The sequence below is a fragment of the Microtus oregoni genome, unplaced genomic scaffold (genome assembly GCF_018167655.1).
Source record: "Microtus oregoni isolate MIOR12 unplaced genomic scaffold, Mior012 000013F_ref0000133, whole genome shotgun sequence".
In the NCBI taxonomy this organism is placed as follows: Eukaryota; Metazoa; Chordata; class Mammalia; order Rodentia; family Cricetidae; genus Microtus; species Microtus oregoni.
The window spans coordinates 3,730,766-4,884,198 of NW_024543072.1; the positions used below are offsets into that span (position 1 = coordinate 3,730,766).

Here is a 1,153,433-nt window from a genome sequence, read left to right on the forward strand (position 1 = left end):
GCTATCCTCAGATCTCAGGGGCAATCCTCAGATCTCAGGGGTGATCCTCAGATCTCAGGGCTATCCTCAGATCTCAGGGTTATCCTCAGATCTCAGGGGTAATCCTCAGATCTCAGGGGTGATCCTCAGATCTCAGGGGTGATCCTCAGATCTCAGGGGCTATCCTCAGATCTCAGGGGTGATCCTCAGATCTCAGAGGTGATCCTCAGACTGCACTGAGCTTCTGTCTCCTCCCACCTTATATTCCTCTCTCCACTCAATCATATCACTCCTTTCTCCACCTCGCTAATGCTGGGAATAAAAACATGGAATCCCAAGTACTGGAATCACCTTTGTGTGAGCTCTGTTTCTCTTTTAAACAAATTCAAACTTGTGTTAGCCCAGGGTGGCCTTGAACTAACAGAGATCCTTCTGCCTCTTTCTCATGAGTCCTGGGATTATTGGTGTAATGGATTAATAAAAAAATGCTGTGGATCCTGAGTGGCTGCAGCAGGCAGGGAGCCATGAGACCATGCCACAGGTCCCCGAGTGGGGGCAGGCAGCAGGCCCCAGAGCAGCCAGTCCCAGGCAAGGATGGCGCACAAGGCCACACTGCAGATCTCCGAAGGTGGCTGGTCCCAGGCAGGGAGACATGCGGTGGGCAAGAGACAGAGACATGGATAGGCATGCCATGCAGAGTGAGGTTGGATATTTATTATTTAGGGTTATGCCAAGGAGGGTTTGAGAAGATCAGCGAAGGGGATAATCCAGGAGAAATCCAGAGAGGTGTGATGTTTGCCGTTGATGCTGTAATTGCTGACAGGGCCATTGGCCAGCACCTCCTCAAACTCCAAACTTACATCTGCCTTTCCAGGCCGACTTCTGCTTCATCTACAACACCATCTACTGACTCCAAATCCCCTGGAGTGCCTCAGGCTGAGCAGTCTGTCAGCACCCCAGCCTCCAGGACTCCCTCCTCCATCCCAAAGCCCAGCATGCTGTTTGGGATGCTGAGCCAACCTGCCAACTCCTCCTCCCTTGCCACCCCTGGCCCAGGTTGTGCTTCTCTAGTGTTTAAGTCCATTTTTATGGCCACACCCAAAAGTGAGAATAACAGCCCTTGCCATCAGTCTCCACTACAACATCATTCCGCATACATACGCTATGTCCCCTTTTGCAATCTTGAATATGTTTATGTGATAACAGATAGGTGTTCCTCCTTTGTTTATGCCCTCATCATTTCTGGGGAAAGCCATCAGTACTATCAAGTCCCTTAAGTCAGCTGTGGTAGCTGTGGGGCACCTTGGGCACTTAGGACTGATTATGGCACTGCTCATGCTTCTCAACAATCCAATAACTTTTCAGGGTCCTGGAAGATTTCCCATACCACTGGCATCCCCTTAAATCCACAGGGACAAGCCATTGTGGAAAGGCCCAAGAGCTCTTAAAAACTTGTTGGCCAGGACTATCTTTCCAGAGGCTAGGAGAGATCCTCATCCAGCCTTAAGAGAGGTCCTTTTCCATATGAACTTTCTTAGTTTGGATGAAAAGAGGCTCATCCCAGTTTACAAACACTGGGCATCTCTGCCAAGGAACACACCCCTGCCCCTGGTGAGCTGGAGAGATCCTATCCCTCTCCAAAGGCAGCTACCAGATCCCCTGATAACCTGTGGGAGAGAGTTTGCTTGTGCTTTTCCTCAGACCACCATGGCACCAATATGGGTCCTGGTAAGAGATGTGCTTCTGGCCATGGATCAGCCTGCTTCTACCAAGGAGGGAATAACCAAGGATGGGTAATGCATATACTCCCCTTTCTTGCTCTCACTGCCCTCTCAAATAAATTGACTTATTAAGGGCAGAAGTTATGACCTTTGACAATTCATGTTTTGAAAATGTTTGGCATGATATAAAAAGGCTATTTGAACCCCACCCCGGATGTTCACATATACATTCATTGTCAGGGTGGCATTGTTAATCTTTATTCCCTTTAAATGTCTCATGAAACTTATCTGGCAAGAGCGGACAGCAACTAAGGTGACTCTTCAGGTGTTAATGGCCCTAGGCATCCTTCTCACAGTCCTCTGCATGAAATTGTGCATGGCTGATTATCTGTAATTCAGAAGGCTACTGTCTGGTCCTCCCATCCTGGCAGTTCTCTGGGAATCTTCTCTAGGCTCTTCCAGGGTCAGTAGTCAGTGATGGGGTAAGAGCTTGTTTGGCAGACTAACCTAAGACAGGCACAGCAGTACAGTTATTGAGGATGGGTCAACAAGGCCTGAACAAAGAACTCTGGCTCCTGCTGAATAACCATGAAATAAATAAATGGATAAATAAATAAATAAATAAATAAATAAAGAGTGGATATGGAGGAAGTTAAAACCTACCAGGCCAAGAGATGAGCCAACCTGGAGTCTGCCAGGTGCTATCAGAGGTCCTGATCATGCCTAGCCAATGAGGGGTAACCATGAAATGTCAATGGACAGGAATGCCTGGGTGCTGGGACGGTATATAATTTTTCCCCATTGCTAGATAAATGAGTGTGCTGGGTGCCTTCTACCTGACTCCCAATGTCTGAGCCATTTATGCTATGTCTTCTCACCCCTTCTCCCGAGGGAGATGTTAGGGCCCAGCAACAATCCATACTTCAAAATAAAAAATAGAATTACTGCTATTACTTTTTATTCATCTTAGATTTCTGCATCAATCTATCAGCACATGTGGTCCAACCCCCATCTACCTGTCTCTTCCAAAATATGGTCCTCAGGATGCCAGGCTCATGACTAAGCAAGTGAAGGAAATGGGCCACCCTTGTGCTTCTTTTTGGAGATTGTCAGGTACAATCTCCATATTTAAAAGATTTGACAAAGTGATGGGGCCTAGGATTGTAGTTTGGTGGTAGGATACTTGCCTAGAATGCATGGCTTAATTCCTAGAGGTATAAAAACAAGCAAGGTAAGAAGGAAAGGAAGAAAAACAAACAAACAAACAAACAAACAAGAAATCAAAGATTTGAGAAACTTGATAGCCAAAAAGCTTAATTTACTGTTATTAATCTTGACTTTTTCAATGTTCTTAAACATAGGGTTCTTGGGGTATGGGGAACTGGCTCAGTGCATAAAATTCTTGCTGAGCAAGCAAGCTGACCAAATTCAGATACCCAAAACTCACACAGACGCTGTGTGTACATGGTAACCTATAGCAAAATAATAAAAACCCCGAGACAGATATTGGGATTCAACCCAAAAACTAGAAAGACAAAGCAGCTAAACCACTAGAGAAGTCTTACCTCTACCAAGGCTGGGTGGCTGCATCCTAAGCAGCCTAAGCAGACTAAGCCTCTCTCTCCTCCCATTTTATATTCCCTCTAGCGCTAGGATTAAAGGCCTGTGACTATCTAGTACTCTGATTAAAGGTGTGAGCCAGCACCTGGATTTGTTTCTGTGTTGATCTTGTGTAGCCCCGGGTGGCTTTGAACTCACAGAGATCCATCTGCCTCTGTCTCCCGAATCCTGGGATTGAAAGTGTGTGCCACCACTGCCTGACCTCTAGAGGTTTAGCTTTGCACTTCTGATATTCAGACAAACTTTATTTATTAAAACATAAATAAAACATCACTATAGCAACCCACCAGTAATTGCAGTCTTAGAAGGCAGAAACAGGGCAATTCCAGGAACCAGTTTATTACTGAGACCAGCCATATCATCAAACTCTGGACTTGATGAAGAATGAGCCTCAGAATAAGGTGGAAGAATGATGGGAGATACCAGACATCAGCCTTGGACGTTCCCATGCATGAGCCCATACACTACACATGCAAACACATGAAAAGAAGAAAAACATGGAGTTTTCATTTTTTATAACTCAAAGAATTAATATTTCATGAAAGCTGATAAAGCTGAAAAATGCTTGATTTTGAGTCCTAGGTCACATTTGCTATACATGGTTGTAGTAGGATATTTTAATAGTTTCTGTCTGGTTCATGTTTCTCTATAGCAACAACATTCTCCTAAGACATAATTTAAAATTTATTTTAATTAATTAATTTTGAGACAAGGTTTCTCTGTGTAGTCCTGGCTGTTCTGGAATGTTCTCTGTAGATCAAGCTGGCCTCAAACTGAGAGATTTGCCTGCTTCTGCCTCCTGAATGCTGGATTAAAGCTGTGTACCACTGGCCCTGGCTTTTATAAAATAAAAAGATTCGTTTATTTTCTTTATGTGTTCAGAGTGTTTTGTCTGTGCACCACATGTATGTAGTGCCCACAGAGGCCAGAAAGGGATATCAGCTTCTCTGGAAGCGAAGCTACAGATGGTGGTGAGCCACCATATAGGTGCTAGCAATCAAACTCAGGTCCTCTAGAAGAGTAGCTGGTGCTCTGAACTGTTGACCCATCTCATTAACCCCTAGAACATAGTTTTAAATGGTTGCATACAGTTCTTTTATTTGGTTATCCTGTGGCTTGTGGAAGACATACCCTACTATGGGGAGTTTGCGGTTTTTCTGCTTTGTACTCTCACAGTGTGTGTGTGTGTGTGTGTGTGTGTGTGTGTGTGTGTGTGTATGTGTGTGTGTGTGTGTGTTTCATGTGAATGCATGTGTCATTGTGGTCACTTTGTCGCTTACTAAGACATTTGCCCTAGAACATCACTACACACAACATGATTTCTGTAGGCAGCAGTGTTTGAGCGGATTCTCCATGACTTTTTTTGAGCCTTTTAAAAGTGCTAAGAAAAGAGGAAGGGCACAGTAAGCACAGAAGGCAGGAAGGATTGGGATTTTGCCACTGATTGGGTTAATATTTTAATCCTGTATGTATGTCTATGGTCAGAACTCATGCCCAGTTCCTAGCTGTTTCATTTTCATAGTGTTTATATTGCAAACTAGCTAGTTATCTTTTGGTTCTGGCAAGAAGCCCTAATAGGGGTAAGATTTTTTAAAAATAAACAGAAGCGGCCTGGGGGAGCTAAGTAATAAAACACTTTCTTTGCAAGCATGGGGGCCTGAGTTCAATCCTTAGGCATGAAAAGCCAGTATGGTGGCTAATGCAGAAGTCCAGCACTAGGGAAGTGGAGGATATTTGGGTTCCCTGGCTAGCCAGCCTAGCCTGCTTGCTGAGTTCCAGGCCAGTAAGTGACTCTCTCTCAAACAACAACAGCAGCAACAACAACAACAACAAACCCCGAAGAGGTAGACAGTACCTGAGGGATAACACCTGATGTTGTCCCCAACTCTCTCTCTCTCTCTCTCTCTCTCTCTCTCTCTGTCTACACACACACATACACAAACCCACATACCTGCACAGACACATAAGCACAAAAGACATATAGACAAATAAGACATGTACACAGAAAAATAAATATAAGAATGTACAAAAATTAGAGATTAATAACAAAACAAGACCAACCAACCAAGCAATCTTCATCGTTGGGATCTTGCTCTGGATTCCTGTTCTCTCTCCAGCCTTTGTGATACCCATTGAAAGAATTCAGAGAAGGTGCACAGAGCAAATACCAGAAGACAGAGCTTATTGGCATGTAAAGGAGAGTATTCTCAAGGGCTAAGAGTAAGCAATGGCCGAAGGGAAAACACGCAGCCTGTGTTGTAGACAGGCTTGGCACCATCTCTAAAGGCTTCCATCTCTGCAGCTCTTCCTGAGGGGCTTCCCAGGTGACTGACAGGCCCACACAGGACTGGGCAATGGTATGTCATATTCTTGACCAAAAGGCCTCCAGCCATGTAGTTTACCTTAAGACTTCCTGCAACCAGGTTTAGTGACTTATCTATTAAAGACTTTCTAGGCAATTCAGGACAACACATCTCAACCCAGGTCCCGTTCCTCTGATCAGTAAGCATAGTTCTGAAGTTTTAGTCTTATTTTATAGGCTGTTGATTATGAGGGAGATCTCCAGGCCCAAAGTCCTTCAAACCAGCAGGCATCTAACCAGCCACTTAACATCAGATATGATGCTGTTTAGGTGACTGAGAGGTGAGGAAGACACAGTAACCCAGGCTTTGCTGGTCACCATCCAGCGTGAGCTCTTCAAGCTGCATCTTTCATTGTAGGAGCCTCCTTAATGGTTCTGTTTTGGGTCCTTAGCCTGCTTTTCTGCCTTAATTTTTGCCATCAATTTGCAGTTCCTTGGTGCAGCCAAGGAGGACTTGGCTCAGAGTTGAGCTGGGTCTGGAACAGGGAAAGGCTCTTGGTACACAGTAGCATGGGGATAGGGCCTGTTTAGGAAGCTGACCTTATTGTAGGTCACAGCCAGCCTTTCCTTTATCATGAAAGGAGACACTGTTAATGGGAAAAATAACTCTTGGAACTAATAAATATAAATGGATTCATTGGGAAGCAGTTTGGCCAGTGACACTATCTGGGAATATTTCTCCTTTCCTCTCTGGTGGCCATGAAAAGCAAATCACTGTAACAGAGACCAAGAGACAGAGGCACAGCAATAAACGTGAAATCCATGCATAGGACAGAATGGTGGGGTGGGGGTGAGCAAAGAAATAGACACTGAAACCTGTGAAACACAGGTGACTTTTCAGGTGAGACACTACAGGGAAAGTAGGCTGCTTTTATATCTATCATCCATCCGTCTCTCTGTCTATCTATCTATGATCTATCTATCTATCTATCTATCTATCTATCTATCTATCTATCTATCTATTATGACAGGATGAATAGAATGTAATCAAGTTTTGAATGCAATCATGGTAAGACGAGAAACAGTATGCAGATCATTGTATGCAGAACAGGATGTTTTTTTAAGGGATTATCACAGCATCTCTCTCTGTCTCTCTGTCTCTGTCTCTGTCTCTCTCTCTCTCTCTCTCTCTCTCTCTCTCTCTCTCTCTCTCTGAGCCTCCTGTGGGAGGGACTCTGCAGTGAAGGGAAGGGCATATGGCTGCAGGTCCATGTTCCTGGAGTGTTGATGCTCTGTTAGGTGTTAATTCTTCTCTGTGTACTCTCCTAGGCACTAGAGTTGCTAAGACTGGAAATGTGTGAGGTCCTTTTGTGAGGAGGATGGTGAGAAGCTTCACAGATCACTGCTTGGATGTGCAGAATCAATCGCAGAGGCACAGCTGGAAGTTGATGAGGTCTGGGGACCTAAGAAAGGGCGGAGAAGCTAATTCTTTTTTTTTTTTTTTTGATTTTTCGAGACAGGGTTTCTCCGTAGCTTTTGGTTCCTGTCCTGGAACTAGCTCTTGTAGACCAGGCTGGCCTCGAACTCACAGAGATCCGCCTGCCTCTGCCTCCCGAGTGCTGGGATTAAAGGTGTGCACCACCACCGCCCGGCGAGAAGCTAATTCTTAATCTCTACCTACACCTTGCCTTTACTTACACCTTGCCTTAGCCATAGCATACATAAATAACTCAGCCCCAACCTGACTATAGACAGTGACCATACAGTTTTAAGTTCCCCACAAACTCACAAGCCATTTGTACATGTTCTCTAGGACTTAGTGACTTTTTAAAAGATACTTTTGTCTTTTGTTGTTTATGTATGTGTATGTATCTGTGTGAGTGCGCCCACTTGTATGCAGAAGGGAGCAATGGATACGGAACTGGAGTTGGAGTCACAGGCAGCTGTGAGCCACCAGACATGTGTGCTGGGAACTGAACTTGCATCCTCTGCAAGAACAGTGTATGAGCTTCTTTTTCCTTTTTCTGTTGTTGAAAAGGGAGTTCTTTCTCACACAATATGTCCTGATTGTGGTTTCCCCTATACTCCTCCCAGTTCCTCCCCAACTTCTGTCCCGTTGGATCCACCCCCTTTTTTTTAAGGAATAATAATAAAACAAAATAACATAAAACAAAAGCTAACACATCGAAGTTGGACAAAACAAACAGAAGAATGAGAGTCCAAGGGAAGACCCGAGAAATGGAGACCCATTCCTTTACACACTCAGGAATTCCATTAAACAATAAACTGGAAGCCATAATATGCACAGAGGACCTGGTACAGACCTGTGCATGCCCTGTTTATGCTGCCTTATCTCTGTGAGTGCATATGAGATTTGCTCATTTGATTTAGACGGTCTTGTTTTCTTGGTGTCTTCCATCCCCTCTGGCTCTTATGGTCTTCTGCCTTTTTCTTTCACAGAGTTCTCTGAGCCCTGAGGGAAGATATTTGATGGAGACATCCAACCCATTTAGAGCTGAAAGCCCCAAGGTCTCTCAGTCTCTGTGTAATGTCTGACTGTAAGGCTCTGTGTTTGTTTCCATCTGCTGCAGAGGAAGCTTCTTTGATGATGGCTGAGCAAGACACTGATCTACGAGTATAACAGAATATCCTTAGGAGTCATTCTATTGCTACGTTATTTTAGTAGAACAGTATTATTTAGCTCCACCCTAGGTTCTAAGGCCATATAGACTCAAGTTATTGGTCACCATAGCAGTGTTGAATGTGGGTTCCATCTTGTCGAATGGACCCGAAGTCAAATCAGATATCAGCTGCTTACTCCCATGAGCTTTGTGCACCATTGCCCTAGCTTATCTTGCAGGTAGGACACTGTTGTAGATCAAAGGGTTCGTGGCTAGTGTGGTATTTATATTTCTCTTTTGAAAGCATGTAATGTACCTTCCTGTACCAAAGACACTAGAATATAGGGGTGAAGGCCTTATGTAGGCATCAGCTCAACTCTCCATGTTCAATGAGTTGTGTTGGCGTTGTCTTCAACAATGGGACTTAGAGCAGCACATGACCTTAAGGACTGAGTCATTTCTCCAGCCCCCAAATGTCTCTTTTAAGCTCCCCACTACAGGAATTATGGAACTGTCACTGGATTTTTTACTGATTGGGCAAAGAATACAAGAAAAAGTTCAAACCTACTTGTGGTCTCTGGCTGTGCAAAGTCCCCTGAATTATGTAGAACTGGACTCACAATGGATTGTCTGGTTCCAGGTTCAGTGGACGTGTGGGGAGGGGGTTAAGATGATCCCTTCTCTCAAGGAAGCTGCTTAAGAGTCCAAGAGGAAGAAAGTGCATGCATATAGTCAAGGACTTACCCTAACTGAACTAAGTTGTGGTGTGAAGCTGGGGCTCTGGGAATCACAGGAGACTCCATCTTCCAGGAATGGGGGCATGGGTCAGAGAACAAAGCAAAGACAGGTTGTAGTTGGAAATTTCTTTGGGCCATCAACTAGCTCCCAAATAAAGACACAGAGACTCATTAGTAATTATGATTGCTTGGCTTTAACTTAGGCTTGCCCCACCAGCTCTTTTTAACTTAATTTAACCTGTTTCTTTCATTTACATTTTGCCTTGGGGCTTTTTACCTTTCTTTCTTTCTTTCTTTCTTTCTTTCTTTCTTTCTTTCTTTCTTTCTTTCTGTATGTCCTACTTTTCTGCTTCCTGCATGTTTCTGTCTGGCCTCTGGGATTTCCCTATTGTCTCCCTGTTGTTTCCTTTCCTTTCTCCCTAGCCTAATTCCTCCTCCTACTTACTTCTCCTGCCCAGAGGTCCCACCCATGCCTCCTCCTTCACTATTGGCCATTAAGCTTTTTATTAGAACAATCAGGTGCCTTAGGCAGGCAAGGTAAAACAGCAACACATCTTTATACAACCAAACAACTACAACACATCTTTATGTAGTTAAAAAATGCAACACATCTTTGCATAGTTAGACAAATATTCTGCAACAATGAGTGATCATGATATTTACTTTGATTTTGACCTAACGCCATCTTCAGGCCAAACAGCTGCCCTGAGGGATAGTATATTTCTTCAGGCTCTTAGAAACTGCTTAAGAAATAGCTATGAATATTTGGATGACTGAGGGAGCAGATGTATCAGTGAAGAAACTGGGACTCAGAGAAGAAATAGCTCACCTAAGGTCACATTGTGCATAGACAAACAGAAAGGTAGGAATTTAGGCCCAAGGACCTCATTCTCTCGTTCTATTCCTGTCGCACGCAGCATCTGCTGGATGGTGGAATGGAAAGCCACAAGGAAAATGGTGAGATTTTTCTGAACAGAGAAGCTGTCTTTATTGGCAAACTTCTGCTTCCACTGTTAAGGTCAAGTTCATGTTTGTGAGTGAAAACCCTGCTACTTTGTAATAATGATTGTTTCTAAAACAATCCCAGGAGTGGTGTCCTAGCTCGTCAAGTCAGGGTGCTTGCAGCTCAACTTGCCAGACTGAGTGTGACAGACACTGTGTCCAGGTCGGAGGAAGGAGAGAGGTGGCTCCCAAGAGCTGGCCTTTAACTTGCACACACACATGACGACCCATACACACTAAACACATAGAATAAATAAAAGCGCAAACACCTCTTGTGCCCTCTCTTCTTTCCTGACATCTCAGTGGTAGCTCTGATGGCACATGGTGATGAGCCCTTGAAAATACCTTTTCAGTTCACCAGGTTTGGATTCAGATTTAGAAACAACTGATAAAGTCCATTTGCCATATGGGTGAATGAACTTTTTTAAGTAGGTGCTTTGCATCCCCGTAGCTCCAGGAGCTGTTGTCATAGTAACATTCTCCTCCTTGAGTTACAAAATGCACCATCCATGGAACCAATGGCAATGTAGGTCACAAGTGAAAGGGAGTTTGGTGGCCCCTTTTCAAAGCCCAGTTTGGCTAGAACATTCTGTACTTGGAATGAGTCTGAGGGTGGGGAGAGAGGCAGAAGGTGCGGTATCTGTGAAGGGAGGTGGGTAAGGGCTGTATCTTGCACAGGGTTTCAGAATATCCAGAGCCCACACTGGCTGGTCCAGGGAGGTGGCTTTGTGGAGGAGAGTGTGGGAGGCTGGAAGCATCACAGGCTCGCTACTGCATAGAAAGAGCGCCCCTGCATTCCAAGTCCATTCTGGGTTGGTTTGTGAAGGCCCCTATCAAATATGAGTGTAAACGTTTGGAGACCTCAGCTTCAAATTCGGACTGGAAATGTGCCCAAAGAGCATTATTTATCCAGTCATACAGAATACATTTCTGGAGTCCCTTTTTGGAACTTGGTTTTGAAAGCCCGACCTCTAGGGCGACTTTGGGAGATGGAGTTTTCTGACAGCTATAGGACAGAGCCTTCTGGAATGATTAGTGACCTTCTAAAAGTCTTAAGATGGCAGTGAGAGAACTTGCCTCCTTTGTTTTTTCTTATAGGCTGATATAATTGGATGAGCATCTGCAAACCAGGATGTGAGCAATCACCAGAACCCAGGCCATGCTGGCTCCTTGATCTTGGGACCCCCATCCCCACCCAGCCTCTGTAGCTGGAAGAAATAATTTTGGTGGTTTAGTCCACCCAGTCTATGGTGGTTTTGTTATATGAGCCTACATGAACTACGAAAGCTGGCAAATACCCAACAGCCTAACACCCCAAAGCAAGGCCGTTCTCTATCATGACTACAGCATAATTATCAAGCAGGCAACCAACATTTACGTGGGACTCTCCAATCTACAGATCTTATTTCAATATACTTTATTATGCTCACAATGGCCTTTGTAGCGAAGAGAAGCCTGCTATCACATTGTCCCATCTATTTCATCTTCCTTAGTTTGGATCAATTCCCAGTGTTTCTTTGTTTTCCGTGATATTGATATTCTTCAAGCACTCCGACTGGTTCATTTCTTTTAAATCATGCATATTAAGGTCTAACAAATCAATCCGTTGATCAATCGATTCATTTGTTTTAGATGTACATTCTTTTTGGCTCTCTGGTTAATGGTTTTATAAAAGAACCCCATCTCGAGCTCATCTGATATTTCCATGTGACAAGGGTCACATTGTGATGCTTTTATAGACATGCCAAGAAGGCATGCTGGATTATCCTTCGTGCACCGTAGCAGGAAATGTGTGTGGCTGAACTGTCCCATCACTGTGGAAGCCACCTTTGAGCTCCTCAGGTTTTCCCTGGGGAGACACCTTCAGACTCTAGGAATATTCCCTTATTTCCCAGGTTCTCACCCACCAGTGTGTTCCCTGGTGTTCTTTCCATGACAGCTGACAACTTGGCCATTTTCCAATTCCACCATTCCTTTCCTGCTTCCCACGCGTCTTGCCGATGTAAGGCAGACAACTCTGAGGATGGTTAGTGCTAATCGTCCACCTTACGGAACCTAGAATTGCCTGGGAGACCAGCCCCTATCTCAGATTCATCCGTGGTGGGGAGAAGACCTGCCCAGTGTGGGTGGTATGCTTCCCACAGTTCCCTGGCTGGCATCCTGTACTGTATACATAAGAGGAAGGAACTGAGCAGCAGTGTGACTCAGCACTCTTTGCTTCCTGGGTGTGAACACAGCCTGACCAGCCGCCCGGAGCTCCTGCTGCCTTCATATCCCTGCCATTATGCCATATTCTCACAAGCTGGAGTAAACCCATTTTCCTGAGGGTTTCATTTGTCTGTGTTTTTTTACAACAGGACATGAAACTAAGACAGCTTCTCTCCGCGGTGATTACTTAATTAAGTATAGCATATTCAGACTGATTTCTGTCTTAGGCTGTATCCTTGTTTGTTTTGATGTTCAAATTAGTTTAGACTTGGGCCTGGAAACCTGGACATATTTTGACATGTCCTTATCATTCTTAAAGTGTTTCTTTACTTCACCCAAGCAGCAGGGCTTTCTAAGCTCACTTTGTACTCTTTGTGGTCCAGTCCTCAAGTAAACCATTCTCCAAACAAGGATGTGGTTTTCTAAATGTGGGTGGGGTCATCTCAGCCTCAAGATGTCTCCAAAGTCATGCCATCAAACCCCAAAAATTGTATGTAGGAGGGTTATCTGGGTTCTTTTTCCCTTTCAACGAATAGGAAGCAATGTACAGAAGAATCATACAATGAAATTGATGAAACAAGACTTCCAAAGGAAATAAAACTGATGTGGGATGTGTGGGAAGGTTTCTTGACTCAGCTTCAACAGCAAAAACTATGTGGTTTCTCAGAGAGAGAGCTTTCTGGTCCATGCTAGCAACACGGACAACTCTGGCTCTTTTGGGAGTTCCTACACTTAAATGGAGTTTGTGAGCAGCATGCTACTAGTTGCTTAATGGAGATATAGACCTGCTATGTCCCTGGAGCTGGGGCAGTAATCATGACTCACAGAGGTAGTTAACATACCTCTACCATGTTGGATGGGGCAGAGTCAACAGGCAGAGCCATGGAATTGATCCTAGACACACCTACCTAGCATTTAGAAAAAAAGTGCTCCTGGTCAAAAATAATTATAGATATGCAATAAAGACAGATCCAGACAAAAATAAACCTCTGAATCAGTCACAGTGTGTTTAAAAATACATGTAAGCTTGGGAGAGAGAGAAAAAGAGTATAGACAGTTATAAGAAGAAGTAAATAATTTTTAAAAATAAAACAAAGTCTTTAAAGAGACAATAAAAGTAATATAAAAGAATACAGATACTCATAGATTAAAGAAGTAAAAAAATAAGCTGTGTAAAGATATAATATACACAGAGTCTGGATTATGTATATTATTGTGTTTTCTTTAATATTTTGACTGTGAATGAACTAAGTACAGAGAGGCATTTTATTGTATGGATTGCTAAACTAAAGAAACACATAGATTTTAAGGGTATCTTGACTTCAAAATTTGAGTCTAAGAATATGTCACTTTGGAAAAGAGGTTCTGCTTTTTTTTTCCACAGAAGATGAGAACCTGTGGATTTCTTTCAGGCTAATGTGGTTCAATGGAACAAGAGCCCCTGAAAGGTCTCCATGAACCTTAAAATTACTTTGCCCAACAAACATCAGGAAGCTGTTTGGAGAAACAATGCCCAAATTCCCAAAATGATTATTTATAAATGTTTGTTTTTATTTAAGGGGACACTGATTATAAATAAGTAAAGGTCACAGTCATTTTCTAAGAAAAAAATAAGAGGCATATGATATAGAAATGAATACTTTACATTGGTATGGACTTTGGTTTATTGATTCAAATTTAAGGTTAATTTTGTTATATGTATATTTCTACTCTTATTTATGTAGCTCATTTAAAAATGTAATATATAGTTAAAAATTACAGATTAATTTTTTATATTATATTACATTATATTAATTTTATAATAGTCAAACTTACAGTCTTGTTAGTTAGGTTCTCTATATATACAGAGATATCTTTCAGTTAGATAGATAATCTTCAACACTTCAAAGATCTACAGAATATGTCATTTAAAATGTTTTAAGAACTTTGACTTTTCTTGACAGTGAGACACATCTGCTTTTGGCAACACCAATTGCTTCAAAGAGGTTGATGGGCATTGGAGAAATTCATTATGGAATTTGCCTTCAATGTGACAAGTCTAGTCATTTGGGAAAGAAACTGCTCTTGCCTGGACTGCTTGACAGTATGCTGTATGACCTGAACATGCAGGACCTATGGAAAGATGACTGCTGAACTTGCCTAAAGGTGAGACAGTCCTTCGGGGTTCCTGCTTCATGAAAGAGTCTGCCAGACATTCTTCAGGACAGAGAAGAAAGTGACTGACAAACTGCCAACACAGGAGAAACAGCCTTTCAAATTTCCTGCTTCATGAAAAAGTCTGCCAGATACTATGGGTCTGTAGGCTGAAGATGGATGCCCCAATGTTACAAAAGAACTTTGGGTGACTGTCCAGGCAGTGAGATGTCTCTGTCAATTCTAAAGTTTTGGAAGTTGCTTACAATGCACTTCCTGTTTACTTAGAAAATATTATATCCTTCTGGGGTCTTTGAAGAGTTGAAGACAGAGAGTTATAGTTTTCCTCAGTTTTACTAAAGGATAAATTGATTCTTTCTTGATAACTGTTTTGTATATGTAATTTTACTACATTAAAGTTAAAACCTTCCTTTCGATTAGAAAGAAAAGGGGAGATAATGTAGGATGTTCTTCTGTATATGTGTTGCTTTTTTTTTTTGGCTAATGAATAATGTTGCTTTGGCCTATGGCAAGGCAGAATATATTCAGGCTGGAGGAGATATACAGAGAGAATAGGCAGAGTCAAGGAGATGGTCACCAGAACCTTACCTGGTAAGCCACAGCCTTGTGACGATACACAGAATAATAGAAATGGGCTATTTTAAGATACAAGAGCTAGCCAATAAGAAACCTAAGCTAATAAGCCAAACAGTGTTGTAATTAATATAGTTTCTGTGTGATTGTTTGGGTCTGGGCAGCTGGGAACGAAGGAGCAGTCTCTGTTTACGTAAAGGAATGAGTGAGAAGGTGGAAACAGCCATGCCAATCACAGAAGTTTCTGGTTGTATCTAGGAAAGTCTGACATCTGCATCTGGCTGAATTAAGAATGGAATTACCACAGAGGACGATGCTTGCCACAGAGACTTCAGGAGCTCTGATCTGCTGGCAAAAGCAGCCACCAGAGCAAAGAGCTCAGTCACATTGTAAGTAGACAGTCTCTAAGCTGGCCAGTGGTGGTGAACGCCTTTAATCCCAGCAGAGGCAGAGGCAGGTGGATCTCTGTGAGTTCAAGGCCATCCTAGTCTACAAGAGCTAGTTCCAGGACAGGCTTCAAAACTACAGAGAAATCCTGTCCAGGAAAAACAAACAAACAAACAAACAAACAAACAAACAAAAAGAGTAGACAACCCCTGAATAAGGCATCCCGATCCAGCCCAATCTGGACAGAGGAAGCCATAGGGCCACTGTTGTCTTCTCTTTGATGTACTCTTGGGGTGTATTTTAGTTTTTAGGTCCACAGTTAGAAGGCCATTGCTGTTTAAGCCCCCTAAAATCAGTCCCCCACTCCCATTCTCACTCAATGGTGCCTCTATTTAATATGTCACAGGAGAGATGTTGCTCTCAGCTACAGGGGAGGAAAAGGTGATCCTGCCCCTCCAGCTCCAGAGGTCAAGAAGGTTGGGTCTGAGTGATTGCATGCCCGCCAAGTTAAACACTATGTATGTGTGTTCGGAAGGTGCGATGGGAATTGGGAGCAATTGAGCTGTAGGGTTTCCACCATGAGAGAGCAGCTGTTTCATTAAAACATGGACAGCAGTTAGTGTTAATTCTCTCCCTCCTAGCACCTATAATCGTTTAGGGGCGAGCCTCTGGGAACACCTGCGAGGAACATCTACACATGTGTGCTTATGCACCTCTGCGTGAGCCTGGTGGGTGTGGCCGTCAGAGGCGAACTTGTGTGAGTCAGTTCTCTCCTTGCACTATGTGGGTCCTAGGGATGAACCCCAGGTCCTCGGTCTTCGTTGAAGACACCCACACCCACCAAATCGTCTTACTAGCTCTTGGTTCCATTCCTTACACGCTCCCGGGGAAATACCCCTATACAGCACTTACTGCAGTGAACCAGTTGAGAGCAGCCAGAAATGCTTAGCATGATGGGAGTGTGTAAAGACTCTGCAGCACGCTCTTCCCATGACACTTAGGTAGTCATGGAACAGCAACAGCATGTGTGCCCGTGTTCCGACCTCTGCGTGCTGACAGGACTGGGCAAGAATATGAGAGATGATCAGCTCAAGTAATAATACTAGCGTAAATGAAAAAGAGAAAAAACCTCTTGTTTTTAAAAGGATTAACATCCCCCGACCTCTTACGAGGACACAGATAGTACTTAAATGCCCAGAAAACATCCTTGAGGCCTCAGAGTAATTGGAAACCAAGGTTCCCTGCAGAGAGGGAAGAACCCTGGGAATAAGGTGAGTTCGGTGGGGTTCCTCTTCATCTGTGCTGTCCTGATTTGATTATGGGAACTCTCTCAGAAACACAAAAATAGGACACTATAATAAACTGCCATCACACATTCCTGCTTCCTGGCTATTTTTAAGCCCAGCTGACATTGTATTTCATTCATAAATATTTCAGCAATTACCTCTAAGAGACAAAAATCTTTAAAGAAAAACAAAACCACAGAACCACGGCCACATCTAAAATCATCAATGGCAGTCCCTCAGGATCATCAGACACCTAGCCCAGGCTCTGACTGATGTCTGTCTTGTGTCCGTGACTGATTTCTCCCAAACTGGAGCAATCAGATCCACGTGTGCCGTTGGTCAATATGGCCTGCGTCATTCATGAGCATCTTGGTAGGAGTCCCTCTGCTGAACCAAAGGCAAGGACTACAGTCGGGTTTATGTTCCAGGCTTGCAGTGGATGGAAATGCCCACTTCCCACAACCTCACCCTCAGTCTGCATTGCCAAAGTTGAGGATGTGCCACTCTGACAGATACGATGGGGAAGCATATTGTAATTTTCATTTCCTTAAGTTCCGAATGAAAATTGGCTGTAGGGAGAATTCTGAGTCTGCACTGGAATGATAGCATTGCCAGCTAGCGTTCAGCACCTTTCGAGCTTTTCTTTAAGGCTATCGCAATCCCGTGAGGAAGGTGGTGTCGTCTGTCTGGTTTGGGGGAAGAAGCCAAGGATGAGAAGGGATGAGCAAACTCTCCTAGGGTCTCACAGCAGGCAGGTCCAGGTGCTGCCTCTGCTGGGCTCTGCCAGGCTGAGCTGACTGGCCTGTAAGACAACACCTATGTGGGCACGGAGATGCATCTCGCAGGTACATCCTTTCACTCTGCCTACACTCTGCTTAGTGGCATCAACTTCCAGACTGCTGGAGATGTCTGTCAGCCATTGGTGCCAGGGATATTCCTGCGGTTTAAAGGTGATTGCCAGGACACTGTCCACAACACTTTTCTGGTTATGGAGAATGCCTAGGTTAGCCATAGACTGTTACCCAAACAAGCATGGCAACTCCTACTCTGGCCTTTTCTCTGGAAGGGAAACTTGGTTACAGACTATCTCAGGAACTCTTGGGGCCTGCACTCTCTGATGTGATGGGTCAGATTCCTTTGGGGGCATCATTCGGGATCCTCCAGGGTCGTCCATGTAGTGCATTCAGTCACTGTTTGTATATTAGAGAAATAAGACTTGCTTCCCCTAGATCCTTGAGGGAAGAAACTCCAGTTTTTCCATCTTCTCTTCTTTTCTCTTCACTCCTCACCCCTGGGGACACAAAGGGGACCTGTGTCCAGGCACACAGGCTGGCCCTTAATGTGTTGAGGGGAGGGGAGAAGATAACTGTGAAGGGAAGTCTTAGAGCAAGCTCTCCACCTCCGCGTGCAGATGAGAACACACCCAAGGGCAAACACCGACTTCTGTCAAGGTGACGCAATACCTCCGGAAACCAACTTAAAGGGTGAAGGTGCATTTTGGCTTGTGGTTTCAAAGGTCTCTGTCTAGGTCACCTGGCTTCTAGTCCTGTGGTGAGAGAACATCAGGGTACATGTGGTAGAGCTAAGAACCACAGCGATTGGGAAAGGAAGGTTAGGAAAGGAAGCCTGTGTCGGGTCCATTATGCCTTTCAAAGGCAGCCTATAGGGGCCTACTTCCTTTAAATAGGCCCTACTTCTGCAAGATAGCAACACTTCCCCCAGTGCCTCAGGCCATAGACCAAGCCTTTAGGGCATGATGGTGTGGGAGAATTGTCTGTATTCTGTCAATCATATTTTAAATAAACGCTGATTGGCAGATAGTAAGTATAGGTGGGTCAACCAGATAGGAAGTAGAGGCAGGGCAATGAGAACAGGAGAGTTCTAGGAAGGAGGAAGCCCATTCCTCCCAGTTCTGCCCAGATCACCGAAGAAGCAAGATGTGAGCTGCCTTGCTGAGAAAGGTACTGAACCATGTGGCTAACATAGATAAGAATAATGGGTTGATATAAGTTATAAGAGCTAGCAAGAAGCCTGAGCTAATGGGCCAATCAATTTATATCCAATGTAGACTCTCTGTGTGATTCTTTGGGGCTTGCCGGCTGTGGGAACTGGACAGGACAGAAACCCCAATAAGCCCGGTTCTCATGTTACAGAATAGAGCCGTTTGCCATGAAGCTGCCAGGTCAGACATGCTGAATCTTTCCCAGTAAGCCATGAGCTCGTGGTGTCATACAGATTATTAGAAATGGGTTGAATCATGATGTGAGAGTTAGCCAAGAAGAGGCTAGAACTAATGGGCCAGACAGTGTTTAAATGAATACAATTTCTGTGTAATTATTTCGGGGGCTAAGCTAGCCATGCGGCAGGATAGGGCCCGCTGCCATTCCTTACAACAGGAAGGCTGCTAGGGAACATTTCAGATCCTCTCCCAGGTCCTGTCACTTCATTGCTGCGTGGTTTGGGGCAAATGACTTTCATACCTCAATAGTACGAAATGGTCCTTCTGAGAAATGGTCCTTCTGCCGTGGGATGCTATGAGGTTAGCGATGAAGCCCGAGAGTCTCCTGACATGGTCAGGACAGTACCTAATGCATAGCTGGTGCTCAGGAAAGATAGACTCTGACCGGGTAAGTTCCTTAGGCGGTGATTCTAAACATTCCTAAAGCTGGGACCCTTAATACAATTCCTCAACGTAATACAGACCCCACAAACATAAATTTTCTTCATTGCTACTTCATAACAATAATTTTGCTACTGTTGTGAATTGTAATGCAAATATCTGTATTTTCTGATGGCCTTAGGTGCCCCCTGTGAAAGCGTCCTTTGACCCACGCCAGCCTGAAGACCACTGTCTTATAGCACGCTAGACAAGATCTAGCAGTCCACTGGTCATCGGGGAAGATGCTGCACTACTGTGGTCTGGGGGAGGGGGTCTGTCTAAGGACCCTGTTGGACCCCTAGATTAAGCTCTCATTGTCATTAGTTCCTGGCCCTGTATACATATGCGTGTGCTCAGACCCATGTGTGAGTGTACACATTGTGCGCATGTGTGCACACCAGACACACACAGGCTTTTTTTTTTTTTTTTTAAATCATGGATAGGTCCTGGGGTCAGCACTCCGAAGAACTAAGTTCAGGATTTTACCAAACTCCCTGTTTTCTGTCCTTATCTTGTGCTTCGTTGGAAGAAACACAGTCTGAGGTCAGTGAGGAGCTTGAGAGTGCGGTGAGGCCCGTGCCCCCCTTGGTGGTGCTGGGAACTAGGGCCACTATTTAGTCCAGAGGGCCTTCTTTGTTCTCCCCATCTAGACCCTCAGGAGTGTCTGCAGCTGATACCTCCCTCTACAAACACATGCCTCCTGTGTGCTACGGCCTCATTCTATCCTGTTTTTTTTGGAACCATGTGTCTCTACCCTCCGTTCCCTTTCTGGCTCCTTGGCATCTAGCTGGAGGTTAATATGCTCCTAGGATGTCAGAAGATCATGTGACTAAAGGAGGCCTGAAGCTCCCAGTACCTCCACCCATTCATCCGTTCTCTTGACACAAACAGGCTTTTGTATAATATCTGGATTCTCGGTTTGTTCTCGTTTCTGCCAACCCTCAACTCTTTCAGGAAATAAGGCAAAGACTTGAGATATATCTTTACCTTTGAATTATGTTTTGAATCTTGCTTTTATAAAACACTAGATGGATCTTCTGGGTAAACTGGGGGTGGGTGTTGGGAAGAGGGGAGGATGTGGGATGAGAACATGAGGGAATGGGATGGTTGAGTTGGTGGAGGGACAGAGAGGGAGAGCAATGAAAGAGACATCTTGAAAGAGGGAGCCATTATTGGATTAGGGTTAAAACTGGTGCTAGGGAAATTCCCAGGGATCTGCAAGAATGATCCCAGCTAAAAATTCTAGCAATAGTGGAGAGGGTGCCTGAACTGGCCTTCCCCTGTAATAAGTGCCCCAATTGTCATCATAGAGCCTTCATTTAGTAAGTGATGGAAGCTGATACAGAGATCCACAACTAAGCACTGAGCTGAGCTCCTGTGGTCCAGTTGAAGAGAGGGAGGGGGGATTACATGAGCAAGGAGGGTGAAGATCATGACGGGGAAACCCACAGAGACAACCGGCTTGAGCTAATGGGCTCTGCACTAACAGCTGGGGAGCCTGCATGGGACAGAACTAGGCCCTCTCTGACTGTGGGTGACAGTTGTGTGACTTGGTGTGTTTGTGGGATCCTGGCAGTGGAACCAGGATTTATCCCTGGTACATGAACTAACTTTTTGAAACCTATTTCCTGTGGTGGGATACCAAGTTCAGCCTTGATTCAGTGGGGAGGAACTTGGCCCTACCTTAATTCCATATGCCAGGGTTAATTGGCTCCCCATGGAAAGGCTTACCCTCTCTGAGGAGTGGACCAGCTGGGGTGGGGCTGGGGTGGAGGTGGGGGTGGGGACTGGAGTGGGAGAAGGGGAGGGAGGGGAGACTGTGGTTGGTATGTAAACAGAATAAAAAATTTAAAATAAAATTAAAAAAAGAAAAAAGAAAACACTAGATGGGTTTTGGCATTTTGTCTATCCTCCATTTCTCATTTGTTGTAAATGTCCACAAAGATTCAGCCAAAGGTCTTAAGGAAGAAGCCAGCTTAACAGGGAATCCTCACTATCTCCACCCACCTCTTCCTTAGCAACAAATCCAACACCAGCCATCCCCATCTAGCCCCTGCTCCCTGTCTACACAATGTCAAATCCTCACCCAGTCTCTACCCAAGGTCGTTAGGATAAAGAACTAGAGGTTTACTTTGAGCTTTGGCAGGACTTCAGGACATTTTTTCCCAAGTAGAAGCTCAATAATTCTTGAGATCCAAATTTAGAAGCTTGTATGGAGAGCCCTGAGAAATCAGAAGTGAGACAGCCAGGTTTTCTAACCTCTAACCTCCTCCCCACCCCTCACCCACCTACACCTCAAGCAACATGCTAAACCTATTGTAGCCTTTTCCCAAGGTCAGTTTTCAGCTCTTAATAGTTTTAATGGGCTGTTTAAAAAAGAATCCACTTATGTTTAATCAAGGTTGCATGTGTTTGGGTGTGCCAGGGAAAGGTGAAGGAGGGGAGATGGGGGTCAGAGCAAAGTTGAAATCCTCTGCAGAACTTCTTAGGAACGCTATGAGAGTGTGAATCCATTCCTGAGATCATATCTGAGCTACTTGCTTCCCAAACCTTGGACCTCTGTGGAAGAGTGAAAGAAGGAGCATGCTGGAGTCATGAAGACTGAAGACAGTAGCAGAGATGAGAGGGAGGAGCGGGGAGTAGTTAGTGAGTGAACGGCCCTGTCTAGAGGGCTGAGGACAAGATAGGAGAGGAAGGAGAGGCAGTTCATGGAAGTGATGCTCCAGTCAGTCAGGGCCCATTCTAACAAACCTCATAATAATTATGGTGATGCTGGTATTCTCTGATGTCTGACTGTGTGGATGGGGTAGAATAGTCATGAGGTCATGGGGTTCTGCCTTCATGAATGAATTAATACCATGCCTTGTGAGTGGATCAGGTCTGGTGGCTGTAGATCAGTTCCCACAAGAGTGAGCCACTATAAAAAGAATCACCTCTTTCCCCTTGATTCTGGCTTTGCTGCTGAGTTCTGTTTCCTTCTGATAAGTACCACTTCTATGTTGACATATGCCATACTGTGATCTTGTAGCCAGAAGACTTGCACCTGATGCCAAAGAGATGGGGCTTCTATAGCCTGAACTTTCAGTGTCCCAAATATAATCCATCAAATAAGCCTCTTTTCTTTATAAAGGTCACAGTCACAGATAATCTGTTATAGCAATTCTAAATGGGTCCAGATAATTCACGGTACCATTCAGCACACAATTACTGTGCTCCAGGCTTTCTGCAGCATGGTTCACTTCTTTCCTTCAGTTCTCCACAACTGCCCAGGGGAATCATGTTCTATTGTCATTCCCATGATGCACTGAGGGGAAAAAGATGGTGGGTGAGGAGAAACCATTGGTCTAATCACTAAGACCCAGTTAGTGCTATGATTTGCATCTAAAGAGTCTAACCTTAGAATCTGGGATTGACCAACTTGAAGGATACATGAACACCTGAGCAAGAATTGTCTATGTAAAGAAGAAAATAATAGGCCAGGTGGTGGTGGCGCATGCTTTTAATCCCAGCACTCGGGAGGCAGAGGCAGGCAGATCTCTGTGAGTTTGAGGCCAGCCTGGTCTACAAGAGCTAGTTCCAAGACAGGAACCAAAACTACGGAGAAACCCTGTCTCGAAAAATCCACAAAAAAAAAAAGAAGAAGAAAATAATACCCATAAGCCTGCCTTACAGTTATGACTATAAGGGCTGTTGGTGTATGTGAAAGAGACCTTGGATGACCACTGATAAGCTTTCTCTTTCTGTAAAGGTGGAGTTACAGTTATACATGACTGCCCAGCGAGACCGCATTTCCCACCTTCCTGGCAGTTCAATACGAACAGGTGACATGATATTACGGTTTCCTTTCATTACAATTCCGTCAAATGACTGAGTTGGTTTTCTTCTAGTTTTCTGCCCTGTGATGATTTGAGTATTCATTTCTCACATAGTTCCCTTAAGAATTTGTGTTTTCCCCTGTATCCTATGATCCACCGTCAGGACTGGTAAATCCAGTCTCACCATCTAATTCTAGAGCAACATTAATTTGACATGACAATACAGTGCTGACCACCATCCCATCATCTATGATGATACAGTGCTGACCACCATCCCATCACCTATGATGATACTGTACTGACCACCATCTCATCACCTATGATGATACTGTACTGACCACCATCTCATCACCTATGATGATACTGTACTGACCACAATCTCATCATCTATGATACTGTACTGACCACCATTCCATCACCTATGATACTGTACTGACCACCATCCCATTACCTATGATACTGTATTGACCACCATCCCATCACCTATGATGATACTGTACTGACCACCATCCCATCACCTATGATGATACTGTACTGACCACCATCCCATCACCTATGATGATACTGTACTGACCACCATCCCATCACCTATGATGATACTGTACTGACCACCATCTCATCACCTATGATGATACTGTACTGACCACCATCCCATCACCTATGATGATACTGTACTGACCACCATCCCATCATCTATGATGATACAGTACTGACCACCATCCTATCACCTATGATGATACTGTACTGACCACCATCCCATCACTTATGATGACACAGCACTGACCATCCCTTCACCTATGATGATACTGTACTGACCACAATCCCATCATCTATGATACTGTACTGACCACCATCTCATCACCTATGATGATACTGTACTGACCACCATCTCATCACCTATGATGATACTGTACTGACCACCATCTCATCACCTATAATGATACTGTACTGACCACCATCTCATCACCTATGATGATACTGTTCTGACCACCATCTCATCACCTATGATGATACAGTGCTGACCACTATCCCATCACCTATGATACTGTACTGACCACCATCTCATCACCTATGATGATACTGTACTGACCACCATCTCATCACCTATGATGATACTGTACTGACCACAATCTCATCATCTATGATACTGTACTGACCACCATCTCATCACCTATGATGATACTGTACTGACCACCATCTCATCACCTATGATGATACTGTACTGACCACCATCTCATCTCCTATGATGATACAGTGCTGACCACTATCCCATCACCTATGATACTGTACTGACCACCATCTCATCACCTATGATGATACTGTACTGACCACCATCTCATCACCTATGATGATACTGTACTGACCACCATCTCATCACCTATGATGACACACCACTGACCACCATCCCTTCACCCTTATTATATTGGAGAGTAACCTTGCTCTTAAGCACTCAACAAGCAAATCTAGTTCCCATCAGGTAGTCAAGTGTGTCTCATGGACCAATAACGATCTCTTTTTGCTATGTGTGTGTTTGCCTTGTGGGTACCTTGTGTTTGTGTTCCATGTGTTGATGTATAAGCTCACGTCACCCCAGTTTCCTCATTTTGGATAATCCATCAAAACTGACAATCCAGTATTCTGAGATCTGTACCTGGTTGAGACTCTACACCTGATCAGTGACAGACCACAAGGCACAGTGAGGGTCAGTGCTCGCACTAAACTCTTTTACTGGGTATATGTGTGCGTGTTTGTGTGCGTGTGTGCATGCGTGTGTTTTATGCAAGGGTTATGTGGATGTACACACATGTATGGAAGATAGAGTCGGCATCAGGTTTCAGATGTCCTCAGTTACACTTCTTATTTTTTGAGACAGGATATTTTACAGACTCTGCGGCTGGATTTGGCAAGATGAATTACTAGTGACCATCGACTGATCCTTCTCCACCCCTACAGATGACAGATGACACTGTAGGCAAACCTTGCTGATCCCAGACTTTTATCTGGGTACTAGGAACCCACACTTAGGTCCTATGCTTGTGTGACAAACACTTTACAAACTGAGTCATCTCCCCATTCTTAAAATCCCTTTCTTTTAACATGACTATTTCCTTTCCCTCCTGTTTTCCAAAAACAGTATGTGTGCTTTTTTAAAAAATAATTAAACAGCCAGAATAGGCTCTTTTAAAGACATCATTAAAAAAAGACAATCTAATTTTTATATGGGCAAGTATTTGAATAGATTTTTCTTTAATACGTACAACTGACTAATAAGCACATGAAAAGGTACTTGACGTCATTAGTCATTAGAGAAATGCAAATCAAAACTAGAGCTAGCTAAGATTCTATGCCTACTAGTACAGCTAAAAAAAAGAAGACACAGTCGGGCGGTAGTGGTGCACGCCTTTAATCCCAGCACTTGGGAGGCAGAGGCAGGCGGATCTCTGTGAGTTCGAGACCAGCCTGGTCTACAAGAGCTAGTTCCAGGACAGGCTCCAAAACCACAGAGAAACCCTGTCTCGAAAAAACCAAGCCTGGGTGAGATGTGGAGGACCAGAGCCCTCTTAAGCTGCTGTTGACAATTCCAGGTGGTGTAACTACCCCCCAAATTTTGATAATTTCTCAGTGATTGAAAAAAAAATACATGCACACAAAAGTTCAAAGTAGTGTTCACCATAGCCCAAATAGAAGACAACTCAAATATCTAAGAGGTAATGAATTAAGTAAGGTGTAGAATATCTTTCAATTAGGTATAGTGATTAGGAATGGGTCCTAGCACAGACTACAGCAGGGATGAACCCTGAAAACAGGATGGAGGAGGTAGTCACAAAAGACAGTCTATCACATGGTTCCCATGAGCTGAAATGCCCAGGAACGCATTTAGAAAGCCAGAAAGCACACTAGTGTTTGCCAGGACTGGAAGTGAGGAAGGAAGTGGGGCTGGAATACTGGGCACACAAGATTTGTGGAAAACAACAAAAGTATTCTAAAATTAGGTTGCCCAAATTTGTTCATTAAAATAATTGCATTTTAAATGGGCGAAGTATATGGCAAATGAATTAGACTCAACAAAGCTGTTAAAAAGGCAGAAGTTGGCCTGGGGAGACAGTTCAGACGGTAAGGAGCATGCCCCGCAAACATGATGACATGACTTTAACCCCTATACTGAAAGCCAGCCATGATGGTGGCCACTTGGAATCCCAATGGCACGGATGCAGAGGCACGGAGCTTGCTGGTGGGAGCCTACTTGGTGAGTTCCAGCCCAATGAGAGACTATCTCATCAAGAAACTCTACCTAAGGTACATATGTACATATACCTGTACACGCATACACATGAAAATGAGAAGTTAAATCCTTTGCTTGCCATCCTACAGAGGCTCCTTGGTTTCTCTGTGTCGGACCTAGATCCTCGCCATGTGCATGTCCTATAAAGTGGTCTGACCTTGAGTTTCTGCCCCAACTGCATCTTCTCTGTCTATTGGTCTCCACGTTGTACCTATTCATGACACATCAGACCCCAGGCCCTCTCCTGGCTGTTCCCTCTGCCAGAGAAACTCCTTCCTCAAACACCCTATGAGGGAACTCCTCTATCTGGCAGATGTCCTAGTGCTGGGCTCCACCTGGCTTTCTGTGCCGAGTTACCCTTATTGTGTACACACTAACGTATCACGCAATTTGTTTATTGTAATGTTTTTGGTTGTTTTTTTTTTTGTGAAACACAGTTCCTACACAAGATCCAGGGCCTTCTCAGTGTTGGTCACTGTGTACCCCATTTCCCAGAAACATGCCGATTACCCAGGAAGGGTCTCAAAAAATCCTTGTAGAATTGGGACCATAGCCGAACAGGGCAGCCTTGTAATTTAATCCCAGTTCCCTTCTTATTTACACACCTGCTCCTGTGGAGGCTTTAAAACTCAGGACCTCACCTCCCAGCTGACCCTTGCGGGCACAGAACCCAAGCAGAAGGAGGCTGCAAGACTTCATTCTCTGATCAAGGAAAGAGGCCTAGCCAGGGTCCATCTACAATCCGTTTCTCTTTCCCATCCTTGAACATCTTTCCAGAAGTTTTCTTTTTATGTATACATCTTATAAAATTAAAAATTGGATTATTCTATTTGTTGTGTATTGTCTGAAAACCTGCTTCCTATCCCCCAGATAATGACATTGTAACCTGTTTGTTATCTTCAGTCTCCCTGAGTGATGGCCTACACCTCTCATATCAATCATGTGTTAACATAACAGGCAGGCAGGGCAGATAAAAGCCACACTGTGTACCAGGTCCTGAGGGAATGGAAAAATTAGGAAGGACTAGGCTTAGCTTTCTGAAGAAAAGATAAGGGGTGATCTCAGGGGCCTGCCTCGGAAGGAGGGTGGCTCAGTGGTCTCTGGGCTCCAGGACAGGTAAAAAGCCTTTCTGCCCAAATCCTATGACTTTGATTGCAGGCACTGGGTTTGCATTTGTCCCCACTAGGAGTTGTCTTGCTGGCAACAATATATTTACCTCTGGATGCTGGAGGGAAACCATGGGTGGCTTCTGTGCTTTCTGCATAATGTGCATGCAATTAATCTTGTCTCCAATGGCTTATAATTTAGGCTTTTTTCATTTTAGCTGTCTAATTAAATTCATTTAAAGTTTATAAGTAGTTATTTTAGAATTTCTTCTTGTACCCCCACTGGCATTGTGCTGAAAACTTGTAATAAATACATCTCAAGATGGCTACTGCTGTTCTCCAAATGCATCTCAAAGTCTGGTCAAGTGTGATGGAGCATTGCTTTCCTCCAGCTTCGGCTGGTCCCAGGAATGCTTGGATAAGTGTGGCTTGTTTCTCTTTATTTTGGATGTGTTTTTAAGGGTGTATGCATGTGTTAGCATGGATGTCTGCATAGGGGCAGCGTGTACAGTCTACAAGTAAGTTATCAGGGGATTTTCTGGATTCTCTGTATGCTTGTGGAGACACATCTCTTCATCTCTTTGGCTGGACTGACTTGCCAATGATTTCCAAGGGTCCTGTCTTTGCATTCCACTGCTGGGACTAGAGACACCCCCACACTGCCCAGCTTTGTTTTCCTTTTATTTGTGTACTGAGGATTCAGATTGAGCCCTCGTGCTTAGTAGAAAGCACTTCCTTGACTGAGCCACATCTCCTTGCCTCTTGCTTTCTTCTCCTTAAGCCTTTTCAGAATTTGAAGACTTAGGCAGAAGCCAGGATAAAAAAGTGAGGAGTCAAGCCACTTCGAGTAGTCGTGCAGGTCAGTATCTTCTCCTTGACATGAGTGTTCCAGTGTCCTCACTTTCTGATTTGAAAAGACAGCCACACACCTGCGTCTGTGTCTCTGTCGTCTCCTGAAGAGTTGTGCAGAGCTCATGTTGATGGCACAATAACAAAGGTAGGCACATGTGGTACCAAATACAACCTTAAAGCAAACAGTGGAAGATTCTTGCCTAACCTTGCCCAGGGCCGTGTGTGCATACTCCACCCACCAAGTAACAAAGTCCCTGTTGAAAGCCAGAGAAAATTTGTCCCTGACGCAAATTTCAGAAACTCTGTAACAATCTAAGAAATGCAAATTAAAGTTGCAGTAAGGTATGATTTTATCCTTTGAAACTGTCAAAGATTTATTTCAATGATTAATTCTCGGTGCTTTTGCACCAGCCAAAGTTTACACTGGAACAATCTTTCTGGAAAATAACGGAACAATTAGAATCTGTTGCCTGTATGGTGTTTTCTTTTTTTATTTTTGTTTTTTGGGGGTAACCTTTGTCTAACTTTTGATTGACACATCTACTAGAAGACTGTATTTTGTTTTGTTTTGTTTTTCAAGACAGGGTTTCCCTGTATAACTTTGACTGTCCTGGAACTTGTTCTGTAGAACAGGCTGGCCTTTCATTGATACCCAACTGCCTCTGTCTCCCGAGAGTTGAGATTAATGGTGTGTGCCACCATGTCTGGCCAAGACTGTTTTAAAAAAATATGAGTCTTAAGTAAATATGTGATATGATGGTTTGTTGTTCACATGGTTATCACTTGTTCTAAGCATTTTATGTAACAAACTCCCCCCACCCTTTGGTTTCTCGAGACAGGGTTTTTCTGTAGCTTTGGAGCCTGTCCTGGAACTAGCTCTTGTAGACCAGGCTGGCCTTGAACTCACAGAGATCAGCCTGCCTCTGTCTCCGAATGCTGGGATTAAAGTTATAACAAACTTTAAAATCCATTTTTGGCACATTCTTGTTGTGAGTATTGCTTCACTCTGAGTCCCTCTAAAAGGCACATTGCCAAGTGTCAGATGAGCTCGCCTGGGAGCCACGTGACTACCTGTAGACTCTCTCCTGGAGCAGACAGTCTGGAACCCAGACCAACGCTTGGACTCCTGGGTGTTTTGTGACCCAGACAAGATTAGGCAGTTCTTCCATGTGTTTTCTTCCTTACTTCTATCCATTCCTGAAGAAGCCCTCCCCTTGCTTTCTTGCTCACTGCTGGGCTCCCCAATTTAGAAACAAGACCCTCAAAGGTGTGTACACAGGCAGAGATGCTCATCACTGTGTTCATGGAACTCCAGAGATTGATGCTCTGGCTTGCTGAGCCTCAGTTTCTCCAAAACACAACAACATCTACTTAACCTCAAGTTACATGTGTGACATGTGTAAAATGATCAAAACTGTGTGCTGAATTCTCCATGAACTGTTGATAAGGGTGAGACTCTGCATGCCCTGAGATGAGCCTGTGAGGAGGGAAAGATGGGGTCTCTCCACTCCGTATTCTGTAGACTTAGGCTCTGCATCCTCACTGTAAGCAATGGGCAGAGGCAACATACTTACCTACCCTTGATTTTATTATTTAAACTTGCAATTTTCTAGTTGAACCCAAGACTAATAAAACATTTTTTCTTCTTCTTGGTTTTAGGTGCGTTAACACCAAAATCCAGAGTGTTGCATGCAGTATTGAGGTCAATTTTTATCAACCATTATTCCACTTTCTTCTGTGTGGAAAATACTATCTGTTCTATACTATTTGTCTTTCACTTAGTTACAACTTTTCTGCTTTTTCCACTCAACCATTCCAAACATTGGTACATCTGATATTTCCACTTTTCATTAATAAAGAATTGTGAACCTTATGTGTATAAAGACAAAGAAATACTCGGGTAGACATAGTAATCTGTAAGTCTCATTCTATGAGAGGAAAGAGACAGCAAAGGAGTAGGTAAACTTCAAAATATCAACTCCTATGGGGATGCCGGTATCTGTCGGCATTTTAGGAGCAGGCCTACTTTAAGAACAGGCTTAAGGTCACACACCATTTGTGGCGATGTACATTTTTCTATGTATACCTTCAGGTGGCTTTGTGTTTCCTGTGTGAAACCATCATCCCTGGAGGAACTAAGAGGCATGAGCAATCAGAGAAGGCTCAGCCACAGCTTCTAGATCTCTGGATCTGGAGAACAATAAACTTACTTGCACTCATTGATTCAAGATGCAAAGAAGTAAAGTGACTTACCCAGGGTTGCCAGTCAATCATCAGAGCTGGAGCTATGACCCAGGCCTCCTGTCCTCTTCAGGCCGAGACACTTCTTAGGAAATGGTCAATGGAATGATGGTATGGTTGGTGTTGGTGGCTATGAGTATTGGCACAATCACAGCTTTGATGGTGTTTATCTGGCAGCAGTGGTGGCAGTTGTTCCTAGTGGTGGTAGCCATACAGCAGTAGCGACAATGGTAATGTTGGTGTTGGTGAGATTGGCAATGGTAAAAGTGTCATGTGAAGAAATCGCGGTGGATGTTGGACATGGAATTGAATGTGGCAGCTTTCTAGTTTGCTTCCTATCGCAGGGATAGACACTATGACCCTAAGCAGTTTGTGGACAGTTTATTTTGGCTTACAGGTTACCCGCTATCATTGAGAGAAACCAAGATAGGACATCAAGACTGGAACCTGGAGACAGGAAGAGACCGTGGAGGAATGCTGCTTTACTGGATTGCTCCCTCTGGCTTGCTCAACTACCTTTATTACACAGCCCAGGTCCATCTGCCCAGGGATGGCACTGCCCACAGTGTGCTGGGCCCTCCTACCTCAATTAGAAATCAAGAAAATAACTCATAGCTTCAGCCACAGGTCAATCTCATCTGGACAATTCTTCAGTTGAGATCCCCTCTTCTCAGATGACTCTGTGTGTGTCAAGCTGATAACTGAAGATAACTATGATAAATCATTTAGATTTTTTTTTTTTGGTTTTTCGAGACAGTGTTTCTCTGTGGCTTTGGAGTCTATCTTGGAACTAGCTCTTGTAGACCAGGCTGGCCTCGAACTCACAGAGATCTGTCTGCTTCTGCTTCCCAAGTGCTGGGATTAGAGGCATATGCCACCACCGCCTGGCATATTTCAAATTTTTAAGAATCAAACATTAGGCAGTTCAAAAGCATTTTATTCTGATTATTATCTCAGCATTTGTTTCTTTCCCCCTTTCTCCATTTCTCTTATTTTCTGCATACTTGTTTGTCACAGATACCATTCAAGCTTTTTCCTCCCTTTGGATCTCTTGTTATGTCTACAATAAAAAATATATGCTGTTGTGTGCCCTCCTTTATAAATTCTGAGAGTGTTCTATTGCTATCAAACAAATGCCTGCATTCCATCAAAATGCAGTTTTCTTCAGAACAAAGCTGTAAAATCCCCAGGAGTCCTTTCAATTTGTATTTTGTTGCACGCAACAAGTTACCACAAACTCAGGGTCTTAAAGCACACATCTGTCCTTTTCACGGTTTTCTGGGTCAGTCTGGTGTAGTGTGGTCAGGTCTTCTGCCCCATCACGCCTCAGTCTGTCAGAAAGGCAAGAGTGGGGCCGAGAACTCATTTGATAACTCACAGAAGGAAGATTCACTTCCAGTCTCTTCTGGGTGTTGGCAGGATCTGGTTTTTCTCGGGTTGTTGGTCAGGGGCACCTCTTACCAAGTCCCTTGTTTGTGGACTATTTCCCAGGACAACACTGTCCTCCAGCACCCTCCCCTCCCCTTTGTTCAAAGGGTCAGAGCAGGTCCTGAGGTCAGCCTATTTACTCTCAAAGGAGAGGATTACACAAGACAGACCGAGGGATGCTCACACTTGTCTGTAGGGTTTGCTCACCTGCTCACAATACTACCCCTTTTTGAGACAGGGTTCCTCTGTGTAGCGTTGGCTGTCCTGGAACTCACTCTGTAGACCAGGCTGGCGTAAGACTCAGAGATCTCCCTGCTTCTGCCTCCTGAGTGCTGGGATTAAAAGTGTGTGTCACCATACTTTCCTCTTTTTTTTTCTCTTATGTTTTTGAAAGCTTTGTTAGTAGCTAGGTTGAACTAATTGGCTAAGGCCATAATGGCACAGTGAACAGGAGATAGATAATCAGGTCTACATCTCGGGGCTCTGGTAGATTGACCTCTGATGAGGAGGGCTTCTGAGAGTAAAGCCCTGGTCAGCATCCCAGCCCTTAACTGCTTCTTACCTGCAGACAGGAATCAGGGAAATGCCTGCAGAATGCCCCTCCCACCTGCTGTACTTGCAAGCACAGCCTGAGACCTGGAAGCGTCAGGAACTTCCTCCCACTTCCCTACCCTTGGAGACACATGTCTCTGAGGTGGCTGTCCTCCTGATGAGTTTAAATCAGAGATGAGCAATGGGATGTGTTGACAGCAGTTCTCTGAGCACTCCTGTGCAGGTGGGGGAGGGAGGAAGGTTCCTGTTCCCTGGGGTCCTACATCATCCCGGAGTCTGCATCTCACCCTTGTCACTAGACCATCTATTTAGAATCTTCCTATGTCAGAACACAGGAACCCAAATTGTGAGTGAGTGTGTGTGAGCATGTGTGAGTGTGTGTGTGTGTGTGTGTGTGTGTGTGTTGTGAGTGTGTGTGTTTGTGTGTGAGCATATGTGAGAGTGTGTGTATGGGTATGTGTGTATTGTGAGTGTGTGTGTGCGCACGCATATCTGTGCAGGCCAGAAATGAACATCAGATGTCTTCCTCAGTTGCTCTTTGACTTAATTTTCTTTATTTCTTTTGCTTGCATTGGGAAGGATATTGTCATAGTGCACACGTGATCTACAAATGACATCTTGCAGGAATCAGTTATCTCCCAGGCTGTGCGTTCTAGGATCGGATGCAGGTCAATAAGCTCGGTGGCAGAGGCTTTTGCCTGCTGAGTCAATTTGCCAGCCCTATGACTTGTTTTTGAGACAGGGTCTCTCGTTGAACTTGGAGTTCATTAATTGTCTCTGCCTCCCTGAGCTGGAATTATAGGTTGCACTGCTATGCCTGGCTTTTTACATGGCTTCTGGAGATCTCAAGTCAGGTCCTCATGTGTGGCCAGCACTATACTGACTGAGCCACCCTCCCAGCCTCTAAGACAGCCTTCTTCTTGGTAACCGTTTAGCACTCCACTGTGCAAGTCACCTGGTGGAACTTCATCTCTGTGTGAGCCTGCCTCTCAAGCGGCCACCTCAGTTTGAAGCCAGTTCTGGAGTCCCCTCAGAGCCGACTCAGTGGCTCTGTGTCACAGACACCACGCGCTTTCTGAAAGCAGTGTATTTGGTGCTCATGGATCTCCCATCGAATCTCTTCTACATGAGCACTCTAGACTGTCCATGAACAAAGGTGTTCCAGGAGTGTCTCTGTGGCCTGGAACCCCTGAAGACAGCAGCACAGCTCTGTCTGGAGCTGCAGAGTGATCGATCCACCTTTGGGAGTGCCGGTGTGTGGAGTCCTAGGAGAACGCACTCTACACTGCACTTGCTCACCTTCTATCGAGAGGAAGAAGGTACCATCTGTCTCCTAAGCAATCTCCCCTGCCGCCCCATGCCTTCCTCCCTCTGCATCCCTTCCTGGGCAGTGGTGGTTAGAGATGGCTCTGCTGTGTGTGCCCCTGAGGTCATGGGGTTTAGACAGCCTTTTGTGCTATGGCTGCTTTATTCAGAGCTTTAACATACATCCCTACTGTTATGGTTTTAAAGAGAAATCCCCCACATATCCTTGTGAATTTGAACCCTTGGTTCCCAGTTGGTACCACTGTTTTGGGGAGGTTATAGAAATTTTAAACTGTGGAGCCAGGGTTCGGGGGTGGGGTATATAGCCTCCCTCTACTTCCTGCTTGCTGTGTGTGTGGTTGAGATGTGACCCCCGAGCTTCCGGCTGCTGCTGAGCTTTGCTCGCCATTATGGTGCTCTAGTCCTCTGGAATCAGAAACTCTTCCATAAGATGTCTTTGGTCATGGTAACTGGTACATTTACCGTTTTTCTCTACAAAAATCCGAAATCACAATGTGACTTCCGCTCTGTCACCATCTTCCTGTTTCTGAAGCTCCTGAATGTAGCCTTCCTAACTAGCAAACAGTTGTGGCAGAGACTGTAATGGAGTGACTGACACTAGGATAGCGCCTCCTCTGCCTCCTCTGAGGCACTAAAGTGACAGTGACTGCATCGGAACCTCTGTCTGCTCAGAGAGATCAAACCTCAGGTTGGCTGTCCTGCCTCCTCCGTACAGACGTCCTGGGTCCTAATCAGAACAGGGTCATCTAGCCTCTTAGGCAGAAAAGGAGAAACCGGATAGTCTTTGAGGGACAGCTGGGTAACAGTGATAGGGAATCCCAGGGAATAAGAGCAGTTCAGTCCAGAGAAATATTCTAGGGTCAAATTAGTGGCATTCTAATGAGTCTTCTTGGACATTTTACATATCTTTATATCCTTTTTAAACAAGTAATTCTTTATTACACAACCTCAAAGGAATGATTTAACCATTCTTTAATTAGTTCAATAAACACACTGTATGCATTTGCCATGGCCAAGATACAAAGTGCACAGGACATGGAAGGACCTGGGGAGTCTGGCAGAAGGCACATTTGGTATAGATGGGGATTGAGGGTGGAGACGCAAATGAAGGGTATGGGACCAGGAACTGCAGTCAGGGACAGGCGAAGACTCCTACACTAGGCTTTGCATAACTATGATTAAATACCTATGAAAACAGCTTAAAGGAGGACTGGGCTTATGGCTCCAAAGCACGCAGTCCATCATGGTGAAAAGAATATGGAACAGCAGAGTAATTCACGTCATGGTGAACAGAAAAAGGGAAAGGACCAGGGTGAAATACAGTCCCCAGGAACATTCCCTAGTAATCTCCTTCTTCTAGTCAGTACCACCCCCCCCGCCTTTCACCACTTCCTGATAGTGGTGGCACCATTGTTATGAATTCATTAAGAGATTAGTCCATCCATCCATCCATTCATCCATCCATCAACCATTCACTAATTCATTCAGTGCCCTGGTGTTCTACTTGATTTTGGAAACACTGTCACAGACAGACTTGGAAGAGTGCTCCACTAAGCTTCTAGATGATTCCTAAACTCATCAAGTTAATGCACTTCACCTTCACACCACTGAGAGAGCAGGATGGGCAAACTGGTGACCACAGGCAGGCTTTCCTGGGGAGGGAAAAGTCATCTGAAACCCTGGTGACACAGAAAGGCGTGTGTTAGGTGTGGCTTGGTGGCAGTCAGGTGGGAAAGCAGCTGGAAGCCTCATCATGGCAGGGTCCCGGAAGCTGCTAGAAAGAGCAACTCGCAGCAGGGAATGGGCTCAGGAGGTCAGAGTGGCAGCTTTTGGGTGAGATGGGCCAGGTGAGGGTGTGCTGTGGTAGAGAAAAATCCTTTGGGACTGTCTGGTATTCTTAGTGTTGATAGGGAATCAGAGAGATACATGGAGGGGAGGAGTGGAGGGAAAAGAATTCAAGAATAATGCTCATGTTCTTTGAAAGAAAAGCCATCCATTGATTTTTGTTGTCATTTTATTAGGAAAAGGAAGTTTTGGGGGTACCTTGACACAGGGATCTTAACTTTATGTAGCATTCTGGGTCCCTGCATGTATTTTAGGGAAAGGATTCAACCCTTAATCCATTTCCTAGAGCAGAAAACCTCCCCCTCGCCACCTCTCAGCAGTGGAAAGGCTGAGTCGGATGGAAGCCAAGCTCTCCTCACCCCAGCTCATCTTGAAAATATTGGAACAGGGACACCAGCAGCCCCTGGCAGAAGGTCATACTGTGTCTGGTTCTCGGCAGTGCCCTAGCTTTCCTGGCACCCCCTGTCTTCTGGATGAGCTGACTTGTGGTTCAGCAGGCAAAGGGTTGAACAGGTGTTGAGTACACTCCTCATAAACCGGGTCAGGGCTTCTCCCTCATTAGCCACCGTTTGTCTGAAGTGGTGACCTGAGATCATGGCGCTGTCTTCGGTGCCCTCTCTGGCCGGTCCGATGGAAATTTAAGTAGGTCTGTTCTTCAGAAAGGTTCCCCAAATTTGAATTTATGAGATGCAAGGGCAGCCCAGGTGTGCCTGGGACTGCCATGAGGCATCGTGAGGTGTGTGTTGCTCTATTTTGGGGTGTAAGTCGCTGAGGTTTCGTGCCTGTGGGAGGGTGGTAAGCTGCTTTAGGAAGCATGCCCTTAAATATTTTCTCAGGAAGCACTGAACTCTAGCCAATCAAATGGGCCCCTCAGCAGAAGTCTCTGCCACCGCCACCGTCACACCTCAATATGGTGTTGGAAAGCAGGAGCGGGAGTACAAGGGAAGCCGAGGTGCAGTGAGCATGTGTCCCTTCAGTCTGGCTTTCCATGCTCCGGGCACGCTTTTGTGGATCAGACTGTGAAGGTCAGCCAAAGGAAACCCGAGAAAGAAAAGTGCCTTAAAAAGCTGGTGTGAGTCAGGATGACAAAATCCTGGTGTCCCTAAAATTCTGAGAAAAGCAGAGATGGCCTTTCAAAAATGTTCACACGAAATGAAAAAAACACGTACGCCTGGTGAGCAAATGCACGCAAGGAATGCCCCGCCCAGATGGTTGAGATGGGCGAGGGGTCAGAATTAGGCAGGTTTCAGGAGCCCCATTCCTGGAGGCGTTGCTCCCTTCCTCGCAGATCTGAAGCCAGCCGCTGGGCTTCGGCAAACCTCCAGGCACAGCTGAACTCAGCGTGGGCTTTCTCAGACAGATTTGTCTTCTCAAGCTGCCTTTCTCCACCACGATTTGCACGTATCCGCGTCTATACTGAGGCGGGTCATTTCTCTCAAAGAGGCCTCTGTGGAAAGGAACATGTGTTATTGGGGAAATGTTATCACAGGCAATCAGGAAGCACATTATCAAGTCGGTTGGCTAGCTGCGTGCTTGGCAAAGCTTGGAGAGAACGAGCCATTGCAACAGATATGTTTGGATGAGTTAAGGAAGGGAAGAGCCACCCTGAGTTGGAGGCTTTGCTTGGAGAGGGAAGCTCCCAAAACAAGTAGCACCAAGGTGACTGCTTGGGACGTGGGAGCCAAGCTGGTATCCTGCCTGGTTCCACCGAAGTGGTGACTCTCTAAGCAGATCAATGTCTTTCGAAAGGGTACAGACCCTTGGGGTCAGACAATTTGCTCAGAGGACAGACACAGCGTTCACAGTCCTGAGGACTACAGATGAAGGCCTTTTGAAAATGTAAGTTGAGGTAAGGAACTAGAATTCTCCCCCAAATGAAGCCACTTCCTCCTAGGAAGATATAACTGTCACTATGAGTCTTGAAGAGAAGCGACTTCATTTCCCCGTCTTCCCCATAGTTCCCTGTCATGCTCAACCCCTACTCTCAAGTTATTGAACTAAGAAATCCCAGAAGAAAAATGAAAAGCATCTTGGGATGTGTCTGTGACTTAAACTCTTCGGCCTTCAAGCTAATGAATCGGTTAATCTTTTGGTGGGGTTGTACTATGTTGACATAGGGTGACAAAGATAGGAAATGGGGCCTTGTTGGAAGAAATAGGTCAGTGGGGAGGAGTCACGTGTCAACATATCCCCATGGACTGCATCTTGCCCTGGCTGCTTCCGTATCCTATTTTCTGCTCTCTGGTTGGTTGTCATGCCTTCTCTTCCCTGCCATGCTTGATAAGATCTCTGAAACCAGGAGCGAAAGCATATCTTCCTCCTGGTGTTTTTCAAATCAGAATAGTAACTGATATACTCACTAAGCTTTTTAAAGATACAATGTTTTTTTAATCAGTTCTGACAATTCAACACATGCAGACAATGGATTTGGATGGTATTTATTCACCCTCCCACTTCTCTTCCCATCCCCTCGCAACCTTGTGTCTTTTATTTTTTTGTTAAATATATCAATGGCACAAATTTATGCTGCCATATACTTACGAGCATGGAGCTAGCCGCTGAATTGTTGTAAACCTACCAAAGATCACATCCATAAAGTCATCAGCTGTCAATACCTGCTTAGCTAGGAGTGGAAGCTTGTGTGTCCTCCTCCCATGCTGGCCCAGGGATTGGCATGACCTGATGGAGGAAGGTCTTGTACATGCATAGCTACTGTGGTTTTATGAGTGTAGTGCCCCTATCTGATGGAGGAAGGTCATTGGTTAAGTAATAAAGAAATTGCTTGGCCTCATAGGTTGAAACATAGGTGGGAGGAGTAAACAGAACAGAATGCTGGGAGGAAGAGGAAGTGAGCTCAGACTTGACAGCTCTGCTTTCTGGAGCAGAGACGCCATGCTCCCCTTTCCCTGGCGGACGTGAGACCTCTGCTCTCTGAGGCAGAGGTGATTCAGCTCCGACCCAGGATGGACGTAGGCTAGAATCTTCCCGGTAAGCGCACCTTGGGGTGCTACACACATGATTGGAAATGGGCTAGTCCAGGTGCTAGAATTAGCCTAGAAGAGGCTAGATAGAAATGGGCCAAGCAGTGTTTAAAAGAATACAGTGTCCATGTAATTATTTCGGGGTATAAGCTAGCCAGGCGGCTGGGGTGCTGGGGACGCAGCCCCGCCGCTCCTATTACAACACCTATCATGGCCAGAAGACATCATTTGTTCTTGTTATCCTTGACATCTGGCTTTTACAATCTTTCTGCTCCATCTTCTGCAATGGTTCCTGAGCCTTGACAGGGGAGTGGTGTCTCTGTGTATTTTCCTGTATGTGTGTGCTCACGTATGGTGTATGTGTATATGTTGGGGTGTGTGTGTCTGTTTGTGTTGGGATATTGGTGTGCATATGTGTGTGTACACACTGGTGTTTGCATTTTTGTGTGTGTGCGTGCGTGCATGTCTTAAGGGTGCCCCATTTGTGGCAGAACACACCACAGACACTAATTCTCCTTGTGTGGACCAGTTGATGCTCAACAAGAATCAGCAGGAATTGTGATGACTGAATCTGCAAAGTGCTTCTGGGAATAAAATATTTGCTACATCCATGAAAAGTAATTCACCTCTACACAGAGACATCACCTCTCACCCTGAGAGCTTATATGGATTTCTGAAGGTTTATTTTTAGTTATAGTGCCCTAAGCACAAACAATTAGGAAAATATTCTCTTGGGGCCTTCAGAAGGTCAGCTAGCAGTCACTTCAGGAAAAATGGATGTTGCTGGTGTTGTAATGGGAAAAAACGGAAACGAAGAAGAATCTGGTGCTTGTTGAAACTTTGGAATGGACAAATAAGCCAATGGGAGCTCAGAGAGCTGCACTAGTTGCCCGGGCTAGTGAAAGATGGGGCTCACAATCTGTAGATAGCCCCCACCGTATTTCTGACAGTCCTTGCCTGGTATGGACTTGGTTTGACAAATTCGTGTGTTTCTGCTATCTGGGGGAAGGAGGATGCTTCTTTACTCCGCTTTGAATTACTTTATACAATCCCAGTGTCCTGTATCAGGAGTGAGGCTCTTCCTTTCCCACTTCTCTGTCCAAGTAGGGGGTAGAACCTCTTCGGAACCAGCTGCTTCCAACTTAATGTTTGTTTGAACCAACTAAAGACTTTGAGCAGTTCTGGCTGTGTGAGATATGGGATTTTCTTTTTGTTATCAGAGACTGGCCAGGTGGCCACAAATCTGTTTCCTTTTCCTAGGCACACATCTCAATTACACTTCCCATCCCCCTTGCATCTGTGGAGGACCACGTGCCTGCTCTCACTAACGAGTGCAGAGACTGACTGATGTATCATTTCCAAGCCAGGGCAGCTGTGAGCAGTTACACTGTGTCCGACTCCCTTTCCCCTCCCTGGCAACCTTGGAGACTGTGATACACAGAGCGGTCTTCCCGGAGTGGAAGAGGCTTGGATTTCCCAGTCAGTGCAACTGGAGTGCTGCCAAAGGAGGGACCGAACCAGAACCTCTCCACATCAGCCTTCGCAGAAAGAAAAAGTACGGCTTACCACCCAGCCACGGATACTTGGTTCTGATTATTATAGCAGCTACTATTAATTGCCTCAATGGATCCAAACATCAAGTGTCCATTCCCCCTCTTTAGCACTCTTGGCTTCATGCCACAGAGGATATGGAAGTAACGTGAGCCTTGCTGACAGGAGTGTTACACACATCCCTGCCTTGGGAACTGGCTTAGTATGACTGGCTTTGGGGAAGACTTTGGATTTTATTTTAGTGTATATGTGTGTTTGCGTGTGTGTGCATGCACACATGCACTTGCCATATAATACCGTAGTGCCAAAGTCTGAGGACATCTATTCCCATAAATCTCTTCCACCATATGGGTGCCAGGGATCGAACCCAGACTGTGAAGCTTGGCAGCAGATGTCCCTACTGCAAATCCCAGCACTCTGGTGGCAAAAGCAGGCAGATGTCTGAGTTCTGAGTTTCAGGGTAGCCTGGTCTACAGAGGAAGTTCTAGGACATCCAGGGCCACACAAAGAACTCCTGTCTTGAAAAGCAAGCAAACGAAGAAAAAACAAACAAACAAAAGAATGTGAGTTTTGAGGACCACCACACCAGGAAACTATCTCAGAGGACAGCTGAGTGGAGAGACAGGAACGAAGGTATTTGTGGCTCTATGTAAGTCCCCAGGCTTACTCTTTCAGGAAGCGAGACCTGCCCCAAGATGTTTCCATCACCGAAGACAACAGCTCTCTTCTTTTGATTAAGTCAATATGGGTCAGATTTGTCACTTGTCAACAAGAGTATTGACTCACATCCACAATAAAGACAAGGAAGAATTGAATGAAGACCAAGTCAACACAGCCGCCAGTTCAGTGGTCCATTCAACACTTCAGGCTCTTTCGGCGGGCGATTTCCTACTTTTTCTGAGTCATCAATCTTGATTCACCCGATTTCTGAACTAGTAAATAGAAGGGTGGCCACAGAGGCCAGCATCCCAGAGGGGGGGGGGATGACTCAGCCAAGCTCCGTTTGATAACCAGGGGTAGTTAAGCCTTCATCCTTCCTGAATGAGGCTCAATTATCATCCAGGAATGACTGTATCACACTCGTTAGGTTTAGGTTAAAGCTTTTATAACTGTGAGAGGAGGTTTAAAAATATTTTGATAATGACGGAAAATAATTTGTTACATTATGGAGCTTTCAGTTTTGAAGTTTCTTCAACTATACACACTGGAATTCTTCACTCAAACAAATTCAGAATGGACGAAAGAGCAAAGCTGCTTGATACAGGACTGGAAACTCAGGTTGGTTGGAAATTAAAAGAGTAAGAGTCCCGTAAAACTGAGAAGCCCAGAAGACCTACCTTCAACTTGTGCTGAAAAAGTAAGATGACGTCCTCAGGACCACTTCTTCCTCTTCTTCGTGGAACCTAATTCCCATCTCTATTCTTTCCACTGTGGTCCTGACTACCCAGCTTCTCTTCTACTGCAAAATGGGCAGAAAGTTCTAGGCTTTCTATGCCTTCATGTCGTAGAGATGTGTTCTCTGGGCTGCAAGGGTCGCTTGCCCTAACTCCTAAAGAGAACTGTGTTTACAGAAATGACATAGACCAGCATTGAAAGTCACCACTTCCAGGGGGCATTGACTTAATTTGATACATACATTGAAGTGGTCTCTCAGGGACACTGAAAACTTGTAATAAAAATCAGAAGAAAGAAAGGTTGAGACAGGAACAGTGCTGCTAAGAGCAGAGCTGGTTGCGGAACCGAGTCTGTGTACTTCAGGCGCAGGATAGAAGTTGTGGTAGCACCGTCTGGCTGACGATCTCTTCGCTCTAACTCAGGGACTCGAGCTTCTTCCATGTTGAGTCTCTGTCAGGGGACAGAGAAAGAATGGAACGTAGCCTGTAGGAAGGCTTGTGGGATAGGCCCAGAAGTGATATACATCACTTCTGCTTACATTCTATTGGTCAGAACTCAGTCCAAGGCTACATGCTAAATTCTATGGTCCCGTGGGACCAGGGCTATGCAGAGAGTCCAGGGAAAAGGCAAAAACTAAATCAAAACAGATAGCTAGGAGGATGTCAGTGAACAAAACTCCCTTTAGTTAGTGAATTTTTCAGCAAAGAAAATTATTACCTAAATTTAAATGGTGGCATGAGGTGGCTCGGAGGAGAAAAACACTTCCTGCCGAGACTGATGACCTAAGTTCCATATTTAGGCCCCACATTGTGGGAAAGAGAACTGACTCATACAGACTGACCTCTGACCTATGCACATATCTGCTGCCAACCGAGTGAAAAAACTGCAATAAATAAAAACGTGTAGGCAGATAGCTCATTATAGAGTCCTTACTCAGCGTATCAGTGATTTTGCCAGGCAACTTAAGAAGTGTTCTCTTGGCACACACTTTGGGGCTACAGCCCATTATGGGTAGGTGTGGTGGCAAGAGTTCAAGGGGAGCCTTACATTCTATCTCCCGCTGGGAAGCAGGGCAAGATGGATGCCAGGGCTTCCCTCACTTTTAACCTTGCATTTAGTCTGGTAGTGGTGCTGCCCACAATCAGGTGGGTCTTTCTTCCTCAGTCAGAGCTGTCTGGAAGCAGCTTTACAGACACGTTCAGAAGTGACATGATTTCACATTCACTGGGAAGCAAACCCTGGTCCTCTGTAAGAGCACTGAGCCATCTCTCCAGCCCCCACCTTGAGTTCTTCAAAAAACATTTAAAATATTTTATTGGTGAAACATTTTAAGAATGTGTGTGTATGTGTGTGTGTGTGTGTCCACTCACGCAGGTACTCTCATGACTCACTAGGAGACTGGAGGGACCACTTTTGGGCCTTGGTGCTAGCCTTTTACCATGAGTTACGGCGATTGACTGGATATCTTTAAATTTGCATACTATATACACCTTTACCTGCAGAGTTGTCTTGCCAGATGCTTCAAAGGAAAAAAGGATATTTATTTATTTATTTATTTATTTTTACTGTCATAGTTAGCTTCATGGGTCAACTTGATACTATCCAGAGTCAAGCTGGGGAACCGTTATCTAGATCAGACTGGCTGTGACCACGTCAATTGGGCATTTGCTTAGTTTGTAAGTTAATGTAGGAAGGCTCATTCTACTGTGGGCATGCACCATTTTCAGATGGCTGGGCCTAGGTTGTATACAAAAGGTAGCCAGGCATGTCTGAGGGATCTAGTCGGTAAGCAGTATTTCTCTCTCAGTTCCTGCCTTGAGAGAGAGCTCTGTCTTCTCTCAATCATGTACTGGACCTTGCTAAGCTGAAATAATGCTCACCCTTCCCATACAACATCATTTTGGTCAGTTGTTTTCTTTTAGCAACAGAGAAGCAAAGTAGAACAAATACATTTTATATCTTTGAGTGTGGGGTCAGGATGTGTAGTGCCGGATTTTACTTGGTCCTTAAGCTTGGTGACAGTCGCTTTAAGCTTGGTCAGGCACTATAAGAGGGGGATCAGAAGGTCAGGTGCTATAAGAGGGGGATCAGAAGGTCAGGTGCTATAAGAGGGGGTCAGAAGGTCAGGTGCTATAAGGGGGGAGTCAGGAGGTCAGGCACTATAAATGGGGGTCAGAAGGTCAGGAACTATAAGGGGGGGTCAGGAGGCCACACACAAGCCTCCAATAAAATTACTTCCTCATATCAGTTGTCCCCATCCTGAATTTACAAGTCACCCAGGTGACTAAATTCTTCCAAAATCTTGACATAACATTTTTTTTTAAAAAAATTCAAGTCTGGTTTATTTCCAAAGGTGAAGAGTCTAAATGGTAAAGTAACGTCTCAGTGAAAGTAAACACGCGTGAATTAGGTGAAATACCGTGGGTGTTTAATAAGAACTCCTTCATGGAATGAAGAGTTCCCAGGGGCATTTTTGTCTGGCTTAAATTAATAACTTATGCTAAGATAAAAACCCCATGTGTATATCTGCGTGGTGGTGGTGCACGTCTTTAATCCCAGTACTCAGGAGGCGGAGGCAGGCAGATCTGTGAGTTTGAGGCCAGCTAAGTCTACAAGAACTAGCTCCAGGGCAGGCATCAACGTTACACAGAGAAACCCTGTCTCAGAAACCAAAATAAATAAATAAATACCCATGTATATGAAGAAAACATGAAAGTGATAATATCTGGGGAGAATCGCACAGATACAGCTCCATGTAGCATGGAATACTGAGGTGTGCCTGGAGATTCTGTAGCATGGGTTGTCTTGGGAGTTTGAGAACAATGAGAAAGGGATTTTTTCAAGGTCGGATTCTTGGGTCAGTGCACTTAGTGAGGACAGACGTGACTTCAGTCTTCGTGAGACAAACACTCTAAGAGAAATGGCAGGTTCTGGTAAGTCCTGCATGTGCTGTGGTATCAAACAGATCTGAGCTTGGCTTCTGCCATTTCCAACCTGTTGACTCTGGGCGTTCTGAGCCTCAGGTATCTGTTCTGGTAGAGACATGCTGTGTAATAAAAAAACAAAAAAGCGTGCATAAAGCCCAGTGCCATGACTAGCACACAGTGCGTGTGTGCGTTGGCTGGGATGATTATTTATCCCCCTTAGAGAAATAGCCACTCTTGGGGCCTCACAGACTTCATGGCATTTTTAAGATTGAGAGGCTCCAAGAGAAGCCACACTCAACTTGATTTCTATGTCTATTTTTTTTTAAACTTCACCATCCTATTATTTTTGTGAGATACTTTGAGTTCCCTGCGGAAACAAGAGCCATAGTAACAAGCTTTTGGCTTCATTTGCTTCTGAGATGATCGTTATTGGAGTTATTTTGATGCTTTTTTTTCCCCTTGAAGACAGCCTGAAGCTGTAACTACATGTCTTTTCAAAAACTCCCTGATTTATTTTTCTGTTCAACTGAACTTTTGTGTCTTTGTTTTCTTGTGTTTTTGATGAATGAATGTTGTTGTCTTTAGATGTTCTCAACCATCCTGGGCATATTAAAATCTACCCAATGGCTCTCATCAACTGAAAAAACAAGACACGGAGATCCGAGGAAAAAGATTGCAGATGTCGCTTCCTGAGACATATGTGCACCTGCTGAGGGACGGGTATCAGGGAAAACTGCTGTCGGCCTCTGGTGATGACGGTTTGTCCATAAAGGAGAAAAGGAGGAGGGGATCACATTTACTTCAAAGAACTCCTGCCTGATTGAGTGTGTGTGTGTGGGGGGGGAGGTAGCCTCTTTGCTTTGATCCTTTCACTGAGAAAAACAACATGAAAAGAAGAGAGAAAACAAGGCTTAAAATGGGGCTTTATTGAGAGCATCATTAAGCGTGTTTACCCGCGGCAGCAAACAAGTCTCTGCTCCAAGCATGCAGGAAGGTTTGCTCAATGGGAGCTGGTACCGTTCACTTCCGCCCAGAAGACCAGGAAGTCAGCTCTGGGACATGGCCTGTTTCCAGGGTAGAGAGGAGAGACTGTGGACTCTTCAGACCTCCTTGACCCTTGGTGAGTTCAGGTTTTAGATCTACTGCTGGATTTTTTAAATGGCTTTGTTTACCCTTGGTAAACATCGCTTGCCGCCATCATCCCGTGAAGCGAAGGGGCAGCTCCCAGAAGCTGCTGGGGAGCCTCTTGTACATTGGCTTCTTCTAAGCAACACGGTGATGAGTGAAGGGCAGGCAGACCAGGCTCTGATGAATTCTATTTCCCCTTAGAAATACAGACTCAGATGGGTCTGTGTGGAGGCGGAGTGTTCTTCAAATCCAGAGTGTCGGGACTAGTAATGATAGCCAGAGTGTGTGCAGAATTAACCTTACTGTACTTCTGGTCAGTATGTGGACTGTGGTCTCAGGCCTTCACATAAGGCCCAGTTCCCAACACAGAGACATTGCGCAGATAAACATGCGACTGTAAGCTATGAAGAGGCGAGCGCTGCTGGGGAGGCTGCTCTTGGTTGTGGTAAGACAGGGCACGTTAAAAAACCCACCAAAATGGCTGCTCCGTGGTTAAGGGGAAGGTTTTTGTTGAAGGAGAGAGAGAGAGAGAGAGAGAGAGAGAGAGAGAGAGAGAGAACATCCAGAGTCCAGGACATCTGAAAGAGTCCAGAGCTGAGAGAAGAGAAAGTAGACTAGGCATGGACATATCAGGGGCTCTCTCTCTCTCTCAGGAGAGAAAGGCAGGAAGAAGTGGGGAGAATAGCAAGAGAGACCAGTATAGTGGGAGAGCAAGCAGGAAAAGCCTCACTGCTGTAGAGAGAACAAAAGGCTTTCTGGGAGGAGGGAAGCCTCTGAGCTGCAACATCCTGGGAGGGGAGAGTTGGGGAACCAGGCCAGGAGGCTAGTCTGGACTTTGAAATGCTCACGTGCAAATAGGGCCTGGAGGGGCCTGGAGGCTAGCACTGGCTTTGATAAGCACCACAGCTACTGCTGACTCAGAGGCCTCTTTTCTACTGGAAGGGGAGATAGGGAAGTAACCCTTTCTGGCGGGCAGAAACCCATTTCACATGTTTTGGAGAAATAATGGCTATATGCTTTTAGCAATCCTTCTATAGTCCAGCTGGAGCTGACCCAAGACATACGCACTGCCTTTTGGAGTTCTGGGAATCGGCCTTGCTGAGGCCATTTCAAATTGAGCTAGAATTTGATGGTCTTGATGGAGAATTCCAAGTAAAATGCCCAACTCTATTCAGGGTCAAGGCAGCACAGCTAACTTAGCTTCTGTTAAAATGGTTGCTTGTGCAAACCTCCCTCTAGAGCTAAAGAGTCACATACCAGGATGTGGTTTTTGCCTTTAAAACCCCCCTACTCTAAATCTTGGGGTTACACTTTGGCCAGGCTCAGAGTGATGGAGCCAGCTGACTGTGGTTGAGCCCTCTGAGACAACGAGCTGACATAATGACTCTTCCCTGTGTAACTCACACAGCCAGCAAAGAAAAAGACTAAGAACTTTGTCTTAAACCAGAACAATCTCTGGCTTTTGTACCTGCTGTGTGATATTTTGATTGTGTTCTGACAAATAAAGTTTGCTTGGAGTCAGAGGGTGGGTTCAGCCACACCCTGACCAAAATTAACCATAGACATCTGGAGGACTGTAGAGAGAGGAGACAGGAATTAGTAAGGTGGGGTAGAGAGAGCATCTCGGCCCTTTTTGGATGGAGGAACCAGAAAGATAGGAAGCAACTGTGGCTGCTCACCTGTTTGTCTAATATTTCAAGTTTTTACCCCATATCTGACTCCCGATTTTTACTGATAAGATTAATTAGATAAATGCTTCGTGTACCATCTATTATTTATTTAAAAAATTGTTTATTTTTATTTTATGTGCATCAGTGGTTTGCCTGCATGTGTCTGTGTGAGGGTGTTGGATCCCCTAGAACTAGAGTTACAGACAGTTGTGAGCCTCCATGTGGGTGCTGGGAATTGAACCCGGGTTCTCTGGAAGAGCAGCCAGTGATCTTAACTACTGAGCCATCTCTCCAGCTCTCTTTTTATCTATTTTTACGACAAGTGCAATCGCTTTGACTCTCCTCCTGGTACGCGATGCAACCTCTAAATGATTCAGATGTTGTGACAGAATCCGGATCTTTGTCACCATCACCACCATCACCTCCGTTGCAGGTGCCCGCCCTCCCCAGCCTTCATCACCACCACCCCCAGCATCCTAGTCTTTTCTTTCACTAACTTCATTTTCCACCAGCGGCAAGGGCTGACCCTTGAGTGTGTGCATGGGAGCGGCTCTTATTGGCAGTGGATACTCATGCTTTCTTGCTGATTCAATGTGGGCTTGCAGTGAGGTCAGCATTGGGCCTTTGTGGGCACTGCCACTGCCTCTCTGATTCTCCAGGAACATCATTAGGCATACACAGAACTAAGTGCTGCGAGCACTAAGCTAGTGTTTTTACATGAACAGAGAAATTAATCAAAGCACTTAGCAAAGCCCAACAAAACAAACCAAAGAAAAGGGAACTGAAAGAAGTTGAAATGTCTTTAGCATTATAAAATACTCGGATTTGACCCTCTTCTGGCTGATGTTTTCAGTTCAGAGCGCTGCAACTCAAAATAGTACTTCTGTCTCTTACTCCTCTTCCCAAGGCAACAAAGAACGGAGATGGTGAGTGCTGCCTGCCCCTCCCTCTGGGGCCACCACAAAGAAAGGCACATTCTGCTTTATGTGCTCCTGGCCAGAGATGCATTTGTTTCATTTTTGATTATTTTTGGCTTTCACAGTGTCCTTTCTTTCTTTCTTTGGCTTCCTCTGTTAGAAGCATGAGGTGGAAGTGCGTGGAGGCGGTGAGATGGCTTTGGATAACCTGTGGGTGAGAACTTGCCAGTGCAGCCATTTAACGAGACAGCACTTCTTTGGAACTATGCACTAGTCTGAAGCAATGCACCATTCAAGAGGTAAGACAGCGCTGGGACCACAATGTCACCATCACCACCTGTACAGTTTGTGTTAGAATATTCAATTTGAATTGTGCAAAGGTGGATCGAAATAGCTCATGTTTGTAGTCCTTACATAACGATAAAGCAAAGGAAAAAAAAACGCACCCTAATTTACAGGTTCGGTTTACACCATATGGTGAACCCAATAAATCCGAGGGGAACAAATAAATGTGGAAGCTCATATAGAATTTCCAGAACTAAACCGAGACACAGTGCTGATCGCCTCAGCTTTTTGTGAGCTGCCGAGGGACAAATGCACGGTGTGCTTAGTGTCCTGGTTCTTTACGGAGTGTCCTTTGACGTCAGTGTTGGCCCAAGTGCGGATGTGAGCTTGCCACTACCTTATCTAAGCTGACCATCTAGATAGGACAGACTCTGCTTACATAATGGATGTTTAGTCAATATGAAGACCGTCCCCCAGTTATAACCCCTTCCTGACAGCTTGTAGGCACTCCTGTTTGCATATGAGTGTCAGTGAGTGTGGCTTCAGAAGTGAAATACTGACTGTACACCTAGAAGGAAATATTTTACTGTAACACAGTGATCTTCGTTTTGGGTGATTTTCAATTCTTTTCCAAAGTGTACATTGAATTTTTAGTTACCCAAATGGAGAAGAGGAGATAAATATTATTTGAAGGAATCTAGGCTCTCCTTTCTTCTACTCAACAGCATAGGCAGTGACTTTGCCTGAAAGGGGCATTTTTTCAGGAGTGACTGGAAGGAGTTTTCAGCTAATTATGGCCTCCCAAGGGCTCAGGCTGATGAAGACTTGGACTTGAGGTATACTTTTAACATCTCTCTCCCATGAAAGAAAGTGTGAAGACTCTAAGCTTTTCTTCAGTTTCTACTTAGTCATGCACTTCCTTTTGACCTTGAAAAGTGGTATTTTTATCTTTAATTATTTATTTGCTCTCTAAGATTTATAAATTTATAAAAATAACACAAGCAAACACCCTAAGAGAGACAGGAGAGGTGGTACGTCACTAGTCATTTCTATAGTCACAGTGAGCAATGCTGAGGAAAGGAGCAGGGCATTAGGGCTGGTCATAAACGTCCAGATTCTCCCCTAAGTGAGCACAGGGTAGGATTACCCTGTTCTGTCTCCTTTAAAGTTGGGTTGGCATATAACTGTCTTATGGTTTTGGTTGTGAGCCTAGCCTTTAATGGCTGAGCCATCTCTCCAGGCCCGCACAGAACTCTCTGTGAATCGTGATATGAAGGGTGAAGCTGTGCAGTGATGGCATCACTACATGGTGGTGACATCACTGTGCAATGGTGACATCATAGCTGTGCTGTGACAACATCATCCCTGTGCAGTGGTGACATCATCCCTGTGCTGTGACAACATCATCCCTGTGCAGTGGTGACATCATCCCTGTGCAGTGGTGACATCATCCCTGTGCAGTGGTGACATCATCCCTGTGCAGTGGTGACATCATCCCTGTGCAGTGGTGACATCCCTGTGCAATGGTGATATCACTGCAGTGGCGCTTGTGGCACTTTCTGTTGATTGTAGTCACTGAGGGGAAAATCTCCATGGGTATCAGTGTATTGTCATGTGTTTTCTTTTTAAGTGGCAATGGTATCAAGCATAATTATGCATGTAGCTTGTATTTAAATAAGGCATGTGACAAGAAATACCACTTAATTTGCCTCTCAGAAATCAACTCTCAATAGCAATGTTGAAATGTGCCATTAGGAGAGCCTCATGCTATGATAATTAAATATTATGTTTTCCAAAGATGCTAAATGATATCTCCTGAGGGTTTCAAGACTTGCCAGTGTGTCTATTTTATATAATGGAAATTTAAAATGAGAAAGAGTAACTGTTTTATAAATTGAGGGTTTAAAATACAAATTGGACAAATTCATGCTCTCAAGGTATTTTATTCTATTCTATGATCAATGATAAGCCTTCGGTCGTCTGGACACAGTACACAAAGACCTGAAATGTTTCTCCTCTGCTGACAGACTGCATTGGATGGGCTTCTGCCTAGCTTTCTTTTAGTCCTTCTGTATTTTTAAAGTGAATGTGCCTTCTTTTGTGATGGGCAAGAATTAATTTACACAGAAAAGAGTTGTTGTCTTTGATGTCTAATTATAGAAGCAAAGAATATTCTCTACAGGAAATCCAGGTGGCAAAGACCACAAACAAGGCAGAAGTGAGAAGCCCAGTGACAGTCATATTCTCTCAGAGAGATAAGGCAGCAGAGCCTTTGTGTGCACGTCTGTGCAATGTGCACACGTGTGTGTATGTGTGATGTATACAGTCCATTTGAAATTTATATAAAAACTTATTTTTCTGTATTTTTTACTTAGTTTTATACTGTTTGGGTGGGATGAAGACTATCCGGGTCTTTGTCAATAATTCACACAGCTGTCTGTCAGAACACGGCCACAGTGATGTGCAGTGAACAATGCCTTGGGGAGCTGTGAGAGAGGCTCCAGGGAAAAAGGCAGAGGACCTTTTATCTCAGTTGCATTTGTTCCCTGGTTTGTTTCTGGATGTGATTTCCTCCTGTGATGAACATTTACATTCAATTTATAAGACATGTTTATTTTTGTTAGGTGTTAGAGCATAGCTATAGAACCCAGTCTGGTCAGTGTGTCTTGAATCTGGATATGGCCTTCTGTTTTGCTCCATGCTTTCCCAGATAAAATCTGTAGCGCCTGTCAGATACCTGTGTTTAAATTGTCTGTCCAGGGAGAGTTCTGGGAAAGGACCGCTCTGTTACTATTCAGTATGTGCTCACTGATGTTTATTTGCCTGTGTTTCTGAACTCAAACATCTTGGGAGCATTGCTCTCGTTGTTACCCTGAAACTGAAGGAAGGCTGTGTATAGCCCCAGGCTGTGGTCATTGGATCCCAGGGCTAGCAGACAAGATCTGCACAGGTCAGCTGGAAGATTGACAGTTATCCTGCCTTCTCTCATAATCCTGAATCTTGTTCAGCTTGAGATGAGGCAGGAAGAGCCCTTGACCACAAAATGTATCCAGCGTGATACTGTTGGAAGCAGGTATCAGAAAACGCTATACAAACAGAGAAATTTGCTTCCCCCCAATGTAAGAGGTACAGAGGTAACTCTGGCTTCAGGGTTGCTTAATCTACTGACAATGTAGTGTCTGTCACAAAGGTCCAAGCTTCTTCCATTTCTCCTCTTTGCTGTTCACCCAGTGGACTTAGTTCCCATGGCCAACAGTAGAAATCCAGTTAACGGGCTTCCCATTATATCCCTAGAGGGAATGAGAAGGCTTTTCTCTTATGCAGTTGGAGATCACTCGTCATTTTAAGGTCTACATTAGACCTCGTTCCTTTCTTGGCTTATTAGTAGTTGTCTTTATTAAATTTTTATTTTATTGAGCTATACATTTTTCTCTGCCCCCCCCTTCTCCCCTCCCCTTCAGCCCTCTCCCATGGTCCCCATGCTCCCAACGTACTCAGGAGATCTTGTCTTTTTCTTCTTCTCATGTACATTAGATCCATGTATATCTCATTCAGGGTCCTCATTGTTCTCTAGGTTCTCTGGGATTGTGATTTGTAGGCTGGCTTTCTTTGCTTTATGTTTAAAAACCACTTATGAGTACATGTGATAATTGTCTTTCTGGGTCTGGGTTACCTCACTCAATATGATGTTTTCTAGATGCATCCATTTGCCTACAAATTTCAAGATGTTATTTTTTCTGCTGTGTAGTACTCCATTGTGTAAATGTACCACATTTTCCTTATCCATTCTTCGGTCAAGGGGCATTTAGGTTGTTTCCAGGTTCTGGCTATGACAAATAAAGCTGCTATGAACATAGTTGAGCACATGTCCTTGTGGCACGATTGAGCATCCTTTGGATATAAACCCAAAAGTGGTATTACTGGGTCTTGAGGAAGGTTGTTTGCTAATTTTCTGAGAAATCGTCACACTGACATCCAAAAGGGTTGTACCAGCTTGCACTCCCACCAGCAATGCAGAAGTGTTCCCTTTTCCCCACAACCTCTCTAGCATAAGTTGTCATCAGTGTTTTTGATCTTGGCCATTCTTACAGGTGTAAGATGGAATCTCAGAGTTGTTTTGATTTGCATTTCTCTGATGACTAAGAGTGTTGAACATTTCCTTAAGTGTCTTTCCGCCATTTAGATTACTCTGTTGAGAGTTCTATATTTAGGTTTATATTCCATTTTTATTGGATTATTTGTTGTTTTGATGATCGGTTTCTTGAGATTTTTGCATATTTTGGAGATCAGACCTCTGATGTGCAGTTAGTGAAGATCTTTTCCCATTTTGTAGGATGTCATTTTGTATTGTTGGCCATGTTCTTTGCTTTACAGAAGCTTCTCAGTTTCAGGAGGTCCCATTTACTAATGGTTTCTCTCAGTGTCTGTGCTACTGGGGTTATATTTATGAAATGGTCTCCTGTGCCAATGCATTCAAATATACTTCCCACTTTATCTTCCATGAGGTTCAGTGCGTTTGATTTTATGTTGAGGTCTTTGATGCATTTGAACTTGAGTTTTTGCATGGCAATTGATATGGATTTATTTTCATTCTTCTACATGTATTCAGTTATGCCAGCACCATTTGTTGAATATGCCTTCTTTTTTCCATTTTATATTATTTGCTTCTTTGTCAAAAATCAGGTATTCTTAGGTGTGCGGATTTATATCTGGGTCTTCAATTCGGTTCCAGGTCCTCCTGTCTGTTTTCATGCCAATACCAGGCTGTTTTTAGTACTGTAGCTCAGTAGCAGAGTTTGAAGTCAGTGATTGTGATGCCTCCAGAAGTTCCTTTGAGTACAGGATTGTTTTGGCTACTCTGAGTTTTTTGTTTTTTTTTCATATGAAGTTGAGTATTGTTCTTTGGAGGTCTGTGAAGAATTTTGATGGGCATTGCATTGATTCTGTAGATTGTTTTTGTAAGATTGCCATTTTTTCTATTAATTCTACCTACCCAGGAGCATGAGAGATCTTTGCATTTTCTATTGTTTTCTTCAATTTCTTTCTTCAAAGATTTAATGTTCTTGTCATACAGGTCTTCCACTTGTTTGGTTAGAGTTACTCCAAGTTATTTTATGTTATTTGCGGCTATTGTGAAGGGTGATGTTTCTCTGATTTCTTTTTCAGCCCATTTATCATCTGTGAAAAAGAGGGCAACTTATTTTTTCTTCTTAATCTTGTATCCTGCTACATTTCTGAAGGTATTTATGAGTTGAAGAAGTTCCTTGGTAGAATTTTTGGAGTCACTTATATAAACTATCATATTGTCAGCTTAATGAGAGTATGACTTCTTTTCCAATTTGTATCCCCTTGATATTCTTTTGCTGTCTTATTGCTCTACCTAGAACCACAAGAACTATATTGAATAGATATGGAGAGAGTGGATAACCTTGTCTTGTTACTTTTTTATTGGGATCACTTTGAGTTCCTCTCCATTTAGCTTGATGTTGGCTGATGGCTTACTGTACATTGCCTATATTGTGTTTAGGCATGTTCATTGTATTCCTGATCTCTTCAAGACCTTTATCATGAAGGGATGTTGTCAAAAGCTTTTTCAGCATCTAGTGAGATGATCATATGGTTTTATTTTTCAGTTTATTTATATGGTAGATTACTTTGACAGATTTTTGTATGTTGAACCATACCTGCATCTCTGCGATGAAGCCTACTCGATCATGGTGAATGATTTTTTAAATGTCTTCTTGGATTTGGTTTGCCAATATTTTATTGAGTATTTTTACGTCTATGTTCATGAGTGAGATTGGTCTGTAATTATTTTTCTTAGTAATGTCTTTATGTAGTATAAGGGTAATTTTAGCCTCATCAAAAGAGTATAGCAATATTCCTATGTTTCTATCATATGGAACAATTTGAGGAGTATTGGTATTAGTTCTTCACTGAAAATATTGTAGAATTCTGAAACCATCTGGCCCTGTTTTTTTTTTTTTTTGGAATGAAAAACTTTTGATGACTGTTTCTATTTCTTTTGCAGTTATATGTTTATTTAATTTGATTTGTTTATCAGGTCTTGCTTTAATTTTGGTAAGTGATATTTATCCAGAAAATTGCCCATTTCCTTTAAGTTTTCCAATTTTGTTGTATACAGGTTTTTGAAATATGACCTAATGATTCTCTGAATTTCTTCCATGTCCGTTATTATGTTCCCCTTTTCATTTCTGGTTTTGCTAATTTGGATATTCTCTCTCTGCTTTTTAGTTAGTTTGGATGAAGGTTTGTCTATTTTGTTGATTTTCTCGAAGAACCAACTCTTCATCTCATTAATTCTTTGATTGTTTTCTTTGTTTCCATTTTGTTGATTTTAGCTCTCAATTTCATTATTTCCTCTTGTATTCTGCTGTTTATGCTTGCATTTGTGGTTCCTGTTTGTTTTCTAGCAATTTCTGTTTCTGTAATTCTCTAGGTTTGTGGTTTTTTTTATTGTCTCTATTTTGGTTTTCAAGTCTTTAATCGTTTCCTTTATCTGTTTGATTGCTTTTTCTTGATTTTCTTTAAGGAATTTTTTGATTCTTCCAATTTTGTGTTTGCCTTTTACTCAATTTCTTTGAGGGAATTTTTCATTTCCTCTTCAAGGATCTCAAGCATTCTTCTAAAATTATTTTTTTTTAGTTCATTTTCTTCTGCTTTATTTGCATTTTGTAGATCAAATCTTGCTGTTGTAGGGCCACTAGTTTTTCTTGGTGTCATGTTGTTCTTTGTGGTGGTGAGTGCGTTCTTACCTTGTCTACCAATATTTTCTTTTGGTTGATGTAGTTGGAGCTGTGTCTCTTGTGATCAGTCTTCATGTGCCAGTGGATTCAAGGCTCAGATGGTCGTTCCTTGTTGTGCAGTCAGGGCCATGGTTCCAGTCACCCTGGAGGTTTCTCAGTGTTCCTAGAGGTCATTCAGCTCCCAGGGGTTGCTATGTAACCCAGGGGGTTGTTTGGGCCTGCTCCCATGGATGTTGCTTGGTTGGGGCAGATCCTGCTGAGGTAGCTGAATCAGGCCTGTTCTGGCAGAGGTCAGTGGCTCAGGTCTGCTCCCTTGGAGGTTGCTGATTTGCACCCAGTCCTGCAAATGTCCCTGGCTTGGGCCTTGTCCCGTAGAAGTTTCTGACTTGGGCCTTCTCCCTTAGAGTTCTCTGACTCATTCCTGATCCTGCAGAGTTCTCTGGCTAGGGCCTGCTCCCTCAGTGGTCACTCCCTTGTACCTGCTCCTGTGGAGGTCACTGCCTCAGGCCTGCTTTGGAAAAGGTCACTGACTCATCATTCCCACAGATGTCCTTGACTTGCACCTGGTCCCACAGAGGTCTCTGGCTTGGGTCTCCTCTCTCAGTGGTTGTTCCCTTGTACCTGCTTCTATGGAGATTGCTGCCTCAGACTTTCAAGCAGTATGACTTTTAACAGCAGGCATTAAGTCTTTTAATTGCTGTGTGGATGGGTTTCCTCAATGCTGACAGAGAATGATTGAGCCAAATTTGACATTGGGTCCTGTGAGAGAACCTTTGAGACATTTCTTGATGTCAAAGAGAGACCATGTCTGTCCCTTATTGATCTGCATTCATTAATTTAATGCTGTTCTTTGCATATTCCAGAAACCTAAGGCCTCTGATTGGGTTATCTCTAGAAAAATCATTGTTTATGGGGAAATCTTGCCTAGAATTCTTTTTCAGATGACCAGGTTTACCACAATTAAAACATCTCATTTTTAAAGTCTTCTCAAAAATTTTAGAAATTACTTCTTTTCAAGTATCATCATATGTGTAAGAGCCATTATCAACTGTATTTCTGATCAATTAATTTATTGCTGCTGATCTTGCCCTTAAAGTCCTGATCACCCTTTTGCAATCTGAATTAGCCTTTTCCAAAGCCAAAGATTCAGTTAATATTTGTTTGACTTCTGATCTGACATCATTCTATTTATAGCTAAAGTCAATCTTTGTAAAGAATCAGTGAAGGTTTCTTTTGGGCCTTGTATAATTTTAGTAAATGATTCAGTCCTTTTTCCTGATTCTTCAACACTGTCCCAACAATTCAAAGCTGCTATATGGCATAGGGCCAAGGTGCGATCATCAAATATAGACTTCAGTGAGGATTTAATCTTAGGAAATTTAATACCTCTAGCCCTAGTTCATTGTTATATCCCCTTAGCTTCCTCTCTCCACCATGTTTTCCAGTTTTAACTGTGGATCAGCTTCCAATATTGCTTAAAGTAAAATCTTTCCAGTCTTGGGGGATGATTTTGTTTTGTGTTGCCCATGAATTTATCATCTGCTTCACAAAGGTTGAATGCATATCATATGAAATCACTGTTTCCTTAAATATCTTCAAATCTAACCATCTGACATTTCTAAAGAATCCTGGTTAACTTCTTTATAGCCTTGGGGGTGCCTATCATCTGGTGGTCATTCTTGAATGGTAGGTAAAAAAAATAAGATTGGTTTTCTAATAACTGTGGGATGCTCCTCTTCAATTTCATAATACAATGGTGTGGTAAGTTCTGCTCTAAACTCCTCTGTCTGTGTGTGAATATGCTTTTTTTTTAGTTCAATTAGTAGGTCTTTTTAAGGTGTGAATCTTATCTGTCAATATTTTGTATTTGGCACTGATATCAAACCACTTTTTAGAGAACAAAACATGAATTACCAAATTGGTAATGATTATATAAATATCAATCCTAACTAAGCTAATTTTTCTTTCATTTAACTTTTTCATTTTCAAGCCATCTATTGTGGATCCATATAGAGACCTAACTCCCTGCATTATATAATATTGTTCCCTATTCTTAACATGGGGAAACATTTTTTTAAACTAATTTCCCTCTTAAGAATTCCCAGGTATCTCACCAGATCTGCTGCTGATGAGTCTGACTGTCACTACAGCATACAGTTGGGCAGAGACCATGAGTGGTACATGATCTGGCTGGGGGAAACTAGAGCTGCTCTTGTGTAGTTGGGAGCTGAGAGTGCATGGCAGTGGCAGCAGCAATAAAAACACAAGTGGGTGTCGAGGTGGTCAATCTGGCATGGCAGCAGCCCAAGAAGGGAGTCCATGGGGAACCTGCAGTCCATGGGGAGAGGGAGCAAACTGCTTGAAAGCAGAAGAAGCTTGTGTTGGAGGCTGCCTGATTCCAACAATGTTTGGGGCCATGCCACCTGTGGTGTTTGGGACCAGGGACAGGAGGCACCCAGAGGCTGCCATAGAAAGGCTGCAACTGGAAAATTCGTGACTCACACAGAGGACCTGGAAGAGGTAGGGAAAGCCAATTGTGGCAGGAATTTTGGCAGCTGCAAAGCTGGCGGCAAGAAGTTGCCTCATGATCCTGTCTGTGTCCTGTGTTGGACTATGAAGTGTTTACCTATTTATTCTTTTATCAATAAAAACTCAGGAGTTTATCAGGGTAAAATCCTGGTTGATAAGAAAAGTAGCAAAGAAGCAATGAGTTACCTATTCTCTCCTTTTTTCCTCAATCCAAAAGGGCCCAGCATCTTTCTAAGCCTCTCCTTACTAATTCCTATGTCCCTTGATATGTCCTGGGTCCCCCAAGCCTCTATAGCTAATTTTGGTCAGCTAGTATCTAGCTTTGCCTTCTGATTCAGGCTAAACTCTTTTGAGAGTATCAGTGTGATCAAAACATCCCACAACATGTCTCTCCCTTTTCCCTCATTGAGTGCCCAATGTGGTAAGATTTCTTGTCAGACCTTCTTTGGGCAGCCAGCTCACAAATAATGACCCAGAGACTTATTAATTATGAAAGCTTGGCCTTAGCTTAGGCTTTTTTTCCAGTTAGTTCTTAGAACATAATTAACCCATTTTTTAACCTGTGTTCTGCCACAAGACTTGGTTGCCTCTTCTTAGTATGGCACCTCCGACTTGCTCCAAGTCTTCTGGTAAAATCATTGTGCCTAGATTTCTCTTCTTTCCCTTTATTTGCCTAGAAGTCCTACCTACTCTCTTCTGCTTAGCTATTGGCCAATTAACTCTGTATTAAACCAATCAGAAGGCATCTTAGGCAAAGACACATTTCTACAGTGAAAACAAATATTCTGTAACAGTGTATCCTCTTGGTTAATATTTTTGTTTCATTCTATAAAAGAAGCAGCCCTCCAGGTGGTAGTAGAGCATGCCTTTAATCCCAGCATTGGGAGGCAGAGGCAGGTGGATCTCTGTGAGTTCAAGGCCAGCCTGATCTACAAAAAGAGTTCCAGGATAGCCAAGGTGATTCCATAGAGAAACCTTGTCTTGAAAAAAACCCATTTTTTTTAAAAAGGAAATCATGGGTTTATAAATTTAGTTCTCTACTGAGGGTTTACAAAACAGCATTGTATGATCTGAAAAGTATTGTATACTAAAATGCTAACAACTCAGTCATTTTCAATATTTTTTTTAATATCAAACTTTTACTAATAAAAAATTCTAATGCAGAGGCTGTGGGAGATAGTTCAGCCAGGAAGTACTCGAAGGACCTGAGTTCCACCATATTTTCATAGAACAACCATTTATTTTTTCCAAAAAATCAAGGTGTGGTAGTGTACACTTGTAATTGTGCTGTGGAAGCCAAGACAGGTAGATCCTTGGGTGTCACTGGTCAGACAGCCTCGTTTCTCAGATCATTGAGAAACCCTGCCTGAGACTGTATTCTGGCCTCCAGACACAAGCACACACACGTGCTATGAAAACCAGAACACCACACACACACACACACATATGCACGCACGCACGCACGCGCGCGCGCACACACACACACGCACAGTACTAATATGAGGCAGAAATGCTGCACTTCTGTAACTGCAGCACTCCAGACATTGAGGCAGAAGAATCCTAAGCTTGAGGTGAGGCCAGGATATTCTATTTGTTCCAGGACAGCTTAGGCTACATATTAATATCTGTCTTTAAAATCATCAAACAAATGGGGCTGGAGAGATGGCTCAGTAGTTGATAACACTTGCTGTTCTTCCAGGGGACCTGAGTTCAATTCCCGGCACGCACATGGCAGCTCACAGCTGTCTGTGGAACTCCAGTTCCAGGGGACCCAACACCCTCAAGCAGGCAAAACACCAATGCACACAAAATCAAAACAATCAAATCATTAAATAAACAACAAAATTGAACACAAATTGTCACGATCCACACAATAATCATGTTAGGGAGGAAATCTATATGAACTGAAAAGTTTTACTTGTGTCTCTAAGGAATTTCTACGCTCTGTTTCATTGACGGGGCATAGTAAACCCACTTGGGATTGTCAGGATGCCTGTTTTCTCCCCCCTCTTGCTCTGAAGGGTAATGCATATTCAGTGTTCACTCAACATCCTTAGAATCCCAGATTCCCATAGGTAGAACGACTGGAGCCTCTACTTTGAATACCCAGCCTTCTGTGGACTCAATATTCTGCACACGTCTTGACTTACAGCAGTAAGTCCAATTTTCTGAAATTAGAAAAGGCAAGGCAGAAAAGATGAGGTGTCCAACTCAAGGTGTGGCATTGAGTCTACCACCTCAAGTGAAAAGGGGTCCTCCGCAGATGTGTTTGGGACGGAAGCACTATGATTGCTCAGCTGTGCAGATTGCCAGGGAGATGGCTGCTGTGGTACAGACAGGAGGTCAACCCTGAGGGGAACCTAGGTGAGACCCGTGTCAGGACTTCACCTTTCACTATCAAGCGTGATAAGTGATCAATCAAAAAAAAAAAAAAAACAACCCAAGGGAGGAAGTATAAATAAAACTCGTCTCTTTCACAGAGGGCAAAGCTGCAATTTGCCGAGTGCAGCGTAATTGCTTCTGGTTAATTATCTCAGTGGTGAGATGGGAGCACCAGTGACACACATTCACATCCACATTGTGGCTAAAAATGATGCTCTGCCTTGGATGCTCCTAATGATGTTGCTGAGACATGGACAGTGCCTGTCTGGTTCCCTGGGATGGTCCTGATGATGTTGCTGAGACATGGACAGTGCCTGTCTGGTCCCCTGGGATGCTAAGAGATGCATGGTGACATCAGATATCCCCACGCCACGGCTGTCAATTTTTAATCATCACTATAATTACTTGCAATTATAGTAATATAATTATTAATAATAATTACAATAATATTACTGAATGTAGTCATTAGACTAAGTACTACCCATTAGTTCAATGGCGGTTCACGGGAATCCTAAGTTTCGGATCAGGGAACCAAAGCTCTAGTGACTTACTCAAGGTTACATCTCTGAGAGTGAAGCCCAGTTGTTTTGCTGGGATCCAGAGAGTTTCCTCTTGGCCACTATAGAAGACGTGGCCAGTGTCTGACCTAGATCTCCTGGGACCCATTTTCCCATTCCGCGTACCCAGACCCTGGCTCCCACAACTTCCAGTACACTGCTGTGAACAGACCAGACTTAAGACCTGTTGAGAAATGTTGTCCTTCAGAGGGGCAGGCAAGTTTTACCTGATGGTACTTAAAAGTAACTGCCAGCTATGTAGAGCACAAAACTCCCACATTGCGGGAAACTTCAAGAATATCCTCCCTGTGTGAAGCAACTCTTCTCTGTGTTCCATAGTACATGCTAGAATGAACCACTGCCGAATCAGGCTTGGTTACATATTGGTGTAGAAGGTCCTTCTGTTTATCTGTTCCTTTCATTGGTTAATTAATAAAGAAACTACTTGGCTTGATAGGGCAGAACTTCTGCTCCCTACAACAAGATATTGCTTAAATTACATCCTTAATTTCTACTTCCCTATCCGATGTCTCTCTTTCCCATATAGATGTGCACTGAGATCATTTTGGATAACAAGAGCTGGCACAGATCCCCTTGGACTCTGGATCTAGGGAGCCAAGGATAGCCACTGTTGAGCTGGCAGGAGGTGTCTTCCTGCTCTTCCGAAGAGGGTCTTAACATCACTTGCTCTGTCTGTCTGACCTTGGGTAACATCTTGGCACCTTATGTTTCTTCTCTACAGGAAGAGAGGGCTAGATTACAAGGTCCTCAAAATCTCTTCTAGTCCTGAAAGCTCCTGAAATTGCCACTTTCTACAATCCATTTGCTTAGGGTTACAGCTGTGTCTGAAGAAAGTCTTTGGTGTAGCTTTTTACTGGAGGAAGGTTCCTAGACAGTGTGGACATGACAGTCCCATCTTACATGACCTTCATCGCTCCCAAGCAAGATGGAGTCACCTGGGGCCCCCCAACATGTGATCCTGTGAACTGGGGATTCTTTTTAATTCATGTTTTTTTTTTTAAAGAAGGAAGTGGTATTCCTAAGGTTGGCAACAAGGGCAGCAGATTCCAAGAAGGTTACAGTTTGAGGCAGACATGAGGGTTGGGCCTTCCATCTCTAGAGTGCGGGAGTAAGCATAGTGCGTAGGTGGACTCACAGACTCATCAAGAGAAGGGTCATCGGTGACCTCAGCAATTCACTCTGACTGTGGTAATTACACAGACAACAATGAAAGACAGGGAAGTAGAAATTGTTCCCATAAATAAAAGAAGGGACACACTATCCATCATAACACGAGAAGAGCCACACATCAGCTTCAGCTTCGTATTCTTGGAATGGAGATGACTAGGTCCTTCTGTCTTAAACACAATGCAAAGCTGATGGGAGAGAGGGAGAGATGCGAGAAAGCAGGAATTCTGAAAGCTGCCTGAAGTTATGGAGAATGAGTTCCCTGGCCATGCTCAGAATCAGAGATGAGGAAACTCCTGATGGCATGGTGTTTCTCCTATGACCTATTTCAACCACCCAGGTGCAGAACCGGGGGGTGGACTTCTTCAATTTGGATTGGATTTTGCTAAAACAATAGAGAGGGACAAAGATGGAGCCAATGGTGATGATATTGTTGGGCTGTGCTATGTTAGCATATGAGGAAAATAGACAGGATGTGATGGATACTGGAATAGCAGCAATGAGTCTATGCATCGGAGCTTCTAGTAACTAGAAGAATGTGAATGGCTTGGTGCAACTGAGCTCTGAGCATCCTGCAGAGGCGCCGACCTTGTCCTTACTCTGGTCACCTGCAGGGAATTCTGGGACCTTTGCTGCCAGGATGAGATCTGGCAGGAAAGTTAGGGGGCAGAGATAAAGCATGGGAGAGCAGACTTGGACAGTCAAAGGCATTTCCATTGTATATTCTAACAAACCAATTTTCGCTGCCCAGGTTAACAAGCTACTCCACAAGCAAGCTGACTTCAGGCTCAGATCCATGTAGAGGCTCAAGCAACATCACCATCTCTCAGGTCTGTACCAGCTTCCTTGGTACAGTTGACAGACTGCTGATGGCTCTGGGCATGTTCTGTGGCAGGTTCAAGTTCAGCAGGGAAGGAGGCGTCTATTCAGAAGTCGCTGCAGAGTTCCACCACGTCTCTTTGCCTCTAATGGTAAGGGTCACAGCATGGGAGGTGTAAGGTCCCAGATGGAACCTGAGGTACCTGCTAGTAGGAGAAGGGAACACAGCGGCATACATGACACAGTCTAGCTGGGAGCCAGGTCTTAAAGGGAGCTTGTCCTACATCAGGTCCCAGCATTTCCTGGCTCTTTATCTATGACTTTGGGTAGTTTTAGGTATTACTTGTTGTGGTAGTTTGAATGTTACTGGCTCCCATAATCCCATAACCTCACAGGGAGTGGCACTATTAGGACGTGTGGCTTTGCTGGAGTGGGTGTGGCCTTGTTGAAGGAAGTGTGTCACTGTGGGGTGGGCTTTGAGGTTTCTGATGCTCAGGATACCACCCAGTGTCTCAGTCGACTTCTTACCTGCAAGATATAGGACTCTCAGCTACTCTTCCAGCACCATTTCTTCCTGCATGCCTCCATGCTCCCCACCATGATAATAATGGATTCAACCTGTAGCAAATAACCCCAATTAAATGTTTTCCTTTATAAGAGTTGCTGTGGTCATTTTCACAGCATTAGAAACCCTCACTAAAACACTTTTTTTTTCTATGATGAAAACTACATAGGGAAGGAAGGGTTTGTTTTGGTGCTCAGGTCCAAGGTTCAGACCTGGGGGGTGGGGCATCTCCGTGGCAGGATCCCGAGACTGCTGGTCACATTCCATCTGCCCTCAGGAAGTTGAAGACAAGGAAAGGGTCTCAGATCACGATCTCCTTTAGACTCAGTCCAGGAACCCAGGCCATGAAATGCTGCTGCCTGCACTGAGGTATCTTCTCTTACTTCAGTTAACCCGATTTAGGTAACGCTCCACAGGCATCGCCAAGATTTGTTTGCAAGGTGATCCCAGATCCGGTCAAGGTAACACTCAACACAGATTATCACCTCAGCTCTTCCCCCTTGGTCCCAGACGCAAACACCACCTTTGTTTCCCTGCATAGGGAGCTGGGAACAGCAGTTTCTGGCTTTGTGTCTTCACTCTTCTCTCTTCCTAGGTGTCCGTGAGGTGTGTCCTGTTTCCTCAAGGCTGCAATGACTGTGACGGGTTCCCGCCTCCTGGACTAGCTGAGCACTGGGACTAGCTAGGTCCAGGAGCGGAGGGATCAGATCTCACATCTCCCATTACCTGCTCAGTCATTACTTCCTCAGGGTACCTGCTGTGTCTCCTCTGCCCCACTGAAAGCTGTCACTCTTTAGTGGGTGTCACTATTTACACAGTCAGATCCACGTCAAGCATTCCACAGTGTCTCGCGCAGACAAAGCTTTATTCCATGTGTGTTTTCTTCTCCAGTTTCCCCATTAGGGATCTTGATTGTAGGGCCATTGGGAAAAACAGTTTCTCTGAGAAAGAGTCTGAGAAGAGGAAATGTGAGGAGATTTTATTGGTGGGGGAGAAATAGTTGTGAGAAAAGTGGGCAGAGAGATGGGGGCAGCCTGGAAGGGTGTCAGGCCATGGTGGGAGTCCCATCCTACGAGAAGAGATGGAAAGTTGGGTGGAAACTAAAGATTCTCATGCCTAGAAGAGTTATCATGCCAAGTCAGGTTTTTGGAGACCTGGGTCCATGGGTCCATGGGTCCATGCTGCTGCATTGTCGCTGGCCGGGAGTGACCTGCGCACAAAGGCTGGTTTCCTCAGTCCTTTGCTTGTCTTTGTACTCGAGGGCCTCATCTCTGTGGTCTCCCAGCCCTGTAGACTTTGAGCTTCTTGAAGGCTTGCCTCACTCTGGCTATAATTCCAGTCCCAGTCTTAGGCCCAGCCCCAACAATATCAGTGTTTGTGAGATGCGTAAGCAGAATGGAAGCCTGCAGTCCCAATGTGGCCGCTAACGGTGGATTGTAAGATATGTCCAAATTGGGGGGGGGGAGTGAATACTCCCATATTTCCTTCTAGAAAGCAACCAAGTGACTCCACGTGCGCTCAGCTGGCTGGGTTGAGCTTCCTCGTTGAGAGGGAGCTCTTTCATGTGCGCACTGCCCCATGTGCCTTCCTGCCTGAGTCCCCTCTACCATCAGAACAGCACCCCCGCAATTGTTCCCTTGCTGATTCCGCTGTCAAAGCTACAACTGAAACTCAAAGAGCATTTTAAATGAAAGAGACCCTTTATGTCCCTTTTTCCCTTGCAAATCCACTGTAATAAATTTGAGACTGTTCGTGACATTTAAGTCTGTCTAGACACTCCTGAGCTGGAAGGAGGCTGCTCTTGTAACAGTTTCAAGGAGTATAAAATCTCTTTACATGTTACCCTGTGACCTCTCCCTTCATAGAATGTCAACAACATGGAAAACAAATGTCTGATGTTTCTGAAGCAGGTTTTGGCGCTTGGGTGACCAATAATCTTGCCGCTCGTCACATTCATTATTCAGAAAGTGTCTTTGGAGCGCACTGTTTAGAAGGTTAATTTGCATATGCATGTCTCTTTTGTGCTTCCTGCTATCTGAGCATGGCACACAGTAACTCTTCTGAAAAAGTATTGTTTTACGTTGTGATACTATTAAGAGGGATTTCATAAATTAGGCATCCTACCACGCTGTTCTTCCTCTCTGAAGCATGGAATGAGTTGCTGGCATTTGAAAAACAAGTTGGTAGAGAGCAAAGCACATTTTGCTCCAGCTCTCAGATGAGTAATAGATGCCCCGAGGCCATCTTATTAGGAAGCTGCACGCAAGGATTTCAAAGGGCCTGCTGTACCTTGTTCCATCCTTGCAGCATGTCTGCTAACCTGAGGTTCTCATTCCCATTTCACAGATGAGGAGGGTGAGCCACGGAGGGACCACTCACTCGTTTGGGGTCAGCAATGCAAGTTAAAGCTACCTTCCTTTTGCGGTTCTATAACTCATGTGGTGTGAATGGGTCGCACGGGGGTCCTGCCCACACCCATCTCAGTCTGAGCAGGAGAAGCACATCCTAGCATCTTCCTGGCATCTGCCTGGCATGCTGCACCCCCAGATCATCCACTGTAAGCAGCTGGAGTGGGTGGGATAAAGGCAGACTCAAATTTGTGGCGCACACATGACTAACTTTGTGACAGGGATGTTGTCCTGTGTGGACTTTTGTGCAGTTCTGCTCTCCAAGCTGGGGGAGAAGCCAAAGACCTTTATGCTTAAAGAAAATGCTTGGCATTCTGGGCCAGGGTGCTTGGGTGAGATGGGATACGCTTTCTAGTTTTCTATCTCCCCTCTCCCCAGCCCAGCCTTTCTTCTTCTGGAAAGAGCACACTGATTATTGTTTGGTTGGAAGTGCCACCTCAGCCCCTGACATTCGTATATCCAAAGATTCTGGAATGTTTTGGTGGAAGTTCCATCCCAAGGCCCCTCCACTGGGAGTTGCCTCAGTCCAGACTCCACTTCTGAGAAAGCCCGCCAAAGGATGACCCCCTCCCCACAGATGCTCAAGACCACTCCCACAAGGTATTTAAATCGAGTCCAAGAGAACAAACACGTGGTTTTCCGGTCCATCCCCTCCCTTGGAGGCTAGACGGCCACCCAGGAGCGTTGGTATCATTAAACCTGGGCTTTTCCTAATTCAGTATGATTTGGTCTGATTTGGATTATTGCATCAGCGGAGGGGCTCATTGGGCGGCAAATCTTTTCAGTTATGTTTGGGGATGCAGCCTCCCCTCATCCCTAATGTAAACAAAGTCACATGACCCAGACTGGACAGTCAGAACGCTCATCCCCCAACTCTGATTGTGTCAGATTGGCGCCATGAGGCAGCCAAGCACTGAGACTAAATAGCCGCTCTAGATATTCTTGCTTGGACTTCAGAAGAGGGCTCCTCCTCCACCTCTTTTCCTTCCTTTCCTTCTACTCCAGCTTAGATTTGGGATCTGTGGAAGCTTGATACTGTTGGTGCCATCTTGGTTTCCTGAGAAAAGAATCTGAAATTGAGGCCAAGAAGGATAAGTGGAGGCCGAGAGAAAGAAACAAATGTCTGTGTTGTTTGTGTCCTTGGGTCCAGCAGAGGCTGTACTTACAAGTACCCTAGTTATGGGGACAACCCATTCTCCTTCCTTCTCTAAGATGATTTGGGTTGTCTTTCTGTCACTATTGCCCGAGAAAAGTTTCAATCCATGATATCAGGCGTCACAGTCACATAAGTTTAAATAAAGGAAATAGGCTTTCCCGAGAATAATTATACTCTGTTGGTCATTCCATAGATATGTATTGAGTTTCTGCTCTATGCCATCCATTCTGCTATGGCTGTGGGATATTCCGAGCAGTTCCCAAGTGACAGATGGCCTGATGGGAAGAGGATGTGACGTGAAGACAAGTGGGAAAGACAGGTGTCCCAGGAGATGCAGATTGAAAGTGAAGGATGTCTGCGGGAATGTTTCCAGGAGGGATGGATAAGTTTCTCTTCTTGTCCTCTCGGTCCCAGGCACTCAGCTCAGTATTGTGCAAAGGACAAATGTCCAGAACATATAAAGAATGCATAGTGTCACATGGCTTCCCTGGGGAGGGCAAAGAAATGCTTTGTGACCCCAGATAGAGGGCACCGGCTGAGTAAAGGATTCTCTCCTCGTCTGTCTTGGTGAACCCGTAAGTCCTTGGGTGACCCTAAGGCTGCAACCATTTGGAAGTCTCCTATACCACTTATGAAAAAAGTTATTCTACTGAAAGTAGCAGTGCCAGAGTCCTGTCCCTATTGACTGTAACCACTAAGAGGGGGCTTTGGCGGGAATCTCATGAAGGTTCATGCTCCCCAAGAGTGTTTCCTTCCCTCTACAGGAAAAGGTGATGGGCCGCATATCACAAAAGTCTTCTGTGCATGATCAAGAGGGCAATGGCTCTGCCCAGCTAAGAGACAACAGCTACATATCACATAGCTTTGTGGAGGCTTGATCCTGAAAACACGGGGCATCTTAGCCCATGAGTTGGTGCTCGGAGGTAGAGAAGCCACAGACCCATGCCTGGTGGAAACGGGTGTGTCTTACTGTCTGTCAGGTGGGGGCAAGCTCCCAGCTGGGTGTTCAGTCATCTGATTGAACAGTCTTGGGAGACACCCTCAGGCCCAGAGGTGGGCAGGCAGGCATCCCTCGATGAGCTACGGTGTGGCGAAGAAGGGAGGAAAGGAGAGAGGGGCAGTTGATGTGTATGGAGAGGGCAGATCTGAAGAAGGGAAAGCAGTAGGAAGAGGCTGACGTGGGAGGCCTGCACTGCCACCCAGGGCCATGGTGATGTCTGGGCCTGAGCTGATGCCAACAGCTGTGTCTGGGTCCGCAGCCCAACTACAGCTTGGTTCTATGTGGATGTCTGTGGCTCCTGTTACCACCGAAGGCCATGGGGATGTCCCGGTTCTGTGCTGCTACCTGGGGGGATGTTGGTATCCTAGAGCCATGATGCTGTTGTTTCATGCTCATCTAAATGTTCTGCACTGCCACTCAGGGCCATGGTGACATCTGGGTCCAGGCTGCTGCCCAGGACCATGTCTGGGTTCCTGGTCCTACGGCAGCCAGGGTCTGTGTTGATGTCTGTGGTCGGTCCTGTTACCACCAAAGGCCATGCAGATGCTCAGGATCTGGGCTGCCACCTGAGGCTGTGTTGGTGTCTGAAAGCATCACACTCTAGGACTGTGGTAACATCCAGGCCTGATCTGACCGGTTTTGTTTTTTTAATTGATTTTCTTGAACTCTACATTTTTCTCTGATTTCCTCCCCACCTTTCCTCTCCCTTTCGACCCTCTTCCATGATCCCCATGCTCCCAATTTACTCAGGAGATCTTGTCTTTTTTTACTTCCCATATAGATTAGATCCATGTATTTTGCTTAGTGTCCTCATTGTTGTCTAGGTTCTCTGAAATTGTGATTTGTAGGCTGGTTTTCTTTGCTTTATGTTTAAAAACCACGTATGAGTGAGTACAAGTGATAATTTTGTTTTTCTGGATCTGGGTTACCTCACTCGATATGATGTTTTCTAGATCCATCCATTTGCCTGCAAATTTCAAGATGTTATTTTTTCTGCTGTGTAGTACTCCATTGTATAAATGTACCACATTTTCTTTATCCATTCGTCAGTCAAGGGGCATTTAGGTGGTTTCCAAGTTCTGACTATGACAAACAAAGCTGCTACGAACATAGTTGAGCACATGTCCTTGTGGCACAATTGAGCATCCTTTGGGTATATAACCAAAAGTGGTATTACTGGGTATTGAGGAAGGTTGTCTCCTAATTTTCTGAGAGATTGCTACACTGGTATCCAAAGGGGCTGTACCAGTTTGCACTCCCACCAGCAATGCAGAAGTGTTCCCTTTACCCCACAACCTCTCCAGCATAAGTTATCATCAGTGTTTTTGATCTTGGCCATTCTTACAGGTGTTAAGATGGAATCTCAGAGTTGTTTTGATTTGCATTTCTCTGATGACTAAGGATGTTGAGCATTCCCTTAAGTGTCTTTCAGCCATTTTAGATTCCTCTGTTGAAAGTTCTCTGTTTAGGTCTGTACTCCATTTTTTTGATTATTTGTTCTTTTGATGACCAATTTCTTGAGTTCTTTGTATATTTTGGAGATCAGACCTCTGTCTGATGTGGGGTTGGTGAAGATCTTTTCCCATTCTGGGGGCTATTGTTTTATCTTGTTGACCATGTCCTTTACTTTACAGAAGCTTTTCAGTTTCAGGAGGTCCCATTTATTAATTGTTTCTTTCAGTGTCTGTACCATGGGGTTGTATTTAGGAAATGGTTCCCTGTGCCATGCATTTGAGTGTGCTTCCCACTTTCTCTTCTACATCAATTGCTTTGCAAAGATTTTTTTTTTTTACACATAAAGCCTTGTCCTGGTGTCTTGTGGAACTTAAAGGGTGACTGATGGCTCTGTTCTGCTTTAGAAGGGACTGGAGTTTGGGTAGGAACCTGGAACAAGAGAGAGCAGAGACTTGTATCTTTGACCACCTGAGGAGACCTGTGGGCCAGAGAATTATGAGTCATTTTAGCTGGGTATTAAAACAAAAAAAGTGACTGTCCCAGCAGGCTGAGAAGTTCAGATATGAAAATTCAGACAAACTCAGGACAGGTAACTTATTGGGCATGTTGCCAGAAAGATCTCCCAGAATCAAAGCTTCTTGAAAACACAACAAACAAAACAGCATATGCTTCCAAGAACCCAGAGACTTATACACGGGTGCCAATTTTCTTAGACTATTGGCAGTCTCTGCCATAGTAAAGATATGAGCCCTGGTGACTAAAATGTGTTTCCAGTCCCAGAGGGGTCAGCTTGGCACTGGGGTGCATGCATGTTACTGTCTTAGTGCCCCTTTAAGCTTTGGCATCACAGTCAAGGGAGGGGGGCTTCCTAATGAGTTAGGACACTTAGGGAACAGGCTGAAGAGTTCCCCTTGTTTCTAGAGTTTCTCATAAACACACTACCAGTCCTTGCCAGGTTAGGGCCTCCAAAACATGAGTAGATTGGAGGCTTAGGCAGAGCCTGTGTTGGGCCCTCATCCTGCCCCACTGTGGTCTGACTTCATGATTTTCCTCTTCTGCTTGACACAGCAAGGAATTGTTAGGTACTCTGCAGCAAAACAGGGAACGAAAAGTAAGGAAGAACCATATTGGGACAAGGGAAACCATGAGAAACAAAAGCAGCAGAGAGATTTAGATGAAAGGAGGTGGAGAGAGGGGATCGCTGTGCGTGCAGGTCTGTGAGAACAGCATAGAGAGAGGCTGTTTAGTGAGTTCCTCCCATGTGCTAGCATGTGTTCCCATGTGCTAGCCCCCCTGTCCTAGCATGTGCTTCCATGTGTTAGCATGTGCTCTTGTGTTCTAGTCTCCCATGTGCTAGCATGTGCTTCCATATGCCAGTCTCCACCATGCATTGATGTGCTCCATGTGCTAGCTTCCACTGTGCTGAGATGTATGCCCACGTGCTATCCTCCACTGCGTTAGCATGTGCTCCTGTGTGCTAACCTCTCGTGTGCTAGCATGTGCTTCCATGTGTCAGCATGTACTCTTGTGTTCTAGTCTCCCATGTGCTAGCATGTGCTCTCATGTGCTAGCCTCCTATGTATTAGCATGGGGATCAAAAGTCCGGATCTGACACACAATGGTGGATCTGGTTATGTTGTCAGGCAGCTTACCCTTGGCCTCCACTGCAGGGAGGCTTCCCACTGCACAAGCAGAGCTCATGAAGGCCAGGACCTCTCACATCACCTGGTAGTGCTCTAGCCTTTCTTCTCACAGGCGTTCTGGAATCTTCTCAGCTTTCAGGGCCCACTCCTGCCCACCTATTCCCTCACACCCGCTAGCCTTTTCACCCTCTCTACCTCTTTTCTAACTCAGCTGAGACTCGAGTTTTCTTGGGGAAACTTCCTTCATTCCCGACTAGGTTCAATCCTCTAGTAAGTATTAGCAGCTTCTTGACTTAGCAAATGATCTGTAGTGGTTTTGGTCCCATCTTCTGCGCTTTTCTGTGACCCTTGAAGGCTAGGACTGTGTCTCTTGTTTACCAGTGCCTAACTCTGAACCTGGTCGATGACAGATAGACATTCTTCACTGGAGAGGTAAAGACTTTATTTTGCAGTTTGCCAGTTTATTAATACATTTCATTGTTACATACACCACCAAAGCCAAGCAAGGAGAATTACAGCTAAAGAAACAGGCATTTTTTTGAACATAATAAGTATGTCTTGGGAGGATGGAAATCCTGTTTCTTGGGAAGACTAAAAAACTTGTTTTATTGGAAACAGGGCCCTGAGGGGCTGCTTGGAGCCATTAGGAAGTTCAAATACTGTCTTGGGTACAAGGCAGCTAGTTCTTCCAACTTAACTGCAGTTGGGAACCTTGGGGACGGGGTGGAGGAGAAGAAAACATTGAGAGAGACACTGAAAGAGGAAGCTGGGCAAGCTCTGAGCAAGGCTGAGCTCTTTAAAGACAAAACAAACACATAGCCCAGTTCCGTGGTTGCTTCTCAGGGGACCTGGGTCGCTCAGTTCTCAGAGTAGGAGAATCACTTCTGCAGCCCAAAGTCTCAGTGACCTGGATGGGCTGTCCCATGATGGACTGGGTGGTCCTATCTAACCTCCTAATGGCACAACCTCACTATTAATAGATCTGCTGTTTTCTCCATTTGCTAGTTAGTGGCTTTCCTTCCTCTCCTGATGGAGGAAGGTCATTGGTTAATTAATAAAGAAACTGCTTGGCCTCATAGGTTAAAACATAGGTGGGTGGAGTAAGCAAAACAGAATGCTGGGAGGAAGAGGAAGTGAGCTCAGACTCCATAGCTCTGCTCTCTGGGGCAGACACGATGAAGCTCCAACCCAGGATGGACGTAGGCTAGAATTTTCCCAGTAAACGTACCTTGGGGTTTATTAGAAATGGGCTATCCAGGTGCAAGAGTTAGCCGAGAAGAGGCTAGATATAATGGGAAAAGCAGTGTTTAAATGAATACAATTTGTGTGTTGTTATTTTGGGGCATAAGCTAGCCAGGTGGCTGGGAGCTGGGCTGCAGGAACACAGCCTGCAGCTCCTACTACACTCTCCCTCTGGGACTCTGGAAGGAGTGCCTCACCTCTTCCCAGAGGACACTGTCTGATTCTTTCTGGGTATTTTGTCCTCAAAAATGCCCAACATCATGGCCCAGAGGAACTCCAAGAGCTAAAAGACAAGAGGTGATCAAGTCAAGGCTGCTCCTGGCCAGACCTCTTCAGAGGTCTGGGTGCTTGGTGCCCAGATTTCCCAGGAAGGCCAGAGGTAGCCTGAATCTAGTGTTGAAGTATAAACTATTTGTACCCCTTAGGGTGGACATGTTTCTCTTGAGTACCTATCCTGCCTCAGTTTGGGGAGTGCTGAGTCCTGGTCATTTTAGTGTCATCCTGGGCCAGCCACTAAGCAAAATCGCTAGAGATGAGGGCCTCACCCCCTGGATTCAGAAGAGACTGAGTCACAATGACGGGTATGAGCATGTGGGGGTGTGTGTAGGTGTGGGTGCTATGTCATATCACAAGTAAAAGTCTCGGTGCTTGTGGCTTCCTGAAGGGACCCTCCCTGGGAATTTCCCTTGGATACTCTGCTTCTGGCTTGCTTTTCATACTCAAATGCAGAATGGTGGGAGTAGGAGAGGCCTCATTCCAAAGCTGAGGGAGTGTTGGTTTTGAGGGACAAAAACTCCTAAGTCTCTCACCCATGATGGAGGCAGGGAAGCCTCAGTGGCCCCACGGGTGGAAGAAGAGACATTTCCTTGATATAGTTGGTGAGAGGAGGCAGACTGCAGTCTGGAGGAGATGGCAGCAAAGTTGGGCTGGCCATAACAGCTCACGATTTTATTCAGTGTTGCACGCTTGTTTTTGAATGGAAAAGTGTATTCCCTTATCATACATGGCAAAGGAGTGTTGCCATGAACAAATAACGAAAGCAAAACCATATCACCAAATTCTAGATAGATACGTGGCTTGCTGCGGAAGTTGATCAGAGCCTTGTCCTTTTTCAAAGTTAGGGTGGAGGAAGTTATTGGAGAGTTAGCGATTATTGCCCCCTCCCATCCCATTGGAACTTTCTCCTTGAGAGGCATGAAGGATCAAAAGATTTCATTTTAGTAATTATTTTTATCATGTCCCATTTTCCTCCCAGATACCCTTCGGATGTGTATCAGCTGTGAGGCAATGGTACCAGGGACAACACTTATTGTGGGAGGTTCTAGATCACATTTTGAAGGGTCTCTGAGAGGGAAGGATTTGTTGGCTCTGGTGTTCTGGAGTGGTCACTCCAGGGCTATAGTGTAAGTGGCTTTGACACTGGACTCCACTGCCATCCTTGAGTTCCTTTAGTTTATTTAGTTGCTAGTGAGATGCCAATCTAGTTAGGAACTCAGAATTGTCTGTCAACAAGACAGTCCAAAATCTCTGAGCACATAGGCCTGCATTCTCCTGCGGCTGTAGATGATGGCATCCGCAGAACAAAAATGACTATTATGGCAGTTTTGATCAACTTTTGACCAACTAGGCAGAGCAATGGTAGTAAACAATATTAAGGAGAGAAAGCCAAGGAGGCCCAGAAAGGTTAGTGGCTTGCCCAAGGCCACAGGTTATCACAGAACCCAGGCTAGAGTTTCTGACCGCTAATATTTCATCTGGTGCCCATTTATTAAGTTCCTCCTGTGGGAAAATGAAGGACTCATTAAACTACCAAGATCTGAGCACAGGGCACTGCGCCTGTGTTCAGGGGCATCCAATAGGCATGTGAGTGTGTATTTATAGAGGTGTTCTGTTTCTGCCATTGTCCTTGATCCTGGTTCAGAAAATAGACTCCGTACCTGGAGAAGCCATGGGGGAAACAGGCGTTAGACGTGAATGTTCCAGTCAGTGAAAACGTACACATTTGCCCATATCTCTGACGACCTGAGGAAAGAGATCTTAGTGTTCTAACCCAAGCTTGAATATTCTCCCCTCGTTGTGTGTTGAGTAACTTAGATGTTAGGCACAAAGATGGTTTCGCTATTCTCTGTTTGTTTGTTTTCTAGAACGGTAATGCTGCTTCTCTGCCATAGATTCTGTCTCTGTATGTTGTGGACAACAGACTAGCAGTCAATGGAAACACGGAGTTTGCATAAATCTGTCTCTTATTTAGGGTACCTGTCTGTATTTTTAGTGCTCAGAGATGAGCATGTAATTGTATTAGCAATGAGTGTGTGTTTGCATTAAGATCAATTACGCCCACGTTTTAGATGGGTGAACCACTAACCCCATCAGACCTGTGGAGCGCATATGGAGAACTAGGTGAGGGGATGTCTAAACGTCCTTCCCAGCAGGGATTTGTACTGTCTTACCATGAAGAATTCAGCTCTGTCTGCATGGTCTGGGCAGGTAGTGGTGGAAGGGATAGAGTGTCCGGTAGGGAGGTGTGTGATTGAGAGCAGGTGACTGATGTGGGAGTGTCATATATCAATCTGTTGATTTCATTGGTTAAGCAATAAAGAAACTGCTTGGCCCTCAGAGGTTAAAACATAGGTGGGAGGAGTAAACAGAACAGAAGGCTGGGAGAAAGAAGCTGAGTCAGTGAGTCGCCATGATTCTCCCACTCCAGGCAGACGCAGGTTAAGATCATTCCTGGTAAACCAGCTCTTGGGCTACATAGATTATTAGAAATGGGCTAGTCCAGGTGCGAGAGTTAGCTGAGAAAAGGCTAGATAGAATGGGCCAAGCAGTGTTTAAATGAATACAGTTTGTGTGTTGTTATTTCGGGGCATAAGCTAGAGCTAGCCATGTGGGCGGCCGGGTGCTGGGGACGCAGCCCCGCTGCTCTTACTTCAACAGGTCACCTTTCTTTTAAGGCCTAAATTCAAGAATATGACCTTGTAGCTAGGTGGTGGTGCTGCACGCCTTTAATCCCAGCACCCAGGAAGCAGGGGCAGACTGATCTCTGTGAGATCGAGGCCAGCCTGGTCTGCAGAGTAAGTTCCAGGACAACCAGGGCGGCAAAGGGAAATCCTGTCTCAAAAAACAAAAAAGCAAACAAACAAAGAATATGACCCTGTAGGACAGTTTATTCTGGAGTGGAATCAGCCAAGGACTGCATGGAAGAAGGCACCACAGAGGATGCTGACTGCCTGCTGTGCACTTTCTCATGAGCTCTGTTGTCTCCTTCCTTACAGCTGTTGGTTGTGGTTACTCACCCAGCTCCCAAATAAATCACACCACACCGAGTCTTATTCTTTTTTATGAACGCCCGGCCTTAGCTTGGCTTATTTCTATGCAGTTTTTCTTAAATTATCCCATCTATCTTTTGCCTCTGGGCTTTTATCTTTCTCTATTCTGTGCCTTCTCCACTTCTTACTCTGTGACTTGTGTTGCGGGCTGACTGGGTGGCTGGTCCCTGGAGTCTTCCTTTCCTCCTTTCCCCACTCAACTATCTTTTCTTCCTAGATTTCTCCTTCTATTTATTCTCTCTGCCTGCCAGCCCCAACTATCTTTTCTCCTGCCACATTATTGACCATTCAGCTCTTTATTAGACCAATCGGGTGTTTTAGGTAGACAAAGTAACACAGCTTCCCAGAGTTAAACAAATGCAATATGAAAGAATGCAACCCATCTTTGTATTGTTTAGCAAATGCTCCATGGTATAAACAAATGTAACACATCTAGAAGAGATATTCCACAACACTGCCCATATAGTATTGTCCCAGCAAACATACTGTCTCAAAGGTTGAGTTGGGTCATGAAGAAGAAGGAGAAGGAGAGGGAGAGGAAGAGGGAGAGGGAGAGGAGAGGGAGGAGGGGGAGGAAAAATAAGACAACATGGGATTTGACAGTTAAGTGTAGGAACTCGCTGCTACTATTGGGACTCAAAACACACACAAACAAACAAACATTTATTTTTTTTTTTCTGAGAGAAAATAGACTGCTGAACAAGCTACTTTTGAAGTTCAATGCTTGACTTCTTTAGAGTGTCTAATGGGTACAGAGAGGCACGGCCCACTCAAAAGCACTGCCCAGGACTGCACATTGAAGTGACCCATGGCTGCTTAGTCACACCCTCCCTCGGGCTTTCCTTCCAGTTTGGCCCTCCAGTTGTGGTGATGGCTCATGGAGATCTGTGGGAGAGACGGAGCAACACCAACCTGCTTTGCTCTGTTAAGGACTGTGTGGGTTTGCACAATTCTGCCAAGCCAGCAGGTGGGCCAGCAGGCGGGCCAGCTCACATTCTGCAGGTCTTTCAGCTTTAGGTCTTTGTCAGCTGCCAGACCTGGCTCCTTAGGCAACATGATGCTGATTTTGGCCACCCCTCCCCTTTGGTCCAACTCAAGAGGCATACCTCACTTCCACCTGCCCTGTCTAGTGTATTTATGTTTTCTGTCAGGCTGGTAGCATAATGGACTGGGTCTGAAACCCAGAGTGGGATCCTTTGGCCCTGGACTCGTTGATAGTATATATCTTACTATGGGTTAGCTTGCCTACAGCATCATCCCCCCACCCCCGTCTGTGTGTGTGTGCGTGTGTGCATATTCATGTGGTTGGGGGAGCAGAGGATAACATTACATATCTTCCCTATTTGCTTTCTACATTATATTTTGGGACTAGAGCGCTCAGAACATGTAATTCTGATTGGCAGCACTGGCTGGCCAGTGAGTCCCGGGATCCTGTGTCTGCCTGCCCAGCACGGGGATCACAGCTACGCATACTATGCTTTCTACATGGGCGCTAAGGATTGACGCTCAATCCTCATGCTTGCCTGTGGCTGCTTTACCACAGTTCAACGCCATTCCCCTTAAAATCCATCCCTCAACAACATCTAGAGGGCCTGTTGGGCTGCTGACGTGGCGAGTGCGGTCGTAAGGCAGAGGAGACACAAGGGTGATCCTCGCGTTCTCTGGCCACCATGCCCCACAGAGGCCACGGTACCTGTCCTCTCCTGGATGCATCTCCATGGGGCCATCTGTCTAGGCTCTGTCTCCATCAGCATGTGTGTCACCTCTGCGCATGCCCTGGGCATTACAACATGAGTGTGTCCCCATGGGCGCGGGCTCTGCCAGGCGTCAGTTTCTTGGTTAGCGTATTAAGTACTGCTGTGCGGTGAATTAGCACCGCCCCTCGAATGAAAAGGGACAACATTTTGCATTTCCGAGTGCTGGAAGTAAGGAACTCAGGCACAGCTTAACTGGATCCTTTGCTCCAGAGTTCGGTCTCACTCATCTTGAGGTGGGACTGGGAAGAATCCAACTACCAAATTCATATGCGCAGTAAGGAAAATGCTGGCGTTTCTTGTAGGATGTTGGACAGGCCTTAGTTCCTCACTGACTATTGGCCAGAGGACACTGTTGGTTCCTTGCTATGTAGGCCTCCAGGTAGGACAGCTAGAAACATGATGCCTGACTTTATCAGGACAAGTGGAGAGGACTGAGGAGATGACCCACAGGTGTTTGGTAGGTTAGTCTCTGGAGACACGCTTTTACCACACTTAGTGCTTTAGCCACTAGGTTCAGGCCACACTCAAGGGGAGGGGCCCACACTGCTGTATGAGAACCATGAGGCAGGGAACCCCATGCAGGTCGCTCCGTTCGTTCATTCATTCATTCATTCATTCATTCGTTCATTCATTCTAGAGCTTTCTAGGCAATGAGATAAGGCAGGGAGTGAGTGAAGCTGGGAGTGAACATGTGTGTATTGTTGACAGGGGAACAGCCATGTTGGGAAACTCAATGCTTCAACACCATGTAGCAAAGCCTTCTTCTTCAGGTGAGGGTCACAGAGACCGGCAAACCTTCCTCAGGTGTGAGTGTGGATGTTAACAGTGTTTGAGGGAAACAGCCACCTTAGTTTTTTCTGCCTAGATGTTGGTGGTTTGGTTTGAAGATTGCTCCCCGGCAGAGATCATGCCTAACAAGATCAGCTAAACCTGCCTCCCTGTTCAGACATATATAATACAAACTCTTAGCTTCCAGGGTGCTGAGGCTTCTCCATCAGAGAGCCCAGCCCACTTGGTCCCAGCTTTTCTGAGTCTATGTGTTCATGTCTTCTTCATTTCCTCTCTACCTCAGTCAAGTCGATCCCCGGAGTCATGCTGGATAAACAATTTTTAAAAAACCTATAACACTGGTTTATCTGAGAAATTCAGAACTGAATTTCACATTTCTCAGGGGAACTGTAAAAGATTAGAAATTCACATCAGCATTTATGATGGTTAATCTTCATTTTTAACTTGACTGGTTTTAGAACACCTAGGAAATCTGTGAGGCGCATCTCTGGGTATGACTGTGGACGCTTTCCTGAGGGGGAATCAATGAGGCACATCTCTGGGTATAACTGTGGTGCTTTCCTGAGGGGAATCTGTGAGGCGTATCTATGGGTAAGACTGTGGATCTTTTCCTGAGGGGAATCTGTGAGGCGCATCTCTGGGTATGACTGTGGGCCCTTTCCGAGGGGAATCTGTGAGGAGCTTCTCTGGGTAAGACTGTGGACACTTTCCTGAGGGGAATCTGTGAAGAGCATCTCTGGCTATGACTGTGGTGCTTTCCGGAGGGGAATCTGTGAGGCCCATCTCTGGGCACGACTGTGGTGCTTTCCTGAGGGGAATCTGTGAGGAGCATCTTTGGGTATGACTGTGGGCCCTTTCCTGAGGGGAATCTATGAGTCACATCTCTGGGTATGACTGTGAGTGCTTTCCTAATGGGATAACCTGGGGATGGACGACCCACCCTGAATACAGGCAGTGCTATCTGGGGACCTGGGGTCTGGATGGAAGGAAAGAGGGAAAGGAGAAAGCCTTGAAGCACCACATCGTCCTCTCTTTGCTTCTTGTTCTCCATGAAGAGGCTTCTCTACTAGAAGCTTCCCTGCCATGATGTTTGTGCCCAGAAACATGGAGGCAAGTAACCTGACTCTTGTGGATCCATGAACTAAGATGAATATTTCCTCCTTAAATGGTTTCTGTCATGTAACTTGATCACAGGAATGCAACGCTGAGTGGCATGGTCATCCCCGCTATTTTCGTGACACTACAGTTCCACTCTTTTAAGGGAAATCACGTAATTTAAATTTTTCTCTATACAGACCTTCTTCCTGTCCTAAGAACGTGGCTCCGAATCATGGGTCAGCTGCTTTCTGGAGGCACAGATTACACGTCTTCACACGTGAGCCCTAAGTAGATAAGAAGTGGAATCTGTCCAGGTGAATAAGAGGATGCTGGTTGATCCTCTAACCACATTACTGCGATTTCATTAGCTCTCCAATCGAAACGCCACACCGTCATCCTATTTGTTGAGGTAAATTTGTTTAGCACAAAGCCCCGATAGCCTTTGAAATAATTATGCTTCTAAATGAAAGTTTTGTGTCAATCATTTGCTCTGTGGACATAGAAACAAAGGAAGGGATAACGCGGCACTTTGTAGGCTGTGCATGGCTCCCTGGGAGCTGGAGAGACGTGAGCTTTCCTGGTGCTGCTGACCACGGAGGAACCTCAAGTATGGCGATAGGACGGCTTCTCTTGGCTTGGCTTGGCAACAGAGCCAGAGGGTATCAGAGGCAGAAGAGGTGAAACAGCTCCACACTCTGGTTATGTATGGCCCTTTATGGGGACCATGGCCTTCTCTCTACTAAAGCAGGGCTTCTGAAAGATTCCAGCAGATCTGGGATTCTGCGCTTAAAGTGCCATCATGGAAAATGGTCAATCCCCAGCCAGACAGAATGAAAACAGGTCTTGTTTGCAAACACGGCAGGGGGATGGTGTTGTGTATTTGCCGACGATGAAATCTACGCAATAGGAGAAATGGGTTAGTTTCAGCTTTAGGTTAACTGCCATGATTTTTTTTTTTTACTTCCTGACCCACAGGGAGAGAGCCGTGGTCTTCAGCATTACACTTCACAGCTATGGAAGTGTTACTTTTTTTTAATGTTCATCTTCTGGATAAAGCAGGGTAATACACGAGTGTTATAGTCTCCACAGTGTGCTGACACCTATCTGTGTCTTCTGATGCTGATGGAGAGACTGTCTGCCTAGCCATTTTTTCATTCATAAACATTTAGATGAAAACACAGTTCATAAATATCAGTTGCTCCGAGGTATATTTTTATTGTACAGTTTCCTCGCTGAAGTGTCCTTAAAATGAGGTCAAAATATAGGAATATTTTCATCCATTTTTGGCAGAGTACTTGTATTCTTAATAGATTACATTCATTAACAGGATTTTGGGGCATATCAGTGTTTTCCATCAGCACTGGAATTCTGATTAAATTATTTTCTACTTAAACGCCTGCAAAAGCGGGCACGGTTTGCAATTATTCTGTCTCTTGGTTGGTAGGTAGGAAAAGTTATTTTCTAATCCCTGTTCTTACTGTTTTGGGAAAGAATATGTTGACATTTCTTCTGTTTTTGTTTGCTCATCTGTGTTTATTCGCTGCTGTTCATTGCTGATTTGTTTACGTGACTCTGGGCTCTAACCCAGGATCTCCCACGTATCGGCCAGGGGCTCTACCACTGCCCAGTCCACCTCCTGAGAATCTTAGCTCGCCCTTTCTTAGTGTGTTCCAAGGAATATCATTTAGACATCTTAGCATGATTTAATTTCTTGTGTGGACCTTACTTGCTTTGTAGCTGTTCTAAACTGGGATGTTAGAAGCAGCAGGGTTCACTGGGATGGGAGGGTGGCAATGGTGCTCTTATTCCCCAAGTTGTCCTTGTAGTGCCCTGTCATTTCCACGAGACTTTGCTAATGCTCTTCATTTAGCCTGGGAAATTCCTTCCTTCTGTTCTTATTTTGAAGACTGCAGTCTGCGGAATTCTAAAAACGGCTTCCAAATAATACATGTTCCTAATCCCCGGACCCGAATGATATAACAGGCTGCCACCTCCGTGATTGTGCGCTGTCATTTGGCATAGCTGATGTTCAGACAGGTTTATGAGTGGGCCTGTCCCAACCACACAAGCCTTTTAATAGAAAAGAAGAGTTTTCTGGTAGCAGAGAAACTATAGATTTGAAGCACAGGGCAAGATTTTACGTGCAGTTACCAGCTTGATGCTGGAGAGGCCATGTGCCAAGGGGCTGCCTCTTTTAGGATCTGAGAGCAGATCCAGGTTGACATCCAGTGGAGAATCATGGCCTCAAGCTGACCACTTCTGGTGACTCACTTCTACCAACACAGGAAAGTACAGCAGTAAATCACTTCCTGGTCCTTGTGGATAAAAGCCCTCATGGTTAGCACTTTGATTTTGTCCTTGAGCGATTCTAAGCAGGAAGACCAGGACTTCTGATCAACAGAATTGTGTGGCTGTGGTTTTTAAACTATTGGTGGTAATTTGTTTCTACAGCAATAGAAGACTAACAGGCACAAAGGGAGTTTTGTCATATGAAATAGAAGTTAAATCACCGCTGCAGTTAATCTCCATTGTCAACTTGATGGGACTTAGAGTCACCGTGGAAAACGTCTTTGAGAGGTTATCTAGATCAGGTTAGCGGAGACACAAAGACTCATGGTAAATGTGGGTAATACCAGTGTGTGTGCAGGGCTCTCAGGCTGGGTACAAAGGAGAGAAGGGGCTGAGCATAGCATCCATTTCTCTCGGCTTCCTGACTGTGGATGCAATGTCATCAACCAATCACCTCAGCTCCTGACTCCCGCTTTCCCTGTTGTGATGGAGTCCCCTAGCACTGTAAACCAAAAGAGAGCCTTCCTTTCTTATGTCTACCCATCCCACCACCAGTAAGGCTAAGTCTCTTCGAAGAACATGCTATAGACCTCCGGCATGAGGAACCTGGGAGCGCCAGGCCTCTGAGCTCAAGAGCAGTGCAAACAAAGCCCTTCTCATTTTTATTATTAAAAGCAGATCATGAGGCAACATTTATAGTTAGCTTAAATAAATACAAGCAGCATAGGGAAATACACCTGGTGTTGTCTTAACATTTTTGGTCATTGTTAAGTTGGGAGCATAGGCCCCAGCCCTTTGCATCTATCCCAGCCCCCCAGGCCTGAGAGTTATATTGGTCTGGACTCCAAATCCCAGCAGGCCAGGCCTGACCCTGGACGGGGGTGGGGGGTCAGGACCACTCCCACAGAGTATTTAAATGAACTCCCCAAAGAGGAACACATGGTCCCCCCCCCCCCCCCCCGCACCCCTGGTCGCCTTTGTGCAGCTTCTAGGTTCCCCCTCGGGAACTGAGAGTGCAGAACTCCCATTAAACCTGGATATTTTTTAATTTGGCTTGTTTTGATTTGGCATGATTGGGAATTTTGTGTCGGCAGAGAGCTCGCGTTAAGAAATATTCCTAACAGCCATGTGAAAAGAGGCACAGACATTCCCCCCCCCCCCCCCAAGGCCTTTGCCTTTCCCACGGAGACCACACAGACATGCCAGGGCGTTCCCTTCATGGCCTGGTTTTCAAGTGCATTCACTAGTCATGGTTTATCAGTTCTTACTGGAAGCCCCCCCCCCCCCCCACGGGAAGAACATTCTACACTCTGCACCCATCCATAGTTCACAGCTTTTGTACACACCCAGTATTTTTGTCACAGCAGCAAGACAAGGAGCTCACAGAGCGCAGCTACCTGGCAGGCCTTGCAGATGTCCTGTGTGACAATGGCTGACAGAAGTTTTAGCGCTCCTGAGTGTGTGCCTGAGGACTCCCAGCTGGCAAGCGTCAGTGTTATGTGCACCAATGTTTATTCGCAACTGTTCCTAGAGGTCAAGGTGTCGTCAAAGACTAAGCGCCCATTGGTAGCTATGCAGATACATTATCCAGCCTTAAAGAACAAGACCGATTGGTTCGCAGGGAATGGGGACAAGAGCTCATCACGCCAAGCAAAATGTCTCAGCTGTGAAATCTTGATTTGTTTTAATATGTGATAATGCTGGCCGCTGAGTTTGGTCAGCAGGTAAAGGCATTTCTTCTAGCTCGCTGAGTCTCAGGCTGCTAGCCCTCACTGTGGAAGAGCAAACTGGCCTCAGCAGTTACCCTGATGCTCCCTTCACACAAATGTGATTGTGGAAAACAAAAAGGAGGACGTGAAAATGAATTCTGTGGGAGGAGAAAGTGGGCCAACCAAAAGCGGGAGAGGTGGGGTGTAAAGGTTTTCCAGCCCACAAACCTCTCCGCCTATGCAATAATCCAAATCAGACCAAATCAACCCAGATTAGAAAGAGCCCAGGTTTAATGAATGCCTGCACTCCAGGTGGTCTTCCTGGGAAACATGGGGGGGGGGAGAACCGGAAAGACCACATGTTTGGTCTCTGGAAGGGGGGGCAGTTTAAATAGCCTGTGGGAGTGGTCTTGACCCTCTCTGGGGAGGGGTCACTGTTTGGTGGGCTTTCTCTGAGGTGGAGTCCAGACTGTGGCAACTCCCAGGGGAGGGGGTTTGGGGTGGAAAGTTCCACCCATAACATTTTAGAATGGATGTCAGGGTCTGGGTGACATATCCAATCAAACATCTCAGGCTCCTTGGATAAAGAAGGAGTGACAGGGGCTGGGGTGACACTCCAAACTGAACAAAGGGGTAAATATGTTCCAAGTGTGTTCTATACAGTGTGAAGTGTCCACATGAAACCTGTTACTTCATACTAACAATGTGTGCTAGTGACAGTGGCTGACTGTATTGTTCCTTCACACTAACAATGTATCCTAATGACAGTGGCTGACTGTATTGTTCCTTCACACTAACAATGTGTGCTAGTGACAGTGGCTGACTGTATTGTTCCTTCACACTAACAATGTATGCTAGTGACAGTGGCTGACTGTATTGTTCCTTCACACTAACAATGTATGCTAGTGACAGTGGCTGACTGTATTGTTCCTTCACACTAACAATGTATGCTAGTGACAGTGGCTGACTGTATTGTTACTTCATACTAACAATGTGTGCTAGTGACAGTCGCTAACTGTATTTGATATGGCGCTCTAAAGGAACAGACACTGTGGAGATTTTCTGAAGCCTCCTCGGAACCACCAGCCTGCGAATAATGACTCGGAGATTTATGATTAGTTATAAAAGCTCGGCCTTAGCTTATACTTGTTCCTAACTAGCTTTTATAACTTAAATTAATTTTGAAATCTACGTTCTTCCATGTGGTTTGTTACCTCATCTCCGTACTGCCCATCCTGCTTCCTCCGCATCTGGCTGGCAACTTCACCTTTCTCCTTCCCAGAGTCCTCTCTGCCCAGAGGTTCCCACCTATACTCTTCTGCTTGCTTATTGACCATTCATCTTTTTATTACACCAATCACAGCAATGCATCTCCACGCTGTGTACAAACTTCCCACAACAGAGGGTTTTTTAGACAGGTTTGCAGGACAGGGCTAGGTTTCCCAACAATGGCCATCGGCACTTTGAAGGGGCAGAAAACCTATTAGCTGCACAGTCCACAGAACTGAAGCTCATTTGTCCCAAACAGTACTGGGAGATCCCGACAGCCACTGGTGTTCAGTGCAGGCTGAGGCAGAAGCTGGAGTCAGTATTGACAGTGGAGGAGTGCCATGGCAGCTAAAGACACATGCATTCAGGGTCCACTGTAAGGGCAGGTGTTCCCCCCAATCCTCTCTGAGATGCCATTACAATCTCAGAGGCATATCACACGGGTTGATTCTAGATACTGTCAAGTTGACAAGAGCAGGCATCAATCTGTCTGAAGTTTGTGGCAGACTGAATGTGCTGGCTGCTGATGACGTGTGCACTGTCTGCTCTGCCTGCTTGAGTTATGCACTTCCAAATACACTGATAGCTAACTGAGCTGGCTATAATTATGCACTCTCACACACATACATACACAGTACATACATATGTACTATGCCAACAGGGGGCACAGATGAGTGTGAACTTGAAGAGACCTAACGATGGAGCTGAACTTTTAAACAACCGGACAATTGCCCCTCGGGTACAGTCCATCAGAGCCAGCTCACATGTGGCGGTCAGAGGACAGTTTTGGATGAGTCCTTTCTCTCCTTTCCCTGGGGGTTCTGGGAGTCAAACTCAGCTCATCAGCTTTGGCAGCAAGTGCCTTCCCTTGTGAGCCGTCTTGGTGGCCAATTATTGTTTTTTGACTGTCCAGTGCTTCTATACATTCTAGTCCCTTGAGCATGTTCCTGTTATATGCATCCAGTTGTGCAGATTTACACACAACATACAATCACACATATGTACAAAGTATTAGATTAAGCAGGTTGCAATCATGAGGTATTTGTATTTTGGAAAAAGATTCATATGCCTAGAGAAATGAGAATACCAATGGTAGTTATATTTGTGTGGTTACTTGCATATTTTATACAACGGCATTACTACTGAAATTAGGTAACAAAGGAAAATAATAATAATAATAATAGAGTAATATAGTTATAATTTAAGAACAAGTCCTCCCACTTCACTTTCCCCTCTTCAAGTTTGCCTATAATCCTACAAAGTTTTAAAATCTTTTTGGATGTGTCTATGAGAACGTATAGATGATGTGAGGGTGTGGCGTGTCTGTGCACGGTGTGCAGGTAGAGGCTGGAGGACACCCCAAGTTTTCTGCTTCTGCTGTGGTTTCTGGGGCTCTAACTTGGGCTGTCAGGCTTGCATAGTGAGTGCCTTTACCTGCTAGGCCATCTTGCTGGTCCTCCCATGACATTTTATAACCCCCCAATCTGGGGCTGCTCTTCCAGAGGTCCTGAGTTCAACACAACCATCTAGAAAAGGATCTGATGCCTGCATGCAGGTACACATGCCGAGCACTCATACACATAAATTACAAATATATTTTTTTTAATTTTAAAAATAATCACCAATTTCTTTATGTTCTTGAAGTCCCATGCTTATGTAGGGATAAGTCCCGCCCCTTAGGGGGCGTGTTCGCCTCAGGCTAATGTTTGCCTATAAATTTGGAGAGCATGCTCCCAGCCGTTTCTTCCGCTTTCCTGGTCTCCGCAGGAACGGTGGTTCTGTAAGTCTATTTCGCCATTAAAGGTATATATATATTTTAAAAAAAGAGGGAATGATGGGATAATAGATTTATAATTGTGAGTTACTGCTTTTAGACAAATATATTGGTATCGATTCTTGTATATTGATACAAAGTTAAATTATATTGACTATTGTATGCATGCATGTTTCTTTCTCTGTTTAAAACATTTTTTATGTATTGACATATATTGTATTGATAAATATATATTGTATATATTTACCATATTGCAGTGTACATTTCTACCTCTGATTAAGATACTTATATAATGTTTGTGTATTGATATATATTTACCATATTGCAATGTATATTTGTACAGTGTTTATATTTGGAGGTCATTATCCTCATTTGTTACACAGTTGTTTATTGTCTTAGTCTTTAAGTTAGATAGATATTGAGAATTATATAGATAAATAGTCATCTAAGTTTGTCATTTATAATTAGACTAATCAGGTTCTCTAGATATATAGAGATTATACTCAGTATAGATAGATAATCTTCAACCTCTTCAAAGAGCTATAGAAAATGGCCTTTAATCTAACTCAGAGTTTCGTGATAGTGAGACACAATTGCTCCTGGCAACACCGCTCTATTCCCGAGAGAATGTTGAGCACCAAAGACACTCCACCTGGAGCCTTCCTATTTGGCAGAACTGGCCTTTGGGCAAAGAAATGCCCATACCTCAACCACTGACAGAGATACAGAGTGTGCATCAATGGATAAAACAGGACTGTCATATCCTGCCAAGACAGGGTAAGATAGTTTTGAAATGTTCCTTGCCTTTAATAATGGTATGTCAGTTATGTTAGGCCTTAGCCAAAATTGGTTGACTCAACGTTGCAAACGAGACTTTGGGTGATTGCCCAGGTAGTCAGTTGTCTCTGTCAATTGTTGCACATTTTGGATATATCTCGTTTGTTAAGTAATATGTATTCCCTTCTCAGATCTTTGACGGAGTTGAAGATTATATAATTATAGTTAATCTCTACATTATTTAGACTCCTTGAGATAGAATGTTTAGCAAAGCTTTTGTTCTCAATATTGTTTGTTATATTTATTATTTGTTATTATTGTATATAGTTGTATTTGGTTTAGTTCTGTCTTATTTAGACAAAAAGGGGAGATGTAGGGATAAGTCCCGCCCCTTAGGGGGCGTGTTTGCCTCGGGCTAATGTTTGCCTATAAATTTGGCGAGTGTGCTCCCAGCTGTTTCTTCTGCTTTCCTGGTCTCTGCGGGAGCGGTGGTTCTGTAAGTCTATTTCGCCATTAAAGCTATATATATATATATATATATATATATATATATATATTTACAATCTGTCTGCATTCGTTTATGCCATTACATGCTTATACTTCTGGCTTCATACTACTTCTGATATTTAGCGTAGCTAACTGTGTTTTGCATGAGAGCCAGGACCATTGTCTATAAACACCCACATTTCATAGCTCCAAGTGTCTTTCTCACCTTCCAGAAGGTAATCAAAGGAGAGAATGAATGAATGAATGAATGAATGAATAGCATTCTGGCATGAGGACTTAAAAAATGGTGTTAAGAAAGTTCTCTCTTTGTGTCATTGGTAAGCTTTTTTAAAATCATAGTTTAGCCCATGTAATCCACATTGTGTTTATTTTAGCATTTTCTATAATCTGAAACTGAAACCCGTACACCCAGCCCTGGAGCACAGCCTTTCTGTGCAAATGAGGATGGCTTTCCGAAAACAAAGGCAACCCCTGTGATGGGGTCTGCAAGCCTTGCACAGCTGTGGGCCAGGCCCTGGGAGGTCTGAGGGTGAGGTGTGTCTAGACTACATGGCCCCTGCCTGCAGTTGGGAGCTTCCTAGGAGCTTTTCCAGCTTGCATCTCCTGCAAGCACACTGGGCCGCTCCAATTTTGTTAGTGTGATTGCTGAAAATGGAGTGGTCTATTAAAAAGTAATGGTCACCGGCTGATGGCTTCGCTTCTTGCGGCGTTAGTGTCACGGTGATGGATTAGCAGGCACTCCAAAGAGGAAAGGCATGCTCCCACAAATATTTTGTGTGAACATAAATTTGCTTGCAAACGTTACTCATTTTCATTTTATTCTTTTATTTATTATCTTTCAACCATTGCTATGCAATTATCAGGACACATGTGGCCTTCCCTGGAAGGCTGGCTCCAAGTGATTCGGGCCCTCCATGTTGGCTTCTACCCTGCTTACAGAATTTGACTTCTGCCTCTGAGCAGGTTGCCAGAGGGGAAGACAAGGCAGGAACCACAAACAGGGTGGAGCACCCTCACTGGGCTAAGGATCCCTTCTTTTGATACAGGGATGGGGGAGGGGGGTGTGATGAGGATGGGATATGTACCCATTTTATGCACCCTGGGGAAGAATTCTTCCACAGAACCACATTCCAGCAGACATCTCTTCTTACCTGAAAGTCAAGACGGCTAAGTGATTTGAAAACTACTTCTCTCCATTTCTTCTTTCATTAAAAAAAATTCAATAACTGCTTCTTATGTTGCCACCTGGTGTCTAAAAGCACCAAACCAAGCCATAATTTTCTCCGTTTTGGCTAGACTCAACCAACATAGCTGTTAAACTGTGACATGAGTCTAGAGGGTGGAACCAGAAAATCTTTTTACTAGTGTCATTCCATGAACTACTATAACAATGCATCTAGTGTAGGTGTGCTTTTCTGGGTGGGAGGGAGGCTACCCAATAGGCCTGCAGATTTGAAAGATGCAGTTTTGAGAGGGTGGGATGCTCCAGGAAGAAGAGTTCAGAGGAGCTATCCAGAAACTCTTGGGAGTCCAGACATCGATGTAAGGAAGAGATTCACATTCGTGACCCTCCATGTGCAGACCCCTGATTCCACTAAGGTCCTGTTCGAGGGGTACTCAGCTGTTGGTTTTGTTGTACCTGGTATTCTGTTGACAGCTGCCCTCTGATTTTCCTTGGGGAATGGTCTGTTCCTTGTTCTTAGATCTAGTCCTGGATGATATTGACTTGGCGTCCAATCTCAGGAATGAGGGACACAGGCCTAGCAAGAAAAGTGCCACCCTTTTCCCAAACCTAGAGACCAGTTTAGAAAAGTGTCAACAGATGGCCCTGCCACAAGATGCTCAATTGTGTGGCGTTATGAATTTCTTCTTCTTTAAACAGCATATTTTCTTGCTTGTACCTTGTAGAAGTCTCCCCCATTCATTATACTTAATATTTGTCTCTTTTTGTGGTTGGTCTTCAGTGTTAGAGATTTTTTTTTTTTGAGTTAACATACACAGTATCAGAAGCCTGGGGGAAGGCATAAAGATGTTAATATAGCTGGGTAAAGAATTCATGGTCTTAATGTAATTCTTAGGGAAACATAAAGGCAAGTCTGCTATGTTCAGTGCTCGGTCCCCAGCTGGCAGTGTTACTTCAGGAGGTTCTGGAAACTTCAAGAGGTAGGGTCTAGTTAGAATAAATAAGTTGCTGGGGCATGCCTTTGAAGGTTATAGCTGGTCCTTAGTTACTTCTCCTCCACTGTCTCCTTCTCTTCCTCCTCCCTCTCATCCTCCTGTTCCTCTCCTCACCCACTCCACTGTTTCCCATCTACCATGAAGTAAACGACCTCCTCCACCCCACTCTCCCACAACCCCCTGCTGTGATAATGATATAATCCTCCAAATCTATGAACCAAAGTGGATCTTTCTTCTCTTCAGTGCTGTCTTACTGGGGTTGCTACCCTGACCATAAACAACCTGGGGAGGAAGGGGTTTATGTCAGCCGAGGACTCTCAGCTCACTCTCTATTAGAGGAGCCTGGAGGCAGGAGCTGATGCAGAGGCCTTGTAGGGGTGCTGTTTACAGCACTGCTCCCCCTGACTTGCTTAGAATACTTTATTATAGCACCCAGGACCACAATCCCAGGGATGGCACTGCCCACCCACCGTGGGCTGGACTATCCAATGTCAATCATCAGTCAAGAAAATGCCCCACAGGCTTGCCCACAGGCTACTCTAGTGGGGTTATTTTCTCAACTGCGGGCCTCTTCTAAAGGACTTTCCAGCTTGTTCCGGGTGAACATAAACCTAGCTGTTTCCTCAGGCATTTGATCACATCAAGGAGTAACTAATATAGCTGGGTACTTCTGGTGGTTGAGTATTCTGATAGAAATTAATATAAGATCTAAATTAATAGAAGAAATATATAATATATGTATTTATATAAGAAATATAAATTAATATAAGAAATGAGACTTGGAAACTAGAGTCCAATGAATTGTTTCCCCCAGATCTGGTTAGCCCAAAGTGCCAGTAGCTAGACATGTTTTCTGTTACCTCTTGTCTGTGACCGTGGGCCTCCTGCCGAGGGACCACTGTCTTTCACATTGTAACTTCTTCTGGTGTGATAAAGCTCCCTGAAGTTAGGCTTCTCAGGAGCTCCATTAAGCTTGTATTCCTTCAGGCCAGAGAGGCAATGGTGATGTCAGCTCCAGGTTGAGAGCATCAAAAGACAAGGCAATTTTCTTGAATCAGGACTTTGAAAGCAAAAGAAAGGAGATCCAGATGAGTCCACCACAGGTTACTCACCTGTGTATGTGAGACTCCCCGTCAGTGGGCACCCATCCTTGCTGTGCCTCTGATATCTGTGTGTGACAATTTGATGTTAAAATATGAGTCTGTTGCTGTGTTTAGAGGAGCTGGCTTATTGCAGCGAGCTTTTGTATTGTTTGTGAATAGTTCTTTTAATTTTTAGGAAACACTATGAAAAGGCTAACAGTTTAAGTCTGAATCTTAAGGCAAGTGGATAATGATTGGGAGAGGAGGGCAGGGCCATTAGTGTTATGGAGTGTAAGAAAAAGAATTTGTCAAAGTGAAAGGTCACTTAAACCTGACAGAGATTCTTCTTTGAACAAAGAACGACAAAAATTCATTTTGGAAGTAGGTGGGAGGAGTTTGAATGTGATTTAGGCATTAGTTAAAATTGAGAAATTATTCTTACTTTCTTCCCCCCAGGTGTAAAATACAGATTTATGGGTCTATAATATGTCATTATCTTTTATTATTTATGTTGACGTACTTATAATGAAATGTCACAATGTTGAATTTGCTATTTGTATATTTAATGTTTGCTTGTTGTTTTCTTGCTGTCTTGGTTTTTGAGACAGTGTCACTCTATAACCTAGGTGAGTCTCAAACTTGTGATCCACTTGCCTCAGAATCCTGAATGCTGGGATTATAGGCAGGAGCTAATTTTATTTCTGTTTTGAAGACATGAAATATAGAGGGCTGAAGAGATGATGGCCCAGTGGTTACAGACACTGTCTGCTTTTCCTGAGCACCAGGATTTAGGTCTCAGCATCCACATGCCAGTTCATAGCTGTCAGTAATACCAGTCCTAGGGAATCTGACCTCTGCTGGCATTAGGGATTTTTGTTTGTTTGTTTGACAGAAAGTTAGAGTTATTTGAGAGGAGGGAACCATAACTGAGAAAAATGCCGGCATTTGATTGGCCTGTAGGTAAGCCAGTGGAACATTTTCTGTCTTCCTTTCTTTCTCTCCCCCTCTTTGTTCCTTCCTTCCTTCTTTGCTTCCTTCCTTCTTTCCTGCTTTCTTTCTTTCTTTCTTTATTTCTTTCTGTTAATGGAATTATAAAAAAGTTACAAAAATATTTTAAGTTACACGTACTCATTCAAAACTAAATGATACTGGCATTGCACAGTTATTAATCCCTCCCCTGCCCTGTAATTCACCGCGTAATCCCATTGATCTGAAGCAACAAGTAGTTTTTATATATTCATTTTTATTTAAAACTTTATTCTGGTACAGCTTATTTTTACGGAAAATATATTCTTACTTAGTGATTGATGTGGGAGGGTCTAGCCCATCGTGGGAGGGTCTAGCCCATCGTGGGAGGTGTCACCCCTGGGCAGTAGGTTCTGGGTTGTATAAGAAAGCAAACTAAGAGAGCTTTGAGGAGAAGGCAAGCAAGCAGCACCCTCCATTCTCTCTGCTTCTGTTCCTGCCTCCAGGTTCCTGCCTGACTGCTCAGATGGCCAACTGTGACTTGGAACTTTGAGATGAAATAAACCCGTTCCTTCCCAGCTTGTTTTCGGTCATGGTGTTTTATCACAGTCATAGAAAACAAAGAGGGGATGTAAGTGGTACACGGACATAGATGCAGGCAAAACACCACAAATGTGCAGTCTGGCAACACCTTTAAGTCTGGGTGGTGGTTATGCACAATTCAGCGAACAAGTCTTTCTCTTTGTGTTTGAAGCGTTTTACAATACAGAGAAATTTTCTAAGGACAAATAAATTGGCAGTAAATACCTTCTCTCCATCCTCTATTTTTAGGAGCCATCACAGGCCCCATCTTTAATGAATATTATAGAAGAAAACTCCAAATATAACTTAGGTAGATTTAAATGAGCTTTAAAAATATTCCCTGCTATTGAAATATGAAATTATGCAACATTTATAAGTAAAAAAGCTCACAAGGCTCCCTTAATTCATCCCTGTTCTGTGGGTGGGACAAATGAATAATAAAACTGTTGCCTGGTGAAGGAATAAAATTTTGACTCATAACTTGAGTTCCATGAAAATTATTTAAAGTACTTTGTAAGTGTAATAGGCTCTCCAGAAACAGTTCTCATTTGCATTAAAGAACTTCCTATGCATGAGAAGCAAGTGATATATGTTCGTCCTGGAAAACAGACGTCTATTAAAGTGGCTCTCACTGCGCCACTAGCATTATTGATATGTTGGTATTTTTAGCTCACAATTTCTTTGAGCAAAAGAATATATCTGGTTCCCATCTCCTTCACTTTTTTAGGCCTCCCATACATATGAATATGAAGCCAGAAATAGGTAAAGTGAGTGGGATCCACTTATGCCAAAATCAGTTTACTCCAATAGTAAAGCTTTATGTATTTGCTAATTTATTGTATTTTTTTTAATAATTTTTTTATTAAGAAAAGAAGAAAAAAAACATAAACAAAAAACAAGTTTCCACCTCCTCCCAGCCTCCCATTTCCCTCCCCCTCCTCCCACCCTTCTCCCCCTCCTCCCACCCTTCTACCCCTCCCCCCACTCCTCTCCCCCTCCCTCTCCAGTCCACAGAGCAGTCCAGGTTCCCTGCCCTGTGGTAAGTCCTAGGTCCTCCCCCCTCCGTCCATATCTAGGAAGGTGAACATCCAAACTGGCTAGGCTTCCACAAAGCCAGCACATTAAGTAGGATCAAAACCCCGTGCCATTGTCCTTGGCGTCTCATCAGCCCTCATTGTTCGCCATGTTCAGAGAGTCCGGTTTTATCCCATGCTTTTTCGGTCACAGTCCAGCTGGCCTTGGTGAGCTCCCAGTAGATCAGCTCCACTGTCTCAGTGGGTGGGTGCACGCCTCGTGGTCCCGACTTCTTTGCTCATGTTCTCCCTCCTTCTGCTCCTCATTGGGACCTTGGGAGCTCAGTCCAGTGCTCCAGTGTGGGTCTCTGTCTCTGTCTCCATCCATCACCAGATGAAGGTTCTATGATGATATGCAAGATATTCGTCAGTATTGCTCTCGGATAGGGTCATTTCAGGTTCCCAATCCTCAGCTACCCAAGGAACTAACTGGGAACCTCATGTTGGGCACTTGGGAGCCCCTCTAGGGTCAAATCTCTTGCTCACCCTAAAGTGGTTCCCTTAACTAAGAATTGTGGTTCCGTGCTCCCCTATCCACCTTTCCTTTATCCCAATTCTCCTGATTCCCCAAGTCCCCCCTCCTTCCCTTCTACCTTTTCTCTCCCCATCTCCCCTTACCCCCATCCCACCCCACCCCCAAGATCCTAATTTTCTCCCCGGCAATTGGGTCTACTTCCCTTAGCCAAGAGGATAACTATATGTTTTTCCTTGGGTTCACCTTCTTACTTAGCTTCTTTAGGTTCACCTATTGTAGACTCCGTGGCCCTAATTTATGGCTAGAAACCAATTATGAGCGAGTACATCCCATGTTCATCTTTTTGGGTCTGGGACACCTCACTCAGGATAGTGTTTTCTATTTCCATCCATTTGCCTGCAAAATTCGAGAAGTCATTGTTTTTTACCGCAGCGTAGTACTCTAGCGTGTATATATTCCATACTTTCTTCATCCATTCTTCCATTGAAGGGCATCTAGGTTGTTTCCAGGTTCTGGCTATTACAAATAATACTGCTATGAACATAGTTGAACAAATGCTTTTGTCATATGATAGAGCATCTCTTGGGTATATTCCCAGGAGTGGTATTGCTGGGTCCAGGGGTAAGTTGATCCCGAATTTCCTGAGAAACCGAAACACTGACTTCCACAGTGGTTGCACAAGATGGCATTCCCACCAGCAATGGATGAGGGTACCCCTTCCTCCACAGCCTCTCCAGCAAAGGCTATCCTTGGTGTTTTTGACTTTAGCCATTCTGACAGGTATAAGATGATATCTCAAAGTTGTTTTGATTTGCATTTCCCTGATTGCTAAGGAAGTTGAGCACGACCTTAAGTGTCTTTTGGCCATTTGAACTTCTTCTGTTGAGAATTCTCTGTTCAGCTCAGTGCCCCATTTTATAATTGGGTTTATTAGCATTTTACGGTCTAGTTTCTTGAGTTCTTTATATATTTTGGAGATCAGACCTTTGTCTGTTGCAGGGTTGGTGAAGATCTTCTCCCAGTCAGTGGGTTGCCTTTCTGTCTTAGTGACAGTGTCCTTTGCTTTACAGAAGCCTTGGTGTGGCTGGGAACTGAACCCCATCCTCTACAAGAACAGTAAGTACCCCTCACTGTGGAGTCATCTGCCTAAGCTCCTGCTTTTATAGAGATTGGGTTTTACTATATAGTTTAGGCTGGCCTGAATTTTCTATGTAGAATAGGTTGGCCTGGACCTCATAGAGATCCATCCACTTCTGCCCCCAGAGCGCTGGGATTAAAGTGTGCACCACCATGCCCAGAAAGCATTCTAACGTGGAGAGGTCGTTAGCCCTTTGTCTGAGAGATGAATTGACCAGTTGTCATTTTAGGGGGCTTTGCAACTTTACTTCTGTAATTGTCTGTGTCTATGAATACTTTATATAGCTGCACATTGTTATGTTGTACAATGGTAATTTTCATAAAGCATGACAGTCCATTCACTAATATTTCTTAAAGATAATATTAATATTACTGGGCAGAGTTATTGTAGGAAGAAATCAAAAAGTTCTAAATGTTTGGAAACTGAGGCATGTGTTAGTTAGGGTTCTCTAGAAGAACAGAACCAATGGGATCTGTGTGTATGTGGTGCATGCATGTAGTGCACACACGTGTGTGTGTGTGTGTGTGTACATGGTAAGAGTTCTTTTTTTAATTCAGCTTACATTAAATACTAGCTACGGCTGATTCACATCTGAGAGGCTGAGAATCAGTCCACAAGGCTTGTTGACTCTGCAGTGCCAATCCGGTGTCCAAAACCTGGAATGTTTTTGTGGAGTACTTGGTCCTCAATTCAAGATGGAAGCCTAGAAACACAGGTTCTGATAGCAGAGAAGCTAGAGCAACATGGCAAATCAGTTCAAAGTCAAGAAGGAAGACCAGGAGGGCAAAAGGCAAACCTTTGTCCTTGGGCCTGTAGTCAGAGGTTTCTGTCCTGTCTAGTCCTGCAGACGTTCAGTCCCAAAGAAATACACAGAGGCATATATTAATTATAAACTGTTTGACCTGTTGGCTCAGGCTTATTATTAACTAGCCCTATGAACTTAAATTAGCCCATAATTCTTACCTATGTTTAGCCATGTGGCTTGGTATCTTTGCTCAGTGAGGCATTCTCATCTTGCTTCCTCTGTGTCTTCCTATGGACTGCATCTCTGTCTTTCCTCTTCCCAGAATTTCCCTAATCTGGCTGCTCCACCTATACTTCCTGCCTGGATACTGGTCAATCCACATTTTATTCAACCAATATGAGTGACAAATCTTTACAGTGTACAAGAAAATTCTCCCCGAGCATCTGCCATGGCCCTTTTGTCTGGATTGCTGGCAGATGCAGTTTTCCCGTAGCAGTTAAGGTCATTATGACAATTCTAAAAAAGCTCCCTACTCAGGTGATCTTAATTTGTGGCAGGTCACCATTAAACCCAACATATTAAGGCACCATTTGCAGATAATATAATGCTTAAATGGTTATGTTTTTTTTTCTGAGGTTTAACCATGTGTTTAAACATCACCTAAAACAAACTCAAGAGTGCTTCTATGAGCCCAGACAATGTCCTCGTTACAGTCAGACACCCACCAACCCTGACTGGGAGGGCATTGTCTGCGGCCACAGACTAGGTTTTGAACTTGGCATATCTGGGGATTCATAGGATATGCTTTTCTGCTCTACCTTGGTACTTTCATGCTGTTTAACTCTTTAGTGGGAAGTTAGGTTTTGTTACATAACTACAATACCGTTTCTTTATTCAAAGGCTTGCTAATGGATGCTGGGGTGGCTCTCTATTAGAGAGAAGGAATGTTTGTGGGTTTGGGTATATAGTTCATGCTGTCCTAGAGCTTCTGAGTGCTGGAATGTTAGGCATGCACCAAGTGGTGCTCTCACCCTCCTCCTTCTCCCCATAAGTTTATATGTACATTATCTACAAAGCAATGTATACATACAGTTTTGTATATTCTATATGCTTCTCTGTATACGCAACCATGTCATTTACAAATAATGAACATTGTGCTTCTTCCTTCCAAGTCTAACCACGTTGAATGAAATTGCTAGTATAGTTTTAAATCGAAGAAGTGGGAATCAGCCTCCATGTTATTCCCAGCAACAGGGAAAACGTTAGCTATTTTTTCTTTACTACACTGATCCCTTCAAGGATTGGGGTAGGTGATCCCCACCATACTGAAGAGGTTTTCTTCTATTTTTAGTTTTTAAATTATTTTTCAAAACTATTGAATTTGTCAATTTATTTGGCAGGTGTTGAAAGGATCATATTTTCCTTCTCTTCTTTCTCCTTGGCAATGTGATAAATCATATTTAAAAATTTGTCTTATTTTTTAAAATGATATAAATTGTGTTATTATTTTCAAATGATAAAATCACTCTTTCTCATTGTAATTTCCATTTGCACAAATGGATGATTCAACTTTCTGGCATTTTGTTAGGAATTTTTGAATTCAGGTTTACAAGGGATAGTGATATGTAGTTTCTCTTCTTGTAATAGTTCTATCAAATGAGTTAATAATGCTCTCCTCTGTTTTCTCAAAGTATATTTAGAATTGTTTTTTTCTTGTCTTTGAAAAAATGTCATGTAAAACTATGTAACTTTGTGCTGTGGAATAATCCTTCTGTATACTGTGAAGATGGGTTGTTCTCATTGTTAATAAAATGCTTAATGACTGATGGCGAGGCAGGATTTGGGGGCAGAGAGAATTCTGGGGAGAGGGGTTGAGTCAGAGGAGACACCATGAGATGCAGAGCAAGCAGGATGGAAAGAATATGCATGAGGTAAACGAGCAACAGGGCAGCACACATAGATTAATAGAAATAGTAATTAAGTTATAAGAGCTAACTAAAAATGAGCCTAAGCTATTGGCTAAGCATTTATAATCAATGTTAATTCTCTGTGTGGTGATTTAAGAAGAAGCTTTTGGAACAGAACTGATCAGCCCTATTGATTAAAAAAGTCCACCTACCACTATATAAATATGTAAGTCTAGCAGCTTATTTTTATTAAAAATTCAATTTATTTATCGATATAGGGATTTTATATTTTCTCTTTCTTCTTGTGTCAGTTTTATATGAGGCTGATCCTCAGGGAATTTGTTCATTTAATTTAGATGGTTGACTTTACTAGCATGAAAAGCCACTTTCTCTTCACTGTCAAAAATGCTGTAAGCTCCATAGATTTTATCTCATTTCCCTCATCCCTCCATTGACCTCACTTTAGAACTAGGAGTAGTTCTCATGGAGCCATCAGATGGTCAGTTACTTTTCCTTTGTCCACAACTATGATGCAGGTTTCTTCCCTGCCTGCACCTCTGTCAAGTTTTAGAGATAATTCAACTCATCTTTGTGTGTGAGGTGATGTCAGTCATGTATAGCTTTCTATGAATGAACAGAAGTGGAGGGCAATTGTCACTAGACCCGTCCTTCTTTGTTAGCCACACTCTGTATAATTTAAGCTTCTCTGTGAAGTGTAATTTTTAAGCGGCATTGAGACAGATTTTTCCCATTCCAACTTTTAGTTTTTTCTATTCAAAACAATTTATTTAAAATTGTACTTATCAATATGTATGGGGTACAGTGTGATATGATGATTCAATTCATGCATACCATATGTAATGATTAAATTAGGGTAATTAGCAAGTCTATCCTTTCCAACATGTATTACTTTTTTTGTGCTAAGGAGATTTCCTTTCCTAGTTCTTTATAAACAAAAATTTATAGAGATAGGAAGTGGGCCCAGTGGATAATGTCCTTACCATGCAATTGTAAGGATCGAATCCATGAAAGTTGGGTGTGCTAGCACGTATCTATAACCCCATCCATTCTATGTTGAGATGGGTGGCAGAGAGTGGAGAAGCTTGCAGACTATCCTGGTGCATGCAGTAATAACAACAGGAACTCTTTGTCTCAAACAAGGTGAAAGGAGAGATTTGACAGGCAAGGTTGTCCTCTAACTTACAGGTACATGCTATGGGAACTCCTTTAGCCAATAGCCTTTAAGATAGCAGCCCACTTTGGGTGTGGTCTCATGTGCTATAAATGCAGATGAAAAGCATGTTATGGCCTCTTGGCTGCTGGATTCAGTTCCAGTTCCCACTGTATGCAGAGGATTACAGATGCTACTCTTTCTGTGAGTTTATCCCCAGATGAATAAAGCTTGGTTATACTTCATTCCAGGCTATTGTGGAACTCTTTTGTACATCAACACACACACACACACCACCACCACCACCACCACCACCACCACCACCACCACCACCAAACATACATGTGTATACTTACATGCAAGAGCACATACTCATGCATACACATCTAAGGCATTTAATCTTCTTTCTTTTGTTTCTGGGGTTATTTCCAGTCATATATATATTTAATTATTAGTGTGTGTTGGTGCCCATAGATACCAGCAGAGGGAGCCAGATTCCCTGGAGCTAAAGCTATAGCAGGGTGTGATCTGGAAAAGTGTCACCCCCTGCCTATCCCACCCCTGCCATCTTAGCCCAGCCTTTCTCTAATTAATGACCTTTGCAGCTATTTAAGCTGCTCCTTTTCTAATTTGGAGCCATATGCCTGTTCACTGACTAAGATTCAGCCATTTTTACTGATTCTGAACATTTAATGTCATAATTTCCCTCTTTACCCCTTAGCCTTAGCCACACTCCAGACTTCTATTCTAGCTTCAGAATATTTTAATTTCCCTCAAACCTGTAATTTATGCTTGGGTTTCTTCTTCTTTTATAAGTTTATTTATTGTTTTTAATTGAGCTATATATTTTCCCCATTCCCCTTCCTTCCTCTCTTCTCCCCTTCCACCCTCCTTTTGCCTACCCATGCTCCCAATTTGCTCAGGAGATCTTGTCTTTTTCTCCTTCCTAGGTAGATCCATGTACTTCTCTCTTAGGGTCCTCTTTGTTGTGCATGTTCTCTGGGGTTGTGGACTGCAGGCTGATTGTTCTTTGATTTATGTCTAAAAGCCACTTGTGAATGAGTACTTCTGATACTTGTCTTTCTGAGTCTGAGTTACCTCACTCAGTATGGTTTTGTCTAGTTTCATCTATTTGCCTGCAAATTTCAAGATGCCATTAATTTTGACTGCTGAGTAGTACTTCATTGTATAAATGTACCACATTTTTCTTATCCATTCTTCAGTTGAGGGGCATCTAGGTTGTTTCCAGGTTCTGGCTATGACAAACAATGCTGCTATGAACATAGTTGAGCAAAAGTCCCTGTGGAATGATTGAGCATCCTTTGGGAATATGCCTAAGAGTGGTATTTCTGGGTCTTGAGGTAGATTCATTTCCAATTTTCTAAGAAATTGCCATACTGATTTCCAAAGTGGCTGTACAAGTTTGCACTCCTACCAGCAATGGAGGAGTGTTCCCCTTACTCCACATCCTCTCCAGCATAAGCTATCATCAGTGTTTTTGATTTTTGGCTATTCTGAACTGTGTAAGATGATTTCTCAGAGTTTTTTTTATTTCATTGAGATATTCATTTTTCTCTGCTCCCCTCTATTCATATCCCCTCCCCTTTAGCTCTCTCCCATGGTCTCCATGGTCCCAATTTACTCAGGAGATCTTGTTTTTTTCCTACTTCCCATGTATATTAGATCTCTGTGTGTCTCTCTTAGGGTTCTCATCGTTGTCTAGGTTCTCTGGAATTGTGATTTGTAGGTTGGGTTTCTTTGCTTTATGTTTAAAAACCACTTATGAGTGAGTACATATAATAATTGTGTTTGTGGGTCTGGGTTACTTCACTCAATATGATATTTCCTAGTTCCATCCATTTGTCTGCAAATTTCAAAATGTCATTATTTTTTTCTGCTGTGTAGTACTCCATTGTGTAAAGGTACATTTTCCTTATCCATTCTTCAGTCAAGGGGAATTAGGTTGTTTCTGGGGGAGGTAAGTAGCAAATCTGAAAGTCCTTCTTCATGGTGACAAGTCCAAGGAGACCAGCTACCAGAGCATGAGAGAACAAAGCTACTGAGCCCACTGCATCCAGGATAGCTCTCTGGGCACCCTACACATGTCACACAGAGGGCATTATACAATGATCTAGGTCCTTTGGCCTGTAGCTCCATGGAAGGAGGCTTGCCCATCATACCTGAAGCTCTGAGTTCAATCCCCACCACAGCAATACAAATACAGCAAACTGAAGCAAAATGCCCAAGTTGGTGATTAAATAATAAAATGTTGAAGTATAAAAGTCATAATGTAGTCTCTCTCTCACATACACACATACACACACCAAAAAATCCAATAACAACAACAACAAAAAAAAAACACCAGAAAGCAAAAAATTGTTAATAGTCTCTCTGTTTGAATGTTGGGGAAATTTCAGATCCTCTTTTACTTCTCCATAGTGGTCGATCCCTAAAAGTTATGCGCACATGCGGCTTCTACAATATAAAAGAAATGGTTGCACAAAACAGAGAGGAACCGATGTAACTCCTTTAACAGTAAAGATGTTTGAGAGATTTTCTTGTTTCTATGCCTACACTGGGGAATGTAATTTGGAAGCATTGCCTTGCTAGTGTATAACTATATGATATATTTAAGTGTTTTGTCACTGTGAGCTTTGGTAGTTAAGGTAGGATCCTAGTTGGCCCTGTGGCTGTGGTAAAACACTGGTCAGAAGCAGCTGACGAAGGAAACAGTTTATTTCATCTTACAGCTCATAGTCCATTGTTGAGGGAAGTCAAAACAGGAACTTGGGGCAAGAGTTTGAAGCAGAAGCTGAAGGGGAGGTCATGGAGGGATCAACACTGCTTATCTTGACTTGCTGTCCTTGGCTTTCTTATACAGCCCAGGACCACCCGCCCAGGGGTGGAACTGTTGACAGTGGGATGAACCCTCCTACATCAATCATTAAGCAAGAAAATTCTCTCACAGGCCAGTGTCATGGAGAAAAAGTCCTCAATTGAGGTTTCCTCTTTCCAGGTGACTCTAGGTTGTACCAAGTTGACAAACACTAACCTGGACATGTGGCTTTAGCATTAGCTAAGATGGTCTTTCCTTTTTCTTTCCGGTGCTGGGGAGGGAACCCAGATCCTTGTGCACGGCAGGCAAGTGCTCCATCAGTGAGTCACATCCCTAGCTTTAATATCAAATTTAATGGCAGCATCATTTTTCACGAATCGACCGTAATTAGTCTAACCAACAACCCATTTTCAGACAGTTCCATGGTTTCTTATTCTAGCACAGACAGTATTGTGATGAATGTTTGTACAGCAGAATGCTGTTGTCTTCAAAATTACTTCACCACGTTCTTAAAAGGATTTACAAAATTTCTATTAGATGAGCTTGCTGCTTTAATTCATGTAATAAAACACACATCTGTCCAATGTTTCCTAATTAGCTCAGGTGAGTCTGGAAAAGAAACCTTACTCTTTAACTCCAAGTCATCCCCCTCAGCTACATAACTACTCAAGACCTCTGTAGACCAAATGGCTATGCTTATTTGCTCGCTAAGAAGATTTGAATAACTAGGCTATGAAAGGGGTCCACTCCAAACTAGCTCATATAACAGGAAGTGCGCTGATACCGAATCGTCAGAATTTTACGGCCACACAATGAGGGCCTTATGCTTCTCGATGACCTCCTCTCTGCACCCCAGAGGTTCTGTTCAGTTTTCTTTGCCAGTTCTTCTCTATGCCAGATTACTGATAGCAAGAACTTAGACAATAGCTAGCTTGGGCCAATGAGATGGCTCAGTGGGTTAAGGTGCTTGCTGCGAAGCATGACCCCCTGAGTTTGATTCCTGGGGTCCACACGGCACAAGCATCTGCAAGTTGTCCTCTGACCTTCATATTTAGGCTGCGGCACACACATGGCTTCTCATCACCCCCCTCCTCTGAACAAATCAATAAATTGCGAAATAAGTAAATGTCATGAAAAGGGTCTATTTTGGAATCTGTGTATTTTTTAATAGAGTATTTATCAAAGTCAGAGTATCTTCCAAAGGGTCTCCCATTGAATGTGTGAAGGCTTTTTAAGGTATTTCAAACACACACACACACACACACACACACACACACACATATATATATATATATGTATGTGTATGGTGTTTGAACTTATTGATTTTCTTATGGATCCAGTTATTTCACGCACAATTTTAAATGCTTTGCTTATCTTTATTGTGCAAGTAATGTGGCAGAGACATTCACTTTTTCAATTATTGATATTCTTGGATTTTTAAGTACTTGATCTTTCCTTTCAAAAACTATCTTTGCAAAATGTTTTCATGAGTCACCAGTTGAAAAGCAGCATCGCCATGAAATTTGGTGTTAAAAATGGTTGTTATCAGTGAAAACACCATCAATGCATGTGTTCTAGGGGCTCCAGGGGGGCTCCCTGGCAGCACTGCCCAACCTGTGGGAGCTCAGCAACTGAACCCCCTCCCCCGGGGGGGGGGCATTTCCTCTGACCCCAGTCCTGTTCCAACACCAGGGGAGTGAGATCCTTTCTCCTGCTTGGTCAGGAGCCCCTTCTATCAAGGATGATTTTAGAAGTAGATCGTCAGACACAAACCATCCTTTGGAAACACCTGTGTCATTTTGCTGTTTCACAGGTGTCTAACCCTACACATGGCACCCGCTCTATGTGCTCCTTGTTATGATTCAAACAATTCCTATGGAGTAGAAGCAAAAAGTTAAAAAAATTTCCTTTGTTTCGTCAACTGTTTTTGTCAGGAGAAATCTCTGTTACTGTTGTATGTGACTTCCCAGTTAGTTCCAGGCCTGCCCAGTGTCCCCAGTTCCTTTCCTGGTGGCTGTGACCAAGTAGTGACAGAAGGGATGGAAGGTTTATTCAGGGGATACAGTCTGTCTTGGCGGAGGATCCACAGTGATTGGTTCAGTCCCTGGTGGCAGGAACATGTGACCAGTGCTTGTTCTGTGGCCAGGAAGCAGGCTTTAAGCCAAGAGTAGACATAGCCCTTTAAAGATGTCCCCCCTTCCTACCCTCTCAGAGTTCCACAACACTCCAAGACTGCACCACCAGCTGAGGACCAAGCATGCAAACTCATGACCTACAAATTACAGCAAATTCAAAAGATATGAAGAAAAATGTCTACCCTCGTCTCCACGGCTTTAATACGACACAGACAGGTATACGGTGCACGCACTGTGTTGTGACCTGCTTTTCTCCCGGCATGTTCATTATTGACAGCTTGCCACACAGGTGTGTCAGTACATAGGCTTTGCTTTTCTTTTTCTTTAAAAATTATGAGTTAATTGTTCATATCAGTGAGGTGTGGAGACTGAATCCAGAGCCTCGTGTACTCTAGCAAGTGCTTTATCAATAAAGTGTACCGCTTTATTTTATTTTGAGGCCGAGTCACATTAAATTGCTCCAGTCTGGTCTTGACCCTCCTGCCTCCATCTCTGGGGAAACAGATCCATGTGTATGCCCTATATATGACCGAGCTTCCCTTTTCTAAGTGACTATATGAAATTCCATTACGTGATAAACTGTGATTTTTATTTTTTACCAATTCCTATTTGATTGATAGACATTTGGAAACCTTGCAGTTTCTCAAAAATATTTTAAAGGAAACAGGTCTTACCCCAGAAAGATACTCCTGCTCCCAATGTATGTGTACCATACATACACATACAAAGCCACACACATGCAAACAGCATCATATTAGATGCTATTACACACAATCATGTACACACACAGGCACAGGCACAGGCACAGACTCCCACACAGAATCATTTCATTAATAAAGATTAAAGGCTCACTCGGTGATTGTTCTCTTGCTGGGAGAGGGACTCGTGTGGGTAGGGAAAGGACCAGAGGACTACATAGCCCTTAAGCTTAGTCCCTAGCCAGCTGGCTCCAGTCTCAGTGCTGGCATCCATTGGCTTGGGAGAGCTGCTCCATGCCAGATGATTCCTCCAGCTTCCTTCATCAGGGGTGGCCCTTTGCCCTTTCCCATGATAATCTTCTCAGTGTTGGGACAGCTGCTAACTAGAAGGGCCACATCTGGCATAGAGCAAGCTCCCTGGGCCCTCGCTGCCATTTCCTGTGTTGGGGACTCAAGGGTCTGCTTCTTCCAGGTCAGTGGAAGGCTTAACATTGGAAATGATCATTTCATCCAGTTGAATTCAACTCAAGGTTGCCTAAATATCTGCTTCATGCAGGAGCTCCGGCATGGTGGACTGAGGCTGTTTCTGGGGCTGTATTTCAGACACAGGCCAACTGCTCCCCAAAGCAGAGTACCTTCTGGCACCATTGAGGTCTCCTCAGGACGTCTGCACTTGGGGCTAGAAACAGCACATGGAGGAGGAAGGTTCCAAAGGTGGCCAACAGCTTTCTTCCCATAGCTTAAAAGTCAGTGTTTGATGCGTTTTTTGTTGTTTTTTGTTTTTTAACTTTTGAGACATCCTTGGCTCCTCCTTATACATCTTCCTCCAGAATTGGGACTGAGGACCAGTTCAGGAAAACAGTTTCCCTGGTTCTGTCCATCTGGGCAAGTCTAGTGCTGTTTGTCAGGTACCGGGTCTTGGTGATGAAGATGCTGCAGTCTAGGGAGCATAGGTAGGCCTTTAGGAGTAAGGGATTCCAGCCACATAGCAAATGTGTGTTGTATCTCATAACACTGAACATCCTACATAGCCACTTGCTGTCATAAACGGGAGAAGGTAACACACAGGGGGTGTCAATCAATCAACCGATCACTGAGTAATGATAACTGTTAGGAGGAGAAATGAAGGAAGCTAAAGTCTCCGGGAGGTGCATGCTTCTGTTTTATCGGAGACTTTCGAAGCTGCTCTCCACAATGGCTCTTTAACAGAGACTCAGGTTAGTGAGAAGCAACCTCGGGCCAATCTGGAGGAAGAGGAATCTGGCAGAGGACTCATATATGCAAAGGCCTCAGAAGAAAATAAACTTGGCTTTTCATTGGAACTCCAGATGGATGGGTTGGATTACATCAAGCGAGGGACAAATGGCTGGAGAGGAAGTAGGGTGAGGAGCCAAGGACCATGGGGACATTTTGATTTCACGTGAAAGTCATATCAGGAATTTGAACTTGTGATCTGATTTTTCTTTTCCACAGCTAGTGTTTGTAGGTGCAAAAGGACAAGAGATTAAGAATTGTTTGCAGGAGTTTAAAGATCAACGGTTCTTGATCTGATAATATTGAAAAAGTTAATTAAAACAATGTTGTTATTGTAAAAACAAGAGTCATTTTAGTGTGGAAAGCTTGGGCAAGATCAGACACATGATATAATGGCCATTCCATGTTTGTGCCTGTGTGCACTAACCAGAAATGGCAAATGCAAACCAGCACCGGTGGGCTATAACAGTGCTTTAGAATGAGGACACTTGGCTGCTGTTGAGGAAGTGGGGTTATTTTGTTGTTGCTGGTTTTTATGAAAACAAACAGCAATCTACTCACCAAACAAAAATCTCTTGGTATGGGTTGGAAGCACTTTCTTTCATTTACACAGTGGTGGCATTCAGTTCTTAAAAACCCTGCACGGCTCCTCTAGACAAAATAGATTTAGGTTCTGCATTCTGGTAGTTCTAAGTATAATTCTTTCCTCCTTGAGTGTCCAGTGGAACCTTGGAAAACCCTTATGGGACAAGAAAACTTTTGTGGGACTGTTCTGTTCTGCTTACTAAATGCCCCCATAACCTCATATGACAAACAAAGGAGCCTTATTTGCTCAAAGCTCTGGGGTGGGATGGGCTGGTGCAAGGGGTCCTCTTAGAACATCTGCTTCTGCAGGATCTTCCTGGATCCTGCCTTACACTAGCAATACGTGAGCATTTTAAAGCATCCCCTTCTGGCTCAGTGCTTCCGGCCCTGCCCATCTCACCAGTAGCTCTTTGTTTCAGGACAAAGCCCAGTCTCCATAGCCAGCAGGACTGCTGTTCTGGTTAGCAAGTGACAGTCTCATTGGCAGGACTGGGACTCCACTACAGCTGAGAGCTGGGTGTTGAAGAGTCTGCTTCCAACTGTGAATAGCAGGATCCAAACCTGCAATCTCACATTTGACACAGCAGAAGGTGCTGTGGCTGTTCAGAGCGCCCTGGTCTGAAACCAGGTGACTCTCCTTTAATTGGCTGTGGTCTTTGGGCCAGTCACTAAGCCCTTCTTGGCCTCTTCATGCCCCTCTGTTAAATAAGAGCACACACCTAGGTCTTTCTTCACTGAATGCTATGATGAAAAGGAACAAGATACTTGAGTGGCAGGTTCATAGATTCTTACACCACTTTGAGCTCTGGGCATAGTAATGTAAGCTACTTTAAATCATTTTTGAGCTACTAGGAAATAGTATATCCATCTACAAGGTAAGTGAACCCGTTCTGCCTAAGATTGTTTTGCTTAATAGTTACTAATTCTCAGCATCCTTTCCCTGGGTTAAGACGCTCTCATTGCTGTAAAACAACCGTGGAGTCTACCAGTCCCAGGTGGAGGTGCACCATGACTTAATCACCAAACATGGTCACGACTTTGGTGCCCTCAGGTAACTACAGTTAATGGCACAAGATAATCAGGGCATACCATGTACGTTTCTGTCGTATATACTATTGTGGATCTTCTACCCAAGTGTCTAGTTACATATTTCTTAGTATTGCTTTTCGAGAAAGGTCTGGTCCTTCTGGGTGTATACATCCCAGGAGGGCAGATTGCCTGGATGGCTCACCGCCCCCAACCCCAGCATGTCCTACTGTGCCCATCTAGTCCAAGATGTTAGACCTCTACTGACTGGATAAATGACAGTAGGAAAGGCTTTTAGCATACAGCCACAATAGAGGGGGCAATGACACCTTATGAATCAGGGCTAGTACGTGCCCACGCATCCAGTCATTCAAGCATCCATTTAGAAAACTATCGCGTTCTGGCAAGAAAATTAATTTTATCTCAGCCCCCAGTCCGAGTGTCAAAGCCCATACAGACCACTTGCCCTGGGGTCAGGCTGCGCTTGGTTCTGTTTGGGAAAGGCTGACACGTTTTTCATAGGCGGGAGGTGTGCACAGAAGCGGAGAACTCATTATAACCAGTTAGTCATCCATAGAGACACTGCCCGTGGGCGGGGTGCACTTGGCGCTCTCCTGGTGGGCCTGTTCCTGATGTTGTTTCCCTGGGTAGGTGTATAACTGGCCTTTCGCCCACCGGAGCTGGGGTCTGCCAATACCCGGAAAAAGGCCAGGTAAAAGCCCCTCACAGCCAACTCAGTAATAAAAACATCCGCTTCCAAGATAACTTTTCCGGAGACTGCTGTGCAGGATATTTGCCCGATACCACCCAGTGGAAGCCAGAGTCCACCTTCTCTCGGTTCCCTGCTTCCCAAGGGTGCGGGAAGACAGGGAAAAATGTATAAAGTCCTGGAGGCAGAAAAACATGCACATAAGGAGAACCCAGGCAGCTGGAGCACTAGGAGACAAGGGGAGATCAGGAGCTTACAGCCGGCCACGGTTACCAGAGTTGCGCTCGCCAGGCTAGGATGACTCAGCCTCACTCTGGTCTTTACCGCCTGCCCGCGCGAGGGCTCCACAAAGTTCCCAGCCACACCCTAGAGCTTGTAGGAGGACGGGGAACGAGGCTTTTCCAAGGGTGGGAGCCGCGACGAAAGGGGAGACCTGGGGTTTCCCCTGTGGCCATCCAGAATGCGCTTTGCCTGAGCTCAGCTGCCTCCTCCCTGGCTGGGGCTGGTGTGGGGAGACTCCGGGTTCGGAGCAGTCTTTCCCACCGCCACCACCCCCAGAATGAAGGGTGTTTGCCGGTTAGGATGGTTATGTTTCCTCCCTCTCCCGCCCCGACATCCCTGTTCCCGGGTGCACAGCGTAGCGCTGCGCACCCCGGGCCTGCCTCAGTACGCTCTAAGCACCCAGGCTTGTGGTCCCGAGCGCTAGAGGTGGCTGTGCGGCCACCCGATGCCCAAGCCCAGCACTCACGCGCCCGCCCCGAGACTGCAGCGCCACCCTCCGCTCTTTCCACTAGTCACCGCGGCCCTGGAGTACTGACTGGCGGCCACGCCGCGGTGCACTCCCCAGACCCCGACCCCGGTGTCCCATCCCCATCCCGCTCTCCACTGCAGTCCTAGCGGGTCCGCCGCCGACGCCGCCTGCGGTCCCCTTCCTGACTACTGCCCCTTTCCCGGGAAGCGCGAAGGGCGTGGGGAGGGGGCCGCGCCACTTCTAGGCTCCGCAGTCCTCCACCCCGCCGCCCCGACCCTCCCGGGGGACTCCCGACCAGAGCAACCACTGGCAAAGTGTGGAGCAGCAAGGCCCTCGGGCTCGCTCCCGAGCCCCCACCCTCACTCCGCTCCAGTCGCCGAGGCCTGGGGACCGTCCGGGGCCACCCCAGAGTCGCGCCGGTGGTGGCTGACTGCGGAGTTGTAAAGAACTCAGCGGCCGCAGTGGGTCGGACCGGGCAAGGCACGAGCCGCGGCGGCCAAGGACACTGGAGTTTGCCAGTCACCGCCCGCGAGGTGCCTCCCGCCCTCCCGCCGCGGCTCGCCGGACTCCCCGGGGCCGCTGAGGCGGGGCCGGGCAGCCGCCGCGGCAAGAGGCGCGTCTCGCTCCCTCCTCCCGCGCCCGCCTCCTCCCCAGCGCTCTCTCCCGCCTTCTCCCCGCCTTCTTCTCCCCCTCACCCCCCGCTCCTTTTTTCCCTGCTCCCCAAGTGAGCCCGGCGCGCGAGAAGCAGGCGGGGCGGCGCGCGGCGAGGCAGGCAGCCCAGCGCGCTCGCCCACCGCCCGCCCGGCGCAGCTCTTCGCTGCCGCTCTTGTCGCCGCCGCCGCTGCCGCCGGCGTGTCGGAAGGAGCCCAGGATGGCCCGGCTGGGCTCGCAGCGCTGCGCGTCCCGGGGGGCCTCGGCGCTCCTAGCCGCGGCGCTTTTCTACGCGGTGCTGGGGGATGTGGTGCGCTCTGAGCAGCAGATCCCGCTCTCCGTGTAAGTGCCTGGTGCTGGGACTCCCCGGGAGGGGCTGCCGGCGCCCGAGAGACCCGGGGCGCCCAAGTTTGGGTGTCTGCAGGTGCCGCTAGGCAGAACCCGCGGTGGGTACGGGCCTCCCCTCTTGCACCTGCCTCTTAGCAAAGGCACCAAACCGCGAGACCACCGGGGTGGGACCTTCTCGCCCCTTCCCTGGGGTTGTAGAGTAAGACCTGGAGAGGTTCACCTAAAGTGACAGCGCTAAGTTTAGAGCCTGTTTACCCACTGCAACTTCGACGGGCCGTTTAATGGTCCCCCTTTCTGTTACCTTGCCATTCCACTTTTCCGGGAAGCGGGGGATGGGTGGATTTCTTCAGAGTAGTATTTGCCAGGTGATGCTCATTTTAGGTGTTTGAGCAACCGGACAATTGTTCCATGAAAGCCCGTGGTCTTTTTGGAGAGCCAGGGAGACTTTACACGTTCTGAACTCCAAGGACCCCCGACCTCCTCCCGCACTAAGCTCTGCAGTTTGGTGCTGGTAGTTTGTAAGAAAGTGCTTTTTCTATCTTTATTTCCATTTTTTTTTAATGTTCTATCTTCCTGCTCCTTCAGCCACAGTCCGGTGTGTGCGTGTGTGACGGTGACACGGTGTTACATTTCTTCCCCTGCCCTTTCTCCCTGTAGGGTGAAGCTGTGGGCCTCCGCTTTTGGTGGGGAGATAAAATCCATCGCTGCCAAGTACTCCGGTTCCCAGCTTCTGCAAAAGGTAAGGTTTCTGTGGCGACAGACAGCGATGATTTTTCTAGCACAGAAAATGGAGGCATATTTAGTTTTTTTCCAAACAAACGTGAGCCCTGGGCTGCATCAGTCATTAAGTAGTGTCTGATCTCCAGGTCTTGGCATTGTACTGTGCAGTGACTTCTCCCTACCAACCGGTTATTTTTAGATGACACTTGATTCTAAACACAAAGAAAAGCAGGATATTCACTCGCACTGTCCTGGCTGCGGCTGGGAAACTGTTTTCATGGCTCTCCTCTCAGTTGTCGGTATTGCTGTCTCAGTGCAAGAGCAGATGCTTCCCTGGCCAAAAGATGCTAACTTCATCCAAGGGGCAGAACCGGGTGCCTGTTTTCTGAGCCTCCTCTTTGCACAGGAGTCGTGGGGTTCCGTGTATCAGAGAGCTACCAGCAGCATTGTTTGTCATCCCTGCGGTTGTACAATCCCATTATTCCCCAATCATCTAGACCCGGGGCTGGGGTGCATTACATCATTACAGATAAGGAGGATGAATGTGGTTATCTTTCCACTCAGCCGCACTGCCGGGTAATAGGCTAGGAGCGCGGTCCACAAACTTAAGACATCGGTTTGCATCTATACCATTCTGTGGCGTAATGAGAATGGAGAATTGATTATTAGGCTTTATCAGAAGCTGCATCAATTTTAATTCAAATAGGCAGCCTGATGCCTAAAATTACACCACGAGATATATGGCCCTCTTTTCTCCTCTCTAAGATAAAGAATGAATGGGTGGGTGGGTGGGGAGTGGGGTGGAGATCAGAGTGGGTGAAGAGAATTTCAAGTTAGCAAATTAAGCAAATAAATCCAGATATTCCCTTGACAATAGAAAACAAGATTGGCCTTTAGGGGACTATTCTCTGCGAATGGGTATAAAACAGCTTACATTGTTAAGTTAACTTTTAAAGCATTTTAAAATGTGGTTTTTGGGCCAATGTACCATATGTGTTGAGCATGCTGCCTGGTAACCAAGTCCATATTTTATTTATGGCATTCCATTTCAGAGAGTAGCATTTCGGGGCATTAAATGAAACTGTTTGTCACATGAAATTCAAATATTGTAATAAAGTACCACCCAGCAATAGATGGCAAGGTATACCAGCTAGAAAAAAAAATGCCAGGCACTAGCTTCCTTGAAACCGCAGGGAAGATTGTTCACCTTTAGACTGGGAAGAAGTTTGCTGAATTTTAATCAGTTGATAAAACTTGCTGCATTCATATGCCTTTATAGAAGACAGTGACCCTCCGTGTTTAGGAATGGCCTTTCCCCCTGGTCTTCTTTTAACTTGGTTCAGCTTTGCCCGTACTCTGGTTTTTTGCCTGCTTGTCAGATGTTTTATGTGACAAGCTCCGGACTGTGACATAGCCTGTGTATTTTGTCTTTGCTTTGAAAGGAGTGAGCATATTGTGTAACTTTAAGGAACTATTTCCCATCTGCATGTCGTGGTCGATGTAGCAACTCCAAAAGACTCCCCTTTTGGAGTCTTGGTTGTATTTATATAGCTTCTAGCTCACATTTCAGGGAGCACATGAAATACATTTTTTTCCTTCTCTTGAAAGTTAGAAAGCACACCCACTGCACAGAAGTCTATCAGCCCTATTACTGGCCATTGTATAATAGCAAGTCGGAAATGACTGAGACTCTTCGCTCACCTTCTCATCAGCGTAGTTTCTGATCCTGAATTCACTAGCCTTGGCCCGCTTTCCTCAAGTCCACAGCTTGACAATTGTGTGCTGACTTCCAGCTGTTCAAGGCTTTGTTGCCCTTCCTTGGTGCAGCCTGGCCTTTGGTAACCACTTCCAGGGGAAGGTGAAGTCAGGGTTTCAGTTAGGGTCCAGGGTGGGGTATCTGCTCTAGAACTGGGGTTTGTAATCTTTCATAACAGGGTGGTGAAATACCCCAGCTTTGGGGTTGCTGGGCAAGGACTTTCATGAGTGTTTAGAAGGATGTGATAGATGATTTGGGGAGCATTTGGCAGAAATATTTGAGCCATATTGATCTCCCAAATATGACTGTTTTCTTTAAAATGGTGAAGAACATTGGTCTAGAGAGTTCAGCATGAATGGGAAGAGAATCTGAGAGGCTCTGAGTGTGGGAGATGGAACACCCCTGGAAAAGCAAGGATACTGTCATCCTCCTGTTTATTTTCAAGTTTCTTGCCATTTTCATTAGGAATTATTTCTCTAAATCAAAACAGCATGCATCTGTCCATCACTTTACTGTATTTTAACAATTGAGGTACTTTGAAAATGAGTCAGAAAACTCAATTGGAAAATGCATTAACGCCGTCTTAAGGGAAATCACAGGTGACAAAACCGGATTGCATAATAGACCATAATTTTACTTGTGAGGTTTGGACATTTATAGTTTATTCTCAATTTAGAAAAATCACTGTATGCCATAATATGACTTTTTTTTTTGTATTCGTGTAGTTTTCTAACTGGCATCTCGTGTTCTGAATCAAGGCAGCATGTTCATCTTCCTTTTATTTTTTGGTCTAGAGGTTAAACTTTCCAAAGTAATTATGGTGAATATAAATTAAATAAGAATTGGCCATCCACTTTGAGGTGTTTGGAGACTGGGAGATCTGCCATTTTGGCAACATGCTTTGTTAGGTAATGTGGCTTGCAGTGGACTCTCAACACTGCCATGCAACGCTGCCCTTCAGCTCCACCTCACATGGTTCCTGGGGTTGGTGCCCTGGCTTTCCCTGCCATAGGCTAAGATACTACAGCGGGTGACTTATGCAGACTTGCCCCCTTGGCTTCTTGTTTTTGTCTTTGTTAGACATGGGAATGGCACGTTGTTCATTTCACTTGCAGCGAACGATCATTTTTGATCTTATAATGCATGGTGAACCAGGTGTTTCTTTAAGGTTGTGTGTTTTCACTGTGGAGGGGAAGCTGGTGAGGGGGCAGTGGCTCCCCAGCAGTTCAGTGGTTGTTAGAGAGCTGCTGAAGGCAGGCGCTGGTGTGCTCCTGTCTTCCTGTCAGCGGCCTCCTCCACTGGCAGATACTGCAGGCGTTTCCATTCTCTTCAGCTTTTAATTAACTTCCTATTTGACATATCCACGCCAGCGTTCAACTGCCCCATCTCGCTTCATTTTCCCCAATGTGTGTGCTTTGTTTGGGTTCTATGGGGGAGGTATTGTTTCATCACCTCTCTATTCTGGGATTCAGTGAGAAGTGTTCAGATGGGGGTCTGAGGACCTGCCTGTTAAACACAAAGACACAACACCTTTAACATTTGCAATAAAAGTCATTAAACCCGCTTGATTTTCATCCGCATCTCCTCAGGGAGATCTCCACTGAGGCCGAGTTTCTCATTCTGTTTAGACCTGCATTCCGGGGATGGATGTCCCTGGGAATAATGGGTTTCTGGTGATGTTTTCCAGACTTGTGATGATAAGCACAGGTAATATGTGCTTCTGCCATTAGCATCAACAAAGAGGCCACAGTTACCTAGGACACCTCCTGCAGCACTTGCCACGCCATTCAATTCTTGAAACGCGCAAGCAGGCTTTTGTGTTATCAACTATTTATTGCGATGGGCTTTAATACATAAACTTGACGTCTCTCTCCACAGGACAGAGTCAGCAAAGTTAAAAGGCCGATTCCTTTAGCCATTTTTACAATTAGGACTTTTCATCAATGTGGAAATCAATGGACTTTTAAATAATTAACAAAGAACATTGTGGATTACAAACTGGGGAGAGGGGTGGTTCGTACGAACTGGGGTGTCTGTGCTGTCCTGTCCCCCGAGGAATCACAGCCCTACAGATCATGAAGGGGCTCTGGCTTTAGAATAAAGAGGGGATGCACATTTAGCCTGTGTTGCTGCTGGCTCATTCCCAGCATGACTGCGGACGCGTCGACTTTCTTCTCTTAGATTACCTGTTAAAGTCTCGGCATTTCTGAAATGACAGTTCCTGTCTCTCTGGTTAATGGCTGGTCTCATTAGCCCTGCCACCAAGATACGCATTCACTAGGCGTTTGTGCTCAATGCCCACATGGTCACTTGCTAAGTTTTTGTACGGACCTCTTCGGTTTAATGTTTTTCTTTATTTCTGCTCCTTAAGATTTCTTCTCTGTCAGAAATACCCTGCTTTCTTTCTTTGACTAGGAACTGGCTGCGGCCTGCGTTACTAAGATTTGCATATGGTTATTAAAATTAAGGGAGGGGCTGAAAACATGAAGGAAATTCTCATTGGAGGCGAACGAACTTCAGGTTTCCATTCTGTTGAAGTTATGAGTTTTGATCCATGAGCATGATGATTTCTTTCTGGTATTAAAAAAAATAACTACATTTATTTTAATGCCAGTTTGATTTTAGGCAGACGCGTGAATGTCAAACTGTCTACCACCAGTTATGAAATGACTCGGGCATGGGACAGCACAGTTAGTGTTTCCAGTTTTTGATGAAGGCCTCACCGTGCTGTAGGATCAACAGAAGCATAAGACCCGTGGAGTCGTTGTCCCTGTGCACTTAAGGCCACTGCTATTATGCTCATTTGAAGCTCATATCCATGGGGGAACAGATTTGGGGTCTCAGACTTTGGTTTTGATTGATCTCCATTGGTGTATGGGGCCCCCACATAAGGCAGCCAATAAATGAGTGAGTGTGCTGAGCTTGCTAAAATGAATGCACATCTCATGTGAACAGTCCTTTGTCTCAGGGCTGTCATTAATCCAGATTTGCCATCATCGAAGCCAGCAAGCGGGCCTGTTTTTATCCACACACACATGGTCTGTCAGGGTCGCCCACCTTCACTAACAGCAGCACCAGAGGAAACGGCTCTGGAGCCGAGACTTTAGGGTCCCCGAGGCGTGGAATGTTAATGGTGTAAGATGCTTAAGATGCTGTGATCTGACGGACAGGTTTCCTTGTGTCTGAGACCATGGAAATTAAGTGTTTGCTATAAAGCGTCAGTCTACGAATTACTCTGTGAGACTTTACCTTTGTTTAATGCCATTTTTATAGATGAAGACTTAATGGCCCATATTTCACCTCAAATGACGGCAGTGAACTCTTGAGTACTGTCCACAGAGAGAGATGTTCCTGAACCCTGGTAGACATGATGACCCTAGTAGGACCTTCTCTGTCCTCCCCAGTCCGTTAAACAGACTGTACCCTTTCCTTCAAAGGAAGAAGAGAGGCAGTGAGGAAGAGGAGCAGCTGCATGGCTGGGCAGGAAGAGGAGCAGCTGTATGGCTGGGCCTCCCCTGCATGGCTAGCCATCAGCAGACTGTCTGAGATAGAATCACACCATCCTTTCTGCCCTCAGTGCTGTGGGTGCTTGTGGAGCTGATGTGTGGTGGGGTAGTCTGCACACCGAGCCAGCAGGAAATTATTGTACAAATCAACTCTGAAGAACATAGAGTGTTTCTGAACCATGACAGGTTTTTGTTTGCTTTGAGAGGCACTTATGGGGTAGTTGCTGGGCCATTGAAACACAGTGTTGCGTTTGTAATTTGTATTAAATGTGTAGCTTACATAGCGTCTCAGTTTCCTCAGATCAGGAGTATGAAAACAACTCAGAAACTAAATTGTGTGTTTCAAGGCCACATTGGAAAGGAAAACATTACCCCTTGACAAGGAATGGATGGCCGTGGCTTTCCTTTGTCTACCTCAAAGCATTTATCTTGACACCTGTTATTGGAAGATGGTACCCTCTCAAGGTTAGAAGAGCTGTTATGTATGTAAATGACCTGGACTGGGAAGTTTAGCGGAGCTATAGATGCTCTGGGTTCATGGTTATGCATTTGAGGGTGAGCAGCTGCTAGTCGGTTTAGGAGGTTGCAACCGTCATTACCACAGCACTTACTAAGCTTGTGCCCGCATCTGCATCTATGCCAGTGAAGTAGACGCTGCTCACTACAGAGTGTACCTGATACCGCCTGCAGGTGGAGAGGACCTCAGCATCTTGGGTTGCTAGAAAGGCTCACCGAACAGAAAACCAGGATGCTGGTATAGTAAATGCGGTTCTTCGGCCATGGAATTGGCTAACATGGAGGATGGCGTATGCATCTGGGATGTGAAGAACTGCAACGAACAGGAACAGCTGCATAATTTTCAGGGCCATAGCAAAATACAGAAAGCAGAATGTTAAACCAAGTCTGGGGTCCGCTGATCCTTGGCTAAGCCCTGTGTGGGACAAGATGTCTTCATTTCAGCTGGCTGGTTTTCTTCCCATCCTTTGTTATGGAGACCCTGGAGTATTTGCAGAGATACAGGGCCCTAGAGATATGCTGTTAAAAGAAAGGCCGCCAGTCTAGGGGTTTTGTCTGCTTATCTTCTCTGTCTTTTCTTGAGTAGCCTTGGGCATCTCACTTAATCTACTAGGAGAAGCAGGGAGCAGGGGACATTCACTCAGCAGTCTCTCTGTTCCAGGTGTTGCAATAATCACTTTAGGGCCATTCCATTAAACCCTTCCAACAAGTACAGTACTGGGGAGACAGAGGCAGGAGGATTGTGAGTTTGAGGCCAGTCTGGTTTTAACAAAGCCCTGTCTTACCATCAAGGACAGCCCTCTCATTAAGCTAATAGGACATGGGTTACTGTTCAGCCCATTCCCAGATCACCAGCTGAAACTTGCCAAAGGTTAAGCAGCCAAGTGGCTGAGGTAGGCATCTGGGGTCTGCACGTCTGGCCACATACTTGATGTGATCTTTTAAAACCCAAGTTGCTCTTTGTTGGAAAAAAAGTTAATAATACCTGAATTGCTCAAGCAGGGGGTGCTTGGGAGATGAAATGAGGTAACATCTGGGAAATTACTTCAAAAATAATTAAAGCCAGGATAACAGCTTGGAGGACAGTCTTGGAGTCATAAGAACTTAGATTTGAGTTCCTTATCTCCTTTTCCTATCTGGGTCACCTTGTGTTATAACACTTTCAAACCTATACCTTAAACGGGATAAATGGGAAAGGAGGCCAATACAGCCCATGGAATCAAATATGCAAAGTGTTTAGTCCAATGCCTGGCACATCAAAAGCTCCTGGCAATGACTCCTTGTGGCATTATGGGTTACATCATGCATATGCAAGCTCTGCAGGTCATCTTTGCTGAACCCCCACGGGGCCCCTTCTTTTAAATACCTGTGGGTTCTTTAGTGAATAGGTGCATGGGTTAGTAACCCAGGCCCTTGTAAGAAGGCTGTCCACCTGGTAGCTGATCGGGAACCAAGTGCTATAGAGCAGATGTAGCTGCTACAGTACAGTTCCTGTCAGGATGAATGTCACGTGTATATACCCAGGCTAGCTCTCTTCTTCCATGGTCCGTCTGCTGCCTTCCTTACCTTCCTTCCTGGGCAGTGGGTCAGGCTGAGAAAGTGGCTGCTTGTACCCCACAGCCTCCCCACAGGAGAGGCTCATAAGCCGCAGGAGGACCCCATTGCATGAGCCATTTACCTTGCTATGGTATGTGTGTAGCAGCCAAAGTGGACAGCGCTTAACTCTAGTGTCCTCTTGGACAGCCTGCCAGGCACTTCCTGCTGGGACGATGCTTCCTGCTGGTCTTTGGAAAGTTCAGACTTCTCCCAGGGGCTTCCTACAGATTGTACTGGACACCAACAGTAGGCAAGGAGGGGTGTAGAGAGGCGAAACAGTGTGTGTAGGGATAGCCATCTGTCACCCGCACAGGAGGCAAGGGCACCTGGTGTTCCTTGGCTCTTCCCGCTGGCCCTGTCCTCTCCAGAACTTGCTTGGCAGCCCGGCTGTTGTGTTTTGGCCTTGAGCATCTGCAGTTCTGTGCTGTGTCCTTAAAGAGGTTGAACGAGTACAACTCGCCACCCCACTGGTTACAGCGCCTCGAAGTCTTGGAGGTGGGACTCGCTCTAGTAACTGAGCATCTTTTAAAACAGCTTATGCATAAAGCTGTTGGAAGCAGTGGTGGAGTTAGCAAAGAGTCAGCAATGGAAGAAAATCTTCATTTGGGCCAATTGGCAGAAAGTGCTCCAGAGCCATTTGTGTCTGTGAATGTCACAGAGTTGTAGAGCCTGACTGGTCCCTGGACTTCCGGAAATCCACCAAGGTCCTAATCAGCCCAGGTATACAAGACTATGCTCACTGGGGTAGGGAAGAAGAAAACGGGCTCTTTTGTTGTCTTTGAGTGATTGGTGCGAGCTGAGAACTTCCTGCTGGAGTAGCTGGTGTCCTTTTGTGTCCCCCCACCACACTGAGGTGACCATGTTATCTGCCTCCTTCAGGTCTCTGCCTCCCATGTTGCTCATCCCTCCTGAGCACAGCTGGAGTCACATCTGTGGGGTCCCGAGGACAGGGAGAGCTTGTGGACTGGAACTGTTCTTGCTGTTTAGGCCATTCATCTCTGCTCAACCCTCTACGGTTGTCTAGTGTGTGTGATTTATTTTCCTAAAATTTGGGGTCCTGGGTTCAAAAGGAATGAAGGGAACAATTGACTTGTGGAACCACCAAATCTGGATCCAAATCTGGATCCACCCACGCTCACCACATGACTTTGAATTTCCTTTATAATGTTCCCCTTCCTGCCTCCCTTCCTTTTTCCCTCCCTTTCTCCCCCTTCTCCCTCTCTCCTTTACCACTCTTCCCTTTCAATTTTGTTTTTTTTTTGTTTTTTTTTGTTTTTTGTTTTTGTTTTTTTTTTTTTTTTTTTTTTGAGACATGGTCTCACAGCAGCTCAGGCTGTACTGGATTTTCTCTTTCCCCGGTATTCTGAGTGCTGAATGTGAACTCCAGGTGTGCCACCACACTGGGGTAATTTTCTGACAGCTACTAATTCTTGACTCTTAGGAGGGGACGGGTAACTGTATCTGGATTTAGTGAGTTCGGGACAACCAAGAAGCCTTTTGTTTTGTCTTTTTGCTTTTGTACTTGTTTTAGGGGTGAATTATGTTTTGCTAGCATGAACTTGCCCATCCTAGGTCTTGATTTGCATACCATAAAACAGTGCAGCTAGGGATGGAGGATTTTGCTCAGAGACTAAAAATGCTTGCAGAGGGTTGGAGTTGCTTCCCCAACACCCATGTCTGGTATCTTACAGCAGTTTCAGGTTGGGGCTCTGTGTCGGAGTCTTGCCTCCTGGGGCACCCACACACATGTGCTCATACTCACCCCCCCACACTACATTTAAAAAGTGGCAAAATTAATGCAAGTGTCTGTGACATCGGCCTCTGAGGTTGATGGGATTGTGTGACCCCTAGCAAGTGTGAAGATGAACATGTGACCCTGGAAAGCCTTTGTGTTCTTGCTACTCTATCGTGTTTACGGTCTTGCTTCATTGTTAGTGAAGAACAGAAGACAGGCTTGAGATTATTGATAACCCTAAGGCAGCATGTATCATGCGCATTAATGGGCAAAGGCATGGTTACAAAGAGAAGCGTTTATTACATATGCTCAGGCAGTGATATTTTTGTTTTCTTGTCTAAACTCTCCCAGTCTTGTCCTTTGCGTGGTAAAGGTGGGCAGCTGTGGAGTTAAAAGTTGGTTCTTGCTGTGACATTGTGCAGTAATTCTCACCGCCAGGGACAAGTTAAACCTAGAATGTAAGCATATTGCTCTTTGTGCCTGTACTGTCTACAGTCCCTTTCCTGTTGTATTTTGTTGAGGCAGAGGTGGAAAAACATAAAGAACAAGAGATGTGGGAAGTTGTGAATCTACTGGATGCAGGTAGCGTTCGACCACGAGTCATAACAAATGGCTTTGCACTCTGTCTCCCATGGCTTCCTATTATTGGTGGGCTGTCTTTTAGAACAGCATGAATGTGCCATATGCAAACAGTCCAAGGGGCGTAGACTTTTTGTCTCTCCAGAAATAAGTGCAACTCTTTTGGCTTCTAGGACGGTGATGCCGAAGTTTGAATCTTCTTTCTTAGCTTTAGTCCAGGCCCTGGGTGGGGATGCTGCTGACTTTTGGTTTCACAAAGTTGCACACTGATTCAGATGGCATAGTTCAAGCCAGTCAGTAAAAGTCAGCAGATACAGACTTCTGTGTTTGTGTGTAGTTGTCTTTGATAGTTGTGTACTCTTCCCTCCCTCCCTCCCTCCCTTCTCTCTCTTTCTTTATTCTTTCTTTCTCTTTCTTTCTTCTCCCTCCCACTCTCTCTCTTTTCCTTCCTTCCTTCCTTCCTTCCTTCCTTCCTTCCTTCCTTCCCCTCTGTAATACTGGTAATTTAAAAACCTAAAGTTTTGTTCCCAGGTTTAAGTTCTGCCCGATATCAAGAGTCCCGTCACTCTGAAAGAAGATGTAATCCTCTCCACAGATTGTCCCCAGCTCACAGATCTGATGACAACTACAGAGAGTATACATTACCCAGAACAGGAATTTCAGATTTATGGAGCCATAGCTGGATTTTCTGCCTGAGTAGCAAAGCTTTGCATCTTTTCTCTTTCTAGAAATAAATGCCTTAAGACTGATAGGAAATATAGAGTGACTTAGAAAGAAATCAGAGGATTGACTTCCAAATCTGCTCTTAGGCGAAGGGCTTGGTCTTGGGAACAGACATCTGTGCAGAGCTGAGAGTCTCAGTCACCCAATCAGGTTGAGTCCTAGATGGTAGGTGCTTTATAGATTCAGGACCCTTTAGTCAGCTGCGGAACACCACTGACTATCTAGCAAATAGTCTTAGAGGTACCAGCTTCTAGGATAGAGTCTAGGTAGAGGTCCAAGTGCAAAGGTGCACACAGGATGCTCAGAAATAAGTATTTCTCAAGAAGTGTTCACAAACAGTTTGCCGTTGTAGTGCTGTTTCCACCATTATTACAATTCCTGGGGTACACTATTCCACACACTGGGAAACGCGGGCTGTGCAGAGGCCAGTTGGTGTCCAGGTGTCGGGGCATTGTTTGCAGACCTTCTGTTAGCTGCTTGTCTTTGATACCTACCAGGGAGTCTTGGGAGGCAGTGATAATGATAAGATTGCCACCTCATTTGTAGTTTGGGCCTTGTATTTTGTCTATTAAAAGAGAATTACTATTGAGGTCTAATATCTCTGCTAAAGATGCGGAAACAGAGACAGACCATGTAGCTGAACTTAACAGCTAGGCTTTGGCCCTTGGTGACAGAGTCTCAACTCCAGCTGCTAGAGTAGGGTGGGGTGACAGGAGGCTCTGGTTGTTTCCTAGGGCCAGCCATTGGTCCCTTGCTTCGGTTTTTGTATATACTTGGCTCAGAAAGGAGCTTCTTCCCATGCGCCATCCATAGGCCTCTTCTTTTCTGTGGTTCCTCCTTTTGCTGTGGCAGAAAGATGTCATTTGTCTTTTGGTTTCCTCTGAGGGGTCAGCCCTCCCCTCATTAGGTGTGATGTCTGAGAGTCTCATTGGATTTGATGAACTTCCCCTTTGTGTATTATCCAAGGGGACGTTGGATGGTAGCATAGAATAGCCAGTGTGGGCTCGGAGCTCTGGAGCCAGACAGATCTGGCTTTGAAATCCAGCCTGACCTTTCTTAGTTTTGCACTGAGGACATAGGCTCCTTTTCTATGAAATGAAGTCATGGTAGGCTTAAATACAGAGTCACACAATAGTGGTCACATAGAGCTGGGTGCCTGGGAAGTATCTCGTCAGTTTTTGATCCTTGGTTAATAGGTTAATATTATTCTGGTATCATTATTTGTCTCTATTTCCTGGATGTTTGTTGTGTTGCTGCCTGTTTTGGTTTCTTTTTTTTCTTTTCTCTCGGTGAAATCTTTGTTTATTTTATTTTTCCTACAACTGACAGCTACCTTGAAGTCCATGGCCCTTTGACCCTCAGGGTCAGTCTCATTTTGTGTGGGATGAGTCTAGCAAATTCTTCTATGCCTCTGGCAGGCCTGGGGATGAGTGATATCAGGAGTCCCTTGTCTTCTGTGTGGCAGCAGTAGGTATGGTGCAGTGAGCAGGAATTTGATTCCTCCAGGACAACCTTGTTCTTTCTGGCCTGGAAAGGGTCTGCCTTTGGCACCTGGCATAGAACGGCCTTTGGAGCGGGACTCAGCATTTTTCCTATGGCATTCACCACTGTTCAGATAAACAGAAGAAGTAATAGCTTGCCCAGCCCCTTTCTTGTCCTTGCAGACTAATGATGCATTGAATGCTGCTGGCCACAGGCAAAGGATGAAGGACTCTGCCCCTTTCTCTGCTTATTGTCCAATGCCCAGTTTCTGAGCTCCATTGTCAGGCTGTTGGATGTCACAAAATTTGGGGACCGATCTGGGGACAGTATTTGGCTCTGAAGCTTTGTGGGTAGGTCCTTCACCCCTAGCCCTCTGAGTGCCAGCAGGCACTGATGGCTAGAGAACAAAGTTCACCATCTCCACTTGTTCCAGCCACATGAACCCCTCCTTGCCTCTGGGGAGCATCCCTGCCCATCTGCATCAGTATCCGCAGCTCAAGGAGTCTCTTTTGGAAGCATCCAGCCGTGCTGAGGGGTCCCAGCGCCTCTGCAGTGCAGGGTCTGGCAGCTGCAGCAGGAGCACCGCAGTGCCGGGCGGGTGCACGAGGAGCACCAAGCGAGACTGATGGGGCCGCAGCAGCCGCCACCATCAACCTGGGGGAGGCGACTCCGGCAAAGGCAATTAGGAAGCCGCTGCAGCTAATTCCATAAAGTGCTCGATGCCACATTCCCAGTGACATTAGGGAGAAATGTGAATTTTAATTTCTCTCCCCTTCACCTTCACAGGGCAGCAAACTTGGCCTTTTTATTTATTTATTTTTCTGAAGGTCCTTCTTTCTTCAACTTGTGTGTGGAACACGACCTGGACTTCTTAGGGAGGGGTTCCCTTTAATCTCTGTGTTGTCTGTTGTTTACATTATGCCCCTAGATTCCTTAGTTGTGTGTTGCAGGGTGTCTGGAGGTATACTCTGCAGCTTCCGACACATGCAGACTAAACAGAGCCCAGCTTCCAGGTTCACAGAGGATTGCACGCAGTTAGCAAGGGCTGGTCCTAGCGCCTTTATGCAAGGAGAGAACCTTGGGAGGAAGAGCCCTGGAGCCACCTTGAGCTATTTTTATTGACACGTGTTTCCTGCAGATTCAATTATTGTCTGTGATTCCAACACATTTGAGAACCCTCACTAAGGGCAGACCTTCTGAAGCACTGCAAGCATTAGCCCCGAAAGACACAGGCATTTGGATTTGGTGGGAGGCAGATTTTCTAAAAACAAATTTCTATCCAGCCTCTACTTCCCAGGTATCAGACCTGACCGGGTGTTGTGTGCAGAGACTTTGGGGAGGGCTCTTCTATCCGGATTCTCTCAGACACGGGACTTCTCTGTGGAGACCTTGGTCTCTGAGCACTCACGGGTCAGTGGCCAGGAGGATCAGATGCTCATATTTTACCTTCCAGCTGAGCCTTGCCTGTTCACTGAGAAGGAAGGGAGGAGACTTTGGAGTGGTGACATGTGTCAGGAGCTAGCCCTTCTAGCCGTGAGTGCACAGGAGTTGAAAAAGACCCTGAGCCTCAGCGGAAAAACAGGAATGGTCCTCACATAGAAGCTGGGTCCTGACTGCCAAACCTGTGCCCTTGCCCAGATGTCAGGACACCTAGGCTATGATGGGAAGAAGGGAAGGACTCTTTGGCTCGTCCATAGACTTTGTGGGTGACATGGAGAGGTAGTCGTCCTGAGCCCTGACAGGCCCTTCCAAGCACCCTGGATGGCCTTTACTGGAAACCAACTTCATTTGCTTTTGCAAAATAAGATACTTGCAACCTATTCTCATGGAAGTTACATTTTTTTTTTCCTTTTTGAGACAGGGCTTCTCTGTGTAACTCTGGCTGTCCTGGAACTCACTCTGTAGACCAGGCTGGCCTTGAACTCACAGGGATTCACCTGCCTCTGCCTATGGAGTGCTGGGATTAAAGGTGTGCTGCACCACCACCCAGCTTAGTTAAGTCACATTTATTATTCATACCAGCGTTTTACCTGGAAAGATTGTTCCCTAGTGAATCTCTAGCAGCCAGTTTTGCCTCATTGGTCACCAGGAGAATTTTCAGTAATAAGTGAGGTTGGGAGGAGAGAGCATTTTCCCCAAATGTTGACTCAGCATTCAAAGCTCATCCTGAAAGCCAAGGCTTCCACCTTCTCCTTGCTTTCAAGCCAAGTCAGATGGGCTAAACCACCATGATTTGGGCAGATCTGTAGCTGTCTTCATAGGCTCACATACATACATTTGCTTTTGATGAAGAGCTGGAAATGATTCCTTCCTTCCTGCATCCACAAACATCCACTGAGCACCCAATGAGACTTGCAGAGCTGGGGTGGGCTGCTGGGATCCCTCTACTGCTGGGGCCACCTTTCAGGTTCTCAGCCTGAATGCTTTGGTGACAGTACACTGCTCGTATTCCCCAAATGCATCTGGTCGTGTCACACCTCCGTGGCTCTGACTATGCCATGCCCCCACTTCACTGCTGACCTTACTGCCCCTGTCTGGCTGCTCAGCCCCGTCTTGCAGGATCTGGTTGTTGTTGGATGTAGTGTGTCACGTGGGATCTTGTTAAAATGCATTGTTTCAAGGTCTTACACTAAGATATTCTGATACAGTAAACACAGTCAGGACCCGGGGATCTGCACACAGCACTGCCTCAGGGATTTGGTAGACCTTGGACCATGATTTGAGAAACGCGATGTACATTTGATGCCGGGAAGACTCTGGCTTCCCCTAAGAGAACCCTTTCCCTTCTCTCTGGCCTGTGCCATGTTCGATTGCTGACTTATCTCTGTGTGTGGAGTCTGCGCTGGGCTAGAGGCTATGGCCACTCTATTCCAGAATGGGAGGAACTCCAGGCTGGCACAGGGATTTGTCCTTTCTCAGAATGGATGGCACAAATAGAGGCATTCCTCTGCAGTAGAAATGCAGACTTTGAAACAAGCCATTTCATCTCCTGAGTCTGAAGGCAGCCAGGTGAACCGCTGATTGTTGAAGCGGTTTATTTCGAAATCACCGAGTGCGGTTGAAGTAGCCACTCTCCAATTTGTGGGATGGAGAGAAATTTGTTGACCTATCGCTGATGGCATTTCTGCTTCCCAAATAGGTTACAGGGACCTGTGGTTTCCAGCCCTTTAACAGAAAATTGTTTGGTGAGCATCGGCAGGAAAGGTGCCATCTGCTTTCAATAAAAGGTTTCTCCTCATCCTTGTGCAAGGATCGCTCCCTCGGGGGCCTTATGGGTACAGAACTGCAGTTCCCCAAGGCAGTGCCTTTTAAGCTCTTAAAATCAGCCATGTGCCCAGGAAGTAAGGCACAGCAACTTGCTCCTCAGGACAGCCTCAGAAGTGAAACTCACTTGCCAACTGTCGTCTACTCTTAGTCTCTGGAATATAGTTTGCTATTGTCACTGTTATTGTTGTTATTATTATTGAGATAGGACCTCCCTCTATAGGCCGAAACTTGCCCTGAACTCTCAGTCCCCAACCTTCTGGGTGCTGTGATTGTCAATACTCACAACCGTGACGGAGGAGTCTAGCATCGTGTTTTGTGTTCTGTTCTGTTTTATTCTACTCAACTTGCTTCTGTTCTGATGTGTTCCAGTGCTCTACCCCTATTCTGCCCAGACCACCTCGAAAGGTCAATGGTGCCCAATAAGTTGATTTTGTGACTCAGTGTATACGAACCATTTATAGATAGCACTTAGAGCACATGTAAAGGATAGGCGAGTTTGGTGCAATTCTAGGACCAAAGCTGAGCATTGTTCAACAACGGCAGCAACAGTGATGGCGAAGCAGACAGTCACAGTGTTTGCACCTGTTTATCTTCCTGATGGTTCTGTGAGTTCGTCCTCTCATAACTGTCTAGAGGGACGTGAGTTCCGGGTGATCCTGTGATGTTGACAGAGTGGTCAAGCTGGCCAGCGATGACACTTATTGCTGCAGGACCATGTGAATGCTGAGGCCTCCTCCTAACTTTTCAGTCTTAATGATGGTGTTTCCTATTCAGCAGAAGCGGCACTGAAGTTTTAGTTCTCTTCTTATGTGCGGGATGGCACTCCCGATGCTCTCAGACAGACTTGTCTACACTACACTCTACACTGGGACAGCTTCTTAAGCCCTGGGCTGCAACCTCACATGAGGGGGTGTAACTGAATTTGGGGTCTGGGAAAATTTGGCAACAGCAAAAGGTTTGTGACCAAGAACACATTCAAAGTCAACACTTAGTCAATGCGAGTTGATTCTGATGGTCCTCTCTTGGGCTGCATGTGTGGTTTCATTTCATCCTTGGTTCCCGACACACAGTGTACATTTTGGTGTGTACATCCACACTGATGGTCCCAGTGAATGCTGTGTGAAACACCTTGGCTCAGTCTGGGGTCGTTCCGTGTCACCACTGCCGTGTTTTTAGTGCACACACCAAGTTTCTGTTCCTACAGAAACCTAACAGTTTAATTAGGGAAAACCAGACCTTTACTATTTTCTGATCATGACCCCCTGATCATAACCTTACTATGCATAGTATTTCTGCTTCCTTAAACTTCGATTTTTTTTTTTTTTTGTTTTTCGAGACAGAGTTTCTCTGTAGCTTTGGTGTCTGTTCTGGAACTAGCTCTTATAGACCAGGCTGGTCTCGAACTCCCAGAGATTCGCCTGCCTCTGCCTCCCTAGTGCTGGGATTAAAGGCGTGCGCCACCACCGCCCGGCAACTTGAAATTATTTTGTGTTAGAGTGTTTGACTTCAAAAATAAGCTGTTTGAGTTGTGGATGAGTTTCATAAAAGAAATAAATAATTCTATGACTTTTTGGTTTAGGATTAGTGAAAAATTTCTAAAATGGTTGTAAACACACATCTATAATTTTAAGTTGTACAGTTGTGTGATGTAGAATTCTCAGTATTTGTAATTATAAAATGAAACTATCGATCAGAGCTGGGAAATGAGCAAGATGCTGTGTGTCCTGTGTTTGCAGATATTCAACCAAGATTTAATTTTTATGTAAAAATAAACAAGCATGTCTATCTTAAGTAAATGGTAAAATTGTATGTATAGCAAATAATTGTTTTAAAAGTAAATTTCCTTATGATTTGTTCCCAGTGACTGATTTGTATAGCTGTTTTATGTCGCTGGGATGCCTTGGTCTGGAGTGGACTGTGTCAATGAGTTGTTAACATAGTGTTAGGTATACTAAATACTTTCAACTTACAGCATGTCTCTTGGGTACCACTCTATCAGAAGTGGAGAAGAACCTATATTTTTAGCCATTTGCTTTCCCTCATTGCTGTTAGTCACCTTAGTGGGTTCCAAGCTCTGTAATGTGGTAGGCCCAGTCAGGGGCAATATGGAGACTAGAATGTTTCCAAATCATTTCCAATGACTGGAAACAATGGGGAAGAGTTATTAGAAGATGGGAGGAAGAAAGAAAGAGTAGAGTTTGGGAAGCTCAGACTGGGCAGTGGTCTTAGGAACATGTAGAATGTTGCTTTGAGCTTATGTGATCTACACAGTGATTTGGCCCCGGTATCGTCCTGCCTGTCGCCTCCTCAGAGCATCCGCCACACTCGGGCTTCTTATTTTCCTTATGGGGTAGTTACTGGTTTCCTCATCTTCAGTATCAGCTGTCTTTCTGAAGTCAGGAGCCATGCCTTGCTTTCCTCGGTGTGCCTGGACATGGTAGTGCCTCCTGGCAGGTGATTAGGTGTGGACAGGATTCTTTCAGTTAGCCTTACAAGAAGCCCCTGAATTGTGTATGTTCCATCCTCGTTCTGCGTGTCAGAAGGCAAGATCTTGAAATTAGGAGGGAAGGGACCTCTTGGAGAGCTGCTGCCCGGATGCAAATGTGATAGTTATGTTCACATTTAATTTGCTTGTCTAAAGATTAACTTCATCGTCTACCCTTTCCTGGGAATCTCTTCTTGTCCCTCAGATACTGTTTTCTCCTCCTTTTAGTTGTTTGGCCTGGTGCTGCTAGATGAAATCTCTGTACAGGGGAATGCACATCCCTGGTCTACAGCTCTGAGCCTGAGCACCTGGGCACCTTGATGCTTTTCCTTGGGTCTGCACATGATAGAGCTTGCTGAGAGCTCCGGGCTCCAGAGGGCAGGAGGTCAGACCTTTCTGTCTGGAGGTCATCGAGAGGCCAGTGGGCCATCTTTTATTCCATTCCTCCAAGCATCCACCCTTCCCACTAACATCTTTTGCCTCTCCCCCCTCCACACCTGGCATCAGCAGGAGGAGAAGGTGTGGAGTTGCCTCTGGCTCTGCCTAGCTTTGTTGTCTGGTAGCAGACTCACCAGGGAGGACTTAGCTGAATGGCCAAGCGAGTGTTCGAGCAGTCCCAGCAGGAAGGGAGGCAGAAGTGTTATTCAATTTTAGTAAAGAGTTCTCCATTTCTGTTAACATCCTCCCCCAGGAATCCTTGTACCACAGCCTCGTTCTGTGTGTAAGAATGGAATCATCTTTGAGTGTAAAAGGCAGGAATAAGGGGACTGGAATATTTGACATATGATGAAGTTCTGTGATATTTTAGACAGTGAGTAAATTGGTATTTATATAACCTGGTATATTCATTTCTCCCGATCCACCCTTCCTTGAATGTTGACTTAATAACATGCTTGACTAAATGACGTTAATTGCTTTAAGCTGCCAAATTAAAAAAAAAAACTAGTCTAGATTCAACAAGTATGCTGTATTCACAGCCCAGCTAGAGCTGGGGACAGAGAGCTGTGCTCTGTGTGGCTCGGGAGAGGGGAGATGTGCATCTCAGAAGCCGTGTCTTAGTGGGCCCTTTGCCAGCAATGGAGCAGAAGCAACAGCTTCCTGAGACTAGAAGCTAGTCATAGGTTCAAATCCTGGCTGTACCGTGGGCAGGACGTGGTCCAGAATCATTGCTTAGCTCTCTTTTTAACTCATCTTGAAATGACCTCTAACTCATTGCACTGTTGTGAATGTAAATTAGATCACGAGGACAAGATTTCACTCAGTGTCTGGAAGTCCCAGGAATTCAGCAAATAGCAGCGACCGTTATTCCAGCTTTTATTCTCTCTGAGTCAGTCACATACCTACTGTCCATGGTCACTTGCATTGTTTCGTCCCCAGACTATCTCAAGAATGTCTGGTTGCCAGACAGGACCTTTGTCTAGCTTGGTTATTGCTCTAAAGGTTTTGGCTTTGAACTATCTCAAGAATGTCTGGTTGCCAGACAGGACCTTTGTCTAGCTTGGTTATTGCTCTAAAGGTTTTGGCTTTGATAGCATTCACTGTCCATAAATATTTGTGGGGAACTAATGAACTTGATAGGCTGAGATCAATAAGATCATAAGGGAAAGATAGGTTCTCACCGGGTCCACCCTGTCCTCAACTGTGACTGCTGGCTAGTGTGGGCTCATTAGCTGAACATCTAAGAGAACTGTCCTCCGTTCATAATGTTGCATAGGTGAATTCGTGTGTGTGTGTGTGTGTGTGTGTGTGTGTGCATGTGTTGTGTGTGTGTGTAGGGTATGTGTATGGGGTGTGTGTGTTTGTAGGGTATGTGTATGGGGTGTGTGGGTGTGTAGGGTATGTGTATGGGGTGTGTGGGTGTGTGTGTGGTGTGTGTGTGTGTGTGTGTGTGCATGTGTTGTGTGTGTGTGTAGGGTATGTGTATGGAGTGTGTGTGTGTGTGCGCGCGCGCGCACACGCGTGTGTGCACCAAAAGAAGATGTGTCATATTAGTTACAACTTCACGGTTGTTTAGAAACTAATTTGATCGCGTCTTTTCCTTGGGTGAAATGTTACGCTGGTAACCACTCCTTTTTTTGTTTTTTCTTTCGAGACAGGGTTTCTCTGTAGCTTTGGAGCTTGTCCTGGAACTAGCTCTTTTAGACCAGGCTGGCCTTGAACTCACAGTGATCCGCCTGCCTCTGCCTCCTGAGTGCTAGGAGTAAAAGCATGCACCACCACCGCCTAGCCGGTAACCACTCTTTCTTTGGGGAAAGGCTCCCATATTTGTGATATGACTCTGTGAAGCTGAAGTAATCCATACCTACCAAAGCTCCATATGAGTTTTTTTTTTTTCTGTGATGGGTGATGGGGAAACCATTTCCACGCGTGTGCTCTCTGTGTACAGTTGTGGATAGCCTTAGCTATCCCTGTGAGACCACTGCATCCTCGTTGCTGTGGCTCGTGGCCCTGCACTGTATGTCCTCGTTCTCAGACCCCACTGGCTGGCCGAAGGGAAAGGGGCAGGGTTGGAGCATGAAGAGAAGCATGTCCTCTTTCTCAGACTCCATTGGCTGGCTGAAGGAGGTCAAGGGGCGGGGTTGGAGTATGAAGAGAAGCATGCCCTGTGCACTGTAGAACATCCTTGGGCCCAACCCTCAAACAGTGCAGTATCAATCTGAGAGCTGATGGCTGTTAGTACGTTCCTTTTTATGGAACAGCTTTAAGTCCAGGATGTCAAAACACACCAATAACACATTCTTTCTCCATTTCTCCATTTCATTTATAGGTAGAAGGTGGAGGGCACCTCCGGGGTGGGGGGACTTTGTTGCCTTGGATTATGGTTGGACCTTGGACAGAGCATGGGAAAACAGTCTGCACTTGATGGTCCATCCATCATTCCACAAGCAGTTTTCTTCTTTTTCTTTTTTTACATCCTGGTGCGCTGTCTCCGGAATCATGCCTTGTAAGGACAAACAGTGGAAGACTGAGCTCGCTCACCCTCGTGGCTGTTACAGCCTAGTGCCGGAATCAGGAGTTTCTCAGATGGTTAGACGAGTGTGTGTACTGCCTCTGGGATGCAGAAGAGAATGCAGACAGCATGTCACCTGAAGCCCTGCTCTGCTCTGGAGTCAAAGGAGGCTTTCCTAACAAAACGGCATTTCCTGGAGACTGGAGGGGAAAGTAGGAAGTAACATGGGAGAGAGGTGGGCCAGGAGGCCATGTACCATTTGTGATGTTTCCTCGCCCGTGATGGTCCAGCCTTGCCTTCGGTGATGTACTTGGCCCATGTGTCAGCTGCCTTTGAGCCCCAGGGACTCACCCTGAACCGTTTCTCCTTCGACTTCTCTTCTCCCTACAGTCCCAGGCTCTTGCCCTGGTCCCTGTCAGCCTGCTGACTTCTGCATCCTCAGCACATTTCTTGAGTTTGGTATCTGGGTTCCCACTCTGCAAGGGCACTGTGCTGGATTCGCAGTTGCTTCCACCGTTCTCCGCCTGTCTCATCCTCTGTGCCTTTCACCCTGACACAGGTCATTATAGTTGACCTGGCATTTAGTTCACTGGTGGGTGGTACAGTGGTGACAGGTAGTGGGTGATTCTCTGATCTCCACAGACACTTTGAGGCCTTTGCGTGTTCTCCTCTTCCTTGTGGCTCCCTAGCACGAGACTTGATGGTGACAATGAAGATGGCGGCGATGGCTCTCCTGACAACAATGTACTGCTGTTCATTGGACGTTCACCAAGGGCTGGACAGACAGCATTTAAAATACCCAGTGTGCAGTCACTCTGCCTTCAGAACAGCGCTGTGATTGAAAGCGAAGATAGCCAACATGGCGCTTAGAGACAGGTCCTAGAATCACCTAGGTCCAAGCCCTCGCTTGTTTGCTCACAGACTGTGTGGACTTAAGCAGGCTGCTCAACATTGCTGTAGTTTACTTTGATAAGGGAAAAATAAAATCCACTCATTGGCGCTGTTATTAGTATTAAATGAAGTCATTGATATCATGTTTAGGGTAGAATTAAACAGCGAAGGTCCAGTAATGGCAAGTGCTATTGAAATATTTTCACTATTTATTCCCAGCCTTTAGTCAGTAGGGTGATAGGGATTTGGATGATTTTGAGACGCTACTATTCATCCAAATTATGCTTTAAAAATGGGTTGTATCAGTTTCAGCTACCTTTTTATCTGTTTCAGAAAAAAGATCTTAGCACATCCTTCTTATCCGCTTGTAAGATCCTCATAGTAAGAGATTTTTATACCGGGCTTGTACTGTTTTTTGAGATTGGCTTTAAAAAGATAAACGATGATGTAATAGTTTGCTAGGAGCGAGCAAGCTGCCTGCTTCAGCTCCCCAGTGCCCTCACTGCAGCAGTCAAATAAATTAAGGGTAACAGTAATAACAGGAATTAACAGCAGCTAATTAAAACAAGGTAATTATGCCATGATGCCTAGACTCCGGAGGAAATGCAGATCTTTACCGATGTAAGCTCGAGCTGCACACACTGGGGCTGGGCTGCTGCCTTAGCTCTTGGAAGCACTCTGACGGCCTGCTCTTGGACTTTTGGGACCTAGTAGCTCTCAGACTGCAAGCTGCTTGATGGTGACTTGAAAACAGGAGGGGTGGATACTGTGAAGGATTGCGTGTTTCCTTTAAGGGACTGTCCTCTGGCCATGTAATACTATGGAAACATTTAAGAAAGAAGTGGAGCGACTCCCACCTCTCTGCCAGTGCTGAGTTAGTCGCGAGCAGCAAAGCCTGTCTTTGCCTTGTATGTCCCCATTTCCCTGAGGGATCAAGGCATGGGGCTTGGGCTCCAAGATGATGCTTCTCTAAATAGGATCTTACTTTGCCCATCTATATTCTTCATGACCAGGGCAAGGCACAACATTGAGTGAGTGTCGAGGTGATCATGGTGAAATGTAGGCAGGCTGCGGTGCATGGGAAGACCCCTGCTTTGTACTGTGGAAGAGTTTCTCAGCTTTCCCTGTAGGTGGAGGTTAGGGCTTTTCATTTCTCTTCAGCTTGGTCTATTCCCACTAGCTTGTTCCCACTTTTAAAAATCTCTATTTTTTATATTTCTGGAGTTTCTATTATTACTATTTAAATTGACACATTTTCTTGATCTTTGGTAGGGAAGGGACAGTCTTCCCAGCCAGCCCCAGCCCTGCAGTCTGGATGCCTGCTCTTGCTTGACCGGGAGCCAGCCTTAGAACACACCCAGTGCTACTTCTACCCCTGTGACTTCTTTGACAGTACTGGTCCCGAATATAAATAAGTTATGAATTTGTTGGTTTGCTTTTTATTGGCTTGTGTCCTCCACTGTACTGAGGTGACCTTGGCCTCTAGTTCTTGAGCTTGAGACCTGGGGCAAAGCTCAGCCTGGCGCCTCCAGAGATGATGGATGAAGCTAAGCCTCCCTGGACTGATTCCTCCACCATTCCCACCGCCGTGAGAACTGTAGGTGAGTAGTTAGCTCGCCATCCACATAGGACCAGAGGCAAGACTGCAGCTTCTTTGACCACATTCCTCCCTCCATCCTTCCTCCCTCTCCTCTCTCTTTGAGAAGTCAAGGCCACTGGAGAATGTGGTCTTTTGTATTCATTTCCATCCTGTGTTCTGACTCAGGAGCTTAAGGGACCAGAGTCCCTTTCATGAGTGACAGCAACATCTCAGTATCCTTCATGCATCCAGGGACTCCATGGCAATGACCACGGAATGTGGGAGTCTGTCTTTAGGCAAGCAACAGAAACTGAGTCGTGAGATGCTGTTTGCCTCTGCCTGGAACAGAGATCAAAGAGATATTGAAATGTAAGGAGGGCTCTTTGTAAGCTGTGTTTGGGGACTAAGACCTCCAGACTCTATAGGTCCCCTGTCTTCTAAAGTCTCATGTGACCATTGCTATGGTGGCAGCCCGCAGAAACCTCAGATATACCCAGTATCCTTGCCTTCCCTGCAAGCTGAGTGGAGCAGGTCCCATCATTCTTAGCACTTGGATGGCTTTCATATCTGGCCCTGGCTCAAGCAGCTGGGATCCAGAGAGCAGACGGTCAAGTGTGTGAGAGCCTAACAGGACCCACTCTTGAGTCTCACCTCTTGGTTACCCCTAGGTGACTCATGCCTCAGACTGGCAGGCTCAGTTTGACCTCATTTCTCCCTCCAGGCCTGCTACTATTCTGTTATGTAGATCTCTTCTAATTGAGGGAAACATTCAGTGGAAGCAGTTTTTAGCCTGGCAAGGAGACTTCCCCTTTCTCCTGCTGAGGAGGAATTAAGGATCCCACTGTCTATTTTCAGGGAGTCCCTTTGGAGTCACCCTGGAGACTGAGCCCCAGTGTTTCTGCAGAGAACTTACAGGTCCCCAGGAAGCCTGGCCTCACCTCTTCTTTGACCATCTTGGGGTCACCGTGACTTGTGTCCTCCACTCTGAGCTGAGTCTAGAGCTTAGATTGTATCATTCAAGCCTTACTAGACCCTTCGAAGTGTGATTTCATTATGCCTGCCCTACACCTGTGGTGCAGTCTGGGTCCCATAGTCTTGTCAGTGAGCCCTGGAGAGGAGGTGGCAGCGGAAGAAGGCATTTAATTAGCCTGAACCTGAAGAGAGAGACATCGTACTCATGACAACAGCATAGGACAGCTGAGCCCAGAATTACTCAGCACAGCGTGGACTCACATGCGTCTTATGTAATTCTTCCAAGGAGAGGACCATAGGGTGGTGATTGGAGGTACTGGGCTTTTCCTTCTGGCTCCAAAAGGAATGAAGGCAGATTCATCTCTCCTCCAGAGTCTGTTTGGGAAAGAGCATAGTACTAGAGTCAAGTGATCTGCAGGAGGGCATCCTCTGTGGTGTGCTTCTGCTGGGGAGATAAGCACATTGCTCAGCCCCTCAGAGAACGGACCAGAAGGAATGTGGTTGGTTCTGGAAGCAGTGGGGCAGCTGGTATCACCAAGGGCTCTGTTGGTTTCTAAATAATCATCCAAGTGCCCATTTGGGAGCTTTGGGACACGCCATTAACAGGGAATACAAACCTAAGTGCCTTCTCAAAGAAGGTCAGTTGTTCTTGGGCCCCTTAAGGCACCCCATTTCTGCTGCCATCCTCTTGCTTTTCTTGGTACCGATACTCAGTGACTGACATGTGCTTCTCTGGGGACCAGGAACATGTCCAACCCACAGGGTCTTGCTGAAGTACCCACGCTTAAAGACAGGAGGGGATGCTGAGGGATTCATTTGGGGGAGTCCCAGTGTCGGGGGCCCCCCTCTCCCAGCCTGTGCTTTAACCCAGTGTTTTCCTGCTTGCCATTGCCACAGTTCGTCACAGGGTGGCAGCAAGAGTCAGATACGGAACCCACAGTTTACTGTACCACAGCTGTGGGCAGAGCCAGGCTGGATGTCCTGGCCCCTCCTGGAGCTGGCATGGACATCCCAAGCAATGCCACCATCAAAGCTTAGGGTCACATGTAGCCCTTTTTTGTCTGCACTGTAGGTTCAGAGAAGAGGGAGATTTCCCATTCATGAATAATGCTAATTACAGGCCTTGACTTCTAATTAGCCTTTTCTGCTAAACCCATGCTACTGCAAAAGTACCCAAAGAGATAGAAAGCAAATAGCCGAGGAAGGGCTGGGAAGGCTTCAGTCCCAAGTTCCCAGTGCATACTCTACTGACTTTGGCACTCAGGCATGTGGCTCTGTTCTTCAGGGCGTTGGTGTCCCCATCTGTAAAATGGGAAGATCACTACCATCCTTGGCATGGGCTGTTGTCAGAGGTGTGTGACACATGCATTTGAAGCCACCAAGTTATCATAAAGAGGAGCCTTTAGCTTTGCTCCACCACAGCTTTGGACAGAGCCGGCCTGAACGCTGCAGCCCCCCCGGAGCTGGAGTGCATATTCCCAGCCAGGCGACCGACAAAGCTCGGGGTTATATGGAGCCTTTTCTCCTCTGCATTGCAGGGTTTCGAAGAGGGAGCTTTCTCATTAGCGCTCCTGATTCTCTTCAAGTTAGTGTTCAGTGTGCCTGAAATTAGCAGAAGAAAGAAATCAGAAGAGCCCTTGTTTGGAGCATTTCCCATATAGCTCTTGGAAAGGAGTGATAGAGCCAATTCCCTTCCTCATTCTTCTCTCCTATTGGCTACACTCTCTGTGTCTGACTCTGTGTCTGACTCTGCCATACCTGTGATGGGATTTCTCTGGGTCTCTTCTCCTCCTTTGTAAAATGGGGACTATTATGTGAGTTTTTTTTTATTAGTATGGACTGGGTCTGCCTTATCCAAAATTCTTGGGAACAAAAGTGTTTCAGATTTTGGGAAATTTTCATAGTTTTTGCATATGAAATACGAAAGACATCCAAATCTGAACTTTCTGATCATCATCCCTGTGTTTACAAAGGTTCAGAATTTGGAGCATTTCCGATTGGGGAGTTTTGTCTTGGAAACGCCCAACCTGTCAAGGTTAAGCCCAGGATCAGGGTGAATGCTCTCTCTGTGTTTGCTTGTCCTGTCTTGCTTGATCTTGAGAGTCCATGGGGTCTTTTCCCGTGTGTTCAGAACTCATCACGATCAAATTACCTCTGACTTTGCTGGCTTCCATCATGGCCCGGAGGCGTTCACTGGGCAACATCATCTCCGATGTTGCTTTCATTCTTGATGTCCCCATGTGTGTTTCACATGGTGTTGGTGCAAAGTGGTAGTTCTTCTATGGAAGACTCAAGGTACAGAGGAACGGGTGGACTTCAGGAGGGAAGAGAAAAGGCACTTGGTTAATTCTTCCTGGGAGATCTTGGAGTGCATGAGCCCCCCGCTCCCCCGCCCACACCACTGCCACACCACCAAAGCGAAGAACCCTGAATACGGCAGGAGCTCGAAATGGCTTGTTAGAAGCAGGATGCTGCCAGGCCTGGGGTACTCTGTGCATTTTACAGGGGCACGGTGGGAAGGTGGAGAGGCTGAGGTGGTTAGGAGATGGCAGATCACAGGGAGATCTGATGCCATGCTAAAGGAGAAACTTTCACCCTAGGGTGTGTGGAGATGAGGACAGGATCTGACCAGTTTGTGTTTTAAGAAGACAACTGGAGCAACAGCCAATGTAGGTCATGGAAAGAACGGGGAGAGCCCATTGGGGCGGGAGTCCTGGGGAAAGGTTTCACAATGGGACAATGGAAATGGGCACCCATATGATTCTGGGAATCTGAAGGAACAAAGACAGATTCCTTATTTCTTTTTTTTTATTTTTTTATTTATTAAATTTATTTATTTATTAACCATTTCTGCCTCCTCCCCGCCACCGCCTCCCATTTCCCTCCCCCTCCCCCGATCAAGACTCCCTCCTTCATCTGCTCGAAGAGCAATCAGAGTTCCCTGACCCGTGGGAAGCCCAAGGACTGCCCACCTCTATCCAGGTCTAGTAAGGTGAGCATCCAAACTGCCTAGGCTCCCCCAAAGCCAGTACGTGCAGTAGGATCAAAAACCCACTGCGATTGTTCTTGAGTTCTCAGTATTCCTAATTGTCCGCTATGTTCAGCTAGTCCGGATTTATCCCATGCTTTTTCAGACCCAGGCCAGCTGGCCTTGGTGAGTTCCCGATAGAACAACCCCATTGTCTCAGTGTGTGGGTGCACCCCTCGCGGTCCTGAGTTCCTTGCTCATGCTCCCTCTCCTTCTGCTCCTGATTTGGACCTTGAGATTTCTGTCCGGTGCTCCAGTGTGGGTCTCTGTCTTTGTCTCCTTTCATCGCCTGATGAAGGTTAATATTCAGGAAGATGCCTATGTGTTTGTCTTTGGATTCACCTTCTTATTTAGCTTCTCTAGGAACGTGAATTATAAGCTCAATGTCCTTTATTTATGGCTAGAAACCAAATATGAGTGAGTACATCCCATGTTCCTCTTTTTGGGTCTGGCTTACCTCACTCAGGATAGTGTTTTCTATTTCCATCCATTTGTATGCAAAATTCAAGAAGTCCCTGTTTTTTACTGCTGAGTAATACTCTAATATGTATATATTCCATACTTTCTTCATCCATTCTTCCGTTGAAGGGCATCTAGGTTGTTTCCAGGTTCTGGCTATTACAAACAATGCTGCTATGAACATAGTTGAGCATATACTTTTGTTGTATGATAGGGCCCCTCTTGGGTATATTCCCAAGAGTGGTATTGCTGGATCCAGGGATAGGTTGATCCCGATTTTCCTGAGAAACCGCCACACTGCTTTCCAGAGTGGTTGCACAAGTTTGTATTCCCACCAGCAATGGATGAGGGTACCCCTTTCTCCACAACCTCTCCAGCAAAGGCTATCATTGGTGTTTTTGATTTTAGCCATTCTGACAGGTGTAAGATGGTATCTTAAAGTTGTCTTGATTTGCATTTCCCTGATCGCTAAGGAAGTTGAGCATGACCTTAAGTGTCTTTTGGCCATTTGAAGTTCTTCTGTTGAGAATTCTCTGTTCAGCTCAGTGCCCCATTTTATAATTGGGTTGATTAGCCTTTTACGGTCTAGTTTCTTGAGTTCTTTATATATTTTGGAGATCAGACCTTTGTCAGTTTCGGGGTTGGTGAAGATCTTCTCCCAGTAATTGGGTTGCCTTTTTGTCTTAGTGACAGTGTCCTTTGCTTTACAGAAGCTTCTCAGTCTCAGGAGGTCCCATTTATTCAATGATGCCCTTAGTGTCTGTGCTGCTGGGTTTATACGTAGGAAGTGGTCTCCTGTGCCCATGTGCTGTAGAGTACTTCCCACTTTCTCTTCTATCAGGTTCAGTGTGTTCGGACTGATATTGAGGTCTTTAATCCATTTGGACTTGAGTTTTGTGCATGGTGATAGATATGGATCTATTTTCATTCTTCTACAGATTGACATCCAGTTTTGCCAGTACAATTTGTTGAAGATGCTCTCTTTTTTCCATTGTATACTTTTAGCTCCTTTATCGAAAATCAGGTGTTCATAGGTTTGTGGGTTAAAGTCAGGGTCTTCTATTCGATTCCATTGGTCGACTTCTCTGTTTTTATGCCAATACCAAGCTGTTTTCAATACTGTAGCTCTGTAATAGAGTTTGAAGTCAGGGATGGTAATGCCTCCAGACGATCCTTTATTGTATAAGATTGTTTTGGCTATCCTGGGTTTTTTTTTCTTGTTTTTCCATATAAAGTTGATTATTGTCTTCTCCAGATCTGTGAAGAATTTTGATGGGATTTTGATGGGGATTGCATTGAATCTATAGATTGCTTTTGGTAGAATTGCCATTTTTCCTTATTTCTGTAATAACAACTTGGTTCTTTTTGTTTTGTCCTCCTGGCTGGCATGGCAAGGGAACCCTTGTTCACACACATTTATATGTAGGGAACTCATGCACACACACATGTAACCAGGGAACTTGTATACACATGTGTATGTAGGGAACTTGTGCACACACATGTGTATCTTCACTTACATTTCTGTGTTGTGTCCATCATGAGCCTCTTTCGGTTGTCTTGACCACAAGGCTATTCACAATGACGGTGTCCTACTTTCTGGAAGGCCGCTAGGAAGGGTTATCCAGGTTCTGGAAGAAGACTTAGTGTGTTTGGGCAGGGAGTTTGAGGATCAGAGGTACCAGTGTAAGGTGTGTGAGGGGAGGAGATACATCTCTTGGGCTTACATGACCTAATCCCCTTAGGGAAGCCATGGCTAGAAGACAGCTGGAGGAGACCTCCCAGCACTTGGGACCCAAGCAGGATCCCAACAAGGACCCCAGGAAGGGGGACAGCTGGTCAACTTGCTTCATTCGCACATCCCGCAGACCCATTGGTGCTGTGGGGTTGGCCAGAACTGCAGTTTTAGGGATAGGCTCTGTCTGGACCTGGAGTCAGTTCTGAATTTTATCTTAGAGTAGCCAAGAAGGTGCTCCCAAAGGAATCTGCCCGTGTGTCTCTCTCAGATGGAGACACACGTAAATACCGAGGGATGGAAGCAGATTGAACCTTCTCTGGGGAAGTGTGAGTATCTGCTTCCTTCTTCAGAGATGAGCAAAGGAAGCCGTGCTTCTAGTCATGTCTGAGAAGAAAACCCAAAAACAGCAGTCAGGAGAACCCCGTAGAGCGCTGGTGAGTTAAGAAGGAGCTGACCCCCCTGCGGGTCAGATTTGTCATTTTTCCATCTTCGCTCTTTCAGCTTCTGTTTTATGTGTTAGCGGGATAAGCTTCAGGGAAATCCTTTGACGATTCTGAAGGAGAAATATAATGATTGTGAAAGGCAGACAAGCATCATTTCATTCCGGGGACAGGAGGAAATTAGGAGTGCATAAAAACACAAACGTCCTTCCTTAGCCCTCTCCTGTTTCCGAGAATGCAGGCTGGTGCTGGACAGGTTGGGGCACCCTTGTACCTTGCTGCTGTAGCACAGGGTGCCCATGACGTCTAAGCTGAGAGCCTTCTGAGGGCTCGCCCAGTAACCAGGGGCACAATAAGTTCTCAATAAAAGGTGACATAATGATCATTTCAATCACTGTCTTTAGTTCAGTTTAATTCCGTTATGTGGTAGACAAGCTATTTGTAAGCGTAAGTCATATATTCAAACAAAAACACTGCAGAAGGATAAGCAAAATGATCATTATAATTCAGTTAGGTCAATTGGGAAGTATTATACAAGGAGAGGACCCTTAAAGTGGATATGGAGCTGATGCTTAATACACAGTAGGTGCATGGATGGACACATGGGTGGATAAGTACGTAGGTGGATAGATTACCGAATGGACAAACAGAAGGGCGATAGATAGATAGTTGAGCGAATGAATGGATGGACGAATGTGTGGCTAGCTGAGAAGGCGTGTGCTGGATAAGCGAATGATTAGGGTGGAAGAGTGGCTGGGTCGTTGGCTAATAGATGGGTAGATGGGTGGGTACATAAATGAGGAGGACTTTCGGTGGTGAAAGGAGGGAGAGAAAGGAGAAGAGGAAGTAATCGTATTTTTTGAACACTAATATATGCTTTAAAAACTTGATGTTGTGGCCTCAGGTACCTTGGGACTCTTGGCTATTTCTTTGCTCTCTTGGCCACATTATAGCATTTAGTAGGTGTCCATTGTGTGTAGAGACTATGCCCATGCTGCTGCTGCTTCCAAATGGTAAACAAAGCAGCATTGCCTCAGTGGATTCAGTTGGGACAGGGTCCTAGAAGGCCAGGTGTCAAGGAAACAATAGTCAATGAAAAGAAGCGGTGGTGCTTTGAAAGAAACTGTCCCCGAAGGGGACTGGCACTTTTAGGAGGTGTTGACGTGCTGAAGTAGGTGTAGTCTTGTGGAGGAAACTCACGGTGGAGTGGGCTGTAAGGGCTCTTAGATGCTCAAGCCATGCTCAGTAAAACAGTTCATTTCCTGCTGCCTTCGGATCAAGGCGTAGGATTCTCAGCTCCAGCACCATATCTGCCTGCATGCCGCTGTAATCATAGCTGTCATGCTGCCCGCCATGCTGATAATGGACTAAACCTCTGAAACTGTAAGCTGCCACCTTAGTTAAATGTTTTCCTTTATACAAGCTACAATAGTCAAGGTGTCTTTTCAAAGCAATGGAAACCCTAACGGAGACAGAAAACTTAAAGGGATGGGCATGGAGCCCACGTCTGGAACTTTTTAAAAGTGACCCACAGAAAGAAATCGATTTGTTCAGCAAACCCAGAGGTGTGCATAGCTATTGTTTGCCCCAATATATATACTGAACTGAGAAATTTTAATTCTTTTTATTTTGTTGTAAAGAAGTTCCAGCCCACTGAATTAATTTTATTGTCTGATGTTGGTTTGCCACTGCTGCCTGAAAAACTTCTGCTGAACCACACTTAACCTTTTTTCTGGGACTTGACTGGTGCACATCTCCCAATAAAGTGCAAAGCAATATAAAAAATCTTTTAAAACCTCCCTTTGGGCTGCATGGGCTGCCAGTGTTGAATTAGGGGCTAAGGAATCAAATCCTGAATTCTAGACCCAGTCCTGGCTTTAAAAGTAAAAAATATGGGTATTTGTACTAGTGCACACATAGGCACACATATGAACACATAGCTACACATGTATGTTCTTTTTTAATACTGTGCTGTAAATGAATAGAATTCACTCAATCTGACCAGCTGCTTTTGAATGCTATGTTTCAGTCTAATTATTATTTTCTTATATTCAAATGCAGTGTTTACAAAGCAACTGAGACGTCTATCATATGAAGGGCATTAATTTAAACATTTAGACATAGCAATTCATTTTATGTCTGCAGTAGCCTTATTAGGGATGTCCTATTACCTTCACCTTACAGACAAGAACCAAGGCTGTGGAGGTTGGATAATAAGCCCAAGATTAAATGGCAGGCTCATATTTGAACCCAAGGCTCCAAGATATAGGGATCATGTTTTAAAATGGTGTGATTTCCTAGTCCTGGTGGCTCCGGGAGAGAAGAGAGTAAGGATTCATACTGGCCCCATTGCCTTGCAGTACTTTCTGTGCCCACAAGCCAGAACTACTTACATGGTGTGGGCTAAAACCAGGGAAGTTGGGAAATAAAGGGGAACCCCGTGGGTATTTGTTTGGTCAAAGATATCTCCAAATACAACATAGGAGGTCTTTGTTTTCTCTCCCAAGAATTGAAACAAGTTGTAAGGAGGTAACCCTGGCCTGAAGGTCTGAGTCTATGACTGGGTGTTGGGTTTGTTAGCATCATCTCTCATTCCCAGCATGGGAAACTCTGCTTCAGTGGGTTTCAGCACCCTAGCGGTGACTATGAGGCCACTAAAGATTTATTTATTCTAGAGCAGAGAGATTTCCTGGAGCAAATCTCCAGTCTTAGCACATTTAATTGTGGGACAGAACTTCCAAACTTGCCCTTACCTTACTTTTAGAACACAGACTCTCACTTTCATGGTTAAACCAAGAATCCTCATTTTTTTTTTTTTAAATGTGGTCTTGACTTGCCAGCTGGGGGATTGCCAAACACGGAATTCTGTGAAAGCACATGCTGATATTAGCCTATATCCTTTTAGAGAGATGCAGAGTGCTTGATCTGTGCGTTTTTGTTGCTGTGGCATGAATACGGGAAACACAGTCCCTGAATCGCCTTCATTGGGTTCCCAGGGGCAGATTCTGAGTTGTGACCCGAGGACAAAGACGATCTTTGGAACTGTGGGAAGTGGAGATGTAAATCAAAGACGGGAAGACAAAGGCGCAGCACCAACTCCTTGGCTACTGTGGTCAACTAGAGTATAATCTTCTGGGGAGCTCTGGGAGCCAGTATAGTACACACAGCATGGGATTCTCCTGCCCAAGGGGCAGAAGATTGGGGAAGTTATGCCTCTTAGTCTCTAACTGAGGGCTATCCCTCAGAAGGCCTGGATGACTGTAAGAGATCCACTGTACCAAATGACCGGGCTCTTTGACTCCATTGGTGTAGACTATCCAACTCCATTGCTTCCTCTCATACTGGTGTCTGTCACTCTGCATCAGAGCTGACTTTCCTGGCAGAAGAGATTATGTTTGACTTCTGAGACTTGATTTCCATCTAGTGTCATGGCTCTTTTGCTGTGGGGAATTCACTCTTCACGTGAGGAGCACATGTGGAGGAGAGCTGAAGGTCTGAACAACAGCTAGCACTGACTCGCTAGCCACACGAGGGAGCCTCTTTGGAAGCTGATCTTCCCACCTTGGTTAGTCCCCAGCAGAGATCTGAGAACAGTTATATAGGAGACCCCGGATGAGAACAACCTGGCCGAACCTTTCCCCAGCTCGTCCTCCACAGAATCCACATGAGATAATCATTACTGCTTAAGCTACTTAGCAACACATGACTCAGACACTCACTGTTAATAACTGCCACCTCAAATATCATAGGTAGGATGGCTGCAGTATTAGAATATTTTATTCTTCAAGTGGTGGAAGCTAGAAGCCCAGGTTCAGGCAGTTCCTGTGATGTTTCTGATTCTCTGTGGTTTGTAGGAAGCCATCCTTGTCCTGTGTCCTCACCTGCCCCCACTCTGTGCCCGTGTGTGTGTGTGTGTGTGTGTGTGTGTGTGTGTGTGGTGATCTGTGTGTGTACAAATGGGGGGAAAGGATAGAGATAGGCTGTCATAGTTGCCTCTTACTCTTCTATAAAGCCGCCAGTACTATTGGAGGTGGGCCTATCCTTATGACCCTATTAAACCTAATGCTCTTGCTAACCTTGGTCATACTATTGTATCTGGGGATGGAACATCAACCTGTGAGCTCAGAGAGAAGAGAAGACAGTTTCCTCCATAGCGTTCACAACAATCTATCACAACAATTTATGACTTTGAGAGCCAACATCTGTCCCTAGCTCCTGTCTTCAAGTGAGGCTGACATCCCAAACAAAGGTGTGACTTTGGTAGGCACACAAAGGAAGGTGGGGGGAGAGACTGGCAGTGCAGGGCTTCTTTTCAGAGAGCAGCTCTCTTGTAATCATCACGTTCAGGAGTTCTTAGGGAGGGGAAGAAGCAACATACAATTTTAAAAGGAGCCTCACTATTTCAGAAGGAAATTGCCACCCGGGGTGGGAGGCACAGCAGCTTCCTGGTGCTAGAAACATTGAAGATTGCTCTCCTCCGTGTTGCCAGTAATATCTGGCCTCTGCTCCTCTGTGATTCTCTGGCAGGTGCCGTGGTGGTTTTAGGAATCCCCTGGTTCTATGTTTTGGGGGGCTCTGTAGGGGTGCATTTTACAGCAGCAGCAATGAAGTCACCCTGGGTGCAGCCAGATCCCCGTACCTGTTAATTTTCTGCCTTTTGTGAGCTATTTCATTTCAGATGCCTTCTGTAGAAATGTCCCAGACTGACTCGGAAATGTTTCCATTATTGATTCTCTCTGAACAATATACAAGAGTCCCACACTTGTCAGAAATGGGTGGATGGAGGAGCCCACCAGGAGAGTCGGAGCGGCCTGCAGGGTGTGTGTGTAGGTGTGAGGGGGTGCTGTCTGCTTCCACCCTGGCCCCCAGCCACAGTAGTACACACTCTTCTCCATGGAATAAACAGATTTCCCTTTTTATTAAAAACTCATCTCTCCTTACCATGACTATTCTAAATGCTGATGGGGCTCTTAGAAGTAGATGTGTCTGTCCCACCACCCTACAGACTCTGGGTCTCCGGAGTTGACTTTTCTTTATCCGTGACTAGCTTCCCAAGTGACCTCAGCCCATACCTGTTCCTGTGTTGTCCATGTTAGTAGAGTCAGGCAACATTTCCTTAAGGAGATGGTTTTCATGGGTTTTGCCCAGCAACTGCTTCTCGTTCCAATGTGGCTTGGCACTCCTGTCAGACACTTCCTTTCGTGCTTATGGGTGCACCAATAGTGCTGTTTGTAGATGCCCCATTTGTCTTATCTCTGGGTCCACGGACACATCAGCCTTCTGTTGAAGCGGCCACATGGCTTCCTCTGTCTAGTAGAATATGGGTGAAGGGGACATGTGTGGCCACTGGGAAGCAGTTTGCTGTGTGTCGTGGATCAGACACACTGTGTCGTATTTGCCATATTTTTAGGCGCCATATAACCTGACCCTCTTCAGAATCCCCATGTTTTCCCATGTCATTTGTCTCCTGTTGGGATCCTGATTGATTCAGGCGTCATAAAAGTGGTTCATGATCATTTAAGATAATTTGTAAAATGGGAAATGTAGGAAGAAAACAGAAACCACACAAACAAAATGTCATTGTGGGCCCCTTTTAAATTCAATTGCAATCAGTTGTTATGCACAGTGCTAAATTTTGTCCCCCGAATGCTCTGTCATTCAAGGTTGGGTGATGTAGTCTTTATGAGCGGCCTTTTCAGGGACTTGTAGTATGGATGGATTTAAACTTTAAATCTTGATTTTTTTTTAAAAAAAATTTAACTGTTTTTGTGAATGTCACAATACTTCCATTCTGTAGTACTGGAGTGTATCTCATCGTTGGAGGAAGGGGTAAGGAAAAGGAAATGCACAGGGGGTTCCATTTGGTGCCTGCAGTCCTGGGCTTGCTCTAGGGTTGGCATAGAAACAAATTCAGCAGGGCTGTTCGAGTTCCATGACCTCAGTGCAGATCAGCATCCGGTCCTTGTCAATCCTCTTGAATCCAGGTTGGTGTTGGCGCCACAAATCAGCTCCTCCCACAACTTATTTGACTGATAGAATCCACCTGTTTGACAGAACAGTTTTCACATGACCCGGGGAGATGGCTGAATATCCATACTATCATGTGAAAGCACAAGGACCTGGGTTTAAACACTCGGAACCTATACAGGACAGGGCGCAGTAGAGCTTGCTTGTAATCCCAGCACTTCTGTGGTGAACTTGCAGGTGGAGGCCTGAGACCCTCCAGAAGCTTGCAGCCCAGGTAGCCTGGTGTATGCAACAGCAAGTAAAAAAGAGACCTGGTCTCCATCAAGAGCGAAAGTGAAGACTGACGTTGGAAGTGTCCTATGACCTCATGACCTCTATAATCCTCCCTGGCGCATATGTCTACACACACACACACACACACACGCACACACACACTGTTCTGTGGAGAAGACATTAACTTCTACAGTGTAGGGGAGAAAATACTTCGTGGCAAAGAACACAGAATTAGCAATAGAAAAGAAATCACAGTGCATTATTTAATCTGAAAGTTCAAAGGACCAGTTACATAACAAACATGCCAAAAGAATATAAAATTCAGGCAATAAACATGAAATGATTATTGTTTTAATTAGCTGCCTAGCACGCTCTGTAATCTCATTCCTTTCTCTGATTTTGGTGGAGTGCTTGTTGACCAACTCTCCTAGGATGACGATTCTGTAGTATCATTTTCTGCAGAAAGAATTAAGAGATGAGTCATTTCTTCCTGGCAGTGATTCCCACGGGGCTTCCACAGGGGTGCACACTGGGAGCCTTGAGAATTCTGATGCTTGGTGTGTCCCCCACCACTGCACACTGTCAGTCAGGGTGGCTGGAACCCTGGCAGCAGTACTTTGTGAAGGCGTTGGTGAGAGCTACAGCATCAGAACGGATGCTGGAGCTAGGTTGACATAGCGTCAGAACGGATGCTGGGGGCAAGATTGACATAGCGTCAGAACGGATGCTGGGGGCAAGATTGACATAGCGTCAGAACGGATGCTGGAGCTAGATTGACATAGTGTCAGAACGGATGCTGGGGGCAAGATTGACATAGCGTCAGAACGGATGCTGGGGGCTAGACTGACATAGTGTCAGAACGGATGCTGGAGCTAGACTGACATAGCGTCAGAACGGATGCTGGAGCTAGACTGACATAGCGTCAGAACGGATGCTGGATCTAGACTGACATAGCGTCAGAACGGATGCTGGAGCTAGGTTGACATAGCGTCAGAACGGATGCTGGAGTTAGATTGACATAGCGTCAGAACGGATGCTGGAGCTAGACTGACATAGCGTCAGAACGGATGCTGGAGTTAGATTGACATAGCGTCAGAACGGATGCTGGAGCTAGATTGACATAGCTTCAGAACGGATGCTGGGGCTAGACTGACATAGCTTCAGAACGGATGCTGGATCTAGATTGACATAGTGTCAGAACGGATGCTGGAGCTAGACTGACATAGCGTCAGAACGGATGCTGGAGCTAGATTGACATAGCTTCAGAACGGATGCTGGAGCTAGGTTGACATAGCGTCAGAACGGATGCTGGATCTAGATTGACATAGCGTCAGAACGGATGCTGGATCTAGATTGACATAGTGTCAGAACGGATGCTGGAGCTAGATTGACATAGCTTCAGAACGGATGCTGGAGCTAGGTTGACATAGCGTCAGAACGGATGCTGGATCTAGATTGACATAGCGTCAGAACGGATGCTGGAGCTAGACTGACATAGCGTCAGAACGGATGCTGGGAGCTAGACTGACATTGTTTTTCTCATTCACTGCTTGTTACCAGGATCATCTTTCAGGTTCATTGTTAAATCTGGGGAAATTAAATTCATCAAATTTCTGTCATGCATGAACCATAAGACTTGAGGGCACTGGGTGTTTCCTGTCCAGTTACTAATCTTAAATTTTCATTGAAGACAGTTACTGGCCCATTAATAACTGGTATCCCCCTTTATTTGGGTATTTTGTGAGTTTTATGCTGTTTTTCACTGAGATCAGTGTTATGTGTCAAAGAAATCAGAAATTAAATGGTCTGAGGTAATGAGATGGAGAGAGGCCATGCTGCCAGAGGAGGATGAGCAAAGGTCGATTCAACGGGTAAGTCCTGTCTGTGCTTGGGGGCTTGCTGTGTGAGGTGTCACTAGAAAAGGAGCCTGGCATAGGGGACAAATGCTGGAGGGTGGGCGCTCTGCCCTTAAGATGAAAGATGGCACCGTGCAGCATTAAGGCTGTTCCCTTCAGCTCTGCACATAGTTATAACCAGCAATGGCCGTAAATGACTTCCTGCCCATTTGTAGCTCTCTACACTCGTGCTGTCCAAGGTAACTACCCCTCCGTCAGATCCTCGCAGTGCTCCCAAATGCCCACAGGAGTGCCACCTGCTGGGAGGAAGAGGGTAAAAGGAGACAAATGGGGTAAGAACGCTGCCCTCATCATGACATTAACACATGCTCTCTTTGCGAATCATTCAAAATCAGATGCATGTGAACACACACCATGTTCTCCTGGGTGTAGCTCTAGGAGTATGGGGCCAGGAATCTTGAGTCTCTTTAGTCTCAGAGTTAACCTACCTTTACTTCTGTGTATGAATTGAGTATGTTTACCAGAAACATGGAAGTTTTAGAGGAAATAAATGAGATAAAGCTTCAGCCTGTCTTATTGCTGTCATGAGACACCATAACCATGGCAACTCTTATAAAGAGATAAAACATTTGATTGGGGATGGCTTACACTTTAAGAGGTTTAGTTCTTTATCATCATGGTGCGACATGGTGCAGGCTGACACGGTGCTAGAAAAGGAGGTGAGAGGCCGGCACCTTGACTTGTAGACAACAAGAAGTGGTCTGAGACATGGTACCTCGAGCATATATGAGACTTCAAAGCCCGCCTCCACAGTGACGTATTTCCTCCAGTAAGACCACACCTCCTAATAGTACCACTCCCTTTGGGGACCATTTTCTTTCAAACCACCGCATAGCCCAAGAACCTTAGAAAACTCTTCCAGATTTTGTGCCTTTGCTTCCGTTTCACCCCAATGGAATGACTGTTGCTTTTTGACACAGGAGCTTAGCAGACTGCCCTGAATCATGATGTACAAAAATGGCCTTTTAGCTTCTACTGCATACTTGACAAGTGGCTTCTTTAGGGATTGCTGCGGAGGTTGAGCTGAAGCCAGCTTGGTGGAGGCTGTCAGTGTCTCCGCATTTTCTAATCGTAAGTTAGTGGCAAGCATTCCTCGGAGAGTAACCACTGATCTTTATACCTCTTCAGCCAGAAATAGAGAGTCTTCAGCTCACAGTCTGGTTCACATTCATTTAATGGTTACTCAGAGTTATTTGGAGCCCCCAGAAATCTGGTAGGGTTTTTTCAAGTCATGGGCAGTGCTCATGTTAAGAATTTTTGGAGTCAAGGTAACGTGTGGAATGCAGCCTGGGCCTGGAGGTGAGGGCTATGGGTGAGAGCCAGTGTCTCCCTCAATGATATTCACTGACGTTCTGCTAAGTGGCAGGTTTGGGTCATATGGTGGAGATAGAGATGTATAGTTTCTATGTCCTAGTAGCAACCCCTCCCCCCAAACTCCCTGGCAACTCAGGGATCCTGGAATAAGGGATTTGGACATGGACAAGTGGCCTCTGTACATCAGGAAAGACGGAGGCTGGTGATAACTGATGCCTGGGGTTGGAATTTTTGGGAGGCAGATTGACTTCCATGAATATGGGGATCTTAGTTGGACCATTGGGTGAAACCCCACAGGTGACCAACCGATCATGTAGTCTTTCTGTTTGGGCTTGTTTGTAATGGGGCAGTTGAGTTTCAAGAACACAGACTCATGGAGACAAAGGCAGAGTCCATGGCACTTGAGGACCTGATTTCATTTGTCATCACTTACACCATATTGGTTGGTCTGTCCGTAGGGAAGGAGAGAGTGGTGAGATCTTCAAAAGGATTTATAGCTGGGAAGCTCCACTGCAGCCGGATTGAGAAGTTTCTCAAAGGGCTCCATGCTGTGCCTTCATAGACTTTGTAGTCTAGTAGGAAATACAACCATGCCTTTAATTAATCAGCAAATATCTATTGAACATGTGATAGACGATATGCCAAGTTCTGTCTTAAAGATTTAGAGATAACAAAAGGTAGGAATTTTCCCTAACTCTGAGGCTTGTCCATTGGTGGCAAAAATGATGAGAAAGTACAATAAATAATGATGTGGAATGCAGTGTTAGGGAAGTGATGTGATGAAAAATACGTGGGGCAAAGAAGTAGAGAATGCTATTTAGGAGGCATATTGGAGAAGACCTCACTGGATACAGTCTAGGCAAAGGCGAGAACAAATGGAAGGCCCAGAGACAAATGTTCCTTGCATGATTGGGAAGTGATCAGAAAACCGGGATAAGTAGAGGGCTATGAAGAAGAGTGCGGAAATGAAGCTGGAGGAGCAGCAAGGAGCAGAATGATTGATACAGGGCTGCGTAGGCCCTGGTGATGATGGTGTATTTGATGTGATGCGTGACGGAGGCTGGTAACAGTTGGCTCGGTGTGATCCTTACCCTGCACAGGCAACCTGATGGGATCTTAAATCCCCTCGGAGACAAACCTCTGGGTCTATATGAAGGGATTTCTAGAGAAATTTAGCTGGGGTAGGAAGTGCTAGCCTGGATGTAGATCATAGCATCTGTGACCTGGGGTTCTGGACTTCATATAAGAAACAGGAGAGCTGAGCAGGGGTGTTCACTTGTTCTGGTTCTTGACTGGGCATGTAGTATGTCTAGCTACCTCGTGTTTCTAGGACCCTGCCTTACCTGCCACAAGGGACTGTGAAACTGGCCCCCAACAAACCCTTCTTTCCTTAAGTTACTTTTCAGGTATTTTAACACAGCAAAAAGAAAGGAATCACCACCAATAAAGAGCCAGTCTCTGTGCCCCACAACACTGGTCACGGGGAGTACTGGGATGAAAGCCTTGTAGGAACCTTAGGGAGCGGCTATAGCCTACTCCAAAGGTAATCATAGAAACCCACGAGATAATGGCCTCTGTGAGTCGGTGGTCACTCCACTCCATATACCCTCAGGATTTGAGTCAAAGACTTCCTTCTTCCTTGAGAAATTGCTGTCTTGGTGAGAAGAGAGAGAAACAAGAGTGGAATCTGTGGTCACTCATGGAGAGCACATGTGAGCATGTGCATGAGCTTAAAGGATCTAGCCAAAGCTCTTGTCGCTGGGCTGGAAGAGATAATTCGGGTGAACCCCTATAACTGTATATGTGTGTGCTAGAGAAAGACAGAGACAGAGATTCCGTATTACCCATTTCTCTTCTTGCTCTTTCTGTCCATGTTGAACAGAAAAGGACAGTCAGAAAATCTAGGCCTCATTCCCAACTTTGTTTCCTTAGCTGAGTAACCTTGGGCAAGATGCTAAACTTCTCTGAATTCTTTTTTCTTTTCTGTCAAGATGAATGAATGAGATCAGTCTCTCTCTTTCTCTCTCTCTCTCCGCATGTGTGTGTGTGTGTTTGTATGTTTTTATGTATGAGAGGTATGTTTCATGAAGCATATGTGTGTGCATGTTTGTATGTGTGTGTGTGTGTGTGTGTGGTCACGTGTCTGCATCTATGGCTCTTCATCTTTCTTTTGGAGACGGGGTTTCCCATCAAACCCTGAGCTCACTCAGAGCTAGGCTGGGCAGCAAGATTGAAGAACCACCTGTTTCACCCCTTCTTCCCAATGCTAGGGTTAGAGATAGGCACCACTGCACTGGGTGTTGGGGTTCTGAACTCAGGTTAACATAGCAAACATATTGACTCAGCCGTTTACCTAGTCCAAGATTTGTCTCTTAAAACAGAGACTTTCATGGGCTCTGGGGAGGGAAAATTCCCAATGTGAATCTGTCCACACTAAATACCACCCTAGCCCAGGTGTCAGAACTCAAAAAAAAAATACTCCCATCCTTTTTTAAGTGTCCCTGAGAGTTGGTAATGGCAAGATCTGGCAGGGTACCTCCGAGCAGCTCAGCTTGTCCTCTGCTCATGGTGTGGAGACCTGTGTCAGCCCAGAGTGGGAAGAGCTCGGCAGAACTGAGCAAGGAGCGGGACTCGGAGACCGTGCACGTGCGCTTCTCCTCCCTAGGGCATTTCTTGGCTCTGCCTATGGAGGGGGAAGGGGCTCAAACATACAAAGAAAAAAAGGTGATTCTGGGCCCAGATTCTTTTGATCGTGTTCTTGGCATGGATAGATAAACTCCCTTGGGGTGCCAAAAAAAAAAAAATGTGACCGTGTGGTCACTAAAAATACATCTGACCTCCAGTAGTGTGACTTGAGGTGTGTGACCCAGAAAAAGAAGGCATGGAGGAGGGCCCTTGAGCACTCTGTAAATAAGAGGGGCTCAGACCTGGGCTGATGGCCGGCAAGCTACTGAAATCCATATTGCCTTGTATGCTGAGAAGGCAAGAGATGGGCGGGGACCTAGTTCTCCTCTGACATGTGCTCTGCTTCCATGGGGAGCTGGCTACCTTTCCTTCAGCCTGGCACAGCATTTAGAGAGGAGACCCTAGGCTGCCAGGCTGGGAATTGGAATGTTGGCCGCCCTTGCTTCTCCATGCGATGTTGCGGTCCTGAGGACCCACGCAGCTTTAATCCATCATGTCCCTGCTCGCTTAGTCTCCCAAGGTCAGCAGCTCTAAATTATAACGCTGCTTGCTCCACACCGCTAGTCCTAAGCAAGCCTCATATCGCAGGTTATTAGCTGTTCACCTTGGCGCCCCATGAGCAGGCACAAAGATCACTCCATAGTCCAGGCCCTGTATTAACTGAGTGTGTGGGAGGATAATAGAGAGGAGCATTCGCCTCAAGATATGGGAGTTTATTGTCCCTTTAATGTTATCTCTGAATATTCCAATTAAATTATTTAAATTTAGTAGTTGGGGGGAAGGTCCTTTTCCCCTTCATTCTTTTATTGCCAGCATCTTAGTTAAAAATCTGTTAGTGGTGTCACAATCTTGGTGATGCCCAATTTATAGAAATGACCTTTTTGGTGCGTGTAGGTGGTACGTGTGCATGTTTGTTTGTATATTGATAAGTGCGCATGTGTGTGTTTGTGTGTGGTGTGTCATGCACATAGATGTATGCCTGGAGTTGACACCCTGTGCCTTCCTTGGTGACTTTCCACTTGATTTATTGAGGTCTTTTTTTTTTTCTGGTTATAGAACTCAGATTATAGTGGATCTATATAGTTGGTTTGCCCTGGTGATCGCCCCTTTCTGCCTCCCAAGTGCTGGGACTAAAAGTGGTTGCCATGCCTGCATAGCTTTTTGTGTGCGCACTAGAGGCCCGAACTCCACACTTCATGCTTACACACTAAGCACTCTGCTTATTCATTCCCATTCAGCACGCCCCTCCAGCGGTCTGATTTTACACCTAAGCATCCCATTCGCGGAGGCCTTCCTGGAAACCCCGGCTCACTACAGCTGTTCATTTCTGACATGTTGATCTCATGCATGCAGACAATGGATTCTGGTCATATTCACCACCATGCCTCCTGCTAATCCTTCTCGGATTGACCCACCTCAGCTTTGTTCCCCACTTTGATAACTGCCTGAGTTCACTTTGTGCTGCTCGTGTGTGTATGGCTGTAGGCCTGCTCTCCCCTTTCCCCGGTCAACTGTCACTTGCTCCTCATGAGCCCCTCCTTACTCTATGCTGGATGGTGACTGACCCAATCTTCTGAAGGTCTTGTGTGAACAACAATTGCTATAGCAAGCATGTTACCCCTGAACCAACTTCCTGTCCCTAGAAGATCAATTTTGATGTATATGCTGCACAATTTTCTGAACCTCTGGGTCATTTCCAGAGTTTTTATATGACTTTCTGCTATGGTGTTCTGTCTCTTTTTTTTTTTTTTTTTTTTTTTTTGGTTTTTCGAGACAGGGTTTCTCCGTTCTGTCTCTTCTGTATCTCGAGTGCAGATATGGAAATGGCTGACTTAATGGTCTGAATAATGACGACATCTTTATTTACATTTGACTGACGATTGACTTTTGGATAATTTCTCCTAACAAAAATACCCCGATTAAACTCAGTATTTTAAGGGAATTTTTTTTATGAGCTTTGATATTACCTGAATTAAAATTTAATTGAGTTTTTTTTTTTTAAAAAAAGAAAAACCCAGTAGCATTATTTTGGGGAAAGGGATTCTGATGCAGTTTTCCGATGTTGGAGACAGTTTCATTCCTTAAGCAGAGTGAGGATTTCTGCTGCTTCCGTGGGCTGGCTCCCACTTAATCGCCCCGGCCTCGCATTCGCATTCTTTGGTTCTCTTTTAACTTGCTTACGGAGCGAGCGGCAGGTGTCCTTAGAGCATTTTCACTCATTCTTGGTTTGGTTGGTCCTTCTCCCACACCTTCCTTTATCACCGTTTACTCTCGTCCTCACTTAGATCTTTCCATCCTCAGTATTTCCCCCTCTCCTTTTCTATCACATGTGTTCTGTTACCCTCCCATGTAGCACAAATTCTAATTGGTCTTAATAAATAAAACCTGGGGTCTGATATTAGGGGGTGAAAGCTGAGAGATCAGAGAAGCAGTGTGGCCAGCCATTAGAGAGCCCTTTTACCTCTACCAATATCAGATTGAAGGGGTAATCTCCTTAGACTGCAGGAGAGATGATCAGACCGCACTTGCCTTCACCAAACCTCCACTACACTTCTCTCTCCTCCTGCCTTTTATTCCTCTCTCTGCCCAGCCATATCACTCCTGTCTCCACCTCCACCCCGCTGGGGTTAAAGGTGTGGGATCCCAAGTGCTGGGATCACCTTTGTGTGAGCTGTTTCTCTTTTAGACAAAGTCAATCTTGTGTAGCCCAGGGGGCCTTGAACTAACAGAGATCCATCTGGCTCTGTCTCTTGAGTCCTGGGATTAAAGGTGTGTACCACCATTGTCTGGGCCCTGGTGGTTTAACTCTGCACTTTGATCTTCAGGCAAGCTTTATTTGTTAAAACACGAACACAATTTCACTCCACTCCCATTCCTCCCCATTAAGTCCTTGTTTTTCTCTCTCCCGTGTCCCTGGTTTCTATATGCACTCACTCCACAGAAATACACACGTCCAGAAACGAGAAGCTAGGATCTGCATGGGAGAGAGAACACGGCATGCTTGGCTTTATTTTAGCTGAGTTATTCCAGCATGCGGTCATGTCTTACACTAGGTCGTAAGCCCTTCCCAGATGTTTAGACATCCCCAGACCCAGCACAGCAGACTGCACGGAAGGCTCATTAAGTAGAGCAATGCATGCTTTCCCTGGTCCGTCGTGGGCCAGATGACCACCAAACTGATTAATATAGCCCAAGCCATCTACCTTCTTCTTTCAAGACCCCCATCTCTCTGTGGGCTCTTTAGAATCTGTGATCTTTGTCACTACCGCAGTGCCTGTGGAAGTGTGTGACAATGGAGCTCAGACCTGGGGGCAGTGTGTTCAAGTTGGCTGGCTCCAGGGCATGTTGGTGAGGTCAGGAATGACCTCATTTGGACCAAAGGGCTCTTGATGTAGCATGGAGTCAACTCTTTGATGGCCTAAAGGTCACGCTGTTCAGCTTCTCTGTTCAGTCAGGGTTAGAGGAATGGACAAGAAGAGCTTCCTTGTGTGGGTGAGTTCCTTACCCCTAGAGAGAAGCTCACTTGCTGTGATTGTTGCAGGAGGCCTCATCTCAATGCAGTCTTTGGCACAGAGGCTCCTAAAGGGCCCCTTAGCTAGTGAATGCCTCATGCAAGTTTTGCCTGACTGTGGTATGGGCTGGGCTTGGGCTCACAGTGTATTCATTGGTTAAACTTTTCTTTCCCCATAAATGGTAGGCCTTTCTTTTCCTAGGTTTCTGTTCTTTATACATGTTTTCTTATTTTTGATATAAGATCTTTCTTGTTCTGTTTCTCATTTTCTTTTCTTTCTTATGTTTTGCTTGTTAGTGAGTCATTCAGTTAAACAAATTTTCAACTGTTACAATTCACTCATATGTTGGTCCTTGCCTTCCATCTTATTTGAGGCAGGATCTCTTTGTGTGTTTGTTTTTCTGCTGTGCACCCAGGTTAGCTGGTCCACAAGCTCCCAGGGATTCTCCTGCTCTATTGCCCATCTCTCCATAGGGATTACAGATTTGTGCATTTATGTGGGTTGGGAGGATTTGAACTTAGGTCCTCATGCTTGCTCAGCGAGCACTGTGTGTACCAAACCACCTTCCCAGTCCCTATGTGTGACTCATGGGAGAGAAGGACAATTAAGTTCATGAGAAGGAAATGAGCAATGAGGTCAGCGGAGGCTTCTGCACAGAATCTGGGCCTCTGACGCTTCTCCATCAACACTGCGGAAGGAGCAAGCCTGTAGTTTCCATTTGCTCGTGCTAACATTATTTCATATCTGTGTCATGTGATAGTAGGCGGTGTCTTGTTAATTCATGCAAACATATCCTTTAGATTTTCTCCTAGACTGGGTGCAGCCATTCTAGCAATGATGTTGAGTAGGTTGATGTGCTTTGGGGTGAGGGCTGTTGCAGTTTTAAGTGGAGTGCCCCATTTTGTGGTACAAGGATGCTTACCTCCCACAATGCTGAAGTGTTGAAGAGCCCTATTAGAAAACTTGACTTAATTCTGTTTTCTGTTTAAAAGAGGCTCCAGGAACACTTGCCAGGTTCCACAGCCTGCTCATCACTGCAGCCTGTACAACTCTGGCTGGCCGAGGAGCCTGTGATAAGGAAGGTTCTACTTTTAGAGAAGGTTTGCTGATATTCTGGAGTTTGTTTATGCAAATGAATTCACAGATTGTTCCAAGTGAAAAATGGCTGGAAGAATTTTTTTTTCAGGTGGCCTGGGGTAGCCCTGTGCTCCCTGAATTCAAATCTCAATGGGAGCAGAATTGCAAGGCCTTATTGCTTTTAATGTTCAGTGCCAGAACAGTGGATGCCATAGTGCACCCAAGGGTGATTCCCCGTTTTGGCCTGAGATCCCCTAAACTTCCCTGTTTCACCCCTTTTAGTTTAGTATCTATGGCTTGAGGCCAAAACGTGACTCACTCTGTAGTTCAGTCTGTGTTACGTGGCTTCCAATCCTGTGACACCGCAGTGTTTCTGGTTGATTCGAGTAGGAAACATCAAAACTGGGTGCAGCGGTGCTGCTTTTCACAGGTGATGCTGGTTGCAGGCTATCAGCCCCCAGAGGCATTCGTCTTACACAAAACCAGAGACTCAAAAATCAAAGGAAAGCAGCTCTCTGAGCCTCCGCGGATGCATGGAGGCTGAGAGAGAGTCAGCATCTGCCCAAGAGCCTGCAAATAAAAGCCTGAGACTTGGGACAGTTTTTAGGACTCCAAGCCGCAAGCACAAAAGGGTTTGATTATTTCAGGTATAGAATTTGCTGTCGGGCTTTAAAACAACATGTTGTCTCAAGGTTCACGGAGACATATTTGGAACGACTCAGATCTTGTACACTGGGCCATGGACTCTCATGTCTGGTCCTGTTTTATGTATTTCCCAATTATTTATTGCTCTTGTACTCTGGATCCAGACCCTTGCCCAAATGGATCTTATAGTTTAATGGGAAAAATAGAAAATAAACCTCTTAAAAAAACTAGTGACAGAGCCAGTACAGTTTGTGAAGTGTCTGCTGTGCAGCATGGGGACCTGAATGTGAACATCCGTCACTCACGTAAAAGCCAGTGTGGCAGCTTGGCCTGGGGTTTGCTCTACAGCCAGCCAGTCGATGAGCTGAGCTCAGGGCGTGGTGAGATATCCTGCCTCTCAAAGTAAGATGGCGTGCAGTAGGGGGAGACTCGTGATGTTGACACACACTTCTGTGCACACATGTGCAGGTATACCTTCCCATGGTGGCAAGGCAGAAAGGCAAAGGGATGGAGAATCGTGTGGGGCAGGGGTGACAAGTGGAGGGAATTTATTATGTCACTGAGAAAGGGAGATCTCTGTCTGACCAGAAGTCATTTCCATCAAGGTCTGAAGGATGAGGAGGTCTTTTCTTTTCCAGTAAAGGATGAAGGGGAGTGGATGCTGTGGTGAGAGGCCAGTTCAAAGGCCTGGTTAGGGGAACCGGGAACATTTCCCCAGATCCATCAGCTTTGAGGTAAGAGATTTCTATTGCTGACCAAGAGGGGTAGGAAGCTGCCTATTTCTAGTGAAAAGTCAGCCTTTGTATCAAATTCAAACAGTTAAAGGTAAAAGTATTTGGACAAATCTTCATGGGTATGTTTTGAACCCCCTGAGACATAGTTTTGGAGGCACAGGTTTCTCTGCTTCGAACCTCTTCTGTTATCATGATTTGACATGAGAAGGCGTAGAGACCTCCCTCCTCCCTACTTCCTCCTCCCCCTTTTCCTTTCTCTTCCTTCCCTTTCTCCCCCTCCCATTTCATCAGTATCAGTCAAGATTGAACCAGTGAGTTAATCTTCTGCCTATTGGGATCAGTTCCATTCAGTAGAGGCCTTCTGTATGAAGTCTAGCAAATCTGTACCCTTTAAAGCTTCTACTCTGAGCTGGGCAGTGGTGGCACATGCCTTTAATCCCAGCACTCGGGAGGCAGAGGCAGGAAGATCTCTATGAGTTCGAGGCCAGCCTGGTCTACAAGAGCTAGTTCCAGGACAGGCTCCAAAGCCACAGAGAAACCCTGTCTCAAAAAACCAAAAAAAAAAAAAAAAAAAAAAGAAAAAAGAAAGAAAAAAGAAAAAAAAAGCTTCTAGTCTTGGAGAAACCAAATTTTCATAACACTTGATCTCAACTGTGAAGATGAGTAGATTTTCTCATTTCTTGTATCAATATATTCTAGGCTTTCTTTAGTCCTTGTTAGAGGTTTCAAACTGTGTCATACAGAGCATATATATATATATATATATATATATATATATATATATATATAGTCATTTTATGAACACATTAGGTTGAGTATCTGGAGCTATTCTTTATTGTTGGCATTGTGACCAGGGAAAGGGCGTCCCTGTGAATCTCATAAACCTGTAATCCCGAGGAGTTCCCACTTCAGGACATTTATGGAGTAGTTTTTTCCAAGTCTTTGTTTTCATTAAGTTTAATCAATGTTTAATAATATAAATAAATAAGTTTTTTTGGTGTGGAATATGTATGTGTGTGTGCCAGTGAGCACACATATGCATACAAGTGCATGGGAAATCCAGAGGTCAATATTGGATGTCTTTTCTGATTGATCTCCACCTTATTTTTTGAGGCAGGGTCTCTCTTGAGCCTAGACCTCTTTGGTTCAGCTAGGTTGGCGGATAAGCACACTTCAGGGATCTGCTGTCTCTATCCTACCCTAGTGCTGGGGTTCTAGATGGGCACCACCATTCCTGGATTTTACATGGGCACTGCAATCCAAACTCATGAAATTATGCTTGCATGACAGACACTTTACCTACTGAGCCATCTCTCCAGCCTTTTTTTTTTTTGTTTCAATTTGAAGATGACAACCATCCCTTAGGGACAGCTGGCAGGTCAGCCGAGTTATTTAGTGAGGATGTGGCTAGAATCTCTGGTTTTTGCCACAGGCATTCATTACCTGGCTTAACCAGTGCTATCCTGTTAAGCGCTCCAGAGGAGCCACAGAGGGACATTAGCCAATCTGTTTGGAAGCTCTGTGTTCTGGGTATGCCTTGCATATTGTGGCTGGTTTCTTGGGTGGCAGGACTGACCCCAGAAGTGGCAAGATTCAATTAGGGATGGATTCAGAGATGTCGGAGCCATGATCAGAAAGCTCTTCACAGTGATGGAGGAAGGGGAGTTATTCAGAAAGTTCTGCATTCCAGTTAGAAAATATCTTCTGTTAGCCATGGAAAAAATGAAATTAAGAAATATAATTTAATCGAAGAAATACAGATATTCTGGAGACTTAGAAGCACAAATGGCAAGATCAGGTGGCATTTGAGAATTCCTTCTAGACTGAGAGCCCCAAGCCATCAGGCATAACTGAGGAGCAGAGTCCCCATTCACTCCCAAATGCTGTCCTATGACAGGCAGTATGCTTCTTCCGTGGCCTGGCTTCCTACAGAACTTCCGAATTGTTTGAGTGTAAGATCCTTCAACCCCCCCCCCCCCCCCGCCCGTGTTCTCTTTATCCTCTCTATCCATCTTACTACCTCTTTAGTTTCTTTGTCTTCTTTCCTCCCTTACCAGGGCTTGAGGGAACTGTACGCAGTACACATTTACATGCTGTCTGCCCTCTAACCTCCGGCCGTCTCCTATGAGTGGCCAGTCAATAAGAAAGTCCTTATATGTTTGGTGAAGGGTGGCTTATCCGGCATTCTCTTTGCCAAGCTCACTTACACAGTCCACACAGTCGGTCTTCCAAGTGCCTCTCTTCAGGCATCTACAGCCGCCGTTCTCACCTTCTGAGAGCAGTGAGGCTCTTGACTCCAAGTTGCCAGTGTAAACGCTGAGAGAAAATGTTTATTTGATTTGGCAGGAAATGTATTATTCCTTCTAGACCCATGTGCTTGTTTTCTGTTGAGCCTCAGACGTAGAAGCTTTGGCAAATTCTGGTCACTATGCATAGCATTGCTGCAAGCTACATGTGACATAAGTGGGGGCCTCCCTACCCCTGTACCCTTCTAGCCTTTCTAGCCTTTGTACCCTTAAGGGTAGTTCCCCTTCTGAATGGCTCATTCCGTGTGTGGGGTGTTGATGAAAACTAAATCGGACAAAGTTTTGACTTGTAAGAGAGCATTGTATCGGATACTGATTTGCTGCTGAGAAAAATGAGGTTTCTGTTGGGTTCTCATTAATAAAATCATTTCTAAATGGACTCAGAAAGAAGCTTGAGGACAGTTGTTTTAAAATTTGAGAGAAAAACAACAGGACAGGCAAGCAGGGAATCCATGTGCTTCCAGGAAGAAGGTGGGGAAAAGTCAGGTCTTTAACTTTGCCGTGGGGGTTAGAGAAACAGGAAGAAAGTCCAATGTGAGGGAAGGAATGTGGGGCTGTAGAGCCAAGTTAAGAGGGTACCCACCCCACTCTGGGTTCTTAGGTCCCAAGGAAAGGATTGCACTAGGGAGGGTACAAGTTTAGGGTTAGGAATAGAGCTTGCTAAGAAAGGAAAGAAGCTCCCAAGAATGAGAGTGCACTGGGGCAGAGCCCCAGAGAGCTGGCCCATGGGGCCCCTGAGTCTTCTTTGACATTTACATCAGGCCTGCCTCCCCCAGGATTAGACTCTCATCCACATCTGCACACCAGAATAAATCCAAGTCTTTCTTCCTTTCTCTTCATGTTAATCTTGATGTTTCAATTCAGTTCCCGCTCTTCTGCCACGGGAATATGGCAGCTGACCATCCAATCCATGTATTTTGTAGTTCTGGAATAAAAATATGTGGATTAAGGTAGAAACTTGAAATGGTTACTCTGATCATTTCAGTGTAGATGAAGGTCATTTTCATATACTTGGACCTAGTAATAATGAGCAAATCAGAGAAGTGGACTTTGTCTGAAATGCTCCTCCTCCTTCATCAGCCACATGACTTCATTCCCTAAAGATGCATTTGCTGAGCATCCTGTGCTGGTGTTTTGGTAGATAGGGTAACAAGAGAAATCAAGAGCGGTTCCTGTCCCCTGGCCAAGAAGAACAGCCTTCTACCAACTCCAGTGTCAGTGTCAGGGTCTCTGAGGAAGCCGCTCGTGGTGCTGAGGGCAGGGTGGGGAGAGCAACTGTTCCTGATTGTCTAGGCCTGCTCTCGTCCCAACACGGAAAGTCCTGGGTCAAATGGGACTGGTTCAACCTTGGACACTTGGGCAAGAAAGGCGATGCCGTGGGTCAGGGCTATGGAAGAAGCCCTCTCCTCCTGCTGCCTTGGAAGAGGTGGGAAACCATTATCCAGAGGAAAGCATGGCCGTCTCAGAACCCAGAAAGCTGTTCAATTTGTTTAACCAGAATTTCTTTAACTTTTTTGACTTTGGAAGTCTTTCTATGAGTACATCTTTGAATCCTCTCCTCTTTGCCCCTTGGCCAAAAAAAAAAAAAAAAAAAAAAAATGCATCCTTCCCTATCCCAAAGTGCACATTATTATCTTATGTTATTAGTCAGATCCATAATTCAGGCAACAATTAGTATTAAAATAGCCCAATTGCAAGTAAGTTTAATAATAATGCAATCGGGGGATCAAAAGGTTTCTAGAAGGGTTGCTAATGTTCTGTGGGGGGGGGGTCGTGAGTTAGTCTGAGCCCATCTTTCTTAGACAGACGCGCAAGCAGGCTGGGTGCTCACCTCTTTCTGAAAGCGCAGATTCTTACTGAAGTCTGAACCAAGTTGTTATGGAAACAGACATGGTCTGCCCCATCCTAGAACAGCAACTCTCTTATAATTACAGAGCATGGCTGAATGAACTTGAGTGGAAATGGAGCATCTGTGCAAAGCTCCTGTATGCTAGAAGACTAAAGAGGGGGTGTTTGACCTTTGCCCTTTCCTACCCAGAAAGGATTCATTTGTAAAGAACCTGGGAAGCTCAGGTTGTGTATCTTCCTTTGTTATTATTGCTTAAAAAGTCCATCTTTAAATATTATGGCAATTAGCTAGCTCAAACTTTTCTTTTGATATGGGATCATCAGAACTATAACATGATGATGAACTTAAATCTTTTTTGGAGACCCCAAGTTTTTCTTGGGCGTGGAGGTGGTGATTGGTTGGTGACTGCCAAGTTGCTGTTCTGTTTCTCTTCAGTCCCACTCACTGGCTGAGTTCCTGCACTACGTCTCAGACCTCACCAGAAAGAGAGGCCTCACCTGTGGGTCGTGACCCATCTGTAAGTCAAATAACCCTTCACAGGGTCATCTAAGACCTTCAGAAAACACAGATATTCACATTACAATTCATAATAGCAGCAAAATTACAGTCATGAAGCAGCAACGAAAATAATTTTATGGTTGGGTCACCACAGCATGAGGAACTGTGTGAAAGGGTAACAGCATTCGGAAGGGCAGGAACCACTGCCCTAGAGGTCAGGCAGATGCGCCTCATCCTTGCTTCTGCATCTGTGCCTAACCAACTTCACAGATTCAAAACTCTCCCAGGTGCAAAGTTCAGCAACTTGGTTTCCCTCGCCTTCCTCAAGAGCCAGCATAGCATACTCTTACTTTCTCATAGCTAAGTTTTCAATGCTTTGAAGATGCTTTGGATATGGAAGGGTCGGGTGGTGTAGAGCTCATGGTAAGCATCAGAGAGTGGGCTGTTACGTACCTTCCATCACACCGAGTGTGGTCCCTTTGTCCTGACTCTACACCTCGAGCCCACGGTCAGCTTTTCTCCTACCCTCGTTCTGAGTGGTCTGCATAGTTTCAGAGTTTTCTTCTTATGTGTTTAAGGGAGACAGTTCCCCGGCCCACAGCCAGGCCTGTCCTGATGAATGCTGCCGTCAGCACGTGTCTCTGCTCACGTCCTTGAAGCTTTTCTCTCTGTCACAGCAATTCCTTGCTATTACCTTATTTTCTGATTTATTTTGTAGAGTAATGATGGTGCCTGATTTGTGCATTGTATAATGTTTTAATTCAGCCATGTTCCTGCTGCAGCATGTGTTGGGAGCACAGCAGCGCGCTCCTGCTTGCTTTCTCTGGGTCCGCCCTCTCATCCTGCTTCCCCAGTGGGCTGGGCCTGTCTGTGGTGGTCATCATCTTGTGCAGCCTGGGAAGTCGCAGTCACAGCACTGCTAGCAAACATGAGAACATTTCCTTGTGACGTGTCTGTGTTCACTTCCCAGACTTCTTCTGTTCTTTCATTACAGAGCAATTTAAGGCTTCCCCTTGTTAAGGGGCCTTTAGTGTTATTTTTGTTAGAACAACCTGAATTTTCTGTTTCTTAAACATGAAGATTTGTGCTTTGTTTCTCACATGTATTATTTTGTCTTTTAAAAAGATGCATTTTGTAATTTCTGTGTTTATGTGTGTGCTTGAGTGTATAGATGCACACATGCTTGTGGGTACCTGTGGGCATGGGAACCAGAAGAGGGTGTCAAATTTCCCAGCCCTGAAGCTACAGGTGATTTTGAGGACCGGGCATGGTGCTGGGGGCTGAATTCAGATCCTCTGCAAGAGTAGTAGCAAGTGATCCATCAACCATTAAGCGAGAACTTGCTTTTTAAATATAATCTTAATCTTCAGCCAAAATGCATTTGCTCATGTTTTCGGCAGACGGCATGAATCATCCTATAGTGACTTCTCCTCAACGTTCTCTTGAAAGGCTTTGCTGTTTCCTTGGGTGGGGCAGAATACTCTGGAGGTGTTTGTGATGCTGTTTCAGCCAGCCAAGTAGAGCCATGTAGAGGATGCAGATGGATGACTTGGAGCCACTAGTGTCTTCTCTGTCACTCGGGATGTGGGCTGGGTTGCACGAGATGCGTGTGAAGTGTTGAGTACAGGCCTCCCAAAGAGTGAGTCTCCCACGCGGGCAGCTATTACTACCACATTTTGAGAAACAGATGGATGATCCCTTTCTATGTGTTCCACAGTGGGATCCTCTTCCTGTCACTTACATAAACAGGAATTTCATCTATCTGAATACAGCAGCTCTCTTGAGTCCAGTCTCTTTTTGACCCGAAGTGTAATGATTTCATATCATTTCAGCCTGCAAATCCAGGGTCTTTACCTGTGGTTCTCTATTTTGGGTCTCAGACCAATACTATGCCACCTGTGGGTTGCTAAGTCACACCGTGCTCCTGGAAGAAAGCAGGCAAGACCAGGTTGCTGGCCTTAAGTTTAGGTGTCAATCCTGCTGAATGTTCAGGCTGCCTAGTATTTTGGTGTGGAGTAGATGGCTTTATAAAACTTCCAGCTTTAGAGAATTATTCTAGCCCTACACTTGACTCTCCTATTGTGAAGTTTTATGTATATTTTAGCAAGCATTTTTGCTTTTTAAAAATGTGTGTGTGTGTGTGTGTGTGTGTGTGTATGTGCATGTGTAGGGGGGCTTTTGAGTGTGCAAATGTATGAATGAATATGTGTATCTGGCAGCCAGAAAGACAGCCATGGGTGTCAGTCCTCACAAACCTCCTACCTCTTACTAGAGACAGTGTCTCTTAATGATGTGACTGGTCTAGCTGGCCAGCAAAACCCAATGTTTCTTTATCTCTGACCCTTTAGTATGAGGATTACAGACCCACACTGCCACACTTGATTTTTTAATGTGCATTTTATGTATACAAACTCAGATTTTTATGTTGGTGAGGCGAGCAGTTGGCCAGCCGAGCTGTCCCCCTAGCCCTATTTTTGTTTTCTTTGGTGAAAGCGATGCGATGTGGTGGGAATTCTGTTTTAAAAGTCAAAGGGCTAAAGAGCATGCTTGTGGTGGTTATGGAATATTCTATTTGTGGTCCTTAAGATGCTGCTGAGACCATATTTTCTTAATTTTGCTGGTTTACTCCATGGTCTCATTCTTACTTCTCTCTCTTCAATTCACCTTTAGCTCAAAAGAATGTTGTTGCATGTATACTTTAGGACCAGTGTATACCCTCAAATTCAAATTCCCCCAAAACGGTAGAAAATTAGGTGATGGAGTTTTTTTCGTTCTTATTCTTCTTCTTCCTTTTTTTTAAAAGGATTACCTCACTTAAAATTATTACCTTATTTCCACTGATCTGTCATCTGTTTCCATGGAAATAGAATTAGAAGATGGTTTCTGATGATCATTTTCAAGGCTGGCTCCTGAATCCCACTCCAGTTACCATAGAGATGGAAGCAAAATTGAGGAAGGTAAGGTAAAACGGAGGCCATGGAGTAGTAAGCAGGGAATCTGCCCTCCCCGGGCTACATCTGCTCCCTTCTCTGGGGTTGCTCTGTGGCCAGGCTAGTCACAGACTCTTGGTGGCACTGAAGTTGAGAGGCTCGGCGCTTCCCACGTGGCCTCATCTTCTAGAATCAGCCTCAGTGCTTCTGGATCCCTACCCTGACCTCTTTTGTGAATTCTCTCCAAAACCATGGAGACAATCAGGTATTGATTACTTGGCAATTGTGGTATCTCTGCTTCAGGGGTGGGCAGGAGAGAAGGCATCATTAGTCTGCCAGGAGCTCAGCCTTCCTGTAGTTCCTGTAGCTTCACACTGGCAAGAGCTTTCGTATTTCCTGTGTCTGTAGTGAGAAAACACACACACACACACACACACACACACACACACACACACACACACGAGGCCAGGTTGAGTGGCACTATCAACAGCTGAACTGCACTTTGCCATTGCTGAGGGCTGTCTTGGTTGATTGCCTGGAAAGCACACATTTAGCCTCATGCTTCTTCTAAAACCCAGTCAGTCTGCATCTTCAATGGAACAGTTGGTCAAAAGTCAGCTAATTGATGCCATTAACAGAAATAATCTGTCAAAAATGTGTTTTGAGGAAAGTGCTTGGAAATATATAAGAATAAAATGGGGTGTTTGAGTGGAGTTTTCTTCTTCTGGACCCAGATCTTTTGGGGCTACACTTGGGACAAGCAGAGCTCTGGGCCCTCCCTAATGAGGACCCAGTCAACTGGTTGTTTCCAGATTCTCTACATGGCCTCTGTGTGGAAGATGTTTGACAGGAAGGGTCTGAAGCTTCATTTGCAAAACTCATGTTCTTGAGACTTCATCCAATTACTGGTTGGTTGATGGGACCAAGCACCTCCAGTGACCACTCTGTTGACCTTTTGGGGAGAGAAGGGTGTCTGTACTTAAAACTCCACCTTGGAAGACCAATCGGAGTTGACCCTAGGGAGATCCTCTGACCCTCTTCAGAGGATTGGCATTTTTTACATTTTGCAAAAATCAAAAACTAGGGTTGAGACCCAGTCATACAGCTATGAGGGTTTACCTGTTTCAGCCAAAGTAGAAATGTAGCTGCTTTGCCTGTGAGTTCCTGACATGCATAAAGATCTAGAACCCTGAGGCTTCGCAAAGTCTTGCTTTCATTTTATGCTTTGGAAAAGTTCTTTCTGTATAATCCTGCACGACTCTTAGACATCTGTCCTTTGTGCTTCTCCTCTGACCCAGGCAGACTCTTGAGTCTTCAAGGCACCTCGCTGTGACATTCTGCAATAGTTGTTGATTCCTTCCTAACCCTCTTGCCTGGGGATGAGGAAACCCATGTCAGAGGAATTTTACTGGTATCCTCTGTCATGTATTGAATTCTAGTGTCCCCTGCTAACACCCATATTTTAAAGACTGGTACCCAGGGGTGATGATATTTTGAGGTGGGCTCTTTGGAAGATGATGAGGTCAGGAGGACAGAAGCATTCAGATTAGCATCTTTCTCAGGAGAGGGATCTCAAAAACATGGCAAGAATGGCTGCATTCCAGGGAGAAAGCACGTAAAGAACGGAATCCCTTGGCACTGTGACGATGAACTTCCAGTCTCCGGGTCTGACAGAAGCAAATGCTGCTGTTAGCACATCGGTCTAAGGTGTTTTGCTTTAGTGGCAGGAGCTCACACTTTGTTGGTGTTTGTTCTTCAGCAGTCTCTGAACCTCTTCAGAACTGGGCCCCCTGTATCTGTGTCTTGGAATCTCTTAGATCATGTTCCCACCAGCCCATGGCTCTTAGTTTGGTATTTTTTTTTATTTTTATACCTTTTGTCTTTTTTCCTTAGAGAGGGAAAGAGAGGGAAGGGGAGAGAGATAGACAGGCACAGAGAATGAGTTTGTGTGTTTGTGGGTTTGCACGCATGCACACAAATGCATATCTACACACATGCATGCGTATGTTGGGGCCGGAGGTGAATATCAGAAATCTTTCCTCAATTACTATCCACCTTATTTTTTGAGACATGCTCTCTCATTTAAACCGGAGCTCAGGGATAAGGCACACCCTTACTAGCACTGGGTTTACAGGCGTGTCTTAGGGAGTTCAAGTCTTCATGTTTATGTAGCAAGCACTTTATCAATGAGACATGTGTGGCAGGAATTGCCTGACCAAGGCAATGAACATGTCTACTTTCCTGTTGCTTTTTACAGAAGGGAAACCAAGAGATGAATGAGCATACTACTGAAGTCTGGGTCCCACCAACTTTCCCACAGTTCACTGAGGCCGTACCTGCAGGGCTGGGATCGGAGCACGAGTCTTCCTGCTGCCAGCTGCCTTGGTCATTGCCCATAGCTCCTTGTGCTCTTATGGTGTAGTTGTTTTTGCAAGCCAGGTGCCTCCTCCTTAATTGAAGTCTTTCAGGAACGTGTGCCTGCTGTTCGGGCTGCTCCCTGGCTATTCTAGACTCCGCTCGGTCAGTGGTTCTGGAGAAGGATCATTTCATGCTCCCATACCCAGCTAGGAAGACCAGGAAAGCCAAGACTGAACTTCCCACTTCATGCCCAGAAGGAGCCCTGTAAATGCCGATAGAAGGAGAGCATCTCATGGATGTTAGCCTTTGTTAGGTACCAGCCATATAAGGCATGGCCCAGACCGCTAGCACATGCAGCCGGAGCCTTCCAGGCCAGGCCTGTCCTGTGCTCCGTCCCAGTGCAAACAGCTGACGTGTACAGCTTCCACCCTTCACTTACTGCAGAAACAGGTTTTGCTTGTAGGACTTTAAATCAAGCTGTCAGGTAGAGCAAGGCGGTCTTATTTATTACATAAGGAGGTACTTTATAATGAAATTGAACTGTGCTGATAAATAGATATCGGACACCAATTATGTTGCTGCTATTAATCAAGATATTCATATTTAGCAGTCATTGCAACCACAAAGGGTTGTGAAAGCAAATAAACTTCCTTCAAGACAAATTCTCGTATTCAGTGACTGCCTTCCCATTAGGAACACTGGCTGTTTTCAAAGGAGACTTTCAAAGTTAGCAATAAGCTTACATTTAGGTAATGGTTCTGGTTAGGCATAACCAGAAAGGTTATGAAAGGAGGCATTTCTATTACTTCTAGTTAGTTACAAATCACTTCCTGTTTTTTAAAAAATTTATTTATTATGTATATAGTGTTCTGGGCACCAGATCCCATTATAGTTGGGTGTGAGCCATCATGTGGTTGCTGGGAATTGAACTCAGGACCTCCGGAACAGCAGTCAGTTCTCTTAACCTCTGAGCCATCTCTCCAGTCCCCTACTTCCTGGTTTTAAGATGTATGCACCTCTTAAAGTCTACCATGGCCTAAGCCTCCACTAAATAATTTAAAGAAGTCTCTCTGTCACAAGTTCAGAGAGCGGCAAAACTTCCATGATTCCAGCTGCAGAGGCCACGTTAGGATTGGAACCTATCACTGACACCTCCTAAAGGAGATTGGGCATCCACTTGCTTTTAAACAGTTCTATGAACTAGCCTGAGCCACAGGTCCATTTTACTGGGACCTGTTAACACAGAGTTCAGAACTGATTTCCTGTTTTGTCCAGTGTTCAAGTGCTAGGAGCCCCCATGGCCTGATTCTGAGCGAGAAATGAAAGCATGGACAACCTGGGAACTGAGTCTGGCTTTAGGTTTGGGCTGCCAGAACTCACTTTTCTTTAAAACACACACTTTTCAGATCATATTATATGGAATTATATTCTCTAAAAATAAATATAATGAAATATTTAAAATTGTATTGCAATGATTTAAAGCAAATACTTAAACTTGGAGGCTGATTTTAATGCTTTTTATAATCTGGTGTGCTTGAAATGTCAATAATCACACTCCCCTGGGAAGGTAGTTACAGGGAACGGTATTTATCAACGTTAGGCTTCAGATTGCCTCAAACTGGAGTTGTAAAGTGATGGTAATGCAAATACTTGTATTTTCCAAGCTAAGACTGATGGAAAATGAGGGCGTTTTGGGTAAGCACCCAGCGGTACAACCTTGTTCAGAGCCCCTGGGAGCTCATCAGCATTCAGCGCCCCTATCAGAAGGGAAACATCTATTTGCTTTAAATGAGATTTTGCTTGATTGCTATTTTTATTTTGGAAATCCAATTTTAGCTTTTTGTCTCACATAATAATGAGTTTTTTGATAAATATTGTCACCCTTTATTATAAGTGTAAAGGAGAGGTAACAAATGGTATTGTGTGATGAGACGGTGTAATAAATAAAAAGCAGATGTTAGGAGCCTACTCGTCATTGGTGTGAATAAATGCTTTCCTCTAGCTGCACGGCGGAGAGGGAAAGGGGGATTGCACGTTTGCTGACATTTCATGATCCCTTTGAAAATCTAGAGAGTGACTTTATATTCCTCTCTGGTAATTCACTTGTGAAGACAAAACTGAGGTCTCAAACAATGTTCCTATACTATTTGATTTAGAGGAACTGTGTAGTTAACTTTTAAAATTGTGTATGTGTTTTTTGTATGTGTGTGTGTGTGTCCTCATAGGTACATGCACACCTGTGGACTCATGCATGTGCAAGTGAGAAATTGACACCAAGTGCCTTCTTCCATTGCATTAATTTATCCACTAGCCCCCCTCCCCCCCAACTAGAGCTCTCCAGACTTGACTGGTCTAGCTAGTTAGCTGTAGAAGGAGCAGTGGGCCGCTTCCCGCCTCCCAGCTCCCGGCCACCGGCTATCTTTACCCAAAACTGTATTCTTTTAAACACTGCCTGGCTCATTATATCTAGCCTCTTTTGGCTAACTCTCACATCTTGACTAACCCATTTCTAATAATCTGTGTAGCACCATGAGGTGGTGTCTTACCGGGAAAGATTCAGCATGTCTGACCTGGTGGCTTGATCCATAGCATCTGCCCTCACTTCCCTTCTTCCCAGCATTCTATTCTGTCTACTCCACCCACCTATGTTCTGACCTATCAGGTCAAGCAGTTTTTTTTTTATTAATTAACCAATGAAAGCAACAGATAGACATATGACCTTCCCATATCAGTCAGCTTGCCTTGAGGAGGCTCTGTCTCTGCCTCCTGTGTGCTGGGATCATAGGAAAGCTATCATGCTTACTTGCCCCTCCTTTTTTAATGTGGGTGTTAGGGATCCAAATGCTGGTCTTCATTCCTCCACATAAATGCTTTGTTCACAGGGCATCTTCCCAGCCCCACAGAAATAACTTTACTAATTAATTCTGGTTGTGCTGTCCTAGGTACTGAGGGTTTTCCCATGCTGCAGTGGGCACTGTGGAAGTGGGCCCTTGACAGTTAGTTCCTTGCCATGGATTTCCACTGAGATGGGAGAACAGCCTTTCCTGGCATGGAACGGAAAGTAAGTCCTAGAGGGGCCGTATAACTCAAGTAACAATTTGAAAACAATCAGAGCAGGGAATGGAAGCTGAGACTGAGGCTCAGCTAATGAGTCTGGGAAAGACTCTGTGGAACATTGGGTGGGGATCTTCTGTGTGAGTTCATTTCATGGCACTTTAGGACATATCTCCCCAAATTACAACTTCATCTCCGTTTAAAACATGTAACCCACACATTATCAAGGGAAATTACCAGACAAAGCTTTACTCCATGTTTTGCCTCTGAGATTGACCTTGTCCCCACAAAATACTTCTTTTAATACCAGAGATGCAATTTATGTAATCCCAACAAGATTGGAATCAAAAACTATCACAGGTACTAGTATGTAAGAAAGTAGGGTTGCGTTTGGAGAACCGGGGCTTTAAAACATTATTTGGTTATTCAGAAAACATATTGAAAAAGAACAATGGAGAACATGTGACGGCTTAGTGTTAGCACTGAGGACAGCAGGCAGCTTAGGTGCCACAGTGGCTCTTCTCTTATTATTTGGGAGGCGAATATAAGAAGTGAGTCACCTGTTTTGTCCCTTGACTGGATATGCACATAGACCCCCATCCTTGGGGTTGTTGGTCAAGGTGTCTTTTTCCTCTTCAAAATTCTTCTTTTGGGAAGCCCATCGATTTATTTTTTTACTTTGAAATTTCAGAATATCATTCTCTCTGGGTTGTTATGTTCACAGTTGCCTGTGCTTCTAAGGAGCTGAAAAATGAACGACTCTTCACTTGCATTTGGTGACCGATGAAGCCATTTTCTTGCCTTAAACATCCTTCCCTTTAGTTTAGGTATGGTGGAATGATAGAATCACCTCTATGGTGTAGTCCACTGCTTTTTCCATGGCATCTGTCACCATATACCTGTGGTAACCCATGTAGCTGAGATGCAGTTGTCAGAAGTCCCCATGTACCTGAAATAGTCATTGTAGGTTGGTTATACGCAGCTGCAAGAAGTCAAGTTCAAAGATACAGAAATGGAGTGTGAATACATGTCCTCATCAGTGTAAGTGTGGGGAACACGTATTCTCATAGAGCTGGGGAAACAAAATGTTTTCAGGCAATCAGTGAGTCCAGTTGGCTGGGAGAAACTTGCAGCCTACGGTTCCAGCAGGGCATTTACTGCACTAGGAGAGACTTTGAGCTCGGATGCTGCTTCTCCCAAGGCTGCATACTCAGCCTATGATAGGTATTATATTATTATTATTATTATTATTTTAAATATAGCTACCTCTAACGAATATTCTGTATTATCACTCCCTTTGTGTGATCTCATTCCCTAAATTATGGTGGCACGATGAGGTCTAAAGAGCTGGGGTAACTTTTGCAGCTCATGAGCCTGGACTCCCCAAGTCTGGACTTGAATTTTGATTGTGCCTAGCACTGACTTTAGGGGAACGGAATGTGTATAACCTCCACTGAGAAGCATGGGTAGTTGTTAGTGCCACGTTGGTCCACTTTCCTTTCCCGTGTGGCTGGTGCTCTGTTCAATGAGCCACCTCACGAACAAGCACTCTGTGCGACACACAGGCTCCTATGAGGTTTGATGGCGTTGAGTCCATCTTGGCAAACTGACTTCTGGAGTTCACACATTTTTATGGTTCACATTTATTCCCATTTCAGAGTAGCAACTGAGCAAAGGAGGAGGGCTTTCTCTGGGACTGGGATTCTAGGGCTTCATGGAGCGCGTAGCTGAACACCACAGAGTTGTCTCTGTCAGCAACATTCTGAGGCGAGACACACAACCACCTCTAGTCCTGCGGAGGGTTGCTGAGTTACTGACGTCAGCTTAGGCAGAGAACTGAGAATGGAGAGGCCTCATCCCCCAAGGTGCCAGGGCTGAATCCCAGGGTGCGAAGCAGAGAGTGCGTGCATGCTTCTGGTAGATGCTGTTGTTTAACAGGGCACATTTCCATTGGCTAGAAGTGCTGAGTCTGCCAATCTGGAAGGTGCAATGGTGGGACAACCTACTTTAGAACCACAAGGTCACACCTGTTGCATTTTCCAGATTAATGTTCTTTGTGGCACAGATTCCAGACATTTCCATGCTGGGTTTTATCCTGAAGTATAAGCTCTATGAAGCACAGAAGCACATACATTAGAGTCAAATGATCTTTTCACAGAAGGATTTCCCACCCCCTCACATGTACACAAAGGGATTTTTGAAGGAGTCACACGAGGAAATTCCTACCTTTTAGATAACTCCCTGCCATGAGAGTTGTGGTTTCACATACTAACAGCTCTGAGAAGTCTGAAAAAGCAATCTATCAAATTTTACCCTGGCATTTCCCAAACTTATGCAACACCCCAAAATTTAATTTGCCCATAGCATACTTCTAGAAATGGAGCTTTGGAACTGTAAAGGTCAATGACATGTCCTAAAATGACAAGCCTGTCTTTACTCATGAGTATGCTTTTCTCTACATCTGTCTAAACCAGGGATTAGCAAACATTCTCTATGAAGGGCCAGGAAATAAATATTTTGGGTTTTATGAGTCAAAGGGTCTTGGCTCCAATTACTCAATTCTGTAGTGAGATAACAACTATGGGAAATACAGACACATGGACATGGCTGTGTTCTGATAAAACTTCATTTACAAACACAAATGATATCAGAGCAGGTTTGTTTTTGCAGGTCAGAGTTTGAGAATCCCTTGTTGGATTCCTAATCTTCTGGTTACTTTGTTGCATTTTCTATGATGTCTCCTGATAATCTGTCTGTGGCTCAAGTATCCTTCTCTCCAGGCTGTATTACCTCTCAGCTCTCTGTGGCATCTTCTGTCATAATGCAAACCAACTGGATTTCTATCACTCATTTCCTTCCCTTGCTCGGCCTGTCTTTGAGCTGTGTCTCCAGTCTGACATGAGGGCACTGTACCAGGCATGAGGCAGCGCTCATTGGGAGCTGGTTGAATGAATGTGCCTTCTTGGTGCCTTGCTACTGCGGCGTCTCATTTTGTTTGGGTAAACTCTCAGCGTTAACAGTAAGTACAGCAGGAGGATGTGCTCTTTGCACATTGTGATTTCAAGCGTCCCCAAGGACACAGGTAATTTGGATGAATCTGGTTGTGAATTCCTCACCCTCCCGAGACATATGCTTCTCTGGTGAAGAAAGGAAGGAAGCAGGCTGTTGTGCACTGTTTTAAATTAGTCTGTGGAGCAGAAAGGCTGAGTGGGGATCGTGATTTAGGGGGCAATGGGGAGGTATTTGAAAGATCTGAAGGCATATTTTTTCTTTTTTCTATATGTGTTAAAGAATGAGTAATATGGTCTTTTTTCCTTTTTATCCAGGCCTTAAAATATTTTTCTAGTAATTTCTCTTCATATTACATGACTGCTGTACTTACATCTCCAGTTTTAAGATAATAGAACTGCATTTTTAATGTGTTCTCTCCCGTGTCTGGATTTATGATCTCTCTCCTTCCCTCTGCCTTCTGAGGGAAGAAAGTTAACTAAGTCAATATTAAAATAAAGTAGTGAAATTAAAAGGGAATGAGCCTTTAAAATTGAAGATCCAACCCAAATGCTCACTTACAGCTGCCCTCATCTTTCAGGCCCAGTGGGGTCTGTGCCTATCTGCCTCCTTGGAGAGGGGTCCTGGCCACCAAATATGATGAGAATCCTACCTTGAGCCTAGTGAGGAGGGAAAAGAAAACAAAGGCTGGCTCAGTGCTCTGTAACACCTGACCTGCATTTCTCTAGCAAGGGCACTGTGGTAACCCTTTCTACACCCTGCTAGGAGTAACTTGTCAGCAAGCGGATGCTGTTCTCCTGTAGTCCCAGGAGAACTTCAGGGTGCAATGGCTCTCGGAGGTCTGGTTTAGAGAGTATTTCTATCTCCACAGCATTGCTTACGGGTGAGGTGACCTTGGGCAAGTGACTTGACATCTTAGACTCCCATCTATTTCTGGAGATGATCAGAGCCAGCCCAGTTGACTCCCTGGGCTGTCTTAGAGGATGGGAAAGCAAACATCATTCTGTCTGTTGAATATCAAATGCCACCCTGCCTACCTCTTGCATTGCCTTTGTAAGAGCTGGGTAGAAAGGACTGACAGAGATTTTAAAGCTTTGACAATGGAAATTATTGAGCACTACATTTGTGTTCTTAATTTTGTTTTCCACAGAATTAAGCTCCTTTCATGAAGGAGGTCCTATCTGGATCAAGAAAGCAGACACACACAAGCCCTCCACTTAAAGGCTGGAGTGTGTGGGGGCAGTGGGAGAAGGCATAGCTAGTTGTCTGTCTAGAATGAAGATGAGACAGCCAGGAACGACTTCCTGGTGAGGCCATGTTTAAAGATACACTGGTATTCACCATATAGGGATCCAGACACCCAAACAGACATACGTGAACTCCCCAAAAGACACAGCATTAGACATGTGCTCCCCCAACTAGTCATTCAGAAGAAAACTCAAAGGGGCATCTATATAGGTGCAACGTGAGTCTCTTGTATACAGAAGTCCTTGTTGTAGATTGTTAAGCACCGGTCACGGCGGTGCTGGTTTTATCTCCCCTATCACTGCATGCATATACTTGATCAAACTGCAAAAGACGAAATGAGCTGAACAGCAGGAGATGATGTGCAAGAATGACCTCGGAGGAATGCCAGGGTGGAGAACAGCTGTTGTTCAGCACCAAGGACAGCAGCAAGGCCATGTCCAGGTCTGCTGAGTCCTTTGATGGTTAGAGAAATTCAAACTGCGCAGAAAGGCATCTTAGGGCCACTGACTGGGCGACAGTAGCCTATAATGTTAGTGTCAACATTCCTTGGAGATGAGATCTGACTACAGGAGTTTTACTGCCGTTTGAGGCAATGGGAGGCCATGCTTGCTGGGCTTCCTGTTAGACAGTTGGTTCAGCGTTATGATTTTTCTCCCTGTTCTGTTTTGAGGATGATCTATGACTTCTCTGGGTCACTGATAATGGCACAAGGCCCTTTCTGTAAATACCCACAGACCCCAGACTTTCAAAATAGCTGGTTAATTATTTCTCAATAAACTCTCATTAGTGGTGGTATTAGCAGCCAAATCTTGTAGAATGTCACTTATTTTGTACTTGGCAGGCCACTCTGACACAATTTATAGTGTTTGTATCCCTGCTTCCAGCAACTCAGTTGGATTCAGTCTTTGACCAACTCTAATAAGTGAGCAGAATGTTGTTCACCCTTCTCACAATGCTTAGGCCCAAGTCAGAAGTGAAGTACTGGTGTTTGAACCTTGGGTGAGGTTCTTTGTGAGTGTGTGTGTGTGTGTGTGTATCTGCATATACATATTTATATGTATATATAATTTTTATAAACTTAACTTCTGTTATGAATGAAATAAGGGATTACATTTATGGAAGGAATTTTTAGAATTATGGATCATAAATCCTGATCTTTCTGTCTCTACTTAGTCAGAGGCTGACTCACCTCTGTGTTGGACTCAGTTTCCCTAGGGGACTTAATGGTAAGTTCTGTTTGTTTTGTCTAGTCACAGTCAGGAGATTAAGGAAGTTCTTTTCATGAAGCCAGACCTCTGGTGAGGTATGTCTTGAGTTTTGAAATGTTTTGGGCATTAAAATATGGATATTCTAAAAAAAAATTAACAAGGCTAGAAGACCCTGCTCTGAGACCTTCATGAGCTGTGATGCTGACACCACCAAGGCAAGCTTCCTGGGAGCATGGTCTGCGTAGTCACACAGGATCTATCTTCAGAAGGGCCTGCATTTGCATCCATTGGAAATTATCAATCCTTTTAGAATTGGCTTAGTATGGTCACGTTGCCCTTACTTCTACAAATTATGTAGCCATCCTTGGGGAATGGCCTAATGTGTGAAGACAATAGCAAGCAGAGTGTAAGCCTTTGTAGAGATTTAAGGGATTCTGAGTCCACTGAGGGACTGAGGAAGTGCACATTTTCTGCTCACTAATCAAGGTTGCATAATTTCCCCCCTTATGTTTATTTGAGCATAAGCCAGTTAGGGATAGTGGCGATCTCCTGGATCCTTCAGCAATCTTATTCTTTGTGTTCCCCTGATGTTCACCCCATCCTTTATCTGGACCTTTGGTTGACAAAGAGGGTCTCAGCTCTTAACTAGGTGAGTGTCCTATGTGAGGTAGCTTGTACACCACAGACTGTATTTCTCATAGGCTTGGAGGCCTAAAGTCCAAGGCAGATTTTTGTCTGAGGATAGCTCCTTCTAGGTCCATAGATGGAGTTTTCTGGCTGTGGTATCATGTTGTAGAAGGGTCAAGTCAATGCTCTGTGGCCTCTTTTATAAGGACAATATCCAATTCCTGAGGGCTCTGCCATCATGGCAGACTAATCTTTCAATGGCTCCACCTATTATTATGCATCACCTTGAGGATAAGGATTTCACTATATCAATTATGGGGAGATAATGGGGCATATCAATTCAGACCATAGCCTCGGGTTTCCTTACAGGTAAAGCTATCTTCAAGGTGGCATGAAGGTAAAGTGTTCAGAAAGAATAATATTTCTTCAACTTTGTGTCCTACCCAGAAGGGAAAGAGGTAGAGGGAGGATAGAAGCTTTGGATTTACTGATGGTAGTTAATGAGGAATGCTTAGGTTATTGGCATGTCCTTCTGTCATTTACACAAATATAACTTTCTTCTTTCCCCAAATCTATGGACTTAAGTCCTCACATCACTGTGACTTTTGATTTTTAGCAGGGACAGTTTCAGGACACATTACAACCTTTGATATCTTCCTGTGATGAGAGATGTCATCAAATTAATGATTTTAAAATGAGTATTGTTTGTCATCTAGATACACTTAATGATCTCATGTTCTTTTCCAATCTCATCAGCCCCATTGCCATCATCATAATACTCAGTGTTTCCACTTATAACCATGATGAGCCATCCGAACTGTTCAGTGGACCTTGTAAGTCTGCTCTCCCTGGAATGCTTTGGAAGTTGAGAACTGTTCCTTGTATTCTCACATTGAACTGACCCAGCATGTGGAGCTAGGCAACACTTTTTCTAGTGTCAGGCAAGGCAAGTAGCAGATGCAGCTTGCACGAGCATTCTGGCCTGAGATCATTCAATTTGGGAGTGGGCAGAGCTGGGCTTAAGTGTCCCAGCCATTTGAGTTGGGGCCAGTTACATAACTGCTCCAAACCTTTGCCTCCTAGTGATACTCGTTGTTGTAAAGATTAGAAGGGGAGCCGGGCGGTGGTGGCACACGCCTTTAATCCCAGCACTCGGGAGGCAGAGGCAGGCGGATCTCTGTGAGTTCGAGACCAGCCTGGTCTACAAGAGCTAGTTCCAGGACAGGCTCCAAAACCACAGAGAAACCCTGTCTCGAAAAACCAAAAAAAAAAAAAAAAAAAAAGATTAGAAGGGGGCATCACCGGAGCCCAGCCCTATCTTGGAGAGAGTAGTTCTCTGAGAATTAGTTCTGTGATGACACCACAGTGGACTTGGAAGTGAAACATTCAAGGACACATCAGCTTGGGGTGGAGTTGTAGAGATCTGGATCCTTCTGGGATCTACCTGGTGCCTTCCAGCACATCCGTATCCTCTCACAAGGTTTTCTTTAGTATGCCTGTGACATGGTGATGATAAACCTGGGGCACAGTGATTTTCCTTTTCTTCCCCCAAATCCTGTCAGTTAGAAGCATCAAGTAATTCAAGAGTGGGTGGCCCTTCTTCCTCCCACTTCCAGAAAGTTCCTTTAAAGACTATCTGTGGGTGCAGGGGGAAGACTTTCTTTTTAACACAACTGATATGTTTTGACAATCATGCATCTCCCTGGTGGTGAATATGCCAGGGGGAAACACTCAGTTACTGGTGGTGTTCATTGCTTCTTCTGCCGGTGTCGACACGAGGAATCCTGCATGTCGCATGCGGCCAATGACTTGAGATTGAGGAAGAGAAGAGTATGGACTAGACTTTGTTCTTTGGTGGTTTGTAGAAACCACAGTGATGTCTGGACAGATTCCACAGTGTTTAATAGCTAGAACCACAAATGCAGCACCCATAGGGAGCAATGATTTGAGTACTGGAGCTTCCGGTCTCAGTGGTGATCAGGATCTTAGGTAAATGATTTCTCTAGACTGTCACTCATCCCACTGTGATGTTTAAGGTTGATTGTCAACTTGACAGAATATAACATCCTCTAAGAAACATACCTCTGGGTATGTCTGTGAGGGATTATTTGGACTAGTCTGGCTGCGGCAAGACCCATCCTAACTGCAGTGGGAACCAGAAGGAGAAGTGGAGCTGGACCCTAGGATTCAGAGCTCTCTGTTCGTGACCAGCTGCCCAGGACCCTAGCATTAGTTGCTCTCTACTTATGATTCAGTGTGGCCAACTGCCTCAAGATCCTCTCTCTATGACTTCCCTAACTGACAGATTGTCCCCTAGACCTGCGAGCTGAAGACCCTTCCTTTCTTCCATCTCTCTTGTTCGGCATTTTGTTACAGCAGCAAAGACAAGTAATGAATACCCTCTGTGAGTGAGGAATGAGCAGCCTCAGTTCGCTTGTGTTTTCTCTGTGTGTGTGCGTGCATGTGTGTGCGTGTGCGTGTGTGTGTGCACCTGCATGCCTAGTGTTCTGTCACATGCCTTGGTACTGTCGTAGCTGGCACAAAGAATGAAGTCTTTAACTGAGCAGCTGCTGTGGAGTTGGCACTACCACTCAGCTCTCAGAGAGTCAGGTTGTCACAGGTGACCCACCATAGGGAGTAGGAGTGTATGAATGTCAGGCAACGACACGGAGATTTGTCAGAGCCTTTTAACTGCACAACTATTCCTCAGGTGCCTAACCCATTTTTGGGAATGAATTAGTGTTTCTTCAGCATGTAGCACTGGGCAGACCCTCTGTTACATGCATCAATCAGAGTTCCCATGCCAATCCTCTGGAGAGGGCCTTGAACGTTTATGATTATTGATCTCCATTTTGCCAGTAATGGTACAAATCTCCAATCAGTGAAATGATGCTCCCCAGTCATGTGGTGAGGCAGAGCTTGCTTTTACTGTGGGTCAGGGATCCTGCTTGTCTCGTCCTCAGTCTCCATGGTCACAGCCCTGGCTATAAGGTGAAGGGGTCCCTGCTGCTGGTTTTGTGTGATCAGAAGCTGTGCAGCTCCCCAGTGAGAAACAAGCTGCACAGGCTTTGCTTACCTTCCTGGGAATCGCCTGTTGTAGCCAATACCTTTTCCATGGTCTGCTTTCTCTGGAATTAACAAGACCTTCTCCAATGTCCTCATTAGGAGTATGAGACAATCTAGCCATACAATACTTGCCAGGCACTCACCTGAAATATTTTCTAAGATTATTTAATTTCAGCTACACAACGGCTCTAAGTAGGTATAGCTCCAGATGAGGAGATGGAATCCCTAGCCTGATGTTTTACCCCTACTAGACCACTGGGTAGTTATTTAACTTGAACTACTTTCCTCTGAGCTCCCCTGAGGACCACTAGACAATGTAGCTCTCAGGAAGGTCTCTGACATGAGCAGACATGTTGCAGAATCTGTTCTGTTCAAGGCTGAATCAGAGTTTAGTGTTGTGCCCTGGCACTTAGCACCCCAGCTGGGCTCTAATTTGATGCCCCACTTACAGACTAGATGTCAATGAGATTTAGAGGATGGCTTCTCTATATCTTGGTTCCCCATATTATTAGGATGCCGGATACTTCCAAGGTGGCTCCCAGTCTGTAGATTTGCATTTGAAAAGACCTGAGGGTGGGACCTAATTCTAATAACTCAAGCCAAACCCACACCATTTCCATCCCAGCTCCTCTCTCATCTTCTTCGCCTCTGTCCTTTTCTCTCCTTATAGCCACTCCATGGGCGGGCCTGTTCCTGTCCATTTGTGCTGCTACAACAAAATACGAGATTGATGTGGGATTCCCCTCTGAATGCTGTGAATACCGTTGGTTAATAAAGAAACTGCCTTGACCTGATAGGTTAGAACTTAGGTAGGCGGGGAAAACTAAACTGAATGCTGGGAAAAAGAAGGACAGAGTCAGAGAGAAGCCATGGACCCGCCAGAGTCAGACATGCCAAAACTTTGCCTGTGAGCCACTGCCATGTGGTGATACACAGATTAATAGAAATGGGTTAAATTGATATATAAGAGATTAGCCAATAAGAAGCTAGAGCTAATGAGCCAAGCAGTTATTTAATTAATACAGTTTCTGTGTGATTAATTTGGGCTAGCCTGTTGGCCGTGAACAAACAAGCGGCCCTCCTCCAACACAAGGTGCTGAGTAACTTGTAGAGAATTGTATTGCTTACCATTCTGGAAACCAAGAAGCCAGTGCCTTAATCCTATCATCAGGGCTTCTTCATCATGACTTACCACTTAAAGACCCCACTCCTCAGAGTCATCCATCACCTTGGCCACTATGTTTTAGCACCTAGACTTCCAGGGATACGTTCAGACCATAGGCACCCCCTCCTCACTTGGGCATTTGATGAGCAAGGCTACTGAAGCAATTTCCTATATGACCTGCATTTTTCTGGCTGTACCATCTCTGATCCATTTCTTACATGGCTATCAGGTTGATGAACTAACAAAGTACACCTGGCCAGGTTACCCCTTGTTCCAATGAGGATGCCCTGCCACTGACTGGAGGCCACTCTTCAACCTTAGTTGGCATTAGAGTCAGTTAGGAAAAGTTTCCTAGTATACACATGCTAGTGTCCCGACAGAACACCGTACAGTTCTATAGCATGCCTCCTGAGTCTTACTAATTTCTGCCTCGGGCGTTCTGAGACCACTGACTGTTCTGATCTCTTCTTCCCACTCTATATGCTCCTTTCTTTTTGGCTTCTTTATACTAAGTTTTAGCTCTGACAGACAGGCACAGGGATGTTATTGTAGACACAAGCTTTGTATAGTCCAGGCTTTAGTGCTTGTGGTTAGAACTTTTAGAAACGTGATGGTGTTTACTGCTCACAGCTCTGTGAAGTTGCTCTGCCCATTGTCCCCACATTTGTGGACAGTGAGGGTAAGAAGTTCAGAGCCACTTTTCCAAGGGAGTGGAGTTAGCCAGCAGAGAGCTCTTCTGGGGTGACCTCTATCAGGTCCTGGTGTCAGGAGGAAATGGGGTGGCAGTGATGCCCTCCCTCACATCTGTGTGGACCTGACTTGTGTTGTCATGGTTGGGGACACTGATGGCATTGGGGATACAGGTGTTCTTCAGTATTCCCATTGGTCCTGCTTCTGGGGAGTCCTACCCGTGCTGTGAACATCAGATGCCATGCTGGAACTCTAGGCAGATGAAAAATCTGCAGATCGTCACCTAAACCTAGATTCTAATTTAAACATGCATTTGTGTTTCATGATTTTAATAAGCACTGGGTTTCCCAGGAGCAGATCTGCCATAAATCATCAAGTTACTCGGTGTTGTGTATGAGTGACGACATCACTGAAGGCAGCATTCATAGCCGTGAGGACACACTATGTACTTTTGTACATACTTCTTTTTGTGGAAATAAAAGTTGTATTTTGCTGTGCCTTTTCAACTTTTCAAAACTTTATTATGGCACATGCATGCTGATGTGTATGTGTGCGTGTGTTTGGTTACAGACCAGAAGTTGCTCTCAGATGTCTTCTTCCTTTGCTTTCTTCCAAATTTTCATATTTCTTCAAAATATACATTCTGAGACATGGTCTCTTGCTAAGCAGGTTTGGCTAGGCTAACTGGTTAGAGAGCTCTGGGAATTCACCTGTCTCTGTCTGTTGCAACGCTAGGATTATATGGGAAAACCTTAGCTGCAGAGATCTTAGCTGCATACTGGGGATCCAACCTCAGGTCCTTATGTGTTTATAGCAGGTGCCCTGACCTAGTGAGCCCCTGGCCAGCCCTCACTATGCTTTTGGTTCAGTAATGCTTACACATCGGCCTGTTGAAATACATATGGCTTCATTATAAACCGTTTGCCTTCAGCTCCCTTTCACGTTATAGGCTGGGTCTACTATATTTTTTTTTCCATGTGGATTTATCTGAGTTTCATTTCAGAATAGCAAGGAAGACATTATCAAATGGCAATTTAAAAGGTGGCCTCAAGTCTGACTCAGATTAAGAACAAGGCTGTAGAAAATTCTTCAGGGCGGGGAGGGTACTGAGCTCTTGAGAGGGACATCTGAGGGGTGAGTGAGTGTTCCCAGGAAACTTGTGAAATGAAACATGAGTGTGAACTGCCTCTGCTAGACCCCAGCTTGCCTCCTGCCCACACGCCCCAGCCTTCCCAGTTCCCTTTGAGATGTTAATTTGTTGCTATGAAAATTATCTTGTCACTGACGATTGGAATCTGGAGGAATCAGCTCCTCTTATGAAGTGGTTCCTATGGTATCTGCAGGGCTTTGTCAGTTTGCAAGTTATGAATATTTATGTCTGGGAAAAAATTCTCATCTAAATTGCATTTTCTATAATTTCCCACTTAATTTCACCTAGAAAATAATGACATTTCCTCCTTTGCCTAGGATGTCTTTGGAGATGGCAATTTTTGCGCATAGGTTCAAGGGGCAGTGGAATTTACCGAATCCCAACACAGATGCTCTCATGCTGCCCTGAAATTGCATCTATATAAAATGATGCATGTGCCCGATACATTATCGACTAGAGATAAATGTCATATGTGATTATGGTAAATTAGACCTTTTGCATTATTTATGAGGCTCCCGTGTAAAATATGTTTCCCCTTTCCCAGTGAATGTTTGTATAAAAGCCATAATAGGACCTGTTAGTAAACAGTTTTAGCATCTATTACATGATGGGTTTACTTCTCAAATGCATTCTAGTCTATGCTTACTTTTATTCATCTGCGAGTTTTATAGATAGAAAAGTTGATCTGCCAAAGACATTATCGAAGTGAGTGAGGGCCTGTGCAGAGCCTGGGGAGGTTGAGGCTGGTTGGGTCTGGAGTCTGCCGATTCTTGACATATTTACATAGCATCTGTAGGAAAAGACACTAGCTACAGGACACCCTCATCTTCTTTGTCCCTGGAAGCTATGGAAGACCTGGCTACAGTGTCCCTCACCTTCCACACTTTCTCCATATTGAGGATTTCCGGGAACTTTTACTTATATTTCCCTGGTGCTCTGTTCCAACTCTGCTTGTATTGACCTCTCAGAGGGAATCAGGTATTTGATGAATTTGTTCCCTGAGCCATATCCTTGATTTTTCATAAAGACAGCCTCTTGCATCTTCTTTAGAATTGCTCCCTTGTGCAAGGCTCTGATCTCCAAGGTGCCTGCCATAAGCCACTGTCCCAGGGGCTGTTATAGGCCACTGGGGACCCAATGGGACATGGGATATGTCCACACCCTTTCTGCCATTCTTGTTGTCCTGAGCATTCTTTGATCGACCATCTCTCAAATTCCTCCTTTCTCCTTTCCTCTCTCCAACCTCAAGCTGAAAGTTTATAGCCTTTGGGGTTCAAGGGTAGCCTTGGTCCCAGTTTTCCCCTTGTGGTAGCAGCTTTAAGCTTGGCTGTGCTTAGGGAAGCAGTAGTATGTGGCTTTGAATACAGGCTTGATGGAAGCCAGAATAGCATGTGTGCAGTTCCAGGGCAAGAGTCATAGGGCAAGTGGCTCTGCTTTCTTGATACATTTTTTTAAACCTAAAATATCTAAAAGCCTGCTTCTCTTCGTTCCCTGTGTATGACAAGATAGAACAAGTGACCCACTGTGTCTGTGTTCCCTGTCTTTGTTAGACCTAAAAGTCCCTGTCTCTACAGACTCCTTGTGACTCTGCTAACACAAAGACAAGAAAGAAGCCAGATGCAGCCAACCGCTGACCCAGAAGGCCTGGCCCAGCTTCGTCTTCCTGGGGCACTTTAGAGTCTTGAACCTTTTTCATAATAGTCTACTAGGGACAATGACTTGAGTCTCTGCCTTTCTGTGGTCCTTGATATTTCAGCAAACTGGCTGGAAGCTGTTGGCCATGCTATCTCAATGGCAGATGGGTGGCCAGCCTCACAGTGGGGTTCACTTGGTTAATTTATGTCATTTGCTACTTCTTTTCTGCCTCAGTTCCAGTATGTTTAGACAATGAAATTAAACTGACCCATTTCTAGCCCATCGAACGGCTTTGTTCTTTGGCTTTGGCTCTGAGCCTCCTGCAGAAATGTTTAAAGGGAAGATGTGCAGCCCGGGAGCACAGTGGAATTCAAGGTTGCCTGTCTGTCAGCTCCGGGCAGCTCTGCTGCCTGTCAGGCTGCGGGTGGTGTCAGCTCTCGGGGTGTACCTTGTGGCTTTGTACACAGCCTCAGGCTTTGGCCCGGGTCTTCCTGCAGCTCGACCCTGGGTGCAAAAGTCTGGCTGGCAGGGCTGTGCACTAAAGCCTTTGTTCCTTGGCTGACTTTCCTGGGATGAGTGGAGGCAGCTGCCAAGACTCGTGAAGTGTCTTGTGGGATGGAAGGCTGTTGGATTTGCTTTCCCTACTCTTCTGGCCTTGTTTCCCATCTTTCCCCTTGACTCTTCTCATCCTAAAGTGGTTGGCGCTACACTTTGATGTGAGCATCTTTTGTTAGCTTTAAACTCATGCTAGCATGTCTACATTCTGTAGTGGTCAGCCCCCAGACACCTCTGCTTCCATCAGTGACCCCATTACTACCCCATATGAGCACCATTTTGCTTGCTAGGTTTTCTGAAAGTAATTTCCAGGTACTATTTGGTGTTATCTCTCAATATTTCGGGGTATATCATTAGAAGAGGACAGGTATTTCTTGTGTTCTCTTCCCTTTTGGAAAAGACTCTTAGGGGAGAACATCCTAGAATCTTGGTTCTTTAGAGACTCTTGTGGATCAATAAAAATGACATTTCTCAAAAGTGCTATTATATGGGGGTGATTGAGGCGGTACGTAATATTTAAAAGTATTATTTTATATTTGCTTTTCTGAATGAATTTTATTTTATGACAAATAATATGGATTTCTATTAAAATATCAACATCAGCTAAGAAAGTGAACCAATTTAAAAACATTATGTAAAAATAAAATAGAGAGGGGTCAGGAAACCATGATCTGAGGTTCAGATATAGCCCACTGTCTCTTTTATTGTCAATAAAGTTTTGTTAGAACAAAGCCTTTCATTTGTTTATATGTTGTCCATGGCTGATTTGAGAACAAAGAGTGTCTGCTGTCCGTAGCTGGAGTGGTTTACTTTCTGGACTTTGGAAGGAAAATGTTTGCCCACTCAGGGTGAAAGGATGTGGAGCAAGTTTTGTGACCTTGGTACATTAATGGCTGCTGTTTGGAAAATCCCAGTCAGACCCACTTCCTGCTTTGTAGCTGATATAGCCGAGAGATGGGGAAAGGGGACGAGATGGAAGAGGAGCATTTCCAGAGCCCCCAACCCTGGATTTTCCCCACCCTAATTCCCCACCCCATGCCTTGTGTTGACACCTTTGCCTAATTCAGATGGAGTTTGCACCTCATATGTGACCATTTTTCCCCCAGAGCAGAAGTAATTTGTAATTTTCACACAAAAGTGTTTCGTCTGAAGTTTCTGATGGCCAGCCCCACGAATGATTATGTTGACTAATAGAAACACTGTTCAGGAGAAATAAGAAAGGTACTTGTAAAAGCTGAATCGTTTACCACCAGATGAGAACGACTGAGCGTCTCGTAGCAGAATGCTGAGCTGACTTTACTCTGTGATATCATCGGTGGGTATCCAGCTGGGAGGAAGGCACTGGAGAAAAATAAAATGCAAACCACTTCTCCCATAGACTGGTGATCTTCTCATTTCAGTATCTACCCCTGATGTAATCGTTAGAGTGCGAGCCGCGGCTCACAGAGGACCCTTACCGAATGTTCTGGTCTCTCACACCGTCATCTGATTACTCAGGATTGGAGAGCTTAGAGAGTCTATTGACCCATAGACTTTTCCAGCTTCCCCCATTTCCCTTGCATCCGAGGCAGGCATTTGTAGAAATAGGATGTTTTTGGGTGAGGTTGAGAATTTAAGATGAAAATTTCTTGGGGCCGCGTAATTTCAGGCTGGTGGAGGCTGCTCCTGGGGCTCCTTGGTCCTGCACCAGCGTGTCCAATAGCCGCTGGGTCACATGCGGCAATGGAACATTTGACATATGGTTCAAACATGAGGGGGAGGGGAGGGTTTGAATTCATGACACAATGAAAAGAGTCTGGAGTATTTTTTAATGTAAAAAATGTTGATTGCATGTTGAAATGAGGTATTTTCAGGTATGTTGGATTAAATGAAATACACCATTGGAATTACTTACATCTATTTACTTTTTACTCTTCTTGGTGATTAAGATTTCAATGTGTCATTAGTGTTGTTGTATTTGACAAGTGTTGAATGTTAAGGAGAGAATAGGAAATTTTTTATTGTTGGGGCAGTGGTGGGGAATCTCGACTCATTGCATACTGAAGAATGACGGGGTCATGTTTAAAGCTACAATGACCAAAGGCGTTTGACACCAACAGTGACAGAAGAGTGGAAGGGACGGTGAGGTGACTCCCGCGGCATTTGTGTCGATATGGAAATGACGGAAGTCACTCTGCGTGAAATGGCAGGTTGTTCAGTCAATAGCCTACACCTTACTAACTGCCGAGAGGATCAGATGTGAGGCTCATTTTAAACCAGGTTCCAGATAGGCTAAGAAATACGGGGAATGAAGCCGCTGAAAGAAACGATGGCCTCACCTAGGTGAGGACGCGATCGAGCTGCAAAACAAAACAGCAGGAAGAAACGAAAGGGGGAGAGAAAAATCAAACCATTCCTTAAAAGGAATTTGATGGAACTAAATGTTGAACAAGTCAGGCATAAGAAATAGAGATCCCACCTCAGCAATTTCTGACACCTAGACGGAATAAGATAAATGACATTTAATGCACTTCAGATGTCTGTAAAGGCACATAGCCTTGTGCCTGCCCATCTCCTGTTCATTAATAGCTTTGTCAGATTTAACAAATTGAACTATGGGTACCCAGTTAAAATCTGAGCTTCATTTAAACAACAAATCGTATTTAGTATAAATGTATGCCATGTAATACTTTTACTCAAGAGTAATTTATTTGAGATTAATGAGACGCTTTGTTATCCTTGGCTACCCTACGCCTGGAAACCCCAGTCCCCTTAATACAGGAGAAAGGGGCTGAGTGGTTATGTTCACAGCACGCTTGAGAAGCACGGGTCCGGTTGCCCTGAAAACAGGATGTTAATACTTGTCCCCACTGGCATGTGCATTTCATGTGGCTTCTGGATCATGGGCTCTCTGTGCACCACACCCTAGGATTCTACAACATCTGCTGGGTCTCAAATGTTGCAGTTACCCAGCAGACCAGAAGGTAGCACCAATTCCAGTTAGCGGCCCTTCCTGCTGCCTTCTGGCATGCATGACCCATTCTTGGTGGCTTCTCTTCCCTGTTCCTGATAGATGATTCAATGATGGGGGAGAGCTAGAGGCCATGTTGTTATAGTTACCGTATTTTCCATGGATTGCTCTCCAATGAGTCTCCATTTGGGTGAGAAATTCCCTGGTCCAGTAGGTCTCAAGGCACGGGGCTCCTTGCACAGTGTGCTTAGGTAGAAGTTGGGGGAGTCTCCTTAGGGGGAAACCCAGCAGACTCCAGGCAGACTCACAAGGGTCACTGATTTGAGTTCTGAGGCCTGTCAGTACAGCTCAGCAGAACACGGAGCAGGGGAGAGCCACAGTGAGAACGTCTTTAGTAATCGTCAAAGCATGGCCTAGGTATGGTTGTATACGGTAATATCAGAATAACCTTGAACTCAGCTGAAGATTTTCCCCTAGTTAAACCCTCCTGAGATGACCACCCAACACACAGAGAAAATGGCTACACCATACACCTCTGCACCCTCAGTACCTGAGGCAGCAGGGCCTAGAGCCTCGACTGTTTCTTTTTTCTCTTCTGTCCTTTTCTTTGTGTGTGTGTATATGTGTTCATATGTATGTGTGTGTGTTCATATGTGTGTGTATGTGTTCATATGTGTGTGTGTGTGTGTGTGTGTGTGTGTGTGCGTGTGTGTGTTTTAATTTGTGCCAGGGTCAAACCACGCAGCTTGGCCTGGTCTCAAATCTGCAGTCTCTCTGCCTCACTGATGTTCTGCCACACCCAGCCCAACTCTTCTCTACAAATGAATATGGATTTGTGAGTATTCAGACGAGTAGAACGGTGCTAAAGCAGAACTTGTAAGAGGCAAAACTTAAATCTCATCCCCCAGAGGCACTCTCAACTAAATTAGTCGCATCTTCTTCGAACCTTTCACTGCATAATTAATTATGGGTTTTGTTTGTTTCTTATGAAAGCAATACAACAAGACATATTAAGCAACAAAGCTTGGAATTTGGTTATCCTTCAATTTCAGACCAACAACAAAAATAAATTATTAATTTATTTCGTGTGGGGGACAGAAGTCCACGTAGCTATGACAAGGATGTGAATGCCGGAGGACAGCTTGTGGGAGTTGGTTCTTTTCCTCCACCCTGTAGACTCTGTTGTCTGACAAGCCTATCATGGCTCTGCTCTATAGAAGCCCTCTGTGTTGGGCCCTGTTGTGTTTGTGGGTTGGGCTGCTTCTCATAGACACACATCTGTGAAATAGCCAAGTCTGTCAGGGAGAAATCCTTGTGGCTGAAATAAATAGACCCCAAATTTTGAGGATTTGCCATAACACAGGTTTCTTTCTTAGCTAAGATTACCTGATGAGATTTTTTTTTTTTTTTGCAAGGGGTGGCTGACTTGAGGAACTAGGTGCTTATCCCGGCAGCCCTATGGTTTCCTCAGAAATCCTTCAGCCTCTGGCAGTTCTTATCCTCTGGCCATGAAAATACTGTCCAGAGAAGCGCATTAGAGGAGCCAGGCCTGCATATTCTACTACTTCTGCTTCTCTCCATTGGCAAGGACCTGGTCACATGTACCTAATTTCACTTTCAGGAATGCTGGGAAATGGAATCTCCTTGGGATTCCAGGAAGAAGAATGAATAACAAGCCTCTAGGCAGTAACTTTCACAAGCATTAATGTCTGTTTAGTGCTCACTGTATGGATATCAACAAGCTAACTGTTGACACACAGTCCCGGCAATCCCAGGAAACCCATCGCCTTCTTATGGCAGTTTGCAAACCTCTCTGTCCGTGCAGTGTTTCCTGTTCACACAGTGTTTCCTGCTCACGCAGTGGTTCCTGTTCACACAGTGTTTCCTGCTCACGCAGTGGTTCCTGTTCACACAGTGTTTCCTGCTCACGCAGTGGTTCCTGTTCACACAGTGTTTTCCTGTACTACGTCTGAGGTTTGGAGCAGTGCATTCCCGTCCTCTTCTGCTCACCTGCCTGGACGCATGGAGATGTTTGTGAGATGGGGCACCGTCACCAGAATGGCATGGGGGCTGAAGTTGTGGAGGGGAATAGAGGACCTCCCCTTGCTGTAACTTCGTCCCAGGAGCTGGAAGTGGCAGCCCTTTAACAGAGAGCATTTAGACGGAATGACTTTGGATTAGCTGCCCTGGCATGTCTGTTCTAAGTGATCTTCAGCCTAGCTGGCTGGGTGACTGTGAATCTCACCTCTTTCATCGCTGTCACCTGAGCCCAGAGATTCACAGTCTGTGTGGATGCTGGAACCACTCAGTACTGATGATCTGACTCATCATACCACTATTCTGAAGGTTTTTTCTGAACAGTTTGGGTAGTGAGTGGGTCCTGGTCCTTCTTTGGTCATTTACCAACTGTCCTTGAAGCTGTGGGTCTTCTTCAAAGTCTCGTTAGGAAAGCTGCTTCCCTAAAAAGCCCTGGATGAGTGGCTCTTCCCTGGAGAGCTTGCAATTTTGACCAGGGACTCAGCCCCTCCCCACCTTACCACCTTCTCTCTATGGGTAGTGAGTGTCTAGAGCTAGTCCCATCATGGTCTTGCTGGTGATGGTCCCCTGTCACTTACAGGTATCTCTGTTCCTGGCTTTCTCTTCCTTCCTCCGTTTTGGATAGGTGCAACAGTGCTGATCTCTATATGTGTTATCTTAGAGCACCCCTGGCTTAATGCCATTGTTGTACCTAATTATCCCAGTTTATTTGGCATGGGAAGTGTGATAAGGAGAGGGGTTTCCATGTCTGTTTGTTCTTTCATGGAGGGCTCACATAGTTTTTTAAAGAATTTCACATGCATCAAAAATAATTGGAGATGAAGACATGGCTCAGTGGCTAAGAAAACTGTCTGCTCTTCCAGAGGACCCAGGTTTGATTCCCAGCACCTACATGGCTGCTCACAATTCTCTAACTCCAGTGCCAGGGTATCTGATGCCTTCTCCTGGCCTCTGCAGGAAACAGGCATGCACACGCTACACAGAAACACACATGGCAAAATACCCATGCACATACACTAACTAATTAGAGAAAAGGAAATAATTGAAGTGTCTAGAGACTGAAGAAGGCCGAGGGCGGGAGATACACGGATACTGAGAGGTCACAGAGAAGACTTTTGTATTTTCTGAGACAGGATCTTCTTATTTAGCTGAGATGGTGTGCAGCCCAGGAACTTAGGCTGACCTTGAACTCATGTTCCCCCTGCCTCATTTCTCCAAGTGCTAGGATTATAGGCGTGCACCACCAGGTCTTGCTTAAAAGGGTCTCAGAGCAAGGTCATGTGTCCACGCCCTGTCCCCCTTCAGCTTCTTGGACTTGCCCTTAGTGACCTTGGGGGGGGGTGAAGTTTTAACTAGGGCTGAGTCTCTGGGGTCTGAGACAATTTTCCACAGAACTTTCAAATGGAAACAAAGTTTCCATTCAAATGTAATTATTCCTAAGCTTTTCTGCACCAAGTAAGGCTGAAAGGAGTTCACCCATTAAATTACATTTTCAGAGCGCCATTCCAACATATGCTCCTGTACAACTTTATTTAAAGACAGCAGGATGTGAAGGGCTTTTAACTGGTGCAGGAAAGACAGGGCCCTCAGTGGTGATGTAGACTCTCTCATCTTGCTGTCTGCGCCAAGAACAAAGGTTTTTCCTTTTCTTTAAAAACCCTGATTCGGGCTGTTCCCTTGGAGTATTAATGGAACATAACCTTAATTGACTCTTCCAGATACTTCTCCAAAGCTCTTACTAAATATCTTCCATCTTAAGCTTGTGCAAAAAAAAAAAGAGTTTCTTTTTTTTCTGTCTAACTTTTCTGTGCTTGTTTTTCCTGTCACATAATCAAATATTTAAGCATTATTTTTTTAAATCAAAATGCCTCTTCGGGTGAACGTCACATACGGGTGTCTTTTGCTTTATGAAGATTTCTGAAGACGGGATTGAGATGGGTTTAGGAGGTTTTGCTGAGCATCTACTATATGTGATATGCTTTAGGTCCCGGAGAGGCCCCAGTGAGAAAGAGATCCATGTGCAAGTGAAGTGTGTGTGCTTGTGAGAAAGAGGCAGCCAGATGTGCATTATAAGTGAGAAAATGTAAAAATGGTTTTCCGAGGGGAGAGAGATAGAGACAAGTTGTATATGTAGGTACTTGGGGTTCGGATGGATTGGCCCAGAGGCGGCACCTGCTGCCAGGCTTGTCAGCCATCTGCTTGAAGAAAAGCTCTTTTAATTTTTTAATTAAAAGTGTGTGTGTGTGTGTGTGTGTATGTGTGTGCATACATACATGTATGTGTGTGCATGCATACGTGTGTGTGTGTGTGTGTGCATATGCACACAACTATGACTTCTTGTGTTTACTTAAGGGTAGAGTCCTACATGAGAATGAAGACTGTACGTGTGGATCATTTTGATTCAATCCACTAAACTGACCCTTAGGGGCTGCACCAAGTTTCACTCCCAGGCGTGACCGATGCCAACCATCTCCACTTTTGTCCGCATGGGATGAGAGCAAATGTACCCATCATGCCCTCAGGGCTGCCAGCCTCTTTGTGTCCTTCCAGAAGAGCAGGTTCAGATTTCTCAGGACTTTACCCTTCCTGATACTCCTCTCTGCCCTACCTACCTGTATTCTCTCACTTCTTGTCTGTAGAACTCAGCTGTTTTTTTTAAGAGTCCAGACTGTTCTCAGGCTTGCTGCATGGCCTTGTCTGGCCTAGAACTTGGGATTCTCCTGCAGCATCTTCCTGAGAGTTGCAGGAATGCAGCCTATGCAGCCAGCTGAGGCCCATTTATTTTAAATAGACCGAATACTTCCCTCCTCCTGTCTACTTGCTTTTTAATTGTTGTCTCAGTTAAGACTGACTCGGTAGTTTCAGTTTTCTTTGTTGTTAGCTTCTTTATCAAAGTAGAGAGTCATCTATGAATTAATGTCTACTTAGTAAAAGTGAGACTTATCTAAGGATATGTAGGAATTACCTTATTTAAAACATACTTATAGCCGGGCAGTGGTGGTGCACGCCTTTAATCCCAGCACTTGGGAGGCAGAGGCAGGCGGATCTCTGTGAGTTCTAGGCCAGCCTGGTCTACAAGAGCTAGTTCCAGGACAGGCTCCAAAGCCACAGAGAAACCCTGTCTCGAAAAACCAAAAAAAAAAAAAAACCTAAAAATAATAAAATAAAAAAATAAAATAAAAATAAAAACATACTCATAAAACACAGTTCCTTTTATTCTCCCTTTGGATTCCGATGTTTTAGATGTGTGGGTATTAGATGTTTTAGAGCACGGAGGGCAAGTTGTACAATGGAGCAAAGATACACTCAAAATCAGGCCCATTCCATTTGGCAGGTAAGACCGTGGAGAAGGCTCGCAAAGCTCTGACTTTTTTTCTGCTCTCTCTCACCAAGAAGCCTCCAGAGCCCTTGAGGAATCTCTCCTTACAGGTTCAGGAAATGGGGTAAAATCTCTTCCAGTAGAGAAGAGATAGAGAAATCCAGCTGAGTCTGTCTTGTACTAGATGGTTACAGAAGGTAAGGAGGACTCACGCTGGGCTCCAGACTTTCCCCAGGATGGACATGCTGACATCTCTCCGCCTTTTAGGATGCTCCAGAGGGATGCTATAAAGAGGGCCTGCCAGACTCAATAGGCCTCCGGATTAGCCTTTGTTGTCTTTGTTAGATGTTAGCACTCCTGTATCCATGGCTTTTTACAAATAGCCTCTAATCTGTGCACACGATGTGGGCTCCTGAGTTGACGATCCAAGGTCAGAATATACACCGTCAATTGTTTATTCTGCTTCAGTGCTTGGGAACAGTGCCCAGAGCTAACAAATGCTTCCACACATGGTGCTTCGTCTCTGAAACTGGGTCAGACTTGCTTCCTTTAGGAAATGTCCAGGTCTAGCTTCCTGGAAACCTGATTTTTCACCTCTTTGAAAGGTTGTTAATGGGATAATTTAAGTAGAAATCATAAAATCGCTGCTCTTCAGGCTCTCCGTGCTTTTATTAATTAGGGCATTTTTATAATGTTAATGCAGCTATTTCCAAGCACAGGTTTGGGCCATTAAAGACCTCCTTTCCTCTGCCAGTCCTCCAGATGGGCAGGAACAGAGCTCTCTTCCCTGATCCCCTGGCACAGGGCATTGTCCCCGTTAATGGGCATCTTCCTCAGAGTCTGTCTGAAGCAGCACTAGCATCCCCTCTTTCTTCCCTTGCTCGCATTCCTTTCCTTGTACCACTTGAAGATGTTGGCTGAGAGGCTGACTTATTCATGGCCTTCTGACTTCAGTTTGCTCACGACAGAGATGGGACGTGGAGCCCTTAGTCTTCAGGTCTATCACATGCGATAGACTAAAAGAGCATACAGTTGCCACATTTCCTGCTGATAATGGGAAAAACTAGGTTTGAGGGCTGATGGTATTGGCATATTGACATCAGGATAGACAAAAAAACTGACAGTTAATAGAAATACTTGTTTATCATAGCATCAGCTTTCCTTTCTAGGGTGGTGGAGGAAAGCACATATATGCACACACATGTGCAGATACCCAACCACACACTGTACACACACATGTATGAACATATGCATACTCAGAACACACACACACACACACATACACACTCCATGAACACACACACACGAGATCACCAGCAGCAATCAGGGTCGTATATGATAATTCTCATGAGAAAATGACCTTGTTCTAGAAGACTTTAGCTGACACAATTAGTGTGTTACACGCATCACTTCTCATGTCTCAAACATCCAGCATTTCCATTCTGTCAACTGCAAGTATTTCTGTATATCACATCATTAATATTTTTCAGAATTTTCTCTTAATTTGTAAACATGCAGAGGGGCCTCCAAAAATGACCTTTGCCCCAAGTCATCGCAGGGGACAGGCGTGGGCCCCTCTTCCTGGTCTCATGAGCTGGTGAGGGCTCAGTGGGTTGTCACCAGAAGTCCTCAGGAGAATGTGGTGGGTCTCACCTCCTGTGGCCTCAGCATGAATGAGCCAGTTCCCCTCATGGCTCCTGCATTAGAAATGACATGACTGGGGGTGTGGCCGTGTTCCTGCTGATTCCTGCAGCTCCCGACACGGTGCTGATATTGCATGCCATTGTGCAAACAGCTGCCCCAGTGCTCTATGTCACTGTCTGGAGGTGACACCACCACCTCCTAAAACAGTGGCAATGCTCGTGTCCTTTCTCTCTTCCTTTCTATTTCTTTCTTGAAATACTCTTTTAAAAGATACAATATATTCTGATTATGGGTCCCCTCTCCCAACTCTTCCCAGACCCTCTCCACCTCCCCTCCCACTTAAATTCAAGTTCTTTTCTCAATCTCATTAGAAAATAGGCATCTAAAAATAGTAATAAATAAAAATAAGATAACAACAAACAGTCCAGAATAGGACAAAACAGAAAAGGAAAGAGCTGAAGAAAAAGCTCAAGAAACACATGACTGACACACACACACATGTTTGTGTATACAGAATCTCACAAAACACAAAATCAGAAATTATAATATACACAAAAGACCTGTAAGGGAAAAAAGGACCTTCAAAAATGCCATTGAGTTTGATTTATGTTGGGTATCTACTGCTGGGTAAGGTTTGTATACCCAGTGAGACTCCAATGAAGAAAACCAATGTTTCTTTTGTGAGTGGTTATCAATTGGAGGTAGCTTGTGGCTGGGGGTTTGTGGTCACTTCCCTCTCAGTGCTGGGACCCCATCCGGCCTAGACCTGTGCGTGCTGCCACAGTCTCTGTGAGTTCATTTGTGCACTGGTCCTGCTGCATTTAGAAGGCCTTGTTTCCTTGGTGTCCTCCATCCTTTCTGGCTCTTCTACTCTCTCCACCTTCTCCTCTGCAAGGTTCCCTGGAGTCATTTGGAGACGTTCCATGGGATTGGGTGTTCCAGATCGCTCACTCTGCACATTGTTCAGTTGTGGGTGTCTGTTTGTTCTGTGCACTGCAGGATGGAAGTTTCTGTGATGACAGCTGAGAAGACACCAATCTATGGATACAGCAGAATGTCACTAGGAGTCACTTTATGGCTAGGTTCCCTTAGCAGAACAGTAGCATTCGGTTTATGTCTCATGATCCTGAAACAATGGTGTGTTAGCGACTGACCGAGAAATTGTCACCATGTTTCTCATCGTTTAGTCCTTAGAGATTAATGCCAACAAGGGCAAGAGTTCCACTCCCAACTGTCCATCATCTTTAGGCTGGAGTCTTCCACCATGTGCTAGAAGAAGTATTGCATAAGACAGACTCACACATGACCCACCTTGAGCATCCCAAAACTGAGAATCCAAAGCTTAATGCATCAAAATTTGAAAATATTAGAGTACCATATCATGAAATGGTTTCATATGTGAAATGAGTAAAGACATCATGTATGGTTAGCTGCCGTCATGTGGCTGTGGTGCCTATGAAACAAAATTAAGTTGAGTCCTATTCCCAGTGTGTCTCTATATTTTCAGACATTACCACATTTGAAACTATCCTAAACTGAAACCACTTCTGATCTCAGGCATTCAAGAGTAAGGACCTCGTAACTTGTCCTCTAGAGGAGGAGAGAGGGAGATGTGACCTCTGGTCTGTCACCTGCCTTGTTGCTGTTACCCAACTGCCATTACCCTGACTACCCACACTGCATTTTCCATCCACCCTCTCTGACTGTCTATGCTGTATCCTCCACCCCCACCAATGGCCCACACTGCACCCCCTCCACCCGTCCATCCTGTATGCTCCACCCCCAGCTGCCTACACTGTATCCTCTAACCTACCCAGTGACCCACTGACTACCTACTCTGCCTCTCCCACCCTCCCCCGGACTCCATGTCCTCTCCCCTCCCCCACTGCCCACACAGACTCATCCATCTCTCTACCCTCTCTGCTAATGTCTGTTCTTTAGAAGAACAGCCACACCAGCCCCAAACCACCTACTCCTTACTTCAGTGTTCGTTCCCCAGCCTTAGTGAGGGATAATTGGGAGAAACGGCATGTATTTATGGTATACTATGTGGTACTTTGATTGCTGTATGCATACGTTGTGAAATTGTTAAATCAGGCTAATTAGCATACCCAGCACCTCATACACTTAACATTCTTCGTGGTGAGAACATTTGGCTCTCCTTACAGCAGCTGTCAAGTGTACAATATGGCGTTATTAACTATAGTCACTATGCCATTCCTGGTTTTTAACATAGGGTCTCACTGTGTAGCCTTGGAACTTGCTATAAAGATCACCAACTCATGGCTAGCTGCCCGCCTCTGACACCACACCTAGCCCATACCAGAATGTATTGATCCCAATTGAAACCTATGCCCTTGAGCAACAACTCCATGAAAATGTCTTTGGCTGGGCATGGTGGCAATGCCTTTAATCCGGCACCCACAGGATACATCGTGAGACTCTGCCTTAACCAAACAATGCATATGCAACCTTGATCTTAGGATTCTTGAAGCCGGAACTTATCTCCTGTTATCTGGGTTTGCTAGGCATTGCCTAGAGGAGAGGCTAGAAGCAAAATGCATCCTTTGCTTTTTCTTGTGTTACTCATTCTCAATGCTTAGACCAGAGCTCCCACATGTAATTTCTGAACCCACTGACTCATAAACTCACTCGAGGATCTGAGCCTGAAAATTCTATTTCCTCAGGTCTCAGCTGACCGAAGAGAAATAAGGAAAAGCAGGGAGGCGCTCATACATGCAAGTCTATCCCATTCAGCAGAGAGTCTTTTATCATGAGCTTGCTCTTCTTTTCTTACTTAAAGGATCCTTTACTTTAAGAAATGGTCATGGAGCTGGCTCAGTGGGCAAAGTACTTCCTGAGCAAACGCAACAATCTGAGTTCAGATCTCCAGCATCCACAGAAAAGTAGGGTGTGCCTGTAAAATCAACCCTTCAAGACAGAGGCAGGCAGTTGTCGGGGGTTTGTTTCCAACCAGTCTGACTGAAATGGTGAGCTCTGGACTCATGGAGATTGTCTCAGAAAAGGCAGAGAGCAGTAGAGGAAGACACTGGCAACCGATGTTGATCTCTGCATGTGCACAGCTGGGCACCCAAACCGGCACAGACACACAAATCAACCATTGCACTAAACAGTATATGTGTGCACTTACAAAAATATATTCCCTTTTTACTATCCTTGATTAAATGAAAACCCAGCAGGTTGCATATGCATTGTTTGGTTATGGCAAAGTCTCACGATGTATCCTGTGGGTGCCGGATTAAAGGCATTGCCACCATGCCCAGCCAAAGACGTTTTCATGGAGTTGTTGCTCAAGGGCATAGGTTTCAATTGGGATCAATACATTCTGGTATGGGCTAGGTGTGGTGTCAGAGCCCTCTCCCTCCTGCCCTCAGTTTTCATAAGTTGTTAGTGCCTTTGAGAAATGTGCCCTCTGTTCCCACGTGGCCACCTGTGCCCACACATCTGTGCTGTCAGGTGCATGGGCAGGTGGATAAGACAATGAGTCATTCGTTGTGAAGGCTATTTTGTGTATGGAGGAAGCGGGTGCTTTGACAAATGATGTTCATCTATATATTGGGAATGGGCATTTTTAACGTCAGTCTTGTTACAGTAATATACTTGTTGTCATAATACCACATTTCAATGATTATTTAAAAAAACCCATGCCTGGATGGACATTCTAAGTATATGTATGCTTAATAAAACAGCAGACAAAATGAATAATCGTATGATTGCTTCCGGAGTCTGCTTTGCTTTAAAGTTTGTGCGGCTGGAGTGCCAAACAGTCGTTCCTCCAAGGGCACGTGGGGTGTGCGAACACTGAGGCGCTAAGCCAGCAATAGAACTTCTGGATTAATATCAACATTTTAAACGAATTAGACGAAGCAAAAGCATTTCAAAGGAAGCGTAATGGCTTCTCGCACTCCAGCTGGAAGGTGGCACAGCATAATTGTCTGGTTAGGAAAGCTTTTTAACAGTTGCGATTTTAACTGAACACATTTGAAGGAAACCCAGGAATAATGCATTAACTATGTTGTTTTTGTCAGTAAAGTAAGACCAGGTGGAAGGCAGTGGTACCCAGCCAGGCCTTAAAATCATCGTAGTGAGGCATCAAGACTCCATCCAATTAGTTAGCATCCTTCTGCGCACCTGCTGTGTTCTTTTTGTGTGTCACAGAGGATAAGTCCGAGGAGGGTCTCTGGTTTTCCAGAATTCTCTATGGTGGAGGGAGAGACACGTATGAAGTACATCGCAGCAGGTAGTTCCAGAGATACGGAAAGGAGGGAGAAGGCAGGAAGTGTTCCTGCATGTGGTTTTACAGGCTTGGGGGGAACATTCTGAAGGGGTAAAGAAAGAGGAGCCAGTCTCTTCTGGAGGAGTGAGGCCTGGCCAGGAGCCACTGGAGGGCTTCCCAGGGGGTCTCAGAGCAGAGGGCCTCCATGTCTCTCTTGGCAGACATCAGTCTCTCCAGAACTGCTTGCTCCTCGCTCTGGATTGAGGAATGAAATGGACACTGGAATAGGTTAGCTTAGTGGTTCCCAACCTATCAAATTCTGAGACCCTTTAACACAGTTCCTCATGTGGTGACTCCAACCATAAAATTATTTCATTGCTGTTTCATAACTATAATCTTTCTACTTCTCCAAATCACAATGTAAATATCTGATATTTCTCCTAGTCCTAGGCTACCCCGGTAAAAGTGTTATTTGACCCTCGAAGAAGTCATGACCCCCAGGTTGAGAACCATTGGGCTAGCTCCTTCTTGCCTTTGTTCTGTTTCTGTTGCAGTGATAAAATGTCCTGGCAGAAGCTCCTTAGGGGACAGATGTTCATTTGGTTCATGAATCCAGGCTGTCATCTGTCACTGCAGGGATCAAGGTAGCCGTAGTGTAAAATAGCCAGACCCAGAGTCAAAAGCAGAGAGAGGGTGGGTGCTCAGCTCACTTTCCCCTTGGTTATGTGGACAGGACCCAAACCCAGGAGCTCTTGCCTCCACTTTCAGGGTGGGACTCCCCACATCACTTCACCAACGAATGCACTCGAGACAATCCCCTGCAGTCACAACCACGAGTTAATCTGGTCTAGAAAAAAATCACCCAGTGAGCCTTTCTTCCCATGTAAGTCTAGATTGGGTCTAGTTGGCAATTAAAGCTGACTGTCCCAGGGCCTTCAGGGATCAGTAGTCAAGGTTTCAGAGACAACACGATGGCCCTGGATGACTGACACAGGACACTCAGTGTTAGGAGCAAAGCGATACAGAGATGGAGAAGAGGATACAATCAGAGGGCGGGCCAGGGTGACACGACTCTCAACCCAAGGCTGGGCAAGAGATGGGGGTATCCTTTGTGGGGAGCTTCTGGCTGGAGAGTGGCCCTTGACAGGTTAGACTTGTGTCATCTACTATGGATCAACATTTATGGTTTATGATTCTGAGCTCCTTGTTTGTGTCATTTGTGAGAGCAGCCACAGGAAACTAATACAGGTCTTGCCTAGAGAAGAGAGGATAGAGTGATGTGCTTCTGTTCCTCCCAAGCCTGGGTGTGGTGATGGAAGGTCAAGAGTCATGGGAAATACGTATCTTATTTCCTGGGACAGTCTGTGCACGGCCTCCATTTTAATGGTTGAGCCAAGCCCAGCTGGCATCAGAGCCGTCCCTCTTACTGCTCCATGGTCATCCCTTGTAGAAAGATGGCCGTGGACAGCTAGAACTGGTTGATATGAACCCCAGCTCTCATCTCAAAGGGTGTAACAGTTTATACTGGAGCCACTATTACTGACCATAGCCAAGAACCCAAATTCATGTGACCCCCAAATGCTATACTCCAACATGGAAAATGGTCTCATGAAGTTTGTAGCTACAGAACAAAAGAAAGTAACCAAGCAAGGCATTTTTTAAAATACGTAGACAGAAAGCTCAGGTGCGGGGGGTTGTTGCAGCAGAGGGCCTCTGCTGTGGGGTTCAAATGCTGTCTGACGATATTCTTGGCTTTTGGGTCCTGGAAGCTAGGAATCTGTTCCCACATCCCAGGAAGGTCCTCACGACTGTCAGGAGGATGGTAGGTCAGATGTAGAGCGGGCCAATGAATGGCTATTAGAGTCTGAAGATGGTCCAAGATAATTTGCCTTGGGACCTGCAATATTCCAACTTTATACAATCAACAAGTTTCAGGCAGCCGTGTAATGTCTTTAGCATGGGTCTCTTTCCTGAGAACTTCAGTTTATGTTACCATTTTGGATTGGCACATATTTTGGGTGGTTGTGTTTTTTCTTAGCTTATATTTCCCATCCATCAAGGGGTGGGGGGTAACCGATAGAGTCAAATTATCTGATTTTTTTTTCAGATAAATCTGAAAAGTGATTATTACTATTTTTTTTAAAGAGTCTTGCTATGTAGCCCAGCTTTCCTTGGACTTAAGATTCTTCTGTCTTAGCCACTGAGATTACAGATGAGCACCACACCAGGTTGATGGTCCGTCCCCCTCCCAACATGAAACTTTCTGATATTGAAAGGAGGTTCAAGTTCTTTAATCTCCAGGTTTTATTTGACCTAGGGTAAAGTAAAGGGCTCTGCTTTATAATTTTGTATTTCTTGTATTTTCTTCAGGGTCTAGTTATCTTGGTGTTAGCATAGTAATTTCCACATCCATTTTAATGTAGTCAGCGTATTCATTTTCTATTGTCAATTAAACAAATACCACAACCCCGTGGCTTAAAGCATCACATATTTAATTATTTTGTATTTCAAGAAGTAAGCTAAAAGCAATTTTAAGAAATTGTCTTTTTGTGTATACGCTGGGTATATGTGCACGTGTGCACAGGCATTCAGAAGCCAGAAGTTGATGTGGGGTGTCCTTCCTTGTAATGCCTGCACTATGGGATGGTACACGAGCCGGGAACCAGGCTGGAGACTTAAAAACATATGCACACAGACAGACAGAGACACGGGGACACAGGTCATCCTTGATACAAGAATGCCAAGAATACCCACTTTATTGTGTTCACAGGCAGCTTATAAAGTGTTCTGGCCACATCCCAGCTCTCGGGATCTTTCAGCTACAGCCACCAAAAGTCATTCCCCTGCCATCAGGGTTGCTTGCCCAGAGCAGCTGCAAACACAGGAAAACAAGTTGTTTTGCTTAGAGCAGCTGCAAGTAAGTTGTTTACAGGAAATTCAGGGTCTGGAGGTCCACAACCCCTAACACTTCCTCTCTGCTTCTTCACCACTGGCTTTACTGGCTGGCCAGTGAGACACAGGGAACCCTCCTGTTTGTATCACCAGCACTAGGGTTACAGATATGTGTCAGCGTGCATGCCGTACCCGGGTGCTGGGGACCTTAACTCAGGTCCTTGTACATGTGTGGCTGGCACGATCCCTAATCAGCCGTTTTCCCGTGCCGTCACCAAAATTGGGGATAAAGACTAAAATCTAGGTCTCCACAGAGCTGCACAGCTTCTGAGGGCATCAGAGAGATCTTCCCTACCCCACTCAATCCTCTGGAGGCTGACCTTTGCTCATGGCCCTTCTCCCACAGCACCTCCTTTTTTGTTTGTTATTTATTTTTGTTGTTTGTCTTATAATTCACATCTCTTTCTTTCATTTTTCTTCCCCATCTTCCTTATGAGATCTTTGTGCTTCTAGAAATCTGACCCAGATAATCAAAGACAGCCTCCTACCTCAGGGTCCTTATGCTGAGTTAATGAAGCCTCTTCATTTTGTTTGGGTGGAAGCTCCACCCCAAGCCCCCTCCCTGGAGTTGCCTAGGTTGCCTCAGTCCAGACTCTGCCTTTGAAAAAGCCCACCATAGGTGGCTCCACCCCTGAAGGGTATTATAAAGCTCCCACCTCCTGGGTTCCCCTCCTGATCTTCTCAACTTTCCTGGGGCCACTCAGGAACGCTTTGCTCAGAATAAACCTGGATTTATTCATTTGGTTTGATTGGCTTATTACATCAGTGATGGCAGATTCCTAATAACCAGGGACTCAAGTTAACATGTTTTTGTTTTCGTTTGCATGCTGATAAGTTTTCAGTCCCCAGTTATTTGATATCCACTGTGCTGATGTAATAAGCCAATCAAACCAAATTAATAAATCAGGTTTAATGAGCAGAGCAAAGCCCTCCAGAGCGACTCTCATGAGAGCGGGAGAGGAATCACATGGCAAATATGGCTGCCTGGTCTTAAGTAGCTGTTGCAATACGGAGCGGCGGGCTCTGTCCCGCCACCCGGCTAGCTTTACCCGAAATAATTACACGGAAACTGTATTCTTTTAAACACTGCCTGACCCATTAGTTTCAGTTTCTTATTGGCTAGCTTTTACATATTGATCTAACCCATTTCTATTAATCTGTGTAGCCCAAGAGATGGCTTACCAGGAATGATCTTAACCTGCGTCTGTCTGGAGTGGGAGAATCATGGCGACTCCCTGACTCAGCTTCTTTCTCCCAGCATTCCGTTCTGTTTACTCCGCCTACCTAAGGGTTGGCCTATCAAATGGGTCTAGGCAGTTTCTTTATTAATAAGAAATCACTCCCACATCAAGTAGCCTATAGGCATCGTCTTGAGCAGCCTAAAGCAGGGGCTGACTTTTGGCAGGCTTTCTCAGGGGAGGAGTTTGAAGAGGGCAGCTACAGGGAAGTGCCACTGCTTGGTGCACTGACAGCAGGGTTTGGAATGGGAGGAGTGAGACCCAAGTGTGTAATGGGACCCCAAGCCGGAGATCCCAAACATTCCAAACTTTTTGGATAGGTATGGACCTAAACACATGTGAGGTGATGTATTTGTGGTTCCGGGGAGTAGGACAGAGGCATTTTGGGGGATGGAAGGGAGGAGTCATGCCTACTGTAGTCACGGGGCATTATCCACCTCTTGGTTTCCTTGTCCTTCTTTGTCTTCTTCCTACACATTCTGGTCTGTGCTGGAGGTGACTCTAGCCATCCTGAGAACTCTCCATGGATATGTTTTCCCCCTGCCATGTTTGGTAGCTACCCCTCAGGAGTTTGCCATTGGCCAGAATGAGTGTTTTTACAGTGAATGTAAGCAAGTACCCACTTCAGGGCGCCTTCAACAATGTCTTTCCTAGAGGGAGGATGTCAACTCCCAGCATGCCTTTGACTTCCATCTGGACATCCTCTCCATTAGCCCAGGGACTGTCATGTCACCTTTAGGGACTTGGATAGAGATGCTTCGGAAGCATTGTGAGGGTCTTGGTATGGAGATGACAACTAACAGCCACCTAAACTCCGTTGACTTGCGTCATGAGCCACATGCTCTTGTCTCTCCTGTCCTTCTGAGGAAGCCAGATTTTTGTCGGATCTTTCCAGACATACATCACATTATTCCCTTTTAGGAGTAAAGGAAACGACAAATCAGCTTTGAAATGACAACCTCTGACCTCTGTAAGTATCTGCGTTTATTTCTTATGCATCATACTGTTACGTGACCCTCAATATTTCCCTTGGTATTCTCACACTGATGAGCATGCATTGTAGATTTGTCTGACAGCTGTGGTCTTATTGAAAACTTGGCAATGGCAGTCATTAATAATCCCCAGAGCCTGGGAGCATATTTTGAGGTACACTAACAAGGTGTAAGTAATTAATAATTCTTCTTAATAAAGGGCTATCTTTTCCTTGCTATCTGAAAGTTTCTGATGGAATAAACCCTCTGTTCAAACTTTCAAGACCCATTTTGTGCTCGAACCTGCATTGTATTGGCAGCGCCTCCCGAATCTCTGTGCACCTTCCTTCTCTTCCCAGAGTTGCAAGGACTCTTGATTAGGAACTTCTCCATATAGCAGGTGTCTACAGTATGGGGAAGAGTGTGATTTTCGTTACCCTCTACGTCAGCATCTGGTTAATTGTCTCTGGGGACTTCTGTGACTTGTCTTCTGGCTCTGTTCCATCAGTCTGCTCTGATAGAACCAGTATTTGCAGTACACAGATACGGAGGGCTTTAGAGACATAATTACGCTTATCAGGCAAATGTTCAATCAAGCTCTCTTAATTAGGTGTGTGATTATTATCTAATATCCCCTGCATAGGGAAAGTCTATAAAATTAACTTTAGAAAAAAAGACAAAGATTAACCAAAATATGACTAAATTTACAAAGGCCTGGATATTTGTATAAGACTTCAAGAATGCAGCGTGGAGCATGAAGCCATGTTTGGATGTGGCATCAGGGATTGGAAGGGTTGTCATGTAAGAGGACAGGACTCAGGGTGGTAGCATGTGCATGCCAGTTTCAGAGCCCTTCTGCTTTCCTGCAGCCGCTTCCAGGCTGAGCTGCTGGAGGCTCCGCAATCCCACATGCACCTGCTCCGTGCAAGGCACCTGCTCCGTGCAAGGCACCTGCTCCAGCCTCAGGTCGCAGCCTCCCAAGGGTCCTGTCCCAGGGAGTTTTGCTACTCACGCAGCTCAGCTGGCTTCTGTGTCTCTGGGTCTAACTGTAGCCTCAGTTGCCACCTCTCCTGTGTTCTCCCCCAAGGTCAGGGGCTGAGCTTGTTCTCTTCGGTAATAATGTTGGGTCCAGCACAGTGCTCCACCAATAGCAGTGCCTTGCGGAGAGCTTATCGAGTGAACGGCAGGGTGTGCCTGTGTGCTAGTGATCGGAGTGAGTGGGCTGGGCACCGAGGGAGCAGAGAATGGAGGTGAGCAAGGGTTTGTGTAAGGTCAGCTAACGGGTCTCACATCTGCTCCCTGTCAAGTGCCAGGTGAATGCAGCACATTCCAGTGCATCCCCTCGTTGCATTTTCACACCCACCCTGATAAAGTCTGAAAAGATACTTAAATTCTCTTCAGCTTGGGTGATGTCGATATCAGCACTGGCCATGTCTTAGGGCTAGAGAGGTGGGCATCAAGACCACAGTGCAGAACCAAAAATATGCAGATGACGGAGGCGACAGGCGGGACGGAGACTGACCAGCCACAGCTGAAAATTTCTTCTGTTTCAGGCGCTCAGCATGGTTTAGGGTTGTAGCTTATTCCCTAGATCTTTAAGTTGGTCAACTCCCTCTTTCTCAAAATTGAAATTTTTTTCCCATAATGTTTTCTCTGAACTGGGGGAATTTGCCTAAAGTGAGAACTTCTTGGGTTTATTTGAAAATCAAAAAATTACATGTTAAATGAAAGCTAATTTAAATTGAAATATATATAATTATGTCCATTGTTGGGTTAACATTGTAAATGGGGGCTCTTGTATTTGTGGGTTTGACTGGAGAGTTGGTTTGAAGGCTGTGCTGTTGACATATCCAGCAATGGATGGTTCTGGAGGACACATTGTGTCCTACGAATTGATTCACTTACTCACATCCTGAGTTTCACTTAATCGTTCACAGCTTACTCAGAATAAATACTATGCCATGCCTTGTAAAATGGAGAAAACTGGCCATCACACAAATCACATTCCTTCTTTTTTTTTTGAAATTTTAATTACATCATTTTTCTTCTTCACTTTCTGCCTTCTAACGTCTCCTATGTACCTACCTTCCTTGCTCGCCTTCAAATTCATGGCCTCTTTTTCTTGTTGATTTGCTGGCATGCACACATATACATACACAGACACAGACAGACAATGACATACACACAGAGACACAGATACATACATATCACACAGACACATATATACAGACACACAAGCTCACATATTGCACATACAGACACAGACACATGCCACACACAGACACAAATAAATACCACACAAAGGCACACACACCACACATAGACACACAGACATATAACACACACCACACACATGGACATAGGCAGACACACAGACACAAACATACTACACTGACATACACAGACCCACAGACACAGACATGACACACAGACTCAGACACACAGACATACACAGACACATACAGACAGAGTCAGACACACAAACAGGCACAGACATACTACACTGACATACACAGACACACAGACACAGACACATACAGACAGACTCAGACACACACACAGACACATGCACACCACAGACACATGCTCTCACCTTTGTGTTACAGTCGTTTGAGAGTTGCATTGAGAACCCCAACAGACAACCTCGTCATTCTGACTTTCTCCAGTCACACACTGCAGAGTACTTAGGCTTCGTGTCAAGCCTTGGTGGTGCACGCTTTTAATCCCAGTACTTGGAAGGCAGAGGCAAGTGGATCTCTGTGAGTTCGAGGCCAGCCTGGTCTACAGAGCAAGTTCCAGGACAGCTAGGGCGACACAGAGAAACTGTCTCAAAAAAAGCAAAACCAAAACCAGGCTCTTTGCTCCATTTCTAATCATGTAATTTCCCTGGCCTTCCTCTCTGCTTGGAGGTCTCAGTGTCCCATGTTTACCCTTGCTTTTGGTACAGAACATGTTCTCTAGAGGTTCTTGGAAAGACAGTAGCAGATTCCTAGTTTTCTTTCAGCTGTGGACGCCTTGCCTGCCAGTTGAGGAATGCAGAGGTACCGGTTCTCTTGGCATTTTCAACAATCCTGTGGTCTTTTGCTCTTCATTGTTTAAATCTGTGCTCCTTCAAATTATCATATTCCTAGATAAATCTTAGAGATTTTTGTTTTTATATATTGAGGTTTTAGCCAATCAGTTGTGGCTTGTCCAGGTCTGGTTTTCTTTGGATTTAACCAGTTTCTGAACTCCTAAGTTCTTGAATCTGTAGACTATGTCCCTCATCACATTGCACAACCATTGTTTCTTGTGTTAGCTTTTAGTCACTGATCAGTTCAGCACGAGAAATGGAGTCTTTGGGCTCACAGTTTTAAAGGTTGCAGTCCATGACTGCTAAGCTTCATTGCATTGGGCAGGCGTTCAGGGTGGAACAAAAACACCTGCCTTACAGTGTGGGGCATATGCCATGCTTTGTGCAACCTCATGGGAAGCCTGCCCCTTCTTAATGGAGATGGGGGAGGGGTGGGTGGGGAGGAGGGTAGATGCCAGTTGGGGACAGAACCAGAGGAGAGGAGGGAGGGGAAGTTGTGGTCAGAATGTAAAATAAATGAAAAATGCTAATAAAATGAAATAAAATAAAAATATTTGCCTCATGGCCAGGAGCCAAGGAGAAAGAAAAGCGATAGGGAGGTTTGCGATCCCCTCAAGGCATGCCTTAATGACCAGAAGATCTCACTAGGGCCCACTTCTTAAGGTTTCCACCATCAAGTCTAATACACAGGGCTTTGGGTGACTTTCCAGATCCAAACTATAGCACCCCATTCCAGGTCCCCAAAGTTCATATCCATCTGACAGAGCAAAATGCATCCAATCCATTTCCCAATTTTCTCAATGTCTTAACTGTTTCTGCTGGGCTTATGTGTAGAGTATCCACCAGAACTCACGACAAAGTCTTAGCTGCAAGCCTCTAGAATATTCAAAAGGATAGATTACATGTTTCCAGGGTACATGTTTCTGTTACTAGAGGGAAGAATAGAAGGGGAGGAGGGGAGAGTAGAGGAAAACCAGACTAACACACTGAAAGGGAAACATCACAGCTCTGTGCCCAGCATCTGGGGCACATTGTGTGGGTATGAGCTCCCCATGAGCTGGGTAGACTCGTCATACAGATTTACTGTTGAGTCCCATACTGGAGTTCTCTTTGGCTGGATTCTTATACTGTTTTCAGTTTGCATCTGTAGATCCTTGCCTTGTTGACCTCTATATATTCCTAGTGCAGTGGTTCTCATCTTGACTTTGGGGGTCACATATCAAATATACTACATATCAGATAGTTACATCATGATTCATAACAACAGCAAAATTACAGTTATGCAGTGGAAACCAAAAAGTTTTATAGTTGGGGGCCATCACAACATAAGGAGGTGTACTAAAGGGTCAGGTCACAGCATTAGGAAGGTTGAGAACCACTGCTCTACGGTTTAAACCTTTGCTTTGCTCGCATAGCTCTTCACATTGCCCCACCAGGGATTACTTTCAGGAACTCTGAACCCATAACATATTGACTGATTTTTCAGGCTTTCCTTTGGAAGCTTGGCCGAAGCCTCCTGTAACATTTGCATCCAACATGCATTCATAACGGCATTGTGTTGCTGCAGCAAAGGGAAGCTGTGAGCGCACACTGTACCTGGACCAGGTGAACCACAGCTACAGTAGCCTCTGGATGTCCTGCGGGTTGAATGGGGGTAAGCAAATACCTAGACATTTTCAGGCACACAGGACACCCTAAGTACCTGGATGTGTCCTTGTGGGAGGATCTAACGTCTCAGATTGGATTTCATTGTTTTGTGAAGGGAATCACACCTGCCCGACACCGAGAAATGCACTTAAGGCGAATGAATAAGCAAGTTATGTATTGACTCTGGCCTGGCCCCATGGAGGGAAAAGGGAGGTGGCCACAGAGCCAGTCTTTTAGAGACTCCTTTAGTAAGTTTACAGGGGTTCTAGTCACCTTTATTTTGTGCAGGAAATTCAGACATTGGCAGAAGAATCATGAAAGCAAAGGCCTGCGACCTTTGCCTGCAGCTTCCTCTGCTTCCCATCACTGCACTTTGCAGGGGCTGCTCTCAGCCAGGGCGCCTGCGGTGGGAAATGGGTGAAGTCCTCCCAAGTAGGCCCAGTAGCTGGCAGCATCGCCTTTCCCTTGGGAGCACACAGACGAGGCTGTCCTGTGTGCAGATTGGGATTTCCCAGGTGACTTTGGACTTGTGCTCTGTGTTGATGTGAAGCCCAGCTCTCTGACTCTGTCAGTCCACTGAGGGCTTACATTTGTCTTCGTGGAAGACTTGGGTGCTTCCAGAGGTCATTTGGACCAGCAGCTGTGCATGCCTTGGAAACCTGCTGGGCCTGGGTGTCTCCTCTGTGTCTGAGCATCTTTCTGTGGTGTTGGATGAAGTGCTGAGGATGAAGGCAAGCCTTCCCAACACCAGTGGTGGCACTGGCTCCAGTCTGGGGAGACTTGACTCTTTCCTGTTTGGGGCATTTATTCTATAACAGAAGTCATCTTTCCAAGCCTGAAGGACTTATAGTTTCCTTGCAGATTTTGAAAGATTTTGATCAGTTAAGGATATCTGAAACCTCATAGAGTTTTCTGTGTAACTTCGTAGTCTTCTGTTTGTCTGTGTATATATATACACATGTATGCAGGTAACAGATTCATGTGCATGAGGGACAGAGTCTGATGTTACCTTTTGTTTTAAGAGATTGTCTCTTAGCAATTCACTTTCACCGACTAACTAGCAAACGTTAGAGTTCAACCACCTCCAGCTCTCTGGCTTTGAGATTATAGTTTTGTACTTGGTACCATAGCTGATTTTGTGTTGTGGGTGCTGGGGATTAGAACTCAGGACCTTGTGCTTGCACAGCAAGTACTTTAACTACTGAGGCACCCCCATTACTATTTTTATACTGCTTTGCTCGTACAGTAATTATTCAGTTTTGGAGATACCAGCTCCCCGCTGTGTATTAGCGGCTCTGAGCAGCTTTTAATGTAACAATCCACATTTACTGTGCTGGGACACACACACACACACACACACACACACACACACACACACTATCTTGTTAGAGCAGAAAGTGAAGTTTTAGTGATTTGGATGTAGAATACAGCAGCTTCCCTTTCTTATCATCCTGACTCTAACTTACGAGGCTGCTAAATGATGCAGACGGATGGCTTAGTCCCAGTGAGAAAGAGGATGGGATGGTCATAAAGGTATGTTTACTTTTAAGTAAAAAGGAAATATAAAAGGTATTCAACTCCTTCAGAGTGTTGATTATAATTCTGCTTTTTTTTCCTTTTCTTTTTATCCTATACTGTGGTTTAAGTCTCTTAAAATGGTTAGTGTTCTTAGTCTCTGGTGCTAAAAACAGGCATGAACTGAGAAGGCCACACAGCTTTATCATAGGGGGATATTGCTAGATTTTATTTTCTTTCCTTCAGTCTTATTGGTGGGGTATTTATTTCCTGGCGTCTCGGGGCTTCTCAAAAGATTAAGATCTGAGAGTGTGAAATTCTCTTTCCTGGTTTGCCTATACTACACTTATCCAAGAAAACGCTTCCCAAATCTCATCTGAATTATTTAAAGCAATATATATTTAAATCTGTAAAATTTGAGGGTTATTAATTTCTGAAAGGACATAATCATTTTTGCAGATCATTTTGAAGAGTGTCAACTATGACTTTCGCACGAGAGGCTCATGTTAGCATAGAAATTCCAAGGCAGAGCCGCGCACAGGGGCTTCTGAGGGCAAACTGGACTCTGGGAGACAGCTTGCCAGTGTTGAGCTTCATTGAGCATGTTATAATCATAGCTCGAGAGACGCAACCCGGATGTATGAGAAACTGTGTAGGCCACATGTCCCTCCACAGGCTTGCAACATTCCTCCCTTCTTGCCAAAGAAACCTAGATCTGACGTTTTTCTTCCAACAGGTATTTTATATAGGAATGCACAGATAAATCTCTTTGCCAAAGTAAAGGGCTGTCAATGCCAATGCGTTTTGCTGAGCTGCATTCATTGTCTCCTGCTTAACAAGACCAAATGCATGGAGATTCATGAAAATAAATCCCACATTTTCAAGCTTATTTTTAGTCACAGAAGGTGAAATCTGTTGCCAGAAGAGACCCAGATCTGGTAAACGGGATAGATGGATGGGCACGTGTGGTGACTTGGATGAACTTCATTACCCAGTTCTGCTTGGATGTGCCAGCTACAGGCTATAGTTTACACACACACACACACACACACACACACACACACAAATATATATTTATATTTATATATTTGTATATATGTGTGTGTATGAATGAATCCACCAGGCCAAGGCTCAGTGGTCAGCAGTTTGACATGATGCCTTAGTGTTCTTCATAGTGACAGGACGGAGGCAATACCTGATGGCTGGACTGAGGGTCTCTAGGAAATGAGCAGCTCAATGTCTTAGCTGTCAAGTATGGGGTATGTGTAAGCATGTCTGTTTGATGAACTCTGATGCTTTCCTAAGAAGAATTTACATAGGAGTTAGACAACCTGTCCATGGTCCTCACTCTGCCAGTTAACAAGAGGGAAACATGGGTCCTCCATGTTGCTATCCAACTTATAGGGTAAATATGGAGAGAGGGCCTTTTCGATTTACAAGTGTTTAGCCTCTTGGTAGTATCATAGTGATACATATTCAATAGAAACTGTACTTAAACTTTTGAATCCTTAACTGATTTTGGACTGGCAGTATGTGGCATAAAACTCTTTTTGTTCTTAGCAGCAGTGGACACAACTCTTAGTCTGCTCCATGGTCATCAGGGAAACAGTGGGCTAAGCCAGGATGTTTGGAAAGCACTTTCTCAGTTGATGGGTTTATCTTGATGTGGCCCCTTTAAGTCAAAGAGCATCTGTATAGGTAACTGGTGATGAATTATTCTGTAAGATGACTTCTAGATACCACTAGGCTGCTGTGTTGGTTTTACTGTTTTACACTCGATATTTTCACCCATTCATGCGTGTACTTCTAGTGTTCACTTATAAAGCTTGTTGAATGAATAAATGACTTTTAATAGACACTACACTGAGGGACATTTGATCTTCTCAAGGCCTTGGTTATACGTTTCATGTGTGTGTAGTTGTATTGGTCATGTTCTGTTCCACCAAGGCAGACAAATTTTCATCATCTAGCAGATGTGGTAAGAAGATGAGGTGATCCCAGGCCAGGAGGGAAGATCACAGGAACTCAGGCAATAGTGCCAAGGCTCTTGCATCAGATGGGACTCCTTATTCTTGCCCCATCTGAAGCTTCTTTCTTGTGGTTTGGCTCAGCCTCCAATTCTTGGGTCCACTGGTTCACTATCAAGTATAGGCATATTTCACCTGGATGACCTTGGTGGCCCTGGGGGGTGGCTTCAGCTATAAGCACAGGTGATCCTTTATTTATTACTTACATATAATACGTATGTCAGTATTGTGTGTCCCAGGAAGGAAGAGCTCATCTACAGTAGTTAGTATGTGAAGTGGGTGGGTTCTAGTCTCATGTCAGCCTTGTGCGGACTTGATGCTTCTAGGACAGTCACTGGGTCTCTGAGAACTTGAGGATTTCAGACTCTGGCAGGGTGTTAACCCATGTGACCTGGTTTACAGGACTATTAGGAGCATTGAACGTGCTAGCGTGGAGCCAGGTGTGGTGGTGCACACCTTTAATCCTAGTGCTCTGTAGGCAGAGGCAGGTGGATCTCTGTGAGTTCAAGGCCAGCCTGGTCTACAGAGTAAGTTCCAGGGCAGCCAGGACTACACAGAAAATCCCTGTCTTGAAAAACCAACCAACCAATAAAACAAACAAATAAATAAAAGAGTTAAAGTGGATTGGATGGTAGTAGCTGTGATAATGTGACTGCTAGTTTATCACAAATTAACCCACCCACTTACTAAGGGTCATTAGGAGCCAGGTCCTAAGAATTTGTACATAATCTTACTTATAAATAATACATCGTGAGTTTTTTTGTTGTGTATGTGCATATATGTGTTTGAATGCACATGTCTGTGTATGGGCAGAGGAAGAGGACATCAGGTATGATCTACTACTCTGCCTTTTTCTCCTATGACAGGGGAACTCACTGAACCTTGTAGCTGGAGGTTTCTTGCCTGTCTGTTAGTTCCCAAATAACCACTCTGAGGCTTAATATTAGTTACAAACTGTTTTGCCTATTAGCTCAGGCTTATTATTAACTAACTCTTACAACTTAAATTAACCCATTTCTATTATTTTATATTTTACCACAAGGTTCATGGCTTGTTACATCACATCTTGCTTCTCTGGCAGCTGCTTGCATCTCCCTGACTCTGCCTTCCTATCCCTCTATCTCTGTTTGGATTTCCCACTTGGCAATATTATGCCCTGCCAATAGGCCAAAGCAGATTCTTTATTAACCATTGATAATAAGACATATTCGCAGCATACGGAGGGTCATCCCACATCAGGACCTAGAGTTAGAATGGTAGCCAGCAAACCCCAGTGACCTCCTCTCTCTGTTTCCCCATAGCTTTGGGGTTAGAGGCACACATGCAAGAACACTTGCTCTTTTTAAGAATGTGGGTGCTGGGATTCAAACTCAGGTCTTCACAAGTGCTCTTTCCAACAGATCCATCTCTCATAAAGTATCATAAAGTAAAAATTTAAACCTCCAAGGAAACACATTGGAAGTGTGGTACTGCAGGAAGAATTTGATTATTTGCTTTGCTAGAGTTCCTTACTGCCATGCTCACTTAGAACACATTCTTCAATCCCAGCATACTTCTGGGGTCCGTTCTTTTCCATCACTCATATGTTTTTACACATTCTTCAATCCCAGCATACTTCTGGGGTCCGTTCTTTTCCATCACTCATATGTTTTTTGTAAGCTCTTTTGCGGCACTGGAGAACTTGGGCTGCGAACCTGCTGATGTAGAATATAGGAGTTCTGGTTTATGGTAACAGAGAGGCAATAACAAAGGGACAGGCTTCAAATGATATGATTCAGATACAAAGTCATTGTGGTTTGAAGGAGAATGTTGTCCTCCCAGGACCCCATAGGCCCAGATGTTTTAATACTTGGTTTCCAGTTTGTGGTTCTTTTAGGGTAGGTTGAAGATTGTGTGGCCTTGCTGGAGGAAGTTTGTCATAGGGTGTGCTTTGAAGTTTAAAAGCCATGCACCATTTCCCATCTTCTCTCCTGCTTTTGGTTTAAGATATCAGATCTCAGTTTACTTCTCTGACCACAATGGCTGCCTTCTGCTGTATTTCCCAGCCCTGATGATAATAGGTTCTTATCCCTCTGGAATAAGTCTAAATAAATTCTTTCTTCTGTAGGTTGTTTTGGTCATGATGTTTTATCAAAGCATAGGAATGTAACTAATATAGCCATGTTGTAAACGGTGCACCTGTTTTTTGTAGACACTCATGTCTTTACCTGACTTGGAATCTGATCCTTATAATAAAACGTTATGCTGTTAAGATAAGTCTACCCCACTCCTGCTCCTGAGGAATTCTGTCTACTAAGGAGACAGATTAAATAGTTATATTCAACATTGTGCCTGTTGGCACAGTGCTGGAAAGTGAATTCAGTCTGAGGAAATGGAAGGTGGTGGAGAGAATGGAGGCATATGCAAGGTTGGCCCTTCTGATAGGGGGCATCTGACTGATACCCCCTCTTCTTCACCTCTATTCTCTCCTCAGTACTTACTACCACCTGATATTCTTCTGCCTTTTTATTATCAACTATGAGAGCAGGAATTTACCCTGGTAGCGTTTAGGCTTGCATCCCTAGGAAGTGGTCCAGCCTAGTACAGAACGAACTGAATGAGCGCTAGGTGGCGCTATTATGTGAGAGCCAAATGCATGTGAAGTGATTGGCCAGACAATGGTGAGCATCACAGATTTTGGTGTCTATAGCTTTGTCTACTTTTGGAAACCGATCCAGTGATATCACACTGGCAAAGCAACATCGTGACTCTTGGATCCATTTTCTGGAGCAATTTAGGAATAGTTATTCTTCGGTAGAGAAAAATTTGGAGGTGGGTGTTGGGCATTTCTGTGCTGTCCAGGCTATCATTGAACTGGTTTTAGGTTTCCAAGTGACTATGCCTTGTGTTGGTACACATTTATATAGCATTAAGAAAATGAACTGTGGAGTTCGAGGCCAGCCTGGTCTACAAGAGCTAGTTCCAGGACAGGCCCCAAAGCTACAGAGAAACGCTGTCTCGAAAAACCAAAAAAAAAAAAAAAAAAAAAAAAGAAAGAAAGAAAGAAAGAAAATGAACTGTGGACATGGCTGGCTACTTGAAAATCTAATCTAAGATTGATTAGATTGGGAGCATGAGATCCTGAATTTCTTTCAAAAAGAAGTTAGACATCACTAAATATAAAGGATTGAGGGTCTGTTGACTCATCATATAGCTTTGGTTTTGGTTTAGCCCATTTGTAGAATTGCGCCAGACAGGAATTGAATCTATCTAAAAGGCAAAGGATGGTCTGGCTATTGGCAAATAAAACCAAGCAGGGTTTCAGGAGCATATAAAAAATACTAACTCTCCCTGGTTCTGGTTTCTAATACCATTTCTCAATAAAAAATAAAGGACCAGGGTTATATGGAGAAACTGTTGATGCTAGGCCTGGGGTAGGGAATTTATTAGTTGAGCTTGGAGCATTTGTAGCATAAAGTCAGGAAGTGCTCGGCAAACAAACAATAAAAACATAACCCTGAGTATATGCCAGAGAGATACAGGAATCAGCCCCAGAAGCTCCCAGTGGCCAAAGCTCGAACAATCCAAGCAGCCTATTTCTTTAATGTAGCATTAGATCCTAACCCAAAGCATAAAACAAACCCTGATGGCATGTGTTAGTCAGGGAGAGGTGACAGATCTCCCCCATAGAAGTATTCTGAAGAATTTATGCAGCTCTCTGTCCTTCCATGAGGGAACATAGCTCTACTCAGCTATGGGCTGCACATGTGACTTCCCCGCAAAGTCCACATATGGAGTGGCAGGGAAAACCAACAACCATATGGCGAGGGAGCTTCAGATCACTATCTCACATGACCTGGCCAGTGTCCACAGTGATGTCATGTTAGTACTGTGCACCCTTGGTAAGGTGTGGTGAAACTGGCTCTCTGTCTATGTGGTCTTTCGCTGCAGTATAATCACAAGAAGAGCCCCAAACCAAACCCCAGCTGAGAACAGCCTATAGAATACTTCTCCAGGACCTCTAAACTGTACTCATCAAAATGAGACACATGTCACAGGACTCATTGCTGTAGGAATTCTTACTGCCGGTAGCCTTTAAGTTACCTGCCACTTGGGTGGTCTCTTATACTATATGCCAACGTAAAGCATGGGTCCGGCCTCTTTTCCACCTGCGGGATTCAGTTGCTGTTCCCCGTTCCAACAGAGGACTGTGATCTGTGAGTCCACCCCTAAAGAAATAATCCTCTGTTATTCTCAATTCTGAGCTAGTATAGGAGTTCTTTTAAGAGTCCTTTTTCACTCATGATAGCCAAGAGCAGCCTAAGGCCATATTATGGCCGCACCCAGTGTCATATCCTAGATGGAGCCTTGGTGCAGGGAAACGACACAGAAAAGACTGAGGTCATCTGAATGATTGATTCTGAGTGCTGACGAAGAGCGTTGCCATCTTAGTTCACTTTCTATGACAAATGACCAAGCTAACATAAGAGCATGGCAAGAGGGGAAACGGCGCACAGTCAGTTGGGAATTCTGTCCTCAGCAATAGTTCTAAAGCCTGTCTGAGAGAGGAGTCGCTCTAAATACCTACCGGGTTGTTGCCCCTCTGGAGGGCACAACAGGATGCCAAGACAATGTGCTAATATGTGTCCCCCCATTTAAGTGCTAACCAGACCGGACCCTGGTTAGCTTTTGCTAAATGCATTTGGTATGCTACGATGACAGGCATTGGCGATATATGTTGTTGTGGATGGAGGTTGAAAGGTGGTTTAAAGAAGGTAGTTCAATCAAAACCCTTTGCATATGTGACATTGAGAATTTTCCTGCCAAGAACACTGATAACTTTTTAAATAATGCAAAATCTCATTCAAAATACCAAAAATACCACATATAAAAATACATGGACCAAACCAAACACAGTGGTTACAACATTGTCTTGGTTTAAGTCCAGTCCTGGGACTTCCAAGCCATGGAGATTTTATACATGTGGCTATACCTGGCCTCTTAGCTTCCCATCTATAAAGTGAACTTCATGGTATGCTGTGCTACTGACATCCTGCAGGATAAACAGGACGTGAATCTAGGTGGCACGGCACTGAGCATAGTACTTGGTACTCGGTAGCTCTTTCCTAGATGGTGGCATTGTTCGCTGATGAGAACTTTCCCATTTTAACATGTGAAGCCCTTCTGTGGACACAGGCCTCAGGTTCTGCTTTCAGTGATAGGCAGTGCTGTAGATGTCTGGTTTCAAGGCCGAGAGGACATTTTCCTAGGTCATACATGTTCTTGACATTGCCAGGGTGACATGGAAAGATGAAATGTGTTAAAGTGTGCTTCATATGACCATCTCTCTCAAGCTGCTCACTTTCCCAGGAGAAGAAGTGTGGTGTGGAGGAGTTTTTAGGGTTTGTTCTAGAGCAGGGCAGGGGCTTAGAGAGCAGAAAGGAGTTCAAAGAGAATGAAGACAAGCTGTTCACATCCCTAAGCCCCCGGGATCTACCCCAGGATGGACTCCCATGTGGCTTACGTAAGAAGAGTTCATCTTTTGACTCCTGCTTATCTAAGTTGCCATGCATTTTGGATTTACTTGGACAAATGAAATATGAGTCAAAAGCATTGTTTTTACAGATTTACATGATAAAGATTAATCCTTACCCAAGCAGCTAGATCTTTGGAACTTGACTTTTATGAGGCAGGATACCAGAAGACCTGCAGAGACCTCCTTATAGTGCTCAACATTTTAATTGCCTTTTTCCTGCCTCCAGTAATTGCTGCTTGCTATTATTTATCTTACTAAAAAAATCCAAGCATTTCTACTTTCAGCCTGTTTCAGCTAAGTCAACACCTGGGCTTATTCCGTTCCTATCTACATTCCCCAGTCTTTACTCTTTTCAATCGCAGGATCTCCCCACCAGCTACTTGAGTCCAATTTTTTATTTTTAATTTTAAGCTATTCATTTATTGTTTGTGCTGTGTGTGTGTGTGTGCAAATGCAAGTCAGTGACATGCAGAGGAGCCTGTCACTCAGGTGAATGGCATTATGTGCCCATTTCTCTCATCTCTTGCCTGTGTTCACTCTGGCTGCTCAGCACGGAGAGACTGTGGACTCTTTGTCCCCTGCTGGGTCCCCAGGGCCCAGAAGTATCTCAGCACCAATGTGTACAGTCAACACAGGGATGGCCCTCACTGATGTCCAACATGACCTTTCCTTTGTATTCTTGGCTATGCTTCAGAGCTTTCTTCCTGTCTTCTGAGATCCACAGAGACATACCCCGAGAGGGGAGGGTGACAAGGAGAGTCAGGGCAGACCTGGGAAACCTGTCTCTCAACCCTCAGGACACAGATACCCCTACAGCCCAGCAGCTTCAGACCATGGAGCTGATTGTATGAACAAAGACGTGGATCCCAGGAGTGAAAGCCTGGCCTTCCTGCCCGTGCCAGCCCCACCCTGTTCCTGAATGTTCTCTAGAGAAGTGTAGGTGGAGGCAGTGCTGTGACTCAGTTCAGCAAAGCCAGGGCCACCTCCACAGCCACTGTCCCTGGAGCCCAGGGCCTGGAATCCTTCTTGAGGAGGAGCCTGACCCTGTGAGGGAGCAGAGCAGGGCCACCCTTTCTCTAGAGTCGTTAGGTCATGCACCCAATGTTACATGGCATGTCAGGTGTCCATTCTATAAGTCCCCATAGTATTCCCTTGAGACAGGGTCTCTCACTGAGCCTGGAGCTGGGCTGGCAACCAGTAAACCCAGTGATTCCCCCGCCTCTGCCCCACTCCAGTGCCTGGGTTAGAAGCATACCTGGCTTTTTATAAGGGCTCTGGGGATATGAATTTAGTTTCTCATGCTTATATAGCAAGTGTCCTTACCTCGAGAGTCATCTCCTCAGTTTTGAGTATAAGTGATAAGAATAAGTAGGAATCAGACAGTGTGTAAGTAGATTTAAAAGCACACCGAGGCAAGAAGGGCTCGTCACTGCAGGGCTTTCCCGAGCCCTGGCTTTGCTGCCCTGCATCAGATCTTTGACAGTGGCAGTGGTGTGGCTCATCTCCAAGCTCCCGTGACCCTCTCTGGAGCCTGGTGCATAGGGATTAGTGTCCCAGGCATCATGTCGGTTACTTTTTTACTCGCTGTGACAGAATACCTGGCAGACAGAACCCAAGGGAGGAAGGGATTCTGGTTGTGGCTTCTGTAGGATTTTGGGTCATCTTAACAGGAAGACACACGGAGAACCTCCATGTTGATGGGAGCACCAGGCTTCAGCTTGTTCACCTTGTGGCAGATCAGGATGCAAAATACACAGGCTGGATTCAGGGGTGGCTAGTCTTCAAAGGCCAGCTCCTAATGTCTGACTCCTGCCTGCCAAGCTCCACTTCCTAAAGGCTCCATAAGCTACACGAGCTGTGGACCAAGCTGTCTGGGAACACCCAGGGAGACAAGCCATAAAAGAAACATCTTGAAAAACCCTGTTCTCTTTGGCTTTCCAGTCTCTTTACATGTACCGTAGTACTTTTCCTGTGTCTGCAAGCAAAATCTACACTTTATTAAAATGTCCTTCCATATGGCTCCTCATGCCTGTAAATATATATATATATATATATATATATATATATATATATAACAGAAAGGCTAAAACTCGGTAGAACTCCGCATTTTATTTCAGCCTGTAATCTCCTGTATTGGCAGCAAGTTATTAGTGAGTTGTCAATCACCTTTGCAAATTAAAAAGGCAGAAGTAAATTGCAACTGAACCCGGAGGTGGAGTAAATCACATCAAATGATTATGCAGAAAAACAAAATCCAATTTGAACGCCGTAATTGCTTTCTTTCCGCAGGCCCACTGTGTGGGTCTGTTTTCGTAGGAAGATTCCGAAGGTGAATGCACTTGCTAGGATGTTTCCCTCCCAGCATGACGGTGCTTCTTAGCTTCGAGGTCTTGTTCCCATGTCATCATTTGTCATACCAGCCAGTAATGTGAAAAGTGGGTACAGTTAAGCAAAGGCATCCTGGTTTTCCTGAGAAGACACAACAACATAAAAGGTCATTTGTAATTCTCGTCTAAATAGTGCAGGGACTACACAAATGCTGCTGAAGAGATGACTGACTTGAGGCAGGTACCGTGTGAGGCAGGCACCCCCTTGAGGCAGGCACCCTGTGAAGCAGGCACCCCCGTGAGGCAGACACCCCTGTGAAGCAGGCACCCCCATGATGCAGGCACCCCTGTGAAGCAGGCACCCCCATGAGGCAGACACCCCCGTGAAGCAGGCACCCCCGTGAGTCAGACACCCCTGAGGCAGGCAACCCTGGTGAGGCAGGTACCCCCGTGAAGCAGGTACCCCTGTGAGGCAGGCATCCCCGTGAGGCAGGTACCCCCGTGAGGCAGGCACCCCGGTGAAGTAGGTACCCCCGTGAGGCAGGCACCCCCGTGAAGCTGGTACCCCCGTGAGGTAGGCACCCCCGTGAAGCAGGTATCCCCGTGAGGCAGGCACTCCCGTGAGGCAGGCACCCCCCGTGAGGCAGGTACCCCCGTGAGGCAGGCACTCCGTGAAGCAGGTATTCCCATGAAGCAGGCACCCCCATGAGGCAGGCACCCTGTGAAGCAGGTACCCCCATGAAGCAGACACCCCCGTGAGGCAGGCACCCCCGTGAGGCAGTTACCCCCGTTAGGCAGGCACCCCGTGAAGCAGGTACCCCCTGAGGCAGGCATCCCCGTGAGGCAGGCACCCCCGTGAGACAGGCACCCCCGTGAGGCAGGCACCCCCGTGAGGCAGGTACCCCCATGAAGCAGGCACCCCCATGAGGCAGGTACCCCCGTGAAGCAGGTACCCCCTGAGGCAGACACTCCTGTGGCACATTTGCCTCTTTGACTTAGTTAGGCCGTCTCTGCTGTGCAGTTAAGTCACCCCCTATGGTGCAGTTAGCCCTATGGCCCAGTTACCTGGGTGGTGAAGTTGCCCTGGTGGCCTAGTTTCCTCTGTGGCCCAGTTTCTTCTGTGGAACCTTTTAGCTCTGGAGACGATGTCTCTGTGGTGGAGTTGTCCCCCGTGGTGCTGTTTGAACCGCCCAAAGCACGGTCACTCACATCAACTCTCCACCCTGTCATTTGAGGACATCAGTTTGCACTGATGTGGTATTCACCTAAAACAGAAACCATAGCACTAATAAACTCATTTGAAGCATTCAGATCACTTCCCATTATATTAATACCTTCAAATAAACCGGCAGATGTGTTTATTGTCGTAAAGTGTAAACAGTCTGTGCACGTGATACCCATAAACCATCAGTTAGCTGTCATTTTTTCCACTGATTGTCAGAATATTGGTACCTTGTACATAAGAAGGTGTGAATGTTTAGCTCTGTGACTAGGCTGTAAAACACCAACCAGCATTGTTTAACAATGACAGAGGCAGCGAAACCAAGACTCTGAGGTAACACTTGACTTGGAGTCTAGTTAAGACCTCCCAAGGGTCCTTGAATAGCAAGAGAAATTTGGAGGTATGACTTTTGAGATTCTTTGCATTGGCTATCACAGATAACGAAAGAGAAAAATCAGTTTTTATGTTGTAACCAACATGTCAAAGGAACGGTGGTGAGCAGTGAGCCTACCTCTGCCTGCTGCTGGATGTATGATTCCTGTACAAGATGCGAGATAGGCTGTGGACAACTTCAGTGCCAAGGCACTTCCTCTGTCTAGTGAAGTTCACACCAGAGTTGCTCCTCAGAAGAACGAAGGGCCAACTTGGGTTTGGGGCAAATTTAATGGTTTCTCGTGTTAGCCATCATTGAGGTGGATAGGCTACAATAGAGGAAGACTACAGTAGCTACCGTGAGATCTCTGACAGTAAACTCTGACGTGGCTTTTGAAATAAGGTGCTGGTCTGGAAACCTAGTACAGTGTCAGTAAATACTAGCTCCTGCGGTCATCCCCACGAACAATATCCGTGAGATTGAAGTTTGCAGAGTAGAGAATGGGTTCTTAGAAATAATTTAGCTAGGGCCAGCAAGATGACACAGTGGGTAAGGGTGCTTGTTGCCAAGACTGGATGACCTGAGTTCAATTCCCGGAACCTACCTGATGGACTGTGAGAACTGGCTTCAGGGGCTATTGCTGTCCGATACGGCTGTACTCTGGGGCCAGTGCAAAACTGCCTCTCCTACAGCACACAAACAAATGGAATAAAAATTAAATAAAGAAGAACTTAACTGGACTGTGACTGAAAAAGCAGGGGATAAAACTGGACTCTCTGAATATGGCGGACAATGAGGGCTGCTGAGAAGCCAAGGACAATGGCACTGGGTTTTGATCCTACTTCATGTTCTGGCTGTGTGGGAGCCTAGCCAGTTTGGATGTTCACCTTCCTAGACCAGGATCGGGGGGGGGGGGAGGACTTTGGACTTTCCACAGGGCAAGGAACCCTGACTGCTCTTCAGACTTGAGAGGGAGGGGGAGAGGAGTGGGGGGAGAGGGAGAGGAGTGGGGGGGGAGGAGTGGGAGGCTGGGAGGAGGCGGAAATTGTTTTTTTCTCAATAAAACAAAAAGAAAGTTAAATATATATATATATATATATATATATATATATATATATATATATACATACCACCCTTCACTTTAACATTTATGCCAACATTCCCTGGGTGGTCTAAGATGTTAAAAGGGGCTTTTTAGAGAGCTGAATTTGCAATATTTAATCCTTATGTTTAAAAAAGGATAGGAGAAAAATAGTTGGCTGCTGGGTTTCCTTCTTTCTAAGTGAAAATAAAACTCAGGCAGGAGCCACAGAATGGCTTGGCAGGTCCTGTTGGTTGGTTGTTGGGGGGCGGGGCAGGAGAGGGAGCAGTGACCCAGAAATTTGGGGTGAAAGATCAATGATGTTGAGTCAGCTTGTTTTGTTTCAACCTGCCCAAGAGAACAGTAATTACCAGGTATATTAATGCTTGTCAGGGAAGGCTACTAGAACCCTCTGTGACTCCCGCGCAATCAGAATGTCAGGAGTCATGGTGGAGGGTTTGCCTCGGGAGAGGCACTGCTCTGAATGCTTGGCTGGTGTAGAGGGGGACAGGCTCAGCACCTGGCCAGCCTTCCTGCCAGGCAATGGTGAGTGGGTGGGGAGTTGGAGGACTCACCTGTCTCACGGGTCATGGTGGGACCCTCTGAATTGATTTTGGGCTCTCGGTCCCCCACTGCTGTTGTACAAAGAGGTGAATCCTGAGAAAGGTGGGAGGTGAAAACCCAGAGGACAAGAGAGTAGATACCATAGGAGCCCGGGCCAGTGAATTCACATAAGATGAAATAATATAAGTCCCTGGGTGGGCACGCGAGCTTTTATTCCTTCCAAAAAGTTGTATATTTATGTGTGTATGTATGCGGGTGTCCACATGCCATGACTTGTGGTGGCGGTCAGTGAGCAACTTGTGGGAGTCAGTTTTCTCCGTCTGACTTGTTGGTCATGAGGCTAGAACTCAGGCTGACAGTTTTGGCAGCATGCACCTTTCCTGGCTGAGCCATCTTTCCAAATGGACTCTATAGTAAAGCCATCTTTGGGCTACTCTCTGTCTTTGCTTTTGTTCACCACCACACACGGTGTCTGAGAGAAAGGTAGACATTCCCATGTGATGTCTCGGTGACTTGCTCGGGGCTGTTGGTGAGGTCATTGTGCCTGATGGCTTCTGCTTGCTAGGCATCACTGAGAACACCTCCCTTATGTCAGTGAAGAGTACAGCTGGCATGCTGGGGCTGGACACTCTCTTTGGGTGGGCCCTCCATTTGCTTCTAGAGTCTGCCATCCACCACTCCCAGAACAAAGGCCTTTGGAGACCCGTGACAGGAAGAAGTGTCTGCTATGCATGTCTCAGCTTTCAGAAGACCAAGGTGGACATTTTCACTGTAGATTGAGTGGGTGACATAGGCCTGGGACATACATGCTAGCTCCCATGGCTAGTGGCACACATGGAATGCAGTGGAAGATGGACTGGTTATAGCAGGGAGTGCCAATCACAGTGAGTTACCAGAGTGGGATGCTAAGAGCTTGCGTTTGGGGTCATAAAGCCCTGAGCTTCAAATGCCAAGTAGATGGTGGTGACATCAGATAAACACTTTCAGTGTCTGTTTCCTGTGTGAATGTGGGCACGGTATTTCAATTTCCTCCACCCTGTTCTGTCATGTGGAATTTGATAAGAGTATCACACAATGGATCGCCGTGAGGCTTAAGTAAGGGAATTCAGGATGTTAAAACTCCAGTCTGCTCCACATTTCGTAAGTGTAGCTGCATTATAGGCCTCCCTATCAATGGACTGTGCCCCGAACAATGATATATGATGTGAGAACATGGTAAGCATGCCACATACTTCCAAATTATTTTCAGTTTTTTTTTTCCTTTTCTTAATGATTGATACCCTGATCTTAAAGTTGTCAACATGGAGTCTGGGGGAAAACTGTAGTGGAAATTCTAATTGGTCTTAGTAATAAAAACCTGGAGTCAGATATCATGGTAAATGTTGAAAGATCAGAGAATTAAAGGAGCCAACCACTAGAGAGACCTTTTACCTCTACTGAATCCTCAGACCAAAGTGGGCAAGATCCTGTCTCCACAAATCCTCAGACTGGATGCTCAGACTCAGTGCTCTGAGCTCCTGCCTCCTCCCATCTTATATCCCTCTCCCTGGTCAGGTATCCCTCCTGTCTCCGCCTCTCTAATGCTGGGATTAAAGGTGAGAGCTCTGTTTCCCTTTTAGACTGATTCAGTCTCACGTAGCCCAAGGTGGCCTTGAACTCACAGAGTTCCTTCTGCCTCTGTCTCCTGAGTACTGGGATTCAAAGTGTGCGCCACCACAGCCTGGCCTCTATGACGAATTAGTGTGGCTAGCTCTGCACTCCAATCTTCAGGCAAGCTTTATTTGTTAGAGCACAAAGAAAATATCACCACAGGAAACACTGCAGGCTTGCATTTTATTCACATTGCTTTTTATTGTAGCTCAAATGGAGACATTTTCTTTGGTGTACTTGTTATTATTATTTTGTTTGTTTGTTTTTCAGCATGGGGTGTACGCATATGCCCATAAGTGTGGTCACACATGCGTGTTTGCATGACTGTGTGCTCATGCATGTGGAGTTCTGAAATGAAATTTTGGAGTCTTTCTTGATCATTCTTACTTCATGCTTTGAGGTTGGGTCTCTCAAAGACCTTGTGAGTATGACTAGCTAAGCTAGATGTAGACCTAGAATGGATGCTTTGCCTTCTGTCACATGTATGTTTATGGTGCGCATGTGTGTTGGTGCAGAAGTGTGTGGTATGTGTGTGAGAGAGAGGGAGGAGTGGGAGGGCCCAAGGTTGGACATAAGGAGTTTGCCTTGATTACACTCTACCTTATCCATTTAGGCCACATCTCTCGGTTGAACTCAGAGCTCACAGATACGGCTAGCTAACCAACTCAATCTGGGATCCTTGCCTCTGTCCTTTCAGCATGGGAATTAATCAAGGGGAGTCACAACACCCATATGGCATATACACGGGTTCTGGGGATCTGAACTCGTGGCTTCAAGCTTACATGGCAGATGTTTTAAGCCCTGGACCATTTTTCCAGCTCCAAGAACAGACATTTTAACCTAAGGTTACTGCGTGACAACTCATGACAGGAAATCTTTATCAATGAGCCTGATTGCTTTGGAATGTAAATTTTATTTTTGGTTTAAATTTATTTGTATCTGACTCCCTGCTTACTTGACCATCAGTGTAATGCAAGGATATCTTCTCTTGCCTGTTTAATTGATTGCCTGCTGAATATGAAGCGCCCCTCCAAAGGCATCGCATGCTGAGGTCTTGGTCTCTGCTCAGAGTGCTGTCAGTGACTGGACCGTGAGGACCCTACCCTTCATCTCTGGACTCATAGCTGCCTGCGCAATTAGGAGTCCGGCCCTAGTTGCAACAGTCAGGTCCCAGAAGTTATGACTCTGAAAGGTATTTCTTTGACAGACATGCCACCCCTCCCTAGTCTTTCCTTGTTTTCTGGCTGCTGTGGGATGGGCAGCTTTGCCCCTACCATGCCTTCATCACGATGCTCTGTTTCCGCACACTGAGCTGTTTGTTCCTGCAAGTGTTTGTCCCTCTGTACTTTGTCACAGTGCTAGATGGCTGATGCAGGTGCCTTGTACGTTTCCTTGCATTGTATGCTCCATGTGCTTCCCCAGATGCTGTAGTTCATGTTGTTTCTTTCCTTTTCCTGTGATAAGTTGTCTTTAATCCATAGATTCCTTTCTATCCTTATGTTCCCTCTCCCAACTTCTAATCTTTCTGCTAGAAAGCAGGCTATCTCCCATATAGTATTCCCTGTAGCTTGTGTCTTGTTCACTCATGTCAGGGCCCACCTGATCTCTGATCTGAGAATGTTTCAGTGTATCTGCAGTGATGACCCAGAGGCTTGGCTAAATTCAGGTTGATTCCCTGGTAGCTCTCTGGCACTGGCATCGTGTTCTTCCACCTGAGGGGTCTGGGACCCATGGTTCTTCCTCTCTGTTCCCTTGGTGCTCTGATGTTCAATGTGTAGGTGTGTTAATTTGCTGCAGTGGCCAAGTGCTGATTTCCTGACCATATTATTGAGCTTGTGGCGGACTTTTCAAAAGATGTGTTGTCTTCATTTCTTCTTGGGTTTTTAATTCAGTTTGGTTCATAAATTATGGACAAGATAAGTCTTTGATTTAAAAGACAATTTTATGATGTAATTTATTTACTTGTGTGTGGTATGGAGTTTGTGTGGTATTTAGTGTGTGTGTGTGTGTGTAGAATATGTGCATGTCATGCCACATACATGGGGTCAGAGGACTACGCAGGCATTGGTTCTCTCCTTCACAGTGTGCTCCTTGGTTATCAGGCTTGGTGGCAAGTGCTTTCACCCAGAGCCACCACACTGCCCCATCACTATTTGTTGTTGTTGTTATTGTTGTTTTGCCTTTTTTCAATGGATTCAAGGTAGTGAATCTTTCTCTTACATTGTTTGAAAGACATGATGGAGATCATTTATTTCCTGTACTCTGATAAACAAATAGATTTGCCCATCGTTTACAGGTCACATTTAATTGGCATTATTTTCTTTGTTGATGGTTACATCTTGAGTCTTCAAGTTGGTGTCTTGTGACCTGGTGTCTCTGATAGCTTGCCTGCTACATGATGTTGATGGAGCAGCGGGCTATGTTTCTGGCACCCGGCTGCCCGCACGGCTAGCTTTACCCGAAATAATTACAGGGAAACTGTATTCTTTTAAACACTGCCTGGCCCATTAGTTCCAGCCTCTTATTGGTTAGCTCTTACATATTGATCTAACCCATTTCTAATAATCTGTGTAGCCCACGAGATGGCTTACCAGGGAAGATCTTAACCTGTGACTGTGTGGAGTGGGAGAATCATGGCAACTCCTGACTCTGCTTCTTTCTCCCAGCATTCTGTTCTGTTTACTCCGCTTATCTAAATTCTACCCTATCAGAGGGCCAAGCAGTTTCTTTATTAATTAACCAATGAAAGCAACAGATAGACAGATGATCCACCTCCATCAACATGATGTGGTAATATTACTCAGGTTTATTTTGCATACTTACTGTCTTAGACCTAGAAACAGCCACTTCACTACAACACTGTGGTTTTTTTTAGTGGGCTGTCTATCTGTGAGATGCACCCCCTCAGACCACAGTCTGGGAGCTAAGGGTGTCCCATGTTCCTGCTTAGCCATTGTTTCTAGTATTCCTCAGGAAAAACAGGTTAGACTGCCCACATATGTTCATTCTCTCACTCTGCATTTGAATAATGCTTCATGGGTTTCCACTTATCATTTAACACACACACACACACACACACACACACACACACACACACAATCATACCTTCTTTCACACCAACCTCTCATAGGGGGAAAAACCTTGGCTCTAAGTGTACATGGATGATAGAAATCACATACTAATTCATTTATCTGATGAGATTTTGTATAGAATACATCTCAGGATGATGCAGTCACCATGAAGATGATTATATAGAACCCTTTCGTGTTTGTCTTTCCTGTTCACACCATGTCTGCATTTTTGAGAACATTTAACTTCTTTCCCACTCATAATTTTCCTCCATCTTAATTTTGAAATATCTATGTTTGTGTTACTCACCACCAGTCTGAGCTTGTGCTCTTTTGGTGTTCTGACAGCCTGAGGCTTCTGCCCTAGTATATTTCTCAGAAATGACTCAAGGGTATGAATAGTATTCTCTGATGGCTTACGTGTTGTTGTGTTCTTTATGCTTGAAAGTATTTTAAACCCTCATCCCATCAGATCTTTTTACTTTATTTTCATTCCTCTTTCTCTTCTCCTTTCCTTCTATCATAGATTATTGTATTTTTCATGTCTTCTTCTTTAATGGTGGTTATAATGCTTTCTGTGTTCTCACTTTGTCTCTTATAGTCAGAATCTCAGAGAATGTGTTCTTTCTCTTTAAGAGCTAGAACTAGACACTTGTGTAGAAGGAGTGCTGCAACCTCTGCAGAGGCAGGGGCCATGTTTCTTTGATGCTACATGGATTCTACAGGAAAGGGAGCCTCTAATTTAGAAATAGTGCTGTGACCCACAGAGCCTGCTAAAAGTTCTGGAAAATTAATTTTATGTGAAAATGAGCCACAGAAAGAAGATGGAAATAAAATCCCAGGGAAAGACAAAATGTACTACTGAGAATAAACCCAAGCAACATATCTACAGAGAGCACACCAGAAACATGCACCCAATACGTGACAGGTACAGCTGCCTAATGAACATGGACCAAGAATCCACTAAGAAACAAACCCAGGATTGGAGTGAGTGTATGGCATAAACCTAAGGAAAAATCTTGGCAATCAGGAACTGAGAGCTTAAAAAAATAAAAAAGAAATTTAGCGATAATGATTGAGCTATAAAGAACATGCATAACAAACACAAAAGATAACTTCTTAAATGAGGCAGTAGATGAAAATTAAGAACATTTTAGATAGAAAAAAATGCAAGAACATATTATAGACAGAAAAAAGAGATTTAACACATGACTAATAGCAGCTCCTGATAAAGAACACCAAACCGAGGACCAAAGCTTTATGTTTCTCTCTAATTCAAGAAAAAGTTCTTGGCATGAAAATGACTTGAATCTCTATGTTGGGATCCCACAATGAGAAAGTGGCCATGACAACCAACATCTGAGACAAACAGATGACATGTTAGTTGTCCACTGTCCATGTCTGGCCTTTTTAGTGCATAGTAAGTACTCAGCTGTTGTCTGCATGTATTAAAGCTTGAGGAGCAAATAAAAGATCCCCAAGAAAGTTTAGAAATTGTAATAATTTTATTTTCCTTATTTATAACTTTTTATACATTACCCATAAATGTTATAAAGTTGCTGCCTAATGAATTATGTCCTTCCACACAATCCAGAGACTGAAGCCTACAGTGGTTTGTGAACCATCTCCCCTCATGCTCATGCAGGGAACATTTGGTGTTCAGCTAGGAGGGGCACTCTCAGGAGCTAGTAGAGACTGCAGGTGGTTAAGACCTAGTTGGAAGATGTAGGCTACTGGGAAACAGTCTTTGAGGTTGTCATTGTTCCCTTCCTGCCTCTGGTCTGTTTCCTGTCTTCTATGAGCCTAACAGGTCTTCCCATGGACTCAATGTGCCATGGTATTCTACCCAAGCTTTGGAGGCTGAGCAACTGTGGCCTGAAGTCTATGAAATCCTGGGTCCAAATCAGTCTTTCCTCTCTTAAGCTATTTTTGTCATAATGAAAAAAATTACTCCTGTAAAAGTGTAGTCACCAGTGTATTTGTATTCAGAGATCTGACCTTTAAGAAGAAAAACCCATAGTAGTGGGGTCCTAATTCACTAGGACTGGTGTTCTATAGAAGTTGAACAGACATCAAGGACACGTCATAGGTACACACAGGAAAGTGGATAGAAGGACACTGTGAGAAGGTGGCCCTCTATCAGCATGTAAGAGAGGCCTTAGTAGGTATCAGCTCTGAGAGCACTTGACAATGAACTTCCAGGAAGTGTGACGGTCAGAGTAGACAGTCTCTAGGAAGACATGGTGATGGTGGCGGTGGCATAAGGGCCTGAAAGCAGCAGTAGTTGGCAGGTTTCACATACAGATCTTTTGAGCCATGGGCTGGGCGGGGAGAGACCTAGAGTACTCTGGTAAAGGATACAGGTCAGGGTAGGCAGGAAGGAAGAAACTCAGCCTCAGAATAAGTCCATTGGCTTTCGGTGCCTACATGACACTAACCATGCCCAGTATTTTGGGAGGGGGGATCTGGTGGATTTGGGGTGCAGGAGGACATAAGAAGGCAGCAAAGAGTCTTGTGCAGGAGTTAAGGAAGGGACCTAGGCTCAGGCTGCACTGCCTGAGACAGGAGAAGCAGAGTCAGTGTGGTTTTAGGTGCAGGGCTTCTCTAACTCTCTGTCATCAGTCAGCATGCTTGTATTTAAGCTAAATGATCGCACAGTCAGCTGCACAATTGTGTTTCCACAAAGCCACAGGCTGCTTAGAATGGAATAAAGTGATAAATCCAGGGTTCTCTGGGATAAAACAATAATCCATGTTCTTTGCAGAAACATGCTTCCTGTCATCGGCACTGTTTTCCCCCCCGCAGAATCTGCATTGTAGATATCAAGAATGAGTAGAACTGTTCTGAACCCAGGTATAGCACAAATAATAAAAATCCAGAGATAGAAAAGCAAAGCAGCCAAGCCACTAGGGAGCTCTTACCTCTATGAAATCTTCAGACTGAAAGAGAGTGAGTTCCTGTCTCATCCCATTTTATCTTCCTCTCTAATGCTGGGATTAAAGGCATGCACCACCACCCTCTGGTCTCTATGGCTAACTAGTGGCTGCTGGGATTAAAGGCGTGTACCACCACTGCCTGGTATGTGTGACTGACTCTTGTGGCTGTTTTGTTTCTGGCCTTCAGGAAAACTTTATTTATTAAAATACAAATGAAATACCACTACATCCCCCCTTTTTGTCTAAAATAACAAAGCTTATAACTAATATAAGAAAAACTGTATACAATAAGTACAGTAAGGCATTAAATACATCAACAATGTCTAGTCCATTTTCATTTGACAAATTCAGAGAAAATATTCCATATCTATCCTATCTTGCTGAGTCCAAAGTCTTGTACCTAACTTACTTTCTATTATAACTTGCTTTCTGTCAGGAAAACAAGGAAAATGATAACTATTACTGTCTAGTCTTCAACTCCCTCAGAGACCCAAGAAGGAAATGATATTAACTGAATAAACAGGAAGTGTGAGCAAGTGACTTCCAAACAATGTGAGTAATGACAGAAAAGCTGGCTTCCTGGGCAGTCACCCAAAGTTTCTCTGCAACATTGGAACATCCATCTTTGACCTACAGTCCTAGCATATCTGACAGACTTTTATGTGAAGCAGGATATTCTGAAAGACTGTCCCTCCTTGTTTTGACAATGTTTGGTAGTCACTTTCTTTTGTGTCCTGCTTGTCCAATTAAGACAGCATACTGTCAGCAGTCAAGGAAAGGGCATTTTCTTGACCAGTGACTTACTTTTGCCACAGAGAAAGTAAACTCCGTGTGGAGTTTCTTTAATGCCCATTATCTTCTCTGAAGTAGATTGGTGCTGCCAGGAGCATACAAATCCCATTGTCATAAAAAGGAAGGACCTAGGATATTAAACCATGTTAAATGCCATATTTTCATTTCTTCATAGATCCTCTGAAGTGTTTGAAGATGACCTGTCTAAAATATATCTTTGTTTGACCTTGAAAATGTACCTAATGTGACTACAGGTTTGATTATAATAGGTGATTAACTACTAACCTGCATTTCTTTATTATCCTAAACAGTTGGTAATAATAATGTTCAAGGACTGGAGATTTGCATTACACTGTTAAATGAGCTGTATAGGTACAATACCTTGAACAAGAATAGAAATGTAAGTACAGTATGTTCTAATAAAATTAATCTCAAATTTGTATCAATATATAAAATTTACATACAATAAAAAAATCCAATCCAATATAAAACATTTAAAACAAGTAGTTGCTTTTTAAAAGTAGATTCAATAACTTTTATCTTATCATATCTATATCCTCCCTTTTTTCTTTTCAGAGTAGATTCAATAATCTACTTTTTATCCTAGCCTATCTCAGAGAGGGGGGCTTTGTATTTCTCTCTATAAAGAGGTCCCGTCTTGCCTGACTCTTAGGGTCATTTCAGAAATGGAGTTGTGCCTTCCTTTCTCTACAAAGTTTGCTCAACGTGCCATCCAGTCTGTGAAACATGAAATCCAACCTGTGTCTTTTCTCTCAAAAGCAAATAAATGCTATGATTAGGGAAACTGAGTATAAACCTGAAAGGGGACAGAAGCAGCATCAGGTGACTTGCTTCCAAGGTACTAGTTAGTGAAATGTCACAATGATATTTTCATAATATGATGGCATTACAAGACAGAGCCATGGTGAGACACTCAAAGACCTGCTGAGTTATAGTGGGCCTGGTGTTTTACTGTCCCAGCCTTCCTGCTGAAACCGCTCCATTCTCCTATTTATGCATTTATGTAATTTTTATTCATATGGTAATCTCTTTAGAAATCCTCCTTTATTGGGCGTCTAAGATACTATTGTATAAAGTACCAGGATCCTAGAGTCCTCCTCTTTCATCCACTACCCATTCTATTTATATATATTTTTTATACCCTTAAAGGAAAATCTTTGTTTTCTCCTAGGATGGTCTGATAATAGTTTTGCCAGAGGTTAGCTTTAGATTTTTATTTGTTTGTTTGGGTGATGGTATATGCACACACAACATGTTTGTGTATGTATAGATACATATGTACATGTGTGTGCATTTATGTGGGAGTTGTAGTGGGTGTCATTCCTTTTTCGATTTTGAGGCAGGGTTCCTTTCTGGGCCTTGGAGCTTGCTGATAAAACCAGGCTGGCTTTCTAGTGAGCTCTGGGAACCTGTCTATCTCTGCTACCCCTTGAACTGGGGTTACAAGCATGTACTGCCGTGCCTGTGGAGTTTAGGGATCTGACTCATCTCTTTATTTTCATAAGGCAAGCGCTTTACCGATAGCTATCTCCACACCCCAGACTTAAGCAAAGTTTCTCCAGCCTCAGTTCACACCAACTTATTTAGAATACAAGAACAACTTACATTCCCACGGGCATGCAACAGACAGTTCGCTGATGCTCTCACCTGTGCTCATTACAGACATGGGATACAAGTCAGGAGGTAGCCTGTGTCTCATGTCTTTGGTCAGGGACAGCTAGCTCGTGTCTCAGATCTCTCATTTCTCTCCCCACTCCGCTGTCATCTCCCTTCATTTCAGAACTACTGTTTGGGCTTCTGTAAAGACTTGAACTGACAAGTCACTGTGCCATTAGGATTTTGTCGTAATTCCTTGAAGCTGGACTTGGCATGCTTCCCGTTGTCTGTCCTGTGGTTGGCTTCTCCCTGCAGTGTGGTCTCTGCTGTGTTATCACTGGGAACCTGCAGTCAACTGTCACTCCCCTTTTCTTCCTGAAATCTCGCCCCAACTCATCCATGTACCAGTGCCTAGTGATAGCATGCTTTCTTTGTGCCCTCCACCCTTGACTTGCTCTTGATGAAGGGTGTCATGAGACAGGCGTTGAAGTGGGGAAGTGTGGTGATACCAGGACTGGAAGAGGAAAAGAGGACTTGGTTGCTAGGAAGCCTAGACACCTCCCTCTTGGTCATTTTCCTCATCCTCACACGCAGAGACTTTTTAGATTTTTAAGATCAGGATTTGATCTACAGTCTCACCTAAGTTTTCTGTGCCTATATTATCAACACAAGACTCTGAAATATGACTTCTAGTATTTAAAGTTCAAACTCATCCCAGGTTTGGCTAGCTCATCCACGCATCTTCATGTTGAAGGATGGTAATAACACTGGGTTTCTAATGTGTTTGTTTGATCATTCAGTGAGTCTTTGGATGTTAAATTCTTTGGAGAGCAAGAGGTTGTGACTGGGTTTCTTCCTGTTATGTATGTTTTAATTTGGAGGAAGTGTTTGTGGGGTTGTATGTGCTGGGTATATTTGGATGATGCACTGGGCAGCAAAATTAGATTAGATGGGGGCCGAATAAAGACAGAAGGCTAAATTTTCTAATCCAGAGAGTCACCATAAAAATTACATAAAAATCTCACTTAAAGCCTTATTCCAGGTAGTAACTTTTCACTGAGCTACTGGCTTATGTCTAAGATGGACCCAGAAGTGTGAATTTTCCCATTTCCTAAGACTAGACGGGAGACACTCCTCTAAGAAAGAATCCTGTCCACAGTGTGTGGATTGCTCGCTCCCTGTGCCTGCTCCCTGGAGGTCGTTTTCTATTTCTTGAGAGTTTATTGTCTCACAGTTCACAATCTCTTGCCTCTTCTCCACTCCTCCCATTTCTCCTTCTTGGGGGAAATGACCCAGAGAACAGTGTGGACCCAGGTTCCAACGAACTATTATCATCATATTTTGTAACAATGAAAATGTATTCTATAGGACCGCAGTGATGTATCTATGAAATTATAGTGTCCAGGAGCCTCTCTGTGTTTGTATGCGTGATCAAAACGCATTGATCTGCAAAGTTAGGGCCTCGTTCCGATTGATCGTTCTGAGCTTCGGTTTGCCTATATCAAACTGAAGTTGATAACGTTATGTTTATGATGTTGTAAAGATTGAGTGCTAAATACTGAAAACAACATCCGAATGTGTTACGTGAGAACAAGCATTGCTATATCGTATTGCTGTTACTATTGTTGTAGACATATTTGAATTAAGGTAAGTTCTTTGCAGCTTCCTCATCAGAAATACTCCTTGTCAGGAATTCATAGAAATCAATGAGGAGAACCAGAAACATGGTGTTCAAAAACAGTTTGTGTGTGTGTGTGTGTGTGTGTGTGTGTATAAAGGGATTGATATGAGTTCTGCGGTAAAGATCCCTATCTACTGTGGAGAAGTTGTCTTTGGAATTTCTCTTGAAGAGTATTAGCAGGATATCTCCCTGCCCTCCAGCCCCAGCTCAAAGGCACTGCCAGATGCAGATAGAAGCACCAAAACCCTCTCAGTCGAGTGTGGTCGGCCTCCCTGATTTCACCATCAGTGGAGAGAATATTTGGTTTCAGAGGGAGGAGCGGCAGCTCTGGCTTTCCCATGCTTAATGACCCTTTACAGTCTATCACATGTGTTTTCTCTTGTGTTAAAACTCTCTCAGCCCAGATTCTTCCCTTTAAAAATAGAGCCATGTTTGATTTAATGGTAAAGTTTATAGAGCTGAGGAGAGTTAAGAGTCATTCTGGCATTAAAACCCACTAAGCCTTTACATAAATATATTGTTGTCATCTTGAAATTTTCCAAACCAAACACAGCCTTCACTTGGGCATCTGGCAGAGCTTTGACATATAAAAGGAGGGAAACTATGGGTCCTTTAAGTTCCTCCTAATGCTGTGACCCCTCTGAATTCACAAGAAGCTGAAAAAACTGCAGCATCAGGACACACATTGCCAGAAGGCCACGTGAGCATTAATTACATTGCTGATTGAAATAACATACCAATAATGAGCGAGTCACATTGAAAACTGGCATTTTAGTGCCTCCTCTCCTCAAGGCTTACAGGACCCTCCTGGGTGGACCATCTTTTGCAACAATTCCTAGACCACCTTTCCCGAGGCAGCGTTCCTGGCAGATGCCTCTTTGGAAGCCTCTCACCACTTTTTCATTACCTGTAGTGAAGTATAGTCCTTGGGGTTCCATATTCTAGTCCCTTCCCGGCTGCTCTGGCAAGCTCTTCCCTAGCCTTTTCATACTGGGTGCTCGCATAGGCTGTGTCCCCTGCTCTGAGACTCTTTGCCATTAAAAGAGCCAAGTATTTTGGCTTTCTCTTAAGTCATCCTTCATGTATCCCATGAAAGCCCTTTCTAAACACATTGCCCTAAGAATTAATTGTTTTGCCCTCATATGTTCAAGTAGAAATGGATACATAGAGTTTACAAGATCTGTTAAATGTTGCAGTATAAATGATTCATAAATTAACAAAAAAAATTGAAGTGGGATGTAGAATGTCATTGTCAAATTTAGGAACAAAAACTAGGCTTTGTGAAGACTCACCATTGGACCACATCCTGAAAGAAGGTTCAATGGATGGAGTCTTAGAAATGGAAGACCCTCAGATTTGAGATTGCCAGCGTCTCCTCTGATGGGCCCACAATTGTGCCATTAGTGAAGTCTGGTTGAAATTGTTAAGTCAATCCTTGTTACAAGCCAGGATACCAAAGCTACTCATTCTTGAGCCTGCTGAGGGAAGGGGCACCTGCTGAGCAATGGGGCAGCTTTTGGGGTCCTCCTGTGCCCTATGGCAGCTTCCTTGGATGCAGCAAAGTTTGAGTATAAATCAGTAGACACTGGAGACAAGGAGAGACTTACTTCTCAGAGCACCCAGAATGCCCTGAATGTGCTAGAATGTGGGGAATAACAACAGGAACACGCAAGTGTGCGTGCATGTGCACACACATGCACACACACACTCACACAAATTTCTCTTTGATGATGTTGTGTTCTCTCTTGATGCTGTCAACATTGAAAATGTTTTTTTTTCCTGTCAGGAACCTTTGTTAAGAGCAATCTACACAAAATCTGCTATCTTTGTCCCAGTTCCTGTTTCTCTGTGTAGGAAAATGCTACTGAGAATCTCATAATAATATAAAACCATGGAAGGCAATTTGTAGCTTTCCATATCATCCTGTCCATTCTGGGGGGTCTCATTCTGTCATTTTGTCCATTTGTGTCTGCCCCTTTCTTTCTCCCATTGGACTGACTTTCAGACTAGAGCAAGCAGGGTCTAGTTATGACTACTGAAGCAGAAATGCAGATCCAATGAGTAATTATTAAGAACTTTCTGGAATATTAGCTGTTTCACTTGCTGTAGTGACGAGTGATGGAATAGTCCATTAGACATTTCTGTTCCCAGCAACTCCTGAGAATTGATTCCAATCTGAAGCAGCCAACCACTTTGATCAATACCATAATTACTCTTATTGATGGATTGTTTTACAATGGTAGCCATCAAGGCAGTCCGTCAGCTCAGGAGGCACCAGAACTGTCCCCTGCAAGCTGTAATGTACCGCAAATATCTGATTCAAATCAACTTACTATTGAGGCCAGGATGACAAGCGTGAAATTAATTGTTCCACTCCATGTAAGACCTGCATTCTTCTTTTGAGAGAGTAATTGGTTGCTGTATGTAGCAGAGGAGCTGGGGGAGCGTTGCCTCTCTGTGATGTTTGTGAACTTATTTTCCCCCTCCTCTTTGAGGTGTCAGCAATGTTGTTTGGCTGCAGTTTCTGCTGTTGTTTTTGACTCTGTCTTGTCGTGGCAGAAAGAATACTTGGCTTATAGAAAGGTTGACTGCAGTTGCTGCAAACTTCTTTTTTTGAAGCTTATTCATAAAAGAAGGGAGGTGTAATTTCATAAAGCAAACGCCTCTAGATGTAATGACACAGATTAATCATAACATATTAAGAGTGTGTGACTTCAGTATCCCATTCTCACAATAGACAAGCCATCAGCAAAACACCCATAAAGATAGGCATTTGAGTTAAGTGACATCAAAGATACAATGCATTTAATGGACATGTACAAAATATTCCATCCAAACCGTCCAGAATACACAATAAAAGTCATAAAATCATTGGGGCATACCTGGAAAACTTACATTCTACAAAATTGGAAAATATGGAATTAGTAGATGAATTTCTAGACACACATGGCCTAACAAAGCTGAATTAAATTTAGATAAATTGGTTAAAAAGGTCTATAACAAGTTTGAAGTTAAAGGAATAATAAAAAATTTCCAAGCTAAAAAATATCCAGGCACAGATAGATTCATTGATTAATCCCATGTAACCTTTAAAGAAAAAGCACCAAATCCTTTTCAAAGTTTACATAAAACAAAGAAGGGCATACTCGAAAGCTCTCCCTTGAAACCCTTTTACTCAGATACCAAAACTAGATAGAGGCCCACAAACAAAATTTACAAATTATAAATTAATCTCCCTAATAAACAGATAGATGTTTATTTGTGTGTTAAAAAAGTCAACAAAATACTTGCAAAGAGAGTTCAGGAACGCATCACAAAGGTCATCCACCACGGTCAAGTTGGCTTCCTTTCAGCAGTTAGTGAGCTATTCCACAAATGCAAATCAATAAATGCAATACATCACACAGATGAACTACTGGGCAGAAATCACATTATCTCAACAGATGCAAAAGAGGCTTCCAGCAACTTTCGACATGATTTCATAATAAAAATCCCTGGATAAAATTGAAATATAACGGACTTTTCTCAACATAAGGCTATATATATATATATATATATATATATATATATATATATATAGTCAATATTATACTAAATGAGGACAGACTCAAAATATTTTTGCTAGGAACTAGAGAGGTGGCTCATCAGGTAAGAGTGCATAGTGCTTTCCAGAGGAATTGAGTTTGGTTCTCAACCCCCACATCAGGAGGCTTACATCTATCTATACCTCGAGCTCTAAGGGCAGCCAGAGTTTCTGGCTTCCTCAGACACCTGCATTGTTAAGGACATACCCACATTCAGAAACATACATATGAACACAATTGAAAAGTAATGAGAAAAGTTTTTAAAAAGTATTCTTATTAAAATTAGGAACAAGATAAGGGTGTTATTACTTTTTCTGTTGTTGTGATGAGACACTATGGCTTAGGCAACTTGTAGAAGAAAGAGTTTATTTGGGGACATGGTTTCAGAGTATTATATTCCATGACCATCATGGCAGCAGGCGAGTAGGGATGGTGCTGTAGCAGTAGCTTACAGCTCAGATCTTGATCCACAAGTAGAAGGCAGAGAGCTACGTTGGGAAGACACATTTTTTGAAATCTAAAAATCTAAAATCTAAAATCTAGTGATACACCTCCACAAACTCACATCTCAGAATTCTTCCAAAATGGTTCCACTGATTGGGGAAAAAGTATTCAAACATATGAGTCTTAGGGAACCATCCATATTCAGACCACCATAGGTGTCCACTCTTTCTCCTCTCATTCATGGTAATGTTTGAAGTTTTAGATAGAGGAATCAAGTGAAGGAAATAAAAGGGATATAAGTAGGAAAGAAAATTCAAAGTATTCTTAGTTGCAGATAACATGATTCTATACATAAGAGACCTGAATGACTCTGTTGGAAACTCTTAGATCTTATAAGTACTTCCAGCAAAGTGGCAGGGTACAAAATTAACAAGCAAAAATCAGAAGCGTATATATATATATATATACACAATAAACACGCTGAGGAAAGAAAATCAGTAAAACATTCCCCATTGCAGCTGCAAAAAAGAAAGAAAGAAAAGCTTACCAAGAAAATGAAAAACCTCTGTAATGAAAACTCCAAATAAAGAAATTAAAGATATAAAAGATGGAAGGACAATCCATGTTCATGGATTGGAAGAATTAATATTATAAAAATGACTGTACTACCAAAAGCAATCAAAAGATTTAATAAAATTTCCATTACAATTTTCAATGACATTCTTCCAAAAAATAGAAAAACAATCTTAATTTCACATTTAAGCCACAAAGACCCTGGGTGGTCAAATCAATCCTTAGTTAAAAAGAATAATCTGGAAGGTATGATCATATTTGATTACAGAGCCACGGCAACAAAGCTGGCATGGAATGTTGACACTAAATCAGACATATAGATTAATGGAAAAGAATAGGAAACCAAGAGAAAACCCCCGTAACTGTAGCCACCTGTTTTTTTTTTCCAAAGATGCCAAATATACACAATGGCAAGAAGATAACCTCTTCAACAAATGGTCCTCAGAACCTGAATATCCACATGCAGAAAAATGAAAATAGATAATTATCTCTCACTCTGTACAAGAATCAACTCCAAATGTATTGAAGACCTTAATGTAAGACCTGGACCTCTGAAATTATTAAAAGAAAGAGTAGGAAAAACATTTCAAGATGTCTATATATATCTATATATAGGCAAAGACTTCTTGACTCTGCTTGCTTAGGAAGTACTGTCAGCAATTGGCAAGGGGTATCTTGTGAAATTAAAAGAAAATAACCAGAGAAGAAAATTATTGGATGAAGAGACAGCCCACAGAATGATAGAAAGTCTTTGCCACCTAAATATCTTATAGAGAAATAATTTATAAAATATATCAAGAGCTAAAAAAAATCTAAACAACTGGACCTCAAGTAGCCTAGTCAATAATAACACAATGAATATGATTCTGAAAGATATGTAAATGGCCAATAAACGTTTGGCCAGATATTTCATTCCACTACCTGTGAGAGAAAGAATAATTAAAACTGTGCTGCAATTCTGTCTCATCTCAGTCAAAAGTAAAGTCACTCAGACAACAAAAAATGATGAATTCTGGTGAGGATGTGTGCAAAGTGAACCATTATACCCTGATGGTAGGAATGTAAGCTTGTCTATCCCTTCTGGAAATCAGCATGACCTTTCTCAAAGAATAGACATACTGCATGATCCAACTATAATACTCACGGATGGTAAAGGACTCCAGGAGGTCAACACATCATTTGCATATTAGCATTTACTTCTGCAGTGGTCTTAATAATTATGATATGATATAAGTCTATGTGTTTACCAACAGAGGACTGGATAAACTAAATGTGTACATACACACACACACACACACACACACACACACACACACACACGGTCTTAGTTTGCCTTCTATTTCCATGGTAAAATACCATGACCAAAAACTGTCTCAGTGAATATAGAAGGAAAACCAGAGTGGCAGTGGGTTGTGTGTCACTAGCTGCTGTTAGTTAACAGAACCCGAGATCTCCTAAGGGGTCCTCTAAACCCAGTGGCACTCAGAAGCCTGTCAAGGAGAAACTCCTCCTGTAGCCAAAGGGAAAATCAAGGACTCCTGAGATAATGGGGGGGGGGTAGTCCCAGCTGTTGATTGCGGGCCAGCCCGTCCTCAGGAACCTGTGCACGGTGCTGCAGGACATCAAGAAGTTGGCAATAGGTGGGAGAGGTGCTGTAGAGCCTTGCTGTTGGGAAATTAGTCACACAAGTGTACAGCTGGGGCCAGAAGTTCAGAGGCTGGAGAGAGAGAGGGTCATCAAAATATTGTAACTGCCGTACCCTGAAGGCCTATTGGATGGAGATTCTACTATGGGTGGGAATAAGTTGGAAGTTAGCAAGGGGCTCTTGAGGCATGATGCTATATTTAATTAAATCCTATCCCACTTATTTTGTGTCATTGTGACTGAATATTTGACATACAACGCTTCCCAGGAGGAATTATTTTGGCTCATGGTTTCAGAGCACTCAGTCGTGATTTCTTGGTCCGGTTTGCTTTGGCAGAACAGCATGGTCTCAGGAGTATGAGGTAGAGGAACTTTTTGGAATAGAGGAGGCAGGAAGTGTAAGGGAATACAGGAAGAGTCTTTGTCAAGTTATATCCCTCACAGACCCTGCCTTAGTGACCTACATCCTCCAACTTGGCTCCACTCTCTGATGTGGGAGTCTTCTGTTTTGTGTTGATTTCATTGATTAAATAAAGAAACTGCTTGGTCTTTAATAGGACAGAAAATTAGGTAGGCAGAGTAAACAGAACAAAATTCTGGGAGAAAGAAAGCCGAGTCAGGCAGTCGCCATGATTCTCCCCCTCCAGACAGGCACAGGTTAAGATCTTTCCTAGTAGGCCACCTTGTGGTGTTACACACATTAATAGAAATGGGTTAAAGCAAGATGTGAGAATTATCCAGTAAGAGGCTTAAACTAATGGGCCAAGCAGTGTTTAAAAGAATACAGTTTCCGTGTAATTATTTCTGGTAAAGCTAGCCGGTGGCTGGGAGCTGAGTGGTGGGAAGTGGCCCACAGCTCCTACAACGGGTGTAAAGCTAGCTGGGTGGTGGGACACAGCCCCACCGCTCCTTACTACAACTCTCTCTCTTCACCATTCATTCCCCAGTAATGCCATCATATTAATGATCCCATCAAATACATAATCTACTCATTAGGTCAGAGCTCTTGTGATATAATAGTCTCTAGAAATTCCACCATAGATAACACCCCCCCACACACACACATACACACACACACACAAAGGAATCTAATTTTCTAATCTTCTATGTGTTTCTTAGTCCAAAAGGAAAATGAGCTGTCACGGATGCTATGAGAACTGATTATGGAAAGGGGGATTCTGTAGACTGAACACTTGCTGTGTGTTAGCACACTTTAGGTCCTACTGTAACCCAAGTACATGAGATGCCAGATCTTGAAGGTTCCATTCTTGTGCAAAGCTTGGGAAGACAGACAGCAACTGTATCCCCAAATATATGGGATAATGTCAGATAGGATAGAAATGAGGCAGAGAACAACAATCTTGGCTGACACTAGGAAATAAAAGGCAAGAGAAAGTTAAGATAGGTGTCCTGGTTAGCTTTAATTGTCACCTTGACACAATCTAGAATCATCTGAGGGAAGAAGCCTCAACTGAGGAACTGCTTCAATCAGGTTGGTCTGTGGTTATAGGTGTTGTTTTGGTTATTAGTTGATGCAAGAGGTCAGGCCCACTGTGGAAGGCACTGTTCCTTAGGTAGGTTGTCCCGGGCTGTAAAAGAAAGCTATATAAGCATGCTAAGCAATGTTACTCCATGATTTCTGCCTCTGAGTCTCTACCTTGATGGCCCTCAATAACAAACTATGACCTGGAGGATTGAATAGAACTTTCCTTTCCATAAGTTTCTTTTGGTCAGAGTATTTTATCAGAGCAAGAGAGAGGACTTTAGACTAATAGGTTTGACTCCAGCGTAGCTCACAGAGCTGAAGCTGCCTGAAACCTTGAACATAGTTTGTCTTTGAGATGTTTAGGCAGCAGAATTTTTCTTTTGCACTATGGATGAGGGGGTGGTTTCCCTGCGATCAGCATTCACAGCAGGGTAGGAGCTAGACATAAGGGTTCCTATTTTCACTCAGTCGTGTAAATGTTTGAAAGTATTGACCAAACACTTTCATAACTCCTGGAGAGATCAGAAGTGATAAATAATAAATAACATACAATTCAAGACCAGGGGAGCTGGGGAAGCCCTGGATGATGCTGACTGGCATGGCAGACTCCACATTGCTCAATCAGACATGATTAGATACAGCGAGGAGCTCCATTCTCACACAGATGAAACAGCAGCCTGATGGCCGGCCATGCTTTCCTGCTTCTTCCCCTCAGCTTTGATGCTGGGACTATTTGAGCTCCTCTTTTCATAGACCACTCAAGGTCTCACCTCCCTGTGGACACATAGTTGCCCCTCCCCCCTCCTGAAATGGGCTGTAGCTCATTGTAGGCCAACTAGAAACTTCCCTTCAGGGGCTGGGGAGAAAGATACACTTTCTCTCAGGATGCCTTTGCAACATACATGTATCTGGTCCCTGCAATGGCTTGCTTGTGGCTTTTAAAGGGCAGAACAGAGCTGGGATGAGGTGAGAGAGGCTGTCAGAGCAAGTACAGATCCGTCCACAGCTGGAAGGTCCTGGTTCTCTTGAGTGCCTGTCTAAACAAGAAAACATTGAGATTCAGAAAAGTACCCTCCTGAAAGAAAAAACCTGAAGCATCTTTCTCTTCATGAAGCCACATTAGTGAGACTTCATGTCTGTTGTCTGGTAACACCTAGAAATGGGAAATTTGGCCATCAGCTAGAGTGAAAGAGATTTTTCCTAAGGTGACATGATGAGGTGAGGCCCAGCCACCTAGCCTCTGAACTGGTATGGCCCTGCTGCGCAGCCACGTGACCAAAAGAGTCCCCTTAAGCAACTTTTATGATGACAGCATCATCAATATACATCACAAAGGCTTTAAGTGAAGGAAACACACACAATTAAAAGTCCATCCGGAAAAAACAGAAGCGTGCTGGTGCATTTGTGTAAATGCAGAATTGGGACTTCTCAGACATCCACAGCTGCCGCCGCCAAACCAGGCTTTCCAGCCACTCCGCTTTTGCAGTGCTCAGGGATTTTCACTTGGTTGCGAGACCAGCTGCTCCGTTCCTCTCGGTAATGTCTGGGTAGAGGCGTCTTGATTAAGCATGCCTCCTCGTCCTCCTCCTTGGAAATGTGGACTCTTCAGCTTCACAGCTTCTAAGAACCGAACCAAGTCCTGTTTGGGGTGTGTTAACGTTGAGTCAGCTTTTCCCTCTGTCATTCGCGGAAGGACGTGACAAACCTGTCTTCTTGGTGAGCAGACTCCGATTTCCTGTTCAGTGCAGCAGTGCGGCTCCTTGCAAGCCTTATCTCTGAGCTTTTTTTTTTTCTCTTTCTGGGAACAGACCCCTGGATTGAGCGCCTCAAATCCTTGACTTGTCTCACGTGGTGCTTGGGATGTGTCTTGGGGTTCACAAAACCTCTCTTTCTCTTTGGCCATGTGGGCTCACCTTTTCTCTCTTGAACATGCTGCCTCTCACCTCAGGACCCAGACTGCCATCCATGCTGCTTCTGCATCCCGAGCTCATCCTTAACTTCGTCATACACCTGGCTCCGCACTAAAGCCTGAGCGAGAGTCATCGTGAGAGCTAGCCCCAGCTAGGCTGTCCCAGTCAGTCCTCTGCTCACTGACATCATGTCATGCACTCTTGCTTTGTTTCTATACAATTACAAGGTCCCCAAATTGGAACTGATTGACTGCTGTCTCCTGCTTTGTCCTATAGATTATAGCATCAGGAAAGTGACAGTGTTGCCTGTCATGTTCCCTGTTGTTATTTTTGATGCTTCTATCCTGGCACATAGTAGATCTCAGTAGTAGTTCCAAAGAACAAATGGAGTAGATCTCAGTAGTAGTTCCAAAGAACAAATGGCTCCATGGCCTACCCATTGCTTCACGTAGGGCTTCATCTGAGAGCTCAGCATCTCCCCTCAGCTTCTGTTAGCCAGGAAGGAAAGGTAGAATAGGATACTCAAATTGAAGTAGGCCTTCTGATTCTCTAATTTGCACATTATGTGTGCATGTGTGTGCATGCATGTTCTCATGTGTGTGTTGTGTACCTTTAGCTGCTAGTAATACTCAAGCCCATATTCCTTTGGGTCTGGAGTGGGATTTCACTCAGGGACATCTCGATTCCTTCCTGTTACATGTACCATGAGACATAGCTGGGTTGTAGGGGTGTCTGCGTATCTTATCTTCTGCTGATGCTGGGCTTGACTCTTGATTCCACAACTGCTTCATTTATGCACATTTTCCCAGCCTATGAATGCTTCATGAGTGGTGGGTGCCCGAGTCCTGAGTGTTCACCATGAGAACCACGAAGTAGGAGTTGCTGGCTAAAGTTCCTTATTCTGTATGACCTGGACACAGAGCTTGGCAACTTCAGCATCTCCTTGAATGGATTAAGTTGTTTTGTTGCGGATGGAAGGACATTACGATGCCTGTTTTGGGTGCTGTTCTACAGAGGATGAAGAAATGTAAAGGCTGGTTTCCCTTCACACAGGCAGCCTAGGGGGAGAAAGACGTCAGTTTCTAGTGTCAGCGACACCCTGTCTCACATTCTACCCTACTCTAGTGAGATGTGGGAAGGGGGAGTTTAGTGCTTTAACCTGAAATGTGAAATCCTGGATCACGGAGGATGCACTGTCCTTAGGTTTCCTCCATAGGCACTGCAGGAAATCCCTCCATGGTACTTGTTAAGGTGGCTATGCAGCAGCCCTGTGAAGGGCGTGTGGCTATCCTGGGGAAGGGGGTGTGTGGAAGCAAGTGGCTCTGGGGATCTCTTGGGGGAAGCATGAGTTTCAATTATTTGCTACTGCTCTCTAAGGAACTCTTCATATTTCACTCTAGCGTGTTCCCAGAACCCATGACAGGCTGCATAATTGCTGGACCGACATAAATCTATAGCAAGGATGGGTGGATTTTGCTGACGTGTTTGCTTCGGCTGCAAGACTTGGTAGAACACGTTGGCATATCATCTCACAGGCTCAGGCTGTGGTGGGGAAGAGGGGAGCAAAGCTGCTGTGACTTTCAAGGTTACGATGTAAGATGGGGTGTTGTAGTAAATGAAGCACTATTTCCAGACTGTTACCTAAAATGGTGAAAGTTGGGAAGATGTGAGAAATGGCCCCATTATAGACCCAGCAAGTGCCCTCTGCTTGGGATTACATCTGTGACATGATGTAATCTGTGACAGATTATATCTGTTACATGTAATGTAACACCCTGGCCAAAACCCTGACTAGCAAGGGGTTGAGAGGTAACTGTGTTCAGGCGCTTAGGAGAGATAATGAAAGAATAAGAGGAGAATCTTTATTGAACTGCTTCAAAGGTTTTAGTCTTAGACCATCCACCCATTCAGTTGACAGGCAGCTGTGTGCATGGTAATTAACATGGTGATGGGATAGGGACACCAGGGGAGGGAAAGGCAGGCAGTTTTCTTGCCAGCAGGACCTGTACTCCATTGGAAAAGTTACTGTGCAATTGCACAATTGCAGATGCTTCTCAACTTGTGCTGGGATGTGTCCTGATGCCACACCATTGTATACTGAAAATGCGGGTTGGATTTTTTGGCTATACCTAGCCTCTGGGACATCCCATCTTTGCAACACAACATTCTGCACCTCATGGTTTGCCTGACTGATGCAACCTCAGCTCGCTGCTGTTGTCCAACACTGGGTGGAAGTATCATATCTCTTATGACTGACCTAGAAAAAGACCAGAGTTCACAGTTAGAAGCATGCTTTCCAATGAATGCAAGTGGCTTTACATAGTTTAAAGTAGAAACTTTGAAAGATGAGGGCCATATCCAATGATAGTTCCCTGCCTCCGCAGCTCCCAGCTAAGTCACCCATTCTGCTGGCACCAAAGGCAATGACCGTTTTTCCTGTGTGCCTGGGATATGCACATGTGCATGGTGGGAGGAATGAATTCCATGTGTGTGCATGAAGGCCAGAGGAGGACATCGGATGTCCTTCTTGATCACCTGCCACCTTATTCCTTTGAGGCAGGGTCTCTCATTTAACCTGGAGCTGGGCTGTTAGCCAGAAAATCCCAGTGGTCTCCCTATCTTTTTGCGTCACACTGCTGGGATTGTAGATGCGCAAAAGGCCAGTAGTGGCTTTTTGCTTGGTTGCTAGAGATTTGAATTCAGATCCTCGTGCTTCTGTATGGCGATTATTTGCTGAGCCATCTCTTCATCCAAGATTTTTTTTTCTCATTTCTTATTTGATTTCCAGCAGACATTGTAAAGATTTTCTAAATATTAGTTGTAATTAAACAGTTCAGTAATCTACTTGCTTCATAATTAAAATATTACAGATAAAACCTAAGTTTTCCCAGCCCTCAATCCAGGTTATAGATAGATTTATGCTTTTCTAGGGAAATTTTGCTATACTTCCATGTGTGGGTGAGGGTGTATAGTAGAGTGTCGTGGTGGTGGTATTGTGTGTGTGTGTGTGTGTGTGTGTGTGTGTGTGTGTGTGTGGTGTGTGTGTGCTGTGGAAAGTGCCTACTGTAGTTCTAACACATGCGGTACATGCTGGGCAAATGCCTTTTGTGGCTTTCTTATTTTACTCAGAAGTCGACTTGTATTAATTCATTTTCTCACCTGTGAAGGTGGCTGGCAGTATTAACCACCAATAAAAGTTATGCTTATCTGTAGCATTGTCTGCACTCTTAGAAGGTAGCGTCTTTCTTACTGACTACGTAAGCATAGTTGATGAACTAGCTCACATTTGCTGGGTGCCTGCTGTTTGCCAGGCTTTGGTTCTGAGTCTTTCATGTGGATTTTCCCATTTGATCCAAAGAATGTCTCAGGTGGGTGGGTTCATATTTAATCATAATTTTACAGATGAGGCCAATTGAGGCACGGAGAGGTAAAGGGATCTACTCCAGGTCACACAGGAAGGAGTCATACAAGCTCTGAAGCCCAGCAGTGCCATATACAGCCCAGGATTTGCTGGCTTTCCTGAGTGCCTGTGATTCTGGAATATCAGATGTCAAATTCATCCTATAGGTCTGAGGGCGACCGGATAGTGCCTGGATCTGAGCATTTATTATTAGTTCCTTGATATCCATTGAGCAGCCTGGGTGTGCTGTGGTCTTCCTAGTCCCCAGCAGTGAGCAGTGAGGTAGATACAGACCACAGAGGGCAATTCTGAGTGATCCCCTACGGAAGGCATGCATGTCCATACCTGGCAGAGTGGGACTCTTGTGTTTTATTGCTTGTCAGGTAACACTTGTTAAATTGCATGAATAATGTGTCCCTTGGCGGAGTTATAGGAGACTCTGTGTTCTGTAGTGACCCTGTTGTCTGCGGTCTGTGTTGTGTCTGCACAGAAGGAAACCACCCCATGGCATGTCCTGAATGCTGGAGTATTATGCCCACTTGCTGCCCAGTCACAATATGGCAGATTTGCTATTCATCCGGTTCAATCAGCATTAGCACAATAGGCTGTGGTGCCCACCCAGATGTAGTGGGCGGTGTCCCTGGTTGATTGCAAAGATTGCAGCCTAGTGTTTGAGGAAGCCGCTCTCTCACTTCCTGTCCTGGGATCACGTCTATGGATTGATTTTTTTTTTCTGTTAGTGTGTTTAAAATAAAATGAAGTAATAGAAAGGTTCTCTTATATTTAATGTATCTTGTGTGATGATGAAAGATAATCACAGTGCCTGTGATTTTGTTCTTTGAAAATCAGGAGAACAGTTAAGGACAGAGGAAGTGAAAGTCAGACAGCTTTAAACTAGAGGATCCCTTAGTTGTCCCGAACGCTCAGATGAAGGCGTGGGTTCAGCTTTTCTCCTCATCTTTTGTCTTAGAACTGGAAAAGGCTTAATATCCTATCTTTTCCTTTTCTGTGCCTGCCGTATGTATGGTGCTTGTATGCGGTTATATGGGTACATGTCATGTGTGTATTTGGGTATGTATGCTCATGTATGTGCACATGTGGAAGCCAGAGGTCCATGTCAAGTGTCTATCTTGATTGGTCTCCTCCTAACTTTCTGAGGCAGTCTCTCGCTGAACCTGGAGCTCATGGATCGGCTAGAATGGCTGGCCAGCAAGTTGAAGGGTCTGCTTGCCTCTAATTCTGGGGGATCTGAAGAGGTTCCCATGCATGAGCCACTGAGCCATCTCCCCAGCCCCTTTCATCTTTTTTGTTATTTTTTTAAAAAATGGATACCAGCTACCAAATGGAAGGGAAATAAATCCATGAAGGTAATTTGATTAAAGTTCTTGTTCCAATTTTCTATTTCCAGGGGACTCATAGCTAAGCTCAGACTTCAATTCATGGACACAGCTCTGCTTTTCAGGCATAGGGTAGATTCTTCCTTAGTCTCTGGGAGGAAACCTTGCAGTTTCAGATTCATGGCTAGATACAATCTTTTATTTTCATTGTTACTATTTTAAAAATATTTTCTTTTTAATTGTTTATGAGGGTGCAGTATGTGTACACGAGCACAGTGCCTGTTGAGACCCTAGAGGCTCTCAGATTCCTTGGAGCTGAAGGACAGGTGGTCGTGATTCTCCCTTCGTCAGCCCGGAACCAAACTCAAGCTGTCTGCAAAAGCAGTGTATGTTCTTAACCGCCAAGCCACCTCTCCAGCTTTTATTGCTTGGGAATTTCATACATGCCTATAATGTGTCTGTCAAATCCACCTCCCACTGGCTCTTCCCAGCCTGCCCTGTCCTCTCCACCATCACTTCCCCTCCCATCTTCATGTGTTCTTTTTTTGAAGCTTACTGAATCCCACCGGTGCTGCCTTTATCTGCATGCATGTGAGACATTGACCACAGTATGGGTAGCCTCTCAAGGGCCACATCTCTGAAGAAAACTAACTTTCCTCCTCTACCAGCAACCAGTTAGCAATAGCTCCTCAGGAGTGGAGCATCTTGAACCCCTTCCATCCATGCTGGGAGTTCCCCTGCCTTGCTCTTGTGCATAAAATCAGAGCCACCGTGAGTTTATCTAACAGCCTTGTCATGTCCAGCAAATACCGCTCCATTGTAGATGCCCACCAGCTTTGGCTCTTACAGTTTTCTGTTCCCTTTTCTGTGATGATCTCTCAGCCCTAGTGGGAGGAGATGTGCTATAGATCTCCCATTTAGAGCTGAGTTGTCCATAGTCACTTGTTCTCTTGGATCTCTGTATGAATTACCATCAACCTGAGAAAGAAGTTTCTCTAATGAGGGTTGAGATATGCATCCATCAATGAGTATAAAGATGAGAATGTCCAGGGCAGTTGATTGCTGCATCCATTTAGATTCTCTTCTAGGAGCCATGACCTAGCCAGACAGGGGTAGTTGAACCAGTCAGTGGTACCAGGCCTAATTTCTATGTTTTGAAGCAGGCTTTAAATCCAACCAAACTCATGCCACTATTGTGATTAGTCAACATACCTTACTAACTCAGTTGTTACCGTAGCTCATACCTGAGTTGTGATTACTTTTCTCCCTCCGTAGCGTACATAGAACATTCCAGAACCATGGAAGTCAGTAAGGATAAAGCATCCAGGTCAGTACCTGATTGATTTTTCCATGTCCTCTAACTCAAGTGTGTGGTGATTTCAGCAATAGGGTCTTTGCATCAAGTTCTGGAGTCTGACCAAAAGTGATGGCGATGTTCTGTCAAGTTTAGAGGAGGGCATAAGTCCTATGGGACCCCACTAATCAGCAACTTGAAAAGCATGCCTAGAACTGAGCCTCTTATTGATAGCCTATAGTATCTTACAGAGACATTGTCTTCCTATTATAGGGCAACTTCATTCAAGCTCCATATATATAAAATATAGGAGCTTTTCAATAGTACTTTTCTGTATGGTGTTTTCAAAGGTTTTTGTGGTTTGTTATCTCTCCCCAGACTCCTTCCTCTATTCTGTCCCCGTATAACCCTTTCTATTCCATTATTCCCCATCATACCTCCTGAGTACTCTCTCCCTTCCCTTGAATTCTCTCATTCTGATCCAGGTCCCTTTCTAGTCTCTTGAGTTCTATGGCTACTCCAGCATCATCCTTAGGTGTCAGAGAAACTTAAAGGAATACACTTTGAGGGTCATCTTACTCCAGTCAGAATAGCTAAAACTTAAAGAAATATTGACAACAAATGCTGGCAGGGGTGTGGGGATGCAAACCAGTGCAGCCGCTTTGGGAATCAGTGTGGCTGTTGCTTGCAAGCTAGAAGTAGCTTTATCATACAATCCAGTTGTGTTCCCAAAGGACTCGATGTCCTCCACAGACACACGGCCTCATCCGTGTTCACTGCTGCTCTGTTCATTAGACCAGGAAATGGAAAGAGCCCAGAGGCCCATCAGCTGGCCCATGAGTACTGAAGATGTGGTACGTACACATGGCGACACATTATTCAGCCTTAAAGAAAAATTAAAATGCGAAACTCATTGGTAGATGAATGGAGGTGGGAACACTCCTTCTGAGTGAGGAAACCCAGACCCAGAAAGACGAGTTTACTTTCTCTCATGCATAGGAGCCAGCTTTGTTGTTCTTAAAATAGAATCAGTGACGTCCCTTTTGAATCAGAAAGAATTTAGCCACTCTTTTAACCACTGTTTCTTGGGTGCCCCAAATTGGATATGAACCCAAGACCATTACTGAAGGCCAGGACTAGGGTGGAAGGGTAGCCGTTCCCTGGCTGTTTCAAGCTTGTCTTGTGCCATGTTTTTGAGAGTGAAACATGGAAAATGAAGTACCTATAATGTCCTGGTGTCAGTGGGACAGTATATTCTAAATGGTTTTTTTCCTAGAGCTCAATGCTCTGAGTTATGTTTTTCATCCTAAACACATAATTTTCAGAGGTTTTCAACCCATCTATATAACGATTTTGGGGCTTAAGCTAATGGCACAAAAAGATTGCAGCCTGGGAGCAAGTAATGTTTGGGGGATGTTTTTATAATGGTTAAAATATAAATCCCCACTGCTGCTCCGGGTTAGAAATGATAAAATAAAAGGAAGGGAAAGGCAAGAAGTTAATGGTCTGAAACCTAGGGCTGGTATGTGCTCATGTTCAGAATCAGATCTGTGTGTTGACTTTGGCAGCAGGGAAATAATATTCTTAGCCGTGGCACAGAACCTTGAGAAAGAGACTTAAGGAAAATGCTCGTATGCTCAATTTTTAATGGAAAAGAACCCCCTGCCCCTGTGTAAGGACCCCTTGTCTGTCTCGGCTGTGTGATCTACACATAGTAGCTGTTCAGGGCCATTGTAGCTGTGCTGTTGAAGTGGCTGGCGACTGACTGCTGGGCATTGCACTGAGCAAGTGTCACTGACCCTGTGAATCAAGGGTATCTATGTGTGCATTCATTTCCCATCTTTGTCATGGCATTCCTGAGGAAAGCAATGCAAAGAGAAAGGATTGCTTGGGTTTCTGAGGTTGCGATCTGAGGCTGACTCCAGTGCTTTGGGCTCATGGAGAGGCAGAATATTATGTTGAAAGGGCTAGGTGGGGCGGAGCTACTCACCTCAAAGCTGGGGTTGTGGGGACATAGATAGATGGTGGTGGGGGTAGGTATAAGTTAAGGAAGGGGTTCCGCGAAAGATACAGCCTGCAAGAACACCCTTGCTGTAAAAGTCAGGGACAGTAAGCGACTGAGAGACACTTGAGCTAGGCATGAGGGCAGCATCTCCTTTGCATTTGTAGAAGTAATTACTTCCAAGTGACAGCTGGTGGCTACAGAATGACCATGAGCTGGAGGAGAGCAATGGGGGTTCAAGTCTGGCCTCTAGGAGCCCTGTCTTGGGATCTTTAGGCGTGTTTTTCAGTAGTTTGATTTCATCACCTGTAAAATGAACCTTCTGTATTCTTTGGGTCATATTGCCCCTCTTTTTTGTTTTCTCCCTGCTTGCATGTTCTTGTTTTGACTTCTCCCGGCAAGCTTTGCTAATCAGCCATCCACTCTTCCCCACTGTGCCTGGATGACATCCTAGAATCCTTTTGACATGGCCCTCCAGGAAGTCACCACCAGTCAAGTGGAGCTGGCACTGGAGGTGAAGCTCAGGTGTCATCCCAGCACTTGGAGGTTTCATTCCATCCCCAGATGCCACAATTCTCTCAAATGAGAAATTATCACTTCCCTTGGCCGCATTGCTGACTCAGAGAAGAGCCAGTTGGTCTTTGCTTGGCTTGTCATGCAGACATCTGGGGAGCAGACTCAGTTTTCAAGCCACAAATTGAGGTGTGTGGACAAAGTCTCGCTCTTTTCCTCTGATTGAGCTTAATTCCCAGTTTGAGCCCTTGGCCCATATAAGTTGAAACAGAATGTGGCAGAGTGTGATGCTCCCAATGCCTCTCCTTGGGTTAATCTATACTCCAGAGCCCCAAGCCAAGTGGAGGCTTGCTATTAAGGGGCCCCTGATGCTCGCTGTGACCTGTCTATGAAGCCACCTTTGGCGAGAGCCGCGTTTGCAGTTGTCTCTGGTTTCATTAAAGAAAAGATAGGCTGTGCCCATTACACAGTTGCCTGCCCTAAAGCTCACCAGCACACGGTTACTCAGGGCCTATGTGTCTTTCTAGCCACACAGTCGGGAAGAAAAGAAATGGATGGCTGTGGAAAATCCTGAGTGTGTGTTTGGGATAAGACACGTGCCTTCCCATACGACCAGTCACAGCTGGACATTGGGCTCCACTTGCCCCTGGGAAGCTGAATCTGTGTGCCTAGCGAGTGACGCCTCAGTGCTCTCTCTGCAAGCGCTGCCGTTTGCTGCTATGGTTGTTGATTTGTTTTTAGCTGTGTTGCATTTGCTCATCCTTCTGGGCAAGACAGGGGCATGTTACTAGTCCTCTGTGCCCTGCTCATGCTGCCCCAAACAGTGAAAAAAAAAATCTTACCTTACAGTTTAGGTTCTGGCAAGTCATAAGGTTGTCTGTGGATCTTGGATGTATCCACACCCACGCAGTGATTTTATCCTTTTCTCTTTACCTTTCATGTAACTATTAAAAATACCATAACACTGCTAACTTATAAAGAACAGAAATTAAATGATTGTGTTCGTGGAAGCTGGGAAATTCCACATCCAGGTTTCAGCCCTGTTGTCTGGTACCTCACAGTAGGAGGCAGAGAGGTAAGGAAGCCTTCCCTTTAAAATCTAGACCTTTTATAAGGATGCTGTTGCCATTTATAAAACAGTCCTCACCACCTGAGCCCTTCTCAGAGTCCCCCATCTTAACAATGTCGCTACACTGGGAATTGTGTTTCTATATGAGGTTTGAGAGGGTCGTATTTGAAGTACAGCTCCCTCTAGCAATCTGGTATGGAAGATTGTCTATTCTGGCTTCCTACTAACTTTGGGAATAAATGGGATGTCCACCTGCTTTCTAGTCTTGTTTGTTCTCCAAAGCTTTTTCTTTTTCCATCTCTGGATTTGGCCAGGGAAGAGTGACAAAGGGTCAGAGTGCTTCTTTCCAATGCCACTTTTTAGGGACTGTGTGGATCTGTGAATTAACAGACATCAACTCTGTGAAATCATCACCGTGACCAATCACCTGACATCCCGACACAAATGACTTAATGATGAAAAGTTGTATTTGGGCTTAACATCTCAGAGGGTTCAGTTCATATCATTTTGTACAATGTGTTTGGACAGATCACTGTGGTGACCCTAGCATGAGGCAGAAGAGAGCGACCTTGTGGCATGTAGGACACAGAGAGACAGAAATAGGTCAGGGACAACATACCCCCAGCCAAAGACCCATTCCCAGCAATGTAATTCTAGCTAGGTTCCAGAACCTTCCAAAACAGTGCCACTAACTGGTTACCAAGCTTCCAACCCACCTTAATAATCTGGTTTTTCCTTTTCCCCTGAGTTCTCTTCAGCCTTTCTGTTTCGAATAGGCTGAGTCTCATCACAGGGGTGTGTAGGGTGCATGGGAAGCCATTCTTATTATCTGGTCTCACTTGTTCTAGGATAGATTTATCCCCTGAACACTATGCTAGAGGGACTTAAAAGCCAAGCTGTGGACTTTATTATTTTGCATCCTACCACCAGCTATGAGAACTGCCAGCTGCTTCTCCTGGGGAGCAGATTAGAAAGTCACTTGGCTTCATCTCCGTGTTGAGTGCTTATCCTGACACATCACGGCAAACATGGCGGAAAGGGAGCAGACTGTGTGGTCCTGCAGGTCGGATCCAAGCATGCCCTTTGGTAAGAAGCCCTGTGGGGTGTGTGCCAGAATCCGACGCATCTTTCCTCTGACCCAGCTGTCCTTGATGACTGGAAGGAAGGATTTGGTTTCATCTCCTCACTCTTGGCCGCTCAGGCCGTCTTCTTTTGGTTGTTCAGAGTGGAGAGGAGATAATCCCAGCACTCGGGAGGCAGAGGCAGGCGGATCTCTGTGAGTTCAAGGCCAGCCTGCTGGTCTACAAGAGCTAGTTCCAGGACAGGCTCCAAAACTACAGAGAAACCCTGTCTCAAAAAAAAAACAAAAAAAAAAACAACAAAAAAAAACAGAGTGGAGAGGAGACATTGTCTTCTCTTCTGCTTTCTCTGTCTCATTAATCATCCAGATAAACTGCAACATTTTCTGTTTCTTTGGTGCCCTGTTGTATTTGTGGTTCTCAGAGAGTCCCGGCTGCCTCGTCTCCCGGATCACCTTCCCCTTGGAGTCCGATTCACGCTCTCTCACATGAGTATCTAGCCTGAATCAGTTGCCAGGCATTTCTTCCACAAAAGGCTTTGAAGCTGTTGTGATCAGGGTTATCTTTGTTGTAAAGCCCAGGAGCACTGCATCTGCGCTGAGCTGGATTTGCCTGTAGATTATCCCGAGCATTTAGGTTTTACGGTCTAAAGTACCTGTAGTTCCCGTCCCAAGGCTAGGAATGCTCAGGCTAGTGTGTGTTATGGCGGAGAGTGTTAGTTACGAGTCTATTACTGCAGCCAAATACCTGCTGTGATCAACTACAAAGAGTAAAGATTTAATTTGGTGCACAGATTCAGAGATGATTAGGCATCGTGGGCTAACCATGACACCCTGGGACCAGTGGAAAGAGGACAGACAATATGGTGGGAGCCCCGATCAGAAGAGAATTAATTCACTTTCTGCCTCGGAAGGAAGAAGAGGGGAAAGGAAACCTCCAGGGTTCCACAGTCCCCTTCAAGGGCTTCTCAGTGACCTGAAGACCTCCCCCAAGGCCATACCTCCAACATTTTCACCAACTCCCATTGCACCACATTGAAGAGCAGACCTTTACACTTGGGCTATTGGAGTATACTGAAGATCCAAATGAAAACATTCTGTGCCAGACAGACCCCCACAGTTCTAGCTCGTCTCTGATAAGACTTGAGGCAGACTCAATTGTGAGCCTCAGCAAAACTTCATATGACAAGTTATACTCTTCCAGGATATAATGGTATACACTCAAGGTGACACTTCCTGCTGCAGAAGGAAGTAATGGAGTGATATTACAATTAGCAAGGGAAGGTTATGACCCGAAAGATCAGTGGGTAAAGGCATTTACCACCAAGCTTGATCCCAAAGACCCCACATTATAGAAAGCCCCGACTCCCATGGGTTTTCCTCTGTACACACACATCATATATACACGAACGGTGGCATCCGTGCGCCATAATATACATTATAAAGATGTGCAGCACCCCACACACAAAAACTAGGAAATCTCAGTGGTATCACTACAAATCCAAACCCTTGAGGTTTTGAGGTTTATTCACCTGCAGAACCAGAGCATGTGGACACCGCTGAAATCTGTTACCAATGCCAGCGAAACTCAGGCTCCTTTGAAAGGCTGCATCGTCCACTCGGTACCTTGTCCACAGTGATTTCCCCAGGGAGTCCCGAGTAAGCAGAGACCACGGGGTTCTTTTCAAAAGACTATTCCATAGGAAGACGTTGAAATAAATGTGTGCTCATACCTGTGAGCTTGTGATGGAGAGGAAAGGTAGCCCTTGGCACATCCTTCCTTTGTTTCAAAGCCCTTGGCTTCATCTTAAGGGTGCCAATTACAGTGTCCTCCTTGGTTGGAGTCTTTTGGGAAGACCTTTACGCATGCTCCTTTTCTAGTTAAATTACACACCCCTAAATCTTTCCACTCTGCTACTGTTTATCTCCAGTTCTCACTGTAAATATGGCTGAAGTAGCAAGTAATAGCCATGCTGCAGATGAGGGCATTGTTACTGTGAAGCTGTCTCCACCACGTAAAGTCGTCCATCACTGTAAAGCTCAGCTTCCCACAGTCTCAGAATGTGGAGAGCAACCATCCAGATTCTTTGTTATGGTGGCCCCCATTCAGTTCCAGTAGTGTCCCCTTCACTGTCCTTTTCCTATCAGCATTCTGATGTCTTCTGCAACTCAGCTATTACTCAGCACTATGCTCTGTTTTCAGAATTCTTTCTAGGTGTGCCATACACAGTTTCCCTAAATTCATCCTATATACCCAGTCTAGTGGCCTCTCCACCTCCCCTCGGGCATAACAATTGCTCTGCTTCTCAGCACTCATTTTCTGTTAAATGGCTTCTGTTGCTGTAGCAAGCATCCCAGATATCCAAACTATAAAAAGGAAAGGTTTATTTTGGCTCACCATTTTGGAAGTTTGTCACTTGGCTATATAGCTTTGGAGCCTTTGTCAAGCTAATACACAATAGTAGGAATGTGTGATGGACCCAAAACACTCAGCTCATAGCTAGGACACAAGGGAGGAGGAGCTGGGATTCTGAAACACCCTTCAAAGACATACTCAATGCCCAGAAGACCTCTCTAGAGGTCTCAGGTTTTAAAGTTACCAGTATCTCTAAATAGTGTTAGTTGGGGAAACTGAGCTTTTATTACATGGACCCTTGGGGGATACCTGAGAAGTAAAGTGCAGCCCTGATCCGGAGTTCCAGCACTGCGAGCCATAGAAAGTGTCTCCTGGGGCAAGCATGGAGATGCAGCTCTCTTCCTGGGCACAGCTCTTCAACTCCTGAAACTTCACTGGATAAATATACTGCGCCTTAAGGTCCCGGCAATTGACCCTACCCAGGCAGGCAGTTCTTAACCTTCCTTATGCTATCATCCACTTAGCAGACTATAACTTATAGGGAAAGACACATTCAAATATTTGAAATGAGTTAGAAGTATTTGGAAACTAGCTATAATTAAATGCAGTTATCAATGTGTTAAAACCTTTAATTTTATGTATATATATATATTTCAATTTTACATAAAATTATATATATATATCATAAATAGCTAGAGCAGCAGAATTTCATTTCAAAATTGCCATGAAAATAACTGTTATTTAGAGTGAAGGCAGCAACCAAATACAGTAGTAAGAGACCTGATTTCTATTTGTGTCAGCCTTGCAGGGTCTTTTCATACTACTTGAATTAGTTTACTTGTAGCATGAAGGGGAGCTGGACATTGCGGTGATTGCCATGTAATCCCAGCACTTGAAAGACTGAAGCAAGGCAGGAAGATTGCCAAAAGTTCAAGGCCAGCTTGATCCATGTAGTGGGTTCCAAGCTGGTCAGGATTACATAGAGAGACCCTGTCTTAAAATACCAAATAAACAAACAAACGAAAGACAGAAAGACACCCAAAGAAAATAAAATAAAATTCAATGAAATAATGAAATTCATATATAGTTTAGTGGAAATCAAGACCTAGTTGTTTTCAGTTGTCCTGAAGCCCTGTTTAAGACTGCCTACCTGAATAGGTAGACCAGATGTCCTTCGTTTCTCCTTGGTCTCCCATGTATGCCGCAGCTGAATGGCTCCTTAGCTGATGTCTGGCCAAGGGGTGCAATGGCCACAAGGCCCATCCTGGGAAGCTAGGCATGATGCTAAGGAAGAGGAAGAGTTGGTGGTGAAAAAACACAGAGGGTGAGCCACAGACAGCCCTGGTGATTATTGTATATTGCTGTTTTGAGGAAAAAGGAGGTATTAGGACAATTAAAACAAAACCATATGACTTATGGGTGAAAAAAATGGGGAGACAGGATGTTGAAATTTTTTTCTTTATGTATTTGTGACAGTGATTGTCATAAAGTTATAATTTGCTAATTTTCTTTTGAGCACACTTGTCTTTAAGCCTGTCTCTAGACTAGGGCCAGACCAACATGGCTACTTGACAGGCTTGCTCTCTGATGCTTAAATTGTGATATTTTTAATATAGAACCAGGACTGACTAACTGTGTCCCATAGATCCGCTCCCCAGTTTCAAGTTGGGGAAGGGATCTAATTCTGTGCTATAAATGGACTTGTTTCCTCCTTCCACAAAGTTCTAGCCCTCCTCCAGGAGCCTTTGGTGATGAGGAGATTGGTTGTGTCACTTTGACGACTCACTTAATCTCCAGTCTCACAAGTGGAATGCACAGGTCCGAGGTGCCGTGAGGTCCTCAGTAGCTGAAACACCCAGTCATTTCACTGACACCTCTTGGCTGTCGGTGGCAGGCAGGGGAGTGTGGTGGCCTTCCCTGTGTGTGCAGGGGTGTGGAAAACACTGCAGGTGGTTGCCATGGCCTACCCTGTGTGTGCAGGGGTGTGATGGCCTTCCCTGTGTGTGCCTGAGTGTGGACCATACTGGAAGATCTTCCTGCTATGCATATCTAATACTGCTGGATGATTTCCCCAGGGACCTGGGATTTATTAAGCATTGGAATTGGGACAAGCTCTAACTGTTCTGTGCCCTGTCCAGCCATGACCTTGGCTGTGCTGAGACTGCAGTTTGTGAGTGGAGCTCTCGCATAGCAATTGGGTTTTCCATAGCTTTCTCCTCTGCCCCCAGACTTCACCATAGGAGAGCACTGGGTAGCATTGAAGGCCTCTCTCACCACAGAAGAAACTTGACTCAGTTCTAACAACTTGAACTCTTTTATCTAGTGACCAGTGGGCTGTGTGGTGATATAGATGAATACACCATAAAGAACCCCGATCCTGCCCCGGTTTGGCTGAAACGAGAAGACATCATTGTATTATAGGTAGATTGACACACATTTTTCCCACTTACATCCAAGCAGCTAGACCCCATGAGACTTCCTGCCTGCCTGGATTGGAGCAGGTGAGCGATGTGTATGAGAAGCATGGTACTCTTGCCTTCCGTCTCCCAATGCTACCATGGTCCATGAACGTGGGGAGAGCAGGCTCTCAGGAGAGGAGGCTGATCCCAGAGCCTGCTCAGATGTGGCAGAGCTGTAATGAGGCAATCCTTCATTCTTCAAACTGCTGAGCAAGAGCAGCCCACATAGACGTGTGCCTGTGGTGGTCACATGGGAGCCTTGCACACCTCAGAGGACTCGTGGCAGGTCCAGTCCATGCACCGACATTTTATTGATGGCTGCACCGCTGCACAGATTGTCAGCGAGGAGAAATGAGGGGTATGGCGTCGTGTAGATGGTGAAGGGGGACGCCACGCCCGAATCCACCGCGATTCCTAGAGAGTGGCTGGTCAGTCCCGGGATTCTTACGAGACCCTTTGATGGGAGCTGTATGCCACTGCCCTAAAGTGAGCTACATATAGCCAACAGCAGAGCGGCAGGCTCCTTTCTCTGTGTTCGTGCACTATTCATTGCTGACTGTCTTTTAGTTTTACAATATTCAAAAGAAGAGGATTACCAGAGTGGCCTCAGAGCATCAAAGCATGACTAATAAAAGCATGGGTGACAGAAAGCTACTTAATGACACACGAAGCCTTTTATTGCATACGAAAAAGCGTGACATAAAATGGCCTACACAGAATAATTCTGATTTTTTAAAAATGTGATGTTCAATTTAGTACAAAAAAAATGCCAACTCCACACCCAGATCTTAGACTCATGCTCTTTGTTGCTAGTAGGAGTGGTGATGTGCTGGAATTACTAGTGCATTTTCCATTTCCAATATCTGCAATACTTTTGTGATGGCTATTAGCTTTTTGCACTAAATTGATAGGAGAGTTAGGCTTTGGAGTTGTGTAAATACAAGCTTTTGCTTTTACTATATTTTTAAAGATTGAGTTGGTGTAACCCTCTGGACAGTAGACATTGGGAAAGGGGCAAAGCATGAAGTGGGCACAGCAGTGGTACCCGCATAGACCTGGAGAATAGTGTGGGGATCATTCCAGGCCTCTGAGGCCCTCACAGCAAGAGGTCACCGGCAGCTGTGGAGTCAAAGATTGGAAGTCTAGAGACTTCATATTGATGTCATGTACATTCCTAGAAATCTGGAGTGATCCAGGTGGTGGAGCTGGCGAGCCTTGCTTTTCTGTGGTTTTACAGTAACCAGTCCTTGTGCTCTGCCTTTGTTTGTGCTGTCACGGGCTCTGTGAGTTAACATGTGTATCAGTTCTGTTGTGTCGGGGACTCCTGGAGGTTGATGGTCCACACTGATGCCTGCTATAGGAGAACCTCTTTTAAACTGTTAGCATCTCTGTGATAACCCACACCACTGTTAGGGTTTTGTTTTTGTTTTCATGTTTGTTGGTGGATATATACAATATACGTGAGCTTCTCTTCGGGAAAAGTTGGGTGAGGGGTGTGGGGGAAACCCTACTTGTTTTGTAACTTTTATATAAACAGACAATTATTTCTCAGTGGATCAATTGAAGTGATAGTTTTCTTAAGATTCCTTCGTTTTAAAGTTGGTATATGGCATATTCTGAGCAGTAGACATCAATATCTTGATAGGCAAGAGTGAAATGTAATAATGACATGTAAAAATAAGACGTGAAATGAATTTGGTCGGACAAGACTACTTTCAGTCTTAGTGCTTCTCACAGAATCAGCAATCGCATTGCCGCTAGTGTTGATTTTTCTGAAATAAGAACAAGAGGAGGATTTTCTCTGTAGCCCTGTTTGTAAGAGAGGGTGATGTTCTAACGAGGAGACTGGTTATGTAAATGACGGTAGCCAACACTGTCCTGGAACTGACTGCCTGCCCTCCCAATTCAGTCTCTTGAGTGATGGATTATAGCAGTTACTACTAGTATTCTTGATATGTGGGGGAAAACAGATCATAAAGGAGTATATGAGGAAAATGTGATAAGATCTAGTGAGACCTATCTCAAAAAAATAAAATGAAATAAAGCAATGTAATAGCCTATATGTTTAAAGAAAAATTCTGATTGGTTTGAGATCTGAAAATGATCTTTGCTTATATTTTATTTCTGCCAATCTCCTGCTCTACTAGAAACTAGTATTGCTTGTTCAAAGAGTGAAAAATAACTATTGTCCTCACCATTACCACACAAATTTAAAAGCAGCTACAGGTGTGTTTAATGTCCTGTTTCTCAGGTGGGGAAGGAAAATGATGGGTCCACATGGAAGCCTTGTCTCAATGCTGCTCCTAAAATTCACTGTTGTGGTTCTTCTCTCTGGAAACACACTATCCGTTTGTCTGCTCCTTTTGTTTCTGTTCTTCTAAAGCTCAAGTTACAGTCCAGAACTTCGGGTCACTTTCTTTTTGCCATTTATGCTTTATGGCTTGGCATTATTGAATGTGTAATTTCAAAGGCATGGCAAGCAGTAATTCCTGTGCCTGTGTAAGTGTGTCATTGCCCACTGCACAGACAGATCTATGCTGTAGTATCTGATTTGCTCATCACTGTGTATATTGCCTACTTGATATGGCTTAGTGCTCTGTTTCTAAAATTTCCAAAATCACAAGCTGTGCACTGTTCCTAAAGCATAGGTGGACTGGTGGAAATAGTCACTCAAGGGAAGGAGACTGCAGGACGTGCTTACAAAATAGTGTTCTAGGAAGGAACTGTGCCATCTCTCTTCCATGCCTTTGTCCATCCATCCATCCATCCATCCATCCATCCATCCTTACTCTGAAGCTCCTGTTAGGAACAGAATATTGTGCTAGAAGAAGAGCAACACGAGACATCGAACAAAGACTGAACACTCAGGCAATTAGTGAAGCAAAGTAACTGTATGTCTTAAAATGAAAGCTTTAAAAAAAACTGACTTAAAGGGGAAATTATGAATAGACCTTATATACACAGCCAGTTTAGTAGGGGAAGGAATGGTCTTTTGACAGTTACTGGTAAAGCTGGAGAACCACACAGAGGAGAATCCAAGCCTCACACAGTGTGCAAAAATGAACTCTCAACCCTAACTGTTACTTCTAAGGCTACATGCACCAGTTAACAGCAGAAAGCTCATAGAAGAAAGCATAGATTTGAATCTTTCTGGCCTTAACCATGAGAACAAAAGCATGAAAAAGAAATCAGGGAAGAGTTAATCAATTTGTTGTCACCAAAATTAAACCCTTTCATTGCTGCAAAAACTGCTGTCAAAAGAAAAGGGAAAGAGGTCTAGAGAGATGCTCAACAGTTAAGGGCACTAGCTTTGCTGCTCTTGCAAAGAACATGGGTTCAGTCCCAGCACCCACATGGTGGTTCACCGTTGTCTGGGGCTCCAGTTCTAGAGAATCTGGTGCCCTCTTCTGGACTCCATAGGTACCAGGCTTTCATAGAATGCACAGACACACAGGCTAAACACCATTACTCATCAAGAAAACACATGACAGTAACACAGGGGTTATCACTATAAATCTATGAAAATGTCAGATATTCCGAACCCCAGATAATGGATGTTGAGGGAGTCTGCAGAGGAAATAGGACAATCAAGTGTTGCTGTGAAATTATGTCACCACTTTGAGAAATAGTTTGACAATGTCTTAGAGGTTGAATGCATATCCAAGCATTTCTAGCCATTCCCCTTCTAATCATGTGTTCAAAACAAAGGCAAGTTCCATGCACTGAACTGTCTGAGTCATTGCATTAGTTGGTTTTAACAGCCTAAAACTAATGGCAGCTCAACTTCCTTTCAATAGGTCAAACAACGGTACACCCCTGTATTGAACTGCTACTTAGCAATATAAAGGAACATGTTGTTAGCATGTGCAGAAACATGGCTGACTCACATGCACCACACCAAGGAAAATGAGCGGGACTGAAAATTTCATACATTATGTTTTGTGTATATGGCCTCGTGGAGTGGGTAATCACTAGAGTCTGTGGACAGATCGCCTCTTTGTGCCCTGTGATGTATGCCCTGGGTTAGGAAGGAGGAGGTGCATTTCAAGAGTACTTATGAAACCATGCAAGGGTGACGAGGGCTTTGGTGGGAACCATGGTAACCTTAGGAAAGCATGATGGTCAGGGTTACTCTGCTCCAGGCTAAGGAGGTCATCAGGAAGCAGAGCAGATCTCAATTGCAGGGGACAGCTCGGTGAGGGGACAGCTTGGGGTGGGAAGCTTGCACCTGCAGAGGCTGCAAGTATTCCTCCTAGAACTCAAGAAATGACTGGGCTTTGATCTTGATGGTTGGGGCTCAGCAGAGGGAGGGCAGGAAAGCAGGATGGGTATTGACGGGCACAGAGGAGGGAATGTGGGCCAGGGTGGTGGAGGAGGTCTCCTAGGCTGGCCTCAGAAAGGCGAGCACTCTAGGGTAGCTTTGCCAGTGAGGACCCAGGCAGGCAGCGATGAGAAGATGCTTAGCGCTTGGGTTGAGGGTGTGAACTGGACTCGTGGGTCAGAATGGACAGAAGTCAACAGATCGCGGTGAATTCCGGAGAAGCTACTCTGGCCTGTTCTGGTTTTCTTGGCTTTCTGCCTCTCACAGCTCTTTGTTATTCACTGTCACCGATGCCCCTGTGCAGTGTTTCCGTGGGGAGATACAGTTAGGCGGGCTGCTTTTCTCGTTTCTTGCTGTTGGTCCCTCATACAAACCCCCATTCTCTTGGGGAGGGCATTTTACTGCCATAAGATGAATGGCTTTGGCCATGGGCAGTTCTGCATCTCCCAGGATAACATTTGTCTTTATTTTAAAGCACGAGCACAGCCTTTAAGTGAGGACAGGGATCTGTGCACACTCTTCTCCATCGTGTTTTCCAATTGCTCGCATTATCCTCTAATGATGGGACGTGTGCACAAGATGATGCGGAGGCCGCTGGACTGCACAGGAGTCATTAGCTTCCCCTCAGAAAGGAAAAGAGAGGCTGCCATTTGAATAATGATCCCTGGCTGTTTGCTTTGTTCACGGGCCATTTCCTTAATTAGGTTTCAAGCTTCATCTCTCTTGTTTTTAACTAAAAAGCCAACACACACACACACACACACACACACACACACACACACAGAGAGAGAGAGAGAGAGAGAGAGACAGAGACAGAGACAGAGACAGAGACAGAACTGTATTGTGGAGGAAAAGTGAAGAGAAATGTATTCCTTGTAAAGTAAGGGGCACACAAGTAAAATGGGAACGTAGTGAATACCCCAGAGGTGTCTTGGATAGATCTGAAATCTTTGGAGGGACCTTTCTACAGACTGAGGGGGGGGGGAGGAGATCCCTCCTCCACTTCCCAAATAGAATTTTTTTATTTGTATGTGTGTGTGGGTATGCTGTGTATGCACATTCTTACTTGTGTGTAGGTGCTTGTACATGCGTGTGAAGATTAGTGCACGTAGCTGTGCAGGCCTGAGACTGGCATTGGGAGGCTTTCATGCTCACTCTCTGCACTGTTTATTATGGCAGGGTCTCCCAGTCGAACCCAGAGCTTACCTCTTTGGCTAACCTGGCCAGCTTGCTTTGACAGTTCTCTGTTCCCACATATCCATAGTTGGGATTACAGACAAGCCACTACGGGTTGGCTTTTATGTGGGTGCTGGGAACCCACACTCTGCTTCTCATGCTTGCGTGGGAAGTGCTTTGCCCACTGTACCGAGCTGTCTCTCCAGCTCCACTTTCCCCCATTACAGGTTTGATGTTTTAAATTATTATTGAGGTGCCAGAATCTGTCTCTAGGCCCAATCTTTCCTCCAACCCACCTTGAAATGGCCGCGGTCGCTTGTCTTTCACACACGCATGATTATGATTTGGACAGCCTGTGTTTGAATTTTGCTCCGTTACGGCCCACTCTGGATTTGGGATTCTATGTGACCACGCTGGCCTATGATAAACTGAAGGTGATAATAGTGCCTCCTTCCCTGGATTGTGGGGTTAAACCACTTTGTTTTACGAGGAGCCCTTGGATCAGTGCTCAGGCAGGGCGGATGCTCAGTGAGCTCAAGGCTCTGCCGAGCTGCCATTACCGCTAGTGTTATTAGTCCCTGCGGGGAAGGCTGAGGCTGTGCAGCACTGTGATTTCATAACCCAGGCTGAGGTGAAGGGAAGCCAGTAGGCCTATTGGAGCCATAAATTCCCGAGAATGCTGACAACCTCATTTATTTTCCCCAGAATATCATGTTTTCTCACCTGTTGTTTTTAACGTGGGAGCAATCTGAGATGCCGAGGATGGTGTCAGAGTGGGAGTCAGCCAAGGGTGGCGAGAATCAACTCCGAGGATAGACTAAGGCCTTGGTTCATGGACAGCCACTTTTTCAAATGGGGTGTTCTGTATTATACTCGATGTTGGATTTATTTTTTATTTTTTGAGACAGGGTCTTATAATACAGTCTTGCCTGACTTGGAATTTGCTAGATAGACCAAGGGGACTTCAAACTTGAAGTAATTCTCCTGCCTCCCAAATGTTGGTATCACTGGTATGAATCATTATGTTTGTCTTCTGAAGCCAGATGTTAATAATTTTTTAAAAAGTAGACAAGTCACAGCACTGCTCACCACCTAGGCACCAACCAGTCTTTATTTCTTCAATAAACTGTACTTTCCCCTACATGCTCAAATGCCCCTGTAGTTCAGATACAGAAGTGAGACCCACAGACCTCTCTCTTTAAATCAAGTTGTGGTTTGTGGATCAATAGTATTGAGGTACCAGGTCTTCAGCCTCAGCCAGAACTGACCAGAACCTACTTAAGAACAGTGCTCCTCATTCCTCTGCAGACTATGACAGGCTCTGTGATGATTCACTGCCGTGGTGTACCAGTATCACTAAGAGTAAGGACCAGTGAGGTTGGTCCAAGACTTATCCCTTGGAATGAGAGGATTTCCTGTAGTCAGTGGTCCTTGACATGGATATTAACAAAGGAGAGCTGTCTAGGGAGAGGGAGGCAGACACAAACTTCTAAGAGAAAAGGTTGGGTGAAAAAAAAAAAAAGATCAAATCCCAAACAAAACAAATCAAACAAAAACAAAGTAGCAAAATAATTTGACCAGCCCTGACTTCTGCCCACTGGGTATAGAGGTGTCCTAATTTCAACATTCATGCCTGTGCGGGAATTCTGGTACACATCAACCCCCTTTTCAATGGGTTTACTCAACTTTAGGTTTGTTTCTTGGGCATAATAAAAATGGGTTTGGCATCTGAGCCTAGCTAGATGCTATGCCACTTCTAAGAGCCCCTACGGTCTGTAGCGTCCTCGGTGGGTCCTCCTGTTAATCTGTGACAGAAAGCTCTGCTACTTCTCTAGCTGGTTGGGAAAGTCTGGTTTGTTTGTAGAATCATGGGATTCATACTTGCTCTCCTTCTTAGGTTTACAAGGACCGGTGTTTGCCTATTATGTAGTTAAGGATAACTGAGAACTTCTGATCCTCCCGCCCCCACCTTGAAAGTGCTGGGATTCTGTATGTGTGCCGCCACACCAGCTTTATTTGATGCTTGGGTCTAACCCAGGGTCTCCTGTGTGCTAGGTGAGCCCTCTGCCAACAGCGCTATGTCCTGAAGTTACTTTCCACTTTCTGCTTCTGTACTGTCAGCTTTCTTTTTTTCTATTGCTCCCCCCACCCTTATTTTTCTAGGTAATCCTTCGTAGTCCACCACTGTGCTTAAGGAAAGAGAGACAGATGACAGGAAGCAACATGGTAGGAAAGGAAATGGGGAGGCTAGGGAAGCACCCGAACCAGAACCCGCAGAGCATAAAGCAAATGCGGTCAAAAGCAGGTGAATGCAGGGCTACTTTATTAAGGGCAATTCACCTTGAATTCAGAAAAAGGAACTTTTTCAAAAAACGGATTAGTGACAAGATTTGCAACGAGTCCCCCAGGGACAGAGGATTAACAAAAGGAGACATTATAGAATGAGATTGAAGTGAATTAACTAATCGATTTTCTGTGAGGGTTAGAAGACATGAGATTTATTTGGAAGATAAATATTTGGTAATTGAAACCTGCAAGTGTTTTGCTGCTTCCTTCCTGGTGCTGTTTTTCCATCACGGGGAGGATCTTAGGGCTGATGACCGTGGCGTGGAGTAGACCCCACACAAAGGCTCCTATCCCCTCCCTTTTCCCTTTCAACATTCAATGCAGTTCTTTATACTTTAGTAATTTGAAGGATCCCCCCTCTAATCAAAGACGTTAGTTTAAAACTTAAGAAAAAATAATTTGCAGGCAGTGCTCAGATCATTTCTTTTCAACAGGGAAGTTCTTTCCTTCAATAGGAGCCTTGGCTAGCTCTTTGTTTCACCCTTACTCCCCTGCACTTCCTTTGGATCCCTGAGACGTGTTTGGGGACATTGTCCGCTGACAGTGGAACATGGCAGATTACCTGATGGATGTGCTATAGGATGTGATGCCCTGTCCGTGCGGAGTCCTCAAAATGGGATGCGCTACAGGCAGCCCCTGTCATGTGATACCTTCTCTAAAATGGCCTTGTCTGCATTTCCAGTATCTGACCCTTCTCGAGGATGTTGGGTTGGGTTGTTGGACTCATTGACTTACAGAGGCTTAATGCTTTTCCTGACGATCTCTGTGATTTCTTTGCCTTTGGGATATAAGTGTGCTGCTTAAAGGGTGTGACTCTCTCTCTTATTCTAGCCTCCTCCCCCTACTTTCCCCTCTTTCCTTCCATTCATATCGAAATGAATGTCTAATTATATTTGATTTTTAATTGTTCTGCTTTCAGGAATAAATAAGGCCTAAAATATCATTGTTACCAGTTCCTCCTTCTCCTCCTTTTACTCCTCCTCCTCTTCCTTTTTCTCCTCCTCCTCCTCCTCCTCCTCCTCCTCCTCCTCCTCCTCCTCCTCCTCCTCCTTCTTCTCTCTCTCTCTCTCTCCCTGCCCCCCTCTCCATGCACATGGATATGTGTGTGTGTGTAGGCACAGACATAACCACATATGGTGGTCAGAAGACAACCTCAGATACTAATCCTCGGCCTTCTTCTTCCTTTTATTTCAGATAGAATCTTTCATTGGCTTAGAATTTTGCCACATAGGCCAAGCTAACATTCTCACCAGCTTCCAGAGATCTGTCTAGCGTCTCTCCCATCTCACAGGTGTTTATTGGTCCAACTGTGAATCCCAGACTAACTTAAGTCCTCACAATTGTAAGGGAAGTTTTATCTGTTGAGTCAAAACCCTAGACTCCAGCTCCTATTTTTCAATCCATTGGTTGAATGGGTTCTTTTAAAATGAGTAAACTGGGCTTTTAGGTGCTAGCTTGCTTACTTAGACTATGAACTGAGTTCAAGGTCAGCTTGGGTTACTTAGCAAGATTTTATCTCACTATAAAAACTTGCTAGGGGATATAGTAACAGTTTAAGCGGTACAGTACCTGCTTTGGGTGTGTAAGACCATAGGAATTTTTTCTTTTTACGTGCAATCATTTAATAAAATGTTAGAAAATGAAAAAAAAATTAATATAAGAAGTTAGTATAATTAAAATTGCAAAGGTTGCGTGTATTTATTATCAGTTATTATTATTAATAGTCACATTATTATCATCATTATTATTTCCAAATCAAATTTGGTCTATTTATGCATTGAAATAGTCCTTCTAGTTTTCTTTATTGCCAGGATTCAGTTCATCTTGCTCTGTGATACAAAACATGCACACATGGAAACACACACGCATGCATGCGCGCGCACACACACACACACACACACACACACACATTCATGCTACGTTTCTTTGTGGGCTACAGGGGAAATAGAGTTGATGTCACTTGGTGATGTATTGCTTTTATATCAGCACGTATCTGGACAAGATGAATCATGACTTGCATAGGCATATGTCTCCCACCTGGACCATTGTTCAAGCATCATCACGTCTATTTGAGGTATGGTGCAGAATATGCAATGTAGCAAAAGAAAGCTCTTCTCTGAATAGAACTGCAAAAGCCATTAAAGAAAGACAGAGACAGCACCAAACGATCCTTAGTTCTCACTGTGGCTTCCTGATTTAGCCCCGACTAGTTTGCATGATTTTTTAAATACTAAGCCCAGATTTACTGAAATCCTTACTCTTGTATTTAACTTCATAAGAAAGCTGAGCATTTGAGCAATACATTCTTCCTCTTACTGGTAACTCCTTACAGGCGAGGCTTCTAAAGCCTTGTGATCTTTCTGCTGGGAATAATTCTCTCAACTCTCAGGTGCAATAAAATTGAGACATGGCCTAGGGGGCTGCTACTTCTCTGGGAGGGCACAGGAGAGGGAGGTTTGGAAATGGTTGGGATGGTCTAGAAACCTGCTTTAAAACCATCTTTTGTTTGTGGTGTGGACTTTCCACCTTGCTTTTTTGAGTATTTGCAGGTAGCGTTTTAGCTGAATGAATTTCTTAGTACATGACTTGGTATCTACAGAATCATTCAGGAAGGCCTCAGAAGAAAACAGAGCCACATACAGTAGATCATGCATGGGTATCTGTGTATGATTGTGCCTGCCGTGGTACACATATGGAGGTCAGAGAATGTTTTGACAGTTGGTTTTCTCATTCTGCGATCTGGGTCTTAGGGATCATATGCAGGTGGTCGGCCTTGGCAGCAAGCACTTTACTCCTGACCCATCTTGCAACCCCCCTTCCTCTAATTATTGACTTGCTTATATTTTCTGGAATGTTCCCTGAGGGTCTCCCTACAGCTGAGTACGTATTCTCGGCATGCCCACATGTACCTCCTCACAGCCCTTGACCAACTGGAAATGCTCAAAACAGGGCTACTTCTCACAAATTCCAACTGAATATGGGGAGCTGTGAACAAACCTCCATTCCCACCAGCTAGGGGATGAGTGACAGACCAAAGAAACAATTATATCCAAGTGGCTTGGTGAGCCAGAATTAACTGGATCAGTTTCTTTCCCCCATGGGAGCTTGGGTGACCCAGTGGCAGCTGCCTCACGGAAAAGCGGGGAACACCTTGGGCGATAACTCCTGGAAGTTGGTATCCCAGAGATCCCTGTGCAGCATGCAGGTGCCCGTGCTGGAGAGTCTCTCCTCCCTAGCCATTCTCTGCCATTGGCATAACTTTAGGGATGGACCTGGTGGGTCTTGTCACTTTCTGAACTGCTTGAGGACTGTGGTTTTGGCTTCCTCAATCTTATGAGTCATGCCCCTCCATAAAGTCGGCAGTAGATCCATGCCAGGGGGAGACTATGCCCAGGCCCAGTAATTGATGGATTATGACATCAGTCTCTCCCAATGGCCCGTCCCTTTTGGCTTCATCTTCTCCCCTTTCCTCCTCCATCCAGCCATGCAGTCAGTTCCCTGGGCTGTGGCATCACTTTTGTGATCCTCCTGGTGCGTAGCACAGGCACATGGACTGCCTGCTCCTTGCGGGATTTCCCTGCCCTTTCCTCCTCTGCCTCTTGACCCGCCCTGGAGTCTTTGTAGTGACAGCGGTGCCTCAGAGAAAGCCCCGGTTTCCCTTGTCGATGTCACAGCTAGAGCAATTTGACATTGGATACATTGACACGTGTGTTCTGAACTTTTATTTGGTTAATGACTCCCTTTTAGATGGATGTGTGGCATCTGGCCCTTACAAGGTATTTAGTAAATGTTTGTTGAGTAGGAAGATAGGAGACGTCTGCCCGGTGGCTCTACTGACCTTGCAAATGTGTGGTTTAAAGAGACCATTTTCTTTGACTTCAGTGTTGCTTGGCTTTGTTCATTGGGAAGGAACTAAGTCAGAAGAGTTCCTTGTTCTACCAGATGAGTGCACGCTGGAAACTGGGACCATTTCAAAAGTGCAGTTTCCACAGCAGAACATGTTCGCATCTAAGCGTGGACCGTGCAGCTAGCCTTCTGCAGTGTGCTAACCCTTAGGGAATTTCAAAGCATGCCTCTGAAACCCAGGGTGTTCGCCCAGAGAGGCCTGGTCTTCTCACTTGTCATGAGTGCTCTGTCAGTCTCTAGAGCTGTCTGGAGAAGGCAGTGATATGAGTCCTGGCTCACAGGCTATGCATGGCTACTGTTGGCTGCTATCATGGGACATTGTGGGATTGCTTGGGTGCCCATGCTGTGACTTCCCGGTCTCTGACCTAGGAATCCTCCTCCTCTCCCACTGTTAATCATCCCTTATTGTAATAACCCATCTGAAGGGCAGTTTGCGCTACAAATCCCAGACCTATCCACCCTGCTTGTTTCTGGGCTTGTCCCCTGTGTCCTTTCCTCAGCAGTTTTCACCTGCTCTGTGCGGGCCGCCTTCTGACTGTAAAGAGAAAGATGGCAGCTGCCTCTGTGGTGGGGTCTGCTGCTTCCCTGAAGCCAAGTGTCACTGCGGAGGGCAATGGCAGGAGTAGGTTGTGGAGGGCTGAGGGGATGGTGGCTGCCCCAGTTCTTGTAGTAATCAGTGCACATTGATTAGATCATTGGCAGTCTGAGGCTCCAGGTTTGAAGATGACCAGTAACAAGGCAAGGTGGGAAGGGGTCTAGAATACATGCCATGTGAATATCTATGGGGTGAAAAAAAATGGACATATTTTTAGCACGTAACTGCCCTGCATCATGGAGAATGTTTAGTGGTACCTCTGACCACTGCCTCTAGATGGGCAAGTGTTTCCTCAGCTCCCCAGTTCTGAAAACCCAACATGCCCCTTGCAGAATGATGTGGTCTCTGGCTGAGAACAGCTGCTTTTAATGTCCCTTCCCTCTTTCTTAGGAAGCCCACAGTATGTTGCCTTGACCATTATTGTTTCTAGAGTCTCAGTTGTTTGGGGTGAGGAATCTTGGGCTGTCAGGACTCAGACATTCTCCATCTTCTTTTTGGTGGGTAAGAGGGTGAAAATTTTTGTTCCTTAACTTCCGTAGGACACACACACACATACACACACCTCATTTGCATATATGTAAACTTATATTTAAAAAAATAACATTTTATAGTGCTACAAACTAAAGGATAGGGTTTGGGAAACAGGAATAAAGCTTTTTCTTTTCTTTTGTCCTCTGGCTTTGTTCCCCCTATGTCTTTATTCTCTCTATAATGAGAATGGTTTGTCTATGTAATACAAGGGGAAATGCCCCATTTTACCTTCAAAGATTTTAGGAAGATTCTTAGGGGAGGTCAAGATGGGTCCCCTGAGCCAGTTTGTCTGCATGCAACACCTTCCCACACCTTCTGTTTCTCTCTCTCTCTCTCTCTCTCTCTCTCTCTCTCTCTCTTCTCCCTTAGACTTCACTTTTCCCAGTTTGAAAATGATGCTCACACAATTCTGCTGTATCCCCAGCCTCACCGCAAACAGAACCTCACTGTGTCCTCAAGTTTTATCTTTCTATATGGCTTTAATTTTCAACACAATCTGCTTGTGAAATACGAATCTTAGTGCAATTCTATATAACCACTTCTGTGATAGCACAGGCTGTATAGACATTGGTTGAGGCATTTTCTTTTCTTTTTTGATACAGTAAGTGGTAATCTGGGACAAAGGCCAGGGTTGTTTGATGAGCTGTTAAATTAACGTCTCCTACATACACCTGAGTCTGTCATAATCCTCTTAGTACATTTATTACATTTTATATTAGTTATTAGTACATTTCTTTGAATTTGACACTTTATGTATTTTTAATCACACAAGTAATGAATGAATGTGTGCTTTTCATGAAGAATTTGAATAACCCAGTGTTATGTAGAGAAAAATTATAGTTCTATTAATTCTACCCTATGACTCTGGACTGAGATAAAATATTTCCAGCTTAGTGTTTGCTGTTCTCTGATTAGAGCAATCATTGTTTATTGTCAGAACAGCCAGGAAAAATCATATGTTCCAATAGGCACTTACACTGATGGCTAAAGCACCTGGAAACAGAATTACATATTTTAGGAAATGGCTTGAGACTAGTACGTATGTTTACTGCACAGAAACTTAGATCATGCTGTGAATACATGCTAGTGTTCAGCTGTGGGCTGTGGACATAGCTCAGTCAACAGGGGCTTGCCTAGCATGCACAAGTCCTGGGCTCAGTCCCCAGAAGCACACAGACTCAGTGGGGTGGTGTAGCTCCAGAATCTTAGCACTTGGAAGATGGACACAGCACTAAAGCGGAAAATCTGGGCACTGTTTGACCATCTATTAAATCAAATCTATGCACCATGATTATAAGACAGAAGGAGAAAGCCTGGTCACATCTCCAACTGCTCCACCATCCTACCAGGGAACCAGCTCTTTACTGCTGTGAGGTTACCTCTTTTCCCAAGGGACCAAAGGGAACTCTAAGCCATAGCTCCGCCTGTCCCACACAGTCCCAGAGAAAGCATGCTGCCCTCCATCCTCAGTTCTCATTCAGGTATCTAGAGACGATGATGCCCATAGAGTTTAGTCACCCCAATACCATTGGCTAATCAGAACGAATTCCCACAATATGGGAAGAGTTCAATATTATTGGCAGCTATTTAGTGAGTGTGAGGATAGCTATCACAAAAAAAGACATTGCATATGACCTAGTGACAAGGACTGACAGCTTGTAAACCTGGCACTAGGGAGATGGAGGCACGAGGCTCAAGGTTAAGGAATTCCAGGCTAGCCTGAGCTACAATACCAAGTTCTATCAAAAACAAAAAAGAAAGAATAATGTAAAAGAATAATGTGTGGGCACCTCTTAATTTATTCACCTCTTTGTCTTTTAGGCCTCGATTCCATTAACTAACAGCCTCAAGTATGAGGAGTCAAGGCCTTGTGTCATACCTGAGGGTCTGGATTTCCTTACATTGTGATGAATAATTTTTTTTTCCTCTGTAGAGACATATAAAAATTTTAACCCCAGGAAAGTGTAACAACAGACTAAAAAAGGATTTTACCCATGTCCAGCTTGGTAAACTCTTGAGTTTATTGGGATTACTTACAAGAGCACAGATGACTGGAGATAGCTGTGACACCAGAGAGTCCCTTGGGTGACATCTAGTTAACTACACCATGGGTAAGGAGAGTCCAAATGAAGATCCATGAAGACTTTCTGATTCTCATAACCCCCTCCTTTCTTCCATGAAGAAAATTGAGTAGGCTAGATAGCATGAACGTCTCATGCAGGCCATCAAAGCTGCAGCGTTTCAAGATGGCCTTGGTCATGTCCAACCTGGAAGACACAGCTAAACTACAGAATCCTCAAGTATTTAAAGAGCTAAATTGTGTGTTTTTACATAAATACTCAAGTCTAGAAGATTGGATAACTGTGGCATGTCTCTCTCTTACCCTCAAACACAAAAGTCTCAAGAGGCAGAGAACTTTCCAGTATCAAGATGGGGTGGAATCATTTGTTTGTTACCAACCCCAGACTCCTTAGTTTCGCATTTGTCAATGTATGGTTAGCCTGGTCTCCCTGAAAGGGATTACTCTGAAGATTTTAAAGCTCTCAGGGAAAACTTCTGTGGGCTGGATTTAGTTAGCTAAATCTACTAGAAAATCTATTGGTTCTGAACTTGATGTTATTTTTAGAGGGCTCATATGATTTTGCATCTCAGCAGAGGGGAGGCTTTGATATAGTGACTTCATTTGGAGGCTATTTCTATGGGTAAAATCAGAGGGTCTTGGAAGACCTGTAGACTCTGAGAGAGAGAAAGAGAGAGAGAGAGAGAGAGAGAGAGAGAGAGAGAGAGAGACTGTGAGTTGTGAGTATGTGTGTAAGTTGTGTATGTGTGGTTGTCAGATTTTCTGCAAGAGCAACAAGCTCTAACTGCTGAGTCATCCAGCTGAAGAAGGCTGGACCATTTTTCCTGGCCTCTGGTATCAGCCATAGGGAATTGCATCTCAGAATGTCCCCATCGTTTGTACAGAGGATGCTTTCCCCATGAGACAGGAAGCTCGGGCATCAATGTTTCCCTTCAGCAGGAGGGAAGTGAGGACGTTAGTTTGTTAAGCATGATGGTTCTCCATAGTCACAGTAGAACCTGAAGGTCCAGCTGTGTTCTATGCTGCTTATTTCTTAGACTGGGTTTGGAAGCGACAGAGTTAAAGGCTCGTTCAGATGCAAGGTCTTGACGTCCATTCTGGGCTTGGGCTCCGTAACTAGAGAAATCACTTGAGCAGCTGCAAGCAGTGTTAGCTCTCTGCTTGTTACAGATCTTGCAGGCTCATTCATTGATTGCCTTCGATTGTCAGCACATCTTGGATATAGAATTAAAAAGACTTTAGTTAAGCCAATTAACTTTTGTGGCTCCTGAGCAGCTAATATGGTGTGTTAGAGAAGGTCAGTGATGTTACTCAAATAGCAGTTTTATTTGTGCTGGGATTAAGGAAACCAGACAAAAGGTCCAAGGATATTTTATAATGTGTTTCTTCTGGGTTGTAGTCACTTGGCCTTTCCATCCGAGTATGACCTTAATTACACATACAAGTGATTGGGTCACATTTTCCTTTCTGGAGATTGAGACTTGATTGCATCCCCTCTCAAGTGTCTAGTGGGCAAATTGTCCCCACAAAGTTTTAGCATGTGATTTCATCTCGCTGTCAGTTACCAAGTTTTAAACTTGAAGTGTGATGTTAAAGGCCTGGGCTTTGGTGCCTTGCTGCCGGCCTTCAAATCCAGGATTGTCCTGTGCTTTCAATGCCCATTGTTCTCCCCAGACCCTGCAACCGCTCCAAGCTGAGGCTTCCATGACTAAGACCTGATGTGTCTGTCTTTCTATTGACCATGGAGGGTAAGCGGAATTGAAGTATTGCTTCCAGGCAGTTCAAGAAGTAGGTGTATCTTCCTTGGCCCCCTTCCTCATACCTACTGGCTGAATTCAGAAGAGTGCAAACCAGAGAGAGCTTTGAGGGGGCTGGGGGTCGACCAGGGACCCCTGAATCACCACATGGAAAGCAGTCTGCTCATCAAGAGATGGCTCTGTAAGTAAGAAATAGCCCACTATTGTGTTAGGTCTTTGAGATTTGGGGCATATTGATGTAGCTTATGAGCCCTTAATAAAATGGTTGATAAGAGCCTTGCAGTCTTGGGCAGGGTCTTGAACATCGTATGCCTCAGGTCCCTAACCTGTGAAACGAGGGAAATTCCCTTGGCCTGATAATACAAACACTCAGTAAGCACAGGCTGTTCTTACCAATAAGGAATTGTCTCTGTTGCTCACTCTGGACTTCAGAGAGTGAGAAGGATGCATGGCTTTCTACTGAGACATCAGAAAATATGTAACTGAGGAACGTAGGCTGCAGACAGAATTCACATCAAGCAGTGCAGGCTGAGTCCAGAGGCGTTTGGTCTTCTTGCCTTGGCTGTAGTTAATTGTGGATGGACATAGAGAAGTTTGTTCGCTGACACATGCAGGCCTGCTGGCAGTGTTTGGTTTGCGGGGTTGTGGGGAGTCTGTGTCTCGAAGACTATCTCCTCTCAGGCAATCTTTGGGCACCCAGGCAGTAGTTTAGAAAATCCTCAGGAATCGCAGATTAAAAATCAAGCAGCAAGTTGGAGAGACGGTTCAGGGGTTAAAAGTGCTTGCTGAGCTTGTGCAGGACTCAAGGTCAGTTCCTAGGTTCTAGGTCAGGTGGCTCATAACTGCCTGTAACTCCAGTTCCAGGAGATATGGTGCCTTCTTCTGGATTTCACGGGCACTCACATATATGTGTACGTGTTCACATACATACATACATACGTATAAACAAAAGTAAAATCTTAAAAATTCACTGAGGGCATATTTATGGCCTTGTAGGTGGGTACTCCCCACCATAGTGAACACTGTATTATTTTTTTAATTTATTTATTTATTAAAGATTTCTGTCTCTTCCCCGCCACCGCCTCCCATTTCCCTCCCCCTCCCCCAATTAAGTCCCCCTCCCTCGTCAGCCCAAAGAGCAATCAGGGTTCCCTGACCTGTGGGAAGTCCAAGGACCACCCACCTCCATCCAGGTCTAGTAAGGTGAGCATCTAAACTGCCTAGGCTCCCACAAAGCCAGTACGTGCAGTAGGATCAAAAACCCACTGCCATTGTTCTTGAGTTCTCGGTAGTCCTCATTGTCCGCTATGTTCAGAGAGTCCGATTTTATCCCAGGCTTTTTCAGATCCAGGCCAGCTGGCCTTGGTGAGTTCCCGATAGAATATCCCCATTGTCTCAGTGTGTGGGTGCACCCCTTGCGGTCCTGAGTTCCTTGCTCGTGCTCTCTCTCCTTCTGCTCCTGATTTGGACCTTGAGATTTCTGTCCGGTGCTCCAATGTGGGTCTCTGTCTCTGTCTCCTTTCATCGCCTGATGAAGGTTAATATTCAGGAGGATGCCTATGTTTTTCTTTGGGTTCTCCTTATTTAGCTTCTCTAGGATCACTAATTATAGGCTCAATGTCCTTTGTTTATGGCTAGAAACCAAATATGAGTGAGTACATCCCATGTTCCTCTTTTTGGGTCTGGCTTACCTCCCTCAGGATAGTGTTGAGCACCGTATTATATTAGTACACCATGCAAGAATGGTTCACTCGAGCCATTTGCCTCTGAGTTAGTGTCCTTGTATGAAATAATGGCACATACTCACGCAATTTTATCATCACAGAGCTCAAATTTATCACTGGCAATTGTCCAGTTGACTATGTTGAACAGTAAAACCTTATGTGACTTTCAGCATGGAAATATATAGGGACAGTAGGCAGGCTGAGGAGAGATAGCCATCTTTTAATTCAGGAGCTGTCAATCCGAATGCACCAGGTATCTGTCAGTGACCACCCAGTGGCTCCTTGATTTAGTAGTCTCCACAAGCAGCTAGCTGGGACTATGTACTCCAGAGACTCTGGGCTAGGACCTGCACGATTCTTGAGGTTGTTCCTCCCTGCTCTAAGGCACAGTGATTTTTGGAATAGTTGTTTTGACTGAGGAAATTGCACTCTTCAAGGATTTACCTCAAACTTCACAAATTTAGAAAAGGACAACACAAATAGTATTTTGACCTTGGTGACAATATTTTTGGTCAGACTTGTATAAAGTATGATGATTTATGCAACATGACACTCTCCACGTTCTGTGACCGAGAACTCCATGAAGCCTGTTAGTTCTCTTGTGCTCAGAGTTAAGAAGTGTTCCTAACGTCAGCTTAAAAGATTTGCAAGTGTATTTACTTGGATACATAATAGCTCTGAAGTGTCATGTGTTGAAGTGACACTCTGTATGCAATAATTGAGTTGAGAGGAATGCTAAGTGCATTTATGTCATAATAAGAAAATAAAACTTCCTATAAGCAGAGACCTAAAAATTGTAGATGATTAGTTTTTATTGCAACACCGCTAGTGACAAATCTGGAGCTGTCACCCACCCTCCAAACATATAGGCTTCTAGCCACCCGTTTCCATCAGAAGTGCTGGATCCGCAAAGACAGGCCAGGAGCACTCAAGGGTTTGGGAATGTACTTGAAAAATGCCACTGTCAGGAGGCACATTAGGGGTTATTTGGTCTGATGGGTTGAAGGTTACTTCTTGTTAAGATGAGAGGAGAGAATGCCCTTTTATTTAGAAGTTAGAACAATTGTTGGGAGGTTGGCAGAGAGCAGGAAGCTTGTCACATAGATAGAAGATTGTGCTGTCTAGACCTGAACTGTATACACCTGTCTGGAAAGTCCCTGGTCTCAGCCCCTGACAGACTACGCAGCTGGTGCACAATGGTGGTCGTCCTCATTTGATCCCTAACCACCCGCAGCGGGCTTGCACCCTTTCAGTAAGCGGGAACTTTTTTCACGCAGTTGACAGAGACTCTTGTCTTCCTGACCTGTCATGGTCGGCTGTCTTCACTAGGAGTCACAGAGTGGACAGAGCAGGAAGTAACTGCATCACTTTGTCCTAATGGAGGGACACAAATCTGTTTAACCTGCCAGCTAAGATACCACCTCTTTCATTCCCTTCCTCTTGTTCCATTGTCCATTAAACCTTTGCCAAAGATGTCCTTCTATTTCTCAATTATTGTCTTATTACATTAATAGGGTCCTTCATAGACTGCTTCTCACTAGAGATAGGGATCGACATGCTATGCCATCAGCCCCTTTTCTAGGAACTCTGTCTTATCTGTCATTTTCCAATCTTCTCAGAGGCCCTCTTTTCTACCTGATAACTGTGACGACCAGTCATTCCTGGTTAGGGCTAGAACACTTCTCCACAGCTGGAAGAGGACATCTCTGTACTATGAGCAGGAGTGTCCTCAGGAGGGGCCCACATAGAGAATGACTGTGTCAGATGTGGGGTGAAGGTTAGATGGAAATGATTCACACAACTGTATTTTAATTTATGCTTATCACTGAATCCCAAACAATCCTTGTATCCCAGTAACTACATGTATTTGTCCTTCTATATCTTCTGTAGGCCTCGATTTGTGGATAGATATTATTTAAATTTGACTTTATCATGGTATATTTTGTTTTCTCCATGTGTGATGGTTGACAGTTTTTGCTGGGTATAATAGTCGGGGCTGGCATCTGTGGTCTCTTAGAGTCTGCAGGACATCTGTGTAGGCCTTCCTGGCTTTTAGAGTCTACATTTAGAAGTGGGATGTAATTCTAATAGGTCTGCCTTTATATGTTGGCCTTTTTCCTTTGTGGCTTTTAATATTCTTTCTTTGTTTCATATGTTTAGGATGTTTAGTGCTTTGATTATTATGTGGTGAGGGGACTTTGTTTTCTGTTCGAGTCTGTTTGGTACTCTGTAAGCTTCTTGTACCTTAATAGGCATTGGCCTTCTTTGGGTTAAGGAAATTTTCTTCTATGGTTTTGTTAAAAAAATATTTTCCATGCCTTTGAGCTGGGATTCTTCTCCTTTTTCTATTCCTATTATTCTCAAGTTTGTTTTTTTTTTTCATAGTGTCTTAGGTTTGCTGTATGTTTTATGTCAGGAAATTTTTAGATTTAATATTTTCTTTGCCTGATAGATCAGTGTCTTCTGTCGTGTCTTCAGCACCTGAGGTTCTCTCTTCTATCGCTTGTATTCTTTAGGTGATGCTTGTGTCTGTAGCTCCTGTATACTTACCTAAATTTTACATCTCCAGTATTTCATCAGTTTATGTCTTCTTTATTGCTTCTATTTCTGTCTTCAGTTCTTGAACAGTTTTATTCATTTCCTTCTCTTGTTTGTTTTTTTCTTGGTTTTCTTTATGGGATTTATTTATTTCTTCCATTTTTTTGTCTTTTCCTCAATTTATTTACAGGATTTATTTATTTCCTCCAACAGCTTGTTTGTGTTTTCCTTAATTTCTTTAAGGAATTTATTTGTTTTCCCTTTAAGGACCTGTATCATCTTCATAAACTTGGTTTTAAGGTTCTTTTCTTGTGTTCTTTCTTTCAGCTATGTTGGACAATTCAGGACTTTCTGTAGTAGAAGAACTGGGCTATGGTGGGGACAATTTGCCATGGCTTTTGTTGACTGTGTTCTTTTTTATTGTTTTTTATTGTCATTGCTGTCTGGTCTATAAGGCTGGCCAGTGTGACTGTTTTACTCTCTGATCTTCAGGAAAGCTTTATTTATTAAAATACAAATAAAATGCCACTACATTTCCCTTGGTTTCTGTTTCTTTTCTGGGTCATCTGTCCTGAGTGGCCTGTGTTATAGGAGGCTGCTTGTTTGTTCCTGGCTGCTCAGATTCCCCAAATAATCACACAGAAACCATATTATTTGCAATACTGATTAGCCAATAGCTTAAACACATTTCTAGCTAACATATCTTAAATTAAGTCATCTACATTAATCTGTGTATCACCATGAGGCTGTGGCTTACTGGGTAAAGTTCCAGCATCTGTCTCTGGCAGAGATACATGGCTTCTCCTTGACTCCATCTTTTTTTCTCCCAACATTCGGTTTAGTTTTCCCTGCCTAGCTCTGTTCTACTAAACCACTGGCCAAAGCAGCTTCTTTATTAACCAATGATATTTACAGCATACATCAGGCCTGTAGTTCTGGCGGCCATGAGCCCTCTGGTCCAGCAGGGTGCCTTTGCTGGGGTTCTGGCAGCCTGTATGACCTCTGGGGTTCTGGGTACCAGTGTGGCCTCTTGTAAAGCAGGAGTTTCTTCTGGAATGTTGGGCAAAGATATGATGATTAGAAGGGGGTTTGTTTCAGGAAAGCTTGGAGGGCTCTGAAGAAGTGCTGGCAGTCTACAGGCAGGAGAATGGGAATTACCTGGGATTTTGGATACCAGTATGGCTTCTGGCAAAACAGGGGCCAACTAAATGCATTTGTCAATAAGCCTTCTCTGTCCCAAACCTGCATCCTGGTCTATGGTAGGAATTTGTGAATATTATTGTGATGAACAAAAATAGCAATAACTTCAGTTTAAGTGCCTTGTGCCTGGTGATTGTTAGTATAGTGATGACATAAAAGATGGGTTTAATGAAGTTCTGTTTTGCATTCTATTTGTTTTTGTTGATCAATAGAATGAAAATAACATAAAAAATTGAACTCAAATGTAGGGTTGCGATACTCTTTCAACGTGAATAATTTGAAAGGCTCAGGGCTTAGACTCTTTCTATATCATTGTAGTATGTATTTTTCTAGTCACCATGACAAAATGACCTAAGAGCACTCAAGGGAAGTAACAGTTACTTTTGGCTCATGATTTTAATGGATATACACCATTTTGGTGGGAAGGCGTGGTGGGAGCTTACAGTGTGCTTGTTTACACATGGGGAACCAGAAAACAGAAAGGACAGGGTAGGAGGTACTAGGATGATTCCACCTCAGTGGCCTTCATTCTCCAGCTCAGCCTCTTGATCCTAAAGGCCCCACAAGCTCTCAAAACAGTGCCATGAGCTGGAGACCAAGAGTTCAAACACATGACCATGTGGCCAGGGTTGGGGGTGGGAGCCTCTTGCACATTCAGTCCATAGCAGTTACTTTCCCAGAGACCGGAATTATCAGGATGTCTGGGTTTGGATTGTCCAAGAAGCAGGAGAATTGCTCTGGCGTTCCATGTTTGGTGACAAGCTCCCCATGTCTCTCTTTGGGGTGGGCAATGTCTTATGGTTCCATCTCCTCCCCTGGACCTTCTGTCAGTCCTTGTGTGGTGTATTTTCATGAAGCCCACTACATATAGACAACTTCAGCTTTGAGGAGAAAATTTAGCCAGGAGTCTGTGTTCTAATGCAGCTCTGCTTTAGCCATTGCCACTCTCGGCATCTCCCACCTCTTCATTGGTTCCTGATTTTAAACACACTTAGAGCCCTCCTTTATGATCAGCATTTCTCCTAATCACTTGTGATTGGTCAGAAGTCTCCTGACTTGAGTCCCACTCCCTCTGGGGCAGCTCCAGGTCTCGGGGAGGCAGTTCCAGGTGATTCACTTCTAGATATGCAGTTATCATGTAGGGGACAAAATGACCCAAATGTATGAGCAGCAGTAAGTGTCCTGACAGTGAAATAGTGCTTTTCTTTTGCTGGTGTTTGTGTGAAATGAGCTGGCAAAATGGATGCTGCAGAAATAATGCATTTCTATGTCTCCCTTCTCAAGTGATAAATGTTCTCAGCTCACCAAGGGATTTCTTGCCAAGTGCTGATTCTGCTAACAGAAGGAGTGAGAAAACTCATACGTTCTCTTGTGACAGAGGAAGGCAAAGTTTCTTGGGCTTGCCTTTCTTCTGTGACACAAATGCTCAGAGACGATCTTTGTAGGTCTGTGTTCTACTTAGACTCTTGGCTAAAGGCACATGTAGGCTGCAGTGCTGAGCATCTCAGCTCCCTTGGAGAGGCAGGAAAAGCAGAATAGGGAATGTAAGCATCATCAAATACCCTGTTGGAATATGGCTGTTACAACAGGGACTTTGTTTTGGAACCAAGCTTGAAACTAAGTACTAGAGTATGCTGGAAAAGCTATACTAAGAAGGAACCACTGGGAGTTGAGGTGATTCTTTGTGAGTGGACATCAGACTGGGGACATTTGCAGCTGTTCCCCCAGTGAATCTACAGGATAGCTGCTACCCCAGTGAGTCTACAGGGCATATGCTTTCCCAGTGAGTCTACAGGGCATATGCTCTCCCAGTGAGTCTACAGGACATATGCTCTCCCAGTGAGTCTACAAAGCAGTGTTATAGGTTGGGCATCATTATCCCTGGTGTTCTGAATAAAGAAACTGAACTGGGGCTTGGGTGGTTACTAGCTTGAAACAACATAGCCTCCATCCCTAACTTCTTCTGTCAGCCTCCTTGATGTACCTGGGGAAACCATCTCTGGATTCTGCCCTTTATTCAGGATTTTATTCTCCCCTCTATTTTATTCACTGAGGTTTTGTTTTCCCCCACTTCTGATCACTAGTCTGTCCTTTCCCCCAAGACCTGTGGTGGCCCCGGATGTCCTGCCTACAGTGTCCCAGCTCTCATCACTTCATTTCGCTGGCCTTGTTTTCATTATGCACTCTTCGTTAGGATGTTCCTCAGCTGTGATGTGAAACAAGGACAGTTTGTTGAGCCACATGCAACCTCATATTCTAGACCTCCCTAGGCTGTGCTTTCATACACTTGACTGTCTCACCACTCTCTTAGTCTAATCACCATTCAAGGGTCTTACAAGATGGGGGTCACTACTTTCGGTTCTTTTCATCCCATTGCTCCTTTACCCATTAACCCCACAGCATGTGCTGACCCCGAACAGAGGATTCCTCAGTGTTTGCTCCACTCACCATTATGGCTGTGGTGTCCAGGATCCAGCCTGACTTCCCAGAGACACAAAGCATAGTCCGTGGATCAAATAAATGGAGCATTAGAGACAGGAGCAAACTCATGGTGGCTCCAGTCATGTATGGGAGAGCAGCTGTGCCTTTCACGCGTGTCATCCTTTCGTGTCTTCCTGTTGTATGACCACGGGGACGCTCTCATACCTTCCTACTGATTCCCTCCTACAGCGGGAGGATGACTGATATACCTGAAGCGGATGTCATCGTGTGCTCTTCTTGAAGCCATGCTTGCACAGCTGTGTGGGAGGTTGCCGGGGAGGGGTCAAAGCTTTTACTAAATTTGTTCTTGCAGAACAGGAGGGGGGCTACAGCCACAGGTGACAATGGACAAAGTCTCTCATGGAGGCTCCAGGGCACTTTGCAAGTTGGTTTCTCCTCTCCCTCCAGGTGTTTGGACTAGCAAGAGCTGTGTGTGCTACTGTGTTCCCCTCTATAGGCCCTGAGGAGGGTGGATGACACTGCTGCCACCTCCTTTGTGCCTGTCACATGGTGTTTGCTTTCTCTGAGCTGCTTTTGGGTGGCTATGACTCTTGCCAACCAGCTGTCCCCAGTTCTTGCTATTTGACTCTTCTTAGAGTCCAAGCTGCTGTTGGCACGAAAATCAACGAGACAGAAGATGATGGGGTTGCAATGGACCTTTCAAAAAAAAAAAAGTCAGAAGATATTTGGCCTGCCAATCTGTTGTCTCCCTATCCTGGAAAAGTTCAAAAGTCTGAGCAATTAGATGTCAGGCCTTTTTAGGTTTAAAGCCTCTCTCCAAACCTGTGACTTTCACCAGCTAAGTAAGGCCCTCCTTGCCCCAGCTCCCTAGTGCAGCACACTGAACCTCAGAAGAGCAATGAAAATAACCCAGGGAGATACAGGAACTGTGTGCAATGCAGGCTTGAACTGACTGAGTAGATTCTGTTGTTATGGGTTACCTTTAGGGATTCTGATTGGGACTCAGATCCCCCCTTTATAAAATTTGCTCATGAAAATCTTTTAGGCTGTTTGGATCATGGAAAGTTTTTTTCCCCCTTCAACTTCAGCAAATAGTTTTGCTGGGTATAGTAGTCTAGATTGGCAACCATGGTCTTTTTGTACTTGCAATGTATTGGTGCAGGCTCTTCTAGCTTTCAGAGTTTCCATTTAAAGATCAGGTGTAATTCTGATAGGATTTCATTAATATGTGACTTTCCTTTTGCAGCTTTCAATACTTTTTCTTTTTGTACATTTGGTGTTTTGACTATGATATCAACTTGAGAGTGGAGGGACATGAGAGGGTTTCTAGGGAGGTCAGCTGGGAGGATCTGTAGTGGAGGAAAGGGAGGGGAAAGTGGTGTTTTGTTTCAATTAGGAACATTTAAAATAAATAAAAAAGTTCTAAATAGAACTATATATTTCATGTTCAATTTATAAAATTGTAAACTCACCATAAAATTTAGAAAAATACAGCTTAAAAAGAGAAGAGAGAAAAAGCATTGTTTGTGGTTGCACAGGAGATTTTTTTTTTTTAGCACATTGCTGGTCAGTGGTTACGTGCGTTATATTGCAACACACTATATGCATTTTCCCTTTATCCCTTGATACAGTTTGGTGTGGATATGTGGGATTCATGGAGTTGCTAAGGTCAGACTGATCTCCTCTGTAGGCTCCTTCCTAAGGCTTTTGTTGTATGCTACTGCTATAGGCCACTGTGGGATTGTTGCTGATTCTAGACAATCACTGGATTTCTTTCCCTTTCCTTTCAAATCTTCTGATTCCAGTAACATGAAACATTTCCTGGCAAGACCAAAGCCTTCACCTGCCCTGATTCCAGCAGGCACTAGCATCCTACGATGTCAGGGTGGCAAGAGAGTAGTGTCCACTTGGTCCATTAGCAAAGAGCATCTGATGACAAGTGGCTGCAGAGAGGGCAGGTAGGGATGGAGGAAGGAAACAGTGGACTGATGGATGTGTCTGAGATCTGGATCTTGGCTTGCACATGTTGTGTTGAGGTTAGGGACTGTAACAGGGGTCCAAGTTGTGCTAGGAGGTCAGCAGTTCAGCAACTCCTATTCACAGGGAAGGTTCAGGGGAGAGATGCTGGGCGACCTTACTGGAAAGTTAAGAGTTAAGTCATTTCTCTTCCTGATCATGCTAAGACCAGAATACTAGGGCCTGATCAGATGAGGATTCGCTAAAGGCAGAAGTACATTTCACCCTTTCTATGAACACAAGGGTGATGTCGGTCTTGTTAAACTATTGTATTTTCAGTACTTAATTAGCCTCAGGCATAAAACCTGGCCCCTGCTGTGAATTTCAGAGCACATCTGGCAATCAGAGGAAAACCCCTGGATGGCTTTGAACTTGGTAGAAGTTTCCAGTGATTGTCACTGGAGTTTTATTGAGATAGCAGAAGATACTGGTAGCCAGGGTTGGGTTCACCTGGGCTCCCTATTCCAGGACAGCGCATCTCACTTCCCACAGGTGAGAACTGTCACCTAGAGAGCCAAAAGACAGCATGCCTACCTTTCTGCCTGCATCTCATTTTCCACCACCTTGCAGTATAACATCACCATTGTCGTCATCATCTTCATCATCATCGCCATCACCATGACTACCATTATCATCTCCTGTCTATTCGGCATCAGCCTTTATTCCGAGAGTCTCTATGTGTATGAGTTGTGGGTGGATCAGTAACATGAGGGCCTGGCCCTGCCTCCTGGGCCACCTCGGCTACAGTACTGGGAGAGATAAGTCTAGCCACTTCTGACTGGGTTTTGAGTGCTGGGATGTCAGTACAGCATTGTGGGGGACCATAATAGCCTTGATATGAAGGAGGAACAGGACACTAGGAGGAGGAGGAATAATGGTTTCCTGATTCAAGAGAGAGGACCCCAAGAGTAACCAATGAAACCTTTAAGTATGCTCTTAGGTTGCAGGGAGAAGGATGAACCTCTAACTCTTGGGACATCACAGACTCTTGCATACACAGCAGCTCAGAGTGTCCAGTGAATATCACAGCAGACCTTTATCTTTCTTCACGCTCCGGTGACTAGGAAAAGTGTTTATATCTCATGATTATCATTATTCCCGCTGGTCCTGGTGTTCAGGTCAGAGGTCCCAATGTCCTCTGATAACTGATAACTGTTATCAGTGTCTCCTTTTGCCCTCGTCTTCTGCTGGTGTCTGGTAGTGGGTGTTGTTGTTGGACTAAAAGTGGAATTTGCTGCTTCTAGAACCCGAGGTCCGATGTTGCTGCCTCACTGCTACGTGTTAGGGGTTTCCATTAAGTCTTGGGAATCTGGGAAAAATCCTTCCCTACACTCACTTCTTTCCTTGGGCTCTCTGCCTTTGTCCTCAAGCTGGAAGTGTTTTTCTCTTTGGATTGTTTTGCCAGGGGTCCAACCTGCACATCTGAGGCCAGAGCTCTACCACTGGAGTGGCACTCCCATCCTCCCAAGTTCTCCTTTGAGAGCCCCATTTTATTGCCTCAAAGAGCCTACAAATCAGGACTGGAAATGGATGTGTTTGGAGTGACACATGGCCACATAGTATATCTCTGGCTGAACCTTGGGTGGAAGGCTGGCCTCTGCTGGCCAGGACGAACGGGGCCTCTTCTCAGCTCCCACATTTGAAGGCAGAGGTGGGGGAATGCGAGGAAATGGATATTTATACCTTGGGAATTATCCTGCTGTGTCCTCACACTTATTACCTAAAATAACTCCGGTGACACCCCAGAGCCAAGCTGTGGCAGGAACCCCTGTTTTCCTCAGTCAAAGCTTGAGGTGCGCTTTAAGGAAAGCAAGATAAAGTCCCTACACCTTCCGTGCCTCAGCCTTTTTATAAGGACACATCATGACGTTGTTTTCACAGTGATGTAAAACTATTGTGAACTCATGTTGGCAGGCTCAATAAGAAACATTTCCATTCAGTCGGAAAAAAAAACTAAGTCTTTATTCAAACCAGCTTTATTTTAAAATCCCTTTCTGTTCATACAAACCACTAACGGTCCATCAGAGCTTCTGTTCATGTGGATTGTATCAACTGATATTTTTCATAGTAGATTTGATAACTAAGAAATTTAAAGAGAAACTAAAAGATACAGATGTGTTATGTAAGTAATTTGTTTCATGAACAATAGCTGGTATGCACCTTTTCCTTTATTTGGCAAATTTCTTTAATGTTCGACTTAAGCAGAGGCAGGTGGATGCTTACACAGCTGTCTGCATCAGTCTGTTGATAGTTGTTGATATCCACGACTTAAGCCATCTTAGTTTAGATAAGCTGTTGGAAAAGGGACTCCGTGGACCCCTGCGAGTGTCTGAGGAGTCTTCAGGAGTCTCTGCACCACTTTTAGAATTGCTGCCTTAAACAAATTAGTTATTGCAGTATGGAATTATCTCCTAAATTAGTGAGTGGTCAGTACATAAAATTATAGATTTCATCGTGATATTTTCTGGTATGTGTGTGCTCATATGTGTGCAGGTGTTTTTCTTTTTAATATACTTTATTGTTTTAAGTTGAACTATACATTTTTACCACTTCCCTTCCTTCCACCCTTCTCCCCTTCCACCCTGCCCCTGACCCTCATGCTCCCAATTTACTCAGGAGATCTTGTCTTTTTCTCCTTCCTAGTTGGTTCCATGTATTCCTCTCTTAGGGTCTTCTTTGTTGTCTAGGTTCTCTGGGTTGTGGACTGTAGACTGGTTATTCTTTATGTTTAAAAGCCACTTATATGTGAGTACATTTGTCTTTCTGGGTCTGAGTTACCTCACTCAGTATGTTTTTTTTTTCTAGTTCTATCCACTAGCATGCAAATTTCAAAATGTCATTAATTTTTTTTTTACCAATGTGTAGTGCTCCATTGTATTAATGTACTATATTTTCTCTAACCATTCTTCAGATGAGGAACATCTAGGTTGTTTCCAGGTTCCGGCTATTACAAATAATGCTGCTATGAACATGGTTGAACAAATGTCCTTGTCGTATGATTGAACATCCTTTGGGTATATGCCCAAAAGTGGTATTGCTGAGTCTTGAGGTAGATTATTTCTTGAGAAACAATTTCTGAGAAATTGCTATACTGATTTCCAAAGCCAGCTGTTCCCCTTGCTCCACATCTTCTCCAACATAAGTTGTCATTAGTGTTTTTGATCTTGGCCATTCTGACTGGTGTAAGATGGTAGCTCAGAGTAGTTTTGATTAGCATTTCTCTGATGGCTAAGGATATTGTGCATGTCCTTAAGTATCTTCCAGACATTTGAGATTCTTCTGTTGAGAATTCTCTATTTAGTACTTTACCCCATTTTTTTTATTGGATTATTTGTTCTTTTGATGTCTAACTTCTTGAGTTCTTTGTATATTTTGGAGATCAGTCCACTATTCTTTTCCGTTTGGTAGGCTGCTGTTTGTCTTGTTGACTGTGTCATTTGCTTACAGAAGTGTCTGTGCTACTGGGGTTATATTTAGGAAGTGGTTCCCTGTGCCAATGTGTTCAAGTGTACTTCCCACTTTCTCTTCTATGAGGTTCAGTGTACTTGGTTTTATGTTGAGGTCTTTGATCCACTTGGACTTGAGTTTTATGCATGGCAATAGATATGGATCTATTTGCATTCTTCTACATGTTGATACCTAGTTATGCCAACACCATTTGATGAAGATGCTTCCTTTTGTTACCATTTTATAATTTTAGCTTCTTTGTCAAAAACCAGGTGTTCTGAGGTATGTGGGTTGATACCCGGGCCTTGTTTTAGATTCCATTGATCCTCCTGTCTGTTTTTATGCCAATACCAAACTGTTTTCATTACTGTAGCTCTGTAGCAGAGTTTGAAATCTCTGAAGTTCCTTTATTTTGCAGGGATGTTTTGACTATCCTGGGTTTTTTGTTTTTCCATTTTTCTTTTGAGGTCTATGAAGAATTTTGCTAGGCACTGCATTGAATCTGTAGATTGCTTTAGTAAGATTGCCATTTTTACTATGTTAATCCTACCTATCTGAGAGCATGGGAGATCTTTCCATTTTCTGATGTCTTCTTTGATTTCTTTCTTCAAAGATTGAGGCTCTTGTTATAAAGATCTTTCACTTGTTTGGTTAGAGTTACCCCAAGATATTTTATGTAATTTGTGACTATTGTAAAGGATGTTGTTTCTCTGATTGCTTTTTCAGCCCATTTATTGTCTGTATATAGGAGGGCTACTGATTTTTTTTAATTAGTACTGTATCCTGCTACATTACTAAAGGTGTTTATCAGTTGTAGGAGTTCCCTGGTAGTATTTTTGGGGTCACTTATATATCCTATCATATCATTAACAAATAGTGAAAGTTTAACTTCTTCTTTTCCAATTTCTATCCCTTTGATCTCCTTTTGCTGTCTTGTTGCTCTAGCTAGAAGTTTAAAAATTATATTAAATAGAAATGGAATGAGCAGCCTTGTCTTGTTCCTGATTTCAGTGGAATAGCTGGGAGTTTCTCTCCATTTAGTTTGATGTTGGCTGTTGGTTTTCTGTATATTGCCTTTTTAATTTTTAGGTATATTCTTATGTTCTTGCTCTTACCAAGACCTTTATAATGAAGGGGTGTTGAATTTTGTTGAAAGCTTTTTCAACATCCAATGAGATGATCACGTGGGTTTTTTTTCTTTCAATTGTTTAAATGGTGGATTATATTGATAGATTTTCATATGTTGACCCATCCTTGCATCTCTGAGATGAAGCCTACTTGATCATGGTGGAAGATTTTTCTCATGTGTTCATGGATTCAGTTTGCCAATATTTTATTGAGTATTTTTGCATCAATGTTCATGAATGAGGTTGGTCTGTATTTCTTTTTCTTAGTGGTGTCTTTGTGTGGTTTGGGTGTCTGGGTAACATAGCCTTGTAAGAAGAGTTTGACAATTTCCTTCTGTTTCTATTTGGAAAAATTTGAGGACTATTGGTATAAGTTCTTCTTTGAAAATCATCTGGTCCTGGGCTTTTTGTTTGTTTGTTTAGGAGACTTTTGATGAGTGTTTCTATTCCCTTAGCAGTTATAGGTCTATTTAATTTTCTTATCTGGTCTTTATTTAATTTTGGTAAATGATGCTTATCCAGAAAATTGGTCATTTCCTTTAAGTTTTCCAATTTTGTCGAGTATAGGTTTTTGAAATATGATCTGATGATTCTCTGGATTTCCTCCATGTCTATTGTTATATCCCCCTTTTCATTTCTGATTTTGTTGATTTGAGTTTTCTCTCTCTGCCTTTTAGTTAGTTTGGATAAAGTTTTGTCTATTTTATTGATTTTCTTAAAGAACCTACTCCTTGTCTCATTGATTATTTGTATTGTTTTTGCTGTTTCTATGTTCTTGATTGTTTACCTGATTTTTGCATTTTCAGATTTCCTTTGGTTTAAAAATTGCCTTTATTTTAGATTTTAAGTTTTGAACCATTTCTTTCATCTATTTGATGACTTTTTTGGGTTTTCTTTAAGGGATTTGTTGATTTCTTTCAGTTTTTTGGTTGCCTTTTCCTCCATTTCTTTAAGAGAACTTTTCACTTCCTCTTTAAGGGCCTCAGTCATCTTCATAAAGTTATTTTTAAGGTCTTTTTCTTCTGATTCATCTGCCTTGGGATGTTCGTGTCTTGCTGTTGTAGAACCACTAGTTTTTGGTGATGCTGTCTTGTTCTTTATGTTGTTGAGTGTATTTTTACCCTGTTGCCTACCCATTTCTTCCTCCAATTGGAATAAGTAGAGTCTGTGTTTCGGCGGGGGGGGGGGTTCCTTTTTCCTCCAGTTGGTGGAGTCAAGTTTCCTCCAGTTGGGAGCTGTGGCTCCATTGATTGTTCCTTCAGGTATAGGCAGAGTATAACCATCAGTGATCATCCCTCCCGGTACCTATGGTCCCAAGGGTCAGATGGTAGTTCCTCTTGGTGTTGGCTGCACTGAGACTGAGGCTCCAGTGGTCAGATAATTTCTGGAGGCCACTGCCGTCATCCTGGCCCTCTTCATTGCTGCTCATTCTCCTCCCCCCAGCATCCTGGCCCTGCCTGCCTCCCTACTGTTCACTCTCCTCCTCCTAGCAGTCTGGATGTGTGCCGGTGTAATGGCTTATCTTGGTTGTCAACCTGGCACACTTGAGAAGAGGAGGACTCAATTGAGGAATTGCCCCCATCAGTGTGGCATTTTCTCGACTGCTAGTTGCTGGAGCAGAGCCGGTGATTCCCCTGGGATGGTGGTCATGGGTTATGTTCGGGAGCGAGCTGAGCAGAAGAGAGAACAATCAAGCAAACAGCACCCTCCATGGTTTGTCATTAGCTCCTGCTTCCCGATTCCTGCTCGAGTTCCTGTCCCGATTCCCTCAATGATGGATTGCCATGGGGAAATGGAGTTGAAAGAAATCTCTTGTTCTTTTGATCTGCGGCTTATCACAACAACAAGAAGCCACAAGTGAGCATGTACCTGTGTGCACAGTCAGAGGAAACCGTAGCCACCTTCTACCTTGGTTTCTTTTTCTATTTTTCCTTTTCTTTTTCTTTAAGGCAAGGTCTCTCACTGACCTGGGGCTTGCATGGTCTGTCTTCCTCTCCCAAATGGTGGGATTACAAGCATGTGCCACCCTGCCTGGCGGTAGTGGTGAGATTACAAGTGTGTGCCCCTCTGCCTGGTGGTAGTGGTGGCAATGGGGGTAGCTGTTGCTGCTGCTCTTCTTCTTCTTCCTCTTCCTTTCCTTCTTTCCCCCCTCCTCTCCTCTCTTCTTTATCATTATTATTCATCTGAGTTCTGGAGAGGAAACTCAAATTCTTGTGCTTGCATAGCAAGTACTTTTCTGAGTGAGCTATTTCCTTAGCTGCATTGTGATATTATAGTTTGATCGCATTCATCCTGTCGCTCCCTATTGTTCCCCTCTCCCTCCTGTTAATCTCTCTACTCTTCCACATGTCTCTTACTGCTCTCATGTTCCAAAAGAAAGAAACAAAACAAAACAAAACAAAACAAACTACAGGCTCCACGTCGAGGGAAAATATGTATTAGTGCATGAGCCCAGGGCCATGCAAATGCTAAGCAAGCATCCAGTCACTGAGCTCCACCCTCAGGCCAGCAGGCTGGCACCAGGATTTCTGAGCTCCACATTAGGCCAGCAGGCCAGCACTAGGCTGAGCACATCTTATTTTGCTTAACACGATGATCTGGTCTCCCGTGTATAATGGATTCTTATAGAAAAGACCATCTTCAATTGAGAAGATGATGAAATCAAGTCCAATCAAGCACCCTAGGGCATTCCTTAGATGTGACCAAATTTGATTAGCCAAATTTGATTAGTTTCTTACCTGAGTGATGCTGTGATGCTTCAGCTTCCAGTCAGAGCCAATGTAGTGCGATTTCTAATTGGTCTTAATAATAAAAACCCATAGTCAGATATTAGAGAAGCAGAGCAGACAGCCACTAGTTCTTACTTCTATGAAATCCTCTGACTAAATGGGGTATCCTGTCTCTACAAGTCCTCAGACTGAATGCCTTGGGTTCCTGTCTCCTCCCACCTCATATTCCTCTCTGCCCAGCCAATACCTTTCCTGTCTTCACCTCCCTAGAGCTAGGATTAAAGACATGTGACTCCCAAGTACTGTGATTAAAGGTGTGAGCCACCACTGCCTGGCTGTTTCTCTTTGAGACTGGATCAATCTAGTGTAGCCCAAGGTAGCCTTGAACTCATAGAAATCTATCTGCCTCTGCCTCCCTAATGCTGGGGATTAAAGGTGTGTGCCACCACTGAATGGCCTCTATGTCTAAGTAGTGGCTAGCTCTGCCCTCTGATCTACAGGCAAATTTTGTTATAGCACAAACAAAATATCACCACAACCAGACTCAATTTTCATGTTTCTCTCTGCTTGATTTTGTAGTTGTGAAATGTATTCTACCATCTCCAACCCCAACAGATATGGTGTTGATAAAGTTTTATTTCTGTATCCATCAGGGGAAATCATGCATGAGGTCCCTTAGAGTCAATTCTTTCTAATAATGCCCCTCTCGTTACAGAAATACAAGGAGTATGAGAAAGATGTTGCCATTGAAGAAATTGATGGTCTCCAACTGGTGAAGAAGCTGGCTAAGAACATGGAGGAAATGTTTCACAAGAAGTCTGAGGCAGTGAGGGTAAGTCTTCCAAGGTCTGCATTATGTTGTCCAAAGACACACAGACAGCCAACTTTTGGGGATTTTCACTGATTAACCGAAACTTGCCAAGTTTGCCCATTGCATGGATGCTCTTACCTTTCTTTATTCTGGTGACCATGAAAAGTAGTTCTGCATTGCACTCTTCACATATGGGACTCCGAGGCCTGTCTTTATCTTTGGATGTGAGACCTTCAGCACAGGGGCTGCAAAGGAAGGGTTCCCAACTCTGATGTGCTCACTAACTTCTCAGGGTTACTCAGGGTGACGCTGTGGTTCACTGGACAAGAGAAAGATAAAGCATTGTTAGAAAAATGATTGCCACAGTGTGAAGCTGAATGAATACCTTGGTGGGCCAGAAGAAGTCTGGAAGAAGTTGGATGTTCTCCTGGCTTTATTGGACCCTTACTGAGATTACAATGTTCGTATTGATCCAAGCAGCTCACTGAAATTTAATATCAGCCATATGAAGTGAATTGCAGCATATATGGTTTTTGTTGTTTTTATTGCTAAGTTGACTTCCTACTTTATTTTTCACTGTTGACCAATCAGGGCATCTTAGGTTCATTTTTGTGGTGTGTGAGTAATGTGGTATCCTATATTAAAGCCATATTGATATACGGTTGCAAGGAAAACTGCTACCCAATGGGTCTTTCATTCCTGTGTCTACTTGGCTTGATTTTTCAATTTTAATGATCTTCTCCAGTAGCATTTTGTTAGAAACGATCACTCCTTACTTTAGCTTTTCTCATGCTGCATTACCAAACCAATTTTCTCAAAGTATTTCTGCCCAAAGTAGATAATCTCACATTTCTGTCTATCAACAATTTCATTTATTTTGGGTCTTTGTATGAACATGAGTGAGCTTGACCTGGGTATAAAACCTTTCTTGTCACTTAGTAGGCTCTGCTCTTTGGCCAAGAAGTCATTGTGAGCCTTAATTTCTCATCTGCAGAACAGGCCACCCTCAACACCTGAGGAGGAACATGACAAAACTTGTTCTTGGTGCAGGCCCTGCAGGGAGAGGTGCTCTGAAGTAATAAGGGCGGCGGGGCCGCTTCCCCAGCACCCCAGCCGCCCGCTCGGCTAGCTTATGCCCCGAAATAACAACATAGACACTGTATTCTTTTAAGCACTGCTTGGCCCTTTAGCTCTAGCACTTACAGGCTAATTCTCACATCCCGATCAACCCATCTCTAATAATCTGTGAGAACCGGTCTTACCGGGGAGATTCTAGCCTAGTCCATCCTGGGTCGGAGCTTCATGCCGGGAGCGGGGCATGGCGTCTCTGCTGAGGCGTCTGCTCCCGAGAGAACAGAGCTGTGGAGTCTCTGAGCTCACTTCCTCTTCCTCCCAGCGTCCTATTCTGTTTTCTCCTCCCACCTATCTTCTAACCAATAAAATGGGCCAGGGCAGTGCCTTTATTAGCCAATGACCTTCCTCCATCATTTCCCCTTTTTCGGTTTAAACAAAAAAAAAAAAGGATTTAACATAGCAAAATTACATATAACAAAACAGTTATCAAGTAAAAGTTACAATAATCTTTATCATAACTAAGGAAAACTATAACTATAACTAACTATTCTTAACTCCATCAAAGACTCCAGAAAGATATAATATTACCTAAGTAAACAAGAACTAAGAAACTTTTAAAACTCTAGAAATGACAGAGACATCTCGCTGCCTGGACAGTCACCCAAAGTTCCTCTGTACCGTTGGGGCATCCATCTTCAGCCTTCAGGCCCATGGTATCCAGCAGACATTTCCATAAAGCAGGAAAATTCAAAGTCAGTTCAGTCACTATCTGTTGTGTCCTGCAGAATGTCTCGCAGACTCTTTCATGAATCAGGAACCCCGAAAGATCATCTCACCTTAGGCAAGTTCAGTAGTCCTCTCTCTGCGGGTTCTCTGTTTCCAGTTTATGCAATAGTCCAGGCAAGAGCAGTTTCTTGCCCAAATGGCTATCAAACCCCATAAGGTGCCTCTTCGATGCCCATCTTCCTCTTGAAGTAGATTGGTGCTGCCAGGAGCAGAGTGTCTCATTGTCATGAAAAGTCCTCAGTTATTAAAACATTAAATGTCCTATTCTGTAATCTTTGAAAGACACGAAGAATGTCTATCTAAAATATATCTCTATATATCTAGAAAATCTAACTAACATGACTACAAGCTTTACTATTATTGATGATTATCCATTAACAACCTATATTTCTCAATTATACAGTACATATTTAAATGAACTACACAATCACAATACCTTAATCAAAATCAGAAACACTTATACATATAACAAAATTGACCTTAAATTTCTATCAATAAAGCAAAATCTATACTAATGTAAATTATTCATATCTATATCATATCCCCCTTAAAATGTAAAAGAATGTTTATAAACCATATTTGGGAACATGGGCGCAGTTTTTTCTCTCCAAACTACTTCCTGCTGAATGGGGGCGTCGTTAATTAGGTCTTTCATGGTATAACCTGTGTGCTAGTTTCATCTCAGTTGGCAGTTGAGCGAAGCAATTTTCTGAAGATGCTCACAGCAACCCTTCAGGAGGGCGTGGTCCATCATACCAAATCGGGATAAATGCAATCCACAAGGTCTGACCCTCTGTGAAAGCAAAAGAAGAATCTCTTTTCCAAAGTATCATATCCTTAGATCCAAATTCATAATATCTATGTTGGATTAGTTTAGCAGCATTTATAAATAAATATCTTTTAGCATCTGTTGCTCCTTCCTCAGCATTTAAATAATTTAAAGAGAGCATAATAACATACAGTATCAAAATTCTCTGTGTATTTTCCATCTTTGTTTGTTTTATTTTAACCTCTATTTTATTTTTACTTTTAACTCTTTGCTTTTTGAGACAGGTTCTCTGTATCTTTGACCTGAAGTAACTCTGTAGACCAGGCTGTCTTTGAACTCTCAGAGATCCGCCTGTCTCTGCCTCCCAGGCATTTGGGATTAAAGGTGTACACTACTACACCTTGAACTCACAGAGATCTGCCTGCCTCTGCCTTCTAGGCACTGGGATTAAAGGCGTGTGCTACCACACACAACAACTCTCTTCCTTTTTTTTTGTTTTTTACTTTAAGAACTTCAACTTTTAGTCTGCATATATTTTTAACACACTTCAAACCATTTAGAAATTTTCTTTGTCTTTGAATCTCTCTTTACTGTATATCTCTCTTTTTCTGACCACACGAGCCTTTAAATTACTGAGCAATATGGGTAGGATTAAAGGCGTGGCTTTGCCAGCTAGATCCAGTCCATTCCTTAGCTTTCCAGCCTCATGGCTGAGGTACTGGCTGTAGCCAGCAAGCGAGCTTCAGCAGCCTGTGTTTGCAAACCGCAGGGACTGCCTGCGTAAAAGAGTCAGAGTTTGTCCTGGCAGGACAGCCCAAAAAGCTGGCATTTTTAAACGGCGCAGCTTTTTTCCTGCTACGGCTGAAAACCGAAAAGCATGCGTACAGCTTTTCGTCAACACCTTTTAAGTGTTTCGTGGCAGGACCTCTTAATGAGCTGCAGGCTTTGCAGCTAAAGCTGAGTCAGGAAGCCTCTCTTAGATGAGGTGCTTGCTTGCCTCTAGCAGGCAGAGTAGAACCGAGAAATTGCTGCTACCAAGAAACCAGGCACAATGCTTTAATTTTGTTCTAGAATTATTTCCCAAGCTGTCTCAGGCTTTATGTGGAAGCAGTTGTCCACGTGGGCGCCATATGAAGTAATAAGGGCGGCGGGGCCGCTTCCCCAGCACCCCAGCCGCCCGCTCGGCTAGCTTATGCCCCGAAATAACAACATAGACACTGTATTCTTTTAAGCACTGCTTGGCCCTTTAGCTCTAGCACTTACAGGCTAATTCTCACATCCCGATCAACCCATCTCTAATAATCTGTGAGAACCGGTCTTACCGGGGAGATTCTAGCCTAGTCCATCCTGGGTCGGAGCTTCATGCCGGGAGCGGGGCATGGCGTCTCTGCTGAGGCGTCTGCTCCCGAGAGAACAGAGCTGTGGAGTCTCTGAGCTCACTTCCTCTTCCTCCCAGCGTCCTATTCTGTTTTCTCCTCCCACCTATCTTCTAACCAATAAAATGGGCCAGGGCAGTGCCTTTATTAGCCAATGACCTTCCTCCATCAGTGCTCAGTAAATGGAAACCAGTACTGTGAGCCAGCTCACTGATAAAGGCTTCTTGATGGATACCCTGAAGAGCCTCGAAGGGAGATTCTTTTAGATGCCACAAACATGATGTACCAGTAGTATTGTGGAAGCTGCGTGGTGGTCTTCGACCTGTCTTATGTCCTTGCCTTGAAGCATCTGAGAGGCATCTTACAATAAAGAGTGGGCTCAGGGCATGCATGCTAAACAAGCCACACACCACTGAGTTACATCCCCAGGCCAGCTTTCGTCTGTCTGAGTATGGCTCATTTTTTCCCTAATGGGCATGGCAGCTTGGTAGCCATTCAGACATCAGAAGCAGAACCCTGAAGTAAGGATACTAATTAAGGGCCGGAGAGATGGCTTGGGAGTTAAGAGTATTTGCTACTCTTGTGGAGGACCTGGGTGTGGTTCTGAACATCCAGAAGATAGCTCAAAACAGCCTTGACCTTCATTTCCAGAGGATCCCACACTTTCTTCTGAACTATGCAGGCGTTATATGGCCATGATGCACACACATACATGTAGGTAAGACACAAAAACACATAAACATAATAAATATTTTAAAAGAATAATAATTTTACACCATTATGATGAGTTCTTGTTTGCAAAATGGATGTTTCTTGGGTAGAACTTTTAGAATATATTGGAAAAAAAACAAAGCAAAGTCTATCAGATGCTTTTGTCATCGCTCTGACCAAGTAGCAAATGAATCTTGAAGGAAGGGATTGCTTTGGCTCCCAGTTTGGAAGGCCCAGTCCAGTATAGTGGAGAAGTCTGGTAGCAGTCATGTGGGGTAGCTAGTCAATGGGTACCTGCAGTCAGGAAGGAGAGAACGAGTCAGGGAGGGGATTGCTGGTGCTCAATTTGCTGCTTTGTTTTTATTCAGTCTAGGACTGTAGCCCAGAGAATGGAGTCACCTAGACGTGGAGGGGACCCAGAGAATGGTGTCACCTAGACGTGGAGGGGGCCCAGAGAATGGTGTCACCTAGACGTGGAGGGGACCAGAGAATGGTGTCACCTAGATGTGGAGGGGACCCAGAGAATGGTGTCACCTAGACCTAGATGTAGAAGGGACCCAGAGAATGGTGTCACCTAGATGTGGAGGGGACCCAGAGAATGGTGTCACCTAGACATGGAGGGGACCCAGAGAATGGTGTCACCTAGACCTAGACGTGGAGGGGACCATCCCACTTCAGTAATTCAGTCCTGAAATCTCGTCCCCCACAAGCCCAGATGTCTGTCATTTAGATGATCCTAGATTCTGCCAAGCTGAGAATCAAGATTGACTGTCACACATAGAGAAAGTATCATTTGGAATTGTGACCATGTGCTTTATAGTCTTTTTCCTTTGTCTGTTCTGTTTATGTGTTTGTATTTTTTTTCAATTTGAAAATTAAGGCACCTGTTCTCTTTATAATCCAGCTTTTTATCCTTTCTTTCAACCGCCCCTTGGTAATTTCTCACGTAATTGTGTTTTGTGGTTTCCTTAGGTAGCTGACATGTTTATTAATTGATTCCACTGCTTCTGCTTCTACCTAGTTGTACATTTAAGTTGTTTGCAAGTTTTGAAATCAATATTACTGCTGTGAATTTTTATGCATATCAATAATAAATCAAACAATCTAGTGGTGGGCATCCCTTTAAGGATTTTGCCAATATTCACGTATCTTGTCTTTACCATAGCTCATGATGGAGGTTTTCATGCCATCTGCAGTTCACAAAGGGGAGATGAAGAGGTACATGCTATGTATTCTCTACAGTTACATTGAGTTTGTGGCTCCAGGTCACCAGAGCCCACATTCCTCATCACCTCCATATACCTGGTGTCCTAGACAACACACTATATTCTTAATAGGAAGCTCCAAATCTGAAGGCATCTAAAATGTTCTGAACCTACTTTAAAGTTATTTGTGTTTAAAAATTTTTTCTGTTTTTTTTTAAGATTATGTTAGTTTACAACTCCTCCAAGCAGTGTATGAGTACTGTTTTCTTGAGTCATCCTTGTATATATTAATATGAATATTCATAATATTTTCCTTATATATGTTATTGTTTTTACTTTATCATTTTACTTTTTAATATCCCAGTTTTGTAGTCTATGTATGTGTGTGTATGTATGTTTGTGGGGGAACACATGTGGCACCGTGTTCATGTGGAGGTTAGAGGTCAACTTGCAGCAATCAATTCTTTCTTGGGTCCCAGGGATCAAATTCTGATGGCCAGGCCTGACAACATGTGCCTTTATCTGCTGAGCTATCTTTCCCAAGGGTTGTTTCTGTTTTTGTTATTTGGTTATGATTATATTTTTGAGGCTAGGTCTCTCTGTGCAGTCCAGACTCCCCACAGGCCTTGAACTCAATTGATGCCCTGCCCCGGGCTCCCAAGTTCTGGGATCACAGGTGTGTTGGGGGCTATTGTTTTCCGGATGTGTGACTTTTGTTTATGCTGCATTTGTTTAACTCTGTGAAGCTCTGTTCCTGTACTTGTCTAAAACACCTGATTTCCTAATAAAGAGCTGACCAGCCAATAGCAAGGCAGGAACAAGGATAGGCGGGGCTGGCAGACAAAGAGTATAATTCATAGACGTGTCTGGGAGGAAAGAGAACAAGGTGCAAGAGAACAAGGAGAGGAGGCATCGGGGCCAGTGGCCCAGCCCCCCAACCACTTCTTACTCCCAGTCACGGAGTAAGAAGAAAGGTATACAGAAATAGAAAGATAAAAGCCCAGAGGCAAAAGTTAGTCAGAATAATTTAAGAAAAGCTGGCAAGAAACAAGCCAAGCTAAGGCCGGGTATTTACTACTAATAATAAGCCTCCGTGTGTGTTTTGCTGGGGAGCTTGGTGGTAGGGACCCCCCCCCCACACACACACACAAAAAGCCCAAACAGTAAAACAATGCAACACAGGTGTGTAACCACACCTGGCTCTGTTTTCAACACAAGTGGCAGCATTATCAGTCTGAGTGAGGAAAAAAACTGTTTTCATTTGCATCTCTTGGTACATCACAGAGTTTTAGGGAAGAATAGACTGTAAATAGCCATTCATTCTGTCTGTGCCCTTGATAGACACGAAAGGCCTGGTGTCCGTTGGGGCCCTTGAGGGCTTGCACACGTAGGGTACTCCCTGGCGGAAGCACCGTATCCAGGACTCTGACCCTTTGCAGTGTGTGCAGCCTGGGCTGTAGACATACTAACCGGGATCTCTATCCTGCTCCAAGATGGAGAGCTGGAAAGGACAGCTGACCAGTCCCCATGGATCGCTTGTCCTCTCATACCTCTCTGGAGCCCTACGAGAGTATATGCTTCCGGGTTAACTGAGCGCAGGATGCACCTGGCCGGGTACCAGGCCATGATGCCCTTTAGGTTTGTGTTAACGCCAGGAGTTATCATTGTCCTAGAAATGAGCAAGAGACAGAACTGTGTAAGGTCACTTGCTTAGGTCACACTCCAGGGAGCAGTGAGTTTAGGTTTTGCATCTTCAAGGAAAGAGTACAGCTGTGTTGCACGTCCCTGCCTAGTCTAACACCTGACAAATAGCACTGTGCGTATCCACACACCTCTGGGTAAGGCTCCTCCATCCTGTGAGCATGCGACAGAAGTTCTGGTGCTGCCGGAAGCACCTGGGTGGGGACAGGAGGAAGCAGGAACTGGCTTCAGCCTCTCAGTATTGCCTATTTTGAAACAATTTTGTCTTAAATTAGTGGCATAAAAAAAAAGATTTGATATGGCTGATGTTGTTTCTTTGAGGAGAAAAACGAAAGTACCCTGTTTGAATAGAAGTGTTCTCAGGATAAGGTCAGCCCGCACACTTTGAAATGTGCATTTCTGTATTGTAAAATACACACAGAGACCCAGTGTGAACAGACTGGATGTTGCTGCATCTTGGAAATCGCACCCATCTTTCTGTGTTTCTTCTCACCCCTAGAACTTTTATTTTTATTGTGCTACTGATCCAGGACTACTTGCCTCCCAAGCAGTGTTTTCTCACTAACTTAGCTTCCTGTGGTTTTATCTGGATATTGGTCCAGACCCCCTGGTGATCCATGTACCCCTGTTGGCAGCAGTTACAAGTCAAGGAAGTCATGACTGGGATTCTTCATAATATAATGACACCTTGCATCCCCAGCTGGAATCTACCTCTTGCGGTCTAAGCATTGGAGGAGCCAAAGACCTCAAGTTTGTATTGGAGTCACCATTTCCAGTACGTCACTGATATGATCGAATCTGAAAGGAGTATGTTCCTTTGCCAGAAATCTCACCAGGTGGCACAAATCTAATTGGTCTTATAAAAAAACATACCCAGAGTAGCCAGCCATTAGAGTTCTTACCTCTATCAACTCTTCAGAGTGAAGGGGGCAAGATCCTGATTCCACAAACCCTAAGACTGAACACTCTCAGTTCCTGTTTCCTCCTGCCTTGTATTCCTCTCTTCTTCCAGCCATATCAGCCCTGTCTCCACCTCCCTAGTGATGAGATGAAAGGCTTGGATCCCAAGTGTTGGGATCACCTTTGTGTGAGCTCTGTTTCTATTTTAGACTGAGTCAATCTCATGCAGTCTTGGTAGCCTTGAACTCACAGAGATCCATCTGTCACTGCCTCCTGTGTGCAGGGATTCAAAGTGTGTGCCGTCAACGCCTGTCCTCTATGGCTACCTAGTGTGACTAGCTCCCCACTGTGTTCTTCAGGCAAGCTTTGTTACAACACAAACAAAATGTAAACAGAGACAATGGGCCAGGAACAGAACAGGTGTTGGATTGTCATTTACCCCAATGCCCCTGCCACACCTCTAGTAATTTGCATCAAATCGGAGTCCTGGGGTCCTCCATTCATGCTTCACATTGCCCTGTGCTTATTCGTCCGATGTCATTCATCATTTAAGAGCACATACAAGGAAAACCTTGGTTGCAAACAATGCGGAATATTAAAACTACCACTGACATGTGGAGTACCTTAAACTGTCTGTAGCCGTAGGCTGCCTTTGGCCTTTGTAGGTAGATTTCACGAGCCCTGGGGAGACTGGACTCCAGTAACCCAGCCCTTTAACACACACACACACACCCCGCCTGTCATCTCCGGGCTGTTGAACAATGTTGTTCTTTTTCTATGTTTCCCTGGCTTGATTTCATCAATCTCCTCCATCACTTTGGCCAGTGATTAGCTGAATCAGAGTGATTTTATCATGCTCAGGCCCGATTTGAATTCTTCTCCACTGTGCAATTATCCTATCATAGAAAGTCCTATTTTTCTGCCAGTCAGATGTCTGAGGTAAATGTGAAACCCAAAGTGGCCTGCCCATTAAATAACCTCTGTCATACGGCTGGTAATGGACTACACACAATTTTGTTTTTTGGACTGGCAAATTATAAATAACCTTAGCCTCCATAATTGCCATTAACATAATGGTGCCATCATCCTGACAGCTTTTCTTAACTCTATTTTCTAGCTCATTTTAATGCCATGGGTAGTTTGAATAATTTTTGTAAATCCACTCAAAGGTTAGCTCCGGGTTGTTTGAAGGAACAAGGCTGGCTCTTGCTTTTGTGCACAGAAGTTACGTGCACGTCGTTATTTCTCCATCTTTCTATTCAGATATGAATATATACACTCCCCAGCCCTCAGTGGATGCCGCTGAGTGGCTTCTATCAAGTTTCTGCTTCCTTTAAATGGTCAAGAAGTGCAATCAATTTGCTTTTAGTTCATCAGCATCTCAAGGAGTCTTTCCAAATGCTGGATTTAGCAGAAATAAGTGCATCTGTCTCCCGCAAGTGACACACTCCCGCTGGGCCATTCTAAGTGACACCTGTTCTGCTTGTCTATGACAGAAGTCAGGACTTGTTTGAGATATTTACAGAAGGCAGATTTGGCATGGCTCCCCTAGCTGCCGAGCAGCTCATGGGGAAAAAAGTACCCTGTTTTGAGGGGAGGAAGAAAGCAATGGATAAGCTTTTACCTGGTCTTGGTTATGTGGGCAGGAAAACCCCAGTCTTCGTCTTTCGGATCCTGCCCTTCACTGAGAGCCACCAAAACTGTCAATCACCTAGAGGCATCTGCTTTCGCTCCAGGGAACTCTGAGAAGGCAGAGCCACTGTGGAGCATTTGTGATTCTTAGGTTCACCCTCGTTTCTGAAATGAGGCATCTGCAGAGTGGCTTTTCCCCTGGGTCATACGGAGACACTCTGCCTTCGCCTTCTAGATCTGGGCTGACTTGCAGCATGCTCCCCCATTTTCTCAGAGGTCCTGGTTTCTACAAAGGGTGGGGTTGACTTAATGCTTCTTCCTATAGAGTTTAGACACCCAGAAACTTAATTGCATCCCTGGGAGAGGGTGTGGATGTGGAAAAATGTAGTGCCCGTTTGGTAGACCGTAGAAGCAGAACATTTATTATTGAGATAATCTGAAATACCTGACAGTGAATGCCAATGAAGACTGGCAAGAGACATAGAAAGCAAGTTTCAACTATCCTCATGGCATGAAGAGTTTGTTGTTTTCAAAACTTTGGAGGAGATATTTAATAAATGCCCCAAACCACTCAGTAGATCATTGCTGCAAATAAACCTAATCCTTTTGCCTTCTGATTTCCACTGGTAAAATGAGAAATTGGGCACTTGAAAGGTGTTTTGCTTAAAAACATACACGCTCTTCTCGGAAGAACTAAAGGAGACTAGACTCTGTGTTCAGGTCTCCTTCCTCCAGCTCCCCGCTGTTCATTGTGGAACTGACTCCTATTATAGCGGTGCAGTGGAAAGTAATTGCTCTTGTACAGTAATTCAATTTCAATGCATTCACGCGTCAGTTCCCTGATAGGAGCTTATCCGGAGAAGCCTCGGACCTGAAAGCTTTTTATCTAGAAATTCCACATGCCATGAGTCGCCTTTCCTAGGTAACAGATATCAGTATTTGCATTTAATAAACATTTACCTTCTCAGAAAAATAGATTTCTTTCCCTTCCAGAAGAGATTTGCACCAGTCTTTCAAGAAGCCCGAGGGTACTATTAAAGGAACTTTCTTTAGCCATTTTCTGACCGTCGCGTGACTACATAGGTATGATTATAAAACGCATCTACACTGCTATGTAAATATACACTCCACAGCACACAGGATGCTAGAGATAGCTAAGGCAGGCTCTAGCAGCAGCAGGAGCTAGGAGTGGTTCATTTCTGTGGGCTAGAATGAATACTTCTGACTTCAGAACTCATCCTTGTAGATGCTGAGAACTGTGGATGGGACACGGGTTCCAAAAGCTGTCCGTTAAGTTGGGAATGAAATGTACAACTTGGTTGATAATTTCTACATTGTTTCAGTAGAAGGCCACACATTTTAGAATATCTGAGCAGTACAGACTGGACACAGTTGGTAAAATTGAGGGAGGAAAAGAAGGAAGGAAAGGAAGGAGGGAAGGAGGGAAGGAAACATAAAGTTGGGTGCCCAGGGAAGCAAGTTGTGTCTACGATCAGTTGGGGGAGAGAATAAATGTAATCAAAACACATACAAAATTCTCAAAAATTAAATTTAGAAATTAGTAAACTGGCTTTGTGGGAGCCTAGACAGTTTGGATGCTTAACTTACTAGACCTGGATGGAGGTGGGGGTTCCTTGGACTTCCCACAGGACAGGGAACCCTGATTGCTTTTCGGGCTGAGGGGGGGGGACTTAATTGGGGGAGGGGGAGGGAAATGGGAGGTGGTGGCTGGGAAGAGACAGAAATCTTTAATAAATAAATAAATTAAAAAATTAAAAAAATAAAAAATAAATAAATAAAAAAGGAAAAAATAAATAAATTCAAACAAAAAAAAAAAAAAGAAAGGCACAGGAAGGGAAATCTTGATAAGCATTCCTGCTTCCCCTTTGTAGATGCCGAGTCCCCAGAATCTGGACTCTTCAGACACCAGTGCAACACTGTCAGGCCCCGCCAATGAATGGAGCTGAACTTAAGCTAATTTTATGTGAGCACTGTTTATTTATTTATTTGAGTCCATGTTTCTCTGTAGTTTTGGAGCCTATCCTGGAACTAGTTCTCGCAGACCAGGCTGGCCTCAAACTCACAAATATCCACCTTCCTTTGCCTCCCGAGTGCTGGGATTCAAGGTGTGTGCCACCACTGCCCGGCCACACTTGTTTTATTTTATTTTTTATTGATATTTATTGAGCTCTATATTTTTCTCTGCTCCCCTACCTGCCTCTCCCCTTCAACCCTCCCCCAAGGTCCCCATGCTCCCAATTTACTCAGGAGATCTTGTCTTTTTATACTTCCCATGTAGATCTATGTAAGTCTCTCTTAGTGTCCTCATTGTTGTCTAAGTTCTCTGGGATTGTGGTTTGTAGGCTGGCTTTCTTTGCTTTATGTTTAAAAACCACTTATGAGTGAGTACATGTGATAATTGTCTTTCTGTGTCTGGGTCACCTCACTCAAAATAATGTTTTCTAGCTCCATCCATTTTACTGCAAAATTTAAGATATTTTTTTTTCTGCTGTGTAGTACTCCATTGTGTAAATGTACCACATTTTTCTTATCCATTCTTTGGTCAAGGGGCATTTAGGTTGTTTCCAGGTTCTGGCTATGACAAACAAAGCTGCTATGAACATAGTTGAGCACATGTCCTTGTGGCACAATTGAGCATCCTTTGGATATATACCCAAAAGTGGTATTACTGGGTCTTGACGAAGGTTGTTTTCTACTTTTCTGAGAAATTCCCACACTGACATCCAAATGGGTTGTACCAGCTTGCATTTCCACCAGCAATGCAGAAGTGTTCCCTTTTCCCCACAACCTCTCCAGCATAAGTTGTCATCGGTGTTTTTGATCTTGGCCATTCTTACAGGTGTAAGATGGAGTCTCAGAGTTGTTTTGATTTGCATTTCTCTGACGACTAAGGATGTTAAACATTTCCTTAAGTGTCTTTCAGCCATTTTAGGTTCCTCTGTTGAGAGTTCTCTGTTTAGGTCTTTACTTTTTTTTTTTTGTTGGATTATGTGTTGTTTTGGTGTCAAATTTCTTGAGTTCTTCATATATTTTGGAGATCAAACCTCTGTCTGATGTAGGGTTAGTGAAGATCTTTTCCCATTTTGTAGGCTGTCGTTTTGTCTTGTTGACCATGTCCTTTGCTTTATAGAAGCTTTTCAGTTTTAGGAGGTCCCATTTACTAATTGTTTCTCTCAGTGTCTATGCTGCTGAGGTTACCTTTAAGAAGTGGTTCCCTGTGCCAATGCGTTCAAGTGTACTTCCTAATTTCTCTTCTATAAGGTTCAGTGTGGCTGGCTTAATGTTGAGGTCTTTGATCCATTTGGACTTGAGTTTTGTGCATGGTGATAGATAGATAGATAGATAGATAGATAGATAGATAGATAGATAGTCTATTTTTTATTTTTCTACATGTTGATATCCAGTTATGCCAGCACCACTTGTTAAATATGCTTTTTTTTTCATTTAATATTTTTTGCTTCCTTGTCAAAAATCAGATGTTCAAAGATGTGTGGATTGATATCTGGTTCCGTTGGTCCTCCTGTCTTTTCTTATGCCAATAACAGGCTGTTTTCAGTACTGTAACTCTGTAGTAGAGTTTGAAGTCAGGGATTGTGATGCCTCCAGAAGTTCTTTTATTGTACAGAATTGTTTTGGCAATCCTGGGTTTTTTGCTTTTCCATATGAAGTTGAGTACCCTTCTTTTGAGGTCTTTGAAGAATTTTGCTGAGATTTTGATGGGCATTGTGTTGAATCTGTCAATTGCTTTTGGTAAGATTGCCATTTTTAATGTTAATTCTGCCTACCCAAGATCATGAAAGTTCTTTCTACTTTCTGGTGCCCTCTTCAATTTCTTTCTTCAAAGAAAAAAGTTCTTAAAGTTCTTGTTATACAAGTCTTCCACTTGTTTGGTTAGAGTTACTCCGAGATATTTTATGCTATTTGTGGTTATTGTGAAGGGTGTTTATTCTCTGATTTCTTCCCCAGCCCTTTTATCATCTGTGTACAGGAGGGCTACTGATTTATCTGAGTTAATCATGTATTTTGCTACATTGCTGAAAGTGTTTATGAGTTGTAGAAGTTCCTTGGTAGAATTTTTGGGATCACTTATGTAAACTATATCATCAGCAAACAGAGAGAGTTTGACTTCTTCTTTTCCAATTTGTATCCCCTTGATCTCCCTTTTGTGTCTTATTGCTCTAGCTAGGACCTCAAGAACTATATTGAATAGATATGGAGAGAGTGGACAACCTTGTCTTGTTCCTGATTTCAGTAGAATTGCTGGGAGTTTCTCTCCATTTAGTTTGATGTTGGCTTTCTGTATATTGCCTTAATTATGTTTAGGTATATTCCTTGTATCCCTGCTCTCTCTAAGACCTTTATCATAAAGGGGTGTTGTTTTTATTCAAAAGCTTTTTAAACATCTAATGAGATGATCATGTTGTTTTTATTTTTCAGCTTGTTTATATGGCAGATTACGTGGACAGATTTTCATATGTTGAACCATCCCTGCATTTCTGGGATGAAGCTGACTTGATCATGGTGGATGATGGCTCTGATGTGTTCTTGGATTCGATTTGCCAGTATTTTATTTAGTATTTTTGCATCAATGTTCATGAGTGAGATTGGTCTGTAATTATCTTTCTTAGTAATGTCTTTCTGTGGTTTGGATATTAGGGTAATTGCAGCCTCATAAAAAGAGTTTGGCAATGTTCCTTCTGTTTCTATTGTGTGGAATAATTTAAGGAGTATTGGTATTAGTTCCTCTTTGAAAGTCTTATATAATTCTGAGCTGAAACCATCTGGTCTTGGGCTTTTCTTGGTTGGAAGATTTTTGATGACTGTTTCTATTTCTTCAGTAGTTATAGGTCTGTTTAATTTGCTTATCTGGTCTTGATTTAATTTTGGTAAGTGATATTTATCCAGAATGTTGTCCATTTCCTTTGAATTTTCCAATTTTGTGGAGTACATGTTTACAAATGACCTGATGATTCTCTGTATTTCCTTCATGTCTACTGTTATGTCTCCCTTTTCATTTCTGATTTTGTTAATTTGAATATTCTCTCTCTGCCTTTTGGTTAGTTTGGATAAAGGTTTGTCTATTTTGTTGATTTTCTCAAAGAATCAACTCTTTGTTTCATTGATTCTTTGTATTGTTTTCTTTGTTTCTATTTTGTTGATTTCAGCTCTCACTTTGATTATTTCCTGCTGAATAGTTCTCTTAGGTGAGTTTACTTTTTTTTTGTTCTAAAGTTTTCAAATGTTCTGTTAATTCAATAATGTGGGATTTTCCCAGATTCTTTATGTAGGTGTTTAGTGCTATGAACTTTCCTCTTAACACTGCTTTCATTGTGTCCCATAAATTTGGATATATTGTGTGGTCATTTTCATTGTATTTTAGGAAGTATTTAATTTCTCCCTTTATTTCTTCCTTGATCCATTGATGATTCAGGTGAGGATTGTTTAATTTCCATGTGTTTGTGGGTTTTATGGAATTAGTATTGCCGTTAACTTCTAGTTTTATACCATGGTGATCTGATAAGGTACATTGGGTTATTCCAATTTTTTTTTGTATTTGTTGAGGTTTGTTTTGTTACCGAGTATGTGGTCAATTTTTGAGAAGATTCCATGAGGTGCTGAGAAGAAGGTATATTATTTTCTGTTTGGATGAAATATTTTCAGATGTCTATTAAGTCCATTTGAGTCATAACATCTGTTATTTCTCTTATTTCTCTGTTCATTTTTTGTCTGATTGACCTGTCCAGTGGTGAGAGGGGAGTGTTGAAGTCTCCCACTATTAGTGTGTGTGGTTTGATGTAAGATTTAATTAAGCTTTAGATGTGTTTCTTTGATAAATGAGGGTGCCCTTGTATTTGGGGCATAGATGTTCAATATTGAAATTTCCTCTTGATGGATTTTTCCTGTGCCTAATATGAAATGACCTTCTTTGTCTCTTTTGACTGATTTTAGCTTGAAGTCTATTTTGTTAGATATTATCATAGCTATACCTTCTTGTTTCTTAGATCCATTTGATTGGTATAATTTCTCCAACCTTTTGCTCTGAAACAATGTATGTTTTTGAGGTTGAGATGTGTTTCTTGTATGCAGAAGAAGCATGGATTATATTTTCATATCCAATCTGTTAACCTATGCCTTTTTATAGGTGAGTTGAGTCCATTTACATTAAGAGATATTAATGACTAGTGATTGCTATCTCCTGTTAATTAAGTTTTCATCATTGGTGATGTTAATTTGTGCTTTTTTTCTTTGGGATTTGCTGCTATGAGATCATCAATTGTCTATTTTTATTGGTGTAGACATCTTCCTTGGGATGGAGTTTTCCTTCTAGTATTTTGTGTAGGGCAGGGTTTGTGGCTGGGTATTGGTGAAATCTAGATTGGTTGTGGAATATCTTGTTTTGTCCTTCTATGGTGATTGACAGTTTTGCTGGGTATAGTAGTCTGGACTGGCATCCATAGTCTCTTAATGTCTGCATAATGCTTGACCATGACCTTCTGGTTTTCATAGTCTCCAAAGAGAAGTCAGGTGTAATTCTGATAGATCTACCTTTATATGTTACTTGGCCTTTTTTCTCTTAATATTTTTTCAGCTCTTAATATCCTTTCTTTACTTTGTATATTTAGTGTTTTGATTTTTATGTGGCAAGAGGACATTTTTGGATTTAGTCTATTTGGTGTTCTGTAAGCTTCTTGTATCTTCATAGGCATATCTTTCTTTAGATAGGGAAAGTTTTCTTCTATGATTTTGTTAAATAAATTTTCTGTGCCTTTGAGTTGAACTTCTTATCCTTCTTCTATACCTATTATTCTAAGATTTGCCTTTGAATGGTGTCCCATATTTCCTGGATATTTTGGGTTAAGCTTTTGTTACATTTAATGTTTTCTTTAACTGATGAGTCTATTTCCTCTATTGTATCTTCAGCGCTTGAGATCCTGTCTTCCATCTCTTTTATTCTGCTGTTCATGCTTGCATTTGTGGTTCCTGATCTTTTTCTCACAATTTATGTTTCTATAATTCCTTCAGCTTATGGTTTTTTCTTGTTACTATTTCAGTTTTCAAGTCCTGAATAGTTTCTTTTATATGCTTGATTTCTTTTTCTAGTTTTTTGTCAAAGTGATTTGCTAATATCTTCCATTTTTTGTTTGTCTTTTTTTCCATTTCTTTAAGGGAATTTCTCATTTCATCTTAAAAAATTTCAAACATTCTCTTGAAGTTATTTTTTAGGTCATTTTCTTCTGGTTCATCCATATTTGGTTGTTCAGGTCTTGCTGTTGTAGAGTCTTTAGGTTTTACTGGTGTTGTATTGCTCTTTGTGGTGTAACATGTGATCTTACCTTTTCTACTCATCTTTTCCTCTAAAAGGTGTGGTTGGGGCTGTCTGAGATTCTGTTGAATAATCTTCTAGGTGCCAGTGAATCCAAAGCTCAGATGGTTGTTCCTCATGGTACAGTCAGTGTCACAGTTCTAGTTACCCTGTTGGTCACTCGGTGTTCCTGGAGATAGCTCAGTGCTCCTTTGCCTTGCTCTGCTCACTTGCAGTTTGCTGTCTCTGGCCTATTTTGGCCTAGGTTGCCAGCTTTGCCCTGTTCTTGTAAATTCTTTTCTGGATCCCCTCCTGCAGAAGTCCCTGGCTTGGAATTGAACCTGTTTTGGTGGAGATCGCTGACTCTGGATCTGGTAGCTGGCTCAATCCTGATCAGCCAGTGTCCTGGGACTGGGTTTGCTCCTGGCTTCTGCTCCTGGTGGAGCTTGTTTCCTCAGGCACTCTCTGTCCTAGGTAGCTTCACTTGTTTATTTTATAAGCCAACTATAAGCCAATTTGAATTGAACCCTTCCAGGGGAAACTTTATAATGTGGAAATACCACATAATATATACACAAGTGTAATGTACAGAAACATAGACACCAATAAGCCATTTTGCTATGAATTTCATGTTAAAGCTTAGTCATAAACACAGCAAAAATTTAAATGAGTGTAAATTTAAATTAGTAATGGAGTAAAGTAGAATAAGACAACTAGTCTGTCTGGTTAAACTCTAAAATCTTTTGTTGTTGCTGTTGTCATTTTTGCTTAGATTTTTAAAATGTGTCTTGTGGCTGGGCATGGTGGCACATATCTTTACTCTCAGCAATTGGGAGGCAGATTTCTGTGAAGAGCAGAGAAAGCCCCAAGTGAATGTGTAAGCAGTTATAACAGGTCTTTTTTAGACTGACAGCTCCTGAATAATGACATGGAAACTTTTTATTAATTATTAAAGCTTGTCCTCAACTTAGGCGTGCACCCAACTAGCTCTTAAAACTTAAATTAACCCATTTATAGTAATCTACATTCTGCCATGTGACTCATTACCCCTCCTTAGTACTGTATGTCCAACTTCCTCTGAGTTTGGGCTCAATATTCCTATCTCTCCCTGGAAGTCCCACCTATCCTCTTCTGCCTAGCTATTGGCTACTCAGCTCTTTATTAAGCCAATCAGAATGTGCCTAAGGTAGGTAAAGAAGGACAGAAACACATCTTCACACAATGTACAAAAATATTATCCCAACAAGCAGTGGTGACATCCTGAGTGAAGACCTATTATTGATAATGACCAGTGCTTCAGATCCGTGGGAACTAGAAAAGCCTTCTTACAGCTCATGTGCTGATGTTGACAAAGTGTACAGGAAATATCTACCACAGCTTCTTCTCTTGGATGTTAAAGGCCCGAGTCTACTCTCCAACAGACATCTATTTAAAAAACTAATTGCCTCTCCCAGCTGTGCTGCATGTAATGAATTCTAGGATGTGTGTAGTGGATGCCCATCTGCCAAACCAAGAACAGCATTCCCCATACTAGCTTTGCTGTATGTTCCTCTGCAATTCCCTCATCTTCTCGTCATTTCAGTCCGATTTCCAGGACCAAGCGCTTCCTAGATGCAGTAGGTCTCTGTGAGTTCTAGGCCAGTTTGGTATACACAGTGTTTTTCAGGCCAGGCAGGGCTGTATAATGAAACTCTGTATCAAAATAAATAGGTAAATAAATAAGTAAGTAAATAAAATTCTCTTGTTTTCTTTTTGTTATTTCAAAACAAGCTTGATAATTAGCTTGTAAGATTGTCTTTTAGATCAAATGGGCTTGAGATAACAACTTTACTGATTTTCTTACATGAAGCAGAGGAAAGCAAAAACCTCCAAATCTGAACTCAGGCAACTAGTTGAAAGAAAGAAACCTGAATATTGTAGTCACAAACAAGAATGTTAGATCAGACACAGATGAACAGACCAGCATATTTGTAGTATGTAATATTTATAAGAAGGCAGACTGCTCTCAGCAAAAACAAGGCAAACAATTCACATCTCTATGTCTTTGAGATGTAAAGAGTGACCCAATGAAAGACAAAAAGATCCAAAGATAAAACAACTTATTCAGATTAGATTAATTTCTTCCCTAATTTTAAGAGCAAGGCTGCAATGAGAGAGGGAAACCTTTAGGAATTAAAATTTCTTTTTTTTTTTTTTTTTTTTTTTTTTTTTTTTTGGTTTTTCGAGACAGGGTTTCTCTGTGGCTTTGGAGCCTGTCCTGGAATTAGCTCTGTAGACCAGGCTGGCCTCGAACTCACAGAGATCCGCCTACCTCTGCCTCCCGAGTGCTGGGATTAAAGGCGTGCGCCACCACCGCCCGGCCAGGAATTAAAATTTCTAATAAAAGCCAGAAAATCTTGTCAGTAGAGACTTCTGACATTCCTCAGCAAATCCCAGGGAGGGAACCTCAAACACAGCTTTCTGCTCAGTTTTTGCCCAGTGAGTTTAGATAGTACCAGGATTATGTCTCCCACTAGGGCCTGTCTTAAAAGAGGCAATAGCCATTGTTGCTTAGGAAACAGTTTGCTTCACTTGGGGTTTCTAGAAAAGAGAGTAGATGGACAGAATGATAGACGAGGAGGAAGCCAGGTCAGAGGATAGGAGAGAATAAGAGGTGAGGACATTTGTTTAAGTTTAGTAAAAATTCCCATGCTTGGGAGGCAGAGAAGGAAGGATCACTAGAGCTCACCGACCAGCTGGTCTAACCTAATTGCTGAGGTCTAGGTCAACAAGAGGCTCTACCCCAAAGAAAGTGAATGCTGTTCTTGAGGGCCACTCCTTAGATTGTCTCTGGCCTACTCTCTCTCTCTCTCTCTCTCTCTCCCATTCATAAAACGAAACAAAAAAATTGAGAATGTCAAATAGACCTTATTTTAAAAGAACTAGAATGTTCTGTTAATATAACTATCAAATATAAAAACAGCTGAAATACTAAATGGTACTTTCCCCCTTATTATTTTGAATTTCTCTCTCCCATTTTCACATCTTTTTTTTTTTCATTCTCTGAGAATGCCAACCTTCTGTGCTAACTGACGGGAATCCTGTTTTGTGTCAGGTTTATATACTGCTTGTGGGTACAGGTTCCTTGACCCCACCACAAGGTTAGTTCCTCCCATTGTATCTTGGGATTTGAGACATAGAGTGACTATTTTATGTCTGTCTTGGTGACTGAGCCAGTAGTTTCCATGTAACCCAAGAAAGGTCCTTTGTTGTTTGAAGCTCTCTGTGAGACAGCTGAACACTCTAGGGGCTTCTCCTTGATTCCTCGCCCATCTTGAGCTGGAGGGACAAAGGTGCCTTTTTGTTGGTGTTTGGATGATCATGTACTTGTTCAATTTTTAAACTAAAAATGAGCAAGATGTAACAGGGAAGACACAGAAAACATGATTATCTATTTGAGGAAAGGCAAGAGAAATGGCTGAGTGTTCTAAGACACATACTCTGGCTGGATATTCCAAAACCACTGCCATTCTCTGGGGGAAAGAATCAGAAAATAACCAACAGCCATCCCAGAATAAACCAGCTGACCATGGTACAATGCAAGTGGGTTATCCGGGCCCCAGAAAGAGCTCATCAAAATCCACACAAGGAAGCAGGGGTGCTTCGGCACAGAAGCCTGTGTTGGTACTTGACCCTACTCTTGCTTTTCTTTATTGTATTGTCCAAGGCTTATCCTTGGATCTCCATGTTGAATGCCAAAGTCTTGACACAAAACACAGTTATTAACTCAGAGGGATTAAAAGCTCATTTATTATGAACCAGAATGATGGTGGTCCAGGAACATGGATTTAGGTTGCTCCAAATAATTTACTGTAGCATAGAAGCAGTTACGTGACCACTTATTGTCACAGAAGGAAGAAAGTCACTAAATGATGAATTTACCTGGTGCATTTATGGTAGGTGGGCCCTATCGGGTCGATGGAGCTCTACCGTAAGGCTCAGATGCTCTCGTCTGAAGGCATTCCTAGCTTTAGGCTTGACGGAAGGTAGTGATCACTTAAGTTGCACCTTCCTGCAGTTAAGGTTTACCTGCTAGTTGAAAGGCTGTAGGTGAAGTAGCTTTTAAGGGGATTAAAGATAGTCTAAGGGGATTGTGGCTCTGGATCACAGTCACAAAGTCATCTCCACTGTCCCAAATCTTGAAGCTGACAGTCAGTCTTGTAGGAACTTTAACGTCTGTGTGGGCTTTTTTGCCCACCTGGGAATTTCTATTTCCAATGTGTTTAATGCCAAGTGGTCAGAAGCCAGCATTTAAGAACAATATATACTGTAAACATTTTTACATGATGATAAATGTAGGTTTCTCTTAGCTTTCATAACTGTAGAGTAATGTGCTTCCTGGTGTTATAGCCAAGCAGTTCTCTAGATGAATACTGAGGTCAAGTGTAGTCATTTTCCTCTTATTAGCAATAACATAGTATCCACTCCTGTAAAGAAATTTGGCCATGTGCTTGATGCAAAATCAAAGCTTTGGGCCTGTGTTGTGGGGTTGCTGCTGTAGGGTTGGTGAGATAGTTTTTGCTCTGTCCTCCTTCAATGGCAATTAGTCATTTGTCATCCTATGGGCAAGAGGTGATGATTCATGCCCACTGTGTCCTTTCCTCAGTGTTGGTAGGTCTCTTCTGGATTCCTATTGGGGTGTGAAGCAAACTAGATCAAATCAAAGAGTACTGGCTTGAGTGTGCCCCGGGCCCAGGAATAGCCTCACCCTCTAACAGGGATGCTCCCCTTCTTTTTGTCTTTCTAGGGTGTACTAGGTGTCAGCTGTTTGGATGAGTTCTGGGAACCCCAGCTTCTGAATACTGTCATAATCCCAGTGTTTCAGACCCATCTCCTGGAGGAGAAAGCTCCTGTCCCAGCAGCCCCTTCCTGTGAAAAGCTCCACTTTCTGTTCTGTGTCTTTTGGACATGTAGACTGAGCCCCCTGCTCACCTTGGCCCACTCTTCCTGAAGGTGTGGTAGATGGGTGTTAACCAACTTTATGCCTGCTTATTGGATGATTTTTTTTCTTCACCATTTTTGCTCATTGCCTGTTACTCACGTTAATGCTGCTGTGTGTCCTTGATGCCAGCTTACCTCCATTCTGGTGCTGAGTGGTTCATCAGGACCTACAGAGTGCTCACCAAAGCTTCACTAATTGACTCCCAGATCCACTCTGGGGCCAAGATTAACCAAAACCTAAGTGATAACTCTCTCTTTTGGCCAGAAAAATCTGGAATACAGAGAAATACTTTAGCTGAACTGCAGAACAGCCTTGGGGCCTTCATGACCCTTCACTTCGTGAACAAGTCACCTGCACACCACCCACACTAAACTGTGACCTGCTTAAACTAGCTATGAACATGGTCCAGGATCCCCCAATAGGGCCTCTCCTGAAGTAGGTGAGTGGAAGGGGCAGAGGTCAGGCCAGGTCTACTGCTCTGATGTTAAAGATTTCCATAGAGAGAGCTGGGGAAAGATAGCTTCTCTCTCTCTCTTCCTCTCCCTCCCTCCTTCCTTCCTTCTTCCTTTTACCCTCTTTCCTTCTTTCTTTCCCCCTTTTTCCCCACACACCCCACACACATACATGAAGAGAGAGAGAGAGAGAGAGAGAGAGAGAGAGAGAGAGAGAGAGCAAGAGCTATAGGAGGAAGTCTTGGGAGGACTTCACTCCACAGAGGAGCTCATGTGTGCCTCCAGATGCTGCCCCAGACGTTCCTCCCTGTGCCTGTCCAGGCCATGGGCTGGGTGGTGGAATCTGGCTGGATACCCATGAGTTTGTGGTCACTTCTTCACATGCAGCAGGTGCTGGACATGGATGGCTCAGTATCTGTGAAGTACAACAAGCTGGCTTCTAAGTCTGTGCAAGAGCTTTTTTTTTTTTTTTTAAACTTGGAGGCTGCTCCCTGAGAGGTCAGAGAGAGGAGTTTTAGAGCATTCCCACCAGTTCCTGTCAAACCTTCCTGTCTGGTCCCGGCAGTGGAGTAGCAGAATCAGAGCAACATCTAAAGTCCCTGCTCTAAGTCATTACCATGCTATCGTCACCATCATTGTCATCGTCAGGATGTGTGGAGAGTTCCAAGTGTTCTACTCCAGTGCTTATTGTTCAGTTCCCTACAGGGACCAAGAGGTTGTCAGGGAAGCAACCACGACACCATGTTCTTGTGGTACTCATGACCTTGAGACAGGAGTTTCGTGAGTGTCCAAATAGGCCATGCTGATGGGGTGAGCACCCCATGCTGGAGAAAGCTTTGCTCCAGGAGTGAGTGAGTGAGGGTGAAGAGCCACAGCATTTCCCGTGCGTCCTTAGCCATTTTCTCTGTCCTGGAGGATCTAATGCTCCTGGGTACCACCTGTGGACTTTACATTTGGTTTCTGTTCTGGAAAAAAGGAAGGGGGAAAAGAAAAAAATTAAAATCTGCGTTCGTAGCAAAATGCCATTTAAAGTCCCACTTCCCACATTTTTGTTTTGTGTGTTTATTCTCCATTTACAATATCTGTTTTGAAAACTTCCCAGTGACTTTGCTTAAGACCAAGTGGTCTAAGGAAAGAAAAATCCCAGAAAAGAAGATTGTGGCCATGGATCGCCAACCCCATATGAAATTACAACAGTGTTTTCTGCCATTAGCCAAAGAGCACTTCCATCCCTCCAGGAAGTTTCAAGAGAGACTGTGTAATAACCCTGCGCATGCTCCTGGGCCGGCTGGTTCCTCGTGTTTAGGACCTCGGGGTTGCTCTGTGGGTGGAGTGCGTGCTTAGTGTTTCAACTCAACCTGCACAAGTGGGCTGGACTGGCAGGGGAAGGCAGGGCCACACAAAGAGGCCCGCTCCCATTTGCTGTTCTCAAAGGATAATGTTGTTCCAACACACTGGGCTAGGTAGGAAATAATGTCACTTAATTTACACTCAGCCACAGTGAAAGAAATCTTAAAAGGTTTGTGGGTGGTAGGAAATTACAGTGAATTACTGACATGTCACCATCAAAAGATTCAAATGACAAAATAAAACCATAATAATTGTGGTAATAATAATAACAATAATAAAATACCACTGGTTCTGCCTGTATAAATTACTAACAACAGATCATAGTTTCCAGCCACATTTTGAATGTGCATCCACTTTGTGCAGCCAGGGATTGTTGGTGGCATCAGTAGCAGCTTTTTGGTCATTACTCAGTTTCCCCTATGGAGAACAGGAACAGCTGGGCCGGCAAACGTGAAATTATTTACGCTTTCTAAATTAGGTTAGGAGGGGAAAATGAAAAGGTAGTTAGGGATTCATTGGTGTTTCATTTACGCGGCATTCAGCAGACAGATGACAGCCCTCGCTAGCAATCAGAGTCTTTGTTCACAATCAGCTAGGAGGTCGTTCGCTGCACATCCCTGGTTCGCTGACTGCTTGAATGGAAGACGTGTACTGCTTTGTACCATCAGGAACAAGTGTGGGGAGATTTCTTTATATGCTTTTTTAATTGATTTTTTTCTTTCTGCATCAGTTGGTGAGGACCATCAACTCCTGGGGTGTCCTCTGCACACAGTGACTCTCGATCATTTTATCAGGTTCAAAAGGGACAGCTCCAAGAACCTTCTGGAAGCCTAGTGCGTAGGTGAGATGAGGATCTAGGTCATCATGGGAATGGCTCGTGGCCTCCCACACCGGCCAGTGAGATGTCTTCTCACCCAAAAGCAGGGGCTGAAGTGTGTCACTCGTGGCTGTACAGATAGTGATCTCAGCGGATCTGCCTGGAAGTGAGTGGACACAGGGCTCCTGCAGAAAGCGGGGAAGCTTAAAGAAAAGCAGGACATGCAAGGATCCTTGTGACCACCTTTCGACTGCTGTTGCACCCTAGTCTCCATCGTCACGGTCTGGGGAGGGGACACACAGCTTGTGCTTCAGGGAGGGATATCAGCATTGGCCTCTTGGTTGGTTGTGATCTGGATGATTCCGTTCTATGGGAGACCCAGCCATTCACTTGGCAAAGGTGAATGTGCGGTGGAGAGTAGATTCGGTGGCCATTGCCTTGGATCTACCCCTGTGTGTGTGAGCGTCTATATGTACAAACGCATGTGATGGTGTCCAGTTCATACTCATGGGAATGCTAGTGGAGACAGGGACAGAGAAAGGTGAAACCCTGTCAGAATTCTATGCCTGTGATCTGGCTTGTACAGGCTTTAGGGGAAGAAGGAATTATATATAAAACTGGAAAACAGATGTTACTTTTATATAGCCATTAAAGTAGTGATATAGATCTGTTTTTATTGTTACAGGAAGGTAGTTCATATGATAAAAAAGATCTTGTCAAAAAAGCAACCTGCATAGTGGCCTAAAAAATCTGTATTTATATAAAGAAATATGGAAGAATCATTTCCTAAAGTGTACAGTTGCTCAAAAGAAAAACATGAAGTAATATAAAAAAAATACCCGATTTAAAGCTTGAGCGATGGAGAGGTGTGGTCATCCGGGGCTCTGTTAACATAGATAGGGCTGTAGTCAGAATGGACTACCTAGTCCATCCATGTGCGCTCAGCTCCCAGGCCCAGCTATTCCTACTCTGGCCTTCAAGCCACTGAGTTTATAACTTATTCCTTCATCAGTCAGAAATGGCTACAACCTCATCCAGGGAGCGCAAACTTTAAAGCAGATAAAGTTTGAAAACTTCTCGGCAAGACACGTGATAGCTCCTGCAATTAGCACATCTGCTGTGTGGAAGCTAGCTGAAGACTTTGGAGACGTCCTTCCGGTTGTCACCATAGATATCAGCATTGCTATCACTTCTAGTGCTAGTGCTTCTATTGCTGCGTCCCTATGAAATGTCCCCATCGGCTCTTGGGTCCAAACACTTGACCCCCAACTGTTCAGGACAGTTGTGGAACCATTAGGAAGTAGAGCCATGCTGGAGGAAATAGGTCACACTGCACTGGTTCTGAGGTTTTTACTTCCTGTCCCCACTTCCTGTGTACTTTTTACATCTTGACTGTAGACACAATATGGCCAGGCAGCCACTGGCTCTGCTACCATGCCTTCCCTTCTGTGACAGACTGTGTCTCCTGGAACCATACGCCAGAAGAAAGGCCCTCTTGCCTTGAAGTGCAGACTTTGTCACAGCGGTCAGAGACAAATGACTAGCACCCCTTCTCATTTGCTAAGTGTGTGTGCTGTGCCGCACACCGTGCCACTTAAGTGATATACCTCTGTGACATGAGATTAAGTGGAACCTGGGGAGGATGATGCCAGGATCTCAGGCCATACTGTAGTTAAAGGTGATACGGGGTTTCTCTCTCTCCATCACCCCAGCTCAGACTTGTCTAGAGATTTTCTTCACCATGAATAAATAGTTCAGGAATCCAGCCCTTGTTGAGGCTCTCAGCTGGCGAAAGTCTGTCTTGTCAAGTTGTGTGGTTTTTTTTCCCACCTCTCCAAGAAGTCCTGATCTAATGAAAATAATTCCCAGTCTGATCTCATTGGTAGAATCAGAAACAAAATAAAGCATGCAATAACCAAAGTGCAAGAGCGACACTGTCCTGCCCTGCTAGCGCAGGAGAATGATCAAGGAGGCCGTCTCTCGAGGTGGAGGAGGAGAGGAACAATGCTCAGGGGGCTGCATTTGAATATGCAGCACTTATCTTGCTGTGCAGGCAACTTATAGAACAAAATAATTAATCAAACTTCATTCTCGGAAAAGAGCATTAAGGCTTCATCAACAACAACACAGAAACCTTGCCGTGACAGGAACGCAACAATAAAGGAGTTATTTTAGCAGAATTAACAGGAAGAAATTAGCCCCGCATATCCTTCCTTTTTATCCCAGTGTGGTGCATTTACATATTTTGAAATTTCACATTTGCATAGTCAATGACTTTAAATTAGACTCTCACATCTCCTCCCTGATGTTTGTCATGTGTATAACTTTTCTTAATAACTGAGTAGTTAGAATTTAAAATAACAGCTATTTAATCATTGCCCCCCACCCTCCCCCCTCAACACAGTACCTTGTTATTCTTGCGTTCTTTTAAGCAGCTTCGCCGAGACGCGCTTCACATATGATTGAGACCCATGTGTATCTACTTAGGCTGCTCTGAAACAGATTGGATGCATGTGTGAGGCGAGTTCAGGCACTCTGATTTATCTGCCAGCTGCAGCTGTGAATGGAACGGTTGCGGAACCCTTTGAGCTAATGCCCATCGCGAGTCGGATGAAGTGTGCATTTCTTTGAGAATGCTTGTCATCTCAAGAAGAAGGACTACAAACTCAAGAGTGGAGAGGCAGCTCATCATTCGTCCCCTCTTTCTGTTCTACGCTGCCTTTCATCTGTCCATCACCTGCATGGAGGTGTGCAGTGCTCACCCACCTGGGACCACCTTTCCTGGTCCACATCACCCACAGGGCAGGCTGTGTGTTATGCTATCCTGGGAGCTCAGGTTACCCATTGTTAGGTCCTTTGGGGGAGTTAGAGGAGGAGAGACTTATCTTTCTAGCTGGTGCCTAAGTAGAGTGAGTTGGAGAGCAACAATAATGCCTGGGCTGGCATTATGGCTCAGGGCAGAAGATGCGGCAGGAGAGGGATGGAGAGTGGAGTATAGTAAGACGTTGAGAAACGAAGTAGGTGGTGGTGAGGTTGGCATCTAGCAAAACTGGGGCTTCTTGTTGTGAAGTCTGCAAGGTAGAGCTCATGGGGGACAGAAGTGGCTCATTGCTATATTTATTTGAATGCTCCCTCAAACACCTGTCCCATGCCCAGTACACCACAACCCTAACTTGGTGGACAGCATATGTTCTTGGACAAGTCTTGGCTCCCTTGTGGTTGGCCATCTCTCCTTCCTGCCTCATTGATGTACTCTTGGGGCAGAGAACAGGGCTGTGTACCATCCATCAGGTGTGGAGCTCTCCCCGTGCTTGGAGGCAATGCTTGTGACTTGCAGCTCAGTTAGCATATGGACCTGTGCAAGACTGTCCTGTTTTGGGAGCTCTGCCACCCAACAGGGGCAATTAGTGGGTGGAAGGAACATAGTAGGGGTCACCCCAAGAGGGACAGTCACCTGTTAATCCTACAGCCCCATATCGCACTGGGCCTCAATGCTGAAAGCAATTATGAAGAGAAAGCCTGTAATTTGCTGACTTTCAGTAATAGCTTCTTAAAGCAGGTACTCTTAGTGCATCTCAGCAATTCTAGCAATTTAAAGTCTGGCCTTCAGAAGGACGTTCTGTTATGGAAGCAGGACCACAGAGCATTTGCCTACAGTGTATCTTCTGCATCTGGGACTTTTAACTGGACAGATATCCAGGAAGCCCCGGGTACACTGACTCATTGCTTCTTTGGGGGAACAGTGTGTGTGACAGCTTGGTATCTTGGGGAGCTGAGGATAGCTGCCATTCTTGTGAAACCTGTAAAATGGACATCCTGGCATATGACCAGGTCCCGTTAAAGATGGCGGTAGGTCAGTGTTTGAGTCCCGGCTACGTGCTATCTGTTTGAGATGGAAACAGCCATGCAGGTGACCTCAGGACCAATGTGGGAACAAATAAGGAAGCATGGTGCAGCCTGAGCCTGACATCTTGACTGTGAGAAGACGTGCTGAGTGGTGAGTGTGAGAGTCATCAGCAATGTGAACATGGAGCATCACAGGCCGGAGGGGCCTGGCTCTGGTCCCATCTCAGTCGTTTAGTAGAGAAACCGTCTAGTCTGACCCACTTGAACTTCCTACCCTCCGGTATGGTCAACTGTGATGCAGGTTACAACGCTTAGCCAGTATGAGAACCTTTCTATAGGAAGCTCTTTAGTTCAGTGTCTGTATTGTGTAGTGCTAGCCTCCAAGCAAAACAGCTGCCCTTTCACCAAGTCAGCTCTGCTTGCTTGCAAAGGACATCATTCTGGGCTCCCTAGGTATGGACATTCCCGTAGAGAAGGCTGGGAGGGGAGGGCCAGTGAACTCTCACCTAAGTATCCAGCCCCACCTCGCAGCCATTTGTACGCAATCTATCCTAACTGCATATGGCCTCAGTAGTTGCTGGGAGACATGGCAGTGGTTCTCAGTCTGTGGGCTAACCCCTTTGATAAACCTCTATCTCCAAAAATTCCTCTCTACCTTACAATTCCTAATGGTAGCCACATTACACTTACAAAGTAGCCACAAAAATAATGTTAAGGTTGGGGTCACTACAACATAAGGAACTGTATTAAAGTGTCTCAGCATTGGGAAGGTTGAGAACCACTGGTCTAGAGTAAGAGGCCTAGGAAAGGTTTGTGGAAATGAGTTTTGTCTATGGGGCTTTGGGAAGGCCATCGTGCATTCTAGGTAAAGTCTTTGCAGGGTGTCCACTTTCAGGTCACCAGTGCCCTGTAGGTAAGCCTAATCCCCACATTTGTTCCAAGAGTGAGCTCTGGGGGACTCCAGCCTTGGTTTGTTATTGGGATCTTATGCGAGAGGAATTGTTTGTGTGTCTTCCAGGGAAGGAAATCCTATTTTATTTTATTTTTTTATGTGTGTGGTTCACTACAGTCTATAACAACATGGAACATGGAGACCTAAAAGAGAGAAATTTGAAGACTGAAAATTAAGGTAGGAGAGGGAAATGGTGACTATCCATTCATGATCTGTGAGCAGGGGTGCACAGATGTTTCTTCTTGTTGGACATGACCACTGCTGGCTTGAAGCCGAGAAGCTCTGCCACCCATAGGAGAACCTAATGAGAATGGACACATTAGCATTCATCTCCCTGGTCAAGTTGGACTAAGCATAAGGTTTCCATGAGCTCTTCAGTGCAGGCTCCTTCCTTCTCTGACATCCAGTTACCGCTGCATAGGAGGGAAACAGCAGACTAGGGTAGGACCATTCATCATTTAGATGCCAGTAAGTTGTTCTATGGTCATACCAATAGCATAGCTGTCCGTGATTCACCCATGCTCTTGTAAGTAGCCTCCTCAACACTCATTGCTTTACCAGGTTTCATTTGAATGAAATCCTTTCTTGGATCTATCAGTGCCCTGCCTGTATGGCGTGAACCTATTTACATCTCCCAAGAAGACCTTCTTCTTCTTACAGTCACACCGTGTGTGTGTTAAATTATTATTGTACCCCATTCATACATTCAGTTCCATGGCATATATTATTTTTGGGAGGTCCCTTAGAGGAAACTTTCATCTCCTCAAAATCCCAGGTGGAGAGCCCCTACTCACCATCTTCTACTTACAAGGAAGCCTCCTGCTTGGCACAAGCTGGCATCCCCAGGAACCTGTCAGCAAGCCTTGTTCCCAGGAAAAATGGTGGGCAAGTAGTCCAAGTGGAACATATCTTTGTTTTCTGATGCCTGGCATTGCCCAGTCTCTCATTGTCATTGTCATTGCTTGTCTGAGGAATGTCAGAACAGGAAATCCAATGGAGGGTTTAGATGAGGAAACTCACCTGAGCTCAGTAGCCTGGCCTTTCAACTCAGCAAAAGATTGACAGGGTGGACAGGCAGCAGGCCAGGCTTTAGTGTACTCGAGCTAGTGTGAACCCCAGGCTGGCTTCCTGCCCGGTGACTTTAACAGTTACAGATCCATTGTAAACTGCACTCAGTCCTAAGTAATTATCCATGTTCTTTAGAGCAACTTCCCAAAAGTTATGTGAGGCATTTTAAAGAACTGCAGCAAATGAGCAGGAGTGAGGAGGCCGCTTGCACTAACACGATTCAGGATGGTGATCAGAGATTCTTTAGAACCTGCCCCAGGGGAATATGATGGATTTGGCCTTGGGAAGTAGTGAATGACCCATGTCAATCTTGAATAAAATGATACAATGAAATGAAAAGCATTTAAAAACACCCATGCATTTTGTCTATGCCTAGTTATGGACATCCGTCAAGTCCATCTGTTAGGTTGCATGTTAAGAAGGGAGGAGAAAGGGGTTTGTGAGGGGCAGGTCTGCAGGGGGAAATGCCAGGCAACAGAGGGGTCCAGGATGACTATATGTTTTGAATCTGAGTTAACTCAACTTTCTTTGTAGGCAGACAGGGGGAGAGACAGATGACAGACAGATGGCTACTCCAGGCGGGCTTCTGTGGTGAAAGATGCTGATGATACGGCAATGTTTGAAGCCTTGTCCTTGGTACAGAGGAAGACTATCACTTATAATTAGCATTCTTACTAACTTTCTTTGTGCTTGACCTTTTCTTGAGCTCTATTCTCACTGAGCACACGCTTTCCTTTTGTCAACCCTTAGGAGGTTAGTAGTTGTTCTTGCTTACTTTGTGTTGTTAGAACTTAATTCATGAGGCTGGATAGTTTATACAAGACAGACATTTGTTCCTTCATAGGTCTGAAGGTCAGGAGTTCCAAAACTGAGGTCCTGGCAGATGGCAAGAGTCTTTTTTTTTTTTTTTACTGTACCTTCCTTGCAGAACCTGAAAGTCCCCTCATCAAGTAGTGCCTTCCTAAGAATACCAATTCCATGTGCCAGGGAGGAGCCCACAGCACCTAGATGCCTGTTAACAGCCCACACCTCAATGTGATTATGTTGACAACACTCTATTGCAGAGGGGGCACATTCAGTCTGTTGCAGCTGTTGTATTACTACTCTTCATGGCAGAAGAAGGACGTTCAGGATCATGGAGGGAGAGCATGGTAGAACAGATGCACACAGTCTGATTCAAAAGCCCACATCTGCCATGTACTTGCCCCTTTATCTTAAGGATGCTTTTAAAATGGGTGCACTTGTAACAGCACCCAGGCTAAAGTTGGAATTGCTTGAGTCCTATCCTTCCTATAGGAGCTGAAAATGGAGTTGTTCTGCAATGGTTGAAGGTCCTTCTGGGACACCAGGTCGGGTCTTTCTTAGCAAAGGATGGTTTCTTAATGCAGCCATTGCCAGTCCTGTACTTGAGTTGATGCCCTCTTTATTATTCTTTGATCCTTGGGTCCTTGGTCGTATTATCTCAGTCATATTATCTCCTTTCTCCTTTCTTCTGTCCCTTAATACACTGTCTGTTCAAATGGCCTCTTCTACATAGCGTCTGGATGATGAGCCGCTCTCATACTCGGGAGCTATGTGACCCGAAGCCTACAGGAAGACCCCAGGCTAGGCAGGATGGCCAAATCACTGGGGCACTCTATGTTGACTTAATTGTCTACACTAAATCAAGATATGGACTCCTTCCTTCTTTAAGTTTTGGGGTTGGAGGGCATGGCTCAGTGGGCAGAGTGCTTGCTGTGCAAAGATGAGGACCTGAGTTCAAAACCCCAGGCTCCGGGAAAAGCTAAGCATGATACCATGGGTCTGTAACCTGAGCTCTGACAAGCCGATCCTGGGGAATCCTGGCTAGATGCACATCTAGTCAAAACAATGAGGTCCAGGTTCAATGGGCAGCACTGACTCAAAAGCTAAGATAGAGAGGCAATGAAGGATGATGACATGCAGTGTCCAAACATAGCGACACAAGTGTGTGTGTGTACACACACGCACACGACGTATCTGTCCCCTTTCCTTCAAAATGTCTGGGTAACTTTCATGTCTTTTCCGGCTGAGTGGCTGCTTCCAGAGCTGTGCCCGTGCTCCCAGTAAGCAGCAGCGACAATAGGAAGTGATGGGAGAAGTGACCAGCTCAGAAACCGTGCTATAACTGGGCATCCAGTCATGAGTCTGCTTTATTCTAGAGGTTAAATTACTGCAATCACGGGTGCATAATGGCTCCGTGGCAAGAAGACACTCAGGAACAATGTTTTTCTGCAGCTCAGGTGATAGGTCCCAGGAATAAAACTGACTTGTTTATTTTGGACCAGAAAGGAACACAAGACCTCTATCCTGCTCTTGGTGTGTGTGCCTTTTCTTTTATGAACTAAGCATGTTGTGAGCATGTGTCTATTGACACAGAAAAGACAGCAAACTTGAAAATGTCCAGCCATGTTTTTTCTTTATCTTCTCGCCTTTTCATATCATCAGCCCAATATATGTGGGTGTATATATGTATGTTTGTACACGTATGTACATATGTGTATGTTTGTATGTGCATGTATATGTGTGTGTACTTGTGCTATGGTGAACTATGAGAATAAGGATATCTAGCCTATTCTTTACGCGTTTATAGACAATGTCTTTTTCTTTTTCTTTTTTTTACAGTTGTTTCCTGTCAAGGTGCGCCTTGCGTGCATGTACATACTTTAGCACATTAGTGGAAGCCAGAAGACAACTGACAGGAGTTGATTTTCTCTTTCCAGGTGGATTTGGCACATTGAACTTGGCTCTTTAGGCTTGCTGCTGGTACCTGTACATGCTGAGCCATCATGCTGCTGCTAGCCTGAGTCTCTGACGTTCCCCAACATGCCAGCCGGCGTCTCTGACGTTCCCCAACATGCCAGCCGGTGTGCCATACAAAGAGTCTGTGCATTGCAGTCACCTGACTTAAGTGAGGAAGATAGATCTAGGCCTCCCCTGGATCCAGATTCAAGTTCTGACTCAGTGACTAAAGGAAGGTGACTTTCTCTCTATGCCCCAGGAAGGCCAACCATAAAAACCAACGCTTTGCCTGACTTTTTCTTGGGGACATGTGGGATGTATGACCTCTAACATGTGTCCTAGTTCTGGATACACACAAGATATTAATTGTTGTTTCTAGTGATCACTCGGTACTGCAGCCGTTGTGATCTTCATCTCCACAGACATACCAGTTTCTCCACAGCCCTGTTCCTCTCACTGACTTTGGCATCTTTCAGCCTTTGGAGTTTCTTTGTATCAGTAAATGGTATGGACTCAGGAAGCTAATTTTTAATTACAGGCGCCTCATCGCTCCCATCATTTCTCATTTTCTTTAATGACATCAAAAGCCATTGGTAGACCCCCTGTGTGATTCTGGCCCTTCCTGACTATCCAGCTCTGCCCCTGGGAGTCCCCACAGGGACCTCTGCTGGACTGCCATCCAGTTCCTTAGACATTTTTACTCCATGTCTATACTTACAGAGCTCTCTCTGGATAGAATCCTGCTGGCCAGATTCTGATGATTCTACTGATGCACAGTTTACCCAGACGCTCCTTTGGGCAGTCTTGTCTGTCTTGTCTAAGAGGGAAAGCCCCCTACCTTACCTCAAGATGCTACCTCTACCTCCCTTTATCGCCCACACCCTTGAGCTATTATCTCTCGTGTTGTCCTGTTTCTGTTTTCTTCATTAAATTCATCTGTGTATGTCTTCGTATTCTTTTGCTGTGGAGAGACACCATGACCAAGGCAACTCTTACAATGGAAAGCATTTAGTTGGGAGCTTGGTTGTAGTATCAGAGGCTTAGTCTATCATTAGTGGAGAGCATGGTAGCATAGGGGTAGGCACGGGGCTGGAGAAGGACCCTCAGGCAAACAGGCAGAGAGGTAGGTGGACACTGGGCCTGCCATGGGCTTTTGAAACCTCAAAGCCCACCCACAGTGACACACCTCCTCCAACAAGGCCACGCCTCCTAATCCTTCCCTAGTAGTTCAGCAGTTGGGGACTGAGCATGTAAATAAATGAGCCTATGAGAACCACTCTTATGCAAACCAGTGTGTGTGATATCACCTTTTTTCCCTGATAGTCACCTTTTTCTGCTACAGCAAATTAAGCAGGGTAGATGAACTTATAAACATAAAAGGGATGCTTTGGCTCATAGTTTTGGCATTTTCAGTTCAGGACTGGCTGACGCTTATGTGCTTGGGAGGCTTGTAGCAAAGGAAGGCCATTCACCTCATGACTGGGATGTAAGAGAAGAAGAAAAATGACATTCAACAGAGCCTACAATGGCACACTCTGAAAGATCTAAAGATTGAGTCTTTGACACTGTGTTCTTGGGGGATGTATTAGTCAGGGCTCACTAGGGGAACAGAACTTAGAGAATGAATATATTATAATTTATATATTCATAAATTACATAGAAATAAATAATTATATTATATGGGATATATATGGATTTATTAGAATGGCTCACAGACTGTGGTCCTGCTAGTCAGACAGTAGCTGTTTACTAGTGACAATCCAAGAATCCAGTAGTTGTTCGGTCCATGAAGCTGGGTGTCTCAGTAGGTCTTTGAAGAGATGCCAGAGTCATGAAGTAGTCGTCTCTACTGTTAGCAAAGGAATTGACACGATAGAGCAAGAGCAAGGGGCAGAGAGCAAGCTTTCTTCCATGTCAGGTGTGACCCAGATGAAACATGGATCTTCCCACCTCCAAAGATCCAAGTTAAAAGTGAGTCTTCCCACTTCAGATGATTTAATTGCAGAAAAAAAAAATCCCTCATAGGTGTGCCACCTGCTTGGTTTTTAGTCACTCCTAGAAGCAGTCGCGTTGGCAGCCCAGAATAACCATTGTGAGTGGCCTCCCAGTGCTTGGTTACAGCACCTTCCGTGCATCCTGCCTTCATTTTCTCTCTCATTATGAACTGAGTCCCAGGAAGACAAAGACTGTCCTGTGCGTCTTGATCACCAAGGACAGCACCTCATACAGGTTAAGTGCTCAGTAAGATAAGACAGACTTCCAGTGAGCCAGAGGGTTGATCAGAAGAGTTTGCTTACAGAAAGATTTGAAACCTACGTAATTTAAAATTATTCTCACCAGTTCTAAGAATTTTAAAATCCAAGTCCATGGCATAGTTCTTTGCAAGTGGGCTGTGGAATATACTCTACTAGTTAGAGTTAAAATCCTCCCAATGTAAGAGTAGTGTGTTTTCAGTTTCAGGGTGGCAAGTGACAAGTCAGAAAATTCCTTCAAATCATAATTGTCTTGTGGCTTTAAGGGGTATCATTTGTGTGATAATGTGAGACTATTTAGGGGGTAATCTTGACTTTTATACTCATTTATTTAGTGATGGCAGACAGTTGTTTGAGGAAAAAAAGATTTCTCCAAAGATTAGGAGCTGGAGCGGTCATCTCATTTGTGATGTTGACAAGGGAGAAAGGAAAGTGTCTATGCGGGGGAGAAATCTTCCAGAAACCCGCTGTAGGCATGTTAGCACCATGTTTTTAAAAGATATTTACAGCATTGCTTCTAATGTTATTCAGGTATGTATAATATTATAACTTTTCTCTACCAATATTTTATTATAGAAATGTTCAAATGTATATACAGCAAAATTAAGACAAACACGCCTCTTTATGTGCTTTTCCATCTGTCTTTTGCTCTAGTCATCCATGAATAAATCTTACTTTTGGTTTATTTATGAGTAGATTTCCGACTTGTCAGTAGCATTTTGAGGGGAGACAGGATCTTGCTATGTTACCTAGGCTGGCCCCGAAGTACTGGCTTTAAACAATCCCATTTCACCACTCTCCCAAGTATCTTGGATTACAGGTATTCCCTACCATACCTGTCTGTTGAGAATACTTGTGAAAAGTTATTGGGCTTTGAAAAAGAAACAAATTCTTTTTAAAATATAAGGGCATATTTGAAAATAATCAGTCTGAAATAGGGTTTGCGCCCTTACTTAGAAGACGATAGCAAAAAACTTGGAAGAAGAAAGCCCCCTGAGATGCTTTAGGGCTGCATAGAATTCTGTTGCCTTGACATGCTGTCATTTGCCCATCAGTTGAAGAACCTTCCGTCATAAAGGGTTCCACTGGGGAAACATGATGTTCTTTAAGCAGAGACTTGTTTGAATCTCCTTCCCCCCATCTACACAGCAACTGTTTCTTCACTTCCTGATTCTTTCCCTAAAGATCTGTCCCTTTATGGCTTCTTATCTCCAAAATGTGGGCAGTCTGCAAAATAGGTCACCATGCTCTTTGCCATGGGGAAGGAGGCCCAAGTGTCTCTGGCTCTATCATCTCCCTGACCTTGCCTCCTGGCCTCTCCTGCCCTACTAATTCTTCTCTGCCATCCCTCTGATTGTTTGTGCCTTCTGTCCTCTTCCCTGCATGGCTTGTTTCCTAGATAGGCATGCAATGTGCCCTGGACTTGGTTTTCATTTCTGCTTAAATGTCAGTTCTCAGAGACTTTCCTCGGTCACCTAAGTGTCACCTGTGGTCATTTGGACCATGTGACTTATCCCATTCCTCTTATTGCATAGGCATCTGCGTCATGCCTCTGTTTGTCACTACTAAAGAAATGCAGAAGAAGGTGTGGCGGTCCTTGAAGCTGCCAGCCTCAGAGCTCATTCACTCCATCACCCACACTTTCTAAGCGGTCAGATTCCACCCATGGCTGACTAGCTTCATAACAAGAGTCCCTCAGGGAAGATTTCCTGACCTGGTGGTTCCCATGTTCTGCACTGTAGTGCTCACCCATTCTTGGCTTGATGGAGATGTCACTGGAGGCCATGCATGGATACCATGCGGTCTGGGGGTGGGGGTCGTGTAGGCATGTAGAAGGGACCCGGAAGGTTGCCTCTCCTTGACACCAGGTACCCAGAGATAGAGGAATTTGTATATGGAAACGAATGCCTAGGGAGGAGAGCTTGGCATTTGTTTGTCTGAGTGCTCAAAGTCCCGAGAGGCTGGTAAGAATTGGTAGTATCTCCAGCCATTAATCCTGCTCAGAATTAGAACCTGCTCTATCCAGCCACTGTTGGCGAACATCCTTTACCACGTTTTAGCAGCTGGGGGATGCTTGCACAGCTCAGGTAATTCATAACATTTTCAAATTTGGCTCTCTTGCCAGAGTGATACTTTTTACTTTATTTTCTTTTATGTTCTAAGTACCACAGGGGTCAATAAGGAGAGTCAATCATTGTCATGATAACAGAATAATAGATAACAGTTTAAGAATTTCCAATGGCCAGGCACGATTCTAATCCCATTATATGTATGAGTTTATTTAATCTTCACAGTGATATTAAGGGACAGATAATGCTATTTCCCTACTTTGCTGAAGAGAAAACTAACCCCCAGAACTAAGTTACTTGCCAAAGACCACACAGCTGGCAAGTAGGTTAGCCTGGAATGCGGCCCATCAACATAGAAATAATGTTTATTTTAATAATATGTAAAAATAATACAGATATGGTATAATGGGATAGAGTCATCTTTATACATATGAGAATGCTTATTCTGGAGTGTCCTAACTGTAATTTCCCAAGCTGCTAATCTCTGAGCCATCGCTGAATGATGCTCTGTATGTGGCAGGCATCTAAAGACGGGTAAGACAGCTGCAGAATCAGAGGTTATTGTCTTGAACGAGTGATGAAATCCATACCCACGGCTGCCTTAGGAGGGGACAGGACCAAGTATTGTTATAAAGATATGAAATTCTGTTCAAGTTGGGGAATGGTGGTCTCTGGGCAGGGAGGTTCAGACGGCAGCTGATTTGCACTTGGGCTAGCTGGAGGTGTGGGCTGGGTACCACCCCAGGCACGGTATTAACAGGGCTCCATTCTGAGCACGGTTGAGGCTTCAGACCTTGGAGCCTCATGTTTCCTCCAGTAGGTTAGATTACAAATCGGTGATAAGAGTGGTGCTGGACACAGGACTGACTAGATGGATGTCTGCAAACACTCCCTGGACACTCACAGTCAAGGACACAATGCAGAAGGGGAGCCAGGGCTGGTCTGATGTCAAAGTGAAGATTGACCTGGGAGGACAGTGGCCCTGTTAAGAGTCTCAGCAAGTGCCTTTCTCTAGCAGGAGCCACCCTCAACAGAGGCTCTGTGTGTGGCCCCACAGAGTAGCCACAGCTGTGCGGGGCCCCGCCTTTCCATCTCAACCTTCACAGAAATGCCACACAGTGTAGCACACTCCGTGCTCAGAGGGTCCCCCTTGGGTGCTGTACAGCTGAAGCCCTAGTTTAGTATGTGAAAAAATTTTACCCCCAGCCCCCCCCCCCCCCCCCCCGGAAAATGTGTCTAGCCTAGAAAGGAGTTCCCCTGGAGGAGGTCCGAAGAGCTGTATACGAAGTCTGGAATCTACTGCTTGGTGAAACATGGTAGACGACCACAGGAAAGTTCTGTGCAGTGTAGGGGAAGCACCTTGAGGCGCATGGCAAATGTAAGGGCAGGAAGCTTGGGAGATTTGGATGTCTCACCCTGCCAGTGCTCATCGAAAATGTTAGTACACAACAGCTACTCGTGTTTGCTTTTAGTCATTTCTAGATTACTTGTAACCCATAAGAAAATCTAAACAAATCTCAAACTGTGGGTTGGAACCCCTTTGGGGGGGTTCAGATAGCTTTTTTACTGGGGTGACACATCAGATATCCTGCATATGTGATATTTACATTGCAATTTATAATAGTAGCAACATTACAGTTATGAAGTAGCAATGAACTAATGGTTGGGAATCATCACAAAATGAAACCGTGTTAAAGGGCCGCAGCATTAGAAAGGTTGTTAGGGTTTATTCTTGTTATATTTATAAGGTGGAAAATGAGAACCAACCCCCAAAGTTGTCCTTGTTTTCTTGTCTCTGTGTGCTTTTCATTCATCACATCGTCCAGAGAGAGAGAGAGAGAGAGAGAGAGAGAGAGAGGGGGAGGGAGAGATCTGACTAAGTGCTATGATATATACCTATAATCCCCAGAATTTGGAAAGGAAAGGAAGACCATTGACTTAGTTAGGGTTTATGTTGTTCAATGAAACACCATGACCAAAAACCAAGTTGGATAGGAAAAGGTTTATTTGGCTCACACTTCCACATTGTAGTATGTCATGGAAGGAAGTCAGCACAGGATCTCACACAGGGCAGGAACACAGAGGCAAGAACTGATGCAGAGTCCATGGAAGGCGCTGCTTACTGGTTTTCTTCACATGACTTGCTCAGTCTTTCTTTTCCACTTGTTTATTTATTTATTTATTTATTTAAGATTTCTGTCTCTTCCCTGCCACCGCCTCCCACTTCCCTCCCCCTCCCCCAATCAAGTCCCCCTCCCTCGTCAGCCCAAAGAGCAATCAGGGTTCCCTGCCCTGTGGGAAGTCCAAGGATCACCCACCTCCATCCAGGTCTAGTAAGGTGAGCATCCAAACTACCTAGGCTCCCACAAAGCCAGTACGTGCAGTAGGATCAAAAACCCATTGCCATTGTTCTTGAGTTCTCGGTAGTCCTCATTGTCCGCTATGTCCTTTTTTTTTTTTCTTTTGAGACAGGGTTTCTCTGTAGCTTTGGAGCCTGTCCTGGAACTAGCTCTTGTACACCAGACTAGTGTCAAACTCACAGAGAGCCTCCTGCCTCTGCCTCCCGAGTGCTGGGATTAAAGGCGTGTGCTACCACCCATTTTAGCCCGCTTTCCTATAAAACCCAGGACCACCAGCCTAGGGTGACACCCCCACAATGGGCTAGGTGCTCCCCCATTGATCACTAATTAAGAAAATGCCTCACAGGCCTGCGTATAACCTGATCTAGTGGAGGAATTTTCTTAGTTGAGGTTCCCTCCTCTCAGATGAGTTTAGCCTGTGTCAAGTGGGCATAACTACCCAGCACACATGTGTACACACATCCACACATAGACATAGACACACATATAACTAGACACAATTCGGGATGCGCGCATCTTTCCCAAATATTTTTTTGGTCTACAATTGGTTGAATTCATGGGTCTGTAATCCACGAATACCAGGCTATGGGGTAGTATCTGTATTAATGCCATTTAATGGAATTCTTTTGTCTGAAAGAGCCATGACCCGGGGTTCACGCTAACATTTTAACTGTGAGATAAAATATTTTTAATTGACAGAATCTCCCTACTGAATTAAAAATGGGTAATTTTCTAGTAATTTTCTTGCTGATACTCTGATATCTACATATTATGTTTCAGTTAGAGAATACTTGATACTGTGAACTCTTAGAGACATCTCTTTCTTTTTAAATGGAAATTCAAGGCACATCATCAGGCAGTCTCTTGTTTGCAGAGGAAGTGCCTCTATTTCTTTGCCCGTAATTCAAGAGTTTTTCATTGTGAGGATTATTGTGAATTGCACTAAACTTATATGCTCATCTTTTTTTTTTTTTTTTTTTTTTTTTTTTGCTGAGGATAGATTCTTGGGCAGGAAACACCTGCCTACAAAGGCTGCTTTTTCTATCAGCATCCTGTAGTAGAACTGAGAAACTCTTGATCTTCCCAGGGACAGGGAGGAAGTGGGTGCCCATGGCAGGCAAGCTGGCAGAGAATCCCCCAAGAGAAGCATTCCTAGGACAGGCATGCTGAGTTTCTGAACTGCTCTTGTCTTCACAACACTGGGCTCTTTGGTCACTCTGCAGGGTTCCCGAGGAGGAACTGGAGAGGAGGGCGCATAACAAACCAAGAGGCTCCCTCAATCCTCAGCACAGCCCAACCTGCTGGGATTGGGGCCCTAATCTACTGCCTGGACTGCATCCATTCGTTCTGAATGTTGAGCTTTCTCATTAGGAAGCTCTCATTAGGAGACCTTCCTAAGAGGCAGCTCCTTTTAGGAATTCAGAAGCAAAGAAACACTGAGCCCATTTGCAGCGCCAGCCCCATCTGTTGCTCCTTTTTGCTTCGGCCCTCAATGTCTCCCCAGACTCAGCACCAAGCTGTTTATACCTTATCTTCCCAGCTTTGCTCCATATATCACTTCAGTCCTTGATTTCCTTGCTATTCTCCTCATTATCCATACAATCACCAATGAGATGCCTCTTTCCGTTTTAATTAGGTTTAAGTTCCTAAGCCCACAAACCTTCCAGCAAAACCACAGGACCCAGGCATCCTGAAAATCTGCTGTTCCTATTGGGTTTTGGTATCTTGGGGGATGTCCCGTCCTTCCCTCACCCTGTCCAGCTGTGACTTCTTCAGATTCTCACCTTAGAGTCCAAGCTCAGTGATCTTACCATTGTCAACATCAAAGGCTTCTGTGTTTACTTCTGTCTAGAGCAGTTGCCTGCCTTTTGCCAGGTGGACATAGACTATTTAATACATTCATTCTTTGGACAAAGAACCGTTTGGTTTAGACATTGACTGTACAGCCACTGTTTCATGTGTTGGTGGTTGGATCCATCCAGTATTTATGTCCCCATTCTTTTCCAATCCCATGCTGATGCTCTCTTGAGCTTCTGTTGTGAGGACATAAAAAGAAACACCTTTGACAGGGAATTGAGGTTCTCTGCATTTTAAATCAAAGGTTGATAAGTTCATTGAAATCTCTTTCTGGAAGCTCTAACCATGTCTAGCTTCACAATGAGACTCTGATTCTTGATGGCATTTGTTTAAACAGATGCTTACATAAGTCAGTGTTCTCTTATTTGAGGATCATCATTTATTCATCTACTTTTTATTACTCAACCCTTTATTAAGCACCCACTGTAGTTAGGTTCTGTAGGAGGCCCCTCATGAGATAGAGGTACATGGAGAAAACATAGCATTTCTCTCAGTGAGCTGAATGTGTGGGTACCAGGAGCACTGGAAGGTCACAGGTACCTCAAAACAGCCCTCACAGGTTCTGCTGTAGAGGGAGACACTGCTTTGGATTCTTCTCAGCTAACCACAACCTCATCCATGGCCTTGTGCTTTATGCATGCTCTATAGAAATGCTTAGACATTCTAGAATGATTGGCCCACCAATTCTGTTACCATCACTAGTGTATGACATCTTCTTGGTCACATTCCAGGCAAAGGTTCCACAGGAGTGAGATTTCCAGATAGTCAAAAGCATCAGCCTGTTAAAATGTTTGATTTTATAGGACACATGTCTTCCATGTATTTTCTACCTATCTTCCTACATGGTTAGTATTCTAGTTTAGTCCTTTCTTTGAGGCCTGTCTTATGGCATTTAATAACCATTTGTGATGTTATGTAAATAGTGCAATGCAGACGTTGTTTGCTTCTGGGTCAAACATTTCCAGACAGTTGTGGATTTTGAACCCCTGGTCTTTTAGAATTTTCTGTCTCAATTTTTCTTGTCACGTTTGCTTTGTCATCATTTAAAGTTCCCTACTTTGGAATACCTCAGGATGTGGGCAACATACACATAGGATTGTCAGAATCGTTCTTCAGTCTTAGCTTCAGCTCCATGTTAGAAGTTTCTAGATAACTACTGATGGTTATGGTATAATCATTTTAGAAGGTGATCTGTCTTCACAGTTTGAAGGGCTCCTTGTTACATGCCATGGAGAGAGACTTATCAAACTTGCTGAGACAACCTCTTTAGACTTTCTGCCCTCAGCAAGCACGTGGCAGTTCTTTGCCAAGACAGTTTGTAGAACTTCCACATAGCTCTTTGGCAACTATTCTGTTCAAGGTCCTCCCTGCTGTCTGATAACTTCACTAAAGCATACACCAAGTTTAGGCCCGTCATCCCTCACTCTGCTATCTGAGGGCAATCTCTACTCAGAGATCTCCAGAGCGGGCCCAGGCTCCTCATGTGGTTGACCCATCTTCAATCCTTTCTTTGCTGTTTCTTTCCTCTCTGAATTTCAGCTAAGTCTCCTTCCTGGACATCCAGCCTGTGGTACTTTGTGTTGCTGATCACCATGCTTGTCTCCATTTCTCCAGTTGATGACAGTCCTTCGTGACCCAGACATTCCTGTTTGTCCTTGTAACCCAGCAATGGTGCATCATAGTCTTAGCTCTACCTATGCCTATGCCTTCATCACACGTGAGACTTGATTCCCGTGAACCTTCTCATGTAGTTCATTGTGAGAAGTAGCACCTGCTTCATGGGATTCTTCTGAGGATGGAATCTCGATCTGGCCAGAATTGAAGACAGGGGTTTTGTGTTTGCAGTTGCGTTACCATTCCTATGTGTGCCCTGAGACTTACTATTCTAAGACATCCAATACTCATGAAAGTCAACCGAACCTGAGCAAGTTGGTCTGGGCCAACCACACAAAGCTGAGTAAGCTGACGCAAACTTAGAGAGCTTCCTGTAAATAAGTCTGTATGTAGAAATGTCACAAACAGAAAAGCAATGGCTACTATGGCTTTAACTCTCTTTCCAGCAAACATGACAATTTCAGGTCTTTAAGGTAACAGTGGCACCTGTACTGGATGTCGCGTGGCTCTAACAGCTTGGTAAGGCTGTTTAGAAAACCCCGTATGCCCCTAGTATAACATCTAGTAGGAAGACAATTGCTTATTTTCATGCAAATGCCAGAAGAAGTCTTAGAAATTTTGACTATTGACTGTGGTGGTAATTCTGACTGGGTTCTGGTCAGTATATTTGGTGGTTTTCTAGGAACCTAAGATAAGCTGGGTAGTGAACATTCATGCAGAGTATTTCTTCCAAGTCAGAAATAATTGGGATGTAGGGAGAAGAGTTTTTCTATACCACAGAAGATTGAAAGAAACACAATGACGAAATGAGAAATTTCTGGAAGGGTTGGTGACTCCTCTTGCTCTGGGACCAGTGACTGAGTGAAAATTCTTTGTACCAGAGTGACAGATATTGGATTTCAGTCTGTCCTCTGACTTCCAGCTTTGACTATGAGAATATCTTCTCATTTCCTAGATGGGATGTTTCTCAGCTATGCATGGGAACCTTGGCTCTGGAGTGAGGTTATGGGATGATGTGCACGGCATGTTGGTATGGCATGTGCATAGCATGTTGGTGAGAATCTGGCCCTCTTCTCCCTTCCCTTCCCAGTCTAACTCTAGATCCTGAGATGACCTTGTGCAAACATCGTCCGTCTTTGCCAGTAGACTGCAGGGAGGGCAGAAGATCGTGGGGATGAGATTCCAGAGCTCTTGGCCAAGCGGCCTCCCCACCGGCTTCGGCTTCTTGCCATCCTGTGCTGGTATGGAAGTTGGGCCAAGTGCTCTTGCTGCAGGGGAGCCCCAGGAAAGTCCCCTAGGGTAGTAATGAGTCCTGGACCAAAGCAAGCTATTCTTCCATCCAGAGTCCTCCTGCCAGGACGGCTTTTTATCCTGTTTGCCCAAGATTCTCATTACCTTCTAATTGCCTTCCTTGTGTAGCTTTGGCTGCTATTTTCTTTCCCCTTTGGTGTTTACCCTGTCAAATATTTAAGGGCAGTTATCATGTCTCCTTAGCCAAGCTACACACATTTAAGGTCTTTTCATCTTTCCTCATAAATCTCGGCCTCACAGCCCTCAACACCTACCCATACATGCTGTGCTCTGTTTGCTTTGGATCCGGTCTTGGAAGCACAAGAAATTTTCTCTTTAGAATTATTGGCACCAGTGTGCACTTTGTAAGTCTGCTGCAGACATACTCGCAGGGGGAGTTAGGGAGACATGATTCAGCTCACTATGGTTTTAAGTACAGCCCAGGGCCTTTTAGCCCCCCCGATGATATCTCTTTAAAATTGAATTTGAGGCATGGGCAAAAGTCAACAATGACTAGTGTTTCCATTACTTTAAAGCTTATAAAGTATGAAGGGTGTTTTTGAAGCCTTAAAAAAATAGCAAGTATAATAATAAAAGGAAAAAGACAAACGGTACTGTGGAGAACTGCAAGTCACAGGGAGTTCGAGTGGTTTCCATCCCCCGGCCCCTCATGAGTGTCCTTGAGTCTCATTATTGTGAACCTGGGGATTTTCCAGAAATGCTTTGATTCTTTAGCTGAATCCATTTCACTATTGAGAATTCAACCAGAAGAAAATAAATAGATAAAAGTATTTAAATATTACCTTGAATCCTACTTGTTGTTATTCTACTTGGTGGCTAAGTGCACAAGCTAAGGATTGACTTTGTTGGAATGTGTGGACTACCATGGTCTCGGGTGTCTCTCCTGGAGTTTGAACAGGGTTCTAGCACTCACTGAAGTCTATCTTTTGTGCAATACCACTTCTGAAACTGGGCCAATGACTGAGTTTTTTTTTCTCAACAGGAAGTAAAATTAAAAGTCACTTGTAACACCAGAGGGGGAAATGAGTGTCAGATTTACTGAGTGATGTTATATTAGCTTTTATGCCTTCAACAATATACTCATTGAGAGCCTTCTGTGCCGTATATCCATCCATCCATCCTTCTGGGCACTGGAGGTAGCTTAGTGAACATGGTTCATAGGTGTGTGTGTAAGTGAGTGCGAATGTTCATGTATGTGTGTGCAAGGGCATGTGTGAGTGACTGTGTGGGAGAGTATGTGTGTACATGTTTGTGTGTATGCAGGCATGTGAGTGCAGATGTGTGTGTGTGTGTGTGTGCATGAGTATGTATGTGTGAGTGCATGCTTGTGTGAGTGCAGGAGTGTGTGTATGCATGTGGATGAGTGCAGATATGCATTGTGTGTGAGGGTGCATGTGTGTATGTGTGTGTGAGGATGTGTGTGAGTGACTACGTGTGTTTGTGTTATGAAGGACAGTGAGTACACTTCAAAAAATAAGATATATGAGAGAATGATTGGGTGTTAGCTTCTTGCATGGGGAAGCCATGACTGTCTCTTTAAAGATGTGATCATTTGACACTGTTTATGCCAGGTGGGCCTGAGGAGGTGGATAGAGCTCAGTATATATAGTTTTGAGGATGATATTGAGGATTCAGGTAAGCAGAGGCCTTTGAGTGTTCTAAGAAATAAAAGATGTGAACCAATTATGCTAGGGTCACAATGGCTGCCCTGTGGAGACTGGACTGGTCTAGGTAGGGCTCTTGTATCCATCCTTGAGGACATCCTGGAATGGACTTTTATCGATGGAGTTGGAGATGGGTAGAGGGGTAGAGTCAGGGTTCATTTGAAGTTAGATTTCTCAGGAATTGCATCTGAATTGGCTATGAAAGAGTGTGTATGGAAAGTTGAGGGAAAGACCGAAGTGAATACTAATCTCTAGGTCTCACCCGTAGCCTCTAGTTCTTCTCAGGTCATATTATATTTAAGATGCCTATAAGTGCAAGTGAATACAAGATTCCCTTGGCTCTGCGGGGCTAAGCACAGAGCAGACATGAGATAGGAGATTGAGGTTTGGGCGGGTCACCATGCTATTAGGAACAGTCTAGAGACATTAGGGAGGGCTCAGGTGAACAAAATATCCTGTTTGTCTCGTGTCCTCCCATTGGCCTGGAGTGCACACATAGCTAGACTGCACCGCCCCATCCTCCTTGTCTGCTCTGAAGACTGGGGGCAGGAGCCATGAGGTTGCTAAGTGTTTGAAAGTTGGAACATTTAGGGGTCTTCAAAGGCTGCCTAGATGAAACACAAGCTAGTTTGAGTTCCTTCCCAGTCTCAGAGGCCCCTGCTATCATGCTCAGGGATCGGGATCGCTGGTGCCCAGATCTGGAAGCCAGCTTCAACAGCACAGGGCAGTTTTTACACCCAGAGAGAGCCCGTGGAAGGTACCTGAACAGAGCTGAGGACTGCTATTCTTCAAGCTCGCCTGCTTTTCCTCTTGCTCACCCCTGCTTGTGTGGGCTGCCCCTCTCCATCTCTGCACTGCTGCTGGTAAATCAGAAACTGTTTCAGCCTCCCTGTTGAGAAATTCACAAGCTCCATGCCAACACAAGGGTTCGGGTCACTGCAAAGACACTGCTGAGTCAGGTGTTTGTACCTAATGAATCTTTATTGGCACCGAGGCCTAACCTTGACAGTAGTGTTCTGAGTTAAACTTTGGCAGTGGCTCTCAGGTGCTGCTCTTCTGTCCCCATGAAGCCCTTTGTAGCTAATGGGAGCTGGCTTGGAGGGAAGCAACGAGCAGGAAACCTATGAGTAGGAAGAAACGGTGGGTGGGAGGGCAGCTTTAAATCTGAGTGTTTAGTGTTAAATATTAGTAAATGTGAACACATTTGTTAGTGCAATCTATTGAAAATGGGTCATTGTAGCTCTGTGTAGTCTATACTGAAGTATTCATTTCAAAAGCCTGAATTCCCACATCATTTGTGCTTGTCAAAAATCCCTCTCGGGGTGAGCAACATTCTCATTCCGAAACCTCAACCAGAGCTCCCATGCTTTAGTTCCCATGTCACCTCCCTCCTTGGGCTTCTGGCAGGGCAATTTCTTCCTCGCAGCTTTGCAAGGCCACATTTGAAGAATGCTGTTGGTCTTTGTTTTATTATCCTAGCTCTATATACAGGGCATTTTCTCTGTAAGCTGCTATGAGTATCTTTGGTTCTTCTTGATGCGATGAGACCTGAATGTCAGCATCCAGAGTCAGGTTGCTCTGTCGGCCCCACAGTGCTGGGACCATGTGTTTTATTCCCCACTCTGCCATCAGTACCAAGTTGCTGCCTCGTGTAGAGATGCCTCTTAATGGGCATTCATTAGGTGAGCGAGTTAGGGAGCACCCTGAGCCCTGCAGAAACTTAGAGGAAAGTAACTGTCATCATACGTATGCAGGCATGTTAAAGTCGGATGTTGCCACAATAGCTGTCATACACTGAAGTGATAATCAACTGTCAGCTCTTTTACTAACCATGTTGGTGATGTCACAAAATGGTACAGGCATTACAGGAGACAAATGGCCATTTCTAACCAAGTGACACCCATCCTTACCCTGTAGCCCAGCAATTGAGCTCCTTGATGTGTACATAATAAAATTAGAAACTTATATTCTAAACATGGATACAGCTGTTTATAGTGGTCATCTTCCCAAAAGACAAAACTATCTTGGAGCAACCAATATGAAGAGATGCATGAACTTTGCATCATTCATGAACGGAATATTACCCAGTTACAGATAGTAGCAAGCTGTCAAACCTGGAAGACACAAAGGAAACTTAAGTGCCTACCACAACTAAAAGAAGCAAATTTGAAATGGCCATGTGCTGTAAGGGTTCAGTCATATGCCCTTCTGGAAAAGACAGTCATGGAGACAGTAAGAAAGATTGCTTCCCCTAAGAGTTTGAGGAAGGGTGAATGGCAATGCTTAAGGGTCCTTGAAGATTCTGTTTAATACTGTAATATATGCCATCATACATCTCCAAATCCAGAGGGCACATACCACCAGAGTAACCCTATTGGGACTGATAACATATATCCCACTAACTAGCACACGTATTACGCTAACACAGCATGTTAGTAAGAGGGGACCGTGGGAAGAGGTAGAGGTGAGGCAATATAACAGTTTTCTTGTTCTCTGTTTTCTATTCTTCTTGAGATTTTCTGTTAAAACTGCTTCAAGAGATAAGAGACAATAAAGACTAAGTAATTCCTGAAATAACATAAGGACATGGTTACAAGGAAGAGGTTGTATGTGCCTTTGTGCTATTAGATTTACTTTAAAAAGTAGCATTTTTCATCCCACTGCAGGATTCACTGGGTTTCTTTGTGAAGCCAAATGTGTGGTCTCATTTAAGTAAAGGAAACATCCCCCCCCCCTGACTGCATGGAAGACTAGTTGCGATATTCATTTGGCATTAGCATTCAGAGTTAGAGTGAGTCTCTTGGGCAGGCCACTCCATGTCCTAGGTTCATCATCTGCAAAATTAGGATGATAATGCCTGAGGATGCTTACAATCAGAAGCCTGTAGAAGGATGAGAGGGGCATCTCATGGCCCTTGAACAATCTGCCTGAAATGAGAGCCATCTGCAGACGAGCCGCTGGCTCTCATGCCCTATCTGAAAACCATCATGCCGTTTCTTCCAGCTCCCTCCTTCTGCAGGTCTTACTCTGGCACTTGGCATGTGGAATTGCCTATGGATCAACAGCATGACAAATTACCTATCAACAAAAAATAAGCTAGAAAAACAAGATTGGGCTATTGAAAGTCAAAAGAACAGGAATAGTCTGGGGAATAAGGCTGTTCATTTGGGTAGTAGTCATACTTAGTTTTTACTGAATGTGTGCTGGCATGGTTTTCTTCTTTATGATTCTTTCTTTCCATTTGTATCCTCCCACACACACTTTCCTGCATGTGTTCTCTGGGATTCTGTTGTCAGAGGCTGCTTGCTCGTTTCCCGGCCGCCCAAAATAATCACACAGAAACTATATTATTTGTAAATACAGTTTGGCCAATAGCTTAAGCATATTTCTAGCTAGCTCTTACATCTTAAATTAACCCATTTCTATTATTTTGTATTCTACCATGAGGCTTGTGGCCTACCAGCAAGGCGGCTAGATGTTGTCTCACTGACTCTACCTTCTTTCTCCCAGCATTCAGTTTCGTTTTCCCACCTAGTTCTATTCTGCTAAGCCACTGGCTGAAACAGCTTTATTCATTAACTAATAAAAGCAACACAGATACAGAAGGACTTCCCACAATAGGATCCCTAGTAAATAATCTGCTGGAGAGATGAAGCAGTAGCTAACTTGAGCATTATAGGAGAAATCACCTCTTATGACTATACTTGTCTGCCTTTGTAAAAAGTGGGGTCAGGGTCTGTTATTCTGTCCAAGATTAAGATTTCAAATGGGAAGGATTTTATTGGTAACTATTAGGTTAGGATTAAATCAAACTTGCATGGGATGCTTTGTTACAGGGAGCCCACCAGGGATGACCACTCACAGTTTATAGCCAATGAGAAGTCTTTATTCCAGCCGGCTGGGCTGCACTCAGGGCTTTAGTACTGAGGTATTGCTGTGAGTGCTCAGAGCCTGTGGTTTTCTTCCCTGGCAGCTGCAGGAGACCTTTACAGAGTGGGCAGTTTCAACAAAAGTGAAGATGTGTTAGCTGGAACATCTTGATCTCAGGCTCCTCGACCAGAGCTTGGTAATTTCCTATGGGATTCTCCATCAAGGAGATCAGATTGGTTAAACCTGGGATGATCTCAGCAGGAATGCAGGGTGGAGGAACCGCTGGACTGCCTTGCTCTGTCACATACCTACTTGCTTTACCATTTCTAAACACACAGGCCTGAAAGCTCAGCCCTCAGGAGAAGCTGCTCCATTAAATGGTGATCCACCCCAGCAGTGCGACGTTGAGAGCAGCATGGGCTCTGTTGAAGAGACGATATCCCTGATATGCTGGTGACAGTGTGTCCTTTGAGGAAGTGAGATGGTCTGGGTACTAGGGGGAAGAAGGAAGTGGGAGCCATGGAGACCTTGACTCTAACTCCAGAGGGTAGTTTGTGTATGTTAAGGAGGGGATCCTGTGGAAGAATTCTTCAAGGTGTTTCTCCTGAAACATAGCTTCTGAGTTATTCTCTGTGGACATATGTGTTCTACAGTCAGGCATGTGTGACAGGGATTCTTGCATCTCCTTCATGGTTGCCATATTTCTTTGACAATCCATGCAATATGGTATGCAGCTGCTCTTTGCCAACTTTGGATTGGGCATTTCCCAAAAACACGTTCTCTGTAGACAATGAAGTCTTTTTTATGAAAATTGTTATCTGAGCTGGAGCATCTCCCTGAAGTGGATTTGGAGGGGCCCCTTCCAGACCAGCGGGGTTATCTCCACTTAGACAGGAAAGTCATGTGCACATCGTACTCTCATGGAGATGCAGTGCACAGGGAGGAGGATGCACACAGTGAAGGGATGTGAAGCCATCATAAGTACCAAAGGTTGTGTCCACACATGATTGGGCCTCTGCCATCATGTTTTCAGAGACAGAGAACAACATACACTTGAATTTAAGTACCACCAACTACAGCCTGAGCAAGAAAACATATCAGAACACACCTCTGTCCATTTATTTACATGCTTTTGTTGAAATAACACTACAGGGGTGTGTAGTGTCAATAACCAGGAATGTATGGCTCACATGGCCAAAAATATTTCCCAATTGCCCCAGCCCTTAGGGGAAAATTGCCTGGTTCTTAGTCTAGTTGGTTGGTTTGTAGTGATAGGGGCGGTGGGGCTGAGTCCCCAGCACCCCGGCTGCCCGCACAGCTAGCTTTACCCGAAATAATTACACGGACACTGTATTCTTTTAAATACTGCTTGGCCCATTTCTATCTAGACTCTTCTCGGCTAACTCTCGCACCTGGACTAGCCCATTTCTAATCATCTATGTAGCACTGGTCTTACCGGGAAGATTCTAGCCTACGTCCATCCTGGGTCGGAGCTTCATCGCATGCATCTTCCCGGGAGCGGGGAGCATGGTCTCTCTCTGAGGCGTCTGCCCCCGAGAGGAGAGCTGTCGAGTCTGAGCTCACTTCCTCTTCCTCCCAGCATTCTGTTCTGTTTACTCCACCTACCTATGTTCTAACCAATAAAATGGGCCAAGGCAGTTCCTTTATTAGCCAATGACCTTCCTCCATCAGTTGGTTAGATTGGCTTCAATCAGGATAAGATATGCTCTGTGTTTTTCTGTTACGGCTTTATTTATTTATTTATTTATTTATTGCAAGCTAATAGATGAAAAGATACATATAGAAAAATCTCATATACCAATTATCAGAAGTAGCACTGACTTGAATATTTTAATAAATATGACTGAGACTGAGATTGGCATCTGCTCTTTCAGGTCTCAACCCCTAGAAAAGAAAAACAAAAAACCTGCCTTCATTCCTGGGGATGGGGGGAAAGCTTACCCCATGGTGAGACCCAGCCTGTAAGGGAGTCGGGATATCACTTGCATATTGAAAGCAGAGCTGCACAGGCTCTCAATCATTGCCTTTGGCATGTCCGTGGGCTATGTCACAACCCCACAGAGGCCAGGCTGCTGTTCTTGGTTTGAATTCGATTTCCTCTGCACACTGTTGATATTGGCAGGCATTTTCGCTTCTCTGCCCTGGAAAGTAACTTTGTACACATATTTCTCAGGGTGCATGTATTTATACACCGTCTACAATGCAGGATCTTGTGAGAGAGTGTGTGATTGCCTCACAGCGTAGACTGGAGCCCGTTCAGCTCCATCACTCCCAGAAGATGGATTTGTACATTCCACTGAAGACTCATGCTGTCTTGCTCCAGCAGGTGCTTTATTTGGTTTTTCTCTCTCTCACCCACATGGGCCCTAAACATTAAAAAATGTGTTTGTTGGGTGAAGGGGGTCAATATATTTTAAAATCTAAGAAACTTAGTAAAAAGGGTTTAAAGAAGATATAAACAGATGACCAGTATTTGATTTATTTGTCATAACAAGAACTTTTTAAATCCATATTTTCAAATTATCGCATGTAAAACATGAGCATGTCATGTTTGTTAGCTGTGAAACATACATAGGACAAATTCGATCAGACTTTTGAATATTTGTCTTTAATGTGGATGTAAGTACTACCTGAGAATGTCACTCATCAAATAGCCCTGATAAAGTGTGCACACTCCTGTAGAATCTGCCTCATGCGTCGGAAGCACCTTGTGATGAGAAGTCCTGACGATCCCTTCCTGCTCAATCAGAGTATATTCAGCCAGTGAACTGTGTGTTTTCACATCCCCAGACCCATCAGCAATATCTAAGGATGACACGGTGTGGGTCCAGTTCAGCTTCCAAGGTTCTGTTGTTGGTAAGATTCGCCTCAGTGTTCTTTCTGAGAATCAAAGGAAACTATTGGTTTCAAGCTGAGCAGAGAACAGAATTGCAGTTGCTTTCAATTGTGTCCATGGCATTTGTCAAATATTTGTATGAGGCAACTAAAGAAAGCTTCACATTTTAAAATAGAAAAAAAGAGAAAGTGCGTATATATTTGCGTGTGTGTGCGTGTGCGCACGTGTATGTGTTTTGGTCTTGTTTTGTTGTGAACCAATTTGGAATCCAAGTCATTGTTTTTCTCTGGTGTGATACCGAGGGTATTTGGCTTACTGACCTCCGGTTATGCCAGCTATCAGAAGAGAGAAAGCTATCTAAGAGATAAAAGCTATCTGAAAAGCCTGCAAAGGCTGAAGAAGTTACGTGTTAGCAAGTATGTCTATACTTGCATATACTTTACTTACTGTATAAACAGGTCTATGTGGCTCTGGAAACTGACCGTCAAGCATGACCAGAAAAGCTGCTGTGAGCGAAGCTGTTCTGATATTTATTCTTGGTTCTTCCCCTTGACGATTTCATGTCCTTAAAGCAGCCCAGTGATTAGTGATTAGCATTCAGTACTAGTCTTCTGTTGCTTTATAATGAATTATCACATAAAATAATACTTGCTCGTTTTTGTCACGTGTAGTTCACGGGTCCAAACACAGTGTTGAGATTTGAATGTGAAATCGTCCTCCAAAGGCTCATGGTGTCATTTGGGAAGCTGTGCAGTCACTGGGGCAGGAGCATAGCTAGCAGAGGTGGTTCACTGAGACCCTTCCTCTTCTAGACCAAGGTCTTTTGACTCCCTATTTGCCTTATTTGGTGTTCTCACTGCCAGGCATTCCCTGACATTATGCGCTCATATCCTCTGATGTCTTCCCCTCCTTTTCTAGTTTGCTTATGTTGTAGCAAATACCTTTACAAAAAGCAACTCAGGGGAAGGAGGGACTGGGGCTGGCTTACAGTTCCAAGTTATGGCATCCAGGTGCAGAGAAGTCACAGAGGCAGAATCTTGAGACAGCTGGTCACACCACATCCATGGTCGAGAGCAGAAGTAAACACACACGTCCCCATGCTGCCCGTTTGTTTTGGGCTAGCTTTCTTCACTCTTACCCAGCCAGCCCTCCTCTGCCTTGGCTAGGGATGGTGCCACCCTCTGCGACTGTGTCTTCCTATGTCAGTTAACAATCGTATTAGTCACCTTTCTGTTGCTGTGATGAAACACTGTAACCAAAAGTGACTTATGGACTAAAGGGCTTATTTGTCTTATGCTTCCAGACGGGTAAGAGTCCATCTTGGCAGAAAAACAGGGCAGCAAGCTGCACGCTTGGCAGTAACAGCAGGAAGCTCGGAGATCACATCCTAACACAAACATGAATCAGAGTGAGTGAACGGGAAGCGATGTGAGGCTTTAATGGCACAAAGCCTGCCCTCAGTGACAGGCTTCCATACACTGCATCTCTGCATAGTTGTGCCAATCAGCGCTACTGGCTGGGAAGCACATATTCAAATGTCTAAGCCTGTGGGGAACACTTCTTGTTCAAACCACCATGGTAACCAAAGCAACCCAAGAAGCAGACCAACCTGATCTAGGCAGTTGCTGGGCTGTGACTTGAGGTCCTCTGATGTTTAACTAGCACAGCCTTTTAAGTTGTTTCTCTTGGGTATTTATTTGGTCAGGAACAATGAAAGAAAGTAACACATACAAGATGTCTGAGTTTTCTTCTCAGTATCTCACAAGATGGAGACCAAGATTGCTTGTATAGGCAGCAGTCTTGTCAAGACTCAGGGACTTCTCCCTGCTCCTTACAGTCATGGGCAGAACTGGATTTCTTAAGGTTATAGCATTAGGGTCTCTGTTGTCTGGAATGTTGTTCCTGTGGACATGTCTCAGCTCTTAGAAGCCACTTTCAGGTCCCAGAAGCTCACTTAAGTGCCAGCAGGGAATCGATTGCTTAGATTGTATAATCTAACGTAGGGAACAGCAGTCCCATCATAGTCACAGATCCGACTACACTCCATGGAAGGGGATTATGTATTTTATCAGGGCCCCAAGCTCTTGGTGAACAGGTTTAAAATGATGCCTTCTGAACCTCTCATTCTGCAGATGGGAGGGATTTTTCAGTTTTCTGTCTTAAAATAGTGTTGGACTCTTGCAGCCTGGGAAGCACACATACTTAATAGAACGAAAGGAAAACCCTACAAGCCTGCCCTCCACCTCTCACACTGTGGGGCATGCTGGGTAGAGTACATTGTTGATGTCCTTAAATGGGACCAGGTCCTTACATTGCAGAGTAGGGTAGAGAAACTTCTAGACGCTCTCCATGTTGGCCTACTGGGTTAAAGCAACAGCTGAGGTTTGCGACAACCTCATAATTTGGTGAATTGACCTTGCATACATTTTCTTGCTGGGCCAAGCCTGAAACTCGTTACAACCAAGTGTCCCAAGGGCTGTGGCTACCGGACAAATCAAGACCTTCACGAGCCCCAGTAGATGTCACCATGTCCATTTTAGAGCTTACGGAGAAGCTGTCTTCCAGGCCTGGCAGGTTGGCATGTTTCTTGTGGAGGTATGTCACCAACCCCACCGGAACCAGCAATGGTAGCGCAGCTCCCATTCCTAAGGAAGGGGCCTGTGGCTTCTCACCTTCTGCTTCTTTAACTCTGGGATTCCTCTCAGCACTCTGGTGTCTCTGTGCCATTGTGGATTTGACTGCTGTCCCTCACCCGGAATCACAAGTCCTTACTTAAAATAACCCACAAGACTGACCAATGTGTGCCAGCTCCGATTCTCAATCCTCGGATGAGAGCATGTGCCTCAGGATCCAGGTCTACCAGACATCTCTTCTCAAGGATGCTACTATTAGGACAGTACGGAACCTGGGAGCTTCCCATGGCTCTCAGAGACGAGGCCATGTGGGCTGGACTGATGGTGTTGGATGTATTTTAAACCATCCTGTATGTAGATCTCAAGAGGAAACATTAACATTCTCTACATGGATGGTGTGTTGATTAGCTTCCTAAAAAAATAATTAGCGAAGACCCTTTTGACACTCTGCAGTTCAATCACTGCCTGGAACATGGGCTTGTTTTCATTAAGAAAAATACATCAAAACAACAGGACATACAATTTTATCTTCCTGAAAGAATCTCTTCCTTCAAAATAGGAAGACCTCAAGCAGTATCTAATTATTTCTGTGCCTTTTAATTTGATAGCTTGAGAAATGTTTTGTGGTCTTTAAGAATGTCTATGGAAATTTCCTGTCCCTGCCACAGATCAAATTGTTTAAATGATGGACGGTGATTTTATATTGAGCCGGGATAATAGCATCTCATTTACTGCTCCTTAAGTGGTTTTTACCCTCCTTTTAACACATGTAGGTCAAGTTACTCCTTCAGACAAAAAAAAAAGCGTGACTAGGAAGGGATAGCAAGTGGAAGGAAGCCAAGTATGCAGCAGCTTTAGACTTTGAAAAGGAGACGGTTGCAGCTCTCAGTATTGACTGGTTTCCCTGGATGATGATGACTCTTCGGCTGTTTATCACAATCTAGATCACAACATATGGACCAATTTGTTCTAAACCAAGTGTGAGGCAGCGGAATGAGAGAGGAGGTGAATGAAAAGTAGCATCTTTGACATCAATGAATCACTAGCCAGCAAGCAAATAGTCCCAGTTAGTCGTTTGAAGCATTGTATTTGGCGAATATTGAGCCTCTGAAAGACAGACTCAGATTTCCTTCTGTCTGCTATGCTATGCATAGCCCTCCTTTTTTTGTAATTGGTTGAAGATAAATTTTATGCTGTTTCTGTCAAGTAGGAGAAAATGGAGGAAAAAAAGAAAAATCTGAGCTGGCAGCAGTTGCTGAATTTTGTGACCTCAGATTGAGAAGTCCATGTTTCACCAGGCTGTTTAGCCACCACTCATGCTGATCCTCTGAGTCCACAGGTGGTCCCTTCTCCCTTGAGGGAAATGAGTGCCACCTCCATGGCCTCGAGACCATGTGCCATTTTTGCTGAGTATTCAGTCAACAGAAGTCTGTACTCAAAGGCGGACGAGCAAGTCGCACACCTTATAAGGCTTCTGTGACAAATAGGCTTCATTGTCAACATGGCACAGCCTAGAATCGCCTGGCAGGGTAGCAGCTATGCCGGGCTGCTTAGAAGAGGTTGACCTGTGGTGGGTCTGTGGTGGGGGCGGTGCTCTTGATTATACTAGTAGATGTGGAAAGGCCCAGCCTGAGAGCAGGTGGTCCCATGGCCTGAGGTGGTGTCCTGGACTTTAAAAGGGGAGAAAGGTGTTAAGCTGAGCCCTGGCAGATGCGAATACTGCTGTCTCTGCTCTTGCCTGTGGGTGCCACTCAGTCCCTGCTGTGTGGGCTTCCCAGCTCCGATGGGCTGGAACCTGGACTCCTAAGTGGAATAAACCCTTTCTTCCTTGAAGTGGCTCTTGTCAGAGACTCTTGCTTCACAGCAGCAAGAAACGGAACTCTGGCAGTGTCCATGCCAGTAGACGTGCCTGTGCCTCTCTAAACCACCAGGCAGAAGGTGTGGAGACGAGCGAGGGATGAGCGGATGAAGAAAGGACCCGCTGATCAGTTCAACGAGTGCGTGGAGTGCATGGGGGGGGGAGGCAGGAATCAGTGTTCCTTTGTAAAACAATCTCCATTTTTTTCCTTTCCCCTTCCTTTCTCTCACCACCCCCACCACCCCAGAACAAAGGTAATCTAGGGAAAGCTGGGAAGGGGTGTCTACTGTTAAACATGTAGCAATAAGCATGGAGTTCTCACTTAAGCCTAAGGCCTTCTGGGATAGAATCAAGGAAGGTTCTGATGTTGTTTATATCTAACATAGATGAAGCAAGTCAATGTACATTGATGCAGAATTGTCAAATTTTCAATGACTGACCTCTGGGGCCTCCAAATAGGGGCCTTGAGGGTGATCATAGAGAACTGCACAAGATAGTAACTGTTTTTGGTATTGAAAGAAGAGAAGGAGCTTTCTATTTCGGGTAGACTGAGTCTAGACCTTCTCAACCTGTGGGTCATGACCCCTTTGGGGGTTGAATGACCCTTTCACAGGGGTCTCATATCAGATATTTATGTCATAATTCATAACAGTTGCAAAAGTACAGTTATGAAGTCACAATGAATATGTTGTGGTTGGGGGTCCCCACAACACGAGGATCTGTATTAAAGGGTCACAATGTTAGCATGTTTGAGTAACATTGTTCTAGACCGAATCCCCATTTGCGGAAGAAATGTTTGCTTGCTGGTTTGACAATGGTCATTCAATGATGATGGCCTGGGACTGGCTTTTCTCATTTGTACTTTATCTAGAAAACCTCTTGGAGTGAAGGGCAAGTTCGGGTTTCCTATTGAGAAAGAACAGTCCTGGGGCCAGAAAATAATTTACTCTGAAAATTTGAAAGCAAATGTAAAATGCATTGCCCATTCCAGTTGCAGCATGCTTAAAACTATCCGGATGCAAAGACTAGGGGTTTAGATTGGGCTCACGGGGGGTGGGGGCAGCCCCACACATGTGCTAGATTATCAGTTTGACAGCGTCAGTGCTTTGTGCCTAGACTTTACACCACTAAAAAACTGGGGGACGGGGAGCAAGAGAGAAAGGGCGGGGGGGGGGGATGGAAGGGAGCAGAACACTTTGAGAAAGGCCTGTGAGTTTCACATGAGAATCCATCATCAGCTTTTGTGTTCTGCCAGTAAGATTCCTGGATCTTGGCAGCAGTTTTTCTTTCTTTTTTAAACTTTTTTTTCTCTTTTCCCTTTTGAGGCAAATGTGTGCACAGTCTGGGTGTACTCATGTCGTCTCTCAGGATCTTGTTGGGTTGGGGATTTTCCTAAGAGGCTGGGGCTACAGTTAGAGACCCGCACCCTCACACGAGAAGAGAAGCAGGAGGCAGGCAAGCACACTTTGCAAGCAAATGCTGTGGCCTGCATCCAGGCACCTGCCAGGTGGAAGTTGTTAGGAATGATAAAATGGCTATGAACTTAAGACTCCATCCATCCCCAACTGCTCGCATTTGGTAATCCGCCATGTCTAATTATCTTAGTATCACCTTACCCTTTCCGGCAATTTTCTGTGCCAACAGCTGTCTGGTCACATTGCCTAAAGGTTTTTATTTTTTATTTTTGAATTTTAATGTTAGGGTTAACCAGCATTTCTACACTAGCATCTACAATTTCTTCAGTGTATATCTTTGCTTATTCCCCCACCAAGGGAGACATTTCTTTCAAACTGATCAAGTCCCCAAAAGAGAGACCACTCCTAAGAATGCCCCTTTTAGATACTCAGAGACTGCTCTGTGCTTCTATACTCAAATTCTCTCATCTCACTGTCTCTGGGGATGCTGTTGGATTCCCTTTGTGGCCTCCCTGGGGACCGACATACAGAGAGAAGTGAGCAAAAGAGTATTGTTTTGATCCTCCAATATTTAATCAGAATCAGCAGACACCAGATGTCTCCATGTGGGGATAAGTGTGGGAAGACAGGAACTGTGTGTGGGAAAAACCCTTCAGGGATTAAGGTGTGAGGAGCATAAGCCTTGGGACCTGGCAGAACTCTGGCCTCCAGCTAAACCACTAACCTCACCTGGTGCCCATCAGAGATCACCCCACGTTTTGGTATTCATTTTCTAAGCCTTGTTGACTGGTCTTAGCACATTATTGTATCTTTACTGGGTTAAGAAACTAGCCTCAACTTCTTCTGTTTCCAGAGTTCCTGCACTGGGTTCCCATCAGCCACATTGAACTTTCTGATACTTCTTTGCTCTATCCTGGGCTCTGACTTCCTAAAAAGCTTACATATCCTTTCCTGACTTAAGAGTTGTGGATCCATCCACCCATATTGCTCAGTATCTACCTAGTGAGCTATATTGCAGGTGGTGTTCACTAAATTCACACAGAGACCTGGTTAAGCGCACAGACAAAGTAGGTTGTCTTTGTGAGACTTTTGAAATAAGGATTATTATAAAAGAATCAAGATTTTTCCCTTGGCTTAGTTTATTAATAGTTATTGCTTTAATGTTCACAGTTACTACATCTGAGTGAGGTAGCGCGTACATTACATCCAGTAGTGGTACAGTCTTCAAAAGGAGGAATTCCAACTCCTTAGTTAATGCTCAATTATTCTATTGAGAGAAAGAATTGAATAAGTCAGAAAACAGAGACCAAGAGGGAGAAAAGCCCCAGTTATGTCACTGTTCTCTGGTCCATACACATGTTAATTTTCAACATAGAATCAGCATAGATTTTATAATTGGTAAATTATATGTGTCCTACAGAGGCTAGTACTTGGGTTCCTAACCACTTCCTTCTTGCTGTGTTAACTGTGTAACTTATAATTCCTCCAAAGACTGACAGAATAGTTAAGATATATGCAAGTACATACAGTAAGTCACTCTCTCAGTTTCTGAGCTTTGCATTGCTCTGCTATAAAACGTATAACCTAATTTGATAACACAAAACTTTCCATTTTGTTAGTCCTAAAGAATCGGGCTGATCTCATTCTCTTAGGTGGATGTGATCAGAGCTGAAGGAGATACTCAGAAAATACATGATATTTAGTAGTCTATACACCGCTGTAGGTGACACGGTTAAACAGCAGTTAAGCACAGACACACATGAACACACACAGACACACAGACACACAGATACACAGACTAACACACTGACACACACACACACACGCACACACTCACACTCACAGGCTAATGCCTTTCTCCACCCTGGATCAGTTTCCCTCTAGGAGCTTTTATAATTTACGTTATAGTTCAACTTGTCGCTGATAGTCTAGCCTCCTGCCCCAAGCTGTCCCCAGTCCTCTTCTCTGGTCTTTGTTCATCTTCCCACCATGGTGAACCTCATTCCCAAAGTACAGCAAGGCCTCTCCATGCTTGGATATTGCCCATTCTTTGCACCTGCCTAAGTTCTAGGCAACTTTGGAAAGTCAGTTATGACACCATCTCCTGTGTCAACTTCTTGCTGGCCCCAGGAGGTGAAATCTGTTGAAATAGGAGCGGCGGGGCTGTGTCCTGCCACCCAGTCGCCCGCATGGCTAGCTTTATCCGAAATAATTACACGGAAAATGTATTCTTTTAAACACTGCTTGGCCCATTTCTATCTAGCCTCTTCTAGGCTAATTCTCACATATTAATTTAGCCCATTTCTAATCATCTGTGTTGCACCCCAAGGTGTGCTTACTGGGAAGATTCTAGCCTACGTCCATCCTGGGTCGGAGCTGAATTGCATCTGCCCGGGGACCATGGCGTCTCTGTCTGAGGCGTCTTACCTCACTTCCTCGTCCTCCCAGCATTCTGTTCTATTTACTCCACCCACCTATGTTTTAACCTATGAGGGCCAAGCAGTTTCTTTATTGCTTAACCAATGAAATCAACAGATTGATATATGACACTCCCCCATCAGAAATCCCCCCTCATTCCACTCTTGAACCCCTGTAACAGAGCCTCTTCTCTGAAATCTGCCTAGGAGAATCAGGCACGGTTGTTTATCATGGTTATGTATGACCGTCAGTTTCTTGAGGGAGGCAATTATTATCTTTATCCTGGCTCCTTTTGGAGCCTGACCACTATTTTTTTTTCCTAGTAGATGCTTAGTAGATATGTGATGGACAGTTAGTTTCATTCCTTTTATGACCAGCTGTTCTTAATTGTAGACCTTTTTCTTGATATAGCACATATGCAATGGAAAACCTTAGGGAATAAAAGTAGGACATAATAAATAATAACGGTTTTTGGAAGCTTTCTAAAATGCTATTGTAAATCTCTTATACCTCCCTCCATTTGCTGTGTCCTTACCCGAGAAGTGGAGACATTTTCAGTTAGTGCAGCCTGTGTCACAGCTTAGGTTTGGCCTAGAATTCTGCCAGATACTCTAATTCTTGGAGTCTAGGAATTACATAGTCACAACCTAACACATTGTTCTCTTTTCACATATGTGCGTATGCTTGCATGTGTGTGGGCACATGTATAGGAATGTGCATGCACATGGGTACATGTGCATGTAGAGGCCCAATATTGAGATCAGAACTCCTTCTTGATCACTTTTCATCCTTATTTTGTGAGGCAGGGTCTCTCAGTCAAACCCAGAGCTCATTGCCAATGTGACTAGCTTTGTTAGTCAGATTGTTCTAGGGAATCCAACTTCTTAGACTGTATCAATTGGCAGTCTACCCACCACACCCACCTACTGTGTAATCACAGTGAGGTCAATAAAACTGATATGTTAAGGGTTTGCAATGGAAAGGGATGAACTTACAAATACAGAGAAAGGGCAGAAGCGGTAGCTGATCCCGTGCTGTCTCTCCGCCGCCGTCCTGGGTCTCCCCTCATGCTAAGTGAGAGCCGAAGCAAAGGAATGAGCACCCTTTCCCTTGCAGCGTATCAGTGGGCGTTAGACCACACCCAAAGGGTTGGTCCTCCAAAAGCTAATTGGCTGAATGGATTCCTACAACCGAATCCCCCTTTTGTCTAAATAAGAGGGTTCTTTAAAAAAAAAATACCATATTCTTTTTAATTGAGCTATACATTTTCCCACTCCCTTTCCTTCTGAATCTTTTACAAAGGTTTAGAATACCCAATATATACAATAACAACACATATCAATGGACACACAGCACCTCAGATCACACCCCCAGAGCTGGTCCCCCAAAAGCTAATTGGTTGAATGGACTCCCACAACACCACCCAATGTTTATGTGGGTTATGCACCACCCAATGTTTATGTGGGTTATGAAGTTTTGAACTCTGACCTTTATGCTTGTGTGGCAGGCACTAAACCACACAGCCCTCTCTCCAGCCATAATAACATTCCTAAGGTCCATTTAAAAATATCTAGCTTACTTGTTTCCCAATAATATTGGTTACTGCTTCTTGTCAGTTACTGAAAAGGACAGCATTTTGGCTACTTCATCTAAAATGGACTATGGAGATAAAGATGCATAAAAATACTAATTAGAAACCAGGTTGATAAGTGTGTCTTTTAAAGGAGATTTGAATCACCCCACAGGCTTGCCCAGCCTCACAGTGGATGGAGCCCACTCCCTCATGGATGGTGATCAGCATCATAGTGGGTGCACTATGAAGGTCAAAGGTACTTGCTTGATTGTCAGCCACCATGGGGTCATTGAGGAATAGCAAACACAAAAACATACCAAATGGCTTCCATGTTAATACAACCAGACTTCCATATCTGTGGCTTCTATTAACTACAGGTTAGAATAATCTCAAAACTTTGGTCTCTCGTTCAGTGTGTATAGGCTTTCTTGCCATTGTTTCACAAGCAATATAGTGCAGCAACTAAGTGCACAGCATTTACAACGTATTAGGTTTCACATGCAATCTAGAGATGATTTGTGCGTACAGGAATGGGTGTATGCTGGATGCAAAACTTGTAGCAATTTATATAAGACATGAACAGCTGTAGTGTAGATTTTGCTCGAAGGTGGGTTTCTTGAGCCAGTCATCTTCGGATACTTTTAAAAAATGATTGTGTGTATGCAGGTGTGTCTCCCTGTGTGTCCATGTGTCTGTGTACGTGAGAGCAGGTACCATCAGAGGCCTGAAGAGGGTATCAGATCCCCTGTGTGCTGGAGTTTTGGGTAATTGGGAGTCAGCTGATGTGGGTGCTGGGGACTAACTCGGGTCTTTAGTGAAGAGCCGTATGCACTGTTGACCACTGGGCCACCTCTCCATCCTTTTCCTGCCCAGAAGCTTTGCATTAGCAATTTTGTTGAACTAGAATTCAGTATTGTACACTTCTTTAGATTATGTAATTCAGAGTTTTCTAGTATAGTCACAGTTTGGCAAACCTTACCTCAGTCAGTGGTTGAATACTTCTCATCAGCCCCCGAAGGAACCCAGTACCTCTAAACAACTTCAACTGAACCATTGCCTTTAGCAATGGGTGTCTCCAAACCCACTGCTATCCTGTGGGTTTTCCTTTTGTGGATCTTTGTGTTGCATGGTTTTTGACAAGGCTCTTTTGCTTGGCATACTATTCCCAAGGTTGAGAAATGTTGCCTTACCCCTTTACTGCCGTGCCTTGCTTTTTGAAATTGCTGAATAACTTTCCGTTGTATGGATATACCACATAGTATATCATGTATACATATAGTATAACCCCTCATCAGTCCACCGACATTTAGGTTACTCCCCCCCCCCATTTTGCTATAATGACTAATCATGCTGCAACATCAATACTGTCTTCCGGGTGTGACACAAGAGTTACTCGCTTGAACTCTTAGCCATGTCAGTTCCCTCGAGAGATTCAGACAAGATTGGATCTAATCATGTTCTGTCATGCAGGGGCAGGTGGATCTCACAGGAGAACATATGAGGCACAAGAGTGCACCCCCCCCCCAAGGACATAGAAGGAGGAGCAGTTGCTGGGAGTGCAGGGAGTATTTTCTTTGGTGGTGTAGGTGTACTTAAGTTGCTAAACACAGCAGCTCATGAGGTAAGACTTGGGTAGAACTATTTTTTGGGGCTGTTGTTGGTGCCTGGGATGAAAAAAAATATTTGTTCTTGAGTCCTCAGCAGAGAGCTTCCACAATAGCCCCTGTGAATGCTTTTGTGCGCATTTTGGCATAAATAAGGATTTTCGTTGTTCTTGAGTATATACTTAGGCGTGGAATTGCCGGGTCATGAGCTGTGTTTAACTTCGGGGGTCTTCCCAAAGCCATTGCAGCATTTTAAATTGCTAGAAACATATCCCCTGTGAGAAGACTGTGTTGCAGTTTACATAAATGATCCCTATTCAAAAACTACTGCATTCATTCATATTTTCAGTGTTTTCCCATTGATCCTGTAGTGACTGAACTATGATGTCATCTACGTACGATTCTCCCCTTGTGAGCATGGAACCCAGGCATTTAGCAGCTTGTGCCTGCGCCGCTGTTGCGTGGCAATGGGTGCATGTGTATTTGCACCTTTCTAGGAACCCTAGTCTGCACGCCATCACCGTTCATTCGCTCTGTCATTGCTCCCTTAATTGTGATGGATTATTCCAAACTGAAGCTGAGCCAACGTGCTAGGAGAACTTTGTGCCCAGCAAATGCAGAGTTGAGAAACATTTTAGTTGATTTATTTATTTGAAGTGTGGGAAACTTCACAGCCCTGTTGTCCTCAGCATTGAAATCTAAAACACTCTAAAAACTGAGGTTTTTTTTTTTTCCTGAACTGGATTTGGTGGAAAAACCTGGCCTGAGCTGATATATGGATACATTTACCATTGTATCTTGTTAGTGTAAATAATCATGCGTCTGCTGTTGAGATATTACTATGGAGACTGGTAAGATGACTTAGCAGGTAAAGGCACTTGGCTGCCAAGTCTGATGGCCTGAGTTCTGTCCTCAAGACTCTCCTGGTAGAAGGAAGAATGGATTTGGGCAAGTTGTTCTCTGAGCATTCCATGTACACTATGGTATATGCATGTGTGCTCATGTCCTAACAGATGAACGGAAGTCACATATGCATACATAAGTAAACAGAAAAGAAATATTAATACCTAGGGAAAATGGCGTAGTCAGGTTTCACAGCAGTTCCATCACGTGAAAGCCTCCCTGGGAGGAGCAGTGATGACCATGTCCTGTAACAAGTCCCTTCAGCTTTCTGAACGTCAACAGTCCTAAGCTGGGGTTGAACGCCTAGCTCTAAGAGAGGTGACCCAAAGTTTAGTTGGAGTAGGCAGTACCTCAGAACCTCTGTGCCAGCTGTTCTCCTTCTAGAAAACTCTGTGTGGGTGTCTGCTGAGCTCCTCCATGTTATTCTGGTGTTGGCTTTTCAGGGAACCCCTCCCAGCCACTCAGGATATCTGGTCCCCTGCCACTCTTTTTTGTGTCACCCAGCTCGATATCCTCCTTGGTGCTCACCTCACCTGCTGTCACGTGAGGAATCTGCTCTGTCTTTGCCTCTATGACTCTTCCAGCTGGAGAGCCTGGAGTGCTGCTCCACTCCCCAGAAACATAGCGGCTGGGGGGGGGGGGAGCGCGTGAAGCCTGCCCCTGGCTTCTTGATGTGTGCAGCTGACCCTGCTTGGCTCCCTCTCGACGTCCTGAATGCTGAGGAGCCATCTCTATCAGGTTTCTTCCAGCACATCAGAAATGAGGCGCATGGTCTTGCTTCTAGTGTCAGCCTCCTATCCCAGGAGACAGAAAGCTCTTCCAGTTGTCAGTAGGCCCAGAGAGGGTGGGACATTTGGCCCCGTGAGATATCAACAGTCAGGGCTGTTGACTTCCTTCTTTCTGTGCAAAGATTAATTTTCATCTGTGTTCTTCAGTGAGGAAGAAAGCTGACAGAACACCAGGCCCATGCGCCTACTTGTCGCAGATAGGAGAGTGTTGTTTTCATACAATCTGGCTCTTTGTCCCTCTGCTCACAGTAGCTTCGGATGACTAATATTTACTATAGCAGGACTCCAATCAAGCTCTCCTGGCTCCAGATGAGTTGGTTTATAAGTGGATACGGCTTTGTGTATGGGCCAGCTGACGCAACAGCCAGTAGCGCTGCCTTCATAGTCTTCCATCCAAGCAGAGGACAACCATATGGGTACAGGCAAGCTTCCCAGCAGTTTAAGAAAGGGAGAACTCCCCAGTTCCATTCTTGGTCCCACAGCTCCCTTGCAGCGTAGGGTGGAATCTGTTTTTCATCTGTGCATGGGGATGTGGTAGCTAACCAGGGGTTCATGGGAAGGTTGAATTTCTCCAAGGCATCAGGCATAGACAAGGCCTGGCTTTTGCTCCTCCCAGCTTCTAGGTCTCCTCCAGTAACTTCATACTCATCTATAATGTTGTAAGGAGACCACTTGTTTCCCAGATGCCTGACAGCTCAGACCCAAAATAATCACACAGAAACTATATTATTTAAATCACTGCTTGGCTTATTAGCTCTAGCTTCTTATTGGCTAACTCTTATATCTTAATTTAACCCATTTCTAGTAACCTGTGTATCACCACGAGGCTGTGGTTTACTGGATAAAGTTCCAGCATCTCTGTCCAGTGGGACTACATGGCTTCCCCCTGACTCTGCCTCTTTTCTCCCAGCATTCAGTTTAGTTCCCCCCCACCACCACCTACCTAAGTTCTGCCCTATCAACAAGCCAAGGCAGTTTCTTTATTCACCCATGGTATTCACAGCACATCACTATAATGTTTAGGAACCATGGAAGTCCGAATATATTGCATATATTTAACTCAAACTAGGTGAATTACTAATTACTAATTCTAATTAATAATACTAATTTATAATTAATAATATTCACCTATTTTGGGCTCACTAAGTGAGGGTTTTGGGCTTAGCATTTCTATTTCCTACAGAAATTACACCATGATATGCTGTGCCAAAATTCAGATTCCCTTTTCCATGGTCACAGGAAGTTGCAGAGTGTGATCAAGACACAAGAAATGTCAGGAGCAGGCATGGTATGCAAATGAGGCCTCCGTAGGCAATGGGGAATTGAAGTTTGTAGTTTTGGTTTACATTGGTATAAACTGGACTTTATTTTTCTTCATTAGTTCTGTCTTTTCTTCATTAAAAAAATCTTCAAATCTTTTATTATTACTATATATTCAAATATCTGCTTATTTCTTTGTCATTATGGAATAAAGTTTAATTAATAGTTGACACAGGAGAAAGAAGTTAAGCTGAGAAAGTGAAGTCTAAGAATAACTTTCTGTAAAAGTTCCAGCCCGGCATGTAATTCCAGTTCATTACCTGTGCGTTAACACAGGGAGAGACAGCTCATCCCGTAAGCTGCCTTTTTATCCTTGGAAATTTAAAAATGCAAAATTTGCTTCCCGAGGGTAAAGATGTCATTTCTTGACTACAAAAGGAGTGTGGGAGAATTAAAAGGGGGAAAAATAACAAAAGGTGAATTTAGGAACATGCACTTCATTGAGCCAGGCCCTTGCTTGGCACAACTCCCCATGGGCAGGTGCACCAATTACATGTGATTGCTGTGCCACTCACACTGGTTTCCTGGCTACCAATAGTGTTGAGCTATACAGTGTTGGGTGGGGTTGAGACTCTTGGCCTCAGGATTTCATCACTGCTGTGGGGTAAAAAGACTTTCCACTGAGGTTCCCAAACTTACCAGTATGCTATTAAATGAAACAAGCAATTTATGGAAATTATTCAGGCACCATGGTCCTGAGGATAATATCTTTTTCTTTATTCCTTCTTGATTTCACTTGAAGTGAGTTCACCTTTAAGTGTATGTGGTTAGCTCTATCTTAGGGGGATAAAAGCCAACTTGGTACAGTGCCCTACAGAAGAGAAGGGGCTCCAGTCATCTCTCAAGGCCCTTGACTTTCATAAGATGAAGAAATGATCAAGCTAGGTGGAAAATTATGCTTTTAAAAATACATTCTTAACTAGCAAGTTTGTGATTAAAAAAATAATGCCTACACAATAATAATGTTGAACTCTTCTCAAGAAAATAAAGGCTGCCGTGAAAAGAAATTGTGTGCGTGCGTGTGTAACAATAAGAAGAAAAGAAAAAGAGGCCATGATTTGAGAGGGAGAGGGGAAGTGAAGAAGCAGTATGGGAGGGGTTGGAGGAAGGAGGAAAGGATGCAATTATATTTCAATTTTTTAAAATTTCCAAAAATATCACATACATACTCACACACTGACATGCACGCACACACTCACATTTATGTACACACATTCACAGACATGCACACACACACACACACACACACACACACACACACACATTTCTGGTATCCTGTGTCTGGGCAGCCCAGGAATGGGAGGGCACATTAAGTCATTCCCTTGCTGTGCTGTGGCATTGCCATGATAGCCATCATCTTTTGGGAGTGATGTGGAAGGGTAACCTTAAGGCTCTGTGAGTAGAAGCCTGAGCCAATAGCTTTGTGATCCCAGGGAAAAATCTGGAGTTACCTGGGCTGGGTCTTCATGGAGCATTCCAGGGTATCTTTGCCCCACCTAGAACCCTCCCTGCCATCCCTTCCTCCCATGGTCCCTGGTTTGTTCCTCTCCTCCTTTCTCATATGTATTTCATTTCCCCTTCTTTCCTTTATTTTTTCCTCTACTTCTTCCTTTCTCTTTTTCTCTACTTCCTTCTCTCTTCTCTCTGTCCTCTCTACCCTCCCTTGGTCTACAATGTTGTATTAGTGACTTTCCTCATCACTGGACAAAATGCTGTTTGAAAACAAGGAAGGAAGGTGGGTCTTTTCAGCTCACAGTTTCAGGGTGTAGTCCCCCACAGTGCAGTCATGGCGGCAGCAGCTGGAGGCATCTGGCCACTTTCATTTGCAGTCAAGATGAAGATGGTGACAGTGCTGCTCCCAGCTAGCCTTCTCTTTTCCATGCGGTCTAGGACCTGAACCCATAGTGTTATGTTGGGGTCTTCCTACCCTAGTTGACATAATATAGTGACTCTTTTATAGAGCTGTGCAGAAGTTTGTTTCCATGGTGATTATAAATCCAAGCAAGTTGGCTAGTATGATTAATCACAAGTGTGGATTTCGTCACCCAACTGCCACCCCTTTGTCCTTAGTGGCTTCATACTTCCCCACTGCCCCCACCCGTCTTCTGAATTCATTGAACTCTTGCTCTATTCCCTGTCAGTGAGAGATTGGAAAAGAAACCTTTCCTCTATTTCAGCCGCCAGGGATTTCACACTAGAATAAAAGTCTCCTATATAGTTGGTGGAGCTGAGGGAGCAAAGACCAAGGACATCGATGCCTCATTTCAAGGACTCAGGAAGTGCTGGTACTGGAATCACAGTGAGCTGTCACCCGTGGTCTCAGCTGTCTGCAGAAGGACACCTGGATGGGTGACATTGACAAAAGATGTCCTCCTTCTGCTATTGTAGGATATTTAAAAGGCCCTCACCAAGAGAAACTTACTTTTCTTTTTTTCAGTATCCAAGTCTGTCAGGAACCTAAACTGGAGCCCTGCTGGCCAGGGAGGGGTGTGGCTTGTGTTTAGGCTGTGCTGAAAGCCAAGGGCCATGACCAGGTCACAGAATGGACCAAATGTAATGGACTTTATGTCAAAACAACCCCTTTGTTCTTTGTTTCACTACTGACCCCTTTGAGTTTCTATCCCAGCATTGCTACCATGTGAGTTTTAAAGAGTAATTCAAGTTTGGATCTTATCATTTGGGTTTAAGCCCAGTGTACCTCCTACTGTACAGAGCTGTGGCGGTCTACGTGGCTGAATTCAGGGTCCCCTGGAAGACTTACCTTCCAGGTCTGTGAGGACATTTCTAAGGATGCTTAATGGGGGAGGAGACCTAGGGTGAATGTGGTTGGCACCAGGTCATGTGCCAAACTCCATGAACAAATAAGAATGGGAAAAAGGAGGAAGCCAGCTGAGCATGCGGGTTCATCTTTCCCTGTTTTCCTGTCTTCGGGGGACTCACGTTTCTCCTGCCATGCCTCCGAAGCCACAATGAATTGTCCCCCCAACTCAGAGCCAAGACAAACCCGTCCTTCTTTAAAGTCTTTTGTCATGGTCACTACCCAGCCACCTTCAGCATCTTCAGCCCCATTCTCTGTCCTTGCTCCTTGCTCCTCTCTTGCTGTCTTGGTGCCTTGCTCCTTTTCCTGTCTGCTCCCCTTCCAGAATCCCTCCCCACCGCCCAGCAGGTTAGGGGTCCTCGGCCACTGCCCGTCACTTGTCCTGGTCCTTTCATTCTGGCTCACCATCTCATCTTTGAAGACACATCCTGTACCATGAGCCATGCCCTGCAGAGTTGCCTGCTCCCTGCTGTGGGCCTCTTAGGAAGGCAACCTCTTGGCACTTGGTTTTCCCTGTGTGTGAACTTGAGACGATCAAGGGTTTCCCTTCAGGGGACAGTGGCGAGACTTACCTGGAGTCCTTGGCCAGGGTTCTGAGGGCAGTTTGGTGCATAGGTCAGGAAATGTGGAGCTCCGTGTTGGTCAGCTGTTGGCATGCCGTGTGGCCCTCCCATTCACACCACACTGGCTGTGCTTGTTCTCCTGGTGTCACTGTGAATGTGCCATCATCATCAGTCACCACCACCATCACCATCATCATCAGTCACCACCGCCATCACCATCATCATCAGTCACCACCGCCATCACCATCATCATGTTCACTGTCACAACAGCAGACAAAGCTAGCATAAGTGGGCATTTACTATCTGCCAGTAACCTTGACCCAGAATACTGTCACAGCCTAGATTCAAATTCCTGTTTTGTGACCCCAGAGCTCAATAGAACATGCTGCCCTCCACAAACTGAAATTGCTCTTGTAAACATTTGGAAGGAGAAAGCAAAGGGGGAGTTTTGAACAGCTTTCGCCCATCCCAGATTTAATTCAATCTGCCTTGAGAAGGCGAAGTCTGAGTCATTGTGGATTGCTGTTGTGGCGAAAGGGCCAGTTGACTTCCTAACCTTAGGTGGTTCTGGTGGCACAGGGCTGCCTGCCACACATGATAGGCATCCATCAAAGGAGCTTGCTTTGTCCAACAGCTTAATCCCCGTGTTCCTGTCACGGGGAGGATATCAGTCAGACCTTTCAATCTATTCCGTTTTCAGCCTCACTGATCACAGATTTTCCCAGTGGAGCTGAAAAAGGGAGTGGAGGGCTCTTAAACGCAGCACAGAAGGAGCAGGTGCACAGCCTTGTGTTTCTGAGCACGAGCTTTGGAGTCCTTTCCCTGGCAGTAGAATTAGCTTTCATGCAACCTCCATGTAACTGTGAACTTGAAGCCCTCCTCCAAGTTCTGTCTGAGAGCCAGCCGTAGGAGGCGCCGACACTGTAGCTTCCTCCCTCCAGTCAAGCTGTTTTCTGCTGGGAAATCTTGTTTCTTCTAAACCCTGTCTTCATAGCCTCTCGTGCCCGTGTGGAATCCTTGAAGAGTATTCTGTTCATATTTCCCTCATGTACACACACCCACACCACTGTGCAGCGCGAAGATGGTCTTGCTCCAGCTTATCAGAGAAACGCAAAGCCATGCGGATTCATCCAGTGCCAAACAGTGCATGAGCAGGAAGCCTGGATTCAGACCCTTGTCCTTGGAATTTGAGGCCTGTTTTTAAAAATGGTCCAGAAACGGCCAAGATCTGTTTCTTGAGGTCCCATGCAGTGATTGATGAGGTTCTGATTATCTAATGGGTTCTTAAGAATACTTGTTTATGAACTATACTTACCCCTTGTTATTTTGGCTATGATTCACCTGATCGTGGGACAGATGCTCCCTTTTCCCTTGTTGGTTGGGCACTAGCTTCAGTGCTCTGCTGTTGGGGTTCTAGCCATCACCCCAAGGAAGCCTAGGGAGGGTTGTAATGAAGAGTGGGATGGGATTTTATCCACCAATGTCAGGTCACAGGAAAATACCCTTTCTTCTCGTTGTGGAAACAAATGGCCGTTCTTCAGACCGTGCTCTCACTTATCCTTGCCTACCCTCGTGGGAAGGTCCAGATAGTTCTAGCGTACTGGATGCGGCACATGTACATCTGAACCCCAGATCTTTGGCAGTGGGAGACAGGAGGATCACTGGAGTTTACAGGCCACTAGCCTGGCTCCACGTTCAGTGTAAGATTCAATTGCAACAGAATGAGATGGAAAAGGAATCCAAAAGTATGACCCCCCTAGGACCCTGGGCAATAGAGGAGAGGGGGTCCAATCTTGACTTGTTCTGTAATCAGGCTGATTATTATCTTAAATATCACCGTAGATAGAGCCTTCATCCAGCAGCTGATAGAGGCAGAGGCAGAGACCCTCACCGGAACACTGGACTGAGCTCCCAAAGTCCAGTTGAAGAATGGGAGGAGTGAGAATATGAGCAAAGAGGTCATGATGGGTTCATCTACTAAAACAGTTGCCTGAGCTAATGGGAGCTCACCAACTCCAGCCAGACTGGGAAGGAACAAACATTGGACCAAACTACTTCCTCTGAATGTGGTTGACAGTTGCTTGGCTGGGACAGACTGAGGGGCCACTACAGTGGCACCAGGAATTATCTCTACTGCATGTACTGGCTTTTTAGGATCCTATTCTTTTTGGATGTATACCTTGCTCAGCCTAGATATAGTAGGGAGGACCTTGGACCTTCCACAAGGCAATGTGCCTTACCCTCTCTGAGGATTAGATGGGGGTGGGGTGGGAAGTTATGTGGAGGGAATGGGAAGAGGGGAGGGAGTGGGAACGTGGATTGGTATTTTTTTAAAAAAAAATCTAATAATTAAAAAAAAAGAATGATCTGGAGAGTGATAGGGCAGAGCATCCAGCATTCTCCTCTGACCTCTGAACAGACATGTGCAGACTCATATGCCTTCATATACATGTACACATATACCACATGTACCATGCTCACATACATACACACAGAGTTTGTTATCCACAAAGGAAATACCCCAGTCATCTCAGCCAAAGGGCCCAGAGTGGACCTGTCTAGTTTTCCGTCTAAATAGCCTGGATGTTAATGGGCAATCCTAAGACACATCCAGGGGCCCAGTAGGAAGTCATTCTTTAAATACTGAATCCTTTGGGAAAAGGGTCTTGGGCTAGTGGTTATACTGTCTTTCCTTCCCACCTTCCCCAGGCTCCTGGGTTCTTTGAGCACAGTTGGGCTGCCCCCATCCTTCACAACTTAGCAAATGTCACACTTGAGCAAATGCAGCCTGACATGTTGAATGAAATGGTCTTAGTTTAGAAATTGACCATGTTGATAACAGGTTATTAATTTAATCAGCCTCAAGTTGATAACAGGTACCTCCTGTGGAAACAAAGATAATTTGCTATTGATTGTGATCGTGTCTCCTGATGGAAACCCTGGGCTTATTGTGTCCTGTAAAAAGCGCCTACACAGCCTTCCACAGTGTGAAGCAGGCAGGAAATGGGAGGTATGATGGCAGGGAGGATCACTGCACGAGGCACACTGGAGAGGTGTGTCTGGCCCATTGTTCTGGTACCCGCTTCCTCTGGAAACCTTATAGATGAGCTTTTTAAATCCACTTTGAAATGTTTGCCATGTGTGGAGCAGAAACGAGTTCTGTGGCTTTCAGGCAGAAGGTCATTTTATACAAAATGTTCATTCGTGTGCAACAAAGCTTGTTCCTGCTACAGGAACAAAAGAGATAATGAAGCCTTCTTCCAAGCTGTTTTTCTCCGAAGAGCAATCTTCCTGGTAGTTAGTGATTTCTCCTTGCCTCTTCTACTGGAATTGAAAAGTAAAAACATTTGTATCAATAAAGATTACAGAATATGATTAGGCCCCCAGATATGATTTTAACTGTGGCCACAGCATAGTGGTGGGAAGCAGTGAAGCCCTGACTGGCTTCTGCTTCTTGCCTTTGTCAATCTTTCTAGATTCATCCCTTTGTTGTTTAGCCAAATATGCGAGCTTTGTTTGGGTTTTGACTAATATATGTTTCCAAAATACTGTCTTACCCGCAAAGTCCTGTCATCTTAGACATTGCCTTGGTATCTGTCTTTCTTCTGAATGCTTCCAGTTCTTAAGAGCTTGAATCTTGCTGTTTCTGGCACAGGTCCTTGCCTTCCTGGTAGCATTCTTCACCCTTTATCTGTAAAGAAACATTTCCCCTTGTGCCCCTTCTGTGAACCTAGAGAGCTAGGAAGTGCCTTTCAAGACCTGTGGGGAAGGATTTCAGCACCAGCAGGAAGGAAAATGTAAATTCGAATATTTTGCTTAGCATTTTTCAATGTAATGGTCTCTCTCTCTCTGTGTGTGTGTGTGTGTGGTATGTTGTGTCTCATAGGTATTGTTGTGTTTGGTACACGCACATGAGTGTTCAGGTGTTGACACCAGTTCGTGCTTATTCAGAAGCCAGAGCAGGGCCATCGTGTGCCTTTCTGTATCAGGCTCTGCCAGATTTCCTTGAGTAAGGTCTCTCACTGAACTGTTTAGGCTCCACTGGTCAGACAATGAGCTCCCATGATCTGCCTGTCTCTGCTGTCTAATGCTGGGATTATATGTCTGCACAGATATGCCTGGACTTTTATGTGTGTGCTGGGAATTTCAACTCAGGGCCTCAGGCTTGCTGAGCAAGTGATCTTACCATCTGAGCTGTCTCCTCAACTTCTGTAATGATTCTTAAATGGATTATGACTTTTGATGTAAGATAGAAGTGTTTCATACATCTCAGGATAAATCGATCTCCGAAAATGACTTCTAATGTACTAACAACCCTTAAGGAAGATAGAGAAATGTGATTTTATTTCTGGGATCTATTGGTTTTGAAGTACATGACTGTGAGAAACCTGGATCTCCGCAGTCCTCAAACTAGGAGCCATCCCCATGTCACGTTCAAAGCCTTCCCATTTCCCTCATTGCTGGCAGTCTTGGTTCTGAGTACACCGTGATGAACAAAGGCTGTAATACTCCAAACCCTAGCACCTAAAACAAGATTCTTGGGATCTAGGGGAAGAAGAAAATGAACCGTGCCATTGTAGATACAGTGGTGCCTTGATGACTATGTTTTCCCCCTGTAAATCGAGCTTGTGTTGCTCGACAGAATAGACACCTGGTCTCAGTGTTGATGACAGCTCACCGGCTATGTCTGCATCAGTCATCACTGTAGCCCAAATCCAGGCTAACGATTATAGATTTTTCTTCTGAGTCACTGTAGTTGAATTCCAACCTTATTTGAGGAAGAATTCATTTTTTACATGGAACTCGAGCCTTCATGTAAGTATGAAATGTATCATTGCGAAATGTTAAACAAAACCCACTAAATATATGAACTGTTTTGAAATCTTTGTTAAAATCAAGCATCACATTATAGCAGCTTTTACAGCACAGGGCTTTTAGCTTTAACAGGGGGAATAAAAATAGTTCTTTGCTGTTCCATATGGTTTTTATATGACTGTTTTGCTTTAAGGGTTTTCATCTGTAATTGTCTCTCCCCAACTCTGGGGATTTTCAGGAACGTTTATTTTTTTTCATTTGTACACAATTTGTTCCTGCTGGTCCCGTCAGCAGGAGTCCGTAGTAAAGTCTTTTGGAGTTAGCGTCAAGGTTCCATCACCTTTCCTGTCTCTCCTGGGACATCCTGTACTTTCTTTTCATCCCCTCTTAAGCCAAAATAACCAGGAACAAAAGAAAAAAAAATAGAACAACAACAGCAAAAACCCCATTTTCTTCTTATCCGATTTTCCCTGTGACTCGTCTGCCCTGCCTTCTAGACCATCGTAGAAAGGTTGGCCTCTGTGAGGTCGTTAACCTCTGGCCTTGATATAAGTGTTTGGGGAGGAAATGGGAGCTGGTGCTTTCTGTGGTGTTGCAGAGATGCACATATATGGTCCTTGTCACAAGAAGTGAGATGTGATGTCCAGTGAAATGCTTTAATGTCCCCATTGTCCCCTTGGCAGCTTTGCCTTCATTGCAGCTATAAATACTGTCCACGGCCCATGGCCTCTAGTGTTTCTTATTTATAGAGATGGTTCTTGTTTGTATTTGTTTCACTAAAATAGAAGAGTTATGTAGAAATATAAAAAGAGTGCAAGGTGGCTTGCCTCAGGAATTACCGCTGTTTAGCCGGCAGGTGCTTTGTCTGAGGACAAGCATGCACACCCTGCTATATTATTGCCGTTTTTTAAAGAGCAGAGAGATGCTTTGTCTTCAAGGAGGGAAAGGGAAAGTTGTGGCCGCCGCTTCTGTTTTCTTTACCTCAAAGCTCAGGCTGGAGTCTTCAAAGCCTTTTTAAAACTTCCAGCATTCAATTTTAATTAAAAACCACATTCAATTCTATAATCCTATCTGCCAATTCAAAAGGGAAATTCACATAAGAGAAAATTAACTTATTATTATTAAAAATACACTGCCTTTCTAATAGATATAATAGAGAAGCTGCTCTCCCCAGGCTCTGTGGCCATTCCTTACATAAGAATATTAGCAAATTTAATAGATTTTTTTTCTTCCCTGTAAGTGATAATCAAACTTACCTTTTAAACTCATCTCATTTGACTTGGGTGATAAGGATATTTGCTCAGGAGAGAGATGCTACAGGCTCTCCATGGCTACATACCAGAAAGTCAAATGGTCTCGACTGTGTTAGGTAAAGATGAATTTCTTTTTTTTATTTTATTAACAATAAGAATTTCTTTACCTTGGGCTCAATTTCCATAAACTATTGGCACACAATGCCCTCTGTGAGTATCATTTTATATAGGAAGGGTCACAAGTCCTCTGTTCTTCCTCCAAGGCCTGTAGGTTTCAAGATGCTGGTTCTCATGGCTCTTGGGAGCAGCATTGGAGTCTGTTCTTGCAGTCTGATTCCTCTACATTCCCCCAGAAAATGTAAGTCTGCTTTTGTTAGTCGCAGCAGGCAGGCAGGCAGGGTAGTCCTGCATCTGGCTGTGGGGCAGGAGCATCCTTCGATTCCGAGCCTTGTCCTAAGTCACTTGCCATGAAAAGTGGCGGGCAGCTACTGTTTGACCCTCTTCTCTTGAGTAGTATTCCCTAAACATCTTCTGAGACAATGATGGGAAAATAGCTCTGAGGATTAAGTTTTTTAGAGGCACGTGACAATTTAACTTGAAAATGAACGGAAAAGCTTTGATCAGAAGAATCAGATTCTCAACACCTCTCTGCTTGTCAGCGTGTTCTTGCTCTTTTCAGCAGTAATATAGCAGGGTCCACTTGTTTCTCCAGGGTGTTGCCTCCTGTGCCAGAGCCTTGAATGGCAGTGTTTCTCGCTGAAATACATTTCATGTTATGCTCTACACGAACACTAAAAGCTATGGATACATATGCATCATATACATGCCATGCATGTATACATGAACAGACTATGTTAGACATGAAATACATACAGTCCATGTTATGTAACGTAGGAATTAATGTTACATGGGATGCATGTGCATGATACACTTATGCATATTGGTACATTCATTCTTATGTAGAATAAATGCTCTATGTGAAATATTCTTCATGTATTCTTTCAGTTTATACATTTCCATCTTGTTTTCTTATTTGTCCATCATAAACTACTTTATTGTTTTATTCTATTCCAATTCATTGCTTGTTTCAGTATTACTTTACAGTTATTGTGAAGTTTTATTTTGTCAGGTTTTTTTTTTTTTTTGATCATTTAGATGTTCCAGTGATTTCCCCCCCTGGGCTCTCCGTGTGCTTAGATGCCATTAAACATCTCTTAAAGGTGTTTAAGTAAACAAGTGCTCAAAATGCATGAGTGGTTTTGTTAATGTAAGTGTAAAGTCCTGCATGATATCTACATTTGAATCTCCTCGTGGAACTGATTCCATGCTACATGCTTAGCAATTCCAAGTCTGTTACAAAGATGAAAAGAATAAGCTTTCATAAGCATAGGCTTCTTCTATTATTCCTGTCACTCATCTGTCACAGTGCATGAAGATACATTTACAGATTGCACACTGTGATCCCAGGAGCTGGCAAGCTACTCCGACTGGGACAGTTCTGGGAAGATGAGCATCTAGCCAAACCTCAGGGCAGTGTGCCCAGGCACTTCTTATTCTTTCTTCATTTTCTATTTCTCACTACTTCCATCCTATGTCTCTCTTCTCTAAAGATTTTCATGTCTTACAATGAAAATACATATGTACCCAGAGAGATGAATGAGACCTGAGAAATCTTGGAGATTTCTCGAGGCCCCCAGGGTGAGGCAGAATGTGAAATGGGTGCTGTTTTCAGCAACAGCAGTGGCACCTGGAGAGAGCTCCTGTTCAGCACATGACTGGCCCACTCACAGCATCTGTTTGGGTGGGTCCTGGGTAGGATCTTGAATTTTTCAATTCTAGCAAGTTCCCAGGTGAGACCAGTGCTGCCAGAGCGGGCACTATACATGACTGTGGTTTTCTGGGGTTTGAGTATTAATTTAATCTCAATGATTGCCTTATTGAGATGCTTATTATCAAAATAGCATTGGCATATAATAAAATGAAAATAACTATCTCCTGGTAATGATGTATCAGAACTGAAGCAGAAAGAATTGGAATTCAATGATTAAGGTAATTAAAATAAGAATTCTTTCCCAAACCAGTGGGGATGATTCTAAATCAATGAGAATTGGGTCCATAAAAACTCAATAAATCTTGATGAAGGACCTTTGCTACCTAAGTTATACCATTTCTAGGTAAATTTTGGATCCTCATTGCATGCATATTTATTTTAGGAGACATAATTAGATAATGGAGGCAGAAACTAAAATTTGACTGTGACGAAATGTCCTTCTATTTCATGGAAGCAGTAATGTCTACCAATGAGGTGAACCATCCTTTTCAGCTGGGAAATCGCCCTAGTTTTTCCATAGTGTGTGTGGAGTCTTGGCCATACTCCTGATTCTGATTATTGCTTTATGTTTTCCAGCGGCTTGTGGAGGCTGCAGAAGAGGCACACCTGAAACATGAATTTGATGCTGACTTGCAGGTAACTGACTTTACTTTGAGTTAAATTGTTGGTGTGTTTCAGTGACTGGAAAGAAATGCTTTGGGAGGATGGTACCAAGTTGGCATAGATTGCCTCCTTCTTGTTGGGGAAGGGTAGCAATCATCGAACTTGTTCTCCCAGTGGCAATTATAGCAGATCATGTCACACACACACACACATGTATACCAGATTTCGGTAAAATTTTCCTGATATGGGAGATGAGTTATATCAGTAAACTAACGGTAATTGTTAGGGTTCGCAATGGTAGAGTGATAGAATGTTGGAGATCCAAAGCTGTATTTCCCCAGCTGGAGTCTGGGTTATGAGTGACTGGAAACCATGCCGTGATGGATTTGTCCTTGAACCGGTTGTTAAAGACAAGAACCTTACACTATGACATTAAGTCATTCATATTTGTTGTAGTAGAACTCACACTCATGGCAGACTGATTGAAAAGAATTTAGGTCTTCATATAAAATAAATGTATTACCAAAGACAACAAGTGAGCAGAAAGAAAAACCCACCTTTTGGGTCCCTTGAAGGTACTTAGCTGAACTCTTTTTGTACCTTTACTTCACTGCAAAAAAAAAAAAAACCCCAAAACAAAACAAAAAACAAACAAACAAACAGAAGGAGAAGTCTTACTTTTTAGGTCTGCTCTCTGCTAAAGAAACAAATCTCTCTGAGTGGTGTGTGTTCCCAATCAGGAATTTAGTGCTTATTTTGCAGTATTTTCATTTATAAGGAAAATATAAAGAGAAACACAAATCTTAAAGTCCTAAAAATGGTGTCTCTAAAGCAGCTTTGGTTTGTGTCTTTCTCCTGGCTGCGCTAAAATGGGGAAACAGATGCATGGGTAAACAAAGGGATTATTTGCAAATGACCGGCAAGGGTTAAGATACACTCGCTGTGAACTTCAGGCCTGCTGAAGCTGCAGGAAGAAGAGAGTTCCAGACCCCAGAGGGAATGGCTACAGGGAGATGGCATCCGCTAGAACAGTACAGTTAGTCACAGCGAGCAGACTAAGGTGAACTCCAGAGGCAAACAGACCCCTACGGGTTTACCGGGCTTTCTTCTTGTCCTGTGTTGAAGACTGTAGGTTGGTGTTCAGATTCCTGAGTCTTTAGGCTAAGGGGGTAGGAGAAGGTTGAAGATGGGTCAGGAGGGACTAGCAGAAAATATCTAGGGCGTGAGCCGGGCGTCGCTGCTATCTATAGCACAGAACCTAAAACAGCAGGCAGAAATGTAGACAAGTGTAGGGAACCCCAGGGGGTGGGTGGAGAAGCAGCAGGAACAGTTGCCAACACTGGGGAAAGAATGGGAAGTTGGCACCTTTTTCTGACAAAATTGCAAGAGAAAGGGCCGAGTCTAGTAAAGGGACTTTGCGTATAGCAACAAGCACCTTACATGGTGGCTTTATGGAGATCTAGAGACCACCTACCAGTTACTGCTGTCTGCAGCAAGCCCTGACTTCAGAGGAATAGAGGTCCTAGAGTAGGCTGGAGGGATTAATGCGCACCAGGAGGCACATTCCTGAGTGCAAAGTAGGCAAGAGCCTGTGGAATGCACGGCCAGTGGGGTGCTGCTGCCTTCCTGTTGGAATCCAGGTGCCTTTCAGAGAGTTTCAGTTGGAAATAACAGACCCTCAGATCAACGTAAATCTGTGGATAGTGATTGAAGGAAGCATCTGGGGCCACTGTGATGGCCCAGCGGGTAAAGGTGATGCCACCAAATCCGATAGCTTGATCTCCAGACCCCAGGTGACAGAAAGAGAGATCAGTTCCTTCAGGCTGTCCTCTGACCTCCACATACACACTATGGCATCTATGTGACTCCGACCCTACCTTCAAAATAAAGAACGAGTTCTAATACATTTCTTTCCAAAACAAAGTAAAATAACCCAGTGGTGTGCTCCAATAAATGCACAGGTGTGTAATTAGATTCATCTTTAAGCACGGAGTAAAGTCTCTCACAGTAAAAGTTAACTAATACATATGGATGTGGCACAAACTCTAATTGGTCTTAAAAACAAAAACCCAGATTCAGATATTAGGGGGTGAAAGCAGAAAGATCAGAGAAACAGAGCAGCCAGCTCTTAGCTCTGTAAGTCCTATGACTGAACGGGTATCCTCTCTCTTTACAAGTCCTCACACTGGATATTCCTTTCTCCTCCTGCCTATTGTTCTCCCTCTGCCCAGCCATATCCCTTCCTGACTCCACCTCTCTAGTGCTGGGATTAAAGGCATGTGACTCCCAAATACTGGAATTAAAGGTGTGAGTCACCATTGCCTGGCCTCTATGGCTAACTAGTGGCTAGCTCCATACTCTGATCTTCAGGTAAGCTTTATTGTTAGAGCACAAACAAAATATTACCACGTAGAGAGGAAATAATGGAGATAAAGAATGATTGCATAAGACAGGGATCTTCAGTGGATGCTAAACTGGTGGGCAAGCCTTGAGACAGCAAGGCATTGACAATGGCAGGATTTTAATGATGCTAAGGAAGCAGCACCTGCACTATATAGAAGCCTGCTCCAGATGTGATGACCCGGAAAGAGTCCATTATCGAGCATGTGATGAGTGACTCTCTAGTGATTGGGGTCACATGTTATCCAGATGTTATCCAGAACAAAAGCCTTAGCCCCAGGTAACTATAGACTGTGGGGCATGGTGCAGAACTACTCTCTAGGCTTCTCTTTAAAAATGACAAGCTCAAGAAAAAAAACTTTGAGGATGTTTTTTTTTGTTTTTTTTTTTTTTTTTTTTTCTCCAAGTTAGTAGAAATTGAGGATCCGGGACAACAGAATGAATGTGTGATTCAGAACTGGGTGTTGCGCTAGAGAGATTTGAATGCAGGCTGTGTATCAGATAGTGATAATGTGTTACTGTCGACTGGTCTGGGTTTTGTGTGACCCCTTTGCCATGGTTCTGCTTTTTCCTGGAGTGAGATTTGGACTCACGAGTAGGGGTGCGTTTGCAGTTGGAAATCAGAGCTGTTTGGAGAACCTGGCATGCTCGTGTCTGATGTTTACATTCGGTCTTATTCTGAAGTCTGTTCTCAATGAAGCTGAGGTGGGCTGGTGCTGTGGAGAGGTCGGCGGGATTGCTTGCAGGGTTTGTAGATTCTTCAGCAGCAGCGCTTAGGGTGTTCAGGGAGATGCTGAGGGAGGGGTGCTCTTTTGTAGTGTTTGAAGCTATTGTTACCTTCCCAGACTGTTCTGGGTTCCTATGGAAGCTGTAAAATGACATTCTGCAGAGGGACAGCTGAGTCGTCTGGTCAAATGTGGTACCCTGAACACAAATGAAGCATGGAGATTTCTCAACAAACAACCAAAAGACACCACAAAATCCAGCCCCTCCCTTCTGTTGGTCCTGCATGGTCTCTTCCTTCACCTTTTCTTTGTGTGAGCAGAGAAACTAGGAGAGGGCACCACTGTCACCTGAACATGAGAAGATGTTGCAATAATCTTCTGGTATTATGGAATGCCATTTGCTATCCAGACCTCAGACCTTGTTGAAATCTCAGGGGCAGAGAAACCAGGTGCTCTTTGATTGAAGCCTGTAAAACAGAGGCCTTTGATAGCTGGGCTGCTCCGGAGCATCTGTCTGCTCAGAAGAAAGCTTCAAAGCTGCTGAAAATCTGATGCTATTGAGTGAGAGTCTGTTAACAGCTGGGTGTCAGCCGGTGGCTATTACTAGGTAGCAGGCTTGAGCACCGGCTTAGAGTTTATTGCTCTGATGGTCCATTAGAGCTGATCAATTGTTAATCTGGGCACTGCTGACCTTTCTGTGACCCTGTCAGAGGATTGTTTTTATAAAAAACAAAAAACAAACACACACACACACACAAACAAAAACAAAAAACAAAACAAAAATAAAACACCCAAACCTCTGCTACCATCTGCTCACTGTGTTGTAACACCAGGAAGGACCTTGTACCTCTAGTGCCAGAGAGAAGTCTATTTTCATTTAGGAAAAAATAATAACTGGTTTAGTGACATTTCCTAAACTGCAGAGTTTCAAATTTCAGAGTTCTTAGCTTCCTTGTTTCCCTGTAGGAAAAGAGGTGATATTTATGCCCCGGACTCATTTTGGATAGCAGCTTTGTGACTGTGCTCATTCCGAACTGTGAAAATGAAAAGACTATTATTCGCTGGTAGACTCATTAAGAGCTAGCCCTACCCAAATATCTTTATTATGAGGGTTCCGTGGGCCCTCTGTAAGGGGTCCTAGCTGAGCCGCTATATTGTTAGCATTTAAAAACTATGTTGAGGTTTGAAACAAAAACACAGAATCTGTTGAGTGTGTGAACAGCCTAAAGAACACAGCTCTCTTGGGGATGTAGATCTGCCTGGCCTTTGTGGAATGGGTAACCTTTTTATGGCCTCAAATTTTGTCCTTTGGCTTGTTCCTGTGTACGGCTGCCTGTGGGTTCTAGATTTCTCTCCTCTTTGTCTAGTTTTTATTCCCTAAGTCTCCATGAGTAACAATTGGTAATAATTGATGTGCAGAGGCTCTTCAAACATGACATCTTCCCTTTACAATTTTCATTTCATTTTTGTTTTCTTTTAACTTTCTTTTTATTTATTCTAGGTGTCTTTCACATCATGCGTCTCGATGCCATTCATTTCCTATCCCTGCATATCTGCCCTCTGTCTTTGCAGACACTGCACCCCCAAGATAAAATTTAAGAGAAAGAAGAAAATAGAAAGGAAAAGAGGGGTGTGTCTGTGAAACCTCTTCATGGAAGCTGTAGTTTGGCATAGTGAGTCATGCAGTAAAACCCTTTTGTCCATATATCTTTACTTGCAAGTGTTCATTGCAAAGAGTCATTGGTCTGTTCAAGGCCACTGGTTTCTACTCTACTATGGATGCTGGAACTCCTCTTGGTTATCTGCTATTGCTGTGTGTTGTCAAGATCCTGCAGCTTTGGGTCTGCAGGAACCATCCCTTGACGCGGTCCAGCAGACCTACAGATAGGGTAGATGTTGGGGGTGGGCCAACCTACAGCCTGATTTGGGGCATGGGTAGTTGCAGGGTTGGTAGGCCTGCCAGCTCTCCTTTGTCCTCATCTCTAGCATTGCCTTGGTGAGTTCAACCTTTGCAGCAAATAGCAAGAGGAGGGGGCCAGCTCTCCTGCTTTCATGACCTCTGGGTTGGAGCTCCCACATCAGTACCTTCAGGACCACCTCTCCAGTGTTGCCCAGGCATGGCATAGGGGCCACTCTGCCGAGTGCTACAGCAGATGTGGGGCAGGGCCAGCTTTCCTGCTCTTAGGACCACAGGGCCAGCTCTACACCTGTCTCAGATGTTGACGGGCAGGGGAGGGGGGCATCTCTTTCCTACCCATGTTGCCACATGACAGGTGAGTGATGGGGACAGCTCTCCCATGCTCATGACTTTGGGGCTGTCTCACCTATACCTCAGCCAACAGGATTAGCTCTATTGTGCTGCCCAGGTGAGAGGCAAGGCCTGTTCTCCCAAGTATTGCAGCTGGTAACAGGCAGGGGCAGCTCTCCTGCATTGTTAGGTGGTGGTGCTGGGTTTACAAAATTTTGTGTTGTGATTGATATCAGGTTTTTGTCAAAAGATTGGTAATTATGGTGAAAACAGAGATCTCCACAAACCAAGTGGCATGCTAATTATCATACATGTGATCATTCTCATAATTTTGATGTCAAAACTTCCTTATGTATAGAGGAAGGGTACAAGGCCCAGGCCTTAACCACTCAGCCTACTGATACACTGATAATTTCTCAGAAAAATTGATCCACATACCTAATAAACTCAGATAGAATGTTTCCTCCCTTCCTCCCTTTCTTATTACTCTCTCTCTGTCTCTCTGCCCCCTGCCCAATTCTTTTGGAAGTTTTTCCCTTGGCAGTGAAGGAGAAGGGGGAAAAGAGCTTTTTGACAGTTTACTAAAAACCTGCTTATCTTTGAACCGCAAACATATTTTTCTCTGAAAGCTGTCTCAAATAAGTGCCAATTGCACAGAAACGGTGCATGGAGGAGAAAAATGTGATTTTGAATCAGCTTTTTCTATTACAAAGTTTTCTATAATAAGTTTTCTTTGTTGTTTTGTAAATAATAAGGAGAAAATGCCCTGTGACATTCAGAGGGCTTACAGGTGTGAGGATGGAAAGAGACAAAGTGACAAAGCCGGGATGCTGTAGCATGTCCGCAATGTGCCCTTCTCCTCCTCACTCTACTGCAAGTACCTGTCTTGTGAACACGCTGACCTGATTTCAAAATGGCGGCCAATAGTCCGTGATGTGTAGGAGTCACTGAGGTCGGATGGCTGTTGGTAGTACTTGGATCTGCTTCCTCAACCTGCTCACTACTGCTGTTCCCATGGGAACTTTGTGTAAGAGTGGGGAGAGGGCAGCATGGGAGCCCAGCAGTTCCTTGAGACATGCTACCACCACCCACTGAGCAAAGACTGAGCAGCAAGACTTTCCCACATCCCCTCCAAGACAGCGAATTCCTGCTGGGCCATGAGGCTCCTGCCCTGGAGAAAACTGGGGGTCGTGAAGGAGAGCCAAAGAAGGGGTTGGCAGCAGTACTACCCGAATGGAGGAAATAGCTACCCTCTTGCCAACATTCTTCCCCTTTGAACATGACTGTGTACTATTCCTTGCTGCAGTGCTCTTGGCAGTGGGATGAGGTACAGATGGAAGAGCAAGGACAATCCAAGGCCAGAAAGGAAGGGCCTTTGTCATAGAGGTAACTAGTTGCTTTCTATGCAGAAAACAAGAAAAATAGAGGTAAAAACTGTAGAACGTAGAGAAGAACTTTCACACTCTACATAAAAATAAATCCATTCTTTCCTTATCAAACCTATTGTTGGGCTTTTGTTTTTTATTTCGATCGGCTTGGCAGAGGATCAGCCTTCTGGGACTGTACATTTGGCATTCCATGGCTAGGACTTACCGGTGTCATTCATCATAGGAGTGTTATGTACGTAATTTCCAAGAAATCTCTAAATATGAGCATTTTATTCAATATAGTCATTTCTCGGTTGTTTCCTGTGCCCCTTATGCAGTGACACACTCTTGATTTTGTGCCTTCTAACCTGGGACGAGGCCAGTGCCGTGACTTTGAACTTGGTGTTAATCAGTTCTTTACAGTCGTGGTATTGGCTCCTGCCACCAACTGCTGGCCATCTGTGGGTGAAAGGAGCAGCAGCGGTCGGCACTTGCTTGTTCACATGGAGATAGCCTGGGCTAGCGGCCTGGAGGTTCTGTAGTCCTAATTCCAGTCGGACTGGGATGCATGAGAGGGCTTGCTCCTTTGTAAAGGATGTAGTTGTATTGTCCCATTGCTATATCTAAGTGCTCATCCCTCTCACAGGTGCCAGCCTCCATCATGTGGCCAGGGGCTGCATCGTGCTGTGGGGCGTGGCCATAAGCTAGACTGATGGTTGCTGTCTTTGTTCCTATGGAATGCACCACTTGCGAGAAAGACAAATGCCAAGACATGGCAGCATAAACAGTTATTAGATTATAATCATGGTACGTGACAGGAAGGAACTATAAGGTGTTGTAATGGTGTCTGACAAGGCAACCTCCCGTGATGTGAGAAGACCTCGGGACAAATCACCTGAGGTGGTGCATTTGTAGGAAGTAGAGGTTCTGGGTTTGCCACCACAACTAGAAGCATCTGTCTAAAGACAGTGAATGAAACCTGCGACTCTCTAAATGCAAAACCAAATTTACTTTATCTCCATTGTAGAAAGTAATCTTTTCCACCTCTGATTTCTTTTTAGCAACACTTACAGGAAACCAGTGTTTTGGACTAAGCCCCTACCACAGGCTCAAAATTGAGCAGGCCAAACCAAGATTGACTTACTCAAGCTAAAAGCCTCACAGTTAAAGTGAGGCTTTAAGGACATATATACTCTAAGCAGACCAGTTTGTCCCTGAAAATGGGAGATTCTGGTCTATTCAGGGAGTGCAATATATCCCGACTGCTTTAATCTTTACAGGAAAGACCCTGGTTTAGGTTAAGGGAGTTTTACAAACTAAGGGGTGACGTTCACCCTCCAGAAAAGTCTTTATTAGTCAAGACTTTCAAGAGCTATTTTGACTAGTGGCCAGTGTAATGTGGGCAGGAGCTGTTCGGCTTACACCCAATGTGAGCTTACCAAAGAGGTTTGGTTGTTCTTTGGATTTATTCGTTCATTTATCCTCACTCACCAAGGTTCACTGAGCACCTCTTATAGTCCAGACTTTGTGCTAAATTCAGATCGAAGGATCCTAGCATAGCAGGTGACAGAGTCAGTATTTCAGCCTTGACCGACAGCAGATTACATAAACTATCAGACTACAACTGGACAAATACTATTTAAAAAATCTCTAAGTGTATGTTTGTAACTCCTTCGTTACTCTCTCGGTACAGTTCACCCGAGCCACTGTACAGTAAGCGAGCCAGGCAAGGCCCTGGATATTGAAAGAAAACACAAGAGACCTGGGTCATTTGAAAGGAGATCAGTGAGTGCCATTTATTCAAACTTGGGAGAAACCTTAAATACCTAGCTGCTGCACAATGGAATACCCACCAGGCAGGTGGGAAATGAAGGTGGAGTCAACAATACCCTATAGCTAACCACCAGGCGGGGCAGAGGGAGCACAGGAACAAACAGGATGTGTTAGCTGGCTGACCAGAAACTGTCCTCAAGATGAAACTCGGGAGCAGGGGTGGACCCATGGCCCCTGCATATGTTGTATGTGCTCGTGTGTATCTGTGTTTTAATATGTGTGAAGGCAGGTGTGTGAGCCACAGTGTACGCGAGGTCAGGAGATATCCTTGGGTGTTGGTTCATACCTTCTACCTTGTTTGAGAGAGGGTCTGTCTGTTGCTTTTCTCTGCTTGGTACTGCAGGCTAGATGAGACTGGTGAGGTTGTGGGATTCTCTTTGTCTGCACTTTCCATCTGGAAGTGAGTGTATTGGGGTTACAGACAAGCATTCTGTGCCCAGCTTTCCATGGGCTTCTTGTAGTCAGGCTCATATGCTCCCCAAAATGGGACAAGTGCTGAATCCTCAGAACCAGAATGCTGCTTTGGGTCATATGAAATCTAGATGCTGAGCAAAAAAAAGGTCCTAAAACCTGGTAAGGTAGACTTTAATAGCAGTTTCCTCTGCCTTCTTTCCCTTCATTTCCCTTCTCCCTCCATGGGAAACCACTGTTCCAATTTAAGACATCATAGATTAATTTTGGGTATCCTTAAAGCTTTATAAAAGGTGAAAAATAAACCTGGCAGTAGTGGCACACGCCCTTAATCCCAGCACTCAGGAGGCAGAGGCAGGCGGATCTCTGTGAGTTCAAAGCCAGCCTGATCTACAAGAGCTAGTTCTAGGGCAGGCTCCAAAGATACAGAAAAACACACTATCTTGAAACAAAACAACAACAACAAAAAACGGTGAAAAATGATACACTTTGAGTTCTAGTTTCCTTCCTTAAACACCAAGTCTATGATTTATCCAGTGTGACTTCAGTCTCTTCTTTCCTAATAGAAATAGTGCCTAATAATATTTATAATGATGATGAGGAGGAGGAGGAGAGAAATAAAATTCCTCTTGAACTGCATTCCCTGTTTCCATTTTCATGTATTTATTTTCATTAGTTTTCAGTTTGACCTGTTTTCTAATGCTAGCATCCTTTGACTTGTGCTGTTGCGTGCTCAGGTGTGACATGTTCAGGCATGACCATGGATTGGCATGTTTCTCCTTCGGTGCTGGTGGACTCCTGTTCATGAATCTGGACTCTCTCTTACTACACATTTAAGAACTGTCATGTCATCTTGGGTGTTGAGTCTTTTGCTATTAGGAAATATCCTTACTTCTTTCAGTGTCCTGGGTCATAGTACACTGCTCCTTAGTGTTCCAATCCTTCCTGCACTATAACCCATGTGTTACATTTCACAGGGATCCCTGTATCATGGGGTGGAGTCTTGCTCTCTTTTCCATCTGAGATACTTTGGATTATAGTCAGGTAACTTAGTTCAATGGTATCTGATAAAAATATTTTGATGTAATTTTACTTGCTTCTGCTGTTTTTCTTTTCTCCCCTGCTTTTTCTTGGCTTAATTGAATATATTTTAGGGGACCATTTAATTTATGTTTTGGTTTTTAATCGTTCTTAATAAAGCTTTCAGTTGTTGCCTTGGGGATTACAGTACACTGTGGAGCGTGTGTCTATAGTTGATTTGGAGTGCAAAGCCCCACTGCCCCTGAGATAGAAACCTCTCTAACAACTTGCTCTTCCCCACCACTCCTCGCCGTAGAACCACCAGTCTGCTTTATTTCCATGTCTTGTGAATCCATAAGAAATGTGTTTTGTGTTTGTTTTATTTTGCTTTATAGATTGGTCAAGTCGGGAGTGGACCGTCTATCTTAGATTGACTCTCAACTCATGACCCTTCCTGACTTCCACCTCCTGAGTGCTGGGGTTTTAGGTGTTTGCCACCACACACAACAATATGGGGTTTTGTTTGTTGATTTTTCAAACTGCTGTCTTCTTAAGAACTTAATATAAGTTAAGTTAGGGTTAGGGTAACATAAGAAGTGAAGGTAACCATCCATTTTGGTTTGTTTATGTTTTTGCTTTTACATCCTAACCAAAGTTTCCCCTCCCTCCCCTCCCCTCGCACTCCCACCCCCATTCACTCCTTCTCTTCTGATAACCCATGCATATCAGCTAGCCATGGTATATCAAGCTGTAGTGAGAATATGCACCTCCTCTTCTATTAAAGCTGGATGAGGCAAAGTGGTAGAAGGAATGGGTTCCAAAAGCAGGTAACAGAGTCAGAGACAGCCCCTGCTCCCACTGATATGAGTCTCACAAGGAGACCAAGATACACAACTGTAACATATGCAGAGGGCCTATGCCAGTCCCATGCAGGCTCCCTGGTTGGTGGTTCAGTCTCTGTGAGCTCCTTTGAGCCCAGGATAGTTGATTGGTTCTGTGGGTTTTCTTGTGGTGTCCTTGACCCCACTGGGTTCTACAATCCTTCCTCCTCCTCTTCCTCAGCATTCTCTGAGCTCCGTCTACGTTTGGTTGTGGGTCTGCATCTGTTCCATCAGCTGCTGGGTGAAGCATCTCTGGTGACACCTGGGCTAGGCAATGGTCTATGAGTATAGCAGAATATTGTTGGAAATCATTTCATTAATTTTTTTGTAGTCCATTTTAACACAATTAATTGCTGTCCCTGCCATTTTTTATTTCTTCTTCAACATTTTGTTTCCACCTCTTTTTACTTGAAAACTTCTTTATGATTTTTTTCAATGTAGGTCTGCCAATGACGACTTAACTTTTGTTAATCTAACGGTATCGTCTTTCACTTGCACTTTGAAGGGTGATCTTAGTGGGTGTGAGCTACATTGACAGCTCCAGCATTCCTGGAGCTCTTTAAAAGAGTATTTTGTTCTCTGATGGGTGACACTGATGCCGACGAGACACTGGTTAGCATCTGTATCTTGTTCCTTTGTATGCACTATGTCATTTTTTATTACTGCTTTTGATTTCCAGTGTCTGACACAGTGTGATTGACAGGTCAAGGGTGATTTCCAGTGTATGACACAGTGTGATTGACAGGTCAAGGGTGATTTCCAGTGTATGACACAGTGTGATTGACAGGTCAAGGGTGATTTCCAGTGTATGACACAGTGTGATTGACAGGTCAAGGGTGATTTCCAGTGTATGACACAGTGTGATTGACAGGTCAAGGGTGATTTCCAGGGTATGACACAGTGTGATTGACAGGTCAAGGGTGATTTCCAGGGTATGACACAGTGTGATCGACAGGTCAAGGATGCTCTTAGTTATGCATTTTCTTCACCTGTTTATTTTAGGTGTTTGCTAAGATTCTTTATATTATGACAGATTTTAGCATATGATTCCTTAGAATTTTCCTGGTCCATGCTCTCTTTGTTTTCTTCTAGAACTTAAAAGAAATTGCTTGATATTATTCTCATGACTTTTTGGCTTTTTGAGCTTGATTCCCACCTGTATTTATCCATGCTTGTTAACTCTCTGTCCTTTCTATTCTTCCATTAAAATTATCAAAGGAGTATTTTGTTCCAAGTATTTTTCATTCAAAGAATTTTGTAAAAATCTTTTTTTTGGTTTCATTTTCACTTCTTTACTGAATTCCTCCATCTATGTCTTTGTATCATTATTTTCTTTTAAATCTTTGGATATATCACCTGTAGACACTTTAAATCCCACCTTCGCTAATCCCACCATCTGGATCATTGACTCGGAGTGATTTTCCCCCTTATCCACATTTCCCCTATTTACACTTTTAGTGTTTTTGCTGCTTACTAGACATTGTGGTAGCGTGACTGTTTGACTTTTATGTTTCCTATTGTGACTTAGGATAATTTCGTCCATGGAGTATGTGTCCCCCGAAAGTCCCAAATGTATTGAACCAATTACATTTGTGGTAGGAGAGTCACTAAAGAGATAAAGCAAGAATGGTAAGCCCTGCACATCAGGGCGGCCTTCCCGTGACCAGTCTTCTGCATCCCATGTGGCCATATAACCGGTTTGAGAAAACTGACTTCTTTGTTCCAGAAGAATTACAAAGACTGTCTTCCATCCAAAGGGAAGACAAAATGTCTTTTTGCTGCAGGTTCAAGTTGCAAACATTGTGTATGAAAAGCTTATAATTTCTGCAATTCTATGGTGCCAGCACTAGCCTCTATTCCCAATTGTGATGGAAGTGTTAATATGAATAAATTTAAGAACACATGTGCAGCTTTTTTGGAATGACCTCTGACCTAGTTCTGTTTAAAGTGCCCTTTGATTTTGCAGTCTAGAGAAAAGGAAAAGGAATTGTTTGTCTTTCCAAGATTACTTTTTATTTAAATCTGTGTGCTATTCCTTATTAGTGACCCTCTTAGGTTTTCCTTTGCTGCTGTTGCTTCACAACCATTGGCTGTTCTGTTGCTAAAGCATCGAGAATGAGCAACCCAGCAGATGCACTGCTCACTTCTGTCCTGTTACAACACTCTCTTAGCACCGTGGCCCCATGTCCTTTGGTTCATGGATAACAGGGTTGAGTCTGGGTCATTTCTGTAGAAAGTGCTGCCTCTCTTATCAACGTCATCACTTCTTTTGAAATCCTTTATCCCATGTTTTTTTCTCAGTTAGCCTCCTCAATCCCGTGATATTTATTTTAGAGAAATGTTGGTTTAAGACACACTTGTCTTAAGTATGTTTTAAACAAACGAACATCACCAATGTAAAGTTTATTAAATGTCCAAATAAGCAAATGCTCTGTTCCAACTGTGGTTTTTTTTTTTATGGTGTGTTTATCATGCTTTAGATATCAGCCAGTTCAGGAAGGGAATAATTGGGTCTTTGTCTAATCATGTGAGAAAAATAGGCTGTGATTCTGCTAATAACAAGTCCGTGTCTCATAGCAGGTTTCCAGAAGCATCACTGTCTTATTAGGAGGATTGAGAGCAGAAGGCCCTGGCAGCCCCCAGACACCGTTTCCGTGTTGTTCACCAGAGTAGCCTTTGGAGGCTGTGTGAGTGCCACCCAGTCGCTCCTTAGGGGTCTAGAGATTTGCCAATAATTTGCCAATGTCTATGGATTTTGCAAAGTAAGAGTAAAAATTATTTGTTTGTTTTGATTATGATTTTTTTTTTTTTTGGATTTTCGAGACAGGGTTTCTCCGTAGCTTTTGGTTCCTGTCCTGGAATTAGCTCTTCTAAACCAGGCTGGCCTCAAACTCACAGAGATCCTCCTGCCTCTGCCTCCCGAGTGCTAGGAATAAAGGCGTGCGCTATCACTGCCTGGCTTGATTATGATTGTAGGGTTGGGAGTGTGAGGGTAGGCTGTGCTGCAGCATGTATGTATACATCAGATGGCAGATTGTATGAGTCAATTTTCCTTTTCCACGATGAATTCTGAGGGTCCAACTCAGGTGGTCAGGTTTGCACAGAAAATACATTGCCCTCCAAGCCATCCCACCTGCTCTAAAGAAAATCTTAGCTCTGGTACTAATCCAGAAAGTAGACAATTCAGGAAATGTCCAGCCCCTCTAGAGCCTGTTGGTAAGGCAAGCGCCTCAACATAGTTGGACAAGTTCACACCTCATCCCCACTTGGTTCATAAGGCAGGCTACTATCTTCTACGTGATTCAGAGCATGGTAGATAACCCTGCTTTTCTCAAATTAAAAATTCTTTTAAGACTATCAGTTTTAGAACGTGTTCTTTTGTTGGCTAATACTAACATAGTACAGCAGCTGTGCTGGGTATAACGGGCAATGGCAGCAGAAACCTCAAGTACAGGCGGTGTCCTTCCTGCTTCACAGACTTCCTTTCTCTGTAGTTCTATGAGGTGGGTGCTGTTAGGAGCCCTACTTCACACAGGGAAAAACTGCAGATTGACAGGACCAAGGTTATGCAAGATCAGTGGGAGGAGCCAGAATTATTAGTCTAAAGACTAATAAACTATGTTGCTTCATAGAACCAGTGTTATAACATGGATCTTAATTTTCACAAGACATATCTTACAAGGAAATAAATTTAAGATGACACTTTCCATGGATTGTGTGAAAGAGCTTTCCAATGATCCAAAACGACTTTTCTAGAATGGTCCTGTCTCACTTCATCTCACAGAGCTGCCGATAGTATTTTTGTTGTTCCTTTCCAGTCTCCTCCAACAAAAGCATCAGCTCTAACAGAGTGGGCCCTGCAGGCTAATCACATATCCACATACACTGACATCAGTCACCACCCCAGTGGAGCACAATTACAAGCCATGTCTGTCTCAGAGCTGTGAACTGTTAGGTAGTTGATGAAGCTGTTGTCCATCCTTTCCCATTAGAGAAGGTTGATTCTTCCTTGAAATGAATACTATTTATTAGAGACTGTGAGGCCCAAACACATTCCTGTACTCTTGGGTTTTAGCGGCAACTTTTTAATGACGCATTGGCCTTTATTGTTACTTGTGAAAAATACATAAATTTATTCATTTTACTCACGCAAATGCTATTTATTTATCATTTAATATAGTTACAAGTAAGTGACTATAATTATGAGCAAGGTAAATGCATTGAATGGGTATTATAGTTGATGTGTGTTTCTCAGGTTACTGTGGTAACTGACTTGCATTGAAGGGATATTACAGCTAATGTGTGTTTTTAGGTTACTGTGGTAAAGAGTTATGTGCTTAGAGAGAGAACACCTTAAAACTGGAAAGGAAAATAATTGCAGGAGAAATGTGCTGCCGCGACTCAGGCTTCTGATGCCACATAGGATCCCACTGCCATGCTCAGCACTACACCTGCGGTCTGTGGTCTCTTCCACACAGGTACCCAGAGGGAGACAGCCGGTATCATTGGATGGGTTTTTCTCTGCTAAACATACGTAGTTTGAGGTCCTGTTTGCATCTCTGTGTGTTCTAAAAAGTGTACTTCTAGTCCAAGTATCCCCTGACAGTTCTTTTCAAAGCTCCAGTCTGCCCATTACAGAAAGTCCTCTGACAAGTTTCTTGTCCCTGACAAAATAAAACAACAGACACTGAAGGTGTAGCCTATAGTAGCCTTTTTTATTCTGTAGCCATTAATGAAAGAGAAAAGCAATTGTGTGACTTGGGGTCACTAGCAGCCAAAGGCTGGGATGTTTTGTTTATCAACCATGTGACTTTACACAAGCCCTTTGTCCCTTTACACTTCATGTTGTGTAGAGAAGGGGTGGTACTAGTTTAATTTTCTTTTCTGATCTAGAATTAAGTATTTAAGGCTGTAACTTTGTGTGTGTGTGTGTGTACGTGCGTGCGTGCACGCACACACACATAGAAAAAATAAAAATATAACAATTATTTTTCTTTAAGGTCTGTGTTCATTCCATTAGGGCTTCTAGTAACTTCTTTAGACACATTATGCTCGAGGGAAACAACATTTGAGAATATACTGTTTTCAACACTGTTTTTCCTTCCCACAAAAAGACACAAGCTTCCCACTTTACAGTCCCAAATGGGAAAATTCCAGGAAAAAATACTTGATTAGATCATACACAGATCCTTATAAATACATTTATTTTAGGATTAATGATTCTTTTGTGAAACATAAAAAATATTTGGGGGGTAATTTCAAGAACTTCACAGTGTAACTAAATGGTGTGTTTGACTGAAACCTTAATTTTCTGTATGGCTAAAGACATTCAAAGTCAAATTAACCTTTGTTTCGACTTGTTTGAAAGTGATTATGTCATGAATACCAATGTATTCATAATACGTCCCTGCTCTGCAAAGGTTTCAGGTGGCTGGGATTATCCAATCACCGTGAAATTTTAATTTTACTCTATTGTTGTAGAATTTAAAGCCCTTTGTCATCTCGCTCCAGTAGAGAGCAGGAATAGTTAGGAGGCCATGACAGCTTCAGAGCAGCATTTTCTGAAACAGACACCAAAAGGAACAAGGGCTTGGGAACAGCTTGTTAAAATGCTTCTTAGTTATGAGGAATTAAAAAGGAAGCATCCAGACTGCTGCATGCCCTCAGCATGCTGGGTGAGGTAGACAGCTGCAGTCGAGAAGTGAATAGAAAATCCTGGCTTATATCTCTTAAAAATAAGGGCCGGGTCTTGGGTCTTGGGCTCTTGAACTCCTAGTGTCTCAAACTCTGGGCGTAGGGTCACAGCACTCTCTGTAACTTGTGAGGTTCTGTGAGGTAACTGGTCCTTAAGAAAGCACCTAGTGCATCCTCTGCTACAGCACATAGTCCTAGACTAATGACCATGGAGCATCCTCTGCTACAGCACATAGTCCTAGAGTGATGACCATGGAGCATCCTCTGCTACAGCACATAGTCCTAGAGTGATGACCATGGAGCATCCTCTGCTACAGCACATAGTCCTAGAGTGATGACTGTGGCTATTGTGATGATGCTTTTGACCAGTACCCTTTAAATGCAAAGATGTGGATTAAAGTTTAATTTCATATTTGTCTTTAGATAGCCATGTCTGTTAGGAGAGGACCACATCCGTTTTGGTATCATCATCAGAATTTAGGCCTTCAGCTGGTATTCAATAACTGTTTGAAGAAGAACCAAATGATTGAAGAACTATCGTATGGTTCTGAGTTACATACTTGCTGGGAAAAGAGTTAAAGGCACCGATCACCAATGAGAAAGAATGGTAATAGTGGGGTAGAATTGGCTGTGACTTTCCCAGCAGGAGGACAATTCAAGCTTAGAACATGAGTCCTATTTAAGCCCTTTGAGTCCCTGGTGGGCCACACGAGTGGGTCCTTATATCCACAGAAGGCCTGTGGATTCTCCTGGGTATTCAAGAGGTTCCTATCTTAGAGGACACAGAGAGGAAAAGGCATGGAACTATTTACCCCCACAGTAATTATCTGGTTTGGGAGCAGAAGGCTAGCAAGCTGTTTGAGTTTGTTTGCTTGTTTTAAACAACAACAACAAAAATCTTCCTTCCCTGCCTCCTCCCTCCCTCCCTCCCTTCCTCCCTCCCTCCCTCCCTCAGCTTCTGATCCCTTAGCTCCATGTCACAAATGCTAGGGATACAGGTGCATATCACCAAGCATATACAGTTCTGAGGACTGAACCTAGGGTTCTATGCATGTCAAGTGAGAACTCTGCCAGCTGAGCTGTACTCCAAGCTACTATGTAGACTTTACTACTAAAGTTTTTTTTTCTAATGTTTATTGGTGTTTTGCCTGCATCTACATCTTTGTACCACATGCATGCCATAGCTGTGGAGGCCAGGAGAGGGTTTTGGATCTCCTGGCACTGCAATTACTGGCAGTGGTTAACTGTGATGCAGGTGCTGGGAATAGAACCCGGGTCCTCTAGGAGAGCAGTTAACAACTGAGTTATCCTTCCAGCTCCAAGGATCCATAGTACATATCAGGGGAAAAAATACACCAAGAGATCTAACCTAAGACACATTTTATAATACTTTTCTAGTTTCATTAATGCCTTTAAAAGAAAAATCTCTTGAAGCCTCCTAGAGTATTTTGTCTTCATTATTAAATACCAGTCATTGATTATATTCTACACTTCCAAAATTTTCAGGGACCTTTTGAATTCTGAGTGACATTTAGCTGTAGGGCAGGCAGTCTGCGAACATGCTGTCCAGCTGAAATTTTCAAGAGTGTCTTTATGCCCTTACAATCATCATAGCAGGCATAGATGTCTGGGGTCTAGGGCTGTTTTTATCCTGTCTTTAAAGGCAGTATCAACTGTCTGCTTAGCATCAGACACAGTCTCCTTGGTATGGATCCTCCTACAGGACTTGCCAGTCTTAGCAGCCCTAGCCCTGACCATGTTGTGACACTGAACCTCAGCCACAACCCCAGCAGATTTACATCCAGTTCCCAGAGATGACTCAGGTTCTCATTGGGGTATCTGTAGTTCATTTTGTCAGATGAATGGCGTTTGTGGGGTTGGGTGAATTTAATCCTCATGGGAATGGGGGAGTAGGTACTTTCATGGCCACTACATCGCGAATGGGGAAACTATCACCTAGAGAATCTAAGTTCCCTAAATCCCTCAGGATGAAGTAGCAGAGAACAATCAGAAATGCCCTGATCCTTTTCATCCCAGGAAAGGTATTTGACCAGGGCCCTCTAGTAAGCAGCCTTGGCTTATGCGTATTGCTTGCCAGGTCAGCCTTTTGTCTGATGGTATTGGGTGACTGGACAGTGCAATAAATTCAGAAGACAGAGGTATCCAAGGCAGAGGTCATAGGAGCTGGAGGAATGGTAGCGGTTTTGTCTTCTTGTTCTATTTGACTTTGGCAGTGCCCCCCCTGTTGCGCTTGACGCTTTGTTCCATGGTCCCTGAATTCCGTCTTCGCAGTCCACAGCACACTCCTTTCGGAAGGCGCTGTCAGTTCAGACAAGCGGCACCTAGTGCAGACAAGGGTGCAAATACTTGGTCATAGGTTAAGGACAACATAAATTTGCTTGATTGTGTATTTGTTTCAAAGGCATTAAGTTTGTCTTACTCTGGAGGGCCATTGTTTTGCAAGTGAATATCTTTATTTATTCAGGGGTTTTGTGTGTGTGTGTGTGTGTGTGTGTGTGTGACTTTAGCTTCAGGGGAAAAATAAACCTCTAAAATATTTCCTGAGACTCGTGACAGCAGACAGGAACAAACAAAAAAACACCCTGTTCTTTTTGCTTCCTTCCATCTGCCCCTTGACTAAGGACTGGAGAGGCAAGGCAGGGCAGGTGACATTAGCTGACCTAGAGGGCCTTGCGGGGGGGGGGGGGGGGCAGCTAAGAGTGTTTGCTAATGGGATTTGTGCTGTTGATGCATCTATTTTCTAGGTGACAGAAACGAGCTTGGACATTGGAAAGGATCATTTGTATTACATGATGAGGGGTCAAGGGATGGGGAGGCATTTGGTGTAGACTGAGGTAATTTTCTTTCCTGGGAAAAGGAACCTATCCTTGCTGCAGTGTTATCTTGTGGAGGGTTGGGAACCAGAGCACGCCGGTGATAAGGATTTCATGGATACCTACAAGAGGAGAACCAAGCTACTAAACAGCGTAGTGCCTTCAGCCACTTTCAAGTCCAGAATGGCGAGATATTTACGAAGAATAAATACTAGACCTTGTGGAGAGAAATATGTGCAAAAACCAGTGAGAGAAGAGTACTGTCCTCACCTGGATTTCTCACAGTGGGCTGGTGGCCCGTTTGTGCCACCGGGGCCCTTGAGGGTGACCTCTTAGTTTGTCCATTCTCTTGGTTTTATAATTCACTTATAGCTTTAAAAGATTAGAATGCCTTGTGCTCGTCATTTCATTCGGCAGAAGAGACACGCTTTTAATTTATTCTTTGCTTCTAATTGTATGTGTGCATGTCAGGGTTCACTGACTGTAGAGAGAGACAGCCCTGCTTTTGTAAGGCAGTTAATGAACCTGGTAACGGTTATTGTCAGCAATCCCTCAGGGCTGTGCTGGTCTTCATACATCATCCTCTTGGTTGTTTCAGCACCTATTGTATTGGGACAATGTTGGATTTCCAAAGGGAAGAGACAGGAGCACGGGAGCTTATTCTCTGCAGCATCAAGATGAGCGATGTTAGTAACTGTTTCTGAGTTTGTCTAGGTCCTTGGCACAAGAGACTTCTGGACAGAGTGTTTACAGTTTGGAGATATTGAATTCATTTGGCAATATAGGCACCGAAGTCCTAGACTTGATGGTGCACAAGGACTTTGCGCTCCGTATTGTCACAGTAGCGTTGGAGGTCTCCTAGAGGAAAGCTGTTTCTATCTGATAAAAAGAATGACATTCACCTCTGGATGGAGACTTGCCACTGTCTCCTTCCTTCAGATTTGATCCATTTGGGCTGGTCAATCAACAGATGAAGGGGACATCCCCTACAAAAGGCCAATTTGCCATAAACCATGCTAAAAGGATGAGTGGAATAATTGTTCCTTAAATGAAATAATGTACTTTTCCTTCCCCAAAGCCCTGCTTTCTGAGCCGTCCCTATGGATGGAGCCAACTCAGAGAGACAGAACTCTCTCTTTCCATCTCTTCTGTCTTACCGATGTTGGCCAGCACCTAAAGGAGCTTTCTCGGGTTCTTTGGGCTTCTTAAACCCCTTCTCTGACGCTTTCTTTCCACGTGGCTGCCTGTCTGCCAGATGGCTGCTTACACGTGACTTGAGTGTCTCTTGCTCTCCCTTTAATTTCCCTCCTTCTGGCAGCTTGGGGAGTGGGGGAACATAGCTTGACTGCCCGGTGTCGTAAATTCTAGTGAAATTATCCTGGAGTTTTCTTCCGAGTTCTTCCTTAAATTCTTTTTATTAAGAAGACTATTAACTCCATGAGGGTCTCTGATTTCTTTAGGAACAACATCATTAAAAACAGCCAACTGTGGATTTTAAAGAATTAGTCAATGCAACAGAGCAACAGCAAATGGCTAATGGAAGCAATCAGTTGACAAAACTGGGATTGTGTGGACAAAGATCCGCCCTGAGCCACATTGAGGAAAATCGGTGGTCTCTCTAGTAATCAGGAAACGGTCCATGAAGGCAGAAAAGTGCCATTTGGTAATCAGTTGAGAAAATGGTGATGAAGGTGATAGTGGTGATTGCAGTGATGCCAGCAAGGGCCCAGGGAGGCAGCAGACATGTTGGAGTCAGGCAGTCCACTCGCATGAACACTGTCGTGGGTACACCAGGATGCAGTATTGCTAGATTTAGCAAAAGTCGAACACTACTGGTCTGCATGGGGCTGTCTAAAGAGAAGTAGCTTAATATACTACAAGTTAAGAAGGTGAATGATTCTCTATGCTTCCTGTGAATATTTTATAGCTGCCCATTATTATTATTGAAGGACAAAGAATGTTGGTAACATCTGCAGATGGCCTGGGGTTAGCAGGGGGTCCAAGGGGAAGGAGTTTCATCTGGGGTACCTAGATGTTCTAGAGGAAAATTACTTTGGGTAATCAAATTGAATCATAAAAAATCTTTTAAGGGCAGAAAGAAGACATGCATTGGGGTAATTGTTCAGTCGTATCTGCAGATTGCAGTAGCCTTAGACTGAAGCTGGAGATCAGGGAGATGACAGCTGGGCCTGCAACTCCTCCTTTCTTCAGCCTCAGGGTTCTGGGGAAGATCAGAGGAGACCCTGTGGATCCTCAGCCAAGTGCCACGCCTGAAATCAAGCTGACATCGGCCATGTGCTGCCTTGGCATCGTGTGTGGGGACTGTGGGTGTGCCTTGTGCCTGTAGGCTACAGACATCCAGGATAAAACTTTCTCAGCTCCCTTCTGCTCCGAGGCGCCTTCTGTTGTGTATGGAGGCACACCTAGGTGCTGGCTTTAAAATGGCCCTGCTAGACTTCCTATACTGGGACTCCCTTAGCCAGCATAGAGCAAGGCTTCCGGGACATCTTTGCTACAGCTTTTCTCTGTGCACAGAAACACTAGGCCCATCTCTCGAGTTAGTGACCGTGTGGTTGCACACACTTCATACTTAGAAGGGCCCATGTTTGGTTTGATGTTTTGTCTTTGCCATCTTGAAACTCTTTATGATATCTGAAAAAGGGACCCTAAAGCTGATGTAATTAACACAGGGATAGAAAGACCCTTGGGGCTGCCCTTGGCCTAGCAGCAAGCTGAGTCTAGAATGATCCCTCATTCTGACAGGAAGAAAATATTTGGCTCAGGGTTTTAGAAACAACAGAGCCCTTTGATGCTGAAATGACAAGAATATTCCCAGCCTAGTGGCTTGATGCTGAAATGACAAGAATATTCCCAACCTAGTGGCTTCCTAGTGGCTCAGAAGGACCAAAATGCCCACACTTTGTCCTGAGGGCAGCGACTGCTGCCTCTGGTTTTGAGCTGAGCTTCCCATAGCTCTTACCCTGCCGGGCTCACCTGTCTGGAGGAGGCTTTATGATGGGGCTGCTGGTTGGCTTCTCCCTGGACCCTGGAGGCCACGCTTTGGCACCCTGGAGATGGAGCTAGTGCTGGGAAGGTAGTTTCTATTCCACTGTGGTCCACATTTCCCCACATGCCTGTTCTTGCTGTTCCTTCTCCACATCTCTGTATCCCAACACCCCAGTGTCCCACATCCCTCATTCCATAGCGCCCTTGCATCCGTAGACATGAACTTCACTCTTCTTATCTACAGGTTAAGGGAACTTCAAACACTCCCTTCAGCATGGTTTACACACCTTCACAACCCGGCTCTGGAGTTTTCCACCGGCTTCCTATTATCTCCCCACTAAGTTTGACCTGACCTGATCTAAATAGATCGGAAGGTACCAGAAAGGGGCTGTTTTGTCTTGACTCTTGGGGGAGTCTCAGCACACCCCTGTTGTAGTTCCAAACATCTCTGAGGCATCGGGTCCAGAGAGAAACCTGTCCCTGTCCACTAGCCACTCTGGCAATGTTATTAACCAGAATCATGAAGCTTTGGGGAGACCTGCTCCAGAGCATCACTTTGACTCTGGTTCCTTGCCATAGACTCACATGGCTTGAGAACTGATGGGTCCCTTGGTACCCAGATTTCATCAGGACAGTTCCCAGCTCTGGAACACCTACCTTATAGGCACACTAGAAGTTGGTAGGTTTAGATGCTGTGTTATATCTCTGGGTCTGTGCGTGTATCTTCCCTAACTTGGCAGGAAAGTGTTGATCCATGACTTGTTTGAAAGAGAAGAGGTGAGAAGGCCTTTTGCTGGGTCAGCTCACTACTTGGGGGAAGCTAGTGGGTCGTGATTTATTCACACATACAGTCACAGGATGTCTGCAACATTTGCTCCAGGTGACAACTTCATATTTAACACACGTCTGTTTCTTTTAGAATGGCCTACAGTAGCAAGTGTTTTTCGTAGCTTCAAGCCATTTTGGAGTGCCCACCTTCTCATAGTCAGTACAAACTGCTTTTCAGATCTGCTACGATATTAGCTTTTTCATGCCTTTCAGTGGGTTGGAATATTTGGGGACCAATGACACAGAGCTTTTATTTCTCACAGTAAATGCAACATTTTCTCCCTTAAATATTTTGAATATTGAAACTAATTTCTTTAGTGACATTAATTATGAGCACTTCCCCACTGAGCCATCCTTGCCTGGTGATAGTAATGATAGCGTTTTGGTGTTGCTGACTGACTCTGTCATTAACCCATCATAAACCCAGCCCCGCTTAGCATGCAGGAGCTACATGGATTGAGGAGGAAGTCTGTGTGTTCCACCAATAGAGGAGAGAGGCTGTGCCTTTCCCGGAGGGATGAGTGAATTTGTCAGCTGTCAAATCTGACTCTTAATAGATCTTTGTGTAAAATGCCTCCTTTGATTGTTTTTTTCTTTCCATTTTAGAAAATAATCTGTAACCACAGTTGGTGGCGATGTCTGTTTGCAAATTTTATTCTTTGATTTCTCCCCATTCTGTTAAGTCAGGAAACCCTTTCAAGACTGCAGGATAGACCACTCTGCAGCTTCTGGTCTGTGTACTTGTCCTGTTCTCATCTACTTTGGTGTTGTCTCCCTTGGCTTGTGCTTTCCTTTTGCCTGTCCTTTCTCCCCCTGTCCTTTCTCCCCCTGTCCTTTCTCCCCCTGTCCTTTCTCCCCCTGTCCTTTCTCCCCCTGTCCTTTCTCCCCCTGTCCTTTCTCCCCCTGGCCCTTCTTCTCACTTTATCTTGCTTTCCTGTTCATTCTGCGTCCTCTTTTCCACATGTTTTTGGAATGTGGAGAGAATGCCGACCTCGGTGCCCACTGCACTGGGCAAAGATGGTGTGAGAGTGGTTGCTGCTGGGTGAGCTGGCGTGGGGAGTGCCAGAAAGCCCCGTGTGCCATTGCCAGCACATGCCTGCTCCCTAACAAGCTTGTTCAGAAATGAGAGGACAGCTTTTAAACTGGAAAACATTTTGGATATGTCTTCCTGAGTCCCCCATGCAGAAAACAGCTATGTACTTGGTGAAGACGAATAAAGGGGTTCCGAGTTTATTTTAGGATACTATTAAAAGTAAAAGAGAGGACTTGAAGAGCTTCTGGGTTTAATTCCAAGCACTCACATGGTGGCTCAGGATCATTTGCAACCCCAGGCACACATGGGGTTCACATACATACATGAGGGCAAAACAGTCATACAGATAAAGGCAAATAAATAAAACAAAAAATAAGATGACATGGAATTCTTTTTCAAACAATAAAGGAGGTGGCCTTTGGTCACAGCCAGTTTTCTCAGCAAAGAGGGCCACCAGATAAAACAGAGAACAAACCGTCGCATTTGAAATGTAAATCTTAAATAATTTTTAATAGTCATTTATTATATATATTGTATGTATTTATATGGGGATATATGCATGCCAGTAGCATGTATGTGTTAGTGACAGGATACATTTTAAGAGTTGGTTCAGTCGTTTCACCATGTGCATCTCGGGATTCAACTCAAGTTATCAGGCTTGGTGGTGAGCGCTCTTATCCACTGAGCCATTTTATAATCCTGAAATTTAAATTCAACGTGCATGCTGAATCTGGCAACCCCATTTGTGTGTATAGTTAGGTATATGGGATGCATTGCCTTGCCATCAGGAAGCTCAGCCACCAGAAAAGACTCGAGGTTACTGACTTCAGAAGCTAGTCTGGTTATTAAATAGGTCTCAGCCACCCAAGGGGTGTGTTTGGGAGACGTGGCTTCAGCACTCAACAGTGGAAGACATTCAACAGTTTAGCCATACCACCATGGTCAGACAGCTAAGATTTGTGGGGGAACTCAAGCCGTCCGGTCTGCAAAGTCCTTGTTCATCCTTCCATGCTCTCTGGCCTCCTGCGTGGCACTGTGGCCCCTATGGCTTTTCCTGAAGGTCTGCAGAGCCTAAGAGTCCTCGGCCGCACTTCCCGCCTGCTGGATGGTGCAGACGGCAGGAGGCAACCAGCTGTTTTTACTGTATCCAGCCCAAAACATGTCACGCAGAAAAAATGTCAAGTCGTTTTGAAAAATGTCTGAGGTATAATGTGCTTGACAGGAGTGAAATAGCATTGGCCATAGTCACGTAATTTACTACCTCAGTGTTTGTTTACCGTGCAGCCCTTTCTTCTTGCGCTGGAATTAAATCAACCCAAGCAACAATGTGGCTTTATATAACCCAGGTCTCAGCGCCGACAACACTTTTGCTTTCCCAGGTCCCTCCTGAGGGTGATCTTTGCCAGGTTGACTAAGCAACTTAACGGTTTCTTTCATATCTGTATCTTCAGACTAAACTCGAGCAGACTTATTAAATTAAACTAAATGGAGGTCACCTAGTTTTCTTCTGCAAGCAATAAATGTTAAGATAGGGTGAGACACTGAGGTCGGGGATCTAATTTGAGTTTCAGCAGCAACGTGACACCATACCCCTGAGTTCCACTAGATGGCGCTGATGATTCACACCAGTGCAGTTGAGGGTTTTTTTTTTTTTTTTTTTTACTACTTAAAAAGGTTAGGCTATTTCCACATACTCCTTCCTTTTACCATCTAATTTTTAATATCTTTTTGTGTTATTCAAATGGACATTATTTCTTTTCCCCAAGACCTTTCTGCCTCTGTAAATTTGTAAACACAAATAAAGAAAACAAGGAGGATAATGAAGTCTGTCTTATTTAAACCGCGGGTCCCTTTGTTGTTTTGTTCCTTGACTTTTTTAGGGTGAAACTCCTCGGGCTTTGTTTCCTTGACGCAGTTGGTTAGTCTGTCTTCACGAAACTTCTGTAATTACTAAAGGTACTTTAGATTTCCTTCATCTAGTACAGCTGATTTTCCTCTCCCAAATTTATGCCCCGTTTTCTTTGGGAAAGGAAAAAAAAATCTATCCTTAACATTTGAGGTTTGAAGGTTTTCCCCCCAACAGTGGGGATCCGATGCCTGTTAGGATCCTAGCCATCCTGACTTAGACTCCCACTAGCAGGATGCTCTTGGGTCTGAGGGGTGGTTCCATGTGGGTTTGTGGGATATGTCTTCTTTCGTATACAGAGTAAATTCTGGGCCAGGCAACTGCAACAAAAGCGCAAAGACTGGCAGCTGTTACACATTTCCACCCCTAATGAGCTACATTTTTCCCCTAGAGCATGGCTAATATGGGATGGGACCCTCCGATGTTAAAAGGAATGTTAAAAGGGAGGAAGGTTAGCTTTAATCAAGTTTTAAAAAAAATCCTGAAACTAATTTCCAGCCAAGCTTGAGACCCATGGAAAGTTCTCTTGTAAATATTACAATGGCAACAGTTTCCTTTCTTTCTTTCTTTCTTTCTTTCTTTCTTTCTTTTTTTTTATGACGTTTGGTTCTCAAAGAGCATACTACCTGATTGTCTGGGAGTGCGAGCCTGTGGAGGCAGAACCTGTGTGCTAGACCTGGACTTTTCTCTAGATTGTGTCTGTGTGGGAGAGCCCTGCATAGGAGTGCATCTGTGAAAGAGGTGTTCGAAGCTGCCCCGCTGCAATGAGATTTAACTGAGAAGAGACGCGGTTTCCCGGGGGGCGGGGAGGGGGGCTTCTAACAACATTGGTGCTGTGTCACCAACTGGATACCAAATGGCAGTTTGCCAATTCCCCCATTACATTGGCACCCTGAAATATGAACCCCCTAAGATGGGAAATAGTCTTATGCAACGCACCTGGATATTTCTATAAGAACTCCTTTGAGATAATGGCTAAGTAGTCATTGGTGGATTTCACTGCATTGCAAAAACAGTCAACAGCCATGAAATAAAGCTGGTGTAATCACGAGAAGATTAGATTCTGCCATTGTTAAAAAGATAAGGCCCAAGATCCCTGATTACATCCTGTCATTCTGTCTAGAGTATCACAGTCTGAATGATCCCCAGGGGTCTGCTTGACAGTTCTGAGGGTGGAGACATTAGAATAGGAAAATACAAAAACTCTTCCTGATTGTCTCCACCGTATGAATTAATCATATTTAATACGAAATATAGTGCAGCTGTACAACGACTTCCTGTGTCAGTCGCGGGGAAATGTGAAAAGATTTCCAAGTCTCAAGCAAATTTTTACAAGGAATTTATATATTCAAGTTTGTGACAATTTACTGGTTATCTCTGGTGATCTAGAGTATTCTCTGTAGAATTACCCAGATACACTGTATGTACATATGTACGTGTGCATGTGTGTGTGTGTGTTTGTGTGTATGTAGGTGTAGGTTTAGGTGTGTGTGGTAATGTTCAGGAAAATTGCCGGTGTTTTATATTCCTTTCAATAGGAGGGTTAGAAGTATTGGTGTTTGTCAGGAATGCAACTTTTATGGTATCTTCGGGATTGTTCCAAGTTCTCTTCAGAGATCGGGCTGTGGAGAGGGTTCAGCAGATAGAAGCACTTGCTGCCTAGTCTGACTAGGCCTCTGGGACCCACACGGTAGAAGCAGGGACCTGATTCCGGCGAGCTGTCTCTTGGCCTGAACATATGTACCCCAGCACTAGTTTCACGAGACACATGCATGCACACACGACAGTCAATGAATAAGTGTAATGGAATTAAACTAAGAAAGGGAGAGCCTCAGTGGGTTATTTGGCTTTTGTGACTTGGGATTCTTTGTCGTCAGAGCTGACATTTGAAATGTAAAAGAAACTGCCTTTGATTAGCGTTCACGGAAGAACACAGCCAGAAGTTGGTTTAGTTCTAGATCGGATTTGGTTTTTGGGGGAATTGAATATTCTGGGTCCCTCAGCTATATGCAAGCCTGCTCTGTAGTTAGTCTCCAAACCAGTTTACCTTGTGTTAGCTGCAGCCCTGTGCTGATGTTGGCTAGGCCTGCACTGGCAGTGTTATGTTTATGGAGATCTGTCAGTGCATGTTCCTGGTCTTTACTTGATTATCAGTATGCAAATTGGCTTGATGACTACTTCGTTAATCTGATAAGTAATATATTTCTTTAAAACTTAGAGAGCTCTGAAAATACAGCTTAATGTGTATAGCTATATCAAAATACAAATTTATAGCATTGTCAGAATAGGAACTTGGAAAACATATTGATAAAGTTGCTTGTTTAAACCTATAAGGGGCTTCTTAGATAAAACTGCATCAATAAAACATCTAAAAAAATCTGTCTGTGTTTGTTAATGTGGGAAGTGGACCCATGGCATGTTCTCGCAGGAAAACAAAATGATGATGGGAGAATGTCCCCTTTTCATACATCTGTGTGTTCATGTATGTATTTCTAAATATTAAATCATCAGCCCTGCAGGGCCAGGACTGTTGAGAACCTTGTTCTTCCCTGTACCATCTAATTTTTATGGAGAAATTAGATTGTGCCTGTTGCCAGGGACAACGAGGAAACGCGTTGCCGTCTCAGCAAGGAAAGGCGGTGTTACTTCTTCTTTCCTTCCGCTCATGTTTTCAGAGTTCTCATCAGACTACAACCAGCCCGGGAATGGATTTCTCAGAGGAGATACCATTTTACAAAATATTATAATTAGTTTTCAAGAAGAGAACTATGAGCGGGGGTCTGGTTTAGAGATTAAGAGCGCTTGCTGCATATGCACAAGGACCTGAGTTCAAATGTCTGCACGGACCTGCGATTTTATCACACAGTGACCAGGACTGCTGGGGCTCACTGACTGGCAATATATATTCTTCAGGTTTAGTGGGAGACCTTGTCTTGAAGAAATAAGGCAGAGGGGTAGAGCAAGATACACTAGAATCTCCTCTGATATTCAGGTATGCGCACGACACACACACACACTCCCAGAGACGCACGCACGCATGTGCACGTGCACACACACACGTGTGCATGCATGCACACAAACCATGCTCTTTTCTCTGAACATGCATTTTCTCTGTAAACAAAAGCGTCCCGCTTTAGGTGATGTCCTTCTCACCAGGGGACCTGAAGGGTGTGTCGCTTCCCATCCAGCTTGCTTCAGAGTCTAAGGCTTTCCTGAACAGTCCAGCTGTATGAGGGAGTAGAGATTTCAGAAACCGCCTTCTGCTGCTGCTGTTTATAAATGCTTTTGCTCTTCGAAATCACTTCAGGCATTATTTTAAGAAAAGTTGCCTGGATTCAATTTATTTTAATTAAAATATGAAGTAAGAAGAAAGGGAAGGGTAACACTTCGGGGAGGCAACCCCACCACATCCATATCGTGCTTCCTGACTCTGTTCCTTACTTAGGTGAAAACTGAGATCACCAGAGCTTACTTGACGACATGATCTTTTGGATCATTCCTTTTGCCTGGGTTAAAATGATTAAGTCATGGAATCCCATTTTTTATGTAATGTCTTAAATTTGGGTAAACTTACATATTTTAATCAGAATAATATGATGCTGATTTTTTTTTGGCTCAAAACAGAAAAACAAAAGACAAACCTACCTGTGAAATGGATGAGAGTGGCCCTCCACTGGGCTTCACTTGAGGCTGGAGGTCGAGGAGAAACCATGCAGCTCACTGGGACCGTATTAATGTTTATTGCTGATAATGTTGAGGGTCAATGTCCGCGCTTGGAGTCAGTTCTCTCTCTCGGAATCCAGAGGTCATCTGTTGCCTTCTCTGTTGCTTTAACTCTGGGGTCTAGGTTGTACTTGCAACTAAATGGACACTCATTGAATACTTGATAAATGGGAATGTTCTGAAAATGGTAAAATCGTCCTTATCAGATAGTTCTATTGGGAGTCAAGTTTAATTGGTGGTTTTTTTTTTTTTTTTTGCCAAATTTCCTTTAATGTTTATAAGATTAAAGTTTTGGTTGGACGACATAATGTCCCCTCTCTGAGATACACCAGGATACCCCTGGTGTTTCTAGTTCTCAACAGAAATGGACTTAGTCCATTTCAGCAGGTCCTCCCTTTTCTCATGACAGCACCTTAGGCACATACACAAATGAATCAGGACAAGTTTGAATGACGGAAAGAAGACACATGACCCAGAGACCACTGGACGGGAAAAACAGCATGGCTGCGGGGCCCTGGGTTTCCTCATTACTTCTCATTCATCACAAAAATAGCAGTTCGGAAGTCTCCCTGCCGGTGCTCCAGCAGACACAGATTGCTAGAAAAGTCTGTTGCCCCTGCAGAAAGGACTAGGAAGAGATTACCTAATGAGAGGAAACCTTTTGGCCTTGTGTGCACTCCAGCATTAATGAGAAACTAATCTCCCAGCCTGTCGTGGATTCAGGGAGCTAAGCACAGACTAGGTCTGTGAGGGAATATTATTTTAAGGTGTGAGACTTTTGTTTATGCTGCATTTGTTTAACTCTGTGAAGCTGTGGTTCTCTGCCTGTCTAAAACACCTGAGGGTCTAATAAAGAACTGAACGGCCAATAGTGAGACAGGAACAAGGATAGGCGGGGCTGAGAGGCAGAGAGGATAAATGGAAGGAAAAATCTTGATGAGGAGAAGGAGCAAGCAACGAGAGAACAAGGGGAGGAGGATGGCAGGGGCCAGCTATGGAGTCAGAGTGAAAATAAGAGATAAATAAGTAATAAAAGGAAAAAAACTCAGATGCAAAAGGTAGTCAGAAAAGTTTAAGAAAAGCTGGCAAGAATCAAGCCAAGCTAAGGCCGGGCATTAATAAGTAAGAATAAGTCTCGGTGTGTGATTTATTTGGGAGTTGGGTGGTGGACCTCCCAAAAGCCAAAAAGAGTAAAATCCAACAACCAACCACACAGATCTGCCCTACAATGCTGAGTGGTGGCTCTTTGATTTCTCCAATCAGTGGCATCACAGCAGAACTGTGCCAAGAGCTAATCTTGTGTTGCCTGCCTTCCTGAACCAGACACATTCTCATCCTCCCATCAGGCTGTATTAGTATGGCCCCAAAGGGATTCCACCTTCCACATCCTGCTTGGTGGGATCAGGCAGCACTCCTTTCTTTGTGCTTTGTCACTTTACAGTACTGTCAGTGGGACTCTGCAGTGAAGTGAGCCTCCACCCTGCCATTATCATCGTCATCATCGCCATCATCATCATCAGGGGCAGCGAGACAGAACAAGACTGTACCATTTGAGATAGTGTTTTCTCCTACCATAGTGCCAGGCTGAGCTCCCGTATTTAACTACCATCCACAAGACTGAGCAGAGGCATGCAGGGGTGAGGAACTGGCAACCTCACTTGACCTCCAAGCTATCCAGTGATAATGAGGCTAAGGATAAACCACATGAAGCAGAAACATGATGTTTGCCCCTCGCCTCATGCCCCTACCCTGGTGTCAGTGCCATGTCAGCTGGTTTCAATGACACTGGTTAGTGCTGTCATGTTTGGGGATCTAAGATATTTCTAGTGGAGCACATTGCCCCGGGGCATTTTTCCTCTTTGTCCTGATTTATACAAAATTGAATCCTGCTGGTCATACATCCCCCACCCCCAAATTTGTTCTCCATCTTAAATTAGTTCACAGAAGTTGGGACCTACCACAACATGTGAACGTGTATGCCTGCACAGACAGGTACACAAGACACCACACTCGTATAGCGTTATAGACTACATACATGTGAACATAGACTACATACATGTGAACATAGACTACATACATGTGAACATGTATGCCTGCATAAACATGCACAGGCAGGTACACAAGACACCACACTTGTATAGAGTTATATACTACTTGATTGACTGACTAGACTTTTCCTGAGACGTCCTTAAGTAATGAAGGGATAGAAAAGGTATGTCTTGGTCTCAGGAAATTTATTCCAACAGAGTTCTCATAAATCAACAGCAGGAATAGGTCGATGCCATTGGCCAGTTACCACCTTCATACAATTGGCTACCCCAGTTGAAGGCCTTCAAGTGGAGACTCTTGTCAAGCAGGGGTGGGAGTTCTAGGGATGAGGGGATAAGGGTGGAAGGAGGGGAGTGGGGAGCAGGATGGGGAGGTGGGTGGTTGGGGTGAATTTTTCTCTCCTAGAATGGATGCCATCCGGGTTGGTATCAGGCATTTCTTTCAGAGAGGGGATGTCTTAAATTCCATGAATGCTGTACATGTTGCCTCCTCACCGCCTCTCTAAAGCAATTAAGAGATTTTAGGTCCCATCATGCTACTGACTCAGTGACCCCAGACCCACAAGGAAACCCCCAAGTCAGGTTGTATAATACTGCTGAGTGACTTATAGTGTTGGTCATGTGATACATTTGAGTGGGTCTCCTGCCTGTCATGGTTAATTTTCATTATCAATGTGATTGATCTGTCATCACCTAGGAGACATGGTACAGTGATTCCTTCAGGGCTGAATGAAGGGAAAACAAAGACGTTTTCAGATCTACCTTTGGAAAAAAAAAAGTGAACAGAACAGAAAGTTCATCTCTGAGCAGAAAGGAAAATAACAGCAAAAGAAGGCTTGGGCAGCCATAAGAGTAAGAACATTCAGAATGGCTATGAATAAGAGTTCTCCTCCTGCAGCAATGGGAGCAGGTACAGAACAATACCGTCAGACATTATCCAGAGTGAGAGTCTAAATAGAAGGTCTCCATTGGGTTCCCCTTCCCACAAGATCAGGGAACCCTGCAGAAGAGAGGGCAGAAAGATCTTAGGAGTTAGAGGGGATGGAGGGCACCAGGAGAATGTGACCCACCAAATAAACAAAACAGAGCTTGTTTGGGCTCACAGAGACTGAAGCAGAAGCACCGGGCCTTCACAGGGCTACACCAGGTCCTCTGCTTATATGTTATGGCTGTTAGCTTGGTATTTCTGTGGGACTCCTAACAGTGGGAATGGGTGTATCTCTGACTCCCTTACCTTCTCTTGGGACTCTTTCCCTCCTATTGGGTTGCCTTATCCAGTCTCAACACAAGGACCATTCCCTTATTTTATCTTCTTTTGTCCTGTTTGTCAGAGGCTTGCTCTTTCTTGGAGAGGAAATGGAAGGAGAGTAGATCTGAGGGAGAGGGGAGGTGGGGAAACTGAGAGGAGTTGGGGGAGGGGAAACTGGTGGGGATGTATTGTATAAGAGAATAATCTATTTTCAGTAAAAAAAGAAAATGGAAAGTTAAAAAAAAGTGTTCATACAATTGACTATTCTTATTGTCTTGAATCATGGTCAGGCCACACACAAATGCTTAAAAAAACACTAGCATGGGACTCAGTGTGTGTAGGAGAAACCATATAATTGTACATAAAGAGGGAGAGAGGATAAAGAGATTGAAATGAGAATAAGGCTGCTGTGTGTCACTGGGTGTGGTGAGGCAACTCTGACAGCAGACCATTAAGTTATAAGTGCATGTCTTAATGTCTACCACCACCAATATTGTCACCGGGTGACCCTCTACTCTGACATTTTTCGAAGCAGGTGGTGTACCTACATTACACACACACACACACACACACACACACACACACACACACACACACAAATGCCATTCTATACATAACATTCTGCATGTTGTAGCTTTGATTTGCTTGTTTGGAGACAGTCTCAGGACTACAGGTGACCTGTTTTTTTCTTTGTTGCCATAGCTGGTAGTTCACAATCCTCCTGCCTCTGCCTCCTTGATACTTCAATTACAGACACGCGTCATCACGCACAGCCTCTCTTTCATTTGATGTGTTTTTCCAGTGATTTCTCATAACTGCCATGCTAGATACTAATGCCCCATTTTCTGTTCTCTCGCTGATAGTCATTTTTCTAGACTTTAGCAATTATAAAATATGCATAATGAATATACTTGCTGGAGGCGCCTTAAGTATTTGTGTATTTGTTTCTTAATTTTTCTAATTAAAACAAGCCCCCTTGGGAATTTTACCCTATATTGTTTTCTTGGCTTGTTCTGGCCCATCTGTTAAGTCAAATTCTTGCAAACTTCAATCGTGGAGATAGGTTTTCTGAACAGCAGACCTGGATGATTCAGGGTTTTTTTTTCTCTCCCTCACAATAGGCTGCTGTCTGAGGGGTTCAGACCCCGCCAGTCATTCCTTCCAGCCCACACGATGTTCCCGACATCATGCCCTGATTTCTAAGTGTCCCTGGTTACCTAAGAATCCCTTTCCTTAAGGATGTATAGGGTGGTAATTCATCACTCCTGGCTGGGGGAGGACAGACAGTAGAGGTGCCGCCAGCTCTCAGTGGGGTGGGAGATGGCACGGACATAGAAGTGGACGTACACAGTGTTCATGTGACCCCATGTAAAGTTCTTTCACAGAAAAATATTAAATAAATGGAATCTGTCTGTTTCAAATAGTAGTGGTTGAATAACTACAAAATTCCAGAAAGGAAGAGGATAATGTTGTTGGTTACCTAGGAAGGACTTCAGAGAGGTGACGTCACCCGTCTTTCACAGCCAGAGTCTGTGCCTGACCAGCCATTGCTGCATTCTGAGTACCTCCTCCCATGTTTTTTTTTTTTAAATTCAACTTCCTTGTGGGTTACTTTCTAAACACATAGAGCATCACTTATAAGTAATATGTAAAATAATTTGGAAGGGGTTGTAAATTCTAGTCTGTGTGGCAGTTTGTCTTATGATGGATGACTTACCTTTCCTACACACACCAGGGTGACTTCTATATAGAGCCATCTGTTTGAAAGCCCCCACCCCAGAAGACACTGCTCTGGGATGACCCCTTGCAGCCTTTCCAGAGCAACTCTCCCAAGAGATGGAAAAGCTCTTTGAGAAATCAAAGTATAATTAATGCACATTTCTTTGCTTAAAAGAAAGACAGAATTGGATTATTATTAAATGCATGGAAGGTGACCCGTCCTTTGTAGCAAGGGCATTTAGATGGCTAAATTATGATAAAGGGACCATTGTGTTTGTCAGCTATTATCATTCCACATTTGCATAGAAGTAATCATAACAGTGAGAGACATTAAGTGCATTAATTATCCATTAAAGGGGTAATTTAACAATCATTAAGTGAGCACTAATAGATTGGTGATCATCTTTGCAGTGATGTATTTGATCTAAGCTTTATATAACAACAGAAAGATTAATCTGCCATCTTTACTTTAGCGCATTTTACGTTTTGCTTCCGAAATGGCAGCTTCTGCTGAGAACTGAATAGTGGAGTGAATAGCCTACATGGCATGCCTGTCCTGCGACTGGACACTGTCCCGTGTGCCCCGCCCCAATTTTACATAGCATGCCTGTTCTGCGACTGGACACTGTCCCGTGTGCCCCGCCCCGATTCTACATAGCATGCCTGTCCTGCGACTGGACATTGTCCCTTGTGCCCCTCCCCGATTCTACATAGCAAGCCTGTCCTGTGACTGGACTCTGTCCCGTGTGCCCCTCCCCGATTCTACATAGCAAGCCTGTCCTGTGACTGGACTCTGTCCCGTGTGCCCCTCCCCGATTCTACAGCACTGGGTAGAACAATCTAGTCATGGTATCAGGTCTCCTCTTGTTTGGGTTTGAAATGTCTTTGTTTCTTTTGCGATTATCCAGAGCTGCTTTTGTGAAAGGACCCAAGCGAGCTTGTAGGAGGGCTGTTGACTTTTCCCATTAGGCTAGAGCTTGACCTTGTTGGAAGCCAAGGTCAGTACAAGGAAGCCCCAGGTGGGGAGCAAGGAGTTGTTAGCAGTCTCTCTCCATCCCTTTAGCATCTTCCGCTTTCTTTCCAGCTTCTGTGCTGCAGAACAGCTTTCTCTGCTTTCCCAGGAATGCCACCCCTCCTGGAAGGCCTCAAATGCCAATGCCACATTCCCCAGAAGGGGAAAGCTGGCTGTGATTTCACTGTGCACCACTCTCACTGACCAGGCCAAGGTTGGCATGCCCTGCAGTGAGGCAGTGACATAGAAGGTCAAGGGCTGGTAATTACCTAAGGTTCAATCCTGCGCTGTGCATATCTATTGTATGTCAGGCTGGACATGCAAACTCAGGTCCTCGTGCTTGGACGGCAAGTGCTTTACCTACGTGACTATCCTGCTGAATTCCCTCTACCCACCCTCTGCTTGCCTCTGTTAGTAGAGAACTGCGAAGATCCTTTGCTTGAATAAACTGAGGTTGTTGATATGGACTTAAGTAATGAGGCGAGGATGGTTGGCTCTGGAGCAAACCTCAGGTGTCCATGCTAGCTTCCCCACCCTTGTTCCCTTCTCTTGACTTCTCTTTTTTCCTTGCCTCTCCAAATACCCTGTGGTTGTTCTGATCAATGCAGCACTAGCAGAAGCTCCTGGAGAAGGCTTTTCTGCACTGAACATAGATGCTACTGTTGGGGATACAAGAGCCATTATGTTACCATGACGATAAAAGCGAAAGATCAAGCATAGAAAACTAGAAAGTTGGGAGAAGACCGTACAGTACCTCTATGAGATATGAGGTACCTCACTTTTACACTTAGCCCTTGAGTGGTCTTCGAATGATGTCCACATCTGGATATAGTCTGTGTGTGTGTGTCAGAGTGATGTGATATGATGTGTGTGTGGTGTATGTGCACATTTGTGGATGTAGGTATGCACCTGTGACTCTGCTTGCATGTCCTGCTCTATCATTTCCTGTGTTACTCCCTTGACAGGTGGTTTCTTATTGAACCCAGAACTAGGCTGGCAGCCAGCAAGTCCTAGTGATTCTCTTGTCTCTGCCCTCCCTTCAGAACTGCGGCTACGGCCGCACATATGGCCATGCTCAGTTTTCTCTGTGAGTGCTGAGCTTTGAACTCGGGTCCTCACGCTTGCTTCCGAATACTCTGACCCTCGGAACAAGTTCTGTGGCCACCTTTCTATCATTATTTCTGAAGAAGAATGAAACTCTTGGCTGTTTAGAGAATATCAGAAATGCCCTTTCTGCCCCTTGCAGTTGCGTACGCTATTAGTGGGCTGTCGCCCACACAGCAACACCACCCTTTGTCTGCGGAGTGGCCCTTCACACTGCTTGCTTCACGGCACTGAGTGGATGAAACCCGTTTTCTCACCCACTGATCCATCTTTTATGAATCCATTCAACCAGCTATGTATCCATTCAGTGTTATGAAGGGAAGCATTGATCTAGGTTTTCTGAGAAATAGGTTCCAACTTCTCTGTGTCCAGCCAATTCATAAGCTTCTCCCCGATGAGTAGTTGTTTGGGGGCTGTGAAGCCTGTCCCACTGTTTGGTAGCTTCTTGAGAATTTGGGTGGAGTCCATGTCTCCTTATCCAGCCTTGTCTAGAGAAACGGATATTAATCCCTACCACCAGGAAGAGACTTTGCGAGCTAGATGCTAATGGTACACCATGTGTGAAGAGCCTGGTGCACAGGAGATGCTCAACTAAGGTGGAGAAGGTGGCAGAGGAGATGTATTAGTTACCTTTTGTTTCTGTGATGGACAAAAGGCCACTTTTAGGAGAAATGCTTTAATTTGGCTCGTGGTTCCGGAGGAGATTCACTCCATTGTGGCATGCAAGATACAGAAACAGGAATGTGAGGCTGGCAGGTGCCTTTCCTTTACACCAAGGAAGAAATAAGGGAGAGAGAGAGAGAGAGAGAGAGAGAGAGAGAGAGAGATAGAGAGAGAGAGAGGATAGGAAGTGGTTCAGGTGTTAAACCTCAAAACCTACATCCCATGAGACTGCACCAGTGAAACTCACTGGAAATTAATCTTCCCAAGCAGCGCTACTAACTGGAGATATTCATATTCAGAAGCCTATGGGGGGCACTTTTCACTCAGACCACAGCAGGAGACTAAGACTGCAGGATGTGCCTTCCATAAAGCTCTCTACACTGGGAGAGACACTAAATACAGACTGAATGTCGTAAGACTGTACGGTCCACCAGAAACATCTGGGGAAATCAGACAAGGCTAGTTCCTCAAGATGGCCAGTTTCCTGCCTTCTGCGCCTGTTCCATGTTGTCACTCAGGACACTTTTATCTGTGTGTGATGGGACAATGACAGGTCAGGAGCAACAGAGAGTCACTGTCCACTTTGGGAATCATCTTGTATTGCAGTGAATTTGTTTTGAAGCTCATGATTGACAGCCTAGACTCCGTATATGAGGTTTCCATGTAAAGTAAGCCCATGCCATCACTACCTGTTAAATCTGCTTTTAAATGTGTGTGCATGTGCGTTTGCATGTCTATGGAGGCCAAAGGACAACCTTGAGTATTGTTTCTTAGGTGCCACCCCCCTTTGTTCTTTGTGAGCAGGATCTCCCACGGGTCTGGAATTCACCACATAAACTAGTCTGACTTTGAGCCCCTAGGGACCTGCCTGTCGCTGTCTCCTCGGTGCACTACTATCTGGCTTGGTGTGGGGATCAAATGTAGGTCCTCATGTTTTCATGCAAGCATTTTAACCCCTAACTTCCCAGCCCATAGCTGTTAATTATCTAGCGCTTCTCTGATGAGGAGAGTAAGAAAATGAGGGATGGGAAGGGTTGCCTGACCCCGCCCCCCCCCCCCCCCCCCCCGCCACCTGACACGCCTGCCCAGCATCTCTCTGGAGGAGCGGAGCTGGCTTCTTGACCTGGTGTTCTGCTTCCCATTTGCAGACATGCTGGCAGGGCTTTGGTGTCCTTCCTGTATAGGTCAGCTACATTGTGTTGAGCCTTCATGAGCATCTCTTACCATGTCTTGTCTTTAGTACAGGCACATAGAAAATGTTGGGAAGGGGAAAGGCTTTCACTGTTTCCTCCTTTCATCTTGTTCGTGGGTCACAGATCAAAGTGACCACGAAGTCATCTTTGTTTCCTGGAGCCCTTTTGAAAACAAACTACCTGAGGAGCAGAATAAAGATTTGGTTTGATTCACTGAAATTCTCTTTACTTCCGGATCTTCCTGTCTTGACATCCATCATTCCCAGTGCACCAGGTGATTCCTAGTGGATCCCAGCAAGCCAAGTACAGAGTGGCCATCTGGGCCACATTCATCACAAGGTAATAACAGGACAATTCTCTTCCCTTACCCACTCCCTTCTTATTTTGAACACTAGCAAATGAGCTTCCTGGGCTGAAAATACCACCCAAGGTTCCCAACTTTCTCTTAGCTCCAGGGATGCTGATCCAAATCTGGCCCATAAGACTTTTCCAGGACTTTTGCTGGGGCAGAATGCCAGACAGTGCTTCTCTGGTGCATTTCTCAACTGCCATTGAACAACTCCTGCCCCTTAGGAAGCCATAGGGACATAGCTCCTTCTCTGCAGTTTGGACCCCTAGCCTTGTTGCTGATACAGAGTTCGTTGGCATTTGCTTTTTAAATCCCCTTTTGGTTTAAGTTGCTACAGTCATTGTCTTTGCTTTCTACCAAAGCAAACCCAGTGAGCCATTTTATAGACAGGCCAATTCCTTTGTGTACATTTTTGTCTCATTTTGTACATGGAAAGCTTCTTTCTGATCTGGTGAGCAAGTCAAGGAGCCAAGTGATGTCAAGCAGGTGTCTACGGCACCAAACCCTTTCTCTCCAGGGGGTGTCAGCTGCCTGCAGTGCCAGCTCTGGTGGGCTTTCAACTCATGACAGTGCCGTCTGACTTTTGAAACTTTCAGAACTGTTTCTGAGTAAAGTATCTTACGTATAATCCCACTCGTTACTCAGTACAACTGAGACTGGGATTTTCGTATGATCGACTATCATGTTCCTTTTCCAAGTGCTTTAGAAATGAATGGCTTCCTTCATGAAGGGTCCACCCCTCTGTATGTCAATTACATCCAGGTCATCCTCTTCCCAGCCTGTAAAACAGAGCCCAAGGCTCAACTAAAGGTACCAGAGTTTGTAGATGCTAGTGTCAAACTGTGCCCGGCAGCTAGCAGAAACAACTCAACTGGTCCTAGAGATTAGTGGTAGTGATTCTGAGATACAAGTCATGGTATAATGAGAGGGAATAGGACTGAGACCAACATGCTACATGTCCCCTCCAATGTGGCTCATGGCTGTCCTGTTCTTTCACTGCTGGGTGGGCAAAGGTAGGTCCACTATTGTTAGAGCCAATGGCCTTGATTTTGATGTGAACTATCCTATTAAAAAAATGTTGGCAGCTGATTAAAATTCAAAGCACTATGAAGGCAGATCTTACTACACTCTACCTAATACACCAAATAAAACTTACTGGCAGCTTGAACTCAGCCTGGTCACGAGAAGTCTTGAGTGTCGTGTGCCCCGGAGACCATGTCTGAGTTCTATAATTTATTATGATGATGATGGTCTTTTCAAGGCAAAAATCTCACTCTTCAACCTATGCTAGCCTAAAGTTCATTGAGTAGTACCATACTGATTTCAAATTCTTGGTAATCTTCCTGCCTCCACATCTTCTTGGGTTAGTCACAAGCCACCATACTGGCTTAAGTTGAGCACACTCATGGCAGGAAAGCAACTGGCAGCGACAGCACTGGGACTAAACGTTATCTGTGTGTTTATTTAGCTAATTCATGCACACGAGCATTTATAAACACCCATCTGCTCTGCATGGGAAGTAACAATCCGCATTGTCACTGCCCCAACTGCAGTTTAAAAAAGGAAGACGTAAACAATTTCTAGGTGGTTCCAACTTGTGCGTCTCCTTTCTGTAGTACATTGAGATTTTAGGCAGAACCATTTCTCACTTAGGAACTAGGAAATAACAGATGGGAGACCCCTGAGATGGGATAAGGGAAGGGGACAGTGGTGGTGTCTATTTGTGTGAGTCCCACCATCTGCCCCTTGCTCCACGGTGGTGTTTTCCGGGCCCCTCCTCTGTGCCCTCAGAGCTCCCATTGTCAGACTCCTTCATATTCTGTGTTATTGGGTCCCCCTCCCCCTAAAAAGCCAAGGACAATATTACAAACAAGATCACTACTCTAAACTTAATGATGTCACTTTTACCTCCAAGTATGTATGTTTATGTTTAATATCCATGTGTCTGTGCATGTGGGAGGAGCACATGTGTGTGTCCATACCTGAATGTACAGGGGCTAGATGCTGACATTGGAGAGCTGTCTTTGGTTACTTTTCTAAATTAGTTTTTGATGCAGGGTCTCTCATGGATATTGAAGTTTACCAGTTTGTTAGATGGGCAGGCCTACTAACTCCAGGGTTCCCCCTGTTTCTGCCTCCCTAGCTCTGGGCTTAAAAGCAAATGCTGAGTGCCTGGCTTTGTGTGGGTGCTGGGGTTTGAACTCAGGTCCTCAGGCTTGTAGGACATCACTTTACTGTCTAATCCATCTTCCCAGCACCTTACTTTGCTTCTTAGTGCACACCTCTGCAGTGTCTCCTTAAGAAAATCTGCCCCTCTTCCAGATTGTATTACAGTCCCTATGATAAGACTCTGTACTGTTGATACTGAAAGATGTGTCAAGCCCCCTCAGGAGTCACCTTGTGACTTGCTTGTCCTCCCTGTAGTACTGATTGCAGAGTCTGACATGCTTGGACTGAGGTCCCCTCACGGCCCCTCCAAAGGGACAAGGCTGCTGAGTCTAGACTCTCTGACCCTCCACGAGAGGGTTTCCACAGTCAGAATCCCTCAAGGTCAGCTCTGGGAAGAAGACAGGAGGAATGCTTGTGAAGCCGGTCCTTGACATCTCAGCTATTTCCCCACGAGCCAGCAAGACCATCCTTATTTTGAAATGCCTTCAGAGCTCCGTCAGTCTCCTTTGATCTGTGTTACACAACTGTTCTGCGCGCTAATCTGTTCCAATTCAGAGTAGATGAAAACCACCACATGAATGGCATCTGCTGGGCTTTGCTTTCCTAAAACAATATATTTTAAGGAAAGTCAATCCAAGAAATTGTATGGTGATGGGTGAATGTATTAAATGATGATTATTTTACTCAGGTGATTAAAATTGGAAAAGTATGAAAAAAGCCAAAAAAAAAAAAAAAAAAGGAAAGAAAGAAAGTGAGAGAGAAATCTTGGAGCAGCAAGTTATCTGAAGAGAATGTCAATAATTTTAAGGCTATTTTGGGTCTTGTTCAAATCAAAGAACCTCAAATGGCTGCTAGAAGAAGTTTCCAGAAAATGAACTATTTCTAGTGTTTTGTTTTTTTTTTTTTTTTTTTTTTTTTGTCAGTCAAATGTCATATACACAAGGATTGGAGGCCAGACCGCAGGATTTGGTCTCATGTGGTATAAAGGGGCCTCTGTGGCCTGGGAGCCATACAGACTTTTTGCTTATTTAGCTTCTTGTTGGCCCTGAGTGAAGGCAGGAGGACACCCATCTGTTGTTGCTGCAGATGTGTAGCAAAGACAAATGAAGCCACAGTTCCAAGTTACATGTCAGGGCAAATGTAAGCCAGAAAGGCTGACCTGCTTGATCTGTAGAAAGTGATGCTTTGGTGGTAATGGGAGAATGCTCTATGCACTCATTGTCCTATAATGACCCACATTGCAATATGGGCACGTCTTTCCCATGATGCCCTACCTTCCTGAGAACCAATCCTTCAGATGGCACTTTTGATCAATTCCAGAATGGTTACTTACCATCTTGGTCTTGGTAATAGAGCCAAGGCCTATTCTCCTGGGAGAAGATTCAAGATTCAAGAAATTTTCCTCACTGAATTTGAGAGTGTTGGCTCTACGTGACAGAAAATTCAATACAAAGTGACTTAGCTCCACGGAAGCATGGGGAAAGGTGCTCAAGAAGAAGCCTGGCTTCAGCAGAGGACGAACATGGGGCTCAGATGAAGCCATGAGAACACCAGGACCTCACGTTGTTTCTCAGTGTGGACCAAAGATAATGGCTCTCCAGGGAACTTCCTGGCTACCAGCCTCATATTGGGATAGCTGAGGCTTTCAGCCTCGTGGACTAAGGAGCTACTGTCCTCAGCCTGTCTGATCTAAAGACACTATTGTTGGACCATCAAGACTGTATTGTGCATGCCAATCTAGTATGTCTCATTATTTGTTTATTAATATTTTCATCTTACTGATTCTAACCTTCTAGAGAACCTAATACTGATGGAAGGCTTGGGTCAGAAGCCTTCTCTGGAGCTGCAGAAGCAACAGCTCCCACAGGGTTGTATTCTTGATCATTTGAACAAGGTTATCATGGTAGGGGTACCCGTACTTCCTCTCACTTGTCTTCTACCTTGTCCACCCACTACATCTCCGAATAAAAGTAGGAGGTTGCTGAAAGGGCCATGCCTACACTTGTTACTTTTAGAGATGGACCCATGCCTGCCATGTGGGATGAAGAGTCCACAGTCCGCATGTGTTTTTCGTGGAACTCCTCAACCATCCACAACCAACAGCTCAGCCCGACACCTCTGGCCTGTTTGGGAATTTGGCAAAGTCAGTTGTTCGTACTGTCAGGTGCCTGGGGCTTTAAGGGGAATGTCACTTCTGCATGTTTCCTCATTCCTGTGGGCTCTCGCTGTGCTCTGGTTGCGGCAGGATAGTTTCCCCTGCGGTCAGTCCACCTCGGTGGTTCTGTGCGTCCTTACATCTCAGTCTGCCTTGAGATGATGCAGATGGTGAGCACAGCAGCCATATGAGATTTATCTTTCGTTTCTTCAGAGTTCTCAATCCCGTTCAGCCAGCATCCCAGGGAAAAGTAATAACAAACTGCATTTCAATGTAAAATCTCAAATTTTTAAAAAAATTTTGGTTATGCATGCCATGTTAGAATTACAAGGATGGATGGAGCAGGTATGGCAGTCAGTGTGTTTCTGTTACTGATTACACTTAGTTAGTATCCCTTAAAAGCTAGAAGTGAGAAGACAGGAGAGAGAGAGGGGTGGGGGAGGGAGAGATCTCATTTCTTTCAACAGGATCAGCATAATGGAAAAATAATTCATTGTCAGATAAGAAAGAATTGGCTAAACACATGACTCAGCTCCATTTTTAGTTGGATATTAAGAGCAAGGAACTGTCCCCCTGTAAAGAACATGAATGTTTGCTTCATATTTCCAATGAAAATGATTTGCTAATAGGCTGTTTCAATTATTTCTTTCAAATTCACTTATCTATATATTAAGGAAAGTTATAACCCTTGGTTCCCATTTCCTGTCATTTTGTACCTTAATAATTTCTATACGCTCAAGTCCTGTGTTGCAGGAGGAACACTTGCTATAATTCTCACTTGTGTGCTCTATTGTCCTCCTTCGTGAACTAGATCAGTCGACAAATTAGTGTCATAGTTTGCAGATTGCCACCGATTGACTCTGCAGAGCAGTGCGACTTTCCACCTGTATTAGCCTCCTAGGGGTTTCATAGCAAAGTGCCACAAATCCAGGGGCTTTAAAAAAAATTGATTTGCTAATTTGTATTTGTGGGGCGCAATTCAGTTCACAGTAACCTGCCTTTTACCTTCTCACTAATGTTCTCATATGCAGAATACATCTGCTTGCCTCTTAGCATTGCCCACATATCTTAACCCATTCCATATCCCTCTCAGTCAAAACTCTTGCTTTCCTTTAAATCAACTTAGAAACTCCCAAATCTCAAACCTGCATCATTAATCAAGTCTGGGTAACACTGATGGGAAGATATATTGTGACTGAATGCATTAGGATCTGAAGAACCGCGAAACAAGTTATCTCTTTCTCATAGTACATTAGAAGGATGGGGAAAGCTGGACTTTCTGGAGCTCAGGTAGCAATGCTTATCCTCCTGAATTAGCCCTGCTGGTCTCTGACGCTGTAGCTCTGCCCTCATTATACATTTGTATTGTCCTGCCTCTGTCCTCTTTGTTTTTGCCCGCCCTGCTTCTTTCAAGCCTCCTAGGATTTCCCTGTGCCTAGTCTCCAAAACTTTCCCTTTCTGCCCATCATCCGCTTCAAGGCACTGATACATTGTAAAACATTTGCTCCAACAGTGTTTCCCTTCCTGCTGCAAAATCACTCGGTGTGCATTTACCAGGGCCCTTGATACAAAGAACCATGCACCAATGGCTTAAAACAACAGAAATTTGTTATTTCATGGTTCTGGAGAGCATCCCAGGCTGCAATTGAGATGTCAGCAAGGTGGTATTCCCTGTGACCGCTACAGAAGGGCAGTCTTCCTGCTTCTGCTTTCTGCTGGTTGTTGGCAGTTCCTGGTGTGTCCTGGTTTATAGCTGTGTAACATTTACTTTCTGCCTCTGCACATGGTCCTCTTCCTTCTGTTTCTGTGTCTCCACATCTTTTTTACTTGTAAGAACAACATTCTTGTTGGATTTAGGGTTTGTGATACTCCAGTGTGGCTGTATAGTAATTATAGCTGTAAAAAAACCAATATCTAAAATTTTAAAATAAAGGATGATGGTGGCACATATCTCTAATCCCAGCACTTGGGAAGCAGAGACAAGCTGATCTCTGTAAGTTCGAGGCCAGCCTGGCTTACAAAGTGAGTTCCAGGACAGCCAGAGCCGTAACACAGAGAAACCCTGTCTTGAAAAACCAATAAATAAGTAAATAATCTAAAATGTCTAAAAATGGTTAAAAAAATCACAGAAGTCAACATATTATGTATTTTAGTACATAACTAAAATACACATCCCTTTCAAAGGTTTTAGTTTCCATATTGAAAGGAAGCATAGTTCAAATGAACTCAAGATTAATGAGTACATTTATGATCTGGTCAAGGGTGGTAGAGATTGTAGGTTTAGCCTAAAAGTGCCTGGCTCTTGTTTCCTGTCTCCTTTTTGCCCTATTTCTTTCATACTCTGTATTATTTAGTTAATTATGTAGGTAGTTCACATACACCTAGCAGTCTGAACCAGTTCCTCACCTACACATCTTATATAGAAAGCATATCTGTTGCCATAGTGTTGGGCTCAAGTCCTGGGCCTTACTGTGCCTATTTCAGCAGTCCAAGAGTACCTGTTCCAGACAGTTCCAGCAGTTCCAGACACTACCTGTCTCCTCTGTTGGGGAGATGGCTTTATGCGTGGTTCCCATGTGAGTGGTATGCTCACGGCTAAGTCTACATGTGCAAGGGTTGCCCAGCCATAGGTTTAGTCATTATAGAAATTAGATTCCATCAGGAAGGCCAGGGGGAAGCTCTACTGTACAGACCAGCACGCACAGAGGGTCATGGAGTATGAACTTGGAGGGAAGGGGATTTGCTAGTGAATCTGGATAAGCAGTTCTGTGAGACACCCTTAATGTCTTCTTCAGTAAATTGTTGTTTTATAAGGTATGCTTCTGAAACATGTTTTGGAAGTCTTGGTGGGCTGTGTTTCATACAAGTAATATCCACCAATTTTAAGTGCGATTTGATGGGTTTTGACAGAGGTATTTGGTTCCACAACCACCAACAGGATTATTGTCCAAAACATTTCCTTTGCCTCCCAAAGTACTTTTGCGTCCCTTTGTGGCCAGTTTCCTCATGCCAAGCCCTTGCTCCTGGCAGCCACTGACTTGCTTTTTCTTCTGTAGCTTTATACAAACTATTGTTTGTGATACTCTATTCACATTTGCGATTAAAGTTTTGGGGCTAGTGTCAAAGACCCACAACATGTTCTAAGTAAATAGTAGGCTTTCTTATGAATATGATGGCCTTGGTAAGCTTGTGCCTTGGCAGCTGTCTCAGTCTCTTATATGTGGCCCCTTCCCCCTTCAAAGTCATCAGTGGCATTGAGTTGCTTGACTTATCCTTTTCCACTATCCTGGGAAAATACTCTGTTTTCAGAGGTTCTTTCATTAAGTCAGACCCTCACCTCTGTCTGTTTTGTTTTGTTTTGTTTGTTTGTTTGTTTGGTTGGTTGATTGGTTTTTCGAGATAGGGTTTCTCTGTAGCTTTGGAACCTGTTCTGGAACTAGCTCTTACAGACCAGACTGGCCTCAGATTCACATAGAAGATCTGCCTTTGCCTCCCAAGTGCTAGGATTAAAGGCATGTGCCACCACCTCCCAGCTTTGAGATAGGGTTTCTCTGCAGCTTTTTGGAGCCTGTCCTAGAACTCAATCTGTAGATCAGGGTGGCCTCAAACTCACAGAGATCCGCCTGCTTCTGCCTCTGCCTCCCGAGTGCTGGCATTAAAAGGCATGCACTACCACCACCCGGCCACACCTCTGTCTTTTTATTCAATCAAGTTGAGACTTTACCTCTATCTACAAAATATTTGCATTAGGGTTTGATGTCAGAATCATAGGTCAGTAAGCTTAGATAGAGTCATACTTAGAATTCTATAAACATTTTTTATAAAAATTGATTCAAGGAGAAAATTGAAGATACAATATATTGAAAAGAAATCCCAAACTGATTGATTTTTTAAATAGCATTAGTATCAGGATTCTTTCTGAATGACATCATTGTTATGCTGGTTACACCATTTGCTGTTATGAAGAAGATTACAGACTAACAGAAGAAAGAAAAATAAAACAGTAATTATGATGATGTTGTTGCTTCAAAAAAATTTTTTGGAAGAAAAGAAAATTTACCAATCCAAGCCAACTTTTTTCTCGTGATGGTTGGCACTGCTCAGTAACATTACAAATGTTATTCACATATAGTGTTTATTTCTTTGGTGGACCTAGGCAACAAATCTATTTTTTAAAGAAAAAATGATGTGGACATGTGGAAAAGTTTAAAAGAAGAAGGTTAGTGTGACTGATATAGAATCCCTGTGAAGCAGTGGTCTGTCTTATTATAATGTGATTTCTGGGCTATGTTGAGTTTCATTAGTTGCCCAACATAATCGTAAGTACAGCTAGAAAAGTGGGTGTTCTTTAAACATTGGAGACAGCTGGTGGGGATTTTGTGGGCCATCCAGAGCTGAAAGGCTCGCTCCATCACCATCGTGCGGTGTTACCTTTGGTTGAGAAGCAAGGGTCATTTCAAAGGGCAAGTTCCTGAGTTCTGCTGTACTCCGCCCAACTGTGGCTTGTAGCCCATTTGCTGAAAATACCACGGAGCCCTTGGTACTGAAGAGCAATTGTAATTAACTTCTAAATTTAAAAGCAAATATTTTTCATGCATGGTCTTTGAGTGCCAGAATGAGGGCAGGATTTTCTGCACGCCAGATGAGCAGCCGTAGGCCCTTCCCAAGCCAAAGGCTACCATTGCTGATCTGCCTCCAGAAAATGAAGTTCAAAGCAGAGCAGTGAATGGTGTCTGAATAAGGCTCTAACCCATCAGGGCTGGCAGGAGGCTCCAACACCGTGGGGCTTTTGACCACCCCCGAGGGCTCCTTTTGTGCAAAGTGTGAGTTGCTGGCTGTGGAAAGACTTGCTCAACTATCAGCGCTGCCTGAGCACATGCAGCCGGTGGAAAGGGACCAGGAGAGGCTCAGTGGCCTAGGAGGTGCTGTCTGGAGTCAGCTTTCCTGGATCTCCATTGAGTCTTTGCTAGAATGAGATGCAGGCAGGTGTGGTGAGACTGAGCAATTTCCCTGACTCCCTGGCCCACTGTTTTCATCTGCAGAACTGGGGATCAGAGTGATAGTACCCCTGAGGTCTTTGGGTATAGGTGGGAAGTAATGCATACAAGCACTTCAGTGGAGAAACCTGTCATGGAAGGACTTAGCCACATGCTAACTAAAGTTACAACTGACAGAGGAAGAAGGAAAGGCTAAGACATATGAAGGAGAGAGGAGGAACAGGACCTAGGCAAAGACCGATAATCTCAGCTAACTGGAAGATCAAGTCAGGATTATCCAAAGTTCAGGTGTGTTTGGGCTGCTGAATGGGTTCAGAGTCAGCCTGGTCAACTAAGCCAGACTGAGCATCGACATATAAACTACAAAAGTTTAGGGGTATGGCTCAGTGATAGAGCACTTGCTTAGTGTGAGTAAGACCCTGGATTCAGTTCCAATTTGTACACATACCACCACCACCACCACCACCACCACCACCACCACCACCACCACCAAAGGGGGATATCTGTGTAGAAGCTGGATAGTCTGGGTCCCTAGAATTCTATTCAGTAGAAGATCAATTTAAGTCTAAATTGAATTTCTTCATTGAGTGAGATAATGAGAGAGAGAGAGAGAGAGAGAGAGAGAGAGAGAGAGAGAGAATAGTTATGTGTGTACAGGTGTGTGAGTGTGCTGATGTGCTGAGTCACCCATGTAGAGGTCAGAGAGACAGCCAGGTGTTCTCACTGTATACTTGGGTTCAGGAAGGGTTTCTGCCATTTGCTCCTGTGCTCTGTCTGCCAAGCTGGCTGGCTCCTGGCTTCCCAGGAATCTCTGTCTCTGATCCCTCTCTTACGGTAGGATTACAGATGTATGCTTGTTCCATACTTGACGTTAAAAGAGTTTCAGGATTTGAACGAAGCCCTCCTAGCCCTCATTCTTTCTTTTTTTTTTCCATATGGGATTGGGCTTCTGAATGGATACTCTACTTCATCTATTCCTTTGAGATGCTGCGGTTCCCTATCTTGTGGTTAAAGGCACGGGGAAGGAGCAAGGGAAGCTTCCAGACTGCCCTGCAATACCATGGCAGTCCTAGCGGGTCCCAAGAAGTCCTCTCTAGCCATCTGTCTTTTTATTGGCAGATTTAATCCAAACTGATGAAGTTGGCGTTGGGAACTGTTAGGAAAATGTGTGTGGTGGAGCAAGTTGAGGGTAGCTGTGGTCCTCCCAGGTGGAGATTGTCGTGAAGGATCCTGAGATGAAGACTAGGAAGGTGCATTCCTCCCCGCGTGAGCTCTGCTGCTGAATCTTGTACCGTTGCCGTCATCCCCTCTCTCCAGAGAAACAAACTTCTCAACTTCTCACTGTTTGGCAAGGAGTCCTCATTTATTCTAGGACAGAAAACCTCCAGGGTTTGCTAGTGATCTGCTTTTTGGGCAGGAAAATGATCGACTTACCTTCCCAAGCACCACTGCAATGGCGTGGAACATCTCTCTTGCAATGAGGGGAGAATGAGAATAAAGGGCCATTTTAATAGCTTTCAGTTTGCGGTACTGAAGCTCATTCACTTAGAACAAATAAAGAAATTCTTTAAGAACAGATGATGCCGATACGCTTGTGTTTCCTCTGGACTCTTTGCAGGGTTGCGGGAGAGCTGTTAGTCCCCAACATCAACTCCTATTCTCTATCTGTCACTTGTCATCTGGCCAGCCTTGCTGAGAATCAAACCAATGAGAAAAGACTTCTTTGTTTATATAAATAAACTCTTTTCTTAGATTTGTTTTTGCCACCAGATTTACTGAGGCATGATTGACACATGAAAATTGTAGATATTTAAAGTGTACAGTGTAATATTTTGACATACATAAGCAATGTGAGATGATTATCACAGTTACACCACTCAATGTGTCTATCAGTTCACGGTTTCTGTTCGTATGTGTGTTGCAAAGACACTTGTTTTCTTTTCTCTCTGCTGGCTTCAAGTGAATAATATCTGTTATTTTGACCGAACCCCTGCTACACAAATAGGTCTCTGCCAGTTACTCATTTTGTAACTGGAAGTCAATTGCTTTTGATCAACCTCTGCCCTTTTCTCTTAGCCCAGCTTCTGGAAACCACAATTCTATCTCTGTTCCTCTTTGTGAGACCCTGTGTTCAATCCCACATACAAATGAGATCATGTAGCATCTGGCTTATTTCAATCAGCACAATGCCCTCCAGGTCCGCTCCCCTTAAGTGATTGGATTTCCCTCTTCTTAAAGTTGAGTTATTTCACTGAAAAACATATATTTCATTATCTATTCACCTGGTCCAAAAAAAAAAGGCCACACTATTTCTACACACTGGCTATTTTGAGCAATGCTACAGTGATCATTCTGGCATGGATATGTGATTTATATGTCTGCCCAGAGGAGTGAGATTCCTGGGTGACATGGCGGTTCTCATTTTAATTGTTGAGCCATCGCCACATAGCTTTCAATTGTGTGTGTCCTGATTCAGCTTCCTACCAATCGTGTGCAGGGCTTCTCGCTGTGTAACTTCACTTCTACTGATGCTCCTTGTGAGGTCATATGTCAGTTTGGTTTTAAGTTGCAATGCCCTTGCCATTACTGATGTTGAACACACTTTCATATACCTGCTGTGTGTTTGTACATCTTTTTTTTTAAGAAAAAACATTTATTTAGTTCCTTTTCCCATTTTTACATCAGGTTGTTGTCTTTCTATTGGGTTATGTATTCTTTGTGTATTTTGGTGTATTTTGGACATTAACCACTTACTGAACAAGGAGCTTAGGGGTGAAGAGGGTCACAAATATTTAGAATTTTAAGGAATGTTTTTATTCTCTTAAAACTGTAAGTACGTGTTTTGTGGGAACATGGATACCTCATTCAGCATTGCTTATGAAGAGGCCATATACAGCATGGTGGCCCAGCATCCAGACATCCTCTTTAGTAGCAGAGAGGGAAGGTAGGGTCTATGGTGATGGTCTACACCTACCAGCCTAGGGCTCTGCTCTTATTAGTTATTATAGGGACATTTGTTGACCAGAAACTATTTTGAAGGTAAATTTGACTTTCCTAAATGACACCAATAGCTAACACTCATGAGATGTTAGCTGTCATGTAGTAGGTACCCAGCAGACTACTTATATCTTACAGGAAAAGAGCTAGCCTAAAATTTTAAGATGAGAAACGTTAGATGAGGTGTAGCGGAACAAGGCTGTCGAGATACCTAGCCTGCAGCAGAGCAGGAATTTCAAGCCAGACTCTAGGACCCACGTGACTTTGTACTACACCAGACTACCTCCCTTATAATGTATTTAAGATGTACTAAGACTGGGGTGAGCTGGCTCAGGTGTTAAGCCTGAAGACCTGAGTATGGAATCTGGTACTGTCATGGTAGCGTGAGAGGAGCAGCTCCCACAGGTTGTCTTCTGACACACAGATACACACACTGAATTAATTAAATGTAATAATATAAAAACAACAGAAGGCAAGTCTCCTTTTCACTTCTTTCTTTCCCATGTTTCTCCTTACTGAAAGCACTCTCTGTTACCCAAAACAGAAGGCTGTGGCTCCTCCCTGGCCCGACCCATCCCGTGCTTCCTGCACCAGTGGGTACAGGGCTGGAGTAGTTTGTCTCACACTTGCCCTTCTCATGTGCCATCTCTTCAGGAGTGGCACATTCCAGGCGGCACATTCCACGGAATATTAAACAATCTGGGATGGAGCTATTCTCCCTTCAAGCAACCATTTGCCAACCTCAGGGAGGAAGTCTATAGTCAGTATTGAAACGTCTCCACTGGATGTGGACTTCGTGCTCAACTCCTTTTTAAACTCAGGGCAAGCGGCTGTGATTAGCTATAAGTTAATACTATGGTTCACTTCTATCATATTTTAATGATTTCTTTCTATTTTATAGCTTGGGATATAGGTCTGCCCGTTTCCCATTTCTGATACAAAGTTCTCTTTTAAAAAAATGCATTTAAATCTTAAAATAACATCATAATGAAAAAGTTAATGAGCAGAGCAGGTACTCTAATGAAACAGAACTTGTCCATAGTACAAGAAAGACTCACATTTGGGAAACCCTAACTGTAGGTCTTTCTGGGACTTTTAATTGTGTTTTAATTTGCTTTTTAAAAACCAATAAATTCCTGAACTTTGCCATGGCTCTCAGTTTCCCTCTCCTCGAGATATCAGAACCCCAAAGGCAAAAGAACGAGTATTAATCTGTGTGCCTGCAGTGCCAATGGGGCTGTCACTGACAGACTCTGTTTAAGAAAGAGTTCCAGTGAAAGCAGAGACTGCGGGACCACTGTTACTAAGTAACACACCATTGAATGTGTTTAAAGGTCTTATAGTCATCCTGCTCAACAGGCTGCTCTCAGCCAAGCCTGCATCATCCTTTAGTCCACAAAAACATGACCCTCTTCAGACTCTGAGAAGTCCAGTTCTGCTGACGTGTGGTCTCAGCCTTTAGGGGTTAATCCTGTAAGAGTCCAGGAGAATTGCCTCTGCAGGTAAGTATGCTTACTCGTATGCAATGTACCTATACAGACTCATGTGAGCCGAGTCCTTAGGGTTTAAAGCCTCTCCTCGATGCTGAAGCTCTAACACACTGCCATCAGGCTCCTGACCCTCCAAATGCCTTTTGTTTCTCACCATGCCTCTAGTAGGGGCTCTGAAGAGAACATGCTGAGGGGACTGTACTTTCAGAGCAGCGCCCGAACTGGTGCCCAGAGTACAGAGTCTCCACTCCTCAAGCCACCTCGTTTCCCATCACGCTTCACTGCAGTGGACCCATCAGCACCACCATCTCCATCCACTTCTTGGCTGATAGTAAATACATGGTTTGATTCCTGAGTGGGTCTTGGAATAGCAAAAAAAGCATAAAAGCAGGCGCCATGGACAGATAAATGAAAGGATATAAAATGTGCATGAAAGCTTTCATATGAAACATGAACCTTTTAGTTTTTTAATGATTATGACTGGACAAGTTGAGGTGTCTCCTCGTTTCTAGGAATGTTTCATTTTCTTCTTCTTCTTCTTCTTCTTCTTCTTCTTCTTCCTCTTCCTCTTCCTCTTCCTCTTCCTCTTCCTCTTCTTCTTCCTCCTCCTCCTCCTCCTCCTCCTCCTCCTCCTCCTCTTCTTCTTCTTCTTCTTCTTCTTCTTCTTCTTCTTCTTCTTCTCTCTCTCTCTCTCTCTCTCTCTCTCTCTCTCTCTCTGTGTGTGTGTGTGTGTGTGTGTGTGTGTGTGTGTGTGTGTGGATATTCTCGATATGAAATCAAGAAAATATGAACTCGTACTTATGTATACCACAATGATACAGATGGTATTCAATGTCTGAAAAGCCTGGGGACACACTCCTGAGTCTGAAATCTATAGACTGGCGAGGAAGCCTATAAGGTCTGGTGGAGACAGTTTGCTGCAAGCTTGAGAAACCCGGGTGTAGAATGTTGAAGACTCACGCAGGTAACAGAAAATAATCATTAGAAGAAATCAGGCATTCTGACTCATGACGCTAAGACAATGTGTCTCTATGATGACCCCAGATGTTTTTGAGCCAGGACTCGACAGGTTCTGGGCAAGATGATGTCTCTGTTGGGAGGTCGAGCAAGATGGATAGATGCTTACTTCTGGGTGGTCTCCAAGATTCGATTGCCTGTAGGTGGACAGTACAACTTCCATGTTTCCTGGAAGGGAACCTAGAGGCCAAACCTGAAAGAGTGATCTTCAGCTCAGCCGCCTTTGGATAACGAAAACTTATCCAAAATGAGACGTCACACCCGAATTTTATTTCCAAAGCATTTGGGGGACCTACCAGCTTCATCCCAAATCTTCCCTCCTTTCTGATGTTTCCTTTACACAACCAAAGTAGAATTGTGTTTCCAGCTCGCTCCTGGGATGCGTGCAGAATTTGTTGGAAACCTCAAGCAGATGGAGAAGCTGTGTGATCTCCATTACCACCCTCTGGAAAGCCTGCGGCTAATATTCCGCCATGGCCCTGGAATCTCGGGTGGCTTCTTGGTGACCTGCCTTCTGTGGCTTCCTGGGGAGAGATCAAAGACTTGGAAACAGCCCAAGCTTGTCAGAAGCTTGGTCCTGTACTTGGCGCCTCGGCAGTGATGTGTTCTTGCAAGCCCAGCCTTTATATCTTTTTCCAGAAATTGTACACGGCACATCCGTGCTCCAACGTGGTTGAAAAGCTGAGTTATTCTCGGTTTATTCTGCCCCTGACTACAGGCAACTCTATCTCTAGATGAGCTTTTGGAATTCCATTTGCTTAGGCCTTATGAAGTGAATAAATTTGAATTAATGTGTGGCTTTTTGGAGGAGGCAGTTATCCTTTGAGGGGTTAAGCAATGTCTCTGTTAGTTTATAATGCATTCAAACATCTTCAACACCATGTTGCTGTCTTGGCTTTTTTAGTTTATAAAAAAAATTTTATTAAGTGATGCAAATATATATATATATGTGTATATATATATATATATGGATTTCTAAAGTGAGTTTCTTCTCTTGAACAGCTCTGTGTGTGTGTGTGTGTGTGTGTGTGTGCGCGCACGCGCGCGCACACACACACATGCACGCACATGTATTCCTTTGGGTTGAGCTTGGCAGATAAACAGTTTCCCTTTGTGAGGTAACACTTGGAAGAAATACATATCAATAACAGTGTAGAGAAAAGCTCGAAACCCACGAACTGCATTTGCGGTATCGACAACTCTCTAGTGGTGTTTCTTCCTCACAATTAGAGCAGAATCAAGATGTCATGAGTGAGACCGATACTGTAGATGCAATTCTCACTTGGGAAGAGGGAGTGAGAACTGTGAAATTCTCGGTACATTAAAATTTTTATTATTGGATTTTTATCTCTAAATACTGTTGAATGGAGCTGTGTCTAAACTCATGAATGTTAATATGGTAGAGCTTCCACTTCCGTGACACTTAGCTATTCTGCTCTTTATTACCCCTTATAGGCACTGATGCTTTGACAATTGGAGCTTTTAAACTAATGGAGGGCTTTTCACCAACTAGAAAGCCGTCATTACTAGCAAGCAGGGAGTGCTGAATGGGAACTGGGAGGGTTTGAACCAATCTCAGAACACATTCTTTTACAAAGACTAATACCCATAATTTGTGTTTATTTTCAATTTTCTCAGATTTGAATAAATTAGGGCAGATATTTATACCATTCGTCCTCTTTTCATGTATTTAGCCGGCTCCCAGAGCATTGCTCAGGCTAACTCTGTACCCTCCAAAGATGAACACACACACACACACACACACACACACACACACCCCACAACGTCCCCCCACACCACACACATATCACACACCCACAACACCCCCCTCACACCACACACACTCCCCACAACACCCCCCACACCACACACACTCCCCACAACACCCCCCACACCACACACACTCCCCACAACACCCCCCCCCACACCACACACACTCCCCACAACACCCCTGCACCCCCCCACACACACAGACTCATGTGTGTGTGCACACAAATTGACTTCCTATAATGTACTGTGGTCCTGTAATACTGTAATACTTCATAAAAGTTCCCTGCCTATGCATGACTGAGAGACTCAGGTGCCTTTCATATTATAAATATTGCATCAGGGATGGAGAAAAGCCCATATGGGGATTCACACCTCTCAAGAAGGAAGTGAGACACACACAGTATTTGTACTCACAACTCATTGGTCAAGCCAGTCACGTGTCCCTTATCAACTGCAAGGAACGCTGGGAAATGTAGTTGAATTCACAGAAACCCAAGCAAGCTCTTTCCTTCCCACCATCTTGACATAACACAGGTAGCACACACTGACAGAGATAGAGTGGATGACTGGGGGGTCCTTCTAAACAACCTTGGATTCAGAGAATACCATAGCTATTTGAAATGTATAAAGGAGAGGTTGAAAATAGCATAGGGAATATTAATGCTAAGGGGCTTTTTTGTGTATCGGCACCATTATCCAAGCTATAAGAGCCTGCTGTGCATCTGCATCTGTATGACACACACACACACACACACACACACACACACACACACACGATGTGGGATTCCCCTCTGTATGCTGTGAATACCACTGGGTGGCTGGGAAACGAATGGACGAATGGTCTCCGACTACACACACACACACACACACACACACACACACACACACACACGATGGGGGATTCCCCTCTGTATGCTGTGAATACCATTGGGCGGCTGGGAAATGAACGGATGACTACACACACACACACACACACACACACACACACACACACACACGAGTCCTGGTGTGCTTAGCCTGGTATATTCTGTCTTGTGAGTCTTAAGACATGTAAAGCAAACAGCACTGCTGCAGATTGGGTGGATACACTTCTGAGCCTCCCAGAGGACTCTGCAAGAACAGATCACATTAAGGCTACAGTGAGGGTTAACCTCCAGTGAGGGACAAAAGTGCGGATGTTTTCTCTTCCAGGCAGAGCAGTTGCCTGGTTCATACAGTTCCCTTCTTTCTGAGATTCCTCTCAAAGCAGTGTCCTGGCACTTCGGGAGGCTGTTAACTTCCTTAAATTGGCTCTTGTTATAATGGTTACTTTTTAAAAAGTATGTAGGCTATCATATGAAGTTAAAACAACAACCAGAAAAATAAATAGTGCAGGCTAAGAGAAGACATCAGCTTGAGTGATCTACTACCTTATTTTTGAGTAGTGTTGCCAAATTCTCTCAATGAATCTGAATCTTATCAATTAACCCAGACTATCTGGTCAGTGAGCTCCAGGGATATGCTTGGGTCTGTCCCTGTATTAGATTCCAGACCTGCACCGCTGTGTTCGGGTTTTAGGTGAGTAGGTCAAGGATCTGAGTTCAGATCCTCATACTTGTAGCAGATACTCTGCTCTTTGAGCCATTTGCCTCAGCCCCTTTAGCATAACTTTAAATACTCTTAACATTGTTGGGATGACACAGAACTTATTATGTGTGGAAAATGAAGTAATGCCCTTCTAGGTTTGGGGAAATTCTGGATATTCTTTGTATGCCAGTTAGTTTTCTGCTACCGTAATGAAATACCCAGGCACATGAATTAAAAAGAGGAAAGGTTGATTTTGGCTCCCAGTTTGAAGGTTCCACTCCATGGTTGATGAGTCTCACTGCTTTTGAGCTCATGGTAAGGAAGACCATGATGGTAGGAACATGTGCAGACGCTTCTGATGTCATGGTAACAGGAAAGAAAGAGAAAGAACCGCCCGCTATCCCTCTCAAGTGCATGTGCCCAGCCAACCAGATTCCTCCTGCGATAGTGCCAGTTTGGAGACCTAGCCTTTCACATTCCAGTCTTTGGGGTGCAATTCCCTAAACCATAGCATCTGGTATGTCTAGAAACCTTGTTTTATTACCCCCTATGTCCATCACCCCTTTCATAACCAGTGATGCCCACTGAGTGTGGTTCCTCCCTGTAAGTATTAGTGGGCATCGCATCTGCTGAGCTTCTGCTTGTTTTTTTAAATCCAAGAGGAAGTTCTATGTTTAATACAGTAATTATTGATTTAAAAAAAAAAGACATTGGTATAATTTGTTACCTTAGCAACTGCAGACAACACCATATCCTTCTGTGGTGTGTGTCCTGTGGCCTTGATTGTCTCTTTCTCTAATTAACATCTTGTGAGAAACATAAAGTAAATCACCAGAGCAACTGGACCGCAAGGATATTAAGCACTAGAATATTCTAAATTGCGGTAATCATCACGATAATGAGGCCACATATTCCGTGTCTATCTTTTAATTGCTTCTTAACTCTTCTGAGGGAGAATGACGAAGTTAGTGTGATACGGGAACAAGGGCTGATTTATTTCTTAAATTACACTTTGTGAAGACACATTTTTTAATATATTGGAAATTGTGTGAATCACTTTGAAGAACAACTTAGCCAGATAACTTTAAGTACAGGTTGATATTATTAACATGCAACACTAAAGTCACAGATTTGCTTTATAGTTAGGGCTCTCAACTATGCATAGCACCTTATTGCCAAAGCCCAAGAACCCTTACTCTTCCACAGCCTGCTACTTATTATAGATTCTAATCTATAGAGAGATTGACCAAGGAACTCTATTTTCGGGACACCACAGCGGCCCAATGTAGGATAATCAGCTGTGTGTACTGGTTTACTGACTTGTGCACCCAGATGTTCATGTTCTGGGACACAGGTCATGCAGCAGTGAGTTTTTTCCTTTTGATGATTTTATGTTAGAAGACCCTTAGTATGGGCCAGTGAGGGGGCTCACAGACTGACAACTTGAGCTCAGTCCCAGAGACCCAAATGGAAATAGCTGACTCCCACAATTTGTTCCCTAACCTCCACATGGTAGTGAGTATACTCTTGAGCTCACACACTTGTGAGCTCTCTCTTGCACACACACACACACACACACACACACACAATCACACACACAAACATATGTAATAAAAATTTTCTTTATAATACAGTTAGTAGACATCTTTTGGGCCTGTAGTCAGCTGAACTATGATATAACAATTCCACAGGAGCCCCTTCTATCAGATTGTGGGCTCCAAGGTCATCTTAGTATAACTTGACTCCGTCATCCTCCCCTCTCCATCTAACCCCTACCCTCTTAGGTTTACAGAATTGACTAAAAATGTGGTAATAAGAAGACAGTCTCATAATGGAGGGGTATAAACTTAGGAACACCCTGGGCCTTTTTTCCCCTTTGCTCTGTGATGATTCTGAAAAGAGGGAAGTTTTCTTGTAAATAAAATTTTAAGGCCCCAAATAGCAGTGGGGTGTCTTGGCCTTTGGGTAATGAATGTGAGGAATACAGTCTCCTATTATTCAGAGCGTTCCCTGGAAAAGGATTTCATAGGTCAGTCTGAGCCATATGCTCTTCCTTCAAGTATGGCTGACAGGTACCCTTGATTAAAACCTCGGGGGGATTAGGTGCCTCTTACTGAAACCAGGGCAGAGAAACATGTACAGACCAAAGCAATAGTCTCATGTTGGCCTGAGCAGGATTTTCTTGGTTGATGTCAATTATTTTCTTTCCCCTAAATCTTGATATAGATAATCAGGTATGGATTTGCTTTTAAGATAACCTTGCCTCCATTCTGATCAGAAGTAAAACGGTTCACTTGCAAACACAGGTGCAACATACCTCATAGCTGCATGCACGTGGAGCCCTCCATGGATAGATACTTCTGATTAGATAAGTGCTATGAAGATGGTTGGGTCAAAACAGTGTGTGTGTGTGTGTGTGTGTGTGTGTGTGTGTGTGTGTGCGCGCATATGCACGTTGACTGTCTGCCCACTGTCCTTCATGTTCATGTGCTCACTCACAGGTGAGCACGTGAAAGACAAAGGTCGCTGTTTTGTGACCTCAGAGCAGAAGAAGCCCCCGGGGGATTGTATACAGATCTAACCACTTACTCAGTCTTCTTTGATGTCAGTTTGCTAACATGAGAATGGGAGACCCAGGTGGGTGCTGAGGGTTCAGATGAGAGAGATGGTACTGACCTAGGACTTGTCTTGCAGGATAGTGAATCTATATGGTCACTTTGACTGGGTGTAGGATTATGTAAGCGATACCTGAGGCACATCTCGGGAAGCATTAATGACAGGGCATGGGAATTTGTTTCCAATATGGTTATGACTTGCTTCAAATGTGGTTAGCACCATTCCATGAGCGAGGCAACCAAGACATAAAAGTGGGGACAAGAGAAAGCCAGTGTGACTCTGGCATCCCCTCTCCCTGCTTCCTGCTTGCCACGAAGAAGCACTTCTGCCAAGTCCCTGCCATAGCAATGTCTTACCCAAGTGCCTAGGGCCGAACCACCAAGGACTTAACTATCTAAAACCATGAAACAGAATAAGTCTTCCTTAATTGTTGGGCCTTTTTTTCCACTGCAATGCAAAGGCCCTGGTGTATACCTTGCCTTTTCAAACCTCCCTTTTCCCTCTGCCATCCCTCAGTTCTACTGCCAGAATGATTACACCACCTGTGTAAGCCAGAGTAGTTAGAAGCATAGGAAACTTGCAGTATGAGACCACGTTTAAGTCACAATAAAGGCATGTATATTTTACATATCTATATATTTGAACCCTATGCCATGATCTAAGTATAGGATATATATCCTTTATCCCTCCTTTATTGACTCTTCAACTCCACTGTAACGGGGATGGTAGTGAACTCATTTGAGAGATGGGGTAGAAGAGGTTTCGGCACAGCAACAGAGCTGGGATTTGAATTTGGTGCATTGGAGTCAAACCCTCCAACCTGAGGTTCTCAAGACTGAGTGCTGAGTGGCTGACAGAGAGCATCCGCACAAGGTCTGTCTAAGCAGCTCGGTCATTAACAGACGCGAGTAGCTCTCAGACTGCAGATCCCAGATGGCAGAAGAGGGATATTCATTATCTTCTTCCTAAAGGAACTGTGACACTAGGGGAAATGTAAGTGAGTTAATGTAATGTTAATCCTCAGAAATATCCTGGAACAGATCATTTACAAATCAATTTTCACCCATGAAGAGAAAATGAGATTATTGAGCAGTAACCAAATGGCTCTAGACGTCTGAGAGGGGCTGGTGTGAGGAGTGGGTTCTGTCACTTATGCACAGGGGATGCATATCTGGAGAGCTGGATGTTTGCTCGCCTCATTTGGGACTAATCTTCCTATTAATTTTTATTTTCTAATCTAAGTTGTAAAAGGCTGGCTATCATCCCAGAGCAAGAGAGGGCTGGAAAACAAGCTTGAGAGGAGAGAACCCAAGCTTATTGTTGGCATGGTGCCCACTGCTCCTGTACATTTTATCCCTTCCTAGTCTGTCATTAGAAAGATCTGAAGGCATGTCACCCCCTCGACTCAACAGAAAATGAAACTGAGTCAGAGTATCTCAGGATGACTTAGGAAGCCAGCATGGTACTGCCCTGTATACTCAGCTCCCAAGCTCTGGTTCTTATGGCCAGATAGGCTGGGTCTAGCATCTTGAATGGTTTACAGTGTGAAATCCACATTCAAGGAAGTGCTACATGGGAATCAGACAGCTCAAGAGTTTCTCCCTATTCTTCTGGAAGTACCAAAATGTCCTTCTGGACTGTTTGTTGGTCATGTCTGCTAAGGCCTCTGGATAATGGGTTTTGTAGTAGGGATATCGAAGGAGGCTTTGGGGAAGGACAGGTGCCTCAGATATCCAGGGATCTATGATGTCAACAGGTCCTAACGGGATCAGCTTTCATAATACATCCTTCAGGGATGTCCAGTATTGGCAATACCATAAAAGAAAGAAAATATCCAGATAGTCCCTTAAAAGGAGAAGGGCTTCAAGAAGAATAGGAGAGTCTGTACCTTGCAGGTGGGGTGGAACTTGTTACCATGGATATCGTTTTGTTGTTACCTGTCCTAGTTCTGCTGGGTGTTTGGATAGCAGCTTGGCACACAGAAATGAAGGCATTCACAGTTCTCCATCTTATGGAGATGGGAAAACTGAAGCAAACACAGGCAAGGCATAAAATAAATGATCCTGAACATTAATACCCTATTATTGCATGTGTCTATCTGTCTCTGCACTTTCCCTGAAGATAGCTGGCTCACAGTCCCTTACTGAAAGGGTTCTTGACTGCGTCCAGGGTCTCCCCTGCAGGCTAAGTTTCTTGAGTTGTGCAAGTCAAGTTCAGGGGTGAGTCAGTGTGGAGTGATGTACAGGCCTGTTCTCTGGGAGGTTACAGGGGATTGTGTCTGTGGCATGCACACATTGGAAGCAACCAAAGGCAGAAGAGAATCACCAGGGAAAACTGTACAGAACACAATTGCCACCTACAAAGCAGGTCCTTGAGTGGTGTCTTGAGGCTTCTTTGTTTTGTGACTTATCCAGCAGGAAGAAGCAGAACCACCCTCCAAAGCACCATGGCTCAGTCTGTGCTGCATACTGGGTAGCTTGCGAGGACGGAACGAATCCCAGCGCTTGGGCCCTGTCCAGGGATGCAATTTAATTGCACTTGGGTTCTACCAGTGTGGAGATGTACTGCCTTGGGCTATCTTGCTGGGGGAGTGAAGGCATAAGTCACAAACAATGCCACACCAGTTTGGAATTATGATTAATAGGGTGGTATTTATTTAAAGGGGAAAAAACTTACAGATCACCACCCCAGACAACAGCCCTCTGAGCAACCAGAAAGGGAGTCTAGTGGCCGGTAGAGCAGGAAGTGAAGAGAGAAAGGAGAGGGAAGTGGCCGCTTTTTTAAAGGGAGTGAGACCACGCCCCAATGGGCTGGTATCTCGGCGGCTATAGGCTGGAGGAGCGGAAGGACCTCCCACAACAGGGGAGAGTAGGTTCTTGTCACACAGAAAGAACAAAGGAAGAATCTAGAAAGCCCGTAAGAAAATGAAAACTTTCAGGTTGTCTTCTGTCAGCTGCTTACTTCTGTGAATAAAGTTTTATTGGAACCCACTCACATCCCATTGTTTATACCTTGCACTTGGCTGCCTTCACTAAAATAGCCAAATTGTATGTTGCAACATAGACTGTCTGGTCTGCAAAACCTAAAATATTTACACTCTAGATTGCCAGTCCCTAAACTGGGGAGTAAGGAGCTTCAAGGCTGTGGGTGGCAGGAAAGGACTGGGCCGTCTTTCAGAGGAGGGACTGAGTTTTTGTGGTGGAGATGCTGCCTCAAAGGCTTCGGTTGGCCACAGCCTTCCCATCAGGCAGGGCACACAAACAGAGCCTTTCCACGCTCCACTAAAGAGTTGTGCAGCACCTCCAGCTGGGCCTGGACAACCCAATGAGAACTGAAAGTAGCTATGGTCTGTGTCAACAACAGTATAGAAGAGAACCTCTATAGGTCAGTGGGATGGATAACAGAACCTCAGTGTTCTTTACCTGATGGTGACAGTGCAGAGCATTGGTCCTGGTCACTTCTGCAGTCATCTCATCCCTCTTCTCTGATAACCACTCCAGTGTCCACAGTAGTGGCAGATGCCATGAAGTGATATAAATTGGCCACCATGTTTCCCCTTATCTTCAGTCCAAACGGCTCCATTGGAAGCTTCCCTGACTTCATGGGGATGCACAAACTGACCACAGTCTGTAGACTCCAGGAGGGGCCTGCTATCCACGTGGATGATGAAACTGTTATCTGGTCCATCAGCCACCAACTTATCAGTGATGTCACCATGCTAGGGCTGGGAATGCCATTGTATATGACAGAGGCACAACTCTTGTGGTGTGGAACTGTTCCCCTGAGGATTTGTGTACCAATTAAAAGATAACATCTACACACACACACACACACACACACACACACACACTGTCAGATAAATTTGGAGAATGTTCCACATGACATCCCACCTAGTCCCAAATCACTTTAATGTATGCATTGTTCATTCTCAAAGTGAGTTGAAGAGAGAAATCTTGCAACGAATGGCCCTGGCTAACAGTGAGGGGCCAGAGAAATGGCTCCATGAGGAAATGTGTCTGCCACCAGTGGTGATGACCTGACTTGGATCTCTGATACCTACAAACAGTGGTTTTCAACCTTCAACTGCTGTGACACATTTTTCATAATTGTGGTGACTCCACCCATACAATTATTTTTGTTGCTACTTCATAACTGTAATTTTGCTACTGTTATGAATCATAATGTAAGTAGTTTTGGAGACAGAGGTTTGCCAAAGGTGTTGCAACCCACAGGTTGAGAACCACCGTGCTAGCAGGAGAGAACAGATTCTTGCAAGCTGACCTCTGACCTCCACACATACAGTGTGGCACATGTGCATTCATGTACATACACAAATAAATATAATAAAATTAAATTTAGTAGTGGGCTACAAAGCAAAACCAAAAAGACTTGTAAGTGGACTAGAAATTAGAAAGACAGAGGGGCTTTTAAAATGGTGGGAGGGCTTTGTGAAGAGAATGCACTGTATGTGTATATGACATGGTCAAAGAATAATCTTGATAAATATAAAATTAAAAATTAAGAAGAATCTACCATTTTAATTTTATTTCTCACTGTATATATGATAGCTACATGAAAGGTGGACATACCACAGCATGCATGCAGAGGTCAGAGGGCAACTCCATCAAATTGCGTCTCTCCTTCTTTATTTACATGTTTTACAGGGATTGAACTCAGGTCTGCAGCTTGCGTGGCAAGTACCTTTCCTCTCCTAAGCCGTCTCACCAGCTCTCTTTGTGATGTTACTTAACCTTGGCTTTCCATGTGTTTTCCAGACTTTGATCATTAGACTAAAGGTCCCTTGTCTGTATTCTGCAGCGTGGTTCGCAGCTTTCAGCTCCGCCTTAGAAAATACCAGGATGCAGCATTTAAGTCTGGTCCCTGAGATGAGCAAGATGAGCCCCCAGGACATCCTTTGAGGCCTCTTATTTCTAGTCACTTTGAGTATCATTTTCTGTTTGTTTGTTGGTTGGTTGGTTGATTGGTTAGGTATACAAGCGATTGAACACAGGACTTCACAGACGTTCCATGCTCTGTCACTAAGCTACAGCCCCTTTCTTTGTTTCTCATTTTGAGACAAAGTTATCTGACTTTGAATTTGCTCTGTAACCCAACGAGGCCTTGATTTTGTAATCCCCCTGCATCAGTCTTCATCCACCACAAGGCCCGGCTTGTATATAACTTTTCAAGGTGTTTTATGATATGTGCATGTTAGTGTAATATTTAGATAGTAGTACAAATTGACTTCCAAAAAAATATCTGTGTTGGAAATGCTGCTCAAAACCCTCCAAAAGGAAAGGATGCTTTCATATCAAAAATAAAATCTAGAAAATGAGGGATGGAGAGATGACTCAGCCAATAAAAATTAGGACAACCAAAAATGTCCAGGTTCTTCATCTAACATCTGGGATGCTCTGCCCTGGCCCCTTCATCCTTCTTCTCTGAGCTCTCACCTCTCTACCCACACATCAGCTAGCCTGGGAGACTGTGTGTCTGCATCCTCCCCATACGGGTTTTTAGCCTAATTATTTCTGTCTCTCCTCCACATAGCCCAGGCCTCCAGTTTCTTAGACCCCATTCCCAGACACCTTTGGAGATCTCCATTACCCAAGGTTTCTGTGCTATTTTGTTTCTGTCTCTCCCAAGCCCCAAAGTACTCCAGTGTGGGACTGGGCAACTACACACTGAAGGTCACATCTTCTGCTCAACATGTAAACTAGAGCTGAATCAAGTTTTAATGGATCAATTTGTTGTGTATGAAGTACTGAAGCAAAAATTCCAAAGCCCGAGATGTTTGCTGCCTGACTGTTGCCAGAAAAGCCTGGCTGCCCTGCCCTAGAGAAGAACTTAAGACACTCCCTTAGAGAACCACCACATCCCTCATCCTCTGACCAGGGCAAGCTCTCAGAGCAATTCTCTTGTCACTTTAGGTCTTGTATTTTGCATGCTACATTTGGTCTCCTGTATCCATATCCTTTGTGCTCCTGCCACATCTAGTAGATCATCCAGCATACTCACCAAAGACACTGGGTGTGTGGGCAAGAGTTAACAATGTTAAGGAAATGTGGACTAGGCATGCAATTTCCTCAATTACATGATCAGAGTTGAGCCTGGTGATAGCAGCAATGTCTTCTGAGGCCTGAGGAATTATTATTTTATTATTGCTATTGTTTTATGTGTATTTATGTTCATGAGAATAGAGGTCAGAAGACAGCTTGCAGAAGCCGGTTCTCTCCTTCTACCACATAGGTCCTAAGGATCGAAATCTGTCCACTAGGCTTGGCTGCACGTGGTGTCCCACCTCCCTGAGGAATATTGCTCCTTGCTTATGATAAGGTAGACTTTTCCAGATCAGGACAGGTGGACACATGGACTCAGGCAGGACAAGCCGAACACAGTTGTCCTTGATAAAAGATAGGTCCACACTAAGGAGAGTGTTGTTCTGTTTCCATCCTTATTTCATGTGTATCCTGAGTCTTGAGTATTAACCAGTTACGTGGACGTTTAGAAGCTGCCTGCATGATATGCGAGCCACAGCTGCACTGTGATTTGGGGAGCAGGTCATGGCTTTGTTTTGTGAGTGGAGCTATCAGTCCCATGGGAGCAGGGAGATGAAAGTTTGAGCTTGAGAAAGTCTGGCAGTCTGTGCTGCCCTTGGGAGATACTTAGAAAGCAGAATCCTCCCTCATTAAGCATCCCTCGTGATCCTGGTGATCAAGGTTTTGGTTTCAGGGGAAAGATTCGGCTACTTTTGTTTATGGTACTTATCAAGAAAATGATGCTTTTAAAAAACAAGAGTGTGTGTGTGTAGGGGGGGGGGTTGTTCATTTAAATTCTGAATCTATAACATTCATGAACTGGGGTCTAGGAAGGTGGCTCATTGGATAAAATGCTCGCCATGTAAGCATAAAGACCAGGATTCAAGTCCTCAGCATACATGGAAAACTCAGGCAGATGGGATGCATGCCTGTAATCCCAGCACTCTCTAGGCTGAGAAGGGGAGGGAGGGTTCTCTGCAGCCCAGCTTGCTAGACTAAAAGGCACGAGCTTTGGGTTAATCGACAGCTCTAGCTTTAGTACATAAGGTATACAAAGATCAAGGAATCCACTAGTTGTCAACTCTGGCCTCCACCTAAGTGTACAACCATGTGCACAGACACCATGTATGCCCACACATGTGATTATGCATACATACACCATACAGATACATGTAAAAATAGGTAAAAATAAAATTCATGAATTGCCAATATTAAAAACAACTAAAAGATTTAATGACTATATTTTTGAGACATCAATTCCTATTTAGTAAAACAGTTGTTTTATTTTATTTTAAATATTCAAGTCAATGAATACTGAGAAATGTATACAACTGTGTGGCCCACACTACACTACACGGGAAGTTTCTGCACACCCCCACCCTGCCTCAAAATTGTAGATTCACCTTGCCCTCTCCAGAACTCACAATCAATGGGATCTCACATGTGTGCCCACAATGCACCCAACCTTCTTTTCATGTATCCAGTGGATCAGTAATTTGCTCTCAAATGGTAGCCCACTGCATGAAGATATCAAAGACTCATTTATCCCTGCATCTCTTGGGATATTTGGCTTATTTCTATTTTGGGGCTGCTATGAAAGGGACTTTGTGAACGTTCACATAAGTATTTTCTTGTGGGCGTATGTATGTTCTCATTTCCCTAAAGGCAGGGACCGCTGGGTCGTAGGGTGGGATATGTTTTACTTTGTGAGAAAGCAAAAAATATTTTTCTAAAATATTCATGGCATTTTATATTTTCCCAAGCAACTGTATGAGATTTCTGGTTACTGAGTATCAGAGCAACCTTTAATGTCAGAGTTTTATTTTAGCTTTCCCTTGGGTGTGAAACGGTGTGTGATCGAGGTTTTATTTCTCACTTCCCCAATGGCTAATGATGTCGAACATATTTTAGTCTGCACAGTGGCTGTTTATATACCTTCTTTTGGAACATGTACCCGTATTGTGAGTGGAATTTAAGTGAATCACTTGAGTTCAGATTGTTGGGGAAAGCCATTGGCGGCTTTCTGCATGTGATTGCTTTTCCTTAGCAATGACTTCCCTGTTTATTTCATCATGAGGAACTTAATTTTGAGAAATTTTTGAATTTTTATAAAGTCCCCCAAACTGTTTTTTGATTAATGCTTCTATATCCAAGAAACTAATGCCTAAAAAAGGCATAGATTTACATTTAAATCTATTAATTTATTTTCTTTCTTTTTTGTATTTTTTTAAAAGAGAGCAAACTATCTTTTTTTTTCATTTTGCATACAAATCCAGTTCCCACTCCCTCTTCTCCTCCCATTCCCTCCACCTTTCTTCCAACTCCATTCCCCATCCACTCCTCAAAGATGGTAAGGCACATTGTTTTGGGGAAGGACCAAGGCCCTCCCTTCTGTATACAGGCTAAGCAAGGTATCTCTCCAAAGAGATACTCCAAAGAGGGCTCCAAAAGTTCAGTGTAAGCAGTAGGGTTAAATGCTGCTGCCACTGCCAGTGGCCCTGCAGTCTCCCCCAGCCATACAACTGTCACCCACATTCAGAGGGTCTAGCTTTGTCCTATGCTGGTTCCTTTCCTGTCCAGCTAGAGTTGGTGAGCTCCCATTAGCTCAGGTAAAGTGTTTCAGTGGGTGTCCCCATCTTGGTCTTGACCTCGTTGCTCATATTCTCACTCCTCCCACTCTTCAACTGGACTTTGAGAGGTTGGCTCAGTGCCCTGCTGCTGGTATCTACCTCTCTTTCCATCAGTTGCTGGATAAAGTTTCTGTGGTGATATTTAAGATATTCATCAATCTGACCAGAGGGCAAAGCCAGTTCTGGCACTCTCTCCACTATTGCTTAGGGTCTTAGCTAGGGTCATCTTTGTAAAGTCCTGGCAATTTCTCTAGTGCCAAGTTTCTTGCTAGCCCCATAATGGTCTCTCAATCAATTAATATCTTTCCTTGCTTTCCATCTCTGTTCTTCCTCCGTCTCAAATATCCTATTCCCTCAAGTTCTCCTCCCTCCTCCCCTCTCCCGTGCTCCTTCTCTTCTACCTTCCCTTCTCCCTCCACCCCCATGCTCACAATTTTGTCAGGAGATCTTATCTATTTCCCCTTTCCAGGAGGATCTATATATGTTTTTCTTAGGGTTCTCCTTGTTCCTTAGCTTCTCTAGGGCCATATTATACTTTGCTTTACAGCTAGAATCCACTCATGAGTGAGTACATACCATGTTCATCCTTCTGGGTCTGAGTTACCTCTCTCAGGATGTTTTTCCTAGTGCGATCCATTAGCCATCAGGGAAATGCAAATCAAAACGACTCCGAGATACCATCTTACACCAGTAAGAATGGCTAAGATCAAAAATACCAATAATAGTTTATTCTGGAGAGGATATGGAACACTCATTCATTGTTGGTGAGAATGCAAACTTGTACAGCCACTCTGGAAATCAGTATGATAATTTCTCAGAAAATTGGGAATATACATGTTCCTATTCCTTGTTTTTTGTTAACCACATTCAACTTAAATTTGTAAGCTACTTTAGGACATGTTTTATCTTCAACTTACAAAGACTAAAATGTTTTACAGCAATTTTCTCTGTGCTCACATAAAGGTTTTCTTCAAGTCTATTGAATAACTTTGGCAAATATTTCTTTAATGCTGTGGCACCCATGCAAATACAGCAAAGATTTTGAGACTCTTTCCATGAGCAGAGGGGTGTCACAAAAGCAGGAGGCGGCACACTATGAGTGCCCAGGTCTGCCTGGAGGTTCTAACCCTTATATCCGAGTCACCGACCTCTAATACCGTCCGACTTTCTCTTCCAGTATGAATACTTCAATGCCGTGCTGATCAACGAAAGGGACAAAGATGGGAACTTCTTGGAACTAGGAAAAGAATTCATCTTAGCCCCCAACGACCACTTTAATAATTTGCCTGTGAACATCAGTCTGAGTGACGTCCAGGTGCCAACGAACATGTACAACAAAGGTAAGACCCCTTGCTATTACTCCTATTAGAGGGCAAAGAGGAACACACACTAAGTATATCAACTATTGCAAGCATCCTCTGGTCAGGTCAAACATGAACCTGTCTGCCTGTATGCTCTCTTCTTCATGTGAATGTGCAGTTCAGCTGTCAGCAGGCCTTTTCTGTAAGTATCTTTGGCTCCGCCTGCCTTGCAGTTCCTGTTACAACTGATTAACTACTGTGTTAGTTGGAAGCATGCCTTGTTTCGTTTAACACCTTTATCTGCTAGATTACCCCACCTTAGTACACATGCTTACGATCCTTTCATTTTTCTTCTGTCCTTCCTTGATGGTGTTTAAGGATTGGGGAGCTTCTGTGGGTGGCTGAGGGGCAAGCCGTGTGCTGTCCTCTTCCCTTCCAGCATAGAGAAGTGTGGACATAACAAGGTTCCTTGTGTCCAGGCTTGACTCCCCCAAATCCATTCTTCATGTGGACACTGAGGTTATTTTCCCAATATTCCTGTCTGCCCATTTGAGCTGGAAATTCAGTGGCCGAGGATTGGGCACTGGCTTCCAATGTCGCTGACTAATCTCCTCCTTACACCGGCTTCCAGTGATGACTCCTCCCCTTAAGATTATGGTTCCTCCCCTCTCTGATGGAAATAATGATTGAGTGCAAGTTGGCTATGGTGACACACACATACAACTCCAGCACTTTGGAGGGAAAAGAAGCAGGAATATTTATTTCCTCTTCTAAGTCAACCTGGGCTACATAGTCAGAGGGTATAGGATGATATCGGTGTAGCTCTATGCACTAAACTGTCAAATTTGGGGAAATTACAAGCATATTAGCTTCCGGATTGCTCTGAATCACCAGTTGAGGGGCCTGGTCAACCATAAGCTTCCAACTCAAGCTCAAGAACATTTTTCTTGTGCCTGTGTCTTGTGACTGGACACTTACTAGCTCCCTTTCATAGTTTGCCTATTACTTGCCCTTCAGAGTTCAGGGAAGCAATTTCCATGTCATTAATTATTCTGACAGTTATTATGGAGCCCATAGTGAAGCAAACATAACCACCTTCTTCAGAGAAGTTGTAGTCTGCTAGTGAGATAACTGGAGACTGGGCATCACATTATAACTGCATCTCTGCAGAGTCATAGGACAGCAAAGTCCGGGGAATAGCCTTTCTTCCTCAATCCCCCTTTGAAAGGCGATAGCAATCTATACTGCCTTTAAAGAACTTGGGGTTGGGCCATGTCTGGGATCCTTAGGGCCCAAATGGAGAGTTTAACATTCCACATTGCCCGATAGAAGTTAGACCAGGATAGTAGTAATAGCCGACGAAGACTTACATGAAACTGCCTTTTTGTGTAGTGTAGTTAGCAGGAAAAGCCATTTCTAGCATTAAGTATGTTCTGAACAGAAGATGAAAAATGAACATGATTTTATAGAGTAATTTCAGACATGAAACAATCCAAAATAGTCTTTTAAAACATGACAGTGACTTCAAGGTTGCTTGAGCCGTCAGCACCATGATAGAGATTTAATTGCACCCTAGGATTTAAAGACCTAATTGGACCCTCTGATGGGAGTGGTGCAGAAGGGCTCGCACTGCCATTGCTCACACAGGCTTTCCAATAGCCTCGTGAAGACTGTAGGCAGAGTCCTGACAGTCTGAGAGTCTGAGGTATAGGAGTTAAATAGATTTAAGTCATCCTTGGCAGTCCTCTTGGGACCTGCCTGTCATCTCCTACCCAGGTTCAGCTGTCACCCTGCCAGGCTGTGGAAAGTGAACCAGGGTCGGCCATGGGCTATATCTTGTCTCAGCCAGGCAGGGAGTTACTGCCCATAGGAGAAAGAGGGGGACTTAAAGAAAATTCTTGACTCTACTCTAACTCAAACCAGCCTCCCAAAGTCTCTTTTCAAGCTGCAGAAATATATTTCATGTTTAGAAGGCCCCCCGCTTAGATCTGGTTATTGATGGCATGTACTCAGAACACAGGCTCTGGGCTTGGTTACTGGCTCTCACGTCCCTGGGGTGGAATCTTGCCTTTGACAAAAGGAACCAGCACATAGTTCTTCTCCCCCAGCAGGCTGAACCTGTGAGCACACGGCAGTGTTTGTTTGATGCTCCCTAGTCGCTGCTGTGTGCTTGCTTCTGTGCTGGGCAGAATTTCCCGCTCTAGGTAAAAGTGGCAGATAACACCAAAATGTCTCTCCTCTGCTTCCTGCTTCCTTAGCAACCAGGCCAGTGATTCTCCCTGTGGTTGCTGCTCTGTGGTTGCCATTCTCTTAGGTATAGAAGATACTGCACCTTCACCCGTGGTGATGGGTGTGTGGTCCCACGGGGGCTCCAAAGAGCTGGATTTTCTGGGCTCTTTAGACAAGCCTTTGAGTATTCTTAGGCTTTAGATATGGTCGATTCATTACTAACTATTCTTATCAGATCACTAGGGGCTGTGAGTCTGACTCTTGGAGACAGGAACATCTAGACCCTTAGAGCTTTAAGTGTCTTCCAGAAGTGAAGCACAGGGTAGAAGTGTCTATGCAGCTGCCAGCGATCTGGCAGGGGATTGGAAAACCCTGCACTCTTTGTTGAGTACCTTGTAGGCAGCTCCAACCTTTGACATTGCAGCACCATGCAATTTACAAAACTCACACCCAAGAAATCCACAGGGGAGTTATAAAAACAAACACAAATTAATTTCATAGGGTTTCACTAAGGTTTTGATTTTGCATTGGGCTACATTCATAGGTATCTTGGAGTGTATGAGGACCAAGGGATCACCAGTAGGGCACACTTTAAGAAGGTGAAAGCATGCAAGATTTATAAGCACATGCCACATATAGATGGAGACATACCTGTACATATTAGGTAATATGTGTGGGGCACTGTATACATATGTGCTTGCTCCAGTATGTGTGTGGAAAAAGATGCCCTGTTTTCCAAATCAACTCCATGGTTTCCATTTATCTCCTCTGTTTGCCCAGTGATAGCTCCTCCATCCCTTCCACATGCCTTTCTCTTCCTTTCAGCACTCACCATTAATTCCTACAACTCTTTCCTTCCCTCTCTCTGCTTCTCCGGTGCCCCATCCTTTAAAATCAGCTCCAGCATAGACTTCTTTGTTCCTCCAGACCTTGGTAGTGTGCGTGCCTCTGTGAGCATGCCTCTGTGAGCATGCCTCTGTGAGCATGTCTTTGTCCTGGGCCTGTGTTGCTTCTATGCCTTCATTCTTCCCTTGGACTCCTCTGAGGGCAGGGAAGAGTCAGCCTAGTGCCTCTTTGTCTTGACCCCCCCATTCAGGTTATTTGCTGATGTCCTAGTCAGCCAGAATTATGACATTCCATGGTTTTTCTAAGCAAGAGAGACATACTCTGGCTGACTCAAAAAGAAAAGATATTGGGTGGTTTACAAACTTTCTGCAAAAGAAAGAATGTTTAGAATAAGGTTGTGTGGAGTGGGAGCTGTGAGGGACAGGAGCTAGCTTCAGAACTGCCTGCTGAGACTCTCATGTCTCCATGACTAACCCCCCCACCACATCCATGACTATATACAAGTGTGCATCCAATTTTCTTCAGCCATGAGTTTGAGTGAATAATAATGTCATGCCTGAGGAGGCTTTGTTAAAAAGCATAGGTAAGGCTGTCTGGCACATGGTGGCCATGTAGTGCAAACGCTGTAATTTAAATGTACGTGTCCTTTAAAGTTCATGGTTAACACTTCGTCACAGGGTGAGTAGCATTAGGAAGTGGGTCTTTTGGAAGATACTGAGAAGCTAAACTCTGACAATGGGGTATAGTCCAAAGCTTTTCTATTGTCCCGCCCAATCCTGCAGCCACTTATAAAATAATCACTCAAAGACTTAATATTAATTAAAATTGTTTGGCTGATGGCTCAGGCTTATTACTGGCTAGCTCTTACATTTAAATTAACCAATTTCTATTCATCTTTGTATCTCCATGTGGCCCGTGGTTCACCATAGACTCTATGACATCTTTCTCCTCTGGCAGCTGCTAGTATCTCCCTTAACCCCACCTTCTTTTCCCTGTATCTCTGCTTTTATTTCCCAGCTAGCCATATTCTGCCCTGCCATAGGCCAAAGCAGTTTTATTACTCAACCAACAAAAGCAGCACATATTTTCAGCATGCGTAAGGACACCCCGCATCACTGGAAGAGTTTTGGTTAGTGGGGCTGGGGTGCTGAGCATGGGGGGTTGGGCTCTTGCAGATTCTGGTATAGTTCAAGACATGATCTGTTGAGTCTCAGAAGTCTAGTCAGGCATGGGAGGATGGGAGAGCCATCAGAAGCTCATGGAAGCCAGAAGGCTAGTTGACAACTTGGCCAGGAATAATTATGTCATGTACCCTGGGATGTATTCACCCTGAAGAAGACTGAAAAGGAAGAAGAGTCTGGGCCTTGCTTGGAGAACATCAAGGGAGAGGGATATGCATGACCCAGGACTAGAGGGAAATGATGGGACACCTAGGGGCCCGGAATCCCAGAGTTGCAAGTGCTATCTAGAACTAGTAAAATAAGGAGGCCAATACATTGCCCTGGATACGGTACACAGACGACAGATTCCTCCTGCAAGGAACAAATGAGTGAAGGGTACAACCAAAGACACAGTTGCACTTAATCCATGCACGGAAGAAGAGAAGGATCAGGAAGTGCCCAGTTTTGCTTCTTCCTCTCATTGCTCAGTCATGGAGGGGGATGACACTACCCAAGCCGAGCTGATGGGAAGGTGTGAATTGCAGGGTGTAGCCTAGGATAGTCCTTTATGTGCTGGACTTCCCAGAAACATACCAGTCAGACCAAGTATGGGCCATCAGACTATGCTGTGCTGCAAAATGACAAAAGAAGCTTCTGGAAGACCCAGCCCCGCTGTTGCAGAGTCAGAGGAATGGTTTGTCTGCTACAGTGCAGCAGGTTCTTCTAGACAGCGCAGAGGCAGAGCCAAGACCTAATGAGGCAGACTCCGTTCTTCTGCTCAGAAGACGAGTATGAGCTGTAGGACAGGCTGCGTCTCTGGTTTTACATCTGTCAGATGTCTCAACCTATTTTTCAAATGTTGAGTTTGATAAAATGCAAAATGCATTTTGCCAAGCACTTTCCCCCTTAATTACATGTGTATATCTTGAAGAAAATTTAATCCATATGTTTCTGATTTGTTTACACAGAAATCATTAAAATGTTGTTTACGAAGAACCATTTGATGTGCAAGAAGCCTCCACAAACCCTTTAAAAAGCTGTTTAAAGTTCCTTGCTTTTTTTTGCATGGGTGGGGGCAACATAGGAGGAAAGGGGGTTGCGGAACACCAGGGCTGACCTGGTAACATTAGAAATGAATTCCAACCCTAATGGTTTGTTTTCTCCTTGGGATTCTGAACCAAAGCCAGTGGAGGCTTGGCTCCTGCGTTCCTGCCTGTCTACTGGTTCCTCTAGAGTATATAAGTGAGGTCTATTGAATAGAATCCAGGGTCCAGATCAGAGAACAGAGCAAAGCAAAGCGTCAGTTCCAGAGAGAAACAGCCAGGATGCTCATCTCCCCAGCCTGGTAGCTGCTTGATTATTGCAGTCTCACCAAGGCCCCAGAACTAACTCTGACAAACCCTGTGGCTTGCATGGAGGGGTCAAGGTCAATCAACAACTCCTTCACACTTCCTGATGCAAATGCATCAACACAGACATTGGCCAGCATGTGTACACACATGCACATACACGTTTGTATTTTCTTGGAAGTGGTATTTTTGGAAGAAGGGTTTCACAGGGCCTTTTTTGCCTCTCAAAACTACAGGCTTGTATTTGGCATAGAGATTGCATGAGTCGATAAAAGGATGGATGGACGGACGGATGGATGGATGGATGGATGTCATGTAACCTCCCTCAGAGGTACATGGTCCCTGCTGCTTCTTGCTATCCATGTGTGTGGTCAGTCTATAAACATGACTCCTCCCAGTGTCTCAGTGACAGCAATTCCTTAGGTTATAAGCTGCAGTGGGGACTGCCATCCTCCAGGGAAATCTCTCCATCTCCTCTCTCTAGCACTGAGTCCAAGGACACTGCATGAGGCAAAAATTGGTGGGTTTACTCTAGCTACCAGTTACTACAGGTAGAGAATAGTTTATGTCCTTATCCAAGTCTTCTGTGACAAGGTTCCTATGTCCCTGGGCTACTTCTGCTCCAGCCACTGCCCTCTGGTGCTGTAGGAGGCTTGGGATAATGGTGGAACTGAACAAGTACTATTCATAGGCAGTTAGTAGCTTGGAGGACTGAGGAAAAGCTCTCAGCCTCTGAGGCTCTGTTTCCTCCTCTAGAAGGCTGAAAGTTCCTTGTAGTACTGAAGTAGGTGGGATTATAGCATCCAGCATAGTGCCTGGCACAGACGCACCTGCTGCTTCGTTTGTCTCTTTTAGATTTATTCTTTTTACCTTCGATGAATAGTAACTTCATTTCATTTTTAATTAGCATTTATGCAATATGTTTGAGCATGTTTCCCCTTCCCAGATCATATGCACCTTCCCACTGACCCAACTTTATGTTCTCTTTCTTCTCTTTTGAAACAGAACAAAAACCAAGAAACAAAAAATAAAAAAGCAAAAAGACAAAACCCAGTAAGATAAAAAAAAAATAGAAAGAAAAAAAGCCAAAATAGCGAAATGAATCAAAAGTTTCACAAAAATTCTGTTGAGTACATTTTGTGCTGGCCAACTCCTTCTGGACATGGGGCATGCCTACAGTGTGGTTCATACAGCCAGTGACACTCTATCAGAGAAAACTGATTTTCCCTTTGTGAGTGGAAATCAATTACAGATGACATCTAGGTTAGAGGTGGGGCCAGGTATCCTCTCCCTCCTCTCGGTACTGAAATCCTATCTGGCTTGAACCTGTGCTTGTGTGTGCTTTCATGGACTCTGTGAGTTTATATGTGTACCAGTCCTATTGTATGTAGGATATATGTTGCATGTAGAATATATGTTGTATGACCTTGGAGCCATCCATCACCGTTGGCTCTTACAAGCTTTCCACCTCTCCTTCCCTGCAGATCCCCGAGCACTGGTGGTGCTGATGGAGGACAGGGTATTGAAGACAACCCATTTAGGAATGAATGTTCAAAATATCCCAATCTCTGTGTATTGTCCAATTGTGGGTCTCTGTGTTTGTTCCCATCCACTGCAAGACGTTTTCTAATGTGAGTTGATTTGGCAATGATCTATGGTTATAGCGGTCTGTTGTTAGGAGTCATTTATTGCGATATTCCTTTAGCAGAATAGTAGTATTAGGTTTTCCCCCAGTCCCAAGGCTTATCCAGTTCCAGTTTCTTGACCTCTTTAGCAGTGTCAGGGATTGGGTTCAATCTCATCGGTTGAACCTTAAATTCAATAATAAAAAAAAATGGTTGGTTGTTCCATAACATTTGTGCAACTATGGTACCAGTTTATCTTGCAGGCAGGTCGCTGCTGTAGGTCAAAGGGTTTGTAACGGGTTGATATATCCATGATTGTGATCCAGCACCATGAATGCTAGTCAGTGGATAGGATTCTCTTTGACTCTACATTCCAACCTAGGCTGCAGACAGCTACCAACGGCAATGCTCCCATATTACCCTGTGCAAACCTGAAGAGAATGCTCACCTCCAGCACAGATGTCCCTTCCTAGTGTCACTGCTGGAAGGCTAAAGCTCAGTAGTAATTGTGAATCCAGAACACTGACCTTTTTAACAGGGTACCTTGCCCATCTTTGTCTTGGTCATGCTAGACTCTAGGACTCCAGTTTTCCTGAGCAGCCTTCAGGTCTGAATTGTCTGGGTTGCTTTCCCCCTCCCTATCTTCTGGAGAACTATTCTTTTCTAAGAGCCCAACTTCAGAGATGCTTCTTTGGCTATGACCCGTGCCTCCTCCCCAGAACTATTCTTTGGACCCCCTTGTATGTCTCTCAAGAGTTCTGAGCCCCCTCTCACCTTTTCTGTTCACTATATAATTTTCAGATTTTTTTTTTTTAACTTGAGTATCATTTCTTGAACTTGAACTTGGAGCTGTCCCTCCATCTCTTTGGGGATGTGTCAGAGGACCCAGATGACTAGTATTTGCCACAGAAATCACTGAATCCTCCTGGGAGCAGTCCTCTGGCCCCTTTGCCTGCTTGTTGGTCCTTTGTGATGTCTGTGTGTGAGTTTTACTTTCCTTTGTTTTGGAAGCTAGTGGTCTGAAAGTGTGGTCCTCGTGTGGTACTGTTCTCTGGGTTGTTTAATTCATCTTTTTAATCTCCCATGTTGAGAGATATGGAAATCAAATGGAGTCTTGCTGCTGGATAGAATCCAGGCCTAGGCTGGAGAAACTCTAAGAGGAAGGTTAGGGCAGGAAAGAATCTATGGCCACACAGCGATTGACAATGTTTTCTTCCATTTCCCCTGTCCTGATTCTGACATTCATGAAACATGACAATAACTGTAGAGAGTCCAAGTGCGTAATTGATTTATTTCACTTCTTAAAACATGACTTAAAATTTGAGTCATTCCTAGACGGCTTCAGCCAGGCACTTGCCGTTTGGACTATTTTGAATGACAGAGAAGAAATGGAGGCCCCTTTAACATCCTAGAAATAGCCACAGTGGGCGCTGCAGCTGGGGTGACAGGCGGGAAAGCAGATTCAGAATGCTCTCCCTGGTCCAGTTAAACTTGTTACCCACGTTATTCGTGTGCCTATGAAAGAGGAACTGTCTTGCTAAGGAAACACAAGTTGGCCTCTGGGATTTAACAAGCAATATGGAGACTCCAGGCTTTCTGGGTATCAGTGTCCAGAGTGTTTAACCCTGGGGCTTGCTCACAACCTGTGAAGTGTGTGTTATATCCCTTCCCTGGGATTCAGTGGGCCATTCTCACAGATGTGAACACCTGACTCTTGCTTGTGTATGTAATAGGCATTGCAATAGCACCTAGCTCTGGGAGTGGCCATGAGGGTTAAATGGAGCAGTGTCTCTGTTGTATTTCATGGCACTCAGTGAACAGAAAGGAGTGTGAGGCCAGCTTTGCAGGTGTTAGAGGCTGAGCTGCCTCTTCCTTAGGTGGCCTTGTCCCCATCTGCACATGCGCCCTGCATTCACTCGTTTTCCTTGGACTTACAGAAGCTCTTTGTGTAGAAGTTGACATGGCTTTCATTGATGTTATTGTCAATTGCACCGTGCATGGCTTGACATAGTAATGATCATTATTTTCTTGATTGGAACTCAGGGCTCTCTCACAGGGGTCTGGGGATTCGAACTGTTGTGTGGCACTGGCCTTGGCAGAGACATGAAGGAAATCTTTTCTAAATATTCTCCACAATCAATATGCAGTGTTTACCAACAAGAATGTCCTTGTAGACATGGTCGCTGTTCATTTTCTTCCTTTAGGTAGCACGTGGTGTTTATTGTGTGCCAGGCAAATGATTTAATGCACTGTCAACTTACACATAACTCAGTGATGCAGGAAATATAGTCTTGGTTTCCAGGTGAGAAAATAGAGGTTAAGAGGCTGGCTTTGAGTCACTCAGTAAGGTGGGCAAGTCATATGAACCCAGCATGGTGACTCAAGACTCCTCTAGGCACCCAGCTTCTCTGTCCTGTGCCCTGTCTGCCACCATTTCTATTACTCTAAGGCTCTGCCTGTGTTCAGCAAGCTGTGTCCTGTGTGTTTTCATGCACACTTCATATGTGCAGAAAATTTAAGTCTCTGTTTTGTCAAATTGTGCTATTTTCTTCCCAGCATGTGAAAATCCATCCGAAATGAAAAGTTCCCTTATTTTACATAAACACTTCCAATCTCCTCCCTTCATCAAATCCTGTTACAGCAGAAAATGTTCTAAAAAAGTAAAACAAATTCTGCATCACAGTACCAATAAGTACCAATTATTCATACATGCTGGAGACGAGACACTTCCACATTTAATCCTGCAAATCTCCACATCCAAATATCCACACAGGAGATGAGTGAGGAAGGAAGAAATGGTTTACAGTGCAGAAAAGGCACTTTGCATAGCCAGAGCATACACTGCCATGTGCTTAGGAGGTGTTGCAGTTTAAATGTGAAATGCCCTGCATAGGAGTATGTGTTTGAACATTTGGTGCCTAGCTATTGGAGCTGTTTGGAGAGACTGTGGAGTCACTGGGTATGGATGTTAGTGGTCAGTCACAGAGCAGAAGTGATGGAGGAAGGTCATTGGTTAATTAATAAAGAAATTGCTTGGCCCTGATAGGTTAGAACATAGGTGGGTGGAATAAACAGAACAGCATGCTGGGAGGAAGAGGAAGTGAGCTCATACGCTTTAGCTCTGCTCTCTGGGGCAGACACAATGAAGCTCTGACCCAGGATGGACATAGGCTAGAATCTTCCCAGTAAGTGCACCTCATGGTGCTACACACATGAATAGAAATGGGCCAAGCAGTGTTTATATGAATACAGTTTGTGTGTTGTTATTTTGGGGCATAAGCTAGCCAGGCGGGTGGCAGGAATGAGGCCCACAGCTCCTTCAACACAGAAGGGCTAGGGCTAGAAGGTTAGATAGATTGGCTGTACTTATGGCCCAGAATCTCCGTCTCCTGCTACATCAAGAGGTAAAGATTCCTAGTTAACACCCCTTGTCTCTGTGTCTGCCATGACTTTTCCTCCAGGATGAACTGTGCTCTCCTTCACATTGCCTGGTTCTCTCCCTTCGATTGCTTTATCCAGATATCTTACCACAGCAACAACAACATATCTGCTACAGAAAACTTATCCTGAGAAGTGGAGTCATTATTGTGATGAACCTGATCATGTGATTCAGAGGCTTTAGAACTGGCTGGCAGGAGGAATATGGAAGAGTTTGGTAGTACAAGCTAGAAAAGCCCTAGAATATTGTAGGCGGAACATAATGGGCCATTCTGGTGAAATTCTGTGAAAACAGAATACTAATAGAAATATAGATAATAAGGTTTTAGAAGGAAAGGAAGGGTGTGTCATTATAAAGGCAAAAGTCATTTATGCTACATTCTGGCAAAGTGTATGGCTATGTTTTATCTGTGTTCTGAAAATTAGGAGTATAAATTTTTTAAAAAGTGACTGATTTGTTTAGCAAAGGAAGTTTCAAGGCAGAATAACATTTAGTCTGCCGCATGGTTACTGTTTACTGGCTTCAAGCTGATTTATACCGAGTATAAATGGAACATTAAAATGTGCAAAGTAGGCAATTTGTCAGGAAAGGAAAACGAGTGAGGTTACTTTTGCAGACAAAGTATCCGAAGACAACATGTCTGGGGACAAAGTTGAACAGTCAGGCAATAAACAGCCAAAGGGACTCTATGGACTTTGCCCGCCACAGCAGCAACAGTAGGGAAGGTACTGAGAAATCACTCACTGTGAGCTTCCAGGAATGACAGTGAAGACTCATTTGAAAATAAAAAGTCTTTTCAAAGGATACTGCTTAAAAAATTAGTACCAGTCTGGGCAGTGGCTGCACACACCTTTAATCCCAGTACTCAGGGGGCAGAGGCAGGCAGATCTCTGTGAGTTCAAGGCCAGCCTGGTCTACAGAGTGAGTTCCAGGAAGTCTAGGATTCTGCTGAGAAATCCTATCTCAAAAAATCTAAATAAACAAACAAACAAATAAATGAGTGCCTGTTGAGGAACTGCCACAGCAGGTGTAGTTTGCCTCAGTAGTTTTGCCTAAGGGATTAGCTTTATGAGGTTTAATCTCTTATTTGCTAGTTTGTTTCTGTTATGGATTGAGGTATAGCTAGCTATCCCAGAGGTTCATGTGTTGAATCTCAGAGTCTCGGCATATAACCATAGGCACAAGCAAGCTCTTTAAAAGGGTGATTAAGTTAAAATGAGGCCCTTTAATACGGGACTGTAATCCAATATGGCTGACTTTTATGAAACAGGGGCAAGGTACTGAAAGGAAGAGCACTTAAAGACAGACTCAGGTCTACAGAGCAACCAGAAACCAGCCCTGCCAGAACTTGGGCTTTCTATCTCTATAACAAGGAGAAAACCCACTTCTGTAGTTATCCAGAACCTTCACGTGTTAACATGGCTGCTCTCAGTGGCCAGCAGGTGCTACAGCCAGGGCTGGCCTCTGTTAGGAAGAGTCAGTGGGGCTGGGATGATGATTCACGCATGGAAACAAAGTGTAGGCTTGCCGAACTGCAATAGCATCAAGAGACCTCTGTATCAATCCTGGCCCATTCCACAGCCAGGGGTTAGCATTCCATGATAAGGCCTTTAAGAATTGTCATTGGTCAGCACCACCATGCCCACTGTAAACCTTGACTCTTGCTTAGGTGTTATACCACTCTAAGCTTCCTTCAGCTGCCCTTGAATGTAGCTAACAGCATCTGCAGTAGTGGCTAAGTACGTGTCTCCTTCCATAAGAGATTCTGGCCCTCCTGGAGTTTGACAGTAGGTTCAGGCCTCGGCTTTATCCTTCTTTGTCATATCAAAGAAGCATGACCTCATGTTGCTGCAGATTCAGGTGCAGCTCAGTCCATGTACATCCAGATCTGATAGGGGAGCCGTCTAGTCCTGCCCTTCCCTTAGACAGCCCACTCTTTCCAATTCCAGTTACTCCTTTTCCTGATAAATAATTTGGTTGTAGGAGGCCAACAGCACACCTTTGGTTTGTGCCAAGGAGAGTCTTATCTTCTCTTCCCAGGCCGGTGGCAGACGTTTCTGTATCATGGCTGGCTAACTTTGTAAGAATTGTTTCTGAGATGCTGTCTCTGGAGGGATATGGCTGACATCAGTACGAACGTTAGAAATCCCAGTCAAATGTCCTGGTGGCCGTGAATGGAGACTGAGGTTGGATTTCAGACAGGTAGTGACTGTTACCTTGGCTGAAGAGAAGTCCAGTTCTTCGCCAGCACTGAATGGCTTAAGCCAAAGCTACCTAGGCCAGAACAGTATCAGCCAAGAAGTGTGACAGAGAGCACCCAAGAGCATTTAGCATGGCTTGTGGGTCTGAATTAAAAATGCAAGCGCAGAGGCAGATTGCAACCCTCTGAAAACAGAAATAACTTGCTGCGAGGAGGACACTTTGTTAGAGATGTTTCTCATATCCTTATACACAGACCTTTAGGGGACTGAAGTTCATTACTTGGGCAACAGCTGACATCCCCTGCCGTGTGTGTGTGTGTGTGTGTGTGTGTGTGCCATAGCACTTCTGTAGATGTCGGAGAACAACCTTGTGTGTTGGTCTGAGGCCAGGTTCCTTCTTTGTTGCTTGCTGCTGCTTATGTCAGGCAAACTGGCTTGGGAGCTTCTGGGGTTTCTCCCGTCTCTGCCTCACATTCACACAGGCACACAGAGAGTGCAGTTGGGAGCTACCATGCCTCGACTTTGATGGGTTCCAGGGACTTAAACCCGGGTCCTCACACTTGTTCAGCAAGTACCTTACCCAGGGAGCCATCACTCCAGCCCAAGATCTGACTCTTGCATGTGCCCTAGTAGAGGCTTCACCACCACCTCTTTTATATCACACCATATAAGGAGAGGCAGAGGAGTCACGCTGGTCCATCTCATCCTGAGATCTGCTCTGCGGGGTCCAGTGTCGGATCTAGCAGTAGAAGGCTTCCTTAGAGTTCAGTCTTAGAAACTGAGTCAGATCCTTGGCAGGGAGAGCCCAGCACCCTGTGCTTCCATCTTGCACATATCCCTGATAGATTGTAGCATCTGAAAAACCATACTTTAAAGCCTTGCCTTCTAAAAGGTGACTTCCAAGGCGCATGTAGATGAATAATCAGGTGGTGTCTCCCATGGTCTCTCGCCCATTTGGTGTTGTTATCTTGCTTCTGGTGTCCTGAAAATTCCATTCTGTAGAAACAGGGGGTTTTCATTATAACAATATTCATGTTTAACCTTTGGACCTTGTGGAAATTTATGGCTAAAATATGACTTTTCTATTTCTTCTCTCTGCCCTGCCGCCTCCTTTATTTTCTGTGGGATTCTAAGCTATTATATCCTTCCTTAGTTTTCATTTCCAATAATGTCTATTAGTGGGCAAAAAGAATATTGATAAATTATAAAAAATATATGGTATTATTCGGACCACTGACTGTCTACTAGAAAATGTATATAGCATGACAGGCTGTGTCCTGAGCTGCTGATGTGGCCTGAGCCAGGTTTCCCATCAGCCCACTGATATGCTAAAGGCAGAAGCCACATGGTAGACAGGTCAGCTGTCAGGATGCTGAGTAATGTCCCGTGTGCCCAGGGTCTCTGCTGGTCAATTTGTCAGTGTCAGCCCTGATCCGTTCTCATCTGGAGAACAGATGAAGTGGCCACCGGGTCTCAAAATAAAAGGGGCTAAAAGGTTACTGGATGGAAAATGAGAACCTTTGGGTCCCAGGGGACCTTCTGCTGCTTTCTTGGTTCCTCTGCTGACAGCTAGTCACACCTGAGTGTTTGTGGACGTCGTGCATGCCATCGAGAACTGTAGGCTTCCTTACAAGTCATTCTGGTGCAGACAGCATACTCTGTAGAACACCCATAACGGGGCTGGGGGCCTGGGAGTTAAGAGCGTGTACTAGTCTCGCGAGAATGCGAGTTTGGGTCTTAGCCTTGCTGGGAAGCGCAAAGGCTCCCGTATTGCCAGCTCACCTCTGCTTCCGCTGGCAGTTGTGCTAGCACGTCCCCCACCGCATGCCATGCACTCACATACATGCTAATTTCAAACCATTTTAAAACTCTTTAAAAAAATGAAGCATTTGCCTCTGCCACTGACCCCATGTGACTAATGAGTGTGACTGTGACCTGGGTGTGGACATGCTGCACACACCAAGGGGGGTCACTGTTGTGGCGAGGGGGCTGGCATCCTGGCAAGACATCTGCTCTTTTCACACCTGGCTCTTTCTGTGCTCTGTGTTCTCTACTGTGAATCTTTTTCTTTCATAAATATAATCTTATGGGTGTATTTGGTATATCCATGATATATTGAGGTACTGTCTGTATGTTTATACGCAGAGAGGTACCCACAGGCATAGTCTTGCGACAATTGGGAGCCACCTCAGATTGTTATCCATGTTCTTCTGATAGAAACACCGTCAGAAAACATCTATGCCAGACCTAGAGAGAAGGAAGGTGCCATCGATCCCAAGGTCACTCTGGCGCTTGCTTTGTTGCCGCTGGGTGAGCTAGCTTTTGGTGGATGACTGGTGCGCAGGTTGCACCTAAGCCAAGGCTAGCAAGGCCCCTAAAACACTGAATGTGAATGGGCCGGCAAAGAACCCTTGGGAGCAAGGTGAGATGCAGACACTGGGCATTGTGTTTCCTCTGTCTCTTTTAGTCTCTTCTCGCCGACAGACTGGCTGAAGGCTTTTCCGTTATTTATGTCATTGTCGCTGTTGCTAGAACTACGGCTTTATGTAAGTCTTCACAGGTACCCAGAACTCCTGAGAATCCACCTCTCTCCTCTTTCCTGTGAAGGCCGCTCACTGCAGTGGGTGGAGCAGCAATGCAGGTGCCCAGAAGACAGAGCTGTAGAAACAAATGCTCAACAGGCGCCCAGGACTCCCTCAGTGCCAGTCCCCAAAGATGACGGCTATGAAGAGGCTGCAGGGAGAGATGAAGAGAAAGAGGGTGGAAGGGAGCCAAGCAGAGACAGATACAGAGATACGGAAAGCAGAACCCTGTGGCATGTTGTGTTAGCTTATGGCAAAGCAGCTGGAGAGAGATAGAAGGCAGAAAGAAAGAGAGGCTTAGTCTGACCTTAGATGGGACTGTGTTTATTCATAGTGAGGGGCATTTGCTACTCACATGTGTGAATAACCAAAATGCCTACAGAAGAAGCTAGGATACAGGCCCCTCAGGGGGCAGTGATGACATTTGTACTTTACTCGCTGTCTTTTCCCACCTACGTTGTTATGTGACAGTCCTTTGCCTACCTGGGAGTTGAACCCTGGGCACAATCTAGCCTCTGGTCTCAGACCTGCTGTATGACCTGCCTTGGCCTTTCCCATTCTTAAAGAACCTGTCAGGGTTGAGACAGTCCACCTGGTGATCTGTTCCCTGGCACCTTGGGTTGTCTTGTGACAGTTCACCTGGTGAGCCATTCCCTGGCACCTTAGGTTGCTTGTTTGAAGGCAATAGTTTTCATCTTAAATGGCATAGACCCTAATCCTAGCTAGCTAATACATTTTAAACAACTCTAGGCACACATATGTTCCAGGACCCTGACTGAGCAGGCCGTTGTGTTCCATGAGTTTGCTTTGCTCAACTGGACTCTTGTTCCTCCAGGATGTCCTTCTGGCCTCCCTTTATTTTGAAAGTCATTAGCACGTGCTCTGAGGCTAAGGAAGAGAGGCCTTGGCCCTGTCCCTGCCTCTTCCACAGTGCTTCCTGATGGCCCAGGGGAGGAAGGAGAGGGCATGCAGAGTTCCCTGCTGATCATCCTCTGCAATGAGAAAGCCTCCTTTGTCCTCCTTGAGCTTCGCCATTTCTCCGAGGAATCCATCCTCTTCTTAAATAAAAAGTGCCTATTGCCTTCGGTTAATATTCAAAGAAGCATAGAATTATTGGTGTGTTCCAACTGGTTCCTTCCAAAGCACATTGTGTGTGTGTGTGTGTGTGTGTGTGTGTGTATGAATTATGACAGGGCATCTCTGGTCAAGTAAGGAAATTTGTAATGTGTTTGGCTACTAGTTTAGAGAGCACTTCTTAGTCTAGCAGAGAAGAGCAGGCCATCTGAGGACCAGCATTGCACACTTCTGGTGACTGGCTCTGCAGCCATGCTGAATGACGGGATTACCACACATTTTACCTGGAAGGAAAAAGAGGGCTGAACCTGGTTTGCCTGGGTGGCAGCAAATGACTGGCAGCCTTACCTGTAGCTGGTGTTTCTCCCCCAGTCAGTGTTTGGTATGAGCAGGCACTTCTATGAGACCTGCATCTCCTCTTCTACTCAGGTGACAGCAGGCAGAGGAGGGTGGGGCTATCCAGGTCATCCTTTGCCCTTGTCCTGTGAGGCAGAGCTAGAGTCTTGGCGGTACCCTATTCTCGAAACATCATATTCAGAAGCAGCCCTCACGCTCTGGTCAGTTGACTGATTACTGCTAAGTTTTCAAATGGAACCAAAAGAAAGCACAAGCAGCCGTGGAGCTGCTGCTGAGTGGCTGTGTTTTCATTACGCAAGCCCCTAATGGGAAACTAACTTTACTTCGCTGCCGTCTTCCCAGACACGCTGTGGGAGTTTTGAGTCTGAGGCTATTTTCACATTTACAGTGGCCATTCCTCATCTGTTCGCGCTATGCTGCATTAAGGGAATGTGAAGAATTGTCTAACGTAGTCATTTTGAAAGGATGGAACTGGAGGGCATTTGTAGTGGGCTGAGTAATGTTCCCTACGAGGTTCCTCTGTGTTCAGGATCTCGGGCTGTGATTGCTTTTGCTTGCTCAGGCTGACAACAAAGGATACCAGAGACAAGGTACCTTAAATATCAGAAGTCTGTTCTCAGAGTTCTAGAATCTGGAAGTTCAGGGTCAGTATGATAGCAGGGCAGGTTCTGGGGAGGGTTATCTCTGTGACAGGTGTCTGTTTTGTTTTATTTATTTATTTTTTGCCATGGTTACAGGTAATAGGGAACACAAAGGAACCAGATCCTCGGGTATTTTCTCATGAGGCCACTAATCCCATAATAATCTGATCACATCTCAGCTCCAAATACATTGGGATTTAGGATGTCAGCATATGGATCTGGGATGTACAAACATACATCCCATAAGTGACCTAACTCTACAATAGGGTTTTACAGATGGAGCCATTTAAAAAGTTTGAAAGGACAACTTAATTGGATTGTGGCTAGCCCTTAAGTCAAATGACAAGTGTTGTTTTCAGATAAAGGAAAGATCCGTAGGGACAGAAGATAACCATATGATGGTGGAGGTCTCTAAAAACTCAAGAACACCAAGAGTTCAAGCAACCATGAGAGACAAGAAGAAAGGCTTGCCAAGCCTTCCGGTTCAGAGACTTCAGGACAATCAGTGGTCTGATTTTATGGATTTAAGTGTCAACTGGAGACACCCTAGAATAAGCTGGGAAGAAAGTCTTAATGAGGAATTGCCTAGATCAGGATGGCTTGAAGGCATGTCTGTGGAGGACTTTCCAGTTTATTAAGTGGTGCTGGGAGACCCTACCTCTTTTAGAAAGTACCATTCCCTAGACAGGGGATCCTACATAATACAAGAGGAGAAGGCAATCAAGGAAGGAAAATGTTGACTTGCATGCATTTATGTTTCTCTGCTCTTGACTAGCTGCTGGAGTTCCTGCCTTGATTTCCCCTAGTGATGAGTGGTAACCTGGAATTATAAATCAAACAAACCCGTTCCCCCCTAAGTTGCTTTTTATTATTGTTTGAGAATGTTTTACATTCACATAATGCATTTTGATCAAATTGACTCCCAACTTCTTCCCTTCAATTCATCCCCTATCTGCCCTCCCAAGGCAAGAACACTACTAATTTCCTCATCCTTTCCCCTCCCTGCTCTCTTCCCTCTGACTCTACTTACTGCAGTACTGTCTTCTGGAGTAGGGCTAGCTCCAGATTCCTGAGGAAAACGAAATGTTCTTTACCCGCATTGGGCATCAGCTGCCAATAGCCCTTCAGCGAGGGGTGGAACTTCATGAGGCTCCTCGCCATCCATCCTTTTTTTTTTCTGTCTGACTTGATGAGACTGGTTTTGTGTAAACAATCACAGCCACCACAAGGTTGATGTGGGATTCCCCTCTGTATGCTGTGAATACCATTGGTTAATAAAGAAACTGTCTTGGCCTGGGCAAAAGAATAGAGCTAGGTGGGGAAAAACTAAACTGAATGCTGGGAGGAGGAAGGTGGAGTTTAGAGAAGCCATGTAACTCTGCTAGAGACAGATGTTGGAACCTTGCCAGTAGGCCACAAACCTCGTGGTAAAATATAAAATAATGTAGATGGGTTAATTCTAGATGTAAGAGCTAGCTAGCAATACGCTTAAGTAATGGGTCTAGCAGTGATTTTAATTAATACAGGTTCTGTGTGGTTATTTTGGGGCTGAGCTGCCGGATGGCCGGGAAACAAACAAGCTGCCTCCTACAGTACAAGGTCCCATGGACAGCAGCAGTGCTGTGTCCAGGATAGTTTACTACAGTAACAGGGGGAAACTGGAACACCGCCTGTCCTGCATCCTAGAGACCAGTGACAGAGAAGAGCAGGGAAACGCTTATTTAATGAGGCCACCTTGGAAACAAGAATGGACACAGGGGTCTCAAATCTACCTTCAAGGTCCTGACATGAGGTTTCTGTTTAGAAAGCAAGAGGTGTGCATAGCCAAACTGTTCTGGTGGAGCCGTGGTGTCAGTCTCTCCCGCAAGGTGATGTGATAAGTTTCCAGACTGTGTCCAATAAGTACCTGGGAGATGAGCTCCCCTCTACTGGCTCAGGGCTCCTGCCTTTCCTATCTCCTCATATGATACCCTAGGAGAAATCTCAGTTTCTTGGGGTCCATTGTCTCAATAGTCTGTTAGCGAGCAGAGGACAGGGAGGGGCACCAGCATCCCTTCAGAATGCCTTCCCGCTTGCCAGGACAGTTCTAACACTTGTCAGTTAGATTAGCTTGATTTAAATTTTTTTCCAATATTTTTGTTTCTCTAAGATATGGAGATTATTTTTGTTAATTAAAAGAAGTCGTTGTGAGGGAAAGATTGAAACTTCTTTTAGAGGTCACTCGTGCCCCCTGTTCTCCGGCAGCTGAGCTTAGCTCTGGCTGAGCTGAAGGCCACTGACTGCAGAGGACTCCTCCTCAGAAGGCTCATGGTTTGGCCTCTGTCGGTGCTCTTGAAGGTGACTGGTGGAACAGCGTAGCCCGTATCCGGTAGTTTGGTGGTCTCGTCAGCCTGAAGTCACAAACTCAGGAATAGTGCTTGGCTCAAGACTTCAAAAAGACTTCTTTTTGAAACGCGGTCTACATTTTGTTTATCAAAAGATCTTTGGCACAATTAAGTGGATCGGATCATTTGCTTTTGTGGGCCTTAACATATTCATCCCGAGATGCCTCTGGGCAGCTGCCGTCTATTTCTGTATCTTTTTTTTTCTAATAGTTTTGGAGATATTTTCAACATTTGGACCTTTTTATTGCTTTAATGACAATATCTGGAGAAAGCTCAGGGTCTACGAAGCCACTCACTTCTATGTCACTCACCTCTAATCGCCAGCTGTTTTCAAGGCACACAGGGTCCTTTCCCCTCCTTCTGTTGCCCTTCCTTCTTTAATAATCTTGAGTTACTCAAGATTAGATGGTGCCTCTGGTATGATTTTTACTGATCATATTTAATGTTAATTAACTGTGTCCTATACATAATTCGGTTAAAAGAAATAAGATCTCTCCATACATATGGTAAATGAATAATAGTACATTTCAGAGAAGAAGTATCTATTGTGAACATGTTTAGTCTTAAGTAGTTTTCCCTTTGTGAAGGGCTGCTTTCAAAGGGGCGTTTTTCTCCTGTTTTCATCCTCTATCCTGTCCTATCTCTTCCTCCCGCTTATTGACTTTATAGGGCCAAGCTGCTCTCTTTTCTTTTGTCTTTTATTCCTTAACCTGATGTCACCATGGATGGTTCTTACTTTAGGATATCCTTTGAGTAATATAGCTTCATTTCTTATATAAAGTCAGTATGTTCTTTTGAAAAAGCAAAACACCAAAAAAAAAAATCAACCCAAGATGTATTTACTGTTTCTATTTTATATGTGTGGGTGTGGTGTTTGTGTGTATCTGCATGTATGACATGTGCTATGTGTGTTCCTGGTGTCCTCAGAAGACAGAAGAAGGAGTCAGATCCCCTGGCCCTGGAGTTGCCCCAGTTGTGAACAACCATTTGGGTACTGGAAATCAGACCTGGGAATCCTGGGGTGAGCAGCCGGCATCCTTCATCACCGAGGCATCTGTCTAGCCCCCTTGGTTAATTTTTAAGAATGCTAAGCACTTTTAGTCTACAAATAAGCTTCAACCTCAGCAAGTCTATTATTTTCTAATATGGGAAAATACACTGAAATAGCAGCAAGTATAAATCTGCCCCTTAAGTGGCATGAAAAAAAATAAAGTGATACTATTCAAAAATAACCGTATCAAAGAGCAAAATCCCAGAGGGTTAAATTAAAAGGCTGCAATGGTTTCTAGACACATCCATGGTGTCTCTTATTTCTAGTTAGTGTCTATGATAAAATTACCCATCACATCTGTCAGGGCTCAAAAATACTGGCCTGGGGTTTCATTTACATTGTATTTCTGGAAGTTTGAATAATGTTTCAAACTAATCACATTGATTAAATAGACCGACATTGTGATTTAAATGTTTTCACATCTGTATTGCTCAAAAATCTTTCCGAATCAGTACATTTCTACAGATTCAAAAATAAAAAACTCACCCCAAATTTTAGGAATGCATTGGGAAGCCTTGAATAGAGAGCATACTCTTATGAAAACAGTGCCAGCAAGAATGCCCAAATAGCTCTATCCTTGAAGAACTGGGGAACTTGACTGCCATTTTGGAAGGTCCTGCGTTTTTTTTTTGTTTGTTTGTTTGTTTGTTTTGTGTGTGTGTTTTTTGAAGCTTCCTTCTTCCTCTCTTGGAGCAGTCCTGTTAAATATGGATGGCCTGATGACTTTTATTTTTACAGAAATATCTTCTTCTTTTCCTTGTTACTTGGAACATATAATCTGCTAGACTTGCAGCGTTATAGCCCACCAGGTGCTTCTTCCTTTCCTCTTTGATTTGTTTTGCTCTGCATTACAAGAGAGATCCATATTTTGCATTAAATTTTTCTGATGACTGTTATGAAAGTCTTTCTGTCTGCCATATATTTTGAGAATGTTTCATCTTTCTTTCCTCCCTTCATTCCTCCCTCCCTCCTTCTCTCCCTTCTCTCCCTTCCTCCCTCCCTTCCATTCCTCTTTTTTTTCTTTCCATTTTTCAATGGTTCTAGGGATGGAACCCAAGGCCTTGGACATTGCAGCTAAATTCTTTACCTCTGAATGGTAGAGCCAACCCTTTCCACCACTGCTTGCATAGTAATAAGGTGTGAGATCCTCCCTTCAGTGATGCTGATATTTGCCCCTTCTTAAACTAAATTAGTGGCAAGGTGAGGTCTTGGGTAACCTGGATTTTCTAACATCTGAGATTACTCTTTGGTGGGTGTTAGTGACCATATCAGAATCTTGGAGGTGCTTATAGTTGGTTGCATTTAGCTCCTTCTTCCTGTAAGGAACATTCTGAATTGCTATAGGAAACGATCCTTCATATCTTCTGGGCTTGTGTTAGGCTTGAGTTCAAATTTAAGCTGATTAGCACACCTCATCACGTCCTTTGCTAACTGGTTTGGGGCTGGGTAGATGATGACAAAAGTCAAAGGCAGGGAGGAGACATCTGCAGATCCCATATTTTGCCTCTGTGTAGAACAGGGCAAAGGATGCAGGTTTGTGAGTCCTGCAGTGATGTTGTGGCCCTGTAGGAGTAAAGACTGGAGATGAGAGGCAAGGGCTATGGGGTGTGAAGGAGGGCCCGAGTGTAGAGCCATCTTATAGGATAAAGAATAGAAAGCTAGAAAGCGGTATGGGCCTGTGTGTGCATGTGTGTGTGTGAAGCAATAGGTGGTTTGTTAAGTTCTTTGAACCAATAATTTTTGAACATGTCTTAAGAAGTTTATTAAATTGGAAAAAAAATCCCAATTTGAAGAAATGGTGAATACATTATGAATTAACATAATCACAAGAGACACAAACTTGAGCATTACCTGCTTTAGCAACTTGGTAAATTAATAATGTTGCCTTTTTTTTTCTTATTAGCCATGTGACCTGACTGATATCTGGGACATGCCTAAGACCCAGAGCTGGTAAAATCGCTCGGACAGTTTCCACAGGCCACGGTCTTAGTTGTGAAGATTAGTCAAGTGTTAAAAAGATCTTACACACACACACACCTTTTACTTTAATCCTTCCTGAGTAAGTAGCTGAGCGCACATCGTAATCACCATGGAGGGGCTGCACACACACACCCGTCCACATGTGCACATTTCCATTGTCCATAGAACAGAGAAGGTCATAAAAGAGTACCTGTTGTCTGCATTTGCCCAGGGAAGGTGGGTTACATTTACACTAGCTTTTGTGTTATTAATAATTAGCATCCTTATTATGGTTTGAATGTGAAGCACCCTCTGAGAAGACTCACATGTTGGAGACTCGACTCACGATGGAAGCGATGTTCAGCGATGAAGTGTCTGTAAGGTGGGTGAGCCGTGAGGGTTCTCCTGTCCTCGGTGGCTGAATTCTGATGATGTCACTTTTGAACAACACTGGTAATTGCTAGGACTATTGGAGGTGAGGGCTGAAGGGGGTGGGTCATCAGAGAAGCACTTTGAAGTGCATATTTCTGGGTTCTTCTTTGGGCTTCCTGGCTAGCCTGCTGCGAGCAGCCTTTCTCTGCTCTGTATTCATGCTGCTGTGATGTTCTGCTTCATATCAAGCCCAAAGCAATGGATATAGTCAGAATCCAAGAGTGAAAATACATAATTCCTTTCTATTCAGGTTTTTTCCTCCTTTGTTATGTTTCTATTACCTCCAAAAATTTGAGTAGCATACCCTGTTTTCTTCCCAGTGACCTGTTTTGAATGAAAAGTTATACAGCCATCCTGGTTGTAAATCCCTTAATGGAATTAAACCTGTGGGTGAACATCTATATGCCAAGAGAAACTGACTGTCAGGTCCCTGTCCCTGTCACTCAGGAGTTAGGTGTTAGTAGTATATGCCCTAGGGAGAGTCTATAAATGCAATCATTCGGTTTCATTTTATTTTGCTTAATGCCATTGTTCCGCAAGCCAAAACTATCGCGGATAAGAGCACGTGTAGGGTTGCTGAGGTCCAGGGAAAGACAGCTGGAGTCTCCTTGTTAATGGTCCTTGGCCGCAGTACTGGAAGTTGGCATCACTCCTGGCATGCATCATGGCCCTTGGCAGTGTTCACACTCCCAGTGGTCCAGTTCAAAAGGTTTATGGCCTGTAGATCCTCACGTGAAATGGAGTATCCGAAACAAGCCCTTACAATGCTCTACCCATGTGCACCCAGACCCCTGCTGCCAGGTCCATAAAAACACCTCGGCACCAAGTTGGCTGCCTTCCCAGGGCTTCAAGGAGCATGTATTTCCTGGGATGCACTCACAGAAGACCCCATCTACTCAGAACTCTGAGTATTTCCAAGCCTACCTCTTTCCCAGCTTACCCATGCCTACAGGGACGGAGCTGGAAATGCCCTCTGTGGGGAATGGCATGCTCATCATCTTATTCTGCAATGGCTTGTCACTTTCAGACCAGGAAGACAGAGAGGCTGGACTTACAGTTTGTAAAAGAAAAGAATACATTTTCCTTGTTCCAAGAATGTGTTTGTGTGTCTTCTGCTGTCCCGCATATTGGTCTGGATGCTGGCGGGATCAAGGAGGGATGCCGGGAGAAGTCACAAATATGGAAATTACATTTTCCCAGCTCCATCTATTTTTGAAGCACTGGTGACTTCATGCCCCATGGCCTGGCCTTGTATGGTCACCTGAGGGCTGTCTGACTGTTTAGGCTAATGCTATTAAGACAGTTGTGAAGATAGCACTATCGAATCCGATTTTCTCTGTGCAGGCGTTAAACAACCAGCGTGCACCCCTTTTTTCCTGTCCCCTTGTCTTAGGGTTGCTGTTGCTGTGATGAAACACCATGACCAACAGCAAATCAGGAAGGGGAGGGTTTATTAGACGTACATACCCCGAATCATAGTCCATTGAGGGAAAACAAGACAAGAACCTAGGGCCCAATGCAGAGACTATAGAGGAATTCTGCTTACTGGCCTGCTCTTCATGGCTTTCTCAGCCTTATTTCTCAGAGAACATAGGACCACCAGGCCAGTGAGGGCCCCATCTACAATGAGCTGGACCCTCCAGCGTCAATCACTGATTAAGAAAATTCACTGCAGACTTGTCTGCCTACAGCCTGATGGTACAGAGGCACTAGCTCAGCTGGGGTTCCCTCCCCTCAGATGACTCCAGCTTGTGTCAAGTTGACAGTGCTAGCCAATATAACCTCGTTCTCTATCCCTACAAAAGTCAGAATCAGAGCGTGTGTTTTCCCCACAGTATACAGTCTCATGTCAGGGAAGGCAGAGTCAGCTTTAGGTCTCCGGGTGTTGAAATCAAACACCAGACTTAAATCTGGTCCAATTTCCTTTTGAAATGTCCACAGTGCACCCACGCCCTGCCAGCAGCCGCCAGGATGCTGTGTAGTTCAGTTGCTCGGTTCCCGCTTGCTGTTGTCTGCTCCCTGATTCTGCAGCTCGGTACCACCCGCTTTTGTCCAGCCTGCAGCGCTATGTCTTTGCACCAGCAATATCCCTGACAGCTCCTTAATTGCTACATGCATTTGTGCAGCTCTCTGGCAATTATGTTTCAGACCCTGTCAGGGTACCTGCTAGCCTCAGGGCTGTGTTTATATTAAATATCAATAAAGAGCTGATAACATCAGTTTGGATGGCAGGCTCACAGAAACACATTTTCCTTGGGAGCCAGGACTGTCTGGAAGATGGAAGGAAGGTTTAGGTTTCATTCTCTCTTCTAAAGGTTAAATGAAACAAGAGCAGACTTTCTGGGCAGATATCATGAACTGGTTCTTACTAAATGGCAGCAGCCATGTAGACGGGACGTTGTCCTGAACTGCACCTGATCTGTCAGAACAGCTGTTCTTCCCGCGGTAGCTTCTTTTATGTGTCCCCTCCCCCATAGGGAGCATAGGGTGGATGAGCTTTCAGATGCCCTGTTTTTATGTGTTTGTTGATGGAATTCTCACAAAAGGGGAGGGCAGAGGTCAAGGACTAGATGTTCTTGAGGCCTCCCTCTGTGCTGTATGTCACACACCCTGCATGGTCCTCTCCAAATCAGAACCCATGTCCCACAGGATGAATTGAGCCTACTAGGAACGGTGATGTGATGGAGATCACGCATGTAGGGCAGTTGGAACCATGTAAGCACTGTGCAGTATTCACGCAGAGAGTCTCCATGAATGTGCTCAGACCCAGACTTTGCATTCTGGCACTTCCTTGACTAATCATTCCTGTTGCTAGGTACCAGAATAATGTAATTCTGCCCTCTTGAAGTACCCGGAAGAGTGGCCTAGGTGCATTCCTAGGATGGTGACAAGGGAAGAGTCATGCTCACTGTTAACATCAATGGACTGAGTAAATTGGGAGCATGGGGACCATGGGAGAGGGCTGAAGGGGAGGGGAGAGGAAAGAAAGGGAGCAGAAAAAAATGTACAGCTCAATAAAATCAATAAAAAAAAAAGCTTCAGGAACCTGATACTCCCCTCAACGCCTTCTACTACCCATTTGACCGTTGCCTGATGGCAGCCTTGAGTGTCTGTCCAATACTGTAGGAGTCTCTAGTGCTATTAAGATAAGACCTGACTGCAGATCCCAATGTGCAAGACCCTGCTTCAGTCTCTGCTTCCCCATTTCCCATCCTGGCTTCCTTTTGATTCCCAAATTCCAAACCCATTAATGCGCTTTGGCTCTGAGAGTCCACACCATACCCTTTTCTCCACTCCAGGCCCTTCACCATGCAGACACTAATCTCCGTGCTTGACTATGTTATTCATTAAATTCAAGACCACATCTGGTTTTCCCTCATCACTTTGTCCCCAAGACCTGGTACGTGGTGGCACACAATGGATCTTCAGAAAATATTTTCTGAGTTAATAAATAAATGTGTATTCTATTTAGTACAGTCATTAAAGGTTTGTCAGAATATAGCAAACTGATTTCTGCCCTCTGGTAAGGTTACCAAAGTAATGTGTTAGCTTCTTGTAACTATGTCAAAAGCCTTAGACCAACAATTTACAAACAGCACAGATTTGTTTTGATTGGGTTTATGAGGTTTAGTTCATGCCCAGCTAAGCTCCATAGCTTTCAGACTCATGGCAAGGCAGAGCATCAAGGGAGAAGAGCAGCATGGCAAAGGAAAGAGCCTCTTGCCTCATGCAGCCAAGAAGCAGAGAGAAACAAAAAGGGGCTGGTGGCAAGAAATGCGCTCCCACACAAACACGACACTGATGGCCCACTTCATCCATCAAGGTCCCTTATCTAAAAGTTCCAAGCATTTCCTGAAAGTGTACCAAGTCTCAAGTCCTTCTGAGACTCAAGAAAGGCTATTAACTGTAAGTCCCTGGGTGAAAAAGTTATCTGAGACTCAAGGAAGACTGTTAATTGTAAGCCACTTAAAAACAAACAAACAAACAAAATCCAGGTTGTCAACTTAAATATATATAGTAGCCATTGCAAACATTTTCATTCTAAGTGGGATGGACAAGGACTCAGACAGAAGAAGCGGGACCTCAGTAACACTAAGACCCAGCAGAACCAGTAGCCAAGAGCAAACATTTTCATTCTAAGTGGGATGGACGAGGACAGAGATAGAAGAGGCGGGACCTCAATAACGCTAAGACCCAGCAGAGCCATCGTTTAATCCTGTCATCCTGTTGCTCCATGGCTGGCGTCCTGGACATGTGATCGCGTGCTGAGAGCTGCCAAGGGAATGCACAGTTCTCCCGATGGCTTGCCTGGCTGCAGATCAGATGGCCTCTCCCCTGGGATACCTCTGCTAACTCATTGTGGCTTTGCTTGGCAGGCATTTTACATTCCTGGCATCTTCAACTTCCTGGATTTGTCATTGCCTCTTTGACTTCATCTCCACAGCTCCTTCTCTTGGGTATTGCTTGGAAGGTCCATGACCCTGTAGCACATTGCCTAGCTTCCCGAGCTTTCCTTTGAAAACCAGATAGAAACATCCATGACCCCGTAAATCTTGCCTTCTGCTTGTCTGTGTACAAAACCAGCATCACACAGGTGGTGTCAAGGTGTGCTGCCGGCTCAGAAAGTGGCCACCTCCCTCAGGCCACAGTTACACTCCTCTGTGTACCTAAATGACTGACTGCAGGGAGCACATCTGTATATGTCCCTGAAGTGGTGCAAAAAAGAGAACTCTTTCCATAATGCTCTTTTTCCAGGAAAAATAATTTTAATGCAAGTTTACATGTTGCAATGGAGCCTCTAATGGATGATTTCTGAGGTGACGTCAAGGCATCTCAGTACAAAGAATTTTGCTTCTTTTCAGTGGTACTATCTCTTTAATAACCACACCTTCATAATTTTAAATGCCTTTTTTTTCCGCCAAATTTCTTGAGTTTTTCTCAAGCTCTATCATTTGCTCTTTGTGCTAAACACACACTGGAAATATGTCTAAAAGCATCCAGAAATAACCAATCCGTAGACTGCTTTTTAATTGTTTCTGTGAGATTAATTTTACCTCAGTCTTTAAATTCATCTTCTTGAAAAGTCTCAAGACATTGACAATTTATATAGAGATTCTTTGTACAAGATAAGGCATAAGGCCCTGGTCCTTCCAGGTCCCTGTAGAATCCTAATTACCATCTGAAAGACAGCTTTTTCATGATAGGGTCTCGCGCAGCCCATGCTGGGCTCTAACTGGATATATAGCTGAGGATGGCTTCAAATACTCAATCCCCTGCTCTCATTTGCCAAGTATTTGAATTCCAGGCAACTTCACTGTGTCTGGGCATGAGTACATTCTTTATTGTCCCATTTCTATAAACATTCCAGCCTCCTGAGCACCACAATACTTATCCATGAAGTCATCCAAGATTTCCCTGCCTTCCTTCTCCAAACCTTTCCCAATTCCCACAGTTCAGAACTTTTGTTCCACATGTTATCTAGTTACAGTGAAGGTTCAGCTTCTCCAGTGCCAGTTTTCTGTGTTGTTTAGATGTCATATTGCTGCAGCGAAATAGTTGATATAAGCACCTTCTTGGAACAATTACTCTGTAGAGGTCTGATCCCATGGCCAACTGGACACATTGTTCTGGGCCCCAGGTGGGGCTGGACACCATGATGAGAAGCATGGTGGGGAAAAATATTTACATCATGGCATATAGGAACAAACAGAGAGGTAAGAAAAATCAACCAATAAAATAGGCTCCATACTTGTGGCAGTCTACTATATGTAGCTAGTCCCTGAGCAAACACTGACAGAAGAAATTAGCATCTTTTCTGTCTGCTGGAGGTTCAAAGTAACTTGGTTATTAGGAACATGTCCCACACAACATGCTGAATTTTTACTTAGTGAATACCAACCTGACTACAATGTATCAAATACCACTTTAAAATTCAAAAACACTTAAAATGTGCTTATCTGGTGAACATGTCCAACCTTTGGATATGGGGATATGAAATTGTCATCCACAAAGTTCCCACTTCAGTGTGTGTGTGCGCGCGCATGTATGCGTGCGTATCTTAGTTAGGGTTTCTATTGCTGTGAAGAGACACCATGACCACAGCAACTCTTATAAAGGAAAACACTTAATTGGGACTGACTGACAGTTTCAGAGGTTTAGTCCACTATTATCTTGGTGTGACATGGCAGCAAACAGGCAGACATGGTGCTGGAGAAGAAGCTGAGAGTTCTGTATCTTGATCCACAGGCATCAGAAGGAGACTTTGCCACAATGGACATAGCTTGAGTATATGAAACCTAAAAGCATGCTCCCATAGTGACACAGTTTCTCCAACAAGGCTATGCCTCCTAATAGTGTCATTCTATCTGGGCCAAGCATTCAAACACCAGAGTCTATAGGAGGTATTCCTATTCAAACCACTACAGTCTCTCTCTCTCTCTCTCTCTCTCTCTCTCTCTCTCTCTCTCTCTCTCTCCTTCTCCCATATATATATATTGTAATTCTGTTGTCCGAGGTTTCAGTCCTGCCCAGTTCCCACAGTTAAGTCCCAAAGAAATCACGCAGAGGTCTACATTATAAACTGATTGGCTTAGTAGCTCAGACTTCTTATTAACTCTTATAACTTGCGTTATCCCATTATTCTTGTCTATGTTAGCCACGTGGCAATACAGTCACATTTTGCTTCTTCTATGGCTAGGTCACAACTGAGGACTAAGCTTCTCTCTTCCCAGAATTTCTTGTTGCCTGCCTATACTTCCTGCCTGGTCACCCTGCCTATACTTCCTGCCTGGCTACTGGCCAATCAGTTTATAACTAATGTAGACCTCTGTGTGATTTCTTTGGGACTTAATGACTGCAGGAACTTGTCAGTACAGAGACCTCAGACAACATATATTGTATATGTTGTAATATATATCTTAATGTTTTAAGTATGTTTACAATTTTGTGCTGGGCTGCATTGATAGCTAACCTTGGCTATATGTAAACCACTGGCAATGGTTGGACATAGCTGTATTTCTAGGGCACTTTAGCTGAGGTTTTATTGCAATGTTCTGTAGGCAGACTCCAACTCTGAATACTGAGGTGATGAACTGGCCTTACATACCATACTGTACAAGAAACTGAGGTGGACACATTGGGGGACTCTTGAAGAGAAGCTTGGTATTGGTCCCAAGCCCAGTCTACTTTGGCTGGCCAATAACCTTCAACTAATCTATGTTTTTCCCCAATAATAAGTACAAAGGTTCCATGACAGAGTCCTAGGGAAGACTGACTGGTTTTCTTCATAGGGATCACCTGCTTCAATTATCTGTTGACAGCCGAGGCTGAGAAACTGTTCCAAGTGCCATGTCACCTGGATTGTGGGATCCACACATTAAGTCATAGGTCATATAAATGGAGGCCATGATTGCTAATGGTATCTTCCATTATCTAGCCATTTGTACAAGGAGCTAACATTGCTATCCTCTGCCTTTAGTGATGAAATACTTTAAGACAGTGCCCTTTACAGCCATGGGAGCCATTTTCTTACAAAATAGGGATGAGAGAGGAGTCTGTCAGTGTGTAAAGGGCTGTACAGTTGTGGCATGTTGTACTTGTGCCATAAATATTATTATCATGATCATTTCATCATTTTGATTGCTATCATTATTTTCTCCCACAAAGACTTATGAATATCTTATTCCCAGAACACATGAAGAGGAAAATGTATGTAATGTTTTACACACATCTTAAAATAAGTTACAGCAATGTTGTACATGACTATCCTCCAAGACAAATACTTACCAACAAGCTTGGCGAGATCAACTATGTCAGGTTGCAAGATATCAACCACGCTTGGCATGTTGACTGTTTACTTCCCCTCAAAGAACAGACAGGGGCAGAAGACTCTCACCTGAGTATCTGGCTACCCGGCACCACCTGTTGTTTATGACTTGACCCTAATTGCATTGTTTTCAGGGAGGAGATACAGTACAGAGGTCAGGGGATACTCAGGATCCATCTATGTGGCTGTGGGAAAGCCGTCATCTCTGCTGGGTAGAGACTTTCTAGTGTAGCCTTTGGAGGGTTACACCTACACCCCACAAATAACCTCTCACCTAGGTTCTGCGAAGAAGTCCAGTAAACCCATTGGTTTCCCAGAATGAACTTTGGTGGAGTCATGCCTCTTCCTTCCATCCACCCCAGGGAAGGAATCTAAGCAGCAGGAGAAAGGCATGAGGCTAATGGATAAAATGAAAATGCACTGGGGAATTCATCCCCCAAACTTACGCTGAGACCACATACAAAGAGCGTCCTTGGGAATTTGCCAAGTTATTGCTTCACAACATCATTCAACATGAGATCATGGATCCTTCTTATTCTTCTGGCCCCAGGACCACCAGAAGTTGACTCCATCTTTGTGAAAAGTAACCTGTTTTTAATATCTAGCCTCTCATGAAATTTAGTGGGATGGCAAATAAGCCTGCTTTGTAATTCAGGCCACATGCAATAGTATGCTCTGTGGCCTAGGCACGATGGATAACTAGCATCAGACTCTCTCTTATTTATTCCAGGATCTAGTGAGAGTGATTAGGGGAGATGCCATTTATTTGCTCAAACAGAGGCATGAAAATCTCCATCCATTCTAAAGGTGGTCCAGCACCAACTGTAGTGAGGCGACGAGCAGGCCTTCTTTTCGTCCCGCCCAGCTCCTGCATGGCTAGCTTTGCCCCCGAAATAACAACACACAAAGTGTATTCATTTAAACACTGCCTGGCCCATTAGTTCTAGCCTCTTTTTGGCTAACTCTCATATCTTGATTAACCCATTTCTATTAATGTAGGTAGCACCACAAGGTGGTGGCTTACCAGGGAAGATTTAGAATGTCTGACCTGGCAGCTGGATCCATGGCGTCTGACCCAGAGAGGAGAGGCATGGCAATTGCCTCACTTCCCTTCTTCCCAGCATTCTGTTCTGTCTACTTCACTCACCTATGTTCTGACCTATCAGGCCAAGCAGTTTCTTTATTAATTAACCAATGAAAGCAATGGATAGACAGATGACCTTCCCACATCAACCCACCCTGGAGAACAGCTACATAGGCTCAGTTCCCTGCCTCCTCATTCTGGTGTAATTGCATATCTAGGAGGTACAGAGCTTCTAAGAGTTTTACTTAGGCAAGTATGAGATCCTGTCTGTCACCAAGTCCAAGGTACGCTACACCTCCCCGAAAAGCAGCCCTGCACCAATCTTGCGGCTTCTAAATCCAGACTCTTCTTCCAACATTGGTTTTGGAAAAGAACAATTTCTTTGTAATTCTGTATCCATCTCTGTTCACACAGATTCCCTAGGAATGGGCCCAGATTTTGTGGTAGGAAATGACAAGTTAAAATAATTCAGTTCTGCTAATTTATAGTAGAATGAAGGGGTATTGAGAGGGGAAAATCAAGTGTGTACCGGACGACGGCAGCCTGGAGAGGAAATTCAGGCACCGAGACAGCCATGAAGATTCTGATTGCTCATCCTGGAAGAGGAAGCAGCTATGCTCGCTATGGATTTCAGAAATAAATTTGATTTGGGACCATGAGTCTAGGCAGGATGAGTCTTGGCCCTGTGCAGGCAGGGGCATTATCTGTTAGAGAATGTGTACTTGGCTGGGAACTTCACAGTTCCCTAAAATCTTTTGCTGAGCCTGCCCATCCCCCCAGCCTCGGCTAATCCTCCCCTCATGGGCCCCAGCAGCACCCCTTTCCCTGCTATACCTGATTTCTTTTCAGATCACTGTTTTAGAACTCTGTCTGTCTACCACGCTCTTGCTGAAGGGATTCTTAGTAGCCTCCTTGGCATGCAGGTGTCCCCTCCCTGAGGTCCCCCTCCTTCCTTCACATCCAAAGTAACTTTCTAACCTGTTCCATTCCCTTTGCAAGGCACATTTCTCTTTGAAGTTCCTTTTGTTGCCTCCTCGTGAGACAGAACTGTCTGGATTCCTGTCACCACTAGCCAAATCCTTGATGGAACCTCCAGGGAAGGAATGTTTGCTTTGGCTTCTGTTTGAGAGGTTGCAGTCTGTGCTTGATGGCTCTGTTGTCTTGGAGCTCTGGCTAAGCAGAGTGTCATGGCAAGGGAGGCAAAAAGGGATGAAGCTGCCCACTTCATAGCAGTCAGAAAGCAAAGGAGTCAAACAGGAGCTTGGGCAAGGCACAGCCCTCGACAATATGCCCCCACTACCTACTTCCTCCAACTGGACCCCATGTTCCCAAGTCTTCGAAACCACTTAGAGAGTGCCATCAGATGGGAACTTGGTGTTCAGCAAATGGACCTGTGTGGGATACTTCAGATCCAAACCATATAAAATCCCTATAGTGTAAGTGATTGAGAAACACTTGTTGTATAAATAAAAGAGAATAATCCAAGTGCTTTGACTTGAGAATTTAAGGAAGAGACTGATTCAGACTTACCCTACCATGTAGTATGTGGATAGCTGAACTAAAGTGTAGGCTTAGAGAGTCACCTCATCCCTGGGATAGTTAATGCAGCAACAAAGGATGCACGGTTCGCTCTGCTCCTGAGATCAGTCAGTGCATTCAGGAATAGCTGCTCCCATCTCTCTTCCCGGAATGAAGGTACCTGCCACTTAGGGAAGTGAAGTCACAAGGCCCAGGCTATTAGCTAGCACATGTCAAGTGTGAGCTCAGTGCTGGAACTCCACTCCAGAGCCGAGCCTCGGATTGTTGGGCTGCTTTGCAATGGGGTTGCCCAGCAACTTAGACAAAGAGAAAGGAAGAACACTCATCCCGGGGCTGTGTTCATGCGTTTCCTAATGGACAAGATGAGAGGCAGCCTCTGTTTATGATGTGTTCGTGGCCCATCTGCTGCACTAAGAACCTGGATAGACTTGGAACTGAAAGGCGTTTTGTTGTTGGGATGTCTGCTGTATTATAAATACAAGCCAAGGGTATAAAAAATTCTCTTTAAATGCTAAGCCTAGATGTACCACAACGGTGGAGCATTCTCTCCGGACATCCCCTAGTGTCTGTTCTGGTAAAAGCTGAACATTCTTGACATTTTGGGGGTGACTGTATCTCAGCAGGGAGGCAGGATTGGTGCTATTTCTTCACTGTATAAAGAGGGACATGCACAAAAACGCTGTGTAGAGTGGACAGCAACAGTGGCAAGAATGACCCCGTCATGTGGAAACATTACATTACATGGAAAATACTGTTTTTGTTATGTATTCTTGACATTTAAGAAAATGACTTTGGGGCTAAGGAGATGGCTTAGCTGGTTACTCACTTACCATGAATGCATGAGGACTAGAGTTCAAATCCCCGGCGCCCAGGCAAATGCTGAGTGGGCATAGGGGCCTGCTTGTAATTCCAGCACTCAGCCAGAATTCTCAGAACAAGTGCTTTCAACTGAAATAGGCCTCTGTGAATACGAGAGCGAGTGATCAAGAAAAACACCTAACATCAACCTCTTGCTCCCACATGCATGTGTACATACGTGCACAGCAGCACATAAATGTGTACCCACAAGCATATATATGCACATGCATACCACACACAGACCCAGGTCAAAAGTATATGTTTAAAGATACACATTAATTACCTAAGGAAAAAAAAATAAAGATACACGTTAGTGCAATGTGGGCGGGATTCATCAACTACGTTCATATAAACAACTTGACCTGAAAATTAGAATTGTCACTGCAAAAGCACAGAGTGAGGCCTTTAAAGGGTCTCTATCACAAAAAGTCCTGTGCGTCCTCAACTCAGACCTTAAAAATAATATACACAGGAGCTGGAGAGATGGTTCAGTGGTGAAGACCACTGGCTGCTCTTCCACAGGACCTGGGTTCAATTCCCAGAACCCAAATGGTAGCTCACAATCATCGGCAATTCCAGTTTCAGGGGATCCAACAGCCTTTTCTGACTGTGTCAAATACATATTCGATGCACAGACATACCTGGAAACAAATATACATATAAAAATATATGCAAACCATGAAATAGGAGTATATTTTAGAGAATAATTCAGAGTATGGATACCATGTGAATAGTGGCCTCCAAACCACCTGAGCCTTAACCTCTCATTTTTGTAGATGTGACTATATAAGGTCTGGACTTGATGTCTACACCTGTCCTTATGATGGAAAGAATTGGGTATTTATTTGGTACAGAGACTCAGAAGGGTGGCCCATATCATGCGGAGTCTCTAAGCCAAGGAATGTCAAGTTAGCACAGAGTACAAGGAGGTTAGGAGAATGACAAGGACAGTCTTCCTCACAGGCTCCCAAGGATGTCAGCCCCATCACACCTTGGCTTTGGACTTTTGGCTTCCAGAATCATAAAATAATAAATTCTGTTGTTAGGGCCACCAGGTCTAGAGTTAGTGATTAGAGCAGGTGGTGGGTATGGTCTCTAAGACCCCTAAGATGATGAGAGGGGAAGGTCCTAAATGAGGCAAAGGGACTGTAGAAACATCTGGAAACCAAACCCAAACAAGGAAATGCTTAGCTTGTTGCGTGAGAGAATGCTGAGAATTTTACAAATGACCACAAGACAGTCAAGACCTCAGCTCCCAGAGAAGGACCATGTGGCTAGAGTACCAGTACAAACCCAGACTGACAGCGGCTTCTTCCTCAGTGGCTAGCAGAAGGGCCCCCCTGAGGAAGGGTGGATGGGCAATCTTGACTAATTCTTGAGTTACTGACTTCTGGTGTAGACCACTGATGATGAGAAACCATCTTTAACCCAGGTGTGTGTGTGTGTGTGTGTGTGTGTGTGTGTGTGAGTGTGTGTGTGTGTGTGTCTTAGATGCTTAAATACCTTATTCAAATGCCTTGTATCCATGTCTGTCTCTTTGCTGACTGTAATGACAGACAGTTTTTCAAGGCTTCCCATCTATTAAGATTGTTCATGACAGAAGCCTCTGAATTTTGTACACTCACTATCATGGTTTCATATCCCAAGGAATGACACGGATGCGTATTAATCCAGCCTCTGTTTTGAACAGGTCATATTTACTAGTTCCACTTTACTATGCCCTTGAAAGTCAAATCTCCCTTTTCGTAAAGAACCACTCAGAGCAAGATTTAGTGTCCAAATTTAGTGTCCAGGAGATTACCTGGTATCGCTGACTGTGCTCATTGGTGGAAATCCTGGAATTCCAGGACCACCTGGAAGGATGGGAGTCCCGTCTCTATCCACAAAGGAATCATAATTATACAATCGGACCAGTCCCAAAGCAAACATGGTCCCACTGAAAACCACTGAATTCTGCAACATGTTGAGACGATGAGCTAGTAAAATAGATTGTCTTTTCTTTTTTTCTTTTTTTTTTTTTTTTTTTTTGCTTCTGACTATGGAAAGGTTTTGTATGATTCTGATATAATTAAGTCCATCAATGGACGTAAAAGCCATGGGTTTTTTGAGTTGTTACTGTATTTGCATGTTTGTGGGCTCATGTAAGTGGCTTTTGCAGCCAAGAGTGAGTCACAGTAATTACTATCAAGCTTGGGCAGGAATAATAAATGGGTTTGTTCTCCAGAACTGCAAGGATAAAACCTTTCTCAAAAGTATTCTATGGTATAAGATTGAATCAGTCGTGTTCACATTCCCAGGCTATGGTGTGGTTGATACAGTGGCAGGGGTTACAACATGCCCTTTTGAGATAAAAGTCCGAGTCCCAATGGTCTCCATGATCTGAAAGAAATGGCAAGGTGGAGGTGAGGCTGTCAGGCTAGACCTAGGCCCACCAGCTCATCAGCTGCCGACTGTAGACTCTGTCTGTCTAGGAAAAACATGAAGGGTGGCCAACTGAGGAAGGACAGCCAGCTGTGGGCAGGCATGGAAGAGAGCTTGGGTACTGTTCTAGTTTGATAAATTACCCTGATAAAAATTTATGGGAAAGAAGGTTTCTTTCAGCTCAAAATTTCAGGTAACATTCCTTCTTAGCAGGGAGCTCAAGGTGGTAGAACTTGAAGCAATCAGCCATGCCATAGTAACACACAGAGAGAAAAAATGAATTCATGCAAGCCTATAACTCAGCATACTGTATCTGCTCTTAAACAGCATAGGACTCAAACCCAAGGCTTGGTTCCATCCAATGTTGACTGGGTTTTCCCATATCAATGAATTTAACCAGCTAATCCCCCACAGACATGCCCACAGGCCAATCTGAACTATCCAGTCCCTCACTGAGACTCTTTTCAGGATATCCTAGTGTGTCAACTTGGCAATTAAAAGTAAACATCTTATGTCCCATCGGCCAATAATCATCTTCCTTTCCAGTGTAGTTCATTGGTAGGTAGGTCTATTTTTAGAATGATTTAGCTTTCACTGGCATACTAAGCAACTTAAGCCCGGGATGACAAAATCTGTCTTTATCGTCCCCACTTGTAGAGTGCCAGTAGGCATTGCAATAAGCATACTACTGTGTGGTTGCCGTGACTCAGCAGTCCAGAAGAGACTCTGGAGAGGGACCTGGACTTTGGGCCAGTGGACTAGCTCTGTGGGTGCTTTCTACTGCTGTATTCCACATCTGGGCTACAGCATCAGCGGTCCCACCCGGCTTACTTATCTGTGCTTGGAGGGAAGCATGCGGATGAAGGAGGGGCAGGGGAGAGTCTGGAGGGCACCACGATGGATGCTGAATCTGCCCAGCCTTTGATTCTCATAAGCTTTATATAGCTCAAACCAAAGGAGAGGGAAGACAAAAGACTTCTCTACCGTGATGCAAGGAAAGCATCATGTAACCACACCTAGATCCTGTTAGTTGTAGCCCCTGGGTCAACCGTCCAGTCAATAACCTGTAAGAAGCAGGAGTAGGCCTGAACTGACTCCACATCTGTGGGCTCCCACATTCTACCATTAGCTGTTTCCTGAAGATCTGTTGAGCTTTTCAAGCGGGCCACCAGCATGGGCCTTATTATTACTGTTCGCCTATAATGCAAGCACAGGCTAGCGCTCTGCCTCTCAGCAGCCCATGCAGTTTTAGAAAAGGCCCCGCTTCCTGTCCCAGTTCCAGTCTCTGTGTGGCTCAGTGTCATTTGCCTTCCTACCTGGAGGGCTGTTGCAGGGGACAGAAGAAAGTGACCCCATGCTATCCCATGGGAAGGGAGCAGAAAGTGGGCTCTCCTCTACTTCTCCCGGTCTATATGGTCATCGCATTGCTACTTTACCTCCTCATATCCGGGCTAAATAGTAGTTCCTTTTAGAACTGATTGTGGTTGAGTGTTGTCTCATCCCGAAACATTGTCTTCAGGAGAAAAGAGAAACGGGGAGAAAGTAGACAGTCACAAAGCACCTCCCTGATCCACCTTCTTTAGCCTGTAGGTAAAAATTCCTTTATTTCTCTTTTTTCCCCTCTGCTCTCATCTTTTAAATATATAAAGAAAACACAAAGAATTAATTTGGACTTTCAACAGGAGGAAAAAGGTTTGTTAATGGAACGCGAGGCCAGAAAAGTAATTGTCTTTTTTAGAGAGTCTCACTATGGAGCTCAGGCTGTTTGGATCATCCAGGATGGCCTTGAACCTTGACCTTCTTGCTCCTGCTTCCTAAATTTCCTGGGTGCCACAGTGTCCAGATTGTGTGGTTTCTGTAGAACAACCTTTGTTTTATCTCTCATTTGTCCACCCATCCACCCAGCAACCCATCTCTCTACCCATTGGTCAGTGCAGATTTTCATCTAGTCGCTGAGTATCCACAGGGCAGAGGATGAATGACAAGATCTTCCCGTACTGGGTTCACACTCCGCTTAGTGGAAGGGGAGAGCTTATGATGTAACCCCAGCTGGAGCAGGGCCCTGTTGGCTGAGGTGATTAGTAAGAGACAGCACATCTTCCTTTCGAATGCTGGATTCCAGAAATCAGGAAGCAGATGCTAAGAGAGCTGTGTTCTCTGTCAAATCAAGTATTACCAATACAAGGCCACGCCGTTTGAGTAAGATACACCAATGGAGGCTCCTGGGCGGCACAGAGAGCAGACAGGAGCACCATCCTGAGTGTCTGGAATCTCTGCCTCTCAGCATCTCAGACTCACTGATGTGAGTGAGCCTGGATGTGTGCTACCTGTGATCGGGCTCCCTCTGCTTCCTAATGGTGCTCTGTTCTGTTTGTTTTCAGATCCTGCAATTGTCAATGGTGTTTATTGGTCTGAATCCCTAAACAAAGTGTTTGTAGATAACTTTGACCGGGACCCATCTCTCATCTGGCAGTATTTTGGAAGTGCAAAGGGATTTTTTAGGCAATATCCAGGTAAGTGTGCCTAAGTTGACTACTCTGGTTTCAGTGAATGATTTGATGATTCCCTTTAGTTTCCCAATTAATAGTTTTCTCCCTTCCCTTGGAAGAAAGTGAAGAATTAGATCCTGTTGTTAGCATACAGAATAGGAGCAAAAAGGAGATACCTGTGTGTATATGCACGCGAGTATATGAGCGTGCGCGTGTGCTCACACACCACACACACACGGCATTGATAACAGAAACTGTGTGGCTTTAGCATCTTTCTCCATAAATTAATTTGTAGAGTAAACAGAGCACTGGGGCATGAGCCGTACCACATTTGGTCTTCTCATAGAAGAGCTTGGTTTCTCATTATTCCACTGGTGTTGATTGTTGTGTGATCATTGTTGTCAGAGGAAATAGATCAAGTTGTGGGGGCAAAAGTAAATTTTGACTAAAAGGTGTAAGAAATATAGAACGTGAACTTAGGTTCTCTGACTCCAGAGGTGGCTTACCTCTGGAGTCAGAGGTTGAAAGAGTCAAAGCATGGCAGATGGTGACACCCCTCTAGAGAGCACCCCCCCAACAACTCCCCCAGGTCAGCATGTTTCTGCCATTTGTTCGTCATTCCCATGGAACAGGTGTTCCATCTGGAGCCTTCCTGGGCCTCTGCCTCGCAGTAGGGTTTTAATTCTAGCTTGGCTTAAATTTTAATTAAAACGGGAAGTTTTAATTTTGCTTACAAGTTGTGAAAACAGGACTTGAGGCTGCAATTGTTCCAGCATCGCAGCTGTAGAAATTAACTAGCTCAACCTAAAAGGAGGGGGAACATGCACACTCACGCGCACACACAAACACACTGCACATTCTTGGAGCAATTAAGCCAAGGCTTTCATTAAGTAAGGCTAGGCATCCGATGACTTTCAACATTACTGCACCAACACCATCAGCTTCCACCTTTAGGAGTGTTTGCTCTGCACACAGCATCTGTGGCCTGAGACTTCCCTGACGGGGCATCTGCCTTAGCAGATTATTCAATGGTTCCCAAGAGTCCTGTTCCGCAGGGTGCACATGCTTCCTCGTGGAGCTCACAGCCATTTAAGCAATAAGTATCCTATTACAGATAATGTTATAATAAACAGTGGACCATTAAAGTTTTTAATGTCACCAAATTGCAGTCCATGTTGATGTGCACAGCAGAGCAACTTCGATGCACATTGTAAAGGCTGGAACATGTCGGGCAAGCCAGCCCGCCTAGCAGTCACCTGGAAAGCTGGCCATCTGACCTTGTGGCATTGGGATGTGAGTGGAAGAGATAAGTAGGAGCCACAATCATGGGGTGTCTTCACCAACAAGAAATCCTTAAAGTAGAGTTGCAAAGATATTGGAAAGCAAGGGGAGTCACCATAAAGGGCTCATGTGATTGGGAGATTTATTAATAGATGAAGCCAGTTTAGTCAAAATGCTAGCACTTCTCCTGTGGTGGTTTTGGCACAATTTTAACTCCATAGGATATCTGTATCTTTTCTGCCTTGGTTAATACGTGGATACAGTCTTCTGAAGATATTTGGTTGCCCTGAATGATGTCGTGTAGCCACTTGACTCTGGAATTGGTTCCAGACAGAGCTCATCTCTTGCCTCCTGCTCACACAGTAAGGAGAAACTTGAAGTAGGCATTTTACCATGTATTTTTCATATTAGGATACTTCTGTCCACTTTCACTGTATTGTAAAAGCGCCAGTTGGTACCAATATACCTGACCTTAGGTAGATAAACTCTTCTTCATCCCTACAAGTGTATCCAAAGCCCTAGGTTTATCATAAGCCGTGAGTGAGGACTTGCAAAGCAGAAGGTAGATTAGGTAGCAGAGGTCAAATTCCCCAGTTTGACCTTGAGAAGCTCTCTCTTGTGCAAAACACCTTGGTCAGAAGTTTGGGTAACAAATGGCATAGACCCAATGAAGCCAAGCTCCAGCAAGGAACTCATGTTTAAGCCCCTAAAACCTGAAGTCCGTGTGCTGTTCTAGAAAACTGGTAGGTTCCATCCAACACTCGGTCAGATCCTTGTTTCTCTGGCACATGATCGACTTAAACCGAGGATCAGTGTCTTCCATCTTGCAGGATTTTTTCAGTGAGGATCGTGGGGGTGTAGTGGGCATGCACTCCAGTAGTTTGGATAAAAGCACCTCGAACTGTGCATGTCTGGAACGCAGGACTGCTAAGCCTCTCTCAGGTAGTACTTGGTTACAGCGGCCCTGGTGAAGTCATGAAGCATCTCAAGCTTAGTGCCTCTTCTGCCTCTTTTACCTATTAGCCACCACCGGGCATCTGCCTGTCCTGGCACTTGTGATTTCTCTCTGAGTGTCTGTGCCTCCAGAGAGACTCCTTGGGGGATTCTAGTTTGGGTCAAGTTGACCTGCACAGGGTCATCCTATTCTGTGTCTACTTCGGTGCTGGTATTGTATTCTTTGCTAGTTTCCTAGCAGGCTGATCTGATAGGGGCTTTTAGGAAAACGGGGCTGCCAAGGGTGCCTGTGGGGATGTGGAAGCTGCAGCCCACCTGCAGTGATCCTTTCCTAGCCACCCCTGTCCCTTCTAGGAAGTTTTGGGAGAGCACACCACAGTAAGGATGCCAGCAGAAGAAGCCATGGAGTTCTGGTGGATGAGACATGGTGTCTATAAATATGCATGGGCAGTTACGACACACATGATGAATGCAGTGCGTCAGCACACATACACACACACACACACACACACACACATATGGAATTGTGCCATTCTAACTATGCCTGACTTTCCACAAAACAACATGCCAGATACATTTGGAATGAACCTCATTATGGCCCCTTATTGTGCCCTTTAGAGTAGGCCCCAGTGCTGGTACCAGGAGGGCAGATCATAGTATCACTGTGGGACACACAGTGCCATAACTCCAGGCTGTGTGGTGGTTTGTGCACATTCTCTTATCCCAGTTTGTTCTTGCCATGGCAGGATCAAGAATGCTGGCTGTCGTGAGCTGAGAAAGAAAAAGAAAGCAGTCAGTGCTGAGCTCCAAATCAGCCGTGAAAATAGCTTTTCTGTCTTTTTTCTTCTTCTTCTTCTTCTTCTTCTTCTTCTTCTTCTTCTTCTTCTTCTTCTTCTTCTTCTTCTTCTTCTTCTTCTTCAAAATCTGTTTGAAGTCCTCTAGCCGGGAGCAGGACTGCTGGCCAAGAATGGCGAGGCCCTAACTTGTTTTAAAGCAGCCATTCCTTTATTTTTAAATGAATGAGAAGTAATACATTTATTTGTTTATTACATGTGTGTATGTGAATGTGGGCTGTGTATGCATGAACACATGAATGTACATGTCACCGTGTGTATAAGTCTATAGGGCAGCTTGAACCAGGTGCTTCTTTCCTGCTATCATGTGGGCTTGGGGATTAAACACACATTGTCAAGCTTTGCAGGAAATACTTTTGCCTGCTGAGCCGTCTTATTGGCCCTGAAACAAAATACCATTCTTAAACTAATCAGATGTACAAGGAGAATGCCACCCTTGGTTCTCAAACTATGAGAATGGGAATGACTATGGGAAAAACTGCTTTGGCTTCCAGGCCTAGATTCAAACTTTATTTTTCAGAATAATTAGGGTCATTTCATTTGAGCAGGGAAAAGCATGCCAAATGTCTGAGTTTTAAGACAGGAACTGGAGGAAACACTGTGAGGTGGGACCATCAGATCCCATGGTTTCTCCTTAGCCCAGGCGATAGACATGACCTCACTGGGGTCTGGGGATGGGGCCAGACACTGCCTAGAGACCTTTGAATGATGCCAGCAGCTTCAGCACCTTGCTGGGCTGTGAGAAATGGTCTTGGCTGTCTTTATCTAAAGCTGTGAAAGGAACTAGAGTCACATCCCATCTCCATGGACAGCATGTTGCTGAGGCTGTCTCCATTCACTGTCTGAAGCAGGAAGGGCTAAGGCCCTGTTTGCTGTAGGACTGGTGCCTGAGGGCACTTTGTAGAGCTGGATGAATGGCCAATGAGGAGCTCCTGGGCTCTGATTTTCCACCCCATCTATTGGGTTAGCAAAGCAGAGCAGCCTTAAAGTACTGCAGATAACCATTTGAAATCTCAGGGTTTCTCAACACCCCCATTTTTCTTCTAGGGATTAAATGGGAACCAGATGAGAATGGCGTCATTGCCTTTGACTGCAGGAACAGGAAATGGTAGGCAGAGCTTAAACCTCTTAGTCAATTTTGAGAGAAAATATCGAGAGGCCACAATTCATGTTTACTTAATTTTCTGTCCACTCAGGTATATCCAGGCAGCAACTTCTCCAAAAGATGTTGTCATTTTAGTGGATGTCAGTGGCAGCATGAAGGGACTCCGCCTGACCATCGCCAAGCAAACAGTCTCCTCGATTCTGGACACTCTGGGCGATGATGACTTCTTCAACATCATCACAGTGAGTGTGCCTGTTCTGTGCTTTCTTTGCGCTTTGGGTCATTTGCACTGTTGCTGTTGGATGTGCAGGGTCTGGGGACCAGAGGATGAAGGTTGATTATGGCCACATGCAATTCACTGAATCAGGGACAGTAGAAGGTCTTTCTAGGGAGACGGAGAATGCTATGGAATTCATTGCTTCTTTGAAGTTAGCAAACAGCATCTCCAGCCTTTTTGGGGATCTTGGGGAAGAGATGTAGAAAAGATGTCCCATGAGCTGCCAGAATTTTTCATGTGATATTGAACTTGAAGCCAGGTCAGTTCCATGTTCATGATGGTAACTGATGAGATACTGAAAGACAGGGAGTGGTGTACCCTTCATAGATAGAAAATCTTTCCTCCCCAACACTCCAGGAGGTTGGCCAGCTTGGGTATATTCTCCAAGGGAAGAGCCAAGAAAAAGCATCAGTGAAATGTCTGGGGTTCCAAGACATGGCAGGCCAGAGAACCAGTCATGGCTGGGCAGTGACACAGACATGAAGAGAGATGTATTCCATTGTAGTTTGTAGTTATTTTTGTTCTTCACTGTTCTTTGATAGGATTGCCATCATGCACCTTATGTCCCTACCCTTTCAAAGACCTCCCTCTCTTTTCAAAGATTTCAGTCACAAGGAACTTCGCTCCTCTGTCATGATCAGCTAGGCATGTGGATGTGGTGCACAGGTGTGCTTTGCCATATTCATCCGTTTGGGACATCCTATGTTCTGTGTCGCAGGTGACAGTGGAGGTAGTGTGGCAAGAAACGTGGAGTTTGGGCATTGGCGTTTGGATGTGGTTCTGTGGTGTGTGCCTTACCATACCTTTGGATAGAGGGTGATGTCATTGAGTCCTGTGTTAGGGCAGCTGTCAGAAGACACAGATCACCAACTTCTGTTCTCTAGGTCAAGGTGCAAGTGCTTAAGTAGCAAGGGTGTTGCTTGGGTCCTCTTCCAACATTTTTGTGATGAGACCTCCAGATGCAAAGGCTCAACTGCAAAGCAAAGGAACTGACAGTAAAGCTGAGGCTTTAAGAAGCTATTGAGCTGTGCCAGCAAGGTGGTTCAGGAAGAAAAGGTGCTAGCTTCCCAGCCACGAGTCAATGGCCAGGACTCAAACAAACAACACAATACAACATGTTCTTTTCCATGTCACAAGCATATGTGTGTGCATACTCACATGTGTGTGTGTGCATACCCATGTACACACACACATGCATCTGCCTAATAATTGTAGTAAAATTTTAAAGCTCGGAAGAGCAACTGGAAAAGAAGGAAACTATTACCTTACTGGGTGCAGAAGTTGATTACCGTGTATGCCTTGGACAATACCTGACAAACAGCAGGAGTTTAAGGGCTGAATAATACAGTCTACATCAGTGCTTCTCAGCCTGTGGGTCTCGACTCCTTTGGGAATCCAATGATCCTGTCACAGGGGTCGCCAAACCACAGGAAAACCCAGGTATCTGCACTAGGATTCATACCAGTCGCAAAATTACAGTTATGAAGTAGCAGCGAAAATAATTCTATGGTTTGGGATCACCACAGCATGAGGAACTGTATCAAAGGGTCGCAGCATTAGGAAGGATGAGAACCACTAGTCTCTAGAGTACCCACTGTGTGAAGCCCACACCCAGAGAACCTCAGTAACTCACTGCATTGACCTTTCACCTCAGCCCTGTGCACATGGTGTGAAGGCAGAGGCACAGAGAAGCGTACATCACTGTCTCAAACAGGCAGTTGGAAGGAGGCGCACAGCGAAGCCTTGCTGACTTGCCTGCTCTAGCTCTCTTGTGCAGAAGTGGAGAGAATACGACTCGTCCCTTCGGCCATCTCACCATGCAGACCTTGAATTCAAGGCCTCATGCTTTGCAATGAGGTTTCAGATCAAGAGTCCATTGGCTTTCTAATCAGGATTTCCCCTAGTTGCCAGCCTCCACGTGACTATGCAAATGTGGTCGGAGGCTCACATATCCTGGAGCATTTACAGATAAGTCGCAGCAAATTCGAGACTATCTCTCCTATTAATCTTTAATTATGTCTCGCAGAAATATCAGAAATCCACAGAAGAAGAGGAGCTAACTAATTACATCCTACGTCCTTTATCTGTCAGAATTTATTGTTCAGTTAACACGGCCAATCACGTGGAATAATCTGTGTAAGTTCATTAAGATATCCAGCGTCAACGCAATAATGAGGAGAGGGTGATTAAGTTAATTAAAAGGAGACAGCCAGCTATTATGCAATAGTTGAGGGAAAATATTTTTTCTTTACCCTGAATCATCTCCTGATAGAATAAATCCCATTGGCAGTTAATATTAGCCATTGCCTTGAATCTGTCCCTAGTTTCCAGCATGAATTAAGACTATGTGCAGTTATTGTGATGAAGATCTCTGGATATCTTTACTTGACCCCTTAGGATCGTGATCTCCTTGTGTGTGTAAGTGAATGGATGGGATATAGTAGTGAATTCACATAGGAAGGCAATGAATTAATCCTAACTTTCTATGGTGATTGCCTTTGAATGAACAAAACCTGTAAATTTCTTTGAACAATTCAGATTGTTCATTCTTACATCTGATACAATTATTTCAATTTTGTCTATCTATCTGTCCACATACTTCAAAATTATATTACATTTTAGTATGTGTGTATCTTTGGATGTCAGAGGGATGCCTTCAGGAATCTGTTCTTTCCTCTTAGCCTCTGGGTCCTGGGGACTGAACTCAGTCTATAAGTTTAGTAGCAAGTGCCTTTACCCACTGAGCTGTCCAACTGACCTAAACCTATATAATTTTTTTCACAAATAGAATCATATTCTGCAGAATACCTACTAATTAGTCTCTATGTCTGATTTTAATTAAGTGTATTTGTCACATATAGTTGACATTAGAAGTTTGCCCAAGCCTCTTCCTGGCTATAGATGTATGTGACTATTGTACTGTGAGGCCCTCTCATCTATCTGAGCGTGCTCTAGCAGATGAGCTAGCTCTCCATGACCTGGACCACACTGAAGATACTGTGTGCATGCTGGCAAGGTGGGGCATGCATTTGATTGATAATATATACATGAAATTGCTACACCAGCGAGTATCACATCAGTCCCACCACAGTATCCACCAAGTAGTGTTCAAGTTCGCATCTTCTGGATGGCTGGAGGCCAGAGCTGCAGATTCAGAGGGGGTCAGCTGTCACTTGCATTCCCTTGAGTTGTATCTTCTGGTACTCAGTGCATCAAACACTAGTTTTGCTTTAGGGACTCTTATTTCCCTGCAGCATTTCCTCCCGCTCCCACATTTCATAGTGTCTCCAGAGTACAGTGTGGCTTTTCCCCAAGTCTTTTTAGAATAGCTACTGGCTTGAACTAGTGGTGACAGGTGCATACATGAAGGTGGTTACTTGGTTCTTGCAGAATTCTGCTGCCTGAAAGGACATTCCTGTGGCAACCTTTGCTGTGTGGCCAGCCTTCTTCTCCTCACCATGTAGATGCTTGAGGAAGCATCTTAGAGAGAGAAAGTCAAGAGCACATTCCTTACTTCCAGTCCTGGAGGTCTTCGTGCACTGTAGGGTTTTGTTTAGGCAAATCTAATCTATCCTTGTCTTTGATTTCAGTGTCATAATGCAGGAAGGCAGGGGACATTCAAATAGTAGGAAAGATATTTCATGGCCATTTGAATGATTACATTTCATTAAATTCATTGTCAAGTATATCTTATGTATTATATTGAAAAACTCATGATCTGGGTTTTTCCAGAGAATAAATATGAATGGATGAACACTTTTATCTTTGATGGGCAGGATATTGAAAAATCTACCTAGAGCTAATGAATTAGCTGCTGGAATTTAGAAAGAACAAGGGAAATAGAGGGGTTTGTGCAGTTGAAGTTAGAATTTGATGTTAAATTATGACACAAAAAAGAGCATATATTTCTTCATTGACTTGGAAGTCTTCCTCCAAGCCATGCATTAAATGAACAGCATTATCATAAAAATGAGGGTGTTAATTCCATCTGCTACTGGAAGTTGAGAAATGGATTTTACAGAAGCCTAGGTCAGGCATTAAGTGAACATCACATTAACTGGGCCGGCATTGTGAAATCAATTTAAAGGTTTCCTGCAGTTCAGGACTGTGCAAATGGTATGGAGGAGACTCATTTGCGAGTTCATCCTAGACAGTTCTGGTGCTCTGTAATTCACTGTTGTTGTTTTTCTGAGAACTAATTCTCCCACACTCTTGTGCTGTGCTCCCTTTTACAAAGCAAACCTCACTATCATGAGGCATGGGTTGGTGTTCACTTTCTTTGCTGGTTAGTGCTGGACTGCTAATTTCAGCCAGTTGTTTTTCTAGTTTCAGAAGATATTTTGGTAAGCTGGAAGAGACCTTGCCTTGGTGAAAATATTGTGGTTTCCTCTGCTACCTTCCATACTTCCTCCATTGTCATCCTAAAGGCCATTTAATTAGAGATACAGCCGTGAGACTATTAACTTATTTAGTTGACTCTTCTTTGTATCAGCTTCCTAAAATGGAGCAATGGGGCTTCCTCCATTGCTTCTGTGAGCAAGCCAGCTTATGGACTTTTAATATTATGGGCTCTTGGTAGAACTCCAGAGTCTCTAGGACATACCTACTTATTCCTTTATGGCTAGCTTATCAATCTGTTGTTTGGAAATGGATAGAGATTCTACTTTTTAGGTTTAAACTTCAGTTTTTCCTTGTGTCATTGGTGAGTTTCTCTGCACTCTTGCTTTTTTGCCCTTTTATTATTGTGGTCAGTAGGTCTAATAAACATGGCTGTGTGCTCAGTGTTCGGTGCTAGGCTGCTGTAGAAGACAGCCATCTGCCTCATGACCCCCGAGATTCTGTGTGTGACTGTCTGATGGGGAAGCCCAGGAATAGCCACTCGTGGTACAATGAGGCCAGCACCTTGTGGGAGAGAGCCTGCCAAGGACAGGGTTAAAACATGCAAACCATGGGAGATTTGGAGACAGCGTCTTAGAAGGTGATGACTAGGCCAACAATGAAGGAGATAGACAGTAGACCTAAGTCACGGGGTAGTCAGAGATGGTAGGGGGAAGGAGATTTACTGAGAAGGCAAGCACCATTTCAGGTTGTGAGTCTCTCTCTCTCTCTCTCTTACACACACACACACACACACACACACACACTTCAGGACAGAATTGATTGTGTCTGGAACTAATTGGCATGAAGGAGGACATGGAAAAAACTGGGTAAAGAATTGGACTGCATTGAGAGAGTCAGGCCATATCAGACAAGTCCAGTCAGCTGTGTACATGAGTCTCAGTTTCCAGGGTGATATGGGGTGACTGCTTGGAAGTCTCTCTCCCTTACTGGGTCTTCTCTCATAACAGTGTCTAATCAACTGGTAGTCTGCCCCATCAAATCTGATATATGTATTATTCTCTTCCATCAAGTTGGGTTTCTGATATGAAGCCCAGGTACATTAGCGTCATCTAGAACCTTATCATCATCAGGTACCTGAGCATAATCTAGAACCTCATCATCATCAGGTACCTTAGCATCATCTAGAATCTCATCATCATCAGGTACCTGAGCATCATCTAGAACCTCATCATCATCAGGTACCTTAGCATCATCTAGAATCTCATCATCATCAGATATCTGAGCATCATCTAGAACCTCATCATCATCAGGCATCTTAGCATCATCTAGAACCTTATAATCATCAGGTACCTGAGCATCATCTAGAACCTTATAATCATCAGGTACCTGAGCATCATCTAGTACCTTATAATCATCAGGTACCTGAGCATCATCTAGAACCTTATAATTATCAGGTACCTGAGCATCATCTAGAACCTTATAATCATCAGGTACCTGAGCATCATCTAGAACCCAAAGACAAGCTGGGCACTGTCTACACGTTGCATTCCCATACCTCCCTCCTTTTTCTCTTCTACACTGAGTATGCATATTTGGTGGCCTGCCTCTTCTTCCTTCATGCCTAGACCTTGAGCATGCTCATTCGTCATCACAGTGCATCTCTGGCAGGGACAGTGACTCCAGATTTCTCCAAACCCTGTGGCTCATGGAGCTGCAAAGCCTTGGCCAAGTGACCCAGCTTGTATGTAGCAAAACCAGGGTCTATTTATGTGAACCCCAAAAGGAAGATGACCACATCTTCAATATAAACTTATGTGACCATATAGTGCTATTGATTCAAAAAGCAGAAATCCAGGGAATACTGGAGTTGGGAAAACAGCTCAGTCAGTAGAGTGCTTGTTGTTAAAGTATAAAGATCTGATTTTAGGTCTCCAAGATGTGAAACCTAGGCACATAGCTTCCAAGTGTCTGTAATGTTGGTGCTACTAGAGGGAGGGAGAGAGACAGGCAGATCCCTTGAGTTCATTGGCCAGCCAGTCTAGCCAATCAATGATCTCCAAGTTCAGTAAGGGACTCTGTCTCAATAAATAAGGTGAATAGTGATAGAAAAAGATACCTAATTTTGACTTCTGGCCTCTGCATGCATGCACACACATGTGCCCACCTACACACATGTACACCTCCATAAAAACAAATCCATGTACATTCCTTACACATACACACATACAGAATAAAAACAGCAAAGACATCCAGGGAGCATCTCTAAACATGCACCAGCTGAAAGGTATCCAAATGGGGAGCCACTGGAGCTTAAGAAATGCATCCATGTGCAGGGCACCCTTTGTAGTCGGTCCCTTGGGACTTTGAGGAGCTTGTGTGGCCAGTGGGCTTTCTTGATTCCGCCGCTAGACTTGTAAGGAGTCTCTCTACACATGGCCACCTCCGCTCCCCACAGTGATACAGACCAGATTGCTGGGTCAGCTCAGTCCTGATATTGTCAGGGGAAATTAAGAAACTGCAAGCTTGGATGCTGCCACTAACAAGCTGGCTGGAGTTCAGCAGAGCAGATTCCTCTACTCTGGGTGTGCAGGGAGAGTGAGCCTGGTTCTCATTACTGCGCATGTACCTCCATGATGAGGACAAAGTTTCCTGTCTTCTTTGCTTTTAAGCCCCTCCTGAGCCCCTCCCCCAGCCTGTGCTAAGTGCTGTTTTAGCAAAGAGCATTCACTGAGATATGTCACCTCCCTACATGTCCACAGGTCTACTTTCGTGGTTACCATACACTGGGTGGGTATGAGGATGAGGGGTCAGTGAGGCTTAGCCCCGTGGTGTACATAGCAGCACAGGACTTGGTGACAGCTGTCCTAGTGATAATTTTGGACTCTACAACTTTGAGAGTGTGTGTTAGGAAGAGTGTTGGTGAAACTTTTTTAAATTACCTGGAAAATGCAGGCATAAGAGCAAGAACAAGGGTGGGGAGATGTCTCAATGGGTAACATGCTTGTCCTGCAAGCCCCAGGACCTGAGTACAGATTCCCTGAATCCATGTAAATCCAGCCATGGCAGCACACATCTGTTTTTCCAGTACTCCTGTGGAATGATGGATGGTACCAGAGAATCTCCACAAATTCCTGGGCCAGCTAACATGGCGTGTGCAGTGGTGAGTGACAGGATCTTGGTCTACATAAAATAGTAAAGACCAACATGTAAGGTTGTTGTCTGATATCTACATATGACTATGACACGCATGTGCACCTGTACCAACACACACACACACACACACACACACACACACCACACATGTTATATATACATTATTTTAAAAAGCAAGAACCAAACTAGGACCTGAAGAGTGTCTGAGTTACAGAATAGCTGAATAGAGGTTCAAAGGTTGCCTTGTTGTGTATGCCTCTAATAACATGATGGAAGGACCCAGCGGGAGAGCAGATGAAGTCTTGGTCCTGTGGTTCAGAGGGCATCAGTGGTAGACCCATGCTGGCCCCATATTCTTGTTTTCTCTTCCTTTGCCTGTGCTTTTTATGTCACCTCATGGTTGTGAAGTTGCCCCTGGACAATGGCACCCCAAGGAGGAAGGAAGGGATAGGTAAACATGGGCGAATTTTCTTTCAAGAACAGGAAAAAGGTTGAGGAAAATACACTAGAAACTTCATTTTTGTCCCATTGGCAGCTCATGATTCACTAACCCTTGTAGCAAAGAAGCTCTGGAAGCAAGCATCTAGTAGAGCATCATCTAGTAAAGCATCTAGTAAAGCATCATCTAGTAGAGAATCACTGACTACCTGTGATTAGCTAAGACCACTTACACAGCAAGGATATTGTTGTGTAAGGGAGTTAAGGGAGAAGGGAATGGCTGCCTCTCCAGCAACCACTTTCCTCTAAAGTGCAGAAGAATTGTGGAGACGCCCTTATGTTGACCTGTGTAGATCCTTCCTGAATCCAGAGGTGACTTCCCATCTGGGAATGAAATGTCACACCCTGTTCCTCAGCAATTAGCTTCAGCATAGCAAACATCTATTTTTTAAAAAAATTCTGAGGAGGGAGGGGGACTTGATTGGGGGAGGGGGAGGGAAATGGGAGGTGGTGGCGGGGAAGAGACAGAAATCTTTAATAAATAAATAATTTAAAAAATAAAAAACATAATATAACTATGCACAATCTACATACAGCTCTAAGAATCATTTCAAAATGAACACATTTGGTCAGTATAGCTGACCATTTCCAGAAATAGAACATTACCACAAACCCCCAGAAATCTAGTAGAACCAGTCTCTCTCACTACCCTCATTAACAAAACATCCACTATCCCAAGAAGAGCTGTCCGGCAAAGAAAAATAGGTCCTCAGTTACATCCCCACACTTGGTGGTAGGGAGTGAAGATAAGGCAGACCCACATTTTCTCAGTACTTCAGAGGACAAATGAAAATTTCCAGATGCATTTGCAAGACTAGAAGCAAAGGCCTAAGGGGGCAAAGGTGAGCCTGGTGGGAAGTGAAGGGGCCTTGGGGTGCAGAGGATTTTGAAATTCTCAAACAAAGTGGCTGTGAGGTCAGACGTCTGGACGTGAGCCTGGACACTGCTCGCTACTTAGTCACTGAGGTCACTGATGTCTTTGGCAGCTTGGTTTCCCCAGGCTCCCTGTCTAGGAGGAGGAGCACGGAAGTCCTTGAGGCTGAGTCAAACTACAAATGAAGCTTACCTTGGATTCGAATGAAGGGAGGACTCTCGAACAGTTAACTGCCTGGTGCAGCACCACCCTGCCCCACCCTTAGGCAGCTTCTCTGTGTGCTGTGTCGCTGTGTCCACCCTGTTATAGCAGCTGCAGGTACAGTCCTGCAAGGATCCAGAGGGAGTGTCCCACGCTAGCCGGTTTTTCACTCTGTGATTTGCTTGGTCTTCTCATGATCACAGTCTTAAAAGTCACATCCTCAGCCAGATTTTGTTCTAGAGTGCCTGTGAGAGATGCTTCTAGTCTCTTCTTCCCTTGGCAGCTCTGGTTTTATTTGGCTGTTAAATTGGAAATTCCACAGGGCTTTTACTGATGAAATGGATTGGGGCACCTACTGTGGGTTTGGTTCAAGGCAACAATATGTGTGCCGCACAGTTGGTCTTGGCCAATCACAGTATCAGGTGATCGGGGGCACAGCTAAGGATGGGGTTTCCCAGTGAGCTGGGGGCTCCTGCTGAAGGAAACTAGACATTATATAGAGTCTACAGGAAAGAGTGTTGACTGAGTTCTTCTCCTGCACCTGAGGCTCCTTCCCAGTGGGTATGGGACTGAACCAACCCAGAGGATGAGCCTGGGTCAGCCAGGGAAAGCAGCAGCCAGGCAGAGGAGCTCTTGGTACCGTTCTCAGTGGTGGAGGTCAAAGGAAAGGAAGAGACCTGGGAGGGATGAGCAGAGAAGAATGGCTGACAGAGCATGCCTTCATTGTGGGCTGATGAAGACACTTGAGTGGTCAGCCAATCCAAATGTCCAGAACCCATCAAAGCCCTTGGAGGGGCATGTGCAGAGGACAAAAATTAAGGGTCACATTCTGGATTGCTGGTGACCCAAAGTGTTGGGGAAGACACGTATTGGAAAAAGTCATATAGATGGTATCACTATATAACAGGAATATCACCAACACCCCCTACACACACACACACACACACACACACACACACACCCCTTTCCAGTGTTACTGAGAATATCAAAACCACTCCTGTCCTCTGTTATGTCCCCTCTGAGTGTGACCAACACAGGTATCTCTTAGTTCTGTGAGGCTGAGGCTGGAGCTGAACCTGTACCACGCGATCTATCTGCTCCATCATGCCTGTACAACTGCTGTCTGCCCAGTCACTGTTGAAGGATGAGCGGTTAGCAGTAGGAGCCATGCTGGGCTCTAGCGTGTACTCTTTAGATTCCTCTCAAACAAGTTTGTCTTTAGCACTTGGTTCTCTGAGTGACGGGAGCCTGTGGTGATGCTGACGACTTCCTGTGTGACCATGTACCCTTTGACTGTTAACTAGGACCCTTTGGGCTCTTCATTCATTGTTTTTTTTTCTTGGTTGTTTCTACCCTTTGCAGTATAATGAGGAGCTTCACTACGTGGAACCTTGTCTGAATGGAACCCTGGTGCAAGCGGACAGGACCAACAAGGAGGTAGGAGCTACCACTGGGCAGGAACAGCGGGATCTGGGCATACCCTGTCTCTGTTATTGGGATTGTTCATAGTAGTTCTATCTAATTTATTATTAAAATCTCATTGGATATAATATGTATTCACTATGGCCATTGCAGTGTACTCCAGGTTGTGGAATGTTTACTAAGAAGCACATATAAAGTCATGACAGTAAAATAATTAGACTTTAATCAGCTGCCTGCTACTCTTGAATCTATTAGATTGGCTTTGTTTTCCTCTCGCCAGAAGCAGATCTTGTATGTGCTCGATGTCTCTGTGGGTACCACAGGGAGAATATGGTTTTTAATGAGATCTCAAGAAAAATTGAACCCACTTCTTATTTCTCTTTTCTCACTTGGTATGATGTATCGATGCATCATTGTGGTATCCTGTGGGATAATATGTACGCTTCACAGGAGAGGGCTAGTCTGTGGACTGCTACATCCTAAATGTTCCAAGAGTGGCTCTTGGATGAGGATGTGTTGAGGAAAAACCTTGAGAAACGTGATGGAGGCTCTATTCAATTTTGAGTTCTCTAAGATTTCCTATAGCAGATTTTTATGATGCTCTCTCATTGCCCCTTGGGAAAAATAAAAATAGTAGCAGCAACCAAACTTCCTAGAAACTCCAGTTACCTTCTCAGGTGACAAGACCACAAAGAGCTTTGTCACAGCACACCTTCCCTACTCCAGCCAAGCTGAAAGATATTCCTTTTCTTAAATTAAAAAAAAAAAAGATTAACAGGATCTAGAGACACATAAAAAATACATAATGTCCAGAATACAAAAAAAAAACCCAATCAACAACAGACAAACAAAAGTCCAAGCAAATTCCCACATCATCTCAAGAACCAAAAAGCCACAACATGGATGAGAGAAGATGATCAGTAGAAGCATGTGGTAGCACAATTCAAATGTTGGAATTGCAAAGACGCTTTTACTAACAATTGGGAATTCTCCTGGAAGAAGTTAGAATATCTACGCAAAGAAGAAGAGCTGTGGCATAGAACCCCCTGGATCTGGAGAGAGAAATGTGCAATCACAGGCCAAAGATAAGAAGATATGCTAGCCTAGCATTTGACTGGAAAAAAGCATTTGACAAAACCCAAGACCCATTCAAGTTTTTTTTAAAAAAATAATGCCTTAGTAAAGTGAGATGAACTATAACTTTTTTATGTTTAAAAGGCTATTCATAAAAACCTCAGCTAACAATGACCTTGGTGAAAGTTTGACAGTTTGACTTTGTTTAAAGCTGTGTTTGATATGTAGAGTTGTTTTGTCTTCATGTATTTCTGCACACCACATGAGTGTCTTGAGGCCCACAGAGGCCAGAAGAGGATATCAAATCCCCTGGAGAAAGAGTTATAAATGGTTTTGAGCACCTTGTAGGTGCTGGGAACTGAATCCAGGTCTTTTAAAAAAGCAGCCAGTGCATACAACTTCCAGAACTGAAGATAAAGTTGAAAAGCCATTGTGTACTTTATAGTTTCAGTACTGGGGTACCAGAAACAGGCAGAACCCTGGGACTCATTGACCACACAACCTAACTTACTTGGTAAGTTTCAGACCAAGAAATCACTTAGTCTCCCCCACCTCTCTCTCTCTCTCTCTCCCTCTCTCTCTCTCTCTCGAAAGAAAAAAGAAAGAGAGGGAGAGAGGGAGGGAGGAAGGAAGAAAAGAAGGAAAAAGTAAGAAGGAGAGAAAGAAAAAAGTGAACAGTACTTGAGGAATGATGACTAAGGCATATTCCTTAATAAAATGGACCCAGCTCACCTATAAAAAGACATAGGTACACTAAAACAGAATTCATCTTTCTGGTGCATACAAGAAACACACCTCAACCTCAAAGACAGACATCGCCTCAGAGTAAAGGATGGAGAAAAATTTTTCCGATCAAATGATCCTAAGAAACAAACTGTCATAGCTATCCTAATATCTAACAAAATAGACTTCAAAATAAAGATCAGTCAAAAAATATAAAGAAGGACATTTTATATTTGTCACAGGAAAAATCTATCAAGAAGAAATCTCAATACTGAACATCTATGCCCCAAATACTAGGACACCCTCATATGTAAAGAAACACTACTAAGGTTTAAATCACACATTAAACACCACACACTAATTGTGGGAGACTTCAACACTCCACTCTCACCACTGGACAGGTCTGCCTGACAGAAACTTAACAGAGAAATAAGGAAACTAACAGATGTTATGGCTCAAATGGACTTAACAGACATCTATAGAATATTCCATCCAAACATAAAAGAATATACCTTCCTCTCAGAACTCATGAAACCATCTCAAAAATTGACCACATACTAGGTAATAAGGCAAACCTCAACAGATACAAAAAGTTGGAATAACTCTCTTATTGAATCACCATGGCTTAAAATTAAAATTCAACAGTAACACTAATTTCAGAAAGCCCACAAACACATCGAAATTAAACAATGCTTACCTGAATTATCAATGAATCAAGGAAGAAATTAATGACTTCATAATATTCAATGAAAATGACCACACAACATGCACAATTTATGGGACACAATGAAGGCAGTGCTAAGTGTGTTAAGTATTATTTTTGACCAACAAACCTCTCTGCCGATGCAATAATTCCAGTCAGATTAAAGGTTTAATGGATGCCAACACTCCTGGGTGGCTCCCTGGAAAAACACAGAGAGGGGGAAAGGAGAATAGAAATGACCATGGAAAACTGGGAGACCATGTGTTCATTCTCTGTGGGGGGCAGTTTAAATAGCCTGTGGGAGTGATCTTTACCCTCCTTGGGGAGGGGTCATCATTTGGCAGGCTTTCTTGGAGGTGGGATCTGGACTGAGGCAACTCCCAGGGAAAGGAGCATATGCCAGGAACTGGGGTGAAACCCCCAGCCAAACATTCCAGGCTTTTTTGTGTAAGGGTATTAGGGGCTGAGGTGACACTTTTAACTAAACATTTTTTAGACTCCTTGTATATAAGGATGCCAGGGGGCTGGGGTGAAGTCCCCAACTAAACAAAAAGGAAAGTTCATAGCACTAAATGCCTACATAAAGAAGCTAGAAAAATCCCACACTAGTGAGTTAACACAACACCTGAAAACTCTAGAACAAAAAGAAGCAAACTCACAGAGGACTACACCACAGTCCTAACCAAATTGAGAATTGAAATCAACAAAATAGAAATAAAGAAAACAATACAAAGAATCAATGAGATAAAGAGTTGGTTCTTCAAGAAAATCAACAAAATAGACAAGCCTTTATTCAAACTAACCAAAAGGCAGAGAGAGAACATCCAAATTAACAGAATTAGAAATGAAAAGGGGGACATAACAACAGACACGGAGGAAATCCAGAGAATCATCAGGTCATACTTTGAAAACCTGTACTCCACAAAATTGGAAAACTTAAAGAAAATGGAAAACTTCCTGGATAAATATTATTTACCAAAATTAAATTAAGATCAGATAAGCAAATTAAATAGACATATAACTGCCAAAGAAATAGAAAGAGTAATCAAAAGTCTCCCAGCCAAAAATATTCTGGGACCAGATGGTTTCAGCACAGAATTCTACAAGATTCTCAAAGAACTGATACAGATACTCCTCAAATTGTTCCACACAATAGAAACAGATGGAACATTGCCAAACTCTTTTTATGAGGCTACAATTACCCCAATACCCAAACCACACAAAGATATTACTAAGAAAGAGAATTAAAGACCAATGCCTCTCATGAACATTGATACAAAAATGCTCAGTAAAATACTGGCAAACCCAATCCAAGAACATGTCAGAAAAATTATCTACCATTACCAAGTATGCTTCATCCCAGAGATACAGGGATAGTTCAACATATGAAAATCTGACAATGTAATCCACTAAGTAAACAAATTGAATAAAAAAAACCACATAATAATCTCATTAGATGTCAAAAACCTTCTACAAAATAAAACATTCCTTCATGATAAAGATCATGGAGAGAGCATGGATTCAAGGAACATACCTAAACATAATAAAGGCAATATATAGCAAGCCAACAGCCACCATAAAACTAAATGGAGAGAAACTCAAAGCAATCCCACTGAAATTAGGAACAAGAGAAGACTGTTCACTCTCTCCATATCTATATATAGTAGTTGGGGTTCTAGCTAGAGCAATAAGACAGCAAAAAGAAGATCAAGGGGTACAAATTGGAAAAGAAAAAAGTCAAATTCTCACTATTTGATAGTTTACATAAGTGACTGCAAAATTTCTACCAAGGAACTTCTACAACTCATAAAAACCCTCAGTAATGTAGCAAGATACAAGATTAACTCAAAAGAATCAGTAGCTCTCCTTTATACACATGAGAAAGAAATTGGAGAAACATCACCCTTTACAATAGTCACAAATAACAAATTATCCAACCAAACAAGTAGAAGACCTGTATGACAAGAACTTTAAAACTTTGAAGAAAGAAATTGAAGAAGACAGTAGAAAATGGAAAGATCTCCCATGCTCTTGGGTAGGTAGAATTAACATATTAAAATGCAATCTTGACAAAAAGCAGTCTACAGATTTAATGCAATACCCATCAAAATTCCAGCAAAATTCTTCACAGACCTCCAAAGAACAATACTCAACTTCATATAGAAAAAAAAAAAAACAAAACAAAATAGGATAGCCAAAACAATCCTACAATAAAGGAACATCTAGAGGCATAACAATCCCTGACTTGAAACTCTACTACTGAGCTGTGGTACTGAAAACAGCCTGGTATTGGCATAAAAACAGACAGCAGGACCAATGAAACTGAATCGATGACCCAGCTATCAATCCACACACCTACTAATATCTGATTTTTGATAATGAGCAAAAAATATAAAATAGAAAAAGAACGCAGATTTGACTAATGGTGCTGGCATAACTGGATATCAACATGTAGAAGAATTAAAATAGATGCATATCTATAACCATGCACAAAACTCAAATCCAAATGAATCAAAGACCTCAACATAAAGCCAGACACACTGAACCTTATAGAAGAGAAAGTGGGAAGTACACTTGAACACATTGGCACAGGAGACCACTTCCTAAATAGAACCCCAGCAGCACAGACATTGAGAGAAACAATTAATAAATGGGACCACCTGAAACTGAGACACTTCTATAAAGCAAAGGATACGGTCAACAAGGCAAAACTACAGCTACAGAATGTGAAAAGATCTTCACTAACCCATCAGACAGAGGGCTGATCGCCATAATATACAAAGAACTGAAACTGAAGAAATTGGTCATCAAAAGAACAAATAATTCAATAAAAAAATGGAATATAGACCTAAACAGAGAACTCTCAACAGATGATTCTAAAATGGTTGAAAGACACTTAGGGAAATTCTCAACATCTTTAGTCATTAGAAAAATGTGAATCAAAACAACTCTGAGATTCCATCTTACACCTGTGAGAATGGCCAAGATCAAAAACATTGAAGACAGATCATGCTGGAGAGGTTGTAGGGTAAAGGGAACACTCCTCCATTGCTAGGGGGAGTGCAAACTGGTACAGCTGCTTTGGAAATCAGTATGGTGATTTCTTAGAAAATTAGGAAACACCTTACCTCATGACCCAGTAATATCACTTTTGGGTATATACCCAACGGATGCTCAATCACCAGAAAAACATGTGCTCAACTGTGTTCACAGCAGCATTGTTTGTCATAGCCAGAACCTTGAAACAGCCTCAATGCCCCTTGACTGAAGAATGGATAAAGAAGATGTGGTACATTTATACAATGGAGTACTACACAGCAGAAAAAATAATAACGTCTTGAAATTTTCCAGCCAATGGATTAATCTAGAAAACATAATACTTAGTGAGATAATCCAGACCCAGAAAGACAAATAGCATATATACTCACACATAAGTGGCTTTTAGACATAAAGCAAAGAAAACCAGCCTACAATTCACAATCCCAGAGAACCTAGACAACAATGAGAACTCTAAGGGAGATAGATATACATGGTTCTAATCTACATGGGAAGTAGAAAAAGGCAAGATCTCCTGAGTGAATTGGGAGCATGGGGATCATGGGAGAGGGTAGAAGGGGAGGGGGGAGAAAGGGAGGGAAGTGGAGAAAATATACAGCTCAATAGAAATAATAAAAAAATTAAAATATAAAATAAAAGAAATCCAGGGACCACAACAGAGAAGACACACATACCTGACTCTCACACAAAGGTGCCCAGTTTTGCTATGAAGAAGGTACAAAGCAGTGCAGGGGAGGGAGGGTAGCCCCAAAAACTAGTCACAGGGGGGCTATCCAACATCCATAAGCAAAGCAAATGAGAGATTAACCCTGACCGAAGGTTTACAGTTCATGAAAACATATAATTCAAGTGGTTCAAGGAGTCAGCTGCAAACTGACTTCAACTATGGCAGTCTTAGAGGAGCAAGGTGAAAAATGCAGGATCTTGGGCTAGGGAAGAGTTTGGGGCTTGTTGTGACAGAAGTTCTTCAGTCATGTTAGAAAAGAACTGCTGTGGTTTACCGCATAATGGCTAAAAGCTTCCTTGTAGTTCGAGAACAGTCTCAGAAGACCAAGTCTATTGGTACCTTGAGATACTTCAGACAGAGGTGAGCTCTGCCAGTCAATGGGAACAGGTTTTTGTTTTTGCCATCAGTTCAATGCTGGTTATGGACCTTCCACTCTCATTTTTCTCTTTGCAACCCAGATCATTCATGAAAAGCAACGTGTTCCTTTACATATACTCACTTAACAGTAGGTTAACAGTAGGGATCTAGGGATGGAATACTATACCCTCACTCTCAGACCTGATGACTGGAGTCGGATTCTCTTCCTGGCTGTGTCCTGGTGCGGTGCTCCTTACGTGTGGTTTGGATAGGTCAGGGACCCCATTGTGAGGGATGGAAACAGAGTGGCCATAGAGCCGATAATCCAGCTGCTGGATTTCCATTTCCATAGGGAAAACACTATGCCCTAAGTTTAGGACTAAGGGGTACATGGTTCCTAGAAGTGGGAATGTGCCACCAAATGCATGAGGCTTGTTAAAGGAGTCTGTCTAGGTTTTTTGTTTGTTGTTTGTTCTTGTTATTTCAATAGACGATCTGAAAAACTTCGACAATAAAAGCTTGGGATTCTTTATGATCTTACCTGTTTATTATCATATATTATACAAAATGGTGAAAATATAGAACATCAAAACATAATCAAGGTGAGCAAAATATGATGGGGTGATACTGGCTGGTTTCAGATCGGCATTTCTCTATCGTTATTTTTGCTCCCAATGCTTTGATGGTAGCTTTGATCTTTTCCGCATTCTTTTCATAACGGGAATGGAGCATTGTGACCTGCCATGTCCCTGTGTGAAACTGGCAATGTGAGCATCAGGGGCAGTTAATTGACGTGGACCAGCATGGTCGGATGCCTTTGGGAACACTTGCTCTAGGGACGGAGTGACATCTGAGACTCTACGCCCCCACTGAAGGTTCAGCGATCCAGTGGGCGTGAAGAGCTTCCCGGAGGTCACATTTGGGATTCTGATGCCTTGTATCCTCAATCCAGGGGCCTGGAACGCAGAGCACGATCATTTAAATCAAAACAGCATTTGATAAAATTACTTTTAAAAAATGAGAAAAGAAAATGTGGTGATCTTAGTGTGTCTTCAAACAAGCAAGATGAGAACGGAAATGTTGGTTGGCTTTGATCAAAACTGGCTTCCCGTGATTTTTGCATAAAATAAATAGACGACAGCTCGACGCCCCTGGACAGGTGTCTGGAGGTTCTCTTAAGTGGTCGGGTTTGTCTTCTGAAGGTGTGGTTTTCTGTCTGGAGAACATTTGGCTTTGCTGTTTTATATTCTAAATAACTGACTGGTGTTTCCTTTAATGAAAAAGAAACCATGACAAATTGGGTGAGTCTGGCGTTCAAATATAGAATTCAAACAAGGAAACTCACATTGTAATCTGCTTCAGACCTTCTGAACCATTCATCAGACCTTGAAATGAACCTCCCGTGGTCTCTGCGGGGAGCAGAGGGGGGACAGGAGGGAGGACGGAGGGTGATATGGTTTTTCTCTGGTTTTATAATGAAGATGTCCTGAAGTCCACAAAATTTCATGGTTCTGTTTAAGATTCATTTGTGAATTGGCTGTTGCCGAATCAGCTGATCTTAGAGGCCCACGTGACTCCTATCTTCTTTGGCAGCTCGTCTCTTTCCCCTGACACCAGGAGACACCAGATCTCCTTGAACTAATAAAAGGACCCAACAGAGTTCCACTGGGCTGTTTCTTCCAGTCCAAGCTTGGTTGGAGGGGACAGCCAGCATGGTAAAATCCCCAGCCCCCCTTGGTCTTAAGAATAAGCAGTATACAGTCTATCAGTGTTGTGAGGGTGAGGGGCTTATGCATAAGTAGCTTTTCTGCATATACATAATAATTATATATATTTACATATAATATAAATATAATATTCTGCACAAATACAAAAGGAGGCAAAGTTTGTTGAGGGAACAAATGATAATTCACTTTTATTAAATTAAAAACTAGTAAAAAGAATAGGAATTACATTACTTTTAAACATTATGAGTACCTAGAGATAACTAATAGAAAAAAATTAGGAACAATTTTATACAATTGTCTATAAATTCTACATCTGATCACTTAGTATTCAATGTATATAATTTAATAAAAATAGCTACAACCAAGAATGAAGTACACATGCATACAATACACATACACGCAGAGAGGGGGGTTGGGGGAGGGAGAACAAAAGAGAGGATAACAGTGCTAACTACTGTTGTGACATGGAGTTCCTGTTTTACTTGCTTTAAACTGCAGGGAAGGGAGGGGCAGAAGGAAGGGAGGGAAGAAGAGGAAAGCTAGAGAAGCTTACCTGATATATTTCTGCATTATTAGAGCATCTTTCCACTGAGGACAGAATGATTTTGCAATTGGAAGTAAAGTATTTTATTTTATTTTGGTTTTTCGAGAAAGGGTTTCTCTGTGGCTTTGGAGCCTGTCCTGGAACTAGCTCTGTAGACCAGATTGGTCTCTAACTCACAGAGATCCGCCTGCCTCTGCCTCTCGAGTGCTGGGATTAAAGACGTGTGCCACCACCGCCCGGCTGGAAGTAAAGTATTTTAAAAGTACTTTCACAGCACTGAAAGTCATAAAAGATTTAAAATACACTGTTTTTGGAGTGGCAAATATTAGCCCATTCACTGCCTTGCAGTTCAAAGGGCAATTCCTAATTTCTAGATGGACTTTTTCTAATGGGGCAGGTTTTGTTTGCCAAGGTCAATGGTGTAGCCACATAGTGTTAAGTCCGCATTATCCTGTTACCTGAAGTCACGTAAGAACAGTGGGACAAATGATGCACAGTCCATAACTCCTAGTTCCAACGAGACCCCCTTTCAGAGACGCTACAGAAGCTGCAATCTGGGGGCTGTTTCTGTGCGCGATTATCCTGGAAGGTCTTCAAATATTACCTTTTAATTTTAATATATAATTATCTGTTTATATGCATTTGATCAATTCACTCATTTAGAATTACTTGATTGCTTTCAGGAAACAACCTATGTTAGGCTGTGTGTGTCAGCTTATAGTATATGACAGTTTCTGTCTTTGTGTCATTTCTACTTCAGTGGACTAGAATGAATGCCAGAAAATTTGCCAAAGGCTGCATGGTAAATATTTTGGTTGGGGGCGGGGCATAGAGGCTCTACCACAATGACTGGAATTTATGATCAGAGCACAACAGTAGATGCAGATAGTATATAATGGTCCTGGCTGTGTTTCAATAAAACTTTATTTATAAGGATGGTCCATAGACAAGCATGGCCCATGGATGATAGTTTGCCCATCATTGGAGTGAATTGTAAATGAGACTAGAAAAGATGTTTATTACTAAATGTAGATTTTGCATAACTCACAGTCAACCCTTTCTGCATGGAGCTCATGGAAGCCAGTAGCTTCCTTTGAATTCAAGCCCTAACAATGAGGGCTTTGGGAGGATATCCACCTTAGATGGACTTTCTACCTTAAATAAACACACCAGTTAATTGATTTCTTAATTTTGCCGTTCATCTGTATTTAGCTGGAAGGAAAAAAATGTAAGGATATGCATTGTATATAGAAATAGGTATATGAAATAATAGTATTTGGAACAATATAGATACGGTGCCTTAGGGGTTAGAAGACAAGTGTGATTCTCGTGATTGCCATCACTGTTATTCCCAACATATTTGGGCAACTCACCAGAGAGGTGATGGAAACATGAAGATGCTGGATGCCATGTGCAGCTACACACAGTGTAAATACAGAACCACACCAGTCGCATCCATCGTAAGAAGCCTGACATTATCTACCCATTGCCTTGCTGAGCAGGTACAGTTAACTTTCTTACACAATTCAATATTATTTCATTCTACTAAAGTCTTGCCTTACAGAGAAGCAAAGCCCAGTTCTGAATTATGGGTAAACAACATGACATGTTTAGACATGGTTGATGAGTGGTGTTAAGTAAGATATTTTTATAACTCCACGGCATCCACCTTTGTAAACAGAGACTGCACATTGGTTTCACAGACGCCCAGACCCAAATAATCACACAGAAACTATATTAATTATAACACCGTTTGGCTAACAGCTTAGGCATATTTCTAACTAGTTCTTACATCTTAAATTAATCCATTTCTATTCATGTGTGTATCACCACAAGACTGTGACCTACTGGCAAGGTTCCAGTGTCCTTCTCTTTCGGCCGCTACATGGCATCCCCTTGACTCTGCCTACTCTGTCTATATCTCTGTTCATATTTCCCACCTGGCTTTGCTCTGCTAAGCCATTGGCCAAAACAGCTTTATTTATTAGTCAGCAAAAGCCACATATATCCAGAAGGACACCCCACATCTCACCTTAGTAAGAAAGGGCACAACTGTGTGTAGCATGAAGAAGGATGTGACATTTGCTCATTACTTCCACCCGCGTGGGAATCTATTGAGTTCTTTATTTGGATTTGTCTGTGTATGTGTTGACAGGTTTTCTGAAAGTCTCTCTCTCTCTCTCTCTCTCTCTCTCTCTCTTTCTGTCTCTCTCTCTCTCTCTCTCTCTCTCTCTCTCTCTCTCCCTTTCTCCTGTGTGTATGGTCTGTCTGTCTATCTGTATGTCTTAATGCTCCATGGCTGTGAACTGCTGGAATTTCTAGTCAAGAAGGAACTATGGCACTGTGGGTACTACTCTTCATAAACAGTTTTGTCTGGTCCCCATGCTTCCAGGGACGATGGTCTGATTTGAACTGTGGCGGCTGCTTTCCTGGTTTCTACCTTGACACCCTATCAAACAAGTCACTGTTTCAAATTCTCCATAGCTTTGGGGGAGAATTCATGAAAATGATTAGACCTGAGGCCCTAGTGAGCAATTCTGATCAGCATGCACTGCAAAGGAAGAGTCCCAAAGTTCTCTGCCATTCTCCACTCTGTTCCCTGGAGACAGGGTCTAGCTGAACCTGGAGCTCCCAATGCTTTCTGGCTAGGCTGGGGTCCAGCAAGCACCAGCAATCCTTTGCGTCCACTTCTTATGCCAGCACTGGAGTTGCTGACTCACATGGCCATGCCCAGCTTTTATGTGTGAGCTAAAGATCTGCACTCAGGACCTCACACTTCACAGTGACACTCTTAGTCACAAAGCCGTCCATACAACGGTTCTTGGACAGTCTGTGTGTGTCTGTGTGTGTGAGTTGTGGATGCCCACAGCAGTCAATAGAATGCCTGGGATCTCCGAGAGCTAGAATGACAGGCAGTTGCTAGCAACCTAATGTGGGTGCTGGGAACTGAACTCTGTTCTTAGGGAAGAACAGCATGTTTTTGTAAACTATCTGCCCTCCATGGGTATTTTTAATGGGATCATCCGTCTACTCGGCTGGAAGGAGCTGTAATTTCACAAGTATTTACCTAATGCTATTAGGGATTTGGCTTTAGAATGAAGCCCAGTCTCACATGGATGTCCTTGGCCTACAGTAAACAAAGCATTCTCTAGGTAAACACACATACATTGTATGCTGCATGTAGCCCAGGCTGAGGGTCATGTTGGAGACTTGTTAACTAAATGTGGTTACTGTGGAGGGAAGCTCTGGGACTCATAGTCAGTATCTAATATCTTAAGAAACATGTCTCTCGTCAAAACTCAGGTTAGTTTAATGGCAGGTATTACTGATGGGAAGGCATGAAAGCACAGAAACCAGGGCATCTGACCGTGTATCTTAAAATCCATGCTGTGGGTTAAATCAACACCCCAAATTAGTACAGCTCTACCTGCCCCGGCTGGAAACTGACTAGGAGAACTGGAGTATGCTGGAATAAAGCAATACAGGCCTCCCACCTGCTCACCCTGGGGGTGCAACTTCATCCTTTGCAAAAGCCTTCCTGTTTCTCCCCAACCCATTTGCTCATCACATCCTATAAGGCTGGAGGCCAAGTTCCAGGCCTCATTCTGTATTAGACAAACTGAATCCAGGGTGCCATGCTCAGGATAAAAAACAAAAACCAACAACAAAAATTACCGTTAGAAGGACACACATGAACTTAACACCTCTGCAGATGACAGAGTGGTCAGACATTTCATGCAGGTGCAGCCTGAGTGCTGTGCACATTAACAGTCTGCGGTCGACTGTGCTGTGTCTTCTGTTAAGAGAGCTGCAGGTGTTCCCGGCCTCTGCTTTCCTTCCTGTATGCGTCACGTGACCAAGTTAATGAGTTAATAATGAGAAGCTTAACGATTTGGCAGGCAGACCAGCGTGCCTTCTTCCATGCTCGGATTCCCCCATCAACACTGCAAAGCAGCCCTGTGGCCTGTCTTCTTCTAGCTTTAATTATTCTACAGGATTAAGCCTGTTGGCGAATCTGGTTGAAATGAGCTATGAAAATCACTGAAGGTCTTAGGCAGACGTAATTTTGCTCTGTGCTCTTCTGCAGGCCCGGTCTGGGCGCCAACTCATTGGAACCTTAGTCGCCTCCCCCATCACATGGCAGACTGGGAGAGCTGCGGTGTCTTTGCCTCGGCTGGGATCACTGAGCCTGGGGAGGACCCAGATGATGCCAGACCCAGATCCTATGCTCTGCGGGCCAACATCCCTGGCAGCCTCAGTCAGCTGGCCTTGGCACAGCCCCCAGATGGTCAGTGATTTAGTCTCTTCAAACTTGTTAGGATTGGCAGTTTATGCCGAAGGCATCTCCTAGAGTGAGGCCTGACACCTTGGCACAGAGAGGCCAATGTGTTGTGTAGGCTATCATGTCTGGGGAGTGGGACAGTGAGACAAATTTCTCACTTGGGTAGAAGTCTGGAAATAATAGAAACAGCTCTAAAGGCATCTGTGCATGGTACAGAGGATCTTTCCTATCTTCACAGAGGGAAGATGTTCTTTTGTTGTGAATCTGTAAACTATTGGCCTGGAGTTGAGAAGCTTTCTTGGTTATTTGCTTCCAAATCTCACTGGGCTGAGCTGGATTAACCTCATTTAACAGCCAGCTGGGTCTTGAAGGGAACATCCAGCCTGAATCAGCATGTAATATTTGGAGCTGAGTTCTCATTAGCATTCCACTAAGGGGGCAGAAGCCCGTCGCCTGGCTTTTCCTCAAGGACCAGTGTGGGATCTCTACACTGCCAAGTGAAGAAGATAACGTGGCATGCTGTGATGTGCCCTGGGAGACTCTGGCTGCTCTTGCTTTTGCATTTTCTTTCTCAGCAGTGTCCCAAGCCTCTTGCTCTCTGCTTCCTTATGTGTGTCTGTAAGGAGCTGCAGGTCGGAGCAGCGGCTCTTACATGGAGCATTTTGCCCCTGGAAGCTCCAAGTGGCACCTAGAGCATCTCAGACATTGCTCCTTCTGAGCCTGTACTTGGTCACCCTGTCCAGAGAATTCGTCCCAATGAAATCATGTGTTCTGTTGGACTGTGTTTTATTTGATGTCCATATCATGTGATGGGATTGTTACAAGGTCTCCTTGGCAGCTGAGACCTCAAGCATCACTTTTTCCTTGCCAGGCATATCGTGAGGGGTGCAGCATGGTCTCATTTGACTGTTTGTGTTTATGGTTTTTGGCATAAATTTTGCTTTCTGCATTCCCATTCTCATCGTCATAGTCTAGGATGGTGATGGCAAGACTGTAGTAGCAGCCGGACAGACCTAGCAGTAGCTCAGAGGGCTTCAAAGGGAGGCAGCAAAACAAAGGAGGCCTGTGCATTATTTCCAGGCTCCTACCTAAGTGAGCTGTTTTGTTTCACTGTCCCACTCCCGGGACGTGTTAGGTGCATCTCACTCTGAGGTCTCAGTGCCAGACAATGGTCCCTGCTTAGGAAACACCTTCACCATCATCTACCAACCAAGCCCAAGTGGTCCAGGGCCTGAGATTTCCCACTGTAAAATGAACAACATTTTATAGGGAACCTTTAAGCTTGGAGCCACTGGGTGCTTTTAGCAAGCTTCCCAGGGATTCAGTGGGAGTCTGCTCCCAGCTTCCTGTTCGACATCACCACTCCACAGTCCCAGCATCCTTCAGTTCTGGCAGTGCCACTTGCACAATATGAGCATGCTGCCCTGACCTCTGAGCACCGCTCTCCATCCAAGTCCCAAGAACTAGAATCAAGTGACTTTCTCCTTTGAGGGTTCAAAGTAATGCTTTCATGGTTAGGAGTTGTGTTCTAAATGTGTTCCCTTACCCTGATCTCTCACACAAACTGATGTTAAAATTACTACGTCAAGTGAACTGTGGATGATTCTTTTGCCAGTTGCTGGTTGAAAAGAAATTCTGCTCTCTGATGTCATGACCCTGGAAACCAAAGCCAGGCATCCATAAACACCGGTAAACATTTGAGTAGAGACAGAGACCAAAACTCTGACTGAAGACAGCCCTTTCCTTACCACGCCTATTCTTAGGTCACCTAACTTAAGCCTCTGCAGCCATCAGGGTGGTTTTCAGTACTGCCACAGTCTGGTTATAGTTAGCCTCTACCAAAGCTCATGATGAGGCCAGAGTCCCACTATGGAGGCTGGGATGGAAGAGGACTTAAGGTCTTTCCAGCAGTCTCGGGTGGACATACAAGAACAGTTTATTTTTGTGAGCCAATGTGACACACTGAGCTGCCCACCTTTTGCCTGTCTGCTTGCTTTTGTTTCTTGCTGCTTCATATAGACAAACCTGGATCCTCTGACACCAGGAGCTGAGCAGACAGCATCCATACTTCAAGAACCGTGAGACAAAATAAGCCTCTTTCCTTTACAAATTACACATGAATGAATGTTTTACTCGCACAACAGAACATGGGCTAGGTATTAAACAGAGCAGCGGGGCTTCTGGTTTATCGAGTTTAAAGATGTTGAAGATGTTAGCAGAGCAGTAAGTAAGAGTAGGACCCTTCGGAGCACGGGACAAAGGTAACCACACAGGTTTCATGACCAAGAAAGCTGACTCCATATTCACAGTCAGTTTTATTAGCTCTGATAATAAATATTCTCCTTTCTGCCTATCTAGTGGGAGCCTTCTAAAGTATTGAACTGATCCCACTAAAGGCAAGAGCCCTCACTACAACAGGACATTTTCCAGTGACATGGGCTGAGCTTTTGGTTTTAGGATGCCTCCTCTGATTCTTTTTAAAGGCAATTCTTGGTTTGTTCCCACGTTGCGGAAGTTTTTCTTGCTGCAAGAAGAGGCTGCTCCTTCTTAGCTCAGACCCTGGCAGGGGCCTGGATTGGAAACTCAGACACACTTGCCTCACAGGCTGGGAGTTCAAACTGTCCTCGAAGAAGCATAGTGTCTGCTGCTGTCTGGGTGTTTCCTCTGAAGGTGGAGGCTTTGGTGGCTTTGGTGTCATGATTGCTGAGTGTGTGGAAGGAAGTGGTAGGGGTGGGGCCTTTAGCTTCCACCTGCTTTATCGTAATTGGTCAGTCAGTTTCATTTGTCATGCATGCAAACACAATTAGGGAGATGGGCTGGAAGGTGGCCCTTCTGCCTGCCTAGCTCTTAGGCTCCTTTTGGGTGGCTTTAAGGGAGAAAAGGTATTGCACTTGCCTCCTTCTAGATGGGACTGGTGAACTCTCCCAAGTATTTCCTCTCTCATAAACTGTTCTTTGTTCTATTCGCCATCATTGCCAGGCTGTTTCCACCCCACCTATCTGATCCTTTACTTTGTTTTTTAATGGCTAGCTCCTCTCAGTTTCCCTTTGAGGTCTTTTTAGTTCCCATAAAATATTCAGACTCTTCATTCCCCATGCTGATCCTCAGCATCAGCCTCAGCTTATATAGACGAGAGTATCTCTTCTTCCCTTTATGCTGGCCGTCAGCATCAGCATCAGCACCAGCTTCTAGAAGACAAGTGCACCTCTTCTTACCTCTATGCTGAACATCAGCATCCACATCAGCTTATGACTACAAGTGCATCTCTTCTTTCTTCTATGCTGTTGTCATAATGAGCATCAGCATCAGCTTCTGGAAGACAAGTGCATCTCTTTCTCCCTCTCTGCTGGTCCTCAGCATCAGCCTCAGCTTATGAAGACAAACAAATCTCTTATTCCCTCTCTGCTGGTCCTCAGCATCAGCCTCAGTTTATGAAGACAAAAAAATGTGCCTCTTCTCCCACCGTCTTACTGCCCAAAACATAGGGAACAGGCATCTAATGATGACTTTGGGACTAAGGTTCCAAAATATGAAACCCTGCCAGAAATAAGGACATCTTAGTAGCAAGGCTTCACCACAGCAGTGATGATTTTTTCCGCCGAGACAGGGATTACTCTGTGCAACAGCCCTAGCTGTCCTGGAACTAATTTTAGTAGACCAGGCTGGCCTCAAACTCACAGAGATCCGCCTGCCTCTGCCTCCCGAGTGCTGGGATTAAAGGTGTGCACCACCACTGTGATGATTTTTTCATGATACTTTTACATTAAGAAAAGTCTCATTCATAATGTGAATAAACAAAAGGAAGAGAATCACAAGTTGTGTGTATTGCTGCTATCAAAAATAGGCAAAAGCATGTTTTTGTATTATTCCAGAAGGATATCCAATGTTTTTTCTTAAAGTACATTTTATTTAAGTATCTTTTAAAACCAAGAGTAAGTTGAAATGACCTTTATAGGCATATGTTACTTCATCTGCTATATTTAATATGACTACATAACATTCCATCCTTCTTATTGTTCAATATATAGCCTGCTTTTTTATTTTTCTTATCATTATAAATAGTGTTATGATAGACATGGTTCATATAAACATTTGGATAGTTGTTTGACTGGCTCTTTGAGGGTAAAACCATGCAATTAAAATTGGGCCAAATAATATTTAACTTTTGCACACATTTAAGCCTTTATATTCTTGTTAATTTTAAAAACCTGGTTTAAAAGATATTTATCTGCCCCAGGCTGAGCACTGTTGAGGTTTTGCGAGTATGAATGTCAGCAAGGCTGACAAAGGCCTTTTTGCATGTGTGTGATGGCATCATGCTGGGTGACAAAGGCCAGTCTCAAAAGGTAGCACTTGCATGGTTCCAGTCATATGATATGCTCAGAATTAGATGTCAGTGATGAAGGTTGGACAGATGGCTTAGGGGCTAAGAGCACTTGCAGGACTAAATTGAATTCCTAGCATCCACGCTGGGTAGCTCACAACCACCTGTAACTACAGCTCAGGGGATATCATGCCCTCTTCTGGCCTCTGTGTGTGCTGCACACATCTGTGCATACACTGCCACACACACACAGAAGTAAATCTTTTTTTTTTATTGAGAAAAGGAGAAAAAAAACATAAACAAAAAAAAACAAGTTTCCACCTCCTCCCAGCCTCCCATTTCCCTCCCCCGCCTCCCACCCTTCTCCCCCTCCTCCCACTCTTCTCCCCCTCCCCCCACTCCTCTCCCACTCCCTCTCCAGTCCACAGAGCAGTCTGGGTTCCCTGCCTTGTGGTAATTCCTAGGTCCTCCCCCCTCCGTCCATATCTAGGAAGGTGAACATCCAAACTGGCTAGGCTCCCACAAAGCCAGCGCATTAAGTAGGATCAAAACCCCATGCCATTGTCCTTGGCTTCTCATCAGCCCTCATTGTTCGCCATGTTCAGAGAGTCCGGTTTTGTCCCATGGTTTTTCGGTCACAGTCCAGCTGGCCTTGGTGAGCTCCCAGTAGATCAGCTCCACTGTCTCAGTGGGTGGGTGCACCCCTCGTGGTCCCGACTTCTTTGCTCATGTTCTCCCTCCTTCTGCTCCTCATTGGGACCTTGGGAGCTCAGTCTAGTGCTCCAGTGTGGGTCTCTGTCTTTATCTCCATCCATCACCAGATGAAGGTTCTATGATGATATGCAAGATATTCGTCAGTATTGCTCTAGGATAGGGTCATTTCAGGTTCCCTATCCTCAGCTGCCCAAGGAACTAACTGGGAACCTCATCTTGGGTACTTGGGAGACCCTCTAGGGTCAAGTCTCTTGCCCACCCTAAAGTGGCTCCCTTAACTAAGAATTGTGGTTCCGTGCTCCCCTATCCACCCTTCCTTTATCCCAATCCTCCTGTTTCCCCAAGTCCCCCCCTCCTTCCCTTCTACCTTTTCTCTCCCCATCTCCCCTTACCCCCATCCCACCCCACCCCCAAGATCCCAATTTTCTCCCCGGCAATTTGGTCTACTTCCCTTAGCCAAGAGGATAACTATATGTTTTTCCTTGGGTTCACCTTCTTACTTAGCTTCTTTAGGTTCACCTATTGTAGACTCCGTGACCCTTATTTATGGCTAGAAACCAATTATGAGCGAGTACATCCCATATTCATCTTTTTGGGTCTGGGACACCTCACTCAGGATAGAGTTTTCTATTTCCATCCATTTGCATGCAAAATTCGAGAAGTCATTGTTTTTTACCGCAGCGTAGTACTCTAGTGTGTATATATTCCATACTTTCTTCATCCATTCTTCCATTGAAGGGCATCTAGGTTGTTTCCAGGTTCTGGCTATTACAAATAATACTCCTATGAACATAGTTGAACAAATGCTTTTGTCATATGATAGAGCATCTCTTGGGTATATTCCCAGGAGTGGTATTGCTGGGTCCAGGGGTAGGTTGATCCCGAATTTCCTGAGGAACCGAAACACTGACTTCCACAGTGGTTGCAGAGTATTTCATCGACAGAGAACGATCAGTGGTCTCCAGAGTTTAACTGTGGAGCCCGGCTGTGATATAGACAGTCAACAAGAGGGCTTTGGCCCTTCAGTTAGAAAACGGTTTCCTAACAGTGATTTCATGGGCCTATTCATATAATAAGATTTTATAAAATCGTATGCATGCACAAGATGATTATGAAAGCTGATAGAATCCAGTGAGGGCTGCATTCTACTTCACAGTGCCATGCCCTTGTCAGTTTCCTGGCTTAAATCGTTGTTCTTTGGTAAAGATATTATCACTGGGGGAAGTTGGGGTGAGAGCATGGGAGCCAGGATTATTTTGAAACTTTTGTGAAATACTACAATTATTTCACATGAAATGTTTTTTAAAATTCCCTTAGGAACATCCAGAAATGCCCAAGAGTTTATGTGTTACGTTCTTTACTCGGTATCATCCATGTGTTTTCTGATTCACCTTCCAAACAGCCTTGACTCTCCCTTCCGTTGTCCTTATTTTGGTAGTGAAGGGAAGAGGCTCTACCAGAATCATTCCCATAATAAAGATGGAAAACCATGGGGTAGGCTTTAAAAAACAGAATTTGTCCTTTTAGAGCTATAAGGCTTTGTCTCTTCACCAAATGTTGTGAGGAAAAAAGTCCCTCTCATGTGCTCATGGTGCACAGTTGCGGATCTCCATGTTGGTGCTGAACAAGATAGCTTCTGCTTCCTCTGGCTGCTTGCTGTAGAGCATGGGTCTTACCGACTGGAAAGTATCATGGTATAGATTTACTTTTGTGACAAAGTAATAGAAATATATTTTTAAAAAGAAGAAGAAAGAAAAAGAAAGGACCCAGATATCTCCGTTGACAGAGCGTCAGTCTTGGACCAGTGAGAAGACTTAGTGGGTGAAGGCAATTTCTTCCTAACCTGATTACTAAAGTTTGATCCAGGAACTTCGTGGTATAAGAAAAGTAGCTCACCAGATTTGTGCTCCTCTGACTTCCACACACACACACACACACACACACACACACACACACACACTTATGGGAGAAAGAGAGAAATAAAAAGTTTGTCATAAATGTGCTATTAGCCAGGTTTTGCTATGGACAATGCTTACTCTGAGTGGGGTTAAAGAGAATAGAACCAGGACACTGAGGTCACTTGAATGTCCTGTGGACTCTGATTCTTGTTAGTGATCTGCAATCATGCACTTCACTTGTTTGGTCTGTTTTCTTACCTGGAAAACAAGGATTAAACACGGGAAGGTGTGTTATAGACTGAATTTTGTCCCTGTGATTCTTAAGCTCATTCCTGTAACTCAACTGTATTTGCATATGGGTTCTGAAATACTTCTTACTGGTGAATGCAGCTACCAGGATGGTCCCTGATCCAATATGACTGTTGTCTCTCAGGGGTAGTTGTACATGTAACAAGCAATCAACCATTTGTGAGGTAAAGAGAAGACCTTCGGAGAATCCACATCAGTCAACACCCGCCTCCCAACCTCCAGGCCTGTGAGAAGGGGACCATCACTCCTTTTAGTAGTCAAAGAGCCTGAGGTCCTGCTTTCTAAGACTCACAGTGCAGATCATTTCCTATACAAGGTGTCACCAGCTAGTCTTTTGTGTCTGGCCTCAAGATCCACAGGGTACCAGTTAGGCTTACTTGTCAGTGATGTTGTCTTTCATCTGCATTGCTGACTAGAATGGCGGCTTTATTGGTGGAGTGTACTTTCCAGTGCCTTCTCTGACTTGACACCAACAAGGTGCTAGAGGTCAGAACAAGAGTGTTGGGGAAGATCATTTAAAATATTGTACCATCCTTTTAGTAATTGCTGTGGTCTTTTATCCTGTCCCTTGTATTATTTTTAATAAAATGCTGATTGGCCAGTACCCAGGCAGGAAGTAGAGGCAGGCAAGGAGAACAAGAGAATTCTGGGAAGAGGAAAGCTTCAGTCTGCAGTCGTCACCCAAATGCAAAGTAGCCAGACACAAAGCAAGTGAAATGTGACTACCTTACTGGAAAAGGTACCAAGCCATGTGGCTAACATAGACAAGAATTATTGGCTGAGTTAGAAGAGTTAATAAGAATCCTGAGCTATAGGCCAATCAGTTTATAATTAATGTAGACCTCTTCATGTTTCTTTGGGACTGAATGATTGCAGGACCGGGTGGAACAGAAACCTCGGTCAACAAGTAATAACGGAGACAGAGAGGGAGAGGGATAGAAAAATAATTGCTAGTTATCAGATCATTTGGTAATGAAGTCATGTGGTGCTTTTGCTTTTACATGGATTATGTTTATCTTTTTAAAAACTCTGTATCATCTTGCCATCTTCCCCTAAGTGGAGCCTTACTTTATAAGAAAGATATTAAAGAAAGTACCATAAACTCATTGCCCATGCCAGCCAGGCTGGGAATCACAGTAGGTTTTGATTGCTCTGCCTGGGAGTCTCCTTTTCCCGCCTCTGTTTTCTTCTTAGGGACTGAAGTAGGAGGATTACCCCTTGAAAACCTGCAGACCCATAAATTGGGTTCCAGACAGCTCCCGCGGGAGGAGGATTACTTTTCTGTAGATGAGCCAGTGTTTCCTGGTCTAATGCCTCTGTGCTAGTCACGTGCTGGGCCTTTTCCTGCAAGGATGAGTGGCCACAGCTTCCAGGGGACTGTCATTCCTCTGGCCCTCACTTTACTCGTTGAGAGAAGCACATCATCCTAGTCCAGCTAGAACCAGCAGCCCCAGGACCCTGAAGCACAGGGGAACTGAGGAGCCAGGGGAGAGGTGCGGGGAATGAGTGACTTCCACATTAAAGGGCCTACCTTAGCATTCTCATTTATTATCTCTGTGAAAGGTACCACGCATGTCAGGGAGTGAGCACGTGTCATGAGACCTCTTCGAAAAATGGAAATAATGATTTTCTTTCTAATGTTCTTTTGGCTTCAGTTAAGAAGCCAAAAATAGGGAGGAGTTAGGCTCTCCCTGACCTCTGGGGAAGAGGCAGCAGTGTGACTTGCCAGCTGATTGGATCCCTCCTCCACACCTATGTGGTGCTGGGATAGTCAGTCTGGATTCAGAGGAAGGACTCCACTATCTAGGGGAGCTGGTATCACAGGGATAGGTATTGGTGAATTGCTGTGAATGGACTATCTTCTGTCTAGACACAAGGAAGATCTACATGGGCAACGCCCAAGAGGGATAAAGAAAAGGGCGCAAGTTTGCCTCTAGCATGGAAACCAAAAATACAGACTCAGTATGGTGAAGACTGAATGACCATGATGAGGACCCAAGAGAACACAGCATGTCTATAGATATACATTCCCACTGGCCAGGTGGACTGAAGAATTGCAAGGAGACATTTTACTTCAGAAAAAAAACTGGAATATTTAGAAGACTGTATCTTTAACTATCGATTGGGGAGCCTGAACTAGAAAATGTTATTGATGAGTCTTATTGTAGTTCTGTCTTAGAGCGTTTTTTTTTTTTTTTTCAGTTTCATTGTCTTGCTAGTGAGTGAATCTTAATTTTCTCAGTGGGAGCATGCAAGTTGTCTTCAGAGTTCCCGATGCCTGTGCCTTCATATCCTGGGGTTGAAAATCTATCCTTCTAGTCCCCTTGGATCAAAGCTGATTTGTTTTTGATGGAGTCTGTCTTGGGTCTCTGCTGCCCTCTTCCTTGAGGTTTTGTATTTCTGTTTCTTCCCATGGCTCACCTGCTGAGACCTCTGTGACGTCAAGGCCACCAGCCCCTAAACCTGCCATTCCTTCTCGGCTCCGAGTTTTGAGATCTTTTCATCTTCACACAGCCATTCTTACAAGCCATCTGTTGAATGACAGCTCCAAGTGCCTGAACATTCCTGCTCAAAGGGCTGCCTTTCTCCCACACCCATGGCACACAGTGTCCTCCCTTTCTGGAGTCTGCAATCAAATCCACTTATATATGCCATTCTCTCCTATCCTGGGGTTTTGACATGTCTATTTCTCTACCTACAATAGTCATGGTCTAACTAGTAGCATTCTTGCTCCCAGAAACACATTTGCATCAAATCAAGGCCCATATAAGGTTGATGATGGATGAACTTGAACCTTAGGCGATGTCAGGAAGACATGAAGGGCAAGATCTGCTTCTTCACACACCCACTGCCATCCTGTATTGGCACACAAAGCAGGTGCCCTGTCAGGAAGCATCTGGGCTGTGGCTTTCTCTAGTGTTCTTTTGTTTGTAATATTAACAATAAGGCTTGCCTGAAAATTAGAGTGTGGAGCTAGCCACTAGTTAGCCATAGAGGTTAGGCAGTGATGGTATACACCTCTAATCCTAGCATTTGGGAGACAGATGCAAATGGATCTCTGTGAGTTCAAGACTACCCTGGGCTACACGAGATTGACTCTGTCTAAAAGAGAAACAGAGCTCACACAAAGCTGATCCCAGCACTTGAGATTCCATGCCTTTAATCCCAGCACTAAGGAGACAGACAAGAGTGGTGGCTGGGAGGAGAGAGGAATGTAAGGCAGGAGGAGAAAGAAGCTCAGGGGAAGTCTGAGAATGCAGTCTGAGCATTCATAGAGACAGGATTGGTCCTTCATTCTGAGCACTGGTAGAGGTAATAACTCTCTGGTGTCTGACTGCTCTGCTTCTCTGATCTTTCAGTTTTCACCCCCTAATACCTGTCTCCAAGTTTTTATTATTAAGACCAATTAGAATTCATGCCTACCGCTTTCCTCAGAGCATCTGGACCCTGCCGTGGCCTTACATGAAACATGGCAGCAGGTCTTCTCAGACTCTGTGGTGGGCTGTGTGAGGTGACTAATGTGTCTCCTCTGGGACAGCAGGGACTGAAGCCACGGTGGGAGTGCTGGTCCACCTGGGAGCTTCCCAGCTGAGGAGCTCCTGTGCTGAGCTGACGGCCACCCATCTTCTTACAGGAATAATTAGTGTTTCTGCCATAGAAACGAAGCTGTAGCTGATGTGAGGAGCCGGGTATGAAATGGCGCATGTTGTTCATGTCCAAGAGATCCATCTCGTGTCTAATTTGGCACTGGCTTGAAACAGCTGCTGCCTTTAGACACTTCAATTTGTTATCCACAATAGGAAAGAGACCCGGGGAGTGTCCAGGGCAGATCCATCAGAATTCGTGCTGCCCCTAACTTACAAACAGCTGAGCTACCTCCCTCCTGCCAGCTCTCTTGGACCATTCCATTTTAATTTTTAGAAACACCTTGTCTCCACTTTCCCCAGAGGAATCAATGGTAGCCTGAGTTACTAAAGTCTGGGTTTGGAGGTGGCCATGCCACAGATGCATGCCTTTCTACTATAAACTCTACTGACTATTCCTGGCCCCGTATCCCTGAGCCGTGTGGCCAGATATCTACAGAATTCAGCCAAGGAATTTCTCAAGATAAATGGGTGCCTAAGAGAATCAACCTGGGGTTGGTGTTGGGGCAGCAGGCGTCTTGTCAGGTGTGCATATGACAGGACAGAGAGCCCCCGTTTACAGTAAATAGCCTAGTTGTAACTACATCCAACTAGAAGATAGGTGTGGGAATCTTATGGATGGGCTTCAGTGGTTTGGGCTTGGACCATGGAGCCTTGTGAGAGCATACATGGAGATTTCAGTGAGACAGCCATGATGGCTGGTGTAGACCAATCATCTATTGGCTGATAGGACTGTCAAAAGCCACCTTCCTGAAAGAAGGAAAATTGTACCACACCTGTTACTGGGACTAAAGCTTGGAAGGCCTCTACAGAACTCTTGTAATGCCTATTGTTGATTGATGACTTCATGACATCTGAAATTAAAATCTGGGCAACTGGGAACACCCATGAGGTATTACTTTTCTTAATTAAATAATTTGAAATGGGAAGATCCACTTTGAATGCAGAACTTCCGAGGTGGGAAGATCTGCCTTCAATCCAGGCCATACCTTCTGCTGGCAGCCAATGTGAAGGACATGGATGAAGTAAGCGTTTGCTCTTTGCTTGCTCTCGCTCTTGCTCTAAGTCCCTTCCCTAACTGGAAGTGGAGTCTACTTCTTTGGGATTCCAGCACACACTGAAGAACAGCTGAGACATCCAGCCTAGTGGACCGCACAGCTACTGGATTCTTGAACCTTCTGATGGTAGAGAGCCATTGTGAGGCTTGACTATAAGCTATTCTAATGAATCTCCTTTGTATGTATACACACACACACACACATATACATACATACACACACACATACACACACACACACAGTACGTGCTGTTTCTCTAGAGACTTAAGCTCACACAGCACTCTCTGAACATCTGGATTCTAGTCTGTCAAAACATATGTCACTTGTGTCAGCAGTAGGGGACAGAGACGCATCTCCACACTGCTTCATTCAATTGCCTTACAAGTTCCCCTGCTCTTTTAGAGACTTCAGCTTGGGCTAGACTGCAATTTCTAGCATTAAAGCAGAAAAGAATTTCAAGACTAGCCAGTTGATGTTTCATTAAAGATATTTCAAGACTAGCAGAGTTGATGTTTCATTAAAGATATTCTAATATAAACTTTAAGTATGAGGCTGCTCAGATAAACATACCCAAGTGCAGGTAGAGGCTTTCCAGGGGAGACTAGCAGTTTTCTTATGAACCATGTCTACCTCCTTGGTGTGGCCAAAGCACATCTTAAAGGTGACTAAGATACCTTTCACCTGATTTCTTCTCTCTCTGTTTAAGTGCGATGATAGGGCAGCTTCAAAGGTACCACGGATGGGATTATAATCTGCTAAGAAATAAATAGAAACAAGAGCTTCTAGAATCACACAGAAGTTTAACACGTCTTTTCCCTGTTAATGGGGTTTCCTGCTAAAACTCCTAGAAGATTGTGTGTCTGTAGCCTGGATGGGAGCAAGGCTGTACACAGTTATAATTATTCTCTCTGTTGCTACAGAGAAGCTGAAGACCTCTATGTCCTTATAATTACCCTGTTTTATTCTCTACTTCACCTTGAGCCACCCAGATGTCACAGTGTGTGGTCACTAAGAGCCAAACACACTGAGGGACAGTTGTATCTTATGTAAACTTGACACACAAGCTAGAGTCATCTGAAAGGAGGGAGCCTTCATTGAGAAAATGCCTCCATCAGAACCAACTCTATGGCATTTTCCTTATTGATGGGGAGGGCCTAGCTCATTGTGGGTGTGGCCACTTCTGGGCTGGTGGTTGTGGGTTCTGTAAGAAAGCAGACTGAGCAAGTCGTAGGGAGCAAGCCTATAAGCTGCACTTCTCCATGGCCTTTGTGTCAAGTTCTGTCTCCAGGATCCTTCCGTGTTTGAGTTCCTGTCCTGGTTTCCTTCAATGATGAACAATATTGTGAAAGTGTGAGCCAAATAAACCCTTTCTTCCCCAGCTTGCATTTTGGTCACGGTGTTTCATCACAACAATAGCAACCTTAACGAAAACAAGTTGGTACCGGCATAGTGGGGTATGGCTGTGACAGACCTGACCATGTTTTGGGGAGGATTGTGGAAAGACATTGGAACTTTGAGTAGAAGAGCCATTGACTGTTGAGAGCTCAGCTGAATGTTCTGTCAGAGCTTGGATGATAAGAATGTTGAGCACAATGGGGAAGATGAAGGCCTGGCCTTTGAAGTTTCAGAGAGAAGTTTAAATATCAGGGCCATTTGCTATTTTCAATTAAGAGTCTGTCATTCTTGTCACCTGGGGCTGAGGAGTAAGTCACAACTAACAAAAGAACACAAAGGACCACGTCAGCACCACTGAAGTGAAAACTTTCATTTCTAGGGCAATGAATCTTGGTCAGCTGGAGCTAAGAAATCAGCAGCGATTAAGACAAGACCAGTGTCACTGAGGTAGAATTTCTTAGAAAGTGTTTTCTCAGGGTCAGCACACACAAGCTATGTTCCAGCAGTAGTCAAGGTTGTACCTTGTGCTGGCATCTGAACTCACCCAGGTGGAGCTGGTTTTGAAGACATGAAGGGGTCGTGCAGAGAAGCTGAGGCTTGACACTGTGAGAGGCCAGGGGAGGCCATTGATGAAAGGGCAGCCTCAGTGGTAGATGAAGATCCAGGACTGAGGGTTCATGCAGAGAAGCTGAGGCTTGGCACCATGAAGAGAGCCTATGAGAGGTTAGGGGTGCAAGTTTAGCCTACATGTAGCAAGGGACCCCAGCAGTTTTGGAGATGCCAGTGCCATGGACGACCAACAAGACCAGCAGCAGCAGTGGAGTGGAGCCAACCTAGAAGACCAGCTGTGTGTGCTTCAGAGGGGAAGCTGACAGACGACCAAGGCCTTTTGGAAGAAGTGAGAGGATTGTGAATGAATCCCAGATATGTGGACACTGAGTTATTTATACTGTTGGAATTTGATTTTGCTTGGTTGAGATTGTGATTGTGCCCTGGTTCTTCCCTCTGGCCAAAGGTATTTAATTTAACTTTGATTTACAGGAGCCCATAACTGAAATACTTAGAACTTAAAAAGAAATTGTAGGTTTTAGAGAGATTGGATATTTTAAAGAGACTGAAATTTTAATGTGTTTGAATTTGTAAAGACTGAGGGACTTTTAAAGTTATTTATGTTTTTAATGTTAAGATCTTGGAGATGAATCAGAAAGAAAAAGTGTGGCGCCATAGTGCTGTGTTTGTCAAGTTCACCAGGGATCAGTTTGCTGGCTAGTCCTATGTCAGCTTGACACGCAAATGAGTCATTTGAAAGGAGGGAACCTTAACTGAGAAAGCGCCTCCATGAGAACCATCTGTAAGGCATTTTATTAATTACCTATTGATGGGGAGGGCCCAGTCCATTATGGGTGTGGCCACTTCTGGGTTGTATAAGAAAGCAGGCCGAGCAAGCCAGTAACCATGGCCTCTGCATCAGCATCTACCTCCAGGTTCCTGCCCTGTTTGAGTTCCCTGTCCTGACTTACTTCAGGGATGAACAAGCAGTGTGGAAACCCAAGCCAAACAAACCCTTTCTCTCAGCAGCTTGCTTTTTGGTCATGGTGTTTCACTGCAGCAATAGAAACCCTAACTAAAGAAGACACCTCCCAAATTACTTCTGGTCATGGATCTAGCAATAGAAGCCCTAACTAAGACACATGGACAGGGAAGCGTAGGTATTCTATTTCCACAGAGAGATTTATCAGTATGATTCTACCAAATGAAACACAGGTACAGGGAGAGCCCACTGCACCAGAGACCTCCATGGGCCTGGCTGTGATGGCTGTGTGAAGGAGATAAGCAGACTCCCTGGTTCCTGCTGGCACTGAGCAGGAGGAGCGGTGGCAGGTTTATCTCCCCTGGCAGTAAGCTGCACTAATTGCTTTGGAAGCAAGGCCTTTTCCCGGGCAGCAGCATATGCCACATGAATTGCCTGAAGCAAAGATAAAAAGCCACCTTATTCTTCCTTTATTGAAGTTTAATAATACGGTAGGGCTGTCACGACTTCCCACAAACTGTTTAATTTAGAAAAGGCGTGGGGACTGGCTACCTTCTGGCCACATCTGTTGCGCAGTTCCCAGCCCAGCAATTTGGAACCTTCTATTCTGCTGTAGTTAGGCTCCTGAGGACCCTTGGGGATTATGGGTCAGTGAAATTAGCTATGTTTGTATTCATCTAAAGCAGCCTGGCCCTTGAAGGGCAAGATGTTATTTTCCATGGTGTATCGGATGACAGAGCTGCAAAGGAGGCAGTTGGTATGGAAAGCATCTGAAGTATAAAGTTTCCGGGGGATGGGTGAAGATGTGCACATGTGTGCAGATGTGTGTGTGTGTGAGTGTGAGTGTGTGAATGCATGCATATGTGTGTGTTCCTTTGTTTGCCACCTTATTTTTAAGGCAGGGTCTCTCGCTAAACCAGTAGCTCACCAAGTGACTAGACTGGCTGGCCAAAGTGCTTCCAAGAGCCTCCTGTTTCCACTTACCTGTATTCCAGCTGAACTCAAGTCCTCTTGCTTATGATGTAGATAGTTTAACAACTAAGCCACCTCCATAGCCACCAGCCTTCTGATTTTCTTTTTAAATTTAAATATTGATAATAATCCTCCCTACTCCACCTGTTTTCCCTCCATTTGTACAAGATTTGAAAGCTTTTAAAGAAGCCCACAATCCATTCCCACAGAACAGCATGTGTGTGGAAGAACGCCTATGGCTGTGATGTGGTGGTGAGAACAGCTGGAGAACATGGGAATGGGCGGGCAGTGTCCTTAGGAGGAAAGTGGTCCCTGGGCCTTGGCAGAACTCCCCTCACCCAGACCCGAGCTCCCTCGCCACTTCTTCCTTTGAACATCTCAGCACTGGCACTGAATGGATTCCTAGAATTGTCATTCTAGGGCTCATGGATGAGCACCCTCTCTTAGTGACTACAGACCTGTTGCCCTGTGATGTGACTGTCATTTCCTGTCACAAGCTATAAAACAAACAGGCAAGGACTCCGAAATGAAGAGGGTTTCATGTTGTTTTCTTGGCCCACAACACTCTTCAAGTGCTTCTCTCAACAGCCCATACCTCTGAGTGCAAAGAGGAAAAAGAAGGCTCAGAGAAGAAAAGCATCTTAAAGGAGAGGCAAAATGGGGACAGGAGGGGACAAAAATGTCTTCCTATAGTCCCGAACCCTGATGGACTCTGCTCTGTCCACCATCCAGGCAGTTACCGTGACCATTCCACAGATGGCAAGATGGGGCTTCATGGTCCCTGGTACAGCAAGAACAAGTGCATTTAGTTCATTGTTTTTCTGTTTGTTGCTATCCAGGGGCTAAACCTCATTTATGTTAGCACGTAAGATGGCTAAGATGGTGTTTAATATAACCGTGATACCAAAACAGTGTTAAGTAACTGTTAAACACTAAAGATCCCCTGGGCATAAAGTGCCTTGATATGTTCTGTCTGGTAAGTAGCAAGGTTCAGGGACAGTGATTAAGAAGAAGGGTGGGCCTGGGCAGTGCTGGCATTAACTCTGTGAGTTTGAGGCCAGCCTGGTCTACAAAGTGAGTACTAGGACAGCCAGGGATATTATGCAGAGAAACTCTGTCTTGAAAAACCAAAATAAAATAAAATAAAAAATAAAAAATAAACAAAAAAAGAAGAAGAAAGAAAAAAGAGAAAATGGAGGAAGAGGAGGAGGAGAAGAAAACAGGGTTGGGGAGTGGGGACTTGGGCTAGGGGATAACTCTATAGTGTGCTTTCTTGCAAGCATGAGAACCTAAGTTCAGTTACCCAAAAATCCTGTCAAAAAGGCTGGTGCACAGGTACAAACTTGGAGTCCTAGTGCTGAGGAGGTAGGGATCAGTGAAACCCTGCACAGGTCAGCTAGCCTTGCCTTCTTAGTAGGTTCCAGGCTAGTTCCATGATGTCTCAGAAGCCAAGGTGAACAGCACCTGAGGAGCAAGAGCTGAAATTGTCCTCTGACTCCATGTGGATGTGCACACACGCACACTGATGCTCGTGTGTGTGCATGCACACACTCAACCAAAGGAAGGGGAAGCGCGAGAGGTACATTTTATCATGAGGTCACTTTGCCGAGGCGTCATCCTGGCTTCAGGATCTTTGTGACAGCTGTGGTACAGAGATCCTCTCACTTCAGACACCCAAACTCAACTCAAACTGGATGAGCAAAGAAGCAAGTACACTGGCTTACTCATCGGGAAAGACAGTGCGTGTCTGTGTTGCGTGGTCTAGCCCTGCTGTCACGACCCAGTCTCATCCCCTTTGTCTTAGTTAGGGTTTCTATTGTTAAGATTTTATCACAGCAACAGAAATGAAACTAGGTCTTCTTCAAATCATGTGTATTTTGTTAGTATAAGAGAGTCAGAAGAAAGAAAAAGGGTCCTAGGTCCCTGTGGTGGTTTGAAAGAAAATGCCGCCCCGCGCCACCCCCCTAGGCTCAGGAAATGGCACATTTGGAGGTGTGGCCTTGTTTGAGTGGGTGTGGCCTTTGGAGGAAGTGTGCCACTGTGGAGGTGGGCTTTGGGGTCTCACGTGCTCAAGTCATGCCCAGTGTGCAGTCTCCTTAATGTCGCCTGAGGATCAAGATGTAGAACTCTCAGTTCCTTCTCCAGCACCAGGTCTGCCTGTGTGCTGCCTTGATGATAATGGACTAAACCTCTGAAACTGTAAACCACTCCAGTAAAAGGTTTTCCTTTATAAGAGTTGCCATGGTCATGGTGTCTCCTCACAGCAATAGAAACCCTAAGACAGTCTCTATCTGTATCTTCTGGAGCTCTCTTGATTTACTAGATTGACTTACAGGATAGAGTTTGAGCAATTTAACAATAGCTGTTTTCATACTGCAGAGGCTGAGAACCAGGGAGATACTCATCCCGTGAGTCTAGGTAGCTGGACAGTCCCAGTCTATCACTGAAGGCTTAGAGGAACCTTAGAGAACCATTGGTCTTCAGTACATTAGAAGCCCGGGAGCTTGGTGTACTGGGAAGGGCCCTGAGAAGGCAAGCAGGCTTTCCCTTCAGATCTCCTTTTATTACCTGGGCTGCCCCCAGAAGTTGCCACCCACCACTTAGGATGGCTCCTCCCATTTCAAATAACTGGATCAAGAGAGTGGCTCACAAGTATGCCCAGTGGCCTTTCTCTTAGTTGATTCTACATCCACTCAACTTGACAATCAAGATTATCCATCACACCACATTAGGCCTCAGGTTCCCCATTTGTCATTGGTGTGATGAGCCAGAATGGTCGCTCTGACTCTTGTGTGACACCCTCTGTAGTGATGGCAGCATTTTTATGTGCACCCTGACAATGAGGTAGTAGTCCTAATGGATTTTATGCTTTGTCCTTACAGCACTTCAGGGAGCATTTGGACAAACTTTTCGCCAAAGGAATCGGAATGCTGGATATCGCTCTGAATGAAGCCTTCAACATACTCAGTGATGTAAGGACCTCTTTGACCTACCTTGCTCAGACTCAGGACAATAGATGGGGTTTGTAGAACATCTCGGTCAGGGTTATTTTCAGTCCTGAGGTGCTCTGAGAGCAACAGGAGCAAACCGGAATGGCACCTACGTCTGGATCGATCAGGGTGTCAGCCCTGCAGAGTAGGCTATTGTCATTCTGCACATGAGCAAATGAAGGGTCATGCACAGCATGTGGGTGGTAGATAATTAGCCTGGATCCTAGGCCTGGGCTTTGCTTGATTTTACTTTGCCACTCAGTGAAATCCCAGTGTAGATTTGGGGTTTTTATACCCCCAAAGGTACACTGGCTCTTGGGTCAAAGGTTGGAATAACACCTAGAGATTCCTTCATCAATGACATTTGGCACAAAGAAAGCCACTGTGGTCTCAATCCTGAGCCAGTGTCTTTTCCTCCTGCCATAGAAAAAAAAAACACAGAACGAAGTGTCTAGCCATTTTCTTCAGTATAAGCCCAAAGCCAGCCTCTCTTGCCTCATTTCCAGAATCTGTAAGCTACAGGTGATTTAACATATATGCAAGAATTCATGCATTCAGTAAAGTGTTGGACTAGCATACACAAAGTCCTGGGTTCACATACCGGTAATATGTAAATTGTGTATGGTGGCATACACCCATAATCTTAGCAGTTGGGAGATGGAGGGAGACGGATTAGAAGTTCAAGATCATCTTCAACTACACAGTGAGATCCTGGAGTCAGCCTCCTCCCTCCCAACCTCCCTCTCCTTCTGTCTCTCTCCTTCTCTCCCCCGCCCCTTGCCCTTTTCTCTCTTACACAGACACACACACACATACAGAGTTCATGGGTTAGAGAGTACCCCTCAGTTAATAGCATATTAATAGCTTAGAAAGCCCCGACCTGGGCAGAGGTCCAGCTGCTCCTTCATATTGGTTTGGACCCAGGCGGGTGACTTTTTGGACCTCAGAGCTGTCAGTCTCAGCAGTCCTGAGTTATCAGTCTCTTTCTGAGAGGTGATGCTGAAGAGACTTGACCTGATTTGGAAGCTCCGTCTTTTTATCTCAAGAACTACTCTGAGCTCAGCCTCTTGTCAGAAGTCTTCCCCACAGCTCATCCTGCTGCCCTGCTCTTGGTGGTAGAGGAGCCTGAGTTAGGGGACTGTTAGCTTTGTGGTCCTCTGGAGTCAGGCTGGCTGAGCAGGGAGAACCTCCAGTGTGAGATACTGAATAGGGGATTCTCAGCTTCACTCTTCTTATCTATGAAGGCAAACATGTGACTTTTCCTGGAGGCACATAAGGAAATGGCTGTTAACCCTAAATAGACCATGCACAGACCAGAGAAAGGATTCTATCCAGGTCCAACATGGTGAACACTTTCCTATTGGAGTTGCTTCCAGCTGCACATGCAATTCCAAGGGCAGTTTCCTACCAAGGAGTCCCATCCCCACCTGGGTGACAGCTCACGAAAACTATGCTTCCAGTGAGCGTTACCTTTACCAGACTTGGCCATCCCTGCATTGTCTTGCTTCCTTCATGGCTAGGACTCCAGGTCAAGATAATTTATGGGTTACTGCAGCGCCTTCCCCATGGCAGATGGGAGAGTCACACTGGGAAGAGAGGCACTCTAGGAAAGAGGGAGACACATACTTCTAAGAATCCAAATGAGATCACTTTTTAACTCCAGAGATGTACCTGAGATGATTGCAGTCGATAAAACAAAAGCAAAAGAGAAGTTAGGGTGTGCATGCTGTAAACAAACATTTATAATATTGTTTGTGAAATTTCCAGAAAGTATCCAGGATAGGAATAAGGCCATACTTCACTTTCCTATAAGCCTGGGCCTGAAGCACGGTTCATTGCTGTTTTATTTTCCTTATTAGAAAATATTTTCATATAAAATCCATAGTGCCTCCCACCAGCACCTTTATAATGCGTCTTCCCAACCATGCTGGAATTTCTGATCCTCTGCGGCTGAAAGCTTTGACCCAACTTCAGTCTCAGGGACCCCTTCTTCCATACCCCTATCAGGGTCCGGTGCTAACCCAGACCCTCAATTATTTCTCTAAACCAGACCCCAACATAAGCTATCTCTCTCTGGACTGGATAGGAGGAGACGGGAATAAAGACATGACTCACATAGTCTCATTGGGAGGGAGATTCTCAGAGATCCCTCATGATATTCTGAGTTCACATCCTGAAGAATTCCCTCCGTTTATTCTCCAAACAGTCTTTATACCAAGACTTAACTGAGGGTGAAATATGTTAGCATTCTGTCTCCTAGGTAACCAGTAAATGGCCTTTTGTCATGTCCCCAACTACCTGTCTGCTCTGTATGCTATTACAAAGAAAGGAGCAAGACATACTGACCTTTTATTAGGTTAGCGACAGCTTGCCTGGCAGGATATGTGACCCATCTCAGGTGTGGCCTATGGCTTGGTGGCTTGGCTGCTATGCCATATAGAAATATGGGCCTATACACCCTGAACTCCAAGTCTCTCTATCCTGCCTCAAAACAGCTCTAGCTTCTTCTTGGAGACAGCCTTGCCCCTCACATGGCCTCTCATTCATCCCCTCTCCCTTTTCTTTCCCTGGAACATTTGTTTTAATTGTTTTCCCTACTTATCCCCTTCGTTCATCAGTTTTGGCTTCAAATATTCCTGAGCCAGTGATACAGCCAGATAAATGCTGAGCCACCAAAATCTTCAACAGAGGGTGGTGTACAAGCTGGGGTGCTACCCTTATGCTGGATATTTGCAATGTACTCACACATATATGTTCTTCACTTCAAAATTTAAATACATTTTTGCAAGAAGGGCCACTGTACTTATATATATTAAAGGCTAGGAGAAATCTGTAAGGTAGAGAAATGTACTGTTTCTTTTGGTACTTAGATGTCTTGGCTCACATAATACTTTATATCATATCATAAACTTAATATTAACATCTTGTAGTCTGGGTCCACTAAGCATATGTTTGGGCATAACACCCTTTATATCCTTTAAAATATTGTGTACACAGTGCCAGGGACCACTAACATCCAGAGAAAATACCAATATGGGTGCCTTTAGCCCTGCTCAAATCCTTGTTAGTAATTTTTTTTTTATCACAAGTGTGTGTGTATGAATGTATGTGTGTGTGATTGCGGAGGCCAGCGTAAGCTTGTCTGTTCCCCTCTTCTACCATGTGAATCGGGAGATTGAACTAAGGTCATCAGACTTGGTGACAAGTACCTTTTACCCTCTGAGGCATCTTATTGGCTCCCCTTATCTTAAACAGTGAAACCTTCTACGGATCCATATGCCTATAGAAACCCTATAGAGTCTGACCAATCAGACCCAAATGGATTGCTCATCAATCCTAGAGAGTGGGAAACAGCTCCAGTGAAGGCTGCCAAATGCCCATGCTAGACATTGGCTAGCAGCTGGCACCGTATTTGTCTGAGTGCACATTTATCTAATAGAGAAACATTTTTCCCCATCTCTCTCCACTGGGCTTTTCAACAGCTCAATTCTTATACAAACACAGAAATGGTTAATCTCCCATGAAAATGAGGCTTTATCTATTTTCCACTTCATCCATGCGGCCTTTAAGTGATAGAATTCTCTTCCTATGTGTTATGTCTGACTTTGCAAACGTATCTAAAATTAAAAGCTTTCACACACACACGCACGCACACACACACACACACACACACACACACACACACACACACACAGAGAGAGAGAGAGAGAGAGAGAGAGAGAGAGAGAGCTATACACATACACATTAAGACTGACTGGGTGGAGCTTAGAACGGCTCGGAGGTTGCAATAATTAAATGGAATTTATTCTGTCGTGCAATTACCAACATTTCAGTTTTGGTATTTTCTCAGATAACTTAAAGGCTTGTGATCATTGATACTCATGGCTTTGAAAAGAGCATTGAAATAAACTTCTAAGCCCTCTCCAGTTTTTGATCTCTGCTCCATTCATTAGACTCCATAAAGAACACAGAACCAGTTTGCTACAGTAGTTAGCATCTACCTTGTCATGTGACAACTGCAATTATCTTTTTTGGCGATGAATGTGATCTTTGCAGTGATTACCTTTTAAAAATTTTTCTTAGCCAATTAAATAAAATTCAGTGACATTTCAAAGACTGTTAATCACAACCAAATGCTCGAAATGTCAGGATGCATTGAAAGTTTTGCTGCTAACTGATGAATCAGGGAGCTAATTGTGGTTCATCACCAGGCCCTTGTCATTGCTATTATTATGGAAAACACTTTCCTCACGCTCCCTAGTCAATGAAAAAAAAATTCTAGACAAATATGAAGAGAAGAGATATTACTCATCAAAGCATTTGAATTCAAATGCAGTCCTCAAAATCCTCCAACTCTGCAATGCTTCAGATGGTATGCAAGGGTACCCTGCCTGTGAGGAAAGGGCTGGCTCCTGGGGGGTCCTGACTTCCAAGCCACAGGACTTGGAAAACTTCCTTTCTCTCCCTTTCTTTCTTTTTGTTGGGAGTGTTTCTTCCAGAATGCGTTTGAATGAGTTTCATGGTTAGTCCCAGTCCCTGGTCCCTGAAGTCTCTATGACCTGAAGCAGGAATGGCTTTCATTTGGAGGCTTGCTATGGGCTTTTTAAAGACTGGGAGGACTGTGTAGAATGTGGGCTGCTTACCCATTGCCCCAGCAATGGCTTTGTTTTCTTACTGAAGTAAGGAAGAAAGACAATACCCTGAGAGAATCTTAGTGATGTCTCAGTAGGGAGGACAAGGTAGTTATTACTCACGGACTGGGAGGTTGTAAGAAGCACCATTGGTTGACCAATGGTGAGAGCCTGGTGGCAAATAATGGCATCGTAGCAGGAGCGTATGCAAGAATGAGAGGTCCTTGTCTTGGATCAGGAAGTCAGAGACACTGAAGGCCATGCTCACTCTTATTACTTGCTTTCTCAAGAACTGTCTTGGTCCCTTTGGAGGGCAGCCATCTCAGCGATAAAGAGACCTTCCACTTGGCAATGCCTCTCACATATCTGTACCACTTGTTCACATAGCTACATAAGAGGTCACACCCCCAAAACAAGGATAATTGGAGGACATTCTCAGATCATGACAGTCACTAGCTGCTCAGGAACCTCCCTATCCTTACTGAAAAGCTAGAGTATAGACTGTAAACGGAGACTCCTTGTTCATTTCTCAGCTGCCCAGACCCAAATAATGACACAGAAACTGTATTAATTACATCACTGTTCTGGTGATGATTCTAGCATATTTCCAGCTAGCCCTCACATCTTTTTTTTTTTTTTGCATTTTATTTATTTATTTATTTATTAAAGATTTCTGCCTCCTCCCTGCCACACCGCCTCCCATTTCCCTCCCCCTCCCCCAATCAAGTCCCCCTCCCTCACCAGCCCGAAGAGCAATCAGGGTTCCCTGCCCTGTGGGAAGCCCAAGGACCACCCACCTCCATCTAGGTCTAGTAAGATGAGCATCCAAACTGCCTAGGCTCCCACAAAGCCAGTACGTGCAGTAGGATCAAAACCCATTGCCATTGTTCTTGAGTTCTCAGTAGTCCTCACTGTCCGCTATGTTCAGCAAGTCCGGTTTTATCCCAGGCTTTTTCAGACCCAGGCCAGCTGGCCTTGGTGAGTTCCCAATAGAACATCCCCATTGTCTCAGTGTGTGGGTGCACCCCTCGTGGTCCTGAGTTCCTTGCTCGGGCTCCCTCTCCTTCTGCTCCTGATTTGGACCTTGAGATTTCTGTCCAGTGCTCCAATGTGGGTCTCTGTCTCTGTTTCCATTCATTGCCTGATGAAGGTTAATATTCAGGAGGATGCCTATATGTTTTTCTTTGGGTTCACCTTCTTATTTAGCTTCTCTAGGATCACAAATTGTAGGCTCAATGTCCTTTATTTATGGCTAGCAACCAAATATGAATGAATACATCCCATGTTCCTCTTTTTGGGTCTGACTTACCTCACTCAGGATAGCTCTATTCTTTCCTGTTATAGGCCCAAGCAGCTTCTTTATTCATTACCCAATAAAAGCAACACTTATACAGAAGGACTTCCCACATAACAGATTGTGCCAGTGCAGATGGTAGCTGGGGCTGGCCTGCCTGTGTTCACGTATCAGCTTTGGACAGTAGCCATTTCTCCTTTGGCTGATGTCTCTGAGCCTCAACCTTCCTGCCTATGAAAGGAAGAAAGAAAGATAAGCATAGTTTCAACCTCCAAGACTAATAAATATTCGGTACGTTTAAGCTCCTATCCTAGCACACAATAAACATTTAACCTCTGTTATAACAACCATGTCAGGATGTTATTCCCATGATACAAATGAAGAAATGGATGACCTGGAAAAGGAACATCTCAGTCATGCATCTGGAACTAGATTAGAATTGAGGACTTTACAGTGTATCATGACTTTCCATGTGTGGTGGTTGGCTTGCTCTGTCCTAAAAAGGCCTCAGAGTAATTCCATCTATCCATCCATCTATCCATTGTCCGTCCGTCCGTCCATCCATCTATTCAATTATCTATGGTGAACATATCAGATTTTTAATTACATAAAGACTAGACATTAATATCTTCAATTTGAATGTCTTATTTGTTCCCTTGGCCACCATTGACCAACCAGCAAGGCTAAGAGTATCCTTCAATCTCTCCCAGTGCTGTGGCCAATACATTTAATACATTCTTTTCTGGGGTGCCCTTCTTCCTCTAGGGAAAGGCTAGCAAAGTTATTTTCCACTGAGCCTCAATTCAGTCTCCATCCCTTCACACCCCCACTCACCCACAAGATGGATTTTGTCATTGCTGTTGAGACAGGATCTTAAAGAAGAAAGAAAAAGAAAGGGAAAAAAATCACATTCTTTGTGAAGTCTTCCTTGAGAGCAGTTTATAAAACTCCTCACTTCCTGACTCCCTTCTCTGCTTCCTCCTTTGTAGAATCATCATCATCATCAGACATATAGAATAGTTTTTCTATGCCTTTTCAAAGAGAATACAAAATTAAGGGAAGGAAGTGAGCTGGGCATATTTCATCCCCAGCAACACTCACTCATGTTAGCAAGTGGATAAACAGTGGTCATAGTAGACGGAGAATTTTCTTCTGAAGGTTAAAGACTGTTCTGTATGTCAGTGCCTCAGCAGTGTTATGGAATTGTGGGATTTTTAAAGACTTGGTGCTATTTTGACTTGCATCATTAATAATGTTCATTACAGATTTTTTTTTCTTTACCTCCTCTTCATAGGAAGGGTGCACAATCTGGTAATTATGTCTGCTCACCTGCAGCTACTACCCAGAAATGCATGGAGCTGTGTGTGTGTGTGTGTGTGTGTGTGTGTGTGTGTGTGTGTGTGTGCCTGTGTGTGTGTGGTGTGTGGCCTGGCACATTTACAACAAGAAATGCTCTACCACCAAGCCGTGTCTCAGGCACCCACCCCCTAGCCCCCCTTTATTTGATTTTTGTTTTGTTTTATTTGTTTGTTTTGGGAATGGAGACTTAACCCAGGCTTGCCTGGAAACATAGACCAGGATGACCTTGAACTTGTAGCAATCCTGCTGCCCTTCAATTTCCCTAGTGCTGGAATTTCAAGCATATGCCCCATCCCTAGCTAAGAGTAGAAGCTGCAGTTGGGATCTGCACACTGGTAAGTGCAATCTGGGGTTTTCAGCACGCCACACATGCTAGCAAGCGATTACAAATCCTTTACACTAAAACATACATTTTAAGTTCAGTGTTCAAAATGAGTACTTAACCTTGGGGTGTGACTTATCATTTTCCTAGCTTCCGTCTTATCTGAAACTTGTTTTGATTTTTAACATATAAATGTTCTGTACCTACTCGACTCCCTCAGATCAGCCTCATTAAGATTTTGACAGCTATGTTGCCTCTCTCAGAACCCATTGCCCTTACAGTGTACTCTGTGAGCGCCTTTGCCAGCTCTCCAGTGCCTTGTGTTCAGGGATGAAGGTAGAACTTGCAGGCCAGAAAACTTAGGTAGCTTGCAGGCATGTGTTTTAGAACCCCTTCCAAACACACACACACACACACACACACACACACACACACACACACAGAGCCTTGGTCTACAGTAGTTCCAATTTCTGCAGTTAGTTGCTGTTAGTTTGAACCCACGTGGGTTGTATTGGTGGCACGCATTGAGCTCTTGGATTTCGAGGACCACATGCCATGGAGGTCTTGTGCATACACAGACTCTCTGACATGTGTCTCATTTTCATATTTCTTTCCACAGTTCAACCACACAGGACAAGGAAGCATTTGCAGCCAGGCCATCATGCTCATAACTGATGGGGCCGTGGACACCTATGATACCATCTTTGCAAAATACAACTGGCCAGACCGAAAGGTGAGTTGGTGCTTATGCCGTCTGTGTAGTGGTGGCCATGATCAGTCTTCATTGAAACCTTCAGATTGTCCTTGTAGACTTTAATGATCTATGGCTTCCCAGTCTATGTTTGTGGCTTAGCCAGAATCAAATACCATGACTTTGGTAGTCGTGAAATGGAAGTGTTTTTGAGAGAAGGAAGGCACCTGTGAAGATATATTTACTGTGTTGTGTAAAAAAGAAAAAAAATTCCTTGTTATGCTGCTCTTCTCTTTAATTTGTTTTCCTTGAAGCCAGAGCTACCTGGTAGGCCCCAGATTTGTAAAATGTTAAGCTTCAGAGACTGAAGACATCTCTTCAATCATGCTTGCTTCTGTGAACTTTCTTGGGCCAGTTCTAGGTAGAATCTTCTCTCTATTCTTGGACACTGTGTGCTCATCAGCTTGTCTGTCCTCTGTTCTAAGTATTTCTTAGTCCCAAGTGAAAGCAATACAATGCTTTTTAACCTTTGACCCCATATCCTAGAGCATCAATGACTGACTTTAATATTTTTGAGGAACCTAATCCTGAGGTTCCTGAAAGCTGGTAGCTAGTCTGCGTTCTCAGAAGAAAAAACTAAAATTATGACTATTTGGGCCCTATCCTGCCCTCAGATCTCTGGAAATGTGTCTTCATAACCCGCATTTTTAAACAAGGTCCACTTATGGGCTCGTGTCAACGAATTGGCAGTTGGGGATCACTGTGTCACTTTACAAGATAGGATTTTAGCTGAGGACAAAGTCGGGTAGAGCAGGCGTCACTGGGTATCTTCTTGTTCCCTGTATGATCTTGACTGTATAGAAGCAAGAGACCATCCAGACCATGTCAATCTTTCTTTCTCTGTTTTGTCTGTTTGGTTTATGAGACATGAACAAACTAAACACATTCTCAAAAAGAAGCAGAAGGTAGCCATTGCTAACTGCCCTATCCAGGGAACATGTACATTACAGGACTATGACAGGGAAAGCCTTTCCATGTTACGTTTGTCATTCATGGTCTGTATAGGTCCCTGATACACATAGGATCTTACCTTACCAATAAATCTGGTGATTAAAGCCGCATGTGTTCTGTACAGTATAGTTCCCGAAGGGATCACCTGGTGTCTAACCTTGGGAATAACCACCACCTCTGAAGGTAGAGAGACACTGACTGTGTTTGGTTTGCTGAGAATATCTAGGACTCTGCACCATGAGTCTGAGTGTGACCAGTGAGAGACACTGGGTTTAGAACTTAACCCTCAAATGAGAGGGAAGGTTCCCTCTTGGACTTAACAGAAGATTTTAGATGCTAGAATCTAAGATTTAATGGGGTGATGGTTTCCAGGCAGAGGCCATGCTTATTCCTAGTGAGTGTATAGGATGTGGAGAAGAAGGGTGAGGACATTCTGTGCTTGTAGTACACAGTGCAGTATGCGTCTGAATTAACGGGTTTGTAAGGACAGGGCTTAGTGATGGAGAGTGCCAGGTGAGAGACCTGTTATGGGATAATCTTTCTATACACTGGGATGGTGTGTTGCTGTTTTATCTTGCCTGCCTAGGACCATTCTGATTGGTTTACTAAAGAGATGAATGGCCAATAGCTAGGCAGAAGAGGATAGTTGGGGCTTCCAAAATGGATAGGAACTCTGGAAAGAAGAGAGGTGGAATTCAGCAGGCAGGGTCCGAGAAAGTGGGATGTACTATGCTGAAGAGAGGTAACGAGTCACATGGCAGACGTAGATGGATATAAACTGGTTGATTTAAGTTATAAGAGCTAGCTGGGAACAATCCTAAGCTAAGGTAGAGCTTTCATAATAATAAGTTCCCATGTCTTGGTTTGGGAGCTGGCAGTCCAGCACTAGAAAGGGAGACTAGGGCCCTGGATATTTTACAAGAAGAACAAAGTTCACAAGTGGCCTGACATTACACAGAATACTGAAGGAAAAGAAGAAGAAAGTGATGGGCCCCTGAGAAGCATTTATGGATCCTATCCATTGTGTGTGGCATGTGCTGTGCTCTATAAATCTCTTCCATTTGGAGATTGTGGAGTGAAAGCAGCTACCTGGAGTTATTGGTACTGAGACATTCTGACCTTGCTTATAGGGAGAGACAGTGGCAAAGCCAGTCTTTGGATGAAGTACAGATTTTAGCGTGCCTTCCTTTCCCCCATGAGCAGTACTGACTGTTGGGCTGGCATGTTCCCGATGCTCTGGAGCAAGGGTCCTATAAATGAATGTTAAGCAGAAGCAGAAAGGACTTCTGTAGTCAGAGGGTCTTTTATTACTAGAAATTACTAGTGCACCCCTCCCTGCCCTTCAAGCCAGTTGTGGAGAATTCCACGACATTCACATCTTCATGCATTCTCTGTTTTTATGAACTTTCTTGTGAGGGTAGAGGTGATAAATTTGCCTAGCTCCCCGGTACGATTTAGCACCTCAGTAAAGTGAGATGGCATGGAAGGTCTAAGCAGTCATCTTTCTCCATTATTCTGAACACTAGCGATTTAGTGAAGGGTTGTGTCTGACAAGCAGTAATTGGCAATCTTCAAGACTGTAAAAACAGGAAGCACCATCCAGAGAGAGAAAAAACGGTTCACAGAATGGAACACGATTCTCATAAAACAGTGGTTCTCAGGAGTAAGCAAGCCTCTGCCCTACAGGGAGGGCTGGTTCCCACACAGGGCCTGCGTGGGGCTTCTGAACTCACTATGGGGGTGGGGTCTGAGAGTAAATATTCCTAGTATTTCTCTGCCTGAAGTCAATGCTCTTGATGGGAGCCCCACACAGAAGAAATAGTTGATGGAGTGGGGTCTTCACCACTCCTGTTCTCCTTGGTCCAGTCCAATATACAGAGTGTTTCTTGCCCTAGACCCTGGAAAACCGTCCATCACTGACCAACACATACAAGGCTGAGCTCTAAACTCCATACTCCCTAGGACGTCGAAGTCCAGTCTTAATGTTGCTTCTGTTGGTGTCTTTAACCATTATTTTTTGGTGAGTATATAAAGACAGGTTCTCTATTTTGAACAATCCTGTCAGCTTGCATCGTATTGTAGCCTGGCAAAAGGTCTGACAAAGAGAACTTAGTGGCTCCCACCCCTTTAGGGCTTATGTGCTGTGTGATCACTTCACCTTCAGTGTGGGTAGTGTCGGTGACCTGTTTCTAACCAACAGAATTTCCTAGTGGTGAGGGGTATTTTTATCCCCTTCCAATTAATGTGAGCTAATCAAATGAGACTTTATCCTGGATGGGGCTTGTTTAATTGAAAACCCTTGAAGAAGGTCAGAGACCAGAGATCCTCGTTGCTGGTGTGATGAAGTAGATGGCTACTTGAGAATCCTAAGCAGATGGAACAATTGATATCTTTTAGACCCAAGGGGCCTCCAGCTAACCCCCCAAAGAAAGCTGGCCTCTCGGTTTTTCAGACACAGGAAAAGGAAACTCCTTCAATATTGTGAATAACTTCGGCAGTGAATTCTTAGCAGGCCAGGCCTTGGGATCAAAAGTCAGTCCATTCTCTACCTCACCTACAGCCTTAGAAATCAGTGCCAGCAAGCGCTCTGATTTTAGTAATTTGTTATACAGCAATAGAAAAACCAATATATAGGAAGCAAGAAGGAAGGGGAAAGGAAGGAAAAACACTTACCAGAGCTATGCTGTAAAACAACCCATATTTATTGTCATAAAATAGCAATTCATTATTTCATGGGTTTGCTAACTTACAGTGCTTGTGCTACACGTGGTGTCAGGGAGGTCAATAGCAAAGCTGCACTTGACCGGAGCTTGGCAGGTGGCCTCCAAGGCCTCCCTATATAGTATCTATTCTTTGAGGGTAGCTCTGGGTTCACCCTGAGTACATCAGTAGGACTTCTGTATAGCCTGGCATCTGGGTTTCAAGAAAGAGAAGGCAGAAGAAATGGGGGGAAAAGACTCGGGTTGCACTTATGATGGTCACATTTAAAAGCTGTTTAGTATCTACCTAGGCCCTCTTTGCTTAAGATAGCTGCATAATGAAACATCTTCGAGCATATTGCTAGAGAAAATGCATTCTTGGAGATTGACCAAGAAGCTCCGAAGGCAGCCTTGTTATTGCCTATGCAATGTGTCCCTTGCCAGCACTTATTTCCAAGAGTGGAAGTGAGGATCTGTTTAGTCATTTATGAGACACCATTTACTTTTGCTTAATACTCTCTGGTTAGTGGCTTAACACCAGCTCCAACGGATTTGGAATAAAACATGAACTCTGCAACATCAGAGGTGCTTGTTCCAGGGTCTGCTCTAAATCAATGCTGTGTACATTAAATTAGGAAAATGACTGGCTTGTCCACCATTGCATGGCTGCTCTTCTAACTTAAAGTTAGGGAATTATTTATTGTCACTTGTTAGTCCCTTGAAGTATAAAACATGGAGGGGTCCTGGTTGGACCAGTAGGAAGTGATTAATGAAATGACATGCAGAAGGGGTTGGCAGCCTCTCCCCCACAAGCTTCATTTGGCTTGATACCTGCTTTGGCAGACTGTAGTCTATGGATAACCTGCGTAATTTTAAATTAAAATAAACAAACAGAAAGGACAAGCAGAAACAATGGGTTGAGGAGATGGCTCAGCAGGGAAGAGTTTTTGCTCTATGAGCATGAGGTCCTGAGTTCAAATCTCTAGCACCTGCTTTTAAAGCAAAACAAAACAAAAACCAGGCTGGCTGCATCAGCTTGTCATGCCGGCAAAGACAGGGGGATCTCTGAGGAATAAAGCAATAGACCGGGATGCCTGATGTCCTCTTTTGGTTTCCATATGCAAATGCTCAGGAACTGCACAATACAGAACTCACAAACACACATTCACACACATACATATACACAGAAATGAATACAACTTAAAGAAAAGTAAAAATACTTCATGATGAAAAGCATAGGAAGGCCAAATTTTGCAGTCAGTAGGCAGGGATATTTTAGTGTGTGCACGCCCATTTGCTTTCACAGTGCTATGGCTGATGCCTGGGTTTGCTTGGGACCGAGACTGACTGGCCCACAGAACCTGAAATAGCTATTCCATGGTGCCTTAGGACCATGTGCCAGTGCCTGCTTTAAACAGTCTTTGGGGAAATTAGAGAAGTGTTGTGTAGTTGTGTACCATTGAAATGCCTTCTGCATGGTGTGTTACCCTTGATACTGCTGAGAAGGGCAGTGGAGGTCTGCCCGCTCCCAGGCTCCTTTCTTCTTGAATGGTCTGTACAGCCACTGTATGCTTTTCTGTGCTGGAGATCCTGCGCTAGAATGCTCAGGGCCTTCCTGCTTTTTAGCGGTGAGGTGAGTCCCCATTCTCATGACTCTTTTGGTGCTGCTTCACACCCCGGCTACCATGCTTAGGATAGCAATGCTGGAAAGGGGGGCGCAGGCCTTGAGCTAGAACCAGGATCTCAAAGGTTGAGTCTTATAACCATTACAGATGATGGCCTTGGAGTTTGACGGGTGGATACATGGCAGGAGACCATGGCTCTCAGGTCAGTGGAGTGATGGAAAGAATAGACTATAGTGATCAGATTCCCTCTTTGGCAAGATTAAGGAGACAAGGTATTCCCTTGTTGATTTGGATTGCATTAAAAGGCCATGGTCTGAGTGTTTTAGTGACAGTGACTTATATCTCACAATCTAGGAACCTGGAAGTTCACGACCAGGGGGCCAGCATGTGTGGGAAGAACTGGGTTCCAGTCTGGAAGGCTGCCATCTTGAATCCTCACATGGCAGAGGGCAGCATGAGGAGAATAATGAGCTCTCTCATGGCTGTGCCTGGGCTACACTCAGGGCTGTGCCTGTGCGTTCCGCCCTACACTCAGGGCTGTGCCTGTGCGTTCCACCCTACACTCAGGGCTGTGCCTGGGCGTTCCACCCTACACTCAGGGCTGTGCCTGTGCGTTCCACCCTACACTCAGGGCTGTGCCTGGGCTACACTCGTGTCTGTGCCTGGGTGGTTCCGCCATATACTCACAGCTGTGCCTAGGCGTTCCACACTACCCTCATGGCTGTGCCTGGGCGTTCTGCCCTACACTTAATGGCTGTGCCCTGAAGTGTCCCCTTCTGCAGCTACATGGTGTCTCCTCGACTCTGCCTACTCTTGCTCTCTATCTCTGTTTGGCTTTCCCGCCTGGCTTAACTCTGCTAAGCCATTGGCCGAAACAGCTTTATTCATCAACCAATAAAAGCAGCACATATACAGAAGGACATTCCACATCATCACACCATGAGACCATTAGTCTGGATTTCAGTACAGGGAGTGAAGAAATTAAAAAAGCTTTTAGCTTTTGTAGGGTTAAGACAGCCCCTTGAAGGGGCGGGGTTTGCCTCGGGCAAAAGCCTACAGATAAATGGGCGCGCGGGAGGCGGCTCCGGCCCTTTTCCTTCCTACCTCCTGTGCCACACGGGAACTTCGGTTCTGTAAGTTTATCATTAAAGTGTAAATATTCTTTAGTATCTGCATTGCATTTATTTACGCCGATACAAGCTTTCCCTGGACTTAAATAGAACAACATTGCTCTAAGTCCAGAAGTCTTCAACCTGAGGGCTGTGACTCCCTTGGGGATTGCTTGCCAGATATCCTGCATGTAAGATATTTACATCACAATTTATAACAATGGCAAAACTACAGCTATGAAGTAGCAACAAAATTATTTTATATTTGGGGGTCACCAAAACATGGGGAACTGTATTAAAGGGTCACAGCATTAGGAAGGTTGAGAACCATGTTACCAGGGAAGGACCAATCTATCCAGGAACTGACAAACTTCATGTTACCCTTTAGGGGTTAATATTGTACTTGGAACAGTTAAATAACATATTACCTATTAATTTACTCTTGGTGTGGGCAGAAGAACAACACAGTGCTTGTGGTAATGGGATAATGAAGCTAACTCTAATGTGTGAACTGACTTTGTGGAACCCATTCTCTATGGAGAGACACCTTGCTCCTAGGCGTGGGAGGCTTGGTCCTGCCTTAGCGAGGTGATAGGACAGATTCAGTCAACTTCCCAGGGGAGGCCTTACCCTCTCTGAGAAGGAGATGAGAGGTGGGGTGGGGGAAAGGTGGGGAAAAGGAGAAAGGGGAGGGGGAACATCTAACACCCAGGCACTGTGTTCTTCTACCCGCACCAAGAATAAGTTAATAGGTAATCTATTATTTAACTTTAGGAGTAAAATATTAACCCCTAAAGGGCAACATTGCCAGCGTGTGTGTGTGTATGTGTGTGTGTGTATGTGTGTGTGTGTATGTGTGTATGTGTGTGTGTATGTGTGTGTGTGTATGTGTGTGTGTGTGTGTGCGTGTGTGTGTGTGTATGTGTGTAATGTAGATAATGACCCATCTTTTTCTCTTGGATGTCACTAAGCAGTCCATCTTCACAGGGCTCTATGTGGAGCAACAGAAGTTGTTCTTGAATTCTCTATTTACTTCCTCTCCATCCATACCCCTGAATTCGAGTTTCCTTCAATAAATAACAAGCTTTAAATTGGTCTCTTGTGTTCTTAAATCTCATAAGATGACACTGATATACAAGGCAAATTTTTATTGAGTGCCAAGTGTCAGTTATTATTCTAAGCATTTCGCATGCCGTGGTGTGAGATGGGGACTCTACTCTTATGCCCCCCTTTTTTGCAGTGGAAACGGAGGCACTAATAGCAGTTGATGGAGTTAGTCAGTGGCACCTGTCAGGCCCTAAGCTTGGTCCTTAAGGAACATGCAGATATCTTGAGGAAGAATAAAGTGAAATCAGCACAGGTCACAGGCTCCACACTGTGTCCTGTGTCTTTGGAGAAGTGAGTCTGTCGTCTGGTTTCACTGACCCCAGATGCAGGACAGTCTGCAGGAAGGCAGGATTCGGGGTGCTGGAAAATCCAGGGCTGTAGGCAAGAGCAAAAGAGACAATTGCGAGGTCTCGGGACAAGGCTGTCTGTGTGCATAAGTGACTTCTTTCTTTGGAAAGGATGAAGGCAAGTCAGAGGCAAATGATAGTCCCCTTGTGTGTGGCTTTTGCTCTTCAGTTATCTCAAGAACAGGTTGGGAGATGGTAGGGAGCTTCCAGGTCCTTCAGGATCCTCTAAATAGGCTACAAGGATGTAGGTCAGAGTGAACACTTGTCTAGCTTGCACAAGGCCCTGCGACTAGTCCTTACACCAGAAAAGAAAAAAGACAAGAGTATCCTGGGGTTCAGGGCTCTTGAATGGTCCTCAGTGACCTGGTGGAGACCACAGGGGGTGAACCAAAGCCAGTTTTAGATGGGGTGAAGGGAAGGCTGTGATCCTAGGAGCACCCAGGGCATGCCTTCCAAGCACTGTAGACGTGCCCTTGAAGGCACCAGGATTAAAACTGATTCTCCTAGCTCTCTAAAGGATGGCACAGGGCCTTGTCCAGCAGGCCTCCTTCCTTTGCTGTAGTCCGCCTTGTCCCTGTGGTATTCAGGATGGCCAGAGGCTTAGGTCTGCCTCAGTGCCCCTGAGGAGTTTTGCAAAAGCTCAGCGTCCCTGCACCCCATCTTTCAATGAAGCCTGCATCGCTGAGGGGAGGGGGGCTTAGCTTTTGAGCAAAGACAGAGTTAGTTTTTATTGTTATATATTTTTTATTATTTCTTTTCTTTTTTGAGGTTATAATATAGTTACATCATTTCCTTCTTTCATTTCCTCTGTTTAAACCCTCCCATATGCCCTCTTTGTTCTTTTGCAGAAAATCATGGACTCTTTTGTCATTAGTTATTGACGTGTATCCCTACACACACAAGCGCACCCTGCCCCGTCTGTGTGATGTTACTATACACATAAACACAACCTGCCCCGTCTGTGTGATGTTACTACACACATAAGCACAACCTGCCCCGTCTGTGTGATGTTACTACACACATAAGCACAACCTGCCCCGTCTGTGTGATGTTACTACACACATAAGTGCAATCTGCCCCGTCTGTGTGATGTTATTGTCTGATGTGCAGGGCTGACCATTTGTAGTGGATAACCAATTGCTATGCTCCCCTCTGGGACAGACTTTGTCTTCTGCTCTCAGCATTCCTTAGTTGCCTGTAGTTTTTGTGTAGGATTGACACATTCCTACTCATTAGTGTGTTTATTGTTATTCTTTTTAAAAAATGAAAAGATGTATTTATTTATTATGTATACAGTGTTCCTCCCACATGTGTGCCTGAAGGCCAGAAGATGGCGCCAGAACTCAGTACAGATGGTTGTGAACCACCATGTGGTTGCTGGGAATTGAGCTCAGGACCTCCAGGAAAGCCATCCCTCCAGTCCCATCTGTTGCTGTTCTTGTTCAGATTATTTTTTATGAAGTCTTGTTGATGACACTTTATGGGAGTAACCTCTGACATTCCTCAGAGACACAAATCGCACAAGAAACTCTGTGTTCCTTTGGCCCTTACAATCTTGTGGTGTGTGTGTGTGTGTGTGTGTGTGTGTGTGATGTCTGTTTTGAGACACAGGTTTCTCTGTGTAGCTCTGCCTGTCCTGGAACTAGCTCTGTAAACCAGGCTGGCCTTGAACTCACAGAGATCCTCCTGCCTCTTCCTCCCAAGTCTGAAATTAAAGACATGCACCACCATTAGGTGGCCTTAGACTCTTTTGCCTCCTCTTCCTCAATGAACCCTGAGCACTGGGTGTGGGAAATGTTGCAGTTGTATCTATTGGGACAGGGTTCCACAACTCCACATGGCTTGTGGTTTTCTGTAATGGTCTCCATCTGTTGCGAAGTTTCCTTGATGCGGGTGAAGACTACACTTATCTGTGGGTATAAGGACAAGTATTTAGAATGTACTTAGAGGTGATACAGGTTTAGTAAAGTGGCAGTTGTAGGTTCTTCTCCAAGATCCAATTCACTAGCCGAGAAGTTGGTTAGGTTTCTGTTACCTGGCATGATCCCCTCTGTGGAGTGGGCCTTAAGTCCAATTGGAGAGCCGTTGGTTACCTCCAAAGGGCTAATTCTTTTAGGAACTCAGTTTTCCAATAACTCTAAGCCACTTGGAAAGACTTTTTTTTTTTATTCTCTCTTTTTCTTCCTAAATTCCAATATTCCGGTACTCCCCTGTATGGCTTTTCACCTTCCTTTGAGCAGGTGGAAAGGTGATAGGATTTTCCCACGATTATGAGCAACCCAAAGATAAGTACGTGCATGTGTGTATGTGTGCATGTGTGCATGTGTGTATGTGTGCATGTGTGTGTGTGTGAAAATAGTCCTCATGACCACCCTTACACTGTCTGTATCTGTTTCCATAGAACCTGATTGCTATGTGACCGTTACAGAAGCAATATTTGAAAGAAGGTATTCATCATGGGGTAACTGTTTACTGGGGTCCCTTGTGCCTCAGGGTATTCTAAGAGAGCTCAGGAATGTGGGTTGCTATAAACCTACAAAGGAATCACAGAAAACTGAAGCAGATCATAAATAACACTTGAAATATGATACCTTTTCTTTTCTTTTCTTTTCTTTCTTTCTTTTTTTTTTTTTTTTTGGATTTTCGAAACAGGGTTTCTCCGTAGCTTTTTTGGTTCCTGTCCTGGAACTAGCTCTTGTAGACCAGGCTGGCCTTGAACTCACAGAGATTCTCCTGCCTCTGCCTCCCGAGTGCTGGGATTAAAGACGTGCGCCACCACCGCCCGGCTTTATGATACGTTTTCTGAATGAGACAAACAGCGCTCCAAGATGAAGAATGGCATGGTGGCCATTCTTGTAGATGGGCCAGGAAGGGAAGCCTCTAGGGGGACAGAGGTAACTTAAAGACACCATGGGGTTGAGTATGCGAGAGACTGCACCGAGGGATGCATGGCTGGAGCTGGGAGGCACGGGGACTGTGTCATGTGACAGGCTGGCAGGACTGCAGAGCCTGGCACCTCTGCATTTGATGGGCACAAGAAGCTGGGATCCTTCCTTGATACAGAGGGACAGGGGCTCAGGAGGATTTTGTGCAGGGAATGCGCATGAGATTATTGTTTTGAGTTCTCTGCAACTAAGACAAAGACGAGGCTGACATGCAGTGTAGGAATTGACCTTAATTGCCAGGGTTTATCAACTTTAGTGGATGGCAGGAGTCTAGGGTGGACCCTGTTTCCCACAAATGCTTCAGAAGACTGCTATTTCTCATTGGTGTGTTGTCTCATAGTTTTTTTTGAGAGGATCCTTTCTTTATCCCTTCCCTCACCCTCTTCCACTCATTTTTTCTCCTGGACTTCTGCAGTCACCCTGTAGCCTAGGAGTTTAGGGTGAGTAAGTGTCTCTTCTGTATTCTTTCAAAGGTGATAAATCATTCAAAAAAAAAAAAAAGAAAAACTAGTAAGGACATTCATAACTCGCGGTCAGTCAGCTGAGTAACAGGAAAGGCGTTTGTCGTCACCACGGTGAGAGCGCACGTTGTCCTTCCTCACAGCTGAAGGCAGGCTTCATTGTCTCCCGGGTTCATTTTGATTCCTTCTGCTGGTATCAGACATCTGTGACTCCAGCAAGAAAAACACGACAAGACATGTTAGGAAGGGCACACACTGATGAGTGCTTGTGTCCAACCGTTGAAAGAATCCCTGAAACTCCCAGGCTCCAGGCAACTGTGTGCCCCTTTTCGGCAGCATCAGCTGCTGTGTCCCTTCCAGGGCTTGTTGGCCTTGGCTTTCAGCCAGGTGCGCTGTCTTCAGAAAGCATATGAGGGACAGTGTATATTCCCACCAGGTGACTCCGTCATCTTGCAGCAAGGGACTATCTGAGAGCCTTCACCCACTGTGCTAGGAAAGTCTTCACTCTTCTGCTTACTGTAGCTTATAGTACAATGTTCTGCCCTGCCCTGTAGGAAGCTCTCTTTTTGCAAGTCCTTATTATTATTTTTTATTTTTTTTTTAAAATAAAGTCTCACTATGTAGTCCTATCCAGCCTGGAACGCAGATTGAAAGTGTTGTTTAATAAGTTAAAAAATTTGCCCCAGATCCCAGAGTATGGACTGATTGTTATAGGACTTTAACCTCTCATATTAGACAGTAACCCATGGCCTTTGCCCTACCACTGGGGCTCCTCCAAGTCACCAAGGCATTGATAAATGGGGAGCTTGTGAGAATGGTTGCTGGGCTCTCCTGCCTGCAGGCAGAGCCCTACGATCTGGTTGCTATTTATCTGAGTGTTAGCCATAAATTGAGAGTGAAGAGGATATCAGTGATGCTGCCATGACTCAAGGAAGAGCCTCTGTCCAGTCTGGAAACATGAGAAATATCACCTGGACCAGTTGTATCTGCTGCAGAAAGAACCTAGGGGACAGGGTCTCCGAGCTCTGGCGAGGGCTCAGAGGAAGGACGTGCGAGGCTAGGTTGCGGTGTTTTGGGAAGGAGTCAGAGAAGTGCTTGGGGTTGATGGTGCCAGTGTTGGGAAATCCACTAACTATTGCTGGGGTAATAATTGTCCCCAGCCAGGGGATGCACCGTTACTGGAGAGGAAGGCATTGGGAACAAGAGCCAGTGTTGTTTCCTTTCTCTTGCTGTGATAAACACAGGAACCAAAACAGCTTAGGAGAGGGAAAGATTTATTTGTCTTAGACAGCCAGGTCATAGTCCATAACTGAGAGAAATTCTCTTACCTAGGGTTTCTATTGATGTGAAGAAACACCATGACCACAGCAACTCTTATAAGGAAAACATCTAAGCGGGGTGGCTCACTTATACTTTAGAGGTTCAGTCCATTATCATCATGGCAGGGAGCATGGCAGCACACAGGCAGACCTGGTGCTATAGCTGTAGCTGAGAGTCCTACATCTGGCAGGCAACAGGAAGTGGACTGAGACACTGAGTGATATCCTGAACATAGGAAACCTCAAAGCCTGCCCCTGCAGTGACACACTTCCTCCAACAAGGCCACACCCACTCCAACAAAGTCACACCTCCGAATATTGTCACTTCCTATGAGAAATTATGGGAACCAATTGAACTCAAGCTACCACAAATATCAGGGAAGGCCTCTTGCTGTTCGGTACAACAGTACTTCAGATTCACCTCAATGCCAAGAAATACAACATGAGCCATGGAGGAGGATGCTTGCTATCTGACTTGCAGACTGGCTTATGTTCAGCTAGTTTTTATATAGAGTCCATGACCACCTGCCTGAGGATGGTGCCATCTATGTAGGCTGGACCTTCCTGTGTTAGTTGGCATCCAAGACAATACCCACAGACCTGCCAACAGGCCAATGTCATGAGGATAATCTCTCAGTTTAGGTTTTCTTCTCAAGTGACTCCAAACTGTGCCCAATTAGCAGTAAAGCTGCCTGGGACAGCCAGAAAGAAGTGTATGGAAGGATAACTTCCTGACCTTCCTGCATTGGTCTAGCCTGCCTCTGCTGCCTGGCCGGGAACAGCAGACAAAGTAAACATCTGGTCTGTAGAGAGCTAACCCCGGCCTTTAAAGTCCTGCCTCTTTGATACTGAGACACATTCCTTTATTAGCCTGCATACCCAAGGATAGTCAAAATATGCCAAGTAAGTTCTACATTCTTTGCATACCAATGGCATCTTCTTATTTCCAAGGTATTTTTTCCTCTTTATTTTGGTTGAACTATAGACTGAGGGACTGACTTCAGTGGAATGGGGATAAGGAAATACTACCTAATGGAATAAGGTGGTGTCTGGGTGCTCACATTTTCTACATCTGGAAATCGACTCATTACCTGTACCGTGCAGTTTTTCTGGACTGACAGTTAGGGAGCCTGCATGATGCTGACCTAGACCCTCTGCTTGTGTGTGACAGTTGTGTAGCTTGAGCTTGTGAGGTTCCTAGAGGGTGATCAGGACATGTACCTGGCACCTAGCTGACTTTTGGGAACTTGTTCTCCATGCTGGATTACCTTGTCCTGCCTTTCTGTTGTGGGGGAAGAGCTTGGACCAACCTCAACTTGATACGCTATGGGAGCTGGCCCCTCGACCAATGAGATGGAGGAGGAGTGGATAGGGAGGGGAGTAGATGGGAGTGCGAGTAAAGAAGGGAGGAGAGGAGGGAGAGAAAACTGTGGTCAGTATGTAAAATAAATGAAAAGAGTTAATAAAATAAAATAAAATTTAAAAAAGAATTAAACAGGATAGTGTTCAAAAGCCTAGAAAGGGGGGCTTCCACTAACCTATACCTCCTTCATCTAGGTAGCTGGAAACTGCTAAGGCTCCCTACCTTGTGTGTTCATTGTCTCAGTCATGAGCAATTATCAACTTCTTCATAGAACCAGCCAAGGAGGAACAGGACTGAAGGGAGGGCAAGGTCCTCATCCTCCATCCTGCTGTTGGTGACATACCTGGTGTGAGGAAGGTGTAAGTTAGTCAGATCCCCCTCTGCTTGCCGTTCATACCTGCACTAAGTTACAACCAAACCCCCATCCCCTCTGGGTTTCCAGTCCATGTGCTTTGCTAGGGGAAGCATTCCTTAAGACCTGTTCTCTATCTATTAGCCAGAGAGATATTTCTTTTTAAAAATGTCCAGTTTTAGGTAAAATTGGTGTACTAACAGCATGTGACTAGTATGTACAATTGGCATATTTGGAGATTTGTATCTACTCATCTTGGCCACAGTCTTAGGCAAAACCCAAATATATGTGTCACCCCGGAACTTTGTGGCACATCCCATCTCTCCAGATATGTACAATACCATTGTCCAGCAGCTCTCTGGAACTCAGCCAGTGTGTGTGTGTGTGTGTGTGTGTGTGTGTGTGTATGTGTGTGTAGGGAGGACTCTTACCCACTACAGTATGTGTGTGGAGGTAAAATGGCAACTATTGGGAGTTGGTTCTCTCTTTCCAATTTGTGGGTTCTGAGGATTGAACTTGGGTCATCAGCCTTGGTAGCAAGCCCTCTTACCGGCTAAGCCACCTTGCCAGCCTGGGGTTCTTCCTCATAGGATTCTTCGAACAGCTCCTCCATCCCCCTCAACTCACGTCTTTCCAGCAGTATGTCTTGTTCTGCAGCCTCTGATACCCCTGATACCTTGACTCTTGTAGTTGGATCATATGAGTGAAAACTTGTAGTGTTTGTACTTCTGTGATTGGTTTAATTAGCCTGGTTTCTCCAGGGTCCATCTGCATTGTAGAAAATGAGGTAGACTCCTCTTTACGTGCATGCTACATTCTCTTTCCCCATTCCTTTCCACGTGTGTGTATGGTTGTTCTCATATTCTGGTCACTGCGAGTGGAGCTATGATATACATGGGAGGACGTCAATCATTTAGAAATCCTGATCTCAGTTCTGTTGGTTCTCTTCCCAGAAATGGGATTGCTGTCCATGGGTGGTTTTGTTTTAATTTTTAAATAACCTCCATACTATTTTCCTTAAGGAATAGCCCAGTTTACAGCCCATCACTGTACAGAGGTTCCCTTTCTTGCCAGATTTTATTATGTTTCCCCATAACAAGGATGATGGGGATTTCCTTAATTCCCATTTCCCCTGAAGCCTGCAGCCTTGAGCATGGTTTCAGACACCTGCTGGCTGTTCGTATGTCTCCTCTGGGAAAATGGCTATACAAGTCCTTTGTTCCTTTTCTTAATCAGGTTGTTTTTGTGCTTTTATTTTACTATTGAGTTTATAGGGTTCCTTGTTATTTGGGGAATTAACCCTTTGTCAGATGTGGAGTCTGGATGTGAGTTTTATATGATTTGAATTTGTCTTAGACACGATGACAAAGTATGACCAGCAAAACAACAACAACAAAACTAGATAAGTGGGACTCTACCAAACTAAACAGTGTCTGCACAGGAAATGATTAGCAGAATGAAAAGTCAGCCCACAGGATGGGGCGATCTTATGGAAACTAGAAACAGATGATCTTGATCTTCCCTCGGACTTCCATTGCTGCCTCACTCTGTTCCATGATGACCTGATTCCAGTCCTCTTGGATGTTGCCCCTCATGCCTGGTGCTCTCTGCTCCACTTGCTGCTGGCTACATTGGGACATTTGTACCCCATTGCCCCTGCTGGGCCTTTGCCTCTAGCTTCTGCACTGACCGGCGCTTCAAGTGTTCATGGTTTGTCTCCGATGTCTTCTATGATGTTCATATTGACTGCCAGCCTGAGGTCACGGTAGCCTTCATTGCGGCTTTCCTTTTATGGGTCCTGCTTTTCATTTTGTAACCAGTAGATAAGACCTTAGGAGGTGAATTGTGTTTGTTGTTCCACCTGTGAGAAGCAGAATGCTATGAAAGTAGAGCATGTCTGTTTTGTGAACAGCATGTTGCTTGACATGCTCCGTCGTCTGTCCAGGAGCATCCCTGGATGCTAGTTCAACCACTTTCAGTGCCCCGTGCAAGCATTACTTTGCTGCTTCTGGAAGGATTTTTAAGATAGACACTGATAATGTACTGCTTTGTAGCTAAAGCAACAAAGTTATACAAGAACCAACAACCAGGCAAGTTTCAGAACTGGCCTGCAAAGCCCACATCCGTAGCCTAATCTGCAGCACCTCCTGCTGTTCTGAGACTCCTGGGTGGACCAAGAGCATAGCTTGCCTAGAACTTGTCTTTGAACTCTCTTGTGAGGTAGAGGTGGGGGACTTAGGAAGTACCCAGGGACTCAATAAGAGTCTCCAACTGTCTTCAGTTCTAGAAGGTGGTGAACTAACTTTTGAGGAAGACTGCTATGGTCACAGAGCATGACCTTCCATAGAAACATCATTTTCCAACACCTTCAACTTCTCCCTAGGACTAACTGCAGTGGTGACTACTGACCAGCACCGTCATCTCCGATGTACTTACTTTCTCCAGGAGACACAACAGTTTCTGTTTGGGTTTTTTTTTTTTTTTAATTTGTTTGCTTTTTTGTTTTTTTTTTTTCTTCTAAGCTTAGAACCTGGTACAATGCCCAATACACAGTAGGTGCTTGATAAACATTTGTGAATGGAAGGAAGAATAGATGGATTTAGGTCAAGGCTTTCCACCTCTCCCTATGTACTGCTTATTAATGCTGTGTACACCAGAGGGATGATTTAGTTTTAAAACTTGATCCTAGCAGCCCAACAGGAAGGATTCTGAGTCCCTAAACCTGGCATAAGCCTTTCACAGTACAGGGTTTTAATCCCAGACGAGGCATTATTTGCTTACTTAGCTCCTCTCTCTCTCTCTCTCTCTCTCTCTCTCTCTCTCTCTGCCTCTCTCTCTCTCTCTGCCTCTCTCTCTCTCTCTGTCTCTCTCTCTCTCTCTCTCTCTCTTTCTCTTTCTCTGTCTCTCTCTTTTGTTTTTTTGGGGGGGTGAGTGGGGAGTAGACAGATCACCTTTCTTTTCTCAAAAATGAAGCTCCTTTTTTGCAGTAGATTTTTGAGAAGTCTGATAGCCTCCATAAGCCAAACCATGCATTCTGTCTTCCTACATCCAAGCATTAACCATAAGCCTCCTGATTCCAGATGATTTTGGCCACCAACTTCTTGTCCACCCAAATACCCTCATGTTGTCTATGAACAGTGGGAAGAAAATAAACTTCTGTGAGGGTGTGGGGTACTACAGCCCAGCACTTCAAGCCTGGTCCCTCTTAGACCCTCCTTGAAGCCCAGAGCCTCTCACAAGAGCCTTCCCAACCCCTTCCCAGGATCTTCAGTTTGAGTTTGGTGCATTGTTCTCTCTTCTACAAAATGAAAAAAGGTTTTGTTCTAGTCTCTTTGTTCCTCAGGGATTCCTCTGGAGGAGAAGAAACAACTGAGGGTGGTGGCTAATGGGGCCTCTTCGGGGGACTTGCATGAGCTGTATGCTAACTATCAGGCATGAATTCTGTGGCCTGACATGTCTTGTTGGAAAGCAGAGAGGCCCATGTGGAAATCGGTACTGGAATGCGAACTGAAAGTGAGATGTGGAAAGGGGATTAGTTCCATGGCCAGGAAGCCTCCTGGGGCTCCCCGCAGAGCTCTGGAGCAGATTTCCCAAGTGCCCTCTGCTTTGGGGAAGGAGGACCAGGCTGGGGGCAGGCATGTGGAGCCAGTGGCTTCAGAAGCCTGGATTTGGGGGACTTTCAACTTTTGCTTCTATGAATTTGACCCCCACAACCCATGGAAGTTCTGCAGCTTTTAAGATTTGGATTACTTCAGTTTTGCTTTCATGTGACTTATTCTGTACCTCAGTGGGATAGGATAAGATATGATGGTTTTCGAATTTCAAAGGAGGCCGGTCCAGCTCAGGACTCCAAAGGGGAGGATGTGAGCAGGAGCCAAGCAGCACTTACTGAAATGCGTTTCCTCTGCACAGTCATTATCTTCGCCTTCCAAAGCGCCACTCCTTCCTCTCCTCTCAGTATAGGAAGCAGCCCTTTAGGAACGCTTCTTATTAGATGAAAGTTCAGGCTCTCTTGAAAAAGAATTTTATAAAAATACATGAAACATTTAACAGCTCACTTCCGGACTTGAGGAAAGCACTGGTCTGTGTTGCTTCCCTCTTATAGACAGCACCCCTGAAGATGCTGTCACTGCCTCAGATGGGCCAGTGGAGGCCAAGAGCCAACAATTCAAGTACTGGTGTCATCAAGACACTGCTGCTGGTGTCAAGACAGTCCCAGGACAAAGGCCATTCAGCTTCATCCATGTTTTGTAGGTCAAAGTTGTGAACTGTGTGCTTTCATAGGCATGATTATCTCCATCTCTGTCTTCAGTAAAGCACACCCTGAACACACCTTCTCCTTTTAGCATACGTTTTCATCATACCTACCTTCTTCCCTGGGGACAATAAGGAGCTGGTGTCCTTGCTGGAGTGTATAAATGCACTCCAAAGACCCGGGAAACGGTACTGATTTCTCAGTCTTGCTGTAAAATAGGAAACTCCATAGAGGAACCAAGAGTGAGAAAGACTTATATTTGAAAAGCAGAAAAGCCGAGCTTGTTGATAAACTTCACCTTAAACTGTGTCATCTCAAACCAGTTGCTCAAGCTTTCTGACTTTGTAATCTTCAAAACAGCTTCGCTAATGCCATATCCCTCTTTGGTGCAAGGATTGACACCAGTGTATGCGGGACACAACTTTCATTCCGGCACACAGGAGGCAGAGGAAGGCAGACCCCTGTAAGTTTGAAGCCAGTCTGATCTTCAGAGAGAGAGTTCTAGGATAGACAACAAAGAAACAAAAGCAACGAAAACAAAACTATGCAGACGTTAGCACTTGGAACCAGGAGGGAAAATAGGACAAGAATCGTGAGGAAAGAGACAAATGAGGCAGGACCCCCTGAAGACCGCCACAGAATCTGAGGGTGGAGAAAGTAGAAGTGTTCAAGAGAAGCGCTTGAGAACTTTCTGGAAGGATCCTTTTCTTCCCTTGCTGTGGTTTAATCTAAATTTAAAAATTTGCAGCCAAGCAGTCTCTGTTCTTCCATGGCATTTGGGACCTCCCCCTGTGAGCAGGAATCTCTGCAGGCCTTGGCAGCTGTAAACCACAGGGTGTGTATGGAAGGGGAGGGTTCTGTCTTAGAGACAGTATGGAGCTTGTTAGCATCTCCAGTCGCCTTTGGGATGTGAGGGAACTGTGTGAGCCAAGGTGTCTACCTCTTGCATCCCTGGACCTCTCCGAGCTATCTACTATGGCACCGGGGCTTGGCCTTCAAGACACCAAGACTTTGATCAACCTGTGACGGAAGGTTCGTATGAAATCCTTCCCTGGTTTTCCTTTTTAAACCCAAATGGGATCTGGAATTGATCCCAGATAAGACATCTGCCTCTTAATTTCACTTCAGAGGGGCAGGATGACAGGAAAGGCGATGAAGACAACTAAATGCATTTATGATTTATGCCCCCTGTGATAAATCAATGGGTGATTTCTCCCCAAAATGTGGTCACTGTTGGATAACTCATACCAGCTAACACATGTGTGAGATGCATGAAGTGCAGAGACTGAGCCCCTTCCTCCCCATGTGCACACCAGCCCTAGCACCAACACCCCAAGGATGGAGTCTGGTGTGTGAGCCAGGGTGGGGAGGGCATTTGTCTACAACTGGGAAGATGGCCGCATCACCGCCACCTTGCTCTCATTGCATTTGTTTTGTGGTTGATGATATCAGCTGAAGAAGCTTGCCTTTGCCTGTCCCCAGCTTGCGTTGCCCTTTTTGTCTGTGCAGATGCTAATCTTTCCATTTGTTGGAAATGACTAGAGATGGTTCAGTTATCATCACAATCCTTCTGAACAAGCAGGGAGAAGAAAGTTCTCTTCACTTTTTCATAAATACTGGCTGGCTCTCCAGGATGGAGTCCTACATAGAAAAGAGATTTCACCCCAGGGGCCAACCAAAGGACTGAGAAGTGAAGTTCGGGAGTACTTCCTGGTAAAGGTCCTGAAGAGGGGCCAGGGAGGAGAGTCTGCCCCTCTCCCCATCGAGAAGCCCTGGGGCCACAAGTAGGCCCATCCTTTCCCCCAAGACTTCTTCACATCCCAAGAGCTTCAATCAAGGTGTGGTTGAAGAACTTTCACAACACGGAAGGCCAGATCTCCGTGTCCAACATTGTCTCCCTGACATTTGAAATCTCAGAACACGGAAGGCCAAATCTACATGTCCTACATTGTTTTCCTGACATTTGAAGTCTCCAAAAATCTGGTGGCTTGTGCTGTTTGTTCCCCTTCAAGTATAGAATCCCAAATCAAAAGGAGTTTGATAGATTCCACTTAAATGGCAAGCATGTAAGATCACATAATTTGCTGGTGTCTTAAGAGAGTCTAATTGCGCCTATGAAATATTTGGGGTGGTTGGCGTGCCTACGTCATGTCATCTGGATGCCTTGCTTCCTTGCCACAGGAGTAAATTTTCGCTTGCAAATTTCCAGCACTCACAGCTGCCTACTTGTGCCTTGCATTCTCCTCTGGTTGATAGATACCTTTGCTCTGCTATGATAGTCTGTCTTGACACAGTGAGAAGTCCTTTTTTTTGTTAAATATATTTATTTATTAAGGATTTCTGCCTCGTCCCCGCAGCTGCTTCCCATTTCCCTCCCCCTCCCCCGATCAAGTCCCCCTCCCTCATCTGCTCGAAGAGCAATCAGGGTTCCCTGACCTGTGGGAAGCCCAAGGACTGCCCACCTCTATCCAGGTTTCATAAGGTGAGCTTCCAAACTGCCTAGGCTCCCACAAAGCCAGTACGTGCAGTAGGATCAAAAACCCACTGCGATTGTTCTTGGATTCTCAGTATTCCTCATTGTCCGCTATGTTCAGCTAGTACGGATTTATCCCATGCTTTTTCAGACCTAGGCCAGCTGGCCTTGGTGAGTTCCCAATAGAACATCCCCATTGTCTTAGTGTGTGGGTGCACCCCTCGTGGTCCTGAGTTCCTTGCTCGTGCTCCTTCTCCTTCTGCTCCTGATTTGGACCTTGAGATTTCTTCCGGTGCTCCCATGTGGGTCTCTGTCTCTGTCTCCTTTAAGATACCACCTTACACCTGTCAGAATGGCTAAAATAAAAAACACCAATGATAGCCTTTGCTGGAGAGGTTGTGGAGAAAGGGGTACACTCACCCATTGCTGGTGGGAATGCAAACTTGTGCAACCACTCTGGAAAGCAGTGTAGCGGTTTCTCAGGAAATTCAGGATCAACTACCCCTGGACCCAGCAATACCACTCTTGGGAATATACCCAAGAGAGGCCCTATCATACAACAAAAGTATATGCTCAACTATGTTCATGGCAGCATTGTTTGTAATAGCCAGAACCTGGAAACAACCTAGATGCCCTTCAACGGAAGAATGGATGAAGAAAGTATGGAATATATACATATTAGAGTACTACTCAGCAGTAAAAAACAAGGACTTCTTGAATTTTGCATACAAATGGATGGAAATAGAAAACACTATCCTGAGTGAGGTAAGCCAGACCCAAAAAGAGGAACATGGGATGTACTCACTCATATTTGGTTTCTAGCCATAAATAAAGGACATTGAGCTTATAATTCATGTTCCTAGAGAAGCTAAATAAGAAGGTGAATCCAAAGACAAACACATAGAAGTCCTTTTTTTTAATATTTATTTATTATGTATACAATGTTCTGTCTGCGTGTACGCCTGAAGTCCAGAAGAGGGCACCAGACCTCATTACAGATGGTTGTGAGCCACCATGTGGTTGCTGGGAGTTGAATTCAGGACCTTTGAAAGAGCAGGCAATGCTCTTAACCACTAAACCGTCTCTCCAGCCCCAGTGAGAAGTTCTTTTAAAGTGATAAGGCTAGTTCCTGGGTCCAGAGTGGGAGGGGAGGCTTGTTGGTGACAGAAAAGTCAGAAAGCAATGCTTTCTCCAGGAGGCCAGGGAGGTGGAGGAAACTTCTAGACCAGCTGATAGAAGGCAGAAGGAGCCTTGAACAATTGGTAAGCACGGGTAGGAGTGGTCGTGTGGCTTAGGACTCCAGGAGCTTCTACTGTGAGCTCTGTTGCTGGGCCAGGTAGCCCTGTTCCATCCAGGCAACCTAGAGGGAGAATAACCACCTGGTTAGGGATGTCTCTTCTGGTCCCCCACACTACCAATATTTCTGTGAGAAATAATGTACCCAAGGCTACAATACTCTAGGACAACAGGGACATCTAATAATATGCCAGGGTGATCTAAGAGGCCTTTTCTCTAGAGATGCCTCAAGGGGAAGATGTATCCTCCACCTTTAGATGAGCTGCTGGTGCTAACTGGAAAGCATCACCGTGGAAACGACCTACCCTGTTTGTTCCCCTGCAAGTATGGAATCGTAGATTAAAAGGGAGTTTGACAGATGCTGCTTAATGCCAAAATGAAATGCTCACATCCTTCGCTGTATATTACACAATTAGGTGACTTCTCAGAGGGATTCTAATTATGCCTGCGGAGTAAGTTCAAGGTAATGAAATTCATTCATCTCTCTGGTGCTCCGTCTGTCCTTTGGCACTGAGCTCCAAGGCAGTCCTTTGGGACTTGCCTCCTCACTCAACAAGAAAAGTTTTCCTTTCCGTCACAGACCTTGGGAATGAAACACCGAGTTATTTTTATGAGGCACTTCCTTTTAATTCCAAGAAATTCCGTTTTCCTTAGCTTCAGACACTTTTTAAGTGGCCAAGCATAAAGTAGCTCTACTAATCCCAGCCTGAAATGATTTACCCCAAAGGACTTAGTAAGATATATACTACCACAAGGACAGCCAGGCATGGAAGTAGATGACAGAAGCCAGGGGGCACCAGTGCACTGACCTTGGACTGCTAAGCTGCAGCAGTAGTCCTGGGTGGGGTTGGATAGGTGGCTGAGTGAATGGGTTTCTGGGAAAGTCAGGGCACAGTTGCAGGGAGAAGACCATGGGCATCTGAATGGAAGGATGAATAGTGAGGGAGAACAGCATGCAGATGGAAGAGGAAATCTAGCCCATGGAAATCTGCCCCTGGTACATGACTGTATTTCACTACTAGGTAAGAAGGTAGGATAGTTTCCTTATTTTATGTTTTGTCTTGAGGCAAACTCAAGATCTTTTCCATTCTCAACAGACAGCGTCAGTAGATTGCATTAATAATGCAGGAGAAGCTGACATTGAGGAAATCAGAGATAATGTACATCAAAACTAGGTAAGCGAGCAGAAAAATACAAAGCATTCTTTATAAGTAAGTCCTTGGTAACCAGGCAAAGTTAGAACAAAATTGTGCTTAAACGTTTCTTTGAAGTAGATTTTTCCATAATGCATTAGTGAGTGGAAACTGGGCCAAGAAGATGCCATTTGGAGAAAGATTCAAGGGGTGTTTCTGCCTTGGTTTCTACATGTACCCTTGCAGAGGCTCGGTGTGGAACAGCTCCATCACATGGTACACCGCAGGGAAGAATGCTCAGGTGTCTTCTCACCGTCCTTCCTTCACGCGAGGGTCCCTGTGTCTGTTCTGACGGCTGCAGATAGTAAGGGCAGTTTTGTTCTAAAGCCCCTTCTGTCCAAACGTGTGCCGCCAGACAAATACAGGAAGGACTTGAAGGATGGGAAACTACATTTTCCTAGACTAGAAGGTCAGTCTTATTTTGAGCCATGTGATTCAGGGATCACCTAGCAGTGTGAGGGAAACCCAGGACTGTGTCATCCCCAACAGTGTCTGAACACCTAGTGTCATTAAGCACCTCTATCTGGCTCCGAGTCAGCAGAATCTGCCCATGTGGTTTGAGTTGAAGGCTGCAGCCAGGAGCAGATGTAGAACCAGATTTTATTCCCATCAGAAAAGCTATTCCTGGGACTAGGGAGGTAGCTCACCTGCTAAAGTATTTGCTGTTGGAGAACGAGGGCCTCGGTTGGGCCACATCCTTGTAAAAAGTCGAGTGTTGTGGCATGCACATGCAACCTCAGCATGAGGCGTGGCTGTGGGTGGAGACAGGTGGATTTCTGGAAACCACTGGCCAGTCAATCTAGGCAAATCAGTGAGCTTCAAGTTCCATGAAAGACCCTGCCTCAAGCAATAAGGTTGAGGACTACCCGATGTTGAATCCCAGACTCCATACATGGTATACACACCTGCATACACATGTGAATACATACACATATACCACATGGTTCACATGCACAGAGAACTGCTTATGAATTCTGTTACTCCAAAGGCTAGTACACTCCCAGCTTTAGCAGAGGCAGTTCTAGTTAAATCCTCAGGTCTGGGTCCTTAGAGCTTAGCTCTTCCTCTACTTTCTGACTACTGTAGCATATATGATGCATGGACACAGCTTCAGATGCCCTTATAACATTCATTTGTAAGTTATTCATATAAAAGACCATTCTTTAAATGAATTCTTTTCAAACATGAAGGTGGAACCCTTGAATCTTAGGATTTGATGTTACCATAAAAAAAGCAAAAGATAGGAATTGGATTTTTAAGACTGGATTATGACATCTGCCAGTTAGTTTCCATCTTAGCTAGTTGGAAACATCAATGATGCTCATCCTTAGTAGAAGGTAGGAGGGATCAGTAAGAGGGGTCAGTGCCAGTGGCACCTGCAGGGACTTTCTACTTGACATGTTAGCTGGGCCTGTTTAATTTTATTGTGATTCCTTCTTCTACCTTCATACTAACAGGACATTGGACCACCTCGTGGATCACTTTCCTTGATTTAAACATAGATGCAACAGTCCCATTTGTTAGAAAAAAATATATGTGTTTGAACCATACATTTAAAGAGCAAAATAAAGCAGACTTCCTATAAAGAAATCATTTCCTTACTCAAAATCTCAGAGGATTCTTTAATTTGGTTATGTTTAAGGAACACTTTGATTTTAAGATCAAATATCAATAGGCCTCATGAAATATTGATGAATTAAAAAGTCAGGTCCTCTAAACACAGGAGAGAATAACTGAAATATTAATAACAAATTAGATCTGATAGAAGAGGCAAAGGGAACAGTACATCAAAGTCCCTTTCTGCTTTCCATACTGACCTGTGTACACGTGACCAAGGTCAAAACCCTGGCCTTCACTCTTCTGCTGTTTCTCAAGTGCATGCTCCCTGGCAGATTCTAGGCTCTGCCATCAGGAGCCCTGGCCAGGATGTTGGCTCTGAGAACCCAAGACCAGCATAGTTAATGTGAGCAAAGGCTCCACCGTCGGGCGTGGAGACATCCTTGGCCTTTCTCTGTGTTTAATTACAGTGACAGTGTTCCAGGCAGTATTGACACAGGCTTATTGCTCAGGTGTGGTATGCACCCTGAGCTCAGTCTTGACATTTGCTTTGCAGCGAATGGGGTTCTCAGCTTCTTAAACTAAAAACAAAGTCTTTCTTCCGGTGTTTGTAATGTAAGTCTCTTGGCTAGCCTGCTAGGAGGGCTGTAGTGGTGAAAATGGGTTTATCATTAATCATTTCAGCCACTTAGCACTAGGAGGGAGAACCTTAGAAGAAGACTCAGGCAACTATCTGGGGAGACAAGAGGACTTTAGGCATAGAAACAGTACATGTGAGCCAGGTATATTGGGAATAGAAGCCAAGCTCACGGGCTCAGGAGCAGAAGGTTGCTACCACTGTCAGCTGACTGATGGTCAGACTAGGCTCTGATCAGAAGGAAACACATGCTTTCATTTTGCCAAGGTGGCCTAAAAGGTGGTCATGGTATTGTCTAAAACATTCAGATGCCCAAACCACAGCAGCTGCCCAAAGAGCACAAGCACAGCTGACCGGGTTCACTGGGCAATGTGCATGTCTGCATAAAAGTTGAATGGAATTTAGCCTGAAGATTAAGGTAGCAAAGAGGAAAACGGTTACCCTGCCTTTTCACCCTGTTCCAGTGCCCATTAAACATCTACAGGCCCAAGCGAGCCAGGAGGGTTTATTTATGTTTCTCTTGGCAACACAGCGATGGGAAAGCCCTCATTCCTGAGCTCTCCGCAGTGGCATCTTCCACAGTAGTTCCAGAGAGCCGGCAAGGCACTGTAAGGTGCATGCAGCCTCTGGCAGAGAAGACACTTCCGCTACTTTGTTAAACCGATTATTTTCCAATCACGGGCTCTCTCCTTGAAGCATTTACTTAAGCCTCTCTGGCTCTTGCAAGGAGACACTCACAAGAACAGTGTCCAGCATCGACACAGGTGTTCCCTGCCCTCAGCGGAGCCTGACTCGCATGTCTTGGTCAGGCTTTGCACGGAAGTGCTGCTTTCGTCCTGAGCACTGAGTCTGAATGGTTGGCCTTGGTTAAGCCACACGCGCCTCAAGGATTGGAACAGAATGGGTTCTGGAGGGTGTAACTGGGCACAGACACCCGGGGCTCCATACTCAGAAAATCCCCGAGTCTGGCCGAACGTCCTGCCGTTTTCATTGTGAAATCATTCCTTTCACCATTCTGCTGCCCCAGACTCTGCACACCTCTCTGTCAGTCCTTGGCTGTGCTGCACCTGCTCCTACTAGATCTCTGACACACGCTACGCTTGGGAGCGAGTGTGGAAATGAATGCGAGGGTGTCAGAAGCTGATCTCATGGGTGCTAATTAATGCCTAATCTCACGTCAGGATGCTGTGTATTCTCCTGGTCACTCACTGCTTCAACCCATTCCTTTCATGACGTTTGACAAATGAAGCCAAAACCGAATTAAAGTGCTACACACACTTTAAGGACAGGAAAAGAAATGGCTGCCAACGACGGGAAATATAAAAGAACAATGACCAGTCTGCTCTTAATATTTTAATCTACATTTAGCATCAAAAGGGCAATGTTTAGAGAGCACAAATATGGTAATTGTTTTGAAGCCCCTAGATTGGGGAAAACACTCTTCAAATGACAGAGGAGTTGAAGCCAGTACCAGGGGCTCTGCATGAAATCTAAGCGTGCTCTTCCCCATGTTCCCAAGACACCATGTGTCCCAAGAGACACAGGTACAGCAAAAGGTTCAGATCTGTCTCCCTCACAGCTGGGGACTCCTTGCCCCCACCTGCACCTGCACCCTAGAAAGCATGGTCGCGAGACTATTATGTACTTCACAAGCCTTGGAGGTTGTGTGCAGTGTGCCAAATAAGTTTTCTGTCGCTTGTCTGAGTTGGACATCTCTTCCTGCGGTTCTTCCATGCCCACCCCAAAGGTGACTGCCATGGGTTCTGAAGTTGGCAGGATTTTCCAGGCTATGCCGGCATAAACTGTTAATAAATGAGGTGCACAGAAGTGTGATGGTGAGACATTTCCTCCTGGAGTTCATAGGCCTTCCAGAACATTCATGTCTCATTACAGCTTGTACAGCAGTTTATGCCCTAATAAATCAGAGAAGCTTTGCAGAGATGGGATGGATTACCATGAATCTTTCTGTTGGCATTTTTCCTTTACAGGCACAAATGATGGCGCAAACCCGCCCCATCTGGCTGCTCTGTAAGAGAACTCACAGCGGGATGCTGTTTTCTCAGCCATCACAGAGGTCACTGGAGGTAGCGGGAGTGAGGGCACAGCCAGGGCTGTGAGTGACAGTGTGGAATGAAGCCATTTACAGACCTTTATCGCTGTGATTATAGACATTAGCTGGGTTGTCAGGGTCCTGTTCTCCCTTCCTGGGATGGGTCAGTCTTCCCTGATCGCTCACATTTAATTTGCAGACCTGCTGGCTGTCTCACAAACTGTGCAGGCAGACACACCTTGATCCTCCATCCCCTTGCTGTTCTGCGGGCTGGTGAGGCTTGCTCCAAGCTGAGCTCAGTGGCCAGGAGAATAGGGGGGATTTCACATATGCAGTCCTGGGGGAGCAAGTGGGCGAGCATCCTCTCTCATGCTGTTCCTCACCTGTGCAAAGGGAACTGTGATAAAGAAAAGCCAGTAACTATGGAAATTATTCATGAGACGATGTTGGCCAGAAATGGATTACTTTGGCCAGGAAATCAACCCTTTCCTAGTGGAAGCTTAGTGGTCATTAAAAAAATAAAATAAAACAAAAAGCTTGAAGAAACACACGAATCACATAAAATATAGCACCTAGTTAGGAATCTGTGTCTTGATGGTTATGTTGTTTCACAGGAGGGCCCATCACCCATTCTAGAAGCAAACATCTTGTTTTTGTTGTTGTTATTGTTTTGTTTCTTTGTAATGGAGTAGCTGAGGTCTTCATTGGAGAAAACTTTGTATCCAGTCAAGTCTAAGGTGTTGTCTTTGTCTTTCCCCCTTTTCCCTACTGGTCCATGCTCTTGGCCTTGTGAGTGCTGTAGGGAGTTCTGGGAGCTTCTGGGATGCTATGTCACAGTCACAGGCACAGAGAGACACTGGGGGCTCTTGGGAAGTGGAGCGCATCTGTCTGAGACCATTTCTTTTCTGTAAGGTTTTGTCTGGCACTTCCTCAATAATCACTTTGCCACAGCGAAGGCGAGGCTAGAGCAATTGAGGGAGGGTGTGATTTATCAAAAGTGACAAGGAAAGCCTGCCCCGGCCCTCAGCTCCCTTCCTATTTCCATAATGCCTTTCCTTTCCCCTTGTCCCCAGCAGATGACCAGCTGAGGTTCAGGATGCTTTAGGAGTATAGCTGCCCCTGCAGGCAAGCATAGGAGACCCTTAGGCTTTCTCCCAGCAGCAGGAGCTAAAATCTGCAGGGGGAGGGGAAGCACCTCATGATGTAAGCAGTCATGGAAATGGAGACTGAAAGCCAAGTGCTGCTTGCAGATTGGGAGTTGCCAAGATCCAGTACCACAAGACTCAGAGAGACAATAAAATCCAGAAGGAGTTAGTCATGGGGCACCGTTGGATCTGCCCCACTTGCCCCTGCTGTAATGGGAAAGTCAGTGAGACTTGATGGGGTCACCAAGGGACAGGAACATGTTCACCAGGTGATTGTGCTCTGCCAAGGGAAATTTGAGCCTGGCACTCTTGCCTTGTCCTAAATGATGGGAATCCCCTGCGGGGTCCTTTGGTTGTAGGGCAGAGTGTTTGGGTATCAGGAGACCTCATTTGGTACAGGATGTTGAGCACATGGCTGCTTTTCTAAGGTTTCCATGGAAGCTGGCTGAGCCAATGAAGGTAATTAGTACCTGAGAGGAGCCATGGGAGCCAGTCAATGCTGCCTTTATTGGTTGGAGTGTCTTAATCAAGCTGGCTGCTCTGCAGTTCTTGGGAAGGAAGCAGAGATGCTGTGTCCCTGGGGCAAGGGCCACATGAGAAAGCAACCCATGGCTCAGGGCCCTGTGTGTGTGTTCTCACCCTACAATGCAAGTTCTAGCTCCACTTAGGTCTTTTCTTCCAGCAATCCCAGGTAGACCTCAGACCTCCCTGATATCCAGGTAGGCCTCAGACATCCACAATACCTGGATAGAACTCACATCTCCTTGATGCCCAGGTAGACTTCAGACCTCCCTAATAGTCAAGTAGACCTCATATCTCTGGGATATCCAAGTAGACCTCAGACCTCTCTGATACCTGGGTAGACCTCAGACCTTCCTTGTGTCCATATTGCTCTTTCCCTAAACAGCACTGCTGGACTCTCTGGCTTTATCTTAAGAGTTGTTTTCAGAATAAATCTACAGACCAAATGAGTTGATTGGGACTAGTCTGTGTTATCTAATCTTGAGCATGGTAATTGTTCAACTCAGGATAAAATTTATGGTCTTGTCAGTACTGAGGCTGTGTCTTTGTGGCAACTTGCTGGGCAATATCATCCTATCTGCTAAGGCATTTTCATGCTGGGAGACCTGGAGCACAATGAAGTAGGCTTTACGGTGTGTGGAATAGTTGGTTGTCCAAGCTTTTTCTCCTCAGGCAGTTTCAGGAATGAGAGCAGAATGTATAGATACTTGGGCACATGGTGGATGACAGCTGATGACAGATGCTAATGATGATGATGGCAACCAGCTCTGTATTTTGGAAATCCATAGTTCAAAGGCTTATAAGCTAGTTTAGGGATGATACTCAAAGGTAACTTTGCATCCCAGGTTCTTTGGATTAGGACATATATTAGTTGCATTTCTGTGGCAAAATACCTGGCAGAAAGCATCCTAAGGAAGGAAGGGTCTGTTATGGCTAACAGTGCCAGAGTATAGTTCATCACGACTGGGGCATTATGGTTATAGCAGCAGGAGCTTGAGATGGCTGGTCGTAGTGCATCCATAGTCAAGAAGCACTTGGAGTTGAATGCTACTGCTCAGCTCACCCTTTCCCTTTCAATTGGTCTGGTGGTAAGGGTAGGTCATCCTTCCTCTTGCAAACATGCCCAGAGTCAGCATGAATCATCACTGACTGACTGTGTTGAGCAACATTGTGAGGTTATACTTGAATACAGTTGAGCACTCTACTCAGTAAGGAGATTCCTTACCTTTGGAATAGCATACACTCTAGAGGCCTGTCCTTAATAGCTACAATATTAATGATAACTATGCATGTTTTAGAATCTATATCATAAATGCTAACAATTGGCCAGATCTGTGTTTGTGAAAAAGTTGAATGCTTCAACATCTTACAGGTGGGTGTAGAAGGGTTAGGGTAGGTCTGGGAGTGCTGTGTGCAGCCTAATGAGTTAAGACATGGTCATCTATTGTAAGTCTCTGAGCACCTCTAACATGCTTGCAAAAGCACATAGGGTATGCCAGTCTTCCTGAACTTAATCTGATCATTTTTCAGAGAGCAACTTGTGAGCCTAGTCAAAGCATAGAATGGGCTCTGAGAGATTAGATCATGCTCGCAGTACATTTTACTTTTTCTCTTCAAATTCTCAATATGTCTAAGTCTCAAAAATTCCAATATTATTAAATCATGAGTGTCATGTCCCACCATGAACTTTTTACCATGAAACTTTTTAAGGATCTATTTAAGTGATGATTCTTCTTTGGAACAACATTCAAAACTATTACAATGTTTTCTTAAATGCCAAGCCTTACCATTGATGATAATTATTCAGAATTTCAGCTTCTGTGGTAAATCACGATTTTGGTCCATTGTCTTCTTAAAGAGATCCTTCCTCTTGTTTGTCTCCTTGGACTGATCTGCACAGAAAACCTCTAGGGAAAAGGGACTCTGTTCTTTTCCACCCATCTTGGCCTCCAGTCCCTTGGCTGCCTCAGAGGCAAAGAAAACAACTCCAGAAGTTCACACATGGCTCTGTGACTGTAAACAAGAGATGGGAGAGTAGCAGGAAAGGCACGAGAAATCCAAAACTTTTGTTGGCTTTTCTATTGTGATTAATAAATAACTCTACATGCATTGACGTTTGTCAGGTGTCACCCTGAAGACTGTTAAAACTAGTCGTCCCCCTCGTAATTATGTACTATGTTAAAAACAAAACAAAACAGCAACAAAAGCCACAAAATAACAACAACACATAACTGGTCTCTCCCAAACAGCAGTAACTCAGAGCAGGGATTGGGTCCTCAGTGTCTTCTGCTTGGCTGAATGGTAAGGGAATGTTCTTCCTGAGAAGGCAAACAGAGTGATGGCCTCATGCATTCTTTCTTTTAAATCACTGAGTTAAAAGAGAGAGAGAAGGGAATTTTGAAGGTTAATGGGAAGAAGAGAAGATGGAGGTCCCAAGAAAAGAATGGGTACAGTTTTTTTTTTTCAGGAGGGTCATGCAGTTGATTGACTAGAGGAAAGTTAAAGGGTACTGAGCAGTAGAGGACACCTGAGATATTTTATTATACATCTAAAGGGAAACTGGCAAATACAACTGTATTTTCCTCCAGCCATACTTAGCTCTTTGGAAGTGGGAAGTTGAGCGCACTTAGAATTGAGTCTTCGATTAGATGGAAGAAGAACTAACAAATGGAGCTGGGTGTAGATTCAAAGGGAAGGAGTGTCAGAATCTGCAGGTGGTAAGGAAGTTCTGGAAGGATAAGGGGGGTTGTATTAGTCAGGGATCTCTAGAGGAGCAGAACTGACACAGTGAATATATACTGCACAGAGGTTATTAGATTGGTGCATATGATTCAGGCTGAGTAGTTCAACGGTCACCATCTACACACCAAATGGGCTGAGAACCTGCTAGCTGCCCCGTCAGTGAGACTGGATGCCTCAGGAGTCCTGAGCTGTTGTAATATGAGCAGCGGAGCTGCGTTCCTGGCACCCGGCCACCTGCATGGCTAGCTTATGTCCTGAAATAATTACACGGAAACTGTATTCTTTTAAACATTGCCGGGCCCATTAGTTATAACCTCTTATTGGCTAGCTCTTACATATTAATCTAACCCATTTTTTGGGTTTTTTTTTACCTTTTTTAAATTTTTTTTTATTTTTTTAAATTTATTTATTTATTAAAGCTTTCTGTCTCTTCCCCGCCGCCGCCTCCCATTTCCCTCTCCCTTCCCCAATCAAGTACCCCTCTCTCGTCAGCCCAAAGAGCAATCAGGGTTCCCTGACCTGTGGGAAGTCCAAGGACCACCCACCTCCATCCAGGTCTAGTAAGGTGAGCATCCAAACTGCCTAGGCTCCCACAAAGCCAGTACGTGCAGTAGGATCAAAAACCCATTGCCATTGTTCTTGAGTTTTCAGTAAGTCCTCATTGTCTGCTATGTTCAGCGAGTCCAGTTTTATCCCATGATTTTTCAGACCCAGGCCAGATGGCCTTGGTGAGTTCCCAATAGAACATCCCCATTGTCTGAGTGTGTGGGTGCACCCCTCGCGGTCCTGAGTTCCTTGCTCGTACTCTCTCTCCTTCTGCTCCTGATTTGGACCTTGAGATTTCTTTCCGGTGCTCCAATGTGGGTCTCTGTCTCTGTCTCCTTTCATCGCCTGATGAAGGTTAATATTCAGGAGGATGCCTATATGTTTTTCTTTGGGTTCACCTTCTTATTTAGCTTCTCTAGGATCACAAATTATAGGCTCAATGCCCTTTATTTATTGCTAGAAACCAAATATGAGTGAGTACATCCCATGTTCCTCTTTTTGGGTCTGGCTTACCTCACTCAGGATAGTGTTTTCTATTTTCACTCACTTGCATGCAAAATTCAAGAAGTCCTTGTTTTTTACTGCTGAGTAGTACTCTAATATGTATATATTCCATACTTTCTTCATCCATTCTTCCATTGAAGGGCATCTAGGTTTTTTCCAGGTTCTGGCTATTACAAACAATGCTGCTATGAACATCGTAGAGCATATACTTTTGTTGTATGCTAAGGCCTCTCTTGGGTATATTCCCAAGAGTGGTATTGCTGGGTCCAGGGGTAGGTTGATCCCGAATTTCCTGAGAAACCGCCACACTGCTTTCCAAAGTGGTTGCACAAGTTTGCATTCCCAACAGTAATGGGAATTACCACAACCTCTCCAGCAAAGGCTATCATTGATGTTTTTTATTTTAGCCATTCTGACAGGTGTAAGATGGTATCTTAAAGTTGTCTTGATTTGCATTTCCCTGATCACTAAGGAAGTTGAGCATGACCTTAAGTGTCTTTTGGCCATTTGAACTTCTTCTGTTGAGAGATCTCTGTTCAGCTCAGTGCCCCATTTAATAATTGGGTTGATTAGCCTTTTACGGTCTAGTTTCTTGAGTTCTTTATATATTTTGGAGATCAGACCTTTGTCAGTTGCGGGGTTGGTGAAGATCTTCTCCCAGTCAGTAGGTTGCCTTTCTGTCTTAGTGACAGTGTCCTTTGCTTTACAGAAGCTTCTCAGTCTCAGGAGGTCCCATTTATTCAATGAGGCCCTTAATGTCTGTGCTGCTGTGGTTATACGTAGGAAGTGGTCTCCTGTGCCCACGTGTTGTAGAGTACTTCCCACTTTCTCTTCTATCAGGTTCAGTGTGTTCAGACTGATATTGAGGTCTTTAATCCACTTGGACTTGAATTTTATGCCTGGTGATAGATATGGATCTATTTTCATTCTTCCACAGATTGACATCCAGTTTTGCCAGCACAATTTGTTGAAGATGCTCTCTTTTTTCCATTGTATACTTTTAGCTCCTTTATCGAAAATCAGGTGTTCATAGGTTTGTGGGTTAAAGTCAGGGTCTTCTATTTGATTCCATTGGTCGACTTCTCTGTTTTTATGCCAATACCAAGCTGTTTTCAATACTGTAGCTCTGTAATAGAGTTTGAAGTCAGGGATGGTAATGCCTCCAGACGATCTTTATTGTATAAGATTGTTTTGGCTATCCTGGGTTTTTTGGTTTTCCATATAAAGTTGATTATTGTCTTCTCCAGATCGATCTAACCCATTTTTAATATTCTGTGTAGCACCACGAGCTGGCTTACCAGAAAAGATCTTAACCTGCACCTGTCTGGAGTGGGAGAATCATGGCGACTGACTGACTCGGCTTCTTTCTCCCAGCATTCTGTTCTGTCTACTCAGCCTACCTAATTTTCTGTCCTATCAGGTCAAGCAGTTTTCTTTATTAGTTAACCAATGAAAGCAACAGCTAAAATACAAGACCCACCTCCATCACTGAGCTGGTGCGGAAGCCCTGGAGAGCTGCTGGTCTTCAGTCTAAAGTAGAAGGTAAAAGAAACTGGATTCCAGTTCCGTAAGGGATGACAGCATCAGTGGTAGAAGCAAGGAGGAAGGTGAGCAGGCAAACATGAACCTTCTCTCCTTCAGATCTCTTTCTATCTGGGCTATCATGCAAGGGGCCACCCGCTTCGGAGGAGGGTCTTCCACCTTCTGTTAACCCTTCCAGGAAACACCCTCATCGACCCACCCAGATGTATGTTGATCCCAGATTTGATCAAGTTGTTAACAAAGATTAGCCATCACAGAGGTGACAGGTCCGAGGAGAACACCACTTAAGGACTTGATTGGGGGGGAAGCAACCTAAGGTCTGATAGCTGAGTTCAGAAAAATCAAAATCCTGTAGGGACTCTGGTACCAACACTGCCAAAGTCTCAGTTAAAGCCCTGGGAGTAGGCGGGTCAGGTAGGTAGGACTGCCAGGGGAAGTGATGATGTAGAACCAGGATCAGCACTGGCTCCAAACCCATCACTAGGAAGATGATACAGAAAGGCAGTGAACTCAGTGTTGAAGACACATGGGTGGGCGATAGCAGATTAGGAGATAGCAGTAATAAAAGGGAACAGAGTAGTATAGCCTGGTGGGAGCTACAGACCATTGACTTTTTATAAGAAGCCATATTTTGATTTCTCCAGGAATATGTTCTACTGAATGACGCGGATCCGTGATAGTGGGAAACACAGAGCCATCACTAGAGAGAAGTGGAAGAGGCAGAGATCTCCAGGGACAGATAGAACATAAAAGTGAATGTCACCTTGAGACATTGAGGATGACATAGATTTGGTGAGACTGGACCCGGAATTGAAAAAGGGACAGACAAGCAACTTTCAAGCAACTGGGAAGGGTGGACTTGCCTAGGATGAGAGATTGTCAAAAGACAGCATGTGAGATTAAGGGGCTGGATGTTAAGGAATAACTTGGGGAGGACTTGGCTTTTCCTGGCAATGGAGAACAATGCTTGAAGGCTCTATTGGCCTCAAGGGAGGGTTGGCCCTGAGTACCAGTATCTCTTTAATGGCATTGGCAGAGGGTAGGGGTGAATCTGTGCAAAGGAGGAACCAAAGTAGAGGGATTCCAAGGGATCAAGGTTATTGAATTGCACATTCTTGGGGACGCTACTCTGTAGGTTTCACAATTCTGCATGTACCCTGCTGGAGAGCAGCTGCCAATGAACTGTCTCAGCAGTCACAGACATTTGGGAGGAGTCCTGTATAGGCTGGACACATGATGAGGATAAGATAAAGCCTTGAGTTCTGTGTTAGCATAGCAATGCAGATTTGTTTTCTTTTATGTTTCCAAACCTTAACAGCTTCCTGACCCACCTCAGCCACATGTCCCCATGGTCATAGCCTAGACAGGTACATCTTTTATGGAACCCTCTGATAATCTTCAAAGGAGCATGTTCCCAGAAGTGCTATGTTTCAGTTCCGGTGTAACTACCAGCTGCCCTTCTTTTCCATTTCTGACATGACATTCCTCGCTTTTAGTAGTATCAGCCTTGAAGATACTCCTTACTGTCTTGTAGATTGTGGGCATTGGGTGCTAACATGAGGAATACCTGAAAGGGGTCCTGGCTCTTCAGGGGCCCTTGAGAAACATTAGCATCCTTCTCCTTCCATAGCTAGGTCTTTGGAAGTGTAGACATTGGAACTAAAATGGCGTACTCTAACTGTCGGGGGTTTACAATTTTGGTAATGATACTTGGAACGTGGAGGCATTGGAGTTATTGCCACCTTATACTTATACAGGATTTTACACTCTCCAACACTCAAGACCATTCCTAAGTCTTGAGGGCTCCCAGACAGGCCCTGAAGCTTGTAGTTACAATGGTATTGTGTGGGGGAGAGCAGGTCTGGGCGAGAAGGATGTGCTGGGCTCTTTGCAGGATGGGGGAGCGGGGGGCAAAATCTCCCTTCTGCTGTATCTGGTGATTTAGACTGTCTAATCCAACCTTCCTATAGGATGGGCAAAGATATCCCAGAAAGCAGAGGGCAAACCCACTTCTTCAAAGAAAAAAGCCCTCAGATGTCATGAGCCAAGGATAATCAGTAGACTGTGTTTTATTTTAAATTTAAAAATAAGCATCAGGAGGAATGGCTCTTATAGGCAGGAAGACAGATTGGTCAGGGCTGGTAGTTTGGGGACCGTCTTCCTTGGATTTAATTCTGATGCCCCAAATGATTGAGGTCAAACAGTTATTTTGACAGCAAGTAAGGCAAGATGTGGGGTTATTTAATTATAGTTCAGCCTTTCTTGGAAATTCATAACTAGTAGGGACATTTCTCCTTTCTTTTCAAATTCAAAGGGTATATGGCACTCTAGAAACAGAAGTGACTCAGTACAGCCATGCCTATGAGTACAGTACCCCAAATAAACATGTTGTTGTCTGGGGAACAAAACTTAGCCAATTTACAGTTCCCTCCATCCTGCTCTCCCCACCTTCCTGCTGTCTGTCCCTTTCTCTTTGCCTCCTCCTCTCTATGGCACCTTCTTGAGATCTGGCTCTCATTTAAGGACAGTTGAGGCGCTCATCGGAGAAGTTTGGATCTTAGTAGACCTTCAAGGTTGGTGAAGTAGCCATGGTACGGAGTGACTAGATGAGAATTCAATTGCTTAAAATCGCCACAATATTGGAAGAGTTGGTTTGTTGAGGTCAAAGTTGGTACTTTTACTCTTTTGTTCCTTCACTAAATATTATTGCGCTAACCTCTGTCCATTCATTGTTCCAGTGGGTGTGTTAGTCAGGGTTCTCTAGAGTCACAGAGCTTATGAAATACATACATACATACATATATACATACATACATACATACACACACAGACATAAATATTTGGAATGACTTATGAGCTACAGTCCAGCTAATCCAACAGTAACTAACTGTGAAGAGAAAGTCCAAGAATCTAGTAGATACTCAATCCACAAGGCCGTGTGACTCAGCTGGTCTTGCTGGAAACTCAAGGAAGTAGGCTCCAATGTCGGCAAAGGAAAGAATGTGCTAGCAAGGTTAGAGCAAGCCGGCAAAGATGAAAAGTTTCCTTCTTCTACATCCTTACATAGACTTCCAGCAAAGTTATGGCACGTATTAAAGGTGTGTCTTCTGCATCAAGATTTGGATTGAAGGCATGTGTCTTCCCACCTCATGATCTGAATTAAAGGACTGTGTCTTCCAGCCTTAAGACCCTGTGTCTTTATACCTGAAAGGTCTGGACTAGAAGTGGCTTCACCCACTTCAAACCAAGCAGAAAAATCTCTCACAAGTGCGCCCTCCATTTCTGGATCGTAGTTCCTTCCAGACATAGTCAAGTTGACAACCAAGAATTGGCATCACAGTGGGAGAAAACAACCAGTTTTTGAACCAAAGAGAATATTGGAAAAATGTAGTGACCCCAGGAACATGTCTTGATTTATGAAGCCATGAGAGGAGGAAGAAGAAGCAGAGGGAGAGCGAGGCATTTTAATATTAGTGGGTGTGATGGCTATCTACAATCCAGAAATAGAGGACATGCCTGTGATTCAGATCTTGAGGCAGCAGAATACCTACACTTGAGCTATGTCCAGTGACACAGTCCACTTGCTGCAGCTTTCTTCAGGGTGTGGCACACTCGGCTCCTTCTCAAGCACCATGTCTGCCTGCATGCCACTCTGTCCTGCCATGATGACAATGGGCTAAACCTCTAAAACTGTAATCCCTCCTAATTAAATGTTTTTCTCTGTAAGGATTGCCATGGTCACAATATCTCTTCATAGCAATAGAAAAAAACCCTATCTAAGACAACAGGGTAAGTTGGGTTACTTTTAGAGTCTTTGCTTTATTATGAGAAAGGAAGTTAGAAATGAAAACTCCAGGGAACAGATGATACTTTTTTCACATGCATACAGAGTGGTTGGGGTAGCTGTGAGTAGATGTTATCTTTGAAGGCTTCTGTTGAAGCTCTGCATCTGAGAACTCCAAAGAGAGTTCTAAGGATATAGATGCTGGACAGTGACACCTTGGCATTCTCAGACAATCTGCTTTACGCAGACCTTTCCAATGTACCTAGTGTTTCTAGGTTTGTCTGGAAGGATTCTATCTACAGGAGCAGTATGATTGTAGCCAGTTCTGTGATCAGGTGATAGTGATATCCTGCATCTACCGTCCATATGGAGAAAACAAGAAGGAGATGGAGTTTGAATTCAAGAAAAGAAAGTTCATTCACACACATTTGCACATATGTGCACATACACCTATACACCTGCATGCATATGCACTTATGTACACACACACACACACACACACACACACACACACACACGGAGTCATAAAGAGGAAGAAAATTTAATTGTCAAAAAGGAACATTTGGGCTCAGTCTTGGAATTCTGATAAACCCTAGGATCTAATGGCAAAGGTTTTCTTGAAAAGAGCATAATAAAAGTAGACAACTGGCCAAGTTTATTATGTAACAAGCACTTCATTGATTACTGTATCTTGCTATTATATTAGGTTTCAGATGTTTGCGGTCCTCTAAAGAGAAGAGACTAGTTAGGGAGACTCTGCCCTGTGTTGGAATCTCAAGATAGTTTGTTATTTAAAGCATAAATGTTGAGAGGGTGGGAGATATTTCAATGAGTAATGAACCTGCTGTGCAAACCTGAGGACCTGGGTTCAGTCTCTAGATTCTGAATTTATAAAGCTGAGCATGGTAGTGCTTGCTTGTAATCTCAGCTGTGGGGAGGTGGAGCAATCAGATGCCCAGCCAGCCAAGCTACTTGTCAATGAGACATCCTCTCTCGAGAACCAAGGTGGATGTGACCTGAGGAACGGTTCACCTCTGGCGTCTATATAGGTACACATACGTATATATCCACGCTCACATATACCCAAGCATGCACGCGCGCGCGCGCGCACAAACACACACACACACACACACACACAAACACACACACACACACAAATAGTCAACATTGGAGGGAAAGTCTATTTTTAGTGGACAGTGATGGAGTAGTAACTAAAGATTCTGTATTTAGCCAATGAAGAAGTGAGCCCAGAGACAGAGAATGCCACACCTCTTGCCTAGGATGATACTTTATTCTTCTACCCCATACTGATGAGTACATGCCTTTGCCTCTGTCAGTTGATACCCTGGGAAGTGGACTCAGTGGGCCAGCATACCACTTTCGGAAGATGTGCTTCCAAGTGTGTTCAAGGTCAAAAAGATATGAAAACCTATCACCATTGTGTTGGTGAATTGAGTTCAATGGAAAGAACATTTCTCACTTTAAATAAAGTGTCAGACCCACTGTAAATAGTTCCTAAAGCAAAAATAAAAAATTGAACAAAAACTCCACCTTTGTGTCAGTGCCACATTTTCAAGTTAATTAAAAATATTGAAGCTTTTATAATCCAGATTCAATCTTTTACTGTGGTCTCTCTGAAACTGAACCTTTATACTGGAACTGAGTGAATATATTTATTGCCATAAAAGCCAATGACAGTCTATGGACACTCTTCAGCTCACATTTATGAACAAAGGCTTATCTCTTCGTGCAGAGAATGTTTGCAAGAATGGCTTGGAGAAGGTAGCTGCCAGAAGTTGGAATTTCAAAGTAACTCTGAATTCATGTAGAAGCTAAAAATTGTTCGCTGGGAGAAAAGTCAACTATGACCCCGGACTAAATGTATAGATATTTCCAAAGATCTGCACCCCATAATTGCGGGAAAGGACAAGTAGATAACTGCCTAGCTCAATGTTTCCTCCTCATTGTAAGATGTTGTGCTGTTGACTACACAGATGTTTCTCATTTTTCAGGGTGTGTTTATATGTTTGCAAATTTTTGAGGCTGTGTGGATCAATGGAGTTTTTATTGAGTTTCTATGTAGCTTTCAGAGAGTAAAAATGTATGTAAACTCTTTAGCTTGCCCTCACCCCAAGCTTGGGTCCTGTCTAAAGGAAACTTATTCTTCCATGTTAGTAGCCTCAGGTTTCTCTGACCTGTACCTCTGCATTCTACTGAAATTAAGACATTTCAAGACAAAATTGGCATCTATGGACTTAGTTCTAGGACCATAAAGAGCTGATTTGGAGTTGATGATTGGTGGCTTCCATGGCAAGAACTGGCCTAAGACTGACAACTTGGCCCCACAACTAAAGGTGCTTGCTGCCAAGCCTGATGACCTGAGCATCCCTAGGATCCCCTCAGGGGAGGGAATGTACTAACTCTTCTGACCTACATACATGTTGTGGTAGGTATACATGTGTGCACACATACACACATGAGAGAGAGAAAGAGAAAAAGGAGAGGGAATAAACATGTAATTTTATACAATATGAAATTTTAAAGAACTATTCCAATAGAGGTGGTCTGTATGTTCCATCATCTGGGAAGAGGAATGTGTATTGTACTTGGGGCATCTGGATGCTTAGGGGAATGTTCAGCATTCCACTGACTTCAATACATTTAGAAATGGGGCAGGAGGCCTTGTTCAATGCTCCACGTGCATTTATTCCCTGAATGACATCTCTAGTTTGTTTGTTACCTAGTGGCCTCTATATCTGAAATCATATAGCTATATAGAGTTCCTATTTTAAAATGTCTTTTTCCTATTTTAATACAAAAGACTCTCTAGGGTGAGGGGCAAAGACATGAACTTATACTGTGCCATAACATTCTGTGAGAAAACAAGGTTAAAATGCTACTAAGAGGTAATCTTGGTGATATGCAGAAGAGCATAACAGTGTTTTGTTTTAATTAAACACTTTGACAAAATGTCTGACAGAAACAATTTTAAAAGAGACAAGATTTATTGTAATGTTTTGGGTTAAAGTTTCAGAGGTTTTGGTCCACGGGCACTTTCAGTTTCCTGGGTCCATGGCAAGATAAAAAAATCATGGCAATAGCAGGATAGCCTGATATTGTAAACAGAAGTTTCTGTCTTGCCAAATCCTGCAGCCATTCAGTCCCAAAGAAACACACAGAGGCTTATATTAATTATAAACTGTTTGGCCTATTAGCTCAGGCTTATTATTAACTAGCTCTTACAAATTAAACTAACCCATAATTCTTGTCTATGTTTAGCCATGTGGCTTGGTACCTTTTCTCAGTAAGACATTCTCATTTTGCTTCCTCTGTGTCTGGCTGGTGACTACATCTCTGCCTTTCCTCTTTAGGTCACCCAGCCGAGACTTCCTGCCTGGCTACTGGCCAATCAGCATTTTATTGAACCAATATGAGTGACAGATCTTTACAGTGTACAAGAGCATTATCCCTCAGTATGATGTAGTGATGGAAATGGATGGCAGAGGAGAGCTCTTCCCTTCGTGGCACTGGAAAGCAGAGATAGGGAGGGATGCCTAGAGAAGGTACCAGAGTTGCACTGTTCCTAGCCTGACTCTATTTTCATAGGCCCTGCTTCCTAAAGTTCCCACCAACTGGAGATGAAAACTTCAACACAGGAATCCTTGAGGATGTGTCAGGGCCAGACTCTAACAGATAGGGAGAGTGAAATGGCTCTGATTGAGTTTGGATTTGTAAACTTAGGTTCAGATAAAGAGAGTGACTCACCAGAGAACCCCAACAGTCAGAGATTTGGAATTTGCATCTACACTGACTTGCTGTCCAAATGTGTTCCTGTTGCTCCATGCTTCCTTCTGCTGGATTTGTTTTATAGAAAAATAAAATGCCACATGCACCACAATACCCTGATAATGCTATGACCACAAAGAAAAGCAACTTGAGTATAAATAAGAGAAGGACATGGAAAATAGCTGTTGGTGAGCAAGACATTTATCATTAGAACATTAGTGATGAAATCAATATTGGAAAAAAATTAAATATCCTAGATACTCTCAGAGTGGCCTTTCAATATAACCTTCATTCATTAATAAACCTGACACATATGAAAATGCACTTAATTATCTTTCCACAAGGTCATCTTTGGGATTACAAGGGTTGGGGCCTATGTTCTGTTTAGGGAGAAAGAAACTTGTGTCAGATTATGAACACAGAGTCCTAAGACTAATGAGTCTTTTCCAGGCTGCTTGACATGTCTAGCTCCAAGTTGTTGGGAGGGAGTTTGTATGAGTTGCCCCTATGTAGCTATGTATAATACCAACCTTTTAGTTCCCTTGGCCAAGGGCTCCAGGAACCAGCCTCTCTCTATGGATCAGCTGGCAAGGCAATGAAATAAAGACACAGAACAGATAGAAGGGAGATGTCTCAGCATGGCTTAAGCAGGCTGAAGCAGTAGTCGCAAACATAGGTTAAGAGTCAGTGTATTATAATAGTAAGACAATCAGAATTCCAACGTGAATGGAGAAGGAGTCTGAGGTCCAAATCTCAGTGGAGGTGTTATTTGAACATGATTACTGAATGAGGGAGAATTATTCTCCATTGTAAACATGGCTACAGGCAGGTTCGTCATTCTTTGATGACCCAACCCCATGTGCATATGGACAGCACTTGCCTCATAAGTGTGTGTCACCCATAAGTGTGGCTTTAGCTTGATGTGATCAGGTGAAAATAAGAACATGCTTGATGGGGGACTTAAGCCAGTGGTCAGTGTCTTATAACTCATGACAAAAAAAAAAAACAGAGGGCATGGTGTTGGGATAGAAACAGGTGGGGGTGGTGTTAGGAGGGGCCTGAGGATGGGAATGATAAATATAACCAAAATACACTATGTAAATATATGGAATTTTCAAAGAGTATAAATAAAAGAATATTTATTTTTGTAAATGAGTCATTTCACCAACCCTGGATTGCTGCTGTTGCTCCTGATAGGCCCTTGAACTGCAGACAGGTTTTCTTGACAAGACCAGTTCCATAACTGATTGACCAAAAGTTCGATCAACAAATGTGAGCACCAGAATGTTGTACATACCACTGTATGTTCTAGGGCATGGAAAGATGTCCCTCCATTCTGCTTGTTTTTTTTTTTTTTTTTTTTTAATCTTCACCTTAGCTTGGGACCACATCTGATGCTATTCGTTTCCCAGGGTAGCCAGTCCGGAAATCTAGAACAACAGCCATGCACCCTTTCTCTGCTGTGTGAGTTAGAAGTCTGAAAGTAAAGTCAGCAGAGCTCTAGATGTGTTCTGAAGGCCCAGTGCATGCAGTCTCTGTGAGTGCAGGCCACCTATGTCTCTTGCAACACAGTACCAGCCTCTGCCTCTTTCTGATGCCTGCAAATGCATCTAGACATGGAGGCCACATAGCTATAGGGACATTGGTCATTGTCTGAAAGCTCCTCTGATCCAGTATGTCCTCATCTCAACTCATAAGAAAAAGCATCTTCATTTATTATTTTTTAAACACACACACACACACACAAATTGATCTCATTCTCCCCCAGTATCCTCTCATCTCCTGCCCCCTCCACAGAACCCTTTTTTTCTTCCCAGCAAGTCCTCTCCACTTTGTGTCTTTTGTGTATGTATGCAGCTGTCTGCATTTAATAAAGGTTGCATCCCTGTGGGAGTTTGAATGTAATCGGCCCCCATAATCTCAGAGGGAGTGGCACTTTTTAGGAGGTATTGCTTTGTTGAAGTGGGTATGGCCTTGTTGGAGGAAGTGTGTCACTGTGGAGGTGGGCTTTGAGCTTTCCTATGCTCAGGATACTACCCAGTGAGTGAGTTGACTTCCTGTTGCCTACAAGGACTTTCAGCTATTCCTCCAGTACTATGTCTGTCTGCTTGCCAACATGATCCCCACCATGATTATAATGGATTAAACCTCTGAAACTGTAAGTCACCTTCTCAATTAAATGTTTTCCTTTATAAGAGTTGATATGGTCATGTTATCCCTTCACAGCAGTAGAAGCTCTAAGAAAGAAGGTGGTATCAGGGACTTGGGTATTGCTAGGATAGGCCTGATCATGTTTTTGTTTGGAGGAATTGGACTTTTTACTTTGGGTTAGGAAAGCAGTGGAATGCATTAAGCACTGTTTAATGGGCCATACTAGTAGGAGCATGGAAGATAGTGGTGCTAAGAGTTATTTGAACCGTAGGGTGCTCACTCAAGAGGTTTCAGAGGAGAAGAATTTTAGTACGTTGCTTAGAGCTTGTTTTATGATATTTTGGTGAAGAAAGTGGATGTCTTTTGCTTTTGTCTAAAGAGTCTGTCTGAGGCTGAAATCAAGAGTTTTGTATTAATTCCACTAACAGAGAAAATCTCAAACCAGCCTAGTATAGACTCTGTTATGTAGTTACTAGTGTTCATGCTTATAAAGATTTATAACGAAAAGAATTAAGCTGAGCAAGAAAAAAAATTGAGGAGAAAAAGAACACCAGAAAGTGGAATGGAGCTATGTTCTGTGTTTAAGGAGATAAACAGATTAAGAAATGGAATAAAGGGAGCAATGACCTCAGGGCAAGATCCCATCCAGCTAAGTTTCCGACTTGTGAAAACAAACTAAAGAAAATCTTAGCACTGTTTATAGTGGTGCACACCTTTAATCCAGCACTGGAAAGGCAAAGGCTTGTGGATCTCTGAGATGGAGGCCAGCCTGGTCTAAAGATACAGTTTTAGGACAGTCAAGCTTAGGCAGTACAGTACAGAAAGTTGGTGAAGTTGTAATTGAACAAGGGGACTGTGTTCCAGTCCCAGTAAGCAGCAGAACTAGGCAGCTTCAGCCATATGGTTCTGCAGTTAAGGATATAAGAAGTGGATTATGGAATTTGCCTCTGTGCCCAAAGAAAGTCACTGAGGACAGGTGTGTGTCAGACATGTTCCTGAATGGAGGCCTACTAAAAAGGGCATTTTGTGAAGCTGTGATGTTAAAGCCTGAATTGCCTTGGTGAACTCAAGATGTTAGAGATGCCAGGGTCATGGAATACTTGCTATTAATAGCAAGCAGAACCAGTCCAAGGAAAAGAAATATCATAGTAAACAGAGCTTAAAGGAGTTGGAGATCTGAAGAAAGCTTTGGCATCAGAGATGGAGATGTAGGCTTTGAGTTTGCCTGTTTGGATTTTGATCTTCATTTAGTTCAGAATTTCTTTTCTATGCTTCCTTCTCTGCATTTTGGAATTATAATGTATATCCTGTGCCATTATATGTTAGAAATATGTCATCTGCTTTTTGATTTTGATTGTATAGGTGACTGCATTTAAGATATTGTATAAATATCAGAAGAGACTTTGAACTTTAGACTTTAAGATATCACAGAGACTGTTATAGACTATGGGGATGTTTGAAGTTGGACTACGTGCATTTTTCATTATGATATTGTTACAAGCTTAGGGGGCCCATGGATTAAATTGAGGTAGTTTGAAAGTAATTGGGCCTCATAACCTCAAAGGGAGTGACACTATTAGGAAGTGTGGCTCTGCTTTATTGGAGGATGTGTGTCACTGTGGGAGTGGCTTTGGGGTTTTCTATGCTCAGGATACTGCCAAGTATGTCATTTAACTTCCTATTACCTGCAAGATGTAGGACTCTCAGCTACTCCTCCAGCACCATGCCTGTCTTCATGCTGCCATACTCCCTGCCATGTTGATAATGGACTAAACCTCTGAAGCTGTAAGCTGCCACCTCAATTAAATGTTTTCCTTTATAGGAGTTGATGTGGTCATGATGTCTATTCACAGCAATAGAAACCCTAACTAAGACATTACCTTAATATGCATGGGGGTCTATTTGTTAAAACAAGGGAAACTTACTAGTGACTATGCCCAGGAATATTTCTTCACCCCAGCAACCATTAATAGCCTATAGCTCTTCAGGGAGGAGTGTAGCTCATAAGATTTCCACAGTTCATGGAGGAAAGCTGATGATTCCACCCTTTTCCAGCTCTTATGCAGGTTAAGTACAATTATCAACTACCGTGGGTTCATGGGTACAGCAGCTATTCCCTGTCCAGAAGAAATCACATCATAATCTTAAACCAAATATGTCTTTGTCTTATTCTAGACTAGATACATTCTGAAGTGGCCTGTTTCAATAGCTGCTGTATCTCCCATCCATTCCTGCCTAGACCTGTAAACAAGATTAACCTTTAGTTAGTGAACACTTAGCGATGACTTCACTGGTCTTCTGCTGCCCTGTTTTCCCATGGTACATTCTGTGGTTTAAGTAGATAGTGTTATATGTCTCTGGTCAAAAGACAGGAGCTCTTGCCTTCATCATTTTCTGTGACGCCAAGAAGAAGCGTGAAAAATAGAAGACCATTATTAAATGTTTGCCATGCTCCTGAAAGGTCTACACAAATGTGGAGAAAGAAGCTCATGGCTCATGGAATCCATAAGGGCATCTTGGGGGGCCAATGTAATTGACGTGGGAAGGGCGGTAGTGGGATGGGATAGATCTCAGCCATGGAATAAAGAAGGCTGCAATCCAACCCATAATTCCATCCCTACTGCCTGCTTGAAGCATGCATGCCACCACATGGAAGGCAAGGATCTTCAGATGTCTGTTTACCATCACATTCAGTAAGACTTGAAGACTCCGACTTTCATTAAATGTCAGCTTACAAACTATCAATGCCTAGGCATACATCTTCGCTTAGGAGGGATGCAGACAGCTATACCCCAGAGAACACATGCTTGTACAGGTGTCACAGGGGACCAATGAGCAGCTACAAGTGCAGAAGGATGACCCTTGTAAGGCCAAGAGGTCATTGTCAAGTTTTGAAAAATGAGAAAGAACCAACATAACCGCAAATGTCAAGTTTTAAAGGAAAAAGAAGAAAAACCCATGAAGTGAATAAGTGAATGAAGATTCAAGGTCTTCTTCAGACCACCAGTTAGCGTTTTAGACTTTACAGGCCAATTTCAGCCTCCATCTCAACTACTCTAGCAACACAGCAGCTGTAAGCAATGTGTAAATAGACATGCAGGGCATGGCACTGTTCCAGTAAAATTATATTTGCAAAAAAGTAGCGAGGGCCAACTTCAACCTCTGGGCCACGGTGCAATAAGCCAGGGATTGCATGGATTCATCAAACTGATTTTTTTCAGGTGGCCTTTCTCTTGATGTTGAATCTAGAGACAGGACGGCAGGCTGCAAATGCTGCTGCCGCCACTGACCAGCATGGCAGACTTATCTTCTAGTTTCTTAGCTCAGCAAATTAAGCAATTTGAGCACAACACAATAATTGGTGGTGGTTTGCTGTTATTGTAGACAATTGCAGAAAGGCTTCTGACTCCTTAGCGTCATTTCTGGTCAGTGTTTTGAGGTTTTTTTGTTTGCTTCGTTCTTTTTCCATTTCTGTCACCATATTGTTTCCTTCCTCGTCTGGCTAAAGCTATTTCTCTCTGTGCTGTGCTTTCAGGCTGTTGTGTAAGAATTCTACATGTTCCTCCTTGCATCGTCACTCACCAGCCTTCCAGTTAGGACAGGAGCCACCCTGCATCTCTCTACCCTTCTCCACACTTGCCCCATAGCCACCAGCAAGTGTTGACAGATTACATAGTGCATTTGTTGCTGTTTTTGTTGCCATGAAAAAATACCTAAGAAGAATTTGCTTAAGGAGGAAGTTTGTCTTTTGGCTCAGTTTCTGAAAGTCTATGGCTGTGGGAAAGGGATGAAGGCAGGGGTATGAGGTGGCTGATCATGTGGTGTCTGCAGTCAAGAATCAAAACACTCAGGCGGCTTCCTCCTCTCCCCTTTATACCTTAGTCCATGGATGATACCCTCTACAATCAGGGTAGGACTTCTCTTCTCACTCCAACCTCTCCAAGAAAGCCCTCATAGGCATGCTCAGAGTCATGCCCTTATGATTACACACCCAGTGGAGATTAACTCTCATGCCTGCCTATCACAAAAATGCTTTTTACTTCAGGAGGCAGTGCCAACATGGCCGCTGGGGGCAGCACAGCCCACAAACATACTCATATACTCACTATGAGCTATGTTGGTTTCCATGGCCTTTGCTGCTGCCAAGGGCCATGATGGTGTCCATGGTCCATGCTGCTGCTGGAGGCCATGTGGGTGTCTGTGGTCCATGCTGTCCTTAGAAACCACGTGGAAGTCCATGGTCCATGCTACCACTGACTGTAAAGGGAAAGGAACCTATCGATGGCTGCAGACTCACAGTTGAGAATAAAAGACATAGAAGGCTTCTATGGCAACTCCCCCCAATGCCAGAGAGAGAGGGAGAGAGAGAGAGAGAGAGAGAGAGAGAGAGAGAGAGAGAGAGAAAGAGAGAGAGAGAGGACTTCTGGTCTGGTGGGGATGGGTATGGAGAAGGGTCATAAGGGGCTGGCCACTGTGCATTTGACCATGCTCCAGTGTGTGTATGGACAAGAAAAACTTGGTATATTTTTTCTTTCTTTTTCTTATTTTTTTTTTTTTTGGAGGTTGGGTACACTGGTTGGGAATATACCAGGGAGGACTGGGAACTGAGTGTGACTAGAGTGGATTATGTGAAATTCCCTAATAATCAATAAGAATTGCTAGGCTTCCTTAGCCTCCTTTTTCCCCAGGGAAAGGTGAGTGCGCTATCTGCCACAATGCAGGACAATCAGACATGATATGGAGTCAAGTCAAAGCAGGAACTCAGTTTATTACTGTGAGCAGCAGATTATATAGGTTAAGTGATATTGTGTGATGTGGGGGTACCTCCAGCCAATGAGAGATAGTCACGCCCATCCTCTGGGTTGAGGGGTGTCTACCTACATTTTGCTGTCCAATCCTCACTTGGTTCCCTCAAACTTGAGCCAGGCTTTTCTCTCTCCTACAGTCCTTGAGGTACAGGCCATGAGATAAATTTGGCCCAACAAAAAGTATTATATTGGATCAATGCTTTTTACTGTGATGTTTTGAACTGTCCCGCATCTAAATTAACCTGTGTTTATCCCAATAATGCAGGTGGGCAATCTGCTTGCTTAGCTGTACCAGGGTTTAGCAGAATGCCTCCTCATGCCAAATCAGGCCTAATGTCCAATCTTTTTTTTTAAATTTATTTATATATTAAAGATTTCTGCCTCCTCCCTGCCACCACCTCCCATTTCCCTCCCCCTCCCCCGGTCAAGTCGCCCTTCCCCGATCAAGTCCCCCTCCGTCATCAGCCCAAAGAACAATCAGGGTTCCCTGACCTGTGGGAAGTCCAAGGACCACCCACCTCCATCCAGGTCTAGTAAGGTGAGCATCCAAACTGCCTAGGCTCCCACAAAGCCAGTACGTGCAGTAGGATCAAAAACCCATTGCCATTGTTCTTGAGTTCTCAGTAGTCCTCATTGTCCACTATGTTCAGCAAGTCCGGTTTTATCCCATGCTTTTTCAGACCCAGGCCAGCTGGCCTTGGTGAGATCCCCAAGAACATCCCCATTGTCTGAGTGTGTGGGTGCACCCCTCGCGGTCCTGAGTTCCTTGCTCGTGCTCTCTGAGAAGCTTCTGTAAAGCAAAGGACACTGTCACTAAGACAAAAAGGCAACCCACTGACTGGGAGAAGATCTTCACCAACCCCGCAACTGACAAAGGTCTGATCTCCAAAATATATAAAGAACTCAAGAAACTAGACTGTAAAAGGCTAATCAACCCAATTATAAATTGTCCGATCTTATAAGTAATGTTTTAATGGAATACAGCGACTCTCATTTGCCCGCCTGTTGTCTATGGCTGGTTGTTCACCTAGTGGTTGAGTTAAGGTGCTCTGACAGAGATCACATGGCCCACAGAGACTGAAGCATTTATAGAGGTTTGTTGATCTCTGTGCTAAATTCTGCAATGATATTCTGACGAACACTTGCCATTAAACCGGAGATGGCTGACATTGCACAGGAAAGATTCATAGCTGTCAACCTACATCAAGATGTATGGTCAATTGTTAGCGTAATATCAAGATTAAACCAACAAGCCAGGAAGGAATAGAGGAAATCTTCAATCACTTAGTTGAATTTTAAATGTTTTCCCAATTTACATTGCATCAGATTTCAGACACTGTGATGTCAGACTAGTTCATGACTTTGCTTTCCAAACCGTATGTGGAGGCATCCTGGGATACAGCTGCATTCGGAGTGCTGTTGCAAGGGTGCAGGCAGAGTCACAGATTGCACCCTGTTTGACATTGCATGAGTTGGTAGATAGGAAGAAAGCTCTTTCAGCATGTGGTCTCTGTGTCCAGAGGGACTTCTGGCGGTTATGTGATTTTTACAAATGAATATATTGTACAAAGCAGTGTGGAACAGGAAATGGGGGTTGCTATGAAGTCTGATCTCCAGGCTTTGAAGACTTTGTTCCTAATCTACTGGCTGTATATATGGTTATTTGAGAATAATATAATAAAAACCGGGATGGGGAAATGGCTCAGGGAGTAAAAGTGCTCGCTATGAAAGCCCAGTAACTGGGTTCTTTCCCTGGAACTTTAACTTTTTAAAAAATTACATGTGGTAGAATCCATCATCCATCTATTTCCAGCATGGTTAAGGCCAGAAACTGACCAGCTACCCACCTGCAATACAGACATAGCAACATGTACAGCATGGTAGAAACAACAGGAGAGACTGCCTGGGCGAGGGAAGGGTTATGGTCTCCGGAAAGCTGTCCTCTGACTTCCACATGCATGACCTGGCACATACACATGAACACACACACATGCGTGCACACACACACACACGGTCTCTCTGTGTGTGCATCTGAACATTTTCTCTTTTACAAATACACACAATAAATAAAATTTTAAAACAGAATGTTACAAAATACTATTTTCAAATATTTCCTACATTGTTGAAACACAACAACTTAATAAAAGACACTCTATTAAATATTTCTTTTGGCCTTGAGTCATTGGGGGTTGTGAAGAATCTGAAATCCCTGGTAAGTGATCTTGATATATCTGAATGACAAAAAATAATCCCTCAATGCATTCTGATGTTCATAGGAAACTTTTCTTTTGCTTAGGAAAAACTTCCAAGTGTTATTAAAGAAACAAAAATCATGAAGGACGGGAAGTTGATTATCTTAGTCCTAAGTGGTTGATTTGTTGAGAGCGTTTGGGATGCAATATCCAAACTAACATGAGTCACTTGGCTTTGGCTGTTGCAGTAAATACTAGCTGCATGTTTGTTGCATGTTAGAGATACAACACTGGCCAAAGAGGAGGCATGGATTTAAAAAAACTCCAGATAGCAGTTTAGCTAAGAAAGTTGTTCATAATCCCATGTAATTGCCCATATCTGGATGAATTTGACTCTAATGTTATATATGCATTTGTGTGCAATGTATGAATGTGTGTTCCTCAATCACTTCCCACTTAAAAAAATACATTTCTTTATGGTGTGTGTGTGTGTTTTCTTCTTCCATCATATGGTCCTGGCGCTCAAACTCAGGTCATAAGTCTTGGCGGCAAATGCCTTTACCCTCTGAGCTGTCTGAGCTGTCTCATCGACAGGCTTTTCAATGAACCAGAAACTCACTGATTTGGCAAGACTGGAAGGCCAGTCAGTCCGGGTGTCCTCCTGCTCTGTCTCTCCAGTTTTGGGATCACAAGCAAGTGCAGCTGAACCCAGTTCTTTACATGGATGCTGGAGTTCCAAACCTAGGTCTTCATGCTTGTCCCACAAATACTTTTCAACCGAGCTGTCTCCCGAGTGGCAACTATTTTGAAATTTTACCTAGTACTCTGTGTAGTAATAGCAGCAGCGGGGCTGCGTCCCCAGCACCCCGGCTGCCTGCTAGCTTATGCCCGAAATAACAACACACAAACTGTGTTCCTTTAAACACTGCTTGGCCCTTTAGCTCTAGCCCTTACTGGCTAATTCTGATATCCCGATCAACCCATCTCTAATAATCTGTAAGCACCGGTCTTACCGGGAAGATTCTAGCCTATGTCCATCCTGGGTCGGAGCTTCATTACGCGTGGGAGATGGGAGCATGCGTCTCTGTCTGAGGCGCCTTACCTCACTTCCTCTTCCTCCCAGCATTCTGTTCTGTTTACTCCACCCACCTATGTTCTAAGCTATGAGCCCAAGCAGTTTGTTTATTACTTAACCAATGAAATCAACAGATTGATATATGACACTCCCACATCAACTCTGGAAGTGGCTTTTCCTGTGAATGGATATGGAGAGAGTGGAAAACCTTGTCTTGTTCCTGATTTCAGTGGGACTAATTCGAGTTTCTCTCCATTTAGTTTGATATTGGCTGTTGGCTTGCTGTATATTTCCTTTATTATGTTTAGGTATGTTTCTTGTACCCCTACTCTCTCCAAGACCTTTATCATGAAGGGATGTTATATTTTGTCAATTTTTTTCAGCATCTAATGAAATGATTATGTGGTTTCTTTTTTTTTTCCAGTTTGTTTAAATGGTAGAGTATATTGACAGATTTCCATATGTTGAACCATCCCTGTATCTATGATATGAAGCCGACTTGATCATGGTGGATGACTTTTCTGAAGGACACGTGCTCAACTGTGTTCACAGCAGCATTATTTGTCTGCAAGTGTCAGGAATGGCCAGAAGGAAGTAGGGATAGGAGGAGAGCAGGACAGCAATTGTGTGCTATCAAGGGCATGTGCGCATCTGCTTCCTCACAGCTGGCCGAGCACCCTGTGCTTCTCCAAAGCTCCACTCCACAGTGATAGTAAAACAGTCTCCAGGGCCAGCTGTAAGAACTGAATGAGGTCAGATGCATCAACAACAATCCAGATGGAGTTCCAGACACAGAGAAGAGCGCCACCCCGCTCCCCAGCCCAGCACAGCGTTCATTACTGGTCCTGTCATTGGCGGCGATTCTGCCCTGCCTTTCTTTAGTACCTCTTCCCCCAGCTTCTTCTGGATGTGCATCTCTCCCTTCTGTTTCCCAGAATTCTCTTTCCAGTTTCTTTTTTTTTTCTTTGACCTCAGAGGCTACACTGCTGGGTGCTGCTGGTCCTCCACTTGTCATCCTCCCTGGGATGGATACCTGGTTTAGTCTGTGTCTCTAGGTTTCATCCCTTCCTCCTACAGTTCATACTGAACTTTTCTGAGCAGGTGTCTAACTGTGCCTCAGAATTCCATGCCCCACCCTGCTCCTCACTTACCTTCCCAGCACACTCCGCCATCCTTATTGTAGCTGATGATCCTTGTAGTCACGGACACCTAAACCCGAGGCCTTGCTTTCATATTGCTCTGCATCTCATAATCAAGACTCTGGGCAACAGAGAAACCCTGTCTCGAAAAATCAAAAAAAAAAAAAGATTCTTGTTAATTCTGAAGGCTCTAACTTCAGGTATACCATCTGTGGCACATGCTCAAACACACACACACATTCACACACATACATACTCACTCTCCCACATACACAGTCATGCACAAGTCACATACACACTTACAACGTCATATACACACGCTCACACCCATACACATACTCTCTCACATATTCTCTCTCTCTCTCTCTCTCTCTCTCTCTCTCTCTCTTTCTCTCTCTCTCTCTCTCTCTCTCATACACACGTACATGCATACACACACATGTGCATATGCATGCATGCAAACACGCATGGACATACACCACCTCTAGTGCTCCTATCCTCTGTGACATCCCTTCCCTTATGATCAACATAATAGCTAGAGTAATTTTGTTTGCTTGTTTACTGAGTAGCAATTTATAACTCTCCTCCCACATGATCTTCTGGTGGCCTCAAATCCAATTTCTATAAAAAAAAACCTCTTTTCTCTTCTTGTCCTGCCCTACCCATCTACCATCTTTACAATCCACCTTTCCATTCATGTGTCTGCAGACCCTCCAATCCTTAGGCATAGAGCACCTTCCTGGGCCATTGGACTGCTTTCTTTCAGATACTCATGCAACCAATTTTCTCACCATCAGTCAGTTTTTGCCTAAATATCACTTTTTCCATAGGACCACTGTGGTGGCTTGAATAGATACGATCCCCATAGATTCATGTATTTGAATTTGCTTGGCCCAGAGGAAGTGCCACTATTAGGAGGTGTGGCCTTGTTGGAGGACATGCGCCACAGTGGGGGCAGCCTTTGAGGTCTCATATGCTCAAGCTACCTCCTTGTGGTAGGCAGTTTCTACTGCTGCCTGTGGTTCAAGATGTAGAGCACTCAGTTCCTTCTGCAGCATCATGTCTGCATGCTGCCATGCTTCTCACCATGACAATAACAGACTAAACTGCTAAAAATGTAAGCTACCCCAATTAAATATTTTCCTTTTTAAGGGTTGCCATGGTCATGGTGTCTCTTTACAGCAATAGAAACACCAACTAAGACAGCCACTGTGACCTTCTGATTGACACTAGTGCCCCCCAGTTTGTTCTAATCCTTCTGGGATGTGAATCTTATTTGGCAGCTTGCCTTGAGACATATTCTATAGTATTTATTATCATCTCCCATACCAGATGCTTTATTTATTCACGGTGTTCATTGTCTGGTCTTCTCTCCTAGAATTTTAGCATCACAAGGATGACGATTGTTTTCTGCCGTTTACTTGCAGATGGATGCTAATCATTTAGCAAGGCCCAATGAATATTCAGTAAACACCCAATAAACAAACCAACAGCTGTAAAGGTTCTATCATCTCAGTTATGTGACCAAGTTATGGAGGCTACATTCCGCAAAACACGCGATGTTGGCAGTGATTGTTTCATGCAACTTGGGAAAGAGTAATATTCTTGGCAAACTATGGTGAATAGGTTTTGTCTTTCATTTTTCTTTTTAATTCTAGACTAAGAAGACTAATGATATTTTTATTCTTTCAGAATTTATTTTCATGCATTTTGATCAAATTCAGCTCATGATGGGGGAAAAAAACTTAACTTAGTCAACATGAGTCGAGACAGTGACTTTTCAGGGATAGTGCAGTGGAACCCATTCAAGTCCATTGTTTGTCTCTCATCCTGTGATTTCTTGCTATATTTTGTGGTGGTTTGTGACCTACAAATGTCAAGAAAGTATAAACTGTATCTGTTGTATTCTTCTCTCTCTTCTTTCTGTGACTTCCTACCTTCTGCCACTGTCAGGAAATCCCCTGATGTTGTTAGTTTATCAAGAGAAAGGGTGAGTTCAGCTTATAGCTTTGGAGGTCACTCTCCAACCTTGGGAAAACCCAGTGCTATGGGCAACTGCTGAGATGACAAAGGCAAGGAGGATGCGGCAAAGCAGCCTGCTCACTTCATGGCCAAGTGTGGAAAAGAGAAAGGAAGATGCTGGTCACACAGTCCCCAAAGGGCATCTGCCAGTCACCTGAGGACCTCCCACCAGGCCCTCCCTGCTAGCCATTCTTCTACTTCTAAATGTTGGCACTTGAGGACCAAGCCATCACTGATAGTCATTGGGGGAACATTTGGCACCCAGACTTTGGCCCACCTGCCTTCCAGAAAATATTGAATCCTCTAGATTCCTAAGGCTGTGGAACAGCTCTAGGGTTTCAGTGCTGGGGAATAGATTGCTTTTTCCTGGGGATAGAATTTTAAATGTTCACATTTGTGGACAGTTTTTTTTTTTGTTTTTTTTGTTGTTTGTTTATTTGTTTTTTTCTGCCATCAGATCTGACCTGGGGTGAAAACCCAATGGGCATTCTCCATTTATCTTCCTTTGGTTTTAATTTGATTTTGTAAGTGGCCCACACCTTACAAAGATGTAACTGAGTTAGCTAAAGCAACCAGTAATGTCCACTTCTACCCATCCTGTGGTCAGCTGTTTTTTTTTTCCTTTTCCTCTTTGGAGAATTTTTTCTAAATAGTGAAAGAGGGATTGGGGCAGATGCCACAGATGAATCTTGTCCTGCCACATGGTTAGGCACTTGGGTCTGAGGGGGAGCATGGAAGCCCAAGGCACTGGCTCCGAACACAGGGCCTTCCTGTCTAACCTCAGTGCGCACAACCCTTGCCACCTTCTTCCCTTATTCTAGTTAGATGCCCTCTCTAGAGAGCTAGAACTGAATTCTCTTTTGAGCTCTGGGTCCTGTCAAAATTCTTTAGAAGCTCCAGACTTCAGCCCTGCGAGGCAACTCATTGGCAAACTGGTGCATTCCTGCCTATTGTGCGTTTCAATTCAACAGCACTGGTGCAGGCTTCAGTTCGGGAGCTGCTTCCCTTCCCACTCTGCAGAGGTTTACACAAAACTCGGCAGCTTTGAGGGGAAGAATACTCTCACCCTGCAGATGCCTCAGCCTTGGCAAACCTGCTGAACTGGAGCCAGTTATCTATAATTTCATCTTGGTCTGAGAATTTACCCAGCAGGGGCCTGAAGGAGAAAGTCATTTCCTTTTTTGCTGTGTCTCATGAAATGGCTAACTCTCTTTCTTTCATTTAGGCTGAAGTGGTAGAGATTCAGCTATCAGATATCTGGATTTCATAGACCAAAAAACTATCAGAAGAGGGGGTAGGGCATGTGCTATGGTATGGGGTTGGCATATTTTTGTTTAGCTCATTCAGTGTTAGAGAGAAAGGAACAGAACAAGCGTGCTCTGCCACATAATCATCTCAGAGGAGAATGAAAGTCTCAACACCGAGATGAAGATTGAGTCCTAATAGAAGATGCTCCGAGGACCCAAGTACATGTAACTTCATGCAAAACTGTCAGTGTCTTATTTCCCCTTGGCATAGTGAAGGAAGGCTGGCTTTCCTGTGGGCTGCTCTTCCTGAGGGCATTTTTCCATTTTGGTTAAGGGGATTCACACTGCCTAGACTGCTGCTTAGATCTGGTCAGTGGACAGCCCAGATACCCCAATTCAAATATAATAATACCCCTCACTTTAGAACAGATATTCTAAGATGCCCAGTGGATGCCAGGAACCACCAAGTCCACTCCACCCCCTACACCTCATACATACACTGTGATCAAGTTTAACTTATAAATTAGTCTCAGTAAGAGATTAGCAATAATAATGCTTAATGAAATAATATAATCACAAAACAATATGTCATAATGAAACTTAGGTGAATATAATGATATTTCATTTGCATTTTAATGGATAAAATTCGCCTGAAGTTCAGACAGTAAAACAGCCACACTGGCCAGCCTTACAGACCAGGCAGTGGTGACACCCGCTTTTAATCCCAGGTGGCCATACTAGTTTGCTATAAAAACTGGCAATCTTTAATCCCAGACCTAGAGAGGAGTCTAAGATGGGAGGAGACGTCTCTCAGACAGAATCTCATTCATGGAGACAGGATTGCCATTTCAGACTATGGTAGAGACAAAGCTGGCTGTTTTGTTTTTCTGATCTTCAGGATGAACCCCAATTTCTGTGTCTAGGTCTTTATTAGTTTTGCTACAGGTGACTGTTCCCACTACCCAAAATATCTTTTTGTGTTGTATTTACCCCTCTTTGGTGTCAAAAGTAATTAACTCCTCAAACACAGAGCTGGGGATGAGGCCCGGTTGCTGTGTTCAACGGACTCCTTTGAGCAAAGGCTGCAGGCTCTGCTGTCTGGGTTTGGCTCTCTTCGACTGGGTCTGTGCTACCTTCCTACTTTTCTGATTTCCTTTCTTCCTCTTTCCATCTGCCCTTCCCCTTCCCTTCCCCTCCCTTCCCCTTCCCCTTCCCTTCCCTTCCCTTCCCTTCCCTTCCCTTCCCTTCCTTTCCCTTCCCTTCCTCTTCTATTCCTTTTCCCTTTCCTCACCTTCCATCTCTTCCTCGTGTCACCTCCCCTCTCCCTTCTTCTTCCTCCTCTCCCCTCTCCTTCTTTTTTCTTATTTTGAATTCTGAAACCTTTGGTCTATTTCTTTGAGAAATAATCAGTAAATATATTTTTAAAGGCTGTATTATAAATATATGTCTTGGGAAGTTTCATCTTGGTATTTAGGTTCTTAACCTTTTGTTTTAAGTACATGCTTTCAAATGTTGGAAGTATGCTTTAAAATACTTAAAGGTTTACACTTTATTTTTATTTATGTATTTGTGTCTATGTATGTTTATACCATGATGTGTGTCTCTATCTATACAATCTGCCTATAGGTACCTGGGGAGGCAAGAAGAGGGTATTAGAAACCCTGGAGCTGGAGTTATAGGTAGTTACGAGCCACCCAGTGTGGGTGCTGGGGAACTGAACTAAGGTCCTCTGGAAAACCTGTCAGAGAGTCAGTAACTCTTAATCACTGAGCCATCATTCCAGGCCCCTAAAAATACATTTAACCACTAAGTCATAGTTAAGTTCTGGGGCTTTCTGTTTTTAGTTCACCTTTTAAAGAACGTTACGAGTTGTTTCATACACACACACACCACACACGCACATAAGCACACACACATGCATGCACACATGCACGCTCAACTGGAGCCAGCCAGAGCCAAGAGCATGCCTTAACTGGGAATACCTGTCTCCAAACGGCTCTCAAGCAACTTTCACCCATGAGACCCATCTTTCTGTTTCTAGCTTTTGCTGTATCAAATCTCAGTCATTCTGGTTGCTGATGGCGCAAACCTGCCTTCTCTCCATCCACAGTTCTCTCACTGGTTCTCTGTTCTTCTTTCTAAATGACTCTTAAGCTCTTCATTTCCTCTTGTTTTAGATCAAGAAATCCATATAACTTTTGTCATTGTTCACAGATGTTTTTCTCAACTTTCTGTCTGCCTTCTGATTTTTATGGTGGCTTTGGCCACATCAAAATTTAAAAATTTTGTGAAGTCGGATGATCTGTTATTTCCTCTCTGGCTTTTGTGTTGAATACTGTTCCTCAGAAGGCTGTTTCATGTTCTCATTTCTGAATCTCGTTGCCTTTGTTCTCTTTTACTTCTCTCTTTTCTGTGGTCCTTGTGACTAAGGAGAGAAGTGAGTGGCATAGCCAAGGTCAAATAAGAAGATGTGTTCCTCTTTTTTTTTTTTTTTTTTTTTTTTTTAAGTTTTTCGAGACAGGGTTTCTCTGTAGCTTTGGAGCCTGTCCTGGCACTAGCTCTTGTAGACCAGGCTGGCCTCGAACTCACAGAGATCCACCTGCCTCTGCCTCCCGAGTGTTGGGATTAAAGGCGTGCGCCACCACCGCCCGGCTGTGTCTGACTTCTTGTAGCTCCAGCCTTATAACTAGAAAAAAAAAAAACCCTTTGCTTCAGTTGCAGCTGCTGACAGCTGTAACCTCACAAACAATTCTTAGTGTATCTGTGTTTTGGGCCAGTGCTCCCCTGGTCACCAGTTTGGGAGGGCTCCCACAGCCTTCACGTTTCATCTAGAACGGCCTGGCAAGCCAATGCCCTTCTAGCAGGGAGACATTCCACAGTCCAGGGAGAAGGCTGCTTCATGTTGTACTGGCATCAGGAAAGTTTTCAGATGCCCCAGGGAGCTGATGCAGTATGGGGTGTGTAGAACCAGTGCTGACATCCTCCATCTCCCGAGTCTCTGGTCAGTGCTGTTTGTTTCTCTGGACCTGGGCACATGTCTCAGTGAGGCTGTTACTTCCTGGGTAGACCACAAATAGTGGTCAATTGTGCAGAATCTCATCATTAGAAAGGCACTGATCATTGGGTTGGGAGTATCCCCAGGAAAACTGGGCTCAGTTTCATTGCCCTGTGTATCCTTCTTCTTGCCAGTGGATGCATCTGTGTCCCTTATCCCTCTACATTTCTTAGCAAGTTTGGTTTCGTCTCAGGGTTTTAGTTTCTGCTTCAGGTCATTAAAGACCCTGTCAACATCCCAATCTAAATTTTCTAGACTATATTTTAAAAAATAATTATTTTATTTCATGTGTATGAATGTCTGCCTGCATGTGTGTATATCCACCATGTGCATGCAGCCCCTGTGGAGGCCAGAATAAGGCATATGTTCTAGGCCTCTGTGGCTCCTGAAATGCTGAGAGTCCACTGAATTTGCTGTTGTGTCTGTGCCTCTGGGGTCACTTTCGGGCATCTACATAATCGGCCTAGACATGCACAGGTTCCCAAGGTGGTTCTCACCTAGAGCAGAACTTGAGACCCACTGCAGTGGAGAACCATTAGAGTAGGCTAGCTCGCAAGGATGGTGTCATCTGTCACCCACAGTTGAGGGGTGCGAGGGTGAAAACAGAGTCTTTCTTTCAGACCCCAGGGTTTCTCCCATACCCCTCAGACTCAGGACTGTCTCCTCTAAAGTGTGTGACTCTTCTGCCTCCTGCTTAGAAAGAAAGGATGGGAGTCAAGTATTGTCCTGGCTGCTGAGTGTCGGTAGGCAGAGCTTGCCAGGATCCTTCTGAGGTTGGCAGTCCCCCCTTCTTTGTCTCAGCAGCATTTATGGCACCCAGTGTGAGGGGGCAGCCTGACGAACAGTGTTATTTCTTTCCCATCTACTCAACCTGGCCTGGGCTTTGCCTCAGAAAGCTAGACTTGGGAGTAAAAATGGTTTTAGCCAATAAGGTACCTCATGTGGGGGTTTGATGCCTTGATATTATCTGTGTCTTCCACCGTGACTCCAGGAGCGATAAGAAACCCACTTTCAGGGGTTGAGAGAAACCTCTTGCTGTGTAAGGACCAGAGTTCAGGTCCCCAGAATCTGCCTGCCTGTAATCCCAGGATATAGAGGCCAAGATGTGAAATTGCCAGTGCAAACTGGCTAGCCATACTATTTCTTCCTTCCTTCCTTCCTTCCTTCCTTCCTTCCTTCCTTCCTTCCTTTTTTCCTTCCTTCCTTCCTTCCTTTTTTCCTTCCTTGCTTCTTTCCTTTTAAAACAATCTTTTCTCCTTTTACATAACTATCTCAGTTCCCACTCCCTCCCCTCCTCCCACTCCCTCCCCCTTCTTCCCACTCTACCTCCCACCTACTCCTCAGAGAGGGTAAGGAATCCCATGGGAAGTCAACAAAGTCAGAGGCATCACTTTGAGGCAAGACCAAGCCCCTCCCCCACACCCCATATCTCAATTGAGCAAGGTATCCCTCCAAAAAGAATGGGCTCCAAAAAGCCAGTTCAAGCACTAAAAATAAATCCTGGTCCCATTGCCAGTTGCCCCACAGAATACCCAAGCCACACAATTGTCATCCACATTAAGAGGGCTTAGTTTGGTCCTATGCAGGTTCCCCCACTGTCAGTGAGCTCCCACCAGCTCAGGTCAGCTGTTTCTGTGGGTATCCCCATCCTGATCTTGACCCCTTTGCTCATATTATCACTCCTGTCTCTCTCTAGAAGCTTGATCCAGTGCTTAGCTGTGGATCTCTGCATCTGCTTCCATCAGTTGCTGGAGGAAGGTTCTATGATGACAATTAAGGTAGTCATCAACCTGACTACAGGGCAAGGCCAGTTCAGGCACCCTCTCCACATAGCTTTGAGTCTTAGCTGGGGTCATCCTTGTGAATTCCTGGGAATTTCCCTGGTGCCAGGTTTCTTTCTAGCCCCATAATGGCTCCCTCAATCAAGATATCTCTTTCCTTGTTCTCCCTCTCTATCCTTCTCCATTTCGACCCTCTTGTTCCCTCATGTTCTCCTCTTTTCCCTTCTCCCCTCCCTTGCCCCTGCCCTGCTCCCAATTTTCCCAGAGATCTTATCTATTTCACCTTCCCAGGGAAAATCCATGTATGTCTCTCTTAAGGTTCTTCTTGATACCTAGCTTCTCTAGGATCATGGACTATAGGCTGGTTATCCTTTGCATTACATCTAATATCCATTTATGAGTACATACTGTGTTCTTTCTGGGTCTGGGTTACTTCACTTGGGATGTTTTTTCTAGTTCCATCTATTTGCATACAAATTTCAAGATGTCATTGTTTTTTTACAGCTGAATAGTACCCCATTGTGTAAATTTACCACATTTTCTTTATCCATTCTTTGATTGGGAGCATCTAGGTTGTTTCCAGGAACTGACTATTATGAATAATGTTGTTATGAACATGGTTGAGCAAATTTACTTGTGGTATGGGTGTGCATTTTCTAGGTATGTGCCCAAGGGTGCTATTGCTAGGTCTTGAGGTAAGATGATTTCCAATTTTGAGTAGCTGCCATATGGTTTTCCAAAGTGGTTGTACAAGTTTGCACTCCCGCCAGCAATGGAGGAGTGTTCCCCTTATTCCAATCCTTTCCAGCATAAGCTATCATTGATGTTTTTGATCTCAGTCATTCTGACTGGTGTAAGATGGTATCTCAGAGTTGTATTGATTTGCATTTCCTTGATGACTAAGGATGATGAGCAATTTCTTAAGTGTCTTTCGGCAATTTGAGGTTCTTCTGTTGAGAATTCTCTGTTTAGATCTGTATCTGCTTTTTAAAATTGGATTATTTTGTATTTTGATGTCGAGTTTCTTGAGTTCTTTATATATTTTGGAGATCAGACCTCTGATGTGGGGTTGGTGAAGATCTTTTCCCATTCTGTAGGCTGCTGTTTTTGTCTTGTTGACCATGTCCTTTGCCTTTCAGAACTTCTCAGTTCCAGGAGGTCCCATTTATTAATTGTTTCTCTCAGTGTCTGTGTTATTTGGGTTATATTTAGGAAGTGGTCTCCTATGCCCATGTGTTCTGGCTACTTCCCACTTTCTCTTCTGTGAAGTTCAGTGTGGTTGGATTTATGTTGAGGTCTTTGATCCATTTGGATTTGATTTTTGTGCATGAGGATAGATATGGATATATTTGAATCCTTCTACATGTTGGCATCCAGTCATGCCAGCACCATTTGTTGAAGATGCTTTCTTTTTTCCATTGTATGATTTTAACTTCATTGTCAAAAATCAGGTGTTCTTAGGGATGTGGATTAATATCTGGGTTTTTTATTTGATTCTATTGGTCCACCTGTCTGTTTTTATGCCAATTGTAAGCTGTTTTCATTGCTATAATTCTATAATAAAGCTTAAAGTCAGGGATGGTGATGCCTCCAGAAGTTCCTTTCTTATATAGGATTTTTTTTTGTGTCCATGGTACTTCAAATAGAAAGTTCTAAGATTATGAAAAGGCACTGCTTCAATACCCTTCAAAGACACCCCACAAAAGGTAGAGAGCAATAGAGGAAACACAGGCTTTTATACATACACACATGTAACCATACACACATGTGCATGCACATACATACACATATGCATGCCCATCATGCATACACACACGCACACACCCCACATTTGCCAAACCAGAGTATCTGCTTTCCACGTGGTAAGACCAGCAAGAAGATTCTTCTGTGCTCAAGGTCTTAGGGAGTGGTGGCTTTTGTCCCTCCCAAACTACAGATTCTAGCATGCGGGCAGGAGCACCGATCTGGCCCTTCTGGGAGACTGAGAAGTCCAGCACTGTGACCCTTGCTCCTGGCCCCTTGGAAGACCTCCTCTGTCCTGTCCCTCACAGCTGTGGTCTGGAAGGGAGTATGCACACTTAACTTATTCTTCATGCATTCCACGGAGAAGGAGTCAGAATAGAAAACACTGTAGGCAAGAGACTGCCAGTCTTCCTTGCTCCCTTCCCAGCATTCAAATTAGCCATTAATAAACACCAAAGCCATTTCTGGGAACTTGTGTGTATGTGTTGTGGCAGGGGATGGGGTGGTACACATCTTTTCTAAATATCTTTAAGATGGAGCAGTTAATTCCAGTTTTCTGTTGGGCAGATAGTTTTCCCCCCTTTCTTTATAGTCTCTTTTGGCCAGTGGGCATGGTGCTCAGCCCTATTTGGCATGTCATTCGTTAGTGTTAAAATGGTACTCAATGTGTTATCATAGCAACACTTTACACAAACAAAAAATCGAGTTTATTGTTCCTTTATGGAGCCCTCTGTCACCATCTTTTCTGCTCTCTCTCCTTACTTGCATTTAAAGCAATCAACTGCACACAATCCAGATAACAATATTTTCAAGACATTGTCAGATCCTAGCAACAATCGATTACTCATGGTTGCTTCACAGGAAACTGCCTGTGGATACTGAGTGAAATAGCATCCACAGCAGATTTGTAGCTGGGGAGGAGCCTCAGGAATGTGGATAGCAAAATGCAGGGAGTTAGGTGGGCCATCGGGAGCTGGGAGGCAGCGGGGAGACTTACTGACATGTAGGGACAGTCTTGTTTGCTTAGAAGACGAGCCACAATTTTTCTCTGCTTTGAACTCTTACAAAAGAACTGGCTCCCAGACAAAGGGAAATGCAATACAGCTAGAGTTGTCTGTTTTCATAAACTTTCAACTTGCTTTTGTTGCCAGTCCTGTTTTGAAAACCCGCCTTAGAAAAACAGAAAGCATGCTTAATATTCTGCTCTGAACAATCTGATATTCATTGTGATATGTCTTGGGTCCCTATTGATTTTGAAAATGCTGAACACAAATGCTTGACATTCGGGAGGGCAAGTAAAGGATTAAAACGGAATGCCTCCTGCCTGCAGTCGTCTTTGAAGAGAAGAGAATGTTCAAGTAAGCAGAATTTGTAGAGTCAGAATAAAACATGATGAGAACATTTGCGGACAGAGATGAGATGTGACTGGGGGAAACGTGAACAACATAGAAATAACAGCATTTGCCTGGCACTTTTCATCTTTTGTGAACATTTTATGAATTGATGCATGGGCAGTGGGCTTCATATCTTGTTTTCTCCCACCCTGTGTGCGTGTTTTCTCTTAAATATGGTCATGTATAGAGTTATAGGGTGTCCATAAATGTGGGTAAAAAACTTGTACAAATTACCAGTGACCGTGCAAATATAGGCAGCTCCGTGAGGGTCTTAACTGGACCGGAAGGGTGTTGAAAACTTAGTGGCATTTAGAGGAGGGTCTAATTCCTGTGTTCTTCATTGATCACTGAGTGTTGACAGTACGCCCCACTGGAAACACTGAAGACTTGAACCTGCCTAGAACACTTAAGATTAAAGAAGACAAAAGCATCCAGGCAGGGCAAACCTCAAGGATGTAAATACAACAGCAATGTAAGGATGCTGTAGGTGGTAGCCTCTGCTGCCAGTTTAAATACTTTTTCTTCTTTGACCCCATGCCGTCCCATCTGAGAATGGATGCTTGGGAGTAGCAGCCGGTGGGCTGGGATCAGAGAGAAGGAGAGACTAGACAGGAGCCTGGAGGAATGAGGGGAAAGGCCTTGAGGACTCGGGGCACCACTTCTCCCTAGCCTTAACAAAAGTCAGGATGGGCAAGCTCCTTCTCTAATGGAGTAGATGGGTACCCACTGCTGTTATCTTTATTGTATTATTTTTTAAAGATTTATTTCCATTATATTAAATCTATATTTGCATGTATATCTTTTTCAAGTGAATGCAGGAGCCTGTGACGTCCAGAAGGTGTCAGATCCCCCAGAGCTGTAGTTGTAGGTGATTATGAGTCACTGTGAACTGAACTTGGTCCTCTGTAAGAGTAACACATACTTTTAGCCACTGAACCACCTCTCTGGCCCCTTAATTTTATTATTTTGAGATCAGCTCTTATTATGTTATCCAGACTGGCCTCAGTCTCCTGGAGTCATGTGATCCTCCTTCCTCAGTTTCCACCTACTGCTATCCAAGACTATAGACTGACATCACAAGCTTGTTTTCAACGTTACCATCCAAATCTTTCTCATCTATGGAAAATAACATGTATGTCCCTATGGGTCCCTCATGGTCCATTTTTCCTTTTACTGTGACCACATTTACCCTGTGTCTTGTTGCCCAATGTTTGAGTCTTACCGTCCTGGTTCAATTCATGGCATTTTTATTAATTAATTAATTCATTCATTCATTCATTGGTTTTTCAAGACAGGGTTTCTCTGCAGCTTTGGAGCCTGTCCTAGAACTAGCTCTTGTAGACCAGGCTGGCCTTGAACTCACAGAGATCCACCTGCTTCTGCCTCCCGAGTGCTGGGATTAAAGATGTGTGCCCCCACTGCCCAATTCATGGCATTTCTTTTTTTAAAGTTTAAATCTCTATTGACTGTTACAGTGCTTAGCCATGGCCTTCTGTTTTGTGACTTCATCAGACTAAATGCCAGTCTCCTGTTCCGATGCTTTCTTTGGGTGAGATGTTTAGCGATGTTAAAAATTCATAAACATAAACATAGACTGCAGAAAATGATAGCAATATCGACTGTGTCCTGAGCTTCCGAGTAAGTGGATGATAGAATACTGAGTATGCTCTAAATTATGTGAACTTAGCTTTCCCTCTGACTCCCGTACGTTCTACCACATAGCAAGAAGCTCGCGCTTAACAGTTCATATGCTTGCCAAATACATAAACAAGATATACAAAGTTAGTCTCCAGATGGACCACCAATTTAAATCATGTGTTTGTGTGTGTGCACACAGAGTTAACACCAATGGCTTCCTTGGGGTGCTGATCCACCCCTAGCTCCTACTAAGGACCAGTATCACCTGTTCAGAGCCCAGGGCATTTTTACTGCTGCTAGGATGCAGCAGCTTCCCCCAAGCCTACAGTTTGTAAGAGGGCATCTTTGAACTCAGAGAAGCCTGACCCCTACTCAGCCCCATGTACACAGTCACAAATGCCATCCATCATAAGTGTTTACTGGGTGGTGGCTGAGTGGTTGGTTTTCTTGTAGCTTTCCCCACTGGTATTCATGCTTTCATTTACTTTTCGGCAAATGTGTTATGTTAGCTCATTTTCCTATCATTCCCAGGGTGACTGATTCCAGATATGGTGACCACAAGCCATGTGTGGCCATCTGAATTCATGCTGAACTTACTTCAAGTTAAGACATATTTTAAAAGTTCAGTTCCTTGCTTGCACTGGGCACATTTCCAGTATTCCATTATTTGTCCAGGTAGACAATCCTACTGAGAATGCTGTTCTAGAGTGTTCAAGAGAGTGTCCATCAGGATCCTGTGTCTTCAATGGAATAACATTGAATAAGGAGCCATTTGGTAAGAAATGATGAAAAATTCTAGGAAAGGTTTAAATGTTTATCTAGCTGACTTCATCCTCTATGTTAGGCTCCATGCCCAATGCTTTCTAGGCATTGTCTTGTTAATTTTAGGGTGTGTGTATGTGTAAATACATGAGTGTACATGTATGTACATGAGTACAGTCACCTGTGGAGGCTAAAGGTCAACTCTGGGTATCTTCCATTCTTCTACCTTATTTCTTGAGACAAGGTCTCAAGTTTAGATCCCAGGGATTTTGCTAGATCTGATGGCCTGCAGGACAAGCTCCTGGAATCCACCTGTCTGCCTCCTTATGCTAGGGTTACAGGCTTCTGTCACCGTATCTGGCTTTTATGTGGATTCTAGGGATCTGAACTCGGGGCTTCTTGCTTATGTAGAAAGCACATTGCTTCCTGAGAAATCTCACCAGTCCATCTAAATGAATTAATTTAGTGATCCAGGGAGCCTACAGTGTCACTAAATTAATTGATTTATTGGGTTACAAAGCCCCTGGTCTTAGTCTCAAAACTGTTCACTGGTCAACCAAAGGCTTAACCTTGGTATTTTAGGCTCCATATTGTAGCCCTTAGCCATTTACCTGTCTCTCAAAATCAGAGCATGTGTTCGCAAAGGATGAGCTATTGGTGATTAGTCCAGAAGCATAGACAGCAGGATGCAACTGGGCCGCACTGATGAAGCAAATTGGGTTCAGTTCATGGCTTCTATTGGGTGCTTGTGGTTCCTAAGAGAAACCAATTTGTCTATTCATTGAAATAACAAAAACTAAAATAACATAAAATTGTTATTATAAATTCCTGGACTTTGAGAACTGTCACTGGTCCTACATATTATCTTAATCTCTGCCAACTGAACTGCATGTAACCCACTGAAAGAGGACATTTGATATCTGAAAATGGATCAGAAACAAATTATATGAGAGACTGTTTTGTGTCATTGTGGCTTTGAAATCAGTGACCTGTATGTGTGCAGGAGTCATGAGTGACACCTTTTAGGAGTTCTACCAAGAATTCCTCCTATTCTCTCTCTACCAGGCACTGCTACCTGCTGTTCACAAAGATGTATTGACACTATATAAATATGTTATGAATAGGCACCTCTTATGAAAGGTTTTGTAAAACTTTTTGGTTTTACTGACCATGGTTGCATGGACCTGGAATTCCAGGAATCTGGAGGGAAAGACAGGAAGGTGTGTGTTTGAAAACAGTCTGCACTACTAGTAAGACTCCATCTCAAAAAATAAAGCCCACTATACCTTACATTGGTCAAATTACCAAGACATGTACATTATTTTCCTACATGATATTTACTGTACTTTTGGGGAGTTGAACATACTGTAAAGACTTTTACAGTCTCAGTTAACTGCAGTGGGGTGCAGGGCTGTTGTCCCAGCTACTCTACAGGCTTATTTGAGTTCACAAGTTCAGGGCTATCCTAAACAACATTAATGGAACCTATCTCAAAACAAAACCCATCTCAAAAACAAAGTAAATGATTTTATAGATTTGGTCTTATCCCAACAAAAAAACTAATCTCTAGAACTTGAGTTGTTTTTTTTTTTAATTTATTTATTTATTAAGGATTTCTGCCTCCTCCCTGCCACCTCCTCCCATTTCCCTCCCCCTCCCCTGATCAAGTCCCTCTCCCTCATCAGCTCGAAGAGCAAACAGGGTTCCCTGACCTGTGGGAAGCCCAAGGACCACCCACCTCCATCCAGGTTTAGTAAGGTGAGCATCCAAACTGCCTAGGCTCCCCCAAAGCCAGCACTCAGGACCACGAGGGGTGCATCCACACACTGAGACAATGGGGATGTTCTATCGGGAATTTACCAAGGCCAGCTGGCCTGGGTCTGAAAAAGCATGGGATAAAACCGGACTTGCTGAACATAGCGGACAATGAGGACTACTGAGAACTCAAGAACAATGGCAATGGGTTTTTGATCCTACTGCATGTACTGGCTTTGGGAGAACTTGAGTTGCTTTAAATTGTCTTCAGAATAGCCGCTATATCTACAAGTGGAATGGCATCTACATTTTTTTATATAAAGGTTCTGTTTAGTATTCCTCAAGGCATATTACTTAGTTTGAGCCACAAAAAGAAGCTTAATAAATATCCATCCCCCAACCAGTTTTTCAGATCCATTCATAGTCCTTCTGCTCCTGCCATGTCTTTCTTTCTCATTAGATTTTTTTGGGAGAAGTTGTGTTGCAGGATATTTGTACACTGTGTGAAGATGCGTTGCTGTGATTGGTGTAACATAAAGATGAATGTCCAATAGCTAGGCAGGAGAGTATAGGCGGGACTTTCAGGCAGAGAGAGCACTCCAGGAAGAAGAAAGCTGAAAGATAGGAAATGCCAATGCCATGCAAAACAAGTTGGACACAGAGTACAGAGGAGAGTTAGCTGAGCCAAGAGGCAGAATGTAGATTAATAGAAGCAGGTTCATTTGAGTTCCAAGATCTAGTTGGGAAAGTCTAAGTTAATATCAACTCTAATAATTAATAATACATCCCCATGTCATTCTTTGGGAGCTGGTGGCCAACAAGAAAGACTAACTACAAAGTTGCTTCATAAAGACTGATAAGAGTTTCTATACATTTTTCTCTGCATGGACATTCTCTTTGTGAACATCACCAACATACCATGTTGGAAAACAGAGCCAGCTCACTCACAGTGGAGAAGCAAGGACAGTAACTAATGATTAGATAAAGAAACAGTAGACACGGGTTATAGACAGACCCTTCACAGAGAGCCATGTTTGTTTGCAGTGATTTTAACCAGTCCTGGAGTCCTGAAGTGACTTAATTCTTAGTTCCAGCCCCTACCTCAAGCCCCAGGTAATCACAGTGGGGATCAAAACCCTACAAGCTCTCTTTCTTTTCCTAAACCCATTTTAATCTCATCTTTGAAAAGCAAGTGGTTTTCCTTGTGCAAACAGCCTCATCAAAATGTCAAATCTGGCACCCACAGTCTGTGCTGAAGGGGGAGAGTTGGTACAAAAGGCTCAGTGCTTGGGGCCTGGGCTTTGAAACTTCTCCAGCTGTATTGCCAATGCAAATGTATGAGGGGGAAAAATTACTGGAACAAATTGAAAGGTTATTCAGACTGGAATTTAGAATCTCAATAAAAAAGGCTTTTATAAGCCAAAGCCCTCGGAGTAACCGGATCATTTAAAAATACATCTTTTCTGTATTAAATGCAGTGTGACAGCCACATTAGAAATGCTGTAGTCCAAGTATGTTCCTTAAACATTTTAAAGTGACTTTTCTAAGGATTGCTAAGATCTCATACTGGGGAGATACCACATCCCAACTCAGGCATAGTTTGCATTTGGGTTGCATTCTTTGTTCTGTTTTTTGATACCTGCTAAGAAGGTCTTTGCCTTCGGGTCACTGCAGGTTGAGGGACCTCCGTGAGCAATGGAGTCTCTATAGCATCTGTTGCACTACTGATGTTCTTTTTTTGACATGTTGGAGAATGGTCTTCTTCACCACTCACTTGGTAGAGATCAAAAATTGCATACGGTCACTCTAGGAAGGAATGCCTTTCAGCAAGCTGTGCTTTAGCCAAGAGACACAAACCAAACCCACCTAACTGGAGGCCATGGCCCGAACATGTGACTCCCTCGCTGTCTTGTAAAGGCTCTTCTTTCAGTCCTTTGCTGGGGATGGAACTCAGAGCTTCATTACCATCTGAGAGAGCTGGTGAAAACTCAGCTGTGGATATGCCTGGCGGATTCCTTTCTCTGCTCCCCAACCCCACAGAATTTGCTCCTGCACCCATATGGGAACCCTTCCCAAGTGAATTGAGCTGAAAACAAGCATGAAGGTTTCTTGCCGAGCCCCAGGAATCTAGAAGTGCAGGCACATACCTGCAGTGTCCTCTGCCCAGGGCTTCCGTCCTCATTGTTCCCTAAGTAGCTCAGGCTTCAAAGAGTCCATGCTTCGCTGCCAAGGCTTGAAAATTTCTACATGTGCTGGGTACACACTACCCAGCGTGCAGGAAATTCTCATTAGCCATATTTATTTCAGCTCTTTGACCCTGTTTTAGGTCCTCACTTCTTTTCCCTTCTCTGGGGTTTCGTGTGGCTTCCTTTCCCAGGTGGACTGGCTGTTGGAATGACACTGATGCTGGGTATCTTAGGAGTGATGTCACTGAACTAAACCATAAGGCTACTTATATATTGCTCCCATAAGATGCCTCACTCTGTAAGAACTCCAGCTTGGCTTCTCCCACAACATTTGTCCCTAGCCCCTTGACAGGTAGGGTTTCTATTGCGGTGAGGAGACACCATGGCCATCGCAATTCTCTATTTAATGGAGGTGGCAACTTACAGTTTCAGAGGTTCAGTCTATTGTTGTCATGGCAAGAAGCATGGCAGCTAGGAGCATGGCAGTGCACAGGTAGGCATGGTACTGAAGAAGTAGCCGAGAGTCCAACATCTTACAGCTAACAGGAAGTGGTCTCCATGTCACACTGAGTGAAACTTGAGCAAAGGAGACATTAAAGCCTGCTGCTCCCATAGTGACACATTTCCTCCAACAAGGCCACACCTATTCCAACAAAGCCATACCTTCTAATAGTGCCACTCCCTTTGGGGGTCATTTTTTTCCCAACCACCACACCCTCTGTGACAAGTTTGTTGTTAGGATTTGTTTTGAGTGAGTATATGACATCATATTCGAAAATTCAGAGGTCAAGAGTTTTCAATGATAACTAGACAATCTCTTTTCTCATCGATGTCTAATGCTTTTAAATTATTTTATTACGTTATTGCTTTAATCATGGATGTATTTATTTGTTTATTTATTGTGTACATGTATACATGCACAAATGCTTGCCATGGTGCAAATGTAGAAGAGAGATTACAGCTTTTTGGAGAGGCTTGGGTCTCTCCTTCAAACACGTGGGTCCCTGTTAGCAAATTCAGGTCATCGGGTTTGACAGCAGGTGCCTTTACCTATCAAGTCATCTTGCTGGCCCTCGTGTCTAATATATATTATCTAATGTGTAATTATTATTTTATTAATTTATTTGCTGTTATGGGGAGTGGGCATTCACACCCTACCTCGTGCATGTGGAAGTCAAAAGACAACATGGGAGGTTTGGTTTTCCCCGGCTAACATGTGGGGCTCCACAACCACACGCAGGCCATAACACTTGGCAGTGTGCACCTTTACCTCCTGAGTTGTCTCACTGTCCCTGATAGCCAATATTTTTAAGCTGTGTTTCAATTAGATTGTAGTCATTTAATTCAAAGGCTTGAGTCTCCCAAGAAATCTTTCATAAAAACTTCAAGTTTGCTGTTTGTATTAATGGATGCAATTATAGAGCAACAGAACATTGTCTTGGTTATCAGAAAATAAGTTGCTTCAAATACTGTGTATTTGAGTGTAACAAAGGAGTTTTGACCTGGGGTGAGGCTGTGTCTGAAGCCTCTTGTCTTGTTCGTACCTGCAAGTGGACTTTGTGCCCAGTCAGTACCTGAGTGATACTGAGTGGTTTGGGTAAGAAGTGTCTTCACTGGCTTACTTATTTGCACATGTGGTGCCCAGCTGGTGGTACTGTTTGTCAAGGTTGTGATACCTTGAGGAGATCTAACTTAGGAGGGGGAAGAATGCCACTGGGAGCAAGCTTTGAAGATTTATAGCCTCACCCAACTTCCTGTTCATCCTCTTTGCATCCTGTGTATGGATAACATGTGATTGGCTAGCTTCCTGTGGCTTGTTACCATGCTTTTTCCACTACAATGGGTCCATAAACCAAAATAAACACTTTCTTCATTGTTACTTTCTGTCATAGTATTTTTATCACAGCAGCATGAAAGTGACTAATGCCCAATGCATAGCTGCTCTTCTGTACATCAGTACAGGGGATGATGCTCAGTTGAGCTTCCATACATCACTATGGTGGGATGCTCACCTTCTCTTCTTTACACCAGTACAGGGATGCTCAGCTTCTCTTCCGTACATCAGTACAAGGATGCTCAGCTTCTCTTCTGTACATCAGTACTGGGATGCTCAGCTTCTCTTCCGTACATCAGTACTGGGATGCTCAGCTTCTCTTCCATACCTCAGTACTGAGGTGCTCTCTTTTGTACATCAGTACAGGGATGCTCAGCTTCTCTTCTGTACATCAGTACAGGGATGCTCAGCTTCTCTTCCATACATCAGTACTGAGATGCTCTCTTTTGTACATCAGTACTGGGGATGACAGTCTCAGCCCATCTTCTTATCACATAAACTCACAAGTCCCAGTTTTGCTGTCTTATTTGAGGCAGCATCCTAAGCGCACAATGGGAAACAGAATCCAATGGACCTCATCCCCATATCCGAATCTTGTTCCTCCAGTAGTCCAGCATTCTTTTGGCTTGAATAATGTCCAAGGAGACACACCAATGATGATTTCTTGTATCCAAACAGAGTTTCCTTTTTAGCATAAGGAGAACGCCTCTCTGAATTTTTAAGTGTACCCTACCCATTAAGTCCATCCCAGCATTGAAATTTCAACCTGAGTTTAATACAGGTATAGGGTACCTTGCTGTCAACAGGAGCCCATTCCCCTCAGAGTGATAGCTCTAAGCTAGCACCCACCATGATGAATCAATATGTACAGGCATTGAGCCAGCGCTGGCCAAGAGTTGAGCGTCGGTCATCCATGCTCTTTCTTTTGTGAAAATCTCTTGAGATGTGTATGGGTGAGTAATGTTATTGGTAGTATAGTTAAAACTCTTTTACTATTTTAAAATGGTTTCAATTTTCAGGATTTTGTGCTTGGATCCTTAGTAACATGTTGCCAGTCAGACTAGCTGCCCTAGAGTGTCAATACCGCTGTAGCCTGTATATTTTACTTATCTTTTACTGTGTGTTCAGTTCCCTTTCAAAATGGTCTTCTAACTGATTGTTGGGTCCACTGTGGGAACTGACACTCCCCTGCTTCAGGTCCTCGCTCTCAGTGTGAGGAGCAGTGGGAGGCTGTTTGATAACTTCTAAAGCTCACTGAGGGAAACATTTTTTTCCACCAACTCCGCCAGAATCCCATGCTCTGTGGGTAACATAATGGATTTCATTTGGAGCCCTGTATAGGCCAACTGTCATGATATGGTTGGGAAACTTTCCATCAGCTACTGTGAACTCTACCGCTCTACTCCCTACCTCTGTTTTTGGCTTCTATGTCCCTGGATGAATTTTACAACACAGCCAACCATCCAGATTGGGATTTCACGCCCTGCTGCACTGTTGCCCAAGTTATTTCTCTTACAAAGGTCTCCTTCACAAAGTCCTTAATCTAAGTAATGCATAGAAGGTGTATTGGAGGTTGCAAAACGAAAGATGGCAAGAACCAGCAACTTCCTGAGAATTATTGTCATTATAGCACTTCCATGAAGGCCGAACAATTCATTAGCGTGAATGCAAGCTAAACCCTACCCCCAAAACATATGTAATGAATTCAGAACTCATTGGCCATGGTCCAGTCCAGTTTGGAGGGGAGCATTCTTGGCATTTTCAAGGTCAGAGGAGAGGGTTGATTTGGAGTTTGTCATGTGTGTTTCCTGTGTGTTATATTGGAGTTTGTTCATCACATTCATAGGATGTGTACATTGCCTTTTAATTTCTAGACAAAGGACAGATACACTGATGAGCTGGCTTATCACGCCATCGACCCACTGCCTCAGTGAAAAGGATCTCTATATCCTTGTGCTGATATATGTCGCGGGATCAAAGAACAACCAAGGATATGAACAAAAATAGATGCTGGCCTCGGTTTTGTCGCAGGGCAGAGGCCTCTGATCCCGTCCTTCCCCTGTGAGATTTTATTTTCAGCTTTTTTATTAGTGTGTGGCTGATGTTTCCAAGGTTCACCCCAAAGCCACCATAAGAAGTCTTTGAGAGTTCAAAGCCATTCCCAGATAGCATAGTGTGTTGACAACATGACACCCTAGCTCAGCAACATGTCTGTGTGCGCGCACACACACATACACACACACACACACACACACACACACACACACACACACCAAAATTATTGTAAGCCCTTATGTAGTTTGATATTGAGCTTAGTTGGTAAAGTGTTTGCTCTCCAAGAACAGGCCTGATCTCCAGTTCCTGTGTAAAGAGCTGGCTATGATGGCTCCTACTTAGAAGTAACAGCTGCAGAGGCAGAGACAGGTGCTTTTCTTGGACTTCCTAACCAGCTAGCCTAGCTCACTCTGCACACTGCAGGCCTGTTAAACCCTGTCTAAAGCAATAATATGGAGCTCCTTGGGAGTGCTACCTGAAGTTGACCTCTGGCCTCCAAACACACATGTGCTTGCAAGTGCAGTATTGCAAACTCAGATGCCCTCAAACTCACAAATAAAGTAATAAATGAACAAAAGAAAACCCTTCATCAAGGGGGCTTGCCCTCCCAGAATCTTACCACGTGGGAAGCTGGAAGGAAGTGGGGTTCTGGGACATCTTGCTAAATGTATGCTTTGGTGATATCATCAGGGAAGAGGAAACCATGAGAGGCACATTGTCTGTCAGAGGACCTGTTCTCTCAAGGTAGAGCTCCTTCTGGATGGTTTCGGCTGCATTTGCCTTTAGAAGTCAGATCACTCTGTTCATTAGGACTGAGGCATGTGACACCAGGTCTATCCGTATCCACAGAGACTCTGGACGTGCCTTGTTTAAACATTTGTGGTGCTGTTCACAATGAACAACAGACAAAAATAGAGCCTACCAGGGTAATTTTTCCCATAAACCCCAAACTCAGAGCTATGAAAAATATATATAATTTAAGAAGCCTGGGGCCCTTATACTCCTGGCCTTAAGTCAACTAAAGAACACACAAAACTAACCAGTGAAACTTCTGGATTTATGACTTACTGAATATTCCATTCCAGGTCGCAGGTTCTCTAATCTCAAGGAGAAGAGTCTGGTATGAGGCTGTGAGGGAAAGAGAAACCTAGACTAATGCCAGGCTGTCGCTTTTCCGTATGTGTGATCTAATTGAACAGTTTCAGTCTTTGAAATGGTTAAGGCTTTAGACTGTTTATTAGACTATTTATTGTTTGGTCTGGTCTATAGAAATACCAAACACAGCAATAGAAAAGACAAGCCACATACACACCTCTTCCATTTATTCGTGTGTTAAACAAGTATTTATGGAACATAGATCATTAACCAGCCGATGAACTGGTACCAGCAGGTAGCACTGGTAAATACATGGTGGTTACTGAAGACTCAGGAAATTGACAAGCCAAATGCAAGGAGATTTTATTTTATTTTATTTTGCTTTTTTTTATTTTTATTTTTTTATTGAGAAAAGGGAAAAAAAAAACAAGTTTCCACCTCCTCCCAGCCTCCCATGTCCCTCCCCCTCCTCCCACCATTCCCCCCTCTCCCCACTCCTTTCCCCCTCCCTCTCCAGTCCAAAGGGCAGTCAGGGTTCCCTGCCCTGTGGTAAGTACAAGGTCCTCCCCCTCCGTCCATATCTAGGAAGGTGAACATCCAAACTGGCTAGGCTCCCACAAAGCCAGCACATTAAGTAGGATCAAAACCCCGTGCCATTGTCCTTGGCATCTCATCAGCCCTCATTGTTCGCCATGTTCAGAGAGTCCAGTTTTATCCCATGCTTTTTCAGTCACAGTCCAGCTGGCCTTGGTGAGCTCCCAGTAGATCAGCTCCACTGTCTCAGTGGGTGGATGCACCCCTCGTGGTCCCGACTTCTTTGCTCATGTTCTCCCTCCTTCTGCTCCTCATTGGGACCTTGGGAGCTCAGTCCAGTGCTCCAGTGTGGGTCTCTGTCTCTATCTCCATCCATCACCAGACGAAGGTTCTATGATGATATGCAAGATATTCGTCAGTATTGCTCTAGGATAGGGTCATTTCAGGTTCCCTATCCTCAGCTGCCCAAGGAACTAACTGGGGACCTCAGCTTGGGCACCCAGGAGCCCCTCTAGGGTCAAGTCTCTTGCCCACCCTAAAGTGGCTCCCTTAACTAAGAATTGTGGTTCCGTGCTCCCCTATCCAACCTTCCTTTATCCCAATCCTCCTGTTTCCCCAAGTCCCCCCTCCTTCCCTTCTACCTTTTCTCTCCCCATCTCCCCTTACCCCCATCCCACCCCACCCCCAAGATCCCAATTTTCTCCCCGGCAATTTTGTCTACTTCCCTTAGCCAAGAGGATAACTATATGTTTTTCCTTGGGTTCACCTTCTTACTTAGCTTCTTTAGGTTCACCTATTGTAGACTCCGTGACCCTTATTTATGGCTAGAAACCAAGTATGAGTGAGTACATCCCATGTTCATCTTTTTGGGTCTGGGATACCTCACTCAGGATAGTGTTTTCTATTTCCATCCATTTGCATGCAAAATTCAAGAAGTCATTGTTTTTTACCGCAGTGTAGTACTCTAGTGTGTATATATTCCATACTTTCTTCATCCATTCTTCCATTGAAGGGCATCTAGGTTGTTTCCAGGTTCTGGCTATTACAAATAATACTGCTATGAACATAGTTGAACAAATGCTTTTGTCATATGATAGAGCATCTCTTGGGTATATTCCCAAGAGTGGTATTGCTGGGTCCAGGGGTAGGTTGATCCCGAATTTCCTGAGAAACCGAAACACTGACTTCCACAGTGGTTGCACAAGATTGCATTCCCAACAGCAATGGATGAGGGTACCCCTTCCTCCACAGCCTCTCCAGCAAAGGCTATCCTTGGTGTTTTTGACTTTAGCCATTCTGACAGGTATAAGATGATATCTCAAAGTTGTTTTGATTTGCATTTCCCTGATTGCTAAGGAAGTTGAGCACGACCTTAAGTGTCTTTTGGCCATTTGAACTTCTTCTGTTGAGAATTCTCTGTTCAGTTCAGTGCCCCATTTTTTTTTAATAGCGAATTGTCTAGGTGCTATGAAGAAAAGGCTGAGCTGTAGTTGAGTAATAATAGCTGCAGGAAACGCCATTTGAATGGCCTTTGAAAGGTTTATTCATCAACATCTGCAGCATGATGCAGGCTGAGTAGCTCTCTTAGGAATTGTGGGTCCACCAGATTGTACCATTCTTGCCACCAGCCTCAATATGTGGACTTCATAACTGTGGCAGGAGACAGTCTGATGCTTGTCACACAAATGTTTTCTTGGTCAGCCAGTAAGCGAATGTATCACTTCTGTTTTTTCCATGGGCCACATCCTAGCTACATACGTGCACGCTAACTGCGAGGGAGAAGGGAAACCATCCTCCTCCTGAGTGTTCACCAGGCAGCAGCTTGATGTTAATAGAAGACCTCATTTGGATCCAAGGCTCCAGTGGGTTCTCTGTACTGAAGTAATTTTTAACCAGTTATTAGAATATTAATTGCTAGCTACATTAAGAGTGTAATGAACATTGTAAGTATGTTCAGGGAACTTAGAGTCATTACTTCACATTTGCTGCCATTGGGGGAGGCAGTTACTGAGAATATTTAGTTAAATCTCCTTACCTGCAGTTGAACATGTTTAAAAGTCAGAGGCACATCTGAAGAGCTTAATTTAATTGCAATCTGGGCAATCTGGATAACTGCTTAACTGTTTACCATCCTTATGCAGCTATGTAGAATGGAAAAAGGTTGCCATAGAGTAATGAATACAGGCAGGTCTGGTGGGAAAAGCCCAAGCTGTCAACTCACAACGGGGAGAATACTAATAATATGTCTGTCATAGAGTAACAGGATTTTTCTCAAGCTATCTTACCCCTTGGGGGCAGAATGCTCTTGAGTGAAAAAATAAAAGCAGCTTGCTTGTTGCTGACCACCAGAACCATGAGTAAAAGGATGCCCGAGCGCTTCCTGTTGTCTTACTAGGTACAAGAAATGAAGAGTGTAATGGGTTGAATGTAATTGCTCCCGTAAACTCATAGGAAATGGCACTATTAGAAGTACTTCCTTGTGGGAGGACATGTGTCACTATGGAGGTGAGTTTTTAGGTCTCATATATGCTCAAGCCACAGCCAATGTTCACTTCCTGTTGCCTGCACAAGACAGAATTTTCAGCTGCCTCTCCGGTACCACATCTTCCTGCCTGCCACTGTGTCCCACCATGATGATAATGGCCTGAACCTCTCTGAACTGCTGGCCGTCCAATGAAATATTTCCTTTATGAGAGTTGCTATTGTCACAATCATAGAAACCCTAACTATGACAAAGGGTATCCACAGAAGAAAACCTATGACTTCAGTTAGGATGAGTCAACTTTTTCAGGTTTGTCATCTGTAAACAGAACAATTCTGGAGTGCTCCTCAGCTCCAGATATTTTTACAGTAGAGTCTCCAGCCTTCTCGCCATATAGATGGTGATAGCATCGTGTTCCAAGATGGCGTCCGCAGTCTGAGGACCTACCAGTAGGCACTTCTATATATTTCTAGCTTGTTGAGGACAATATCCCTTTCTCCCTACAAGCAAACAACACTATGCCCCACACTAACCAGGAATGGGTCACATGTTCTTGGCAGAACCAACTGCTAATAGAGGAAATAGATTTGCTTAAGTTGACTTAGACCAATCATGATCAATCATGATTCCTGACTGAGGCTGGGGGGAGTTCAAGGTGGAAGGAGAGTTGGCTTCTAGTTCGAAGCTCAGCAGACAAAAAAGGACAGAGGGAGGAAAAGTGGGTCCTTGGCTATTTGTCCCCAATAACCTTCACCTGTGCTCCACAAGGTAGATGCCCATGACAGTTCTGCCACATGGAAGGACTCTTCATGGGTTCGGGCAGGACACTAAAGCACTGGACACAGAGGTCAGCCATTTTTCTCCTCCAACATCCATTTCTATGCTACACAGTCAGTGTTAAACTTAGGAAGCCAAGCCTTTGTGTTTTCTTGTTTGTTTGTTTTTATCTGCTATCATCATGGGTGTGATTGATGTGTGTGGTGACACTCATATCACACTTCGTGCACAAAGGTTCAGAGGGTGACTTTGTGAAGCTGGTTTCGAGGATAGATCTCAAACCCCCAGGCTTGTGAGGGGAAGTGCTTTACCACATGAGCCATCTTGTCAACCTCCAAACCTTTGTTTTAATGAAAGGAATGATGAGCACAGCTTTTAGAAGAAAAGGAAGAAGGCATAATCTTCTAGGAACGGTGTCTTTGGATATCCTGGCTCAAACTGTGAATCTCTCACTTGTTAGCTGACCTCAGGCAAGATTCCAGAACACTGATGCCTCCATTTCTTCGTTTGTAGAATGGACATTGTTATGAGTTTCTCATTTCTGTTGTGACAGACTGACTTCTGTGTGGTGCTTTAAAACAAATTTGGTTTATTGGTTTCTAGATCTGCATCAGAGGCCCAAGGGGCCAGTCTGGCTTCGGGTCATGAGCAGAAGCCTGCTGGAGCCTCTTAGGGGAGAATTGCTTTGCTTGCCTTTTCTAGCTCTATTGCTTTTCCTCTTGACTAATGGCTTCTCCCTCTTGCAGCGGCAGTGGGGATGTGGATCTCTCTTGCATGCCACAACTCTGTCCCTCACATTCTCTTCTTTTTTTGCCACAGCTCTAGAGCTAGGTTGTCCTGGCAGGATTGTTGGACCTGTTTGAAAGTCTCTGATTAGCACTCTCAGTTCTGTCCGCACCATCAGTCCCTCTTTGTCATGTACCATATATAATCAGCCATTTCTCGACATTGCAGGCACCTATAGGGTTGGGGATGCTGCTGGTAACATGATCAGATGCTCACTAACTAACTGTTCATTTTGACCCCATAATGTCTTGTAACTTGACAAATTTTTTTCATGTGGTTGGGTTTGGCTGTTGGCGATTCTGTCCTGAGGGATGCTATGTTGCCCAGTGCTGGGAGGAATGATAAAAGGATTCAGAAAAATCAGGGATAATTCCATCTTGCTTTTAGAAGCTGAAGTTCAAGGTGTGAGATGTCTTTGAAAGTATGCGATTCTCCACAGAAAACGTGCTGATAGCACAAAGCCAGTTTCATAAGTGACAAGAAGGAAGCAGAATCGTCACAGAAACGTGACCGATAGAAGAGCTTGCAAGCTCCTTTGATCACCTTTGATTGACCCGTATGAGGAAAGAAGTAAAGCGTGTGATCAAGGCAACACACTGAATTAGAATTTCTTCTGCTCTTCTTAGATGGGTGACTTCATAGTTTTGATTCTCTATTTGTCAGATGTGGATAAAAGTCACACGTATCTCATGGTTAGTCAGGAGCTGGGTGAATAGTTGCCGTAGAAACAGAGCTTGGCACTTAGTGAGAGCTGAGCTATCCATGTGGGTCAGGCGCAGCTGTGACATGCTTTGTCCACACAGAAGACCTTGTTGGGAGTACTCCCAGATGAGAGGATAATTCATCTGCTGGTCAGATGCTCAAAGTGTGGGCTCTGACGGTTATTTTGAAGATCCTACTGTCATGCAGGTCAGTCTGAAGGTGGATGTTTATTCCATTAAACGTTCCTCCAGATTACATCATGTATAACCATGAGATGAACATGTCTGGAGGATGTAGCTAGTGTTCAAGTCTCACATAGAGTGACAATGGTTTCTGAATCTTTGTGGTGAGGAGGCTGGATTTAACAGTTGAAGTGGATTTCACAAGTGGGCCAAGGGACAGATAGAAGAAAGCCGTGGTTTCTTGATTGAAATGAAGTATGTTGTGGGCCCTAGAGACAGCAGGAAAAATATCTTGTTATGCATGTTTTTTAATCCCACAGTGGGAAGAACTGCAGATAAAGACAATGATGATGAAAAACAAGATGATGCTGAAATATCACCAGGTCTGGAAACAAGAGCGCTATTGTCTAAAGGCAGTCCTAGTTCGTCTGTGTGAGACTGTGACAGCATGGATTTATTCGAGGCTAGTTTGGAGGGAGAGGCAGGAAAGCCCAAACACTTTCTACTCTCAATAGAGGAAGTAGAGCGGTGCTCTGGAGTTCCATATTCTTCAGAGCTAGCGGATTTAATAGTGCAGTTTGCACAGAGAACATTACACCTTGTGTAGCCTCACATAAACCCTCAGAATTCCTTCATGGACTCAGTAAAAAAATAAAAAGAGAAGTCTTTAGCTCTCACTGGTGACAGCAAGGGTCGTGCTTAGAACACACAAATTGGAATTGGTGAGGTCAATAGTTTTCATCCAGAGAATTCCATCTGTAATAAAAGTTGATGAACCTTTTTGGTGTGGATGCTATTGACTTTGTTCAGTGACCAGAGACACCAGTGGCATTTCATCAAGGCCACTCTTTGAAGCCTTGAGCACATTTATCATGATGGATTTTCTACACCCATGTATCATCATACTTAGTCATGGGTTAGGAGATCACCAGGTTAGCAAGGGTGAAATCAGTAGCTTGACATTATATCAGGATTCTAAGGTACTTTGCAGCCAGTAGTCAAGGCCTGGAAACCATCTAGGTGAATATCACTGAATAAATGATGAATAAAAGAAGGTGTGTGTGTGTGTGTGTGTGTGAGAGAGAGAGAGAGAGAGAGAGAGAGAGAGAGAGAGAGAGAGAGAGTTACAAGCACTAGTCCATTGTTATCATGGAAGCACAAACTAAAATTTCACAATTTCATACATACACACACCCCACTGCCTTTGTTCCCCCAAAATATGGTGGTATAGTCTTACTAATTTATGGTGGTTCTTTATCTGATTTATAAATCAGCCATTTATTGGATATATAGATTTGAAAATATTTTCTTCCGTTATGCAGCTGGCTTTTGTCTTTCCTTTAATAGTATCTTGATGAACACAAGAGTTTTAATTGTGCTAAAGTTCATGGTATTCATGTTTTCTTTATTAATAGTGCTCTTTTATGTGAATTTCAAAAGATACATTCTTACACCTCAAGGGTAGATGACATTTCCCAATATTATATTTTTATTATATTTTTCTTTTTTTATTTTGAGGAGTTTTTCATGCAGTATATTCTATAACAGTCTCCCTCCCCCCAACTCCTCCAAGATTCCCCCACCTAACTCCATCTCTCTCTCTCTCTCTCTCTCTCTCTCTCTCTCTCTCTCAAACAAGCAGGCAGGCAAACAAAAATACAATCCACCATAATTATTTTAAAGAAAAAAAACATAAGAATTACACACACATACAGAGAGAGAGAGAGAGAGAGAGAGAGAGAGAGAGAAAAGAAACATAACCCATATGCATACAAAATGGAAACCATAATATACAAACAAAAGATCAGTAAACAAAAAAATGTCCAAGCAAAGCAATATGAGACAAATAATCTACAAAACTACCACTGAGTTTATTTTGTGTGAGCCACTGACTGCTGGCCATGGGGCCTATGAGACTCCATTGGAGAAAACTAATTTTCCTTTGCAAGTGGATGTCAATAGTGGATGTCCTCTTGGTATGGGATGGGAGCCCATGTCTATTTCCTCACCTCAGCCTTGGAACCCTGCCTGGCTTGAACCTGTGAAGGCTCTGTGCATGTTGCCACAATCTCTATCAGTTCCTGTGTGGATGTGTCCTGTTGTGTCTGGAAGATGCTGTTTCCTTAGAGTCATGCATCACCGTTGATTGGTACAGCTTTTCTGCCTCCTCCTCCGCAGAGCTCCCTGAGCCCCAGGGGGGCGTTGAATGAAGACATCCCACTTTTTGGACACTGAGTATTCCAAAGGCTCTCACTTTCTATTTATTTATGTTCAAGAATAAGCGTGTTGGTTTCTAAAATGTCATCTTTGGGGACCTTAACTTGGATTGAAAGCAAAAATCGACTGGAAGAAAACTAAAATATATTTACAATGTTGAGTCTTCCAGCCCACAAACTATGTCTCGTGCTTTCTTTCTTTTTTTTATAGTTTATATTAGAGGTCTTACATATCCCATATTTGAGGGGGCTTGTGGAAATTATGATAATTCTTAAATGTTTCTTGCTAGTGTATGAAAACAATAGACTTTTTATGTTTGTCCTTATAATAAACTTGTAAAGTTCACTTAATGACTTTATTGTGTAGACAGCGTTTGTCTTAAGTCTACAGACATAGTGTCTCCAGTCTCTCTTCCAATCTATACACCTTTTGTTTCTTTTGCTTGCCTGTAACTTCCAGCAACAGGACCACTCAGACGAGAGTGTCTTTACCTCCTGTTTGACCTAAGGAGACAGATATCTTTGTGTCCCTTCCTTTGTCTTTGCTTTGTTTTGAAGCAGGAGTCATTTTAAAGTTCAGGAGGTGCAATTTTGTTTCCAGGTTAGAAAATGTTTTGTTGTTTGTGTGTGGGATTTTGTCAAGGGTTTCTGAATCCACTAGAATCATTCTGTGTTTTCGGTGTATATATATGCAGATTTGTGTGTTAGCACCCTTATGTGTAGACAGGTCTATGTGTGTGCTTGTGGAGGCCAGAGGACAACCTCAGGTTCTGTTGGCCAGGCAGCATCTACCCTGGTTTTTTGTTTGTTTGTTTGTTTGTTTTGTTTTTTATATTGAGACAGTATCGATCATTGGCCTGAGACTGTCCAAATAGGTCAGTTGGTTGGCCAATGAGCCTCAGAGACCTGCTTGTCTCTGCCTCCACAGCTCTGGGAATTCTGACTCTTATGCTTGTAAAACAAGCATTTGGCTGTTGAATTCTCCTCCTCCATCTTTTACTACAAGTGATTACATTGTTTGGGTTCATGGCATGAATCCCATTTTTTTTTCATAACATGTTAAGCTTTGATGTCTCACTGCATTTAATTTGCTACAGTTTCAGATCTGTGTGTTTATGTCAGAGTGAAATCATGTGAAACATACTGGTTTATGATGTTTTGTTGATTTTGTGTTTGCCTTAGAGGCAGAGCTTCGCTGGCTGGGCCAGACTGGAATAGATCGCACCCTCTGCTGTCTCAGTCTCAGATTTTTGGAGTTGTCTGTGTGGAATGATACACCCAGCATCTTTTCCATTTTGGGTTAGGATGTGCTGACCTTAAAACTTTTTCTTTTTTATAGTCTCTGGAAAGACTTATGTAAAATTGTTATTTATTTCCTTAATCATGCACGGAAAACCCGATGGTAAGGTCACAAGGGACTGCAATTACTTTCACAGATTATTTTTCACTATGGATTCAATGAATTTAATAGAAGTAAGACTATTCTGGTTTTAAACTTGGATCTCAATCTAGTTTGAGAATATTGTACTCATTGAGGAGTGTGTCCTTTCCAATGAAGTCTCATATTCACTGGTTTAGGGTTGCTCTTAGATTGTCAAGTCATTTTTCTCTCTAGAACTGTTTATGACTGTCCACTCCTTCATCTCTAACCTTTCTAAATCCATATTGCTGTAAATTGATTTTGTGATTCTTCCAGAAGAAAACATTTGGCATTTTATAATTTCTTTGTCATATGTTTATTTTTTTTATTTTCTTCCTTCTATTTCCTTTATGTTAAGTTTGATATTTTCCAGCTTATATAAAACAAAAAACAAAGAACCTCAAACAAACAAGCAAATACCATGAAACCCCAGAAAGTGGATTTTTTAATTACTTTATAAATAATACCAATCAAAATTTCCACTTCTTCCCGTCCTCCCACTTCCCTCCTGCTCCCAGACTCTCTCTTTCCTTCCAGTCCTAAGAGAGGGCAGGGTACCCTGCCCTGTGGGAAGTTTCAGGCTCTCCCTCCTCCATCCAGGCTTAGAAAGGTATGCATCCAAATAGAATAGGATCCCAAAAAGCCAGTACATGCAGTAGAGACAAATCCCAGTGCCATTATCATTGGCTTCTCAGTCTGTCCCCATTGTCAGCCACATTCAGAGGGTCCAATTTGATCCCAAGCTCATTCAGTCCCAGTCCAGCTGGATTTGGTGAGCTCCCATTAGCTCAGGCACACTGTCTCAGTGGGTGGACCAACCCCTCGTGGTCCTGACTTCCTTGCTCATATTCTCCCTTGTTGTGCTCTTCAACTGAACCTTGGAAGCTCAGTCCAGTGCTCCGATATGGGTCTCTGTCTCTATCTCCATCCATCTCTGGATGAAGGTTCTGTGGTGATATTCAAGATAGTCATCAGTCTGACTATAGGACAAGGTCAATTCAGGCACCCTCTCCTCCACTGCCCAGGGTCCTCCAGTGGTGCAATCGGTTAGCACACGTTACTTATATCACTCTTCTTTTTGTCCTGTAAACTTGGGACACCATTTTCCCTTGAGTTGCTTTAGTGTGCTTCAGTTTTAGAGATCCTAGTCTCATTACCATTGCATTTAAACTGTTGTCTAATTTTCAGTGTGAACATTTTGTCCCAGGAATCATTTAAAATCTATCTTTTTATTTGCAGGCAGTTCCAACTCCAGATTTCCCAGTTCTCTTCTATGATGTGTAACTTATTCTACTGAGATAGTGAATTCCCTTTTATACGGTAATCATCCCTGAAAATACATTTAGGCTTGTTTTATGACAAGCATATGGTGGGTTCTGGTTGGTGACCCTTGAGCACTAGTGAGCAAAAGGCATTTCGCAGCTGGTGACTACGGTGTTCTGCTTATGCCAGCGAGGTGGAATTGAGTGTGATAGTCAGATCTGTGTCCTTACTGATGGCTTTGCTTGCTCAGTTCATCCATGGACATTAAATGTTTATGTTTACATGCATACATCATTATATTTCGCTCATATTTGCCCCCTCTGTTACCTTCTCTTATCTATCAACTCTTGTTGGACCATTTATCGTCCCCAGAAGTTCCCTTTGCTTTCATGTCTTATGAATAAATAAATATATACATATCTATAAATATCAGGAACATATATAAATCTGCAGTAAGACATGTGAAGAACATTTGATAGTTGCTTCATTTCCCCATACTGTTTCTTGTTCTCTCTACTCCTTTTGGATGCTTTATTACTCCCTCCCCTCACTTAGCTCCTCGTCTACTTTCCTATCCTGTATACATATATATTCCAAATCTAGAGTCTGCACATGATAGAAAAAACTGCAGCGCTTGTCCAAGACTGGCTTACTTCTCTTGACATGACAATCTCTAGTCTGGTAGATCTTCCTGAGAATGGTGACAGTTCATTTTTTTTCCTTATAGCTAAATGAAAATCCATTGTGTATAGATCTCATATTTTCTTTATCCATTCATCTGATGGTTCTGTATCTTGGCTAGTATGAATGATGCTGAGTTAAACCTGGATCTGCAAGAATCAATGGAATAGGATTACTTAGAGTTCTGTTGGTCTAAATATCTCAGTGGTACGGCTAAATCACAGTCATTTTGTTTTTAGATTGTTTTAGCGACTTCCAAACTGATTTCTGTAGTAGCTGCCCAGTTTATATCCCTCACAACAATGTAGAAGGATTTACTCCCTCATATTTTCCAGCATTTGCAGTGTTCTTGATAATAAGCATCCTGACTGGATGGATAGAATTTCTGTAAATATCGATTTTCATTTCCCTGATAGCTAAGTATGTTGATTATTTTCTTCCTATATTTACTGGTCATTTATATTTTGTTTTTGAGAATTGACAGTTCAATTTACTTGCCCATTCATCAGCTGGATGGCCTTTCTGTGTTAAATTTTTAGAGTTATTTACATATTCTGAGTGTTTGTTCCCTGTTGTGTGGGCTTGATTGTTTGCCTTGGGCTCAGTGTTGTCAGATAGCACAGTGTGGTTCTCAGGTGATAGACTCCGCTCCTAGCCAAAGGTGGGGCCATAGTTTACTGTATCCTTCAGTCCCCCAAGCCAAGGTCCTTTCCTGAGCTTTATAGTGTGCTGGTGCCTCAACTTTCAATGTCCGTCTCACATCTTGAGATTATGCCAGGCGGTCCTCAGGCTATCTGACTTGATATTGTCTTATTTGGGAACCTTCATTGTTCCTTAGACTTTAAAAACAGATTCCATCTCAAGGTGATGTTTAATCACAACCCTTAACTGTTTGGGGAATGAAAAAAAAAAAAAAGCTTTTCTACTTCCGTTCCGTCATACTAGAAGAGTTGCTGTTTCTCCAAAACCCTGAGTGGACTCAAGGCTCATGGGAACTGTGAGCTTGTCCTATGGGTGCAAGGACCAGGCTTTTAATTATTCATTTTGCAATATTTTTTCCACTCTACAGTTCAATCTGGATATTGTCTGACTTCTCCAGAAAATTTTGTGTTCTCTTCTGTATTGTTTAATCTTCTATTAAATCTGTTAAACTGTTAAAATTTCATAGATTCAGCTTCCAGGCTCTATGTAGAAGACAAAGTCTCTGCAGACAGTTTGGTCCTCTAGCTCTTAAACATCTTTCCGTCCTCTCTTCTGTGACTCCCACTGAGCCTGAGGCGTAGAGGTTGCACTGCAGATATATCAGCTCAGGAGGGATGTGCCACAGTCAAGTGTTTACTGCATTTTGAGCAGTTGTAACTTTCTATGATGGTCTCTGCCTGCAGCAAAAAGAAGTATCTTTGATGAGGAGTAAGAGCTGAGCTTGCCTTTGGGTTTCAGGGTAAGATCTGGGATGCAGCTAAGTATTAAACCAGTAGATCTGGGAGAGTTAGAGTAGTCGGTTCTATCCTGGAGGCCTGGGCTCCATGATCACTCCACTCACGGGTAGCTGGCTAGCTCCGTAGAACCAGACGTGAATTCCCTCCTATGGCATGGATCCGTCAAACAGCTTTTGTTACTCCAAGATCTAAGTGCCAGTGTTACACATTTGGGGATAGCTTACTGTGTTGGTCATTGTTGTGTTTGATGGGCAACACAGTGGTTAGGGCTATGGATTTTTTTTCTACCCTGCCAGTTTGCATAACACCTTCCAAAAGCCATTTGGTTGTTTAAAACAATTCATAGGCCATTCTTCTTTAATATTTCTCTAGTAGCTAGAGTTCATGCCTAATAACTACAGTATCTGGATTACCTCAACATTTTTACTCTTGTTTTTCAGTTATTTGATTCCTCCTGGTATGTTTGGTAATTCTTGGTTCCTGCTTTGATAATGTGTATAATAAAGTGTTGAGACTTTGGAAGTTCTATCTCCCTCTTGAATTAAATAAATTCCACCTTAGGCAGATAGAGTTCAGGTAGTGTCTTGAACTAATATATAAACTTTTGTTTATAATTAAACAAAACTGTAAAGGCAACTGCTAGGACATAGCCTTGTCATAGGTTTCTACTCTCCTTGGGGAGACTCTAATGTCAGATTTGATTTCCGAGTATTTAGTGTCTGCCAGATTCTTGGTTATATACAATCTTTCTTAGCATATACTTCCTGCTTGGCCATGGAGTGCTTCAGAATTTGTATGCTACTTGGACATACCAGCAGCTTAAGGAGAGAGCGGCTCATGGCTTTATTTGCTGTGCTTTCTTCCCTTCCCTTGAGAAACCGGAGTCCCGAGCTCAGTTCTTCCTCTCCTGCTAACTCTGGATTGCAGACCAGCTTCTTCTTGCTTCCTCCAATGGTAAATGCTGTGATTGAGTAAATGGCAGTGGGAGCTGGGTTTTCTCCCTGTCATCCTCTTCTTTTTGAAATTCGATGTCTGAAGTCATAGTTATTCATCTGTCTGCCTGTCTGTCTGTGTTAAAGAGATGTTCCCAGTGGTTAGGATTTATATGACAATGGCTGATTTCTGATTAAAATAATAAATGTTCATAGATGTATTCTATTTATTTACTTACTGCATATGACTAAGAAGCTTAGAAGTCTTGGTGTCGCCCTGGAAAACAATGTGTACAGCTCATTTCCAGTATGTCAGAGGCAGAGCAGTACGTCCGTCACTTCTGTGTTCAACTTTGCTCTTCTCAGTCCTGAGGACATAGTGATTAGCAAGTTAGGAAGCATCTCTTGAAGCCACCACAGGTTCCCATGGAATCCACGGCAGTAGCAGCCATGACCATGTTCAGAAAATGTATTTGTGAAATACCAAGTCAGCCCTGCCCTGCGGGGCCTCCCTGTGCTTTTCTTGGCTCCAGAAGGTCAGTCGGAGCATGTAGATGTGAGAGCATGCCTAATTGGAGTGGTCACCCTGGCGAGTTCTCCCCTTTGGGGAATAAATTAGATTAAAAGAGAATATTTAATGTAGTACAGTGAGGGGTGTCTCTTGACTATGCAGTGTCAAACCTTTTGACAAGTGTTGCTGCATTACTGAATCAAAATTAATTGAAATCTTCTTTAAACATATCCTTTGGTTTGGTTTTCTAAATTTAAATTGTCAAGAGATCAAGAAACAGCATCATTAAAATGCCTTAAAGATTGTCTGACCATCTGATCCTAGCCTACAGAATAGTTTGGTAATTATTCTGAAAAAAAAAGAAGCAAAGAACAAACTTAGGTTTCAGTTGCATGATTTTGTGTGGCTACATATTTGACTGCCTATGCTTGCATGCATGTATATGTATATACATATATATGCAGTATAAACACACAGAGGCTAATACAGCTTCTAAATAATTAGAAAGACATGCCTCCATGTAAATTCAGATTGCCTTCTGAAATGGACAGAGTCCTTGGTGTCCACTCATCTACCATATGACCGTTCCTGATAATCAGTGTTTGAATCTATATCATTCTTCTTAAACAAGTCGTCCTGACCTCATATCTCTGAGCTAATTCTGAAGACTCTATGTCCCCCCCACACACACACACCAGGCTGTTGAGGTCGCTGGTGCTTCTTTCTCTTTTGATTTGTCCCTGGCAAGATAAACCGTCAGCATGTTTATCCAGGTCAGTCACTCCTACCCTCTACTCTCCCTTTAGGGTCACACTGGGCTCGCTTTATATTTAACCCAGAACTTCTCAAAGGCTCCCTGTAACCTTAAGAGCATCAGAAAGACCCATAACAAAAGAGGCAGAGAAGCATTTAGAAGACGCTGGGAGCTTTATATTCACCCTGTGAAAATACCCAGGGGTGCCACCCCTTCAATTTTGGGTGTTTGTAGCTGGACAAACCCAGGATTGGAGGACCATGTGTTAAAACTTTCTCTCTCTCTCTCTCTCTCTCTCTCTCTCTCTCTCTCTCTTCAGACTCTAATTGAGGCAGCTGTTCAAAGGCAAGTATTGTCTCCTCTGGAAAGGAAATACTCAGGCATTTAGACAAACACTTGCATATAAGCAGGAATGTGCTAGCAATGGCAGGGATCAACCACCTGAGCGTGTAATTGAAACTGACTGTGTGTTGGGTTTCTCCAGTGTTAAGGCCCCCTTTCTCTCCGTTCTCAAAGCAACGTTTCCCATTTTTCCCTCTTATCTTTATTTGTGTCTGTGCCTCCCTAATCATCTTCAAATGTTTGTGGGTGATGTTCCCATGTCCCCGTTCTGTTTTTAAATTCTCATTTGTTGCCATCTCTTATAGAGAGGGGAAGTATTCTGTTTAGGCTACATGTTTGAGGGTGAAAAGTGTTTATAGAATTGTCATCTGTTTCTCCTGATCCGAATCTATTTGATGACGTCATTCTGTAATTTCACACGATTTGGACAATTGGAAGCACCCAAGGCAGAATGTTTAGGGGGGCGGGGGGCAAACAAAACAGATTTTTGCAATTAGCTGGAGAGCTGGACTAAAACTAGTAGGTTTTTTGTTTGTTTTAAACCACCTATAAACCTAACAAGAGAATCTAGTCTTCACTGGTATGTTCTTTGGTGACCGAAGTTCAGCTTTAAGAGATGCTTGGTTCTCCTAAAGCAGTACATTGTCAAGCTATGGGTCTGAATGAGAGCTCAACTTTGGGAATTTTGAGTTAAATTTGCTCCAGACCAGAGATTTCAGAGGGATTTGAATAGCATCACTTAGTATCTGGAATTTGGGAGTGGACAATCAGCGATGCGAAGGTATTATTCCTGGGTTTGAGCAAGAAGTGTGTGCCTGAGCCACTTCCCCGTCCATTGTCCCATTGTCCCCACTCCTATTGTACTGTTCCATTTCTCCTCCTCACTGCTTCACTCGGAGGCCTCCCTAAGCTCCACGGAATGGCTGAGTGCCTCTCTCTCAGATACCATTCACTGACTGCTGACCTTTGGGGCATCCCCTCACATCTTAGGTCAGAGTTTTATGTGGCCCCTTGAAAAGGTCAGACACCAGAATAGAAAATCCTGCTGAAGGTGCACAGGATGTCACACTCTGGTCTCACTCTCCGTCTAATCTCCCTAAGAATGAGCGTTTTGACTGACATGTCCTAATACAGCAGTGGGAGCAACAGCCCTCAGTGCTTCCCACAGTGGCAACTCCCCAGGGACCTTCGCTTTCCCATCGTGACGCTTATGTATCCATCCCAGGGAGGAAAGCCATTTGGTTAAAAAGCCTCGTGTTTCTGGCTTACTGTGTGGGACACTCACACCTTAAGGGCCTTGGAATAATAAAAGAGTTAACCCAAGTGTTGAGCGCTGCTTAACTACCTTGGGACATTTGTTCTGTGTTCATGGATTTAGTAATTTTAATGCAAATAGGCACCTCGGCAGCTGTGTCCCCTTAAGCAGGTTTTATTTAGCAGCCGAGTTTCCCACATCACTTGGCAGTTGTAGATTTTCAATTTTTCCCCATGCCAACAGGGCAGCTGGAATAATTTGCGCACTCATTAATTTGTGAGAAATAAGAGCTGTGTTGGGCAGACAACGTGTGTCTTCGGTATGGTGCCGTACCAGGATAAGCGGCTCAGGGTAGAAGCAATTTACCCTGTCCCAAAGGGGCCCTCGGATTTTAATAAGCTGGTTATGAAAATTCTATTTCTTTGCAATTTGAAGCATCTAATTAGAGCCTGTAATTTCTCTCTTATAACGAGAGTGGATGAAGGTTAACGTTGGGCCTCCTGGGTCCTTTCAAATTCATTTACAGAGAAAAATCAGGTAACAGTTGTAGCTAATTAGAAGAGGGCATTAAATATTTAGTCCATCTTGATTTAACTTGGAGAAGGCAGGCATGTATACATGTTGTTGGAATTTGGAGGGTGATAAAGGGAAGTTAAATTTAATTTTTAATCAAAGATAAACTTGAAGACTCTGTGATACATTTCAAACTATGGTAACCCAACAGGCACAGCAGCCAAGGCCATCAGTCCTCTGAACTGTCAAGATAAAGGAGGAAGATGTCGATTTAATTTCATCTGTGAACGTGTTGCCCAAGTTCAAACAGCTGGAACTTATGGTGTAGTCATAAAGTACAAAGAACCCAATGATTTTATCCTAAGAGTTGCATGAAAACCTGCCCTCTTGTTTCAGAATTTGGAGTATGACTTTGGATGATACAAGAATATTTTTGGAAACTATCTTAAGAAAATATCTCATTTGTCATTTTATTTTCTTTCTATTCATCTGTGTTTTATTTGTATGAGTATTTTACCTAGTATGTTTTAAGTGTATCACATGCTTGCTGTGCCCATAGAGGCCAGGAGAGGGCATTAAATCCTCCAGGACTGAAAGATACAGGCAGTTGTAACAAGCCTCTGTGCGGTATCGGGAACTGAACCAAGACCCTCTGCAAGAGCATCAAGTGCTCCTAACTACTGAGCTACCTCTCCAACCCTAGCAATTCTTCTGGTTTTTTCTGCGTTGTTTTGCTTTGCTTTGCTTAAGGAGAAGATTTCTGTCTAACTAACAAATTTTGCCAAAAAATAACCTTCCCCTTACAAGGCTGGGCCAGCTTGGTAAGGGGTAGAATAGAGTTTGACATTGTCATAACTAACACCCCGATGGCTGTACACCAAGGACAGTCCATTGATGTCCTCTTTCCAAGCTCAAATCTGCTTATCTTCCTAAAGCAGGGTTTAGATTATCAGGACATGCACGTTAGAGTCCTCAGTCAGTCTCATGACAGCCCTTCTCCCTGAGGTATCCCACAAGAGGACAAGTGAAGAGCATCCTTCAGTGATACCTGGATGCAGTATTGCCCCCAGGACCACTGTAACATCACCAAATTTGGTGCTCAGGAGGCAGAATAACTTGAAAGGGCAAAGATGGGTAAAATGATTATATGGGCTCAGAAAGGCTATTATTGGGGGTCGGGGGTGACTCGACAAGGGCATCCCCCACACAACTATCCTGGCTCCCAAAGCCCACGTCATCACTGGGCTCCTGATCCCATTGCTGCTCTGGTGGCTTCATTTCAGTGTCCTGAAGCATCTTTTCAGATGTGTATGACAGAAAGGGCACCTCTCAGGTGACCACCTTCATCTGCTAAACTGGTTTCTCATCGTCAGTTATTACAGAGTGGTTTTTAACTCAAGTAATCCTCTGAAAATGCGTGTTACGGGAGACAATGGCTGGCTGTCAGAGCATCCATGGACTGCACTTGAGGGCTCTTACACGTCAAGGGAGGGAACATGTAGTGAGTGTACCAAGTGTTTTAAACTATATTGTCTATCTTAGAAGTTCTGTGGTTGGGGATTAGCATACAGAAAGACTACAGACTGCCAAACTCACTATTCGTGTATGCAGGAAGGCGGGCATGCTCACCTCAGTTGGATCCTCTTAGCCTGTCCGTCATCCCCTATCTACCTTAGCATGGCGAGCAGCAGTGCTCTTTCTCCGTCATTCGACACCTAAAGAAGAGAACAGCAATGCTGCAGGGATTCAAGCCAGCCTCAGAGATGACACATTGTGGGGCTGATCCCTTTCTGGATTTCTCAGTGACAGATTTGCCTCTTAGCAGGCTTCTACAGCCAGAGAATCTGGAAAATCCTCCTAATGTATGCTGTGAGCCTGCATTTCATGTTTTGGTTTCATTAAGACAGGAAGGCTGGATGACGGGTCTTTGGGAAGCTCTCACGCAGGGCCCGAACTCTCAGACTCACTCAGCGATGCATGCTGGGCTCAAGACATCCATTGAGTCTGGACATTTTCTAAAGGACAAAGTTGTAAATGGAAGAAAGATTTGAAATGATGTAGAAATTTTCAATTGTAAAAGCATGTATGGGTAATGACATGGTTGTTCTCCATAGCCCTGAGTCCTCCTTCACTGAGCTGTTGGCTCGTCCACTGCTGATGAGCACTGTTCAATGGCACTACTTCGCTTAATTCTAGAACATCTTTGTGAGACTTGTTTACGGGTGGTTGTCACCTTAAGCTGACCTTCTGTGCCTATGTACCTGGAATATAAACCCTCCATGCTGTTTCCAACACGAGCATCGGCTGGAGAAACCATTATATCCCTTGTAACTTCTAAGGGAAACTGTGACTTACATAAGAAATGCTCTTCGACTCTTCGTTGAATGGAACTGAATGGAAATTTCTGCCTTTTCCTTTAAAATGTTTCTTATACAAAGCTTTATATGTTCAATGTATAAAATATGCTTATGATAAAAATAAGCAGATCCTGAGGAGTGTCAACTCTTATCCAGAGATTACAGCATTAGATGCTCCCATTAACCTGCATGCATATATATGATATATATATATATATATGCACATACATGAAAAATGTATATTCAGAATGCATGAGAATTTAGAGCCCCTTTGTTTATTTGGTAATGTCTTCAGAAGTGAGTTACTTACTTAACATTGCCATTATTTGCAATGGTTTCAGGAAAGCTTGTACGTGAGAATCCTAATGGCTTCTCCTTCAGTGATGCCTTCTGATATTTTTTAGACATTTTTCTCCAATATGAACAGTGCCGCCACTTCTGTCCTTTATGTCAAACCTGGTTTCAAAGTACGTTTCCCTGGGTGGATTTCATGAAACAGAATTCTGCGTCAGTGTTATAAACACTGTGATTAGTTGTCAGGTCTGGACAGGCTCTGCTCAGGAAGTTCTTGCTGTGTCTTATTCCTGGAACAGAAAGGCATTTCCTAATACCCTCATCGTTAACTCATGATTTCCAATTTGATAATGACAATAGTAACAACAGAAAAATAATAACCCAAACCCTGGCTTATGTTTGCAGTTCAGACTGTTGGATATTTCATTCTGTCTCCTATTTGTTTCCATGTGTTTCTTTTGTAATCTCCTGGTGCCTGTTCTCTGCCCAGTATGACATTCTTTTGTCCACAACAATGGTGAATATGTTTTTAAAATATCCTGTATGTAGATATGTAATTTGCCTGTGTGTGTACATGTGTGATAGTATTCATGGAGTAGCAGAAAATGTTGGATCCCTCTGAGCTAGAGTTACAGGTTTTGAGAGCCAGTTTATGTGGGCAAAAGAAACTGAATTCCCGTCCTTGGCAAGAATGACAAGTACTTAGAACATCTGAACATCTTCAGCTTGAGAATCCCATCAATTTTAACAGAGGCCAGTAGCCCTCACCCACTCTGTGATCTGGGATAGGGTCCCACTCCCACCCTCTCTAAACCTCAGTCACTGCTCACTGCGAACCAGTCATACATTCGACGTTCACGGGCTTGTGGGCAGATCCCAGAAACCTTGCTTTTAACATTCGGTGCTCATTTAATCCCTCTCTCTTTCTCTTTGTTCCTCCCCTCTCAGATTAAAGGCTTTTATTTTTCACATACTTAATAGTTTTTAATTTTTGAGGATTTCATACCCAAGTACTGTATTTCCATGATCTCCACCCCTCCCTTACCCCTCCAGCTATTTTCATGTTCCTTCTACTTCCTCTCAAATTCATGACCTCCACTTTAGTTATTACCACACTCACACCACACACATACACACATACAAAACCACACACACACACACACACACACACAAACACAAACAAAAAATTCAGCCTGAGCCGGGCGGTTGTGGCGCACACCTTTAATCCTAGCACTCAGGAGGCAGAGACAGGCAGATCTCTGGGAGTTCAAGGCCAACCTGGTCTACAAGAGCTAGTTCCGGAACAGGCACCAAAGCTACAGAGAAACTCTGTCTTGAAAAACAAAACAAAACAACAAAAAAAAAATCAGCCTGCTGCTTTAATTTATGGAGGCCTTCATTTGGTATTAGAGAATCTGCCAGGGAGTTTGTTCCTGGAGAAGACAGTTTTTTCTCTCTCCCTCTCTCCTTCGGCAGCCACTAATTGCCTCTGGCTCTTCATCTAGAGGGCAGAGCCTTGTGAGCGTTCTTCCATGTTCACTGTCATGTCAACTGATGCTCTCATTGTGGAGGTCTTGTTTAGGTGACCCTATTCTTGAGAGTTCATGGGAGCAGCTTCCCTGTTTTATATAGAAGACACTGTTTCACAGAAGATATCCTGTTCCTTTGTCTCTTGAAGTTTTTCTTCCCCCTCTTCTGCCATGTCCCCAAGCTTTAGGTGTGAGGGTTGCATTGTAAACTTATGAGTTGGGTTTGGGCACACTGTTGTCGGTTTTGATCAATTGTGGCTTTCTGCAATGGTCTCTCTATACTACGAAAGGAAACTTCTTTAATGAGGGGGAGCTACAGTTATCTGTGGGTATGGGACAGGTTTTTAAAATCCTCTATCTCCTTCAGCCTGTTGGCACTGCACATCTCATTGCCTGTATTTTGCATATAATCACATGAATTCATTTACCTAGCAAATACTTGGGAGTATCTGCTAGGGGCTAGATACTTGATTAGGAACCAGAGAAACACTGAATAAAATTGATACTAAATCAACAACATGAAGTTTCATTCTGTGAAATATTTGTACATGAGCATGCGGGGAACAAAATCACCGTATGTCAACACAGTGAGGAAAACTGATAGGAGCTAAGATGGTGAACATCCGGGGAATGCAAGGCTGGAAGATCAGTTGTTCTGGCAGAGGACCTAACTCTCAGTGAGGGGGCTCACAATGACCTGTAACTCAAGCTGAGGATCCCACACCCCTCCTGACCTTCCTGGGCACCTGCACTCGTGTGCACATATACCCATGTATATACACAAGTCATACACATACTTAATAAAAAAATAAAACCCAGTCTTCCAAAGGATGTGGAAGGTGTTCTGCTGAGATCCAGTGGGCAGGAAGGAGAGAGCCAGGCTAACACGTTTAGGGTAAACAATATGTGCAAAGACCCCATAGAAGGAAAGAGCTTCAGGATGAACAGCAATTAGAAAAAAAGTCCAGCTAAAGAAGCAAGCGGCTGAGAATTTGATATTTTGGGTTGGGGGAGCAATATGAGGCGGGAATGCAAATACACCAAGTGTCAGGGTGTAGCAGAGGCTCATCTTTATTATAAATAAAAGGAAGGAAGCACCAGAGAGCCTTGGGTGGATGTTATGACCAGACATCAAGGATTGAGCAGTTTTGGAAGAGACCAGGTGGTACTCACAGTTAGTCATCCAGAGAAGGGCATCATGGCTTGGACTAGGGTATGGGTGGAATGCATGCAGATCATCAGTGTTGGACTTAATAAAAAGCTTCCATATGTATTATATATTTGTATTGTAAAATTATAATTATATATGTATATATAATTTTAACACAATTCTTTCTTGATTCTTGGGAATTTCACATTATGTACCCTAATACCACTAACCTCCCTGTTCCTCTATATCTGTCCTTCACCCCTGCAGCATGTCCCCAAAAGAATCCCCCCAGAAAATTAATTAAAAACAAAATAAATCCACCTCGCTCCTCCATCTTTCCAACACCTCTTCATTCATCTCAGTGGCACTGGGAGATGTGGGGTGTCACATAATACCCCTTTGTCTGATCAGTGCCACCCTCAAAATGCTCCTTGCAGTGAGTCACTGGTCTGGCTCAAGGGCTCTGGCACACCATCATAACTGGACCTTCACTGAAACTCCTCTCTGATACTCTGTGGTTTCCCAGAGTCATGGATCCTGTGGTTATTGCTCCACCAAATATATATATTTTTTTATTTCATCCCATTTTGCCTCTGAGTGTCATTGGAAGTCACCAGTGTTTCAGGGGAGTGGGTTTCTAGGTTGTGATAGATTCTCTGGACCACCCCTCTGTTTATGTGGGATACTGGAGACATACTCTCCCTTAGTCTCCCAGAAAATAAGTAAGTATGCTGTGTATTAGGGTTCCCTAGAGGAACAGAACTTTATGTATATATATATATATATATATATATATATATATATATATATATATCATATATATCTTATATATATATATATCATATATATCATATATATGGAATGGGGATTTATTATAATGTCTTATAAACCGTCGTCCCACTACTCCAACAATGGCTGTCTACCAAAGGACAAGAATCTGGTAGTTTTTCAGTCTACAGACTTGATGTTGCAGTTAGTCTTCAGTATATGCTGGAATCCAAAGAAGTAGGCTCTAATGCCAATGAAGGAATGTACTTCCTATTTAGAGCAAATAGCAAACAGGCAAAGAGAGATAGCAAGCTTCCTTCTTCAGTGTTCTTTATATAGGTTGCCAGCAGAGGGTGTGGCCTAGATTAAAGGTGGATCTTCCCATCTCAAAGAACCAAATTAGAAGTGGCTCTTCCCACTTCAAGTAGTTCAATTATCCACCCCCACCAGGTGTGTGCAGCCATTTGGGTTTTAGTTAATTTCATTTGTAATCAAGTTGGCAACTAAGAATAGCCATCACAGGTAGGGAACTGCAAACTTGCCGGAGCCACCAAGTCTTCTCCTTTGACCATTCTCTGGGCTCCCAGAAGAGGGAAACATTTCGGGAAGTCAACTCAGTTACAGAACAGAGTATGTCATCCCGTCTCTTGACTCCAGACTCCAGAAAAATTACAAACACGCGTGCTAAACCATGATGGTGCAGAGACAGGCTGGTGGAGACTGGCTTTCCTTTGTCTTCTCCAGCTACAAGGCGGCTCTTCTCCGTGTTCTCTGAGGTCTTCGCTGCCTCCTCTGCACAGCTCCCCACCAGCCCTGTGCTTGTCAAATCAGTTCTTGTTCCACACTTTCTCCGTTGGTTGAAGGAGGCTTCCAGAGGTGAAGATGAACCACTGTCCCTTGTGACCTAATCTTCCTTGTCCTCAACTGTCACAGTGTCTCTGCTGCCACTTATTTGTGACCAACACTTATCAACCTTTATACTTGACGATAGTGGCTGAGGGGTTATGAGCAGGGACAAGGAATGAAGGAAGGAATCAGGAACAGTTTGTTCATCTCCAATGTCTGCCTCACCCGTGAAGGATGGCTTGGCAATTTCATGGGCTTCCTCAAAAGCTGCCATGCAGCCCTGAAGCCTCAGGCTGTTTGAGTTGTGTTCTGGAAACCAAGTCCTTTGAAGTGAGGATGTGTGCAGGAGAGTCACCGGTTTGTCTTCTAGCATGTGGCATTCAGCTAGGAAGAGAAACTGTCCCATGACTCCATTGTAGATTACAAGTTGAGACTGAAATATAACTAAAAATTGAGGATGGTCTTCAAATACTGACTTTTGAGATATCAGAAACATCTACTAACAGGTGGACAGTACCTTTACACTCTCTCTCTCTCTCTCTCTCTCTCTCTCTCTCTCTCTCTCACACACACACACACACACACACACACACACACACTTTGTTTTCTGTATTACTTGGCTTTCTTAATTCTCTGAAAAGTATTTCAACAATTTACAAATTCCATAGTGGTGGTGACCATGTGGGCCTTTTAATTTCAGTGTGTCTCTGGTGCCCCCAAAGCCACCAATTACAGAACTGGGATTTAGTGAATACTTAATGAAAATGGGAGAGTGGTAAGGCAGAAAATCAAATGGAATTGATCATTTGTACTGAGGTCCCGGGAAGGAAAATGGGAGACCATAGCAAGACCACCACATCCCCCAAGTGTCTAAGCCAGTGTCTGCCAATAACAAGGAACCCTGGGTAACTAAAAAATTCACACTTGCAAGATTAAAGTCTAACTGGTAGCTTAGGACAAAATACAACATGTACTGACTGAAGATGAGGTGCAAAATTCCTGCTGGGATTTCCCCAAATCCTCAGAAACTCCAGACTCTTTCCTGCCTTGCCTACCTGGGGTCCCTAATCCTGTCGTCAGAGTAGTGTCTCTCTCTACTAAAGCATAGCAGGACCATTATTCTGGGGAGCTGGGAATTGGGGGGGGGGGGGCATGTCTTTGGAGACCGCTAGGGCCCATTGCTATATAGATACTTAGCATATTGCCTAGTGATCTGACAGAGAGCTCTGTCTTCCCGCAGTCCTGCCTGCTTTGCTGGGCGTCACAGGTAAAATGGGGCAATGCAGTCTTTAGCAATATCTTCCAAGTTGTTTGACAAGCCTTTCGCTCTCCTCATGACAGTAAGCCCCAGAAGGCAGCAGGTGAGGTGACAGCAGAAACTGCTGTTTTGGACTAATTCTTAGTGACAGAGAGGGATGGTAGGGAAAATAGAAATGACAAGAACCTTGGGAGGAAGCCACTATGCTAGCTTGGAATTCCCAACCACTGTTTCTCTTAATGAGGCCAAGAATGATTCAGGGAGAATCTCAGGTTCCTAAATCCTCAGCCAATAACCCATGGCTATGCTGATAATCAGCCTGGCACATGGAGGGGCCACCATCCCAAATGTATGCTGCTACTGTGGGCTTTGTCCCAGGTCACAAAGGAAAATCATGGAAATTTTACTTGGCATTACACTGTGATCTAGGAGGGGAAAGGGAACCCATTGTTTGGAAGAAAGCCATTAAAGAAAGAGGTTCTTCTACCTGAGGTCCAGTGAGCTACCCAAGCCTTCTCTTCAAGTTCCACACTCACAGGATTTCCCTGCTGCACATCTCTCTCGTCAGTGCCGTGGCTTTGGGGCTCCGCCTTCTGTGGGCTCAGTCCATCGCCCTCTGATATTTCCCTCTGCTCTCCCCACTCAACAGCGCTTGCAGGTGAATTCTGGGGCACTAACCACAAGTTAGGACAATGAGGGTGAGCATTCAACTCCTTGCCCAAGGCCTAGGTCCTAAACATATGTGTATGTCATGCTCAATCAAGAGCATAACCCTGTATTCTGTTAGCCCATGCGCCCAGTTGTTATAATATGCTGCTTGTTTCATTCCTGGCTGCTCAGCCCCAAAATAATCACATAGAAACTATATTATTTACATCACTGCTTGGTCCTTTAGCTCTAACTTCTTATTGGCTAACCCTTATATATTAATTAAAACCATTTCTAGTAATCTGTGTATCGCCACAAGGCTGTGGCTCACCGGGTAAAATTCCTGCGCCTGTGTCAGGCTGCTACATAGCTTCTCCCTGACTCTGTCTTCTTTCTCCCAGCATTCAGTTTAGTTTTCCTCGCCTACCTAAGTTCTGCCCTACCTAAAGGCCAAGGCAGTTTCTTTAATCACCAATGGTATTCACAGCATACAGAGGGGAATCCCACATCACCCATTCACCTGTTCTCCTTATTATCTTGAAATAATTTGGTATGCCCACTGTTCCCAAGTGAATAATACCTTTCACTGACATTCCCTCTCAGACCAAGTGCTTTAACACCTAAGATCAGTTCTTGTCTCTAATGATAATCTCTGAACCAGACACTTCTGCAAGACACCTTTTGGCTTCAAGTCTTTGCAGGATTTCTGCCTAGACTCAGGGACCAACTCTCAGAAGAACCAAATATCCAGCCTTGGGAAAAGGTACTGTTTTTACGACGCTTGGATGAGAGATGGTAATAACTATGAGAGCAGAGCAGAGGGTTTGTTTTTTTTTTTTTTTAGGATTTCTATTTCTTTATATTTTATCACTGATCGTCAATGTTAAAAATAAAATCCTAAGGGAACTGAGCATAGGAAAGATAAAACTAGCTGTTTAATAACAGATCTGACTTGGAAAACAGTTTTGAAAATGTCAGTGGTGAAAAAAAGAGTTCTGCTGCTAATAAATTCAGATGTGTCCCCTACTGAGTTATTTGCCCAACCTAAATTTATGGGAAGCAGAAAAAACAGGAGCATCTGATGTTTATCTAGTGGACTGTCTTCTGGGCGCTGAGGTATGCAGAGTTGTCTCTTCCTGCCTTCAGACACAACTCAGACAATTGGGCAAGTCATTGAGAGTACAAAGTAAGTGCCCCGCGTATTCCGAAAGACACAAAGGAGGGGGTGAAGGAGAGTTAGATAAGGTAAAATGAAGATGGAAATATAGACCTGCAGATGTGGAATATTATGAGTGATGGGAGGGGTAAATGGCGAAGGCGTGAAGTCTAGAAGTTCATGTGTTCCCCAGGTCATCATAACAGTGCCTAGGGGTTCTGACACAGAGCATCGCATGCAATGGGAAGGCATTGGCACATCCTTACAAGGACATCACAACCTATGACTTCTAATTAGTAAAACTGTCTCTATCTGAATTTGTGGAGCAAGTCTCTTTTCTGGAAGAAGGGTTCTTTTTTTTTCTGATCTGTTTGGATTAACTCGATGGCTTTGTCCATGTATGTTTGTCTACGTGTTTATGTGTTGACTCTGCCATTGTTTGAGGAAGAGAGCCCTGACTTTGGTATCAGCATGATTGAGATTCCCAACAAAGGTCATTTAAAGGATGCAAGGTTCATTTTGGCTCACAGTCTCGTAGGGATTTCAGTCCATCATGGGGGAGGGTGGGCACAGCAGTGAGAGTGGCTCAGTCCTGATGACTCTTCCCTTCGTCGTAGGCCAGAAGCTGAAGTGGGTATAATGTTTGGCTGTGTTGGCTAGTTTTTCTATCAGTTTGGCATAGGTTAGAGCCATTTTGGAAGAGGGAACCTCAGTTGAGCGAATGTCTGTACCAGATTGGACTTTAGGCAACTTAGGGTACATTTTCTAGATTGACAATTGATGTGGAAAGGCCCCATCTCACTGTGGGTGGTCCCATCCCCAAGCAGGTGGCCCTGGGTGCTATAAGAAAGCAGGCTGAGCAAGTCCTAAGGAGAAAGAAGGTGAGCATCCTCTTTGTTCTGTCTCCAGCTTCCTGCCGTGCTAGAGTTCCTGTCATGACTTCCTCAATGATGGGAAGTCTAAGGTGAGATGAACCCTGTCCTCCGCAAGTTGCTTTTGATCATGGATTTTAGCAATATAAACCCTAACTAAGACACTAACCCTAGTAACCTTCTTCCTCTGCCTCATACTTCCTACCTACTAAAGGCTGCAGCTTTCAAAATTGTGTCATAAGCTAGGGACTAAACCTTTGGACCACAAGCCTCTGGGAGGATGTTTCAGATTTAAACTATGACAGGTACATACCTGGTAGCCAAAATCTATCACCACTTGATATTTGGAAGTTTGGGAGGTAAGGGGAGCAGAGAAGGGCGGGCCCACCCTACAAATACTATGTTGTGGCTATGGGTAGAAGTTTGGGATCCAGTATGTGATTCAAAAGCCTTAGTGGCAACAGATGGCCTGCTGGCTGATCAACACACATTTGAGTCGTATGTCTAAGAGATACATTGTGCTAGACTATCTGGATTCAAAACTGAATGTGATAGAAATCCATTCTATTGCCGGGCGGTGGTGGCGCACACCTTTAATCCCAGCACAAGGGAGACAGAGGCAGGCAGATCTCTTTGAGTTTGAGGCCAGCCTGGTCTACAAGAGCTAGTTCCAGGACAGGAACCAAAAAGCTACTGATAAACCCTGTCTCAAAAATCAAAAAAAAAAAAAAAAAAGAAATCCATTTTATCCCATCTTTTTAAAAAGTCTTCTTACAAAGTTTCCAGCATTGGAGGTGCATCAAAAACCCCAGCATTTACTGCAGTGCTATTTTGTCTCAGCTCCTAGAATCTCATTTTGTTCCTTCCACGTGAAGGTCTCATTTGCAGTAATTTTTCTAGATCTGACGATGGGCAGACATCTGGTACTCTTCCTTCAAGGAATGGGCAGGTGAGCCAATGCACTTCTCTCTCACCTTGGGGAGCATCTCAGAATGAGCTTCCATATTAATTAGACAAAGAATTCACTTTGTTTGGGAGGAATTTGTAGCGCAGAATATAAGATGTATAAGCAAGTGTCCTCAGCCTGAGATCTAGAGAAAAGTCCTTAAAGAAAGTGACTTTGAGATTTGGGGGACTGGACACCCGAACCTCATAGATCCTAGCTGGAATTGTGGAAGTGCTTTAGAGGAGGTCTGTAGCTTGTGCCTTGGTCTCTGTGGGTTGGTAGATGTTGTGGTTGCTACCTTGCTAGCGGTGGGGAATGTTCTGCTGTCTTCAGGAATGGCACACTCTAGTGCTGGCAACTTGAAAAGCTCCTCCTTGGGAATCCTCTTCTTCAGCCTGAGTCAGTTTCCTCTTGACTTGACCTCTGGAGCCAGGTGGAAGGGTGACTTTGTTCAGCTTTGCCGAGTCTGACACACCAGTAGGCTGCGACAGTGGGAAGGTGGACATGAGGGGCGTTAGTAGAGGGCACGGCCCTCACCTCTCCCGTCTCTTATTCTGTTCTCTCGCTTGTTCTTCAGCAAAGGTGGGAGTGGGGTGTGAGTCACTTCTTACATTTCTTACAAAATCACACACAGAGGGCTTCAATACCTTGCTCAAGATCTCAAAGCCTGTAAGCGCTCCATGTACCTACATGGAACCAGAGTCACCAAAAGTTCATTTAGTCAGGGGACAGTAAGACACATAGATATCATAAAGATTGTTATAAAGAAAAAGGTCTATTACATTCATGCTTCTAAGGTGTTCTGAGGCATGCCTTGTGATGAAGAGCCACACAGAGATGTTCAGAGGCATGTTGGGTGAGCTGAAGAGAGTAATGCAGAGAATGGGAGCCTCTCCTGCAATTCTTACTGACGAAAGAGGCAAGTGGAAGTAAGTTTAGAATTAGATGATGCAGAAATTTCCCTGGGCCCTGGGGCACAGGGCTGTCCCAAGTAGGGTCATAGTTGGCTCCTGGGAGGTTAGGGCAGTTAGGCAAAGGAGCAGAGAATGTTATAAACCTGATGAAAGAGGGCTGGAGAGATGACTCCGTGGTTAAGAGCACTAGCTGCTCTTCCAGAGGTCCTGAGTTCAATTCCTAGCAACCACATGGTGGCTCACAACCATTTGTAGTGAGGTCTAGCACCCCCTTCTGACCTGCAGGCAAACATGCAGTCAGAACACTGTATATATAATAAAAATAAATAAATAAATCTTTGGCCCTGTGGTGGAGGCTCAGGCTTTAATCCCAGCACTAGGAAGGCAGAGTCAGGTGGATCTCTGAGTTCAAGGCCAGTCTAGTCTACAAGACCTGGTTCCAGGGCAGCCAGGGCAGAAACCCTGTCTCGAAAAATAAAACAAAACACCCTGCTGAAAGGACAGGTGTTACCCTTCGTCAGGATGGGCTGGGTTTTGCTTAGAAATAATACTGCCTCTGCAGGTGTCTTCTCCTGTCTCCAAAATGGACGCGACGTGGCAGTTGATGGGCAAAGCTTTCTGGAAATGACTATAACAGGTTTTTAAGTCCCAGCCTTAACCCTTCACTCAGGGTCTACCAGTAATCCCATGACTCTAGATGCGGAGATGGAATCTCCAGGACAAGCTGTCTCACTAGACTAGCCAATGAGGTTCATCAAGAGACTCTGCCTCAGTAACTAAACAGGAAAGACATCATAGCAGATAGCAGTAGTCAACTTCCAGCCTCTGTATGTATGCCCACACACATGCGTGCACACATGTGTGCCCACACATACATCTGAACATATATACGCATGCACACCTGCTTATAAATGAAGGGGTTAAACTCCCCACATCTTACAACTGAATTTATGTTTCAGTTCTCTGAGAAGGACACACAGGTGTCTCTCCCAACAAAGAGCCAATTATCTACTGTATCCTTCCATTCAGGGTTAAGGGAGAGGGAAAAAAGGGCCTAAGGCAGCCTCACAGTATCCCGTGGGCAAACCCAGCAGCCCCTTCTGAGTCTCATCCAAGTGTGTGCAGATGTGACCAAAGATGATAAGACTTAAACCTCAGCCAATTAGAAACATACTAATGTAACTGCTGCTTGCTTAGCCAATTATGTTCTAGATGACCCAATTGTTCCTAAAACTCCCTTAGGTATGCCTAAAAGGAGCCCATACGTCCCTCTTGAGGTCTTCTCCACCTTGCCTTTCTGTGGGACAGCAGGCCCCAGCACACTGGAATAAAAACACTCTTGCTGATTGCATACGTGGATCGTGATCTTTTGTAGTACTTCTTCAGGACCCTAAAAATATAAAAAATAATATTTTAAACAAAGAGAATAGAATATTGGAGTTAACACACTTGCTCTGGCCCCTTAATGAGGTCCCTGCAACTACCGTCTAATAAATTATATTGCCCTCCTTTGAAGATGCCATAGCTAGACTCCTTCCTCTCCCACTGTACCAGGCTCACTAGTGGGCCTGAGTATACCCTTCACCTTGACAATCTAGGTGGCTAAGGAGCTCAGCTTATGCTATCTGCCCCCTGAACTAGGAGAAGACTATAAATGACACTTCTTTCTGAATGGAAATATATTCATTACCACACATGAGGCATCAGACATTTGTGTTTGGGAGAAAAGAAATTAGAAAAATATTGTGCAGACCCTTGGAGCATCCCTAAAGTGACAGTCCATTTTTCATAATGATCTATGATATTCATTTGTTGAGAGTTTATTACTTTTGTAATCTAATTCAGTTTATCCCATTTTATTGCCATTCGGGACAACATTACCTTAGTTGTCTCTCTCGTCCTCTAGATGATCATGTTGGCTTCAAGATTGAAAGGCATTCTGTTCAATATAACTGTTTCCTGTAGAGTCACTCTTCTCTGGGCCTCTCTGTCCTCTCATAGCATTTTTGTGACGATAACATCGGCAGTGATTTATGAATCCTTTGTGTGTATGAGTGTGTGTGTGTGTGTGTGTGTGTGTGCTATTGAGTTCCATCCCTCATCATCTGCTTAGAGATGAAATGTTTTATTCATAAATGCTTTGAGGTATCCTAAATGATAGAAATGGACAAATAGCAATAGAAGTTATCAAGGAATTTTTTTTTTCCAATGGTACCAATTAAGAACATGCCCAATAACACCAAATTGACTTTAAGATAGAAAGATATCACTGGGTGGTGGCAAACACCTTTAATCCCAGCAATCAAAAGGCAGAGGCAGTTGGATCTCTGTGAGTTCAAGGCCACCCTGGTCTACAGAACATGTTACAGAACAGCCAGAGCTATAAGGAGAAGCCCTGTCTCAAAAAATCAATTACAGTTTAGGACCTACCAATGTGGACATGCACAGTCCCTGGCCTGGGCTTGTAGCAAATGTTGTTAACACTCTCCTGCCTTTTTCCCAGAGTGTTATAGTCTGTGTGTGTGGGACAGCACTGTCCCCATCTCCACTGCATCTCTGGGCAAGAGAGGATTGGTATGCTCTCACGTCCTGTATCCCTTTGCTCTGGCCATGTGTTTTTTGGTAGATTTCTTCCACCTTAGAACTACAGGAAGTTCGGGAAAAGCGGGGGCACACTTAACCTGGGCTTCAGATGGCCAGCCATCAGCTCAGCTTTCAATACATGTTTCTGGTGGTTCCTGTACTCAGTGATGTCCAACAACTCTGGCCAAAGTCATGGCCCATTTTACCTGGGACCTCTCAGTGGCCCGCTTTTAGTGCCTATTAAGATCTGTATCTCACTAGGACTGTGCTTCTCAATTGTGAGAGCACACTACAGCAGTGCAGCCAGAGAGAGCCAAACCGGCCCCCGTGTCAAGGGTCTACCTGTGTTGCTCTTGTGTGAAATGTGAATAGACTTGTAACCACTTGTAAACACTTAAATAAGTAGCCAGGTTGAGCACACGTGGCCATGAACTATGCCCCATTCTACATACCAAAGGAACCTCTCACACTGTGCTAGCCTGTACAAGGCCTCTACTGAGTACCTTGTTGAAACAAACAAATAAAAAGCATTCTCTAATAGTGACTTGTGGGATTAATAGAACCTAGTACCACTGCCTCTCCAAGTTCAGGCCTTAGCAGTTCCTCCTGATGACAACTCCGGTCACACTGGCACGTTCAGTATCACTTCAAGCATCTTTGTCTTTTCCATCTCGCTGTAGCATCCTTTCTCATAGCCCTGTGTCATATTCCCTGCTCCCTCCCCTCTGTCCAGATCCTTGCCTAGGTGTCGCCTTACAGGGACAGCTTTCCCCACCTCCCTTCCTAAACCAGCAACTCCCCTTATCCTCCATCATCTTTCCTGCTCTGTTTTCTCCATGACCTGTAAGCCAGCAAACACATGGGCATTATTGTGAATTTGATTTTTACTCTCAAGACAATGTAGGCTCCACGAAGTTTTTTTCTGTGTTCACAGAGTGGTCCCTGACTCATAGCGGGGACTCAGAAGACTGATAAGCTGTCCCTTTTATTTGTGCTGTGCAGGGTGACAGCTTCCTCTCTGGATGTGCTGTAGACATATGGGAATCCTATTGCAACCACTTCCCTTCCCCTCTTTCAAAAATAAGAATTTTGGATTCGTTGATGTAGAGGGAATAGGAACATCGATGTTTCCCCTCTTCTTTTGTCCCTTCCTCCTTCCCTTTCTTTTCTTCTCAGTGCTGTCTTTGAACTTGCCGTCCTACCATTCCAGCCCCTGGGAATTTAAGATCACGGTCATGACCATTGTGCTCAGCACCCCTCGGAGCTTCTCGTGTACTTCATCTGTGTCAGTCAAACATAAGCATAACTTGTAGTTTTGAAAAAGAATGGATGGATGTTTGTTTCCCTTTGGATGAAATGGGGTGACTTTGAAAGGTTACATTCAAACACTTTATTAAGCTAAATTGGGTTTGTAGAAAACAACTTAAACAAGAGATCAAAATTAACGAGGGGTGGCTCAGCCACTTGTGTGCCCTGTATTTGAGCTGTGACAATGAGAGGAGCCTTGTGTGCCTGTGGCTGAGGCCTGGCTCCTAAGAGAGGCACAGTGGATCCTGATGGGCTAACCTGGCCTGTGCCAAGGCTCCTGTTTGTGGCCATCGATGCTGTCCACTTGGCTCTCAGCATTACGCCGTACCCGACTCTGCTAGAATTTCTTCCTACATCGAGAAAACAGTGGAGCTCACAGCATATCAGTGAAAGTTGGTTTGGGGGCACTTCGTAAGAAAGGTAGAAATCAAACACATCAGACTACAGAATCTGTCAGGAAGGAAATGAAGAGTGTTTGACCGTGTCCCTGAGAGGTTTGACACTCAGTTAAAAAACAGTAGAGGGAAACCGCCTGCGTTTTGACACATTAACATTTTCTGTTTGGCTTTCATTCCAATTTTATTCTTATTACCCTCACCCAGCACTTTCAGACCATTACCGTTTCAGTACTTTTTTCTCCTTGAAAATGCACTTTAATTATTAAAGCAATAGTTACTTATTTTTAACTCATTCACTCATTCTAATGATATACAATTTATGAAGTAAAAATTTGAGTCTCTCTTTAGAAAAACAAAATCTCAATGTGTGATTGTTAGCCAATCCGTTCTCGGGAAACACTTAAGAGTTTAGTTTTTGACCATCATGTTAGCAAAGGTGAGCATGCCCCTTCTCTCTACTATGTGTTTGCTAAGCACGTGCCCACCAGTGTTCTCCCACTTCCTGTTAACTGTATTGACTCTTCGTCTCCATGGGCATTTTGCCTACAATCTTGACTGCAAGATAAATGCTTAGAGGTATAATTACTTGGCCAAAAGAATTACATATACAAAATGTTCTTGATGTTGTTAAATTGCTCTCCAAAATCCTTTACACTTTGAAGTAAAATGTCTTTTCCTTTTGTGTTCAGTTGAAAGGCAGTATTGTGAGCAAATGCAGGGCAGAGACCCAATATCATCTGATTATGTTTATTTTCTAAGCAGAGACATAGCAAGTCTTGTCCATGCTGCTTCTACTCAGATAAGGAGTCGGCCCACGGGGAGCCCAAACATTGTACATAAATGGAAATACTGAACGTGATTCTGATTTTATTTCATAAGCAATACAATAAAACAGAGAACAACAAAACAAACAGAAAGCCTGTAATCTCTCAGCAGAGCACCTGATCCATGATGGCACTGACTGCGGAGGTGGGAGTCACGGTGCTGGCTCTCAGTACTGAGTACTTGTTAGCACAGTTCTTGAGCAATCGTGACTGAGGCGAAGATTGGCACAATCCTACTGGCTTCCCAAATAGGTTGCCACATTTGAGATCAGGAACTATATAAGTCTGGCAAAAACTTCAAGTCTTTCCCAGGGTTTGAAGCATACCTCTGAGAGCAAAGAGTTTTTGCTTAGCTTCTTCATCCGGACAGCACAAAGGCGGCCGGCACCGCTGGCTACCTTTACAGCTTTCCCCGGAAGTCCTTGATTGCAAAGATGAAATGCATGACTTCACAACTTAAGAGCCATTTCTTATTCTTCATTGCCAGCCTAAGAAATTTTAAGATGTGAGATTTTGCCAGTCTAGTCTTTACCCTCTAAAGAATTTCAACTTGAAATCAAAGGAAAGGATTTAGAAAGATCATGAGCCCTGTCCCAGGGAGCTGGACTCCGGCCTTGGTCCTGCGGGTGATTTTTCTCATGACCTCTCAGCTGCTTGGGAATTCTGTCCTAAGAGACCAAGCAACTCAGGGCAGTGAGGGGAAACACCCACAATGAGACCAGACCTTGTCAAAACTAAGGTAGTCATTGTACTTAATTGGGCCTTAATTTCCCCTAAATCAGAGAGGTTCTGCTAAATATACACAGTGACCAATAAGGAAAAGTGAACAGTGGGGGCAGCTTGTTGGCAGGGGGCGGCGCTTACCATTATTTTATGTTATAAAGTTAGGATTTTGCTTTTAATTTTTTCCCTAGGAGATTAAAATCCTCTAGTGTTTCCCCGTTCCTCCTTCCCTCCCTCCCTCCTTCCTTCCTTCCTTCCTTCCTTCCTTCCTTCCTCTTTCTTTCATTTTGTCTGTCTACCTCTTTTCCTTCTTTCCTCCCTTCCTTCCCTCCTTCCTTCCTTCTTTTCTTTCTTTCTACCTGTCCCCATCTGTCCATCTTTCTTTTGGAGAGCTATCTCTGCTTCCAGATTTTCTGAGCAGGGTGATGTGGAAATGAGCCTAAGGGGGAAGTGGTGTCAACAAGGTCTGGCTGTAGGAGGAGTGCCTGAGGGGACTCCCACATCATCTGGCAGTAGCTCATCCCCCTCCCTCCAAGACCTTGTGCATGAGCTGTGGAGAGTGTAAAGGGTCTTTCCGACACACGGGAACAAACCGGGGATTTGTTGACATAATATGCATTTAAGGTCCTCTTTCAGTTGAATCAGAACATGAGCAAAAGCTAGCCTCTGTGTTATATGCCCTGATTGGAAGAGGTTCAGAATGACCTGGAACCCCCATCTTCCTAGCTGTGAGCCTTTGTAAGTTTCCATTCATTCAGGCACTGGATAATAATGTTCCAAGTTCTGTTTTCCATGGTGGCACAGTTCGGTGGCACAGTCCCTACTCTCTCCCCATGAAAGTGGACTCTAATGGAAGAGGCATGTCTTCTAGACCAGACTACAGAAGTTACTAGTTAACCACAACTCTAGGCAAGGCCTGGGAGGAGCAGCAGTCCTGTAACCCACCAGGCTGCCTGGGCTGAGGGGACCCTGGTTTGTAAAGCCTTTGATGCCGTGTGTCAGATTTCCTTCATATAATGCCACACCGTGATCTTCAGAGGATACACTTGGCCTACCAAGAGAGGTTGTCCTGGATTGTGGAGTGTTGTCCTCCTCCCCCGTCATTTCAAACTGTGTCAAGGGTGCTTCAGCCTCTTCTTCTTCATCTTCCCTGTCTGATCATCTAGAACTACTTGGTGGGTGGGGGGAACCCTGCTTTGTTTCAAGGAGCTGTGACTGAGACAGGGCTGGGGAGGTGAGGGGGGAAAAGGGAAAGGGAGTGGGAGAAAGCAATGCAAACTGTGATAACTTTTTTAAAATGTAAGTTCTCTGCTCTTTGGGAGCAAACATCTTAGGATAACTAGAGAGGGACTCCATAGGTCGCCTGGCCACAGGCAGTGCCTCTCGTCTTAGTTACTGTCCTAAGCCCTACCAGCTCCCATGGGGAGTTACATAGCTCTCCCAGCCTGTGCTTTCTGCTGGGGAGAAATATTGAGGCTCTCACGGTGGTGTTTTTATTCTCTGGAACAGCACCGTCTGGGTTTTCTGCGGGAATGAGGAAAACAGTTGTGGATTTGGTCTAGACCTGGGTGATCCTCTTCCACTCATGGAACCAAGCCAGCTCTCCCATTTCTGGCTTTTCTTCCCCGCCCCTACATTGCCTGCCGAAAAACAACTACCATTTATGCCATATGGCTACAAAGATCAAAGGCCCCCTGAATATATTTCTAGTTGACTGTACTTCAAATGTCTAAAATATGTTTCTACAGATGGGGCGCATGGAGCAGGAAGGAGGTAGAGCACATGTGTGTTAGGCATGCATGTGGTCTGCACAGGATGGCACAAGCTCAGTACAGCTCACCATATGTCCATCTTCTCTTTAGGTTCGAATCTTCACATACCTCATTGGACGGGAAGCTGCTTTTGCCGACAATCTCAAGTGGATGGCCTGTGCCAACAAAGGTGAGTCTCCCAACCATGCTGCACTCTGATTGCTGCTCTCCGGGATGCAGAATGCATGGCACACATATGGGGAAAAGAGGGAGCCCTAAGGGAAAGTGACTTTAATGCCATATTCTGTGGGTCTTTGAAGACCATCAATCTAAATAAATTTTCTTAACCTTGAAAATGTATTTAATATGACTTCTTGTTTGATTATTATAGATGACTAACTACTAACCTGCATTTCTTAATTATACATTACATTTTTAAATGAGCTTCATAAGCATAATGCCCCAAACAAGAGTAGAAACATACATAGAGTATAACAAAATAACTTTAAATTTATATCAATATATCAAAATCTATACCAATGTAAAATATTTGAGGTTAATAGTTGTTATTTATCCTATATTCCTATAGCCCCACTAAATGATGACAAACACACAGTACCCACTGAAAAACCAAAAACCCCACCTGTTGAGAATGTAGGCATTGTGTTCTCTAGATTGTGTTCTGTTGTCTGGGGATAAAGGCATCTTTAGGGAGCTTGAGAAAATTGAGATAATGGTCAAGTCTTGGAAAAATTAGTTATACCATTTGTTATCCAGTCTCTGTGCAAAGGGAAAGCACAACAGGTGTGAGACTGGGCCAACTCAGGTATCAGCCTCGAAGCTATTCTGGATGCAGAACTCGGAGGAAGCTGCAACAGAAGCACACTAAGAGGCAGATCAGCTGGGCCACCTCTTTTGACTGTTGTCTGTTCCCCTTGCTCTGAAAACACACAAACTTTCAAAGGTAACATACATATCTATATTAGCACAGTTACGAACTGTGTGTTGTACACAGTCAGCCAGATATATTTTTTTTGTTTTATGATTGAGCATGTAAAATATGCATTACCTGTCCTGTAATTTTACTTAATTTGTTTTTTTTATATCTGTAGCCAGGATTTTTCAGGGGTCCTCCCCCCAGTTAAACTGATTACTGTTATCCTTGAATGAATCCTGTGGAAACCAAAGCCTAACCTCTTCCCCAAAGCAATACATTTTCTGACTTTCATTTTAAAATTGAGGCATCCCTAAAGTATCTAGATGGCTTTAATTCAGTCATCCTATGTACAATCCAAGTCTCTAAGCAGCTGTTGTTCACTTTATCAGCGTTCAAAAAATTTAAAATTAACATGGGCATTATGGAACATATTTTAAATGATGCCCATCACCTCAGACACTTTCCTTCTGTTGGACAAATTCAAAATCCCCTTGTCTAATTATTTTTAAATACACAAAAATTTAGTGTAGTCACCCTGCTGTGCTATAAGAATACTAGACAACCTATTTGATAATATATAAATAAATATATCCTATTTAACTCTCTACTTCTTTAGCTTCTGCATATGACTTAGAGCAGACAAGGAGGCTATAATTGTAAGATAAAATCTATTTCTAAATTATCTTTCAGGGATGTAAAACAGCTCTTCCCAAAAATACTATGTTTCTATAATGTGAGGTCCCAGTCAAGTGACTATGCCCTTTTCTCATTTTTAGTAGCTGGGGAATCATGGAGGAAGAACTGTGCAGAGACACTTACTGTGCTCCAAATATCCACGCATCCACGGCCATTCCCAGTTTTTCAGCATGCCCTCACAACAGGTTCTTGTAGTATGAAGGAATTCAACTTGGGTTACATCTGAGGCAAAGCATCCAGGAGCTTGTTTGGGCATCCACACTCTTCCTTTAGCTTCCATGAACCCTGAAGCTTCATGGTCCAGATAGATCAGAGATGGCATTCAGCAGGCGTGCCACACTCAGGTCCCTGAGTGAGTGGACGGATGGCCCTGTCCCACACTAGATGTGTGCCAAGACTCTATGTGAAGCCATTGGGATTTCTAGGTTGGTATTTTCAATGACAAAGCTTTGGCTACAGGACTAGTGAAATTAACCTTAGTTTGCATGAGTAGTTTAATATTCAGCATGGAGTAGTAATTGTTCTTCCTTTGAATGAATTTTTAATTGACAAATACAAACAATAAATAGCATAGAGCTTGATGTTATGATGATATAAATACACTGTGAAATGGCCAAATCAAGACAATTAATTTGAATTCCATTACCTGCCTACCACGTCCTTTTACTGAGAGCATTCAACATAGATTTTGGATTATGTTCAGAAATACAGGCATTGTCATTAACTGTAGTCGATACACTGTGCAGAGGAGCTCGTGTGTTTATTCTTCTCATAGAATCATAATTTTGTATCCCATTCCTCTGTCGGTTCTTATTAAACAGAAGGATTAGTGAAATGGTGCATGCTAAGTTCAGTAGTTCAATACTAGTTCATAGGTACTTAATCATTTATGGATTTTTATACTTATGAAATCAATTTATTACCAATCCCAGCAGTGTATCAGAAACAATGCTTGGGGCAGAGATCAGGAATGGAAGTGACAGTGCCTTCTAGATTAGTGAGGACTTCTTCCATTTTTCTATATGGTCAAGAAAGATTGACTTTAAATCCAGCCTATTGGATTTTAAATCCAACCTTCCTCATGTACCTTCTTACTAGGTACTGGGCTTCATTACCTGCCAAATGCGGGTGGTATAATACCTGCCCAATACAAACGCTGTAGGCAGGAAGTTAGATCTTGTGAGATGTTCTTCCTGGACTACACCTAGCTCTTGTCCAACATGTCCTTTGCTGGAGACACAGTAGATTTGATAGTTTCTCCCCTGGACACAGGCCAGCAAACCTGAACTCCTAACTTCCAACCCCTCTTCCCAGAAAAGATTCTGTCACCAGCCGTGGTCACTTCGTCAGACATGTGTAGAGGTAAGCCCCGAGGCCAACGGGGACAGAGGAGCTTCATAGAGCCAGGCAAGCAGGCCGCTCATGTGGTGCTTTGGCTTGGATGTGTCTTTTATTTCCTGTTTCTGTTTGGAATGGTCTTTAAGCACATCTCAATTTCCTCACCTCGGAGAATGACGGACATCACTGGAGAACATTCGTGTTTCCTTGACTCTCTGAAGTAACACATAGTATAGTTCTTTTGTTTGTTGCTTGGCTTGCTTCATGAAAGTGTCCGTCTTCCTACTCATCCCAGGTCACATGCTTGGTTTCCTTTCCAGAGCAGGTGCAGCAGGAATGGAGGAGGCATGGGATGAGGGAATTGAGGACTCCTGTTGACAACAGAGGTCTCTCTGTACAGCTTAGAACTTTCTTGACATTTAAATAGAGTGAGTTATGCTTCCCAGTTCTTTTCTTTCTGTGGTCATGGCAAACAAATGTTCCTTTCTTTATTTATTTTGAAAAGCATTTTTATTTTTGTCCCTGCCACACCAGATTGCAATTTTCCCCCATCAGCTAGTAGGCTCTTAGTCGTGGGTGATTGCTTTTACTGTCTGTGTCCAGCTGATGAAAATCCTTCAAATTGGAACTTTGTCTTAATCAACTAATACCCTATCTTTGCTTCATTTTTGTTGTCATTTACAAGAATCTTTGAAATATTCTTGAAAGATAATTTAATCAAGCCAGGACCTAGCTCTGGAATTTAGCCCATAAAGTTTATAGTTCAGAAAATCTACAGAAGGCAGGCTAGCTGTTATCTGGAGAGGCCTTGGGAGCCCCTGAAGAATGCCCTTGTTTCTGCCAGAATACTGTCGCATGACAACCAATGGCTCCCAACAATTTTCCTATTGTGATTTGGAGTCTCCCTCACCATGACAGCGTTAGGTTCCGCTCATCTGAGCCCGTGTAAACACTGGCTTCGTGTTGCGTCAGTCATGAGGTTTTTAGCCACGTAAGTTCAGTGAGGAAGTATTCATCTATGGTCATTAATTAAATCTTTGTTTATAGTCTAGGATTGTTACATGATGGAGCCAGCATAGCATTTTCTTCTCATGTGACATGGGGTCTGAATCCCCACCCACCCATGTTGCGTGTTTTTGCACTGACTCAACCAAGATCTTCAGTGAAATGAACTGTCAGCATCCAGGAGTTGAACAGACCAGGGAAAGGCCAAAGTGAAGCCTGCTGACAGGTTGAGCTGCCTGACCACAGAGTGACCCCAAAGGAGGGGAGGGGAGTGGTGGCCATTATGCCATCCCTGGATCTCTGGTGTTCAAAGACCTACTGTCTAGGCAGAAAATCTTTCTTAGAAGTCTGATAGCCATGGAAACCATTCATAGCCAGGAGGCCTCAGGTACTTTCATTGGAAACGCATGCCCTGGCAGGGACCTTCATGGGCCTTAGTTCTCTGCCTTCTTCACCAGGCTGGCAAAATCCAGGGAGGCTTGGAGCATATTGGTTTATTTCATTTTGTGCCTAAGCAGGACCTGCCCTAAGGGGACTAGTTCTAATGAAGCAAAGAAGCATGCCATTTTAAAGATGTTAAAAACAATCCCTGCCACTGAAGACAGGCTGGGCGCTTGAAATGCTGAATTCACACCATTGCATAAACAAGCAACTTGGGACAACAGCAAAGATGGTCGGCAGGTTCAGATAGCTTATAAAGAGGCGATAACCTTCTCCAGTGTGCAGAGTGCCAGCATCTGTAATGAGCACGCTTATCCCCCTTCGAAAGCCAGAGTTAATGGAGTGTTTCCCAGCTGTGCAAACAAAGGCTTTGCTCAGTCCTGAGTTCTCAGCCTTTCAGTCATCATGCGCTCCAAACGAAACGCCTTGTGCTTCTCCCCCAGTTGTGTGTTTAGCTTATCCCCTTTGGAGAGGTTAGAGGTTGTTCTCTTCTTGTTTGAAATAGAACTGGTAGCCTAAGCCCTCCTTGGAGGTCCAGCCCCCAAACTTTTCCAAGAAGTAATTCTTAATCTCATTATCCCTTCCCAACTGTTTCACAACCCCAAAGACGCTTCATACTTCTGAGGCCATCGGAATGGCTGTGGGTAGGAGAAAAGGCGTAGTTAAACCATTTTAGTTTCTCAGCACAGGCAACTGAAAAGGGAATCTAGGCCGATAGCTGCACACAGTCGTTCCTGTAAGCGCCCAAGGATGTGAGGACTTGCATGCGATTCAGACAGAGATCACCGTGTTGCTGTTGTTCATAGCAGTTGAGAACAACTGACTGCTTCCTGCACAACACTTAGATGGCATGCCTCTGTAAAACCTCACAGAACCACTATGTGCCATATGTTATGATCATCTGTATTTATCAAGAGAGAACCCCTAGACATAGGCTGTCTCTTCTTCAGCCTATCGTACTTAAGAAGTTGGAGAATCTTTGGAAATATGTGCAGGAGCTAGACCCATGTTGTATGACTTCCAGGGGAGACACAAAGAGAAGTCTGTTCACCTGAAATAGAGAGATAGTAATGACCAAAGCAATTAGTCTACCCATGTCCATTTAATGACCCAAAAAGCTTATTGGGGTTACTTAAAGGAACATTCTGACTCAGAAAATTGCATCATTGAAAACTACTTCCCACTTGAGCTCTCAACACAAACACATACACGCAGACACACACACTGTGGATTTTGTGACATTTGAACCACTGGAATCCTAACACACAGTCAACTTTACACCCCCTGTATATTCTAGCACTCCCCAAGACCACAGACATGTTGGGGACAAGAGGGAGCCATGATTAGCATACAGATGAGGGTTTAAGGCCCTCCCTACTCCTTCAAGGAGGGAATGACAACAGACTTACCACCATTAGCGTTGCTCTGGCTATGACTATATTGTTCTTCTATCTCATGGCTGTGACTGAGAGTCCAGATGTTGTGTTGATCACCATAGGAACTTTGCTTCACGGTGGTAATGTTTTTTTGTGACACACAGGGAATTGTCCCCGTCACAACAACAGACCACAGCAATGGTAGGACCAGAACCTGGCAATGTGAGGTAGGCAGTAGGGTCTGCTCCTACAGGCGACTCTAGGGGCTCTGGCGTCAGATGCCATTGAAAAGTGCAATATGGAATTGTTTTTCTGTGGCAAGGCAGCTCTAAGCAAGAGATTTTGAAAGCATGTAGAAGTTAGGTAAAATCGTAGGAATACAAAGTATTGGGCTGCCTATGGCTTATCACCCAGAGCAGCTGTAGCCCAGGGTTCACAGAAGGAATGCTACAAGGGAACAAGGCAAATAAATTGATGTTACAGAGAAAAATGAACGGACCATTTGTAATAGGTGGCTAATTTCAGCATTAATTAGTCTGTAATTGCTGGATGATTGCTGATTCTGTTCTCTTACATGATATATGAAGTTCAAAAAGGCACATTAAAGGCAAGAATAAACATTCAAGAGCTAGAATTTCCTAGGAAGAAAAAGAGGCAGTAAGGAAGGTCGCCAGCTCCAGCTCGGAGAATACAGAAGGGAACTAGGGGAAGCTTGCGTCTATGGTTTCAGCCAAAGAACTCAGCCCTTAGCTACTTCCTACTATCCATCATTTGTTGGCCATACCATACATTTGCTAGCTGAAACTTAGAAGCAAGAAAAGACTCTTTCAGAAAGGTTTCAGGTTCTAGTGGACTGGGACCAAATTTGTGTAAGCTTTACAGCATGCATACATACATACATATATGTGTGTACATATATACGTGTGTGCATATATATAGATGTGTATACACACACATATATATGTAAAATTTCAGCTTTTCTTGCCTTTTATAGACTTGTATCTCTGCTTATCATATTGAAATATAAGTTGGAACTGTGACCTGGGGTTGTATGATGGTACTAATTATTGCCAGGAGCCTTGAAGGGCAGCCATGTGTTTGCCCATTTCTATCCTCAGACTCTCCCAGCTATAATACACAAATGGCCTACTAGAGGTACCGTGGGGGCAGAGTTATGAGGAGCCCATGGTCCTTTTCTATTTTGGTAAGAAGAGAATGCCTTCTAGGCTGAGAATAAAGGCTTTGGAGTCCAATTAACCTGGATTCAAGTTGGTCTAGGCCAAGCCCTTGCACCTCGCTTTGCCCCTCTGTAATGAGAACCTGAGGTGGGCTGTTATGGGTCCCAAGGCAGAGAACAACGTGAGTCCCACAAAGACCCCAGTGAAGGTTTCTGTGTTGGTCCCAATCTGGGAAGGTGTCTCCGAACCAGAAACACACCGGCTTTCAATATGGGTCGCTTCATTGCCATCCCAGTGACAGCAGACACAGTAAACAGGCAAGTCAGAGTCTGGTACTGAGTATTCTCAAGACTCTGGAGTGAGGTGCAGAGAGAGAAAGTGAGGGCAGATGGCACAGTTGGGGAGAGACTCCCCCAACCAATTCATTGATGACAAAATGGACCCATGTTGGAAAACTAGGGAAGAGTGTTTAGGGAGAATGAGCAGAGCATGGGATGGCTCTAGGCAGGCTAGGGTGGAAGGATCGGGACCAGATCAGCATAGGAGAACAGGAGAAAGGCTCAGTAAAGTTCAGCAACAGTGTGTGGGGCTTTCCATGTAGGTGGAGGCCAGTGGAGGAAGGCTTTTGGAGATCAGAATAAGACATTCAGATTTTGTTCTGACTTTATGCGGAAACTATTACAGTAATTTCGTCAGATCGATGGATGTACACTTTATACTTCCAGATGGTCCTTACACCTAAACGAGGGGGTGTAGTCATGGCGGGCTGGAGTTGGATTTGCTTATGCTCCATGGAATCTTGGAACGGGGTTAAAGTGCTGAAGGAAAGAACAGTCATGTTAAATGTGTTTTAGAGATTGGACCAGAAAACCTGCTGGCGAGTTAGATAGGGGACCAGGAGAGGAGCAGAGATCGTGATGAGGGGGTCGTCTAGGGTGTTCCTTCTGCTTTGGGTCTAACCAGACTGGGTGCTATTGCCAAGATGGGGAAGGCTAACAGCGGTTGGAGGCAAAAAGAGTTGTAAAGGAAATCTGAGAGTAGGCTTTCTGGATTTTATGCTGGGTACCCGATTTCATCCACAAGAGCTATCAGGTAAATGCCTGGCTGCAGGCATGGAGCACCTAGAAATGAGCTGGTTGTGACATTCGGGTTTTGACTGTGATAAATAAGGCTGAGCGAGGGTCATTTCTCAGTTCAATACTTTACAAACATATTATTGACACCTTTCCACTCTCACTCTCTAAGCTCACATCTGATGAGATGTGTCCTTCATCCTCCCTCACACATCCATCTCCTTTCTTCTCTTGACTGTTTTGGAAAACCTAAATCAGAGAGCTTCACATACTGGCTTTGAAGATTGGACATGAAAAGAGAGACAATCCAGGACCTGAGACAGACTATCTTCCCGGGAATAGGTCCACAGTGAAAGTGCTCATCCAAGTTACTGTCATCCAGATCCAGAACTACCAGACTGACCAACAGCGGTACCCTCCTTAGCTGGTACTATGTGCCAAGGTTCATTACTTAGAACCCCAGGTTTAGCTACTCGCAGAGATATTATATATTTTCTTTCTTATTACAAAGTAGATGATAGTTTCCCTGCACGGAGAAATGACTCCTCTTGGGAAAGGCATGTCCCTTGTCTTCTAGTAGTCCCTTATAAAGTATTTCTTGCCAGTCATGCCTCTCAGCTGGACCACCTAGGAGACATATACCAATAGATCTCCCCAAGCAGGGGCCAGACCTCCAAGAGAACTCACAGGTCCTGTTCTGGGATCTCATGCTATAACAGGGCATCCCCATTCCTCCTTTGGGGCCCTGCCTCCCCGATGTAGTCTGGACCACAAGGGTGGGGCAGGTAGAAGTGATAATGTATGCTAATTAGCCCTGGGCAGGGCTGTCATCAGGAACCCAGAAGCCACATGGTCCCAACCTGTTGGGAACTGGCACACTAAATTCAAACCAGCTGGCCTTTGTTTGGAAATGTTCTTGGAGGGTCCAGTCCATCCCAGACAGTGGAAGGGCTGGTGTTTCCCTACCATGTGCTTGGTTCAGACACAAGGAATGTCTGTAACTGCTGTGCAAGTGTTACAGCAGATCTGATTGTAGAGTTTCCTTTAAGCCATCTCTGACTTATTTGAAGAGTAGGAATGGATCCTTACTTAGAGACGAGAGGAAGCTACATGAATCTGTCCTTTTACTGTGTCCAGCTTTAAGTCCTTCTGTAACCTCCTGCTTTAAGACAAGAGCTCACTCTTTCCCATGCTTTGCTGGGCCTATCCCTTTGGGTCATTTTTGCTCTCTGTTAAACTCTTAAATTGGGGACATTCTGAGCTACTTTTCCTTCCAGAAGGGGTCCAATTCTCTGCAATAGATGCTTCCCTTGCGTTCTTTGCTTTGCCAGATCTACTCCTCAATTGCCTGCCCCCACCCCACTAGTTTCCTCCTTTATCCCTCCTTTATCTCTATTCCTCCAAAGACCCTGGTTTGGTATAGCCAGACTTGATTGGCTACCCCTATTATATCTTAATGGTGGCTGTACTATTTTGTGGATCTTTTCTCCTATCCTTATGACCAAAGCCAGTGCCTTCCTTGCCCATCCTGTTCATTCTGCTAAGAAAGATTTCCACCCGCACTTGAACAAATGGCTTCCTCTAGGTGAGCCAGACCTGTGCCCAGTGTTCTCTTCCCTTCCAAACCTCCTATCCCGCAGCAAAGCCCACAAGACCCCAAGTTGAAGTGCCATGAACTCAAGATCAAGCAGACAACATCATCTGTAAAACTATTGCATGCTTAAAACATTGTCTGTTGCATAAAAGCCAGGCATGTCAGTCTGACAGTCACGCTAAAGTAGGATCTGGAATCCTAGCCTCAAGCATACACAGGTTAAAACCTGGTAGAAGTAATGGGCATAAACCAGAGGCATGGAAAGAACCAGTAAAACCAAGAAACCCTTAATCTGTGCTTTTGTCCTGTAATTTATGCTCAATGTTGGTGGAACCTGGGTAAAACACAAGTCCTTAGCCCACTGCAGTCATGTTATTATTACACAATAATAATCCTCCCATATGTATTATCAAGAATAAATGAAAGCCACCCAGCTCAACATCCAGGAAGGTGAAGCAGAAAACTTGCTGCAAGTTCAAAGCCAGTCAGAATGACATGGCCATTCCAAACTTGCCTCAAAAACAAAACAAAACAAAGAAAAAATAATTCTATCTGTCAAAGAAATAGCAATCTTTGTTTTATTACATTAGTCATTACTATTATTAAAATATTAATAATAATGGGATCTTTTTAATCTTGGAATTTATAGTTTTCTCCTTGGAAATATGGTCACTAATGTGGGAAGAATAGGATTGCCTAGAGTGAGTGCTCTGATTTCTTTGTCCGTAGCAAAGCCTGGGGGGAGAGCTCTCAACACTCAATAACTCTTTCCGTGTGGGTTAAGTTCATTCTTTTCAGTGACTATCCTCTGTCAGAGAAGATACAGCTCACTTCAGATGGAGGGCCGAGATCCAACACTTAATAATGATGAAGAAGGGAATTTGGGCTCTGGCCAGTGTGTCTTTCTTGAGGAATGCTCTGCTGTGTGTTCCTAAGCCCTGTCCTTCTTTTGCAGGGTTTTTCACCCAGATCTCCACGTTGGCTGATGTGCAGGAGAATGTCATGGAATACCTCCATGTGCTCAGCCGACCCAAAGTCATCGACCAGGAACATGACGTGGTGTGGACCGAAGCATACATCGATAGCACTGTAAGCCTACAGGGCCCTGGGGAGAGGTTGGGTTTGCCCTCTTCTTCAGTGCAAGGGCTTTCTTGTGTTCATTCCAGGGATAAGACACCATATCATTCTCCATTAGTTATGACCTTTAGTACCATTGTCCCAGACTGTAGGTACAATAGACATTGTTGGCCCCAGCAAACAAAGTCATGCTGGAAAATGGCCACGAAAATGACCTGCACCTCTGAGAGTATCAAACATGCTCTCTTTTTGTTTGTGACTTCCCCATATCCCACGTGTGTTCACATTCCTGCATGAAAAAGTGGTGAGAAGCACAATGATGAACTCAGCTTTGCCACGTGTGAGGCCCGGTCTCAGTCGAAGATGTGACTGATGCTCACTGTGATAACAAATGGGGGCCACCACCGAGGATGCAATTACATCCTCCTCCCATAGACAGGCAAAAATGCGATTACGTGGGATTCTGTGAGCGAGGTTATGTGATCTCTGATCATGGGCTCCTGAAAAGTTGGATTCCAGTGTGTGCTTACAAGGAGAGGCTTTGCCAGTCATCCAGTAATCATCCCATGGCATGTTTTTGTGTAATTTCAGGACGATTTTTCATAGTGATACTAAGTCTGATGGGAGTGGCGCGTTTCATTTATTGATTGTAAATGTTCTCACGGGAGTGTTCCGCTGTCAGTTTTGTTGGGATTCACATAACATTAATCACGGCAGCACAGGCACAGCTGCGTTCTGGAGCAGTCTCCATGGCTGCCTTAGGCAGACTTTCCTCTCTCTGGGCGCTCCTCTTCTTCTTCTTGCTGGATTTCTGGCAGCTGCAGGCACACATGGGACAATAACAACACATGAAAACCAAACTGGCGACACCCTGACACATCCAGGCCACCACAGCTCACCCCACCCCACCCACAGTGGGACCTTCAAGACACAGATAGGACTGTAACTCTTGGTTCCGGAGAATGTTCATCAAGTCGCCTGACGATGAGAGGTGGGGGCTGGGAAACACTTTCTGGTTGCTGGTGACAATGATCTTTTGTCAGTTTGAGAGTCAGATTCCAGTTCAGTTCTCACTATAAAAACAAAATAGCTAGACTGCTTTTTAATCTGACACCATGCTTAAATCAATGACAATGACCACAACAGTCATGGTGCCATCTCTTTTTACCTGTAGTTAAGTGAGGCAGAAGAGCCAGGAACGAAGAAGAATGGGTCTAGCTGGTGCTGAAGTTCAAACCACTCTGTAGTTGGCCATGCAAACTCTAGACGTCTAGGTTGATCGGTTGTTTTAACTTCTCAGTATAAAAATGTAGTAACAGAATCTAAAGTTAAAGCATATGATGCTTGAGCTTGAACAGATTAATAGAGCAGAGAGGCCAATAAAAGCCCGATGACATATGGGAACTTAGTGTATGATCTCATCTCAGCAGAGCTAGGCTATAATTTTAAAAGGCAAAGAGCATTTTAAAAGTTGAGTAACTGACAAGAGAGCTTGGCAGGTAGAGGCTCTTGCCACCAATCCTGATGACCTGAGTTTGATCTTCAGGACCTATAAGATAAAAAAAGAACTAACTATCATGGGTTATCCTCCTCTGCCCTCCACGCTTGAAACCATGTGACCCCACCTTCACTCACAAACATAAACAAATAATGTAATAAAACATTATAAAAAATTGAGGAGACCCTTCCAAAAATTTCTATAGAAAACGAAAGTAACAGAAGACATAGGCAAGTCACACAAATAACACAATGGCTTTTGATATGGAAAAAATATATACTTTTACCCATCGTAAGAAAAATGCTAACTAAACCATGATGAGATATCATTTCACAACAGCTGAGTGATAAAAGTGAGAAACTTAGCCAGGTCCTCTGCTGGTGAGAATGCAGCAGGAGAGATCCTCTATAGATCACTATGGAAACGCGCAGTGGGACGGTCGTTATGAGGAAGGGAGTGGCGTTCATTCGCCCTTTGTCCCAGCAGTCATACTTGGAACCATGAAGGTAATTCCCCATCAAGACAAACAAAATATGTAAGATCTTTGTTCACTTGAAGTGCGTGTAATTAATTTCCAAATGCTGGAAATTGTCTGACTCCCCAAGCGTTAAAGATTGTTCGTGTGAGCCATAGACTATTGGCAATAAGAACGAGGGTGGTCTCTGCTTCTCAGCATCGAGGGTTTATAGCAGAGCACGGCATGCTGCTAGGGAAAGTGGGAAAATGCAAGAGCGAGTCTTCTAGGTGGCACGTTGTGCACGCAGAAATGCAAAGTTAGGGAAACAAAAAGTCCATGGAATTGCTCATCTCTAAGACATGAGAGGATAGAGGCCAGGGGGCAATGGGACATCCATTTTTACATAGTTTTGATTTCTGTTGGACCTTTGCATGTGTGTATGCTGTGTGTGTGTGTGTGTGTGTGTGTGTGTGTGTGTGTGTGGAGTGCAGGTGCATGTATACAGTAACATATATGTGGAGGTGAGGGAACAATCTTCAATCTCAAGTGCAGTCCTGCCCTTTCACCTTTATTGAGTCAGGGTCATTCGTTCTTGCCACTGCATACTCAGGGTTGCAAGCCTGTAAGATCCCAGGGACTTTCCTGCTTCTGCCCATCTTATAGTGGATGTGCTTGGGTTGCAAATATGCCTGACTGAGTCTAGCTCTCTGTGGTTTCTAGGAAACTGAACTCGGGTCTCTGGGCTTACATAACAAGCTCTGTACTCATTGAGCTGTATCCCTGGCCACGTGTGTATGTGTGTGTTCATGTGTGGGTTAGGGATATGTGTACCATAACATGTGTGTGGAGGTCAGAGGACAACTTGCGGGAATTGATTCTTCCCTTTTTTCCTGATACCACAAAGCTCTTGGGGATCCATCTTGGGTCATCAAACTTGGCAACTAGTACCTTTCCCCACTGAGCCTCTGGACAGCTCAAATTAAAGCAAACAAAAAACCTAACCTCACCAAACCAATATAACAACAGTAACAAAAACCCAAACTTACTTACTTTCTTTCTTTCTTTCTTTCTTTCTTTCTTTCTTTCTTGTCTTTCTGTCTTTCTTTCCTTCTTCCTCTCTTTCTGTGTGTGTGTATACAGTTTTGAGTTTTGAAAGCATGTATGCTGCATATTCAAACATTAAATTTATAACAATAAGCATGGAAGAAAAATCAAGTGCCAACAAGTAAAGAACAAAAATAATTCTATTTTAGTTAAATAACAAATTAACCGAGAAACCAGAGAAAAGAAAAAAAATAACTAACCTTTTGAATTAATCTTTGATATAGTGCTAATATACATTATTAAATTTTGAATAAATTGCTTTATACTACCTTTAAATCTAAGGAGAATGCTACAAAGAAATTTAAATTGTCTTAGCATCATTTGTAGTGATAAGCAGTTCTATGTTGGGAGGACCATGGAAGTGAACAAAGGAAAATACTTCAAGACAAGACAGGTGCCTGTGGGGTTAGAGTGAACCAACAGAATGCAGTTCCAACTATGTTCACTAAAGGAGGCTAGGCTCAGAGTACCTACACAGCAGTGAATTTATTCAGGAAGGAGCCAGATCCCAGAAAAAGGAATCAGGATTCCTTGGAGAAGTCGCTCATTCCAGGACTGGGATTCTGAATAAAGAAAACATGAAATTATCTAATATCAAAAAATAAGGAAACACTAAATACAATAGCATGATCATATCAAAAATCTGCAGTTTACATTACAGGTCTCTTGTTGATCAATCCTGGGACAGGTTGAACTCAGAACAACACATAACAGTGATCAATGATGGCTTGCTGAGTAAAACAGCAATCCATGTTTTCTCAATGATAATAAACAGACATCAAACAGATTAACTCCATGGGGAAGCAAGAATAACCCATAGTGCCGGGCCATGTGATAAGTGGCAGGGTAATGGGCTGGAGAGTCACCATTTTGCAGTCATGGTAGCTTATGACCACCAAGCTCACATCAGTGGATTGGAAATCTGGGGGGAAAGTTGGATGATGAGAAGGACATTTTTATTGTCTCAAAGTGCTTCTCCAGAGATTATTTTTAATTAACCATGGGGGGAAAATACTACCTGAACAGTAGGGTGCTATATCTGTTCTCTAGTACACTGGATAGTGGGACAAGTCCAATAACATCTTGAGTAGGTTCAATAACATTAGCATCACCAATGAGAAGCAGATGGAGTCTATATAGCTAAGAAGGAGGATGTGGCGCTTATGTCGGTTGTTATGGCTAGAAACATAGCCTGAAGCCATGGAGACTACTTGAGGCCTTCCCACATAAATAATCCTTGACAGCAGAAGAGGAGTTGGCCTAAGGCTAAAATAGGAAAGCAGTTGTATCAGGATTTCCTCTTAAGTTTTATGCTACATATGGAATTAACACTCTGTGCCTCAACCACCATGGCTCATTACAGAGTAAACTCCATATGGCAAGATAACAGAGCTGACACGTCCTGTCACCCCACAAACCCTCTGTTGCACACAGAAGTTGGGACCCAGTGTTTGGTCAGGCTGAAATAACAGCTCAGCAAGGTGTCATGGCTTCCCTCATGCCTGCTGTCAAATAGTTGCAAATTCACTAGATAACTAAGCTCTTGAGTAGGAAGTATTGAGGAACCTTCTCACCTTGGAGATGTTGAGAGACCTCTTGGGCCATTGCTTATGTGGCCGTGTGTTTACCAGCTCTGCAGGCCAGGGGGTGGCTGCAGAGTCACTCGGTCAAGTGCCTTTGACTGAGAAACCGCAGTCTTTTCAAACAAGTCATCGAGATCTAGACCCTGCAGCTCAAGCAGAAACACAAACCAACACCCAAACCAAAAAATCCCATCATTTATACATTGGGGTCAGTAAAAGATTTACATTCTGGATTCATCTCTGGAATCTGAGTGCTAAGATGATCCCACTGATTTTTGGAATCCCCTAAAAGTACACTTAAGAGTTTAGCGTGCGATGAACTCCTAAAAGCCAGAAATGATTGCCCCTTACTGACTTGAGAAGCATGGAAGATCAGTGAAGCCCACCTCTGGCTGTGCCTGGGAGGGTACACCCATAGCTGATTAGTATTATTAAGTATACTGATGGCTTCAAAATGCCTGGCATTCTATCTTCTATCCTAACCCATTCATCTAGGGCAGTCCAGGGTCAGCACTGCTCATCTCAAGCAGCTTGAGATGATGAGCAGTTGCTTCTGTGACAGGTAACCAGCACGTTCTTCATGTGTATTAACTCTAGTGGGGTTTGGGCATAAAACTCTTTAATGTATTTATATATTGTAAAATCTATCTTAGGTCTTGAGCTAAGAACTCTGAATGTGGAAAAACAGTAACCTGGGTCTCTCTCTCCCTTTCCCTCTCTCCCTCTCCCTCTTCTCCTCTCCCCATCTCCCTCCCCCACACACACAGCCTACATTAGCTCTGCCTCCTAGCCAGTTGCCCTGATAAGATGGAAATGAAACCTGCCTTCCAGGATTGGCTCTAAGGACTGTCTTTGCAGGGTTTGAGAGTTACCTATTCTTCCCCTGTTCCGACTTCCCTCACTTCCTGCCTTCTCTTTATCCATCCTTCCTTCTTCTACAGCTCAGCATCACCCAAAGAACTGTGTTAGTTCCCCACGACCAGGTAACAAACAGCCATGCATTTAACTGCTTAAAACGGCACAGAGCATGGTCTTGAGGCTCCTATGGGTGTCCATCCACTCTGGAGCACACAAGGTCATAGGTAACCGGGAGTTGTGGAAGAGGCTTCATCTACAGCTCAGAGCTCTTTCCCAGGAAGAGTCGGATGGTCAGGATTCTTGGCAGAGTTCCATTGCTTGCAGCAGTTGTAGGACTGAGGGCCCATTTTCTTGCCACCTGGAAACCACACTCAGAGGCCACCTGCAATCCGCACCACATTGGAGTTATTGTCACACAAGCTTCCCTGCTTCCAGACCAGGAGAGTTTATCTCTCTGTGCTCAAACTCCCCTTAATGGCTTCCCCCATTATGTTAGGTTCACTAGACTAGCTTCCCTTTCATTAATTTGAAATCAATTTTTTTTTTGTAATTTGATTATGGGAGTGACATCCTTTCCTGCCCATTCTCAAGGGCAAGGGGTTTGACGGGGATGTACTTGCTGGGAGCTTGAGTCCTAGGATCCAGTTTGGAATATTGCCTGTCAGAGCAGCTCCTCTGCCTCTGTGCTCTGGTTTGAAAACGGCTGATATACCGGGAGCAAATCCAGCCATGTCTTATCCTACAAACTCTCAGACCAGGGAGGCTGCGTCCATTCTTCTACAGCATTTCAGATCTCCATGCCCCCTGTTTTTATTATGCTGCCATGTGGAGAGGGTTTTGTCCTCCTCTGGAAGCTGAAAACCCATGACCCTATTGACTTATATCATTTCCACCAAGTCCACAGGAAGGTGGCATTTTTAATTGTCTAGTAAATCTGAATATTGCTTAAGTTTGCTTATGATGACCTTAGATCTTTCTCCTTAATTACCTGAGTTAGCTGTCAAGGTGAAGGGGATTCCTGCCTGCTTGACTCACTAGGTGTTGTAAGCGAGCAGCCAGCATCAACAGATATAGTTGTAGAATCAACAATAGTTGACAGAATGGTTCAGAGCAACCTGGGAGTCTACCGCTTTGCTTTTTTATTCATTACACATTGGCTTGTGATATTCTATGTGGGGACAAGTTCAGGGACGTGCCGAACCATGAACAAAGCCTGGGTTTGGATTCTTGCTCTTGGGGTCACAGGTTGCATTTACCAAGCCTGACTCTAGTATCAGAGACAGAGCTCTCTTCATGACTCAATCTCCTGGCTTCTTGCTACCAGTCTGATTAAATATTCTATGTCTGCCATAGCTGCTCTATTCAGTTTGCTTTCCTGGTGAAGACCAAATAAATGAATGAATGTTAACAACATTAATTATGTTTAATTTAATAAGATCTCATGTATTAATTGGCAAAACAGCAAACACCAGAATTCTGGAATTTATAGGCTTCTCATCTGAACACGAGTCGTGCACAGCCATTATCTTGGAGGTGCAGAGCGAAAAATCATTATGAGTGAAATTTGTTCCATTTTGTAAGCAAATCACTTGCACTTTGCAGTTGGGTCTTAATCAGCTGGGTAAAGCTACCCAATCGCCATGTAGGGCAGAGGTAGCATCAAACCTTGGAGACATTCACACTCTGATAAACCCCTCCAGGGGAGTTCGCACAGATCTTGGTGATACACAGAAGGGAAGCAAGGAAATCTTTCAAAAACAGTGGGAATGTGACCATTTAAAATAATGAGAATTCATTACCCAGCCCTCCCGTCCCTTCCATTTGCTGGCAATGCAATTCAGCAGGCAATCTGCAGGAACTTCAAACCTATTTACTTGCATTGGCAAATTGGACCTTCATCCTTCCTCCTCGCCCCCCACTAAGTCCGACTTGGAGGAAAGGCTTTGGGTTTGATAAATTGCACATTTGTTTCGGCTTCCCATCTAGGAATGGCACCTCAGCCATTGAGGAGTCATCTGGGTGATTGCTTTAAGCTACAACTTCTTACTGCCCAGAAGCAATTATTCAGGGGTGTCAAAGCCATCGTAAGGAAGTTGGACAGGGCTGGAAATGGAATTTACAGTATTTTTCCCAAGACACCACTGCTTATCAAAGACATTGCAATCCTCAGGACAGAGAGATGCAGAAGGAGAAACAGAAACCTTCCTGCTGGGTTGTGGAACAGAGTCTGCCATCTGCATTACTTGGCATGGAGGAAGCTGATTACGTTGGGACCTCTATTTCATAGCAGATGGGTTCATTAAATTTAATAGCCTCCAGAGCCTTCAGAGACCGTGTTAAAAACATGTGGAGCATGCTGTGACACTTCACTTCTAGCCCCGCAGTCATTAGAACTCTGGCACAGACGATAAATATTGCAGTACTTTATTTCCATCAAAACAGATTACTATTATAATTATTATTATTTTTTTGTAGTAGATGCTGATATGTGTTCCTGATTTAGGGAACCATTTATAGCCACCCAGATATTTTCTTCTTCTACTTGGTACTAGATTTATCTTTTAAACCCTTTTTATTTTTATTGTTGTTGTGATTTTATTTCTTTTTCAGAGTCTAATTTGTTTTTCCTTTGGAGTTGATGTTTTAAGGCCATCAGTCAACAGTATAAATTTAACTTCCGAAAAATTATAAGCTCTTATATAGATAACAGTCAATACCAGAGAAGCTTAGGGCTGAAAATGAAGGACCTTTTGGACATTGGGCGTTTATTGTTGTTTATGAGGTTGTGGTTCCACGATATGCACCTGTTGATAGTGACAAGCCAGCCTCTGTCCTCCACCATACAGAAACTGATGAGACCATTAAGCCCTGGTTGCTCTGTGTCTTAGTTAGGGTTTCTATTGCTATGAAAAGGCACAGTGATCATGGCAACTCTAATAAAGGAAAACATTCCATTGGGGTGGCTGGCTTACCGTTTAGAGGTTCCGTCCATTATCAACATGGTGGGACACAGCAGCATGCAGGCAGACGTGGTGCTGGAGGAGCAGATGAGAGTTCTACGTCTTGCAGGCAACAGGAAGCCTGAGCAAAAGAGATCTCAAAGCCCTGCCTCACAGGTTCACACTTCCTCCAACAAGGCCACACCTATTCCAACAAGGTCACACTTCCTAATAGTGCCATTCCCTATGAGTTTATAGGGGCCAATTACGTTCAGGCTGGCATTCGCTGGAACATGGAGTGTTTGACAATTTGACGGCACAGGTAATTTCTAACTTGAAGTAGCATTGAAAACATGGGTTCTTGAAACCGTGTTGTCTTTGCAGGTCTCTCCTGAAGTATGACCAGATTCAGGGGTCAGTCTTGTTATTATTTTGATTTATTTTTTACTCCTTTTGCCTTAATTTCTTTACTAACTTCTAACTGACAGTGATGGCTTCTGCTAGCCCCGACTTTCATTGTCACCATAGCCCTTTCTCTTCCAGCATCTGCATCAATCCCTATTTGATTCACAGCTCTGCCTAAGGCTGTTGTTGGTTTTTTTTTCTTACTCTTTTCCTCTTTAGGGGCCCCACCACCCAGCTCCCAAATAAGGGAGGCTTATTCTTTCTTATGAATGTCAGACCTTAGCTTGGCTTATTCCTAGCCAACTTTTCTTAACTTAAATTATCCTACCTTTGGCCTTTGGGTTTTTATCTTTCTTTATTTTATATACCTTTCTTTACTTCTTACTCTATGTCTTGCTGTGTAGCTGGGTGACTGACCCCTGATGTCCTCCTCTCTACCTTTTCTCATTCTTTGATTTTTCTCTCTTCCGCAGATTTTTCCTCTTATTTATTCTCTCTGCCTGCCAGCCCCACCTATCCTTTCTCCTGCCTTGCTGTTGGCTGTTCAGCTCTTTATTGGACCAATCAAGTGTTTTAGACAGGCAAAGTAACACAGCTTCACAGAGTTAAACAAATGCAACATAAAAGAATGCAACACATCTTTGCATCATTAAACAAATGCTCTACAGCATAAACAAATATAACACATTTTAAAACAATATTCCACAGCATAAAGGTGAGATGGCAATATTAACAGATGACCTGAATCTCTCAGAGTAGGAAGAAATCAGTCTCCAAAGAAATTTGGTATAGGAAGAACTGCTGAGAAGCCTGAAAGTCAGGCAAAAGAAGCTCTAGAAGCCCAAAACAATCATTATTATACCAGTGTGTTCCTCATCATGGTACCACATTATAAAGCTGTGAAAGTCATAATCTAATCACATGTTTCTGTGAACTCTTTATTTATAGAACATATGAGTGTGAAGAAATACTGTGGTTGATTTTGGGGTATTGGGAACAGGGAGACCCCACTTCTAAGCTATCTTCAGAATGACAAGAGAGACTAGGCATGGGAAAACTGTCTTGGTGCTGTAGAACCCAAGCAGTGTTGATTATGTGTTCACCTTTGTACTTACAATAAGGTTTTAGATGGATTCCATTAGGAAATAGGACTATGGAAATGATATCTGTCTCTACCAGAAAGCCAGATAAGTAAAGTTATTAAATATTTTTCTCAATTACTAGAGACAACCAGAAGTCAGCTCTCTGTTTGTGTCGTCCCTCAGAAGCATTGACTATGGGTTCCAGGATCCACCGGATGTGAGATTTATTAGGAGCATTGCCTTAGGATCAGACACATCAAGGGTCTATCAAGAGCTCCAGCCTCTCTGCTGGCTGTGTCTGGAGCTGTTCTGCCCTGCCCCTGTATTTCCTTCCTCAAATCTTTGCTGTAGTTCTCTTTCCAGAACAATTCTCCTACTCTCCTGGTCAATCTGGTAAATCCTGGTCTCCAAGCCCTGACTTTCTATGTTATCCTGGTTCAAAAACTGTAGACATGAATTTAGTGTTTATGTAGGTGGGTTTACATCTCCGAGCAAATCTCTATAGCCCATGTATATATGTGGAGTTCATTCTGTCAGGCTTATGAAAGACCCTGTTGTAGAAACAGATCAGCCAGGGCTGTGGGTAAAGAGCCTTTCACAGAGGGATGTGAATGGGAGCAAATGCCCGGGATCCGAATGCCTTGGCATATCCAAACCCCAGTTCTTCCATCTGAACTCCAGCAAGTGACAAACCAACTAGGCTCTGATTCCAACCCACACGAGCATGTCTGCTTTCCATCGAGGGCACTGGTGTCAGGCGTGAGAGTGGACAGCAGACTTTAGGGAGGCAGGGTTGGTCCAGGCCAGGGGCAGAAAGTGGGACAGGGGCAGGAATGGTAGGTCATGGCCAAATCCACACAGGCCCATCGGAGGACAGGCTGGCAGTTGAGAAGTCGTTGTCAACAGGAAGGCCAGTCTATGCTGGGGAGTCCCGTGTTCTTAAGGTACAGGTCGGATATCAGATGTGAGATAGAGCCATCCCAGTGTCAGGTGTCCATCATTTTACAAAGGAGTTACACCCAGTTAGTTACTGAACTAGTGTGTTCAGTAAGTCACTGTGTCTAGTTTTCCTGACATGAGGTTAAGACTTCCCTATGTCCCCGTGTTTATAGTGTGACCCCCTTTCTATTCCTGGGGATAATTTGCCTATCAGTCTATATTATCACTACCTCACGGATAGTGTAGTTTCTTGGTCCACTCCAGGGCTGGACTTCTCCTTCTCCCCAGAATGCCTACTAAATTGCTGGTAAAACAGTGTCCTAGGGCAACAACGCACAGCCGGAAAGACAGCTCTTTCACACAACATAAAACAACTTAGAGAAGCGATAGTTTGATCTACTATCACTTTGCCCAGAAGGTGTCCCCCCAGTCCTCTTTCTGCTTCCAGATGTCCTGGCCATTCCCTTCCCCTACATACTATCCCTGTTGTATGGGCGGTAGGAGACCCCCCACTCTTGCACCTTCTGAGGACTTAGGGAAATAGTTTTGGAAACCATAGCCAAAACTGTATTTCTAGTCCCCCATCATGGCTCAGAAATGTGGGTGAATTATCTTCTCAGAACAGACTCTCATGCTTTGACATGGTTTAGACTAAAATGAGCACATTCCTCCTGTTACCAGCATGAAGAACAATTAAAATGATCCAGAGAATCAGCCTGCGGTTTGATATCAGCTGCCAGCTTCATGTCTCTTGTGGTCTCTAGGATTTTCTCCATGTGAATAATTTAATTCTCTTATTCTTAGTCTGTAAGAATTGATGTAGCCATGATAAATATAATGCCCGTGAGACTGTGGCTCAGAGATGCCACAGATAAGAATTTGTCACCTCCCTTGGGCTCATAACCTATTTACAATCAGTGGGAAACCCTGCTTTGTGTTTTCTTGCCTTCATGGTCTTTCAGATCCAACATACGAACACCATGGCGATCAGAGGCGCCGTCTAGCCCTACTCTATTCTGCTGGCGATATGTTCTCCTGTCAGTGTCCTAGCCAAACCCGATGCTCAATGCCAGCTCCTTGGGGAAAATTCTTTAGAGCAAAGAAAAGATGAGCAGCGGCAGTAGTTAATTCAGATAAACAGGAACATGTTTTCAAATCAATTTCTATTATTTGTAATCAAAGCTGCTGGAACAACAGCATCTTTTCGGGGCATTGGGCACAGCTACTTGCCATTCATTTCTGCTCTGAAGTTATCAAACCCAAGATGGTCCAAGCAGGGTGAAGCCAGCAAGGAGAACCCACCACACAGTTCGACTCTCTCTCGGGTGGCCAGTTGGGAAGCAGCACTTGCCTTGTATCTTCCTTTTAGAAAAGGCAGGTTCATAGGTACCTCCAGGTGGTGGATTTCCCATAGTATTCCTAGTGAGATACTTGTGGATAGCACTACCCTTGCACCTTATAGGGTGGAGCCATCAAGGAACCCAATTAGAAAAATTTTGTTTGGAAAGACCTCACCAAGCTGCACCTGATCCGTTTTTGATTCCAAGTAATAAATTAGAGAATTTAAAATATAGTAGGAAAATTATGGCTCAGGTTTTAGGAGAGCCTAAAGCCTATGTTTTCGGTGTATGGAGTAGCGCACGCTCACCTGATTTTTAGCACAACCCTTCTCCATTGGGCCCTGATTTCCATCCCTGTCCTGCTGACAGTCACAGGGATCTCAGGAGCCAACCCCAGCGCTCTCTAACCCAGACCATTGTACCTGCTGTTCTTTCCTCAGGAAACAGTCTTCCTCTCACCTTCCCTGGAACCTGTGTACGTGTCCCGTGTTTTCAGTTTCATGATTCTCTGCTCCCATGATCTCCTCTCCCAGACCCTAGTCTACAGTGCAATGATCCGCATTTCCTTCCATGAACCTGGAAACTTAGAAGAACTCCTACTGCCCTGGAACGTCTGCATGTGTTTAGGCTTCCTAAGGAGAAAGATAGTGTCTGACTCTTTGCAGTATGCTCAGTGAAGTGCTGGGAGCCGTAGGTGTGTGCATTCTTGGGGGGCGGTAGGAATTTCATAGGCTGGAGCTTTTCAAGCTGAGACACATCTGGAAACATCCTGTTAGTTAGAATAGCATCATTCTCAGCACCACCTTGAGGATGTCACTCATTGCTCAAGGCCATCTTTGTAATAGATGTGAACAATAGGTTCACCTTCCCATCCCATTGGACATGACTGTGTGTCCAATACACCAATTCAACAAGAAGTCTGACATCACATCCTCTCCTGAGTGACCAAGCTAGGTTTCTCTCAGGCATGGCCTTGTTGCGGGAAAATTGATCATACTTCTGTCCTCTGTTGAAATGAAAGGAAGTTTTTAATAGTTTTAGAATCATTTCTGGATGCTAGGCATGTAACAGGCATCTAGGGAATCCTTGGTTATAATTCCTAACATTGATTTTATATTTCCTGGCCTCTCATCTGCTGTTTTATCTATTGTCTTGAGGTACCTTACTATGGTGAGCAGAGGTGCACTATCGATGCTACTCAAAGAATATCAGCTTTCCTGATCCCTCATCTGTTGCTCAACACTCCCATGCCTGGGCTTTTGGACATGCTTCTTTCTCATCTGGAAAGCCACCTTGCATAGCTCCCCTCCCAGGGAGAAGCATTTATGAAGGTGCCATGTTTCTACTGAAATGTCACCCCATCAATCTTTGAGTTTCCATCTTAGGGCTTTGATGATCGATTATAATTGAGTACTTGGATCTTCCCATTCTTTAAAAAAATCTTTCTTGTTTTTGTTACCCAACAACATGAGGACTGTGGACAAAGTCTCTATTTTATCTGAAGAGCTCAAGCCTGATACATGGCCGATATCCTGGGTTAACTCTTTAGACCCAGGACGGCACGTTGTCACCTGTCTCTGCTCAGTACTCATTGCACTGTCTCATGGGCTGCACACACCACTTGCCCTCACTGTGTGCCATTTTACAGTGAGCCCACAGACGCCAGGGCAGCAGCACTAGAGTGATGGCGGCACCGAGAGCACTGGTCAATATGGTCGGGCTTGACTTCCTTGTTGGAAAACCTTGCCTTCTGATAAATTCTCCCTGCAGAAACTGGTTAGTATGCATGGCATCTTCAGCTGCCAAGGAGCAGTCCCTGATTTTAAGTGAACAGACTGGGGAAATCAGGGGTGACACAGATGTGTTGAGAAGATCTGATTGCTTAAGTCATATTGTTTATGCTAAAGTGCTTGAGTCTGATGGAAAAGTTCCTAACAGTGGTTTTCTTGCTATAGATATGGGTTACGGATGAAGTGGGTAATGTGCCTTTTTTTTTTTTATCTTGGTAGAGCATCATCCTAATTTAGGTGGATTCCCAAGAAACTTGATATTAGGGGAGGCCGGGAAAAATATTTAGGTCCATAAAACCTCTTTAGCATTAGCACTCATTTCTCCATCAAAATGTAAATGCTATCTGCTTTTAATTACTGGCCTCATCCAGGCCAAGTTAATTACTGTGGGCTAGGCTGAACAGAAAAGTTCCCAGAAAGCCTGCTATCATGATGGAAGGGTAGAGCATTTCCTGCAGGAGAGGCTAAGGAAATCCTTAATGAATTAGCGTCTTGACTTTTGCAACAGAATACTCAGGGCCTGGATGGGTGAAATCATAGGCTTTTGGCAGCTGTCTGCCTTCACAACACTTGGCAATCTGCTTCTTATTATTTTGCTGTTATGCAAAAGCATTGAATTCTCAAGCTAAGAAATATCGATCACTGCGTGACAATGGACACAAAACAAAAAATGTATCATCTTCAAAAACTCCTTTAAAAATGAAAGGCTTGCTTATTTTGTTTTGAAAATGTGTGGGTCATTTTTCTACTTAGAAAGTGCTGTGGTTTTGTTAAACATACGTTATTTAGAGGTTAAAATAATCTTAATCTTAACTATTAATATTTTTGAGAACAGATTTTTTATTCAACCACAGACAACCGAATGCAAACAAGAAGGAACTTGGAAAAGAACACTGATGGCTGAACATGTGGGAGAGAGAGGAGGGAGGGCAGCTGCCTGGCCACAAGACCTGCATTCACGGCAGCCTGTGCTGTCCTGGCAGAACTGCGCATTTTTATAAGGTCTAGTGATTTCCCCAGACTTCATGGAATCTAGATCAAACGTGTCCGGTTCCCATTCCTCTTGTTATGATAATCAACACAGAGCTGAGGGAGGAGGCGCAGGATGTGTATACTTTGTGGTCTTTCTGTGAGCCCAAATGCCCCTTCTCCGGCTGCAGCTGGTCAGCAAATGGGAGGGGCCACTCTTAGCTCACTGTTAGCACAGCACCATAGAGTCTCTTGTGTGACCAGATATAGGGTGACCTCATTCATTTCTAGACGCCTATTGGGCCAAGAGTCAGTCTCCATATTGGACACAAAGATTTCATAGGTTTCATTTTTAAATTAAGTTCTTACAGTGAACAAGAAGAACCAATTCTCTGGCTGATAACTGTCAATCATTTTGGTATTCCTTGGTACCCATCAGTATGGAGCAAGGAGGCTGTAGGTCCTTGTTCACAATATAACCAGGTTATCTTCAAAGCACGCCTCTGGAGAATTCTGACATCTGTACAAACACACATTTGCTCATACGTGCTAAAGTCACCTGTTATGGAAGCTCAAGAAGTCCAGGTTCTCGGTCCTTTTAAGAGTTCTGATGGTGTATTTCACAGGAACAAAGGAATTTCCTGCAGAAATCAGGTCATTCTCTGTTCCTATTCAGGTGACTGGCATCCCAACTTGCAACTGAACTCAAGACTCTTTAAAGCACTTGTCTGGAGCACTAGTCTAACAGACAGATCTCCCAGAATCCTTTTGTGGGTTGCTATGGAGAAAACCAATGCCTCTGAACTCTATTGAACCAATCCAGAGTAGACACCTTCCATCATACTTATAACAATCATTTCTAATGTCTGCAGTACTCATTGACACGCCCTCTGGGCTTGGTCAGAGATAATAGTTTAAACACTATGCGGAACGTCTATTCTTATTTTTCCTTAGATTAATATATTCTTATTTTATGTGCATGTTTTCCATGCATGCATAGACATATACCATGCATGCAGTTCTCATGGATGCCAGAAGGAGGCATCAGATCTCCCGAAACTAGAGCTACAGACAGTCGTGAACTGCCATCTAGGTGCTGAGAACTGAGCCCAGTCCTGTGCAAAAGCAGCAAGTGCTCTTAACCACCGAGCCATCTCTTCAGCCATCAGGCCATCTGCTAATGATGAAAGCAGTTGAGAACCCCTATAGATCCCAGTTGTCATTCACACCGCCATCAAACTGTCAACTTCCATCCTGTAGAATACTGCTGTGTTATGTTCTTTTCTATGAAATGGGGATAGTGATGCTGGTCTTCTGTACTTGGTAAGCTTAGAAAAGAAGAACACTGCTCAGCACTCTGCCAAACACATGGCTAGTACTTGATAAACCGGTAACTAGCAGTTCCAAATACTTACTATCTAGGCTCCATATGTAGTACTATGGAATACTTTTTTCTTTTACTTGAGATTATCCAATTCTGACCATCTCCAAAATAACCAACAAACAAATAAATAAATCCAGAAGTTAGATGAGATGGGGCACGAATGCCCTTTCCTTCCAGAATTGCCTTAGCTCAAAGAACCCGCTCTGAATGGTGGAAGCTCTGTGCCATGCTTGGGTTGAAAGAGATCAAGTGACATTCTACCACAGACATCGTGCTTTGTTGTCTTGGAAGTCATTATGGCTGTAGCTTTTGAAATAGCTAGAACAAGAAGGAAGTGTGATGCTGGGAGAGGCCATGCTTTTCGGCTGTCTGATGGCTGCCTAGTGTGTAACAGAGCCAGCAGGGAATGGCTAGTCTGCTGTGATGGGTGATGCTCAAACACATCCTGCCTTCCAGTGCAGGCCTTACCTGAGCTACACAATGAGGGCAACCAGAATGCCTAGAGCCTCAATAACGGGACGTAACTCTGAGCCTTTATAACTGTCTCAGCTTTCATTAGGTACATTTTATATAACTGTTCTCCACATGGTAGAGACCGCACTAAGAGAAATTCCACCATTTTTCTGAGAATATGGGGTAACTAAACAGACAAGTGAAACTCAGCTCCCGTAATCTGTGTGGATGGCAGACTCTTAGATAGGATGCCACACAGTCTGAGATCTCCTCATCCCTGTATGCGCTCTGCTAGGGGACCCAGCCCCACTGGTTGCTTCATAAAGGTGCTGGAGTCTTGAGAATGCCTGCTGGGAAGTTAGAGATGTCATTTCTGTCCCGCAGGCCTGAGTTAGTCTATGTACAAAAGGTTGAAAGCTCCACCGTGTCTGTTTTGGGAGATACAAACACTGAAGCCCAGCTTGACCTGGGTTGTGCTTCCTGAACCTTGACAACACAACCTTTGAATTTTGCAACGTGTAGCACTCCTGTGGGCCCTTCTCTGTGCTACGGTAGAGGACAGGATGGAAGCTGCCAACTCGTCACACTTGAGGAAGAAGCACAGCGTTCTTGGGGTTAAGTCGCTATTCACATCAACAGTGCTTGGTAGGTTTTACATGTCCTGGAATGTCCAGATTAGATGTGCCAGACATTAGGAAAGAAATGAGGTGGAGGTTACCATCGTAGCACCCATCACATCTTGTATCTTCTGTAACTCTAGCTGTTGTCACTGTGTCAGAAATCTCACATTATTCCTAACGCACACAGTTTTCCTGGGGAAACAGGGTCTGAACTAAGCTCCTCCTGGCATTTTAAATGACTCTGCATGGCAAGTGTGCCTACCTCAGTGAATAGTCCAGCAAGTCTCTAAGTGTGCTAGTAAATGCATCAAGGACTCAGCCAGACAAACCAGTGTGACCTTAGGCAGCCAGGACAGAGAGGATGAATTGTGAGTCTCTCTCCCTCTTCCCTGAAGATCCCAGGAATCAGGCTAAATGCCAAGCTCTTTACCCACTAAGCAAAGTTGCCTGCCCTTATTTCAACTATTTTTTTCCAAGTATCTCCTTAGCTTACTCTTAAGTTGTACATGACAATGGCCCTGAGTTTTTATTTATTTTCTGTGGCTGCGTATTCACCCAATATGATGCCACACACATAAAAGAATGCATGACTCAATGGTGAAGTGGTGTCCACTCGGAACATTTTATTCCCTTTATAGTTGGATCTGTCCTCCTAGTTCTTGCATAGTTGGTCAATGATGGGTGTAAGCCCTGCCTCCCTCGTGGACCCTCCCCACTGGTTCCATTGTCCTCACAGTACAGCCGTCTTTCCATCTGTATCTCTCCAGTCTTCAGGACAGTCACACCCAAATCTCTAACCTCTACCATTGTCACCTGCCCCAGAGGCTGATCCTGTATAGATATTTAGTAGGTAAATAGATAAGGAATTATTCTGTGGGAGTTTTGATAGGCCTAAACTAATAAAGTTCTGAACACTGTGAGATCATCACCCAGTTGCTAGACAGTACGTAATTCTGTATCTATCTGATCTATCCATGATTTAAAAGAAATCACACTGTGAACTTTACATATGAAATATTGAAGCTGGGAACACATGCAGTAACACCTCATGGGGCCTGCGTCTTATTTATTCTTGCATGTGGCCTGCATACCCAAGACGCATTCTTTATGTGAGTAGGCAGGCTCACTCATGAATGTATGATTTCAATTTGCTGTCTCTCATTATGTTAGGTTTTCATATTTTCCACCATGGAGATATGGAAGACATTGTTTTTTGAAAGAGCTCTGTGGTTTGTACTCATTAATTTCTGTTAGCAAAAAAAGAAAGATGAAAACAACCCAATGTGCCATCCTCAAAACTTGTCTCTTTCCATGGGTGTTTCTCTGTGCACACATTTTTGAGCATGCCTATCTCACTACACACGTAATGACAGTTGCTTTGAGTTTCAAGGCAAATTGAACTCTGAAACAGTTGCTTTAAGTTAGTTTTGGGTAACAAGCCAACAAGGTAATAATACAGTCTGACTCTGGTGAGCCAATCCACCTTATCAGATCAAGTCATCCATTTACAAATTCATTTTTTCAGGCATTAATCTAAGTCATTATGAAGGTTTTTCTTAAAGTTTTATTTAATTATTATTTTGTGTGTATGAGTGGTTTTTTTTTCCTATATGAATATCAGTACCCCATTTATATGCCTGGCCCTGGTGAAGACAAAAAGAGGTTATTGTCATCTCCTGGAAGTGGAGTCAGATGCCATGGGCTGCCATGTGGGTGCTGGGAATCAAACCTGGGCTATCTGGAAGAGGACCTCTCTTCAGCCCTAAGCTTTTAGCGTTTGAAATCAGCCTATAATGTTAGATAGTATTAAGACATATTGAACAAAGTGTATTTTTTGTGGTCTTCCTTGACACTGTCCTTAAGAACAATCTATCTGACTCCAAGATTTTATTTTTTCTCTTAAAAATATAGGACATAAACATAGCTTATTTCTATGTACGAAACTGGTTTTATAGCAGAGAAAGGTTAGATAAGAACCTTTCCATATGTTCCATAATTTCTTTATACTCACTAACTAAGGCATATGAGTTAGATGTATAAGAGTAATAGAGAATTCTTTTATTTTATAGGTATATAAATGCTTCATGGGTAATAACTGGAGCATTCTCCCCTACCCCCAGTCTTTTGGCTTGGAAACCAATATACTGTTTTAACAAGGGACAATTCAACATGGAGAAATAACAATATTTAAAAAAAAAAACAGGTGATCTGGGCTTTCGGGGTGGTTCACATTTAGAGTTGAGCACGGAGGACACTAGTGTCAGGGTTTCTGTGTGGATCCAAATTTGTACTCTCTCAGTTGTAAGGACTGTCCTGCTGTGACGGTGGCAGGAAGAAGCCTGCACAGCATGAAGTTTATGCTCTGATTTTAGGCAGGAGTGGGAGGACACGGAATTCCTTCTTCACCTACTACTTCTCAGCTGTCTTCAGTTCAAAATAGTTCTCATGCCAAAGAGGCATATTTGAGGATCGTGGTTACTGGATTTACATAAATTTCCTTACTAATGAGCAGGGATGTCTTCCAAATCATTTTTAAGTTCCCCAAAGTGGGAATCTTGATGATGCAGAGACCTGACCTTCCTCCACAGTGCTTCTTGGGAGGACAGAGTAGCCGCACAGCTGGATGGACACTGGGGAACAGAGTTTTCCCTTTACTTTATTCAGCTCGGGTCCTAAGTAAATCAGCTCCTCTTTCTGGGCCCTACTTTTTGCATATAACTTGATCTGGTCCTCTATGAATAAGCATATGCAGGAAAAGTGAAATTGGGGATACTATTAATAGCCAGAAATCCATGTCATCGTAGTAACGACCCAGGGCAGAAGGATTAAATGTTCTCACAGACAACAGTCACAGCCAGTTAGCTCTAAGGGCTTCTCAAATTCTCAACATCTAGTACTTAGTAAGAGCTAAATTATTAAATAAGAAAAAAGCCTGTACATGCAGTAGAAACAAGTCCCAGTGGCTTTATCAATGGCTTCTCAATCAGTCCCCATTTTCAGCCACATTCAGAGAGTCCAGTTTGATCGCATGCTCATTCAGTCCCGGTCCATCTGGATTTGGTGAGCTCCCATTAGAACAGGTACACTGTCTCAGTGGATGGACCATCCCCTCGTGGTCCAGACTTTTTGCTCATCTTCTTCCTCCTTCTGCTCTTCAACTGGACCTTGGGGGCTCAGTTCGTTGCTCTGATGAGGGTCTCTGTCTCTCTGTCTCTATCTCCTTCCGCTGCCAGACGAAGATGCTATGGTGATATTCGAGATAATGTACTGGCTTTTGGGGACCCTAGTCTATTTGGATGCAAAACTCCCTAGGCCTGGATGTAGGTGGGAGGGCCTTGGACTTCCCACAGGGCAGGGTTCCCTGCCCTCTCTTAAGGAGGGAGGGGGAGGGAAGAGGGTGAGTGGTGGAGCAGGTGGGGAATGGGAGGAGGGGAGGAAGTGTCAATTTTTTAATGGAAAAATAAATAAATTTAAAAATAAAATAATTAAAAATAAATAAAAAGAAAAAAAGAAAAAAGCCTATTCCTGAATTTATGTATTGCTGTTTGAGCAACAAAAATGAGAGTAAACATTACAGCTGCACATATCAGATACTTACTATTGTCCAGATATGGGTCCAAGAGATATATCAAAAATATGCTTATAAATAAATATAAAAACTAAATTCTATTTAGTTACCAGGCATGGCAATGCACCCTATAATCCCACCACTGTCGACACTGAGACAAGAGGGGCAAAAATTCAAGGTCTATGTAAACATTCAAGGCTACCCTGTGATATATATAATGAGATCCTCTGTCAAAAACAAGAACACACAAAAATTATATTTATATATAAAATTAAATCTATCATTTGTTCTGGGACAATGGTCTTGTATCCTATAAAGATTTGTCACTTGTACTGGTTTAATAAAATGCTAATTGGCCAGTAGTCAGGCAGGAAGCATAGGCAGGGCAAACAGAATAGGAGAATTCTGGAAAGAGGAAAGGCTCAGTCTGCAGTCATTACCAAACACAGAGGAAGCAAGATGCCTCACTGATAAAAGGTAGTAAGCCACATGGCTAACACAAACAAGAATAATGGGTTAATAATGTAAGAGTTAATAAGAAGCTAAGCTAATAGGCCGATCAGTTTATAAGTAATGTATGTCTCTGTGTATTTCTTTAGGACTGAACGGCTACAGGACTGGGTGGGACAGAAACCTCTGTCAACAATCATTAGGTGTAAATAAATAGCATTTATGAGATAGGTGCTATTGTTGGTGGTGTTTGCTGACAATAAAACCGAACTATTGAAAAGAGTTGAATATTTGCCCAACTGTCCGTTCAAATAATTTGCTTAAAACAAATACAAATGATCTTTCACATCTTAGAACATAAACATTGTTTAAAAATAGAACCAAAGAGTTATTTCATATTCTACAAGGAAGCTAGGAAAATCTGGGCAGTTTTGGCCCAGATCACACAATTGCTGAGCTTTCTCCCTGCCGTCATCATGGAGCCCATAGCTGTTTGGAATTGAATCTGTGCCTCTGATTTATTTTCATGTTACTCCTTCAACTGCCTGAACTGCCAAAGCCTCCTCCAAAGCCCCTCTAAAGCTGACATGGATTATGGTCATGTCAGGGAGGCAGCATGACTCATCCAAGCAGGGCTTACACTTAAGCGCCCAGGTTGGCAGTCCAGGCTGACTAAGGAGCCCAGGCCATTCTTCACTGTCCTGAGACCAGACTCTGTCCTCAGAGGAGTTACAAAATGGAGGTGTTGCAGATCCAAGTAGATGTCCCACACAATAAGAGGTGTGGTTTTTCTTTTTGGCCTGCTCTGGTATCTGTATCACTTAGGAAGATGGCAAGGATGGTCTGTGCTAGTTAAGAACACAGGAGAGAGAGTGTCGGGTTTAAATGTTCACTGTATGATTTGGGATAGCTTCCTTAATGCATATGTGCTTCCGTTTAGTCATATATAAAAGAAGGATCTTGGGAGACCATGTCTGTCCAGACTGGATTCAAGGTAACAGATGCAGTCAGTGTCTTCTCTCGGGGACCCACCTTCTTCCCTGTAACCTGTTGGTTCTATGGCAGTCATAGGTGCCTGTTGTTGCTGTAGGTGACAGTTCAGCACCGGTTGGTTGTTCATCATCCATGTCAAATGGAAAGCTGGCAGGAGCCAGGTTGGTTCCGTCAGTGCTCGGGAAGGTTGATGTAAGGTAAGGGTGGAGGAAGACCGCAGCTCTGTTCACAGCATGCTGCACCATCTGAGGTGCTCACTGTAAGGCTAGATTTACTTATTTGTAATTAGCATACAAAGTATTAAGTTCCCTTATGATATTTTCAAACAAAATTTATTTCTGTTGGTTCCCATCCGCACCTTATCCCCCATCTCCTTGCCCTGACACCAGTCCCCACTCGGTAGCCTTTCCACTTTCACATGACTGGGTGTGTCCTATTGCCCTCCCCAACCTTCAGACCCGTGCCCCACTTCTCATGGTCTCCTTTCTAGTTCCCATTCATAAACAGGCTAGTGAAGTGCACAGACAGTTCTCAAAAGAAGAGATGCAGTTGGACAATAAACACTTTTAAACGTGTTCAACACCGCAAGCCACCAGGGAAAAGCAAATTTAAACAACTTTAAGATTGGATCTATTCCTAGTGAGAATGGGTTTCACCATGAAGAAAATAAAAAGAAATGTTGGTGAGGATGCAGGCAAAAAGAGCCTTGAAAGTACTCAGCTTTAGGGTACGTTGAGTAACCTTATGGGGCCTCCAGGCAGTGTCTGTTTAAGCTGGGGACATTTTGGGATTTTGACATTTTTCCTCTTCCCTCTTCACCTGCTACCCTCCCTAATCAAATTCTGACCTCCCCTAAATTTTGGTCAGCCTGAGCACCTCTCCTCTGAGGCTCAAGAACCCCAGCATTTAAAGAGAAGCAGACAATTCTCAGTTGCTCTTCCTCAAATCCACTGGTGTTCACACCATGAGCCCCACCTCTGGGGGCCACAGTGAACAGAGCTGGCGCTTGCCTCTGCCTTCTGAAGACTTCCAACCCCCGCCCATTGTCTAAAGGGGCTTTTCCTCCATGCTATGTTAAGTGTGTGTCTCTTGTTGGGTGTTAGGTGTGTGAGCATGGGTGAAAGATTGTAGAATGGAAGGCTGAGTCAACCCCCAAACAGCCACCATCCCTCAATCAAAAGTACTTGGTTTTGTGGTGTCTCCCAGCACTGTTAATCAGTCCCCTAGCCTAGGGGCTACCCAAAGAGTGTCTGGCCTTTTCTTGTATTTCCACTGAACTTTCTGCTGTGGATGGGATATGGGTAGTCCTTACTCTGGGAATGTGCCATGATCAGTCAATTCTGCAGATCCCTCATCACCAAGAGTCTCTTAGCTGCATACCCATGTCGCTGTCTGAAAATGCATAGTGAACAGTCATCACCTAGGCCACATGCTTTCTCCCCACTCAGAGGTCAGAGGTTGTATCTTCAGTTGTCAGGTCTACCTCCAGAGCTCAGAGCATTCTCAGTGGGTAGCTGTGCCTTTCACTCAGATCCCAGCAGAGACAGAACTGTGGAGATGGAAGAGCAAGGGCGAGAAATGTAAGCTTAGTTGGCGTGTGATGATGAGCTGCTTTCCACTTTGGACTTCATAGTTTAAATTTGCATAATTCTTTTAAAAATGAAAAATTAATTATTTATGACTGTAGCTTTTAACCAAACTGTGCATTTAAAGTAATCACTCTGGATAATTCAAATAAAATCTTTTCTGCAAACACGTTTGGCTCATCAGAATGAGAAAGCGATTGGTTTATTTAATTAAAAGGACATTATCTGCCATTTGAATTTTCTTTTTTTCTGCTTTACAATAGAGGGAAATCACATTGAGACAGACTAGAGTTAATTAACTTGTCTCAAAAGTAGCCATAGTTGGCCTTCACTTTTTAATTTTAAAGAGATATATTTTAAAAAGGAATCCATCATTTCTGAAGAGTGGAAGGTAACCCCTGATGCTCATGCTCACAGTGTTGACGGTTGCACTTCTGTATATGGTGTGGCCATCTTGCTACAGAGGCTTTTTTCCAGAAGCCCATGCCCACAAAGTGGACATATTTGTGACATGCTCTGAGTAATGGGACACCCTGGTGTTTTCCCAGATCGTGACAGGCACACAGTTTTGCCCTGAGGGGCCATGTGCTGGTTAATTTTAAATGTTAGCTGGATATAATAGATTACAGTTCTGTCTAGGACTTGCCTAGATCAGGTTGGCCTTTGTGCATGTCTGGGAGGGTCTGTCTTGCTTTCTAATCGAGCTAGCCCATGGATGTCAGGCACCGTTACCTGGGCATAGAGTTTAGGCTTGCATAAGAGTGGAGGGAGTTTGCTGAATGCAAGCAAGCAGGTATCATGGTTGCATTTGTTTATCTCTGCTCTGGACTCCAGATGTGGTATTGCCTTTCCCAGGAATAGTGGTCCTGAGATTATAAACCAGATAAACTTGTTTTCTTCTTCCCTATTTTTTTAACAGAGTAGTTGTCAAAGAAACAGCAATGAAATCAGACCAAGGCAGCAGATAGTTGATTTGAGGTCTCCATTTTAGTCTCTCATATGCAGTGATGTATGGGACCAGATCCAAGGACACATATAGTTTCTTGGATTGACCCAGGACACATAAAATTCTTTGGCTCTACAGAGCAGTCAGGAGCTGCCGGGATAGATAGTGCAGCATTGCTTGCCTTAGTATCTTAGCTGCCCTCGGCCATGAGAGGAGTTCAGCTTTAGCAGATGTGCGTGGTTAAGAATCTGCTGATTCATCCCGCTGGGACATCAGAATATCAGTTTATCTTCAGGTGTGGCAGGATCAAAGCACCCAAAGGATGTCAGAATTCTGCCTTTCATCTTCTCTTCCCTGTTTCCCTCTGTGTGACTCTAATCTCAGCTAAGTAATGCTCCTCCTTCGGTGTCACAACTGTCACCAACAGCCACAAATGTCTGCTCGTCTTTTCTCATGCCTTATGGTTCTAGCTAACAACTGGATGCTGGCACTCAGACCTCCTTTCCCTTCTCATGTCCTCCTGAGCCAGTTTTGTCATCAACAGGATGGAGAATGTAGGTTTGGGGAGACACATACTTATCTTTTGATTAAAGGGAAGTGGATTCATCCTACGTCCAACTAAAAGGTCTGAGAGAAAGTCATGGCATTAGTCTTGGTGAGCAATCATGTGTCCATTGCTGAAAGAAGTCTATTCAAGTAAAATACAGCTATTCTATTCTAGTCTCTCCAGATAGAACAACCTTGAATCCAGGCAAGCCCTCTTGCTTTCCTCTTGTGGTTATTCCATTTTAATCTGGTGCTCAAAAGCTGCTGTGAGCATTTAGACAGCGTGAGCAGAGCTTGCCTGTAGGCTGTACTTGTGGCCTTTGTTGGAATGACTCAAAGGCTTGGATGACTTGGTGTTTGGGCACTGGTCTCATCTAGAAACATCTTTACTTCCACGTCCGGTGTTTCGTTCTGACTGTTGTCTAGGACCTCATGTGACATGGGAAGGAAACCCCTGCCCTGGCCACAACTTCAATGTCCTTCCATGTAGTCACTGCATGGGCTCTGTTAGCTTCCTCACAAGAGAGCTCCTGGTGTTATGAATGAAGCAGAGTGTGTGACATTTTACTCCTTTGTCCTGGGAATCCATAAGGCGCCACTTCAGTCACGCTGTCTAGATCGAGGCGTTCACCAAAGTCTTCCCCGTTTTAATCAAGACCCCCTATGCTTTGTGTAGAACAGTCCTCATTGAACCACTAAAGGGGCACTGCCATCTGCACAGCCAGCATGCGTGGCAAATTATAACAACTGATGCCAACTACAAGACTACAATAACCCCACATTCCTGCGATTAACAGAGTTGAGCATCACATTCTTTTTTCTTCTGCTACACCACTGGATTCGGTTTGGTTACACTTTCACTAAGGATTTTTGCTTGTATTCTTAAAAAGGATGTAAGTCTGTGTCTTCTTATATATAGTCAGATTTTGGTATATCAGTCTAAGAAAATAAGTATTTTTTAGAAACAAGTTTTTGTGAGATTGCTGTACTTTGGGAATATTTGTTAGAATTTACCAATGAAACGATTTGAGCCTGGGGCTTTCTTTGTGGGAAATTTATTTATTTTAGAGGTATAGGCTATTTAGATTTTATCTTTCATGTGTCAACATTGCTGATTTGCATCTTAAAGAACCTTCCCATTTCTTCTAAGTTGCTGAATGTATTGGCATGAAGATGTTCATAATAGCCTTTCGTTAGTCTCTTGAATTTTTTAAATTTATAGTGATGGCTTCTCTCATTTCTGATATGGGCAATTTGTGGAATCAATTCTATGTTTCAATTTTATTGATATTTTCAAAGAACTAGTGTTGGGTGCTTCTAGGTTTTACTCCATTGTTTGGCCATTTCCAAAGGCATTCATTTTTCTTCTTGTCCTTAATCATTCTCTGCTCATTTTGTATTCATCTTGGTGTCTTTTCTAGCCCTTACTGAGATACACAGACTGTTGTGATGGAGACTTCTGTGCTGTTGTGGACTGCATCCCCCCCCCCCGTGCCACTCCCCTGCCCTGCTGCCACACCCCAACCCCAGCTCTGCTTCCTTTCTGAAGGTTGCTCTCGCTAGCATGTTTACTCCTCCCTGCCGCACCCCTGCCCCACTGCCACACCCCAACCCCAGCTCTGCTTCCTTTCTGAACACTGCTCCAGCTAGCGTGTCTTATAACTATTAAGTCATTTAGGAGTTTGTCCCTTCTCAGGTGTATTTGGATATTACTGGGTTGTGATCATCACTGATTTTATCTTGACCCATGTTCGGAGAATACATGGTGTGTGACTTCAGTCATTATTAATTCATTTATTATGATGTATTGTGCCACATATGGAATTACCTGGGGACAATTTCCTATGTACTTAGAATGTACATCTTGTAATTAGTCTGTATTTTATTTTATAGATCCCAATTAAATAAATATTGGTTCATAGTGTTTAGGTTGTTTATAACTCCACTGGTTCTCTGAATGGCTATTTTTCCTAGTTATTGAGAGGAGATCGATGGCATCATTAAAGGTCCAGATGTTTATATTCTGACAATTTTTATGTTTTACATAATATATGTACATATAGATGTCATGTTAGGAGCATACATAAGGTTTACCAATTATTATGTCCTCTTGAAGAATAAACCCGTTGTCAATACGAAATATTTCTGCTTATCTCTGGCAATATTCTTTGTCATGAAGTTTCCACTGTGATTTATTCTAGTATGTAATCGTCCCAATTTTGTTATTGATTATTCTACTGTGGCAAGCATTTTCTATAAGTTTTTACCTTTAGCCTCTACATCTTTTTATTAACTAATATACTTGAATCTCCCTTTTCTTTTTATTCAGTCTAATATCTCTACTACAATATCATTTTATAATCATTCTATATTTAATGCTATGATATTATTTAGGGTTAAATTATGATATGGTATGAGTTTTTAAATATTATATATGTTCTTTTGTTTTTCTTATGTTCATTATGGTGTTAAAGATATATGTTCAAATATGAATAAATATTACAAAAGTTTGTTGCTACTTATACATGACATATAAATATATGATTCATATATAACTTTAAAAATTATATAATAGAACAGCTATATACATAAATGATCATATATACACATATGCTTATTATATAATATGCATTATATTTAACTTTATTGTGTTATAACTATACATGCATTATTTATAACTAGAAATAATTTATATATAAAAAGAAGGCATATATAAGCACAAAGAGCAGCATATAAGCATCTATTTATACACTTAGGTATTCTGCTCTTTTCTTTCTGCCTTTGTTACTGTTCCTTTTTATTGATGTGTTCCAATTGGGGTCGCGGGTGGTCAGCTGACCTTAAACTTCAGATTCTTGGAGTGCTAGGTTTACAGGCACAGCTCACCACGCCAGCTTCTCTCCTCTCTGGGAATGAGTTTTATTCAGCTTAGCTCCTTCCGTGCCGCATTCTCTGAGTGGTTTCTCTGTTGTTAGTTATTTGTGTATCTAAGCCCTCACGGTGTACGTTCTTGCAGTCAATGCAGGTGCCAGTCGGTCACCAGCCACCCACTCCAGGGCACCTGCCACGCGGTTTGCTTCCGCATATATCATAAACCCCGCAGCACATGGTTTTAACTTTTCTTAAAACGGTTAACTTAAAGCTGAGACAAAACCCTATTTACACACATCTTTTCCCTTCTGGTGCCATTCACTCTTTGTAGAGATTTAGCATTCCTTTTGGAACTGTTTTTTTTTCTCCAGCGAGATATTTTACTTTACCCTACAGAACAGTTTGACTGGCAGTGACTTTTCTCACAATTTGTTTTTGTCTGAAAACATTTTAAATTTGCCTTTCTGTGGAGGTATATTTTCACTGTAGACTTCTAGGGTTCTGTATTTTTTTTTTAAGTATTTAAAGAAACTATTCTATTTGTATCTGGCCTCCATTACTCTGGATGAAAAGTCAGCCATCATTCTTAACCTTGATCCTGTAAGTTGGCTTTTTGTGTTGTTGTTCTTACTGTTCACTACCTGTAAGATTCTGTACTTAAGATTTGCTTTCAGCAATGTTATTATACCTTGGTCTTATTTTGCATCTTTTGCTTGAGGTTAATTGAGGTTTTGGTATTGGTGCATTAACCATCTAGAAATCTACTAAGGCATTTCATCCATACCACCCTTGCTCCAAGCTATTTGGACAATTCACCTGCCCATCTGGCTCACATTATTCTTCTGGTTATCACAGGTCATGCTCAGTGTACCTTCTTTTCTCTTGGCTTCAGTGAGTACTGCTTCTATTCCGGCGTCTGCAAGTTAATCACAGATTTATTATTATGTGTTATGCTGTCTGTGATCTTTCACATCCATACACTGACTTTCAAAAGGGTAAGGGCTGGGGAGGTAGCTCAGTAAAATGCTTCTTGTACAAGCATGAAGATCAGAGTTCAAATCCCCAAGCATCACATAAGAGCTGCGCACAGTAGCACACATCTGTAATTCCAGTGCTCTATGGTAGATGGAAAGTGGAGACAGGGGAACACCTGGAATCTCACCATCCAGCCAAACTTGTGCAAAAACAAGCTACCCTGCCTTCGACGAGGTAAATGACAAAGACCGAGGTAGTCTTCCAGACTCCAGAGGTGTGTGAATGCCTGCACTCACATACATGAACAACCCTCCCGCAGGCACATACTGCATGCATTCACACATTAATCATATACACATATACAAAATCAAACTAAATAAGTAAAATTTTTAAGGCATGTGTCTTTTAATTTTGGAGGTCTCATTTCCCTTAGAATTTTATTGTGTCTTGATTTTTATTTCCTTATTCATTGTATTCATGTTTTCCTTTAAATCTTTGATGTTTGGCATTGCTGTTTTCAAGCCTATGTTTGATAGTTCCATCATTTTTTACTTTACTCCTAAATATTAATCAGATTGTTTATTTCCTGAAGAGTTGTAGTTTCCTGTCTCCAGACCCAGCAATATTTAGCAGCTACAGATAAAATGAAAGTATATTATGCTTTTGAAAACATTAATTTTGACTTTCCTTAAGAAGTGTTAAGGTGGTTTTTTTTTTTTATCTGACAGTCACTTAATGTAGCAAAGTATCATTAGCTTTCGACTTTGATTGGGCAAATAGGGGGGCTTACTCACTCTAGAACTAGTTTAGCTACAGAACAAGCCCCACATTTCCCTAGGTTCTAGTGTTAATCTCAGTCAAATAAGCAAGTGTTATGCTCTTGTAGGCTGAAACTCAAGAATCCAGAGCTTTACTGAAAGTCCAGTGATGCTGATTTTCTTTCCAGCCTGTGCCTCCACCCATGACCCCCAGCCCCATGCTTTGTCCAGCCCTGTGGAGCCCGTGTTAGACCTGCTCATCTTGTTTTGTTAAGTCAATGATGAAGCCCTCTTTGTAGATTTCTGCATAGCTCTCTTCTTCGCTGCCCTCCATTGCAAACCTACCTAGCCTTACAGCTCCAGTGACCTCTGAGCCAGGGATGCTCAGCCAGCCAAGCTCTGCTTTTATGTCTTCATCCTTTAACTCTTGTCAATAGTTCCTGTAAAAACAAAACAAAGCAGCAGACTAGAGATTGTCTCACCTTGTCTTAGAAGCGTAGCCTGTGTTCTTGATAAACATCTGTGTCTTGTGCTCCGATCAACTTTGTAGTTGTATCAGGTTTGGTTTATCTATACGCTTACGTGCTCTTCTGTGATTCTACTCAGAAACCTAGAGACAAAAGATTAGTAAAGGAGCCGGTTCATCCAGATTCAGGATAGGAAACTTCACTGAGTTTAGGTAGCTCGGTCAAGCGATGATGCCTGCCTTGTACCTAATGCACACGTATGTATGTTTTTAATGAGAGCAGTTGCTGTTCAGGTTTTTGCCTTTGGATCCCTGTGGTTCTCAGGTGGAAACTCAGAAGCATTATCTGCCTCTTTGAGGTTTGTGCCCAAGTGCCACTATCAGGCATTACCTTCTCAAGTAAGACGACCTTCTGCAGAATGGTAAGAGGGCATTAGGAGACCCAGACATTTGATAAAAGTTATTCTGATTCACGATTTAATTGTAAATTAATCAAGACCGTAAGAAGAAAATTCCACTGAAAAGACGCACAGATTTCAAATTATAGGAACATGTGTTTGGCAACGCGTGCTTTAAGGACTGCCAAACCCCAGGCTTACAGGGTGGGGGAAATGCAGCGTGAGGGCCCCAGCAGTCCCAACACGTTAGCAGGCTTCCCTGCCCAGACGTGACCCAAATCAACCTGCGGTCATGGAGGAGTCTCCTGTCGGCAGGCTGGTGCGGAGCACACAGGTCTCTTCCAGTCCCTGGGAAAGCGGATGATTTCAGAGTCATCTGCACACCAAGTTCCCTTCCTTGTCTGTTAATAGGTGACTAGAGTTATTTTGAGGGAAAACTGGTTCGATATTTTTTTTTAACTTGTTTGTGCTACCAGGCCAAAATAATGTGTTGGGGTCACTCGGTCTTACCACTTGTAGACTGCAGATGGCCACACTGTCACCCTCCAGCCATCTGGGGAATTTCGGGACTGATTCAGAGCTGGCAGCGAGCGACTGGCCTGCCTTAGGGTACAGAGACTGTGTTTGAAAGTTTTGCTCCTTAGTCAACACAAGCCAGTCTTTTTACCAGAGACTTCCTACAGGCCCAAGGAAAACTGGTGCTGGGAAAACATGACTTTAGTATAAAATATATTCACTGATAGGCCAAGGCAAAGACAATATAAAATATTCTCTATAATATACAGAAAAGAACTCGTGTGAGCGTGTGTATGTGTGCGTGTGTGCGCTACACATGTGTGTGGGATTCAGATGGTAACTCTTGAATGAGTTCTCACTTGCCACCTGTGGGATCTGGACTCTAATCTGAAGCCATCAGGCCCAGCATGGGCAAGTGCCTCTTCCCACTGAGTCATCTCACTAGCCCAATAATATAAAGCTTAAATCGGGAGTTTAACATGTATTTTAAATTACGTTAACATATTATTAAGGTCATTATGGGTCTTGATTAATGTTGGAAATTTGCTTAGGGGTTATCCATTAAGAACCTATTTTTCCTGTAAGTCCTGCATTTTTGTGTGTGGATTTTATGGAAAGTGAGATGGCTTTCTGTTACTTTTATGTTTTATGTGTTTGGCTGTTTTGTTTGCATATGTGTCTGTGCACCACATACGTGAAGGGCTCTTCATATGTGTGAAGTGCCCTGGGAGGCCAGAAGAGCCTTGGGACTGGAGTTTACAGATGGTTGTGAGCCAGCATGTGGGTGCTGGAAATGAGCCTGGGTCCTCTGGGAGGACATCCACTGTTCTTAACTGTAGATCCATCTCCCTCCATCTAAAGGTGAGACTCCTAAGAGGGGTCACATCATAGCAGAAATGCCAGCAATTGGACTCGATTCTATTAGCTTGTTTTTGTATACGAGATCTATAGTACTGCTTTTGCTTAAATATATAGCCCTGATTTTTGACCCATTCTTTGTTGTATATAGCTTAATTTTATTTCTTCTTGGCTTTTCCCTTTCATTTTTGTTTTCCATGGCAAGTCATGCCTGTTCTCATTGCACATGGGGAAGGTGACTTGAGACCCTGGTCATCTTTCTTCAGGGTTCACTGTTTCTAGTTGAGTTACGCTATGGATTTCTCTGAGGTCCAACAGTTTGTCAGGTCTCTGCAGAATCCCATTTGAAGACATCTATCAGACAGAGTAATCATGTCATAACAGAATCTTGAGTTTTCATTAATTTTCTTCTGAGGGGTTTTTTATGCCTCATTTTCTAGGGAGGTCGGGTACTCACTCATCTACTCTGGAGGGTTTTAAGTTCATTGTTACCTCACTTCCTTGTGAGATTTTCCTTGTAGGGTCATTCTGGCCATCGCTGACCCTGCTGGCTCTTCAGAGCCATGACCTGCCAAATAAGCTCTCGGCTCTCAGGCAGCAAAGCCCATGTCCCCCCAAGTGGCTCCAGATACCGGTGGCAGGAGGCTGAAAGAAAGCGTCAGTGCCTTTCTCTGCCACACCGCTCTTGGTGCTTCTCTTCCAATACTCCATCCCTCCCCTAACCGCCTTGCAACTGTCTCCTTATATGGCTCCGATTTGGCTCCAAGTTCATCTTCTCAGAGGAATTACATGACATGCATAAATTATGAAACATTTTTGCAAATTAAGTTTTAATTAAAACCAGCAGAACCTCAGACTGGATGCCGTCACAATGTTGAAAAGCGACACCGGGAGGGTGGGAGTTCAGGAGGAGGTCCGGGTGGGTTCACAGCCTCGGCAGATCTTTCTAGAAGAAAAGCTGCAGAAGAGCACTCCCCTGCCTTAATCAGTCCTGCTACCTTGTGTCTGCATGCCTCCAAGTCATGGATGGCCACGTGGATTAGAGAAAACATCAACCCATCTCCGCAGAAGTTTTATGTGGAGTTTGCCACATTTCTAGTTGGTTTTGCCAACCTGTGTCCCCGTGAGAACCAGCAGACCTGCTGCCCCCCCACGTTGTCAGAACTGCAATTCACATGGCTTTCAGCAGGATGACCACCCAAAGAAGGCTGAAGAATGGCGGTTTTAATTGGAACCTTACTTTTCCAATACAATGCAGAGTTCAAGCTTGCCGAGAAGTGACTTCTTATTGTGAGAAATATTAGAATGTTATAACGAGCAAACTGTCTAGGGCTTTCCCCTGCTGATAGTCTAAGCTATATGTAATGTGAGAATTGTTCTGCTCTGCCCATTAATAATCCACATTTTCCAGCATCCCCAAAAATGTCTTCCATCAAGTGGATAATTTATGCAGGCTTGTCTTTCGTCTAGGCAGGGTTTCATGACCAGAGCAAAACCCAAGATCATTTCATCTGAGACTTGTTTGACAAATCTGACCTTTTGTCATCAGTCTCCTCCCTCCCACCGACTCCCCTGCTGCTGCTCTGGGATGAGGAGAGCAGGGCTGTATTCTTCGTAGGCCTGCCGCAGAGCTAGCCAGCCTCTCAACAACGCCGAAGGTTCCATTCCCTGCCTTTAACTCATTTAGAACACAAGGAAGGCCCGTTCAGCTAATTTCGATGTGACTGGAAGATGTCTTTTTTAAAAAGACGATACATTGCCGGCACGGGCGCAGTGACACAAACATCAAAGAGAGAGGGTTTTAGTGGTACGATTTTCCGGAGAGCATTTGGACAAAAACACACAGTGCCATTTAGCCAATAATTCAAGTTCTTGAGAGATGGAACCTGTGTATAACAACTTTAGGGAAGGATTATTACAGTGTCCTTCATGTTAGTGACAGGACAGAACCAGCCTAGATAACCAACATTAGGAGTTCAGCAAGTAAATTTTTATGTGTTGAAATAACTTAAAACATCATGTTATTATTTCACATGTTAATTAAGATCAACCACGGATATTAGCAACATAGACGGGTTTAAATATGGTTTCCCTCTTCTCCTTCAGTCTGTTTTATGTGTGTGTGTTGTTGATGGTGGTGGTGGTGGTGTGTGTGTGTTTGATTGTTACTGTTGTTGCTGGCAGTGGTGGTGGTGTGTGTGTGTGTGTGTGTGTATGTGTTTGATTGTTGCTGTTGTTGCTGGCAGTGGTGGTGTGTGTGTGTGTGTGTTTAATTGTTGCTGTTGTTGTTGGTGTGTGTGTGTGGTTGGTGATAGTGGTGTGTGTATGTGATGTGTCTATGTGTGTGGTAGTGGTAGTGTGTGTATGTGTTTGTGTATGTATAGTGGTGATGGTGGAGATAGTGTGTGTGTTTGTGTGTGTGTGTGTGTGTGTGTGAGTGTTTTCTTCAATTGCTCTCTACCTTGTTTTTTGAGAAGGGTCTCTCACTGAGGCTGGAGTTTAGGGACTCGGCTAGACTAACCAGCCAGCAAACTCTAGGGCTGCTTCTGTCCTTTGTTCCCTAGTGCTGCAAGCACAAGAATGCACCACTGTGCTCTGCTCTGCATGTAGGATGCCATGATCTGAAACACTGCACAGCAAGCACTTCACCAGTGGAGCTACCCCCCTGGCGTCATATCTGCTCTTCTGCAATGAACATGCAGTACTTGCCTGATTCTTAAAGCCACTCTTTCTGTGTGTTTGTGCATATGTATATATACAAACATGTATATTATATTACAGAGGTCTTTCTGGCCATTTTGTATTTAAACATACTGTTAGAAAAACTAATTGCCATCTTGTACCATAAACTTGATGTTGAGAAATTATTAAATTATATTTGGTTTGGTAATGTAATACCTGAGCTAAAAAAAGGAAAAAAAATATTTGGAATAGAGACCATTTTCCCCTTTAGTCTTCCCAGCAGAGGTTGAATCAGGATGGAAATTGAGTAATGTTAAAATAAAATAGTTAGCCATAGCTGTGCGCTTGTTTAATCCTGTTTCTGTTTTCCCCCTCTGTGGTGCTATCTGTTCCACGGCTTGCATTTTCTTCTTCCTCCTTCATCGCTACTGCAGGACAAGGGCTGATGTGAAACTATGAGACTGAAAAATGCCTGTTCAAGTAGGGACTCTAGAATGAGCAACAGGGCACCAACCGCATGAATCTGGAGAGAAGATCTCAGATGGAACGAGCAGACCACTACCAGAGAAGCTCCTTCTACCTCTGACTTAGCCAGCATCACATTAAATCAGGAATACCTTCCAGGCATTAGGGTGATGAAATACCCTGTGTATTTGAAAGGAAATTACATGCATAGTATGGGAATCTTTTAAGGAAATCACTCTTATGTATATTTGAGGCTGAACACTTAGTGAAAATATTTGGATTTGTAAGTGATTTGCACTTTAATTTTCCAGCCACCCAAATCCAAATAATCACATAAAAATTATATTAATTATAACACTATTTGTCTAATGGCTTAGGCGTAATTCCTAGCTAGCTCTTATATCTTAAATTAACCCATTTCTATTAATCTATGTATCACCACAAGGCTGTGGCCTACCAGTAAGTTTCTGGTGTCTTTCTCCTTTGTCAGCTACATGGCATCTTCCTGACTCTGCCTTCTTTTTCCCTGCATTCATTTAGTTTTCCCACTTACCTATATTCTGCCCTGACACAGGCCAAAGCAACTTCTTTATTAACCAATGGTAGTAAAACATATTCACAGTGTACAGAGGGGAACCCCACATCCTGAATGATCCACTCTATGTGTTCAAGGAAAATCTAATCATAGTTTGCTATGGTCTGAACCTAGAGATGGCCAACTACAAGGTTCCAGTGATGAAAACCCAGCTTTCTCAGCACTGCCAAGTGGAGAGTGCAGGGCTCACTGACCCTGCAGTTCTAGATTTTTCTTGTCGTATGCCTGCCTGCCCAGTATGGGTTTTTCTTTCAGTCCTATTTGATTCTCTCTCTCTCTCCCTAGCTGTTCATATTTTCAGACTCTAGTTTGAAGAAGAAAGGGATCCCGAGAGGACAGAATGAGCTATTTTCCTATAGAATGCTGGATGAGATAAGGTTAGATCACATTTTTATCTGAACCAAGAGCCTGAGGGACATGCCAGGATAACCAGGGGAAGTCTGGTCCCTGTCCACTGGATGCTGGCTCAGGAATGGAGACAATGTGATTGAAAGGAGCTGGATGCTGAGCACAAAGAAGGATGTCCCCTGTCGGAGTCACTCTCTAACTGATGTCCATTCAAGTGCTATTGCTTCGTTAACTGCTCACATCAGATAATGAAGTGATGGTCTCTGGTGCCGTGGATACCAAACCTGTAAATTTATCTGACACAATGCCTCAATGGTTGTGACCTCTCATACTGTAGGTCAGCATCTTGAGATATTTGGATGCTACAATATCAAGGTAGCAACTATTGTGGGCTATTAGCCTTTGTAGAGACTGAATAGGTATTATCCCATGGAGTCCCACGTGAGGCCCACAAATAGTGTCATTACTATACCCTTACATATGAGAGATCTGAATGCAGAAGTGACTTTATTGCCCAGGTCCTCATGGCCAGGAAGTGGTAGAGGTAGTTGTTTGGTAACTTGGTATATCAAATTCTAAGGCAGTCTCCCCTCTTTGCTCTATTCCTCTCTTCCTCCTTCTCTTCTTCCCCCCTCCCTCCCTCTCTCCTACCATCCTCTTTTTCTTTCTCTTCTCTTCCCCTTCTCCCTCTTCTCCTTTCCCCCCTCCTCTTCCATTTATCCTCCCTTCTTCTTTTCTTCCTTTCTCCCTCCCTCCCTTCCTTCTTTCCTGAGATCTCTTGTCTGTCTTCCTTATTCCTTACCATCCTCCTTCATCTATTCTTTTTTTTGGGGGGTGGGGGTTCTGTTTTCTATTTTCTCTTTCCTTTCCAGTCTCTGCCCTTTAATGACTATAACAACTTCTTAGCCAGGCACAGGGCTACCCCTTTAGAGCCACACTCAGGAATAGGATAGTCCTGGACTGAATTCTTATGTGGAGAACTAATAAATTCTCCAAGTTGATGAAGGAACGAGAGACTTGAAGAATACACTGCGTGCTTGACATTTTGATTCAAGCTGGTGGCATAGAAAGAAACTTGGGTAGGGATGGAGACACTCTTCAGAATGGGAGCTGTCACAGATTAGCTATGAATGGTGACGGTGAGTATGGTTCGATGAGGGATTCGGAGAATTGCCCTGGGTTGGGGGAGCAGCAGCCAGTCAGGGAAAAGGGCCCCATGGCGATTCAGTGTAAAACCATGAAAGCCTGGACAAAGCAGACAGGCATCAAGCTTATACTTCTAGATCATTCTGGGTGCAAAGTAAAGAATTAAGAGGACAAGTGTTTGGGGAGGTCAGATAAGCAGCAATGGTGAGCTGGCAGCTAGTGGCAGAATTGGATGCAGGTGGGCAGTGTTTGGGGTTGTCAGATAAGCAGCAATGGTGAGCTGGCAGCTAGTGGCAGAATTGGATGCAGGTGGGCAGTGTTTGGGGAGGTCAGATAAGCAGCAATGGTGAGCTGGCAGCTAGTGGCAGAATTGGATGCAGGTGGGCAGTGTTTGGGGAGGTCAGATAAGCAGCAATGGTGAGCTGGCAGCTAGTGGCAGAATTGGATGCAGGTGAGCAGTGTTTGGGGAGGTCAGATAAGCAGCAATGGTGAGCTGGCAGCTAGTGGCAGAATTGGATGCAGGTGGGCAGTGTTTGGGGAGGTCAGATAAGCAGCAATGGTGAGCTGGCAGCTAGTGGCAGAATTGGATGCAGGTGGGCAGTGTTTGGGGAGGTCAGATAAGCAGCAATGGTGAGCTGGCAGCTAGTGGCAGAATTGGATGCAGGTGAGCAGTGTTTGGGGAGGTCAGATAAGCAGCAATGGTGAGCTGGCAGCTAGTGGCAGAATTGGATGCAGGTGGGCAGTGTTTGGGGAGGTCAGATAAACAGCAATGGTGAGTTGGCAGCTAGTGGCAGAATTGGATGCAGGTGGGCAGAATGAACAGTACCAGATCTCAGCTCCATTCAGAGCTCCCCGTCCTTGGTGCTGGTTAGAAGGCCAAAGCAATCCACAGACCTTCCTTGGATGTGCTTGATGCAGAGGGCGGGATGACTGTAAATGCAAGCATCCACACGGGAGAAACGAACACACTGAACCTTTGCAGCAGGCAGGGAGTTACCGCTCATTCATTAGACCTTAGGCAGTGGGCCAGTTTCACAAATGAAATCAGCATATGTAGACCAGGCTTTTTAAAAGACAGTTGGCGAGACAACGCTTTCCTTCCCGCTCCATCTTTACATATTGCCTAGTGACATGTGTTGTTTTGATCAATAGATCTTTACTGAGGCTTTGCTTTTGAAAAAGGAGACTACTCAGCTCTGCAACTTCATTGAGCTAGAGCGATGGATGTCGCTGAAGTCACCCCCAAGGGTGTGAAACTCGGAGGTAGAGATGCAATAAAGGAGAAGCGCTGGGAGAGAAGCATGGCTACCTCCTAAGGACAGAAAGTCTCATGCACAAGCAGCTGATTTATCATAGCATCAGGACTCGGCCTTTATGGGCATCTATCTGTCTCACCTCTTACTCCTCCGTTCAGATTCTGCTTCAGTGCCCAGACCTCCGGCAGGTGGACAGTCTCCAAAGTCCAGAACTCCTCTGCCAAGACTTGTCTCTCAGGAGCTAAAGCCATCCCTGAACTGGAGCATCTTCTATTCAGCTTCCTACTCTCCTGCACCTCCTACAAGCCCAAGGGATCCTAAATTCATGTCAATGTCAGATAAAACCAAGCTCCAGGACCTGGTGGTGGCACACACCTTAAGTCCAGCACTCAGGAGGCAGAGGCAGGTGGATCTCTGTGCGTTTGAGGTCAGCCTGATCTAAATAGTGAGTTCCAGGACAGCTAGCACTATATAGGGAAACCTTGTCTCAAAAGAAAATTAAAAAACCCTAAACTTGAGGTATTTTCTCTCAAATATGGTTTTCTTAACCCACAGTCACTAACTTTCCAGGAAACAATAATGCATTTTTAAAAGAAATTGTTGTGGGATAACCTTTCTATACATTGTAAATATAAGTTGCTCTCACTGGTTGATAAAGAAGCTGCTTTTGCCCATAGCAAAGCAGAACACAGAAGGCCAAACTAAATACAGGGAGAAGAAGGGCAGAGTTGAAGGGACATGAGCCAGCTGCCCAAGAAACAACATGCCAGCAGACCAGTAAAAGCCATGGCCACGTGGCAGTACATAGATTAATAGAAATGGGTTAATTTGAATGTAAGAGCTAGTTAGTAATAAGCCTGAACTATAGGCCAAGCAGCTTGTAATTAATATTAAGCGTCTGAGTGATTACTTAGAATCAGCTATGGAATGGGATGAGACACAGAAACCTCCACTTACAAGTATCTATTCCAAAAGCTTCAGGAGCATTCCTAACATCCTTCCTTTCATATTAATGTCCATGCCATCTTCTTTTTAAACTTTCCTTTTATTTATTCTTTGTGTCTTTTACATTATGTTCCTCAGTACCATTCATTTCCCTGTCCCTACGTATCTGCCCTCTCAACCTCCCGCAAAATAAAATAAAATTTAAGGGAAAAAAATAGAAAAGGGAAAGTCTCGTCATGGAAGCTGTAGTGTGAGTCATACAGTAAACCCCTTTGTCTATATATCTTTCCTTGCAAGCATCCATTGCAAAGCAGAGTCATTGGTCTGGTTCGAGGCCTCTGCTTTCTGCTACACTGTGGATGCTGGGCCCTCACTGGGATATCCTGTTGTTGCCCCGTATTTTGGGGATCCTGCAGTTTTGGGTCTTCAGGACCTGTCCCTTCATAGGTGGGGTGGATGTTGGGTGGGGCCAACTCATTATCATCATTCTGGACCCGGGGAAAAGCAGGGTTGGTCAGCCCTCCAGCTCTCCCTTGTCCTCACCACCAGGTGAGCTCTTCTGCTTTGCCCTTGCTAGCTCACTGCTAGGAGCAATGAGCAAGGGGCTGGCAGGTTTTTCTGCTTTCATGTCCTCAGGGTTGGTTCTTCCACAGGGACACCATTAGGGCCAGATCTACTGTGTTGCCCAGGCCCAGGCGAGGGGCAGGGGTCGCTCTCCTGCTCTTAGGACCTCAGGGCCAGCTTCCTCACCATCCCAGGCACTGATGGGGGAGCATCTCTCCCCCATCCACACCTCCATATGGCAGATGAGGGACAGGGCCAGATCTCCGATGCTCACATTTAGTTTACTGGTAGCCCTGTCAATAGGATCAGCTCTGCTGTGCTTCCCAGGCAAGGTACATGGCCCACACTTTCCCGAATGCTGCAGCTGATTAAGGGGGAAAAATCAAGTGGCCACACTGCAGACTAGGGGTGTGTGGCTATCTATCCCACTCTCATACCCTTAGGGCCTGCCTGGTGGCACCTCTGCCAACAGGGTCAAATACACTGTGCTGCTCAGGTATGGAGCAAGGCCCACTTTTATGTGTGGTAACGTAAGGGGGGACGCTTGGCTCCCTCGTCTGCCCCAGGTGGCAAGGGGTAAGGGGAGACCTCTTTGCCCTGCCCATGCTACCACACGACAGATGAGTCACGGGGACAGTTCCCCCATGCTCCCAACATCAGGGCTGGCTTACCCACACTTCTGCCAACAAAGTCGGCCCAGGCAAGGTGTGGGGTCTGCTCTCCTAAGGTCTGCAGCTAGTGAGGGGCAGGAGCAGCTCTCCTCCTCTATGATCTCAGAGTCAGCTCTCCTACTTGCCTCAGGCATAGAGGTGTGAGGGGCATCTCTTCTAGGCCCATGCCGCCTTATGGTAGATGAGGGGCGGGGTTGGATCGCTCACGCTCATGTTCTCAGGGAGGCTCATCCACGTCCTCCTATAAACAGGGTCACCGTAGCCTCTTGTTTCCTAGCTCACAGACCACTGCCTTCCTCTCCCACCAGGGCGTCCTGGTTCAGCTTCTCCCAGTTCCCATCTCCATCTGTCAGAATCTGCCTGTCTTAGGGTTTTGTTATTGTGTTAAGCACTATGGTCAAAAGCAACATGGGAGAAAGGGTTTATTTGAGCTTGTGTTTTAAGGTAACCGTCTATCATTTAGGGAGGCAAGGGCATCAGCTCAAAGCAGGAAGCTGGAAGGAGGAAGTGAAGCTGAGGCCATGAAAGAGTGCCACTCACTGGGTTGCTCATCACGGCATAGTCAGCCTACTTCCTTACACGACTCAGGACCCCCTGTCATAAGGTGTGCTGCCTCTGTGGGCCGACTCTATCAACAGCAACCGATGATCAAGGACATTCCCTATAGCCTTGCCAACTAGCAATCTGGATGGAGGCATAGTCTAAACTGAGGTTCCTCTTCCCGGATGACTCTAGCTTGTGTCAAGGTGACAAAACACTGACCAGCAGACTGCCTTTGCTGCCCTTTGTCTATGTGATCTTGTTTCGTCCTTTGAAGGGAATTATAATACAGATTGTCTAATAAGATAATGTGAGATCTTAGTGAACAGAAGCAAGGTGCTCGGCTAGCATGCCACAGCTATAATAACCGGATCACGATTGCTCTTCACTGGATCCTATCAGAAGTGCCCATCCTCGAGAAAGCCTCTGGCTATCACATCTGCCTTTGTGAGAACAGGAGGGGACGAGCCCTTTTAAAGGCGCCAGCTTTAAGGGCACAATTAAGTCTTTTAGAAGGCACGTTAAGGAGACCTCATTAGCCACAGCTGAATTCATGTAACCACAGCGGTCTATATTAGGGTCACAAAGTCTGGCTGAAAATTGGGATGCTGTTGTTAAAATTGAAAGACAGAATGGTGGTTATTAACAACTGGCAGTGCGGCTAACGTTAGAGTGTTAAATGGTGGAAGGGTGGCGTGCGAGAGGTTAAAAAGGGATCCATGATTGGCAGTTTGTCACTTCCAAGAGAAATGAGAACAAGCTTATGTCCCAGATAGGGAACCAACGGCAGACCTAAGTAACCATTGCTCTAGAGTCCAACCTGGAGAACTTATGAGTTTGTGGAGTTACTTACAAGATCGCGGGTAACACAGAGGCAGCCCTGGCCAGAGTGGAGACTCTTAAGAGCTGTGCCCATGAGTCCTCTGTTTGACCTCCATGCAGCTTGACAGTTCAGAGAAATGCCTGCTCCCCTCAGCAGCTCTGTACAACTTCCATAACTTTGGAGAGGAGACTTGAGGATCTTGTCAATTTTATGAAGTTCCTAAGACTTTTGAGTTGTTTATTTCCCAAGCCTCATGATCCTATCTCCTTCCTCCTGGAGGAAATCTTCAGTCTGAAGGAAAATGTCACATAACACCTGGAGACTTGTGTATTCACCAGGCTCAGGAGGTAGGGGCTAAGGAAGGGTTCTAGGATGAGGGAAGAGGGACATGCGTGTCTGTGGCAGTGGAAGGGACGTGCGTGTCTGTGGCAGTGGAAGGGACGTGCGTGTCTGTGGCAGTGGAAGGCATGGACTCGCCACTGCCAGTGCACCAAATACACAAGGATGTGTGAAAGAGTCTGGTGGACTCCACCTAGACTCTTCCATAGGGGATGGGGCCATGTCTTCACAGGGCAGATGTTCACGTGGCATGGTGCATGGGACCCCAAAGTCTTCAAGCAATTGAGTTTGTGATCGTTCTGTTTAATCTTCATGCGAAACTGCTGGGAGCCCGGCAGTTGTATCAAAGGCTGGGAGACAGAGAGACTGGGCTCTGAAGTTAGCCCTATCTTGGCTGGGTAACAGTCCTACTTAACCTCAGTTATCAACGTGGTACAGCCTCCCGTCATCTGAGAAGGGAGTCTTGTTTGAGGGCTTTCTCATATCAGATTGGCCTGTGGTAATGTCTGGAGGGGTTTAGGAGAGTTAAGTCCACTGTGGATGGTGCCATTCCCCGGGCAGGCAGTCCGTGGCTGACTGAGAGAACTAACTAAGCTGAACCCTGAGTGAATCGGCCGGGAACGTTTGCCTTAGCTTCTGCTTCGAGTTTCTGCTTGGGTTCTTTTCCTGGCTCTGTCAGCGATGGGCTCTAACCTGTAAGGTGAAATAAGCACCCCCTCCTTTAAGTTGCTTTTGGTTAGGACATTTTATCAGAGCAACAGAGTAGACACCAGACCAGTGATTTGGGGGAGGTGCTTGGTTATTCTAAAAACTGTATCATTCCCGATCTGTGAATGGAAACAGATAGTAATATCTGACCCACGTGAAGAGGAAAAGAGATTCAACTGGCAAAGCCAAGCCCCTGGACCCGGAGAACGTCACATCCTCTTCATCATCTTCATCTCCTTCATTCTCTCCTGATAGGCACAATCTGAGTCTCTATGTGTTCCAGTGTCCTTTCTGCACTGAAAGTCCCCTGGTAATATGCAGGCCCTCAGGAAGCTATGCTCAGTAAGGTGGCTTTGTGGAAAGAAGTCCTCCCAAGTGTGGAAAGAGATTCAAGTCTCCCCAGGGCCCTGTGAGAAAAAGATACTTCCAGATTTGTCTTATGCATCTCTGCAGGCAGGAAGACGGCACATGCGCAGACAGCTGCTAACTAGGCCATCAAAGTTGTTCTTCAGTTAAACCTACTTGCCAGCCAAGATTGAGCCCATCCTCCAACCATCTTCTGCCCACTCCCGTTTTCTTTCATCTATGAACCCAGTAACCAAATATCATTGACCTTGGATGTCCACTAAGAAACTAAGGTAGTGCCAGGTGGCGGTGGCACACACCTTTAATCCCAGCACTCGGGAGGCAGAGGCAGATGGATCTCTGTGAGTTCGAGGCCAGCCTGGTCTACAGAGTGAGTTCCAGGACAGGCTCCAAAGCTACAGAGAAACCCTGTCCTGAAAAACAAGCAAACAAACAAGCAAAAATTAAGGAAGACCCCGTGTTCCCCTGCTAGGGCTCCCAGTTCTGGGCTCGGCACATTCCTCGTGAACACAGGGTGACTGATGGGTGAGAGCGCCCACTCCCACTCAGAGCATCTGTGGCTACAGATGAGTTGATCTAAATCTGTACTGTTCTATTCTAAAGCTCCTTCGTGAGGGCCGACCTGCTTAGGGTATGAGAAGCTGTAATTTCTGCTAGCCGATGCATCACTGCAATGGGAAAGCTGCTCTTTGCTCTCATGAGGTATTTCTTGAGGAAATTCCGCATTTCGGGCAGAGTTTGAGGCAAGTGTTAAACTGAGGATATCGCCACAAAGGCCTAGTCTCTCATTTTCCTTCCCAACATTTCTTTTCATATACTTAAGTGGGTGACTCTTTTGGGGTTTTGGTTCCTATCTAACCCAAATGAAACTCCCTGAAGGAAGGAAGAGCAGCTCCTGTCAGTGACCATACAACGCTGAAGTCTCTGAGACACTGCATGAGGATCTTTGTTATTTTCCCTCAGGCCTTTACATTTCATGGCAAAACACAAATGTCAAGGATTTTTCACCTCGCCCTGTTTGTATCCCAGATTTCTTCCCCATTGCATAAGATATGTTTGATCGTATTTTATTTTGTGTGGGCATAAGGGATGGGTAAGCGGGCCATGGCGCATGTCTATAAGTAAGAAGGCAACGACTGGAAGTAGTTTTTAGCCTTCTGCCAAGTGGGTCCTGGGGATTAACTTGTCACCAGTTTTGGTAGCTGGCTCTTTATCTGCTGAGCCATCTGGCTAGGCCCTCTGGATATACCTTTTTCCTTGGGCTCTTGTGAGCTTCCAGCATAATCACATGGGTTTACTCTTCTCTTCTTAAACAAGGACACTAATTTGGGGCAAGAGTTGAAAACAGAGCAGCGAGGGTTTCTTCAGGTGTTTTCCGTCGAAGCTCTCATTTGCACTGGGCAGATATGTCTCAAATCCAAACATTTGGTTTTATCCTTTCTATCTTTGTCTGGCCTCCACCTAAAGATGGAGCAGCTAGGGCCTGGGAGTCAGGAGACTTTGATGGGAATCCTGATCTCAAGGCACACAGAGGACAGCTTCCTTCCGAGGGTGTAAGGAAGCAGAAAGGTAGAACGCTAAGTAGGGACGTTAGCTGGTGGGCCTCACTGCATCTTCTGCAACATCTGGATTTAGTCTAGAGAGATGGTACGATTCAAAAGTCGTAAGGGTCTTTATTCACTGTGGGTTGAAAGAGTGCAGCCTGCAGCTCCAGTTCATGAACCACGGGGTCCTTCCAGTCAGCACTCTATTTTCGCCTGGAAATTGGAGGTACTTGGCCTTAGCTCACTGAGATTTAATGACATGACGTAGATAAAGGACTTAACTGTAGTGCCTGGTGGCAATTTCACACTCAGAAACTGTTAGTCTACGCCACGAAAGCTCGAGTCTTCCTTTTGATGTAATTCCTAGGTGGAGGATTGGTTACAGGGATAATGGTCGTCCTATCCCAGGTGTGGAGCATCCTTTCCAAAGCCCCGCACATGAAACGGCAGTCACAGTGTAGTGACACGAAGCCAGAGCTTTGCCATGGGACAGTAGACAGATACATCTCAGACATTTGCTCATCTTTTTCTGCATACCTATTAACTTCAGTTCTTCACTTGAACCACTGGCAAAGCTGTCGTGTCTTATTTTATGGGTTGGCTGGCGATTTTTTCATTGTTTTGCACACATAAATTTTATTTTACATGTAAAAATTTGTTTTATGCTTTTGTAACCACCAATAAAGGTTATAGTCAATATACTGCAAAGCAAGGAAAATGGCCTTGAGAAAGAAAATTCATTTGACAATCTAACCCTTTGGATAGCAGGGGTTCTCTGTTTGGTTCTATTGAGCTATGGGCTGGGTACATCCCTGTAGTAGCTTCTCATGTGTTATCCTCTGCACCAGGGTTATCCTGCAGTTTAGAGTTTCCCAGCATGCCTAACCTCTACCCACTTGTTTTCTACTCCTTGGAGCTGTTACATTACCTCCCCAAAGCCCTTCCCCCCGTGAAAACTCCCAGCCTGTGGGGCCTGTAGCCTGTGTGGAGAAGCAGTTGGGCATGGCGCTGTGTCCTTGACTATCTTGGACAGAAGCTCTTGGAGCCCAGCTTCTCGGGAGGCCATCACGCCGCTTTGGTTGTGGACATGCGCAGAACATGCATGCTGCAAAGCTCCCCCACGGTCTGTCAGTGCCACAGCGGGCAGTGCACCCATCGCTCAGTGCGAGGCCACGCACCTGGAATGTAACCTGAGATTGATTTTATTTCCTTCGTTTTCCTCCTTGCTTTGGTTTTTGCAGTTGCCAATGGCAACACAATGATGTTGTACAGTTACCTTCATATATAACACTTTGTTTTCTTTCTGTTTGTCTTTTCTCCCGGTGTTTTCAGCTCCCTCAGGCTCAAAAGGTAATCTCTTTTCTGTCCCATCGAGTCGTTCCCACAACTCGCCGCCGTGCATGTCCGTGGTGCTGCGCATTTCTGTTCATGGCCAGTGAAAGGGTCCCCTCCTATGACTTCACAAGTCACAGCTGGGCAGGATCAGAGTGCCTCAGCCAGTGTTCCTCCCCCAACCCCCCACATTAGTCCTGCTGAAGAACCCTCTCATGGCCAGGGCTTAAAGAGGGAATGCATACATAAGAATTTTCTTTAAAAAAAAATTAGCAAATAATGTAGGTCAAGAGTAAGTTGGGTTCAAAGACAGCATCCTGGGCTTCACTAATAGTCTCGCTAGGAGAGAGATGATGCCAGTTCATTTGTGAGCCTAGTGACCAAGTTTAAATTCTGGACCACTGACTGTACTCTGAAATATCAGTGGGTTTCATTAAATTACAGAATTAGTTCCTGGGCTGGAGAAATCTCTCAGAGGTTAAAAGTACGAGTTGCTCTTCCAGAGGACCCAGTTTTGATTCCCAGAACCTACATGGAGACAAATAGCCGTCGGTAACTCCAGTTCTAGGAGATATGATGCCCTCTTCTGGCTTCCTCTGGCACCGCATGCGTTTGCCACACAAGACATTGATGTAGGCAAAACACCCAAATACATAACATAAAAATAATAAATAAAAACTCAAAAGTAGTTCCTTTTCTTGTCTCTGGCCATAATATCCAGAGATCATGAGATCAGAGTCCAAGCCAATGGCTAGACCCTTTCACTGGCCTTCATTGTGAATACAAGATAATTTCCATCCACCATCTAGACTGTCCTCTGTCCAGAAAGACTCCATGTGGTTTCAGTGATGGCTTTGTCTTGTTCCCTTGGCATGCTGTTGTATCCTAAGGACAGTTATGGTATTTGAAAAAAAAAATGTCACGTCATGCCTGCTCCATTATTCTCATGTATTTCACAAATGTAATCTAGCCTTCCAGAAGACACAGCAGTTTCTGGAGACCAGATGTGGGTTAGTTTTGTGTCAAGAGTTAAGGTGTGGTGCCCGTATGAAACTGAGGCGACATCTCGAGACTTCCGCATCAGAGCCCGGTACTTTGGGTCTTCCTCATGGAGCTAGTATGCGCTGTCATAGAAAAGACTGTCTGTTCAGACCATATGGACGGCTGGAGGTCTAGAAATCACAGACAATTGCGCAGATATAGTTGAGATATTTAAACAAGGCGAGGCATGCTAGTGTGTGACTTGGCTTGTGGCAATGTTTGATTACACTTCAGTGCCATCACACAAGGACTGCACACTTCATTAAATGTTTAAGTCATCCAGGATAGCAGCAGTTCCCAGAGTAAATATATGGTCAAAATCCAGACTGTTTAGAGAGCTTGTTGTCATTGACAGGACATACTTTCTTAATTGCCCACATTTTGAAAAAACAAAAATCTCATTTCGAAAGAGACTTAACAAATCGAAAATGGTTCTATTTTACCTCTGGCATTTAGTCATTTCTACTGGTCCATATACAAAAGCGTTCTTGTAGGCGATTCCTCAAGAGCTGGACTTGTAAAAGGCCAAACAAACCAAGGCAGACAGAGGGAAGGGAGCAGCATTGCCAGGTTCTGGGATCTGTGATTCTCCATGGCGCATACTTGCCTCCATTACTCCTGGTGTCATTATTGACTCTGATCATGAGCTCTCCTAGAGCGACCTGCTTCTGTGCTCATAGAACCCGAGTCAAGGAAGCTTCCTGAGTTGCTTGTTCAATTCTTCCCCTGTCTCCAGTAGATGGCAGGCAGTCCAAAGGCCTATTTTTGTAGCCCTTCTAGCTTGCAGGGAAGAGTTCTGCCTCCTGGTCCAAGTGTGTTGTCTTTTTTTCCCTGCCAAAAAAGGAGAAGGCACTTAGAGGTTTGTTATGGTGAGGTTCAAGGGGGAATACTGAGATGCGACTTTGTCACGTGAGGAGTTGATTAGAAAAGTTAATGAACACTAACAAACAAAGAGGTAGCAGCTTGATGGGGGCTCTGAAGGGAGCTTAGGCCCCAGCACCAGAGACAGAACAGCATGGAAGGGTCTCTGGAGAGAAGGATCAAAGTCCATGTGGCAGAAGGAAGTTTCTTCTTATACCTTTCTGGCATGGGAGAGGTATCACAGCAGGAGCCTACAGCCAGGCTCTCTGATTCCTGGGCAGAAGGTAGGGAAGGGGTTTGAGAGCTTGAAATCTGGCCATCAGTATCTCTTTGGTGTAAACTCACTCCGCCAGGAAAGAGCCCTTGGCCTAGGGAAGTTTGCTGGTATTCACCAGCAGAGGAGAGTCTTAGTAGGGTGCCTGAGTGTCTGTAACATGGGAGGTTGCTGTAAGGGCCCATGGCCTGTGCAGCAGTTGGATCCTAGCATGGATGGCATTCTTGCAATAAATACCTTAGCAAACACATGAAGAGTTAAAGTCTATTTCAAATGGTTTCATAATCCTGGAGACAGTTTCTGTGGAGGGGGGGAGGAAAGAAGAAAGAAAAAGAAAGAAAAGAAAAAGAAAAAACCTCAGCTCCAGAGAAACCCTTTGTGTATAAACCTCAGTGATCTGGGCTGCAGCGTTTAGAGGGGAGTATCCCATTAACTGGGGCATTCTCTCTGTCTAAGCTTGTGTTACCCCTCCTCTTCCCATTCATTTCGCCCCCTTTCCCTAGAGTTACATCAGTGACACCTTTGCTAGAAGACAGAGGTTCTTGTAAGCCTCTGCTTCCTTCAGATGTCCTGACTTGCGGATGGATGGGTGAAGGATGCACTGGTTTTCTTCAGAGGCTCCATCCATCTATGACCGTGGGCAAGTTACCAAAGCTCTCTAGGCTCCTAGGGCTCATCACTACCTAATGAGAATATCAGACTGCTTCTCCAGTTTGGCTACACGCGTGATTTCTCTATCTCTCTCTGGCGTGGGGATAGCCTATGCAAGACACTTAAGGCACGTCAGAGTTCCAGCAAGTATTCCGTGTCATCGCTGACAAACCAGAGCTGATCAAGAGAGCATTTATGTGCAAAGTGATGATCTGGGACCCTGCATGTTGTTGTGGTCCCAACACAAACCTAATGGACAGGCAGAACAGACAGAAGAGCCCAGCAGGCCTGCAGCACTCCCAGCCCCTCCTTAGCCATTCTGCGTGCCTGGGCTCCACCAGTAACAAATAAGGTGTCTGCAGGGGTCATTTTTTTCTTTTTTTGAAAGATGTCTTTCAAGTACTGTCAACATTACCCATTGGTCTTGCCACTGCAGACATGGTTAAAAAGAGATTTTCGCAAACACAGCAGTATGTTATGCTGTGGGTGAAGGGCAGCAGGCCAGCCACTGTGTCTTTGCCCTCTTGTCTGATGAGGTCATGAGCACAGGCGTTGGTTGGACCTTAAGGCATCGACGTTTTACTGTTTCGGTTAGAAGATGCCTTGGTACCTTCTACAACTGTTTTCTCTATACATAGTGACTTCTCTGTTAACATGCCTCTTTTAATCTCTTGACTTGTCTACAACTAAATATGTCCCACACGAGTGTCCTTCTTGTGTTTGATGTAGCAGGCATTAATGATGGTAGCTCCTAAGTTATGGTTTCAAAACTGAGGGTGCAGCCGGGCGATGGTGGCGCACGCCTTTAATCCCAGCACTCGGGAGGCAGAGGCAGGCGGATCTCTGTGAGTTCGAGACCAGCCTGGTCTACAAGAACTAGTTCCAGGACAGGCTCCAAAGCCACAGAGAAACCCTGTCTCGAAAAACCAAAAAAAAAAAAAAAAAAAAAAAAAAAACTGAGGGTGTTCCAATATGCCTCTTCTAGACTATCATGGCAGTTTTTCTAAACAGGAATTGGAAATTAATTTTTTTTTTTGCCTGTAACTGTTAAGCATCCCCGAGCTAATTTTTGGCTTTATAAATTTCAATTCTTGATATAGCTTTGGAGTGACAACAGCTGTTGGTAAGCCCAAAGAATGTTGACCATTTCTACCAAATATGTAACTTCTGGATTTTTGGAGCTATGTGCATCTCATACTGTCTGTCCCGTGGGTCTTTTCTCACTGGTCAAAGGTGAACCTGTTTTCCCAGTGGAACTATGGGGAAGGAGCTCCACACACGCAAGGTTTGCCTTTGAGAACTTTCGTTTCCTTTTACACAGTTGCTTCTTCTGGAAAAGATAGATGAGAGCTTGCATTTTATAACAATCACTTAAAAAAAAAGCCAAAGCTGTTTCTAAGTGCCCGTTCAGGCTGTTGAACTGATTGCCCTTTGATTCCACCGGGTTCTGGCTGCAGGCTCTGCACAGACATGCTCACTCACAGTTAAATGAATGTGTGTGACCTTGAGCATCTAGTCAGATGGACCTAAACTTGGACATTTGTGTGGGTTACCTTGTCCAGACACTAATACCTGTGACCCTTCATTTATACAGCCTTGGAATTTGCCCCAAACTATTTCTTGGCGGTTTCCTGGGTACTCTGTCTTGCCTGGCAATGTTTTAGTTAATATCAGCCTGAGAAGTCGGGGAAGGCATACACATTTTTCTCCCAACCATAGTGAAAGCACATCACATCTCTAATCCTGTTTGGAACAGCAATTGATGCATTCAGGACTTCACAGTATGGCAAAATGATCCCACTTTAATGGCCTGGCCATGGGTTTTGTTCCCTGTTAGGAATAGCTTAACTTGCCTTCTTGAACAAACACAGCAGGGTTCAGGATCTGTTGTTCTGTGCCTGCTGTGATATTCTGTGCTGCTTAACTTGTATGAGGGACCACATAAATTAACTTCTAAAACGGAGGTCCAGTTTGGGTCTTTCTCTCTGAATAAACTGTTTCATTAATCTCCCCACACCCTGAGGTAAACGGAACCCTGAATCCGTTTGCACTTCCTTCTGTGTACATATATTTGGGGGTGGGGGATAAATGGAAGTACTCATTTATCTGAAGGTTTTCTTACAATGTTTCAGGGGGATACATGGCAGTGTTCAATTATCTAAAGTAAGCCTGTTTATCTTCCTCCTTCCCTCTCTCCCTCCTTTCTTTCTTCACTTTCCTTCCCTTCCCTTCTTTTCCCTTCCCTTCCCTATTCTCTTCCTCCCTCTTCTTTATTCCTCTATTCATCTTGTTCTTTAGGTACAAACTTGGGGGGAGGTAAGAATATGGCCAGCCTCCTACCTCGGTGTAATTGGCTTTCGGTGATTGAAGGACATTGCTTCTCTTCTGCACCACTTTTACAGTCTGTACATTGAACTGCTGAATTAATTGCTATAGAATATAGAAAATAGAAAGTTCACAAAGTTGCTCTTTGGTAGAACTGCGTGCAGGTCTGGTGAATTCCATGCCCATTGCAGCTGCTTGCAAGCCTTGCAAATGTAGTAATGGGCACAGTGGTGATACAGTAACTACTTACCTTTGTTTCTGCCTTCTTCCTCTGCTTTCCTTTTATGTGAAAGATTATTGATTTTGATGACCCTGTTCCTTTCCAAATCATTTACTATTTTAAAGGGACATAGCTTAGGCTAACATAGCCCAATGGCCTAGTCTAAGTCATGGAACCTGGCTTGTAAGTAAGACCAGCAAAGTAGAAATAGAGCAGACACAGTCAGCTTGTCCTGTGGCCACTGTGATGGACACCACAGAAATATGAATGACAGTGTGCTATTCAACCATGATAGTCACTGATATTTTGTTCCCTGTCATCATTCTCTGTGTGTGTGTCCAAATAGCGCATGCAGGCAGCACGGCCACCAAAGAGGAAGAGAGCTTCCCAAACCTCACAGTGCAGTGCGTCTGGATGACATCTTCCCTGTGGCCATGTCCTGGTCTGTGTTACAGCAGATTACTAGCGCACAACACTCAGAGTCGAAGGACGTTGTTTCCTACCAGGGGCAGCCGTTTATTGCTACAGTCGGAACACCCAGGAGCTGAGACAGAAGGGTGGCTGCAAGTTCTAGGCTTCCCAACCTGGAGAGCTCGTCCAAAACCCCAACAAACAAGATCAAAACCAGAAACAAAATTAAATCCCACAAAAACCCGGAGCAGCCATATCTTCTCCCCAACCCCCACCCAAGGTCCTAGAGAAGTTGGGCAAGCCTCTTACCACGGAGCTCAACTACAGTCTCAGGCCTCTTTTAAACATCTTTTCTTTTGAGACAGGGTCTTATCTCTAGTTCAGGTTGGCCTTGATCATGGCCTAGCCAGAATTATGTTCCTATGCTTCCACACCGAGCTGCTACTTGTATTTCTTATTGAAAGTAAATTATTTGTCCATGTTAGACACCTTATATCATGTGTCTACTTGTGACTTTATCCCATTTTCATATTTATTTGAGCCTCTGGGGTGTTTATGCACTACTTTAGAATCAAAATAGAAAACGCAGGGTTTTAATAAAGATAAGCATTAAACGGCATTTTAGCATTGTACATTCAAATATTGTCTGTCAATGTGGGTCAAAATATTTTATACTTGCTTGTGGTGATCTAATAATCTATTTTTTCAGATTCCAACTTAAACTTGCCCATGACTTGTAATTTTATTTATAATAAGGAAAAGAAGAGCCAAAACATTTTTAAAAAATAGGAAAATAGCTACAAAGTCATTAAACTTCCCAAAGATGGTATAGTAAGAACATTGAAAATTAGGTTAAAAGGTCAATAGTGGCTATTTCCTGGTGGCAGAAAAATAAGGATTTATTTGTTTTACCAGTAATATATTTGTATGCTTTTAATCTTATACAATAAACACTATTTTCATGGCGTACTAATTATATTCATACTAATACACTAGCTGTCTTACTTTTTGGTGTGGGTATGTGATGTGTGTGTGTATGTGTGGGAGGTAGATAGACAGACAGATAGATAGATAGACTGATTGATAGATGATAGATAAATAGATGATAAATAGAAGATAGATAGATAGATAGATAGATGGTAGATAGTTGATAGAGAGATAGATAGGTAGATGACAGTTAAATAGAAAGATAGACGGACAGACAGACAGGTAGGTAGGTAGATGATAGATAGTTGATAGATAGATGATAGATAGATCAATGATAGATAGATAGTTAGATAGATTATATATATATATATTTATACACATATATAATGAGACAGAAAAACAGAGACAGGGAGAGAAATAGAGAGACAGAGACAGAGAGAGGATATGTAGAACATGCAGAAGCCAGAGGCAGATGCTGGTGGTCTTTTTGCCCTAACTGCCTACTCTCTTGAGACAGAGTCGCTAATCAACCTGGACTGATTGACTCCCAAATTCTCCTGTCTCTGCCCACCAAACACAGGGATTACGGGTACATGCATGTGCTGGAGATTTGAACTCACATCTTCATGCCTGCAGAACAAGTTCTTTTACCCAGCAAGGTAGCTCGCCATCCCCTGCATTGCTCATAATATGTTATAATAAGACTGACAAAGTTTAGCATAATATTTGTTGAGTTTAGCTTTCTTAAAAAAGGGGGGGGGGGAGGACAATGGGAATCCCAAGCTGAAGATACACTGTTTCATGGTAGAGATAGCTAAACTCTGAAGGGGTATGAACAGTGGTTGTCTGGTTGTCTCCTATGGGACTATTCTAGCTGTAGCTGTGTTTGTTAGTAATCTTTACCTCTGGCTGGAAAGAGTCTTTATGAAGACAGTCAGTCTAAGGCCTGGTCCCCAGGGGATGCTTAGAGGAAGACTAAGCTGGGCCTAGGATGCTTCACAATGACAGGGGTGTGATTACACTCCGCAGGTCGCTTCCCCTTCCCCCTTCTGTTTCCCACACACCTGGTTTATACTTCTTTTGTTTGGAGAAGAGCTACTTGGCTGAGAGGTGTGGAAATAAAGTTGAGCTTGCTTGGAAAACAAACTGATATTGTAATTCTTCCTTCTGCTCTCCCCATGAGACAAGTGCCCTCTTGCTGCAGAGTGGACACCCTGCCTTGTGCTTCAAGAGTCAAGTTCCCAGTCTGAGGGAGGTGCAGTTAAGGCCTGAGACATCTTTCCTTGGGTCCAGGCTGCACTATCTTTCTCATTGTAAGACTAGGATAGGATGAGGTAATAACCCTCTATAGGGCTTTCTGCAGTGTATGCATAGCCCTTGCCCAGGGCCCAGCTCTCCAAGGGCTCCATTAGATGTTAAGCCGATAGTTGACCTCTGCAGGACTTGTAGCACTGCCGATAACCTACCTTGTTCACTGTAACTTGGTGATGTTTTTGAAGATAAGCACTAGAACTTGGTAAGTATGCACCCGAAAAACCAAGAATTAATCTCAAAATCTGTAATATCTCAAGACGTTTTGATCCCCAGCTTGGTTTTGGAAAGTTTTGGAAGTATCTAAAGAAGTCAAAGTCTAGTTTCAAGAATTCCCATTTATTTAAGAAGTGTGAATGTTTAATGTTTTACTTGCATCAAGCTCATGATGAACTATGACCCCCTAGAGGTGAAGAGAAAAGCACCCTGAGCCGCTTCTATTCAGCAAGACAAACTGCCTTTTTCTCTGAAAGTCAAAGAGCATCTGAGTAGGCACAATGCCATTCTGCAAAGCTGTTTCACTTGACTTGTGCTTACATCCGTGCAGAAATGCGACCACCCCTTTCTTCTGTAGAGAAAGGAAAGCAGAGTGGGGAGAAAAACTTTGTGACTTGGGACATGGTGGCAATGTCGTGCTATCACCAACCAATAGGGCAAGCTTGATGGGACATCTCCAGATGACTAGGATTCTGGTTTCCATGCTCCCAGATGCAATTCTGAGAGTTGTTTCTGTTGTCTCAAGTGAAATTTGAACTCAGATAACTGGATTACATTTTGAAGCCCCTTCTATGTACTGGTAGACTCAGAATCACATAATATCCCAGTTGCATTGGCTGGAAAAGTGGTTTAGGAATCTCAGCTTTTTGGTTGGATCAGGTCATGGAAGATGTTCCAGTTAGAGGATCGCTACATGGAGTGCCTTAATGAAACAACTAAACCTTGAAAACACATGGACTTGAGTAAGGAGTATGTTTCTTTGCTGCATCAGAGAGAGAATATACAAAACCATTCTCATATGGAGGTAAATCAAGATGAATACCATTCAATGGTTGATTTGATATAAACTTTCAAATATGATCTATTATTAACCTACCTTCACTAGTCCTTACAGGAGGATAGGTGTTGTTGTTGTTGTTGTTGTTCTTCTTCTTCTTCTTCTTGTTTTGTTTTTTGAAACAATGTTTCTTTTTTTTTTCTTTTTTTTTTTTTTTTTGGTTTTTCGAGACAGGGTTTCTCTGTGCTTCTCTGTATAGCATTGGAGCCTGGCCTGACACTAGCTCTGTAGACCAGGCTGGCCCGAAACTCACAGAGATCTGCCTGCCTCTGCCTCCCAAGTGTTGGGATTACAGGTGTGTGCTACCACCACCTGGCTAGGAGGATATTTCTTACATGACATATAAACCTATTAACACCACAGTCACTGTGGAGAAAGCACCAACTACTTACCATTGGCATAGCCTACCCACTTCTTTTGGCATAATTTTTACATAAAATAAATCCAGTTTTCATTGACATGATTCATCATGTTTTATTACAAACTGAAAGTCCACCTGTCAATCAAGTCTGCTCAGAGTTCAGCTGCCCAATCATTTTCCTGGTCATTTTATTCATTTCTCAGGCCCCTAGGGAGGGGATCTATGTAGCCTTGTCCCCCATGAGAAACAAAAGTGGCTATGGGTGATCTGCAGACACCGAGCCAAGGGATTCGACTGAAATGACCCCGAGGGGGAGTGGGGGGAGAACTGGGGCACTTGTGCAACTCTTTAAAGCCCTGCTGTGACGTTCAAAAACAAAGGCTAGATGTTTATCCCATCCCAATTAACTTGGAGGATTTGGAGACAGCTCAACCAAGTTTCATGAGGTAGAATAATGTCAGGCGAAGATTAACGCCATGCTATGGATTTTCTGTTTCCAGAAATGACTCAAAGACTTGAACCACTTGCTGACTCGTGGGCTTTTTGCTTGGATTGCACCCACCCCTATCTGCCCAGGCCTGGAATGCATTTGGTGATTTGGAGGCTGGGTATCACTGAAACAGTTCTCTTTTCTTCCCAGCTCCCTGCCTCCATAGCAATCGTCTCCGTATTGCCTATCACCCCAACCTCCTTTAATAGGCATAAGTTCTCCTTAACCACACCAGTTATTTCCTGAGCCATGGTTAGTTCTGAGACCCCTCATGCTCTGTTATGAGACAAAGGAAAACAATTCTTTTTTTTTTTTTCTTATGTGACTCAAATGGAGAGACCAAGTTCAAACTCACTGGAGCAATAAGTGAGTTTGGAAGGGACCCGCAAGCATCTCTCCATAACCTGGGATGATCCTCATGGGATTAGCTGCATATGGCAGGGGTACTACGCCCTACGCTAGGTGCCTTGTTGGTAATTCTGCTTTATACTTCAAGAACTCTTAAGGGCTCTTTCCGTTTTAAGAATGATTTATGAGTTGTCTCTTTTGTTGTGTTTTAAGCTCCTGAAGGCAAAACATGACATTTTACACACCCCTAACAAAAGGATTCTGGGGGCGGAATGATTTGTACTTGATCTCCAGAAACTAAGTCTGTGTCTTTACCCTCCGCTCTGCTGCCTTCTGGTTATTTTAGATTTGATTTTTCATATGCTGAATGGGTGCAGACAGTGTTCAAGGTCCATGTGAGGGGTAGATCTAGGACCCCATGGATATAAAGCATGGCTGTGGGCATGCCTAGATATGGGGTGGATTGATGGGAATGGGGAGGGGGAAGCAGGGGTTGAGGGATGGAGGAATAACAAACACGCTGATTCAAAAGACTGAAACCCAGTTTGGATGTTGATTTGGGTCTGTTTGTTTGAAGTCACAGTTTTCAACTCAGTTGGTTTTAGAAGTGAAGTCATTTTCCTTATTACCGTGGCATGGGCTGGGTGGGCAGCATGCAGTGTTGGCTTCCAGAAGCAGTGACTTCGTAGGTCCCAGCTCCTCAGAGAGTCCTGTACTGTCAGGCTAACCACACTGACGGAGACACAATACACACAGGCATGTAGCAAAGGAGGCCAGCATCTTGTCCGAGTTCTGCTACTACCTCTGCATGGCTGCTTTCCTCTCTGAGCCTCCTGTACAAAGTAAACAAAAAAGGATGATGTTGGGACAGATTCCCTCAAGGACCATTTGCTGAGCACTTTTGTGTCTCTGCTGAAAGCTTAGAGGAAAAGTAGGCTCTTTTCCTTCTGCTCTGAGTTCACCGGCGCTACACAATTTCTGTGTCTCTTCCAGCCATCATGTTCAGAGACTTAGCTGTATTAACAGTTTGCACAGATTTGGGCCTAGATGGTATCTTTGGTTGTAGAGTAAATATGATTATCTTTGTAGTGGAGTTAAGGACATCTGGTTCCCATTTCCACTTAGTTAGGGAGGGTTTTATGGAGGAAGCCACGTTTCAGGGGGTCTTTAAACAAGGGGAAGGTTTTGTCCCAGGGCCCCACAGCTCCAACTGTTGGCTGTGTTTTCAGGCATCTCTTTGGGAGGTGTCTTAACCACGTTTGTGAAATTATGAATGTTTGGCCACAACAGGGGGTCGGTTGTGTGTCAGGCTCACCATGAGCATTGGCCCAAATCCAAGGCTCCGTGGTCATTCCTATTGTCATTCCTGGGCACTCTGGAAATAAGCAGGTCACTCCTAATTAACAAACAAAGCAGCCTCCAAGACAGCTTTCAGATATGTTAATCAGATGCTAATCAGTAGTGTTCTCTTGACCATGGATTTATTTATAGATGTGTTCCTGGTCAAAGACAGCATGCTGATGCTATTGAAATGTTTGCTTATAAACTATATTCTTTGCTTAATGGCTTTTATCTTAGAATCACTGGAAAAGAGAAACAGCATCGACATTTTCCTAAATAATAGCTATTTTCTTACCAGAGTGATTCTAGATTTTTCTTAAAGCTGTTCCAACTCTCATTCAGCATTATCATTCACAAAGTTGTCTTTAGGTTGTTAAAAAGAGAAAGAAAACAAACAACTTCAGCCATCCAGTTTATACATGATGCAGCTCAAGTTCAAAGAGAGTCCTGAGCTTCCTTTTGTATTCAGACAATGTTGTCTAAAGCAAAGGCTCATCGCGATTCAGCATCTCCTGTGCAAGCAACAGTGACTCATTTCAAAGAAATAAACCAGCAACTGTCTTAGACAAAAGGAAATTAACATTTAAGTATCACTCTTATGGGTTGAAAGACTATAATTTACCAAGACAATCGAGGGCAGAGTAAGAGGAAACTTTGCTTAAAGTTTATTTATTTCGTATTTACTTCGTATTCTTCCACTTTCATTTTGCAAGAGCCTTGTGTTATTTAGGATTCAGGCATCTTGCAACAACGTTGGAAAATGCCCTGTACAGCCAGAATCTAAACAGTGTTGGGTGTTCATAATCTGCCTAGATTTTTAAAAAGAAAGTGCTCTTCCGGAGGGCGTCATAAATGGATGCTTTGTGTTGCCTGCACGGAATCAGCTCTTTCTCAAGAAAGGAAAGATTTGCCTCTCTTCGCTTCTCGCTGTAAATACTCATGAAGACCACAGTGTGTTTAACCTAGCCTATGAAAACTGTGTTCTGGTGGCATTTTCAGTATCAGTGTGTTTCCAAGGTTGCTATAACAGATTATTTTTATCTTTGTATAGAAAGGGATTTAAACGCAGGACTTAGGACTTAAAATTGTTTTAAATAATGCATTTTTAGTTTGGCAGCGTTAATCTTCACCGCAGGTATATGTTGCTAAGTGGTTTACTTATGCAGTGTTCTCTCTTCAGGAGGCTTTAGGGAAAGCCTCTTTGCTGTTCAAACTTTCAGTCACACAGAAAGGAAATAAATAAATATGCATACTCACCATTCAGATTAGAGATTAGAAATTGTTACAATATCCACTTAGGAGTTTTATTTGTTTTATTTGAAGAGCCGTTTTTGATGGTATGAAATGGCATCAAAATTGAAGGGTGGGCCACGGTTGACCGTTCTCCTGTGGAACACTATGGCTCTCATTGGCAGCTCTGCGGTGAATATCTTCTTGTGGGGCATCCTGGCTCTTCGTCGTAGCCCTCAGAGCACAGCCCTTGAGCCTCAGTTTTCACAGCTGCCCCATGAACCTCTCTTTCTGGTGCAGGAGTGCCCCCCTTATTCCCAGCACCTGCTCCCTGAACCTGTGCTGATCCTCCGGGGAACCATGTATTACATCTGCACCTTTGCAAAAACCTCCTTCGTTAGATAGATTTCTGCAGATACTACTTGGATTGTAATCTCTGATTTCTGCTGACATTTGTGTTCTCCTTATCTATGCAAATGTTCTTTTATGAGTGTCTGTATCTGCACAACATACAGGCATCACTGCTGTGCGTGTTTCATAATTTAGATACATAGTTTCCTACTACATGTATGTTTTTGCTGGTTGATTTTCTGAATGTCTGGATTTTTCTAGATTCTCTGTGAGATGGTCATTTAGGCTTTGAAAGAGCTTTGAAAGGACTTGGGTTCTAGAATTAGAACAAAAATGCCCAGAAAAAAATATTTTTAGTTACCTATAAATATATATTTAGAGTTTACTGCCATACCACTCTAAATGCCTCAATGTAATCAGAATATGTGTGTATCTATTCATTACCCTCCTCCACCATGGGGAAGAGAGTCTTTGTGATCTACTAGTTAGACCAGCCATTCCTTCCCTTTTCCATTTCCAAGGGGCTTTTTAGATCCTAATTAGAATGTTAATTAATCAATATTTAGGTACTCACATTCACAGAAAGCGTATCAAAGCTGACCACTATTAAACAATCAGAAAGAGGAAATGAAAGGTTATGAGACTAAAGCCTACAGCCTGAGCCAGTGTTGGCATCAGACAAACAAGTTATCTGACCCTGTCTCCTTTGTCTCCCTGAAAGGACTTTGAAAGCCTTGGCCAAATGAAGGCTGTCCCCGTCCTCACCAGGGTCATTTCTGCACTAAACACATCCTACGAAACTAGTGTGTCTCTGCTCGATTCCTCTCCCAGATCCCAGATTGATAGAAAAGAAAGTTGTGCCAACATGTTGTGCTAACAGAAGGTAGTAGAGCATATTTGGTGGCAGCGGCAGGCGACAGACATACAGAGCGCTTGTTTAAGGATAGAGATGGAGAGGTCCAGATGTTTCACCATGAAGTGTCAGCTGCCCCACCTGCTTCTGTCCACCTTTGCTGAGCCTGTTTCTCTGTTCTTCCAGTGCTGTGACTTGTCCAGGAACCGTTTTAGCGACTCTCGGGAACTTTCCTTGTAGGGTAAAATGGAGACTTTGGGTGACACGTGTTTGGGCCCCGTTCACAAGTCCCATCATTATGCACCACCCAGAACGTGGCCTCCAGGAACTCCCATGCACTCAAAGACTTCCTGGGCCTACAGAAAGAATGGGAAAAAGATGGCTCCCCCGCCCCGTTAAAGCTGCACTTGAGAAAGTGAGTCTAAGGGACTTGACTTTTTCTGAGATCCCTGGTTGCATTCCCCACCTCCACACCAATAAATAGGCAGTTATTTCCCATTCAAAATGCCTCACTTGGTATTCAGAGATGCACACAGCTGTGTTTTTCTACCTCTAAGTACTATTCCCTTCCTGTCAAGGCAGAAGTCTTTGACAGAACTAATAGTTAACGCAGCTTGTGCTTCATCTAGGTAGGTATTAAATAACAGCGGCTGCCTTTGAAATGTGTTTTTACTGGAAAAGCTCCTACTTTGCAAATGGCTTTTTAATCTCCCTGGTCAGTGTGCCTGCAATTCACATAGACTACCGCTAGATGGCAACAGTGTCCTTTTACAGAGTGCTGAGTGGTATTAATTGTGGATGCTGAAACAGCAGAAAAGTGGCTTTGTTCTTAAGCATTATCCTTGTGTGTAAAATATCTACGTATGGTAGTATTATGAATTTATACCATACACTCCTTTAATATAGTCAGTGTGCTGATCAACTTCAGAAAGCGAAGCAGAGGAACGGAGGAGTGAAATATGGAAGAAATACTATATTGGTAGAGAGTAAGTGAATTAGCCTCTCCCTTGGCAGAGAGCCAGTCTTCCCTGCAGAGTTCGCCATTGTGCACAACCTCCCCGTTCAGTCTCAGCCTCCAGGGCTGAGCAGATCTGCCAGGAGACTCTGCTGCACCCACCTGGCCGTCCTCGAATGTGCTGCCAAGCATCCTGCCCTTAACTCACTTGAGTGCCCAGCTCACCTCCTCCCTGGGGCTTGGCACCATCCTCAGGGCATCCAGCTGCAGGAGAAACAGTATCCTGCCACTGGCCTCATCAGTTCCTTCTGAATGGAGATGGGCAAAGGGCAAGGCAGACAGATGTCCTTCCAAAGCAGCCACTGCTCAGTAGCCACCACTGTTCTAAGTCCCCTTGGGCCACCACACTCACCGACACCCACTCCAGGCCTGCCTCTTCCCCTGCAGATTCTTGCCTCCCTGTGCTTCTTGGCCAGAGGAGACTCCAGAGATTGCTTCTTCTTACTGGAGATCTCAAAACAGCCAAGCTCTTGTTCATCGTGAAGCTGTTTTCATAAAATCCTAATGACAACATCCCATTGTAGAGCAGTCGCCAGGGACAAAGCCATCTAGAGCAGTGTCCTTCCTTGTCCCTTCTCACTTAATCCCTTGAGCATTCCCTCCCTGCCTCCCACTCCCCCTCCTCTTCTCTCCTCTCCTCTCTCTCTCCCTCCTGTCCTTCCTCTCTTCCATGTTCCTTTCCTTCTCTCTGGGTGGTTTTTTTTTTTTTTTGGTCTAATTTTCTATCTAGGAAGAGGGGACATGAGTGCCAAAGTTGGGTTCTTATAACCACCCACCAGAAAGATCATCTTTGCCCCAGATTGAGATATCCCAGAGAATCCAGATCAAATCTTGTGCCTAATTATAAGCTAACCTCATGGCTTACAGGGCATATGCGTACACACAAGAAACTGTCTGATTGCCTACCTAGCCATAGGAGCAGGGTGGGAGGCATCAGCTGCCAGGAAACCTTGGGGCTGGAGGGCAAAAGGATTTATCTAAGGAAGGAGAAGCAGTGAGGTCTGTGGGAAAGAAGGAAAGTGTCCAGAAGGTTCCAAACTTCTTCCCTGGTACTGTTTCACTTATCAATAATTTACTACGGAAGAATTGGAGTGAGGCAGGGGACTGACTCCTTTCTGCTTGTTAAGCCGGCTTTCAGGAGGCGTTCTGAATATTCCAATAAATAGAAGCTGCCCACTCAAACCCAGGCTAGAGCAGAAGAAGATGACTGGCCTCTTTTTCTCACTGTGGGAGACCCAGCATGCCAGCCCCTCCTAGACCTCCTCCCTCTGCCTCATTAGTTTTTCTGTCGGCCTAAGTGCACCGGGGTTGCTGGAGGGGAGACACTCCAGTCTTGTCCCTAGTTCTCTTCCTAGCACACGACAGAGAACTTGGCATACAGCCGAGGCCTAAAGAAGTTCTGAAGGAAAACAGTGACTGGTGGTGAGAAGGCCAGCAGTCAGCTGGGGATCTGGTTGTCTTATGCTATTGGGGCCACACCCTAGGGACGGACCACATTCCTGCCCCGTGCTCCCCACGGAAGCTCACAAAGCACCAGGACTAGAGGCCTGGCACAGCGGCACAGACCTCACACATGAATCTGAGCGCGTTACTCCTAGAGATACACGCATGGCTAAGTCGGGAGCTGACAGGAAGCAGTCAATCTGTTGAGCAAGTTTGTGTTTTATAAACCAGATGTTTGGCATTACTCGCCATCATTTCCTTTGATACCAGAACGGTCCCCATTATGTAGCATAGGAAATGAAGGATATGGAATAATATACACTTATTACACAAGAGAACACCATAAGCAAGCAGTTGAGGGGCCTTCAAAGCCTGGACAAGTGTAACCGAACGGCAGTTCACTTCAGGATTCCTGCTTGGACTTAATGGGATTTTGCCCAGATGGACCATAATGACCCCCATCTTCTACTTCTATGCCTTGGAAAATGAATGTTGATTCTGTGTCTGCGTTTTTCTTGGAAGCCTTGAGTATGAATCCTAGGCCCTGGTGTTGCCTCAGCAGCAGCTACAGGTTGGAGGCCGCAGAAAAGCCAGCAACCCCTAGTGAGTCGGAGGCAGACGCTTCTGACCATGATTGGCTGCATAATTTCTGCTTGGAGGTCTGGATGAAAACCTCTTGCCCCCGGCTGCTGTTTCCTGTGACAGGCGCAGAGATTGGCTTTTGGTTATAAAGTACGTGCGGTGCAAACAAACCTTCCGATTGATTTTCTCCTCCATGCTATGCTGCGGAGGCACAGAGGCCGAACTGGGGAGATAGGGCTGACGGAGGGCAGGTGAGGGTCGTAATATTGTACACATGGCCATAAGAGGATCTGGGTTCCACAGGAAGCCTGCATGTTGGAACTCTGGCCACAACCCTTAGCAGAAGAGTACACAAGAGTATAGTCCCACACGCGAATCCTGGCCTGCCTGGACTTACTGGATTTCTTTTGTTTACCTGAGGCTGGTTACAAATGACTGGTTTTAGTACAAATGCAATAGCATAAGGATTTTTTTTTTTCCCTGGGTGAAGCTGACACTACATTCTGGCTTATTGGAAGGCCATTTCCCCTGGTCTTGCATTTGTGCCAGGACAATCACCAGCGATTTATAACTGGCTCTTACTGGTTGCAGAGGGAAAGCTTCATTTCTCATTACTGCCAGTGGTGTGTTTTTGTTTCGTCGTGATCCATGTTGGCATGGCCTGAAATTTGGATTTGAGTTGCAAAGTGGAAATTACCCAGGGTTATGGATCAGCTCAAATTGGTTTTTCTGTATAGCAGCAAGGATGAATCAAGGCGCTGGGAAATGGGATTTCTGATGCTAAGAGAGCTCCTTACTGTGAACTGGGTCTGCCTTTGAGTCACCATGGTATACTTCAAGTATTTTTAGTAGAAGTTGAAACTATGTTTCCATAAACAATTACGATACTGCATACACTGGCTGACTTGATTCTTGGCACAACAAGAGCTGTCAACATTGTCTCGAGCTAGTACAATTTGCTTATAAATTTAAAGGATTTTTTTTACTTATTTTAATGCCCAGCAAGTTAATTGAGTAACAGTAACATGACGATTAGTCAGAAGTCTTGGAAGAGACAGGACAGTAAGAAAGCCTATATAGAGAAAGCATGTGTATGTGTATATGTATATAAGCATATAAAGATAGCCTACGTGTGTGTGCATGTGAGCATATAAATATATATGTATACGTAGACTTTTATTTGAAGAGTATTTTATATTAAAGAATATATATTCTAATAAATCCGAAGCTGTGAAGCAGATTGGTGAACTAGAAATTCCAGGAAGGGTTGATGTTTCAATGTTGAGTTCAAAGTCAAATTGAAAAGAGAATTCCTTCTTCCTTGCACAGTGTGTCTATTTTCTTAAAACCTGCTTGTATGAAGGCCACCAAATTGTATCTGCTGTATTCATAGTCTGCCTGTTGAATCAGAGTTACAGATTTTCTCAGCCGTCATCCAGAATAGCACTTGAGCAAACAAGTAGACAGACACTCAGCTAGCCAGGAAGATACCACAGGTTTTTTGATCCTTAAAGACCGTGGCACTTTGGTCTCCTTTTTCACAGAAGATCACAGCTTATTTCTAAGTAGATGCAAGATTAGCATGTTCCCTGCATTTCTGCTGGGTATTTTCTGCTGCTCTTGAGATTGTTAATGGGGTGAGGTGGGAAAGATGCCCCTGTAACAATATTCCTTGGCTTCATGTACACTGATTATCAATATAAGGATTCCTATCTAGAAACCCTAGAATGGTGCCTGAAGTTTTGCATTTATGACAAGCTCTGGAGCGCTGTTGTCTTGGGCATCACAGTGGAAGCAGTGAGGTCATAGGAACCTCAACAGTAGACATGATACGTATGTAACTTGCTGAGTACTGACTAAGTGTGGAAGTGCAGTGTTGTGGTAAAAACCAGTAATGCCAGTACTTGGTAAGTAAAGGCAAAAGGATCAGGAGTTTAAGTACAGCCTGTGCTATAGAAGGCCCTTTCTCAAAACAAAACAAACAAAAACAACAGAAGAAAAAATGAACTAAGGTTGAATTCAATGACTTTTGCCTAAAAGACTAAAACACTGTGTGGCTATCAATCACTTCGATTCTAGAATTGTCTCCTTGGGTGGCCTCTTTCTAAGAGAGAAGCAGGATGGAAGAGCACCTAATTACTCCATGGCTGTAGCCATGGACAAGTGAGAAAAACACCAACCACTGCTATGAACTAAGGATGGTGGAGGCCAGGCCTTGGAGTGCTCCACAGTGGGTGCTCAAGGAAGATGTGAAACAGAAAGGATCTCTCCCATCTGACTTGCACAAGCAACTGTGATGCATGTCTTTGCTCTCTTTTAATTTTGTGCAATCCTGCCACGTACTTCTTGTATGACCCTAGGACAGAGAAAGGAATCCAGCTTCCATGGAGTGCCTCTGTTCCCAGAGGACCACGCTGGGTCCTGTTCTGTCTTATCCTCACAGTGATGATAATGAGCGTGATTTCACAGGACACCAGCACGGCCTGACTGTGCAGCTAGGAGACTCAAAGCTGAGAATCAGAGCTAGGTTTGTCTCGAACCAGAGCCTGCTACTGGGCTCTGAGACTGTTTCCTCCCTTGTTACTGGGATAGGAGAGCTGTTCCTGCCTGTGTGCCTCCCAACACGGTATGAGAAGCAGATGTACCCAGAGGTCTCAAAGTGTCTGATGCAGCTGAAAACCTGGCAGGCTTGCATCCTGTTTCAGGAGTGGTTCCTTCAGAAGCAGCAATTAGCTTCCTCGTGGCGATTTCCAGAGTCGTACGCTAAAGCTATCTTTCCATTCCTGTGCTTTCCATTCGGGACTAGCATTCAGGGATCTGAAGAGGCGAAGGGGCTTGACGGGCCTGCCTGCCTTGGGGAGAGTAGGAGCTTCTGGGTTCCGTTTCCCCACCCCCTAAGAACACTTTAGGAGACCACTGAAGTCTGACGTTTCTGATCCCGCGTTATTGGAAGTGTCATTAGAACACACACTGGGCACAAATGCCTGGGGAGTCGAACAGTGAAGTTGCTATGTTGGAATAAAACAAACCCCTGAAATCCAAATGAGGCTCATCTGATGCAAAATAGCGGAACAGGAACATATCAGCTGCAGTGACTGACGGGTGGGTTCCAGCTGGGGCTTGGGACTGTCAGCCTGCAGAGCAGGTAGAGAGATTCTGCGCTCCCTCCCCGCCAAAGGGTCTCAAGGGCTCTTTCCCAGTAGCCTTTGGCTAGAAGGGACGAAGGTCAACAGGAGGCCTCTACACTGAAGCGTCCATGGCACACCCAGTAACCGCCTTCCCTCTCTCCCCCAGCTGGCTGACGACCAAGGCCTCGTGCTGATGACCACAGTGGCCATGCCTGTGTTTAGTAAGCAGAATGAAACCGTGAGTATCTGCCATGCCTCCGACCTGGTTCTGGGAGGGCTGTTCCTCGGATATCTACATCTATGCTTTGTAAGCTCTCTGGTGACTTCTTGCTCTGCTCAAGGATACTGTGTGTGAGTTTCTCCCTCTTATCTCACCTTACTGTGAGGGCTAGTGAGCGGATGTAAGAGAGGGATGGGCAGAGTTCTTAGCATCTGTAGTCCCTCTCTCAAATACTCAGTGATCAGGGGAGGAAAATTCGCAGACACCTCTTGATTATGGTGGCCACACCTCTCCTCGGTGATCTTCGTTTAATTTCTTGGAGCAAGGCACGAGAGCAGTGCAAAGTGGGATGCTTTCCCAAACAGTTCGACTCTTGAGAGTCTGAAATCAAGATGTGGACAGAGCCGGCGTGCCTCCAAAGAGACAAGGGAAGAATACGTCCTTGTTATTTCTGACTGTGGAGCCCAACATCCCTTGACCCATGGCAGCATCAGTCCACCGTTTTTACTTGTTCCCTCAGTTGTCCCCTCTGCACTGCTGTCTTCTCTCTTTCTAAAGAGACCAGTCACTGTGCTGAAGTGTCACTCTGAATCGAAGAGGACTCTTCAAGAAGTCTTGAGCTACAGTATCTGCCAAGACCCAATGTACCGAATGCACTGGATTCTGAAGTTACAAGTGAATGGGGATTTGCTGTAACCCCATTCACACCAGCAAACAAGACCACAAAGCAACAGACAGTAGCAATTCATATGCTCTTCCCGATGGCCTTTCTGTTACTGAAAGTTCCAGCAAATCCCAGTAGCCACCTGCCCTGGAAATGGGGACCCTGATTCCAAAATACTGCTAAAAGAAAATGTGTCTCTCTTTGACCATTAGGCATCTCCTTGGTGGGTGCCAGACGGTGGTGCATGTGGCAGAAAAGAGTCGCCACTGTATCTCTTCTATAGAAAGGTTTGCTCGAACCTGGTTCATAAGTAAAGTCCTTGGCCATGAAACGCCCAGGCTTCCATCTCAGTTTTCAGAAGGAAGGGACACACAAGAAGAGCACGGTGTGTTGCTATTAGAACAGAGATGCTCCTTTGTTGACTAGCTATAATCTGAATGGAAGGTGAAACAAACAAGCCTGTGGCGATCTGAGCTTGTGGTCTCAGAGAAAGCATCAGATAATAATCTATTGTGTTCTTCTCAATGTCTCCTTTCTACAGAGGTCAAAGGGCATTCTTCTGGGTGTGGTTGGCACAGATGTCCCAGTGAAAGAACTTCTGAAGACCATCCCCAAATACAAGGTAAGGCACTAGTTCACTGTGGCCAGTGCCACAGGGGGACACAGAGCTTTGATTCCACAGTGGTCTGGCTTGAGACTCTGCCTGCTCTGTAGGCAGAGTTCTCCTGACCACCACCATGGTCTATTGTCTGTACTGCTCTTTGATGGGTGTTTCTTACTTTAAACAGATCGTTCCCTTCTGCCTCCTCTAACCTCAGTATAAAGACCTCCTGTGAAACCATGGCTTTTGAATAGGTCATTGTATTTTCCTTCCAGTGTTGACATGATCATCTGGCCTTTAAAAAGAGGGTGCAGAGGCCCATTGAATTCTCATGAAGAAAACACCCTCATTTGCTGGTGGAGAGGGGAACAAAACAATACATGGGGAGGGGCATAGCTCTCTCAAGGCTCAGTCTATTTAGGCATGTAGAATTGTCCCAGGGGCCCCTGAGTGAGGAAAACCTGGGGTACACTGAAGGTTTTGGTGGCCCATTGGGCATAGGGCCCATTGCCCAGAGCTTCATTCCTTCTCTTCTCCCCAGTCCCGGGTGGACTAGCTGGCTCACTCAACTAGCTTTGAGCTCGCTCTGGTTGGCAAAGGCTCCCTCTGATTTTATTAAGAACGAGGCCAGGCCTGGAATCTATTGGTACTGACTGTAGGGCTCTGTGCATATCTTCCTTATCTGATTGGCTGATGCTGGCTCAGGCCTTGACTGGCCTTGCTGACCTTCTGGTGAAACAAGAAAGCAGGAAGAACTCCATGGATGTCGGAGGAGACAGTCACCTTTTCCCACCAAGATTCCCAGAATGTGGGCTATGTTTCCAGAGCCAGAACAATGATCTAGCCCCCATATAATCAAGTAATATAAATGATAGAACCTCAGAAAATGAAAGCCAAGAATGGGAAGAGAAAGGCTTCCTAGCCTGAAGAGGGTTGGCTTTTGTTGAAATCCCCTGACATTTATAACCAGGGCCCACTGTTTAAGGAAGGCATCTACTTGTAGTGTTTCAAATCAATTTCAAGTTTTGGTTTCAGTGAGGAGGTGTAGAGATCCAATCACTGGTTACTGCTTGATATACACCAAATGAATCAAGGAAGAAAGGGTTGGCTATAGAATGTCAACCGTTACCTTGGATGTCAGTTTCTCAGAATTTCTTCTACTGGGAATTAGGCTAAGATGTGTTAATAGGTAGGCACCTTTCTCCCCAACCTTATAACAAAAGAAATTGGTCCACAGAAAGCGTCAATGGTTTGCCATGTTTTGTAGCTGGCAAGTAGAAAAGCCATGGTGTTAGTCTCTAGGACCCCAATGTCAGTAAGAATGGTGAGAGCAAGTATCATGATAGTTAAGACAGAGTTAAAATCATAAAATCATAGAAATAATGAAAAATAGTATATTTATTGTTCTTGCTGTGTATTTAGTGTCATCCAAAATACTCTACATGCCTTGTTACCTTTTCAACCTCAATAGAACCCAGTGAGACAAGAGAGTAGAGGAAGGACAGTAGTAGGGAGCAAACCAGCATCTCTGGAGGATGAGTTCCGTGCTCTCCCTGAGCCTGGTGGAAGAACTGGAGACAGAGGTCTGGTACATGGTGACCTAAGACATCTGCCTCACCTCCATTCTCACAAAGAGCTTTGTGGAAAGTATGCTTGTTAGCCAGGTGGAGTTAGGGGCAACAGGAAAGGAGAGACTTTAGGGAGCAGGATCCAGGGCCCAGTGGCCCACCTGGGTAACACTGTGTGAGGAGGATCCAGGGTCCAGTGGCACTCGTGGTAACACTGTGTAAAGGTGTGTCAGCTCTTAGCTCTGGGACTGTTCCCAGGGATCCAGGGTCCAGTTGACCATCCTAGGCAACACTGTGTGAGGAGGACCCAGGGCCCAGTGGCCCTCCTGAGTAACACTCTGTAAGGATGCATCAGCTCTTAGCTCTGGAGATTTTCCCAAGGATTGCTCCTTCTCCCTAAGCTTCATACATTTTCCCCCAAGCCGTCAGACTTCCTATAATTTTTATTAAGAATCCCAGACACCCCAGCAATAATTTCCAGACACCATGGCCTCTGTTACCATAACGAGCCATTTATAATTGGGTTCACTTCATTAGCCTGAAGGCTCTCGGCTTGGAAAAGACTCACTCCTCTCCCAGGGACAGGGGTCTGCACAGCTCCTGGCCTCCAGAAGAGCAGGGGAGTGAGCTATGGAGCCAGGGTCTGTTTGGCAGCTCCTTGTGCTGGAAGGTTCTGGGTCCAATCTGTTCCCTGTTCCTCCACGGAATTGAGCATGCAAATGGACAGGGATACTGGCTGTGTTTCAGATGAAATGAGAGTTAGGGATTTCGTCAGCATATTGATTTTCGGCCAAAAGCAAACATTGTCCATTGTCATTTTATGAAGTTTTGATTCTCAGAGAGATCCATCTACAGGCTGCATTTGCACAACCTCTCTCCTTGTAGCTGTATCTGATGGTCCCTGAGAGTCACCAACCAGCACACAGGAAATTCAAATCTAGTTTTCTCGGGGTGTTCTCCTGGGAAGGAGTTTTAACCCAGTAGTTTCTGACTGTCAGGAAAAGTTAGGCACAGGGTTGAGAAGGGCTGGCTGTGTATGCTGAAGCCCATTAGCTTCTTTTTGGCTCATTTTTTACTGTTTACTTTGGTTCTGTTTTTCAAGATCATCAAGATAGTGTTTGAATAAAGCGGTGGGTGCCTAAAGTGCAGACAGCTTTAAGTGAGGGCCCGACGCATGCCTGACATGATGCTGAGGGCTGCAGAAGGCCAGGATTTGTGCGGGAGCCCTTTCCAACAAAGAGGTTCCGCTCCCAGAAGAGGTTCAGGCCTGGGTGCTTTCTAAAGCAAGATAAAGGAAGGAAGGAGACCGAGGGAGGGTTGGAGAAGCCAGAAAGTACAGGTGGCCTTTTTATTTGTTTGAAGGTAGGAATGAAAATATTTTTGTGGTTAGTAAAAATGGAATGGAAAAGAGGAAAGCAAGAACGGAGTCAGAATTTGCACAGAAGATGGTTGGGAGGCCAGAGCGTAACAGGTAAAGAGTTTGCGTGAAGAGGCTGTGTGAGGCTGGCAGCTGTGGAAAGGCCCGGGTAGGAAAGAGCACTGCCGGGGAGTGCTGTGCCAGTCTATCGAAGGGCAGCAAGTGAAGGAGGCAGTGTGGATACTTAGGTCGGGCCAGCCCCAGGGAGTCCTGACAGACTCAGGAATCCCCTCTCACACACAAAAGGGATTCTCCGAGTCCTCCAGGGGACGTGACCGGAATTGCCTTTCACACTGCTCTGTCTTTGAGGCCTAGAGGTTGGCTAGGACCATTTTTGGAAACTGAAGCAATATAACAATGACAGTACGAAGAGGCAGGCTTGCGTCTGAGGAATGTCATAGAGAAAACATGTCATGATCATTTGGTTTGGAGGATTGTGGGTAAAGGGACCGCGCTAAGGAGATGCTTCTGTATCTAACTGTGGGAGAGGGGAGTCTGGGAGGTCCTAGTGCCACCTACCCAGAGAAGCAAGAAGAGAAAAAACTTAAAGAGCCACCATTGGGTATGTGGACTGTCTCCAGTGTAAGAGCTCAGGGAAGCAGAGCCCTTAGGGTGACAAAAGACAGGGTTGCTGATGTTCATAAATGGAGAGTAGAGTGAAGGTGGGCAGGACCCCCTGGTGACAGGGTCTGAAGGAGAGCCAGGGCTTGCCTAAAAAATAACAAAGGAGTAAGGAAAGGAAGGGTGGGGCCTGGCAGCTGAGGAGACCCAAAAGTGACACTCACATAGACTCAGGCTCTCGGGAGACTGGTATCATCTAATGATTGGCGAGAGGGGAGCATTAGCGTCTAGAGGGATGAGGCAGAAGTGGGCCATAGGCAACAGAGACAGCAGGTGGCCAGTGAGAGGATGCTGGTCTGGAAAGGCCAAGCCCCTTGCTTTCCCAGGGAGGAAACACAAAGCTTGTGCCGATTTCTCTTTCTCTTCCTCCTCCTGCTCTTCTCCTCATATTCCTTCTTTCTTCATGTTCCCTGCCTGCTCCCCATCCCATCCACCCCTCGGGCCATTTTAACCATATGCTCTGGCTTTTGCCCTCATGGCTCTTGTACCTGATGGAGAGAGGCAGACTTTTAATAATCGATGCCGTGGCTCTCAATCATACCCTCATAGATGACGACTCTCGATTATAAAGATCTATGCCAGGGTAGAGCAGAACAGGGAGACCGACCTTCTCTCAAGACCCACAGCAGAGGGAGAGGCAAAGTCAGCTGGGTTGGAAGACACTGGCTGCATTAGCTGACTATAAAATACCATTTGTTTGGTCTGATGCTGAGTTTGAATTTCCAGGCAAACCCCATTCTTGCCTTTAATGGAAGAAGTCAATCTCCCAGAGTCCTTCCTGACCCTTCCAGCCCATATTAAACCAGAACTTAATAACGATAATTAATGCAGTGTTGACTGTCTGACATTCTTCCAGGAGGCAAGATGAAAGAGACGATAGACATCTCAAAGGATAGGAAATCTTGGGTTTATCTTTCCCGGCATAATGAAATATACTTTTATCATTAGAGTCAAGTAGAATGTTATTAAGGCTTGCTGTGCAAGGTAAGACTGGGAGAAACGTCTGTTGCCCTTGACGACCACAGGCGTATTTGCTTTATGTAATGCAACGGAAACTTTTAATTGCTGGTGGTAATTCTCTGAAGTTCATTTCACATCACCTTGACGTTAATCTAACAAGCAGACAGGGTCAGTCCTGGTTTGTAAACCCCGTTGTCTATATCATTTAATAGTATCATATTCAAGACTGTGAGTGGCAGGGAATTTGAAGGAGGAATAAATAAGGGTTCAGAACTGTGAAGGGATCCCTCAGACAGAACATAGAGAATTGTTTTTCCTCTCTCTCTCAGAATTGTTTTTCCTCTCTCTCTCTCTCTCTCTCTCTCTCTCTCTCTTCACTGTTCTGGCAAAGTCAATTACAATATCTTTCTTTAGAGAGAGAGAGAGAGAGAGAGAGAGAGAGAGAGAGAGAGAATGAGGGAGGGAGGAAGGAAGGGAGAGAGATCAGTATGCATTTTACGCCAGAGGCCATTTTAATACATGAATGATTTGTAGGTAAATTTATTGTAGCCAATGGGTGCAGTCAAGTGTGTAATAGAAATATTGTCAAAAAGCTGGGATTATTATTTAAATAAGTGCAGTGTTAAATTTGATTACATACTTTTTAAAGCTAATAAAACATTTCATTGCACTCAAACTATTTCCCATAGTCCCATGTAGTCAGAAAACACAACGTAACTGAGGCTCTGCATAGCGGATGGTCCAGGCTTTGTGTGGATGGAAGGATGTGTGGAAAACTTGGCAGCCACCATCAAAATGATAGGCTACAGAGGGACTGGCTGCCCCACATAGGACTGCTAGGGACACTTCCACTTCAAGGACTATGGAGGGGACGGGGCAGGACAGCGGGGTTAGAAATGGCTCCTGTGAGTGAGACACAATAGGAAACCAGGGAGCGAGGTGGGATGAGGGTCATTTTCCTTATCTTGATAAGGGAGAAAATGCCCCAGCCGCAAATGTTTTGCTCCCCTGTCTAGAAATATCCATGACTCCGTTAGTTTTTCTAAAAAGTAATTGTTCTGTTTTAAATAAATAAAAATAATGCCATAGGATGCCAGTATGGGGCTATGACATTTCAGATTGTGCTGTTTGCTGAGCTTCCGTGTGACAGGTCCGCCTTTCAAGCAAATGTCAAGGATCAGCGCCTTGCATTCATTTTAATGAAATATTGTGCTGATAAGGGTTATGAATGCCAAGTTTAAGCTGTGAATTACTCAGGTTGGGCTGCTTTGTGCTCTGTGACTCCGCCGGGGAGTGAGCTAATGAAGGTTTCTTTTGGTTCCCTCTTACAGCTAGGAATTCATGGTTATGCCTTCGCCATCACAAATAACGGATACATCTTGACGCACCCTGAGCTCAGGCCACTGGTAAGAGGGACATCCTTTCCTGCATTTCTTCAGCTCTATAGTGATGACGCTTTGCAGCAGTTTTCATTAGAAAACCACTCAGTTCATGGTGTTAAGGAGGCTGTTTGCATAGCCGCAAGCCAGTATCTTGATGCACAGTGTATCAGTGTTAAAGAAGAAATCAGTTTCTGCTATGTTCTTATATGTAAATTCATATATATATACACACACACACGCACACACACATATAAATGCCTACATTCATTTAATTAGAAATCTATCAGTATTTTGGAAGTTTTTCTTTAACTCCACACAGTTTGAAATCCATTATAATGAAAATTCATACTCTAGATCTACTTACTGGAAATCTGTTTTGATAGAACAAATCAGATACAAGATCTCTGAAAATCCACTTCATTAGGATTTATCTCCCAACTATGTTGCCAAAATGCAGTATCCAAAGAAGCTATTCAACACCTTTCTGCATAAATGGAAACAGCTAAGATTTTTCTCCATTTTTTAGCAACTGAGTCATACCTAATAGCATTGTTTTGACTTTCTTCAAGAGTGGCTCGAGGCCAACCCAAGATAGTTCATGGTCTGTGTTGTAAAAAGAGGTCCTCATAAGGAGGTTGCTTAGTGTACCCTCCAGAAAATAATGAGGACCATCTCCCAGAGGACAGCCAGGCTCTGCAGGAGAAGCCTTGACTGAGCTCTGCAAGTTAAGGCCAATGAAGGAAACTTAGTGAGACCCTGTCTCAGAATAGAAAGATAATGTGTGCAAAGGGATGACTTGCCTTGAGCAGACTAGATCCACCATGATGCAAAAAGGAAGAAAAAAGTAAAGAGAAGAAGAAAGAGGCTCCAGTCCATTGATGGCATCTCTTGTGGACTCTAGAGAGGTGTTGAGAGGAAAGGTGCCATTGCTTGTCATTTTGGGCTACTTAGAATGTGTTGCAAGAATGACAGCCACTTAGATTTATGAGCCTTCAGTTCATTTTAAAGAAGATATGGGTATTAAGAGGAACACAGCCTTCTGCGTTGAGAATGCGCAGGCCATTCTCTTGGCAGCGCACTTGACCGGGCACAGAGATGCACAGTGCCGCCCACAGCAGCAATCTCTGTCCCTTTCCTCAGAGTTAGAACATAGCATCAGAGACCTCTGCAAGTGTTGCTTAGCCCAGCGCTGTGGGAACCATTCTCTTCTCACTTGCGTCATTGTTTAGAAACTGGCCATGGGAGAGCCCGTCATCATCCAGCTTCACTCTAATCACCGTGGTATTAATGGACTCATGACCACATCATGAATCCCATATGCTTCTTTTTAGGTGGGACTGAATATGATGTTTGATTGCAACTCTCTCTCTCTCTACATATAATGTAGATTTATTTTAGGTATACACATAAATGTATATATGCATATCATATTATTATTCCTATGTGTGTGTGTGTGTGTGTGTGTGTGTGTGTGTGTGTGTGTGTGTAAAGGACAGAAAGTTAATTCTGTTAGCTGATTGCAATTATAACTCTGAATTTTTGGGATGTCTGATCAAAAAAGTCACAGGTGTCTTAAGAATATCTAAGTCTAAAGATATATCCGAGTCTAAAAAAACTCACTGTATTGCCCACCCCAAGCTGTCAAGGGGGGTTTATGATTGGGAAGATTGGGTACATGTGGGTTTGGTGTGGTGGAACATGGGCTCCTGGTACTTATATGTTCCAAACCAGAATAGATCAGAGGCAATGACATGATCAAACCTGACTCTTTTGCCAGGGAATATAGCTTCCTATTATCCAGCTTTTGAAGGAGGAAGGATGTGAAGTCAGGTGTCAGAAGTTGCCATGGTGGTCTCCTTCTCTCTATAGCACTGGGAATGGCTGTCCTCTACACATGTATCCAGGGTCTCTCTAACCATTTGTGTTTCCTGGCAACACAGCAAATAGCCTCTTGTTGGATCTGTATCTACCGGGAGGGCAGCTGAAAGTCTGGAGGAGCTGGCTTACTCCTCACAGCACTGACTCTGGTCATGTGACTCTGCAAGCACACAAGTCATTGCTATGCATCTCATTAGTCAAATGCTGGGATGAGTGGATTTCCTGGAAGCAACAGCCAGGGTCAGCTTTCCATACAGGAGGTGATCTAAGGGAACGCTCTACAGCTCACTTGTCCAAACACAAACCAGATGCATCTGTTGCAACTGACTCATGACAAAGACATTGGCCAGACCAATGGGCCATCTGTCCCACTCAACTGTTCCTGACTCTGAGGCCATCAGATGTTTAGGAGAGGTTAGGAGAAGGGATGTCGCTGTTGGAGATGACATAAATTAGCCTATCTAAATATGGCGACGGAGTACAGGCTGACCCTGCTAAGGGGAGGACATGCCATCTCACCCAGGCTAATCTTCATCTCTAGTCCTACCTCATCCCAGCTCTATGACCCATGACATCAACAACACCTTTCTGAGAATCGCCCTCCCCTGATGATGATGCTTTAATAATATGTATACCACAGCTTTGTCGTCGGTGTGAACGGAGAATGTTAAGTGAGAAATCCCACAGGGCAGCAGGTTCCAGGACGTCACAGGGAGGTGGGAGGTATCTAAGCACCCCCTCTGTCCTTGGCTATACTGATCTGTGCTGATCTGGGCTTGGCCACGTGAAAGACTGTGAGGCCTAGATAGTGTCAGTGAGTCCTACATCTGAAGAACACGTTTGGACTATTCAGGAGGTGATCCCGACAAGTGTCTGCAATGCCTTATGTGTATTCATGCTCACACATGACTTTTGATTATTTGCTTGTTTTTGAGGGGTTTTGTTGTTGTTGTTGTCGAATAATATCTTTGGCCTATTCTAATCCAGAGTACAGACAAAAATCTGTGTTAAGTAGCTCTGTGTGGGCCTTCTATAGGGAAAGGGTCTCTGTTAACATTGAGACAAAGACTAGAAACTGCACAGTAAGGTGTCTGTGGCTACACTAGCTTTAGGTGTCCTGGTTCCTGTTCTTCATTTTTTGTGTTTTCTATCCCTCTTCCTGACAGCTTTCCCAGCATGCAGTCAGTCCTCAGAGAATCAATGAAGGGCTCCTTCCAGTCACTGTTTTCAGTGTCCCTTTTGAAGCCTCTAAGTGGATCCTCTGCTGTCCTAGTAGTCAGGTGTCTATCATGCGTAGATCTGCCTGGACTGGACTTTGGAGTACAGCTGGCCGCAGAGAGCTCCTAGTAGCTTCTTTGATGGACTCAAGGCCCAGTCATCTCCTCTCAAGCCCAGACTTAGAATGAAGCCATTATAAATGAACCTTCCCCTGTGTTCTGGCCAAGGCTGCGGATTAGCATGGTGAATGTGAGCATGGACTGTGGCCAGCATGGGGAGGGCGGAGAGCGTGCTCTTCACACAACTCGGGTTCCCTTCTTTCTGCCTCTGAGGTTGCTCCTGCCCTCGCAGCCAGATGAAAGAAGTGGCTTTCGCTAAAGCACAGTACCGATATTTTTCTAATTTGTCCAATAAAATCTTTCCCCCAAACTTCATGTTTGGCTTGGTTTTTCCCAGTATTTTCTTTCATCTTGTGTGATTTGGGTGTGAATCCTGAAAAGTCTCCAAATGCAGCTCACTCTCAGGGCCTCATTCAAGCTCCCTCAGGAGTCAGGCTTCCCTGGTGATAACCAGACATCTCCCTGTCCTGTCAAGTGCCCCCCTCCACCTTCTTGCCACCAAGCTGTCATTTCCTAATAGCTTCACTGATGTCAAAATAACAGGTTCTTGCTGGGTTTCTGATGGGACTTGTCCTGTACTGCCATGAGGACTGAAGTAGCTAGCTGCCTCCCAGTAGACAGAGGCAGCGCCTATTCCTAGGGGGCTGAGGGGGTGGAAACTGTACAGCGATTGGGGATTAAGTTAGTCCTGAGAACGGTCTCCTGTGGAGTGGGAGGCCAGTGCATAGGCTGTGGCCATCACCATCCTTACATCCTTACCTTTCTTACTTTTTCTTAGTTTTCCTTTTCTCTAAAGATGTATCTTAGAATGTCAAGCTCTGAACATGTAGCTTTTTCTTTTGCCTGCCAAGGAACAGAGGGACAAACAGTCTATAACAGGCTGTCTTTAACATGACCATTAGTTTTGTTAGGATTTTGGTGATCAGTTTGCCTCTGTACTGTAGAAGATAAGGGTATTTACTGACCATCCACTCAGGAAGCCTGGACTATGGACCTGGTCAAATCCTCAAGGGAATACAAAGTAGGTTCCTCCTAGCGGCCACAGCAATGGCAGATTCCACAGGGAGCCATCGGATGACAAAATCTGGAACTCGGTTCCACAAAGCTCATGCTGAAATCAGTCAAAAGTTGTCTGTTCTGTGTCTGCAGGCCCAGGAGGTGGGGAAGATGCTGGGAGGAATATATATATATGACATTCTTTTGCCTCCCACCAGTGTTTTAAACTATGTTCTCTTATGTCCTAGACTGTCTTTGATCATCTGACCTCCCTCTTCTGCCCCCTTGTGCTGGGATCATAGGTCTGTGTTAACTGTGTTAACATGCCTGTTTCACGTGATGCTGAGATGAAACCCAAGCTTTGTACATGCTCTTCAAGTTCTCTACCAACCGAACTACACCTGCAGCTTCAGGTTCTATCCTAAATGCAAATTTATAATCAGTCATATCGATCACTGTTGAAGACATGGGAAGTAGACTCTTGAGGCTGGAAAATTTATAATCTTGCTGGTGTCCTTGGAGATCTGCTAGATTCTGGGCCCGTGCAAGGTTACTGAGATGCACTGGGCTGCAAGGAAGTGAAGATCTGATGGGAAGGGGTTCCATGTAAATATAGAGACCCAAGGACCCTGGGGCAGAGCAGCTTTGGTCCATTTGTTTTTGTGGCTGCTACTCTTAGTATGCATGTCTGATGTGTGTTGACTCCTCCCTTTGGGAAGGATGCCATTCCAGGTGCTTTTCACATAACATTGCTTCCATTTGACAGCTACAATGGTGAGTCTAGGGCGCTTTAAAAGAATCCAGAGATGCTAGAAGGTTGAAAGGGATAAGGATGGGCAAGGTGTATTTTTATCAGTTATCCTGGGCAACTTTGAGCAATGGATTAATAATCTGGAGGGCTCTGTGAATAAAGGAGCCATCAATGGAAAGCCAAGGCACTGAGGCATGATGTGGCCTCCCCAGAACCACATAGCCAGAAAGTGCCAGAGCCAGAAGCCTTGGCCTGGATCCCCTAGATGGGCTGAGTTCACGGTGCTATGTTGGCTCCTCAGGGATCAGGTGGCAGTGTGGCTGGAGAGTGGGTGTGGCTGTGAGCCCTGGTCTCTGCAGTTCTGCACATGGCTTCCAGGACAGTCGCGGTACAGTTACAGTGAGAATCTGTCCAGCAGGAACTCAACTTGTGCCACAGAATGAGCTGCCTATGTTGTTAAAATTTTCCCAGAGGCTGCATCTCAAGAGTAGTGGAGGCCACAGGTGAAATTAAGTGTAAGGATAGTATTTTAGCTCATGTAGTCAAATCACTGGTGCTTTAACGTATAATCAACTTGGAAATAATTAATATAGTATCTCACATTGTTTCTGTAGTAGTCTGTAAAATCTGATACAGATTTGACAATTAGAACATGTCTCACTTAGGACCAATATTTCAAGTTCTCAAGAGCCCTATCTAGCTGTGACAACCACAGGGATTCTACAGGCCTAAGATGTAAACAGACATCTGAGAAATTTCTGGAGAACATGGAGGAGAATGTGGATGAAACAAGTGGTCAGTTATGGCTACCCACCCCCTCCCAGACTGCAGCTTGTCTGGCCTATGACAGGGAAGTGAGAAGGCTAGCATTCGCAAGAGCCTGGCGGGAAGCCAGAGCAGATGGACTCTCTTCTTTGGCTGGGAAGCCCTGACTGTGTGAGCCATGTGGGTTTACTCCTAAACCGTGTGGACTTCCTACACCAATTTGCCTACTGGGGGTGGAAGGCACCATCCACACTGGGAGAAGCCCGGGTGTCTGATTATCCCAGTCAGGCTCTTTGGAGGCAAAAGTATCTGTGCTTTTCCAGAAAATTCAGGCTAACTTTCAGACAAATTCTACCAATAGCTGTGCCATCGTCCTTAACTCCTTCTAACCCCCCGCCCTATGGCAATGCCGGTGCAGCTGGTCTAACCATTGGCGCTCTACAGCCTCAGTCCAAGATGGCACCCCTGTTTTGCCCCTTGACTAGCCTACTCTATCTCGTCATTCTGCTTCTTTGTCTTAGGGGTGCGTGGGTTTTATGGGTTCACCTTTACAAGCCTTGCTTGCTGTTGTGCATTGGGTAGAGATGGGTCCCTGCAGAAAGTTATTCAATACATGCAGTGAGAGCTGGACGTGTCAATAAATGTGTTGTTTGTTCCTCTCTGTGGGACTGACTGGGTACTCTCACAGTCCGTATAAATGTATGTTACACTAAATAGAGGGGGGATCTAACAGCAGGGGAAGCAGAAGTTAGATAGAGGCGACATTAGAGCATTTCCCCTCAGTCTAGCAACCTTCTGAAGTTCTATTAATGGGTTATGTGAACAAATGCCAGAGAACTAGAAAAAGTTAACACTTTGTGGTGTTGAAGCAGGATCCTTATAAAACTGAGCCTGGCCTCAAACTTATACCTGTTCCTTAGAAGCACCAGGTTCCTCCCTGTTCAACTGCGCTTCTGCCTGGAATCTGATCTTGTATGCGTATGACCAGTTCTCTCTCCAGTTCTCAACTCAGTGATCATCAGGAGAAACCCTGCTCTTCCTCATAGGTCTCCAGCAAGCACCTGCTTGTTTGTTTTGGTCACTTGTTACTAGGACATGCCTATGTGTTTGACCTCTCTGTCGCCCTTTGCTGGGCTTTGCACAAAGTAGGGGCAGTGGGATGAGTGATGCAGATGATGAGAATCTGGGTACCACATTCCTACAGTAGACGAGAAATGGGGGTGCCACATGTGCTCTCATCAAACATTCAGGCGTTATTGTGTCAGGGAATGTGTGGATTGTTGGGCCCTTCTACCCCGGTCATCCCTCTGCCCCCTGACCTTCTGTTTGCTGACATCCCACAGATGCTGCTGACGTCAAGCATGGTACTGGCGAGAGAGTCTTGGGCAGCTAGAGGGATGTTTCTGCTTAGGAGATGCTCATTCTATCATAAAAGCGCTCTCCAAAGGCAACAGCATGGAAGGCAAGAAGACCTCTAGGTATACAGATAGAGCATCTTTTTTCTCAGGGGTGGGTGCCCTGAAGGGCAAGAAGGCTTCCCAGTGGAGACATGGAGAAGGACTGGGGAGACCTCACTGTCTCCCTGGGGCTGCTGACCTCAGGCAGCTCAGGAACAATTTCTCTCTGGTCTTAGAAGGATATATCCTGCTGGCAAAGTCTATCAGAGAGTATATGGTAGATTTTGGTATCATAAACCTTGAAGCAAATATGCCGATCTTTTATTTTTTTCTATTTTTTTTTTTTTTTATTTTCAGTCACTCTCAGGCTGCTGATGAACTGAAGGAGACTGCCCAGTAGGTGGCGCGCAGGCATCACTGTGTGCTGAGACCCAAGTACACAGCCCCAGAATAGGGATAAGGAGAGACTGCTTAGGCTTGGTCTGAATCCACTCCAGTTTAAGAGAAAGAATTAAGGGATGCCTAGAAAGTATATCTGCTAAAAGGATTGTGTTCACCGAGGTGGGGTGGGGAGACTGTACAACCCCTACAGAAGGGACTGTCTCATTTTGAAATATATAATTTGACTAGGAGAACACAAGAGTCTTGCATTTCTGCATGCTTGCTTCTTGTTGAAATGCCACAGGCACTGTGGGAACTGCCTGGGCTGGGCACTTGAGCAGGAATGTTGTAGCTTAGATTCTGATCTAAGGAATAAGGGGCTTAACTGTGAGAGCCTGCATTTTGCCAGGTGGAGCTGAGCTTAGTGCTTCAACTTCCAACTCTCCAGCCCACAGCCTCTTGAGGTCTTGGGACCAAGTGTGTTCTTGACTACTCATGGAGTCAAAGAGCTGTAGGAGTCAATTTCATGTTCTGAATATGTAATGTGCTTTAATATTACCCTTGGATGCGGGAAGCGGCAAGCAAATGGGACTGGCAATGACTGTGCACCACCACCCAGGATGTCAGAGGTCGGGCTCTTGATGGGCACCCTGCCCAGGTTGTCTCATGAAGTTCCAGCAGCATGCTGCCTGCTAGCATGTGTCAGAGAGATCACCTGAGTGTAAGGATCCACCACGTGTGGCTGTCGTTTTAAGAGAAATTAATTAAATATATGCAAAATAAAAGAATCTGATACTTGAACCAAGGGATGTATCTGTCAGAAAATACATTTCAGGCAGTTTTCACAAAAGTCAAGAATGGCTAGGGACGTGATCTGTCATAGCTTGCTCCTTTGGTTCTGAAGCTGTGTGCACCTCCCTTTCCCTCTTCTAGTGTTTCCTTTGTCCCTGAGTGATGATCTGCTGGGAACAAAGAGGTTGTTCTTCATTCTAGTGTAGATGTGGTTGGGGCCATGCTGGCTGTGCCCAAGTTAAAACTATGATCTCTTTCTCTGTCGCCTTCTTGCTCCCGTCTCCCATAACTGTTCCTCCCTCTGTTCTTCCCTGCAGAGTGGGAGCAAGGTCGCCCAACATTTCTAGCTTCAGGGAACCACACTGCGATTGTGGTGTGAACCATCCAACTCAGAACTTTTTTACAGGGGAGTGTTTTGTGATACCCCCACCGCCTGTCAGCTAGCTTACACTGGTGTTGCTCCCTGCTGGGGCCACAAGTGACCGAGAAGAGTAACCAGCTAGGTCATTTCTCTTAAGGTATTACTCTTCCAGAAGAGAAAGGGGGGGGGGGGGAGAAGAAGAAAATGGAAGAAGGAAGGAAAGAAGGGAGGGAGGAGAGGCAGGTCATTTATCCATTTCTTTATTCATTTACTATTGGTTTGATTCGGGTTTTTTTATATTTCATGACAGGAGAAGTAGAAAATTTATTTCCTCATTTTCTTCCAATGAGTTCCCCTTTTGTGCAAACAATTAAGAATCCATACCTGCTGCTTGCCACCAGAGCAGTCTGACTTGTGTGTTCATGAATCCAAGTACTGGGAACCATGGTTAGCTGTGGCTCTGATATCTGTGCTCAGGGAGTTGAGAGTCTGATGCCTCACCCACTCTAGCCCGGCTGCAGTATGGCCCATCTTTGTAGGCTTCTTATTCTTTGTAGGACTATACAGTACCGGTTCCCCCACTGCACAGCAGATGTCTGGACACTTAAAGCAACCAGAGGACACCGATCAGATTGTGTCCCATTCACATTACACATGATGAGGTACCTGCTGGAAGAGATGGAGTGAAACACAAATGTGGAGGGGGGACCTGGGGACTTGGGAAAGCTGAATACTACAGACTCCAGAGGTGGAGATACCCACAGGTGCTGAAAATGCTTGGTGCTAGCTGCGGAAGCATGCAGCTGCGGAAGTATGCGTGGAACTGGTCCCCAGCCTCCAAACTCCCAGCCATGATAGTGAATGGCAGCAGTTAGGGACAGCACAGGGTCATGGGATACCCACAGGAAGGACTTATACTGGATACTAGCTTTGTTTCCTCCCCTTGCCAACCCCTCCCTTCTCTACTTCTCTCCTGAGAGACATCTGTTCATTAAAAACCTGTCATAGTGCACCCTCCTCTAGAAATCAGGATAGTAGATTCCCCCCCCCCCCCTTTTTGGTGCTTGCACTCTTATGGAGGAGATTTGTTTTGTTTTTGAGCTCGTAAATAAAAGGATAAACAAAATGTAGTACAGATTAGGAATGTGCTCTGCAAAAAAAAAAATAACTAACAAACAAACTGACAACAACAACAAAATAGGTCTGAGAGAAGACATGGAAGGAAGGAGAAGCTGCCTGCCTGGGTCTTCAGAGACCGTGTGTTTAGGTCCCCAGTCACTGTAAAGCTGAGATCTGGGGGGTGAGAGTGAAATCTCCATGCAGACCTTGAAGCTGGGGCCATGCCAAGGAAACAGTGTGTGCGAAGACCCTGCGGCCTGGATATACACAATGTGCCTGGACTCGATCCACGGATTTAGGACAGACTGCTAAAGCAGTTTGATGAACACATTCTTACTGGTACTGCCAGCTCCTGATGATGTGGTCCCACCGATGTCTACCCCACCCCTTGCCATTCTGTGCATGTTGAATGCATCACAGCTGCCTGTACCTGAGTGAGGATGTGCTCTCCTTCTGGAGCCTACTGCCCCCGGGCACACAGAAGGCCAGTGTGCTGAGTAGCACCCCTTTGGGGCACAGCTAGACAGCAGACACTCTCTCCCAGGTGTGTGCTCTATGCTGGGTCCCATAGCTCTCCAGGGAAAGGAATCTCCACTCCCCCTCCCCCCAGTGGTGCTGGTGCCTGCCAGTGTCCTGCTGTGTCTCTGAAGGTATTTCTCCAACTCTGGGAGGAAAACCTTGCACTGAGCTTGTCTTGAAGTCTACTTCTAACAGAAGTGTGCCGACCACTTTTTCCAAGCAGTCTGCTCTGGACTAGCGAACCATGCTGCATTGAGTGTGTCTACACCTTATCTCTGTGACACACAGTGGGGCGACACTTGTTTCCTTCTAGTTCGGACCCCCTGCACCCATGTTTCCATCATACTTTTTTTGCTCCTTTGCCCTGGGCATCCAAGTTTGCATTTAAGTCTCTTAGGCAGCATTAAAAGTCATGAGTAGGCCCCAGAAAGAGATGGGAATTTCTGCTGCTTTATTTTTTAGGTGGAATAATTTGATGAGAAAAAGACTCTTCTTTTCACTAGGTACACTTTGACCTCTGTTTTACTAGATTAATTTCATATCTAGAATGCCCCATCTTGGATGATAAATTAGCAATAAAAAGCTCATCAAAATGTAATTACAGGCAATGTGTTGAATAATGATCTCTTAAAAATTCCTATAGATTTGTCTGCACCTCCTTTCCCTAGTGAGGGAAATGAGCCTCAGCTGCTAGCTACTAGCCTGGGCCAGGAATGCAAACCCTAGCCATGCTTCCGGGCTGAGACACGCGTGCTGGTTTCTATCACCACCAATGTCATCTCCCTGATCAATCATGCTGCCCCATGGCTGCACATCTTTATACAATTTAAAGGACCATATTCATAGGGAGACAGGGAAGTGGAAATGCAAGGCAGAATGAAGCCGTCCCCTCCTCCGCCTGTGGCAGTCTGCCGGGGAGATACTCATTGGTGGTAACTGGGAAGACAACAGCAAGCAGCCCAGCGCAGAGAAACCAGACAGCAGCATGACAGCTCTCAGAACTGCAGATTGCAAATTCTAAGGACGTTTGCTTCTCCAGAAAGAGGGAACAGCAGGCCCCTACCTCTGAGAGAAGAGGGAGGAGTCTAAATGAGGTCAGGGGTGATGTCTGCCTTCTCCAAAGAGCTGAGTGGAGCAGGTCACCCGGTCCCACCCTACTGGTACTGAAGCCTTCGGTAAAGCCGATAGCCGCATTTGAGGGCAGAATATTCAAGTGATCTCACTGTGTGAATGTGCACACTTATTTGAATAACTGAAGAATTCAATCATGTGAATGCAACAATTATTCCTCTGCGTTTACATTTTAGGAAGACCTTGCATCTGAATCCCCATGAGAGCATTAAATTGCTATCTAATTAGCAGTTCCAAATTATATATATTTAAAAGATAATGAAGGGTTTGAAGGCTGTTGGAATAACTGGTTATACATTTAAATGAATCGCTAGAAATTTGTTAGTAATGTGTGGAGTTTTCTTTTATTTCTTGATTCCCTCTTTGAAGTTCAGTAGACCCAACCTCACAGGGTTAAGTCTGGTAGCAGAAAGATAAAGGCAGATGTTTCTAATTATTGCAACACAAAACTCCCAAATAATTATAAGCAGCTGTCATTTTTATATAATCCTGAATGATAAGACCCAAAGAATGCAAATAAAAGTGTTGAGACCATGGCTTTGGGGACACAATAATTTAATCCCATCACACCACTGAAATCGTGACTGCACTTGGTTAAGGAGACTGCTCTTAATATTTTTCTTAGCTTTTCCTGATCACGTGGAAAGCAAATATATTTCCAAATATACAACCCAGGTGTCATTTCTACATTCCTTGGGAATGTTTACTGGATGAAAGCAAACACCCAAACATTTAGATTACCGAGTCAAGAAAATTCACTGAGCTGGGCAGAGTTTGCGTTAGAGCGTTCAATTTTGGCTGCTCCTTTCAACCTGAGATGGGTCCACAGCTGTCCTTGACCAGCCACTTCCTCCCTCTATTGGTTGGCAGAATAGGATGGTGCCTGGTACCAGCTCTTTGTCTTCCAGCTGAAGTTTTCACTGGATTAAACTGCGCCTGAATAACATCTACCTAGAGGCAAAAGGGTGAGTGATCTGGTCTGTCAGCTCCAAGGGTGGCTTACTGGGTCAAGATCTTAGTTTTGTTGTTTCTTTTTTTTTTTAATTTATTTATTTATTAAGGATTTCTGCCTCGTCCCCACAACCGCTTCCCATTTCCCTCCCCCTCCCCCGATCAAGTCCCCCTCCCTCATCTGCTCGAAGAGCAATCAGGGTTCCCTGACCTGTGGGAAGCCCAAGGACTGCCCACCTCTATCCAGGTCTCATAAGGTGAGCATTCAAACTGCCTAGGCTCCCACAAAGCCAGTACGTGCAGTAGGATCAAAAACCCACTGCAATTGTTCTTGAATTCTCAGTATTCCTCATTGTCCGCTATGTTCAGCTAGTCCGGATTTATCCCATGCTTTTTCAGACCTAGGCCAGCTGGCCTTGGTGAGATCCCAATAGAACATCCCCATTGTCTTAGTGTGTGGGTGCACCCCTTGTGGTCCCGAGTTCCTTGCTCGTACTGAGTGAGGTAAGCCAGACCCAAAAAGAGGAACATGGGATGTACTCACTCATATTTGGTTTCTAGCCATAAATAAAGGACATTGAGCTTATAATTCATGTTCCTAGAGAAGCTAAATAAGAAGGTGAATCCAAAAACAAACACATAGGCATCCTCAGGAATATTAACCTTCATCAGGCGATGAAAGGAGACAGAGACAGAGACCCACACGGGAGCACCGGACAGAAATCTCAAGGTCCAAATCAGAAGCAGAAGGAGACGGAGTTTTGTTGTTTCTTATACCCATCTTTTTCTGGAAGACTGAGAGGCTCCTAAGAGCAAATGCAAGGGACATTTAACATAGCCACACTGTCTTCCCCATTCTGATTGTTAGCTCCGCATCACTGTGACAAAAGATTTATGTGGAAAAGCCCTGAAGGGAGGATGTGTTTTGGCTCATGGTTTCAGAGGCTCTTGTCGCTGGCTTTGATCTGGGTAAGGCTAAAGATGGTGGTAGGATGTGGAGGGAACAAAACTGTACCACATGGTGACTAGGAAACAGAGGTAAATGAGGGAAGGGTTAGGGACAAAATGTGGTCACCAAGAACATGTCTCTAGTGACCTTCTTCCTTTAGTGTCTTCAGAACCTCCCAAAATAGTATGATAAGCTGAGGAGCAAGCCTTGGACACAAGTCTGTGGAGGCGTTTCACATCCAGATCACAACATGGACCCAGAGGTGACAAAACCAAAGTCTAATTGGTTAGGTATACAGTTTGTAGCAGGCTTAGCTAAGCCATCAACTATAAGAACCATATATACACAGAGCACACAGAGACATACATACATACAGAGACATCACACACAGAAGCACACAGATACCCTCATAAACATATAGACACATAGGCACACAAGCACATACATTCTGAGATGCACCAAAAATCCTAAGACCCCTCTGCTAGATTATTCTCAGACCATTTTATCTTGAGGCAGGACCTGGCTTGGTAGACAGCATCAAGCAGAGAGGTTTTCCCAAAGAAGGGCACTTCACCCCCCAGGAGCAAGAAGTACAAACAGATAAAAGAGGAGCCAAATTAGGCCGAGGGATTCATTTGAAATATTCGTAAGTATAAAGTGAAGCATTCTTAAGTGTTATGATCACTTCCCAGAAATGTGGAGGTTCAGAGTACTGTGTGTCCTGAGTATCAGAGATAGTGAAGTGATACAATTCTCTTGGAACCTCCAGGTTCCCAGCTACACTACACAAAGGGCTTTGGGGAGGTGCAGAGAGGGGCTTTGGCATTGAATCATAGTTCTGTAGCAGGTTCAGTATGAATACGGTTTAGATGTGATCATCCTAAACTCAGCTATCTCCTCCCTTATCCCCTTCCTGACCCATCATGCCTCATCTCGGTCAGACACTGGACAACAACCTCAGTTTAGAACAGAGCTGTTCCCTAGCAGAAGAAGAAGCAGAGCCATAACTGATACCTTTGAAGTGTCAGCTCTGCCTCTGCCAGCCGTGTGTCCTTGGATGTGTTGTTACTTAACCCTCAGACCTCAGTTTTCTCTGCTGAAAGATGAGAACAGAAAAGTGCCTCCTGCAAGGATTATAATGGAGAATACATGAGTACTCTCCCGGATGCCCAGAGCAAGTCAGGTGTGTTGTCACCGTGAGGCAGGTATTGGTGGAGTGAATCCTACACCAACGTGTTCCCTCTGCTGTTACCTGCTGTTTCCGGAAGAGCCTGCTCTTGCAGGGCACACTCAACAGCACATAAATAATACCTGCCTTCTCTGTGATGCTTAGGAGCCAATGTAGGAAGCAAACGCATAAGCTGGACTCCTGTAGCATATAGTGGGGCCACCACGAGAAGCTGAGAGAATAGGGAAGAATTTAAACTGACCCTGTCTAGACCCAGATCACACAAGAGTACATCTCAGCTGAGCCCATAGGGCCCAGAGAGATGGACCCCTTGACTCAGAGTCAAGGGTATGAGGAGCCTATGGACTGACATGTGCGCAGACCAGAAGATAAAAGCGATGATGCCCTTTTCGGCCACTAGCTCTGTCTAGTTGGGGAGTACAAAGAGAGGGAGGAAATGGTAAAAATTGCAAGAAGAGCAGAGGTCAAGTGACAGGATTTGCACAATGCTGTAATATTAAGCGTCATCCTACAGATACCAGGCACTGGCATGCTTTGATTTTGGCTGTAGAAGCGTCCTTCAGTCTGAACCCAGGGAGTGGGTTAGAGGTAAAGAATTCAGGCAAGGAGACTGCTTTGGGGTCACTTTATCCACAGGGGACATTTCCTTGGGGTTGACAGTCAGTGGATAGCCTGCCTGATGTGACTCACTTTCAAAGCACTCAGAAGCCAGCAACAATCCATGCATCTGGCAGCTTGCTTCACTGCACCACTGGCCCATTCTCTCCTCCCTCCCCAACTCTGCCCGCAGTTCCATGGTCACAAGCAGGGAGAGACTGTGAGAACTCAGCCAACCTTGCAGGGGACCTTGGCTTTTCTGTGCGTCATAAATCACATCAGAAATCTCCTGGGTTTATTTGGACCACCGTGGATCCAAAAACATTTATAAAAAAATACATCACTCTAATTGGCACTGGCACACACACCACACCACACACTCACAGACACACACACATACACACACACACACAACAAAAGATAAATATTTTGCTTGGTCACCAGGCTAGTGGGACTGAAAGAGGTACTGATGAATGAAAACCTGTCCAGGGTGGAGGTCAGAAGGTGACTAGGGCAGAGAACATATGTTAGACAAGGTGCCACATGCTCATTCATGCTGCGTGTTCTCAGGGAGGCCTGAAACAAGGGCCACCCAGGCGAGGAAGGAGAGAGACACTAGCTGGAAGGATCTAGAAAAACCTCATGGAAAGAGTGCCCACAGGTATGGGTCCTTCTGTGCACACCCTTCCTTTGCAGATATTGGTAGTGATTTTAGCAGGAAATGAAAACCCAAAGGAAGCTGCCATCCAGTATTCCCAAACACCCGAGATAAAAGTCTCTCTCACGCACAGACACAGGCACGTTGGGTGAAGCTGGGTATTTTGACAAGACTGTTACCACACTGCATCAGCGAGGTGATAGTGCTTGGCGTGGAAGGATTCCCTCTATTGCGTCATCATAGAACCATCTTGTTAGTGTTTCTGTATTTACCCCGCTCCACTGGACAGTGAGAGTGCTCCAGGTTCTGACTCTGGACCCCACAAGTAGCGATGGTGAGAGGAGAGTACTTGTCCTAGTAGCAAACTAGGAGAAGCATCAGGAATGTGGGTATCCAGGACCGATCACAGGGAGAAATTAGCCACAGTCTGAGCGTTCTCGCCCCGGCCAATGGCAGCCCCCTCAAGGAAGGCCAGTTTAGCTGTAGAGCACATTGCTACAAGCTTGGGATCTTACTGTGTGAATAAGGAAATTTGTTTTCTTTGCCATTGCAACTCTAGAATCCATTTTCTGTGCCTGATTAGACCCCCTTTAAAATAGCTTGACAGCTGAATGCACCCTGGGGTCTTCTGATATCATTAATATGGTCATGGAATATATCAAATAAAATTCCGTAAATTGGGGGGAAAAAAGTTACTTGCCAGATATCACAGATAAGCTTCCAAATTGCAGGGGTTCTCTTGGCCTTGATAGGATCTCCTAATGGTACGGTGGGTGGTATGTGAAACTTTCCTGAAGAAGGATTAGGAAGAAGCCACACCCACATGCAGGAGCCCAGCATAACTCTCCTGAACTCTGAATTCCGTTCAAGGACCTTTAGACAGGCTTTTGTCTCAAAGGATTCTGACTTCTTGGAGAAAATAGTCTCAGGTGCTAGCTGCACCCCTAATTTGCAAACCCTTCTGTCATTTCGTTTCTCCTAGTGGCTGCCTGTCCTCATTGACACCTCTACTTTCTTTCCCAGGCCTGGCATTGGCCCTCTCCTCCAAGCATTGACTCCCTATCCCTTGTCCCTTTTGCTGGCACACAGTTTCCTTCCTGTCAAGCTAAGGAGCACATTTTAATGTATCTGACTAGCTTGTGGTAACCAGACAGACTGGCTTCTTGAGAATTAAGTTTAATCCAGCCATGGTACAGTAAGCCACGTTTGACCTACAAAAGCATGGTAGGGCCAGGCCACCCTCCCCACACACAGTGTGTGACTCATGACTTCTAGGAGGACACTGATTAAGATAAAGGTCATTTGTGTTTTCAAAGAAGCCTCTTAATTGTTGCTTTTTTTTTTTTAACATCCAAGCCATTTTAGCGTTACAGCCATCAAAAGGAGGATTTTGTAATCAAACTACAGGAGAGCACACGGAACTTTTCATCTTCTAAACACTTAAAAACATTAATTAGCAAGGGCAGCATGCCTCTGAGGAAGAGGAAGAGGCTCTGTCTGGACATGCCCCACAGCCCCTCTCCATGCCCTGCTGCTACGGGACACACCCTATTGCCCTGGGTCTCGGCTTCTCATCTTCCCAGGGCTTGTAGGATTCCATCTCCAATACAGCCCCAGGGGAATTGAAGGATGCCCATGTCCCTTCTGAAATAGTCTCTTCAGGCTTAGAGAGGAGAGGAGAGAATGGAGGTCTTTACCAGAGGAAGGTCATGCCTGCCTGGACATAGAAGCATCCTTCAGGAAGACTGGATCTATGTTGGCCATAACATCATCCAGATGGCACTGTCCTAGGCAAGGTGTCTCCCCCTCCCCCCCCCCCATCTCTGTCCTTTCTTCCTTTGGGCAGTCTGTAGAGCATGTGCTTTTGATCAATTAGTCCATGCTATATTTGTTTCACAGGTATATGTATGGATGATGCCCTTGGCCTTTCCCAAAGGAGCCCTGGAAAAGCAAAGCCATTATCCTTTTCTTTAAATCAGAATGGCCATAGCGTGGTTCACCTCAGTGTGTTTCCAGAGCCAGTTTGCGGGTAACACAGGAGGAGTTTGTATCCAGATCCTTAAATACTATGCTTCAAGCCACTTTTTGGGTAGTTCTAGCTTGCCCCCAAGATCTGTGTCTTCTGGTCCCATCATCCTAGCCCTGGCTTGTTCGTCTGCTCACCACATCTGGCCTGTATTTGAAACTCCACCTCAAAGTGGAGTTTCATAGCACACAATAGCTTCCCTTATTAAATTCTCCTGGACATACTTTTTTTTTTTTTTTCCGTAAAACAGGCACCAAAAGCTGCAGGCCTACCTGCGCCTCTGAAAGTCTGTTTATAACCCTTTGGAAACCGTTTGCAATTCGTTAATCACATTTTCAAAGGAAGTTACAGATTATAGATATACTAACAATTGCCATACACAATGCCTGGCACCATAACTGGCTCCTTATGAACAGGGAGAGGGAGTCGAGGAGCCGGGCCTGGGATTTGTCCCACACAGGGCTCCGTGGGGGAGGGGAGCCAGTTGCAGTGTGGGAGAGTTCGGGGCTTAACCCATTTGGCTGTTGCTTGGAAGAAGCATTGAGGGAAAGTATAAGGAGCTGAGCTCTGTTCAGACACAGTAGTGCATCTGGGTAGGTGGCAAGGGACTTTCTAAATAAAATGTTCCTAAAGAATTATTAAAGTAACAAAGTCTGTAAATATTTCACATAAAATGTAGTTTTAAAACTATTACATTGGGCTGAAGAGATGGCTCAGTGGTTAAAAGTGCCTATTGCTGTTGTAGCCACCCAGGTGTGGTTGGCAGTGCCCACCTTAGGCAGCTGTGCCCGCTTTTAACTCTAGCTTCAGGAAATCCCACAGTCTCTTCTAACCTCTGTGAGCTCTTATACATATGCACTACACATAAACTCAGACAGGCATGCACATACATATAAAAATAATAAGTAAATAATCTTTAATGGTAGTTTATCCTAGAGAAAAAGGAGGCATTAAATATGTACAGTCCCACTGATGGGCGAAACCCCAGGCGGGATTATTTTTAGGAGAGTGCGGTGCTGGCTGATGTGGTGGCACACCACCTTGAATGCAAGCCCTTGTGAGGTGGGTAGGTAGATCTGTGTGAGCCTGAAGATAATCATTGGGCAAATAGTTCAGGTCCAGGCACAGGCATGATTTCAGGACTATCATCTTCAGTTTTCCCTGCTCTCTCTGTACTGACTTCATTCCCAGGATAACTCAGAGTAGTGGTCAAGGTGGCCATGAGGTGCTCCAAGCGCGCATCTCACAACCTTAGCGATGCTGGTCCACGGGCATCCCCTTTTCTGGACCAGTCCAGGAGATATTCCAGAAGGAATCTTTTGAGTCTCTTTGGGTCGTTGTGGGTTATGTCCCCATCTCTGAACTAATTCTTGTGTCCTGGGATGATGTGAGCCCTTCCCATATTGTCAGGCCCTTTCCTAGTCTCTGTTCCAGCAATGGTACCATCACTAGATCCACATTTCTAGGAGTTTCCCTGCAAGGAAACCTAGACACTTATCCTCAATAATATGTGGAATGGGTAAAGGAGCTTCCTTCCTGGCCTGCTGAGCTTTCTTAATGAGGAAAAGATACTGGCAGGTTTGGAGACCGTGTGTTCCTGTTTAATTATTACCCTTGGCTTCTTCCAGCTATGCAATAGCCTGCTGAGTTTTCGTTTTCTAACCTAAAGGATCCTTGAGCTTCATTGATGTTGACGCTATATTGTTTGTGTTTAAGAAGAAAGTGTCTCAGGCCCATTGCACATACTTAGTTAAGCAGACTTTATGGAGGAAGCCTCATCAAAGGCTTTTCTGAGGGAGTAGCTTCTGCTCCAGTTCCCTTCAGCAATGTTGACTTAAAAGGCCTTGCACAATGCAGCAACTGATGGACCAGCCTGCAGGGAGGCCTTTTACTCTCACTCTCTGGTGGCTCTTACTTTTTCTTTGTTTGTGAGACAGGGTGTGGCTCTCTAGCTCAGGCTGGTCTGGAACTCACTAAATAGCCCAATTTAGCTTGGAAATCATGGCAGCCTCTGTAACTTGGTCTCTGAGTGCTAGGGTCATAATGAACCACTATGTCCTGAATAGACTTTTGGTACCTTGGATTGAGTTTCTCGATTGGTGATGAATGAAAATGAAGGGCTGCAGCTGGGACTCATGTGGTCGAGTGCTTGCCTAGGATGTGCAAATCCCTGAGTTCCATCCCCAGCCTCCCATAAACTGCTCACAATGGTACCAGTCTGTATTTTCAACACGTGGAAGGAAGAGCCAGAAGGGAATCAGAAGTTCAAAGTCATCCTTAACTACATAGCCAACTCAAGATCAGCTGGGATTACATGATCTCCCAAAAAGAAAAAAAAAAGTCTGATGACATTTAGGGATAGTAAAATTTCAAGGAATTTCAACTGATTCATTCTTGTATATGTCGGCCCCAGGAGACCACTTGTTCTTTCCTGACTGCCCAGTCCCAAAATAATCACATAGAAACTATATTAATTAAAACACAGCTTGGCCTATTAGCTTATGCATATTTCTAGCTAGCTTTTACATCTTAACCCGTCTCTATTAATCTGTGCATCACCCCAAGGTCATGGCCTACCAGTAAAGCTCTGGCAGACTCCAGCAGGCATCTTTCTCTTTTGGCAGCTACATGGCATTTCTCTGACTCCACCTTCTCTCTCCTCCTCTATCTGCTTGGAATTTCTGCCTTGCCCTGTTCTGTGCTGCAATAGGCCCAAAGCAGATTCTTTATTATTAATCAATGGTATTTACTGTATACAGAGGGGAATCCCACATCACCTCCCCTTTTCTATAAAAGCAAGAGTTATGGTTACAACATTTATATCTCTTTATCTTTTATCATAACTAAGTAAAACTATATTTATTCTTCAACTGCATCAAAGACTCCAGAAGGATATAATATTACCTAAGTAAACAGGAAGTGCTTTAAGCAACTTCCAAAACTCTAGAATTGACAGAGACATCTTGCTGCCTGGACAGCCACCCAAAGTTCTTCTGTATTATTGGGGCACCCATCTTCAACCTACATGTCTGTAGTTTCTGGCAGACTTTTTCATGAAGCAGGAAATTTCAAAGACAGTTCCACCTATATTGGCAGTTTTCAGTCATTTTCTTCTGTGCCCTGCAGAATGTCTAGCAGACTCTTTCATGAAGCAGGAACCCAGAAGGACTGTCTAACCTTTAGGCAAGTTCATAAGTCATTTTTCTGTGGGTCCTGCAAGTCTAGTTCATACAGAATACCATCAAGCAGTCCAGTTAAGAGCAGTTTTTTTGCCCAAATGGTTAACCAACACCATAAGGAGCCTCTTCAATACCCATCTTCCTCTTAAAGTAATTATTGCTGCCAGGAACAGATGTGTCTCACTGTCATGAAAAGTCCTAAGTTTTTAAAACATTTTAAAGGCCATGTTCTGTAAGTTTTGGAAAGGTTTGAAGACTACCTATCCATCTGAAATATATCATCTCTACATCTAGAAAGCCTAACTAACTTGACTACAAGCTTGACTATTATAGATGACTTTCTATTAACCCATATTTCTTAATTATACATTGCATTTTAAAATGAGCTGCACAAGCACGACTTCTTAATCAAACAAAATTTATCTTAAATTTGTATCAATAAATCAAGATCCAAACATTTATAAACAATCATTTAGAAAATCTGGGCATAGTTCTCTCCAAATTGCTTCCTGCTGTTTATTGGGCAAAGTAATTTTTTGAGGGTGTTCAAGGTGACCTTTCAGGGTGTCTTGGTCCCATCAAACCACATTAGTCTGGAAGGAATCCACAAGTTCTCATTCTCTGTGGAAACAAAAGCAGAACCTCTTTTCCAAAGCAACATATCCTTAGACCCAAATTTTGAAGTCAAGATATCTTTAAATATATTTGTTGTTTTAGCTCACAGCCCAAACAATAAAAGTCTCTCTGTACTTAGCTCATTCACAGCCAAAAAACTTGAAAGAAAACATACTAATATACATAATCCAGACTCTCTGATATATTCCATCTTTTTGTGATTTATTTTTTTACTCCTTTAATCTATGACTGTACTGTTTCTTTAAAGACATTATTTTTTTTAAAACCAATTACTTCTTTTTATAACTGTCTATATTATTTTTCTTCTCTCTCCCAAGCCTACTCTTGTGGCTCACTTAGAGGTCTCTTTCATCTCAATCTGTCTCTATTGTGTATCTGTAATTCTTTTCTGACCAGGAACACTTCTTAAAATGCTAAGCATCATGACTAAAACCAAGGTTGCTTTGCCTTTTGGCTCCACACAACCCATCATGGCCGAGATTTGTTCACTGCCTCTGAGACTGCCAGAAAGGAACCTTCCTCACCACCTCAACTCTGGGTAGCACCGTGTAGCTTATAAACCCTCTTTATCTGATTAAAAGCTAAATCCGCCATGCAGAACAGTGCAAAGCCTGGAAGTATCTCTGTATATGGCAGTGGGAATCCACCAGCCTCTCTTGCCTGTGTACTCCCAGCAGACCTGATCCCACTCCCTGCCCAGGCAGAGGGTACTGAGCCACAGGCATGGTCTTAGTTATTTTCCTCCCAACCTTGAGTGGGCACACAAGCATCTGAACCTGAAGTGGGTGGTGGGCAATAACCCCAAATGTTTGGGCACCATTCTGTTGGTGGAGATTGCTTGCTCATTCCCAACTGTCCAGACCCAAAATACACAAAGAAATTATATTAATTAAAACACTGCTTGGCCTATTAGTGTATGCATATGTCTCACTAGCTCTTACATCTTAAATTAACCCATCTCTATTAATCTGTGCATCACCACGAGGTTGTGGCCAACCAGCAAAGTTCTGGCAGGCTCCGGCAGGTGTCTTTCCTTCAGCAGCTACATGACATTTCTCTGACTTCACCTACTCTCTCTTTGTCTATCTGCTTGGAATTCTTGCCTTGCCCTATTCTGTGCCACAATAGGCCCCAAACAGATTCTTTATTAACCAATGGTATTCACAGCATACACAGGGGAAGCCCACATCAGAAACCAGGTACCTTAGCACACATTCAAATATCTCTGTCAGGAGAATCTGGAGTCCCTGCTTGTAATGTCCATTCCAGAATGAGACAGTTGATCATGCTGTATGATGCCAGCATCTTCAGTGAATACCTCCTGCCTCTTGCTTGTAGCACAGTATCAGACTTACTGAAGTATCCTTCCTTTGGAGGAGGGAGGTAATGCCCAACTCTGGGCAGAGTCAGGTCTGACTGAGTTAAGCACTTGGTGCTGCCTGGAATGAGCTGCCAAAGAGGAAAACCATTTAGCCCATCTCTGCTGGCAAGTTATTGTCCCCATTTTACAGCTCACTGGGAAAACCTGGTGCAGCACAATGGCTTAGTGTCACGTTAGTGTGTTGTGGGTGATGGCGGTTCCTCTGTACTCTTCTGACAAAAACTGGTCCATATTTTGAAGATAAAGATGCATTTGGTATTTAGAACCTCAGAGACAGTTTAGATTTGAGAAAGACAGAAATAACATGAGGCTTACACAGAGACATTAAGGCAGAGGCTAGCAGCTGGTGAGGTGTCCTTCCCCCATACTGGCTGTACAATCTTATTTGACATGTTTCCTTTGTAGCTTAGCTCATCAGAGCTCATTTTCCTAGCTGTGGGAAGGGCAATAATGGAAACACAATTGAGGGAGGGATCCTCCAAGTAAGTCTGTGGGAAGAGAAGGCTAAGGCTTACCTAACATCTTATCCTTGCTGCTTGGGACTTTGCGTGTGTGGTGTCATGGGTATGTGCTTGTGTAGATGCGGATATGAGTGCATGTGTGTACATATATGTGCATCCTGGAGGCAGAGGGCTACATCAAGAACCTCAATCATGCTCCACTTCTTTTTTAAAGGCAGGAATTTCCACATATTCTGGAGCTCAGTAGTGACAAGCTGGCTGGTCAGTGAGCTCCAATGATCTGCCTGTCTCTTTCCCTACACCTAGCACCAGGGTCACAGATGTCCTGCATCTGCCTTTGACATGAGTTCTGGGGATCTGAACTCAAGTTCTTACGCTTGCATGGCAGGCACCTTACCATCTCCATAGCCCCCAGTGCTTTATATTGTCCAGGCATGCAATGCACGTCTTCTGAGTAAATGACAAAAGGAACAGTTTTTAGTGACCAAAGGAAGGATTCCTTCTACCGAAGCAAGACAAAAGAATGGTTCAGAGCCATCAGCAGGCAGCCCAGGAATCTATAAAAGTTTGCTTTTGAAGTTCAGGTTCTGGGCTACGTGAAGTTTTTTGTTGTTGTTGTTTTTTTTTTTTATGGTTCTTGCTGAAATGGCGTTAGAAGTCAGTGGGCTCTGTAGCTGAGGTTCATGATGGGGGTCAGACTCTGTCTTCCCATAGGGAATGTCCTAAGCCCTAGCACCCTGTGGACTTGTCCATGACTTGGATTCATGCCCCTCCCTCGTTCTTTCTTCCTCTCAGTTACTATGGCCTTTTAGCAACAGTGACTTGCCCAGCTCCATGCGTGCAGGAACATTCCTAACAGGATCCATCTGCTAATCTGCTATCATGGCTTCCAAGGGGACCACTTTTCTTCCTCTTCCTCTGGATCTGATGTCACAAAAGTGGTTGTGAATGGTGACTGTCTTGCTAATTGGAAACCTCAGAGAAGCAAGTGAAGGCACTTTGACAGGGCTGCGTAGCCTTCTTGGGTGGTGGTGGTGGAAGGGGACTTTCTAGGGATGGTGCAGGATCCCCACAATGCAGTTGGCAAGGAATAAAGAGTGCCGGAGCAACATTTGAGTCTGACATCCTTCGGTACCACAGTAATGTGACAATTGCCCCTTCTGGACACTGTCCCTTTGATTGCACTGAGGTCCGCTTTAGACTTGGTTCTCAATAGGCAGAGGTTTCTCCTTGTGTCAGGGATACCGTTAGGGACTGCATCTGCAACCACCGGAATGTCAAGGGGGAGTCTTAAGGCGTGTAGACTGACCCTGTGTCTCATGTAGCTTTATTATTTAATCAAGACAGGGCTGAGACAAAGAGCAGAAAAGAAAGCAGGTGCATTTCTATGCATGTATTTTGTATATATGTACTACTTCGTTACCTTCTATGCATGTATTTTGTATATTTGTACAACTTCGTTACCTTCTAAACTTAGAAAGTGCTTTCTTATCCTTAGCCTGCAGCAGAGGGCAGACTTTCCTATCTAATAAACACCCCAATAACCAACTGTAAGGGCCTCGAGACACACAAACTTCCAGACACAAAAATGTCCTGTCGATAAAATGGTACACTTGCCGGGTGACTAACACCAGTGATTTAGGGAAACAAGTGAAATCCTTCCCCTGTTATTAATGCATTCATCAGCTTTCCCAGAGAAAGGCCCTCATGGCCATTAAATCTGGCAGCGATTCCCAGTACTCACATCTGCTCCAGGTGAAGGAGCCGCGCTTAGCCTTGCACTGCCGTGGCCAGTAGCAAATAGGTCTGCAAGCTGACAAAGTGTTCTCAGGATGCTGAGCCCAAGTCCAACCATGAAAATCAAAGTTTTGTTTCTCAGGGGATCCTGGAGGAGGTTTGAGACAGGAAGGGTATGAAGCTGAGGGCAAAGGACAAGATTTTTATAAATGTTTTCTAGAAAGCACTTTCCTCTGTCTTTTTAATAGAGTTGGGTCTCCCCATCCTTCCCACATTTATTGCATACAAGGGTAAGATAAATATTCTTTGCACCTGGCATCTTAGAGCCAAGGAATTCTCTAGGCAAATTCATGCAAAGCAAAGACTTGACCTTTAGATTTTCCAACTTAGAGGGAGATGTTTACAGCAATGCCTGTCATTAGAATTCTAATATTGCCATCCACAGGGTTGATTACTCACACAGTAACCAGAAACAGGTCCAGGAGGAGAAAGATGCCCTGGTTGATGATTTTGTGACCGTTTGTTTGTCTTTCTCTTCTTCCCCATGACAGTATGAAGAAGGCAAAAAGCGAAGGAAGCCTGACTACAGTAGTGTGGACCTCTCTGAAGTAGAGTGGGAGGACCGGGATGATGTGGTAAGTCCCCTTTTTCAAGCCTCGTGGGTGAGGGCTCTGTTGACCAGACAGGATACCCCAGAAGCTGCTGCCTAGCGCTATGGAGGCAACAGACCTTTCTGCGGTAGTTGCAGTAGGATAACTCTCCTGCCAGTCAATTGGGCCAGTTGTGCAGTCTGCTGATCCTATGCCCAGCGGGCACTAGTTTCCTCTGCAACTGATTAATCCCACCTTGGACTGAGGACATTTGTCAGGACTTGCCTTACCAACTTTGAAGAATTCTGGCTGGGCAACAGGAGGCAGTGGGAACTAAAAGGTCAGGATGTCTTATAGGCCAAGAAGGCAGCCTCCTAGGTAGACAGAATCAGCTTGTTAGGTGTACATGGACACAACTCTTATTTCTAAAGAGCAGCAGAGAAGTTTGCACGCCCACTTTCTCCATGTGTGGCCAGCCTCACACCCCCAGCTGAACCCCCATTTTCTGTCTCTCTATCTCTATCCTTCCCAGGGGGATGTTGAGGGAAGCCATTTGACATCCCACACTATCTCTCATGCTTTATAGAAGCAGGGCTGGCATCACAGGTCCCTTGTTGCTGCTTTCCTTGTTTTCCCATGCTCTGCTTCCTGAATGTTCTCAGCCTGACTAAGTCCAATCTCAGACAGAATAGAGTTGCCATCCATTAAAAGCTACCGCCTCATCCAATCCTACCTGTCACTGCTCTGACATCACGTGGGGTCAGCGACCTGGAAGAGTTTGATGTCTTCTATTCCTCAAACATTGTGACCAGGATCCTGGTGGATCCTTGGGCTTAAACTCATGTGTTTGGTGCATCCTCGCCCCTGTGTGGACAGTTACACTGCCAGGATTCAAATCTCACCTGTGTGGTGTCTCTTTGGCTCTGGTGTGCGACCATTCCTGACACATCTCCTGGTCTTCCCAGATGCTTTAAAGATTGGACATATTGATAGATTGAAAGAGAAGAAAGTGCTTACACTGTTGTGTGACTATGTGAGGATTTTGTGAATAGGCCTCTGGTTTACGATTTACAGTTGTGGCCTCCCATTATGGTTGGAGGGTCAATATCAGACTCCCAGCGTGCCCTTCACTGTCATCTGACTCAAGCAGCTGGGTTCTGGGTTTCCACTCTCAGAGTTACAATTTCTCAAGTCAGGGCAAGATTCTTCTTATGTACAAACTGGCTGTCTTTTGCTTGCATCCTTGACGGCAAGCACTCCAAGGGAATTGAATGTGAGTCCTTTCAATATCTGTGTGTTTGACATAGGAAAACCCAAACTGCCATCTCTATTATGCCCCAGTGATGGGGAGTTTTGGAATCAGTTGAAAAACATCCTTATTTGGTGTGCCTACATATGGAGGTGTGCCTCATAGAGGCCTTCAAAACTGCATGCTGCTGGGGAAGCTTGAAATAAGTAGCAAAGTACAGGTTTCAGGTCAAAATACATGGAAGATCAAGGAAGCAGAACTGCTTGGCAGAGGCAGCAAAGTCGGCCTGGCTGCAGAGCGCCTGAATGGAGAATCCTGCTTCTGAGGGACAGCAAGGCTCTTGTACAATTTAACAAGCACATTTAGAGCATAGACCCTGAATACTTTCAAAAATGATGTAATATCAAATATGCCATTTAAAAATTTGCAAAACTAGTCTGGCCAAAATTAAAATAAAGGGGGCGGGAAGGACGGTTCAGTTTATAAAGTACTTGCTGTGCAAATACGAGGATCTGAGGTTGAACCCAGCCCCTGTGAACAAAGCTGGGCATGGGATGCTGCAATTCCAGGTGTAATCTCAGTACTGGGGTCAGGGAGCTTGGGCTAGCCCCAGGATTTGTACCCCAATCCCAGCAAGAGATCTGTCCAAAAGTCAATGTGGATAATTTCCAAGGAACAAAACTCACTTTTAAACTCTGACCTCCCGTACTTATGCACACCCACTCACGTATGTATACCTACATATAAAAGTAGACCACACAGAGGAGTGTGCATGGGACTTCTGTTGTCACCATAGGATAAGTTAGGTGTCATGTCAATTACTATAAACAGGCATCTTTAGGGGACCCATGTCAGCAATGGACCTGAAATACACACGATCCTATCTGAGTCACCAGTGAGGGAAAAAAAATTGAAAGTAAAATTATATTAATTAAAAAAAATGTATCGTCCCTTCTCGTTTCCTTCCTCCAGTCCCTTCTTGTCATCCTCCTCCCAACCCCTCCTATGTTCCCCCCAACTCTCAAGTTGATAGTCTCTTTTCCTTTGATTGTTACTGTTTTATGTATGAATATATGTGTGTGTAAGCATGTGTGTATATATATATATATATAACTTGATGAGTCTGTTTTTGTTGTTTGTGTGAATATAATTTCAGGGCTGAAATTCCTAGAGATGGCTGAAAGAATTAAGGATGATTTTCCGTTTGGTCTTGCTATGTTTTAATCATTGTTGAACTTTCCCCCAGTGAATATGATTATTTCGATAAAGAGAGAAGGCTCATATAAGTAACAATAGTTTGTAAATAATGAACTTTTTTATACAAGGTACTTAATACCTTCAGTGTGATAAAGGATGAACTCATTTGTTTCTTATGGCAGTCTTGTCAAGGGTCTCTCCCTGTTTTCCAGTTAAGGAAACTGAGGCAGAGAAATTACGTCACAGTTCAAAGGCAGGCATCAGGCTATCTGACCCCTATGTTGTGTCCTTGACACACCCCACTTTGTGTGTCACTGGAAAAAGCCTCAGAATGCCAGAGTCCTTGAGACTTTATTTGGTACCTCAGAAACGTGGTGACCTCTTCCAAAGTAAATGTTCATCCCCATGGGGTTATTGTGGGCTCTTTGAGCACAGAAGGGGAGCCTCTCTTGGCTCTTAGTGGGAAAACCATGGGGGACTAATATACTGTACCTGTCAACAGGCACCACATTCACCTAAGCCACAGGTCCCGAGTTCCTTGCTTCAGAGTCATGAAGAATGGCGACCAAGGAAGATTAGCAGAAGGGCAAGCAAGGGAAGTTTTACGGAGAAATAAAGTGATAAGATACTCCCTAACCCCCACCACCTCTGCAGTAGGGAGAGGTCTTGCAAATGAGCTAGCAAGTCCTCCTTTGGAAATGGACCACATATAAATCATGCATTCAATTAGGGCAAATCTTGTTAGTTTGAGTGTACGTTGAAAAGTCTGGCTAGTTGACTAGGCAAGTGAATGTAGGCAGTCTCATGGTTGAAAGGCCCAAAAGAGCTGAGATTGTGTAGAGTTCCTTGTGTAATGTCAGGGACCTTGGAGCTGGCTATGGCTCACCCAGGATATGTAGGTCCTTTATTTCCCTACACCCTCACTATAGAATGTCTATCTTGCTCTGAAACCTTATCAGTGGTGTGGCCACAGCACTATGGATTCTGTCTCTAACCCGGCTGATACCCATTCTGTTGCAGTGCAAGCCTTCTCCTGCTGGGCTGAGGAAGCCCACACTTGTTCCCATGACAAGCCTCATCCAACATGTCTCCAGAGCCCTTTCTTCCCAAAGTCCTATGAACATCTCACACTGAGACATATTCTGAGCTTTGATTGCATATTTTTTTCTTCTTTACGTCATGCCTGATCCCTTGACCCTGATACCTAGAGAGCCCAAGCTTTCATTTAAGGGAAGATTGGTGGCTGGGGCTCTCTGTACATGCTATCGTCATGTACCGATTAAATGTTTTTTTTGCTAAAGAAACAACTGTTTATCTGGCTGTCTCATATCCCTTCGATCCATAGGCTGGGCTAGGTAGCTTATAAGAAGGTAAGAGCTTGGAAGAACAAGCTACCTGGGACTCTGGAAGTTAAAAACCCCATTCTAACATAGACAAGACTCCACCACAGGATACTGAACTTTCATTGTGGAAGGAGACACAACCTACTGTCCCCTAGTACACCTTCTGAGGAAGCTTTCCCCAGTGGGCTCTGCTTAAGAGGGAAGAATCTGACCTCCAGTGGAATGAGCATCCAGCCTTAGCTGGAATATTGTGCAAGAAAAGTAGGTGCTTTGATTAGTCACCCAAGCTGCTGAACCCCCAGGACTCAATACATGGGAATGAGGTACCAGGTTGTACCCCAGAGGCTGGGTAGGCTGAGAAGTGACTAGATTGCCATATCTCCTAAAGGAGGATTTGCCTTTTACGTTATTCATCTCATTGTGATGAGAGCTGCCTCTCTGGCCATTGCATATCACACCTACAGATGCCTGGCATCTGGTAGGGACCACTGACATCCGACTTGCTTTTCTTGGGGTGTGTTTAGTCAAGCATCTATGTATGTGATGTTTAATGACAGTATAATCAGCTAACATCTGGACACACCAAAAATTATTTTAACGTTTTCCTCTGCCAAGTCATTTTCATTTCCCCAGCTGTTGATGATTACAAACCCAGGCAGTGGCTAGTTCAAAGGCTGCATAGAGCAGCACCGTGGCCGAGCTTTTCCTGCCTTCAGTGGGGGAGACAGTTTTGCTATTGCTCATCGCTCTGACCTGAGTTCTGTGACCCTCCCTCGGTATGGGGCCCACCGACTCTTAGCATGATATATATGGGGATTCTTGGCAATATGCAGCCTGTTAGGATAGAAAAGTGACTTTTTTAGAATGTTCAAGTCTCACAAAGTGCATTTCAACTACGAGTCTCTTGCCTCCTCTGATAGTAAGAGCAGAATTTCCCAGAGATCAAGTGTACGGAAGAGCTACTGGGAAGGTAAACCCATAGGCCGTGCCACAGTCAGTTTCTAAGCCTGTTCTTTAAGAAATCAAGAAATAACAATCTATAATTTATACTAATGATGAAGTAATTATTTTTATCTTCTGATTTAGGCAGCAGAGGTTTGGAACTTGTGGGTGTATGTGTGCATGTGTGCACACGTGTGTGCATATGTGTGTGTGTATGTGTGTGTGCACCACAAGCATGAAAAAGTCCTTTGAAGCCAGAAGAGGATATCACAACATCTGGACTGTAGTTATAGGTGGTTATAAGCTGCCCAATGGGGGTGCTCAGAGCCAAACCCAGGGCTGCTTCAAGAGCTGTAGGCACTCTTAATCACTGAACCATCTTTCCTGCCCCAAGAACTTGGGCTTAAGAGTTGGAGATCCTGTGTTTCCTTGGACAAGCTTATTAGCCTAAGGTGTCAGTCTCCCTTCTTGTCAAATAGGTATAGAAATAGAAATACAGAAGACAGTTCTTAGAATTTTCAAATTAGTGCCTGATCCACTGGAAGAACTCAGTCAACAGTAGCTATCAGCAACAGGAGCTTGCCAATAACCTGATATTTACAGTTTAGAAAGGAGTTTCGGATCTGGGTGGCTTCACTCAGAGTCATTTTTGATTGAACAAATAACAGAAAAGGACACTGAAGCCCAACAAGATGAAAGAATAGCTCGTATGTGTCAGTGATGAGAGCCTCGCTAGCTCGGGAGCCCTGACGCCCCATGTTGTCTCCTCTTGAGTCTGTCTAACTCATGGAGAGTTAGGGACAGTAACTTGAAATCTGCAAAGATAAGGGAGATATCACAAAAAATCCACCCAGTGTGCTCTGACCGGTGGGGGGGAAAAAAGGAATGGAAGCTATGGAGACAAAAAAAAAATGCAAAGGCATCCTCAGCACGAGCTGCATTTTTCTTGTGGCTCATTGTCCAAGCAGCTAGAGAGACGTTGGTAAGAGATTGGATGCTGCTGCCCAGTCATCTGGAGCTTGAGTTCTGATTCCTTTAGCTGGCAGGAGGTACCTGACGCCACACCCAGGTGAGGGAGATGGCAATGCCGCGGATGGCAGCGATGACGAGGATAGCGGAGGACAACTGAGGTACAGAAGACAGTCAGCCTGTGCCTGGCCCTTGTCTGCTTATGCCCATGTGGTCCTTACTAAAGCTGTATGTGATGCGGGGGGGGGGGGGCTGTGCTCAGTTCTGTTTGGGCAGCAGAGGAAACTGAGGCACGGAGAAAGGAATATCTTGCCCGCAATCATCAAGTCCTGTCCCCAGGGTCTGTTTCTAAGTGACAGCATTCTATCATCCCTCATAATGAGGAGCTTGGGGAGAAGAGCTTGTCATCCTTGCAAGACTAGAATAACTGTCTAAACATTTGCCCCCATAATGCATCAGTGACCCCGGCCTTGGGCCCTCCCTGGCCCCATGCTAATTTTTCCCTGCTACTGGGGGGTTGGGAGTAGCTTGGCAAGGAGAAGCTGACATAATCTCTGACTTGCCTGGGGAACTTGAGAGGGGAAGGTCCCAAATGGCTTTAGGCAGGCACCAGAAAGAGGAAAAATGAAAACCATGTTAAAGATAAATTGAGCCCGTTCTTAAAAGTTAGAAAGTTGACTTAATTAGGAGCAGCTCTCGCCGTCCAAAACCACAAAAGTTAAAATGGGAAAATATTTCCAGAAATGCCCATTATGTGTTGTTAAAAAATATCTAAAGTAAAATATATGTTTTATTTTATACATGCCTCCAGCTAAAAATCATGCTTTTACTTCTCTCGCAGAAGACGGGAATGTGAACCCACATCTAGACAGCCCTGAATCAAATTTGAGGTGCTGCAAGGCCTGCAGTTTCCTATCAGCCTGATCTCACTAAAGCTCCCCCAAAGGAGGAAAGAACAAAAACCCAAAACAACACACACACACACACACACATCCTGAAGCGCAGAGAAAGAACACTTCCCAATGGACTGGCTCCTCCGCCTTTGTTCCTATCCCTTTAATGGCCTTTTCTGTCATGTCCCCTTGCTGCCCATGCCGGCACATCCTTCATCACCCAGCCTGTTGTCCTCCTCTGAACTTGTGGAAGGCCATAGGTAATTAGATGAGGTCAGCCAGGGGGAGGGGAGGCCAGCCAGGCTCACTGCTCCAAGACGGGACCTCCAAAACTCAGAGGCAGGGGTCAGTACTGTTCACTGTCTTGTCAGCGAGGCTGTTAATTGGGTGACCATCTGAAGCTGATTCATGCTGTGGAAAACGAGTTACTGTCTCCCCAATGCCCCCCAATCTTTTCAACTACTGTTTAAAAAAAACATCTTTAACTTGATTATCTTTTGAAAAATGATCTCTTTGTGACAAATCGGTACCCCTTCTGAAAAACCAACTTATCCCCCAGAGACATTCTCGCTTGTTGATAGTTTTAGCAGATTGTCTAGAGTTCATTCTCTGACCTCTGGACTCATCAACATCCTGAGGCCTCTCTTGTGACTACCCCTAAGGGGTTCACCTGGGCACCCCAAATCACAGTTGAAAATTATTTGTCTTTGTTTACCTGCCAATTATCCAGTAGCTAGAGAGGTTCTGGGGTTCACTTGTGCACCCCAAATCAGAGTTGAAAGTCATTTGTCCGTGCTCACCCCCTGGAGAGCTGTTTTAGAGCTCTGAATGCCGAGTGCAGCCTCATCCTCAGAAGCACGAAGAGTTGGTAGGAATTCTGTCTGGAGTTTGTACAGGGAACTTCTGAGCCTGGCACCCAGTGACACAGAAACCCAGGGAGGCACTAATTCCCAATTTCATTTTCTCGTTCTAGTTACGAAATGCCATGGTGAATCGGAAGACAGGGAAGTTTTCTATGGAGGTGAAGAAGACCGTGGACAAAGGGGTACCTTTTTCTCAAACATTCTTGCACTTCATTAAAACAAACCAGTGTGAAAAATTAGCTTTGAAGGTTCTCTGTGGAATAAATTTCTTTCGTCGAGCTCATTTCTCTCTTGTCTTTACTTATCTCAAACAAGATTCATGTAGTACTATTATTAACCAGACCACAGTGTGTCCATTTATTTTTATTGATTTCTGAAAAATGTCATCTAGCAGACTAACCATGTTTTCTTTTCTCTATGACTTTCCCCCCCGATCTAGAAACGGGTTTTGGCGATGACAAATGACTACTATTATACAGACATCAAGGGTACTCCTTTCAGGTAGAGCTGACCATAACCATGGACATTCCATCAGACCTATCAGTGTGTTTGTACCCAACCTGCTGGCCTCTCAGAGCTCACCATCTGAGGATAACAAACACCCTCCCAAAGGCCGGAAAGAGTGAGGAAGGGGCTTTGCCCAGGCTGCTCTTTGTCTTTGTCCTAGAATGGGGAAAACGGTTCAGGCCCACCCCAAACAGCCACAACTTCTCATAGCATTCCCAACACAAAATCTCCGGGCTCCCACCAAGGAAGGAGGAGACCAGTTCAGAGGGTCACCAGGTTCTTCACCATCTCACTTGCTACCTCTTAAGACCCTTGTCTCACCTTTGGTTTTCATGACCCAGTAATCCTGCAGGAGGCATTTCATTCCCACCTTGTGCTTCCATCTCAACTTTTCTGAATGTCCTTCTGTGTTGTCTCTCCGTTACAGTCCTAAAAGTACGACTTTGCCTAATGGTCTCCTTTCCCATGTGTACGGAGTATTCGAAAGTTGCCTGCTCCTGTTAGCTCAATGTTGTTATGTGATTTGTAGAAAAAAAAGGAAACTTATTTTAGCAAGCTTGCTTCATGCTCCTGAGCTGGTATCTTTCAGAGTGAAGGGAAAGTTAGCCAGGATAGATTAATCTGAGAAGTAGATTCTAACATCATTGTCGCCCACTGCTCAGGATTGTGACCAGATGCAGTTTGGAACCAGGAAGAATCAAGGAACACATGAGCCACTAAGTGGCTTTGCCAAATAAAGGGACTGATTTTTGAAAACAGTCTCTAACTTTAGACCAAAACAGAAAGGCATTTAAATCAAGCCAATAAGAATGTGGGAAAGCAGTTAGACTGGGGAGGGGACCAGGCTGACACGCCAGCCGTGTGGCTGTGCTCCTCATTTGAGTGTCCCCGGTCTTAGGTTTGCCCTTGAGAAGAGATCAGCTTTTTTGGGGTCTCAGAGTCTCTGCCTAAGTTCAGAACAGAGGTGTGTAAGGTGGTAGCAAGGAGCAGGGTGTGTGGCCTTGGGAGGACATCCAGTGGAGGGCTTTCTGGAGGGGCAAGCTGTTGGCCACAAATCTTGCAAACACAACAGCAGCCAATTGCCGCTGGCATTTCCAATCAGAAATGACTTTGAAGCAGCTGCTTGGGCCTAAGAAAAACCAACACCCACTATAATCAGTGAGGTTTCTGAACGTAAACTGTTGGGAAAATTGTTTACAGAACATGAAATGAAAATGTGAAAATGGAAAATAAAATAAAAAAGAAAGGTTAGCCCGCAAGTCTATGCCAGTGACTGCCCTGGACTTCAAGGTCTGCTCTGTCTCTCTGCACAGTTTAGGTGTGGCGCTCTCCAGGGGCCATGGGAAATACTTCTTCCGAGGGAATGTAACCATTGAAGAAGGTAAGGCGCAAACTTGGGTTGGCTTCTCCTTGGGTATGGGGAGGAAGGCCCAGAGCCAGCTCTGGGAGAAATGGAGACTGTGTGTGACTTTCAAGCCTCTGGCTAGTGATTTGGGCACCTGACTCAAATCACTGCCCTCTGAGTGCGTCTTTCCTTGCCAGTTTTGTGTGGGTTTCTGAATGACAGGAACCCCAGCTGGCTTTATTATATTGTTGTACGCATAAAGTAGTGGAGGCAAATTATAGGAATCTCATACCACCGTTATTCTTGTCATGCATTCAGTGCTAGGGGAAGAATTAAATTAATGTAGAAGTCAAGTCTAAGGAGAAGCAATTCCGAGAAAGATCTGGAAGCCTTTGCTTGGAGCACAGTCTAGCCACCCACCCGTCTCAGGGGCTTTGTGTTATCCTTCACCAGGGGATAATGTGACGGTTGAAGAGATTGACAGGAGTTGGGAAGCAGAAGGAGGATCTGGTAACTCTAAGATCTTCCATTTTCATAAAGCGCAGGTGCACAGTGACTCCCATAAACATTAGCCATCCCAGTCTGTAAAGGCAAAGTATCTGTCACAGAAATTGTTCTTTCTATCACCAACAGCCCGTTGATCCTAAGCAGTTGCCGTTTCCAACAGTAAACATTTGGAATTAGGAGTGTGCTGTTTAACAGGCTCTTATTCTAGAAATGACTTTGAGTAAGGCACTTTCGCTTAGCCTGGACTTTGGGTCAGGTCCATCTGCTGATTGGCCCCGAAGTGCTTCACAGCCACTGGGTTTTATCTGACGAGGAAACCATGATGTCTGATGAAGCAGAAGGGAGAGAGGAGGGGTCCACTCAGCACTGGGCAGAAGCAAGGATGTACCCATCCAAGAGCCAAACATATGGTCTCTCTTCTCAAAGACACACAAGAGGACTTGAGCCAACCTTGTGGTCTGGACAAGATATACACTTAAGGATGTGTTCTTAGAAGCCACGTTTCAGTTTCTAGAATTTTCTAGTTCTGTGGGCTATGTATAACTTTGAGGGCATCAATGCCCCTGCACCAAAACAATTCATGTCCAAGCCATTTCAGATGAAATAGAGGAAGTGCCTCGTGGTCAGAGCAGGAGAGGTCTTTAGCGGATCATTTGCCTCTCTCATGTCTGTCCCCCTTAGCCTGTCTCGCCATTGCTTTTCCTCTCACATCTCTCTGTCTCTGTCTGTCTGTCTGTCTGTCCCTTTCCTTTCCTCTCTCTATCATCCTCCCTCTCCCTCCTCTCTCCTCCCATTCCTCCCTCCCTCTATTGTCTATTTTTTCCTCTCCATCTCATCTCTCTGGCTTTTTTCCTGCACCAATGTCTTTTCAGTCTTTTGGACCATTCTTCTGGTTACTGTCCCCTCCTGTGTGTTCCATAGCAGTTACGCTGAGCCATTGCTTGAGAGAATTTCAGAACTAAGCAAGCAATTAGTTTGAATACTTAGCAAGGGGGCCAAGTGTATGATTATCCCCACAAATGAGATCAGACCTTCTTTCCTTGGTCATCTGTAAACAAAAGGCCTCAGCCCTGCCACCTCCCTGAGGAAAAGAACCCAAGAAAACTGCTTTCCCCGAGGCTGCTAGTCAGAACCCTCATGTGGAAGAGCCTTGGCCTGACCATAGCTCTCTTCTGTTTCTGGAGTGGAAAGTTCTTTGAGGATGGCACCCATGTTCCAGGGGTTCTGTAGCTAGCTCCTCACATGGTTTGCCAATTCCTGCTGCTCTGAAGATGATAAAACAGCAGGATTTACTCAGAATTGTGAGAGGTCAGGGCTGAGGATTTAGCTTAGCGGTAGAGGCACCACGCCCTGGGGTCAGTTCTCAGCACCCCTAAAACAGTGTTGAAAGTTGAAGCCTGAGCTGGTCTTCCTGCTAATATTGTGTCTCTTCAAGATCTCCTCTGATACATTGCGTCTTTTATATAGTTATATACAATGATTGCTGAATAAATTGGGTGTATGTCATTAGTCTCAGCTTCCCTGAGTATGGTTTTATCAGAAGGGGAAAGGATTGGAGAGAAATTAGATTTGCTTGGTATTCAAGAACTCAGATCTAAGAAATGATAGTGGGTCTCATTCCTGGGGTCGCATCTGTGAGTACCATTATGCTGAGCCAGGGAGAGCTTCGAAGATGAAGGCAGAATAAATTGCAGTGAGAGAAAGAAGAGGAATGGACATCTTCAGCTGGCATCCCGGGAAGGTGCGGTTCACGGCCAGGCCACTGCCCTTCTCACTCCTGTAGTGAACACTCCTTCCTGTAACAAACATGGCTCACATGGGTCTTTGCTTTCTCCTTGGTATAAAAGTCACTTTTTCAGTAATGCTTTCCCTGATCACCAAAGCAGAGCTTGGTCTGAAGCATTCTTACCCCTGCCGCTCCCTGCCCCTCCCCATGCGTCTTCTCTGCCACTACCAACAGGTCAGCTGTTGCAGGAGTTCCAACTTCATTTCTGTTTCTCCTGTCACTAGAAATTACATCCCATGGAGGCGGGCTGTTTGGTTCTTGGGTTATTCCTAGCATATAGCACTGACCTATTCCTGCCTCGGGGAAAATATTGAAGGAAGTGAGGGAGAGAAAGAAGCAGGAAAGGAGGGAGAGAGGGAGAGAAGGAGGGAGGAAACAAAGAAAGAAGTGAGTGAAAGGGTTAAGAGAATGTGTGTGCATATATATTACATATATAAAATATATAATATAAATTATAAAAATGTATATCTCAAGATTTCCCTAGGAACTAATCACCATCATACTTAAACATCTTGTAGAGTTCTTGAGAATATTTCTTGGATAGGAAAATTTATGTAACTCAAGGATTGACAAGATATTTCCAAGATAGATAATCCAATGTTAGCATATTACTCCCTGTAGAACTAAGCAGTATTATGTTGGGCATCTAGTATTTTAGACATCTGTATTTGATAAGGATTAAGGTATTAAAGTCATTGGAGAAACTGTCTTCCTGAAACATTACAAACATTATCAGAGTACCTAAGCATGTCTAAACTGCTTGTCTGCAGATGACCCATTGGAATCAGAGAGAGAGGGTGGCTTACCTCATTGGTGCTGCTGTATCAAAACACATGAGGCTATAAGTGCCCTATAAAAGTTTACTTAGCTATTTGGTGGCCCTCTTGGGTTGACGTTCCGGAAGCAGCACAGCATAGCAAAGGTGGGAAGGAATGTTCCTGTATATAATAGGGCCACTCATACAAGTGAGGAAGCATGAGACTCATTATTGTGACCACTGCATTTATCTCTTCATAGTAGTAAACCAATCACCTAGAATCCTTTCACATCTACTAGCCTTCTTTGCTAGCTGAACGTGAACGAGTATTGACAGTCTCATGCAATTGAACCTATAGCATCACTCTCCCAATTATGCGCCATTCCTGTTTTGTGCACGAAGAAAACACGGAGAAGTAAATCTGTTAGCCTCACACCGGAGTTCAGTGGCCTGGCCCAGTTTTCAGTCCAGACTTCATGGAGCTCCCGAATCTAGCTTTATGCCATTCTGTTAGAAACATCCTTCTTTGTTGTGAAGTTGCGATTTCTCTGGGATGAGCACAAGGGGATGTGGTGGCGCTGGCCACAGTAGAGTGAGAACATAGTCTGGATGACTTTACGTGCATCCAGAGCCCTTGATCCCAGCCTATCCCTTTAGGGTTGATATCTACTGTGAACACACTCCCTCGTAAGTGCCACACTACAGTATTTGAGGTCTACAGGAAGAGGAGGAATACAGCTGCTTAATAATGCTTTGTCCTTGACTTCCAGGCCTGCATGACCTAGAACATCCCGACGTGTCCTTGGCAGATGAATGGTAAGATTTCATTAGTTGTTTATCAGCTTCAGGATTCCCTGCCCTCTTACCCAGTTTTCCTGGTCTAAACATGAAGTGGGAAGATGATCTGAATATTTATATGTCCTCCTTTGGGACCCTGTCACATCCTAGGTCCTACTGCAACACCGACCTGCACCCAGAGCACCGCCATCTCTCTCAACTGGAAGCTATTAAGCTCTACCTCAAAGGCAAAGAGCCTCTGCTTCAATGTGAGTGTGCTCTCAAAGCATGCCTCTGGGCGGGGGGGGGGGGGGGGGCGGAGAGGGACAGGAGCTGCAAGCCACGAAGGAACCTTAGGTTTCAAGAGCAGCTTTGCCTTCGTACGGACTATCAATCATAACCAGCCAAGTCTCTCCCTGTAGAAAGACATGAGAAATAATGGAGGTTATGACCATAGTACTCTTAGTCACATTGGCCCTGCACTCACAGGCTGCCTAGTTAGACAGCTGGGTAAGACCGAGGTGATAAGATGGAGGTGGACAAGAATGCACATCTCCGCTATTCCAGGCCTTCTACAGATAAGGAAGTAAGGCTGGCCAAAGAATGACCTCAGGCAAGATCATAGCCTAGGTCTCATGGTTCTCCAAGAGTCGGCTTATCATGGCACCTGTTGCCTTTTATTCTGTTCTAACCATTTCCCTTGGATATGCTCTGTGAGAACTAAATTGCTAGTGATCGTGGCCTAGGGGTAGGAGGGAGACCCCCTCACACACACACACACTGAAGGGCAGGAGTTCTGGATGCTCCCCTGAGGCCTGAGCAGACCCTCCCCATGACGAGCTAGTTCCAGTAGCCGCAACTTGAACAGAGAGAGTCACCGAAAGGCATGGCACCTGCTCCCCCTTCCATGAGCATCACTTATCAATGATGGGAAGTCTGCTCAACATGTGGTGTCTCACAGAATAACCAGAGCAATCCCAGCAGAGGTGTGTGGAGACTCTCCAGCCACACACTGACAGTTTCATGGGCTGGATTTGCTTTGGGAGTTATCCTCTGGTAGGAAAAGGATCAGGTGGGCAACAGATGAGCCCAATTTTTCATTTCTTTGAACTTGTTAATTACTGTATCAAAAATATCTTAAGCATAGTGATGCTATGAAACTACATTTTTAAATTGAGATTTTTTTTTAAAAAAATGTATTTTTTATGGGTATGGGTGTTTTGCCTACATGCACCACCTGAATTTCTGGTACCCACAGAAGCATTGGATCCCCTAAACTGGAGTTACAGATGGTTGCGAGTCACTGTGTGGGTGCTCAGAATCAAGCCTCGAGCCTTTGTGAGAGCCAGAGCCATCTTCACTGATAGCCACATCACCGGCTCTGAGTTCATCTTCCTTTAGTCCCCCCTTATCTTCCTCATATGTTATGATGTTTGCTTCAGGCACTTTTTAAGAAAGCAATATCAGAGTTAGTACTGAAGTCTTTGTGTTTCCCTGCCCTGTACCCTCTCCTTCCCCCAAAGAATGACTTTTCCTGTATTCGTTCATCGTTTCTCATGTGTCTCATACATGCTCCTACTCTTGAAGTAGGTTTCCATGAGCTGTGTGTAGCATTCTTTCATTATTTTGCATATTAAACTGTATATACAGAATTTACCATCCCAAACTCCAAAATCCCAAATCTGAAAATTGTCTAAGCAACAATAATGACATTATAACAGTCAGAAAATTCATTTGTTTTATGGACAAAAACACCTGAAAATATTGTTTGTAGATAGGGGCAGATTTGAGGTATATATGAAAAAAAATGAAATGAAATTTTTGTTTACTTCCATGTCCTAGCCCCACATCTCAGTGTGTATGCCAAAAATTATAAAATTCCCAAGGTCTGAAATATGAGCTATTTTGGTATCAAAGATTTCTATTATGAGACCCTCTGGATGTAGACATACCGATATAGTATATGAGTCACTGCATACAATCGTATACTGTGCAGATATATGTACAGTTCACTTTTACTCTTCATCCTTTTGAAGTTTGTATGTGTCATTTCTCTCCATTGGGTTTGTTCACCTTACCCACAGGATTCCACTATATAATCGCATCTCAACTATTGTCCTGACAATATGTGAAATTGATTATAGCGCTTATCTCATCCTGCTCTCGGGCAAACTGAATCCTGGCCCACCTCTGAAAAGCCTCTCCTAGACTCATGATCTCCAACCACTTGGCCTCTGCTAACAGTGCTCTGCCCAGAAGCCCTTTGGATAGGGACAGCTATCCCCCATTAAAATGAGGAAAATCTGAAATGGAAGAAATCATATCCTACGAGTCCCCATAATTGTCCATTGTGGTATTCCATTCTCATACCCTGCTGAATGCAGAGAGCTGAACTGATGGCTGTAGTGAGGGACCAGAGGCAGCTTTTCCAGGAGGACTCAGTCTGCTGGCCCTGGCATGAGCTGGGAGCTGGGAGGAGACGAGAGAACGCTATAGTGTGCACACCCAGCCTCACTGCTTGCTACTGTCTAGTCCAATTGCTTGGGGCGCAGGGGTATTAAGAGTGTATCGGGTATCAGGCTGTTTCATATTTGCAACCAGTGGGAAGTTAACTCATAAAGCAACACCCTGTAGAAGAACATAGCCTGCTGACCCCACAAACCAGTCCCATGAGCCGCTATGGTGTCCCTCTTTGGAGTCTAGCCAGAGCCTTCTTGTCTTCTGTCCTTCCCAATAGGTGACAAAGAATTGATCCAAGAAGTCCTCTTTGATGCTGTGGTGAGTGCTCCTATTGAAGCCTATTGGACCAGCCTGGCCCTCAACAAATCTGAGTAAGTGGCTGTCTGCATCCCTCTTTGTGGACATTTCCGCACAAGCTCCCCCAAACAAAGTTATGGTTTAAGGAACTAAACTGTTTCAGAAGCCTGGTGTTGAAGTTTTCTAATTTCCCCCTGAGCTCCAAACCACAGAGCTAGAACAGAGTAGCGGCATGGGCTTGGATGGCAGGCAGGCTCCGGGGCTTGACGTGGAGTTTCTCTGAGTATTAACATGACATGAAATACAGTCTGCAGAGGTAGGGTGACACTTCCGATAGAGGGTTGGGAGAAGGCACTTCCTGCCTTGCCACAGCCCTTCCCCCGTCACAGGCTGGAGGGAACTTGGGAGGAGGCCAGGGCAGGCCAGGGGAAAGGGATAACACTCTTTCAGGGGGGTGTCAGTTACTGCTCTGTGGTTTTGTATGTGAAGTGGAAGAGGGGGTGTGGGTGAGGGAAATCAAGAGTAGTTGATGTCAAAAACGAGGGCTAGAAATGTGTTAGCGGCTTATTATTGCTTTCCTATTGGCTCTCCCGAGACCCTCAAGCAGCAAGCGTTCAGTTCTCTCGGTCCATGTTCTCCATTAGTTTCTTCCTTTGCCTTTCTGTCTGGTGTATCTGTTGTTCATTCTTTCCCTGCCACCCATCGAGTGTGTGTGTGTACTCTGTGCACTAGCCAGGCAATGGGGAAGCAGGGGTAATCCAGACGGAAGACAGATACTGACTGCTATCAAGGCTTCTGCAGTATATGGAGCCATTAACACTTGGGATCCCCACAGTGAGCAAACAGGTAGACTGACAAGACCTGGAGTGGAGGAAGGCAATAGCACCAGTCGAGGGCAAGGGGAACTTCGGGAAGGGATCTAGCTAGACCTAGAACCACTAGATGAGAAAATACTTGGCAGAGTTGAAGCATGAGAGGTTACTGCAGAAATGTGGGGGGCAGGGAGGGGTGGTGTCAGGTGCCGACAGGGTGCTGCAGCAGGCTGGGTGGCTCTGGACCTTGAGGGTCCGAAAAGAGAGTTTGGAATTTCTTTTTTAATTTATTATCATGATGATGGTGGTGGGGGTGATGGTGGTGGGGGTGATGGTGGTGGTGGTAGCTGTAGTAAGGATTGAACCCAGTGTGTGGCACATATGGGGTGGATGTTCTACCACTGAGCTGTATCCCTTTCCTCAAGATTTTGGATTTTATATTCAGAATATTAGAAAATCATTGAAGGCTTTTAAGAAAGGAATAGGAAAAAAAAAACCTCTCTATTGCTGTATATAAAATAGAGTGTAACGGGAAAGAACAGCAGCCCAGCCTCCGAGATACCCAGGTCTCTGCTGTACATGTCAGGACAGTAGACACGCACAGACGAAGCTTCAGCTGTTGAGATCCTCCACGGCCACCCCAAGCCCTTCTGGTGGTTTGTGGTGTGAGCCAAGAGAGGCTGAGGCTCCCACTTGCATTCCCTGTTTGGAATTGAACACTGGGAAGCTAGTGATGGTTTTCAGGATAGACAATACCGAGGGAGGGGCAGGCACTGGCTAGACATGGCCAAAGCCTCTCCAGACAGTGGCGCTGGAGTCTCACCAGAGAAAACTTCAGGTGGACAGTCTAACCTGAGCCTGGGGCTCCATGGAGAGACTGCCATGCCTATCATTCTAGGGGCCACCCTCTCATCCGCATCGATCATATACCCTACGAGCCTGGGAAAGAATCAAAACTCACCGAAGGCTTTCTTTCTCTCACAAATACATGAGTGTCTCTTTTAGGGTCTTATGAAACTCTAAATTTGGAGCAAGGATTGCTGACTCATTCCTCACACATGCTACAGATTTCTTAAGTGGTAGCTTGTCCTGCTATCCACATCTGTAACTGATTGGATAGCCTTCCAATTTGGTATAGGCTATAAACAGAGCCAAATGCATCGTGTTGGTTTTATTCAACCCTCACCCCCAAGCCCCCATCACATATATACTTAAAGGTAGTACTGGCCACCTTGTCTACTGTCAAAGACTAAGAAATCAAGAACCTTATATTGAATAATGGCACAGACAGTGCTTTGGAACAAGTTGCTACTAGCATCTAAGACAGAGAAAGAGCCCGAGAATTACCATTGTACTCGTAATTTGCTTGTTGGGAAAGCTGTGTTTATGGAAGAGGACTTTTCCTTTTCTAAAATAAGAATTACATGCTGAAATCTCCCGAAGATCATGTTCAGACACTAGGTATGCTCTGGAAGATGAAGCACCATTATGCTGAGAGTCCTTTACAAAGGCAGTTGCTGCAGCTTCTACAAATGACACCCTGGGGGTGTGGAAGGAACCGTTGTGGTCCTTGCTGCCTTCGTGGCTTTAACTGCATGCTTGACGGAAGCACACAATGTGAGGAAGAAGTTATATTGGCTCACAGTCTCAGGAGAGCTCAGTTCATAATCACCCGGCCCCATGTTCTCATGCACAGCATCCCGGTGGCAAGAGCATGAGACAGGGCGGAGCTCTTCACTTCACCATAAATAGGACAAACGAGGGAGGAACCAGGGACAAGATTCCCCCTAAAGCTCTGCCTTCAGCAATTTCCTTTAACCAGCTACTGACATCCTCCTGAAGTTCCCAGAACTTCCCAAAGAGCACCACCTCCTGAGGACCAAGTCCCCAGCCTGTGAGCATTCTGGGGAATATTTCATAAACATTATTTCACTTATCTCTTTGGGAGTGGTTTTGAGAATGAAGTCTGTGCTTGAATGAAAGCTATAAATTCTTTTCCATCGTCAGCCTTCCACGCTGTAGCCTTCTCCAAAGCTGGTCCAACAGCTCCACTCCTTTCCTTCCACAGGGAAGACCCTACTGACATTCTTTAGACCAAAAATATACTTGGTAGCCTCACAGTAAAAACACATCCTGTGGACATCTTCCTGTCTCTCCTCTGAGTCTCAGGCTGCTTTCTCCAGGCTTCTACCAAGAACCTTGAGATGAGCAGTGTTTATGGCTGCAAGTACATTTCCCCCCTCATTCTGTATTTGTCGGCAGGGGCTTGATACATCTTTCCTCAAAGTCTCCGTTCCTGTAGGTTGTGTCAGGGGTAGGCGTAGTCTGTCCTTGGCGCATGCGTGTATGTGTCCATGTGTGCCTGTGTGAGTTCTCCTGGTGACTTTTAAAGTTCAGATTTCAAAGCAGCCGTTTGTCAAACATCCTGTGAGTCTTGAAATGTAAAAGCCATTATCTGCTTACTGTCTAGAAGCACTCCCTGACGTCTGCTGTTCTGTTTCAGGAATTCTGACAAGGGTGTCGAGGTCGCCTTCCTCGGCACTCGTACAGGCCTCTCAAGAATCAACCTGTTCGTGGGGGCTGAACAGCTCACCAATCAGTAAGTAGGAGGGTCTCTCTGCAGGGCCCAATGAAACCCCTCAAAGCAGAGATTCAAAGGGGGCTTATTTCATTTCTTGAGGTTCAGGCCACCCAGAGCCTGTTGAGAGCCTTTCTCTCCTACTGTTGGGGCCCCAGTGCACACGTTCACCTGTCAGTTTGCCCTTCCACAACCCTTTGTTCCTCCAAGTCACTGTCTGCTAAGTCATTTAGGACTTAACTTGAGAGACAATGCAGCTGCTGTGTGTGGAACAGCTGGAGGCAGGGATGTGCTGGGCTCCTGACTCACCGTTAGGGCACTCAGATATCCTGAAGCTCTTTCCCAGGAATTACTGCCAGGGCCTCAGGTCTGCTCCTGATTTGTTTGTTTCAATAAACCTCTGAGCCTCCATGCACAGCCAGAGAGGACACAGGGCCTCTCACCCAGAGGTGGGCTCTCTGAAGGTACTAGGATTGACGTCATGGAGTAGGAACCAACAGTTGCTGAATCTAGCCCTCAGCTTCTTATTCGGTCATGCTTAGTCCCAATACGTCAGGAGCTTCCAGCCCTTAGACATCAGATGGGTGTTTTACCTGCATGGGTCCATGGTCTGAATCTTTCCTGAGTTAATTAATACTTTCTCTCAATCTCTCTTCTTTGATACAAGGTCATTGTTAGGTCAGGAACAAATGGAACCTAAGATTCAGCAAAGTTGGAGCATGTGTTTAATGATTAGCCGAGTTCAGAGGTCCCTGGCAAACCTTGGACACCAGACCTCTAGGTACAGTGGTGAATCCACATAGTGGTCATGACTTTGAGAGGAGCTCCAAAGGGAGATGCCCCTTGAGGTCCTGTTCAGCAGTGTTTCTTCCTGTTGGTTAGTACCCTGGTACCAGTCAAGCCTGGCACATAGTAGATAGGTCAGTTTTTATGTGTTTGGTGAGATTGACTTTGGGTTCCTTTTCAAGGTCTTTCTCTTTACTAGAAGCTCACATCTATAATTTTGGAAGTAAGCTTTCATTGAAGCTTGGCTTTTTAAAGCTCTCCTTAACTGTTTATCCTCAAACAATGCCTTTCCAAGAAAGTAGGTAACCAGAAAGAATGAGAAGTATTGAGCTTCACGTTGCTTTCTCTAGAAAAGATCCAGAGAGTGAGCAAAAAGACTGTATTTTTTCTAGTGCTAACATTAAAACAAGGGAGCAATAATAATAACAGGTTTTCCCCTGGGCCTATGGCCTGCCTAGTCTCAGGTTACCTCAATAACTGTGTTGGGTATAGGTTCCTTCCCATGGAATAGACCATAGAGCCAAGAAAAAGTGGTTGCTCACTCCCCTAACATTTGTGCCATTATTGCACCAGTGGGCATATCTTATAGGCAGGCCTTAATTATAGCTTGCAGGATTCATAGCTGTGTGAGATTAATGATTACCTTTCCTTCTGGTAGCGCTTATAGCGCCTTCTAGCTCCATGAAGGCTAGCCAATAGGAGTGTAACTTCCACTTGAGTACCAGCCATATTTCTTCACGTTCTCTGCGATAAAAGCTATATGGTGTCTTTAGAAATAGGGTCTTATCATTAGCTGTGGAGAATAACCAATAGTACTAGCAATATTTTGTCATGTATAACAGAGTCTATGGGACCCCTTTAATCAATGACTCAAAAAGATATGGAGTAGAAGTGGGCAGAAAGACATACTATCTTGCCAAGAAACTTTTCATTCACAATAGCTACTGAGAGAGAATCAGTTTTCTTCAGTGGAGTGGCACCAGCCACATCAAGCATACTACAGGATAGACTGCATGCTCAGGAGTAATTGGCCAATACAAACCAGACTCATGATTTTAGTGCCATTTTTCTCTTCTTTTTCTTTTTAAGAGAGAAAGAACATGAAGTTGTATGCATAAGGAGAGGGTAGGATCTGGAAGAAGTTGGGGGGCAGGAAAGGATATGATAAAAATATGATATATGAAATTATCAAAGAATAAATAATTTTTCCCACACATACAAATAAGCAAACAAGCAAATGGCAACAATAAAATGTAGCACCTTGTAAATCTGGTAGCCTCGTTAGGTAGACATGGTAGACAGCAGACTCCCACTTGAGAGTAACAGGCTGCATTTACTCGTGGGCCTCTCTTCTGCTCACCTGGACAGCACGGGTTATAGTCACCTTTGGTCATTGTGATGATCAGATCCCTGCAACCTAAGAAGTCATCCCTGCCTCAGTGAGTGCCAAATCCACGGTATTACTTGAAGGTGAAGGCGTAAGTCAAAAACAATCCCACACCTGTTTAGAATTATGATTAATAGAATGGTTATTTATTTAAAGGGGAAAAAACTTACAGATCACCGTCCCAGACAACAGCCCTCTGCGCAATCAGGAAGGGAGTCTAGTCGCCGGAAGTGGAGCAGGAAGTAAGAGAGAGCAAGAAGGGAAGTGGCCGCTTTTTTAAAGGGAGAGAGACCACGCCCCAATGGACTGGTATCTCAGCGGCTAGTGGCTGGAGGAGCGGAAGGACCTCCCGCAACAATTACTGAGACCTACAATGGATGCCCATTGGCAGACTGGGTATTTTGAGAGAGATGAGGGAAATTTTTATCATTTTTCAAAAGAAAAAAACAGTTCAGGGGTAGATTTCTGGAAAGGAGTGTTGTTGGTGAGGGCTAGTAAGCAGAAGTAAGCAGCTCTACCAAAGCTATAACAAGTTGGCTGTGGCAAGTCCTGGGGGCACCACAATTTTGTGACAATATTAGCACAATGGGTCATTTACAAAGGAAGATAGTCACCCCTATCACTGAGGGAATCAGGAAATTGGGGAAATACTTTAAAGAAAGAAAACGGTTTCAAATTCCTGCTGAGCTTTTGACTCTACATGGGATAACATTTGTCCTCTGTATTAAACATGTGTGGAGCGCCTGCTGGATGCTGAGACCTGAGGACGCTGAGGGGAACAATGTTTCTGTCTTTTCAGAAAACTGAGACCTGGTAATGTGGTTGCAGGGACACCAGTTTCAGAATTGGGAACTAGAAGGTGGCCTCTTGTGTCAAGGGTTTCCTTTTAACAGAGTGGTATATACATCTTCAGTGCGAATCAAAAAAAAAAAAAAAAAAAAAAACAAATCTTGACCAGTCACATCCTAAAACTAAAGATTGATTTTATGAATTGAATGTTAAAGTTCATGAAACCACCAAGTCAGAACCTAGTAAGGACATAATTTTCTCCTTGATCCATGGACTGAAAATGAAGGCATTACAGATCCAAGTGATGGCCATTTCCATACTGAGACTTTTTTCCTGAATGGTCACTCTTCCTGAAAGATACTTGCAGACAGTGCAAGTATCTCCCTATCAGCAGAAAGTGCCCAGAGGCTATAGAGTAACAGTGGTCTCTGGAGGAAGCTCAGGTCAACAGATACTCATTTGGACTTCAGAACAGGAGTCTCCTTCTCCTAGGAGAAAGGCCCCAAGACTCTTAGTGGGAATCTGAAACTAGATAATTCCAAACTCTGTATATTGTCTTTCCTCTGCATTCACACCTATGAAAAAATTAATTTTAGACCAAGAATATAGTAGGCAATTATGACAATAGTATAATAGAAGTTATATGAATGTCAGTTATTTCTCTTAAAATATTACATTATTTGCTCTTTTTTGGATGTTCTGAGATAAGATGATTTACTGCTGTGTGCTGAGAGGATGTGGGTTGAATAGTATAGGCCTTGGAACATAGGTTGTGGCCACTTTTACATAAGCACTGTCGTCACAAGCATCTTGAATCACAGGTAAATGTGAAATGACTAAAGGGTTGGTAATGTATGAAGCATAGATATGTTAGGCCAAAGAGTGCTCATGTCCTTGGTGGGATGAAATGACACTCTAAGAATTTTCATCAAAGAGGCAGATAATTTAAAACTCAAAAGTTAATTTTTTAAAATTCCCACATATATTTTTTTTCAACCATGGTTGACTGCCAGTTTCTAATACACAGAAAGCAAAGCTGTAGGTAAAGAAGAATGTCTTGATTTCCTTTCCAACTGCTATGGGAAAAACAGCTAAAGCAAGAAATGAGTTCTTTGCCTTACAGTTCCGGGTTATAGTCGATCATGGCAGGGAAGTCATGGAAAGAACTTGAGAGAATGTTCACACTACTTCACAGTCAAGAGCAGAGAGAACAACAGGTTAATGAATCCACACAAACACTAAGCTTACCTTCCTCACTTTATGGAGTCTAGGATTCTCCCACGCAGTGAGTGGTTCCTCCTACAATTGAGATGGCTCTTCCCATATCAGCTGACATAGTCAAGACAGTCGCTCACAGACATTCTCAGAGGCTAACCTTCATCTCGACAGTCACTCACAGTTCTGCCCAGAGCTTGCCTACTAGGCATTGAGTTGACAAGGAACACTAGCTATCATGATGACTATATATTTAAGGCTCTTTAGAGAGATGTAAAACACTGAGAAAAATATTGTCCACAGGGCTTTGGGGAAAGAGATGTGACAATGTGTAAATTAGACCCAGGAAAAAAGCAGGCTATGTGACCAAGGGGCTCAGAGACTTGAGTGAGAAAAGAGCTTATGTGTGTCATGTGTTTAGATTCATGTGGGATGGAGACAATTTTTGAAGTGTATTTTGTGGTGCATTTGGAACTTTGTAAACAACAAATTTATAATGTACAAACATAGACACACACACACGCTGATAAGTTGTGGAAGTGACAGATACAGACATTACAAATTGACTCTTTCTGTAAATAGATGCACAAATTTTTAAAAAATTAACTTGTACTCCATAAGCTCTACATATAAGGCATCTACTAAAAAATCTTTAATAAGAAAAGTGATTTTGACTTTGAGAGGATGCAGTGGGAGAGAGAATGTGTATCAGTTGTATTCTCCATAGAAAAAATGCCATGGGCAAGGGACAGGTAGGCCAGGAAAGAAGAGGGGGCCGTGAAGTCCTGGGAGCCATTCTGTGTGCCAAGAGAGAAGCAACATAGACAAAGAAGAACCTGAAGGTCCTAAAAGGGGGCCTCTTTTGCCTCCCTTACACCTGTCCCAGTCGTTTCCCTAATGTAGTGGAAATACATTCTCAGAATCTGACTGCCGGACTCTACAAAGACGTTTCTGAGTGAAGTGTTGACTGGGGCCACCACTGGACTGAGGAGGGCAGGTTGGACTTCTCAGAACCAACCCTGGTCCCTCCTGACAAAGACTCTTGGATCTACTATGTGCATCTTGATCTTGAGTGGTATGATCCTCTTCTCGTTCATTTTCAGAGACTTCCTGAAGGCTGGAGACAAAGAAAACATCTTCAATGCAGATCACTTCCCTCTTTGGTATCGACGAGCTGCTGAACAGCTTCCGGGGAGCTTTGTGTACTCCATCCCATTCAGCACAGGTGGGGCAGGTCTTTCTGTTTCACTCTGCTGTCCTGGTCATTGTGGGGGTTTGCCTGAATCCTGAGAGGAGTCAATTTCAGTCTTCAGAGCTAATGCAGAACATTGGGTCAAGTCTGAACAAGTTACTTGTTCCACTCAAGTGACAGCCTCCAATGTAGTGGAGGTGTGTCTCAACCAAGTGGTGCAAAGGGCATTTTAAGAAGCAAGGTTGACATTTTGCATCCTATAGAATTTGAGGTCAAACTTCTCAGTCAATTTGTTTTCAATATTCATGTATAGAAGGTTCAGGCATCTTTGCTTGAAACTTCTCTGATTTATACCCTCAGACATATACAGTCTCTCTCTCTCTCTCTCTCTCTCTCTCTCTCTCTCTCTCTCTCTGACTTGGTCCTCACAGTGTAGCCTAGGATAACTGAAATTTAATGGTCATCAGTTCTTCTGCCTTGGCCTCTCCAGAGCTAGGATTACTTACAGCTGTGTACCCACACACTCAGTAGGACCATGTAGAAGGAGCTTCAGGCAGGCCTGCTTTTCATCCTGCCTGGCTCCTGCATGGCTAGCTTTACACCAGAAATAACAACACACAAATTGTATTCATTTAAACACTGCTTGGCCCATTCTATCTATCCTCTTCTTGGCTAACTCTTATATCTTGATTAACCCACTTCTATTAATGTGTGTAGCACCATGAAGTGGTGGCTTACCGGGACGATTCTAACCTGCATCCATCTCGGAGAAAAGAGCTATGGCATCTACCTCATTGCCTTCTTCCCAGCATTCTGTTCTGTCTACTCCGCCCACCTAATTTTCTGCCCTATTAAAAGGCCAAGGCAGTCTCTTTATTAACCAATGAAAGTAACACATAGACAGATGACCCTCCTACATCAGGACCAAGGCTTTGTATACTATTCACTCACTGACTGAGGGCTGATGCAACCAATGAAATCCATAGAACAAAGAATTTTTATAGTTTTAAATTGTGAATAAATTAAAGTTACCCAACCCTCACATACACTGAAATCCAAGTGTTGGTTTAACCAGACTTAGATAGAAGACACATTGGGCAGTTCAGTTGCTCCTGGATTTTTGTCATCTCAGGCTTTTTAACTTTTAATATGCTTTCTGTAGAAGGCTCTAGAACATTCTAGAAGCTTCAGAGAATGAGCCCCAGTCTCGTTGGCCTGCTCTCGAAAGTTTCTCAGTGGTTGCACTTTATTTTAGGACCTGTTGTGTGTCAACCCCTTGCAAACTTCCTAGCTCAACCTTCACAGACAAAAGTTCCACAGTGCTTGGTGTCACCTGCCACTGTCACTCATTCCCGTGAATGTCAGTGTCTGCAGACAGAGTGCCTCTGACACTTACAGAGACATGATGGCAGAGGTCTGATGTCGATGGCAGAGTAAGAGGTACCCAAAAGAAGTCACTTATCCCCAAAGTGCTCCCCATGCATGCTCACATGGGGATGATGATCCCTGCTGCCAAGTTATGTTACCATTTTCTCTATCCTTCTAGAATAATTATGCTTGAGGGAAAAAAAAAAGATTCTGATTAATTAAAACTGTCTTTGTAGTGGATTTGGAAACAGATTTTTACTGAACATTTAATCTGATTGCATAATAAAAAGTAAGCTTCATTCATGGTAAAACTATGAATAATATACAATCTTAGAAGATTTTCTGGCTACTTTTCACTTGGGTTTCTTTGAGAGTCAAGGGAAAACCACCAGGTACCTGCCACTGCGGTAAGACTGCTTGAATTGAGTACTCGGGGATGACCTGATTATTTGGACTTGGTCCAAATAAAATTCTTAGTTACTTTGGTCGTGAGTTTATTCCAGTTTTGGTTTGCCTTGCCTAGTTCTCAATGTTTCTGTTTGAAAAGAAAACAAGAGAAAAACAAGAAGAAAACCTCTTCCACCCCCAAACTAGCACACATAGTTTATGAACATGAACGTATCAGGTCAGGCTGTTCAAGGGACAGCCTCTCAAGGGGTTCTCAGCTCATTGGATTTCATTCAACTCAATTCTTTGAGCTCCTTTTTCTGAGGCAGTCACCAGATGATCTGGGAATTCAGAATTTATGCTCATGATCTGTAGTTAATGGATATTAGAACTGATTTTTACTAATACAAAACCAATAGTTGGACTCTATTGTTATCTATTCTAGTTATCTCCCTATATATAGTGTTTTTGTTTAGAAAAAATGGTTTTAAAATTTGAAGTTTGCAAACCAGTTAAAATCTATCTAGCAAATCAGTTATAGCAGTCAGCTTCCTCTAACTTCAGAGTTCGCTTTCATGTGGCCTTGTTTCCAGCAGTAACATAAAGGAGACCATAGACAGGAGCAAATGCTTCAGTGAATACCCATGGCTTACAAAGCCTGTGATGGCTTCACCATGAAGAACTGGATTCTCCCCAGAGCAGGTGGCAACAACACAGTCTGTTGCTTCTAGAATCCAGGGCAGAGTGTCCACATCCTAGAACGTTCAGGCTCTGGAGACAGAGTCCCAGCACGCTTTGCAGATGGATTACCATAGACCAGTATGGTTGTTCTCTATCCATGGGCCTTAGAACTCTTCATTATTTTACTATGGTGAGGTTTTTTTTTTTTTTTCTATAGGAGCAGTCAACAAAAGCAACGTGGTAACAGCAAGTACTTCCATCCAGCTCCTGGATGAACGGAAATCTCCCGTGGTGGCAGGTAACCAATGATTTTGGTCATCAAGTATGTTATGAGCAGGGCTTCTGTTTTGTCTAGCACGCTCACACCCTGAAAGGTAGGTTTCAAAAAGAGAAAAACAAACATTTCTCCTTCGGCTCTGCGCTAGCTCTTTCACACTGAGGTGCTAGCATAGTTTTCTCAACCTGTAGTTTGCGACCCTTTTGGGGATTGAACAACCCTTTCATGGGGGTTGCCTGAGAACATCCTGTATATCAGTATTTATGTTACAAATTGTAACAGTAGCAAAGCTACAGTTATGAAGTACCAATGAAAGAATTTTATGGTTGGGGTCACCACAACATGAAGGACTGTATTAAAGAGTTGTAGCATTAAGAAGGTTGAGAACCACTGTTCTAAAGGCTCATGGGGCTGTATGCAAAAGAAGGAATCCTTCCCAGTGTTCCTGTTGAATCTGAGCCCAGGGGAAATAGTTGGAAAATATAGTGAGAATTTCCTAACAGCAGGTAAAACTTGAGGAATACGGCAAGGATCATGATGAGCATACAAAGAAATTAAAGGGTTTTTTTCAATATATTAGCACACATAACCTGAAATATGGCCTTCTCCTCAGAGACCAAGAAGCATGCACAGGTGCTGGGTCTGTGAGCAGGGGAAAGCTAAAACATTTTATAATTAAGACTTGGGTTGTCAAGGAAGCCTTTTCTCTGCTCTCATCCTATAGGAGCCCCAGCCACCGCCTATGGCTGGCTGGGGTTTGTACTGAAGGGCTGGAATCTGCCACAGTTCTCCTATAAAGGCTTAAGACCATGCCTGGCACATAGTCCATTCTTAATCCACCATTTCTGGATCCATCAGTTGATGGATGTGTGAGATGTGCCAAGCACTCTCCTGATCCGAACTATGTTTACCAAAGGGAGTCATTTGTTTTGGGGGCAGCCTCCTTCATGGAGCTGGACTTGAGAGTGACTTTGAACACCCACGCCTATGTCTGCATGCTGTGGTAATTTGTAGAAAGGGGGCCGAAGGGAGCAGAGGAGCAGAGCTGACTGAAGCACTTGCTCTTTGGCTGGGAATCACTGCTGTTCCCTCCACTTCCTTTCTGACAGGGCCTGTGCATCATAATTATATTAGCAGGGGGCTGAACGATCAGAGGACAGCCACTCTGGTTATCCTTGGGTTATTGGATATGACAAGGAAGACGGTCTTATGTGTTTGACCTGCAGCTTATCTTGAACTAGGCAGACCTACAATTAATCAGCCTGCAGATAGGGGCTCTGAGGATTCATGGCCGCTGTCTTCAAATACTGTCACTTCATGCCTCATGTTCCTTGAGGAAAGCAGGAGATAGGGTCATTTTGCTCAGCAAGATTTATTTTTGCTTCAAGGAGGTCAGACTTGCTTACCTCTGGGCTGTTCCAGCCAGCTAATTCTGGAGGCATGTTATCTTCTGGGGGTTATCTTCTGGGGGTTAGAGTCATAGACAACAGATGTCTGTCTAAGGCAAGGTCAGGCAAAAGCAGCCCATCTGGTTCAGAATTTCTCTTAAAAATTCTTCCTGTGGGTCTTTTCTTCAGTGACCATAATGGGTGTTCCAGGTCGCTTCTAAAGTCACCTATCCCAGCCACCTCTGTCCCAGTTCAAAAGGGATGTTCAAGTACGAGCAAAAGTTTACTGTTATACAAGCGTATATGCCCTAGCCTGGAAACAGTGTATCCAAGCTAACAGGGAGTACATAATTTGCAAATAGTTTGCTGGTCTATTATTGAGTTACACAGCTGGCCAGAGAATGTGGGCAGGTGACCGTTTGGCTCACCTTGCGGGGATAGGCAAGGCATCTCTGACTTGTTGTTTCTAAGTGTGTATCAACTGGTGTTCATATTCGACAGATAATTACAGAGCAAAGCCGAGAAAGAAGGTTGCCCGGGGAACTGTATTTAGTTTGGACCTTTTAAAGTGGGTGACTACTGACCTTCTTTTCCCAACTGTGTTTGGGAGATATGAAATAAAACAGTCTCACTTGGCTTTGATCTTGAAGACTGCTGTGGACGCAGCCCCATGATGGCAGTGACCTCAGGGGGACCTTCCTCTCTCCAAGAGCAGAACAGCCTCTTCAATTCATGCCCTGCTTCCGTGGACTTTGTTCCAACTCTCATGTCAATCACCAGGGGACGAGGGTCTGTAACAATCCACTCCGTGTTTTCCTCCAATTACTCAGATACTGTTTACCATTATGAAATTAAAGGGGCCCTTTTAGTTGGAGAGGCAGCCTTGTTTTGGCAGATGAAGATGAACTTGTGAGCAGGCCTGGTCCCCGTTAGCAGGCCTCTGGCAGCAGATGGGACACAGCCGACCAGCAGGAATTTAGGGTCCCAGTAAACTCCTTGCAGTTGAGACTTAACTGGAAGAAAAGGTGTACAACCTTACAAATAGTTCCTAGACCATCTCTTCCCCCGCACTGAGAGGCTGCCCCTTTGCATAGCCTGACCTCATGTTCGTGTTCTTTAGCTATGTGTGCTAGTTTGGGGGAATAAAGAGGTTTTCTCCTTGCCTTTTCTTGTTTTCTTTTTCAAACAAAAACATTGAGATACTCATCTGTCAATGCCACCTTTGAAGAAAGGCCAGTTGGAGTGGGCAAGATTCCACTTGTGCATCAGGCTCGGTGTATAAGCAGGCTCCATCCATCTTCTGGGCCTCTGACAGTACTTCCCAGCCTCCTCTCGGGGACCTTGCCAACTTTCCAGCTGCCAGCAGTGTGCCTCGCTTACCTAATTGCTTTCTCAGGGCAACAGGAGACATGACAGGGCCTACCCAGTCTCTCCAGAGCTTTGGAAACTCCTGTGTGTGTGTCAAGACACTAATCCATTTTGCTGTTAGGATGAGACATACAAACCTTGGAATGTAAGGTCTGCTTGAATTTGCCAGTCGTCTTGTACCTTGCTCAGTTCATTGTCCTGGGTCAGTAGCAGTCTAAGTCAGGGTTGAGATTGTTAGTTCCTGCCTTATTCTCACTTCGGAGATAGCATAAGAGAACACAGAGGAAAATACATGTATATGAAGAGATGCAAAAAAAAAAAAAAACAGGATGTATAGGAATGGTGCATTTTCACCTTCTGTTTCATTTGGTTACTCACTTACTCATTCATTTATTTATTCATTCATTCCATAGGACAGGACTCCTGCTTTTGCCAGGCACTCGACTTATCAATGAATAATAACTGTATCTGTGTTCCATCCTCACCATGTGCATAAAATAGCAGCAATTTTTAATTTTAATAGCAATATGGAGGGCAAGAGAGATGGTTCAGCAGGTAAGAGCACACCATCCTTATGGCCCGAGTTCAACCCCTGGAACACATGCACACACATATCATAGTAATAATAAATAAAAAAAAATTAAAAGCCATGACTTCATAGGACTAGTGAATTTAAAAGCTGTGTAGTCTTCTGGAGGTTCTAAAAGCCAAGGATTGTGCTTGTCTTTCTTTCTCCCACTAAACCATGGCCAGCTGAGGGTTTAGACTGTGGTGGACAGACCTCAAATTACAAACAAATCGAGATCACAGAAACCCGCTTGACCCAACTTACTAATTTGCCAGCTCAGGATCCATAAATTATCTAGAGCACGTTGGTATAGTCCTCCACTGGGCTCTCAGTAGGGGAGGCCCACCTTTCTCTGCAGTACTGTCTCTGCCATACAAGGGTGGATAATAGCATGCATGGTGTGTGTGTGTGGGGGGGGAGATGGGGGGACCTTGAGACACCAGATGGTGAAAGGGGTGGCCCTGCTGGGGACTCCTCCTGAATTGTTTGTCCTGCCTTCCTAATCACTGGATAGAATCTGACAAATACAATATTCCTAACCTCAGCTATTCAGATTTCTGGGAAAAAAAATGGTTTTTGCATGTGTACGTGCTCGGCTGGGGCATGTGCAGAGAAGCATGTGCGTATTCGTGGGGAGGCCTGGGGTTGAAGTAAGATACTATTTTAGTTAGGGTTTATCTTGCTGTAAAGAGACATCATGACCACTCACTCTTATAAAGGAAAACATTTAGTTGCCTGGCTTATAGTTTCAGGTTCAGTCTGTTGTCATCATGGTGGGACACGGTGGCATGTAGGTTAGGCATACTGTTAGAGAAGGAGCTTAGAGTCCTACATCTTGACTCTGTAGGCAACAGGAAGTTATCTGCATCACTAGGCATAACTTGAGCATAGGAAACCTGAAAGCCCACCCTCACAGTGACACACTCCCTCCAATAAGACCATACCTACTCCAACAAAGCCATGTCTCCTAATTTGGCCTCTCACTAGGGGTTTATGGGGCCAGCTACATTCAAACTACCCCAGATACTTTCTTTGGTCACTCTCTATTGCGTGTATTAAGGTAGACTCTGGTTGAGTCTGGACCTGGTGTTTTGCTTTGTTAAGCTAATCAACTGGCTTCAGGAATCCTCATGTCCACTCTCACCATATACAGTTTCCACAGAGATGCTGAGAACCAGACTCTAGTGCACACACCTGCAGAGCAGTTAGAGAGCTTGCCTGATGGTCAATCACTCCAATTCAGACTTCTGCATTTTTAAATATTAATAAATTTTAAAATAATTAAATAAGACTTTAATTTTTTAATAATTAATTAAGACTTATTAGCAGCTTGTTATTATTATTATCGCTCTGAAATGTACATTTAAACCCATCAAAATCTAAAGTTGGTGCACTCGTGTTTCATTTGACCTCTTACACACTTGCGGGACATATGTGGGGGACATCACCTGAATAAGTTATTCAAGGCCTATGGGCTTTGTTGTCCCTTGCTTTACAGGAATACAGGATCCACAGGCCAGATAAAAGAGCCACGGTACACAACTACAAGTCAGAGATTCTCACTGGCAAGATTTGAGTTCACGTCACAGCCACACCATCCCATGACGTGAATGTTTTAAGGATAGAGAAATCATTTGCTGCCCCATTCAAATGGCATCGATAAACCAAAAGTTATCTTTTCACGGAAGTCCTAGTATCTGACATTAAGTGTTAGACTAGCAGCTAATTATAATCTTCACAAAAACTTAGACATTAAAGCCTTCATTTCTCACACTACAACTTTTTAAATAATAATTTCATTGAGGTATGACACCCCAAATTCACTGCCTTTAAGCTGTGAAGGGCAATGATTTTAGTAGATTGGAAGATGGCCCTGACCCTCCAGCTCACTCCTGAGCGAGGAACATGGATTTCATTAGATTCTCTCACAAGGAAAATTTCAAACTGTGGGTTATGTGGTCTCATCTGCATAATTCAAGGCAGTGTAATGAAGGGGAAGATTTCATTTTAAACAGATAATTAGGAATGTGATTGATTATCGCCATTAGCCATTAGCTATTGTCAGGTAAGTGCTATTTAAACGAAGTGTAGTGTGTAAGATGGGCCCTCGTTAGTGTTCTGTGAGTAATCTTCCCAAAACCTTCCCACAAATGTCCGTTGTCCTTGACCTCAATCCTTCAGTGGAATCTCACAATGAGCTAACTACATATCAGGAATTCGGTGTCAAGCCTGCCGCGGGTAAACCTCTGGCTTGTGAAATCCTAGCAAAGGAAGTGTTTTTTTATCATTTAAAAAAAAATGCATATTGGGAGTAGGGAGCTAGCTCAGTCAGTATAGTGCAAGGAAATAAATTTGGTCTCTGGAACCCATATAAAAATGCCAGATGTGCTTAGCATAAGCAGAGAATCCCAGCTTCTGGGAAAGCAAGGACAGGAGGAGCTCTAGGGCTCCCTGGCCAGCCTTGCCATCCTGATAAATAGATTCAGACCATGGGAAGGCCTTGTCACAAAAGAACTAGGCAGATGGTTTCTGAGGAACCTCTCAGGCAGGCATATATACATGCACATGCATCTGCCATCCAAATGTACATACACGTGTGCATGTGTGTGCACACACACACAATCAGAGAGAGAGAATTGTTACCACTGGTTAGAATGTACTACTGGCATTTCCTAGGTGAAGGGCAAAAATGGTGCCAAGCATCCAAAAGAACAATTTGCCCACTGATCCAAAACAAAGAATGATCTGGTTGAAAATGTCAAGATTAGTGAGCTAGAAACTGGCTTAAAATGAGCACCATGATTAACCTCTCAATAGATATACATTTCATTCCTGGTGGTACCTAGAGCTGAACATGTGCTTGTGAGCAATCCTATAAAAGGCAGTGTGGAATAAATGAGGAGAGTTCTAGTTGGGCTATCAACGAGGGCATATCTGTCCAGGGCAGAATCCTTCCCCTCGATCGCTCTCCTAAGGGTACCACTGCCAAGGGAGAGCTTCCCTTTGTGCGGGAGATAGAGAAGCACTAAGTCTTACAGGGATGAGAAGGAGTCAAGTGAAGGAAGGAAAGACGTAAGAAGGGGGAGGGAAAGAGGAAAAAATACTCTTGAGAAATCAGAGCCAAACAAAGATTAAGTGTGGTTGTCGGTGGCAAAGAGAATGAAGTCACTTGCCTTCCCAAACATGTGTACGGGTATGTGGTGAGGGCGATGCCTCTAGTTTCGAGGTGGCCAGGGAGAGACTTGAGTGGAAGCCTGAAAGATGAGATACCCAGCATGTAAATCTGTGGGAAGAGCTCTCAGGGAGAAGCAACCCCCTTCTCCAAGGATGTGAATGGGTTTGGGATGAGATCCCTTATACACATACACGTCTCTGGTTGGCATTCGGAGACCCGAATGATGCAGTTTGAGGGTATTTAGCAGACTCTTACCAGAGGGCTCACAGGCAGGTGAGGAGGGAGCCCAGGAGGAGACGGAAATCCACATCCTGTCTTCGCTCTGAATTACTACAGCAGCAAATCTCATGTCAGTGGATTTGAGATGAGTTGGAGCCTGCGCTCTGTTTAGTATCTGCAGCAGAATTTCCGAGTTAGGACTGTCCTTCAGAACAGCTGCTCTGCGAGGTGCAGATGTCTGTAAAGAGCGCGCATTCAGGGTCACCACTCAAGAAGTAAAAATAGCCCAAGTCCCGAGGAGCCAGAGCCTCTGGGTTAGCTCTCTAGGGCACTGCTCACAGGGCGACATAGCTTCAGAAACTTTACCAGAGAAGAAAACACATCGTCCGCTCAAAACTCAGCAGCAGCAGAGTACCCAGGGTGACAGGTTCTCACAGCACCCAGCTGAGAATTAGCAAGTTAGGCACTTCTCTCTGAATTCCTGGTAGAGCTGCATATTAAAGTTAGTGTTAATTAAATATTTGGAAGTGAGCACAGGGCTTCCCCCTTTCTCACTCCTATAGGGGCCTTTCTTCTCATGCATACTTTTTTTTTCACATGTATATCAAAGTATAGGGTGCTTTGGTTAGATTTCCTAAAGAGCCATCCCCCCACCCCCCAACCCCCGCAGGCGTTGTTTTCTGTGAAATCTTGCCTGGAAACATCTTATTGTGATATAGTTATATTTATTATTACTGTCTTTTAAAAACATTATGGCTTTGAATTCTTGTGTATAGGTATATGTATGCATACTCCGGACCCTTAGAGCCCAAAGAGGGCATCCTTTGTAACTGTAGTTACAGACAATTGTGAGCCATTTCCCTACTGACCAATGCTGAGTGTCCAACTGATCGTGAGCTTTTTGGCCCTTGGTGCCTCTTTTCTAGAGAGATGTCTATTTAAAGCTTTTGCCTGTATTTAAATGACAATGGTTTGTCATTTTGCTGTGTTGTATGAGCTCTTTACATTATCTAAATAGAAGAGCATTGTGGCTTATCTGTTGCCTGTTTCTGCAAAAAAGTTGTCTTGGCACGTAGCTACACCTCTTTCATCTGAAGACACTTTCTTACCAAAATGAAAAAGCTAGGTAGTTGGTTAGAAACTGTATGGACCACAACACACACACACACAAAAATGTTGGCTGCTTAGCTCTTTCCAAAAAGCAAAACAAAACAAACAAACAAACAAACAATCCCTCACTAACACTTTTATAAGATGGAAATGTCACACAGTCTTGTTTAAAACAAAACTACACAAAGGTCACCTCCTCCTCACCCACCTCTTTCATCATGATCTAATAGAAATGAGGTGCTATTGGAATCGGGTCATGTAAACAAATGTTGACATAGAGTTTCATGCATCAGAATTTGTCCGTCAGTTGTACCTGGTTGTATGTGGTTATACAGAAATCCTAACCAAAGGTCCTAAGATTCCTAAAAGTACATATTCTCCTGTCTGTCCCAGCAGCAACTTACTTAATCTTCACTCTGATTCATAAACCTTGGACAAGTGCTCTCTTTACGATGCAGAGGAGTAAGCCTTACACAGCCTGTGATTAGAAAGAAACAGCATGATCACAACCTTTTGTCTCCAAAGATGACACTCACTGCCAGTTCTTGGAGTCTCTTTTGGGTAAGAATCTTCAGTTGGCTGTGTGGTGGCATATGCCTTTAATCCCGGCACTCAGGAGGCAGAGGCAGGCGGATCTCTGTGAGTTCAAGACCAGCCTGGTCTATAAGAGCTAGTTCCAGGACAGGCTCCCAAATTACAGAGAAACCCTGTCTTGAAAAATTAATAAAATATAGAAGCTCCAGTTGATGGCAGGATCAATATCTGGCTGTCATCCATACTTCAAGTCATGGGAGATGGGAGTATATATCTTTTTTAACAATCAGGAGAGATTTCAGAGTGGAAGCATAGGGAATGGGTATTTAAGTATTTTTCTTTGTAAAGCCTTCCGCCCTCCTGAACTCAGCTGAGCTAGTCAGACTTAACCCAAAATGAGTTTGCAGTTGTTAGTATTCCTTTATGATGTAGCATAACTAATGCTTTTATGCTGTACAGTCCTCTCTTGTGCATTTTCCAGATCTTTCTACAACCCACAGCGGTCAGGTTTTGTGATGACACCAAGTCGTTTCCACATTAGACAAGCCCAAATCAACCCTCTGTGAGCCCCTCTTCTTGTTCTGTGCCAGCTCCCTACTTGGTGCTTCCCCTCCCTTGCCCTTCAATGTTCTGGTCCTTCCTAGGCTGATTCATTCATCTCTCTAGCTTATTAACGTCAGAGACTGCAGAGCTCCCCCTCTGCGTCCTGCCCATCACCAAGGCTCTGAGCATCATGCAGGCACTGGTGATGATCCCAGCCAGACATTCCTAGGTTGGCTCCCTTCGCTCATTCCCGCCACAACCTCCATCCCCTACTGTACCCCAGCCCCTAGTTTACTTTAAACCAAACTGTGGTCCTATCATAATTTTTTCATAAGATTTTAGTATAGATCTGTAAATGATAGAGACCTCTTTGTATCCTCAGATGACATGGTATTGTACCTAAAAATAAGAATTCCTAATGTATCTAATTTCTGGTTGCCTCAAATGTGCCATCTTATTCATTGTCCCATTGATTTGAATCAGGGTCTTAAAGCTGTTCCTTCTTTAAATTTTATTTATTTGTTTATATTTATTTATGTATGGGTCCATGTGTGTGCTACACCTTTCGTATAGAGGTCAGAGGACAACTTCTTTCACTGTGTGAGCCCCAGGGATCCAAACCAGGTCATCAGACTCAGCAGCAGGCATGAGCCATCTCACTGGTCCCTGAAATCATATTTAATTCTCTTTTCTTCCTTCGCAACTTCTGATTCAGTGCATTATTGTTAAATGACAGCTAGCATCTCTTCACTCGCACAGCCTACCCTTGGCTCTGCCCACATGCTCTTTTCCCTGGTTCTGTCTTCTCAGAACCCTCACCATCTTAGTCGAGGCTATTGGGAGCCACAGCAATCATGTCCAAGACAAATAATATCCCGTGACTCCTTCATTCAAAACTCTGTTGACTTCCCAATTTACTCAGAGGCAAAAGCCTGAATCTTCAGCATAGTCCATGTATTAGAGGGGAAAAAAAATGAAGGGAACAAGAGAGGATAATGGGAGCAGACAAATAGCACGTTTCTTTCATGTGAAAAATCTAGGATCAGCATACACGCAGGCATGCATTTATAGATCTGAACCATAAAAGTGGAAAGGGAATTTTCTGAGGGAGGAGTGGAACCAATGGGAGAGGGGAGGGAGGTCAGGAGAGGGTACAGGGAATGAGCGTGAGTGAAGCACGGTGAAACACGTGTGCAAAGAAAGATGTCATAACAAAACCATTGTCCTGTATGCTAGCCCAAACTGTTAGTTTCAAAAGCTGAGCCAGGCGGTGGTGGCACGTGCCTTTAATTCCAGCACTTGGGAGACAGAGACAGGCAGATCTCTCTGAGTTCAAGGCTAGCCTGGTCTACAGAGTGAGTTCCAGGACAGACTCTGAAGCTACAGAGAAACCCTGTCTCAAAAAACAAAATAACAAAAAAAGATTATAAATAGATATAAATAAATAGATATGATAGATAGGTAGGTAGGTAGATAGATAGATAGATAGATAGATAGATAGATAGACAGACAGACAGATAACTGAAAACTTGCCAGGTGGTGGTAATGTACACCTTTAATCCCAGATGTCAGGAGACAGTGGCAGATGTATCTCTTTGAATTTGAGGCCAGTCTGGTCTAGAGAAGGAGTTCCAGGACAGCCAAGGCTACACAGAGAAACCCTATCTCAAAAAACAAGCAAGCAAACAAGCAAAACTCAAAACAAACAACAGAAAGAGACATATTTACTCTTGAAAAGCACCTAGGTTTGGGGGGAAAAATCCTTGTGTCTTAGGGTTTCTCCTGCTGTGATGAAACTCCATGACCAAAAAGCAAGTGGGTGAAGAAAGGGTTTATTTGGCTCACACTCCACACTGTAGGCCATCAACGAAGGAAGCCAGGGCAGGAGCACAAGAAGGGCAGGAACCCGAAGACAGAGCTGATGCAGAGGCCATGGAGGGTGCTGCTTACTGACTTGCTCCCCATGCCTTGCTCAGCCTGCTTTCTTACAGAACCCAGGACCACCAGCCCAGGGATGGCCCCACCCTCAATGGTCTGGGACATCCCCCATTTATCACTAATTAAGAAAATGCCCTATTGCCAGATATTATGGAGGTATTTTCCCAATTGAGGTTCCTTCCTTTCAGATAAATCTAGCATATATTAAGTTGACATAATACTGGGCAACAATTTGTATTTGAATTTCTGTTCCATCATTTACTGGTGGGATAACCTTAGGCAAATGTGCTTTCTAGGCTCATGTGCTATGTAGCAGTAGAGTAAGGTTTTCATTATAAGATAGATAATTGGTTAATATGCTTAGAAGATACTTGGCTCCAAATTAGATGCTTGTCTTCTGTTTCTAATATTGGTATAAAACACGATAACCAAAAGCAACCTGGGAAGGCAAGTATTAATTTCAGCTCACAGCCCCACATCATAGTTGTCATCAAAGGACATCAGGGCAGAAATTCAAGGCAGGAACCTGTAGGCAGGGGCTGAAGCTGAAGCCATGGAAGAACACTTCTTATTGGCTTCTTTCCCAATGGCTTTCTCTTATAACACCTAAGGCCACCTACCCAAGGGTGGTGCCACCCACTGTGCGCTGGGCCTGACCACATTAGCTATCAATTAAGGAAAATGCCTGCAGGCCAGTCCTAATTGGGACATCTTCTCAATTGAAGTCTCCTCTTCCCAAGTGACTCCAGCTTGTGTCAAACTGCTGTAAAGCCAGCCAGCACCCCATCAGTGAATGTTGATGATGGGGCTATTATTGATTTTATCTAAATGAGGAGTGCAGTGACGTCAGAGTCTAGATAGTGCGGCTGACTGTACAATAAACAGAAGTTAATGGGGGGATTAGTCTGTATTATCCATGCTAATTACATGCTTTTGCATCTACGTTTATCGGACACACAGAGAACTATGTGTGACTTTTGGAAAGTTTTTTTTTCCTTTCCCATACTTCTATCGCCTACCTGTAAAATAAAGGCGCTGAACTATATCAAAGTAGCAAATAGCTTTATTCCCCTCTGTCAGTGCTAGTTGGTCTTTTGTGAGCCCGGGGGAAACAGTTTTAACTGGATTCTGAGTCTGGTCAGGAACCTGCTGATGAGTTTCTGTGTTCTGTAGCAATGCCCGCGGTGAACAAGGAGGTCAATGGAACTGTTCTGGAATTTTCCAGGCCTAGACTTATTGTTCTTCAGGGCCTTCCTGGCTCCTTTGATTCATTTTCTGGATCTTCTTAATGGACCTGGGAGACTGCATGACTGCTTACATATCCAGAGGATTTGGAACACCCGGTGTCTTTGGTGTGAGAAAAGATGCCAGCTGTCTTGTCAAGATCCTGAAAGCAGGCCAGTAAGATATAAAATCGAGTCTCTGAGTGAGACAAAGGTCTCTTTGAGATCTCATTGCAATTTGAGCATTAAAATATGAAGAATTTCTATCAAGAGGGGGAACAGGATGGTCCCCTGGAGTTCTCTAAATAATCCAGCTCGGGCACACCTTGTAGGCTGGTGTGTTTGTAGGTTTCTGGTAGTAGAATATATAGTAGATGTACTGATGGGGTTTTAACTACACTGGACACAGTTATGATCTGCATAGGAAGTTACAGGTTTCAAAAGACTGCTATATGTAGCATGAACCTAACTGGTCTTAATAATAAAAACCCAGACTCAGATATCAAGGGTGAAAGCTGAAAGATCAGAGGAGCAGAGCAGCAACCATTAGATAGACTTCTTACATCTACAGAGTCCTCAAACCAAATGGGACAAGACCCTGTCACCATGAATCTTCAGACTAAATGCCTGAGCTCCTGTCTCCTCCTGCATTATATTCCTCTTTCTGCCCAGCTGTATCCCTTCCTGCCTCCACCTACCTGGTGCTGGCTGGCTCTGTGTCTCTTTTAGACTGAATCAATCTCAGGTAGCTCAGGGTGGCCTTGAACTCACAGAGATCCATCTGCCTTTGTCTCCTGAGTGCTGGGATTAAAGGTTTGTGCCACCACTGTCTGACCTCTACAGCTAATTAGCGGCTTAGCTCCACCCTCTGATCTCCAAGAGAGCTTTATTTATTAGATCACAAACAAAATATCACCGCAGCTATATAACTATGACTATGGGGTACAGACAGATTACTTTGGAAACCAATTTAGCCACTTCTTTCAATACTGAGAACAACAGTTTTCAACCTTCCTAATGCTATGACCCTTTAATACAGTTCCTCATGCTGCAGTGACCCCCGGAACTTAAATTCCTTCATTCCTACTTCATGACTGTACTTTTGCTACTGTTGTGAATCATAATGTAAATATATGATGTGATATTTACATATCATTTGTAAAAGGGTCATTTGATTCCAAAGGGGTTGCAATGCACAGGCTGAGAAACACTGGTTTTAGGGTGTGAGACCAAGGGGTTTTCAGTAGTTGTTCTTAGCATCAGCAATGGGATTTGATTTCCAGGAACCTTCGGCAGGAAACCCAGGTGTGCGTCCCTCTTTCGCTTTATATTTTTGTACAGCAAAATGAGATCACACCTTCTTCCACTGGCATTTTGTCATCTTGAGCACACGGTCCTTTTCAGCAGAGTTTGAGGTCCTGCTGTAACCGCGAGCTTTTCTGCTCTGCTAGCAGATCTTTCTCCTTGCAAACCCTTGTGTGTTTTCTATGCCTTTTGCACGGACTTCATTGTCAAAAGCTACGGCGTCTGTGAACTCGGTACCCTGCTTAAGCAAAGCCCACCTTCCTCTCACCACAATGTTGCACCACCTTTATTGAAAACGGAACATTTCAGATGACTTTCTCAGAAACAACCGCGACACTAAGCACGAATTTTGGCCTTAGCATCTCCTCCAGCCTGGCACAGTGCTGGACAGACATTCTTACAGGGGAATCTATGAATAGGAAAGCAGTAATAAGCAGCTGAAAATAATCTGTGTGGCGTTTGTAAATTGCCCCTCGTGAGCTGCAGTGCTTGGGAAAGATAATTTGTGGTTCTTGCAGAATTCCCTGAAAACTGGGTCTTTCATCTGCAGAGCATTTTGCAATTAAAACATTTCATTTCTCGTATTAACAAATGATAACTCCACGTTTGTTCATCTAAACAACTTGATTTATATTTTTTCTGTGCTGAGTAGCTGTTGACATTTCAGAGTAAGTAATTATTTTCATTGCCAACTGCTGTGTGCGGTGGACTGCCGGCAAATGATGGAAATTTGAGTGTACATATGTATCACGTAAATCCTTTGCTTAAAGGCTACCTATTAAACTAGAAGCCGTCTGCCTGCGTTGTCATCTGTACTTCGATATCTTATAGGATTAGAATGTTGACAAACGTGGGTTCGGGCCACATTCATGGTTTGTGCTGTGTGCTGGAAAGGCTTTTACGTAATCTCTGAGGTCCAGGCTAACCTACAGCACCTCTGAAGCATTGGCAGGGCACAGGAGACTCGCAGTCTTAAATCACTCATTAGAGGAGGCATGTGCTGTTGGCCCTGGGAGTTGTTGGGCATGTGGTAGCTCAGGCATCCCTCATGGGAGTGTCAGAATTCCATGTGGAATGCTCATGGAAACAGTTTGCGCCATGCCCGCTAACAGTGTAAGTTTGAATATCATTTGGTCAAATGGAGATGCAAAATAACGAACCTTCTCAGTTTCCTCTCACATTCCATTCTGGGCCAACAACAACAACAACAAAGGCACAGTTCTGACAATGGAGGGACATGCTTTTGTGGCTTGAATCTAGTGGCTATATCCTTGGAGTAGGAACTCAGTCACCACACAGTTAAATCAGCCACCTTGGCACAATACAGAGGAGGTATCATGGTAAGTGACAGCCCGTGCAGCCATGGGCCTTCCTTGGAAACTCTTTCTGTTCTGGGCTTTTTAACATTGTAACCACTGATACGTATTTATTGCACATACTAATGGATTCTCTGTGACTTTCCATTCATATATACATTGTGCTTTTAAACTTAGAATATTATGTATCCAGTTTTATTTTGATATTTAGAGTGTTGGCTATTCACACTTCGGCTTCTTCTCCCAAGGAAACTGTAGACGAATTGATACCCCAAAAAGACACTTGACCCTTAGCCCACTCAGCTGTGTGCAAGGTTCACACAACTTATAGCCCGCTAGGTGTCTGTCCCATCCTGACATGTGCGTGTCCTATTTGTGTTCCTGTTTGGGGATAGACTACTGACTGGAGATCCAAACCAATTTTTACATGGCCTGGAGGGCTGAGTAGAGCCAGTACCCTGAATGGCAAATGTGCTTTATCCTTTGAACCAACTCCAACTGATTAGTTCTAGTTGCCTATAGTGCTGTCTTAAGAGACCATCTGTGGTGTATTTGAGGCTCAGCTGCAAAGTGTGCTGGGATTGATTAACAATGTCTGTCATGGGCTCCAGAGGAAAGCTTGCCCCATATTTGTCATTTTCTGCTTTTAGCATGTCTTTAACTCCTCTGTGCTCTCTTCCTGCGCAAAGTAGTTATAATCTAAAAAAGTGCCTGTGGTATAAACAGAAAGAGTAGGTATAGGTATATTCCACTTTAAGAAACCCTAGCATAGAAATGCAAATTTAAAAAATGCATCAATCTGGAGCCAATTATTTCCATTACAGAAAAGATTCCATGAAAGGTCCCTTTAAATAGCAAGCTCCCCTGCTGCATTAAAACGATGATTCAATTTACAAAAATTCACTTTGCATGCAACTCTCTGGGACAAAGTCTGTGGTCTTAGCAAGCCGTACCTGAACTCTTTAAAGCCATGCGTCAACCTTCGCCAGGATGTCTGCACCAAGTACCTTGAGTGCCCCAGTAACTCCCCTGTCTCTCAAACTTCCTTCTTCCTTCCTATCCCAGAGTGGTGAGCGTACCATCTGGGTGATGATCAACAGCTACTGGCTCCCACCCGACATGGCTGTGTTTCATTAGTGGGAAAGCTGATTGCTCTGAGGGTGTTTATGTGTGGGTGTAGCTGTACAAATCCATGCCCTTTATGCATTGTGTGTGCCGACGCAGAAACACACGCACCATTCAGACGAATCTAAATTCATCCCTGCTGTGAGCGCTGGGGTAACGTTCCAGCTGGTTGGTCCCTGCTATGAGTTCTAGTAAGGTTCCAGCTGGTTGGTGGATGTGGTCTTCTGGTGATATCTGCCCTGTATCCTGGTTCATCCATTCTCTCTGTGTGCCTTCACATAAAAAAAAAGAAAAAAGAAAAGAAAGAAAGAAAGAAAGAAAGAAAGAAAGAAAAAACCTTACCCGGGCTCCAGGCCTGAGTCCCATTAACCAGGCATGGAACTCTTGTCTTCTCCTGCAGCTTAGAAAGCCCTAAATGGTTTTCTGATTTAGAAAATTAAATATAATCTGACTCTTGTGGCCAGCTATGAAATTCCCAACCAACAGACATTTCCACTAAATATGTAGCATGCACAACATCTAAAAGTCCCGCCGAGCTAGCATGAACTTGAATTATAGAGGCATCCAGTACCCCTCGGGTAAGAGCACCAGCCTCTTCCCAGGCACTCCAACTGGTGGCCCCCAAAGCTCCTCAGAATGCCTATTGGCACAGATGTCAGCATTCCTGTTGCTCTGCAGAACAAGTTAATCCGGGGAAAGACACCTAAGAGAGATGGCCTCTCCCTTTCCCACGATGCTGCGCATAGACCCATTGTCTTAACTCCTCAATCGCAAGGTATGCCTATTTTATCTATGATACTTGAAAGCTACCCCATAAATTTCTTCCATAAATTTGGGTACTTTAAAAAAAATACTGACACATGTTTTCTCTTAGTTGTTTTGGGAGACAAAACACAGACGGCAGCGGTAAAGCACACGAGGGCCACTCAGACATTTCTCGAGGCCCTCAGTGATCAAGGAGGACTTTGACATGGCGGCTCTCGGGCTGCTGAATGGTCCATTGGCTCCTTGCTTCCCATCTTCTCAGACTCACGGGTTGATGCTAAGAGTCTCCCGTGGTACTGGGCTGTGATAGCTGCGTAGGTACAGCCATAGATAGCAGCCGCCAACATCATGAGACAAACGATCCCACATACCACCCCCGTGATGACCACGGTAGCCACAGCATGGCGCAGGTTGGCTGGCTTTGGTTTGGGTTTGGTCCCACACTCCGGGGAATCTTGCTGTTCAGAGTTATTCCCAGAAGGCTTGTGGGCCTCTTGCGGGGCAGAACCAGGCTGCTGACCTAGTGAGGGTGCCAGTTGTGGAGAAGGCAGAGGGCAGGGTTGGTAGAGTTCATGGGGAATGGAGAGGAGATCTCGTCCCTTCCAGGGCTCAGGCAGCCTGCAGATGGCACTGTCTGTTACTCCCCCTTCAAGACACAAAGCAAAGGGCAATGGTGGAGCTTTGATATGACAGCATTCCAAAGTCCTCAGCCTGCCACAGACTAGAGCATCCCTTATTGCTAAGAATTTATTAGAAACCAAGTTTCCTTACTATTATATAAAGGCTGTGGGGACCACTGGGCACATGCTGACAGGGACCATGAGGGCCCAACAGCCAAAGGCATTGTGACTTCCAGCTACCCTCCCACCCATTCCCCACCTTTCCTGCCAGATTCTCACTGGAAATCAAAGGAAGCACAAAGCGAATAGCCATTCTTGTGTTTGTGTGTTAATTGCAAAGACCCCGTGTCTCTATCAACATGTTTTCCCTGAGTTGTTGGTCTCTGAGCATCTGACAATACCTTATGTTTAGTTCATGGGATTTAAGAGGCTCGTTTTCTCGGGCTTCCTGACAGTTACTACTTCGAGTTCCAAGTGTCTCAAGGAGTTATTCACTGTGGGTTTTGGTCTCTCTAAGGTGACTGAGACTCTTGGGCATGTGTGATAGCTATCCTTCCCTGCAGTACTGCTACACGGTACACAGGTCCACTATTCAGCTTCGCGCGCATGAACTTCTTCAAGTTTTCTGCCATGGGGACATCCTAGTTGTATCTGACCTGACAGCTTAAAGTCCTCCCGTTCTCTCTTATAAGGAATTCTTTTTTAATTCACACAGGATGTGAGTGGATAAATCAACACCCAAACCCAGCTCCTCTCCCCTCCCCAGTATACTTCTCTCTTTCTGCCTCTTCTTCCCTGGCACATCCTGGGACTATGGCAGTGGCAGAAAAGCCTACTTGACTGGGCAGGACCCATAGGACCAGTGGCTTGTTTCTCTCAAGCTGTCTTACAAACCTCACCCAGAGGAGGGTGACACTCTCCCTTTGCAAATGCAGATTGCAGATTCTCATTATACATCATAGGGAAAAATTTAAATTAATGCCAAAAAGGCACATATGCTGGTTGTCACTTCAGCGTTATTGGCACGTGCCATTACATAGTAGTTCAGTCTTTGGGAGTTGCACATCCATCCGTGTTATCTATCATCATAAGATGAGTCATAAGTGATCTACAAATAGATAGAGCCACCTCATAATACAAGATCTGCCACATGGCTCGGAAACTCCGGGGTTGATGACAGTGTCAAAACCCAACACATGCTCTTTACTGCTATTGCTTAAAGTTGAACGATACACACAAGATTCCTTCCCCCCAATATCCCACCTTCTGCGTTAATCCCTTGAGACATGGATCCTGGTTTTAAAGAAAAAAGACCAAAGAGGAATTTCCTGAGCCACTGGTGTTTGTGAAGCTAAAGGGACAATGTATTTGTCCCACTGAGCCTAGCACCCAACCCAAGGGCTGAGACGATTGGGGCTCTGCCTCTGTGGATCTTACCTCCCTTTGCCCCTGGCTATGGCAGCCCTTACTAGGAACTGTGTGTCAAGGCAAGAGGTTAGAGAGACAGAAACCCAACAGGAGTAAAGGCGTTTGATCCAACCAAAGCACAGGAGAACCCTGACTGCTAGGCCAGGCAGCTTCACTGACCGATGTTCACCCAGGTTATGGTATGTTGGGTACCCTCTCCAGATTTCAGGTTTTCTCTAGATCCGCTTTCCACTCTAGAATTGCACTAAAATCCATAGCCTTGAGACTCAGAGCAAATGAAAGGCCCAATGTGAATGCCTGGATATGACAGGAAGGCAGAGCCTGTGGCTGGCACAGTCTCAGTAGCCTGGTGTGCAGCTCCTCCCAACTCTACTGCCATCTTAGGGACTATGATCCCAGAGGCAAGTCTGCTGATTTGAGCATAAGGTTCTCTCAGAAAAGTTTAGAGAACAAGAAGCTCCAACTCCCCATCTCCATTGTCCCCCAACCGACACTGATAGTGTTTCATCTCTGTGTCTCGGAGGAAACTGAGTTCAAATCTTAGGTCTGTAGATAAGCTAACCATTCTATTCTGTAAAGTTACAACCTCACTCTGAGCCTCTGCTTGCATTCCTGGAAGTGGGGGAGAGAAGAACAGTCATGAAATTCTCTTTTCAGGACTGTTCTGGGAACTCCTCCAATGGATTCATTGTGTCAACTGTTCAGCTTGTCATGGCTGTACCCTGCAGTCAACCATGAACATAAAAGGATGGGTTCACACGTGAATAAAAGATGATCATTTACCTTCCTGTGTGTATGCTTGGGTCAAGGAAAGACGGTTCGACACGGACCAAAGCAAATCTTTTTGCCCTTAGGCAGACAGGATACTACATTTTCCAAATCTTTGGGATGTCACTTTAGGGCCCCAAGATTGAGCTTTACCCCGTGGACACAAGAATGCTATTTCCTGAGCAAGAAAAATCTCCAAGATGGTCCTCTGTGAGATGTGTTGGCTTTCGACCTTAGATGTCATGAGATAAAGTCAGTGGAATTACAATCCAAGGAAGCTTAGATCCCCAAATGATTGCATGGAATGAAGACCTCACTCCCAATTTCTTTGGGCTCTGGCACAAGTAGACAGAAGACTTAAGCATACATGTCTGAAGTTGGGGGTCTGTGATCTTGATTACTCTGCTTTGGCTGATACCTTCAGTGCTTGTCTTTGTAACAGTTCAGACTAGCATCTGCCCATTAGCTTAGTTTTAGGCAGTGAATGCAGAAGCAGGCTGTCTCTGATGCTTTGCATCTAGTTCATACTTTTCCGTTCTTTATGCTGGAACACCGGGTCATGGAACCCTGATCTGATTTTGCCTTTCCCTGAAAAGGGCTACTATCTTGGCTTGAGAAGCATCACCTTAGAGCATTGCTGGATCAAGGAACCAGAATGAGCTTTAGCTCGGTCAGCTTGGTAGCCCTGGTCCAGGTTTATGACTGAAGAGGAGGATGCCAATCCTGCCTGCACTGCTGTAGATGTCCTAAATACTTCTTTTTAACATTGACAAATGTTCTTCCTTGATGAAACTCCCTTTTTGGGTGATGGTTTGTTTTATGCCTATGATTTGGTTATGAAAGCAATGGCTCTAGCCATCTCACCTCCAGATGTGCTTGCTTTTGTTTTTGACCTATCAGAATGATGTTACTAAGTTATGTAGTTGTCATTGTGAGTTAACTTCAACATTGGTTGGTTGGCAATGTATTGATTGCTCTTAGACTATTGAGAACCTTCTGAATTTGATGTTGCAAGTTTGAGTTTTTACTGTATATAGACCGTGCCTCCAAATGCTGGCCCTTTTCCCCTCTAATTCCTATCTGCAGCTCTTAGATCTTCCTGAGCAATGGGCCCAAGCTCACAGTCACCAACAAAGCTCCCCCTTGAAGTGTGTGACAAATATTCCAAATATGTTCCCTTCCTGAATCTCCCACTGAGCATTTCCCCAGACTCTCCCACTGCCCCATTCCCTATCTGCTAAAAGCGTCATCATTTATGTAGTTACAAAGCAGAATAAAATACAAAAGAATTTCTCGTAATTGCTTTCTCCATTCTCCCAGTCCATCACCTCCTCCAGCCCCTCAGTAGTTTCTACCACTGCACTGTTCCAAATGCCAATCACTTGTTACAGCCCTGGTTTAGGCCACTGTCATCTTTTCTCTGATCCACTAAGGTCACACTGGCTTCAACGGCCTTTTCTCTGCCCTCTGAGAGTCAACAGAGTGGCATTTTACACAATGGTCAGATTATACTATACTGTTCTCTAGATGAGAACCCCTTAGGACTTCCCACCTCCCTTAGGATCAAGTCCAGGTAGGGCACCTGCTCTGCACATACATGGGGACTGGGCCAGCACCCACGATGTCCTGTGCATTATCTCCACCCAGACTCCCTTGGTTGGCTCTCACTAAGCCATGTTACCTAGTCACCAGCCCCTTCGCACATTCTGGGCCCCACCCCCACAGTTATCATCCCTTCTTCCTTTCCTGCTTCTGGTTCTTACGCAGGTTAGTTTCTTGGGAGTCTTTTCTTCCCCATCCTATCTAAACTGGAGCACATTCCCACCCAACTTCACATATGCCCTGCCTGACTGTCTTAGCACTGCCGTCGGAACCCATCCATACCTTTATTCTTTTAAATAATATCTGTTTTGACCCTTCCAACGTCACCTTCATAACGATAAGCTGTTCCCATTCGCTGCCTTTTTCTCTGAGTCTAGAATAGTGCCTGGCACATTGAGGACATTCGAGGAGAGGAGCACAGGAGTCGAGCTCAGAGAAGCAATATGGGGCTCAGGAAAGAGCGTAAGGCCACGGCCCAACAGTCACGCTGCCTCCTCGCTCTGTGCTTCTCCTGTGCAACCTCAGACCAGTCACTGAACTTCTCTGGGATTCTGTTTCCCAATGACAACAGAGACTGCCAAGTTTTTCTCTCTCATCTCAGATAGCAAGGACTGTAAATTGTACTATATGGTTTCTGTCACAACTGCTCCACCATAGCCGCTTGTATAAGACACCTGTTCAGTATGTAATGAAATGGTATGGCTGTGTTCAAATCAAGCTTTATTTATAAACAGGAAAAAAAAAAGGCAAGATTAGGCCCTTAGTCTAAAGGTTACAGAATGATTTCCAAAGTTTACTCCCTCTAATATTCTGGGCTCTTTTACTTAGATTTCGGCTTCTGTTTAAAGCAATAGTAACTTTAGATGGGGGGGGGGGGGGGGCTTTCTGGACCCAGATTCAGTATTTGGTGAGATTCACAGCCATCATTAGGGAGAAATGGAAAGAGAGGGAAGCTATCTTAAGGAGTGAGAGCCTCAGCCTCAGTCAGATCATGCTTGGAAATTAAAGCTGAGAACCCTCTGGTGCCCGCTTCCTGGATAGAAGCCCATGTCATCTGCACGCACACTGTGATAAACAGAAATACCCACATGGAAACTTCCTCCACACTCCAGCAGACGCTTACTCCTTTGCCACACTCTGAAGCTGGCGTGACATCCATACTAAGATGTGCAAAAGCCTACATCTCAACCCTCTTGAGATGCGAAGGATGGAAGAGGTCCACCTTCGACTGGTGATGCCCACAACAGCATCCCTAAGACCCACTACTAACCTGCAAAGATGAATCTCTCCAGCCAGAGTTTCAGACCCACCAAGTGGCAGTCACATTTCCAGGGGTTGTTCTTTAGAAGTACCAGCCTCACCTTGGGCATGGCCTCCAGAAGTGTACGCTCCAGATGTTGGAGACTATTCTGCTGCACGGCGAACACCGTCAGATTCTCCCAAGGCTTGCCCAGGGATGTGGGCAGGAGAGTGAGGCTGTTGGATGACAGATCCAGCTGCCTGAGTCCAGGTAAGGCATGGGCAAGACTGGTTTCCAGGGAAAGCAGGGAATTTTGGGTTAGGTTTAAAACCTCCAAGTGCCGAAGCCCATAGAAAGCCTCTGATGCCAGATTCGAAAGAGAGTTGTTGGATAAATTTAGGGTGCTGAGCAGCGGCACGGATCTGAATGCGATAGCGGGAAGCCAGTGGATCTGGTTATCTTGTAAGAGCAGGGTTAGCGTCCATGGGGGTAGATCAGGAGGAATCTTGGACAGCCCCTGGCCACTGCAGTCCACAGATTTCGAAGGTCGGTGGCACAAACATTTCTTGGGGCAGCTGCCCACACCTGGGAGCAGGATGCTCACACTGGAAAACAGCAGCAGAACACCTGAAATAGAGGGGAGAGCCAGCCACTGTATGAGCAATGGTCGCTACCAGCCAGGGAATTCACAGATAATGTGGTCCTGAGCCGGCAGTGTCTTCAGGCTACCCAGAAAGGAAGTTCTCGCTTTCTTAGCAGAATGGGACTGAGTGCACCCAGCCCATCACTGTAGCATCCTCTTTTCCGCAGCCTTGGAGAAGTAACTGGAAGATTGATATGACATGGGGAGAAGAAAGTCATTGTGGGGCACATGCCCTTTGGGGGTCAGAGCCAAATATGCGGGCTGTGGCAAATCAAAAGGCAGCAGAGTTTCTTATGGTCGCACTTCTAAAGGGAGCTCTCCAGAGGGCAGGCCAATTGAGCTTTGTATGGTGGTGGGAATGTTCTGTGTCTCCCCTCCAACACGGATGTTGCTAGCCACCTTCAGTACTGACGGTTACTGAGCTCACAAAATGTGACTGCTGCAACCCAAGAGTTGACTTTGATTTTTCACTTGGTTTTAATTCATTTAAACTTAAAGGATCAGACATGACTTTGGGTGACTGTATTGGCTAAGGCATGCCCTACAAACAGCTGTAGCAGGGGAAGCCCCATCTGTGATGATTGTCTCTGCTCCGTTTCTTTAAATAAAGTTTTTAAACTTACCCCAAATTATTAGAAATAACATGATAAGCATTTTTATTTTGGTAACCCGTGCAGCCACTCAGGCTGTTGGACTTGCTCATCTTGCTTTCACTGGGAAGTGTAGTGCTTGCTTGGGCGGACAACCCTTCTCTGATCAGCCCAGCCTTTTCTTATAGAAGCCCCTGCACAGACTTAGCGGGTTGACGTCTTTAGATATTTTCAAAATCACAGTGACTGTCTGGGATGACAGGTATGTGTTACCGCGTCCAGGGTTTATGACAGAGCTGAAGTGCTCACAGCACTTCCAGCTGGGGTTGAAATGGGGGCGGAGCCTATCACCTGAATGCTCTCATTAGACCTTTGGAGTTATCTAAGGATTTCTCCCCCAGAAGCTGAAGACTAAACCCAGGGTCTTGTGCTTGCCTGGCAAGTGCTCTCCCACTGAGTCAAATTCACAGGTTGTAAAGGTGCTATCATGTGCTCAAATTCTCTTCATTTGCTCCAGGACCCAGCATTTCCAGACTTACGAAGTATTAGGAACTTGTCTTGAAGGAGACTGTTAGGTATTCCTTCTGATTTTTATTCCCCAAATTGCTGGAGATGCTCTCCAAGATACAAAAATATTATAATGAGCATTGTAAAATGCAGAGGTTAATAAGAATAATAGCAGATGACCAGCCAGCATGCACTTCTGGGCAGGGATCACTCTTATTGTTTCATAGCTACAGATTCACCCTAATGACCTTGTCAGCGTGGTTTTTGCCTTCAGCATTTAGAAGAAAAAGAGAGGCACAGAGAGGCAAAGTCATTTCCTAGGGTCACAGAAATAGCAAACAATAGAAAATATTTTGAATCCACACTGTCTACAGAATCTGAGAATTCTTATCTGCCATACTCCTCCACCAAATCCTCGAGAGCAACGTGGGGCAGCAGTCGGGGAGGGATTTGTATGGTGCTGAACTGGTTTTCAAATATATCCATATAAATGTAATCATAAGTGTATCCTATCTGCAATCTGTCCTGTTTAGTCAAAACTGCGGATCCACATGGGTATTTAAAAGCTTCTTCATTTCTTTTAACTAATATGGCGTGTTCTGTGTGTGTGACCATGTCAAATTCAGTATCCACTCGTCTCTCATCAAAGAAGGGGCATTTGAGGTGCCAGGGTTCCCTTCTCTCTTTATCACAAATGATGCTTTGAAAAGATCCCTGACCCAACACTGCACGGTTATATTGGGATGTGGGGAGGGCTCCCCAGAATCCAGAGTGGGGTTCATTGTCAGGATTGATACTTTCTTTAAAAACTGCTTAATCATTCTTCAAAGTTCTGTCTCCCTCCCTTTTCCTCTCCTGGGATTTGAATTTCTAAGTATGGCAAACATCTGTCAAGGGCACTTGTTTGAACCGTAGAGGCATTTACAGGGCCACTGAACGCTATTCAAAACCGAGAATGGTTATCAGCACGAAGGCTTTCAAGGGAAGGTTATTTGTTTGTTGGTGGTTTGGGCTTCACCTAGGGGGAAACATAGCATGACTGTCAAATGTACTACATCTTGATTTCCCTGCTTTGAACTCTGCTCATGGCTTCTAGTGCCCAGGCCTGTAAGGCAAGCAAATGAGGAGCTTTCCAAGGGGTGTTGTTTGCTTTGATTTAGTTCGAGAGACATGGAAAATCATGGTCCTTCCTCAACAAAAGGCTACAGCCCTGGTTTTCTTTTCTGTAATTTTTCAGATATCCAAATGGCTTCTTTCAAAACCCAAAGGTCTTTCCACTGGAAATCACCCGACATCCTCACTGTTGTCTGAGACGGAAGTGTTAATTAGTTGCAGGGGACCAGTTCTCAAAATCTAGAATATTATCTTCACCCAGTCCCCTTATAAAAACAAAAGGCTTACCTTCCTGAGGTGGGGGCCAGTTTGTTCCTCTTTTCTTGACCTCCCACTTCCCCAAAGGGAATAATAAATGAACTCCAACTCAAGGTACCACATTGTCTATGAAATGGCCCATGGCAACTCAAGTGTGTCTACACCACAGCTACACACATTTGTCTCCAGCTGCCCCCCCACACACACCTCAGCTTGGTGAAACATCCATCTTCCCACTGAGAAGTATTTTTTGCATCTGTCCAATGTTTTAAGAAAGACGGGTTTAAATTGATTTCTCAGAGCCACTTCTCCGAGGGGACCCCTTCCTTCTCTCCATGGGTGACTTGTGGGGTAGGGGCAGTGAAATTCATTACCGCTCACCTTTCATGGCTCAGTCTCTGCAGTGCGAGCCCTCAGCCAACACGAACCCGCTTTGTGTGCTTACAGATCAACACACCCCGGCCACGGCAAACCTGACGTCCAGCTTTCTATTCACTTTCCCGGGATCCAGCGTGGGCTTTCTCTGCTGCAGAAAACAGTGGGCTGCTTGCAGGAGGTCACAGCTTTAAGCAGCCCACCCCCTTGTCCCCGTCTGTTGCGGTCCTTTTCCATAAGAGGATCTTTTGATTGTGTCCCCGTCTTTTTTCTCACAGTGTTAGCCTCCCTGGGATCTCCTCTGCCCCCCTCCCCCCATTCAGACAGCGAGCCACATAAAGAATGTTGGTCAGCCCTTACTGAACAGCTGTAGCATTCAAACATGACCCCGCTGGCCCGGCCTTTTTGATTATTTAATCTGCTTGAAGTCCAGGGCACCAAAATAAAACAGCCTTCTTAATCCGGCTGTGGCTTCTGCATTCTGTTGACTTATCAACCATGCTGTGTCAACCCTCACTGGGCGGGGGTGCCTGAAACAGATCCCCAACTCAAGGGTCTCGCAACACAGCCAGCCAAGTGTGTAATATGAGAACAAATTGGCCTGCTGGAGGCTAACACAGTTTCTACGGTTTACTTCTTTGGCTATCAAGAGTGCATTCTGCCCACATCCTTGGAGTATAGCCATATTGACAGGTCTCCGTGCCCTGAAACACACAGCCATGGTCCTTCCGTAGACATTTCCAAGCCCTCATCCCCAGTGCCACTAATATGTCTCAGCTACTTTGCTGTTTGATCCATGCCCGCTTCCCCCTCCCCCTCATTGAATTGACCTTCTGGAGCTTCTGACCTTCTGAAAGCATGAAATACTCAGTTTTCTGCACTCCCTAATGCTGACGTTCACGGCCCTTTCTCAAGCCTCTTCACATAGGAAACAAGAAAATTGACTCTGTAGGAGCTGGACAGCAATGAACTTGCTTGTTTACCAGTAGCCAGTGTTGCTAACTTCCCTAATGGGGCTAAAACCATCTCTTTGAATGCACAAATGCCTGGCCATTGACCAAAGTGGACTTCCGGTGCCTGAAGTGAGCCTGTTTTTACTCTCCAGATTGTTCCACAGATCTTCTGTGACTGGTCAAGTGACAAAGTCACTTTTTATTGAGGTTGCATAAAGTAACCTCTGGCCCCAAGAAGTATAGTTGAGCAGTTGAGTGTAAACTCTGGGATCAGATAGGTCTGAATTAAGCTTGCCCACACAAACCTTCATCTCGTATGGGGCTAATGGTACTCCGTGCTTTTCAAGATTGTGTCCAGGATTAAATCCAGCCCAGAGTGACTTCATGAAGGCTACCCGAGGGTGCAATGACCCTTGAGAATACCCCCAGGACTTCTGATCTGCTCTCAATAGAAGAGGTCCAGGGCAAGCTTGACTTCTCATACCATTCTGAGGTAGTCGGTTACTGAGGGAGGCAAGGAATCCCCTGTATGTGGGACCTGATATTGTATACTGTTCTTCTGAACAGTTCCTTGGGAGAGATCTTTCCTCTGTGGACAACCTGCTTCCCACCTCATAGATTATAACATGTTCACCCTGTCATTTCTAGAAATTACTCTTGACTCAGCCTGTGCCTGTTGTCCCTTCTCTTCAGCACCTTTTGCATCTGAGGCAATGGAGACAGGAGATTGTGTCCTGTTAATTCTGTTCATGTGGAGATTAACAGAAGAGGTCTAATTGTGAAGAGCTACATCCATTTCAGGAAAGAGTAAACGTTTTCTTCCTCCTCCATTCCTTCTTCCCACATTTCTTCCTCATTTTCCTGTGCATGCAATGTAATGATAATTGTTAGGTTTTCCTTAAAACAAGCCTCTCTGCCGATGCAAATAATTTCAATCAGACCGAATTAAACTGAATAAAACATGCCCATGTTTAATGCAGTGTTCCCTGGTGGCACCCAGAAAGCATGGAGAGGGAGACAGAGAGAGAAGGGGAGACCATGCAAAACCCAGAGACCACATGTTTGTTCATTCTCTGGGGGGCAGTTTAAGTAGCCTGTGGGAGTGGTCCTACCCTCCCTGGGGAGGGTCATCATTTGGCAGGCTTTCTCAGAGATGGAGTTTGGACTAAGGCAACTCCTAGGGGAAGGGGCTTGAAATAAAATTTCCTGCCTAGTATTCCAAAGATGGATGCCAAAGGCACTGGAATGAGGCCCACCGACTATAATATTCCGGACTCATTGTATAAAAGGGTGCTAGGGAGCTGGGGTGATGCTTTTGACCAAATAATAATCATTGCTCAATGGCACATTCGCATGTCTGGTATGCCTGTAACATGCTTACATCAGAACACAATGGACACCTGTAAGCTTCATAACTGTCTGTGAACTGTGAAGTCACATATTTGCCTGCGTGCCTCTGTCTTTCCCAGGGATCAGAAAACATTGTGTGTTTGTGTGTGTGTGTGTGTGTGTGCAAGGCAGTGGTAGTGTATTTTAGACATGGAGCCACATACTGTCTCTGTGGAGACTATATAGCTTCCCAATGCAGAGTGAAGTCAGCCAGGGACAGCCTTGAATGCTCTGCCACGGTATAGGTTCATTTATAAAAAACTGACCAAGGCTGCCTTGACCCTGGGGCTGTGATTTGCCAAACCTGCTCGATTCCACCCTTGTGTTCCTGCTGTCACTACTCCACCTTGCCACCCTGTCACTCACTCCAAACTCTTCCCACCCACCTACACAGTCAGCTCCACCGTCTGCTCTCCTTATGCGTAGAACGAAAGGTCTGGACAAGCCTCGGAGCCTGGTTATGTCAAGAGTTTGTCATTCTGGCCAGAAGCATGGACAAACTCAAAAGATACTGTGCTTACCAACCTAGCTGAGCGTGGATAAACTGGGTGTTTCATTGAGTTTTTGTGGCTCTAGTTAGCTTTGTCATGCAGGACCCAACTTGGGTCTTGGATTTGGAGGCCTAAACAGGGTATATTAACAGCACAGTTGGAGCTGGGAGGCTAGGACAGCTACAGGGAAGTTCAGGGAAGTTCAAAGACATGAACTGTTGGAGTCAGATTGGCTAGTGGAAGAAGCCCACCTTTGTGCTGTGTTAATGCCCATACAGGATGATCATGGAATCTCTGAGATCAGCGTCCTGTTTGTAGAATTCAGTGAGCAAGAGTTCGGTGTGATAAGCATATAACATGGTTCTGGAAGGGCGAGCGATTCCAAGTGCATGTTCTTACATCTCCAAGAGTCTGAGCTGGCTGCTCCCACCTAACACACAAATGCCCTGGGAACAGAGAGACCCTCCAGAGTAGAATGGGTCCTGGGAGCAGCTGCTTGCCCCAGGGAGCTCCTCGGTTCTGTTTGTTCCTGTAGACTCTCACAGGCAACTCAAAGCTGGGCCAGAGCACACATGGCCTGGAAGGCTCCAGGACACGTTGAAGGACTTTGGATGCGAAGGCTGATTGATTTATTCCATCTGACCTCAGCCAAGAGAACAAAGTGAGGCTGCGTGACCTGCATGCTAATGCCTGCAGCTCTTTCCCCACCCCTTCCTGAGCTGGACCCAAGAGGTAGCAAGACAATTGTGCATGCTTAGAGCGACCCGGGAGAGCAGCCTGGTGCCAGTGCTGGCCCAGCCCACCCCTCAAGAGGAAGCCTGCACCAGAGGAGCTTCTGCACCAACACCTAGCAGGACCTTAGTTTCCCCGGTAGGAACTTCATATCCACCTCAAAGCGACGCATTTCTTCTCACACTGGTGTTTTGAGACATCCTCCCCTCAAAGACACTTTCTTTTCCTCGTTGGAAGTCGCATGTTTCCTTACATAAATTGGTGTAGTTAACATTTCGCTTCCCTCCAAAAATAAATCAACAACCGTTATTAACTCTCAAAATTGATGATGTTTGGAGATCCAGCATGCACCAGCTCTTTCTTCCAGGCAATATTAGACAGCTATTTAAAGAGACTAAGTTAGAACTAATTATATCCATCTGGAAGAAGACTTATAATAAATTATTAAGGGAAGGAAAGCAATTTGTAATGAGAATATGTATTGTATGATCCTATTTATGTAACAAAAAATTAAAAGTCTAAAATGATCCCAACCTGTGTGAGGGCGGGGGAGGTTCTGAAGATGAGGAATAGTCCCTCCCAGCTGGCAGTGCTGTTAATGAGGTGACCCTGGTGATTTAAGAGAAGAAGAAAAAGGACATTTTGGTTTTTTTATTTATCCTTCTCCAGATCCTGAACTCTATATCCACAACAAGCCTTGTTTAAGTCTGTAATTTAAGAGCTAGGAAAGAAAAGGGCTTCTTTTGTTAAGTACTTTTTACCTACTGCAAATTCAGATGATCCATCCACTGGTGGCTGTCGAGTTCCATGGGTACACAAGGGATGCCGATTGGTATCTGTGTACGACCTTTCCCAGAGGGGGCATCTCTTTTCTTTGCTGTCCTGCCATTGGGCCGTAGGTGCACTTGAGCCTTTCTCCCAGTCTTAGTGTTTGCTTAGATAAAATCATGGCAGAATGTCTCCACACCTCTGTCAGAGGACCCCTGTCCAGAGGGAATGCTGTAGAGACCCAATGCCAGGGCCAGGTGGCCAGACCCAAGGACAGTTACAATCCAGGAGAGTAGGGAGGAGGCCCTAGACTCCAGGGGAGTTGCAATTTCACTTGTCTCTGGAGGCTGTTTGGCATTTGAAAACATGGGGATAAGAGTGAAACCTTTCCTTTAGGAATTCTGGGTGACCAGATACACTAGGTGTAAAATTCTCACCAGCTGATCAAAGGGTTCAATGTTATTGACTTCCTTTCTCATGCCCTCCCTCTCTCCCTCTCCCTCCCCTTCCTCCCTTTCTTCTCTCTCCTCCCTCCAAAGTTTCTCTCTCTCTCCCTCTCTCTCTCTCTCTGATGTTTTTCTCTCTCTTGAAGTTATTTCTCTCTAGAGGTGTCTCTCTTTGGGTTTCTTCCTCTCTCCAGGTCTCTCTCTGGTGCTGAAACTAGAGTTGACTTCCACCCTGTCTCTGGGGCTTCCTCTTTCTACTTTGGACTTATTCTATGTGACACACAGCAGAAGAGCTAACAATATCATTTTAATTTTAGTCCTCTTGATCACTTATTTTTTTTGCACACAACAGCTCAAATATTGTTACAGATTAGTCTTAGTTAAAATCCTTTTGGTGATTATATAGAATAATCCTCAAATCTCAGTGGCTTAAATCAACAGCATTATATCTATTGCTCTGTCACGCTCTACTTCACACTGGCAGGGAACAGGCTCCAAGCAGTCTCATCTGGGGGTCCAGCCTTCTTCCATATATACCTGGACCCTCTTCCTCTCATTGGTTGGCTGATGGGAGAAGACAATGAAGATATGGTGTAGACTAGGTACTTAACACAGAAAGGAGTCACATGGACCATAGCTAGCAGTGAGGAGAAATGTGACCTGTGCCAGAAGTGGAAATATGGCTTTTGGAGATAGTTCACAACCTGTGCTCCAAACTGTCTTTGCATTGTCTCACTACAAGATGGCAGCTTTCAAGTCTATGTGCTTAGATGCCATTTTCCTTCCACCCATAGCATCGATAGCAGTCTCAGTGGGCTCGCTGTTTAGATGCTGAATGAATACATGGTGGTTATTGTGGGTTGAGAATGAAATGCCCTTGTGGACTCGTGTTTGGAGCCAGTGAGGAAGGACATCAGAAGGGTGGGCTGCGGTGGTGTTGCTCAGGTGGACTTCCCATCCACTCTTAGCTTCATGACTGTGGACACAATATGACCCACGGCCTCCAATTCCTGCTACTGTGCTTTCTCAGGCATGATGGCTGTTCCCTCTTGGACTGTAAGCTGAAATAAAGCCTTCCTCCCCTGAGTTGCTTACTGTCATGTCGGGATCTGGTCCCAGTGGTGAGAAAAGCAGCTAACACATGGTTTTACTCTTACTATCCCTTTTTCAAAGCAGATGACAAGACGCAGAGGAGTTAGGTCATCTGCCCTATCTCTCCAGCTTGCTTATGGCTGACATGGATGATGAGAACATGTATGATACAACAGTCCCAGAACCTTTAGTGATGCTTCTTTGTTGTGTTTTGAGACAGGACCTTCACTCAGGCCACACTGGCTTCAAATTCAGAAACATTCTATGCACCCATTCTCTGGCCAGTAAGTTACAGATTGAGTTGTGTGCTAACACTACAGCAGGAGATAAGGGCCCAGGTTCCTTTCTGGGCTGTCCAGTGTAGAACTGAGGCTGCCGTATAGTTTCTCTGGGAGAAAGTGGGAGTTTGTGTTCAACATTGTGTTTTCTCTTGCTCCTAGGATAAGGTGAAAGTTGGATTTAAGGGGCACCTAGCATCAGTCATGAATTTCCATCCTTTAGTAGGTCTCTCATTAACTGATAACTGAAAGGATTAGGGGCCAGGAGTTTCCAGGTGAGGTTGACAGTGGCTTTGAAAGACTGCCCAGTCCTCCCTACAGCTAGTGCAGGCTCTGCCGTTTGCAACAGTGTTTGCAAGCACTCTTCTGCACTCATTTTTCTCAGGACTGAGAGAGGCATTGTGGGATAGGCAGAACACAGCATACTGGCCCTTGGCAAGCAGGAAGGGTGCTATCTTGCAGTCCTTATCAATTGCATCCGAGTGCATACACTTTGAACCTGCTGCCTGCGGGGCTTTTTTGTCATTGATATTGCTGCTGCTGCTGCTGCTGGTAGTGGTGGCAGCGCTGGTGGTGGTGGTGGTGGCAGTGGCGGTGGGTGTGAAATAGGGCTTCTTTGATGCAGCCCAATTCTCCAGAGAGGGAACAGATTCTTGGGAGTAACCACTGGGGATTTCAGGAGCAGAAAAGGCCAAACTAGAAGTGCTGTTTGGGGGCGCATTCTCTGTGTACTGTCAGGCGTAGAGAAAACACAGACTCCCCAGCCCAATGCCTTGCCAACTGTGGTCTTCCAGCACTTTTCCTGCATGCAAGATGTCTGCGAAGGTAAAGATGGGATTCGGATAAGTATGATTAAAAGTAATTAGTGCGCTCATGTGGCCCACCAGTAAACACAGGCAGATGCTGGTGGACACAGCCCTAATTAAAGAAACAAAAAGATCAAGACACAGGGCAGTTTAGGAAGCCTGGCCAAGGCCTTACACCGACTCGTTTTACTTAGATCTTTTGATTGGCTACTTTTGTCCCTGCCCTGAAAATATAAATTGGAATTAAATTCATGTTTGTGTTTGATTGCTTACTCATTTTTTATTTTACACATAAAAATGAAGGTTTTATGTAGTTTTTTTGGTAGGTTTTTATTCGCTTTTGTACCTTCATTATGATGATAGTTGGATTTCTGTGACATTGTATGTTTCATTGTATGTTTCAACTGTAGCTCAGGGTGTGCATGTTGCCATGTGATCGTGAACCAGGTCTTGGACTTTCCCCTGTAAACTTTACTCCCCATTCGCCCTTCCAAGCACATTATTGAAAAAACGTCTTGGGAGAAACAGTTGTCTTGAGAAAGATTGACATTCTAATGCACCTATTATACATATTGAGCTTGAGGAGTCCTTCTTGTCACCCCGGATTATCTGGCTGTCATTTAGTATCATAACAATGTTCAGAGCCAGGCATGGCAGCAGACACATAGAATCCTAGCACTTGGGAGGTTGAGGCAGGAGCATCAAGAACTCAATGCCACTGGTTTCAGACTGAAAACAAAACAAGGTCTGGAAAGATGGCCCAGCAGTTAAGAATGCTTTCTGTTCTTTCCGATGGCCCAGCTCTGTTCCCCACAGCCACATCAGGCCACTTACGACTGCCGGGAACTCCAGTCCCAGGGCATCTGTCTCTTCTGGCTTTTGCGAGCATTTTTACACACATAAACATGTTCAGGTACACATAGGTGTACATAAATAATAATAAACTAATTAAAATAAAACAAAAATTCAAGTTAAAAATAAAAAACAACATCAAACAACAACCAATTAAAGCCATAAACTTTGGATGAAAGCACCCGAGCTCAGATGTTGCTTCCAACAGTGGCATGAGTTGAATGAATTATTTAACCTCTTTGGTCTCCAGGCTCAGCATCTAAAGCAAGCCACAGATTTATGAGCAGGGTTAAGTGAAGTTTTTAAAATGCTATTCAATTCTTAGTAAAACATATTGGCAGGTAGCAATATACGCCACTTAGCATCACCTGTATTGTCTCTGTGTGACACATATCAGCTAGGGACTTGGGCTCCAACTACTTCAGGACTATACTTAGAGCTAAGGCGAGTTCAGGTCCTAGGACAGTTTGCCCATGAGTGGAGTTCACTGTCTTTGCGGACTATAAAGCAGGGGTATAGGTACGTTTGCCTAGAATTCATCTCCCTCTCTGGCTGCTTGTGCTCTAATACAGTTCACCTGGCCGGCAGAGTAGCGCCACTCAGGCAAGCTGTTGGTGGTGGCATGCATACATAACCTTCTAGCGGTGCCACTGCGAACAGAGCGAGGGTTCTGTCTCCTCCTTGCTTCAGACCATTCTGATGCACTTGCAGTGACCCATGTCCCTTCACCCAATTCAGGAACAACCTGTTGTGTGCATCAGCTCCAGACTGTTCAGGGTTTCCTCCAGACCCACTCCCTGGTCATTCGCTATCCAGCTCAGTCCCAGTCCCTAGGAGGCCCTCTTACCAATCCCTGCGAAATTAGAAAGAGCATGTAGTCATCCCCCTCGGGCTGTTTAGCTTTCATCCTGCAGCATGACTATCAGAGTCTGGAGGCTGATAGGAGTGGAAACATTTGCTCTCAGCAAGCAGGCTCCTTCATGTGTTGTCAACATTTCGTTTGTGATTCTAATGAGGCCAAGGAGAAAATCAACTGAGTGTGCCTCACCACCCCTCCCCGCCCCCCAGACAGCTTATGTTTATAGTTTCTATCCTATGAGGGCATTTGAAGTACAGCTTGGGGCACGGGGTGCTGAATAGGTGAGATCTACCAAGCCATCCTCAGGAAGGGTTATTACTTACAAACTGGAATTCTACTTGGTGATGCTTTGCATTTCTTGGAAAAGTAAAAACATCCTCCTATGAAAGTGAAAGGGAGCTTTACCCCAGCTCCTCAGTTGTCTATGGTTTCTTTGTTAGAGGAGCAGTTCTGTAGTGTTCCTGCCTGGCTAAGCTTTCTGTTTGGAGACATACACCTTCCAGACACACGACAGCGAATTCAGTGCAGCGGAATCCACATGGACACTTCCATCATACAGATGTGTGAGAAGTACAGGCTGCAGTCCGTAGCCACATCGCCCTGAAAGTGCCTGCTCTCACCTGATCACAGAAGCTAAGCATGGGCAGCCTTGGCTAGTGCTCAGATGGGAACTGTACTAGGGAACCATGCAAAGAGGAAGAGATCCATGGTGCTCACTCTAAGGATAAAATCAAGGGATGTGATATGGGAGGCTGGGGCAGGTATACCTACAGATTCTAGCCAGACGAAATTCACCCCAAGGAGGTTAGGGTCAAGAGTCCATGCAGACGCAGGCATGATGTGTGTTGGGCTGAGAGATCAGATAGAGGGCTCAGTACTGCCAGGGACTTCAGGAAACCACTGTGCTTATGATGCTGTGATGGGGGGAGGAGCTGTAGCACATGGACCCTGGAAAGAGGGACTGTTGCTGCTTGTAAGCCCAGACCTCATCTTCCTCTCTGTTATTTACTTATTACATAGAAAGGGTTTTCTTTCTCTCATGCACACATTACACAAATGCTGTTGTCTGGTGTTTGGGTCAGGACTGGAGCCCTGCAGGGCACTTGAGCAAAGCTAACCCTTCACTGTTGGCAATGCTGAGTGACTGTAACTAGCAAGATGCATTTGCTGTCCTCTGAATGTCGGGGAGGAAGGAGGGAAGATGGCGACTTCATGGGCACGGCAGAGTATCAGCACACATGTTCCACATCTCAAGCTCCCCATCCAGCTTGTAACAGAGGAGTGTCCCTGCTTAGTCCAGATGTCCTGGAGTCCAGTGTGGAAGAACAGACTCTTCTGGGACCTTCAGCTTCTCTGCTGGAGCAGAACTTGCCCTCCTGTGAGATGACGCAGATGTTAGTGAGGACACAGAAGTCAGCAGAGGAGGAGGCACGCAAGCTTCAATGTCAACAACCATCGCTGTGTAGGCTCATCAGGGCCTCACTCAGTAGCCTCTGGGTTCCAGACATGACTCAGGCAGAGACAGGCGCCATCACTCAGCCCCTGGTACACTGCTAAGTCCCAGCACTCTCTCTGAGTTCTATCTTTAGCATTTGCAAGGCAGACTGACCTTAATGTCCCTAAAATCTGTAATACAAAGCCAAGTACCAGATATCTGAAGCTTAGAAGTAGCTAACCAAAGTTACCTGGTCCTTCCCTAACCTCTGAGGCTCAATGTCAAAACTTTATGTACTTGCTCTTGTGAAAAACGCTATGATATTTTTTGCAACTATGGAAGTGAGTCAAGAGTTCTTTTTGAAAATAGCCTTCAAGTGAGAGACACCATTTGTGGGCATGTTGCCAAAGAAGGCAAGCTGGGATCTGTGTTTTGGAAACCAAAGGGTTTCCTCAAACAGGATTCCAGAAAAGCCTTGGTACAACCTGACCAGCCTGTGCTTTTAAATGTGAACAAGTAGATCATCCCTTTGATTGCCAGGGGAGGCTATGTAGGTGCAGGGAGTCTCCTGGGTATCATCTTCCTGAAAGTCACCCAGCTGGCCACTCTTTCATCCTGAGAAATGAAGTGGCCACAGTGTATGGTGATCAGAAAGGACCAAGAACATCAGAAAATGCAGGGGCACCAAGAGGAAAGGGAGTCAGCCTCTGCTTGTGATGATGGAGCACTGCCCAGAGCAGCGTGCTCTCTATCTGCAAACGGCCAACTCTGTCATGTAGAGGGAGGTCTTCCTGACAATCCTCGGTGATACCTGGGAAGGATTATTCTCTTTCTCCTCATAGGAGAAATGTCAAGGCTTCACAGACTGGCTTTCTTCACAGCTTTGACCCTACTGTGCTCTGTCATCTTGCCTCTTTCCTCCAGTCCCTTCCTTTGTATTTAAGCAAAAGCAAAAGAAAGACCTTAAATAAAACTTACATCCAAATGAAGCTGACTTGGTGGAGATATTCCATTTCTACCGGAAGCAGACTACCATTGCTGGCTTCCAGGGGCCGTTGCTGTGATGCCACAGCCGTAAAGACAAGAGAAGGATTGCTGTCTCATTTCTGTGGCATTCAGGAGATCTTTGCAGGAGCAGAGGTGAGGAAAGGGGCTACTGGTTCAAGGAATTAGAGCCAACGTGGCCCATTCCTCTGTAATGTTATCAATCACATCTTGGACACGTTGGTTGGTTATGGCAACTCCCCTGTTCAGAAGAAGCTGGCCTGCAGGCTCATGTGACCTCTTTCGGTGACTGGGCAGGAAGGAGAGAGCTCCCTTTGATCTGCAGACAGTAGCAAGAAAGGCAAGGCATTTACAGCCTTCCTGCCTTCTTTGCCCAGCTGATTGTTTGGACAGCCCTAAGGAAAAGGCCCCCTGTCTACCGTGGACATCCAGATTCCTCCACGGAGCATAGTTTAGAACGGAGAAGAAGTAGAGACTGTGCCATCACATGGAGGACTTTGAGGTCTTCCTGCACAGGAAGATATGTGGGACTGAGATCTGAGCAGATGGTTTTCTCAAAGAGAGGAATGGAAGACAGAGAGGCCGGAGTTCATCTTAAAGTCATCCCACTGGGTGACAGACATCTGTGGACAGGAAGGAGCCACACTCACCATGAAGATTTCCAGCCCCATTTACCTCAGAATTCTTGAGCGAGCATACACACGTGCATTTTGAAAATCAAGAGGTGGCCTTGGAAGACTAGCTGTTTTCTACTAATTCTTCAGAAAAGAGGAATTAAGGAACTTTGAATGGAGCAGGCAATGTCTCTTTAAGTAATATTCTGCTTCCCTGTAGTGCAATATACTTTGATGGGTTAAAATACAGCTCAACTCAAACACAGCACTGCTTTGGTGCTGAATGCTGTAAAATTCAACTATTCCTCCCTGGTATTTAATTATGTGCTACAGTATCTCAGGATGTAGACATCTCACAGACATTGGGCTATGTGTTTTATGCACTGTCAGGGTGAACTTTGATATACACGAGTGTGTAAGACCTTTTTCTGGTCTTTATATATTACAATATTTAAAAAAAAAACTTGGCTGCCTTGCTCCCAAGCTCAATTTTATTAGAAATAAATATCAAAGCTACATAAGTATGAATACCCAAAATGATCCCAAACAAACAAACATTGTTTTATGAGACTTGGGAGATGGCCCAGTGGGCAAGAACTCTGCTACACAATCATGAGGACCCAATTTCAGAACCCTACACACCCATATACAAGCCTATAACACACCAGCAGTATTGGAAGTAAAGTGTGTGTATGAAAAAAAAAAAAAACCCAGAGGGTCTGCAGCTTTCTGGCCAACCAGTCTAGTTGGGCTCTACACTGAGCTCTGGGTTCAGTCAAAGATCTTGATCCAGTGATAAGTTTGAGAATGAGATACACACACATACATACATATATATACACACACATACATACAATACACACACATACAATACACACACAGCACACACATACAACACACACATACATAAAATACATACAATATACACATATAAGATATAAAATAAACACATACAATACATACATCCACACATACATACACACACATACATACACACACATACATACATATATATACACACACGCATACAATACACACACAGCACACACATACAACACACACAGACAATACACACACAGCACACACATACAACACACACATACAATACACACATACATAAAATACATACAATATACACATATAAGATATAAAATAAACACATACAATACATACATCCACACATACATACACACACACATACACACCTACCACAAAAAATGAAATTGTTTTATGAAAAGCCCTTGTTGCCTTCATGTTACCATCACGTTTCTTTTGGTATATTCTATTATTGAAGATATTTGTTGAGGGGAGTTTGTTTTCATTCGGAAACCCACATGCAAAAGAGACGCCCTCATTTATACACAATGCGTTCACCTCCTCTAACAGCGGCCAGGGGCTCTCGTGTGTTTGCATCTTGAAAAATAAATGCGCATAGCTACAAATGCCGATCCTCTTAACAAGACTAACTTTGTCATTTAATAAGGGAGATTATTCTGTAGATTTAAAACCAGTTAACACATTTAAAACTTGATAAGACAAGGCAATCCTCCTATGTTTCCTGTTCTCCAGTGATTAAAGCAGGTCGCAGGCTGGGCTAGGGGAGCTTTTCCATGGTACAGAGTAATGCCGTGAATGTTTCTTCTGGTAATGCAATTAGGAAATATTGGACCCAGTTAATGTAACTTAAACAAAACATGTTGTCCTCCCCAAACTTGTTCAAGTTGTTAAACAGGCAAAGCCTTGTCCAAAAAAGTTAAAAAACAGGGGCATATAGTGTTTCCATGGAAACTCTGTTAAAATACTGATTTGTGGATATGATCATAATCAGGCCCATAATCTAATATGACTGAATTAAATGAAAAAGAATCTCAGTTATGAAGTAAGCCCCCTGTGTAAGAGCATTCTTACACATACAGAAACACATGGGTCCTTACAGACACTCTCTGCAGACTCCTCGGGGCGGCGTCGAGCAGCGAGACTGCAGTGCTGGCTGGCGTTTCTTCTCCCGCCTCCATTCATTATTTCTCATTTTTATAGAGCGGGGATTATGTGGGGGAGCAGTAAATAAAGTCTTGATGACATTTGGGGTTTTCAATATCTAGCATTGTTCCACACACAATACCCCATATTGTTCTCATTGTCTTTTGTGACAAGAGCAGATAACCCATAATATTTAACGGCTTGTGGGACAGTACAAGGTCAAATTTTATGAAGGCCATAACTTCTTCCTGCTAATGGAATCTTGGTGGAACACTATGAGGTATCAGATGCTTGCCTTTGACCTCTGTTGGAGTGGATGCAGGGGTTAAGACAGAGGCTTCAAGGTCATACATTTGACCCTTCCTTGCCTTAGAGTTCTGCAACTCTGTTTGAGCCTGTCCAGGTGTCAAGGCTGCAGTGAGGATGAGATCTGTTCCCATCTGAGAAAAACTTCAAAGGCAGACATCCCTCAGCATCTCACTAGATGGCTTTGGAAATTGTCCGACTCAGCTGCAATCACAGGTGGTACTCATGGGATTTGTTTCTTTGGCAAAAATGCATCTTTGGTTAAGTACAAGTGACCAGTGTTCCCAGGGAGTCTTCCATTCGCCTTCCACTGTAGCTACAGTGGTGTACACACCTGCAGATTTGGGCACAAAGACACAAATCGCAAAGAAGGATGCAAGCTTTTACCTCCCGATGCTCCTCTTTCTAACTGACTTCCTCTCATTCCCAATCCATGAGAGGGGTTTTCAAAGCTTAATCAAACGAACCTAGCTTACAGAGAAAGCAGGCAGGCCCTGGACCCTCCACTTCCACCGTGAGGCTCTTCCTAAAGACAACTGCTTTCAGCTTTCTCTGCGGTGCTTTTCTCGCTGGGCAGTGGACATTGCTGCGCTCTAGTTAATTTTAGGTGCTGGTTATTATTTCCTTTAATTTATAGTGGCTTAAAATTCTCTTCACACCAGCTCTCCCTGTCATCTCCCTAGTGTATGAACAGTTAGTTAGCTTACTTCTTTCTTTCCACTTATGACAGTGTGGTTATAGTATAGAATAGTCTTTGCTATGTATATTCCTTGTGTGAAATAATGGCTATTGTTTCTTTTTATATTTTCCTCCTGCTATGAAAAATCCCCTGTCCCTTTACTTGCTTAGTTTTTCTCCCAGCTATTACGAACTCCCCTTAGCCTGTGTTTTGCCAGCTACCACAAAAGCCTATTTGTACTTTTTGCTGGTTTTGAAATAAAGGCTGGGGTTGGAGAGGTGGTTCAGAGGTTAAGAGCACTGACTGCTCTTCCAGAGGTCCTGAGTTCAATTCCCAGCTCATAACCATCTGTAATGAGATCTGGCACTGTCTCCTGGAAAGTGTATATATAATAAGTAAACAGTTTTTTTTTAAAAAAAAAAAAAAGGCTCTCTGTGTAATTCTGGATGTCCTGGAACTCTCTATGTAGATCAGGCTGTCCCTAAACTTTAGGCAGTCCTCCTTTCTCTGTTTCTCAGACATTAGAATTTGTGCTTTGTTCCCTTACTTCTGGGTCTATTAGTGTATTCTGCCCATCTGCTACTTCTGCCTGTCTCCCATCCATGAAGACCATTTCCTCATCACACCCTCTCTTGTCCTTGTGGCTTTCTAGGCCTGTTGGGCTGCTGGCTTCCTGAGACCGCTCCTCACTAATTTCCTCTGTCATGTCCCTTTTGTCCTAACCCAAGTCTTTCTTCCTCCTGATATCATCGCGTATTTCACTAATAAATATTCTCAGAGTTTTCTAAGACTTGGGAGGCTGTTTTCCTCGGTGCTTTCAGCTTTGAACGTGCCTTGCTTCTATTGATTTCTTTGATAATCACTTGACTAGGGGTAGACTTCTGAGTTAGAAATGTTGTCTCAAAGTCTGTAGGCATTGTTCCACTTCTTTGTGATTCTGGGCGGTGTGTAAAATATGAGGTCTTTTTTTTTTCAGATCCTTTGATATGACTAGGTTTTTATACCTTAAATGTATACCTGGATGTACCCACTGACTGGTGTTTAGAATGCCTCCTAATTTATAATACTGAATTTCTTGCTAGCTATTTTAATAAGAAATGTATAACCTTCAATCACAAGTATTTCTTTCATTTATTTTTCAGTTCTTTTTGTTTCCCTTTATGGGAGTTTTTCCTTCTTCCCCGATACGTCTTCCTACTCTTAAATTAATTTGTACTTTGATTCTTTTATCTTAAATTTATAAGATTTCTTTTCCTTTGTTTTTTTTTTTAGTAGTAGCTTGTTCTTGTTTCTGAGACAGGCTGCCTCTCTAAGCATATTGACTCTAGTTAGAGGCTTTGTTTTGTTCTTGCTGTCTGCACTATTAATTCCAGCTCATTTCCTTTTATGTTAGTTTTATCTTTGTCATAACGGAGGGCCTCAACATACATGTGCTGCCATGCTGCCTCGTTCTATCTAAAACTGAAACACTCACATGCTGACTGAGAGGTTATGCTGGGTGCTCCGGGGCCTGGGATGGCCCATCCTCGTCTCTAATTCTAGGGCTTACTTGGGGAATATGAGGCTAGGAATTCTCATCCATTAGGATGCCAGAATTTGTTTTCCAGTCTGGCCCTTTACTCCCGCCTCTTCTGGACAGGCACACTTTCAGGACCATCTACCCTGGCATTTGTGGTATGAGAAACAGGACTGCTAAGATTCCCCCTCCACCTATCTACATCCGGGACGCGAATTCTCAATGGATCTGGGTCTGGAAGCCATGACTCTGCACTTCCAGCCCCACTCTCCTAGCAGTCTAAGCTGTAGCTGTGAGGGGCCTCCCTACCGTTCCTCCGGAGCCCCTCTCCTTTTCTTCTAGCTTCCCGTGTGACATGGTGGGAACACACAGGAACATCAAGGAGCTTGCAGCACATGGAAGAGCTACTTTACCCACAAACCAGTAGGCAACAAGGCAAAGCTGGAGAAATCTTGGCGGCATGACAGGGGAGAGATAGCAGCTAAAATGGGGGGACCTGACTCTTTCCCCACCCACACTCTGTACATTGTCCTTTACCCACCGATGTAACCCTTTCCCAACACCAAGAAAACATGTCCCCCGTCAGTTCTTACTTCCCTCGATTCTAAGATAAAGAGAAGGCACTTCATGCTTAAGTGCGTCTCCTAAAAGCTTCTGGTTCTACAGCAGTCCTCCTGAGGCTCCAGTTTCGCACTCACATATTATGTAGTACGTACTCGTCTTTCCAACCACTCACAGAGATCATTGGCCGCTTAGTGCCTGTGCCTCTTAACAGAATCGAAGCCCCAGGAGCATGTAAGCTGTCACCCCTTCCCTGGGACCCCAGCTCAGAAGGTCCTCATCTGCAAGAGAGTAATAGAGGCAGGAGAGCAACAGGTAGGTGTGACGTGGTAACCACCAAGAACTGAAAAACGGGGCCTCTTAGGAATAATTCTTCTGCAGGTTTGAGAAACTGCAAAGACGATGTGACAAGAAGGTAAAGGAGTCTTATCCGCGTAGATGGCACATGACGGGGATGGCGCATCTTTGTGGGAGTGGCAGGGAGCGTGTGTTTTTCCCCCTGTTGCAAAAATGCCCTGCTTGCTCTCCTCCCTGCTAGATGAAGAGTAACCCTTCTTTCCATAAACACTTGAAACACAGGAAGACATAAAAAGCGAGAAATGCAGTGTGGGAAGTAGTGGTTGTTTATTGTTTGGTCTCTGGCTGAGATCTTTCTGGGGGCACAGAGTTCCTGAGCTAGAGATCTTTATCTGCAGCCCCAGGACTCTGGAGACAGATGCGGATAAGCAGCGTGAAAAATGAGCTGCCTGTGACCAGAGTCCATCTCTCAAGACTAGTTACCTGAACAGCCTGAGGGAGGGAACTATGCCGGGCTCTTGGCGGCTCTGAGATGTAACCATTTAAGGAGGATTGAAGTGGCCTGTTATTGGAGCAGCTGGTGAGAGACAGTGGGATGAGCCAATGAGATAGCGTTCTTAGAGCGCTTCGTGGATCTGGGAACATGCAGTGGGTTTAGGAGAGGAGATTACTGACTCTGGCAGACTAAAGGGTCCTCATTATTCTTTTCTGGAACCCCTGAAGGAAAGTGATCTTGCATTCTGAGAAAATGCTATAATACCAAAGATAACCATTCCTGGGCTTTTACTGTGTGCCAGACACTCGGCTTGATCTCACTTTATCATCTCAGCTTTAAAACTGAGCCGAGGGATATTAAATAACTTGCCCAAATTCCTTCCGTGGCCGGTAAGTGGGAATGCTGGACTCTGATCCTGAGCCCACAATAGCTCTGTGCTGCGTCTTGGATTTTTTAAGTAGACTCTGAGACAGGAAGGGGTGGATTCATCCTTCAAGGGATCACGAAACCCTAAGAGAAATCAAGAGGTCCCAGAGACTGTAGCCAGACAGGGAGGAAGAAGTTCCTGGATGTGGCTGGGATCCTACTGTTGGGGACACCTAGAGGACAGTAGCTCAGACCCACAGCATTCTGAGTATGGTGGTCTCCACGATGGCCTGGCACTGGAATCGGTTGAATTACAGTGTGGAGATAGCTGAAACTTGGCAGCATATGAAGGACTCTTTGGTGTGGTGTTACCCAATGAAAGCAAGTCCAAACTCTGTCACTCACCTCCTGGGCCTGTACCAGATGCTCTCTCCTGTGTTTCAAGCGTGCTCATTCTGAACAGGGAATGGGGAGCTTTCACAGTCCCTGAATGATGAGGGAGGTGACTTCGGAGGAATCGGTACAGGTAGTTCTCAGGAACATAAGTGAGAGCTCCTTTAAGCCTTCAGATCACGCCATCTGCCAACACATCTGCCTGCACTGCCCCCAGAGCAGCATGGTCTCAATCTCTTTGATGCCTTCTAAAGTTTGCACTAAGCTCGCATTGGCAAGCTCTAATCGGGAGCCACGCATGGGATGGTTCTGGGAAGAAAGCCTAGCCTCTCTTCTTCAATGCAGGCAGACCACCTATGGAGAAGAAGGTGGTAAGGTCCGCTTGACTACCACCCACCAAGTGTTCTAGACCTTCCTGTGACCACCAGTTACAAAAGCATTTATCCTTGCTCCTCCACTACCCAGCCCTCATGCCCTTGACTTTCATGCCTAGGAAAAGAAATAGGACCCTTTGAATCTGGAAAAGCCTAGGTGTGTGTTGGATTGGGGGTGACTCGTGAAAGTCATGAAAACAAGTGGTCCCTTAATGTGCCACTTCATTATCTACCTTTTGAAAAAGTGGTAGATTTCTGGTCATTTCTGGCATTTTCCCCTGCATGTATATTTGTGTGAGGGTGTCAGGTCCTCTGGAACTGGAGTTACAGACAGTTGTGATCTGCCATGTGAGTGCTGGGAATTGAACCTGGGTTCTTTGGAAGAGCAGCCCATGCTCTTAACTGCTGAGCCACATCTCCAGCGTATTTGCGTCTTTTTTTTTTTTAAGATTCATTTGCTTTTATTTTATGGATATGGGTGCCTTGTCTGCATGTGTGTCTTTGCACCACATGAGTGCCAAGAGGGCTTTAGATCTCATGGAACTGGAGTGACAGATGGTAGTGAGCCACCGGGTTAGTGTTGGGAATCAAACCTGGTCCTCTGAAATAGCAACAAGTGCTCTTAACTGCTGAGCCATCTATCTAGTCAAATGATAGTTATCTTCACTAAGTTACTCAGAGCAGAGAAAGACGCCATGCATATCATGCTGGTGGAACAAAAGCACCGTGTTCCTGGCAAGGGTTGTGCCATCTGAAACACTGTGTGCTCAGCCGACTTGGTCCGCTGATGGAGCTCTGCATGTGAAGGGTATTGAGGCTGCCTGGGAAGGTGCTCCAGCATGTACAGTTGATATTTGCCATGAAGTAGGAAAGGTAGCGTGCATGGCATAAACCCGCCTCCCACACCACATGTGTCTTCAGCTGTACCTTTGCCCTTCTCATGAGAGGAGAGGCCACCGTCTAGACCACAGCTGAGTGTTTCAGGATACTCTCCACTGAAGACAACAGAAACCAAGTTCAGATTAGCTTAAGCAAATATCAGTACATAAAAAGTAGTAATTAAGTCCCCAATGTATGCATTCTCCGTTTTCTTTAAGTGGGCACTTGGAGGGAAATGGGAAGCGGTTGCGGGGAGGAGGCAGAAATCCTAAATAAATAAATAAATAAATACAAAAAAAAACAAAAAAAAAAGTAGACATACTCCAAAAAGTTGTTCACAGTTTGAACAATATAGTTATAGTCTGGGGCGTGGCAACTTACAGCTAACCTCCTGTTTTTGCGAATAAAATTTTATGGAAATATAAAAAAAAAGGTAGTAATTATTTAGGATCTGAAGTAGGTGGACGCTGTTTCACATAACTAAAACAAAACCCCAAAGTTTTATCTAGTTTCCAGTTCATCTGGATCTAGAGCACAGCAGAAGTCACCGAGGTTCCCTGTCTCTTGTTTCCCTTTCCCGTGTGTTGGTCCTGTTCTCAGCAGACCCTCGGTATCCAGTGCTTCCCTTGGACCAACTCGGCAAAAGTCAATTTCAGCTGAGAATTCAAGAGCTGGTTCTCATCAGTGTAGCTCAGGCTAGTACCTATCAGGGGCCGAAGAAGGAAGGATGAATCCCTGTGCCTTGGGGATAAAGAATCGAGTCTACAGTAGAGCTAGCGCATGAGCTGAAACTATAGGTGTATCATTCCCCAAAGGAAATGGTGGGGTATCCATAAAAATGAAGGGGTTCTCTGCCCCTCAAATAAAAGATTATATGTTCCCAGACAGCTATGTGCTATATGCTCTTCCTGTCCAGCTAGAGTTGGGGCTATCGCTGGAGTCTTGCCGGCAAGCTGCTGACCTCTGCATACCACTAGCGGGCTGGCTTATGAAATAAGTAGTGTGGGATCAGTGGCGCATTCCAGCTTTTGGCTTTACTCATGACCCATCTATTCCACAGCTACACGGACTGTCCTAGGGTTAGTGTCCTTTGTCACCCTCCTCAGTATGTAAGTTGGTCGTTTCCAACCTGATTATGCTGCACACTTACAAACAGCCATTCTACAAACCTCCCAGTGTGGTTTAACCAAGACCTCAGAAAATTCCGGCACTAGTTCGGAGGGCCACACTCCAAAGCAGGGAATATGATCCGCGCCGTAGATGACTCTGCCCTGTGGACAGCCTCCTGGTTGGAGGATTCCTTTTGCTCAGTGGAGACGGCCCCCACCAAGCTTTACTGGCGTGTGTACTCTGGGTAGAAGTAATTATTTTTATGAGGCATTATTCATGTCTAGTCTACCCGAGGGCCACCCCAAATTGTGTTTCTCTAGCTATTAAAGGCTTTATCAGGCACGCAGAGTCTCCAGCGGCTTCCTCTAGGGGAAAGAGCAGAATTACTCTTGAAGTCTACCAACCTCCAAGGGCAATTTGCTGCCCGTTTCGGGGCTAAGCTGAGAGGTTGGCACCTGAAAAAAGGACAGAATCTTTCTCTTTCAAGAGAAGCTGGAAGATGGGAGTCGGGAGCGTGAATGAGGCACCAGGGGTGTTTCTACGTGGCAGCTCGACTCCCTTTCTTGTCTTGTTGTGAGCTGGCAGACTTTAACATGCTGAAGCAATGTTTGTCAGATTTCTCAAATTTTGAATGTGGCTCTGACCCAAATGAATGTAGATGTTGTTTTAGCACTAGGAGAGATTCTTTTTAATGTACAGATGTAACCACTACAAAGGCCCCTTTTGATCTACTGGAGGTTCTGGTCCTTGCTAGCTCCTTTGCGCTCAGTCCCCCTCCTCATTTTAGGGAACTGGTGGATGCCACAAAACTGGAAAGCATGTCCCATCTCCTAATGCAATGACCAAAGCACGGACAATAATGATAAAGATGCTTTTTGAAAGAAAGAGTTTGCAAGGCTCTGTACCCTTCCCCAGCCTGCCAGTCATTCAGAGGCAAAGCCGTCTGATAGGGTCCAATGTGCCACAGCAGGACTGAACTCTTCAGCTCTCTATTGTGATGTAGCCCCCATGGAAGGGGGTACCCTCACTATTCTGGTGTTCTTTAGGCACAAAAGGCCCCTCTGTACTCCTGTTCAGCTCTTAAATGAGAGAGTTATCATCACCTGAGTTCTGCCCCAGGCACCAACGTCTTAGACCTTGCTGAGAATCAAGAGAAATGAAAGAGAAGCGTGGAAGAAACATGCAAGCATGCGAGGCTTGCTGAAGCCAAGTTTATGCTTCAAACCAGGACCAGCAGAGGCGAGCCACAGGCAAGGAGCGAGGGCAGAGAATAAGGATGCACGCTGGGTGCAGTGGTAGAGAGGATGCTGAAGTCAGGGCAGTTCCTGATCCTATCCCACTCAATATCCTGCCCTTCTTTTAATATGGAATGTGTTGGCTATATTTCAAGATGAAATTAATATAAAATATAACTATTTTCCAATATGCCACCAAAAATAATCTACTAAATGTCCCAACTGTATTATCTTTGTAAGATATAAAGATAACTTATAGCGGATGTCTTAATATGTAAATATCTTAGACTTATAATAGGAGAAGGCGGAATGGAGTAAGCAGAAGCCACTCCTCCACTCTGGGATTGAAGCTCTATACCACGACTGCTCTGTGTCCCTCACACCCTTGAGAGTAAACCTGTGTGGAGATAAAGAAAAGTAGACTTGGTTCTTGCTCACACACAGGACCATGGCTAAACTTCTAAAGATAGCTTATTCCTGTTTGTGAATCAGAGCCGATTCAAGGCTCAGATGTGGATCCTGTTTCCAAGTACTTCCACCCTAGGCAGTGAGCTTGAGGCCACCAGGCACATAGACTCATTTATGATGAAGGATTGACCCATGGATTGTGGGACATTTAGACACTAACAATCAGAACATCACCACAGAGTTCCAAAACAGCTTCCTAGGGCATGATGCAAACCCTGCTGTGGACCAAAGGAATTGGAGAAAATGAGTAGCTAACTTAAGAATCAGGTTCATGGCTCAGTTCCTAGTTCCACCAAGTCCAAGGACCTTTAGGGCCCTGATTAAGTCACTCAGCAATCTTCTACCTTTCATGTGTGTGTGCATGTGTGTGTCTGTGTGTGTGTGCATGTATATGCCTTATGTGTTATATGTTCATGTGGGTATGTGCACATGCATGACATCAAGTCTTCTCCCTTTACTCCTCTTGCTTTTTGTTTTGAGATAGAATCTTTCACCAAACCTGAAGCTCACTGATGGGCTAGACTTGCTAGCCAGTGAGCTCTGGATTCTTTTTTCCACCATCCAGCACTAGGGGTTGCAGACATGACTTCTGTGCCCAGCTAAGGACTCGTGTCTTCATGTGTTATCAAATGAGACATCTCCCAAGCCCTCGACTTTTCTTTAACATGAAGAAACTATTTACTCTCTTGAAGATCGCCAAACAGTTAAGTATGATGATCCAGTCAGTCCTGACTTGCCCATGGTGGATGCCTGGTAAATGCTCTTTCCTGTGTCATGGGGACTAGTGCTTTCTTAGCTCTCGTACCTGTGTGTCCAGGTCCACGTCTCTCTGAAAAACCTTCCAGGTGGGAAACATCAAGCATCCATTCACAAGTTCAACCCTTAAGAGACTTGCATATTCTCATTTGAAAAGAGTGATAAGATCAGTGTCTACCCACGGAGACTCTAGGGCAGTGGCTCTCAGTCTTTCTAATGCTGCGACCCTTTAACATATTCCACATGGTGTGGTGACCCCAACCATAAAGTTATTTTTGTTGCTACTCCATAACTGTAATTTTGATAGTTATGAATCATAATGTAAATATCCGATATGCAGGGTTATTCAACCCCAAGGTGGGTCACAACCACAGGTTGAGAAACACTGCTTTAGGTCTTACAAACTCTTGGTACTGTCTCCTAATGTACTACCCCAAGGAAACCAATAAAGATGGGAACTAGGAGAGTAGCAATGGGAGGGGAATATAATCAAGGCACATGATATGCTGTGTACATGAACTTCCCAGAGAATTGGTAAAAATGTTGTTAAAAAGAAGAAAGGGCTAAACGTGCAGAGCATAGGGACTTTGTGAGATTGTTCTACTTCCCCTCTCCCAGGACATTCAGGGCTGGTTGGAAAGCATTGGATACAGCAGAGGCTCTCCTACACAGTGGTAGAAAAACAGTGCCAGTCATTACACAGGTCTCTGAGAAAACTCCATTCTCTCAAGACCACCTCTTTGCATAGTTGGATAACTTTAATTCTTTCCCTTGGAAAGAAATACACACACAGGTTGGGGCCATTGCCTCCTCCTTCCAGGGACAGTCACCCTGGAGTCGCTTGACAGTTCTGGGGTCTTGTTGTGACAAGCCTGCTGGGGAGGGGCCCTTGTCCTGCTGAGTTGTCTGTGTGGGCACTCTGGGATACTGTCTCCTGTCCAGCAATAGCAAGGATGGTGGAAAGGAAGCCCAGGAATTCTGTTGCCTTACAGCACTGATAAATGATTGTGAGTTAAGAGCGCTCACCTCTACTCCAGAAGCACCATCTCAAGGTAAAAAATAGACACATCATGGCACACATCTTTCCTTCAAGGCCTCGGAGTTCTTCCTTTCACTCCTAGTTACCGTTCTTGCCCAGCAATCTCAGCAGGGACTGGAGGTTGGGTGGGGAACACCCGAGACCCCAGTAGCTTCTCCATTTTCTCTCCCATCCTGAGGTTGCTTAGGGCCTCAGCTTTAAAGACTCAAAACCCCAGATTTTGTTCCTAGCCTCTGAGTTTCTCTGTGTCTTCCCTTCCCGGAGGCCAGAGGCCTGGAATGCTTTAGTTGAGGGAATGGAGAAGAGCCAGGGGGTGCCAGGAAAGTCTGCGAAGAAGAATGCTGGTAACAACTGTGTTTCCAGCTCTTTGCCCTGAAGAAAGCGCGAAAGGAAGCTGATTAACTGCCTCATGGCTGGATTGCCCTATGTTGGAGTATTCCTTCATCAATTCTGCTTTTATTTAAAATCTTCTGAGCCCCACTAAAAAAAACAAGGGAGTCCTTTTTGGAATGGAAAAAAAAATGGAGTTGAGGGACACTGACCTCCTACTCATTCCTAGGGGCTCTGTCTGTTGAGCGCTTAGGTGTAGCCTTTGCTTACAAGGGTTCAAACTTCCCTGTCAATAAAAAGTGAAGGCCCACGATTTCCCCACAGCACACTTCAAAAGACCATCCCAATACAGACCATTGAAGGAACCCTGAAGAAAGTCCTTCAAACTTCCAAGTGTGTGCTTGGGAGAATCTCTTGATAACAGGAGATGGCTTTTCTAGCCTCTGCATCTGCCTGATTAAACTAAGGGACAAAACTAGTATCCATCACTCCAGGGCTGGTTCCCACACATCCCAAGGTCCTGAGATTCCAGGAAGTTTGGGAAAGGATGCTTGATTACTCCAGAGCCCTGCCTGCCCTTCTTCTTAATGTATCTGGGTTCCTTCCTCCCTCCCGACTCGGGCGCCTTGTGTGCAGCTGTTCTGGGAGGGTCTATTGTAGCTGGACACATCTGCCACCCAGGTGTTTGACTTTGGAGAATCGAGATGGCCAGAGGGAAGCAGGCCCAGCTCATACATACATGCTGTTCCTCTGGCTGAACACAATGGAGTCATCCTTTCCGTGGTAAAATGAAGTGATTCTGGATACAGATAGAAAAGGATGGTCTTGTTGACCCACCACCAAGAAGGCAATTCTACTGATGACAGGCTAGCTCCAGAATGATCACCAGCTTTGTTTGCACTTCCTTATTAAATCCTGTCTGTGTCTTGTAAAAATTAGGGACATTCAACTTCGTCACTTGCGTCAACACACAGATGGATAGTTCTCCAAAGCTCCATTCCCTTTGACAGCGTAGGATTTTGCATCTGACCTAAAATGCTCTCTCCATCTCCCTTATTCCTGCTTACTGGGTTCTTGTAAATTTCCACACATGACAGCAACCCTGTCCCTTCAAGGAAGAGTTACATAAACTTTTATGTACCATTGGTAGCTCTTAGAGTAATGTCAAGATCATGGCTAAGTCACAGAAACCTTCATCAAGGCCTGAACAAGTCAAATTCAACTTGAATTTGATAAGTGCCATGAATATTCTTGAGTTATAAATGGAGAATGGCAAATGACTTTTGCTGAGACCTCCAATCTGCATCTTATGTGACATATTCAGAAGGTACTGAGAGCATGTTAAAAATCAAAAGTCCTTCTCTTTGACTTTGTTGGATGAGGAAATCAAAAATGAAGACTACATTCCTATCTACGAGTTCCAACACATGACTTCCTTCTCTGATTCTTGGTCTTCTTAGAGTCTCATATGGCTGGGAATGATAGTCACTGAAGGCCTCTTGAGGTTTGCCAGTGAAGTCTCTAATGCCTCTGGCTGACACCCCACACATAGTAGAATGTCTAATAACAATATTAATTACTGTATTAGTTGGAGAAGGGTATAACCCCTCCTCCACCCAGCACTCAGGGCACTGAGACAAAAGGTTAGAAATTCAAGGACAGTCAGTGCTCCATAACAAGACCTTGTCTCAAAAATAGAATTCTAGTAATAGTACTATTATTATGTGCTATCAACTTTTTAAAAGATTTATTGATTATGTGAATATGTATGTACATGATTTTATGTGCACCTCATGTGTGCAGGAACCTGTGGAAACCAGAACTAGATGGTTGTGAACAACCCAATGAGGGTATTGGAACCAAACTCAGGTTCCCTGAAAGACACAGAGAGTGCCCATAACTGCTAAATCATCTCCTTAGCCCCTGTGTTTTCATAGCCAGATTTATAAACTAATTTTCATTATGAAATGTCTTACAGAATACAAAAATACTGTGAACAGTGAAAAAATGTTGCATGCATTAATTTATTTGGAAGTAGATGCATGCTGGAATTTACCATACTAAGTTTCTTGCATGTGTTAGAGAGGACAGGAGATGGCGTAGTATCTTGCTCGGCGTCAATGCCTCTGATGTTTGATAGAAAAATACAGGTGTTTCCATCCACCACACTGGAAAGCTTAGAAACAACAGCTGAACCTCGCGTCCTCTTGTGTTTACCTTGCTGAAGTTCTGGCCTCCCTGACTCAGATTTTCTTCAACCACAACTTCCACCCTCAACCAGCTGGTGAAGGGAATCAAAACAATAAATGGTGTATATACTGTAACTTAATACTAGATCTTGATGGATGCTATGAAGGGAATTTAACCTGGTAGAACTATTGACCATAACATCCAACTATTCTGTGGCGCCAACAGTGCAATTGTTCCTTTCTAGTAATGGCAGGAGTGTCACTGCTCACTCCCACAGTAGAAGCAACGCTAATGCCCTTGTATCTGGAAGAAGCAGATATTAAAGGGTTTGAGAATCTGATCAGGATCCCCATCAGTACGATATTTCAAGACAAGTCAGACGTTTTGGAATCTTGGTAAACTGATAGTTATTTAAAAATAAGCAATTTCCTCATCAAACCATATTATCCTAATAAGGAGTGCTGTTTGGATATTGCAATTCGGGATATATTTTGTAAAAAAAATATTTTTACTAAACTTATCTTTCTGGATAAGAATTTCATTTTGTGGAACCACTATTTACATCATGGGCGTCACGTTGATAGAGGTGTCCTTGGCTCCCAACCCTGAATTAGGCTGCAGATGCAAGCTATCTCAGCCTTCCCAGGGCTAACATTGCCCTGGAGGTCACTGAGGTCACCTGCAGTTATGCTATGTGACCCTCGGGTGGGTTCTGGTTACCAGATTTAGCAAGTCAAAAATATTTTATCTGGCAATTCTATACATTAGTCAGGGCGCAACTTCTTTTCTAAGAAGTGTAGATCTGCATATTCTGCTGCTGCAGCATCAAAAATATAGAACATCTACATAGCTTCCTCACAAGGTGCTGAGCTGAGCCGAACCCTAGGACTCCCTTTCTACCCACTGCACATGGGGTGGACCTCAAGTCACCATAGTTCCCACACATCCCTACAGGGAACCAGAACTTGGCAGCTTTGCAATGGACCCAGAGTTTCTCCCGAGAGCTGAGTGTCTGGTCAATTCCCCTTTCCTTCTACATGCCCTGTAACATGAGCTTCACAATTGGAGGACTGAGCCATACCCCCGGCCTTGTGGGCTGCCCATGAGAATATTTTTACTGTTGCTTTGTATTAAACACAGTAACAAACCTTCAGCTCAGAGGTGTTTGGCAAATGTATGTCGCCTTTCTATTATGGGTTTTGAAATGTTTAGAAATTTGACCCCTGATTTTGTTATAATGTCTTTGGTGAATGTTATTAGGTGGCGACCTAATAAGAATTATTGACTAGGGACCTATAATATGGAGCTTATAATTTTCTTAATAGGCAATGATTTGTGTAGTCGCGATTAAAATACAATGAAACCCAAGGCTTAAGTGTTTTGCTCTGAAAGGGCGAAGGGATGCGAATCAACTCTTTATGCATTGCCTTGAAATCTCTGTTGAAATTATATTATTTGAAGAGTTTTGTGAGCATAAAATGTTCTGACAAAAAACTTTCAATGCCAGGTCCAGCAGCCTTGGAAAGCTGAGGGAATATAGGTTTCTGCAAATGAAGTCTGGAAAATGCTTCCAGATTACCTCCGGGGTAAAGAAAAAATTATTATTCCATTCCACAAGTCCTGTTAATTCTTTTCAACATTGATTCAGTCAAGTAATTAGAACCCAAATGGAGGAAGCATGTATAATTGTCATTTATTAGATTTTGCTAACAGTGACGGTTCCCAAGAAACTCTGACCGGAATGAGAAGTGGCCATAAAAGAGGTGTGGGAGCCGAGACACCTGGCCTTCTTCCACATGTTCCCAAGAAGTCAGTCAGGCTCAGACAGTAGGTTGAGAAAATTCTAGATTAAAACAGACTTCCACAGCTATGTGTCTTCAAAGGAAATCTTCCACCATCGTTTTGTCAATCGAGAGATAACATGAGCCCCATCTCTCCTCCCTCCCTTTCAGCACAGACATACATCACACATATCTTCATTATTTAAAAGCATTACTCCACAGTATGAGAACCTTTACCTCCCACACACCGCAGGGAATGCTTCTGAAGTGAACTATGCATTTGGTAAGGGGGCTAATATTCCAAGTACCTCCTCCCCTTTTATCCTTCTGTTTCTTCATTTGGTATCAGCTAAAATATGCGGTCTGTCTGCCGCTATGAGCGTTTCCCCTTGTTTCTGCGATAACGCCTCCCTTTAAAGATGCGTTTCTAGACCTTCCCAAGATTCTGATGAACACAAACTGCTCCGACCTGTATTTCTCTAAAGCTTGTGGCTCCTTGGCCTCGCTCACTGACAGTGTTTTAAGAAAACTGTGGGTCCTTCATCCTGAAACCCAAGGGACAGCAGAGCAGCTGCCCCTCCAGACTTTGCAAGGATGCTCTGTTCTCAGTTTCACCCAAATTAGTCCCAGGATTTTGGTTGTCTTCTTCTGCCCAACATTCCATCATGTGATTCATTAAAGCCTCCACATGAAATACTTTGCAGATGAGCTATGTCATAATTCCCATTAAAGTTTTCAGTTGCTATTCCTGTGGGAAGCTCTCTCTCTCTGGACATCCTCAGGCCTCTGGAATAGATGTGCACTGGTGCGGTGAAGGTCAGAGTTCTCTCCTTCAACACTCCAGTGCCACCAGTGGCCTTATTCCAAAACCTGGGTTTATTGTGAAATCTTCTGAAGTAGTGACATTCCAATTCCTTGTTAGTTCTCCTTGCAATTAACTGTTTTGAAAACAAACAAAAGAAAACATTTAAACAAATGTGGCTTGGCTAACAACTATTTCGGTGGACTGTTAATTAAGGCAAGTTGGAACCCCAGTATGCCTGGCTTTGTTTTTTTCTTTTCTCCTATCGCATAGAGCAATCTTTGCCATTGTGTACAAAGGGAGAACAATTCAGGGATACTGTCAAAGTGTGGGCTGGAACTGGATAGGAGATTTTTAAAAAACATTTATTTATTGTGTATACAATGTTAGAAGAAGGCAGCAGATCTCATTATAGATGGTTGTGAGCTACCATGTGGTTGCTGGGAATCCTCAGAACCTCTGGAAGAGCAGTCAATACTCTTAACCTCTGAGCCATCTCTTCAGTCCTGGATTTTAATCCAGCATTTATAATAACCATCAATTTGCTTGAAAAGTCTGTCCAGCAGAGAAGTGGTTTTTCTAGAGGAGAAAACCTGAGTGGACATTTGGTTCCAGAAATCAAAGTTCTATTCTCAAGAGAGGAGTGTTGTGGGAAACGCTCCTCACCTCTTGCATTTATTATTTTACTACACTTTCGTTCTCTATAACAAAGAGATAGCTTCCAATCACGGGTTCAACTCATGGGCCAAAATCTTTGAGAATTTTTCTATCTGTGGTCAGGTGAGCACAGGGAAGCTGCAGGATATGACTCCACTTGTAAGCCAGAAAGAAATGATTGTTGTCCTCAATTGTCAGCAAGTCCCAAGTCTTTTAAACTCTTGATGCCTGGATACACGGCCAGGGAGCACACAGAGCTGTGTTGTGGCCATGGCAATGATAATAACCCTCTTTAGTCCTGTGCCCTGACTCCTCTGGCCTTGCACTGAATGTTTACCATTTCAGGGGCGCCGCCGACACCATCTGCATGGTGGAGCATTCCTCTCGGTCATCCTGAAGAGCTTGCGTGCCATGATCTTGTGAACCCTACAGAACATTTCAGTTTACAGACAGTTCGTGTTTATCATGGATGTGTTTTGTGTTTACTATCAACATATGGCTATTAAAGGTGCATCAGTCCTGAGATAGAAGAGAATCAAGAATGGGAAACACATTGTGCCAATAATGTAACCAATTCTGTGATCCCATGAGATCAGTCTAACACAGGTCGTATTTTGTAGTCTTTTCCTTGCCCCACGTTTTTTTCTTCCAGAAATGAGGCAGCGAGACTCTCCTTATGGAGTAAGGAAGTAAAGTGATGTCCTTGAGGCTCAGAGCAGTAGTCTTAGAAACTGGACTCACCAACAATTCCGCAGCACCACACTTCAGTTAAAATTCATTGGTGGTGCTGGGATTGCTTTTCTGTCTCCTGGATAAGCCTTCCAAGTGCATGTGAACCTATTTTACGGCTGGAGGTACAGAGCGTATTTAGAAACGGGGGTGTTTGTTGAAGCTTTCATGCCAGGCCTGGTGAATACTATTTTATAAACTGGATTTGTGCTCCTAGGGGTAGATTGCACGTTGAGGCCAAGCCTGCAGAAAATGATTTCTAAATGAATACAATATGAAAATGTTATTTTATTTCTAATTTTACATGTGACATTGTTACTTGGTGAGTTTCAGATTACCCTTGAATGCATGTCTATTAACGTGATATGAGATGCAGGCATGATTTCATCTTGAGTGCATTTGAATATAATAGCACTGGAAATGTAATTTGTATTCTCAAATTTTATAAAGCAAAATAAATCAATCTTGGGGGTGGTAGTCATATTGAGCATATTGCATTAATTTCTTTGGGGGTTTTCTCAAGATAATTAACAATTTCCCCTTGCAGAACCAAGTTGAATCGTGATGGAAGACGTATCTCATCTGAATTCTCAAAGCCCTCCATACATACGCCATCCTCATTCCTTTCCCCTCTAGGAAGGGATAATATGGGCAAGGCCTTCAGAGAACTTTACTTTCCATCCCTCTTGTGATTGCTGGTTACTGTCCAATAGAACTTTTTGTAAAGGTGAAAATGTTCTAGATTAGTACAATGACCTTTTGGGGTCACAAAGCTATCATCCTCAGAAAATGTGACTCACGTAACTAAGGAGCCCAGGAATAAATTATATTCACTTTTAGTTTACATAACCACATCATCAATAGCCATCGATTTTGATAGCACAGAATCAGAGCACCAGAGATAGCTGCCTGCACCTATATTCAAATAAATGGACCACGGGCATTCTAATAGCCAGATAGTCATGAGTGATGCTCTGTGATGACCTCTGTCAGTCCAAGGTTGGATCTCTTCAGTGGTTAGACAGCCCTCCACAGTCTACCAGCCTTGCTATTGTACCTTGCATCGTTATGACAACCAACCCCCTGCCTAGCACTGATTGGACTTCTGATAGATAGAGAAACAAAAAATAGAGGATGGAATTGGGTAAAGGGGGTAAAATGTTACAAGACAGGGTAAAGAGAAAAGTCTAGAAGGAAGACATTCAGGAAAGATCTGAGTTGTATGATGTTGAGCTGGTTTGTACCCATGCCTTATTATCATAATGGCAAGAGTTGCAGAAGCCATCACCTGTATAGTTCAGATCCAAAGAGATGCGTGGGTCTGAGATATTCGAGTATTTTGGGGGAATGAGCTTGTAGGTCTTCAGGATGACAATGCTCCTAACAAGTCTGATGGTTTGCTGAATTCTAATGTCTACCCGCAAATGTTCAGCTCATATCAGGAGGCACATTGGAAAGGATCCTGTGGAATACTGTATGTGGGTATGTTCAGTGTTGTATGCGAAAGCAACCCGTGTTTTTACAATGGAGGTTATGAGCTAGAAGCCCTGAAACATTCTAATCCCAAGGAAGTGAGGAATACCGCGGACTCCAGGAAAATATGTTCATGATTTTCTGGACTGTCTAAAAAATTTCAAACCCATGCAATGGTGTTTTTATTTTCTGAGCTCTCCTTGGGATTTGAGTTTCACCAAAGCATTTTCTGCCCTTGTTTTCCTTATTAAATTAGCAAGATCGACTTGAAGCAGAATATACTGTTAAGGCTTGAAATGTTGTTGAAAGAATCAAACAGATGGGCATGAGAAAGACCTCAGGTTCCACTTAGGTTGTGGCAGACGGTGTAAGGAGTGGGCTGCTGAGGTAAAAATGCTTTCTCTGATAAGAGTTGAAAAGGAAAAACATGTGGAACAAAACAAAGGAAACCGAGTCATGCTTGGCCTCTATTTTTTATTGTTTGGTTGTACTCTAAATCATTTCCATGCTTAAGAAATAGTGAACCCTGTGCACCTTTGGCCACAGTTTGTGCACAGTCCTGTGGCCCACTGTTTGGGCCCTTTGCCTGGCATTTGTTCTACAAGTGTTTGAGTGGGTGTTCAAAACTCCGAAGCTGGTCCTGCTGCTTCTGTATGTACCTTTAGTCATACCTACAGCAAATGCCAGCAGTGGTTTTGCTGTGAAGGGGCAGACAGTAAATGCTTAGGCTCTGTGGGCCATTCTGTCTCTGCTGTAATTCCTCAGCTTTAGCATTATAGGCCCAGACAGTATGTAAACAAATGACTGTTCCAATAAAACTTTATTTACAAAACATTGCTAGATTGGGCCCTGAGCTAATCCCCAGCCTTTGGGGAAGTCTTCATATGCCTTGGACTAACACCCAGGTCTCTGTGCCTTCTCTTTTCAATCCTCAGAGCCCCATGGTCTTAAAGACTCCCTGCCTTTGCTCGTGCTGTTTCCTCCGTTTAGATTCCTGTTTCCTCTTGATTCCTATTTTGCCTTGAGTTAGATTTCCTTGCCATAACATGCACAGATCCCTTAGCCCACTTCATGTCCCAGAATTATTTGCTTCTGCCTATAGTGCAGCCCTTACCATGGAGCTATTTCTCAACAGGATGCTGACAGGGTTAGTGATCCCATTTCAAGTAGCACCCAACACAGAGCTTAGCACAGTGAAGGTCAGCGGGGAAAAACGTCATCAACTCAACCAACCAATGTGATTATGAGTCTCTGAATCATAGAGAAGCATTCAAAAGTATAGATGAAAACCCTGGAAGTTCAAATGTGATATAGGAGCCAACGCTATGCTGCTGGAGTTGGCATGGGGGTAGCCAACAGGAACATAGCCATGTGCACTTGGGCAGACAAGTTACCCTCAGAATCCTAGGATCTCTGGACAGTAGCCTTTTGGCGCAGAGGCGAATGAGCCAGAGGAGCAGTGTCTTGGTTAGGGCATCAAGCCTAGGGCAAGGATGCAGATCACTGGAGAGAGATCAGAGAAAGTCGGCCTGCCTGTATGATGAATGGGGCAGAGGAACTGACTCATAAGGAAAGATTAAATTGCCTTGAGGAGATGGGGTGCAGGACCAATAGAGGCAGATGATAGCAGACTCCAAGTATGTGGGATGGATAAACAGCCTGGAGGGAGCAGCTAGATTCATTAGGGAGGTGAATAAGGGGTCCTGCCAGAAGATGGGAGGGTGCTCCAAAAGGGCACCGCTGGGGAAACACGGGAGGTGGCAGGCAGTAAGACAACTCTGAACGGTTGGAAGGAGAAACACTATGGGGAGGTTGCTGTGCGCTGACTGTTCAGGAATTCCTGTATTCTCATCTATAGGATGGGAATTCTCATGGTAGCTTGTCACGCTCTTGACATTAGAGTTTCTCAGTGCCAGGGCGGGCAGCTGGCGAGCTATAAAGGAGAAGACAGAAAGTCTCCTTGCTCCTCCTAGGTACCAGTCGCCAGCTCGAGCAGCAACGTTGAGGCCCTCTTCTCTGAAGTCAGTTGCTGTCGGCTCTTACCGGACTTTCGCAAAACCACAAGTGCTGTCCCAAGCTTTTCTATAGTAAAGGATACAGCCCTTGACTCTTGGTACACCTGAGCAAATCCCAGCTGTGTGTTAGTATGCACCCTGCTTTAGCCTAGTAGGCATTTTGAAAGACGCTTTGTCTCTGAAATGCTACAAATGTCCCCCAGACTCCAAGATCATTTTCCCTGCATGGGAAGCTCAACCAGGGGCCCCACTCTGCTATTAGGTCTGTAGAGTCAGGGTGCTAAAGACTCCAGAGAAAAACCATGCCTCAATTTACATCTCCATTAAGTGTGAGCTATGTGACCTTAACAAGGAGAGGAAGATACCCTGGCATAGGTGCTTTTCCTTAGAGCTCCCAGGGGATTCCATTCTGTTGGGAACCAACTGTGAACAATGGTTGACTTAGTTAGAGTCCTCGTCTTTCTCTGTAATTCCAACTATACTATCACCCGTGAGATTATTTTTTGTTTTTAACTATTTGCGTTTTCTCTTGGTGTTGTTATTATTCAGTTTGACGTTATCATCGGTGTTGAAGGAAAGATAAATAGCACACAGGCAATGTACAACATCATGGCAAACCCTGGAAAGGCCTTGCACTGGGGTACAGGCTACCCCAGCCTCCCCACCCCACCCCCGCCAGTCCTGCTGAATCATTCTTTGAACTCCTGTGAAGTATTATTACCATCTGATGAGATTTGGGCCCTCACCGTTTCGCTTTCTAAGTTATGCTGACGTGGCTTTCTGGGCAGACATATGACAAGCCTGTTCACGGGCTGGTTGTAAGCTTCCGCCGACAGCCATGGCCTACAATTCCTTTCCTCTCAGTGTCTGTTGCTGCAGCTAGCTTTTACTGTTGCGTGAGAAAGGCAGAAAGATTTCTATAGACATACAGAGCTGTATATTCCGTCCTCCTCCTGGGGAAGATGTGCACTGGGGCATGGGCCTAGGGTCCAGTGAAGCCAAGTCGCATTCCTAGAAAGTGGCTCCCTTGCAGATACCAACCTCATGACTGTTGCCTTTCAGATGGTTTGTCTCTAAACGAACAGACAAGGAAGAAAAAAAAAAAACAAAACACCATGCAGAATATATTGGGTCCCGAAAGTAATAGCCGAGAAAGGAACTAAAGAGATATTTAACTTCTGGGTATCTTTTTTTATGACAAATGTTAGTCAGCTTGTGGTGGTGCCACAAATAGATGAAATTTAGGAATGCATGCTGAAGGAACATCGCTATAAAGAACACCGACTTCAGTTTGTGACTGAGTTCTGAGTGCAGGGACTCTTGGGACTCCCTGACCTGTAAGAAGAAAGGTCAGTGCTGTAAGGTCGTAGGTGTATGGTTCACTGTTAGTTTGTTCTGGTATGTTTACGTCAGCTCTCGCCATGACAGAGAATTTCCGATGACAAACTGAAATAGTTGTGTAAAGGGATCTCTGATGTTTTGTTTTATTTACGATCTATCCCAGCTGTAGGCATTCAGATGAAACTCGAATTCTTCCAGAGGAAGTTCTGGACTGCCAGCAGACAGGTAAGTGCTCCCTGGCATCCCGCAGCATTAGCTGCGCTGTTGGCACACAGGTGTCTCTGTATGGGGAGCTGCTTCCGGCAGTGCCAGATTTCTGGTGAACGCTGGTTATTGCCGGCTCCTCAGAGTACCATTCATTTCCAGTACAGATCAGGCTGCCGGAATGTTAGACGCCACAGGCTGGGCAGAGCAGGAGATTTGCTCCCAGGGACCGTTGGGATGAGGCAAGGAGGAGACTGGCTTTATAGAAAGAGTTTCTCTCTTAATATTGGGGTCTTTTGTTATTCCAGGGCAGGTTTATTCCAGTCACATGTGATGTCCAGCTTGTAATTTGTGCTTCTTCTTATCGCACTGTAGAATGCCATCATATGACCTGCTTTGTTGAATCAAGCATCTGCCTTTCTGGCTCAAAGACTTCAAGGGGCTATTGCCCCTTGGGAAATCTTCCAAAAGCATTCTTCCCCCCTTGCTGTGTTGTTTGAACTAAGACGTCCCAGGGGCGTCTGCCCAGTATTCAACAGAAATGGAGAAATGGCAACCACTAAGTTGCTTCTACCTGCCCAGTTATAAATGGTAGAAGTATATTTCCAATGAAAATGGAATCAGCATACAAAAAGCAAGCGAGCAATTCCATATTTAATGTGCAATATTCACAATATGGAATCAACCTAGAGACCCACCAAAGGATGGATGAATAAGGACCTTATCATTTCTTAAATTATGATATGATAGGAAACTACAAACTAAGAACATAAACAAGAGTTTCCTTTTAAAGTCATTGAGAAATAGTTTTAAATTAAATAATGACATAATTATATCTTTTGTTACCAAAAGATCTGAGATCTTTAGGAGATATCATCAGTGTTGAATGACAACATAATTTAGAGGTGTGGAAAAGAGCCAGCCCTCCCCACATTGTGTCTTTGATACTATGATTCTGAATTGTGCGCACTCCAGAGAGTACAGCCAAGTCTCATCTAGAAACATTCCCTTAGGATGAAACCTGGTACTTACATCACAGGCCATGACCTCCATAGCTAGGCAGCAGCCGCATCAAATGCTGGGATGACCCAGTAATATGGCTCCTTGCTTCCTTCCCCCACAGTGTGCCTCCCTGGATGGCAGATGCTCCATTAGCTGCGATGATGAGGTAAGGTGGCCTCCTGGCCATGGTCCTAGCCAAAGGGGAGTGTTAAACGGTGCATTGTGACAGAAGGAATGCTGCAGTGAATAGAGCCAGGTCTGACACATCACTCTGGGCCAGCCTCCAGACACACACACACACACACACACACACACACACACACACACAGAGAGAGAGAGAGAGAGAGAGAGAGAGAGAGAGAGAGAGAGAGGACATTTGTTTCATCCCCAATTAAATCCCCAATTAAATTAAACATAGTTTGGTTCTGAGAGCCAGAGAAATACATTTTCGATATTTCCTGGACTGTGGTATTGGAATGCTGGTGTTCTATTTACAGGAAGTAATATACATTACTCCCACTTAAAGATCGCAGGAGAGCCTACAGTTTTGTCTTTATGCCTCATCTTCTTCCCACCATCAGAACCCTAGGTGAACTAGGTAGAGCTATTGGCTCTTTTTACAGGCAAGAAATCAAAGATGAAGCAGGCCAAGGTGGTGTATGGCTGTAATCCCAGAATCCATCCAAGAGATGGTGGCAGGAGGGGCATACCGAGTTCAACGTCAGCCTGGTGTAGTAAGAAGGCCGCTAGTTAGTTCCCTGCTGCTTAGCCCCAAACTAATCACACAGAAACTGTATTATTTAAACCACTTCTTGGTCCCTTAGCTCTAGCTTCTTCTTGGCTAACTCTTACATATTAATTCAACCCATTATATTAATCTATATTATTTTTATTAATTGCCATATGGCTGTGGCTTACCGGCTAAAGTTCGGGTATCTCTCTCTGGTGGGGGGCTACATGGCTTCTCTCTGACTGTGCCTCCTTTCTCCCAGCATTCAGTTTAGAGTTCCCCATCCCTACCTAGCTCTGCTACAGGCCCGAAGTAGTTCCTTTATTAAACAATGATATTCACAGCATACAAAGGGGAAACCCACATCAGACTGGTCTGCGGAGAAAGTTCCTGGCCAGCTGGGACCATGTCATGAGACCCTGGCAGAAAGAAAGGGCTTGGTCATGGAATTAAAGGAGTGGAAGGAAAGAAAATGAGCAAAAAGCCAATGAGATAAATGATTGGTTTGGTTCATTTTGTATAATTAGTGAGCTGTAAATGTAGAGCTGAAAACTCTGGACTCACAGTTTTTCACTCAAACATGCCATTTCTACCTAAGATTATTCCATCTTTCCCCCTTCCCCCGCCTTCCCTTGGTGGTAGGAATTTGAATCACTTGGGTCAGCAATGGAAGAAATTAATGTGTCACAGTCCTAAATCTGTCCATTGGGCCGAATCACGGTGGCCCTTCTGCTTCTGCTTAGGTTGCCTCTCCTTCTCTCTGCTTCAGCTAAACATCAATCAATCCCTCAACTAAACTTTATAATCAGATATTTACAGGTCCTTCTTGTACCCCAAGGATCTCAGGAACGTTTACCAAACATAATTCCAACCCTGAAAATAAAGGCTAGGAGTAGAGTTTTAAAAAGTAGGTAAATGGAAAACAAGAGCATCATTATAAAAGGGAGTCCAGGAATGAGTTAGAACAACAACAGCAAAAGGTTTGATTCCCAGAGGTCTAGTGGCCAGCTTAAAAGAAAAACTGTTACCGTAACACTGTCATTGTATGAGTCACCATATCCGCAGAGCAAAAGCCAGTCTGCCATGTTCCCAGCAGAATCCCAACTTTTTCTGACCATCCAATCAAAACTAATTTCCCCCAAGGAATGATCAACACACCTTTTCAGTAAACTTGGGGATAACTTTCACATGGTAGGCATGAGGGCTTAGAGTTCCCCTCTGCCTTTAAGACACCTCACCATGTTAGGACCAGATGTTGGGTTGAACTCCATCCCCTGCCTCCCTGGAGTGCTCAGATGGCACTAAAGGGTGTGTCGCAGACTACAGGGGGATTGCTGCAAATCCAAGCTGCAGTGAGAGAAAGGAGAACAGCTGGTTCACTAGCTGGATGGAAGGACGGATGCTTGTTTGAAAACTTGTTCAGATGAAAGCGTGTTTGGCTGCACGCTGGCAGAGCTGTTTAAACGGGTCATGAACACAAGAGGTGGTATTTTTTCTTTACAGCTCACACTGCCTAGGTGTATTCCCTACATAAAAACAAGTGAAGGCAGAGCTTCACCTGAGTGTGGAAACATCCGCTGTGCTGGTTGCCTCCTGACTGCTAGTGTGGGTGGTAGGTGGTGTAGCATGGTGTTTAAAGCTACAAGCCACAGAGTTAAACTGTTGTGATTCTAACTAGGGCTCGGAAAGTACGTAGCAATGTGACCTTGAGCAATTTTCCAAGCATTTCTTTGCCCCTGCTTCTTCAACCAGATGGTGGGTGTAGAAATATCCAGAGTTGCAGTGAAGAATGCATGGGAAGGTAGGAATGACTCTGCCGTATCTCCTAGAAAAGGCACACACTCACTGCTGCTAGCCGTCAACCAGAAACGTACCCCAAACTCTTCTTCCGGTAGAGTGGTGACTCACCTGGGCCTGGAGTCCCAGGTGATAATGGCACACACAACAAACACGGGCTACAATGTTCTTATTAGTACCAAGCTCATTCTCTCATGCCTACGAGAGATACCCATGTCCTGAAGGGTCACATACTTTGTAAAATAAGCCTTAAATTGACCCCACCCCCTGTGTTAGGTATATTGAGTCTGATGTTCATGGCCCACCCTACACTTTGAGCTTTTCTTTCATTTTGCTTTTGGCTCTTAAGTTTTGGCTCTAGGCAACCAATTCATATCACTTTAAATGGGAAAACTAGCCCTGACTTTCCACTTCGACCTAGTGCCATTTTTTTTTTCATAAAAATGCTCTTTTTGTGACTTTTAATTTGACCAATGGAGGCTATCTTATGTCCTTTCTCTTCCCTAGTTGGCCTTAAATCATCAAATCCCATATTAAAATTAACTTCAAGGCTCATTCTGAAGCCATGATTCTGTCTGTGCCACCACACTGAGAATGGTCTACTTTCTTAGACTGCTCAGACACACAGTGACTAAGGGACCCTACATCTTCTTTGTCTCCCCATCTGGGCCCCACTCTGGGCCCCAGCAAGTGTGTGCTGTCAGGGTGGCTGGGGTATGTGGACAGACATATTTGTGCCTTGTAGGAGGGCATCTTAGGTTGCTAGGAAGTGCTGTAAGCATGTGATTGGCAGGACCCAGTCATGGGAATGAGGAAGAGTTCTAAGGAGCTCCAGTCCACAGAGGGTGAATGCTCACTTCAGAGCCTTTGAAAGAACTCTTCAGGCATGGGCACATTCCCTCATGAGATGTTGACTAGGTCCTTCTTGGGAGGAAGTACCTGGCTGACCTCAAAGGGCGGAGTAGGAGGACTACTTCCATGGTACTTTTTGGGTAGGAGGACAGATACACATACGATTTTACCAACCAAGACGTATGCTGTGGAGAGCTTGACACAACAGTCAGACTGATATTCAAATCAATAGAAGATGGATAAAGGAAGGACATTTGGAAATGATGTCCAATGCATGAGAAAGGATGTACAGGCAGATAATAGTCCTGCAAGGACACCAGGCTTACAAAGAAGGCATGGTTGACACTGAGGACAGAAAGACCATGCTTACCTCCTGTTTCTATACCCAGCAGTACAGTGACATTTGCCCACTCACCTGTCCATCATCCCCAGCACTTATGGACAGCACCAGTACTCTGCAGAGACAGAGGAGGGTTAATGGTTGTGCTGTGAGAAGTCAAAATCTTCATCATCAGTGTAGCTCTATGCTTCTTCCAAAGAGACAGAGATTGGTGAGGGCTATGAATCACCGAGACTTTTTGAGTATTGGTAGGAATGTCCTCTGGTATATGAAAAATGCCTTGAATGAAGACAGATATGAACAGGGCTACATTCAAGCAACCGGATCCCTCCATATCTGGAGAAAACCAAGATGCCGAGTTTGTAGGTCAGAGGATCATTCAATAGCTAGTATGACAAGGGTCATAGATAAATCCTACCAAACATGACTTTTGGGGGTTACCCCTTTGCAAGTGGTGATTTTAAATGATTGTTTTTCCTTTTCTTTCTACCTCTGTATGTCTGTATATCCTCTTTCTCTCTCCCTCTTTCTCTCTCTCTCTCTCTCTCTCTCTCTGTGTGTGTGTGTGTGTGTGTGTGTGTGTGTGTGTGTGTACACTGAAGGCCTTGGTTGATGTCAGAATCAGAAATCATCTTGGCTTGATCCTCTGCTTAATTCACTGAGGCATGGTCTCTCAATCAAACTTCGGGCTCATTGATATAGACGGTATCCCAAGCCAGCTCTATCTGTAGCTCCCCTGCTGTCTCTGCCTTGTGAGGCTGGAATTATAGAAGAGCTTCCCTGCCTACCCAGCATTTACTTGGCTTCTGGGGAATCTGAGCTCCCCTCCTCATCCATGTAAAGCAAGCACTTTAACCACCGTGCCGTCTCCACAACCCAGAATTTGGTTTCTTGATTTGATAGTTGGTCTATAATGAGAAGACACTACAAGTAATGGGGAAGGCAAGGCAGCCAACTTCACAGTGACACTGACTGGGGGACCTGGAGAAAAAAGTCCTGAGGAATGATACTTCCCTGGGCTGGAGACTCAGGAATCCAGGCCTCCCCCTCAGATACAAGCTCTTTCTTTCTTTCTCTGTCTGTCTGTCTCTTTCTTTCTCTTTCTTTCTCTCTCTCTCTCTCTCTCTCTCTCTCTCTCTCTCTCTCACACACACACACACACACACACACACAAAATCAAAACTGCAATGCCACACAGTGCTGAGTTCTTAAATGAATTCCACCAGTCAAAACAAACAGAAGGCATCTTCCAAAACAAACAGCACAAAGCCTCACCCCAACCCCGGGACCTCCTATTAGGAATTGTGCCAGGCTTCTCTTTCTGATAAACTGTAACACTGTGGCATGTGGATGCTCAGAAAAGGAGGAATGGTAGGTAACCAGTCTTCACTGGTGTGTGGATATTATACATTCTGTAATTGAAGGTCTTACTAGTCACCAGCCTTCCTTCACATGGGCATCCTGTCCCACATGGGCCTTCTCTCTCCCCAACAGAATTGCAGTAGCTGCCTTTTCACTTCCTAGAACCCCCAGGTGTTGTTCAAGGTCACACCGATAGCAACGGTGAGAGCCTTTGCTTCCAAAGCTGGTATCTCAGCCAGGCTTGCTAGTGCCTTCCAGAGAGCACTGAAATTGGCGCTATGCCTTCTCACTCCCCATCAGCCTTTCCTTCCAACCTGCAGCTTCTCAGTTCCCACACAAGGATTTTCTGGTGTATAAGCTGGGTGTGTGCCTCAGTCAACTTGAATCAAATTCTCGGGGCAATACTGAATCAGCAAATCATTGCAGAAAGGTTAAAACAAACAAACCAACAAAGCCTTCTTTTTGTCCCTCGCTCTCCTTTTTTCTGACTCCACACTTGAAGACTGGCCTCATCCTGCCACGTCCAACATGCCTGGGGAGAACATATTACCCTGCGTCTCAGAATCTGAAGCTCAGAATCTCCCCAAGCCTTCATCCTGTTAGTAGACCCTTGGGGACACAGTGACTTGCAGATAGCTCCTAAGATACCAGGGTTCATTTAGGGGGAATGGCATGAAGAGGTTAAGCTGGGGAGATATTCCTAGTTCTTTTCGCTGGAAAGGCAATTGAACCATATTTACCATAAAACGACTGAACAGACCTGATGGTGGATAATTTCATCCCAGCCGTTTCCCACACCTAGCACTGGATGCTCTCCTTCCAAGTGTGCACTCCAGGCTACTGTACCCATTGGCTATAATTTAACTCACGGCTGTTTAGCTGTTTTAGGGGGTCATATGGTCACTAAAATTGCCTTTCAGAATTTACAGGTAGACAGCATAGCACTCAAAACGCAATAATACCTACCAGATCCAATGGCCTAGGTCTCCATCAACGAGCAATACCACTGAGCAACTCAGCATTCTGCTTCTGGTCTATGACTTCCTTGGTGATTGATCAGCCCCACTGTTGACAGTACTTGCTTCTTGCTGAATGAGGTGGCCAGACATTTTTATACTCGGCAGAACTTTGAAATTCAAACTTGACCGTGAACCAGTCCAACAAGTCATGACCTCTGCTGCCAGCTCCTATCCTGGTGTCCTCACAGAACCGGGAAAGGGTACACCTAAAAATGGTAACAGGATACGTGGTCCAAGGAGGAAACATTCATGTCCTCCTGGAGCCCTTGTTCTTGGTACAGAGGAAACGGATGTGCCCAGCAGTGCACGCCAGCTGGAGTGTAGCGAGCAGTATGTGATGTGCTGGGACCTCCTGGTTCTCCTTTCTGTCCCTATCTGGTAGGATGTAGACTGAATCTGACCTTGGTCAGAGCATCAGCTAGTGCTTTTGAGAATTCTAGCCTGCCTTTGGCTTGTTTGTGTTAAGCAGGATGATTAAGCAGGACCCGAGACCCTAACTATGTCTTCCCAAAGGGGGACAAGCCAGCCAGTAGCAGGAAGCAAAGGTCTGAGGTCACAGAGCCCTGGCTTCACATCCCATGTGCTCATTTGTGTGACTCTGAGCCTTGGCTTTCTTCTCTGTCCAAGGGGACCTTTCTTTTCCTGGCCAGCGTCTAAATGTCATCTTATATGAGGAGAGCTTGCCTTTCCTCTTCTTTCTCTTCTTTCCCTGCCACTTCTGCAGTTTTCCTCCTTGTCTTTATAACCATAATTTGTGTGTGTGTGTGTGTGTGTGTGTGTGTGTGTGCATATAGTAATCTCTTCACCAAGGCTTGCCATTCCTCACTTTGTGACTTGTTCATTTTTGTAAAATAAAAATTTTAAAGTGGCCAGGCAGTGGGGGGCACATACCTGTAATCCCAGCACTCAGGAAGCAGAAGCAGGTGGATCTCTGTGAGTTTGAAGCCAGCCTGGTCTACAGAGTGAGTTCAAGGACAGTCAAAGCTATACAGGGAAACCATGTCTTGAAAAACCAAAAGGGGGAAAAATCAAAGTGGAGCTAGCTGGGGAAATGACTCGGTGGGTAAGAAAACTTGCTGTGCAATTATGAAGATCTGAGTTCAAATCTCAGCACCCAAGTCAGAAGCGAAGCAGAGGGTCATGATAGAGACAGGCTGGAGCTTCCTAGGCCACCATCCTAGACAGCACAGTGAGCCGCTGATTCTGTGAGACCTGTCTCTGGGCAGAGAATAGTGCCGTCCGCTGGCTTCAGTACACATGCGCATGCCCCATACAAATATGCCACATACCACAGACACTAAATTAAAAAGCAGCTCCCCCCTCAGGTGTAGAACTCTCACTCTGTGTTTTCTGCCTCAGTAGAGAGTAGGGCTTTGGGAGGAACATGTCACATACCTAAGATGCTAGTGTCCTCGTGTCACACCTCTTCCCAGCCAACACTGGCCACTGTGAGGACAACAGAAAGCCAGATTGGCAAGAGCAGATGTGTTGATCTGACAACAAGATTTAGTGAGGACTTGTTCTGAGGAAGAATTATGGACATATGTTTATTTTAAAAAAATATTGAGTATAGCTGCAACTCTATTTTCCAAAGAAACAAAGTAGGGAACGGGGCCAGTGTGGTAACAGGGTCTCTGTTAGTCCCATTCTTTGGAAAGCAGTGTCTTTGGAAGCATTTCCATGCCTCCTCTACGGTGATAGTTTTTTTTTTTTTCTGACCCATCATGGAGTCCACAGGAAACTGAGGCAGAGACTATGGGAGCGTCAAACTGTCTGCGCACCTGGGCAGAGATGCCTGATGGGTAAATGAATATGGAATTCAGTTCTGGAATCAGTAAACATTACCTAACTGAATGGCATGGGCTAAGTGCTTTGGGAATGTGTACATCTGCAAAATGAGCATCATAATGTTGGAATCAGTCAGGACGTGGACCCAATGTTAGCGGAGCTGTCTGTCACTCACAGCCAATAATCCCAGTGCAGGTGTTCAGAATAACGTTGTACAACACTGGGCATGCGAAAGCCCAGACAATAGTCACAGTGCACCCAGAGCACTGAACTATAACTCAGGTGATCTGCAAACAAATTCCAGCTACATTTAATAATAAACCTACATAAAGCTCATGGCTACCATCTCAGAAGTACAGCTTCAGGAGACTGCTTCCTTTATGATGCCTGATGAGCAGGCCTAGAGTGATTATGATCCTCGGCAAGATGGAGGTAGTGTTCCTAAAGCCAAGAGCTTCTGCCGAAGGCAAGAGTCTGAAGAGGCAGGGAGCCTCCGTCTGAGCCCTTGCAGAAAGCCAAGCTCTGCCATTCATCTAAACATCTAACCCTGCTTTAATCCCAGAACTCTGGAGGCAGAGACAGGCGGGTCTCTGTGAGTTTGAGGCCAGCCTGGTCTGCAAAGCAAGTTCCAGTACATCCAGGGCTACACAAAGAAATCCTGTCTTGAAAAAAAAAAAAAAAACAAAAAAACAAAATAACAACAACAACACAAAAACAAACGAAACAAAACAGAGCTCTCGCTGTGCTTTCGCGTCCTGTGCACATGCCAGGACTGAGCAGCCCAGAGAAGAAGTATAAGCCAGGTCACTCTGACTTCTTCACTGCTGTTCTTTCATGTCTGGCAAAACCGACCCTGTGCCTAGGCCAGTGTCCCAGCACATACCAGTCTGGTGGTGGCCTGGAGCTAAGCGGAATTTAGCTCAGGGTAAAGATATGTTACAAATTAAATGTTGCTATCGGTGTGTAAAGCTGCAATAAATAGAAACCCAGTTGCATCAAGGATGGAATTAAGCCTTAAGTTTGAACTCCACAGAACTGTAATTAAATCTTTGCCTGTAGCAAGCCATTCAGGGGAGATTAAAGGAGCGTGGGGGAAGTAGGGGTTTGTTTGCCTTACCTTGCTCCCCACAATTTATAAGTCTGAGCTACCAAAAGCTAGCGACCCTGCCCCCTCATCCAGCTCCCAATTAAAAACACAGTTTGAAAAGTTTAAGGAGGCCTGAGGGGCCCCTTTTACAGAAGGCTGCCCCTTCCCCCATGCCTCCGTCCATGAACAAATTAAAAAGTATTACCTGGTCCCCTGATGGCCCCCAAGCTGACACGGTGTTTTCATTAATACATCATTAGAGTAAGGACATTGTGCTGGCATTTGAATTTCCAAATGGCGGGCACTGCTGCCGCTACAAATAAAGGCCTGAGAGTCTCTGAACACTTCATTCCCAGGAAATAGTCAGGTCTTCTAGAGGGAACACAGAAGACAAGCTTCATCGTTTTCTGTGGGTATCCATTGTATCCCAAACCTTGTCGTCTGAGGTCGTTTCTCTTAGTTTGTTTCATTGTCTCAACTTCCTTAGTTTTGCAGCGTCAACCCTGGGGAGTCAACCCTGGGGTTACTTTAACCATGACCTTAACTCCCAGAACCAGCAAGTATTCTAAATTCCCTGAATTCAACTGCCCTCCTCCCTCACAAAAGGGGGGAGGGTCCGTTTCTCCGAGTCTGGAAATACGTCATTTTGTGTAAAAGCCTGTCTGAGGCCTGAAGGTGAAATGTGCTTTCTGCTTTTCTAGACTGTGAACTGTTACCTCATAGACAATAATGGATTCATTCTGGTGTCTGAAGACTACACGCAGGTGAGTGAGGACGCCCTCCCCAGCTCCATGAAAGTGGACCAGATGGCTCTTGGGCCAGGAAGGGGACAAACTCTGGAGTTACGATGGGAGATGATGGTCTATAAGTAAGAGGCAATAACAGATCCTAAACCTCGTTTCTCTCTATCACAGCCTACTTTCTCAGGAACTCTCAGAGTGTACTTTTACCACCTGGTGGGGAGCTGGTAGGGAGGCAGAGCCCAGCTCTGCTCCAGTATTCCTAAATGCTACACTTACTGAATTCTCTGCCTCAGAGTTGTCTGAGCTACAAAAGAAATTTTGCCGGGGGGCTGGGGTGACAGCTCAGTGGGTAGAGCCTTTGCTTGAGTTCAAATCCCGAGAATCCATGTAAAGCTGGGTGCCACTGTGCGCATCTGAAGTCAAAGTGCTCCTTTGGTAAGATGGGTAGCAGAGACAGGAAAGTCCTGGAAGTTTAGACATGTGACCAACAAAGAATGACAGTTTGGACAAGGTGAAAGGCAGTCATCAATACCCAAGGTTGTCCTCTGTTTTCAATACCTATGCTGTGGCACATGCAGGCACCCATATTATGTATGTATGTATGGATGGATGGATGAATGGATGAATGGATGGATAGATAGATGATAGAGATAGAAATATATACTTAAAATCATGTGCATGCATGTGTTTATGAACACATATTCATACAATACTCACACATGTGCATGTACATACACACAGAGGCATTCACACACAATGTAGATTTTTAAGACAAATTTTTGCCTGAAGAGTAGAGGTGCTTTCAAGAGTTGAGACAGCTTTGAGGTGACGGTTTTCTTCCTTCTAATATTTAACCTTCATGCACACCCCCATATACACATGAACTTTCTTTAAAATTGTCTGAAACCCTTTCAGGAGTCAACTTATGTGATAGGTCCGTTTGCGCTCAGTGAATTAGTTCATTGTTTTCCAACATGGCTCTGTAAGATCTGCGTGCTCTGTTCATTTAGAAACAGTAACTTAGGAAAATGGGGAACTGGATTCCCTTTCTGCCCGTCTCCCTAAGTGTTTAAACGTACGCTAGATTCCTAATGCTACAGTCTCAGTGGTGAGAATCAGGGGCCATTGGACCATTAGTGCATGCGAGGAAGGAAAAATGAGCCTGTGAAACAAGGCCTGTGTCTGAGACAACTGGGAAGTCTGTCAGCCTACAGTAGTAACATGCCCATTTAACTCAGAGGAACATGGGGATAGCGACGAACCTGTGGGGCCAGAACGCAGAGTCCTTGCTTGAGAGGAGTTCTGTCCTTGTCCCAAGCCACCCACACAGGACTGAGGTAAAACTTAGTTATGGACTCAGGAGGGATGGAATGCCTTCTTCTCACAGTAAACCCTGGCCTGGCCAGAAACCTGAGAGAAAGCTATGGCTCCTGCAGGAAACCGGCCCTCCCTGGAAGAGGGAGGCCGCCAGCCTGTTCAGTTCGGGCTTGTTTGATGTTGTCTGGCTTCCTCCACCCCAATTAGGATAATTCTTCTCCATCTGACAGCCAGTCCCACCGACACTGGTGTATTTACACACATGAAATAAAATGCCCTTCTTGCTCGCAGTGGGGACACATGCCCACAGAACATGTGCGTGTTTCCAAAGTCTCTTGAGTGGAAAAGGAAGTGCTTGATATTCATTAAGAGAAATGTTTCCTTCCTCCTCCTTTCCTTCCTCAGTATTTGTACTGAGTTTGGAAAACACACACACACACACACACACACACACACACACACACACCTCACGGCCTATAAACCCCAGAAAGTCTGATGAAGGTCACTAAGCTAAATGCAATGGAATTATGGTTTAGTTAACACCTTGTTCAAGGAACAAATATGATTTCCCTCTTACTGCATTGCCACCTTCCTCCCCTCACAAGCTATATACCCAGAATAGAGATGGGGCTTCTCAACTGTCCTACACCACCTCATTCCAGGATGCTGGCAGAAGGAAGGCTGCAAGCCTTTGTGCTCTATAGGGCTTATGCCCTCACCCATGGGACACTTCTCTCTTAGTGATTCCAGAAGGCTGGAGAGCATTCAGGGGGATGTAAACCATTCGTTCTACCATGCAAAGTTGGCAAATCTCATCACAGCAAAAATTAGATATGCCAAAGCTTTAGGTTAGCAATGGCCTGAAGACAGCCCCCAGGCATAGGGCTAGGCCTTTAGAGGTACAATTAGATGCACTGTACCCCGGGAGCCAGGCAGTCTTATTCCTAGTAACTAGATTAACAACCTACAGGCAAAATGAGAACATTCTTCAGAAAATGATTTTGAGAAGGGATGGATTGTGAAAACTTTATCGGTCTTAGGAAGGGGCCCCTTCTATTTTCCTAAGCCGATCATCCCGGCATTATAAATCATTGTTTGTAGCACAGCTTATGGAGCACGTCCAGGAACTCATTTTGTCTATATGCACTAGCATTTTAATCAGAAGAGATTATGTCCAGATTGTGTACACACGTGTGTTTTAATTTCTGCATTGAGCACCTGTTATGTAACATCCCCCATGTATCGCGGAGACTTCCCATCTGCTCACTGGTTTTCTTACCACACAGATACTCGGACTGTTACAGCCATTCCCATTTATCTGCAACAGAAGTCCCAAAAGCCTGCCTCTGATTTGTCAGTTCCTACATACGTGGAATTCATGAGCGCGCGTGCGCGCACACACACACACATACACACACACACACACACACATGCACATGCACACACACACATGCACACACACACACACACACACACACATGCACACACACATGTCAGTCTGCCTGCCTTTCTTCTCTGCTATATGGGTATGTGCTATCTCTTCCCTTCCTCACATGTCTCCTTGTCTTCCTGCAGACTGGAGACTTTTTTGGTGAGGTGGAAGGAGCTGTGATGAACAAGTTGTTAGCCATGGGCTCCTTTAAAAGGTAAGGACTGGGTGGTGCTCTCAGTTTACCGGAGTCAAACAAACCAAGGCCAGATAGAGTGGCGTAGGGTTGATCCTAGAGCCGACCCTGCTTGTTTTCATGGTTCAGAACTTTGCACTGAGATTTCACACTTTGCACGGGTGTGGTCTTTCAGTTGCAGCTCATCACAAGTTTTCCATCTACTTGGCATGGAGGTCATCGGAGGCCAGTACTGAAACAGGATTCAGCACAGCCAGTTGGTTCCATCACCAGTAAAGAGAGAAAAGCTCCTGCCTGAGCAGAAAGGCTGGGTGCATTTGTCTCACAAGCCAGGGCCACTCCCTAGAAGTTGAGGGTTCAGGAATGGAGGGTAATATTTTCGAAACTTACTGATACAATCTTGGAAACTCAAGGAAAGTTATCTCAACCTTCTCCTGACTAAGGGCCATTGAAGTGCACTGGTGGAGACATGGATGTTGCTGAGTTTCCTAGGGAATGAGTCCCATTAGTTAGACTGTCACCCTGGGTAGAGGTTGGGAAGGGCAGCTTCCCCTTAGCCCCGTGAACCTCAAGGCTATACTAGCCATGTTTCTGAGGAGACCAGGGCCTGTAAGGAATGCCTTGGATGGTATCAGGAACTCTCCTAGGAGTTGTTTCTGGTCTTGGCCTACCAGACAGAACAAGGGCCTTTGAAGTTGAGCTTTCATGGATATATTTGAGGCTCTTAGGTATGTAATAGCAGGAAGTGCCAAGATGCTGCTGCAGCTCTCCTGCGAGATCCATGGCTCCTTCTTGAGTTCTGTGGCTGAGTGGTAAGGAAGCGCTAGATCAGGAAACCAAACGTCAACAAGAGCAACTGAGCCCATGCTAGGAGCAGGGAATTAAAGGGTGAAGCAGCATTTGAAACTCCGTGGCTTATTTGCACCAGAGAGGGTGTGGGAAGAAGAGGAAATATGCTATACAGAGTGGCAGGAGGCCAGCATTTCTGCCCTCTCTGATGCACACAGCTTGGAGCCTGACTGAAGCAGAGATGCGCTCATGTCTAACTCCAGCTCAGCGACTCAAGGCTGTTTGTCTTCGGCAGGAGTCCTTCTCACCTGGGTCTGGTTTTGAGCTAATTTGCACTTTTCTGTGACTTTTGCAAGTTTCCTAAAGCAGCTCCTGGATGGTCAGCCATTGAGGTCCAGTGTTTCCTGCCTGCCTTTCTATCACTGTGTACATTTATTTGTGTAAGGCCAACCTGTGTTTCAACTCTGGGGGGCAGGAGACACAAGATGAAGAATAATCACGCATGTGTTTCTCATTTAAAAGTATGTTTTTCAACTCCTTTAACAACTACCCCCCTCCTTTCTTGGATGCTTGTTTTAAATTGGTGGGAGAAAGAGAAAAGTTATAATGGAATTTGAAGGGTTTGGTCTTCTCCTTGATGTGGGCTAAGTATGGTTGGCATGAGTCTGCAACTTGCTTTTATTGTCACACTAGCCCACATCTTTGAGAAAAAGGAAGGGCTACAAGCCTGGCTGAGTTAGGACAGCAACTGCCGCCCTCTAGATGCTGTGTGACATGTCCCATGTGCCTCTTCAGAGGGCCCCTCCCTTGGGCCAGCTGAACAACGAGGAGACAGTTTTTGGAATCACACAGACTAAGGTCAAAGGCAGGTTCCAACATTTACTCGCTGTACAACTTAGTCTATGTCAACTCACTTCGCCAAGCTTGAGTTCTTGGTGTGGAACATGAAGATGATTAGTAATTCCTTCCAAGTGTGGCCGGCGGAGGTGGTAAGATAAACACGAAGTTCTCAACCCAGGCCTAGTGTCTACTCAGGGCTCAGTAGCTGCTAGCTGCTGCTGGGATGACGGTCATTGACCTTGGCTCAGCTGTGGCTTTGCTGGCTGTGCGGCTCCGGTTGCTGTCCCCTGTCTGGCACCTGCCGATGGCTCTCGAGCACTGTAGTCCTTGCAGTCAAATGCAGGGGCCATGCTCTTCCCTCACCCCTTCTCTTCTGAAGGAATAAGACTGACAACTCTTCCATTCAGGAAAGCTGTGGATTTCAGAAACAGCAGAAGGGTGTAGCCTTCCGAGCCTCTGGGACAGAAACCCCCTGCTAAGCCAAATCATGCCCACAGAGAGGCACACTTGCTTTGGAGGCATGGACTACGCTGGTAGGACCAAGGGCAGTGCACCCACCTCACTCTCTTTTCAGTACCTTGGATATTGTTGACGGCACAAAGAGTTTCCTTTTCATTAGCCTCTATTATTTAAGGAGTATCATCCCTGAGAGACAAGGTCATCTCCAGCAGAGAGCTGGAAGACAAACACCTTGCAGCCCTCCACATCGGGTTAGTTCCTGGTTGGACCTTGCAACTCTTCCATCCGGGCAGCAATGCAGACTAGAGTTGTCTAGATTCAACTTCAACAAATGAAGCAACACCTAGGAAAGTGCACAAGACTCTCAGGGTGTGTGTGAGGGGTATTCCAGAGATGTTATTGAGGGGCTGACCTAGCTGGTGGATTCGTCCATTGATTGATTCCTAACGGGTACCATGATTATCAGCTGCTAACAAGTAGGAAGATGGAGCAAGTAGGTCACTGGGGGCGTGTCTCTTGGAGTTCTATCTTGCCCTGGCCCCTTTCTGTGTTCCTTTACTTTGCTTCCTGGCTCTCTTAGTGTCAGCTTCTCTACTCCACCATGCCTTCCCCACCATGATAGACTGAACTTTCTGAAGCCATGAACCATAATCAATCCTTCATCCATTAACTTTCTGTTCTCAGTATTTTCCACTGCAATGCAAGTCTGATGATACACTTACCTAAAAGGTAGTGGGACTTCGCTCTCATTGTCCGGCCTGCTCCCATGGTGGCCCAGTGGTAATTGTATATGGAATTGTGATCACAAGGAAATAGCACTCATGTTGAGGTCTATGATTTCTTGGCTCTTTGATTCTTGTGAACAATTAAACTGCTCACAAGATGTGTAATACAGTTCCTCAGCAGCTCGTGAAACCCTTGAAGGGCAAAACTCCTTGCTATTGGTCAATTTAGCTGAGTCTTTGGCCTGAATCTGTCCTACCAGCTTCCCTATGGCCTAGGGGCCAAGAGCCAAGAACAGATGCATCAATAATATTGGGAAAAGGAAAGAAAAAGAAAATGATCATCTTTGCTTTTCCCACATACCTGCCACAGCTTAGCTGGGTCAAACCACCATCTACCTCCTCTGTCTCTCTCCCTCTCCTTCTTTCTCTCTCTCTCTCTCTCTCTCTCTCCTTCCTTCCTTCCTTTCTTCCTTCCTTCCTTCCTTTCTTTCATCTACCTTTCTTCTTTCCATCCATTTATCCACCCACCCACCTAACCATCCATTCATCCATCCATCTACCCTCCCACTCATCCATCCACCCATCTGTGTGTCCACCATCCATCCACCCACCCACCCATCCTTTCTCCTTTCTTCTTGCCCTCGTTCCTCTCCTCTCCCTTTCTTCCTTCTTCCTCCCTTCTTCCCTTTCCCCTCTATCATTTCACACTGTAGCTCAGCCTGGCCTTGAAGCCTCAGCCTTCAAAGTGCTGAGATTATGCATAAGTATCACTCTGTCCCACACAGAGCACTGCTCTTTAAACCTTAGAACAACTTCATGGAACAGGACCAGTTCCCCAGTAGCAGGACCAAGAGCGACCCAGAGATGTGGGACTTTTGTTCGGGCCTTTGTAGACCTTAGTCAGCAGTGACTTTAAACAAGTGTGAGTCTTCATAAGGGTAGGAATTTTGATGATTCAGTCTCCAGGCCCATGGGGCCAGCCTCAGGGATAAACATACCACAGACTTATTCTACAGATGGAGATGATAAGGCTTGGAGAGACCAAGAACTCAGCCCAAGTCTCTGTGGCAGAGCTGGATTCCAACATCCTGTAGTGTGGACAAGGCAAGACTTCTCTGCCCTCTGCCCTTGACCTATCTACAGTGGTGCTGTGCTATGTGCAAGTCTAGTGGGGGGGGGGTGAGGGGGGGAAGGAAGGTGTTGACTCAGCGGTATCTTATCGGGAGAGCAGAAGTTGCAGGCTGGGAGCTCAGGTGAAGGATGAGATCAATCAGTTGAGATTTTCAAATCCTTAGACCTACCATGCCCACAGGCTGCACTTCTTTTTTCTTATCTTTCACTCTATGCCAGGTCAGCTTTCTATGTTCCAGAGAACTTCAAATACTTCTTTGTTCTTATCGTTGATAATACAGGGGCTCCCTGACTGGTAACTCAGAGAATTTCTTGTGCTGGCTGTTTTCTTTTCCACTCATGATCCTGTCTAGTCAAAAGCCATGATCCTGCATTTCTCAGAATGCATACCCTGTGTTTCTCTCTCATCAGCCATGACCTTATCCATTTTTGCAACTACACTAGAATTCATGGCTCTCCTCCCATTTTCTACCTGTAGATAATCTAATCCAAATGATCAAATATTCATGAAGAAATAGATAATAGTCAGGTGTAGGAAAAGGTTGAAGGTTCTTTGTTGTTTGTTTGTTTGTCCTTCATTAGTGCTGACATTATAGGCAGGATGTACTGTAGCTAGAAGTTTCTCCATCCTGCTGGTCCCCCTGGACTTGTTTTTCTCAGCCTGCCTGTTCCAGAAGCCACTCAAAGAAAACGTTCCATCATCTGTCTTAACTTTGTGGGTCTAAAGTTCATATTTATCTTTTATTACAACCAAGGAAAACTATGTCTATAACTGTCTGTCTTCAACTCCATCAAAGACCCAGAAGGATATATAACATTACCTAAGTAAACAGGAAGTATATTGTAAGCAACTTCCAAAGTTCTAGAAATGACAGAGACATCTTGCTGCCTGGACAGTCACCCAGAATTCTTCTGTAATGTTGGGGCATCCGTCTTCAGTCTACAGGCCCATAGTATCTGGCAGACTTTTCAGTGAAGCAGGAAATTTGAAGATCTATTCTGCCTTATACTGGCAAAGTTCATCAGTTGCTTTCTTCTGTGTCCTGAGAAGAGTCTGGCAGTTTCCTCTGTGAAGCAGGAACCCTGAAGGACTGTCCTGTCTTTGGAAAATTTAGCAGTCACTTTTCTGTGGGTCTTGCATGTCCAGTTCATACAGCATACCACCAAGCAGTCCAGGCAAGAGCAGTTTCTTTCCCAAATGACTAGTCTTGTCACATTGAAGACAAATTCCATAACAAGATTCTTCAATGCCCATCAACCTCTCTGAAGTAATTGGTGCTGCCAGAGCAGACATGTCTCACTGTTGAGAAAAGTCTAAGTTCTTAAAACCTTTTAAATGCCATATTACCTAGGTCTTTGAAGTGTTAAAGATTATGTATCTAACTGAAATATATCTTTGTATATCTAGAAAACCTAGTTAGCATGACTAAAAGTTTGATTATTATGGATGACTATTTTTAATCTTATTTCTTAATTATATATTATATTTTTATTGTTTTTACTGAACTATATATTTTTTCTCCACTCCCCTCTCTACCTCTCCTTTCCCCTTCTACTCTCTCCCATGGCTCCCAATTTACTTAGGAGATTTTTCTACTTCCATGTACATGAGATCCATGTATGTCTTTCTTAGAGTCCAATTTTTTTTTTTTTTTTGCTTTATGTCTAAAAGCCACTAATGAGTCAGTACATATGATAATTGTCTTTCTGGGTCTGGGTTAGCTCACTCAAAATATCATATTGATGTTTTCTAGATCCATCCATTTGCCCAAAAATTTCAAGATGTCATTATTTTTTCTTCTGTATAGTGCACTATTGTGTAAATATACCATATTTTCCTTATCCATTCTACAGTAGAGGGGCATTTAGGTTTTTTCCAGGTTCTGGCTATGACAAACAATGCTGCTAGGAATATAGTTGAGAACATGTCCTTGTGGCACAATTGAGCATCCTTTGGGTAAATACCCAAATATGGTATTATTGGGTCTTGAGAAAGGTTGTTTCCTAATTTTCTGAGAATTTGCCATACAGATATCCAAAGGGGCTGTACCAGCTTCCACTCCCACCAGCAATGCAGAAGTGTTCCCTTTATCCCACATCCTCTCCAGCATAAGTTGTCATCAGTGTTTCTGATGTTGGCCATTCTTACAGTTGTAAGATGGAATCTCAGAGTTGTTTTGATTTGTATTCCTCTGCTGGCTAAGGATGAGATACCAGTGTAAAATATTCATTTTCTCCCCTTTGTTTTAGAAAGAGATTGACTATGACCATTAACCATTTATATCCAATCCCTTTTAAGTGAAAGTAAACATTTATAAACAATTATTTTGGGAATTTGGACATAGTTTTCTCCAAACTAATTACTGCTGTTTGTTGGGTTAATTATATTTTGGATTCTTGGAGTTCTTTCAGAGGGTCTTGTCCATCAAACCTCATTAGCCTGAAAGAAATCCACAGGTTCCCATCCTCTGTGGAAACAAAAGCAGAGCCTCTTTTCCAAAGTAACACATCCATAGACTCAAATTTTGAAGTCAAGATACCTTTAAAATATATATGCTGGTTTAGTTTAGCAGACTCCAGAATCAAATGTTTCTCTGCAGTCATCCTCCACCCCAGAAAAAAAAAAGCTGTAAATATGTTTACCAAGAATGCTTTGTAATTGAAATCACCGTTCTAGGTGATGCCACATCCAGGTAGAATGAGGCCCTTCTTCTCACTTGCTTTGGGAGAGCTAGGATTTTCTAAATAGTCAATGATCCCATTACCTTTCAACCTATGACCCAGCCTTGGAATTGAGCAAGTGACAGAGAAGTATGTTATGGTTGAATGGCTGTTCCCCTTTTGTATTGCTGTCCTACTAAAGTCTGTAGCTCCTGTAATGAACATAATATAATGGCTTCTTGGCTTCCTGTTGACCTGGCCACTTCCACAGAAGTAGGCTTTGTCAAGGGTAGCATTGGATGGAACAAGGAGACCAATCATCCTGAAACAAGTGTGTTTCAGGGCCCAACTTTCTGGAATGCAGAAACATGAAGATTCCAACAGACCACTCTGTCGTAGCATGAGGCAGTATCATGATGTTAAGCTGTTTGGTGTCTTTTGGGAGGGCAACACCCAACTCCCCAATGAATCACACACAGAGCCTTAGTCTTAGTTATACATGTCCAGCCTTATCTTGGCTTGTTTTTGCCCACTTTTCTTAACTAATTATCCCACTTACCCTTTGGCTTTAGGTTTTCCCATTCTCTTAGGTAAACCTTACTCCATGGTAAGTGTAGCTGTGTAGCTGCATGCCTGGCCCCTTCTGTCCTCCTCCTTCTCTGACTACTTCTCCTCCTAACCCCTTCTCCCCGTTTTCTCTGCCTGCCACTCCAGCCCATCCTTTATCCTGCCTCGGTATTGGCCGTTCAGCTCTTTATTAGACTTTCAGGTGTTCTAGACAGGCAAAGCATCACAGCGTCACAGAGTTAAACAAATGCAACATAAACAGAAGTAACACACCTTAAAATAATATTCCCAACACCTCTCTGTAAACCTCACAAGCTGCTGCAAGAATGGCTGCCTTGGTCTTTCTTGGCTGGGTAACCAGCCTTATCCTCTAGGAAGGGATGTCACGTGACTGTCCTTTCTTAATTCCCATAACACTCCCAAGGGAGAGACTTGCACTTCATTTGACAAAAGCAGAGCTAAAAAAGAGAGGCTCTAGATTTTAGTATCTTGTAAGTTTACCCATAGGAATGCGTGGGACTAATGGAATTTGAGCTCAGAATATGTTCTTCTGGTCTCTGCTGGTCTTTTGTCATGGATATTTTTCCCCAGAAGTTATTTTTGTTGATATTGTTCATTTATTTTACCTTTATGCATACTCTGTCTCAAGAGTTAGAGGATATTTAGAGTATTCCTTTGAGGACCTTGTGTTAGTCAGTGGAAGTCCAGGACAACAGCTGTATTTCCTTCGCTGGCTTTGAAACACAATGCCCATGGCAGCCACTGTCTCTGCAGTCCAGGTTGGCAGGAAGAGATTCATTAGGTGCACTAAAGTTCAAAAGACAGAGTTTGTTGTTTCTTCCCTAAAATTTGCTTTAGTAAATTACCTGGGTTTTTTTTTTTTTTTTTAAAGCAGCCTCCCTTGCAATACTTCTGCTCAAATGGATGGTTTCATTATGCTTCCAAGGTATCTGGGCAAAGTAAACCAAGAAAAACCTGGGCACTGCTCATCAATGGGGTAGGCCCTGGGAGACTAACTCTGCCTCCTCCACACCTGCTCTAATCCACGTGGCTCCTCTGAAGAGTGGACCCAATTTCCAAAGATCTCTGCTTCATAAAATCCTCAAGGAGTCGTCAACGGCTTTGTCTGATACTGAACTCAGTATTTCGAGAGACTCTCAGTGGGGCAATGGGACTATAGAAGGTGAGGTCTGGATGGAGGAAGCGAACCATCTGAATCATGCCTTAGGAAGATAGATCTTAGCCCAGCCCTTTCCTGCTATTCTCAGCCTCTTGGAAGTCCTGATGTGGGTAGCTTTCCCCCGTGATACACTTGTACCTTGCCATGGGTCCAAAAGCAATAGCAGCAATAGCAGCAGACTGTGTACAGAAGTCTCTGAAACTGTAATCTGAGATAAACATTTCCTCCTTTGGGGATATTTTGTTTGTGCTCTAACAAATAAAGCTTGCCTAGAGATCAGAGTGAGGAGCTAGTCACTAGTTAACCATAGAGGCCTGGCAGTGGTGGCCCATACCTTTAATCCCAGCACTTGGGACCTCATGCCTTTGATCCGAGTACTTGGAGGGCACTTACTTTAAATCCCAGCACTAGGGAGGTGGAGACAGGAAGGGATATGGCTGAGCAGAGAGAGGAATATAAGGCAGAGGAGACAGGAGCTCATTACATTCAGTCTGAGGATTCCTGGATACGGGATCACCCATTCGTCCTGAGGATTTGGTAGAGGTAAAAACTAGTGGCTGTCTGCTCTGATTCTCTGATTTCTCAGCATTAACCCCATATATCTGACTCAGGGCTTTTATTATTAAGACCAATTAGAATTCACGCTACATCCTCCTTTTTGTTGTGCCCAGTCCGTGGGGATTCCAAAAGATCACCATGGAGACCGGCTCACCAAAATGCAAAAGCAAGGTTTATTATTGTAATTGCAGGCCAGCCTTGAACCTTGTCAGAGGGACCCCACCCTTGTAGAGAGCATTATTTAAAGGCAGAAACCAGGAAAGTTACATCAGCAGGGTTTGGGGTGACGGGTTGAATCCTGATTGGCTTGTGACTAGAGACTTTTCACAAATTTTTATTTTCGAACTTCACCCTCACCTGTTGCTTGTCAAGGTTTCTTATTGGCTGACCTTGTGGCGGGGTCATTCTGTGGTTATCTGTACTTTCCAGCTGCTACCCTGTTACTTTTGCCCCTAGCCATTTCTGAGAACTGGAATGGTTTATGGAAAATAGCTTACAGAAGACACAAGATGGAGGCAGAGGACAAAATGGAGGAACTTTGGTTCTTCACTTTTAACTGATCTCCTGGAGTACTTGTCTCTGTGATGAAAATTCTGCCTAATGTACATGGGAAGAATCTTGAGCATGGCTTGGCCTTCCTTCCTTAGTCTTAGCTTCCTGCTCTGCTTCCTACTCGAGTTAACGTTCCATGCCCCTGGCATTGGGGTGGAATGCCAATATTTCTTGGAGAAAATCGGAGCATTGGTGGTTTGGATACCCTAAGCACCTGACAATGGAAGGTGTTGACTTCCCGCATTCCTAGTGAAGGCAATCAGCCACGTCCACACTGCTGCCTCCGGGGCAAGGCAGCAGCACACAGCTTACAAAGTCAGCTAAGGCTGCTGCTGAATGATCTGTAGTTAGCCAACTGGAAGGCAGCGGGGCCTGGGTGAGGTAAATTCCTGGTTCCCCCGCGAGTGCGCCTTGTGGAAATCACAGTGTCTTCCTGGGAGATGCTTCAGTGGGGTGACATGAAGATGGACCTGGGGGCAGGAGAGCCAACCCTTCCCTCCTTTAGAAATCCCCTGCAGGCACCTCCAGTGCCCTTGCCTAGGAGAGCGATCCCAGTGGAGTGCGCTTTCAAGTTCAAGAGAAAAAAACATTTGTATTTGTTGTTTCAGGTCAGTTTTGCTTCTTAGAAGTTCAGATTTGAAATTGCTTAATTACACCCCGAGATGGGCCTCACGGTAAAGGCTTCTCGCTCGCTGGAGCTTCTCTGTCTCTGCTTATAAATGCTAAGCTGTTTCAAGGTTGGGTTTTAGGCTAATAATTTAGCCTTGGCGTGGGGGGGGGGGGCACTGCCGTGATTATAGACATGATTATAGGCAAGTTTCCTGGACTTGCGGCACATAGTAGATGTTTAATAAATGTTTGTCCCACAGTTGCTAAGCAGTCTAAATGAGCTCAGTTTTCCGATTTAAAGTAAACCTGCTAAGTCTCAGTAAAAAAATATTACTTGTTTGGGATTTTTTTTCCCCTGGTGGATAAAAAGGACAGGAACAGCAAAATAAGTGTTAAAACCGCCAGGTACCCGGTCCAGGGTGCGCAGCGGGCTCTGCTCCTGCCGCTCCGCTCCGGGCTGCTGCGTGGGATGCAATGCTCGCCTCCACCCGAGTTTCAAAGAGCCCCATCCAGGGGGCGGGTTATCGCTAATGACAAGGTCTAAGGCTGTGGACAACCATGCCAGAGTGGTCTGGTGATGAAGTCATGGGAATTAAGGCATGTTATCTGTCGTGAGGTTAAATTCCCAGCGCTGAGCTCCATGGGGCTAGGCACCGTTCTCGGGGCTTATTTTAGCGCTGAATGGAAGCAGGCAATTATCTTGTTCTTCGACTATAATCAGCAGAGCAGGATGCAGGTAGCCGCAAAGTAGAGTTATTTAAAACAGAAAAAAAAAAAAAGAAAGAAAGAAAGAAAGAAAAAAGAAAAGAAAAAAAATCAATTCCAAAAGAGCAATAATCTGAAAGTCTCTTCTTCTTTTTGCAACATCTGGTTAAGGATGTCAACGTGTGGAGAAGCCTGGGAGGGTTGACTCACTGACCTCTCTCAGAACGGTAGTATCAGGCACCACCCTCTCAGATCCTTTTGCAATGAGCGGCAGGTGCTCAGGCCCGGAAGCTTCCCCACAGTGATTCATTTCACCCTCAGAGTGTCAGCTGGGGTCCCTGGAAAAGTTCCAGGGAGAATCCCCAGCTTCCAGCCATCTGTCAGTCAGGGGGTTACCATGGTTACCACTAGCCAGCTGGCCTTGTGAGCCAGCTGGTTTATTCTGGCTAGGGGTGGGGGCGGGACTGCTCAATTGCCCCTCAGCTGGAAGCACAAAATGATCCCTGACTTTGGTTCTGAGAACCTGTCTTGGGCAGCATTTGTTTGGAGAGTCCAGAGTGAGCCTGTCAATGGATACAGGTGTGGCGCTGTGCATTTCCGAGACTCAGAACTTATTTCTGAGAAGAAGGCAGAGGGAAGTGGATTCAAAAAAGCTCTCAGCTCTTCCTAGCTCTCTCACTGGTGATCTATGTGGACTTGGACTTGTTAGGCTGGGTGAGACTTGCTTTGCACTTCTGGCAAATGGGCGATGTGCTTTGAAGATTATGGTCACTATCTAGAATCCATCCAACGGCTGCCACCGTCCTCAGCTCAAAGTGCAGGGCCGGAAGTTACTCAAGCATGTTCCCCTCACCCCAGCTTCAGAGGGTGCCCTGAACTGCAGTAACAGATATGGTTGCTAGCCAGTGAACTGTCCATTCTCTGCCCAGCTGATTGCAGTCTGGGCCTAGACTTCACCAAGGGTAGTGTGTGGCTCATTCAAGGTCTTTGTTTCTATTTCCATAAACAAAGCTGCTTGTTTGCAAGAAAAAAAAAGGGGGGGGGTCAGCATAGGGGAGACTGTTTCTAATGCAAAGAGGCACCCAGGACTGCATGGGCTATTGTGTCTCCGCTGCCTTGTGCTTATTGTACCACCCCTGTGTGCCACTTGTTGGAGCTGACCTCAATTACGGTTTGGTCAGAGGTGGCCAGTTTTGTTTTTGGCACCCATATGTGGATCTGTTCTGTCTCCCACAAGTTGTTCCAAGAAGGTCTGTACATGATGTCTTGGGGTTCACTTAGGTGAGATCGTCATCAAGCAGTAATTCACGCATTTGCCTTGGAAAGAATTCCTTTTCCGTGATCTATCCTGTGCCAGGGGCTAGGGTTGTGAGGGAGTTGAGAGATGGGTACCACATCCTACTGGCCTCACAGAATGGTAGTATTGAATCCTCTCTAAGAATAGCAGTAAGTGCACTCAGCGTTAGTTAAGCAATGGCCCTTCTAGAAAGGAATTCTTGTAAGGAGAATTCTCCACTGACATGTAGAATTAGATGTGCTAAGGTATTTGAAATCTTTCTGTCTCAGGCCGGACTTTGGTCATCTCTTCTTTGAAATTGTGTGTGTGGGGGGGGGGCAGTGAAGGTCAAATGGGGACCCATGTCTCTGACCACTGCTTCTGAGAATGAGATAAAATACATGTTCATTTTTTAAAAAAAATAATTTTATAAGAATTGTCAACTGGGAAACAAAACACCTCAGACAAACTATGTAATGTTTCTGGGGCTGACAGCAATACTCTTCTCAACAATGGAAACAAAATATCCACATTCGTGTGTCATAAACTATGCTGCTTGAGACAAGGATGCCTGGACTCCTGGAGTAGTAACACTGAGGGAATTGTAGCCAGTGAGACACTGGCTTCCCCCTCCCACGACTTCAGGTTTTGACTCAATCCTGTTCTGTTTCCTAGTGCATGGGAAAGTGGTCTTGCCATTTTGTAACCTAAAGTGGCACTTACTGGGTCTCATCTAAAAAACAGATATATCCAGGGACCTGATTTCAATCAGTATAACCCAGGGAGTACAGTGGCCATGCGAACTGTACTTATTTTGAACTAAAATGGAGAACTCGTCATTAGGTCTTTTTTTAAATCTCCCTGTATTCTTCCAAACACCTTCATTCACTCCCTTTGTTAGCTCCTGGTGATGAGACCTGACAGCTTATGGTCCCTTCACTGCTCTGCTCTAACCCTGTGACTGTCAGGCTTCTTTCTGTTTGTGACAGTCACACACAACACTAGTGACCTCTCACCTCCCTGGCCCTAAGCATTATGTGGTACCTATGGGTTTTCATTTCCTGAAGCCTCTTTCTCTTCCCCTGTAGAATCACCCTGTACGACTACCAAGCCATGTGTAGAGCTAACAAGGAGAGCAGCGACAGTGCCCACGGACTGCTGGATGTAAGTACAAAGCTGCTATCCAGGTAGTAACTGGGGGCTTCTGCTGCCTTGGGGGAATGTGGCCCAGACTGCAGGGTGATCAAATGCGCCAGCCGTATTCAAAACCAAGCATGTTTAAAGGTTTTTCCTGATTTCACTCACTAAGAACTGCTTCTGTTTTAAACCCAGATCCAGGGATTATATAAGTGAAAAGCGGGTCAAGGTCTTAGGTAGATTAATGAACAGTCCCCCCCCCCCCCCACACCTTCATAGACAAGAAGAGAAGTTTCACTGAGTGTTACATATGAGAATTAAAAATTTGATTTTGATCAACAGAAACTGTTCTTCTGGGGAAATTGAGACAGCTCGGTCACTAAAGTTCTTCCCACATAAACATGAGGATCTGAGTCCCCAGTGAGGTGCCCACACGAAAAAGAGAGCCAAACATTGGAGTGCACATGTGTAACTGAGGTTTAGCTCCCGCCCATAGTTCCCAAATAACGACTCTGAGTCTTCATAGTAATTGCAAACTGTTTGGCTGATGGCTTAGGCTTCTTACTGGCTAGCTCTGCATATACATTGGCCCATTTCTAACAGTTTATATTTGACCACAAGGCTCATGGATCGTTACCTCACATCTTGCTTCTCTGGTATCTGCTGGCATCTTCTCCATTCTGCTTTTTTTTTTTCCTCCCTGTCTTCCTGCTTGGATTTCCTGCCTAGCTATAGTCTGCCCTGCCCTAGGCCAAAGAAGCTTTATCAACCAATAAAAACAGCACATATTCACAGCATGCAGAAAGGCATCCCACATCACCCATCTGTAACCCAGAACAGAGCAGATGTCTGGCCAGCCAGAATCCCTGAACTTGAAGGTGTTTGAGAAACTTCAACACAAAAGCCAAAGTGGATTGCAGCTGGGGGAGCTATCTGCAATCTGCCTCTGGCCTACATACACACACACAGGCACACACACACAACCGAGCACTTTCACAAACATGTTCACATGCATGTCCCCCAAGGATATCATAACCTAGGAGCAGGACACACACTGCTGTGTCCCAAAAAATTGCCTCCAGACTATCAGAAACTGACTATTTTTGTCTTAAAAATGTAATTTGCAATGTACAGAAAATATCAGTTTGGCCATTAATTACCTGAAATCTCAGATAGTTTATTTTTCTTCCTTAAAGGAAGAAATCTCGCGTTTTTATTTTTCTTCCTATTCTTCAAGATAGGCCACAAAGGTCTACAAATATAACCCTTGACACGTCATCTGGGAAATACTAAAATCCAACCAAAACTTTCCCTTAAATTGCAAAACTATCTTGCTATACCGTATTGGCCCCTGTTAGACGTAAGACAGACTTTACAAGGGCATTATATAAAAGCCAACTGCTTCTTTTTTTTTTTTTAACTTTTTTTTTATTGAGAAAAGAAAAAAAAAACAAATTTCCTCCTCCTCCCAGCCTCCCATTTCCCTCCCCCTCCTCCCACCCTTCTCCCCCTCCCCCCACTCCTCTCCCCCTCCCTCTCCAGCCCAAAGAGCAGTCAGATTTCCCTGCCCTGTGGTAAGTCCCAGGTCCTCCCCCCTCCGTGCATTTCTAGGAAGGTGAACATCCAAACTGGCTAGGCTCCCACAAAGCCAGCATATTACGTAGGTTCAAAACCCCGTGCCATTGTCCTTGGGTTCTCATCAGCCCTCATTGTTCGCCATGCTCAGAGAGTCCAGGTTTATCCCATGCTTTTTCAGTCACAGTTCAGCTGGCCTTGGTGAGCTCCCAATAGATCAGCTCCACTGTCTCAGTGGGTGGGTGCTCCCCTCATGGTCCCGACTTCTTTGCTCATGTTCTCCCTCCTTCTGCTCCTCATTGGGACCTTGGGAGCTCAGTCCAGTGCTCCAGTGTGGGTCTCTGTCTCTGTCTCCATCCATCACCAGATGAAGGTTCTATGATGATATGCAAGATATTCGTCAGTATTGCTCTAGGATAGGGTCATTTCAGGTTCCCCATCCTCAGCTGCCCAAGGAACTAACTGGGGACCTTGGCTTGGTTATCTGGGAGCCACTCTAGGTTCAAGTCTCGTGCCAACCCTAAGGTGGCTCCCTTAACTAAGAACCGTGCTTCCGTGCTCCCCCATCCAACCTTCCTTCATCCCAATCCTCCCCCTTCCCCAAGCTCCCCCCATTCTCCCTCTCTCCCCCCTCTCTCCCCATCTCCCCTTACCCCCATCCCACCCCACCCCCAAGATCTCAATTTTCTCCCCGGCAATTTTGTCTACTTCCCATAGCCAAGAGGACAACTATATGCTTTTCCTTTGGTTCACCTTCTTACTTAGCTTCTTTGGGATCACCAAGTGTAGACTCCGTGACCCTTGTTTATGGCTAGAAACCAATTATGAGTGAGTACATCCCATGTTCATCTTTTTGGTTCTGGGATACCTCACTCAGGATAGTGTTTTCTATTTCCATCCATTTGCATGCAAAATTTGAGAAGTCATTGTTTTTTAACGCAGCATTGAAGTGATTCTTCTCCACTGAGTGTTTCAGAGAGGCCGCTGAGCAGTGGGTTTTACAGAAAACACCCCTACAAGGGAACTTTGGAGAAGGCCACTTCTAATGGAGGCTTTCTTTACCACACTATTTGCAGATTTGAAATATCCCAAGATTGGTTTTCTTCCTCATTACTGTCAAAAACCTCAATGGCCTTCTCCTGCTCATTGATCTTTTACATTTAAAACCCTAATCCCTATTAGCATAATCCTTTTGTTTGCTCAGATATCCAGTTTGGGCTGGGTCTAACAAGTTCTTCTAGAGGGAGTTCTTTCCCCCTGGCCTCTGGCGAGCCACTGCCAAGCTACACAGCCTGTCCTCTCTCTCAAAGCCGCCTGCACTACTATCCCAGGGGGAACAAAGACCCAGAATTAGCATATGATCTGACTCCCCAGGTCTTTCTGGGCCTGGGGAAAGTGAAAACTTAAATGCCATAATACCTAATAGCAAAACCGTGGGACTTGGTGACACATTGGTTTTAAGAAATTGTTAAAAGTTAGTATCTTTCTCTGACCCTAAACCTGGAGACCCAGAGTCTTCTGGTACAGGGACTTATGTTGAACATCTCCCTGAAATCAGAGAATGAACTACATACACAGCCTTGCAAAGCGGGATGGGCTGTGAAGAAGTCCCATAGGTTTACTTTGTTTTTTTTTGTTGTTGTTGTTTATTCTGCTCTCTGCTGCTTTCTGAGTCTAGACAGGGGCCTTTCAGCAACTGTTAGGGGACTACAGATTCACTCTTGTTTTATTTACTGGCTAATTCCTCCATTCCCAGCTCTGGTTCTTGTAATTAAACCGCTCACAGAGGAGGATTAGGCAGCTGTTGCCCCAGAAACCAGGATTTGGCACGCCCTTCCCTAAATGGCAGCCTCCAAAGGTGGCTGAGGGTTTTCTGGACCTGCTGTCTGGAGCCCTGCTCTGCCAGTGCCATCGTCTGCCTCGCAAGTCTATGCACCACTTACATATCTGACATACCTAGGTACAAAGAACCAACTGAGGGGGACATGGTATTTTCCAGAATTCAGGAAATTGAATTATCCACATAGGAAATATCACAGAGTAAACAATCTGACTGCTTTTTTTAATTAAAATATTCTGAAATAAAGATTAGGCTGTCAATGCCTTCTTTTATAGCATGCAGGGGACTTTCTGCAGGGATAAAATCACATGTTCATATGGTTATCATTTTTTCAAGTCCAAATATGTAAGTGCGAGAAAGGGCAGTCCAAATCCTACATAATTCATGGAAGGCATTAAAATCAAGTGTGTTCAATTTGTGCTTCTCTCCGTGAATGACACACAGTGATGGAGAACTGTGAGCCACCTTTCCAATGGGGAGTGCTGTGAATTACCATTGGAAATTAGTTACATGATTCCAGCCCCTCAGCATCAGGCTGTGAAATATTAGCCCCGAGAGGGTAAAGGTTTAAGCATCGTTTGTTGAACTTCCTCCCCCACCCCCAGTGATAACCCTTGTATTAGATCATGTTTATTTTACTTGTAAATCACATCTTACTACAGGGGAGTTCAAAGTTTTAAAATGTTAGTTTTGGGATACAGTATCCAAGCATTTTCTTCTTCGAGCTAGACCTTCCCTGGTTTTTAACATGATATCCATCTCTCCAGAAGAATAACATTGTCTCTATGTAAAGCCTTAAGTCAAACTACAAACTTCTTATGTAATCCTTTTTTTTAATGGGGTGAATTCTTCCCTTCAGCCCTATAAGGCCTTCCTCTCAGCAGCCAAGTGGATAATGACTGAACTTGTCTTGTGAGTACCATCTGCTATATTCTTTCCCACAAGCACCCTTGTTGCTCTGTTTCTCTGATATGGTGAATGGGGAGATGATGCTCCCTGCTCTCGCTAACCTTCGATCCATTTTACACCTTCAAGTACTGACCTCTGAGAGCACAGCGCTATCTTTTTAAATGTTAGTTACTCACACCTACTCTCTTTGCCTCTGTGTCATTGTTGAGCAGACTAACAGCTTATGATCCACAAGCCAAATCTATTTATTGTGGTTATTGTTAAATTTAACATGGATGCCTGGCTGTCTTAATGCTGCCTGGGTGGGCTGTGGTCAGGAGAACACACAGCCAAGCTGTCCACTGTTGCTGGGATGTATTGGCTTGGGTGGGAGCCAGGTTTACATGGGCCACAGAAGGGGCTAGGGGCTCTACTCTAGGTATGGGTTAATAAGTTAACCTTATCAAATTGTGGTCCTCTTTTGAGAATGCTGGATGACTTTATGACTTAAGTCAGACTTGAATTGCGACAGAGAGGAAAACTCTGGCTTACAGATGAGGTAATGGACACTTTGCAGCGTAGGATAGCCCATGAATAGTATGTTGACCAGACTGAGCAATTTATATCAAACTGTCTCTCTTCCTCTCTCCCAGCCAGGATTTAGTGCTGTAGGTTTAAGGCAAATCCCTTGCCATCTGGCAAATTGACATTGTCTTTTTTTTTTTTTTACTTTAATGCAATCTATATTAATTCAACAATATTTATAAATCCAAAGGCAAACAAGTGTTCTGTATATAGAAGAGATGGAAGATGCATTAAGGCTACTGGTAGGATTTTGATGGAGAGGTAGTTGTTAGGGATAGTAGCCTTGTGTATGATAAGAAAATGAAAATTATTATTTTCTGATCTGTCACCATTCATTTAGGTGATTTATATTGTCTTTGAATCCTTAACTATAAATTGAGATATTTGGATTTTTCTGAAGTTGGGTTATAGCATAATTTCATTAAAAGTTTGACCTGCTCTTTGCCCCCATGCATGGGTATAAACACATTTGCTGAACCCATCCTGTATTACTGCAGACTGTGGTTCTGACCCAGAAGAATATTCTATTTTTAAGTTCTGAAATAAGACAAAGGGTCCTTTAGAAATTGTCTATTTATTATAGAATAAAATCAGGTGTTATTATGAGTAAATTACCAGAGGCTGACTTCTGATCAAACAGCAGACATTTCTCAACTAAAAATTCTTCTCAACTAGGAGACCACAATCTCAGGGCTATGCTGCCACTGATGGTAAAATAGCTTTTTCAAAGTGAGCCGAAACCCAGTGGTAATTCAATGGGAACTCAGTCAGCCACAGCAGTGTTTCCAAAGTGCAGGGTTATTCTGTCAAATGGAGTGGGGGCAGCACCAAATGACGTATAGTCGTACTGTTGGAGCTGGGGCTTAGATGACATATAACTCTGGGCTTCCATTGTTTAGGTTCCTGGTGGAATTTAACCTGTGCAGTTGGTGGCACTCAGATGTGACAGCCAAAGGTAGGTTTCTGTTTCTTAGTGTGAGTGATGAACCCTGGGCACTGATACTTTTTTATCAGAGATCCACTGGCTTGTGTTAAAACACACAGAACATTGTGACAGTCTTTCAGCTCTGTTGGCAGGAAGCCACCTTGCTGAAGCCTATGCCATGCAGTCTGACAGAATTCTACAGATTCTTTCCACCCGTGTTCACTTTGACCTGCTTCCCCAACAAAAGTGGAAAATCATACTTTGGAAGGGTCTGAAATTGTCAGAAAGCTAATAGGCAACATGAAAAGCTGAGCGAAGCAGACAAGTCATCCATGTTCCGACTGGCTGAACGGATAAACACTCCAGTTGTGTCTGCATAGCTACAGAAACCTGAGTTGATATTTTGAGTGGTAGTTAGTGGACATTCTCAAAGACCCAAGTCAGGTCTATAGTATGGTTTAATTCAGGCTTCAAGTCTTACATTTGGCAAACCAATTGATCTTACCAAGTCCTAATTTCCCCATCATAAGAACAGTGGGAAGAATATTTATTTCTCTGTGTGTGTGTTGTATGTGTGCTGTGTCTGTGTGCAATAAGAAAGATAAATCATGTTACCTGATGATCAGAGTAAATGAACCTAAGATGCTACTGTAACTAATCTCTGATGATGAAGATGACAGTGTTGACATTGGCAGTGATGATGCTTGCCTTCAAAGCTGTCTCCAGCCGTCTCCCCCAGGCCTTCTCACCCAAGGCAAGTTCTCAGATACTCTCTGTTTTTGTTTGGCTTGTGTGTGTGTGTGTGTGTGTTCTTTGTTTTTTGAATTCTTTAAATGTGGATGTTAAAGACTGGTAGGCTACAAGCATGAATTTTATTTCCAACTTTTTGTTTTCATCTTAATGGTAAGATCATAAAGTGGTACAACTTAGGTGTTAGATATTTGCCTTGCGTTCCATGCCTTAGGAGCCCTCTGTGGGTTTTCTGAATCCCCAAACACTTCCTTCTGCTTCCCCTTCAGTCCTTTAACACTCAATCCCTGCCCTTCTCTACCATGGTTACCTTTCTTTGCTTCTTTTACATGACACTAGGTTTCCTTGGTGATATAACTGTCTATTTATTCCCCTCAGCATGCAACTGAGGCTGAGGGCACAGCACGGACTTTGCTTATTAAATACCCTATTGGGTCATTCTTGTGCCAGGCATGATTCCATCCAGGCCACTGGGTGAACACTAGTTTTGAATTGTGGCATACATTCATTATCCTAGTCTCGACACTGAACATGAGGCTGTAACTTAGACTGTTAGGAAGGGTTTCCATAGCTGACAGGGCACTCACAATACCAAGCCATGGTGGCTTGTTCAATGTCCCTAAGGAGGTCGTTTTAGGATTCCAATTCACCCACAGGAAGGTTATTATACCGGCACTGCAAAAGTTTGGATGAGATTTGTAAAATATTGGTATGCTTATGTCACCAGATGCAAGACCCACAAGCTGATCAGGAAGCAGAGACAAGAGAATTGTTTTGAGTTTAGGAAGTAAAAGCTAGCCTAAGTCACATAGCAAGATCTATACCCTTCCCCCCCCCCAAAAAAAAACATAAAAATATGTAAAATGATAAACAAAACTCCAGACCTAAGATTTGTAGTCCAGTAGTGGGGGGCTGTGGCGTTAATATGGTCAGAAGTCAGCATGAAGAATGGGAAGTTAGTAGACAGGGAACAAACCATGACTCAGGGTAGCAGGAAAAAAAGACTATTATAGCCCCTAAACCTGTGGCCTGTGGTCTAAATTTGTTTTTGTTGATATTATATACATTTTATAAAAGAAAGGTGAGGTGGGGCCGAATAGATCAGTAGGTTTGGAGGGCTTGAGGTGCAGCTTGGCTAAGACCATCTTTCTATAGCATCAATAGCTGAGAACAAAGACTGACTCCCCCTAGAGGAGGCTGTGATGGCTCTGAAGGCGTTGTCTAGCCGGAAAGTTAGACCCTGTCTCTGCAGGAAGTTCTGGGAGTCTCTGGTTTCCTTGATGGTTAGTAAAGGTTGGTCAGGTGCAGTACAGGCTTGAAGTGGGCACTGGTGCAGGAATGGGCGCATGGGCAGGAATCCAGTGCGAAGTGAGTATTCTTGCTTTTTAAGGGTGCCTCACTCTTAGGAGTGAGATTTGTACTGAAAGGTGGTGGGCTAGTCATGTTTGGCACTTCATGTTTGCGTGTTTGGTGCCTAATTTCTTCACATTCCCTCTCACAGATGAGCAGGGAACTATTTTTATTATTTATTTATTTATTTTGGTTGTTTCTTTGTATAGCTGAGAATGATCCTGACCTTTTGATCCTCCTGCTTCTATCTCTCCAATGCTGGCATGTTGCTTTCTTTACACATTGCGGAGGACTAGATCTTCCTGAATGCCAGATAAATGCACTCCCCACTGAACCATATCCTCAGTCCCCAAGAAAGACCTTCTTTGTGTCAGTTTCTACACCCAGAGAGACCCCCCCCCCAATTCTCACCTTGACCTCTCATCTCAAAAGCCACCCTCACTTTTGTTTTCAAAGGTTTAACAATTTTTTTGAGAGCTCATCACTGAAGTCTTTGCTGAGAGAACAGTATCATTTAACTGAGGGACAGTTCTGTCTCCCACCAGTCCCTGCACTCTCAGGAGGCATTTCTGATTGTCACAGTTTGCTACTGGCATCTAGTGGGTAGAGGCCAGGATGCTGCTATTCCTTAAGGACAGCCCTACAACAAAGCAGCAGCTGATTCAGAAAATCAACATCGAGAAGTTCTGGTCTTGATGGAGGGACACCAGTCAGGGCAGAGTGATTAATAAAGACATGGTTACTGCCTGGACTCCATAGATACTCTAGAAGGTTCCCACTCCGAGTTCTATATCCCTATTCCTCCACAACTTTCCCAACACAGGTCAAAATGGTGATGTGATATTTTAGTTCTCAGTGTTCTGTTGTGAGAATTTTCCTACCTCTGTTCCTAATAGATAATGTCAAAACATCCATTTATTCTAGACCAGTGGTTCTCAACCTTCCTAATGCTGTGACCCCTTAACACAGCTCCTCATATTGTGGTGACCATAAAATTATTCCATTGCTACATCATATTCAGGACCTCTGATATGTGATCCCCCAAGGGGATCATGACCCACAAGTTGAGAACCCCTGCTCTAGACTGTGACACCTTCATCCCACAGATTATTAGAAGATTATTAGAAGACATTGACATTGAAACTTTGGCATGCTGACACAGAATATTCCAGCATTTCAGAGTGCTCGGAAACCCTTCCAGATCCCCTTCTAGTCTCCCCTCCACTGCAGCTGGGAGGTAGTCCCTGGAAGTACTTATCACCAGATTTCTCCGAGGACCCATTCAGACAGATAGGGAGGACGATAGAAGCATTGGAGGGAGCACGCACACACACAGACCTAACAAGACCTTCTACCTGCATAAAAGTCCCAGCTGCCTTCCTTCATGGTATAGAGCTGGATCCCACATCTGAACTGTCTCACTCAGACCCACGGCCATCTATTCTACTGTGTGTGTGTGTGGGGGGGGGATATGATTTTTGCCATGTTATAAATGAAGACACTGGAACAGAGGAGGTGTGTGGATTAATCCATGGGGTGCCGTGACTGGAACTCTGTGTTTAAAGTCTGTGTAAATCCTGGATTCAGTGTTGGGAAGGAATGGTCTCGGCACCATCTCGACTTGCAATTCATTCTAAATTTACTATTCTCTCGCTAGATAAAGACCCTGAGCTGAGACATACATCTTTGTTTTAGCTAAAAATAGAATCCATAATTATACTGTTTATCTGCCTCATTTCCTTGATGAAGGGACTGTGGAAACCCACTTCTGCTTGATTACCACAAAGGTCTCATTTGGGTGAAGTTTCACAAAGACAATGGAGCTTGCTGGCACCCAGTTATGAATGGGGCTGCATTCACGGAGACAAAAGGAGAGAGAGGCTTTTCAAATGGCAAATCTATCCATTCCCAATTGCCTGCACGTAATTACGGTGAACCCAAGTCAGTTATTCTCATTAGGGACATTTGTTGCTAAGGGGAAATTCAAGCAATCTGATTGTGTAGATGTCCTATTGAATGCTCTTTGGGGAGCGAGTGGAAGGTCATGGTGACATCAGCTTCAGGTACCCATGCAACTAGAGTGAGAGGCAGATTAGAGTTATTATTAGCAAGTGTGGCTCCCAGGTGGGACTGTCCAGGTGCACACCTGGTCCCTGCCACTCCCCGCCACGTGGCTTTGAACAGGCATCTTAATTTCACAGAGTTTTTGTTGCTTCATCCACCAAATTATGTAGTAGCAGCGCCTCGCTTGATTGTGTGGTGATGAAGGCTCCATTCAGAGACACCCAGTGACTCCTGCCCCGAAGCACCTCCTGAGTGGGAATTGCTGAGAGGCTCTAGTTTTTTGCACTTAAGTTGATGGTGATGGTAGAAGGGGTGTCACTCAGTGTAGAACGCTTGCCTAGTCTAGGTGATGCCCTGGATTCCACCCCCAGCACAATACGTAAGATTATGACAAACTGCTCTATTCAGCCCTCGGTGCAGCTTGTTTCCAGCTTCAGAGCCACAGCTGTCCCTTCAAGGAGAAGAAAGAACCAACCTCGGCTAGCAGCAGCATTTTTTAGTGCCTCCAGCTTAGCTAGATCCCAAGTTCTGATCACCGGGACTTAAAGCAGAACTCACTAATAGATCGCTGGCAGTCTCGGTTACTGGTTTGAAATCCCGAAGATAAGCAGCAGTGGCTGGCAAACCTGGATGGTGTTTTCCATAGTGCTCTAGACAAAGAAAGGCCCAGGCTAGGTAGAGCAAGTGTGGCTATGGCTTCCTGGGATAATTTGTATGTCTTTCTAAAGCACACGGCTAGTCAACATCATGCCGCAAACAGTGTTTATCCTACATCAGCACGCGCACCCTGCAATTGTCAAAGCAGAAAGAACTTCATCTCCAGTAAGGATCAGGGCCAAATGAGCTTTGCCATGGACATTTTGAACCCATTCCATCATAATAGAGCCCAGACAATTAGAATTAGAGATGCCGAAATTGTCGGGCTTATTTAAATCATGTGTGTGCGCCACCACCCCCAGCCCGCCTGGAAGACCTCTAGCTTCCTTTCATTGGCCCGACTTGACAAAGCTGGAAAGTCAATGTTGGCTCTGCCACCTACTTCCTGGGGAAATTTGAACAATTTCTTTCCCCCTTTTCTTACCTCCCACCTCCTCCACCTAACAGAGCCTTCTTTAATAGTGAAGCACTTCGTTTTCACTTCTTTAAAACAAAAAGAACTTCCTACTTCCTATTTTATTTTTAAATCTTGTCATATCTTGTTGTGAAATGAATGTGTATCAAGTGGAAGAGCGTCCGGCACACAGCATTTCTTTAGTGAACATCGTTTGCCGGCAGGTGTTTGTCTGCCATTTGCATGTGTGTGTCACGCTCACTTATAACCTACACTACTGTGTATTTAATCCTTATTTTGTTTAGAAGTGAGCTTTTTGAAATTCTGATCCTGAAAATGTAAAGAGGAAGCTGCCTAAGTTGGACATAAGAATCATTTGAGGAACAGAGAAAAATCAAGTGTGAAAATAAGAAATTGTGTTGCCAAACTGTTGCCAGATAGCCCCCTCCCCCAGCTAAGAGTCAACAAAGGAAGGAAGTAAAGGAAAGGTGAATACAATACATCCACCCCGCCCCACCCCAGAGTATCAAGCAAAGCAACTTCCTCTCTTCTGCACCAAGGAAGAAACCAGGTGCTCTGTGAGCTCTACCATGGGCATGGATCAGGGCACATCTCCTCACCTTCCGCCTCAGGGACAAGCAGTTTGTCACAAGGGGCTAAACTTCTTCCATTTTCTTTATCTGCTATATTTGCTTGGAAAAAAAAAAACCACAACACTATCCAAGGCCCTGGAGAGATGGTTTTGTGTGTGTGTGTGTGTGTGTGTGTGTGTGTGTGTGTGTGAGAGAGAGAGAGAGAGAGAGAGAATTTGCCTGTGAAAAGCAGTGTGTATATTAATGCTCACTCTTCAACTAAGCTTTGGGTGGTCACCAGTGACATTCGCATGCTCTTAAGATCAGCAACTGGTCAGTGAGGTCACATGGTCTAATTTTCTAGCTAAAAATAAAAAATAAAAAGCGGGACTATTTTGTTTTAAAGTAAAAAAAATAAATATGACAGTGTCCTATGACTTGAAGCAGTTTTCTTGAAATAAGGAAACCTCAGGGGGAAAACACATATGCTCGAAAGAGTTGTGTTAGAATGTAAAAGCATAGGGCGCAGCTTACTGGTGACCAATAATTCTCCAACTGTGAGCAGCTAGTCATTTTACAGTGCTGCTTCCATGGACCCGCTTAGATCCCACAGCATCCCAGGAAGGCAATTCGCCATGGTTCTGTCATCCATCCACCCAACATGTCTAACCCAACATGTTGTATTCTGCACGTCACGGTTTGGAATTACAAATGTAAATTTTATACACAAGCTTGATCCCATACATACATCACCAAAACCAAACCAAAACAAAAACCTGTGTGTAGGGTCTTTGGGAATATATGGAACTGGGAAACTCCAGGTACTCAACGGTGAAGCTGTAAATGAGTAGAACTACCTGAGTACCTGAGCAATGCGGAGTACCTGAGCTATGCGGAGTACCTGAGCAATGGGGAGTACCCGAGCTATGCAGAGTACCCGAGCTATGCCGAGTACCCGAGCTATGCGGAGTACCCGAGTAATGGGGAGTACCCGAGCTATGCGGAATACTTGAGCCACCAGCATCCCCACTGTATAGATGAGAATGCTGAGAACAAGTTAGAAGTAGCAGAGGAGAATTTGTTTTGCAAATTTCTCTCTTGTAGAAGCTTTTGCCCTTAACCGTGAGCTGTGGTATGCGTCATCATTGGCATTGTTTAATGCTACAAACCAAGAATGCGTATTCTTTTGTTATTTTTGTTATAATTAATCCAATCCTTAGCGCTATCTCCCAAGCACTGTACTCAGTACTCCTCAGTGCTCACTTCACCCATCGATCTCTGAAAACAGAACTTGATGCAAATAAGAAAACTGGGACTTACAAACATGGGTCCCGCCCACTGAGTGTGAGTTAGCTGAACTATTGGCTCACCAGTCACTCATTTCTATGCCCACGTTATTTAGTTATTTGTCTTATCGAATGAGAAACTTCAGAATCACAGAATTTGGAGTGTGCTAAACTTCAAAGAATTTATGTCTTTTACTATTTTGTATTTCAATTTCCTTTCAATAATAGCACGGTGCCATTGTATCATGACATTTATCTTGCCCTCAATAATATGGCAATATGGTATAGCTGACATTTTTCGGTGTGTGTTCAGATTCCCAGATGTGTTGGTGTTAAGTCACTGTGAGTCTGAGGTCAGAGACCCCGTGGTTGATGCTGACCCAGAAAGAATTCTTGTGATGCATAAATGACAGTCGATCAAGCCAACACAACTGCTTTAGGAATTATAGCTTACAGAGTTGCTTGGCAGATGAAATCACTGGGCTAATTAGAAAATAATGCATTGTGCTGTGCCTAGAAAAATCACAGAGCTTCCGAAGTAGAACTGCATTTGAGCTGTTCTGGGTTGCCAGGCACGGCGTTGAGCCTGAACACCGAGCTTTCATTTTTTTTTTTTTTCTCCCCTTTTCCCCACAGCACAGAAACTGAAACAGACCCTGGAGCCTTGTGATACTGAATACCCTGCCTTTGTTTCCGAACGCACCATCAAGGAGACCACAGGGAACATTGCTTGCGAAGACTGCTCCAAGTAAGCCACCCCCAGCCCCCCGCAGCCCCACTGTACACACCTTTCTGTTGCACGTGGAGCTTTCCCCGTGGGCCCATAGACTGGAGCACACATACATGTACACTGGCGGCAAGGAAACATGGCTGGCCTCTGGTACGAGAATGTAATTCTGTCAGCTGAGAAGAAACAGGTCTCAGGTTTTGGAAGATAGAAGAGTTTAGTTCAGTTTGTTGGTGTTTCCCCAGCTGACAATCCTCAACTTCAGCAAATGTCCTGAGCTGTGTTTAGCCAGGACAGTGCGCCCTCAGGTATAGCTGAATCCCACCTACCAGGCATGTCTTCTCTGTGTTCTGATGTTGAACATTTTTGATCTGAAAATGAACATAATTTAATAGTTTTATTGGTCATTTAGAGACTCTTGTCTTTGCTCCTCTTGGGCACGTGCCTCCTGGATAATCGGATCCGTTCTTAGTGATTTAGGCACTGTGCATTTCCAAGACGAGGTTGTTAGTAGCTACAGACAATCTCTATGTGCCATCCTGTCCTTTGGTCTTCTCACTATGGATGGATGACCCTTGATGAATATACGTTTTCTGTTGCCTTTGTTTTAATATAGTTTGTTTTGTTCTTTTCTGGTTTATGCATCGCGTGCCACTCTTACGGGAGTCTTTGCCTCTCCTAATATAGCGATGCTTCATTTTCACTCTGAACACATGAGTGAGTGTGGTTTGCATTTAGAGCTTTAACCCCTTGCAGCTTGGATTGCCACCCAGCACAAATGCAGTTCTGACTAGTCCTTTGTCATATGTAAGTATAAATCTGTACTGAGTTTTCAATGTGTGGGTGGGGCATGCCAACAGATTGTTCTATGTATTTTATATCTAATAGTTCTTATGTGGATTCCCTGGGCTTTTTGCATAGAAAGTGATATTATTTCCGAAAAGTGTCTGACATCCATCCTAATTATTGTTTCATGATTTGTGACACTAGATACTATTGATAAGACATTTCTATTAATCATGTTTAATAATATCATGTTAAATATGAATTTGTTAGATTTTTATTATAGAAGGTAAATAATGTGAAATTTTCATATTAGCCATTTTTCCACACCATGTTTTAGTTATGTTTAAAGGAATGATGGTGTAAATATTCCCTGCTATAAAGAATGATTCTAGACTATGCTGATATGCCTCAGTAAATGCCTTAATATCTTTGAAGAATAGAAAAATTTCTGAACTTCAAATTTATATTACTTAAAAATTCTTTGATAGTTTCATACATGTGTGCAATGCATTCTGGTAACATCCATCTCCCTCCCCCCTCTTATCTGCCTTCTGCCCCCATCATCATACCTTGAACGTGGTAAATATTTACATATATGTATACAGTGCAGGAACATGTGAATACCATTGTTACCACTGTTGCTTAGAATTACTGTTGGTTAAATATTTCCTAGATTAAGGAAAACATCAAGAGTTTCTGTTGCTATCATTTGATACCTGAATGGATGCTGAATTTTATTTATAGATTTTGGTTGCTTGTTTGCTTGGTTGGTTTTTCGAGACAGGGTTTCTCTGTGTAGCCCTGGCTGTCCTGGAACTCACTTTGGAGACCAGGCTGGCCTTGAAGTCACAGAGCTCTCCCTGCTTCTTCCTCCTGAGTGTTGGGATTAAAGGTGTGCGCCATCACCACAAGGCACTGATTTTTATTTAAACATTTTATACTATTAAAGTAATTTATTCCTACATTGTTTTTGCTGATTTCTGTAATTTTTCATCATGTAATGTGCATATTTCAAAATTAATATATATATATATATATGTTTCAGGCACATGGATGTGTGTATAATCATGTGTTCATGTGATGTTTTGCCTGATGATGCCCACCTTATGCTATAGTTGACCCATAAGATATATTGCCTGGTGACCTCATAGCATCCTCGTTTGCTTGTTCTTGATGATATTTAGACAGTGACGGCATCATCAAAGGACACATACATCCCTTACACAGTTCTTCAGAAAGTACAGGGTTCTGTGTACGAAGGTGGGTGGCTTTGTCTTTCATAGCAGAAATCTTAGTTATAGTGAAAATTAGACCTGCTTTCTCCAAATAAAAATGCCATTGTCATTCACCTACCACAAAAAATAAGAAGCAAAAACATATTGCTAAATTCATTAGACTTTTTTGGCAAATATTGTGCTCAAAAGTGAAAGTGGCTAGACTTTTCGTTCCTGTGTTATCATTTGACTTTCCTGTTAAGTTGCTTGCCACAAAATTACATAGTGGGTTTTCCCGTTTTCTACTATGTGTGACATTCTTATAAAACAGATTACGTATTTCTCCTGAATTTCACAGAAATTCACAAAGCTCCCAGTGGCAGATGGGAAGTGCAGGGTGAGCATCTACAGTTATTTAGTAGACAAATCTCTCCGGATTTTCTATTTCTCTTTTCTAATTTTTTTCATTTTAATATTTTTTAATTTAGCGTGTAGAATTATGGGTTTCATTATGTCATTTTTCATACATACATATCCTTTTCATTTCATCCTTTTTATTTTTAACTAAGTTATTATAATTCTTTTAACATTGTGTGTTTCATCTCATTTTTAAGTTTATTGAATTTACTTATAAATGGTGTTTGATTTAAAATGCTAACACATTTGCTACCTTTGTCTCTTTTCTTTTCCGTTCTTTTTAAAAATGTTATCTAGTCTGATGAAGACCACGCGTATTTGTGGGCTTCCACATGATGTTTGAATATATATTGTATAGTTATTTAAATGAAGGTGAGCATGTCTCCTCAGGTATTTATCAGTTCATAATGTTAAAAATATTCAAATTTCTCTCTTCTGGCTTTTTAAAAATGTCCAGTGCGCTGTCCCCTTTTACCCTGTGGATTTTCAGTTCTTTCTCTCCCCCCGACCTCTCTGTTTCTGCCTCTTTCTGCATCCCGTTATCTGAACCTCTTTCACTCTCTACTGTTAGGGGTGTGCTTGCTTCATCCTCCCTCTGTGCTTTGCGTTTCCTCTGGTTTTAATCTTGCAATGTCTAGTGTTTAGTGCTTGGCTCTTCTGAGTGTGCTCTGTTTCTCTCTCCATTCCACAGCGTGTCTTTAGCAACTTAATATCCAGGTTTGTAATATTAACTTTAAAGATTTTCTAACTCGAAGCCATTTGTAGCTGTACATTTTTTTTTAAAAAAAAATGATGGTTGAAGTTTCTTAGTAAATGGGTTTTGAGTCTCTTTTTGTTTATTGTTGAAATCTTTTTAAATGGTTTTGTAACCCACATTGCATGCTTTTTGGTATATGGATGAAGTTGGTTTGCTCTGTAATATTTATTCATGCGTTTTGAAACCAAGTTGCACTTTGAAATAGCTTTGGTGAGAGATCCGTATTTATCCATTGGACCAAATTAATCAATGTATTTAAAACCTTACTCATTTTTTTCTTTTGCTTATATGGGTTTCTATTACAGATGTCATGCAATCTCATCCAGGGTTAGAGGGTTTTCAGTTCCTTCCTATCGTTCAGTTCATGTTACAATGTAGATTTTGAAGTTACGTTACCATGGAAATCCCTGTGTGGGTCAGTTTTGCTTCCTGGCCAGTCATTCTTTTTCCCCCTAAGTAAGAACTGTCTTTATCCATAAAGTACCTCATACCTTGACATCTACATGGCTTGCTTACCACATAGGTGAAGCTGCTCATTTTGGGAGTGTTGTATATTTAAATACACGACTCGGTCTCTTTTCAATTGCATTGCTGTTCTTTCTTACATTGAGATTTTGCTCTGTAACTAGCTGGACTTGAAGTTTTCATTGCCTCTATCATCTACCAGATTGATTCCTTGAAGATGTATTTGTGTGTGCTTCAGGTGCTTTTCTTTCCCAGGCTTTGTCTTTATCTCTTTACTCTCTTAGATTTCTCCATTTTCTGTACTCCTGTTTCTCCTTCTGAGAACGCAGGTGTGTCCTCTGTCTTTGCAGTGACCATCTTTGCTCAGTGGACATGTTTCTGCTGGCTAGAACCTCTCCCTTTCTCATGAACAAACGAAAACGTCTGTGCCTTCTAACAGGCTTACCTCCTAGCTCATATGTGTAGTTCCCACACTCCGTATTTTTAACCTAGTTGCTTTTTCATTCCTCTTACCATTGAATGTAGTTTATTGCTGGTTACCTCTGCTACCATGTTTCTTTTGTCGCTGTTGTTTTGGAGTATTATTTTTGGTTTGTTTCTGTAGGAATGGTGTAGGAGCGACACATTCTTTCATGCTTTCCTTAAAGCCCCTCCTGTGCTGTAGCATGTACACTATCATGACAACCACAGCCCCTCCTGTGCTGTAGCGTGTACACTGTCATGACAACCACAGCCCCTCCTGTGCTGTAGCGTGTACACTGTTATGACAACCACAGCCCCTCCTGTGCTGTAGCATGTACACTATCATGACAACCACAGCCCTTCCTGTGCTGTTGCATGTACACTATCATGATGACCAAAGCCCCTCCTGTGCTGTAGCATGTACACTATCATGACAACCACAGCCCCTCCTGTGCTGTAGCATGTACACTATCATGACAACCACAGCCCCTCCTGTGCTGTAGCGTGTACACTGTTATGACAACCACAGCCCCTCCTGTGCTGTAGCATGTACACTGTCATGACAACCACAGCCCCTCCTGTGCTGTAGCATGTACACTATCATGACAACCACAGCCCCTCCTGTGCTGTAGCATGTACACTAACATGACAACCAAAGCCCCTCCTGTGCTGTAGCATGTACACTATCATGACAACCACAGCCCCTCCTGTGCTGTAGCATGTACACTAACATGACAACCAAAGCCCCTCCTGTGCTGTAGCGTGCACACTATCAATCATAAAGACCAAGGCCACAGACTCTTGAGTAGAAATATTCTCTCTGTCTTCCACATCTCATCTCTGTGCGTTAGTAAGTGGTCTGGTCTCTCTTTCCCCCTTGTAGATGACTTCCACAGAGTTCCTTCTCTAATGTGTTTTCATAATTTGTTCAGATGATTTTCAGCATCAGTTTGTTCCTTTTTGCTTATTGGCTTTATCCTGTATGCTATTGTTTTAAAACTCGAGTTCTTTTAGGTCTGCTGATTAGGATATCCATTTAGTTCTTGATATGCATGACTTTCTAGAAGATTAATTTGCTTCTCTTAAAAGTAGATTTCTTCCCTACAGTCCTTGTTAGGTTCCCTGTACTAAACAGGGACCTTTTAAGAATATTCTAGTAGCGTATGTTGGAGAGCTGCTGATCCTCTTGTGTCTGTTTTCTTGGCTGGTAGGTTCTTGTGTACCCTGTTCCATTTCTTAGCTCAGAACTTGTCTCATGTACTAATTATTATTCTTTGGCATTAGCACAGGGTTCAGATTTCCATGGTAGCTGTGCCTTTGGACTTCTCCGACGTATCTTATTAGTATTGACTGCCTGGGAATAGTCGTTATGGAAGTTTTCATATTTAGGGTTTCATCACCATATAATTATGGTAAATATTTTCCCTAAGCAGAATTCATTTTCAGATGCAAGTTTGATTTCTCATGGGCACTGCTGTTTTTTCTTGTTCAGAGCCTCTGAGCGTGTCAGATTAGCAGCTCCTTATACTTAGCTGTAACCGTGTAGCTTGGCTGTCCTTCCTCCCGTACGCGCTCTTGTAGTTAACTGTGTTTTGTCTTCCCATCTCATCCCACATGCCTGAGTGTTTAGGGCAGGATGGTTTTCATGTTTGCCCAGTCTGTCATGTCATAGTTTATTCTTCTGACTAGATATTCTAGGGTCACCACAAGAAAGTGGTGAGTCTATGTAGGGGCCCTTGGAAGTACAAAGTTCAGAGGGTGATCCCTGTCTTCTTAATTTCTTTGTGATGATGGGCAAATAATAATAATAATAATAATAGTAATATCAGTAAGCATATCATGGACTCCCTGAAAGAATCAAGTGAAAAAATTATGTTATAAATTTAACACAATGCTTGGGACAAACTAGTACCCAGTAAATGACCACATTTCACGCATGTCCTATGCACTAGAATACTAGTATGGGTGTCCCCTGCCCCGAAGTCGTAAGTCAGAACCTCTTTCCCACTGTGATAATATCAATAGGTGGTGTCCTTTAAGAGATGAGCAGGGCCTGAGGGCTCTGCATGCCCTGCAAGTGAAATGAATGCCCTTATAAAAGAAGCTTGAGGAAGCCTGTCTGAGCCCCCCCCCCCCCCCCCGGCAGTGCCTTGGAAGCTTCCCCATCTCTGAAGCAGCGGGTGAGCCCTCTCTACAAGGTCGGTCTGCTGGCAGCAATCTGCACTCACAACATACACCTATGCTCTTGTTTTCCATAAGATACTATTTAAGGTATTCTGTTAAGTGCCACAAATGGCTGAGATGTACCATACCTCACACTCACTAAGTTAGAACCTTGAAAAACATTCTGGAGTGATGTAAATATTCCTGTCTTTGGTCTAACACTGTGCTTGTCCCTACACAAACAGAAACTACGTGTCAGATTTTAATAGCCCATGCACATCTTAGACATCAACAGACCACAGCTTTGTGCTTTAGGGAGGTGCACACCAACACTTTGTGATGAAGAACCTTACAGAGAAATAGCCTTTACACCCCCAGGTGCTGAGACTACAAACTCCACGAGGTCACCCTTACGTCTTGGCAATCATGCATTATGATTCTCATGTCCATTGTATATAAAACATAAGAAAATCTAAGGAGAGAAACTGCTAAGGAAAGCAGTATTTTCTTCTTACCAACTCAAAGCTAGAAACGGAAGATGCAGTTTGATTCAAATTACCTAACAGTCTGGAAATGAAGAAATGCTCACCTGGAACCGTGGCACACATGCGTGATCACGGCATTCCCCTGTGGTCTAGAATCTAGGCTGGCGTTATGGAGAACAAAGGGTGGGCAGCATGGACATGGTGAGGCTCACTCTGTTTATAGTGTCATGGCTGCTTGGTTACAGATCTTGAAGCCTTGCTGAGCGGGAGGAGGAAGGAGGTAAGGTGGATCACGTGAGACTGGGAATTGATAAAGGCTTTCCCAAGTTTGCTGGTAGAAGGGAGAGGCTGTAGGCTTTGGGTCTTTTCTTTTCAGCATTTCATTAAGAACACCACCGCTCTGTAGTATGTAGTGGCATACTACAGAGGAAAGCAGCCAACACTCAGGAGTATAAATGGAAGGGATCTGTGCTCTTTCTTCATTCTCTGAGTAAGCTTTTGATTGAAGGATGGTGCATTAAGAAATATGTACAAATACTGAAATTTCAGGTTGATTTATTTTTTTGACATATGAACCCATCCATACAGCCAATGTTGAGGCTAAGACCTCAGAGAGCAGCGCCAGCTCCCCAGTAGCACCTCTAGTGTGTCCCCTGCTTGGCATAATCTCCACTCCCCATTGGATGGGCACTGTCTGGATTTCTGTCTTTATAGATTGCTTTTGAACCGATATCCTGTGAGGTGATGGTGGACCTGGTAAGATACAGAGCTTCGTGCAGTAGTGGTTCTGAAGTTTGTTCCTAATGAATTGGCTCTAAAAGAAAATGAACGGTAGGAAGAAAACTAAAGCTAGCCTGTAAATTTAGTAACTATTGTTTGGCTGTCCATTACATCCTCCACACTAGACTGCTCATGAGGTAGCAGTGTTGAAGGGAGCATCCTTGGCTCCTGTCCTTGTGGCCTTGGTAGTCACAAGACTGGGCGCCAAGTGATGAGAGAGTAAGAACACCAGCATCACAAGAGTGGGAAGAAGGCGGAGAGAAGTAGCTGCCTACTAAAAGAGCAGGTGGTGTGTGTGTGGGGAGGCGGGGGGGGGGGGGGATGGCAGGTGCTCAGCTTCAGGCAGAGGGAAGAACATGGCAGATGGAAGGAACAGTACAATGTGTTCAAGCAAGTTCAACTTCAGTGAAACTGTAGAGAACTGGGAGTGAGGAGAGACGAGAGAAGCAATGGTTTTCAAGGGCGTGGCTTCACTGGCCTTCAGATCTTCTCAAAGAAAACTCAGACTTGAGATGCTTCCCTGACACCAGGATTGAACAGAAGAAAGGTTTGAGGGAAGAGAAGAGAGTGATCAGGTTTTTGGTGATGGCTGAGACAGCAGGGACCACAGCGATGAAAGTAGGCTCTTGAAACAGAATCCACCATTCAGGAGTTTGTTTGTCAGCCCCTTCCCCATAACACACACACACACACACACACACACACCAATAAAACAAAGTTCATGTGCTTTTTCTCCTCTGTGTATGTGTGTGTGTAGCACTGTATCACATGTGTGTACATACATGTGTGTCTCCGTGAGTGTATGAGGGCAGAGGTTAGCATGTCTTTCTCACAGGCTCCCCTGCCCCAGTATTTGAGTTTGGAAGGCCCCTGGCTGAATCAGGAACTCACTAATAGGCTAGACTGGCTGGCAAGGGAGCTTCATGTCTATGCGTCTCAACCAACCCTTCTACTGGAGTTATATCTATTTAGACACACTTAGCTGTTAATATATATATATATATACACATATACATATACATATACATACTAAAGATCTGAGCTCAGATTCTCAGGCCTCTGTGGTGGGTACTCTCGTGACTGAGCCATCATCTCCTCCGTGACTCGGCCTTCTTTTTATGGCTAGAAATTAGCACATTTCCAAGTAGCTAGTTGAATGAAAAATCAATCCATGACTGTTATTTCTAACCCTTAAATCATGAAGCTTTGTAGTGGAACAGTGCTTCTCTATCACAGTGGCAGACTCAGAGGTGGGGGAAGGGTGCTTTTGAGCAGTGTTTCTCAACCTGTGGGGCACGATCCCTTCAGTAAACCTCTGTCTCCAAAAATATTTGCTTTACTATTCATAACAGTAGCAAAATTGTAGTTATGAAGTAGAAACGAAATAGTCTTATGGTTGGGGGTCACCACAACCTGAGGGATTATATTGAAGGGTCGCAGCGCTAGGAAGGTCGAGAACCACTGGCATTGAGGACCTGAGCTCTTTTATTCCATACATCAACCCTTTTCCATCATTTCCAGCTCTGTTCTATAAAATGCAGTTTGTTAGAACATGTACATTATCTTCATGGAAGTATTTATAAAGATGTTATTTATTCCTCAACGTGAGCAATATATTCCCAGGATGCAGGATGTGAAGGAGGAAATCACGTCACTTAATTTTGTCACCTCCCCTTTCTTCATGGCCCACAGATCGCTCAGTGCAGCGGCAATAGGAAAGCTGTTCTCTGTCCATCATTAGCAGAGAAGCCTGTCAACTTTTCATCTAAAATGGAATGTTTTTCCGATAAAGTTATCAAGGAATATTACTAAGTTTCGATCTGCTTTACAGGTAACTTCAGGTCAGGGGTAATCCCATTCAAAAATAACACAACTGTAGCATTTGGCCAGCAGCGAGCTGGAAACTGAGTTTGGTTAAAATTATAGTACTTCAGAAATTACGCACTAAGATCTTTTTCATAGAAAAACATCTCGCCTTCCGCAGTGGAACAGAGAAAACTGCGTCCATCACCAACTGGTCCCAAGGCAGCGATTACTTCCCTCCACAAGCAGTGGCCACATATGGCCATCGAGCCACAATCCCAGAGAACCCTGCTCCTCCCGTGGGAACAGGCAGGAGCCACCCGCTTGCTTCTGGTGTGTCATTAACACTCCCCCATCCTTTAAAAGAGACCAGATGACCTTGGGCTTGAGACACATGCTAGAACTCAGAACATCGCGTCAGTTGGCTATATCCGTAGTGCAAGTTTGGTTTCCATCTTGGGGGCGGGGGGGCGGGGATAGTTCTTCCGACTCCATTTCTGTGTCCATGTTTCAGCATCACAAGATGTTCTTACGTGGAAAATCTATCCAGGGATGACTCATTTTTCTCTAAATAGAAACCTTCAAATGGGCAACTCCGAAAGTGGACATTTATCTGTCTTTAACACAGATTGATATATTATATATTATAACCAGAGAACAGTATGCAATATTTTAAAAAGGGAGTCATGAAAGTATAGGGTTTATTAAGAATGCAGGAGCCTAAAAGAAAATATGAATTTACATAAGAATGTCATTAGGGTTGGTGGTTTGGATGCTGCAACAGATAATTTTCGTCATTCAATATCCCAGTGATTATTAAATTAATCTGCTACTCAAACAGCAATCGAAAACAACTCAGCCCATATTTTCTGGGCATTTGTGACTGTCAACAAGTTTACAAAAGTCACTGTCTAAGAGGAGTGTGAAGTTTTATGATTTTTCCAGGACGTTTCTTTACCTCTTGATCACCTCACCCCCTTGGGTAAGGAAGTGAGCCAATCCACAGGGTTTTCCTTGGAAGAAGAATAGGCTGTAAAGTGCAATACCTGGAGGCTGCTGAAAGTAATTAATCAAAAATAGAACTCTAAGTACATGTCACAGTTTGAAGGCGAGAGCCTCCAATGCCTTGTTATATTTCAACACTGGTAAGCTACCGATTCCTAAGGTAAAGTGGGTTTCTTTCTTCTTGTGTTTTAGCATGTGATTTTCCTCCTGGTAACATCACTCATCGCTTTTCATAAAAATTCCGCTGCCATCAGTTTCACTCCGGGATGTGTGCACAGATTTGCTCATCTTCCTGCGAGCGCCCAGAGCCTTGGCTCCAGTCTCCTCTCTCACCACTCTGCACACGCCTTGCGCTTATCCCCTAAACTGAAGGAAAGTAATTGCTCTCGAAGCTGTGTTGACATGCTCCGTGGGCTACAGTTCAGACGACCGTAGTTCAGAGATTCTATGTTCTTAGGGAGGACGCCAATTTCCTGTTGAGGTCTCACACTGGGTGGGCAATTTACCCGGTGTGCTCAGGCTCCCGCGGCAGAGCTGCAGGTGCGTTCCTCCCTGGCTGCCTTCTGCAAACCACCTGTAAGATGGACGTGTTGCAAAATGTGAGTGGAACCCTTTGCTGGCGTCAGTACCGAGAGGGTGAGCACCAGAGGCTGGGCCACCACACCTAGCAGCACATAGACCTGAGTCGGTTGTTTCAACGCACTGAGTCTCCTGTTTGCCCACCTCAACGTAGACGATGCTAATTTTTGTTTGTTTGATTTTTTTTTAAGAGGTACAGGGGCTTAGGATTTGCTTAGTTGGTAAATCACTTGCCCTGTAAATATAAGAACCTGAGTTCCATCCCAAGGAGCTCCATTACAAAGGAGGGGGCAGGATGTATTGGCAAACACAATGATACCAGCACTGGGAAGGCAGAAACAAAAGGATCCCTGGGCCTTGCTGGCCAGCCAGTCTATCTCAATTGGTAAACACCGGGTCAGTGAAGAGCCCCATCTCAGGGGGTTAGACAACATCACCTGGGATGCCACCTAAGGCCCCCACACGTATGTGCATCCCCATGCACATATCCTCCACAACACGCTTTTTAAAACTGTATGTAGTGAAGCACAGTTAATAAAAACTCTGAGACAGAAATTGGGGTTCAACCTGAAGGTCAGAAAAGCAAAACAGCCAGCCATGGGCTCTTACCCAAAAATGGCAATCCTGCCTTCAGGAATCTCGAAATGAGACTGAGACTCAGCCTGAGAGCTGTCTCCTTCCGTTTTATAATCCTCTCTAGTTCTGGGATTAAGGGCGTGCACCACTACTGCCTGGTTTCTGTGGCAGGCTAGTGTGGCTACTGGGATTAAAGGTGTGCTTGTCATAGCTGTCTGGTCTGTAAGGCTGGCCAGTGTGGCTGTTTTACTCTCTGATCTTCAGGCAAGCTTTATTTATTAAAATACCAATGTAATGGCACTACGATGTAGTCCTCATACTTAGTGCTTTAGCAAATAGCAAATGTTTTTGTAAATTGGAAGGTTTTTGTTTTTGTTTTTTAACAGAGCACAGTCTATCCTCTCTGTGCTAACAAGGATACAGGAAAACCACAGGATTCCAGGCAGCCTCCTCTTCCAGATCTCTCAGATTGAAGGTCAAATTCAGTTTCTGTCAGGAAGATTAGACAGTGGGGACCTTGCTCCAGTGAGCCTTCACCAGATAAAGCAGGTCTTGGGTTTTTTGTTTGTTTGTTTGGTTGGTTTTTTGTTGTTGTTGTTGTTTTGTTTGTTTGTTTGGCCCTTTTTGGGGTCTACTTGACAGCTCTTTAGAAAAATTTGGAATTCTTAACTTGAAGCTACACATAGCCAATGATGTTCAAATACTTCATTAACCAAATTAGATCCAGACTTTGCCAGTGGGAGAACACTGGTGTCATGAATAATGTAATTGTAAGTGTTAAAATGTAATAGTTTTAACCACTTCATTGGAAGCCTACACTAATGGGGTTGGAATACTTTGTATCTTTTGCTCTAAAGAGTCTTAAGAGCCAAATATCTGTCCCCAATTTTGTTTGAAACTAGCAACTGCTTGTGATTTGTTTTCCCACCGCATAGGCAATGGCCTTCTCAAATGGGCCAACCCTTAATTTTAAAATAAACCAGCTTTCTTTTCTACAGGGACAGTAGCACCAGTGACCCCTCTGTGGTGACAGTGGGCTGGATCCCCGGCTTTCGTCATCACTGGGACAAAATACCTGGCCAAAGTAGCTCAGGGAAGGAAGAATTGATTTTGGCTTGGTGGGGAGGGGGCCACAGGGCCACAGGAGTGAGGGTCATCTGGTGACTCTGCATCCACAGCTGGGGAGCAGGGAGAGATGGTGTTGGTGCTCAGTTGGCCTTCTCCTTTTTGTAGTCTGGTATTCCAGCCCAAAGGATGATGCTCCCTGCAGTAAGTGTGGGGCCCCCGAAAAATGAACCTAATTGAAAACCTCACAATTGTGTCAGAGATGGAGATCTATCTCCTAAACCTTTCTAGATTCTGTTTTTAAGTTGACAGTATGAGCAGCACAGGGCCCTTGCATATGTCTTCCCGCATATTGTCCCTTAGCATTCTTTGTGACTTAAAATTGAAGATCCGAAGGTATTTCACTCTTTGAATTTTCCAATGTTACACACAAGTAGCAATAGGAGAACGGCACTCTCCTCTATCCCTGCAGTGTCTTCTGGTTCCTCCCTCTTCTGCATCTCACAAAGTTAAGTGGTAGTAACTTCTAGATCCTAAAAGTGGTGTCAGTCTATCACAAAAGATTAAAACCATGGCTCTATAAAACCCAACTCTTTTCCAACAACTCGCCATATATCAAGGCTCTGCCCCATCATAAAAGCCTGTTTTCCCTTTTGTTTTACTGCAGGAGTGGGGCCAAGCTGGAGGAAGTCAATGCTCGCTCTTCCGACCAGCAGACTAATTAGGGCTCTCTCTGTGTGTGTGTGTGTGTGTGTGTGTGTGTGTGTGTGTGTCTGCTAAAACTGCCTTGGCTTGATGCATTCACAAGGGAGAGGAGGCTTGATGCATTCACAAGGGAGAGGAGAGACAAATGCTTGCTTTGGGAGTTTTGATGTTGAAAATATCATAAGATGGATATACATGGTCAAAAAAGTATGATAAATAGAGATTAAAACCTAGGTACATGAATTGAGTTCACCTGCAACCCCAGAATTTGGGAGGATTGCTGTAAGTTCAAAGCCCAGCCTGGGCTACATAGTAAGTTTCAGGACAGCCTAGAATACAATGTGAGACCCTAGATCAAATAAATAGAATAGAATAAAATAGAATAGAATAGAATAGAATAGAATAGAATAGAATAGAATTTAAAAACCAGAAGCAAGGCACTCTGTGGACTTTTTCCAAGTCACACTCAGCTCAACGCTGCTCTTTTCTGGGACAGAGGCATCACTGATCCCCTTCCTCAGATGCTCGAAGGATAAAAGAGCACCCTAGCTTCCAGGTGATTACAACTTTGAGAAGCCGGATGGTGTGGACGCTGTTATGTAGGTGTTGCTATCTTGGCTTGCTCTTTGATAAGCCATGTTTGGAGGGGTTTAATACAGGAAGCTTTGGGAATTACTGTTTTCTCTCCTGAGTCCACTGTGGAAAATAAAAGGGTTCATGTCTGTAATGATGGGGGCAGGTCTCTACCTGATAGGAATTAGTCGTGCGAACAGTTTCCCATTTGTACGTTTCTTAACGTGTGGGAAAGCGGGGTGGGAACATATGTACACTTGGCTGGGCTTACAACACAGGGAGGCTTTCCCCTTCCATGCCAGAGGGTAGGAGACCAGCAGAGCCAGGGAATATTTTTAGAATGTTTATTTGCATGTGGGATGGAGAGCACAGAGCTGTCTCCACACAACTGAGGTTTGCAAGTTGCTTTTCTGCGGTGCATTGTCTGCATCCGGGTGGTGGGGTATGCCATGACCCCCGCCATTGCTTCCTCAAAGAGCCGTCTGTGTTCCCTCCCTGCTCTGCCCAGTACTGCACCTGAAGTGGCTTAGTGAGTCGCCAGAACCCTATAGATGTGTGTTTATTACCTCTCCAGCTTGCCCCCGTTTGTTTAACTTGGAAAGAGTTGATATATTCCTATGGGTATTAAGACCCATCTGATGTGTTAAAGGAACTCAGAGGATCAAAGCCGCAATGCTACTTCAAATGCAGCACGCTGAATAGAGAAGCAATTTCTAGGCACAAACCACTTTTACAAGGGACATTCTGTGTACTCAGAAGGAAATTCATTTCAAAAATTTGTTTTGAGACAGAGTCCCAAAGTGTAGCTAAGACTGGCCTTAAATTCACAATCCTCTTGCCTCAGCCTCTGAAATTTGGGGTCTTAAGTATGTACCACCATGCTCTACAGGAATTCATTTAACTTGGAAGCAGATGTTGCAGTGTTTGCTATCTCAGGCAACCTCCACACCTCTTCTGGAGGAACTCTTTAGACTCTGACAAGAAAACTCTTTGACTACCGAGGCTGGACAAAGCCATCGGTTTCTAGACATGCTTTGTGTCTAGAAAGATGCTGTCCAGGTACCTTCCCAAGCACACTGGTCCCTCACAGTGGAGGGAAAATGGGCAGACAGGTCTCAGATGGAAGGGAATCAGAGAGAAGGGTGGTCAGAGGAAGAAGGGAGCGAAGGACTTAAGATCGTAAGAAAACCAAGTGTGTTTCTCCTTAATGGTTCCATCTGGGAAGGAGGTCAGTCCTGTAATCTTGATCACTTCAGGAACTCGGAGCCTCTGTCAGTTTTGAGAGGTGAACTTTCCAGATTGCCTATCTTTTTCTTTTGTTAAGAGGATTACATCTGTCTCACTTCTCTTCCTTCTGCTACTTCTTTTGAATTCTTTTAGAAATAATGTGTGCTCTAATCACATTACTTCTCTCTCTACTCAAACTCCTCCCACATCTCCCCTACTCACCCTCAAATTCATGATCATTTCTAGTTATTATTGTTCTTTCTCTCTCTCTCTCTCTCTCTCTCTCTCTCTCTCTCTCTCTCTCTCTGATGGAGGTGGGTCTTGTATCTATTTGTTGCTTTCATTGGTTAATTAATAAAGAAACTGCTTGGCCCTCTGATAGGGTAGAATTTAGATAGGCAGAGTAAACAGACAGAATGCTGGGAGAAAGAAGCCGAGTCAGTCAGTCGCCATGATTCTCCCACCCGACACACACGCAGGTTAAGATCTTCCCTGGTAAGCCATCTCATGGTGCTACACACATTATTAGAAATGGGTTAAAGCAAGATGTGAAAATTAGCCAGTAAGAGGCTGAAACTAATGGACCAAGCAATGTTTAAAAGAATACAGTTTCCGTGTAAAGCTAGCCATGCAGGAGCCAGGGCAGTGGGAAGCGGCCCGCTGCTCCTTACTCTCTCTCTCTCTCTCTCTCTCTCTCTCTCTCTTTCTGAGTCCATTTAGTGTTACTCTATGTGTATGTTTTAGAGACTGGTTTTGGAGACTCAGATAACTTAGCAGGATGCTCACCCCCAGAGAAGACAGATTCTCCCACTCTTAGAAGCCAGTGATTGCTTCTAGCTCTTCCTGTTCTTGTTCTTTATCTACGTTTTACCATGGAGAGAGCTGAGGCTCACAGCAGTGAAGTACCCTGTCCCACACTGGAGAGCTCAGAAAGGTACAAAAGGTTTGCTCTGTTATTTCTGGAGATGGTGGAACATCCCAATGGGCATCCATTCAGACACTTTTCAGCCATGGCTCATGCAGCTACATCTCAACATAATATCTACCCTGGTTTTAATTTTTCCTCATGGCAAGCAAATGTCTCTATATCCCAGATGGCCACCATTGACAGGCCAAAGTACAATTTTATCCAAATAAAATTTACTGCTTATTTATCCCTTATAGTGATTGATGACTTACAGCAATGTGGACAACCCTAGGTAGCTGTGATGTATTAGCCAGTCGTGGAAGCAACCTCACGGAAGTTGTGTTGCGCGCTCTGGCTCCTCCCCTCCTCTTCTCCCTGGGGACTGTCAGGTCCTCCATTGCCATAGACCTGGATAGCTCTATGTTCTTCTGCTCTGGTTGCCATGACTACCAGGGCCAAAGCCCATGATGATATCACATTATGTCCAGAGGACATTCTGTCTTACAACACCCCTGACCATTAAAAAGAGTATAGCTTAATTTCTGTGAAGAATTTCACAATATGGATATCATTGGCAAGAACTATTTGCTTTTTAAGAGGAAAATCTCCACAATGCATCCCTGGGTGGTTCTTTCCCAGCGATGGCCACTTCGTTTAATAACCATCTCATGCTGTTTCTTTCATAGCAGGTGAGGTTGCTTGAAATACAAGTAGAAATTACCTGCCTTGGTACTGAGAAAACTGCTTAAGAGTTTTTTTTGTCACCACCTCCTCTTTGGTGACCATTGTTAGTCAGTGACTTCACCCTTCACTGTGGTGTACTAGCCTGTAACACCAAAATGCTAAGGTGGCTATGGCAGGATATAATTATACAAGAGCCTTCACCTAGCCTTGCATTTAGTGGGTGTTTGATAGCTGGGAGTTCTTCTTCTAGATTTACTATACAAAGGGTGTGCGTTAATATCTGTACCTCTGGTGCTGAGAGCTGCTCAAGAATTTCCTTTGGAAAGATGAGTTGAGGGGGGGTATGGTGGGGTTGGTGTGCGCTTCTTGCATTGAGTGGGGGTGGATAGGGGTTGGTGTGTGCTCCTAGCATTGACTGGGTATGGGGGGGGGGTGTTGGTGTGTTCCTAGCTGTTGAGTGGGGAGGGGTGGTTGGGTAGCGTATGGGGGAGTGTGCTCCTAGCAGTTGAGAAACCTGCTATTTTCTATGGTATCCAAAAACAAGCATCTGTTTTTAACAACAATGGGATTTTAGATTTCTAAGAGCTGATAAGAACTTTATGAATGTTGCTCAAGGATAGAGGAGGTTCACAGAGGACATGGAATTATCTGCAACCCTAAAGGAAGTGTCCCAGTGCTGACCCTCACGTCCAGTTCACAAACTGTTTCTACACAGGTGGTCACTTTACTGTAACTTAACCAAATAAATAGACATTTACAAAACAGGATTCACCAACAAGGTAAATTCTAGAGCTCTCATTAGGAAGCTGGCTGGGCTGTGTGTGGCCCCACAGGCGGCCCTGAGTTATGGTCTTAATGTGGTTCCTCCCAGCTCTTTGCCATGCTGCTGGGTTGAACTAAATCACTTGATGTTAGACTTTCCACCAGCTCTAAAGGGTTAGATCTTCCCTTTGTTCTGGGGATTTGATCTAGAGAGACCCCTTAGTGGGTTCGCTCAGGATGGCGTTCTGAAAGTTGCTCTCTGAAGAGACCCCTCTGCCTCCCCACCCTCTCATGGCTGTCTCTTTCATCCCTCTCTCTTGCTCTTAAGAAAGTTCTCCCCCAGACTCGAAAGCAGTGGTTCTCAACCTTCCTAATGCTGCAACCCTTTAACACAATTCCTCATGTTGTGCTGACCCACAACCATACAATTATTTTATTGCTACTTCCTAACTGTAATTTTGCTACTGTTATGAATCGTAGTGTAAATGTCTGACATGCGGGATGTCTGAGATGTGACCCCCCAAATGTTGAGAACTGCCCCTGTAGAGGGAAGCTGCTCCTTCCCTTTAAGGGACCATCATGTTTAGGTCTGTTTATATTATATTGCTTCTGTCTCATGCTCTCCTTTCTTTTTTTTTTTTAATTTATTTATTTATTAAGGATTTCTGCCTCGTCCCCACAACCGCTTCCCATTTCCCTCCCCCTCCCCCCGATCAAGTCCCCCCCCCCTCATCTGCTCGAAGAGCAATCAGGGTTCCCTGACCTGTGGGAAGCCCAAGGACTGCCCACCTCTATCCAGGTCTCGTAAGGTGAGCATTCAAACTGCCTAGGCTCCCACAAAGCCAGTACGTGCAGTAGGATCAAAAACCCACTGCAATTGTTCTTGAATTCTCAGTATTCTTCATTGTCCGCTATGTTCAGCTAGTCCGGATTTATCCCATGCTTTTTCAGACCTAGGCCAGCTGGCCTTGGTGAGATCCCAATAGAACATCCCCATTGTCTTAGTGTGTGGGTGCACCCCTTGTGGTCCTGAGTTCCTTGCTCGTGCTCCGTCTCCTTCTGCTCCTGATTTGGACCTTGAGATTTCTGTCCGGTGCTCCCGTGTGGGTCTCTGTCTCTGTCTCTGTCTCCTTTCATCGCCTGATGAAGGTTAATATTCCTGAGGATGCCTATGTGTTTGTCTTTGGATTCGCCTTATTTAGCTTCTCTAGGAACATGAATTATAAGCTCAATGTCCTTTATTTATGGCTAGAAACCAAATATGAGTGAGTACATCCCATGTTCCTCTTTTTGGGTCTGGCTTACCTCACTCAGGATAGTGTTTTCTATTTCCATCCATTTGTATGCAAAATTCAAGAAGTCCTTGTTTTTTACTGCTGAGTAATACTCTAATATGTATATATTCCATACTTTCTTCATCCATTCTTCCGTTGAAGGGCATCTAGGTTGTTTCCAGGTTCTGGCTATTACAAACAATGCTGCCATGAACATAGTTGAGCATATACTTTTGTTGTATGATAGGGCCTCTCTTGGGTATATTCCCAAGAGTGGTATTGCTGGATCCAGGGGTAGGTTGATCCCGAATTTCCTGAGAAACCGAAACACTGCTTTCCAGAGTGGTTGCACAAGTTTGCATTCCCACCAGCAATGGGTGAGTGTACCCCTTTCTCCACAACCTCTCCAGCAAAGGCTATCATTGGTGTTTTTTATTTTAGCCATTCTGACAGGTGTAAGGTGGTATCTTAAAGTTGTCTTGATTTGCATTTCCCTGATCGCTAAGGAAGTTGAGCATGACCTTAAGTATCTTTTGGCCATTTGAAGTTCTTCTGTTGAGAATTCTCTGTTCAGCTCAGTGGCCCATTTTATAATTGGGTTGATTAGCCTTTTACGGTCTAGTTTCTTGAGTTCTTTATATATTTTGGAGATCAAACCTTTGTCAGTTGCAGGGTTGGTGAAGATCTTCTCCCAGTCAGTGGGTTGTCTTTTTGTCTTAGTGACAGTGTCCTTTGCTTTACAGAAGCTTCTCAGCCTCAGGAAGTCCCATTTATTCAATGATGCCCTTAGTGTCTGTGCTGCTGGGGTTATACATAGGAAGTGGTCTCCTGTGCCCATTTGCTGTAGAGTACTTCCCACTTTCTCTTCTATCAGGTTCAGTGTGTTCGGACTGATATTGAGGTCTTTAATCCATTTGGACTTGAGTTTTGTGCATGGTGATAGATATGGATCTATTTTCATTCTTCTACAGATTGACATCCAGTTTTGCCAGCACCATTTTTTGAAGATGCTCTCTTTTTTCCATTGTATACTTTTAGCTCCTTTATCGAAGATCAGGTGTTCATAGGTTTGTGGGTTAATGTCAGGGTCTTCTATTCGATTCCATTGGTCGACTTCTCTGTTTTTATGCCAATACCAAGCTGTTTTCAATACTGTAGCTCTGTAATAGAGTTTGAAGTCAGGGATGGTAATGCCTCCAGACAATCCTTTATTGTATAAGATTGTTTTGGCTATCCTGGGTTTTTTGTTTTTCCATATAAAGTTAATTATTGTCTTCTCCAGATCTGTGAAGAATTTTGATGGGATTTTCATGGGGATTGCATTGAATCTATAGATTGCTTTTGGTAGAATTGCCATTTTTACTATGTTGATCCTCCCGATCCAAGAGCAAGGGAGGTCTTTCCATTTTCTGGTGTCTTCTTCAATTTCTTTCTTCAAAGACTTATAGTTCTTGTCAAATAGATCTTTCACTTCCTTGGTCAGGGTTACCCCAAGGTATTTTATGCTATCATGCTCTCCTTTCTAACTTAGGGTCCAGTCTTGACTTTCAGGGCCTCTCATTCCCATTCACCCCACTGGAGGAAGTTTTCCATCAGTTTTCCTTCTGAATGCTGTTGCCTTCTTTTGGGAGTGCCTGTTCTCATTGGAGCTGTGTCTCTCTGCTGCCAAAGTTTTCATTTTCCTGTGGCATTTCCCTTTCTTCTCCTCATCTTTGCTTGGACTTTCTTTTGTGTCTCAAATACCCTTTTGTTCTCCTTCCCTACTCCCTCAGCACCTCTGCTTCTTTCCTGGTCTCCTATCTAGTTTTTTTTTTTTTTTTTTTGTCTGTGCTGACTCCCATAGTACCTTATTTACATATATACAAATACTAAAGTTAGAATCCATTTAGGAAGGGGAACATGATATTATCTTTCTGAGTTTTGTGCACCTCACTGCTTGCATTGCATGCACACACACACACACACACACACACACACGAGAGAGAGAAATGTACAGAAAACAAAGTAAAAACCATATGCTATAGTACCACTCAGAGAAAAGAGACAGATAAGTACATACTCAGGTTCCACAAGCACGTGGCCTGGTTTTGAAGCCTGGTCCCACTTACTGCTTCAATAGTTTGGGACAAATTTCTCATTTCCCATGATAACATGGGGGTAGTAGACTGCATGCTGCTGCATGCTACAGCATGCTACTGATTGCTACTGCATGCTACAGCATGCTGCTGTAATTCTAACCCTCTTTTGTGTGCAAACTGGCTTCTTTCTTACCCAACTGGTTTCTTTGTACTTAACATAGTATACAGGAAAAAGATGCCTTCTTTATGTCATGCATGGTGGTCAGCTTTCTAAAAGTAATTATTGATAATCAGAATCTATACTTCTGGGCATTAGTTGGACTTCCTGGCAGTTCTGTCTGGTGCTTTCCTATTTAAGTACATGAACTTAATTCATAGAGAGCCTGCAGAAGCTGGTGACAAGCTAAAGAGCAGATCGGAACTGTGATTGCTCACTCAGTGGAAACGGTCATCCCAGTCAGTTTCCGGTCATTGCAGAATTGTCAAGCAGGGACTCTCTTGAGCCCACACCATAGCTCTGACACCTATTAGCCATGCCATCTAAGCCAAGGGTACCTCTTTTGTAATTTGTAAGTAATGTTACCCTTTTCATTGAGGTTTGCATCAAACTGGACAATCTGTGCATACATATTGGATTCATGTTCACCGTTGTTTAAAAAAGTGTGCTGGGGGCGGGGCTCACTAGCATCACCACCAGTATGGTCAGATATCAGTCACATTCAGGCTGTTGCAAGGACACCTGGAAGGAGAGCCAACAACTACCACTCTCTGCTTGCTGGTAAAGACACTGTTGGAAATAACTTGTCTTTGCTTGAGAACCTTCATGTGACGATCGGGGCCCTGCTTGCCCGCAGAGTTTGTTTGAGGTCAGAGGTCTTCCCATGGTGGCAGCATGGCAAAAGTGCCCAGTGAGCAGTAGCTGATGGTAGCCATGCTGGTGATGGCCACATTAGTGGTAGATGTTTGAGCTTGGCATCCAGCAGGCCAGCTTGGAGAAGTGTTAATGGTTGCTGCTCTGTCCTTTGCAAGATCTTCAGAAGTCATTCAAGTTCCCTTCTGTAGATGAGTCCTCATCTATTAATCATACAGATAATAGCATTTTTTTTTGGTGTGAAGGTTAAAAAGGAATTGCTCTTGAAAACACTTGGCACTAAGTAAACTCTCCATAAATGCCAGCTATTACCGTCATTATTTACAAGAAAAGACTCTAATAGTTCCAGGGAAAGTATTTAACGAATTCCTGACTCTTCTTAAGGGATTAAAAGAAAATTATTCATGTCATAATTAACGTGATTTACTGACAACCCTAGGAGGAGAAGAAAAGAATAAACTTTGAAAAGCTCAAATAATAGCCAAATTTCAAAACATCTTTTCTTCTCGGCCCTTTTACCATTCACTTTTTCCTTCAATTGGAAGGACACTGATTTCCCTGCCTTTTTGTCTGTGGGATTTTCCCCCTCTTCCAGTGTCTCAAACAGGAAAAACTATTCCCTACCACCTGCCTCGGGGTGACAGTGCCAAAGAACTTCCTGCCCAACTTGCATTCAAGGTCTGGGACAGCACCATCAATGCCAGCAAAACCCTGGAGGGTGACAGGAAGGCACTGTGACGTCAATTACTGATGCATTTTTGTCTCTAGTAATAAAATACCCTGTATCCTGCAGACAAAATTTGTTCCGACTTTTTGAGTGCTCTTCCCGATGAGCCAGCCAAATATGCAGAGCCCTTATATGCTCATTGTAAGCATTTTAAAATAAATACCTGTGATATGAAAATACTGGTGCTGCTTCATCTTGGTACCTAACGGAGACAATGAAGACCCGTTTCCCATATTAGTAAAATGAAGCAAAGGCGGCTTGGGCCAGTCTGGGTCTTGGACTGTCCCAGGTAGACCTGTCAAAAGCCCGGCTTATGGTTTCGAAGACTGAGCTGCTTAAGAGCAACCTTTTCCAACCACAAAATGCCCAGCCGGGTGATGGCCTTCGTGTGGAATTTAACAAGCAGATTGCTTAATAGCCTTTGATATACAATGACAGAAAGCTCAATTTCAGAAAGCTAAGTAAAAAGAAACATCAAGATGTTGGCTTCAGGTAAGGCTTATTCTAGTTTTCCAGAGGTTTGGACTAAGACCCAGGTTTCTCTAGGATAGTGGTTTGCAACCTTCCTAATGCTGTGACCTTTTAATACAGTTCCTCATGTTGTGGTGACCCCCAACCATAAAATAATTTTTGTTGCTAACTGTAATTTTGTTCATAACTGTAATTCTGCTTCTGTTACGTATGCATGTAATGTAAGAATTTTTGGAGACAGAGGTTTTTCAAAGGGGTCATGATCCACAGGATGAGAAGCACTGCTCTAGGTATTTATTTCCCAGTAGGAATTTCCAACACTGGACACTGGGTAGCTGTCAGTAACTCCCCAGACTGATGCTCTCCTGATATCCAGTCAGGCAGCTGAGATATCTGTGCTTCCGATTGTGTGAAGTCACAAAGGTTCAGTAGCCATCTCTGAGCCCATTGTTTTCTCAAGAAGAGGAACGGTGCCCATTTGCTAGTGCCCAAGTGACTTGCTGGACTTGTTGGGCTCGTCACAATATGGGGACTGCCTGGAGGAAGGCTGGGTTCCTGAGCAAAGAGAAGCAGGTGTGTTCCCAAAGAAAGGAGGGAAAGGGAGTGGAGTTCACAGCAGAGCTTCTGTGAATGGCGGGCAGGAAGGCAGGGGTCTGTTAACCCAAAGTCTGCAGCAGGAAGGCTTGGAGTCGGGGAGAACCCTGAGACTAACGAAAGGGTGGACTACCCATGCCTGCTGCATCTTCCGTGGAATTTACTTGTTAAGAAGCTTATGATACTTGGACTTTCTTCCTTTCCCCCAGATTTCCCATTGTCCACTGTTAGGAGGCATCCACCCTGTGCTGATATACATAGCAAACAAAAAGAAAGGATGACCACCAGTGCTCTCAGAATCCAGAAGACAAAATTGTCTAAATTAAACCAAGAGATTCTCTACCTGCTTGTCTATTCAAATAGGAAGAGAGAGGAGAGAGGAAGGACCCTCTCTTGACGAGGACACCCCTGGAGTTGGGAATATCCGCTCGTGGCTGTTGGTCTGCCTGCTCCTAGCTTGCTTGTTTGGTTGAAGGCATCCTTCTGCCTGTGTCTGTGCCACAGAGCCCTGTGTGTATGTCACAGCCAGGGAGCCTCTTGTTGCAGACAAGTGTGCTTCCTGTGTGTGCCAGTGTGTTAGCAAAAGGGCATGGGTTTTTTTTTTCTTTTTCTTTTTTTTTAAAAAAAAATGTCCCAAACCTTCATTTTCAGGACATCTTTACACCCTAGAATGCTGGTATCCATTCCTCCATAGCTTCCACTCCAGTGATACAGGAGAAAACATCGCTATAAACATTGGTGTGCACACTCTATGGAGGGAGCTGGATTTTATGTTAGTTATGCCGGTACCCAAGCTACAGCTTAGGAGAATGAGGCCAGACTTACTGCCATGGGGAGAGCTTTGTGGAGGCAGGGGCAGCTAGTGACTTAGAACTGACTTAGAGATAAATGAGAGGAAGAAGTTACAAACCTCAGAATTGGCAGCATTAGATGGGAACAGAGGAGCAAGGCAAATTCACGCCACCGCCAGGCTTTCTGGCCTAAAGCATCAAACCAGGCAGATGCTCAGTTGGCATGGAAGTGGGTTAACCTTGAGAAACACATGTCTAGACAGGGGGCAGGGCAGCATGTTGGAAGTTCTCAGTGATTGTTATAAAGTCTCAATGCTTGGGTCCCTCCCTGGAGATTATAATGTAATTTGTTTTAGGTGTGGCCCAGGTATCTGTTGGGGCAAACAACTCAGAACAAAACTATACAGTATCCAAGTTCTACTTTGTATTTCAATTACCATCTAATGTTCCCTACTGTAGATCAGAACAAAGCCTTCTGGTGTGTTCTGGGGACCAGGGATGGGGCAGGGTATCTTCTAATTTTCAGGAAGATCAAGGTCCCCTTGCAGAGCCAGCCTAACTAGAGATGTGTGGATAAAGACCAATCCCCAATCCAGAGTTTCTATGACTGTGACTTCTGCTTTACCCAACTTCTTTTTTGGCATACATATGTGTGTGTATGACATGTATATGATTATTTGCATGTATGTAGTTACACGTGTGTTTACATAACTGTGTGTGAATGTTTTTGGAGACCTAAAGTTGATGTTGGAAGTCTTCATCAATCTACTTTATTGATTCACGCAGGATCTTGCTGGATCTGGAGCCCCCCACCCCCATTTCTAGATACCCTATCTAGCCAGTTTGCCCCTAAGATCCTGTTTCTGTCTCCCAAGTGCTAGGATTCAGATGGTAGCCATACTGTCCAGCTTCTCACGGGCATGGGTCACGGGGATCTGAACTCTGCTCGTCACGCTGGTTGTCACGCTTCCGTGGTAAGCACTTTACACACTGAGCCATCTCCCAGTCCCTATTTTACCTGAAGAAAGAATGAAAGATAATCTGTAGAGGGTTAATGCCTACAAAGGTGAAGACTTCGGTCTGGGCTGAAAGCATTTAATACTTTGATCCTGCACGAATTTTTCAGAACTCAGTTCTGTACCTGTAGAGTAAAAGGCGAGCCACCCCAGTTCTCTGGCTGTGTGGTTGTGCTGTCTCTATCTTTGGCTGTCTTATCTGAGAGTTCCTCTTCGTGTTTGCTGGGGTAAGCCCAGCGGAAGCTTCAGAATCCATTTTGACATGTGCTCAGCTCTCAGAAGATAGTGTGCATCTGCACTCCAGGGAGAAGTGGCTGTCTGGAGAGTGTATCATCCTTCTCTTCCAGCTCCATCTGCCATCGAGGGAAGGGAAGGGCTGGGTTATTTCACATCCAGTAATGAACACATCAAATTGTTCCTTCCTTCCCAACTCCCTTTCCCATGGCGACCTCATTTATTTCACGCATTTTGACCCATCCCTGCTTCTTGGCCACCACTGTGTTTCTCTCTTGAAGTGTTTCCCTCCTCAGGCTTTTCGGCCCCAGGCAATCCCATCAGCCCCAGCAACTCTACCCTGTGATGTCAGCTTGTGTGGGGCCCAGCAGGATGGAGGTGTTCTTTATGAAGTTCAGTCATGCACCCTGGGCCATAAATACACGCTCTACGCAGAAATGTACAGCTAACATTGCCCAGATCCTTCCAATGCACCATATTAATAACCAGACAGTAAGTCTTTAAAATATGGAAAAGCAGTTCATTTTTCCACTGGCAAATTCATTGTGTGTCTGTGTGTGTGTGTGGGGGGGGGGGTTCTCAGGGTAGCTATATGCAGGATGCCTAGGATTTAGAAACAAAATGGGGACATTTGCCATGACGTTTCACAGCAATTGTATTAAAAACTTTTGTCCGTCCTTAAGCATTTGTACCCAGCGAGCTTATGCGACCCTCTGAAAGTACTCCATCTCTAACAGTTCAGTGCACAGCAGCCAGTTTGCTGCCAACAGCATTGGAGCCACCATGTGACCCTGGCCGCTTTGTACCTCTAGTAAGTGACTCAACCTCTCCCTTCCCTTTCTGCAATATAGGGGGTGTTGACTTATTTCTGCAGCGGCTGTGAGTGTTTGCTTGTCCTCTCTGAGTTTAGTTTTTTTCTTTTGTAAAATGAGAATGTCCGTGTACCTTGCTCTTGGCAGGGCACTTCTCGTAAGTGCCTTAGGAGTATATACATACACTCTGCTTTTATAGACAGTCGGTGGTTCAGATTAAGTCACCATCGACAGTTACTATGCCTCAGTAATCATTCTTTTTTTTACCAAAAGATTGCCACGGTTTCCGGTCCATGGTCATTTATCATGTTTCATCCTCTCTATTAGCTATAGAATTGAAGCTTATAGACATATGTCTTGGTCAGCGCCTACTTTATACACAAAAGCTGAGTATTTGCTGAGAAAGTTATCTAAGAAGTCACAGAACAGTAAGGTGCACCGGCCAGCTAAGACACCCAGAACTACAGACCTTGTTGGATTCACTAAAAGTAGCCACAAGCAGAAGGAGAAGGATAGGGACCTCCTTACTATCATTGCCAAGTTGTGGCGTTCACATAACCTCTTCTCTCTTGCATCTTCCCCTCCCTTGTCTTTGGGTCACCTCCTCTCTCCCTGGCTGATGGGATGGCGAGGAGAACCAGAATTCAGGGTTGGGGAAGGAGGCAGCATGAAGAAAGCCTCAGAACCAACTTCCAACTCTTTTTCTTGGAGGTAGAGGCAAGGGCGAGGTGGCCTGCTGGTGACCTGCCAATGGCAGCGGTGCTCACTTGCCAGTTTCAGGGAGAGAAGGGGCATTATCTGTGGGTTGATTGAAGGATGACACAGATCAACCCAGACGTGATGGCACTTGTGCCCTGCGAATATTTGTGAATATTTCATTCCTCTTGATCCTTCCATCCTTACCATCCGTCAAAGGACACTTCCCATATCCATTCTTTTTTTATTTTGTTACCCCATGTGCTCTGTTTTCAAGTCATTATTGACCCAATGATTTGCTGTAGGTACCGAGTACACGTGCTGGATTTGTTCGTCACCTTCATTATTTCTGTTCTCCACAGCAGAATTAAATATTCTTAAGTGTTCTATCGCATGAATAGTCTAACATTAGCTTCCCATTCACGACGTTTAAATGTTTGTTTATAACAGTAAACAAATTTCGCCTGTGTAGGCCACAGAATGAATATCTTGGTGCCTACCCACTAGTCCCCTATTGGTAGACATTCATGTAGGTTCCTATCAAGAGACAGTGCCACCAAAGACTTCTGTACACAAAATGGTTAGGGTTTAAGAAGAAGAGCTTTTTCAGGGGGTACCAAAAACACAGACAGTGTCTAAAAGGTTTCCACTTCTGTGTTTCATGCTGGTTTGAAAAGTTCATGCTCCAGACCTGCAGGGATAACTCAGCAATTAAAAAGGTCACTCTCCAGACCTGGAGGGGTGACGCAACCATTAAAAGTTCACTTTCCAGACCTGGAGAGATGATGCAGCAATTAAAAGCAAGCTACTTGGTGGCTATTAACTATCTATTCCTGAGGGATCTGATACCACCTTCTAGCTTACGAGGACACCATGTGTGTACATGATACAAAGACACAACACACAGGCAAAACACTCAGACATGTGAAAGTATGCGAAGGTTCACTTTCCCAGCGGTTGTCTGGGACAACATACACATCTACAAACTTTCTCTGCTTTTGTATTCCTGCAGTTTGTGTCACCCAAAGAAAGATGAATTTCATTGTCTTCACTTCCTTTAAAGCTAGATTTCCCCGGGCTTTAGTAAATTTACAGCTCTCCCCACATCATCCTGACATCTATCTGCTCTTCTCTGCTACTCCCTGGACTTGTTATTGGGCGGGCAAATATCTCCCCTTCTCTTTTTATAAAACCTATTTCCCTTCAATTTTCCAAGTTGCTTCCTATTTTAAAATTACCTCTGAATTGTCACCTCTGCCTCTGTGTAAAGTCTTTTTGGAGTTTGGGTTGAGATTATTTTGAACAAAAAAGTTAATTTGGGAGCGGGAGTAATGTATTTAAAGCATCCGTGTGCCTTTCCACAGCAGTGTGCCTCCCTCCGGTTTTAAGTTGTCTTTTTATGTTCGCAGCTCATCCTTTTCTTCATGAAGGCCTGGGCTCTCACAGTGATGGTCAGCAGTATCAATGGGTCCTTAATTCTGAAATGCTTCTCGTTGAGTGTGAGGTTATAGTTTTCTACGCTGATGATATAATTAGTCAACTTGCTGAGTTCTTTTATTAGTTCCAGTGGCTGGTCAGTGGGTTCTTGTGGGTCTTCTAAGAACACAGCTGATCTGCTCTGAGGGTGATGTGGCAGCATGCTCTTGGGGGTTGACTCCTAAGGAGCATTTCGGTTTTCTCACTGCAACTGGTCTGCTCATGTGTTTCGTAGCTTGGCTGGCCAGATGCAGATGATTTGTGCTGGACTCCCCAAGGTGTGTTTTCTCTATGTTCTCCCATGGTTTGTAGGAATACTCAGCGTAGTTCCTGAAGATGTTTAGCAGCCTCTGTATCCTTCCAACTTCTGTGTCACCCTGTGACTTCTTCTGGGATCAGGAGTGCCGAAAGCTGAGCTTTAACCGCTTTAACTGCTTTAACTGATAGTCTGATCATGCAGTTTACTCTTAGGACTCTTGTCTGCTCTCCAGTTTTCTGCTTCTGGGAATTGCTCTGTTCCAGACTCAACTCTAGAACCTGGAAATAAGGAAGAATGCAGACATTCAGATGTAGTCTGGTTTCCATGGAAACTACACTTGGTTGCTGAGAAGGAGGAAGCTGGGAGGAAGAGAAATCAAGGAAAAGTACCAAAGTCAATGATCTTTGGCAGCCACTAACACATTTGGGGTGGTAAAGAATACAGTCCATGTAGAGTGAATTTGTACCAGAAAAAAGAGGGAGGGTATAGGAGAGAGGGGTGGGAGCAAAGGGGCAGGTGCAGGCATCACACTGTAGACAGTAAGGACACCACCACCAGTTGAAGGTATAAGTTGAAGGAGAGGCCGTCACTTTTGCAGTGGAGCTGTGATGACTTACCTGTGGCTGAAGGGGTGCAGGGGACTGAGAGATACATGGGATGATTAATTCAGGGCTTTTCTGCCCCCTCTGCTCATGAGTTCTATCCTTGCAGCAGCCTAAGCGGTAGGTTTTGGAGAAGGGAAGGGAAGCTCAATCCAGCACAGAAAGAGGAAAGCAGGAGAAGATGCACAGACCTGAATGCGAGCTTTCATTTGCATTCATCCAGCTTCTTGGTTTGAAAAGGCAGTTCAATAATTTTAACCTTTTAAATTGTTTTTCCAAATCAATGTATTTAAAAACATACAACACGGGTTGGGGGAGAAGAGAGGGAAGAAGGAGAAGGGAAGGGGATAAGGGGAGTGGGGAGGAGAACTTGGGGGAATGGGATAGTCGAGACAGAGGAAGGACAGATATAAGAGCAAGGAAAGAGCTATTTTGATGAAGGGAGCCATTACAGGGCTAGCAAGAAACCTGGCACTGGAGAAATTCCCAGGAATCCACAAGGATGACTCCTAAGCAGTAGAGGAGAGGGTGGCCGAACTGGCCTTGCCCTGTAGTCAGACTGATGAATATCTTAAATATCACCATAGAACCTTCATTTAGCAATGGATGGAAGCAGTGAGGCACTGGGCTGAGCTCCCAAAATCCGGCTGAAGACTGGGAGAAGTGAAAATATAAGCAAAGAGATCAAGGCCATAATGGGGACACCCACTGAAACAGTCTATCTGAGCTAGTAGGAGCTCACTTACTCTAGCCGGACAGGGAAGGAACCAGCATAGGACCAAAGTGGTTCCTCTGTAGATGACAGTTGCATGGCTGGGGTAGACTACAGGGTCACCTGTAGTGGTACCAGGATTTATCCATACTGCTTGTACTGGCTTTTTGTGAACCTATTCTCTTTGGATGGATACCTTGCTCAGCCTGAACCTTTCCTCAAAGCAATGTGCCTTATCCTCTCTATGGAGTGGATTGGGGATGGGGTGGGGGGTAGGTGGAGAGAGTGGGAGTGGGGAGGGAGTGGGAACTGGGATTGGTATGTAAAATGAAAAAGAATGTTTTCTTTTAAAAAAATAAAATAAATTAAATTTAAAAAAAACCCATACAACACAAATTTCAGACCATCTCAAATTCTGGAGAGTTGATGAACTCTGCTGGCTTACTTCTGTGTTTTGTTGTTTTGGTTTTGCTTTCTTTTGCAATTCATTCTTGGTTGTACTCTACAGTTGAGAAATAGAACAGATGCTATAACATGATCAGGGCCTGCTTGTTGGGGTTTTCTGTCCCGCCCGGTACCCCACAACTGGCAAGCCCCAAAGAAAATCACATAGAGATCTCTATAAGTTATAAGGCTGATTGGCCCATTAAGTAAGGCTACTTATTAGCTATTGTAGCTTATATTAACCCATTATTCTGATCTATTCTTGCCATATGGCTCGGTACCTTTTTCAGCTGGCAGATCACATTCTGCTTCCTTAGTGGTCTGCACAGGACCGGGAGGAATCAACTTCCTCCTTCCCAGTATTCTCCTGTTCTCATTGCATCATTTCTACTTCCTGTCTGGTTTTCCTGCCCATACTTCCTGCCTGGCCAATCAGTGTTTATTTAAAACATGATTGACAGATTATAGACAATTCTCCTACACCACGATGCTTTCTACTAGTGTGTTGCTGTTACTGTGTGTGACAATCTTCTGTTTGATGCGGTAGGGGCCTGAAGAGTTTCTGCTCTCATGTATTGATTAGCTCATGCCCTCATCGATGTCTCTTGCTGTTTGTGTCTCCTTCTTTTCTCTCATTGCACACTGTTAGTGGCTTATCTGGTTTCCAGTGCAGACAGTTTAGTGCATTGCATTTTAGTGATGGTTTGCCCTGAGTAATTATGGCAGTATTACTAACTGTTCCTGTCTTAATCTTCGTTATTTCTTTTTTGTTATTTTGATTTTGTTTGTCTTCCTGGTACTTTTGTGAGACTGATTTAGAAGTCACTGCCTTTTAATATGAGAGCCTAACAATCTCACGCTCAGTGTGGCTCTAGCAGTTTTAGGCACACAGTAACAGATGTGTGTGTGTTATTCTAATGCTCTCTTGGAATGACCAGGTTTGTATTTCACATGTCTTTTCAGTTATTAGTGTCACAGTTTTAAACTTGAAAATCTAGTGACTCTGTTTCTCTCTGGATTTAGAAATACTTTATTTAACTCCTGCTGTGCGCTCACTAAATCTTTCTTTATCCTGTCTGCAGGGCAGCTGGTTCAGTTCTCACCCAGTTTAAAAGCTTTTGTTCTGCAGCAGCAGTTCTCAGCCTGTGGGTCTCAACCTCTTCAGGACTGAACGACCCTTTCACGGGAGTTGCATGTCAGACACCCTGAATATCAGATTTTTATACTGACAATGACTATTACAGTTAGGAAGTAGCAACACAAATAATTTTATGGTCGGGAGGGGTCACCACAGCACAGGGAACTGTATTAAAGGGTCGTGGCATCAGGAATGCTCTCGAACATTTTTTTAAAACCACTTTTGTTTGTTTGGTTCTGTCTGTCTGTTTTTGAGACAGGATTTCTCTGTGTAGCTCTAGCTGTCCTGGAACTTACTCTGTAGACCAGCTGGCCTCAAACTCCTAGATCTCCACCTGTCTCTGCCTCCAAGTGCTGGGAGTAAAGGTGTGTACCACCACCTTCCAGCTAAGACATGCTTTTGATTGTTTGAGAATTTCATACCTGTGTATCATATTCTCTCTCTTTGTTAAAAACCCCACTGAGTCCATATATTGCTACCTCTGAGTTTATGGATGTAAGACCATCTAATGGCAAAAGGATAGCTTCTCACGGGCCACATCCTTAAATAAAACTGATGATCCCAGAGGCTGTCACTTGCCAGTGGCTCCTCAGATAGGAGTGGGAGTTTATGCGCTCCACCCCCAGTCATTCTGGAATTTGAGCAGACTGGGTTTGCAAAGGACTTAAACATGCAGTCGTGGTGGCTTTGTAAGATAGTAACTTGCTTTAAAGTCTGGATTCAGTTCACATTTTCAATCATTTGCATGGGGTTTCCTCTTGTATCCATGCTCTTCTAGACTTCCCAGCATCTCCTCTTTAAATTTCTCCTTCTTTTCTTTTTGGACAAACTGACTGCATGATTGTGACCCAGTGGAGTGCCTCATTCTAACTCGGAGAAGAGCTGTTCTTCAGTTCAATTTGTGTAGTGCTTGCTTGTTGCTAATAATTTTATCTGTACTATTATTTTGATACTATATCCCATTGTAGTTTGGGGGAAGAAACAGGTATTTGTGGCACAGAACAATTCCAGTGATTGATCTGTGCTGTTTTGAGTTTCTTCTCTACAAAGTGATCCCTTTTACATTTGCCAAATATTACAAGTGCTGGGGAGAGACAAATGGTCAGATGTGGAGAAGTCAGGATTTCATAGAATTTTTAGGCTCAAGTCTTAGCTTATAATCACACCAGGGAACTGGGAAATCTAATGTCAGTTTTCAGTATTGCCTATCTGCTTTCCATTGGCAGAACATGGGTATGTCTGCAGCATTCTTTTGCTCTGTACTCTTGGTGTCTTAAAGACTCATGGGCTTTTATGTCCTGCCCAGTATCTGGAATAGGTCATTATCCCTAGTCTTTGCACTAACAGTGTTGGTTGTTGTCATCTCTAGCCACATTGTCAGTAACTCTGATGAATTGAAGTGAAGGGTGAAGGCTCTTTTCCCACCTTTGATTTCAGAAACAACTTGTCCAGACTTTTTTTTTGTATTTGTGCAATATATAATTTTCTATTAATAGGGTTTATCTTTTCTAACTTCTTTTTGAAATGATATTTATTCTCTCTTCTAAATAATATGTTTCTTGGGTTATAGGAAATTTGGCCTTTCCTAAAATACCCCAAATAGTACCAACCCTTCCAGGAATGTGTCTTCTGGTTTTAATATTTGGTCAGTTTTGTTAAGACCACCATGAATATGGTTGTCATTGGAGACTAAATGTTTTGTGCAATTCGGATAAAAAGAATGAACCTAAAGTCTTGGATACAAAATACAAGAGTCAGTGGAATAGAAGAGTTTCCACAGTAATTAGAAGTCTGAATTCACCATGATACTTCTGGCTTCACGGTAGTGTTGATATGATTTAGAATTTGTAGTCCGTTAGGTTATGCTTATAAACTAGAGGGCACATGGTATGGTTAAGTCCTATGCTGTGGACCTGACCATACCCACAGAGTAACCAACAGGCAGAGCAGGTTAGATGTGTTAGGAAACAGAAGTAATTGCAGTAGACTGACTGATACCCAAGCATTGGCTGTGCCCAGTAGTTGCCAATGTCAATAGCCATAAGTCGTGAGAAGTTGATCTGAAATAAAGATGTCCCCTGCAAAGAAGTACATTTTGGTAGATTTAAAATAGTGATTTGATGGAGAATTTTTCTTTAAATTATAACAACATATAATGAAAAAATTATTTTCTGGGGACTATACATTGTAAAGTGTATTAAGATGGTTGGAGTCTTGTGAACAGTGTGTCTAAACTAGAAGCCTCACAGAGACAAGATGCATGAGCAGGTGTGATGCCATCACCTCCAAGACCAAGTTCAGCATTTTTATTCTCTAAGGAAGAATACTGTGCCAATTCCTCATCTTACACAACCTCTAAATGGTCTAACAATGTATTCAGGGTGGCGGTGGTGGTGTGTGCCTTTAATCCCAGCATTTGGCTGACAGAGGCAGGTGAATTTCCGTGACTTTGAGACTAGCCTGGTCTACAGAGTGAGTTTCAAGACAGCCAGAGCTATGAGAGAAACCCACAAAGATTTGAAGGGAGAGACAGAGGGAGAGAGAGAGGGAAAGAGAGGGGGAGGGGGGGAATCATTAGAGGCATGCAGCATTTCATTTTCTTGGGTCTCTCAATTGTCAACATCGTGGGACATGAGTGACACCCAGTTTTCCCAAAGCTCACATGGACACGCTATCAGAAGGAGCTGATACACTTACTGCAGAGCCCAGAGTTTTGCCATTGAAGTTTTATTGGGCAGAAGCTAGTCAAAAGTACCTGACAGGGGTTTTTCGAGTGAGGCTGAGGGAATTTGGCCTGTGGTGTCTCTTTCAATAGAGGAAGTCACCTGCTTTTACCCGCCCCCCCCCCCCCCCACCACCACTTGTTGACTCCGGTGTTTCTCTGGAGCTCACTATGAAAAGAACCCAAAGCCCCAATGTTAAGGACATTTTGATCTGTTCTGCAAACCAGTGCGTGTTGTCACAAGGCACGGGTTAGGAGTTGCTATTCTGTAGAACTGTGAGAAGTGATCATAGGAAGTCCCAAAAGGGAAACTAGAAAAAACAAGATAAATGCCAATCCAGTTTTCTAATAGTTTTGAACCAAGACACCCCCCCCCTTTTTCTTTTTGCTGTAGTAATGCCAATCTTTACCAAACAGACTTGTTGGTTAAATGAGTTTGGTTGTCAGAAAATTCTAGTAAGAATAGAAGACTGGGTGACCCCCAAAATAAGAATATCATTGGCTAAAGACTAATCAAAATTGACAAAAAGATCTGTTCTTTTTCTATTCTGCATTTAATATTAAGAGTACAGTCAAGAGCATATAATAACACTGTCAGGTTTCTGAGACTTTCATATAACTTCAGAACATATTTAATAACACACTTAATGAGATATAGATCTAATACATGTCTTTTGAATTCCAAGGTTCCATGGAAATCCAAAAGTTAGTTTTATAACAAAAAAGGATTAAGTTTGGAATTTTTTTAAAGCACATAAAGAGTTTAAAATATTTAGCTGAGTAAGATCATTATAAAATTAAACCAAGGTGATAAAATGCAAAATTCACTCGAAAATGGGTTTACTGCACTTTAATTGATAGGCATTTAAAGTGTGCTCTGTGATCATTCTGACATAGTTATATATGCAGGGGACCTTAGCCACAATAAACACAATAAGCCTGCCCATCAATCTGAGAATGTCCCACGTCTCTTTATACCCTTCCCAGACCCATCTCCCTGCTCCTGGAAACCACTGCTCTGTGACTGTCTCTGGAGATTCAGTTGTATTTTATAGACTTTGTCATTAAGACAGCATACAATATTTTAATATCCCATTGTCTCATTTCTATCATTCTCCATCATTACTTTTAGATTCATCTATGTCAGGGTGTGTACTGAGGAATGTCCCATTGTGTAAATACTTCACAATGGATTTTTTACACTTCTCCTTTGTGTATTTTTAGTAAGACATATTATTTGTACATCTTTGTGGGGGTCTATTATGGTAATTCAACACATGTATACAATATATAATAATCAAATCAGGGCCCAAGCATTTCCATCTCTCTGGCCATTAATCACGTCTGTGTGCTGGAAATGCACTGTTCTCATTCTGTTTCATCGTTCAGCTACACTCTGTGAACACCTCTTTCCATCCCCCCAGGCCCTTACACATCCCAGACTTCCCCCCCTTTTTTATTGATTTTATTGAGCTCTACATTTTTCTTTGCTTCCCTCCCTTCCCCTCCCCTCCCCTTCAGCCCTCTCCCATGGTCCCCATGCTCCCAATTTACTCAGGAGATCTTGCCTTTTTCTAATTCCCTTGTAGATTAGATCCACGTATCTCTCTCTTAGGATTTTCTTTGTTGTCTAGGTTCTCTGGGATTGTTATTTGTGGGCTGGTTTTCTTTGCTTTATGTTTAAAAAAAAACCCGCTTATGAGTGAGTACATATGATAATTGTCTTTCTGGGTCTGGGTTACCTCACTTTTCTATCTCCATCCATTTGCCTGCAAATTTCAAGACATCATTATTTTTTCTGCTGTGTAGTACTCCATTGTGTAAAAGTACCCCATTTTCATTATCCATTCTTCGGTCAAGCAACATTTAGGTTGTTTCCAGGTTCTGACTATGACAAACAAAGCTGCTATGAACATAGTTGACCACATGTCCTTGTGGCATGATTGAGCATCCTTTGGATATATACCCCAAAGTGGTATTACTGGGTCTTGAGGAAGGTTGTTTCCTAATTTTCTGAGAAATCACCACACTGACATCCAAAGGGGCTGTACCAGCTTGCATTCCCACCAGCCATGCATAAGTGTTCCCTTTACCCCACAACCTCTCCAGCATAAGTTGTCATCAGTGTTTTTGATCTTGGCCACTCTTACAGGTGTAAGATGGAATCTCAGAGTTGTTTTGATTTGCATTTCTCTGATGACTAAGGAACACATCCCAGTCTTTAGTGACCACTACCCATCCACTCTTCTATAAAACTGACTTACTGGTTTCAACAAATGGAGACCCACATGTGGTCTTATTCTTTCTCTGACACATTTTACTCATTCTAACAGCCTCCAGTTCTATCTGTGCTGCTACAATAACCCTAGTCGTTCTTTCTATAGCCAACTGAAGGCCTGTGGGATCTTTCCTATGTGTGTGTGTGTGGTATGTATTCACGTGTATGAAGATATTTGTACTCATATGAGTAGGCTGGAGATGGAAGTTGAATGCCTTCCACTATTGCTCCTGACTTTATTTGTTGAAACAGTTTTCTCACCGAATCTAGAGATCACTGTATTGTAGTAATAGGAGCGGCGGGGCTGCGTCCCTGGCACCCCGGCCGCCTGGCTTGCTTATGCCCTGAAATAACAACACACAAATTGTTTTCTTTTAAACACTGCTTGGCCCATTCCGCTTGGCCCATTAGCTCTAGCCCTTACTGGCTAATTCTGATATCCCGATCAACCCATCTCTAATAAACTGTGTAGCTCCGGTCTTACGGGGAAAGATTCAGCATGTCTGACCTGGCTGCTTGCTTCATCATGTGCATCTGCCCGGAGAGCGGAGCATGGCGTCTCTCTGAGCTCACTTCCTCTTCCTCCCAGCATTCTGTTCTTTACTCCTCCCACCTATGTTTTAACCTATCAGGGCCAAGCAGTTTCTTTATTGCTTAACCAATGAAATCAACAGATTGATATATGACACTCCCACATCACTGTATCAGATAGACTGGCCATGCAAGGAGTCCCTGTGGCTGGCTCCTGCCTCTGTCCCCACCTAGGACTGGGCTCCGCACTGGCCATGCAAGACATCCTTGTGGCTGGCTTCTGTTCACCTAGAACTGGGCTCCGCACTATTGTGCTTTACTTTTATGCACGTGTTGAGATCAAGTCATTGTGCGTGCGTAGTAAGCAGTTTATGCAGCAAGCTGTCTCCCCAGTCCTTGATGTTCTATTTTCAATATATATCCTGTTTTCTTTATCCATCTATCTAAAAGGCAGCTAGCTTGTAGAATCTTAACTATTATGAATCAAATTGCAGAGGTATTTTGGTATAATGATTTCATCATTTGAATATATATATGCATATAGAGAATTGGTAATTATATGATGGTTCTATTTTTAGTTATTTTGAGGACTCTCTAGATTGCTTTCCATGATGGCCTAATGATTAAGATTCTCATCAACAGTATATGAGCTCCCTTTCCCCACCATCCATTGTGCTGCGGTTTGTTTTTGTGATAATACCGATTCTAGATGAGATGAGACAGTATGTCACAATGGTTTTCCTCTGCTTTTGTTCTTCCCTGCTGGAGATCAAGTCCAGTACTGCCTCAGCAGTCTGCTCCTGAGGTTTACATCCAGTATGCTGTGATTTGGTTTGCATTTTACAAATGAATGGAACTGGGCATGTTTTCTTGCACTTGGCCATTTTGTGTGACTTCTTTCCAGAATCGCCTATTTAGTTGATTAGCTCTCTGATAGTTGGATTTCATTTTGTTGTTTCAATCATGCATGCACGTGAACGGGGAGCATTATGCTCATGAGTGGAAGTACCCTTGGAAGCCAGAAGAGGGTGTTAAATCCCCTGGCACTGGAGTTACTAATCCCCTGGCTGTGAGTCACTCAGTTGGTGTTGATAGCAGAATCTGAATCCCCTGAGAGAGCAGCAAATGCTTTGGATTAATGAATATGTAATCTGTTTACTGGTCAGATATAATGATGCCTCAAGCTTGTGTGTGAGAGGAGTTCTTTGTTCTTTCTCCCCAGGATCATTTTATTTTTAAAGAACATTTTTATATTTTGAGAGTTTCTTCCATGTATACGATGTGTTTTGTCTGACCATGTCCAACCTTCATGTCTTTCCTCCAACTCTCCCAGACACCTCCACAGGGCACCTGCTCTCACCTCCGCAGCCCCTTTTGTTTTGAACCCTACCACACCCCATCTAGTGCTCTTTGTATGCAAATAGCTACATGCGTGTGGGGTCATTCTCTGGAGCATGAAAAACCTACCAGTGGCCCCAACCCTACAGAAAACTGACTGGCAATCTATCAGCCACAGTAGTCTTCATGTCAGAGTAAGAGCTCGTGTGCCACTCCCTCTGTGCTGAAGTTTTGAGTGGCTTGATCGTGGGCTGGTGAGCAAGGCTGCTGTAAATTCGTGGGCACAACAATCGCATCATGTCCCAGAGGCAGCATTGCAGAGCTCCTCCGCCACGCCTGGCGTCTGCTCTCTTTCCATTCCGTCTTCCATAAGGTTTCTTGCGTCTTGCGCATTGATATCAACATTGCCTTAGAGCTGTGCACTCATTCACCAATTTTCAGAATTTTGACCAGTAGGAAGTCTCTGCATTAACCCCTGCTCACTACAAAAAGAACCTTTCTACCAGGGTTGAGAATGGCTATGTATGGGAAGACACAAATGTTTAGAAGATTTGCCAAGTAATGGCAGTGGTTTCTTCCTAAGGCTCCATAGCCACAGACTTGCAGCCAGGTTTAGAGCTGGTGTAAATTCCCTCCTGTGGAGCAGGCCTCAAATCCAATCAAAGGATGCCACAGTACTCATGCCAGTAGGCCCGGTGTGCCTGCTCAGGATGAGTCTGGTTATTCTGGGGTGTGTGTGTGTGTGTGTGTGTGTGTGTGTGTGTGTGTGTGTAAGGGAGAGAGACAGCCAGAGACACACAGAAGCAGGCAGAGAGACAGAGACAGAAACAAAGACACAACGAGAGCCAGAGAGACACACACAGAGAGAGAGACCATATGAAATTGGATTTTTTTCAATTTCTGAAAAGAAAGTCAATATTTTGGTGGCTCCATGGAGCAGTGCATTTGGAATAACACTGACTCTTTAACTCATATATAGGGTACAGGTTTCCATTTGTTATGTTCTCTGTAATTTCTTTCAACAATATTTTATATAGAAATCTTTTACTTCTCTGCTTGAATTTATAATGAAATAGTTTGAGTTTCCAGTTCTTTTGAACATAATTGCTTTCTTAATTTCCTTTTCAGCAAACTTGCTGCTTTAGGTAAAGCTGCTTCTGTTTGCCCTGCATTCATTTTGTATGTTGCAGCTTTGCTGAGTCCGCTCGTCAGTTTTCACAGCTGGCCACGAAGCGTCTCGTTTTTATATGTATATTTTATCTGCAAACATGGAATAATTTGACATCTCCATTTCTTCCTCTACAGTGTTTGCTCTCTGTGCCTGGCTTCTCTGGCTAAGGCTTCCAGTATTACATAAATAGCAGTGGTGAGCTTGGATATCCTGGTCCTGTCCCACATATTACAGGGAAGGAACAGTATCCACTGTCCCCATTTAATATGAAATAGACAGACAGCAAGACAGAGAGAGGAGTTTCTATGCGAAATCTTGTGCTTAATATTGAGTCTTTAGTGTCTTTTTATGATGTAATATATTTATTGATTTTTATGTATTTGTTATTATGAACATATATAGACATAAAATATTGCGTGCCTTATACAATATTTATTTTTTTGGTTTTTCGAGACAATACAATATTTATTAATTTACATATTTTCAACCATCCTGAAATCCCTAGGAATTTTTCTGAACCACAGTGTTTGTTGCTGTGCTGGGGAATTGGTTTGCTGGTCTTTTATTGAGAATTTTTACATTTATGTTCATTAATGATATCATTCTATTTTGTATTTTTTTCTCTTTTGGGGTATAAGCGAATGTTGATCTAAAGACTATGACAGATTTCCTCCCATCTCAACTTTTGGAATAGTTTCAGAAGACTTGAAATTAGACCTTCCTTATGTATTCCTGCTTGGGATCATCCGTGTAGCCATCAGGGCCTGAGCTACCTGTTACGATATAGTAGATTTTTAATCTCATTGCTTACTATTGGCCGGTTCCTTAATGACTCAGTTTTGGTAGGCAGTATGCACTCACAGGTATGCATTCCCGCCAGGCTTTCTAAAATTTAGGGTCGAGTTATGATAGATGTAAGTTGTAATGACTCTGTTTTATTTCTATTCATTTGGGTATTTATGTTATTAATTAATCTGTCTAAAGAATTGTCAACTAAGGGCTGGAGAGATGGCTCAGTGGTTAAGAGCATTGCCTGCTCTTCCAAAGGTCCTGAGTTCAATTCCCGGCAACCACATGGTGGCTCACAACCATCTGTAGTGAGGTCTAGTGCCCTCTTCTAGCCTGCAGACATACACACAGACAGAATATTGTATACATAATAAATAAATAAATATTAAAAAAAGAATTGTCAACTAACCTTTAAAAATCAGCTGTTTTATTTGTTATTTTTTAAGATTCTGGTCCATTAGTGCTCTGACTTTCAATTTCTGTCTTGACTGTTTTGAGTTTGCATGTTTGTCTGCATTTTCCTCTCAGGACCGATGCTTCTGCTGCATTCCGCAGATTTTGTGGGTGACACTGGCATCTGTATTTTTTTGTCATGTTTTCCCCACTTGCCTATTGGCCACTCAGGAACATATTCAGTTTCTAGTCTTTCCATTCACTTTGTGATTTGTGGTTTTATTCCATTCGGGACTGAGAAATACACACTGTGATTTCAATTTTGAGAACAATATTGAGATTTTGTTTGTTACCTAACGTGACACCTATCCTGAAACTGTTTGATGTATATACAAGAAAAATGTGCATGGTGATACTGTCTGATGAACAAATCTGTGGCCTCTTGACTTAGAGCATGACTCAATCCAGGTGTTTCATTGTTGATTTTCTGTCAGGATAATAATGGGCACATTGGGAAAAGTGCGGTAACAAACCCATCCAACTATTAATTTATAAGTGTCTCTCATTTCATTAACATTAATATTGGCCTTACTCTTTGGCCAGCAGGTTATTAGGTATATGCACATTTGAAATTGCTGGATCTTCCTTCAGAATTGATACTTTAATCTCAAAATTCTCAAATTTTTAATTTAAAGTCTGCTTTTCTTTTTACTTATATGCCACCTCTGCTCACTTTTGGTTTCCATCTGTGCAATGTCTTTTTTCAACTGTTCAATTTTAAGCTATGTGTGTGTTTACCAACGAAATGATTTTTTGGTAGGACAGCACATAGCTAGATCAATTTTTTAACTTTTATTGATGCATTGCGCACTTCACATCATGCATCCTGCCTATCTCCCTGCCCTCCCATCTGCCCTCCATTCTTGCAGTCTCACCCCCAAAACAAACAAACAAACAAACACCACACAAAGGAGAAGATTGTCGATGTGGAAGCTGTAGTGTTATCCTGTGTCATGGGGACCCTACAGTTTGGGATCTGTAGGCTTGTTTCTGTCACATGTTCCAACAGTTCATAGATCCGTGGATGTTGAAGTGGGCCAACTCATAGCCCTGGCTCTGGACCTGGGCAGTAGCTGGGTTGCTCATTTCACTAGCTTTCCCTCATCATCCCTGTCTGTAGGAGCTCTCCAGCGCTGTCTCTGCTAGCTCACCCAATGCAGCCTGCAGCAAGGACCAAGCCAGTTCTCCTGCTCCAGGGTCCACAAATCCGGGTCCCCCTCACTCATATCACCAGGACCAGCTCTACTATTTTGCCCTGGAGCCATCTCTCCCAGTTGCTGTAGGGGGCATACAGAGGGGCTCTCATGCCCTCAGGTCTGGTTACCTGTATCCCTGACAACAGGATTAGCTCTAGTATGCTCCCCGGGCAGAGTGCCTGGTCTGCTGTCTTGTGTGCTGCAGTTGGTGATGGGCAGGGGTAGTTCTTCCACTCTCATGACCCCGGGCCAGCTCTCTTACCTGCCACAGTTAGCAAAGAGCGGGAGGGGAAAGTATCTCTTCTTCACCCATGCTACCACATGGCAGACAAGGGGGTAGGGATCAGCTCTGCTGTTGTCATGCCCACAATGGGGTTAGCTCTAGTGTGCTGCCCAGGTAAGGTACATGCCTGTGGCAAGGGGTGGGGTCATCTTTCCTGATTTAGGGTTCCAACTCTTCTGCTGCAGTATCCAGCTAGGGGCAGGACCAGCTCCCCATGACCCTCAGATTTCGACACACTTTGTTCCTACAGCCACCTCCTGGTACCCCTATGATAACAAAGGCTGTAGATATCAACACAGACTCTGGCTATGTCAGAACCACAGCCCTTCACGAGGTTCTCTCCCATTTCTGCTGGAATCTGGGATGCTTGGTCTTGTCCAGGTACTTCCAGCTGCTGTGAGTTGAGTGGAATTATAGCCACGTCATGTCTGGAACACAGCACCTCACTCCGCTCTTCTTCCACACCTGCCTTTTACATGCTTTCTGCCTTCCCTCTCATGGCGTTTCTCTCTCAGTTAGGCTGAAAAATTTTTAATTCAACGTTTTAGACTTATTATTGGTTAATCTTTATAATTTCCATGTCTTCAGTGAGTTTTTATATTTGTCTCCATTCTCTTGCATTTCACTGTTTATTTAGAACCATAATTTTCCAAACTGTCAGCAATCCAGCAATATTCAAGTTTTTCTTCCAATTGAGATTCTTTGCTGGAAAGTCATGGTTGTATATTCATGTTGATGTCTGTACATCTTCTCTAAAATTGTTTTTCTTACCCATTTTATCAAGTAGCTTTTATGGGTTATAGGTGCCTTGGGTTGGCTATAAAAGAGATGAAGAGCATACTGTGTGATTTCTTCAGGCTCAGTTGATGTCTCCATGGTCTAGCCTAAACTGCAGCAGTTCATAAAGATAGTTGTTTTCCTTTATGCTGCACAGGCCTTATCTCGGTGATGTGGGATCTGGGGAGGTTTGTTCTGTGGTCTCAAAGAAAGAGATGTTGGTGTTGTATTACTAACGGCCATGGTCCTGAGACATTCTTTGAGATTCAGAAGGAAAATATGAGAGATGTTTGGGTCTGTGCTACACCTAAACAAATTTCTAGGTCTTCAGAATGGGATGGAGTGAGCTCATGCAATCCTGGCATCTGTAGCACTGGTAATGATCTACCACAGTTCTATGGAACAAGAGGGACCCCATTTTTCTGACTATCTGCAACTTAAGGTGCTCTCAGTGTTAGATCTAAAGGCGTTTAGAGTAACAAACTGTCATTTTTTCCCAAATATTTCTCCTTCCATGAATTTCTGTTTCCACAAAGGCTTTCCCTATGTAAAACCCCTAATGGGCTGGGAGTCTTGATCAGTTTATGCTGTGGAAGTTCTTTCCCTTCCTCTGATTTTTTTTAAATATTTATTTATTATGTATACAATATTCTGTCTGTGTGCATGCCTGCAGGCCAGAAGAGGACACCAGATCTCATTACAGATGGTTGTGAGCCACCATGTGGTTGCTGGGAATTGAACTCAGGACCTTAGGAAGAGCAGGCAATGCTCCTAACCTCTGAGCCATCTCTCCAGCCCCCCCTTCCTCTGATTTTATCTGGAAATTAGCTTGGGTTTATCCTCCATGTCTATGAAGGTGGCAGAGTTCAAGAACCCTTATGTGTTCTTCCTGCATGATCCAATAGCATTCCCTCTGACCCAGGCATAAAGTGATTTGGGAAATTTGATATCATAGTATAGACTGAGGAGCGCATGCATAACATCCTGTTAGTCTCTTAACCACACCCTTTCAAGCCGGAAGGTACAAGTACCACCTTATCCTGGCATCTTCAGAATTAGGTACTCATAATAATCCTATGCTAAAAACAGGAAATTTGAATGATTGGTTGAAGGACAAATTAAACTACAAATACAGATAATGAACGAGCTATATTTTTAAAAAAGCCAACTGATAATACACTAAAGTTTAAACAAATGTTTTGTAAGAGGACACCCAAACGTAGCAATGAACTCAGAATAAAGCTAAGGACTTGTCAAACAAAAGCAGGATACTGGCCTCACCAATATCTTCTTGAAGAGGCATTGTGTGCTGGGGTTGTGGTCATTGACAGGACAAACTGGTGCATGGCAGCTATCCAAATGACTCTCCTGGCAAAAGTAGATACTCTCTGGGGATCCGTGTAGGCACTAAAACTGTTGATATTAAATAGCGTGCATGCTTTAATAGAAATGAGAAGATAATTTATTCTAAGCCAACTATGAATGACCATGGCCCCAAAACACATATTCAAGTCACCCTGAATGACATATTCCACCACGGAGGAAGTTACATCAACTTTTGTGGTCACTTAACTAAACAAAATATTAAGTAAATCCATTTTCCAAATACCTTAGTGGGGGCCTTAGGGAGGTAGGCTGTTAAACAAAGCAAGCTTTCTGATGCAATCTTAGCATTCTTAGCTTTGGTGTTGGTGGAGGTTAAGGCTCTCATGAGATTAGTCCCAAAGAGTGTCTCTGATACAAGGATGTTAAGATCAACACTCCCAAGGATGTTAAGATCCATACAAAGTTAAGTTTATTAAAGGGACTAAGATGGACATTTTAGCTCAGCCCCTACAGCATCCCAATCTTTGTACACTCCAGTGCTCTAGCTGTCTGAGATAAGTAGTCAGCACAATCTTTAATACAAGCAGCTTCTTCAGATCACTCCAGTTCCACGATGGTGACACCGTCAAGCTCACTACAACTGGACTGGCTGGACTGGAGGCTCTCAAAGGCTAGAGTTACTATCTAGTCTTAGATCTGGAATTAGCATGGATTCTAGACCTCTTCTGTGCCTAGAATCAGTTTCACTGAAAACACCCTCCTCTCTGCTGGTCAGATAGAGGACAACGTGGTACAGGAATGGGACTTCTCAGCATGGCACACAGAGGTCAGAGGAAAGGAGAAAAGCTCTGCCGGAAGAAAAGCATAGTATGCGATGACGCTTTGGGCCCTGGACATTTTCTTAGCAAACCGGATGCCCTTGGCAGAGAAACAGGAGATAGCTTGCTTGAGTTCCATTGTGAGGATCGTCCTGAGACCTAATTCTATAGAATGAAGTCAGAAATGGACTGACGTGACTTATCCAGTTTTGACTGATTTCTCTACTTGAAACCTCAGTTTCTCCAGAGGAATGATACTAATTTTAAGAGAATACAGCTGTTGCTTTCTTATTCCAGCATAGCATTTTTGGTTAAAGCATCTCAATTGAGGGGAGCAACTTCCTAGAAAGGTTGTCTCTGGATCTGGCTCCATAAAATATCATAGTTGTTCCCACAGGGGGAAAGTATTCCTATATATCTTTTCATTTGAGAGATGGTGTGGTGGTTAATTTTAACTGTCAAGTGAATACAATCTAGGATCATCTGGGAAGAGAATCCCAATGCATGGTTGTCTTTATCAAGTTGGCCAACTCATTTTGTTTATGTGAATTGAGGAGAATGAGCTACCCACTGTGGAAGACAGTATTCCCCAGGCAAGGGATCTTCAACGACACAAGGGTGGAGAAAATGAGTTGAGCACGAGATTGCCGGGATTCACTGTATCATGTTCCTAATCATGGCTGCTCTGTGCCAAGCTCCTGAGCTGTGACTTCCCTGCAATGATGAACTATAACCTGAAACTGGGAACTAAAATAAACCCTTTCTTCCTAAGTTCTGTTGTCAGAGGATTTTATCAAAGCAGCAGAAATGAAATGAAGACAGATGGTAAGTGACCTCTCGCTGTCTTGTTACTTGTTCCCACAGGTCCTTTGTAATCCAACAAATCCCAAGCAGCAATCTGTTCATGGTGGTGGTGGACAGCAGCTGTCTCTGTGAGTCTGTGGCTCCCATCACCATGGCGCCCATTGAAATCAGGTATATCCTTTTTTTGTGTGGGTCCAGCCGCTGCAGCTGCAACTGGTAAAGGGGAAACAACAGGAAGGAAACTTGAGGGAGACGTGCCAAAGAGGGAGGGGTTACATCCTTTACCTGTGTATGGAGAAAAGTGCTTAAGCTACTTAGTGCCAAGTTTTGACCCCTGAAATTCAGAGCGAGAGAAGCAGCCGTCGGAAACATGCCTTAACTACAGTCAACATAATGAATCCCTTAAGTGCGAACGTTTAAAGGCTCAGAAGATCAGACGGCGTCCGGAATCCTGCCACGGCTTCCATCCTGAGGCAAGTCTGAGAACCATTTCAATTCTTTTTCCCATCAGATTCACAATGAGTACCTCATGATGACCAGGAACTACAGCTGAAACTTGACTCATGAGAAAATAATTCCTTTCAGAAAGCCAAAAGAGGAATACATGACAGCTAATAGATCGAGGTATTCAGGCCATCTCTACTTGGTGACCTCTTCCTTTGTTGTCTATATATATTCTTAGATCTTTTTCTAACTCTCGATGAGTGATGATTTTATCATATACAGGAGGCTCTGACCATCATGGTTTTTTTTTTTTTAAATGGAAGGTAAAGTTACTTCCATGGATTACTTCAGCTAACTTTTTGTTTACAAGATACCTATTTAAAGAAAAGTTGCGACTTAGTATCAGATCGTGGTCACTGATGGAGGGGAATGCTAAGTGGCAACCAGGGTTGTCCAGCTCCAGTATGATATTGTCCTCTACAAACCTGCTGGCCTGCATCCATTGCTCTCCTGGGAGTGTGTGAACAGCAGGTTAGACGCACCTGCATCCAAACCCCTAAACTGCCACACCTCTGTCGGTGAGGGTAGAATTAAGCCCACTCCTGACAAAGGTGAGTCTGCATATATTCTGCAGTTGCATCGGTGACATTTTAAAGCAAGAAGAATAAGTTCATAAATGGAGCCCACTTCTGCCCTACCCAAAGCAGAAAGCTTGCCCAGATCTATAACTAGAGAGAGGTTGAACAGCTACTATTGAAAATGTCACCCCAGCCTTCTTCCTGTCTGTGCACTTTCAAATAGCACATAATTTTTGATGTACTGTAGGCTATCCAGTTCTTAAGGTGTTAAAAGTCGGTATACTACCTATTTTAAGTACTGCCAGTATTTTGACTATAATGAATTAGAGTTTATGGAGAATATTTGCATCTATAGTCAAAATGGAAATTAAAGCAACATCTTGTACATATTATATATATATATGCTGAAATTTTTTTTAATATTTCAGTGATCCTAGTCACATGCAACTCTGAAAATATAAACAATTTGAATTAAAACCAGGAATTGGGCTGGGTGTGTTAACCTCACCTATAAGGCAGCATCTGAGAGTCCAGGTGTGAAGAGAGCAAGTTCAAGGCCAGACTTAGGTACAAAGTAAGAATCTGTCTCTGGGTAATTAAAGTAAAAGTTACTAGAGTCAACAAGAAAATTTTCTTTGGTAGCTGGATATAAGATAAACATGAAGTTCTGAAGTTTCTTTTTCCTAGAATGCTGAAGTTGGGGTCAGTATAACCTAGAAAGTAGTTGTATAAGGAAACAGTTAATTCAAAAAGAATATATGGATTAGTCTTACACGGCGAAATAGTAGTCTTATTAATTCCTGGATAACATCCTAGGAATTAATAAGATGCTTCATTATATAAGACTAGAAGCTGTGGAACAAAAACAGATCCATTTAACTATTCAAGTAGCTTGACCTAACTAGGAAAAATCTGACAAAATCAGGAGCATTGTAAATGATGTTGATAATTAGTAATAGTCCAAGGTTGTTAAAGTAATACAAAGTGAAGAGACAGATAGGTCTAATTCAGAGGCACAACAGTCTCAAGTTTTACAGTCTTCCTCTTGAGTACCTTTCCCACAGGCAGAAGCAAATCACACTGATGGTAGAGTAGTAACATCTGGTGGCTTTTGGAAAAGTATAGAATAGATGATAAAGTGAACAACCATTAGTAAGAAAATAGCCAAACAGAATAGGAGAATAATGGAGTTGGCAACATTTCTGCTTGTATTTAAGAGAAAGAAACACATAAAATTATTTTTCTGAAATAGGGTCTCTCTCCCCGAAATAAAAAGAAAAAAGGACCTGAGAAGCAATTTCTGAGCTGACTGTGTCTCTCAGCACTAGTGGGTTTCACCCTCTCATGCTTTTGTAAGACCACAAAAGATACCTGCAGCAGCAGATGCCTTCAGAGGCGGATGCCTGCAGCAGTGATGCCTGCAGAGGCGGATGCCTGCAGCGGCAGATGCCTACAGTGGCGATGCCTGCAGCGGTGATGCCTTCAGAGGCAGATGCCTGCAGCAGTGATGCCTGCAGTGGCGATGCCTGCAGCGGTGATGCCCGCAGCGGTGGATGCCTGCAGCAGTGATGCCTGCAGTGGCAATGCCTGCAGAGGCGGATGCCTGCAGCGGCGGATGCCTACAGTGGCAATGCCTGCAGCGGTGATGCCTGCAGTGACGATGCCTGCAGAGGCGGATGCCTGCAGCGGCAGATGCCTACAGTGGTGATGCCTGCAGCGGTGGATGCCTGCAGAGGCGGATGCCTGCAGCAGCAGTCCTTTACCTCTTGAATGCACTACATCAGTCAGTCTCAACTTGTGGGTCACAACCCCTCATCAAACCTCTTTCCAAAAAGATCTACATTATGATTCATAACAGTGCCAAAACTATGTTATAAAGTAGCAATAAAAAGAATTTAACAGTTGGGGCCAACACAACATAAGAAATTGTATTAAAGGGTCGCAGCATTAGCAAGGATGAGAGCCACCTTCAGTGGGTCTACATAATTTTCAAAGTAGCTCAGCGGTTAAGAGCACATACTGCTCTTGCCAAGGACCCCAGTTAGGTTCCCAGCACCTACTTCAAGTTGCTCACAATTGCTTGAGAGTTCAGTTAATCTGATGCCCTCTTCTGGATTCTACAGGCTCAGCACTCGACAGTCACAGCCCCTGACCTACACATAAGAAAAAAAAATAAACCTTTAAGAAAGTAGAATAATTTCCAAAGAGTAGTTCAGAATGTATGCACGTTGACAACTGCAGTTAGGGATTTGGAACTCTAGCTGGGTGGGATTTAGACAAATCTGTATCCTTCCATCACTGAGTCCGAAGATTCCAGAATCTTCATCGGTATGGAAACGGCAAAGCCTAAAGTTCTGGAACCCGTCTCTGCTCTAACCAGCCCCTGCTTTCCTTGCAGGAGAATGCAAGAGAGTGTGGGGGTGCGTCGAGTCTCCAGGCCCAGGCGGTCCTGCTGCTGCTCCCCCTGGTTTCGAGTCTCTCCTTGAGGTGACACTGACCCCTGAGGTGTCCTTTTGGCATGCTATAAATCATGGATAAACTGTGAACCCAAATATGGTGCGACATAGAGACAAAAGCATAGGCCAGCCATCAGCATCTCATGATTTCAAACTGTGCGTGATAGGAACTCTTGCAGATACATTGACAAAAAGTTATCTTTTTACTTTGCCAGTCATGCCAATGTGAGTTTGCCACGTGATCACCCTTCCTCAGACATGGGGCTGTACTGGATAGGCAGTGTCCCTTCTGCTCGAAAAAAATGAAAACCAATTTAAAACTGTGTACTTTTTAAATAAAGTATATTAAAATCATAATCACCTTGTTTGGAAGTTGTCATTTTATCAGCTGAGAACACAGATTAAAAAAAGAAAAAAAAATCATGGTTGGAAAAATGTCACCTATTCCAGGAACCAAGAAGGATGCTGTTGGCAGAGAATGTGCCCCAAAGCAGACTCAGACAAATAGTTAACAATAGTTTAGATGTTCCACTCAAATCCCAAAAATATTTACAGAAGTAAATCAAACTATCGTCTACACTGGGAAGATTTCATTACATAGAACCCTGGGTTTGTTGAATTCAGCTTCAGTAGAAATCATACTTTGGAGGAGAACACAATCTCTCGTAATAGTCTAGCGCTGAACTATTTAAGGGCAGAAATAAAGAACTCATAAATCCCAGGAAATTCTTCCGAAAAGGCTCAGAGGACATAAAGAATGACCATGAAAGACGCCGAAGCTCATTTCTTCCGCATTTGGCTTCTGGCTTTGCCCGTAAATAAGAGGCGAAACCAGATCTTAGATATTACAGGACATGAAACTACCCAGAGCCATAACCTTTCCTGAGATGTTGGCTCTCAAACAGGAAAACAGATCCACTGGGTCGTGGTAACCAAATAAGGTGGAATAATTTCCTCTCCTAGGTAAAAATGTCTTGCTCTATGGGATGGCTATCTCAAAGCCATCTGGAGCCCGCTTCAACTTTCAAAACAACAACAACACAATCCCAATATACGCTCATCTCTTCCTGAAAGAGTTCCATGGATGAAGGGAATAACAGCACCACACTGACATGTTCCTTAAGGTGACTGTGCCTCCAGCTCTGGTCTCAATAGAGCAATACCTGCAAAACAGGTGACCACCATGGAGTCATACAATGGTGGTCATCTGCACTGTTCACTTCTATGCACTAATCAGTGAATAAATGCATTTGTCATTCATACAAATAACAACTCATTATATTGAATACTAGGCAATGGCTAAGTAACTTTTTTTTTTGAGACAGGGTTTCTCAGGCTTTGGAGCCTGTCCTGGAACTAGCTCTAGTAGACCAGGCTGGTCTCAAACTCAAAGAGATCCGCCTGCCTCTGCCTCCTGAGTGCTGGGATTAAAGGCATGTGCCCAGCAGTGATATAACTTTGAACAAAACTAGTGCCTTAAGACCCATGATACTCCATTATAATTCTGAGAAATGGCAAAAAGAAGCCAACTCTGTCACTGTGTATGTAATTTAGTATTGACAGTACAGAACACATGTTTATAAATACACCCCATACAGCTCTGACTAGCAGAATGGAATTGCCCTTCACAGTGACATAAAGGTAATAGGGTTGAGTCATACTACGCCTTGTGGCATTGTGGGTCATCACAGTTCTGTGGATGGCCCAGGAGGTCCCTCATCTTGTCTACTCCAAAAATACTGCCAACCAAGTGGGCATTACTTTTATCAAATTTGCCAGTAAATAACTTTCTCCAATCCACTATGTCGCAAGGACCAGTCTCAATCCATTTTACCAAATGTATTAACACTGACAGCACCATGTCTGTTAAAGCTGTGTCCCGAACACTTTCCCCTCCTTGCACTTAAGCAGAATGTCCTCCCTGCTCTTCAAACATGCAGGGCAGCTTTAACCTCAGCCAGGGCCTTTGCAGTTGTCACCTCTGTGCAAGGCACTATTTCACCCCAGATACCTGTGCACATCACTTCCTCCCACACTTCCAGTCTTACCTTGGTAGGTGACCTTTCCTGACCTACCATTTTTAACTTCCCTGCTTCACCTTTTCCCATGGCAGTTATTTCAGGATTCCTCTCCCCAGTTTGTCTCCCCCAAGCGAACACAGGCAGAGAACGTTCAGCAAGAGGTTTGTCTGAATTTCACTGCTGCATTCTCAGTCCAGAGAAGAGCGTTGGAAGAGGAAGAGACCCTCAGTCCAACAAGGGAATTGGCAAGCAGAAAGATCAAGAAGAGGTGTCTCTATGGCATGAGCAATGGGATAGTATTGCCACAACTGCAGAAGGTCGGGAACTGAGCGTAGACATGAACTCTGAGAAGATGCGTGCTGCAGAAGGTGGGCATAGACTAGAGATAAAGTCAGACAGGCTGTGGTGGACAAAGCCAGAAGCTGAGCCAGAAGAGTAGACCCAAGAGCTTTTGTTCATTTACACTTGCCACCAGGCCAGCCCTTGCCCTGACACTCTCCCCATACCCCGTGTTGTCAGGACTCAGGCCAGCACGCTTCCACTCAACAAATCCTCCACTGTGCTGCCCGAACTGCTGGCACCACCTTCTGCTTTCCATGCCGTGTTTTCACAGAGATCTGAGTTGCTGCTACTCCACAATGTGGCATATCAACCCCACACTCAAGGACCTCAGAAACAGGAGGATTACCACACTTGGTGTAATTTTCCTGACAATCACTTTACCAGAGCCTAGATCCAAGAGAACGATGTGTCTCCTATGCTAAGGGCACCTGTGATGGAAGCAGTGACAATAGAAGCATGAATCCAGCTGGGCAGTGGTGGTGCATGTCTTCAATCCCAGTACTCGGGAGGCAGAGGCAGAGGCAGGGGGATCTCTGTGACTTCAAGGCCAGCCTGTCTACAAAAGCTAGTTCCAGAACAACCAAGACTGTTTCACAGAGAAATCCTATCTCAGAAGCCATCCCTCTCTCCCAAACAAGAAGTGTGGATCCAGACTACAGCAGTCTATACTGGTCATACCCTCAGCGTGGCTGGCAGGGTTTCCCAAAGGCAGAACCATGAGCTGCAACACAGTTAATTCACCATTATGTCAATAAACCTTGAAAACCATACATGGGAGTAATCCGGGCTCTTTCCTATCTTTGATGCTGAGAGAAATTCCTGTGCTGCAAGAGATCTTTTCCATCAAGTGTTAACCATTCAGTGATGTACTGATTGCACCACAGTGCTGAACATAGCAATAAAATGACATGCTAAATAACCACATGTACTTTAAGTCTCAATATTCCTAGTTTACAGATTCATATAGGCTGATTACGTAGTATGATGCCGACACTGAATACCAGTGTTTGTTATTAGGTTTTAGTCTTAGTTGTAGTAAATAAGGGTACATAAATGGGTGTGCTCCAGGCAGATACTGAGCACAGGGTGTGGGAGAGCGTGTTTGGTGTGCTGTGCTGGCATCTACATTGTTTCCGCTCTACCAGGAATACTACAGTACCCACTGTAATATACTGTCAACAGTTCCAAGGTAAATCGCAACATGTATTACGATTCAGTTCTATAATTCTAGAAACAGAGATAAGATAAATCACTCCTTCTGAAATGGTTAGATGCAATTGTATTAGATGGGGAAATGCAAACAATTCTTATATAAGTTTACTGCTCGGCTACATATGCGAAAACAGAACATATATCTTTCCCTTAACTCCCCCAATTAACAGCAAGCCACTCATCCATGCTGCTAGAATAATGCTCATTCCCCTTAGTGTTAGCTTGAGTTGAGCATCACCGTGCTGCATTGTGTCACTTAGCATGCGATTCTGGCATCAAAATCGAAGGACTCGTTAGGTGCCTGGGTTTGAGTCACGGGTCATGCCGAAGCACCTGCTCATTTCCGGCTTCAGCCTTGCCATCTTTGTGATGGAGTGCACGACAAACACCTCACAGTGCTGTTCTGCTTCCAGGACTACAGCCGTTCTTCATCAGGTAACCGCTCTAGGTGCACAGGATGCACGGAGCAGTAAACTCAGTAATTTGAGGGCACTGCTTTAATTACTTTGCTATTATTTTAATACCTCGTCTTCATCCTCAAAAGCCTATTAGACACATCAAACTGCTTAGATAAAATATAGCCCTTTAATACACTGTCAGGTGTGTGTGTGAGCACGCATATGTGGGCACACTCCTGTGGCAGCCGGTAGCCACCTTTAGATGTTTTTCCTAGATAACTTTCCCCTTTCTTTTCTTTATTAGTGTCTTATGCATATATATATATATATATGACATATGTATATGTCATATATGTGATGATATGTGTTATGCTGGGGCATTCTCATGCCATAGTGATCATAAATAGGTCAGAGGATACCCATCAGGATTTTGTTCTCTCATTTCCTGTCAGTCCCGGGGCTCGAACTCAGATCATCAGTCTTGAGCAGCAAGTGCTTTCTCCTGAGAAGGCCTTTCACTAACATATCCATCTAAGGTTTGGAAGCAGAGCCTCTCACTGAATTTGGAGCTCATTTATCGGCCTGGGCTGGCTTGTCACTGAATTCAAAGATCTACTTGTCGCTGACCCAAGAAATGCTGAGGTTACAGAGGTGTACTACTCCACCCCGCTTTTACAAGGTGCTGGGGACCCAAACTCAGGTCCTCATGCTCACAGGGCAGGTACTTCACCAACTGAGTCCTCTCTCTTCCCAGCCCATATGCTGTCAACTAGTTAAGGTGATTTCGTAGAAAGTAAATGACCCTATCATCCCACAACACACTCAATTCGACAACTCCTTCCGTCTCTGCTGTAAAATCAGTAGTTTTTAGGAAGGATGCCTAATTCTTTGGGGTTCCTAGGGAAATCTTGTAAAAGCAATAGCTCACCAGAAATAGAGACCACAGTTTTAGAGACGGCAAGAACATTGGAGCAACCTTCTAAGAATACACATTTCAAAGCCTCAGCCTTGGTTTACTAAATGGAAGCTGTCCCAGGGTGTAGCCACAGTGTCTGGAGCACAGGCCTTTGGTGGGGAGGAGGTGGAAGGGACATGACGTCTACGTGAGGTAAGCTGAGAAGGCCAAGAAGGCAAACTTGACTACAGAGTTCTGAGTGAATTCATTACCCTGGGTACTCGATTTACCCTCTTACTTCTTATGATCTGTTGAGCTCTTTAAATGATGGAGGAAGGTCATTGGCTAATAAAGGCACTGCCCTGGCCCATTTTATTGGTTAGAGGATAGGTGGGAGGAGAAAACAGGACAGAACGCTGGGAGGAAGAGGAAGTGAGGTCAGAGACTCGAAAGCTCTCCTCTCAGCAGCAGACGCCTGAGAGAGACGCCATGCCCCGCTCCCGGGATGAAGCTCGACCCAGGATGGACTAGGCTAGAATCTTCCCGGTAAGACCGGTGCTCACCGATTATTAGAGATGGGTTGATCGGGATATCAGAATTAGCCAGTAAGGGCTAGGGCAGAAGGGCCAAGCAGTGCTTAAAAGAATACAGTGTCTGTGTAATTATTTTGGGCATAAGCTAGCCGGGCAGGCGGCCAGGGGTGCTGAGAACGCAGCCCTGCCGCCCATATTACTTCATATGGCGCCCACGTGGACAACTGCTTCCACATAAAGCCTGAGACAGCTTGGGAAGTAATTCTAGAACAAAATGAAAGCATTGTGCCTGGTTTCTTGGTAGCAGCAATTTCTCGGTTCTACTCTGCTTGCCAGAGGCAAGCAAGCGCCTCATCTAAGAGAGGCTTCCTGACTCAGCTTTAGCTGCAAAGCCTGCAGCTCATTAAGAGGTCCTGCCACGAAACACTTAAACGGTGTTGACGAAAAGCTGAACACATGCTTTTCGGTTTTCAGCCATAGCAGGAAAAAAGCTGCGCCGTTTAAAAATGCCGGCTTTCTGAGCCATCCTGCCAGGACAAACTCTGATTCTTTTACGCAGGCGGTTTGTGCGGTTTGTAAGCACAGGCTGCTGAAGCTCGCTTGCTGGCTACAGCCAGTACCTCAGCCATGAGGCTGGAAAGCTAAGGAATGGACTGGATCTAGGTGGCAAAGCCACGCCTTTAGTCCTACTGAGATTGCTTGGTAAATTAAAGATTCATGTGGTCAGAAAAAGAGAGATTCAAAGTACAGTAAAGAGAGATTCAAAGACAGAGAAAATTTCTGAATGGTTTAAAGTGTGTTAAAAATATATGCAGACTAAAAGTTGAAGTTCTTAAAGTAAAAAACAAAAAAAGGAAGAGAGTTGTTGTGTGTGGTAGCACACGCCTTTAATCCCAGTGCCTAGAAGGCAGAGACTAACAGATCTCTGTGAGTTCAAGGTGTAGTAGCAAACACCTTTAATCCCGAATGCCTGGGAGGCAGAGACAGGCGGATCTCTGAGAGTTCAAAGACAGCCTGGTCTACAGAGTTACTTCAGGTCAAAGATACAGAGAACCTGTCTCAAAAAACAAAGAGTTAAAAGTAAAAATAAACAAAATAGAGGTTAAAACAAAGCAGCACAAAGATGGAAAATACACAGAGAATTTTGATACTGTATGCTATTATGCTCTCTTTAAATTATTTAAATGCTGAGGAAGGAGCAACAGATGCTAAAAGATATTTATTTATAAATGCTGCTGAACTAATCCAACATACATATTGTGAAAATGCCTTGACTTTAAAATTTGGATCTAAGGACATGATACTTTGGAAAGGAGTTTCTTATTTTGTTTTCACAGAGGATGAGACGCTGTTTATTTCTTCTATTCCGATTTGGTATGATGGACCACGCCCTCCTGAAGGGTTGGTGTAAACGCCTTCAAAAAATTGCTTTGCTCAACTGCCAACTGAGATGAAGCTAACACACAGGTTATACCGTGAAAGACCTAATTAACGACGCCCCCATTCAGCAGGAAGCAGTTTGGAGAGAAAAAAACTACGCCCATGTTCCCAAATATGGTTTATAAACATTCTTTTACATTTAAAGGGGGATATGATATAGATATGAATAATTTGCATTAGTATAGATTTTGCTTTATTGATAGAGATTTAAGGTCAATTTTGTTATATATATAAATGTTTCAGATTTTGATTAAGGTATTGTGATTGTGTAGTTCATTTAAATATGTACTGTATAATTAAGAAATATCGGTTGTTAATGGATAATCATCGATAATAGTAAAGCTTGTAGTCATGTTAGTTAGATTTTCTAGATATATAGAGATATATTTTAGATAGACATTCTTCATGTCTTTCAAAGATTACAGAATAGGACATTTAATGTTTTAATAACTGAGGACTTTTCATGACAATGAGACACTCTGCTCCTGGCAGCACCAATGTACTTCAAGAGGAAGATGGGCATCGAAGAGGCACCTTATGGAGTTTGATAGCCATTTGGGCAAGAAACTGCTCTTGCCTGGACTATTGCATAAACTGGACACAGAGAACCCGCAGAGAGAGGACTACTGAACTTGCCTAAGGTGAGATGATCTTTCGGGGTTCCTGATTCATGAAAGAGTCTGCGAGGCATTCTGCAGGACACAACAGATAGTGACTGAACTGACTTTGAATTTTCCTGCTTTATGGAAATGTCTGCTGGATAGCATGGGCCTGAAGGCTGAAGATGGATGCCCCAACGGTACAGAGGAACTTTGGGTGACTGTCCAGGCAGCAAGATGTCTCTGTCATTTCTAGAGTTTTGAAGGTTGCTTTTTTCTTGTTTGCTTAGGTAGTATTGTATCTTTCTGGAGTCTTTGATGGAGTTAAGAATAGTTAGTTATAGTTATAGTTTTCCTTAGTTATGATAAAGATTATTGTAACTTTTACTTGATAACTGTTTTGTTATATGTAATTTTGCTATGTTAAAGTTAAAGCCTTTTTTTTTTGTTTAAACCGAAAAAGGGGAAATGATGGAGGAAGGTCATTGGCTAATAAAGGCACTGCCCTGGCCCATTTTATTGGTTAGAGGATAGGTGGGAGGAGAAAACAGGACAGAACGCTGGGAGGAAGAGGAAGTGAGGTCAGAGACTCGAAAGCTCTCCTCTCAGCAGCAGACGCCTGAGAGAGACGCCATGCCCCGCTCCCGGGATGAAGCTCGACCCAGGATGGACTAGGCTAGAATCTTCCCGGTAAGACCGGTGCTCACCGATTATTAGAGATGGGTTGATCGGGATATCAGAATTAGCCAGTAAGGGCTAGGGCAGAAGGGCCAAGCAGTGCTTAAAAGAATACAGTGTCTGTGTGTTGTTATTTCGGGGCATAAGCTAGCCGAGCAGGCAGCCGAGGCGCTGGGGACGCAGCCCTGCCGCCCTTATTACTTCATTTAAAATGTGTGCTTTCTTTCCTTCATCATATATGTCATATGATGTCATCATATATGTCATCATATATGAGTTTGACATATAATTTGAACTATGCCATATTTTCTAGATTCCTTCCGTGGTGGATGAATGGGTGAGATTAGTGTCTATTTGTGAGTGGAATGGATAAAACAGCATTCTTAGGAACCAGGGCCGTCTCTACTTCCCACACGGGCAGGTGTTTTCTCAGGACCACACAAAAGCACTCACAGGTGCTGGCTAGTAGAGTCTGTAGTCGAAAGATCTCCTAGGGACCTGAGGATGCTGGCAAGCATGAAGCTTGGGAGGATTGAGGAGTATCAGGAGGATGAACAGCTAAAGAGTGAAAAGCAAAGGTCGCAGCATCTCCAGCCATCTACACTGGACAGCTTTGAGGACCTGACTGAAGTTACTTTTTGGCCATACCCAGTGTCAGTGACGGAAAACCTATTCCTTAAGTTCACAGCAGGTCTGAAGAATAACAAAGAAATGGCAAGGAAGACAGAGGGGACAGATGAAGGCTGGCATGTTATGTTAAACGTTAGGAGCTGGAGAGACGGCTTGGTAGGTAAGCGTGCTCGCTGTACAAGCCCGAGGACCATTGGGATCCTCTGCAGTCACATAGGAAGCCATGTCCCACGTTCCTGTAACCCTAGCTCTAGGGAGGCAGAAATAGGAAGACCGCTGTGACCTGATTCGGGCTAGTCTAGCTGGAAAATGGAGAGCTCCGGTTTTAGTTAGAGGTCCTGTCACCATGGAACGGGGCAGAAAGCTGTAGAAGTCACTGGATGTTCTCCTCTGGTCTTTACACTTGTACATGGGTGCCCACCTATGTTGGTATATATGTGTGTGTACATATACATATATATTATACATATACTTTCTTAAAATATACATTTGAGTTTTAGGTCCAAAGCATTAAGAATAAAAGTGAGCATCAGTTATTAACAAATAAAGCCATGAAGTGTAGGGCCACATAGAAGTTTAGGATCTATCTAGAATACTGAAGGAGGAAGAAACACATTTTTAGTCCATAGCATCTTTTACCATTGGATTTTCTCTTGCAGATAACTTCCCTGACCCCATTCAACAAGATGAGGTCTGGTAGTATATCCCCAGCATAATCCTGTGTGTGTGTCTGACAGTGTGCTTTTATCAGTGTAAAGGTGACATCAAGGTGCTCAGCACTCAGTGACCATCCTAGCTCCAATGACGATGACGAGAGAGAGGAAGTAGAGTGTCAGTCATGAAATGCCCGAGAAACATAGATTAATGGAGGGAAGAATGACCTTGGCTCATGGTTTCAGAAATGTCAACCCATGATCTGTTGGTCCTATAGCTTTGTCAAAATTGTCAGCGGTACCCCACAAGTAAAAGAAAATTAGACCTACCGCACATGTCCCAAATCAGTAACTGTTGTGTGCCCATGTGTGCTTACAGTCACGTAAGCACATTGTCACAACAGGTAGAGGTGGATCTCTTTGTCCCTCTTGCCAATATAACTACATAAAATAAATATCTTTCTTCCATTTTCACTTTTAAAAATTAGAGTCATTCAAATGATCCCACCAAACACTGTCCCTCGCACCAACATCTCAGAACCCATAAAAATGGAGGCCCCAAGTACTCCCAATGTGGCCTTCCCTGGCAAGTAGCATGAGGGTGTTTCCTTTCTCAAATCTTCCCTCTTCTAAACAACTATTTTTGCTTGCTGTTTTGTTTGCTGGCCCTTTATGTCTAGCTATAAATTCTTTCATTGGCAAGAACAAGTCCAGAGAGATCTAGCCTCCAGTTTGACTCCCTCTGCCCTGTTGTCTTTATAAAGCTACACCACTTGTGAAATCCAGCCTTTTCTACTGGCTCAGGTTACACCAGTGCTTTCCATCTGTCCTGCCTGGAGAAGGGAAGGGTCTTCTGGACACAGCTACTTAGACACTGTACTTTGGGTTGCTCGTGGATTCTAGTATTCATTTCCGTGCCAAGGAATGCTCTGGAAGAGATAAGCTGGGTTTAGCCTCCTATATGGATTCCCAGCAAAGTGCCAACTGCATAAGGGTCCCTCCTTCTATGTGCTTATTGCATTTTTGCTCACAACCAGCTGCCCACCTACCGTTCATCATTGGAGTATTAAAAATCACACACTAATTCCCTTTCCACCTGCAGTCCTGCCTACCCAATAGGCCTGTATTTCTGGCTACACATGGAGTTCTTCATCTCCCCAAGCAGCATGATTGGAGGAAAACATCACCAGTCCAACAATCACCCACTGAATTCATGACAGCGTGATTTAAACCGCATTGCCTCTAAGTTGGCAGTTTCACTATATTCCCACAAGCTCGGCTTTCCCCATGCTTCAACACCCATATTGCCTACTTCTCCTAGATGAAGAATGGAAGTGTCAAATGGGGATGCTGCCGTTGCCCCCATTTCTACAAGCCTGTCTCATCTACATTCTCTCCATCCCCTCTTTGTCCATCACTGTAAAGCATCACCATTCTATCAGAAACAATCCTACAGGTGCCTGTTTTCTACCCTTTCCTGTTTCGTCGGGGCTAGGCTCCTCCGCATTCACCTGCCTCTCCTGCAGCAGTAGTTCCTGTCTCTGCAAGACCATTCCTATACACAGCCAGACCTAATGCTCCCATTGTGTCTCCCTTGGAGAGTTAAGAGATTTCTCTTGCTAGGCAAGGCCCTGGTTTTTGGATTTTCAGGCTTTATGTAAAAGTCAGGAGAGGCTACATGTATCTGTAACCCCAACATGGGAGCAGGCAGGAGGACAAGTGGATCTCAGGATCTTGCTGCCTAGTCAAAACAGTGAACCCAAGTTCAATGGGAACCTATCTCCAAAAATGATGTGTGCCATAGAATGAGATGTCTGGTGCTGATCTCTGCCTTCCACGTATCTCATAGTATCCTTGGATACCACACACACACACACACACACACACACACACACACCTTATTCATACCACACCACACACACAAATATCACACACAGATGTGCACCCACACACTGCACACACATTCATACCACACACATCACACACACACACACACACACACACACACACACACAGGACCCTCCTCCTTGAAGCCTATCTGCTTGCATCATCCCCACTTCTATTTTCTCAGGTCACTTGTCAGGACTCCCTGTATCTTGTCTTCCCCCACATATGTCCAGATGGATTCCTCTACCCTTGTATGAGGACTCTTTGTGAAACACCTAGAGGCTCCAGAGCCAGGTCTATTATCTGTTTCCCTACCCCTTTCCTACTGATCTTCTTGGCTAAGAGTCGTTTATCTTTCCTTCCTTTGCCTGCCCAGACTCCCCATCTCCTGTCTATCTTGCTTACCAGCTGGCCGTTCCTCCTCCATGTGCCCACCACATAGGTCCAGTATATCCCAGTGCCCACCATGAATGATGCGCAGTATATCCCAGTGCCCACCACGAATGATGTCCAGTATATCCCAGTGCCCACCACGAATGATGTGCGGTATATCTAAGTGCCTACCACCTATGATGTCCAGTATATCCCAGTGCCCACCATGAATGATGCGCAGTATATCCCAGTGCCCACCACGAATGATGTCCAGTATATCCCAGTGCCCACCATGAATGATGCGCAGTATATCTAAGTGCCTACCACCTATGATGTCCAGTATATCCCAGTGCCCACCACGAATGATGCGCAGTATATCTAAGTGCCTACCACATATGATGTCCAGTATATCCCAGTGCCCACCACGAATGATGTGCGGTATATCTAAGTGCCTACCACCTATGATGTCCAGTATATCCCAGTGCCCACCACAAATTGTGTCCAGCATATCCCAGTGCCCACCACGAATAATGTGCAGTATATCTCAGTGCCCACCACATAGAACTAGTACATCCCAGTGCCCATCACGTATGATATCTAGTTTATCCCAGGGCCCACCACTTATGTCCAGTATATCCCAGTGCCCATGATGTGATGTCTAGTATAGTCCAGTGTCCACCATGTATGATGGCCAGTATATTCAAGGGTCCACCGCATACGATGTCCAGTATATCCCAGGGCCTACCCACTATGCCCAGTAGAACTCTGTGCCCACCACATGATGTCCAGTATGTTCCTGTGCCTACCATATATGATGTCTAATATATTCCAGGGCCCACTGCATAGGTCCAGTATATCCCAGGGTCCACCATATATAATGTCCAGTATATCACAGGGCCTACCCCATATGTCCAGTATACCTCAGTGATTGGTACTCAGACCCTTCCAGTTCTATCTGTTCTTCCTTCCTAGAATTTCCCATTCTAAGCCACACTCCTAATCACGTATGTGCTGATGCCCCCAAGTATGCCCACCCCCCCATAAACTTCCTGGGCTATGCATACACAGAGCCTGATGGTTTACGCCTACCCTGTTGGATGGAGTCAGGGCATCTCAACTGTAGCATTACCCAGACATACCTCTGTATTTTCTTCTGCTATCTTGTTTCCCCATCTGTTCTCAGCTCAGTAAGGAAGCATGCCAGTCCCAGTCAAACGCAAAGGCTTCTACATTGCCTCTAAGTCCTCTCTTGCCCTCCCTACAGCAAGCTCCCAAAAAACTTGACAGATTATTTTCACAAAGTACAATCAGAGTTTTTGTCTCGTTTTTTTTTTTTCCTGCTCTAGTCCAAAACTATTCTGTCTCCCTTCTTGCCTCTTTACAAACCATGGAAACACTTCACCAAACAGCTACAAAAACCCATCACAGGGTTCTTTGCTGTTCCTCATTGCCACCGGTGTCCCTGCATCCACTTCCATCAAACAAGACAGGTCACCCTGTGTCACCTGCTGACCTTGTACTGGGGACACACAAAGGTGTGAAACCAGCTTACCCTGACAGTGTAAAGTCTACACCGTGGACCAGTGAATGTGTCCATGGGGAGATAGACAGACAAATGGGTACATAGGGAGATGGACAAACGACAAAGAAGAATTACTAAACCCAGGTGAGAGATATACGGGGGCTCCACGGAAAATTATATAACTTCCTTCGTGTGCTTGAACACATTCATAATAAAATTCCAATATTAAAACCTTTAAAGCCAATGTTGTTTTTCTCCAACAACTTTTATTTTATTCAGAAATAAAATCTGAACTCTTTCCCTGGCCCCTCAAAACCCACAGTTCTTCTGCTGTCTTCCTGTGTCCCTCTTCTCCTCCTACACAAAGCCATTACATTCTCCCACACTCTAGCCTTGCTCCTGCCCCAAGGCCTTGCTGACACTGGCTACTCCCCTGACTGCAATTAGCTCTCCCAGGTCTTCTCCTCCCTGGCACCTGTGTGCTGTGTGGGTGTCGGCCTCCAAGTCGATGGCTCTCAATCTGTGGGTCGCGAGCCCTTTGGGGAGTCGCATATCAGACATCCTGCAGAGCAGATCTTTACTACATTATGGTTCATAACAGTAGCAAAATCACAGCTCTGAAGTGGCAAAGAAGTAATTTTATGGCTGAGGGTCAGCACAGCGTGAGGAACCGTATTAAAAGGTCACAGCATTAAGAAGGTTGTGGACCCCTGTTCTAAGTGACTGTACAAGGGGGACTTTTGGGGGCCACACAGCTAAGTGACTTCCTATCACCTGCTCCTATGTCATTTCCATGGTACACTAGCCACAGTCTGTTTTGTCTTCACCGGAGAGACCAGTTTTGACGAAGCAGGGGTTCAGTTTGCTTATTCACTGTCACTGGTTCAGTGGCCACGAGTGAATGACTGTCACCAGCAGCACCGCTAGGAAATGAGTCACGAGAAGGTTGGCAGCCACGGTCTCCATGTCCCTGTTTGTATAGCAAGTCATGCCCTTCATGACTCCACAGTCTCTTAACCTTGCCTTCCAAAGAGTTCCTAGTTTCCATTTGTTGCACGCTGGTCATGCTCTGGGCACCATGCCAGCACAGTTTGCCCTCAAAGGCCCCAGTGAGCTTAGTTTTATTTCCAGTTTCCTGAGAGACCGGGAGCCCCAGTGTGGGACTAATGTTCTTGGAGCCCTCACCAGGGTTAGTCTGTGGTAGAGACCAGCTTTCTGCCCTTCCTATACTGTATGAGCCACCACTCCCCTAGTTCAAAGCAGGCCACAAGCTGCACTATGCGCCATCACCTCCAACCGCTGGCTTCACCACAGTCTGTGAGGCTCCTTGACGTCCCTCAATATTTCTCCTATCCCGTCTCCAGGTTTGGCGCATCTTTTTAATCCACACCATCCTGACACAACACAGAAACACCCTGAACATCTTCCTTAGGTTGACAAAATTACATTAGAAATGGAGTCTCTCCCTTACCACTGTTCGTGAGCAGGTGAATCTGAGGTTGGAGTAAACACAAACTGCCCAGGCCTGGAATGCCAAGAGCCAAAACAACAGGGCTGGTGGCACAGGCCTGGGATCTCAGCCACTCAAGAGGCCGAGGTAGGAGTGTTGCAGGTTCAAGGCCTACTTGCACTACAGAGAGAATTAAAGCCTAGCTGGATAAGGTTGTTACTCTACCTCATAAGGTGAAAACATGAAAAAAAAACATCAATAACAATAAAAAATGGAGTCAGGGCTAGGACGACAGCTCGGTAGTTGAGATTCATCTGGCACCCACAAAGCCCACATTCAATCTCCAGTACTGGGAAGGGAAGACTCATAGGAGATATCACTTGTTGTTCTTTTTTTGGAACAATCTTTTTAATTTTACATACTAATCTCAATTCCCTCTTCCTCCCCTGCTTCTGCTCCCCCCATCTCCCCCCACCCTCTCCCCCATCCACTCCTTAGGGAGGGTGAGGCCGAGCATGGGGAGTCATTGAAGTCTGACACATCACCAGGAGCAGGATCAAGGGTCTTCCCCCGGTATCTAGGCTGAACAAGGTATCCCTCCATAGCGATGGGGGTCTCCAAAGAGCCAGTTCATGCACTAGGGATAAATACTTGTTCCACTGCTAGTGGCCCCACAAACTGCCCATGACACACAGCCACACAACTGTCACCACATTCAGAGGGCCAAGTTCCGGCTTATGTTGGTTCCCCAGTTATCAGTCTGGAGTCTGAGCTCCCATTAGCTCGAGTCAGCTGTTTCTGTGGGGTTCCCCTTTGCTCATATTCTTTTTCTTCCTTCTCTCTAGGAACTCAGCCCAGTGCTTAACTGTGGGTCTCTGCATCTGTTTCCATCACAAGGGGAGGCAGGGAGAGAACATGAGGGATTAGGAAAGTTGATTTGGGGGAAGGTCAGAGAGGGAGAGCAAGGGAAGAGATATCTTGATAGAGGGAGCCATTATGGGGTTAGTGAGAAACATGGTACTAGGGAAATTCCCAGGAATCCCAGCATGGCCCCAGCTAAGAATCTAAGCCATAGTAGGGAGGGTGCCTTAACTACCCTTCCCCTGTATCAGATTGATGACTACCTTAACGGTCATTATAGAAATTGTCATTTGTATGTGCTTATCATACACTCAAAATGCCACCAACACTTGGCTGCTGTGATGGTGGAGTGTGCCCATGCCTGTGTGTATATGAATGTGTGTGTGTGTGTGTGTGTGTGTGTGTAGCATCCTTCAAATCCCATCTGCTTCCCTAGCTCCGTCTTTGACTTCCAGAGAATTCTGCCCTCCTTTCCTGCTAGCTTCATTTTTCCATCTACCTGGGACTATAGATGATGGTGTCCTAGTCATTTTGTAGAAGAAGGCTCTCAGGAGAGAAAGGACGTTATAAACTTTCTTGCAGAGGAAGTTTCAAAAGCCCTTTCTGCCAATCACCCAGCCTCACCCCTGCTTTGCCTGCCCTTTGTGTCCCATGTGCCACCTTGTCCTCTTTGCCCTTCTTCGTCTTCAGCAAGACATCCCTGAAGGGACAACCTGCAGCTCGGTTCAAACCCCTATCCTTTGTGTCAGATAGAGGGTACAAGCATTCTTTGTCAGAAACTTGAGCCCTGACTTTTGGGTTCATTTAGTGGGTAGTCTGTGGGCAATTCCTTAAACCTGCCTGGAATGTTGATATATTGGTCACTTTGAGGATATCTATGACCCAAATGCGTATCAAAAGGAACTTCACTGAAAGACCTCATGGTTTTGTGGTTGGTCTGTGATCCTTGTCGCTGCTGTTTCTGGCGAGCAGTGAGGTCAGACTATTACGGTGGCGGAACCACATGAAGAAGGAGGTGGGCAGGAAGCAGAGGAAGGGCTGGAGGTCAAGTACGACATTAAAGGCTGCTTCCCGTGGCCTGCTTCCTCCATCCGGGTACTCCAAAGACACATGCGTCTGTGCGTGGTCATGTCACATTTAGAGTGAAGCCCAACACTGACTTCTCCTTCATGAGCACGGATACTGCAAGGTCTCCTTACAGGATAGTCACAGGGAGTAAGTGAGATCTTAGGGTTAAAGGTCACCATGATGCCAGGCACCCAGGAAGCACTCACGAATGTCGCCCATTATTTAATGTTACCGTGTAAATTCTGTGCGATAGGAACATTTGTTCTTTCATGTCTTAGATAACTCCATCCTTCTGTTCCAAATGTCCGGATCCAGCACCCTCTGTGTCCAGTAAAGGGTGCCCCGAGACCTCGGCTGGCGCTCTGCTTCGGTTCTTCTTGCTCTCCCAGGGCTCCCCTAGTGCTAGCTCACAACTCTCAAACCCTGCCACCCGCACGCTGTGTGCCAGCAGAGAGATGTTCTACAGAACCCCAAGCTGCTCGTTCAAAAGCTCAATAAAAGTTTCCAACCACTCAGCTGGCATCCGAAACGGAGGCGGGCCCCTGGCCCGTGGATGCATATGAAACCCATTTGGGGGCAAGCATGTGGCGTGAGGCTGACAAACACCTCCGAGAATGCCTAATGAATTGCAGTGTGGGCCGTTTGGGTTTTAGAGAGAATGAAGTTATGCTCAGATCTGGTGATAGGATGTCAGCTGGTATAGGTGCCATAATTTCTTAAGGGACCAGGCCTTCAGAAGTAAGGTCCCCAACCCGCCAGAATTAAAGACTAATCTTTATTTGTAAACTCACAAGATGATGGGGTTTGAGTTGAGTCTCTTCCAGCCACCAGTAACCTAACCCTTGGGACTATTATGTAATTGTGACTCAATTGGTCCTTTCGAACACGCCTTCTAAACATGCTGGGGATTAAAACACAGGTTTCCTACGTATTTGAAATTGCAAGTTTAACATTAATTGAACTCATTTGCTAGTTTGTCAGCAGTTCCTTATTGGAGCTGATGATCTTGTTGTAAAACTTCATTTGGGAAAACCATAGGGAGGAACTCTATCACGCTAGTGCGTGCGTGTTCGTGTGTGTGTACCACGTCACAGCCTGGGTAAAGAACAACTTTCAAAAGTTAGTTTTCTCTTTTTACCATGTGGGTTCCAGGAACTGAAATCAAGTCATCAGACTTATCAACCATTACCCCTGAGCCATCTCACAGGCCTTTACCTGGCTGAGATTTATAAAGAACACTGTTGAGATGTAATTCATACATCATATAATTCAGTTGCTTAAATAAGACATTTTAATATTTTTTGTATATTCTTGGCGTTGGGCAGTTGTCACCACAATATGGACTATCTTAATCACCCTCCAAAGAAACCAAGATCCATCAACAATCACTCCCATCTCCTCTTTCTCCCATCTCTGACTCCTGGAAGCCACTAATCTACAGAAAGGTTTGCCGATTACCAACACCCCAGGTGAATGGAACCCTATCTTATGCTTGGCATCTTGTCCTAAGCACGATGTCTCCAAGTTCTGTGGTGCTGGAGGCTCTATCAACTCTTTGTTTCTTTCTACTTCTAGATAAAAATAGTCATTGCAGCCTTCACCAGTGTCTGTTCACAGACATCTGAAGTAGTGTCCCTTTAGGCTGTTAAGGTTACGATGCTAGGAGTACTCCTCCAAAGACACATCTCATTTTTCAGGCAGATACCTGGACCTGAAATTGCCAAGTTTTACAGTGACACCATAGTTAACATTTTCAGGAAACAGTACCAATATGTTTTTAAAAGTGGTAGCATCATTTATATTGAATGAAAATAAATACCTTTAATGAAAAAAAACTAAAAAATAATGGGGGCCAGTATGCAACTCAAGCATGAAGACCCAAGTTTAAATCCGAAGCATCCACAAAAACCTCTGGATATATCCACACACTTTAACCCCAGTTCTGTGGGGAGCAGACACAGAGGTACGGCTGCAGTCTTCTGGTCACTAATACAGCTCCAGGTTCAACAACAGACCCCCGTCTCAAGGGAATGAGACAGAGAGATAGAACTGGACAGCTGGTATTCTCCTTTCGCCTATGAGCCCTGTCTCTACAGACAGATCTGTACATATACACTCACATGCAACACACACACACACACACACACACATTGAAATAAAATAAAACGAAAAGAACACACTCGTTTGCTCACTCCCTAAAGTTCCTGGAAACCATCTGCTTTAAAAATTACTTTCATATTTCTCTGAAGGTTTCTAAGACCTCCAGACCCAGTATCTGTAACTCACCTTCTGTTTCCAGATCTGCCTCTCTGTAATCCTTTCTATGCAGCCAACTGACAAACAACAGCAAAAATGAACTCTCATATGTCTGCCTTTGAATGGCCTCCAGCCCAAGAGACCATTCACTTCTCCCTTGCTTAATCCATGAGTTTGAACTAATGTCATCCTGGTGCCTGGAGCACAGAAGCCTCGCTCATGTCCACATCATTCCTGCAAACCCTTTTAACAACCTTATCAACACCTTTTCTCCATTTGGACTCTTCTGGATACAAGTACAACAAAGACCTTTCCGTCTGTAAGATCCTGTGGAAAATAGACACAATGCTGGTGCTGGAGCCTTCTTACAGCGTTTGCTAGCTCTGCCATTTAACTTCCTGTCCTCCACATTACAGGCTAAAAGAGAAGATGGCAGTAGTTCTTGCCTCTTAGGGTTTGGCGGGTTAAAGGAATTATCTGAAAAAGTCCAATAACAAAGCCTCATGTAAAGAAGCATTTAGGGCTGGGAAGAGGAGTCAGTGGATAAAGTGCCCACTGGGCAAAGGTGACAATCTGAGTTCAAATCCCTAGAATACGTGTAAATCTTACAGGGTTTGGCTTGTAATCTCAGTGCTCTTATAGTGAGGTGAGCGGTAGAGACAGTAGACTCACTGGAGGATTTGGGGCAAGCTAAGGGCAAAAAACAAGGTTGTCTTCTGATCACCACACAAGTGCTATGGAACCCATGCACCACTTATACACATGGATGCACACACACACACACACACACACTCACACATACACACACAGAATTTTAAAAGACATTCATTAAATGTTACTAATAAAGTAATTATTAATATTTTGTTATTAAAACTTTTCTAAGACATTTTAAAATTTTATGGAATAAAAAAAATAATCTATAGAATAGAGGTGAAATGTGTTGTTTGGTACATATGATGATCCAAAAAGCAACTGTGGCCACAAAGCCTTCCAGCAGACACACATATCTGTGTTTTATGGGGGCAGTGCATGTATATGATTCAGAATGTGACCCAAACTTCAGAACTGTAAGCTGTCCCCTTCTTTCTAGATGGCACTGCACTCCTGTCTCCTACAGACATTCATGGGCTTCCTGTCCCTGGGCAGAAGGCTAAGAACCTTCTATGCACGGCCAACATTTGTTCTCACAATGGCCTTAGAAGGGGCATAGAATTGCCATCCCCAGCTTCATAGGGGAGCTCAGTGAGAACACGAGTCAGTCTACTGTCTAACATCACACCACCAGGCAGTGGGGAGACCTGGATATAGTCCCAAGTCTTTTGGACACCAAGTCCTAATCTCTTGGCTCTGTCTCTGGAAGTTCCTGAAGAGGTGTGCACCCAGACAGACATTCTCAAAGTCAGTCTGGGAAGGAATTTCAAGTGCTCATTTCATGTTTATAATTCCTAAGCAGAATACATCTTCCATCTGGGAAGTCTTCACAATGTTGTCCAAACATCTGACAATCCTTGGGACTGGGACATTTTAAACACAGTCCCTGGAAGCCCATGCTCAGCAGAAACGATTCTCCCCGAGGGTGTCTTCCACTGTTAGTGGGACTAAGGCTGATTCATCCACTTAGTTGAAGCAGTGGGGTCCTAGCCACAACTTTCTTCCTTTCCCAGATAACCCTTCATGAGCCAAAGGGACCAGCAGAAACAACACAAGGGGCCAGAGAAATGACTCAGCACATAAGAGCATTTGCTGCCCTTACAGAAGACCTGGGCTCAGTTCCCGGTACCCATATGGTGGCTCACAACTCGCAGTAAGTCCAGTTTTGGAGGATCTGATGTCCTCCTCAGATCTGTAGTGCAACTGCTCATACACACACTAACACACGCAAAATAAATATGTTTTTAAAAGGAAAGAAAAAGAACATGGGAAGAGCCACCTTCTCTAAGATGCCACTAGGTATGTGGCACCAGTAAGGGGTAGGTCCCCATCTTGATTTGCAAGGCAACACATCCCTTGCTGTGCGCACAGCAGGTCTTCATTACCCAGAGATAATTGGGGCTGGAAAAATGCTGCTTCACATAACTCCATCAGAAAGAGAGGCTGCATTTTCAAAAGAATCTGCAAAACCCCAGTTATTTGGGGCTTTAACTTGAAAAACAAAGCGGGTGATTATGAAAACAAGTTTATTTTATTTACTAATTTAACAAAATACAGGAATTAAAATTTTTGCTCCTTATAAAATATACAACACAAATTGAGTGTTTTAGTTGTAATAGCTAAATTCAGTTTGTCTTATACTTCAGTAGCTGTCAGAAATCTCTCTCTCTCTCTCTCTCTCATATCTTTCTCAAGAAGTTCATCAGTATTCAGTACCTCCATTAATCTTTATCATTCTCTTCGAAGCTCTAACTGCATCTTTAGGCTGGTTAGTTGTCTCTTGTTTTAAACTGCCTGTTTGATGTTTGTCAACTTCCTTTCCAAGGAATCAAAGATGTCCCGAGCGAGCTGTTTCTGCTACTTTCCCAGAAGCTAGGTAATCTTGAGAATATCGTGTCAGAAGGTCTTACATCAATTCATGAACACGAGAGGATCCAGTATTGGGTTCTGACTGGTACCCCAAAGAGAGTGACCCTAGGTTTCTGGAACAAAAGAATGGTTAAGCTAGCCAGCATACCGAAAGATCAGGAACCCATGTTTTCCATTGCTGAGACCTCAGAAACCCATAAAAGCAGTTGTTTTATGGGAAAACTTAGCAAAGTACTGCCCAAGTCCCTTTTAAAGGCTTGAAATGCTTTGACATGTGGCGATCATTATGTGTTCTGGGCTGCCTATCTTGCACAAGCCTTTCTTCTTCCCTCCCCCTAGGAAAACATTTCAGAGGCCTGCATTGGCCATATTTTACAGAAAGTACTTCACAGAAAGTCAGGTTTAGCAGCCTTCTAGAGACCCAAGTACCCAGGATCCTGTCTCAGGCTAGACACCTGGATGGGAAGTTATTTCAGATTAGAAAGGCCATGTGCTCCTCATTGAAGTTTGCTTTAGAGAAAGTTTTGGTGACGTGAATGATCTGGTAAAGGAGAACACATTGAACTCTGCTGACAGGAGGTAGTGTGGGCTTCGTGGCCCAAGGAGAAATGGATAGGGCTTTCCTAGAGGTTGAGTGATAGGATGCAAGATGGATTTTCTTGGACTCCCCTGGGGTTGGTTGCCTTCATTTCAATGGCATGCCATGTTTCTCGGGAGCACCAGTATGCTCCAGGTCAGGTGCCTCTGAGATCTGAGGATACAGGTGGACTCTCCACTGCTCCCCTGCCTGTCCTGACCATGGGAGCAGATAGTAGAACATAACCACACCACATTCTTGGAAAGCTCCTCCCCAGTGTGACTTTGATGTGGTTCTTCTCATAAAAAAAAAAAATCATCCAAAATGTCCCAAGGAAATAAAACCTAGTTGAGTCCAACTGTGTGAGAAGGTGGAGCCCACACCCAGCTCCACAACAGAGGCCACAGGGTGTTCTGCACATTCCTTCTTCATCTTGGCCAAGCCAGGATAGGCGAGACCCACAAGAAACATACAATGCCTTGCGTTAGGACTTGCCATCTGCCAAGAAAATCTGTTCTCTGTATCAAGATCCCTGGGAAGAAATTCATGTGGGCATTTGTCTCCCCAAAACATTAAGGGCTTCTATTAAAATAACACACTCGGCGTCTTTCATTCTCTGCTAGTGGAAGTGTCGATTTCCACACGTTCTGGGTGTCACAATAGCTTTCTACTTAAGTGCATACTTTCGGACTCAATAATTCTTATTCTATTTCTTCTGGTTCCATTTTCCAAGCATGTCCAGCTGGAGTGTGTGTGTGTGGGGGGGGGGGGGGATTCATCTCCTGTCAAATCTGTACTTCTACAAGTAAAATAAACCAAACTCCAAACAATGCTGAATTATAAAATGCTACTTGTTTGGTGTTCTTGTAGAGATGGCAGAGGAGGCTGTGGCATCCCCTATACTGTGAAACTGAAAATGCATCTCTTTGGAGATGTGTCTTACACTCCACCTAGATGACTCTCATGCAAATCTGTTTAAAGAAAAAGCCTGCGTTTGTCTTTGGAGCCATGCATGGGTGTGTACATGCATACGTGATGTCTGTACGTGTTTATGGAGGCCAAAGGACAATATTAGATATTGGTTCTCGTGTGTTACCCACCTTGATTTTGGAGGCAGCCTGTCACGTGACCTAGAGCTCCTAGCTTAGATGAGGCTGCATGTCTAGTTTATCTCTACAGCTCCCACCATGTCTGGCTTTTTCACATGGGTGCTGGGAACTAAACTCAGGACTTCGGCTTGAGTGGCAAGCACTGGACTGACTCAGCTGTATTTTCAACCATGCTTTCTTTAAGTTAATTCTTTTACTGACTGTTCCTTCAATGCATCTTATTAAAAAAAAAAAAACCAAAAACGCCTAAATGGCAAATATTTGAGTGCCAGATGGACTAGAAGGTTGTGCATGCTCCCACCAAGAGGCACCTGTCCCCTACGGTATTTTAAAAGACACACAGAAGACTCAGGAGGCAAGTGTCCTTATAACATTATGTATGATAGTGAAAAATTAGCAACAAATTAAAAGTCTCTTCAGCAAGGATTGTTTGAATAAATTATGCCGAGTCCTCATAACTAACGTTACTCTGGTTTTTACATTGTGTTTTCAAGTGATTTTCATTACTTGGGAAATGTAATGGTATATTAAATAGAAAAATAAAAGCTAAATTAAATCCAAATAAACATTGTATTTTCCAATTACGAATAACTATGTGCATCTGCATAGGAGGAAAAAAAGGAGGCGCGATTATTTTTAGATGCGGAGATTATAAACATATTTAGCTCTATTAATTTCTTTTGGTGCTTCGTCCTAGTTCTCTAAGCGGTCTAACTGTTTTCATGAAAAGCCTTCGGCACACACTCTAGATGCTGCAGGCCTAGCCAGAGGCAGCCAGACGTGGTCTGTGCCCTTCCGAGGAAAAGCTCACTAAATGCAGGGGAGAACTGAGAGGAGTCATATACACCTGTGTTTATCTTTTTACTCAGCATTCCATCATTCCTCTCATAAAGCAACATTCTAATTTCTCATTGAGAAACAGAAACCACTTCCTTCTCATTGCCAGCTGTGTAGTTTTTTTTGGTGTGTGCGGGGGGGGGGGGGGGGGACCTCACCCTGACTCTAAATTCCAGCTGTGTCTATGATTTGAGTTTCTGTGGCCTCCCCAAAGCCTCACGTTAAAACCAAATCCTCAGTGTGATGGTGGAAAGCAGTAGGGTGTTTAGGAGGGAATGGAGACCTGGACACCTTGCTGCTCTCTGAGGACAGAGGAAAAAGGCACACACCATCTGTATCACAGAGATGATAGCCTCATGGCTGCTCTGCTAAAACCTTGACCTTAACTTCCCAGCTTCTAGAAACTCTGTGGAATAAGTGACTATTCTCTAAAGATATCTTAGTCCAGTATACTTAATCACTTTAGCCCAAAGAGAGTAACAGAAAGAACAATCCTGGCTGGTTGGGGCCATCAATTTCTCCTACTCAGAATATCGCTAATGGGCAACTTGTGCTGGATATGTGACTACATCTAACAGTTAAGAGAATGGTTTCCAAGATGTGTCAGGGAAATGCTAAGAGACAAGGCCTGGTCCCCTGCACTCTGCACTGTAAGGACAAAAGGTCAGGAATGTTTGCAGCTCTATAGGGACTCCCTAGAGCGGTTGGGAGGGCCACTGGGGCTAGTAAAAACATAAAGGAAGTCGGATTCTACGTAATGACATTCTTTGGCACCTGGATTAAGCCTTGCTTGAAGCTATACTTTGGACTTTTCCATTACCTGAGCCAATAAATTCCCTTTATTTTTTTTTAATCCAATTTGAGAGCTTTCTGTTGATTGTAGCCTAAGGAAATCTAATTGATAGGTCTCTCCAAAGCCAGCTGCTAGTTGTAGTAATAGGTACTGTGATTTAGGACTGGCGGATCTGAAAGCCGTCTCTTAAGAAGGGTGAGACCTTTCCCAGTCTGACCAAGCATCTACAAGTGAAGTGTCTGGACAAATTGTTAAGCAGGCTACATTACCCAGAGAATATGTGTTCAGCAGGTCTCAAGTTTGAAAGAAATTATTATAGGTCTTTATAACATTGAGTACTTATCTTGTCATGTTCTTTCTTTCCAGACAGGTCTTATGTAGATAGCCCTAACTGGCCTCCAATTCACAATGTGGCAGAAGATGACCTTGAACCCCCAGCTCCTCTTGTCCTCACCACCCAATTGCTAGGATCATAGGCATGTACCGGCATGTCCGGTTTCATTGGAGTTGGAATCAGACCCAGGGACCCCTCTGAATGCTAGGCAAGCTACTGAGCTACAGTCTCAGTCATTTCTGGTTCCTGTCAGCTTAAACTGTTGAATTGTTTTCTATCCATGGTATCACAGATCCAGGACCCAAGATCTAAATCCACACAATGGCTAAGTATTTCTAACCTTAAAGACCAAATTCCTTGATTACACTGATCTTCCTTCCTGGTTAGGGGCAGACAACTCATAAACACTGTCAAAATCTCTTCTTTATGATATTTTTAAAATTTACCCTTATCAAAAGATCAATTCCCTAATTCCCACTTATCTAGTTGTCCCAAGACAATAGTTATTTTCTTTCACGGAGGAGCTCCTTCAGGTGTCTACAAAATTGGAGTCTGTGCCAGCAGGGTCTCTTCGTCTGTATTCCTGGAGTGAGGTGTGATTGGCTTAGAAAACCACAACTCTATTTTATTTTCTTCACTAGATAATTGTCTGGATGGTAGCAATATGCTATTCTGTTCTTCCCATGGTATGCAGTTCCCGTTTGGACTTCGGATGGAATTTCTTTGAGGGGAATTATGATACTTTGTAGAAAAAATTAGTTTCATTCTATACACAAAGAAGTTAAACATCATAGAAATCTGGCAAATTCTTCTGAAGGGTTGGTGACTCTGAAATCAAACCAGAGATGGCAGGTGCTGTCTGTAATTTCAGTACTTGGAGAGCCGAGGCAGGAAGATGGCTAGGAGTCTGTGGCCACACGGCTGGGTCTGGGCTCTACAGCTGGTTCCAGGGTCTCCTGGGCTGCAGTGGAAGAGTCCCTTTCAAGCATGCACACCACAGCAGCCTACGGTTGAGGGAAAAGGCCACCACTGATATTCTACACTCTATGAGGTCCAACCTTTAGCTTCATTCTAGATCTGAGGAAATAAGGATTTCTTTGTTTAAATTTGGCCTTGTTTTTTTTTTTTTTTGTTGTTGTTGTTCTTAATTCTAAAATAGCTACAAGTAACACAAAAGTTGCTAATTGATTCTAAAAGATTTCTTCTCCTGAGCCACTGACGAGTAGCGTAGCATCTTCCCAACCATGTTGTGACCAGTGCAGAATCTAGGCCAGACTTGTTGTCATGATTGCCAAGTATGGAAAAGATGCCCATCTTCTCACTTTCATGATTGCTCCAAGGACTCTTGAAGATGATTGGAGTATTATATTGCTGGATGTGTGAACATCGGGTGTGGGCCATGCACACCTGTCAGGAGCAGAGAAGGACTCCATGTTATTCTCCCATGAGGTTGTACATCCTAATATCAATGATGTTCATTTTGATAACTTTATTAAGGCGTGCTTTACCCATTACAAAGTAGTCTTTACGCATTTGTCATAAATATTTCGGAACTGGATGCAATGGAACTATATAAACTGCTTAATTTTTTGACTTTTCAGCTTATCCTTTCATTTTTATTAGTATGGAATAAAAGTTTCTTATCAGTAGAAGGGGTCATAAGTTACTATTTATTTTGATATTCGAAATGCCTTTAAGTTAGCCAGAACAAATGACCTCTGGTGACCCTGCTGAAACTAAGAAAGTGAGCTGCTTTCTTACTTTTTGGTGAAAGATGTCTCATTTACAGCTTAGCTTTACTGGATCTGTTGTGATTGGTCCTTTCTCCAAGGAGCCCTATTCTTTATAAATGAGGGTATTCAGAAGCTGCAATCTAAGTGCTAGGTGTGCCTTTGGGTCTTGCTGTCCTGGGGCCTTCTCAGGGCTAAGAACTAAGTGCAGACATATAAATACAGGTGCATGTAGAAAGGTACAGATCATACTACACACATGCATTTACATATATAGCATATATGTGTGTTTGCACATGCATATGCAAATGTACATGTGTTTATTACTCCTCTACATATGCTTTTATCTTTAAGTGTATGGGTTCACTCTGTCTTCAATTCCATCTGCCCTCTCAGGGTCCATGGTTCTTCAAAGCCACAGTTCCACCTTCTTCTCTTTGTAGTTTTTACTTTTGTTTTTGTTTTCTTTTTTTTTTTTACTTTTTCTTTTTTTTTCTTTTTGTAGTAGTTGTTAGTAACAGACAGAATCTTTGACAGGAGCCACCCTTACTTGTTGTAGTCAAATAATCTCTTGCCTGTGTGTGAAAGAGCTTCTCAGGGCCAACAGAAGCTCCTGCATTCAGGACTTAGTGCTTCTATCAACCCAGCTAGAGCCGAAATCACAGCATATGAGGAAAGAGTAAAGGAAAGAGAAGGCAACCCCATAGCTGGCCTCTCTCTTGGCTACCAGGCGATTTTGTCTGCTGGCACACTGCCTAGATGAGACCCCCAGCTAGCTGGATGTCAAGCCCAAGGCATGGACGATGATCTCAGTGGAAAACAGAATAGTGGCCAGCACTCTCCCGGCTTGTGGAAATATGTACACTGGACAAAGGATCCAGGCTCAGCTCAGCCGTGTTACTGATGATGATGGCATAAGCCCAATGAATTGCCTAGTTTTCTTTTTCCATGATAATAGATGCAGATGCAGTCAGGAAAAAGGAAGGAGATGAGGGTGGTTGGTGGCCAAGACGCCTACAAAAGTCGCCATAAGCCAACAGATTCTGCAATCATTTCTCTGTCCCAGCATTTTTCAAACTTGAGCAAGAGTCACCACACAAAACTCTGAGTTACAAAGCCAGACACACAGTTCTGGGAGCTTGATGCTTCTGAAAGTGATGTGTGGCTCCAAAATGGAGGGGCTTCCAAGTATAAGACACTCAGAACTTGCTTCCCAGGGGTTTCAAGACATGGCCTGGTACTCACTGTGTAGTCCAAACTGACCCTAAACTGGCAGCAGTCTTCTTGCCTCAGTTTCCCAAGTACTATGATTACAAGTGAGAGCTGAGAGGCCTGTCTTTAAAGACACATCTCTGGTGGTCCTCAGGCTTCGATCTAGCATCATCCCCTGCTGCTCTTCCAGTATCACACTTGAGACCTGATTAAGGAGCCACCAGGAGATGGAGATTGGTGTTATTGTCATGGTACCTAGGTTTTTATAATCCAGAGTGAGTCTTATTCCAGACTTCATTTATCCACTCTGGGTCGGGGGACACCTCCCTTTCCTCAAAGATTAGGAATCAGCCTCAGGGAGACTGGTTGCCCTGTGCGTTGGCTAGTAGTCTTTGTATGTTCACAGCACCTCACTGAAAACCTTAAGAAAGGAAAGAATTATTGCGACTCAAGTTGTGAGGGGCTTCATTCTGTCTCAGTGTGGACTGAAGTGGCAGGGACAGATGACAGAACGTATTCACATCATGCAAACCAGGAGACAAAGAGAGCAGAGAGGTAAGAGAAAGAGACAGGGAGGGAGATGGAGAGAAAGAGGACAGGGAGAGAGAGAGAAAACCCGCAGTCCAATGTAAAGTTCAGAACTCTACTCCTAGAGGCCTACTCTCTCTAGCTGTATCCCACGTCCCAAAGTTTTAGCACTACCATTAGCTGGTGACCAAGTGTTCAAACTACGAGATGGAGGAACATGGGAGATGAAAAACCAGGAACAAAGCAAGCTAGAATTCAAAACCACGGCCCACTTCAACTATACCATGCTTGTCTGCATGTTGACCAGGTACATGGCATCAAATAAACTTTGAAATAATCAAATTCCTTTTGCCATCTGAGATCTTAGATGTGGCTGAAAAAAAATTATGAGCATCATGACTGAGTAAGCCAGTTACAGAAGTAACAGCTACAGTTTGGTTTCTGCCTATAATTTGAGAAGGGACAGGGAAGGTAGCTATGAGGAGATGCCTCAAGGTAGTACTCATCCCCTTCATTGCTGGAACTAGTGCCCCCACAAAAGTTGAAAACCCTGGTCTATAAGCAAGGACTCCCCCAAGGCATTCCATTCAACAAGTTTGCTATCACATGGGAAAGAGGGCATTTATTTGAAAAGCCAGGTCCTTTAAAGGCTATGGCTCTTACAACTTCCTAAAGACCCCCAGGCTCTTTGCTGTGCTGAAGAACCAAATTAGGCTTAATATGATCTAATGTACAGGTCTGAGTTATGCCCAGAGGATACTTTCTGGGAGATGAAAGGACCAATATGCTTATAAAGTTCTATGACTCTTTAAAAGGGACTTTTAAAATGTTGGAAGTACCTCCTGGCTAAGGAAAGGATTAGATGGCGCTCTCAGCTCCTTACTCCTAATGTAAACACTGGGTACTCCCAGTGTTCAGCATCAGCTGACTGTCTTTACACAAAGCAAACAGATGCAAGGCCTTGGGCCTTTGTCTCTGAAGTCAGTTTAATGACTAGGGCAAAGTGAGATGTTTAGTCTGATTAGAGGCTCTGCTCTTCAAAGCTGTACCTTCGTCCATGTGGGAAATGACAGTGTTTATAGTGCCTGGGCTCAGCTGGTGGATAGATGGAGTGTGGGCAGTAAGCAAAACTCCCTCTAGACGGGCAAATGAAAACGCCGAGCTTCGCATTTTAAAATAAAGGAAGGGTGCCCAAGCGCTCACTACACTGGGAAGATCACTCACGACTTCACAGGAAAAGTGCCTGATGCCATGCAAGTCACACTGAATGCAACATACGAGGGGCGGACACAAAATGAAAGGATACTAATTACACCTTGAAATTAGTCACAATTTTTAGTAAATAATGTTTTTATGATAGAAATTTGGAAATCAGAGAAAAGCAAAGCTGTGATCTTATGAACATCTCAGCAGCACACTGGGACTAGAAAGTGAGGCAGAGGACCCTATCTAAGTGACTCTTGGGAACACAGAAAAGCAGAACAGAAGCTCTAACAGCGAATGCAGGAAGAAAATGCTTTCTAACTCACCAGCTAAGAAAATAATGATTTTAATCGGAACAGGTAACAAGAACATCATAGAAGAGAAAAATAACAGGCCATATTGCTAACAAATACAGAGGAAAAAGTCCTGCATAGATTCTGAGTAAACAAGATACACAGATTTATGGACAGGAAATGACTGGACAGCCAACATGGGCTTGTTTTAGAACTTCATAGCTGCTTAAACATCTGAAACTCAGTTATTGCTGGCTGGCTGGGACATAGAACTCAATACTTGAAAAGCAGAGGCAGGAGGACTGTGAGTTTGGGAACAACAATCAGATACCATCTCACCATATTAAAATGATTATTGTCCAAAAGACAAAGTGACAGCAGCTGCCGGTGGTGAGGCAGAGGAATCAGGGCTCTCACACAGTTGCTGGGAGGCTCAGTTTCATGACTTGTGTTGTAGAAAACAGGATGGAGATTCCTCATGAAACTTGGAGCAGACGGACCATTTGATCCCACAAGTCTATTACTGGAGCGGGAATCATGATTCCACAAAGACTCTTGCATCCCATGTTTGTTTTCAAGTGTGTCTCATCAATAGCTCTAAGATGGAATCAGCTGAGATGCTCCTTAGTGCATGGAGCAGATAAAGAAAATGTGGTCATGTGATGATGGAAGTCACAAAATAATCCCATACCAGTTCAGAATTATGAATACTGAAAGGGTTATTTATTTAAGGGAAAACTTACAGATCACTGTCCTAGATAACAGTCCTCTTCATGAACAGAACCAGAGTCTAGAGGCTGGAAGTGGGGGCCGGAAGCAAGAGAGCAAGCACATGCTTTACAGCTGCATTTATAGTATCAGAGACCATGCCGAAGTGGGCTGGCATCTTAAAGGCTATTGACTGAAAGAGCAGAATGTGTTCCCACGGCACCTCCCCCTTTTGTTTAAATAAGAGAGTTCCAAACCCAATACAAAACTATATACTAGGAACAGATATAAAGTATAATTAGAATTACAACCAGCATAAACAATATTAAGCAAGGAATGTATGCTAAATGTTTTAATAAACATTCTGTCCTAGGAGTCTAAGTCTTGTATAGGAAATGGCTTGGCTAGATCATAAGAGTACAGTAACTACAAGTTCTCTTCAACCCCATTGAAGGTCTGAGAAGGGAGATAATATTACTTGAGAAGGCAGAAAGTACAATCAAGCAGCTTCCAAGGTGAGCAATATATGATAGAGACAATTAGCTACCTGGGCAATCACCCCAAGTCTCATTTGCAACATTGAAGCAAACAACTTTGGCTAAGGCCTAGCATAACTGACAGACCATTTTCAGAGGAAGAAATTTTTCAGAACTGTCTTACCCTGTCTTGGCAAGATTTGACAGTCTTTTTCCTCGTGTTCTGCTTATCCATTTCCAGATACCATGTACTTTGTCGGTGGTTGAGGTATGGGCAGTTTCTTGCTCTCCCAAAGGCCAATTGTGACAAGAAGAAAACAAACTATGAGTGGAGTATCTTTGGTATTCAACATTCTCTTGGGAGTAGATTGGTGCTGTCAGGAGCAATCATGTCTCATGCCAGCAGAACCCTAAGTTATTTAAATGCCATGTTCTACAGATCCTTGAAGTGATAAAGATTACCTATCTAGACAGAATACAATCTCTATGTATCTAAAGAACCTAATTGATCTGTCTGTTTGTACAACAAACATGAACAGCTATTAACCTATAATATTTATTACCTGTATAACTTAAAGGCTAAACCTTCATGTCAGAATATTAATAATCTGTAAACAAATATGCAACAAATGAGAACAATGACCTCAAAATGTAAACAATGTATAAGTAAGAATAATATATCATGCAATATGAAAATATAGCCTAAAAGTTGTATCAATATACAAAATGTCCTAAACAGAGGTAGAAACATGCATATATACAATCTGACAGAATAACTTTGCATAGGTGTACAAATAATGCAAACAAAAATAACAAATATAATTTGAACTTGTATCAATATACAAAACTATACCAATGTAAATTATCCATAAATAATTGATGGAGGAGGGTCATCTCTCTATCTGTTGTTTCATTGGTTAAGTAATAAAGAAACTGCTTGGCCTCTGATAGGGTAGAATTTAGATAGGCGGAGTAAACAGAACAGAATGCTGGGAGAAAGAAGCTGAGCCAAGGAGTCGCCATGGTTCTCCCACTCCAGATAGATGCAGGTTAAGATCTTTCCTAGTAAGCGCACCTCGTGGTGCTACATAGATTATTAGAAATGGGTTAAGAAGCTGAAACTAATGAGCCAGGCAGTGTTTAAAAGAATACAGTTTCCGTGTAATTATTTCAGGTAAAGCTAGCCGGGTGGCGGGATGCAGCCCAGCCCACCAATCTTATTACAACAAATAATAGCTCACAAGTATCCACTCTATTACCCACTATTAGATTCTTTTTTTAATAGAATAAACATAGTTTTCACCCCAACCCTCTATCTAGTACAAGTAATAATCAACAACCCCTAAATGGTGTTCCCAACTCTAAAGACAAACTTTTTTGGGATGGGGATATCATCCTCTAGAATTGCTTCCAGCTCTCATGGGGGCAATGTTCTCTTAATGGGATCCTGCAAAAGTAAAGTGATGGTTAAGTTTCAAAATTACTATCTAGTATAGTTGCAAACAACTTCCAAGCACTTGATAGGGTTTTTTTTTTTCAAAGTTCTTATTTGTAGTTCTGGCCAGAACATCATGAGAAGGTGCACCATTTCAACAGCTGGTACCCCAAATACCAGTCTTATAGTAGTGCTATCAGCATCATCATGTCATCTCAACCAGGTGGGGTTGTTATTGTGGGGCCCCATCTTCTTCCTGGGAACCTCAAAGATTACTGCAGGAAAAGGATCTGTAGAAATATCTATTGTTCATCATGGAAAACTTAAACATCATTCATGTAAACACACATTCAGTGAAGAATATAATATAGACAAAATAGACATGGAGAAAGTTAATTTTTTCCTAAAGTCTTCCTTCTGTTCCATACTAGATGGCTCCTGACATGAGACAGAAACTCTGAATGTACCCTTTAACAACAAGGTTGGATTTAGAAAGTACAGAGCCATTGTCAAACTCCAAAGCCAGCTCTATATATTCATATATATATATATATATATATATATATATATATATATATATATACACATAAATATATTTAAATGTATGTGTGTCCAGTACCTCGCCTTATAATCCATATTCCTTTTTCTAGATGATTCTTAGTGGATAGTTATTTTTCCTTCTGTCAGCATTCAAACATCCAGGGTCTCTTGAATTTTTGATGATGTATGTTTTTCTGTAAAGATAAGAGCAGAACCCTGCTCCAAACTTATATGCTTTCCTTACCACCTGTATGGTCATCACCATTGTGGATGAGCTGTCATTTCATTTCTCGTTTTCAAGAGGTTTCTCCTTTTCAAAGCAAATCTTCATTACTTTTGATGGTATCTCTAGTTTTTCTTCTCCTGTGGAAACAAGAGCAGAACTCCTTCCCCAATGTAACACAGTCAGCTTTATGTGGATGCCCACATGGACAACTACATCCATATAAAGCCTGACAGAGCTTGGGAAGTAATTATAGACAGAAAAGAATAGAGTTCATAATGGCTTATTGATAACAGCATTTTTTCAGGTAGGCTCTGCTTGCTAGAGGCAAGTGCTCTCATTTAAGAGAGGCTTTCTGACTCAGCTTTAGCTGCAAAACCTTGTAGCTCTTTTAAGAGCTGAGACACTTCAATGGTGTTGATGAAAAGCTGACCACATGCTTTTTGGTGGTGGCAGGGACCTTGAAACACCATAGAGTTGTGGCAATAAACATGGATCCAGCCAATATCTCTGCCATGAATCTAGACTCTCAGAAAAAAGCTAAGGAATGGGCTGGATCCAGCCATCAAAGCCACAGCTTTAATTCTAGCCACACTATTTAGCAAATTAAAGACTCATGTGGTCACAAAAAAAGAGATAAACAGTAAAGATAGATTCAAAGATGAAGAAAACCTCTAAATGGTTTACTGTGTGTTTAAAAATATATGTAGACTTGGAAAAATGGATAAAGTCCTTAAAATAAAAAATAAATAAAAGAGAGTTGTTGAATATGGTGGTACACACCTTTAATCCCAACACTTGGGAGACAGAGGCAGATGGATCTCTGTGAGTTCAAGGTGTGGTGGCACATACCTTTAATCCCAACACTTGGGAGACAGAAACAGGTGGATCTCTGTGAGTTCACAGACAACCTGGTTTACAAAGTGAATTCCAGGACAAAGATATGCAGAGAAACCCTTTCTCAAAAAGTCAAAAATTAAAAATAAAAATCAAAGAAATAGAGTTTAAAATAAAGTTACATAAAGATGGAAAACACACAAAGAATTTGGATAGTGTATGTTATTATATTCTCTTTGAATTGTCTGAATGCTGAGGAAGGAGCAACAGCTGCTAAAAGATATTTGTTCATAAATGCTGCTGAATTAATCCAAGAAAGGTATTTTGAAAATACCTTGAATTCAAAATTGAAGTCAAAAGGTATGTTACTTTGGAGAAGAGATTTTGCTCTTGTTTCCACAGAAAATGAAAGGCTGTGGATTAATTCTGTGTTAAGAAAGATCAGGTTTGATTAATGGAAACCACCTGAGAAATCTCTGGTAGGAACAGATTGCCCAGGTGTCTGAATTCTATATCTAGAACAGATTCAAGATTGCTGCCTGAGATGATCAAGCCTCACAGGATACTCCAGTCAAGACTTGATCATAACTCTAAATTTTCCTTAGGTTCTCATAAGATTATCAGTGCCCCCTATCGTCAGGAAGTAGCTGGAAAACTATGCCCACATTCCAAAAAAATGGACTAAGGATATTTTCCTTTGTTTAGAATGTTGGTTACAGGTTGTTATGGATAATGGTCAGGAGAAAAGCTAAACAAAGGATATTAGATTCAGAGTTCTTATTGTAAAAGAAAAGGGGGGGAGTGCTGTGGGACAATGGTCTTTTATCCTGTTACTTGTACTATTCTTAATAAAATGCTGATCGGTCAGTTGCCAGGCAGGAAGTATAGGCAGGGCGACCAGGCAGAAAGCAGAGGCAAGACAACGAGAATTCTGGGAAGAGGGAAGTTTCAGTCCGCAGTCATGACCCAGACACAGAGGAAGCAAGATATGACTGCCTCACCAAATAAGGTACTGAGCCACTTGGCTAACTCAGACAAGAATTATGGGCTAATGTAAGTTATAAGAATTAGTTAATAAGAAGCCTGAGCTAATGGGCCAATCAGTTTATAACTAATGTAGAGCTCTGTGTGATTTCTTTGGGATTTAATGATTGCGGGAACCAGGCAGGACAGAAAACTCAGTCAACAGTCATTTATACAGAACAGGTTTTTAGTTAGCCAGCAGAAGAGTGGAATTTTGTCATCTGCAGCAATGTGGATGAGGACAGAGGTCATTGTGTTTGGTGAAATAAGCCAGGCACAGAAAGAGAAGACTCATATGTTCTTGTCTATTGGGGAAACTAAAATGCCAGCTCACAGGAGAATAAATGGAAGACAGGTTACAAGTATCTAGGGAAGGAAATGATGGGCGGCAGAAAGAAGTTTGATACAAGCACTAAAATACAGATGGAAACTAGAAACTTAGTTCTGATTTTATCTAGCACTCGACAGTTAAGTTCTGGCTTCAACAATCTATGATAGATTTCAAAATTACTAGGGATAGAACACAAGATTGTCAGCATAAAAATAGTTAATATTTGAAGAAATAAGGATACCTACTGCCTTGGTTCTGATTATTATCTACTGTACTGTGCACCTGCACAAATTACCATGATTACTGTACTAAAGCTATACAAGTATTTTGTCTCAATAAAAAATAATAAATAATTTTGAAAGTAATTAAATTTCAACAATGAAAAGGAAGAAAAGCCATTTCATCTCTGTATATAATATCTATGAAATCATCCATATGGTGGGAGAGAGAGAGAGAGAAAGAGAAAGAGAAACAAAAAGACAAAAAACATCCCTGCAGGACCCAGGGTTTGGGGACCAGATAAGTATCATTATTTTGTAATTTCAGTTTTTGTAGTCAAATGCTCTACCACTGAGTTGTACCCCCAACTAGTAATATCAGTTTTTGTGAATGTAGACATGGGTTCCGAGGACTCTGGTTCCAGAGATATGTCCCTTTACCAGGGACATACAGGTGGCAGGGAACGGTGGGGTGTCCTCCTGAACTACCATCAATAGCCTACTCTAAAGCTAGCCTCGATGATTTTGACCCATTTACATAGCTCTGTCTACATAATTGGTACAGGTAGTTGATAAACACATATTAAGCTGAAGTGACATATACAACCAGGCCATTGATTTTAACATCATCCATTCCTCAAAATTACTCATTTTCACAACTCATTCTCAAGGTAAAAAATCCATCATAAAGTCATAGACATGACAGTCATTTACCCGATTCAAGAGAAAAGTTGTTTTAGGGAAGATACCAGAGCACTAAACTGTCAACGGACCAAGAGCTGAAAGACAATGAATTAAGTCATATAATACAGAGAAGAGTAAGTGATGAAATTTTTCATAAAATATGAACGATAAATACCAACAGGGGGGCTGGTGAGATGCTCCGCAGGTAACGGCACTTGCCACTGGGCCTAAAAACTTGAGTTGCATCCCCTGGGATCCACACGGAGGAGCCGGAAATCACTGCAGCAAGTTGTCCTCTGCCTTCTACGTGCATTCTGGGGCCTCTGCACACCCATAAACACACAAAATAAAGTAAAACAAAGAATAAGTGAATGTTTGAAAAGTCTACAAAGGAAGCCCAGTGTCTTTTCAGCAGACTGAGTCAAATGAAGAGGCGAAATAATTTGCTCATAAACCCATAGTCAGCAAGGTAAACCTGGGTCACAAAGCAACGATAAGTGAAACTAATGTTCCAAAGGCATCATGGGAAGGGAAGCCTGTCCCCCTACCCACCCCCATGTCCTCTCAGCTGCCGGCTAGAAGTGGCCACTCCCAGTTCCTCACTTTGAACATCACTGAACATGCTCTTCTAACCTTCCCACGGGTTCAGATCTCCAGCCTGCAATAAGAGAGGCTTCTCAGGGGGTAAAAGGCATTTCTGGTTCAAGGACCCCCCCTATTCTGACCTGCAGCTGCTGGCTTACCATTTAATTTATGCCTGCTCATGGCCAGACCCATTGCTGGGACAGAGCTTTCTGCAGCATGGGTGGAGGCAGCCTATGTGAAAATCACACAGGAGACTGTAATTAGTGCTCCTGGGATGCAGAGTCTCTGGGCTGGGGAGAGGAATGGGCCCCACCAAGCTATTTTCTTTTCTAGGGACCTGCCGCCTCCATGTATGGTTTAAAGCCAAAGCAAAATAAAGAAGCTGAGTTAATCTATGCCCACATCCTACATTCTGCTTAACACATTAACTGTTCCTTTAACTTATTGGGTGATTTTGAAGATTAGCCAAAGAGTATTTTGTCTGGATGACACTGTAGCTCTTTATTACCAGTTTTATGTTTAAAAAAAAATGGAAGGAAAAAATTACAATGTTAAACTAATCAAAGATAAAACGGCTTCTTGATGAAAAGGGATTAAAGAAACCCACGTGGCATGTCTGTGACGTTGTTGCACCCATGGGTTGGGTGGTTCACGTGAAAATTGCATCTGAACGGTGAGGTCGAAGAGGCTGTAAAAAGACCTTGACACTTAACATCTTCCATGATATTTTGAGTTTCAAGAAACAACAGGCCACAAATTCTTTGGTCAGTGCAGTAGGAGAAATTTTAAGTACAGATGCCTTGCAGTTAGTTGGTTTTTTATCTGAGCTGAGAAGGTTGATGCCCATCAAGACTGAAAGGGAAACATTCCTAAGGGTCTCTGAAAGGAGGAGGCAGGATTGTGGGACAGTATGAGCACCCTAATTCTACAGGGTCATTCGTGGAAGAGTCAGGTTCTGTTGTGAACATTTTGTGGAGTCCATTGTTTCAATACATAATTTTCAATAAATAATGCTACTTTGGTGTTTTAGAGTAAATAAATCATGTTGCTTCAGCATTACAGCTTCCTCCTCTGCAAAATGAATACAGAACAATACCATACTCTCCCAGGTGTGTTGCAAGGCACACATGATACATACATGCAAGATACATGCCTAAGGGGAAATTACAAGTCCTTCCTACCTTTCTCCATAGCTCACTAGGATTAACCTGAAAGTACTGTAACTTCAGCTGCATGTGAAGATGTCACAATCTCTAATTCAAATCCACATGTGATCACCATGCCCCGGTTCCATTCAGTATGTTTCATTACTTCATCCCTAAAGTATGCACTTTCTATAATCACATAGCAAAAGGAGGTGCCTATGAAACAAATTATTCCGACTGGACTCAGGCCCCAGCAGATGGCTGAGGGTAACGTGTCAGGAAAGAGTGTGCAATCCCACTAGGCAGTGATGATTGATCTATTCCATGGAAACAGGCAAGCTGAGTCCAACGATGCCGCACAATGCAGAAGTTCAGTTGATTAATGATCCACCAAGGACCATGAAGGGACCAATGATTAATATTTATTGTTTTCATTGACGATAAGAACATTGCCAATTCAGTTGGAAATGACTACTGCAAAGTGGTGTGAAGCCTTGGAACAGAGACAAATGGGGCAAGACCAGAAGCCAGCTCTAAGCTGAAGGGAGATATTTATCATAGGATTACCATCACCCGGAGAGAAAGCCTCCCAAATAAAGGTTAAGAGCAAACTAGGTTTCTCACAAGCTTTAAAGCCATGCCCAAAGAAACAATGGATGCAACCCTATTCAGTTAAAAAAAAAAAAAAAGAAGAAGAAGAAGAAGAACTAGGAATTAATAAGAGACTCAACTTGAGCCAAAGGGTCAAAAATGACATAGTTGAGAGTCACAATGCATGGAGAAGCAGCCTAGAATTATCATGAAGCAACCATGGGGAAACCCGCTGCAGAAAGCAGAACTGGAATCCAGATCTGGGGATGCTGTGAAAACCGGAGCATCTGAGAAAAACACAAGGTCTTCCTTTGTGTTAAGGACAGGATTCAGTCAAGGGTCAACTCTGGAAAATGCTCATGACAGAAAAGCGAGCAGGTGAGCTAACTGACTAGACAAAGTCCAAATATAGGGTCACTCACTGATTTCCAGCTGGAGACATTCAGAGTTGCCAGTCACTTGCTCAAGACCAACTACATGCCCGGAGTGAAGCCGAATTAGAGCGTGGGAGAATTACACATTCATTAGCATTTATATAAAGTTTGATTCAAAGAACAACGAAATATAGAGGTATATGACCAACCATTGGTGGTCCATTTATTTGAGTTTTTATTACCCTTACCCACTCAGTACCATAGAGTCCTCAGAACACAGTGTGGATGCAGTACTCAGGAAACAAACAAATTGGCCTTGTAAGGTTTTCATTCTCTTTATCATTGAGATCTAAAGCGCTTCCATCTGATCTTGATACTTACTCATCTGAAGGGAAATAAAGACTATAGATCATTTCAATTATTTCAAAATTGTTTAGCTTTCTTTCTGAGACCTTTGTTTGGTTGACAGCAATAAGATACCCAAGTTTTAAAAGTGGACAGACGACATGAATCAATGCTTCTCAAAAGAAGAAAAGAAAATGGCCAACAAATATACAAAAAACTCTCAGTATCATTAGCTTTCGAAGGCACATATCAACGCCACAGTTAGTTATTGTCTTACTCAGGAAAAATGGCAGCTGAAGAGTTTGAGGCCAGCCTGGTCTACAGAGTGAGTTCCAGGAGAGTCAGGACTGTTTCACAGAGAAGCCCTGACTTGAAAAACAGAACAAAACAAAACAAAATGTCAACTCTAAAAATATAGCAAAGGCTGGTGAGGGCATAGAGAAAAAGGAATTTTGATACATTAATGATGAAAATGTAAGTTAGTTTAGCTGTTACGGAGAAGAACAGTAAAGAAGAGAAAGGAAAGGTGGCACAATGGAGTATTATTCACCTACAAGGAGAATGAAATCCTGCACTTACAGAAACATGGGCAGAAGTAGAGCCATTAGGCTAAGTGAATTGAGTCAGACTCAGGAAGACATGAACCATGTTCGTCTACGAAGAAGCCTAAATAAGTCAGATTGAACTTAGAATACTGATAACTCGAGGTTGTGAAGGGTATGTAAACATTAGGTGGATGAAGAAAGGCTGGATTTTGTCATCGGACATGTGCACAGTTGTTGAAATATAGCGGGGATCCCCATTAATATGTGTAAGTAATATATATTATGTGAAATTAAGGCTTTTGCTGAAGAAAGCGGTCAAGAAAGAATTCTAAGCCATTGAGACAATCAGCTAGGTGCTTTAGGTACCCTGATGTGACAGTCAAAGGCATCAATACTGTTCCATCATAATCAGCTTACAGAAATAGCCTTGCCGATTATATAAGAACTTCAGGTTAAATATCCCAGCATCAACTAGCTAAACAATCAAGCAGCCAATCAATGGAGTGGGCAAACAAAAATTGCAAAGGACACTTGTGACCACTTTTCTGTTTAATGAAGTACAGAGTCTGAGGACATTGATGGCCCTCCCTCCGGAACACTCAGGTTAATTTGGCCTATTCAGATATAGGCAGATGAAGGTAAACATTTCTTCAAAACTTTATCAGTACAAAATATTTTGTCAAAGATCTAGGCAAATTAGATCACCAGGGACAAATACTAAGTTTAATAAACATATACACATGATTCAAATAATTTAAGTATCTTTTCCTTGCCCTTCACTATTATCTATTTTTTAATACTTGACACATCATATATGTATTATGTATATTAATTTTGATACATTTTGAAATCTATTCAGAGGATGACCTTGGGTTCCTGCTTCTTCTGCTCTATCTCTTGAGTGCTGGGATTGCAGGTGTGCAACACCGTGGTAGATTTATGAGGTGCATTAAGATGCTAAACTATCACACACATCAGACATCATGGGGAAGGGATGTGGTAAATTTACTGTATGTATATAGAGAAATCACATCAATCTATGTCCAAAACTTCATTTGAAAAGTCTGGGGAACTTAAAAGCAAGCATGATACTTCCTTGCTAGTTATAGCATGCTATATTTAAAAGGAATTATAGGAAAAATTGCTGGCTTCATTGTAAGGGTTTTGTAACAATCAATATACAAATTTTTGATGTGCTATAACAGTTTTTTTTATTAACACTAAAAAAGCTACTGTGCCTTTTGTTATTGCACTTCCCATTTTTTGGACCTACCATTTCCCTTACCTGGGAGTTAGAACAATGTCTTAGAAGGAATATGAACAAAAGGGCAGTTGCCAAAGCACATGCCTTCAGTGAGACAGGCCTCTGTTGAAAACGGAAGAAGATGTGAGGAGCCTGGGAGAAAAGAACTGTTGGCCTGAGACTCCAGTGTGCTTGTACATCAGTTAGAAGTTTTACCTGTGTCTATGTCCTCTAGTACTTTTCTCTGAGTATCAAGGGAAGTAAACATCACTATAGGCACAAGAGATCCAGTCCAGAACTATGCAGATAGTTCATAGTGATCATTTTTCCAAGCTTCTGCAAAGGCATCCCCCTTTGGCACAGTCAAGCAAGTGCTCAAAGCATGGTGTTCAAGGAGCTTCTGAGATGCAGGGAGAGTTCGGTGTGGAAGGCACAGACTTTTGCAGTGTTTTCTTCAGGTTCACAGAAGCTTGGAAAGGCATTTTGTCACTGAGTCATGAAGAGTAGCCCCAGCTGGTCTCAGAAGACAGGAGATGTCAGAGCAATTCACAGCTCAACAAGAGCCAGTGCTGAGGGAAGCAGCTCCCTTTCCTCATCTTTATCCCTAGCCTATTTCTTATGTTCACCAGAGACCATTCATTTACTCTTATGAATATCAAGGAAAAGGAAACACATGATGCAGAAATGGATTGCTAGCCCCCTGACAACCTCCTTTATTCATGGAGCAGGATAAAACTCTGGGGTGAGACATATCATCTGTTCCCTGGAAGATCTCACGCTAGAACACAAAGTTTCAATAGAACCAGGCAGTCATCCCCAGAATTCTAATGAAGCCCAGGGCTCCACTGCCTTCCAGCAGTAAGCACAAGCCTCCTTCAGACAAAATAAAAGAACACAGCATGTACTCGGGAAGGCAGGGACTCCGAGTCAGAGCCATCTGTTTATGTATTGGATTAGTCTTTCCTTTCTATTATCATTATGTTCCTTCTTGGCAGAATGTTGAGGATGAAATGCAAGAACTCAGACAGACTCAGTCAGTCAGCCTGGATAGATGTTTCTATGGCCCTCCCCTGGGGTTTCTGAGAGACACACAAGGTGAAAACGTATTTTGACAAGCCTATTTTTTTATTTTTAATCACATTGTAACTTGTTGAGATGCTAAACAATTATACTTACATTTAGGAAATTTAGCAAGTATCCCAAGCTTTATAGTCCTTCCTCTCAGCCTTCTGAGTGCTGGGTCATATACAGTGGTGATGCACAGGTGACATTTTAAAGGCTGGAAAGAGAGGAGACTTTTAAATAATCGATGTTTACACTGGTGAAAACAGAACCCAAGGCCTGACAGATAAGCAATTTGCCACTGAGTTGGATACCCAACCCAGTGCACTTAGATACCCAACCCAGACCAGTCAGTGGTCCCCAGGTGATGCTCACATTCAGCCAGAGCCAACTACAACACTTCAGGAAAGCTGATCTCTAACTGCACAGGGACCGGATTAGACATCACCTCTTCTACATACAGTGTATTTAAAACAAGGAACAATCACGAACGTCAGCTTCTCACACCGATGTGATGTTCGTGTGTTCTCAGTCACTCAACCACAAAGCCATTCTCCTCAACCTCATCAGCAGATCAAAGGCTCACACACATGTGAGTTTGATGTAGGTCAAAGGAGAGGGATCCAAAGTCATAGCAGCAGGTTGTCTTACGGTTACACATCAGTCACTATTAACACGCCTTCACCTTGGACTCTTAGTTGAAAATGTATCAGTCACCATGTTCACAGCTAATATTCCCACCAAAGTACTAGGAGGAAATATCTGGGGCCATGTGGAATCAGTTAAGCCCACAACACTGGGAACTACTGTATTTCTGAGCTGTGTGAGCTGTTCTCCCCCTAATGAACCGTATCATTAATTACAGACACCTCAAATAAAAATGCCTATGCACACGGCAGGCATGATATACACAATAAATAAAAAGATCGTGATTTACAAAAGAACCAGCTCATTCTGAATTAATTGTCTTTTGTTTTCTTGGGATATGACTGGAGCCATTAATTTGATTGACCACACCTGGCTGGGAAAGACCTGGCTCTCTGCAGAGTTAGAGAGTTGTGAAGTCTACGACTCTGCCAATCCCCTCTCCCCCCACCCAGGGATTCCACCAAATGCAGATGAAGCATGTCATAAAAGTTTGCTATTTAAGGTATTTGCAAAGAGAATGCTACAGAGGATGATGTGCAAAACTCTCTTAAAACTATTTTTCAAATGACATTTCTAATCTTAAAGGCTCAAACAGCCCAGCTTTCCAACACTGTGACAAAATTAGAACCTATTTTTCATTATTTAAAACAATTTTTAATCTTCCCCTAACCCAAGTCCTTCCAGATCCCCTCCTCCTCCCTGACCACCCAACTTTAAATTCTTACTCAAATAACAAAAAAACAAACAAACAATAAAACTCCCCAAAGAAAGAAAACAAAATAAAACCATGCCACAAAACAAAACAAACAAAAAAAAAACAGCAAAAACCTGTGGAGTCCATAATATGTTGGTCAATGACTCTTGAACATGAGGCATGTCTCAGAGTGGTTGGGAGACTCAGGGTCACTCTACTGGAGAAAACAGATTTCCTTCTCTTAGCAGGCATGAGTGACAGTTCAGTTGTTGACCTCCAGCTTAATGCAATGGTTCTCAACCTGTGGGTCGCAATCCCTCCATGGGGATTGCCTAAGAGCATCAGAAAACACAGATAGTTATATTACAAGTCATAGTAGTAGCAAAATTACAGTTATGGAGTAGCACTGAAAATAATTTTCTGTTTGGGGGTCACAATACCCCCAACTGTATTGAAGGGTCTCAACATTAGGAAAGATGAGAGACACTGGGTGTTGTCTTCTTTTCCATCTGGCTCTTACACTCTTTCTTTTTTCTCTTCCATAGGTTCCATTTCTTAGGGGAATGCTTTAATGGAATCATCCCATTTAGGGCTAAGAGAAATATTTCTTTCTTTCTTTTTTCCTTTTTTTAATACAGAGATCTTTTATTAAGCAGGGAAGTAAAGTTAAATATTTCCACTGTAGTTTACACTTAATTCAAATTATTGCTTTTGAAAATGAATTTTTTATCCTTAATTAGTATTCATTATAATAATGAGTAGTTTTTGTGTAAATTCTTATTGTATTTTCCTTAGTAAAATATAAGCACTTCTTTTTTTTGAATTTTAACAATGTTTGTCCAATGGCTCAGCCATATTTCTACCTAGCTCTTACATTTTAAATTAACCCATTTCTATTATTTTATATTTTACCACAAGGCTCGTGGTTTGTTACTGCACATCTTGCTTCTTAGTCAGCTACATGGCATCTGCCTGACTCTGCCTTCTTTCTCCCTGTGTTCAGTATTTTTCCCACCTAGTTATGTGGAGCTTCTTAATTAACCAATGGTAATAAAACATATTCATAACATACAGAGTGGGAAGCTCATATCTTATTCCCTTTTCCATCTAAATAAAAAGAAAGGTTTTAAGTTTAACTTAGAAAAAATACATAAAAGAAAACAGGTGTCAAGAAAAATTACGGTTACAATATTTAGTCTATTTGTATCTGGCAAAATTAAAGAAAATATTTTATCATCTATTTTATCTTTAAGATGTAGGAGCTAGCTAAGAATATGCCTGAGCTGTTGGTCAAACAGTGTTGTAATTAAAATAGTTTCTGTGTGATTTTTTTTTTTTTTTTTTGGTTTGGGAGGCCAGGAAAAAAAGTGCCATCTCTGCTTGCATAATGGCGCCCAAAGCTCTGCAACATACATCTACATAAAGTCTAGGAAAGCTTAAAAAAAAAAAAGAGCTTCTAGACTCACAAAAGTGGGAGTCAATTAGAGCGTCTTGGTAGCTGCATTTTTTGACTGCAGAGAGATATTTGATTCTGGGGGCTGCTAAGCTAAGCCAATATAGATGTTTTAATGATTTTAAAGGTATCTTGACTTCAAAATTTGAGTCTAAAGATATGTTATTTGGAAAAGAGGTTCTGCTTTTGTTTCCAGAGAAGATGAGAACATGTCAATTCCTTTCAGGATAATGTGATTTAATGGAACAAGACCCTCTCCCTCGCACAAAGACTCCATGAACCCTAAAATTACTTTACCCAACAAATAGCAGGAAGCAGTTTGGAGAAAACTACACCCAAAATCTTAAAATGATTGTTTATAAATGTTTGTTTTCATTTAAAGGGGGTTGATTATAAGTGGTTAATGATCACAGTAAATCTCTTTCTTAAAAACAGAAGGATATGATATAGAAATGAATACTTTACATTTGTGTGGACTTTGGTTTATTGATATAAATTTAAGGTCAATTTTGTTAAATGTATATTTCTGATCTTGTTTAAGGTATTATGTTTATACAGCTCATTTAAAATGTAATGTTTAATTAAGGAATACAGATTAATAGATAGTCATCTAAAATAATCAAATTTTTAATCATGTTAGTAAAGTTTTCTAGATATGCAGATCTATATCTAGATATGCAGAGATATATGAGATATGTTGAAATTAGATAGATAATCTTCAACACTTCAAAGACCTATAGAATATGGCATTTAAAAGATTTTATGAACTTAGACTCTCCTCAACAGAGAGACATGTCTGCTTCTGGCAGTACCACTTGCTTCAAAGAGTTTGATGAGCATTGAAAAAACTCGTTATGGAATTTACCTCCAGTGAGAAAGGGGTAACCATCTGGGCAAAGAACTGCTCTTTCCTGGACTGTTTGATGGTATGAACTGGACATGCAGGACACACAGAGAAGTGGCTGCTGAACTTTTCAAAAGAACTTTGGGTGACTGTCCAGGTAACAAGATGTCTCTGTCAATTCTAGAGTTTTGGAAGTTGCTTACAATGCACTTCCTATTTACTTAGGTAATATTACATCCTTCTGGGGTCATTGATGAAGTTGAAGACAGATAGTTACACTTTTTCTTATTTATGATAAAACTTCATCATAAATAGATGTGGAATATTTTCCTTAATTTGCTAAATTTAAATGGGTTAAATATTCTAGCTATAATTCTTGCTTGATTACTGTTTTATTATATGTAATTTTGTTATGCTAAAACCTTCCTTTTTATTTACATAGGTGAGATGATGTCAGATGTCCTTTTGTATTTGTGTTATTTTATTGGTTGAGGAATAAAGCTGCTTTGGTCAGTGGCTTAGCAGGGTAAAGTCAGACGGGAAATTCAAACAGAGCTATAGAGAGAGTAGGCAGAGTCAAAGAAATGTCATGTTGCTGCTGAAGGAGAAAGATGCCAAAACATTACCAGTAAGCCACAGGATTGTGACTATACATTGATTAACAGAAATGGGTTAATTTCAGATGTATGAGCTAGCTAAGAATATGTCCGAGCCATTGGCCAAACAGTGCTATAAATAATATAGTTTCTGCATGATTATTCGGGTCTGGGTGGCCGGGAAACAAAAGCACAGTCTCTGCTAACAGCCTTTTTCTGGAACCTCCCAAAGATTGAGGGGACTGTTGGGAATATTATATTAAGCTGTGTTACTTTTGTTTATGCTGTATTTGTTTAATTCTGTGAAGCTGTGATACTTTGCCTGTCTAAAACACCTGATAATCTAATAAATATCTGAACGGCCAATAGCAAGGCAGGAGAAAGGACAGGCAGGGCTGGCAGACAGAATATATAGAAGGGTAAAACTGGGAGAAGGGTTGGGAGAAGAATTAGCCAGGGAACAAGGAGAACATTAGGGGCCAGCCATCCAGCTACATAGCAATCCACAAAGTAAGAAAAGATATACAAAAGAGAATGGGAAAATATAGAGGCAAAAGGCAAAGGGGATAATATAAATTAAGAAAAGCAGGCAAGAAACAAGCCAAGCTAAGACTGGACATTTATAACTAAGAATAAGACTCTGTGTGTGATTCATTTGGGAGCTGGGTGGTGGGCACCCCAAAAGAGTTCAAAGAGATTAACAATATACTACTACAGGGGATCTTGATTATTCTTATGCTTTCAGAATTCCTGTGGAGCTTGAAATAAAATCAAAAATGTATTATGGTACCTCAGAGAATTCCATCAGTTCTCTTGTATTCCGTCCCTACTTCCCAGGTTATATTTGGGTATAGCACCAACATCTAAATATATTTTAAATGTTTAAATATTTTAAATATGTTGTAAATATAAATATATTACCTTTCATTGAATTAGACTTGAGCCTAAGTCATCTCTGGCCCATGCTTACTACCACATGATATATTCAAGAATAGTGATTTGAAACCCTTCCTAGGGATTTTCAGATCAGGGCATCATATGGAGAAATCTTCCCAGATAGCTGCTACTGATTCCAACTCCAGACCTTATTTTTGCAGGAGGATTTTACAGGCTGATTATCTGAAGCAGTACAAACATGCTTTGGGATAGTCTTAGCACAAAAGATGCAGTCTGTGTTTAGCTGTATGTCCCAGTGGACGGATGAAGTGAGATTCCTACAATCTGTAGAAAGGAGGAGGAACCAGGCTATAAATGTGGAGATGATACAAGGGGGACCTTTTGGAGAATGAAAGTGGACCTTATTCATCACAGCAAGATAGCAGAGCAGGCTAAGCCAGGGCTCACATCTGAGAAGGTCGAATAGCCAGTTTTATTTCCTTCTTTTTTTCCCTTCCTTTTAATGTGCCTTGCTGTGCCTTCCTGCGCACTGAGAATTGCATTAGCGTGTTGTCTCTAAGTCTGCAGTAAAAGCCATGACTCCCCAGGAAAATGCACAAGAGAAAGACCCAAGAAAACAGAACTTATGATATCAGGAGCTTGTGTACCATCAGACCTCCATCCATGGCCCTGAAATCAAAGACCCCATGAACCTTAGCATGTCTTTAATGACTTTCAAAACAACCCTGTTCACACCATATTTTGGGCATTCCATCCTCGCTTCCTTCCCTAAGCCACAATGTTACCTTTGCAGACAGAAAATTAGACTAACATGCTGAGCTCTGGGTTGCCAAGCCAGCGGTTTGCCAGAGAGAAGAGCCACATGCAAACAGAACAGTATCCTCTGTGTTTGGTGACTGTTTAGTGGTTGGCAGATTGGAGAAAATAACAGCCAACAGGTAACCAATCTAAATTTACATAAAGGATAAAAACAACCAAAATGGTAAAACTCATGGCTATGAACAAACACTTTTAATCCACCAGAAATCTCAATTATTTTAATTTTTGTTTTATGAAAAGACTGTATAGCTTCCAAAATGTACAAAGAAAGTTAAAAAAAAAATAGAAGCAAACCCAGATTGGGGGAAGTTTACCATGTCAGGGAGTTCTGTGAACTTCCACCAAGTTGAACCAGAATCAATAATTGCCCAGCAATCATCTCTGTGAAGTCCAGTAAGACTCATTAACAGAGCCCCATTCACAGGAAGAGCAGGAGACAGCTGAGCTAAGAACCTCCATCGTGGAGGAGGAGAAGCAACATGGCCCAGGCACAAGACACTTACTCTAAGAATCCCCACCTTGTATTCCTTGCCTGCACTGGGAATGTTTTCAGTTGCCATGAGAAGTATCTGGAAGCCCAACTAGAACATTCTGCCTTTCTCATAAATGCTGGACCACAAGAATACTGGCTCACCATGGTTCCTTGGCTGTGTGGTCCCCATAAAAACAAACGGGAGATCGGTAATTGATGCCTTGTGACAGGGACATGCATATGAAAAGAGACGCTGGGGGGGGGCACTTGCTTTCTGCCAACTTGAACACTTCTGGCTCTCTGAAGAAGCTGGCAGTGTGGTTATAACTCTGTCCATAAGTGAAGTACAAGTTCAGATGCTGTCTAGGTGTGTGGGAGCCTAGCAACCTTGATCATCAGCGAAAGAATTTGATCACTTTGGGGAATTAAAAAAAAAAGTGCTTATTTTGCACCACTTATGAATAACTTGACCCAAATAAAAACTAAAAATATTCATAAAATTAATCAGACAAACCACCCATCTAACCCAACAGACACACGGTACCACTGTACTGACACAAAGGTTCTGTAGCAGATACAGGAAAATCTGTCATGGTTATTATCATGCATAGATTGATCTTGACATGCATCATGATGGGGGATGCCTCTGAGAGGAAGAACCTAGCATCCCCTACAACATATCCAGATCGACACACAGAAGGGATACACATACAGCCTTTAGCTTCCTGGCTTCTGTATGCAGAAAATAAGAGAGGACGCTCAAAACAACACTTATTAACTGCATGGGAAATCAATTAAACACATTCAGAAGGTATGATACCAGTCTCTTTAACAAGTTTAAATGCTGCAGGTAAACAAAGTACAGGTGATAAAGAGATCCTATGCTATTGAAAAACAACTCAAATGAAACAGTCATGAGATAAAACACATGGTTTTGATTGATTCTGAAACAGTGGTTCCCAACCTTCCTAAGGCTGTGACCCTGTACAGTTCCTCATGTCGTAGTGACCCCCAACCATAGAATTATTTTCTTGCTACTTCGTGTCATTTTGCTACCATCATACAATGTAAATATCTGTGTTTTCTGATGATCTTAGGTGACCCTTGGGAAAGGGTCATGCCACCCCTAACGGGGCTGTGACCCACAGCTTGAGAAACACTGAGCTAAATCTAAGCAAGACCATCATCAAAGACTTTTGAAGATGCCAGGGAAAGGAGGATTGCAGCTGGGCTTAGCATCGCGTTAGCAATGACGCTAAGCTGTCTTCATGTCTGCAGTTTATGGCAACTTTAGGAGAAAAAGAAATGATTCAAGCATGGCCAATGTCTAATGATTGTTAATTATGGGAAGAACATGTGAATCTTCTTTACATCATATCCCACTTTTCCGTTTGCCCCAAATATTTTTTAAAAGTGGAAACAAAGTCTGGAGAGGTAGCTGAGCCGGTAAAATGGAAGGATCCAAACTCAGTCTCCAGCATTCATATAAGACACGGACCTAGGTGTGGTGACTCAGGCTTGCAATCCCAGCGTTGGGGATGGGAGGTGGATAGAAACAAGTGTCACCCTGGAGTTTCTTGGCTAGCCAGCCTGTCCTAATCAGTTCAAGTCAATACGAAACTCTTCTCAAAGATGAGCAGTGGCTGGAGAAGAATACTTGCCTGAATTTAACCAAAAATAGAATAGCCACATAATGAGTTATTGAAGAAAATCATGTGTAGAACATGCATGTGTTAAATATATTACACATAAACTCTTTCAAAGAGATTTCCAAGATACGTTTTTTCCCCCCTTTTTTTTTAATTTATTTATTTATTAAGGATTTCTGCCTCGTCCCCACAACCGCTTCCCATTTCCCTCCCCCTCCCCCGATCAAGTCCCCCCCCCTCATCTGCTCGAAGAGCAATCAGGGTTCCCTGACCTGTGGGAAGCCCAAGGACTGCCCACCTCTATCCAGGTCTCGTAAGGTGAGCATTCAAACTGCCTAGGCTCCCCCAAAGCCAGTACGTGCAGTAGGATCAAAAACCCACTGCAATTGTTCTTGAATTCTCAGTATTCCTCATTATACGTTTTTAAAAGAATTAAAAGGAACAAAAACGTTGTGCTGTATGCCATCCTCTTTAATGTACACAGAAATTCAAATATATAGGTAGGAATGCCTACATGCAGATTAAAATTATATTTATTATGTTGTAGGTACCTATATGCAGTCACAAATACATCTAGAGATTTTTAAATTTCTAAATTAAATCACAGGAAAAACATTTTTTCTTTTAATTTTTAAAGAAGTGTTTCATAGACTGAGCATAGTGATTAACACCTTTAATTCCAGCACTTGGGAGGCAGAGACAGACAGATCTCTTGAGTGTGAGGCCAGCCTGGTCTACAGAGCGAGTTTCAGGACAGCCAGGGCTACACAGAAAAATTCTGTCTCAGAAAGAGAGAGGGAGGAAGGGAGGGAGGGAGAGAGAGAGAGAGAGAGAGAGGAGAGAGAGAAGGATTTGGCGGGTGTGTTAAACAATCTTTCCCTTTTGGGTTGGTATTTTCCTGCAACATTTAGATCAAGTACACAATAATTATATTTAAAAATTTAGAGAATCTTTTCAATGCAGAAAACTTACGTATTCTTTTCTTGCACTATTCACTCATTTCTCTGTGTTTGAAAAACAAGATTTTCTGTTTTAAAAGCTATTTAATACAGGTCTGGAGGGATGGCTCAAACCTTAAGAGTTCTTGGCGTTCTCCTAGAGGCCCACAGTTCAGCTCTCCGTACCCATATAAAAGAGCTTGCCACTTCCTGTAGCCTTAGGCTCCTCAGGCATCCACACTCATGAACACAGACCTACATGCACACATACATATAATTAAAACCAAAATAAGACTTTAAAAACATACTAAGATTACAGAACAAAGAAGAATAGAATAGATAAAACTCATTTTAAAGCATTATATTGGGAAGAGTAATAATGGATAACTCCTTACCAAGAATGTCTTAAAAACCAAGAGAGAGGAAATTGACAGGGAAGAGGAGATTATTGTTCTAAGCCCAAGAGCTACAAAGAAAACAATATGACATGGCCTCAGACCAATAGATTAGGAATCTTAAAGATGCAGAAGAAGCATGCCCTGCTTTGGTAAGAATGGGAAGTGTCCCCCATTGACTCTGTGTTTGAACAGTTGTTCCCCAGTGGGTGTCACTGTTTGGGAAGGTTGTGGGCCCTTTAGGATATGGAGTCTTCTTGGTGAGTTCCCGATAGAACATCCCCATTGTCTCAGTGTGTGGGTGCACCCCTCGCGGTCCTGAGTTCCTTGCTCGTGCTCTCTCTCCTTCTGCTCCTGATTTGGACCTTGGGATTTCAGTCCGGTGCTCCAATGCGGGTCTCTGTTTCCTTTCATCCCCTGATGAAGGTTATTATCCAGGAGGATGCCTATGTGTTTTTCTTTGGGTTCACCTTCTTATTTAGCTTCTCTAGGATCACGAATTATAGGCTCAATGTCCTTTATTTATGGCTAGAAACCAAATATGAGTGAGTACATCCCATGTTCCTCTTTTTGGGTCTGGCTTACCTCACTCAGGATAACTCACCAAGGCCAGCTGGACTGGGTCTAAAAAAACATGGGATAAAACCGGACTCGCTGAACATAGCAGACAATGAGGACTACTGAGAACTCAAGAACAATGGCACTGGGTTTTGATCCTACTGCACGTACTGGCTTTGTGGGAGCCTAGGCAGTTTGGGTGCTCACCTTTCTAGACCTGGATGGAGGTAGGTGGTCCTTGGACTTCCCACAGGCAGGGAACCCTGATAGCTCTTTGGGCTGACGAGGGAGGGGGACTTGATTGGGAGAGGGGGAGGGAAATGGGAGGTGGTGGCGGGGAGAAGGCAGAAATCTTTAATAAATAAATAAATAAAAATAAATAAAAACAAAATACACAGATGTCATATCATAAAAAAATAAAATGTGAAAAAAAAAGGATATGGAGCCTCACTGAAGTGGGTCGCTGGGGGCCTTGAAGTTTCCTACTGTCCTAGTCAGGTTCTTTCTCTGCTCCTGACTGCAGGTGCCCAAGGTGTGTTGGGTGCCCCACGTGTGTCAGATGCCCCAGGTGTGTCCAATGCCCCAGGTGTGTCACGTACCCCAGGTGTGTTGGGTGCCCCAGGTGTGTTGGGTACTCCAGGTGTATTGGGTACCCCAGGTGTATCAGGTATCCCAGATGTGTCAGATGTCCCAGGAATGTCAGAGGTCCCATGTGTGTCAGGCACCTCAAGTATGTCCAATGCTCCAGGTGTGTTAGGTGCCCCAGGTGTGTCGGGTATGTGAGGTGTCCCAGGTGTGTCATGTGTCCCAGGTGTTTCAGGTATTCCAGGTGTGTCAGGTATGTGAGGTGTCCCAGGTGTGTCAGGTGCCCCAGGTGTGTCAGGTGTCCCAGGTGTGTCAGGTGCCCCAGGTGTGTCAGGTGCCCCAGGTGTGTCAGGTGTCCCAGGTGTGTCAGGTATGTCAGGTGCCCCAGGTGTGTCATGTGCCCCAGGTGTGTCATGTGCCCCAAGTGTGTCAGATACCCCAGGTGTGTCACATGCCCCAGATGTATCTCTAGGTGCTTAGGATGCATCAGGATGAGATGGTCTCTGGCACCTGTCGCTATCCCTTCTCCACCTTGAAAGAACACAGCACCTTGAACTGTGAACCAGAATAAACTCCTTCCTAAAATCGCTTTTGTCACCGTAGTGAGACAATGAATACATTTATCTTACAACATACAGATCATAGATACGGACAAAGAAGAATTACAAATATGATGATTTGCTATAGACCAAAAAAAGTGAACTCATCGTTCAAACCTCCCTCCCTAACAAATTCTAGGCCCAGATGATTCACTGGTGAGTTTCTCCACAATCTCAGGAAAAGATGAACTAGTGTTATATAGACGCTTCTAGGTAGTAGTAAAGCAGACCTAGTTCATTTTATGAGACTTCTATAAACTGATTCCAAAAATCTGTGCATTTAAAGAAAGAAAATTACACAAAAACTTGTGTGCATAAATGCTAAAATGCTATAAAATATTAACAAATGGAATCCAGTAGTCTATGCAGGGGATAGTACATCCTGACCAAGCAGAGTTTATTCTATGCATGCTAGAGCGCATCAACATTTGAAAATAAATCAGTGTAATTCAGTATATAAACAGAAAGCAAAGAGCTCATTTCATCATCTGAAGAGATGCATGAAGACCCTTTTGACAAAGCGTGAGGTCTGTTCAGGGTAGAAGCATTACAAACTAAAACTGGAATGAGATTTCTTTAATTGGGTTTTTCAAAAGCCTACCAAAAAATGCTATGGGAGGCATCCTATTAATTAGTCAGAAATTGGAAACATTTTGAAATAGTGGAAAACACACAAGAGGCAGGGGAGGAGGAGGGGAGGAGGGAAGGGGGAGGGAAAAGAGAACTTGAGGGAACTGGGTGGTCGAAATGGGGCAAGGGCAGAGAGGGAGAGCAAGGAAAGAGATATCTTGATTGAGGGAGCTTATTTTGGGCTAGTAAGAAACCTGGCACTAGAGAAATTCTCAGGAATCCACAAGGATGACCCCCAACTGAGACCCTAAGCAATAGTGGAAAGGATGCCTGAACAGGCCTTGCCCTGTAGTCAGATTGATGACTATCTTAAACGTCATCATAGAACCTTCATCCAGCAACTGATAGAAGCAGTTACAGAGATCCACAGTGGAGCACTGGACTAAGCTCCCCAAGTCCAGTGGAAGAAAGGGAGGAGTGATAAAATCAGCAAAGGGGTCAAGACCATGATGGGGACACGCTCTGAAAGAGCTTATCTGAGCTAATGGGAGCTCATCGGCCCTGGCTTGACAGGGAGGAGGAGGGGGGGACCCAGCATGGAACCAAACCAGGCCCTCTGAATGTGGGTGACAGTTGTATGGCTGGGGTATACTGTAGGCCACTGGCAGTGAGACCAGGATTTACTGGCTTTTTAGAACGCATTCTCTTTGGGAGGATACCTTGCTCATGCTAGATGTAGTGGGAAGGGACTTGGTCCTGCCTCAGAGCAATGTGCTAGACTTTTGACTTCCCATGGGGAGCCTTTATACTCTCTGAGGAGCAGATGGGGGAGGGAGGGGGGAGGTGAAGGGAGTGGGAGAAGGGGAGGAAGTGGGAACTGGGATTGGTATGTAAAATGAGAAAATATAGTTTTTTAAATAAATAAATTTAAAAAAAAGAAAAGGACTAAAATTTATATTTGCAAATGTGGAAAAGAATCCTCAAATTCATTTATAAAGCTAATGTGATATGTATATATAAACTAAAACTATACAAAACAGAAAAACAAAACCATAACTATTTATTTTCACTCAAAACAGTCTGAAAAGCCATATTCCAAACTGTTAACAGTGGTTACTTCTTGAAAGGAAAGGGAATTCGGTTGTATTTGCATATGTAGAAAACAGAAGAATTTGAAGGGATATTTTTCTATGCATATTACATGAGGCTGTATCGTCTGAATCTAATGCCATTGTGACAAAACAATGTCATGCAGGGCTTCAAAAAGAATGCGAGATCTGGTGCTGGGGGTAGGGGATTTCAAGACATTTATTAGTTTTATAATCAGCTAACATGTTTTCTTATGGGTATTAGCATTGGCAGAGGGAGCTGAGGAAAGAGCTACTTCTTTATGTGAATCGCACCCACAAAATGGTTACATTCTGATAATGGGTGCCTCCAATCTTCTGGGAATCTGGAATACACAAATAAACAGATCAGTATTTGTCATCATTCTGGAATTGTTCTATTAGAGCATTGAGTTTCTTGAATCCCGATGGTCGCAAAGAAACTATAAAAATCAGAGTATGGATACACAGTGTAAGGCATTTGGAATGATTTAGAAAGACAACCTCGCTCTTTGGCTTCATTCATGATAATCCAAGAATATGTCCAGGAATGAAGGTTTTTCTCCTTCTTGTAGTGAAGCTGTCCAAACAAAAGAGGCAAAGAGGCTGCAGGTTTGTTTCATAACCCAGCACACAGACACAACCTTCTATAATGCATTTCCAGGCATAGAAATCCCTAGGTTCTAATCCTGGAACCCTAGGAGCCAAGAGATAAAGGATGCTGCCCATGCATGTGCATTCAGAGGCCACGTGTGTGCCTCTCTTCCCAGACAGAACAAAGTAGTGTCTTATTCAAAGACACACACACACACACACACAGTCGCCTTTTCTCCTTCAACTTCCAATAGAACTCTATGTCTTATTGAAACTCTAACCATAATCAAGGGACTAACAGAGTGAGGAAGTCAAGGAGAAGGACATACTTGCGGTTTGCCAAGGGTTTAGCTTCAGGATTTCTTCTAGATGCCATGACTAGAGTACAGGAGAGGCTTCATAAAACCCAGAGCAGGCCATGGGAGCGCAGTCTGTCCCCCAGATGGATTCTGCCAAGAGGACAAGATTGAAACGAAATCTCCCACAAGGTGTTTGAATCATATGTTTGCCTCATGGACACCAAACTCAATAATGGGACAAGATAATGTGGATAATGTAGTGTAAAGTTGTTTTTACCCCTCACGGCTTGTGTAGATGGTTTTAACTCTTTCCATTCTAACCTAAATCACCAGGGTTCCCCACTTTAGCTGAGGGTAGTTTGAAGTCAGGAGAGTGACAGTAACAACAAAATTCTCATTTCGCAGGTCAGAAGTCACCTGCACAGGCACCACACGTCTAGGCCTAGATATAGGACCTCAGAGCATCGCTGCGGCTTGTGCAAGACTGGAATAAACCTGCCCTGTCATGGGCAGAGGTTTCGGCAGAAGCACTGGGTGAAACATACATGCAAACTCATTCCCAAGGTTAAGAGCTTAAACAATGAGGAAAAGTAGAGGAAGCTAGGGTTGACCTTCCCGGGCACAGGCTGGCTTTGCGGTGATCTAATTGGTGTTCCTTGGCCTAGGAGGCCGCCTGACAAAATTGATCCAGACAGCCTTTTCCCACTGGCAACAGCACAAAACCTAGATGACATAATTCACAGTATAGGAAATTGGGAGCAGATAGGAAGGCGCAGAGGCTGCTGAGTTTCTTCCAGAGGGAGCGCACATATTGAACAGATTACAAGGAAGATCCTCAAATTTGGCAAAATCAATTCGTTCAAGAGATAGCAGCAGAGAACCAGAGAGGATGAAGGGCAGAGCAGAAAGGAGGGAGCTTAATGTGGAATATGGCAAGGACTTGGGTCATTTTATCCCCTGCACTGCTGTTCTCCTGTGCATTCAAGTTCAGCAGTCCTGACATGCAGCCTAATGGGACTCGGCTGTCTGAACATCCGACACTGGGCTAATGTCTTAATTACTTTCCATTGCCTACAACAGACTTATTTTTCCATACATTTGAATGAAAGAAATTAAGTTGAGGCAAATTATTTATAACCACTCAGAAATTTGAGCTTCTGGAAACAGCTTAGGGTGAAACAGGAAGGGTAGATTTTGTCCCTTCTTGTCAAGTCCAGCACTCATTCAATGGATAGACTACTAGCGCTATTCCCTTCCCCTGTGAACAAGGGAAGTGTGTGTGTGTGTGTGTGTGTGTGTGTGTGTGTGTGTGTGTGTTCACGACTATCAAACCAGCCAGAATCTCTCATGAGTGTCCACAGGCAGCTAGCCCTGTAATGAAGACATCTTTGAAAGTAAGAAAGACAGATGGAGCATTTCCCCAGTTGTCCCACACGAAAGGCAGACAAGGCAGCAATGGCTGCCGTTACACAGCTGTGATTTCCCACAAGGACTCAAGCCTTTCTTGGTAATGGGAGAGCTGATACCAGACAAGCAAGACAGAAATACCCAGTGTTCTTGAGACTAGATCAAGTGTCCATATCATGGGAGTTTTTCTCATGTGTGGGGCAAAATGGAGGCCCATTTTCTCCCATGCAGGGACTCCCTGCAGTGCACCTGACCATGGAAGAGGGGGAAGAGGTTGTTGGTGTCTTTCCAAAACATGGATGATGCTAGGATGACTGCCTGCTTCCCTTCTCCACTAATCCTCTTGTCCCTCCTGAAAGCTTCCCAGAACATGGCATGACTCATGAGCTATGGCTCAGATCTAATATGTAGGATACCAAGATGTCATGATGACAGACACATCTTAGAGCTTTGTGAGAGAGATGCAGGAAATCCTGCCACTGGTTGAAGCCAGAGGGCTTCACAAAAGGAGAAAAGTGCCAGAAAGGGATGCTGCATCAGATCCCCACAGATTTAGACACTAGCATTGCTTAGTGGCTAAACTGTGCTAGAATCAAGTTTATTAGCATTCTCCTATGCCTAGAAAAAGTAGGAGAAATGCTTAATTCTGAGACTGTTTTCCCACCCATTCATAAAACTCACAGGGTTTCTCTTAACAATGAAAACATCATTGAAGTTTCTTTTTCCTCCTTCATCTGTTTTTGTTTTTTGTTTTTCTGTGTATCTCAGGCTGAGCTCGAGTCATCCTCCTGCCTCACTTTTCAAAGCCTAGGAACTGTAGATACCATGACACCCAGCTAAAAGAGTTAACTCTTAAATGTCCAGTCTACTACTTGGAACACAGCTGTCTCTTCAAAAATTCTCTTGAAGAATTTCTTCACTTGGAGAAGCAATTGAACAAATCCTTCCATTGCTCATACCTCTAGGAAGAAAACCTTTTGAACCCACAAAGGAAATTCATGTTCTGATGATGTGAGGGGGTCAGAGGGCTCCCGACACCGTGGATTTCATCAATGGATTCTAATCATTGGAGGAATGACGTGGAGTCACAGACATGTTTTTCAATGGGTCAGCAGTATAGGTTGGGGTGAGATTTGTAGCGTGTCAGCTGCAGGAAGCTACACAGCCACCAGAGTGGAAGCTCTGATAAGAGAGGGTAGCTGTAGGCTCGTGACCATGATTAAGCACCTTCCACTTGCTCTCAGCAGAGGCTTTAGTAAAGGATGTGCTTCCTCATTAACCTTTGCCAATGATCCTGAGTTATTACGAAAATCACTAACAAGTATGAATGAACCTAGGAAGTATAACCTAGGAAGTATGAAAGGAAAATAAGGGCTGGGACTGTAGCTCAGTGGTAGGTTACTTACGAAGCCCTTGCTGCAATCCCTGGTACTGCTAGAAATAGTGTGTGTGCCATTGATTTGTAGTTATCTTGATGACACCAAACAAAAAGGTCATAATGGGACCTGATTTATGTTAATTGTATCAATATTAATTTTATATTAATTATAATTATATATAATATTACATATTAATTAATTAATTAAAATTAATACATACAAATAAAAGAATAAAGAGAAGAAAGCATTATAGCATGGACAATATTTGGTCTCCCCTATTTCGAAGCTGGAGTGTGTGTGTGCACGCAGATGTCATTCCTTAGGAACTGTCTACCTTGTTTACCGAGAGCACACCTCTCGTTGTCTTGGAGGTCATCAGGCAGGTAGGCTGGCCAGCAAGCTCCAGGGATCTCCCGGCTCCATCTCGACAGCACTGGATCATAAGCATCGTCCAGGAGACCTCATTTTTTCTGTTTTTCTTTTTGAATGTGGGTACAAGGACTTACACTCAGTGCTTAGGCTAGCAAGGCAAACTCTTTCCAGATTAGTTAGCTCCCTAGGCCCTAATCTTCAACTGCTTAATGCTGTATCAATTGCTGTATTTGGTGCTGTAACCCAAAGGAGGTTTTTTCATCATAGTGCTGACCCTCTGGGAGGATGGGCAGCAGCAGGCTGAGGTTCAAGTTAACTGTTCGTCCCCTCTTCGTTGACTTCAAATATTCTAAAATGAATAGATCGCAACTGTATTGGCAGAGAGGAGAATTTCTGCATCCCCTTCACACAAAAAAAAAGTATTATAGGTATAAAACTTGACTGTGCTACTTTTTATTCCCGAACAATTGAGTCTCACATTTTGCATCTGTACAATGGAGAAAATGCCATGCCTACCAGTGGGGCTGGCAAGAGACTATGAAGATACAGTAAGGGCTTGCCCAGCAATGCTTGCTACATTGGAAAGTGGCCAATACGTGGTAGATACTATTGTATACGTGGTTTGTTGACATTGTTATTATTTACTTGAAGAAATAAAACTAAATGCAGACAGGTAAGAGCCTAAATGCTCTTTAAAACGTCAGAATAAGAATGAGTCAGGATGCAAAAGGGAATGGCTTTTTATTCCTTGAAAGGTAAACGAGGCCCATTTTGTTTAATCCAGAGAGTTTCATTCCTGGATAAAAATGAGCAATTAACCTAGCCTTTCGTGGGCTCAAGCCCACCCCATCCTTCCCATGGGAGCAGAGCTGACTCGGCTGTGAATTTGCACTTTGCAGGGGAGGTGAGGTTTGATTTCAAAATTAGCAGGGAGCTTGCAATTCAATGCGCCCAGCCCCAGACCCCAGGCTCTCAAACAGAATGCTGCTAAGCAGGCAGGGGCAGCTAGGAAATTCACACTCCTGAGAAGACAAGGGGAGACTGAGCCCAGTGCCCCAGGGAAAGCTGGAAGCTGTGTTTCCAGGGAGGCACCGGTAGCCTCCCAGATTACAAGCCCCATGTTCAAAGTGTTACATCCACCCAGAGGGGGCGCTTTTGACCAGTTCAAACTGAGGACTGCCCTTGCCTAGCTGGGCACCCAGCCAGGCTGTACCCCTCACCCACACTTCATTTCTACTCTCCTCTTGGGAAGGAGGAATGGAATTTTTTATTCCTTTATTCGAAATACCACTTTTCTTCCTGTTTGCTTTTCCTCTTTGTCCCCCGGGCCCAGAATGGTAGCGTGGGTCTTGTGATTCTGTAAGCGTACAGATATATAATTTTTACATCCTGTCTCTAAGTTGTTTTATTGGGCTTTATCGAATACAAAATGCTTTTTCTATCAATTAGACAGAGTATTTAAAGGATTTCTTTCTTCGTCCACATGGTCCTTTATTACTTACAGTTCTCTGTGACTCGGGTTTATTTGGAGACTTGTATATCTCACTTCCCAGACCAACATCCAAGCTGCTTCTATAAATAAAAAGCCTGGAGCCACTTAACTTAATTTCAAAGACTCCTCTCCATGAAGTTAAATGGAATAGTCTGGAGGTTTTTTTTGTATTAATCTATCATTTTCTTTTAAATAGTAGTATTATGTTGCCATCTTCTTTTATTGTGAGTTTTTAAATGTCCCAGGATCTCTCTGGAAATGAACAAGGTTATAATAATAAATACTAACTCCTAAGAATGTGAAAGCCTCTCTCCTCTCTGCTTATTCCTGTGAATTCTCAGGACAATGTTGTTTGGTTTTCTACCCTTGTCATTTTCAATGGACTGAAGCCACATGAGGCTATTCTAGATCCCTAGGAATGCGGCCATTCATCTTGGAACCCGGTGGATCTTGACTTGGCCAGAAACATGCCATCAAGCCACACGAGCTTCTCCCTGGATGAAGGACACTCATGAAAGTTAGGCTCTGTTCAGACAAGGCCACGTCCCTCCCATCCCCAAGTCGCCACTCTGCAGATGGCCTTCTCCTTTCAAGGCGGTCGGAGTCTGGTGGAAATGCTCAAGAGAATTAACATCCATTTCACACAAAGGCTTTGCGAATACTGCAAGAGCCCAAGCTGAGTCCTTACTCATGGCTGTGTTTAGAGGCAGATTTCACATCTGTCAGAACTTGGTTGATTCATTCCGAATTTAGTCGCAAATGCTCCTAAATGCCAGTAGGATATAATAATAACAAAATGCTAGAGGGAGAAGGAAGGGATGGAGGCAGAGCCCTGACTGGCTTACATTATTAGTCCATCTGCCCCTGTACTCTGACCCTTCCTGCTTCAAATCTGAAAGATTTCGAGGTAATGCTATAGGAAGACTTGAAGGAGGCAGCAGCTAACTTGAGATCGACAGAATGGTACAATTCGAGGTCCAGAGCTAAAGAAGGACTAACATCTGCATAAGCCATATGAGGGTAGGGTACTGAAGGTTTGTCTAGGGTGGTGGTCTCTACCTGGAGCTCAGGGGCATGGACGAAAACAACTGGACAAAATCCGGGCGTGAAGCTTGAAGCCCAGCCACAGTGGCCACTGTTCACAGCTCCATCCGAAGAGATAAGGAGCAAGAAGGGGCGCAGTGGCTCAGGGGGAGAACCAGCCCACAGGCTGCCAGTCCAAGGACAGAGAGGAATTTAGGAGACATCACCTTCTATTTCAGACCTCTGAACATTAACGAAGGCCAACAACTGAGAGAGTGGCGCTGGTTCAAGCTGCCTCACAGGCATGACTGCTAACAACAGATGCTTCGCTAGGGCAGGGTTTCCTCCTTCCCAAACCCTAAGCAACCATGAACATCCTGGATGTTTCTGAACAAAGTACAAGTTAAGTGGAAAAAAAACCATATTTCAGATAAACCGTTACATGGCAAAATATCTGATTTATTTTTAACCAAGCACGTGTAGTCAGTCATTCTGGAAAGATTCTGTGTGTTTGTTGGTTAGTGCTATCCACAGTACTCCTCAGTCAGCATAACGTTCCAATTCCATAGCACTCCCCAACCCCAAGTCAAGTCACCACTGGGGTCCCACATCGTGCCCCCCCCCCCCAGCATGACAATGGTTTTCCACAGCACAGAATGCCGGAAATAAACAACTTGTAAGTTTAATAGTGTTCACTGTTCTGAGTACTATGTTGAAATCTTGTACTTTCTTGCTGCTCCCCACCAGGGACATAAACCATAAACATTGTCTAGTGTATCCATATGTCAGCCACCATTGGTCACTTAGTAGCTGTTAAGGTAACCACAGAGACTACTGTGGTATCATGCCGTTTGCATCCAAGTAATCCGTATGTAGTGACCTAAAGCTAACTCATAGCCCTGTGCCATTCTCCTGACTTCACCTTGCGATGGCAGGGAGCATTGCGTCATCTCACGGCATCAGAAAAGGAGAGGTGAGCTCAGCCCGGAATAGTGAGAGTCAAGAGACAGAAATAGTCACACAACTTTTGTTAGAGTATCTGCTATCATTACTCCACACCTTATCAGTGGCTAACATCCTACTGCAAATAATCTACCAACTAAATTTCATTACGGATACATGTGTGGGAAAAGAGCAGAGTAGACGTAGGATGTAAGTATCTAGGAATGCCTCTCCCATGGAGAGCTGGATTACTACAAACTGTTTTCTCACTTACAAAGCCATCCATATGACTATACACGTAACAACCGCAGAATAAGAGGTGCATTAACGAGGTTTTCTTTTCTTCACTCAGTTATATCCTAATTCACTGAATAAATAGTTATTACTTCTATTATTTCTAGGCAACATACTAGGTACTGAAGAGAGAACAGAGGGGAAACATTTTCTGGGGCTCAGTGTCCACAGAAAACAGAAGGTAAAACCCAGGCCAGGAGGGCACTGCTTCAAAGGAACAGCATAGGACAGCGGGATCGGATGGTTAGCAAGTTGTGTGGTAGCCAAGATGAGAAGCAGGAACTCATGGATCCAGAAGGTCCTGCTTTAGCTGACTCTTAAGATGAATTAGCTAGAAAAAAGATGCAGGCAAGGAGGGATAGAGGCTGCGGAACACCTTCTTGATAAATGCCCTTTGAAGCCCCGAGCATGGGTTATTCATACATTTGAAAATAAAGCTGGCTAGAGTCCTGACCAAATATTTGATGGTGACTGATGAATGCCAGAGCTGAACATTCCTGGGAACTCTGAGATGCTCAACAGGCAGCTGGGAAGCCCCTCTTCCATGACTCAGCCCTCATTTCTGGAGTGAATAGACCATGTTGCACCCCCATGTTTCCTTATGAAGTATGGACTCCACTTTGGAACACAGGATCCTTTGGAACTGTCATAGATTACTTGTCTGGTCTTAACTCTTACCCCATAAATATGGTTATCTGCTGCATAATGGCATTTCAGGTCATGCTGGACCATACATCAGAGGTCCCATAGGTTTCTACCACTTAGTGGGACGGTAGCCATTGTCTTTGTGTCTGTAATGATTATTCAACAGCCAAGTTGCCTAACAAGGCACTCTTAAAATACATCCCCATTGCTAAATGATGCATCAATGTACTCTGCCTGACCACACTGACTGTCCAATGTCTAATGTTATCTAATGTCCAGTGTGTGGATGACTTCAAGTTGAAGATATGATTTTCCCTATATTTGCAATGTTTCTCCCCACCCCCTTCAAATCCTTACTCATTCTGCAGACCAAGACCAACGTGAACTCATCTGTAAGGTTTTCACAGCAATGACAATAAAGTCCCCACAATTAGGATTCCTGTCCATATGAAAACCCAAGATGTTCTTTCTCTCTTCTCTCATACGAGGATGGAAGAGAAGGGACCCTCTAGGAACAGAAAGGAAGTAGGCCCTCTCTATACCATGCATTGCTTACTTTCTGTTGCTATGGTAAAACACTGGCAAAAACAGCTCGGGAAGGAAAGAGCTCATTTGGTTTACAGGTAAGATAACTTTAACAGTGTATCATCTAAGGAAGCCAGGACAAGAACTAAAGCTGTGAACCCGGAGATGGGAACTGCATCAGAGACCATGGATGAAGGCTGTTTTCTAGCTGGCTTCCTCTGGTTACTTAGCTACTTTACTTATATAGCCCAGACTCATACGCCTAGGGATAGCAGCACCCCGGTGGGTTGGGCTCTTCCATATCAGGTCACAATTAGGAAAATGCCACACAGTCATGCCCATGGGCAGTTCCTGACAGAGCCGACTCCTAATTGCGGTACCCTCTTCCCAGGTAATTGCACAAAGCCCCATCCATCAACACAACAGGTCGATTGTGGACCTCACAGCCTTCAGAGACTGGGAAAGAAATGTTTCTTGCTTTAAAGCTACCCAATTTATGTTATGTTTTTCTAATAGCCAGAGATGATTTTGAAAGCAAGTTACTGAAAGGTTTCTGAACCCTAATATTAAGCCTCTCCACCGGTGCAGCCTATCAAACCAAGCCAAAAGAAGAATTAGTAAGCCCAGGTTTAATTTGAAGCAAAGCATTCCTGGGAGACCCCAGGGGAGAAGAGAAATCTACAAGAGAGACTCACATCACAAGTTGGGGTACCTCATCTTAAATAACCTGTAGGCGTGGTCTCTGGCATTTCCAGAGGAGGAGCCACCTTATGGTAGACTTTCTCAGGGGCGGGATCTGGAAGGGCAGCGCCAGGGAGCTGAGGTTTGGGGTATTGAGAGCAGTGTCTGGAACAGGACCCCGAACTGGAGATTCCAAACAGTTACTACGAAAACATTTAACATTTGGACAGCTGGTTGTGCTTGCACGGGAAAGAAGTTAACAGTGTCTTAGGGTTTCCTTGTCCAAGGAATCCACTTCATTGATTTCTGGCCCTTTGGGGTTTCTGATGAAATGCCGAGAGTTGGGCTCATGCTCCCTGAATGCGATGTTGTTTACCCCATGATAGTAAATAAGGCCTAAGCAAGTCTCTTCTGTCAAAGCTCAGGAATGACACTGGCATGGTAACATCCAGTGCTCAGGTGGGAAAAATGAGGAGAAGGAGGAAAAAGAAGGGAAGAAAAAGGAAGAGGGAAGTAGGAGGATAAAAAGGAAGAGGGGGAGAGGAGGAGAAAGCAAAGGCCACCATTACCACCCTTAATACCTGCAGGACACACCTGGTACTTCCTCACCTTGACCTCAGGGTGCTAACTTCCATGATGTCAAAGGGAAATTCAGTGGAGGACTATTTATGAACACATTTGAAGTCTTCAAATTCATCTTCCTTAACATAGATCTCTGCAAGGGACCATGACTAAAGAGTGGAGCTATACTTCCTCCAAACTAAATCTTTCCCATCTCTGTCCTTACAGACTTGACATCTTTGCCCAGCATCCTCAGAAGCATCAAGAGGAGGAAAGGGCAATCTAATGCCAGGACCAGGGCTGTGGCAGGCAGTAATTCTTTTTGAAGGAATGGCTTGCCGGGAGAGTGGCCATATGGCCATATTTTATCAGTCCCCCCACCCCCCACAGCAGCCTTTTGTGATACAGAAAGTTCCTATCTCTAACTGGGTTTGTTTTAGACAAATGTGATGTTGCCCTTCATGTTCTCGAAGGCAGGAGTGGTTTGCCAAGGCAGGCTGGGGCTGTGCAAATGGCTTTTTAACAGACAGGCTGCAGGGTGTTTGAGACTGAGATTGAGCCTTGTGGCCGGGCAGGGTGAGGTGGATTAAGTGACTCTGGTCGGCCCATAGTGCTAAGGCCACAGGAACTCTGAGATGGAGAGTCCTGCATATTTGGATTCTAAGAGGGTTGTATTCTTACCAACGCACTCCACAAGATTTGCTAAGAACCTACAATGGGAGTTAGGTTTCCAAATGAGAGAGAGAGAGAGAGAGAGAGAGAGAGAGAGAGAGAGAGAGAGAGAGAAAGAGAGAGAGAGAGAGAGAGAATCCTAACATACCTTGCATTATACAAGTGGGAAAATGTTGTAATAATTGGAGAGGGAGGGCTGCGTCCCCGGCACCCGGCCGCCCCCACAGCTAGCTTTACCCGAAATAATTACACGGAAACTGTATTCTTTTAAACACTGCTTGGCCCATTTCTGTCTAGCCTCTTCTAGGCTAGCTCTCGCACCTGGACTAGCCCATTTCTAATAATCTGCTGTAGCCCATGAGCTGGCTTACCAGGAATGATCTTAACCTGTGTCTGTCTGGATTGGGAGAATCATGGCGACTCCTCGATTCAGCTTCTTTCTCCCAGCATTCTGTTCTGTTTACTCCACCCATCTAAGGGTGGGCCTATCAAATGGGCCTAGCAGTTTCTTTATTGCTTAAAACCAATGAAATCAACAGATTGATATGACACTCCCACATCAGGAAAAGGGCAGCCTAATAGTAGAATTACAAGTAACTTTACAGGGCAAGTTGGGTGTTATGAGCTATGGAGAAAGTCAAGTGGCGGGAGCAGAGGAGAGAGCACCAGACAGTGTGCACACAGAGGCATGGTGGTTGGGCTACCCTCATTGAGACATGGAGGGGATGAAGAGTCAGGCCAGTAGTATCAGCAAGAAGAACGTGCAGGCAACAAGGTCTGCTGGAGCAAAGACCAGAAGAGGGGAGCCTGCCTGGTGTGTCCTCAGAGCAGCAATAAGGCAATGGGAAAAGAATCAAGACTTGAGGCCAGACAGCAGGGGAACCACAAGTCAAATTAGGAATTGGGACAATGCTGGCTTTCTTCTTAATAAACCTGTGAGTCGCTATGGGATCAAGGTTCATATTTTTTGTTCTTTGGAGGACAGTGCCCTAGGGCACAACAGGGAACCCTACTATGAGGGTACAGGTGTAATCTAGGAAAGGGATGAGTGTGGCTAGGCCTGGACTGGAAGAAAGGGAGATGGTGAGAGATAGCTGGGTTTGGGAGGATAGAGTGAGTAGAATGGCCTAGGACTGCAGGTGGAATACACCAGAGGGAAAGTTAGAGAACTCCAGACTGCCAACAGGCAGATTGAAAGGCAGTAGCTAGGAAAAGCAGCACGGAAGGGCGCTTGGGAGCACAGTTAGAATGAAAGGACATAAATGGAAGAGAACTAAAGGCCGTAGATGGAGCCTGGTTTGCCTCACGTGAACAGATGGGCTGCGCGGTGGAGCAAGCGCTGTGTATGTGTGCACACAGCAACAATGACTGCCACCTAGGAGCGCATTGAATTTTAAACTTATATTTTATATTTATCAGATCCATAGTGCCTGGTTGGTTCTGTATGAATCTAAGTTAAGATGCAACAACCTCATCTACGTTTTTCAGTGACAGCCCAACACCCAAATGTCTTCGGTGTGGCATAAGGGAAGCTTATAAAAAGGAGAAGGAAGTTTACAGAGCACTTTTAGATTGAAAGAAAAGGTCCTGAGCTCATGATCCGGACTCCGACTGAGGCTGGTTGGTAGAGGAGGGTGGAGTGGGACACTTACTTGCAATATAGACCAGTACACATTGCATGTGCGTGGCCTTTGGAATGTGTAAGTTCCCGCGAAACGTGGCCTTTGGAATGTGTAAGTTCCCTCAGAACGTGGACATGAGGTGGCTGAATTAATGGGCTGCAAAACAGGTGTTCAGGTGTTATAGAGACCTGGGTGGGAGCAGGGACAAGTTCAATGAGGTGTCAGTCCGGAAATATTTGGACTCTTTTGTGGAAAAGAATTCAGAGAAAGGATTCCAGATCCACCCAACCCAATCACACTCTGATGCTCTGCCAGCTTCAGAACCTGGACCTCATTCTCCTTGCCCTCAACCCCTGGCTCTTCCCACACCAGGGAAACACATTGAGCTGTGTAAAAACAGTCTTGGAAGGGTGATGGGGTTCCAGGGGCTTCCTAGCCAATGTCCTTGGCAGGCTGCTGACTTCAAAGGCAGGTGCTAGAGTCTTTGGATGCAGCACCTCCAGTTCTTAACTGGAGGATTCATGCCGTATTCTTCCACTCTGAGTCCAAGGATAACCTGAGGTCAGGGTGGGGTGTGGGGGCAGGCTGAACCACGAAGCCCTAAGGTCACAGGAAAAACTGTTCCTCTTCACAGGTGAGCTCCCCATTGGAAAGCTTAAGTTTCAATCAGTGAGACAAAATAAAAGAGGAAAAAAAAGGAAGGAAGGAAGAAATGAAAGAGGGAGGGAGGGAGGGAGAGGGTAGAGGAAGAGAAGGAGGAAAAGAGGAAATGAAGGAAGAAGGAAGGGAGAAGGAAAGAAGGAAGGAGGGAGGGAGGGATGAAGGAAGGAAGGAAGGAAGGAAGGAAGGAAGGAAGGAAGGAAATGCTGCTGGACTGTTTTAGGAAATGCCGTGATGGAGAAATCCAGGAGCTGTCAAAAATGTGTGACAAGGGAAGAGACAAGAGCCCTGCTGCCCAAGTCAGTCAAAACCACTCTGGAGCTGTCCCTGGCAAACTGCAGGGAGAAGGGCCTGAGCTAGTGGGAAGCTCAAGGACGCTCCCCTCCAGTGCTACAGTGGCGCATTTCTGACCACTGGCAGTAGCTCTGTGTTCTCCTCTGCTGCATCCACGGTCTATTTATGACCTGAGTGTGGGTTAGCACAAACTTTACTTTCTGTCCACATCCCAAGCATCATTCTTTCTCGAAGCCATGGCAGATTTCAAAGCCAGCTTCAAGAACTGATCAATTTTTATAAGCCTCCAGCCAGGTAGAGAGTACGTTTACAAAGCCAGAGCTGTCTCCCTCTCACCTGAGCCCAGGTCTATCCTCAGAGTAAGCACTTCTCTTTGGCGGGAGCTGATGCTGGCTTGTCTGGCCTGGGTTCCTGAGTTTCTGCTCTCTCCTGTGTTTGGCCCCACTTTGCACATGGCTTCTCAAGAGGGGGAAGAGAAAGAAATAAAAATCCCCCTTTCTGCTTTTCAAACACCTTGTGAACTTTCTGATGAAGCATCTAGTTTATCAGAAAGCAGCGGTAATCCAAATGGAACCCCATCGACTACTTTATTACTTTTTTTTACTTTATTACAAAGTTCTTGGCTTTGGGGTCCATTTATGCCGTGATCCTTGTCTGCTCCGAACGGATGCCCATCCCCTACATACTTTCCTGTGCTCTGAGACTGACGAACAACTTTTCCCTCCTACCCACCTTTCCCTTTTTCTCAGGTGAAGCTCTTCAACCCTGTAAACGAGATCAAACTCCTTTCTCCTCAAACTCACCCTTGCTGTATGGGGTTCGTTCATCTTCTCTCAGTCTTTGTGTTTCTGAATGTGTGTGTGCATACCCATATGTATGAATATATCTGTGCAGTGCAGGTGCTTGCGGAGGTCAGAAGTCAATAGTTCATCTTCCTCAACTGTTCTCCATCTTAGTTTCTGAGACAGGGTCTCCCACTGAACTTGGAACTCACAGCTTGAACTACATTGGCTGGCCAACAAGCTCGAGGAATTCCCCTGTCTGCTCTTCTCCATTGCTGACATTGCATGCATACCTGCGGTCTTCTCTCTCTCTCTCTCTCTCTCTCTCTCTCTCTCTCTCTCATCTCTCTCTCTCTTTGACATAGTACTGGGAATCTGACAACAGGTTCTCATCTTATACACCAAATACTTAATCAACTGAGCTGTTGTCTCAAACCCTAATTTCAGAACGTCTTGACAAAAGCAGCACATGCAGGGGTTCCTGGGTTGTTTCTGCTTGTTATTATGTCTCTTTCCTCTGCATTTTTTGGAGTTGCTCGTTGAAGATATCATTGACTACAGTCTCATCTGTTTCCTGGGCTGACCATGGCCTATTTGAAGTGCCCACGATGTAGCTTCTGTAACAGAGCAACTGCCTGGTTCTTCTAGCTTCCTGGATGCTGAATCCCAGGCACTGTGTAAGCTGGGCAAATGCTGGATTTTTGAGTGACAAACTTAAACCTACCTTAAAACTTAATTTTAGAGACAAAGGCTCATTACATAGCCCAGTCAGTTGGGCCTTGAACTTGTAATTCTCCTGCCTCGGCCTCCCAAGGAGCCAGGATTACAGGCCTGTACTGCTAGTGCTGGCTATGCAATTGCTTTTAAATGCCTTTCAGGATCATCCTATTGTACATGGAGACTGCTTATTCATTTCTCGGTCACCCAGAGCCGAATTATCACACAGAAACCATATTGATTACAACACTGTTTGGTCGATGACTCAGGTGTATTTCTAGCTCCCTCTTGCATCTTAAATTAACCTATTTCTATTATTTCTATTAATTCATGTATCACACGAGGCTGTGGCTTACCAGTAAAGTTCTTGTGTCTGTCTTCTTTGGCAGCTACATGGAATCTGTCTGACTCTGCTTACTCTATATCTGTTTAGATTTTCTGCCTGGCTTTATTCTGCCCTGAGATAGGCCAAAGCAGCTTCTTTACTAACCAATGATAATAAAACATATTCACAGCACACAGAGGGGAACCCTACATTGTCTTATCAATTCAGATAGTTGACTTTAACCTGTGCACTAAGGGTTATGTAAATCTCTTTACCAAAAAAAAAATTCTACTGACTTTTGAGAGTCCTATTAAAAAGACCAATTTGAAGGATTTACCAGCCACATTTGATCTGGGATAGGAACAAATGAGATCATGAAACCTCTTGTCCAACTCCTGATCTCCCAAGCCTGAATCCCGAAGCCGCCACTAGTGTCCCCTTTCACACTTGGCCCACCTTTCAGCCTGGCTGCTAACTTGCCCAAGTGATCTCAGAAAGACACATACAGTCTCGCTGTGTGTTCTCCACAGTTGTAAGCCAGGCACTCCTTCCTCCTTCCTAGACCACTGTGAGGCCTTCTGGATTGCTGACAATGACAACATTAACTAATGTCTGAGGAACCCACTGTTTGGGGTACATTACTGAACAGCCTATGCGGTTAGTCCAGAGAGACAGCTACTTTGTAATCTGTGCTTTACTGTGGGAAGTTCAGAAGGCATTTGTCCAAGGTCATACAATGTGCAGAGAGAGCCATGACTCAAATCCATTTCAGCACTCATGCCTGAGCTGATCCTCCCCAGGCATAAATAACAGAATCCAGATCTTTCAGTGTGAAGGTCAAAGTCATCAAACACTGCCTTCTCTTACCTTCTTAGCTTTCGATTCCAGCTTATCTCCTCCTTCTAGCCTAAGCTACTGCTTCTTACCAAGACAACCCCTTTATCTGGCCAGTTCACTCCTTTTCACAATAACATTTAAGGGCCATTGTTAAATTTACACTTCCCAAGAGAAATCTACAGACGTCTGCTCTCAGGTCTGGTCAATTCCCGCATGCCCACCTGTCTGCCTCTCCGCTGCCTATGAGCAGCAGCCTGCTTGCCTTATGTTAGTGGAAAGTACCTGTGTCTTTCATTACACCGTGGAGAGAGGAGATACAGTTTATTCCCTTCCCTCCACACAGGCACTTGGTATGTACCCTCTATCTGAGAAGCCTCCAATAAGTTTGGAGGAGCTGTACCACAGGCTTCTGTGTAATTGAGATTTGGGTTACTAGTGTTGGCAACAGGTGAGAGGCATCATGGCCACTCTTGGTAATCAGCTTCCAAGAGGCGCATAGACCTCAGGCATCTTTATACTCAGTGCTGCCTGAATGAGCATCAAGACATCAATGCTTTCCAAATGAGCATGAAGATTTCCCTGTGGCTTATAGCTGGAGCCCAGTATGTAACATGCAGAAGTACTTACTCTGTACCAGGTATAAGTTCTCTCTGAGGTAACTGTCTCTCTTCTTCGGCTAGTACCAAGTAACTCCAAGTATCAATGGTAGCAAAATAGTAATGATACGAGCTAACATTTCATTACACTTCACATTTTAACTTCTGATTGATCCTCAGAACCCAGGAAGAAGGTAGATACAGATAGCATCCTTTTTCTGGAAAAGAATCTTTAGGTTCAGAAAGTCCAGGTAAAAACCACAAGATTACCCAGCTAGCAAGTGGCTGATCAGATGCAACCTAACACCCCCATTCCTGCCACACTACCAATCCAACTTTTTCCAAACCAAGGTTAATGAATATCAGTTTCCTCTCCTCTTTCTCATATGCTAGCAGAGTTAGGCATGAAGGCCAGGGCTTGGAGCAGCTGACAGCTTCCGATTCCTGGCTTTGTGTTTGCATGCTGGTGTACAAAAGACTTTTACAGGCTGATGGGCCATACAAGGACGTCCACTCACATCTGGGTCATCCTTAATCCTCTCATTAAACTTCTCAAAAGGAGAAAGTAGTGGAAATTGTGGTGTCTGTGTACAGGTTGGGCTCAATCACAGATGGGATGTAAAGTCTGGCACACCATGGGCCATGAGTCATCAGAAGCCCAAGCTGTGTGGAGGACAGCAGGAAACCACAGGACCTGGTGTCACTCTTGCGGTGACAATCTGTTGGGAGGCTGGAAGACTGTGGTGGTTCAGCTGTTCCCTGATGGCTGCTTCCCCACCAGTTCCAGACTCTGTTGGTCTTGGCCAGTCAGGATGTGGAATGCTTACGGGCTCCGGCAGTGCTACCAAGGGAGACACATCCACTTCCTGTTCCTTCACCCCCATTTCCTGTCTCTCCTTTCCCTGGAATGACTGCTGCACCATTTTGTACAGTTCCTTCCTGCTGAGCAGAGACAGGTTTATGGATGGTGGGAACACATGGACTCGTCACCTTGGCAGCAGCAGTTCACCACACAGAATAATGGTCTTTGAAGTGGTCTTGGCTCCTGAGTGAACACGGAATATAACCTCTAGCAACAAATACTCTGTTTGGCCCTCGGGGTCACAGCTTCTTTGATATAAGATGGTGCTTTGAACCTCAAGTCCAACAAGGAGCCTCTAATCCTGCCATTCTCCCCTCTTGATTTGTTTCTGTTCCACTTAGTGCATAGATCATACTCATCTTCTGGAAAATTCAGCATCTGTCTTTTTCATTAAAACAAACAAACCAGCAAACCTTCAAAACAAAAAAAATGAATGTTTTATAAACTTAGTTAGCTATTGGTATATGCCTGAGGCTGTATCATGTCCACAGGAGGTTAAAGAAACCCCTTTTAATCAAGCATCTAGGAAAACATCTAATAAACACTAGGAGAGTTGGGGCAATTATTTGGGCTAAGAGTGAGTTTGGTTATTTTTGTTTTTGTTTTGTTTTTCAGGACAGGGTTTCTCTGAGTAGCTTTGGTGCCTGTCCTGAAACTAGCTCTGTAGACCAGGCTGGCGGCAAACTCACAGAGATCCACCTGCCTCTGCCTCCCAGATGCTGGGATTAAAGGCGTGCACTACCACCGCCTGGTTAAGAGTGAGATTTTTTTTTTTAAAGGAAGTGTGGAGTTTGGTTTTAAAGGAAGGGTTAAAGACAACCATTGCCTCTGAGGTAGAATAACTAGCTAGTCTCTTTATTCTTGTTCATAAAATAGATAAGCAAGCACCTCTCTCTTGAGTTGCTCATAAGCGTTAAGGAAACAATGTAGTATCAATCACTCGACATAATCTCTTGCATAATAAGTGGTATATAACTAGAAACAATGATGCTTGATCATATTAGAACACAGAAACAAACACAGGACATTAAACTAAGTTTTCAGTTTCCTTTTCCAATAAAACTGGATAAAATAGCTTTAGGCATTTACCCAAAGCAAGGCTACATGTTTAGAACTATAGAGAGGTCTTTGTTGAGATAGCTGTAAGGGTTACTAAACTGAGATCACACAGATGGCCGGAAGCTTCTACTTAATCCAGCTTCCAAACCTTTCCAACTGTCTCCCACATAGCAAGGATCAGCCTTTCCACACGACACACACAAAGACAGATCCCTGAGTTCCTGTTACAGATAACATCTGGACCCATTTCATAGATAGACACGGTTGACCCACCGGCGTTCTAAACACATGCTTGTCCAAAGCATTTTGACACTGTGGACCATTCAATAATATTTTAACATGCCATCCATAGTTCTTGTTCTCTCTTTGTCTACTCTTGTCTGGAAATCCGCACACTTGCTTCTGAGGTTGCAGTCTCCAACAGTAGAACCTCCCAAAACAGCAACCCCTTTTGTTCACATGCTCTAAGAGGAGGCTGGTATCCTTATGAACTCTGAGCCCTATGCACTGACTTCTGAACCTTCCTAAATAAGCCTGTTTCATGTCTTCTACATTTTTTTGCCCAAAGCTAAGATCTGTTCTTATTTTTCTCCAGATATTTTTGTGCATCTTTAATAAGCAAGCTGTTGTAGAAAACATACTGCTGTAGTCTAAACATTTGAATTTGCAGCAGCCGCAGGCTTATCTATTTGAAGTCTGTGGATAGAACTTCTTCCAGGGAGGACATGTCAAAAGGCAAGTCCTTGCATCATGAAAAAGTCATAAAGGTGGTTGGTTTTCAATAAAAAAAAAAATTAAAACCAAAGAGCACAGCATCTTCATTCTTTTAGAAGCCCAGATGTTTTCTGATCTTTCCAACATTTTTAGCCTCTTCTTTGGCCATCAGAGTACGGGCTTGATTTTCCTTTGAATTTTGTGCCATTGATAAGACCCAGGGCCAGTATTCAACATGTATTGAATATCTAGTTACATTTTCCAAACAGCACAAAAGTCCTTTCTTATAGAGTATGATTCCCGGTAAAGTTGGAAGAGGTCAACTAGCTTAATAATAAACACATTCAAGGAAAGCAAGAGTCCCTCCACTCTCCTTCCACTCTTGTAACTCATCCACAGACACATCTTTTTCTCCACTGAGTACACTTGTTTGCATTTATGTCGATCAGCTCTCATGGAGCAAGAAATACGCTAAATATCAGACATTGTGACTTTTAATCGAAGTGAGTGAGAGTCACAGTAGTTTAAACTGGGAAAGTGATTGGTCCAAAGCCTGAGTAAGGTTCACTAGGAGAGTTATGGTCCCACAGGGAAGAACTTGCTTCTAGCGTGAGACTGGCTAGGCTGGAAACCACCTCCTCCATTAATGGGGCAAGTTTCTGAACTCTGACCAGTCTTGTTCTCCTCTCAAAATAGGGATCACAATCATGTTTATCACACAGTCATAGAAAGCATTAAGTGCATGAAATGGGACCACCATGGACCACTGTCAGCAAAATGCTCAACTTTTCTCTTTAAAAGGAAGAGATAGTATCCAGGAAAACTATATGAGGTAACTTCGTTTTTGGTCTTGGAGGTGAGTAGGCATTTATAAAAGGACAAGAGACATTGCAAGGAAGAACGGAAGAACATTTCCAAACCTGAAATCATACATGTGTACAACATTAGGAAGCACATGGCGGTCAGTGTGGTCAGACAGCATACACTCATGCATCAGTTTAGCAGTGAAAATATGTTTTGAGAAAGGCATCATTAAGCAATCTGGTCATTGTGCAAACATCAAAAACCATATTATACAAATGAAGATGGCTATAGCATCACTAAGGGATGTAGTCATATGGAAAAGCTGAGGCATGCTTGGGGCCAACATGAACTTCAAAGCAGTTACGTGGCAGATGACCATATCCATGGGGTGAAAACTGAGACTGGACAAGCAGTGTAGGATAGTTTCCAAGGCCCTGTATTCCAAGGTGGAGTTCATTCTTTATACAGGAAACACAATTCACTACAGAAGCGAGGGCTCAGTCCTGGAGAAAGAGGGGTAAGGAGAGTCTCTCAGCTGCCAGCTGACCTCCTGAGAGTTCACATTAGAAACGTTACCTCTGTGGTGTTCATCAGCTAGTCCTCCAGTATTTTCCATGTAAACAGTTCAGAATCACAAGGCCCTTGCCATCCTCTTCCTCTTTGACTGTTGATGTCCTTATGTTCTTCTTATGGAAATAGTGACAGTGGAGAACTGGGAATTCCAGAGTCTCCTCACTGAATCATCATGGGCAAGTCAAATTGGATAGTGGTTGGCCAAGATGTCTTCTAAGGTTATCTCCAGTTTTAATTCATTATTCCAACTTACCAGAATTTGTCGGTTTTAAGGAGTTGGGCCGAGAGCACATAGTGAGTGAATAGGTAGAGCAGGATTTGGCTGTAAGCACCCTTGCGATAGTCTGTGCCTCTCAGTTTTATTCTGTGCTGGATCTACATCGTGCCTAGCAGTTCTTCCCCGGACAATCAAGGAAGTTTCCTTTGTTGTCATTTGTATTTTAAGAACTGCAGTTATTCTCAAATTCAGATTTAGAATTCTACTTGGAGCTAGTGGGTTTTGTGGTCTGTTTAATTAAAATTCTAGAACACAGAGTCCTCCACAGATGCCTTACTCTGGAAAGCATCCTGGGAGTTCAACCCTAGTCAAAGTATTGTAGTGTTTATAGCAAAATTTTCCCTGTACTGTGGGCTGGCCTATAGAGAGGACCTCTTCTCCCACTCTCAAGAGGCAATTCATTAGTCTGATTGCTCTTATTACAACACTCTGGGTGGCCAGATTCTGTTGTTTAGAAACATAGGTGGTGGTGGTGGTGATGGTGTGGTGTGTGTGTGTGTGTGTGTGTCTGTGTGTCTGTGTGTCCATCCTTTGTTGGGTGGGATGATCTGTCTATAATGAAGTCTATCAACTTCAAGCAAGGACTGTTTTTTTTTTTTCCGTTTTAGAGATTCAAAGTATGGAGATAACATCCTGCTTTAAACTGTGGATGACATTTTTAAAAAACTTTTAAACCATGTTTGTTATCCAGGGACAAAGAGATTCACTTAAAGGTTTAAACACCCACTGTATGGATTTCAAGCCATGTTGCTGACTTTTAAATGCTTTCTTGGGATAGTGTATGCTATTGGCTTTGAACTCATCCCTAAATTATGCCAAGTGTTTGTTCCTCTCTTAACTGTTAGGAGTCTCTCTTAGCCGACTCTCTGGAAGGCCACACTTTTAGAGACTCTCATAAGGATATGCAAGCTGAGTGAGAGAATTCTATCTTGTTTCTTGGAGTTAACCCAAGATGATTAAACCAAATAAATAACCAAGCAGGGTAAATCAGTAATAACGATGATAATAATATAATCATATATTAACAATCAAATATTATAATATATATCCCAAGTTATAATAACCAATAACTCAAATTAGGTAGCTCCATGGCAGCTGTAGCTTACTTTTGTGTGTCCATATGTCTCTAGGCTGGGGGAGATCCAGGTGTGTGAATACATTTGTGTAAATGCCACAGTCATGGAAAATACTGCAGCACAATGCCGTCTTCACTCTCTTCTAAGAAGAGAACTTGATTCCTGGTCAGCTGTTCGGAACCTACTCATTTCTGAAACTTTAGAACCAACTCCACAAATAACTTCCCGGTGTCAGGCACATCTCTTTCCGTCAAATGCTGCACTCACGTTCTCCAAGCCCTCTGGTCTCTGGCTTACAGCAAATAATTGTCCACAGCTGCCGAGAGCTGGTTTATCCTCCAGTAAAGGTCAGGATGGCTGACTAAACATCAGAAGGAAAACTTCTGAAATTTGGTGTTTAGACTAGGTTACATCTCTGTTTATCTCGCTGGTTTTTGTTGTAACTAAATAGGCAAATGTGGGCTGTGGCAAAGGCATGGCAGGGAACCTGGATATCATGCTGTTCTTTCTGGATCTTTAAAACCAATGCCTGGAGCCCTTCTCTGCTTTCTGTGCCTCAATTTCCTGTGTCTTGGCATGCAGATGTGTATACAAGGATCTCTCTAACTTCTGGCCAGGTGGAGTAGTAAGTGTAGATATATGTGTATGATTCACGACAACAAATATTGTTCTTTTCATAAACCTAGAAGCAGGATTGGCAACTATCACCGGAAGTAAAAATCTTCCCATCATAAGGTCCTCTGGAACATTTGGTGAAGAGGAAGACATCCTTCAGCACTAAGAAGGGAAATCAACCAAAGGCTCTAGCTCTCTCCGGAGAGGAGAGCATCAGGGCCTGCTGGTGCATGTCCATTTCTCAGGGGAGCTGAGAGGACAGGGTACACCTGCCGAGCACATCTCCATATGAGATTTCTAGGCTTGACCTACAGCGTAGCCCACATAAAGTCTCTCTCCAGCTATGTCTTGGGACTTCAAGGAGGAGGCCTACTAATAGGTTGAGGTGGGAAGCATCCTTCCAAGGATAAAGATTTATTGGGTAAAAATCTAATGTAAACATGATTTTCTTTGGAAACAGCAACACAAGGGATGAAAGGATAAGCAAGGATGAGTCCAAAGAAAATGAAGGCGACTTCCATGAGTGACCAGAGGGGAAGGGGAGAAGAGGAGTAGACACAAGGGAGAGAATAACGAACAAGAGGCACCTGATGCCTCGTTCACAGGAAATTCATGATCTGCCAACTTCCACCACGATCATTTCCCACCTGCGAGGCTTCCTAAGGTGTCGGATGGGGCTCTGTGACCTCAGTTTCTGCATTAGCAAGTGATTCTTTCCCATTATCACTTTAAGTAGGGCAGAGAGTAGATTGAATCTGATTGGAGCTCTAGGAGACGGTCCTTATTAGGCATCCATTTCTTTTATGCATTTTAAGAGTCTGAAGGCATCTTCAACTATACCTTAGCATACTGCCTGGTGCACAAGAATCCTTCAAAGATATGTATCATTACTTTTTGTGTCTCTTCTCCATCTCCTGCACAGCGTATCATCTCTCACTGGTCTTTCTTTTCTCCTAAAGGTCTAAGGCCAAGACTGAGCAACTTTATACAAATCTACCCACAGCTTTTTTTTGTAGGCTATAGCTGTCCAACAGAACTTTCTGGACACATCAATATGGAGCCACTATCTACACTTGAAACGTGGTACGATGCCTGAAAAGCAAAATTTCTAATTCATTTAAATTCACTTAAATTTAATAACCATGTGTGGTTTGTGGCTACTCACTTAGACAATACAGGCCTTATGATTTTCTTTTTATTTCCCTCTAAAGATATCTATTCTACTTGAGTTTTTTCATTCTTTGCTATTTGGCCTCTGGAATCTAAAGTTTCATTCCTGCAGATTTGTGGACTGCAAAACACGGCCAAGTTGCAGGCTGAAATCGACCCTCACATCCTGGCATGGAGATGCACTGATACAGGAGAGGAGAGACTTATTTTTTTTTTCTAGCTCCCTACCTTGCTCATAGGTGCATGCATGTCAGCCTGGCCCCTGGCCCCTGTGCTCTTTCTCTAGACAAAGCACCTTGCTTTCTGAGCTTGACTCAGACGGGGCTTCTCTGGCTTCAAAATTCCCAATACTTTCCTTTATCTGGGAAACCTGGCAGGGGTCTGGAGTTAGTTGCTCAGAATTTGAAGCCATGTGCTTTGTTAGAATTCCTGCTTTGCCAGGCACCTGGGATGGAACCTTGGACACATACCATCACTCGCATCCTTAAGGTATTCAGTTATAAAATGATGCAGTAACAATGGGATCTCTCTTACAGTGAGGGACTATTCTTATGAGTTAACAAAGTGGCAGTGAAGTTGGGTTCATAGCCTGGGGTCTGGCTCAAAAGTGGTGTGGTGTGCTTGTCTGCTTATGCATTCCCATTTTCAGCAAATATTTATTAAGCTTACCATGTACTAGACACGTTCCAAGCCCAGGAAGATGCAACACAATGGTACCTAAGGACAGATAAAATCCCTGGCCACCGTGGGGAGTGGGGGATGAACGCAGGTAATAACCCAAGTAAAGATAAATATGTGAGCAAGCCAAAAGGAAATCTCCTGGTACTATGACTAGCAAGAAAGAGAAAGAGGGAGAGAGAGAGAAAGAGAGAGAGAGAGAGAGAGAGAGAGAGAGAGAGAGAGATTGAGTAGATAAGGAGATAGATGGATTATAGGTAGATAGAAGATATATAAATTATAGATAGGTAATAGGTAGATAGATGATAGGTGATAGATAGATAGACAGATGATAGGTAAATAATAAAGAGATAATAGGTAGATAGATAAATGATAGGTAGATACAAACAGACAGACAGATCAGAAAAGTCTTTTCTGAGGATGCTGGGAGCCGAGCTCAGGAGTATGAGTAAGTGCTAGCTTAATGAGGAGGAAAGGGAACAGTGTTCTAGGAAAGGGAAAAGCACATGCAAAGGCTTTGACTACATGAAATTAAAAATCTCCCAGAGGGCATACAGGAATAGGACACAGTTGGTAGACCAGCCCAGGCAGAAGCTTACAGGACACAGTTGGTAGACCAGCCCATACAGAAGCTTACAAGACACAGTTGGTAGACCAGCCCATACAGAAGCTTACAAGACACAGTTGGTAGACCAGCCCATACAGAAGCTTATAGGCACTGGCAGGAAAGTAGAGAAGGGACAGGACCTGCTTGCTTCCCCAAGAAACCCTCAGACTTCAGCTCATAAAATCGGCTGAACTGAAGCTCCTGATGAAAGCAAGGATAGTTCTGGAAAGTTTTTCAAATTGTTCTGAAGGATTCGAGGGGTACTCAGAAGCTTCTTTCAACCAGTAATAAGGACATGCTAAGTTTTGACAGCACAGTGTGCCTCCCTATTTGAGGGTCTACCGCTGTCTGAAATGCTTTGTTCTAACATTCAGAATCAGTCTCTTTGTTTCAAACTTTCTTGCATAAATTGGTGATGCCCTGCTTACAGGAAACGTGAAAGGAGAGTTCACTCTGTTTTCTAGGTTGTATGTACAACTTAAGAAAGAGTATTCTGACTTCCGCCTGAGAAAAGATCATGATGCCAACTGGAGAAATCCATTTCTCTGTGCTGCCGCCAAAACCAAACAGACACCAGGAGGGAAAGAAAAGTTCCCCAGCTAGGCTCCTTTTCCCAATGGCAAGGGTTGCATGAAAGTAATAAGTGAAATCAGCTTAGGGGGTGCATCCACTTGTCCCCCAGGCATTGGGGACTCCAAATGACAGACAGGATCTAAGAGCAACCTTTTTGTGTGCTCTCTCTGCAGAGGTCAGTGCTATTATGTTGATAAAAACACAAACCTTCTCTTTCTTATTCTTTAAGCTTTCCTCTGATGCAGTTCAAACCTGTACAGATTTTTGTTTTCAGGGGAAGGTCATAGAAACTTCAGCTTCAGGTGATTTGTTGGAGGAGGGGCTGCTTGTTCATTCCTGGCAGCCAGACTTGAAATAATCACACAGAAAACTATATTATTTAAAACACTGTGTGGCCCATTAGCTCTAGCTTCTTATTGGTAACTCTTACATCTTAATTTAACCCATTTCTATTAATCTATGTATCGCCACATGGCTATGGCTTACTGGGTATAGTTTCATCTGGCTCTGGAGTAGCTACATGGCTTCTCTCTGACTCCACCCTTTTTTTCTCCCAGCATTCAGTCCAATCTTCCCTGTCTAACTCTGCTCCAGCCCACCCTGTTCTGCTATAGGCTCAAAGCAGTTTATTTATTAATTAATTGTGTTCACGGCATACAGAGGGGAATTCTACATCAGTGATTCACTCTAGAAGGCGCACTTACCACCAGGAAAGGAATCTAGCCAAGAGGTTGAGCTATGCCAGCAAGGGTAAACTCTTTCTGCTGTGTTTGAAACCTCAGCCTCAGACAAAAGTGTTCAGCTCAACATCATACCATAAGGACTGTTGTGTACCATGTGATGCCAACTGTCTTGTCTAGCTGCATAGGAGGAAATTAGAAAATGGCTCCTCACTCATGTACTGAAACCCATCTCCTTCACTCTGATTGGGTCACAAGAAGTCACATGCCTCCTCCCAGACCAATAATAGTCTCCTTGAAAAAAATCATGTTCTGATTGGCTTAAACTAAATAAAATTTACCCCACGGGGGGCTAGCTAGCATGGTTTCTGGAGTAGAATTGAGCATGCATTCGAAAGAACAAAAAGGAGGGGGCCATAGGGAAGGCAAATGGACCACATCCTCCAAGCAGCGAGCTCCATTCGAGAAAAATAAGATGACTTTATAAGTCTCCGAAGCTCCACTTCCTTCATGCACCCAGTCACTCGCTCACTCAGTGGCTATTTATTGGGTGTTTACTCTGCATGGGGAGCTAGAGAAACTTACTGAGGCACCTCAAGAATTTTTCAAATACCTCTGCACATATTTTTCATTCACTTGGCACATGTGGAGGCCAGTATCCACAGAAAGAGGCAGATGCATTCATGTGGTACATTAAAGAAAAAAAAAAACCCACGTGCCTAACACTCAGGTCTCACATTTAGATCTTCATAAATCTGGATTCCATGGGGACCAGGTCATGGTATCATTTCTGGCCACTGTCGAGGAAGATTTACGATGGTTGTTTGCGTGACCCAACCATATGCTCCGGCTGGGGAAATCGTCTGGTTAGCCTGCTTTGACGTATGTATTAATGACAAAGAAAGTTACACCACACCACAGGAAAAAGACAACATAAAAACATCCCACAATTTATCAGGGACATGCCTGCAGAAATAATGACCTTGGTAAAAAATCAAGAGCTGATTAAAAAGAATTAATGGATACTTCATGAAAAAGATGTCAGGGTGGGAGGGTCTGGAAGCCAGCTGTCCTAACATTTCTGGGGCCCAAGGTGCATTTTATTGGCTCCACAAAGTGCATGCTGTTAGCCCCACAGCAGAAGAGCATGAACGCAGGTCCGACAGCCAGTGCCCTCTTTCTGGTCTTACATCCTTTCAAACCAGAGCTCCAGTCTCAAGAGCAGCAGCGTTTTCAAGGAGACGAGATCATTTCCTGCGTACGGCCTGAATAAACGAAATGCCTCAAGTGGATTCCAGAGAATGGGCCCTTTAGGCTCACGGGTCAAGCAACCCAGGAGATTCCAGGATGAAGGCAGAGAACGAAGGAGGCAAACCCATCCATCCCTGCTGCCTCCTTTGCAGAAATACTACTATCTATATGCTGAAGGAGGATATGGAGGTTAAATAGAGCACCCAATCGAAGCTAGCTTGGCAGCAAGCAGAGATAGGGGGAGATTACAAAACAACATCAAAAGGCAATGTTGTTTTGTGTAGAATGCACAGGAATGTGTGTGTTGGGATAGGTGGGTATGAATGCCTGTGCCTTTAGAAGGCCCGAGGAAGATGTAAAATGCTTTATTCTATCACTAAGTCTTAGTCCTTTGAAACAGGGTTTCTTGCTGACTCCAAAGCAAAGCAGCCATCCCCTGTGATCCTCATGTCTCTGCCTCTAAAGCAGGAATATAGACACATGTGCACAGCTATGCCTACCTTGTCTTATTACTTTTTTAACACACGAGAGCTAGGATTCAGACTCAGGTCCTCATACGTCCACAGCAAACATTCTTACCTACTGAGCCATTTCTGTAGCCCAGGGGAATTTGAAAAGTGAAGCCTTCTATACTCTGGTGGAGACAGACAACAGCACATCTCTCTACCCTGTCAGAAGCCATACTCTTGAACACTGGAGAGTGTGAATTTTAATTCATATAAATAAAAAAAAAACAACGAAATGTCCAAGTTCACACTTTTTCACTTTATACCCCTAAATGCTAAGGCAGGTATTTGTAATAAAAAATTTTAGTCTCTGGGTAGACAGGATTGACAAGTGACAGGTCCACCTTTTGACTCCCAGACTGGACATAATTCTTCCTGTGCCTGCCTGGCTGGACCTGCTAAGTCCCTCTGCGCTTGCCATCCACACAGCAGCCACCATCTTCTCCTTCACTTTTAGTTGCTTAGTTTCTGTTGATGCTGTGCACATCAGCTGGTCACTTCCTCCAGGAAAGCCTCTGCCAGGTCCTGGACACCTGCTCCTTCTCTGTGCTCCCCAATACCGTCCCTGCTACTCTGCCCACACACCTGGAATTGCCATAGACCATGAAGCAGGGTGTACAGCAACCCTGTATCTTGATGTTTGCTGTATCCAAGCACCCAGGGCAACACTAGAAATACAGAAGTATTTGAAGTGGCTGAATATTAAGGCAGATGGATTCGGATTGGAAGGGTACGAGAGAAGAACAAATCAGGCTTATTTCAACCCCTCAAGTGTCAGGGTTACCTCATTTTGGCAAGCAACAGTATGCTCAAGCAAGATAAAGGCTTCAGCGAAAGACTATGGTAGACAACACAGTGCAAAAATCACTGGGTTCCCCAAGAGACCAGGTAGTCTTTGGAAACCCAAGTAAATTTTTTCCTGTATCTAATTGCCATTGTTTTTCTGCAGAAAGCCTTATTTCTTTCTTCTCTTCTAATTTAATTTCCTAGGTTTCATGTCCACATGTTGGTAAACGGTCACTCAATGGTTAGTTTTTCTCCCTTCCTGGAAAGGAACTAGGCCAACTAGCTTGTTGCTTGTTGAGTCTCAGTGCAATGGGAGGGTGAATCTGACCGCTTAGCAATGGGATCTCCCTGCACTACAGTCAACTGGCCATGGTGTGGATCTCACAACACACACAACTGCCAGGGCTAAGCCCATGCTTAGAGAAAATGGGCCGTCTTCTGGTTGAGTAGAAACTCAAATTAGTAACTGTTGCTTTGGCAGAGAAACTTGGAAAGGAGCCCCCATAATCTTTATCTACAGCTGCTCAGGGTCTTGAATAGGGGACGGATTTACAACTTGCTTTTAAGTACCAGAACGTGGCAAAAAGAATAAGATACGTGTGATCGTTGGCTCATGACCACACAGGTGAGACTGCAGCATCCATCTTACTGGAGTCTCTCTTCCTTGCCTGCTTTGTGACTGCAGATGGTGGTGGGGAATGGGGAACTGAAGAGCCGAGTCTGGCCTGCGTCCCATGACTGTCAGGGACCTGAAGTTTTGTCCTGTGGTTGCTAGAAACTAAATTTTGTTAAACAACTGAACTACGACAGCAATAGACTCTTCTCCAGTCAAGATCCCAGGCAGAGGAATAAGCTGAGTCATGCCTGGACTTCTGACTCACAAAATATGAGTTGTTTGGAATTGCTAAGTTTGTGGGTGATACTACACACGTCAATGGGGAACTACCAAAACCACAGGCTGGGCTTCCGCTAAAGCTGCAGTAAGGAAATTCACAGGTTCTCAGCACATACCTGAAGGTGAACTCCAGCTCAAGGTCACACCATTCCAGGTGGTCCAGCAATGACATAGTTGAAGGACTGTCTTGAGCCCTCAGCAGGGAGTCCTTTCTCACATGGTATATGAGTTTAGCTTTGATAACCAGCTAGTGTACCGATGAGTAATGATGGGAATCTTCTGTTTCTAGAGCTGGTAGTGAATTGACCAAGGGTCTTAGAGAGATCATGCTGCAGATTTCCATCCTCACATGTTCAAAAGAGTAACAAGTCCACTGGGTGAGATGGGTGGCTCAGAAAAGAACTTGAGAAATAGAGGTGATGAAGAGAAGGTGGACTGCCTAGAAACTTCTGTCCTGAGGCAAGTCTGTGGAATGTCTTTTCCGTCCATGAACTACCTTAAAGATACCAATATTGATGCCTCTAAATTGGGAGCAGAGAAGGCACATTCCCCATCTGTTCCCTGGAAGACATCCTCTCCCATCCCCAACTTTAGTTAACACCAAAGTTGCCCACTACACCATCTCAGAATGTACCTGGCTTCTCCTTCATAGGTAGGGAAATACCGAGTTTTGATAATATATCTTCAATATTATCCAGACTTTGATATGCATCATCAACACTTGCTTTTTAAAGTTCTAGCTTACACCCAGGAATCAGTGCTATGACCATCAAAGAAGTTTGGGTAACTGCTATGTTTTGTTTCTAGAGTGTGTCCTGTCTGATAACAATAGTTCTTGCGCATGTTAGAGGGACAGCAGTGATCCAAAATGGAAAAGATTTCATGTCTGCATATCACATCGAAAGTTCAGAGAAACGCTGTAGTAAAGGGTTGCTGCACAGTCCTTAGAGTTGAGCCCCCCCAAGACTGCAAGGGCCTTGAAATTATCTCTGTCAGAGGGGCATGGCCCAGGACAAGCAGTAGGAGACAATACTTTCTGAACAAAGGCGCCCAACACGGCTCCTGGAAAATCGTGGATGCTCCACACCCTGTTAGACAATTTGGAAGTTTGTCTCCAAGGAACAAGGCTTCTACAGTGTTCAAGTCAACAGCTTAGGAATGGAATAGAATTCCTTTGGTCCCCTCATTTAAGGAAGATAAAAGGTGTTAGCTTTTGGGGGGCTTTCTTCAGTGCTTTTTTTGTCTCATGCCCACCCTTGCTTGGTCCTGGAGCCCCATCAGACCCCGCCCCAGTTCCCACCAAATACAGAACATGCATTCACACACACAGATGCCTGTGTATAGCATGCACCTATAACATACATGTTCATTCATGCTCCCTGATGTGTGAAAGCCCTTTTTGTTTCCTTTCCCTCTCATTTGGGTTTTGGTGTGGAGTTGGTTCGGCCTCATCTACCCTCCCAGGCAGATTCTGTCCTCACAGAGAGACTGTGCTGAAAACAGGCTCTCCACTGGGCTGGGGAGAAAGGACTCGGTCAAATATTCTTCCCTTTCATCTTCCCATCCCACACACCTGCCACAGGAAGGTAAGCAATCACAGCACCCATGAGTCATCCCACAGGGGCTGTGTATTCTGCAAAATGCAGTTTAGCGGTACTCATCCCACTAGAAGTGGGTGTTGACCAGCAAAACATCATCTCATGGCATATAACTAACTGTTTAGCAAGCTGCTTAGAGACAGAATACTCTTATCTCCTCAAGTCTATAAAACCGAAATGACCCCACCCGCTGTGAACTCCTGGTCAGTGACCCATGACCCGTGCTCAGCCTACCTCCCACACATAGATTATGCATCTCACAAGAAACTGATTCTCAGTAGATACTAAGAACAGGAAGGAAATGTGCATACACACACGTATATTAATAATTAATATAAAATATAATTAAATAATATAGAATTAATAATAAGAATACATTAATCATTGCCTTAATCAGTGCCTCAGAAAGATGAGTTCAAATGCAACAGTTCAAATATCTAGCTACCTCTTAGCAATCACTGGGTTTCGTAGCAAGTATTAGCTCAGTCAATACTTGCAGAACTATTCTGAGACAGATCCCATGGTGGGAACTAACCCACTGAGGCGCTCTCAAGCTCAGTAAGGTTGCAGTCTGAAAGGGATAAAGCCCTGGCAGGGACCAGCCTGGCCCACATCCTTGTCCATAGCTAGCCCTAGCCTGCTTCTCGTGACATTGTGAAACAGAGCCCGTCCTTTGCAGCTGGACATTCCGCTCTGAATTTTACTCTAAGCTTCTAGTCACCAAGATGATTTTAAATTCAGAAACCGCAATGAGGACTGAGTTAACAGACCTTTCTAGAATGATACCTGGATGTAGCTGTTATTTATTATTATTATTATTATTATTATTATTATTATTATTATTATTATTATCTGAAGCATTTTGCAATGGAGAAAGCAGAGCATCAGAGAGGCTAGGCTGTATGTCCTAGATCACACAGTTAGTTATCAGTGGTAGACATGGTAGGGCAAGTTGGGTTGGTTTCTCTGTCTTCCTGTGGCTGGGAGGTGGTCTAGCGAATCTTGCAGTACATTCTCCTGAGCCCCAGAGGGTGGAAGAACACCAAACTGTTTTCACAGTCTATTTCTTCTAAGTGAGCACCCCCCACCCGTAGAGCCAGCCACCAATGGCACTGGACATGCTGGGAAGCACCCTCCCGGATCTGCAAGCTATCAGTGGAGCTAAATCTAAATGTCAGATCACATCCTGCCTGACACTCAGCCTTCCCCATGCGAACATAAAATGAAAACCTCCATGCACACTGCTTAGCCATTTTCTAAAGCGTTTTCCAGACTCTTCCTTCCGCTCTGCCTTCCACGGTCCTCTTTAGCCCTGCTCTGTGGAGAGCAGCTTCATGTCGGAGGTGGTCAGGGTGTGTATTTTCAGCCCACCTTTACACGTTAGCGACTCTTGCTATTCTCCATAGTTCAGGAGCCTACGAGGGCTTGAAACTCAAGTCAGGGAAGCCAGGGGCCTGGGAGATGAGTACAAATCATACAGTAGAGGTGGTGTCAACACAGGCATGTCCCCATGTTAGGTGACAGTAGGTTCTTTGCAACAGTAGGTTGCAAAGAACAGCCAGAGGGAGGGGTGCTGCAGAAATGAAAAGCAGCCTTATTCTGCACGCCCAGATGTAAATTCCAACTCTTGCCTTCAATCTTAAAGTGATAGAGATTAAACACAGTTACTCAAAGTAATTTAAATTCATATAAATTAAGTTCATTAAATTCATAGTAATTAATGCAGTCCATATTATTTCACAGGAAGCAGGAGGGGCAAAAATTTGAATCTGGCATCTTTACCGATCTTGGACTTTTTAGTTAACGTGAAAGGGATAATTATATTTCCTAACACATTTACCTGACATAATTTTCGGGAAAATCTTTTACCCAGAGAATTTGTTTCCATGTCCAGTGATCTTCTCTATGTGTAACCTGTCGACAGACAGCATCTGTGTGTAAATTGGAGGGCAAAGCCTACTGTTAATAAACCAGAGCGTGCAAGTTCATGAAGACGCTAGATACGCCCCTGGAGAGGGTGACTGTATCCACAGGGCATCTGCACTCAGGCAGGATTGCCTTGGCAAGCTTCGTAACACAGTTTTCATTTGTATTTCCCGTTTCTGGGACAGAAGGAAGCAAATCAAGTGCCCGAATCCCGCATTGCTTGCTTCAGAGAAGTCTAAATGGAAACACGAGAACAAAAATGAACCTTCTTTTCAGAAACAGAGTCTGCCTTCTTTTCATTAGCTGGCTCAAAATGGCATATTTATTCTCTTTTATTTCATGTGTAAAAATGTTTGCCTGCATATATGTGTTGTGCCAGGTGCCTGCCTGGTGCCAGGACAGGTGACAGATGGCTATGAGCCACCAAGTGGTGGCTGGAGCCTTGCACAGTCCTCTGCAGGTACAGCAAGTACTCGCAATTGATGAGTCATTCCTCCAGCTCCACGATCCATGGTGTATGTATGTATGCATGAATGTATGTATGTATGTTTGTATCTCTCTCACACACATACGTACATACATACGTGCACACACACACACACACACACACACACATACACACTAAATCCAGGATTTTGTATTACTGATACCACATTAGGTGAGAAAGTTCAGGTATATGTACATAACTCATGAGAAATATGAGTTTTTGCAATATCAGTAATCAGATCCTAATGCCTTCTATGCTTGAAAACTAATCCTTGCACCTAAAGCCATCTCCTGGGGTCCAGGACTGCTGGACCATCTCTCAGTGTGGCAGGCTCCCTCCTTGCTCCTAAAGCCAGCACCCGGGGTCCAGGACTGCTGGACCATCTCTCAGTGTGGCAGGCTCCCTCCTTGCTCCTAAAGCCAGCTCCCGGGGTCCAGGACTGCTGGACCATCTCTCAGTGCGGCAGGCTCCCTCCTTGCTCACTTACCATGTATTGCACTCTAATCAAACCAATTCAAAAAACCCCTGCATGATAATTTTAATGGCTCCCTTCAGAAGCCAAGACCCCTCCAGAATATGAATATGAATATATTTTGGAACAGGAAAGTGGAAATCTGCCTGATAGGAAGAAGCAGAAGCAGCATGCAGAGGCTCCCCTTGGGATGCTTACGTGGTGGCCCTGTTTAGTCTGTGTCTTCTGAGACCAGGCTTGGAACTGAGCAGATGCACACCTGCCTGGACGTGGGAGAAACCTCCTATCCAGAACAGGCATTTCCACAAATTCCTATCAGCCTCACTGTGAGGGACTGCTAACCTGGCCGAACCTTTCATTTAGAAACATAGGAAGTCTCTTCCTGGCTTTAGTCCTGGAGAATGTAAGACAGAAATACACACAGAAGAGAGAAATAGCAGCAACAACCTGGGGCTCTCAGTCGACACGCGTGCCTTTTCTGTGCGTTCACCTTCCACTGCGTGTTCCTGTTCCCTGAGACTCAGAGTTTCTTCTGCAGCGGAGAAGGATCCGCTGCTAGAGGACGGGCAGACGTGACTTCCTGATTCTCCTTCCAGCTTCTGGGTCCTCACAGCGAGGCTTTCAGCGGTCCCCTCTTTAAGGCAGAATGGATACTTTAAAGTGGAAAGGCGTTTCTCAAAACTTAAAGTCAGAGAGGGTGAAAGACCTGACAGGCCTAGGTCTTCTGACCTAGTTCCTCCTTTTAGGAGATAGTGGTTGTTCCACTGCAGGGTGGGAAATACCTGCATGCTTTTCCGGTCCAATGTGTCAGGCAAAATAGCAGAGCTTTTAAATAGTCTTCTAATATTCTGGCTGGACTTGGAATGATGTCCTTTGGTCCCTTAATAGTTTCCTATCTTAAGAACTGTACCTATCCAAACAGGAAGAAGGATTACATTTTTTAAACACAGGGTCATTTTTCCCCCCAGGCCACAGATCTCTATATCCACAGAGAAACTCAGAGAGAACTTGAGGAAAATAAATAGCTCAGTAATATAGACTGGAACTCTAGTCATGTTCTCTAGAAGTGAAAGAAAGGGGGTGCTGGGATATGGTCAAAGTACATTATATATTTGTCTGACAACTGCCTTGCCTGGGATTGGAGAGAAGGCTCAGTGGTTTAAAAGGGCACATCCTGTTCTAGGAAAGAACCCATGTTCAGTCCCCAGAACCCACACAGTGCTTAGATCCAACTCTAACTCCAGCTCTAGAGGATCCAAGGCCCTCACACAAGGTACCAGGAACACACATGGTACACCTACCTACATCTAGGCATACATCATCAAATAAAATTAACAAATTGGAAAAAAGAGAAGAAAATGGCCTTATATAACCCTTACAATTAGAGAGAAAAGGGGAGGGTGGGGAGAAAGCCCTGCACTGTTTGTTTCTAGAATTATCTACGTAATGGATTAGGAAATCAGTAAGGAAAATAAACAGATAAATCAAAGTTGCACAGTCCATGGGAGCAATGAGGAAACATAAAACACTCCGCAGGAGATGAGCGCTCCGTGGGAGAGGACATGTGGGCAGTGCTTCTAAAATCTGTTTCTCTGACAGCCGTGCTGGAAGGATGTGTAGGCTGCAGGATCCGCCCAACGATGGGCAAAGGCAGAAGCCCAGGCCTCTGGAAGCGCTGCCTATTCTAAAGTCAAGTCTTAGTTGACACCTTTGGAGACAGAGGTCTATGGATGGTTCTTCACACTTCCTTTAATGTCACAAACTCCCTCTTTGTGAAGAACGGACACGTTAAAAGAGATATTGGGTTCTACGAGAAAACGCAATTAAACTCCTTTAGACTTGGTGCTAATGGTTTGGTGGGGATTTGAAAATTACCTGGAAATTTAAATCTCCATATTAATGTACAACAAGACAGTTATATAGAGAAATCTTATCTTGGTTGAAATTTTTCCCTACCCTAGTGACATTCTTTTCTTCTTCAGTTCTCTAAAGTTAGTATTATTTTAATGAAATCCCATTTCCTGAAGAAAACCAGAAAGCACAGAAAGCAGAAAGGAAAAAGAAACAAAAGCACTCACAATACATGCAGGGTGTGTGTGTGTGTGTGTGTGTGTGTGTGTGTGTGTGTGTCTATGTTAGACTGGAACTCACAATACATGTGGGGGGCTGGGGGTGTACTCATGTTAGACTGGGGCTCAAAATGCACGTGGCGGGGGGGACCCATGCTAGACTGGAGCTCACAATACATGTGGGGGGGCATGGGGGTGTACTCATGCTAGACTGGAGCTCACAATACATGTGGGGGGCATGGGGGTGTGCTCATGCTAGACTGGAGCTCACAATACATGTGGGGGGGCATGGGGGTGTACTCATGCTAGACTGGAGCTCACAATACATGTGGGGGGTATGGGGGTGTACTCATGCTAGACTGGAGCTCACAATACATGTGGGGGGGCATGGGGGTGTACTCATGCTAGACTGGAGCTCACAATACATGTGGGGGGCATGGGGGTGTACCCATGTTAGACTGGAGCTCACAATACATGTGGGGGGCATGGGAGTGTACCCATGTTAGACTGGAGCTGACAATGCACACAGAGTTAACCATGTTATACTGAAGCTCACAATGTACAGGGTGGAGAGGGGACCCCATGTTAGACTGGAGCTCAAAATGCATGCAGGAGTACCCATGTTGGACTAGAACTTTGCTAAACTCTCTTGTGTAAATACATGCACATATTACTCAGGCTGATGCTATTTTGCAAAAACATTTCAAAGTTAATGGAGTTGAATATTTTTCACGCTAATAAATTGCTATTTGAAAGCCTCCTTCCTCAACCTACGGGGCCAAAATTCACAGAACAAAGCGTTGTTTTTTCACTGAGAAATAATTTCTGAATGTCATTTTATAAAACATTTGAAAGTCTGTCATTTCGCTGACTTTTGAGGAAGCAAGGAGAAAGGAAGAAGGGAGAATAAACTGTACAGCTCTGAGGTTAACATTCTCTTCAGAGAGTGCCCCCCTCCCCCCCAGGGACCAAAGAAGACAAGATCTCACTCTTGGTTCCTGGCTGCTAACCCTGACCCCACCTACTGGACTGCCCGTGGCTTCTTCCCTGCAGAGTTCAGTACTCTGCCCAGACCAGGACACCTCAGAACCACCCAGCAGGCAGCATCCAGCACCCAGCATACTGAGCCCCTGTCAGCTCTATTGTTCCTGTCTCCCGGGACTGCTGTGCCAAGCAGGAGCTCAGCGAAAGTTTGCAGCTGCCATCAGAGATTGCCCATTTCAAACGTATGAATCAATATTGTTTCTCTTCTAAACTCATCTCTATACTCGTGGGGAAATGCAGGCATAGCTCAGACAGTTGTTAGAGCTCTGCAATGCATTGCTACGAGAAGTACTGGGACTCTTCCAAGCACATCCAAGGCACTGCCGAATTCAATGAGACATCTTATTTCTGTCTCTAGGGAAAATCAATAAAGCAAGATGAGACTGCTCTAAAAATGTAAATAAAACAATATCTGAGCTAAAGACTATTCTCGTGAAGTATAGTATTCACAAAAAAATGAATAAATGCAAATTAAAAACCCAGCAAATAAAAAAGTGAGACCAATTAACTGTTTCATATTGTTGAGCAATTGTTTAATATGTGATGTAGTTTGGTCAGCCCCTAACCATTTATTCCCATGTGATGGAAAAAATTGGGGTTCAGCTGTGCAGTTTATTATTAATTGATTACACTGTCATTTTTCAGAATGGATCAACAGGAAGGCCCCCTAGTGGCAGTCAAGGATGCCACGCTTTTCCAAGGACACATTAAAAACTCTTAAGGCAAAAACAGGCTTAAACACTGTCAGTCAAAAACACCAACACAGAGGCTCTTCTCACACACATCCAATAATCCTAAATTTGAATGATTTACTCCCTTTGAAGAATTCTTGTCTGCCGTGATTCCTATAGAAAGTAAACCATGTGATTACTCTGCCTACTGTAAGGGTGTTCTTGCCCACTGCATTATCCCTCCTCCTTGCCTCACCCTCTTCTGTTCATTCTATACCTGCTCTCCCCAACTTCTCCCCCCTTTTCTGGAGGTAGGCCTTTGCTGGGTTCCCCAGGCTAACCTTGAACTCAAAATCCTCCGTCTCAGCCTCCTGAGAGTCGGCGTGAGATGCATGTACAACTGAATCCAACCTATTTTCTTTTTTCCTCTGTGCTTAAATTCGTTTCAGGGACGTGGGTTTTTATCTGCACAGTGTGTGCACGTGGCATGCTTGGCGCCTGAGGAGGCCGGAAGAGGGCATCAGATCGCCTGGAACTGGAGTTACATGTAGTCATGAGGCACCGTGTGCGCACTGAGAACTGAACCCAGGTCCTCTGCAAGTGATCACCGTAACCACTGAGCAACCCATCAGGCTCCTAACCATGTTTCCCAGGAACGCTCTCCAATAGCCTGCCGTTATTATTAGTCCATTCCCTGCTCTCTTAGCTTTCCTCCGACTTGGATTTGCCTCGCAGGTGCAGTGACATAGCTTGTTGTGATGTTTAGAATATGTTGCTTATCTTCATAATATGCTAATATTATGGATTTGTTAAAAGAATTATTGACTTCATTTTCGAAATTATCAAAATCTTCTCTGAATAGTACTGGGGTGAATATACTATTGCCAGGAATTACACGGAAGGAGGTTATCTCTACAGTCTTAAAAACAACGTAACAATAACTTACTGTGTTTTTGAGAATACAGAACATTGGACTTTTAAATCTAGGGAAATGATGTCAATTTTAAGTATCTTTAATACTAATTCTTCTAAAACCTATTTTCTTAAAAAAAATGTGATGGGTAACAAGTTTTCTGAAACAATGGGAACATTTTAGCGATGGTGTGTTTGTGTGTACATGTCCACACATGTGGAGGCCACGGGAAAACTTCGGGTCCCTCTCTAGCACTCCGTGTCTTACTCCCTTGAGACAGGTTCTCTCACTGATTCCGGAACGAGGCTGGCAGCCAGCACGCTCCTTCTGGCTTTCCTCACCACAGCGCATGGGTTCTAATCCTAGAATCACACAGCCACACACAACTTTTTTATGTGGGTGCAAGGAATTTCGGACAAAATCCTCATGCCAGTACAGCCAGTGCCCTGACCCCCTGAGCACCTTTAGCGACTCCTTTAAAGGTAGCAATGGTCGTACACAGCCCTCCGCTGATTGTTCCGCTGTGTAAAGTTACCCTTTCAAGGTTTACATTTCATCTGCGGACGAATACAAGCCCAGAGCACGGCGGTAAACGTAAAGACAGATGAAAGAGAGGTGTTAACGCAGTGCCTGGCAGGCTTAGCTGGGTGATCCCTGCGCCCTGCCGCTGCTCTAAAGTTTATTTCCACTCACCCTTGTTATCTCCTTTCATTGTATTCCTCCCAATAGATGAGAGACTTTGATCATTTCTCAAGAATGAAAACATATATAAGCCATATGGACTCAGGCTTTCCCGAGGCCTTTTGCATGGAGCTATGAAAAATGGAAGAGGATATGACTTGCTATTTCTGTAACACAGCTTACACTTCACTGCTGACCTTCTCTGTATTATAATTCCTGGAACGGTCTTCTTATGTCCGTATGAATACTAAGTCATTTTGGAGATGGATACTATTGTTGGGAAGATTATTTTTTTTTTCACACAAAAAGTAGGAAAACTTTCCAATTTGGGAATTTCCATGATTTTCCAATATTTTAAATGATAGTTTGTGGCCAAAATATCTCTTTAAGTTCCTTAACTCAATCTCATGGTGCACCCCACCTTTGTCATGCCTTCTCCCACATTCGTCTGCAATAGCATATTACTGTGAAATATTACTGGCTGACTTTGACAACTTTAATTTTGGCTCTCGCTGTAGAGGAAGTGGAAAGTTTTAAACACTTTAAACCAAACAGATTAAAGAGATCACCTCTGCTCTTGCTTTGTGTGGACTAAAAGTTCAACTCTCCCACACCCATTTCCTCCCTTCCCCGGACGACAGCAGTCACCGTGGGGCACACGCATGTGACAGGCCTCAGTCTTTTTAGTTAAACATGTAATTACCCAGAATTCAAAGTGGAAAATGGAAGCCACCAAAGGCAATTTCTGCGTTGGAGTGGTGGGCAGAGTAAATATAGAAAGGATTTATTGTGACGCTCGCTCTGCAGTGATTGGCACCAGCAGCCGGTGGCTAGGCAGCAGTCTGTCATTGGAATGAGGACCTCTACGTTCTCAGCGGCAGTGATGAGAACAGCTTTGCAAATGACCAGTGTGGCCACAGAAAACATGCACTGGCATGTCTTAGGACATAAATAGTAGATTTGCACTGGAAATTTATAATTATTTAATCAAACCCAGACTGTAGAACCTGGAGGGCCATTGTGTGTCTCCCCAAATCTTTTTAAGAGTGGAACTTAAGTATCGACAGACTGTGGGACAAGACGGCTTGGGGCATAAGCTTTCCCTGGCCAGCAAAGGCTCACTCCAGACTTGGTGAGTGGGTGCATCCTCTAGGCTGCGTATACCTCTAATGGAAGGCTCTCGCAAATGAGCTATGAACATTCTCTTACTGTGTGGATGGGAGAGGAAGCACAAGAAGAAACTTAGGTCATCCTCTGAATTGGAAACTAGTCACTTGATTCAAGCCTTTATCCGCCACACAGGCATGCACAAGTACATGCACACATTCACATGCACACACACTCACGGGCACACGTATGCATTTAAATGCACACACACACACACACACACACACACACACACACACACACACACACCATGCCTTGGCACACAGGACTTGTGTCCACATCTTGCCTTCCGTAAGTAGTTTTAAGTCCTAGAAGGATGAAAAGCTCTCCTGCATACTACCCTCCAGGTCCCACATTCGATGAATAAACAGATGATCATGTCACCCATGACATAGTTCCACTGCCCTGGGCAAATGGAAGTCAGGGTCTCACATACAAAAATAGGCCTTGCTCTTCTGGTCAGCTTTTAATTCCATTCCAATCTGATAGAATGAAGGCTAGGAATGAGATGAGGCCGGAACTTTCACAAGACGTTGTTAGATGTGAAGACTTTCAAAAAGAGAACAATTGAGTTACGTTAGCACTGCACTGATTTCTAGCCTCCAAGTGGGTTCTCTTGAATGTGCTCAGTATGTATATGAATTCTGTTTCTTGGTTAAAGTTCCAAGGAATGATGCAGGCACCAGTGATGGCTGCCATCATGTTGTTTTCAACAAGGGAATCCCATGAAGCCAGGCAGGTATTAGGGCAAATGAACCTAATGTCATCTTGATATGTCCATGAGTTCATTTTCCAAAGCTCTTCTCATTCCTTGTATCATATTCTTCATTTTGCAATTTCCCCTTTGTCCTTTGACTTGCCCCATCTGTACAGAGATGCTTCAGGGAGTGGATGCCAACAGTAGAACCGTGATTGACACCCAGCCCTCCCCCTTGCCATTCCCTGTGTAGTGTCTGGACATGAGATGCCAGATAACTTTTGGAGTCACCCAGATTCAGGCCAGGGTGATAGCTCAGGAGGTGAAAACACTGGCCGTCCAAGCCTGAAGACCTGAGTTTGGTCCCTAGAACCCAAGTCAAAAGATGCAGGCAGTGGCAGGCGTATGTAATCTCAGTCATCCTATAAGGAGGTGGGGGATAGAGACGGGGGGAGGAGATGGTGGCTCCTGCAATTGCTAACCTAGAGCATGCAGCACAGAGACAGAGAGAATAGAGGCCTGGCTCCCAGAGAGTTCTCCTCTGGGATGCACATGTGCTCTCCCACCCAGCACAAAATAATGGAGTTTTTAAAGATAAAGTTGTTCGAATAGATACATATTTTTAATATGCCATATTTTCTTTGTCAAGTAGCTATGAAGATTGTCGACGTGGCACATGAGGATCCACTGTAAGTGGACTGGGGTGAGCTATGTGACCCTCTCGTTGTCCCGTTCCAGTGTCTGACATGCTAACCCCAGGTCATCATCAGTGGTAATAGGTTGGGGGTGGAAATTTCTTTCCCCATATGCTTGCTCTTTGCAAGGAACAAATTTCAGAAACAAAGTATGGAAAATATTTAACCTTCTGCCATGATTATTAGGTTTTGATGTTTAAGAGGGAAAAATGCCCAAACGCATAAAAGTGGAAAATCCCCGAACAATTTGGTAAGATACGCATTGTAGGTTTCTTCCATCTGAAACATCTTCCAGAGGTTTGACAGACATATACTTTTGAACATATGTAAAGACATTTCCACTTTCAAAAAATAAACTTTGAAAAAAAATGAGGTCAGTTAAAAAAAATAGCACAAAGGCTTTTATTGGTTTCCAGAAGGGGGAGAAGTCAGAAAGAAAAATACTAAAGTCTGTTTCAACCGCTCATGTCTTTTCTTGGGGTACTATTAGCAGGAAGCTTTGTAAACAGGGGAAGGTTGAACCCAATCCTTGCTGGGATACAAATGTGCCTTTAAAGTTTGTTTCTAGTTGCCATTTTAACAAGACAATAATCTTTTTATTCCTCATTTTTATACCTCCAGTAATATGAAAAATAGCTTATATAGAATCTATAATTAAACAAAGATGTGAACTATTTTTACAGGTTGCAGTTGGTACTAATTTTTCTTTATAAGTGAATTAAGAGGAATTCAAGGTAGCAGAAGAGGTAGGGAAGACAATGTTGAACAATCTACTTACACAAAATATGATCAGCAAAGTGAACACAGAGACTGCCCAGGGAGCCAGGAGCTGCCCAGAGCTCCCCAGCCTTCCTTTCACGCCCCCATGAAAGTCCTGAGAGTTTCCGTGCTCCCCTTACAAGAGGCTTCACACACGAATAACTAACTGTTTACAGTTACTAGCTCAGGCTGAATTCTCTCAGGGTAATAATTATCAAGGATGCCACTTTCTACGGGGTCTGAGTAAGCTCAGAAACTGGGGGACACTTTAAGTACACCTTCAGGCTGTGCCCTGTCTTCACATGATGCTGAATTGGGAGAACAAAAGACAACTCACGTTGTAAAACCACCAAGCCGTTGGCACCATGCAGACAATGGACCCAGACATGCAGGATTGACTACTCAGTTTTATTTGCTTTTCAACGATGGTCCTTGCTCTGCAGCAAGGATTCATGTGGTCATTCACCTGGAGAGGGTGTTGTGCATGAAATAAGTCGCCTTTCTGGCTGCTAGCCCTGGTACAGAGGACTAGACATACTTGCTAAGATTAAAAACTGAATTCCGACCCAGGGCGACAGAATCAGATCTCCCTGGAAAAGCTTTAAAGAGCATCGTGTGACACAGAGCCTCTATGTCATTTTGTTTCCAGAAAAAAAAAATGGAACAGTGATGATCTTTGACTTGTTTTTTCTGGTCCCTAAGTAAGACTTTCCCTAAGTAGCTTTGTTCAGTTCATTTATCCATCAGCTATCAAACATAGCTGTGTCCCCGCAAGCCATTGTCCATGTAGTGGCAATGGTCCTTAGGTGCTTTAGGAAAGCAGAGCACAGGTGGAGTCTGGGAATAGGGGAAGTGCGGAAAGAAAGGGGCTCACTCTCCCAAATTGGGAGCTGGGGTATTAGAGGGAGCAGATATGGTGATATGTACAGTAACTCACAGAGAGACAAGAGCCATGAAGGGGGGTCAAGCCTTAACATGTGACAGGAAGTTCAATGTTCACATTGACAGTGAACAGCTATTGCTTTGTCCACTTGCCCAGCATAAACCATATATCTCTGTAATTTCCTGGCAGTTTCCAGTGTGAGCATCACCTCAAGCATACATTCATGTAGTAGATATTAGATTAGTAGATGCTAGCCCTCCAGGGATGAAGAGGCCTCATGTAGTAAGTATTAGTAGACATTAGTCCTCCGAAGACAGAGATTCATCATGGGGTGGATAACAGTTCTCCAAGGACTAAAATGCAGCCGAGGGTTGTCAACAAGCATCAAACGTCAAATTTTAGCCAGACCTCAGTCAAAATAGATTTCTTTCTACTTTGCCATTATTGTTGTTGGTGATCTTGTCAAAGCAACAACCACAAAAAAAAAAAATCAAACTCATCTTCTAGATGATTCTATTTTTGGATTAGCAGGTGTTTTAAATCTCCCACTTATGGGAATCTCTCCAGGTACTCCTTTCTTTGTTTGAAACCTAATGCTTTCATATTGAAGGGAAAAACTTCTCTGCTGCTCCTCCTCAGTGTTGACAGTTAACTTGGTACATATGGGTTCTCATAGTTTAGTCTGAGCCTTTGGCTCAGAACATCACCAATGGCTGGACTCTGAGCTGAGTTTTGTTTGAGTTTAAGGAGAGCCAAGCAGACTGTCCCAGGAGAATAACACCTCAGAGTTCTCAGATCCTCCCTCCCTCAACACTACTTACTTCGGAAAGAACTGAAAGCAACATGGACCCCATCCAAAGGTTCTGAACCCACCCATAAGGAAGAGGACATGGAAGGGGGCATAGAACAGAGACAACCTGATGGTTAGTGTTGCTGCCTTGGTTGGAAAGCTGCCCCATAGTGTTGTTTACGTGCGGCTGGGACAGGTAAACCCACATAGGAGTTTACTAGGGAAGGACAGTGATGGGGAGGGGCGATGCAGTCAACCAGCAGTTGCCAAGGTGGCCGTCCTCGCCCGCCGCTGTGCTGTCGGCAGCCACTGGTGTTTGTCTGTTGTGCCCCTGTTGTGCTGCCTCGCTGCTGTGTTGCCTGTGGCCATTGGAAAAATGCCAGTGATTCTGTGCCACAGCCTCAACAGTGCACAAGGCGGCTCGGAGGAGGTGACAGGGGAGGTGACAGGTGGTGGGGACACAGTTCCAATGCACAGAGACTGCAGGGGTGGGGGCGGGGACTGAGGCAGGTGTCAGCCCAAGTGGGACTGGGTCTGTCCAATGCAGGAATCCTAACGCAGTCCTTGAAAAAGCCCCATAATCAGTAACTGTTGCCTGCTTGGCCAGTTTTATTTGAACATAACAAAAATTTAAGTATATAAAGAGACTATAGTCTATATGCTATCAAAATTATACAGCCTGCTCAGGGTTCTTTCTTCAGGATTCCAAGTCCACTTGCAGATACTGGGTATGCATACAACCAAACAAAACAGACATGGTGTCAATCCCCAGGAGAAACTGCTTCCAGTGAGTGACCTAGAAAGGCTCTAGAATGTGAGAACACTCTAGAAAGGGGAATTCTGAACTTGGAACTGAAGGTTGAAAGGAGGTCCAACAGAGCATTCCTGGTGGCAGGAAGCAGAATGAGTTAATGTCCCGAGGCACAGGGGCTCATGGGACAACTGAAGTTCTCTACACTGGCAAAAGCAGGAGAAAATAGAGGATTTGGGGGAGAGAGAAGTGGAGGAATGAGCATAAGCTTTGTAGGGATCTTAAGGACTCCAAAGACCTGTGTTTTCTCTGTAGACAACAGAGAACTCTAAAAGGCTCTAGAGCAAGCACAGGAGTGTCTTCTTTGGCCCTGCGTTAGTAAATGGTTATCGTGCAGCAGGCTGCAAGCCGGAACAGAAGGAGAAACTTCAGAAGCAAAGAAGCTCACGGGGAAAGCTACTGCAGAGTTGATGAGGATTTGGTGACAGTCAATACCAGGGCTCTAGAAGGAAGAGACGTACACGAGCTACGGTCAGTGGTCGTGAATATGTAGTTGGCCCTGTTCAAGGGCAGTGGGACCTTTCTCTGTCTCAGTTTCAGGCTCTCATGGATCTGGGACAAGCGAGTTAGGGGACCTTGGTGGGTGGCACAGCTCAATGCGTTTCTGTTCTGGGAAAAATACTGACCTCGAGCATTTTCCTAGGGGTCTGACACCAGTATGACCCTAACTGGCATGTCCCTTCTCACCATCGTACTTTTCCACTTCAGGAAGATACAAACTCATTTATACGGGGATTCCAGGAAGTGTGGGAAGCTCTCCTCTTTTGAGGTAGCAGACATATTTTGATCTGGTTGTGATTCTTGAATCTAGGAGCTGGGGAGAGCCTTAAACACACCACCCAGCTCTCTTGGGCTAAGACAAAAACAGTATGCAGAGATTGTTGTCAGCCCGGCCGAGGGCCTCACATGGTGAGAGGAGTGAGAGGCAGAGAAGGGTGAACTAGGAATCTAGCAGGGGACAAGAGGAGAGGAGGATAAGACTTTAAACGACCCTTACACCAGAATCGAGACACCCATCTTTACCGGGATGGATTTGGTGAAGGGAACAAACTGACATTGTGCCATCTCACAGTAAGAAAATATTCCATTACTATTGTGGTAATTCCCCACCCTGAAAGGGGTCCCCTGAGCTAATTTTTCCCTATTAGATCAGGCTAATAATACTCTACAAGCTTAGTAGGATGCAACACCAGCCCAGAGATTCACTGAACTCAGGCATACACATTATTACTTAGTTGGATCGATAGAGCCAGAATCTGAAAACCCTAGTAGTCATGACCACTATGCCTTTAGGTGGCTGTTATCGGTCACAAACGTCCTCTCCTAGTCACAGTTCTGCCAACTTCTTAGTGCCTTGGTTCCTTGGGTCTTTGTACTGTTAACTTAAGCAAACATTTTACCTGTTTTCAGAACGAAAGCCAAGCATGTGCTCTGATTCCTCCACACCCCCCCCCCCCCCCGCCCCGAGACAGAGCTGAGGCAGGCAGTCAACCCACATGGTGCACCCTTTTATGCCCTGTCCAAATGTCCCCTAGGAAAGGCAGTTTCTTCTTCTACAGCTCCCCATCATGATGGAGTGACTCAGTCTGTGGAAAGAGAGTCTCAATGGCCACGTTCAGGGATCTGCAGCTCCCCAAAGATCAGCAAAGCATCGTGACGAGAGGCACGGTGCCAGAGCCTTCCTCTCCTCCCTCACAGCTGTGAAATACACCCAGGCTTTCCCTTCTAAGCCCTCCATAATCTGGCCTGGGGTAGGGGCATTTGCAGTACAAGAACGTTATGCCGAAATCTGTCAGTCTTTGTGTTAAATAGATTCCTGCATGTTCGCGCCTGTGCCTATTTTGAAGCGAATTTATGTGTGGTCATAAGAGCTTCTGAGACAGGGATATTAATCATAGAGTCACCACGCTCATTGAGGATGAGTGGAATGGGGGAAGTCTGGGCTTCATTGTTTCTGGATGAGAGAGCTCCATGGAGGCGGGGGCTGGTTACAATAGTTCTAGGGCCTGTGATCACGCACCATGGCCACCTACAACCAACTATCCTGAATGTGGGCTGTGAGCCAGCAGCCTTGGAACTAGCTAAAAATACACTTTCTCTGGCAGAATCTTAGACCCACCGACACAGAACCCTCAGAGGCTGGACCCGGGAATCAACATCTCACAAAAGCTCAGGATGAAGGATAGCCTATGCCTTCATTTATACTTGAAATCGAACTTGACTCGATCTTATGGTATCTCTTGTATTTTGGAAAAATCTGTCATGAATGGCCCATATTTACATCCTTTCTCAAATCCCAGCTCTTTCACTAGCTGCTAGGATACTTTGAAGGAATTAGCTTAAATATAGGGCTGGAGATACGATATGGAGTTAAACATTAATGTCTCATGTTCAAAGACCAACGACAACCACATGAACTGAAGAAAAACAATACTATTATTTAACCAATAGTTTTACATTTTGATAAGGTACTTAAAATACTTATTCAAAGCCCATTATAAGACATCATCCCCTGTCCTTCCCCCTTCTCAAGTACTTGGTAAAGAGAGACCTTCATTGCCCCCTCCACGGGTAGATGATAAACTGAGGCCCCGTAGAATCTGCTCTGGGAACACCATAGAAGGCTCCCTATGCTTTGTCATGTTTGGAAACATTTCTGGTGGCACGTATTGCCAGAGGGAGCTCCCTGTGTTGAGTCAGCCTGCTTCTTTGTTCTAGCATTCTGTTTGTGGGAACATGCCGCTCACAGGAAGTGGGGTCTGGTTCCCATGATGGGTGCACATCCCAGTTACTGGAATTTCGCCAGGTCAAGATCTAGCCTTCTATGGGCAGATGACCATAGGGGAAACCCAGCAGGTTTCTGATTTTAATGACTCTTAAGTCAGAGATGTTCTGCTTAACCAAGGCTGGGCAGCATTTAGCAACTTCCTAATACTTAGACTGGTTAGTCATTTGAAGCAATATGGTTATGAATGAATCATAGCTAAGTAACAGAAAGAAAGTCAAATTAATGGGTGGCAGCAATCCCTTTGGTCTGGGAGGCTAATTTGTAGCCTCCGTCCTAGAAGTTTCAGGATACATAGACCGTGATATCCCTTTCTCTCAGCCGGAGTCCACAGACGGTTGTTCCGGGGGATAATCAATTACTTTCTAAGCGAATGTGAGCCCATTCCACAGGAGGGAGAATACATGGCTGGCACTGTAAATCTGTCCAAAAGCCCGTGGTTATGGAGATCATAGTCACTGGGTGGAGCATGCTAATTTTGGTTCACTAAATGGACATATAGTCAAGCTGCTTTTATTTATCCAAGGTTGTGCTGTTTGAGACACAGATATGAATGGGGTCTGTCTTTAGGAAATAGTCAGCCTCTCTTCAAGAGAGAGAAAAGGCACATTCCTTATCTGAAAAGGAAGCTATTCTCTCTACCATCGTCCTATGCAATAGAAGCATTGTGTAGACCACATGAGTAATTTTAAATTTCTCAGCAGTGATATTTTAAATAATAAAAGGAAATAGTTCTAATAACATATACCACCTAATGCACTGTAACCAAAACCTACTGTCACTTTGACATGAGATCAATATAAAAATACATGATATGTATTGCATCCCCGAGTCCAAGCGGTATCGTGTTCTCACAGAACGTCTCAATGAAGATGTTAAGTTTTCAACAGACATATTTGATTTGAATTTAGATTTCATGAAACTGCAAAGAGTAGATACTCATATTTATTCTAAATATGCTTATGGCTTGTCAATCTCCAATATGAGTGACTATTTTAACTAAAAAGAATTTAAACTAAAATCTAACATTAACCAGTTGGAGAAGCCATAGATTCATGTTAAAGGACCCAGTGGTCACTCTAGCTCTCCTGGACCTGAGATTCTAAGTGTTAAGAGGCTTGGCTACTGCCTCCTATAGGCAGGCAAAGTAAAGATGACAGCAAAGGAGTCCTGTGGCTTGCCTGGAAAGATCACAGTTTCTAGAGAACTGACACAGGTTAGAAAGCTTTTGTTTGGGCAAACCAGGCTATGGCTTAACCTGCATGAGCTCTAGATTGCTCACATGGGAATGGGGATGATGAAGCACCCTTTGCAGCTATTGGAAGGGTGCAACTCGATGGGGAACGCAAAGTACAGGCTCAGAAGAAAATGGAGCCTGGGAGCATCTGCACAGGTGGCTTTCCGTGGGTGAGTGTTTCCATTTCATGGAAAGAAAAATGTCAGAAGAACTTGTCTTTGATAGAGGAAACATGCAACTGACTAATAATCACCTTGCTGCTGGGACTTTGACAAAGGTGTCCCTGATGTCTTTACCCTTGGTAGCAGTAGACACAACTATGCTGCAAGGCATAGGCTCTTCCTTCACTTTTGTTTATGCTGTCCTTCACCCAGGTGTTGTGGGATAAGTTTTTTTTCACTGTGAAGAGATGCTTTTGCCAAGGTACCTTCTGATTGGTTTGATAAAGAGCTGAATGGCCAATAACTAGGTAAGACAAAAAAGGTGGGACTTCCTTGTGGAAAGAGGAACTCAGGGTTAGAATCTGGCACAGTAGAGATGCTTGTGAGACAGGGAGAGAGGGAGCTGCACATAAAGAATTGACTAGGGGTAAAGAATCATGTGACAGAATGTAGATTAATAGAAACTGATTAATTTAGGTTATTAGAGCTAGTTGGGAACTAGCCTAAGTTAAAGGCCAAGCTTTGATAATTAATAATAAATCTCCATGTAATTATTTTGGGGTCTGATGACCCAAAAGAAAGTCCAGTTATACCCAGGTACCCTTTCTAGTGCCCCTTTACCTACTTTTCAGAACCTACCTCCTAGCTCTTATAGATAGGATTCCTTCAAATAGAGTTATTCAAATCCTTTCCCTGTTCTGTATAGTTCCTATTCTAGGAAAGCCATGGTGATAAGGGAGTTAGGGATCCATTATCGTCTCTTTCCTGGGCAAGGTCACAAGTGGCTCTGTCTGATCAATTTATACCAAAAGAGAAAAAAGAAAGTTTCTGGAGAAAGAGATAAGAACATCAGTAAATAATAATGCTGCCCATCAATGCCCAACACTTGGATTAGATTATCTAATTATATGTCCCCTTCAGAAATTAGGGTGCCCAACTAAGTCAATTAAGTGTAAGAGTCCAACTCAACCCACATGCAATAGAAGGATAATACTTTGGAGAATATAGCAGATACTGCTATTTCTTTCACCTACATAAAGAACCACAGATTTGTTTGGTGTGAGTTTAATCACAACCTCATTCCCAGACTACCTTGCAGCTAAGAAGAGCCAAGCAACTAGCAAAATGGAGATACAACCATTCCTGCATCAGACTCCTTGGACAGATACCTCTGACGGCTTTTCTCCCCATTTTCTAACCTGCCTAGAGACAAAACATCCATCTTGTCACTATGAAGTCAAGAGCTGCTTCAAGGCTACAGAGTAAGATGCCCAGAGAAGTTCAAGGTCTTTGAAATATCCATCTGCTCCAATGGCCGCTGAACTGCTCCACTCAGACTCGCACTAAGCTGCCAATATGACACCCATATTTGATTCAACTACTGTGCTTAAACTTTGGCAGCCAATCAAATCCTAGTTAATAGAATTTAGAACTAGTCAAGGCATGTCCCAGGCTTTGTTTCTTCTTTTTCATAACCTTCTGCTTGTTTTAACATTCTCAGATGTAGAATTTGCTGTGGGGGTCATCTTATCTCCATCACTTCAATATCTGATGCAAATTTTTCATTGTCTTTCCTAAAACTGATTTTGTCACCACCAAAATAATTGCTAAGAAAGCTTTTTTTTTTTTCTTGCTTGATTTTTTCTTGCTAGAATGATTCTTCCCACACTACCTGCAAGGTTTCCTACAAATGGCCCAGAGATTCATCTGGCAAAACTAAAAACCACATAATCACAGTGGCAATGATCCCTGACTTCCTTCATTCTAGAAGTCAAGCAACACAAAGGCAGGTGCATAGAGTTCCCACTCTAATCAGTCAATCAAAATAAAGTCCTACACAATTCTTTTTTATTTTACTTTTCGAGACAGGGTTTCTCCGTAGCTTTTTGGTTCCTGTCCTGGAACTAGCTCTTGTAGACCAGGTTGGCCTCGAACTCACAGAGATCCGCCTGCCTCTGCCTCTGCCTCTGCTGGGATTAAAGGCGTGCACCACCACCGCCCGGCTCTACACAATTCTTGACACAGACAACCTATAAGCCAAAGTCAATCCCAATCTGCTGCTGTGGATACTTCGGTTGGAAACACAGACATGCAATCTGGTTATGCTTTTCTGGTGGGTGTCTTTGTACTGTTAGTCATGTGAAGTAATTCCAAGAGAGACAATGTGGCTTTTACTCTCCTGAAAGCCACAGAAAAAGCCTTCTGAACTAACCTGACCCTTACTGCAGGGTATGAGCAAGTACCTCTGGGAAAAACACATGACAGACTAAGTCATATGACAATGATGACTCTAGCCTCCTCTTACCCCACGTTGCATCAGCTTACACAATTGTTACAACCCCAAGAGGTACAGCAGATGGGTCTGCTTGATTCTGAGGATCCTGCCACTCTATAGGAGGATAAACAATCTGAGTGTAGATTAAATCATTGATGAAGCCTGAATTAATATCCAGTTCTGTCTGCATCTAAATATCATGGTTTTGATCATTAATTGTTATACTATAAGTTCACATCATGCTTATTAGTCGGGATGGAAAATTCTGGAGCTTAATACAAAGGCCATTTTAAATAAAAACAACAATAATAATGTCTAAATGAAAGACAATCTGCTTAGCTCAGAGAAGGCTCAGAACATAGACGAAGGGAAGGAAAGGAGGTAGCGGTTCCTAAATCAGTGGAATAAGGTACCACAGATGAAATGAAGCCCCGGTGAGATGAGGGCTCTTAGTTCTAGGTACCACGGATGGGATGGAGCACTGGTGAGATGGGGGCTGTTAGTTCTTTGCTCAGACTGTGCTCAGGATGCACAGGAAGTGAGAAATGACTCCATTACATCTCTTGTTCTCAGGCAACACAAGACTTGAGCCCTCAGGAGCGCCAGTCAATGGTGCCAGTCCAGTAGGAAGCTACTGAGATCGAAATCCTAAGACTTCATTCCCCTCTTGCCGTAACTCAATGCAACAACAGCAAGTTGACAAGAGAGGAGCAGAGTATCATGCTTGGGAAAAGAGAAGCAGATGACACTGTTGAGGTAGAGCATCTATGTCAAGGCCAGCATCTAGCCTGCGAAAGCATGTATATCAGGAGGACATAGCCTGCATGAGCATGTATATCAGGAGGACGTAGCCTGTGAGAGCGTGTATTTGAGGAGGACGTAGTCTGTGAGAGCAGGTATATCAGGAGGACATAGCCTGTGAGAGTGTGTATATCAGGAGGACGTAGCCTGTGAGAGCGTGTATATCAGGAGGACGTAGCCTGTGAGAGCATGTATATCAGGAGGACGTAGCCTGTGAGAGCATGTATATCAGGAGGACGTAGCCTGTGAGAGCGTGTATATCAGGAGGACGTAGCCTGCGAGAGCATGTATATCAGGAGGACGTAGCCTGCATGAGCATGTATATCAGGAGGACGTAGCCTGTGAGAGCGTGTATATCAGGAGGACGTAGCCTGTGAGAGCGTGTATATCAGGAGGACGTAGCCTGTGAGAGCGTGTATATCAGGAGGACGTAGCCTGTGAGAGCGTGTATATCAGGAGGACGTAGCCTGTGAGAGCGTGTATATGAGGAGCTTCACACATTTGGGGAGCACCGCTGGGGAAACTGACTCTTTGCTTCAAGGGTGGACTCTGCCACTTGATGTGCTGTGTGGGGTATCACTAAATCATGTGTTTTTCTTCTGTGAGCGCAATGCAATTACTTTCAATAGGTCCACCAATGGAGATCATAATGTCGAAATATCACGTAGGTGTGGACTTACATCTTCTAGGACTGACTGGCTGAGTGATTTCAGTAATCTCCATAACTGATACAAAATTCAAAGTGTCTGTTGCTTCACTTGCAAAAAGAAATGAAAAATATGAATGCCAGTACCATAAGGTTTCAGGGGCAATTAGATAAAGTACCATACATAAGTCAGTTCTTAAAACTTGAGTGCATTTGATCAGTGAGGAATAGCCCAAAGAAATTCATGACCCAAGAGAGGAGGCCACTGGATCTCAGATGTCAGCAGCACTACAAGCACCGAGGTGTGGTCAGCACAGGCCATTCAGTCTGGCTGCAGAGCCTCTGGTTTAGGATGCCTGAGGTGATGGTGGTGAAACGCATTTCCAGAAAATCACAGATGATGTCCACGCTACTGGTCCAGGCACCACGTGTCAGGAACTGCTGAACTAAACTGATGTTCAAAGTCATGGCTTGTTTTTCTTTTTCTGTGCCTTGGCCAACAGAAGCAGACTTACTTTAAAGGCTAGTAAGACAATAAACTGAAATTATTTTATTCTTATAATTTCCTTTGGCGTCCTGGTGTATGAGTGGGGGTGGGTGGGGCAGGGTGGTGTTGGGAAGACAACACCACATCCCATCTCGAGGCCTTTTGTGTGGATGCTCCATGTCTCCTTGCGGCATTTCCGACCCAGGGGGCTTGGCCCTGGAGAAGCAGTTAGACTTCATTTCCATTTGGGTCCATTGGTTTTAACCCAGTGAGGGCTTTCAGGGGGATTTACCTCCTCCCTGGAAGTTTTTAAGTCAAGTGCACTTCTTCAGCTTTGGGTAGTTTGCACGACTCTCAGAGGGATATGCCTTGATATTTCATAACACCAACACTTTACTCCCTGGTACAATGTTGAAGATATAGGCCAAACAGAAAAGGATTTAAAGGAAGACACTATTTATGAACTATGATATTTTATAAACACCTGGCATTCATATAAACAAGGGGACTAGAGGTTTTAATGAGGTAGACACTCCAAGTTTCGCATGTAAATAGAAAATATGCTTATTGCATTTTCCTGTGTGCAGGGAATCTCACTGGAAATCCCTGGCACCCAGACAGTACTTTTGTAAACAGTGATTTTGGTCTCCAGTGGATTTTAAATTAGACAAAACATATATGATACCATAATATTTAATAATTTTCTGCAGCTTGCTTCCATTTAAGAAGTGATAATGGGAATGCCATGTTTATATCAAGTCACCTGGCAGGATTTTGCTGTGACAATTATAACACTGGGCATGGAAAGGTGGAGGGGTGATGGCTAGGGACAGGACAAGCAGAAGGGTTCTGATGGGCACCTCACTGTGGGCATGTTGTTCACTGCTCGGCTGGTTTCCTCTCATCTGCAGAAACCTCCAACAGAATGATTGCATTTGTTTTCTGGAAGGTCTTATGTAAAAACAAAACACACCAAGGTCATTGGTATGGGTAGTTACATACCAATATGATATATAACTCAACCAAGTTGAGACCCTCTGCCTTAGTGTCCTCATCTGCAGAATGGGTAGAATTTGAGGCGTTTAAAGCAAACGCCTTCTTCCCGGGTATTTTGAGAAGATGAAATGCATTGGCGGCACACTCAGGACACCGCTGGAGCTTAAGGACGACAAACAAGAACGACTTCTCGCCTCGAGTTTCATTTGGTTCACACCCCTTGCTCACTGTTCTCTCGTGCACTCCTAAACCACTGCAAGAATTTTCATGAATGGTTTTGCCCTCTCTTCCTTGGGAACGGCTTCCTTTCCAAGTTCTGTCGTTCCCAGGAGACACACAATCCTTTAGCCAAGTTCACTCGCTAAGACTCATCCATGTGAGTCATGTTTTTCCCCCCCTCTACGACCTGTGCATGCTGAGTTCATTTCAACATCTACCTAATCCCACATCACTAGCAACAGCAGACTCCATGGAACCCACGTGTGGTGGGAGACCACAGATCTATTTACCTGTTGGAATCAGGCAAGCACCTCCCCTGTTGGCGCTCTCATTAAACTTCTGGGAAAATACTTCCCACACCTGGAAATGTGAACTGGAAATCTCATCATGAAAGATTTTTTTTTCTGATAAATCCCAGGCTTCCACTGCATTATGATTCTCGGGAAAGTTGAGCCTCATTTTGTTTGGGTCTGGACCAGAGTCAAAAGCATCTCTTAAATGAAAAATCATTTTCAGAAGGGCGAAAAATGTAAGGCCATTCGTTCCAATTGCCACTGGGTCCTTTTCAGTCGGCTAGTCTCTTTATCCGGAGCGCTAACACACACACACACACACACACACACACACACACACACACACTCACCATCATCGTTTTATTGACTTGAAGCCAAGTTGCTTGACTACAGGGAGGAGGGGAGAAGGGGATGAAATAAGAGGTTATAGACATGGAGAGCTTAGTAAGAGCAGAAAAGGGAAAGCTGCCTGGAAATTATGCTTGTCTATTTTGTAAGACAAGGTGGAATATGTTTTCCAGACTCTTGAGTTTAATTATTAAAGTCAAAGGACACCTCAAAGGCAAGTGAAAAAAAACAGAGCAGGCAAGACTATGGGGTGGTGGCAGGGACGAGAGAGTAGAGGGTGGGTGTAGCATGAACAAAGGGAAGAAAGAAGAGGCGGGGGAAGAGAAGGGAGGAGTGAAGGAAGTGGATAGGGGAGAGAGCAGTAGGGAAGGGAAGCAGAGGTGTCTGGGAAAGAGCTTGTTTCCTACCAGCAAGCCCCAAAGCGCTTCCTGGAGGCACTTGCATGCTTCCAGTGTCCCTGAAGCTAGAGACCACATCTGCCTCATCTAAGGACACTTACTGGCAGATGGCAGAGACCAAATTATACCAACCCTATCTGATCCCGTAGCCCACGTCCATACCAGTGTGCCTTCTCTGACTTGGCTTGCCATTTATAGAACTCACTTGTGGGGGTAGGAAAAGGAGTCAAAATTAGCTTTATTTCTCTTTTTCCCTATAAGGGCAAGGCATGTTCACTCGAGAGAGAGCAAAGGGTGCAGAATCTGCTCAGATAATAGTAAGACCTCACACAGGCTGCTCGTTCTCTGCAGCACATTCCAGGTCACTCACCCTGAGCCTTTTGTATCTCTACATCTTTCTTGCTTCAAGAAGTAGGGGCTCTCTTACCTCTAGGGACATAAGGCCTGCTGGCCTCTGTGGCATCCCAAAGCTAGGTGAGGACTCCTCCTCTCCCTCAGTCACTGTCTCATCTCAGGCAGCCCTGGCTGGAAGCCATTAGAGACTATTCTGTGACTATGTAATGGCTATTTCATCCATGGTGAGCCATCATGCGACTTCACACTGGTCATTGTTATTGGTTTTATGTTCATTCTCCACAGAAATACTGTGGAGTTGTGGGTTTTACATGCCAGTTCTAGGACACACCAAGTTGACACGTCAAAGGAAATGCAAAGCAATAGAATAAAAATTTTAAAGGTTCATCTGTAGCCTAGGTAAACCTAATATCATGCTCTTTCAATAGTAAAAGTAACTCCGTCATTGCTACTCAGAAAGATAATGTCCCCATTTGATAGATGTTAATGAGGTAAAATGAGGTGTGGTCATACCCTGTACTTCTGAATATGGTGGCAAGAGGCATGACTAGCCTCTCTGGATTTAGGCCTCCTACCCATGATGGCTCAAGCCATCTGTACCCCATTCTGCCTGTGCTTTCTAGATTTCCAGGGATGTGTTACAAAGAGTTCAACAGGTTTCAACATACAGCTTATCTGCCTTTGCTTAAAAGGTTGACATTTTGTTCATTGTGGAATGTTTTATCTGCTTACTCCCTGTGTAAATAGTGAGTTGGAATCTTAGCATTGATACATGAGTTGGTTCATACATAATATTAATGTATATGTCTTCATGCCAATGTAGTCACAAAATGTGTCTTTATAGTCTACTAACTACAGGGTGCACAAGTATTATATTGTCACTTTATTTCAGTGGATTTTTTCCTGCTTCAGTTCAATCCACTCTATCTTCTTTCTCAGGACCAGGAGGCCCCAGACTGGTAGCAGGCCGCCAGCCCTGCAGCAGTTAGAGCCCACAACCTTCCAACTGAACAACTTGATCGCATTTTAAAAGCTTTACCTTGGCACATAATGTTGCTGAGAAATTCCATAATGTTTTTTAATCACTTTACTAACTTAGTAACTTAGGCTTTTAACCCATCTTGGAAAACTTTTCTCTTTGGGGTACTTTAGCCTCCAACCTTTTATCCCTGATAAATTAACCATTATAATCAAACTATTTTGCCTAAGAATTTGAGGTTGCTGTTTTATTTTTTTTAAGGGGAGGGGCACCAACCAACAAACCAGATGTGGCTATCTCAAGTTTCAGCTCTTAACATACAATAAGTTGCAGGTTTCTTACATTTCCTGGGGGTGGGGGGGCACAGAGGAGAATTAGCACATCACCAGCCCGACTTCCTCCTCCCGGCATGTCTGGTTAAAGTTAAAGCGAACGCCAGACTCAAATATCAAAGGCGCATTGCTCCTAAATAAGCCGATGTGCTCTGAGTTCAGCTCGAAACAAGAGCAGGGGATAATGCTTTTCAATCAGTGGACAACCCTTTGAAAGTTTCACTGTGAATGGTAACTGTTTATTTCAATCTAAATTAATTGTGCCACTTCCCTGGAGGTAGTATATACTCCTGTCACCCAGCCTTGTCTCTGACCCTCCCAGCTTAGAAGCGTGCGTGGAATTTAAACAGGTGTCCAATCTCTCTTTCCTGTTATTACATCATTCTTTTCAAAGGAAGGAAGGAAAAATTCTTACCAAATCATTATTTAGGAAATCAATTTGCTGAGCAACTCTTTTCAAAGAAGTGGGTCTGACTTTAATTGGATAAGACAAATAGGGAGGGATGTTGCCGGGATTGGCAATCTTGTCATTCATCCAAGAAACCTGTTTTCCAGATCAGAGGATGGGAAGCTTTGGAGTTTGCAGTAGATCTCAGGTGTCAAGTCTGGGGAGAAACAAGTTCCTTATCATTTTCTGTCTAGAATATGACCTGAACCTTTGGGGTCCAGCCTCTGGCAATGATTGCAATGAATTAATGGGGAGACATTCCCGAAGCCTCTGCTAAAGAGTCTTACTAGCTTCTTCGGTTGTTTGTCATCCCAGAAAGTACTTCTCTCCTGCTGGGAAGATGGAGTAGACAGGTATGACCTTTTCTGACCCTGGGACAGACACCTTTAAGAAACTGCTGCTCCCAAGTGACCTTCCCCTTCTCCCTGCACAATCAGGTTGATCTATAGAATTCTATGTTCTTAGAATTTAAGCCCAAGATTGAAAATATGGGTGTGTAGCTCATGAAGAAATAGAGTACAACTTTTAAGGACACACACACACACACACACACACACACACACGGCTGTTTAGTCAGCTGGCTGATGTAGTGTGAACCGCTTAATCACTCAGAGACTTGCTAATCCCATCTGCAAAAAAGCACAATATCCACCTGCAAAGTAGGATGTATAAGGACATCCTAAGGACTGAAGGTATTGGAACACTAGAAATAGTGTAGCTACTAAAAGATAATAAATGTGGATGTAAGCATGTCCTAAATTAGCAAATTGGGGATAATAAAAACATGCCCACATCCCCCCCAAAAAATGGATTAGAGATATTTGTTTTTGTTTAGCATGTTGGTTACACATTGTTATGGATAATATTTAGGTAAAAAGCTAAACAAAAGAGATTAGATTCAGGGTTCTTGTTTTGAAAAGAAAAAAAGGGGAAATGCTGTGGGATAATGCTCTTGTATACTGTGTTGGCTAAATAAAATGCCGATTGGCCAGTATCCAAACAGGAAGTATAGATGGGGCAATCATACTAGAAGACTTCTTGGAAGAGGAAAGGCAGAGATATAGTCATTATCTGGACAAGGAGGAAGCAAGATGAGACTGCCTTACTGAGAAAAGGTACCAAACCATGTGGCTAAACAGATAAGAATTATTAGTCAAAGCCGGGCGGTGGTGGCACACACCTTTAATCCCAGCACTCGGGAGGCAGAGGCAGGCGGATCTCTGTGAGTTCGAGACCAGCCTGGTCTACACAGCTAGTTCCAGGACAGGCTCCAAAGCCACAGAGAAACCCTGTCTCGAAAAACCAAAAAAAAAAAAAGAATTATTAGTCAATTTAAGTTGTAAAAGCTAGTTAGCAATAAGCCTGAACAATAGGCCAAACAGTTTATAATTAATATAAGCCTCCATTTGTTTATTTTTGACTAAATGGCTGTGGGGACAGGCAGAAACTTCCATCTACACCATCACACTAAGGTTTCTGGTACTTTTAGAACCTCATGCCTGTGCAGAAGCACTCTTACTTGTTCAATCACATCTCCAAGCCGGGCGATGGTGGCACACGCCTTTAATCCCAGCACTCGGGAGGCAGAGGCAGGCGGATCTCTGTGAGTTCGAGACCAGCCTGGTCTACAAGAGCTAGTTCCAGGACAGGCTCCAAAGCCACAGAGAAACCCTGTCTCGAAAAACAAAACAAACAAACAAACAAAAAACAAAAAAACAAACAAAAAAAACCAATCACATCTCCAGTCCCTGATTTCTTAATCAATCAATTTAATTTTAGCACATTATTTAGTAATAGTAGTCTAATAGAACAAAGGAGAAAAATGAAACCCTTAAATTGTATTTTGATGAAGATGTGGCTATGACATTTGTTGTGGTTTTAAGATTAAATTTTTAATAATTGTACTAAAACTGAAATTGAAATAGTTGTAGATTCTCTTGTAATTTAAGGATCCTTTGCCTCTAGGAATTATATGTAGCAAAGTCAGAATGTTGTACCTGCCACTGACACCCAGCTGTTCAACTGATAGTTATTTGACAAAAGCTAAGTACTTTCTAGTCAACCAGAGCCTACCTATATCTCTTGATATCAGAACCCCTACTCCTTCCTGGGCCACTAGAATCCCTCCATCTCACTGGCACCTTGGAGCCCAAGTGCACGAATGTGCCCAAGACTGTACTCTGGGAAATGCTGGGTCTCTTTGATTCTTTCTTGGCTCTTCTGCCCCTTTATGGCTAGTTCATATTCTCCCCAGGATGAGAGCTTCCTATTCACTTTTATCTATTTATTTTTGAGGCAGGATCTCACTGTGTTTCCAAATTCTCCACCAACTCTAAAATCTACCTCAGACTCTCAGGTAGTTGGGGTTGCAGGTACGCACCACCATGGCAGGCTTGAGAAAGGTTTTTTCCTTAATTTTCATATTGTAAAGAAACTGCACTTTGTGAATTTTCCACCAAATGGCAGTATCTTAGTCAACTCAAGAATGGTTATCACCACCAGGAGACTGACAAGAATACCTTAGGGTACATAATGCTACATAAATAGAATTTGAGTAGAACAATTTATAAAATCAAACATTTTTAACTCAACACACTTCTCTGGAGATTTGTCTAAGCTTCTGTGTCAAAACTAACTCCTTTTCACTTGCGTGTAGTATTCCACAGAATGAATACATGGCGGTTTGTTTGACACAGAAGATGATTTTCTAAATTAAGTGTTTTGTGTCTATATATTTCTTAGTTTTAATGTATAGAAGAAATCTTACTTAAATTTCTCTTTTGGAATTTTGTTTCTCAGTTCTTCTGGCTAATTTTATTTTATTATTATTATCATTATTTTACAAGTATGGATGTTTTATTTGCATGTATATCTGTGCACCTGTGTGGTGCTGGTGGAAGCCAGAAGAAGGCAAAGAATTTCCTGTAACTGGACTTAAAACATCCAGTTAGGACCTGCCACATGGGTGCTGGGAATTGAATTGGTTGTCTGGAAGAACAGAAAATATGCTTAAACACTGAGACATCTCTTTAACTTTCTGGATGATTAATTTTAAAATAGAAGTTTGAGTATGTGATGGAAGTTGTAACCTGGAACTTGAATGGCTTAGCTACATGACCCTCTGCTCTACCACGCTTTCTAAGACCCCAGATCTAGCCCTGGACATCCTATATTCCAGTCTAGCCTGGCCACTCCTGGATGTGCCTATGTCAATCTTTTGGTTTCCACAAGGACCATCCCAGCCCTCCCACAAACTATAGTTACTTCCTATGCTACGCAAACTTCTTCACCCTGTCATGTCTTTTACATCATCAGGCTCTATCTAGGGATATCCTCCTGAACTGCACCTCCACCCACAGGCCCTTCCCACCCTCATGATCTACTCTAAAGCTCTAGGCTTAGATTGGGACAGTCCAGCACCCTGTGTCCATCTTACTTCATTCTACCTGAGACATGTTCAGTCTTAAGGCCCAACCTGATCCACATATTCTGAGTTCTGCTCTGGGTCATCAGAATGAGAACTAACACTCATTGAAAGAACAAAAAAGAAATTAAGAAAGACCAAGGCAGCACCTCCCCCCCCCAAATCCAATAGTCCTACAGAAATGCTCACTTGTAAAAATTATTTAGAAGGCACAGGACATAAACTTAAAAAAATCACTTAACTTCATCAAAGAATTATAGAAGTTTAAAGAAGATACAAAGAAACAGCTCAATGAACTTAAAAACAAAAACAACCAAATGATGCCCAAAAACCACAAACATAAGACTAGTATAAATGATGAAGATAATACAAGTCTTGAGAACAGAATTCAGTAAAGAGAAATACTGATGAGGATTCAAGGTGAAATAAAGATGGAATTGAAAAACAAGATGACTAAGCCAGAAAACAGAAAGCCAAAGCCTCTCAAGCAGAACAAGTCAAACAGAAGATAGACTATCAGGACTGGACAAGAATAAAGCATCTAGAAGTTAAATAAGCAAAGAATATAAATATTAAAAGAACAGGAAAGGAACATACAGGAAACACAGGACAGCATGAGAAGATCATACTTCTGAATTCTAGGAATAAGTGAGGAAGAAAAAATCCCCAGTCAATGGGAGAGAGCAGAGTTTCAACAATATCATAGAAGAAAACATACCAAAATGACAGAAAAGCACACCCAGATACAAAATCCACACAGAATATCAAAGAGATAACATCAGAAAAAGTCTTCATATTTTATCATAGTTAAAATGTTAAGTATACTTAACTAAGAAAGAGTTTTGAAAACTTCAAGAGATAAAACATATTAGCATATAAAGGAAAATCCATCAAAATAGGAGTTGATTTCTCAATGGAAGTCTTAAAAGATTGCAGGCAACCTAGACATATACACCCAAGAAGATTATTGTCCTAAAAGACCACAGGCAACCTAGACAAATACATCAAAGAAAACTATCATCCTAAGAGACCACAGGAAACCTAGACAAATACACCTGTAATAGGAAGCCACTTGTTTGATTTCCTGGCCACCCAGCCTCCTGAGATAATCATATATAAACTATATTATTTAAATCACGGCTTGGTCAATTACTTAAGTGTATTGCTAGCTAGTTCTTACATCTAGTATTAACCCATTTTTAGTATTTTATAATTTACCACGAGGCTTGTGACCTACCATCAAGGTTCCAACATGTCTGTATAAATCCAAACCTACTAGACAGAAAAAAAAGAAACAAAAAAGAAAATCAGAACTGAAATTAAAAAGAAATAGAAACAAAAAACAATATAATGAATCAAAGACCTCATTTTTGTCAGATAAATAAGTAGCTGAAAGAAAGACACACATATATAGAGACAGAATCCAAATTAAAAAGAATTAGAAATAAACAAGGAAATATCACATTGACACCAAAGAAGTTCAGAGTAGCATAAGGGAATACTATCAGAGCCTGTAGCCCTCAATTAAGTTGGGAAACCTCAAAGAAATGGATGGAGTTCTAGATTTACCCAAAACAACAACATTAAGCCAAGAAACAAGAAGAAATCAACAACATCAACAGACCCATAGCAAATGAGATTGAACAGTAATCAAAAGCCTTGCAATAAAACAGCACACTCTCAGATAGCTTCTCAGGATTCTTCTAGACCTTCAAAGAAGATTTACAGCCAATCCCTAAGAAGCTATTTAAAAACATAGAAAGAGATGGAAACTCCCAAATTCCTTATATAATCCCAGCATCATGCTAATACGAAAACCAGGTAAAAACATAAATACAAAAATAAAACAATAGACCAATATCCCTAATATACATGGATTCAAAAATCCTCAATAAAATAATTGCAAACCAAATACAGACATCCATCAAAAAGATCCTGACCAGAGGACTAAACTAGCAACCTGAGTCAGAGTGGGTCTGAGCCAGCAGTTTCCATAAGAGTAAGGCTGAGCCAGAAACTTCGGCCAGAGCAGGCCTGGGACAGTGAACTCCACAAGACAAAAAAATGGGAAGAAATAAGCAAATCCCTTAGAGAAAATCAAGAAAAAGCAACAAAATATATGAAAGAAACTATTCAAAACTTAAAAACTGAAATAAAGACAATAAAGAAAATACAAGCTGAGAGAATTATAGAAACGGAAATCATGAGAAAATGATCAGGAACCACAAATGCAAGCATAAACAGCAGAATACAAGAGATGGAAGACAGAATCTCAAGCAAAAAGGAAACAGACTCATCAGTCAAAGAAAACATTAAATCTAATAAAAGGTTAACCCAAAATGTCCAGGAAAATATGGGACATCAAGAAAAGACCAAATCTAAGAATAATTGGTATAGAAGAAGAAGTTCAACTCAAAGGCACAGAAAATATATTTAACAAATCATATGCCTATGCAAATACAAGAAGCTTACGGAACACCAAACAGATTGGATCAAAAAAATGTCCCCTTGCCAATAATAATCAAAACATGAAACATACAGAATACAAAAAGAATATTTAGAGCTGTGCAAAGGAAAAAGGCCAAGTAACATATAAAGGCAGACCTATCAGAATTACACCTGACTTCTCATTGGAGACAATGAAAGCCAGAAGGTTATGTTTAAGCATTATGCAGACATTAAGAGACCATGGATGCCAGCCCAGACTACTATACCCAGAAAAACTTTCAATTACCATAGAAGAACAAAACCAGATATTCCATGACAAAACCAGATTTAACAAATACCTAGCCACAAACCCAGCCCTACACAAAATACTTGAAGGAAAATTCCAACCCAAGTAAGTTGGCTACATCAACAAAAACAGAGACAATTGATAGTTTCATAGCAGCAAATCCCAAAGAAGAGGAAAACGCACAAATTAACATCACCAAAAATGAAAACTAAATTAAAAAAAGATAGCAAACACTGGTCATTAATATCCCTTAATATAAATGGACTCAACTCACCTATAAAAAGGCACAGGCTAGCAAATTGAACATGAAAACAGAATCCATCCTTCAGCTGCATACAAGAAACACACCTCAACCTTAAAGACAGACATTGCCTCAGAGTAAAGAGGTGGGAAAAATATTCCAATCAAATGGATCTAAGAAACAAGCTGGTGTAGCATGCTTGGCTATAGGAAGTGATACTATCAGGAGGTATGGCCTTGTTGGAAGAAGTGTGTCACTGTGGAGAAGAACTTTGAGCACAGAATGGAAAGGTAATTTTTAAATCAAATGTAAAATATCAAGGAGAGAACCCAATAGTTCAAACATCAAAATCACACATCAGCTGTCAAAAGTATACCAAGGTATTAAACTGGAGAAGACGTCTACTAGAATATCAATACAGTGTCAGGCAATGTAGCCCTAAGTTGTTCAACCTTCATCACCACCCCTAGGTAGGTGCGATTGTTACCTTGCTGTCCAATTGAAGACCCTGAAGTTAGCTAACTTGCCTAGTCATAAGTATAAAAGGTAGAGCTGGGATTGAATGTCAGCCACCATGGCTGAGTTTAGCCTTTTTCTCTTCAAGATTTATCTAGCTGATGCCGCAAAAAGAGAGCATGTCAGAAAAGAAGCCATGATAGGAAATTCTGCAAAGATGGCAAGGAGGGAATTTAGTATCCCAATGACTTCTGAGAACACGATTTTACCAAAAAGGTGAAGATGATGCCCTGCTTAGTTTTTATCGTTGGTCATCTCGATGCAACCTAGAGACCCCTGGGAAGAGAGAATCTCAATAGCCAATGGTGAGTGCCGTGTCTGTGAGACATTGTCTTGACTGACGACTGACGTGGGAAGCCCAGCCCACTGTGGGAAACACTGTTCTTAGTCAGGTAGACCTGGACTGGGTAAGACAGTTAGCTGAACATGAACGACTGAGCAAGCCAGGGAAAATCAGCAAGCAGCTTTTTCCCATAGTCCCTGCCTTCCTTCAGTGATGAACTATGAGCTGGAAGGGTAAGCTTAAATAAACTCTCCTTGACATTGCTCTTGGTCACTGTATTTGTCAAAGCAACAAAGAACATACTAGAACAGATGAGGACTTGTAGAGAAGTGACCACCTAGTCATCTCTTCTCGACCTTTTGGCTAAGTGAAGAAAGAATGCTTAATGTTGGTTGGTGGCAGTGGCGGCATAGCAGTGGTAATGTGCATGTGAGCATGCATGCATGTGTGTGTACATGTAAGCATGCATGTGTGCATGCATGTAAGCATGCACACCAAAGTGCACACATGGAGGTCAGAGGACAACTTCAGGGGTCAGTCCTAGCCTTCACCTTGGTTTGGGATGGGGTCCCTGATTATTCATTACTTAGGACTCCAGGCTTCCTAGCCCTGTGATCTCACCATAGCAGTACTGAGGCGGCAGACATGCGCTACTATGTCTGGCTTTACATGTTCTCTGGAGATCTGAATTCACCTCCTCACATTGGCCAGCAGGCGCTAAACCTACCCTGCCTCTACAGTCTGAACGCTATTCTTAAAGTATAGCTTCAGAAATTTTGTGGATGTGTTCTTCCAAAGACTAGCCACCTCAGTGATTTGTTGCTTGTACTTTAAGAACATATTTTTAAAGTTCCTTGGGTAATGTTGCTGATTAGGAACGTGACAGCTATAAAATTCATGGTCCTTCCTTTTCAGAACAGACACTCCACAAATTGTGGATGTCTGGCGAGTTCAGAGCACAGCCATCCTAAACAAATTAGTTTTCAAATCAGCCTCTCCAGCTAATAATTTCAACCACACGGAACCCTGTTTGCATTTACTGCACGGTGCCATGAAGAACTCATACTCTGCTTTCCAGTTCACACTGTGACCTTCCGTAAAAAGAATTAATATTCATAAATCTCTTTTACTGCCCTGATTTTAATGCTTTTAAGTTGGTGATTAACCACCTTACTATGGGGGCAGGCAAAAGAGTGAAGGAATCTCCAGATACTGTAAGATCCTGTGGCCACATGGATGTTTCAAGAGGAAAAGTCCAGGAGAAGTTTCGCATGCCAAATTTGGACTTGAACATCAGTGCTCAGAGGAGGCTTTCTGCGAGTACTCCAGACACATTGGGATAAGAATGTCCTGAAATGCAGCTTTTCAGTGTCTGGGAACATGAGCGGGAGTGTTAGCATGGGTTATGTCATATGGAACACACCACATGGCCAACCTTTCTGAAATTTTCCAGATGGAACCTACAGTTTGAAAAGCTTAGAAACATCTCCCATGGTGTCTATGCTTTCTATAATTGAAGTCCCCCCAGGCTCTGACAGCTGAGCCGTGTGTTGGCTCCAACTGTCCATATCCGCAGCTACTGCGAAGTCATCCAGCTACCTGAGGAGAAGTGAAAGCTTGGCACTGTCCAACAGGAAATAGAACATACTAGAAACTCAGAATGCTACAGAACCTCTAACCAACAAGGAACTTCAGAGCCAGGGAAGAACATGCCCTTCCAGATGGTTCTACCAGAGTTGCAAGGGAGCTGAAGTAACTAAACATCCACTTCCTTCATCGATGGGCAAGTCATTGCTCCTGGAATATGTTAATTCCCACTAAGGAAAAGCACCAGAGAGCTCAGACAGGTGCTGGCAGAGGGAAGTCGGATCCCCGTCCCTTTGTCTTGAGTGATGAGGATGGGAATGACTATAGAGTGAAACATTCAGCCATTTCTCTCCCGCCTTTTCAACACAACATCTTGAGTGCTCCCTCCAGGGAGTGTTTAGACTGATGAAAGCCACCAGAGGAATCGCCAGGAGAGCAAGTCACGCTCCCTCCTGCAGGGACCCCCGTCAAGGTGTCTTTTCCATACGCTCATCCTCCGCTGTCTCGTCAGTGGGCCTGGCTGGACAGTGCACTTGCCTTTCATGATGCTAGGCCCTAACTCAGCATCTGGAAGGCAGGACACCAGCCTGTGACCTAAGCGAGCTGCCTTTCCCACGCTGTACTCAGAGCCGGCTCCATTGCACGTTGACGGTTCCTCACACCTTCCAGACAGAAACGATCCCATGCTGGGCTTTCTCTCAGCCTTTACCTACTGCTATGCTTTCCCCTGTCCTAACCATGGACTCGGTGGGCTCATTTGCTTCTGAGGAAAGGGCTCGCTGCTTCCTCCTACCTCACCTTCCCCTTCACCGCCTTCTATTAAATCATTTTCACACTGGCCATTTTGATGCTTCTGAGACTCACTCCCTCCAGTGCCAAACTGGTCCCCCTGGAAACCACTGCCTCTTTCTTCCAGTCCAGTCCATGGGATAGTGAGGGAATCTTCCAGCTACTGTCTAAAAATGCCCAAGGCCCATGGCATGATATGGCATGCTAGTTTCTCGAGGAGAGGCCAACAACATGTGATATTTAATAAGAACAGCTGCAGGGAGGAAGGGGCTGGGGACGTTGGACAGATGGGTGCCCCGAATATCGTAAATCCAGCCCTCTTGCTCTTTCCAAAGGTTTTAGAATTATGTGGCACTAATGTAGCACGATTAATAAAAACTCAGAGTCAGATATTGGGGTTCAACCCGAAGGTCAGAAAAGCAAAAATAGCCAGTGACTGGCTCTTACCCCTACCTCAGCCAGAAATGGTGAACCTGCCTCCAGGACCCCTCAGAATGTTGAGAACTGTGTCCTCTGGGAACATAAATCACCTCACATACATTCCTGTCTTCGATTCTGTTTCTAGAGACTCTCCCACCCATCTGACAGGCTAAGCATCATTTCCCGCAGCCTTCCAAGCAACCGTGTGATGCTCACACCACCAAGAATTTGCATTGTGTTGATGGTGAAACATGAGCTTGGGCACACTTAGTAACATTTCCACCACACAGCCAGTACCCAGGAAAGCTCCATCTCAACCTCAAACTCTTGATGAGGATGCTACTCCATGGCTTCATCATGAAAACCCCTCCTCTATCTTTACTGCATGCAAATCAAAGCTTGATCCAATGCAGGATTCTGGAAATCAGTCCTAGGAGAGAGGAGGGAACACAAAGCCCGAGGGTACATTTGTACCGCATTTTCTCTCATCTAGTCAGGCCCAAGGAGTCATGTTGAATGTACCTCAGAGTTACCTCCCTGCAGAAAGTATACGCCTGTGTGCTTTTCCAGCAGCTTGGTTCCTGGGATTATCCACTTTTTAAACCTATTTCTCCTATTTCTTCTCAAAGGTTATTCATAACACCCTCTCACTCCCAAGTTCATGAAAACTTGGGAGTTTTCACGTAAAAGCCTGTATCACACACACACACACACACACACACACACACACACAGACACACAGAGAGAGAGAGAGAGAGAGAGAGAGAGAGAGACACTCACACAGGCACATACACCAAGTATGCCTGTATTGTGAACTTGGTACATCAAAAGACATTTAAAGGAAAGTGAAGCAGGGCCTCCAGAACACATCTCCCTTTCTCTGCCTCAGTCAATGACTCCCAGTATGAACCCACATTTGTTAAGCTTGTTTCACTCCCAGTAAACCACTAAGATGTGCTAAGCCTTGGCAAGTCCCCATGCAGTTTGCATTGCATAGCTATGGAAACTAAGCTTCAGAGGGGATGGGACTCACTGGTAGCGAGTGGCACAGACTCAACTCATTCATTCCCAGACCTTTGATGTGCCCATTACTCCCTGTTGCTTTGCACAGGGGCCCAGCAGCCAGTCTCAGGAACTATGGCAGGCTTCCACAGTTTGGGCAGACGCCGGCACCAGGCCTGATTCTTACACAAGGGACTCTCACCAGAAGCCCAGCCATGGACTGCATGGCGTCTTATAATTTTTCTCTATTCCCCAACATGCCTAGCACTAAATAAATACTTGCTGACTACTTATTCCAACTTTGCTTCCAAGTTTCTCTGGCCTCTTATCTAGGCAGCCTGGTCCCCACCCTGGCCTTTTAGACTCCCCCGTTTCCCGCAACTCCCAGTGTCTGCGTTTGGCAATGGAAGAAATGTGTTCATGAGGACACAAGCTGGTACAAAAAGACCAAGTACTGTGGTCAGGGTCAGTTGAGCAAGGAAAAGAATTTTGGCACTTTTTATATCAAAGACGTAATACCAAGAAATGCACACTGGTCTCTGAAGAATTATTCTTGGGATACCACATAAAAATATGATATAATAGGACCATATAATAAATAAAGATGTAATCTCCAGGCTTGGGATCCTGGATTCTTATGCCTCTCTTCTGTGTCTTAGAATCTTTCTCTGTAAACTAGGTCACAACTGCCACCTGCAGGACTCTTCCCTGATTGGTAGTAGGAGCTCCCTAGGTGATGGTCATGTACTATGCATGTATATCAGCATTTTAACTCCATGAGGTCAGCGTGCCATTGCTATTCTATTGTGCGAAGGCAAGACTGAGCAAAGGCAAGTGTGGTGCCTGGTTTCTAGAGTTGGCATTTCAAGACAAGCCAGTCCTGCTGTACATCTGTTTATGTAGCAAGAACAATAAAAAACCCAGAGACAGATATTGGAGTTCAAGCTGAAGATCAGAAAAGCAAAGCAGCCAAACCACTAGAGAGTTCTTACCTCTGCCAGGGCTCAGACAAAGGAGTGATTCTGTCCTCAGTGTGACTGCAGACTGCAATGTTCTCCCCCAAGCCTCAGACTGCAATGAACTCTTATCATTATATACCCCTGCCTTCTATTCCTCTCTCTGTCCAGTCATACCACTCCTGTCTTTACCTCCTTAGTGCTGGGATTCAAGATGTGTGACTCCTGAGTGCTAGGAACACCTTTGTATGAACTCTATTTCTTTTTTTAGATAGATTCAATTTTATGTAGTCTGGGTCGCCTTGAGTACTGGGATTAAAGATGTGTGCCATCACTGTCTAGCCTCTAGTAGCTTACTTAGTTCTGCATTTGAATCTTCAGGCAAGTTTTATTTATTAAAACACAAAAAAAATCACTACATTCCCCCATTTCATCTATAAAAAGTCTATAGCTAATATAAAAAACTATATACAATAAGTATGATAACTTATATAATGAATAATATATAGACAATAAGTATATCAACAATGTCTAGTCCATTTGCATTTGACATATGCAGAGAAAACACTCCATTATCTCCCCAATCTTAGTGAGTCTAAACTCTTGTGCCTAATTTACTTTCTATTTTAACTTGCATTACCATTCAAAACTATCTTTTGATATTTCTGAAATTTATACTTCTTTAGTGTGTTTCTTTTCTGAGTCTCATAAACAAGGTAAACTATAACTATCTAGTCTTCAACTCCCTCAGAGACCAGAGAAGCAAATGATATTATCTGAGTCAGCAGGAAGTATGAGCAGTGACTTCTGAAAAATGTGAGAAAAGACAGAAACAGCTGACTGCCTGGACAGTCTCCCAAGGTTCCTCTGCAATATCGAGGTATCCATCTTCAGCCTAAAGGCCTAGAATATTCGACAGACTTTTCTATGAATCAGGATTTTTGAAGGACTGCTCTATCTTGTCTTGACAAGGCTGCCAGTTACTCTCTTTTGTGTCCTGCTTATCCAATTAGGACAGCATACTATTAGCAGTCAAGGCAAGGGCACTTTCTTGCCCAGTGGCTTAATTTTGCCACAAAGAAAGTAAACTTCATGTGGAGTTTCTTCAATGCCCATTATTTTCTCTGAAGTAGATTGATGCTGCCAGGAGTAGACATAACTCATTGTCATAAAAAAAAGAGCCTATGAATGCCATATTCTGTAGATACCGAAGTGTTTGAAGATGATCTTTCTATCTAAAATATCTTTGTTTGACCTGCTAAACATATGTAATGTGACTACAAGTTCAAATGTAATAGGTGATTAACTACTAACCTGTATTTCTTTATTACTTTAAACAGTTGGTAATAGTAATTTTCAAAGATTAGAAATTTACATTACATTACTAAATGATCTTGAACAAGACTAGAAATGTATGTACAGTATGTTGTAACAAAATTAATCTCAAATTTGTATCAATATGCAAATTTTGTATACAATATCCAAAAGTACAACTTTTAAGATGTAAAACTTTTTAAGATGTAAAATACTCAAAACTAGTAGATTTTTAAAAGTAGATTTAATAATTTACCTTTTTTATCTTATCATATCTATATGCTCTCTTTCAGAAAATATTTAGTAATCTACCCTCTTATCTTATCATATCTCTATCCCTCTTTTTCTTTTCAAAACAAGAACTCTAAATCTGATCTCCTTTGTTTAGTTTTTTTTCCTGACCACTAACAATTTCTATTTGTGATCAATCCTCCTAAACTATGACAAATATCCATAACCCATTGAATGATCAAAAACACCCACCCCACCTCTTGTCGAAGTGGGTATTGTGTTCTTAGATTTACTTTCTACTCTTCGGGGGTGATGGCATCTTTGAGAAATCTTGAAAAGAAAAAAAATGGGTTAATTGTGAAGTCCTTGAAGAAGTAGCTTTATCATTTGCTGTCCGGTCTTTGCATAATGAAAATCCTGGCTAGAGTAGTTTGTAAGGCTGGATCATCTCAGCTAGGCATCTTGAAATTGTTCTGAAAAGTTTGTAGTCCATAGCTGATCTCTAAGTGGTGTTTTTTAGCTTTGTGTTGTTAACATAGTCCCAGAGAAATCATTGTTGTGGGACACCATCCTCCTTTCGGAGGCTTCAAAGGTGTGCTCATGGTTCACTGCAGAAGACTGATAGAGACTCAAACCTGAAATAATGTAAAGGAAGGTACATGAAACCTTTTTCTAGAACTAGTTAATACTCTATGTGACCATTAATATCATGGCAAAAAGTTTAATATGTGTGTGTGTGTGTGTGTGCATGTGTGTGTTAATCTTATAAATCTTATACCTTAAAAAAGCTGTTAAAGAGTCAATATAAAACCAAAGGATTATTAGACTACTGGCAATAAAAATAGTCCTTAAATATTTGTTTTTGTTCTGTCCCATATTAGGTGGTTCTTCTGATGTAGGCAGAGATTTTCAATTTTACTTTAACAAGCATGCTTGGGTTTAGAGGAGGAGAGAGCCACTCTCAAACTCCAGAGCCAGCATTAATCTTTAAGTGGACTGGAACTGAAAAAGACCATTTGCATCATATGTCTGTGGAGAACAGCAGAAGCAAACATTTAGGAAGATTTAAGAAATTTTATTCTGTTGGAGATGTGATATAACAATAGGCTAATTTCCTCTTTTTCTTGGGATATTTTTTTTTCTGGATGATTTGTCCTTTATCTTCAGATGTCTCATTTGTCCAGTGGTTTTTGGAATCCTCAGCTGAATGTCTTCATTCTCCAAAAGAGACAGAAACAAAGCCCTTCACCAGCCCTAATTTTAAGGAAGTTCTCTTTTGGCAAGTTTTTTCTGATGAAATGAAAAGCGATTATTAATTTTATAGGTTAGTTTAGATTAAACAGCCTTGCTGCTTGATGAACTATCATTTCTTCCAATTAAGAGGTCTCTCTTTTTCAACAGAATCTTTATCAATTTTGATGTAATTCCATAGTTTTTTTTCTTCTGTGAAAACAAAATAAAACCCTTTCCCCAATGTAACACATGTCCTGGTTCCCATTATGAGGTCAATACATCTTTAAAGTATACCAGCTGATTTAATTTGATAGTTTTTTCTAGTTCCCAATGTCTCTCCATGGCTGTTATTCCTTTCTCATTAGCATTTAGAAAATTCAAAGTTATTAAAAAATTATGCAGTCTATTTCTGGGGATATTTATCATTCTTCTCTGTTCATTTAACATATCCTTTAGAGTTTGTGTTGATCTTTCTGTAACTGCCTACCCTGTAGAATTGTGTGGTATACCTACAATATGTTTTATATTATAATAAGCAAAAACTGTTCCATTTTCTTAGAGACATATGCTGGAGCATTATGTGTCTTTATTTGTATAAGTATACCCATGATGACCATAACTCCTAGCAAATGTGTGATTACTGAATCTGCCTTTTTCCAAACTCAAAGCAGTTGCCCATTGAAAACTTGAATAGGTATCAATGGTGTGATATGTGTGTGTGTGTGTGTGTTTTCTAAATTCTATAAAATGGAACATAGTTATCTACCAGATTTAGTTCCCTTGAGTACTCTTTGGGCAACTTCCTACAGGTAGTGGGGTTTGGTTGTATAATGAACAGGTAGAATATTTCCCTATAATTTCCTTGGTTTGTTGTCACTTGATGGAAAAATCTTTTTGTAAACTTTTGCTATTGACATGATGTATTTTTATGGAATTCTGAGGCCTCCATCATATTTCCAATCAATAATCGATTGATTTCGGCATTACCTTGTGCTAGAGGGCCTGGTAGGCCCATATGGGATCAGATGAATGTTAAGTTTATGGGATGATTCCTATTCCTGATGATATCATGTGACTGAAAAATAATAAAGTCAATTCTGTATCACATGATATAAATTCAGCAATTTCAATATGCAAAACAACATTTTCTGCATGCAAATTGGCAACTATGTTGAAAGTTTTTTTAAGATCCATTAGTATCATGAGTATAGCATATAATTCTGATTTTGTACTGGCTTAGATGCAGTTTATTTACATTTTCTGATTTGTAATCTGCCTTACCTGATTTATTTGCTTTAGTATAGAATGTAGGGGCTCCAGATATTGGTGTTTCCTGTACAATGCGAGGAAGGTTCCAGTTAGTTCTCTTTATAAGTTGAATTTTCTTGTTTTGGGGATATTTGCTGCTAATCCTTCCCCAAAAAATTATTGCAAGCACTTTGTCAGGGTTTGTTTATTGCCCATAATTAGTCAGTTTCATCATTATTAAAAGGTACTATAATTTCTGCTGGATCTATTTCTGCTAATTGATGAAATCTTAATTTAAATTTTAAATTACATTTAAAATTAACCCAGAGACCTTTTCCACATAAGTTTTTAATTTTTATTTGGTTTATGTGGTAAAAAAGATTTATTCTAAGATAATATCTTCCCTCTGCATTAAAATTCCTGTGAGGAAATGCTTGGAGGGTAATATGACCAGAATGCAGTTAAGATTTGGTTTCACAGGATCCACACGTGCCTTCTGTAATTTCTCTTCCACCAAAGCCAATTCTCTCTCAATTTCATTTGGTACTGCCCTGGGACTATTTAAATCCATGTCACCACCTAAGGTTTTGCTTAAATTAATTAGTTCTTCAGGTTCTATCCCAACAGTGGACCATAGATGGGAAATGTCTCCTAGCAATCTTTGGAAGTCATTAAGAGTCTGCAATCGAGCTCCTCTAATTAGCACCTTTTAGAGTCTAATTTTCTGTAAACCTATTTTATAGCATGAATAATATAATCTTCTCTTTGTATTTTTTCAGGAGCAATTTGTAATCCCCATCAAAACAAAATTTTTCTTTTTCAAATATTCTTTTAAAGTATCTATATTTGAATCAGATAGTAAAATATCATCCATTTAATGGCAAACTATTGTTTATTCAGGAAATTGCATATGTATCATTTCCAATGGCTGCCATGCAAAATATAAGCACAGGGTGAGACTGTTTATCATTTCCTGTGGGAGAATCTTCCATTGATATCTCATAGCAGGCTGAGAACTATTATACATAGGCAATATGAAAGCAAATTTTTCTCTGTCTTTTTCTTGTAAAGATATAGTGAAGAAACAATCTTTTAAATCAATAATTATAAGAGCCCATCCTTTAAGCAATAGAGAAGACAAAGTAATTCCAGACTATAGAGAGCCCATTGACTGAATCACCTTATTAACAGCTCTTAGATCAGATACCATTCTCCATTTTCCAGATTTTTTTTAACAACAAATACAGTAGTATTCTAAGGACTGGTTGATTCTTCAATATGCTGAGAGAAGAAAGGAAATCCAAGCTGGAAGAGCATGTGGAGCTCCAACCTATACTGGTAGCTGCAAAGCCAAAAATGACTTCTTTGTGTGTGATTTGTATCCCAAAAGTTGGGTGCCAGATGTAGCATTAATAACATAAACCCAGAGACACATACTTAAGTTCAAGCTGAAGATTAGAAAAAGCAAAGCAGCCAAGCCACTAGAGAATACTCACCTCTACCAAGGCTCAGACAAAGGAGCGATCGATCCTGTCCTCAGTGTGACTGCAGACTGCAATGCTCTCCACCGAACCTCAGACTGCAATGAGCTCTTGTCATTATATACCTCTGCCTTCTATTCCTCTCTCTGTCCAGTCATACCACTCCTGTCTCCACCTCCCTTCTGCTGGGATTAAAGGCGTGTGGTTACCACGTGCTGGGGATTACCTTTGTGTGGGTTTTTATTTATTTTTTAGACAGATTCAATCTTATGTATCCCAGGGTGGCCTTGAGTTTTGGAGTTCAAGGTGTGAGCCACCACTCCCAGGCCTCTAATGGCTTAGCTCTATGTTCTGATCTTCAGGCAAGTTTTATTTATTAAAACACAAATAAAAAATTACTACATTTTTACAAATTCAATCATTTATTTGCTTTCTTTATTCTTCTACTATGAAGAACCAATTTTTGTTATTCCCCATTATACTTTCAAAGCATTCATTAGGCAAAAGTTCCTTGAAGGAAAACACTAGACAATAAAGACTCCCTAATCGTCTCTGATACATCAGCAAAACTCTTAAGTCTGGTAGCTCATGTTGTCTTACATGTACTTTGATTAAATATAAGATAGTTTATCATCTGTTTGGATATTCTAATTGAGTCATTTCGTAAACTCATGAGATTTGGTAATGGTTGCATCTCATTCACAATGGTAAAATTGTAGTGAAATTCTCTCAAACATTTTTTAATTCCTGCTTGAGCTGTGGCTGAGAGGTATGTGGTGCCTAGGTCAAGTGTGGTCTGATTGTGGCAGATGGTTCGGTTCCGGTTTGTTAGCTCCACAAAGGAATGAGTCTGAGAAATCCACCTGCAGACCTACCCACGCCCTTCCCCCATCCCTGGCCCTTTGCCTTCGGTCAGCACCTCAATCTATCTTTAAATTATCCCATGAAGTAAAGGTTTCTACCTAGTTTACAAACCAGCTGCTGAGTGGTGATCATGCCCACCCAACCTGTGTCCTTCCCAATAACTTTTCACCTGAGTACTCAGCTTAAAAATGGCCTCCCCTGTCTTCTCCACTGGCTCAGGTTTGTACACTGGGAAAGTGGTCTGCGGTGGGATTTATAAAACTCAAGTCAGGAAGAGAAGATGCTTAAAAGAAAATAATGAATTTAACCCTCTTTCTGGCACACAGCTGGGTGTCTCAAACACGCTAGCCTGTATGACTTTTACCAGAATCAAGTAAGATGGTGAATGTCCGGGTGATCAAAACAAGGTCTGGTGGGGCCCTTTGGTTAGGTATGTAATGGTCAGAACCGAGTTTCTTAGTCCCCAATCCCAAGGCTAACTTCATTCTATCCCGTGGCTTTGAGATCTCGAAAAAATGTATATTCATTCCACTTATTTTGAAAATTAACTTACCTCATGCATTCTTTATTTTGTATGTGGTACATGCATGTGCACTATGGCACGTGTGTGGAGGTGGCTTTCTCATTCCACTGCATAGGTTGCAGAGAGATCAAATTCAGGCCATCAGGCATGGGGGCAAGTGTCTTTGCCCACTGACCCATCATGACAGCCCTGTACTAGACCTGAATCTAAACATAGGTTCTGATTCTGTTTGTACGCTGAGAGCAGCCTTTCAGGAGTGAACTGCCACTGAAAAGATGGTTTGTTCTTTGTTAACGGAGGGGCCATGCGAGGCCATATGAAGCCACGTGGCAGAGCATCAATCAGTCAGTAGTCAGAGAGAATGAGAGGAAAATGAGGGCAGGAACTTTCATTGTGGTTTTCCTTTGGAAGGAAGAAGTAAAGCAGAACAAGCAGGCTCTGCAGGTTAAAGACAGGCTGGTTTGACTCATTTCAGTAGGCTCTGGGACTTAGCAGCCAGCCCTCTATCCTTTAGATACCTAGACCTTGACCCATCAGTAATGAGGGTGAGGCGATAATGCCCAACTGAGGGAAGCCAATGAAGCAGGCAGACAGGCTGAGCATGGCTTCTCTTGCCTTAGAAGAGAAGCATGCTACCTGGGAATTAGCTAAGACTGGTGGGGGAGTCCTGTCTTGTTTCAGTCAAAGCTCCAAAACAAAACAGATGATCCACACAGCAGCCTGCAAGCAATAGAGCTACATGTTTTAATAGTAAGACTCTAGTCAGATGGTACCCAATCAGAATGGGTGTGTGGGGATAGACAGAACAATGAACCAAGGGATATGAAGGTTTACTCTTCAGGTATCTATGATGCAGCTCTCACATTCGCAGTTGGTAGGGTCAAAGGTTCTCAATTTCAAGGCCAAGGAAAAAACAGAATCACAAAGCAGCATTCACAGGACCCTGAACAGATATTTTTTCCATTGCTTCAAAGCAAGGATCCTGACATGCAGGAAAAGTTGCCAGCACGCAGTCAGCCACCTTGGGATTTCCCATTGGTTGTTATTCTCTCCTAACTCTACTGCTCAGACACCAGAGGGTGACTGCTTACAAGCACAGAGTCGGTTCCTTTCCAACATCAATATGAAACTTTTGACGAGGTTATCCGCATCGACTCTGGAGAAGAAAGAGGACGCAAACCGAACTAGAGAATCAAGTCTCTGAATGGCTGTCTTCGGGGCCTTGTTGGCAAGAAGCAAATTCAAGGAATCCGGGTTGGTTCTCAGTTCCCTTTTAAATAAATTATAAATAGCCGCTTCTGATACCTAGACACATGGGTCCCAAATGGCCAGGTAATTCATTAGCTTGGGTGAAGAATGCACATTTTTCCATCAGTAAAGTTGGCCTCATTCTGATGTAACCTCCAGACTCACTCCTACCCAAGAAAGAGTGCTATGCTGAAACCCAGCTCTGCTCAACTCAGAATTTACTCTCTGAACCCCTGTAGGTGGAACTTTCCCTTGTTGGATATTTCTATAGAAACTCATCCCTAAGACAAGCTATTAATTGAAGGAGTTTATTTGTCCTATAGGTTTGATAATCAATCATCAGATTTCAGCACTTGCTTTGTGGGGTCCCATCTCATCAGTTGGTACAGTATATATTATTATTCATTATGTAAGTTTGTTAACGGTGTATTTATTTGAGTGAGTCTCCCTTTAAATAAAGGGGCCTTATAAAGATTTTTTTAAAAATAAAAGGTTTATTTTTACACCAGCTATTTGCTTTTCTATGCTAAACCTCTGTTGACGGCTCCGAGGTGGTGTGCAAACCAAACCCCCATGTCTCAGGCCAGGATGGGGCCACTGGGAGGGTGATAAAAACAGCTGCAAGTCCCTTCAGCAGATTGGGGATTGTGCAGTCCTCTCAGTCACTCTTTTGTGGAGTTGGGACAGGGTGGCTGGGAGAGATCAGGAATTGGAACGGCTAACTTTCTACCTACTGCACACAATTCTTTAAAATTAATGCAAGCATTAAATTGTCCCTGATTTTTCGGACATAAAGCAGATATTAAACCATGCATGCCCCTCGGTGTCGGTGCAAAGTTTTGTCAACATTTTTGGCACACAGAGTCTAAGCCTTAAGGTAAAAAATGTTTTTAAGCACATTTTGTTGTTTCAGTTGCTTTTTTACCCCCTACACCCGTGTGTTATAACTTAAGTGTGGATTCTTTCCCCCCAAAAAATGAATTTTGGCAGACCAATAGTCCGTAATGTGGTCTAATGCCTTTGGGTATTTTTTAAGCATGTAAATGGCCAAGATATTTGGGTTTTTTGAGGTTGAGAAACCGTGCATGCACCTTTAACAACTTTTTCGGCTAAATTTGGTATGCGTATTTACTGCACATGTGTATTATATGATAGGGGACTGATTAGAGTCCAAATGAGTTGGGGAAATACCAAATATGTGTTCCCAGAGGGGAATGCCACATGAAATCTGAGCTAATGTCTTCCCCTGTTTCTCTGGAGAGTAAGGGCTTGGGCTAAGGGCTAAGGTGTCTTGGACTTGTTTCCACTCCTCCTTGGTCCCACAAACACCAGCCATGACAGCCACGTCAATCTTGCTCCCCAGCCCATAGCCACATGGGAACCACAGGGAGGCTGAACATCACAGACCTTGTGTTTCTACCTCTGTCTCCTGTGTTACCAGTGTCACCATCCTAGCCTGTACCTTGTTCATGTGAATCTTGGCTCCTCCCAACACTGACATTGTCCACAGACAGAACCAGCACCCTGAGCAAATATTCCAAAAATAATGAAAAAGCATTATGGCCTAATCCTCTGTCCACATCATTGAAAACTCACAGTTATTACCTCATTTGAAAGTAATTTTTAACAATTAGCTTAGGAAAGTATTTTATGATTTTTTTTTTGCTAGCCTTACACAAACTAAAACTTTTTCATGTAATCAATTAAATTTGGCAGTGTAGCATCAGGCACTCATTAGGTCAGGCTGCTTGAAATTCAGCTACAATCTTTTCCTTATGGGGGTGTCTGCTGGAGCTTTTACAGTTACACTGGGATGCTGGCAGCATCCCCCAAACATCTCAGACACATTGTCTCTCTGAACCTGAATTTTTTTTAATGGTGGTTAAACATGTTGTCTGCTTTAGTTTCCTGTCTATCTTCATCATGAGCCAGCACCTGTTTCCAATAAATTATACACAAAACTGTATCAGCAACACCTTGGCAACAGCTGCCACCTTTAAAAATGGAGTGCCCTTGAGGACAATACACCTGTGAACACATAGCGTGTTTATTTAGCTGAAAGCCAAAACTCCACGTTACATAAAGCAATTATCTAAAGCCTAATGTATGCCCGTTATTAACACAATAACCCTGTTCTTAAAAACCAATAAAAATCTATTTAAAGGATTTTTCCAAATCCCACTGAAATCTGTACTTAGCTAGAGACTGGGTCTCTACCTAGGATTTAAAATGCTAATAGTGGGCAAGGCAGAGGTTGGTGTGTGTGTTCTAATGTTCTGAGCCCACGCTTAGAATGCCGGGCCTGAGCCTGCATGGTGGCGCGGCCAAAAGCTTCAGACTCTGCACAAAGGCGTGTATTTCAAATGATTTTTGTTACAAGTCACTTGAAAAATGCTTCACTGTGGTCTGCAGGTTTTTTAAAAAGGACTAGATTGTTTCCGTTTGTATTGAAATGTAGGAGCAGTTCATCCGGATACCTTTCCTTATTTATTCAACCCTCCTTAAACTCATGGTTCATTACTAATAGCACACTGCCCTTCGGGAATGGGGTTAGCCGTACACAAATGGAAACAGGCCTGGCACTGGGTCCAAACCTCCAAACGGTCATCCTGCGGCATGCAATATATCACACAGCAGAATCTCTAGCCAAGGACAGTATCGACTGCATGCAGTTCAGTTTGAAGATGTTTAATCTGTGGCTTCTTCAAGAAATCAGATTGCATATGATAGATAGATGGATGAAAAGATAAAAACAGGGTATGGGCGTTTCTCAACTTACACCCAGATTGCATCCTGAGGAAGCCATTTTAAGTTGACAATCTAAGCTAAAAATGCACACACCAAATATATGCAAACAACTTGAACATCACAGCTTGCCCATAAACATTCTCAAAGTTGTACATTAGCCGGCATTGGGCAAAATCACCTGACCCAGAGACTACTTACTACAAATGTTAAGTCTTGGATAAGGAGGGGATACTGTACTAAATGTGGGATTCAGAACTGTTGTATGGGCAAGCTTGGGTACCACTATACAGTCGAAAGAAATACCAACCAGACAATCGCAAGACAGGGACTTTCTAGAATGTTACGGTCTCTCCTACCTACAGGTCTCTTGAAATATGAACTTTTTTGGTTATATTTCCTAATACCTCAATCTTGCCTGATATTTCCAGTTGATATTAAACTAATGGATCCAGCATCACTTAGGGGCAGAAGTGGGTAAGCACTTCTGTTTCAAATGCTGGAAAACACTTGAGGGCTCCATGGCAGTGTTGACGCGTGCAGGACATACGCTGGGGGAAGACGCCACCTGAAACCTGAGAAGAAAGGAACCGCAGACCGGTGGCTCATGATGAAGGCCACAGCAAAGCCTATCCCGCTTTCCTGAACCTGGCCGTGTGACGGAAGAGGGGCAGACTGCTGGAGATGAACACAAGAACTCAGCGTGTGGTCATATGGCCATGACTGGATGGCCGGCTCCTCTGCAAGGGATCATGACTGCTGAGCCATCTCTACACCTCATGCTTTCACTCCCTAGCCACTGTATCTGAGGACCCAGCACAAAAGCCACAGCTCCCAAGAGGAGTTAAGAGGGTGGTTGCTTCTTCCTGCCACATTCCCAGGCGCACTTGTGTGTGTTCATAAGCATCTGTGACAAGAAATCAAGGTCTTCACTATGACTGTGTCACAGCTGAGTATAACCGGCCTGTATGGAGTCACGGCACAACCCTCCTCCTTCAGTCAATTGGAACACAGTTCCTGGGGCATCATCAACAGAGAACTGACCGGAAGCTCAAATAGACTTCGAATGTGAATATACATTTCAAAGGATTCACCTCCTGAACAGTGGCTAGGGAGCCTCCCTAGTACTAGAAGCTTGTTTGCTTGTTTACTTCTTTACTTATGTACTTGTTTTGAGGTAACCAGGATTGTTGTAAGTTTGCATACTCAACATGAAATGCAAAATGCAGCCCTAGCAGTGGCTTCATTGTGGAAACCCCAGCAAGCATTCCAGCCTGCCTAATTCCCCTCAGGCCTCACTTAAAGGGTAAGTTGATCCTGCAGCCAGACCTGGCTGTGGCTGTGGAGAAGAGCGGGCGGCAGGGACGGGGGGAGAAGGTGTAAGACTTCTTTCTTTGATTTATTTTCTTGGTTATGCCTGTAAATGTGAGAGGCATCCAGTTTGGATTCCAGGTCAGTAGAAATCATCCAGAAACAGGTTTAGAAAGGAGAGTAGGTTTCCATCTTCCTAGAGAGTTTGCCTTTATTGAAGGTCAGCAAATTTACAGCCCCCTCTGCTAACGCGCTGTGTGTATGGGGAATAAATAAGTAGGAGTTCTCACAGGAGACAGGATCGGCTATGTTTTGGAGACACTGGCTTCTGAATATTGAAAGAGTAATGTGGAAAGCATTTTGAAATCCTATTGGTTTTTGTGCTTGCTTGTCAGAGTTCCCACTGGTGATGAAACCGTGCCAAGGATAGATTTAGTGCCCGTCATGAAACGAGACCTGGGCTTGTGGCTGCTTGATAACCGTGATAATAAATTCATCCATTAATTTCTTTCCTGTTTTCCTACATGAGTAACATTAGACCAAAATGCTATACTGGTGGATGAAGAGATTTTTTCATTTTCCCTCATACCTAACTCAACTCTCTGCATGCGTGTACGTGTGAGTGTGTGTGTTTACTCACATCCTGTCTGGGAACTCTGTTATGCTGCCAATTTCCCCAAAAATGTATGTGTTTAATATAAAGGTTAGAAATGAGGTCACTGGGATCATCAGAGGCTGTTGGGGAGAGAGACAGGCTACATGATCAAGGACAAATTCATTGAAACTCTGTGGACAAATGCATTGAAACTCTGTAGACAAATGCATTGAAACTTTATGGACAAATGCATCGAAACTTTATGGACAAATGCATTGAAACTCTGTGGACAAATGCATTGAAGCCCTCTGAACAAATGCATTGAGACTTTATGGACAAATGCATCGAAACTTTATGGACAAATGCATTGAAAATCTGTGAATAAATGCATTGAGACTTTGCGGACAAATGCACTGAAACTTTATGGACAAATGCATTGAGACTTATAGACAAATGCATTTAAACTGTGTTCATAATGAAGACAGGGAAGCAGCCTATATGTGAAGAATGAGGCAAACTAGCCTATATCTTCAAAGTGTTCCACTGATAAATGGGGCTGGGACTGCTTATATACTTTTACTAGTTTGTTTGTTTTTGCTTGTTATTTTATTTGTACTTTGTCGCACGGTTACATTTTATTATTTGAATCTAGAAATCCATATTTTTCTCACAAGAGAAAAATCAATAAATAGATTTTTTTATAAAATTCTTGTTACATTTGACTGGAGAGAATATATCAGTTTGGATATACCTAGGTGGATCTTGATTTTCTTCATAAATGGGTGATTTTTTTCAGAGCTAAAAGTTTCTTGTGTCTCCACAGCAGTGCAACTAGCCTGCCCTTCTCAGTCCCATCCCTCCCTGTGGGTCTGCAATGTTTGCTTCCTCTTCTTGCCCACTCTCCTTTCCCGTGAAAGCAGGAAACCAGATCAAGAGGCCCAGAGTGGTTTCCAACCGTGATCCACATCATCCACGGCATGCAGAGATGCTCTGGGATCTTTTTCACTTCTACAATGTAGGAGAGACAAACAAGAGCTTGGTCCTCTGAGCAAGCATGGAGTTAGTGCTCCAGACTTGATGGAAACCTGTTCACACTGACAGCCTGTGCTTCTTCAAGCACATATCTCTACATAGTACATATCTCTACAGAGCTTTGTGTCAAGTTTATTTTCAAAAGATTGTTGGTCAGTTGCTCAATACCCTATGAAAAGAACCAGTGTGGGTGTTATTAATAAGATCAGCAAAGTAGCCAAATGCAAAATGAACATCAGAGATCAGAAGCCTTACTAACATGGCTAACGAACAGGCTGAAAGGAGAAATGGAAAGGCAATCCCATTCACAACCACAATTACCAAAGCAAACAAAAAGATCGGTGAAGTAGCCAAATGCAAAATGAACATCAAGAGATCAGTAGCCTTACTAACATGACTAATGAACAGGCTAAAAGCAGAAATAGAAAGGCAATCCCATTCACAACCACATTGCCAAAGCAAACAAAAAGAAACTAGAAATAAACACCTAACTGAGGACATAAAGGGCCTCTGCAATGAAAAGTTCAAACACTGAAGAAAGCAAGTGTGGAAGACACTAGACCATGGGGAGACCTCCATGCTCATGATCTAGAAAGATTCATGTAACAAAAATGTTTATCTTACTAAAAACAATCCACGGATCCAATTAAATTCCTATCAAAATTTTAATGAAATCCTTCACAGAACAGAAAAAAAATCTTAAAATTCATATGGAAGAACAAGAGACTAGATATCAAACCAAGCATGAGCAAAAAAAAAAAATTCTGAAAGTATCATCATATTGGATTTTAAACTATACTACAGAGTCATAGTAACAAAAACAGCATGGTCCTGCATCAAAATGGACACATAGATGCATGCAGCAAATAAAATAAAGGTATTAGATACAAATCTACACAGCTAGAGCCAGGTGATTTTTGACAAGATCCCAAAGTACATATTGAAGAAAGAAAACAAACAAAAGATTCCTTTCAACAAACAGTGCTGGCTATCAACTTTTAGAACGGCATTATATCCTCATCTCTCACCCCGCACATGAAGAATGTTCAACCTCACTAGCTGTGCTACTTGTCTTTGTCATTTTGACACAAACCTAGATATATTGGGGTGGGGGGAACTGTTAAATGCGAAAATTCCTTCATAAGATTGCCTCAGAGGCAAGTCTGTGGGATATTTTCTTGGTGTATGATTGCTGTAGAAGGGCCCAGGCCACTGGGGGCAATGTCACCCTGGTCAGGGGGTCCTGGTGTCTGTGTGAAAGCAAAAGGGGCAGGCCAGGGAGAGAAAAGCAGGAATCAGCATTCCTCCAAGGCCTCTGCCTCAGTTCTTGCCCCTGGATTTCTGTCCTGGTTTTCCTCAATGGAATCTGAGTTGGTTATGCAAGCCAAATAAACCCTTCTACTCCATGTTGCTTTTGGTCTTGGTATTCATCTGAGAAATGCAAATTAAATATACATTGAAATTTCATCCTTCCCTAGTCAGAACAGCAATAATTGAAAAGCCATAACCACAAATGTTGGTATATTTGTCAACGAAAGGGAACCTTTACACTTGGGAATGTCGTTTAGTCCAGCCACGATGGAAACCAACATGGAGATGCCCTCAAAGGACCTGAACATAGATCTTCCATATGACTCCATGGTGCCACTCCTGAGAATCATGCCCTTGAGGTACATGCACATCAATGATTATTTTAGCACTACTCATAATGGCTAAGCTATGGACCCTACTTAGGCACTGGGAAGCAGAGGAGTCAACCAAGAAAGTAAAGCTTATGTACACAGTAGTTTTTTTTTTCATTCATAAAGAACAAAGATATAATATTTTCAGAAACTGGATGCAACTGGGGATATATTAAGTAATGTAAGGTGATCTCAGAATACAAATACCTTATGTGTTCTCTAGTTTTAGGGTTTCTAGATTTTATGTGAATATGTAAAAGCATGTATGCATATATAACATGATATTTGAAACAAAACCATGTAGGGAAAGGGGGTACTAGCTGGAGTGGGAATGAGGAGATGCAGGGGGTTACTGGGGGAAACTAATTCACCATAAACTCCAATGTCTATCCATCCAAAGGTCCTTGACGTCTTCATAGTGGGTATTTTTATTCTCCCCTAAAGACAAAAACAAAACCCTACCCTGACCCTAATTTAATGACTTTTTCCTTTTGACACATTAAATCACCACCTCAGTTCAGGAGCTGTCACTTTTCCTGATCAAGAGGCCTCTCCTGTTCAAACTGAATCTTTGTTAATTTTGATGGGATCCTTAACAAATATAGGGGTATATGTGGGACATTTTACCCTGTAAAGATTTGTTTCTTGTAATCGTTTTTTTTTTTTAATGCTGATTGGACAGTAGCCATGTAGGAAGTAGAAGTGGGGTGACAAGAACAGGAGAATTTTGGGAAGAGGAAAGGTCAGTCTGTACTCGTCATCCAGACACAGAGAAAGCAATGTGTGATTGCCTCGCCAAAAAAGGTACCAAGCCATGTGGCTAACACAGACCAGAATTATGGGCTAATATATGTTATAAGAATTAATAAGAAGCCTGAGCTAATAGGCCAATCCATTTATAATTAATGTAGACCTCTGTGTGTTTCTTTGAGGCTGAATGACTATGGGACCAGTTAGGACAGAAACCTCAGTCAACAAAATGGTACCAACATGGAGAGCTAAATCCACTTAAAACCTGAGAGAGTTTGGGAAGTGATTCTAGACAGAAAAGAACAGAGTTAAGCACAGCTTCTTGGTAGCAGCATTTTCTCAGGTGGGCTCTGTTTGCTAGAGGCAAGTGCACCTCATTTAAGAGAGGCTTTCTGACTCAGCTGAACTCCAGAGATCTGCCTGCATCTGCCCCCTAAGTGTTGGGATTAAAGGTGTGTGCCAGCACAGCAGACCCGGTAGGACAGAAAACTCAGTCAACATAGGTATTATGTTTACTTGTGGTCAGTTCTATGTGTCCCAGTAATAGCTGTTCTGCAATTAATTCCTTTAGAATTGACAGCTTGGGTTCAATTATAAGCCACTGCTCCACCCAGTCATTCTGACTCAGGAGCCATGTCGATGGAGTGAAGCTAGGAGACTTGACCACGGTGGATTCCTGAGGAGCAGTGGCAATGAAGAAGGCAACATATCAGGTACATTCCGGATGAAGTTGGAGTGGAGACTGACAGCAAGGGGCTGTTATTCTTGGTTTTGGGTATGGCCATAAAAATGGACTTAAACGTGGGAGAAACACAAGCTGGGCCAGGGGTGGCAAAGGAGGAGGAGTCGGCAGGTGGGCTCAGCATCCCAAACAGCATGCTGGGCTTTGGGATGGGGGAGGGAGTCCTGGAGGCTGGGGTGCTGACAGACTGCTCAGCCTGAGGCACTCCAGGGGATTTGGAGTCAGTGGATGGTGTTGTAGATGAAGCAGGAGTCAGCCTGGAAAAGCAGATGTAGGTTTGGAGTCTGAGGAGGTGCCGGCCAATGACCCTGTCAGCAATTACAGCATCAACGGCAAACATCACACCTCTCTGGATTTTTCCTGGATTAGCCCCTTTGCTCATCTTCTCAAACCCTCCTTGGCAATAGAAGGTGCCAGAACAGTAGCAGCAGCAGTGCCACCTCAACCTCTTTGTTTGTGTGATCGGCAATGTCTTGAATAAGTTTAGCTCTGATATTTTTGTATTTATCCTTAAATTAATTGACTTTGCAAGAGTGACCCCATCTTTTGTTACATTGGGACTTCCCCAACTCTGTTCACTCTTCTTCCCTTTGGTCCCACTGCTGGGCTGGGCTTGCCTAGGTAGCTGCCCATGAGTAGAAGCTGGGGGAGGGGGAGGGGGCGAGGTCTGGGCCTCCAAGTGGGCTGTGCTGCTCACAGAGGCTGCTGTTGACAGCTGACTTGGCCAGAGGTGGCAAAGCAGTGAGGGGGGGGGTGCTGAAGGGGGTGGTGCATGAAGGATGACAGGATCTACAGGTTCTGGGGTTTGCCACTGGGGCCCCACCAGGTCACACTCACCCCCACGATCACCCAGGATAGCAGGACTGCCATCAGCATGAGGCTGAGCAGTGCCAGGCCTAGAGCCGCAGTGTCCGCTCTTCCCTCACAGCCCTGGGCCAAGCTCTCTCCTACACCCAATGGGGGCTGCTCCAGGTGGACTCCATCAGCCACTCCAAGAGTGCCACAGAAATTCATCTAGAACACATTCGTCAGGTAACTCTTGAAGGCTTCATGTTTCAATTTTTCATGAATTCAAGAAATTAAGTATAACCCACCCTACAGGTTGCAAAATTTTTCTCCCATTCTACACATAGACAGGCTCTTCACGATGGTAAGTATCTGCTGGGCAGAGCTTTACAATGTCATATATCCTATTGTTCAATCTGCAGTATGTCCTTGTTATTTTAATCCTTTTCAGGAAGTTCTTGCCTATACCTGTGTCCTCAAGTGTTCCTGACGTTGCCCCTAGTGGTTTCTTTGGCTATACCTGTGTCCTCAAGTGTTGCTGTGGTTGCCCCCAGAAGTTTCAGAGTATTAGCTCTTACTCTTTTGTTTTAGGAAGTCATCTAATAAAGTCTGAAATGAAAGAAATGCAATATCAGAATACCTATGTCTTTAGAAAGCCAGAAGAGACAGTGTTCATGGCAAATGGGACTTGAGGCTAGATGGGCTCTGGGTGAGCATGGAAGACACCTGTACCCCAACAGCCCAGAATCAGAGACACTGAGCGAGGATGCTTGTGAGTTGGGGGCCAGTTTGGTCTTTGTAGCAGCTAATCTTGCGTGTCACCTTGACTACACTGGAATCAACTCAATCCCCATTTTGATTGGCCATTTGTGGTAGGAAGACCCATTCTAAATCTGGGTCACATCCTCTGGTGAAGAAGGAAGGTTTGGGGTGTTAACTGCTTACCTTCACTCTCACTGGCAAGGTCACCTCTCTTGTTGCTGACGCATTCCTATACTGGTATATACCTGATGTAGGAGTCTTTTGTTTTATGTTGTTTTCATTGGTTAAATAAAGAAACTGCCTTGGCCCTTTAATAGGACAGAAAATTAGGTAGGTGGAGTAAAGAAGCTGGGAGAAAGAAGCCGAGTCAGGAAGACACCATTATTCTTCTCTCCAACACAGACGCAGGTTAAGATCTTTCCTGGTAAGCTACCACTTCGTTGTGCTAAACAGATTATTAGAAATGGGTTAATCAAGATGTGAGAATTAGCCAGTAAGAGGCTAGAGCTAATGGGCCAAGCAGTGTTTAAAAGAATACAGTTTCCGCGTAATTATTTCAGGTAAAGCTAGCCATGCGGAGCTGGGCAGGAACGCAGCCCACCGCAGCTCCTACAACATATATCCACTTCTCTGGGGTCCAAACACAGACCAGAGACCAGCATCTCCAAAGTCCTCTAAGACTCCAGCACCAGACTGATACTGGTGAAAAACCCAATATTATGGATTAAACATCTTCCAGATTCTTGGTCTTTCTACCACTTTTTATCATTGTTAGACTACCTGGACCAAGCCTGTAAAACAGATTTATAAATTCTATGCAAATACATATTCCTATCATATATATATATATATATATATATATATATATATATATCACATATAGCTGTACACACACACACACACACATACACACACACACAACACACAGTTCTTTAGAGAACCCTGAATAATACAGTCTACCTAGAAAGGTTCTGACTCAAAAACAGATAAAGATAAAACAAAACAAGTCAAATAAAAATGATAAAGGGAATGGACAAGAACATTTTAAAAATTGTAAAGTTTTATAATAGAGTTTTACTTTTAAAACTATACATCTATTACTTTGATTTGAAATGTTAGACCAAAGTTGATTTATTGCATATGTATTGAAAGTATTTAGAGAATAAATTGTAAAGACGATAAAAATGACTACTAATCCTATCAAATGCCCTACTCATACATGACCATCTTTCTATTTACATACTTAATTTGATAACAAAGTATTAAACTTTTATAGTCCACTTCAATATCTGACAATTTTTGACAATACATTATAGAAATGCACCCACATCCTACAGCAAATTTTGTAGCTACCAGTTTTAATAGCTTGACAATACTCCAGTTTAGCTATTGTGTTCTTCTTTAATGATGAATCACTTTTAGGATGTTAGCCATGCTCTAGTCTTTCATCAGGGCAAACCACACTCTAAAAATTATCTTAATACATAAACTGTGTTCTGTTCATGGTTGTCTCCTTGGGATAGACCAACTAGAAGTCTACAAGGGTCCTTAAATGAGTATCTGAATAATTGTCAAAATATGCTACATTAGCATAAAAATGTATCATGAATCTAAGGGCTAATTAGTTCAATGGACTAATTCAGCTTTTTATCATGGAAGGGAAAGAAACTATCCAGTGATGATGATTACTTCATAAGGATTTTTAGAACTACTTTTGATTACATTTAAAATAATCCATAAAGAAGTGTACGTTTTTAAAGGTTAAAATTCACAACTTACTTTCGGGATCTATTCCCTGTGTTGGGATGCCTTACTCAGCCGTGATGTGGGGTGGGGGGTGGGGGAAAAGAGCTTGGTCCTGCCTCAACTTGATATGTCATGCTTTGTTGACCTCCCTCTCCCCCCCCCCCCCCCGCATGGAAGGCCTTACCTTTTCTGAGGAATGAATGAAGACATAGAAAGAAAGGAGGTGGAGGGAGGGAATGGGAGGAGAGAAGGGAGGGGCAACTGTGGTTATTTCATAAAATAGATTTAAAATTTTAATAAAAAACCCACAGCTCCTTCACCACAGTGCTTACCTCCGCAGAACGTGAGGGTTAGAGACAAGAGAATTCTGACTTTCCTAAAGCATGTGCATCTTCGTCAAAGTGCACTTGTATTGGTATGTTTGTACATGGCTTAAAACATGTCTTAGTCTCCATAGAAGTTTTTAACAGAAAATTACCCACTTGAATCCCCTGTGGTCTCTGGGCACAGAAATCAGAAATTCTTAAGGTGATTTACATGGCTTATGGAAAACTTTCAGCTACCTTGCTAAGTTATTTATCAAAAAGCCATACAAACCAAGCACTACTTTTCCTTCAAATCTGTAAACCTGTGTATAGCTTAGACAATATACTTTGAATAGTGGAGACCAAACCCCTACTGCTCCTCCCACATCAGGTGTGATAGGCAGAAAATGGCACCATGTTTATTTCTCAAATTCCTCCTCTGCTCTGATACCAAGGACTTCTGCCTCTCTTTCTTTTTCTCCTCTCGTCTCCTTTTCAATTTCCTTTTCTTCCACTCAAATTACCACTGTTCTTTAATTTTTCCACAGTGTTCCCTCTGAAGACAAACCCAAATGGATCTCTTACCCTTTACTCAGCCTTTACATCTTTCTGAGACTTGTATCGTGCCTTCCTTATCCTTAGAAATGAAAACGCTTTGTGTTCCTGTCAGCCTCCTGCCCTCATATGGCACGTATCCAATTGGAATCAATCTCTGGAACAAAATGAGGAAACAGAGTCAAGAATAGGCACTGGAGTGTTTTCCTCTGAGGTGGCTGTTGCGTGGGGGTGTGACTTCAAACAGACCTTCAAGGAGAGTCTATGGAGGAACGGCCCTGTGAAGAGACTGAAGGATGAGGAAGGACCAGCCTTGAGATTATTAGTGGTAGGTGAATGCCATACTGAGCTAGGGACCACGAAGACCATAATACCGAAAAGAGATTCGGGGTTCAACTGACCAGGAAAAAAACAGTAGTGATGGCTGTGCACAGTTCAGATGAAGATGAACAATACGTTGCCCTACTAACCATTTAAGATGATTATTTTGTTTGAAGTTTTCTGGAGATCGAGAACACTTAAGAGTTTAAAATAAAAAATTTAAAAAAAAAACAAATTTCTTCAGGGCAGGCAAGTTATAAATATATGTCACTGTCGAAAGGAGGAGATGGAGGAGAGAGGTGAAAGCCACATTTAAGTGAAGCTGAAGCTGGCATGGAGGTCAGTAATATGGTATCAGACAGTCGTGTGGCAGCCAGGGGAAGCTTTGTGCGAGAGTAAGGAAGCCAATGGCGTGAGAATGAGCAGAAACGGAGTAATCAGGAGAGCAGGCAGACCACAAAGCTATGGGTCAGTCCCTCTGTCGGGGGCTACACTACAAGAGGAATCGAGTAACCTAGGAAAGCAGGCATACCCACAGAGCCACAGTCTGTTCATCTATGAGGGGGTACACTGCAGAAGGGAACATAGGGAAGGGAAAGGAGAGTGCTTCCTTAAAGGAATGCTAATCCTGCCTGTCTTTTTACCATGGCTTAAGAGAGGCCTGCTCTCACAAGGTAGTCCTTCATACTGGTCACTGACCTGACGTTCCAAGGTCTTCAGCCAGTCCAGAGACTTTATCCTCTTGAACAGAAGTTTCACATTAATGGATCACTAGTGCCACAGTGTCCTTTTCGTCTCTGAAGTGTAGCCCTTGAATTATCTAGAAGATGGGCTGAAGATATATAACTCTCTTTCACCATGAAAACCTAGAGACCCACTTCCTATGCTGTCTGCCAGAGGGGACCCAACTCTGGACTGGAGTTCAGTCCCCACACCCACATGTCTCCTCTAGGCATGGGTGTTCAGTGAAGAGGAGATAGAAAACCAGAGCTCCCTCCCGGCAACTGTTGCTTTTTGGGTCCTGGCCATAATCTGCCTGCCCAGTTTCTAGCCTCTGTTCTCTCATTCTCTGCTCTGAAGTGATGGCAACCGTAAATGCAGTTAGGGAATTGGGGAAATGACTGCTCTGTCTTTACAGAACTCAACGGGGTGGGGGTGGAAGTTGGGGTAGCCCTCTAGTGGTTCCAAAGACCTTACTGTGCATTAGTTGCTTCATATTTTTAACAGCTAGGCACAGGGAGGGAAGGAGGTCCCTGACTGGAGCCCGGGGAAAGATGTGAGGGGCAGCAATGTAAGAGTTTTTAGCATTACAAGTCCCAGGCGGGGAACTCGGGAAACCACAACAGAAGAGATGTTTTAGGGTTGAAATCAAAGTTCATTAGATCATCTTGATGTGCTCACAAGAGCATCCATCTACTGGTCTCCTCCTTCTCATTTTTTTCCCTTGGCTTCCAAGGCTTAACTCTAGAGTGATGGCCCAGGATCTGTTTTCAGACACTTTGATATCTGTTGGAGTGGCTGGAATCACAGTGTGAGGTCCTTCCCAGGTGGCTTTGAGAAAGGGAGAGAGAGAGAAGAAATTTAACCGTCATTTGACTTTTTAGATTAAAATAAGAGTGGGCCTGTTTTTCTTGGCTTGCAGAGAGGCGCTGCAGTGTTGAATTGAGCCAAAGTCATGACGTCCTCTATCTGGATAGCATTCTTCTTATCAAGAAGAAAATCGTTAGTGAAAATAGTTGTCTAAATAACATCTCATGTGGATTTAAGTCTAATGTTCAGGGAGTGTGATCCCTTGAACTAGTCAAAAAACATATCAATCATTCTAGGTTTCAGTTATACTTTCTTGATGGGAATTTAAGACCATTCAGGTATTCAGAATGGCCTTGGCAATTACAAAGGCAAATGGTGAATTTTAGATATTTTATATGGGAGTTTTAACAGCAGAAGAATGTAGGAATGTGTTTATAAACAATACCTTCCTGTAGCACATCCCAGGGGATACCACTCACATGGCATAAGAAGGAGGTTCTCTGCTACTTGGCTCCAGGTGGGGGTGGCTCAGCCCTCTGATAAGCTCTTCCTTTGGATCACCTCATATATTTCTCATAGCAATCCAGGGTGGAGGTAATACCGTTGCCCAGATTTGAAGTGAGATGGAGAATTTGGGGAGATCAGGTTACTTGGCCAAGGTTCTAGAATCATCCTGCAGCAGCTCTGCAGTAGAACCACACTCTATCCCAGATGATCTGACAGCAGAGTCTGCCATGCTTTCTGCCCCTACACTGCCCCTGTTTCTCATTAGACTCACTTAACCTCTGAAAAAGCAACAAGGATGCATCATACTTTTGGAAAACAGCTCTAGAATATTCAATAAAGTGCACATTGTGTTGCTTATTCACTACATGGAAAAAATTAAGTATCATATCACTCATTAATGCAAAAATACTCAATAGAATACTGGTAAACTGAATCCAAGAACACATCAGAAAAATAATCCACCATGACCATGTAAGCATCATCCTAGAGATGCAGGGGTAGTTCAATACAAAAATCTATCAATGTGCTGGGCCGTGGTGGTGCACACCTTTAATCCCAGCACTTGGGAGGCAGAGGCAGGCAGATCTCTGTGAGTTCGAGGCCAGCCTGGTCTACAAGAGCTAGTTCCAGAACAGGAACCAAAAAAGCTACGGAGAAAACCTGTCTCGAAAATAAAAATTAAAAAAAAAAATCTTTCAATGTAATCCACCATATAAACAAACTGGAAGGAAAAAAAAAACATGATCATATCATTAGATGCTGAAAAAGCCTGTGAGTGACAAAATACAGCAACCCTTCATGATAAAAGTCTTGGAGAGAGTAAGGATATAAGGAACATACCTAAACATAATAAAGGCCAGCCAACAGCCAACATCAAACTAAATGGCGAAAAACTCAAAACGATCCCACCAAAATCAGGAACAAAACAAGGTTGTCCACTCTCTCCACATCTATTCAGTATAGTACTTGAGGTTCTAGCTAGAGCAATAAGACAACAAAAAATAAATAAATAAATAAATAAATAAATAAATAAATAAATAAATGAGATACAAATAAGAAAAGGAGAAGTCAAATTATTCCTATTTGTGCTGATAAAAATTCTTCAGCAACCCCACACTGGACAGAGGGTTGATCTCCATAACATACAGAGAGCTCAAGAAATTGGTCATAAAAAGAAGAAATAATCCAATAAAACATGGGGTACAGACCTGAATAGAGAATTCTAACAGATGAATCTAAAATGGCTGAAAGACACTTAAGGAAATTTTCAACAACCTTAGCTACCAGAAAAATGCAAATACAAACAACTCTGAGATTCCATCTTACACCTATAAGAATAGCCAAGATCAAAAACACTGATGACAACTTATGCTGGAGAGGATGTAGGGTAAAGGAAACACTCTTTCACTGCTGATGGGAGTACAAACTCATACAGCCACTTTGGAAATCAGTATGGAGATTTATCAGAAAATTAGGAAGCAACCTACCTCAATACTTAGCAATACAAAAGGATGCTCAATCATATGCTCAACTATGTTCATAGCAGCATTGTTTGTCATCGCCAGAACCTGGAAACAACCTAAATGCTCCTTGACTGAAAGAAGATGTGGCACATTTACACAGTGGAGTACTACACTGTAGGGAAAAAAAGCACATCTTGAAGTTTGCAGATAAATAGATGGATCTAGAAAACACCATATTGAATGAGGTAACCAAGACCCAGAAAGACAAATAAAATATATACTCACTCATAAGTGGCTTTCAGACAGAAAGTAAAGAGAAACCAGCCTACAATTCACAATCCTAGAGAACACAGACAACAAAGAAGACCCTAAGAAAGACATGGATCAAATCTACATGGGAAGTAGAAAACGGCAAAATCTCTTGAGTAAATTGGGAGCATGGGGATGATGGGAGAAAATAAAGGGGGAGGGGTAAAAAGGAGGGGAGTGAAGAAAAAATATGTAGCTTAATAAAAACAATAAAAAGAGAAAAATGCCAGACAACATAGAATATAAATTTAAATTTTTATGAGAAACAAAAGAGATGCTATAAATTAGTAATAGATTCACTATGACAAGAAAACAAAATAATGCAAACATTTGAAACTTAAGAGACTTGAAAATACATAAAACAAAAGCTGACAGTATTGAAGAAGAAAGATAATTTTCTCCTAAAATAAAGGCTTCAATACCTCCCTCTCAAAAATGTCTAGAACAGTTGTATAAAAAGATGAGCAAGAAAATAGGGCATCTGAATGCAGCCATTTTGAACTATATGCATATGTATATGTGTCTTTGTATGTGTGCGCTACATTGTAAAATTACCCATGGAAGCCAGAAGAAGGCATTTGGTTCACTAGAGCTGGAATTTCAGGCAGATGAAAGCCACCTGACATGGGTGCAGGGAACTGAACTGGCGTCCTCTGGAAAGGCAGCCAGCACTCCTGATCCCTGAGCCATCTCTCCAGCCCATTAATGCAGACATTTTAAAGGTAACATGTTCAAAGTGAGGCAAAGTTTTGCAACAGTATCTGATTATCTCACTAGCATACTATTGTGAAGTCAGCTGAGACCCCATGATCACCATGTCCCAGCCTAAAGAACAGCTCCGGGCCTGAAAATCCATCATCTTACATTGTCCCTGAATACCCAGAATGGAAATAATATCTAGATTATATATACAAATATAAAAATGCCAATGTCTACATTTTGCTAGGGGAAGGATTTTCTGCATCACGTTCACAGGGCAAAGGGGTTGACAGGATCTAATGCTTCACCAAAGTCTTTGGGGTGAGCTAGACATGGTGGGGGCTGTCTTTAGACTTTAGTCCCAGTACTCATGAGTCAAATCATAGATAGAAGCATCACAAGTTCTAGGCAGTCTGGGCTACACAGAACGGTCAAAGCAATACAGGCTACCTTATGATATATTGTCTCAAGAAGAAGAAAGAAGAGGAGCCCAGAGGAGTGAAATGAAGAGGAGGGGAAATGGGAGAGGAAGGAAAGGGGAAGGGGGAGGAGAAAGGAACGAAAGTGATGCTTTGATTACACCCGGGAAAGTTCAATCAGAAGGTGAACTTCTGTCCCATCTCTTTTCAATCAAGGATCACATGACTCTAAGCAAGAAACATGTACATTCCTGTGGCAAGGAGATGCTTAAAGTGTCATCTCCCATCATCTATGCCTATGGATAGCCACATCGTGTGTGCTTCCCTGACCCTAATTGTGAGAAAAACATGTCAGTTGCTTCTAACCTACAGAACATGACAAAGACAAGAGGCTGTGATTAACTCTACCTAATTAGGTGGCTACGTACCATTAGAATTTCCAATTTGACTTTCCCTGTTTCTTCTTCTCACCCCTTCCTTCTATCCAACAGGTAATGTTGAAGGATATAGCCGGGTGAGGGGCAGTGACATAGCCCATAGATTTGATGATACCCATGGCAGACAGCCCAATCTTATTGCATCTAAGTGACTTTACAAGTGGAGTCTCACACAGTGAACTCTTGGGTGAGACCACAGACTCCATTTAACCTTCAAGCCAGAACCTTGGTCTTGTGGGACTAAAACAGAGGAAACAACTAAGTCGTGTCTGAATTCCTGCTCACACAGAAACGGAAATATTCCTAAGTGTGTGTGGTTTTAAAGTCATGACATTTGTGGTAATGTCACTGCCTAATAGAAAACTCATACACTGTTCCCTTGGGGAGCTGCAAAGTTGACTGGTATCTTGGGGAGACACTTCCTATGGGAAGGTTAAGAGCAGAGAATACTTGCCAGATTATGGCTCCTGCTGAAGCTTCAGGACCAGGTAAGGCTCCTGTTAGCCAGAGGCAGGCATACTGGCCTTTGAGAGCTAGGGTCTCTTTGGTTTTGCTCTCCAAGTGCTGAAATGTCAGTTGTTTTCACATGTGTGAAGGATTTTACACAGAGGGTTCATGTCTCAGAACATGCACGTGATGTTTTTACAGCAAAAATAATGTTGGTTTGCAGGGTCTACGTAAATAAGATTTTACTAGAGCAGAGAGGCCTTGGAAAAACCTCCAACCCAGCAAGCATGTGTTTTCCTTTCTGGGAAACGCCAACTGAGCTTAATTTAAATCAATTGAGAAGGCAAAGGTGAAAAGAAGGGAGAGGGTTGATCGTAAGCACCAGATAGGAAGAGGAAAGTGGCTAACAGCATCATTTATGAGAACATCATTAAAGAACCATTCAGAGAGCATTTCAGGGGAGCTACTTATTACTCCCATATATGCTACCCTTTTACAGATTCATCCTGGGCACCTGCCAGGCCAGGCACTTCCTGACGAGGCTTCACGCTTCCTTTTCCTAGCAGCGATGGCAAGATCTGCAATGTCCTGGGCAACAGGGGAAAAAAAGAGAAATATTAGAGAAATAAGTGATCAGATAAAATGGAAATAACTTGCCAGGATCCAAAGAGAGACATGAAGCAGAGGAAATCTGAAGCAAGTGATACATTCCTGTCTGGGAAGAAAACAGGGATGCTTTCCAGAAGGATTATTCAAAGGAATCTACACACATAGCAAAGTTGTCTTAACACCCACCAAATTAGGTAAGAACCTAAAGACAATTAACACAGGAACACAGGGCTTCTTTCACTGTGTTAAACCTCCAGTTGTCAATAGATCAGGGAACCCATTAACTTATATACTGCTCCACAAGGCAAGGAAGCAGAGAGCATTGTAATATATCCTCCCTTGATAGATAAGGCCACTGAAGGAGAAGGCAAGGCTTGCAGGGTGCAGAAAGAACATTCCTGCTTTCTCCTGTTTAGTCCACAAATGACAGCTACAATGGAGCAAGAACATGGGAATACAGGGCACAATTTCTGTAAGTCAACACCCACTTAAAGGTAAAGGCCAAGTAAGGAGTCAGAGCAAGGGCAAATCCAAGACCTCGATGGAGTAGAACAAAGGCACCAAGATGTGTGTGAGGAAGGCTCTGAGAGCAGAGAGCAATGGTGGAAAAGGAATTCCCTGATCGTTGATTTAAAATATACTTTCTAAACCACCATGCCGGGAGTTTCTAGAATATACATGAAATTGCCTATATCAGAATCACATTGGGGTCTTGTTAAAAATAAGACCCAGGAGCCCTTCTTGAGACCATCGGAAAAAAGGTGGCATCAGATCAGAAGAACAGAGATGCAAGGGAAAGCCTGCACCAGTATCTGGAAAGGATCTGCTGGCCCAGAACAAAGGCTGTAACAAGGTCATTTTGGGAGGCTGAGCTCAAGGAACCCAAGAACAGACTGTGCTTGCCAAGCCTAGATCCATGAGACAGTTAGGACAAGGAGGAAGAGGAAAAGATGGACAAATGTGGAAAGAAGGGGAAAGGGAAAGGGAGGAGAAGGAAAAGTGGGAACTGCAGTAAGTATATGTATACAACCTCAGCATGTCCCAAACTAAGGGGCATCCAAATGGACTGCCAGAGAAGCACTGGTAAGGATCCTGAGAGTGTAACAGCTGTAGAACACGACACATTGGGTACCACTCACCTGTGCATGCTAGGAGAGCATTCCGGAGCATCATCCTACAGAGCTAAGGCTTCTGCTGCACTGTCAGAGAAATTAGGGCCCATCTCTGTCTCTCTCAGCAGAGCTGGGAACCATTAGCTCTCACCTTTACTTGTGTATTTCCTTATGAAATCGCACAAAGCACACTGAAGATGACCCAACTGGTAACTTTCCACAGACTCTAATGGTACATTTCCTTCTTAATGTCTCTGAGGACAGAGAGCATCCCAATCACTGGTATCAACCCTATACGAGCATCCCAATCCCTGGTATCAACCCTATACACTGTTACTGCTATCACCAACAGAGGGGAGTTGGAGATGGTACTGCTTAAACCAGAACGGTGCCAGGCTTGTATCCTTGTGTCTGAGAACCACCACACAGGTAAGAGATGCCACTTGCCTAGATTCCCTAGCTGCCAGGAGGCTAGCTTCCAAAGCCCTGGGTCAGTCACATCCGAGGCATCCATCAAATCCACTTTGCGGAATCCATTAAAGCAGTGTGATAGAAAGGCGGCCACGGACAAGCCCGTCAACTTTGGTTTGAATGCTGGTTTCAGAAAGAAAGAGAAGTTAAGAGGCATCGAGAGGGAGCATAGTCAAATCTTGGATCGGCTGGAGACAAACGGATCTGCCAATAGGGACACAGATACTAGGGCTTTCCAGGCAGTAGATGGCCTATAGGCCAAGGGGCAGCAAAAACCTTACGCAGTTAGGGTAGGAACTTAGGCACTCATGTTTAAATTTTTGCAGGTTTGTTGCTGTTTTGTTTTGTTTTGTTTTGCTTGTTTCTGAGACAGGATCTCTTACACTGTAGCCCAGGTTGACCTTTAATTTCTAATCTCACTGTCTTGGCCTGAGTGCTAGGGTCACTCCCAGACCACGGCAACGGGCTAACTTTTAATATAAGCGTACTCTTTATGGAAATCTATGGTAGACCTACCTTTGCACCTGTCTGTCTACTGGGCCTCTCACTCCAGGGCTAGGAAGAGCACACCACTCTTTGACATCTTGTCTACCTCCACATTCCTACCCAATGTTGTCAGATCAGGGAAACAGGCTCCAGGTGAGCGCTTGGTACCAGACTAGCAGCCTAGTACTGCGATGGTTTCCATTAAGGCATGAATCTTGCCCTGTAGGGATGGAGCTAAAAATGCATAAATTATTGAATGTGAAAGCTTTGCTGATGACTGATAAAATCATATTAGCTGCTTTGGGCTAAGGATGAATTTGAACCAGAATTCCCTCTTTTGAAGGGACAGTGACCAATCTAGTTGATAGGTCTGCATGGCAAGGTTTCAGTAGAAAATTAACAGAACCTTTGTTAGGAAAAGTGAATGGGACTGTCTTGGGTTACGAAGGGAAGTGGTTTTACAAAATTTCCCTTACAATGATTATTTTTATCTCATTATTAAAGCCATACCACTGATCCATACCAATTTTATTTTAAAAGCCAAGAAAAAAATCCATAATTCTCTTCTACAGTAAAATCTAACATTTGAGCAAGGATTTTCAGGTTTTTGTCTGTGTGAGTAGACATAATGTTCCAAAACTTAAGTCATACACACATACATATATAGTATTTACATGTGCATTTATACATTATCCATATACATGAATATTTTCTTTCCTTGCATATTCATCTTTAGGAGCTGGTGACATCGCTGAGCAGTTAAGGGCACTTGTTCCTGCAGAGGACTCGGGTTCAGTTCTCAGCATCCATGTGGTGCTTCACAACCATCTGTAACACTAGTTTTAGGCAACCCAACTCTTTGTTCTAACCTCCGGGGGCACCAGGAACACATGCAGTGCAAATATATATGTGTGGGCAAAACGTTCAAATACATAAAATAAAATAGACCAAAAAGATGAGTAAAATCTCTGGTTTTAATGGGTATATAAAATCTTCCACATTGCATCCCTTTTGAGTTGTTGCTTTGGGACAGCGGCTCCAGCAAAGGGCACGAGCACATGGACATCAAAACCTTAGAACAGAATTTACTTTATATGTGTCCGTCATCTCCAGCAATTTGATGATTTGATAAATGCGAATAAGATCTCTTTGCCTTTGGCCTGACCAATGAAACACTTTGCTCCCAGACTTCCAGCAGATGAGTTTCTATTTTGTAAGTCCAAGTGAGGGCAGAGGCTGGCCTCTGCCACACTTCTCTCCAAATATATGCTTTCCTAATTTGCTAAGTGAGTAATCACAACTGTTCTAACCGAGACTGTGTTTTGGAAGTAAAAATGTATCACTTGTAACCTGAATAATTTCCTGCACACATACAATCTGGTACTAGTGGGTTTCTCATTCAAATGAGCATGCTAGAGAAGCCAAACTTAACAACAGTTTTAATAGCAGACATTTAATTTTATACTCTCTCTTAAAGTTCCAGTTTGTAATGTACTTGTTACTATTTTCAACTCCTTGTCTTCTTTGGCTGACTGCTGTTGTTTTGTTTATTGTCTGTTGTGTGTTTTTAGATAGGGTCTTCGTGACTAAGCTGGCTCTGAACCCAGGATCCTCCTGCTCCCCCCTCTATGTGTGGGACAACAAGTCTTCATATCTCTCCTTCTCTTCTCTTTCATGGCTTTCTGGAAACCTTGTTTCTCCCTCTACTCTGCAAGAATTGTATCCACAGTTCATGAGGCCTTTTCCTGAAAGCCCCAGCTACTGTCCTTCCAAACCCCCATTCTTAACTTTCCTCACCTCATAATGCAAATTTGGAATCACAGACATCTACAACGATGTGTAAAAAATTACTTCTGCTCAATAGGAAAGCAACACACACACACACCCCACATACATTTATCTTCATAGGTACATTTTTGAGCCCCAATGCCATCAATGTATGATGGAGATACGTCATGGGACAGTGTGGTCACAACTTAAATGGAATTAGCACTGTGGATATGAAGATAGTACCAAAGAGCATCACTAAGTGCCTATGGTTGAGAGGACATGGATTCAGGTGCTTAAGCAAAAGACACAAGAAGAACGAGAAGTACCTGTTCCCTGCTGCTTCCTCCCACTCCTTCCTCCCTGCTCCCTTCTCCATCCTTCCTGCTCCCTGCCTGCCTTAAGCTGAAAGAAAGAACCAAAGACACAGAGAGATAAATGCTCCCTATCGAAACAAAGTGCAATAATGACTCAATTCGAGGAGAAATCCCTGGGTGAGGGTGAAAGCACATTCCTGTAATGCAAGTATTTAGGAGCCTGAGGCAGGAAGACCCTGAGTTCAAAGGTGGCCTGAGCTATATAGTGAGTTCTGGGCTAACCTGGGCTAACCTGGGCTATACAGTATGCTGACAAATTTTAGGTCAACTTGACACAAGTTAGAGTCATTTAGGAAGAAGGAACCTCAGCTAGAAAATGCCCCCACCCATCTTGGGCTGTGGTTAATGTTTGTAATTAGTAATTGAGGTGGGAGGGTCCAGCTGACTGTAGGTAGAGCCTTCTCTGGGCTGGTGGTCCTGGGTGTGATAAAAATGCAGGCCGAAAGCCGGGCAGTGGTGGCACATGCTTTTAATCCCAGCACTCGGGAGGCAGAGGCAGGCGGATCTCTGTGAGTTCAAGGCCAGCCTGGTCTACCAGTGCTAGTTCCAGGACAGGAACCAAAAGCTATGAAGAAACCCTGTCTCGAAAAAAAAAAAAAAAAAAAGAATGCAGGCCGAGCAAGCCAGTGAGAGCATTACTCCATGGCCTCTGCATCATCTCTAGCCTCCAGGCTCCTACTCTGACTTCTTTGGAAGAATGACACAAACCGTAAGATGAAATAAACCCTTTCCTCCCCAAGTTGCTTTTGGTTATGGCGTTTATCCCAGCAACAGAAGCCGTAAAGCACACAGTGAGATCCGTTGTGGGGTGTTTTAAGGAACGGATAGTTGTTTGACTGTAGCAATGTAGCTGCCATGCCTGCTCCGTCATCTTCCTTCAGACAGACACACCCTCAGAGTGAAAGAAATGGCCCACAGTCTCCAGATTTTAACTCTTCACTCTGTCCTGGGTTACAGAATGTGACCTGAAATTTCAGAGTTTTCAAAGTTGTATTTGGTGACCTTAAAAGGATTGCCACAAAGCCTAATGTGTAAGACACTCACATGTCCCCCTTTCTTTACTGGATTACATCCTGTGCATTGACAGAGGACATCTTACTGCATGCACACAGAGGGAAAATCCCTTATTTCCAGAAGATACCAGGGGGTATATTTGTCAAACTTTTGACTTCAGATGTCTATATTTTCCCTCTTCCAAACTATTCTTACCACTAAGACTTTTTCATGTATCTTTGTAAAATGCCATAAATTCCAGACAGAAAACTCGAAGTAAACAAAAGACGGCTCCTATCTAATAATGCGCCAGTATGTCTTGTCTTGCTCTTGATTAGCTACTTGAGGATGGGGTTCTGTCTGGTTCATTGCAACGCGGTATTTATCTCTGTGCTTGCTGCAATACTCAGCATGGGATGCGGTACGGTTCTCAATAAATATTTGTAGATAGAAATTTGTCCCACTAAAATAGTTTCTATGGGCTCCACCCTTGATGAAAACAACACTTCGGGAATCACTCAGGCTAGGGGTGGTGAAACGTCCAAAATAAAGTATTTTCTTTGGAAATATTACATTACCAAAAGCTGCTGGATGGTGACTAGATAAAGAGGCGTTTGAGCCAGAAAATTCGATTGTCCGGGGCTGGGAAGTATTGGTCAGCAACTCATCATAGGCATAGAACACTGAGATGGCAATGATCTCATTTAGTGAAAGCCATGCGTGGCCTCTAGTGGACACTGAGAATCAAGAAGAAACAAGGGCTCTTGAAGAAGCAGTGGCATGGATATAGCATTCCCAGATTCCATCTGACCCTACAAAGGAAGGAAGTTAGAAATGGCAAGATTTGGTTTTTCTTTGGAAATGATTCTCCCTGGTGTAACACTATGTGGAGCACCCCTGTTTAACGAAGCGATGCCCAGTTAATAACACAAGCAACTGATGCTGACTTGATCCATATCCATGCAGTTAGAGTTAATGAGTTCCATAGACTCCTGTCCTAATGTTTGGCCTCCAAGTAGAACATGCACTGTAGGAGGTTCTAGAACCCTAGAGAGTGGCACACACCTGGAGGAAGTAATTTACTGGAAGGGAAGTCTTTTGGGGGTCTTGGCTCTGATGCTTTCTAGGTAGTATTCTGCGTCTTATCCAGAAGAAAGGAAGAACAGCCCTCACCACATTCTTCCACCACTATGATGTTCAACCTAATGACATGGGCACAGAAGCCATTGACCAAACCGTTAGAAACCAGGATCCCAAACAAACCTGTACTCTCTTAAGCTGTTCCTGTGAACTGTTGGACTGAAGCAGTGTGAGCACTAACACACCTGCTCCGCATAGGACGAGTCTAAGTAAGGAGGAAATTTGAGGAAGTTAGCAGAAAGTAGAGGAGGCAAAAGTGAAAAGCAAACAAAAGGAAGAATTCTGGGTCCAAGATGAAGCAGTAATACACAGAAGAGGTCTTAAGTGGTTAGTGAGCCAGAGAGGCAGGCAAAACGGAAGGATGAACATTATTCTAGAAAGTAGAAACTATGGATAAGGCGGGGAATGGGAAGTACGTTGTCAAGATGACCATGAATCTGTAAGAGACCCATAGTGACAAAATATTTGGAGATATATGGATGACTGAACTTCTTGCCTTGGTTCCTTCCACATAGATGTTTAGAGTCCTCACAGGCAGATCTAGGCCAAGGAATTGTATTTCCTACCCTGACTGGAGTTCTTGGGCAAGTAACATGCATGTTTACCCTCACCCTGTCCACCCCTTCCAGATAAGCCAAGTTTGTTTCCACACACCTTCTGGGAATGGAAGAATGGATGCTGCTATCTCATTAGTGTGTACTGGTGGCTCTTAAGATACAGCCAATGATATCCTGACATTTCTATAGAAAATCCAGAATTTTCTAGAATGAACAAGAAAACAGCTAGCATGGGAGGAGGTAGAGTTAGTATGCTCCATTTCAAAGAGAACAGAGTGGCTCTGACTGGCTTTATATATTTGTACTTCATAAATTCATACAAAAGATTAAAAAAAAACTTACACACCACTAAAACAAACAAGAAAATATTTTTTTAATAACTGTCTATTTTGAAAGCTACCTTATAAGGTTTAAAAGAGGGCTCAACACAGCTGCCATTGCAGGAAGGAGGATGGGGGAAGAAAGAACTACCATTATAGTTACTTCGATAAAACACTAAGAGTGGATTTGAATTTTCATGAGAAATGACCTCCAAGTCTAGAACTAAACATGGCTTCTACTTGTAATGCTTTGGCCTCCTTGAAAGAAACAAAAGTGACCAGTTTGTGGAGATAAGGGGGACAGGGATCCACTTCCCTTGGGCAGACATAAGCAAATGTCAAAAACAATACCCATACTCAATATATCTATTTTTTTAAATATAGAAACACATCTCAGAAAGCTAAGTAAGACTTACCAAATCTCACAGTTAATTAACAGGGGTGATTTATAAACATGGGGCAATAGATTATGTAATACTTCTGCAATGCTGGCTTTGGGATCTAGGATCATTTGGTTGTACTGGAAAATTCCACAGGAAGAACTTTGTCTATCTACCATAGCTACCACAATTGTCAGGTTTTTGTTTGTAATTTATCTTCTCATGGACAATATGATAGACTATAAACAATTCCAAGGCAATTTAGTCAGCAATGAGATGGATAAAATATGCCAAGCTTTGACTTTTAAAGTATGTTGTTCATGGATTTGTGATTTATCTTCATTGTTTTCTAAGTTTTCTTTCTCTTTGGCACTTGGCCGTCAGTGTTTCAGATAAATATGTCAAAATACTTATTCTTCAAGAACATCTTTGTTACTAATTCTTACATTCCCAGGGTCAGCATCTTACCTCTTCAGTGTCAATTTAGCCCCAGTTACCTCCGGCTAGAACAGACATATCTGGCCCCAGCAAGAAGTAGTAGGCCACTCACAGACCTCCATGTCCTGTCATCAACACCTAGTGTTTTAATTATTGACAATAACATTAGCGTACTAATAGTTTTCCACTCTATAATTGCTCATAGAACTATTGTTTCACTGAGCTAATCCTTCTGAACAGACTGAAGTTGTCATTTGACAGGTCCCACCTTTGGGTCCATACGGTTTCACAGCTAAGATTGAAGGGCGAAGACAAAGAGCCTGCTGGGACCAGAATCAGTGGCCAACAGGAAGAAAGATGGGACAGTAGAAGAAAGTGATGGGAAGCAAGAGCCTAGGAGAGGCAGACAAGGGCTTTCCACTGCTCATAGCCAATGGCAAAATGGCCCTCATGCTGTTATGTGTTGTGGAATATTACTTTAATATGCATTGTATTAATTTATGCTGTGGGACATTTGTTTAATGATGCAAAGAATGTCGCATTCTTTTATATTGTATTGGGTTAACTCTGTGAAGGTGTGCTGCTTTGCCTGTCTAAAACACCTGACTGGTCTAACAAAGAGCTGGACACCCAATAGCTAGGCAGGAGAGGGATAGGTGAGGCTGCCAGACAGAGAAAATAAGTAGGAGGAGAAGTGAGAGAGGATTGAGAAACAAGAGAAGGAGCAAGAAAAAAAGAAGAGGGGGATGCTGACAAGGGGGCAGGGGGTGCAACCACACAGCCTCACAGACAGTCACAGAATAAGGAGGAAAGAAAAGATATACAGAAATAGAGAAAAGTAAAGGTCCAGAGGCAAAAAATAGAGGGGGAAATTTTTTAAAAAGCTAGCTAGAAATAGGCCAAGCTAAAGCCAGGCATCCATAAGTAAGAACAGTCTCCATGTATTTATTTGGTAGCTGGATGGCAGCCCCCCCAAAGAGCTAAAAAAGCAAAACGAGCAAACAAATAAACAAACAAAAACAACAGTCATAGTTCCATGTGAAATGACCTTAATTGACTAATGTGTCAGAACGTTTGGTCCCCTAGCTGGTGGCACTGTTCTTGGGGCTGTAGAACCTTTTGGACATGGATTTAGCTGGCATAAGTGAAATATTGGGGGCCAGAGATTTGAGGGTTATAACCAGGTTCCTCATGCAGCCAGAGCTCTCTGCTTCCTGGGCAGTAGAAGCCTGCTAGAAGCAACCACTGGCCAAACATTCTAGCTGTCCTGCCTTTCCCTCCATGATGTTATCCATCCCCTAACCATCAGCCAAAAATAAACCTCTCTTTTCAGAAGCTGTTTCTGCCAGGTATTTGGCCACAGCAATGAGCAAGAGCACACATGAGCAGTTCCTGTGCCTTATGTTGTGCGGAGCCCCCCACCCTGCCTCTACACACAACTCTAATTTCCAGGCAGTTCTTTGTGCGTGCCTCTTCTTCAACTTCATGCTGCTTCGTGAACTGAGTTCTCCTCCTGTGTGTTTCTTAGGACTACACTTACTTCCCCCTTAGGGTTGTAATGAACTGCGGCCATGTGTGTCAGGGCCCTGTCAGTGTCTAGTAAAAGATTCCATGGGGAGGTTGGAAGATTTAGATACCTCCTGGGGATGGCTTTGCATCAACAGTGTGTTTCTGAAATATGTCCCTGTGGCGTCTTTTCTATTGTTTCAAGCCACCAGCCATGATAACCAGGCACTATGTAGCAATTTGGTTGAGTAGAAGCCTGCACCTTGAAGCTGGCTACAGAGAGTGTCAGCTCACTTGGAGGAAAATCACTTCTGTGGCCTGAAGTTGGAGTACAGCAGTAGTGTGACTGGCCATGGCACAGGGTGGGGCAGTCAGGAGGGTGGGCAGAGGAGCAGAACTGCGTATGCTGCTCAGCCTTTGCACTCCAGGAAAGGCAGTTCTCTGTCTTAAGGTCACTCATGTCAGTGTGAGGACTGTCAGCACAATGTCCCATCCTGTACGGCCTTACATGTTCTGCACTGTGATAGTTTTTGAGGTCTGACCATACTTAGACACAGTAGTTTGGGTCAGGGAACACGAAGAACTGTGTTGGGAAAGAGTACACGGTGACTTGCAAAGTGACAACCACTGCAATCAGGTTGTGTCTAGAAAGACACCCGGGTAACTCCCATGAGTCACTCCCCTGAAGTTGCCCTCTGATTTAGGACACTCTTCGAGAGCAGGGTTTCTACAACTTGGCACTGTTGGTATTTGTGCTGGGTGCTTTGTCGTAGGGACAGTCTTCTGCCTTCCAGGCTTCTTGTCAGCAACCCCAGACTCTCCCACCTGCTGTTGGAAGCTTTAGGAGGAAAGAGGTGGCTGGAGAGAAGAGGCTCCAAGCAGCCTTTGGAGATAATAGTCTGTCCCCTGGTTCTAGCTACGCTGTGTCTCCTGGTCTACCAACAGGCAAAGAGCCTGCACTGGAAGCTCTCTCTGCCAAAGACTAAGCCAAACCAGCTCTGCCTCCCCTCCTAGTGTGGGCTGTAAAGACCCGAAAGCTGTGGGACAAAATAAGTCCTGCCTCCCTTCAGCTGCTAACGTGACACATTTTGGTAGCAGCAATGCAAAAATGGCCAACACAACCAATGAGGCAGGCTAGGTAGGTGTTACTATTTGCTGCTCCTGGGATGGTATGACCCCAGTGAGCTCCTGTCACAGCAGGAGCCTCTGTTGATGTGCCTGGGAGCCAGAAGGGCCTCCAGAGGGCCTCGGAGAAGGATGAGAAATAAAGTGACAGACAGAAGACAGAAAGATCACACCTGGCTCAGGCCTGGGTCCGGTTAATATCCTGCCTTGTCTTTCACACCACGCTTCAGACTCCCAATAGAGACGTGAAACCACATGTGAAGGAAGCGGCCCAGCTCACGTCCAACAGCATGCATAGAAAGGCCTCGTGTGTGCAGACTTCCTTCTTTCTGGGCCTTGGCTTCGAATCCAAATCAAAGCAGATGTGTCCGTCCTCTGCAAAAGGAAGCTGTGAGGGTCAAGGATAAACTTGGGAGTCTTGATCTCAGGAGGTACTTGCTACTTAGCGTATTATTCTGTTCCTCGTGTGGCCACCATCAATTGTCCGTCAGGGACAGTGTTAGCAGAGCATAATGCTAGGCACTGTGTAGCATAGAGGCGGGCACTGTGCATGACACACTGGAGAGCACAATGGCGACAATGCCCTTGGGGACTCAGAGCAGCACCCCTCAAAGGTGCTTTGTGGGTTCTTTGTAGAAGCCATCTGGTCCATGGGTTCATCCCATCCACAGTACATGAATATATGAGCTTGGGAGTAATTATTTTACAATCATATGGCAAAGAATGTGATGCTTGTTGATCTAAGAAACAAAAGTCAGCTTTTCATTATGCATCTAATTCAGACTTCATTTTCTGCAAATTCAAAGTACAGTATGCTTTAAAAAGATACGGGAGATGTGTTGCAAATTAAAAACACAGGCCTTTGGAGCAGTGCAAGGTTAGTAAACATAACCAAAATATATAGTACTTGAAGTTCTAGCAATAGCAATAAGACAACATAAGGGGATCAAGGGGATTTGTATTGGAAAGGAAGAAGTTAAGCTTTCGTTATTTGTAGATGACATGATAGTATACATAAGCAACCCCAAAAACTCTACCAAAGAACTCCTACAGCTGATAAACACCTTTGGTAATGTGGCAGGATACAAGATCAACTCCAAAAAGTCAGTTGTCTTCCTATACACTAAGGAAAGGAAGCAGAGATGGAAATCAGAGAAGCATCACCTTTCACAATAGCCACAAATAGCATAAAATATCTTGGGGTAACTCTGACGAAGGAAGTGAAAGATCTATTTGACAAGAACTTTAAGTCTTTGAAGAAAGAAATTGAAGAGGACACCAGAAAATGGAAGGATATCCCTTACTCATGGATTGGGAGGATCAACATAGTAAAAATGGCAATTCTACCAAAAGCAATTTATAGATTCAATGCAATCCCCATCAAAAATCCCATCATAATTCTTCACAGATCTGGAGAAGACAATAATCAACTTTATATGGAAAAATAAAAAACCCAGGATAGCCAAAACAATCTTATACAATAAAGGATCGTCTGGAGGCATTACCATCCCTGACTTCAAACTCTATTACAGAGCTACAATATTGAAAACAGCTTGGTATTGGCATAAAAACAGAGAAGTCGACCAATGGGATCGAATAGAAAACCCTGACTTTAACCCACAAGCCTATGAACACCTGATTTTCGATAAAGGAGCTAAAAGTATACAATGGAAAAGAGAGCATCTTCATCAAATTGTGCTGGCAAAACTGGATGTCAATCTGTAGAAGAATGAAAATAGATCCATATCTATCACCATGCACAAAACTCAAGTCCAAATGGATTAAAGACCTCAATATCAGTCCGAACACAATGAACCTGATAGAAGAGAAAGTGGGAAGTACTCTACAACACATGGGCACAGGAGACCACTTCCTACGTATAACCCCAGCAGCACAGACACTAAGGGCATCATTGAATAAATGGGACCTCCTGAGACTGAGAAGCTTCTGTAAAGCAAAGGACACTGTCACTAAGACAAAAGGGCAACCCACTGACTGGGAAAAGATCTTCAACAACCCCGCAACTGACAAAGGTCTGATCTTCAAAATATATAAAGAACTCAAGAAACTAGACCGTAAAAGGCTAATCAACCCAATTATAAAATGGGGCACTGAGCTGAACAGAGAATTCTCAACAGAAGAAGTTCAAATGGCCAAAAGACACTTAAGATCATGCTCAACCTCATTAGCTATCAGTGAAATGCAAATCAAGACAACTTTAAGATACCATCTTACACCTGTCAGAATGGCTAAAATAAAAAACACCAATGATAGCCTTTGCTGGAGAAAGGGGTACACTCATCCATTGCCTGGTGGGAATGCAAACTTGTACAACCACTTTGGAAAGCAGTGTGGCGGTTTCTCAGGAAATTCGGGATCAACCTACCCCTGGAACCAGCAATACCACTCTTGGGAATATACCCAAAAGTGGCCCTATCATACAACAAAAGTATATGCTCAACTATGTTCATAGCAGCATTGTTTGTAATAGCCAGAACCTGGAAACAACCTAGATGCCCTTCAAGAGAAGAATGGATGAAGAAAGTATGGAATATATACATATTAGAGTATTACTCAGCAGTAAAAAGCAATGACTTCTTGAATTTTGCATACAAATGGACGGAAATAGAAAACACTATCCTGAGTGAGGTAAGCCAGACTCAAAAAGAGGAACATGGGATGTACTCACTCATATTTGGTTTCTAGCCATAAATAAAGGACATTGAGCCTATAATTCATGATCCTAGAGAAGCTAAATAAGAAGGTGAACCCAAAGAAAAACATATAGGCATCCTCCTGAATATTAACCTTCATCAGGCGATGAAAGGAGACAGAGACAGAGACCCACTTTGGAGCACCGGAATGAAATCTCAAGGTCCAAATCAGGAGCAGAAGGAGAGAGAGCACAAGCAAGAAACTCAGGACCTCGAGGGGTGCACCCACACACTGAGACAATGGGGATGTTCTATCAGGAACTCACCAAGGCCAGCTGGCCTGGGTCTGAAAAAACCTGGGATAAAACCGGACTCGCTGAACATAGCGGACAATGAGGACTACTGAGAACTCAAGAACAATGGCAATGGGTTTTTGATCCTACTGCACGTACTGGCTTTATGGGAGCCTAGGCAGTTTGGATGCTCACCTTACTAGACCTGGATGGAGGTGGGTGGTCCTTGGACTTCCCACAGGGCAGGGAACCCTGATAGCTCTATGGGCTGACAAGGGAGGGGAACTTGATTGGGGGAGGGGGAGGGAAATGGGAGGCGGTGGCAGGGAGGAGGCAGAAATCTTTAATAAATAAATAAATAAATAAATAAATAAATAAATAAATAAAAAGAAATTTTGTCTCTTAGAGCATCTTCCCAACACCCACCAGAAAGAAAGATATCACATAAGAAGCATGAAGAGGAGCTAAGAGTACATCTCTAGATTCAGATCCCAGTGCTTGGAAGGCTGAGCAGGTAGGATTCAAAGTTCTAGGCCCATCTGAGCTTTATAGCAATATAGAAGGAGAGGGGAAGAGAGAAAAATACAGCTGTTAGAAAAGGCTATAAAAAATCATATTCTTTTTTTTTATTTACCCCAAATTATATTACACACACACACACACACACACACACACACACACACACACACAGAATTACAATGGAGTTATGAGACTGGAGCTGATAAGTCTCCCCACCAAGAGTCATAGACCATCCAACAAAAACTCCAATACCAGCTACGAGAAACTTCCTTTCAAGTCACCCGAGAGATTACCAAAAGAGTATGTACTGTTGCCATTACCCTCTATCTCCTCCTAGCCGTCGAAATAAGCCCTTATTACTAAAGATACCATACACTTTGGATATAGAAATTAGAAGATTCAACCTGGACCTGACTTGAAAACTCCTCCCTGAGACCAGAAGATGCTATATAAGCTGCCAAGGGTTGGTAGCAACTAAGTCCTACCCAACTGTGATACAGATGAACCCCAGCAGTGACCAGCATGGCAAAATATCCCTAAGGGTGAAATAGTGGCACCCATACACCGCCAGTAGTCAACAGCTGACCCACGGAACTGAAGGGCTTCTCAAAAGGTGGAAATCCTGCCTAGCACTGGAAACCTAGCTAACATCCTGGAGTTACTGAGTTATAGATCTTAGACAAGAACCTACTGCTCCCACTTTATTGATTCAGCATGGATCCTAAATAGTTCTAAATAGTTATTCTCACAGCCAGATATAAGCGTAGCTTTAACCCCTCCTCAAAGAGCCGACGGAGACCATTACAGAAAATCACACTGGTCAAAACACAAAGACAACAATCGTGAATGTTTTTCTTTTATAGATTGCCTCAGTTGTGAGTCTCCTACAAGAATAGAAGAGTAATGAAGAAATTATCCAAACTTAACCCTGCTAAAAAATTAAAATAAATTTACAAAAAATCATAGCTTTTAAATGTAAAAGAATATTAAAACTACAGACCCAAAATATATAGGAACTAACATGAGAACATTTCAGCCAAAATTCTATAAGATATAGCAAAACTTAAGATGAGAGAAATCATCTCCGATGTTTGTTAATAGCAGGAAAGGCTAAAATGTTTATGGCAAATGATATAGTCAGCTGGTGGTGGTATACACCTTTAATTCCAGCACTCACGAGACAGAAGCAGGGGCATCTCTGTGAGTTTGAGAACAGCCTGGTCTACAAAGCGAGCTCCAGGACTACACAGAGAAATCCTATCTCAAAAAACCAAAAAAAAAAAAAAAGGAAAGAAAAGAAAATAGCAGTAGAAGAGGGCTGAAAGTAGCTGTTACGTGTGACCCTCATGAAACAGATTAACCAGCAGCTAGTCTAATCAATACAGGAAAGACAATGTGTCTATGTTAATTCAAAGTAAAGCTGGTGTTGAGATAATAGTTCAGCCAGAAGACTGCAAGATGCAGTCATTGCCCAGGTGTGTGGGGGTGAGGAGGCAATAAGCCTTGTCCTGAATGGAGTAACAGCCAGTATATACTGTCTGGGGACCATTTGGTCATATCTGTTCATCTTCTGAATCTAGGAGATGCCCTGAAATGCTACACACACAACTGTGCCTGTGTTTGTAATGTAAGAAAAACTCTGCATATGTAATAAAGTACGCATCTTGTCAAAATGGTATAGATGTATACATATATGCATGTAACAACAACTAATGAGAAAAGAGGCCTTGAATTCAAAGGAGGACAAAGAGGGATCTATGGGAGCATTTGAAAGATGGACAGGGAAGGAGGAAATAATATAATTATATTATACTCTGAAACAAAAAATAAAAATGAAAAATAAATAGGAAATGTGAGATTGTAAATCTGAAAATATGTCACGGGCGTCCATCCAGACCCCAGAGGAAGTGGAAGCTTCTGGCCGCACAGAATTTAGGGCAAACGTATAAACCAGCGCTGTCTGAGAGCACACTCCTGGGGAGAGTGGGGGCCTCTGCGAAGTGGCCACCAGTAACTCCCTCTTTCTGTCCCACCCCTCTTTTCGCTGTGTGTAAGAGCTCATGTTAACTGTACCTATTAGATTGTTTCTGTCAGGAAAAAGCTTTTTCTGAAAGGCCCAGACGCCACTGTTGGTGGAGGGAATAGAGGAGGCGTCAAAGGGGAATTGGAAAACATGAGAAACACTTGTGCACACAAGAGCATTTCCTGTTATGAACAACATCAGTTGTGGTTATGGCATTTGATAACAATTATAGAGCATAAAAAGATAAACACCAAAATCGGCTATGATTATTTGTCTGAGACCTTAGTCTACCAGTGTCCCCAAGTGCTGTGAAAGGACAGGTGCGGGTCCTCAGGCCAGCAACGTCCACAGCACTGGCGGTTTTTTATACAGTTCCCCTCCTGCTGTTTGGGAGAGCAGTCAAGTGTGTGTCAAAGGAAACACTGCGTGCTTTAGCTTGGTGTATTTTTCATGATTCACTCTCATTTGGGGAATACACACTGAGCATCTTGATAACAGCACCTGCTTTATGTTTCGATTATTTCTCAGTGTGTGCATCAATTGATGTGAACTTCTCAACTTTCGAGGGAGCTCTGCCATTCCAGCCACAAAGCTGAGGTTTCCCCAGAAGCCCAGCACGGGAATAATGGGGTTCTGTACCTAAGGATGATGCAAGTGTTGACATGTTCTGCCTGCCACTGACCTGTGCAAGCCACTGGAGTCTCAGAAGCTTGAGCCAGAAGTTCAAGCTCAGCACACAAGTTGCCATGGGCCTGCATCTCATCAGAGCCTCATGGAGCAGAGAGCAAGAATTTAACACCTTGTCTATTCAGGTTCAAGATGGACCCTTGATGGAGGAAGGTCATTGGTTAAATAAAAAGAAACTGCTTGGCCCTCATTGGTTAGAAGATAGGTGGGAGGAGTAAACAGAACAGAACGCTGGGAGGAAGAGGAAGTGAGCTCAGACTCCACAGCTCTCCTCTCGGGAGCAGACGCCTCAGAGAGACGCCATGCTCCGCTTTCCCGGGTAGACATGATTCAGCTCCGACCCAGGATGGACCTAGAATCTTCCCGGTAAGACCGGTGCTCACAGATTATTAGGGATGGGTTGATCGGGATATCAGAATTAGCCAGTAAGGGCTAGAGCTAAAGGGCCAAGCAGTGTCTAAAAGAATACAGTTTGTGTGTTGTTATTTCAGAGCATAAGCTAGCCAGGCTGCCAGGGTGCAGGGGATGCAGCCCCGCCACTCATATTACTACAGACCCTTCCCTATCAAAGTTTGTAAATTAAAGGGGATGCATCTCACATGTGCTTTATATAAGAACTAGGAAAAAATGAACTTTGAAAATAAATGAATTGCCTCCACGATTATAGCTAAGCTCAAGTCCGAAGAGCTTAAATTAGATAGAAGTTTTATTTTTAAACAAATATGAAACTGGAAATAGTCAATCTGAGCTATCTGACAAAGTCACTAAGCATTCTATCTTTGTCTGGGGAGGGTAAGATGGTTGTTAAGTTCTAGACATCCCCTTAGCATCCTAGGAAGAGGACAGAAGGAAAGATTTCTAAGTTCTGTACAAGACTGTGTCTGGATCTCATCTGTTACTTGTCAGTGTCTAGTTACAAGATAGCCTAGGGAAAGTCATTATCTCTTTTAAGATTAGATTTATTTTTATTTTATCTGTATAAGTGGTTTGCCTGCGCGTGTGTATTGCCCCAGGTGGCATCCCAGACCCCCAGTGTTAGCATGGTCTCTGATGGTCTTAGGAGTTCTAGGCATCAACACAGGCAGTGTGTGTGTGTGTGTGTGTGTGTGTGTGTGTGTGTGTTAAGAAAAGGAAGGATAGAAGGGAGCAGGGGAGAGGGAGAGAGGGCAAAGAGACCTACTTGACTGGAGGATAAGAAAGAATAAAGAGAGGACACTTGGATAAAGGTTAACAGACTCCAGTACTAGGATGGCTGCTGGGCAAACCACTTCCATCTACCCAGATTTAAGCACTTTATGACAACCAGAAGAAAGAGTGTGTGCTGAGGAGGGCAAAAGTAAACCTGAAACAATAGGCTAAGGACTCATAGCCAGGTCAGAACATCCAAAAGGATACAACACTTTGTTAAGCAGACTCAGAGACATGACAACCCAAACCTGGGATGCTTTGAGAAACCAAAATACTTCCTGTGCCCCCAAAGAATAGATCCTTCATTAGTCCTGAGAACTTTGGTCCAATTCTCTCTATACCTTAAAGGGCACCTTTATAAGAGGCAATAGTTGATATTAAACTTTGACTCTCCTATCTCCTAGTGTGTGTAAGAAGGAAAGCAGAGGAATGTTGGAGCTTTAATAAGCTTTAAATGAATCCCTTCATCAGTCCAGTGATGAGTGTCTTATGGCCTGTGTCAGTTGGGAAGGATCTAGTGCCACGATCTGAACAGCCAGGACATCAGGGAATGCTGGGCTCACCTGCAAACAGCCTGGCTTTGGTAGAAGAGTTGTTTAGTGATGTCTTCACTGTGCCGTGGAGGTGGATGCAGCTGACATGCTGGGCTGATGTCCTCTTTAGAAGGATGGCTTTCAGGTTACTGAGATCCACAAGCAGTGCCTTCACAGGTATCATGGGCTTTGAACCATTTTCACATGTTCTTCCGATGTCAGAGAAGAGGTATCTTTCCTCATGACACCAGCTCCTCAGTGCTCTCCAGACACCCACCAGGTACTCAACAAAATAATATGGCTTTCACTATAACCACCCATATCAACTCAAATCTCATGATTCAGCAGTCAGTCCCACAGGGTCATCCTTTATGCCAACCACCAGCTGAAAATCCCAGGACACCCAAAACTTCTGACTGACTAGGTTCGGAGCCCTCCGTGTGACTAGAACGGTACACGTCACGTGCGATTGGTCATCTATTACAATTGGTACATTTGCCTCACAAATGTACCAATTTGTCAGTCCAAGGAGTGTTGCAGAGCAAGATATGAATGTGGCTGGGATGGCCCTTTCCCCTCTAGAGGTTCACAAACCATGAAGTCCTCACTGAGGCTCACCACCCCCAAAGCGGTCTGAACCCCACCACTGAGGTGGTTTTATGGAAAATCACCTTGGTCCTCTGGGGATGTAACCTTAGTTTAGGGTAGCCTGCCCTAGGACACATTTCCAGATACAGAACTAAAGGGGAGAGGAGTCAGGGGTGTAGTTCAGAGTGCTTGCCCACTTAGTACAGGACCTTGAGTTTAGTTCCCAATTAAAAAAATAAATAAATAACATGAAGAGAACCTACGAGGCCTGCAGAGACATTACAGGAGACTTTAGGTAAGTGCATCAGCGCCTAGGTACAGGTGAGAGCTCTCTCCTGTTTATTTCTACCATGAGTTTTGGTACTTTGGGTTATGGAAGCAGTTGGATGCTTGAAGCACGGCTCATTGAGCCACACTAGTAGGAGCATAGAAGATAGAGGTACCAAGAGTTTTTTGAACTAGTTAGAGGCTCACAAAAGAGGTTTTGGAAGAGAAGAATTTTTGTATGTTGCCTAGAGATCGTTTTTGTGATATTTTGGTGAATAAAGTGGTTGTCTTTTGCTCTTGTCTGAAGTCTGCCTGAGGCTAAATTGGAAAGGTTTGAAATAATTCCATTGGCGGAAGAAGTCTTAAAACAACCTAGTATAGACTCTGTCATGTGAATATTAGTGGTAACTCTAAATTTTAAAGATTTATAGTGAAAAGGAACAAGGTAAATTACAAAAAGTAAAATTGGAGGAGGAAAAAAGATCACCAGGAAGTGGAATGGAACTAAGTCCTGTGTTCAGGGAGATAAATGGAATACGGGGAGAGGTAAACCCAGGACAAGACCCCCCCCCCCCCAACTAAGTTTCCAACTTGTAAAAAGAAACTAAAGAAAATTTAGAGCTGATGTGGTAGAGCACATCTTTAATCCCTGTGGAAGCTAACTCAACTCAGGAAATAATTTTAGCGTTAAATGCTAAAAGATATGCTCAGATTAAAAACAGTTATTTAGTGTAAATCACAGACCGTGCGCTTCACAGAGGTCCCTGATTGGTTAGCAGCCGCATGAACACAAATACCAAAAAGAGACAACTGGGGAAGCCTGCGTCTTGCCTGAGCATCCACAAGCACCAGAAAACTGGACCCAGAAGCCAGCTGAGACATTTAATGAGAAAATATGAAGGACTGTGTCTAGTGGCTACTCGGGGTTGCTGTGTGTGAACTCTATACCCAAATGAGCGTCATGGAGCCTGACAGCAGCTGCAGCTGACCAGAGCTGCTGGAGACCTGAGCCCCATGAATTGGGTGCCAACTATAGCTAAACTAACTTGATTTGGGAAATAACCAGGCTAGCTAAAAGATAAACAATTATATTTTTATTTATTATAAGGGAACAACTCACAAAAACCAGAATGAGAAGTTCAAGCTCAGCTGTGCAGTGAGGAAAGCAGAGAGAGAGAGAGAGAGAGAGAGAGAGAGAGAGAGAGAGAGAGAGAACACCTGGGCCATTTGCTTGTTTTTCACCTGGTCCAAGAAAGCCATACCCTAACTTGGTCCCACATCTTATAGATAATTGGTTAACAAGGTTTCCCCATAAAATTCCAATACTGGAAAGTCAGAGGCTGGCAGATATTTGAATCTGAGGTTAGCCTGGTCGGCAGAGCAAGCTTCAGGATAGCCAAGATTAGACTTGAAGGACAGAAAACTGGTGAAGATGTCATTGAATGAAGGGGCCATGTTCTAGCCCCATTAAGCAGTGGAACTTGGCAGCTTCAGCCACATGGTCTGGCTTTAGAGTTAAGGATAGAAGAAAAGAATTACAGAAGAAAAGCCACTGAGGCCAGGGATGTAGCAATGGTTTCCCTGAGTAGAGGCCTAGTAGAGAGGCCACCGCATGAAGCTGTGAAATTGAAGCTTGAATTACCTTGGAGATTCCCAAGATGTTGAGATACTAGAGTCAGGGGGTACCTGTTGAGAGTTTCTAAAGGAAATGGAACTAGCCCAAGAGAAATAATTGTGTTGCAATCAACAAAGGTAAAAGGATTTGGAGATCTGAAGAGCATTTTGACTTCAGCCATGGGGATACACAGTTTGGTGTTTGCCCAGCTGGTTTTTGCTCTTGCTTTGGTCCAGTATTTCCTTACTAGGCTCCCTTACCAGTGTTTTAGAATGCTAATGTCTATCCTGTGCCATTATATGTTCAAAGTATGTGATTTGCTTTTAGATTTTGATTTTTTACAGGTGATATAGTTAAGAGATTAAATGAATCTCAGAAGAGACTTTGAACTTGGGACTTTTGAATATCGTTGAGAGTATGACAGACTGTGGGGACTTTTGAAGTTGGATAAATGCATTTTGCATTATGATATTGTTACAAGACAGAGAGTGGAATGTGGCAGTTTGAATGTATCTGGCCCCCATAAACTCATAGGAAGTGACACTATTAGGAGATGTGGCTTTATTAGAGTGGATATGTCCTTGTTGTGGAAAGTATGTCACCATGAGGTCACCATGACACTGCCAAGTGTCTCCGTCTGTTTTCTGTTGTCTGAAAGATGTAGGACTCTCAGCTCCTCCAGCACCACATCTGCCTATGTTCCACCATGTGCTCTGCCATGGTGATAACGGACTGGAACTCTGAAACTGTAAATAAGCCACTCCAATAAAATGTTTTCCTTATAAGAGTTGCCGTGATCAGGGTTCTTCACAGCCAAAGAAACCTCAGACACCAGTGGATGCATGAGAAGTGACTCTCAGTTGAATTCTGAGGCTCTAAGACAGTATTTATCCACAACTACAGCATATCTTAGACTAAACTCCCTTGATGCCTTATCAAGTTCATGGACAGAAAAGAACCATGACTGTTTCTGTTAGCAACTTTTCTCCTTATGACAAAGTACCTCACACGAAGCAACTTCATGGAGGAAGGGTTCGTTTGGCTCCTAATTAAAGGGAATAGGGTCCACCATAGCAGGAGGGGCCCAGCGAGGAAGGCATCATGGCAGAATCAGAAGTCGGTTTGGACATATTACATACGCAGTCAAGAAGAAGAATTAAAAGTAGACTATAGTGATAGAGGCTATATAACCTAAGTCCCAGTCCTGGGACACATTCTTTTCAGAGAAGTCCCATCTTCAAAAGGTTCCATAGCTTTTTCAAACAATGGCACCAAGTACAGGCCAAGTGTTCAATTGTGTGAGACTATGGGGATATTTCACATTCCAGCCAGATCACTATCCACTCTCTTCAAAGTGGTTTGGGAGATAGAGATGCATGCATGAAGCTCTGGGTTCCATACTTGGAGCAGCAATAAACTAGCAAAGTAATTGACTAACTAGCTAGCTAACTAACAAATTCAAATAGTTTTCCATGGGCTGTACATTTAGCATATATATATATATATATATATATATATATATATATATATATATTGGATTTTCGAGACAGGGTTCCTGTCCTGGAACTAGCTCTTGTAGTCCAGGCTAGCCTCGAACTCACAGAGATCTGCCTGCCTCTGCCTCCCGAGTGCTGGGATTAAAGGCATGCACCACCACCGCCCGGCTACCATACATTATTTTTAACTATATAATATTTTAAGTGATTCTATGAGAATTTCCTAAGATCTAGTCTCATCCTTTCCTCCCTCCCTTAAGCCCTCAAAGGCCCACACCCACCTACTTATCATTCCAAAATGTCATGTCCTGCCTTTTGGCTTGTAATAACCCATTGAGTATAATTTTTTACTTCTAACTCATGGTTATGGATTATCCAATGGAGTATGGCCAACCAACAGATCCACATTTTCAAAGAGAAAATATGGCTGCCCCCACAGGAGTCATCAGCAGACTATAGATCCTCAGTTGGGGGCAGGTGCTAGAGTATCAAATGGCTTGATCTTGGGCGGGTAGCCACCACTGCTGTGACTTCATGAGTATGAGAGCCTTGTCAGGTCCTGAAGACACTGCTTCACCCCAGTCCTCCCAATCTATGGCTTGTAGACTCTTTCTGCTCCTTCTTCCATGATGGTCTGTGGGCCTTAGGGAGAGGTGATGGAAGTGTCTCATGTGTGGCTGAAGATTCTACTGACAGTTATTCTCTGTCCTCTGACTGGTTGTGAGTTTCTGTACTAACCACTGTCTGTTGCCCAGAGGACCATTCATGGTTTTCTATGGTTTCTTTGATGATCCTGAAGGAAAGAAGCAACCCGATACCTTTGAAGAATGATGCAGTTGTGAAGAAAGAGAAGACAAAAAATAATAACAATAATAATAAACTCCAGACCTTCCCTGAGGATGAAGCCCTACCAACGGGATGTGTCATAAATATGTTAGCCAAGAAAGATGTTCCCAGATTTGTCCTTTGTCCTTTGTTAGCCAGACAGATAATGAGCTCCCAAAGGGGATTTTTCTTTCTCTTTCAAACACGAACTACATATAACTTCCATACTTCTGTAGAAAGGAAGCCCATAAATCACACATAATTATTTCCTAGAAACTGGAACTGTGCAAGGGAGAACCCAACAGAATCCTTTGTTTCAGGAGCCTGCAACTTTTTAATTAAATACCACTTTAAAGTCACACGTACTTGAGCCAAATGTTCTTGGCCCATTCGGTCCTGGAACACAGTGCTGAACCCCCTTGCCCCGCTTGCTGTGAAAGAGACACAATCCTTGCTTTTCATTTCTTGTTCTAAAATTCTGTTCCTTTGTCAATTTCTGTAGAAATAAAGCAGTTCACAGGACAGAAACTAGTCCTAAAGAACTTTGGGTAGACATTATGTCCAAAGAGCAGGCTATACAAGTCAACCACAAACAGATTCAAAGGGAAGGAAAGAAAGTGTGGGGGGTGGTGAGAAGTGAGGGAAGAGGAAGTTAGGAATTGAAGGCAAGGAGGGATGGCTGGGGGAGGAGAGTGCTTAACCAAGGGAGGTGGGCAAATCTACAGCATGTGACCTGGCCACAGGTCTTGACGAGGAGAGCAGGACCTTCTGAGAGTTTCAGTAGTCTTTGTATGAGATCATATAACTACTTCGTCCTTCCAGAATGTGGACAGAAGCAGTCAAATAACTATCCCTAAAGTATATTGCTTTGTTCCCCATGCATGCTCTTCCCTCACCAGTTGGTGAGCTGGAAAGAATCCACGAGTAATCCCTAACGCCATTGGAAGATAGTAGCAGCATGCCATGATGGAGCTTATGCCCTGGATGATTATATGGAGCATGGTTTTACCACTCAAGATAGCCTGGGACAGAGAAAGGGGTAAAACGCCAAGAAATTGAGGCTATTTCTCCATTACCGGGCCTGAACCACACACTATTATCCCGCACCTGTCGCAGGTGCCCACGTAGGCAGCTTTGTGCTTAGGTTCTCGTCTCTAGTCTTCGCCACCATTATTTCATGTTTCAAAAGTGACAGCTGCACATTCAGAAAAAAATGTCTGCACCTACAAACTTACATTTCTAGTTAGTGTTCAGCCTGGCTTTACTTCAGTGCTTGTGTTTTGTGTTTCGGTTTGATCTGAATCAGGGCCTTTCTATATTGCTTCAACTCTACCTCAGCTTCTCAAGTACGGGAACTGCAGGCGCACTATGACACTTAGCTCGCGGTTCCGTTTTGACCTGGATGGAGGTGGGTGGTCCTTGGACTTCCCACAGGGCAGGGAACCCTGATTGCTCTTTGGGCTGATGAAGGAGGGGGACTTGATCGGGGGAGGGGGAGGGAAATGGGAGGCGGTGGTGGGGAGGAGGCAGAATTCTTTAATAAATAAATAAATTAAAAAAAATAAAAATAAAAAAAAATACGTTCAAGAATGAACCAATGATTCAGGATGAGAAAATCAGTTCCAAATCAGGGTCACAACTTTTTCCTCTACAGGTCCAGGTAGGAAAAAAAAAAACGCAGTCTGGGTATCCTAGTATCTATATCAAATGTCACTCTCGCATTGGAGCCTAAGATCAGAGGTAAACTGAGATGTGTGGGCAGGGCCAAGAAGTCTGGGTTTAACAGAGCAGGCAGGCGTGGCTTGGCTTGTCCATGGGTTACTGATCCCACCTCTTAAATCTGTGAAAATCTCATTTTCATAGATTATGATGGAGGCCATGTGCAGATTCCAGCATCAGTATCGTTTGTCATCCCCACAAATAAGGCTTATGTTTTTCTACCTGTTTATTTTAGGCCGAGTTATAACAAACAAGGCTGCCACCAACCCTTGAATCTTTCTGCCCCACAGCTTCACTGTGTGGCATAACGTAAAGCCTGGTCTTTTCCTCCGCTTCCGCTGGTGCTTCCTGTTGAAGGGAGTGCTAGAAGCCAGGCTTGAATGCATGGCCTTTTATTAATCAGTGATTCTAATAAGTTAACTTCTCTCTTGTTTCCAAATCTGTAAATTGAGGGTAACAATACAGAACTCACAGACTTTCGGGGACAGAGAGCCACACTGAATAATGTATACATTTTGAGAAATATAAATCCCAGTACAGAGGTAAGAAACTATTATTATAAGCTACCTCTCCCTTCCTGAACTCTGAATTTACTTTCTCCTCACTGGAAATGTGATCTTTCTCTCTGTCTCTCTGACAAATCCCAAAGAGGTCCACTAAAGCCCCATTTAGCCTAGACCGAGAGGCCACGGGGTTCCCCCAGCCGGCTGCCTCCACCTGTGTTCTGATAGCTGGCCAGAAACCTGAGCTTCCTTTGCAACCACTAACTGGAGCCAGTAAAGGCAGAAGCACAGCCAGCGGATGCCGCTGTGTTAAGGAGATGAAGCACAGAAAAATGCACTTCTAATGACCATTCTCTCTATGGCTTGGCCAGCCAATGACACAAGGCTTTTGGTGCCCAACCCAATACTGTTCGCAAGCTCCAGAGCTGAGATCCCAATACCATCAAAATGGTGGCGTTTATCCTTAGTAGCCCATAACAAAAGCCTTCATCATTCAAAACTTTTTTTAGTAAAGTATTAACATACTGAAAAGGATTCCTGCATAGACAATACACCCTTTGGCTGTAAACTTTTCTAGCCGTCCTATTCTGTTGAAACCCAGACTCCAAAGTGAGCCTGCTGCCCCTCTGGATGGCCGCACCACCATCTACATTCATCTCCTTAGATCAAAGAATATAAGATTCTTTGGGCTTCATTAATGGTATTTTAAGTGACAGGTGACTTTCTTCTCCTTGGGTGTACTGGAGGGAGCCCTACCTTCCATGCAGCATCTCCGTATGCGCCTCTTCCCTGGCTACCTGACATCTAGGCTTCACAATGTCATCAGGACTCACATTCCCAATGAAAAAGGAGCACAGGCCAGAGGGAAGATGCAAACACCAGCCAGAGTTCAGAGTGAAGAAGGCTCTTTGCATCTGTTTGCTGGCCTGATGCTCCCATGCTATTGGGTGATCTACACACCTCTCCCACTGGGTCCTTAAACCAAAAATCTAACACCAACCTTGACTAATCCTCCAACCACCCTGTTAAGTTTAACACTCCAAATAAACCTTGAATCGCTTCCTTCAGCTCTACCACATGGCCTAGGCATTTTTGCTCACGATGACCTCGACATTCTGCTTCTAGGCCAAACCTCTAAGCCCTGCTCCCCATGCTTCTGCTGAAGTCTGCTACCGACATGGATACTAGTGGATACTATGATCTAATGCCATTCCTTTCCAAAACCATCGTGGCTAACTCTCCTCTGCAATGTACCACTACCAAGCACCTGTACAGACCTTTCCACTGGTCTCAAAAGCATGCAGGTCCTGGCCCAACCAGGGATCTTTGTATATTTTCAAAATTATTTTTTCTGTGTGGTTCTTTTCTGTGACCTTCTAGGTTAAATTCAGAGTCTCTCAGTATTAAAAACACCACCTCCTCAAAGACAGCTCATTGCCTGACTCAACCAATCATTGTCTCCATCCCTGATGCCCTGACCTCTAACCTTCCTACAGAGCCCCAGGCTTCTTTGGGAGTTCATATCCATGGAAGCTACAATATTTAGAAGAGGAAGTATCCATGAAAACAGTGCCTGGGTCATTTGTAAGTATTTACTTGATGTGGGATTCCCCTCTGTATGCTGTGAATACCATTGGTTAATAAAGAAACTGCTTTGGCCTATAGTAAGGCATAATTTAGCTAGGTAGGGAAAACTAAACTGAATGCTGGGAGAAAGAAGGCAGAGTCAGGAGAAGCCATGCAGCCCTGCCAGAGACAGGCTGGGAAAGGAATTTTACCTGGTAAGCCACAGCCTCGTGGCAATACACAGATTAATGGAGATGGGTTAATTTAAGATGTGAGTTAACCAGAAATACATGTAAGCTATTGGCCAAATAGTATTGCAAATAATATGGTTTCTGTGTGATTATTTCAGGAGTCTGGATGGCCGGGACACAAACAAATGGCCTCCTATTACATTTAGCACATCAAGAAATGTTATATTGTTCCCTTTATGTTTGGAGCATTGTTGTATGCCTTTTATATAATCTTTAATAAGATTTCTTTAGCATGGAAATACTAATGTCTCTACTGTGGAAAAGTAAATAAATAAATAATTCTGCATGGTAAAAATTCCAAACGGTAGTCAAGAACTTTTTTCCAGGGATGTTCAAAAAATATTCAGAATGAACATTCATACACAAAGGTAGAATAGATATTCGTGAACCATGGGACACAATCATCTTTTAAAAATCTGTTTGCCATCAATTGTGTTACCTAGGATCCCTCAAGAGCAAGATACTGTAAGGTCTGCCCATTCCTCGCAGCAGAAACAGATGGCTGCTCCATAATCATATATTGATTCTGTGAAAAGACAAAGTGAAGAATCCAGGGCTTGTCTGTTGGGTGGCCTGTCTTGGTCTGGGCCACAGTCATCTCATGAAAGGACACCCAGAAAGATGAAACCATATCCCTAAGTTCATATTCATCCCATGCTCTCATAATAATTTCTAACAGAATCAGAAACAAAAGGCAATTGTGAAGGATCTTTTTCTTCTCCCTTCTTCAGAGCCTGTAGGAGTAGTTTTCATTGCTTAGGTTGAGGTTTGGCTTGTGCAAATCCCATTGTTTGTGCTTCCACTGGGGGAGGCCATCTCCTTCCCTGGACCTCTTTGAAAATGACACTCACTAGCGGGTGTTTCTTACAGAATAAATTTTCTCTTAGGGAAAGTTCCAGATGACAGATCATAAATTTAAAAGGCCCTGGTCTCAGAAGGCATCCTGAGTGATTTCAGTAAAGTGCAGAAGGGAAGCGTGGCTTTAAAACAATGATGGCAGGGAGATCAGAGGGAGGACATTCTAAGTATGAGGAAGGCTGGTTTATTTACTAAAACTCCAGGGTCTTTTGAGCAAGCCACATGCTCCTTTACATCAATAAAGAAGTTCTTCCTTACCTACCCACTCGAGCCATGGACAGACTTACTCTGGGGCTCACGGAGTACAATGGCGGTAGACTACCTACAGATAGGAAGCCCATAGATCTATCTGTCCCAATCTCCTTTCTCTTTGTCTTCACACTTGCTCTAGAAACTGACATCACTAATGCCCAGCCTGACCCGTGGAACCCTTCTGTCTTGGATAAAGTAAATCCATTGAGGGCAAGAACAGATTGTTAAGGTCACCAAAACAGGGTTTAGAAGAGGGGAGTCAGAGAGTTTGGGTGACCAGTAGGAACCTTGCTCCAGATGACATCTGTGTCAATCAGCTCAATATTGAAGGCCAAGAACTGACGTGACTTCCTTTGAACACTAGTGGAGAGCACAGGAATAATGCAGTTCCTCCTATTCGGTAGCCTTCTTCCTGTTTGTTCTTGGGGCTCCACTCTCTACTCACATTCTACTTGAGACATTCAGGATAGTTCTTGACTTAGAGTAAACACTCAAAAATATTTGCTAAGCTGTTATTAATAGGTATACTTTACTCACCATCTCGCCTTGGCCTCAGACTCCCTTTCTAGGAATAAAATCACTCTTTTTTTAAGAGTCTTTTTTTTTGCATAGGCAATATGTAGACTATAAAGAACACATTCTGAGCCCACCTGAAGCCACACACTGAAGGTGTCCCTTGGTCTCTTGGAAATGTATACCATAGTGATGGAATATCTTGAGTCTCCCTATCCAGCTCTCAAAGATGAAGCTCAAACAGCTGAGTATACAACCCCTGGACCAGAGCCCAGTGAAGTCACTACCTTGGGGGCCCAGGACTGTCATCACTGTCCTCACAAGTCCATGCTTCTGGATTCTCAGAGTAGACTCCACACACCTGCAACATCTGGCTTGTGGCGGAGTACTTTGACCACAATAGACCGGAACCAAATTCAGCTTACCACAGGACCTTCCCTGAGCCTCCTAGAAGTTCAAAGTCTTTTGACTCTAAAATGGGAGGGACCACAACTGGCTCCCAGCAGGTCAGATGACAAACTTAATGTGTGGACACTCTGCCTGGGATGTTACCAGGGTCCAGGTTCAGACACATAGGTCTGAGATGGTACAGAGGCCATGTAGTTCTGACAAGCATTCGGTGATCTAAAGACCACCCTAGGAGCAGCAAGGGGAATAAAAGTAGATTATCATTAATAAGCAAAGCAAATTATTAGTAATTGTTTTTTGGTAGAATCATTGTATTTGAAACTCATAAAGTTATCAGCAATGGAATTCAAATCCAAATGTTTCTAGTTCCGGTAGGCAAGCTATGCCACCCTGTCTGAAGCCTCCTTCAGCCCTTCCCATGAGCCTTTGTGTAACTACAGAAGTCAAGGGCACAGCGAGGAGATATTTTATTACCCATGTATTTATGTATGGGTTTTGGGGTTTTTAAACTGGCAATTAAAACCTTGTAAATTTGTATTATCAACAAATTAAATGTAGACGGGTTAGTTACTCATTGCTAATAAATTTGATCATTCATTTATAAAATGAATGTTCACCCAAGAATCACAGAGCACTCTATAAATATCGCTTCACTAAGCCACAAACCACCTTGACAAGGAAGGCACACAGCACCCCTGAGGGGTTAAACAAACCCTCCTGGCTGGGGAGCCCATGCCTGAATTCCAGCCCCCTTGTCTCCTTCCTAGTCGAGTTCGGCTTCAGCAACAGGGGCCAAGGTTTGGAAGCACGATATCCGTTTGGAAGTGTTTCAAATCAGCCTGCCGGGAGGCCCAGGCCCCAAAGCGCCCCAGGAACCTGTCTACAGGAGCTTGGGAAACCATCTTTCTCTGCTTGTGAGGTGGCCAGCCAAGGCTGCCCCCCTTCCTCTCTTCTGACCAGCAGCTCAACTCCTGCTGAAGAGCTGACTTCAGACCTGATTGGCCAGTAGTGAAGGGAAAAGAGGAGGAAAGACTCTATGGTCTGAGGTGCCATTTGTTCCCCCGTGTCAGCTTCAGGCCTTCCCCTGCTTCCTGGACTCCTCTCTTCTCTCCATCCTCTCTTCCTGGCATCCAGAAAAGCATTTTATCTTGAGTCCTGGTGCCTCTCGAGAGCAGAGCATGCATTGGTGGCTGTGGAGAGCACTGGCCTCCTGACAATATGAGGTGAGCTGGCATTACTGTAGCCAAGGGCATCTTGGGCTGTGAGGGTGTTCAGAGAAAATGAATGAGAAGGCCCTTCCAGGGGTGGTCACTGTAGCAGTGGTGGTGCTAAGCCTAAGATGAGTCTCAGAAGGCAGCATCAGCTCAGTGTCTGACCCAGTCATGGCCTCTAGAAACAATAAAAGCAATAGAAGTAGAAGTGGCTTCCCTGACCCCACACATACACACCACAACCTATGACGTGCACACGTACACCTGACAGCATCTACACACATGCCAACATGCATGTACCCATATACAACTTAGTACCCACATCCTAGCTATCACATTCACACATGTACAAGTGCAAACATGCTCACACACTCAAATGCATCCATGTATCCTACCACTCATGGTCACAGTTACCCACATATCAGTGAGCACACTTTGTATGTATGCTTCTCTGTGCCTTGTACAAAAGAAACCCATAGTACTTCTCAGCTTATGTTAAAACTTAGATAGCAATAACCTGGGGAGTAAAGGGTTTATTTCACTTAAAGTTGCGTATAACAGTTCATCATCAAAATCAGTGGGGGGAGAAAATCAAGCAGGGCAGGAACCTGGAGGCAAGAGCTGATGCAGAGGTCATGGGGGGGGGGGGGTACTGCTTTCTGGCTTGTTCCCCTTGGATTGTTCATCCTGCTTTCTTACAGAATCCAGGACTATCAGGCCAAAACATAGTCCCACCCACAGTGGGCTGGGCCCTCCCGCATCAATTACTAATTAAGAAAGGGGAACTCACCAAGGCCAGCTGGCCTGGGTCTGAAAAAACCTGGGATAAAACCGGACTCGCTGAACATAGCAGACAATGAGGACTACTGAGAACTCAAGAACAATGGCACTGGGTTTTGATCTTACTGCATGTACTGGCTTTGTGGGAGCCTAGGCAGTTTGGATGCTCACCTTACTACACCTGGATGGAGGTGGGTGGTCCTTGGACTTCCCACAGGGCAGGGAACCCTGATAGCTCTATGGGCTGATGAGGGAGGGGAACTTGATTGGGGGAGGGAGAGGGAAATGGGAGGTGGTGGCGGGGAAGAGACAGAAATCTTTAATAAATAAATAAACGGAGAAAAAACTTTAAAAAAAAACTAGCCAGCACACTTGGCCATCCTACTAACGAGCAGTTATTAAGCCTGCCCTTGCTGGGAAGAACTAAAATTTCCACTCCTATAAGTGCCAACAAAAAGATGACTGCATCATCTCTAGCTAATGAACTAACAAGCAGCCACACACTAGCGACCCTTGCTTTGTCCAGGTTCCAGGAGCACCCATGTGTATCTATTTGCCACAGGCCTGTGGCATGCAGATTAAAAGTGTATCATCCTCCACTCTTGGTTAGGTACCGACTTCTCTTAAACTGAGGGCTTCATCTGTTTTCTATCCTGTTCAATGTCAGAAAGGGCAGGACTCCTCTACCCTTCCACACTTACTGTATTTCCAGTGAAGGAGAGAGTACAATGCTGCCTTGAGATGAGCTGCTCCATTCTGCACACTGCCTTTGTTTGATCAACACGGAATCACAGAATTCTTACAGAGAATCAAAAGCACAAAATATATAGAATGTTCAGCTTGCTAAGATATCTACAAAGATGAGGGGGCCTATAAGTTCTTAGTATCTTGCTAAAATAGAAATTCTGGTCTTGTATAGTCTAGAGCTGCCTCATCTCTGCAGAAAGCAACAATGGAGTCACAGTCTTAGCTACCTGCTGCAGGAGGGTTCTTTCCCTGGAGGACGCGTATCTACTGTAAGAAATGCCACATCTGCATTATGGATTTGAATGTGGTCATTCTCCCCTTTCCTAAACCCTCCGTCTTCCTCATGCTGTGGATTGAGCCTAGTGCCTTGCTCATTTTAAGCAAACCCTCTACCACTGAGCTATCTCCCACTTCTACACCTCATTTTAATTTAATAGAACCCCTGATATTTTGACTGAAATAATAAAGATTGCAATACCATCATTTTCATACAGTAAGTATCTGCCCATTTCTTGGTATTTTTCCTTTGATCTTCAGTATAAAGTTTTCCAGAAGATGTTCACTGCTACCATTAATTAGTTAAGGATGATTTGAATCTCATTGTCTTCTCTGTATGAATCAATGAATGCTGGGAGTTGAGGGTAGCTGGTCAATATTTTCTACGCCTGCCTTTCTCCCTGTGAAATTATGCCCCAAGACCCCTTCCATCTAGAGAATCCATCTACACATCTGAAACCCTCATTTGAAGGCATCTTCAAAAGTTCTCAGTCTTAATGTCCCAAATGCCTCCCTTGATATCATTGATATCCCCACAGGGACCATCTCCTCAAGTCCTGCACATGTTCCCATAGGGCATGGGAAATTCCAGGCTCTCTTTAATTTGGTTTTCATCTTAATAAGTCATACTCATAGTCTTTTAAATATAACTTTGCTAAGGTCTAACTCACACGTCATGAGTTTCCCCAAAATGAACAATCCAAGAGTGGAATGTTTAGTATGTTCCTAATTACACCACTATCATCATAATCTAATTCTAGAACAATTCCACTGGTCCATAGTGAAACCTCAATACTGAACACACATTACCACTCTCTTCATCTCACCCACTTCTAAACCCTATGCAACCAGTTTCTGCGGTCCGTCTCTACAGGCTTTATTCTGGACATTTCCTATGAACAGAATGACGCAATACACTTCTTCCTGGGTCTGGCTTCTTTTTCACATTGTGTTGTTTGCCAGGTTCATTAGTTCCATGATACGGATCAGCTCTTCATTCCTATGTACCTATTGTATGGATTAGCATCTGTTGCCTATGCATTTATCCATTGGCATGCCTTTGATTTGTGTGCACATTTTGGCTGTTCTCACCTCTGTGAGCACTTGTGCATGTCTGCATGTTTCTTAGGAGTAGAATTCTGGGCAACATAGTGATTGTTTGCTTGAGATTTGGAAGCCATTAAGCCATTTCCAATGCAGCTCCACCATTTTCTTATTCCCAGCAGCAAGGCAATCATGTTTCAATCTGACACATACCCACAATGCTTATCACGGTCTGCCTTTTCATGACCAGGGTTTTAGAAAAGACATATTTATTTTATTCTGTGTCTATGGAGTGTGCACAGGTGTGCTGGTGATTGCCAAGGCTTGAAGTGGTGGAGTCCCCTTAAGTTGGAATCACAGGTGATTGTGAGTCACGCAACATGGTGCTGGGATCAGAACTTGGCTCTTCTGAGAGAACAGCACATACTCTTAACTACTGTGCCATTTCTTCAGCCTCAATAATCAGGTTTGAAAGTCTAAACTTTTGTTTCAGGGAAGAAACATGAGATGAGGAAAGGTGTTTAGCAAACTTTAAAGTACTTTTCTCCCTCTCTGGACCTTCATAGACCCTGACTGCTGGTTCACAGGACCAGGAGGCTTGAGATTTCCCTCTCTGGGCTGGGCTGAGCAAACTCCACCACTTTTCTGCATTGCTGTCCCACTCTTAGGGGACACAAAGGGAAAACCAAAATGCCATTTCCATTATTCATCACAATTAAATGGGACAAGATCTATGAACCCAGCTAGCAACTCCTACATTTCCTTGCATACCTGCAGCTCTGAGTGTGCCACCAAACAGAAAGGGTGTCTTGCATGAGTACAATTACACACACACACACACACACACGTCAACCATGTGAAGTGTGTAACTCAAATCATATGTATCTTCTTTTATCTCCTTGATGAGTTGGTCTCCAAGGATGTCATGAGAAATCTTCCTGTTACCACTCAATAACTCATCCTTCTGTTCACATTTCTGTGGTAACTTCTCAGCAGCATCCAAGATAACTTAGTTCTCCAAAGTGTTCTTGTCTCTTCCCAAGACTCATAATGCCTCATGGCAATTTCTCAAAATTCCAAGAGCAAATGATGTGGGTGTGTCTCGAGTGAGCTGTGTCAGAAACATGACTGGACACATTTGTGTCTTTCTAAACCATCAAAATGTATTGAATAAACCATATGGTCAGCAGATCCATTGATTTCATTGGCTTGAATTTACCAAGCACTCTTGGGTGTCTTTGGGCATTGACAAATACAGGTTCTTTGATACCAATCTTAATAACTAATATCAACCCTCAAATTACAGATGATACTTCACTCATTAATATGTAGGTTACAGAATGACTAAGAAAGGGTTCTATTGAAGCAACAAGCAGACAGCAGGCCAAGACCTAAGCAGTGTTTCTGAAAGGGTACTAGATAGGGGTTCATCCTTGTCAGTTGTAGGTCTAAATAGCAGTGAAGTGGGCTATGTCTTGGGCTGGAGAAACTGAACTGGAAGCCTTGGGGCAGAGGTCTTTCACTGGGACCCATTTTCTGGACAAGGTTTATGACAAACGCTCAGAGGATGGGTCATTGTGCTCACCACATCTCAATATTTGGATGCTCCTTTTTGTCTAGTCCCAGGAGAGAGGGTCCTATCTACTGTGAGTGACAGAGATGAGCCTAGTGGTTTGGGTATGATTTAAATTACCCCCTGTGTCCATATGCTCTTATTCTCACCTGACAAGCTCCTAGGTGAGAATATTTTATCTGAGTGAAGAGAACGCTTACCGTTCTGTACCTCCTAGTTTATAAGAGGCAGGCAGCAATGATTTCCTCGCACAAATAAGACAACCTATGCTGTCTCTTCAACCTCAGACTGGAGACGACTATTCTATATAGTAGAAGTAACTTCAAGCAGAGCATTGCCAGATTCCCAGAAGAACTGAGGACTCGGGAGCTACAGACCTTCTGTGAGTAGAAGCTTCAGAGATGTACAGACATAAATCTAAATCTCAGCACCATTGCTTCCCAGTTCATGAACTTGGAGAGGGGATTGAACCACAAGCCTCAGCGGTCCTATCCACAATTGGAAAGGCTCAATTCAGCTACCTCCCTGGAAGGCTTCAGGGCTTCAGTGAGTCAAGGCATGCCAGGGAGGAGGAGCTGGGATCAACAGCCTGGACAAGTCAGTTATTCTGGATCCCAGTACACAACCCAGCACCAGCCCTGAGGGCCTCCCTTATGTCCTCTTAATCTTTGGGGAGCAGGTGTACCGACTCTTTCAACCCTCACAGCATGCTCCCCAGAAGTCACTAGAGGCTGGTAGCTCTCCAAATATGCCTCCGCCATGAGCATCTGGGCTCATAGTCTGATGACAAAGTAGGTCACAAAACAAAGAGACATGTCACAATAGGTTCCATTTGTCCCACATCCTTTTCGGTGGCCTCCCACCCAGAAGTGCCCCACAGCACCTCACTCTGGGTGGCTACTGTGGTTCTTTTATGTCTGGGAAGAAGGGTGTTCGATAGGATCCAGCTGCTAGATCCAGGCTGCCCTGCTCTGGCAGCTCCTTGGTCTGTGACAACACAGCCTTTACTAGTGTCCTTGTCCCAACAACAGTCAGAACTACCTATGGTGCCTCTAGGACAGCGGACCAATTAGACCTTAAGAACTTGCACAGTGAATCTGTGCTGTTGGCACTTGTTTATGAAGAGCATGTGACAGTTTGGAAAATCAACGCTGGTTTATGGCTGTCCCACCGTCTTGGCTTTTGAGGGCTTCTGTTTTGTTTTTAGAAAAAAAACAGCACAGTACACAAATAGGTCCTCCTATTTAAATAAAAACAAACCCCAAAGCAATAACCAAGAAGAATCAGAGATGCCCATTAATGCCGCACCTCAGTTCTGAGACCATGTGCTCTTCCTTCTAGGCAAGCTTCTTCCAAGCTTTCTCTTTTGTGTTTAAATGCATATTAATTAATAATGGAATTTACACACAAATGGCTTTAAAATGTTTCTGTTGTTGCAAAACCATTGTTTGCTTTATCGGCTTATCAGGACCCCATCCAAGGCCAGTCCCCCGCATGGCAATGCTTGTCAACCATCTGCATGCTTCCCATGCTGGGGAGAAACCACATTTACATGACCTCACTCCTTTGATGGACATTCGGTTTATCTGGAGGCAAATTCTAAAATGGCCATTAATGATTCTACCTCCTGACATTTGTGTCCTGTGTCCCCCTCCAAGTGGCATAGCTTAGGGATTCACTTCTAATCATTCAGATAAAGCAAAAGAATAAATCACCATTTCTGAGCTGGTAACAGAGTTCAGTGAACATTTACCTAGCCTGGGCTAAGACCCTGGATCCTGTCCTGATGAAAGAAAAAGGAAGGGCTGGCAAGATGGCTCAGTAGATAGAGGTGCTTGCCACCAAGGCTGACAACATGAGTTTGTTCCCTGGAGCCCCCCGAGAGGAAAAAGAGAACCAATTCCCACAAGTTATTGTCTGCACTCCACACACCCATGCAGATACATACATACATACATAGAATAAAAGAAAGGATAAAAGGAAGAAGAAAACTCCTAATGGAAAGCTAAGAACAACCTTTATCTGACTTGACAATAACCACAGGCTGCCTACAACCCTGTAAGCTTGGAAGTGGGTCCTCCACTATCCCTGTCTCAGGTGAGTACCCAGCCCCTGCCAGTACAGCACGGCCACTTATGAGAAGAAAAGCTATGTCTGGATCCCCAACTGTAGAAATTGAGAATCAGAAATTGAGTTCCTTTAGGCTGCTCAATGTGTATAAATTTTATATGTAAATTTCAGAGCACTGATACAGATGGTTATTGCTTTGGGCCACAGCACTAGGACAACTGCTCCCAAGATTGTGGCTGGTGCTGTGTTCTAGAATCCATCCCGAGACCCGAGACAGCCAGGTATGCAACACAGCAGGATTTATCAACGGCACTATAGGAGTCCTCAACACGCTAATCATGCAATAGAGTATGATGGATCCTGCTTCTATCTTTGAGCAAAGGAAATTAAAATTTTAAATAGTATCAGAAGAAGAAAAACCAACAACACCCTGAATTGACTAAATTTGCCAATTAAATTACCCTAGTTTTAAAATTGCCAATTAAATTACCCTAGTTTTAAATTTTTAATCCGTTGGCCATTTTTCCCTCTTCATGTGAGGCTTTCTTCTTTCTGCCCTTTGTTTTAATGTCGTCTCAAGTCAAAGGCGGAAGGGATGGATGAATGAACGTTACTCCTGGGACATTGTACAGCATCTGCCCCCTTGCTGATGACGGCATTGATCACCCAAGTATCACCTGATTTCTCAACCGTGAAGTCCACTCCTTTTACACGTATGATTATTCTTTGAAATCCGTCAATCATCCTGCTACTCATTAGAATATCCATCTGGATTTAGTAACAGTGAATATCTAAGCTTTTTTTGTGGGGACTTTTTTTTTTTGTAAGAACCAGTGGCTGGCTTCTCTGTGTCTCTTATCTTTCAGCATTAAACCTTAAATCTGACTCAGGGTTTTTATTACTAAAACCAATTGGAATTTATTCCATGTCACTTTTTCTGGTAGTACTTATCATAACTGTACGGCCTCCTTGGTATTTTTGATATTTGAATCTTGATCTCCATGATTAGAATTGGCTCTTGTAACTACAGGTATGTCATATCTACTAAGATGGAACTCAGCGGCCAGCAACTCAAACTGTAAATGCCCACATTGAGTAGGTGTCAGAGGGACATATAACGGTGCATGGCCTGACCACAGTATAAAAAGTCCTGCACCAAGACATCTCTGGATGTCTCAAGCTGCAGATGAAACTGAGCATGTTTCTTTATATACATACCTACCCTTAAAGCGGCTCAGTGTAAAAACCAGGAGGACAATGGTAGTAAGGAAGTAGTCCAATAGCACCTGACCACCTCGCCAAAGGCTATGTGACTCTGTGGTCTCCCTCAATGTTATTCTGCACATCATGTTTATGAATCCAGGAACCTCAGCATTTAACTTTTTCTCTAAGTGGAGAACATTCACCTTTTTATTTTAATAACTCTCTTTGATGCTTCTCATCGGCACATCTGACCTGCCAGTATCATGTACATTACTGTCTGATCATTAGATATCAACACAGCCCTGAAAGATTGTGATGGTCAATGCGGCAATCAGGATGGCAGCCGCACACTAACAGGCAGTGAACATATCCTGTGTGTATACTCTGGACAAAGGGTAGGGTCGCATCCCTGGCAGAAGTTTCATGGCGCTCTCAGTATAATACACTATCTCCAAATTTGTGGACTGTTTACTTCTGGAAGTTTTCATTTAATATTTTCAGACTGCAGGTGATTGTGGGTAATCAAAAGTGTGCGAAGAGAAGCTGCGGATAGAGAGAGGTGACCGTAAGGGAGGAAATTGCTCGCTCTGTTCCTCTATTTACCATTTCCCATTGTGAATTTTTCTTTATATGCCTGAATTTTCTGCCACTCACAAAAAAATCTCAAAGATAAAGACCAAGTCAAACTCGTGTCTCTCCTACATCTGGTAGAGCATCTATGTCTTACTGCAGGACCACGAGTCCAGGGCATCACTATTAGGCTATGTTAACTGAGCAGTGAGTCACAGGTCCCACCTGTCTACAACACTTAGCACTGAGACCACAGCTCAAAATCAACACAACCCGAATTTGGTTTTCATATGGATTCTCAGGATAGAATTCTGGTGTTTGTGCTTGTAAGGCAAACACTTATTCCCTGAGCCTGTCTTACAAAGGTTTTTAAAAGCTAATTGTTAGCTGTGGGCTAGAAAAAGAATTTTCTTCCTCTGTTTTTCACCTGTCATTCAAGACACAACTCTTCATTCTTAGTCACTTAATCAAAGCTCAATTAGGTTGTGCAGTACTCTGAAATTTTCCCCAGTTAGATTGCTTTCTTAAAGATGTCTTCAAAAGGAACTCCAAAGACCAAACAAAGCACTTTCTCGGAACTTCAATAACCATGAAAACAAAACTGTTGCTTCTTTGGATTCTTAGAAAAGTCTGACCAAAGTCACCCTTTCTAGCATGAATAATAAAAGCCCAGGGACAGATATAGGGGATAATGCTGAAGATCAGAGAAGCAGAGCGGTCAGGCATTAGAGAGACTTTTTACCTCTACCAAGGCTCAGACCGAAGGGGCGATCCTCAACTGCCTAGACTGCACTGTGTCTCCACCAAACCTCAGACTGCACACTCCACTGAGTTCCTGTCTCTTCCCCTTTATATTCCCCTCTCTACCCAGCCATATCACTCCTGTCTCCACCTCCCTAGTGGTGGGATTAAAGGTGTGTGACTCCCCTAAATGGAAATTAATGGTGTGAGCCATCACCACCTGGATCTGTTTCTGGATTGATCTTGTATAATCCAGGGTGGCCTTGAACCCACACAGATCCGTCAGCCTCTGTCTCCCAGTCCTAGGACTAAAGGTGAGTGTCATCAGTCCCTGGCCTCTAGTGGCTTAGCTTTGCACTCTGATCTTCAGGAAAACTTTATTAAAATACAAATGAAATACCACTACAATCCTTGGCCAGTATACCCTATCGTTAGCATTGGGGCCATTAAGTCACTGGTCAGTAAGCTCTGTGGCAAGCAGAGTTGTTGAGTGTCTTGTTCCCCGGTGGAGTCGCCTTACCTATAAAGGGCAACTGCTCTTTAATGGGCCAGGGACCCACAGGGTGCTTTCCACTGCTCATTTTCTCCCGAGGGAGATTTCCATGGCTCTGAATGAGAAAATCAAAGATGTCAGTCATCTATCTATAATTCAGCTTTCAGTTAGGAAATCTTTGGCATTATTTCAGTTTTATTGGTGTGAATCTTATCTGGGAAACTGAGTCAGGCTTTCAACTCCTTACATCCCAGAACTGAATCCTTTTTCTTCAAAAGCAGATGTGGCAGTGTCCAGGGCTTTCTCTGAACACCTCCCTGAAGCCAAACAACCTTTTCTGTAGAGCCAGAATTCAGCATTTGCACTTGTCTTTGACACTGAGTGAAAAGAAAATGATCCAGCCTTCCTACTGGCTATTCTCTGATTGCCTTAATTCATGGGAAGCCAAGGAGGAAAAATTGGTAGGTTCAACACTGTTGGACAGGGGTAAACAGAATCATATCACATTAACTGTAATTTATAGCATTTCAACACATTGCTGCCTGTGCCAAAGCCAGCAACAATCCGCCACCATTGGAAAAGGGGGAGAATAGGGCAAGCTGGGGGCTCGAGGAGAGAACCCAAATTTCTATTTTCCAAGCCAGAGTTTGAAAGTTGGAGCCCCATCAACACTTTCTTGAATGTTTTGCTCATTCATACTGTAAAAATAAATATCACAAAATATTTTCTGGGCTCAGCTTAGTATGTTGCTAAAACCAGAGCCAGCCAGCTTCCAAACAGACTCACTGAGGCTCGCTTCACAAGCACGGACGTTTTCAGCCTGGCAGGCAGCCACCAGAGGGGTTATTGAAATTCAATTCGAAATGATGGGACTCTGCATGAAAATGCCCATTTATGAACACTCAGAACGGCCCGGCGTTTTACGGAAAGATGACAACAATGACAGCTTCTAGGTCCATCCAGGGTTGCCTGGAGATGATTATCCCCTCTAAGCACACACTCTGAGAGCTTTGTTGGAGAGTCTTCTAAAGACTCAGACTGTTTGAATGTGGATGGAAACTCCTCCATGGATGAGGCCGCTTATTACAGGCTGAGGAAACAAACACACACAAGGCTGCTGGGAGCCGTGGAATTAGCAGCTAAAATACCCATAGCGGGGTCTACATCATGGATCCCAACCAGCAGACTCAGATCAGAGTCTGGACTGGATACCGCTTCCTATCCTGGGGTTACCTTCCCACACCCAAGGGCAGGACACTGGGAAATTATGTTCTCCCTGGAGAATCCCCACAAACACAAATATATAATATTTTTCTCACATAGGCCTAAGCACAACTTTTATGGTTAAAATTATACTTACATGGTGAATATGTAAATCACAACTCCAAAAGCACTGGTCTTCTTTCAAAGCTATCTTTACTCTCATGACAATGAAATGATACCGATGAGGATAGGAAGTTGATCATATTCATTGCTGCTTTTCCCATGATTGAATACCTTCTAAAGCAACTGAAGATGAAAATACATATGTTCAATTATTTTTGAGTCCTTTTGTAAAATGCTTACCATTGACTCTGTTCTTGAGGAAAACAGTGCCAGAAGGTTGTCAAAAGGAAATTGAAGGCCAGAGAACCGCTGAGAACTTAAGTCCACCTCGCACTGGGAGAAGAACATCATTATATGATTTTAGAGTTGGTGACTGTTTCTCTATGTTTCAGGGTCACTTACATTAGATACATTTGTGGATTATTGGCTTCACCCATCATGACACTGCTTAGGATGTATGCTTTGGATCCTAGTCAAAGAAGCGGACCTTGTTCTAAGTATTGACCAAGCTAGATATTTATTAATAACCATAGAATAAAAGTATTTCAGGAAGTGATTCCATACCATATATAATGTCCCAAAGGCAAGGATGTCCAACTGCTACATCCACATGGGAGCCAAAGTATCCCTGGATCTGGAGGTGAAGGCATCCATCACTCATCTGGTGAAGAGCTAGTGCCAGGAACTCATCTGCACTCTGGTGAATAAAATCAAGTCCTTCTTCCCACTGAGAATACTTCATTTCTATACAATAAAACGGTACCCATTTAAAATAAAAGTCAATCAGTGATAACTAGGGAAGAAAATAAAACGAGGTGCAGATTTAGAGGAAGTCACCGAGGAGAGGATATTCTGGGAGGCTTCTGTGGGGACGACTATTTGAACCAAGGCTCTAATAAGTGAGAACTTAGCCTGGGCTAATGGGGCCATCAGCATCTGACAAGGCCCTGAAGAATGTTCTGGTTTGAAACAGCATCACACAATGACATAAAAACCAACAGACAAGAACAATTTCTTGCACAACAATACTTGAATGCTGAAAATTGGAAACACGTTGTCTCTCCAGCCAGGCTGGCAAACACTTAGTGAGGGACACGGAAAAAGAAGAAGCATGGGACTTGGAAGTAGGGCACAGCCTGATGAGTCCATGTGAAACCGAATAAGCTTGCGTTTTCAAGAGCTCTTTCCCTTTACTGGCGTGCTTTAGCCCAGTAGGGCTGCTGTAACAGAAACAGCATAGGAGGAAACCAGTTAGAGACAGTAGCAGAAAGGCATTTCTCAAAATCCTGGCAGTTGGGAAGGCTAGGACCAAGCAAGGCTTTGGTAGATTTGGTTTCTGAAGAGAGCTACTTTTAGGCTCACAGACTGTCCAGGAGAGAGACATCCATGTAATCTCTTTCATGGTCTGTTCATGAGCAATAACTAACCAGTGCCCTGACCCCCACCTGTGAATTCCGTTGCAACGGGAACTGAACTGGGTTTCAGCCTGATTAGGGGTGGGCCACGAATATCAGTCTATGGAAACCCCCAGATGTTATTTGTCGGGCTATGCTCCATGGCCAGCATGAGAAGAGCAACTGTATGGATTAGAGCAGAGAGAGGATTGACTGTGGAGTCGGATATGATGTTCATAAATCTTGATTCTGCAATGCTCACACCTCATCTGCATCACCTGTGTGTTAACTTTCACACCTGGAGATGGAACTGGCCATATCTAGTTCTGGGACTGTGCTGAGAATTACGACACAAGTCCCTCTTGAGCCCATCCTAGCAGTGATGGGATGCAGTAGCATAGACAATTTGAGATTAGAAATCAGAAAGAAACACATCATTAACTGTAAACACTCAATGCCAAGGCTGCTTCTCCTCCATCTTCCTCAGAATAGCTAATCTTACATCCCAGCCCCCCCAGTACCAGTGCCCACTGTGCATCTGGCTCAGACCACTCATATTTGTTAAATCTCTTTCTAATAGGACATATTATATAAATGGCTATTTCAAAAATGAGTACTCTGGATGTGTGGCTTGAGTTTTGGTACAGAAAGCCAACTCAAACTAATTGGGAGCAACTCTAGCCTGAATTAGTCATGTTATTACGCACAGAATATTTTAAGAAGTCTAGGCTTCTCTGTGTAAGCATTAGAACAAAGTTACCTACAGGAAGAGATTCATTGGTAGCTCCAAATGGATGTGAAATAACTATTTTTTTCATCTGAATATTTCTTCTCCATGGACCAATCTGTATATACATCCACTCAACCATAGAAATTGATGGAGTTTCTGGCACTAACTGTTATGTTTGGGATTCAACCAAAACCCATCATCACACTGAGTGATCAGATGGAGCACACATTTTAGTTCAGAAGATGATATGCTCTCTCATGGTGAATTTATTTCTTGCAGATGTGACATGACCATCTTCATAATGATGCAGAGCTCTGTGGTTACCAAAAGAGGACTTTGGCCCTCAGTAATGGCAATGACACAAACAGAAGGATACAATGACAGCCAGGTCAGTTGTCATGGTGATAAGTCTGTTAGCCTTATCTTCTAGAAGGAGGGAGATTCCAGTCACCATTTCCTTCTGCCTCCCTGCAGGGGATCCTGTGCCTGTTGTACATACATAGTCTTGAAGAGTGCCAGAGTCTATACAGGACAGGGAAAGGTCCCAAGGGATTGGGATGACTTGGTGGCTCAGCTTTTCCTACATCATCTTCCATGATGAGAGAGGGGGGCACTGCTTACTGATGTTGCCTTCAAGTCAGTCAAGTTCTTGTAACCCCAATAAACCCATTGCTTTCCCATGCTAGACTTTGGCAGAATCCTTTGTCTGTCAGCATTTTACGTAAACACTCATGTATTCATAGGAAGAAAAATCATACAACAACACAAATAGACAAATTAATTCAGAAATAATTTGACGTACTGGTAAATACTATTGTTACCAAGATATCCATCGGGCCTTCCCTGGCTGCTCAGTTCTCTGCTGAATGAATTCAGATGAGATATATAGAGTATAAATTAGAAGACAGACTAATTAAGGGCATTGTTCTAACCTGTTTGAGTAAATATGCTTTGTATTATTTCCTAATGTTTCTGGATTTTAGAGGAATGCGTGTGATTGACAGTTCATTTAGATTAACTCAAAAGGGAAAAGATAAAAATATCCTTCTGTTCTTTACTAGAGAACCTCTGATACATGATAATATTACAGTGCCATGCTTTTATTCAGGGCAAGAAGTATGATCCAGATCCATTGAGAACTAAAGAAAGAAAATAATTCTTTTAAACCTATAAAATAAAGCCATGCTTAGGGCTGGAGGTTAAGAGCACCAGCTGTTCTTCCAGAGGTCCCTAGTTCAATTCCCAGCAACCACGTGATGGCTCACAACCATCTACAATGAGATCTAGTGCCCCCTTCTGGCCTGCAGGCACATATTCAGGCAGAACACTATATACAAAATAAATTAAAAAAAGAAGTCATTCTTGAACTGGGGAAAATACTCAGTGAATAAAAGTACTTGTTGTACAAGCATGAACTGCAGTTCTAATCCCTAGAACCTACATAACCAAACAGGCGTGATGGTCACCTAAAATTCCAGAGCTTGAGAGGTAGAGGCTGCTCTCCAAGGCAAAGAAGATACCCAGACTAGCCAGAACTGGAGAGTTCCAGGTTCCAGAAGAGATCCTGGCTCTATAAATAAAGTAGAGGTCCCTAACACAAGTTCAGGCTTCCACATACATGTATACACATGTGCACATGCATTTGTACCCATACACATGAGAACAGGCACACACCTATGGATCCACACAATACAAAACACTAGAGAAAACCACTTTTCCTCTCTTGAGTTTCCAGCTATCTCCAGTGTCCTCTTCCATGTGTCACTTAAATCTTAAGGTCCGAGGTAATTGTGACTCCACCCCCATCTTCCTTGATATTTTAGATTCCAAGGAAGAACAATTATAAAACTTTCCCCTTCCTGAAAAACAGTGTCTTAGGGAATTCAGAAGTTGAAGTCCAAGGATGGTTTTGAAGAAGGTCATCCTTAATGACCTCCAAATCTTCTATCTTCTAATGAGCTACTTAGAACTAGGGGAAGTTTTATCCAGGGTCTGTGGAGAACAAGGCAGGGTTCAAGGGAGGTAGGGTGGGGCCACTATTAATGTGATTTAAAAAGTTGTTAAAGCAGTAAGAGCTACAGAAAGTCATAGATACAATGAAAGAAGGGAGGAGGGAAGATGGGGGTAAAGGCACCTGAGACAGGGAGAACAACAGGCCCAGGACTTTGAGGTGAGAGAGAGAGGGATATTTTCCAAACAAGACAAGAAGGTCATATTGCTCGACCAGCGGGAAAGGGAGAGAGCTGTAAAGACCAAACTTAAGAATCCATGGGACAGAAGAATCTTTTCAGCGAAACTACAGCAAGGTATTTTCCTAAACTAGAAAAAGAAACAGATGTTTAGAACCCCAAGAACCTCTCTGTGATTTAGCATGTCAAAAATAAAAAGCAAAGAAACAACACAAAGGGCGTAAGGGGAAACAACACCTTGTTAACAAAGGAACACACCTGATTACAGTATCAGCACTGACGTCAGCAACCACAAAGCCAGAAAAGCATGGAATGATGCCTCCCTAAACCTTAAAGCCAATAACTGACAACCGAGTTTGCTGTCTCCATCCACCAAAGTTGTATTTTTAAATTAACCTTAAAGGAATATTTCAGGATAAAATCACACTAAGGCAGCTCGTGAGTACTCAAATGAAAACTATACATGAAGGAGGAAGAAAGTCTCAGTGATTTCAATTCACATTATAAGAAGAATAAAAACAGAGGGCGATTGGGAAAAAAAATCTATCATGTCCAATGCAGCATGTTCACAAAGCCTACAGGACTAACGGAAGAGACAGAAATAACAAAGACAATTTTACCAACCAGAAAAACAATCTAAAAATTATAGGAATTGGCAAGTATCTCCCAATAATAACCTTAGGTGTGAACAACCTCAATTTACCAATGAGGAGACAGAGACTAGGTGACTGGACTGAAAACAAGACCCACTCTCTCTGGTCTCTAAAAAACATACCTCACTGGCAAATAGACACAAAGACAAAGAGAAAATATACATACATATACATGTATATGTATATACATATACATGTATATGTATATACATATACATATATATATATATACACACACACACATATATATATATATGTTAGATGTTCAACCAAATGGAAGTCCCAAACACCAACATAGTCAACTAAACAAGACTTTAAGAAGCATGACCCCAGGAAACATGCTAACATATTAGGACAGGTCTTGAGACCTGAAACCTAGACAAAGAGCTACAGGCAACTAAGGACTGTTGAGGGTGGGAGAAAGTCTTCCCCAGGGAAGAGCACACCAATTGCTTGGCCAATACCAAGTGGTCGGCCCTGAAAACATATACATAAAATAACATTTCCCAGACTGATTAGGTTGTATTTATATATTTAGCCTCGTTACACACACGACACACAACAACAATAAAAGAAAAGAGGACATGAATTTGAGAGAGAATGGGATAATGAAATTACAATTTAATCTCACAAACTACACACAAGTATTTAGTAAAAATGAACAAAGAAACTTCAGAATTAAGTTGCATATAGACTAAATGGACTTAGCAGATATCTTTACAATATGTGCTTCAAGAGATAAAAAAATATTATTCTCAGAAACTGACAGGAATTTTTCAAAAATAAACCATATTCTAGACTACAGAGAAAATCTTAAAATGACAAAGGAACCAGAATAATTTATTTGATGTTATTAGATCATAGTAAAACTAAATTGATAGGAAGAAAAACTACTTAGTTGCTTAGAAACTGACCAATACACTTTTGAATGAGCAACAGGTCATTGAAGAAATCAAGAAAAAAATTTAAATTTTCTTAAAGAAAATGAAATAAAACACAATTTACTGGAACTGCGGGATACAGCTAATGCAGTTCTAAGAGTAAAGTTTATGGTGCTAATGAGAAAAATTAATGGCTCTTTCAAATAACCCAATGAAGCACCCCAGAGTCTTGAATAATAGGAACTATCCAACCCCCAAAAGCAACAGATGGCAAGAAATAAGAAAGTCAGGACAGAATTCATGAATGTTTCAAGGGTGATTTTTTGGAAAGACCAGCAAGGTCCACAGAACCTTAACCAAACTAATCAAAACAGGAATGGGAGAGACCCATATGAGCAAAATCAGAGACAGCAACAAAGATACTGACATGCTCCAAAGAAATCCAGAGACTTGTTGAAGAGTACTTTGAAATACTGTATGCCAATCTAGAAAAAAAAAACGATAAATTCCTAGACATAGATGACCTACCAAAATTAAATCAAGATATGAAGAACTAAAACAGATACATAGCAAGCAATAAGATTGAGTAACAATATCTCTCCTCACAAAGGAAAAAAAAACTGGTCTTAAATAGAATCACTGTGAAATTCTAACAAATCTTTGAAGGAAAGCTAAAATTAATACTTCTCAAACTTTTCCACAGAATAGGATAGGAAACATATTAAACTATTAAACTTATTCCATGAGACCAGGATTATTATAGTATCAAAATCAAGACATAATGAAGAAAACTGTAGACCAGTTGTCCTGATGAACATGGACACAAAAGATGTCAATAAAGTGCTTGCAAATAAAATTCCAAAACACACAAAGAGGATGATAAACCATGGCCAAGCTGGTTCTATTCCATGGATACAAGATGGGCTCAATATACGCAACTCAATATACATGTTGCAACATGAAAATGGGCTTAAGAACAGGAATCACATGATCATCTCAAAAAGATACAAACAAGACCAGTAGCAGAGTCCAACATTCCTTCATTATAAAGGCCCTGAAAAAATTAGGAATAAAAGTAAAGTATTTTTAGAATAACTTTCTGTAATGTATTTATTATTGTTGTCTTGTCTTCATGCTGTGTGTGAATGGGAGAACATGCCAGAACATGCATGCAGAAATCAGAGGATAACCTGGTGCAGTCAGTTCGCTTCTTCAACATTTATGTGGATTTCAAAGATTGAACTCAGGTTTCTAAGCTCATGCATTAAGTGCTTTACCAAGTAGACCCTTTCATTTGGTCTAGGAAGGAATATGTCCTAACACAGTAAAGTTTATCTAGGAAAAACCCATCACCAATATTAAACTAAATGGAGAAAAACTTGGCAACGTTTTCTCTAAAATCTGAAACAATATGGGGCACCAACTCTCTTTCTTTTATTCAACAAAGTGTTTTTCTGTCTCAGAACAATAACACAAAAGAAAGGCTGAAGGGGGTACAAGCAGGAAATGAACAAGTCAATGGATCTTGATTTCTAGGTAGTGTGTTTCTTTACTTAGAAGACCCTAGAGAAGCAACCAGATCTCTTAGACTTGATGGATGTTCAGTCAAGTAGTAGGATACATGACAGACATGCAAAACTCCGTAATCTTTTTCTACTTGTTGAGAATGAAATCAGGAAAAAACATCCCCTTCACAACAGCTTCAGAAAAAAAACAACAACTTGAAATTCAACATGGAGATAACAGGCTTCTTCAACAAGAAGTTTAAGACATTGAAGAGATAACTGAAAGCACCGGAAGATGGAAAGGCCTCCCATGCTCATGGACTAATAGCATTAAATCTATAGAAATTGTTATATTATCAAAAGCAACTTTCATATTTAATACAATGCCTATTAAAAATCTCAACTACTTCTTCAAAGAACTAGAAAAATTAATCTAATATTTACATGTAAAGTAAAAACAACCTTGAGTATTCAAAACAATCCTTAGCAGGAAGAAATATGCTAGAGACATCACCATACCTGACTATAAGTTATACTTCAAGCCATAGCAACAAATACTGTGTGGAGCTATGAAGGTGTGAGTCAGAAATAAAGCCACATGGGTGCAACCAATAATTCTCCACAAGGTATCAAAAATACACAGTGCTAAAAAGATAGCCTTTTCAACAAATAATGCCAGAGAAGAGGGTATCCATATGAAGACTGGAACTGTGTGTAGATCAGTTACAATGAGCATTCACTAGAAAGTCAATTCAAGATGGAATTTCACGGAAGATCTTAAACTTAGAAACTGCCAAAGTAAAACCTAGGTAAAACTCTCCAAGATATAAGCATGATAAAGGATTGATATTAATAAAATTACAGATGAGAAGGGGAGCTACCACTGCTTCCAGGAAACCCAGGGGAGCAAGCATGAAGTAATTTAACCTTTATAAAGAACTGGAAATTCTACAAGAAATAGATACATCCCTAGACAATATGCTTAACAAAAAATGGAATCAAGAAACTGAAGAACTTATTAAAAATAAATTTTCAATGAATTTCACAGAACTCCAAAAACTGACAAATGAGATTACATAAAGTAAAAAAGTATCTGAAAAAAGCAAAGGAAACAATCAGCAGAGTGAAGCTACAGTCTACATAACTGGAGAAAACGTGTAATCAGCAGTGAAGATACACTCCACAAACTGGAGAAAACCTGGGTTGACTGTCCACCAGTGAGGGAATGTTATCAACAGTATATAAAGAACGGTAAAAATTAGATCCCATACCCCCAAACTCAATCATCCAAAAGCAAGTGGACAAATGAACTAATTGGCCATTTTTTAAAAGTGAAAAATACAAGTAGCCAATGGTTTTGAAAGAGTTCACCATCTTTAAGCCACGAGGGAATGGCATTAACTTTCCTGAGATCTGTCTCACCCTAGTCAGAATGGCTAGTAGCAAGAAAATGAAAACAGAAATTAGGAAGTATATGTGGGAGAGGAATGTTTATATACTGCTGGAAGTGATGTAACTGAAATCACTATGGAAGGCAAAGTAGAGCCTCCTCAGAAAACTAAATGTTGTAGTCCCATACATACCCAGCCTGGGTAAACATGCAAAGAACCACAGTGGCACACACACACATTCATGTTTATTATGCACTATCCCAATGGCTGCAAAATGGGAGAAGTCTGGCTATGCACCAGCAGATGAATGGATAACAATGGAATTGTATTGGTATCTAAAGAAAAAGGAAGTCATGATATATGCAGAAAATGGATGGATGAGAAATGATTATTCTAAGTGATTTAGGCCAAACTTAGAAAGAAAAATACCATATGTTTTCCTTTCTGTTTGAAGCCTAGATTTTAATTTGCATGTCTTTTTACACATGTGTGTAGGGTTTGGAGATTATGAAAGTAACAAAGGGACCATGAGAAGGGAAAAAATATCTTAACGGAGAATATGGAATTAGAATACACGTGTCATAAAGGAGAAGGATGTAGCCAGAGACTACTTGTTAATTTCCCAACCACCCAGACCAGAATGATCACACAGACACTGTATTAATTACAACACTGTATGGCTTATTAGCTCAGGTTTCTTATTAACTAACTCTTACATCCTAAATTAACCCATTTCTATTAATCTGTGTATCGCCACAAGGCTGCGGCTTACTGGGTAAGGTTCTGTTCTGGCATTTTTCTCCTTCAGCAGCACATGGCATCTCTTTGACTCCACCTACTCTCTCTATATATCTCCATTCTGATTTCCTGCCTGGCTTTATTCTGACTTTCCATAGGCCAAACCAGCTTCTTTATTGACCAATGGAAATAAAACATATTCACAGCATACAGAGGGGAATCCCACATCACTTTCCCTTTTCTGTCTAAATTAAAAGGAAGGTTTTAACTTTAACATAAGTAACATTACATATAACAAAAAAGGTATCAAACAAGAATTACAGTTACAATATTTATATCTAATTTATTTTTTATTATAACTAAGGAAAACTATAAGTATAGCAATGTCTTCATCTCTTCAAATATGTCAGAAGGATATAGTATTACCTAACCAAAAAGGAAGTACATTGTGAGCAACTTCCAAAGTTCTATAATTGACAGAGACATTTTGTTACCTGGTCACCCAAAGTTCTTCTGTAACATTGGGGCATCCATCTTCAGGCTATAGGCCCATAGTATCTATGAAACAGGAAATTTGAAGCTCTGTTCTACCTTATAATGGCAAAGTTAATCAGTTACTTTCTTCTGTGTCCCACAGAATGTCTGGCAGTTTTTTGTTTTTTTGTTGGTTTTTTTTTGTTTTGTTTTTATTTTGGTGAGGTAAGAACCCTGAAGGATTGTCTCACCCTCTTTAGGCAAGTTTGGCAGTCATTTTTCTGTGGGTCCTACATGTCCTGTTCAAACAGCATAACATCAAGTAGTCCAAGCAAGAGTAGTTTCTTGCCAAAATGGCTAACAAACACCATAAGAAGCCTCTTTGATGCCCATCATCTTCTTGAAGTAGATTGGTGCTTTCAGAAGATTTGTCTCATTGTTATGAAAAGTCTAAGCTCTTAAAACATTTTAAATGCCATATTCCATAATCCTTAAAGTGTTACAGATAATCTATCTAACTGAAATATAGCTCTGCATGTCTAGAAAACCTAACATGATTATTAGTTTGACTATTATAAATGACTATTAATCTGTAATTTTTAGTTATGTATTATATTTTAAATGAGGTGTATAAACATAACACCTTAAACAATAGCATAATTGCATATGCATAGTGTATCAAATTGACCTTAAATATGTACCAATAGTTCAAAGCCCATACCACTACAAAGTCTATATAATATTCCTCTTTAAATGAAAACAAACCTTTATAAACAATAATTTTGGAAATTTGGGCAAAGTTTCTCCAAACTGCTTCCTGTCATTTGTTGGGTAAAATATTTTTAGGTTTCATGGAAACCTTTTGGGGAATATTGTTCCATCAAATTACGTTAGCCTGGAAGGAATCCACAGGTTCCCATGTTCTGTAGAAACAAAAGCAGAATCTCTTTTCAAAGCAACAATCCTTAGACCCAAATTTTGAAGTCAAGATACCTTTATGTTGGTTTAGCTTAGCAACCCCCAGAATCAAATATCTCTCTGCAGTCAAAAAAGTTCAAAGAAAACACAATAATATGCATAACCCAGACTCTCTTTGTATATTTCATCTTCAAATGGCTTATTTTTCTTTACTCCTTTAATCTGTGACTGTGTGTACTCTTTTATGTTACTTTTGCCATCTCTTTAAAGACTTTGCTTTAATTTTTAAATCTATTTCTTTTTATAACTGTCTATACTCTTTTTCTTCTCTCTCCCAAGACTACATATATTTATCCAACACTGTGGCCCATTCAGAGGTGGTATTTTGTTTTTAATCTGAATCAGTCTTTATTGTATACTTGTAATAATTTTGTGATCTGGAAGCACTATTTTTTTAGGACTAAGTGGTTATGGCTAAGACCAATTCCGTGTCCCTGCCTGTTTGCTACACCCAGTCTAACATGGCAGAGGCATGTTCACCACATCTGCAAGCCATGCTTAACACCACAGCTCCAGCTATGTAGCAGGTCTATGTCACCATTAAGCAATTTTTAACATGCCAATCACAGATCCCATTTAAGTGATTTTTTTTTTTTTTTTTTTTTGCTTTTTCGAGACAGGGTTTCTCTGTGGTTTTGGAGCCTATCCTGGAACTAGCTCTTGTAGACCAGGCTGGTCTTGAACTCACAGAAATCCGCCTGCTTCTGTCTCCCGAGTGCTGGGATTAAAGGCGTGCACCACCGTGTTCCTTAACTGCACTAGCGTGAACCAGGAAGCCAGATACATTGTTTGTTTGTTTTGTTTATTCCCTCCTTTTTAAAATTAATTTTTATTGGGTTCTACATTTTCTCTGCTCCCCTCCCTGCCTCTCCCCTCCCCTTCAACCTTCCCCAAAGGTCCCCATGCTACCAATTTACTCAGAATATCTTGTCTTTTTCTACTTCCCATGTAGATTAGATCCATATATGTCTCTCTTAGGGTCCTCATTGTTATCTAGGTTCTCTGGGATTGTGGTTTGTGGGCTGGTTTTCTTTGCTTTATGTTTAAAAACCACTTATGAGTGAGTACATGTGATAATCGTCATTCTTTGTCTAAATTATCTCACTCAAAATGATGTTTCTAGCTTCATCCATTTTTCTGCAAAATTCAAAATGTTGTTAGTTTTTTTTTGTTTTTTTTTTTTTTGCTGTGTAGTACTCCATTGTGTAAATGTACCACATTTTCCTTATCCATTCTCTGGTGGAGGGGCATTTAAGTTGTTTTTAGGTTCTGGCTATGACAAACAATGCTGCTATGAACATAGTTGAGCACATGTCCTTGTGGCACAATTGAGCATCCTTTTATATATACTCAAAAGTGGTATTACTGTGTCTTGAGGAAGGTTGTTTTCTAATTTTTTGAGAAATCACCACACTGACATCCAAAGGGGCTCTACCACCTTGCATTCCTACCAACAATGCAGAAGTGTTCCCTTTTACCTGACAACCTCTCCAGCATAAGTTGTCATCAGTGTTTTTGATCTTGGCCATTCTTACAGGTGTAAGATAGAATCTCAGAGTTGCTTTGATTTGCATTTCCCTGATGACTAAGGATGTAGAACATTTCCTTAAGTGTCTTTCAGCCATTTTGATTCCTCTGTTGAGAGTTCTCTGTTTAGGTCTGTACCCCATTATTAATTAGATTATTTGTTCTTTTGATGACCAATTTCTTGAGTTCTTTGTATATTTTGAGATCAGACCTCTGTCTGATGTGGGGTTAGTGAAGATCTTTTCCCATTCTGTAGGATATCATTTTGCTTTGTTGACCATTTTCTTTGCTTTACAGAAGTTTTTTTTTTAGTTTCAGTTTCAGGAGGTCCCATTTATTAGTTGTTTCTCTCAGTGTTTTTGCTGCTGGGGTTATATTTAGGAAGTGGTCTCCTGTGCCAATGCATTCAAGTGTACTTCCCACTTTCTCTTCTATAAGGTTCAGTGTGTCTGGCTTTATGTTGAGGTCTTTGATCTATTTGGACTTGAGTTTAGTGCATGGTGATAGATATGGGTCTATTTTTATTCTTCTACATGTTGATATCCAGTTATGCCAGCGCCATTTGCTAAATGTGCTTTCTTTTTTCCATTTTATATTTCTTGCTTCTTTGTCAAAAATCAGGTGTTCAAAGGTGTGTGGATTAATATCTGGGTCTTCTTCTTGGTTCCATTGGTCCTCCTGTCTGTACTTATGCCAATACCAGGCTGTTTTCAGTAGTGTAGCTCTGTAGTAGAGTTTGAAGTCAGGGATTGTGATGCCTCCAGAAGTTCTTTTATTGTACATGATTGTTTTGGCCATCTTGGGTTTTTTGCTTTTCCATATGAAGTTGAGTACTGTTCTTTTGAGGTCCGTGAAGAATTTTGCTGGGATTTTGATGGTCATTGCATTGAATCTGTAGATTGTTTTTGGTAAGATTGCCATTTTTACTATGTTAATTCTGCCTACCCAAGAGCATGGGAGATCTTTACACTTTCTGGTGTCTTCTTCGATTTCTTTCTTCAAAGATTTAAAGTTCACAAGTCTTCCACTTGTTTGGTTAGAGTTACTCCGACATATTTTATGCTATTTGTGGCTATTGTGAAGGGTATTGTTTCTCTGATTTCTTTCCCAGCCCTTTTATCATCTGTGTACAGGAGAGCTGCTGATTTTTTTCTTTTAGTTATTCTTGTATTCTGCTACATTACTGAAAAGGTTTATGAGCCATAGACATTCCTTGATAGAATTTTTGGGATCACTTATGTAAACTATCATATCATCAGCAAACAGTGAGAATTTGACTTCTTCTTTTCCAGTTTATATCCCCCTTGATCTCCTTTTGGTGTCTTATTGCTCTAGATAGAACCTCAAGAACTATATTGAATAAATGTGGAGAGAGTGGAAACCCTTGTCTTGTTCCTGATTTCAGTGGAATCACTGGGAGTTTCTCTCCATTTAGTTTGATGTTGGCTGTTGGCTTGCTGTATATTGCCTTTATTATGTTTATGTATGCTCCTTGTATCCTTGCTCTCTCCAAGACCTCAACAAAAAGGAAAAGATAGAACACTGCATGGGCTAGAGCAGAAACAAAGGACACAGCGATGCTCGGAGAAAAACCTAATGAAATCCACCTCTGATTTTTCTTAAAGGATGCACAAGCTGTAAACTCCAAGCAAAAGTGAAAAAGAAAGAAAGAAGGAAAGGAGGGAGGGAGGGAGGGAGGAAGGAAGGAAAAAAGGAAAGAAAGAGAGGGAGGGAGGAAGGGGGAAGGGAGGGAGGGAGGGAAGAAGGCAGGAAGACAGGGCTGGAGCAAAGGGCAAAGCCTGGTGGGCAGGGGGAGAGAGTCACCAGTGTCAGTATATAAAAGGTTTACACCACGGCAGCTCACACAGACATTAAAAAATATTACAATAGGCTGTTTTGAATAACTTTTGGCCAATAAATTCAACAACTTAGATGAAATGGATAAGCCCCTTGTAAAATACAAGTTATCCAAACTATCACTAGAATAAATAAGAAATCTGTTAAAGAGACCTAGTTTTTAATTAAAAAACATCTCACAAAGAAAACTCAGGCCCAGATGGTTTCATGAGTGCTGTGTTCTAAACATTCAAGAAGAAATAACAGCGGTCTTATATAACATAAACTGGGGGTTTTTAAGCAAAGAAAACTTTTTTAGCTCACTTTATGAGGTCACAATAACCCCAGCACCAAAACATCACAAAACCATTACAAGAAAAGAAAACTACAGGCTGAGTTCTCTCATAAACACAAAGATAATAGTATTGGCCATCAGGCATATTTATCTAAGCTAGACATTTGTTTCAGTCTGTTTTGCTGAATCCATCTAACTT

The 1,153,433-nt window shown here is 43.9% G+C and overlaps 2 protein-coding genes across 3 annotated transcripts; one reads left to right on the top strand and one right to left on the bottom strand.

Annotated features, from left to right (window-relative positions):
• The first annotated feature begins 108,893 nt into the window (after positions 1-108,893).
• On the top strand, positions 108,894-944,282 carry Cacna2d3 (calcium voltage-gated channel auxiliary subunit alpha2delta 3). Of its 2 annotated transcripts, XM_041662952.1 has the most exons (38): positions 108,894-109,864; positions 110,528-110,609; positions 295,996-296,112; positions 376,018-376,077; positions 445,913-446,075; positions 485,474-485,605; positions 489,718-489,778; positions 489,867-490,017; positions 500,482-500,556; positions 532,463-532,552; positions 540,796-540,909; positions 654,395-654,473; positions 664,877-665,010; positions 711,675-711,692; positions 732,058-732,129; positions 733,317-733,397; positions 739,274-739,348; positions 765,067-765,150; positions 772,672-772,743; positions 773,001-773,062; positions 774,382-774,449; positions 778,234-778,279; positions 778,412-778,509; positions 780,978-781,071; positions 784,313-784,408; positions 789,668-789,789; positions 792,410-792,490; positions 853,847-853,908; positions 855,011-855,055; positions 864,566-864,628; positions 867,500-867,570; positions 880,690-880,765; positions 885,013-885,065; positions 886,526-886,581; positions 894,261-894,372; positions 940,508-940,620; positions 940,838-940,920; positions 943,868-944,282. In XM_041662952.1, the coding sequence occupies exons 1-38, from the start codon at positions 109,743-109,745 to the stop codon at positions 943,958-943,960; spliced, it is 3,276 nt and encodes a 1,091-aa protein (XP_041518886.1). In that variant the 5' UTR covers positions 108,894-109,742; the 3' UTR covers positions 943,961-944,282. The 2 variants fall into 2 exon arrangements, with proteins under 2 accessions (XP_041518886.1, XP_041518887.1); XM_041662953.1 differs by lacking the exon at positions 711,675-711,692.
• Positions 809,235-833,581, bottom strand: Lrtm1 (leucine rich repeats and transmembrane domains 1). Its single transcript, XM_041663003.1, has 3 exons — positions 833,423-833,581; positions 814,735-815,356; positions 809,235-809,692 (listed from the first exon to the last, which is right to left on the bottom strand). The coding sequence occupies exons 1-3, from the start codon at positions 833,579-833,581 to the stop codon at positions 809,235-809,237; spliced, it is 1,239 nt and encodes a 412-aa protein (XP_041518937.1).
• Positions 944,283-1,153,433: the final 209,151 nt, after the last annotated feature.

Bases quoted from the DNA above. Each gene is read 5' to 3' on its own strand.
- Cacna2d3 (XM_041662952.1), top strand. From the start codon at position 109,743: ATGGCCCGGCTGGGCTCGCAGCGCTGCGCGTCCCGGGGGGCCTCGGCG. The intron at 485,606-489,717 runs GTAAGTGTGCCT...TTTTTCTTCTAG, and splicing joins ATTTTTTAGGCAATATCCAG to GGATTAAATGGGAACCAGAT. The intron at 654,474-664,876 runs GTGAGTCTCCCA...CTTCTTTTGCAG, and splicing joins GATGGCCTGTGCCAACAAAG to GGTTTTTCACCCAGATCTCC.
- Lrtm1 (XM_041663003.1), bottom strand. From the start codon at position 833,581: ATGACAGAGGAAATTAGTGAGGAGCGGTCTCAGGAAGCCAGCAGCCCA. The intron at 815,357-833,422 runs GTAAGGGAACAA...TTGCTCATACAG, and splicing joins ATACACTAATAGACCCAGAA to TGGCTGGCTCTCCCCTCTAT. The intron at 809,693-814,734 runs GTTAGTAGTGGG...TGTGTCTTGAAG, and splicing joins GGAGAGATTCATCTTTGCAG to GGGGAGTAACAGACAGTGCC.